At 39.9% G+C, this 1,062,522-nt stretch overlaps 11 protein-coding genes and 2 long non-coding RNA genes across 30 annotated transcripts; 8 read left to right on the top strand and 5 right to left on the bottom strand.

The window, feature by feature from the left end:
- Positions 1-4,099: 4,099 nt before the first annotated feature.
- Positions 4,100-9,747, top strand: DPY30 (dpy-30 histone methyltransferase complex regulatory subunit). Of its 2 annotated transcripts, none has more exons than XM_010391741.4 (5): positions 4,100-4,228; positions 4,675-4,748; positions 4,833-4,880; positions 6,050-6,192; positions 9,455-9,747. In XM_010391741.4, exons 2-5 carry the CDS (start codon positions 4,713-4,715, stop codon positions 9,525-9,527), a joined length of 300 nt encoding a protein of 99 aa, XP_010390043.1. In that variant the 5' UTR covers positions 4,100-4,228; positions 4,675-4,712; the 3' UTR covers positions 9,528-9,747. The 2 variants fall into 2 exon arrangements, with proteins under 2 accessions (XP_010390043.1, XP_010390042.1); XM_010391740.4 differs by lacking the exon at positions 4,100-4,228 and adding an exon at positions 4,364-4,469.
- Positions 9,748-17,499: 7,752 nt separating this feature from the next.
- Positions 17,500-48,965, top strand: MEMO1 (mediator of cell motility 1). Of its 2 annotated transcripts, XM_039569024.1 has the most exons (9): positions 17,500-17,656; positions 29,604-29,685; positions 31,782-31,850; positions 33,744-33,856; positions 35,174-35,285; positions 36,232-36,374; positions 37,513-37,589; positions 45,322-45,426; positions 46,710-47,367. In XM_039569024.1, the coding sequence occupies exons 1-9, from the start codon at positions 17,596-17,598 to the stop codon at positions 46,839-46,841; spliced, it is 894 nt and encodes a 297-aa protein (XP_039424958.1). In that variant the 5' UTR covers positions 17,500-17,595; the 3' UTR covers positions 46,842-47,367. The 2 variants fall into 2 exon arrangements, with proteins under 2 accessions (XP_039424958.1, XP_010390045.1); XM_010391743.3 differs by lacking the exons at positions 17,500-17,656; positions 29,604-29,685; positions 36,232-36,374 and having other exon boundaries at positions 31,784-31,850; positions 46,710-48,965.
- A 41,374-nt stretch (positions 48,966-90,339) lies between these two features.
- On the top strand, positions 90,340-113,226 carry SRD5A2 (steroid 5 alpha-reductase 2). The gene is made up of 5 exons (XM_039569007.1): positions 90,340-90,666; positions 108,203-108,366; positions 110,112-110,213; positions 111,192-111,342; positions 111,907-113,226. The coding sequence occupies exons 1-5, from the start codon at positions 90,383-90,385 to the stop codon at positions 111,971-111,973; spliced, it is 768 nt and encodes a 255-aa protein (XP_039424941.1). The 5' UTR covers positions 90,340-90,382; the 3' UTR covers positions 111,974-113,226.
- A 22,955-nt stretch (positions 113,227-136,181) lies between these two features.
- Positions 136,182-178,501, top strand: LOC104684392 (protein ELYS). Of its 3 annotated transcripts, none has more exons than XM_039568672.1 (36): positions 136,182-136,280; positions 141,308-141,434; positions 142,582-142,835; positions 146,459-146,639; positions 147,441-147,648; positions 148,491-148,607; positions 149,324-149,408; positions 153,798-153,948; positions 154,663-154,795; positions 154,883-155,064; positions 155,531-155,592; positions 156,346-156,474; positions 158,492-158,582; positions 158,669-158,758; positions 158,945-159,085; positions 159,857-159,961; positions 160,426-160,519; positions 160,819-160,942; positions 161,057-161,113; positions 162,164-162,310; positions 163,041-163,228; positions 163,415-163,559; positions 163,655-163,786; positions 164,311-164,458; positions 164,544-164,694; positions 165,255-165,362; positions 165,827-166,022; positions 166,898-167,092; positions 168,279-168,708; positions 169,234-169,336; positions 170,261-170,367; positions 171,545-171,705; positions 172,738-174,538; positions 175,307-175,440; positions 175,867-175,973; positions 176,480-178,501. In XM_039568672.1, exons 2-36 carry the CDS (start codon positions 141,314-141,316, stop codon positions 176,667-176,669), a joined length of 6,768 nt encoding a protein of 2,255 aa, XP_039424606.1. In that variant the 5' UTR covers positions 136,182-136,280; positions 141,308-141,313; the 3' UTR covers positions 176,670-178,501. The 3 variants fall into 3 exon arrangements, with proteins under 3 accessions (XP_039424606.1, XP_039424607.1, XP_019136804.3); XM_039568673.1 differs by lacking the exon at positions 136,182-136,280 and adding an exon at positions 136,298-136,377; XM_019281259.3 differs by lacking the exons at positions 136,182-136,280; positions 141,308-141,434; positions 142,582-142,835; positions 146,459-146,639; positions 147,441-147,648 and adding an exon at positions 148,175-148,395.
- Positions 178,502-183,869: 5,368 nt separating this feature from the next.
- LOC104684474 (protein ELYS-like) lies at positions 183,870-203,561 on the top strand. Its single transcript, XM_039568853.1, has 24 exons — positions 183,870-184,005; positions 185,080-185,333; positions 187,163-187,343; positions 188,125-188,332; positions 189,491-189,607; positions 190,283-190,367; positions 191,815-191,965; positions 194,236-194,368; positions 194,456-194,637; positions 195,104-195,165; positions 195,923-196,051; positions 197,326-197,416; positions 197,503-197,592; positions 197,779-197,919; positions 198,691-198,795; positions 199,260-199,353; positions 199,653-199,776; positions 199,891-199,947; positions 200,998-201,144; positions 201,876-202,063; positions 202,250-202,394; positions 202,490-202,621; positions 203,146-203,293; positions 203,379-203,561. The coding sequence occupies exons 1-24, from the start codon at positions 183,885-183,887 to the stop codon at positions 203,528-203,530; spliced, it is 3,237 nt and encodes a 1,078-aa protein (XP_039424787.1). The 5' UTR covers positions 183,870-183,884; the 3' UTR covers positions 203,531-203,561.
- Positions 203,562-203,704: 143 nt separating this feature from the next.
- Positions 203,705-216,364, bottom strand: SCCPDH (saccharopine dehydrogenase (putative)). The gene is made up of 12 exons (XM_039568854.1): positions 216,077-216,364; positions 215,789-215,901; positions 214,871-214,951; positions 214,281-214,410; positions 212,707-212,756; positions 211,124-211,254; positions 210,426-210,543; positions 209,366-209,485; positions 209,193-209,249; positions 208,120-208,231; positions 207,193-207,274; positions 203,705-206,758 (listed from the first exon to the last, which is right to left on the bottom strand). Exons 1-12 carry the CDS (start codon positions 216,294-216,296, stop codon positions 206,653-206,655), a joined length of 1,320 nt encoding a protein of 439 aa, XP_039424788.1. The 5' UTR covers positions 216,297-216,364; the 3' UTR covers positions 203,705-206,652.
- A 5,411-nt stretch (positions 216,365-221,775) lies between these two features.
- On the bottom strand, positions 221,776-229,562 carry LOC120411626. Its single transcript, XR_005604087.1, has 2 exons — positions 227,179-229,562; positions 221,776-224,639 (listed from the first exon to the last, which is right to left on the bottom strand). It is a non-coding gene; the product is annotated as an uncharacterized LOC120411626 (long non-coding RNA).
- An 8,732-nt stretch (positions 229,563-238,294) lies between these two features.
- Positions 238,295-291,488, bottom strand: CNST (consortin, connexin sorting protein). Of its 4 annotated transcripts, none has more exons than XM_039568497.1 (13): positions 291,385-291,488; positions 289,595-289,691; positions 287,310-287,331; positions 277,145-277,582; positions 269,652-269,857; positions 266,685-266,715; positions 264,076-264,162; positions 263,489-263,603; positions 260,991-261,012; positions 260,721-260,817; positions 254,829-255,700; positions 247,216-247,351; positions 238,295-245,583 (listed from the first exon to the last, which is right to left on the bottom strand). In XM_039568497.1, the coding sequence occupies exons 2-13, from the start codon at positions 289,595-289,597 to the stop codon at positions 245,378-245,380; spliced, it is 2,235 nt and encodes a 744-aa protein (XP_039424431.1). In that variant the 5' UTR covers positions 289,598-289,691; positions 291,385-291,488; the 3' UTR covers positions 238,295-245,377. The 4 variants fall into 4 exon arrangements, with proteins under 4 accessions (XP_039424431.1, XP_010390050.2, XP_039424432.1 ...); XM_010391748.4 differs by lacking the exon at positions 291,385-291,488 and adding an exon at positions 290,674-290,774; XM_039568498.1 differs by lacking the exon at positions 287,310-287,331 and having other exon boundaries at positions 291,385-291,487.
- Positions 291,489-291,634: 146 nt separating this feature from the next.
- On the top strand, positions 291,635-302,140 carry TFB2M (transcription factor B2, mitochondrial). The gene is made up of 8 exons (XM_039569482.1): positions 291,635-291,929; positions 292,778-292,866; positions 293,807-293,960; positions 294,362-294,510; positions 296,108-296,197; positions 298,439-298,501; positions 299,713-299,864; positions 301,213-302,140. The coding sequence occupies exons 1-8, from the start codon at positions 291,635-291,637 to the stop codon at positions 301,397-301,399; spliced, it is 1,179 nt and encodes a 392-aa protein (XP_039425416.1). The 3' UTR covers positions 301,400-302,140.
- A 5,574-nt stretch (positions 302,141-307,714) lies between these two features.
- SMYD3 (SET and MYND domain containing 3) lies at positions 307,715-705,000 on the top strand. Of its 9 annotated transcripts, none has more exons than XM_039569866.1 (13): positions 307,715-307,903; positions 353,853-353,916; positions 360,967-361,074; positions 362,166-362,223; positions 366,608-366,744; positions 600,870-600,959; positions 624,717-624,784; positions 627,227-627,329; positions 634,177-634,287; positions 655,085-655,172; positions 658,437-658,611; positions 698,993-699,101; positions 704,827-705,000. In XM_039569866.1, the coding sequence occupies exons 1-13, from the start codon at positions 307,740-307,742 to the stop codon at positions 704,926-704,928; spliced, it is 1,377 nt and encodes a 458-aa protein (XP_039425800.1). In that variant the 5' UTR covers positions 307,715-307,739; the 3' UTR covers positions 704,929-705,000. The 9 variants fall into 9 exon arrangements, with proteins under 9 accessions (XP_039425800.1, XP_039425799.1, XP_039425804.1 ...); XM_039569865.1 differs by having other exon boundaries at positions 353,850-353,916; XM_039569872.1 differs by lacking the exon at positions 307,715-307,903 and adding an exon at positions 307,988-308,137.
- Positions 705,001-717,551: 12,551 nt separating this feature from the next.
- KIF26B (kinesin family member 26B) lies at positions 717,552-1,002,942 on the bottom strand. Its single transcript, XM_039569408.1, has 15 exons — positions 1,002,623-1,002,942; positions 1,001,972-1,002,372; positions 914,742-915,275; positions 888,288-888,454; positions 825,710-825,893; positions 784,254-784,460; positions 782,624-782,717; positions 780,244-780,506; positions 777,360-777,543; positions 773,386-773,545; positions 744,725-744,887; positions 740,181-743,613; positions 726,683-726,885; positions 725,541-725,691; positions 717,552-723,999 (listed from the first exon to the last, which is right to left on the bottom strand). Exons 1-15 carry the CDS (start codon positions 1,002,687-1,002,689, stop codon positions 723,851-723,853), a joined length of 6,360 nt encoding a protein of 2,119 aa, XP_039425342.1. The 5' UTR covers positions 1,002,690-1,002,942; the 3' UTR covers positions 717,552-723,850.
- On the top strand, positions 1,002,144-1,003,679 carry LOC120411720. The gene is made up of 2 exons (XR_005604226.1): positions 1,002,144-1,002,313; positions 1,002,936-1,003,679. It is a non-coding gene; the product is annotated as an uncharacterized LOC120411720 (long non-coding RNA).
- An 18,651-nt stretch (positions 1,003,680-1,022,330) lies between these two features.
- EFCAB2 (EF-hand calcium binding domain 2) lies at positions 1,022,331-1,052,620 on the bottom strand. 3 transcript variants are annotated; one of them, XM_010391752.3, is made up of 7 exons: positions 1,052,500-1,052,605; positions 1,034,625-1,034,709; positions 1,029,885-1,029,957; positions 1,025,828-1,025,907; positions 1,024,126-1,024,168; positions 1,023,959-1,024,025; positions 1,022,331-1,022,952 (listed from the first exon to the last, which is right to left on the bottom strand). In XM_010391752.3, exons 1-7 carry the CDS (start codon positions 1,052,522-1,052,524, stop codon positions 1,022,816-1,022,818), a joined length of 510 nt encoding a protein of 169 aa, XP_010390054.1. In that variant the 5' UTR covers positions 1,052,525-1,052,605; the 3' UTR covers positions 1,022,331-1,022,815. The 3 variants fall into 3 exon arrangements, with proteins under 3 accessions (XP_010390054.1, XP_010390055.1, XP_010390056.1); XM_010391754.4 differs by having other exon boundaries at positions 1,022,804-1,022,952; positions 1,023,945-1,024,025; XM_010391753.3 differs by lacking the exon at positions 1,034,625-1,034,709 and having other exon boundaries at positions 1,052,500-1,052,620.
- Between the last annotated feature and the right edge of the window lie 9,902 nt (positions 1,052,621-1,062,522).

Genomic DNA, 1,062,522 nt, shown 5'->3' with positions numbered 1-1,062,522 from the left:
TACCACGTCCAGATGGTTTTTGAACATCTTCACGGACGGTGACTCTACCACCTCCTCGGGCAGTTCATTCCAATGTTAAACAACCCTTTCTGGGAAGAAATTCCTGCTGGTGTCCAACCTGGACCACCCCTCGCACAGCCTGAGGCAGTGTCCACTTGTCCTTTCGCTGGTTGCCAGAGAGAAGAGGCCGCCTCCCACCTGGCTACAGCCTCCTTTCGGGAGCGGTAGAGAGCGCAACTGGAGAGTGAAAGCAGCAGCCCGCTCCAGCCCTGGCCGAGCCCGTTCAGCGCCGGCCCATGGAAACGCACCGAGGGGACGGGCGATGAATAATTTAATAGGACTAATTATTCTGGCTGGGGCTGTGAGCCGCCCCGCAGGCACAATGCAGCGCAGGCTCCTGGCGCCGCTCCCGCCTGGAGTCATTGCTAGTGGCACACGGGCAAGAGCCCGGGGAATTCCCTGGACACGGAGAGGCGGGAAGCAGCCAGTCACCGCGGTGTCCCTGCTCCCGCCGCTGTGGAGCTGCCCCCGGGAGAGCGTGCTCCGGTGCTTTGTCTGCTCCGCGTCTCTGTAATGGGAATGACAGGCTGCCTCCTCACATGCAGGGAGCTAATGGAATTCAGCATACATTATAGATACATTGCTCTGGAAAAAAACCCAAACCCTTAACTGTATTTCCACTCTCCTTAAACAGCCAGTTGTCCAAGCCCTTGCCAATTATTTGCCCAGCCATAGTATTAATTTATTTGTGTCTCAACTAAATGAGATAGACCCTCCAGCTCCCTACTCCTTTGGTAATTTCAAATCTTAAAAATGCTTTGGTACCTCTGGTCTAGCAAACTAGGGGAGGCATCCCTACACCAGCACTTCTGTGCCTACCGCTATATTCACCACTTCAGCAAACACCTTTCTTTGTGCTTCAATCTTCCCACCTTTGTGACTGCTTCGTCTGTTGGCTGATCTTTTTTGCCGTTGTTTTGCTTTGTCACACACTCTCTGTTCTACAAATAAAATGCTGAGGTACTGATGTTAGACTATGACAGATCACCTCTCTGCCGCACCCTTGAACTGCACCCAGTAGCTGAGACAGTCCCAAAACTGCAGACAGATAATTCAGCGCACAAGCAAGTTTCCCCCAGCTTATAGCAAGAAATGGCAGTTGGTGGGGCACCTTAATTAACAGGATATGTCAAACTAAAATCACTACTGTCTGCAATATTTTATTCCTTTTTTCCAAAATTGCTATAAAACTACTGGGGTTTCCTTTCTTGTTTGTTTATGCCTCATATTGTTACTTCTAGTTGCCCCTGGTAATGTGTATTTATTTTCTTAAATGACAGAGTGGAGTGGTTTTCTTTTAATGACAGAGCAGTACACAGTATACTGTTTTCCTACTGTATAAAATCCAGAATTTTATCAACACATAAAATGACATACAAACATATAACAAAATAACTATTCATGACCTAGGCCATTATTAGACAGAGACAGTGAACCTATCAGTGCTGAAAAAAATGCAGCGATGTACATCAAGTATTTTTCTTCTGTTTTGTAAGAAGGATTATGTACCTCTATTATGAAAATATCAAGTATTTTCCAGCCTGCTCATGAGTGAACAAAATTTTTTAAGTATATTTAACTGCCCTTTAAATAAATCTCTTGTTTATTGATACAAAGGTTTAACAGATTTTCTAATACCAAAGAAATTCCAGAAGCTTCAAGTAGCATTCAAAAATGTGAAGTGAAATAAGTGCATAACAACAGATGATTGATCTATTGTTTTTATTATCCCACTACTATCTAAATTATCATCCCATTCCTGAGCAAAATAGAAAAGCTGGCGAAGGAATAAGTTTATTAATAAGGACAGATTGAATGACAATAGAAGACAATTTATCTCAATTAATCCTGACTTCAATTTGTTCAGTTATTTTTCCTTTTTAAAAAATTTGACATTAGAATTACACCTTTGTAAATCATGTGACCGTATCATGACAATAAAAGAGTGCACTTACTAGGGGAGTAACAACATGTTAAGTCAAATCACAGCTTCAAAAGCAGACATAGTCAGAAATTGTGAGAAAGTGTTAATGCTAATTTGAAAACCTACAGAACCAGTTCACTATTGTGGCTATTCAATATTTTAGTGCTCTGCAAGTTGAATTTCCCTACCCTTCTATATTAAGTTGGCTCTAGCAATCATTGGACTTGTCAGTGAACCATTCTAACTAGCAATCTGGCATAAGATTAATGCTAGTTTGAACAAAAAAAAAGCACAAACCCTTAAAACACATCAGAGCAGTGGGGGGCTTTCTGCTGTCTTAGTGAGATATCCTGGCTCAGAAAGAGTTCTCATGAACACCAGCAAGCGGTGGAAAAAGTGAAGCTTCCTTCTCTGGAGCGGGCAATTGTTTGTTTTGCTCTGAAGATTGAGGACTTGTGAAATACAGGAGGTACAATCTGGTGTCTCAGCAAAAGGTCTGGTAATCTGAGCAGACCACCATTACAGTCATAGGAATTAGAAAGGTGCAAGTACCCTGACACCACGATTTACCATTGCACAAAAAGGTAAGTTGGAAAACCTTTTTTTGTTCTCAACATGATCCCTCTGCAAAACCTGCATATAAAAGAGACAATATAAATGGGGAAACGGGGCTAGGCGTTTTTCAGGTATTCTAAATGCAATTCTCTAAAATGGCATTACTAGAACATGATAAAAAATTCAGACAGAAGCTCAAAACGGACTGAAAAGCTTATACCTCTTCACATTAAGAAGTTGTTTGTATTCCTGTTCTAAGTTTTAGTACCAAAATCTCAGTGTTTTCACCTTGCCTCCTTAGCATCAGGTAAGTTTGCCAGCATGAGGTACTAAAATAGACAAAAAGACAGGATACAATTCTGCTCTAATTCCAAGTCCATCAGTTGAGTATCAAATCTGTGACTGACCACACTAGCTTTTGAGCCTGCTTATCACACTGGTAACATTGTCAGTTCTGCAAACATTATTTCAAATTCATTTATGTACACACACTTCATTATTACCACTACTAGATGATTACATCAGAGCAGAATCTATTGAAAACATGGAATTTTCTGTTATTTCTCCATTTCACTAATCTTTTAGGAGCATCAGCTAGATCATTCATATACATTGTCATCACTGCATCAAAAAGACAGAAAAAGAAGCAGACCTATTTTTGTAAATAACAAAAGAAAGTTTATTTTCTAAAAAAAAAAAAAAACAAACCCAAAATAAACCCAAAACCCCCAAACATACAAAAATGAAACTACCTTGTCAAGTCAAACCCAAAATATATTCTTAAGGCCTTTTAATTCACTAGCACAAACCACATTACCAGACAAAGAAGTCACAGAATCATTACGGTTGGAAGGGACCTCTGGAGATCATCCAGTCCAGCCCCCTGGCCACGGCAGGGTTATCAAAAGCAGGTGACAGAGGAATGCATCCATACTCGAGAGGTAGACTTCATGACATCCCTGTGCAGCCTGTTCCAAGTGCTCTGCCACCTTCAATGTAAAGAAGTCCTTCCTCAAATTTGATTTCTAACGAAAACAAACCAATCAGGCACAGATGTTCGAACACTGGTACAGTTTGTAACAGCACAACAGCTACGGAAGCAGCAGACTCTTCCATTTCCTGACAGCGCCAAGTCAGGACAGGATGACTGAAGCTGATCCCTGGAGAAAGCTGAGCAGTTGCGATTTTGTTAACAGAGAGAAAATTAACGGCCAGCAGTCACCGTTGTGCAAACCAAACTCTACGCAGCTCTGGAAGGTTATTTCACTAACAAAATCCCACTTTCGGACCCATATTAACTTCAGCAATGTTATTTTTCGTGACCACCACAGTGACCTCCTCAGACACCAAACCGCACTGGTTACGAGCACACTTCTGTACCCCAAAACCCAAGAGCCAGCGTCTTTCAAAGGCTGATTTGGAGGCGAACACACCCCGCGAGTTTCACGCCCAACAGGCCGCCCGCAGACGAGTCCCGCTCCCGGCCTCCCGCTCCGCCCCGCCCTCCCCGCCGCCCGCGCTCGGGGCTGGGCGGGGCCTCCCGGCCCGCGCAGGCGCAGTGCGCCGGGGGCGGTCGCGCGACCGCTTCACTGACGTCAAAACAATTCGCGGACAGCGGCCCCGTTGCTGCGGAGCCGCTCCCGGTGTCCCGCCGATCCCGGTGTCCCGCCCATCCCGGACCGACCGGCGGTGAGAGCCCTGCGGCGGGGCCGCCTCTCCCCCGCGGGGCGCCTGGGGCACGGCCGGGGCCCGCGCCCGCACGTGGCCCGCGCTTGCGGCGCGGCCCAGCCCGGCCCTGCCCGCGGGGGCTCTCGGGGCGCTGTGGCGTGGCGGGCACGGGAGGGACGGACGGAGGGAAAGGGATGTCTCCGGCTTCCCGGGGGGATGAATGCTGTATTTTCTAATCCCGGTAGTGCCCTCTTCAGCGGAGGTAACGTGAAACTTAAAGGCACTTCTCGGTTCTGCGTGCGGGAGAAACCAGTTCAAGTTTGGCGCGGGGGGGAGCACGGAGCAACTCCCTGTGCTTTCTAGTAATTGTGCCTTAGTAACCATTAGTAACCAACTGATGCAATATCGCTTAACTCACACTGGTCGTCATCTCAGCCTGCTGACCAGTTTTTTTATTGCTTTCCAAGATTTTCCTGTACGTCCAGCAAATTTCACTTTTCGAATCATGGAGGGAGAACAGATTATGGAGGGACAGCCACAGGTATTGCAAGAAATGTTTTATGTTTATTATGTTATACATGTAAAAGGAGCATTTTAGCTTTGCTAACCATGTCTTATTTTACAGGTTCCAGAAAATCCTCATTCTGAATACGGCCTCACTGAAAATGTAGAGGTAACAAAGATTTTGTTGCAGTGAAAGTCACATTTGTGATTAGGGGAAAAAAGTTGAATCTTGAGTCTAACTTCAGCAAATGTAATATTCCCAATGGAGCCAAGCGATACCTGTCCCTTGCATAAATGGCTGTAAATATATTTTCTGTTGTTTAGTACAATATTTCCATTGAGCTAAATGGTACTGAAGTAAATAATGAGCCTTTTAATAAGTTGGGTTTTTTTGAAGTGTCTTATGATTATTATCTATTCAATTGCTATCTGTGAGAGAGATAGATATATATTATGGCACAAAAAAAGCCGTCCACATGAGGCTCAACTGGAGCAGAGTAGACCAGGACAATCACTTCCTAACTCTATGGCATTTATTTACTCTTCCTTATTAAAGAAAAACCTTCAGTCTCCCTTTGTTATAAGTTCCTGCTCTGTGCTAAGCTTTTGCAGGGACTATTCCTAAACATCTCCTGTGACTCTCCTCCCTGATAACTGCTTGTCTCTATGCCTCAGCTTCCACTACAGAATTGTAACTCATTGCTCCTGTGTCAGTAGATTCATGTACATTGCATTGAATACATTTGGTTTACTGGGAGTGGTAGAGTATCACTTTTTAACTACAGTTAATAGTGCAAGATGATTCAGCACTTTTTGACCAAAAAGTACCTGGAAGCATTTTGTATATGTTTTCTTTGAAGTGTCCATCTATACTTGAGTAGAGAGTACAGTCTCAAAGTATTTGACTTTAGCAGAGTCCCCTTTGTCAGACTTCCTGAATTCCTTCACCTGAAATCCTTGTGCTTTTAGCATTTTGTGTTAGAAGCACATGTGTACAGGAACCATGTAACTGAGACTCTCGTTAGTAGTCAATTCTGTCCTAGTGGTGTAGAGTTCAAATCAGTGAATGCAAAAGTAAAAATAAAAATTACTGAGATTGGATGTCTTCTCTTGTAGAAAACTTACGACTTCCAAACGTTGTTTCCCCAAACATAAGAATTTAGCAGAAAGTTCCTCTGGATTAAGTTTTTGTGCAAGGAAAATTATGCTCTTAAATCTTCTTAAAAGATGTAAAGAAATTATTGCCATTCAGTTGCAGAGGTGGGTACTTTGCACACACGCTTCAAAGTAGATGTGGCTGCTATTATCAATGTTCATTCACTTTTTTTTTTACTTCAGAGGATAGTAGAAAATGAGAAACTAAATGCCGAGAAAACATCAAAGCAGAAGGTGGACCTTCAGTCATTACCCACACGTGCCTACTTGGATCAGACAGTTGTACCTATCTTGCTACAGGGACTCGCTGTTCTTGCAAAAGAGAGGTAAGATGCTTCAGTGTTCCTTCTGTTCCTGAGATAACATAGATCTCAAACTTGGGCAATGCAGCACCTTTCAGGCCTCGCACACCACCCATGGTTTTGCTCTTTGTAAGATCGTCATTACAACGGGTTTATGAGCCTATGAATTACTGTGCTCGACCATGCAGGGTGTGTTCCTCACTTAGGTGCGTATGGCATGATAAGAGTTAGTTATTGGATTCATGATCTTCCAATGAGGTATGCTACTGCAAAAGTTTTGATGGGAAAAATGGGAGGGGTTTTGTTATTATCACGTAATTCACCTTAGAGAAGCAAGGCAAGAGGATGTTCTAGTTCTGAAGATTTTTGTAGTGTGGAATTATAAGGAGTTCTTCTTGACATTTAAAAGAAGACAAATCAGGCACGACATGCATCTTTGTCAGAGATTAAAATACTTTCTAAAGGGTGAGGCTGACCCTGCACTGTCAACACAGTAAGAAGCAGACTGATTGTTTATCCTCTGAGTAAATATTTTGCTGTTGAGGTGCCCCAGCTCTCTTTATCAGTCAGTGCAGAAAGGTATCCTTCAATAACAGCAAACAGATGTTCATCTTAACCAACCTAATTTCTAGCCTTTTGGTGTATCCTCACTCGTGGCAAATTGCACTGCTTGTAACCTTCTCTCAAATTGAAATAATACAATCAAAAGCTGGTATAGATAACCATAATTGCATCATGGCACCAACACTCAGAACAACCATCAACAGTGTATGAATTTCAAAAGGAGTTGGGAATTTAAACTGCAGTGTACAAACAGCTAATTGGGCAAAATTAGTCACCTGGGAAGGTCCACCCTTATGTGCACACCTGAGGGATGCGCACATCTTCAGCTGACATCTGTGGGAGTTCTGCTGCAGACTCAGTGTAAAATACAGCCAAAGGTTAATACCCCACTCTTACACTCTGGATACTTATGTGACAGGCAAACTCCTTTCCCTTTCTGTTTGCATTTCCCTTTTCCTTTTCTTCTCCCTTTGCCATTCCTTTCCATTTTCTTTATGGAAGGAGCTGTTCTTTATGGGGACTCGTCACAGGAGAGAAATTGGATCACTGATAGGAGGGGTTGTGGAACATACAGGTAGAAATCTGAACTGTATGAACCTGCCAGGTAAAATTGGCTGTTCAGCTGAGCATAATAAACCCTCAGGAGTGAGAAAGCTGAACTGTTGGCTCTGCTGTATAATCTACTGCTTAAAATTGAACAGGAAAGTAACTAGTGGATGCTAAGTTATTTTTCAAAGGAATATAGAAATGTTCAGGGAACAGCCCAGTACATCTGATGATCATGCCTGGAATTCAGTAGAAATTACCATCCAGGATAGTGAGCATATGGATAAATGACATATTTGGGAGGAGGTCAATACAATTTTTGTCAGGTCTTTTAAATGTCTTGGAGTTTATTGAAGGAGTCAGCAAGCGTACCTAAAGAGGAGTGCAGATGATGCAGTCTTTCTGTTTAAATTTCTGAAAAATTTTTTGCATAGTTGTTCACTAAGAGTTTTTAAAGAGAGTGAGTTGCTGTTGGGATTAAAGGAAACGCCTTTGAATGGATGAAGAACTGATGGGAAGATACGAGATAAAGGGTTGAGGTAAATGTTGAGTTTTCATGGTGAAATGAGCTCAACATTAGAATCATGGAAAAGATCACTTATAACAATTTGAAGAAGTGGCTGACAAAAATTGTTTATGAGACTGAGTTACAGAATAGATTAGGGAGTTTTGTGTTTCAGTTTCTGTTTGTTTTTTTAAGTTGATCCATTGTAAATAATTGCACAGGGATTTCATAAAACTGGGAAGACTGCCATGAAAAATTTAAACTGACAGAAAGTGACACTGAATCCAAATAAACATAAAATTGTGGACCTCAGAGGGCAGTGACAAACACTAGTGACAAAATGTTAGATTCTGAGCTGAAAATTACCCTTGTGGAAAAATGTTTTTAAACTGTTAACATGTATATGTCAATGCAGTGCTTTAATCAAAACTAAATTCTGAATGGTAGGACTTAGAAATTGAAGGGGTAAAACCAACTTAAAATTAAAGGGGTAAAAAACAAGTGTAATGTCACTATTTAAATTTGTAATGTTCTTGTATTTTTAATATTACGTGTAATGCCAATTCCCCTGAATTCTGGTAGAATGCGAAAAAGTGAGATTGACAAGGTGGTCAGAAGTATGGAGTGCTGTCTGTATACAGAGTGACTGAATAGATGATATCTAGAAAAGAGGCTTCTGTGGAAGAACATATTAGGAACCTATTAAATCACAACAGCACAGAGATGATGGATTGGGATGGACTGTTTATTATCTCTTCCGATACAGTACTCAAATTAAGCGAAGCAGGTAGCAAATTTATAATGAACAAAAGGAGCTGATCCTTCACAGGTCACATAATTAAGCTATTTTTTTTGCTTTCAGTTGAGGACATTAACATTTTATTTGTGCTCAAGAGGCAGCTGGTCAAAGCTATAGAGGAATCCGCCCAGGACTATTAACGGTGCTAGCTCAGAAACTGGTACATGCTTGGAAGCCAAAAGGATGGTCCAGAGAAGTATCTCTGTGTATTTTTTTCCAGTTTTTTTTCTCTTTTTAGGCATATTTACTCACTGCCAGACCTTTGGTTTGACCTAGTGTGGAATAAGTAAGTTTGTCATTTATTCTGTGGACAGAATCCAGATTAGCAAGATTCATGTGGTGCAGCTGGAGGAGTTTTTTTAAAATAACCTACAGAATATGGCCAGTGATCAAAAGTGTTTATTATTGACTGCTTGCAAGTTACAGCCCTTCTCAGACTCATGTTGTGTTCGTTTCAGTTGCCAGAAACCATGAAAACAACTCTCAATACACAAAGCTACACAATAACCACTTGAAAAAAATGAAACAAAAAAGCAGAGATTCACTTCTACATTATATAGCATGAGTTAAAGAAATAGGCATATGCATGTCATATCCAATGATACACGTACAGTATTTATGCTTACAGACTATGCCCTGGTTTTAGGTATGTAACTGTTCTAGCAATTTAGTAACATTGAACCAACAGTGACTAAGACCCTTCTAAAACCTTTCTCATCAGACATAAACTGGAAATTTACAGTCACTCTAGGTAGCTGGTCATCCCTAAAGCAATGCTTATGTTGCTTTTAAGGGAAGATGATTGGTTTTTCAGCTACCTAATTTCATATGACAAAAAATAATTGCTTTCGATTTACTCTTTTTCTTTGCAGACCACCAAATCCCATTGAATTTCTAGCAGCATATCTTCTAAAAAACAAGTCACAATTTGAGGACCGAAATTAACTCCATAAAAATGAGGACAGTTTGGCTGCTAGACTGAAATGCTCATTTGCCGCAACTTGTTTTCTGCTGTAAAAATCCTTTGGCCACGTTGTTGTCTTTCTTAACTGCACAATTTGCTTTATCTTTTGAGTTTATTTAATAAAGAACACTTTACATTTAATTGTTCTCTTGTTTTAAACTAGCTGTTAAGAGACTTTGAAAATAAAGTACTGAAATGGCACTACTGGATGAAAGTCTGAATAATTCCATGGGGCTACATCCTCTGAATGCATGAAATAAAGGGGAACAAATTATTACGGGAATCACATGCTGATAATTTATATAACTTAATTCGGTTTTATATAGCACCCTCCAGTGCAACATGCCTAAGCACAAAGCAAGCAAATGCAGAACAATTAGAGTTCATTTATTAAGTAGAGAAGAGAGAACTTGCTTCAGAACACCAGGAAATGGGTTTATTTAAAACAAACAATTAGATCCAGTAGCCAAACAGATCACCTACAGTGTCCAGTGTTTCACACAGGTACATTGATGAGGTGTGCTGCTCAGCATTTGTCATTCATCTCCTATGACTGGTGTACTGGATTCAGCTGAAACATGGAATAAATTCAGAAGTGATGTATAAGGGTTCTGTAATTCAGTGCTCTGTACTGCTACCCTTAGTTGGAATGTTCTTCTCTATCAGAGATCGAATCAGGTTGGAGTGAATCCATAAGGATTATCAGGTCCAACTCCCTGCTCCTCACAGGACTACCTGAATCTAAGCCATATGACCAAGAGCAGCATCCAGATGCTCCTTCCTGGAATTCTCACAGGCTTGGTACCGTGACCATTTCCCTGGGAAGCTTGTTCAGTGACCAGCCACCCTTTTGGTGAAAAGTTTTTTCTGATGTCCAAGATAACCCTAATCTCCACGATAAAATACCAAGTACTCTGATTTTTTTTTTCCCATAGGGTTTACTAGCATGTCTTCTGTCTTGTTATTCCCATGCTTAACATCTTTTTTTGACCCCTTGTTTATTTCTCCTGTAATCTCAGTAGAGGTAAAGGCCACAAACCTCTGGGTGCAATGTAAGAAGTTGCAACAGAAGATGAGATCAGAAGAAAAATAATTAAGATGGAAAACAACATATTGTGAAAAGATAGTACAAAAGCTCTGAAACTATGAATATTGGGGACTCACTATGTATTGGCAATAGGTGCAGGGATTAGACATAGCACTCAGAATTCCCATTTTTGTTTTCTGATACTTGTAATAAGGAGCATAATCAATGTTCACTTGATACTTGAATCCAGATTATGCATGGCCCCATTTCTCACAGACTGGGAGAATAACCAGAATTTGTGTGACAGTCACAGAAATGGTAAAATTGGCCTCCAAGAGTTGCTAAATTAATCAAAATCCTAAATTCTTATTTAAAAACCCCACTTTAATACTGCCGTCTTACCATTCCCATCTCCATTCTGTGTTTCTTAGCTAATTGCTTTAACATAGCAAGCAATTCAAACCTTTAAATTAAATTATCCACTGAAAGGATTGGGGTTTTTTCTGTGTGATATGAAAAGACTGCATAGTTTTTGTTAATTATGCATAAATTCACAAAGAGACTTGGATCTGTCATTTGATTTGTTCTTTAATAACTTAAGGATACACACTGTATTTGCTGTATATTAAGTGTCCCACTGCACAAATAGTATTTTCCCTTGGTTTGCTGACATTTAGTTTACTTTCCTATGGTAATCTGAAGTTTTTTTTTTAACAGTAATAGCTTACATGGGTGTAAGAGTAGTCAGAAGACAGTTCCTTCAGAGGAAAAAAAATTAAACTTTCCAATTTTCTACAAACTTGCAGGGACTGAGGTCTTGCTGTTACTCTTGGTAGGAAGGTTCTCACTATTTTACATATATCTTAGTATCTTAAAACAGAAACATTGAATTAATACAGTCTAAGAGCAGTAAGAGTGGGGAACAAAAATTGAAAGAAACCTGCAAACCCAAAATCAAGCCTAAAAGCTGCCTTTTGGAAAATGTACCAAAATTTGGAAGGAGATTACTGATTCTATTGCATTGTGGTGAACAGAGTCTCCATCAAACACTGACACTAAAAAGATACTGAAAGGATTTTAACAAGAGTGTTTTGACTTTCTGGAATGAGTAATAACATTTAGATGAAGAGAAGGAGACACCATAAATCTTGGTACTGCTATTTTTGTTACTAAAATGGCATTCCAAAGTTTCACAAGTAACAACTTCACAAGACTGTAAGAACTGCTAAATGCAAGGAGAATCTATGCTGCTCCCCAGATTCTATGTTGAGAATTTGTGCAAGACCATATAAAAATAAGGAGTTCATTATTAATCTTCCCCAGACAGAGCAATTTTCTTAGATTGTTGTACCTGAATTCAGAATACAATCAGATTTCTTACACAGTAACACCTGTCAAGCAGCTGCATAAAACTTGAAACACTCTGGCTTTCTGCACAGCTCTTGCATCAACCTGGAATCTCAAAACATCAGTCCCAGTCCTAATGGAAGCTGTCCCTGCCAGCAGCGTGCCATCTATTCAGCTGCTGGTGTCACTGGTATGTGGTGTCATCTGCTGCTGTTTTCCCATCTAGGCTAGAGATTTAATTCAAGAGAATGAAGAAGCCATGTTCACACAGTGCTGATGTTAGAAGATTTACTACAGCAGCTTTTCTGGGCAGTCTCTTTTGAGAAATAAATTGAAATGTGACTAGCAGCAGTGAACTCACTAGCTCTAAGAATTAAATCTTAGTGATTCCTGCAAAGGTATGACAAGTCAACAGGACAAGCACAACCATTTTCATTTACTTGCTAAATTGGCTTCAGCAATTGAGATCTTCTGCATAGAAGATACTCTGTAACAGGAATAAGGAGCAAGTTCCTATTGAATTATCTAGTCTGCTATCTACTACTACTGAATTAATCTAGTTCTCAGTTACAAAAGTAATGATAAAGACCAAATTTTCAAAGTATTTACTTGTTTTAAACTCTCTCCACTACAAAACAATGAAAATTCTGTGAAGCAACTTGACAGATGCTTGCTATCCCAATTTAATCTAGAAAGAAAGTGGTACTGTTTTTCCACAGGAAGTAACAGTTCTGAAAGCTTCAATTGAAGTACAAATACATTTAGAGTAAAAGCTTGAAGAAATACTTGAAAATGGCAACTTTAGATGAATGACAAGCCACTGCTAAGTAGCTGAAAGCCATTATCTCTTGGTTTTTAAAAAATATTTTTTTAGCGTTCACTACCCCAGGTAACTGAGTCAGTATATGCTCCAAATGGCAGTAAAATTGCGTAGAAAATAAAATGGAATACCTAGTTTAGTTGACAACATGCTTTTCAAGATGACTATTTTAGATCTCCAATATCCAGAAGTTACCATTCAGTAACTGTGAAAGAATTATATATGAGTCATATGGAGTATTTTGAAGTGTGCCTTTTTCATTGCTTCCACTGATTATCTTTTACCTGGAAGGGAACAATGACAGATGAACGGGTTTCCCACAGAAAGTGGTTCTGATCAAAGGACTCTACATCCTTGCGTCCTTGTATTCTGAGGCCTGTTACCAGCTAAAATTACAGTTTCACTTGCCAAGTCCCCTTTTTTTTTTCTTTTTCTCCTCTGATTTATCAAGGACTTTCTCCAAAATCAGTACATGTCTTTGAGCAATCTGTTTTATTTTTTGAAGCTCTGTCACCATTGTAAATGTGGTCTGATCAAAAGAACTTCTCTCTCCCCATCAGACTTTCTAGAAATAAAACAGCTGCTTTCAAACAAATGAAAAATCTGAAAAATTCTAAAAGATACAAGCATTTGAAATCCGTAGGTTGGAAAGGAAACATGAGAAGAATTCCTATGCCTACCACGCTTCATATAGTGGAGGTTTTGATACATTCTTACCATTGTACTAATTACATAACAAATTATTCTTAGCCAAGCCTTAGCTTGTGTTCCCTATTCCATTTCATAGGATTCATTTTAAGAGTGACTACATAGCCTAGATCACAGAAGTACAGAATGCCAGCTATTACAGAAAGAGGCATTTTACCATGATGAAAAGTCTTATCAGCACCGTTTCTGCCAATGTTCCCATTCAAATACAGTTTTAAGCAAGGACTTCAAATGTAAATGTGCCATGAATAATTATGGGGCAGTTTACATCAGTGCTAATGCAACACTGGCTAGGAATGTGTCATATTCCTATTCCAAATGTGCTTTTAGCTCTCTTCTCGAAGTTTGCTTTGCAATTGTGTGTAACAGATCCATTTTCCAAGAAGAGCCTACATTGATAAAAGACTGCTAGGTGGTTGAGAAGTATTTACAAGATGGATAATTATCCACTGATACTATCTCAGATGCTCTTAGGTTACACAGGAAGTGGAGATACTTCCCTTGTAAGGACTGTGAAGCTGAGGGTGAGGCGGGGGTGTCTGCTTTTAACAGTAGAAGGAAGGACTGGTGGGAACAGCAGGTTCCTCAGATGCAGAAAAGCAGTTTGTAAATAGAAACACCTAAAGTAACAGTGAATCGCTTCCTGAGAAGGGAGGGGACAGGAAGCAGGCATTGTGAAAAACACCATAGGAAAAAACCACGTGCCAGAGGACAATGAGAACAAAAACCAAGAAAGCAACAGACCTTTAAAGCTGGGCCAGCTGAAAATGTCCCATCCCAGCTGGTCACAGGGTGTTACTCAAGGGAAACCCTGCATGCTAAGGACACTTTTGCCAGTGCCTTCATGCTTTTCTTCCAGGTAAGGGATAAACTGTCAACAGACACACAGGTGCAGCAGAAGTCTGTGCTTTAAGGGTATGCAGACTTGGGGATTGTCCATGTATTGTGTCAGCTCTCTCCTGCATATCAGAGAAAAATGACTGGAATAACAGCTCTGAACTGTTAAGTGCCCCCGTTACTGCTCCCCATACAAACAGCGCTTGAAAGAATTGTAGACAAAGCAGGAGCATCTCCCAACCTAACCCAAGCTTCACAGCATTCCACTGAAAGATCAGCCTAGTTTCTCAGTCTGTGGCTAGAACATTTCCATACTCAGTGTCCTGAGCACAAGGAAGCCCAGCACTGCCATCGGTGGGATCCTGCCCTGCGGGAAGAGACTCACAAGGATCATCAAGTCCAACTCCTGGCCCTGCACAGGACACCCCAAGATTCACACCGTGTGCCTTAGAGCATTTTCCAAACACTTCTTGAAGAGCTGGCTGCTTTTTTGTTTCTGCCTCTTCCATTTACACGTGGTACTGAGGGAGCATATCACCAGCCCTTACACCAACAGTTCATGATCAGGAGAGGATAGTTAAAAGTTTAAGAACAGGAACCCACAAATCACTAAACACTGCTCAATGGTATTATGTCCACCTGTGATAGGATACAAATTAAAATCCTACTGTCACCCTTACCAGTGAAAATGGAAGAAATGCCTTTTGTAGTGTTACAACTGACAAGCTTTGTCAGGAGCAAGCAAAAACTGGGGAGGACATTCTCCAGCTTCCACGGGCTCTGAATTGACAATGCTAATTGATAGCAGAGAAGGGCAGAGATTCACCTGGCTGTCATAGTGTTTGTGGCATATACCACAATTTAAGGATTAGCAAAAAGAAAGCCTGTGCTTTCTGTGACCTGCTAACACTGAGCTGTAGTGTTCCTTTGCATCTACATGGATGCTGGGTTCATGTTACACCCAGTAAAAACTTCATGCTAATCTGCACCTAGTCTAGGAGAGATAAAACTACACACATGGAAAGGAAGGTTAATGAGGAAAGCAAGGGAGAAGGAAGCTTCAAAAAAAGAAGCACAAGGAGAAAAGGAATCCAGCCTGTTATACAGCAACAAAGAAGAAAATATATTTAAGAAATTTTAAAAGGCAAGATGAAGAGGCAAAAAACACTACTAAAGAAAGGTAGTACACCCAGAAGAAAATACTTATAAAATGTTTTTACTTACTAAACCATCTGGATTACCACTCAGAAGTTCTTATATTTTAATTTAATTGAAAGATAAGTGCTTAGAGAAAATGAAAGCTGTTCTTCTAAATGATAGAAAATAATACCAGATAATTAAAAATTATTTTAATTTCCATTTCCTCTAAAATGTTCCTCCTAGCAGCTTCCTCTAACTGTTGGTGATGGACTGTGGGACAATGGTGTATCAATAACTTGAATATACCCTGATGTGACCCATTTTTAAAGTATATAAACACAACATTTATTTTTCTCCATGCAGTAAAATTTATCCTCTGCTGCATTTAGTTAACTTTATTGAAGGATTAGTTTATTGAAGGATCACTTCAGGAACTATTCTTACTACTGAAGTTTATGTATATTTGAGAGGTGTAAATGGGTATCACAACTACCAATATAGTTTTATCTTAAAGCAGTCAGGTAGGGTAGTTCTTCCAGTCTAGGCAGCAGTTATAATCTGCATTAACCTTTTTCAAGACACTGTAAAAGAATACTGTAAGGATATGTAGAGCAGTGAAGGCTTCATAAAACATTAGACATTTGCTGGGACAGTCGGGCCCCGTTTCCTCATGACCACCTATTGGAAATAATAATTGAAGACCCCAGTCCATACTGCCCCTCAGCTGCATTGGAAGGCCAGTGTCACGGGTGCAGAGGAGGGTCCTCACTGGTAAGAAGGAGAGCAGCCATGTCCGCAGCATGAGCCTTTTTGATCTCCAAGACATACTGCAAATAATGCCTTTGTCCCCCGCTTCCTTTGTTTTACTGTAAAAAACATCAAATCCAAAACAAAACCAAACAAACAAAAACAAAACAAGCCCCCAAACCTCTGTATTTTGCACGCATTTATAACGGCCTGGAGGACTTTTCGAATAAGATGACAAAGAGAGGAGGAGAATGTGTTTCCTGACCTGGCCACACGTGCTCCACCTCACAAAGCCCCAGCCTGCCTGTAAGACCTTAATGGCTGCATCCCCTTATCTCTCCTGTTGTGGTTTCCTCTCCGCTGCTTGCATCTCTCACGTCATCGGCTGAAATTGCTTTTTCCCTTCCCCCTTTTGTACCGGCCATACTCCCCTTTCCAGCTATTTTGAGCCACGCTTGATGTCTCCATGGCAGCAGTCCATTCACCCAGATAATAAAAAAATTAAATAAAAATTAAAGGGGTGGGGAAGTATAAAGCTGAGAAGAACCGGAGACTTTCATACAGCTGTACACCCACGGCCCTCGCTCCGTGCCACGGTGCCATGGGCGTCACGGCACGGGCAGGGAGGCGTAGGGAAGGATCCTAGTTCGGAAACACGAAGCCCCAGCGCAGCAAAAATCCCTGTTCCCAAAGATGCCTTTGGGAAACAGTGCTCCGTCCCTGAGTCCTCAGTATCCCAGCTGCTCGCACGGCCCGTGCCGGGCGCGGGGAAGCCGCAGAGGCAGCGGATAGCGGGGCTCTCCCGGCGGGTCACCCCCGGGGGTCTCCCCCGCCCCCCCGCCCCGTTCCCCTCGGCTGACCCGCGCCCGGAATCTGCCCCGCCACCACGGAGACACGGCCCGGCCAATCAGCGCGCACGGCACCCATCGCCACGGCAACGCGCTGGCCAATCCGCGGCGGGCTCCCCCGCCTGGCCCCGCCCCCTACTCGCCTCCCCCGCGGGGCGGTGCCGCAATTGTCAAAGCGGTGGGCGGGGCCGGCGGAGGGCGAGCGGCCAATCAAGGCGAGGCTTTTGCTTTGGTGCCCAATGGGGGCGCGGCGCCCGCGCGGCCCTTAGTCCACGGGAGCCGAGCGGGGCCAAACCCAGTTGCGGCCGCGGCCTCCTTCTCTCCGTGCCCCCCCCCCACCCGCCGGCGCGGAGTTGGCGGCGGCGGCTTCGGGCTCTGTCCCCGCGTCCCCCCTCCGCGACCCCGCCCGGCCCCGCGCCCCCGGCCCCCGCCGCCCCTGCAGCGCCACCTCTGCCCGCGGGGCCCGGGCCGTGCCGGGGGAGGAGGGGGAGCAGCGCCGCCGCCGCCGCCGCCGCCGCGGGCGGGCCCGTCCCCCACCGCCCCCCCCGAACACCATAGGCGGCTCCGGCTCCAAGATGTCCAACCGGGTGCTCTGCCGGGAGGCCAGCCACGCCGGCAGCTGGTACACGGCCTCAGGTACTGCTGCCGGGAGCGGGGAGCGGGCGGCGGGGCTGAATCAGCACTTTGGGGCCGCTGGGGCCGGTACCGGGCGCGGGGAGGGGCTGCCGGCTCCGCCCCCGCCGGCACATGGCGGGCGGGGGGTCTGGGGGCCGCCGGGCCCGGCCGCCGGCGGGGAGCGGGCAGAGCCGGGGAGGGGGCACCGCGGAGCCCCCCGAACACGCCCGCCGGCCGCCGCTGTCCTCCTCCGGCCCGGGTACATGCAGCGGGGCAGCGGCGCCTCTCGGCGGAAAGCGGCGTTTGCTCATGCCTGGCGATGGATCGGGCCCTCCTCTGCGCCTCGTGTGCCTGCCCTGCCCGGCAGACGCTCCTCGCCGCAGCTCCGGCAGTGGGGCTATAGAGCCAAGCCGTGGCTGCGCTTCGCACCGAGTGTTGCGCTTCGTCAGAGCACGCGAACGGATTTCAGTATTTTCAGCTGCTCCTGGGCGTTTTTTGTTTTGTTAATTCCATGAGAAAATACCGCCTGACTGGGGTTAGAAGGCAGGTGAAAAGAGGGATGTTTCTTTTATTTCTTGTCGAGGTGTGAAAAGAGGGAGATTTATTTCTCTTTTTGTAGTGTAAGAAGACCTTCTATTTTTCCCTCCCAAGCGCTTTCTTTAGTGGGCGTGAAAAGTTACTAAGCAGTAGCGCAGACTGGTTCTGTCCATAGAAAGATGTGGTACTTGCAGAAGAATAGAAGAAAAACGTGGTGCACTGAAGGGAGATCTACTGCTCCCCTTGCCCACGCCAAAAAGAAGGCAGAAACCTGTAATAATGGCTTGGTAGCACACATGCTTGGAAATAAGTTTTGTTCGGTTTTGGGGCAGAACAGCTTTTATGAAAAGGATGCACATTTGTATTTTCAGAGCTGTTAATGCGATTTGTAAGGGATGTGCTTTTACTGGCCTCAGGAGTAAAGATGATTACAAAACTGCAGGTGAACGAGCTTAGATGAACAAGTGGCTGTTGTAATGAGCAGTTCAGAGGAATAGAGGGATGCAGTTGAAAAAAACCCAAACATTAAAGTGTTGCATTCAGGATCCTAAATTAACGTCTAAGAAGAATGAGATGTGAAAAGTCATACACTTCTCTCCTCCATAAATTGATGAACGAGGTATGAGGCAAAAAATGAAAGGGAAGAAAAGAAATACAGGGGGGAGGGTAACACAGGAAGAGGTGGATTGTGTGATAAGTAGCTGGGCTTCAAATGGTGGGTAGGCAGTTTCGAGACAACAATAGAGGACAATTGTTTTCCTTCTGAGTTTAATATTCTAAACATAATCTTGTATCCATTACAAAACTGGCCTCAAATCTTCATGCAGCTTGCAATTACATTTATTTCCAGTGATCTAGAAAGGTAGGTAGTTCTCTGTTTACAGAAAATATACGAAATCATGTCAAAGGTATCTATTTAAACATGTGCAAAGACATCAAAACACTGAAGCTTTGTGGTAACCACGTTGGTTGTTCTATTTATATTTTCATTTATGAGTAAGGCAGAAAACTGATCTGTGATATGGAATGGCTACATGACCTTACACACAAATTTTGTACTTTGCTTGGTATTGGATTTAATATCAAATTATTACTGGATACTTGCAAATAAGAATTTTAATTTTTTAAAAATAATTCAAGAGGCATGGATACTGTCTTTGACTGTTTTCTTTTCTAGAAAAATTCAGTGCATAATTTAGTTAGACTACAGCTTGGTAAGTGTGTGTGACTAGTTTGGCCAGTACTAGCTGTTTGTAGTAGGACATCCAAAAGCATGTTATTGCCATTGCTTTTGGGCAGCCGTCTGGCAACTGCTTATTGAGGAGATGTGGGATGGTTGCCCAGACACACTGCATGAAAAAAAAAAACCCAAAACTGAATCATGTTGTAATAATGAATTATGACAGCTGTACTTGTGACAAGTTAAATTGTTACAGTGTTATGGTGGGGGTAAGTGGTTGATGTTGCATAAGCTGGGGATTTTGGAAATATGTCTTTCCTTAAATGAACAAAGAGCATTATGTGTCTTGCTATAGAACTCTCTTCTGCTGTTTACACTGGGTATGTGAGAGCAGGAATTGTGCCTGTTCAGCAAGGACAATTTGTAGCTTGAAAGCTAATTTTTGTGTCCCATTTAGGAAGGTCCATCAAAACTTGAGAGAAAACAAACAAGGACCACGAGGCTATGTGTTTGTCATAGACTTAACTTAAAATCTTCCTGTATTTCAGGCCAGACTCACATGTCAGCTGCTACATCAAACTTGTAACACAGGCTCCTCAATTGTACTGCTTGAATAAAGTGGGTTTTACCATGTGTTTTCAGCCTACATAGCTCCAAGGCTGGAACTGAGGCAGGGATTAGTTTGAATTGTGATAGTTCTTTGGTGTGTTCCCATGGTTCTCCGGGGATTGTCTTTTCAAGTCCTCCTACCTCCTCTGTTCTTGGCGCTCCTGTCTCGGCCCAGAAGCGATTTGCTGTGTTATATATAAACTGGTTAGCATTTAAGCTTCCCATTTCCTCCCAACTGCTCTCTTTCTACAGAGCTGAGTTTGATTACAGAGGGTGAGTGGATGCCCTGGCTACCCTCATCCTGCTCTGTAGTTAGATGACCCATCTGAAAGGGTAATGAGGAATGTGATTTTTGGCAGATACGTTCAAAATCATTACATCTGAAAACATTTTTGAAGGGGCTGAGTGAGGATAAGGTTTTTAAGTGGCAACTTATCCTGAGGTGCCTGGTACCTAGGGCTAAAACATCAACACACCATCCAGGATGATGCATGGCATCCTGGATTTGGGAGGGTGTGACCTGCAAATGTGAAGCACCCGTTGCTATTTTTTAAAAAAAAAGTCTCTGAAATCTGGCTGTGGAAGTCAGCTCTGGGAAAGAAGGACCAAAGCCAGCTGAGGGGGAAGAAGACAAAGGGTGGATCTGTAATGCTGTCTAGCTTTTGTGGTCAGAGGATATTCTTAAACTGGGTTAGCAGTCTCCTCTGCACTCTGGGAGTGGAAGTAATATCAGAGGTGAAGCCACAACCAAGAGGGAGGTGCTATTCTTCACGGATGGTCAATGCAACACATATAAGAGGGTTTAGAAGAAATACGACTTTGTCTTTAGAGGCTGCTCATTCCTATGGGACAGCAATTGCTTCAGCTGAAAGTAGACCATTGCTCCATTATTTTCTCCAGCCATTGGATACGCACTCCTTAGGTTCTGCCCTGGAAAATGTAAACGTGCGCTACATTCTAGTATGAATACGCCACCTACTTGCATGATGCTAATGAATGCTGTAGAGCAGGTGAGACTGGCTGTTCAATTATGCACATCTAGGCACCTTCACATGTTAGAATGTTGCATCTAAGTAAGCAACTTGGTATTAGAGGGTAAGTTAGGTCCCAGGGAGAAAGCTCACTGCTTCCTACTCAGTAGAGGTGAAAAGGGGGCAAGACGTGGAAGATGGACTTCACCATGATGTTAGCATTTAACTTCCCATGTGTTCTTCATTGTGCGCTGTTGTAACAAAAAAAAAAAATATCTAAAAATTAAGTTTTTCAAGAAGTTTTGGCAGGTGAGTTCAGTATGAAAATTTTAACCAAAGCAGTTGTCATCTCTTTTTTCTCTAGAATTCTTGGTGTGGGGAAGTTAATGTTCCTTCCACACCAGTCAATGCAGCACCTTAATGACCTTCAGATGTGTACCTCTGGAACATTTGATTGGCAGCAAATAGAATAGTGAAGTCTGGTCAGTTGTTCCTCCTCCTACTTAGCAGCACCACTGAGTATGGGAAGCTTTACAACCAAGCTTCCAAACTGAAATGGTGCTATGCCCATTGCTGATAGTAGGCCACTGTTCTAAAAAACCTCATTCTTTATTTGTAGACCTTGATCTACATGTCTGCTTTTTAAAAAAAGTTAATGGTATATGACATGCCATTGCTTTTGTGGACTAGCAGCCTGGTGCATGCTGGCCACTGAAAACACTTGCAACATTTGGATAAGAGCATACAACGTAAATAAAAATATCGCCCTGTTGCACTGCTGTCATATAGATTGTTTAAAAAAAAAAGAAAATATCACTGTTGTGTGGTTAAAAATAGTACACTCATATTTATTTTTGGAAGAAAGTCCCAGTCCTGCTGTATTAATTCAACCACCTAGTATCCAGACCTCTTGAGAAATTGATTTTTAACCAGCAGGGGGAAGAGGAAGATTAAGGACAACTTGAAACAAAAATGGCATAATTTTGAGTGTCTTTGAATGCAGGCAGATGCATTCCTAGATACAAAAGGAGCAGATGAAATAGAGTGGAAATGACATGCTATCCTGAGCATGGACTGTATGCAGGATAGCATGTTTATTCTTTGATGAGAGTAGATTCGGTAAGTGCTGGGCAGTTAGTGCTGTGGGAAATCAATCCATATGCTCCTGAAATGGAAATAAGCATTAGATTTGTGCATCTTTTTTCCCTCTGTAGCATGCCATGACAAGTGGGATGTCACACATTAGGGTGCTGAACATGGCTTATTGGCTGGCAGCTGGCCTCCCTCATCTGGCCCCTGGAAGTGCTAACTGAATACTGCGCTGCTCTTTATTGAAGTGTGTGATAAGAGTTCTTGTTTCAGCTCTTCCCCAGTTAGTGGCATGGTGATACAGGTAAAGAACGAAGGTTTTTAGTAGGCTCTTCCAGGTCACAGGAGTAAAATCAAATTGAGAATGTGTGAGAATAACAATACTACATGTGAAACTTGCCCTGCAAAACAAGTTTGTTGTTCTATTAGTTAGGGTTTATTTCTATGCTTTCTCTGACCAAACCATAGTGGGCAGAGGCGTGCTATTAGCCTGTGCCAGCTTGTTTGAACTAGGAGAACTTTCATTTCCATAAGCTTATTAATGCAAATGTGAGTTGGCAGAGTAATTGCTGTGTCGACTTGAAACACCATTGCACTTACTGTCTTCAAAGCTCTTTTTTTTAATGATGAGCCAAGTAAATGGCCAGTAAATATCTGAAGAGGCTTTAAACCTAATGGTGCACTTGCGTTCAGAGTTTTCTGCTGCCATAGCTGCCATACCCCAAAGGAGGTAGGCACTGACATCTTGTTGCTACCATTTGTAAGGATTACACTTCTAACTTGCTTGGACAAGAAATGCCAGAGCTGTCGAATAACTGGCTGTCTTACGGCCAGGGATGCTTCAGCCTTATGTTTTGGGGGGAAGTCTTCATGATGGTGTGTAGATCAGCTGGAAAGTATAATATTTTGAAGAACTTGAGCAGATCAGAAAATAAATGAAAAGGCAACTGTGTGCCGTGAATGATCAGTTTAGAAGTTGCACTTCCCTCAAAGTTGGCCACTGTTTTCACACGTTTGCAGCCTCTTCTATTCCTTTGTAATCCCCAGTAAGATCGGCATGAATGCTTTTTTACTGCCTTTGTACCAAATACTGTTCTTTCTGATGCCAAAACCCACTAACTCTGTTAGTAGCTCTGCGAGGTAGGCAGCTTCAAGATGCAATAGCAGTGTGATTCTGAGATAGAACTGCTCTCATTTGTGCCTTCTGGGGCTTGGGGGCCCTGAAGAGTGATGTGAGAATGACTGTTCGTTTTAATGAATAGTGCTGTAATCCCAGCATTTATATGCTTGTTGGCATGAGCTGGAACTTCTCATCAGCATTAGCAAAAGAGTGTACATCAGTTACAGCTGTTTCTGCTTTGCTGTGATGTTGCTGAATACGTGTAATTCATTCACCAGGCCTGCTGCCCGCAGTTTCTGAGTGCTGCTATGTTCACTGACCTGCATGGCTGTATCCCACCTTAACTTAGGGCAGAAACTCTTCTCTGTAGTGTGTTGGATATGGGTGTCTGCAGCAGCTGAAGAGGTCAGAAGGGAATCGCGTGTGACTCTGTGTGTGGTTTAGACTAGGAATGCAGACGAGGGGTTGAGGAAGATGTTCTCTGTGTCATAAGTCTATGAAAGTGGTTTACTGCGGTGTGCCAGGAATCCTGGCATACTCCCGAAAATTGGAATAACTCATCACAGCTCGTTCATAAATGTAATGGAAAAGTAATGAATCATCGTGTTGTTTGTAGATGGTTATAGACAAATAGATCCAGGAAAACATGGAAAAAGCATGTGGGGGGGGTCACTGAAATGAGACATGGTTTAGTGGTAGACTTGGCAGTGTTAGGCTTATGGTTGGACTCTATGATCTTAAAGGTCTTTTCCTGTTTGATTAATTCTAAGATCTCTTGTAGTGAAGAGAGCTTTCTGCAATAGCAGGATAATTAATGTACTGATCATGAAATCTTAATGTTGTGACATTAGCTGAAGCATTACAAATACAGCTGTTAAGTTCTTACCTTGCAATCTGTGAACAACTAATCATAGTGTCTTACAAATTCATCAAGTATTTGCTTTGCAGTGTTAAATACCAAATGTAATATCTCTCTGCCTTTGGTAGTTTATCTTTTTTTAGGCTTTTTATGGAGAAACTGGATGTGTCATTACTGACTCTTTTATGAATTAAACATGGAAAACAGCAATAATATGCAGACTGTATTATTTAGCATTGTATGCTGAAAAAGTGTACTGGAATAATTTGGAATAAAATTTCTAGGCTATTATTTCTAGCTGAATCACTTAAATATAGTCAAAATCAAAATACTTCAAGAAAAGAATGTAGATTCAACTTCCACTGTACAATGGGAATTGAAAAAGAGCTTTACATTTGGTGCAGTTCTGGTATCATTAAAATAGGTCTGCAAGTATCATTTAGTGAATACTTTCACAAATTTAATTTACATTTAGTGTCTATTAGAGCCAAAATCATTCTCAGAGGTATGGAGCAGAAGGTAATTTGTTTGGATCTCTAAATGACCTGAGTACCAAGGTTTTTTTATGAAGCTAGGTAGCTACATGTTGGTTGATATTCTTAATGAGTAATGTTATAATTTGATTTTTTTATTTGTTTAATTCCTGCCAACTTTCAGTAAAGGAAAATCAAGAACTAGTGGAATACTGGAGAACTGGGGCATGCAAGTAAGAACTGCCACCAAAGCAGATTTCGATATCTGTTTTAATGTTTCTGTTGTGACTTCAGTTTTATTTTCCCCCATTCAAGCATTACTTGCAGTTTTACTTCCATCTTACAATGTGTATAAATAGGAATTTATGTGGCATTGGTGTAATCTCTATTTGTGTCTTAATTTTTCCCCTGGTTCTTGTTTGCATAGGTAAATTTCTGCATTGCTTGTAGTCTGATCTCACCATTTAACCAATATTGGAGGAGAGTATATGCTAGCAGTGGAGAATGTGCCCATCAACATGAGTTGTTGGAAATCACCTTTTATTACTGCCAAATCCTAGTCTTTGCATAGCTAAAACTTATTTATTCAAGGATTTGGCTTTTGTTGCATTGAGAAACAGATTTTTTTTTTTAAAGTGGTGTTTGTGTTTTTTGAAAAATCCTTACACTTTCTGCAATTCTAACTGTTAGTTAGTCCTCTGTCACGTTTCAGATTGAGTTTGCCTAACAATTTGTTTCAGAGTCACTTTCAAAATTGTGGAGAAAGGAGTTCCCTTAGTTGCAGTTACTAAACTAATTGTATGCCAGCCCCCAGGGTTTCACTATTACTTTGATTTTTCTAACACTCTACAAGACTTATTTGCTTCTTACCACACATGTAATATTTTAGAAGCATTTTTGAGGTGTAGACCTTTTTCATCAATGGGAAAAGGTAGTTAAAAGGAGGAAGACTCAAAGGCTCCTATAGGCAGGAGACATGCTTGGATGAGTAAAAGCTGTCAAGTAGAGCTGTGAATGCTGGGGACTGCAGTGTTGCTGTTGTGCTCCAGCATTACTTACCTTGCTGCAGGTGCTGTACACAACTGGCCAAGGCAGACCAGAGCAGTTTTCCCTGGTGCTGCTCTAAATTTTGGTTGAGGTTTATGCTCTTCCAGTAAAAAAAGCATTCACTGAGACTGAGGATTCACAGCAAACACTGAGCCTTCCCTACCAACCTGAAAAAGTACATTTTGTATGTGTAATGGTGGCTGCAGGAAAAGGAGCAAAATGCCATTACATTGTGTAGACACTTGACATATAAGCACTTCAGCCTCACCAACAAGGTGAGGTTGGCTGTGGAAAGAATGTGCTGGTTTGGCTTAACCCACAAAGTCTGGACCATGACAGCTGTAAACCGGGGTGATGATCTTAGCTGAGTCACTACCAGATGTCGTTCTGTTATTACTCCCTGGGTAACAATGACATGCAAGTAACTTGGAAGGATTCTTTCTTACTCTATTCTAGAGCTTTCTGATGGGGATAATGTTGATTGTTAAAATAAGTTATCCTTTTAGGCAACATGATTGAATAAATGCTGCCTGTATTTGTATCCATAAATTTGCCTGGTGGAGACTTGGTCTGTGCTTACAATTGTTTTAAACTTTGGCATAACTTCTACTGGATTTCAAAACAAAACAGGATGTGAAATATCCACAGATAATGTCAGAAATCTTTAGTTACACACCTATATTTATACTTGACTTCATAGGATTGAAATGCAGATCTTAATGTTACGTACTTCAGTGAAGCTCATATTTTGCTGCTTAACCTTCTTTTGGTCAATAAAAGGTCTTATCTTACAGTAGTAATGCTAAAGTATATTGATTGTTGCATCCAGAAATTGTATCCATAAGGTTTTCTGCCCTTCTGTCTGGGTTAGCCTTAAAACCTGTCTTGCTCTCATCCTGCCGTCTTTCTCAAGATGAGCTTTGCACCTGAGGCTCAAGGAGCTGGGACCTGTTGTACTTCCCACCACAACAGCAAGAGGATACATGGGTGGCAGTGCTGTTCACTGCCCATGCTGGTCATGTAAGGAGATGCATATTTATTGCAGCTGTCTTGATGACTGTTTTTCCAGTTAAGCTTCATTTAAATATGAACAAAACATACTTATAGAACACTTTATGAAGAAGTTACTCATCTACTATAATACAATTCCATATGGCAGAGCATAGCTACTGTGATAGTGTGGGTTTATTTGTATTTTGTATAACCAAGTCAAATATTTTGACTTTAGCCTTAAGCATTCTCATGTTTGAGAAATTGGGAGAAAAACTTCTCTGATCACTTCAAGAAAAAGTTGGTGCTAATTTGGTAACAAGAAAATTACAGTTCTAGAGTATCCCCCTTGAAGTATTTGTAAGCATAGGAAGCTGCAGGTAGGCTCTACTTACCTCAATTCATGTGGGTACTGTGTGATTTTTTTTTTTTTTTTTTTTTCCCTTTTAGTAAAAGGCCATGGATATGTTGTACTCTCCATTCTCTCTCTCTCTCTGTTAGTCCTCTGGAGAGAGAAATTTGATTGCATGTTTTATTAAAATAGTGCAGTTAAGTATAAGTTGAAATGAAAGTTTACATTAGGTCAAAATTAATTATTTGAATGGGCACCTCATACTTGGCATTAAAGGGAAAAAATCTGAGAGCAGATGTGTTACTTGGTCCTTAAGTAAACTCTGACAGAAGTTTTATCCCTTGGGTTGTACAGATCTGTTATTTTACTGCCTCTAGGAAGAAAATGTTACTTTGTTAGTGTGTGTCTGTAATAGCAGACTAAGCAAACCTGGCCATCTTACCCTGCTACTACACTGTAAGATCAGGAAGTTCTGGTCAGATTTGACCACTCATGAAATTTTAGGATCTTACCAGGTGTTCTGACCTTTTTTAAACTGTTCAGCAGGTTACCTGATTTATCTCAACCAAAGACAAATCGCCTTAACCACCTCCTTAGTGAAAAATCCTTGCTAAAGAAGGGGTGGAGGAAGGCTAAGCACAGTGCTTTGCTGGGGAAGAGTTTCCCTTTGCTTAACAAATTTTGGCCCTTTTGCAATTGTGCTGCTTATTGATCCTCTTCTTTGAGGAGAAGGGGTCAGATGGGGAAAAGTAATGTTTAAATCTGGGTAGTCAGTGTTGGAGGGAAAAAAAGTGTCTTCCTAAAGAGCTTCATTCAGAAAGTATTTTATCTTTCTACATATTTTGGGAGAATTAGGGAGTAGAAATTTTTTTAGGTGATTTGTTTCTTCACTCAAGTATATAACAAATAAAAGTGGTAATATTGTAAAAGAGTACTGGTTTGTTAGTCTTCTAGCAGCTTAGAAGGAGGATGGAAATAGAGACCCATTTATTTTTACTTAGCTTCCCCAACAGCCTCCATTTTCTAAGATGTCATTATCCTTATCTCTACTGCTGCTATGTTGGCTGCTTGTAATTTCCCCAAGCAACAGAAGCAGCAGAACAAAATTGGTATGTGGTGGTATTTTTATAACAATTTCATCATTTCACAAAGTCACTGTATTACATGAGTGACAGCAGTTAATCTGTGTCACTCTTTCACCTTGTTAGAGTTGTAGACAGTAACTAAGGCTTTCAAGGTGTAATTGAAGGCTTAGGAAAATGGTGCTGCTTAGGAAAATGGTATACTTTCTTCATGTAAGAAGGTAGGGTTCTTCACAACTACAGAAGTTGTCCTTTTTCAAGAAACACATGGATTTAATTTTGTATAAAAACCAGTGGCTTCAACACCTCCCCTTCACCCCTGGGTTTCCTAGGGAAAGCTTTTTGACTATCCCTGGATTAGGGATAGTCAAAAAGGGATTGATTGGATTCTGAAAAAGTTGACATCTTTTCTTTTGTTCTCTGTGGTTCTTGTCAGCCTTTTGGAGAGCTGTCAGCCCTTGTCTGACAGGGCTGTTTGGAATCTATCTGTGAAATGGCTTCAGATACTTAATTTGGTTTTGACTTACACTGGCAGTTGGTAGTCCAGCACCTGCAGGGGGAAGATACAAAAATCTACAGTGTGCATGGAAGAGGAAAAGCAGCTTGCTGCACCATACTTTACAGATAAACTCTGCTGCCGTAGAGTTCTGCCAAAAGCATAGTATCAGCTGAAAATAGTGCATCTATTTTCTTTGTTATTGGTATGTTACTTGTAACAATAGCAGCTGGATGAGTTTTACTTGAAAGCTTGTTTAGTGTTCATTAATATGAAAGAATGTTGTGCTGTATTTGCCAGACTTGAGACATCAGAAAGTTTTCTTGTGATGGGAAATAATCTAAGTATGGTTTGTTTGGTTTTGGTTTTTTTAATGTTGTATTTCTAAAAGGCTTTTTTATCATCTGTCAGGTGATTGAATTAAGAATATTTGCTACTTGTTGAGGTACAGACCTTAGTTTAAAAAAAATTAAGTTCTGGATTGGCCAGTTATCAAGGTTGACAAAGTGTTCATGTACTTGTAGTATATGTTGATTGATCAGAAGTTGTTAAGGTGTTAGGATAAGCATAATGTCTTCTTACTTTTAGCTTTTTCCTGTGGATTTACAGATTTTCCAGGTTACAGTGTGTTTTGTATTATGTTCTTGTACTTGCTTAATAAAGGATTTATTACCATAACCATTGGCTATCATGCAAATCTCAGGCCTTTGTCTTACGTCATCTTGTCATTCTGGTCTCTCTTGATAAAGATCATAACTTTGTACTTCTGAATTCTGCAAATATGGTTACAAGAGGAAACAATCATCTGTTAGTGATTCTTTTGAAATCAGCAGCCATCCTTTCTAATGGTGAAGTGGTGTGTTCGTTAGTCCCCACAGAGAAAGAAACAATAACTGTGTTTAGATGCGCAGTAAATGTGCTTCCTGGACCAGGTTGAAACTTCCCTGCTGTAGCCTTCAACATTACATGGTTGGGGTTTCTTTTTGTTGTTGCATGGGGTTCTTTGGGGGGGGCATATTTTCTTCTGTTTGTTTTTAGATTTAAACTCAGCCTTTAATGTTTAAGATGACTTTTAAATCTGCTGGACTTTCGAACTTTATTTGTAAGTTCTTGAGGTGTGTTAGGTTCTTTCATGGCTTCAGTATTTCTGTGTCTCTTCACAGGACCCCAGCTGAATGCACAGCTAGAAGGTTGGCTTTCTCAAGTACAGTCCACAAAAAGACCTGCAAGAGCCATTATTGCACCGTAAGTCTGAAATAGAAGTTCAGTATATCTAATATTTGATTGGTTACATGCTCGTTTTCTTTTTTGAGTGATTTTGATAACCAGTAAAAGCTAGTATTTAGTTCAAAGAAGTGTTGTGTGGTTTCTAAATAAGTGTTTTGGATATAGCATAGAATGGCAGAAATCTATGCACATTTGGATGTGTGATTAGCTTCCTTTTGGTGATGGACTGCACACATAATATTTTTGTGACCCAGTCAGATGGGTAGAAGTTGTATTAATGAAGAAAACAACAAAACCCCTCCAATAACAGGGAAAAAACCCAACCGCAAAACAAAGTAAGCAACTCTCCTGCATCTCTCCCACCTCCTAAATAAAATTTAGCAAAGCTTAAAAACAACAAGTAATTAAACACTATTCAACTATCCAAAATGGTTTACTTTTGTTATATTAGTTTGGTTTTATTTGAGCTATTTGTCCACAGCTGAAATAGGGATCATCTGAATATTTAGGGAGAATTCAACTTCTGGAAGATACTTGAGACATGTAATGACAAAAATATGTTGGTCATTCCAAGTAATTATGATTTGGAAGGAAACACTAGGAAAACTACCTTAAATATATTGTTTTTCCTGTGCTAACATAGCATTGTCATAATGTTTGAAGTATTGCATAATAGTATTGCGTGTGCAGAAGAAATTGTCCCACATCTGCCTTAGTCTTTCTTGCAGGAATGTCAGGAAAGAGACCTTTCAGCTGCAGATTATGTAGTCTAGTTCTTTTTCCAGGATTGCTGGAGGTCTTCCTGTGGTCTCACCACATTTTTTCGTTAATTGTACCCTTTTTTTGCCACCAGTGAAGTGAGATATGTCTAATATTTTTGTGGATGATGGAAGAAGCCTGTAGCAGTGGGAACATTTCAGCAGGCTCTTTTGACATTGTCTAATAACATACCTTGCCCGTTTGTGAGGTCTCGGTCTGCTGTTTCTCCCCTTAGTGTATGTATGTTAGTACCTTTCTGAGCTCTTCAGAATGAGTGGGGTAAGTGATGTTGAAGTAAAATCCCAGGGTCATTTTGAAGATAACTTGCTCCAGGTATCAGTCTGTGGATGAATACAGATGTGTGTGAGCATACATAAATATAAGTACATATAAAATCCTTCAGTGCTGTCAGTGGGAACTTCTATCTTCAAACATCCTGTAAATCTCAAGGCTTGCAGCATGCATCATTCTCAGTGTCATTGTGTAAAGCTGTGGTGTGGACATACTGCTAAGTGACCAGGAGCCATTTTCTACCTCTTGACCTGGGACTCTGGGAGCAAATGATCTCTGAAATTAATGCTTTTAGTGGTGTAAAGTGAATTTTCACCCATTTTAATGGTCTTGAAGAGAATGGGCCTTCAGATTTGAAGGCAGTATTTGAAACAACTAGTCAAAATGATTATAAATTGTGTTGGAGCACACACAGGAACAGAGGTTGAGCAAGGACCAGGCCAGAGTGATAGGAAAGGAAGGTGAAGCATGTAGCTCATTCTCTGCAGTAAAAGCTAGCATGATGCTGCCTTCTCCTTTCCATGTGCACATTCATTCTGTCACTGAGATATTCTTAAACAACAGAGCATTTTTATTATCTCTTTATCTGCTGTGACATGTAGTTCTCTCTTTGCCAAGGCCCCTCTACTGTCATTATGTCCAGTTACTGGAGTGTGGTTAGAAGAGCTTTCTCCAGTAGTTTGCCACTCCCTTGTTCCCTGGCTGCTCTGTTGGCATTATCGCGAGCTTCTCATAACAGGTGGCTGTGCAGTCTGCATGCATCCTTTACAAATAAGGGAAGGTCCTTTGATCTGGAGCTTTCCTGACTCTTCAGTGGTCATTGATAGTTTTTTAATCAGTCAGTAAATGGTTACTGCCAGTTCTTCAACAAGTATGTGTCTTGTGTGATCAGTACTGCAGCAGTGCTTTCCTGCTCTTTCAGGAGTTGATTTTTGGATCACTCTTACAATTTCTAGCTCACTGGGGACAAATAATAAATTTAAGAGATTAACATTTAATATCAACATATTTAAGATGTTAAGTAGTATTTAACATCTTAACATTTTGTACACTTTGATTTGCAGCCATGCAGGATATACCTATTGTGGATCTTGTGCAGCCCATGCTTACAAACAAGTGGATCCCAATATCACGTGAGTGTTACAGCTTTCTTTACAAAGCTTAGGGCCCTTGCAATTAGCTGATAGTGGAATGTTCTTGTTACATTCTTACAGCTTGAAGTACTCAAATTTTAACTTTGTATTCTTTTTGGCCTTCTATGCATTGCTTCTGTTTGAACATGCAAATGTTCAAATTGGATGTTACAAAAGGGGGGAAAACAGTAATATTGTTAAAATTATTGGTAACTAATTTTTTACAAGGGAGGGATTAAAGATGTTCTTTTTACAGTTTATTACTGGTGTTCCACTGCTTTTGTAAAAGCCCAAGCTGTTTTTGTTGGGGTTTTTTTGGATTTTGTTTGGGTTTTTCTTTGTTATTGTTGTGAGGTTTTGTTTGGTTTTTTTAAGTCTATTGAAATACTTCACCATGATTCTGCATTGGTTTTTCAGTGTAGGATTATGGGCTGAATACTGCCAGGATTCTCTTCTGCTGTGGAGAAAGTGACCAGTGTGTTTATATAATATGTGAAGTTAGTGAAAGTTAATCATTCCAATAATTTTAAATGAACTTTTGTTTCTAACAAGTTTAAAAAAAGAAAAATTAAAAAAAAACCCCAACATGCTGTTGTAGTCTGTGCCTTCCCCTAAAAATATGAATCTAGTTATTTTTGAGTAAAGGAATATAATTCTTGTTATATTCTGCTGGCACCAATGTTGTTTTTTGTAAATGACAAAAATTCAAAACCTCTCCAGTATATACTCAAAGTATGTATTTTGCAATGCTAAATAAAAACTGGCTAGGCTTATCAATTGTTCATAGGATAACATGCTGTAATACTTTTCAAAGGCAATGGTTTTAGTTCTTTCTAAACTATTGCAAATGATGTGAAAATAGCTCATGGTATGACAGACACCTAGTTTCTCTAAAATTTCCTGAACAAGCTGCATTCCCTAGGTTCTCTGATATGGAGTTGGTTGAACTTGCTGGATCATTTGCTATTTTACTGCATGGGATGTTTAGAATTCAGCTTTGAGCTAAACTGTTGCATGTTTGGATATTTGTTTTTATTAGCTTTGCAGAAAGTTTGTGTTTTAGTATACCTTGTTATAGCATTCCCTGTGTAAGGGGTTAAAAAAAACCCCTCACAACTTTACATGTCTCTCCCACTCCTTTACTTCAGTGCCAGAAACAAGATGATATGATCCTGAATCTGAAAAGCTGAATTGCCTATATTTTTTTTTCTTTTTTCTTGTAAGTCCTGTGGCAGGAGACCCTTAACATCTAATCAAGAGCCAGGAACTGAGGACTTGATGAAATAACATCATGATGACGTGTAAAAGGTTGCAGTATCAGCTAAAGCTGTGAATGTGCAGGTCCAAGTCCCTGTTGTTGATGCAACAACAAAAAAACCTTAACATATAACAACATAAACCCAGCATTTGAGAAGGATCTAAATTTTAATTTAGTGAAACCTAAGTAAGGCTAATCAAGTAAATAAGTGAAAAACTCTGAATAGATGATAAACCCATAATCATTATTTGATCATGTATTTATTGAAGGTGCATAGCCAAAGGTTGTGTTGATTCAAGGAGAGAATTCAAAAGTCTGTTCTAAGCGGCTGTAACACATCATTTGGCCTCCAAATGAGTGCAAATTTCTAGCTGATGAGTACCCTCTGATAAATAACCTGCTTAAGAGATTTAAGGCTAGAGGAAGTGTTATTGAACTGAATTCATGATAATGTCTGGGATACCGAGCAAGGCTGGGCCACGGATTGATCTGTGATCTTACTGACAGCCGAATAAAACTATTGTAGCCATGAGAAAGTATCACTTTGTACATTTTTATTAAACTTGTTGCTCTAAGCCAAGTTGCTGTACAATTGCAGTTGTCTAAATTGTGGCCTTCTGTGTTAATTGTTGTAGCCGAAAAATTTTCATTCTTGGGCCTTCCCATCATGTGCCCCTCTCCCGATGTGCACTTTCCAGTGTGGACATTTACAGAACACCTCTGTATGATCTTCGAATTGACCAAAAGAGTAAGTGTGTGATAAAGCTTGGACTTAACTGAGGCTTGACTATTGACTGTGGTACTACCGTGATGAGGATTTTCTTCTTGTTGGGCACTTCCTTGCTGTAAGTGGCATACAAGTGCAAATCTGGTTTTAGTGCAGCAAAAACTAACTTCTGAAAGATCCTGGTTGTTTCAGACATGGTCACATTATAACCGTAATGTCTCTCTTCCTTCTGGCAAGTAAAGAATTCTACATTTTTGCTTATCTTTTCCATTTTGAGTGTGTGCCTCAGGGTTTTATAACTAAAAAAGTGTTACATCAAATAATAGCTCATTAAACACCACCTCCATTTTCCTCTGAAGTATTCTTGCTGGAAAGAAAGGTTCCTTAGTTGGTTTGAATTTGATTTCTGATCGAGGAATAACAGAGAAACAAAATACTGCTTTTATTTGGATGCATTATTGCATGTGACTTGTTAACTTGTAGACTTAAATACTGTTAGTCCATGAAATACCAGTCTTTTGAACTAAGTGCAGTGAAGATAAATTTGGTATTTTGAGGTATACCTAAGTGATACAGCATCTTTTTCAGAAGTGCTAATTAGCACAGATGTGTTGTTTCACTGTAACTGTGATTAAGCAAGCAAATTCAGGCTTTCTACATAGAGCCTGCAGAAATTTCCGTAGGTAAGAAATGTTTTGCTTTCTGTAGAATTCCTTTATGGAGCTGAGAAGGGGGCACAGTGGAGAATTCATCCAGTGGAGAATTTTCAAAATGTAGAGATGACTCTGCATGTTCTCAAGTACACTTGAGAGTAGAAAAGATAACTGACAAATGTTGATTACTTAATCAGTTGTGGCTGTCTCTAGATTTCATGATTCAGTCAATAATAAATTCTATTAAACAGTAACACATCCAGCAATGGCTCAGCTGATGAATTTTTATTAAAAAAAAAGGTCAGTTTATGAAGATAAAAATTCATTGACTGGGCAAACGGTTGTATATTTTCAAATGTATTTTATTTGTGTAATTAAATTTTGTATCATAACTGAAAATCTTATTCAATATACTGATAAGGTCGCTGATTTAATACACTTATTTTGTAAACAGAATAAATTATGGTTATATTTTAATGACTTCAACATAATTTTAATCCTGAATTTGTTTAGAAACAAATGATTTATGATGATAGCTCTTGGAGTCCTTGGGAAGTAATTTTTTATAATGGTTATGTTCTGATAAAGGTAGACTGTAGCTTGCTTTTTGCACCTGTAGTGGTTTTCAAAAATAAGCAAAAAAAAAAAAAAAAAGTAGTAAAAACTGATCTTTCATTCATTTCAGTTTATGGAGAATTGTGGAAGACTGGAATGTTTGAGCGTATGTCCCTACAAACAGACGAAGATGAACACAGTATTGAAATGCATTTGCCTTATACTGCTAAAGCCATGGAAAGGTACTAGGGCTAATAACTTCTACAAGAATGAACATTATGTGCATAAATGTTTGAGCTACTGTGAAGTCCAGTAGGAAATAATAATACATTTTATGGCATAGAAGGCCTGATAGTGTATATAATGCTCATACTCCTCCATCCCCCAATAAAAATTTTGGTAAGGAGCGGGTCAGAGACTAGGATAAGCTGCTGTAATTGGAACTGTGAGCAGAGCAAACATCTGAATGATGAAGTTATAACACCTCTTATAACAGGTTGCCTTAATAGAGTTAATATTAGACATGTCTTCATGAACTTTTCTCAACAACTGATTTTTTTCCCCACTTTTGTAAGGCAGCTCTGAAAGAAGTTCAGATAGTTTTCTGTGGGATTTTAAGTTTCTTCGGAGCCTTAATACTAATTTTGAAATTAAGGGTGTGTTTATAGCTACTGTTTCAGATGTTAGCTTTAAATAAAAATTGTCATCTTTAAGGAAAAAATGTCAATCTGTGTTGGGGTTTCTTCCCTAACACATGCCCCATCCCCCCCCCTTTTTTTTCTTACTTCCATTGTGTTTTGAATTTTCCCTAGAGTATCGATATATACTTGGGCACTATGTTGAGCATTTTCATATACGTTTTATATACTTTGGCGAATTACCCAACACACAGCATCTGTACAGGGAGAATTTAATTCTTACTTCATTCCTGATTTCACTGTGTCTTTTCTTTTTGTTTGCCTGGTGTTTTCACTTTGCAGCAGGGAGAAATACTGATTTTGGGGGTGTGTGTTTTCTGAAGTTGAAGTACTTTGTGGTTCTAAAACCACATCCTACTATGACCTTACCAAATTACTATCGTCAAATAAACATTTTTAACTTTTAAACATTCTGCTGTTTCAATTAGCAAGCCCTAAAAAGATCTTCAGATGTTACTTGAATTACAACCTTTTTTCTCTTGCTTATAAGCCATAAGGATGAGTTTACTATTATTCCTGTGTTGGTCGGAGCACTGAGTGAGTCAAAAGAGCAGGAATTTGGAAAACTCTTCAGTAAATACCTAGCTGATCCTAGTAACCTCTTTGTGGTTTCTTCTGACTTTTGCCATTGGGGTAAGTTTCATGTCTCATTATATATTGAATATTTTGTAGCTATTTTAAAATAATGTGTTTTATTAAACATTGAACATTTAAACTTCTGGTAAATGTATTTTTGCAACTTAAATGCCTTTGTAAAGTTAAAAAAGACTTTAAAATCTGGAATAATAGGTGAAAAATATTGATGTGGTAATGTGTTTTCAGTATAGTAGAGGAAATAAATGGTGAAGGTGTGTGGGTTTATATACATCTCTTTACTGTTGCAATGAAATAATTGTCTGAAGTTGCTTGCTCTTTTTACTCTTCTTTTAAGCACCTCAAAACAACTTTCAAAACAAATTAGCTAAAAATTCACAGGGCTTGGCCACATTCCTCTGCTAGAAATAAGTTTTGTATATTTTACTGCTGGGTAAGATAGCAGATGGATTATTTATGCCAATTCACCCCAGTTCATCTTGGTGGCAGAGCTATAAAGACTCCAGAAGCCTTGACTTCTGTCCTGCTTCATAATTTTATTTTTCTTTTAAATGTGATAGTAGCTGGAAAAGGGACTGCTTCAGAAAGATACGTTACACAACAGACCTTCTTCCTTTTTTTCCATTGTCATCTTTGGTCAACTTAATTAAGTGCAAGTTTTACTTGTCTTTGAATTGTGGAGTAGGTGGAAGTATATATAAGAATGACCTGGTCCTGTTGTGGCTAATGATCCATCTAGAACTGCTCATTGAATAATCATGAATTTTTTCTTTTAACCTTCATTTACTGTGGCTATTGTTGTGCAAGCAGAAGTAGCCTGACTCCATGGTTGACTTTGTCAAGAGGGATAGCAAAATGAAATGTTGCTTTATTTCTTAACTGGTAGAATTGGATTCCAAGGCAATAACAGGCAATTAGTGAGTGATACTTCAGTGTCAGTTCTACATAGTAGATTTCTCTTTAGGAATATAGACACCCATCGTGTATTTTTTTTACTTTGCTTCTGGGCTGCTACTTCCTGATTGCCCTAAAATTTCCTCAATGGAGCTAAAAGGTATAAAATTAATGAAGATTACTACTTTGCAAGTATTATACTTTCAAATATTTAGTAAGTATTAGGGAGTGTTTTAGCTACAATTTTTCCCTTTTTTATTTTATACGTGATTTTTGTTTCAAGGTCAGAGGTTCCGTTACAGTTACTATGATGAATCCCAAGGAGAAATTTATAGATCCATTGAGCACCTAGATAAAATGGTAAGTTTTCAGATTTGGTGGAACTAACTAACAAATTTCTCCTGTACATTCCATTTCTTTGAACACTTCAGAAATTTCTCTAACAAGATATTATAGATCAGCTATTTTATTGAATGTATAATTTTCCTTTGTTTACCACAATAAGAATTTAGCTGTTGGTTTTAGCTAGCATCCTCCCTTCTACTGACTGCGCACAATTATATTGCGGGTATAAACTAGTAAGCATAATTAATGAGAAGAAATGCATGTTCACCTACCTAAAAAGCTCTAATGTAACGTAATTTCTGTCCACGTACCCTCTTGTGTATTTGGAAAGCAGTAAAAATTATGCATGGAGAATTGTGGTAGTTCCAGCTTGCTAGCTGTGATACCTGCATATAGAAACAGCATTGTGATTATGCAAAGGGTTTCAGCAACATCCATTTGGAGGAAGAAAGGCTGTAGGACATTGCACTGGTCAGGAAAATGAAAGCCACTGTTTCCTTGGCAGTAGCCTTCCCCATGCCCCTTGCTGTGTAGTAGATGGTGGGGAAAAAGCAGTAGACCATACTTCATTTTGGGTTTGGCCAAAGGCTGAAAGGATGCTACATACAGAAAGGTCCTATGCCAATTATGTTGCATTTTCTTTGCAGTCACAGGAGCCAAGGATTTCTTTTTAAATTAAAAAGAACCCCAATAACTTAATGGTCAAGACTATACTTAAGGCACAGAATAGCAGTAATTTTTCTGGAAATATGTAACCTGAAAATTTGTTTTACAGCTGTTTGCATCATTTATGTAAATTCTGTAGAATCTGTTGGAAGAGAGAACTGTTCTTATTCATGGCATGTTAATTTTTTCCTTGTCTTGAAGGAATAAATCCTATCTGTTGGAGAGATCTCTAGACTTTTTTGCTTTGGGTATCCATACTAACCTCTTTGTTTTTCTTCTATTCATCACAGGAATAGTATGAGTAAATAATTTGCCTTCATTCTGTTTATCCCACCTTTAATAATGCTTTTAGTCAGTTGAGAGGCTTCTCTGTCAAGACAAGTGTTTTTCTACAGAATCAGCAGCTTTGAGTATTTTTGCAGGAGAGCAGATTATGGTGCATTAGCAAACACTAGTTTCCCCTTGTTAACTTCTGTGGTGAAAGCTTGAAGAAAGACTGGACTTTGGCATTTAATTACTTTTAGGGAATATGTTGCTGCACCAACTCTTTCTTTTGGTAGTTATTCAGCCAAGTGGAGGTGACATTTTTTGTAACATGGAAAATCATATCTACTGTTCAATAACTATAAAAATACTGTTTTGATCTTCAGTTTAACTGGAAAACTAAACATGCTGTATAGCAGTGTACTGTGGTTATTTTTTGCTTGTTTATATCATGCCATATCTAAACACATGACTCCATGTTGCAGTGGGGATTACTGCAACAAGCATATTTCAAACCAGGAGTCTCGTGGAAAGCGAAGTATATATGGACAGATTCGTGGTAGATGTTTCAGAGGTGTTTATTTCTCCAGCCGCATGGCCGGGGCTCAGCTCAGGAACCCCGGAGTCACGGGACCCGAGGGTCCTTGGCCACACCAGGGAACACAAACCAACCAATGGGAAATGAGACTGACCAGGGGCAGGGAAACCCCATGCCTCCCCCCCAGGGCTCCTCTCCCAGGGCTCCATGGCAGGGGGGAAGGGACCCCAACATCTCACCCGTTTTATTTTAATAAAAGGAGAATGAAAACAACTGGATAAACATAACAAGAACAGTTTCAAGACAAAACAAGCCACCCTCCTGAGTCTTTAAATGTCCAGTCAGATTCCGTGGAACATCTTAGGGGTGACAGAAGGGAGACAGAACTCTCCGGGCATGCTTTGTGGGGAAACTGAGGCAGGAGAGGGTTTAATTTCTTCCCTCCCCATTTTCATCCTCCCCCTCGGCATCGGAGAGGAATTGTAGGGAAATGGAATTGTATAGGGAAGCCATGGGGTGAAAAACGGATTAGGAATAAACTGGGGATAGGGTAAACTTAGGAAGGGGTTCATATTGGGTATAGGGTAAAAGGGGGAAGTAGGCTGTGGGTAGGGAAGTTGCTGGGATGGATATTGTTTATAATTTTGTGCATAACGGCTGCCTTTGACGGTAATACCTCCAGGCCCAGTAACATTTGCTGCTTGTAAACCCTTCTTTCCTTGCACTATATCAAATTGTACAACTTCCCCATCTCCTACACTTTGCAGGTAATTTTTAGGGTTATTCCTTTTAATGGCAGTTCTATGGATGAATAGATCTTCACCTGTATCATCTCGTGTTATAAATCCATAGTTGTTTTTTACATTGTACCATTTCACAGTTCCTGTGACTTTCATGGCTACAACTGCTCCTATCACGTGCTTGCGTGTTCGTCGTGGCTGCTGGTCCCGCGTGGCCGCCGCCTCACCGACTCCGACGTCTCGGCCGGGCCCCTGCGTTGCGGCTGCTCCGCGCTCTCTGAGCGGCGCTGCTCTGGCGTGTCTGGGCTCTGCGCGGCCCCGCATTGCCGCCGGCTCCGTGCCCTGTGAGCGGTTCCGCTCCGCCAACTCCACGCTGCTTTGAGAGCAGCCCCGTTTCGGCTCGGCGCTGCGCGGCTTCTCGTGTCGCTGTGGAAACTGCCGCTTCTCCCTTCACAGAGCTCTCCGAGCCGTGTGCTCAGAGCGGGCTGCCACGCCGATGCCCGGTTCCTGACTGCTCGTGGCCCACAGCACCCACGGTGCCTGCGGCATCGCTCCCTCACTCGCAGCCGCGTGGCCGGGGACCCCGAGACAGGGATGGGGCCTGCGATAAGGCGCACGCTCCCGAGGGGGCCGGACGCACCCAGTGCAGGCACCTCCGCCAGCACGGCTGCAGTCATGTGCCACAGGGATGGCGGCTGTGAGGCCTCAGCCGCGGGACTATGGCCATCCTTTGCTTTAGAGGTAATAGGACCATATAAATGCTCTTGAATAGCTCCACTGACTACCATGGATCCACGCAAGCGTTCAATCACTAATACATGTTCTGTTTGATCTTTCATCTCCCACAAGATCTCGTCCCAAAAACACCCCTGACAAGATTCAGGAGGTTCAATATCAAAAAGTAAGTCTCGAGAAATATAGGAGAAATTTTTGAAAAGCCAGTTAAAAAAAAGTTCTAGGTCTCCTGGTTCCATTACTTTTTTGTTTTGTTGTTCAAGGATTCCTTTAACTTCTAGGTACATTTCTTTCTGTGGCTCAGAGAGCCCCATTTCCCACGATTCTTCCATAGTCCAGAGAGAATATCCAAACCAAGATGAGAAGAGAGAGGTCTAGAGTGGTTATTTTACTCACGAATCTTCCTCAGGGATCGGTGTCCTGCCCACATTCCTCCACCAGTTTGTTGCAGCGGGGATTACTGCAACAAGCATATTTCAAACCAGGAGTCCCGTGGAAATGAAGTATATATGGACAGATTCATGGTAGATGTTTCAGAGACGTTTATTTCTCCAGCCGCATGGCCGGGGCTGTGCTCAGGAACCCCGCAGTCACGGGACCCGAGGGTCCTTGGCGTTATCAGGGAACCCAAACCAACCAATGGGGAATGAAGCTGACCAGGGACAGGGAAACCCCGTGTCTCCCCCCCAGGGCTCCTCTCCCAGGGCTCCATGGCAGGGGGAGGGACCCCAACAACTCCAGACACTGTATGGAGGAGGTTTTGCTTTGGGTGATTTTTTTTTTTTTTTTTTTTTTTTTTTTTTTTTTTCTGGGTGAAACAAGATGTCTTGTTAGCAATATCACAAAGATCTCTCTGTCACATTTTTCCAGTTTTTGGAAGTTTGTTCAATTTTACGTCCCACTTGGGTAGTTCTTGTTTCCTTAGATAATTATTGAATTTTTTCATATGATTTGATGTGCTAAACAAACTTGTACTGTTGTAACCAGTAGGCCTCTACACAGACAAAATAGCATTCAGGTAAGAGACAAAACTGTACTAAAACTGGCTTAATTTTATTGGACCTAACAAGGAAAGCAGTCAGCTGAGCACATTGTTAGCAGGAAGGTATTCTGGGGTAAGATAAAATCAGATTTCCTTAGAAATGTCTTTGGGGGGGATGATGGCCTCTTCCTTAATTTGACCGGACTTTACATATAGATGCATGATGATTTTCTCACCTAGTGAATAAAAACTGCTGAACACTTTGGGCATTGAAGTTTTACTTGCTGTGGTTCTAAGTTAGAGCCATTAGACTCCATCATAAAACAAATAGAGTAGTAAATATTGCTGGGCAGGCATCAGTTTCTCCATGGTAGTTGTTGATCTGACCACTGTCACCACAGTGCACTTTGTGATGTAATGGCAAAAGGAGGAAATAGGCTCATGGTAAGAAGGGGTATCTTAGGGGAGAATCCTCAAATGAAGAGTTATAACTGAGCAGCTGATGTGCAATAGTTTGTGTATCATGACCTGAAACACACTATCTTTTTAAGTAAAAGGGGGGGAAGTATTTTCCAAGACATTGTTGAAGTGTAATTATTTTTGATTGACTAGCCTGAAAATGCAGGCTGTCCACTTCAATCTTCATTGCCAGATTGCTCATTTTATACGAGCATATATTTGGTATGGGATACTTTCCGCCTCACTTGAGTCAGTGGGAGGATTGTGTTACCCTGAATGCTGATGAGGGAAAATGCAGGCACTGAGGAGTGCTGTGCAGGAACAGCCAGTAGCTGTTGTCCAGGAAAAATGCTCAGCATTGATGGCTTCTCGGGTACTTCTAATGACCTGCTGAATTCTGGTGGCTTTTGCAGTGCTGCTGCACTGTTGCAGGACCTTCCGCAGTGCTCCAGCCTGGGAAAGCTTCTTAGGCTGGGCATAATGTAAGACCATGGCTCTCTGCCTGGGTACCCAGGTCCCTGTTCTCTTCTCTGTGCCCAGACAGTAATTTTCCTGGTGGTTACTTATCATCTAGTCTGAGTGACTCACACATGCAAAGATAGTTGGGCTGGATAGTAATAAGACCAAATTTGTTTCCACTTCTATTAGAGTGCTATTAGTTTAGATCTTTAAGTGTGAAGAAATAGCTGGAATAACTGATAAAAAACTTTAACTTGACCAGCCAAAGCATTCTTGGCATATAGTATAATATGAGCCTATAGGTTGTTGGAGGGGTTGTTTGTTTGTTTGGGGTATATGTGTATAGGGTTATTGTTTTATAAAGTTTTTTTGCAGGCTTGTACATGATTCTATTAAGGGATGGTATTTAAAAATGTAAGGTTTTTAATCATACTGAGTGCACTGTGCTAGGATACTGTAGATGCCATTAGCAGTATCTGGCTAACTGAGGGATGCAATTTTTATGTGATGCCATAATAACCATGTGATAAACCATGGAACTGCGGTTACACTTTTATCATGTGGGTTTTGTTACATGTTTTAACTCTGTTCTAAGCCATGCCTGGCTGAGTTGTTTTGAATACTGAAAATTATTAGCTTCATACTTCTGCTTTTTAGAAGAATAAAACACAACCTGGCAAAAATGTTTCCTTTGTTCCTCAACACTGTTTTAGACTGAGAAACAAACTTGGTAGTCTTTGCTCCTCTGCCACAATGATTTCTGAATCCAAAAGATTGAGAAGTTCAGTACAACGTAATGCTTATAGGATATCTGGTCATACCAATTCCCTATGGATTTTCTCCAGTCTGTGATGTATGGAGCTCTGTTAGTGTTTTCTGGGATGAACTGCATAGCTGTAAGTGTTTTGCAGTGCTGAATTGTGCATTGAAATAAGCTTACTAGGCATTCTCATAAATCCATGTCCATTCATTTGAGACAAATGCTCAAATGCCTCTGCCCAGTATGTTCCAGTGACTTAAAACTGTAAAACGAGTCTCTCAGTTGAGCAGCCATTTTCATTTTTTAAAAGGTCATGAAAGGGTTCTACAAACAGATAAAATGTGTTCTCGGGAACTGTTCAGTATCTAAGTGCTTTATGTATCTTCAGTTTCACTTGAGTATGTAGTCCAATTTAGTTCTGCTTTCTTTAGCTGTGTATTGACATGTACAATCTACAAGTAAATGGATGGTTCAAAGATACGCTTTGGAAACTTTGGAAATGGTTTCTATGTAATCACTGCTAGTTAGAGAATAGCTATGATTTTTTTTTTTTTTTGGCACTCATTTAGGCTCTGTAGATCTGGAGTGATTAACAGCTGTAATTACTGGCCAAGGGTCCAAACACCCTCTCCATGACTCCAAAAGAACTGAGCTCTTACCAGCAATTAGCTAGCTTAGCTTGGTTTTGTTTTTCCATTAAATGTATTTCTTTATGAATTCATCTTATGTCTGTTTCTATTTAAAAGTACACAAGGGTAGTGATTATCATTGCTGTTTTATAATCCTCCCAGCTCTCCTGGGAATCTTCTGCTCCTCCATTGTAAGCTGTGATCCAGTCTGAATAATTAGCTGATATCTGCCAGATCAGCCAACACCCTTGCAGAGTGTTCTGGAGATTTCACTCTTGAGACTTCAGACTGACTGCTTCCTGCATTGTGGCTTTTCCTTTTATCACCCAAAAGCAGGGGAAAGAGCTGAGACAAATGCAGAAATCTTAGAAGAAATTATCTTCTTTCCTGGTATCAACCTCCAGTTGTTTCCATGCGAAGTTTTTTTCTCGTCTCTAAGGAAGAACTTACTGTTTCACCAATAGAAGCAGCATAACTATGTATTTTATTAAGTTAGTGAGTGTCTGGAGCTCATTTCCCTGGTGAAGAGAATTAATAATTTTCATAGGAAGGAAAAAAAGAGAATGGAGTCTAATACAGGCGAAAGAGCAAAGCCATGATGAAACTAAGACAATAATTGATTTAGACTTGTTTTTAAACTACTTTCATGCTGTTTGATCTGCTCTATGGGATGGGGTAAGAGTAGGCTATATCTGGAGTTGTAGGAATTTTTTTGCCTTTAAGAATGCAAACGTTTGTATACGTGGAAGGTTTTGTTTTCCACACATGTACTGTATTCTTGGCATGACTCCATGGGCCCATGGGTCCTGCTCTGAATGGAGGAAAGGATGCATACATGTGACTGTCTCATGTAAAGTGGAAGCACCATTTCCTGGTTCTTACATTTTTGTTGTGCACCAACTTTATAGTGTTTTAGACATTTTCTGGGTCTGCTTTTTATGCTCTGAGCAAATGGCCAGCCCATGCCCAGATCAACTGCCTTGCATGCCTGATGTATCCAGGATACATCATGCTTGTTACACATGTGAATTGCATATGTGTAGTGATGATTTTATCTAGGGTTTTTGGACATCCAGAAGTCCCAGACAAGTGCTTGGCCCTGAACTCTGTTACCACAGAGAGCAGGTGGAGGCACAACTTCTTCCTGCTTTGCCCTTTTAGTAAATTTGTGTGGTTATAGCTGTACCAAATCTTACAGAAGTAGGGCACTCTTGGATGGTGGGGATCAACTAGTCTGCTGGAGGAGCTTTTTTAACATGAGCTTCACTGGTGTTTGCAAAGATAACTTCACAGATCTGTGGGTTATTGACAGCTTTGGAAGAGCTCCTGCACTTTTAGTTTGGCAAGGAATGGAAACAAGATGACTACAACGTAGAGCTCACACGCTGAGATTCCCTTGATACCCTTGGTACAAAGTAGAGGGTTTTTCCTCCTGCTCTGTGGTAACATATAGGTGATGTATAAACACCTGCTTGTGAATATGTAATGTAATTATTGCTATTGATTATTTTTCAGGGTATGAGCATTATAGAGCAGCTAGATCCTGTATCTTTTAGTAATTACTTGAAGAAATACCATAATACAATATGTGGAAGACACCCGATTGGAGTGCTATTAAATGTAAGTTTTGATTTGTTGAAGAATGTAACTTTTAGAAAAATGTTTGCATTTATTAAAACACAATATTGCTGCAGTATTACTTGGTTCTGAAATATTAAGCCTTGAATTAACACTTATTTCTAAGTGTTCTAAATTTGGTCTCTGATTTTTGTGTCTTGCATATAGACAAATGTAAGCTCTTAAAAGGGCTGAGGGTTTTCAGTTCCCTAAGGGAGATGAGGGACCACATTCCGTTTGAATTTCAGTGAAATGCAATCATTCACTTTCTCTTGGCCCTAGATAAACAAACAAATAAATCCATCTCCCTGAAGAAGTATGTAGTTACTCTTTTGAATCAGTACTTACAAACATGTATATATTTTCTCTATGTTGCTATTAGCTAGCTATTCTGAGTGCCTTGTGATGTCTGGCAGTGCTTTTGAGTTTTGCAAATATGAGAAAGGGCCTCTGTAAGTATTAGAGCAGTCCACCGTTAACTCATAAATTAACAGCAATTAGAATTCAGATTACTTTCTGGTTAATATATTCTGCTTTGGTGATGCAGTGCGGACATAAACCTGGCTTAACTTAGTTGTCTAAATTTGGTCACAGCTGCTTTACAGCACTGCTGGAGTGCTGCAGATTTGTCATATTGCTTGAGTGAATCTCACTGTATTTTTATTGTAATTCAAATCTGAAACAGGAAGCATGTTAACTTTTTTAAAAGGGAAAACTAAATTCGCTGGGAATGTAGTCTGAATGGAGAACATACAGAGAAACCTTTTAAAGTGGAGTCTGTAAAAGTTTGTATGAGCAATATCAATACTGGAGACGCATGTAGCAAAGGTCAGTACTATGACAACTCTGCAAGTCTACCCAGCTCTTACTGTCAGATAGTTAGTTTTGCAGTGAATCACAGCTAAATTTTGTTCATTTGTTTTTGCCAGTTGTCACACTTTAATAAACTATCCTTGTACCTTCCTTTTCCTTAATGGAAGAAATAGAATATGAAAAGTGTTAATAGTGTAGGGTTTTTTCCTGCTGTATCTGTGCTTCTGTATAAATTCCCCATGGAACTGGAAGCATTGTTTCTAAAAGATTGTCGTGAAAGGCTTAGTGTTGCTTTAGAGAAGCGCATGGATAGTGCATCAGTGAATGAAACAGCACAGGAGTGGCCTGGGTCCACTCAAAACTGGGAGGTGCTTATATAATGAGCTTGTGAGAGATGGTGCAAGGACCTTTCAGAACTAGGAAATGCAATTTCACTGATACCTTATTTTGAACAGCTCTTTTTCTCTCTTCAGGCTATCAACGAGCTCCAGAAGAATGGAATGAATATGAGCTTTTCATTTTTGAATTACGCTCAGTCAAGCCAGTGTCGAAACTGGCAAGACAGCTCAGTGAGTTATGCAGCTGGAGCACTTATGGTCCACTGAACTGCTGAATGCTCAGGGATGGCACCTGCACACACTCTGTATACGGGGTCCCAGCCTAGCCCTTACAAAGATACAGTCCCTGGTCTTTGGGTATACTGAAACCTCAAACTAATAGAACTCTGTTCTTTTCTAGTAGGTGTAGTCCTTCCTTAGTTTCAACTCATTTAAAAATGCTTTCTTGTTTAGGACAATGGAAGGAAGGCTGGTATCAGAATTTTTGTGAGATTTTTTTTTTTTTCTTTGGAAAAGATAATGGCTATGAAGGCATGGTGGTAGACTGTCCTTAAAAATACAACATGTAAAGCATTTACCATATCCTAAATTTGCACTCTTTGCAGACCTGTGCACATATACTCAGCTTTCAGAATAGTTTTGCAAGTTGTAAACGGAAAAAGGGGGGAAAAAGGGGGTGGAAGCTTTTTAATAAAAGAAAAAAAAAGGAAAACAACGCATTTATAAATGATTCTGTATTAGAATATAATAAAACTCCAGTATAGTCAGTTACTACCCGTGATGTACAACAGATATCTTCTATTTTAGTTGCTAATAAAGGGCTACACAAACCAAAATAGTCTGATTTAAACTTATTGCTTTGTGTTCTGTATGTGGCTGCTTGTCATTAACATCCTTTATCCTCAGTTCTTATGCTTGATAATTCAGCCATTCTGTAAAATACTTTAGAATGTATTTTGTATTCAACATTTGTTGACCATTTCGTTTACAGATTTTTTTATCTTAAACCTGCACTATGAGTTCAGCTGTGCAAAAGAATTCGAAAAACTTTTTGTATAATCTTTTTTGTTTCACAGTTAATCTATGAAGTAGTATCTTTTAGTATGTGATACAAATTTGTATCAGCAATACACTTTGAATGATTTTTAAGCTCAGTTTGATTATTCAAGAGAAATAGATGAAGTATTTTTGTTTCAAATGACTAAAATTTGAAAACAAGCAGTAGCTTGAAAATGATAATTCTTAGAGTATCTGGCATTCATAGGCCACAGAAGCCATACAATCTCAAGCAATTATTCCTCAAAGATTATTTGGGAGGGGAAGGTAAGGCTTCTCTCTTTTTTCATTTTTATTTTTTTATTCTTTGACCGTGGGTAGAATTGTCATGTTTTTTAAACATCCCATGTTAAGAGTTCTTGAACTTTCTTCCAGCCAAAATAATGATGTAATTATTTCAGTTGTCATTCCTGAAGACTTCCTTTTGTTCTAATAAATGCAAAGTAGGATGCAGTATTGGCTCATTATCTAAATGGAGATCTTATTCCTTGATACTTCACCTGCTTTCAGGAAACCTCCTGGTACATTCAGCTTTTCTAAGTGGCAGAGGGGAATTTGAGAATTCAATTTAGATTATCTCTGAAAGTTGTGGGAATTGCTGCATGCAAAGTCTTAGCTGAAAGCATACCAGACATCTTGTTTATTCCTATTAAAATACCCTCTGCTTGCATCACTTCTATTTTCCTTATCACAGTTGGCCACCATTTAAATAATAGCAGGTGAATGCTCCATTTATAAAATGAACTACTTTGCAGATGTTCAGAATCCATCCCAAATGCCAAACTCCTGTGCATGCCTGTTTTTTTAGTTGCCTTACTGCTCTGCCTTGTTCTTGGAATGTCTCAGCAGCAGACAGGGAAAACAACTTTCAGATTACTGTTGACAGACTAGCAAGAAGGCTGTGCAGGTAAAACTGAATTGGTAGCCAGTCTTTGTAAATACATGTCTGACTGTGCCTTATTAACAAAGTAGTTTGATCGTGAAGTTTTTTACAAAAATCTTTGGTGAATACAAGTTTAATTAGGACTTGGGTTTCTTTCAGTCTTATGCCAAATGTTTAACATCATTATTGAAACACGCAGTTAATTGGAACAGTTAAGTATCTACTTTATCCCTAAGGTAAACATAGTAATTAGCTCCTGAATACAAATGCCTAAGTTGCATCTTAGCTCTGTAAGCTAGCTTTAATGAAAAAAAGCCCATAACTGGAAGAGCTTCGAGGAACTTGGTCAGCCATTTTGCTCAGCATAATGTTATTAAATATCTTACATTGAAAGCACTTCACATGTAAACTGTATAATGTATTTCAAAATAAAGTTTCTAATTAAAATGGGAGTTTCTGTGCCTACTAGTAATAACCAGCAATGACAGTTCAGAAACCCACTCAGAAATTTAAAGCTTTGTGAAACCTGTTCTAACTTTAAAAGCCCTTGTAAAAGCCGTCCCCCCCCCCCGCCCCTTTTCTTTTTTAGCAGAAAAGACCGGATTTCAAAGAACTCAGATTTTTTTTTTTTTTTTTTTTTTTTCCTTTGGTGGGCTTGGAAGGAGTTGATTTCAGTGCTCTGTTTTGTGGTGTGTTTGTTTAAGATGCATCAGGAGGAAAAGCAGAATCTCCTGAAAAATCTTCACTCGAGGCTATTAATTCATTATTTTAGCTTTACCACATATTTTATTCTTGTTTAAATATACGTTTGATTATAGCATATGGGGACAAAGTGTCTGGTTTAGACAATACTGAATATTCAGTCCTGTTCACTTTTCTGGAGGCTTCTTCTATGCATAGAATGACTAAGCTTTGACTGCTCTTTTGGTGCAGGAAATCCAGCCAGGGACATGATTCCCATTTTAAAATTTTGGCATTTTAGAGAAATACTCAATGTGTGAAAATGTTGATTAAAGTATTCCTCTGTTTTTCTGTTCTCATGTTGTTCACAAAGGAGCTTTATGTATTTTGTTTCCCTTAAATACTGCCTAAAAAGTTCTTTCCAAGTATTATCTACTGAGTTCTTAGTTCTTCAGTTTAAGGATTTTGACACTGAAATGGCACAATAGGTCTTTCACTGCTTTGTGTTTAGATCAGCAGAAGGAAGCAGAGGCAGAAAGAGCATCGCTCTGTGGGGCAGTGAATGCCTCTGGACATTGGGAGCCACCTTCTGCTTTGAAACCCTCGTGGCATGGAGCAAGTTGGGTGTAGCTGCTCCAGCTCTCAGCCTTTGTCAAGAGATAATGACAGTTTGGCTGTATTTGTTTATTTTGAAGATCACTACTTGAGTGGCTTTGATCCAGTGTTATTATTTAAGCTGGACTTCTGCTTCAGTGCAGTTCTCCTTTCTCAGTGCCTTCAGAAATGTTGAGTTTGCCCTTGCTTTTTTAGACAGCTCTTGCTCTCACTGGTTCCCAGTCAGGGGCTTGTTGCTGTGTCTGAGGAGTCTTGCATATTGCTTTAGGCTTTACTTGGGAATTTTGGATTGATATGTCAAGTAGTGAAGTGGGGGGAGAGGAAGGAGGGTGTCTGTTTGATACCTGCACACAGTCTGACAACTTCAGCATGTTGTTTCTGTAGTTGTAGGGTTTTTCCATTTCCTGTTTGTAGTGTTCCCTTAATTCCCTCAAAAGAAAACATGCTCTTCTCTGCATCAAAAGAAGCTTGGCTCTGAAATGATATCAGTCACCATGATTTGCAGTTGCTATTTCCTCAGGCTGAGTTGTGCTAACTAACATCTGATCCACTCTCAACAAATTGCCAGAACTATTGTGTTTCTGGAGAAATGTTTAAAGTCCCTTTGCCTTCCTACATCAGTGGCAAAACTTCCTTTAGTGTGATCAAATAATGAATTTTGGGGTCCAGTGTAGTGCACATCAAAGCTGTGAGATGTTTTGGGTTGGGACCCACTGCAGCCAGATGGCCTCTTCAATAGATGGTTGCAAAACATGACTTGGAATTAGTCTGTAGGGGTGAAATTACTTTATTCTCTCAGTAATGCACAATCTATTGTCTCCAAAGCTTCATTTTTTTAATGTTTTTTTTTTCTTATTTGATTTTGCCTAATTCTGAAAACAGTTTGTCCCTACAGACAGCTTCCAGATACCTGATGTCATTTGGGGGTTATCTTATGCCAGGATTAGCTGAAAACTCAACGTTTGTTTCTTCATGTCTTTTCTGGTGCCTGTTTAGTATGTGCATTCCCTACTGCTGGGATCTGAGGCGTCTCTCCCATTGCTTATGCCCCAGGAATGAAAATGCCGTGGTACTGATATATCCGAATTAAGAAAGCAATTAGTCTGTTTGTTTGTTTCCTTGCAGGTTGCAGGAGGGTGTGTTGGTAAAGGCTTGGATCTTTTTGGAAAGGGCAGAGAAATGAGGAGAATAATCATAGATGGGAAAGAAAATGGTTGCTCTTCAAGTTTGATGTCAGCAACTGTTCTGCTCTCCTGTTTAGGAGCTGACATGCTGCCAAGTACTGCCCAGTGCAGCTGCCAGCCAGGTGCAGTGGTGGGCAGCCTGTTACTGCTACTTCAAAGAGAAGAGATACTGGAGGTGTCTTGTCAAGAGGAGCTCAGTTTGTTGAAATTCAGGGGTGAGAATCCTATGCTGAAATCTTTAAGTTATAAAGGGAAATAAAGGTGTCTTGGCCTTTCCGCAAAGGTGACAGATGGACCTCCATACCCCCCAGTTTTCTAAGGTGATGTGTTTGGTTCTTGGTGGAGTTAAGAGAAGATAATTTAAATAATTTTCTCAACCCTGTCATCTCAATTGATATAAAAGTGTAGTCCCTATAAACCCTTCTAGGTATCTTTTTCAAAGCTTGTGGAGCCCAAGTTATTAATTTCAAACAAAAATATATTCTAATTCTAGTAGTTGTGTTTAAATCTCTTTAAAAGAATTAGCCGGGGCCTCAAATTCTGCAGTGAGTGAAGCCAGTAATGAAACTTTAGACTTCAGTGATCTAATACCTGCTCTGTATATGGCAAAGACCTAAATGACAAAAAGAATAAAACATTGTGTTAGCATCAAACCAGAAACTATGAACCTAAACTTCTCTGATTTCTTTTTTTCTCTAGTGAGTTTTAAAAAAGTGAGAAATTACTTTCCTGAGCCTGTTGACTGTAGCTTCACAAGACTGAAAAGAGCAGTGCTCTTGGATGATGTCCCTTTTTTGGTAAAAGATGTTTATTTTCTGCTGAACTCTTGCAGCAGGAAGTGAAGTGTTGGTATGTTAGTGCCTGGGCTGCATAGGCTTGTCTGAGCTGCTGATCTGTGTGGGCAGGTAGAGAAAACCATCCCCTGGGATTTGTCGGCTGAGACTTAAATTACTTTTCATTTATCTCCAGAATTGTTATAAAGATTTTGAAGAGTGAGCCTTTAAGCTCAGCTGTGATGAGTAAGTGTTGAACTCCTGCATACTTTTTACTGATAAAAATTTATTTTTCTTTATAATCCCAGTCCAAAGAGCTGGTGTTACAAATAATCTGTCAGTAAGATACCTGCTGTGAATGGGTGGTCTGGAAGTGCGGACTGGCCTCACAACTGCTTTCAGAGAGTAAAGCACATTTCTGCATTGTAAGGAATGGTTTTCTGGTCGCAGAGCTGCGATGTAACCAGATGCTGCTTTCAGGCTGTCCTGAGATAAACTGACTTGATTGTTGTATGTAAGCACGTAGCTCTGGTATGGGCTCAGCCTTGCATCCATCAGATGGGCGGCAGGGCAGCGGGATGCATTGCTGATGAGTAATGCCCCACGCATCTCCAAGCCGACTTCAAAGCACTGGGCTGATTGATGGGGGAAAATAATTCCAGTTAAGTGGAAAACAGGTGTGTTGTGGCAGGTGTAAGTCTCTACTTTATAAAGACTACGCGAGTAGTGTCATGTTCATTTAAAGAAAAAAAAACAAGCCAAACCACAGCCCCGGAAACCAAACAACTTCCCGAGACTTAAGAAGAGAAGCCCGTGCCCCAAGCTGTGTCAGTGCGAGGGGCGCGGCGCAGCGGGCCGGGCAGGGCTGGCCGGCGCTAGGTGTCAGTGTCGGAGCGCGGCCGCTCGGCTCCCGCCGCAGCCGCAGCCCCGGAGCACGGGCGGCTGCCGTGATGGGTGATACTTCACCCACGGCCTTGCCTTTTCTGCTTTGTCCTGAGCTTCTTCGCCATATCCAAAAGCTCCTTTCCCAACAGCCTCTGTGTTTTAAATGTGAATCCTTGTTTATAAGTTAGTTTGGAGACCATCACCTGCTGAGTTACCTCTGTCACAAACTACAGGAAAAATGGTAACAGCATCTATTATGTACAACTATTTTCGCTGACAAAGCTCATAACCAAACACGCCAAGAGAAGCGATGGCACAGCTCCCACTGTGCCTCTGGGCCCAGGCCTTCCTGCGCTGCTGTAACCAGTCCGTGTTTTTTGAGTCCTGCACAAATTACTGCATTTGATCTGTGCGGCGTTTCAGGAAGGGTGTTCTGCAGTCCAGGACAGGGTGGCAGCCTGGGTTACTGTGTGAGGGAAGGGTTTCTCCCAAGCTTTGCTGCAAGTGGCACTGCAGTTGGAAAGTTTTCAACACGTGCTCCTGCTGCTGTAAAAGGTGGTGGTGAAGGTCCCGTGGGTTTCGGCAGCATGGGCTCACAGGGGCAGCTGGAGCTGTTGCCCTGCCCGAGCTGGGGACAGCAGGAGGGGTGCGAGTACCCTCTGTGGCATCTCCCACCCTTACACCCCAAGGCCTTGGTCCCTGCATTTGGTGTAGCCTGGCAAGTGGGGGGTTCCCACCTGTGGAGAGGGGGGGCACCCATTGAGCTGCATTTCTTTGAGCATCCTACCTCTGCACAGATACTTATTTTTTCAAAGCTTGAAAAAATACGTCTGCATCTGACCGAGCTCTCACTGAAGTCAGTGGGAGACATAGCAAACCTCACATTCCTAAGGAGATTTGGAACTGCTTGAGAAAGTGATGAGGGAGCCAGGCCTCAGCTGTCGTAACCTGGGGAGGGGCTGTGGGAGGAGGGATCTGGCAGCTCATGCAGTGGAACAAAAGCAGAGATGAAGAAGATGCCCTCGAATTGTACCTGGAGATAAATGTCCATGCTTTCTAGCCCTAAGCAGAAGTTTTGTTTATCTGATCTTCTGTTAATTTTACAGGATTATTCTGTTCATTGTAAAAGGAATAGGAGTCAAGCTGCTGGGTTTTAAAATTTTTTTAAAACACTGCTAGCTTTTCTTGACATATGAGCTTTTCCATGACTGGAGTTTCTTTTAACTAACCTCAGCTTTATCTGAGACAGAAATCTCAGGCCAGATCCAGCTTAATTTATACTTAAGCAGCATTCCAGAATGAAGTCAGAAGGTGAGGGCCTAAAAAGTCATGCTGCAGAAGACAAAAATAGGAAAGAAAAAAGAGAACATCAATTTCTTTTTCCCCCAACTGTCTCTAGCTGGAACAGGGTTGGGCCAGTGAAGAAATTTTTAAATTCATATTTTTCCCTTTCCATGCTGTGTTGCTTTTATCACTGGAGAGCATCTGGGCCCTGGCACCTCCTGATGTGCTGGAGTGTGCCATCACTAGTTCTTACCAAGAAATGCCAGTGAAGGCCTAGCACTGGTGTTGCTCTCCATCCAGGAGCAGGAAGCTGTGTGCTGAAATGGGCACTGTAGCTACTGTGTCTGTGTTTATATATTTTTTTGCATGGGTGTAGCTGACAGGATGCTAAAGATGCCCTTGTCCTGCTGGCTGTTGCCAGTGCAGAGCTGTACCCTCATAAGAGGACAGGTAAAACAGAGGTAAGAGACAGTGTCTCTTGGACTCTTCAGCATCTTGCTGTACTGAGAGAAACAAAAACTGAGGGGGAAAGCCCAACTTGACCAGGACCAGAAAGGGTGGCTGGCCCTGCAGATGCTGGAAGCAGGGCCTTAAGTGATCCGGGGCATTGCCAAAGCCCTGCGTGTTTCATCTAGGGAAATTTCACCACACTTCCTGGCAGCCTGTCCCAGCCTTTAGTTGGTCTCACTGGAGAAGGTTTTTTGTGTCTGGAGACAAAATTTGCCCTGAAGTGGCTTAACTGTCCATCACAGTGAATCCTCGTGAAGAGAGTGCCTTCATCATCTCTCAGTATCTAACACTGGAAGGCAGGAATGGAATCCCCCTGAGCCCTCACTTCACTAGGCTGAATGAACCCAATCCCTTCAGCCTTTCTTCATGTGCCAAGGTCTCCATTCCTATAACCATCTTGGGGCATTTCACCCCCCCCATCCCCACCCCCAAAACTGCTGCATGGTCCCCAGTTTTTTAATGTCCTTCTTGACCATGGGGGCAATACTGGGCACAGTGCCCAGATATAATGTGGGATAGCTGTAACCCTGGACCTGCTGGGTTCAGTCTCACTGATACAGCACAGTTAGGTACTGGTACAGTCACTGCCATGGGCTATTTTTCATCATGAGCTTTCAAAATGCTTTGTAAGGATGTTTTAGGAGTAGCTCTCAGTTTTGGTCCTCCTGAGATTTTTCAGAGTATGTCAAAACTGCTTCAGCCCTCCCATCTACAGATCAGAAGAATGAAGTCTTATTTTAGCTGCCCTCTTCCTTTTGGCATAGCAGACAAATACTCACCTTCTGCAATGTGTAACTCTAGGATGAAATTTACTGGGGGAAAAAGACCCCCTTAAAGAGTAAGAGGGGTACATCAATTTTACACGTAAATGAAAGGCAATTAAATCTTCCAAGTTTCTCTTACATATGCATCTCATGAAAGGGATTAAACTTTTTCTAAACTGTTCTATAAAAAACCACCATGTTTTTCTTAAATATTTCCCTGAGTAACATAACATTGACATAAAAATAAACCTTGATTCTAATACTGATCATTTTATCCAGAGGTATATTCCAGCTGGGCAATTGCTCCACCAGATCCCTGGTGCTGGGGTTGCATGCTCTGGGTGAGACCTCATTGGCCTTCTTGCCCAGTTCTGTCCTTGACCAAATGTTGAACTTTCATCCAAGCGAGGATACATGCCTGAGGTTCCTCATCTTTATAGCAGAAACTTCCTTTTGATGGCAGCAGGACATTAGTGACCTCCACTGTATCTGTCAGGGTCTTTACACAGAATCACAGAATTAACCAGGTTGGAAAAGACCTTTGAGACCATCAAGTCCAACCTATGACCTAACACCACCTTGCCAACTAAACCATGGCACTGAGTGCCATGTCCAGTCTTTTTTTAAACACCTCCAGGGACAGGGACTCCACTACCTCCCTGAGCAGCCCATTCCAGTGACCAATCACTCTTTCAGTGAAGAATTTTTTCCTAATGTCCAGCCTAAACTTCCCCTGGTGCAGCTTAAGATGTGTTGTCTTGTGCTGTTGCTGGTTGCCCGTGAGAAGAGACTGAGCCCCACCTGACTACAGCCTCTTCTCAGGCAGGTGTAGAGAGTGATTAGGTCTCCCCTGAGCCTCCTTTTTTTCCAGGCTAAACAACCTCAGCTCCCTCAGCTGTTCTTCACAGGGCTTGTGTTCCAGACCCTTCACCAGCCTTGTTGCCCTTGCAGGCATTTGGAGAGATAGCAGTGTTGCATGATGTGACATTTGGGAGGTCCACCACCCATCTTTCATTCGGGATACCCAAGCTTAAATTGCCTGTGGCAGATGTTTCTCCACTGTGTTTGTGGAAAACCATTGGTGTGGTGATCCCCAGGCCCCCCAGCATGGTCCTGCCAGGGCTTTGCTGCTGTTCCTGGGAGGCAGAGTTCAGCTCTCTTCTCTGCAATTTAATCCCATTTGCTTTCCTCTCCCAGCAGACTTGTTAAACTCTTCCATCTTATTTGCAGATGCTGGTTTTGATTGTGAAAACCTTATTGTATCTCTTCTCATTTCTCTCTTCCCTGTCAGGAATAGCCTTAATTCTCTCCATTCTTTTGTACACCATGACTAGTTGCTCTTGGTGCTTTCCTCCGGGCTGCTGGTCAACACTTCCTCAAACTGGAGCATCCAAAATGACTCATTTATGCTGAGACCAGAGCGGTGCCAAATGTGGGGGAGTATAACTTCATGTTTTCACATATGGCACCACTGCATGATGTGACCCAGGATGATGCTCCCCCTTCCTTAGCAGCAAGTCACTGTGACACACGCTAACACCTAAATTGAGCAGAACAACTATATAGCCAAGTGTTGCCTTGTTAAAATGTCTGCTGTTCTGGAAACCCAGGTCAGGTTTGCACTTGTCCTTATCAAACCATGTGTTTTTCAGATACTTTCTCCTGTTTGGCTAGATCATTTTGAATTCCTAGGCTGTCTCCTGTATACCAGAAGTCCTACCCCAGCCATCATCTTCAAATTTATCAGTAGTATTTCAGGAACTCGGTACCCATTAATGAAGATACAGTGTAGCACCATAGACTGGCTTCAGTGAAATCCATACTTAATGCACCCTTCCAGTTTGACAAGAAGTTTACTGACAATGACTCTTAGAAGCAAGTTTTCTAACCAACTCTGAACTGTCCTTGTAATGGTGTCACGTTGACTCAAGTCACCTCCCCCTATAACACACCATGTAAGAAAATGCTAAAGCTTTACTGTAGTCAAAGCACATCTGTTGCTTATGTAGAATGACAGTTTCCATTTTCATCCTCTCACAGAAGGAACCTGAAAAGGTTTGAAGTGTTAGTTCCTCATTAAACTATTTGCCATCACTCATCTGCTTGGCACCTTTCATGTATTTGCAAGTAGCCTGGTTTGTTCTTACAGTGTTTTTCTGGGTACTAAAGGTCAGCCAACTGGTCTGCAGTTGTCTCAGTTTTCTTGCTCCTCCATCCATGCTTTATTAAGCTCATCACTCCACTTGCCCTTGATTAGTTTTGTGGGACCTTGGTCACCCACCCCAGATTCTCAGGAAACCCCAGCCAGCTCTCAGATGGTTTCTGCCAGAGGTGGACGTACCTATGGGGAATTTCATGAGATGCAACCAGTTTGAAAATGTTTAATTTATTGAAATTGTCATTTTAAATAAGTTTACTAGTTTTTTAGTACCCTGAAGTCTCAGTCTTTTGATGACAGTTCTGTCAGCTGTCCAGTCACAGCTTGCCCCTTCCAGTGGAAACAGAAAAAAATTTAGACACAATTGACATTGATAGATTTAAGTGATAGAAATGTGGGAAGGAAAGGACAACCTGCTTCAGTAAGTCTCGTCTCCAATGCTCATAAAATGTAACAGCATGCAGAGACTACGCAAATCTCTGCACCTAACAAGCCAAAGCTGCTTTAGCATGTTCCTGCCAGGAAGCCCTTACCCTGGGCTGCTAACACTGCAAAAGCAGGCTGAGCCTGCCAGGGGTAAACCCGGGGCTTTACCTCTTGCCTTTCCCCTTTACAGAGGATAATGTTCATACTCCTGGCTGCAGCACCAGCATGCCCGTGCTGCCTTGCTGGGTGGGCAGTTTCTGCAAGCAAGACTCCAGGCACCACTGCTGAGGTGGCAAAATGGGCTGAGGCTGGAAAGGGAGGCCTGGGGGAACAGTCCCCAAGGCAGGAGGGGGCTGCAGTGGCCCAAGGAGTGTGGCCCCAGAGCGGGCTGTGACAGCCAAAGGGCCTCTCCCTCAGCCCTTGGTGCCAAGGGGGAGAGATGCAAGGCTTGGACTTGTGATCCCTTGGTGCAAAGCTTTGGCTGGTGGTGGAACAGCAAGGAGAAAAACCACAAACAACAGCTCCAGGAGAGAGCCTGGGAATGGCAATGCTCATCATTTAAACAATATTTTTGCTAACTTTTATACAGGTTCTTCTTCTCATTTCAAAGGGAAAGACACTTTATTCAAGGCTTCACTCTTTCCTGCAGCAATCCACAACTTGCTTATGACTTGCCTATGGCTTTCTGCTGGCTGTACAGTTTCCAGTTCTCCAATTTTTTATGCATCATCATCCCAGACCAGATACCCTCAGAAATGTCCCCAAGCTGTAAAAATGGGTTAATCGTCCAACAGCCTCTTGTTTAAAATTCAGTAAAGTATTATACAAGCATTCATAAATGATGATCTTTGAAAATAAGAGTAGCTTTACATGCAATTGTTTGTTCAGGCAATGTACAAAGCAAAGATTTTTTGGAATGCTACATTATTGTTATTTTTTTTAAATACTAGTGGTCCTTTAGTGAGTGTTAATCTCTGACAGATGGCTATGTCCATCTGGCACTACTGAAGAGTGTAAGAGTCTAATTTATGTGGAAAATTTATTTAATTGTGTATTAATTAGAAACAACTAAAACAACTGATCTTTTCATCCTGGGAGAGCATGATGGTGCCAAAGCACCACTAATAAATTCCACTGCCAAGAAGTGGGAGAGAGTGTGCAGACAGAACTCATGGCATGAATACTTTTTCTCCTTTCTTAGATGTGAAATATTTCTAAGGACAAAAAATCCTGTGAACAAAGTGCAATGTCTCTCACAGACAAATTCACACAGGCCCTGGCTCGTGCCGAAGGAAGGCGTGATATCAGCCTGTTCCTCATTCTCCGGTATGAGGGAGGGCATCCATGGGGAAAAGGCAGACTTGGATATTCTAGATCTGGATGTGCCTGGCTCAGTACAACACCTGAAGGGATGCTGATTAACCACTATTGCTGCTTCTAGCACCAGACAACAATTTTATCCTCATCCTGCTTGCTGAAAAGCCTGCAGCTCTTGCTGGCTGCCCCAGCAGTTTGGGGTGCTGAGGATGTTGCCAGGAGAAGGCAGTGGGGGAAAGCTGAGCACAATGTCTGCAGTGTGGGAGAAGAGGAAGGAGGACGAGATGAGGGTCCTCTAGAAAGTCTGCAGCATAGCTCAAGTAGGGAGGTGGAGCCACATGAAGCCAGGCTTTATCAGTCCAGCTGATCATGGAGCAGTGTTACCTGTGCAGGCATCAGCTTCAGAGAAGTTAAAAAGGCAGGAGAGGCCCTGCAACTACCAGTTGCACAGAAACTTATAATAAAATATAGATTTTACTGTCTTCACAGCATGATCCCACTACCATGGTGAACTGTCTTCTGAATACACTTGAACTGTTTTGGACCTTGACTGGCTTGCTGCATTGCTCAGGGAATCTGAAAAGTTATTTTGATGTGATGTCATACTCAGAGAATAAAACGCACTTTGACCATGACAAGATAAATGTTTATCTGTTATATTTTCTTCTTTTAGCATCATCAAGTACCCAGGTTGAAGAGAAACACCATTCTTAAATTTTTCCTGAAATGAAAAAAACATTCTTCTAATGTTGGTTCAGAAAAGTTCTTTCTGTCTGCAATTGTCAAGATGATTGTCTTACCTTGGACCATGAAAGGGTTGAGTATTGTTTCATGCTGAAGTAAAAATATTATTTCATCCTGAAGATCAGAACAGATTACTCAGTATTCTTCCAGCAAGCAGATTTATATTTAGAATGACAATACATAAGGTTGTCTTAGCAATGATAATTTTTTTCCCTACAAAAACAGTGTTCTGAAAGTAAATCCTTACACAAGACTGCTTTGCGTTAAAAACATGTTTTGTCTTTCATGACTGCCAGGTCAGGTTAGCCTCTTCAATCTGTGTGGAAAATTCTTAGGTGATTTATTAAAAAGGAAACAAATCAGAATTTTGCTATGCAATAGCAATCTACTAAAATGCATAATTTCAGTAAACACATATTTTTCTGGTGGTGTTACAATCGTGAAGTATCTACACCAGAAGCATCGTTTCTATCAAATTTCAGTTGCATAGTTTTGAAGGCTCTAAACCACTGCTTATTTCCTTTTAAATGCTCTATTATTGTTTCCTAGCAGCAGGAGGTAATACCTCCAAAGTTCAAAGCCAAGCTTCAGTCTGCTTTGGGTGCTGGGGGAAAGCCTTCAGGGTGCTGGTCTGTGAACCTGAGGAGATGAAAGTGGATCCATGGTCCACCACACTTTTCCTGCACAGCTGTCTCTCAACTCCTGAGTGTGTCATGGGACTGCAGGGCTGCAGCAGTCCATCAGGGCCACTGACATGGAAACCAGAACCTGAAGCTCATATTTGTGATACAGGAGACAGAGGAAGTTTGGAACCCTTTAAAGAGGATTAGAAACCAGGCGGTTAGGGTGCCTCTACAGTCTGCCATCAAGAGACACATTGAGAAAGGTCAAGATCCAGTCCCTTCCTCCAGACTGTGGTCACCCAAACCTGGGTTCTCTTTTGAGGGTTAGTGCTAACAGGTTGCCTTTCAGAACCAAACAAGTTCTTTGCATCTTCAAAAGCAGGAAAAAAAAAAAAGGCATTGGTGGTAATGCTTAAATTTTATATTAGTTTCAACACATGCTCAGGAAATGCGACACATGCTTTTTAAACTTTTCTCAGCTGGAGGATGTTCAAACCCAGATCAGAGAAAATCAGCAAGAAAGAGCCTGTAGCTGAGACAGGAGAGAGTGCTCTTGGGGCAGAGGGCAGGTCTGCTTACACATTGCACTCTAGTCTTTGGACAAAAAACAAGAATAATTCTGGGAACACAGACTGGAGCTTTGCTGGTCTTGTGAGTTGTAATTCCTCTATCCTGGTCTCTTCTTCTGTGCTCTGGAGAGCTGCACTTGTACTGCCTCTGTCCAAGGGTCCTGGCTCTGTGACAGATACTTAAAATTATTACCTTGGAATAAAACTGCCCTGATAGAAACCTCACAGGGGCAGGGCACGGGTGCTTTGTAACTGAGTGCTGGTTTTTGAGGTGATCCCATGCTTACAGCCTATATATTACCTTTATCATCTTTATGATAAAAATTACCAGCACTTCACCTCCAGCGAAACACAGGTCCTGAGCTCAGTGTCTCGATTGAAAAACACAAGTGGTGGTCACAGCGTCGGCAGGCTTTCATTCCCCACACACTGAATTCAAGGCTGACTTGCAGTTCTTCTCTCTAGAAATACCAGCTCGAAACGGTTGCAAAGTACCCAGATACTTTAAAAGAGAGTGGCCCTGTTGGAAAAGGTCCTGTGTGAAAGCTGCACTGTCAGCTTTCTACACCTTCCCAAGTGCAAAGACAACAGAAATGTAGTGGGTACAAAGCCCTCCCAGGGTTTCCCATGGCCCTTGCTGGTCAGGCTGAAAGCCAGACTATCTGTGCTGGTGGGAGAGGCCTGAGCACATCCCTGGAGAGGCACACATTGCCTGAATGTAAATAACTGAAGCAGAAGAGAATTAAATCCAAAAGCTATTTAGAATGAAATTCACAAACAGATCTGCCCTTCCAGTGCCAAGGGTGTGCTCTGTGGAACAGAGGCATTTTATTGTAATTATCATGCTACCAGAGGGTCTCTTAGAGCCCCAACTCCCACAGCCCAGGGAACACAGGACAATCCCAGAATTGATTTAAAGTAGTAATTCAGATTCTAGCTGTCATGAGCTAGAGAGAAGCTTGAAATTGTTACTTGTTTTTTATTAAAGGGTTCAAAGAAGCAAAAAGTCATGGGTATTTTTTTCTAATGTAATCATTTTAAAACTAACCCCTTTATACAAAGAAAGAGCCTGATGTGCGATTTTTGGACATGTGTAGCTGGCAATTTGGTGAGTGGAACCACCGTGGATTTGCTAGGTCACTTCGCATGTGCTCTGCCATATGCACATATTAGAAATTAGGACCCTGAGGTTCATCTGCCAGCTACCTGGCTGTTTGTGTCAGTTCTGGAGGTGCTACCCAACATTACTTGGTATTTGCACTGCAGCATCTGATGCTCTCCGTGGTGCCCCAATAGCAAGAAACACTTTTCCAGAGGTAGCATTCACAGTCAGGTTTGTCACCCAGGGGCTTGACACCCACAGCACCACAAGGTAGTTTTAAGTTCTGTTCTTTCCTGTAGATGAAGCCTTTTGGAATCTGTGGAAGAACTGCCCAGAATAAAGTACAGGTAAAGAAGGGCTGCCCAAGAAACAGCTGAACTTCTGCTTTAATTGTTCTGCCATGACAGGAACTATTTCAGATTAAGATAAGTAGCAGGTAAGTGGTGCTGCATGGAAATAATGCTTCTCCCACAACAGCAGGGTTTTTGTGCTAGCTTTGCAAGACTTGACATGCAGACATGGGAAAGCAGTGGGAAAGTTCACAGAGCAACCAGAGCTCCATATATAACACACTTGTTCCTCTTACCCCTAATCATAAAAAGAGGAGGCAAGATTTGTTTTCTTCTTCCTGCCCTTTTCTTCCTTTTTGCAGAGAAAGCAAGTTGACTGAGCCAGTCTGATCAGGGAGCAGTTGGAAAAAAAAAAAAAAGAAAACAAAAATGGGAAAGTTTATAAAAACTGAAAACAGGCTTCTTTCCCAGAAGAAAAGAAATGGATTTTGAGAAGATAACCAGTTCTTGACACGGGAAGCTCATTCCCCAAAGCCAGTACTCAAGCCAAGAGGTCAGGTCTTGTACCTTGCTGTTTGCTATTATGTTTGCATGTTACTAAGCTGGAAGGTTTGTGGTTTATGCTGTGACTATGAGGGAGTGCAAGCTTTCAGCCACACAAACAAATCCTGAGGCTTTAACACAAGCTCAGCTTGTCAGTACAAAGTAACTTTAATTAACCTAGAAACTGTTACCCAGGAGTTTGTCTGAGCAACAAATGATCAAAGAAGATGTCTCTCCCACGTTTCCTTGGTCTGGTTTGACTCCCTACAAAGGGATGTTTTGCACTCTGAGCGTGGAGGGGGGATGTTTTTCTTTGAAGTTGTTTTCAAGTGCTTTTGGCAAAGGTGGTAAGAAGCGTGATGTTTTCAATCTCCTCTTTGCAAAAAAATTACCATCTGCAGAGGCCAAAACCTTTCCCCTAGAACAGAAGAAGAGTGCAAAAGGCTGCTCCTCCAACAGGTGGTGAACTTCTTCCTGATAAACCTCCTGTACTTTCATACTGGCTTTTTTAGAAGCCAAGTAAAGGCCCTCTTGCTCAAGCATGGCAAGTGACGGATCAAAGGACATGTTGCCTGATGGGTCTGCAGTAAGCTGAGACAAAAAACTGGATGAGAGCTGAGCCTAAGACAAATTGTTGAAGTTTTGCTCTTGGCAGAGCTTTCAGCCCCAGCCAAACCTGAAAGGAGGCTGAGCTGGAGCTTTATGTAGCTCAACCCCCTGCTTAACGCGCTGTTCCCAAAGTAAAAGGCAGCAGGCTTCAAACGGATCTTTTAAGTGTCACATAGTTTTATTGAATTCTATTTCCTGATCCAGAGGGGAAGGAGCAGCAGCAGGGAGAAAAGGGGAGACCATCCTCTTCAGTGGTGTCACAAACTAATTAAAGTGATTAAAGTCATGCTGTATCCATGACCTTAGAGGACCTGCAGCAAAGACACAGCAGGACATGTGGCTCAGTGGGTAACTATTTACATAGAGCCCCGTACAAGGGCTCATAATGTATTAAATCCAGCCTTCTGTCAGGAACAAAAAAGGCAAACACAGACCCCACAAAATTGACTTATTTTGTATTTTTAGAAGAGATTGATGAAGAAAATGAAGATGCTGTTTGATAAGGAATTAAAAAGGAACTGAGGACAATATGCTTATTGGAATCCCAGAGGTTCTTTAAGGCCACCATTTTAGAAATTGAGAATAAATGCATCTCTCAAATGAATAAAAACTCTGAAAGACCCCTGACAAGGCAAAGAAGTCAGTGTGGTTAACCAGCAGAAGCTAACAGAAGTTTTCAAAAAATAAAAAAAGAAAAAGGTTGTTTCAAGTAAGGAATAAAGATGATGTCTGTCAAGTTAAATGTGAAAACATAAAAAGGTTGGACCAGATAAAAGATTTTCTAGAGCAAGTCACCAGACGCAGAAGCTAATATTAAATGTTTTTAAACACATCAGAAGCAGGATGTGTTTGTAAACACATCAGAAGCAGGAAATTGTTAGGTTATGTAATGAAAGCTCATTTGCACACCCAGAGAGGAGCACAGAGTGTGGGGGGCATGTAACACCCAGATGGGTCCTCCCAGACCCATCACAGGGACCATCAGACCACCAAAGGTCCTTCTCCAGAAGCCAGAGGAGCACAGAGGCCCAAGGGCAAGTGGGAATCCAAATCAAGGATCCTCGAAGAATGAAGGAGGAACTTCTCCAGGCTCCTCCCAGGGCTGTCCCTAGAGGACTTCATCCCCAGTGTCCAGACTTGAAAGCCATCGTGAGGTGTCATCGGGAGTAGCTCTCCAGATCTCCTTTTGATCTGTGGGGGTCACTGTCTTGAGCTCTAAGACTCATTATGGGAAAAGCGGTTTGGAATTATTCGTGCCTTATGGCAAGGTGCTTAGAGGAGGAACCAATGGAGGGTAGAGGCAGGGATTTCAGTGACCTGGAGTGCTTTGTGTGCCTGGACCTACTGGGAATGCACTTCCAGTCTCACTACTGGCTTGACCTGGGGTGTGGAGCTGTGGCAGACTCGCCTCTCTTGAGCTGTCAGATCCAGCATGACGTATTTTACCCTAACAGAAACCAGCCAAAAATCTGTGGGAGTAATATGATATTGAGGTGTAAAATGAGCAAGCAAGACAGTTAATGGGCCCAGGCAAAAATGTTAGCAGGAAAGTTTTGGTGCTCATTGTGTTGGACTTTAGCCTTCCTTTATGGAAAAAAAACTTCCTAAAACTAAAGAATGAGTAAATGAGACTTCAGAGGTGCTGATATGAATAATGTCTGGTTAGCGGGGCCAGAAGCTATTCAGACCACGTTTCTCAATATAGCTGTAACTCAGATATTGAGTCATGAAGCTGCTGTTGGATATATAATCCATCTAGGCATAGTACCTCAGCTGTGGTGCCCCAGGAAGGGAAGATGATAGATGTGACACTAATTTTTAATCCAGGAAACAGATGAGCAATCCTGACTTCCACTCAGGGTCATGGCACAGACTAAGACTAGTAGTCACAGAGATAAATGTGGTAAGTTGGGAAATGTTTCATACTGTGCACGGAAAAGTCACAATGTGTGTTGGATTCCTTTGAAGCTTTTCAAAAAGAATTAAATTGCCAGGGGGCTAGAAGGAAGATAATTTGTGTATCAATAACTGGTTGAGTAATAGAAAACAAGTTTTCCCAGTGGAGAAAGGGATTCAGTGGAATCCCTAAGGAATCAGTGGTGGAGTCTGTGCTCGTCAACATGTACATAAAAAAATCAGACGTGTGTGAACAGTGAGGCAACAAAGTTTGTTGACTAAAAAATCTGCTCAGATGTATTATGCCTATTTGAGTTCAGCCAAGGTTTTCAAGTCACATAATAATTTACAAGCAGATCAGTAGCAGTAAAAATGGACAAAGCCACAAAAAGTCTAAGACTGAAATGACTGAAATTTAACCCAGGTGTAAATGTTTTACATTTAGTAGTGGGCCACCAGGGGCTACTCTGTAGCCGTATGTGCAACCAGTTTTGTACTGGGCCTGTGGTAGTTTTGTGTAAACCAGTGATTGGGAAAGCATTGTCTTTAGTCTTTGTGATATGCTGCCTTTAAGGGGTTTCTGAAATGTAGCAAAGAGAAGTAGGTGTATTTTCAGTAATCAGAATTTACTGTGGAGCACTGTGAGCTTCCTCATGGTTCTACATTAGAAAAGACAGAAAACCAACCATCCAAACTGTGCTTCCCTAAACTGTAATATCAAATGAAATAGTGCTAGGGAAGGCCTGGCTAGAATCATGGGATGTGGAAACTCTTGCTTTTACCCTGTCCACAAGATGTATTATCCCTGTTGCAGAAGAAAAGCAAACCACTTTAGCATTATTTATACTTGACAAATCTATCTTAGCCAATACTCATCTTCTTTGTCTTCCATATACAGTTTGTTCATTTTTTTCCATCAATATTTTTTCAATGGAAATTTCCTTTCATCAGCTGATAATTTCCATCTCCATTCTACACCTTTTAAAGTTATCCCCTGTGATTTGGTTTTGTCATCTTCAGGCCACCTTGTTTGCCCTCTGCGGGTTTGCTGAGGTTGCATCACTCTGAGGTTACTTCCACCCAGCCTTCAGGATGTCAGGCTGAAGTTTATTTGTTGTAGTCCCCTTGAAAACTTCTAAATTATCTGAATGATTTCCATGTCAGGCTTTGCATATTTTCAAGTGAAAACTTTCATTTGCATCTGATTCCAATTTTTTCAGATACCTGCTTCAAATATTTTTGCTCACTCAGATGCAGCCAAGAACAAGCAAAATGGAAAGGCCAGAAAGACAATTTCACAATATTCTTAACTAAGCCTTAGTTAAAAAGAGACTCAGGGAGGGCCAAGCCCTGTCTCATTTTCTAGGCATTTTACAATAACTGAACACAGGAGACAAATGCAGATGTTACTCCAAAAGCACCTGGAATACAGACAGAGAACCCTTAATCCTCATATTCAAAAGACATCCACTATCAACAGAAATCAAACTGGTGGAAGAACCTCATGTATTTTAGGCAAAAGTTGAATGCTCCAGAGACAAAACCCCACTGAGAACAAAAGAGGAATGATGAGGGTTCACAGCCAAAAGACAGAGTTTGCAGTCTATTTGTCAGATTCTTGGCCTAAAGTTGACAGCCAAAGAAGGGACAAAACCCTGCACTGCCTCATTCCCTAGAGGTTTGCCCATCTGTCCTCAAGCCTCAGGGTAAAGGCCTGGTGATAACTAAGTAGCAAAAGTTTTCCCCAAGTGTCTTTCACATGGCCTGAAAAAAGAGACTAACAGAGCTTGTGAATCTCAAGTGGCAAACCTTTAGCACTGGTTGCCATCCCCAGGAACACAGGTGCTCGAGTCAAGGGTCACTGTGGAGAGAATCAGCTCCTGACAACTATGCAGATCCAAAGCTGAGATACTGTCAGGATCTTGATGAGATCTGATGAGTCACCACTGAACACTTGTTCTGCAAGATGTAATTGTTGGGAGGATAGGGTTAAAACTGGAAGATTTGGTGAGGAGGAAATGGGTTTTGCTCAGTGACCTTGCAGATGGGAATGCTAAGAAAGTCAGTGTGGGGAAACTCCATGTATTATGCCTAATGTTGTTCATCCTCTGCCTGCTTCAAGAAGTAGAATTCCTGTGTAGAGATGACACTCTAACAGACATGCTTCAGCTTCCTGCTGGGAGAGAGTGAGATCATAAAACCACAGCCTGTGATAAACTGTGTGTGCACAAAGCCTTTTAGGGTGAACTGAGCCTGACAGAGCCTGACAGAGCCTGTGTCCCTGTGTGCCTCTGGTCTCTAGGATGAACTGAGCCTACCAGAGCCTGTGTCCCTGTGTGCCTCTGGTCTCTAGGATGAACTGAGCCTAACGGAGCCTGTGTCTCAGCTGCCTGGCACTGTTAACGAGGTAATGCAGTAAATCTCTGCATTTCAGCCATGTTTTGGTGATTGCCCTGGTTTCCTATATGTGTTGATTCACATGATAGGTCAAAGAAGATCCCCCCAGGCTCTTGACACTGCCACTTGCTTTCTGTGTCCCATACCCCAGCCCAAAGGAAAGCAGAAGGGAGCTGGTGCAAAAATTTGGGAGCTTAGGAGCCAAGTCCAGATCACTTACCCCAAACTTGGTCATACCACACCTCCTATAAGACTGTTTTTTGCTATTTACTCTTGGTAGTGCCTAAGGCTCATCAAAAGACTGATTTTGACAGTTCTGTGGATCCCAGGACTTCCATGTGCTGCTTACAGAAAGTCAATATTCACTTTCCTACTTCCCAATACTGCTCAAATGGAGAAGAAGCCATGCCTCAAATCCATCTCTTTAGGAGAAATTCCAACTGTACCACAATTACATGCTTTATATAGGGTGAGTCATAGAAAGTCATGGGAGGAAAAAGTTTGAAATAAAACATGTGCTGTGAAGCATCTGTTCAAATTCTTATCTACAGCTTTGTTAGAGACAATAAAGATGGAAAATAAATTACCTACCATAGTAGTAAAACCTGTCAAATGGGCCACAAAGAGCATGGCACCAAAATGCTGTGAGTTATACTCTCTTCCCTTGAAATGGAAATGTTACCAAACATCAGCCAAGGCTAAATTACTGATCAGAAAGGATGCAGTTCCAAATGTTTTCCATGTAGCATCTAGCTAAGAGTGCTTCAAATGACTCCCCCAGAGTAAAAGGTCAGCCATTAAACAAATTGCCAAAAGAACAGATAATGTCTGTGGAAGAAACATAATCATTAATTAAAGAAGGGATTATATTGATCAAAAGAGGCACTCGAAACACCAATAAACAACCTGGAATAACTTCCTAAACAGAAATAAAATCAAAACAGAGCTGCAAGCTCTACAACACGACCCAGGAAAACTTCTCTTTCCTACTTAGTAAAACAGTCAGTGTAACTGTGTGTGCCCAAGAGCACCTCTGGCACAAAACATAAACCTATCAGCTCTTGGAACACGCACTGTATAAAGAAGAGACCCACACTTTAAATAGTTCACAAAACACTTTACAGAAACTGAAAAGGATCCAATTGCTGTGCCTCAGACAAACTACTGAAACTAAAATGGTTGATAGTCACTGATCCCCAGCACCATCACTGGTCCAACATGCACAGCAGTTTTCATTCTCTTTAGCCTGTATCATTTCCAGTTGCCAGGCTTTAGGTATAGAGACATGCACCTCAATACATTGATCAGGCATGCAAAACAAGGCAAAATCCAGAAAAAAGATCACCCCTATCCCATCTTCAGATCCATCTGTAAAACCAACTGAGCATATCCTTCTCAGGGTGTGGTGAGAGCAAAACCATCCCTGATTCCCTGCTCCCAAGCTCGCAACTGTAACCCTCTGCCAAGATGGTTGTCACTCAGACCAAAAACCCACAACTCATACACAAACTAGATACTGAGTAGACACATGTGAAGAACACGTCATTAACATAAATCACAAGAGAAGTTAAAGCAGCATCCTTAGGCCTTGCCATTAAAATCAGACTTCTCACAACTCATGTCAAGAGAAGCCCTATGTAGGTGGCAAGAGTGCCTATAGCAGGGTCTCTGATGCACCCAGAACCAGATGCTGTTGAGGGACTCTGGACATTCTTTTATGTAGCAATTCCTTCACTCCTAAATAATGTGCTGGAAATTTGCCTTGGAGATCAAGGTAAGACATGGCACCAGCTTTTGGCTAAAACATAATGCTGGCACCTCGGTACAAGAATGTGCTTGAGCAAATTAATTTTAAATCTCATCATTTCAGCATCAAGTAGATGTATAGCTCTTTAACCCATGCTTAATGCAACTGTTTTTTCTGAAATAGGCTTGAGAATAACCCACATACATTGTGGTGGGCAATCAGAAACACTGAGGTGAGTTGGAGAGAGAGAAATGCAAGTGGTGTCACCAAATGCCATGCTTTGTTTCAGCCATGACCTCTGTTTGTCTTTTGGATGATGACCCTTGGCAGACAAGCCATGAAGTGGAAAGGTTTGGTCACACACAGGCAAGGCAGGGAGAATATTGATGAGCACCTGAGCTGGTGCATGAGGAGGCCATTTTCACTGATGGGGAACTCGTGTTGTGAAAGTGTGACAGATGGCATGTGGCTGGAGTTTGGTGCAGAAGGATTAAAGCCACGTGGGATAGACAGGCACATTAGAGGGGGAGAGGCATACAAAATCCAGTGTGTAAAATGGCAGCAGACACCTGTGTTCAGGGACTTGCCTCCTGCCCTTCCTGGACTTCCTGGGTTCCTCTAACTGCAATGGTATCCTGACTTGAAGGGAAGGCAAAGGGCTATGAAATGTTGACACTCATGTTACTCCACCTCTGGGCATGGGCAGCCCTCCAAACAACCCAGTGTCACTGTGGCTGCAGGCTGTGGCAGCCCCTATTGTATTCTCATTAGTATTTATGGCAGCTGCTGTATCTAAGGCTGCAGCTGTCAGGACAGCTAACAAGGTACGTCTCACAGTGTTGCTTTCATGAGACTTTACAAGGTGTTGTTAAGAGTTGTTGGCTCTCACAAAGCACAGCGTTTGAACAAGATGTAAACTCTTCTGTGGAAACCCAGCACAAACTATTGAGATACTGAGATGCCAGTAAAAGAAGATTTGCAGGACACAATCAGACCCTGAGGTTCTAAGCAGGCACTGCAGAAGTGTGTTTATTTTCCAGTGAGCTTGTGCATATCCAGAGGGCATATCAGTGGGGATTACAGTGCAGCAAGGTCTCCATCACAGCTCTTGCTCTGTCTGCTGTCTCAGACTCACAGACAGGGATAAGACTGGCTGTGTGTACATCACAGCTCAGGATACTTTTGTGTATAATTTACTAGGAAATTGAAGCGGCCTTGCATTCTTTTTTACTCTTTTACCCTGGAGGAAGTAGGTGGACCTCCAAGAAGTGAGACTGGCCAAGAAGGGCACTGGGTGACCTGTGCCACTAGTTTCAGTACCTGGAAGAGCTTGAATATGGGGGTTTGCATCCTAATGAAAGGCTGGCAGAAGGCGCCCTAGAGCTGAAATCCCTGAGGAGCTACAGCTGCACTTCATCTGCCTAGAGGCATGTGAGCCCCCAGTAAAATTGGGTACTTGCCCAGGTTCAGACAGCCTGGGATGAAGATAGTGCATCTGTCTGCAGATGGAGATAAACTGTGGTCAGTTCCTTGGGAACTGATGTGAGACACAAGACCTGTTACTGAAATGATTCAGCTGTGATCAAATTCTGAGCTGGTGAAAAGCATAAATTAAATCCCAAGGCAAATTCTTACATTTTGAATCTTGTAGACATAGAAACAGCAACACAGACATAGACAGGCATAGACAGCAACATTTCTGACATTAAAAATTGCAATGTAACAGTGAAAGGGAAATGGGAAGGCTGAAAATAAACTGAAGGAGTTGGACTGCAATCTCCCATTTTCATTTTGAGTCATTCAAATATTATTATTTTGAAATTTTGTTTTAGAATTGATACAAATGAATGAAATTTCAGGGAAATTGATTTTCCATCTGTTTTTAAAATAGTGGAGGAAATCAACCTTTAGTTGGTAATAAGTGATAACACAGAGTTCTTACTAATTTTCAAACTTGCATTAAAAATATTGCATGGATGAAACAAACTCTTTGGAAGGAATGGATTTTCATTGAGTAAATTCCTGTTCATGCCAGCTGAAGCCATAATTTGGGTCAGATGTCTCAGCAATTCACAGCTTGTAATAGATGAAGAATTGTTGTGATTTGCTTTCAAACACACGATGGGGTGAATTTCAATTGTCAAAATTCTTGTAAAATTGAAGCAGGGTAGGTTCCTGCTGACCAGAGATATTAATGAAAAATAGCTAGCAGCAAAAGAATGGAAAAAACGAGTGGCAAAATGCAAACCAGGGAAAATAGCAAAAGCTTGAACAGGAAGCCCAGTCCTTGGGAAACATTTTGACACCCAGAGCGTGAACCTATCTTCAGTGGGATCTGTTGTCCCCATATTTCAGGCCACGGGTGCTTTCAGAGCAGCAAGGGTTTCACAGTGTAACGCACCAGGAATGCGTCGTGGCTCCTTGAAGCAGCAGTGTTCCCAAGTTAAAAAGAGAGACAGTCTGGAGCCTGCAAATGAGAGACATACAGCTTTTGCTGGAACGTGGAATGACAGCTGGAAGTTGCTTGGTTTCATAAGCGTCTGGGATTTTCCAAGGCACCTCAGGTGCTTAGGTACCCACTTCTCACTGGCATCCATGGAGACTACAGCGTGTGGCTTTCCTGCATTCCTTACAACGTCTTTAGCAGTGACGGCTGGAAAGAGGCCATTCATTTTTGGGGGTAACCTGCTTGCTTCTGGCATGGAAAGGAAGATCAATGTAAAAATATTCTCACCAAAGGAGGACAAAGCTACATGGGCCTGGGAGAGCTCAGCTGTCAGGAAGCCCCAGATCCATGAGTACCCAGTGTCCATTAGTCATCATGAGGGGCTGTGGCTTTATCCCACGTTTCTCCCTGTACCTCAGGTCTGAGCATCCCCTTGGCAAGGCCATCCACTGAGATGCTCGCAGGGAGGGAGGGAGCCAGCAGGGTTTCCACAGGAGCCAGCATGTTGTAGGTACATGTATTTCATGAGTCACTGCTCCAGGCAGCAGGAATACAAAGCTGGAGTACACCAAGGCCTCCTCCCACACAGGTATCCCTGCTGGACACAGGTCAGAGTTTCTTAGACTTCTCTAAGAATCCAAAAGAAAATACTTTTAAAAGCATTGCAATTTCAGAAACAGACTAAAGATGCAAAGTCATCCTATGCTTAACATCTGCTAGAACTAGGAAATCTTCTCCAGCCTTACCTCAGCATGCTACCATACACACCAATTAGAAAAATTAAGCTTCTCTGTGGCAGTGAAGTTTGCTTAACATTTGACTTGTAACAGTGACTGCTAGATGCCAGTCTCTCAAGAAATGACAATTTCTTTGACACATTTCAACTGAGTGAAGAGCATGGAAAAATACAAAAGGAAACCCTATTCAGTCCAAACGGACAGTGCTACGGTAAGGAAAAAGCCTTCACAAACCCAAAGAAAACTCGAGTTGATGTCCCCAAAGTAAAACTCACTATTACTAGCCACTGTTGCATAAAGCAAAGAAACTCTGCCTTGAAATTGCAGTTAAATTTAAAACACATTTTAAATTTAAAATAAAACCAAGTTAGATTACTTTTTTGGTACAATGATAGTCTTGGTTTTCATCCAGCTCTTATCGTGTGAACATTTCTGCTGCAACATTCCTTTACTGCCAAATCTGCTTTACTTTCTTCCACAAAGACAAAATGCAAGAATGTGGTGATGTTTCAATTGACTGTACAGACAGAAGTGGAAATTCAGTGACACCATGGCTGAACATCTATACAGCTTGGCCTTTAGGAAATGAGGACAAGCCTTTGAATGTAACTGTGCTAACAAAGAAAAGTTAAGCAAGTGCTTAGGTCTAATACAATTTGTTCTTACTAAGTTTTGCATAGAGAAAGATAAAAAGGTAATTGGCCAACTGATCCACATTTCTAAATTAGTAGATCAGTGGTAATATATTTGTCTTTAATACATTTAGTGTACTTTTGTCACCTTCAAAAGCTTGTAACATAAAATCAAAAGCCCATGCTGGCTGAAGTTATTCACCACAATAACTTACTATAGAATAGGCTGTTGTGCTTTTAAAACTTGGTTTTGGAATTATAGAATTAATTTTCAATACCAACTTTTATGTTGCTTTTTTACCCCAATTGTTGGTTGGGAACTGTTGTTAAAGAACAGAGCTGAGAATGTGATGTCTGCTGTTCAAGCAAACAAACAAGCACATTTATATGAAATATCTTCTTATCATGTTTCACTGCTAGATTCAGAGTACCTAAAAAAAATTGTGTTCTTTTAACCTAAAAGGAAAGGTGCAGAATGAGATAGAGATAGTAAGATAGAGTGTGAATACAAAAAAGGAATTAAAACTGAAAGAAAGAGAACAAGAAATGCCATATAGCAGCCAGCCTCAGAGATAAACAAATAACTGATTAGTGACTTTTCTTTTTCAACAAAACAAAAACTAGGTAAGATAGGATATTTTTACAATTTTGAATGATATATTAACTTATGTTTTACAGATCTAAACGGCTGCAGCATTTTTTTTTTACATTTTAAATTAAAGCATCATTTTGAAATGCATTATTGACTTATACTAATTTTTTCTCTTTATTTGCTTCTCTTCTGTTGAAATATTGAACTAAACTTGAAAACACATTTCCATATTTCTGTCCCTGAATTGCTTTAGGTTACATGGTCTACAAAGTACTGGAACAGCTTTTCATGCCAAGATGATTCAAAACCCATTTGGTTGCATATATATTGCATCTCCCTCACTTTCCACAGCCTCACATTGCAGACATTAAATGGTCTGCTAGTACTACTGTTATTTTGATTTTATCTGCTCTCAGGGTGATAAGCTTCTCAGTAAGTGGAAATCTGAGAAAGATATCTTCTGAGCTACAGACAATTTTTCAAATAAGAAGCATGAACTCTGGAAGGGGGAAAGGAAAATGGAAACATGTCAGGACACGGCTTGAAGCATTTGAGAAATTTCTGCCTTGTATTACCAATACACATTGTGTTTTAGAATTTTCTAAAGGCAAATGCCTACTTGGTGGGTGGCAGGATAGCAGAAAGTTCCTCTTAGCAGAGCGCAGAGGAGAGAAGGAGAGGTGACTGCTCAGCACCTCCGTCAGCTGGACAAGTGTGTGGAGGCACTTCTGTCTTCAAAAGCAGGGTGCAGGGGCCTACTTGGTGTGACCCAGTACTTCTTCATGCACCGATTCACAAAAAGCCCCCAACCCTTTTGATGAACTTTAATAGCTCATTATGGCACATTATCAACGTTGAAGCTGCTCTACATGTGTTGTCAATATGCTATGGTATTTGTAATTGAATACAACCTTCTGTGACATTGAAAATTTGCTTGTTCATCCCAAAAGACATCCACATGTTTTAGGAAGGACAAGTGTGCTTCAATAAACCTTTTAATCAAGAACACATGCTCAATAAACAAAAAAGCTTTTATTGATTTCATAAATAGCAAGACAATGTCAACCCTGTGCCAAGCAAACTATTGCACAGCTTACTAAAGTCTGTGGTACGTGTGTAATGGAGAATGGTAGTTGTGTGCCAGAGGGACCATTAGTGGTCTCCTTGTCTTGGGGTTGGGACCAGTGAGACAACTGTCTCTTCCCTCAGCTCTCCGTGGGATTGCAATGGACTCCCTGCCCACGAGCAGCAGCTTTGGAGGACAACAGGAGCAAAGGGTACTGTGATCATGTTCTGCATCTTTCCTTCATGTCCATTTCCTTGGACAGCCTCTGTATAGTTAATCTCTTGACCGCTTTTTAAAAACCCTCCAGCTCTTTTGGTTTTCATCCTGCAACATGTGTCTTGTATTCCAGTCTTTTAGTCATGTTTGCCCTCTCCTGGGAATGACTCATGAGATCAACACACATTTCTATGTAGGCCATGCTCAGGCAGGGGTTACCAGAACAGAGAAACCACACAGCCACATGGCACAAAAATGTTAGCCAACTGCCAGCAGAACTGCCAGATAAAATGTTTTTTTCCCATAATTTTTTTCAGTTTTTGAATTTAATTTCTTTTTGCTCTTGCCATTGTGGGGAGTGCTTGAAAATGGAAAGGCATTTTTCCAGTTAAATCTCCTGGCAAATTTCTGGTACCATTGTTATGTGTCCTAACGTAACACTCCTTTGTCAGATGAGTTCTGCTGGAGATGTTTTGATGATTATGAATAGATGATATTATCCTTTTTTTTTTTTTTGTACAGTCCTAATGCAATTCACTGTTTTTGTCACAATACAAGGTACATTTCAGGAATGGATGTTTTCCCACCACTCTTGATATATTTTAGCATTCTGTGATTGCTGGGAAGAAGCCAGTGGGGAGGCATGGCTCCATGGCAAGACCCCTCAAGGTTGTTAGGATAGAGTTTGATCCTCCATCAGGCTTTCCACAAGCTCTTTGGCATATGTTAATAACTTTCAGAGAGATGTGGAACATTCAGCCCAGGCTGTGATAGGACAATGTATGTACATCAGCAGGACATTTTTACATATTTTGCTTTCAACTCCTGACAGAGCAGCAAAATTCTTTCCAATTATTTTGAGAAAAAAAGAAGTGTTAAATTGAAAAAAAATTACAATATCAGTAGAAGTCTCTTTTTTTCCTATTAAAAATAAATCCTCAGTTACTACTGTGTTCTGTTGTAGTTGCCTCTAACATTTCAACAGCATAAACTTTTTTGTTCAAATGATCATATTATAACATAGATGAAGAAAATTAAATTGCCTAAGTAAAATAAAAAAAGCATAACAAAAAAGGGCATAAATAGACCCTGCCTGGTTTTATTATTCCAGAAGATATTGCAAGCACTGACAATAATCATGCCTCTCCTTAATGTTACTGACACTTGCCTATTTTCTTTCTTGCTGTATTTTCCTGCTTGGGATCTGCCTAAGTCATATTAAAAGAATAGGTGAAATGTTCAGCACTTTTGGTGACATCAACCATATGGGAAAAACAATGCATTTCCCTTCATTTTTAAGAAAACAAACAAATTTTCATTAAAATACAGTAATTTAAAGTAAAGTCATTCAAAAATTCATTCTAAGAAAGATACCAGCCTTTCTGAGGATGAGGTAAAAGGAGAATGAATGTCTTTTCCCTCATAAAAATTTTTAAAAAATTGTTTGTAAATTAGAGGAAAACCCTCCATGCTCTAGAGCTGGCAGTTTTCCCTTGGCTGTGATTTATCCTGGTGCTCCCTGGCAGGCAGAGCAACCTGATACTTGTAAAACTGGTTCCATCAACTCAACTCTCAAAGGCACATTCAGTTACTGACAGACCCTGACTGTGCCCATGGCCTTTGAGGCAGCTCAGTTACTTTCAGAGGAAAATGTTTGTCTTTTTCAGTGCTCAGGTTAGAATGTGATGGTTAAATTAGACTTTTTTTCCCACAGGCTTCCAATCATAGTCTTTTCATTCCAAGAAAAGTAAATGTTTCTGTGTGCAGGTCTGTCTCGCAGCAAGGAAAAGGCATGGCTTCGTACTGAATCAATACAGCAAGTCAACAGGTCAGTCAGCCACTCACTCACTTGATAACAGAAATCAAATAGATAAATTCCATTTGACTGATGGAATTTATATTTAAAGCATCATGTAGAAACACATATTTACAATTTCATTTATGTTGAATTGCCTAGGTATTTGTAAAAACACATGGCACTTTGATATATAATACCTCAATTCAGAATGTTTCCCTAAGAGGCCCCAAAATTTATTTTGAGTTGTTCCTAGGTATGCATTAATTTAAATACTCATTCTAGTTTTAGAAATTTAATTTTAGTTCATTTCAATTCATATTCCACATGTTATCACAATTAGACATTTTTAGAAATTCTATAAAGTTGAAAGTAGACATTTGCTAAGTTTTAAAAGTGTAAGAGTTCTGTCTGCTTGCCAATATGTAGAACTTCTTAAGTTATGGGACTTGGCATACGGCTTAATGCAGGCAAAGTTGTTTCTCTCCTGTCATTGATGCCAAGTGAAAATGTTCACAGTTTGTTCTTTTTCTTTATGTAGGTCAGCATTTAGCAAGACTTGTCCTCTAATTCTGCCAAAACCATGTTGATCTTATTCTAATTCTCTTAATAAAAGCCATAAATTTTAATTTTATCTCTAGATAATGATAACAATACTTCCAACTTGAACAAATGTACGTGGGTCTTCAAGAGACTGGCAAATGCCACATTTCTGAAACAGAGCCTAGATTCCAGTACTCCCAAACAGCAAGTCCCTGTCTCCAACCATGCAGGACGCAAAACTTAGAGGAAATGTCAGCATATCCCCACAAAGAGGTTATTCCCCTACTCTTCCTCCAGTCCATGCCAAGTCTCAGTGTGCTGTTGAGCTGTGTTGGCTTCAGGACCAGGCCTGTAAGCTCACTGTGAGAGGACAGCGTAGCTGATAGAGAGATGATGGAGGAAAGCCACATATTCTGCCACTGTGTCCCAAGAGGAGACTTAGCAGAAAGGGCCTCTCTGCTCTGCTCAAGTGTTCAAGCTGAGCCAAGCCTCTGGAGAGGGCTGTTGGCAAACCTGCTTTACGTGGGAGGACATCTGCTTACAGGCGACAATATGGCTGTAGAGCTACTACTCCGGAGATGCAGTTTTTGGTTCACATGCTTACCCTCTCCTGCTCCCTTCCACTCACTCCATCTTTGCTCCAGGTCCTCAGATGTTCCCAAATGGACAGCAGGATGGATGGTGTCACTGGAGACCCTCATGAGACACAAAAGAAGCACAATAAACAAAACAGAAATCTAAACCAGTCAGTGTAAGCTTCATATGTCTCTTAGTACAGCCAGTCCTTTAGGAAGACATGCTCAGCAGCTCTAGAAAGGAAGCAGTCAAAAGCCTGAAGTACTGAAGGTAGAGATTTGACTTCTGGTATGATGGTCAGAGCAGCCTGGCAAAACAGAAATAAAGAGAATTATGGCCCCTCCCTTATCACTACTGGTATACCAGGCTTGCCAGTACACAAAAAGGAAATAGAAGAACAACCAAAGATGCTTGTAACTTAAGCAAGAAAAATTACAAACTATTCCTAAAAGAATACTGCCATGAGTAAAACAAAAGAAGCACGTTTCAATAGCAGTCATAAAGCCAGTGTGGCCTATGCTGTTTAAGGTTGTGCCAGGAATGTGTCAGCCTCGCAGGCTGGGAAGTCAGCAGTGCCCCATCACAAGTGCAGCTCGCTTTGTGCTCCAAGCACACTCACGAGCTCTGTGAGGAGCACTGCTGCCAGCAACGAGGTCTTGCAGGGCTCGTGATGCACACTCCCCTCACTTCAGTTCCTTGAGGTCTATTTTAAGCAGGCAGCTTGCAGCACTGAAGTGTTGAAGAAAGTGAGAGTCCCGAACATGCTAGCCTTCTCACCAGCCAGGGAACTGTGACTTAACGCAGTGCTATAATTGCCATTCCACTGAACAGGCACAGAGGGGAAAACTGACTGAAGAGCTTGCTCAAAACTACCTGGGGAGTTTCTGGCAGATCTGAGAAGTGACCATAGATCTCCTGAGTGCTGGGTAAAATATTGGAACATTCTTTCTCCTGTAAACTTCTGTTCTCTCCTCAGGCATTCACTTTAGAGCAGCAAAATCTGAAGAAATAATATAAGAAAATACACATCCCCAGGATCTCCTCTCGCATGATACTGATGAAATCTGACACAAAATGGTAGCCGATTACTAGTAAAATATTCTCTTGAAATCTAAGAAAAGCTCATGTCCAACCTTTCTGAAGTCAAGAGGAGTCTGGTCAAGTAATCTCAATGCATTTACGATGAATTTAGGGGGGCGGGGAGGAGGCATGTAGCAAACAGAAAATAAGTGTATGTTAATCAGATGCTGTGCTGGCTAAACTATGAAAACCACAGGTGTGTACATAAAAAAACCACCAAGCCATAGCATTTGGTGTTAGCTTACAGTTCAGAGAACAATCCTTTTTTCTACATCTTGTCACCTGATAACTCTGCACTGAGCACTTCATACTTGAGGTACTTCAAACATTCTGCTTGAATCCACAAACACATTTAATCATGTGTTCAGTACACATGCCCTGCCCCACATCACACACCTGTCCTTCCTCACATTTACCCCTTGCAGATTTAGCAGCCACCACACTCTGCTCAATCCATGACCAACCCTCCTTGTGTCTCCCCTCCAGCTCCTGCTGGCACTTCAGGCGCTGGACTTGAGATCTTTAGCTGTAATGACAAATATAAATGCTGCGTGCCTTTCATTATCCAGATGGCATTAGCCTGATTCTCACTGTAACTGCCAGACACGACTGATTCTCCTTCTGCACAATAGTTTCATAAGGGTGTATCCACAGCTCATTATATTGTTAGAAGTGGAAGTTAGTAGACATTGACAAATAGTGATTCTGCAGCCAGGCTTTCAGAAGTTACAACACAGAGACATGTGGTGTCCTGTTGCCAGATCAGTGCCAAAGAATAACTGAGCCAAAAATTAAAACAAACTGTGAAGATAAAAAAATATACTAAGAAACAATTGGAGATATGATCAAGAATACGAACTTCTAGCAGACCAAGCCTAAGGAGACTGATTTTCCAGCTTCTACATTGCACAATCTTTACTGTCTCTCATCCCTTTCCTATTTAAGCTAAACACATTGAATGATTTACAAGAAGGTATATAAATATAAGCAACATATGCAACAATCCACCTGACTACTCAATCACATAAAATTTGTTCCTTAATCTAATATCATATTAGTTTTACTGTTGCTGCAAATCTAATTGAACCATTCAATGCAGTACATGAAAAGCTGAACTCTAAAGGCTGAGCTGGTAAGTCTGTGTGTTGGTAGCTGTATTGGTGGCTTTGTGATTCTATTTATTTTCTCTGGCTTCTGTTAGAGAAACTCACCCATGCTCCATATGACAGGTGGAAGTGGCTGGGTTACTGTGTCACACTGCTCTGGAGAGCTCTTTACTGCTAGGCTCTTTGCTGACTTCTTGAATGGTCAAAGAAGTGAAGAATATTTCTGGTATGAGCAGCACAGCTTCATAATCTCATGCTTATAACCTGAACAGAAGTGGATTTAATAGATCCAGTAATGATTTCTTCTTGCTTCTCATAGACTCGCACATTTCAGGGCCAGAAAGAACGTAATTCATCTTCCCTAAGTACCTAACAGAGGCCACTTCGTTTTATCCAGCTACTCATGTATTGCATTCAGTAATTATACTCACCTGAAGTACATCCCCTGGAAATGCAGCCAGTCTTAATTGGAAATCACATTAAGCAACAGAGAACCAACTACTTCTCTTTGAAAGTTTATTCTGTGATAGTCATCTCCAGCTTTAAAAGTCATGATTTTTTGATTGACATTGTCTCGTTTTTAATTCCAGATATTGGCTTTTGTTACACATTTTTCTGATAAGCTGGACAGTCAGCATCAAGTATTTTACCTCTATGAAGGTACTTTCACATGTATAAAGTCGACTTTCAATCTTCATAAGCAAGTAATCTTAAAACATTGATTAATTGGATTTTTTCAGTCATGGAGTATTTTATAGTTCATTTCAGAGCTTTTGGAAACATTCTTTATAACAATATTAATGGCAAATCTGGAAACAGAATTCCTCTCTTAACTGGCACCATAACTTGTAAAAACCATATGGATTTAAAAGTACCTGAAGTAACGGCGGAAAGTGGACACAGTTGAGAAGGTGAAAACAACTCTGCTCTGTTTCATGTGAGGTCAGGAAATAAAGGTCGTCATCTTACAAGATATCCCATTAGGACCCACCTAAGTATATTTATTTAAGACAGTTGTTTACATTTTCTTTAGAGAAATAAATGAAGTGCTGATCTCTTGTAGTTTGTGAAGACCAAACTTCCACAAGATGATAAGCAAAAAATCAGCAAGGAGCTGTCCTGCCAGATAGGAGGGAGGATATCCAGGCTCCAGGAGTCAGCTTAACAGATGGGGCCTCAGTGGCTATGCAGATACTGAGACTGGAATGACAGACACCCATAATTACTCTTCTTACTCAGATGTATGGCTCAAGGAAAAACTTGCTCTTTCACTATTTGCACTCTGCTGATTGCCTTACAAAATTGCCAATTGTCCCCTCTCTTTAAAAACATAACAAAAAAAAGTGTCGAGTTGTGACTATGAAATTTATTTTAGAAGCTGCTAATGGCTTCAGACAGATGTAGAGGAATCTAGTCTTCCATTAAAAATAAATACATTCTGACAAACTTTGGCTGCATCTACTCTGCTGACTTGGATGATGGCATGAATGGCACTAGAGGGCAACTGCTAAATTGCTGGAATTATGCTTGGCACAGTTTTGGCCTAAACCAAATAGCTTTCTGTTGGGATTATAATGCATGTTTTGGCACTTACTGTTGGCAAGGGTCTGTTCCCTGTAAACAGCTTACATGCAAAATAGGTCCATGAGTCTATGGACTGCCTGGAGTATCATCGGGGACCTGTTCCGTTCCCCTCACAGGGACAGGTCACAGTCCAAGACATGCTTGCAATTCACACGCCAGTTATTCTCAGCTGTGTTGGTCCTGGCTTGGATGAGGCTTATGCACATGCCCAAACTAAAGTTGTACCCATGATCCAGCATCATCATTTTAGTATTATTGCTACTTTTAGGTCTACTGAATTTTGCCATAAAGCCCTAAACATGAGGATCAAACGATCACATGAAGATGTTAGATCCATTCACTTCTCGTAATTCTGGCAGAGTAAACAATTGGAAATGGAAAACAAAATACTACAAAGGACTAGCAATATTAAATATAGATGTGATTATATATATGTGATAATCACAAAATCTGTGATAAAATGAAAATGTACTGAAAGCACAAACAAACACATCCAGTTACTGAAAGAAATGTGTTACCATCATTCAAATGGTAAATGGTCCCCTCGGTAACTTACCTACCTCAATTTAAAAGAAGCTGCCAAAGAATCTAACAGAATCACAGAATGACTGAGGTCAGATGGAGGTCATCTGGTTCAACACACATGCTCAAGCAGGGTCACCTAGATCAGGCTGCCAAGGATCATGTCCAGACAGCTTTTGGATATCTATCTCCAAGGGTAAATATCTCCACAACCTTTCTGGACAGGCTGTGCCTCTGCTCAGTCAACATAACAGTGAAAAAGTGTTTCCTCATGTTCAGTGGGAGCCTCCTGTATTTCAGTGTGTGCCAGTTCCCCCTGTTCCTGTCACTGGGCACCACTGGAATGTTCCTGGCTCCATTTTCTGTACACCCTCCCTTCAGGTGTTTCTGTGCATTGATGAGATCTGCCCTAAGCCTTCTCTTCTCGGGGCTGAACAGTGCCAGCCCTCTTGGCCTTTACCCACATAGGACAGGGGCTCCAGGCTCTTAATCATCTGAGTGACCCTTCGCTGGACTCTCTCCAGTAGTGCCATCTCTCTGTGACAGCTGGAGTGCACAGCCTGCCCTTCAGCTGTGGCCTCACCACTGTCTGAGCAGAGGGGCAGGATCACCTCCCTCCTCCTGCTGGCAATGCTCCTCCTAGTGCAGGTATCACAGTTCTGACAGTTCAAGGCTGTATATAACACAGACAGATGATCACATAGAAATATTCATGACAATGGATAGCACTGTGACACTGTTCGTGCCGTAATTATGCCTCTCCTGATGGGAGAGATCTTTAAAGTCCTTGCTAGGAGTTCGAGAGACAAACGGGACTCTCAGCCTTCGCTGCTTCTAGATAGTTGTTTATGAAGTCGTATCAGAGAAAAAGAGTCACTGGTGTGATCCAGACACAGCACAAAGCAGAGAATGCAGGAGAAAGACGAATTATCAAGATTACACAGCCTTTTTAAAGGTAAATCAACCAATGATTACTAAAAACTTATATTATTTTTACTTTTCTACCAATTATTTAGTAACACAGCCAGGAACTGCGGAATTCTTTGTCCAATCATCCCAAATGACTTTTACTGCGGAATATGGAGTAGTAGAAGAAGAAGAAGAAGAAGGTTTGGAGAACAACAACAATCCTCCATTTTGATGTTTTTTGCTTTTATCTGTTTACTACATTAACAAACCCAAAACCTCTAAATTTTTCACCCTGTGACAATCTTACATAGTAGCCTATCACCTAATTTACACCAGTGTAGTTTCTAGTTCTTCTCTAAGAGTAGGCAATTTTTTCCAAGGACGGAGGTCAAAAGCAGTGTTGTTCAGGGGGGTAAAATTCTTCAAAATAGGCAGAGAAATATTCTCTGCACTCTGGGTTCCCACACACTGAATTATCCCAAACATCCCATTCTGTCTTTTTTTTTTTTTAAGTAAGGTCTTGGGCTACCCTGGTTTGTTGCAGGACACCAAGAGTTTTCTAGCATCTGAGGATTGCTGCAGGTCAGCAATCTGTAGGTCTACCACCTGTAGAGTCTCCCTTCAGGAGATAATTTGGGTACTGGAGTGCTCAGAGGAGCCCAAGTGGGACTGGTGCCTCAGGGCAGAGCAAACAAGCAGAACAAAGCAGCACAGCCAGCTAGGAAGGTGCATGCTTGTTGTTGGGAAAACTTTCCATGCCTCCCTGTTACAGAAAACAATTGCTAGAAGTTTAGCAAACCACAGACCTAAAGTATTCATCAAATTTCCTGTTTCTGAACTCACTAACCACCACGAGAGCTCAGAACCAATAGGCTCTCTAATTTACATGGTTGGAAACAGATCCTACACCGGCAAATGAAGTATAAAAATGTGTCTGCAGAACCTGGATACTCAGAAGTTATGACCCAGTCAACTCTATATAAGGACACCAGACCTAACCTGTCCACATCCTGCCCCCTTCCTGGACTCCCCATTTCCATGGAGGAGAAACCCAGTAGCATCATCTGGAAGCTGTGGCATGGCTCCAGGAGGGTCCCTGATTTTATCTGGAAAGAGCTGAGGTTCTCCAGGGGAGGCATCTGGCCTGCAACCTGGCACAGCCAGAGCTTCCACAGGGTGCCTGCACTGCTGGCTCACTCCACCCGTGCCACCAGTCACAGGCTGGGCAGGCAACAGCAGTGCTACAGTGGCAAACCCTGCTGCTGCAGCTCAGGCAGGGAAATGTGGCAGCATAGGGGCTGCTCTACCTCATTTGCTACTTCCATACATGGCAGGTAAGGGAAAAAATACCAAAAATCATTAAGGATGCCTGGCATTTCCCATAGTTAGGCTCTGTCTTATGTTTATAACTTTTCCAGCTCTGACCATACAGTCTGTCATTTTCCAAGCTTGGTGCCTGCTCAAAGTTTTGGAAAAGGTCAGCCAACAATTCAACTGTTTCTGAAAAGAAAATAACTAATCAAGCTAAAAAAAATAGTGGCATTTTCTTTGAGCTGCTCTAGCACCCCCCAGCTTTGGAGCATTCACATGAAATCTGCCAGGAGGTGGTCTCCCCATCTGGGACATGCCAAGAAAGAAGTCTTTGAAAATATGTGGTTTACAATGATCGGGAGAAACATAGTAGAGTTTATAACTAATTTCCCCAGAGAAACTGTCTGCAATGACAATGTCCCAGCTTCTGGCGAGCACAGAAACTGCAGTTCTGTGCTGTGCGGGCTCAGTGCTTTACACCAGACACCAGCTGAGGAAGATTCTCTTGTGCTCCTCAAGCTCCCCCTGCTTTTCATTCTGTGATTCTCTGGCTCAGCTTCAGTGAGCTCAGACAGTTAACCGGAGTGTGTTTCCTCATCTTCTTGTACTATTGAGTGGGTGGGATGTTTTAGTGCTAACAAACTGGAATAGGTGGGGCAGTGTGGGTGTAAAGGTACTGTCCTTCTCTGCTGAAAGAGCTGTGCAGAGATCAGAATGTGAAAACCATAAAGCATAGTATGAGTGTCACCAGATAAAAGACAATTAAAGGAGAGAACTGGGCGTCAGATTCTGATCTCATGGCTTTTCTATATAGATATTGTTCAAGCAAATCTGAAGTAAAAGGAAAGCCTTTAAAAGTTTTAAAATATGAAGCCTCTACCTATAGTTTGTGGGCTTTTTTTTTTGGTCATAGGTTTTATATTTTTATATTCATTCCAGTAAGGATGTTGAACACACTAATAAAAATAACTTGCTGTAAAACTCTGTGTGCTCTAGGTTAAAGTTAATCCTGTAAAAGATTTATTCCTCCTTCTTCACACACACTGAACTAATCTGCCCTGTCTTACTCAAAACCTATTCTCACACTTTTGTCAGTGTTAGGTGGACAAGTAACAGTTGCTTATTAAATTTCACAAACAGAGTTAATGCCCACTTGTACTGCTTTAAATGCTTGCACAACTCAAAGGAGAGGCCCTTACAAAGACAGTTTTTCTAACCACATGTTGTTTGGTTCCCGCTCTTCCTATGCATGAACGTCTTTGAAGGAAAATGAAAATAATTTTCTCTTTTTAAAAAACGTTCCAAATTTCACCTGCTGAATCTAACATGCAATGCAAAGTGACAGTCATGCAGCTTCATGCAGCAGTGGATGAAAATTCCTGCTAAGTAGTTAAAGACTACTTGTGACTGAGAGGGAAATATCTATATTGGATTATAAACTCTGTGCTCTTACGGAATTAAAAATTTTATGAGAGCAGCACAATAGCAAATGAAGCAAGAGGAAATGGAGAGTTCCTTATTCAGCACAGGATATAGATGATGCAAACCAAACAGTGAATGGCAGTTGATGGTTCCCAGTGTTTCCTAACTTCAGTCCAGCTATATTCATGTCAGCACTGGAAAGAGGTTTGTTCAAAATTGCACCAGTGCACAGGGAGATCTGAGGAACTACCTTATGCAACTGTTCACCTTATTGAGTGTTCTCATTCAAAAATTAATCATGAGCCCTTCCTAAAGATTATAGCTGTGCAACTGTTGTGGTTTAACCCCAGCTGGCAACCAAGCACCATGCAGCCTCTCACTCATGGAGTGACACCCCTGATGGTACTCTCTACACTCAAGCTCCAGGTCCTTTTGGTAAATGGGACAGAGCACTTCTTACTTCACTGTGCTCTGATCCTGGTTTACAGGAGCTCTGTCAGATGAGTTTCTCTTGGCCACAGGAAGGGACTCACACAGAACCATCCTGTTCTCTCACCCAGAGCTGCCAGAGAGCAGACACACACCATGGGGTCCAAAGAGGCACAGATATGCCAGGAGGTGACAGGCCGAGCTTGGGGAATGCTACATCCCAGCCATTCTCAGATTCTACAATGGGCCACAAGGATTCTTGGCTACCTCCTGAACTTAGGGAAAGAGACCCACAGTAGTACAAAATTACCTTGATTTTCATCTATAATTTTCTTCTGAAAAACCTCCACAGGCCTCTAGATTTATAAATGACCCACAGTTTTTCTCCAGATGACTCCTATGTATAAATATATACCTATGACATATATAATTTTGTACCTCCCATACATTTTGTACAATTCAATTCTTCAGAAGAGTTGGATTCTTCTTTTTAAAGATAAAATAAGGCAGGAGTTCTGAAGACCGATCAGATATACAAACAGGCTTAGCCTGTACATTTTCCCTTCTCCCTTCAAATTCAGCAGGCCTGCAAATTTTTTTCAGCAAATACTCCCACTGAATTATTCACTGTTGAGACATAAAAAGTATTCAGAATATCTTTAATTTACTGGAGGGGAAAAAGTCTGAATTAAATGGTCTGTGTTCTGTAGCTTGGTCACGCTGACTTGAGATAATTTCAGGGCAGGATTTATTACTATCTGGTGCTCCTTTGTGCTGGTGAAACAAATATCCATAAATGCTTCCATGGAAAAAATAAAGCTTGGTTTAAAATAAAGTGTTTTGGTGATCCTATACAAACCACTTTCTTTCAACACTGGACCTTGCCACCTTCTCAAAACCCTGATGAATACAAAGAATGCTTTTGCAGCATTGCTTTCACCTTTCTCATCACTATCCATCATGTGGTGCTTAGGCAAGAAGAAGGAATTCTTGGGGGAAGATTTGTGCACTATGATGAAAAATCATGCAGCGCTTGTTTCCAACAATGAGCATGATGCCATGGTACTTAACTTAGAGGAGTGTTAGTCCATAGAAATTGCTTCTGAACTGTAACTTACAGAGCAAGAGTGGGATTCAGTTCTCCTGACACTGTTCTCTAGACATCTTTTAGAGCCAGTGGAGAGAAACAAGCTTTTCTACACTGTGATTCATTGATCTGTTTCATTACCTCTTTGGATGAGATGAATCTCACCTTAAAAGTGCCTCCTTTTCTCCATGGACTGGTAATGGTTTCTATGTGAGTAGCTCACTGCTTCACCACTAGAAGCATTTCTGTCCATTAGTCTTTCCCTGTAAATAAGTACAGCTAGCGCCCTTCAGCTTGAATCCAGCCAACTAGGATGATGAACAGGGGACTGCCTGGAGCTACCAGTGCTGTTTGAGATCACACCCCTCTCTAATTCTTACGATGTGCCTCTTTTATGGCTTTACTTTGAATACAAAGCATTCTTTTGAAGTCATCCCGCAGTCATCCCCAACTAACTACTGAGCTTTGATATGCTTTGTGAAAGTCTGAGTCCATCACTGGTTCTGCTTCAGAAGGCACTACGGCAGAAGATGCACACCATAAATGCCCCTAATATGCTTCTATTGCTAATATGTCTTCAATTGACAGGATCAGGCTAGATGCAGTTTGAAGTAATTCCCCATGAAACTTCCATATTATGGTTGACAAGTTCTCATATTCAACTATTTTACTACACAACCATTTCTTTTGGATTCCACTTCTTCGTAATTAAGATACAGATGCAGATTTCCAAAATCTTACAGGCACCTACCTCCGCTGATGGTTCACAGCCAGGAACTACTGCTTGAACTGAAGTACCAATGCTGCTAGCCTGTGATCATCTCTACTGCTTTATGGCTGGCAGAGCTGGCACAGTTCTGGCCCTGCCCTCTTTCATACACAGCTGGGAGATGGCGTGTACCAGAGACTGCAAGCAGCAGGCAGCCTGCAAGCAGACAGGCATCTTCTGTGGGGGAAGAGTGCTCTGGCATGTGGCTGACAGCCATAACATGTCACACACCTTGGAGGTCAAAAAACCCTTGACCTGTTTTACTCACTGCAACAAACATGACCTTAGAGACTACAGCACTCTATGAGGATCAGGGAGAAATTGCTTATGACTGAGAGTTCTCCTCCCCTAAGTAGCTGCCTCAAAGAATAGGCAGCATAACAGAACAAGTGCCTCCCCATAACTACAGGATAGACTACAGACAGTGGTTTAGTCTCCCTCTGCAAAAAGAGAATCCCCTTAAGCAGGAGATGCAATTGAACCCAAGTCTCACACATCCTAAATCGGTGCATGCACCACTCAGACCCTGAATAAAAATCAATTACCACCTCTGCTCCAGAAGAGTAGTTTTGTGTGGCATCCAATCCTTTGTGGAGCTGCATCCAACTGCTTTATCAATGAAGCTGCAAAGTGACATGGATGACACTGTAATTTATGGCCTTGAGGTGACATGCTGTAATGGCCAGAAAAAATACAGAGTCTAATATTCTGGTAGTCCTCCTGCTATAATTCAGCATCCTGATAATTCTTACCAAATGAAGGTCCCTGAGGAAATAGGCAAACAAAAGGACTGTCGTTTTAGGCAAACTGTTATCAAAACTACTTCATGTGGTTCAGACTGAAGGGTTTCTCAGCACACTCCAAATCTAACACTTACATTAGGACCACCTTCATTAAAACTTGGGTCACTTAAAAAGTTTCAGCACGCCCTGGTTATGCCAAACATGACCTGGTCTTGTCAGACTCGTAGGTCTTGGACTGTGTTTTCCTAGTCCTACCACGACCATCTACATTTGCCCATTTCCATCCGATCTTCGGCATCTCTCTGCCTTTACTCTTCACCCGGCAGTGGAGCGGCACTGCCTGGCACCAGGCGGTGCTCAGCCCTGGCAGCACAGATGGCCGGGCAAGCCGCGGGCACGGTGACACGCTGGGGCAGCGGAAGGGAACTCCGCCGCTCTCTCCCACCTGGCCGGCAGCGATCTCCTCCTGCGGGAGTCACCCCCGCTCACCTCCGGGCCGCGCCCCCGCCCCGCCGCCGCCTCGCCCCCGCTCGGTGCCGACCGTGCCGCCTCGCCGCCGCCGGCCCTCCCTCCCTCCCTCCCTCCCTCCCTCCCTTCGCCTACCGCCGCTGCCCTCACCCCCGGGAGGGACCGAACCGGACCGGCGGCGGGAGGGGCCGGCGCGGACCCTGACAGTGTGGGGGACGGGAGGGAGGGAGGGGGACGGGAGAGAGAGGGCGAGAGAGAGAGGGAAGGACAGGGGGCTGCTACCCTCCGGGCGGGATGTATGGTAGGGATGGAGGGGGACAGCTCCCCTGCGGGCGGGACGGATGGCGGGGATGGAAGGGGACAGCTTCCCTCCGGGCGGGGCAGGAGAGAGGGATAGAGGGGGACAGCTCCCCTCTAGATGGGACGGGAGAGAAGGGTGGAGGGGGACAGCTCCCCTGAGGACGCGCCGGGCCCGGCCGGGAGGGAAGGAGGGATTGAGGGGGCCAGCTCCCCTCTAGATGGAACGGGAGGGAGGGCTGGAGTGGGACAGCTCCCCTCTGGACGGGTCGGGGCGCCTCGCCCGCTCCGGCACGAGGGGCTGCGCCCTGTGACGAGCCCGGGCGCGGGAGGCAGCGCGGCGGGCGGGGTGACGGCCGCGGCTCTAATAAGGCCGGGGCTGGCGCTGGCCGAGGGCCGTTCGCCCCCGCCCGCCCCCGAGCATGCAGTGCCTCCCCGGGCTGGTGCTGGCGCTGAGCTCGCTGCTGGGCGCCCTGGCGCTGCTGCAGCTTTCGCTGTACCTGCGGGTGCCGTCCCGCTACGGGAAGCACGAGGAGCGGCTGGGCCGGCCGCGGGGCCGGCTGCCGGCGCGCTGCGCCTGGTTCCTGCAGGAGCTGCCCTCCTTCCTGGTGCCCGCGCTGCTGCTGGCGCTGCGCAGCCCGCCGCGCCTCGAGCCGCTCGGCTGCCGCCTCCTCTGCTGCCTCTTCTGCTGGCACTACTTCTACAGGTACCGCCGCCGGGCACGGCTCCCTGCTGCCTCGCCTCGGGAAACTAAACCAAGGGGAGCCGCGGGAGCGGGCGCGGCCGGAGCCGGGCGGGCGGCGGGGCCGGGGGCAAGTCCTGGCTGCAGCATCGCCCCCTCCCGCGTCCCGCTGGCCATCCGCGCCCCTGGACTCCGCTCGAAGCGTAGGGACCGGCCCGGTGGGCATCTCTGCCTCGGCGCGGCCGCCGGGGGAAGGAGCAGGTGGTGCTCGGGTGCCTGAAGCAGGGGAAAGGACGGATGCTTTGAATTGTTCTCTTAGGGGGAGAAAAAAAAAAAAAAGAGAAAAAAAAAAAAAGAAGGTGTCGCTAAACTGGAGCAAATGTTTGGATTAAACCCATCCAAATATTATATAAAGGTACATAGGAAGAGCTGGTTGCGGGCAGGAGAAGCGCCGCATGTGCAGCGCCGGGAGCAGCGCCGGCCGCCAGATCCAGCCGTGGGAATACGCGAGAGGATGGCCGAGAGCAAAGCCACAGCAGCGCGGCAGCGCACGGCTCTGCCCTCAGCGCGGGGCAGACAGAGGCGCTGCCGGCTTGCTGAGCCACGGCACCAAAGTTGGTTCTTTAGGCTCAATTCGTCATTCTCACTTCACTATCGAACTACCAATCTATGTAGGGTTTTTTTTTTTTTCCTTTTAATATCTTTTCTTTTAAGAAATCTGGTCTTAACAGAGTCAACGAATGCTGTAACTCTAATTTATTCCGTATTTACTAATCAGAAGCTCAAAAAAAATAGTAGAGTTTTCATCCTGTGTGATAATTTTGAAGAGACATAGCTCTACAATTGTCACCTGGTTCTGCAGTCGGTGGGACTTGTTTCTGGAGAATATCACCAGAATCCATCTTCTGCTCCACTTTCATTTTCTGTGGAGTTCTTTTATGAGGAATTTGAGTTTTGGTTATCTGTTTATGGAAACAAATGGCTTTTATTCACATGTGGCAAGTGCATGTGAAAATGTTATGCCATTATGTAGGAAAGAGCTATGTAATTTCTGAGGCAAAACCTTGACTTGATTTGCCATTTTTCACCACAATTCCTATTTCTGTTTTCTTAGTTTGCTTCATAGGAATAGAAAACATTCTTGTAATATTTGATCAGAAATTATTATTTGCTACTCAACCAAAATCAATATATTGAAAATCCAGTTGCAGTATCTCCACAGATAGTTTAGGGATAGAAACTCTAGGCTGTTGTTGAGAAATTTAAAACAGAGAATGGTTTACTCTGCTAAAACACTAGTTTAGACACGTATTTGTTATCACTACCATTGTGTTTGCTGGAGGAGTTAGCTGGAGGACACACCTATAACATATTTGGCTTCCAGAAAGCTAGATATACTGATTATATGTCGTTATACAAAATTTAGTTTCATGCATTCTGTTATTCTCAAGAATTTTGATTGTTTGAGAAACACAACTATCAATGAACACCACTAGACAACTGAAAGAAATGTTACCCTACCAGCAAGCATACATCTATTGAGCCTCTGGCTTCTTTTCCAAATTTACTGCCGGACTTAGGCAAAAGCACTGTGTTTGCGTATGTTTTCTTTCCCAGACAGTTTGGGAATCTTCTCATCTGTCACTGGAGTATACTTTTTTAAACTTACTTTTTGAAGTGAGTAAAAGCCCTCACTTCAACCAACTGTATAAAACCTTTCTTTTTAATACAGCATGTTACTTCAATATTATTCTCACAGTCTGCAGCCCCTTCTCACACAAGCCATTCTGACATTCTACTGAATCAATTAATATTTGAAATGTTGTATTAACTATTACTACTCTACTGTTATCTAAAGAGCAGCAAAATCACAAAATAGAAGTGTTTCTGGCTTTCACCTGACAATACTATGGGATAGGCAGGTTCTTTGAGGGATCCTTGGCAGAATGACCTGTGGGCACACCGTTGTGGTTATGATTAGAACTTTATTGATACCATTAAAGTTTTAACAAGCAGCACAGATAATTGTTATATACAATTACTAGCAAGTAGGATAATTTATTGTTACAGAGAATTTTTTAGCCATTAGCATAGCTTACAGTTAAACAGAATTTGTGCAGCTTTCTTCTTTTCTAGACTTTTTAGCTACCTAGACTTTTTAGATACTTGGACCCTCTGAAGGTTGGGTCAAATTCTTAACAATCAGTAAGTGACAAAACAACTGTAATCTGGATTAAGTCTTTGGGATTTATTCCGTTCTTGGAGGAAGAAGACAACAGTGGAGGAGACATCCCTGACCACCAGGGATTCACAGGTTTTGCCATCCAGCATCAGCTCCAGTCTAAGCCCACTTGCAGCTCCTGGATTTTGTAGGCAGTATCTCATGGGATATTAGACTTCCCTGTTCCATACTGAGTGCTACCACATCCTGGTGACAAGGCTGGTGGGCAAGCTGTCTTATTGCAGTGCTGAAAATGAGGTAGAAAGAAGTGCACTTATGTATTTTGTGCACTTGTGTATTACAGCTGTTTGCCGATAAAATGATGTTGGATAAATCATATTACCAAGGGGCACTGATCACACTGGATTAGAACATTTCATTGCCATATAGTGTTTGAAAAGAGGTTTGGTAGTTTGACATAACAGTCAGGATCTAGCTTGATTTTTTTGGTTTTGTTTTGTTTGTTTGTTTTTTTCAATTTATTACCTTTACTTGGAATAAACTAACAACAGTTTTAAATACTTTTGTTATTAAGCTTGCCTGCAAGGATAATGAGTAAAGCATTAAAATTGCATTTACCTAATGGATGTAGCCTACTGCATTTTCCAGCTTTAGAATTTTGAAATGAATAAAGGTGTTCCACCCTTAACTATGAATGTATTTTGTTAATCCACTCCTACTTTTACTACTGATCATCTGATATCTGTACTTAAGAATTCCACTCTGTTTGTATGAAACAGTTTCCTTGTATATTGTTGCAAAATTTAATGAATTCTTTCTCTCCATGGGGAAGATTTTATAACTCCTACTTTTGTCTCATCTACTATAGCAACCATACATGAGGAAGGGAAGTTTTCATTAGAGGTATGCTCAAAAGGACATTATACTCCATAATGGAGAAACACAGACTTCCAGAAGACTACGGTGCTTAGCTATTCTACCTTCCTTTATGTTCTAGCCAGCTGTGTTTCCCCAGTAGCTTCTTTTAGACTGAATCACATATTTCGGAGTAACTTCAAGTCTTCTTCTCAAGACGCCAGAAGACGAAAACTCCATCATTTTTTAAGTGGAGAAATCCAGCGTTTTCTTTGGTAGTGTTATCTTCTGAATCATTTTACCCTTACTTAAACATGTTTAAAATGTCTTGCTTAAATATGACTGGTCTTGATTTTCTCCCAGTGGGCCTTGCTCCTTCTCTCCACCCTGTGCTAATTTAAAGCACTCTGTAGTATCCTTCAGTATTTTCTTACCATGATATCACTTACACGGTACTGGGTCATGTTTTAATTTGCTTGTTACAGAGCTGTCAAGTCCTCTGTCAGCATCAGTTTGATCCAGATAATATAGGGGCACATGATCGTGTTTCTGGTGCATTAATTACTCCACATGATATGGTATTTATGCTGAATTTATGGGTTTGTAGTGGATTTATGCCAGTTATAGGGGAACAGACATTACCTGATCTGACACGAGTTAGAGTAGTGCAAACACATGATACTTCATCCAACATGAAAGTGGTCAGGATAAAATTACCTTTTCATAAATTTAGGAACAGGTTTAAGCCAGCATAATTAACTTGTCCTGCTTTTGGACATGGTGTCAAATAGCTACAATATTTTTTATTTGAACTGAGATATCCTAAACTAGATTTATAATGTCACTGGACCACAGCAGACAGCCCTCAATGCAAGACTTTTTTCCCCCCTCTCAGTCCTCAGATAATTTCTGCAGCTTTTTTTCCCTCTCCTCTTTTTCTGTATCCATTTTAAAATGAAGACATCAGTGTGTGATGTATAATACAGTACCAGAGTTGTAGTAGCATGTCTGGAGAGAGCATTGCTTTCCTGTTCCCCCATGCTACTCCGATGTTTACAGACTGGGAAAGCGCTTTTCTGTTTAGAGTCACAGAGGGACATCCTGTGTTTCCACGCTACTTAGAACACTCTGGAGCTGGTGTAACCAGGATTGTAACCAAGGTTACAATCTATCACTCCTTAGGAGTGGTTTTTGTTTGTGTCACTGTATTTCTTTGATTTTAAAGTAACTTTTTTATATGGGCACACTGCTCAGAAGTGCTGTCCTGCCCACATTAATATGCACAGTTGTCTAGAATTTGTGCCGTGAGCTAGCTTAATCAGTGGTAATTTTGTATTTATTGTCAGGTTCTTGAGGAATATGCTGGAGTGTTGAAACGACCACCCTAATCCTGTTCTGGAAACTGGGTTAATGCCGATGGTGCCTCATTGACAAGGACTTTAGAGGACCTCTCTGCTTGCCTACAGGAGCCTTGTGAGCCAGTTCTGGCAGGTGCCATGCCCCATCCAGCCCACTGCTGGCAGAGAAAGGAGAGGGTCACCTGATTGCTGGCCAAAGAGCCAGCCCTCCCCTAGTGCTGCCCAGGACAGAGATTTGCTGCCCGAGAGGATTCAAGAGGGAGGTGGCTGGAGCCAGGAGACCTTCCCTCCATCCTGCTTGTCCAGTGCCCCGTGGTGAGCCATGACAGCAGGATGCTTTCTGCCTTTCTCTGCCACCGCTAGGCAGCAGCCTCTCTCTTCGTGGCTTTCAGGAAGGGCTGAAGGCAGGCTGCTGCTGCTACTGCTGAGGGGAGAAGGAGGAAGGGAGGAATCCCACCCCCGACCTGTTTGGCTGCTCTCCTTAGCCAGCTCTTTGTGTCTCAATGTGCACTTTATTAGGTGAATTTCATCAAATTCCAATGTTCTCTGGTGCTAAAGATAACATTCTTAAAATCTGAATTATTTGGAATCGGAAAAAAATCTAAATCTGAGTTTTCACGTCTGTGTTAAATAGTCTCATAGCTTCTTCACTTTCACAAGGTAGGTTCTGTGATGGTAGGGGCCTCCAAAAGTGATGGGGTGGGAAGGCAGAGGAAAGGAAGAAGAAAGTGAGAAAAGAAAGGATTGCCAAGTCTGCCATCTGTATATGCAATCTCTGTGGAAAGCTGGTTAGGAGCTGAAAATGATGAGTGGTGTAAGATGTACGTACAGGAACACTTCTTGTGATAAATTACTTACGAAGTATTTTACTTTGAAATGTGGTTTGTATTACAGCCTTTCGTGCTAGAGGGGCTGTGCTGGGAATGCCAGCGGAAGCCCTCAGGTGGCGGGGAGAAACCCGTTTGCTGCCTTTCCATTTCGCAGTCCAACTTCAAAAACCAAAGGTGGGAAACATAACATGAGGCGATGAGAGGAAGCCTTTGCAATCCAATTCCATATAAATCTTAATGCTGCATTTCCTTTGCCAGTGAGGAAGGCAGGGGGGTGAGGCAGCAGAGGAGATGCCACCATGGGCAATGGCAGCAGGGAAGGCCTTGTCCCTCTGACTTACAAAGCTAATCCTGAAGACAAAGGTGTAAAAGACAGGGTGCTGCATTTGCCCCTTCTGTGCTGCCCTCAACAGCTGGGGCACAAGCAATTTAAAGAGGCATTTCAGTTTAAAAGACCACCTAGAATTACATTTACTTATTTATTTTCTTCTCTTGCAACTTTATTTTCAATCAAATCCAATCAAATCTTTGTTTTCTGTTTTACTCTGTTGATATATTAACAAACCAAACTGCTGTTTTCATTTCTGAAGTGCACTGAGGTGAATCTGAAAGACATTAAGTAAGGCTGCTCTTTGAGATGTAGCTCTGATTGGAGGTGACCCATTTGGTATACTTACTTTTCTACAAATTGAGATATTTCTAAAAAGATCAGGGAATGCATAATTTGGTGGCAAGAGAATGAGAAATGAGGAGCATTTGAAAAGTGCATCCTTGCATAAGTTTTTAACACTTATTTTGGCCAATTCCCCTCTCTCTGAAACTAAGCTGGGTGGAGAAGGAAAAAGGCACTCCCTCTCCCCTGGTGCTGCAGAATGCGGTGCCTGCCGGTACTGCCTGGTTGGTCAGGCAGGTGCTGTGTTTACCTGTACATACCTGGACTGGCCTTTTTTTCAAATAGGAGTACCTACTTGTGATCAATAAGAAAAGCCGCTCAAGCCTCCAGAGAAATGCAGATGGATGGAGGCTCCAAATGAGTAAGTCATTTATAAATTAATTTTCTCATAATTTTTAGAGGTATTCTGTATTGGTACATATAGAGTTTTAGTTATGTTTTTTGAAACATGAAGTGGATAAACAGAAATTAGATTAAGTTTGAAGAATATTTATGTATTTAAGTGGTACTCTCCTTGCTAGTAGTGAATATAACCAGACCAGATAATAACCACCAGATCCAATAGATCCAATCCAGAGATTATTTTTTCCCCCCATAGAAATAGCTATTTTATCCTTTGGTCTTAGAAAGTCACCATTATTAAGGGTCAATAACTAAAAGCATTTTTACTGTTGGCCTCTTGAGACCTCTGTCATTAATCTCCCAACAAAAAATATGCAGGTATTTGACAAGTAACAAATCCTGTTCTCTTTTCCTTCACCTTGATGCTTTGGAATAGACCTTGACTAGATTCCTTTTGGCCTTCACCAGTAACACATTTGCATCCTCTCTCCTGCTGTTTGGACTTGGCAGTAATTCTAGATCTGTCAGTGATATCCCTAACAGAGGCTGGCCGTTGCTCTGCCTCTTCTATGTATTCCTTGCTCCCCAGTCATCCCAGTGCATTTCAGTAATGCTAGTATACAATTTCTTCTCTTCCATGAAAATACTAGATTCACTGCTATTTTTATCCAGGTTCCTCAAATAATTGTATTAAAAGCCAACAAAAGTGTCCCTTTATATGCTTTGCCTCAGAATTGTAAAATGCTCATGTCCCCAGTGCTGGTGAGGAGTTTGCTTCCTTGCAGTCCTCTCTAGCACCATGAAATATCTTCCTAATTCTGTCCTCAGAATACTATCTGATTGCCTTCCTAACAATTAGCACAAATAATCCTATCTATACTCTCCTTTCCTACTGGAAAGTGGCTAACATTACAGAAACCTGTCATTTTGCCCACACCAAATTGTACCCATGTGATTTTTCCTTTTGTCTCTTGGTCTGGAAGATTTTCTAAGTTATGACTTTTATCTTTCTTCGCTTCTTTTCAAGACAACATGCCTTTTAGGAGTATCTTTATATCTGCTACTAATTTGTTTGTGCCATTTTGTTATTAGAAAGCAGCTTTAAATGCACTAAAGGAGTATTCATGCCTTCTCTGAGACTTCACTGTTGGTGTCAAATACAAAATGCCTTGGTGGGTGTCAGTCCACCATCAGTCTGCTCTGCAGAAAACTGTCCAAACTTCAGTCCCAGGGCAGAGATCCAAGTCCCAGCCACCAGGACATCACCAAGGCAGAAGAGGGTTTCTCTGATCTCACCCGTGTGAGGCTTGAGCCCACTGAGGAAGTTAAAACACTCGCTATCCTGTGAGCTTAAATCCTTACAAGACGGTAACATTCTGAGCTCCAAACTCCACTGGGCCTCAGTAAGACTGGTGTGGATGTAAAGATCTGGATGTGCATTACTACATTCATGCTGTTGATATCAGAAAAGCAGAGTTGTAAAGGGTTATACTGAGACAGAGAGAGAAAAAACCCTAAATTATATACAGGAGTTTCAATAAAGGTTTTTACTTGAAAATAGTAATGTTTTTACCAAACAAGAAAATGACTTGTTTTAATAAAGAGGTGTCTGTAGTATTCCCTTATTGGGGCTACTCTTAAGTAGGACATAAAAAGCAAGAGAGAAGTGTTAATGTTCACTGTATAAAGCCAGTAGGAAATTTGTGATGGATCTTGCTCCTTCAAGATCCACAAATCTGGTTTTTTTTGATTTCTTACCGTAATAGAGGCAGCCATTATGGAGGAGGTAGGACTTTTTTACCAAGCCAATAAATATTGTTTGACAAAAGGACACACTTTAATAAGCCCCTCTGAGTACTCGAAACCTTATTTAATTAGGTTATTTGCCAGTTTTATGGTGTTCAGTTAAGAAAAATAAAATAGTGAAATAACCTCCTAGTAGTATGATTATAAATCAGTGCCCATCCCAGACATTGCATATTTCCCTTGATGTAAGTTATATTCTTGGTATCTCCTTCAAAATGAAAGTAATTTCGGTCAGGATGGATTATGATAAAGAAATACTTTCAAACTTAAATCAAGAGACTATTCGTAAGTTATACACCTCAAAATGTCCTTCTATGTCTAGAAACTGATTTAAATGTGGCAGGTGAATTGGTCAGTAAGGTGATCCTTACTGAATTTGGTCAAATAATTAAATACATGTATACCTACACCCATTTGAATGTAAGAGCTGTGTTACTCTTTGCTGACCACTCAGCTGACATTCTAATTATTTTTGCAACATCTCATTGTTAAAACAATAGCAATGAGATTATTTTGTTAAAAAACTCAACAAAACAAAACCAATTAAAACTGAGTTAAAATATTCCACGCAGGAAAATGGGAAAAGTCAACTCATAAGAAGAAAAAAAACAATATCTTTTCCTACAGATCCAAATTTATTTTAAGAGCCAGCTAAGTTCTACCTAGCTGTGAACTTTTGAAGCACCGGTTGCTACCCTTTTAATACCTAAGGATGGGCAGAAAGTTTCACCATTCCTAGAAACGTGTAGCCACATGTGACCTTCAACAACAATGAAAAAAGGTCCTGTTTGAAGGAAGCTGGGTTTGACTTCCTCCTTCTTAACGACTCTTTATAAACATGTAGTAGAGTAGCAACACCCACAGTCAGCTTTAGCCAGACATAAGATACCATTTTGCTTACAACAGTGCTAGACCAACTTAATCCAACGCCTGCCATGCTGGGAGACTGCCTCCCAGAGATGGCTCTGGAAAATGTCACCTTAGCAAGGCTGTCTTCAAAGAGATGTGTTGTCTGCTAGAGAAAGAGGGTTAGCCTAGGTGAGATGCTAAGGAGCAGATCAGTTGCCAGGCAGGGATGCAGATCGTGAGGCAGAGTGACAGCCTGCAGCACTCTGATGTACTGTAAAGATGGGCTGGGTGACTTTCCTACAAAGCCAAGTCTCCTTGGTCTAGGTTGTCATGCCACCCTTCAGGGTGGGCAGGAAGGCTACAGAGAGCTCTGAATAAGTTAGCTGGGCTACCCAAAGAAGTATAGTCACGTTAGCAGGGTCTCCTGCTAGAGATGCACATGGAAATACCTCTAGACAGTGTGGTCCTAAGAAAACCTTCCAGTGACTCCTGCCACACGTCTGGGGTAGGACAATGCATGGACCTCTATAAAACTTCTGTTCCTCCTGAGAACAGGAGAGGAAGAAATGTTGAGAAAAGACAGAGAGGAAGAAAAGTACTTACATTATGCTATTGAGGCATTTTTTGCCTGTTTGCTTCTCTTTCAGACCTTTTTTTTTAAAAAAAATTATTAAAGCTTTCACATTTTAAAACTCGGCCCAGATTAGGGTTAGTAAAGTGAGACATGTCTCTGGCTCTTCCTAGGGAAAGCAATTTAAACTTGGCGGAGTTGTCTGAGAAATGCATTTCCTTTGCACTATTAGCTCCACTTTACCTTCTTTGGTGATGAAAGAAAAAAGTACTTTAAAAACAAATCCCCATCTTCCCAATAAATATGCCAAATTCCACAAGGGATGGTGAGAAGGTATTAATTTCTGTTTCCTCTGGCTCTTGTTTCAGTTGCCTTTGGTTATGGTCAGTCAATCAATTCTTCCCTTTGTTTAGTTCAGTGCTCATTCTGATCTCCTTTCCACAATACAAATGAAAAGGAAAAAAAGTGGCTAGCTAATAGCAAATGAAAAAAAAAAGAATATTTTAAATTAAAAGTATTTCAAACCTATTTGGTGTTTAATACCAAAATGGAAACATTTGAGAAACGAATATGCTGGTACAAATGTATACTGAGTGTAATTTGCTGATGGATTGTGACTTGCTGAGGCAGCTTGTTAGTGCACCAAGCCCAACAATTCTGTTCTTGGTGTCCTTTTACAAAATGCATAATAATTGAAGTACAGTGTTTTGTTCCTATATCTGCAAAACCGGGAGAAAAGATCGACGCTTTTAATGATTCAATGCCTTTTTACCAGAAGAATTCTCCTTTGTTGGTTCTGTCTGGATGCTGGTAGTCACTGGGAGATCCCAGATTTTCTAGTGACATTTTCAGAAATAATGGAAGAAAACCAAGAGGAGTAATGAAGTAATTTATAAATAAAATTGCAAAACACTTTCGAAACGTGGCTGCTATTGCAGTGAATTTAGAAGAGCAAAAATTTTTGCCTTGCAGTCAAGCCTACACAATTCTTCTCTACTAATTAAAACCAAATACCCTTTTTAAGGTCCTATTCCTTTTCTTTTTCTTCCTTTGCTTTCCAACCACTTTTATGAAATATAGCATGTCTAATAATATCTGTATGCAATGTGAAGAGGACTAAGCTTTATTCCTAAACTGTATTTATCCTTATTTTGCTAACTGCATAGCATGCTTAAGATTTATATCAATCAATGAGGCATTACTGACTAGTTCTAGATGGTCAGAATGACTAGTTCAGGTGTTTATAATGTTGGAACTGAGTGTTAAACAGCTCAGATCCCTTAAATTTATCCAAGGTTAAATGCATCATGGTTTTGGGTTTTTTTTTTCAGCAATGACTGACAGTGATGTAGAAGCAGCACTTTATTTTTAGTCTTTCCCATCAGATATACATACTTCTGAAAATATTTTTTCCTATAACCCCCTTTTATTCAAATGCAGTTGCAAGCAATTGAGCTATTCTGACCTGCCACCAAGGTTTCAATCTGAAATCTGTATTTAGCTCTGTGGCTGCAAGTCAAGTGCAGTTGCTGATTCCTTTGACTGTTCTGCAAGTGCTGTCATCCATGGTGTCAGCCTTCCTGGCACAGCAAGTACCACTCTGGAGCTTTACTCATAAATGCTGGTGTTAAGCAACTGCTAATCTATTCTAGGGAGTTTATCATCTTTGAGATGTTCAGTTTGTATAAAATGTTAGATGAGTCATGAGACATTATGAAACCCTGAAGGCATCACGCTGGATTAGAGCAGAGGTCCTTCACAGTCAGCAGTCTGTCTTGGCAGAAGCCAGTGTCAGATCATTCAAAACAAAATGCAGTAAATGATGGTCAATTGTCCTCAGCAGCTGCTACTTTCTGCCTCTCTTCAATGGAATATAATTTATCCCCTGAAATATAAAAATTAATATTAATTCCAAACCTTTGTCTTCTCTTTATTAAAGAACCTGCCTTTGTCTGTAATTTCTGATTATCCGCCTTCTCTCAGTCCTACCAATCTCTTTACTTGAGTGGTTTTTTTCTATATTACCTTTAACAGAAATTTCATTGCATTCACACTAACTTCCTCTCAGTGTTATGACAACTGTTGATCACAGCTATTCAGCTGTCCCAAATAAATTATTTTCTAGTATTGTGTGTTATTTTTTACCTCAAATAAGTTTATTCTTATTAATCTTCAGTATAAATTCAGCAGCCCCCATGGTTCAGTATGGCAGTCTCTTACAAGTCTCTTCTCATTTTGCCACTGAATCCTACCGCATTTCTGATGCTTTTGGCATTAAATCAGTGCTGCCCAGACATTCTCTTTCCCATTGACCTTCTTCTCAGGAACTCCTTGAAAACCAATTATGGTGCCCTCTGTTTCAGGGTTTCCTCAGTCCTTCTCCCATCCCCTGATTAGATGTGTGCCTCTATCTCTTGCCCAAGAAAGATGAGTTTGCTCCTGCCAGAAGTCTTCATTCAGCCCTGGACCTCATACTAAGAGACCACATGGAAAAACTGTCCCTACAAACAGGCTTCAGGTTGGATGAATCTTGGAAGCGAAACACAAACATCCCAAGGGTTGTAGATTGAGCCAATTTTTTTAGACAGTACCCTCAGAAATGAACCTGATATGGCAGGTTTAGTATCATTTTATACAGCTGAATCATAAGATTTTAAATAATACATCTTTCTTGTTCCTTGAATTATAGCCATCAAAAGTTTGTTCAAAGATCTTTACAGGAACATGGAAGCAGGGTATTTTGCATGTGGAAAAATATTGCTCTCTTGGAAAGGAGACCTCATTCCAACTTTGTTTTTGTCATCACTAGATAAATAAATCTTCATGATTAAAATAAAAAGGTAGTTCTCTTGCTCCCCTCACTGACTCTGTTCAATGATTTAAGATGAACTTACAAACTGGGCCACGGTTCAGGAAGTGATTACAGTTATCTGATGGTTTCAGGTTGTCCCAGTGATGCAGGAATGAGGAACATTCCTGCCCCCACCAGGAAGATGTGCCCTGCAGCTGGGGTCACCCAGTGGCAAACACAGCCACTACACATCCCTCGCACTGGTGGCTCCTCAGGCAGCTGTAGCTGGACATCAGCTCCAGAAAAAGAGCTCAGCTCCTGAACTTATGGCTTCCTTATATCAGGAGATGGAATACAACAGCAATACAGGAGATGAGACCTGCTGTCTGTCCAGCTGCAGTGGGTGTTGCCAGAGGCTTAATGGGCAGTCCGTGATTCCTGCCTGCCGGCACTGCTGGTGCGTCACCTGCGTGTAGCCCAGATTTTGTTCCCGAGTCTGTGACAGAGCATGTCTCGCTGTGCAGACCCTAATAAAAGGGACACGGTCCACCCTGCACAGTACAAATAGCTGCTAATAGCTTACTTTTTGTCCGAATATTCCTGGCTGATGACCTTCTCAGGCTGTTGCAGAGTAAGTGGGGAAGGGAAGGGCAAAGCATCTCAGGGTAGGATGTTTGAGGAAGGAATATGATAGGTGAGGAGGTTCTACCTGCATTGTGATGCTGGGGCATCTGTAGATATCATAATGAAGGAAGGCTAAAATGCTTCATTTCACTTTTGGAACTATTTTGGAGTCTTTTGTTTTACGTTCCCTTTAAACTGATAGCAAATTAACCTGCTGCCCAGAACTGAACATTTACCCATTACATTTGTTTAAACCCAGTCTGGGGTAACTGAAAATTTTTAATTGGCCACAGAAAAATTAGGTGCCAGATTGCGTACTGGTGTGGACTTGACAGTTTTCTCCTATAAATATTCAATGAGAATTCGTGTAACACAACTCAAAAATTGTAAAAGTTTAAAATTACCTCAGAGTGCAATTCAAAAATAACATACAGGATGGGGCTCAGAAAATACGTGCAGACTTCAGCAGCAGATGTCTTTGGGACACATAATTTGACATCCATAACTCTCCAGAATAATTAGAGGCTTTGTTTAAGGCATCACAGCCACCCCAAATAAAAGTCCATCATGTCTGTGAACAACTTGAGCCTTTGTCCAAGTGGTCAGGTATGCCAAGGGTGCCAGCAGCCCCCTGGTGATGTGATTCCAGTGACAACCTATGGCAAAGACTCCTATGATGTTAATTGTTGGCGCAAATAGAACTGGTCTGTGTAATCTCCCCAGGTTTGGACACCAAACTTTTCAATCTGTGCACAAGGCAGATTGAAAGTAAATCCATGGTTTGATAGCAGGCAAATCCTTTCATGTCTGACTGGTCAGTAGTTAGTGTAACACAAACCACATAGTTTCTCTTATCACCTGAGATACCTGTATTTGTACAAATAAGAAAATGAAAACACCCCCATAAGGAAAGAGGTGCAGCAGTCTAGAGAGCTGTCCTCTGACTTAGAGAGGTCTTTGTTTGAGAAGGTACCAATAATGGGGTGAGAACTGCAGACAGCACCTCAGCAAGGAGTTTTCAGGGAGTGAGAAAAGGGACTGCAACATGGGCCCTCGATGGAGCAGGGTGTCTCACCTACTGCATGACCTCTGCAGCAACTGCACAACACCCACCAGTCTGTGGAGTGTTTTCAGTGAGCTGGGAGGGCCCTGAGGGAATCACCCTCACGAGAGGGCCTGGCTGCCTGCCCTGACCTCAGCCACCAGTCCTCCTCACCTCTTGTATGTCTGGGTGGGACAAGAGGAACCAGAGCATGTGGAGCCCAGACTGTGGGGAAGTGGTTCTCAGGCACTGTTTGGCATGTTGGTTCATCCTCACCAGGGATTCAGGGCAAGCCCTGCCCCACATTGTCCAAGGAGAACAAAATATCCCTGCAGGGACTCAGAGCATTCCTGGTCAGGAGAAGTCCATAGCTCTCTTCTGGAGGCTGGCCAGGATCACAGGGGAGGGGCCAGGGCATTCAGACCATGGCCCAGCATGAGTAGGACAAAGGTGGGTTATGGCCAGCACCTGCCTTCAAGGAGAAAAGCACCACATCAGCCCTGCCCACCTTGCAATCTTTCTGATTCCCAGTTCTTTGTTCATCCTGGTTAAACCCAGAAGAAGGCCCGGGGGCAGAGGCATAGATGGGCAGACACAGCAGGAGGCTGGTGACCCAGAGTCTCGCAGGGAGCCAGGTGTGCCCCATCCTTGGCGCCCTTGACTCAGTTGCCCCAGGTGTAAAACACCCTGAGTTTCCAGAGTGAAAAATGAGCTGCTACTGTCTGACCTACTGCATCTAGACCCTGGAGAGGAGAAGACACAGCAGGAGCATAAACATCTCTGACTGACAAGCCGTTGGAGGACTAACAACCTACTCTTAGTGCATTGTAATAACATTTGTGAAAAGATTTCCACCTTCTTTGGAAAGAAGAGCAAACACATACTACTCTCCCTTGGTTTAGGTGAGGGTCTCCCAAGTTTTCAAGAGCTGGACTAATACCTTTAAGATGAAAATTGATGCAATGACAAATGATTTTCTCTTCAAAACCTGCTCTTTTGGAAAATAAATGATGGGGAAGAAAATGAATAATTCATTATTCATTCATTGAAAAAGAAGCTGTTGGCAATGGTTTAGTCAGATGCAGTGCCTTTGGCTGGTAAAGATAATAAAGGAGTAATGAATTAGTCATCAATACTGCACTGAAAGTAAAAGGTCAAATTTGTCATTGGACTAAAACTAAAAGGCCAGATTTGTTCTGTTATTCTAAAATGGTGGTCTTCAGGCCCTCTTTGATTTTTACACTGCAAAATAGTTCCAGTAGAGTTGCAGACTCTTCCATGGAATATTTAAACCTATTAAATGTTCCCGCTTTATGTCTGTTGATTTTTCAAATCTCATCAGGAATAGTTTGTGCACCCTCAACTAGCCACGTAGTACAACCTGACGAGTGCTGTAGTAAAATAAATACTCAGGGCATTGTTCTTATACAGAGAACTGAATCTGGCCTCTGGTTTTGCAGACCCACGGAGATATCCTTTGGGAACACATTCCACAACAAAAATTCTTGGATGAAATCCTGACTTGGATTGTCCAAACTGCTATGAAGCAGGACTACAGTGATACCAGGATTTTACTGCCTCAACAACTAAACAAAGCTGATGCCTCCTGGCTCCCCTGCCACTGTACTTTTACTTTGTATGCAGATTCTTTCTGTCCTGCATCCACTCCATGCTAGAGAGGTCTGTGACCTCCTGTTACTGCAGGATAAACCACCTTTCAAGGGCCTATAACCTCTATCCTGCAACAGCAGCATCAGGAAGCAGCATGGAAACAATCAGCTTTTCTGGGACCTGAGAAACTTCTGTTTGCATCAGCTGTAAAAACTCAGAGTCTCTTAAACCTAACTGGTTTTGACCAAGGACAAAGCACCAGTCTTACTCAAATCTGCTGTATAAATTCACCTCCTAAACTCACTTTGTGTGGTTTGCATCATTCCTTCTTCTATACAATTTGCTGTCTCTGAGCCTTCATTTGCAAGTTTCACACTTTTTCTCGTAACTGTTCAGGTCCAATTCGTCAATATGACTTCAACAGCCGATTAGAATGCTAAAGCTGGCCTCGCCTACTCACAGCTGCAGCATCACATTCCCAAAGGGCAAACCCAGTGATTATTGGTAACATTACTCCAAAGAGCATTCCTTTCTTCTGTAATAAATATGACAAATGTGATACCACTATCTGAAGAATATTTTCCATACCTCTTACGTTTCTCTATATTTAGAAATATTGAGCACTTTTGCATCACAGCTGCCTTAATTGCTGGAAATCTGTCTTACCTTGCTTTGGAAAGCAGTGAATACATTAACATGTTGCTGCTTGTACTCTGCTTACTCACTTCCAGACATAGTGTGATTTAATCTAGATTTATAATATTATGACATTTTATGCCTCAGCTTGCTTAAATTGACACTGGCAACATGGGATGTGAATTACTTATTAGCAATGCTTATATACTGGTATGATGAGCAATATCCAAAGGCCAAGAGGGCAAAAGAAAGAAACTAAGAGTGTAGATTTTACCATTTACAGAACCTAATTGGCCAGGTAAGAAAGCACTTACTAAATACGAATATAACGTCTTTGTTTTACTCTCCCAGGGATGATGTGGATTGTCCAAAATGTAAAGAGGGATACTCCCACCTGAAGCAAACATATATAAAAATTAAAACTGTACAAGCACCAATTATTTGCTTCCACAGATGTTAATGCTACTGTTAGCACAGCTTTTGTCTAAGAAAGACCTAGGTGCTGTAGCTGCATGGAAATCTTGGTGTTTAGCATATTAAACTTAGGGCTTTAGCTCTTCTTATTTTAAAGGAAAGTTTGAAAGCATGGAAGGCAGGCAGGGACTGGAGGCAAAGCAGCTCCCCAAGCAGGCAAAAGCATTGCTCTGCCTCTACATCAAAGTGTCCAAGCAGAGCAGGGCAGAGCTTCTATGAGTTAGAGATGCATAGGGTTCTCTTTCTGAGTGAAGTGGGAGAGGCTGGGAAAGGGAATTGCATCTTAAGCTGTATACTGCAGGGGGTGAGAGAGCCAAAGGGGTGTCAACACTACCTTCTACTCTCTCTGCCACCATGGGTTCAAGCCCTCAGGCATTGGTCTTGTAGTGGGATCAGGAATGTCTTCTCCATAACGAAGCTCCTCCTTGATGCTCATGGCACAGTACTGCTCGTTTGGAGAATCAATATTGCAATTGATACTGCCCCTCACAAACATCAGTGATGTCTGAACATCATTGTTCCCCTGTCCCTCCACAGCAACCAATCTTCACTTGGCCCACCAGAGCATTAAATCACGTCTTAAAATGAAAATGTTTGTGGGCACAAATTCCTCATTTTCACCAAAAAGCGTGGAGAAAGATACAGAGACATTCTCAAAGCACCAGTGAATCTGGATGAGCTTACTAATTTCCCACCTTGTGTGCAGTCCTGAAGGACCAGAAAAAGACACCTATCTGTAGTACTTCATGTTCCCATTAATAACTTATATTGCTGCAGTTCTTTTCAATTTTTTTTGTCTTTATTGACCTATTTTCTATTTTGCGCTTTGTTCAAGTTTTTTTCCCTACAGCAGAGAAATTGCAAATACAATGTTATCATGAGCAATGTGCTGACTCTGTTTTCTTATCTACCTTAGGACATTTATTTACCCTTTCTTCACTAGAGGCAGACCTTTCCCACTGCAATTGCTTTTCTTTGGCATGTTATTCTGTATCTATAATGGCTTCCTCCAGGGGTACTACCTGATTTACTGCGCTGAATATCCAAACGATTGGTGCACCGACATCAGATTTACATCAGGTAATTACAGCTGCAGGATTCTCAAGATCTAATCTCCAAGCAATTTGTAAGCATTTTGAATTATGTCTTAATCTTCAGTGAACATGTGAGTCAAATCTGTTGTGATGGAAATCAGCATAATACCTGCCTGCTGGCCCAGATAAAACAAGTAAATGTGCAGCAACCTTTTTTTTTTTTCTGCTAGGCAGCCACCTTTGAAGGTATATGATGTGTTAGTCTCAAATCACAAGTCTTGTTTTACTGACACCACTCCAGAGCCTCCTGCTGCTAGGGGCCATGGAGATGCAATCTCAGGCCCCAGGTGCATGGGGCTGTGCCCTTGCTCAGCCAAAAGCATGCACCCAGCAGTGGCTGTGTGCAAGAGCAAGCTGTGGCTTTCTCTTCCCTGCCAGGGAGCTTTGCACTTGATGCAGCTATTCTGAGTGGGAGAGAAAAGGAGGGCAAACCCCCAGCATGAATGAGGCTTTAGGGACAAAGAGCTCTTTTTTCTCATGTAAGGCACAGGGGAAGATTAGAGATCATGCACGGTCTGGTTGTATGTTAATACGATTCCTTTATATTCCGTAACTTAATAGCCTAGCTGAATTTCACCCTGTAAAATCCCTCAGAGAATAACTGAACAAGAGCAGTTGGATGGCATTACAGATTTGGTACTGTAGAGACAGTGTTTTTTAAATGTAAACATAGAAATGAGGATTAATGTGGAGGTTAGAGGAAATGTTTTGGATAAGACAAGTACAAACTAACCATACCTGTACCCGGTTTCAGACCATGGATGAAAGTTCAGTCTTTTCAGACAGCATCACATATTAAAAATTCTGGACATTGTTTAGAAAGACCTCCCATACCCGACAAAGAAAACACCACATCACTTAATTTGCATGATAAATAAAATATATATTTAATGTGGAAAAAAAAGGAAAATCAGCATTAGCACTGTTTGAAATATTAAAGAAAAAACAAACAGTATATTCTTCCTCTACAGACTCTTACCAACTTTCTGTTACTACTGAAAGTGTTGAGGTTTTATCAGTATTTAGTCTTTTATCTATACATTGTAGTGCGCACACTATTTTTCTTGCTTTCCAGTCATTGTCAGAGGTGGTTTTCTCAGTGTCCAACGTGGCATGAAATGTAGGGCAAGTAACCTGCAGAGTTTCTCAATCCAATGGCCCTAGTTTTCCAGTTAAATGGAATCTGGTCAATGAATCAGTCTGGCCAGATAACGTCAGCATCCTTCAGCGAGTACCTGCTTTCCATCCACGCCCATAGCTCTGTCCAAGCAGCCTCACTGACAGTGGACTGAGAGGTGCTGAGATGTAGGTCCCTTTCCCGGCCACAGAGAGGTGCTGGATAAGTTTGTGTCTCTGCGCTCCTCTTTCCCCAGCAGTAAAATGCGACTATTGGTACTTGCCCACAGCTCTGCAGTAATGTCCACAGCTGTGGCCGGTAGTCATCAGACAGCAGTGTCCACGGGTACTTTGTGTCCCCCCTGAGAGTTCAATAAATGGTGACTATGGCCACCTGGGAAGTACAGCTGAAAGCGCTCTGGTGTCACAGTCACCTCTGCTGCCCCTGTTCAGAAGCTTTCTTGGTAGCAATGCATCATCTGACTTCAAAAAGAATCCACCCACCTCACATTATGACCCTATCTGTCTGTTGCAAAGAAAAACCTCACTCATGAGCTTGAGTAGGGATGTCTAGACAGAGCTGTCTTTCTAATCCATTTCTTGTTGGTTTCTCAGGCCTCCTCTTATTTCTGCTGGGAATGGGAATCAACATTCACAGTGATCTCCTGCTGCGTCAGCTGAGGAAACCCGGGGAAGTCACTTACAAGATTCCTCAAGGTATATTCTTATCCCCCACTTCCTTGAAGGAAGTAGAACAACAAAATAGATAATGTTTTCTGACTGAATTCACAGGAGAGCAACAATAATAGCAGAGAAGCTGGTCTTGCACAGGTACTTGGTTCAGGTGCCCCCCTCAGCTGCAGGGATTGGTGTGAGCTGGCTGCAGACAGTCCAAGGGAAGCAGCAACAGTATCTGGAAAACATGAACTGTGAGGAGAAGTTTTAGGAAATGGGCTGGTAATTCAGAGAAGATTGAAGTGGGACACAGGAAGAGGATTTTTACTTTGTAAAAGGCAGCTGCAAAGAAGGAAATAGTCTTCTCCTTGCCCAGAAAGAAATAGTAGTGGACTTCTTACTGTGCAAAAGGTGGATTCAAAGTGTAAACTTTAGGGGAGAATTGTAACACCAAGGGTGCAAGGTGCTGAATTGTCTTTCCAGGAAATGTCTAGCTCTGTAGAGCAATATGGATGGGGATCCAAGAATTTCTTGGGCTTGGTGTTGACTCCTTGTGCTGGCTTGTTATGGACGGTGATATGTCTCTTCCAGTGTTTCTCACCTTCAATACTTACCTGCCTCTTGTAAATGTTGCGAAAAACTGAGATCCAGATTTTGCATTCCCCAAAGGTAGTGAAGTTGAAAAATATTTTTAGGGCATATAAAGAATTTACTAATGTTAATTATTGTAATTTAAATCTAAAAATGGTCTTTCTTCAGTTATTTTCCAAATGAAAATAAATTATTGTGAAAGCTGGAAGCCTCTGAGTCAGAATCATCCTTGATTCTTGTATTCATACAAGAATTTTGAGCAAGATCCCCCTTTGGCATAGCTCCACTGGCTTCAGGGAAGTGCGCTTAGGTTGCTGATACGGGCTCTGAATAAGAAAGGGAATGTATTCTGCTGCTGACTTTATGTGAAAAAACCTTCCATGTGCAGGAGATGACTGTAAAAATTAAATATTTTGTCTGTTGCTGCAGGGGGATTGTTCACCTATGTTTCTGGAGCCAACTACTTTGGAGAAATTGTGGAATGGTTTGGTTTTGCCATTGCAACCTGGTCCCTACCAGCCTTCGCCTTTGCCTTTTTCACTCTTTGCTGCATTGGTCCACGTGCTTATCATCATCACAGGTATCAGACTGTTCCTTGCCATATGCTGCTACTTCCTCTTGGAAGGCAGTTTGCAAAATGCCAGGGGAGAGCAGAGCCAGGCTTTGGGATAAAACTGACATGTAATACTATGTACAGGAGGTGTACTGGCTTATTTGTGTAAGACAGGCAGTCAGCTGGAGCCCCTGTCAAGTGGGCCTGGCCTGTCATTTAATCTGACGTGTCATTTAAGTGAGCTGCATCACTGCTTCCGCCGTGTTAAAGCCTCTTTTTACTGAGCCTCATAAATGTGAGCCTTTCCTAGGGTTTCCCTTGCAACCTCTGCAGTCCTTTGGAGTAGATATAGTCCCCAGCTCTGAATTCCTAAAATTTCTACTTTAGGCCTGTTAGAACCCAAACAGTATTATCAGTTAATTAAATAACCAGGTGTAAATCGTTTCTGAACTGCTCTTTTGCAGAGTAACACACCGAGATAACAAAGCAAGGCAGTTTGGAACAGTTTTAAGGTTCCCCAGCAGAGCTGTATTGAAACTGTGCAGTTTCCCTCTATGTATGCAGGTTCACTGTCTGCTTATTTTCTTTCAGGTACTATCTCAAGACATTTACGGACTATCCAAAATCAAGGAAAGCCTTGATTCCTTTTATTTTTTAATGACTGAAATATGGACTCTTTGTTTTGTTTTTATAGGATTTTTTTTTCAATTCCCAGTTTTAATGCTAGGTCTGACTATAATTAATTGTATAGATGATAACCCAGGACTGTAACAGACAAGACGGTAACTCAGAATGGAAGTTCTTGTTTTTATTTAGAGGGGAAATTGCAGATAGTTGTGGGCAAAAGGACTCCCCAAGAAACATATCTGCTTCTCAGTTCAGCTCTATCTATGGAAAATAAATATGTAAGTGCATTGACATCAGAGAGAAAACATTAGCTAAATGTTGTTGCAGAAAAGTAGAAAGTAAGCCCATTACTCTGGAGAAAGTTTTCAGCAGCCACTCCAATTTATAGCACTTCTGCTACTGCTTCTTCCTGCCTCCATGCTGTAGCACGTGCCCTCGCTCTGCTGGCAGTACCCTACATGTTGCCACACTTTAAACCAGAGAGGGGGGTCTCATTTGCCCCGAAAAATTACTCAGCCCATTATTTTTCATCCAAAAGCCATCTTAACTCCCAGAAACACCATGTAACGAGGGAATTTGTGCTGGCACAAGGCTGGGAGCAGTGTGCCATGGCACAGAGGTGAGGTGAGGTACATGGAGATGGAAGCTGGCACTCACAAGCACGATGTCTGTGTTCCTTCCTTGAGCAATACTTTCCTCACTGTCAGATGATTAATCTTCAGCCATCAGGGTTTGTTTTTTAAATGTACTTTGTTATAGCAATTGCAGCTCCATTAGCATTTATTTTGTCTTGCAAATCCAGATCTGTTTTTCAGAATAAAAATTTTGCCACTCAAAACCACTCAGTTGTTGTTCATAAAAAGATTTGAGATGGTGATGTATGACAAAAATTAAAACAAATAAAAAGCTCTGTGTTGAAGAAAATGTTCTCTGACACTGGAAGTACATTTTGTCTATGGAGAATATTTTCAGAAACTCTTATTAGGAAATGATGCAGAGATATTATTGAATTTTTACAGAAAAACAGAATACCCCTTCCTAATTTCAGGGTAGTTAGGAATTTTCCAAAAAGTGTCATTAACCTCAATAGGAAGAGATGTCCTCTTGGATGCTGATAGTTTTAGTTACCCTTTAGAGCATAAAATCCTGCTAAGAATTATGCTGAGCAGCTGAAAAGAAAAAGACCAGACTACACACATGAAGCATACTACCTGCTGCTGGAGTAACCTGATTGATTGTATGCAATTTTCTCCAAAACACAATAAAACTTATATGAAATATGGAGCTATGTTAGCCTATAATTTACTGTTTGCAGAAACAAGTCTCTGTGACATTGCTTACCAAGTTCTGCTCACACTGGCTTCCTCCCTGTGGACAAACCCTCCCTTCTTCACTGATATTATTAATTGTCTTTACCACAGAGCAGAGCAGCCAGCTGAGGCTGGGTCCCACCATACCGTCCCTCTACAGCCCACAGGAGAGCCAGACCTTTGCCAAGTGTAGGCAAAGGTGAGGGAGAGAGAAAATGAGATGCAAGTAGAATTGTTGCTGCATGGGATGAGAGTTTCTACATTAGCACCACAAACTTGTTTTCCTTTGGTTACCTTATTTAAAGCAAGGCTGGAGGAAATGAGCGTACCAGGTTGGAGGGTATGGCCTCTTCCCCAGGGAGTGGATGCTGACTGTGAGCAGCAGCCATGCTCCCCAGAGCTCCTTCCCTCAGCATATCCTCCTTGATGATTCCTCCTTGCAATTTTTCCCTCCAAAGCCTCACAAGTGATGAGAGAGCAAATGGTCCATGAGTGCCAGTGTTCCTAGCTGCTGTCTTCTCCATCTATTTCTGAGCTGGGGGAGAGCAGGGACCATGCTCTGCCTCACCCTTTTGACTAGAACAGGACTTGTGCAGACTTCTCTGTCCCCCTCATCTACCCCTCAAATCTGAACAGGACTGTTTCCTGCATTTATTTTGTCTTGCTTAATATGTGCACCTGATAGACTGTTACTGCCACTGTCAGTCCCAGATACCACTGCACAGAGCTGGGGGTCAGAGTGGAAGAACCGGTGCTGGTCCAAGGTAGGAGATACCTGCCTACAGGCTGGAGGCCCCCACAGCCTGGGACCTGTGCACTTGCTGAGCTCAGGGTGCCTCCAGGTGCTGGATGCCTTGCAGAAGTGACTCCATCCTCTCTGTCATGGGCCTTGGACATGTTGCATGGAAAAAGGTTGGTTGCAGGAAGGAAAGGAGCACAATTTCCTTCTGCCCAGTCCTGTGGCGTTTTTGGACAGCAGGAGCGAGACACATGTGCTTTAAACTCCCTATAAGCAATGATTGCAGTTAATTGTCACAGAGAGGAGACACAGGGTCCCCCCGTGTGGAGGTCCCCTGTGGAAGTGCACCAGGGCAGCACACCTCCTCAGAAATTTCTTTCATAATCCCTCACTTTTATAAGGAAAAATATATTCCCCTTGTTTGTGGGAGAAAATGCAGTAGACATTTTCATATCCTTCTGCTCAAGCCTCTGGAAGTTATGTACACATATGATTTCAGAGCTGACTGTAGGATATTTTGCAAAGCAACACTTCTCTGACTTTCTTTGCAGTGCCCTTTTGTTCTGCCAAAACCCAACAGGTGTGTCCTCTGCTGGTAAGCATTTTAAATAATAGCTCATTTGTTCCCCCCCCCACCCCCCTTTTGCAATGCTGTTTTTCTGTTTGGTTTCCTTCCATCATTCACATCACAGTCTTCATTAATCTTTGAGACACATTTATGTTTGGGTGCTGTTCGCCTGGAGAGAGCCTCCCTCAGAACAGCTCTTAATGCTGCTGCTCTGCCAGAAAGACCTTTCTTACGGAGGGCTGGTAGCCCAGCCTTCATCCCTGCTGGCAGTCTGCTGGGAAAATGAATCCGTTATCCCCAGGAGTCTTGTTAATTTAATTATTTTTGTACCGTTTGAGTGGTTTTTTCAAAAGCTGACTTCCTGCAAACATGAGCTATATTGCTGTGGTAACACACAAATGGTTTAATCATGCCACTGACAGTTCTTGCTGCAGAATGTGTTTTCTGCACCTAAGAGATCAGACAGACCACTCATGGACTCCAGAATTTAGATATCTAATCTCTTCTGACAACCAAACCCAGAATTAAATGCTGCTCACTGGGAGGCAAAGTGGAGAACAATAGCACTTGCCAGCCCTCATTCCCATCTCAGTGTGCCACACACACTTCAGCCTTCGCCTGGCTTTAGTCCATGCTTCAGATGAGAGGTCACTCAAGACAATAGAAACTGGTTCCAGGCAATGCAGGGCATTGATACTTGTTGTTTCAAAGTATGTATTTTATGTAACATATTTACACAAAAGGACACACCCCCCCCCCCCCCCGCAGTTTTGGCCCTTGAGTGATGTCTTTAGGACAAGCACTCATCTGAGAGCTGCACTCCCGCTTCCATTGTTCTCCTGGAATAGACCATCTTATGCTTGGACAGAAGCTCTGAATAATTCTGCAGAAATATCAAAGCATGGTGTAACCTGAAACAACAACTACTGAGGAACTCTCCCTAGGTAGGCAGAGTGCTCTAATGGCTTAGGCTCAAGAATATGTTTCGTACTGTGTCACTGACTGACTGAGGAACTCCACCCAGTTCCTCACCACTTTCGGGGTCTTTCCTTTCCCTTCCCTTCCCTTCCCTTCCCTTCCCTTCCCTTCCCTTCCCTTCCCTTCCCTTCCCTTCCCTTCCCTTCCCTTCCCTTCCCTTCCCTTCCCTTCCCTTCCCTTCCCTTCCCTTCCCTTCCCTTCCCTTCCCTTCCCTTCCCTTCCTCCCTTCCCTTCCCTTCCCTTCCCCTTTATGAACCCATTGGACCTTATGATCACCTGCTGACAGCAGAGGTTTTGTCTGCTTATATTTGATTTGCTTGTCCAATTAACAAAATCCTTTTTAATGCAAATCATCACAGGGTCTCATTTAAATCCAAGCATAGTTCTGGAAGCCTCATATCCTCTCTTCTGCCACTTCTGGGTGCTCCTGAACTGGTTTAATTTCTCCGAGCAGGCATTACTAGAGATGGCTCCTGTCAGACTCAAACACCGCTGTCCCTGTGTGAGCAATGTGATCTAGGAAACCCAAACATCCGATACGGATTCAGAGCCTGGGTCTGCCAGCTCCTCACGAGTAAAGCATGCTCTGTGAGTAAAGCCATTGACAGCCACTGAGCTGCTCGGGAATGTGCCATTATTCACCTCAAGAAGAGTTAGCAAGTTTGATCTCTGCAGGAGCAGAGTTGGGAGGCAGACATCAAGAAGTGCCTAACAGCAACATCTGGAAATGTAAAGGAGGATACTTGGATCTAGTTCTGGTCTATGTTATCACAAGTTACAGCTGCCTTTCCAACAAACCTACCTTTAGTATGCTAAGTGTAAAAGGTAAAAGACAGTTTTCAGAAGTTCATTATCACAGAATCACAGAATAGTTTTGGTTGGAAGGGACCTTAAAGATCATACAGTTCCAGCCCCCGGGCTGTGGGCAGGGATACCCTCCAGTAGACCAGCATGCTCAAGTTAGTTCCTTTGCATATTAAGAGAGGAGACTGATCTTAACTGATTCAGTGTTTGGAATAATCCTGCCAGCATGCTTTTCAGGTAGGTGTCGAGGCCTCCCCCCTCCTGATATTAGCTCCTCCAGGCAGTCATTTACAACACCCAGGCTGGAAGGATACAATCTCACAGAGGAGACAAGAATGCCAGAAGTACATCCCAGTAAGCCCACATCCATTCATTTAATGGCATATGCATTGCCTATGATCAGCTGGGAAACAGCTATGTCTGGCTCCTCTGACCAGCAGTGTCATTCCCAGAACCTGAATTACCCTATTTGAACACTTCTCATACCAGCTACAGCATCACAGGCACCTGACAGGTTGCTTTCCAGTTGACTTTTGCCAAGTTTGCCATGTAAGATTACACATAATATTGTCCCAGCCACACTTCCCTACTATACCAAATACACTATGTCTGTTCAGGCTGAATATCCCCCTGCCTTGCAGTGTTGCTGCTGTAAGTGGATATGTTGCATTTTTATGCTACATGGTAAAAGAGGAGGCGGCTGCTGAGGGGTTCACTTCAGGGAGTTCACAGCAGTCTTGCCTGGGCCTGAACTGAAATCTGTGTGGGGTGAGTTTGTTCTGCCTGAATGGTGAGAGGGGAAACAGCTCCATGAGCCCCTGTGCCCCTATTCTGTGCCCACCAGACCTTGGGAGCTGGCCATGGACTCCTTGTGCCCACAGGGCACTGGGTATCACACCTGTGAAGGGGAACTCAGCTTTCTGGCAACCTTGCGAGAGTCCTCCTCTGCATCCCCATCTTCAACTTTCTCATCCTCAATCCTGCCTAATAGGGGGCTGCCACACCTGGGGATGTTACACCACAGCAAAGCCCTCCTTGCCCAGCGCAGTCAGGTACATATGTGCAGACCTGAGTGAATCTGTTTTCTGTCATGGAAACTCTCAACTGACTCACATCTCCCCAGCAAGAGAGCAGCTCACAGATGATTTGGAAATCAGTCTCTGCCAAAATAGTATCTCTGCCATTTGACCAGAAAATCTGTGTTTCAGATCTCTGCAGGAAAAGAAACCCTGTCCTTTCACCAATTAGAAACTTGGAAGGCATTCAAGTAAAGGAAACCAAGAAAATTATGTTCACAGGGGATGTTCTGGAGATGGGGGAAGCTGGCTCTGGCAGGCCTACAGGCAATTTTAGAATACCAGCAAATATCACTCTTGGGATAAAAAGCTGGAATTAAAGTACATTTGCATCAATGTAGTCCCCTGATCTAAATCCTCTCTTCCCTCTGCTGGTAATTTATATCTGGTAGTAAATAGGAAAATGTGTACTTCAGCACCGAATGTATTAATCCTGCCTTCTGCACAGTGGGGTGAAACTTTACCCTTGCACGTCCTGGCAGGCTTGTACACTGAGAAATAATTCTGGGGATGGTAACTGAGCTATGCCAGGCAGTCCTCTTACATGTGATACAACTTTGGCTTCACAGCCAGCAAGCCAGAGCCTGATCCCAAAGGGCTACAAGCGTATCTGCAGATAAAGTCATAAACAGAAAAATGGGGACTCACAAAACTGAGCTGGACACCCTAGAGTTGTGCTGATAACATTGGGCTGAACTCGGGCTTGGCAACTGGCACTTTGCAGCATGTCAAATGGTGAAAACCTCCCTGACTTCAGCAAGGATCTGGTTTCACATGTGTTTTCTCTGTTCAGATGTACTAATGGCCTGTAGCCAGTGATTTTCAGCTCTGTTTCTGCCCAGCATGTGTTAACCCTGGCAACCCAGGCAAGCTTTTTTTCATAATAACAATATTGCAGTTTTCCCTCATTGCTGCTGAGATGCTTTTTCATAGGCATTTCAGAATTTCTTCTCTCCCTAGGTCTTGGGCTCTTAAACATCATCTACAAGGAGGAGTAGGATAGACTGAGTTTGTATACCTATGCCTTCCCCTTCTTTTCCAGTCTGGTTTAGCCACCAGCTCAAGCAGAGACTGCCATTCCTGCAGCCCAGCTGAGAGCATCTGTCCTTCTGGCAGGATAGAGGCCAGCTCAAACAGCTCTGCCTCAGCATCCCACAACAGCAAAACCTTGCACCATTTGATTAACTTATGGTTTGCTTTTTTGTTGTTGTTCTTTTTTTTTGTTCGTTTGCCAAGAAGAACATCTTTGAAGAGTTTCCTCTCCTTCAGTCCCCTCCAAGGTTTCTGAAGCCTTCTGAATTGTGTAGCATGCTCTTTGGGTCTGTGTCAGCAAGTTCAGTGTCACCCTTCAGACTCCACTTGAACTGGCAGTACCTGAGCCATGTCTTGGCTCTGTGGGGTTGATGCCCTTCCATATCTTACTTTTCCTCTTGTCCATCTTCTAGGCTTTTCCTCTGCTCTTTTTAAACTGGATCTGAGCATTTGAGGCTCTGGGCTCTATGTGCTGCTGCACTTGGGATTTTGCCACCCTGGGAGATGCAAGCCTGTACCCTGCATACTTTCACTATGCACCTACCCAGCATGAAGCCTAAACTCTCAGGTGGCAAAGAGAAGCCAGCAGAGGAAACAAAATGGAGTTTCCTGCCCTGAAAACAAATGAAGTTGGAATAGACTAGAAGACTGCTGAATGTCCACTCTTCAGCAGGTCCTGGAGGAGGTGAATACAGAGGCCTTGTACTCCCTGCGAGGGACAGAAGGGTCAGTTCCTGGACTAGGGCAGGGAGTCCCTGGCAGGACTGGCTTGTTTGGGAGGTCAGTCCAGATCAGATGAGGAGCTCTACAGAAGGTTCAATGACAGTAAGAAATGGGAAAGCTGTTGGCTGGGAAGACCACTGGGAACTTTGTGGGTGAAGTTCAGCATGGCATGAAGGCATCAGTGGGGCCAACGTTCTCTGCCCAGACAAGTCATTCCCAGTCTTAGCACTTCAGGCTAAGGATGAAGGAGCATCTCTAACATCAGCTCTGATGAGTGTCAGTGGACAGGCCTGCAGGTTCAGGGTGCCATCCTTGCTCTGAGCATGGTGTTATGTTCTCTGAAGCGGGGTCATGCTAGTGGTTGATGCTGGGCTGTGAGTCCCCTGGGACTCTGTGTTGACCAGGGCTCTGTTTAGAGCCAGTCTATCTCTGACTTACCCCAGACTAGATGAATGGGTCCTGGCTAGAAAGGCTACTAATAAGATTATTAATTGGACCTCCTTTATTAGAAAGATGGATTCTAATGCTGCCTCTAATGTACCCATTTGTGCAATGTTGTCTGGATGATGTCTAGATATCCTTGTAATCCAGACATCACCTGGTTGTATCCAAGTAATTGTCACCACTGATTTGAAACCAATATACAGTGAAACTGACCCACAACTTCTGGTTGAGCCCTTGCTTTGCAGGGCAGATGGTGTCATAACACCGTCTCCTCAGTTTTTCTTGCTATGAGCACATCTCATTTGAGGTCTACTGATAGTGTTGCTTTTGCTTCTCAGAGGACATGATGAGCTCTTGCCAGCCTCAGCCATCCCTGCTCCCCTGGTTGAAGCAGTGACTGGGAACTGAGTGAACTGGAATTTGAGTAAATCAAAGGAATGGGCTTGATTATGCCAGATGTCCTGGGCAATAAGAGTGTTACAGAGAGGAAAATATCTTAACCACAGCAGTGGGTCTGCCTTGGCATCCCCAGGAGGTCAGGGAGTTCGTGATGGTTTCTGACAAGAACACCATGCTTCCTTCACCCAACACAATTTTGTTTGGGGTTTTCTATTGTGCTTTAACTGTGAGAGGAGGAGCAGCCAAGGAGGGATGACTCACAGCCGTGCTGGAGGCATGGCAATGACTCAGAGGTGGACCTGGCCTGCAGTCCAGGGCTGGAGAGGCTCCCAGCATGCTCTCCTTACTAGAAACCCTGACAAAAGATGCAGTGACTTCTTCTTGGCATTTTTTAGCACATTCTCTGCCAAAAATTGCCCCGTATGTTCACCTGCTTCCACCTGACTTAATCTTCTCTGAACACAAGTGACCAGGCTTAGTCTTGGGATTGCAGGCGAGGCCTCAACCTCTGCCTTAATGCAATAGCAATAAAGCCTACTGCAAATGCCTGGCCTGACACATCTGACAACTGTATTTACCTTGGTTTACATCGGCATCACACTGGGGACTCATCATCCTGGGGCTGATTAACCCACAGTGCTCACCCATGACACCTCCTCAAGTGATGTCGGTGTAACTTGGAAGGTCTCCTATGGAGGCTTCATCCAGCCTGGAGAACTGCTCAGCTTTAGCAGGTGATCCTTGCAAGAAGCAGCTTGTTAGCACTGCCCAGCCAGATCTGTTGTGAGAGGCAGGTGCATGCTCACTCTCGTCAGGTGGGTGCTATGCTCTTCCATCCTGCTGTCTGAGAAAGTCCTTCAGTATGACAACATATTGCCCAGCTGCTATCATGAAATATGGGAAATGGCAGAAAGGGCTAAGAAAGGTATGCAAAAGAGCTCAAGGAGTAAAGCAGACTCCTTCCCCAGAAAAAAACAAAGTATGCACCCAAGACGGGACATAGATTTATTCCCCCACTTCCTTGAGTTGACAAAGGTAACAGAAGCAATGATGCATTATCTTATGTGGAAGTGGTGAAAACAAAGGTGTTCTGGGCCTGCTCATCTCTGAGGAGCAAGGAGTGAAGAAGGCAGGTGGCTGGAGGAGCAGCTCATCTGTAACACTGCCTGAGCTGGGCTGGGCACTGCACGTCACCTGCTCGTGGTGTCAGGCTCAAACCCCTTCGGTTTATTGTCTTTTATTTCTCTTCACTGGAAGGACTTCTCAATCACAGCAAAGTGTGTTGTGGTGATATTTTTGTCCCTTGGTCCGAGGACATGTTGACAGTCTCACTTCCTACCAGCTGCAACACTGCAATTGCTTAATGCAGAGTGTTGTCACATTACTAGTTCCTCAGACAGAGCATTTCAAGTTTCTAACCTCTCATTCAAATGATTTGATGAAAATTTCATGATAATTTTATTGCTATAGCCATAAACATCAGATGCTGTGCAAGTTTCAGTCCAAACAGCCTAAAAACCCATTTATTTCAATAAAATTACTATTGGTAATTTGTATCTTTTCATTTAAGAATGTGCTCACACATGTAGGAAATTAACTATTTTCAGATAAAATTACTTACTGCCAGTAAATGACTACTATTTTGACTTGCACTAACAGTTGCTAATAATGCAAGATGGGGAGGGAGAGGAACATGTGTCTGTACCAGCTGTTGTCTCACTCTTACCAAAAAGCATGAAGAAGTTGCTGGCAGTAATCACAAAAAGATTTTCTTTCTTTCTCCTCAAGCACAAGTATAACAGCTGTTGCCTCTAGCATGCATAATGTTTGCCCTATTGATGCTCATCCCATGCAGAGTTTTGTAACAGACCAAAGAAAAATAACTCCCAAAAATGGTAACAGTTGTGCAAAGAATTGAACTTGTTTCCTATGGTTGGCACTCAAACAAGAAAAAAAAAAAAATCTGGCCACATGAAGACGTAGTGACCATAAGCCCAGACCTGTCCAGAAGAAGGGCAGTAGCAGCAGAAATTATCACCCTGGTCTCCTGCTGGGGCACTGCCTCAGATTTCCCACAGGTCCTTTTCTGTAGCTATATCAACAACTGCACTCCTTCTCCCTCTGCGCAGCAAGTCCCTTTCTTGATAGAAACTTTATTTTCTTGTTCCACACTGGGCCACGAGAAAGTGCTGGCCTTGTGACAATGAAGCGGCACTGCCGGGCTCCCCGGGTGAGGCTGCTCCCTGCTCCGCTCTCTGCTGCCAGCGGACACTTGCAAGCTGTGGCTGCTCCAGTAGCACAACGACCCCTTACCTGAGCTGATGAAGTAGATGGAAACACATCATTTTGGGGGTGTACACTGCTTTTTCTTATAATTGTGCAGTGTCATGGCCACCAGAAGAGTTTTCCCAGGGGAATCTCTGTAAAGGCAGCCTGGGTACTACAACAACCAGCAACCCACATAGTGCTAGCTCTGCAGGGCAGCTAAACCTTTGCTGGGCAAACCCAATCCCTACTAATATGCATCACAGAAAGAAAAAATCACCTTCTCAGTACAGGCAACTCCTGGGTTCTGAGGGTTGTGAATTTTTTTTTTTTTTTTTTTTTTTGGCAGCCAAGATGCTTACTTACTGTCATCAGCATCACCCCTGCTTTCCCTCCACTGGCTGTGGGGTTTTAACACTGCAGATAGCCTGCACAGTTGCTTGTTTGTCTCCCTTTCATTCTGAGGACCTCACCTTTGTCCTTCTGTCTGTCTCACCAGTACATTGCACTGTCTTCTGGTACTGTCCAAAAAAGTTTCAGGCTGAGGTGAAATAACTTGGGTCAACTCACCGCAAAATATTCTTAAAAGAGATGGACTAGTATTGAGAACTTGTAATCCCCTCTTTAAAATCCAGCAGGCTAACCACAGGAGAATTTACGTAACTCTAAGTGCATGCTCAGGGATCCAGTGTCAATCTCCAGGGTAATGTTTCTTCAGTTACAGCACTACATTTTTTTCTGGCAGACCTCATGGGCAACATGGTCAAAAGCAAATTCTAATTACCTAATACTCCTTCACAGACAGCTGCTTTTGATTAATAAATCAAAAAGTGCAGAGCAGCTAAAATCTATAACATATGCAAGGAGCTAAAATAATTTGTGATACTTTGGGACAAACCTCATTCATTCAGAAGGGCAGTGGGCTGGAGAGGAGGATACTTACTCCTACGATTTAATTTCAGCTGAAGTGAGAGGTGCTCAGCTAGCACGCTAACTGCAGCAGCATAATTTGTCATTCGACCAGAAGTCATGATTTGGATGTGGAAATGACTAGGTAAAATCCAGTGATTTGTTCTTATGCAGAAAGAGATTAGAATACTGAACCAGCTTCTTAACTCTTGAGAAAATCTGTGCATTTTTATTCTCCAAAGCCAGGGCCAAGTCACAGCAATTATTTTTGGGTAAAATTATCTGATGTGATCATGGGCACATGTGGACTAGAAGTCAATGGTGCCATTTGGCTCTTCAGTAGGTCCTTGTCTGCTGTTAGCTCGACAAAATTCAGGGAAGGTAATGTTCATCATTCAGCACGAGCAGCTGCTGCTGGAGCTGTTCCTTGGCTAAAGTGCTGGTCAGCCAGGGGCCAGCAATTCCTCAAAACGATATTTAATTTTGCAGTGTAAGTTTCTGAGCATATTTCTTAGGAGGCGGCAGCCACCAGTATGAATAAATACACAGATCCACCTGCTAGCCAGTTTGAAGCAGGTCTACTCAGATGCCAGGAACTGGGGTAGCTGGTTAACATTTCTGGCTCAACTTTTGATCTGTTGCACAAATTTTGGCAAGGCATTTCTCACTGTAGCTGCTTCCCATCCAGTTTGTCAAGGTGCAAGCACTTTGTGTGACGGGATAAATGCAGTCTTGTCTTTATATGAAGCTTAATGAGATGGGACTCTGACCTCAGCCAGTGCCCCTAGACCAAAGTTGCTGAATTTAGATTTTTTAGTTGGGTACATCTGAAAAAAACCCCAAAAGACTCAGGAGCCTGTTTGCCAGCAGTAGCAGATCCAGGGACCAGAGTGAGACTGCAAGGAAATCTGAACTCTCCTCTTAAAGGAAGAGTCACATAGAAAAACCAGGCAAAAGTTGCTCTCTGCTTCTCAACTGCACTCCTCTCACTGACTGGTGCTGTAGTATCAATGATATTAAGTGAATTCAGCTTGCTCACAACTAGTTTTGGATCAGCTGGTGAGGTGTCTGACAGGACACACACACTGGCTTCTTTGCTCTGGAGATCCCTGGCAGCTTTTAAGTGTTCAACCCTTTTCCAAATCTTATGAAATTCTAGATGAAAATAATCCTTCATGGGAAGAACCTAGACACCACGTAGTTTCCTGGCACCAGTGTGCCAGCCACGCAGCGTGCAGCTGTGGCACCCAGGAGGAGGAGCTGGCTCTGCGGATGGCACTGGTGGCACGGAGGTGGCACCTTGCCCTGTGTCCTTATTGAGCTATTGAAATCATTCCTACATCCATCCATTGTTTGAGGCTCAGCATCAAGAAAATATATTGCTTCTTTGTCAGCATTTTTTCAGGGAACTCCATGTTTTTCCCACTGGCTGATGTTGGATGCCATACACTCTGCAGCACAAATGTTTGCTAGCAGAAGGGGGAAAATAGCAAATATACCTCCCCCATTAAAAGGAAATCCTTTCCTACAATCATCAAGCAACACAAGTTGGCAAACAAACTCGTCTTAAATGCTTGTTGTAGGGAATCACCATCCATTTATTTTCTGAAAGCCCCACTGTGTTGTGTAATTAACATGGTTCAAGCTGCTGGTGTAGTTTCTAGTGGAGATGGGGAAACAATCCAGCCGATCCCTGCCTAGGGTGATGTGTTTCAACAGAGTTGGTGCTACACAGAAGCCGGGTCTCTCTGGCAGGAAAAAGACCTCTGCCCAGAAAGCCTCTTGGAGCCCCAGGCAAAGAAGCGAAGTCTCGTACAGGTCAGGTAGTACCAATTCTGGGAGCTGTCCCAGCCATGCCGGGGACATGATCCCAACACAAACCAACCCAGGCACTGCAGGCACGGGCAGTTGGGCAGGAGGGAAAATCATGGGGACTACCCTCCACAGGCTCCCTTGAAGCCTGGCTGGGCATTGTCCCATGCCTGAGGCTGCCAGGGAGAACCTCAAGCTGGTGCCGCTCAGCTAATTTCCATTATGCCACTTCCAGAAAAATATTTTTTAGCTTTCAAATGGTGGAGTAGCGGAATCTAAAAGGACTATTTATTCACAGTAATTCTTTGTTCCAGCATTTAATGAGCAGATTCAGCAGACTGAGTGATGTCTCCTCTAAATTGCTCAAACCAGAGGTCACAGTGGCTCTTTCAAGGGCACTGGCTTTATGTTAGCTGTCTCTGCAGAGGATGGATCACCTTAACTTTTCAGGACTGGTGGGTCACAAACCCAACAAGGCTCTGATCACTTTCAGCAAGGCACCAAGCACACCCTGACAAATGAGATGTCTTAGCACTTCTCAGGAGGTGATCAGCATCTGGAAAAATAAAAGGCTGCAGGGCTGAGCTATCCAGACAGCCTACACGACAATAAATTACACATCGAAGTTGCTGTGCTGGCAAATGTATTAGTCACTCACACTCAGCAGCGCTTCTCACACAGCTGGGCACATCAACATTAAACCTTACCTGCGCTGGGAAATGACTCTTTCTCTCAAATATTTTCAAGAGCCTGTCTGTTGCAGATGGTTTGAGGAAACACAGGTATCCTGAGCTCTCCTCCACAAGGCCATGAACAAGTTCTATAATTCGCATTCTCTGCTTATAAAGGAACTGCTGGGTACTGTGCGCTTTGCAAAAATCTGTCCTCGATGGTCATTTCAACATATACAGACACATTCCCTACGAAAAGAAGCCAGTCTAAACTTTTTTTTCCAGGTTGCATTTTCTGGCATTTGGGGTTTTGCTACTTAAGTTTGGATTTGATTGCCTCCAAGTTTTCTAGTTAACTGGATTTGATTGCCTCCAAGTTTTCTAGTTAACACCTATTGGTACTTTGCCCTGAGGTCACACATGTAGAGTTTAATCACCAAAGAAAATGTCTAATACCAATAATCTCACGGATACCCAGCTCAGCTCGTGTTGAATTAGGGCATTCCAAATTTGAACATGATATAAACCACCTTACACATGCAGTATTTGCACAGTGATAATGAACTGCAGTCAGCAGAGTGGTTTCGGTGCAAGTGGAACTGGAGTGTTTTTATTTTAGACCTCAGAAAGCATCTTGAAGGCTGGTTTGCAGCACCCCAGCATAGCAACCCACTTCTTCAGTTCAGTGCACTGTCTGTTGCTATTGCACTGCATCTACTGAGTTCAAAATCCCCCTGCACCAGAAATCACAGGGAAACTGTATTTCCAAGTCAGATTTTAAGACCTTATTCTTTAGGATTAATTTGTTATTTTCCAAATGTGCAAGCTCATTACTCCTTTATTAAGGGTGATGGGGATTTGTCAAAACTGGAAGAGAGGCCAGAAAAGCAACCTCAGGTCTGCATAAATTATCAGTTTTTATTTCAAGGGAAAATCTTGGTATTGGACTACTGATCATTGGGATTTATCAAAAAAACCATAGGCATAAAAACCATTGCGCTCAAACAGTACAATTAATTCAGCCAGATTGCACATGTGCTGTGCAGAAAATTCTAATCCTTTCCTGTGTAAAGGAGTGTTGCTTGTTTACGCCACTGACCATAAACCCCACGTTTCTCAAGATGTGCAATGCAGCCCAGGTGCTCCAGAACACGAAGGTCTTTCTTTGTTGCCTGGTGGGTACCCTCATTGTATGACCTTCATGCTGCAGAAGAAGGAATATCAGTTATCAAAAAGGCTGGGCAAGTGAAACACTGCTGGTGAACTTGGGAATTTCTTGTGTGGTCAGCTAACAAAACGACTGAGAAGAAAGAAACTTCCTGCTCTGAATTGACTGGTCTAAGGCATGTGCACATCAGCTCTGCTTACCCTTGGTTTGCTTTGATACGTTGGTTATTTTAGACACATTGAAGCAATCATCTACCTTTACCTGCACAAACGTAAAAATAAACATAAAAAGAGGGATAAGCAAATGTAGGCCATGGACTTCCTTACAAAGAACTGCGCTATAGAGAGTCCTGTGTCTGGGGAGTTATTTGCCTTTCATTTCATGATCACCATGGATAATTGGAAGGTTTTAGAGCAGTGTGATGAGCACAACACACGGGAGAAGCTTGCTTTACGGGGATTTAATTGGCTATGCACTAAACAAGGTGTAACCACAGTCACTTCCCAACTCTTGGTGAACAGAGTGATTCCTCCCAGCCCTAGGTAGCTATCTAAAAGTGAAGCAACCTTTCCTTGCCATTTTTCTAGGCTCCCCCTAATGTTAGAGGGAGAACCAGGCACCCCAGAGGGTCTGACCTATCCAGGTGTCTCTCCTACAAAGGGACAAACAAGGTCTGCTAAAGTGCATACTCTTTCCTCCAGCTGAAAAGGGAGCCAGGATGGCTTCCTTAACTTATTGGCAGTGGTGCTGCAGGTGAGACAGGGTAAGGTACAGGGCACTGCAGGGCTGTAAGCAAGGGAAATCTGATTTAGGCATCAGTCAGCACAGTTGAGTAAGAACAGTCTAAGGGCACACTTAAAGTAGATACTCGTTTTTCATACAGCCGAAGTCAGATGAGATAAATCCTATCATAATGACCAGTTTGTGTCCAGAAGAAATCATCTCCCTTGAAGATACATCTGCATTCCTTCTCAGCCTTGCTATTGACAGAACCATATTAATTTTGGGTTAACGTGAAGGTTATTGCACTGTGAAGAAATGCATCGACTTTAGGAGGAAAAGGCTTATGTGAGCAATGTGAAATATTTGAAATCCCTCATTTCTTCACTTCTGACTGCTTTGTGCAGATTTCAATAAATGACATGATGCCCATAAATTATGAAATTAAAAGCCTGAATGGCATTAGTCAAGCTACTAATACTACTCAGAGGTTCCCTGACGCAGTTTGACGCTGGCTAAGCACCAGGCACCCACGAAGAAACCATCTACTTATTTCCCTCTGCTACAGCTGAGCAGAGGAGGGGGAATTGGAAATTTCATTTTCATGAGTCAAGGATTATTGAAAAAAAAACTTTAAGTCAAAACAGGTTCAAAACTTAAACAGTATTGAGAAGATTTATTATTAACAGAATTAAAAGTAAAAAGGGTAATGAGAACCAAAGCAAACCTTCAGAACACCTTTCTTTCCCAGTCCCTCCCTCTTTCCACTGACTGTACAAGGAAACAAAATATGGGGTTTTGGTCAGTATTTCACTTCTTAAAAATCTTTCTTCAGTATGCTTAAGGAAAAGAGTTTCTTCTGCCGTGCCATGGGATCCTTCCCATGGGAGATAGCTCTCTGCGAACTTTTCTAGAGTGGTTTAACTTCCACAAGCAGCAGTCCCGCCCAAACCTGCTGCAACATGAGTTCCTCCCACAGGCCAAGCAGTCTTCCCACAACTGCCCAGCGTGAGTCATTTTAGTTAATGGGGTTTAGTCTTTTAAGGATGAGCTGTTCTAGTTTGGAAGTGACGGCTCTCTTCCTCTACCTCTAAAAGCAAGGGTCACCTCTCTCTGTTCAAGTTCCTCACTGGATTATAGCTTTTCAGTATCCATGTGCTCCAGTGTGAGTACTCTTCCTCACGGGCTGTGCGTGGATCTCTGCAACCCCCCACGTATCTCATGAATCACAGAGAAACAGTTTGTTGTATTATAGTCCTTACCACGGCTTGCAGGAGAATCTCAACTCCAGCGCTTGGAGCACCTCCTCTCTCTCCTTTTTTTCACTGACCTTGGTGCCACCATGTTGGTTTTCCTCACATGTCCTCACTTTTCCCTTTCCTCTGGCTTGGAAGAAAGTTGGTGTCTGTAAGTTGCAATTAAGAGGTTGATCTCGTCCGGGCTCCGGATCGGGGCATTGCTCGCCACGTCTCTCGCTGCTGGCCACCTGGTCCCTGCGGGCACCGCACGGCCGGCCCCGGCCTCAGGAGGGCTCCAGCCGCGTGGTCCCTGGCGGCCACCTCACACCCCTCGGCAGAAGAAAGAGAGGACTTCCCGTGGTTTTTCCTTTCTTAAATATGCAATCACAGAGGTGTTACCAACTTGTCTAATTGGGCTAGTAACCTGCCCATCGTCAGAGCCTTCAGTGACTGACTCCGTGCCGGACACAGAAATTTTGAGCAGCTTTTCTCCCGCCCCCACCAAAAACCAGGCTGTGTTAAGCCAACACATTCCCACCTGCCTGAAGCCAGACCTTGCAGTGTTTGTCTTCTCTCTTCTGCTCGTTTAGGAACACAAGTATGCAAACTAAGTGTTGGTGCAAGGACAAGTCTTCCGAGTGTCACAGCCCACACCAAACCCACTAACCACAGTACTTCCCCAATTGCTACACACAGCGGAAGGGTGACAGAGGACCAGACCAAGAAAACACCTTCCTGTCCTAACATGATTTAAGGGAAGAAAAGCCATGTTTTCAGTCTGCAAGAGAAAGATGTCTAGGCTTCAGATTACCGCAATGGAAAGACATCCAACAATAACAACAAAACATAAAAAAAAGCAATTCTCAAATTTAGTAGTATATAATGCTGTAATGCATAAAACGCAGCTGGGAGTAGCTCTGACAATCAAGCTGTAACATTTTCTACAGGAGAAACGGAGATGTGATAATACTCAGTATGCTGCTCAATAATGCAGTTTTCAAGGTCTCCTAAGGTCCCTCTTTTTCTGTTTAAACTGAAATGCAGACACTTCTGTCCCTCCTTTTTTTTGTGACTGCATGACTCTTAAGCAACCACAGCTCCAACCCAACCACCACTTAATTTTCTCTTTCTCTGGGAAATTCTGGAGTGCCTCTCTTCATATTAAATTATTGCTGCTCTAGTGGAGAATAGAAGAGATCCCGTTGTATTATTTTTGGCTCATTACGTTTCTAATTACTTCGATTTTGATGTTGAAAAGCACTAATTAATGCTTTTAATATGTAATATTATTAAAGCCCTACAACTGAATTTATAGAATTTTAAAGGAAAAATTGTAAATATTTATTCCCAATGAAATATATAGTAGACTTAAAGGCTGAGAATACTTAAAAATTACTTAAGAGTAAAAAATGTATAGAACCAATTGCTAGTATATCACAACCAGACATTCTGAGTCCAGAAAATTAAATTAAGATCATACTTTTAAACCTTACAAAAATCTCAGCTGAAACAATTCCATACGTTGAAACAATTCACAGTGAAAACCTCTCAAAAAGCCCGAACACCTGTCTGTTGTGTCTGAGTCTTTTTAATATTTGGGTTTAAAAACACCACATACTTTTTCCAAATCAGTTCCTTCTATGTAATTACTGAAAGGCAGTAATTAATCCTTGTTTTTAAACTTGTACTCTTGTAATTTGGATAAGTATAGCCACATCGTTGAGCATCCTGTCTCTATAAACAATCCTGTGCTTGACAGGATTGTTATTACCCCACTGCAGCATTTTCTTCTTTGTTTCACCTTTACATCTCTGATACATGCTGACAGAATGAACTTCATTTTAACACAGGGCTTTCTTCATCTGAGGATTTGCTTACTTTTGGTACAGCCTATTGAAAAGGTCAGACCATGAGGACCAAGAAGTCCTTGTAGAGGATGCTACTGTGTGCTCTTCACAATTATTTGAAAAAAATATTATCAAGCAAGGCAACACTTTCCATTTTAACTTTCTGAGGCAGAATCACAGATACTCAAATGCAACACAAAGGCAAAAGTGGATGCCAACTGGATGCCAACCGGAGCAACAGCTGCGCAGCAGTGCCGCGCAGCACAAAGCAGCAGAGAGCTCGTGAGTCTCACTCGTAATTAGATATCGACTTATCGACCTGGAAGAAATGTTGTGCTGCCCAGAACGACACTGGGGAGCCTGAACACCACCTCCAGCTCCCTGTAATTCAAAAACTGCATTTGGGGTCTTCTCCCAGCTTTCCCAAAGCAGAGGGTCTGACTCAGTAGAGCCCTTCCCTGCACCCAGCGCTGTGTTCCAAGCTTCCCAATCCTCTGGGGAGGGATATTGCAGGGCCAGGTACCCTCATAGGTGCATCAGGACCTGGTGTCCAGGCACCTGCAGCTGTACAGCAGCCGAATTGGTGCATGAGTCTTGGGAGCTCCATTTCCAAGCTGCTGTGCTGCTGCAGCTGTGACTTCACTGGTTCCCTACCCAGCCTTAACAATTAGACTTGGCAATCATTAACTTAGCTGAGTAAGAACATTAGCTTTGTAATACAGCTTGTCCATCAGGTTTTCAGCAATCTTAACTGCATGAAACCTGACGACATCTGGTACACCAAGCAGCCTAATTTTTCCAGCTCAGCTGAGCATTTTCTATTCGCATACACTTTGCATACAATTTCAGCTGCAGCATCTTCCCTCTTCACTGCATCTTCCTTCCTCCATCCTTCTCTATTTGCACAAGATCTCACTGCTTTCTTCCTGTGTTTTGACTTTGTAATCCTTTCATCTCAAACCCACTTCCACTTCTCTTTCTCCCAGTCTTCGGGGGTGCCACAGGCACAGAGCTCTCTCCTTTGGTTTTGTCATCCTGCTCCTTTTCTTGCTGTTCGTTCCACCTTCTCTCATCTCCTTAATTGCTTTACTCTCATTTTACCTCTTTAATTGCTCACTCTTCTCTGGCTCTTTACCATTTCAATAAATGCATCTATTAATACTCCTATTGTTTACAAACCACCAACTGCTCCATCATTCCCCTTCTCAGCTGGACAGGGGAGAGAAAATACAATGAAAGCTCATGAGTCGAGATAAGGACAGGGAGAGATCACTCACCAGTGACTGTCATGGGCAAAACAGACTTGATTCGGGGAAAAGGAATTTAATTTCTTAAAAATTACATCAGAGTGAGACAATGAGAAATGAAAGCTAAATATTAAAACACCTTCCCCGCCACCCCTCCCATCTTCCAGGGTTTGACTTCACTCCTGATTTTCTCTACTTTCTCCCTTTCCTGCAGCACAGAGGGATGGGGAATGGGGGTTGCAGCCAGTTAATCACATATTGTCTCTGCTGCTCCTTCCTCCTCAAGGGAAGGACACCTCACTGTTCCCCTGTTCCACTGTGGAGTCCCTCCCAGAGGAGACAGTCTTCCAAAAGCTTTTCCAGTGTGAATCCTTCCCATGGGCTGCAGTGCTTCATGAATTGCTCCAGCGTGGATCCCTTTCCAAGGGGTGCAGTCCTGCAGTAACAGGGTGCTCCAGCATGGGTTCCCTGCAGGATCACAAGTCCTGCCAGCAAACCTGCTCCAGTGTGGGCTCTTCTCTCCATGGGGTCCACAGGTCCTGCCAGGAGCCTACTCCAGTGTGGGTTTCCCACAGGGTCACAGCCTGCTTTTGGACAATCACCTGCTTTGGCATGGACCTCAGGGGACTGCAGGGGGACAGCTGCCTCATCATGGTTTTCACCATCGGCTGCAGGGGAATCTCTGCTCCAGTGCCAGAAACACCTCCTCCCCTTCCTTCTGCACTGACCATGGTGTCTGCAGGGATGTTCCTCTCACATGTTCTCACTGCTCTCTCTGGCTGGAATTGCACCTTTTTTTAACTTCTTAAATCTGTTATCCCATAGGAGCTACCACCGTTGCTAATGAACCTGGCCTTAGCAGGCAGAAGGCTGGCTTGGAGCTTCCTGGCATTGGCTCTGTCAGACACGGGAAGCTTCTGGCAGCTTCTCACAGAAGCCACCCTTGAGGCTCCTCCACTACCAAAACCTGGCCACACAAACCCAGTACAAACATGCACCTCAATTCTCTTTGCTTTGTAAGCTCAGTGAAAGACTGGACTCCTCCTCATGAAAGTCCTCCTCCCTCATCTGGCCTCTGCCCCCACATTCAGTCAGCACTGTTTTTGTGGGAGCCTCGAAATGACCTCCTCTTAGGCAGCTCCAGCTCTCCCTTACATCTCCATTCACCTGTCAGGCACTTGCCATGACTCAGCTTGCACTTCTCTCCCTGAGAGATTATTCTCTCTGTCTTTCAAAGCTCTACCCTCTCCTTTCCCTTCCCTCACTCAACCACCATGTCTTTTGGAGGTTCCTCTTTATCTCACTCCCCTGACTGCAGCATGGGTGGTGTAAAATTCTGTTCTTGCCCTCTTTCTCTTCTGTGCCTTATATCCGTGTTATCCCTACCACAAACATAAATTTGCTGGCCGAGCAACTTAAAAATCCAGTGCTCTATTCAGATGAATCTCTAAAAGACAGATCAATCTAACCAAAAGTAAAAGGGTACAGCATGGATGTCTCTACCTGCAATGCCATCTAGGTTTTCATTACAGCTAATCTTACAGGAGGAATCTAAAGCTAGCCAGATGAATGGCACTCAGGAAAAAGCGGTTTCCTTTCCCTACCTAGAAAGGGAGTCCAGCTGAATGGACTGATGACTGCACTGTAGACACTTAAAACTGGGCAGGATGAGTCATAGGCCTTACCCAGCTCCCTGATGTCTGCTCAGATTAAGCTTTGCTGTCAGTCGAAGCTCAAGCTTAGCTAAACCAGCCCACTTCATTCCACTGCCCCTCTGCTGCTGTTTAGGCCAATGTTCACATATGCCTATGATGGGGGGGGACACCTTTGATCCAGACTTCTCCTCCTGTCCTTATTCAGACCATGCCCAAGCCTTTCAAGCATTGTTCTACAAATAATTCCTGACATGAAGCCCTTCTGTCTCCAAGCATGGAGCTAAGCCTCTCATCCATGCTGAATTGCCACTTTGAATTGTTCTTACTGCCAAAGCACTTGTCCTTCCCTTAATAAACGTAGCCCGGTCCTGCACATAATCACTCTAAATGTCTTTGCAAAGGATATGTGTCTAGCTGGTCCTTCGGTGCTGCCGTGCCTATCTTTGCATTTTTCTCTTAGCTCCCTACTCTCTGTCACATTAGATGAGAGCTGCTTGTTCTCACTTTCAAGACCTTCCATAGTCCACCCCAGATCTGTCTCTCTCAAGCACTGTCAGGTTTTTGTGTGCTAGCTCAAAGAGAGCCCGGATATGTAGCCGCAACCTGACTGCACTAGGGCAGGCACAGACACACGCAAACGCACAGGCAGACGGGGGTGTGCTCCCCACCCAAGGGGGCTGTCCCTGAGCTGATGGGAAGGCACGCAGGAAGAGGCGAGTAAGTTGAGAGAGAGGGGACTCTCCGTGTAAGTTCCACACAGAAAGTTTATGGAAGTGAAACAATGGGGGGAGGAGACAGAACCGAGGGGCTGAGGTGTTCAGGGATTTTATAGTGGGGATAGGAAAGGCGGGGATAAGGGATACAGCAAATGGGATACTTGACAGGAGCCAGGGTTGAGGACAGGGGAACCAATGGAAATAACACAAAGGAGGGATTTAGGGAAGGAACCAATGGGATGTCGAGTACTACAGAACTTTCTAGAATTAATACATATTAACGAAGGAGAAATTAATATTAACAAACTTATACATAAAACAGGAAGGGGAAAACATGAACCTATAACATAAAAATATGTAAACTGCGGAACCGAGGGCTTATGGTCTCTCACCCTAACTACGGAGTGAGGTGTTGAGCTTTCGTACCTGACCACCAGCGCTTGGTGTCTGATGGATCTTCAGGGGTCAGAGTGGCTGCAGCCACTTGCACCGCTACAAAACACAGCCTCTCATGCGTAACAGAGCCAGCCTTGCCATCACACATCAGCTGGTGACCAGGGCCAGGCTTCCTTCTTTGCAGGCAAATGCTGTCTCACTGAGACCCCATGACTTGGGCACAACCTCCTCTTAAGCTCAGCAGCCAGGCTGGCCCCTGCAATCTTCTTGCCTGGTGTGGTGGGTTCCTTGTCCATGACCTGTGCTCTTGTATGATACAAATTAATAGATCTAAAATGGCAACAGCAGCCACCAAGTCACAATAAAGATTTGCATAATAATATAAAGAATGGCAGATTCAACATTAAGAGGCATAGCTCTAACTTAGAAATAATGTATGCTGGGAGAAATTAAATTTCTTTGTCACCCCTTTGATGGTGCTGCCACTTCTTAGAAGTATTGCAAACTTCACAGAATCATAGAATGGCTTTGGTTGGAAAGGACTTTAAAGATCATCTAGTTCCAAACCCCCTACCATGGGCAGGGATGCCTTCTACTAGACTATATGTTTATTAATACCTGAAAATGTTTTTTTAAAGTCAAAGAATGTTTTGACTACATTACAATATATACAGTGAAAGGAGTAGCATCTAGCACTTTTGACTTAATACTCACTTTTTCTCCTTTCAGTGACTAACATAAATTTTGTATTAATTTGTTGGGGTTTTACATATACTTTCTTATTAGAAATAACAGAAAAACTGCAGCTAAATAGCCTACCCCTTTAAAATCCTTTTAAATGGGTGACCTAATGACTGACCTTCCAGTACGTGAAGGGAACCTACAAGAAAGATGGACAGGGACTTTTTACAAGAGCATGTAGTGACAGGAGAAGGGGGAATGGATTCAAACTAAAAGAGTGTAGGTTTAGATTAGATAGTAGGAGGAAGTCCTTTACTGTGAGGGTGATGAGGCCCTGAAACAGGTTGCCCAGAGAGGTTGCGGATGCCCCACCCTGGAAGTATTCAAGGCCAGGTTGAAAGGGGCTTTGAGCAACCTGGTCCAGTGGAAGCTGTCCCTGCCCATGGCAGAGGGGATGGAACTAGATGATCTTTAAGGTCCCTTCCAACCCAAACCACTCTGGATTCAATTAAATCCAGATAGACTGGGAGGAAAGGGGAGAAGGGGGTGAGCGGCTCCTGCGGTGAGATGGACACAGGTAGGCAGGGCCAGCTTCCTCCCTGCCAGGGAGTTCCCCCTTGGCGGGGCAGGGGAGCAGAGCCGTGCCCACGAGGTCCGGGGCGGGGGCAGGAACGGGCTCTGCAGAGCGCTGGTTCTGCCGGCCCGGGAACTACAGCTCCCGGCGTACCCCGCGAGAGACAGCAGTCGACGGGGCGGGACCGGAAGCGGGTAGCGCGCGGCTCGCCGGGATTCGTAGTTGGAGGCGGCCGCCGCCACAGCCCAGGGCCGCGTCCCGCGCATTTGAAAATTCCCGCGGAGGCTCACGGCGGGTCTCGCGAGAACTCCGCCTGCCCCCCCCCCATCCCGTCCCGCCCCCCGCGCGGCGGAGTGAGCGAGCGAGGTGGGTGCGCGGGCGCGCGGGGCCGGGCCGGGCCGGGCCGTGTCGTGTCGTGTCGTGTCGTTGTCGCCGCTGCGGGAGGGAGATGGCACCGGCACCGGCACGTACCAGGAGCGCGGGCTCGGCTGGGCTGGGCTGGGCTGGGGGCAGCGGCGCGGACAGGAGGAGACGGCGGAGGTGGCGGCGGCGACCCCCGCCCGCCCGTTTGCCTTCGTTCCTCCCTTTCTTCCTTCTCCCCCGTACCAGCGGGTACCGGGCGCTCCCGAGCCGCATAGGCCGGCACCGCTGCTGGCGCAGCGCGGGCCCGCGGGGGCCTCGGGCGGGCCCGGCCGCCCGTCCCTTATGTAAGTGACCCCCGGGCTGCGGCGCCGTGTCCGCCGCACGTGCCCCGGCCCCCGGCGGCGGGGGAGGCCCCGGCGGTGCGGCCTGGGCAGCGCACATGGGAGGCTCCGCAGCCGGGAGGCTCCGCCAGGCTGGGGGGCGTGGGAGATGCGGCGGCTGCCGCCGGGAGCTCTCGCTACTGCCCGGCCACCCGCGCACGCCCTCTGTTCTCGCCCTTTCGGTCGTGTTTTTGGAGGGTTTTTCATTACTTTCTTCTAATTCCGCCTCCCCCTCCCCCGCCGTGCTTCGGGGTTGTATTCCATGAGGAGGCGGGAAATGCGGTCTGTGCGTAGAGCGGCGATTGCGGGACGAGGGATGGGTGCAGTTGGGAGGCCACAGCTTTAGAATAATCCAGTGCGATTTGTGGGGGTCTTTGGGTCTTTGCATGAAGCAAAACATCGCGGAGCAAAGTTGCTGCTGGCTTAAACAAAGTGCTCCGTGTCTTCCGTAATAAAGTGAGTCCGGGTGTGGAGCTTCTGCCGATAGAATGCTTGGTGTCAGTCTTTCAGGTCTAACGGTTGCTTCCTGATCGTGTGTAGGGGAGTTAAAGGAAATTGAGGGACTTGATTGTGTTGGGATGGCTCCACCCCGTTCGGGGTACAGGGCTGAGCGTGGCCGTGCAGGTGCCTTTGGAGGGCCCGTCAGTCTGGGTGATTGTGTCAGCCTTGGCTGGCAGCTGTCCCATGCATTTGGGCACACAGCTTTGGATCCTGGGGAGGACAGCTCCTCATTCGCGTGCTGCCTCAGCTCTCCTTCCTGCATCGATTTGCCTAGTGTTGGCTTTTTCAAGCGTGATCAAGCTTCTATTAATTTTGTGTCTTAGACCTAGTAAGGTGTTGGATATAGTTTTGGAAACAGTGGTGACAGGCCTTTCCTGCTGTGACACTGTTTTACTGGTGTGGTGGGGAGAATAGAATCCTTAAGTAGTTAGGAGAGAGTCACCGACCACCAGGGCCTGTTGCATGGGTTGCAGGTGTTTCTGCAGTTGATCTTGTCAGCTTGCTGGCTGTAAAAGCCTGTTGGAGAGTAACATGTTCCAAACCCATCTGGATACAGGCTTGGGCAGCCTGCTGTAGGTGGCGGCTTGAGCAGCGGGTTTGGAAGAGGTGCTCGCTTGTGATTCTGGCAGGTCTTTCTCTTCGATGTCATTCTGGAATTTGTGCTGGAAGGGACAAGTGGTGTGATGGCATACCAGTGCGGTATGCTGGAAGTGTCTTCCAAAATACAGTAGTAGAACAAAGGAGCAAATACAGAGATGAGAGATGGCAGCAAGGTCTCTCTTTGACGTCAGTGAAGTCAACGTGTCCTGTGAAATCTTGTCTTCAGCTGTGACTGACCATATTTTTAGCATTTTCTTCAGTGAGCTCATAACATTATTGGGCTTTTAAACTGATTTTCATGTAATACCATCCATCAAAACCAACATCTCAGAACTCTGACTTGGCTGTATGTAATTCTGCTTGAACATGCAATTTCTCTTTCTTTCTCTTTTTCATCCTCCCAAGCTTTTTAATCCAAAAATCTACGATATTCCTGTCTTTGGAAATAGTTCATGATGTTTGGAAGTTATAAGTACCTAGGGTGAAGAAGAATGGTCATTTTGGCAGGTTGCCCACAGGCTGCATTGCTGTAGGATACAGCGGGGAGGTTGAATTCTGGTTTATTCCTGAAAATGGAGTAAGCATGTGACATTTTACCCTAATCTGTTTTCTAACAGGCAGAAATAGGAATGTGATTGTAGTTATTGTTTCAAAGAGAGCAGAAATGCAGTTGCTATTGGATATATCTCTTAAAGGAAAGGCTTCATGCCTTTAATCTAGATCTAAGTATTCCCCCCTCCGTTTTGATTTCCTAGTAATTCTTGGTTTAACTTAGCAAAGTGATGCAAGGAAAACATCCTGATAGACAGGTCACTATATATTGTTCATAATTTGTTATGAAGTTTATCAGTCTTGTTCCGTGTCCTATTAAAAAAAAAAGTATTTAAAATGATCATTGCCTTACTGGAGGAAACCTGAGCATGCCTGGTGCTCTAGTATTTTCATTTTTTACAAAAATGGTTCAGGTCTTGGAGTTCTACTTATTTGATGGTTCTTACTGGTGTTCGTGGACTGATAAGCACATTTTTTTAATATTGAGGGCAGGAGTACACTGTGTCAATGTATGAGCTTTACATCAGGGAAGAATTCTTTTTGAGATGGTGGGGAATTTGGGATGGTGAGCAGTTTGTTTTTTAAACTCAAATCTCCCCAGTAGAGGATGTTTTAATTTGATTTACAATTTGGGCACACAAGTTTCTGTGCTCTTGGCACAGCAGGTAGGCAGTGACCCAGGCAGGGTCACTCAGGGTGACTCATGGAGAGCACACAGCTGAGAAGTTTCCTTGCATGCTCTTACCTGCCCTACTGGAAGATACTTGTTAACTCTTTTCTTAAAGCTATCTTGCTGTTATTGTGGTGTATTTTATTAACAATCATTTACTTACCACACAGACGTTCTCCATGCCTATTTACAAAAAAAAAAGATTTTTTTATTCACTACAATAATTCTGGAATTTTGTGCACTTCTCTAAAATTCCTTAATATATGTTGTCAGTCAGTGCTTTGTCAGGTTGGAGAAATGGGCTGACAGGGACCTTAAGCAGTTTAATAAGGGGAAGTGCACAGTCCTGCACTGGGGGAGGAACAACCCCAGGCACCAGTATGTGCAGGGGCCTGCCCGGCTGGAAAGCAGCTTGACAGAAAAGGCTCTGGGAGTCCTGGTGGACACCCAGTTGACCGTGAGCCAGCACTGTGCTCCTGCAGCAAAGAAGGCTGGGGGTATCTTGCCTGGGCTGCATGAGGAGGAACCTTTGCTAGCAGGTGGAGGGAGGTGATCCTTCCTCTAGTACAGCACTGGTGAGGCCTCATTTGGAGTGCTGTGTCCAGGTCCAGGCTCGCCAGTCTCTCAAGAGAGATGAAGGTACTGGAGGGAGTGCATCAAAGGGCTGCAAAGAGGGTTAGAGGAGATTGGAACAGCTCTTCTCTGAGGAAAGGCTGGGAGACTGGGACTGTTCAGCCCAACAGAGAAGGGAAGGCTCAGGGGTTCTCATCAGTGCACATAAATACCTGAAGGGAGGGTGTAAAGCAGATGGAACCAAGAACATTCCAGTGGTGCCCAGTGACAGGAACACAAGCACACACTGAAACATTTCAAAGATGCTATTCACCAACCAGATGTGTCTGAATTAGTAGTTGGTGTTACGGGTTACTCCTAAAATATATCCACTAAATTGCAATTAAAATAAGCAAGAATGCTGGTCAAATTGTGAGGCCTTTTACTCTCTGGAGCCCCTGGATACAGTGCAGAAGTTGTCACTTGAAACTGATGGCAAGTACCAAAAAAGAAACTCAGCAGAACTACTGCAAATAAGTTGTCCCACTTGGAACCTGATCTGTGCTAGTAGTGAATGCTGGCAGTGGTCAGGCTGGCTGGCTGCAGCAGTGTCCTGCAGTACTGGCTTTGCCATCAGCAACATTTTTGTCAAAATGTTGACCTGTGCTTAGTGCAGGACCCTGACTTACCCTTCCTGTGTTTCACATGCTCGTTGTTGTCCTGCTGGCAGCAGATACAGGGATGCAACCCAGCACTAGTGACCTGTGTATAATATCTTGAGATACCACGAAGAAAGCAGTACTGTTTGAACAAGACAATTGAATTTGTATTGTCTTTCAGAGGCCTTTTCTATAAGCCAGATGACTTGCAAAACATAGATACTTAAAGTAATTTGTATTTCCATGCATATGGATTATCTCATATTTAGCCACCTATTTAATCCTGTAAATCAGTTCAGCTCTTCAATTTTTCCACAAGAAAAAGTCTGTCTTGACACACTGAAATGTGAACTCTTGTGGAGTACCTGTATGGGTGTGAAACTGTCTGAGAGGCCTAGAAATTTTTTGTCTAATACTGCAGAGATGTGATAAGGAAAGGCAGTAGGAAGGAAGGGACTGGAATAAAGAATATGACTATTTCAGTAGAGAAAAACCAAGTAGTTTGAAGTGCTGTGTTACATTTACCTCTTAAGTGTATGGAAAAGTACTGCTAATTGATGTGCTATGAAAGTCAGTATTGCTTGAAATTAACAGCAGTATGTTTTCTGGAAGAATTTGAGGATGAATTTAGTAAAGAACTTTGTATTCCTGAATGTCAAAACTAAGCATGCAAAAAGTAGACAAGACATGGCTGATCTGTGACATCTATTAGAAGACAATTGACAACAAGTAATAAAGTATTACATCAAGGGAAAGGGCAGAGAGTTATACCTCTTACTGAGAAGCTTTTTAAAATGTGATTTTTCTGAGATCACTTTTTGCTTACCTGGATGAGTAAGCTTGAACTCGGTGTGTTGTTCTCTTTCCTACTATTTATCTTGTCCATCCTTCTATGTCACTTTTTGTTGATCTCAGAGGCATCAGAAAAGCACAAGATTCTCCTTTTGCTCTGCTGTGAGATGAAAAACTGTCCTGAGTTCCATTTTTTTTAAGCAGAAAGAGCTACAGATGATGTATAGGAGATTTGTCACTGCATACTGATGAAGCTTGGGTCAGTCTCAAAGATATTTATGGCTGACGAGTCTTTCTTTTTGCCTTTTTTTCCTTTATTTACAGTGAAGAATGCGAGACCTAACGGCTCAGGTAACGAGCAGTCTGCTGCAGTTTCCAGAGGTGACTGTTCAGGCACTTGGGGAAGATGAGATCACCCTAGACTCTGTGCTGTGTGGGAAGTTTTCTGGAGGTGAGCATTTTCCTTTAAATTTGGTTCTGGTATAAAGGGTCATAACATCAGGTTGATTCTGTTAAATAAAATGCATCAGATTCTGATAGCGCTAAAAGGATATTTGAGCAGTTAGAAATGCTAAGCATTGAAATTGCAACAGCCTGCTCCAATCTACTGAAGTAGATTAGTGTGCTGTTAAAATAATTTAGCTGACCATGCCCTCCTCAGTTGTGAATGAAATAGGAGACAGTTTTCAAAGAAGAGATAGTGTTGTTTTGGGATGGATTTCTTTCTACCAGCTCAAGCTCTGCGTCCATCATAACATCCCATGCAGAAATAGTTACAGAGATGCAATATGCTCCTTTTTCTTCTCTAGTCTAAATAAAATATGGGAAGAAGAGGACAGCTCTGTTAAGCACTGCCCGTGTATTTCCAAGGTATTTAATAGGATGCAAATGAGGACCCAGTGAGAGTTGCTGAAAGCAGCTAAGCAGATTAGCTAGCTGACTTTCTAGGTGATCTGAAGGTAGAGCTGGATGCCTGTCTGGATGTCTGGGCTTGTGTTAAGACCAGATAGAATCTTACCTACCTGACTGTAAGTGCAGTAATGGAGCTGATCCTTCCTTTGAGCTTGATGTTCTCCAGTGAAGGAACAAGTGTTAAATTCTTCAGTGAAACAACACTTGTTGAAGTGTAAAAGTTGAAATGCAGTGCCCATTTGAAGATAATTTCCTGTCCAAATCCCTGCCCAGAGTAGTCACGTGTCAAGCAAAATTCTTAAACTGGAAATGAATTGGTTTAGATGGGCTGTATTTGAAGTGTGCTTTGAGACTTGTGTTCCTGTACATATGTAGGTGTTTTCTAGCAAAAGCAAGGCAAGTATGATGTACACGCTAGAGATCAGTCTATTGTAATCTTTATCCCAAACAGTCAACGTTCTTGAGTGCAGGAATGACAAGTACAAATGCAAAGGAACGGGGTTATTAATTTTAGGATGTACTGGTTGAGGGCTGCAATGGGTGATTTAAAAGCATTGTCCAGAAGTAGGTAGTTCGGTCTTCCTCCCTTTGACGCGTTTGAGGGAAAGGCGCAATGACAGCGGCCTCGCTGTTGTTGCAGTTCCTCTGCTGGGGATTTGTTCAGTCATGTTTCTTTTCCCTTGCAGGCAGAAGTGGCCTGGCGTGGCTGGCGTGTGGCCCTCAGCTGGAGGTGGTGAGCTCTGTGACGGGAGAGCGGCTCTCTGCGTATCGCTTCAGCGGAGTGAACGAGCAGCCTCCCGCTGTTCGCGTGGTGACCGAGTTTTCTTGGCAGAAGAGGACTGGACTCCTGGTTGGGTTGGAGGAAGCAGAGGGAAGTGTTCTCTGTCTCTATGACCTTGGGATCTCAAGAGTGGTTAAAGCAGTTGTTCTTCCAGGAAGGGTATGTATCTTTTTGGGGAAACAAAGATTTTGTGTTGTTTGGTGCTGCATAATCCTGCTTGAGGAAAAGGTCTTGTGCATCGCTTTGTAGGACTTACACTTTTTATATTGCATTAACGTATTGTCAATTCGGTGTATCCAGTCAAGAGAGCCTTGATGTAGAATCTTGGACTTAGCAATAGCATTATCTTTTGAGTTTACTGATAGTAAAAAAAATTCTGTAGAGCCCATAGTGACTTAATTCTCTTCTTTTACAAAAAAAGGCATTGCAAACTTCTTTTTTTGTCAGAGCAAAAAAGAAAACCCCAGTTAGGGTGTCTGTAATATACTTTTTCTGAACAGCTAATTTCTGTCAGAAATACTGTCTTTAAACTATCTCAGACTCCCATCATTGTGTTGTTAATGACTTTGACACATTCCCCTCAATCTCAGACTAGGAAGCAGAACAAATTTTTCCTTTAATTTAGGATTGGAAGAAAGATTTTAGTGAGTTATCTGTCAGATTGTTGGCAGATATACTTTGTCTGCAGTCCTTGAATCTCTGCTTATTGAATAAAGTGTTTGTGTAGATGGGATACAGTGGTGTAATGTTGCTAATTTTTTCTGCCTTCTGTAACCCTTGAACTCAAATGATGTAGTATCCCTGTGTCTCATTATTGTAATGGAAACAAGTATCAGATTAAGTTATCAGAACATTAACATTGACTGTGTTTTCATCACCTTAATCTGCAACAAATAAATACTTATTTACTGCTCAGCTTTCCTGAACATTATTTGGTTTGACTTGCTAGAATACAGGTGGAAGTGTGCTTACTAGTAGTAAGCATTTGTGGTGTGGTAACTTTAAAGATACAAGTCGGGTCAGTGTTTCAGTGTGTTGTTTTGCTATCTGCACGGGTTTTAGAGGGAGAGGCAGGCTGCGTGCTAGCATAAACATATAATCAGTAAGTAAATTATGTTCTGATAAGTGATGTTGGTGTGTTAGATTTTATTTCTTCTATCTAAGTAAGCTAGGAAAGGTTAAGAAGTAAGGATTAGGTCGTGTCGAATCTGTATCTACAGAAGTGTTTTGAAATAGAAGCTATTTCCAACAATCAGTTGTATTAGAGTTGTTCTATACCACAAAAACTGATTCAGGAGCAAAGATGATGAAGCCCTGCAGGAAAGAGTTGGCTGTTGTGTGATGAAGGGTATGAATTTTGAAATAAAGCCAAAGCTGCTCTGAAAGTTTTGCTCTTATGCCCTGAAAGCTTTTGATTACAAGTGTGTTTGGTCTGTTGCTTTCGTTTTGCTTCCTATGTCTTTGATATTGCATTAGTTAAGTCAGCATAGTCAGGACACAGGTATTGCTAATTGGACTGTCAACTCTCAGACTGTGAGTGGGAGTAAGGGTAAGCAAAAACAAGTAGATAAAACTTCCACTTGGCTGCTGTCCATATGTTTTGAATTCTTTCAGAAACTCATATTTGCATATTATGTAATGTATAGTTTGGGGGGGTTGATATGCCTGAATGTTTCTCTGCTTTTCAGATTGATTATTTTTAAAGGTAAAATGTGGATCTTAATGTCACTTTCTACAGTTTTGTCATTACTCTTTTAAACCTTTAATGAGCAGCATGTTTTCAGGACTGTTTTCTCAATGGATATAACTGTGGACAGCTAAGTTGTACAGTTTAACACTAACTTAGAGCAATTCTGCTCCTAGGTGTCAGGTTGTTAGTGTACTAATACAGGGTGCTTATTGTGACGGTGTGACTGCCTTTTAGTGTAACAGTGGATGTTGAATCATTCAGAGAATACAGAGGTGAGTTAAAGAACCCAAACTCAGGAGCTTAGAAAGAATTTTAGCATAATGGCTGTGAGTGTCTCTCAGTGCCCTCTGGATATATAAAATGCAGCAGAAAACTGAAAATGTTGACGAGTATGATTTGAACTGGATTCTGAATTAAAAACATGAATTACATTGAATTGGTTTATAACAGTTGCATGTTTAAGAACTGTCGTGTGGTATTTTCCCAATTTTTCCCGGTTTCTATGAGGCAGAAGGGCAGCATTCAGATTCAGTGAGCTGAGAAAAGTTTTCTTTGTTCTTTCCCAGAATGAGCTGGCAGTACACTAGGAGAATAGGAAAAAGCAGTGCATAGCATAGTGGAAAAATATGTCATTTCAGGAGCGTCTACATGGAAAATAGAAGTAACCGGGGAACATTTTTGGAAGACTCTATGCAAAACTAGTAAAGATTCATTTGGAGCCAGTTGTACAATGAAAAAAATACCTTGAAAAGAAGTTAGAAGCAACACTTGAACCTTGGCTAACTGTGCAGCAAGATGTGTCCTGTATTTCCTCATCACAGTCACCAAGACTTGGAGCTCAAGAATCTGAGTAATCAAAATACTTTTGCTAGTCCTCTGAGCAGCAGAGAAGATTGGAGATTTAATTTGAATCATAAAAATTCTGACAGAAAACCGAGTTTCCTAAATAACTATAGGTACTTCTAAGATTGGAATTCTTGTGTCCAAGGTAAAAGGTGAATTGTGTAGCAGATGTCCAGGCAGTGCAGTCATAAGCAAATGCTTGATATGGGAGAGGAGAAAACTTCAGGGGGCTTAAGGGTTTGGATATTTTCCCCCACTTCTGGGGGTAAATTACCTCCCAAAAAAGATGGACTACCTTGTGATGCTCACTACTTTGCTTTGTTTTCAAACGTTTGTTGTTGCTGTAAAGCTGCCTGTTCTCATGGTGCTGCATTTGTAAGAGGCCAATCGATAGCCCCTGTTCTTCTGTTGTCCAGCTTTAGTGCAGGAGCCTTGGTGTGCTTGGGTCTCTGCTGGAGCAGTCAGTATTGTGCTGGGTGTGCTGTGGGTGCTGAAGGGTCTTCACCTTGTCCTGAGGTTGTGGGGACTGCTTGTCCTGTCCGGGAGCAGAGAGAGCTCGTGCCTCAGGCTGAGCAAGTTCCTGTTTGGTCTGTTGCTGTTGGTTTAGGCTGCCTTCTACAGTTTTCCTTCCCATCTGTGACAGTGCTGGCACGCATTTAAAATTTTTGTTGGATATTATGAGTCAAAGTGAGGACCAGCATAGATTTTACTAAGCCAGCATCTCCCTCCAAGCCTTTCTAGGAATGTTTCATTCCCATGGAAATGGTGTGTCTGCTGTGGCCCATGGCCACTGCCTTGTTTGCCTTGCAGCCCTGATTTATCCTGTGAAATGTTTGGTAAAGAGGACCTGGACTGTATCACAGTGCTGATGGGCTGTGAGCAGTGGAAGGACTAGATTTAGCTTTGTCTTTCTTACTTAAGTCCCGTACATACAGTAAAGCTTCTAGCATGTAATTGATTTCATGTGTCTTCTCAGATGTAATTATTTCTAAGTAGGAAATGGAAACTGGTAAGCTGTAAAGACAGAATGGGCCATTTAAGTGGAGAGAGCTTTCTTTCTATGATTTTCCTTTTTGCTTGGTATAATTGGGAACAATGCTTTGTTTTTAAGTCTTACGAACCTGTATTTACTTTCCTATTTCTGATGTGGTAATGCTGGCTTCACTTCTGAGTGAATTGAGCTTCCCTTCTGAGTGATTACTCTTGAGCTTGTCAGAAGAGCTTTGCTGTTGACTGCAGTTTCCCGCAGGTGACTGCCATCGAACCCATCAGCAGTGACGGCGGAGCCAGTGTGAGCACCCGGCACCTGCACCAGAGCCTGCGATGGCTCTTTGGAGTGGCAGCGGTGGCTACAGACGTTGGCCATGTCCTTCTGGTTGACCTTTGTTTGGATGATTTATCTTGCAGTCAGAATGAAGTAGAAGCATCGGGTAAGCTGCAGTTTTTAAACTTGAATTTAGAAGTAAGAAAATTTGTTTCTTTTCAAAAGCCAGCATGTATCCCAGTGAAGATCCCAGCGTGCTGACTGACTGCTGACATTTCTGACACTGCTGATTGCAGATGGCAGTTTGGCATTGTGTGGTCCTGAACTGATCAAAAATTGGGAGTGGCTCAATACCCCTCCTGCTGTTAAGAACACCTCTTGCTGCCCAGATCCCTTTGTCCCTATGATTCGTACCAGTGGGATGTAGGAATTTTTCCATCTGAGTCCATGCAGCTGCCTGATAGGAAGTTGTGTCAGAGGTACCATATTTCTTGGGAGCGTTCTCCTGTTTCCATTAATGACTTTGGGCAAATTTTAGGCTTGTGTTTTGAAATAAATCTGGTTTATCAAAAGCCCTGCATTTGGGTGAATGAATACTGCAATTTGTGTCTTCAGATTGTGCCCACTGTTTTGGGTGTTGTAAGAGTGGCTTCAGGAGTTCATGTCCCTTCAAATAGCTTCATCATGAGGCCCAAACTCCTGATTTATAGAGTCCAAGCAGAATTTGTCTAGAAAGGTTACAGTTGTACCCAGTTTTGAAATAGGATTGAGAATACCTGTCCCATTGGAGAGTCCTTCTTTTCTCTGAATAGGTGCAGAAACAGAAATAGCAAAAAAGGTGTTGCAGCAATGGGTGTTTTGCCTGGGACAGTAGAATTAGATTATACACACTGTATAATCCCATCAGTTCCAAATGCAGCTGAAGTGGCATAATACATTCATTTCTTGCCTGCTTTTATGTGTGTAGATCTAGAAGTTGTCACTAGAATTCCTGCTGAAGTTCCACAGAGAAGAGAAGCTGTGACCAGAGAAGGGAGGCATCTCTGTTTTCAATTACGAAGTCCTTCAGGAACAGCAGTATCAACCCTGTGCTACATAAGCAGAAGCAACCAGCTCGTTGTGGGTTTTTCTGATGGCTACTTGTCACTATGGAATATGAAAACTTTGAAGAGGGAGTAAGTAATACTTTCCACTAGGTCACACTTGGAGGTGTAGTGGTCTCAATTTTTTGTTTCAGGAAGTGCTGCAGTAGGGCTGTGATAAAACTGGTTTTTTTAAGTCAGTTTGTTCTGTCCAGGAGTATTCAGTAAAACTATGCAATGTGTGTATTTCCAGGTATTAGAAAGGATTTTTCAGAACCAGGTACTGCACTTAGGCTGAAGTTACTGAAAGCCTTCATTATGTAAATAATGTGATTTTGGTGATAATATTTTTTAAAGTGTCCATGATGAAACTAGTGCGACATGGTAATTCAATAGCTGATCTGTGTCTGAAAGCATATTCTTTCCTACATTTCAGTCTTAATGGAAATTGGTGGTGGACTCATTCCAAGGCAAGGGTGCATGCAAATGAAAGATTGTTTGGAAGCCTTGGAGTCAGTATAAGGGACGTGTAATTTTATAAGCGATAGTAAAATTTAGAGGTGATTTTAAATCTGCCACTTAAAATATCTGACCACATTCGGATAGGGGTTTACGTAAGGAAATCTACAGCACCTCACCGGAAACTACATATGTGTTATGGATGAATTATGGATGCATAAATAGACAGTGGACCATAATTAGATGCCAAGAAAAGATTGTGAAGGTACAGCTGAAGTTCAGAAGTTGGGAAGACAAATACTTAAGAAGTAGTGGCTTGTCAGTCATCAGTTGTTTAAGATGGAAGTACAACCTTCTGCACTTTGAGGATAAACGTGCAAGGTGCTTTTTTCCCCAGAAGATGCCTCTACCCTTCTACAAACAGCTAGAGCCAGCAGGCTTTTTTTCTTTATCATTTTTTTGTTTTAAACCTGTAGGCACCACTCTCAGCTTGAAGGAGGAAGGATTCCTGTCTATGCAGTTACTTTTCAAGAGCCTGAGAATGATCCTCGCAATTGTTGCTACTTGTGGGCTGTTCAGTCTACACAGCAAAGGTGAATAAAATCTTGCCATAAGTCACTGATCTTTTTTTATAATACTTGTTCACATTCAGTTGATATCTGTGTATTCATTTTGTTCATTTAACTGTACAGGAGATGAAAAGTATTAAGCTTACAGTGCAGTTTTTTCAGGATTTTTCACTTGTGGAGAGGGGTCGACTCACTCCTACCTTGTGAAAGAAGGCAAAGGAACAGTGCCTATATTTTTGTGCTTTCAGTCTTAAATGATTTCCCTTGTTTCTTGATGACTGCTTCAAGATTTGTTTGGTATTCCCATCATGATATTCAGTACCATTTAAAGTGGTTTAGGCTGCAGATGCAGAACAGTAAACATCATCAGCAAGCTACTTAATCAGCCCAGCTGTTCATAGAGTGGTAGTCTTCTTAAGTTTGACTTTAAAGCAGTTTTCATGGAGAATGCTTTACTGTTGTGAGTGATTTCCAGCAATTCGGCAATTTTTTTCTCCATACTGCATATTAAAGCTTTCCAATGATGTAGTTAGCATTGGCCCCTGAAGCTGCTAGTGTCAAAATTTCCTGCTTTCTGTTTTACTGGCTAAATGTGACCAATTTTCATGTTTTGGGAAGCAGTGTTTTTCTTTTCAGCAAGAGCATGCTCTTAAGTAAGTTTCAGCCTAGATCTAATAAAATGCTAATGAGGATTGTAAAGCCTCTTTGTAATCAAATCTCCTCATTTATACCTTTTTCAGTGAAGGTGATGTTGTGAGTTTACATCTGTTGCAGTTAGCATTTGGTGACAGAAAACGTCTGGCATCAGGACAAGTCATGTACGAGGTAAGACAGGCCTATATGTGAGAAGATGAAAATAGTAATTTTGTCTAAGTGAATATCAGTTAAGTTGACCAGGTTAATATTTACGATGACAGATCAGTGAGACTAAAGAAAAAATGTCTTTTGATGAGTCTCTGTAGGCATTGTTTGGTCCATACTTTTCAAAACAAGTCATAGAATCATAGAGTAGTTTTGGTTGGAAGACCTTAAATATCATCTAATTCCAGTCCCCTGCTATGGGTATGGATGCCCCCCACTAGATCGGTTCACTCAGGGCCCCATCCATCCTGGCCTCGAACACTTCCAGGGATGGGACATCTGTAGCATCTCTGGGCAGCCAGATCTCCAGATCCTCACCACCCTTACAGTAAAAAATTTCTTCCTAACATCTAATCTAAATCTCTCTCCTATTTTAGTTGAAAACCCCTTCTCCTTTGTCCTATCACTATCTGCCCTTGTAAAATGTCAGTCTCCCTCTTTTTTACAAGCTCCCTTTTAAGTGCTGAAAGGCTGCACTGAAGTCTCCCAGCATGAGGTTGGACTATTGGGCTGTGAGTGCATACTGCTTCTTGTCCACTAGCACCCCCAAGTCCTTGGCAGGGCTGCTCTCAGTCATTTCTCCTGGTCTGTAGTCATGTCTGGGATTGCCCTGTTCCAGGTGCAGCACCTTGCACTTGGACTTGGAGACCTTCATGTCACGAGATTCTCATGGGCCCCCCTCTTAGGCTTGTTGAGGTCCCTCTGGATGACATCCTGGCTTTCTGTTTAGTCAGCTGCACTTTTCAGCCTTGTGTAATCTGCAGACTTGCTTACGGTGCACTTGATCTCACTGTGTCATTGATGAAGACACTGCAGCGCACTGGTCCCCACACAGGTTTCTGAGGGACACCACTCAACATCGGCCTATGCCTGGAGATAGAGCTGTTTGCTACAACTCTTTGGCTTGTTCCATCCAACCAATTCCTTATCCACTGCATAGTCCACCCTTCAAATCTGTCTCTTCAATTTAGAGATGGTGATGTTGTGTGGGATTGTGTCAAAGACCTTTTAGAAGTCTAGGTAGGTGACATCAGTCAGTCTTCCCTTGTCAACTCTTGCAGTCACTCCATCACAGACAGTGACCAGATTGGTCAGACACAATCTGTCTTTACTGAAGCCATACACTTTCATACTGCAGTGTCGTGTGTTCCAACTAGATTCATGTGCAGAGAGCCCCTATACATTCAATTCCTGAAGAGGAAATGGCTGTTACAAATGAAATTACTCAATTTAAACATCACATGAATGGCATATAGGAAGAGAAGGCAGGGCTTTGTTGAATAGCTTTGTGTTACCGAACTGTAGATTTGAGGAAGCATCTGTCTGTCTCCCTTTCTTAAAATATGGTCATGTATAAATCTTATAGATTTCTGATCTCTGTTTTATAATCTTGTTTTTCTTTTAAGCTCTGTCAGCCTGACTTCAAATACACCTACAAAAATACCTACAATGTCTCTTCAGTCTTGATTCTGAAACTCAATAGTTTTAAGGATGATTCTTTTTTACTTTTTGGCTGGGTTGTCTCTGAAATCTACTCTTAAAGCCAGCAAAAGATATAAATGCAATGTAGGGTGGTATGATTTGGTCAGAAGAGTCTCCGTAAATTTTTAGAACTGGTTCCAGAGATGCTGTGGTATAGAATAGATAAAATATAGAAGAGATATTATTAGGTCTCAGATATCTGGCAGAGATGGGAGGCACCTGTAGAATTTTAATTCCATTCAGCAGTATGCACAAAACTCTTCCAAGATCTTTTTAGTGGGAAAGTAATCTTAATTCAGAGTAAGTCTTTCCTCCTATTTGGCACTTGCTCTTGTATGTTCTCAGTAGTACAAAATGAAATTGAGGTAATCCATGGATTACCTTGGACTGTGGTTCAAAGACTTTTTTACAGGGACTTTGAGTTTTGAATTTTTTGGAATGAGTTTAAATTTTGTTCTTTTTTTCCTTTTATCTATAGGAAAGCGCCTTCCTCATTTGGAAGTGTTGCTTTTGAACAGATAGAGGTTAGGTGTTTGGAGAAGGTCGTGTTTCTTTAAAACCTGTCCTCTGTCATGGTGATGAAGTAGAAATACCTTCAAGTGGTTCAACATGTCTGAATATGCATGTCATATCTTCGTGTGTGGTTTTTTAATGACAAAAATACACAGTGCTCTAGAGGAACAGAGCACCCTGTTTGGGGGTCTTTTGTGTGTGTGTGGCGTTTTTTTTTTAAAACAGCTTTCATTGCGGTTCACTCCTGCATCTTGTGCTCTGAGCACTTTGGCAGGTTGATAGGAGAAAGTTTCTTTAATCTTCTCAAGATTCACTTTTGAATTTCTGTTTTGTTTTATCCTCTTTTAAAAGTTTTTTTTAGCTACAGTCTTAGCAGTGACAAAGACAATACCTTTTCCTATGTGCTGCATTGGGAAAAAAGCAATTGTCTCTATTTCTCTCGTGGCTACTACTTTTTCCATCTGAACAATTTGATGTTAAAGTGTGGGACCTTTAACTATTTGGTGGTTATTCATCTTGGTTGTCTTACTTTTCTGAACAAGATGTGACAAATGTCAGTTTGTACCTCAGAGGGTTGAAATATTTCATCAGCCTTTAAAAATGGATCTACTAGAAATTCCAGTTGATACTCCTTAAAAAAAACACACAAAGCGATTAAAAAATGTTATTGTGTTTGTGACTTGGAAAACCTGTGGTGTAGTTAAAGTAAGACTTGGAACCCTCTACAGGCTATACAACCAGTAGTACATTCACAGGCTTATCAGTGGTGTCAGGCACCATTCCCTGGATCTGAGATCTTTTCCTTCCCTGCTGTTTCTGCTTCCCCATGATGAGTGTGTTGAAAGATTGCAAAAGGAGCCAATCTTAGAAGGCTGTTGAGGAGAGCTGAACATCTGCACCCTCTGAGGAGGAAAGACAGGTTCTTCAGCTGGCTTCCAGATAAACCACTTGCATGTGTAGTTTCATGCTGAGATCTGATAGCATCTACTGCCAATAATCCCTCCCCAAAGGATGCATCAGGACAGGATCTGTGCTCTCCAGTAGACACTTAAGTCTTGGATTACTTCTTGTGGTCATAGATTGGTCAGTATGACATGATGGCTCTCTGCCTACATGACTGAATCAAGCTTCTTGTTGGTCTTCAGTGACAGCAAATTTAAGAGTTGTCCTATTCACCAGGCCAAGCTTGAGTAAATGAGGAGAAATTAATCTACTGCTGCTTCTTGTTCACTGAGTAGAAGTCACAGTATCTTGAAACACTTGTCCCCTTACATCAGTGCTTTACGTCCCAGGAATCAGACTCGAGGCCATGAAAGCTTGCACTTTGTATTACGGTAAAAGTCACAAATGGAACTTCTGAAATGCGTGGCACTGTGTTTTTATAAACGTGTCCAACTTGGGTCTCCATTGTCTTCAAGGCTTGCTTAAATCTGCTCAAGTAAGAAAACTGAAAGATACGCTGAAATTAGGCTTTCAAAGGCCTTTTTTATATCATCTCAGCAGCTGCTGTATCTTGTGGATCAGTTCATGGTCATGGAGCATATCCTTAACTTTGTCCTGCACAAGGCTTGTGTATAGTCTCTACGTTGATACCAGAGTCTGACCAGTTCAACTCCTTGGAAAACTGTCCCATTTAACTGGTCTGGAACATCATAACTTAGTATCTTCTATGCACTAGAGTTCCTTAACTTAGATTTGCTTGCCGCAGTGTGGAAAATTTAAAGTATGCGGCTTTGGCTAGGAAATTGTCTTCAGCAGGAACTATTTGGTATTATTTTTCTCCTTCTTCTCTGCACCAACTTTGTGTGGGTGTGCCTCTTCATGTATGAATGACAGCTGAAATTTCTAGTCATTAAAATTAATGCTGGACATATTTATGGAATTTTCATGCTTTATCTTGTGGAACTGTCCTTTGGAACGGTGAATTTCTTGTTCAGGACATGATCTCTTTTAAAATTGGTTTTAGTGATTAGTTATCCTACAGTGAAGGTGAGGTTCTTTGCTTAGGCTTCATGTTAGTTTTTCAAGGAGATGGTTTGGATTTTTCTTGTCTACCCTGTATATATCTGTTACTTCCAAAGTTCCTGAATAAGATAGTGTGGACTGTGCATGCCTCAGAGCAAAGTTTTGCTAAGGAATTGATAGTTTTTGAAAATGTGCAAAGCCTTTTCAGCCAAACTTACCTGCTCCAGTTTGAAACTTAATTCTCTTGAATGTCAGATGTAGTTTTTATTTGCTATCAGAAATAAGTTCATTGGAAATAAACAGTACCATATACATGTTATATTAGATATATACTTTCTTTCATAGTAGATCTAATGAAAATTACCGTCTTTTTTAATTTTTTTTCCTGCCCAGGGTTTGGAATATTGTGATGAAAGGTACAGTTTAGACCTCACTGGTGGAATCTTTCCCTTGAGAGGGCAGACCAGCAATACTAAATTACTCAGCTGTCAGACCATAGAAAAGTTTCGCAACCATGCTGACAGAGAGGATAGCATTAATGAAGGTTTGTTCTGATGTCCCTGTTTGGTTATTCTAAACTACATGATTTGGGAATCTAAGCTGTTCTATACTCACAGACTTAAAGTCTTAAATATTCGTCTAGCTGACCTTGTTGGGCTTATTTAAAAAGAATCGCTTGCTTAAGTTCTGTGGGACTTTTTTATCCCTCTGGACATCATTCTTTAAGGGAAAAAATAAGTTTTATTTTATGTTTGCTGGGATGCTAGAGCAGTATATGGGGTCATCTGTATAATACTGGTCAGTCAATTTGTTCTGGCAGTTGTCTTCATTGCACAGTAAGATCAATCTGTCTGGTGCTTAGGAATGTTACCTGATTTTTTTTTTTTCTTCTCCCTGATCAAACATATGGCTTGGCTGCATCCATTTAGCACCTGGTCACTAGTGGTGTTCCCCAGGGCTCAGTACTGCAGCCAGGTCTATTTGGTATCTTTTTTAGATGATCTGGAGGAAAACCTTGATTAGCTAATAATTGTATGTTTGGTTTAGAAAGGATACAATTTGAACAAGAAAAAGAGGCAGTATGACTAAAACCTATCACATGGATGTTTGCTATTCTGTATATTGTTTTTATCATTGTTAAGAAAGAATTATGTTTCATGGGTGAAATAACAGAATTAAGCCAAAGCAGAAAGTAATATTTTAAAAACACCAGATCTCATATTTTCTACAACAAGAAACAATGTCTTCTCTTTGACAGTAATCTCTCCTGACACCAGTGTATCAATCTTCAGTTGGCAAGTGAATACCTATGGTCAGGGAAAACCATCTACTTACTTGGGTGTGTTTGACATCAATCGCTGGTATCATGCTCAAATGCCAGATTCACTGAGGTAGGTTTTAGTTAAGTTGCTTTCAATATCCCTACAAAGGATTAATTTGAAAGTCTCTGTTGAGCTTATGCACTTGTTTTCTTTAAGGCCAGAAGAATTCCGTCATGATTGCCCCTATTTTGCACTGTGGTCACTGGATCCTGTAATAAGCATGACTTCTCCAAACCTCATTTTGGATATTCTGGTACACGAGCGTAGTCTAAGTCGGGGGGTTCCTCCTTCTTATCCACCACCTGAACAGTTTTTCAATCCAAGCACCTATAATTTTGGTAGGTATTTCAGTGCTTTTCATTTGAATAGTGACAAGCTTCAGTTGAGGTCAAATGCCACTTAGGGGTTCTCCTTCTTGTTCATTGTTTGTCACACAAAAACCAAACCAAACAACCCCCACAAACCTTCTCCAACCTGGTTACCTGTCCTGACAAGGTATTTAGCTTGTGCAACATATCTGACAGGCTGCTGACTTTTGGGTTTTGGGGCTTCTGTAACACAGCCTGGGAAGGGGTGATGGTCATAAAATGAAATGACTTGGAGCTGAGGCCCAAAGCACAGCATCTGGGTGGCACTGGAGCTTAAGTTTCTACGGTCAGACAGTAACTACTTTTTAAAGAAAGTTTGTAGGTGGTCTGCTGAAGGCAAGGGCTGCTTGAGGTTTGTCTTTCCAGAGGGCACTATTGAAGAAGCACAAACTGGTGATAAGGTAACAATGTCTGTCAAACGTTCTTGTTTCTGCAGATGTTACGTGCTTGCTCAGCTCGGGAGTTGTTCACATGACTTGCACCGGCTTCCAGAAGGAGGTGACTTTTTTGCTGTATCTCTGTTGAGACTGTCCAGAGATGAACCTTTTCAAGCTTCTCTCTTGCAGTGCTTTGAGTGTCAGAGACCACTTCATGCTCACACAGCCCATCCACATGCATAACTGCAGTCACATCCTGCCAGTTTCATGCAAATAGTGCTGTTCTAGGGAGGCAGAGCAGGGATTGAATGGCTGGAAAGGAATGCAGCATTGCTGTAGTAGGAAGAAAGGGTGTGGTGGAAGTTGGGGAAAGCGTTTTCTTCTTTGTACTGTCTGCACAGTGTGGAGTTAGGGTATGGACCCCGATGAACTTGAGAAAGGAGGACAGCATGGAGAAAGGGAGAAGTTATTAACTGTTTCAGAATTATTAAGGAAATGCATGTTTTTTCTCTCAACCTTGGCCAAATTATAACTTCTGAGCCACTGCACAGCTTGTGACAAATCCTTTCAAATTAAGTTCCAGCTCACTAAATATACCCATGTAAATCATCTTTGGCACAAACAAGCACAGAAGTGTGATTTAAAGTTGTGTGTTAGTTTTAACTTCTACAGAATATAATTTGTGTCAGGGAAAGTACCGGGGCTCGAGTATTGACCGGCTGGAAAATACTTCCTTTAGCATTGCAAGGGTTAGTATTTTTTTTTACAGGATATTGTCTATAAACTGAAACTGTTAGTTTGGCTGTTGTTTTTAAGACAGAACCCTAGTGATTGAATGCTGTCTTAAATCTGTGTGTTTTGATTGATGTTTCAGACCTTGAAGTTCTTGAAGAAATCTGGTCCTTTAATAAGTGAAGCCATTCGTGACAGCTACACTCGGTGTCTTGTAGCTGGTTTGCTGTCTCCAAGACTGGTTGATGTCCAGCCATCCAGTTTGAGTCAGGTGAGTGTACACTGGGGAATCCAGGGGGAATACATCCATCTTATCTGAAGGCTCTAGAGGCTATAAGACCATGATTTTTTTATTACAAGTTGCTCTGACAGGCAGGTTTTGACATTAGGTAGCAGAAGTAATAATATTTTTAGATCCAACCTTCTGACTGGGAACAGCCCTAAGAGGTCTGTCTTTAGTGACCCGTGTGTTAATTCCGTGCCCCAGGTACTCATGCAGAAGCATGCAGTCAGTGCTGGGCATGTGCATCAGGGAGCAGCTTTCCCTAGGAATAGCCTTTATCCTCTTCATGTCTCAGAGCCTTGGTTGCAGTGTATTAGGTGGCAGAGTGGCCTCCCTCAGATGTGCACTATTGCAAACACCAGCTTGCTGCACTAGACATCATTTGCTTCCAAGGAAGTGCTGACCAATTACAATTGTCATCTTACCAGACAATCTCATTGCCAGTTCCCCTCATTTTCTCTTCATCAGTAGGTTTTTCTGCACCCTCTCAAAAGTGATCTTCATCTCTGTAGCCTTTGTCTTCAGCTGTGGTGGCTTGATTTCCTCCTCTTAGAGTGCCCTCTTGCTGCAACACCTGCATCACCTGTATCTTTCAACACTGCTACGTTCTGTCTGCCACCACAGTGGTTTCACACCCCTCTCTCACGGGTTTTCCATTTGTGGTGCAACGAACTTTGTCTCATCTGAAGAGTTTCCTGAAAGAAGGAGTCTTTGTGATGAACAACCCATCTTTCTCCAGGCAAGGGCAAAGCTAAAGGGTTGGATGGTCATCATGGAGTGCAGCAGTAAGCATTAGGAAGGGGAGAGCAGTCTTCCCCCGCCTTCATCTTCCTGTCTGTGGGCTTCTTCACCAAATGTGGAAATGTGTTAGGGAAAATAACATTTCTGCATAGTGTGGTAGCTAAAACAAATTTGGCAAGCTGACCTAGCCCACAGAATGTTTATTTTGCAGGCCTGATGTAGGCTCTTACATTCTGATTAGATGTTCTGATGTCAACTCTGGTGTGAAATTACTTGGGAAAGCAAGACATTTTATGATGACCTTTGCTGAACTGTGATTATATTGTTCAGAGACTGCATTGAGCAGGGATTGCTTTTGAATACTAGAAAGAAAAATTTCAGCATTAGGGTCAAGAAGCTTGGAATTTTGTTTGGTACCCTAAGAGGTAGTTGGCATGTTTCCTTGCCTGAAAAGCATTTTCAGAAAACAGTGGAAATATCTGTATGTCTTTTAATATGTAGAAATTGCTCTTAAATGTAATGTTTTTACCTAGAACACAAACTTTTTGATTTGTTTAAAAAAAAATAGAGGGAAGAAAAAATGAAAAATTGTGTGCAGGATCATTTCACCTGAAAGAAATGTCTGAACACCAGCTGAAATAAGCTTATTTGCCGTGTGTGTGCATGCCTGTGCATTATCCTTCTCGAGGATTGCCATGGCATTAGAATACAGAATTTGAACAGAAATTTCTGCCTATTAGAACTGAAATGTTTCCCTTCTTTATGGTACTTTAACAAATTGTAGCTTAATGTTTTGGCTGTCAAAGCTGCTTCATGTCTTGCTGGTCTTGGGAGCTGCTTGGCCTCAGCTTCACTGTTTCCATGCAAACACAGTTGTGTTTGCTCTGTCCCCTTCACGTGTTCCTGATGGCAAAGGGGGGTGCCCAAAGTGCATCATGGGTATGAGCAGAGGATGTTACTGCAAATAGTTAACTGGGACTCAGTAAATGGAAACTGAAACCCCAAGGCACAGAAATAGAGATTAACATTAGCCTGTGTGAGGTTGAAATGTCAGAGGAAAACATCCCTGTGTTCCTCAAACCAGCAATCAGTCCAGCCCGTGGCTGGAATTCAGAAAGAATCAAGAATCGGGAATTAGTTGCGTTTGCACCAGTGGACTTTGTGATGTCTGAATGAGTATCCAGTTAGAAACAAACACTTGTGTCGATGGCTCGGGAATGAAAAGTAGGTGAGGTTGTGATTTGCTTTTGTCTGTTGTGCTTAGGAGGAGCAGTTAGAAGCGGTGTTGTCAGCTGCTGTGCAGACAGGTTCTTTAGAACTTCTGACGGGATGCATTAAACACTGGACTTCTGAAGGTAATGCTGCTTCCAGTGTTTTTATGTTCTGTCTGTTTTGGTGAGAAATTGTGGCTTCACGTCCTTTTTGTTTTCTCTTTCTACAGAGCAGCCAAGTTCTGCTGTAAATTTACGGTTTGTTCTTGAGTGGACGTGGAGCAAAGTGATCTGTACAAAAGATGAACTGGACCAAATATGTGAGTACTGGTGTGGTCGTTTTTGAAAGCTCAGGCCATTCTTTGTAGTGGATCGTATTCAGTAATCTGCCGGTATATGGTACTGCTTCTTTAAGTGTTCTCTAAGTGTTGTGTGGTTGTTGAAGTGTCCTCTGGAAGTCTGCAGTTGCTCTGCTGACTGATGATTTGATATTCATCCTTGACAAGGTGTTCCGCTGTTTGACGGCTCCTGCAACTTCATTGACCCCCAGACACTACAGTCCCTTCAGCACTGCCAGCTGCTTCTGAGCAACCTCAGCACAGTCCTGAACTGTTTTCTAACAGAAGCCCGAGAGCTTACTGAGAAAGGTTGGTGAAAGCACTGCTAAGCCTTGGGTCCGTTTGTTAAGGTTTGGAAGGATGCTTGGGTTGTAACTGTGGAGACAGGAGCTGCTGTTGTTTTGGATGGTTGGGAGAGTGTCAGATTGAGCTGGGAGGAGGGGCTTAAGTCTGAGAAGCTGGGACTGTGATTTAAGATGCTTTGAGTTCAGGGCAGCAGCTTGTTGTGGAGGTCATGAGCCTGGGTAGGGGAGGCTGCATTGCTTCAGCAGTGAGCTGAGTAAGCACCTGGGTGGCACTTACAGCAACTGAGTGTGGCAGTGCTGAGAAGTGTTCCTAATTCTTAGCTCGTGACCGATAGCTGTGTGCAAATTGCTGGAAAATATAAAGGAAGCTGAAATGAGTAATGTGTAAAGCAAGTTCCTTGAGTTATTTTGGCTTCTGCTTTTATTAATTGTTGTTGGTATATTGTGGGCAAAAGAAGACACTCCCTTTGCTAAAGTAATAATCTCTGCTACACGGGAAACAAATGTCTTTTTCCTGAGTGAATCTAATTGATAAGGTTTGGGTTTTTTTAAATTTTAATTTTTAGTGAGTCTGTTTCTTTGTAGTGCTTGGTTTCTTTTGGGGGTGGGTGAATGGTGTTTCATTTTTTCAAATTCAGAAGTGATCTGGGGGGACAAATAAAAGTAAAAAGAGTTCCACCATGGTTTTTTAGGCTTTCCATTTGTTCTGCTGAAGGGAGTTTTGTAAAAAGGAGAGGAATTGCCATATCCAAATAATCTTTTGCCTTTTTTTCAGGTTTTACAGACTTGACAAATAAGCAGGTGGTAACCAGCCTCATTTCTTTGTATGCACAAGTGGTGATCTGGTTCTGTCGATCCAGTCTCCTGCCTGAGGGTTTAGGTAAGCAGAACCTGTATTGCCAGAACACTTGTTTTGAGAGTAAAAGCAGTACCTGCATGTTTGGAACCTTTTGTGTATTGCTGGAGGTGAAAATACACCTTGGAAATGCTCTGAAATTAGACACCTTATAAATTCCATTGTCAGCCTTAATTGTCTGACAGATGCTCACACGACACATTCAAAAACCATTCCAAACCGACAAAAGAGTTGTTTATTTAGGAGTGACCTGAGCTTACTTTGCGTGCTCTGAACGCTGCATCAGCTGCAAACTTGAAACTGATCTTGAGACAAGAAGAAGTAGTTGAGCCTTTTACCTTAGTTCTCTTTTAGCAAAAGCAGAAACATGGATTCTTTGAGAGTTGGAGGTTTCTTGAGGTTGTGTGGTTTCTGTCTGTCTAGTCCAAAGTTGTAGTTGAAAAACGTGGTCTTACTTCTTTAACTTGCTTTTACTGTATCACCTGTAGATGACCATATGCATTTGTCCAGACCTTTCTACAATTACCCTCTGATTCAGAGCTACTATACGGGTCACCGACAGAAACTCCAGCGCTTATCAAGGTAAGACTTACAGGAAATCTCTAGAAAGCCTGCACTGTTAGTTAGACTGGGTGAGCGTGGTTACTTTGGCAGTTAAAACCCTTTGTCTGCACTTCCTTGGCATTCCACGCAACAGAGCAGGAAAGCAAACCTGGAACCCAAACAGTCACTGCAGCTCTTCTCTTGATTTCTGCTTTGGACTGCCTCATTAATTCATTGTGACCTAAGGAGCATCCTTCCTCCGAGTCAGAAATCTGTGACACTGAGAGGCTGGAATGAGTGTTTTCCTCTGTCCAAACCCTTGCTCTCTTTTGTTGCAGAGGAAAGTGGGATTCTGACTGCTTGATGATTGATGGAATGGTTTCCCAGCTGGGAGAGCAAGTTGAGAAGTTGTGGCAGAGAGATGAAGGCGGCACTGGGAAATACCCACCTGTCAGTTTACACGTGAGTGTTCTGTTCACTGAAAACCCCAGCAGCAGCAGCAGCAGCAGCAGTCCCCTAAAGCCAGGGATTCTGAAAGACAGGAGCATTAGAAAACCTTCTCATCTTTCATTTCAGGCACTGCTGGATCTCTATTTGCTAGAAAGCATTGAAGAAAGTGACAAACATGCAATTGTATCCTTTGCAGATTTTGTTGTTACCTCTTCAGTGTGTGCACATGAATGTTCTTCCATGTTTGTCACCAGGTGTTTTTCGCAAAGTCTTTTCTGATACAAGAAAATATGTTCCCTAAAATATTCAAGATAAAATCCTCCCTTAGTTTTTCTCAAAATTCAACACAGTTTATAATTTTTTAAAGCACTCCTATATGTAGCAAAGGACTGTGAGTTAGAATGGTGCCCTGAAATGTGCTGCTTCAGAGCAAAAGGATTTGTAACAGTGGTTTTCCAGTAGCTGATTTTTGCCAAAATCATTTGTCTCGCAGCCCAGCTAACAATGTTTGCTTTTTTGTGTGTGTTAGAAGTACAGGCACACAGAATAATAAAGAGGGAGGAGAGAACAGTCATTGGGTAGAAACCTAATTTTTGAGCTGCTGGAACATGCAGGCTTGCCTTTGTTGGCTAAACCATGAGGGGAGCCTGGAGAGCAAGGGGGTTAAAAATGGTTGTAGTATTCCAGGGCTGCTTTACTAGAACACGTCCTTAACAAAGGATGTCAGAAAGGGAAGATGAGACATTGAGTGAGGGATCCACATACAGTTTTAAACACAGTTTCAATCAGACAGTGCTAAGTTGCATTGTAAGGGTACCATAATTTGTGGTTTTTGTGAAGTCAGGAAGTGAGGAAAACAAAACAGCTGTAGAACTTGGTTTTTTAATAATTAAGCATTGGATGTTCAAGTGTTTTGGATGTCCAGCTGGTAGATTAACTGACTGAAGCAGGAGCCTGAGTTTATAACAGCAGTATTTAAATATCCAATATCTGATTTTTGATTTCTTTACAGAAATCCACAAGTGTTTCTCTGGCTGTTTATTCAGAATGTTGATTTGTGGTTAGGACGTGACTATCGATACAACAGGCTGCAATACCTTAAAATGGCGAGATCAATACATTAGGGTGTTCTGCTTCCTACCATTTTCATATACTTACTTCATTGGTTTGCTAATAATAATGTGATAAATTTTTGGCCTTAGCAATTTATTCACCTTAATTAGATACTCTCAGACAATTTACTTGCTGCTGGACATCATGCATTCCTTTCCAAATAAAACAGAAACTTCGATTGACTCCTTTCCAACTGCCTTTGCTATTCCTTGGGGTCTCGTTAAGCTTATTCAAGGGTTTTGGCTTCTAGATCACAATGATTATGAAGTAAGTATGAAACAGTTGAGTTGGACATTGCAGTGCAGAGCTGTAATCAATAAAAGTATTTTAAAGATTGGTACTTAGGAGCTGTTGAAGCATTAGAAAGTTTTTGTAACACTGCTCTGACATCTTGGGCAATAAGTCATGATTTGAAATTTTGATTTAACTACTTTGACAGGAAATTGATTAAAACAAAGGCATAATCAACTTTATTAATTTTAATATTTAAATTTTCAAAGCCATCTATGGTTAGGTTTTCAGCAGACTGGTTGGGCACTGTTTCTGAAAGAGTGTTTTGGGTACTTTTAACCGTGGAAACTGTGCTGCAAGTAGCAGCAAGATTTGAGACAGAAGACTGCAGAAGTGACTTTTCAACCTGTTCTTCTGATGCTGAAGGTTGTTCTTTACTTGTCACCATGTCAATAGAATCCATTTGTTGGTCGAGTAACTTATTATTTCATATATTTATAAACAGCAATGTTTGTCCACAGACTTTTGTTAACTTAGAAAAATCTGAATGTTCCTCTTAAAGCATTCACTTTGTTCTCTCTGGCTGATTCCTTCTTTCCTGCAAATACTGAAGAACTTTTATTGATGTGTCCTGGATCAAGCATTTTGTTAGTTAGACATCTAAGTTTGCTTAACCCCCCTGCAGCCTTGCTGCAGAAAGTTTTGCCCGTGTTTGTTGCACGGGTTTGTGAGTCTGTGGTAATGAAGCTGCTCTCAACTTCTCCAGAATTCCCTGGCCCTGCTCTTCCATCCAGCTACAATCAAGACTGTGTCATGGCAACACATGAGGATAATTCAATCCCTCATGTGCCAGGGAGAGCACAGGCGAGCCCTCAGGTACATCCAGATGATGAAGCCGTCGATGTCCAGCAGCAGTGAAGTGCGGCTGTTCCTCACCGTGTTGTTGTCCAACAGGTAAGGAAATCTCTCCTGCCGTTTTGGCGTTCACATGTTGGGAAATGTGGAGAACTGATGCTACAAATGGGGCTCCCCTCCATTTCCATTTGATCCATTTGATCTTTGAATGAATAGCATCACTGTGGGGCATCTTGGTGGCTCTAGTGTTCCTATTCCTTTCCATGTCCAAAAACTTACCTCCAGGTGCATGGTGGAGGCTTGGGGTCTGTTGCAGCAGCACACCACGAAGTTAACCATAGAAGAGCTGCTCAAGCACATGTATGAAATCTGTCAGGAGATGGGGCTCATGGAGGATTTGCTGAAGCTGCCCTTCACAGACACGGAAAAAGTGAGTTTGGAGAAGAAACAAAAAAATCTTAATCGTCTCTGGCAAGAGAAGAGGCAGAATTGTAGTAGATGTTTGAAACGTGTTCTTTCTCACAGGAGTGTTTGGAGAAGTTTTTACAGACCAATGCTGGTGTTCAGAATCGTGAGTTCCTTTTAGTCCACCATCTGCAGCGTGCCAACTACATCCCAGCGCTCCAGCTGAATCAGTCCATGAAGGCCAATCTGACGGTAAGGGTAGACATCCTGCTGTGTGAAATTACGAATTATATGTTACAGACCATGGTTGACTCCAGTTAAAAGAGTTTGTTTGCATCCGAGGAATAAATATGTATCTTGTCTTTTCATTCAGTTCCTCAGATCCCTCTGTTATGTATGGTTTAGATTATGGGAGTTGATTTACTTGTTTGTGTGTAATGAAGAGTATGTTGTATGTCATGTCCTGTATCTTGCTTTTACCTGAGAGCAGTCTAGATGCTCCACAGGTAAAATTTGCCTTGTGGGTTTTAGTTGCGAGTTTCAGAGTTGTTTGGGATTCTTACATTTTGGTTTTTTTAACTAGTCTTGCACTTTGCCAAAACTGAAATTGGTGAACTTGATGTGTGCTCCTGGGTGGCACTTGCTGTGTGCAGCAGAGGTGTTCTCCTGTAGCTGTAGAGCAAATTTAGGCCCTAGTTAGAATGAGCAGAGATAGTTCTGTGCAATGAACTTCCTGTAAATTGTTAACGTCGTGCTTTACACATTTCCGTTGTCAGAATGATCGTGATCCTCACCTGAGAGAGAGAGCAGTTGCCAGAAATTCTCTATTAGACCAATATGGCAAGGTGCTTCCCACAGTTCAAAGGAAGCTGGCAGTAGAGAGAGCCAAGCCGTACCGTTTGCCTTCATCAGTCTTAAGAGAAGGTAATTTTAGAGAAGGGAAATACGATGTACAGCCGGCCATCACTTTGATTACACAAGGCTGATATTTTTCCCTCTTGCTTTACAGTGCCAAGGCCAAAGCCTTTATCAACAGTAACAAGGCAGGGCAATGCAGGAAATGTGCATACAAGAGCAACTTTCATCAGTAAAGTGTTGTCCAAAATTGGGGAAGTATGGTTAGGAAATGAGCAGAAAACAAATATCTCACAATATGATAGGTAAGCAGCTTTTTTAAAAAGTTAATCTTGAGCTACATGTTTGGAGGGGGAGGGAGGAGGAGGTGGAGAGAGAGAGTCAGTGGGAGGGGGCGAGAAAGAGAATTCTATTTGAATTGTGCTAATATTTTGGTGGGAAGATGCATGTGAATAAAGCTTTGTTTTGCTTTTTTGCTCATATAGTATATAACATTTAAGAATCAATCATATGTAGTGTTTGGAGAGTTTTTCTGCTATGATAATCTTCTCTATACAAATCCATGTATTTACTTTATGGCACATATGTTTACAGTATTTAAGACAGCTGAAACTTGAGCTGTTTGTCACTACCATGAAGCTGTTGGTGTACTGACTTTTACAGACTTTTGTGTGATCACATAGTAGTCTTTTACCACTTCCTGCTTGGTTATTTAAAAATAAGCAGAATCTTTACAAAGAGTGGAAAAGAGGCTTGTAATTGTCAGGTGATTGTCTTACATGGGATATGGACAAATAAAGTTGAATTCTGGTATAGCTGGACTTGGAAGGAATGAAAATCAGTTACGTTTTCATTTTCCTTCTAGTCCTAGAACTACAGAGCCAGCAGTCAGTACCCATCCTCTCCCTGCTGCAGAGTTGCCCGATGCGTTTCTTGGGACACCTATTACGAAACTTTCTCAAAAGTGTTCAAGGTATAGTAGAGCTACAGACTTTATATTTCAGAAAGGTGTTATCATGTAAATACATGTGCATGAGTGTATACTTCTTTGGTTTACCAAGGATTCTGTTGCTTTTAGTTTTGTATCTCAAAAGTCAACTTAGGGTCAAAATTAAGTGGAGAATTTGAAATGGTCCCTGCATTGAAATGTAGATTAGTTTTCTCCACTGCTGAGAATAAGGTCACTTGTGCAACTTAAAATTGGGGTATTCTTATGTCAGAGGCAGGGATTTAGGAAATTAGATACGAAATGTAAAGGTATAATGAAAAAATGCTCCAATGTGCCTGTCGCTTGTTTGTGGGACTGATAGATCACCCCCAGCGGTGAGGTTGTATTTCTTGTTCATCCAGTGTTTTTGTTCTGCATCATCTGAGATGATCACAGCATGGTATTTTTCATTTATTTGTGCTCCTAGTTTAAACTGTGTGTTTTAACAGGTTACTGGATTTGGTGGTTCGTCCTGTTCCTTCCCGCTCTGTGGCACAGGATGAGAGCCAGCAGTCCCCATGCAGAGCTTCTACTTCTTCCGTGGCATCCAGCCCCCTGAGATCAAATACACATCGCTCCAGCTCCCAAAAGAATCTTCCAAGAGCATCAGAGCTGAATTTACTGGAAACTCCTCTTGTGGTCAAGGTTTGTATTTTAAGAAGTGAGTAGCAACCAACCAAACCAAAAAACTTCTTAGGTTTGTTTTAGGTGAAATTAAAAAAGTATTTAGCAGAAGCACTTCTGCATTGAAATTTTCAGTATGCATGTGGTTATTGTATACACAGTCCTTTTCAAAGCAGTAAGCTGGGAACGGTTTTTAAGCAGGAAACTTTAGTTCTCAGTTGATCACAGTGGACAGCTTGTCCCATAGCTTTGTGAAATAAATTTATTGTATGGAGCAATTCCATTTTCCACCTTTTTCTTATGAAATACCGTCCATACCAATGAACTAGCTTCATCCTCTTTTGAAACCCTTTCAGTACTGTAAAGTAATCTGAGTTAAGAACACCTGATTGCTTCTACATGAAGATACGTAGGTATTTTTAAAGCAGCGTTACTTCCTCTTGTGTGCACCTGATAAATTAGTAAAAAAAAAGCTGTGACTGTTGCTTTGCAGAATTGCTGTCAAATGCAGCAAGTGAAAACGCTGCAGTACAGAGGAAAGTTGAAGTTGTGTGGCTTTTATAAGAGCAGCGTAAAAATTGCAAAAATTACTGGGATAAGAGATAACCTTGCAGAAAACAAGATGTCATATCGTTGTTTCTTGAAGAAGTAATTTTGAAAAATAACTTCTATTTGGTTGGCCATTACAAAGACAAACCAAGAGAAATATAAAAAGGATGCTTTTTTGTCTTTAAAATGTTGGTATTTTTGGAAAAAACAGTGCAGAGGCAAAACTTTCTGCTGCTATAAACCCAGTTCATAATTTAAGCTAATTTAAGTTTTGTAATGTAAGCACAGTCTTCCCGTTTTGAAGATTTAACTGGTTTTAAATTAAATGTTTTTATTTCTTTTCCTAGAGAGCTAAAGTTTTGGCCACATCTTCTGGTTTTCCTGGGTTTACTCCTCAGTCTATTCTCAGGTCCAGCCTTCGCACTACACCCCTAGCAACTCCCTCTGCATCCCCAGGACGATCAGTTACTCCTCCTCTACGAGCAAAGGAACCTAGAATATCTTTCAGGGAAGAGAGCTCGAATGCAAAGTGGACTGTTGGGGTAAGCTGGGCTGCAGTTAGCGAGTTTTGCAGATAACGCTGTGATATTTTGACTTTAAAGTTTGCCAAAACTCCTTACACTGAGAATCTGGATTGTGAATCAGAATGGCAGAATTTGGTCAAAAAAAGATTGTGTTATGCTAGACCTTCTGTAGCATCATGTTCCTGCAGGAACATATTCTTAACAAACATCAGGGACCTTGGTGGCTTTTATTCAGATGTTCTTAGGACCTCTGGTGGTTCAGCTTTCAGCTCTACCTTTTCAAATGGTAGTGTTGCAGGAAGGTAAGGAATATAGATTGAGCCTCTTGTTTGGGTTTGTTACATTTTGCAAACTGAATATCTGGGAAAGCAACAAGTCATAAAGCTGCATTGCCTTTCAACCTGTCTTTTTGCAATGTTGGGTTTACTTAAATGATTGTAAAAAGAGACTCCTGAAGAAGAGAACTGTAGTGTTTTCTGTTCTCTGAGCCCTAAAGTTCTCGGGTTTGCTTCTTGCCTTGCACCCCGGGTAGCATCCATGTAGTTTCCAAATGCAGTGGGTCCATCTGACCAGCTGTGGTCCCTTCTGCTCCTGCAGTTGTGTAGCTGGATTCTGTGGTTCAGCCCATCAGGCAGTTGCCAGCATAATGTACCCAAATCAGGGGCACAACAGGGGCATGTGCTGCTATCCCATGAGTAGCTCATGTATGTTACAAGGAGCTACTCAATTGTAACAAGAGGTGCTCTCTCCTGTATGAAATTCTTACTAATAGTGGCACTATGGCCAGATGAATTTACTTGTTCCATGTCACAGCCATAGTTGACCACCAGCATATTTTAGTAGTGCATGTGTGTTGAAAGGGCAAGCATAAAATAGAGAAATCTGGAGTTAAGATTTTATTAGGCAAAGCTTTGTCTTCCTGAAAACACACTGGTAAGCCCAATGAAGAGGCTTGAGATGACATTATGAACAAGACTGACTTCATCTTAATTCTTCAGTGTCGTGGAAACTCAATAAGCAATCTAAAGTGTGATTAATTTTTACACTTAGCCTTAAATCTAAGATAGTGCTAGAATGAGAATTAATTTTTTATTGCCTCTCTAAGGGGCCATGTGTAACTTAGAAATATCAGTATTTATTGGGGTTTTTTGTTTTGCTTTGACAAAAAGCAGATTCCTGTTGCTGATCTGAACTTGTGTTTTAGGTGACAGAAGATGATAAAGCACTATTTGGAGCTTCATCTGAGCATCATCATGGCTTGATGGAGGATTCTTGGTCTGAAAGTAGAGAGAAACCAACTCTGTTTACTCTGAGCAATCCTGGGGGTGATCGTGCTGAATTGCAGGAGTCTTTGGAAAGCTTACCTGGAGGTGATTTGGAGAAGATGGATGTCAGCAAAGAAAATAGTAACTTCTCTGTCAGATCAGACCAGACTACTTTGGAGTATCATGATGCAAAATCACCTGGTGATTTTGAAGATGATGTCATCTTTATAGCTGCTAAACCAGCTAATTCTTCCACTGAACAAACTGGTGATGTTCAAGAATGGGAGAAGGAGGAAGAAACTGAAATGGTCGAAGATAAACCTTTCCAGATGAAACAACTAGATCCTTCAGAACGAAGAAAAGAAGCAGGTGTGTTTCATCCTGTGATAACCTAAGTTTCTGAATTTCTCAAATGTCTTCAAAAGATTAAATTATTGATGAGTGCAGCAGTTTAATGATGAGTTTTCACAAGTGCCCTATGCTTTTAAAATTACCTCTTATGTTTTAAGTGCTTTTTTAAGTATCCTAGACCTATGAATACTTCCTTGGCTGGCATTTTTTTTGTGTGCAGTGGCAGTTGAAAGGTAGCAGTGATTTGTGGGAATGTTAAGAGGGGTACATGTTTAAAGCTTGGGCTTCTGGTTATGTTTTAGAGGTACTTCTGTAGTTTGCAGGTTTTTTTACGTTGTTTGACTGAAATTGTGCATCAGGCTTCTTGTTCTACTGCAAAGAAGAACTTGGACCTTCTGTGCATTTGAAGTCTCGGTAGCATTATTTTGCTAAATGCCTGTCCTAGATGAAATGCATAAAGGATCACTTTGAACTCATATGAGCAGTTTAAAAGAAGTGATGTTGAGTGGAATGGGGAAGTCATCCATCTCTTCGTTTTTGTAGGATTTGTGGAAGAATCAAATGCTACATGTCATACCCTTCCTGAGGGTGATAAATTGGTGTTTAAAGCTGCTGAGGCTGCTACTTCAAGGGCTGGAAAAGAAGGGTGAGCTTATGAAGTAGATACATCTTTGGGTTCACACAACATTCAGCTGCTGGCTTTTCTGTGTTTGAAAACTGATTTTGACCTGGGATTAGTTCCTTCCTGTGTTCTTATATATAAGGGCCTGTCTATTCCATTCTGTCTCTGAGCAAAAGTAATCTGGCATGAATGTAATGCACACTGACTAGCTGTCAATTTGAGCCTTTTTTCTCAAATCATTGCAGATCCCAAAAGTATGATGATAAAGACTCCATTCAAGAGTCTATACAGACCTTGTTACAGTTTGAGAGTTACTAAGCAGATACTGTGAACATAAGCCCTGTTTTTTTATGAAAATTGTGTAGTTAAAAATTAATCCTGAGATCCTGTAACTTCCGTGGGTTTCTTTTGGAGTTTGAATGCTTTCTGACAGTATTTTTTACACTTAATTTCTGTTTTCTGTATGTGCTCAATTAGCATCTATTTGTTTATGGAAAGGGAAGCCATTTCTCACCAGGTACTTTAAAAGCTGCAACTGCTTATTCATAAAGACAGGATGTCAGCAATGAGAGAACCCTTAATTTCAAGTGGTAACTTTCACCTGTACAGACTTTTGTTCGGTTGGTTCTGAACTTCTGTTATTGTAGTTGCCCTCTTTCTACAGAAGACAAATAATACATTATTCTGTAACACACATCTGTTATGTTATTAACTAGTGTTAGATAGCTGAAAAGAATGTCAAGTACGTGGTTCGTTGCATAAAGTGAGTTAGAAAGTGAATTACAAATTGAGTCACAAATTGATTATGTTGAAAGAAGAATTTCTAATTTTTCTTGTATTTTTTCTGGTTTGAAACTTGAAGACTTTACAGTGAGCAAGTAACTTGTAAAGCTCTTAAAAGTTTGTTTTCAAGCTTTATGATGAATTTCTCTCTTTCTGTTCATGAAGTGAAACAGCCTACCAGGAGTCTGAAATGACCTCTTCATCAGAAGAAAAAGCCATACTGGTTGCAACAAATCCACAGCTCTCTGAATCCCCAGAGGCAGACAGTGAACGTATGTTGGAAATACTCTGTGTGTTAAAGTAGCAGAGCTCCTCAAGTGAAGTGTGTAGTTTTCCATACTGCTATAGGTGTCTCAGATTGAAATAGTAGTAGCATGTTACTGCTAACTTTCATTAAACTATAGAGAAAATACACTCCTTCAAGAAAGTCCTTGTAAAAAGTGCATAGTGAATCTTCTTGATCAAAATATTTAGATGCTGGTAGAACTCAAAGTATTACAAGAAAAGACCAGTATTTATTTCCATGTTGTACACCACTACCAATTTGTGTGCCATGGGATCTGCTGTTTGATTTACTATTTTAAAAGGTGATACATCCTCAGTATTCAGACTGAAGAAATTATCTACCATGTCTTTCCAGCCACATTTTCCTCTTTTATTTTCCATCTATGGACTTGGCAGCTGATTTTCTCCTCCTTCTTTCTTGCTGTGGGGCTGCATTCTTTAGCAGATCTGTAGTTGTTGCAGTTTAAACTCAGTCGACAACTAAGCCCCACACGGCTGCTCACTCATTTCCCATGGGTGAATGGGGGAGGGAATGGGAGAGCTAAAGGTGAGAAAACTCACGGTTGAGATAAAGACAGCTTAATAGGGAAAGCAAAAGTCTTGCATGCAAGTCAGGCAAAACAAGGAATTCATTCACCACTTTCCATTGTCAGGCAGGTGTTCAGCCATCTCCAGGAGAGCAGGAAGATGAGTCATGGGAAGACAAACACCATAACCCGAATGTCTCCTGCTTCTTCCTTCTTTGCCCTGCCTTTTGTCCTGAACATGATGCCATATTTTATGGGATGTCAGTTGGGGTCAGCTGTCCTGGCTGTGTCCCTTCCCATCTTCCTGTGCAGCCCCAGCCCACTCACTGCTGGCATGGTGTGAGAAGCAGAGAAGGCCTTGGCTCTGTGTAGGCTCTGCTTAGCAGTAACTAAAACTTCCCTGTTACCAACACTGCCTTCAGCACAAATCCAGAATACAGCAGTACCAGTTCCTATGAAGAAAATTAACTATCCCAGCCAAAACCAGCTCAATAGTTTTAGCTTTTGGAGAAAGCCCAATATATGTGGCAGGATGGAGAACCATATTGTTGGCTCTTGTTACCTCTTTTACTTCTTTTTGCTTAAACTTGTGTCATTTATGTAACAGTTAATGTAAAATTACATAAATCTCTTCTAGCTGTGATAAGTATCCTTGACAGTGAGGACAGGGTCAGTACTCCGTCTGAAAATCGCCTTGAGGGCAAGTGTGTGGATTTACCTGAAGAATGTAACCCTAAGGCAGCTGAAGTTGAAGAAGACCATGTTTCTAACAATCCTCCTAAAACTGAGGAAATTAATGTAAGTAAACTATTTTCCCATTTCCTACAAAATAGAAAACAGTTTGCAAATTGAGGACAGACCTGTTCTACTGACAATTAGGAGACAATAAAAAATGTGTCCATTTCTTGAGCTGCTTAACACAAGTTAAAACCTTGATGTTGTAAGGGCAGATATGTTTTTCTCTCCTGCATTTTCTGTTCCTATAACATGAATGGGATCTGTCTAAACTTAGGCATTTGACAGCAAACAAAACCAAAATAAATGCCTAAACTATTTTTTTAAATAGCTAGGCATTAATTTGATTTACTTGAATTCAAACTTTTTTATTTGACTTAAAAAAATAGTTTTAATGTTAATAAGAAAGTTACAGGAGTGCAGCTTCTTTGTACTGGAAATCATTTACCAAATGACAAAAAGATGTGGGAACCAAACTCCGAATTATTTAGGTGCTTAGGTCCTTTACTGTTTGCTCCTTCTTAACACAAACAGAATTTCCAGTAATGAGCTCATTTTGGTGTCAAGATACTTCTTCAAGAGATGGAGGTATTTAGAAAATGTGTTATCTCATGCAATCCAAGTGACTCCTTAAAGTGCAGTGTTGAGTTGTTGGATGCGATCCCTGGCCAGTCTAAGTGCTGCAGTCACAACTATCATGACTGAGGCTTTAAGCATTGGGGAGCCAATTGTATTTTACCCTGTCCGAGGCAGAGTGGGTCACTCCGGCTGTGGAGCAGTGCAGAGGGCACTGCATTGTGATGGTCACTGCTGGTTACATACACACCTTGTGTTGGAAAACTGCTGCCTGGTCATGGGCAGTGGGAAATGGTCAGTTCTGAACAGAAATACCAGAACCAGAGCCTGTGAACTGCACACAGGGACTGCTCTGATCTCTGTGCCTTAAACACACAGACTCTCATCTGTCGTACAAAATCACATTGTTTCACATTTGGGGTGATCTTAAGGGAAATGTCCTCAGTTTCATCTAGCTCGGTGTGAAATTAGTCTGTTTGGTAATGAGTGAAGTATTAACAGACTTTTTTTTAACTTTAGGTTATAGAAGATACCTCAGAACCAGCACCTGAAACATCTCCATATAGTGAACTAGATCCATCAAGTGATCTTCATTATAGCTATGAAAATATCGAGCAACAGTTTGCATGTGATTTTCCTGATAATAAAGATAGTGAATGTGATGCAGCTGAGGGAGATGGAGACCTTTTTCTATCTCAGAGTAATTTTACCTTAGTTTTGGAAGGAGAAGAAGGGGAAGCAGAGATGGGAGACCCTACATCAGTAGATGCTTCTAAACCAGATGAGACAACAACAGAAGAACAGGTCAACCCTGTGACCAATTTAGGAAATAATGAAAGCCAGGAACATGTTACAAACTCAGTGTCCACTGTAACTGGTGATCAGGAATCTCAAAATATTGCAGAGTCACTCCCATATGTGCCTGAACCTATTAAGGTTGCCATTGCTGAGAACTTACTGGATGTAATTAAAGACACAAGAAGTAAAGAATTTACATCTGAAGTTGTAGAACAATCTATTCATGAAACCATAGGTAAAAAGGTAACTAGATTCCAGAAAGCAAAAGCTCCCTTAACGCCTGTGCTGGAAGCAGTGGGAGAGGAAACCAGCAGACATCATTATGGCATTGCTCCAAGAACACGCACAAGGGGACAGCTGAGTAGAAGTCCAGGTGTTCTGTCAGCAGGCACTCAGCAGCTGCTGAAGACAGACAGCCCAGCTCTGCTTGGACTGTCTCCTCGGAGGAGTACCAGGCGAACAAAAGAAGCGCCTGAGACTCCCAGTCTCCAATCAGAGGAAAATGCTCAAGAGGAGCAAACACCTGTGGTGCCTGTCACTCCTAGGAGAGGTAGGAAACCTAAAGTGTCAAATGCAGAAAAAACAGAAAGCAGCCATTCTGATGGACAAAACGTGTCTGACAGTATGCGGCCTGTTACTCCCAGAAGAGGACTAAGGAGAGCAAAGGAAGCTGCGCCTGAACTCCAAGAAGAGGCTACTACTGAGGAAACGCCTCTTGCTGAAGGTAGCATTATTACTTCTTTCGCTTCCAAAAGGACTAAAGGAGGAAAAAGTTCAGCTGGAAATCCAGAAACTAGCAAGAGTGATACTGATCATAAGGTAAAAACAGCAGTCAGTCCCAGTAGAAGTGCAAGAAAATTGAAAAGCTTTAATTTACAGTTTACTGAAGATACTGTTAAGGATCAACAGGTGCAGCCTAGTGACCAACTCCTTTCACCTGTGCCAAGTAAAAGAGGCAGAAGAAGAAAGATTAGTTCATCAGAAGTTTCAGAAAATTCTGATCTTGATCTGTCTAAATCGTCGCTTCCTCAAACAGAATTTAAACTTCCTGTCACACCTAGAAGAAGTGCTAGGAAGGCAGCACAAAACCTCTTGGCAGACCCAGAGTCTACCTCTGCTCAGGAAGACACACATTCAGGTGAGAAAGTAGAAGTCCTTGATACTCCTAAGAGAAGAACTAGAAGAGTGCCACATGAGAATCCAGAAAAAGTGGATACTCACGAGCAAGCACCTGCAGAGCCAAGCGAGGAGCCAACCACACCTAGGACTACGGTAAGGACAGGGCGTCGGGGCAGGAAGAGGCGATCAGTGTCCGAGGAGACCTCCCAGGGACCTGGTGGCAGTCCTTTGCTGCTTGAAGACATAAACCCCTCAGGACATGATCAGACATCAAGAGCTCTGACAGATCGTGTTACAAGAACCAGATCCCGCAGAACTGCCATCCATCAGAAACTGTCTGCTGAGGAAAATGAGGCTTTCCTTTTCTCTCCTCCTCTCACAAAGCTGACTAAGAAATTTGAAGGTAGGTGCATTATGTTTATATGCAAAATAGGGCATATTTCCTCTTTTTTAAACCACAGAAAACAAACTGCGAGGATGGCTACAAGTATTGTAAAGAATGGAAGCATGCAAAAGAAAAAATTTGCCAAGAGGCAATTCATCTTTTGGCTGAACTCTGCGTGACTGCCTGCTTAGTTCTGGTAGAAACAGATTATGAAGCCAGTCTAAGCAGTGAAATTAAACTTAGCTATATTTTTGTGAGGAACCTAATTTCTATCAGATTTTGAAAACCAGAGATTATTTGTGAATATGCCATCCCTTCCCTCCGCAAAGGAGAAATAAAGGATGTGTGCTTCCAAATTCTGTTCAGTTTTCAAGTTCAGATGAGCTGCATCTTGCAACAAACTATACATCTGTTTAATTATGTCATTATTTTTCATGGGTGTATATTTTGTCAGTGAAATCAGTGTACACAGTAGTCTTTTAATCAGAATACATGATAAATTTTTTTGAGATGTTTAAGGACTGTTGATGCCTCTGGAGTATAGTATCTTTGATTCGGTAAGTGCAGGTAAAATCACTACACTGGCTTAGTTTTGTTTCACTATTTATGGTAAAAGAAAAGAAGAGGCAGTTACTAGGGGGAAGATGCCTTTGCATGAGGTGTTTATAAAGCTGATTGGACCTTTATTTCAGGAAGCTATTGTGCTCTTATTTGTCAGCTGTAATTTAGTATTACTGTCCCTCATGTATAACCTGTGTGCATGCTAACACTGCATTGTCATTACAGGTGGAAAAACCGACCATCCTGTGCAATTTAACGATTTAGACCCGGATTTGTCTTCTCAATTTGTCTTTTCACCCCCTCTTTTGAGGTCAAGGAGAAAAACTGTAGCTAGCATTTCCCGAATTGTGAAAGAAGCAGTAAGTAAAAACTCCAGTTGTCCCATGTTCTTGATTTTAGTTCTGTACCATTTTTTGAGATCATGCTTTGCCTTTTTCGTTGGAAACATATCTAAAAAGAGCTTCAAATGAATCAGCTAAAATTTGTTTTTCTTCATGAAAACTAGCTACAAAAGTCAGTTTTGAATCTATGTAATTCAAGAATTGATAAATACTGTTTTGCCTTTAACAAAAGGCACAGTGGCTTTCTTTAAACTTACTTGGTATGTCATCTGTTAATTTCAGAGTTTGAACTTTTGGAATGGTAAAATAATTTGATGTGGAAGGTTTGTTTTTGCACATGCTTTGGGATGTAACTTTGGCATTATTTCTTAATGAAAAAACATTATTATTCTGTAGAAGTGTAAGAACTTGTTCATGGGTAACATTTTTGTTGCCTTAACGTAGGAGGTTCCAGCTAAAGAGGAAGAGGATACCAAATCCATAGAGTCTGGGGGAAAGCAAAAATTGAAGAGAGGTAGAACTCCAAAATCAAAAATGAAGAAAGCAAGCAAGTATGAAATAAGTTTTGAACAGTTATTTGCATTTCTTAATGTGATGGTGATTCAGCTGTTGAGCACCTAACTACTTCTTCCTCACTTGGCTGTGCAGGTCTTCTCTCATTCTATCAGACTGTCCAGCTTGCTGGTCTAATAGGCACCTTTTCCCCATTTAAGGGTTTGGTTTTCTAATGGAAACAGAAGAGGGAGGGGATAGAAAAGGGCAGGTGGATACTTACTGCAAGTGGTGACATTGCAATGCTCTTAACATTATCTTACTACACCTTGTGAAACCCCACTCTTCCAGTTTAGTTTCTCATACAAGGCCGGGAAGTGGCCAGACGATGAGTAAAGGGAATAAAAACAAAACAAATCTTATTTATGTGCCTTTTCTGCCTTAATTCTATCTACAAAGAAGCCCATGTGTTTTTCTTGGGAACTGATTTTGTAATGCCAGTTTTTTCCTCGATTAAATACTGTTTGTAATGAGTAATTGATTTGATGCCTATCCTTCTTTTCAGAACCACAAAAGAAAGTTCTTGGTCACCTCCACCAGTGGAAATAAAATTCATCTCTCCTTTTGGAAGTCCAGTGGATGGAACAAAAACAAAACAGAAGGAAACTACAGATGCAGCAGGGAAGACCCTAAGAAAGAACAAAAAGAGACTGTCTAATTTTCCAAAGCCAGTTGTGCGCCGGAAGATGCTGTAACTGTTTTTTTAAGTTTATAATGTACACCACTGTTTGTAAAGTCATCAAAATTGTGTGAATTAGTAAAAAGAAGAAAAATCATCTAATTTGGAAGAGATAATTTATATAAATTATTGTAAAATTTCATAAAAAAATGGTCTTCAGTAAGTAACTCCATATGGAGTGTGATTTCCTCAGTCAATGCAGTTTTCTATTTTATATTAAGACTTCATACATTTATATAATATGTAAATACAGGTTATTTTAGGAATGTTAAATAAAAATGTATACTTCCCAATGTGCTTACTGTCTGATAGCTTTTTGAGGGAATATTGGGTTGAATGACCTGTATTGCTCAGAACTTTGTTGTTTTGCGGGAGTTACAGACTCTCAAAAGTGATTCCAAATGCTTTTTAAAAGTTTGTTTAGAATTCCTGTAACAAGTAAACATTTTAAATATACTAGTTTTAATTTTAAAATTATGTTTTACCTTCTGGGACAAATAATTGGACTTAAAATACAAACTGGTAATTCCTTACATTCACAGTTAAGTTGTACTGTATTGAAGTCAGAATGTAAACAATTGTGTTTTAAGCTGTGCAATATTTTTTTTTGTATTTTCTTAAACTTTGGGAAAGCTGCTCTTCAGTTCATAAAACCAGATCACACCTCAGATGTGTCATTTTTTCTTAAAATTTGTTGTCAGCAAAAAGTTAACTGTACAGATGGTGTGATGCTTACAATAGCATATCAGATTTAAAAGGATACTACCCAGATACTTCGGAATTTGAGCCAAAATTATTTTCTTAATATGACTGCTACTATAATTTCAATGCTTACTGTCTGTAAACATGCTTTGCAGTATTTGAAGCCTGCATATCACAGCACTGAAAACCTGATGGTGAAGCTAATGTAATAGCCTGAAAAAGGTACAAAAATGTACAGAAATCTTAGTTACAAACCGTATTTTTGAATAATTATTTCATTAACAGTCTTGGGTTAAGGAGTATATGTCCCTATAAAGTTTCAATTTGTATAAATAAAGTCACAAACCTATTCTTTTAAAAGCAGACATGGAAGTACTATTTTGATGTGCAGTCTTTTAGACAACGGATTATTTTTCTGTATGTTAATTTATATATGGATGCAACTTTGAAGACTACAGAACGGTGGAACCTGATATTAAACTTTTCCATTAGTAAAAACTACTACAGTTATTTTAAGACATAATTTATTTATTAACTAACAGCTTGTACATAGTGAATGAATGTATTCATAACAGACTAAGCTTGTGAAAGAAGATTGTTCTGGGGCTGTGATTTTTCTATCTCAGAACAGATCATTCTAGAGAAGCAATTGCATGCACTTGGATATTTTTCTCCTTGGGGAAGTATTCATTACTGAAAGAAAGCCTAAAAAAAAGTCAGATGTTTAAAATGTGGAAGTGGCAGTTTGACTGAGACCTTTGAGTCAAGTTAGTAATCATTTTCTCTGTATATTTTGTACTTGAATGACTATAAATACGGTCAAAGAGGAAAGGGGAGGGAAGTTCTAGCAATATTATTTTTATTCACATTGCACAGAAGTGCAGTGCATAGCTCAGAAAATGGGGTAAAAGGTCAGATTTTCAAAACTGAAATAGAATACAGATGGCACATCTGATTGTTTTTTGTAGTGTGCAAGAATATTTGTAAAATACTTTGATTATTGTCAAATGGAACTGACTGATGAAATGCTAGTAAGGATTGCTTAATAGGGTTTTAACACATTTCTGTCATTTATACTTATATGTGTATATTTTTTGGTATGAAAATTAATTGGAACAAATGAAAATACAGCATTAGCTGATTTTATTAATTTTTAGTGTCTATTTTATTTACACCTCAGCTAAAATAGCCTCATTTGGCTGTGCTTAAGAAGAAAGCAAGCAATAGCAATAAAAGACAATTGGCATTGTCATATAGATTCAATAACTTCCTAAAGGTTTGCAATTTTCTAGTAATTTTTTTACTTAAAAGGAGTTTTGATTACATGTTAAAATGTTTTACTCTTCTCTTTCCCTTTTTTGTAACTTGGATTCAGTGCATAGTTCTCCAGTCTGACCAGTTTCCCCGAGGAGCAGTTTAAAAAGGAATGTGAGCATAATGTCTAACCAGGAGTGGGAGCTGAGAAATTTAAAGGACATAGAAGGAAATGGAAGCAAAACCAGACACTGTGACTTTCTGTTTAGAGCCTGAGAAAAGCAAGAAGCTGGAGAACAGTGTTAAGGCACGAACTCTGTCATCCTCAGTCAAGGATGGGTTTATAATGAAGTGAAGAAAATAGATTTCATGTGGGTGCTTTCTGTGTAGGCTTGCTACACATGTGTGAAGGATGAGTGGAAAAGATGATTTGCAGCTGTTTGCACATGTATCTGAGAGGGAGAGAATTGTAGTGGCAGGGAAGGACAGGAGGGGCCTGTGAGAGGAGGTGGGATGTATCATGGATGGATGCAGGAGGCTGTAAGGGCATAGAGCTGCAATTTTCTTGAAAACAAGATGGGAATTTCACAGGAACTACAGCTCATCACTAAACAGAACATCCTGAAGCTTTTCTATAGGAAAGTAATTGCTTGAAGGGTGTATGTTTTTATCCCCTAAAGAAAGGTTAGAATTTCTCAGGAGTGTAGTCACATATCTGCTTTAATCCACTGTTGGATGGCCAAAAGCTGAAGCTGGATTGTGCATCTGTACCTCTGGAAGGTTGAATGCCTTGGGACAGCCAGAATCTTACCTTTCAGAAAGAGTAACATGGGGTGTAATGGCAGGTTTTATTTCCAGGAAACACACAGGAGGATATTCGTGATGGGAGTATGAATAACATTAAGGACTGTTGTATTTTGTATTTTGTAAAGAAAAGAAAGGTCACAGTGGAAATGGTTCTCTTGAGTTACTTCAGAGGGTTAACATAAATACTCCTAAGACTTGTTTTTCTTCAATTGTTAGCTAAGGCTGATGAAAGTATTCATTCCAGGTTATAACACAAAGGAGATTTAAACCTATTTTACTTTCAATAGCCACTCAGTGCTTGAAGCGCCAATTGATACACATTGACTTTATTTGCCTTAATATTTGTACATGTCCAGTGTGCAAGTAAGGGCACAGATAACTATTTTAATCCCCCACCAGAACTTCCTCTCATGGAAGACTACTCTCAGGGTTGTCAGTGCAATGGATTTATTTGCTGCAATTTCATTACTTCCCATGTAACTAATAATATAGCAAAGTTGTTGATTTCTGGTGGGGAAAAAAGCTACAGGCAGAAACCAGTCTATAGGTTCTCATGAATAGCTGGACAATGCTTGCCACCAATTAGTCTAGGCCAGTCTGAAAATACTGAAATAATAGAATTTTAGGCAATAGGACAGTGTTTGTTTCTTTTGTTCATACTTTTGTCTTCTGTGCAAGCTTCTGAGTTTCTGTTCCAGGAATGCTTTTTTCACCAAAGTAGTCATGATGAGTCTCTTTGATATGCTTGAAGATAAACGTTCTGTGGTTCCTGTTGAATTAAAGCTGTTGCCAAAATAAAATGCATTTTCCAGCACTGGGCTGTGTGCATGACCAATATGTGAGGTAGAAGGAAAACTGCAAATTATGGTTACTGATGTGTCTGTTTGTTCAGGTCAATTTCTCCTTGACTGTGTCCTGACTCAAGAGCAGGCTCATCCCACGGCAGTCATTGATGTGCTGTGCAGAACTTGGTTTAAATCTGAACTGAAACATCAATTAGTAGTGAATGACTGCTTGCCTGTATTTTGATACTACAGCTGGGATTGTAGTAACAGTAAGAGAAGGATGCAGGAGATGGGGGTGTGATTTCTGTGAAAACCAACAGCACCACCATCTATGACCACAGGCTTCCATTGCACAGGAAAACCTTTGCTTTTGATCTGACCTGTTGCAGCTTCTGACCATGGTGTCTTCCTTAAAGGACAAGAACAGTGTACTCATCTCAGCAGGACCCAACAGTTACACAGGCCAGGTAAGATTTTATTCAAAGAAGCAACTAAAATCAGTTTTTGCTAATACACTGTTGTAGAACGGTCAGGTTTTTTTATCTCTACTTACTAACATTCACTTCAGTGTAAGGCACATGTCTGGTGGTGGTTTGAAGTGTTATGTAGTGTCACCTACACTTCTGTCATCCTGGAACTCTGCTGCTTTCGAGCATGTTTACAAATCTTGCTTCCTAATTTGAACTGTTAAGTGGGGGCGCTCCTACTGAACAGCAGTTTGCACACCTATGAAGAGGATGCACTTGGTTGTTCTTTTAGAGAGGGGTCTTGGGCAAGGAGTGCTGGAGGACACCTGGCCAGGCTGCAATGCAGCTCTGCTGGCATAGAGTCAGACCAGCCCAGGGAAGAGCTACTTGACAATGATCAGTTATGGTGCAAGCAGAGGCCTGGCACCTCTTGTGTGCAAAGAGCTCTTCAAAATTGCACAACACTGGAAAAAGAACAAGTAATATAGGATTTGCACAAAGTGTCATTTATTTCCAAGACCTTTCCAGGTTGTACTGTAAAGGACACGGTTGCTTTCAAACTGGCAAAAACAGTTGCTCCATATACTCAGTTTCTAAGAGTACAAGACATAGTGAATCCTATAAACTAGTGTTGAACAAAATGTCGATATATTAGAACTAGATTTACAGATAAACCTTAAAATAATTTTGTTTAAGTTAGTGAATTTATTATAGCCAAGCTTAACATCTGATGTCAGTGCCTGCCTAAGTAGTGGCAGGATGTTACAAATCTGCTAACCCAGGGCATCTTCCTTCCTGCCCCAGGAGCCTGTCCTGGTGCAGTCCATACCTTGGGGTGTTTCTGTCCCAGACCCATGGATGTGGGTGCTGCTTTCCCCATGGCAGGTTCAGTGGGTAGCGAGGCTGAACATGCACCATGCACAGGCATGACAAGAGCACGTGTGGCTCTGCAGGCTGCTGGAGACAGGGCTGTGCCTCTAACACCTGCCTTCGAGCACTGTGGCAACTCACCATAATTCCCCTCCCTCGCCTGTAGGTTCCCACCCCACCATGTCTACAGAGCTCCAGAAGATCAGCACAGCTTCAAGCCTGGCAGTTTTTCTGTGCCCCCACCCTGGGCTGCCTCCCTGACCTCTGGCTGAGACACTGAATTGTCCCAGAGACAGGTTTTCCTCCTGTTCACTGGCTAGCCCACCTGAAGTCTGCTAGCAATTTATATATGCACATCTGGCTAGGGAAGAATGCAACCACCCGTAACTGTGGTCTCCAGCCCAGCTTCTGGCGCTGAGACCATCCATCACTTGCTGACACTGCAGACCTGGACCTGAGGTCACCTGGGATCTGACTTTGGTTGCTGACACTCACACAATGACCTGTGGTCCCACCAGTTGCTGGCACTAGGACCCTTGTATGATCTGAACACTATAATGTAGCACATGTTCTCACACAGACTCACAGGATCATCGAAGTCCAGCTCCTGGCCCTGCACAGCACCATCCCCAAGAGTCACACTGTGTGCCCAAGTGCATTGTCCATTTCTTGAGCTCTGTCAGGCTGGTGCTGTGACCACTTCCCTGGGGAGCCTGTTCCAGTGCCCAGCCACCCTCTGGGTGAAGAGCCTGTTCCTAATATCCACCCTAAACCTCCCCTGACACAGCTTCAGGCCTTTCCCTCTGGCCCTGTCACTGGTAAGCAGAGAGCAGAGATCAGTGCCTGCCCCTCCTCTTCCCCTCATGAGGAAGTTGTAACAGCAATGAGGTCTGCCCTCAGTCCCCTCTCCTCCAGACTGAACAGACCAGGTGCCCTCAGCCACTCCTCCATACAGCTACCCCCCTAGACCCTTTACCATCTTCGTTGCCCTCCTTTGGATGGTCTCTAATAGTTTAATGTCTTTCTTACAGCCTGTCTCCCAAACCCACAGGGTACCCTGCTGCAGGTGATGGATACGTTGTTTCTGGAGGCAGCCAACACGACCTCTCCTCAGGGCACGCCCGGCCGGTAGAGGCTGAACTGCGCCCTGCAGCGCCTGACAACAACATGGCTGCTGCTTAGCCAGGCAGGGCCGTGTCTGCGGGAGGCCTGGGCGATGACAGCCAAGGACTGCGTGACTTGCTGCTCTGGGAATTAAGGTGTCACATACAGTTTTGGAGAAACAGTGGTGACAGGCGTTTCCTGCTGTGACACTGTTTTACTGGTGTGGTGGGGAGAATAGAATCCTTAAGTAGTTAGGAGAGAGTCACCGACCGCCAGGGCCTGTTGCATGGGTTGCAGGTGTTTCTGCAGTTGATCTTGTCAGCTTGCTGGCTGTAAAAGCCTGTTGGAGAGTAACATGTTCCAAACCCATCTGGATACAGGCTTGGGCAGCCTGCTGTGGGTGCTGGCTTGAGCAGCAGGGCAGTCAGACAAGATGACTGCCAGTGGTTCCAGAAAGCCTTTCTAGAATTTCGTTACGAACCCAAGATTCTAGCACTTGCGCTGGGAGGGACAAGCAGTGAAATACACTCTGCGGAGTTCTGTACTGAGACCCTTGGCACCTATGTCTCTCTGTCCGGGTAAAGCAAGCAATGTAGAGACAAGATTGGCACAGCACAGGCTTCAGGAACTTTTGCTTGCTCAGCTATCTTAGACAGACTGCAGCTCTTGGATGAAAGTAGAGTTGTGTCAGACAAGAACCACAGCAGATAGCTGGGTAAATTTGCTCTAATGTCCAATTCTGATCTGTGTTAGTTTTGTTTGTTTTCTCACTTAAAAGGAAGTCAAATCTTTGGTCTGCGTCTGATACAGAATCTTAGCTGTTGGGGCTATTGGGATAGAGTGCTGAAATCCTTTCTACTTCTCATTTTCTGCTATAGGTTTGTGCTTCCTGGAGAGCACAAACTTTTTGAAATACGATTTTTCTGAGATCACAGCTTGCGAACCTGGATGAGTAGACCTGAACTCAGTGTGTTTGTTCTCTTTCCTATTATTTATCTTGTCCATCCCTGTGTCACTTTTTGTTGATCTCAGAGGCATCAGAAAAGCACAAGATTCTCCTTTTGTTCTGCTGTGAGATGAAAAACTGTCCTGAGTTCCATTTTTTTTTTAAGCAGAAAGAGCTACAGATGATGTATAGGAGATTTGTCGCTGCATACTGATGAAGCTTGGGTCAGTCTCAAAGATATTTATGGCTGACATGAGTCTTTCTTTTTGCCTTTTTTTCTTTATTTACAGTGAAGAATGCGAGATCTAACGGCTCAGGTAACGAGCAGTCTGCTGCAGTTTCCAGAGGTGACTGTTCAGGCACTTGGGGAAGATGAAACCACACTAGACTCTGTGCTGTGTGGGAAGTTTTCTGGAGGTGAGCATTTTCCTTTAAATTTGGTTCTGGTATAAAGTTGTTATTGCCTGAAGCACAGGGTCACAGAATCAGGTTTGTTTTGTCAAGATGCATCAGGTTCTGATAGCACAAACAGGATCTTTTAACAATTAGAAATGCTAGTATTAAACCATTCATAGAATTGAACACAGAAATTGCAACAGCCTGCTCCAATCTTGTGCTATTAAAATAATTTAGCTGACCATGCTGAGTCAATGAGCCTTCCTCAGCTTTGAATGAAATAGAAGGCAGTTTTCAAAGAATAAATTGTGTTGTTTTGGGATGTATTTCTTTGTACCAGCTCAAGCGCTGCCCATGTATTTCCAAGGTATTTAATAGGATGCAGATGAGGACCCAGTGAGAGTTGCTGAAAGCAGCTAAGCAGATTAGCTAGTTGACTTTCTAGGTGATCTGAAGGTAGAGCTGGATGCCTGTCTGGATGTCTGGGCTTGTGTTAAGACCAGATAGAATCTTACCTACCTGACTGTAAGTGCAGTAATGGAGCTGATCCTTCCTTTGAGCTTGATGTTCTCCAGTGAAGGAACAAGTGTTAAATTCTTCAGTGAAACAACACTTGTTGAAGTGTAAAAGTTGAAATGCAGTGCCCATTTGAAGATAATTTCCTGTCCAAATCCCTGCCCAGAGTAGTCACGTGTCAAGCAAAATTCTTAAACTGGAAATGAATTGGTTTAGATGGGCTGTATTTGAAGTGTGCTTTGAGACTTGTGTTCCTGTACATATGTAGGTGTTTTCTAGCAAAAGCAAGGCAAGTATGATGTACACGCTAGAGATCAGTCTATTGTAATCTTTATCCCAAACAGTCAACGTTCTTGAGTGCAGGAATGACAAGTACAAATGCAAAGGAACGGGGTTATTAATTTTAGGATGTACTGGTTGAGGGCTGCAATGGGTGATTTAAAAGCATTGTCCAGAAGTAGGTAGTTCGGTCTTCCTCCCTTTGGCGCGTTTGAGGGAAAGGCGCAATGACAGCGGCCTCGCTGTTGTTGCAGTTCCTCTGCTGGGGATTTGTTCAGTCATGTTTCTTTTCCCTTGCAGGCAGAAGTGGCCTGGCGTGGCTGGCGTGTGGCCCTCAGCTGGAGGTGGTGAGCTCTGTGACGGGAGAGCGGCTCTCTGCGTATCGCTTCAGCGGAGTGAACGAGCAGCCTCCCGCTGTTCGCGTGGTGACCGAGTTTTCTTGGCAGAAGAGGACTGGACTCCTGGTTGGGTTGGAGGAAGCAGAGGGAAGTGTTCTCTGTCTCTATGACCTTGGGATCTCAAGAGTGGTTAAAGCAGTTGCTCTTTCAAGAAGGGTATGTATCTTTTTGGGGAAACAAAGATTTTGTGTTGTTTGGTGCTGCATAATCCTGTTTGAGGAAAAGCTTTGGAACGTCTCTTTGTAGGATGTATGTTTTCTGTATTACATTAACACGTTGTCAATTAAGAATACCCAGCCAAGAGAGCCATTTTCTCCACACCCTTTTCTGCATTTTCTGTTTTAAGGCTTTAAGGAGCACCATGTTTCTGGTATTATTTTCCATGTGGATATATAACGACTGCGTATTTCAGAACTGTCGCATGGTATTTTCCGAATTTTTCCCGGTTTCTATGAGGCAGAAGGGCAGCATTCAGATTCAGTGAGCTGAGAAGAGTTTTCTTTGTTCTTTCCCAGAATGAGCTGGCAGTACACTAGGAGAATAGGAAAAAGCAGTGCATAGCATAGTGGAAAAATATGTCATTTCAGGAGCTTCTACATGGAAAATAGAAGTAACCGGGGAACATTTTTGGAAGATTCTATGGAAAACTAATAAAGATTCATTTAGATCTAGTTGTACAATGAAAAAAATATCCTAAACAGAAAAGTTAGAAGCAGCAACACTTGAGCCTTGGCTAATTGTGCAGCAAGATGTGTTCTGTATTTCCTCATCACAGTCACCAAGACTTGGAGCTCAAGAATCTGAGTCATCAAAATACTTTTGCTAGTCCTCTGAGCAGCAGAGAAGATTGCAGATTTAATCTGAATCATAAAAATTCTGAAAGAAAACCGAGTTTCCTAAATAACTATAGGTACTTCTAAGATTGGAATTCTTGTGTCCAAGGTAAAAGGTGGATTGTGTAGCAGATGTCCAGGCAGTGCAGTCATAAGCAAATGCTTGATATGGGAGAGGAGAAAAAAGATGGACTACCTTGTGATGCTCACTACTTTGCTTTGTTTTCAGACAAACGTTTGTTGTTGCTGTAAAGCTGCCTGTTTCATGGTGCTGCATTTGTAAGAGGCCAATCGATAGCCCCTGTTCTTCTGTTGTCCAGCTTTAGTGCAGGAGCCTTGGTGTGCTTGGGTCTCTGCTGGAGCAGTCAGTATTGTGCTGGGTGTGCTGTGGGTGCTGAAGGGTCTTCACCTTGTCCTGAGGTTGTGGGGACTGCTTGTCCTGTCCGGGAGCAGAGAGAGCTCGTGCCTCAGGCTGAGCAAGTTCCTGTTTGGTCTGTTGCTGTTGGTTTAGGCTGCCTTCTACAGTTTTCCTTCCCATCTGTGACAGTGCTGGCACGCATTTAAATTTTTGTTGGATATTATGAGTCAAAGTGAGGACCAGCATAGATTTTACTAAGCCAGCATCTCCCTCCAAGCCTTTCTAGGAATGTTTCATTCCCATGGAAATGGTGTGTCTGCTGTGGCCTATGGCCACTGCCTTGTTTGCCTTGCAGCCCTGATTTATCCTGTGAAATGTTTGGTAAAGAGGACCTGGACTGTATCACAGTGCTGATGGGCTGTGAGCAGTGGAAGGACTAGATTTAGCTTTGTCTTTCTTACTTAAGTCCCGTACATACAGTAAAGCTTCTAGCATGTAATTGATTTCATGTGTCTTCTCAGATGTAATTATTTCTAAGTAGGAAATGGAAACTGGTAAGCTGTAAAGACAGAATGGGCCATTTAAGTGGAGAGAGCTTTCTTTCTATGATTTTCCTTTTTGCTTGGTATAATTGGGAACAATGCTTTGTTTTTAAGTCTTACGAACCTGTATTTACTTTCCTATTTCTGATGTGCTAATGCTGGCTTCACTTCTGAGTGAATTGAGCTTCCCTTCTGAGTGATTACTCTTGAGCTTGTCAGAAGAGCTTTGCTGTTGACTGCAGTTTCCCGCAGGTGACTGCCATCGAACCCATCAGCAGTGACGGCGGAGCCAGTGTGAGCACCCGGCACCTGCACCAGAGCCTGCGATGGCTCTTTGGAGTGGCAGCGGTGGCTACAGACGTTGGCCGTGTCCTTCTGGTTGACCTTTGTTTGGATGATTTATCTTGCAGTCAGAATGAAGTAGAAGCATCGGGTAAGCTGCAGTTTTTAAACTTGAATTTAGAAGTAAGAAAATTTGTTTCTTTTCAAAAGCCAGCATGTATCCCAGTGAAGATCCCAGCGTGCTGACTGACTGCTGACATTTCTGACACTGCTGATTGCAGATGGCAGTTTGGCATTGTGTGGTCCTGAACTGATCAAAAATTGGGAGTGGCTCAATACCCCTCCTGCTGTTAAGAACACCTCTTGCTGCCCAGATCCCTTTGTCCCTATGATTCGTACCAGTGGGATGTAGGAATTTTTCCATCTGAGTCCATGCAGCTGCCTGATAGGAAGTTGTGTCAGAGGTACCATATTTCTTGGGAGCGTTCTCCTGTTTCCATTAATGACTTTGGGCAAATTTTAGGCTTGTGTTTTGAAATAAATCTGGTTTATCAAAAGCCCTGCATTTGGGTGAATGAATACTGCAATTTGTGTCTTCAGATTGTGCCCACTGTTTTGGGTGTTGTAAGAGTGGCTTCAGGAGTTCATGTCCCTTCAAATAGCTTCATCATGAGGCCTTAAAAATGAATTTGTCTAGAAAGGTTACAGTTGTACCCAGTTTTGAAATAGGATTGAGAATACCTGTCCCATTGGAGAGTCCTTCTTTTCTCTGAATAGGTGCAGAAACAGAAATAGCAAAAAAGGTGTTGCAGAAATGGGTGTTTTGCCTGGGACAGTAGAATTAGATTATACACACTGTATAATCCCATCAGTTCCAAATGCAGCTGAAGTGGCATAATACATTCATTTCTTGCCTGCTTTTATGTGTGTAGATCTAGAAGTTGTCACTAGAATTCCTGCTGAAGTTCCACAGAGAAGAGAAGCTGTGACCAGAGAAGGGAGGCATCTCTGTTTTCAATTACGAAGTCCTTCAGGAACAGCAGTATCAACCCTGTGCTACATAAGCAGAAGCAACCAGCTCGTTGTGGGTTTTTCTGATGGCTACTTGTCACTGGGGAATATGAAAACTTTGAAGAGGGCGTAAGTAGTCCTTTCCACTAGGTCACACTTGGAGGTGCAGTGCTCTCAATTTTTCTGCTTCTGAAATATATTCATTTCAGAAGACCTTTTTTCTGTGAGTGGGATGTTGGCTATAACCTTGGAGTGTTCAGAAATCCTATTCTGAAATAACTGACACATGGATTAAGTGCAGCGCCTTCTCTGCAGTGGACTGGGATTGTTTTCTTACTGTGCCTGTGGATTGAGGACTTGTGGAAAGCATTGGGACATGTCAGACAGTAGGGATGTGATAGATCTGATTTTTGTAAGTCAGTTTGTTCTGTCCAGTAGTATTCAGTAAAACCAGGCAATGTGTGTATTTCAATGAGACAGGTTTTAGAAATTATTTTTCAGAACCAGTTACTGCAATTAGGGCATCCACTGAAAGGCATCAGTATGTGAATAATGTGATTTTGGTGATTACATTTTTTTAAGTGACCAGGATGAAACTGGTGAGACATGATAATTCAGTAGCTGATTTGTGCCTGAAAGCATACTTCTTCCTACATTTCACCCTTGATGGAAGTAGGGAGTTGACGTATTCCAAGGCATGGATGTACATGAACCAAAGTTTCTTTGGAAGCCTTGGAGACGAGAGTAAGAAGCATGTAAATTTATAAACAATAGAAAAATTAAGAGATTATTTCAAATCTCTGAAGAGCAATCTCACCTTTAATACTTGGCTAGATTCAGATAGGGGTTTACTTTAGCAAATCTACAGTGACTCACCAAAAATTACTGATACATAAATAGAGAGTGGAGGCATAATTAGGTGTCAGGAAAAGATTGTGAAGGTACAACTGAAGTTCAGAAGTCTGGAAGAAAAAATTTGTTACAATGTCCAAGTAAAGAAATGAGAAGCTCCTTCTGTTTGGTGCTGTTTTAAATATGTTCAGATTTACTGCATTTTAAGTTCAATATTAAAGTAGGCTTCAACAATAGGAACAGTCTTTTCCCCAACAGCTGAACTGAATAATTTCTGTTCCTCTTCCTGGGGCAGTGGAGGACATAAACAGAGGTTATTGCTTTGATGGACAGAAATCTCCTCACCTTGACTGCTGCATAAAAAATAGTCACTTGCTTGACTCAATTATTTGTCTTTTCTTGTCTTTTTTTTTTTCTTTTTTTGCAACCCTGTAGGCACTACACTCAGCTTGGAGGAGGGAGGATTCCTGTCTGTGCTCTTACTTTTCAAGAGCCTGAGAGTGATCTTCAAAATTGTTGCTACTTGTGGGCTGTTCAGTCTACACAACAAAGGTAAATAAAACTTACCATAAGCGACTGATTTTGCTAATTTTTTTTTTTTTTTTTGATATTTGGACACATACAGCTGTCCCTAAAGGAGGGTAATGACAGTATTACTGGTTGCTTCATAAGAGCTTCAGAAGTCTTTGGAGTCCTTGTGTGCCAGTTCAGCTTCCCTAGCAGAAAATGAACAGTGTTCAGCAAGCAAATCAATGGTTTCCAGCTGGGATAAGGAATAAGTCAGAGTGTGGAAGGGTGCAGTGCATGCAAGAGAGGGACTGTAACTTTGGTGGGAAAGGGACAAATATACCTTCCTCTCTCAGCATCAGCAAGCTGCTTAGCCCAGCTACTCACAGAGTGGCAGTCTTCTTAAGTTTGACTTTAAAGAAGTTTTTCTGGAGAATGCTTTACTGTGAAAAGCGATTTCCAACAATTGTAGGTCCATACTGCATATTAAAGCTTTCCAATGATGTAGTTAGCATTCACCCCTGAAGCTGTTAGTGTCAAAATTTCCTGCTTTCTGTTTTACTGGCTGAATGGGACCAATTATCATGTTTTGGGAAGCAGTGTTTTTCTTTTCAGCAAGAGCATGCTCTTAAGTAAGTTTCAGCCTAGATCTAATAAAATGCTAATGAGGATTGTAAAGCCGCTTTGTAATCAAATCTCCTCATTTATACTTTTTTTCAGGGAAGGGAATGCTGTGAGTTTACATCTGTTGCAGTTAGCATTTGGTGACAGGAAACACCTGTCATCAGGACAAGTCACATATGAGGTAAGACAGGCCTATATGTGAGAGATGAAAAGATAAAGTTTCCCTGAGTATCAGTTAAGTTGGCTCTTTGTATATGAATGAAAACTGAAATTCTAGTTATTAAAATGAAAGCCTGATGGGTTTATGGAATTATAGTGCTTTATCTTATGGAACTGTTCTTTGGTATGGTGGACATCTTGTTCAGGACAGCATCTTTTATTAAAAATTATTTTAGTCATTTTATAAGAAAGATGAGATTCTTTGCTTAGGCTTCACGTTAGTTTTTCAAAGAGATGGTTTTGATTTTTCTTAGCTGCTGTGCATGTGTATCTGTTATTTCTAAAATTCCTGAATAAAAGAGAATGGAATGTGCATGCTTTAGGGCAAATTTTACCATTTTTTCTTTTCAGTAATGAAAGACTTTTTAATCTGTTTGTTTATTTTAGACACATTTTGTTTTTATTTGTAGCATTTTCTGGAACCATTAAGAGAAAGTTTGTCTCTTCTCAGATTAGATGAATTAAATGTATAGATTGAGAATGTGTGCTTTCATGCCAGTTCATTTTAGATCTCTGAAAGTTTAGGAAGCTTGTTTTTTGTTTGGTAGTGATTTTGCTGATTTTTTAGTTTGGTGTTTTGTTGGGCTTTTTTAATTGTAGAGCTGCTATTTGTCCACAATGCACACACATTCACATGTTGTATGGTAGACAGGTTGAATGAAGGCTGTACTGAAAGACAGTATTTGGGTTAATGCTTACTTAGAAAGTGGTGGTGGCAGAGGTTCAGGGCCATCCTTTCTGCATATGTGTTTCTGTATATCTCAAAGCAGTTTGCTTACTCTGTAGTAGTTTGGAATCTTAAACACATTGTCCATGTTCATCCCATGTCCTCTCGATAAGGAATTGAGGGATATTTCACCCATTAGTTGCCTACAAGATTAGAGGAGGAGCTGATAAGAGCTTATGTGGTTTGAAAGAAGATTGTTAATCTCTAGGAAGTTCTCATCATTACTAGAGAGATGGGTGTTCACTCTATTGATGTGCCTATCGATAACATCTCGTGACAGACCTTTAGCTGCTGTAATGTCAGGTTCTGTGATCAAAACATGGAGCAAAGACTTTGTGTGCTGATGTGTTGCATTGTTTCAGATGTCTCTCTAACTGTATATTCAGGTAAAGACACCTTGATGATGCAAGGAATTCTGCAACACATTTTAGATCTAGACTAATGTTAGGGAAATGCTAGATTTTGAAAATGTGCAAAAGCCTTTACAGCCAAACTTGCCCATTATGACTTGACACTTAATTCTCTTGCATGTCAGATGTAGTTCCTATTGACAGGAAACATGCAGTATAGTAAGCATGTCAGATATTGCATTGTTTCATATTTATGAATTTATGTTTCATATTCATATGTATGTTGTTATTTCAAACTGACCTTTCCTCTCTTCTTCATTTTTTTCCCCTAGGGTTTTAAATACTGTGTCAAACTCTTCAGTTTAGATCTCAGTGGTGGCATCTTTCCCTGGAGAGGGCAGACCAGCAATACTAAATTCCTCAGCTTTCAGACCATAGAAAAACTTCACAACCATGCTGACAGAGAGGATAGCATTAATGAAGGTTTGTTCTGATGTCCCTGTTTGGTTATTCTAAACTACATGATTTGGGAATCTAAGCAATGAATGCTGTTCTATACTCACAATCTTGAAGTCTTAAATATTCGTCTAGCTGACCTTGTTGGGCTTATTTAAAAAAAACCTGGGTGCTTAAGTTATGTGAGAATTCTTATCCCTCTGAACATCATTCTTTAAGGGAAAAAGTAGGTTTTATTTTATGTTTGCTGGGATGCTAGAGCAGTGTACGGGGTCATCTGCATAATGCTGGTCAGTCAGCTTGTTCTGGCAGTTGTCTTCATTGAACAGTAATATCATTCTGTCTATTGCTTAGGAGTGTTGCCTGATTTTTTTTTTATCCTGCTCAAACCTCTGGCTGCATCTAGTGAATCTAGTTCCCCAGGGCTCAGAACTGGGGCCAGTCCTGTGAGATGTCTTTATCAATGATCTGAATGAGGGGATCGAGTGCACCCTCAGTAAGTTTGGGATGACGCCACCCTGGAGAAGTGTGTTGATCTGCTGGAGGGTAGGAAGGCTCTGCAGAGGGATCTGCACAGGCTGGATTGATGGACTGAGGCAAATTGTATGAGGTTCAGACTCCTCTTGCAATGCTACAAGCTTGGGAAAAAGTGGCTGGAAATGTGCCTGGTGGAAAGTACCTAGGAGTTCTACATGACAGCTGGCTGAACATGAGCCACCCCACCACATTAAAAAACCCCAAATCCCCAAAATAACAACAAGAACCTTTTCTGTCTCATTTTTATCAAGTATGAGGCATGGCGAAAAACTGTTAGTTTTCTGATGGTTTCTAATTAGATTTTATTCAGAACCTGCTCAAGTTAATTTCTAGGCACACATTAGCTTCTGTTGGATGTGTGTTGAGGCTAGCAGTGAAGTTGTCTTCTGAATTGCGAAGGTAATTTTTCTACGCAAAGGCAGTTTCAGAAGCTGACAAAATGGCACAGAAGTTCACAATGAGACATAGCAAAGCGTGTGAGGATCCCTAAATGGTAGTGATGAACTTAAGAGAGAACAGAGAAACATTCTGCTCAACATACAGCCTTCTTTTTGTTCCTTGCTCTATTAGAGTAAATGATATTCACATACTTTGTTTTACATCTAGAGAATGTGTCACGTTGCGCGCCAGCTCAAAGAGAGCCCGGAGGTCTAGCCGCAACCTGACTGGTCCTAGGCGGTCCATACAAAAAGAGAGGACACAGGAGAGAATGAGCTCCTCACCCGAGGGAGCTGTCTCCAAGCAGGGTGTGAGGGCACGCAGGTGGAGGCAAAGAAGTGAGAGAAGGGACTCCTCGTGTAGGTTCCATGCAGAAGGTTTACTTACATGAAAGGGTAGGGAGAAAGAGCCAAGGATCTGAGGGTGTCCAGGAATTTTATAGTGGGGCTAGGAAAGGCAGGGATAAGGGATACAGCCAATGGAATATGGGATAGGAGGCGGGGTTGAGAGCAAGGGCACCAATGGGATTAACACATAGGCGGGACTAAGGGAAGGAGCCAATGGGGTGTCGAGTCTAATAGAACTTTCTAGAACTTATATTAATGTAAGGGAAATAAATATACATAGACTTAAACATAAAATGGGGTGGGGAAAACATGGACCAATCTTACAAAAATATGTAAACTGTGGAACTGGGGGGATTATGGGCTCTCACACTAACTAGAGTGAGGCATTAAGCTTTGGTGCCTGACCACCACAGCTTGGTGTCAGTTGTATTCTCAGAGCTTAGAGTGGCCATTTGTATTGCCACAAGAATGCATTGTCCCCAGACAACACAGAACATTCTGCTTATTGGGAGAACTAGAATAGAACATTGGGAAAGTTTTATGTTAAAATTTCTATTCCAGTTTCCTGTTTGTATTTTTAAGTATTATTTATTTAGTCTGATAATTTTGTTCTTTTACTGTGACTCGTTAGACTTCGTATATATCAATCATGCTAGCTGAGTGATACAACTGTATGAGATAATTTACAAGTGTGCTTTCTAAAAACAGCAATCTGTGTTCCTAGCCTGTTTTTCCCCCAACTTATTCACACAGCATGTAAAACCTAAGTAATTAATAATTGTGTATTTGATTTTGTTAGGAACAAGTATAATTTGAACAAGAAAAAGATGCAGTATGACTGAAACATATTGCAGAGATGGTTGCTATTCCATATTTTTTTTTATTATTCCTGGTAAAGTGTTGTACTTTGTGAGTTTCATGAGAGCAAATATCTCATATTTTCTACAACAAGAAACAATGTCTTCTCTTTGACAGTAATCTCTCCTGACACCAGTGTATCAATCTTCAGTTGGCAAGTGAATACCTATGGTCAGGGAAAACCATCTACTTACTTGGGTGTGTTTGACATCAATCGCTGGTATCATGCTCAAATGCCAGATTCACTGAGGTAGGTTTTAGTTAAGTTGCTTTCAATATCCCTACAAAGGATTAATTTGAAAGTCTCTGTTGAGCTTATGCACTTGTTTTCTTTAAGGCCAGAAGAATTCCGTCATGATTGCCCCTATTTTGCACTGTGGTCACTGGATCCTGTAATAAGCATGACTTCTCCAAACCTCATTTTGGATATTCTGGTACACGAGCGTAGTCTAAGTCGGGGGGTTCCTCCTTCTTATCCACCACCTGAACAGTTTTTCAATCCAAGCACCTATAATTTTGGTAGGTATTTCAGTGCTTTTCATTTGAATAGTGACAAGCTTCAGTTGAGGTCAAATGCCACTTAGGGGTTCTCCTTCTTGTTCATTGTTTGTCACACAAAAACCAAACCAAACAACCCCCACAAACCTTCTCCAACCTGGTTACCTGTCCTGACAAGGTATTTAGCTTGTGCAACATATCTGACAGGCTGCTGACTTTTGGGTTTTGGGGCTTCTGTAACACAGCCTGGGAAGGGGTGATGGTCATAAAATGAAATGACTTGGAGCTGAGGCCCAAAGCACAGCATCTGGGTGGCACTGGAGCTTAAGTTTCTACAGTCAGACAGTAACTACTTTTTAAAGAAAGTTTGTAGGTGGTCTGCTGAAGGCAAGGGCTGCTTGAGGTTTGTCTTTCCAGAGGGCACTATTGAAGAAGCACAAACTGGTGATAAGGTAACAATGTCTGTCAAACGTTCTTGTTTCTGCAGATGTTACGTGCTTGCTCAGCTCGGGAGTTGTTCACATGACTTGCACCGGCTTCCAGAAGGAGGTGACTTTTTTGCTGTATCTCTGTTGAGACTGTCCAGAGATGAACCTTTTCAAGCTTCTCTCTTGCAGTGCTTTGAGTGTCAGAGACCACTTTATGCTCACACAGCCCATCCACATGCATAACTGCAGTCACATCCTGCCAGTTTCATGCAAATAGTGCTGTTCTAGGGAGGCAGAGCAGGGATTGAATGGCTGGAAAGGAATGCAGCATTGCTGTAGTAGGAAGAAAGGGTGTGGTGGAAGTTGGGGAAAGCGTTTTCTTCTTTGTACTGTCTGCACAGCGTGGAGTTAGGGTATGGACCCCGATGAACTTGAGAAAGGAGGACAGCATGGAGAAAGGGAGAAGTTATTAACTGTTTCAGAATTATTAAGGAAATGCATGTTTTTTCTCCCAACCTTGGCCAAATTATAACTTCTGAGCCACTGCACAGCTTGTGACAAATCCTTTCAAATTAAGTTCCAGCTCACTAAATATACCCATGTAAATCATCTTTGGCACAAACAAGCACAGAAGTGTGATTTAAAGTTGTGTGTTAGTTTTAACTTCTACAGAATATAATTTGTGTCAGGGAAAATACCAGGGCTCGAGTATTGGCAGACAGGCTGGAAAATACTTCCTTTAGCATTGCAAGGGTTAGTATTTTCTTTTACAGGATATTGTCTATAAACTGAAACTGTTAGTTTGGCTGTTGTTTTTAAGACAGAACCCTAGTGATTGAATGCTGTCTTAAATCTGTGTGTTTTGATTGATGTTTCAGACCTTGAAGTTCTTGAAGAAATCTGGTCCTTTAATAAGTGAAGCCATTCGTGACAGCTACACTCGGTGTCTTGTAGCTGGCTTGCTGTCTCCAAGACTGGTTGATGTCCAGCCATCCAGTTTGAGTCAGGTGAGTGTACACTGGGGAATCCAGGGGGAATACATCCATCTTATCTGAAGGCTCTAGAGGCTACAAGACATTGCCATCTGAGTTTTATGTGACTTGGAAGCTGCTCTGACAGGCAGGTTTTGACATTAGGTAGCAGAAGTAATAATATGCAAACTCCAAGTTTGACTGGGAACAGCCCTCTTGGCAAGCTGACCCAGCCCATAGATGGTTTATTTTGCAAGCCTGATGTAGGCTCTTACATTCTGATTAGATGTTCTGATGTCAACTCTGGTTTGGAAATTACTTGGGAAAGCAAGACATTTTATGATGACCTTTGCTGAGCTGTGATTATATTGTTCAGAGACTGCATTGAGCAGGGATTGCTTTTGAATACTAGAAAGAAAAATTTCAGCATTAGGGTCAAGAAGCTTGGAATTTTGTTTGGTACCCTAAGAGGTAGTTGGCATGTTTCCTTGCCTGAAATGCATTTTCAGAAAACAGTGGAAATATCTGTATGTCTTTTAATATGTAGAAATTGCTCTTAAATGTAATGTTTTTACCTAGAACACAAACTTTTTGATTTGTTTAAAAAAAAATAGAGGGAAGAAAAAATGAAAAATTGTATGCAGGATCATTTCACCTGAAAGAAATGTCTGAACACCAGCTGAAATAAGCTTATTTGCCGTGTGTGTGCATGCCTGTGCATTATCCTTCTCGAGGATTGCCATGGCATTAGAATACAGAATTTGAACAGAAATTTCTGCCTATTAGAACTGAAATGTTTCCCTTCTTTATGGTACTTTAACAAATTGTAGCTTAATGTTTTGGCTGTCAAAGCTGCTTCATGTCTTGCTGGTCTTGGGAGCTGCTTGGCCTCAGCTTCACTGTTTCCATGCAAACACAGTTGTGTTTGCTCTGTCCCCTTCACGTGTTCCTGATGGCAAAGGGGGGTGCCCAAAGTGCATCATGGGTATGAGCAGAGGATGTTACTGCAAATAGTTAACTGGGACTCAGTAAATGGAAACTGAAACCCCAAGGCACAGAAATAGAGATTAACATTAGCCTGTGTGAGGTTGAAATGTCAGAGGAAAACTTCCCTGTGTTCCTCAAACCAGCAATCAGTCCAGCCCGTGGCTGGAATTCAGAAAGAATCAAGAATCGGGAATTAGTTGCGTTTGCACCAGTGGACTTTGTGATGTCTGAATGAGTATCCAGTTAGAAACAAACACTTGTGTCGATGGCTCGGGAATGAAAAGTAGGTGAGGTTGTGATTTGCTTTTGTCTGTTGTGCTTAGGAGGAGCAGTTAGAAGCGGTGTTGTCAGCTGCTGTGCAGACAGGTTCTTTAGAACTTCTGACGGGATGCATTAAACACTGGACTTCTGAAGGTAATGCTGCTTCCAGTGTTTTTATGTTCTGTCTGTTTTGGTGAGAAATTGTGGCTTCACGTCCTTTTTGTTTTCTCTTTCTACAGAGCAGCCAAGTTCTGCTGTAAATTTACGGTTTGTTCTTGAGTGGACGTGGAGCAAAGTGATCTGTACAAAAGATGAACTGGACCAAATATGTGAGTACTGGTGTGGTCGTTTTTGAAAGCTCAGGCCATTCTTTGTAGTGGATCGTATTCAGTAATCTGCCGGTATATGGTACTGCTTCTTTAAGTGTTCTCTAAGTGTTGTGTGGTTGTTGAAGTGTCCTCTGGAAGTCTGCAGTTGCTCTGCTGACTGATGATTTGATATTCATCCTTGACAAGGTGTTCCGCTGTTTGACGGCTCCTGCAACTTCATTGACCCCCAGACACTACAGTCCCTTCAGCACTGCCAGCTGCTTCTGAGCAACCTCAGCACAGTCCTGAACTGTTTTCTAACAGAAGCCCGAGAGCTTACTGAGAAAGGTTGGTGAAAGCACTGCTAAGCCTTGGGTCCGTTTGTTAAGGTTTGGAAGGATGCTTGGGTTGTAACTGTGGAGACAGGAGCTGCTGTTGTTTTGGATGGTTGGGAGAGTGTCAGATTGAGCTGGGAGGAGGGGCTTAAGTCTGAGAAGCTGGGACTGTGATTTAAGATGCTTTGAGTTCAGGGCAGCAGCTTGTTGTGGAGGTCATGAGCCTGGGTAGGGGAGGCTGCATTGCTTCAGCAGTGAGCTGAGTAAGCACCTGGGTGGCACTTACAGCAACTGAGTGTGGCAGTGCTGAGAAGTGTTCCTAATTCTTAGCTCGTGACCGATAGCTGTGTGCAAATTGCTGGAAAATATAAAGGAAGCTGAAATGAGTAATGTGTAAAGCAAGTTCCTTGAGTTATTTTGGCTTCTGCTTTTATTAATTGTTGTTGGTATATTGTGGGCAAAAGAAGACACTCCCTTTGCTAAAGTAATAATCTCTGCTACACGGGAAACAAATGTCTTTTTCCTGAGTGAATCTAATTGATAAGGTTTGGGTTTTTTTAAATTTTAATTTTTAGTGAGTCTGTTTCTTTGTAGTGCTTGGTTTCTTTTGGGGGTGGGTGAATGGTGTTTCATTTTTTCAAATTCAGAAGTGATCTGGGGGGACAAATAAAAGTAAAAAGAGTTCCACCATGGTTTTTTAGGCTTTCCATTTGTTCTGCTGAAGGGAGTTTTGTAAAAAGGAGAGGAATTGCCATATCCAAATAATCTTTTGCCTTTTTTTCAGGTTTTACAGACTTGACAAATAAGCAGGTGGTAACCAGCCTCATTTCTTTGTATGCACAAGTGGTGATCTGGTTCTGTCGATCCAGTCTCCTGCCTGAGGGTTTAGGTAAGCAGAACCTGTATTGCCAGAACACTTGTTTTGAGAGTAAAAGCAGTACCTGCATGTTTGGAACCTTTTGTGTATTGCTGGAGGTGAAAATACACCTTGGAAATGCTCTGAAATTAGACACCTTATAAATTCCATTGTCAGCCTTAATTGTCTGACAGATGCTCACACGACACATTCAAAAACCATTCCAAACCGACAAAAGAGTTGTTTATTTAGGAGTGACCTGAGCTTACTTTGCGTGCTCTGAACGCTGCATCAGCTGCAAACTTGAAACTGATCTTGAGACAAGAAGAAGTAGTTGAGCCTTTTACCTTAGTTCTCTTTTAGCAAAAGCAGAAACATGGATTCTTTGAGAGTTGGAGGTTTCTTGAGGTTGTGTGGTTTCTGTCTGTCTAGTCCAAAGTTGTAGTTGAAAAACGTGGTCTTACTTCTTTAACTTGCTTTTACTGTATCACCTGTAGATGACCATATGCATTTGTCCAGACCTTTCTACAATTACCCTCTGATTCAGAGCTACTATACGGGTCACCGACAGAAACTCCAGCGCTTATCAAGGTAAGACTTACAGGAAATCTCTAGAAAGCCTGCACTGTTAGTTAGACTGGGTGAGCGTGGTTACTTTGGCAGTTAAAACCCTTTGTCTGCACTTCCTTGGCATTCCACGCAACAGAGCAGGAAAGCAAACCTGGAACCCAAACAGTCACTGCAGCTCTTCTCTTGATTTCTGCTTTGGACTGCCTCATTAATTCATTGTGACCTAAGGAGCATCCTTCCTCCGAGTCAGAAATCTGTGACACTGAGAGGCTGGAATGAGTGTTTTCCTCTGTCCAAACCCTTGCTCTCTTTTGTTGCAGAGGAAAGTGGGATTCTGACTGCTTGATGATTGATGGAATGGTTTCCCAGCTGGGAGAGCAAGTTGAGAAGTTGTGGCAGAGAGATGAAGGCGGCACTGGGAAATACCCACCTGTCAGTTTACACGTGAGTGTTCTGTTCACTGAAAACCCCAGCAGCAGCAGCAGCAGCAGCAGTCCCCTAAAGCCAGGGATTCTGAAAGACAGGAGCATTAGAAAACCTTCTCATCTTTCATTTCAGGCACTGCTGGATCTCTATTTGCTAGAAAGCATTGAAGAAAGTGACAAACATGCAATTGTATCCTTTGCAGATTTTGTTGTTACCTCTTCAGTGTGTGCACATGAATGTTCTTCCATGTTTGTCACCAGGTGTTTTTCGCAAAGTCTTTTCTGATACAAGAAAATATGTTCCCTAAAATATTCAAGATAAAATCCTCCCTTAGTTTTTCTCAAAATTCAACACAGTTTATAATTTTTTAAAGCACTCCTATATGTAGCAAAGGACTGTGAGTTAGAATGGTGCCCTGAAATGTGCTGCTTCAGAGCAAAAGGATTTGTAACAGTGGTTTTCCAGTAGCTGATTTTTGCCAAAATCATTTGTCTCGCAGCCCAGCTAACAATGTTTGCTTTTTTGTGTGTGTTAGAAGTACAGGCACACAGAATAATAAAGAGGGAGGAGAGAACAGTCATTGGGTAGAAACCTAATTTTTGAGCTGCTGGAACATGCAGGCTTGCCTTTGTTGGCTAAACCATGAGGGGAGCCTGGAGAGCAAGGGGGTTAAAAATGGTTGTAGTATTCCAGGGCTGCTTTACTAGAACACGTCCTTAACAAAGGATGTCAGAAAGGGAAGATGAGACATTGAGTGAGGGATCCACATACAGTTTTAAACACAGTTTCAATCAGACAGTGCTAAGTTGCATTGTAAGGGTACCATAATTTGTGGTTTTTGTGAAGTCAGGAAGTGAGGAAAACAAAACAGCTGTAGAACTTGGTTTTTTAATAATTAAGCATTGGATGTTCAAGTGTTTTGGATGTCCAGCTGGTAGATTAACTGACTGAAGCAGGAGCCTGAGTTTATAACAGCAGTATTTAAATATCCAATATCTGATTTTTGATTTCTTTACAGAAATCCACAAGTGTTTCTCTGGCTGTTTATTCAGAATGTTGATTTGTGGTTAGGACGTGACTATCGATACAACAGGCTGCAATACCTTAAAATGGCGAGATCAATACATTAGGGTGTTCTGCTTCCTACCATTTTCATATACTTACTTCATTGGTTTGCTAATAATAATGTGATAAATTTTTGGCCTTAGCAATTTATTCACCTTAATTAGATACTCTCAGACAATTTACTTGCTGCTGGACATCATGCATTCCTTTCCAAATAAAACAGAAACTTCGATTGACTCCTTTCCAACTGCCTTTGCTATTCCTTGGGGTCTCGTTAAGCTTATTCAAGGGTTTTGGCTTCTAGATCACAATGATTATGAAGTAAGTATGAAACAGTTGAGTTGGACATTGCAGTGCAGAGCTGTAATCAATAAAAGTATTTTAAAGATTGGTACTTAGGAGCTGTTGAAGCATTAGAAAGTTTTTTGTAACACTGCTCTGACATCTTGGGCAATAAGTCATGATTTGAAATTTTGCTTTAACTACTTTGACAGGAAATTGATTAAAACAAAGGCATAATCAACTTTATTAATTTTAATATTTAAATTTTCAAAGCCATCTATGGTTAGGTTTTCAGCAGACTGGTTGGGCACTGTTTCTAAAAGAGTGTTTTGGGTACTTTTAACCGTGGAAACTGTGCTGCAAGTAGCAGCAAGATTTGAGACAGAAGACTGCAGAAGTGACTTTTCAACCTGTTCTTCTGATGCTGAAGGTTGTTCTTTACTTGTCACCATGTCAATAGAATCCATTTGTTGGTCGAGTAACTTATTATTTCATATATTTATAAACAGCAATGTTTGTCCACAGACTTTTGTTAACTTAGAAAAATCTGAATGTTCCTCTTAAAGCATTCACTTTGTTCTCTCTGGCTGATTCCTTCTTTCCTGCAAATACTGAAGAACTTTTATTGATGTGTCCTGGATCAAGCATTTTGTTAGTTAGACATCTAAGTTTGCTTAACCCCCCTGCAGCCTTGCTGCAGAAAGTTTTGCCCGTGTTTGTTGCACGGGTTTGTGAGTCTGTGGTAATGAAGCTGCTCTCAACTTCTCCAGAATTCCCTGGCCCTGCTCTTCCATCCAGCTACAATCAAGACTGTGTCATGGCAACACATGAGGATAATTCAATCCCTCATGTGCCAGGGAGAGCACAGGCGAGCCCTCAGGTACATCCAGATGATGAAGCCGTCGATGTCCAGCAGCAGTGAAGTGCGGCTGTTCCTCACTGTGTTGTTGTCCAACAGGTAAGGAAATCTCTCCTGCCGTTTTGGCGTTCACATGTTGGGAAATGTGGAGAACTGATGCTACAAATGGGGCTCCCCTCCATTTCCATTTGATCCATTTGATCTTTGAATGAATAGCATCACTGTGGGGCATCTTGGTGGCTCTAGTGTTCCTATTCCTTTCCATGTCCAAAAACTTACCTCCAGGTGCATGGTGGAGGCTTGGGGTCTGTTGCAGCAGCACACCACGAAGTTAACCATAGAAGAGCTGCTCAAGCACATGTATGAAATCTGTCAGGAGATGGGGCTCATGGAGGATTTGCTGAAGCTGCCCTTCACAGACACGGAAAAAGTGAGTTTGGAGAAGAAACAAAAAAATCTTAATCGTCTCTGGCAAGAGAAGAGGCAGAATTGTAGTAGATGTTTGAAACGTGTTCTTTCTCACAGGAGTGTTTGGAGAAGTTTTTACAGACCAATGCTGGTGTTCAGAATCGTGAGTTCCTTTTAGTCCACCATCTGCAGCGTGCCAACTACATCCCAGCGCTCCAGCTGAATCAGTCCATGAAGGCCAATCTGACGGTAAGGGTAGACATCCTGCTGTGTGAAATTACGAATTATATGTTACAGACCATGGTTGACTCCAGTTAAAAGAGTTTGTTTGCATCTGAGGAATAAATATGTATCTTGTCTTTTCATTCAGTTCCTCAGATCCCTCTGTTATGTATGGTTTAGATTATGGGAGTTGATTTACTTGTTTGTGTGTAATGAAGAGTATGTTGTATGTCATGTCCTGTATCTTGCTTTTACCTGAGAGCAGTCTAGATGCTCCACAGGTAAAATTTGCCTTGTGGGTTTTAGTTGCGAGTTTCAGAGTTGTTTGGGATTCTTACATTTTGGTTTTTTTAACTAGTCTTGCACTTTGCCAAAACTGAAATTGGTGAACTTGATGTGTGCTCCTGGGTGGCACTTGCTGTGTGCAGCAGAGGTGTTCTCCTGTAGCTGTAGAGCAAATTTAGGCCCTAGTTAGAACGAGCAGAGATAGTTCTGTGCAATGAACTTCCTGTAAATTGTTAACGTCGTGCTTTACACATTTCCGTTGTCAGAATGATCGTGATCCTCACCTGAGAGAGAGAGCAGTTGCCAGAAATTCTCTATTAGACCAATATGGCAAGGTGCTTCCCACAGTTCAAAGGAAGCTGGCAGTAGAGAGAGCCAAGCCGTACCGTTTGCCTTCATCAGTCTTAAGAGAAGGTAATTTTAGAGAAGGGAAATACGATGTACAGCCGGCCATCACTTTGATTACACAAGGCTGATATTTTTCCCTCTTGCTTTACAGTGCCAAGGCCAAAGCCTTTATCAACAGTAACAAGGCAGGGCAATGCAGGAAATGTGCACCCAAGAACAAGTTTCATCACTAAAGTACTGTCCAGATTTAAAGAAGCATGGCTAGGAAACAAGAAAACCAATTTTTCAGAATATAATAAGTAAGCAGCCTTTTAACAAAGTTTAGCCTTGTGCTATGTGTTTGAGGGGAGAGAGAGAGAAAAAGGAGAGAAATCTGTTTGAACTATGTTAGTGTCTTGGTGGGAAGGTACACGTGAATACAGCTTTGTTTTGCTTTTTTGCACATGAAATATATAACATTTGAGACACAATTCCTCGTAAGTGCTATTCGGAGAGACTTATTTATTTCTCATATTATAACCTTAGTAATGCAAATACATGTATTTACATTATGGTACATGTGCTTACAGAGTTTAAGACAGCTGAAACTAAAGCTTTGACTACCACCAAGCTGTTGGTGTATAGACTTTGACAGACAAGAAGAAGTGCCTGTCACTTCCATGTGGGCCTAATATATCACCCCAGCAGTGAGGGTTCACCTGTATTTCTTGTTCACTGAATGTTTCCGTTCTGCATCATCTGAGATGATCACAGCATGATATTTTTTGTTTATTTTATATTCCTAGTTTAAATTGTGTGTTTTAACAGGTTACTGGATTTGGTGGTTCGTCCTGTTCCTTCCCGCTCTGTGGCACAGGATGAGAGCCAGCAGTCCCCATGCAGAGCTTCTACTTCTTCCGTGGCATCCAGCCCCCTGAGATCAAATACACATCACTCCAGCTCCCAAAAGAATCTTCCAAGAGCATCCGAGCTGAATTTACTGGAGACTCCTCTTACAAATAAGGTTTGTATTTTAAGAAGTCAGTAGCAACCAACCAAACCAAAAGCTGGTGAGCTTGGTTTAAAATGAAACGCCCCTGGATTCAAATTGTGAGGTATTTTTAGTATGCATGTGGTTATTGTATACACAGTCCTTTTCAAAGCAGTAAAATGGGAACAGAGGGAAAGTTTAATTTTCAGTTACTTGCAGTGGTCCCATAGCTTTGAGAAATACGCTTGTTTTTATTGAATGGAACAAAGTAAGTTGAACGTGGACTTTTTGATCTACACTTAGCTACTTAAAGATAAAATTTGTGGCTTAACCGTGTCAGTATTTAAGTGCTGAGTAGCCTTTTATAGTTTGATGTGGATTTCTACAACCAAGAAGTGCATGCATCACTCTTAATCCAGTCACATGAATGGCAGCTAAGCAATGTCAGTGATCTCAGTCTCTGTCAGATTCAGTGCTGACTCTCTGTAGTTTTACTACTTTTGTGTTAAACTGTTACCATGCAAGGCGGTAACACCTGGTTCTGATCTTTTTGCCCTTGCCTACATGAATGAAATCATTGCCATCTCCTTAAATTATAACCTTTTTCTTGTTATGAAATATCATCTATACTATTGAACTTCTCCTTTTTAACTCTTTCAATACTGTAAGATATTTCTGAGCTAGGAAGACCTGAACACTGCTAGATGAAGATATGTAGGTATTTTTACAGCACTGTCCCTTCATCTTATGTGCAGATTGATTAATTAGTGCAGAACTAAGTTGTGGCTGTTGCTTTGTTGACAGGCATCTGGAATACAGTAACTGAAAGTGCTGCCATATGGAGTAATGGTTGTGTGCCTTTTAAAAGAGCAGCACAGAAATTCCAAATTACTGGGATAGGAGATAACAGTGCAGATAACAAGATGCTAGATTTTTGTTTCTTCAGGAAATTAATTTGAAAAATAACCTTTCTGTTGTCATGACTGAGGCTTTAAGCATTGGGGAGCCAATTGTATTTTACCCTGTCCGAGGCAGAGTGGGTCACTCCGGCTGTGGAGCAGTGCAGAGGGCACTGCATTGTGATGGTCACTGCTGGTTACATACACACCTTGTGTTGGAAAACTGCTGCCTGGTCATGGGCAGTGGGAAATGGTCAGTTCTGAACAGAAATACCAGAACCAGAGCCTGTGAACTGCACACAGGGACTGCTCTGATCTCAGTGCCTCAAATACAAAAACTCTCACGTGTAGTACAGAGCATGTTCATATGTTTCACATTCAGGGGTGATGTGACCAGAAAAGCAGTGTTTCAGTGTCCTCAGTTTCATCTAGCTCAGTGTGAAATTAGTCTGTTTGGTAATGAATAAAGTAATAACATACGTTTTTTAACTTTAGGTTACAGAAGACAGTGCAGTGACAGCATAAACTTAAGAAGCAGCACCTAAAACACCACCACCATATAGTGAACTACATCCATAAAGCAATTTTCAATACAGCTATGACACTGTAAAACATCAAGTTGTCTATGATTTCCCTCCTAATACAAAAGGTGAATGTGATGCAACTGAGGGAGACTTTTATGACCTTTATATATATTAGTAATTTTCAGAGTTTTTACAAGTTCTACTGATACAACAAAAAAAAAAGCACAGAAACAGAATTTAATGTATTCACACTCCTGAAAATCATGAAGGCTACCTTTCAAATATTCCTGTAACTCAAGGCTTCCATTGCCCACAAATACAAACCCAGCAATCAGACAGGACAAGACACTCTCATAATTGTTAATGCTAACAGCAAAAAGCAGGCTCATCAACCACAGTGTCAAGTAGTGTGAAACAGTGCAGCCAGAACCCGGATTACTTCAGGTCATATTCCAAAAACAATCAGCAGAACAAGCCTCCTTCTTTACAGAAGCAGAACACAATACAGATAACTACTACTTACCTAACTACAGAAACGACACATAGATCTGCACTAAGAACAGTTATTAAATAAAGGAAAGATTCATTGAAGATGTTAATAAAGACACATGCCAACCACGTGAGGAATAACTAGTCGTTTCATCTGCTAAGGCACTTGTGTTCCCAGGCTGCCTGCTTCACAGAGTTGCAGAATGGGGCAAAGCAAGGCAGCTATGGTTACTTGTGAAGCAGATACTATAGTGAGTCCATGAAGCAGGAACTTGAACTTAGATGAATGAGATTAAAATTCCAGAATTAGTACCCAAGAAGTTACCAATTTAATATGTCTATGAATTAACACTCAATACCCACCCTTTAGGGGGTTGCTCACTATAGCAGATACTATTATAGCTTTTAACTCAAATTTTCTTCTGTTTCTGCTGCAAACAATAGCACAGTGAAACTGTTTTATGATTAGGCTTTTGCAGCCAAATGAGTTTTATTAGAGTTAGACCCAGGAAAGGTATTAGTTCATACAGTTATGTTTTGACTTCAGACTTCAGGCTTGCTAATAACAGAGAACTCAACACCACGTTTGTTGAGGCGATCAACCAGTTTTGTTTTGGAGAAGGCAGCTCCTGGAGAATATACGCCACCCCTGTTAGTGAAAATCAAAAAGGAAAAACATTAGTGGCACAGTGAGTGAGGGACACCTTTCTGTGAAGTTAAAGATGTGCTTCCCTGACTAAGAAAGAAAAAGCCACTTTGTCCCAGAAAAGAGCGGGTGATTAATTTGGCAGGGTGGTTATAATCATAGGTTCATTTCTGCATCCAGCAAACTCTACAGAAACCATTCCATTAACTGACGATAAAGACATTGATGCAAAAGCCTGACTAAAAGCCTGTGAGTACATCCTTTCTGGTGAAGAGCAAGTGGCTTTAAATCAGCTCATGGTGAAGCACCTCCCTTGCAGAGCCAGTTGGGTGAGGTAACACAAATCCACAGGGCTGTTAAATGGATTTTCAAAGAGCAACATTTGCACACAGTAGCTTTAAGGGAGAGCAAGCTGCTCAGCGTGGAAAGGTACTTACTGTTTAGGCAGAGAAGCTGCATCTTCCAGAAGAGATACAGCTGCTTGAACCATTGCAATTGGTGTAGCAATGTATCCAGGCTCTGACAAAACAAAACAAAACAAAACCAAACCCCCCCAATGAAGTACAGTGTGGTGAAATGTAGAATGTAATCTTGCTCTCCCCTACAGCATTCTGAAGAATAGTGTCTTTGGCAATGAAATAGCCTTCTCCATGTAAGAACAGCTTTTCTTACACCTAGTAATCAGACCAGGTAGCTGGTGAAGTCCTTTAGATCTAATCCAGACAAATAACTGCTTCACATAACCACCTCTAACCACATAACTGTGACCACATCATGGTGACGGAAGTCTCTCTGACATAGCAAGAGCTTTTCCCATCCTGTGCCTAAATTCAGAGTTTTGCTGTGAGACACTTGCATTATGCCACATCTCTAGTTATTTGAAGAAGCTATACTATAGTAACTCCTTCCTGAATGTACATTCTTGCTCCCTCCAAACTTCAGGTATCATCTCCTCTCAAGGAACGACCTGATCAGAAGTATGTGATAGTTAGAAATTATACCACACCAGACCTGTTTAAATTCACTCTCAGGGAACTGGGAATAAACAAAGTATTAAGTCCAGGCTATAACAACTAAAAACTATCCTTTGAAGCCCCCTTCCTTCAGTAGGTCTGCTCTGCAAAAATGAAAATTAGAACAGGGAAAGTCAGAGGAAAGAGAATGACAAGAATGCAAATGAACTGGCTATTTCAAAAACCAGGTCTCAAATGAATTCTAGTATCCAAGTTAATACACTGTAAAGGCTGTTGACTGTTCATGTTGCAAGTGCTTCTCAAGGGTGAAAAGGGACAGCAATACAATCATAAACCTATTTTAGAGCAGAGAATGCTAGGCAAAAGCAGTCAACTGCTACTAACACGTACCTGGTCCTTTCACTTCAGTGCAGATCTTCACATTTGGTTTGCCATTCTGGGGATCCTGTCCCTCACTGTAACCCTCACCAAAAAAAGTCATTGTAAAAGAGGTTCCATCCATCTGTAGCAGACAAGACAAGCATGGTCACCAAAACAGAAACTGATTGCTAACAGGAAAGCAAAAGTATCCCAATTCTATATATAGAATCCTGCCAAATACTATAATCCATTTAAACATGAGAAGAGTTATTTTGGATTACTGCTTCAAAGGTATAATCTAAATTTTTAATTCCTTCCACTTTGTTGGAATTGTCCTTGTACTAAAGTCTGTTTGTTCTCTCAGTGCTTTCAGTCCTGACTTTTTTCTAATCAGTCTCCCTTGGTCATCACCTTTGGTAAGAGTACTCTGAGCCATCCACAGAAATACATCAGGCCCAGCAACATTACCCATTTATTTCTCATAGGAGTTACGCATACTTTGATGTCTAAGAGCAAAAGGCACGATTATTTAAATATCCAATAACTATCTGAACAGGCACACGCAATGTGAATTTGGGCCTAGGGGGGTAGTTGTGTGAGGAGTGGCTGAGGGCACTTGGTCTGTTCAGTCTGGAGGAGAGGAGACTGAGGGGAGACCTCATTGCAGTCACAACTTCCTCCTGAGGGGAAGAGGAGGGGCAGGCACTGATCTCTGCTCTCTGGTTACCAGTGACAGGGCCAGAGAAAATGGCCTGAGGTTGTGTCAGGGGAGGTTTAGGGTGGATATCAGGAAAAGGTTCTTCACCCGGAAGATGGCTGGGCACTGGAACAGGCTCCCCAGGGAAGTGGTCACAGCACCAGCCTGACAGAATACCGGAAGTGCTTGGACAATGCACTTGGGCACACAGTGTGACTCTTGAGGATGGTGCTGTGCAGGGCCAGAAGCTGGACTTTGATGATCCTAGTGGGTTCCTTCCAACCCAGAATATTCTGTGATTCGTTTAGAAATTATTTCTTTGAGGCTAAGTAGTTGACTCTAAATTACTATTCCACCATTACCACAACAATGTATTCAATAACTGTGGCATAGAACTGTCAGTTACCTGTTTCTGGGTTGGCCCTTCCTTTGTGAAGCGTCCAGCAGAGAAAAATTCCGGGTACTACATGAATAGAGGAGAGGAAAAAAAGGAAGACGACAAAAAAAAGACCAACAGTAAATTAGAGGGGGAAAAAGGTATCTCCAAACACTAAATTATTCTGTGTTTTGAAAACTTACTTTTGTCAGAAGTTTTCTTCCAAAGTTAAACTTCACCAGAAGAAGAAATAACATGCCTGCAAACATCAGCTTGATAACAGAGCCAAGACCACCTACATTCACGTAACCACCATACTGGACCTGAAGCAAGAATATATTTTCAGTGATAAGATTTACATCAATCTTTCCCATCAATTAATTTTTATAAATCAATCTACCCCCAAATTAAGATGCAGTTGTTTCATACAGCAGATATCAGTTTAAATAGGGCCTTAAACAATTATCTTAGTTCTAAGGAACTGTTTGAAGAATGCTTCACTTTATCATTCATTCTGGGAAGACAATGTAATTACAGAGTGATGAGGGAGCAAACATGGTAAACAAGAACAGAAAACCTTACAGATGTGTTTTGCTAACCAATTTCAGCCTTTTTTCCTAGATCTTCATTTTCTCCTCTTTGTGCTTTTCTTTAAGAGAAACTGAAATAGCAGTGGCAAGCCTTTCTCATTTGTAGCTTCCAAGTATATTCTTAAAGCACCATCTCACCCTCATCTCTTAACTGATGCCTGTGACCCTGTACAGCAGTTACACAGATTGTTGGTGCTCGTCTCCTCTCAGGAAACCACGGAAAACAAAAATTAAGCATCCTTTCCACCATTACGTCACACTGCCTTTACTCTGCACGCTGGAGACCCAAGCATCAAAGAAATCTAAAGATAAAAATGAGCAGCATATGAATTCTTTATCAGACTATTTACTACACTATACTGAGCTGGCTATAGCTACACAACAACAATTATGATCCTTTTAGAAGCTCTGTTGACACAGTAAGAAAAGTCTCTGCACAGAAACAGAATTTCATATATTTTTCATGAAGGCTACCTTTCAAATATTTCTGTGACTCACGATTTCCATTCTCTACAAATACACACCCAGAAATCAGGCAGCAGGAGAACCCTACAAGACACTCTCATAACTATCATGCTAACAGCCAAAGGCAGGCTCATCAGCCACAGTCTCAAGTAGCATGAAACAGGCCAGTGCACCCAGAAGACACAGTGTACAAACAACAGTAACGTACAGGTGTTTCCTGCAACTCGGTGTGCAAATAACGCTGAGTCCTTTTCACAACAGAACCATCAGATCCCATGAATGGAATGCAGTACTCCTTGAATTCCTGATTGTAAAACAAAAACCCTCTGCAAATGAAACAAAAATTAAGTCAGAAAAAAAGAAGTTCCAGTCTTCACACAAACTGAAAGAAACTGACCATAATGGCCTTACCATTACCACTTTTCTCTCAAGCATTTTTATGACATAATCACTTTTCACTGAAAGCAAGCAATTCCAAATACCTCCCTGCCTCACTCAAAATTCACTACATATATGTATCACTATATATACTTTATTATATGCACTATATCAAAGTTGAATTTGATAATCAATGTAACAGTCTTTTCATTTTTTTACTTCCATTCTACTAATCACTTCTGAAAGCAAAAGTTTGCCATATCACTAAAAGTCCTTTAGAACATGTTAACTTTGAAACCCAGTAAATGCTGGGACATGTTCTCTTGTCAGTAAGATATTAAAAAAAAAAAAAAAAAAATCAGTAAAACTGAACTTATCTTCAATTCTACTAGATGAGCATCTATGTGTTCATACTCTACTAAAGGCCTAGATGCATCTTTTTAGTATTTAATGCTGTGTTAGCAATCTGTATCATAAATACTGAAACTATTAGGAGACTGCATATTTTGCATCTTATGCTTCTTATACCTTTTCTTAAGCTTTGCACCAACTACTGGAACAGGGGCATATCCTATCTTTTTTCGAAGCTTCTTCAGGTTGCCTTCATCTGCAAGGCCATAGACAGCTGACTTCCAGGTCCCATCGTGTACACAAACACCCTTGTGACACACCATGAAACAGTGATTAGTTCAGTATTTAAAGGTTTCATATATTGTTTTAATAATGACATTAGAATCACTACATGTATTACAATTATTACATATAAGTGTTATGGTGACAGTATACTGAAATGGTGTGGATTGACTTTGGCTGGATGCCACGTGCTTGCCAAGACATTCTTATCACTCTCCTCCTAGCTAAGATAGGGAGAGGAGAAAATAAGATACAAAAATCCCTCATGTGTCAAGATAAAGGCAATTTAATAAAGCAACAGCTGCACATGGAAACAAAGGTGTCATAGTAACAAATGCCTCCCCACTCTCCTACCTCCACCCTTTTTCCTCCTTTCCCTTAGTCTTTATTGCTGAGCAGAACTCACAGAGTTTATGGAATATCCCTTTGATATCAGTTTGGGGCAGCTGTCCTGGCTATGTTCCCTGCCAGGACCTTGCCCACCCCAGCCTACAGGCGAAGGGGCAATGTTGCAGAGACAGCCTTAGTGCTGTGCCAGCACTGCTCAGCAGTAGCCAGAACATGGGTGTGTTACTGACACCTCTGTAGCGGCCTTACAAAGCACAGCACTGAGAGGGCTGCTGTGGGGAATTAACTCCAGCTCAGCCAGACCCAATGCAATCTCCATGCCTCATTCCATGTGATCTGCAACATACTCAGGGCCCACAGAATTTAATACATATCTGTATCTCTTCTAACCATCTCAGGGTAGTTAACTGTCATTACTGAAATCCCTTCGTACCAACACTTTGAACTTATGCTGTTTATTTAAACATCTTCATACCCAACATACAGATTTATACATTCCCATTAACTACTATGTCCCCTTCCTTAATGGACAGATATTATTCTCCCATTCCATGGGCTTCCTCCACTCCTCCAGATGTTTGTAAGAACAAAGATGGTCTGTAAGGCAAGATGTGTGCTCATGCCAGGGCCAGCAGCGTTTGGTTGTTGGGGATCAAGACTGGCTTGGATTGTTGCTGCATTGTTTTAACAATGACATTAGAATTATTACATATATTACACATTATTACAACTCCTACCTACAGGTATTATGATTACATGCATTAAACTACATTGAAACAACTCTCCCCCCACCAACAAACAAAAAACCCAAACAGCCAAACACTAAGCTTACTGGCAACACACTATGGACCTGTTACAGTTTCACTTGTGTAAGAATCCTTCCCACATCTCTGCAAAATAATTCTTGAAACAGCTTACCTGAGCAAAGTGTAGGTAGACAGCTCTGCAAACAGACCATACAAAAGGGTGTTTGCTTGGGATACTTTTAGTAGCTCTTGAAGAATAAAGTTCTTAGACATCGTCAAAGAACTGCCAGCTTGCTCCTTGGTCTGACTTAATGTAGCAACAGTTATTCTGATGGGCTATGGTGATGTTATCGTAAGAGTTTAAGAAGGTAGAAACCAACTAACCTCAGGCCCAGACTTCACCGACAGGAAACTCTCAACAGCAGTTAAGGTACCTGTAAGAAAGGAGAAAACATTACTTGGCACATGCAGTCATTAGTCTGCAAAGCCAGAGAATGCTCCAGTAGACTCAAACAGCAGGCCACTGACACTATCAGCTGAAAAAGCAGAGTTACGTCTTTATCTCAAAACAAAATAACATAACATTAAGATGCACAGCTATTTGAGTTAGCAAGTATTACAGGTCACTAGTATTACCTCTATTCATTAATTTTTTGTTTTATCTAATTAATGAGATAATATAATACAATCATTGAAAAAAGGGAAGTTATATTAAGAACTACATTTAGTTTTCATCCAAGTTTCAAAATAAAGGATGATGTAGGCTCTGAAAGCAAATATGGACTTAAAATTTTGGTACGCCTAAACTACAAAAAACCCGCCACCAAAACAAATCAACACAAAAATTTCCCCAAAAAACCAAAACGTACAAAATATCCCAAAACATTTAGTTTTATCACAGCTTGTGTTTTGCAAAGAATGCTTAGTTTGATGAACAGCAGAACAACACAACACCTCCAAATTCTGGTTTGTTTTGCTTTGCTTAGTTCCTTCTGAGATTGGAAAACTGTGTATGGGTAAGTTTTGGTACAGCAAGCAACTGGATAGACAGGTGGTAATGCCATAAAGTCAAAATAGGAAGAGATAAAAGACATCTTTATTCAAAACAGGTATCAAACATCAAATTACAACCTCACAAACATCCAGATACTCATTTCCATGCCCTGTTTCTCCCTCCAGTCAGATCTGAATTGAGGTTTTTTCAACTGAATGCTCACTCCAATTTAAACCAATCCCATTTAGCAGCCTTCTTAATAGTCCATAAAAGCAAAACATTTGGATACTCTTTATGGGCCCTCCCAACTGAAAGTCAGACACGATGAACAGAGTACTCTTATTTGAGATCAGGATCAAGTACTATTTACATAGAATTAAATCCTCTCAGATTTTTTCTCAAATATATTTCTCATCTTTCAGTTACCCTCTAGCTGCTATTAAAGTAAAAGGCACTGTATGGCACTGTCCTGCTACTTACACTCACACAACAGCTTCTCGGAGCTTGCAGTTGAAAATAAAACTCGGGAAACCTGATTACCCACCAATCTGTGGACCCTTTCCCACAGTCTCTTCCCTACAACATTCTCACTGTACAAGAGGCAGTGTGCTGAGGCTGCCTAGGGACATCCACACACTGGCTGAGCAGCCTGCGTGCGCCTCGCAGCTGAACATTCTGTCCTCTCAGATTCACAGAATATTCCGAGTTGGAAGGGACCCACGAGCATCATCAAGTCCAACCCTTAAGTGAATGGCCCACATGGGGATCAAACCCACAACCTCAGTGTTATTAGCACCATGCTCTGAATAACTGAGCTAACCATAACCGCATTTGGTCACCTGGTAAAGGCAGGCCAAAAGAGACGCTGAAGGAGTTTCCACGGGAGCACGGCTGCTTTAGGAAACCAGATAACAGCATAATCTGCATTTCTTTTTCACCATAAAAATACACTTATTCTAGTCACCTTTCAACTTGTCTCTGGTGTATATTACTCCCATATCCGCTGGTATGGAGTCAAAGCCGCAGCTTCCAACAACATACACTCCCTTTTCCGCAGCTTTTTCATTGTATTTCAGGTACATTCCTTCCAGGAACTGAAACACAGTCAGAACAAATATTTTAAGCTGAAATTCATTCTTAGCCATACCCAGTATTAGCCATCAGCGCTTCACAGTCATGTCATAGCACCCTCCATGCTTCAAACCACGTACAAGTACCTTTTTATATATCTATATATAATTTCTGGTCTATAGTACGAAAGTTTCACAGCAGTCAAAAGAAATGTACAAAATCCCTATGCAGAATCACAACAGAGGCTTGAAGCAGAATTCAGCAATTTGGGACTTCCAGGGAGAACCGAAGAGGCTCTTGTCATAAAAGCAAGAAAAGTAAGTATAGTGTACTTTAAAATAATTACTGCACCTTAAAATTACAGATCAGGAGGCAGAATTTGTCTTCATGTTAAGAAACATTAGCAGAAACATGAAACATACTGAACAAACACTCCTTTTGCATAGCCTTGATATAAGGTAGCAGTTTTTTACTATCACATACCTGGGGTTCTCCACTAATGTCAATGCAGCTTGCACCATTTTCAACACAAGCTTGTACCACAGGTTCTCCCAAGAATCTATACTATAGAAGGAAAGAACACCAGATGTAACAGAAGAAAACCCGCACACCACAACTCACCCGATGTGCTTTACCTAAAGTACATCCCTACAATGAAAAGGAACTTGGTGGCTATTGATTTTTCTAAGTGGGTCTAAAATGCAATAGCATTTCTATTTCTTGGGAGTGCGGGGAGAAGCAAGCATAACAAACTTCATTGCTGATAACGGAGTTTGCTGCAGACTGCTGCATCTGATTCCTCTCATAGATCAGATCACCAAGACCATCTGAATACTGCCACTAATTTCACTTTACACTTTCTGCACTCTTATTATCAGCATATTCTCTACTTAAACACTCTTAATTCAAAGACATGATCATGACCCAACTATCAGCTCGCACACTTTGATGCTCTCTGAATGCAGTGGAAATACTGCCGCTGTAAGTTTTAAAAGGGCCAAGTGCTTATGGCGGCAAGCGTGTGGGCCCCTCTTCCAGTTCCTTACTTAACCCTAGCACCACTGACGTTTTGGACCAACCCAAAACGCTGGGCCAAACTTTACCATCAGTATCTTAGGCTGCCTGTGAAAGACTGAAAACAAATCCCGATGTATTTCAGTGCGGAGACCTGTCTGTGAACCGCACCGCCTGCGACGACGGTGGGAAACCCTTCGGCCACTGCACTACGCGGCTGTACCTGGAACTCCGGGGTCGAGTTCCAAGAGCTGTGTCGTCCCTGTGCGGCCGCGGCGGCTCTCCGTGCCCCGGTGAGGCGCAGGCAGCCCGGCCGCCCGCAGCCGAGGCGCGGCCCCGGGGGAGGAGGCCGCGGGGGCACCGCCCTGCCCGCATCCCCGCACTCACCGGGCCCACGCAGCTGAGCACCAGCCGGGTCTGCCTCGCCATGGTGGCCAGCGAGCCCGCGTCGCCCACATCGCAGAGCAGCACGCCGACCTCCTCCCCGAACGCCGCCTTCCCTGCGCAGCGGAGACCGCCGTCACCGACATCGCCCTGCCCAGGACGAGCCCCCTCCTCCCCGGCGCAGCGCCGGAGCTCGCCCCGCTTCGCCCCTCAGCCCTTCCCCGCACACCTGACCCGCTGGGCCTCCCCAGGCCGCGGCGCCGCACCCCCCGCCCCGGCCGTGGCCCGTACCCAGCCGCTCGGCCGCCCGCTCCAGCACCGCCCGCAGTTTCTCTCGGCTCCGCCCGGCCACGGCCCAGCGCAGGCGGCCGCCGCACAGCTGCCCCTCGCCGGCGGCCGCCGCCGCCCGCGCCACCTCCTCCACCACGAACTGGCCGGTGAAGCCCGAGGCGCCGAACACCACAATGTCGTAGAGCCGCCCGGCCGTCTTGCTGCCGTTACCAGCCGCCATGGCGAGAGCACCAATCGCACTGACGGCAGCACCGGGCACCGCCGGGATCTTGGGCCCGGCCCGCCCCGCCGGCCCCGTGGGCACGGCCCCGCCTCCCCGCTCCGCCCGGGCTGCGCCGGTGCCCGCCCGGCCCGTGAGGGGCGGGGGTGGCCTTTGCTCGCCTTGCGACAGCTGGGAGGGGGAGAGGTGCTGCTTCCCGGGGGTTTGTCGCACCGTGAGGAAGTAGAAGTACGGCCGAGGGGGCTTGGAGCCCAGCGGCGTAAGGGACGTTTACAGCGAGAGGCCACCGTAGAATCATAGAATGGTTTGGGTTGGAAGGATTTGGGTTAAAGATCATCTCATTTCAAGCCCCCTGCCATGGCACTTTCTACTTGATCAGGTTGCTCAAAGCCTCATCCAACCTGGGCTTGAACCCCGTCAGGGATGTGGCATCTACAACCCCTCTGAGCAACCTCTTCCAGAGCCTCACCTCTTTTACAGTAAAGGGGTTTTCTCTAATATCTAATCTAAACCTACTTTCTTTCCATTTGCACCAATTCCCTCTTTTCCTGTCACTACATGCTCTTGTAAATAGTCTTGCCCCATCTTTCCTGTAAATTCCCTTCAGATACTGGAAGGCTGCAATTAGGTCATGCTGAAGTTGTCTCTTTTTCAGGCTAAACAGTCCCAATCCTCTCAGCCTTTCCTCATAGGAGAGGTGCTCCATCCCTCTGATCAACTTGTTGGTCCACCTCTGGGTCATCATTGTTTGGTCCCACAGCAGACATCCTCTCTCATGATGAGCATGGCTCTTTGCTACAAGCTGCTTTTGTAGGCATTTCAGCACAGGTAACACAGGTGGTCAGAGGACTGTTACTAATAAAAGAGAAAAATTTAATGACCTAGAAGTAAAATGAAACACTGTTCCCCCACAACTGCAGCAAACATTTATGTTCCACTCAATGACAAAAGCAGAACAGCACAAAATGTGAAATTCCTGTTGTGGCAGGGGGAAGCAGTGGCCCTGCAGAGACGCTTCAGTACGAAGCATCCATGATTGCATGGAGTGGTGAGGCCATGTTTTCTGTGCTTTTCATGGCCAGGCTGCTCACCTGAATTCCGGAGGCTCGCAGCAAGTTACATGGGAAGCAGCCTTGTTAATCCTGCTCACTGGCCCTTTTTCCCAGGGAGCACCTACCACATCTGGATTGCTCCCAACAGAGGCCCGTCTAACCTGTTTTAAAACCTCCAGTGATAGATGCTTGCACACCGTTCCTCAGGCAGTCTCCTCCTGCATTTGTTATACATATGGCAGGAGACAAGAAGCTAGATCTTCTAGATCTTCTACAGCTAGAAGCTGTAGTTTTAGGTCCATACTATTTCTTCTGTTTCTTGAGGCCATTGACAAAAGATTTAATCCTTGAAGAGTGCATAAAAAGATGCTGCAGAGCTGGAAACTGTCATGCATCTCCTCAGTCCTTCCTATAATAAAAAGATTCCTTGGATTTTTTCCTTACAGGCCACTTCGAACATCTATTTCTCCTGTTCTCTTCTGAACTATCTCCAGCTAATTTACTTTTTTCTGTAACTTAATGTTTGTTCACTACTAGACCGCACATTCACACTGTCAGTGCTAAATCAGTTGAGAAGGTTATGTGATAGCATATTTGCATCTGTTTCTACATGACTCAAACATTTGCCTTCTTTTTTTTTCTTCTGCAAGCGTCACATTGTTGCTGCACCTGCAGGTCATGATCTGTTCCACCTCAGAGGCTTTTTCAAATTACTGCTACCTAGCCAGTCTTTTCCCCTCTCAGATTTGTACTGAAGAGTAATGACCTTTCTGAATACATGCTAAATATCTCATCTCCAAGGCAGCAGATCCTCTCCTCTAAGCATCAGTATCAACTCCTTGAGTAGTGCTGAAGCAGTTGTTTGTAGGCCTACACCATCAGCTGTGCCAGTGAAACAACTCGGTCTAACAAAAAACAAAGAGTGGGGGAGGGAAGGACAAAGACTTTTTTGTTCTCCTTTTTAATTCAGATAATTTTGTTGATCTGATTTACAGAGCAACCCTGCAAAACCAGTTTCTTGTGCTTGAGGTCACTGAACATCTCTTAGTCAAGCTGTCTCTACTACCTTCCTCCCCTTCCTACACGCCAGGATAATTTCCACCTGCACTCACAATGATGTGGAACTCCTCTGAGCTACTTTGCTCTTACGCTCAATTTTTCTCTGCTGTCACCAACTGCCAAAGCAAAGTCTTCTTTGAGGCCACTGATTTTGGTCTTCCATTCTCCTTTCTCTTTTGCAAAAGCTTTGAAAAAACATTGCAACAATAAACATTAGACACTTTCTCCCCATTTTGAAGTTAACAAAAATAATTATTTTTTCAGACTTTTAAAATTATTCAGTGATAAATTATATAAATAAAATTATACAGGAGGCTGTAATAATTCTGTAGATTTGCAGAGGGATTCTGACATAGCTTGCAGGGCTGGCTGGAATCCTCAGCCTGCTTTCTTCACCCCTTTGCTTCAGATGTTTCTCTCTCTTGCCCACTCTCCCTCTCCACATTATCTCCCAGAAAGCAATGCAGTTTATAAACCTATGATTCTGACTCAACCATTTGTTAAGCATTGGGACTGCACAAGCCTCCTCGGATCATATGTGTTTGATAAGACCTTCATTGTGTAGTTAGGCAGTGGCTTGGCAAGCACAAGCTTGCATGCAGTGCTGAGTGCCCTGTCTCCTCTTGATGACTGAAACATTTCACTGAATTGGGCAGAGCTACCCTGTTAATCAATCTACAGCTCTCAAGATTTCACCTGCTCTTTCAATGTCAGCTCTGTCAATGTTTCTTTAAAACACACTGCTGGAGCAAGAAAATTCATGTAAATTGCAGCTTACACAAGCAAGAAATCAGGCTTTAAGAATTGCAGAAGGACACCTGAGAAACAAGCAGAGGGCTATCAAAACATGTGCAAACCTAGGTGTTTTTTTTCCTTTTTGCTTACATAAAGTATCACTATGGTAGCTCCAAGTAATTTTTTCTTGGGACACCTCTGGCAGGTTGAAAATTCTGTATGCAGTTTCACTCCAGCTCTCTGGATAAAAAGAGAGCAAAATTCAAAGTCTCTAAGCCAGTTTACATTCCTGCCTGTGTAACTAATAAGTAGGCAGGTAGGTTTCAAAATAGCAAACATCAAGGCGATGTCAAGGCTCTGATTTTAAATGGGAGACTTAGAGCAGGCTTGACTAAAGGCAAAGGTTAACCTGTTTTCCTAGTTAGTGCTACCAATGCAGGAGTGTAAAAACTATTCTGTGGGAAAGCAGTGGGATGATTTACAGTTTTTCCTTGTCCAATAGGAAGACAAGAAATGTCAGATCTGCTGCCAAGTGCAGTTCTGCAAAGGAGGTTCCAACCTGAATCAGCTTTAGAAACTCACCAAATAAAGAGATACTGCTGTTTCTTTTAAAATCTTGTTTCTCAGATTTGAAGGTAGGGGTTTTTTCCACATGTATCTGCATACAGATAATTCAGGATTTCAGTACTTTAAATCCTCCTTTAGCTAGACTGATTCCGTCTAAAATAACTTTGACTACTATAGGTCCCTGCTGAGTTCTTTGGGATAGAAAAGCACACAAGTGAAGATGCACACACAACACTCTCGTGTTGTATCTTTTCAAATTCCTGAAATTAAATGGGCTTGCCTCCCTTTGCTAGCTTCTCCTGTTCCATCTGAAGCATCTAACAGGGTCTGAGGAATCCGTGCAAGCATTTATAAAGGCACCCATATGCCCCTTCATTTCATGCAGCAGTTGTTCTGATAAACTCCTTTATATTAATATTTATATATTTCTTGGACAACAGTATTTGTGGCTATGTTTTTTATACTCATTTATAACTTTAGGGCACTTTTTGTTTATTAAAGTGGAAATGCAGGTGTTCTATTACTACAATTTTAAATTAAAATAATAACAAGGTAGCAGAAAGAGTGCTATATGATGTCAATTACACAATGCTCTATGAAGGCAATTTTTTTAAACACAACATAGTAATTGTCGTGTACCTCCAAGGATGAAATAAGATCGTTGACTTGCATAATTGCAAAAGTTACTATGGAACACAAGAAAAATAGACCGTAAGAGTAGGCAGAGGTGTTGGGAAATAAGGTTGATTAACAATGCATGGGTAAATCACTGCAGGGTATGAAGAGTTATATGGGTGAGTATAAAAGGGATTTAGAAAAAGAAAAAGCAAAAAGGCAGGCATCTCTGTACCTGCTACACTTGCTAGAGTTACTCACTACTCTAAGACTGTGAGAACAAAAGATTCTGGAACAAAGCCCACAGTTTTTAGTGCTGTCTTATCCTTAATTTGTGCAGAATATTACTTTCTAATCAAGAGGCAATTGGCTCCAAAATGCCAACCCATACAGAAGTTAAAAATTTGTAATAAACCGAGCCATTTAGACTGGGACAAAAAAGAGGAGCTTGAACTAAAAAACTGTGGACAACCTAACAGGCAGTTGCTTGCTACATGTGGCAGTTCAGTAATGCTTTCTTTCTTTTACTTTAATTTTATTTTAAAATGAAAATGCCATCTAACCTTAAAAAAAAATCCCAATCGTGAATCATAAAATCATTTAGGTTGGAGAAGACCCTTAAGTTCACCGAGTTCAAATATAAGTCTAACATTGCCAAGTCCATCACTAAACCGTGTCCCTAAGCACCACAGCTACACATTTTTAAAGTATCTCCAGGGATGGTGAGTCCACCACTTCCCTTTGCAGCCTGTTCTGATGCTTGGCCACTATTTCCATGAAGAAATTTTTCCTAATATCCAGTGTAAACCTCCCTTCATGCAACTTGAAGCTATTTCCTCTCATCCTGTCACTTGTTCCCTGGGAGAGGAAGCCAATCCCCACCTGGCTACAGCCTCCTTTCAGGCAGTTGCAGGGAGTGACAAGAGCCTGAGCCTTCTTTTTTTCAGGCTAAACACCCCCAGCTCCCTCAGCTGTTCCTCATCAGACTTGTGCCTCAGACCCTTCCCCAGCTCTGTTGCCCTTCTCTGGACATGCTCAGCACCTCCATGTCCTCCTTGCAGTGAGGGGCCCAGAACTGGACACAGCACTCAGGGTGTGGCCTCACCAGTGCCGAGTCCAAGGGACAATCCCTGCCCTGGTCCTGCTGGCCACGCTATCCCTGATACAGGCCAGGTGCCATCGGCCTCCTTGGCCCCCTGGGCACACACTGGCTCATGTTCAGGTCCTTTTCCACTGGGCAGCTCTCCAGACACTGGCCCCCCAACCTGTAGTGCTGGATGGGGTTGTTGCGCCCCAAGTGCAGGACCATCTTTATCTATATGTATGTATACATATATATATTCAGCCAAATATATATTTAGACAAGTAATAATAATACATTAACAAAGTTTCATCTACCTATTTTGCTTATTTCTAAATTGGGAGATTACAAAACAACAGATGACAACCTATAACACTTGCAGATCCCATCTTTTTATTTTTTAGCAAGCTCTGTGCACATTTCCATTCATACACAGCTCTAAACAATCTCTTGAGAAAAAGAAATGAAGGCACAATTGACACATAGAAGTACAGCAGAGATCAAAACTTTTGATTTTCACTGGAGTTCAGGCTCTTCCTTCCATATTTACTGCAGTTACCACTTCTCACACTGAACTTGGAACACAGATATGAAAAAACTGATAAATGTATAATTTTTCAGTTTAGGGAGACCAAATAAGACAATGTAGAGGAAGAGCACATTTTCTCTAGTGACATTAAGTAATAACCAGTGCTGCATTAGAATGCTCTACAATAGAAGTGGCCACACAGTAAATTAAGACATAAGGAGTTAAATGTCAGAGTTTTCTTGCTGAGGGCTCTGCAGTACCTCCCAGCTCAGTATTCATTTTGATGACAACAATTAAAAATTTGGAACTTTCTCCCATAGTTGCAGAGAAATAATTTGAAGGCTGGTAAGAAATGAAAAGTGAAAATATTCAGAAAATGCAAGCTAATCTATACTAGAGAAGTTAAAACCAGGAATGCAGCTATGCTAAAAGAAACAAAGATAAATATTTTGCCCAGAGGATGATAAATGTGGAAGACATTAGCAATGCAGAGCGTCAGATTGCATAGAAAGAAATAAAAACCTGTCTCCATTTGAAAGTGTCATTTAAAACACTGCATTCCAGTTCAGCCACTTTGTTACAAATTGAAGACAGTTGCATGAAAATCACCCAGGAGAGAATGAATTATCCAGGAATAGGAATGGAGAAACCTTCCAGGAAAAAAATCCTAAGTTCAAGGTATATATTATCAAGCTAAAAATAGCTACAGAGGCATGATAACACTTTGGAAATATCTGAGGATGTAACTTTTAGGGATGGAAGGTGAAGGACTTGGAGTACAAGAAAAGGTGCCACCTGAGCAAACAGAGGGATCAGCACAACCCATTCCTCACAGCAAGGGAGGGGTCGATAGGAGAACAAGTCCTGTGATTCGAGGGGTGCCAATGGACAGGACATCTGAAACTGACACTGTAATTTTGTGGCAAAGCACCAGAATGTTAACTGTGAGGAAGCCTTATGCTGCAGCAAGAGGAAGTAGATGGCTGGATAGATCTCCTGTTATTTACTGTCTGCAGTCTTTGGTGTTAGACTGAATTGTAAAATTCTCTAGCCACCTTTCCCCCGAGTATGTTGTGAATATAAAACCAGAGTCTAATAGTCCTTGAAATGCTCCTTGCATCTTACTTGAGCAAGGTCATTATAAAGGGAAAATGTCTGTATGCTCTAATTAGCTAAAACTGCTCACAGGCAAAAACCTAGAGTTCCTTGGTGTTATTCCCTGTACTCCACTGACTTTCACTGCCTACAGAACTCCTTGGGGGCCCGTTCAGTGCCTGGTCCCACACCCAGTTGCTTCTGTTCAGTGCATTTGAATGATCTGTCAGTGTTCATGCAGGGTATCCACAAGTACTTTTCTTCTCTCAGGTTAAATACTGTCTGTTCACAAAGAAGGACTATCAGATTATCCAGTTTACACACTGGCGAAACCACACCTCATTTTTTGTTACATTTAAAAATCAAAGCTGAACTACACATGTATAACTGTTCTCAAAAACCTTGTAGCTACCTTTGAAGTAGTAATATATTCAATTTTTTGACCTCCAAAGACTTTGTTTTTTCTCACTACTGTCTTGAACAGCTCTGGTGGGAGGCCAGCCATCCACAGCACCTGCTTCCTTTTGGTTAAGGGTTAGGAAAGATGGTCTTTCACAAAACTCTGCTCTTCATCCCAGAAACTACAGCAGCTCAGTGCAAATCTCTCTCTCTCATTCTGCAAGCAGAGCACATAGTTATTTTTTCTGTTCCTATAGCGGTTTTAAAACCTTTGTGCCATCATAACTTCCCTGGAAGCCACCCTCTCCCACTGAAGTTTGTTGCAAATGAGTGGTCTGAGCTGCTGACAGAATTACTGGCAAAGGTATCAGCAAAAGCAAGATAAATATGTATCTTTTAAATTTATAAATTTATATGTATCACATAAATTTGCAAAAGCACAGTAAAGTTCAATGGCAAGGTTCACGCCACCACTGTTACTCAGATAAAGCACACAGAGGAAAATCAGATTAGAACCAATCTAGAATGATTTATGCATAGACTGGGGATCCAAAAGTGTAAGGATGGAGAAAGGCAAGGGTGCCAAAGGGCAAAGGGGCCTCTTTTGTTGAGTCATGAGGTTGAGAGTAGATCCCCTTGCTAAACTTAGTATCAGACTTGATCAATGGTTTATGTCCCAGGAATGTAGTACAACCTAATCACTGATTAACTTAATATTTACAAAATGATCTGATAGGATTTGCTATAAGCACAACAAGAGCTTAATTATGAATCTAATTTAACTCTGAATGTGGAATGGCAACACTCATAGTACGTTTGCTGTACCGCATTAAAATCAATTCACATGTGCATGCACACATACAAAGAAACATGTACAAAGATATACCTGTGAAAAATTCCCCTTGAGTTCAGTGAAGTACTCACGTCAGATGCCTTCACATCTCTCAACAGCTGAGGAGTTGAGCCTTGAGGAGTGGGGGTATCAGCCCAGGCCCTGTCGTCAGTGGTCCTCTGAGTATCACAAACTTGTGAGTTGTTGAGCTCTAGAGATGTCCCACTCAGAGCAAGATGTGCTGCAGCCCAGGGGATCCCAAAGAGTCTCACTTAGAGCCACTCTTTATAGGATTGCAAGATGATTGACTCTGGTCATTTGTAAATTTCCACTGCGGCCACAATCCAATCTAGTAGGTACTGGAATTTTCCTTGAAAATCTAATAATAATATTATTCCACTTAGGCTGTTACTCAGACAAAAATAAGTTTTCAAGGCTGTTTGTTAGAAAACAGGAGCTTGTTAGGCAACAGAAGTGCCTGGGAGCAGATAGTGTTTCTGATAATCTCAGGGGAAGCTGACTGCCCACGAGCCAATAATCAAGGCTGAGGCCTAAGGAGTGTCCCTGAGATCCTAAAGAAGCCAGAGAGGGGTAAGGGGGCAGATATTGCATTACCACAATGCTACTGCCTCATGAATTGCCAGAGATTGAAGGGCAGGGAGTTCCTGATAAGGGGAGAAGAAATGGTGCAGTGGTGGAGCTTTTCTTTTCTCCCTCCTGTTCCTGTGAAAGAAAGTGGGAGAAGAGAGCACACCATTCAGTTTTGTGCAGCTGGCTTTGTTCTGTGTGGATGTTTTGTGCAGCAGAATTGCTGCAGAGTTTTGGGGTAAGAGCAGAGTTTCAAATGGTGCTCTCAGGCAGCGTATCTTGACGAGGTATTCCTATGCTGAAATAAGGGCCAGGAGCAACACATCAAAGCTGCTCCATCTGTGTCTCCCATGTAGTTAATATTCAACAGCCCCTAACTGACCTTGGCACAGCACAGCTGTAATTGAATTTAGATCTGTCTGTAGTATGGACAAAGGCAAGGTGTCTTCCATCTCCTCATAGCAAAGATCCTAACAGATACCTATTGTCTGTAATGTTGGAATGGGACACATTTTTCAAAATCTTCTGCTCACAAATACATCTCATAAGGAGGTTTTCTGAGAATTGCCACAAGATTAACCAACTGTATAATTTTGTTCATTCTGTAGAAAACAGAAGTTCAACTTTCAGACCACTGCCTTGCCTCACAACTGAGTTTAGTCCTAACATGAGCAACCAGTGCATGGAGCATTTACTGTGAGGATGGAAAGAACAAAACCACAGAATGTAATGCAGAGACAGCAAATTCCCCTCATTTTGTAGAATTGGCTGCTCAGCAGCATGAAGGACCAGTAACTGAAATCTGAGAAATCCTAAAGAACTAAATAGTCTTACAACATGAGGAATATCTGCTGTGCAGCATGTTTTGCCACGTTCTTGAGAGACCTGCAACACACCAGATAACTCTGCAAGGCCTGTGAAGAGCCCTGCATTGGTTTGTGCCAATGAGAGTCTCAGTGACCAACACAGAGACAGTTCTCTCCCACTTTTACGAATTTCTGGGATATCATCAAGGTGTTTAACCTGGACTGAGAATCAGTTATTTAACACTTTACTTGAATAATAACTTATCTGTCATCTGCTGAAGCTGGCTCAGTGCATATGAAATAAGGAATTGACCTTATTAACAATTTTTACTATGACCTGAACATGTGTGGGGTGATAAGGTTAAAAGTCCCCTGTAGCACCTCCCCTCTAGCAGAGTGCCCAAGACTGTCCTAAATGTTTCAGATGATTTTTCTCTTATCAGTATTTTAGTCTTCTCCAGCAAAAAAGGCTCCCAAGGTGTGGCAGACAAACTTTTTTACAAGTGTTTTTTAAAGAAAAAATCAGCTAGCATGGTGCAGCAGCGGATCCCAAGCCTGCCGCACGCTGACTCTTGCCTGAACGAGAGCAAAGGCCTCCACGTGAGCAGCGACTGCATGACATGGGGAGGACTGCCTGATGGCAGATAATACCTGACCACATTGTTAAAGGTCTTTACTCCTTAATCACTTCTGCAACAGCAGATAAACACTTTCCCAACAGCAGTTACCGCGAGCCAACAGAACCTCGCTGCTGTACAGAGTGCAGTCGACTGCTCCTCTCAGAATGCCTCCGGCAGCAACACAAGTGGTGCCCAAACCTGCACTTGCAGCTCACAGTGGTGGGGCAAGGAAAGATAAGGGCAAAGCATAAGATAAAGACCTAATGTGAAACCTAATGTGCTGTACATGGGTGAGTGGGTTAGGTTGGGGGCAGAGGCCAAAGGCTGGGCTCTGGCTGAGGTGTGTTACACTGCCAGGAGAGCGTCTGAGGTAGATACACTGGTTTGTAGGAGCAGGAAGTGCAGCAGAAGGATGTCAGTACATGGATCTGACATTCTAGTGAAGGGGAAGGAAAGCACTAGGAGGAATAGGCAGGCAGGAAGTGAAACAAAACTCTTCTGACACATTTTTATGGTTTCAAAAAAGGTATTCTGGTAGTATCTACCAGTGCTCACAAACAAATTAAAATCTGAGACTTCCCTGCCCACTTCAGTATTGATTTGCAAATTACCTGCAATTGAAATCTCAGGCTACTTTTCATAATGCAGGCTATGTAGTTGCCCACGTGGGAACTGTAAGTTAATCAGCTGGAGAGATTTACTAACAAAACACATGGCAAGTAACACGGTGAGGTGTAATAGCTCCTTGCTAAGCTCAGAAATTGTGTCCGGGCTCCCTCTAGTGAGTTGTGTTGGTTTTCTATGCTCAGAGATCACCACCGGCTACGATACACCTATTGATTGAGAAGCTAAATTCAAACACAAATTCTTTCAAAGCAAATAAACAGGCAAAGGATCTTTGTACCTGTATGGTAACAGTTCACACCACTTCTGCTTCACAGAGCTAAGTTCTTCTTTTCAGAAGTTTCTAGAAAAGCTAAAAAGACCAAATGCAGTTTTAATGGTGCTAGAGACAGATTGGAACAAAACTGTTTCTAAACCACTTGCAAAACAAAAGCAGCAGGATTGTATAAATTCCTGCTGTGGGTAAGATAAATGTTCTCTAAAACATGGAAGGGAGGGTAATAGAGGGTTTTGCCACAATGAATGAATGAATTCAAAGCAGTTGTCAGAAATAAGGCTGGTGTACAAATCAGCTCACTTGATAGCTTATGGAATAAGCAAATGGGTGCATCCCTAAATTTTTTAAAATTCAGACTGCTCAATTTTCTACATGACATATGAAATCTAAGACATAGCCACTGTTAGCCTAAAGAGGAGATTTTGCAATTCATTAAATTCCCCCAGGATTTTGGGTCCTCCCACAATAACATCCCATCTGCAATGTTTGGAAAAGATTTAAATTTGTTCAAATTTTACAGTAACTTCAAAAAAAATCTAAAATAGAAAAAAAATAATTCTCATGGAACATGCAGCTTAAGACATGTTTGTTTTTCCTAATGTCATTTCTCTACCTGCCAGTTTAATTATTTCCTCCTGGAATGAAGAAAGGAAGGGACCTTTTTGTATACAATGAGCTTAAGCTACAGAAGAATGTGGAACCCCTTGTCTTGGTTATATTCTCTTGTCTAGGCACTACTGGCTGCTACAGCAAACTGTGAGCACCAGCAATACTGTTCCCAGCTGCTGATGTCTCTGTCTTGTTATCATTTTTTCTATGCTCATGAGACTGCATTTTACTGCATTGCTCAGCCACAACCACAGATTAGCTTCTGTTAAATAAATTCTTACTTTTTCAAGATTCTTGTTTCACCAAAAAAACTCTTGTCTCCTAGATATATGCCACTAACAACTTTTTACAGTCCTACCCTCTTCTGGGTGCAGCAGAAGTAGTTCCCACATAGTTCCTGTGTTCACACTGCCTTGCCTCACTGAGAGCTCATTTCTGGAGTTCTCAAATCCAGATACGCATTTAAGAGTGGGCAAGAGAGCAGCCATGAAGTTAATCAGAGCAGCATGAGAAGTATTATCCCACCAGCCAAGCATGAGTGAAAGCTGTAAAGTTAATTTGCCCAAATGAGGAAGAGGATGAAGAACTGGAGCTTTGCATTTGACATTACCAGGCATTTCCCTGCCCATCACATCAGACTCATCACAGGCCCATCAACAGGAGTTTTGTTTGCTTGTTTTTGCAAAAGATCCTAGAAGAAGGGGAAACACCTAAAGGCTGTGGTAGTAGAAACCGCTGCACTGTCTCCACACACCTCCCAGGCTAGTTTACCATTTAATCATGCACTAAACATTGAAATGGAATTTTTCAAATCAATTGCTCTACCCTGTCCTACAAGTCCAGTGGCAGCTGAGGCTTCCCAAGAGAGTAACAGCCCCATTGACAGCTGTGCTCAGTCACCAGCTCTACCTGCTGCCTAATTCCAAAATGCAAAATTTCCTAGGTTTGGTTTAAGCTGAAATGACTAATGCTGAACACACAGTGATACACAACAAAATATATATAGCATGTGGAATTAAGGTAATTTGGAGCACCGTGATCAGCTTTCACATTAGAGGAAGAATGTAATGCTGAAACCATCTGGCCTGCGGCTATGAACACACCAAAGAGACATAAAACCAAGTTAATGGCAGCATGCCAGGGCCTTGTTAAAAACCAGCACATCACTAAAACAAAGCAAGTGCTGATGTAGCACCACCAAAAGCTCATTAATGGGCCTGGAGACAAAGTGCTCTTGTATTTCATTATGTGCTTAACAGCAATACCTGCCTCTGCAGAAGAAAGGTAATTTCTAATGAACACTTTCTCATGTCCTATAATGATTCTATACCAGAGGTAAATACTAAGAGCTCTGGTTGTCCTGCTTACTCTGTATTTTTTTTACACAACAATTTTTATTTTTATTTTTTTTAATTACTAATCTTCTTTAGAGGAATAAATAAGATGCATCAGGCGAAGCTGAAACTGAAACTAGAACATTTTAGCTTAAAAATCACTCATTAGGATCTAAACAGGCCATGGATGCTCAAGTACTGTGTTCTGGGTGCTGGTATATAAGATATAAAGTTATTAGAGAGCATCTAAAGGAGGGCTGTGAAGATGGTGAGGGGCCCAGAGGGGAAGCCATGCAAGGAGTGGCTGAGGTCACAGCTTTTTCAGCTGGAAGAGGAGACTGAGGGGAGACCTCATCGCAGTTACAACTTCCCCCTGAGGGGAGGAGGAGGGGCAGGATCTCTTCTCTCCAATGACAGTGACAGGACCAGAGGGAATGGCCTGAAGCTGTGTCAGGGGAGGTTAGGTTGGATATTAGCAAGAGGTTCTTCACCCAGAGGGTGGCTGGGCACTAGAACAGGCTCCCCAGGGAAGTGGTCACAGCGCCAGCCTGACAGAGCTCAAGAAGCGCTTGGACAATGCACTTGGGCACACAGTGTGACTCCTGGGGATGGTGCTGTGCAGGGCCAGGAGCTGGACTCGATGGCGCTTGTGAAGTCTCTTCCAGCTGAGGATATTCCACAGCTCTGTGCTCACCCGGTCCGAGGCAGGAGCCGAGAGGATCCCACCGGCACCAGCAGGTGGCACCGCCCCGCTCTGCTCCCCGTCTCCAGGGCTGGCACCGCAGAGAGGGGGGATTCGATTTGATGTCGGCAAGGAGGGGATAGGAAAAACCCAAAGAAGGGCTAAGTGTGTAAAAGGTTCTATTTTTGAAGCAGCAGCCTGCAAAGTACTTGCTGCACAGAGGTCAACATTTGTTTTGAAATAAAGATCTGGATGCTTGTTTGGGTTTGAGGTTTCTGCTTACCAGCATTCCCAGAGACTGTGACTAATTTTCTTTTTGTGGGAATTCTCAATAATCTCTTCTCTCAAATCATCAGGCCACACACTCCTTGTTTTCTCTCGCTTGCAGGGACCGTGGAGAAGAGTGAAGGGGTGAAAGTGAAAATAATAACTTCTGCCAAAAATTAGACTGGGGATGTACACACAACTAGACTACACACAACTAGACTAAACACAATGAGGGGCACTGTTATATCTGGCCTCTGACTTGAACCTAGATTTCCATGTCCTTCCTTCCAGTGTTTGGAAGCCATCAAGCTGTGTCCAGAGCTCGCTCCCTCTGTCTCCATCCTCCACTTGTGTTCTCTTCTAGTTTACGTACTCTTTGCACTGTCTCTGATGCATCTGAAAGTGCCAAATGCACACAGAACACAGGCCACATGACCTCACACTTACCTGCATTTCACTGACAGACAAGAAGGGGGAGGACATCTCCTCAGTTTGATGAGGCAACATGTTACCAAGAACTCATTTTGATTCTGCACAGATGTCTATCAAAAATTGGAAGAACAACTTCTTGCATATAAATAACTAAGATAAATGTGCATGGCATTTATCTCCCTCAGATCCTCCAGGTGGAGGATCTTTCAAGGACTTTGGGGTTAGAGTTGGTTGCAAAACATCTTAATAACCTCTTAATTTTTGCAGTATCTGTTTTTCTGGGTAAGAGATTGACACTGGTCTATGGATATAAACAAGTAGTATCTGTGTACACTGTGATGGACAATAAATACCGACCTTGAAACATTTGAATACAATGAATAGGTAGTAAAAACAGTCTGCTGAAGATAAAGCTTTTTATATTTAAGTTGTAGTTTGTAAGGCTTCAATCTTCTTAAAATATTTGTTTCTCCATAGCCACAAGGGAGAAAAGTTTTAAATTTTAAAATTCACATTTTAGTAAGGATACACACTAATTAGCTGACGCTACAAAAACACTGTTGGACCTGGGATAAAACACAAAGGTTTGAAAATAAAACATGCAGAGGAAGCCTTTGCCTCTGATTATCAGTCTCCTAGAAACAACTGATTGCATAAAATGCCTGAAATCTCAGTTAACACATTGTGTAATCACTTAGCAGCAGGTAAGGATTCTGGACAGCATAGAGGATACCCCTAAATGACCTTTACAAATAAGGTCCATGAGGAGTTTCTCTCATTCAAATCCAAAAACTGTGGCTATAATGTTTTCAGTTTTATTTCCTCCCATTCCCCTGGGCCCTTTTACTTTCTCCCAGGCTGATCTAGCATCACTATTAAATGCAGCTGCATCTCTCCCTCACATAATTTCCTATGGCAGCTGGAAACAGAAGGGCAAAAGACTCTGGTGGGTATGGAGGGCACAAAAGTCTCCATGGACTATTTCTACTTCCATACTTAGAAGGGAAAACAGCAGAAACATTAATAATGAACATGTTGTTAGAGATTTCCGTTTTAATCATGGAGCAGTTCCAGGAATGTTGCTCTGCAGATCCTACCACCCTAGAAACCTCCTGGAGGCACTTGGGGAATTTGCCCAAGATTCCACCAAACTCCTGGCCAAGCAGCAATACCTTGGACCTGCCTCCAAATCTAAAGCATAGTCAAAACAAGAAAAAAAAGTTGAGCTTACCTTAACTCCACTGGAACTTATAATTACTAACAACTGCATTTTCCTTACGTACACCAGAGATTTATGTTGACTAGATGTCCAGGAAATGAGTCATTCATTGATGGAACTGGGACAAATTCCCATTCTAGGTGGAACCAAAAAAAGTCATAGCCATTACCCTCACAGCTGCAACCTCTTGTCCAAGGTCAGTTGGATCCAGCTCCTCCCCAAAACCTGTTAGAAGTGAGACAAATTGCCAAAAAGCTTTGAGAGAAGTGATTGCTCCTCCCAGAACTGCCAAAGTGAGAGCAAGCAAGCAAGAATGAATCACCTAGAGGGGATGGCAAGTATCAGTCAGATAACCTGCTTTTTAACCTGCTTTTCTGCCTTCTTCCACTTTTTAACAGGGTCACTCATTCTGCCCAGTGTAGCAGAACCAATTACACAATGCGGGTTTCAAACCTCTAATTACAGTGGCTGCTTCTGCCTCAATATTGCTGGAGGGAAACATCCGTGCAGTGAAATCGTGGTGTCCGTGGCAACTACGTCATGTGCCATGCTGGTCAAATACTAGTCCGTGACTAAATTTGAGTGTCACCCTTCCTGGCAGTAATTACACCTCACAATTAAAAAGGAATCATCATCAAGGCTGTGTACAAAGAAAATGTTTTCATATGAAACAAGGGACTCAATAAGAAAAATATTGTAACATAAAATAGTCGATAGCATATATTTTTAAAAAGTCTCATTAATTCAAGGACCAAAGGATGAAGCTTTTGTGATAATGAATAGTCTAATTTTTCATAACCGGAACTAGGTCAACAACAAATTAAATTACCAAGCCAGCATGAAAAAGATCAATTACAGGAAAATAAAAACCTGCCATTAAAATAGATTTCCAGTCTCTCTTGTTAACCTGGAAGGAAAAAACAGTAATTTCAAGATGTCAGTGTCATGAAAAGGAATTAGGCAGTGTCATGCTGCTTTCCAGTTTATGAAGTGCAATGTTACAAGAACCAAAGAGGTAAAATTTATACCAGGGTAGTAACATATAGAAAACAGAAAAGTGATGGCAGTCAGTTATGGGGTTCTTTCAGTATATCATTTATTGAAAAAATATGAGATCAATAGCTTCAAATTAAATCATGGTGTCAAATCATAACAATGAGATATTTTTCTCTTTTTAGCATTAAAACAAAAAAAGTCAAGAGTGTCTCAAAGCATTTTCACGTGTCAAATATATGTGAAATCAAATTCCTCTGTGGGGCTCACTGCAGTGGTAGGAGGGAAATTAAGCACTGGTGTGGCAAAGTATGGGGCAGGAGTGCTGCTGGGGCCTGGGGAGCTGGGCTGCTCTTGCACTGCTGTTCCCATGGGTCAGTACCACATTCTGAGGAGAGGGAAGGAGGCAGAGTGAGGTCTGCCTGTGCTCTCGGTGGCTCTTGTCTGGGGAGATGCAGGCCTGTGCTAGAAGTGAAGTGTATGCAGAACCCTCATGATATCAGGACCTGTGCACTGCCAAGCAGTATGACACATAATATGCTTTAAACACTACTTATAATAGCATTAGAAGTTATCTCCAAGACTGAAAGGTCAATGACAAATCTCTACAAGAATATCTGTGTAAGAACAGTTGTGAGCATATAAAAATCTGGCATTGCTCTACCTAGAGATGATGTTGTAAGACTATCAAATGGCTTTTTCCATTTTGCTGTGATCTGGTTTTGGAAGAAAATAGCCTAACACTCAGAAGCGTTCTGATTTTGATTGAGCTGAATATTTTAAAGCAATGCAGCTCTGTTGCTGCTTCTCCAAAGAGCACTATTTATTAAGATTGTAAAGCCAATGCCTCAAATCCCGGAAATAAGACTGCTTGAACTTTGTTATTTGGGCTTTTGGTACCAATGTATTATGATGTTGTCTTTAATTACATTAGCATATCCTGTTGTTTCAAGGATTCCTGTTCTGTAGTCACTGGGAAGCTATTCAGTATTCTTTTTCCATCCTTACTCAATGAGTGGTTTCAGGTCTTAGTTAAGATGCCTCCGCCACATCAGGTTCTGCTTATGGAACTCTTCACTTAAGGTGATGGATTAGCACTAATTTAACTACGGTGTTTGAAGGCTTTCTTGTAAATACTGAGGTGTTGCCTTAAAAAGATAGAAGACTTGATCTCTGCCAACAATTTTGCATAATTTGAGAGAAGGCTGCTCCACAATCCACATTAAGCTGGTGCAAGCTGGGCCAAGTATAGAGACCATGCACGGGCCATGTGCTGGTTTGAAGTGAATTTGAAATTCAAAGGTAGTAGAATTGTAGAAATTTGCAGTACACCTAAATTAAATTCTTCTTCTAAAGGAGGAGAACTCAAAAGGAAGCAAGTAACTTATCTTTATGATACTATGCATTTCTGGTGACAATCAGTAATTTACTTTAAGAAAGCAGTGCTCCTCAAAGTAACAGAAGCAGCAGCAGCAGCAGGAGTCTGAATTTTTTTTTTTGAGAATGAGATACTTGAGGTCAAGAGACAATGAGAAACAAGAAACAGCCTGAAGAAAGGACAATACAGTTGTATCCCATGCTCCCCTGTCTCTCTCCAATTTGAATAGATTGGCAGCAATGAGTATTTCATCACAAGGAAAATCCCAGTCATATGGCCTACTTTCATCTAATTACATGACCTACCCTTCCCCTCCCCCTCCCCCTCCTAAACCTAAAGGGTTTTTTACCATTTACTCAAACGTGCCCTGGAAATCACCTCAGTGAGATGTGCTGAGATAAGTACCTCAGCTCACAAAGATCTAACAATGAATTTTAATACGGGCTGATAAGATTATTCATCTAACATCCATTTCTGGTTTTCCTGTGTGACATAGGGATAGACAGCATTAAATGGTGGCTTCTCTGTATTTAGTACTCCCAGCATCAACTGAAAAGAATTGGATATGCAAGGTTCTGAAGAATGGGCCCACAGAAATGTTAACAACAGCACCAAAAAATGGGTGCTACCTGCTGTGACCATAATCTTTTTCTATTTCAGTAAGAGATTATGATAGCATCACTCTTCTCTGCCACCACCTGGGTATTTGGAAGAAAATGCCACCACCTGGGTATTTGGAAGGAAATGGGCAAAACCTCTACCTTCTGCACAAAAACCTACAAGGAAGTCACTTACACAAAGGGAAAAACCCCACAGAACCAACAAGATGCCCAAATTTCTCTGCAGTCAAGGGCAGTTTCCACAGCTAATATCTGTGACAGAAGGGTGCTTCTGGAGGCAGCTGCACCAGGGAATTTCTAGGTTGTGTTTGAACTGGAAAGTGTAACTTAATTTGGCTCATTTCTTCCTTTATATCAGCCTCCCACATTATTTTCAAGAGTTACAGCGAATAGCTTATGATGGGCAATTTCTCGGTGAACTTGAGAATCTAAATCACTAAATGTATCTAAATCACTAAATCCCAACTAATCCTGTCACTACAGTGAGTTACACATAGCAAAAAGCTTAATTGGTATAAATGTGAAAAGGATGGGGGACAGACTTCCTCATTCTCTTTCAAAGCTTTTAGTATTAATACTTTAAAAAACAACCCGTTCGTATTTTCCACAGTTTGTTTCTGCCCACACCCCCCCTCCTTTCCCCACTCTTCGCAGAGACCACCAGCAACATTAAGCCCATTAAAAGCTCTGCTCCACTGCAGATGCTATAAAGTGGGAAGGACCAACAAGTCTGTGCACTGCAGATACCAGAGACTGAAATCCATCAAGTAACTGGCTTTACCCCTCACTCCCACAGGGCAATGCAGGGAGGCAAAAGCAGTTTTTATTTCTACAGGTAGCTTAAAATAGCTGTAAAATCTCACAGTATAGTAATTATGATGCTAAAACAACTCACAAAACCCCCCCTAAAACCGAATTCAATTTATTCACCTGATGGCACAGCACAAAAGCTGGCAGAAATACTAAAGTGTATCTCCCTGTTTTTCAGTACTTCTTTCCTACAGCCCCTCTGAAACAGCTTTCATATTCATAGAAAGCTCAAAAAGTGAATAACAAGAAGGGTTTTCTTCCCTTCTTTTCTCAGATCCAGGGTTCATTGCAATTACTTGTGACAATGCAGGGTAATAACCATTTCAGTCAAAGTGTGACTAGCAAGTTGCTGATATTGCTTAAAACGTTTTACTTCTGAAATTACCATGACTCCACTCACTCTAAGGATCATTAGAATGAGTACTGCTACAGGGAGCTTCAGAGAATTGTCCCTGTTACATATGCAGTGTACTGAAACACAGGAGAATTAAGTGAAGTGCTTAAGACCACATAGGAAATTCGTGGAAGAGCAGACAATTAAAGTAAACTCTCCCACGTTCCAGTTTTGTGTTCTTACCACTTCATCAACTCTTCCTCCCAGCTACTTCAAACCGTGTCACAGAACAGCCTTTTTCAGCCACAGCCATTTTCTTCTCTGGCCATATAAAAAAAATTACTGAGCCAATTAGTGAAAAAAGGATTTTGTTCAGAGGCAGGAATGAAGATTTGAGGAAAATAAAATGGAAAAGAATATAAGGACTATAAAAAAGCCAAACCTGGAAAGAAAGTGGTTTTCTATTTAACAGTGTGGTTCTGAACAATAGCCAGAAAAAAAAAATTAAACCTGCCCTGTCTCTGTCCTGCTAAACCATATTCAAATTCATGATTGTGATGGTAAGTGTTCTGTGATGGTTAATGCCACAGCGTGCAGCCTTTTTACCTTAAGAAACTTGTTCATATTTGAATGGTATTGAAATCACAAGGCAGTCTCAGCAGCGCTGCTTCTACTGAAAACTTTCTACAAGTCTCTTTAGGGTTTCCATGATGCTTTTGTTCAGGGATCCCAAAGTTTTCAATCCCTCATACTGCATATATCTACTTAATGAATATCAGCAAGTTTAGATTCTTACAACTTTTTTGGGAGTGCTTAGGATAGCAATTACTTTGAACTACTTCTGAGGGTACCATAGGACACACTGTGAAGTCTATGCTGGACTGTAGGCAAAACAATTTCAGGCTCAGTCCTGAAGGACACTGCTTGATCTCCTGGGAGCAGAACATTTGATTCACAGTTTTGGGGTTTCATTACTGAAACTGTAGGTGTCTTTACAGACGACTCTTGGCTGTTCTGTTCAGCTTTGAGAGACCTGGTCATGTTTGTGGTCAAAGGACCAAAAGGGAGAATATTTGCCTCCCTGGCTGCTCTGTACTGGGAAATTGTAGCCATGAAAGATCCCAGCACAAATTTGAACAAAGTGCCAGACTGAGCTGGCAGTGTGGGTGGGCTGTGCAAGGCTTGCTGTGCATTGCAAAATTCAGCTAATTCACTGAAAATATTGTTTCATCATCCTACTGCATGACTTGATAGGGATGGTTCCTTTTAATGGGGCTGTTTTATAATATATGAGTCACTTATTGCTAATGGCCATCTACTTTGCCTTTGTAGGTAAATCACAGGCTATTACCCAGTGAATTGACTCAGAAAAGTAATGCTCTATTTTTAGAAAAATACAAGAGACAGTACACACCAAAAAACCCCCCAAAAAGCATTGCGTAATTTTCTGTGCCTTCAACTAAGGGAAAGCTTTCAGTAACACAAAAATTGAAATGAAAATAGGGTTATTAAAGTCATTTTGAGGGATGCCAAGAACATTTGAAATGATTTTCATCTTTCACATTTGCAGACAGTGATGACAACATCCACTCCATGGTCAAAACATTTCTGTGCCTCACAAGAACTTCATTTCTGCCGGGAGGCAGAATCTGGTGACTGCGGCTTCTTTCCACATCGCTTTGTTTCCTCCCTCTTGGCACAGTGATAGGTATTGTGTGAAGCCCAGCAGAGCTGCGAGATTGTGGCTTGATTAGGATTCTCAGCAGGGCCCCCCCCCCCTTCTGCTCAGAATCGTTATTTTCCTGGTACTTAACAGAGCAAGAGCAGTAAGGGTTAGATGGTGAAACACAAAGTAACTACAGACAGCCTGAGCCTCTTTTTCTGATCATGGAAATTGCCATTATATTTTGTGTTCCCACAAGTTTGTGGTCTGTTGATACCACTTGTTTTAATAGATGTAAATAGCAACCAGCTACCATGGCTATGATGGTATCAAGTACTAAAAATACACTAAAAGGGCATTTGCAGTTTGTCCTGCATACTAGAAAGGAAATTCATCCATTGAATAAAATTGATTCCTTAAGATCACCACAAAATTTATAAGAATATAAAAATATCTTTAAAGAAAGTCTTCAAAGCTGTGTGAAATCAAAGAGACTATGAACAAAAGAATACTCATTTATCTTCCCTAATCTGTGTTGTCCTAGTGGGGACTGGGAACAGACAAAAGATCATAAAATAGAATTTTTAAGCTCTGAACCTGCTCTTCTTCCTGCTACGTGACCTTGTACAAACCACTTAAATTGCTCCTAAGGAGTCCTACAAAGAATTTAACAGTATTTCTATCCTTAGTCTCTTTTCCTCCCTGATGTCATTAAACTATTCCACATCTTTTTTCTGTTTCTGTAAAATCTGATGAAAAAAACCCCATCACTGATAGATATCTTTATCAGAAATATTTTTTATTCTTTTCCAGTATAAAATTACCATAGTTGATCTAAGATCTTTGCTACATTATTTCTGCAGTCCTTTTGCCCATAAGATACTTCATCTTTACCTTTGTGTAACACTGAGAAGTTCTTCCCCCTTATTTAATTTACCAACTTCTACATAAATCTTCAGATCTTTGAAAAGTTACTAGAAACCTCAGTATGTATTTTTTCTTTATAACTTTTTTCAAACACACTCTTTTCTATTATTTATGGTGGGTCTTTTGAAGCAGCCTTGATGGTAGATTCTGATATTTTGTCTTGCAGAAACTGACTGTATGGATCCTTAGTGATTCAAGTGTTCCACTCCCTTTTTTCTGCAAGTCCCTTCTAGAGTGCACTGAATTCAACTGCCTCAGGAAAAGTAGTGTGAAAATATTCTCGCTGCTCTCATAGCCTCAGAGCCTATCTATCATTTCATTACGAATTCTGGCAGAAGAGCTGCACAAGCACAAAGATTCTCAGCATCATGTGGCAAGATGCACGTTCTCTCTGGCAAAAAGCATCAATTCCTATTTCAGGAAAAGAAACAGAGGGCTTAATGCTGCATTTCTCTAATAAAAAGACAAGAAAGAAAACTGATTAATAGCTCCTAGATAAAGTTAAAAAGAACCAATACCAGCACCTCTATTTTTAGGTGTATGGTTTATGTGGAAGGAACATCTCACCTTGCTCAACTTCTACCGCTTCTGGTTCTTCACCACTTCTGATGAAACCACCACCTTCTTGTGCAAGGCTGCCAGCTCAGGAGAACAGAATGAATCCTGGCCAGCTTAAGGGATGCACTGTTGGAAACACAGCATGGGCACTGCTTCCATGCATTGCAAACAGCAACTGTGGAATCTGGACGTGTTACGGCAAAACCAGTCAGGTTTTCTCATTGTAGTACTTGGCACATGGCACTTTCTTAAAGAACATTTAGCTCTCACTCTGAAAGTTGTTTTTGGTAACAGCTTTGAAGTTGATCAGTCTATGAAAGCACAATAGTGTGGCTTAAACTCATTTTCAGTGCCAGGCAATGAAATGGGACACCATCATTAACTGGCACTTGACAGAAGTGTTACTGGAAACTTCCCAGCAGCCTAACAAATGAGTGTTACATCAGGGGCCCAACTTGGCTAAAGATGACACATTGCTAGACAGTTCCTTGGCAAAAAGCAGAGGGAGAGAGCTGATGGATCTGATGTCATGTGAAGATGGATTCAAACTTGTTTTCAAGAAAGAGCAGCTTAACAATTTTAGATTAATGGAGGACTTTGGTCTATTGGACATGTCTTAGAAATTTTGGGTGTGCTTCAGTGCTGTCTCTATATTTTCCATTTTAGCCTGTTTGCCATATTAAAAAAAAATCAGGATGAACCCAAGTGTACACCTTTGGCTGAAATTCACTGGTATCAATTCAGTAACAGCTGACACAAAGCAACTGTGAAACAGCATGCATCTACTCCCCACCATCATTTTCTTCAGGAGATGACCACAGCTTTTGGACATCACTGAAATCAGTAAACCCTAGGCTCATGTTATGACAAACAAGAATTACTGTGACAATTCAAAGTAATACAAATCACAAATGATAAAAAGGAGCCTTAAAACACCCAAGTTTAGAAAATTCATTTTTAAAAAACAACTTCATCGTTAAATATTTTAGGCTTCCTTGGGTAGCTATTTTAGAGAAAAATATTTAGATTATTTCATTAAGACCCATGGATGTCAGCATGCAGTCCTTTAAACACCAGCTGTTTAAGAGTAGTACAAGAATCAGTGGAAGTTCTGCAATCACTGCTATACACTGGTGACCCAGCGAGTCATCCAGAGTTTTTATTGCAATAGTAGCTGTAATTGCTATTTCAGTTTTGCCTGTGGCCTCATTACTGATTTCTAAATCTTAATATTGAATTTCAGAGTCTAAGGTGGAAGAGGAAAGGGATGCAGGATCCCTATTCTAACAGAAGAATTCTGGATCCCTGTCAGGAAAGAAGATACTGTGGACAAGAAAGTGAGAAGAATCAGAAGGACAGTGATAGAAAATACTGTATAGCCTGGAGAAGAGATGATTTCTCTGAGGAGGTTACTAAGATGCTCCCTCACAGCAGTGTGCGTCAGGAGGATGTGAGACAACAAATTGAAAGAGAGATGATACAGGGTATAAAGAAGAACTTTTTCACCCTGAGGACAGCCAGGCAGAAGAATATGCCCAGGGAGTTTGTGCAGTCTCCATCCTCGGAGGGTTTCAAGACCCAACTGGATAAAGCCCTGAGCAATAACTGGTCTGATCTCAGTTGACCTTGCCTTGAGCAGAAGTTTGGACTAGAGACTTTCTGAGGTCCCTTCCTAACTCAATTCCTAACACTTATGGTCCTGTGAATGATAGAACATGTGCTATTAAATACTGGGAAAGAAATGGTAAAGTGGGAAGGAGACAGAAGGAATAAAAATGGGTGGAGAAGTGTCGCAGTGTGAAGCTATTGGCATACTCTTGTTCTGATCAAGAGGCTTCTGGGTTGGATTGACTTGCAGCTGTGGGGTTTTATTTATTTAATGGAGTTCAGAGAGCAGAATGTCTTGTGATCACTATGCAGGTCACCCATCAATTACTAGGAATTCTCACCATCTGTCAATCTGCTTTCACAATGATGCAGTAAGGCAACATTTTAGTACTTGAAACGCACCTGTCTGGTGGCACCAGGCTCTGTGAGGAAGCTGGGCTTTTGTTTAACTATTGAAACAAAGACAAATCAGCCAGGAAAACTACAGCAACAACCAGACCAAACCTTACATGTTTTATCCTCATTTTCCATTCTGGTTTGGGCTTGACCATGAAATTCTTGTTGGAGGTACTGCTCATTTACTTGAATTTCACAGAAAATCATCTCGGTCTTTTCTGACATTTAGAAATCACAGTACCCAAAAAAGGTCATGTATTTTCTTTGGGACAATTTTTTTTTTTTTGCTACAGTATGTAAATTACAAGCTTGGGTGACTTTCAAAGACAGTCATTTACTCCTTTTCCTAAAGGAAGCTTAAGATAAATTTGTTACAAATAACTTTGATTCCTTTCAGATGTTCTTGGTTTTACATTACAGTACAAAGTAGGCAAAGAGGTCTCCTTAAGAGGGTAACATCCCTTTAGGTTATTGAATGGAACGGTACCCAGTCACACAAGAATCTGGACTTCCAATGTTTACTTGATAGTTCAAACTTGCCCTTTACTACCAAGAACCCTAAACAAGAGTTTCCCTTTGTGTTACAATACTTCCTACTGCTTGTCACCAGGGCTACTATGCATTTTCCATGTATGAAAGCAAAGATAATGGAAAAGAAAATTAAAACACAGGCTGTGTCTAGATCACAAACTTCTGCTGGCATATCTGGGCTGTGGAATATCCACTTCCTTGCACTGTCTTGAGAAGAAGCCTGTGGTATAGGGCAGCTATGCTACAGCACAGTGCCTTTCTTGGTGTAGTGTGGGCTGTTTAGGGTGAGGGTGTTAATTAGGGTGTTAGATTTTTTTGTCAGCATAATGCTGAATCTACATAAAAAGCCTTGTTGGCTTTTTCTTTATCACAAGAATCTCTTTGCAAGAATTATGCTCAAAGAATAAACAGGAAGGTGGGGGTTTCTAGGAGAGTGCTGCAGGTGATTAAGTGGCCCAACTTCTCTGAAGGTACACTAGCAGCCTGAAATCCAGTCCTATTTTATGAAAATATTTTTAACTACTGTCAAGTATGGAACCATTCCCTGAATTTTCGTACCAATTACAAATGTTTTTAAGCCAGCACAGTATGTTTCCCCTCCTGCCAAGCAGAACAGCCATAAAGACAGTGGCAGGGAAGGAAACAGAATAAATAAAAAGTTATACACAAAAGGCTTTAAAATGCACCAAGTGTGTGTGTGAAGGGGAAGCCTTTTTCCACTGTTTTCTTCCTCCTGAAACAATCTTAGCTGTTGCTTGGTATTATTTTACCTCAAACACTCAGACGAGTAATAACTGTTCAAATCCACTATTTCTTCTCGCTTTGATTTACCTGTCTGTAAATCCTAACCCCTCAGGTCACCCAGGTGGAAGCAATGTCACCAGTTCTCCGAAGAGAACAGAACACATAGGAAGGCCAACATCAGGCCTACCCACACACTCTTTGGAGTTCCAAGGCAAAGCAAATTTTGTTCTGTTGGTAGCTGCAAATTTGATAATGTACTATACACCATGCAAATGATTTGCACTGACAGAATTGTCACACGAAGCAAGAATTTGCACCATCAGCTTTTTGTAAAGGAATGCCAACAGAAATTGGATCCAGATTCAAGTCCTCACTTGCAACTGAGGAGTGAGCAGCTCAGAGCGGGAGCTGGGCAGCCTGTGCACGTGTGCCCTTTCTGCTCCCTCAAATCCTGAGAGACTTTGCAGGTGTGGTACCTTGGCATAGCTTGGGAAGGCTGAAGAGATCCTCCAAGTTACAAGTGTAGGGTATCTGAGTTACACAGAATGGCTGGCTGCTCATCTTCAGCGGGTACGTGCTGGTAAAGTGCTGCCCAACCTCCTCATGACCTTGTAGGCAGTTCTGCTGATGCTAGTGAGTCTTTGCACCAGGAATATAGCACAAAGAGAACATACCAGGATTTGGGCCACTGATTTGAAACTGAAATACTTATTAAAAACTGCTTTGACTTTAAATAGCTTTATTGTTTAAAATAAAATAATTATTTTAAAATAGTTTTAATTAAATGAACCTAGAAGGTGTGGATCTTTGATCTCCATGTCTGATATACTTTTGAATAAATAGATCTATAAATACCTCTCAATCTTTTTGGTGATGAAGTGCACAAAAGTTAAAAATATTTTTTTTAAGCTGAAATCAACAGTTGTCTCTTTAGGAATAAACTTAATATTCTGAAACACTCAATGTGAAGTTACAGAAACCCAAAATATATTCTAACTACATAGTCACCATAAATACATACTTTAACTGAATGCATGCTTTTTAATTATTCTGCAAGTAAATTGCCAAAGAAGAAAATTAAGCTTCTCTTTAAAAGAAAAACTAAATAAATAAACAAACAAACAAACCCAGAATTCAAATAATAAACTGAACCAGCCAGTAACACTTTAAAATACAAAAGTGTCTTTCCCTTTCTCCTTTAGAGTAGCCCAGCATTATGATACTCTGAGGACAACAAACAAACAAAAAACCCCCAAACTACTGTTCTCAAGTTTCATTCTAAAAGCAAAAGTTTTCATTAATTTGGGCATTTCAAACTTGCTAGTTTAATATAAAGCTGCACATGAGGCTCCCTAGGGTATAAATGAACTAAGCCTCCACAGTGAAAACCAAAAGAGAAATCATACATGCAGTTTATTCCAGAAAAAACATGATTTTAACTTTTGCTTTAAAAACCCGTTAAGTGTAACAGTGCATTAGGAACAATCAAGCTCACTAGAGGGACAATTTGCTTGCAAATGTCAGAAAGCATGATCTTTAATGTTATAATTCTGAGCAGTATCTCAAAGATTTCACTTCATAGCATTTTACAAAATAATATCCTAAACCTGAACACACTGCATCATACAAGGTTAGTAAGCAGGAAATCACAGAGTGGAGTGAAGTGGACCCCTCGAAAATGCTGTTTCCTGAGGTGTAAAGGAATTGTTTCACACTCACACCATCAGCAGGGCTGGACCATTGTGCTCTGTACAAGAACAGCTGCCACATCTTGACCAGAGTGTGGCCCAAAGGCCTGTGTATCTAATTCTCACCTTCACTGTCCTGTCAGTGTTTCTCTCACCACCACACAGGGAGGGCTGAGCACCAAGTGATAGAAATACCCATTTAAAATGGCTCTTTGTACTGATCTAAATTTGTAAAGCTGATAGAGAAAGAACAGATTTTACAATACAGGTCTCAGAACTGCAGGGCAAATAGATGCAAATGTGCTTTATCAGCTGGAACAAGTGCCCTGGACTACTAAGGTGCTGTGGATCTGCAGTGAACCTCTGAATCTCTTCTGTTGGATCAGTCCCACTTTACATAACTTTCACTCATTGTCAGAGGCTGCAGCCACACAGTTCTGTGATCCTGTGCACTCATTTGGGATGAATCAGACATGAGCCCTAATTCCAATAAATATTCATAGATAAAGGCAAGGATCATTGTTCCCCATTTACGGAGGAGAAATTGAGGCACAAAGTGATTACTCCAAGTCAGTCACATAGCTGGAGAAAAACCCAGTTAGCCCCACACCTGCTACCAGGTGCTTAAAGATTGGCCAAAGCCACTTGATTATTTGAGTAATTTACTAAACATCTTTTGTTTCTGTGTTTAGTGAGACCAGTGATTTCTTTTTTAACCTTTCATTTCTAGAACAACCCACATGACACTGAGAGTAAAGGTCCAAGAAATTTAGTGAAATCTGCCAGCAGATTTATCCCATTCATGATATTCACTGTAAGCTATAAGATACAAGGTCAGCCTGGTAATCACCAAATGAGGGCTCCTTGAATGCCACTGCATTCTTCTCACTCCACCCCAATAATTACATGGCTCACCAGGAGAAATAAAATGGATAAAACCAGTAAGACTAAAAAAAAAAAAGTTTCCATAAAACAGAGACTTATTGCATGATAGCTGGAGGCAACACCTTTGCACAAACAGCTGTAAATTAAAGCTGTCCTTTTACTAAGCTTCCAGAGATTGCTTACACGATGTGTGGCAATGGGAGAGAATATAGAAGACAGTTAATTTTCTTCCTTCTTCGCTTGCTCAAGTGGATAAAAAGCTACTTGCCTACTCTCAAAAGGATGAAGATAATAACTTTTTATGCTCCCATACCACGCTGCTACAGTTGTGAACAGATGTGAACATTTTGCCACCTGATTGCTAAACTAAAATTTTCTTGATTTCTAAGTAAATGTGAAAGTATATTGTCAAATACACGTCACCTGCAGGTGGCAAGTGTTAGAGAACTTGAAATCACAATTTTGTTCTACCCTCTCCAGTAACCACTGGTGAGCTCTCAACGTGCTGTCTCCACTCCTTCCAGCTATGAGAAGGCTATCCAGTGTTTAAGTTCTTCCACACGCTGCAGTATCTGTGTATAATAGAAATCCATGTTGGCTGCAAAATCAGTACACACAGGGGATTCCATGTCACCAAAGGTGCAGTACAGTGCAGTTCCTCCAATGCTAAGGAAAACAGTTGCTATGCACAGCAGGATCAGCAAAATACAGGAGCCACCAGACACTTCATCTGTAAATAAGAGCAGAAAAGGTGAAAAAGAATGCTATACAAAGCAATACAAATGCATGTGAGAAAACCTGAGATGGGTTTTTATCATGAATGGGTCAGGAGGTAAACACACTTAATAATGCTCACCATATCGAAGTGACCACAATACATGAGAGGAATTTTGTTTCTCAGTCTTGTCAGAAACCTAAATAATTATACTGCTTCATTTCTGCAGTCTGTGTACCTGTCCCTGGTGAGATCACTTGTGGAGTCATTCCACACTGAAGCAAAATAAGCTTACCTGTGAGAATGTCCCACAGCCAAAGCCTTCCTTCATAGAATAGTTGAAATGAAACAAAGGCTTTGAAACTAAACCAAATGGAAACGTTCTTGCTTCATTTGTAATGACACTGGCTGCACTACAATGAACTGCTTGTGTTTACTCTCACATTTTAAGTACAGAGACAAAACCTTCAGAGTAGGCTAATGTGAGGGGTTATTCTACATTTCAGTTATTCTCTACTAATTCTTTGCAGGATTGTTTATTCCAAAGTAGGAGTAATACAGAGGTTGCAGAGGTGCTGCTACATCCTCATAACCTCACCTGTCCTTGCTAATCTGTATGCACAAACAACATCTGCATCTTCTGTCAGACTGGCGTGGCTCTAAGAAAATTTCTATACTCCCTTCACTCTACACCAGGGAGAAGAAATGGGTTAAAAAGAAACATTCAAGTGATTTTTTATGTGTGTTTGAAATCAGATTTAAAGTAGTAATAATAATAATAATACTGTTATTATTATAAAACAACTTTGCTTTTGGATCAGTAAATCCTTGGGGAAAAACCATAGAAAAAACTCTAACTGGAATTTTAAATAAAACATGAATACTTTTAACATAATTTCAAGAAAAAGATCTGATAGGGTCTCTTTTAGGCTGCTAATGCACTTTTCAGCACTAATTTATACCATTTAGTGGCTGGCATACACAGTAGCTAGCACTTTCTGTATCATTAACAACTAAAAGTATTTTTCTTAATATCTCTTCAGTTTGAATAATAGAGATCTTAAACTCCAAAAAAAAGCATAACAAAATAACATTGTACTTCTCATGAGGCTATTTAGCCCATCAAAAAGACAGTAAGGTGTAAAGCTGGATTTAATGACAGCTAGCAAATACGTATGGATGTTAAATTATAAAGCAAGGTTAAAATCTGACATCTCCACTCCCATGGCCTACTAGAAAGGGTTGGAAATGTACCCATGGACAAAGCACAACAGACTTGTTTCTTTTGCATCCCTCTACCTAAATGGATTTAGGGAGAAAGCCTACACCACCCACCTCTAAGCAATGAACATTAATGAAAGGCTTTCAATTATCTGTCACTTGTATATCATTCATCTAGAGGAAAAAAGCAGTGACTTCATTCTCAACCAACCTTTAAAAAAGAAGTGTGCTTATTGTATCTTTCTGTACTCTTGTTACGCAAACCTGGTACAGATTAACAATCTTTGTTCAATCACCTTTACTTATTAAGTTTTAAAAAACCAAGAGAGTATGTTCAATAAATGCCTGCTTTGCTGCTGTGAACAAAAAGATTGACAATATTTGCACCCCAAGAGGGCAACCTATGAATTAACAGCTTTAAACTACCTTGATCCAATGTGTCTTCCATTTCTTGGAATCTTACTCTTCTCTTTGTTTGCTTTTGCTGGACTTGAGCAATTGTTTTTCCATCCCTGTCATCTCTCTTCTTTAGTATAGACACCAATCCTTCCACTGGGGCAATCTATCAGGAAAGTCAGTGAGTGGCACAAGAGATGTTAAATAGAGCTCATGCTTCGATTTCTCACAGTGACTCAGGGAGGACACAAGCTAAACAGTTAATAAATGGTTTCCAGTCTACTTTTCTTAAACATTGCAGCACTTGTGAAAGCTCCTTCTTGAAGACATGAAGTCCTGAACACACAGGACAGCTGCAGGGTCATTCTGCTGCTTATTGACACTGCTTGTCCTTAATTGTTATCAAAGTTAAATACACACACATTTACTGCTTGGATTGTACTTTGTGTTCCTTTGTAATCTCCCATGGGCTGGGGCAGTGGTGAGGCAGATTTGTGTCAAAATCACTATGATCAGAGGGCAATAAGAAGTCAATGACACACTGCTGCTGCCTCTCCAAAGATATAATCCTGCAGAGACCATCAAATACTTACTGTGAGATTAATTTTCCAGCACTGCAATTGGTTCCCCAGGGGGGACAAGCAGCTACAGCAGGGCTACAAAACCAAAGAGAGGGAACACCAGGGAAAAAGAAAGCTCCAGTGCTCTGGATAGATTCCAGCTCCACATTTTAATAAGCTCTCTGGATACAGCAGCAGCTCAAAAATCCTTCCCTACAGGCTGGTCACTCAAACAGCTTGCACAAACAGAAATATGGTCAACAAGTCAATAAAGTACACCTTCTCTTTTCTTTGCTATAGCATTTGGATTAGTTGCAATAATATAAGCTAAGCCATACTGGGATGGCTGAGCAGTCTGTAACTTCCTAGTTATTAACGAAATGAAAGTAGGTGAAGTATCAGGAGAAAAATGCTTTCCTAAGCAAGTAGTTCCTGGTGTGCTAGAAATAAACAGAAATTAAAATAGAAAGTATGTTTAGACATGCCCTTTTTTTTTACCTTGTGAGCATCCTTGCCTCAAAAAAAGTCATGATTATTTCTCCCTAGATCTTAGTAGGACTTTTAAAAACTAACTCTATCGATCAGCAGTAGCATTTGTTAAATTGAAAAGTAATATGTACACATTTGTGCTACAGATAAAACATATCACATTTACAACTGAGTTTGTAACTCATCTATTAGACAACCCCAAATGCCTCTAATTTTCACAAAAACTCAAAACCCCCCAGCTTTCCAAGTAATACTGTAGTTGCAGACAAGTGACCGCTTAAGTCTATTGATAACATAAGTTAGAGACCACTCATAAAAACTTGTTTGCATTGCAGTTCCAAGAGCTGTAGATAACCAAAAAACAAACAACTTCATAACTTATGTCCTTAAGCTTGCCTCATGCTACGAGCTTATATAATGCATCGATGCATGCTGTAGTCAGAGAGACGGTGCACTGCACACAGCCAGAGACAGGCACAATCCAATAGGCACTGGAGCAGCCTTGGCCTTTGCAACATTTAACTGAGAAATGTGGCAATTACACTTGCAGGTCTCTGGTCTGGCAGTATTTTATAGCTCTTGAATGGACAAAAAATGCTCCCCTGCACAGCTCAGAGCTGGGCACTGTGGGTGTATGCCTACAGTCTAATAACTTCTCCAAAATCACAACTGAGAGGATAAAGTTGATCTCTGCCACGTTACCACTTTTGATACTCACTTTTCCTTCTGATTATCTGCTCAAGAGCTTGAATGGATTATTTAATGAAACAATGCAAGGAATTGCTTGGAAAGTAGTGAAAGGGTGGAGGAGGTGGAAATGAATTAAGTCAACATCCACAGGACCAGTAGTTGGCACAAATGACCCAGAAATAATAGTCTGCAAGTGTCTCATCACAACAGACGAGTGCACTGAGGTGAAGCTTCTACTGGTAATGTTAAATTGGCCTTGCAAAACTGCCACGAAAATTTAACAGGCCAGCAGAAAAATCAACACTTATGTTTCCTTGTTGTGACAAGGAAGGGGGATTATGTAGGAGCACTTTAATTTGACTTATTTATTTGGAAGGGTGGAGATGAAATGATATCCTTTAGAAAAGTAGATTATTTTAAGCTTCTGCTTACAGCATTGCTTTCATAAAAGAGGATCAATAGCTCCTCCCACACCACCCACACAGCAGACTGGCTGCTGCCTAGAATGCTTATTCCCAAATGGCTTGGACTGCACAAGGTGGCAATGTCACCCAGAGATGGCAGGGCATTCCTACCAGTCTGCCCGCAGATTAGATGTGGTGGGCTGTTCTGCAAGTTGTCATTCCAACCTGAGGCACTTCATTGTTGCTGTTGGCTCTTGGTCATTTCTGAATGACTGTGTCACAAACTCAGGTCTTCTCCAAGCTTAAAACCAGAGGGCTATCCTTGACAGGATTATGTGGAAATGTGTTTCAGTAATTACAGTTACATAAAAGGCTTTGTGGAGGAAAGTCTTGCTACAATGAGGCTCATTTACTTTCCCTGTCAGCCTACATGGCTACATTTCAGAATTTATTTTAAATGTATAAAGAACTAATTTGACACAGCACAGGTTTCTCTATTCTGAACATCCTCTTTTGCTTAAAAAGCAAGTGCTTTTGATTTTGCAATAAAATCAGTGTGGCTAGTGTTACTCCCCTACCCCAACAAAAGCCACAAACTGTACTTTGAAAAATGGCTCCTTTACATGACATGTAACTCATACCTAGAATAGAATCATAGACTATGCTGAGTTGGAAGGGACCCACAAGGATCATTGAAGTCCAGCTCAGCCCTGCACAGGACAGCCCAAGAGTCACACCATGTGCCCAAGTGCATTGTCCAAGTGCTTCTTGAGCTCTGTCAGGCTGGTGCTGTGACCACTTCCCTGGGGAGCCTGTTCTAGTGCCCAGCCACCCTCTGGGTGAAGAACCTTTTCCTGATATCCAACCTAAACTTCTCCTGATTCAGCTCCATGCCATGACTATATTTCATCTTCCATACTTCATCTGCCTTTGAATTTCACGAGTTATGCAGTTAAGGTTTTTTGTCTTTGTCTGCAATATACAAAGTGATTATATTAGATCCACCTTCCACTAATTAAACATCCAAGGAGAAGGACTTAGCTGCCATACAAGACAAAGTTTTACATGCCAGTCTTCAGGAGGCAGGAGGAATTAAAAAAGGCAGAATATATTATTTAAATAAGTTAACGAGGGAACTGTGGTTAATACAGTTGACCACAAGTCAAGCAGAGGGTTGAGTTGAACCACTGAAAAATACAGGCTTGCACCAGACTGCTCTGCAAATGGCTCTTACATGAAAGAGGACCCTATTGAAACATCAGATATTTTTTTAATTCTAAGATGGATAATTAACAAAAGATGGTCTTAGAGCATCTATGTAACTGAGCTTACTCAGTCAGCTCTGCTGGCCTTCACAAAATCTTTTGACTGGAGCCTTTATAATCACTGTACAGGAACTGAAAGTGGCATGCAGATGTGTGGTGGCATTTTCAAACAGGCAAAAAAGAAAGCAGCAATGACTGTTGGTTAATTGAAACTCTGTTAAATAAAGTTTTTCTCTTTTCCCCACCATTAGCCAAAAGCAAATCTGCTTCAATGAAAGCTTTTACACTTTTCAGATAAATTTTAATAACCAGGTTGCAAAATCAGAAAAAATAAACTTAAACTCAAATTACCTGTCTCTTCTATGTTTAAAACAGCATTTGCTAATAAAATATCAAAAAGCTTCTTACACTGTGCTTATTTTCAACAAATATTATGTGTGTGTATATATATATATATATAAACTTACTGGACAAAACTATGTAAATAAAGCCTTGTACTTCAACTTCTTAGAGAAAACAGATTGAACTTGACAATTAGAATTAATTGTCCCATAGAGACATAAATAACAACCCCAAGATGAAGGCACTACAAACTGGGAACTAGGAAGAAGAGCTCATTATATGAAGTGTTTTGGTCTGAATGCAGAGAACCACTCAAGAAGTTTCCTTTGTGTATTCTTCTGTGGGCTGTATTCCTTATTCAGTTACTTGGCAAAGAACTATAATTTTATTACAAGCAATACCAGATTTTTTAAAGCAGTAATCCACAAAATGACAAAACACAAGACTGCCCTGTGTTGCAATAAAAGCAGCAGACAAATCCCTTTGCTAATAAAATACATTAGATATGTGAGTAATTTGAGTTTGAAAAGGAGCTAGCTTAGCAGATTCAGTATTCATACCACAGCTACAGACAGTAACTATTTTTCCTGCTGATAACACTTGCCATGCAAGTACCTGAGCTCCTTGATACAGCAACAAATCCCCCAGATACGGTGTAAGCACTTCACATGGAAGCACAGTTCTTGCAAACTCAAAGCTACAGGACCCAAGCCAGACAAGAGAACAGGGGATCCAAAACATTGGCTCCAAACCTAGTACAGATAGGTGGAGACTTCATTTCATGGTATACAAACTGCCATCCAAAAACTTTGTTTTGGTAGACAGTCTCACTATCTTTGCTTTCTAAAAAGAATTTTCCAATTACAATTTTCTAATAAGGAAGAACTTTAAGATTTTACTCACTTCCCTGGCACTCACATAAAAAGTTTATGCTATAACCTTTTATTTTATATGGCAAAATAGAACTTTACTGAGGTTAAAATTTGTTTTGCCAGTGGTGTGTCATTTCATTCTCATAGAAATGATAGCAAAGATATTTAAGAAGAGCTATATACTTCTGATATCTGTTGCTGCCAACTGCTGACTGTGCTTCAAAGCTCTTCGTTAGCTGTATGAATCTTGTTTCTATAAAATGACTGTGGTTTTCCATCATTTGCATGATGTTGTACGTGGTTTGTAGTAGTGAAGAAATACTCAGTATAAGGGCCTGTACAATATGAAAACTATTTCAGTTTTGCAATTATTTAAATCCACAGTCAGAATCTGGTGAATTTTCACTCCTGTAATTAGTTATTGTAAATTATAAACTAAAAGAAAGTGACAAAGTATCTAAATTAGAAAACTACATGAGATGATTCTTAGATCTCAATATGGAGCCAAGCAAAACTTCCTAACTGTAAATACATACACAGGTATCCACCCTTCCCCATTTTCAATAAATTATTATTACATGCCAATTGAAGAGCGTTAATGAAATTTTGTCTTACCATATGGGTTTTGTCCCCAGGTTATTTCAAAATTATCTTTACTTCCACCTTCCGTTCTAATTTGTTTGTGGCAGTTTTGTAAATACTCACTCCATGACAGGTTTTATCGCAGTCAAATTAATTATTCTTTTCTTTTTTACTGCCATGTTGGTACATTTCATGTGATTAATTTCATTTCAGTCATGTGGTTACCAATGTATTTTCTAGATAACTCATTAACAACCACTGTATGAGAACACTGTTATCTTCTTAGGTTGCCATAGCCTGAACAATGCAATTTCAAAGCCTTCAAGAGGACAAGAAAGGAAGAAGTGCTACAGCTGGGTGCAAAGATCGGCCTTCTTGTCAAAACTTCAGTGCAATCTTATTTTAGCACTAAAACAGAACAAGAACAATGCTGCTTTCTCAGGGGTGCCAAACTCTTTCAAATACGTCTTCCAAGAAAGCTGTAGGTGTTCACCCCTTCTGAAAACCAACCCCTAGGCTACTGATGGGTGGTAAGATTAATTGGAAAAACATAATATAAGTATATAGTGAAACATTATAAGCTGGTGCGCTTAACTCACCCTGCAGCACCTAGAAATTTCATGTATTGCGAAACAACCCCAGATGCTGCATATTACAAATTTTAATTGGTACTGACGTTAATCCTTCTTCTCTTCTCTCATTTAAGCCCCTTGACTCACACAAAACTCAGGCCTCTTGCTAAGAATGATTTAAGTGGCCTCTCACCAACGCAGCCAACATTATGCCTTATATGGCCAGAAAAAGTTCTACGGAAAAATTCAAGGTACTTTTTCCTCTGCAGAGACTCAACTCTGCCATCAGAGTACTGGCAGTCCCAGCATCAGGAGAGCAAACCAGAGTTGAAATTAGATGCCCTGTAAAGCATCATCATCAGTCACAGGGACAATCAATACAAGCATAATTTTTCTAACAGTATCAATATGCTGCTTCCTATCCCATCCTCTGAAACACAAATGACATAAACACAGCTTTTTAAAAATAGACGCTATTGGATTAATTTAGGCTTTATCTATGTGAAACAGAACAGTACTCCTCTGCTAAAATGCTGAACTTTCAGTGGGCTCAAAATAAATTTAATACTGAGGGATGATACTTAAATTTCTCTTCTGTTATATGTGTACACAGGCTTAGCACAGACTGTCAGCAAAACACTCTTTTTCAAAACCAACCTCTAAGTGAACACAAGCCAACGGATTTAGCTGAAAATTTGGGATACATGTATTAACATGTATGTGCACTTCCACATCTGCTTGTGTACAGCTTTGTGCACATGGCTGTCAGTCCTGGTATGTGGCATGCTTCCTGAGAGCCCACAAAAAGACAAGAAGAATGATCTTGGAAAGGACGTAAGAAACTGTTTAGGTGGGGAGAAAACCCAAAACGCTCTATTTTCAGCTCTGGAGACTTTACCAAACATGTAATAACATCAGCATCGATCTGCAATATTTAGTTCCCTGCTTGGCCACTGTCCCTGAGCAATTGTGGGGGTTCTTGGTCTCTGTGCATTAGCTTGATCTATAGAGAAGTACTGTAACTTTATTGCCAAGGGATAGTCTATTGTTAAATACCTTAAAACTGGAGAAGAACTAAGAAGATATCTTTATACAAGTCTTCCCCCTTCAGCATCTGAAATAACATCATTTCACAATAAACTCATTTTTTCATTAAAAAAAAAAAAGCTCTTAAGGTCCCATGGATGCAAATGCAGCAAAACCAGAAGACAAATAAAGCAAAGATGTCATCATTACACTCTCCAAAGAAGTCCCAAAGCAATAAATCTTCTCTATTTTCAGAAGAGCAATTTAGTTTATGAAGCACTCACCCTCGTTACAGGCCTATCAGCAGTGCTTAACAAAGGTGGGTTCAGGGTTAGAAGCTCTTTAGCTTGGGTTGAACAACAGATCTGCTTAAACCTGACAAAATTAGAAGCCCATTCATTCATAATCAGAATTTATACATATGTAGTTCTCACTTATATGGAATAGGCACAAAAAAGCAAACTTTGTTCTATGCATAGAAATGAACGATGGTGCATCATAGGCATTATGTAGATCTCTGACACAAAATTTGATTTATAGGAATTGTGAGAACATCTCTTAACAGCCTCTGTCAGAATAAAAAAAAATTAAACTCCCCAGGTATCACACTTATATATAAGATCAATCTAATTTTTAGAAACACAGTGCACTGCTAGTCAAGAAGGAGAAAGAGGCAAAATGAAATTTTTTTATGAGTAACTCAGAACAACTAAATAAGTATAGATTTCAATTTGAAAAAGTGATACATAAAGGAATATTTAACGCATTTTGAAGTTGTCAATATCTAAAATATTTTAACTGAGATAAACATGGAAGATTTTATAGGATTCACAACATTTACCTCAGTAATCTCTATCCTTCTTGTAAGCTCATCAAGAGAAGAAAAGCTGTCATCTAGTGATAAAGCTTCCAGGGAGTTGTAAGACGCTCGTTCAGGTGAAATATCTGGAACAGTGTCAAAGTCCTCTTGGTTTGCTAAGTTTGCAGATTCTTCAGTGTCTATTATGTTACCATTCAGAAATCTGAGAAATAAATCTTCTTGTTCTTCATTACTGACCCTCTCCTCCTGTCCTGCTGCTCTCTGTATTTCCTCACACACACGTGAATGGGCAGTATTCTCATGCTCAGACACTTTATTACACCCAGAGCATTCATCTGATGCAGTTCTGTGCCATGAAGACTTTTCATCATCGTCATCAGGCTCTATCTGCTGCTGCTTTACATCACTGTTTCCAAGCTGGTCACTAGCAATTTCTGAAGACCCAGCAGCATGTTTTGATCTGAGCAGACTTCTATCAGCTGGCACATCTTTATCAGAAGGAACCAAATTAGTAGGTATATAATCAGCATCTGTTAAATCCAAAGCATCTACCATTGGCTCAAGAGGGAGTTTCACTCCAGGCTCCCCAGCCCCTTCTGTTTTCACTGCATCCTTGGAGAGCTGTGTTTCCCTCAGCTGCAGACTGTTCTCTTTACCGGCATCCCCAGATGATAAACAGCCTGAAGAAGGCCTGCCCACTGTCCCTGTGGACTGGGTGTGTGGCTTCAATGTTGATTCAGCACTGCAGTGCTGCTCCTCCATGTGGTCCTTTCCTGTAGCTACCCGAAGACTCGCTGCCTCTGTCTGTCCCTCAGTTTTGTTTTCACCTGGGCAAACAGTGCTCAGCTGTTTATCTTCTTTCTTTGGTCCAGCGCCAGGATAAGTTTCAGTACCTAAGCGCAATAGGAAAAGCAGTTCCAGAGTTTTTAAATGATTCAAAGCATCAGCCCAGGGGGGAAAGAGTATACTGTGATTTGATAACATTGTAACCTAATGCTTCAAAATGCACTCCCATAAAGGGCAGGCATTTTATGCTCCAGTGAGGATAACTTTTGTTAGTAGTCTCTGACTCCTGATTCAGGAAAAAAAAAAAAGTATTTGCACACATTTTTGCAGGCAAAGCACATGATTTAGTGTCCTTCTGAAAAAAGTTGCTCCCAATATGTGAGTATTTTTCTGAACAGTCACTTTTCTTCTAATGGATATTTTACGTGAGTCATATCATAGAGGCCTGGAGTTCAGGCAAATGCATTTAATTACAGAAAGCTGTATCTTGATGCCAGTGTATCTATCACATAGGGAGATATTTGCATTTCCTTTAAAGAAGCTGAAATCATACTAATTTAATAAATTTTAAATTCACAGATCACTAGCTCCTTTGGTTAACACTAAATTAAATAGAAATTACATTTCCCATAAATGGACAGCATAAAAAGATGTTGCTTTTTGGATCAGTATGTTAGTTTACATATTAAAAATGCAATTTGATGCAACTTATTTCTGTATTCATATTTACAATATACATGAAAATTATATTTTCTTATCTGAAATTTCAGAGATGCACAAGGAGTTCTACATAGGCTGTGAATTCACCTACTATTGGCATGATCTGCTGATGAAGGAGTAGATGGTTAGCTCAAGTTGTCTATAAAATTATTAGATATTAACCATTACAAAAAACTCAAAGTCAAGACTCTTGTTTTTAGGCTTATGAAGAAATAAAGGGGCTGTTAATTTAAATATCAAAGTAAGCTAGCAATGACAGAAACTGCCTTTTATTCCATACTTAAATAAAAACTAAGTTAAGACTATGTTATAATAGGACTACTGTTGCAGTAATAGTAATAACCTCAAACAACAAATTAATAACTTTAAACACTAATGTGCATTTTTTGGTCATAGTGAAGAGCAGAAAGGTCTTATGAATAGATTAATGAAGATATCAAACAATGCCCTTTTTAACTGAGCTCTCACAAGAATGACTGAAGATGTCTATGCCAATTTCATCCTTCCTCACCTGTTAAAACCCCACTTAATATGTGAGCAATTTCCCAAACTTGTTACATGAAATAGTAACATTTCTTAAAATAAACGTTTGCATTAATTCACTGTACTGGACAATTTTATTAAATTCCAAACTACCTCCCTTTTAATGGATAATGAAATTCAAGGTAGCACGGAAAAGACAGACTTGAAAATTGAAAAAAAATATTCAAGCAAATCAAAATATGGAAAAAGTATCAGAAAGACATTAACAGAAGGCAAGAGTACAAGGAACCTAACTTCCGTAAAACACTGAAAGAAGAAATAGGTGTGAGACAGGGACTTTTTAAAAATTAGACACAGATGAGTAGATAGCTCAAGGAATTTGTAACAAGATACTGAGCCCTTCCCATACAGGTCATGAGTTCAAACACAGCCTGGATTATTGGTACAAGATTTTGTTACCATCTGTCAATTTTTCCTAGTGGATACATCCACATGACAACAGGCATCTTTGTTGGCGGCCCCAACTGCAACAAAGATTAAATGGAATTGGAAATTAAATCAGATCTTTACGGTGAAAGGTGTCCCCTGAGTTCAGGACATTGTTGCTCAGAAAGTAATAAATGATCCTAGCACTGTTATCTAACCACAGATGTACAAGAACTGGGATGCAGTGATCATACACATCAAGTTTTCAGCAGTGTTCAATATTTACAACTACTTCAGACAACCCATGCCCACTAAAGACTGAAGGCAAGTTAAGACAAATACTTGAAGACTTAATTAGAAAAGATGCCTTTGCCTATACTAAGTTAACTGAAGACACACCCACCAGGGGAAGCAATTTTTACGTGACTGACAGGTACAACAAAGTGTCTACTGAAAATTTTTTAGCAGCAAAAGCATTTATGGTCATTTAAAAAAATGATTCTTTTTTTTTCCCCCCCCCAACAGAGTTGCATTAGAATCAACACGTGCTTTGCTCATCACAGAAACCTGTAGGCACCACTTGGTCCTGTTAATCCAAGACAGCCTAGCAGACAGAGTGCTGATCTACAGTAATCTACTAATGGAGAATTCACACTTCCCCATCTTTTTCCTTTTTCCCAATTAAAAACAAATCCCATAGGACCTAAAACAAAACAGGGCATAAAGAATTCTTCCCCACCTTGGAAACAGGTCTGTATGTACACACTGCAAATTTATGCTAAGGGTTTTGTTAAATTCAGTATTTCACTAGAAAAGTCTTCATGAAATACATTAATTTATCTTTAGTTAATGCTAAGGCTATTAAGGCTTTCAGTCAGAAACTGAAGAAATTCATGGGTAAAGGATGTAACAAATCTCATGTTTTAATATACACACACACATAGCTTTAAGGGCCAAATTCTCTGTTGGTAGATTCAGAGTGAAAATCTGCCAGAAAGTAAAATGCAATAGAACAGACCATTCACAACGCTTGCTCAGAAGGGCAGAAAACTAATTTAGGTACTGTCCCAGGAATCCTGACTGGATGACTTCTTATGAAGCTGTTTCTTGGTTGCTGTATCCCCAGGAGAGAGGAATTGTGAATTCTTAGGATCAATTGCCTAAAGAGGCTCAAACAATGTTCCCATATACCTTCAGCAGATCAATGGAGTAATTTTTGCTTTAGGTTAGCAGGGAAGTTTGATTTCACTTCAAAGATGCTACTATAGTGCAGTGCAACAACCTCTACAATATAATATAGATATTGCTACAATTCATTTTATATATTCTTACTGATAATTGCTACATACATTCTTATTTAATATGAATCCATATGAAGGCCAGTTCTCAAAACTCTTGAGAGTTTCCTTTTCCTGTCTTACTGTAAGTCAGACTTCTACTACTAGCAGCTAAATGAGTTAAGTTGCTCTTCCTGTGGTTTGGCAGATACGTATATAAGAAAAGTAATAGTTTACACATTTACTTCTCATTTTTAATTTCATTTTTCTTTTTTTTTTTTGTAGACAAAAAACCCACCCAAAAAGCAGAAGTCAAGCATTCTAAGTTTTCAGTGAGAAGGCCCATGCATTTAGGCTACTGTTGAAAAGGTTAAATATTAGGAACTGTAAGTTTATTATAATATAGGATTCTGCTTGGGTTGAGGCAAAATCAAGAGGCAGCCCCAAATGGTCATATTGCTTCTAATCCTGAGCTGGATCACTAGGGCACAGCTTGTTACCTGAATGTTATTTCAGATTATGAATCACCTTTGTCAAATTTCTGTACTGGTTGATACTGATGCCTTCCCTACCCAAATCCTTCTAACTGCAACAAAACCCATTCATCCCCACGCTACTGATGCATTGACACTGAGGGGCAGCAGTAGCTAATGACCACATGCTGCCTGAACAGCTGCTCATGCTTGTCAGGGAGAGAATTCATTGCTTCCTCAACAATGCACTAATCTTGTGAAAAGCATCTTTTGCAAATCTCAACCATTTAAACTTGGGTTAGGGTGGAAATATTCCTATCTTTGTATTGAAAGTACTTAGCACTACTGAAAAATTCTCAGCAGAACTGCTTTTTATTGGATGACATAGCTTTATTAATTTACCAACATTTCACAGGAACCCAAAGATTTTGACGAAACTTTGACAAGATTTACATTAAGAGAAAGGCATGAAAAAATCCATTTACACCATTAATTCCTTCCACATTAAGTCAAGATGTTGTACTAAAGTATTTCGACATTGAAACAGAATGCTCCTGAATTTAGAACATTCAAATGTTCAGAAATTCTGCTCCAGAAAGCTTTTGTTCCCACTTGGAATAAAATCAGAGGAAAAATTGTAATAATCTAATTTTTCCCATGGGAAATTCCAACCATCCAAAAATAAAAAGCACTGTGTTCTTTTGATCTGCTTTCTGAGCTGTAGAACGTGTTTGTTTCATGTTTCTAATGTTTTATATTTAGTTAGGTTACAAGAATAAAGGTGGACAAAAAGCAGTATAGGGGTCATGGCAAAAGAGGATGGATATAAGGAGGATCCACACATGTAGAGAACTGTGACTCTGTGTCTTCATTAATTTCTGATTCTCCTGAACATCCTGGCTGATACACACTTGTAGGATAGTTTAGGTTGAAAGGGACCTCCTAGGATCACTTAGGCCAGTTCTCATCTTATGAGGAATTTAGCTGTTTTTGAGGAAAGGTACTCAGGCCAATTTTGGCAACTGGAATATGGCAAAAAACCTGAAACTTTTTGCTCAGAGAGAGGAAAGATAAAGCACAGCCTGGTTGTCTACCAATATTCTTTCCCACTCTGTCTCCATTTTAACAATTCATTAATTTTTAAATGTTTCATAAGAACCCAAAGATTCTAACAAATTACTCTAACGAAACGGCCACTGCCCCAAGGCAGAAAAAGGAAAATGAGGCTGACATAAAAGGATGCACTGAAAACAATTAACTGAATGATTTTCTCTTCAAGACCCCTCAAAGGCTTCATAGCTTACTGTGTTGTTTCAGAAAAATGCATCTCAAAATCAGCACACTGCATGTAACTTAAAATTGTTACTAATGCTCAATTGCCACACCTCAGAACGTTTGTCATCAGGCTGATTACCTCGTATGTATTTGTATATATACAAATTATGCATCTTATCTCTAGTTTTACACAATTTTGTAGCTTATGTAAGCTGCTATAAATGCATGCACATTTAAGACTTTTTTTGATGGAGGCTAAAATTACTTCACAATTCTGAATATCAATGACTAATTAAAACTGCATTATTTACCCATTGTGCTGAGAAAAAAAAATTTCATCCATTTGTGCATCTGCAGAAATCCAACAAATGCTGTAGCTTCAAATGGAATAGCTTCATTGTATATATAGGAATATGTCATTACAGTGTAATATTTAAAACAAATTATGCACATATACATACATACACAAATACCTGATTTAAAAGCAGTAGCTTCTCTTTCCTTTAAGTTTCTGGATTCCATTAACTGAGACAAACAACTGCTTTCCCATGTATTTTCTGCGGCTACTAGCTGTAAAATACGATAGTATTGCCTGTAATTTTTGGAATTAAACAGGAATGCTGTGACTTTTTGAGACATTCAAACTTCAAAAAGCTTCTAAACTTGAAAAATTTTATCTAATATTTAAAATATATTTATTGCCAAATTTTGACAAAGCAGAATTCAATTAAACGGCTGCTTACCTTACGTTTGGATGCCTGTGGCCTGCAGCAATAAAGGGAAAAAGAATAAATTAAACAACCTAGTGGCAACATTCTTCATAATAAATGTAATTGAAATCTTAGAAACCTTTGCTCTGCTCTAAAATTAGCATAGAACTTTTCTTCCATTGAAAGTGTCAGCCTGCTAGCATACTTTCAAGCACAAATCTGTACTTGCATGAATATCATCAGAAGACCAATTAGCCCTAGCATTGTTCCACCTAATTGGGAAAGCAGTTGGAAGAAAATTTACTGCAACATATCAAGCAATGTAAATTCCTGTAAAATGTTATGCTCAGAAGAAACTCTATCAACTTTAAAAGTCATGTAAGGACTTGATATCTACTACTATTTAAAATACTGATCACTATAAGAGAGATTGAGGAATGACACACCCCCCACAAAAATCTATTTCACTCTCCACAGACTGGGACATTTTCTGGGTTCTGTAAGGTACAGCAGCTCTCACCGACTCCATTCAGATTCACAGGTGAATCAACACTGCTCACAGTCAGTGTAGACTTTGCCAGCTGGATAGAGATTCATGCACAATGTGATTTATCACACACAATCTGTCTTGCAGTTTTTCATACAGCAATGAAGGTAATATGTGGAGCATTTTATTTAAAGCTACTGAAAAAAAACTGGAGAGACAAGGGAAAGGTACTGATGTCCATATTCTCTAACAAAAACTTCAAAAAGTTACATTGACTTTTAAATTTTACCATTTAAACTTCAAATAAAGGACACTCAAAACTATCTTTAAAGAGCAAACATGCCCAATATGTTGCTGTAAACCTTGAGTATAAGAAAACATTACATTACTTTCAATTACAAAAGCAAGATGCTCACATTTTCCAAGACCTGCATGTGATTCGTTAAAAAATAAAATGTAATTTTAATTTAAAAGTAAATTGAGTTTAAAGCTTAGGGAAAAAACCCTATATGAAACAATAAACGCAAATAGGCTTTTGCCCAGGGAGTTCGAAAGAGTAGTAATATCAAATACAGAGCACTAATCATGGCAAATAAGCACAAGCCTCAATTTTTATCAAATTGCAGGGTTTCTCAGAACAGGGAATGGTATTTTGTAACTGAAATGAAGGAGTAAGCAGAGTTACTCTCAACAAGGTGACAATCCAGGTGACAACAGGGAGGCGCTGCTCGTTGCAGCATACAAATCACAACAGACTTGAGTGTCAGTCTTTCTGTGAGCTGGCAAGGTCATGTGCAGGCAAATGTAGGCTGAGGCAGCCCTCAGGCACTCAGTGCAATCTCGAGCAGCAGCACACTGCAGGTGCAAACCTGCAGCCACGGTGCTGGACCTGCCCCCTCTTCCTGTGGGAATGCTGGAATACCTTTCCAGGGGCTCCCTCCCAAAGGCATTCAGAATACAAATAAACAATTCCCACCTGGATTGTGGCAGTCAGCAGGGGTGTTTTCAAACTTTGGTACTATCACTCAGAAGAAAAAAATCTGATAGCCACATCATACTCATTATGAACAACAGGAGCATTTTGGCTTTTGTGACATGCAGGTTGACTAAGCCAATGCAAATGTACTACAAAAAGTTCTCTCTCCCCATCTCATTGAGAGCATCTCTCCTGTCACAGTCAGGCCTTTTTTCAGCCTTTCAACGTGGTTAGTTTCCTTATAGCTGTTGGCTGATCATTTTTCAGTGGCAGCTCGTATAATTTTTTCCATCTGTCCCTTAAAATCAATGTCTGGACAGTAGGACATTCACCCATGAAAGAACAGATCTTCTCCTCCTCCTTCCTGATGGCTACAATCCCATATGTGTTACTACCCAGAAAAGCACCCTAGGCACTGCCCACAAGTTTGCTATACTGTGATATACTGATTCAGGAGGCTGATGGATCAGGCAAAGCAGCTATGAACTGAGATTTCATTGTTCAGAATACTGTCCTGCCAGGGAAGTACAGAATCACTGCTTCATGTTAATGCAACCCATAAGAAATTAATAGATATAAAGCATTAAGGAATTGTCCTAAAATGTGGAAGTTTGGGAATAAAATCCTATGGGGTAGGTATGGGTGCTGAAGTCTGAGATGCTGGGCACTTGCATTTCAAAACAATGATTAAACCAGTAGGTATTAGACATGAACACCATCATAAGTTCTACAGTCTCTCTTGTCCTAAATTAACACTATTCAGTTTTCCCTTGGTTGAAATAACAAAACTCAAAACTCCAGTTCTGGAAAACTGATGATTTGCTAAAAACAGTTCAGATCTACTCTTCATACATTCCTCAAACAATATTAAAACAATGTGAAAACTGATGGCAACGAAAATATTTTAGTTACATGTGAGAAAGAACCACCACTTTATAACCAAATTCAAGTCAGCAGGATGCAACTTTTATTTTGACAGTGACTATTTTAAAACACCCATACTGGCAAGGAGACAACAGCTGCAGTAACATATTAGTTTGAAAAGTAATAATACTTTCTTATACTCACTGTTGATGTGAAGAGCAAACTCTAGTAAGCTTTTCCAGTTCTTGGCCACTCAGTTCTTTATCTGAATTCCTCAGTGTTCTCACTGGACTGGGAACTGCTGTTTTCCATTTTCTTTCTAAATTAAATCAAAATAATTTTTACTCAAGATATCATAAAAGTAGCATTTGCTTCATATAAAAAAAACTAGGTGAAACTAATTAATGGAGAAATATTGACAACTTTTCTGTGTATGTTCTACAGTCTTGTTTCAGACTATGTAGAACAGCATCCTATTCTTTTGGAACATACTTTATTTTCATCACATCAGACTCACCAATCCTAACCCAAAAATAAGCTCAAAACAACTGTGGATCAAAGTCTTGATTAGCAGAATAAAGAATTACAAACAATTTGCACCTTTACAATTAAAAGTGTGCAAACAAATCCAAAGCAGGAATATTCTTCTTGTAACAAGCTCAGAGAAATTCTGATATAAATGCTGCTTTTGCTATGTAAATTTTTTAGCCTGGCAATATGCATAACTATTATTTAGAAATGCAAACTAAAGTAAGTTTTTCTCCTACCATATTAGTTTAGCTGGTACTCACCCCACTGTTCCTGTATGGAAGAAAGATTTGCAAGCAGCTGCTCATGATACAGTCGTTCAAGCTGAATGAACTTCATCGCCTTCTCATCTGAATGGAAGGTTAAAGGCAAATGCACACACACGTGGACATGGTATGACATTTATAATTGGCACCATGTTTGAAAGGGAAGTAATTATACACTTGAAATTTGAAATAAGTGAATCAAAACGAATAATGGCTAGCATCCAGATTTCTGTGCAAGAAAGAAAAAAAACCAGCAGACATGAAAATGGTAGGCAAGAAGTCAAGTAAGTTGAGAAACATTAAAAAAATGAAAATCCTATTCTTTTCAGCAGCTACCTCTTCCCACATGCCTTGAGCACAACAAAAGATTTTTCTAGAAAAGAAATGACTGCAATATTATTATTGATAACTTTACCAAAAAAATGAAATCTCTGGGAAATGAAAAGCAAAACAATGACACAAATACCAGCAGTATCTCTCAAGAAATACAAATATGTGCCAATAACCACGACTAACTGAAAATATGGCTCCTTTCTACTGACTGGCTGGAGACAGTATTAAAACAAGTTCTCCAACTTAAACTTTTGAAAAATACCTGCCCCCCTTTCGACCATTGTATACAACACTGTTGGAATGCTGAGTTTACCTTTTGTCTTCCTGAAGATTCTGCTCACTTTTCTTCTACATGAAGAACTCTTTCCCCTTGCTTAGGGTTATCAGTATATGTACAAAGGTACACTGATAGTCACATATTTTATATCAGTCAGGATAATTCTAGTTCCACCAAGCCTGAGTTGTTAGTTGTGCTGTTTAAAGCTGTTTTACCAGCTATTTGACATGTAATTCTACAATACAATGAGGATAAAAGTACAGTGAATGAGGTTCTTAGTAAAACAGAAAAAACACTTTCCATTATTCATACTAATTAAAACACTGGAGTAATTATTACAAAAACACAACAAGTACTTGTTATTCTTGTTAGCCTCATGCAACAGCATGTCTTATGAATAACAATATTAATGGAAAGAGTATTCCCTGTCTTCAGGAAATCTGTTATTAGAAACAGAATTACAGATCACAGAGAGAGCCTTAGAGGATCACAGCAACAAACCCCGAATTATTGTTAATATGAGGTTCCCCACTGGATGAATTAAAATGTCTGTCATGGATAATTAATACAGTGCAACATGATCAAGTAAGTTCTTTATTAACCTCAGGAAACTGATGGCTGGAGGTACAGTGGAGATATCCTTCATAAATATGTATTATATAGTGGTGTTGAATTCCACACATCAGGTATACATTGCATTAAAAAAATATTTCCTTTGATCACCTTTAAATACAGTGCCTTTCAATTAAAGCAACTTCAATGAAAGAGGAACTGTTTCTACCATGCTGCTTAGATTTTAAATTTACTGTATTTCCCCCTGCACCATAATTCACTACAGAATTTTTCCATGCCTTTAATTTGCGCTGTGCATTTTGGATTTTCTGATGGACACTTCTGAATTAGGATGACCAAAGCAAAATGAAGTATTCTAAGATAGTGATGGATATTTTATTTTATAGATTGCTTTTATAATGTTGAAACAGTTAGTTCTCTGGTTTTATCTACAGGCTAATATAATTTTTCTATGTTTCTTATGCCTTGTTATTTAGCCTACTAAACAATAACAATTGCCTATTTGCTATGTTTTGTTTGTAACGAATCACATAATAAAGACATAATCTGTATGCACAAATTCTGTAATACATGGTGCATCTTAGTGAATCACATATACCTTAAGGGCTTACCACTGGCCTCTTCTTTTATTAATCTGATCATTTTCCCTTTAAAGCAAAGAGGAAATCCCAGTCCACCTTTTCTAAAATTATAACTTAACTTTAAGGTTTAATATTATTATTCTCTCACACAATTACTGAAATATATCAGAGTAATTACCAGCACTTCAACTATTACAAGTTTTTGACCAAACTTACTTGCATTATCTAGGAACAAATCAAAATAAACTGAACTATTAAACTGTTCCCAGAAGCAATTACCCATATTTTCCTAAAACAATTTCTCAGATTACCTTGATATGATTTTGACTAATTAGCATTCATCAAATACCCTTTTGCTATTGTTTGCAGGTTGCTGATCTCAGCTCTGTGTGTTTGGTATTTTTATTCCAATCTAGACATTTGTAGTATATACTCTAATCAACTGTTGTGACAATTCCATCATTACTAGTACCCTTTTTGATATAATACATGTCCTAATCTCTAAATTGGACATATTCCCAGTTACTAATACTTAGAATAGAAGTTATCCTATAAAAACAAAAGGTTCTTTGAAAATATTTTCTTCCTTGTTTATGCTCAGCTAGTAATGATTGCATCAGTACAGCTGTTGGAAATGAATTTATCACTTAATTCACATTCCAGTTGCTTGATTAAGGAGGATTTCCTAGCATATTGTGTACTCACTCATGGGTAAATAATGGTTGTTCACTTCTTTCTAACCCTGACCCACAACATGTTAACAGTAAAGCATTTGCCTTTCATATTTTATCACGCCACAATATTTTAATAATGTGCAACAATTTCTGCAAGTAAAAGGATACATTCCTCCTCTTGAAAATAGGTCTCAGCTATCTGCAAAAGTGAAAAAAAAATTAAGAATCTATAATTTTAATGACATGTAGGATGTAATGTAAACTTTTCATCATAGCTTTAAACATCTGGTTTGCAGGTTCCTATTTAGTCTGGGTAAAATAGGTATGTCCAAACAAAATACATGTATTCCTATTCTAGGAAAAATATTTTAAAAGAGTATCAAACACCAAAGAAATATTAAGTCCTCTCACAAAAAATGGATTTACCCAAATCTTAGTTGAGTTTTATGTTGCTACGACAATAAAAATTATTTCAGAAACATTTTTAGTTATCCTAATAGAAAGCTTTAAAATGACCTAGAACAGAAGTACTGTTTTTACTGGTACAAGTTCAAGAGTTTGAATTCTGTGCCTGACCAATGTTTCCTTATGTTTGATCAAATTAAGATCATTGCTGTGCTCTCCTGAGTATTACATTGCAACGCGTTAAAACAGACATGGAGGTTTCCTGACTGATGAGAAAAGAACAGTCTTTTGTCTCCCTGTAGACAAAAAATATTTGAGAATTGCAACAATAACTTACTTGTGCTTGTTACAAAACTGTGCAGGCTTTCCTAGAAAGCTGAGGAAACTGACATCTTTGTTTGTAAATGCAATGAAATACAAAAAATATAAACCTCAGAATTATTCCACAGAGCTCTATACTATCATTGACCTTTACAAGCAGCAACTAATCAGTCCTCAGGGACAGCGAATTTTGGCAGCCTTCCTATTTGCCATGCATGGTGAGGCAAGGGCAGAGCTGCAAAATGGGTCCAGGAACTGCAGGTACCCTGATACCAGAACATTCAGGTTGAGGCACCTCAGAGATGATACCCCAGTGACTTCTGCGGGAGCACACTAAAATTCAGTCTCAAAATCTTTGGGACATATCAATTTAAGTAGTCATAATATGGAGGGCTTAGATAAGCACTTCTGTAAAAGTCTAAAGATGATTGCTCAAAAAAGACAGCAGCTTGATAGAGGAGTCTAGATTACAAACTGTATTTCCTGGCTCTCAGCCTTACTACTAACCACTAGACCATTCTGAGCCCAGTACCTTCGAAAAACAATGAGTAAGTGACTTTTAAGGTTCTTTATCTGCCTATTTTGTCTGCTGTCCACAATAGCCTCCTAAGGATTTCCGGAGCTGTCAAAGCTCTACCTATGTTTTATATAAAAATACTTCTTAAATTCTGTAACAAGTCCTAAACAAATCAAATTAATCCCATTCAAGACAGGAAAAAAAATTACATCCTATTTTAATTAAAAGTCGACTCTTAGAACAGCCCCTATTATCCCACAGGCTCTATTATCAATACTGACTTCCCACAAACACCACGGATTGTTAGTACTCCAGAACATCTGACAGAGCTCTTGATTTTACGTTGAATTTTGTCATAGAGAATAGAAAGAGAATGTGATAGAAGACTTTTATTTACTAGACTTGGTTTAATGTTACTGTTAGGCTGTATTAGTGATCTGAAATAAAAAAGACTGAAGGTGACAGATTAATTCACTCGAAAGGGAAAAAAGTTCTTAACAGACTACAGGAATGCTAAACTTAAAATCTTTCCCTCTCCCATCACCAATTAAAAAAAAAGGTTATGATCCTCATAAGTTCCATTAGCTTTCTTTCAAACACTCCATTCAAAATACTTGATAATTTTTAGGAAAAACGAGATAGTGTTTGAACATGTTTCATTCTGAATATGCAGATTCTGTTCTCAGTTCTGCCACAGTTCCTGTATGACTTTCAAAAGGTTCTTCCCCTTAGGGTTTGGCTTCCTCATCTGAAAAGCAATAGATTTCACCTCCATCATGTGCAATGGATCTCCCTGATGTTTGTAAAGCATTTTATGTTTTTGCCCTACCTTGTTTTCCAAAAATGACCTTTGTACTGGCTCATGAACAACCACTGAATTTGATGTGGCTAAAAGTACAAATTGTTAACCCTAAAGCTAAGCTTCTCGTAAGTTAAGGAAAAGTATCAAAAAGTTCTTGTAAGTTAAGGAAAAGTATCTTCCCTTGAGCATAGATTAGAAAAAATAATTTAAAATTCTCTGTTAAATGTAGATTATCTATAATATGCAATCCTAAAGAGAAACATCTTTCTCCCATAAAACCACTTATTTGTGTCAAAGAGAAGAAGAATGCAGGACTGTCATTGCAGTTTAGAAGTTTAAAATATTAAAACCATCCAGTTTTCCAAAATAAAGACAATGCAGCTAAGTCAAATCAGACAGCTATAGTTTCTACATACGGCCCACATTAGGTATCACAGCCAAGCAAAAGGTCTTCTAGTCTGCTGTTAGTCTGATACAACTGAACTATAAATTACTACTATCAAGTTCTATCTACATATTTGTTCTGCATCACCACCTCCAGAAAAAAAATCAACATACTGGCCAGTTTGTAAGAAAGATTGCTTTTCAAACCACAGTTTTTCCTTTGGTCTTGCAGGTGTGGCAGCTGTGCTTATATAAAGGTATACACTAAGAAACCTTGAATGCTAACATTAATGCATAAAATTTATGCTAGAAAGAAGTCTGTAACAGTAAAAACAATTCCAGATTTAAAATGTTATTTAGGTATCTGTTGTCCTGTAAATATACCAGTGTCTTACAAACCTTATTCAAGGTATATTAAAGAGTGATTTTCCAAAATCTTCCTGCCAAACGAATTTCCCATTTGGGGAATTAGAAACCCATCCTTAAGAGTTTCCTTTAACTACAGAATGTACAAGGCAATTTATAATTTAACAAATATTAGAAGATCTTAGAGGAGATATTTGCCTTGACCATCTGTTGTGCATCAAAATATCCTGTCCAGATATGAGTATTGGCACAAACTGCATTTATGCATATTTTTCCTAATGAATAAAGGTCTCAAATAAAAATAAAATTGGGTGCAGCACCCCAAAATCACAGAAAGTACCTGATGGAGACACAGAGGCAGTATCTTTGAATCCATCTGCTCAACCTCTTCACGGAGCAAAGAGAAAAGAGACTGCAACGTTTGCTTTTGTTCTTTTGGATGAAAGTTTTCCTTTAGTTCAACAGCACCTTCAGCCTGCACAAAATCTGCATCTGTAATAAAAGTATTTTCCTCCTGGATTGCTGTGGTTCCCACTGTAGAAACTCCTTTAAAAAGGACAAATACTAACGTTAGGATTAAAAAAAAATACATCAAGTTGCTTTTTTTAGGAAATTTCAATATGAACGTTATGAATAAAATCGTAGTATAATACTGGCCTTGTCAAAATTAGTTGTGACAGGTCTGTCTCACTGTCAGCTCACCTACCTGACAGAACACAGTAACATACATCAGATATATGTCTATACTTTTAACTGGGACCCTGTTTTTACTTACGGGGGAAAAAAAAATCAAAACACTTAGACTGAAAGCATTCCACAAAGTTACTAGTAAGAGACCAGGATGACCTAAAAGTTGTTAAGAATGCAGTTTTGCTCAAAAAGGGCAAATAGCAGGTAGGTGAGGACAGTGTGAATGAGATTCTCAGTTTGCCTCTTTGCTCCTGCCAAAGACCTCATATAAGAAGGTGTCCTGGGGGTGGAGAGACAAGGAAGGAAGGACAATTTGACCAGTTCTTGTTCTTCAGATGATAACACAGTGACTCCTCACAGTAACAACAGGATCTTAAAGGACAGAAAGAAGCAGATGATGACAGTGTGAGATTTGATTGTAGGAGAGAGATGTCTAAGGGGGCTGTCCTGCTGAGTGAAAAGGAAGACCCCTCTAGATAGCTGGATTGTTTGAGAGTCCAGGGAATGAGCCAGTAGTGCTGATCTATGTTGGTAACAATGACACAAGGATGTGTAAACTGAATTTTAGATTTCAGAACTTGCTAAACAGAAAACTAGGTTCTCAATTTTACAATCTCAATCTACATTTCCTGGCAGTTTCCTGTTGTCTCCAGTTTTATAGAAGTCAAAAAAAGTCAGGCATTCAAGAATAATGCAAAACATAACAGTGTAAGAACATTACATGAAAAAAACTTTCTGGGTGCAAATCCCACATCTTATTGTTAGAAATTCAAAACCTGTTGTGTATTTTGATCATGAATATGATAGTTATGAGAAAATGTTAAATGAGATTAAGGAAGAAGTGTAGAGTAGTAGTACTGACAGCAGTAGTGGGAGAAATCAACTACCCATATACTGACTGGATCGGTTTCTAACAAAGATCACAGAATAAAAGCAATAAATTACATCTTCCTACAAAACACAGTCTTAGGAGCAACCAGAAAACTACAGCTGATTCCAACAGTTAATAAACTTCTTTTTTTTTCTCCATAAAACATTGAATTTGACACACTTGCATAAGACTGAACTTTAAAAAAATCCCATAATTATTTAAAACGATTTAGAGAATTAGGCCACAGAAATGTGCACAATAAACTCCAATAAACTCAAGTTATGATGAGTATTGTTCCCCAGCTACACCCATCTCCTGAAGACCATGTTATCATTTGAAAGACAGAAAGGTGAGGGCACTGTTTCAAGTACCTTTGTGTCCTCAGCTTGGGCACTCGGTTTCAGACCCCCCCACCATGTTCATGGCCCCTGAAACTCAATAGTGATGATTCAGGTTTAGGATTTAGGGCCCAAGAAAGGTTTAAGATTTAGGGGCTAAGAAAATAGATTGTCCATGGAAGGCTCCACCATTTTACTATTGATTATTTTAAACTCTTTATTAAATAAACTATCCAGTTCAGGAGTACTAAATCTCTGTGGGTGGCTATTTTCACAGGGCTTACTGCCAGAAAAAACATGGGTGTAACTTAACATTGCTTTTTCAATATTAATGCACATCTCTGATTTTCCGGTATTTATTTGGGCTTCCTGTGGGCCAAAAGCAACAGGAGACATAACTAGATGCAAGATACAAAGCAGGAAATACTTCTAGAGATGGAATTAAGGCTGTCTTTAAAAATACAGCTTCCTGTTTAGCACATTATCATGAAACCAGAAAAGAGGGTCCTCATGTTCTGGCAAACCTTTTCTCTCAGAAAAACAACCACAGAAACCAAATGTCACTTCAAACTGCACTTTATTAAGCAGTTAATAATCACCTGTCATATCAAAACATGAACATGGACTGCAACATGCTCAACAGCAACTATCATGAAAAACCTTAATTTTAATGTTATCATGATATTGTTGCTAACATGTCCTTTATAAATTGCATTCTTATTCCTACATATAGTTGAGCTGTCACTCAGAATCAAATTTTGCCCTGAAATTTCTTCTCTGATTCCAAAAGAAAGGCCTTACAGTTATTTGGGTTAATTCAACCTTGTTTGATTTTCAACACAAGATAATACTTGTATTTTAGTAGCACTACAACAAAGAGCTTTTATTGTAACACTTAGTAATGCTATTTCATCATAAAGATGTGATGGGCTAGGATCCCTATTTATTTTTTTCTCTCCATTCTTGAAAACAGCACACAATACTACTTTTTCCAGGAATCAATCTTACTGTCCAAAGCAGATAATTTTTTTTTCTAACTAGATACTGGTATCTTACATATATTTTTGGCTTTTTAATAAGGAAGGAGTAAGTTTTTTTACTTTATAAAGCAATGATACTTACTCCACCCTAGAATGGAACCAAAGCCTTTATGAAAATGTATGTGGAAAGACACAGAAGACATCAGTGGCCAGGGCACTCAGTAGGCCCATGGCAAAGAGCCGGATTCAAGTTTTTCTTCTGCCAGGCTCACAAATGTTTCAGCTGACACCTTCTATGCCCAGCTGGGTGTGCCAATGTTTCCCAAGACATGGAGAGAAGCAAACTTTCTCTCAATTTCCGAAACAGTTCACAGAAGCAGCCCCAAGTTTGCCTAAAACCTATCAAATTTTGACACACTTCGTGAATAAAACCCCACATTTTTCAGTGCGTCTCAGGTTTTTTTTCTTCTTTGTCTGTACTGCAAGTATATGAAATGAAGATGCTCTTGCTACCTGCCTGAGAATGAATCAGAGGTGCAAGTATGAGGGATTTGCTATCAAAATAAAATTATGGATGTTGCCCTCAGTTTTTTATGTGAATTTGAATTTTCATACTCAGTAGCACTAGCTTAAGACACCAGGAACAGAAGTTTCTAGTACAGAAAACATATGGCAATATCTTTTTTTAAACATCCTTTGGTACTCAATACCAAATGAAAGCTGTTTCAGACTGATTCATTCAGGAACTATTGAGGAAAAAAGAAAAAAGACCAGCAAGTATTTAAAACACATTCATTTTTAAAAGAGCTCTTGAGACAAAAGTGTTGGTGGTAAAGATATAACTTTGTCATAGGTTAGCAAGCATAGTCCCGGAAGGGATGTCCTTGCTAAGGGGTGCTTACAGTTTCCTCTGGGACCTGACAGAACCTATCAGTGGCCAGTTTGAATATGGACAATTCTCTAAGCCACTTAAAGTTGTGACTGCCTCTGTGATCCACATTTAAGAATAGACAAACTCCCCCTCCAAGCTCTCTCTCGTTTCCAGCGCTGGGACAGGTGGCTGCGGGCCCCGAGTGGGGGCCAGCGGGCCCGGCCAGGCCCTGCTTGGGCCAGGCCGGGCCGGGCCACGGCCATCCTGAAGCCATGGACCTGTTCCAGCCGTGGAACCCCCCCCACTGCCTTGCCGTGGGCAGCCGGAGCGGCTCGGCTCCCCCCCCTCTCCACTGTGATAAGAAAAATTCAACATTCCAGCTGCAAAGCTGCAAGGCCGAGGTGAGATTAACCCTTTTATTGCTGTGAAGAGCTGAAACCCTGAGGGAAGAGAGAGAGGAGATGCTTAAAACTGAAATTCTGTTGTGAAGCTATGATATATCAGAGTATCCTGTTGTAATTTCATGAAGATATGGGGGGTGGAGTGTTCAACTCGTAAGCAAAAGCACCTGCGCTGAGATAGGCAGATGCTGACACAGCTGTAATTTCATGAGAAGTTTGGACAGGGAGAGATGGAAGGGATGAGGACTTTTGCTCCAAACGGGAAAGGAGAAAACCTCAGTCCCTAGAGATGAACCAGATGAGGACTTTTGCTCCAAATGGGAAACGAGAAAACCTCAGTCCCTAGAGATGCTCCCAGAGATAGTCCTAACGATGAAGATGATGAAGACCCTTTGCTCCCAGGGAAGGAGAAGGGCCTCTGTTTTTGTTTCTGAGCGGCTCAACCTTAAAATTATACCCCAAAAAACTTCAAGAGTGGACCCTCGAAAGCAGTTGCGGGAAAAGCTGCAAGTCGGGGGAAGGGACTCACACGCAGGCAGAGAGACTCCTCTTCCTAAATGGACTGAACAATATTTGGAAGTGGGCGGCTGTCTCGTTGTGATAATGTTTTCATAGCATGAGCAAGAAGAGACTTCTCTTTCTAAATGGACTGAACAAGGTTATTATGGAAGTGGTAAACAGACTGAACATCTTAAGGGTTGTCTTTGAACATTGTCAGTGGGAGAAGGGAGGAAGGTGGGGGGAGGAGGAGAGTTCTGAAGGTGGTATAATTTTTTTTTTTTCCTTCTTTTAGGTCTGTTAATAAACTTCTTTATATTCTTTCAAGTTTGGTGCCTGTTTTGCATTTCTCCTAATTCTTATCTCACAGCAGATAAACAGTAATGAGTATTTTGGACCAAACCACTACAAACTTTAACTGAGCAAGCTCAAAATCTTGTTTTGTTTGGCACAGAACCCTAAGTAACGTACATTACTTGAATTTTCACATAATCTATCTTATATTAATATATTTTATTTGCTTCAACACCAAATCCATCCCAAACACTCCACTTTCTTCCTTCTTCCACCTTCAAGCTGCTTTAAGAAATAAGTGGAATAATTTACAGAAAAAGCATATTTTGCAGAATTACCTTGGGCAGAAAAGATTGAGTGCAGGTTACCATGCTATACCATGTTAAGGAATCCTATAATGATTTTACAACATGAAGTTACCAGTTATGCCAGGACTGACCTTTTGAAAAAAGATGAACTCATTTTCAGAGAACGTGGATAATCTGAAGTCCATATTTACAAAAATATATTGAAACAGATTAAATATAATGAATCACTATGTCTACCACACTTAAAGTTAGTACAATTAATTACAAGGAATAACATTATGAATAATCACCAAAGTTTAAATTCTTCAGTTGAAATGTACATCAATTCTTTGGTCAACAGTCCTCTCTAACCAGACATAATCATAGTACATTCAAAACTACGATGAGTATACAAAAAGAATGTGAGAAAAAATTGGGCTCTAGAAGCTATAGACTTGTCAATCCACTCTAATAAGTCTCCTGCAGCATCACGAGGGCTAAAAGGAGGTGCTTTTTCAAACAATAAATAGATGAAATCCAGGAACTACTTACTCCAGGACACCAAAATGAATGCAAAAAGCAACTGTAAGTCAGGTGACAAATTCACTCTAAAGTATTACAGTCTATCAGTTTCCACTTGGGAAAGTCCTGAGATTACTGCAGATGGCAAGCAGAACATGGAAGCAAATGACTACATGTTTGCCTTGTCCTTATACTCTCACCTACAAATACTCTGTTGGCCTCTGTCAAGGGAAGCATTTGGACCTGATGGATCTTCAACTAGATACAGTGATTCTTAATCTTGCATTTCAGTCTACTGATAGCAGAAGCTAGGATCATTTTAGCTTCAACACCTTCCGAGCATATACAGACAGATAATAATCAAACTTATAACTGTTTATTCTTTACAAACAACTATTTAGAGGGTTTCAAACACATTGCAAGTGTGAGTACTTGCTTCTTCTTCTAAAGTAAAAACATGTTGAGAGTGAAAGACTGGCATCTCTAATGATCACCAATATTCTGCTGAGTCGGAAGTAAACAAAAATGATTAAAATGTAATTTTCCATATTCCTTATAAATTGCTTTAGTCACTTGCAAGAAGAGGAATATGAACAATAAGCTTTTTAAGTCAAATGTCATTTTTTCTAGAATGGCAACATTTAACAGTAATCCTAACAGGTGTGCTTATAGGGAAAAAGATTCATAAATCTCTTCCTCAGTTATGAATCCAAGTAACTCATCCATGATTTCTCAACAGTTTAAAATAATTTTTTAAAAAAAATCACAACATACATGCCATGCAAGTATTTAGTTTGATATTCCAGCTTGCTTGTGTAGTGCTCTGCTGTCACCCACTCAGGAATCTTCCACTCTAGTTTGATTATTCTCTCCTTTAACTCTGAGTTGGTATAAAGACAAGAAAGCTAGTTTGGATCTTTAATGTAGAGGGTGTAATGAGATATTCAGGAATCATTTAAAATAGCTAGTGCTGGAAATTAAATGGAAGATTGCCACTAAAATAATGACATTTGCAACATCAAGATATTGTGACACAGTCAGCTGCATTTTGTGAAAACAGAAGAATCATCAAGTGAGAGTATTGAAAAAGCTAAATGTATATTTTTCTTTTCTAGATTTTGCCTATTTGTACAAGATATGGAATGCAAGGCTTCCTTCCTTTCCTGTCTTCACCTATTCTATAATCGCTTAAAATCATAATCAGTTTTCAAATTAGGTCACAAAAGACTTGCCATTTATGAGGAAAACTGTATTTTAAAATTATTTATTTTAAAATGCATGGAATAAAAGCACACGTGAATCAGCTGTGCTTTCAAAGAAAGCTATGCATGAAACATACTGATTTTAATTAATATATACAGCACTATGACACATAAGCTTTAGGATGTATGGCAAAAACCTAATATAACCCATCATGTTACAGTAAATCCTACACCTTCAAAAAGGGATGAAGGATCTCAAAAAAGAACATGCAATAAACATTAACATTTTCCTTATCCAACTCATATCCAAAAGATCTAAAGAAAAAGTAACATTGAAAATTGGTAAGAACACATTTTTTAAATTTGTCACCCAAAACACATAACCTAGGATGATCTGGTAAGCTTTGAAAAATGTAAGTAAATTTTACAACAGCAGGCCAAGATCAAACTATGTGGTACTCATAACAAGATTCCAAATCTTGACATGAGATCAAGACACCAAAATCTTGCACTCAACCATGATGTTCAAATGAACAAAACCATAATGCCAGAATTTCTGTCTATTTTGATTTGGAAGCCAGCCCCATTTCCATACTGACACTGTGTACCTCCCCCTACCTGTGTTTATTTGATGTGTTACATTTGCTACACAGCCACTGTTTAAATACAGAAGGTGAAAACATTTAGAGTTGAATCTGATTGAAGACTATTAGGAGTTCTGGAAAAAAAAAGTAAACAAACCAAAAAGCTGCCAAACCTTTAGTGAAATGCTAAAAATAATTAGTACAACAACTAAATTATATTTCTTATTAATTCACAGACCTAAACTACAGTGTTACTTCTGAAGTAAACAGAACAAAAAAAATGTAAATGAAGTACCTTTAGATTTTTTACTGGAGCTTCTTTTGCTTCTTGGACTTCTTTTTCCACCTGGCTGTTTTTCTGTAATGGGCTTTTCCTCCAGCTGAGGGTCCATATGGACATTTACAGATCTTCTCTCAGTCTCACTTTCCTTACAGCTTGGGATCCAGTCTCCACTGTCCATATTCTCATTATTATTGATGTTATCCTGTTCACCTTTATCCTGTCGTCCCATAGCAATGCTACTACTGGTCAGAACTTCATTCCCATCACTGTCAAGTTGATTTTCATTTTCATCAGCTGAAGGAATCAAATGAGATACCAAACTTTCTACCCTATAGTTAGTAGGAACACTGTCCTTTGAGTCTATTTGCAGATCATTTGGTGGAAAGTCTCTGTCATCCATTAGAGCGTTACTTGTTGAACCACTTAATCTCCTTCCAGATATTTTTAGACCTAAAATATAAAACGGAACAAAGCATTTATAATATGCATACTATAATAGATAAATAATGCTAATGCCAGCCAATAAAGATTCACATTAGCCAAGTGATACAGCTTTTCTGTATGGGGAGTTTCTTTCATTCATTGACCCATTTAAAGTCTTAAAGCCAGGGATATTTACATACAAAAAAAAAATCTAGAAAGTTATTTTTTTATCCAATTATAATTGTTCCAGTTACCTGAGCAAAAGCACAGCTGATCTTTACAGCAGTGCTCCCAGTGTTACAGCTGAGGAAATGAGAAAAACAAAAAGATAAACAGAAGCCACCCCATGTCCCCCTCCCCCCCCCTTTAAATCCATGGCTAAAACAAAAGCATTGTTGTCACATAAAATCATAGTTTGCCTGAAATAAAAATAAACCAGGGAGGAATAAAAGTAGAACAACCCTTAATTCTGTCAGTGATAGTATCAGATCAAACTTGCAGATAGATTAACTGTGTTATAAGAATTAGATGGAAGTAGAACCTGCTTACTGACTCAATTGTCACATTATTTTCAAGAAAACATTCAACATGTCTTCAGTATACACAGAAGCAGATGGTTTGTTGATAAAAAACCTAATCCCCCACCTACCCTCAGCAGGAGTCAATTTTCCCTTTTTGTGAAGATGCAACTCCAATCAATGCTGCAATTAGACACATTCATGGGAACAAAGAAAGAGTAACTTAACAGAAGACCTACATGTTACAGGATCATTATTGTATCTGCTCCTATCTTTAGCCTTTAGAAGCACGGCAATACTGCTGTTCAATTTAGCAACAATATACCTGAAATACAGCTCCATTATGTACATCTCACTAGATTTAGTTCACATTTTAAATAGTGCAGCCAAGAATCAGCAAGCACTCTTGTATTACAGAAGAGCTTAGGTAAGCCTCCTACAGCAGCTACCTATACTTTCCTTCAAATGAAAATATGTTTTAGGCTACCTGTTTTCAACAGGCTTTCTTAACTCTTGGCATACACAAGTTGAGTAAATTAAATACACACTTGCTAAATATGCAAGATAATCTTTCATTTTAGTTGCTAGAAGAATTAAAATTGCAGACAAATGGAAAAAAAAAAATCAAAAGAATATGTAGGCTTTCCTTCATACACAGAAACATATTTCTGGTAAAGATTACTGAAGAGATTTTCCCCAAATCATTCCTTCATAAACTTTGTACCTGCAAAAAGGACTGAGAAAAAAAAAGAAAAGAAAAAGAAAAGATCACTCCTGCTTTAGGGATAAGAAGGAGGATTTAGGGAGCTACAGGCTGCTCTGCCTCACCTCAGTCCTTGGAAGGTAATACAGCAAGTTAGCCCAGAAAGCATTTTCAAATACATGAAGGATAAGAAGGTCATCAGGAGCAGTCAGCATGGATTTATGATGGGTAAGTGGTGCTTCTACAAAGAGCTGACTTGCTCAGCAGAGGAAAGGGGAGTAATGGATGCGATTCCCTGTGACTGTGGTGAGGCTTTTCACACTGTCTCCAATAATATGCTCACAGACAACCATACAAAGCACAGGCCTGATTAAATAGACAGTGAGGAGTTCCAGAGAAGCACACAGAGGGCAACAAGCCACCACTGGCTGGGCAACACAAAAACAAAAGCCAGCACCACCCAGGACAACTCCATCTCTGCTTCCAACCTGAAGAACTTGCTAACCACTTCCAGCCATACCAGTCTAACAAAAATTACAGCCTACCCTAAAACATACAAGCAGCACCAGGGAAGGGTTAGACTGGACATTAGGAAGCATTTCTTTACTAAGGGTGTGGTCAAACACTGGAACAGGCTTCCTAGAGAGGCGGTCAGTGCCCCAAGCCCGTCTATGAGGCACTTGGACAATGCTCTTTACAACATACTTTAACTTTCGGTCAGTCCTGAGTTGCTCAGGTATTTGGACTAGGTGATAACTGTAACTTTGTACAGTTACAGTCCCTTCCAATGGAAATACTCTATCCCAGACTAGAAGAATAATGCATTATACATTAGAGATGTAAGTTGCATTTTCCTTTGTCAGCCACATTAGATGATAATCGGTTTTCCTTGAACACCAGAAAGACAAAGGGAACTCTAGAGGAGATACTGAGAAGTTATCTGGAGAATGCATCTGTTCACTAGACGGATGCTCCTTAATCAAGCCATTTTCTCTCAAAGAAAGTTAAACACAAAACAAAAGGTTAAGGGGAGAACAAAACTTTAATCAGACCAGAAAGAATCAGAACTAGAAGGTATTGTGATAGACACCCACACTACAGTTATGTTGATTTATTGATAACTGTTCTAAAGCACTAAAAAAATAATCCCAAACATGACGTTATATTTGAAAGGTTCAGATTTTACTCTTTCTGCCATATGAAATAATAACTACTGCTGCTTTCCCTAGCTCATCGATCAAATGATGCATCAAAAGAGGTTGAAGTAAATTGCCCAAACCCAATACGGAATTAGTTTTAACAGCAATAATTAAAAATCAGGATGTCCTACCACCACTGTCTTGCTTCTGTCCGTAGAAAACAGTTTATCCTTTCAACAGCCAGCAAAGGGAAAGAGAAATATGAATGCATTTGAACAAGGCATTTCCTATTTGATTGTGAAAAATGAGAAAAGATGCTTGTGACAAGTGATATTTTCTGTAGAGGAAGCTAACATTCTGATGGAAAATGTTAACTCACTTCCTCTGAACATTTGGCTAAAATGATAGTCTGTTTCTAGCTGAGAAGCTGGAGAGCACAACATTTCTTGGTTTATTGCCTGAAACTCAGTATTTCTCCAAATAAAAGTAGCCCTGAAAATCTATTCCTTTCTACAACCCTTAGGACTCCTTAGAGAATGAAAATCCAAAAAGAGCTAGTTCAAAGAATTTAGAACAGGCTTGCCCTTGATCTTTTAAATGGATTTCCCCTCCCACCCAGATGAAACTTTTTACCTTCTTCATTTTTCAGTGCTGCTATTTGCAGTTTCTTTTGAGTTCACCAAGGCACTAGGCAGGTATCAAAGTGAATCTAAATCCTGTGAGAATGAACTCTAGCTCTGTCTAAAAACACACATAGAAACACTTATTTATAAACAAAAATGGAATTTAAATCCCTCATGATTTAAACTATATTTAAAAGGCCGTTAACCTGCAGTTCCTGTATTTACTGTTTTGCCACTAAATTGAATCGTAAACACAAACAACATGTTTAAAAACAATGTTTGTTTCTTCATAGGCCCATCTGTCCTCCCTTCACTGGTTGCTCAAAATTGAAATAAAAACTAACACTGAACAGAACTGTGCTGACCTTTGTTAAAAGGTACCAGTGAATAAATGTGCTTCAGTTGCCACACAGATTCATACAGTTGGCACATGTTATCATGGAGATTATAGCACAAATGAAAAATAAAATGGAAAATATTTGCCAAGTGGCTAAAAGACGAAGTCTGTATTGAAGAAATTAGTTGCATGCTTGTTTGCTTTAGGACAAACAGTATGTACATTAGAGAAATGGCCCTCACTTGTATTTTAGGTCAAATTCAGTTTTAAAAGGCCCATGCTCATCAGTGTTCTCTATCATGTACTTCATACAACTTAATAGAATTTTGACAACTTTTTCAGTTGCTCGCTTTTTTCCATCTATCCTTACTATGGAAATATAACCTTAAATACAGCTGTTTGGATTGTGTTTTTTGAATTTAAAAAAAAAAAATGTAGTAAGAAAGTAAGTAAAAAAGTTTCATCTGACCTGGCACAGATGAAATTTGAAGAGGACATTAAAAAAAACCAAACCACAAACACCACCAGCCCCCCTCCAGCCCCCCTAAACCCTCATACTAACACAGCTCCTTCATCCTGGACAGCTGGGGGTGGTTTGTGAATGTTTCCTGAACATACAGTGTAGTATTTCATTTACTGATCTAGGACATATCTTACAGAACAATCAAGATCATAACATTGTTTCTTCTAACATTCAAAAAGTTACATCAAATTGGTTTTTTATTCCATTTGATTACCTTCATATAGCTCCTATGCCAAAGACACTATTTTCTCTCTCTCATGCCATTTAATTATTCGGTGTTAATTAAAGAAATTTAAGTCTTTTAATTCTTTGAAAGTCAGCTTCCCCACTCTATTACCCACACTGCTCTATTCAAAGTGAATGGGCATTTCAGATGGTTCCCCGTGTTGCTTCTATGCGATATTTTCATTAACTTCGATGATAAACCATAATAGCTGTATAAAGTCTGCAGTTAAAAGCAGTTATAAGCATTTTTGACGATTTAATTAAAAATTAATTATAGCAATAAGCACTCCAAAAGGAATAACATAAAATTCACTGAGATAAACAGAATATCCCCAACCTTTTGGAATGAATAAAGCACATCTATATGCAATAGGAATTAACCAGTTTGTTATGATGAAAACCATCTCAAAGAGATACCAAATAGAAAACTGACCATGAGTCCAAGCTTTCTTCTTCTCCCAAGATATAATACAGCAAGTGTTACATGCACAAGAGAATTCATTATGTCCTGCCAGGCACTAATCAATTACAATCGGGGGCGGGGGGGGGGGGGGGGGGGGGGGGGCGGTGGTGTGCACAATATACACAGAACAAAATGTACAAAAGATAACCTGGATCCCAGCAAGGTAAAAAGGTAAGAGTTTTAGAAAGGAAGGGACAGCACTACATTTGGCAACAGCAATTTGGTCTAGAAAAGGTTGCTATGTAAACAACCAAACAGGCTGTCTAGAGATGTTGTGGAATCCCCATCGTTTTAAAGAAGAAATTCAGCACGTCTCAGGTTTAAGGACAGGTGAAAAGTAGACACTACCTAGTAATAAAGGAATTTAATTTTCTTTATTGTTGCTGGGGTTTTATAATCTTCTTTCACCGCCCCCCCCCCTTTTTTTTTACTTAAATACAAGCAGCTTTACAAGTTCTAGAGGAAAAAAAAGATCAAACTGATTCCATGAAAATGAAACAAGTATTTTGAAAAACCAGTATGTTTACAGAGTTGGTGTTTCTACCATTAGAACAAAAAAAAGGAAAACTGTAGAAACACTAAAATTTAAAGAATGACTAAACCTAACCCACATATTTCTTAAGAAGAATAAATCTGTTGATCTTTCTGATAGCTGGTGTGAAGATACTATAATTTAAATATTGTCTTGTAATGCCTCTCTTCATACTGACAAATAATCTTCCACAAATTAATAAAAACCAATGTGAAAAGTGTCATGGCCATACACAATCAAAACACATACTGCAAATTCTTCTTACTGCCCATTAACATCCACATAGAAGGAAAAAGATTGATCTCATTTTATGAACATTTATATTTAATACCAAAATGAAGTTTCAGTGATGGGGGGAAACTCTAAATGACACAGTATCTACATGTCACTATGTAAAAACTACATATAACATAGCATTACGAGTCCATTAGCTTGCAAGAAAAAGGACAATGTCTACTGTGCTGTTACAGGAGATAATAAACAAAAAAGTCCATATGTTCTTTAGAGGAGTTCAAATGCAACTTCTCTACAACAGTTTGCTTCTTCATCTAATGTGGAAGCCAAGATATTTTATCACCAGAGTGCCCTTGCCTCGCCACAACCAAGAAAAGTTGCTGAAGTTACCATCACAGAATTTGCTATAGAAAGAAAGAGACAGCAGACAAAGGTGGTAGGCAATTCATGTAGCTGTAATCTCACAAAGCCAGACCAATTCCAGCTAGCAGAATTATGCACTGCATTGTGTTTTATATGAAATACAACGGTTGGAATGCTGCTGATTCTAAAGAAAGGGGAATAAAGATATTTGTATGTATGCTTTCATTACCTAACCTGACACCTCTGCAGAAAAAAAATCCATGCTGTTGTGCTGTCTTATAGCATGGACTCACTAGTAGTTTATCACTTCAAAAGATAGACTTATATCCCTTTACTGGACAGCCTCACCATGAGAGAATCTCATTAACATCCTCCTGACTGTTCAGTTTGCCCTGTTTGGCTTTGAAAAAAATGTACTAGGGGTAAAAATATCTTTCTATGTGCTTTCTGCTTCTGTGTCAGATACACAGATTAAGAAGTCTATTTATTCAAATGTGTTAAGTCTGCTGTCCTTCAAGAAGTATTCAGACGCAGGAGTGGTTTATCTAATTTCATTGAATTTACAAAAATGTCTGAGTATGAACACTTTGGTGCTTTGGCACTTTCTGACACTGAAGTGACACTTCTCAAGTGGCAGCGGCATTTAAAGGCGCAGCGATCTTCACATCTATAAACAGCAGGAATAGTGAGGTTTAAAGAGGAAGTTCCACATGCTATTTTCAACTTCTACGCTTCCTAGTCATACTGCTGATTCACAGTTTTAATAAACAATGATAAACATACTGCCAGGCATAATCTACTAGTCCACATTTAACATTACTTTAAAAATATGTTTCAGTCAGCAGCCAAATATAAGAAGTTTGTCTGGGAACAAATAGTAGCTTTTAGTAGAACACATGACAGTTCTGTCAAAAACTTCACACAAACAACTTCTTTATCAGCACTCAAAATACACAATGATGAGTCCCCCAAGCATCTGAAAAGTTTTGGGTCTCAAGCTTCACTAGAACAAATCTGACTGAATGTTACAAGAACAAAAAGCAACCTCACCATTCTATGTGTTCCTTTTTTTTTTTCTTGTCTGCACCAAAACACCAGAACGTATATTGGGTGTATATATATACATGTATATGGTAGAAAGGCAGTAGACCAGACTGCTTCAGGAGAATGGAGAACTCTCATCACTGCAGCTCTTTTATAAACAGTCTAGACAAATGCTGGTCAGGAATAACCTATGAGTAACTGGTCTTGCCTTGGGATGCATGAACCTCCTTTTAAGTCTTATGAGAAGCAGTAATTTGCCTTTTTTGATTTTTTAATTTTCCTTCTAATTGAAGAACTCCCAGATTTTTGTAACACTTCAGAACATGTGCACAAGTTTGATTACAAAGCATAACAAAATGAAAAGCTTCCTACTAGACAAATTTATGCATCTTTTCTAGGATAGGTACATCTTCCTTACAGGAAAAAAAAAAGTCCTGCAAATCCACAGACTATATTTATGAGAATTAATCAGCTCAACTCACTTTTATCCAAATCTTTATTTTCCAAGGACCTGATAAAGCTGTCAGATCCTACCATCTCATAAGAGAGGTTGCTAAAAAAAATACAATAATAAAAAATCTCTCATGATCTCAGGTAACAGTTTTCAACATATATGTAAAAGCAGAGATGACAGAACAGATCCCTTGAAATGAAGATGCAAGAAGAATGATCAATTATCTAAAAGTTGCCCAACTGAAGAAAGAAGAGCGTTCAAGATTTTCTGAGAATTAGATTTCATAGTGAGACTGAATTTCATAATTTTTATATATTGATGAGGGACAAGCAAGTTTTATAGCCCTCATCAACACACAGAAAATTAGTATTGTAAAAATATTCATTGAGGTCCTAAATCATATCAAGGCCAGAAGCAAACACAAATAGAATGGAAAGCTGTCCATAAAAGTTATGAAACAATTCTCCATAAGTATTACATACTTGAGGTCCCTCTGTTATCAAGCCTGCAGGTCCAACCAGAAGGTTAATTAAGAACAGAGCTAATTGTTAGAGCTTCAATAATTGCCATCATTAGAAAATCAGAATATCCAGCAGCTCTACTAAATTCTTGCATCAATTTGCTTTATATTTCCTAAAGGAAGGATGGTCTAGTTTCTACATTATTCAGTGTCAGACACAAATGAATGAGATCAAATCCCTTCTTTGCTCTGAACCTCCTCTATGAAGTCAGTCACACTGTTACATCATCTGTATTGCATTTCTTAACCACAAAGTACTGCTATATTTCACAGGGATGTATCAAAGATGAATACAATAAAAGATTGTGAAATAAATATTTTGGTAAAGGGGACCATACAAGGACTGTAAGGAGGTACAATACATTTGATTTGGTCTTTTTTTGGCCCTTAAAGGCCTGAGCAAGAACTCAATCATATATGAACTATAAGAAACCTATGTTAAGCAAATTACAACCCCCAAAAATTAATCACTGGTGTAACTTGGCTGAAGTTAATGAAGCTGCAACCACTTAAACCCAGTGGTGAATTTAGCCTTGAGTGCTGTTTCAACTCCGCCCCTTCCAACAGGAAGTTATCACAGTAAATTCATTTCAGCTCTAATTGTGTAAATAGATATTGGCCATATGAGCTGTCTCTAACAATTTACATGTATTTTTGACTAATAGATCTTTGAGAGGTTTTCTGAAGCACACAGTTACCAGTTTCTCCATGTAGAATTTGAATGCTTGCAACACCTGAGCCTGTAAACAGAGATCTAATTTGTTTCAGATCATCTTTTCAAAAAACTATTACCAAGACCACTTTAAGAGGTTTCCATTTAAAAAGGATCTTTCCATTACAAAATCATAACTATCACAAACATTAACAAAAACTCAGTACTCTAAGGTAGTAAAAACTAACTTAACTTAAAACCCAGAGTGAGATTGTTTCAATTGATACCATGACAGAAGAAATTTAACAGCTCACAGAGACACTGAATGACTGTTATTTCTCCTGGTGTTAATGATGTCATATTTCAGTATTAAAATAGTAGACTTCAACAGTCTTCCAGGAGAAAAAGAGAAGTCCAGGTAAGAAACTAAGCAGCTCCCAAAACAACATGGAATAAAGAGTAATTTTATATGCCAACTCTTCCTAGGATCAAATCCTCCTAGGATCAAATGTGTAAGCTCTGCACTGTGTATGTCACTTTATAAAATAAACACATGAGTCAGTGAAAATGCCAAAATATTACTGAACAACTGACAAACTTGTAATTTCAGGACAAGATGCACCCCAATTTGTTTATTTTACCAAACTGGGTCAACTGTAACACCGTAACAACAGAATGAACAACTCCTGAGCTGTGATGCAGGTCCAGATGTAATGTTGGTCTAAAGTGATAAGATCATCATGCCCTCACTTAGAGGCTAAAAGCACACAAAATTCCAGGTTATAACCATTAAGAAAAAACCTCCAAAGTGCACATTATGAATTTCCATATTATTTCAGTAACATATTCACCAAGTGAACTTAAAAATCTTCCTAACACGCTCATATTATTAAGATAAAATGAATACCAGGATTAGTTTTAGGTTCTTTCTTTTTTTAACCTAAATTTATTCTGAATTAATCTGAATTTGCCCTGCAGTGTAATATTAATGTTCCAAACAAAAATCCCAAGAAAATTAATTGCATGGACACAGAAAAGCAGTGCTAAAGCTCACATTCTAAGGCCATGCATTAACAATTCACTTGGGACAGGTGGAGCAGCGCATTGGAACAACAGTGTAAAAAACTTCATGCTCCTAAGCAACTCCGTTCCTAAAAAGCAAGCATGCAACACAGTAGATTTGTCTACAGAAATCTCTGGCACTAACAGCATTTCACCTGTACACTTTCCTTATCAGTTAACCACACAAAGACATCATAGTTATATTGTAAGTAGATTAATAAGAAAAAAACAAAACAAAAAAATCTTAGTGCAACAGGCTCTTGAGCAAGACAAAATTTCAAAAGCCCTCTGAATAAAGACTTATAATGAGACCAACACACAAACACATGCTGAGTGAATTTAAGTCAGCAGAACACGCTCACCAGAATTCAGTGAAGAGAAATTCTGAGAGAAATAAACAGAAAAAGCGTCTATTAGAATGTTTTCACTCCTGCCCACAAAGTCTTAATAGTGCTTTTCTTTGCATGCACACAAAAAATATTTGCAGTAAATTTAGTGCTGATGAAAGATGCCAGATTGATAGCCCTAGGGACTGAGTTTCTCTGTACACACAGAGTGAGAAAGTTTGTAACCCTGCCAAAATGCCTTATAATACACAGCTTATGCAACCATCTTCACACTACAAAACCCTTCCCCTCTCCACTGAAAATGTTAAAAATATTTCTTAGTGTTCTTTAGAAGGGAAATAAAACATGGACACTGTAGTTAGCATCAGTAGGGACAGAATTCAAGGCATCAGATCATTTAAAAAATGTTTATTTTTGTTCTGAATGGCTCTTTTGTCAGCTGTGAACTTTGCTGCAGTGTTCGTAAGGCTGCAAAGTCAATCTGCACCTGGTATGAAAAAGTTTTCCTATTAAACAGCATGGTATTGCATAACAAAAATAGTGAAGGAGTGGTTTAACTTTTTTAATCAAATAAGCTTATTCTAGCATACATGACCATACACCTAGTGCTCAGAAACTATCTCAGAGAACTGACTTCATAGTTTCACTTAATTGGTACCTACGCAGTCACTCTCCAGTGATCTGCACAATTGATCTACCAGATTTTTAATGGACAGGAACTCCCTATTAATCAGGTTTTCAGTGCTAGTGGAATCTGCATTGTCACATGGAGCAGGCGAGCGTCCAAGGAACCTTGGATTCTAGTTTCCCTTGCTACTAATAGCTTGGCCAAACAGCAGAACTCCCCCACTCCCTAACCACTGTCCCCCATCCAAATGTCAAGCCATTTTTAATTGTCAACAGAGGACACATAGGAAAGCAGTAAGCTAAGGTTTATAGACCATAACAGCTCCAAATACAAAATCGCTGACCTCTTTGTAAAGGCTGCCTTTCACTTCAAAGGAAGATGTCTAACACAACCCACAGGTTGCAAACTCACTGGCCTCAAACCAGGTTGTGGCATAGGATTAAATGCTACTTCAGTTCTTGGGAGATTTCCTTTGTGCCATGTATGGGCTTGGAGTGGGGGACAGCGATGGCTAGAAAATATGACAAAAGAATGAGGCTACTCTCTGAAAGATTTTAAAATAGAATTCTTCCTAGAGACTCTTTTCCTGAGCATGCACTGTTTAGAGCACTTTTGAAGAAATCTCTTACTCCTTCTACTATTTCCCTTGGTCACCAACCAAAGCATTACAATAAAATTGTTCAAGTATGCTTAATAAAATAAGTGAAAACAATAATTCTGTGGCATCCTGCATCTCAGCAAAGCAGAGATGTTTCTGCCAACTCAAGCATGTAGCAGGTTATTTTATTTTCACATTACTGAAGCAAGTAAGCTTAAGTGATTCTTTCAGCTCTTTTGTAAGAGCTTCTTTCATTTCTGTTGAAAGCTTTTTCTAAAATTCACATTAGAGGAGGTATTTGGTAACGTGTAAACTTTTCAAACTTAATCTGTATTCTGAGTCTTTAGAGAAAACTCTAATGATAAGTATCCACTAGGAGGACAAGGAAAAAATACGATCATGCAAACTTCCATTCACATACTCATCAGATTATTTTTGTGCAAGATGGAAATTCTGTCAAATTTGTACATAAAATGAAGTATAGGCATAAGAGTTTGAAAACCTGAGACCAAGATCTAGGTACTTCTGCAATTTGCACCCTTACTTAGAAACGATTGTCAATATTTACTATGGCTTAAGTGGTTAATACATAGAAAAATAACATTAAAAGGCTAATGCTTTAATATTAACTTGAAAAATAAGCTTTAAATTGAGCCAAATAAAGGTAAATGCAAAAGGTCTTTAGAACCATTGAAAAAAAACCCATCAAGTCTCTTTACTGTCTTTTTGACCCCCACAACTAATGAGCTCTTTTGGTTCAAGCATAGCCTGGAATCCAATCAAGCAGGTAACCTTTTTGATTCTCTCTGATTTATTTCAGGAAACAATAATTAGGAGGAAACAATTTCAGAGCACTCAACAATGCACATAAATTACAAAGACATAAGGCTCTATGAGGTAAGACTGTAAATTCAAATATTTGCATGTGGCGATAGCTGGATTAAACTAGAAAACACACACCACAATCAGCCATTAATGTAAAAATAATTGTTCAAATGTCCCTGCAATACACTTCAATATAATAAACAATTTTCTACATTGTAATTTCTAAAGTAAAAATATGTAAAAACTTACCATTTTCCTAAGGTTTCAACAGTTTGTCAAAGGTAATGACCAGGTCATAAAGAGGTAGTCCTTTAAGCATGAAAGATTCAGCATATATCTGGCAGTTCTAGTAGGGGGGAAAAAAACAAACCATGAGTTTAGCCCATAGAGACCTGTGGTTCAATCCAGGCAAGCACTAAACTAAAATAAATAAAAACATGAAGAAAAGTGTATAATTTCCAGTATATGAAGACTTGTCAGGGCATTTTGTCATTTGGCTTTTATTAGCAAACACTCCTTTGAATAATCTCAGTTGCTCTGAGCAGCCCATTCAAAGATGACCCTAGCACTCCTGAGTTCTCCAACTGACAACAAAAATTTCCAAAATTCATTCATTAAGCTTAAAACTATACCTAACCTTTCTGTGGCTATAGCTGTCAATAAACTTTGATAAGGAATGCTGAATTAGGATATTACTAAATACTTGCTCTAAGAAAATCAAGTTCTGCTTGATGTTCTAAAAGCCCTATAAATTACTGAATTATCAGACTAATTAGTAAGAGAGGGGAAAAGCTATTATAACATAAAGTCCAGTTTAAAAATGGATTGAGGTCTATCCCATCATCCAGCTGAACAATCTGTCCATTTCCCTTAAGGCACAGGGAAAATTTTTATAGCACTCAGTGTGAAAAAGCAGAGTATTTAAAAATAAATTGCAGATACAAAGAACTTCTGCATTTGCTAAGGCACTTTCCTAAATTCAGCCCAGCCCTTCATGCCCCGTGCAGATCCCCCAAGAAAAGAACAACAAAGCCACAATTTTCTATCCCAATTTCTGTTTTAGAGAGATATACCGAACAAAATGACTTTGTTTAGTAAGTAGGTAAGTATTAATTTCTCACTTCACAAGCAGAGAAACAAGGTACAAGAAATAAAGCAATTTGCAGAAAATCATACAGAAAACCTACTTCTGAACCATTAATTTGAAGACCAGTTGTGCCCTGTGATTTCCAGATCTCTCTTGCCTTCTGCACAAACTAGACACGGAGCAAGGAAACACGTTTGGGAGGATTCTCTCTCCCTTCCCCCATCACACTGCGGCCACTCACCTGCCACTGACAGGCATTCACACAGTATCCCTGAAGGATGAACTCCAGTTTGGCAGAACTTGAAAACGTTTTGAAGATGGTCTTAAAGTTATTTCTCTTTCAGGCACTGGGGACGTTGCCGGAAAGACAACGTCACTGCTACCGAAAATTACGGGTTCAACCTAAACCGTAATTGCAACAAGGTATCGAGCAAGCACCGATGCCGGAGATCCGCCGGAGCAAGATCCTGCACCTGCCGAGGGCGGCAGGGCGATACAAACAACCGAGTCCCGAAGTGACTATTTAGCTGCAGACGCGGAGATCAAAGACTCTCGTGAAACACCCAGGCAAACCTCAAACTAAATACGTAGCTCCTGGGACTTCACCGACACACGGAGCACACATCGCTGCACGGGCGCCCGGCAGAGCGCTTCCCGCTGGCCCGAGCCCCGCCGCCCGAGCCGCCGCTCGCCCCAGCCCTCCCCGTACTCCGCTCCGGGGGCGCCGCGCCGGGGGCAGGAGCCGCAGCGCCGGCACTTGCTCACCCCGGCCGAGGCGCGCAGCCCGCCCGGCACCGGCACCTTCCCGCCGCCCGCCCGGCGGCCCTAGCCCGCCCTTGGAGCGCCCAGTGGCGGCCGACACAAGCAGAAGGCGGCGGCGGTGTGCGGCACCGGGAAAAGCATCTCACCTTCCCCTCCTCCTCCCCCTAAGGATAAGCCGCTGTCAGCTCACCTCAGCTCCGCGGCGGCTCGGGCGGCCGGGACCCGCCAGCCGGCATGGCGCGGAGGCGCGGGGGCCGGTGCTGCCGCAGGCTGCCGGCGGTGCGGGGCGGGCACCATAGAGAGGGCGGGCGGCGGGAGGAGAGCCCTCCGACGGCGGAGCGGAAGCGCGCTGGAGAGGCCGGGCAGAGCAGGAAGTGACGGCCCGGTTGCCGCGGCGCTCACGCTGCCGGAGCTGGGAGCGCGGCGCGGGCGGCGCGGCGATGCTGGCGGGCCGGGCCCCGCTGGGCGCCGCGGGCTGCGGCCGCCTCCTGGCAGCGGGGCTGCGGGCGCTGCTCTGCGGGCTGTCGCCGTGCTGGGTGACGGCAGGGCGGCAGTACCCGGCCCTGCGGGTAGCGGAGCCGGCGAAGGAGAAGCGGCTGGTGCATAAGGAGCAGCGGAGCAGCCTCGTGGTCCGCCGCTTCATCGCCTGCCCGCAGCTGGCGCGCACCGTGTGGCGCTGCCTGCAGCGCGGAGCCGGCCCCGGCCCCCAGCCCCTCCTGCTCGAGTTCGCGCCTGGTGAGCTGCCCCGAGGCTCCAGCGCGCCCCAGTGACCTTGGGCGGTCAGTCCGAGCTGCCGCCCTCGCCACCGGCGGTGCTGGCACCCCGGCCCCGCGAAGGGCTGGGGCTGCTGCGGGGAGGGGCCGGGGCCCTGCTTCTCCCGGGATTTCGGGCGGGGGTGGCAGCTGCGTTGCGTTCCGGTGCTGCCCCGGCCGGAATCCCGGCTTGGGGCTGTCCCGGACCCGCTCCCCGGCACCTTCCCAGGAAATCTGGGTGTGGGCAGCGGGGTGTGCCTGGGGGGTCCATTTATGCAGAGCTTGGGGAATGAATGAGGGTGCAGTCTGGAGGCTTGAGTCACTCGTGATAAAATTTTCCCGTAGAGTGACCAGAGATGTAGTTTTCTGTCAGGTAATACTGTAATTTTGTAGGCGAATTTTATCAGTGAAAACACACCCAAGATTATGGGCTATAGTAAGTCCTCTTCAGTTACCTAATGGTTTGGAGGTTTTATATGTTTATGTTATATGCAGAATGTATTTCAAAGATAATGTGGGTAAGATTTCACGGTATGTTTCAGTTGGCAGAAGAAAAAGTAGTAGAAATATTTGACATGTTATCTCCAGTGCTGCTCAGTATCTAATTGTAATGCTATGCTTAGTGTAATTCAGTGAGCAATCTCACGCAGGCTGCCTGTAAATCATTTCTCTAACTCTTGTTTTGAAGTGTATTTAAACAAACACAAGCTGTCTCCTGCTGAAGGTGATATGTCCAAAGTGTTGTGTTGGGAAAATCACTAAAGGAAATCACTTAGAAACAAAAATGCACTTTTTAATTTTTTTTCTTTTTTTAAAATTTTTCTACTTCAGGTCCTGGGATTTTGACTCGAACTCTGCTTGATGCAGGTCTTAGAGTGGTAGCTCTGGAAAGTAACTCAGATTTTCTTACAGACTTAAAGGTACACCTTTGATTCAGTTGCACGTTTCTAAAACGTAGTTAAAGGGAAAATGAGAAATTAACTTAAATTGTTGTGTAATTATTGGATCAAAAAGGAATTAGGCAGTGATTGTTACTTGCAACATGTGAAATAATGCCTACTAATAGTAAGTAGGTTGGTATTGTACATTGCAAATGCAGAGTATTTTTTAATTAATTGATTTGGCATTTTGTGTATGTAGGAATTCAAGTTCATACATAGTCTTCCTATGCATAAATAAAATTTCATGCATAAATCTGAAACTAATCTGAGTCATTGTTGATGTTTATGTTTAAGCAAGAGTTCTGTATGAAGCTTTAAGAAATCTGTAAAAATAGTCTTAGTTATTCTGATTATCTCACAGTGTTGTTTAATCTGTTTTCCTGCAATTGACACTTACACGTGTTGTCCTCTCCTGCTCTCCTGGGCTTTGCATGGATTCAGAGGGGGTCAGACACAGAGCTGCAGAAGTTGCTGTAGAAGGTTTGCATTACATTGCTGGTTTGGAACCAATGACTCTCACGTGACTTAAAATATGTATAAAAGGCATTCTCTCCACAGATATGAAGAATTCTAGTTTTAAATTGTTAAAATAAGTGGTTTGCTTAGTGGAGTATAGTTGTTTGTTTGTTTTAAAACGTTGTAGAACATTGTACTCTTTCAAGAATGTGGTTTAAAGCTCAAGTTGAATAGCACAAAAAAATGTCAAAATGCCCTGTACAGGGAAGGGGCAGTTATTTTATCAGCTGAAAGAAAGAAGCTATTCTTTTTATCAGCTGTAAGAAGCAGCTCTGAGGTTTGACTTCTGTTGACTGGGTAACAATTTTAGGTAGTGCTTGAATGCATTTTTTGTTTGGGTTGGGTGTTTTGCAAAACCAGTTACTATATCCAGATTTGTTCAACTAAAGTTATTTTTATTCAGTCCCTAGAGAATAGCCTGGATGGGCAGTTAAAGGTGATTCATGGTGACTTCTTCAGAATGGATCCTTTGACAAAGGGAACATTGAAACCACCTGCTGTGTCTTCTGACAAACTTTTTGAAACCATGGGTGTAGTAGCAGTTCCTTGGAGGGCAGGTATATGTTTATGATCCCACATGTTACAAACGCGTGTTTGAAGGGTGCATAGGCAGTTTGGCAACATCTTTGGGATTTGCTTGAGGTATATGTTCTGTTTAATACACGTGCTGGATTAATGGATACTGTTTTCTGCATTTCAGCTTTACTTAAGACTCGTGATAGCTTCAGGAAAACCCTCTGTGGCAATATCAAATAATTAAGTATTTGCTTGTCTGTTAAAGGTTTAGTCTAATGCAAGCTGGGCTTAGCTTTGACTAAGGCTTGAATTGTCTTAATTCTTGAACAACATGAGGTCACAGACTTTCTTCTCTTGTTTGTAGTTTAGACATTAGAATTAATGAGAATGTCTAATACGTAGTGCAGAGTTTTAAAGATACTTTTACACACTGTTGAAACAGATGTTCCTTTGAAAATTTTTGGAATTGTACCGCAACAGTTGGAAAGAAACAGACTTTGGAGACTTCTTTTCGCCATGTATGAATGCAGTTCCATATACAGATATGGGAGAATAGAACTCAACCTCTTTATAAGTGAAAAAGAGTATACGGTACGTGCAAGGCATTTTACAGGTAATGAAGGTGTAGTGCTTCACAGAACACAAACCCATTTATATTGTATACTTAATGTTTTTGCTAATGAATTTTTTTTTTACCAGAATTTTAAAGTATTGTCAGTTTCGTACTTGTTCACTTTATGCAGTGATAGCATTGTTAAGAAACATTCTGTTGTCATATAACCACAGATTTTATAAATGTGAAGACTGGTCCTTGAGAAGCATATGCAGCAGCAGACTAGCTGCTTTCCATTGTAAATTGTGAGGTGATTAAATTCTGTACCATGCTTTTGCAACAAGTTTGTTTACTGGTTGCAGGTAATAGTTAACGAAGACTGAATTCAAAACTCAAAAACACAAGTGAGGATACCAAGTCCCTAAATACCAATACAGTGAGATGCACTTGTCCTCTTGAGTTGTTTTGTATGCAGTACTGAAAAGAACTGAGGAAAAATATAATGATTTGCACTCCTTTTTATTAATGCTCTGTACACTAAGGTGCAGAGCCCTTTCTGGATTACATGTTCCTAATTTATGCTGTCCCAAAGCTCTGGAACTGTACTTATACTTCAAGGATGCCTTTTTTCCTCCTCCGTGAAACTGGGAGGTTTCTTACAGAGCCGTAAACCATAAACCTTTAATTACTTGAAGTAGACAAGGACTTCCAGGTCTCCTTACACAACTTGTGTTGTGTCTAACACCCCACTGTAAAAATTAAACATCTTAAGCATATTCTTCTGTGAAATGACAGGTTTGACACCACTGAAATATCCACTTGTATGGTATGTATTTAATGGTCAGATTTTTTACTAAATACAGGGCAGCCTATTCATTTAATGCAGTCCCTGTTTCATGTTTGGTTTTTTAGCTTTTCTGGTTATAATAACTATAATGTGAACCCTGTTAAATGAGAGTTGTGTAGTAAAAGGTATTGGAACCTTCTTTTACTGGGCATTGTTGGCTCCTTTTTGTTGGTTGTTTTGGCTTTTTATCATATGACAAGGCTGTGTAAATCTATTACAAGAAGTTAAATCTCCCTGCTACAATTTACTTCTTTCCTTGCTGTTTTTGGGAATAATCACAAGCTTTTTTTCTTGCCCTAAGAGTTGTTTGATTTGTAGTATTGATCAGGATGATGCAAGTTGCTTAATGCTCAGCGAGGTCACCTGATGTTTTACTTACTCTGCTTGTGTGTCTTCTTGGGAATATTATTTTATCAGTGCAAGCTGGTAACTCTCCCAAAGCTACAGTTTTTATATGAAATCTGATCCTTATTCCTCTTCTGTGTGAAACCTTTCTGCCTTAAAAAGGAACAGAAAATATGTGCTGGAGATTCATGCATAGTTCAGTTATCCAAATAACTGCTGTGAAGAAATACATCAAATATTACAATGTCTTCTAGTCCTGTCTTCTGACAAGATATACTAACATAGCACACAGCATGTATTTGAGTCATTGTGTAACTTTACCTTGGAATTTTAGACTTAACTGAATTTATTAGTGTTTTATATATATATGTGGATTTTGCTTAGATAAAGACACAGTCTTGGTTTTGTGCAACAAAAATGCTTAGTCTTTGCCATTTTTTTAGATATTAACAGCAAAGCCTGGGGAGTCAAAGATTTATCAAGCACTTACTGTACTTGCACAACTAGGTTATGAAATTGAACTGCTGCATAAGGTAAGAGTTTTGTACCAGCTGGTATGGCCTAATGTTATGGACATGCATTTAGAAAAGGGTTTATAGTGGTTTACCATTGTAAACTAATTGGAAGCTAGTCTAATGTTTAAATCATTTGGAGAACTGTTGAAAACTTTTGTAAAAAGCCAAAACAGTTAGGTTTTGTGTAAAACTTTTTCAATTAAGCAACACTGATATTCACTATGATGTCAGTGTTTTCTCTGCAAGCCACTGTACTCCAAAACATTTATTCTCGGAATCTGGTAGATAAAAAAGAGATATTTAGACACCAGATATATCTTTTCCATTCTGCTAGTGGTTGTGTGAAACTAGAAGTCTGCCTTTCCAATCTGTCATAGTCTGCTCTTCGTTATATCATGTAAATTTTGCCATCATGTATGCTTTGGATTTCCTAAGATGTGTTCAGTAGAAATTTTTTTGAGTCTTGGTGCTTTAATGCATACCTGCTTCTCCTACTAGTCAGTACATTCTTACCTTGTGAAACATGCTATGGTTTAGTTTTAATTTTAATTTAGTTTTAATTTTTTTTTTATGTTGTCCCCCCACTTCCCCATGAGCACATGGCCATCAGCGTTCAGTTAGTTTATGCTTTTCAGATTTATCTTTGTGCTCTGTTTTTCTAGGAACCTACCTTCATAGTTTAAATGCTTTGCTAATCTAAAATTAGGTTTCACTGTCTTTTGTCTTCCAAATACCTTATACTACAAGGTATATATTAAGGTAGATATTAAGAAGTTGAAGAAGAGTACTTTTTGAAGGTGGTCATCTGACTAACCGGGATGAAGTAAAAGTGGAGGCATTTGATGTCTCTTTTGCCTCAGTCTTTAATAATACTGATAGACCTTGGGCTGCCTGGTCCCCTGAGCCAAGGATCATGAGTATGGGAACAGTGACTTTCCATTTATGGAGGCTGAAACTGTAAGGGACCAGCTGTATCAGCTGAATGTTGTCAAGTCCATGGGGCCTGATGGAATTCATCCCAGGGTACCTGAGGAGCTAGTGAAGTTATGGCAGGACCTCTCTCAATCAGGTACCAAAGGTCTTGGGAGTCTGGGGAGGACCCTGCTGACTGAAGCTGGCCAATGCTATTCCACATGCCCCACAAAGAAGGATGTGAGGGAAGATCCAGTGAACTACAGACTTTTTAGTCTAACCTCAGTACCTGCAAACATTATGGAGTACCAAATTCTACTGGGTACTATTAAAGTAATTTGAAGAACAATGTAAAATCAGGCACAATTAACATGGGTTCACAAAGGAAAGTCTCATTTAACTCATCTGACACCTTCCTATGATAAGGTCACCTGCTCAGTGGATGAAGGGAAGATGGTAGATGCAATTTTTCTGCATTCTGGGGAGGCTTTTGATACTGCCCCTCACAGCATCTCTCTGGAGAAGCTGTCCAGCTGTGGGGTGAGCGGGTTCAGGGTGTGCTGGGTGAAGAACTGGCTGAAGGCAGAGCTCAGAGGGCTGTACTGATTGGGGCTACACCTGGCTGGCCACTGGTCACCTGGGGCTGCTGGCTGGCAGCAGCTCAGTCTGAGTCAGCAGGGTGTGCCCTGGCAGCCAGGAGGGCAAACTGCATCCTGGGGTGCCTCAAAAAGGCATCATCAGCCAGTCAGAAAAGGTGATTGTCCCACTGAATTCAGCATTGGTGCAGCCTCACCTTGAATACTTGGGCAGTTCTGGGCCCCACAATTTTAAGAAGGATGTGGAGGTCCTTGAATGCACCCAGAGGACAGCAAAGCCAGTGAAAGGACCAGAAGGAATGTCCCATGAGGAGCAGCTGAGGGCTTTGGGCTTGTCTAGTTTGGAGCAAAGGAGGCTGAGGGGTGATCTCACTGCTCTCCACAGCTTCCTGGGGAGGGGAGAGGGAGGTGCTGAGCTCTTCTGCTTGGTATCCAGTGATAGGAAACATGGGAATGGTTCAAAGCTGTGCCAAGGGAGATTTAGACTGGACATTTGCAAGCATTTCTTTGCTGAGAGGGTGGTGGAACATTGGAACAGGCTTCCTAGAGAGGTCGTCGGTGCCCCAAGCCTGTGAGCATTTAAGAGACCATTTGGACAATGCCCTTTATAACATGCTTTAACTTGGCCAGCCCTGTATTGCTCAGGCAGTTGGACTAGATAGTCACTGTAGGTACCTTCCAACTGAAATAGTCTATCCATTCTAACAAAACACTTTATTTAATTCCATAATATATTTGCTTCCTCCCATAGGAACCTTGGTCATCATTTGCAACTAATTTGAAAAATGGGGGACTGGCAGTACCAAAAACTGTGGTAAGATTGTTGTGTACAGTTGTCTTCTTCTGAAGATGCAGCTAAATTACTTCTAATTAAAGGATAAAGTAACTTTATAGCAGCATTTACAGATGTATTTTTTAGCAACTTTTCTAATTAAAATTTAAGGCAGCATGTAGATTCATCAGAAGTGAAGAATTGCTATTAGCTTAGAAACTGAAATAAACTAGTGTCTTTATTGTCTGTGATGGAAAAATTATAGTGAATATATAGCATAAAGGAATATGAATAGGTAAAGTATTTTTCAGAGAAAGTTACTGATGGTCACATCTACCTGCTTGAACAAAACACAGTTAATAGCACAATCAGTATGCTGCTGTTTTGATTAAAATAGTTATTCACATGTCTATTGTAGATTTCGTGTGCAAGTTAATTGTGGAAAAGCATGAGTCTCAAAACTTAAATCTGAGAAGTGCAAGAATACATTGTGTAAAGTTACTTACTTCTCTTTTAGAGAAGTAATGATGTTCCTTTGTATAATAAAAGAACATCCCTATTTAATACTGATAATATAAAAGCATGTTTACTTAATATTTTTAAGTTTCATGCTCCCCAGTAAACTGTTGTGGTACTATATTGAGTGTAGTTTGCAATGTTCTGTAATATATGACTGGGTGTGCCTTATATGCTTAATTGTGTTACCGAAAAGCCCTGTAGAGAGGCCCATCAGGTCTCAACATGCAAGATGTACTAGGACAGCTTTAGAAGTACAAATATCAGATCTATTGGACAATATATCTATTGCTGCCAATACAGAAGTACATTTGTTTCAGTTGAAGACTCCACTTTGTCCCAGGTTAATAAAATCATCATGTTGTAATAGTGTCTTAGTGTTACACTCACATAATTCCATCTTATATGTAACAGCAGGTAGTTGACCTGATACCTTGCATAGGAATACTATAGGCCATATAATACCTTGAAAACTCACATCAAGCCAGTATTGTCTACTTCAACTAAGAAAGTCCAGTTTAAAACATAGAAATAAACCTCAAGTGATAGTATGTTTCTTTTGTTTTCTATTTCCTTTTCTGTTGGAGGCACAGGGAGGTGAAGCCTCATCTTCCAATGAAATCATCTTGTTAAGACTTTTAATAAGAAATGTTGCTGGTGGCAAACATAACTTTTAGCTTAAGATAGATACTGTCTTAAAAAGTGATTTTTTTTCAGTGACTTTGTTTTTCTTGCAGCAGGTGCCAAATGACCATTTATGTTTGGTACGACTGACTCCTCAGCAAAATCTGTTTACAGGAGGCTTGAAGCCCTCAAATGCATCTACCTTTATTTTCATGGTGAAACAGTCTTTTGCTAAACCTAAGTCTAAACTTACTGATAGATTAAAGTAAGTAAGAAAGAATTACAGTTTTTATACTTTGGGGAAATACGTGAAAATATTTAAATATGCTCCCAAAGCAGTATTTATTTGCAGATGAAATACAGCCTTTAAAAAAACGACTTAATTAATTCTTAATTAATCGTGAATATGTAGAATAGAAGATTTAATTTGTGCAACCCACAATACAGTATTTTGGGGACTGTTCCTGGCAGGAAGGTTGACAAGTATTTAGAATGTATATGTGCAGTAATTCCTGTACCTCCAATGGAGCTTAAGTCATGTATCTGCAAGAAGTTTTCACTTATTTTACAGATACAAGAATAAAGCCACCAAGCATTTTGCAGTAACAGGAATTAAAAGCTGATTAAATTAAAAGAGATTCAGCTTATAGCAGACATCAAAGTCACACTAATGAAAAGAAGCTGAAGGTTATAGAAGGTGGAATGGGGATGTCCTCAAATGGCTGTTATCTAATTAAAAAATAAGGCTTTACACTTTACCAATTATGCAACTTTCTTTAATACTGGTTTTGGTATTACACTGGAGCTATTTGCTTTCCTTTATGATCAGTAGATTTCTGTTTTCCAGAAATGGGAGGTGTTCACAGTCTGGAAACCATTGGCTTCTTGCTGATGAAGATAATGAATATGAAAGTTAATTTCCAGAAAGGGGGAAAAAATAAGCTACTCTATTCCAGTAACTCTCTTAGCAAAGAGAAGTGCAAAGAGCCTTAATGGATTTCTTTCTTAAAGCTCAGTGGTGTACCTCATCTCCACTTGATCCTTCAGCCAGGAAGTTGAAGGCTTCTAATATGCATCTTCTGTGTATTTATTCAGTCTTTTCCTGTCTGGGAAATAGTTAATGTATGTGCACATTTATAAAAGTATAGCTTTCATAGCTAAGATGTAGATGAGAGGAGGGCAGATACATCTGTTTATATATAGAAGAAAATACCTGGGAGGTGTAAGTCACTAGTTCATGCTATACTGAGTTACCTTCTTGAGACTGCCTTGGCTTTAATTTCTCCAGCACTGAAACACCCTTTTTACGTTGTAATGCCTGTTACTGACTTAGGCATTTGGGATGGATGAGGGAGGGAGAACACCTATCCTGTAATGAAGAGGTTTGTGTGGTTTGGTATTGTGCTGGGGGGCTTTATTTGCTATTTGTGTGTTTTAATAGCAGAGGTTTCTTCCTGCTTGCAGTATGGATTGAAAATAACTTGTGTTGCAAGAAGAGGTTAGCTTCTTCTAGAAGCTTTGAAAGAGTGAAGTGGACCTTCAGATAATGTTTCCTGCTTTTTAATTTTTCACAGAAAGAAATGCTCCATTATGATTTTGTTTGTTTGTTTCAGTTCATGGAGCTTGGACAATAGTGACACGTTACTGAAAGCACTAGAAATTCCCCAAAATGCTGCAATGTGTAACTTGTATCCAGAAGACTATAAGCGTCTTTTCGAGGCTTTGCAAAACTCTGATATGTTCGCTGAAACCTTGTTCCATGATGAAGTCTTGGCAAGTACAAGGATCATGAACTTATAAATTTAAAGCTTTTGGAAGATCACCTTTTCTTCTGGAAGATTACTTTGATAAAAAAATGATTTAAATAAAATCGGAGATACCATTAGCTAGATGATTTCCTGTCCAAACAGGAAAAATTTAGCAAGTAACAAGAGCCCTTCTACATAGGATGAAAGTAATGAATTCACGGTTATTTGTTCACAATCCTATTTGGAATGGACAAGCTTTGCAACTTTTGCAGGAGCTTAGTAGCTTGTGTTACTTTTGGATGTACACTTCAATGCAACTTTTTGTTACACTGTTGCTCTATATTTACAACATTCGAAAAAAATTAACAGACCAAGTAACAATTATTTGTCTGGTTTGTATTTTAGTGCTTAATGATTTGAGTGCCCTTTTGACAGATGCACAAAATACAAAGGTCTTTACAACCAGTGTCTGCTACATTGTCTGCTTTTCTGAATTTGCAGCATAAAGTCAACATAATGCTAATAAATTAATAGTGGTGTGTTAATAGAAGAGAAGGTAATGACAGGGTGATAAAGCATTAACCGAGAGTTGCTTAAAATAAAGATTGTGTTATCCCTGAGGAAAACTTGTAGCAGTTATTTCTTTTGAAAATAATGGGGCAACCTCTACTAGTTGATAACAATACACAGACACCCACATCTGTATAGGGATTATTTTAGGTCTGAAAGTCACCAGATATTCAGTGCTGTATAAATGGTTTTGAAAAAATAAAATCATCTTACTTGAAACCTTTGCCAGTATCTTTCTTTAATGTGTAATACATGTACAAAAAATGACTCAAAACCATATGCTATTAAAATTCTGGTTTTAGCTGTAATACTCCATAAGGCAACCTGTTCCTAATTTCTCTTTCTGTCGTGCCATGTAACTATTTTGTTGTTGTTCAACAATGCTGAGAGGTTGTACTGTTTTTGTGTTCTGTGTGGTGTCCTCTGGGAAGAGCTGTGGCAAAAAATACACTTCTTTAGCAAAGCACCAGTTTATAAAACGCCATTTTGGTGAAGGCCGAGCTATTTTCAGGCTGTGGATAACAGTAGTGTCCAAAACAATGCAAACAGAGACTTGTATTTCTTAAGCTTAGTGTGAGGTACAGATGTGATAAGCATTCATCTCTGTCTTCCTCCTGCAGTTCTGGCTACAGATTAAAAATTGGCTTTGAGCAGCCTCAGCTCACTCTGCTAGCTGAACTGCAGCTCTCTCTTGAAGCTGCTGCTAAGCTTTTCTAATGTTATGATGAAACTCCTGGAAAGGCTGAGGCTTAATTTGCAGTCTGTCTCAGAGCCTTGCTGGTGTTCTGGTGTAGGTTGTCAAGATTTGAGGCTTCATTCCTGTTTACATCTGACTATTCCAAAGCCAGTCATTGTAAATTGACAATGAATGGCAAACTTGCATTAATGGAAGCAATTCCACCTTTTTCAGTCTCATTGATGATAACTGTTTTATCTACTGGTCTACGAGACTGCTGTGTCTCTGGGACTTTTTGTCCCCTCACACCCTGAATCAAAACTCCTTGCTCTTGTAGCAAGATGTCTTATACATCCAACATACCAGGAGAAGTATTCAATACATGAAATGTAAGAGCACCATGCCTAAATAAATTTCTTCAACTGCGTGCTGATAACATTTCAAACATGAACTGAAAAAAAAGAAAATTGTTTTCTTTTGATGCTGTTGGAAAGCAGCATTTAATGAGCCAATGCAGAGACTTAACAGCAGGAGTCTGTAAGTGGAAGGAATATTGCATAACAGGAGACTTGAAATGAGATTTAATGCTCACCAGAAATGCACCGTTAAGGCTAAGTGTAAGCAATGTTTAGCCCTGATCGCAAATGTGAAATGGAGAGAGAAATGCCTGCCATTATAAAAATGAGTTTTATTATTCATGGAAAAGATGGAAAAAAATGAAAATTACTGCTGTGTGTGAATAAATACTCAGGGAGTGAAAATTAAGTAGGTCTATGTATTTGATTAATTGGTGCTATCCACTCAGAAATTCCTACTGTTGCAGGACTATAGCTTTTGTAAGATAATGTTGAATGTAAACTTTCACTTCACTTTCAAATTTTAAATTGTATATAAAGGCTTCTCCTACATTTCTGTTATGATTTTTAGCCAATGCTGCACTACTTGTCTTCTTTTCCTTTGCATAACTGCATTTTTTTTTACTTCAAGACTGATTTAATACATGAACCTCTGAAATACGAACCACATGTGATGCACCATCCAGTAGAACACTTTTAGGTGTTGCTCCCACTCTTCCAATTTCTTTGAGGAGCTGCCCAAAAATGGCTTTTGGCATTCCATATTAAAGCACCAGTATATCATACTTTGCATATTGATTGTAACTTTAGAGATGTTAAATCTTTTCCAATGTGCCTCATGATTTGTGCCATCTGTCTGGGAACGAAAATTATGACTGTGCTAGCAATTGCCTAAGCTTTTCCTACTTACCTATATTAAAATCATAACAAACAAACAGAAACAGAAACTTGATCCAGTTAATGAGAACTTTTGCCACTGGGAATTACTGGGTCAGTTCAGTTGAATTCTATAGTCAGTTCACTTTAGATCTAGAAGAAGGGTTTGTGACCTTGCAGTAATTAACACAGTAAGTGCTGTGATAAGAGGTTGTTAAGGTGGAATGTGTCTGTACTGGCTACTAAACCTGTTCAGCACTGGACATTTTAATAATTAGAGCTCAGCCTTGCAGGCTAATGATAATGTTGATGAAAATACCAGCATAAAACTTGAGAAACAGATTATGTTGTTAGTTTAAGATGTGCAAATGTGATAGGGAGAAACAGAGGCTTCCTGAGAAGCATGCTGAATTAATTGTTTTGTCAGCCTGAACACAATCTGCGCGGCTGCAGATTGAAAACTCCAACCTGAGCTTTGTATGACTTTAATTAGCAAAGCCATACCTTTCTTCTGTAAACACTGAGAAAATGGAAATAACAAGTAACTTTTCTAGAAAGGACAAGTCAGTGGGAGATGTTTATTCACTCACATTATATCCTTGTTTAACAGCTATTCCATCTTTCCTTGTGTAGGCTGTTTAACTTGTCACTGCTGAAAATAGGCACACTGACTGTCCCCAGCTGATAGAACACAACATGCAGCAAGCACATGAAGCCCAAGGGAAATTAGGGGTAGTTAAGATACACCATGAGACAGTCGATTACTCATAATGTCTTTTAACCACTGATGTAGTTGATCCTATTGATATGACCCCAAATAGACAAACGTAAGCTTGCTTCTGACGTTTGAAGGAAATGTGTTTGAGGCAGGGAAGATACAAATAAAAGTAGAAAGGTTTTGTAAATTTCCCAGTAAAAAATCAACAGATAAAATCTGTGTTACTGTGTGTGAAATTCATTATGAATTTGTGCTTAAAATGCTTCTGCAGGGATTTTTAATTTAACATTCTAGAATCAGTTTTTCACTAGCACATTGAAAGTGAAGAGACATCCTCAAAAGATATGTGTTCATAGAAGATTTGTCTGTACTTGCAAGCTTTCAACTAACTATTTAATAGCTATTCTTGCTGTTAGTGACACAGGTTTTGTACAATCCAAAATTTAACATTTTGTATTTTAAGCCATATTTTGATTCCACAAAAAATCCATTTTGTGCTGTGTTGTTTGGAATGGTTATTGCACATTTATGAGTAAGGAGCAGAATTTGAATTATTTTATTACTGCAGTTGTTTCTCTAAATTCATGTTGTAAAACATGCTGTCTTGAGATAGAAGAGCTGAAGCTCCACTGCGGTGTCTCCCGGCAGTAAGGACGTATGACTAATTCAGCAGCATTGGCCACAATTAAGTGATACTTCCTACAAAACTGCCTGCATTACACTCCTTGACAGCTGCTTCCAGAATGTGTCATGCATTTCAAACAGCTGTTGAGATGTCTGACCTGTTTAGTTTAGTGTATGACTTGGTCATATAAAAACACCACACAGATAACAGGGATTAAATTCAACTAAATATAGTCATGGGCTAAATAATCACTTAGTGGAATATATAGCCCTAGCATCATTATGCTTTTGAGAAAATTCAGACTGATGATTCCAAAAACATCCAAGTTGGGCATTCCATTGATCACCATTGCTCAGACTGTTGAATGGCCCTCCTAAACAGATTCATCCCTAACCTGTAGGTGTATATATCCAGAATCAGTTCTCTAGGCCCTTCATACAGATGTCCAAATATCCAACACTGCATGCATTAAAATGTTTAATACTGTGTTTGAAAGCTTATTTATACAGAAAATCTCCATTACTACAATTACATTTTCCTATCACTTGACATGCAATGTCAGCTAAAAGCCAGTTTTGGGCTTCTGTGGCTTATTTACTGAACAGCTTATGCCAAGCTGATGGAAGTCCCTTTTTTCATACTTCAGATTTTCCTGGAGGGTTCTTCAAGGTTGTGATTTTTATTTTGTGTGTCAGTGAGACAGAAGACTGTCATTCCCTCAGATGTGTTTTTGTACTTTGCAAGGTGGTTGTGTTACTGGACATATAAGTGAAAAAACCTGACAAGAAAAATGGAGAAAATAATGAAAATTGCATCTGGTATTTTTTATTTATATTAGCTCTTCCCCAAGTGCACTTTTTGCAGTTCATGGGTAGGCTTTTAGGTTCATGTTTTTTGTTTGATCATTAATTTCTTAAATTTAGCCACTCATAGAGATAGATGTTAACTTCTCTTATTACTGGGCTTGTTTTTGGTACAGGTTTTGGGTGATGCCTGCTTAGAAACTCAATAAAACAGCATAGACAGGGAAATGCAGAATATTTAATAGGTGAAGAAGTAAAGCTACAGGCCAAATACAGAGGTAATTGCCTAATATTTTAATAACTGTTAAGGTTAATTCTTGAGAATCTCACAGTATCACAGTAATTTAACACATTTTAAAAATTTGCTAGAAGAGCTAAAGATAAGCATAGTAACATGCATAATGATTTCACTAACAGCTAGATTGCTGTCAGTTCTTTTGGTAATGAATTACATCATTGCAGCATTTAAGCAAATGTCAAAATATATTTTTCTGTGAGAATCCTCTGGCTTGAGGTACCTTGGTTCTTCCTAATAGCAGTATTTTAGATATGCATATTACCATTCCTGATTACCTTGTTGTAACTTGGATGAAACAATTGCAGACTGAAATAATCAGTACTGAGAACAAAACTGAGTGGGTTTTTTTGCAATGCAAAGCAGCTTGGCAGAACTTGTAGGTCTCAGTGTTCTTTGACAGCACGAGTCAACACTCCTTTCCAAAACACAAGCCCTACCTCCCTCTACAGATGGGATAAGGAAAACCAGATACAGTCTGCAGTTCAGCACATTTAGCCTGCATCACGTGTATAATCTCATAAATGAATGGAAGTTATGATAACCCGTATAGAATGCACTTATCTCATGGGCTTTGAGCACCACAATTTCAGATTAATGCTTAATCCTGCAAGTGTTTTGCTTTTTCCATTGTCATTTATCTGGACCCTCTAACTCGAGATTCTGACAAAAAGTAATCTAGTGTATGGGGTGCATTCTCAGTGAGAAACACTGTCAGATCTTAGGTGCCCAGCAGCTACTGGCCCAGTCATACTGCTTTGTACCCAGATCACAGTGAGATCCAGAAATACATCCAGATGCCAGCTCATAATACTCATAATGTCCTACTTTGGGATGTTTTTTTGACAGAATCATTATCGTATCTTTTCCTTTGTAAACCAAACTGTTTAATATTTTGTGTATAAATACCCGAAGTGAGGGTACCAGGAGGATGGAGCCAGGCTGTGCTTGGTGGTGCCCAGCAATAGGACAGGAGACAATGGGCAGAAACTGATGCACAGGAAGTTCCACCTGAACATGAACTTCTTTACTGTTCAGTGACTGAGCACTGGAACAGATTGTCCGGAAAGGCTGTGGAGTCTCCCTGACTGGAGATATTCAAGATCCCTCTGGATGCAGTCCTGTGCAATGTGCTCTGGGATGCCCCTGCTTGGGCAGGGAGGTTCCACCAGATGACCCACTGAGGTTCTTTCTTACTAACCCGACTTATTCTGGGATTCTGTGATATATATTATTAACTGTCTCTTCAGGCAGAGGGTCACCCTGTGCCCACGCCGCTCAGCGCGGCTGTGCTGTGCTCGCCCAGGACACGCGTGTGCCCCAAACCCGGGCTCCATCCCGCGGGCCCAGCTCCCGCCCGCCGCAGGGACCCCGGGCCCTGCCCTGAGTTAGGATGGCGGCGGCAGCGCCCGGTCACGTGGCGGCGGGGGGCGGCCCGCGCTCTCCTCTCCCGGCGGCGGCGCGCGCGGCAGGATGGAGCCGGCGGCGCTGGAGCGGTTCCACAGCCCGGGCAAGGGCAACGGTCTCCGCTCCCGCCGGAGGCTGCGGCCCGGAGAGCTGCTCTACCGCGACGTGCCCTTCGCCTACGTGCTCACCAAGCAGCAGCTGGGCAGCGTGTGCGAGCGCTGCCTGCGCAGGTACCGGCCGGAACGCAGCCGCGCGGCCGCCGCCAGCGCCGCCCCTTCCGCCGGGGCGGGGCCGCGCTGTGCCTGCGGGCTGGGGGTCTGTGCCCGGAGAGGAGCCGGCTGCGCCGGGGGCCTGGCTTGGAGAGGAGCTGGCTGTGCCGGCCGGGGTGGGGTCGGCTTGGGTTCGTGTTCCGGAGAAGAGCCGGCTGTGCCCGGTCTCGGCGGCTGTGTGCTGCCAGGGCTGAGGTTCGAGGCTTGCCGCTTCTTGCCGCTCTTTTTAACTGGGGGCTTTTTTTTTTTTAAAATGGCTGTTTTGAAGATGTCGCCTTTTCCCGGGTGCGGGGAGTTCCTGGGGAGGTTTCCCGGGCAGGAAGGAGGCGGCAGAGCCGGCGTGGCTCGGTGCGGTGCCGCTGCTCCGCGGCGTTTTCCCGCCGGGCCGGCGATGGCGGGAGGCTCCAGCCTCCGCTCGGGTGCTCCCAAGTCCGGCGGGGGCAAAAGGGAGCCGTGCCCTGGGCATTCGCAGAGCTGAGGAGGCACCAGCCTTCATGAAATAGGCAGCGGGGCCGTGCTTGAGTTTCCTGTCGCCGGCCCGGGTTTATCCCGTGTAAGGAGCGCGTGGTTTTGAGACGTGGCTTAGGTGAATGCCTACCTTCCTCCCGCAAATCCTTACAAGTGGAAACCGACAAACACATAGTAACTTTCTGTGTTTGTTTAAAAGGAAACAAACAAAACTGTTTTCTGACCTTGAGCAGTTTGCCAGCAAGCTGGATTGTGATGGAGCTGTTTGAAGAACATCTGTATATTAATATCTGAAATATACTGCTAGATAAGCCAAACGCCTGTATAATTGCCAAGACATGAAGAAGAGAGACAGGAGAAAATTCGATACTGCCAACTTTTCTTTTTTAGGTTTTTGCTTTGGTTTGATTTTTGTTTGGGTTGGTTTTTTTGGGGGGAGTGGGCAAGGGAGTTATTTTGGAAATATTTGAAGTTTTGTTTGTTGAAACAATCCAGGTGATTTGCTTCAGTAGTTTACAGGGCATCTCAGCTTCTGTGTAAAGATACGAGAATGTGATCCTCATTTAATCAAAGAAAAATTTATCAATGTATCCCAGCCAATGCTTGCATCTTACTTCAGCACATTGAAAAAAAATCCCAACCAAAGCAAAAACCCAACAAAAGCTCCTCAAACCACGCCCCCCCCCCCCCCCCCCCCCCCAAATAAACGCCAAACTCAAAAGATTTCTGGCTGTTTTATCTGTGAAGTCTGACTTGTGACATCAGAATCCTTTGGGGTGGTGACTGAACATTTTCCACTTGAAGTTGTGAGAGAGAGACTTCAGAAGACAGGCTGAGTGCAGCAACAGGTGGAATAAAAGTGAATCTGAGGTGTTCAGATGTAGATGTGTAACCAGGGCATGTTTTGTTGGGAAAAATAATGGTGTTACCAACTTGTTTATCATGAGAGGTTATTAATTCGTGTTTCTTTTTTTTCCCCCTAAATAGTGATAGCAGTTTAATTAAGTAAATAAGGAAGTAAAAAATATTTTTCCACCAGTCCGTCTTCCTTTGCAAAATGTGCTGTGGCTAGACAGAGTTTATAGATCAAGACTGTCCAAGCTGACATTCATCTAATTAAAGGAGATATATATACATCCATACAGAGAGCTCAAGTTTTTTTTTTTTTTCCTTTGGTAATGTATAGAAATTAATCAAATGGTGAAGTACTGCTAAACTATGATGTGAAATAGAACTGTTTCATCAATCTGTTTTGATCTGGTTGAATCTGTTGTGGTCATTGTTCAAAGTGAGGTATCAGAAAAACATTACTGCTCATTTCCAGGACTACAGATAAAAGTCACGTTGTCCACTGGTTTTCCTGTTTTTCACTCTGATCTTTAGGTGGCAGTACAGGAACACAAATTTTAAAAAAGTCTAGTTCTTAACATTGATTTAGTGTTTTAGCAATTCTTTTATATATGTAATTAATGTTTGAGGCTTTACACTGTGACGTGTAATTCTATACTTTTTTTTGTCTCTTGGCTTGTAGTAGTGAATGTTGTTTGATGCAGTTTCAGGCTGTATGAGAAGTGCTGGGTGAGCCAGAAGATGGGTAATGAAATGCAGAGTATCTTCCTTATGGACTGCCTGCTGAGAGGCAGCATGGTCTTGCCAGAATTTGGGGTCACAGGCTTGTGATGGTGCTGACTTACTCTATGACCTTGGCCAAATTCCTACAGGAATGGTCTGATGTACCAAAGCAGGGGAAGGTTGGCTGTTGTCAGTTTGCTGCTCTGTTTCAGAGAGGAAAGCTCAGATAGTGCAGTAGTTCTGCTTAGTCTTACCTCAATTAAAGTGACTATTATTGTGGATTTAAAGTGCTGAATTATTTATATACAAGGACAAATATATATATATATATATGTATGTATTTATATACACATAGTGCATCTAATGGTAGAAAGATTAACAACCCATCCTTATCTTACTGGGCTGTTGGTACTGTTTTTATAGTGACAATAATTTTTTTGTCAGTGTTGTTAGGTCTACATTGTAGACAGATGGCAGATTTTTGTAATTGTCTCCCCTTTTGTGATTTCTTCTTATTCAAACAGAACCCTGTATTTTCTAATGGAGAGGTTCATGTTTTTTATACAAGGCTGGGCTAAAATACTCTGCTCTAGATGGTTTAATATGATAGTGTAGCTGTTTGAATGGTATTCTGTTAGCAATTATAAAAAATACTGTCCTGAAATAGGATACATAATAAAGATTTGCTCTGAAGTACAAATTTTGATGAAGAAGAGTGCTGACAGTGTGTATTTCTATGGAAGCAGTGTCTTGGGAGAACATGATGTGTTGCATGATGGTACATTTTTTGTGAGAGTATCTGTAGTGTTCAGGTCAGTCATCTGGAAACATGCTGGTTTTACTTTTATGGAAGTCTGACAAAATTTGAATGGCCAGCATCTTTTGCCAACAATTTCCTGGGGAAAGCCACAGAAAAGATTATTCTTCTCTTACTAATTAAAGGTTTTCTGTATGGCTTCCTTCATGCTTTAATACCTCTTTAATGTTCATCTGACTTTCAGATTTTGAATTGAGAATATCCCCAGCCTGTTACAGATTGGGAATCAAAATGAAGTGAAAGTCAGTTTTTGTGGGGTATGCCCAGCCCCTGCCCTGGAGGGAGGCCTGCTGAGATAAGGAGATTGCTTAACCTCCCAGCAGAACTCCCCCTGGAAAGGCAGCCACTTTCAGTTATGGTGAGAAGAAGACAGACCCAGAATCCTCTGGGAGACCCTATGCAGATCCTTTGTAACCCACTGGCCTTTACCCTCTGACACCCACTCCCTGTATCCCTATAAGATCTAGCCCTCTGCCCCTGTGAGAGCAGAGAGAGTTCGTCCCTGGCTTCCCTTTGCCGGGTATGGACTAATAAAGCTGCCCCATGCAGAACTGCTATGCGGGTCTCTCATCTCTTTCCTCCTGGTCTGGCCTGGAGACTGCCCTGCAGAGCAAAGAGCTGAAATCACGAGCTGACAATCACTAAAGAGCTGACAGCTTCTCTGCAAGGGCGCTCTGGGTACAGCTGAGGGAAGACACTGGGCCTCGGGAAGATGATTCCTCACGGGACCATCTCTCTGGTCCGGTCACTGCTTCCTGGGTCAGAGTTACTGACCCCACACCAGCCGCATCAAGTTATACCTTTGATGTTTGCTTTTCACAAAACATTGCTGTGATGCCTTGTAGTTACAAGAACCAACTGCAAGAAAGTTTAAGTCCTGGTTGATACTTAGCAGCAAGCAAACAAAGTTTCTAGAATCCGAGTCTCAGAAAAAGTAGAAAAAAGAGGTAACACCATCCTACTTCAAAATGCTATACCACTTCTGCCTTTAAGGGAAATGAATATATGAGAATAAGTAATGAACAATATTATGTATGGACTATGAAATGAAAGGCATTAGCGTTTCTTGTTTGGGTAAGGTCAGAGGTTCAGACTCTGGAAGTGGATTAACAGGAAGTATGAATGGATTTTTGAATGACTACAAGTTTTCGAACATATTTAGAAAGGGGAAAAGCATTAAAGAGCATTAAAACTAGGAGTGGTGATAGACAACGTTAGAAGTGACAGCAAACTTTATTGGAGTACGGGAAATATAACCAAAAATTGCCTGAATAGTTGGGTAATTACAAGGTACTAAACACAGGCCAGCAATTGTGTGCTCCTTGCTCTATTTTAGCTGATTTAAAAATAGCTAAGTGGAAACACCTTTACATTCAGAACTGTGCATTCAGTCCTGTGTCTTCAGCATTGACACACTCCTAAATTGGCTGCTTTGTTATTGTTATTACTACTGTTATGACTACTGCTACTAATACAACATTGTGTCACTGTTATCATCATCATCACCATGCAAGTTGGCATACCATTGTTAAAGTATGGAATGCCTAAGATAATGACAGCCTGAAGGTACAAAAATACCGTTAATTTTTAACCATGGTGTGGAATTTTTTAAGTAGAGAGAAGCAGGGTTTGATTCAGAAAGAGAAGGACAAGGGAGGTGGTTGTGATTGCGTGATCCTTCCTACCACTTCGACCCTGGCTTGAAGCTGTGTGGTTCTGCCTGAGGACAACTAGTTGTTAACTGTTCAAGTGTACCCCTTTCACACTGCAGCAGAGAGGTCAAGAGAGGAGAGGAGCTCATTATTTTGGCTCTGTACGAATGGGAGTTTCTCCACGAAGGTTCAGTCATTCACCAGTAAAGCTAAGTTGCTTCCTTAAGCACCAAAGAGAGTGTCTCTCTTAGCCCAGCATCCAAGTTCTGCTGCTTCCAGCTTTGCTGGGTGATTAGGTGCAAGCTAAGGGACGCTCTTTCATTACATGATGTTTAGCATGTATGAGACTTCCAGTGATGCACAAGGCTATAAAATCTAGACTGCCTCCTCATTTATATCTGAAAAATACTTCTGTTGCTGGTTATTACAGAAATAGCTTTAAATTTATGCTAGTTTCTTGAAAACATCCTGTTTTGTCGCTCTAGGTGTTCCTAGTATACTTATATTTTGTTCTACAGGGGTTCTAAAGTGTGGAAAACTAATATTTGATGATACATTCTTTGACTTTTAACTTTTCATCAATTCTCAAATGAAGATAGTTAAGTATTATAGTTCTTTAGATATGTTTTATGGTTTGCTTGTATGAAAAGGTGTTTCGGGTTTTTCCCCTCCTGTGGAATACTGCATTTCCATGGTTGTTTATAGAATGGAACAACAACATTTAAAAAATTCCTTAAATGTATGTAAGAACATAATTCTTAGACTTACCACACAAGTGAATAAAGTTGGTCAGCATGATTTGGTGCCATGTCAATAAGTCAACAAGGTTTTTTAGATGTGAGAAGTATGAGGTGTTTCATATCCCTTCAGTGACAGGCAAAATTCTAGAAAGAGTTCCAGTAGTTTTCAAGATGCAGAACCTCTTATGGAGTAGAGGAATATAAAAAAAACTTATTAGTGTTAATTACAGTGTGAGTATTAGGAGCAGGTATGTTTTTGTACTTTGGGGGTAGGATGATCCTGGGAATGATATGCTCTAACTTGATGGAGCATTCTGACAGTTAGCAGTGAAATTGCAGCGCTGTCTCTTGATGTACCTGACGTGTAAAGTAAGAGCAATGCATGTGAAATAAAATTGTATGTGAGACAGGAGCTATACAAAGTATAATGTGAGGTTCCATGTACATTTCTGAGAGTGTTTCCCAAGACCTGAGAAAGCAAACACCACCACCACCACCAGCAGCAGTAATGTTTCTCTCTGAAGCTGAATGGCAGCCTGAAGAAAGGCAGCTTTTTCCTAAGAAGAGACTCTTCCCCCCCATCTCAATTTACTCCCATAGTGTTGAAGCAACTTTATGAAAAGCAGTAGAGAAATGCTTTTTTTCTGCCCTCATGCCAGCGGGACCCATAGAAGTGGCTTTCAGGCTGCAGTCTCATGCTGCCAGGAAAATCCTCTGTGAGAGAGAGTGAAAACATAGACTGTGCTTTCCTGCGGCATCTCATCCAGAGAAGGTCTATACCAGAAATTACAATCTCCATCTCCCATTCCTTCTGTTTGGAGTCAGGTTGAAGGTGGGGAGGAAGGAAGCTCTGGCATTCAGGATAGCATTCATACGAAGTTGTCCTGGCCTGCCTGCCTATTTGGTTTACTTTGCTCTCAGCACCCTTTTTTTGTGTGGTCAGGAGTTTCATGTGTTGCTGTTAGGAATATCCCTTGGTAGGTGTTTCTGACTGACTGTTTATTCATCTTGGAGGCTTGTTTTGAGAGTGTAATTCAGGTTCTGTTAGCTGGAAACCCTTCTTTTCATTGCATAGTAGTTTGGTCTTCAATTTGTGCCTCCTCACTGCTTTGGATACCTTGGGCTTGCTTTAGGTAATACATGGTCACTGCTGATCTCCTTCCCTTCCTCCCCTGCCTTGTGGCCTCAAAACTGTTGTTCTTGTCTGCTGCTGCCAACCTGACTCTGCTCCTGTAAATAACAGGAGAAATAGAAAAGGGAGAGGCATTGTTAAAAATAAATTCTCCCAGGTCAAGAGTTTTTATTGCCATGCCTGTCATTTATGGAAAATGAAAATTTTAGACATGCTTTAAAGGGCCCTAAAGCTATTACTGTGTTGGGATTTTGTGTATACAATTTTCATGCTTATACTGCTCTGTAATTTGAAAGTTATTATATCAAAATTGTTGTCCTGTCAAGCTGTGACTGACCATTTAAATTGTAGTCATCTTGTCGATTTTACTCAATTTAGGTTTTACTGTGTATGTGCAATCCACACCTGATACTGTATTTCTGTTCTGCATGGTGCAGTACCTAATATTACCATTTAAAATTATTAATATACTCTGCATAAATACTCTTTGCTTGCAGTTATTGATAAAACAATGAAAATAAGTTTGTGGATTGGATTGTCTTTAGTATGCATTCCCTTAGGTTGAACTGTAATTGTGCAAGTACAAAATTATAATCAGCACTAAGAGGGAAAACATCAGTGATTAAAATATGGTAACCTCTAGCTAATGTAATGACACAATTAGTTCCAGATATTTCCCAAAGAAAGTTTTTAATTATGTGTAAGTTGCTCAAAGTTTTGTACTGCATTAGGAAATTATTGTTTAAATTCTTTAAGAACTGTTACTGATATCTTGTCCATAGGTGCTGGAATTCTTGGATTGTTAGTGGTTGCTTCCATTGTGGCTGTACTCAAAAGCCACTCTGTGCTTTTGCCTGTATAGTGTATGGAATGATGCAGTTTTCCCTTGAAGAATCTTCTTGTCTTCAGAGCCAGTTGCTACAGCTGTTTTGAATTATCCAAAATTAGAGGGGTGAGGCTGATAGAATTTTCTGCATGTCTCTCTACCCCACCCATTCATATTTTGAAGTTATGGATCTGCATGACAACTTACCTGATGTGCTGGCTAGGAGCTGCTGAAAGGGCAGGCATTCTTCTCTCCTGAGTCCTTGCTCTCCTTCCTGCATGCACCTTCTGCTTCTCATTTGGCACTTTGCTGCTTATGTGACCTATGATACACTGGTGCAGAGAAATAAACTGGCAGAAAACATGCTTTACCAAAATAAAGAAGTCTTAGTGCCCTTGAATCAGCTTAATGCTGGGGGAAGAGAGCTGAAGTGGCCATTGAACAGGGGTCAAGGTCTGATGGTCAGGGCTGTGCTGTCTGGTAGTAGCTGGCCTTTAGTCTGCTGCAGCTAAAAATGAAACTGTACAAGGGACAGTTAGGGGAATTTCTGAGCTCTTACCGATATCCTTAGGACAAGTAGGGCTTTCAGGTGTGCAGGATTGACTGGATTGTTAGTGTTGAGGACAATTTTTTCTGCCTTGTAGTCCAGTCTAGTTCCGTGAGACCCCACCCTCATTTCTTTACCAAGTCATATTTCAGTCATATTTTACTTCCTCAGAAGCATTTCCTAGCTTCAGTTTAGCAGAAGAAACATTGCAGACATTTGCAGTTGTTTCTTACCACCTTTGACTGAAGTCTTGGTAACAAGGGAGTGTCTCAACTTTTCTGATTTCATTTTTGAAACGGATTTTACTTATTTTGGGATCTGTGCTTATCAATCACAATTCTCACCGTGCCTCTGTGGCTGAATGGGAGATTTTATTTAGAGGCCAAGTTGAAGTTTTGAATCATTTCCAAGGGTGTCCTATGACTCTAGGGTCAGTGTCAAGCGACACAATTTGTTGAACACCAGTAATCTTGTGCTAACTCAAGCTGCAATCCTCTATTCATGCAATATTTAGCTTTCCTGTTTATCATCATAACTGCTAGCTGCCTTCAGCTCAGGGTTTGCTTTGCTATTAATTTCATTGGTTAAGCTTAAGTGAAATTACAGACTGATTTTTTTAAAGTATCTTCTTGGCCTCTGAGTACCTGATCCTGCTGTCAGTAGGCAGGAAATACAATTTTGGCTTGACTCAGGGTGGGCTTGCCCTTGGGTGTTCGTGTAGTGTTTGTGTGCTTCCTGTGTCATCAGGTTTAAGCATTCAAAGGAAAAAAAGCCAGCAAGTGTGTTGAGCACTACTTATGAGGGTGTGATTAGGAGTGGGTATGATCTCAGAATCACAGAAGATATAGAAGTGCAGAAAAGGAGTAAAAGATCATCACTGAGTTAAAAGAGGAAATGAAAACGGTCTTATCAACTGTAAACCCCTTCTTACAATTCACCCAAATATGGCTCATTCATACAATCTAACTGAAATGTCTCATTCAACTGCTCAGAGTGTGCACTGGTGACCTGAAAAGACAACTTCTGTGGTGATGGCATTCTTGGTAGTGGGAAGGAGCATGGTAGAATAGGGAGAAAGAAGTGGAGATGTTTGGTGAAGCATGGTCCTCAGGGAGGGGTTTGTCTCAGGAAATACTGAGCATGAAATAAACTGTCTGTGTTTCCTAGGGTAAAATACTTGTTCAGTGTATTTTGTACTTCTTGGGCAGAAACTTGTTTTTATTTATTAGTCAAGAAGAGCTTGAAAGCAGCTCACTTTAACATAAAGGTTCAAACTGGAGTGCTGTCTTGGTGTTTATTTTTTTTTTTTTTCCCTGTTGTGTTGTTTTAAGTACTACTCCTCCCTGGTACGATAAACTATGACACCTCTTCTTCCAGCTGTGGCCTGACTGCTGTTTTCCATCACAGAAATAGAGCCTGCTACTCCTTCTGAGATAAGTGGTGTACTAAGGGAGACTTGCTGTGTATAAAAGTATACTCATAAATTTTATCTCCTCCATTTCTATGCACCCTGTGTGTGAGAAATAATTTCCACTTTGCAGATCATTGTGTTTGAAATCTTTACTGAATATTGTATAGGATGAGAAAATTTATGCCAGGCTAGTACACTATGGTTTAATTTCCTCTGAAAAAAAAGTTAAGATTTTTTTTTTGATCAAACTCTGGATACATATATTTAAGCATTGAGTGAATGTTGGTGTGGGTTTGTACTTCGTGTAGCTGGCTTTGATTTCTGTGGTGTATTGACTCCAAGTCCTTCAGCTGTTGAAAGTATCTTAGTCCAGATTTCTGAAAAAGCAAAAACAGATTGAAAGATTTAAAAGAACAATTGAAGTGGGACCGAAAACCACTTCAGATTTATGGTCATAAGCATCTATGTTGTTTTAACAAATGAGACTGGCTACTCAACTGTTTATGAATTTTATCCACTTGTCATATTAAAAGAGTCATAGTAGTTGATATTCCTGCACAACAGATGGAATAGCAATGGAAACAATTTCTTGAAATACTGTATGAAACTCAACATGTGGTGATTGATTTATCTGAAGTCTTTGCCCCAGGAAAAAGAGGCTTTGCAGCAATCCACACAAGATATGTACGATATCAGGTATAAAACAGATACAGCGATGAAATGTATTTTATCATCAGTAAGATCTTCTACAGTATTATGTTGGGTCTTTTTTTGTTTGTTTGTTTTAGTTTTGGTTTTGTTCCACAAAATAAACACATCATACTTATGTAAGTAAGTATCTATTACTCTAAAAATGTCCCTTTCTGTGGCTAAGTAAGTAGGTGACTGTGCTGATGAGCACTAAAAAGAGTGACAGGAATAAAAATAGCAGTTATAGAGGCTCTTAGTTAGCAACCCAGTTGCTGAAAGAAGTTAATCTTGCCACTCCTAATGGATACCTAGTATTTTATTAGACATGTAGTCAGCCTATGTATTGCTTATATGTGGGTTTTGCCGCCAATTAATAGCCTTTGCTGCTTTGGCAGTCATTTTGATTGAATTGCACTGACTGTTTTATGTGATTATTGCTTTATTCTGTGTTCTGATAAGTTAAAACTACTTAAATTCAGTTTTTAATGAAACTCCATAAGGAGTGCAGGCTTGCTGAGCGTTGTATGCAAAAGAATTATGCAAAAAGACCCCTCTAAAGACTCTGAAAATTTGTTGTGGGGTTGTTTTATTGGATTCACCTTTCTATTGGAAAGTGTACTGACAGGAGAATCCTGTTGCATGTATATAAAATATGACACAGGTTGGATTCATTCGTTCTGAGTTAATGCCCCCTATGGAATTTAGGATAAAAAATAAATGCATGTGTGGAATGTGGTATGTGTGTGCCGAATTACATATTCAACTAATTTTTCATTGTTTGGGGAGTTACTGGATTTTTCAAGATTTTATTTTGATGGTGTTTGTTTTATTCAGTATTTCGGGCAGCATTTACCTTTCTGCTGCTGTTGGCTGCATTTCTAGAAATACCCTTTGCAATAATACACATCACATTACTTGTGTTTACAACCCACTTGTAAGGACTGGTTATCATTTTTCTCCTTTCTCCTTCATGGACAGTCTTTGAGCACAATTTGGGGGAAGGGAGTCAATAGAATCAAAGAATCACCTCTTTTTTTGATGTCTTGCTCATGTATAAAACTGAAGATATTGTCAGCTGATGTGTATATTTTAATGCATGTATGAGGAGTGTGGCAGATGAAGGATAACCTTGTAGTTCAGATACATAATTGGAGGATTACAGCTCTTCTTTTGTCTGTTAAATTTAATGAGGTCTTTCCTTGATTATCTGTTTGAGAGGGGTTTGAGGTTTATTGCACTCACCCATATATTTAGAAGTTGTTGATAGCATGTCAAATAAAAATATTTTAATTATATGTTTGTATATCACCTTCAGGGCAATATTTGACCTTAACCCACTTGAAAATCCTAAAAAGTGCTTATAGGCACCAGAAAGCCTATCTGCTGTAAATTTACCAGTACCGCTAGGAAACTATCCAACACCAACAAGTTTATGTGTATACTTGGAATTAACACAGCTTTTTAAAATTGGTAAAATACATCCTAATTCTGCCAGAGCTGAAAGCTCTGCCATGCAAAACTTTGTGGTCCTTGCAATTTGCTGGATGATATGATTGTTCCTTTCGGTTTCAAAAGCTGTGAAAATTGCTTGTCCTTGGCAAAAAAAAAAAAAGTTTGTGTGGAAAAAAAATGCAGCTTAACTGATATCATAGAAGGAACAGTAAAGAGGCCAGTGGAATGGGAAATACAACAGACTAAAGAAAATGTCAGTGGGAAAAATTCTTTACTTGAAATGGACTCAGGAGACATAACCTGGAGAGCTGCTCTTAGCAGAAGGGATATTAAATATTTCTGGGAAAAACTGATCATAAGGGAAGAGCACGGCAGTTTTTTAAAGTACTGGTCAGGTATGGATGATATTGTGGTATAAATCAATTACCAAAGCAAAGAAAGAATTTAGCAGATGGAAGCTAAAGTTAACAATGTATTTATGGTTTAAAAAGCAATGAAAAATGCTTTCCAATTTTTGTGTAAAAATTTCAGAGATACTTGGAAAGGTGAGACCTGAAGTCCTATTTTTCCCTGGAAAGTTACATGGCTATGGCCCTCTGTGTGACTCATGGGAACAAAATACAGGACTAGGAAGGGATTTGTAATTTCTGTAAAAGATTTGAATTTCCAGAAGTTGCAAAGCATCCTACAGAGAGGGTAGAAATGGTTCAAATAGACAAGATTTTTTTTAAATTTAAAAGATCTCTATGAACCTGTAGGCAAACTGGTGTGGCGGAAACTGGATTTTGAGTAGAAATTTGTGTCTTTGTATTTGGTCAGGAGGGCTGTGAGATGAAAGCACCAATGTGAGGCATGTAACTGGAGGGCCTGGGGCTGTTTGCAACACGGCATCAGGGTGGTTATGCTTCCTGGTGGCAGAAAATCACATAAGGCATCACAGTCTGTGCCAATGAACACGGATATTACCTGCAATTCTGAATATCCTGTTTCAAAGTTGGTTTTAGCTTCTTATCTTGTTTCTGAGTCTCAGGAGGAGTTGAACTATTAAAGGACATATTTTGTCTTTGAACACGTAGCTCTCAGCAATGTCAGTGTTTGGTGTGCACAGAATACAGTGATGTTTGGCTTTCTGTTGTGGGGAGCTGATGTAGGGCTCTGGTCACTTCTGCAGTTTTCCTTCCCTTAATCTGCTTTGAAGCAGATGAAATTTACATTACAGATAATTTACAGAACTCCCAAGTGCTTCAGAAATTATTATGGAGCCAAAGATCTTGTCCTTAGAGATTGCCTTGGAAGTTGTGACTTTGGGAATATGTCTGTTCAGAACTACAGTACTGTAGACCTATTAATTTTTAATTTTCATATCTTCTTAACCTCCCCCCGTGGCGTCTTATAAGCTATATGTGTCAGTACACATACTTTTTTATGACCCTTGTAGCTAGGGTTGCTTGTGAAGTACATATTTGGTACTTGTTCATATGGGCGTTGATAATAAAATTAGTTTTCACTAAAAAGTACTTTACTAATAGCTGTTTGTTATTAATTGAAAGACTATGCTTAATTTTCTTCTTATAGCACATAAGGATTCAGAATCAGCTTTAAAAACTGCATTTGTTGGAACATCTCAATGTCGATCCATTTTATAGCTGGAAGGGAATGGCATTTTTAAATATTCATTTTATTTTCCTGATATAAAGTCGCCTGCACTGTGTGTTTGGCTCCCTTTTGCTGTAAATTCTTTGAGGCATGAAATAGCTTGCCAGTTGTCTCTTATGCTCAGAAGTTAATGAATGGTTATCAGTTTATTGCAGATAATAACTTGGCTACAAACTGCAATGCATGCTTAAGCTCATTGTGTAGAATTTTTGCCTTAAGACAATGTTTAATCAGTGGTTGTAGGTTTAGGAATGTCATTCCAGGCTGTGCTTTCTCCCAGGACTCCACAAGAGAAACCTTCTCCTATCCTGCTACCCTGGCCCATTCTGCGAGCGGAACTTTTCTTGGCTTTGAAATGCTTCCAGTTTTGCCACAAACTTACAGTAGCTTTTAATAGAGCAGATGTTTTGTCTCTATCTTGTAGTGAGTCCTTAGTATTCATTCTGACTGGTGAAAATGAGTGACCTCCAGTTTTTCCTAGGCTTGTACCTATGAAATAAAGTTTGTCCTTGACATGTGTATCTCTTGTTTACTGATGTTGGGGATGTGAGTTCACAATAAGGAAGAATAAAATCTGCGTGGACTCACCCCTGCAGTTATCTCCTGTTAGAATAAAGGCAGAAAAAGGTTTTAATTGTATGATTCCTAGAATTGGTAATTTCCATAAACGCTTTTTTTTTTTTTGTTCAGGTGTGTTTTCTTTTTATGCATATGGGTGCTTCTTATGCAATAAAAAATTCTGGATTAATTTTAATTGGAAGGATTATGTTCTCTTAAACTTACCTCATAGCTGAAATAAAAAATTATGTTTTAACAGTCTTTCAAAAAATTAGTTCTTAATTTTGCAAAGTTATTTCCCAATCAATTTTACATTATATTAATTACAAAAACCCATTCATTCCTTCTTCTTGATTTTTGTTTTAAAGTTACTGAGGTTATATTTGACAAATAAATATGGTGTACATTTGAGGAAGCAAGTTTTTACTAAGGCAGTCCAGTTACTGCTGGCACTCTGTGCAAGGTAGTGTCGTGGTGGTAGGCCGTTGAATAGACCTCTTAATGAGACTTACCACAAAGCTTTGTACAGTATTGGCTTCAATATCAGGCTTTTGGAGCAACCTTTCTAATAGAAGTCATATCTTTTCCTATTTTAAAAATGTCATAGCAGTTACTGGAAAAACATTAAAGACATTAAAAACATTTGGACTCGCTTCTTCTTGTGTCGTACTAGTTTTTCACCTTTTGCATGATTGTGTGTTGACAAAGCCTCATTGGCAGAAAGTTGACTCTGAAATGTGTTCAGTCAGCATAAACATCGTATGTTAATGTGACTGTAGTTCCTATAGAACTGTCCACAAGGAGCGATGTTTTCCAACTGCTCAGTCTAGTTCCTTAGCCTGTTTCAGCAGTGGACTTTACTTCGAAGCAAATGCCCCTTCTCCTCATGCTCAAAGACTGTAAACTGCTTAATTATACTGTGGGGTTGGGGGATGTCAGTGCAGCTGCTGCTCTTGTGCTTTGCATTAAACCCCCCAAAGTGGTATTTAGGTGGTGCTGTGATAGGTGCTGCTGGGTGCTCCGTGTGGAGGTCAGGTACTCCACGTTGTTTTTGGATTACCTGCTTCAAGCAGAGCCTGGCCCTGTCTTCAGGAACTGTGGTGTCCTTTCACCACTTGAATTCAACTGTTGGGGTTTCACCAATGACCAACGCCCTCTGTGGCTTGTTTTTTGGGGGCCTCCACAGTAAAAATGTCTTGGTAGGGAGGGCTGATGTGTCCTGGTTTGTCGTGTAAACAAAGTTGTTTCCCAATAAGATGAAGAATTTTTTCCAGGATGTTGTTGTGAAGAGAAGCTGTATCTGGTGAACACAGGTAGTAGCAGCCCAGGGAATGAACATTCAAGAGGATTAATGTAGTTTGAAGAAGTGAATGGACATGATTGGGACTTAAAAATATGCCTGGAGAAAGCCTCACTTACAATAACCTTAATTCTAGGAAAAAAGCAACAATTACCCAGAAATAAAATTGCTTTTCTATGTCATGCAGAAGCACTATTCTGTTTACGCTTTCTTTTTTAACCTAATCGACAATTTTAAGTTGCATTTGACTAACATCCTTCCTAAACTCACTTTAAATACTCAACATTTAAAAAGCTAATTTGTCTCAAAAGTCTTAGTAGTGTGATCAGGTTTTTTAATTGCATGCTCAGTTTCACTGAAAAGATGATCATTGAAAAGATCAGTGCCAGACACAGAAATAGTGTTTAGTTAGGCTGTAAGACTTAGACAACTTCATCTTTCTTGACAGATGTTGAATTTCTCTGTGTAGATAAGTTTAAAATTTTTAAAAAAAAAGGAAAAATTACAAGTGAAGCTTGTCTACCCACTTCCAAAATGGCCAGCAGTGAGAAAAGCAAGTTAAACCCACCAAAATGAAATTAACTGTGGCTTCATGATACTTTGGTTTTGTTTTCTAGGTGGCCAAAGTACACTTGTGTACCTCTTCCCAACAGAATAGGAGCTGGTGCTCTTCAACACTAATTTTAGTTGATGTCTTCCACGTGCTTCAGCTAATACGAAATTTGAAATTATGCTATTTTAAAGATATTTTGCAGTTGCAATCAGATTTCTCAGTGACAGTTAGGTTTGTAGCTTTCTATTCTCTGTGGACACAAGGTCTGACCTTAGGAGGTGTTTAGGTGTATCCACTCCGGTTTGAAGGGATTAGACATTGGACATAAGGTACAGGAGATGGGTCATCTTGTAGCATTGAGCTGTTTCATTTCATTTCTGACCTAATCAGTGTTTGAACTCAAGTTTCAGGAAATGAATGCTTACTCTTGCCATTTCATTTCTATAAGATGCTGTGATGAATTAGAAAATTATACTTCAAGAGTACATGAGAACTTGGAACATCTGTTACAGTACTAGTGCAATGTGCATTTCACATGCCTGGCACAAGAAAAATAAATCCTTTAGATCTCCATATATTTTGGAGTTCCTTTTTTGTTTAACCCCTTAAACCCTGTTTTTAACCCCTTTTTTGTTTAACCCCTTAAACCCTGTTTAACCCCATTTTTCTTTTCCCTCTTAAATTCTTCCTCTCTTATTTGCAGGAGACCTAAAAGTAAGCCTGAAGCATTTTTCAGGACTGTAGGATTTTTAAACAATTAATTTGCTAAAGTTATTTCTGATTAAAAATTGAACTGTGGATTTTGATTTTACTTAGAAAATCAAGTTTGAATTTTGAAGCCTGATTTATGTACAGGAAGATCTCTTTGTTAGGGTTTTTTTTTTTTTTTCCTCCTGATTTTGTGAACTATATAACATTTTTGATACAAAATGTTGGTCCCTTTTGGTACCAAAAGATATTGGACTGTTTCTCTGAATGTTGGTATATTAAATATCCTAATGCTGAGAAGTTTTCAGTAATAGAAGAGATGATTTATATCTTCAGATGTGCCCCCATTTTTTTTCATTACCAGTAGCAAGTGAAGATTTTGATGAATTGTCTTTGTTACTATTGATGCAGTTGTACTTAAGTATCTTTGTTCCTTCCTCATGGTTGATCCCATCTTATGACAGTGGATGGCTGACATTTTTCTGGAGGTTAGCTCTGCAGGATTACTCAAAAAACCCAACCCCACTGGGAAAGGAGAAGAAATTCCAAAACAGTAAGTTGAGGAGGAGTCCAATCACACTGATCATATAAGATGGGGTCAATTCCTTGTGTTCAGACACACTGGCTTTTATCTGCAGATTCTCTCCCAGATGTAAACATACCTTCAATGCTCATGGTTATTTTTCTGGCAGATGAGGAAGCATGGTCAGCACTGAAATGCAAAATTGTCTTCTAATGATAGATCTGTTTTATTGGGAATATTTTAGCAGAATGTGAGCAATGAATATGGGCCACTCTGTGACTGGAAAATGCTCAGTTACTGAGGTTTTAAATCGGGAACCAGTCACTTATAGTGCTGAAATGTTTAAAACTTAGCTATCATCTAAAGCTCTGTACCTATCTGAGAAAGAATTGTTTCCTTGGTCTGGCTATTGATGCTTGATGCATTTGTTGATTACTCTGCTAGCTAAGAAATGAATTTACCAATGAGAAACAAAACGACTACAAAGAACTGAAATTATGAAGGATGAGTTAGGCTCTGGAAAAGCAGTGCAGATTCTACTTACCCCCTCCACCCCAACCCCATCTGGAATATATGATATAGGATATAAAATTTACGTACTCTGTTGCTATATGAAATAAATAACAAGTAACCTGTGGCTAGAAAAAAAAGAAATTGTGGATTCTATTAAGTAAAAATTAGGTAATAGTCTTGCATGTTCAGTTGTAGTAGGCTGTGTACAAAATCTATGTGAGCTGTGGTTGCTATGAATAACTGAGTATGTTTCACATAATTCATCTCTATGTGATCCCTTTGGTGATTGTAGAATTTTCTGTGAAATGGTTTTGGTTGCTCAGAATTAATTTAAAGCATACAGAGTAGAGCAGAACAGTTATATGATCATGTGACACTTGTGTGAGGAAAGATTGATTTGATAAAAAAAGACTTTGCCAGCTGTTTTTCTTTCTGCTCACAGATCTCTGTGTATGGATTTTAAGGGAGTTGAATGTTGCAGGAGTTCTGTCTTAACTTATGCCAGAGTCAATTCAGTGCCAGTTCTAGTTAAAAGATGTTCTTTCTTCATGATTGTCATACATACCAGATGAAAAAAAAAATTGTTCATATGCCATAGAGAAGGACAGAGCTTTTATTTAGCTTTAGCTTTGCAATTCAGGACTATTTTCCTTAGACTAATTTGCATCATGTATTCTTCACATGTTCTGTGAAAAAACAAATGATAAAAAAAAAAGGGTAACAATTCTGGTGAGGGACATCTGTTGCTAACTAGTAAAATATAAGGGGGAGAGTGATTTCAGCTGTAATTATTTACATTCTGTAAGTGTAGGGGAACCTAGGTTAAAATAATGCAAGAGCAATTGCTTTGATGAGCAAAATGAAATATGTTTTTAAAAGAGAATGTGCCTGGCATCTTAATGTAATGTTTGTTTAGGGTGGGGCAGGAGTCCCTAGAAGGGTGAGCTCAAGAACTGAAAGCTGAGGGGAACCACATGATACTGCTGCTGTTGCCTCTGCAGAGGATAGTTGAACTTGTTTTCTGATTATTGGGAGAATGGACCAATTTTAGTGAGCAATGGGATGTTACCCCGTGTGGAGCTGTCATAATGTCCCCTCTAACATGATACCTAGGTCACATGCTGTTTAAAAAAACCCCCAAAACTTAATACAAAATAGAACCAAAAATGCAGAATACATTACTTACCTCCTGCTGTACTAAGCATCCTTCTACTTCCTGCGTCCCTTAAAGGTGTTCCTTAAAGATGCACAAATCTCCCTCCCCACCCCACTAATATCTTGATTGGAAGTTGCAGGACTGCAGTGTGTCCTTCAGCCATGTGCCATTCCACTGTGCTGCATTATTTCAGGATTGACAGGGGAAAGCTAATTCTGCTGCTTGTCTTTCAGAACAGTGTGAACATTGCATGTCTTGGCTCACTGCACCAATTTCCAGTTGCTTGTAATTGCATCCAGAAATGTTTGTGAATTAAAGCAGTTGATGAAGTAAAGGTAGACTCTGTATACCAAACCTTCCCCTCTGCAGCCTGGCTGGAGTATCCTGAAATAATAGGAAGTTTCAGCTGGCCCTCAGGAGTAACGATGGGAAAAAATGCATTGCAGTAGATTGTTGCAGAAATGACACAAAGGAAATGGATGCAGGGAGGTCTAAGGAGCCCTTTTTTGTTGGCTGGTAACTAACTGGAGCTAAAGAACTGGGTACAGGCGTTGTGGCTGGGACTTTGCAGCCTGGCAGTAACTGGTGGCCCAAGGGTAGGGTAAGATTGACAGCTCACTCATTCTGTTGCCTGTTCCCGTCAGGTGCAATGTGGTTAAAAGCCTCAAGTTTTCCTTTTTTATCCAGAAATATTGTCTTGCTGATACTAAAAAAGAAACAGAGCAAACTGTGCTTTTTTCCTTCTTAATTAGTATATGAGCCTTGGAGGTTACTTCTATTAGATGTTGGATGTGGGCTCCATCATATGCAAATCGTCCTGGGTCTGTTTGTTAAATTGTGTTTATTTTACAAATTCCTTAGCTTTTTGTGATGTTGCATGGATCCCATTTTCCCAAGAGTCCATTATGAATTTTAATGGTAATTTTTTACATGACTTTTTGTGGTAGTTCATGCATGTCTTGTTTTAGACACAGTAGAATTATTATCTAAGCTGATGCTACGGTTGTCCTCTCCTACAGAACAATCCAAATCAATGACAATAAATGCAAATTTATTCAAAGATTATGGGGAGTCCTCCAAGATGTGTTTATAGCTGCAAGTCATCTGTGTTAATAGTCCATCACATGCAGTGTTTCTACTGATCTCAACAATGGGAACTGCCCCTTTAGAGGGGACAATTTTGATTTCTTCAAAACCCTGTGAGAAGTGAACTGTTAGTTTCTTGTGTACCTGTTATGAATGAGTAAGTGGGCTGCCTCAGGAGAAACCTGCAGGGTATTGTTTTGGCGAGAGGTCAGCAGTGGGGCTATGCTGTTCATTGGGTGCCAGCAGTGCAGCACTTAAACCAGCTTTCGGGTGCTCTGCAGGGCACAGAGTAGTGACAAATACCTGGACTATGGCTTCCAATTACTCTTTGGTATTGGGTTTATGTAACAAACAATAAAAAATAAAGGTTGGTATTGGAACCCGGTCTTTTGGGGATCCATCCCGTTGGATTATTTAGTGAAGAGAGATGGGACTATTGCAGTTAGACACGATTTATTACTTCAAATAACAAACAAGGCATCAGTCTCAGAGGCGTGAGATTTAGTAACAAGTTGCCATAACAAAGAATAGTCACAAGTTTCAAAGTTACTTGGCAATTTGTAACTTTCTAATCCAATAGGCACTTAAAATGAAATTTTGTTTTGACTTTACGACCTATCACCTGTGGTGCTTCTCACTGCAGTGCAGCTGTGTCGTAACCAGTGGCTGGTTAAGTCACGTCCACCCAGAGGTTTCTTTTACAACATCTAAATTCTTAACCTATAAAATCACATTATTATACTTAAAACCCTTCACCATAACACCCATTTACTTATAACTATAGAAACATAGGTTTGTGATTCTCTTGCTTAAGGTCTATAAACCTCTGTCAATTATGCCAGACTTAGTTTGTTCCAGGGTTGTAAATCAAACCCACCACTAACTGCAGAAGATTTACTCCTCTGTTTCCCACAGGTTGGGTTTCAAACTTTGTTACCTTTGTTGAGTTAGGTATTTGTTAGAAGTCTACTTCTGAGCAAAGCCAATAACTTTTAAATGCATACAGATATATGTGTGCATTTTCAGATTTGTTCAAAATTTGGAATGTTTTAGAAACCAAAGAAAAGAATAACTGGTAGAAATAAACTTTAGATCTATGCCTAAGGTATGGATCTTGAGCCTGAAAACTGGATTGGTTTGGTTCCAAAAGACAAAGGGTGAAGTAGTTTTGGTAGAATAAAACTCAGATATTAGCTAGTGTGGACTGACTGATATTGTGTACTATGCCAAGAATAACATTTCTTTTAAAGTTGTTTGTCAGGTGTTCATGCAGTGATGCAGCCTCTGTGGTGCTAATCACCAGGCTGGGTATCTGTGGCCCTTATAGCACTGTCTGGTGGCTGACAAGGTTTGGAATCCCATGAGTATTTCCTGATTTAGAAAGGGTGGCTTTAGTGTCCCAGAGCAAACGTTGTATCCAAACATTAGAATTTCTTTTCTTGTGCAACTGATACTTTAAATATAGTATTTCATTTTAAAAAAACTAGACTTGAGACTGTTTGTCTGTGAAAAGTCATCTGTGATAACAAATGAAGACATTTTCAAGAGTGTACTTACAATAGTAGGAAAAAAAAAGATAATTCTGTTTCAAGTTAAGTACATTATTCCTGGGTAATATATTTAGTGTTGGGCAATAAATTTATTCAGATTAAGTATTCTTAATTTCTTTCATTAAGAAAAATGTCTTTGTGAGAACATAATGATTGATGTGGTCATTCTTCCTCTGAAGCAGGATTTTTTCCTTAAAAAGCAGATTTAAACTTGTGATCAGTCTTTAGAGTATGGAAAGTACAATAATGACTGAGAGTTATTTGGACAGACTCTTTCTAGGCATCCCACAGCTGCTGCCATCATTGTGTAAGCTCTTCCAAATAAGTGGATAAAATTCCAAGATTCATAGGCAGTCTGAATTATTTATATATTCTTTTAAAGATTGTAATGTTTGTCATATGCAAACACTGTGTAGTTTTTCTGCCGTATGGCTTTAGTGTATTTTTAGGGGGTGTATTTTATTTTTTATTTTGATAAAAGTAGTAAGTTTTGCACAGATATTAAATATTTTCTGTGACAGAGGCTTGTATTTCATAAGTGGAATCAATAAATATTCTCTGCGGGGCAAATTTAAAGTGAGAATCCAAGTTGTATTTTTGTTTGTTTGTTTTTTAATATATGGCAGATATCTGCTGCAGGCATTTTTTTAAGACTGGTCTATTCATGATACTTAAAATGATTTGAAGATATGCAAAAATGCAAGTTTTTTTCTACTGTTACTGTTTTGATCTTACTACCAATTGGTCTCAGTAACTGTACACTACATGAATTTGAATTCATGCCAGCATAGGGGCTTTAATAAATACTTCCTTACTTAGGGCCTTCATACTTTTATTTAGACTTTGAAAGGTTTTTTTTTCCTAGATATTTTTCTTGTTAGGCTATGGCTTGCTTGTTGGTTAAGTTTGTAGAAGGAAATACAATGACATTATGTGAAGGTGGATTCTGCCAGGCTCAGGATGGGCTAAGCCCCTCTGCTCAGGGTTTTGCAGAGCTGTTAGGTACACAATTTGAAATTGCTGAGATAGAGCATTAAGTGGAGAAATTTGCCTGGAGGGACGTGTTTGCTTTAGTTTGAGTGGGGTGGCACAGCACGCCAGCCAACAGTGTAATGGACCATGTGTGCTGCAGTTTGCTGGGATGGATGGGGCGTGGAGCTCGCGGGGGCGACATGTGAGTGCCTGTACAGATCACTTTTCCTGAGGGAGAGCAAGAGTAGAGGAGTTTGTTGTGCAAAAAAGTATTTCAAGAAGAGGACTTTCCGTGTATGTGGCTGAAGAATGGTAACCAGCTGATCTGGTCACATCCAAGATATTTTCTTGGCATTTAAACAGCTGCATGCCACTGGAGGAAGACTAAATGTTGAATTCTTTGGATGGGTAGGCTTATGGTCATATAGGTACCGCACATTTTGGCTGCAAAACTGTAAGGTTTGTTCTTAAAGAAAAACTTGCTGTAAATGTGTGGCTTTCTGACAACCAGTATGTATTTATCTGAATTTAACTTTTGCTGTCTTTAGTCCAAGTTTTAGATCAATTTGATTTAGACAGATACGTTCTGGATTCATGAAGCTACAGTGAAACAAGCTTGATTGAGAGATGCATCCTGACTTTAGTGGTCAGGATAATGGCAGTAAAGATAGTTACATGTTTAATGAGCTGTGTGGATTTTTATATAATCTCAGGGAGATATTGGTTGCTCTCTGGTTAAAATTAGGATGTAGCTAACATATCTAATGGAAGGATTTATCCATTTGAAACAAACCATCAGAGGGGTTCTGCTGTTAAGATAGTGAAGTCGGCCTACGCAAGGCTCTGTTCTCAGTATCAGTTCTGCTGTATTTGCAAGTTTTCTAATCTCTGCATTGTAGGTACATCATTCCTGTGGTTGGGACTGTTCAAATGTTCCCTTCAGTTTCTACATTGGCAGCTTAACTTTTCCAGAGCTTCTGTGTTGGTATCTAGTTCAAGTGTTTAAAGTATCTTACTCCTTGAAATCTGGCTGTCTTTGCATAGCTTCAAATTACTTCCAAAGTGCATTTAAACTAGCAGTGGTTAAATGTTTTTGGTTTTGATGGAGTCTGCTTATCTCTTGCATTTTGTGTTATATTGCCCTTCTGTTTCCCATATGTGTAAACATTCCTGAGAATGGTCCCTTCCTAACTTCTATGACCTTCATCAGAACCTCCTGAACTTTTAGTATGGCTATGTTCAATCATTCTCTTATTTCCATGAAACTGATAGCTGAGGTGTTTCTTGCTTTCATTGTCCCGTGTATTAGAGTATGACGTTTGTCTAATTAAATTTATCTGCTTTTCTTCTGTATGTATGTACTTCTCATCATTTGATAATTATTTTCAGAAGATTTTATTAGAACTTTCATAATTATGAGAGCAACTTCTATACATAAAACTCCTTGGATTGTTCTTTATAGGAACATTTAAACTGTAGAAATTCAGGAGTAAAATGAAAATAATGAAAAAGAAATACCTAAAGTTCTGTTAGTGCCTTTGTTGTACCAGTGTTCCATGTTAGGAAGATTTTAGGTTGTTGGTCAGTTTTAATGTCTTAAAAATATAAGCTGAGCTGAGGAGTTGAACAGTGCTAAATATTTATAGCAGAGGAAAGTCAATAACTTTTTCTAATGAAGGATTATGGGCTCTTTGAGGTTTCCAAGTCTATGAAAAAGGGCTAACACAGATATTTAAACTTGCTAATAAATAGCGTATGCTTTCTCAATAAATCAATCCGTTTTGCTCCTACTAGGAACTTTTAAAATCTGTAAGAGTAATGCTTCTTGCGGTGAGTAAATTTTGGAGCTATTACATTTGCATGTTATATTAGTTGTTTATGATTTTTTTTTTGTGAATTATGATACTTTTTGAAAGACCAATATTTAGACAAAGTTCTTTTGCCTTTCCCCTCTCCTTTGTTCCTGAAGCTTTTCCAGTTTTTAAACTAACGATTTAAAAAAAATATATATGTATTTTTTAAAATTTGTAGTATAGAATGGGATGCAGTTGACTTTTTTTTTAATAAGAGCCATCTTGTAGCCTCATCTATTTTATATTCTATTGACTAAAACAAAATGCTTATACATAAATCAGTATCTCTGCTCTTGATTATTGTGGGCAGTGATGCAGGGACCAATTCTAATAGAATTTGCAGGGAAGAAGTCAATTGCGTTTCGACAGGGGTCATCTAGGATCCATAAACTCCCACGGGGCAGTTATCAAAGATGTAACTGTGTGCAATGGAGCAGAACAGAGCTAATGCCTTTTACTTACTGATTCTTGATTGAACAATTAGTTTGACAGTGGTCACCATGCACTTTGCCCTTATTAGATAGGTTTGATAATACAAACAATCTTATAAGACATTTATAAGCTTCAAGGTGATTTTAAGTTCACAGGTAATTCTCCCAAAGCGGTGCTTAGGTATCAATTACCAGAGATTTTACTTTTGCCTTCCTGGGTTTAACTCATACTCAATGTGTTTGTTCTTGATACTATCACTGCTTTATAAAATCCAACATTTATTGGTTTGCCAACTCCCATTTTAAATCTTTGTTTTAATTGGTTAGTTGGGCTACTGCCACATGGCCCTAGAAAAAGGAGAATGAAGAAACTTACTATTCATATTGATGCCTGTGAGTGTGTTTATTTTTGAACAAAAATTACCCTATGATTGACTCATTTTTGGTAAGCAGAGGAAAAAAGAAATTCAGGTTATAATTAACAAGCATATCCCTTAAAGTAATATCTCTTGTATTTTTTTTAATGGTTAAAAATAATTGGCAATTTATTTTGGGGGCATTTGCCTTAGCTATTTATGAGTGCAATTAATATTTACTAATTATAATACTTTCATGATGAGAACATTACTGTAGTAATAATCCTTATGGCAAAAATAGCATACAACACATAGCTTTTATTCTGTACAGCATAAACCTCATTGAACTCATTCACTCTCAATTTACAAGTGGTATAATAATAATGTGTCATCTCATTCAGTGTCTGTGTTTTGAACCAGTACTATATTGTCTGTTTCGTGTTTAGATAGGGAAACAGGCAGGAAAACTAGAAGTTGTGCACCATTTTCAATGGGTGCTTTAACAGATTGCCTTATAAATTGGTTTATAGCTTTTACATATGTGAAGTATTTCTGGCCAAGCGTGGTTAGACAGTATATATTTGAGAGATTCCAGTACGCACATATGTTTAAATATTGAATATTTAAAGATATTCAGTGAAACACCGTAACTTTAGTCAGATCCACATCTGGATATATGTTCAAATAATAATTTTCCTTCTTTTTGGGGTAGGAATGTAATTATTTTGATACAGTTCTTACATTGCAGCTGAATGCTTAATTTAGTTGCATTCAAAACTCACTTTAGTGATTATCAAAGTGAAACCAAACCTCTGCAGAACAAAAATAGGCTGTCAGGACAACCTGTTTCATAGTTAAGGCATCTGAACCATAATTCTCCCACCATAATTCTCCCACACTTCTGAATCCTGGCCGTGAGGAGGACATTGCTTGCAAACACTGAGGTGTGTGTGAGCACACAGACAGAGGGGAAAGATGTTGGAATTGTGAGCACAATAAAAAGCCAAACACCCTTTCAAAACCACAGGGGTGAAGGTCAGTGCTTCTGCCTGTGACCAGTTTCTGTCTGTTCACTGAGCAGCCACAGAAGGGCTGGCAATATTTTGCTGCACCAGGATGGTGCTGCTCCCCTCCCTTTCTCTTTCCTTTCTGTGTGCCCACCCCCTTTATATGGAGGTGCCCTTAGGTCTCATCTGTGACCTCTGTGCAAGCTGGTGCCCCTTCACACTGGTCTCCTTTGCACTGTGGAACATCCCATTTCGTGGCACCTTTTGGAAAGCTTTTAGATACCCAGTGCTACTTAGAGGGTGTTTTCAGACATGGTGACAAACACACCCTTGAAATGAGCAGTGTAGGAAGCAGTAGAAGTTATTTTTATATATACCAGGGTTTTTGAAGACATGATTTTTTTTTTTCCCAAATTTTAAGGTAAGAGTGGCAGAGTATCTGAAAAATTAGAGAAGATGTAGTGTAACAGTGTGTGAAATGAATTCTTCTCTATTATTACAGCTTTGTCTGTTATAGGGGACATTTTTGGTTCCTGGGTCATTGTAAATCATTGGATACAAACGGAATAATGTGGAAATGGCAGTGATATGTATAACAATTTTCTGTCCCTGTGATCTTAAATTTCAATTGTTTTTATATTTTATTATTAGTCATTTTGCTGCTAGATTAAGGTTATCTTTGAGAACTCTTGCATTTAACCCTCCATGCATAAGCAGTAAATACCAAGTTTTCTACTTGACGAGAGCAAAGAAATTTTACTGTGGATTAATTCTTGTTATCATTCATAGCAAATGGTTGAATGCTGACCCAGAATCTATGATAATAAGGTAATCTGTTTCCATTTGCAATAGGCTTTTATTATTCATTCCTTGTAAACCATATAGGAAGGAGTATGGGCTAACATTGATTAGTCTGTAATTAGTGCTCGCAGGCAGTATGGTTGGAGCCGTGTCGGAGGGGAAAATTAATCAGTTATTAAAAATTGCATGACTTGTGTAGAGGAACTAAAGTGCAGACTCCAAAGTGTATTAAATTGCATGTTCATCATCTACCTAAATGCTACTGTGAGTTCTCCAACTGCTTTATGTGTAACTGTTCCTCCAAGTGAGGCAGGAGTATCGTGCATTTTATTCATAACAGATTGAACATGAGGCAATTATCAGTAAGCCATTTGATGGTGAAGCTTATTCCCCAAGTCAGGAAGCTAGAAACAGGTATTCTGTAACAGATTGGGAAAAGGCTTTTCAAAATGACCACATCATCTGTGCCGATGCGCAGTGCAGCATCTGTGCAACCTTCAGGCAGTCATTTATATACATTAGTGAGAGCATCAGTCTTTGTGTGACTCCTGTGGGGCATGCAAACACAGCTCAACTGTTATTTTGCTGGAAGATTTTCTTGCCAAATTTTATTAAAGTACATTGTGGGGTAACATACAAATGGAGATGAGATGAAATGCCTAAAAAGCCTCTCTGCAAGTCTGCTTTACTATTGTGACTTGTGTTTATTCTAGAGTTTGCCTTCCATTAAGTATCAAACCTTCACAGGTTAGCTACAGTTATCTTTCTTTAGAGCAGTTCCCTGTGTAGCACTAAATTTAGTCAAGCTGCCTAACGTGTAATGCCAGTGCCACTGCCAAAAGTATCCCGGTGTTTGAGCTTGTTGAAGCCTCCAGCTCATAAAAGAATTTTGTGGCAGCAGTGACTGGTTGCAAGAGAAATTTGGGGTGCTCCAAATAGCGGCTATGGAAGAGGGAGAGGCAGCATGTCCTTGGCAAGCAGGGTGCATGTGTCCACCTGTGCAGTTGTGTGCATTTCTTGTGGTATTTGCTCACTAAACAGTGGTGGAAAGGCAGAGGGCTGAAGGTGGTGTTGCTCTGAGTCTAGCCACATTGCCTTTCTCTGCAAATCCTGGTCTGCTGCCAGTGTGGGTGATAACAGCTGTGGCTCTTCCTCTAAATTACTGCCCTGGGCTCTTTTGAACTTGGGTTTTTTAAAGTTGCATGGTTATCTTGTCTGCCTCCTTATTCCTTGCATTCTGCTTGATGCTTTTACCTTGTTTCCTATTTCATTCTTTGTTTTGTTGCTCTCCAAACAAATAAAAGTTAAATTCCTCCTGTAATGAGAGTTCAGAATTGATACTGATGCCACAGTACTTAAAAATTTTCAAGGATTTATGACAGCGATCCAATAGCTCTTCCTGCTGTGTGGAAAATAGCCAGTTGCATAGAGCTCAAAACAATGAGGTGAGTGAAATTCATTGATACCTGTTCATTTAGAGGTTCAACTGAACCTGCAAGTGATCAGCTGCAGGGGAGAAAATAAAGAATTCCCCCTCAGCCCCTGCAAAGTGAGGGATGGAGGAGGCTTTGGGCAGAAAACTGTCCTTCATAATTGCAAGTATTGTATCAGAAAATATAATCTTTAATGTGAAAATATAGGTTTTCAGGTTGCATCTTGTATTAGAGCCGTCACTGAGATTTGAGCACCTATAGTTAAGGATATGTTTGTCCTCTTGTTACTGTAAATAGATACTGTCTTACAATTATGTATTGTAATAAAGATTTGTATAATTATAGTTTGTCTTCATAGTTTTGTATCTTGAATGTGGAAAAAACATTGATTCAGACAAATTGTCCAACAGGTCAGTGATCATTGCAAGGTGGTGTGTGTGTAGTGGAATATCAAAGTCAATTATGGATATTCTGTATCTATTAACCTGTATAACCTTTCCTTTCCTTTTTTGGTATGATGAGTGGAGGAATCTCTGTCACAAACTCACAAAGTTATTGCATATGGATGTCCCATTCTCTTTCAGATGGATTTGCTAAATTGTTTCACCAGATGAAGAACTGCTTTATTTTTTTAACAGTATTTGTGTAGTTATTGAATGAATAGGTAATTGCAAGCACTTTGAGTTTGTGTGCAAAAAAATTATGTAATTTCTGGCATTTATAGATACTGATTCAGTTTGATTAAATATGTATACTGATTTTTTTTTTTTATAGTGAGGATTAGTTGTACTTTTAGTACTACTTTTTCTATCCATTTGCCCCCAACAATACAATTTTTGAATGTGTGGATATAGAGAAGGAATATTTTTCGTCTGCTTCTTCTTTTGATTTTTTTGGTGGTAGTTTGTGTGTGCTTTTTTTTTCCCCTCCTTTTTTTGTGGTTTATTTTTTTTGTTTGTTTGTGTTTTTTTTTCTTTTATTGTATGGAAACAGATTGTGAAAATGTGTCATGTGTACTTGGTAATGTTCCTTTAGAGTCTTCAGACAGTTTGAAAGAACTGGATTTTCAGGTGGTGCATATATGACCTATGCCTATTGATGCTATATAATGACCTCTTCCAGTAGCTCTCCCAAAGAGGGATCTGCTCTGTCCCTCTGTTCTCTATATTTGCTCCTGGATCCCAGGAGCTGGAGTGTCAGTGTCTCCTAGATGTCACCAAAAGGAACTGGTGACCCAACTCATGTTGGTAGCTGCTCACCAGTACAAATAAATGGCTCGGACTCATCATAGAGAGATGAATACATGGATGTATAGCAAGACCAGTGAAGTTGATGATTGTGGGATTTTCATTGGCACTTAACCTTATCAGCCTCTGAAGTCAGCCCTGCTTCAGTTAGGAGGTGGGACATGGTGGCTTTTACAGGTTTCACAAAACCTAACTGGTTTTATGGTTCTGTGATTTCTATGCTGAGTTGTGGTGTAAGCATTTCTCCACAGCTGCATGCTGCTTTCTCCTTGGAGGTACGAGGGGTCCTGAGAATGGTCCCCAGAAAACTTGGTTTGAATTGAAAATCTTTAGAAATCTCCCCTTAGACTGGTCTAATCTATACTTGCTTTTCCCTCATTCCCTTTGTTTTCCTAGTCCCTGAACCAGACATGCCTGTAGCTTTGGTGTTTATTGACAAATATGTCAGTGAGTCTTACATTTGGAGAATGGACTAATTTCTGGCTATCATTATGTAGGTGGTTTACTTATAAATAATGATCACTTAAACAGCTTTCCATTAGTGCTGAAATTTTTTAAAAGACTTTTTTTCCCAAGGTCAGGTTTTGGGGTGTTTTTGTTACAAAATATACAACTGAATGTGTCTCTGTGCTGCAGAGTGACTGACTGGAGAGTACTGCAGGTGCCTGAAGGTTTAGATGTGCTGGGTTGACTGCTGGTTTCAGCTGGGTCATAGCACAAGGGCTGCAACTCATAATTACCCCATTTTCCCCAGCTAACACCATCAGAAAGTGGGGATTTTTTGCATTGTATTAGTGCATAGTTGATCTACTCTGGTCTGAACTGAAACCTAGAGGTTGTGCTCCCAGTGTCAATGCTAATTTACTTTTTCACTGGTCAGAGGAGAGCAGTCTTTGCTGGAAGAAACCGACCCAGCTGTGTAACTTGTTTTTCTCCTACTGCATCCATCCAGCAGTAGCGTAGTTGGTGAAACCTTTGTCAAAGACTTCAGTGGTTCAGTAGCAATCCATTGCTGAGCAAAGTGATGGCATTCTGCTCTGTAGGTCGGGGCTTTTGGACTCAGAAATCAGCAGTGGAGAAAACACCGGTTCCAATTCCCAGAGTAGGTAGTTTTCCTCCTTTCATTTACGTAGTTGCCTTTAATCCGGTATTTTTATCTGCAGCTTTCCACTCATCCAACAAATGTGTTTTCCACTAGAAAATGCTAATGTGTGAATGTTTTTGATATATACATCCTAAGTATGCTTTCATAAGCAAAATTTTTCTTATCTTAGAAAATGTGCTTGAACAGTTTAAATCCAATAAGTATTTGGGAAATTAATTGGTTTGTTCAAGTTATAACTAGGAGAGTTGTTGTATTTTTTTGGTAATTACACAGAATGAGAAAATTTTAAGAGTAGGAGAGATCCTAGAACAAGTAATTCCTTTTTCAAACCACATGACATGAATTCAATACAAAAATGGTCATAAACTGATTTTTTGGTTTATGTTTTTATAAAAATTCCAGTTACACATTATAGGGATTATAGGATGGTAGGATGCTTTATTCTGCCAGCTTCTCTGTTTGCAATTAGTTTAGGCTATACTGAATATGTTATTTTAATACTCCAGAAATTAAATATTATGAGGTACTTAATTGAGGATTTCATTTTTCTTGCCAGCATTCTAAAATATCAGCACTTTAAAAGAAAAATTTAATTTTCTTTTCAAAATCAACATCCCTGTGAAAATAAAAGCACCTTCTAAGGCCATGTACAACTGTTAATAAATTGATAGTCTATTTTTATCCTTAGCTAACAGAGTCTAGATCTCAATGACTTTTTTTTTCTCAGATGTATTTTTTTTTGTATGTGGTGGCGCTATTAAGAATATAAAAATTTCACTCTAAGAGAGAGTTGTAGCATGTTCTTCTGGTGTCCTAAAACAACTGTTTTGGTACTGCCTAGTTTATATTAATCCATCTGATATTTTCATAGGATTTATACTTTGGTTTGGGGTTATGTGTTTATATATATTTAGTTTTAGCAGATGACCACATATTTATTTTTTTTTGGCAACATCGTTAATCGTTCAGAAGACTTTTATCCCCAAATCCCTTCGTTTTCCAGACAGACTTAGAACATCTGTTTGTAATTCTGTCTTGGAGATTGCCAACGCAAATTAGTCTTGGAAGCTCACTTCACATTTTAGCTTAAAATGTTCACAGACATTTTCAAGGTTCGTGAGTTTTACAAGAACAATTAATATCAAATATGCTCTAATCCAGGTTTCCACCCAAGTTTCTTAAAAGTCATTATGAGTATGAACCTGGCAGTTCCCCTTTCCAGTCAGGTAGGTTAATGAATTTCTGCTGTCTCTTGTTGGTTGAGTCACTGCTGCTGCTCACCTTACCCATAGTTTAGGATGAAGAATGTAGAAAAATAGTGTAAGATGGTTGTGTGTGTGATTCATCCATTAGTCCTTGCCTTATCATGTTTGGGTTTTGCCTTTTGTTTTTGGTTTTTTTGGCCAAAAAATGGAACTTCTGGAATTTTTTTTGTTTGTTTTAAAATGAAGGGTGTGGTCAGAGCCTTAGGGATTTTTTTTAATCTCTTGAAGAAGGGCTCATCTTCAACAGTGCAAAGACCTGGTATCATGCTGGGAACTTTTTATCCAATTAGTTGAAAAAGTAGCATTATATCAAGTACAAAATCATGGCCCTGGTTCAAGAAATTATTCTTTGCCAGTGTCTTCCATAATATGCTCCCAATTTAAAGTGGCTTAGTTAGATACATATATCTATATGTTTGTATACAATAACATAAATGAAAGCTTTTCAGTTTTGTGAATATTTCTGTTGTAAAGAAATTCTACAAAATCTGGGGGTTACTGATGTGAAGATAACCACATTTTATTAATTGCCATGTAAACAGCATGCACTTAGCCTGTCTTCAGTAACACTGGTGCACAGCAGAGGGGATGCCACAACTCAACCCTGCTGAGTGAGGGTGTTCCAGGACAGCAGAAATACCTATATAACAGCAGACTGAAAATTCAATCTGCTTTAAGGAAGAAAACAATAATTATTTTGAAGTAAGAATACAGCCTAATTAAAATATATAATTTCTCTAATTGACTGTCCTGAACAAACATATATTCTTTAATCATAACCTGTTCAATGTGAAAGCCATCATACCAGTAGAATATGCACTACATGCCATTTTCAAAATACAGTTTACTTTTAAGTTAAATTACCCAAATCAGTGTGGATCACCTATGAGTTAGATTTTTGACTTGAAATCTGAGCGGTTCCTTGATTGAATGGAATTTTGTTCCATGGTTTGGAGCTGTGGAGAAATCTCGTCGTCCTCAAAGTTGAATTTTGCCATGGTAACAGGAAGTGCATTGTGCTGGATTAAAGGTATTCTTCACCTTTTTGTTATTAGTTTTATCATTCCTGTATTGGAATGTTTTTATCCTTTTTGTTTTGTATTAGCAGAGTACTGCATATACAAGCAGCACTTATAAATGCATAAGTGCTGGTATTTGTCAGACAAATATTTTTGTAGTGGAACTTGTTTTTGTGTTTGAGCTGTGTTCCCTTTTACTTCTTTGTGATCTCTTTTTCAAATGGTGTATTCAGGTTTTGAGAACTGCACCAAAAGGAGAAGTGGTTTCATATGGAATTCTTACATTCAGCTAAAATTGTAGGTGTAATTTGGGTTCTTTTAGATGTTTAATAATATATGTGAAATGAATCAGAGGCTTTAATCCACTTGCTAGCTGGGATATACCCCCAGTTATTAACAGCCAGTGTCTTGATTAAAATGAAGCAAACCAAAAATCCCTAAACCCAAAACCACCTGCATCTCCTACTGTTTATGCTCACAATTCAACTTCGCTTTTTTGGTCAGACATTAAAAAATTACCTTCTTGACCAAATATGTCCTGCACAGCCTTAGGAAGCAGAGTGGCAGAGATTGGGTGTTTTCCTGTCAGTTTGCAAGTTGCTTGGTCTTGCACCTGTCCTGTGGAGGAACATTTTCTCTGCGTCTCTCATGTATTGCTAACACATATTGATGCTTTCATAAGAAATACTCAAATCACTTTTAACTTAAGTACCTGTTGCAGTCATGTAACAACAGTGTGGACTGAGCATAAGCTACTTAAAGCTGTTGGCATGCTGCAATATGTTTGAGTCAAGCACGCACAAGAGAAGAACATCTGTCTCTCCCTCCATTTATAATGACAAAGTAACCAAATTGGATGTAAAGTTTGACTGGAGACCAGAATTCAAACAGTAAAATAAGCTAAATGTGGGGTTTATGTAGATCCTTCTGATACTGTACTCGCCTTTCTAATGTGCACAAATCACTTGTGGGTACCAACAGAGCTATTGAAGGGGGCGGGTGCCCAAGGTGGTGAGGAAGCTCTTCTGAGTTTCACTGTGTTACTGCAGGAGTGGCGGTGATGTTCAGAAAAGGTGATGAATTAGAGTGTAACATTTTTAGGACATACAGGAGGAAATAACACATATGAGATGAAAAATCAGAATAGGAATAAAATGCCAATAGAGGTAGTATATGTAGAGATGAAAACATATTCATGTATATACATGCACTTAAAAAACTTTTTATTTTACAATCATGATGTAGGTGAAATTTTTATAAAACAGTGTGGTTGCAATGGATCATTTCTTCCCGCAAGCTTTTTCAGCTCCTTGATTTGAGGCATGGTTGGCTTTAGAAATTACCAAAGGCTCATTTTTCTCAAACATGTACTGCAGGCATTTCTTTTATTCCACAGAGCAGAGCATTGCTTTTGATTATTTAGCTTCTACTGATACCTATAAGCCATATCAGCACTGACATACATTAACAAAATTTCCAGCTCTCTCCCAGCAATTGCCTATCACAATAAACCTTCCCTTTCTTCCTTTGCAAATAAGGAATAACATATTCCTCATTTTCTTGTGCTGTGTTCTGCAGAGTCTCATCTATGCTTGTTGAACTGGAACAAATAATCTGATTTCACTCATGACCCATTGCTAAAGCTATGGTATAATGATTAAAGGCTCATATTTCTTGGCCATGGAGAAAATGCAATTTAATTGAAGACTTATAAGGATGTAAAAGTAGTACCTTCTGGAACATAAGCCCCAATTTTAACTAGATAATTGTGCAAAATCCATGGCCAATCCATATCAATTTGTGATTTTCCTTATTAGTTTTAACCTCCTTGCTGGGGCTGTGCCTATTTGAAGCTTCTTCAATACCGGTGGCAATTTTTGAAATGAAAATGTGTGCACTGATGTATTGTCACTGGGACAGATCGGCAGGAAGGTAAACAGCAATCTCTTCTCTTGTGACAGATATTATGGCTTGGCAGCTCCTCTTCTTCTAACATTTGCTATGGAATGTTGTATGAGAAACATGAGAACCAGTAGCTAAGTGTGGGGAAGTAATGTCATGTGTTGAAATTCCCATGACTTAGTTAAAAAATAGGTTTTTTGATTAAAATAATAGCTTCAGATTTTAAAAAAGCACTTGGTTGTTTCTTTTGTTGATACAACATCGTTATTATATTGCCTGATAAAATGAGCTTGAAATGGAGAAGGTTTCACTTAACAATACATGGGAATTTTTATTAAAAATGTAAGATGGAACAAAAGTAGTTCAAGTTTTATCTTAGTTTCTACAGTTCCACAAGAATTTATTAAAACTTTTTTGCAAGTATTATCTGTGCTTCCTCTCAAAAATAGTTTCAGGGAGACACTAAATTATTTTGACACTTCCGTAGTTTGAATAGGTCTCTTTTGTGAAGGTATTGACTGTAGTTAGAAATGTTGCAATATTAATTACAGAACCAGTTTGTGAGAGAGGGCTGTCATTTACAGGCATGCCTGAGCATGTGTGTGCATATCTTCAAGCATGTCAGTTAGTGAGATGGAAATTTTCAGGATTACTCCTGGGGTTTGATGCCTTTCTGGTCAAACTGTTAATTCTTTGGCAGGAAAAATTGTACTGAAGCTAGCGATGACATGGGGCTCTAAAATACATTACAGAATTGGGTCAGTTTCTTTAAAAAGACCTTTTTGCTGGAAATGGGCAAATTTTAAAACTTTGAAGAATGCATAGGTTTTGCGTACTGAAAAATTCTGTAGAATGGGTGGGAAGTAGACTTAGGCAAATTAACACTACTGCTCACAGCTGTTGAATTATAACTAATTTTTTTTCCCTGAAAATATATGGGTGTCACTATAGTTAGAGGCATCTCTTTTGAGAATTTTTTTGCTTCTCTACTGAAAAAAAAGGGAAAAGGGAAACTTGGATAACTCCTCTTTGAAACTGAAGAAACATCTATTACGCTTCTAGCCATCGGGTGTCACCAGAGTACAGAGAGTAAGTATTAGATGATGTGGAACTGATTTATGGCTTCCCTTGGCTGTTTATTTTGGACTGGGAAGGCTCCAGCCCTCCAGAGGCTTTCTGAGATCAGTAGTCTCAGCATCTTGGCCAGTTTCATCATGTCCGTGACTCTCTTAAACTCAGAATATTGAGCACAAAATGGGTTCAGCACCTTGTCCTGCATCTGTAGGGGCATTGACACCACTGAAGCAGGGGAGGAAGCAAACAAAAGGTGAATGAATATCACCACACACTTCAACCTTGGTATTTCTCTGCCTGTTAGAGGGGTGTACTTGGCAGAGGCCTTGAAGACAACTTGTGCCCCACCGCACGCATTCTGCTGGGAATTGCTAATTAGTTCACTGTACCTCATTTGATCCCTGCTGTTGGCTGGTGGTGCCCTGCCAGGTGTGTGGGGCGTGGCCTCTGCTCTGTCAGGTGCCTTTTGGGCAGCCCTGGGCACTGCCTGGGCTTTGCTGCAAACACTGCACCTGCAGTGGCTCAGCTGAGTTTGAGGGTGTTTGCAGGAGTTTCAGTACAAACAAGTTCATTGAAGTGCAGGAGAACCTTAGAAACACCTTTGAGAACAAGATGAGGCTCCTGTGAGTCTTTCAGGAATTTATGCTTTGAGATGTGAAAAGTTTAGTAAGTACATTTTTTAATAGTAAGACTTCTTCCAGGCAATGTGGCATTATAATTGCACTTTAGGGCAGTTGTAAAGCTTGACTATAGGTTTTAGCTATTATATGTATAGTCCTGCTTGAAGGTCTTGCTTTCCATCAGTAATGGTGCAATGCAGCTGCCTAAAAATAACAATTTGGTTTTAACTGCCTTATAGGAGTCAATAGTAAATGCGTGTGTGTGTGTGTGTATATATGTTCTGCATTTTCTGAATAATTTCTATGTAGCATTGCTGTTCCTATGCTAATATGAAATACCTTCATTCTTACTGGTGAACATTTCCAAAATTAAGCTTTAGTGTGGCACCCATGGAATCTACCTTTCAGTGATGCATAAAGGGGGCACACAGAAGGGAAGACATCCCTTCTGAACTGACATCCAGAATCTGTTGGAAAAAGAAGTGAGAGGTGTGACATAAGATATTTTATTTAAGCACTTGATAGGAAGAAACTTTGTAAAATGTTTTCAGATCAATGCTTGAAGTGCCACTCTGATGTGAAATGAAAATTGCTGGAAGGAGTGTAAAGTGAAAAATGATTTGGGCCTGATGGGGGAAAAAAAATAAGACTTCTTGGAGATAAAAAACAATGCCTTTGTAATCTAGAAAAGGGGAAAGAGATTCTTAAATGGGAAAGGTGTTGAAATAGAGTAAATTAGAGAAAAAATAGGAACAGTGACAAACCAAAATGCCTGCAAAGATGGAGATAATGAAATGACAGGAAAAGAACTGATAAAATCCAGACGAATTGAAGAAAAATGTGATGGAATATGTCAGTTAATGCTAATTTAAAAGACTGTCCATCCAACTAGACTGAGAGAGAACTGGTTAGGCAGCTATTTGTGAATTTATTACAGGTGTTTATAGATTTGCTAGAGGTGATCCTTCTTCAAGTTTCCCCAGTGTCTCACAATTGTGTAGAATAGTTTTGGAGATCAAACAGTGGTACTCTCAGGAACAGTCTACATTTCTAAGAGGTTAAGATGGACTCGATATCAGAAATGCTTTTGTCTGGGGGGAACTTAGGTGCATTTAAAGTGCATCCCAAGTGAAACAGGTATAGCAGAAAACCGTCCTGCTCTGGAGGGCTGGATCGAAGTGGGTGGCAGAATTACTGATGTCAAGAAAATTTTCACATTCTTCTAATGCAAAAGTCTTCAGTGGGATTTTATGAGTTCATGACAAGACCACTTCAGATGTCTTGCAATACCTCACAGTATCAGATTACACCTGAGCAGGGGGAAACAAGCTGTTTCTCTGCCCTTTCTGCTGTTTGATAGAAGCACATTTTTCCTGAGTTTTACTCCTGTTTTCTATCTTTGTAGGTTCTTCAGCTTGTGAGTAAGCAGAACTGACTATTCTGTTCCAGTCACCTGCATTTGAATCTTAACTTGTGTGTGATCTGACCATAAGGGCTAAGCAGGTTGAAAATGAACAGTTCACTTATGTAAACCTTTCTCAATTCTAAATCTACAGGGCAAAAAGCACTGGAATTTATTTTGAGCCTACCCATATTACTGTGTCTGTCAAAGTTTTTTGCCTGAAATATTTTATTTTTTTGTTCATCACTTTCAAAATGTATTCCATAGGGAATGAAAGGACTTTTGGGCATAGACGTTCATATTTGGAAAAAGAAATGCAAGTAAATAGGCATTGCACGACCTCTAAAAAATGCTTATGCTGAAAATATAAATGTGGTCAAGAAAGGAAAGGAGCTAAGAAAGAAAAAAGCTCATGAAGATATTCTTCTCTGAGAAGGTCAGAGGGGTTTGTATTTCATTGAAAATGATACATCCATATGATCCCGGAGGTAATACTAGCAGGATGTAAATATTTACATCAGTATGATATTTTAGAGTAACAGCTTTGTTTTGGTGGAACATTGACCTATGGGTTGAAGAAAAAACTACTTAGATATACAGTAGATTAATGAACAAATTAATCATTTTTATAGGGAAAAGTGAAAGATGGGATGTTTTATTATACTTGGCTTCATTGGATTTTAACCACATGTTCCAGAAAGGAGCATTTAAAAATATTGCCTGTAGCTTTTATTTCCAGGTTTCTAAGTTATAGATATGAATGACCTTTTCATATTTTGAAATGTAATCTTGGTCTTCCACAGCATTTGGCTTTCTTCTTTGATTGAAATCCAAAGGTGGAATGAATGTGCAGTGTGACTGAAAATAACCTGTTTAAGCCTGAAATTGCTGGAGGTGTGTTGGCATGCCCACTGCAGGGAAACCCTGGGGATGGCCTTGATTTGAGGGCAGTTGTGTCAAAGTAGCTTTGCAGGGCAAGGAGACGGCAGAGGCAGTTTGTAGTGGTTACCTAATGCTCTTGCAGCCAACTTCTGCTGTGGCTCTGTTTCAGTGCTCTCAGTGGGGGACAGCTGTGAGTTTTGCTGAGGGGATAATTGCAGTATTTTCACACTGGTGGTGTTTTGTTCATTGTGCACATTGATGAAGTGTGTGTGTTTGTACATACACCGTATATGTGCTTACAAAATGTAAAAGGTATTTTATTCCAAAGCCAGTCTGTCTTCTAGAACAAAATCCCACCATTTTGGGATATGCTGAGTGCTTCTCCTGAACAAGTTAAAGGGCCTTGTACTACCGAAATTCCTTCTAAGGTAAATCTTTTGGTTTTCACTGGAGAGATTTTCTTGTGTTTTCTTGTGTAGGTTAGGATGAGAGGTAAATGTTGAATGAAGAAGTAGAATTCAAAGGTAAGATTAAATTTCATGCCTACTTGTGGGCCGTATTTTTTTGGTATTTCTTCTTATATGTTCCTTCACTAATTTTCTTGGAAAGCACCGCATCTGAAGCTTTTCATCATTTGCCAGCTTGGTGGAGAGGGGTATAATTCTTTCTTGGTTGTATCAGAGTAAATACTACACTTCTAGTGTCTCTACTTTCAAAAAGTCAATATAGTTTTTTATTTTTTCAGTTTAATCATGGGAGCGTCCTCTCTTTGTGGCTCTAGATAACTTTTCAGTTACAGTAAGGGATCTCTCACCATTCTGAGTGTTGGATGTTTAAAAAAAAAATCAATCTTTTCCAAACTAGTGCAAAGAAGTTTTGAAAAATAAACACTTTCTTATCCAAATTTGGCAATACTTCAATCACTGCGTGTACACAAAGACCAGTTTCTACATAGAAGTAAATGAAAATCTAGTTTTTGGATGTCTTTTTATTGTTTTTCTCCGCCCTTGACTTTGGCTCCTGCAACCTCCAAAAGAAGAAAAAGCTAAAATTCCAATTTAAATTGTCAGAAAAGGTTATATTGCAGTGAAGAAATGACTGTAGGCCCTTAGAAGTTTTACTTAGAATATGTTTTTCACAGTTTGCAGACCAGGTATTCTTCAGAAGAAAAAGTAAGGGGCAGAAAGAATGATGAGTATTTTAACACATAAAACCATAGAAAAAATAAGATCCAGAATGTCTTGTCAGCTAAAGTTGTATGACCCATACATCTGTTGAGTGTATAATTTAAAACCAAATACAGACAGTACGTATGTACAAAATATTTGTAAGATCTGAACAGAACTGACGCCCATTCTAAGCAGAAGGATAATCTTTCTCTTCATCCATTTGAATTCTAATTTTTTCTCGTAGAATGCATGCAGAAATGTTTCAGGGTGTTAAGTAGATGTCTGGGTATAAGAAGAGTTACAGAAAATAACATGCAAATGGGCATTTGGGGTTACAAGTATGACTTCAGAAGTCAAGATTTAAGTTATGGGGAATCATCCTGAGTGCCAAATTTTTCTTTCTGCTAGTAAGTGGTGTCCTTTAGAGTGCAAATTGTCTTAACTAACCTTTCATCATAGAGTAGGTGCTTTGTTCATGTATTCTCTCTTTTTGTTGTTCTTTTTTTTTTTTTTTTTTTTTTTAATCTGGACAATGCAATATCACTTCTGTAGAATATTCAGATATGAAATGGATGATAATTTTATTTGGAAATAAAGTAGGCATGCTTTCCTTATATAAAAGGTCTTAGTTCTCACTTGAGGAAGTGACCGATCATTGATGGTTAGCTGTAGTTGCTATCTTTTAACTCTAATTCTACCTGCCAGAAAGCTACTTCCCAGTGCTGCTCTTAGGTTAAAAAATATTGATTCATGTACTTAACAAAATGAAGCATGCAAGTGGAGAATATGTGAGATTTTTTTCACATGGAATTCAAAGGCTTCTTACCTGGTGTACTCCTGTTTGCCCAGATCCAGTGTGGGACCTGAGAGCTGGGTACAGAATAACCTTAGGACAGAAAAGCCTGGCAGCCTTAGTTCAGATGAGGCCCATCGGGGTTCTGGAAGATGTCTTCTCCTCTACCAGCTCATTGGAGAACACAGAGCAGATCCAGGGTCTTGGCAAAGGAGAAGGGGAAGCCATGAGCCTGCCAAGCTGTCCCAAGTTGGCACCCAGGGCATCAGAGGGGCTGGGAACCCCTGCTGTGGGCATGGCTCGCTGGCTGCAGAGCTGTTGCTTGCCAAGGGCTTGGATTTGGGATGTTGCAGGTGTGTATGCCCCAGCATTGTGCTGCCTGGCCCTCAGCACTGTTCATCCTTGTCTCCAGAGCCATCTTCCCCACAGTGCCTGGTGCCCATGTGAGTCAGCAGTGGGGTAACAGCTGGGAACCAACTATGTTGCTACGCCTCATTATTGGGAGGGAGGTGTGGAGAGAAAGCTATAATTGCATTTAACATAACCCCTGTACTCTCAAATCTCCCAAATATAAGATGACTGTTTGCTATTCACAACTTTATTTTTATTATTAGGAGACAGAGGCATATTAGTTAAAATGATAAATGACTTGCTTGCTTATTGTAGGTATTGATTGCTTTCACTTTGTGACAAGTCTGAAATGCACATACTTGAGAAAATCCAAGCAGACTTTACACACTTGACAGGTTTGACTGAATCGCAAAGGTCTAAGAATTTGTTCAGGAAATTAGTTCAACTTGACATGCATTGGAAAGAGCTGCTCTTTTCATTCATGTATACAGGGCAGGATTATTAGCTGAAAAATAATATCAACAACAAAAATGCAGTAGGAGATTTGTGTGAGATAGTCCTGTTTTCCTGCAAGATGTGGCAGAAGCAGAGGTGTGAATAAACTACATAGAAAGGCATGTTGTACACAGTCTGGTAATCAAGTGTTCTGTTATATATGACACCTTGTGAGTAGGGCTGAAAGTCAAGTGCCTGCAATCAGCAGAGAAGTGTAGATGCATTTCCATTATAAATTAAGTAGTCTAATTGTATTTGGTTGACTTTTGTTGTGGTATTTGAAATTGTATTAGGCCATTTCCTGGCAAGCAGAAGTATTATGTGTTGTTTTTAAAAGGACACATATTTTTTAAGTTATGAGAGTGCAGGTGTGGCTCTGATAGGACCTGATAGTCCAGGCAAACCCTTGTCAATCTCTTCACCTTCTTCTTAAGATTTTAAACATATTAAAAAACAAAACAAAACAAAATTTGCTGGGGAGGGTGTGCCCACTGGAACAATTCCAGTTGAGCTGTCTTACTAGTTTTTTCCCTGTCTCATAGGTTTTCTTTTGTTTTCTGTCCATATCAATCTCTTGGAAATTCCTCTGCCAACCTCTGCATTTGAGGTTTTTTTTTTGCCTTCTCAGTATACATTGGGAGAGCTAGTTGTATGAATGGTGTTTGTAGACTATAACGATGAAAAGATTTAGCAATAACCAAATCCCTTGGAGGAAACATTCTTAACCTGACTGTAATACCATGCTAGAGGTCAACTGACAACCCCCGCTTACTTTACTCATGTGGGTTGTGGTTTCGATTTTTGTTGTTGTTTTTGTACAGGCTAAGATGCTCACTTGTGCTTGTTTTTAAGGTGTTGTGGTCATTTGCAAAATCTTGTTTACACTGTGTTGGAAAATTAAGAATTTATTTTTAATTACTGCATATTTCCTTTTTTGTTGCAGCAGAGACTTTTTTAGAGATTAAAGTATTACTGAACCCATTAGATCAAATTTTGTGCATTTTCTCATCCATGAAATTAGTCACATTAGGTGAAATGCAGTAGGTACCTTGTAAGGAACTTGATACTATCTCCAGGTAAAGTTTACAGGTAATAAGAAATGCATGGGAGTATCTCACAGTGACTTTAAAATTCCTTTAATAAAACCTATGACATCAATAAAATATTGAGAAGGACAGAAATAAACCAGGGAAATTGCCTTCTTAAAATGTTCTAAAACACACAAGTCCTCTGTATATGAATACATGAATCTGAATATAAAGGATTTAAGAGTTAGTGTTTTAGATAATGCTGTGTTACACTTAGTATGCCATGTAGCAAGATCCAGAGATGCTATAAATAGAAAGGAATTTTTTTAGTCCAGGAGGGTGAAGAAGGATTGGAAGAGAAAGCAATGACTTAATTAGCAGCTTTACTATTCAGCTCTCTGACAGGCATTCCACATCTATTTGTCATTCAAAGAAACATCAAAGATGAATGGATAATTCATTCATTAAATGGCACCAGGAAGGAGTCACCTTATTCAAATAACCTGACTGATAGTGTCAGTTTGACAAAAATTCCAATTTTGAGTGGTGATCCTTAGATTTATGTGTGTGTATGAGTTTGTTACTGCAGTGTTAACCCTTAGGGACAAAGGATACAAAGGAAATAGCCCTGTAAAGTATCGAAACTTCCTGGGATGCTGAGGGAGTTTGATGCTTTATGGAGACACCTCTACTAGTTGTGTTACAAAAGAAAGATTGAATATGTGTCGGTGACTTAACACTAATGATTCCAGTAAGTCCTGGCGTCTCTTGGAAAATTACCAAGAGGTCTACCAAGGCAAGGTATGCTTGCAGTGTGTTAGGGTTATTGGATCTAGCCTTCTCATGGAAGAATGTGAAAACTGTAGGAAAAACTCCTCCGATTGTTGTGGGTATTCATTCATTTAAATTCAGGTTCCAAAAAGTTTTAATTACTCTGCTTTGGAAATCGGCGCCTTACCTGTTGCTGCTGGGACTATGTGGTACTTCAGTGTGTTTGGGACTAAAATTGCACGTGCTCCATTATCAAACTCTGAGTTCATTGTTGTGTTTTAATAAATAACATGTAGAACAAACAAAGTCTGCCTTCAAAATGTTTTTGCTCAGTTGTTCTGTAGTAGGGTGAGCACTTAGACATTCAACTAATACTGTGTAACAATAAAGAGAATTTTCATAGAGGCTGCTGGCAAGAGTGTAGAATACTGAATACAAAGGAGGTATCTAGAGAAAGAGAGGCCAAAAGGTCCTTAGTGACCATCTCGAGGGCTGTGGCTGTGCCTATGGGGAGCTGAAGAGCAAACCAAAGTTCTACCTGCTTGGCTGTCTTTTGTTGTTGTAGGTTACTCTGACATGAGCTTCTAACCTAAATATCTTCCTCTATCAGAATGTGGTTAAGGTTGTGTCTTTGCTCAACCTTGAAGATGAAGCAGCTCTCCCCAGCTGGGGAAATGAAGATTTCACACTTGTTTCTAACTCTGAGTCATCCTCAGGCATTGCGCTTTAAAATCAAAAACCTATTGTGCATGTATAAGATTTTAGATTCTGTTTATAGAAATCCAACAGTTGCTAGTATTTTCTGTCTCCAGGACTGGCTTTTCAGATAGGAATATAAAGAATGCTGTAGGAGAACAGGTACTTATATCTGAAATGTTTATAAATTATTTTTTCCTCCTGGTAGTTAGCATGAATACCTACAAAATATTGTATGACAAAATAGGGATTTTTATGCAGTACAAATGAAAATATTTTGACTCGATTGTAACAATCTGTTCATAATGCTCTTCTCAGTCTTTGACCAATTCAGCTGTCTAAGTGCCCCAAATGCCTAAAAGAGTCCTAAGATAATGTATCAGCTCTTATTTTTAATAATTCAAACATAGTAGAACTTTGATATATCAGCAAAATATATCACTTGCAGGACTTGAGGGAAAGGAGAAGTTGGTTTGTGCTAGAGGATTCTCCGTGGTATTTCTGATGTTGTGCCCCCCTGCTCTTCAGTTTTGATGTCACAGCTGAAATAAGTGGGCTAGGATGTTTATCCAGAAGTTCTAGATCGAAGTTTGTGTGCATGTTGGTTCTGTCTGGTTTGCATGTGGCCTTTGGATATTGTTCTACCTTTTTCAAGTCACCCATAGAAATTAAAATTTGGGAAGAACTGAGTGGTGTAAGTAAAAGAAGAAATACAGGTCATGTTGCAAAGCAGTTGGTCTGGGAATCTGACTATATGGTATGCAGCCTCCAGATTGCTGACAACAGCAGTGGAGTTTTCTTTTGTGACAGCAGAGACAACAAATTACATCTTTTAATCGCATCAGTTGGGAGTGCAAGTGAAAAGAGCACACCTGGTACTGATGTGCAGACACTGGGGATCTTGCAAAGTAAAGCCCTTCATCTGATCATTTAAACTTGCCCCTTCAGTTTGAAATGGGCTGGTTTAGACAGTTATCTCCCAATTAAATTGGAAAGCTGAATTAATCTGTATAATGAGATTTGAGGCAGCTAAATGTAAAACACAAAGCAACACAAAGACACCATTACTAAAATTACCTTTAGAGGGGGTCAGTGGCATGACTGACCCCTCTTTCCTTGCCTTGTAGAAGGATGGAGAAGGGGCTTTGGAGGAATAACTCCTGGTGACAGTTTGTTGGGTGTGAGCTGTGTTCAGCCGTGTGCAGCTCACAAGGGAATAGTGTCCCCCAGTGAGCTGCCTGTGCTTCACTGAGGTCACAGGGGTGGCCAGGGGGAAGTCTGAGGGAAAGTAGTGAGGGTTGTGCTGTCCACAGAGCCCAGATAATTGTTGTGTCTGTAATGGAAGTCACCTGCCTTCAGTTTTAACAACAAAAACCATATACTGTTTTCTCAGCCTAATGAATGACCATAACTCACATAAGCAGCCTTGCATATTAAGAAATGAAAGTGAACACTGTGCAGTGTTACCAGAACAATGTATCATGTTCAGTATCTTCTACAGGAAAATGAGAGGGAAGGGAAGCCTCAAAATCTGTCTCATTTCTACTCACCTGAAGTAAATATCTTTACTTATATATTTGGGGTGCAAGATTTGCTCTGTGTGTGCTTTCACATTTAATGCTTACTTACTGTCTAAAAATGTACAGAACTTCAGTGCCATTTTCTTAAGTCATATAACTAAATTAAGACAGTATCAGAAAGCAGTACTACAGTCAGGAGGTGCTTTTAACCTTTGGCTTGCGATGTGTAGGTGTGAGTTCTCCTTTTAGTTTTCATTGGATTTTTATACTTCCCCCATGAATTTTTGTTTTGTTCTCATTGTCCACTGATCAGAAGTGTTTTCTTAGAATAGAAATTTTTGCTGACATGTCAACTTTGGACTCTGTTATAAAGATAAAATTTGATGTCACAGCTACAGGTTCACAGCAAGGTCTTATTTAAGACAGACAGTCATGCTTGCTTGCTTAAGACAAGACTCAGATAGTAAATAGATTACCTAGCTGTATTGCACAGCTCTAATTATGATGTTATCTACAAAATCAATTTCCTCAGAGTTACAGCTACATGACAAAAGCAGATTTGATAACTTTCCTGTTTATCCAAAGTGGCTCCAGAGGTGCTGAGTGACACAAGTAAAGGGTTGTGACTATAGCTTTGAACATAACTATGTACAATTTCTTCTTGCATTACAGTACATTTTAGACTATTCTTGTTTTTAAGATATTTTTTGTGACTTGGAATATTTGGAAATTGTTAGTTAGGTAAGAAGGATAAATACGAAACTTCTTCTGTATTTATAACCCTTTCTTTTTTTTTTTTTCTAAGCAGGAATGAAAATCTGCACAGGTGCTCTCAGTGCAAGGTTGCTAAATACTGTGGTAGATCTTGTCAGGTAAGATAAAAAATAACAGCTATAAAGGGTTTAAGAAAATAGGTATTTGAATACTTTTTTTACAGGATCTCCATGCATTTTGCATGTTGTCATATCTCCATACTGCAGTTCATTTGTAGTTTTTGGACAGGGTGGGTAAACATGCTGCCCTGTTTTATTTGAGTGTTTTTATAACTACAAATGTAAGATTCTGACTAGTACAAAAGACAAAATGAAGTTGAAATGTGTGGTGTTTGACTGTGCTTGGTGAGAGGGGGAGGAATAATTCTTAAGCTTCATTGTCTGTAGACTGAAAGCTCAAAGCCAATTTTGCAGTAAAAGAATTTGTATTTCAAGCGTACTTTTTATAATGGTAAATTCTATATTCCAGTTTTTTAAGAGGAAATAAGGGTCAAGAGTGTGTTGAGAAGAGGAGGCCTTAAGGAAAACTGCATCTCTGAGGAGTTTTTCAAGAAGAAAAGTGGTGCATGGCAGGAGGACAAGGGACAACAGGCTTAGGTTGAAAGACCAGAGGCTCATGTGGGATACAAGGAAAAGCTCTTGACAGCCAAGAGGTGGAACAGGCTGGACACGGTGTTTGTGTGATCTGTGTGTTTGAGGGTTTGGAGACCCAACTGGATAAATCTCTGAGCTGGGTCTGACCCCAGAGCTGACCCTGCTTTGCAGCTAGAGATCTCCATAGATCCATTCAACGTGACTTATCCTGTGATTCTATCCTACAAAATAGTTCTCAAAGGTGTTCAGGCCTAAAATCTTAACTTTTATATTTGACTTGTTTTGTCACTTCGGCATGTGTGCAGCAATTGGCAGGACTTTGTAAGGTATAACAAATATGCAAAGCATAAATGACTGGGCTGAACAGAGCAGAGAAGCAGGCACCTGAGGTTTGAACCTTAGCACCTGTGGTTTGAACCTTGAAGATTGCCTTATAGAACACTTGAAGTTTGAAATGGTTCCTCATAGTTTTGCATTATGATTTCTTTTTTTGGTGGGAGGGTGAGGGTTGGTAGTGGTTGTTTTTTTGGGGTGGGGGCGTTTTAAAATTTTTTTTTCTTTTCCTACATAGAGAAAAATGAAGAAAATAAACTAGAAAAAATACACTAGTAGTGATAGTCTATAAAATGGAAATGAATTTAACTTTTTAAGTTAAGTCTTTGACATTCCAATGATCATGGAATGAGAGCATCATAGAATGGTTTGGGTTGGAAGGGACCTTAGAAATCATCTTGTTCTATGGGCAGACACCTTCCACTAGATCAGACTGCTCAAAGCATTGCTCAAAGCATGCCATTCGACCTGGCACTGAACACTTCCAGGGATGGGGCATCCACAGCTTCTCTGGACAACCTATTCTAGTGCCTCACTACCCTCACAGTAAAGAAGCTCTTCCTAATGTCTAAGCCAAGTATACTCTCAGTTTGAAGCCATTATCCCTTGTCCTATCACTACATGCCCTTGTAAACAGTCCCTCACCAGCTCTTTTGTAGGCCCCCCCTTAGGTACTGGAAGGCTGCTGCAAGGTCTCTCAGCCTGTCTCCATAGGAGAGGTGCTGCAGCTCTCTGGTCATCTTTGTGTCCCCCTCTGGACTCGCCCCAACAGGCCCCATGGTCTTATGTTGGGGGACCCAGTGCTGGACGTAGTGCTCCAGGTGGGGTTTCACCAGAGCAGAGCACAGGGGCAAAATCCCCTTCCTTGCCCTGCTGGCCACACTGCTTTGGATGCAGCTCAGGATACAATTGGCTTTCTGGGCTGTGAGTGCATGTTGCTGGGTCATGTTGAGCTTCTTGTCAACCAACACCCCCAAGTGTTTCTCCTCAGGGCTGAGCTTGTCACATATCATGTGCTTCTGTAAATAATTCTGCTTTAGAATAATCTGTAGTGTTCTCAAGATGCCACAAATCCCTCCTTTTGGGGATTAAAACACATGGAGAGGGAAAAGAGGAAGATATGTCATTTTGATTCATCAAATGGCAAATGTGTGCAACGTGCATTAGGTGCTTACTGTAGCATCAATAATAATGCCACAGGTAGATTTATTATGGGAGATCATAAGGAAAACATGGCTGTAAAGGCTATAAAAGACCAGAGTATTTGCAAGGTAAGTTTGAAACAAATCTCTTCTAGAAGAGTCATTGGTAAAGCTTCTGTTGGCAGATCTCTAATGAGAAATGAGACTGTGCTGGCACTGACCTGCATGATCAAATCTGCAAGGTGTAATGCAATAACTTGTTCCAATTTAGATGTAGAGACAATGGAGGTAGAAACTGGAGCTTCCTCTTTGAGAAGCACAATTGTGTGAACATTCTTCAAGGACTCGTAAGGGATAGCCTGAAGCCATCTTGAGTATCTTTGCTTTGTGCTTCCAGCTCTGGGGTTCACATGCTTGAAGCCATCTGTAGTTGTAGGTGTGAATTTCAGTGACACAGGCTACTGCTGCTAAAAGTAATCTGCACTTAACATGCTGTGTATTTGCAGTTACATAATTTCTTGAACTGTTAATATAAATAAATTAATATTGAATTAATGTCTGTAATATCCTGTGATATTAGGTAGCGATAGAGAATAACAGAAAAAAAAAATTATTTTGTAGTCAATGCAGTGAATTCATTGGGGTTGATGACTAGAAACGGATGATCCAGGTAAAACTGAGACCAGCCAGATGTCTTTCCTCTTGAGGACTGTCCTCTGATTCCTATTTATTCTAATAAGCCAGCTAAACTGTTGTGCTGCTCTGGTTTTATAGCAGGTGTTAGGAAAGCTAAACCAAATGCTTTGTGCCCTACTTAGCCTCTGTAGCTTAAGTGCAATTTGTTAATATGTGCACTTCTAATTGAACTAATTGGTCAACAAATAAACAGCAGAGTATTGTTGAAACAGCAGTTTGCACATTTAAAAAAGTGAATATTGGCAAAGCAGGACTATTTTGGTTTTATAAATTCAGATAACTTTGAAATCCAAATTATGCAGTTGAATTTGCAGTTTACACTTAGCTGCAGAATGATTTGATTATTTTTAGATGTATGATCCTGCAACTCAAAACACTTAGGCTTAAAACCTGTTACTTTTCTGGAGTTTTGTAATAAATACATTAAATGAAATCAGAATTAATATAAAAATCTAACTTAAAAAAAATTAATCTCAGTAGGTGTACTGGGTTTAGAATAAAGGTGGATTTTGTGAAAGAAACTTCAAAGTAAATGCAGCAGGGGATTTCTATTTCAGAGTGCACCAAAAAGAGCTATTTTTAAAGCTGCAAATATCTTGTTAACATCTTCATTTGTTTTAAAATGTCAAGTGGTACAAAAAGCTATCTTCAGGCTAACATTAAAGAGAAGAAACAGTCTTTGGAAATGTCTCTCTTTTTGGGAATTGAAGTGAGAATAGTTGTCCTTTAAGGGAAAATGTGTGTGTAGAGGCAGTAGTCCTGAAAAAATCCTATATACAAGTCAGAATATCCAGTTTTTACAAATCTCCATAATGTCTATATTGAAGATTATGAGTGAGTTGTTCCAAATTTCAAAAATTCCCATTATTTTTCTTTTTCAGGCCAGTTGAAGCAAGCTGTTTGCGCTTTTACCACTTTACTTTAAAAAATATTAGAAATGTGGAACTGGAACTTATGACAAGAGATCCTTTGGAGTGACGTTTTTCAACTGAATTCTAATTTCAGGATCGAGTCCATATAGGCTTTTTGCTTGTAATTTTTTTTCCTTTCAGTCAGACCTCGTTGGTTTTTGACCCTATTTGGCATTCCCCTGTTGAAGCCCTGTTGTAGCCCCTTTCCCACTTGTTGATGCCTAATTTCATGGGTTACCTGCCTTCCAGCAATGTTATGTTGGTTGGGTGTCTCTCCAAAGGTAGTTATCATGTCTGCTGCTCCTCATAATCACTTTTGTGATGTTTATTGATTATGGTGCATCCCACAGATTGGGGAACAATGATATATATGAGAATCCCTGAAAAATGGAAGAGTAATTTCAAGAGTGGCATTATCAAACATTATTGAAATAATGTAATAAAATGTCATAATTAAAAAAAAGACATTCAGTAAAAATTCAAACAATCTTTCGGAAATTACAGATTATTTGCTTTTAACAGATCAAAACCTTCCAATGGAAAAATACCTGCTTTGATTTTTTTTTTTTTTTTTTTTTTTTTTTTTTTTTTTGTTGTTGTTGTTGTTAATCAGCTCTGGTCTTTAACAGCTTTTTATTAGCACATTCATCTGTAGGAAGCATTCATTTTTTTTTGATCTTGCATTGAAGACAAGGGAAACCTTTGTTTCATCAGCACTGGTTTAGGATCTTTTGTAGATTCAGGCTCTGTGGGGAGACAGCAATAGCATACATCTGTGAAAGAATGGATGTGCACTGGCAAAATCACTCAGCTGCAAATATGCAAGATATTGCAGGCATTTGTGAGGGGTCTTTGCCCGTGACCTGAGCCAGCAGGAGGTGATCCTGGGCCTGGGCTCTCCGGGGAGTCATTGGAGCTGGTGTGGTGCTGGTGCAGCCGGCAGACTCTCAACCTGCCACCAGTAAAGGGCTCTGTGCTGCGCCATCTCTGAAGCCATATGGGTGCTGACCATTTTCACTTGGGTAAAGCCTGAGGGTTTGCACTTGGGATACACTGAGATTGAATGAGATACCATGCTTTGGGAGGAGATAAACGGAAAGATATTCTTTCCAAGTTTCTAAGTGTAGTGAAGCCTGGAGGAGGAGGGTTTTGTATTGCCCGGCACTGTTCACTTGCCTTTTTTGCCTCCTTCTATCAGTGTTAATTTCTAACAGGGGAAAAAGAAATAGTTGCAAAATTGGAGGACCTTCCTTGGCATGGAGGACAAGGGTCATACCGGGTGGCCATGTCTCTGCACTGCAGTGTTTATACTTGTGCTGGATATAGGATATAAAACGTTGACTGAAAGCCAGGATACACAGAATTAAGAAAAACCTCCCACAAAGAAATGTGGGACTAACATAAACCCAACCAATAAGTATTGTTAGAGACTGACTTTAAAATTAGATCTCTCCAGGGTCACTAATCTTTGTTCTCACATTATCCTGTAATTTGTATCCATGCTGTATTGGTAGAAAGAAAAAATATTGTTGAATTTAATTTTATTTAATGCATTTGGAGCTTTCCTCTCTCTCCCTAACCAGTTGGGAATAAGTGACTGGCAGTCCCCATTCCAGCTCCTTCTGCAGAGGAATCAGAGTGATTCCTTTTTGGCATCGGTTTTGGCCAAAGTGCTGTTTCATGGAAGCCACGTGTTTGAACTATTCTTATCACGTGGGAATGCTCTCAAAGAAACATGGCATATGATGCTATGTGGTACAGCATATTTCATCTCATTAGGGCTTTATTGGTTGGGTAAGTTATTAATCATTTTGATATCACCTCTAACATGCTTAAAATTCTGTGCAACATTTATGTAGAGGAAAAAATTTGACAGATAAAGGCTTACTCCTAGGAACATTTTTAGTTTAAGTTGGATAAAAATGCCAATAGAACTATATTACACAGAATGATGTCTGGACATTTACAAGCATGACCTTGTTTGTTCTAGACAAGGATAATTCTATTCAGCACTAAATACTTAACTTTTATTTGTCAGACAGCATGTGACAGTAACTATATTTGGATTAATGCCTTCTTGGTGTCATTTTTTCCCCTTACAGAGTTATGGGTAAAAGAAATGAAATCACAAATCTCTCGTGTATCTGAAAGAAATAAAAAGTTCAGTTTATTTATTATGTGCATGCCACAGGGGAAAAAAAATCCTAAATTAAATAGAATAAATGCTACTGGCGCTGAAACCTAGTTACCTGAAACAATTCCTTCACTTAAATTCAGCTTAAGAATAAATCGTGTGATTGCCTTTGGAATCTTTCTAACTTGCATGTCAGCATCTCCAGGTCTGATGTGCCCTTACACATTGCTCTGCCATTTTCTGTTTTTTTTTAATTGCTGAACATGTACTTAACAATAGACAATCATTTTCTCTGTGGCACTCACCTCACAGGAGCTGTTTTTCTGAGTTCATGTTTTTTTCCCTTACTGCATATTTGTGACAAAATGTCACCCTTCAGAAGCCCTTGGTTCTGAGTACTTGTCATTGTAGCAAATTTTTGTTGTGCCCTTTTCTTTTAATTTGCTTTTAAAACTATTTGAAACAGCTGTGTGGCTTCAAACATAAACTGCGAATATGCAAATAAAATGTGTAAATATGTAGTACGTTAATGAGATGGACTTAGAGTTTTTTTTATATTATAAACAGAATTTTGTGCTTGTAGAACAGAAGACAAGAAAAAAAGTGATCAGAAATTGTTTCTTCCAACATGTTTCTTTAGCTGAAGACTCATTCTTGCGCCTCTCCTGCACTAATCTTGGGGCAGCAATGAATGGTAGAGGAAAAAAAGAGACATAATTCAATGTATAGCAGCTTTCCTTTATCTTGTCATCCTGACTCTCCTCGGCAGTCTCTCCCTGCTATTCTAATCAAAGTGGCCCATGAAAGAAAAATGGCAGGTTTGGGTAATATATGCAACTAAAATATTGTTGGTTCTGTCTTCAGTTTTGGTTTCAGCGACCACTCCTGGTCTGAACTGTGAAAAATATCACCACCAGTCCTCCCAGCTGTGGGCATTGACCCCTCATCAGCTCAGGGATGTTTGGGGACAGTTTTTGCAGCACTGAAAACTTGACCATTGCATTAGAGCAGCTGCATTTAGTGAAATGAATGGACTCTGAAGGCCTCTGCAGTCTTGATTGCTGAGTGAACACATGCCTAGGGTTTTGTGTATGTTAGTTAGCATCCTTTCTGATCCTCTCCAATCTCGTGAAGTAAGCAGCTGCATACTGTTGCTGCTTCATGCCACAACAAATGAGAACCAGTGCACATTGCTTTGAGCATATTTGTGTGCATATATAGCTATAGATAACTATATGTATAAAATATGTGTGTATGTACATAAAAAAATAGGATACAGGTTATGTAAAATAAAATGCTCTTTATTTTCTTTTTCTTCCTTTTAAAAAAATCCTGATAGAAAGAAGCTTGGCTGGACCACAAGCAGGAATGCAGGTGTCTTAAGAGCATTGAGCCCAATTTTCCTCCAGACTCTGTCAGACTTGCTGGCAGGATTGTTTTTAAACTAGTAAGTGACATTCTTTTAAATTGATTCAGTGCAGCAGATTCTGAGAAATGCTTTCTCACTCTACATTTTTAATGTAATTATGAGCTACAAGGCTGAAGTGACTGACAATGCTGAAAAAAATTGGACTGCAAATTACATTACAAGTTAACTGATTAATTTGCAGAAGTGCTGAAAGGATCAAGAGATACCAAAATGGACATAATTAAGCTCAAGGGACACGTTTATTGACTTTCTTTTCTTATGTCTATGTGGTAGCATTCTGAGCTTATTCCTGCCTGGAAGGAAAATGCAGGGAGACACTGCTTTCCCTTTAATACTCCTGAAGTTATTGGTGCTTTTCTATTCACTTAATGGAAGCCTCATTCAGTGTAGTTTGAATGAGTGGTAAGGACAGAAGCACTGGTAGCTAGACTTTTCTTTAGAGGGCATAATGCCATGCTGTCCATGTTGGGTTCTCTTAATCTCAATTACTTTTTAAAATATTTTTCTAAACTCTCTTGGAAGTCCCGCGTGTTTGATATTCCCATGGTTGGATTACTTTATATGGACTAAATTTTCTGTTAGTTTAAGCAGCTTATGGATGTGTGGGATTGTAAATCAAAAGGGATTTGCTCATTTTTTTGCTGAACCTGCTGTGATGCTGTCTGTGTTGGATAAAAGTGTGGACATTTGTTGTGGACTGAGGTGATAAAATATGATTTCACATTTATTTTATACATTGTTGGGAAGAGTTTGTGCATGATAGTTTTTAAAGGGCAAATATGTACCTAGTAATAATGTGCATTAATTATAGTCACATGAACTCTGAAACTACAAACCCTCATAAACTGATTTCAATTATACTCTGAAAGGCCAAAGTTACTAAAGGTAAGCTTCCCAAGTGTTAAAAAAATTAAAATTAGTAGAAAGTGTTACAGCAACAAAAAAATTTAGGTTTTTAGGATAGTTTATGGAAAGTCCTGGACTTATGTTGGTGCTGTTGGCCTTACCTAATTGTCTTATGGGTTTGTCACATGGAATAATCAATCTTGTAGAGTGTTTTCAAGACAAAGCATGCTATGTAAGTGTCAATTATCTGTTTTTCTCTACAGCTCAGACAATCAGTATGCCCTTCTGAGAGACTCTACTCTTTTTCTGATCTTCAGTCGAGTAAGTAATTGCCAGCCAGATTTCAGGAAATACTTCCAAGGTCTGCTTTACGAAAGGGCCATCTCATTTTCTTGCAGCTTGCCTTCTGAAGGTTTGCTCTGTAGAGTAACAGAATCAAAGACAAAAGCCTCTGTGGGAAAGAACAGTTATTTCAAAGATAAAAGGAAAAACATGTCTGTTGTCTTGAAGCAAAACTTTCACCTGACGTTTTGCTTTAATATTTTTATTTTCTCGTTGTACAATGCACATCTTGCCTGCTCACTTTTTAATTTACCCAGTGTCTGCCATACTACGTACAGTGTCAGTATTTTTACATACATATACAAAAATACATATATTTTTATGCTGAGGTTTTACTTTTTTAGTACTTATGTGCTATTGCATAAAGCTTCAAAATAACTTCCAGAAATAGGAACAAAAGTTAAATTTAAAAAGGTTATGTTTATATTTTTCTTCTACATGACTTTTCAATAGAGAAAAAAGGTGAAACTGTGCAGTTATTACTTTTGGGGCTTCACAAGTTTCAACTGCTTGGGTAGAAAAAGATGCTCATTACAATCTCTCAGTAGAGCAAATATTGAAATAGAAAATATTTTTTCCATGTTTTGTGGCATCTTGAAGACTTAGAAAGGAAGAAATACATCCTTGGTTCATTTTTGCATCTTGTTTAGAGGGATTTTCTGGAGAGTAATGTGAATATTTTGATTACCTTAATGTTTTTTAGTATTATTGAGAGTTTTGGCTAAAAACCAACTTGATCTATTGGTGTAGTTAGTTAGAAATGGAACCCACATAAACATAAAAAATGCAATACATAGTATTAATTTTACTTCTGAACACCCTGACATTCTGCTGCCTTCTCCCAAACTGCAAGGGCAAAGACCTTAATAAGGCAGCAGATTAAAGTAGCTAGAAGGAAAAAATTTCAATTATTTAAAATGTAGTGATTTTCTGCAATGGATATTCTCAAATCGTGTAACAAACATTTATGGAGAACAGATGCTTCAAATTAAGCTCAAATGATGAAGACTATGGACTGTTTTGCTTCATTACACTGCTGGGATGCAAGGAAAAAAAATATTTATTGTATCAATGGCTGATTGCAGAGTGGCCCAGGAGGAACTGGAGGGAAGAGTCTCCCTTTACAAATTAAATACTGATCACTTGTACAGCAGTTGTCTCTAGTGCAGGCAAAGATTTTTTGTAACTGATCATTCCGTACAAACTGGGGCTCCTCAGTACCCTTCAGGAGATGATCTCAGCTTTCCTAGACTTGACTGAATACAAGGGGAATAGTGTGATAAGTTGTCTGGAGAGAAGCTTGGTGCTGAGCATATGGATAAACGGTACAAAAATCTGTAGAGTGGCCAGAAGCTTCTGCTAAAATTCTCATTCTGAAGGAAATGGTGATATGGCCTGTGATACAGATGGGATCGCCATCCTCTCATGATACAGGAACAACTGGTCCATAGCCAGGTAGCTTAGGAGAAGGCAAATGACAGATCCACATTTAGTGTTTCATCTGTATTTACTCTGAGTTTTAATAACAATTCCTGTGGAATCTTCTTAACTCCACAGCACCAAGTGTTTAGGACATTAGCACATTAACTGAAGCTGATGCTTAACAGACTACAGTACAAATGGTCTATGCATAACCTTATGTAAAGGTTTTTACTTGTGTTGTTTTCCTGGCTTCCTTGTTATAGAGTGAATAGATGGTCTCTATGATTTTGGGGTTAAAATAATCCAAAAGTGTTTTGGGTTGGTGTGAGAACTTGTAGTAGCTGTGATGCTTTTTGCTGCCTCTGTATGCTTCAAAAATTCCTGTTATTTCATAACAATTTCCCCATTTCCTGCACAATTTTATGAATGGTGTTGATGAAGTTTTTGGTTTTTTCTGTACTTAGTGGAGTCTATACAAAAGTCAGAAATGCATTTTTATTAGAGGCCTAAATATATAGGAGAAAAGATTTCTTTGAAGGGAATCACATGAACAGAATTCAGGCTGTAATCTGAAGCAAAAACATTCTCAAGAAGCTTCTTTGTAATAGAAGATAATGTTTCAACACTAATCAGAAATGTGACAGAATTCTAATTGATACTCCTTTCATCTTTTTTAGGTTTTGGTGTTTTTTTTCCCCGCTTGGAATTTCAAAATATTTTATTTCAAAATTGTTAATGTCACTATGCTGTCCTAGTTTGCTTTACACAATTACTTTTCAACATTACTTTATACTGTTGGTTTATTTTTAGTGTGGGAGATATATGAACTGAATAGAAGCATATAAAGTTTTATACACTTAAATATATATATAATATATATAAATATAATATATATATATTATATATATATATTATATTATATATTATAATATAAATATATATATTATACTGCTTAAATATGTGATACATGAAAAACCCACAAAGCATGTGGAGGCATCCAGCCCTTTATAAAGTTCTTTTCCAATCTCCATAGTTCCTTGAAATTCCTTTGTATACCCTGAATTATTCCTTTATATACCTCACATTAAGTAGGAGGGGTATCTCTGAGCATTATTACTTTTGCTAGTTCTCATTTATCTTAAGACAATTCCTTCCTTCTTTAGTTCTCTGGGCTCTCTGTATGTTAAAGTAATTCAGAAGTAGTCTTTGTTTTTACCTGCCAAGACTCAGTGTTCAGAAAATAGTTGTTTGCTGTACTGTGGGGCAGATATTTTGCTACTTTACTTGTACAAGTATCAAAGTTGCATCATTAAATCCCCATGCCTTATTTAGAAAACTTTCCATAGGCCTTTTATAGAATTTTTTCTCCCACACCAGGTTTCTTAAACAATTGAAAAAATTTTCTTAAAAACAGAAAATGAAGACATTCACAAATTTAATTTCATTTTTCTTTTGGCCTTCTTTTCTTATGTGCTTTGGAAACGAGGTCTTGATCGTTTTCTATTAAGGTTCCCATGGGACTTTTTTCTGGATCACTAGCTCTGATGTCCTGGACAGATTCCAGTGTGGATAATTGCATTCTGCTTCCATCTCTGTCAGTTCTCCCTGAAGTTCCAGTTGGTTTTGGTATTCATGTTCACATCTGTCCTAAGCTTCAGTGTCCATTTATAACATGCTTCCTATATAATTTCTCTTCTTTAGTCTAGGGTTGTTTTATTTGCCAATAGTGAAACAAACCATGCCTTCCTCTCTTTGTTATAATACATTTTGCCATATGTTATAGATAGTTTAAGGTAAATCACATGTTGTCTTGAAAAATTACATTTGAAGGAAAAAGCTTTTTTGATTTCAAAGGAATATTATGTAAGAAATGCAAGTGTGTGTTTATGGTTTTTCTTTTATATTTTTTAAACTTGATTCAGTCACCTAAAAGTTTGCTGCTTCTCTTGAAGACACAGTCCTCATAGATATTATACGTTTCTATAGCAGAGATTTTCAATACATTGTGAAAAACATACATGTCTGGACTTCTAACATTTATATTCATTCATGCTTGCAAAATCACCTGCAAACATCCACATTGTTAATTTCACATGAGTAGTGCTGTGGGCAGCTATAGATGTTTATAATAAAATAACAATTCACCATTATGCAGAGATAAAATTGATTCACAGTGCATAATAAATCTCTGCCTTTTGTTATAGACTGGTGCTTGAATACGTTCGGCTTCACATTCTTCATTTTGTACTAACTGGTAGGAAAAAGAAAATGTGAAGCAGGTAATCAGGCAGTGAACTTACTAGGGCAGCAGCAGTTTTACTTTCCATGTTATCAGAGACCTGATGCATGCATAATCACATAGTGAGAAAATCAGGCACGGTGATTCTATCTGCTTCAAGATTTCTATCTGTAAAACATGAATAGTGGTGCTTTATAAGAAAGTGATATTTACTTCATATTCTTTCATATTCATTGTTTACCAGTTGCTCTGTATGAAACTCCTTTTGTTTATAAATACTTTTCTGTTTCATCTGCTAGCATAAAGTGTTTCTGACACATCTGTACAGTATGAAAGTATGTACTACTGCTTAAAGTTTCAAGCATATTTCTAATGTGGTTAATGTTACAAACCCAGATGCCTAATTTTTGTGTGTATTGTCTTACATCTGCTTACACATCTGCTTTATCTATTGGCTTTTGATCTTTAACTTGCTATCGTATTCATATGATTTGGCAGTAGCAACCTGATAAGCTCTACTGTGTGTTGATAGGTAACTGTCACAAAAAATGAGAAATGTCTGCCCTCTGTCAAAATTGCCCTCTGTCAAGATTAATTTTGGGACTGGAAATGTCTAGACTGTATGGCTGCCGTTGGACATTTTCAAAATGTTGGTGAAATGTGTTTATGACATGGTCTACTTTTTTTCCCTTTCCCCATAAGACACTGAACGGTTAAGTGAAGAAATGAAAGATGGCCTCAGGCACCTTGCGCAGACTTTGCAACTGTATTTGAAAACTGAGATCCAGGATGAGTCTCAATTGCCACCTGCAATTGACTTTTTTCAGATCTTCACAAAAGTAAGTGTTAAAATCTGGTTGCTTGACAACTCATAAATTATCCTTTCCTCGTGTTCGCAATTTATTTCTGCGTGGGAGTTCAGTAGATACGTTCAGAGTGTGATATATGACAAAGTGAATTCAAACTATTTTTTTTAAATTCAGTCAGTATTTAAGCAGAAGTATAACTTTTCTATAATTGCAACACTTCAGAATTAAAGCAGTAGCCAGAGGATATTATTTATTTTCTTTTTTTAGAATTGTCATGTTAAAGCTGTTGGGTGAAAAAAAAGCAAGGAAGTTCAAATATAATTGAGTCAATCAACCTAAAATTTTTTTACAGTAATAAAGGGCATATAACATCACTCTTCAGCCTAGAATTTTTCTGCAAAGTGATATATATTTGCAGATATGCTCCCATGCTATTTTGTCATTTAGTAGTATATGCTAATGTTTGTGGTAGTACTGTATCCCACAAGCTGCTTTTTCCAGAGGCGTTGCAGATTATTTATTCTGAAAGACTACATGTAAAGTATTTAAAGTTAGTTTCCACAGTATGTAAAATGTTTGTTGTGTTACTAACTAAGTATTGTTGGCTTTTAGTGTAGATATTTTATTCCATTCAATTCGGGAAGCTAAATTCAAACAATGCTAGCAGAAATATTTTATATGAAGAGTACTCATAGTTTTAACTCCATTTAATTTCTTTGATTCCTAATTGATTGATAAATTCTACCTTAAGATTTGTCTTAAGTTATTTATGTTTTGGTTGTTTTAGTAAGTGTATTCTTATGAAGTAAGCCAAACTATAACATTTCTTTTTCTTCTGATATAAATAAAAGAGTGAGCCTCTTTGAGAGAAATGAAATAAAAATGCTATAATTTTTTTTTTTTTAACATTTAAAAAAAATCTGTTTGCAAAGTTATGGAACCTTCTTTTTTGCTGTGGACAGGAGTAGGAACAATATAATCAACTGTGTTGCTTTTCTGTACTTTTTTTTTAGTGGTGATTAGACTGCTGTGATGTAAAGCTGTAATTTTACCTGAGAAACCACTCAGTCTGAAATAGACCCAGTCAAAAGGTTGTATAGATAAAACCCATTATGTAGTACCTCGTCTCCACTGAAGCTGTTTTACTGTCTCTGTTGGCGTGCTGGTTTGGCCTGAACTTTGTCAGATGCATTTCACTTGAAAGATGCACCTTGTGTTATCGGGTGTAGAGGCTTTGTGCAGCTGAAGATAAAACTGGTTATCAGAAGATGATCACTGCCTACTCAGTTTGAACTGAGTTGCAGCTTGTAAGAAATTCTTTCCGAATGTTGTTGCCTTCTATGTAATAAGCAAGCTTAAGATGGAGACTGGCCGTGGTGGCTTTACAGAAACAGCGTGATGATTACTAAACACATTGGAACACTGGTGAAGAAAATAGAGAAGGCTTTTAAATTTTTTATGTACACACATGCACAAGTATGTGCACATATGTGCACCTCCTCTTCCCTCCCATGTATTTTACTAAGGTGATGTAAGTGGCAATCAAAGGCAGAGTGAAAGCCAAGACTTCCCAGCTCCGTATCTTGTTAACTGGAGAACTGGGAATGCTCCTGTTAATGACAACATTTGCTCCACTATGGCTTTGATATCACACAGATATTTTAAACTTGATGTATTCTGCATGTTGACTGTGAATTTTCCCCCACCCTATTGAAAAGGACTGAGTTTTTAAGTTATTGTTCTTTGGTTTGGGGTTTTTTTTGTCCATTAAAGCAGGGCTCATTTCCTTCTTTTGCTCATTCTATTTAGTCTGTGTGGTAGTCTGCCCTGAGAAAATGGAGAGCAAATGACATCTACCTGTCATGTGTACACATACTTGATATCATTAATACTAAAAAGAGCTGGCAGAAGGGATAGGAGAGTCTGACTGGACAGGTGAGTGGTTGGGAAAAAGAGCTGTCAACAGCCATGTGCTTTACATGAGTAAGATTAGTATTTCGTTCAGAGTTCAGTCAAGCACAACTGTCAAGCTTTTTGTAAGACCTTGTTGTCACTGTCTAATTTTCCATGTGGCATTTTACAGCCTTCCCAATTTGGTTGTCAAACGAGTGTGTTATGAAGTGTGATATTGTATTAAAATATTAATTTAGTATGCCCCCATCCCTAGTGAGGTAGCAGCAGCCATTTTCTGCCATTCCCACAGAATGTTTTTTGGAAGCTAAACTGGATGTCCATGCAATTTTTTTTTAATTTATTTTTTTTTTGTTTTGTTTAAGCTGAATAGGGGTGCTTATTTTCAGCAGGTAAAATTTAAGACTTTGGAACTGTAAAGTCTCTGATAAGACTTTTGCAGTCTCTTCTCTGTAGTATAACTCTAAAGAAGACCAGCTGTGATGACTTCCCTGCGTGGTCATAGAATAAAGAAATACTACAGATACATGACTTCAAGATGTAATCTTGTTTTCCCAACTGCCTCCAACATTCCTTTCAAGTTCAGTAGGTGCTTATTCGAACATTGAACTTTTTTGGATCGGTTCTTTCATTGCGTGCCGCAAAAAGATCCAGTCAGAGGTCATTTTTTATTCTGTTTGATGCTGGATCCTCAAGAAGGAAAATAAACAGACTGTCAGACAAAAGAGAAAAATTATCCTGCAGTGAGGTGACTAAATTCCAGATGGTTCTTGGAAAATCTCCAACCTAATTTAGGTCAAAAGAGCTTCTCAGAAGCTCTTTTAAACAGTCCTCCTTCTCTGTTGTCCACTGCTCTTGTCTTTGTGAAAATTAATTACAGTTTTATTCACTTGCCTGTGTTGCTTAATAGGCAGAGAATGCCCCCGAATGCACATTTGTAGAAACTGCCCATTGAAAATCAAGACAATTTTGCCATTTCTTTCCATGGGAGCAGAATTTCACCCCAATGTATTTTTAGTTTGCATGAGACCTGTGGAAAATTCCAGCTGTACTGGATGGGGAGGTGTTTCAGAAGGGTTATGTACCTTTCTTTCTGACAGTGTTGCCCTGTCCTTACTAGACAATTTGCTTTTGTATCAACTGTCCTTTGAGCTGGAGTTGAATTTTCTCATTTTTGTTATCTGATCACTTTTTGGAAGCTTCAGTTTATTTAACATGCCATTTATCAAGGTTGTGACTGTTTTAAAATTCTGATCCTCAGTATTAAACAGAATTATCTACAGCTAATTACGTGGTAAGGCTTTAACTCCACTGAGACATTTTCTAATGTCAAGATAAATTTTTGACAGCGTGGTTTTATGGTTTAATGATGTTTCCATAACCTTGAGATAAAATCAGTCCTTGCTTTTTATTCTTCAGCTTTTACTTACATGTGTGAGGAGGTGTCCTGGAGTCCTTTGAGACATTTAATGGATGCGGGATAAAGAATTAAATTTTTTGTATACATTTATGGTTCTTTTTATACCAGCAGACAGAACCATGTGAACCACTTTAAGACATTGAATAAACTCTGTACCTGCCATGTTGACTGTGAAACTGTGACTCTACTGACGGGAATCAGGCCTAAGATGACTTCTTTTAGATGAAATGTAGGCTTGGCATTTTACATAGAATTGCAACTACTCACACTGTGTCAAAATTGATGTTTTGATGAAACTGTTGATAAACTTTTTGGGAAAGGATGCTGGATTGAAGATTTTAGGGAACCCCATAGAGCAGAGATGATACATAACTCCTGAAGTAAGAGTCTTTTTCTAATTTTTCTGTTGCGCAGAATTTCTCTTTCTGGACAGTATTTTAACCACACATGGGGTGATAGGGACTAGACAAAGGATTTTTGGCTTTCTGAATTTTTCAATCTTTCCTGCAGTTCCAATCTTGACAGCTTTTTGTTATGAACAGATTCTGCTTTGAAAATAGATGTGCTGCTTTCTTTCAGTTCACTGGAGATGTCACACACCTGTATATGTGGGAGGTGAGTAGTCTTCTTTATGCAGGTGGTGGATGTGCTGCTCACCACCCTCCTCTCAGGTGCTGTTCTACTCATTCCTTTTCAGGTCAGTTTAGAATGGACACAGATTGAAGAGCAAAAACAGGTCTGAATGACTGTAGAGCTGTAAGTCTAGGATAGTACAAATAGAAGTATCTGTATGTATTAGAAATATGTGCAACTTTTATATGTCAGATTAACTTCTTTTCGTCTCACTTTTTTGAGGTTTGTGAAATTGACATTAAAGTGAAGAAGAGATACAAGTTTGATGCTGTAGGCCAGTCTCTGTGCCCACAAATAGTTTTAACCAAAAGACCAGTTGTCCATTTACGCTGTTGTTGTAGTTGATTTTGTTTTTAACTTCAGAAGAAGTAAGGAGGTTCTATGAAGTGCAGAGGTACATCCCTCAAGAGCCAGTGTCCTAGTCTCTTTAAAATCCTTTGTTCATTTCTCCTATCAAAACTTGGATATATTTTACTTGTTCTTCTAACTTTTCTGTACTTACTTTTTATTCCACTCAATGCTTTGAAAGAATTTCTTTTCAACATAAAAGGTATTAGTACCAATTAAAAAGAAATCTCACTGTTAAAAGGGTTTTAGTATGTATTTGCATAGGCAGAAGAGAACTAGGAGCTGAGCAGTGTCTCTTGGCCTTTGTAAAGTCTGAATACTGAATTATGGTAATATATTTATGTGTTGTTTTAGGTGCAAGTTGAAGGAGATACTAAATGATATGACTGATAAAGTAAGTTTGATCTTCATGTTGCTCCTTCAGATCTTATAGGCATCAGAGAGCGTGTGTTCTCTGAGAAGACCTTGGAATACAAGATACAGCTGCCTGGTCAAGATATTCTTCAGTAATGCCTTCAGTAGGTTACTCTTATTTAGGATTCACTGCTTAACTTAGTAATTCATGTAATTAGGTAAATTAAAATTGATTTGTATCAAGAAAGTCAAAAGAAATACTAGGATAAAGTTATGAGCAGGTTAAGAGTTGTTAAAGACATACAGGTGAAGATTGCTTTCTGATGCTAGGCTTGCTAATCTAATTAACTCTGGATGCACTTGTTCAGTTTCCCAAATGATTGGAAGGCTGTGAGTTTTTTTTCCTGGAGACAGGAAAAAAAAACAAGTGCATGTTTAATCCATCAGTGTTCTTTGTGTAATTCAAAGCTAATGTACATTGCTGCCTTGTCTAATGGTAATTTGAAGACCAATACTGACAAATTTATTTTTAGTCACCGCCCAGGAAACTATTTTGCAAAAACCTTTTTATTTTGATTGTTCTTTTTTATTATAAATGCCAAAGTCTTATAACTTCCAGGAATTATTATACCTGAAACAACATTGGTTAGTCTTAGGTGCTCAGTATATATTTATGCTTGTTAATCTTAACTCTTTTTGTTTTAGAGTAGTAGGAATATGTTCTTGCTCATCAAACTATATCAGAACTTTCTTCTCTGACTATTGCCATCTGTAAGTCTACTGCATGACATTTGTGATTATCTTTTTACCTACATTGCTATTGATTTAGTGTTTCTGTTGATAAAGTTTTGTTTGGTGGGAATATGGACATGGTGTGTCCTCTCTCCTGTACTCTATGTGTGTGGTTTTAACCTGTTGAAAGCTTCACACTTACAGCTGTGAATAACTGAGTTGCAATCATCAGAAATATTGTGTCACTGCCACTATAATTTCAGGAGAATTTTTCAGTACTCTCTTTCCGGTGTATGTCTGAACATAACAGAAATCATTCTGATGGACCTTCATATTTGTACTGAGCAAACATGAATGATCACTTGCCTAACATGTATTGTTGATTCTGGGTTGCTGTCTTACCTAGTAAGAGGGTTTTTTTGTTTTGTGGTGGGTTTTTTTGTTTGTTTTCTTTTTTTTTTTTAAATTTTTTAGTGTAGGACTGAAAAGGACCCAGGTGGCCAGGACTTAATTACCATTATTTTTCCTAATTCTGCTCAGACCATATCCACAAAAGACACTGTTTAAAAAGCCAATGGTGTCTGATGTGATATACATCAGTCTGTTTTCTGACACCATTATGGAAGTGAACTGGAAGCAGTAATAATAAAAAGCTTTAGTGGTTGTATCAATTGGAATACATGCAAAAAAATGTGTGGAGTGAGGCACCTTTTACATTTAGGAAAAGCCAGCATGAAGCAAGGTCATGGAGATGTTTCGTAAAGATCTGAGTATTAAATGAAAACCATTTACATCCTCTATCAGCAATTTTAAGAGCCTCTAATTGAGGAGGATAACTGCTTGTAGTGCTGTTGGCAGCAAAGTGTTCTATCCTTGTCTTTAGGATGACCTGCACTGGGATTGCTTAAAGCATTTTTTGTTTGTTTGTTTTGGCTGGGGCACAGCTAGAATTTTGTGTGGAAGGATTATTAATCAGCGCTGAGACTTGTTCAACATGTTTTATAGATGAAAAGGCAAAAAGCTCTTTTCCTTCCAGAATGACATTGCAGTAGATTGATAGTTGAAAAATACCACGCTCTTGGAATATAGGATGGGGAGCCATGTATTTGTGGTGCTGTTGTTGACTTGCTATATTCTGAGCTGCTTCAGAATCTCTCCGAAAATGAGTATAACATCCGTCTAAGGTATGCTGTAGAGCTAAATAGCTGTTACAGTTTAAGTATCAATTGAGGCTGCAACAAGTGCTGTCTCATGTAGGCATTTCAGTGGGTGTCAATTAAATTATACCTACCTACATAAAATTCAGTCCTCAAAAGTGTGTTCTCTCCCTATTCCTCAATATATATCTTTTTGCTTTAACTGTAATTATGGTGTGCCATGTTCTATTTCATTAAAACTACTCCTAAGTTTGTTGTAGAAATAAGGTGGAAAAAGAAACAATTAGGCCATGATACTGACTCAATAGCATAATCGAATTGATCCTGTGTTTCAGTATGGATGAGCAGCTGTCACAACGTGGTTGTAGCACTGATGTGCTGCAGGCTGGCGTGAGATCGCTTAGTTTGTGCCATAGCAACCCGAGCTGACAAAGGCTGTCTTAAATAGTACATGTCCTGTTTAAGTCATGATAGTACATGACAGTGCTTATGGATATTCTGCAATAGTGGCTGGCAGCAGATCCTGCAAGCAAGGTGCAAGAGCTCTGCTATTGACAGCCAGGATGATTTGTCACAGCTTTCCTGCTTGCCTCTCCCTACACACCTACACTGGAAGTTCCCATGCTGTCCCCAGGTAACTTAGATGTAGATTGACTGGCAGAGTCAGATCTGGGAATATTTCTTTTAGGAGATCATCTAATTTGCCTTAGTGATTTAATTTTTTCTCCCCCTTTCCTCCTGATTATGTAAATATTGACTAGACTTTTTTCATGCCTATAATCACAAATAAATTGTATTTATTCTTACAGATCCTTTGAAACTTTCTGTGCTGGTTATGGGCTTTTTGAAATTTTAAATGTGTTCATTCAAATGTGCCCCTAATGTCATAGCTACTGCAGATAATGGATTTGAACTTATCTCCCTTCTGAATTTAAAGTAATTGTGGGCTGTTATTAAAGTTTTTATAATCACTTTTGGAAATCTGGAAGTATTTTTCTAGTTTAAAATAGAAATTTGCAGTAATAAAGCTTTCTTCCTTCTCCCATTCCACAAGAATATTCTTCATTCTATCAACAAACCTCGTGCTTTGGCTGTACTCACAAATATAAAATTCATCTTCTTTCTTCTTCCATTAACATCAAGGCCAAGGTTTCATTCAGCTTTCAGAGGAAAGTGGTTTGGACACGCACTCTTTGATGGGTATTTTTATGCATCACAAGGTCATGGAAGTCAGAGTTATCTACACTCATGTAAATAGATGGGATGTGGTGATATGTGGCTACTAGTCAAGATAGAAATGGTGAAGTGCTTACCTACTGCTTTATCAACATTCATTCAGTGTTGTGGGTGAAAATTACTGTGCCTGTTTGGCCCTCTTCCTCTTCTTGGAAGATAGTGAAGAAGGGCGAATACATTGTTGTCTGTGACATCAGTGCTTTCTGCTATGCAGAAATTATGTAGACTAAGTAATGCTGACATGTTTCTCACTTTGTAGTAATTTCAGCCTTTAAGCTCATTCTCAAAAAAATCTGTATTTGAAACAGCAACTTGCACAGTGTGCATTTGTGCTCTCTAATCTTCTGAAAGAGTCACGTTTGCTTTTCTACTTTATGAGTATGAGGTAAAATTCTGTGATCTGGCTGATAGTGAGAAGCTGTTGCAACAGCATAGAATTGCTTGTTTTGCTCTTAAGCTTCCAACTTTTTCTTTGTATTTTTATGTGTTTGGGGTTTTTTTAACCTGCGTCAATATCCATCATCCTGGTGATAAATTAAATGGCATAAATTTGAACCAAGCATCTCTCTAAATGAGAGATTTCATTTGCCTAGGTTTTATAATTAATGATGCATGTATTGACTATTTTTTTGTGTATTAAAAAGTGAAGTACAGTCCATAGTTTTATAAAAAATTATGTAGTAGCTGAAGAAGCAGCTTGTGAGAATATGATAATGTTGGAATTTTCCTGGTGGATTTGGACCAATGACAGATATGAGTCCAACATAATTTGCTGCCTTAGTTATACAAGATCATTATGTTTTTCATTCCATAGCAAATTTTTCTTCATTAAATTATCCTTTCAGGCATATCAGTTGGATTGTAATTTTTAATTTAAGTTCCAGTTTATTTGTTTGGAAAGCCACAGTTCTGAAAAGCTCCAGTGGTAAAGCTTAGTGGTAAAGCAGTACTTCACCAGTTTGCCCCCATTCTGTCAGTTTACTCAGGCCCAAAATTTGTACGGTTGCCTGGATGATGTACCCAGGCTGACTCCAGAGCCGAGTGATGGCAGGAGTGACCAAGAGGAGGATTCAGCTTGTTGTCTTAATGTCCTTGTACCTGTTAGTTAAATCAGGAATAAGTGCATTTAACCATCTCGTATAAAAGGAATATGCTTGAGATGAATTAACAGTGGCTGCTGAGAACCACAGCAAGATTTGTACCATCATCTTCAGCATGAGTGGACCACAAGGTATAAAAAAGAAAAGCAATTTGGGTTAATTGTCTCAACTGTGGTTTTGAAAAATATCTTTTTCTGGTTAACTTTAACTTTACACAGTTACCTAAAAAACTTCTTGGCTTAATGAAGATGTTAATGGATGTGCTTCCTATACATTATTGAACTGTCTTTGTAATATCTTGTCATGGCTGAAATTAGAGAATATAAGAACCTGTAAACAAAAAGTACTCAGTAACAGCAGGATGTTGTGCAACATTAATGGTTCTTATTTGCAAGCTTGCATCTTCTTGGAAGCAGCTGAATTTCGGTAGAGTTCTGACATCTCACAGTGGCCCTGGCTGTTGCTGGTGGTATCAGTAGAAAATACATCATAGTGCATGCTCTTGAGTCAGGGCTAAAAGTGAATCTGTGTCTGGCTCCAAGACCTGAGAGATCACAAATCTCCATAACCACACAAATTGTGTAAATACAGGAAAACACTGCCAAATAAAAAGAGATGTGTCTGGTAGCTTTGTATTCTGGAAGAAACTATCATCCATTGGTACAGATCTGCTGGGGAAGCAAACTGAAAGAGCTGGAGTATCCACAGCAGCAAGAGATTTTTGACCATGAAATAGCCTATTGTTTGGGAGAAGAGTAAGCATCTGCTTTCCAGGCATGGTGCTGCCAGCTATATTTCTTTGAGGGTTTTATCTTCAAATCAAGGAATTGCACTAGAGAAAAGAGAATAAATAAATTTTATGCTGGCAAACCTGTCCATGATATAAGCAAACCAAGCAGCCCAGTTTAGTAGCTCCAAAATGGTATGATTTCTAGTAACTCTTTTACTACTAAGTGTTGTAGATTCACAAGAAATTAAATTTGAAAATTAATTTTCTGATAATTCAATTTCTAGATGAGATGGGTGAGAGAAATGTGAAGACTCATAAGAAAGGCACAGAAAGAGAAAAACAAGCCTGCTTAGTAGGGCATGGTGTTTTCCAGTTAAGCCTGAGACAACATTTGAGCACCATTGTTTGTTGCCAGAGCATGTCTTGTTTTTTTGGAATTTCTACAGGTATTTGTAGAAATTTAAGTGAATGTGCCTAAGTGTGAGAAATGGAGGCGATGAGAGGCTGGTGAGTTCCTACTCATTTGTGTAGTTCATCATATTCTATATTAATTTTTTGCTAGCATTAACCTGAACACATAAGGGGAAGTGAGAAGCTGTGAATATATGTCACTATATGCTTTTAATTGTGCTGTCTTGCTGATACCCCCTTGACTGGAGTTCTGTTGTCAGTGTGCAGTTTGAGGAGGTTTCTCTGGACCCCATTTTTGCATTGCTGTGGCAGAGGGGAGAAATGGTGCATAGGCAGGAATAAGATGAAGCTTGTTGCATCCAGCTTGTTGGATCAAACAAGCATATAATAACAGTAATATGTATTTATCTGCTGCCTTCTCCTGAACTGTTTGACTCCAGACTTCTCACAGTCAGCTTTCCAAGATGGGAAGGTAGGAGTGTGTTACATGCTGTCATTCAGTGGCAATTGATATTTAGTTGAGATAGCATTAAGTAGGGAATGCTTGATTGTCTGATGATAGTTCTGTAATTAGTATTCTTAGTGATTAGAAATCTCCTTGGGTCTCATGAAATTATTTCTTTTCATGTAGCAATAAGAATTAAGGTGTGTATCTGCAGCTTGGCAAGTTTTCTCCTGGTGTCTCATCTTTCCGGTCGGTAGCTGTTGTATGTCTTCTGCTGTTTCAGTGGAGATATGTTAGTTGTCTTAGTTCTTTATGGCAGAAAAAGAAACAACTCTTTTAGACCAACAAAATTTGCTTACTTGTTATGGTGCTACTAATAAAAGCACTCAGCAAATGAGAAGCTCTGAGTCCCACTTTTTAGAATCAAAATTGCACAGAGAATTTGGAGGACCTTCAAGAGGTAGGGCAGGTGGCTATTCTAGCTCATGAAAGCAAATGATGTTGATTAAATACAGGTAATGATCAATTGTGGAATTTAGAATAGTGAGGCAAAGTGACTTTGATTTATTGTTCCAAATAAAGCTGAGTTCTGAGAAAAAAAGATACAGTAAAAGATCTGGCCATGGGATCCTACAATGTTCACTTGATCTTTTTGGAAACTAACTAGCTTTGTTTAAATAGTCAATTTTGCTCTTCTCTCAGTAACAGTGATTTTATAACTGGGTCTAAATGGAAAGAAAACCAACAGATTTTTATATCCAGAATGCCTGAAAGATTTTTAAGGCTGAAAGATAATTTTGCATTGTGATGGTGATCTACTGTTCTGGTTGAGATTGCAGATCTGTACTGAGATCATGTGCCCAGGCATATATGTGCTGTTTGACTTGGGTATCCAGTCTGACCCTGTGACCTTGTGCTCAATCTTGTGTGTTAAGATCCCAGTAAATTGAGAGTCTCATCCTTGATTTAAATGGGATTTGGGACAAGATGTGAATATACTCATTGCTTCTTAAGAGCAAACAGGGAACAAAACTTGAATTCTTCCCACACTGATTTGTTGCCAGAAGCTGCCTGCATTCACTCACATGTCATTCTGTCTTGGTAAGTCAATCTGCCTCCACTTATCTGCCTTAGCTCTTCTGTGTTCTGGGCGATGTTGTATTTGAATTATGTTCAGCACAGTGTATGTGAAATGTACACCATGGAATGATTGTTAGCACTAGCAGCATTGCACATGCTGTTCTGCTATAGGTTAGGAAGAATTAATTAGCACTGCTATTATTAAAGTGTTACTAATTAATGTTACACTGTAGTCATATGCTGTAAAAAGTTTTCAATAATCTGTTCAATAAGCTGTTTCACATATGTAACAGACATATGTTGTTATGCAAAAAAAAGGTAACTGAAATCAGGATTGCCTCGGGTTTTACTTGATGTAGATGCATTTTCTGGAGAAAATGAAACTGAAGTCTTACAGATCACACAAGACCTGTGTACGTGTAGGTTCTACAGAACAGAATACGTGAGTCTATGATCTTTGAATCCCTAAGAGAAGACCTTTAATGAAGCTTGACTTTATGCCAGAACACTCTGAAATGAGTTTGAAAATATTATTGATGTGTTTGTTATATGTTAAGGCACTCAGCTTCATAAAGGAATGCTAGAGAACTTTGGAAGTTAGGATGAAACCTACTTTAGAAGTATTTCCTATGAAAACACCCTTGATCTTTGATGCTTCCATATGGCTGTGACAAATGTTTCTGCTCCTTTATTCAAACTGGCAGGGAATCTGTAATTAAAGTATAGAAAGATGCACTAGAAAAAAAAAAGCAAACCACCACGTCTTCCTTTTGAGAATTCAACTGGATTTCCTAGCTATAGGGATATTTTTATTTGTAGAAAAGTAAGACATGCCTGGAAATGCAGAAGGCTGCTTTGATGCTCTCTTGAGACATCTGTCCTTGATTAGCTGCTTGAATCAGTGTTGTTGTGTGTTTGTGCCTCGTTGCCAGGGAAGCCATCACTGATAACTTCTTTTGAGAAAGAAAAAGCAGCAGATGAAAATGTACTCATTTGCTGCTTCATTCTGAGTTTGAAATGTTCCCCAAATTAACTCTTACACATTTCATTTTTTGAGGGCTTTGTGACTGAATAATTGGGAAATAAATTTGAAGACTTATATGCAAAAGCATAAGGGATGGAAAAGACACTTAAAAAAACGTTGAGCTAGGGTTCATCCATTCACAACTATCATGTGATATAAAAGATACCCTGTAAACAGCATTTGATTATGCAGTTATTTGTATTAATGGGCTTAACCCAGAAAGACTTTTTTTGGATGTATTCCTAGTAGTTGGTAAGTTAAAAGAAGCAATTACCTTTTATATCTTCTAATGTGAGACAAACTCTTTGTCTGATGTCGAGTAGTTTAAATTTCAACAGCTGTTGCCAACAGCGTACCTGTCTAAGCTAAATAGCTTTTGGATTGCACCAAAATACTTCTAATAAAATTCTTTTAATAATGAGTGCTTTTGGGAATTTCTGAAACTCCCTTAATTGTAAGGAACTGTCAGTGCCTAGACTGAAAAAGATTGTTAAATTCAAATACAAAAAAACCAACCCAAGCCATTTTATTTTTTACTTATTTCCAAGCAAATGGAGCATTGAAATTTAATCAGTCAGTGACAGTGAAATAAATAATTAAGTTTTTTGAAGTAATTTTTATAGTTTTCCAGTGGTTGTGTCTTATACACATGTAGAGACAAGGCTAGGATAACAATACTGAGATTCTTTGAGTGGTGCATTTATTACAGAGGAATTCCTAAGGACTTTAAATCAGTGTTGGTTTTCCTCCTAACCAAAACGCACCATCTTCCCAGAAAAGAGGGAGAGCCATTGCAATACTTAAAACTTCATAAACAGCTTTAGTATTGCTGTTCTTTTAGGAAAGGTGTGTCTTTCACTTTGGATCTCAATGACTTTCTCATTGGTCTGTCCGAATGAGTCTGGTAATGCCATGCTTACAGAACTGCATCCTGTGAAAATTGCTGGCTGCAGGAAAGCACTGTTGCAAGCAGAACAGGTCTGTAGGCAGGGATATTTTCTACAGGCTGGGAAGGTTTGAAGAGAGCAGAAGAGGCAATCCAAAGGTTATTTGAACATGGATTTTTTATAGCATGCCAAAAAAAAAAAAAAAAGAAGGCATTTCACCACAGTGTTTATTTTCTCTTCTTGCAGTGTAACTGGATTAACAGATAATCCATACTGTAAATAATATTAGTGTTATTTGTAACTGCTTTCTGCATTTTGGGTAATGCTACTCTATGTGTGTCATGAAACCAGTACATGGAGATAAAACAAGAATATAAGAGGTAATCAGTTTATTTTAACCATGATTTTCTATCAGCCTGCTGCTTTTGTGAAGACAGTAGTTATATTTGGACATGACATGATGTAGAAATTTTCAGCAAAATCCCTCATGAATTTTATGGTTGCGGTGGAGTTATTTCTGCCCTTTAAAAAGTGTGTTGTTACAGAAGTGACATAAGACTTAATGGGACTCTTCTTTCTTATAATTTAAAATGTATCATTGCCTTTGGTGGAAGCTGAGCTAGAAAACAGGAATGCTGATCATGTGTGACATGATCTAGGATTGAATTTCTCACGTTTTTATTCCTTTTGGCATTCAGTATTTATCTGAAATTTCTTTTTTTTTAGTATTAGAAAACACAAGGAAGAATAATCTCAATGCTTCTTTATTATGATTGGTATTTCTGTGTAGGCTCAGCTTTGTTAGGAAAACCAGTTGTGACTGCTGGGTAATTATAGGGTTGGGATTGCCCTTGGAAAGCCAGATGCAGTAGGTTACTGTGCATGAATTAAAAGCTGGCAGACTTTTTGGCTTTCTTTAAAGGGATGTTGTTGTTGATAGTGACTTTTTTATTTTGATAGATTAGTTTCCAGACTCATTTATCTTTATTAAAAAGGGGCTATATCAAGCTTTTGCGGGCCAATTTGGACTGTTTTGAATAACATGCCTGGTGTTTAAAAGTGGTCTTCAGAAACTGCTTTGTTAATGGAGGTTCTATTTGTTCCTGTTCTCTTACTAAACGGTTTGAAAAGGGTGGAACTAGTTCACATCAAAGCTCTGGTTTCTCTAACAGCCTGTTAGCATCAAATAAATTAATCTGAACTAGGTTAGTATATTGTGATCTAATCATATTAATGCAATGATTTTCTTCTTTTAAAAATACTGTTATAATTTAAAAGATTGGCATTTCCTGAACCTTGAACCTGAAAAAATAAGCTCTCGTATGTTTGACTCAACCCCTTTTATTTTCCTTTCTGTTTAAATACGGAAAATAGTAACTATTCTTATTCTTCTTAACTATTCTCAAGAAACTGCTTGACATGCCTGGAGAAAAGAAGCAAGAAAGGCTGAAGTAAGGGCTTGGGTAGCCTTTTCCTATTCTCCCAATTAGAATTTCCTATTCTCCCAATTCAGATAGGGAGATACCAGATCAATGAGAAAAGGGCCAGAGTTTCGACTACAGCGGCATTTTATGTAGCATATCACAGTAAACAAGCTTTGGATCTTATGGCAAATGGTTTTAATGAAGCCCTTTATAAAAGGAGTAAAACACCTAGCGTTTTAAATTTGGAGATTTTCCCTGGTTTTGTTGCTATACCAAACAGACCAAGAGATTTATGAGATTCTGAAATGCTATAGAACATTTTTAATAACTTAAAAATATTCTTGATTGGCATGATACAGAATAAACGGCAACTCATCCTTGTGGCTGAAGCCTGATCCTCACTTTCCCTGTTGTGGACAAAAGGATGCAGGAAAAGGGGAGGAGAAGGAGTATAACAGGACAAGTAAAAGTTTTCATTTGGTGACTTATTTATTTTTGGTCCATATGCATTGGATCAAATATGCTGGGTAGCTACAGACAAGTTACGAGTTGGCAGGTTTGCCTTGACAGCTGTTACCTTGGACTTGGGAATATTCTCCCTCATCAGTGGTACCATCTGGCTGCTCTGACATGATATTTCTACTTCATCAGTCTTTGGTAAGTGGGGTGGAGCTGTGGGAGCCGTTTCATCCTGTGTTTCTAATGCTGTGTTGCTGTAGTGCTGTTATGTGTTGGAAGTCAGAGATCAAAATGTAAGGCCTGAGGGGAGAAGATAACATCAGATTTGTCATGTCTTAGACTTGCGTGACTGCTGGTCTGCTGATTTGAAAATAAAGTCAGTGTCAGTTTTAAAATGAATACAGCCTTTGGCTCAGGAAATTCCTAAGGCAGAGGTTGGTGGGTACTGAGATGGATGTATTGGTGGAAAGATCCCCCTCTCTCTGTGTATTTACTACCCCTTTTCACAAAGAATCTGGTGTGGGGTGGTCAGAAACATGTTACTGTGGTTGCGCATCCACATTTGTGTAGACCTGGAATAGCTGTCCTTAAATGATGATTTGTTAATCCTGTTTATCAAAAGTAACCTGGTGATCTGTGATCCTACCTCTGGAATTCCTCATGTCAACTCGCCTTCATGAGAATAAGAATTAAAAGTCCCCAACAGAGTAAAATTAAATCTTATGTGTTTCAAATGCATAGAAATCTTTTACCTAGATGACATTATTAAACTGGATGGATATTAAATTGTGTACGAAATTGTAGCGATCACTTTAAATCTTTATCCTTATAATGCACACTGCTCATTTTTGTATGTTCATATGCACTCTCCATACCATGTGAAAATCATTTAACTGGTGTAAATACAGGTAGCTTTGCTGATTCCAGTGGAGAACATTGGGCAGTGCAGCTCTACGCTGCTTTCCAGAACCAAAGCATAATGGTCGCTAGCAAGGGGGCAGCTGATTTATAACATAGATTTTATGGTCAATAGGTGGAAATTATCTGTATTTGATTTTTATGTGGGGAAGTGCACAAATAAATTACTTTTGTCCTTTCATAGGGATGATGTACATGCCTGCTACATTAAGAAGGTGTTTAGATGAGAATATAGAACTGTTGGCTAAAATATTAACAGTTATTGTTATATTTATAAACAAAGGAATAAAACACAGCACCAGTCTGTATCTTTGCTGTTCTTTTTTAGTATATTTAATACAAAAAAAAAAAGTGTTGTGGGAGTTTGTTTGTTTGGGGTTTTTTTGGTTATTTTTATTATTTGCTTTTCTTTTTTTCACCGTTTTTGCTTATCTTTTTCTCACCATAAAGATGACGTTCAATCAGTATTTAAAAAGAAAAGATTTAGCATGCACCAGTTATTTTCCACTTTGTCCTGATGATAATGTTACTGTCAAATACAAAATATTCTCAATAAAGATAATATATGGGCAAAAATCAAATGTTACCAAATCAGTCTTAACTGATTTAGTGTGTAGAAAAGGTGGCACAGGGGAGACCTGAGCAGCATGTCGGTCTCTTCCGAGTAACAGGTGGTAGGACAAGAGGAAATGGCCTCAAGTTGTGTAAAGGGAGGGTTAGGTTGGATATTAAGAATTTTTTTTCATGGAAAGAGTTGTCAAGCATTAGAACAGGCTGCCCAGGGAAGTGCTGGAGTCACCATCCCTGGAGGTGTTTAAACAATGTGTAAATGTGTCACTTAGGAACCTGCTTTATTGGCGGCCTTGGCAGTGTTAGGTTTATGGTTGGACTTGATTTTAAACGTCTTTTCCAGCCTAAATGATCCTGTGATTCTATGACCTTGTAGAAAATAGATCCTTCCTAAACTAATTATAGAATCTTATTGGTGGGTTTACATGTTTGGTGGAGAAAGACAATACTGCTATTAAACCAAGTTTTATCTTTCTGCTCATGTAAATTAAGCATAAAGTAGATCACATGCTAACTAAAAGCCTTGCAGAATTTTACGGTTATCATAGCATTCATTGAAAATGAGAATATTCCCTGTACGTGCTTTTTTGATGTCTGACTCACAGGAGTAGATTCTTGACCTTGTGCTATTTAACACTTTAGTAAGAGTCTTTGCAGCCGATGATGACTTTATACATTTCCCCGAGCACTAACAAAAGACTAGGCTAAACTAAAGCTGCTTGGTAAGACATTGGGATGAACCCAGACTTTTTATTTCAATACAGACAATATTTATTCCATTGTATTGTTACCCTGTGAATTGTAACGCTGTCCACGTTATTAATTGTTGTCTTCCCTGATGGGGGAGACATGTAGATTTTTGCCAGGAGGAAAAAGGAGGTGAATGGGACTTCATGCTTCTCAGTCTCCAGATGGGTGTTTATTAATTCTTATCTAAGGAGTACAAGCCACTGGCATGGCCTAGACATAGCACAGAGCAGAGAATGCAGCAAGAAGACGACTTGTCAAGATCTCACAGCCTTTTTAAAGGTAAATTACCCAATGAAAGCTTAAAATGCAAGATATTTTCACTTTTTTACCAGTGTCCAACAAGTTCCTAAATCATGTAGACAGGAACTGCGGAATTCTTTATCCAATCATCCCGAACCACTATTGCTGCAAAATATGGAGTTAGTGAAGAAGGAGAAAGAAGCTTTTAACTACAACTTATCCTCCATTTTGAGGGTTTCTACTTCTATCTATTTACTATGCAAATAGACCTAAAAACTCTAAATTTTTCACCCTGTGATAATCTCACATGGTATTCTATTGCCTAATTCACACCATTGTAGATTCAAATTCTTCCCAGAGGCTAGGCAAATTTTCCCATGGACAAAGATCAAAAACAGTAGTGTCCAGGGGGTAAAACCTTTCAAAACAGGCAGAGAAATATCCTCTGCATCCTAGGTTCCCACAGAATTGCATCTTCATTTGGCCAAAACCACGTATTCTTGCTGTAAGAGAAATTGTTTATGGGCTTAGAGTGACAAATTTACAGGGATTTTTAAAAATCAGGACTAAAGTCTTTATTATTCTGTTTCTGTGGTGAAAGAGAGCTATATATTTTCATTTATTTAAAAGTTGAAGAAAACAAAAGGAATTATTTAAACCTATCAGTGTGTAGAAAACATTGTCTTCTGTTTTAAAAGCTAGTATGGCAGACAGTATTTTTCTCCCTCCATCCGACAGATTACCACAGTAGTGTACCTTACTACAGTTGAATGTTTTCATTATGCTTGGATGACCTCTCATGTGTCTGTCTTTATTTGAGTTTGACAATGCTTTTGTTACTTTTCTCTATAAAAAGGACATAGAGGTCAGAAGCCGTATGCTACTCACTCCGAAGCTGAAATTTTAACTTAAGAGTTTCTTCAGAAAGATTTGGGAACATTGTACTCTCTTGACAATTCTTTACCAAAATGTCACATGTGCCATAGCAGAAGTAGCTGAGACACACTCCTTCTTAAGCTGTTGTCTAGGATTTAAAGATTTTAGTTTAGGTACTGGTGAGAGGAGCGGCTACTGATGAGAAGCAAAGGTGTGGGGGGTGTGTGTGTACTTTTATCCAACTTTTCCACCATCATGGCATGTATTCCTGGTGGAAGAGCAGGAGATGGTGGTCTCATACAGTGGAGAATTGCAAACAAACATTTCTGTGGGGTTTATAGTCATAGAAATACTATGGATGGTCTTGATCTAGACATGGGTTTTACAATGACATTAACATTTTATTAAAAAGATTTTTCCCCGTGCACAATTTCATTGTACCCCTTCAGATAGGACTAGCTTGTTACTTACTTGCATGACTAGAGAAAGGTGGTGTCTCTACAATGTTCTATTTGGAATGAAGTCAAATGTTCACTTCCAGTAAGTAAAAACAGCTAAAATGCTTCAAAATATTTAAGTAACTTATTTTCCAGTTATCATGGTAGCAAATCTTGGATTTATGCAAATGTAAGCCTTTTGTATTAGGAAGTCACAAAACTGATTGATAAAAATATATTCAGTAATTATACAAAAGCTTATTTAAAACTTGCAAATCTTGGCCTCATAGAAGGAAGTAAATATGCAGAATTTTTTGGTAGACTTGAGACTTTCAGAGGGAGATACAGCATGTTAAAAAATACAGTATCCTCATTTTTTTGTGGCTTACTGAGAGAATTTATGCTGAGGTCATATTTGGACATAAGTAATCTTTTGATGTTCTTCCTGATAATCAAATTGTCTGAGAAAATTCTTTGTGTTATCATAAATCTATGTCTGTGCAGTCATTTTATACAGGTGATTTTAAAAAGTAGATTTTTGACCTGATAGAAATGGAAATGTTTCTTCGAAGTGAGAAGGAAACTTCAGTGTGGAATATATGAGATTATTATCTTTAAAATCTAACAGGCAACAATTGTGGCCACTTCTTGAAAAATAAGCTACATCTTCATGTCACATCCCAAGGAAAATCTTGACGTTCTCACTCAGTGATGCTTAACCAATTTTCATAATAAGCCCTGCAGCCTGCATTCCCTCCCATGTGAGGAGAAAAAATGCAAGTTTGATCTGTTAAAGTTGGCAGGCTCTGCCTTCTGCTGGGGAGTGAGCTCTGGAATCAAGGATTTTTTAATAGAAAACACCTGATCATTTATGCTTTTTCTTTAAAGATTATTAAGTAGAGTATTAGCTGGATGTTTTCTGGTAAACAAATGGTACCTTGTGTAGAGCTTTAAACAGTAACTGCCATCTGAAAAACAATATATAGCTGGAGGCCAATTTACAGGCAAGCTCTATTATTTTGCCAGCATATAGCAAAGTTAAACAAGCAGCTGCTTTCTGCTCTGCTTTCAGGTTTTAGCTGGCCTTGTGTGGTCTGGCTGGATTATGTTACAGTAATCTGTTCCTGATGTGACAGTCTTTGGTAAACATGGCAATGAACATAACTGGAACTGTCTTTTCTTACATATTTCTTTAGAGGAACAGAAGAGACAAAAAAGTAGTGCTTACAACTTATGACTCTCCATTTGAATAGGAGGATCTCAAGAATTAATGAGACCCTTGGGTGTGATCTTGTATGAAAAGAAATGCAATTTAGTTCTTCCCTGGAACAGTTGTGTACGCTTTTATCACTTGATTGAAACTTAGGCTTTTTCTGGGGATTTCTCTTTAAAATTTACTTACGAGTTTTTGTAAAAGACTCCCAGGAGGGAAAGGTTCTGTCCTGTTAGATTCTGTCCATTTCACCAGCTCAGTAACAGGGCCAATATTCTCTGCATTGATTTCAGCTGGCCACTGCTCCTACTAAGTTTGCCTTCATAGAAGCTGTGGCACTGTGTCTTGATTGCTCTACCTCAGAGCAAGGCTCCATACTCTTACTACAATAATTTTGTTAGTACTGGCAAGCTAAAGTATTGAAGTAATCCCCTACTGTTCTGATTGATTTCCACAATTTTCTGGCATTAGCTCAGTTTTGCCTCAGCAGCCTTAGCCATCTGCATCTGGTCCAGCTTCTGGCTGCATTCATGCAGGGGGTCGGTAGCTCCAGTGAAAGATGTACGTCTGATTCATGTGCTTCGAGACTGAAGAAATGATTGCAACCCTCAGTTCTTCCACAAGTCAGTCTGACAGAACAAAGGGTTATATATCAGTGTAACTAAACTATGCCTGACCAAAATTCCTTTCAAACATACTAGTTATGTCTTTTTATTGAACTGAAGAGTGGCCATAAAATCTTTGCACTGTCCTCTTGGGGAGAAGGAATCCAATTTTCTGTAGCTAGCTCATGGGAATTTCCAAGAACAAATTCATTCACCCTCTGCTGGAAACTGTTTATATATCAACAGTTTTTTCTTTTATGGTTTCCACTATTTAATGTTTATTTTGGAGTTTGATGCGTTGTATGGAAGCAGGTCAATTCAGCCTGTCCTTCTGAATTAGTGACTGCAAATGCTCCCATATTGGTATTGTTCCTTAAGTTCCTCAAATCCCCATAAGACATGACTGTTTTTGTGTGTATTATGAATGTATGTTTTGTACATTTTTGTGACACATTATGGAGTTTTGCTTTTGTTGCCTAAACTACAGAGGGTAACCTCTCCCTGCCTCAGATTTTCTGGTGAAAGAGTGCTCTAATAAATTATGTTTTAGGAGGTAGGGTGTGAAGAATTGTGAGTACATAAAATGTGGTCAGAAGTCACAAAAAAAGAGCTCAAGGACAAAAATGATTAATATGCCAGTTTATACTTGCTGTGAGAGTTAGCCAAGTATTTCAAGTTTTGAGTTACGACAAGGTTCTACTGTGCTGATCACATGCTTACTAATGGGTTTTCTTGCACTGCTTGATTACAGATTATGGAGATGAAACTTGATGCTGAAAATGGGAAATACTGAGCTAGCCTTACTTCTCCAGGATACTAATCCTTTAAATCAAGGCAGAGTAGAGTGCTGGCTGTACATTATGTAGATGCATAGACCCCGGTACGTGAGGCATTTTATGAAAGACCAATGCCAGGTACTTCCTATCCTTTAACTACCACTTTCAACACTACTAAGTGAGGAGCTAACAGTTTGCTATTTGTAGTCACTTGAAATGAGCTTGTGCACCTCTTTAATGAAACATGAAGCTATTTCATTAAGAAACATCAAATCAAATTATAATATTGTAGCTGTTGGAAGTACAGTCCTTACAGTTATGGATTTACAACTTGTCTAAACCATAACATTTCTGCTTAGTAGATCTGGTCACATAGGAATGCTGCTTAATTTTTTTTTTATTGTATTTGAGGGAAGTCCTGTACAACAACTTTATATAAAACATATGATGTAATAACTTCATAACCTTATCCTAACCCCTGTACATCTGTAAAGGTACTGCCTGTAAAGGAGGCACAGTTTGTGTCCAAATGCTCTGTGTATACATAGTATATGTAGCTCCCTCCTCAAATACTTGCAAATGGGAAACAATAAATAAAAGGAGATAGTGTGAACACTATAAATGATAAAATGACATTTCTTAACTTTTCTAGAAGAGAGTGTTTTCCATTGGGAACTTTCACTTGAGTATAAACAATTTCCCCCTCCACTAGGAAATCTGAAAATGGTACAAATGTGATCACAAAAATAAGATAAAAAAGACCCAAAGATAAAAAAACCCCCAAAAATACCTTTCTCCCAACAATGTTTGTAATTCTCATGAAACATTTGCTGATTAAATATTTTCCATTTTATTCATTTTTTTCCTCTGTGTATATTTGTTTATGAAGGAAGACAATATGTATTTAACCATAGATCACATATTGTATCAAATATCTGATGTTTATAGTCATAAATAAAAATGCAGGACTGTCTTTTTATACTTTTGTGTACTATCCATCAACATCACTTAGTAACATTTAAATGATTTTTTAAATATATGAGTCAATGTAAATGCATTTGATGGGAAGGCACATGGGAAAATATGGTATAATTGGGAAGCAGCTTATGATGGATGTCAAGAAAAGAATTAGAATGATAATAGCTTGAATTTTTGCAACCTCAGCAAAATAAATTGGTTCTGTAACTTTGAGTTCCTTGGGTGGTATATTAAATTAAACAATTGAAGAAAGAAAAGCAAACTTTGAAAGTGAAGTAGATGCAACACTGATGCTGTATTTGAATATCTTACAGGTTTCTTAAAGGAAATTATATTTGTGATCAGGATGAGTGAGCTTTTTTGGTTAAAAAAGGAGAAAATGAAGGTTCTATACATTTTCCAAACTATTCAAAACTCACTTAAAATGCTGAAATAATTCCCTTATCTTTACCATCTCCTCCCTTTGGCAGAGACTTCTTTCATCTGCATTTGACTCCTTAAAGAGAGAAACAGGTAAAATAAGACCCTTTCCCCCCAAGCTGTTGCTTCAGTCTTCCTTACCTTTTAGCATTTTTGTTCCATTCTCTATAAGAAGCTCCAGACCCATGCCAGCTTCTTTACAGATGCTATTATTTTATTTCTAATTGTTTATTTTCCCATATTCTCATTTCTTTTCTTGTTGGTGCTTCAGAAAATGTGTTGTTGCCAAAATTTGGTATTCTGAAGCATGAATAGAGCCTGTTATGAAAGAACAGGAGAAAAGTGACATTTCTATGGGAAAAATAGTCTATTGAAGTCAGTCCTTGGTAAACAATTGAAAGAATGTGTTCTCCCTGCCATTAAAATTGTTTCTATTACAAGAAAAGTAATCCTTGAGCTGTCTGAATTCACTTATTTCCTCTCATGAATCAAATGTATACTTCTATATTTCTAGTCTATTACAATCTATACTTGCTGTATTGATTTGTGTGTTTCTAGCAAACAAGATCAAAGATTTTGATATAGCAGAGACAGCACATCACAGTCCACAATCATATTTCTAAATCTCAAACAATGTAGTGAAACTCTGTTAAAAAACACATTTTCAATTAGATTTCTAATGCATTCACATAAGAAAAGAATATGAAGAGGTTTCAGGTGAAAGCAGATATTGTAAAAAGTGCCAGTCAGCTACCAAAAGAATATAATTAAACATTAGATCACTATCCAAAAATAATATCAGAGCAGAATTGACAATTATCTTGTTACAGGACTAAACCAGCTTTTGCTCACAAGGGATTAATTATCACTGTATGTTTCCATATGAACCTGTACTCAAATCACCATTGTGGCTGTCACTTCAACTTTGGTTTTAAGTCTTTTTTTAATAGGTGACTGTACAGTCATGAAATACTGAAAGTTTGCTGAAGTTTGTAATGGAAAAATTACTTAATGTTTATTCTGCTGGTAAATTTGACTCTTAAGGACCCCACCACATATTGGACTGTTGCCCTGTACTGTGTTTGTGCTGTTAAACAAACATCTGGCCTGGCTGTTGGCCTGACTGTTGGCTTGGCTGTTGAGGTTGTGTACCTGATTAGCAATACAGTATATTTGTATCTGAGTTCTTATTACACTGTGAATTTTTGAATCATAGGTTTAGTAAGGCCAGGCTGATGAGAGACAAGGTGTTAACTGGTGGATTTTCTGTGCCTGAACCCCAGCTACCTATGCCACAAATGGAAATGAGTAGAAGAGTGGTGGTGCTATACTAAACTGAGCTAGCTGTGAAACATTGCTGATAGGGAAACCTAATTCTCCAAAGGTTGGGGGGTATGTATGTTTGTGTGGGTGTTGCTAGTATCAGCCAGTGGGAATGTCTCATCTTCCACTCGCAGGGCTGCAAGAGCCTAGAGAGAGTTAAGGGGGAGATGAGACACAGCCAAGACTGGCCTACAGGACTGAGCTGGAATCATCCACCTCTTCTGACCATAAAGCTGTAGGGGCAAACTGTATCTGAATGCATGAGTCCATGACTGTGTGAGTCAGACTGAACTGTGGAGACTGTTGATTTCCCTGTCTTGCCATCCTTAACCACATAGTAGCATCTTTTTTTGCCACAGCATTAGCACTCAAATGACTGAAAAGAGAAGGATGAGTCAGGGTCTAAAGCCAATCCAGAGAAAGTGAGTCTCATCTGTGTGAGATGGAAAAGCAGGTCATAGAATTTAGAAGTCCCAAAGTCTGTGAAAGCAATACATAAAAAAGTAGGCTTGAAGGTGGCATCAAAATTATAAGCCCAGGCATAGCTGTACCTTGGTGATTCAGAATTCCTGTTGTGTTTATTTTTAGCATATATGTTTTTTAGTGCTTTCTGCTATAATTAATTTGTGAGTGATCTTTCAGTAAATTAACTGATCTCCCATGTTTCACTTTGATATAATAGAGGGTTCTTTGTGGTTTTAAAATCATTCATCAAGTATCCTACATTATGAAAAACAAAGGATTTCAAGATCTGATTCTAAGTATCTCTTGGTAAAAGTCTTATTGACCATACTGATATTTCTGGATGAAGTATAGTGGCCCAGTTGTTGAGAATTCATTCTTCCTACATCAGATTCCTTTAAATGAAATGCACTTATCAGCAATTCTGAAGTGGTATGAAAAAGCTGATACTTGCTGTAGAGTAACTAGTATTTGAGTTGCTTTTTGGCTGGCGAAAGCCAAGGGAATTTTTTGAAAGTTAGGGAAAATATGTTAAGCTTTATTGTGCTTTATTGCATGGAATATTCATGGAGCAATTTAAGGTAAGACTGATGAAGTAGAAGGTTGTTTAAGCAAGACTTTTTGGTCCTATCCTCAATGTGCGTTATGGAGCATTTGAATTGCAGATACTTCCACTTATAACAAGAAATTAAATTTAGATTTAGACATAATAAAATTATTAGTAAAAATTATTTAGGCCAGTTTTTTTCATCAGGTGGCAAGAGGTGAGTTTCTTTTTCTCTTCCCCATCCTCCTTTTTGTCAGTAACCAAAAATTGTAAGGAAACAAAAGTCTTGTAAGCAAATTCATGTGTGGTAATGATTACGAAGAATAATACATGTGGAGACTGTATAGTCTGTGTGTTTGCCTAGGGCCTTTGTTGTCAGAGCACCATCATATGCCAGCTATAGTAATGAGTGCTGGCAAACATTTATGTTGATGGTTTGTTCTGATTTTTTTTAATTTTATTTCAGTATGATGTAGCTGAAAGAAAATGAAAATGCTGGCTACCTTCCTTCTTGAGTAGAGCAGTTTGTCAGCTGAGTACATCTGGCCTTTGACAGGCATGCTTGTATTTGATTACCTACTGAAGATGTAGTGCAGGCGCACACAAGTTGGATAAACATGCTGAGGGGCAGTTTCCTTACCTCCCATGAAGAATATTCATCTTAACTTGTTTTATGTAGAATTAAACTCATGTAGTTTCTGTTAGAAGGAACTTTTACTAAGTCGTCAAGTATTTATGTGAATTGACATGCTATACTTCAGGCAAAAAAATATTTTATGATTTAATATGTTGTGTTAATGAATATACACAATAAAGCAGTGTTTTCTAAGATGCTGCATCTTAAAAGAAATTGGAGGCTTATTCTTTCATGTGTGTTTTACCTGCAGATGATGCAATTACTCTGTGTAAGTCTACTCAGAGAGGAGAGCTAGAGAGCATGAAGTGTTTAGTGAGAGATTCACTGACCTTCACCCCCAGACTGCTTACATGAACAATGTCTACAATGGGACACAAGAAAGTCTTTGCTTAACCAATACACTTCAGCAAAATATATCTGCAATATTTTTCTTTAACATTCCTCATTATGGCAGCCATGAGAGGTTTATATTGCTGCATCAGCTGGTTCTCTGTTCTTCTTTTAGTTGCCATGATTTGGGTTGTTTTTTCTTTTTAAATGCAAGAAGATGCATTGCTAAAACATGATGATTTACCTGCTGAATATTTTAAATGTAGCAAAGAGATTTAAATAAGATTTGACAATTTGACTTATGATGTATAGTAGAGAGAAGAGAAAAATGTTTTCAGGGGACTGGACTGCTCAGAAACATTCAGAGAGCTCTGCAAATCAATGCTGAGAGTGATGGACTCATATATCAACCATGACTCTGCACTAGCTAGAAAGTAATGAGAACTTCAGTAATTTGGCTGTGCTATGGTCGAATGCTGCTTCTGGGTGAAATTTCATGAGCGTGTTAGAAGTGAGACCAGGTCACTTCTGCCTTAGCAGACAGGTAATTTTAAAAATAGTAGTACTTGCCCTGGAAATAAAACCTGGGTGAACAGCAAACTATAGCTGTACAAGTATATGAATGTCAGTGTATGCATTACACTCCAGCCATTTATTTTCCCCCTTTCTATAGTGTTTTTGAGTTGTCATTTCCCTATCAGGTAGATTTGAGGGAAAATCTGTAAATAAAGAGATTAAAAAATGTATTCACAGGTAAATTATGAGAGACCACTGTGCTTTGTATTACAGGAAATTGGGATAATCCACTCTGTGGGAGATGTTAAAAAAGAAGAAAGAAAACAAAAGGGAAAACCAACCCTTTAGTATGTTTACTTTTTCTGGTACTACTTTCTTCATACCCCCCTTACATTAAAAAGTGGCAGTACTTGCTCTTCTTTTAGCTGGAATGGGAAACTTTGCTATAGCCTGATATATTTTAAAGTAAAGAAGGGCTGTTCTTTTGATATCAAAAGGGGAAAACCTCAGATGTGGACTGGGAAGCTTTCTTCCTGAGAATAGTTTTAGATTTCCTTCGATCTAAGAAATCTTCTAGTGTAGTAGTACACTACCATCGTATTCTGATAACATTAGAGTGACTTTCAAGAAAGTATTTTTATTGTTTACCAAAACAGATCAGAATCAAATGAAATTTGTATGGTGATGACAGTTCATCAGAGAGCCTCTGGAAGCCTTATGGAGGAAGAGGATTGACTGCTGTTAATACACGAACAATGTTTAACTCATAATTTCCTAGCTTTTATGTTGCTTTCCAAGTCATGCTGTTATTTACAGAAGTCAGAGGTTTGTCCAAAGACAAGCTCTATTTTTGAAAATTGTCAGAAAGTTCCATTGAGATGGAGAATCACTTGGGTGAATAATAGGAGTTATGTTGTTGTTCCCCTCTGCCCCATATTTAAAGCATCTTTCTCTGGTTTCCAAGCTATATCTTGTTCTTTTGGGTTACAATTACTGCTATCAGATATCCAGATGGCTGTAAGAAGTCACAGAGTGGGTTTTTCCACTTTTTCCTGAGCTAAAAAGTAATAAGGCTTCTTTCCATACCTCCATACATGTATTTATTTAAAGTTCTGCTAGAGTAATCCATGTCTGTCCCCTCCATGGATTGCTACTGCAGTCTGGGATCATCTCAAGCACAGTAGGAAGATGAATTTTGTCTGTGAAGTTTAGAAATAGTCAAATTTCTGAATTAAAAAAACCCCAATCCAACAAGGTTTTTCAATCCAATTTAAAAGTAGTTTACACTTTTCTATAAAACTGCACCTTACAATTATTTTTGAAACATTATCTCAGCATTTAAAAATTATATTTTCAAGTGTTATTCATGTATTTGTTGTTTTTCCCACGATAACATTAAATTTTAAATATGCAATGATAAAAAAAAGTTTCAATACAGCATGAACAGATGGCACTTCAGTATTGAAATGACCTTTGGATTGAAAAATAAATTTTTATACAAGAACTTTCTGACTTCCTCTTAGCTTTGAAAATAGTCCATGCAAGAGAGTCTGTTACAGTAGAGTTTGCACTGGTCCATGAAGAGATCTGGTTTAAGGCTACTGCCTTAAATCCTCAACTAAAAATGTGTAGCAGGGTGAAACCACATTTCTTGAAGTCTTATCTTCCTTGCTGCCTCTCTGTGTGATACACATGGTGAATATGGGCAGGATCTAGTCTGAACACGTCCCAGTACCAGGAGGGTAAGTAGGGGAGTCCTTGAGCATTGAGCTCCAGAACGACTGAAGTTCTATTGTTTCCAGGAACATCACAGTCTCTTGTCTAACTGGTAAGCTCTTCCAGTAAAAGAATTGCAGAATAGTGATCATCATCCTGGAAAATGCTTGATTAGATGCTCTGTCCTGTAGAGTAGAACAAGTAGAGGGGGAGGGAGGAGATGTTTTGCCTTTGTTGCTCAGTCATTTTGATTTTCAGTATTCAGGTGGCATCTTCATGCTGGAGTGATAGACATGTTAGAAAAATGCACCAGTGGGACTTTGCCCCATTTCGGCCAAAATACAGAGGTAATTAATGGTGTAAGGAGTAAATGCCACTCTGTTAGACAACTGTTCAGCACACTAAATTAAAACATTAGTCGCTTCTTTGGACAGGAATAGCCATTGCAGAGGAAGCTGTTGGGCTTTGACAGCTTGGATGAAGAAGATTGTTAAAAGTCCTGAACAAGAATTTGAAATGAGGAATATGGAATATATTACCAGAATTATTCTTTCCAGGAAGAGATACTTTACATTCCGTCTTAAAATTGATTTTAAAGTTAAGATGTCTTAGGTATGAGAAATTTACTTTACCTTTTACTTTTCAGAATCAATCCTCTTAAATTCATTAGTTTTCCATATGTTGTTTTTAGGGCATCATTTTGTGATAACTGTATGCTCTATTTGTAATATTTGTTAGTTGTTCTTGAGGGGCACATGGGCTTGTTAGTGCCCAAAACAGTAAATGCAGTTACCTGAATGGGGGGGATTGTCTAGGGAGGGTTGGGTTGCATGTGTCAGGATTTTCTGCCTTGCAGGTTTTTTTTCTTTCTAGTTAGATATTGTTCTACAGATTTTTCAGCTGAGAAGTATATTAAGAGCTATTTGGACCAGGCCTTCTATAATAATCAAAATCATTAAGGTTGAAAGAGACTTTTAGGCATTAAGTCCAGCTGTCCACCTAGCACTGCCACTGTACCTCTTATACCACTAAACCATCACCCAGTGCCACATCCAGATGCCTCTTGCACACCTCCAGGGATGGTGACTCCACTGTAGTCCTGGGCAATCTATTCCAATGCCTCACCACCCTAACAGTGAAAAATATTTTTCTAGTATGTAATCTGAATCTCCCCTATCTCAGCTGAAGGCCATTTCCTCTGGTCCTCTCACTGCAGGCACTGTAGAAGAAATTGGCCCCCACCTCAGTACAGCCTCTTTTCAGGGAGTTGTAGAGAGTGATGAGATCCCGCCTGAGCCTCCTCTTCTAGAGACTAAGCAAACCCAGCTCCCTCAGGTGTTCCTCATAAGACATGTTTTCTAGTCCTTTCACAAGCCTTCTTGCTCTTTGCTGGACATGCTCCAGCACCTCAAAGACTTTTTTAAATTGAAGGGCCCAGAACTGAACACAGCACTCAAGGTGTGGCGTCCCCAGTGCCTAGTCCTGGTGGCCTCACCAGTGCCATTTTCCTGATGCTGCTGCCACACTATTCCTGATACAGGCCAGGATTCCATTGACCTTGGCCACCTGGGCCGCAAAACTGAGCCCTGGGGAGCATCACTAGTGACCGGCCCCAAACTGGATTTGGCTCCATTCACCACAACTCTCTGGGCCTGGCTATCCAGCCAGTCTTTTACTCATCTAATAGTCTTCCCAAGCCATGAGCAGCCAGTTCATCTAGTAGGATGCTGTGGGAAATGTTGTCAAATGCTTTACAGAAGTCTAGATAGACCACTTCCACAGCCTTCCCCTCATTTGCTAAGTGTGTCACTTTTTCATAGAAGGAGGTCAGGTTGGTCAAACAGGACCTTCCATTTGTAAATCCATATTGGCTGGGCTTGATCCCCTGTTTGTCCTGCATATGTAATGGCACTCAGGACGATCTCTTCCATAACCTTGCCTGGAACTGAGGTTAGGTTGATGGGCTTGTAGTGCCATGGATCATCCTTCTGATGCTAACAATGCTTCATTAATAATTTGCTTGACCTTACTACTATGACACTCCTGTTACCAACAGAAGCTGCCTGGATAAGTTAAAAACTGGTGAGGGATTTCATCCATCCTGGTACCAAGCTTATTTTTACCCAATAAGTGCCCAACCTTGAAAATTAAATTAAAGGGTCATATTGCATGCCTCTTCACTGCTATCTGTGGAAGAAGCTGTACCATCCAACTGTTGCTCATTGCACATGGAAGCCTGTGTTGGTGCTGCCGGTGGTGCTGGACTGCAGATTTTCTGTGGGTGTGGGTGGCCTCCAGAAAGGGAGGTGATACCCAGCCCAGAGGAGCACTCCTCGTCCTTGATACTGTTAGTACACTTCCCAGTGGTTAATTTATCATGAGCCAGTGCCTTGCTGACCTCTACAGAGAGCTAATATGATGTGCTTTTTAGGTTTTAGTGACAGATGGATGCCACTTCCCACAATCCTGTTCAGTCACCTGTGGTAAAACTAAGTGTGTCAAGCCAAAACTAAATGTGAGTGAGGCTGCGCTAAGGCGTGTGGGGGAAAGAGCTGACCTATTCCCATTTGTTTTCTTTTAAGAAACACTGGTGAGGTCTGAAAGATTGCTACTTGTCAGGATTCTATCTTCTGTTTCATCAGTTTGCAGTGGTTTGATTTCCAGTCCCTCATGTTTTGTGACAGGCTTGTAAGAAACGAATGCTGCTGCTGCGACTGCTCAGAAAGAAAAACGGAAAGGGATGTTACCTAGAATTATATTACCAACCTGCTTTCATGTAAGGACCCCATTCCATTGCTTACAGCTTTTATATTTCACCATACGCTTTGCTTTTTAATCAGACCATACCTAATTCAGTTTTGGGGGTTTGTTTATTTTATTCTGCCTTACTGCAGAAGATGATTAATGAACAATATTTTTTTCTTTTAACCTGCTGTGTATGCAGTGCTGCATGCCACTGCAGCTTGTCTCTTTTCTATCCACTGGATGCCTGCTTTATATATATTTTTTTATTTTTGGTTTTATTTTCCCCCTAGTATAAACCTATTTGGCTTGCTGATACCTCCCAGGAATATTTAACCTCTCAAAAAGTTTGTGCATAAAATACATATGCAGATGTTTGTGTATGTTTTAAATTAGATGTCTAGAGTATTTAGTATTCAGAAACAATAGTTTGTTTTGGGCATATGAAATTTAATTATAAGGCAGATTGTACTTGTCTTCAAAAATAGGGTACAAGACAAAAATCTAATGCATTTCTTCTACAATAACTGTTGCAGTAAAAATTCAAATTCATAAAGTATTTGTCACACAAACAACTGAAGTTATAATTCATAAATTAGAACAAGAATAAATTCCAAACAGCCTCTTGGCAAATGCAACAAAAAGCAAAATGATCTAGCTCTGTAATGGGGAGTCTGTTGCCCTCTGAGACAAGCCTGAGAAGAGATAACGTGCATATGGGACTGATATGGAGGTCACGTAAGGAGGAATCTTTTAATTTAATTAAAAGCGTAATTAATCCTAGAGACATTGTGTAACCCTCTATGGTTGGATTTTATGTGCTTGCAGTGTTTGCAAGCCAAGAAGTAAATATATTTTTGACATTTAAAGATGAGAAAGTATCACCTTTTTTTTTTGCCAAGAAACTTATCTGATAGTGAAAGAATTAGTGAAATATTAAATGTCAATTTGCTGGCAAACATAAAATAGGCAATGCAAACCTTTGCCTCTTACAGAAAAGATAATGATAAAACTAGCTTTTTTCCACACTGACTTTTCTGATAAGTTCTGCCTCTAGGTTTTTTCATAGTAGACTGTTACATGCCATTGTACTTGTTTATGTTGCTTTTCAATGGCCAGAAAAGCTAAGGCATTAAGCATGCATTTTAAAACAAAGCGATACATTACGAATTTAACAAAATAATGTTTGCATTATGATACTGCCTTCCATTTTCTGAGAACCAGCTGAACAATATAATATATTTAACTCCATTTTAACAGAAACAGTTGCCTATGATGAAGTGAAATTCCTTTTGCTTGAAGAATCTTCATTTTATCAACAGCTAATGAGCCTCGGCTGCACTTCCCAAGCTGAGAAGAGAGAAGGGATTTGTTGTTTCACATGGCTGGAACACCTTAGCTCCTGTTGTGCTACTGGTTCAGCATTTCTTGTAATTGGTCTGATAGCAAAGGGTCATCTGTTATGAAGCTGCTGTTCATCACCTCTGTCTTGCTAGAATGACATCAATTTATCTATCTGTCATAAAGTTACTGGACCAGCAGTCTGAGACATTGATGGCTTATTTCAATATATAGTCATCCTGAGATGTAATGCATTTTACTTCCTGAATTTTTCAGATTCAGGAATTCTGAAATAATTATTAGCAAAATTGGGATGGTGCACACGTTTTGTAGTCTGTAACTTTTTAGAGGTGGCATCTACATACTTTGCTATAATGAATGGCATAAAGTGTTTTCTTCAAATTCTAGCATTGCACTCTGATTCCTCAGAAAAGCATAAATTTTCTTGAAATTATCAACAGAAATTGCTAGTTATCAAGAGTAATTTACCAGGATTATAAGAAAGGCTGGATTCCTGAGTCTTTCTAGCACAGCATCTTTAACTTGTTAGTGTGACTCCACAGTAACATTAGCCTTTTGGCAAGTCATGAATGTTAAGCCTGATTTCCTGGTATGAGGTGAATGTACTAAAGGAAGGAAAAAGTTCCTCTTGGGTCCTGAAATGATAGAACTGGGTGGCCTCTTCTCGTCCCCCACATCATGTCATGTGCTTTTCTAACTCAAAGAAATTATTCTAAGGTTCTTAGGTCAACGTAAATACGTGTTTTTCTTCTGCATTGCCCCTTTTCAGGATTTCCTGACCACTTGTTCTGAGTTTTTGCGTTTAAAACTTTTATTCTGTGTCCAAATATAATCTGATATTGAAAATCATGGACATTCTCCATGGGTTACAGTAACCAGGGCTATTGCAGGCTCCTCAATTTCTATTTACACCATGTAACAATTTACAAGAAATGAAGCTATAGTGTAGTTAAGTCAGTTCATCGTTCTTCTATTTTGGGCAATGTTGAAAGTGTATGTAACAGGTTGCAAAGCCTGCATAGCTAAAGCAGACCATTGGATTTATAAAAATTGACACATACACTTGCATAATCCTGTGTATAAAATATGTCACAAGGAGAAAGATAGATAGAACACAGCAGAACAAGAAGCATAATGATTTCCTTCTAAGTACCAAGAAGTGTGTAGCTAAAGAGGGGCTGCTTGGTGATGCCAACGTTTCTTCTCTTTCCTCTGTCTCTGTAGGGTCAGTTGACATTTGCTCCTGCATGCCTACTAGTTATATTCCACTTAATCACTCTTTTCTTCACTAATTAAGCAGGAAGAGGAGGAGCTCCCTCAGGTGTAGGAAAGAGAAAGCAATCAGGAGCTGTGCTTTGCTTTTGTTTTAAGAGAGGTAGGAGCACGGCCTCTTCCGGTAGCTGTTGATTTCACAATTATTTTCACACGGAAGAAATACAGATTAGTTACACCAACATAACTATAATTTCTTTTCTTTCAAAGGAGTCCACAGTGACACAGAACTAGATGATTCCCCTGTATATTTTGCCAAACCCAAGTATAAAGTATTATGGCACAGGCTTAGAAGTGAGCTAATTTCAACTCGGGAAAGAATTGCAAAAATAAATTGTTTTATTTTTTAACTTGCCTTTTGCTCTTCTGGTATTTTTTTTGGAATCTGCCTATAGTGGTCTTTAGCTGGCCTTCCTCAGGTCCCTTTTCCCACTGCTTCATTCTCACCCCATATCTTGGGACTTGAAAATGAGTCTGTGTATTCAACATGCCACAAAGCTAGTATACACATTTCCGTGTCAGAGAAGAGTTTGGAAGAAAATAAGGAATGACTTGTGTTATAAAATGGAACTGGGAATTTTGCAGAGCAAAGCAATTTCAGTACAAAGGAAGATTGCAGGTGTCACGTTTACTGAGGTGCTGCAGCCCTGTCTGGTCTTTGAACAGACTGTATGAGCTACAATATTTTTAAACATTTAGTGTATTGCTGCAAGAATTATTATTTTAAGGTCAGGCAGCAAAGCAGGAGGAGAGCACACTGAAGTGAAGACCAGTAACAGAGAGCCAGACAAAGAGAGAAGGATTTGAGTAAGTATTTGAAGAGGTTGCTTCTCAGGTAGAAAGGAGATCATTTAAAATATAAGTGACAGTTGTAGGGGAAACACAAACTAGCAAGTGGGCTAAGGAGAGCAAATGAAAAGCAGAGCGTAGAGTGCAAAAAATGGGTAGTAAGAGGAGCTACTCATGTTGTGATTGAAGGCGTTAGAAAATAAAAGACAGGAAATAAGAAAAGATACTAGATGAAGTGGGAACACTGGGAAGGTGGCAAGAACTGAGGTGATATATGCTGTAGCTGCAACAAGAGAGGTAGTAAATATAGGAGAGATGTTCCTTGCTGGTTTCACATGGAAGTGGTAGGATTGCTTAGTAGATTTCTGTTAGGCCATCCTTCTCCAAAACACTTACTCAATTTCCTTCCTATGTAGTGTGTGTTCAGTCAGCATGGTTTGAGTTATAAAATCTCAATGCCTTAATGTGTTTAGAAATGTCATTTCAAATCTTTAAAGAATCTATTTGAAAGCTGAGAAAAGTTTAAAGCTAAAAAGCGCATTTTTGAGTGCAAAAATTAACTTTGCGTGTAAAATACGTTAGGAGAGCCATTTTTTACATCTCTGTGCTTTCTTTGAGCTTCATCTTTGTTCTGCCTTTATGAATTCAGATCCCTCGTGTCCTTTCCTCCTTCCTCTGTTTGGCATGCCTCTTGATTGTTTCACAATTTATCTTTGCTGCCCAGGGAGTCCAACTGTCTGGGCTAGTGGCTTTATCCCGCCTTTGTGTCAAGGTCAAAATCTTTTAATTTTACAGGTAGAGTGAGTACTGTGACCCCAGGGACTGCTGCTGTATATTTAAATGCTGTCAGTGTTCTCAGAATGACAGTGTCTGAGGTTTTATGTATGTCAGCTGCTTTATTGGGGTCTTTGGTGATATTTTGTCTAATTTCTCTTGGCAAGCATATAGGTATTTTCTTGTTAACACTAAAAGCCCATGGCAATAAAAATTCTTAGATAAAAAAAGAGGCTTAACAACATTCTTATTACAATTAAATTGAAAAGTATATTTACAGAACGTAAAAACAATTTTGGCAACATAATAGAGATAAGTTTGCCTTACTACAGTTGCTGCATCATATCTTTAGTCGATAGTCATGCTAAGGATGTCTTTCATATATTTCCATTCTTGGAAAAGCCATTGCAATAGGGAAGAATTTGAATTACATTTTGCATCTACAGGCTTTGGGATTTTTAACAAGAGATTGAGTTTCCTTTTGTCCATTTTTTGCTGGTATAGAGTACTTAGACTTTCTGATTGGATCTGCCTGTCTTTCAGGTGTCGTAGGAATATAAACTGAAACATGTGATCTCTCGTGTGTTTTCAGTATTGCTTGGATCTTAAAAATGGTCCTGATCAGTATGGATTCACTGAAACAATTGCAGTAGCTTCTTTGCACAAATATATCAACATATTTCTAGGTGTTCAAAAATTACAAGGTAAGTAAATTAAGGAAGGTGATATGAAAATCCAGTTACTCCAAAAGCGACAAATACAATTTCAGTTGCACATAGGAGTTGAGAAACTAATGTGTATTTGTAGCAAAACTAGAAGATGGTTCAGCTCTAACAAATTGGTACTGAAATCTTTTATTCTGATATTCCTTCCAAGTCTTTTAAGTTTGGTTTCTGGTGAATAATTTTTAGACACATCAAACATTTTATTGTTGCTTTAAGGTGTAGAAGTGTTACAGTAACCCGACAAAATAATTACAAGATTTCTTTTCCCTTATGGGCAAAAGAAAATATTTCTGTCAGCCCCCAACATTTTTGAGATATTATTGGCTAAATATTTTACTTCTTCCCCCTTCCAATCTCCTGATTCTTTCAAAAAGAAAAACAAAAAAACCAACCAACCAACCAACAACAGCAACAACGCCCAAATCTGACAATCTGCTTTGAAGATGTTAGCTAAAACAGATGACGGATATGGAAGAATAATGAGCCTCTGAGAACAGCTCTAACTTCAAGGGCCTCAGATCTATAGTTGCTGAGAACCTTTTCCTTTATCCATTACCAAACTATTCTTTTTCTATTAAGCAGAAGAAAAGAAAACCTACAGATTTCTTAAAATTTTGTCATCTTGTTGGTACGCTTGTTTGAACTGCAAGAAAGCGCTTACTTATCCATTACATGCAGTTTAAAAATCTACATTAGTGATTTATATGTGCAGTTGACTGAATATTTTGAAAGGCTGCCCTCAAATTTGCATTCTTTCTTCTGATAGTCCTGTGACTAACAAACTGATGTACTTGTGAAAGCTAAACAAACTTCCACAGGCAGAAATTATGAATTCACAGATCAGCCTTTTCCATTAGAAAGAAAACAAGAGAAACCCCACCCAAAACCTGATTCTCTTATTAGATTTGGTCTGTTAAAGACTTAATTTTTGGTATTGAAATGAGATGTGGCAGTCATTGTGCCAGGTCAACACTGGAAACTGTAATTCTGAGAAAGGTGAAAAAGACTTTTTGAAACAGAATCTGTCGACATCCATAAAACCCCCAAATCCGGATACCTTGTTCAGTTGAGTAGCTGTGTTGACTTTTTTAAAGAATGTGGCATATTGTTTCTAGTCAAAAATGTTTTTGTCTGCTCATTTTGCAGTAAGATAGATTACCCATGCTGTATGTGCAAATTGTGGTTGTACTCAGTGGTCCAGGCATATGGACATTTGTGTTGACTAAGCTATTTTAACAACTCTTATCAACTCTGTCAGCAAAGCAGTTACACATTTTAATGTGGTAGTATTCCAAGTTTCTCAGCATTCATCTACCTTTCTTATCATCTCTAAAGAAGGCTGCTGCAGTTTTTGAAGAATCATTATTTATTCATCTTAATTTAGGAAATTGCCTTATCTGAAACTGAGCTGAAGTCCACATATAAATAAGCAGCACCCAGACTGTAAAGAAAACCAGATGCAGTGGGCCTCCTACACTTCTAATGGCCTCCAAACAGGTGGTCTAGTACTTCTGGCTAAATGCGCATCACAGATTAGGCTTTCACCTCTGCTGTGAACAAGTAAATACCATTTCTAGAACAAAACATTGAATTTCAGTTACCAATTCTGTATGATCGCTGTATTTTATATATATTCAAAAGTAGAGACAGAGGCATAGTTTATTAAGAAACTATGTTTAAGATACACAGTTTGCAAGTAGTGCTCTTCTAAATGTATAGTGAAGAGTGCTCTACTTGCTTTGTCTTTGTTTAAAACAACCTTATTTGACTGAAATTTCCTTGACACCCTAAGCAAAATACCTCTTCTGAAGAGATGAGCATTTTGGTACAGTGTTTTGCTGGCAGCTTTGAATGTACTCCTGTAAAGCTGTCAGGGGCCGTGTGCGAGGCTCTGAGACCAGCGCTGTTAGCATGGAAGTGAACCTGAGCTGTTCCCTGGGTAGGGTTGGTTACCTGGGACTCAGTGCCAAGGCAGCCCTGGCTTCTGAGTCAGAATATGGGCAACCTAAGCTTGAGTTTGCTTTCAGGACAGTTTATCCTTTTGAGGAATAAGGCTGATCTATTCCAGCCAGGTGCTTAAGCTCAGATACGACTGAGTGAATAGGCAAGACGACTTGCCTTCTCAGCTAACCAGCTGAAATACCATTTCCTCGTCATAAGCAGAATTATTGTGCTTATCAAATTCAGCTCAGTGCCTTTTTATATGTGCCTATGACCCTATGTATGTATTTAGTCTTGAACGTTTTTTAAAATTTGTGATTGATTAATAGAAGATGCAAAATGACAAAGCAGAGATGAAATATGACAGTTTTTACTGTTGAATTATTTGAGTTTTTTTGTGTCTTTAAAATGTTTCTGTTTAAGTTATTATTATTGACTCCTTCAGTATTTTGCATATATTGCTCAGATGCAAAAACTGAGGCAGAAATTTATCTGCCAAGTATATTGAAAAATCAATAATGAATGCTAGAATTCTTGCTGACTCATCTCTTACTTGTTGGGTTGCTCTGTTTTTAATTGTTTTCTTGTTCAAGGTTTTAACCTGGAATTGAGTTTTGGTGCAGGAGATTTTTTTTTAACCGTGTATTTCGAATTATGCATTCCCTCTGCTTTTGTTTTTTTTTTCTTCAGTTGCAGTAGTTTACTTTAGAGTGTTCTTCGCTCATTTTCTTGTAGCATACTACATACAGTTCCACTTGAATGCTTAGAAATATATTATATTTGCCTTGTTGAAATGAGGTTGATACATGGCTGGGAGAAATTTACACCTGGTAAGTGACAGCAGCAAGTTTGTATTACACAATTTAAAAAGGTCATAGGTCATTTGGTCACTATTCTCCATTAGTTTGGATTACAATATTGCAAAAAACCCAAACCCCTAGGATATGCATGAAAGGCTTGTGCTTCTTTGTACAATCCCTAAAAGAATTTTTTTATACAGCCTAGTCTAGTCAAGGGGCAGTTCTTGGATCATGTCCCTTCATCAAAACAGAATGTAAATCTGAACCTCTTTGATGTTCTCAGTAGTTCTGCACAGTTTGCAAACAAATGATAAATTTTGTCTGGAGCAATTTGCAAAGTGGGGGATGGGAATAGATGTTTAGCCAGAAAAAATTATTAGGGTTTTTTTTTTCCTTTTCTTTAAATAGTTATATTTGAAGCTTTGTTTTGATTTCAGTTTGGTAGGAAGGGAGGAAATAGATGTACATAATCATTGCCAGCTATGGGGGACATATGTCCTGTGGACATAGGGAGCACCTCAATTCCATACCTGAAGTAATGTTTTTGCCACTTTTTAGGATGTTTCTCTTCTGACTAAAAAACATAGGCTTTATTTTCCTGTGTGTAGACTAATACATACCCTTGATAGCATTTGTATCCATCTTAAAAATAAAAAAAATTAAAATAATAAAAAAAATTCCTCATTTACAGTAAGATTTTTAGATCATCCTGATAATTACACCCTATTATTCCCTTATATGAAGATGTACTAATTCACTGTTGTCAATCTTAATATTTTTAAATGCTAAATAAAAGGTAGTATTTCAGAATGTCCAAACCCATGTCATTACCTAAAGATAGCAACAAAAGTATGAAGAGTTTTTTTAAAACTAATTTACAGTGTTGTGACCATATTTTGTAGTCTCTGTCTGGGAGTGCTGTAAATGCCTGGGCAATTGTTGCATATCAGGACTGCTGATCTTGCTTTACCTAGAATACATGCATGTTCACAAATGCCACTTCATCAATCCCAGCTCTCCAGATGTTTCAGATAGGTTCTTGAAGTTTTTTATAATTATATTTTCCACACATGTGCATGTGACACTCAAACATGTGAAGAACAGTTTGCTTATCATTACTGGGGAGATGTGTGCACGTGTCTAGAATAATGTACTCTGAGTCTGGCGGGATAAATCTTCTCCTGTTTCTAGTTTTCCCAAAAACATCTTTGGAGAATTTTAGTTTGTACTGTCTATTAAATTAAACTTCATCCTCCATCTTGCTGTTTTCAATATTTTCTTTCCAAGCATATACAGCTTTGCATGCTACAACTTCAATTGTTTGAGAGGACTGAACTATTGAATGAGGGAAATAGATGGAGTTCTTTTTGAAAGGATCAAGAAAAAACAGGTACTCTAAAAAGTAGGGTGGATTTTGACCCTATTTTCCCAATGCAGTTAATTCAATGTTTTCAGTTTCATTTTGCTGTTAGGCCACTCTCTAGTTATTCTGTCCTAAAAAAAACCCCAAAAAACCACCTTACTTTCTAGCGCTTCTCTTCTGTAACTTACTTCCTTTTTCTTTTTTTGTGATCTTTATTTTCAAGTCATATTTGATTTTGGCTTGGTTTCCTCAGGGAATATGATATGTAGGTGAGAAGGAAGGAGACCCCTTAGTGTCTTCACTAAGGAAATGGCCGCCACAATATAGTAATGGACACAAGATAATAGAGGCAGGTAGATGTGAATGACAACCAAGGAGACCAGGCTTTGTGAGTTCTGCTGTTTGTGAATTCAGTCTGTGTCAAGAATTTTCAGTGCAGAAACAGATATGAAGCACACACAAAATTTGTCCTGTTTGTTTCGTCATGGTGACGATGTTAATTATGGACATATAGAATGAATTAGCTGCCATTTATTTTCATTTATTTTAGAAAAGGACAAACCTATATACACATACATGTGTGCATGTGAGAAGAGACCTTCTGTTAGCTGGGACTCCCTTTTCTGTCCATCCCAGGACAGCGATATAGCAATAAAGGAAATTTGGCAGAATTAGTAATGGGGGAGAAGTGCAATCAGATCATATAACAGAAGCACTTTCAAGACCTGTAGGAAAATATGACAGTGCTTTTACAACTTTTGCATGACCTTTCTCCTGATGAATGGTTTCATTTGCATGAGATGCTGAAGCTTGGGCCAAGCCCAGAAAATCTACTTTCCCTTCAAATTTATATTTCTGAGAAAATTCAGCCATGGGATCTATGTTGGGGGGATTTTATTACTCCAAATCATCTTCATATTTGCATTCTCTGGGAAAAAAATAACCTTATAGAGAGAAAAAAGTCTCCAAGAAAACCATCAGTTTCAACACTCGCTGTTAACAGTATAGTAAACCCCAAAAAAGTCAAGTATTTTAACCCTCAATTAATGCAACTTCAAAAATGTGTGACTATATTAATATTTTAAATTTTTTTTTGTGACATAATTTTGTTAAGAAGAGTTTTTATGTTTTTAAGGTGGGAGAGAAAATGTTATTTCGTGCACAGACTTGCTGACTAGCCACATAATCTGTCTTCTTTCATTTTTCCTCCCCATACTCTCATTGCTTCGTTCTGGGTCATTTCAGAAACTAATTTTTTGAGTTCCTTGTGTTACAGAGATTTGTAAACGAAAATGTATTAGCACACTTTTGGGTACCATTAAAAAACTGTTTCCATCTTTAAAAATCTTTTTAAATATCCAGGTGTTTTCGACAACTACAAATCCTGCCAGCAGGGGTCAGTTTAGTACCAATGGAAATTGAAATGGCAGTACTGCACACTTGAGCTAGAACAAATGTGAAGCTCGTATAATCAGACTACAAATAAACTGTGTGTATAACTTGGTAGAGAGTGACTAAACCAATTTTTGCTGTTCCTACTGGATTTGAGTCCTTTCTTAAAAGTCAATGAATGAATAACCATTTCTGGAGTTTTGCTGATTTCCCACAATATTTTCAGTATTTTGTCCTTTAAGAGTATGTGAATGGTGTATTTGACACTTTGCAAAAAAAGTGAATCTTCATTACAAAAAAAAAAAAAAAAAGCATAGAAACAATAGGGTATGAAAAAAGGACTGATTTCTGTGATGTCTCACATTTAAACTGAAAAATTTGAACCTTAGGTAGGTACATGAAAGTCTTCAGGTCAAGTTCTTCAAAGGCAGGAGTACTGGTATATGCATAGAGCTTACACATCACCTGAACCTTCACATCCCTCCCACCTTCCTTCCTCCCATAAAGAAGCCTGCATTGACTTCTTTAGAACCACTGGTGAGCTCTTGAATTTCTAGTGTTTGCCTGAGATCACGTAGGGCATTCATTAAGGTAAACGTGTCTAACATACAAAATAGAAAGCAGGAGGAGGAGAAAGTAGGGGGAAAAAAAAAGTGTCTGATATAGAGAGTTACTGTGAACTTTATATTTTTTGTGCAGTTGCTTTTTTCTGCAGGTATCTGGCCTTGTCCTCTGTTTGCAGTCTTTGCCACTTTGATGTGTGTAGCATTTATAGAAGAACTACCTAGGTACATCCAGTTTCAGATTCTTGCATTCCAGGAAAAGGTAAATGACAGCATATATCTTTTAGAAAGGTTTAACTCTCTTGTTAGTTCAGTAGTGACACCTGTAGAAATTCTTAGTTTGCGTTTGATCACTCACAAGTAGAGTTCAAATTAAGTCAAATACCTACTTCTAATGATATAATTGATGTAATGTAATGAGGTACATGAGGCTAGGGTTACAAAGAGCTGTTTTTTAAGTGAGGTATAAATATAAACTATAATAGGAAACATAACATTGAGAACATTCAAAAATTCAGTTCTTTATTCAAATTTGTTGCCCAGTCAAGACTGAAATAACATATTTCAAGATTGAAAGACTGGAATGACATCATGTTATTGGAAAATTTTATGACTGTTTGTAGCAGCAGCAGCAAATATAACAGTTTTTAATTTGTCTTGATTTATTTTTAATCTCCTTTTCTTTGAAAACTGTATCCTCCTCCGGCTTATTTCTGTTCTTCCAATTCCACTCTACCACATTCTGCATATTAGGTAACTGAAGTGGGTATGACTTTATGGATTATTAAAATTAAAATTCAGGGCAAGGACCCATCTTCTGTTTTTATTTATCCTCATTTCTTAGAGATTTTCTGTGATGATTTTGACTTTGGTATCTAAAGCTGGGTCAAGATTCCCCAAAATATTGGGGCTTCAGGTACAAACATTAGACACTTCTGTCCATGTTTACCTTTCTCAAAGGTCTTAGTGACTTGCCCATCTTTTCTCTGGAGAGAGGTCATGAGTTAGAATACAGTTTTATTCACTGTGCTTTTAAATACTTAAAAGGGAAACATTTTCCTATTAGAATATAATAGTCTTTTAAATGATCTTGTGTGGAGTTTGATACAGCAAGGAATAAAATAATTATGAACATCTGGGGACAAACTGTATTTCCTTTTAAAACCTACTCTGTCAATTATGCACCTGTTGGCTGACTTTCTGTTACAAAGTTAGCTTTGGCCAACTGGTGAAAAATTGCTGGTTGCAAGATTGCTAATGCTTGCAGAATGTTACAAGTGTTGAGTCCCATTTTCCTTCCTCAATTAGAGAGTAGGTGTGGTGATAAATCTTAGTTCAAAAAGCAGCTGGGAGCTGTCTTTCTCAGTTGTCCATTTTGAGCTGCCACAATTCAAAGTTCTTTGCCTCTTTTATGTGATCCCATGTGTTTACCTGTCTGCGTTGCCACTTGTGGTTTTTTTCCCCAGACAGACAACAAAACAATACTTCTCTTACCAGTCTAGTTCCCCTGAGATGGATATACGAGTCTTGGACACAGATTATAAGTCATTATTCTTTCTAGTCAGTTGAACCCTTGAACACAAAAAATTGAGCTGACTTCTGCTCTTCCTTAGTATTTTATCACTTCCTTCTTCAGTTATGCTCTTGCACTCTCTTAAATACACTGGGCACCAGCCTTTCAATGTCTGTCCTCACATACTGTGTCCTCATCTTTGCTTAAGTCTTAGAAACAGGATTGCTTGCTCAGAACTATTTGTGGTTCTCCATTTTATCCTCCACAAAGGACAAAGTCTTTCTTTTCTCAACTGCTAGTCTTCCTTTGAAAAAGTAGGAGTTTCTTCCCATGAAGACTATTTAGATTCTCTTTACTTAGAGAATATTATGAGACTCTTGACCTAGAATGTTTTTGATTTTAAAAGTCCCAGCAACAACATTTCTGGAGAAATGTCCCTTGTACTTCTGTTCATGGACCCAAAATGGGCCTGGGTCTCCCAGTATTGTGTGCTAGGGTGTTAGAGGAGGACTGCTATGTTTTCTGCAGAGGGGAAGTGGGAAGGAGCACCAAAACTGAAAATTCTTCAGTTCCTGCTCCAAACCCTGCTATTACCTTCAATGTCTTGTCAATTAGTACAAAACCTAGGATGCTTCAATCAGTACTCTATTGCAGAGCTTTTATCTTTGCAGAACCTGTATCAGGCTTATAGTGTCGTGCTTGCAGGATGTGGAAAATGGCTCACGAGGATAATATTGGCAAAACTCTCCATGATATGGAAGTAATTTGCTATAATCATCAGGTTTTCAGATGCAATCACTTGATAATTGCATACTTTGAGGCTAGTGAAATATAGTAACAAAGAACCACTACGTCTGTAAGTGGAAATGTTGCTTTAAAATGTATATAAGCCCCCAGTGCATAAATGCCCCAGAGGATGAGAGGTGGTAGGTGGGAATTTCTCCTGTTTGTTTTGAAATCAGGTCTAATAAAGTAGGTGGTCTGAGAAACCAGACACCTGCAAAGGACTCTGATGGTCAGAGGATTCTCTGAAGTTTGGTGTTTCAGTGCAAACCGTGACAAGGAAACACTTCTATGTGAAGGTATCTAGGATAGTGACAGGGTCCCCAAATTTATACTGATGGGTAAAAGAAGTGTTGCACAAGAAAACAGAATACACTATTATGCAATATTAAAAAGCCCCATGTTCCCAACAACCATTACACACCCTGACGCCTTTGCAACTGAAAGATGGCTTATTTCAGGTAACTGATTCCAGCATCTGCCAATGACTGAGGCAGAAGCTGGTCTGTGCTTGTGTAAATCAGAGGGCCCACAAGGCAGCGATAACAATGTATGAATTTTGTGGCTATTGAAGTTTCATTTCTCAATCTTCGTCAGTTGTATTTTGGCCAGAAGCCAGGGAATTCATCTTAATAGGGAGCCGAGAAAGCAATGGAGGAAAACTAGCAAGCAGGAATGATGACAGTATTTTCCATCTCATTGCTCAATATTTTCAAATAGTCCTTCATACAAGAATAGAACAAAATATGTGCGAAATGACCCCGTGTGGGTAGAGCAGTGGTGTTGAATATTGACATTCAATTATGTCCATAGCCTGTCCCATGAAATAAACTTCAGCAATTCCTGCTCAAGGGGAGGACAACACAAAGATTAGAAGACATGCTGGGTAGGAGAGCATCTAGAAACAATGCAGATGGATGCTTGGAAACAGTGGGTTTCAGATATGATTTTCAGCAGTTCTGATCTGTGATTGGCAGGTTTTGTTAAGAAAGCATCCTAACTTTTGAATTCTTCTTCTCTAAAACAAAGCAACATATATGGACCCTCAGAATTCAGAAGTAATCTTGATTAACTCTATTGACATAACTTCCAGAGAGCAGTTCACTCTTCATTTCAGAGCAGGTATGGTCTCAAGAGGAGCCAGGAATTCAGTGTGGTCGTGAGGTTTTCAGCTGTGATTTCAGTCAAGAAAGAGGGAGGACAGAGCCTGATTTTTTCTCTGTCAAGACCAGTGGCAGGACCCAAGGGAATGGCCTGAGGTTGTGCCAGGGGAGGTTTAGGGTGGATATTAGAAAAAGGTTCTTCACCCAGAGGGTGGTCAGGCACTGGAACAGGCTCCCCAGGGAAGTGGTCACAGCACCAGCCTGACAGAGCTCAAGAAGCATTTGGACAATGCTCTTGAGCACATGGGGTGACTCTTGGGGATGGTGCTGTGCAGGGCCAGGAGCTGGACTCGATCTATGTGGGTCCCTTCCAACTCAGCTTATTCTGTGATTCCGTGAGTCAGAGAAGCTTGTTTTTTCACTAAGGTCAAGCTAAAGGTGGGCAAAAATAGGTTCTCAGGAAGTTTATCTAATGGCTGAAGACATTCAGCATGCATTTTTGACATTATATTAAGAATATTTTTGGACCTAATGGTTTAAGCAGCTGTATTTTCTCCCTTGCTCTGCAGAACCAAATCTATCTGTATCATCTGTAGTACAATCTTTTGTTATGACTTCTGATGCTCTTTAAGCAACCTTAGTGAAATACGTAGAAGTAAAATGATTAGACTTGGCTTTCCTCTCCAGTTTAAGATGATGTCTAAACTAGTGATTTAAATTTGGTGCTTTTAAAATGAAATAAAATTTACTATCTGTGCATTCTGCATGCCAGCCCATATAATTCAGAAGTGTAGCTGGAAGTGAGACAGAAGTGATAGTATCTTGTGCAGCAAACTGTCTTGTGCAGCAGTGACAAAAGTGATCCTGACACACTGTACAACCTTTGGGGTAAAGTCCTTACTGAAAGAAAAAGCCTTTATAGAAATCTGTGCTTTGAATAGCTTTTTGCCCTCTGAAGAGTATATTTATTTCTCTCCCTGCTAAACTGGTAAGAAGAAAGACTTCATTAATATGAAGCTGTACATGTGATGTGTTCTTCTTGGCTTTAGTTTCTCATTTTGCCCTTAATGTTATTAAACAATTAGTTTTATAGTAGTTTTATTTCTAAGGCAAGAACAAGGTGTTCTCAGTTTTTCTTTGTGTATGTAAAACATGCAATGGTGAAAAAGTATAGACACTATGGGAAAGGATGACATTTCTTTGTGCTGGAGGAATATTCTAAATTGCATTAGAGGAGGTCTTCAGAAGAAAATCAATAGGACACTGTTTTCTTGCGAGGGATAATTTGGATTACCTTATGTTTTTCAGCATTTGCCCATATTTCCTACAAAAATAAACAAAGCAAAGTCAAATCTGTCTTAAGCCAGTGTCACTATGCTGATTATATAAATTTGTTATTTCTAGTATTAGATTAAATTAATAGGAAAAATCCACTGGCTTGTTCTGTTCTCAGAACAAGCTCTACCCAGCTATATGAATATGTGAGGAGAGAAGAGATACAAGCTCATAAAAATGAATATAAATATAACTTATATATATAAATAGTAATAATAATAACAATATAATCTACTATTCTCTATGCAGCAGCATTTTCAGACTAGAGACAGATCAAAGGGGTTGCTAGAAAAAATGACCTGTATGCTGGTTAATAAGAAAACAGACTAAAGCATTATTGATCCAGTAAACTGAAGGCTTTTTAGTTCATTCTTATGTCTCTCTGTTCTATGCCTGTTCATAGGTTTTCCAAGTATAAGCACTAGAGAATACTGAATTTCTTTTCCTTTTGAATTCTTTCTGAACTATTACATTAAGATCATCATTGTCATTCAGAAAAATCTGAAGGTGCCAGCTTTTCCTTCTCCAGTAATTTTATTAAAAAAAGAAAAAGCACAGAATTTGTTCAATTTGGCTAAAAATTGGTTTACGTAAACTAGTAAAAAATCTTACTTGAACACATCTGGACTTGTTTAAGGTTGACATGAGCTAAATCAGTATGTATACAAGTAGTATACAACTACATTGTACTGCTTTTATTCAGATCAAGTTATTTTTCCTTCAGTTTAGCAAATAATTTTAATACTAATTTCAAACTGGTGTATTTGGATGCTGATGGTGTACAGAAGCCTGGATTCAACTCTTCTATTGAAGTTTAATTCACTAGATAGGTATGTCAAGTAATGAAGCTGTCTTCATTTTCTCATGATGTTTTTGAAGCTGAAATATCAAATTGAGTTTCATCTTAAAAAGGAAGGAAAAGAAAAAAAACTCAGCCAGCAATGAATGTCAAACCTCACTGAGTTGTTTCAAGCTGTGAGAGTGTAAGGGTTTAGACACGTGAACAAAGTAGGTGTTGTTAACTGCTCTGTGGTAGCTGTCCATAAACATACTCCAGCACTTCAAGGTAAAACACTGTTAATGAGCTCCTATGCCTAAACTGCATAGTAGTGAGGGTGTGCAGACTGTTTTTTCCAGAACAAACTGATGCCCTTTCAACTTCATCTCTGGTCACTTAGCTTTGTAGTGCCATCTCTAATAAACATTTTTAAAAGTGTTTGTGCTTTGAAAGAATGAAACAGATAAAATAACTAGCTGTTCTGAAATTTGTGAAGGCATTTTGAAGAAACTGTTACTTCTGCTAAAGGTAGGAAATTGGATTTTTTGGCATCTCTTCCTTTGCTTTCTACCTGTAAGCTGTTGGAGGTCCTGCAGAGGCATGGAAATGGGTGTCTGAATCATAGCAAGAGCCAATTAATTTAGGTATGGGAACCATCTACAGCAGTCACCAAATTTCAAAGGTAATCCACTCTAGCCACATTGTTAGAAGAATAGATAAGTGCTTAATAGGCAGATTTCTGGACTTATTTTCACAAGCAGTTGATTTGAGGAAGATTAACCTGTCTCCTATAAATTAACTTGGAATCATAATGGTATTACTGACAAATGCCAGAGTATCCATTCCTGCTTTGAAATATGTTAAAATTTTTTCACTTACTTTTTGGTGGAAGTGAGTTTTAAACACATAACTTGGGAAGAATATTTGATTTATCCATTTTGAATTTACTGTCTTTTGAGTGTTTGCTTCAATTTCTTAATTCTTACATTACGAGCAGTTCATGGCTGGTTTTTAGACTATTCACAATGTCATGTGCTTTTAGGTTTTCTTTCCAAAGGTAAAAGTCATGATTTGTTTTTCATACATATGACTTAATATGATTTTCTTCACTCTCCTCTTTAATCTAATAATTCAGTATATTACTGAATATTTTAATATTTAAACCACATGGTTTCCCATACTGTTCCTTATTCATCTTCGTTGTTTTTTAAATACAGCTGCTGATTAGCTGATGTTTTTTTTTTCTCTACCATTACTCTCTGTGTTGCTAACTTTCTTGAGTTGATAATTTGGATAGTCATTTTTCTCACTTATTTTGCATTCATCAAATTGGAGTATATTTTGCTTTTGCTTTAGTAGTTCATTTAGTATGCTCTGAAGTGCCTTATTGTATTCTCTGGTCCTGCACAATGTAATAACTTTTATCTTCAAGTATTGCTGCCATTTTTATTTTATCAATTTCCACTTTCCCCGCCGTTCTAGGTTGCTAGTAGAAGGAAACACAAAGCATGTACTGTGTGAGCTGAAAAGGTACTGCTGTGCCTCTTTCTATGGCAAATCAAAATTCAAAAACCAATAGAATTCACTGTGCTCCAAATCTGTTGGCTAGTTTCAGTGGTGAAAGGTGTGGGAGGCCTAAAAATATGAAAGAGAATAAAGCTGCCACCTTCTTGCTTCTCACTTCCAAAGTTTGAAGTAGGTAAATAAAATGGGAAAATTAGCCTAAAGATTATAGTTCCCCACATATAATTATTATATTGCATAAAATTTTTTAAAACTTAGAAAACAGGAGAGAATTGCTTTAAACACTAAAAACAATGTCAGTTTATGAGTTTGGACTTGAGGAACTGGTGTTTCCCATGCTTAATTTCCTGCATCCATTCAAAACCACCTACTTTTTAACATTTCATGGTCTCTGAAGCAAATAACAGTGATACCCCAATCCAGAGTAGTGAATTTAGATGAAGAATAAGCTGCAGGGACAGAAGAACTGTGAAAAAGCAGAAAAAGATTCTGCTTTGTTGTTGACATTTCTGGTAGTTGAAAAAGACAGACTAAGAAAATGATCTCTGAGCGCAACTGTCTGAAAGTAGAATATTTTTCTGAATTTTTTGAGTGGCATTAGTAACCCTATTATAGTTTAATTTTCATGTTTCACATCCTTTTTCTACTATTTAGTGAACCCAGAAAACATTGTTTGCAAATCATAGATCAGTTTAATTCCAAGGAAAAAGCAGATAAGCATAAATGCACAGGTATATTTGCAGTGATTCAAAGCACAACTCAATGCTATAAATGTGCAGTGCCCCATTAACCTTTTAGATTGGAGGCATGTATCCACATCCAGTAAGTTTCCTTTTAAGCAACAGCTGCAAAAAATATTGCTGCTGTTTGTGTCATTAATTAGGTTCTTTTATAGATTTAATCTCCGCTGCAGTTTCTAGAGAAGAAAACTGGTATATAACCTGTGAAGAGGAAAAGAGATCACTTACTTATATTTCCAAAGGTCAACTCATATGTTACTAACTAATTTTTTACTATTGTTTCTCCTCAGTATTATGAAGTTTTCCTGTTTGGTTTTTTTTGTAATTTTCATAGCTTCTTAGATTGATAACATTTATTAAAATGCAGATTGATGACCTTCCTCAATTTAGTGAACGTCTTTCTTTGAAGATTATATAGCTTGGATGGGAGAAAATAGAAACTCTTTCTGTAAGCAGATTTATTTGCTATATCAAGATGAAATGATGGATTACTAACAGAATGTGTTTTAAAACATTTATTATATTTGAGATACTGCTTTAGTCCATGCATTTTAGAATCAGTTATAAATTAAAACATTGATGCTAAGATGCACAGAAGATGAAAGTATTATCCATTTGCTCCAAAGAGTGCAATGATTTTCAATATTAAAAAAATAATTTTTTTAACTGTTAAATTGATTTGGTATTTTTAAATTATATTGGTTATGAATTTTGCTAATTTTTAATATGGTGTTGTTGACCGTGTGTTAGCTATTTCAGGGTAGTTATCAAATAGTTGCTTTTTCACGTGACAGATTGAAACTTCATTGGTACATCACTTCAGACCCTTTTTCTAAAGATTGTCAAGTGTAGCAGTTCTCCAACTCCAGTTATAATCAGTGATGTAGTTCTACTGAAGTTTTTATTGATAATGTTAAGGGAACTTTATCCTAAGCCTTTTGTTAGTCCTACTGCTTTCCCTGATGCCCTTGCTAGGCTCCTGTTCTTTCTTTGCCATCCCACAGACTACAGTGAATCATGCTGTGATATGGAAAGGCAGCCACCTTCTAGAGGGTGATACAAATACATGGCTTCCCTTGATATCACCATGCCCTGTAGAGTTTTTGTAAGCTATTATGTAAATCTTACATGGGTACTATAAAACTACAAAATTACTTTTAAGAAATTTGGTTTCTGTTTTTTATGTGGGACTAAAGTTTTTTAAAAGTTGTGTCAGTGATAACTTGTGTATGTAATCTGAAGGATACCTTGAAAGGTGGGTATACTTGGACTATGCATTTGTGTAATGAGAAGAATGACAGCATTGTCCAGAGTGGCACCGAGGTAAACTTGGTTAGGAACAAGAGGCAAAGGGCTAGACAGAGATAGACATAGCCATAAGATATCAAAAAGAGCTTTTCTGCTCTCACATCTGCTTATTTGAAGTACAAGCCCCTTGCTTGTACTTCAGTAGATGGTATTGTGAAGTACCTACTTTCCTCACACATAACAAATTGTAGAAAATGCAGGCAAATATGAGCAGAGTTTCTTCTTGTTTGTATTTTGTAGCCTTTCTTCTACATTTTTTACTTTGTATCTGTGTACCAGCTCTGTAATGGAAATGCTATCTGTATATGCTATTGATAATGGTGGGACTGGAATAATTCTCAAGTGTCCTGTCATTTTACAGCTACTTTACCTTTTTCAAAGAGGAGTTGGTATCCAACGATTTGACTGTTTGAAGATTTTTCAAACATGCTGAAACATAAAAACGAGATGAGAGAGGGGCTGCTTTCATTGCGAGAATCAATCCTCCAACATCCTAAGTGGCCAGCATACTTGTGTCTCTGAGCTCTTGATGTTTGGAGAGAGATGAGCACAGTTTTCTGAACTTGTTCATGGAGACTGTCATTTGTGGCCATGAATTGTGGGTCCTGTCTGCAAGTGTCAGCAAAGGTGGTAGTTAATGCCAGTAGTGACGGCAGTTGCATTATAAAGTAAACTGAGATCAGTAGCTTAGAGATACATGAAACAGGTCAGAGGGTAGTGTGGGGATTTATTCTTCTTCCTTAGGGTTAATCTCTGTGATTTACACAGGGATTTTCCTGTGCCCTTTTGGAAACCACTGGTGAGATGAAAGAGCAGAAGTCAAGACAAGAAAGCTGATAAGCTCTCTTTTTCTCTGCTCTGGAGTAGGATGTCAGCAGGATGGGATTCACTAGGACGAGGATGGGGCAATCAGAACAAAACAACAGCTGTACTAGGTCAAGCCAAAATCCACCTAGCCCACTCCTCTGTCTGATAGTGACCAGAAATAAATACTTAGGTATGAATAGAAAATTGTTTTCCTTCTAAGGTAGCTTTCTAAGATGCAGTATGCTGTAGTTTAAGTCTTTCCAAGCATAGTTGAATCTGGATTTTCTTGAGGCCTAAATTTACTTTTTTCCACTTAAAAATTTGATTCCATTCTTCTTTTCTACAGCATCATACAGAAATACAGTCTGTAATGTGATTATACTGTATCTGGAGTTTAATTTATTGTCAAAATTCTGTTGTCAAGTATAGAGTAGAATAGACTATGCTGAGTTGGACAGGACCCACAAGGATCATTGAGTCCAACTCCTGGCCTTGCACAGGACACCACAAAGATCACACCATGTACTTCAGAACATTGTCCAAATGCTTCTTGTTGGGCTTGATGCTGTGACCACTTCCCTGGGGAGCCTGCTCCAGTGCCCAACCACCCTGTGGGTGAAAAACCTTTTCCTGATATCCAACCTAAACCTCTCCTAACTCAGCTTTATGCTGTTTCCTTGAGACTTGTCACTGATCACAGGAGGGAAGAGATCTGTATCTGTACCTCCGCTTCCCCTCAGGAGGAAGTTGTAACTGCAATGAGGTCCCGCCTCAGTCTCCTCTTCTCCTGGCTGAACAGACCAAGTGACCTCATCCGCTCCTCATATGGCTTCCCCTCAAGCACCTTCACCATCTTTGTTGCCCTGCTTTGGATGTTCTCTAATTGCTTAATGTCTTTCTTATATTGTGGCACCCAAAACTGCCCCCAGGACTCTAGATGAGGCTGCCCCACTGCAGAGCAGAGGTGGACAATTCCCCCTCTCACCCAGCTGGCGATGCTGTGCCTGATGCACCCCAGGACACAAATGCCGGGGCACACTGTTCTCTCATAGTCACCTGGCCATCAGCCAGGACCCCCAGGTCCCTTTCCTGAGTGCTGCTCTCCAGCCTCTCGTTCCTTAGTCTGTCTATACACACAACCAGGGTTGCCCCATCCCAGGTACAGAATCCAGCATTTGCCCCTGTTAAACATATGGTTTGTGATTGCCCATCTCTCTAATTTGCTGCAGGACCTCTTTGCTCTTGAGGAAGTCGACAGCTCCTCCCAATTTAGTGTCATCATTAAACTTACTAAGTACCTTTAGAGTCCTGCACCCAAATTGTTAATGAAGATGTTGAAGAGCACAGGGCCAAGGCTGGAGCCCTGTGGAACCCCACTAGTGACAGGTCCCCAGTCTGATGTCACCCCATTCACTGTAACCCTTTGCACCTGACCCATGAGCCAGTCTCTCACCCACTGCATGATGTGTTTATCCAGCTGTGTGCTGGACATTTTGTCCAGAAGGATCCTGTGAGAGACAATGTCCAAAGTTTTGCTGAGGTCCAAAAACATTACATCTACTTGCTTTCCTTGATAACTGGGTGGGTTGCCCAGTCGTAGAAGGAAATCAGGTTCAACAAGCAGGACTTTCCTCTCATGAAGCCATGCTGGCTGGGACCAATGACTGCATTGTCCTCCAGGTGTTTTTCAATACCTCTCAATAATATTTTCCATTGTTTTGCTGGACACTGAAGTGAGACTGACAGGCTTATTTCTATTCTGCTTCATATTTCTCATATGTGAGAAAATGAGTGTTTGTTCATGATCGCCGTTCCTTGTGTAATTTTTCTCGTACTTAAGTTGGCTTTTCCAATGTGAGTCTGTTGAGCTTCTCTCAATACAGACATAGCTGTGTGACTTCCATTCATGGCATTGCTCTTTGTAATGTTTTCAGTTCTGTTACATTCCCTTTGAAATCAGGTGGCCACAGCTGCATGCTGTGCTAGAGAACTGGATGCTCTATGAAGTTACTTGTCACATTGACATTTTTCTGGTTTTCTTTGTTCTATTTCTAATAGCACCTACAATTTAATTTGCCATTTTCACTGCTGCTTGGCTTTCAACTGATGATATTTTCAGAGAACTTTATATAAAGATACAAAAATCTCTGTTCTGATTAGTGTCATGATTTGGACTCTAAAGCACTGTATGGTGTTTGTGTTGTTGAGATTGTTTTTTATAAATGTGTTGCTCTGTGTTTATCAAAGTTGAATGTCATCTGCTAGTTTATTTTTCAGTTGCTCATTATAGAACTTCCACAGGTCTTTGTGGTCAGTGTAGGACTTAATTATTCTGACTAATTTTATATTGTCATTAGACTTTGTGAGATCACCTTCATTTGCACAGGGTAGTTTTAAGCACAGATGCATGTGAGACTCCACAGGACCTTTCCCCATTATGAAACACAACCACTTTTACAGTAATTTTGTTTCTTTCAACTACTTAGTAGTTTGAAATAGGGTTTTTCCTCTTACTTGATGAAGTCTCAGGTTCTTGAAGGGAGAGATTTTGGTCAAGAGTTTTGTAAAAGCCTTTCTTAGAAATTCAGGTAGGCTGAAAGCTAAATTATAGTCATCTAGTCCATAGGTTAAATGATTTCTTTGAAGAAGTCTGGTAGATTTGTGAGGTCTCATTTCTTCTAAGAAAACTGTATAGACATATTAATCTCTATATTAATTCTGTTCTATGTTTTCTTTTTTCTTATTTCTACCATTTTGCATAATGTAGAAGTTGAAACTGGAGGTTTTAGTTTCATAGGTGCCCTCTGAAAATGGTTTGAAAAACTGGTTTCATGTTTTTCACCATTAATTGAATTTTTCAGTTTTCTGATGTTAAACATGGGTTTGTTGCTTTGATGCATTTGAGACATTTGCATTTGATGCCACAGATCACTCTCATTCCAGGATGATGAGCTGATTGTAGCTGTGACACAATGGTTTTTCCAACACAAAGCTTTCTGTTCCTTTTTTCTTCTGTCCATACCTGTGTTTTGTTGGAAAAGGAGTTAGTTTATGATAGAGCATAGTGATAAACAATGCTTTTTACACCTAACCAAAATACAGTATTAAAAGCCACAGTGACTAATAAATGATAGTTACCAATCAATTGGATATCTTATAATTTATTAGATGTTTTGCTGTAGCAATAGCTTGAATATGCAGTACCAGCATTATCAAAAATGAGTGTCTCAGAATGCCATAAAATATTCTGCTGAGCTCTAGTATCTGGCAAACCCCAGAAAATAATTTTGCTGTTAAGATCTCTAGGTCAAATTCTAAGGCGGTTTTGGGCATGGTGACTGTCTGCTTTGTTTTCAGTAAGAGCTTCCCAATGGATGTTCTCATTCAAGAGCTGAGCACTAAGTTGAATAAGGATCGATGTTGCTTACTTTCATATTCCCTGGGTGGTGATAGATTTCCTCTAGCTACAGTGTGGCATTTGTGCAAAGATAGATGCAATAAAGCCAGTTGTTATTGTTCTGGACAGGGCCTGAAGTTCAGGCTGCATACCAGCCACACGCACAACATGCAGCCCGCTGTAAAGCGCGGAGCAGCTTCTAGGAGAGTTAACAGGTGTGATTGACAGCTAAAAGGTAAACACTCCCCAAATATATCAACTCCCTCCATGCTGGTATTTGATCAGATTTAAGAGAATAGCTGTTTCTAGAAACCGTATTAGCTGACTAAGAAGTCTGCAGGTTTGCTGTTGAGCAGCACACTTCCTAAAGCATGTGGTTTGCTCTGCCTGCAGAGGCTAGTTTGGCTTTGGTACATCTGCAGTGGTTGTAGTAATTCTTAATAAATCACCTTAAATCCGTTTCTAAGTGTATATTGGGGTTTCAGCTCCATGTGTGTGTTCTTGTGTGTGGTACTCTTTCTGCCTGCTGCTACTTATTCAGAGTAGGAAACTGTCTTGGGGTGACTTTATGATGTTGTATCCGCTATCACCTGCTCTATGCCCAGCCATGAATCCTGTGCCTTTCTGTGTCTTTAAACTGAGCCTGAGAGGGGGGAGAGAGAGAAACTGAGCAAACTTTTCAAAACGGTTTGTGCTCCAAGGTCACTCTACTCCTCTGCGTTCTTCTGCTGCACAAGAGCAGAGGAAGCACCCTTCTTGCTTTTTCTGAGATCTTGGTTCCTTTTCTCAGGAGAGAGACGGAGCCTGCTAGCTGAGGCAAACTTTTTTTTTTCCCCTGGGACCTTTGGTTTTTTTCTTTTTCTCTTCTGGAACTGCTCAGCAACACCAGAACATATCTGGGGGACCTTTACATCCCCAGCCCGGAGGGGCCTACACTGAACCCAGCTCCAGAGGAGAGAGAGAGAGAGAGAGAGAGAGACCACACCCTCAGAAAGGACTGAAATCTTCCCAGGTTTCTCTCCACAGTGGGAGGTTTTATTATTTAGCACTATTATTTTGCTTGCACTGTGTTTGTTAAATAAATAGTTTTTCTTCACTTTTCCTCCAAGGAGTTTTTCCCGAACCTTGTGGGGGAGGGATGGTTGAAACCTGCCTCCTATCAGAGGACATTTTCCTCTAAATTTGTCTCAAACCGGGACAGAAATGAGTTGAAGGAACATGAGTTTGGGGTTTAGCTTCTGGTTGGATTACAGTTTGGCTGTGAAATGAAGGGAAGGATTTGCTTTCAGGTATGAAAGGAACGCTTGGATTAGATGTGCAATGTGTTGCATCACCCTCTTTCATTTATTTATTTATTTATTTATTTATTTTTTATTAATGTCACTGGGTGATGTGGCTCATTTGGGAGAGGTCCCCCAAGAATGGCTTTAGTCCACAGGGCTGGCTGGCCTGGCGGGCTGTGGCTGTGGGCTCACAGCCACCTTGGAGATGGGAAATTGCACCTGCTGTCAGGAGGTAGGTGCTGCGAAGGACTGATTTAGAGAAGTAAAGGCTCCATCCAAGTTTTGAAAGCAGACCCTTTTCCTTCTTCTTCTTATTCTGGTAGGGTGCTGACTTATGAGTTGCTGTGCTCAGTTCATTCAAGAGCTCTTGTGCTTTCTCTGCTTTTACATGCATATTCAGAACAGAAGATAGGTGGAGGAGACATGAGTGTCGCATTTAGCTTCAGAAGGTGCTAAGGAGCCTTAGACCTGAGAAGATACTTTTCTTGACAAGCAAAGGCTCCCCACACTGCAGCTTATTGAGGTTCTCTGTCACTCTGCAACAGCAGCAAAAATCCATTGATCACCTGGTCAATGGAGTTCTGTCTCTGCATGAGTTAAGTCAGAAGCAGTATTTAATTTTCTTCTTTCCATTCAATGCCCACCTTTTCATGCACTTGTACCAATGTGTTAAGATCTTGTATCCCACACCAGGAAATTTGGTCTTAGGCTATAGGGTTTAGAGCAGGTGAGCAATTCTTATGAGACTCCTGTTCTTCAGAGCAAGCACAAGAGCGTGAGAGAGACAATCAAAATGAGACATTTCATGTTTTATGGCAGAGTATATTCACTAATACCTTGTACTGGTGTGCCGTTAGAGTCCTGTTTATTCTTTGCTGTGTTGTAACAAGATCTCTGTCCCTGGTTATTTGTTCTAGGCTGTTGACAAGGTAGTATTGCTAATGTGTAAGAATGACATTTGAAATTTTAATCATCTACTTGACAGTACTGAGATTTGATTGCTACTGGATTATGCTATGGATCCTACTAAAATTGACAAGGTCTGAGTGCAGTATTTTATAGCATCTCTTGTAGGTGGTGCTCCGTGAGAGGTCAAGGAGCAATGGCCATAAACTAGAACACAAGAGGTTTCACCTCAACATGAGGAATAACTTTACAGTGAGGGTGGCAGAGCACTGGATCTGCCCAGGGATGTTGTGGAATCTCCCTGTCTGGAGACATTCAAAACTCACCTGGACATGTGTAGCCTGATCTAGGTAACCCTGCCTTGGCAGGGGGGCTGGACTGGATGATCTCCAGAGGTCCCTTCCAATTCTTAACTATTCTGTGATTCTGTGATCTGACAAGCTTTGTCTTTCATATAATAAAAAGTTTAGTGGCATGGACATGAGCACCATGATAGAGGCATGTCATCTTGAATTGATTGGCGAGGACTCTCTTTGCTTGAAAAAGAAAATGTAACCATACCAGTATATTCCAATCATTCTATGTAGATGATTTTGTTACTCACTTCTAGTTATTTGTTTTTGGAAAGGTTTTTTCTTCCGGACTGCTGTACAGTTGTGCAAATTCAGGGACAGCTGTTCATAAATAAATACAAGTCTTTATATAGAAATCCTTTGGTTTTGTCATTGAAGAATTGGCTTAAGGAAATATTCTGCATGTATAATAGAAAACCTCATTTGTTCATTAACAACAAATGTCATACCATCATCCTAGATAAATTAGAAAAGATAAAACAGCATCACAGGGTAACTTGTGCTCACCAGAGTGCTGAAAGATCTAAGGTCACACCAGGAAGCCCAGGCCCTCTCAGAATGGTGAGACTGTGCAGTCCTGCTGAGCAGCCTGAGCTGTATTCTGTAATCCTGAGTGGGGCTGCCACTGCAAACATTTCAGCTACTCTTTTATTTCCTCTTTTACTGCAGGACTGCTGTTTCCATACAGATAGTGTTATGCTCCAGCAGTTGCTGTGTGAGTTCGTGTATGTTTTAATAAAGCTCTATTAACATCATCCTTACTTATGACTGGGCAATACAAGTCAGAAGTGAAGAAAGCTTAACGTCAAGAGACATTCATCAGCCATTGTGAGATGTGTTTCTAGCCCTTACTATATTTATGGCAAAGAGATACTATCTTGTGTAATTCTATTACAAGCTTGAACTCTACTCCTTTAAAAAGTTAAATTGAAATGAAGGATTGATCCACTGTAGAGTAGCTGAACAAGATTAATGTTAATTGATGGTTTCAGACAAACATCAGTGCTAAATAATATAGCTACGTTTAATGTTTAATGTGAGTTAATTTTACAGATATGGATGAGTCAAAAAAAGGAACCTGAGTAGTTTTTAACCTTGCCTGTTAAAAGCTCCTAGTTTTGTTTAAATTTTAAATTTAAGAGAAAATGCTTTATTTATGTGGGTTGTTTATTTAAAGAAAAAAAAAAATCTTTAAAGTCTCCTAGAAAAAAAATTCGCTTTAGAATGCCATTGAAGGGAAGGGTAAACACCAAGAACAAAAAATGGTGTTAGTGCAGTTGCTCTGTGAGAATTATAACTGGGAATTAGGAAATGAGGAATTTCGGAGTCAGTTGCAGAAAACATTAAATTAGAAAAACTAGGAAAATATAAATCATCTGAATATCTTCAATTTCATTTCCAATGGATCTTATGCAATAAAAAAATTACTGTGAGAAAGTAAGTTTTTGTTGAATGTAGGTTAGATTACAATGACTCTTTAAACAATGTTATAAATATTTTTTATTCTGTTTGTCTCCTTACAGCCTCACTTCCAGTCAGACTGTGGTTCTTAAATACCATATATATATGTTTAAAATATAATAATTGTAACCATAAGTCTGAATATCCAGCAGTTGCAATTCTCTGAGCTTTTAATAGTTATAATTTCTTATATTAGTTAACACTGCTAAGATTTGATTTATAAATATGGCTTTTGCATGTTGCATAATTTATTATTGAAATGTACACAGTAACCCTAAGCCAGAAACTGTAAAGCATGCTGCTATGTGGTCTGTTTAATGACTGGAAGGTATTCTAAAAGTATTTGTTGCAGTGTGGCAGAAATCATGCTTAATGCTGCACTGTCCTAGTGCAGTATTAACCCCTGGCCCCATGCACAGCAGAGTCAGAGGTAGGATGGATCAGCCCAGCCACAATAAGAAAGCTCATTCTCTGCATAAAAACGTGCTGTCTGCTAAGTGTGAAATGCCAGAGCAAAACTGCAGCCCACCCTGGCTTTCCCTTACCTGATTTATAGCTGGCCAGTCCTTCAGATTCTTTTCTGGTTTCAGACACTGGGTGCCTTCATTCCTACCCAACTGCCAGAATCTTGGAATGAAAAGATTGATTTATATTTTCTGTATTAAGCAAATACTTCTTTCCATGAGAAAAAGCAGTGGAGGAAAGGAAAACTAAAAAAAAAAAAAAAAAAAAAAAAAAAAAAAAACAAAAAAAAAACACCCTTAAAAAAAAAAAAATCGAGTTACAGAGAACTACTTTTCTACAACTCTGAACATGAATATACCCAGTATCAAGACTTCAGGATGAAATACATGTATTTTGGTTTTAATAGTGACAACTTTCTGCTAATCAGAAGTGTAGTGTCCAAGGTGTTGGAGCACAAACATCAGCTACTGCTGCTTGCTAGTGCCCCAGAATATTTGCCATGCTGCCATCCCTCCCGGTTCCTCTGCTTACAGAAGTCAGCTTCTGGGTTTCTTTAGCTTTTCTAATTGACTTGTTGTTTGTGGAAGTGCTAGGTCCACGCTTACAGAAACTTGTACTTCCTGGCTTCCAGGTGCCAGTTGGAGCTCTGCAGGACCAGGGAGCTGATTTAGAAATCTGGGACAAAAAGGTTTTTATTCTCTGGTTTCAGGAAGGAAACTACTGAATCTGCCTCTCACTTTTAATGCTACCAGGCGTGCCGCAAACATCTGTGAGACTTATCCAAGCCTATTTCTATTAACACATATGTGACTTTAAGAATCAAACTCAAGTTCAGAAAGGCTCTTGTGTGGTACTGTAACATTTTTATGAACGGGTAGTTTTAAACCATGTTACTGCCAAACTGCTTTCAGCATGCAAAGCAAAAAGGTCTTGGTGCCTCAGTATTTTCTTTAAAGGAGGGAATTTCTAAGCCTTGCTACTTGTGACCATTATAATCTGTTGCTTTTGGTTTTTTCTCACTGCTGCTCCATTTTTCCTCTGCTCCATTGTTCTTTTGCTCTGCATCTTCATATGTCTCATATTTTGTGCTCTCCCATTTGCCTTTTCACATGCAAATGCAACGTTAAAATATTGAAGGTTATGTGTTCTTTCCCTTCTCATTCTCTTTTTCCAGTCTTCCAATAATTTTTCGTTCCTCTAATTCTGTCTTTGGGATTTTAATATTTTTTTTCTGCTTGCACAGTTCTGTTTCTCTCATATTTTCTGTCATTTATGTCCTGTCAAATCTCATCCCATAATGCTGGCTGTCCTTGTTATCCTTGTTATCCCATCCCACACAACTGCACCATGCTTTTCTAGCTGTGTTCTGATGTGCCACTCCTATGTGAACTGAACTGTGTTGGGGCTGTGTTCCTTTAGCCCTTGCGGATTTACCTTCTGGTAATGGGGGTTGAGAGATGTGGTGGCCAGTTAGCCTGTGGTGCAAGGCACAAAGAGAGAAAAGCCTTCAGCAGTGCCTGGGTCTAGTGAAGTTGGACAAATCTAGCATTTAATTGTGGTATGTGACACGTGGGCAAGAGAATAAGGTAGTCATCTGCCCCTTATCACTAAATAGAGGATGTTGCCGGAATTTGGGTGTAACAAACCTGAGTGGAGGATTCACTTTATAATTTACTTACCGGAGTACCAAAACCTATTGCTTTTTGTTGTTGCTGTTGTTGTTGTTGTTTTTGTGGGGTTTTTTTGGTGTTTTTTTGTGGGGCTTTTTGTTTGCATGTGTATGTTTGGTTTTTGTTTTGTTTGAAGAACTATAGCTGGGAGTTGATTAGACAAAATAAGAATGCGAATTTAGGATTAATCTCTCTGATTATGCAAATGCTTGCCACGTGTTAATGGGAAGACTAAACCCTTCATTTATGCTTGAATACCAGCTCTGTTTTTCTAATCCCTCAAGTTTCAGAGGCATTACAATCAAATTTTAAATGAGAATGGAAGGCATCCTTAAAGATCATCTAGCTCCAACTCCCCTGCTATGGTCAGGGACAACTAGATCAGGTTGCTCAAAGTCCCATCCAGCCTGGCCTTGAACACTTCACGGGATGGGGCATCTACAGCTTCTCTGGGAAATCTGTACCACTGTCTCAAATCTCTCAGAGTGAAGAATTTCTTCATAATATCTAATCGAAACAGACCCTCTTTCTGTGTAAAGCAATTACTCCTTCTTCTGTCACTACATGCCCATGCAAGAAGTCCCTCTTCAGCTTTCCGTAGGCCCTGTTTAGGTACTGGAAGGTGCTGCAAGGTCTCCCTGGAGCCTTCTCTTCTCCAGGCTGAAAAACCCCAACTCTCTCAGACTGTCTTTATAGGAGAGGTGCTTCAGCCCTCTGACATCATGGTGTCCCTCCTCTGGACTTGCCCCAACAGGTCCATGTTCTTCTTGTGCTGGGGACCCCAGAGCTGGATGCCTCACTCCAGGTGGGATGCATCACACCAGAGCAGAGTAGAGAGCCAGAATCCTCACCCTGTTGGCCACACTGCCTTGGATGCAGCCCAGGCTGCTGTCACTTTCTGGGCTGCAATTGCACACTGCCATGTTGAGCTTCTTGGCAACCAGTGTTCCCAAGTCTTTCTCCTCAGGGGTGCTCTCAATCCGTTCTCTGCCCACCCTAAAATAGAAATGTCAGGGAACAATTTACACTTTTTTTTCTAGTACAGAAAAACTTTGCAAATCTCTTTAACAGTGTCTTTTATAGTGTCTCAGGCACAAAATGATTCTAGGCTGCTGTATATTTTCAGATAAGTGAAGACTGAATCTCAAACTGTCAGAAGTCATATCAATAAAGAAAAGTATCAATGATGCTATGAGGATTATAATTTTGCACTTTTTTATGGAAACAGGAGTAAGTACTTACAAGTGTATGCATAAATCCTATCTAAGAATATTTACGAAGATAAATATTCTTAGATAGGATTTATGCATACACTTGTAATAAAGGGTTGCAGGTAATGAAGGATTATGGCTGGAATATGAATGTTCAGCACAATGAATATGAGATAAAAACACACCAGTTTTGGGAAGATTTTTCCTTGATTTGCCTTGCAAGACCAAGGAGAGTGATGAATACATAGAAAGGGATGCACTGGGATTTGTTCCTCCCTCTTTGGTCTCTTCCCTGGAAGAGGATTTCAAACTCAAATGGTCTGAAGCAAAGCAGACAGAAAAATACTATTAAAAGCAGTCGCAATAAAAGTGATTTACAACAAATAAGAGTTGTTTACAAGGGAAGAAGCTTAAAGGGGTTAAGTTTATTTAGCCTTTGTTGACAGCTCAACTTGCTGTCCATGGGATAGAGGCAGGCTGCGGAAGGGAGAGTGGCACTTTCACCCTTGAACTGGGATGTGTCCCAGGAAGGCACAGACTCTCATGCAGCTGTGGGTAGCTCTTCAGAAGGCTCTCCTTCAAATTCCCTTGCTTCAGGCAGCTCATGGTCAACATGCTCTGCTGTCCCCAGGCACTTTCATGCATCCCAAAGGGAAGCTTGCCCTAGCTGCTCTTCTGTCTGTGAGCCTCTCTGGTGCATGCCGTAAAATATGTAGTAAACAAAACTGTAAAATTAAATTGCTTCTGAGATCTTAAGTAGTTTTATTATTTTGCAAAGTAAGAGAGAAAATCTGAATTATTTACAAATGCTATCATGGAATCCAGAGGAAGAATGAGATTGTGAGGCATACAGGCTAAGCGCCTAATTTTTTTTCCTCCCTCCTCTTGTGTGCTGTAAGTGCACCTTGAAATGCCATTACCTGCTGTAGCTGAAAACAAGATAATTTGTAATGTGGAACAGCTAATTTTTCATTGTGGTTCCACTGGGGCATAATGCAAAACAGTCCAGTGTAGCTACATTGGTAATGCAATAACCTGCATTCAGAGCAGGGCTGCTGTATCCTGTCACCTTTGGCCAATAATGAAGCTCTTTGCAAAATTGCTGTAGGCTTTTAAATATATTTGACATATTCTACTTTTTTCAAATCATAGAAAGCCTATATAGGAGGACAAAATTGAGTTTGGGCCATTATTAAAGAATAAATAAAAAATGCAAATTATATTTAGCTGAAGTCTTCCCCAAATCTAAGAGCCTTACTTATGTTAGGGAGCTGTTTTGGTGAACTTTCCATTTAGATAGAAAAAGAAGCATTCTCAGAACCTGCTTAGACAATTTTCTGAGGTTTTTTTTTTTGGTTGGTTGGTTGGTTTTTGGGTGGTTTTTTTTGTTGATGTTTTTCTCTTTTTTTTCATTTTCTAAATGTTAGAGCACATGAAGGATTTGGGAAATGCCAACTGGTTTAGGCTGGCATCACCCTGTGATGTATTGGCTTTGAGAATAATGCAGTTTAGAACAACTTTCAGTAGGACAGTGAGCTGCTGTATTTCAGAAGTGTCAGTGCACAGCTGCAGAATTAAGCTGTCCCATAAATTTTGCTATGTTGTTTAGAAGCTCAGCTTTCATCTGCAAAAAAAGCTTAAAAGTTTAAAAAAATAATTTTTTTTGAAGTGTAGATCCTAAACTGCTGTTTGTTTTATTTATTGCATTCTGTGTCTCTTCCAGATAATCTAAGAGGCAACATGCCCTGTGTTCAGCCAGAGCACGGGATCAGTATGCTGAGATTCCCTCAGAGGGACAATGTTTATATCCCCCTTGTTTTACACAGCCCCTAATTTTCCTGTAACTTGCTAAAATGTGATGTCTTCCAGACCACTGTTCTGTTGTCACATACAACTAAAATAGACCAGAAAATTTGGGAGTAACTGTAGACGATCTGATAGGATTGTGCAAGCCTGCTTTTGTGTATCCTGTGACTAAAAACTCATCCCAGCCCTTGAAAAAGAACACCTTAATTTTGCTACAGAGGCAGTATCCAAATGCCCCTGTGTATTTGAGCTGTGTGTTTGGATTCAGCAACGAAGCATTACTGTACGTATATCATGAATACACTGCTATTCCACAGTGGATTTTTCTTCTCAGCAGAGCAAATTTTCCTGTATTTTATTGAGTTTTTGGAGAAACCCTGAAAGGTGACTGAAATTCTAAATCTTGAATTGCATCATAATTCCTTCCTTATGAGACAGTCAGAAAACCCATTCTGCAAAGCTAGATTCCATCTCCTTGCTGTAGATAACAGAAAAAATAATTTTTTACTCTGTAATCGCAATCCTCTTACAAGGCTGCCTGAATTAGGAATTCTGATAATCATAAGTAGTATGCTTTCTCAACCCTTGTATTTACAAATTATTTACTTACTCAAGGCTTATCTACTTGAGTCAAAACCAACTCATGTGTTGTCAAAGAGAAAAGGATTACAGATGCAGAAATCTCCTTTTAATATAAATTCTGATATTCCGATTACTATTTTCCTGGCTTTAATCAAGGTTGAATTATTTCTGACATTATTTGAGATGAGAAAGAACCTGAAAACTCTTAAAAAAATAATAGTAATAAAGGTAAATTCTCACTATAAGTTGCACTCAAAAATTAAAGTCATGTAAGTTAGTGTGCCTCCAGTGAGAATCTGTCTCATTAATATTAATCTCCAGACTCTAATGAGAACACTAGGCTACTGTGTAATGCTAAAAGGGCACAGGTGTGACAGTTTTAGAGAAGGTGGAAGCCCTAAATCCCACAAGCTATTAAACATAAATCGTGCTACCTAATTATTAGGCACTTTCTTGCCAGGTTATTGAAAGGGATACATTTTTTAGTGCTTATCTGTGAAAACTAAATGCCCACAGAAGACAATTTATCATACCTGGAACAACATATCCTTGAATTTCCCTGTAACAGAAAAATATGATGGAGAGGAATCTGTGACCCGACTGCTTTATCAATATGCTAATTTATACTCTATGCAGAAGAATTCTATGGAAAGTCATATTTTCTTCTTTTTTCTCCATGGATTCATGATCTCCTGGGCTGCTTTGTTTGTGTCCCAGCGAAGCTGGGTTGGCAGCATTGAAACTGCACTGTTGAATCTCAGACCATTAAAATGAAATGCATCAATTACAAGTGCTTTGGTAGAGAGCACCCATGCGAAGGAAATTACAGGAGAAAGCAGATTCTTCTATTTGGGAAAAAACCCAGCTATATATTTGCAGTTTATAAACAAGAAATTGTTTTCAGCTAAAATTTTCTTTTCCAAGCAGCTTTTTGGGGGTTTTCTGTCTTTCCAGCTCTGTGTATCAAGGTGTTAAGAAAATGAAGGTTTGAAGCTTTTCTGTGTTCTCCACAGCTTAAACATCCACCAGTTGGTCTGTGATCGATGCTCAGTAAATAGTGTGGTTTAGTCTCAGGAAGGAAATCTCAGTTCACACTTTCCATGCTGTGCTCAGGTTTGAGGGTATTAAAAAAAAAACCCAATCTAGAGTTTCTTTCTTGGGCAATGTCAATGACAGCAGCCTTGGTGCACACAGGGAGTGTATTTAATCTGTTTGTGCTCCTAGGCTTTGCAGTGATGGATTCCATATAAATAAATAAAGACTCAGGAGATTTCCTGAGGTGCCATTGGAAGGTGATCACAATTTGTCTTTATGAGAAACCTTGTGGTAGAAACATCCATAAACTCTATACAAGTATGTTGTCCACTCCTCCCTGAAACTGGCTAAAAATTAGAGGAACAAACTTTTACGGTGTAAATGTCCTTTCATTATTCTGCCTGCTAGTGTAGCTTTTGTGTTAATTGGTAATTCTTAATGAGTCGTCTGGTGGTGGAACGTAATAGAGGAGGGACTGTGCTATGTAAGTTAAACCCATAAGTAGAATTTGATTTTGTTTTCTTGAACAGAGAATTATTTACATGGTGAACTGTACAGATGGCTTGTAAAGAACAATTACTCTTCCTTCTTGAAAAACCACTTGATAAATCACAGGCTTCTCTTTCTCTTTTCATCTCTTTTAATGTCTAGGAAATCAAAAAGTTATGCAAATATGTAGTACTCCAATCACACTAAACACCTGGAAAAACATGAGTACTCTTAACAGATTACCTTCATATGCACTTTTTTTTAATTTTTAGTATTTGTTGAAAAACTCCCGAAGTCCTTGGCAATGTTTTTTAATTGGAAATGAGATGTTTTCTGTGTTAAATGCAGTAAATGAATGTTGCATCTTTTGTAATTGACAGAACCAACCTTTCTGAGTGGTTTGCTAAATGCAATATATTAATCTATTGCTTATTACTTTTTTTTTCTGTAATAGGCAATGATAACACACAAAATAGTCAATTAATAGATTTGTTGCTGCTTAAGAGCGGGCTTGAGTTTTAATTGCAAATGGTGAATTGATTGGACTTTCTGGGGGGACAAATATAGAAATCCTGGCTCCTGATTGTTCATGATCACAAATAGTGTTGTGGACTGCCTTGGTGTGTGGAGGTGTTGCTGTTGAGGACATATTGCACAGCTGGTACCTGTGTTACTGTGATGTTGGCCTCGGCTGGACAGCGGGTGCCCACCAGAATTGGTCTGTCACTCCCCTCCTCAGCCATCAGGGGAGAGAAAATGTAACAGAAGGCTCGTGGGCTGAGGTAAGGGCAGGGGGAGATCACTCACTAATTACTGTAACTGGCAAAAGAGACACCACTTGGAAAAACTACTTTATTACCAAGTAAATCACAGAAGGGTAATTTAAAAAAAACCCAATTCTTAAAAACATCTTACCCCCACCCCTCCCTTATTCCCAGGCTCAACTTCTCTCCTAATGTTCTGTACCTACCCCCTGCCCTGCAGCAGCACAGGGGTCAGGGAATGAGGATTGCAATCAATTTGTCACAAGTTATCTCTGCTGCTCCTTCATCCTTCTGCTCTTCCCCTGCTCCAGGATTGGGTCCCTCCCATGGGATACAGTCTGCCACAAACTTCTCCAACATGAGTCTTTCCCATGGGGCGCAGTTCTTCACAGAAGTGCTTCAGCATTGGTCCCCACGGTGGGGTCACAGCCTCCTACTGGCATGGAGTCCTTTATGGGATGTAGGTGGATATGTGCTCCAGCATAGACCTCCATGGGCTGCAGGGGGACAGCCAGCCTCACCATGGTCTGCACCATGAGATGCAGGGGAATCTCTACTCCAGTGCCTGCAGTGCCCCCTCTTTCACTGACCTTGGTGTCTGCAGGGCTGTTTCTCTCATTCTTGTGCCTTTGTCTGGCTGCAATTGTGCAGGTTTTTTTACCCTTCTTAAATCTGTTATCCCAGAGGCACTACCACCATTGCTGATGGGCTCAGCCTTGGCCAGTGGCAGATTGGTTTTGGAGCTGTCTGGCATTGGCAGTGTTCTGCATAGGGGAAGCTTCTGGCAGCTTCTCACAGAGGCTGCCTTTGTCCTGGCCACACAAACCCAATACAGTTACAAAATCCTGCTGTGATTCTCTGTGAGAATGAAGCATGTTTGAATGCTTGTCCTGAAAAATTCAGGGTGGCTCTGCTCCTCTGACATACCTTGCTCCAGGACAGCAAAACTTGTAAACATGCATTTGAAACATGACAGCTGTAGCACTGTTGTGTTTCTACCCTGCAGTCTTCAGGTGTTTCAAGGAAAAAGTGATGCTTTCTTAGCCTGTTTGCTGGAGTTTGGTGATACCAAGACACTGCCTTGCTTCCGTGCAGAGAGTTCTAGGGTAAGGTCTTAAAATTGTTTTTCTGAGGTGTGAAAAGCAACTGAAGTTAAAATACAGTGCATGGCTAGTTCTTCAGGATTGCTTTCTTATGTTTGCTGGATATCTGTATTCTCAAAGAGAATTTTTATTAGCATGTCAGCTGTGGCTACCTCCTCTGTCCTTATTTTGTTGTAGTTCAGCTGATTTTATCCAGATCTGTTAGGAAAACAAGGGTTTTCATTCTCTCCCTGTTGCTGTCTCCTTATTCAGGAGTGTTTTGAACCCATCACTGACTTTGGCAAGAAGCTAAAGATCTCACAGTTACCTTATTTGCCTGAGCTTCCTCAACAGTGATAGGTTGGCTGGGGAGTGGCCAGTGCAGGAAAAGGTTGGGTGTGGACTGCCTTTAGCACCAGAGATGCCAGTGAATCCAGGCGAGTGAAGGCCAGGCCTTGTACTGTCAGCTGAGCAGGGAGTGCCTTGGGGCTTTCCAGCGTCTGGCAGGTGTCACAGACCTCCCAGATGGGGCATGTCCTCCTTGTTCAGCCCAGACAATCTGCATAGGAGCAACTGCTTCACTCATATGAATCTTCCTCATGAAATAAAGATCTGCTGTAGTAAACCCAGTGATTGAGCTGTATCAGATCTTTATTTCATAATGTGGTGAATCTTTATTGATGTGATAATTCTTACATCATGATGTGAAGCCACCATTGATTTAACTGGTGGTCTTCTCCTTTGCTATCCTGTAAGGGGATTAAATTGTATCATGTATAACATGATAGATCATGTGGTGTCCCTTCCTTGCCTCACCCATCCTTGCTTGCCCCTTGTTCAGAGGGGCTGCATGACTTTAGTTATACCTCTGAAAATACAGCAAATTGCAAATTGCATTCCCAACCTTTCATTGCCACTGAAGTCCAACAAAATTTTGGCATCCAAAGGTATGTGCTCTAAAACAGAAAACAGCACCAAATCTGATTATTACTTGTTGAAATTTATTTTTTTTTTTCAGTAAATATTTAATCTTAATGACTTTGTAAACAGCTTGCTGTTTGCATTTGGGGGTAAAAAGAAGAAAGAAACATCAAGAGAAAAACATCAGATTATTTGTTAAGGAAAAAAAGCTTTAATACTTGTTAATTGCATGATTTAGAGTCTTCTGTTATTAGCATAACTGTTTAAAGACAAGTCTTTCCCTTTAAGTAGTGAAAAAAAACCCCATATTTTTTAAAATCCATTCCTTAAAAAGCAAACAAAAAACACCTCACTTCTCCTGAGGTCGAGGCAGTGCCACATCAAAAGAATGTGGATAATGAGACAACATAGGACATAATGTGAAAATTTGAAAATATCCAAAAAATGTGCTGACTGACTGATCATGTTGAGCCTGGAGATGGGAAGGCTCAGGGGCAATTTTATCACTGTGTATAAATACCTAATTAGAGAGAATGAGGATGGTGGAGCTGTGCCCACCGAAGGTACAAGAGGTGATGGGCAGAAATAAAAACCCCACAAAGTTCTATCTGAACAAAAGAAAAAGCTTTTTCTCTCTCAGGGTGATCAGATATTGGAAAAGATTGTGTAAAGCCTCAATCTGTGGAGATACTCAAAACCTGATGGGGCATGGTCCTGGGCAGGCTGCTGTCTGAGCAAGGGCAGAAGATCTCTCTAGCAGTCTTCAATGTTTTTGTGAATTACACTGAAATTCACTGCGTGTAAAAGCTGTGAAATGTCCATATCATGTAGGATGGGTAATTGTTTAGGAGGTAAGCAGCTGGTGTTCAGCACTTTTTCAGGCTGTCTGTGATGTAGGGACTTGAATGAAGTTAGGCTCTGAGAAAGGTTACTTGCTACAAAGTTCTACATGTGGCACGTCACTGAATTCATACCAGAGTCCTCCCGGTGGAGGAGCATATTGTGATGTAGAGCATATTGTGATGTAGAGCATATTGCAGGCTCTGTACAATTTTTCCTAGGCTGGTTGGGTTCTTAAGAATGAGAAGGTCTTGTTTTCCAGTGGTTGTGAAGGTTGGTCTGAGCTTGGTCTTCTAGATAATATAATGCAGCTGAAAACAGAGATATATGCTCAGCAAACGGTCAGAGAGCACATCTTCTTTGGGATTTTTTTGACCCATACCTATAGAGTCCCCAAATAAGTATTGGGAAGGTTCAAGCTAAGGCTTGAACCAGCACAAATCTTCCTTTAAATACAGATCATATGCTTAATTCTTAAAGAGCTATATAAGTAGTTATTTCAGAGAAAGTAGTACTGTGCACATAAGCTTGTTTGCCTCTTTTCCAAGATAATTGGTGGTATTTTAATACTGTAATGGTTTGGACTGGGCCAGGGTTAAACCACATCAAATACATGCTCTATTTGCCCAAATGAGTTTATTCCTGGGGCTTTCTTTGGTTGTTTTTTATTTTTTTTTCTTTTTAAATTCTTTTTTCTTCTGATGAATAGCTAACTACTAACAAAACAACATTCTGTAGTAGAAGTCTGTATCGACCTCAATTTTTGTCCACTTTTGGCTTTTAGTCATCTTATTGTTAACTTCTGCAGTTGTTTTAATGAGAACACAGCCCATCCCATCCAGTCTTAAAAAACATCTTCTCAGTGAAAGATTTGGTGCAGAATACTCTTTCTACAGATTCATATCACTGTTTATACTTCTAAAAAAATATTTACCTTACAATGGGATTCATTTTGAGAGCTTCCTAAACACATACTGTTTTTCAGGCTATATGCAGAATCCAGTAATGGAGAGAAATATAATTTCTAAATGCTAAAATGCATACCATCATATATGAACCAATAACCAGCACAGTATGATCTGAAGAAATGACTTCCCCCTATACAGTGCATGTTCTTTAAAGAGAGCAACCACTGCTTTCTTGCTCATTGTAATTCACACTGCGTCCAGCACTACTGGAAAACTAATGAAAATGCTGGGAGTATGAGGCTTTATTTTACTGTTGAGAATTCTCAGTGGTTACAATATTATGTTGTGCCTAATTCTCCTGGTACCACATTTTTTTTAACAGTGATTTCTATTTTCAACCCAGTGATCCATTTCATGCATTAACCCCCTAAGTACTGAGTGCACTGTGTAGCACAAAGGAGCTTTCAGAGCAAAATGCTTTTACTAGGTTAATTGTAAATAGGAAAAATCTGCTCAATCAGTTAGAAATCTTATAAGCACAGGCTCAGTGGCATGGAAATCTGGGAAGCAGTGCTTTTTAAGTCCACCTCAAGAAGATCAAAGTGCAGGAATAAAAGGAGGAGGTGCTGGTTAATTTTTTCGTCTGAAACTGCATGATATGAAGTGATGCAACTGTTGCCATAGTAAAGTTATATTGAATTGACTACAAGCCAGTCAACACCACTATGTAATATCTCCCCCACCCCCACAAGCAAAGCAGAAGGATAAACACTTCTTGATTGATTTTGTTTTCCCCCTTATAATAAGGAATTATAGGAACCGGTTTTAGAACTCTCTTTAAAAAAAATAAAATTGCCAGCAGTGAAAAGTCAGCTAATATTTTTTGGATTTGGGGCATACTGTGTTTCCGATATAATTAATGTTTTTTCTCAGAATTGTCATTCATGAAGCACCTTCAATTGCCAACTGTGAGATAAAGGAGTCATCTGCTCAGTTAACTGGGGGAGTATTAAAATGTGGAAGATAATACCACTAGAATATTTTAAATTGTATCTTTACACATTTGTTTAGGTTTTGGCAGAATTTACTTTCATCCTTGCCTTGTTACTAAAGTGTAATTTATCATGCATCTGAAGAATTCCCTTATTTCCCTCTCTACTTCACCCAACATACACGTACATTCGGGGATTGAGAGACCAGGAAATATCACATGTCATGGTCTCTGTTTCTTAGTGTCTAATTTTAGGAGACATCTAGGAGCAATAATACATGGTGGTTATAAAATAAAAAATAACTTCTGGTTGTGTTAATGTTCATATTTGCATGGTTCAGGAGTTCTGTTAAGATGGGGTCAGTATCTGAAGTGTTGCTACATTCTTAAAGCCATTAAAACATCAAACAAATCTGAATTCTTGTGACCAGAGCGGCCAGACGTGGAGTACAGAGGCTCATCGATATTAGGATCTGTTTCTAACAGTGCCCTCCTGCTGTGTAGGAGGTGAGGGATGACAGCCTTATTCAGAGGCCTTCTTTTGCTTCATAGGTTCTTAATTTCTTCTTGTTGCAGCACTTGAAAACTTTGAGTAACACCTTAGGGCCAGATGCTGCAGTGTGAGCCTAAACTTTCACCTCCACTTGAAAGAGTCTCAAGTGCCCCACCTGACCTCCAGGTGCTGATTTCTGTCAGCTCCTGTGTCTGTGTCATGTCTGCTGGTCTCCAGGGTTGTTTAAGATGCACGGTGCATCTCGCATGGCTCTCAATTTTGTTAAGTAATCTTGCTCCAGGCAACTGATACCCTCACTAATGTGATTTGCTCTTTCAACTTTTCCAGAGAAGCAGGTGTACTTTAAGGGACTTTATTTAATTTGAAAGGCCTCCATGTGCTTATTTTGTGCTGTTGCTTTAGTGGGGGGAAGGCAAATTGGATGAGTGTTTCTTGCCCACTGAAGGCAGAGACGCTGCTGTTGCTCTTAAACTTGTGAAAGAACGATCTCCCTCATGGCTGTATTTCACAGACAGGCTTCTCCATCAGTACTGGAGGCTTGGCCATGTCAGGAGGGTTGACTATGGCCATTATTGTGGAGGATAGGTGGTGCCTTCTATGTCTACAACCTGTGTCCTTGTGTGTCCTGAATATCCAGGCTGAAAATAGATGAATGATTAACTTTTTTTAAATGAACGCCCCACAAAACCCCTTCCTTACTTATTAGGTATCTGAAAAATCTGATTTTCTCCATTTTTGCAGGGAAGTTATGCAGCTGTTAAAACTTGCCTGATCTTGTGATAGAACTAAGTATCTTAAATCAGCAACAACAAGCTGAAATCCCTGCCTGCAACTGGTCCCAAGGCCTTGAATTTGATTGGATACTTTAAAGGGAGCGGGCTTTAAAAACAGCTTTCTTGCGTTAGAAGCTTGGAATTCACCTAAAAGATGAGAAACAAGAAATGAAAGTATTATTTGAAGTGAGCCTGGGTGAAGGGGAGCAGCTGTAGATACTTGTGGCCCTTCCTGTCATTCAGAGTGCAGTGTGACACAGCACTGCTCAGCACATTACACAGCGATAGCAAAGCCCTAGAAGAGAATTGTGGCTCCTTGATGTGCATAGGAAAGTGCAGATTTGAAAATGTAACAAATAAGCAGTGGACCTCACTATCCTTGGCAAACTGAGAAACAAAATTTCAGGGATATAGAGAGGAATGAGTAGGCCAGAGAGCACCTTGGTGGTCAAAGAGTGTGTGTCTGAGTGGAGAGCTCAAAGAGACAGGTGGCCTGGCCACAGTGATAGGGCTAGGATCTCCTGCAGCACCACGTGGAAATGGATAGGAGTAAGGAACAACTACATTTATCAAAAGTAAAACTTATTCTTGCAGCCTGTCTAAAAATGTTTTTTTATGATGTTGCACAGGCACAGATAAGGTTTCTGCTGTGAAAGTATATGAATACAGTTGAAAAAATGGTCAACCTGAGTGTGTGCCATTTCAGTTCAATTCATTTGAAGCAAAATGGCTTTTCCTTATTTTTTCTCTACCTCTTTATTGGAGACATCAAAGCTGTGGCTACTCAGGTGTCCCCTTTCCCCACTAGCTGATGTTTTCCTGCATTCTCTGAAAGCATATCAGAGTGCTGCCCCATTCAGTTGCTTTTGACTAGGAATGTTGATTCTCCTTTTGTCCTCCCCCCTCATGTAAAAATAAGGCTTTGGTAGTCAGAAGTGTCCCTGGGGAGGCCTTGTTCTGCAAAATATAGAACAGATTGAGGTGATTGGTACTGCTCATCCTGCTTCCCTGTTATCTACTGAAGCGCTTTCTTATTAAAGCATTGGCCCGATATGTTTATGCTAGTGAGTTATTAGAAAAGCAGTTGTTGAAGAAGCATCTGTCAGCTAAGTTGCACTGATTTATCACTATTGATTAGTAAGTGCTTATCATTATGTCTATTGACTACTTCCGTGGACTGACATTTTTAAGAGATTATTTTATTTTATGGCATCCTCTGGCTATTACCAGTAAGACAAAGCCTCCTGTATTTCAAATGAACTCATTCATTATTTTTCATTGTCTTTTCTATTACAGCCATTATCTTACATCATGTAGATGTAGTAGAAACAATATTTATAGGACACAGTTCAATCTCTATTAAAAGGAAACCTTTCCAGATTCTACCCTGTGAGAAAGAAAGATTGCTGTTCTTTTAAGGAGATAAAAAGGGGAAAAAAATAGCATGCCAAAACCAAACCATATGTGTTGCAGAAACAGCATCTTATCTAGTACTTCTTTAAGGCAAAATTTGCACCCTTCATTTACATAATAAAAATGTAATCAGAGTAGCACCATCAACATCAATGTTATGTTGGGCTGACTCTGGATCAGAACTGCATATGAAACTTTAGCCCACATGTGAGTAAGTGGTGAAGGTGGTGATGTGGAATATGTATATTATTGCTGGTCTCTATTTGTCTTCATGGTTGAGATTACATTTTAAAGATCATGGAGGGGCCTGTGTGTAAAGAGCCTACTCCCCCATCCCTGCCAAGCATTTTCTCAGCTCTTTTTCCTGGTATTTCACTAACTTTTACCAAGAGGGAATGCATGATGTTGCCATTTTCAACATCAAACCTTAATGAATTCAATCCTCATATTCTAGCCTTGTGTTTGGAGGAAAACCCAAACACTAAAAAAAAAACGTAGATGTCTCTTTCCTGTGATTATTGATGAGAACTGTATTTTGAGTGATAAAAAACAGAGGAGATGCAAAGGGTTGCTTCATCAGAAGAAAACAGCAGGAGCAAGTCTCTTGAGGATTGCCCCATCTATCGCTGTTGCAGAGAAAGCAGACCTTGATAAACCCTGTGCACAGGTCAGAGCTTTCTCCAAGCCTGAGAATTACTAATGGGAATCCATTTTGCCCTCTAGAGATAGCCAAAGGTGGGGTGGGCTGACTCACTATTAAATGAACATGGCTATAAATGTACACAGGCATTTAAAGCCTTCTGCTGTATAGATTAGATTTTCAGCTTTCAGGATCACATTTTCATGGAATATTTTTCATATAAAAAATGCAAGTAGCCTAACCCCCCCCCCCCCGCCCCTTTTAGACAGTGTTTAGAAAGAAGTGCTATGCTCCTAGAAGGGAAAAGAAATGCTGTTCTTTTCACGTATGCATGTTAGCTTTCCAGTGTATGCATTCACTCTTTCATTCATTATTGCAGATGAGTATGACTGGTTTTTTTTGAGCCAGCTGGCCTGGAGTAGGAGCATGCATTGGTGGGAACTTCAGACAATAGTGGTAAATGTTAAGATGTCTGTGTCTGATCTGTCTGCACTTACAGGAAACTTAGCTGATGGCAATGTAGTCCCTGATCATTGAATGAAGGACTTTGAAATTAGAAAAGAACTTTTTTTCGGGAAAGATGGAAAATAAAATAAATCTCCTTTATAAAATGTTGTAGTGTCATTAATTCAAAACTTTTATGCGATGGATGAGCCCGCATAATGTTATATGGAAAAAACTTGCCAAAGCTTACTCTAAAGTCTCATAAACTCTCCATATGGAGAAATGATACAGCGCAAGCTTTCTCAGACCAAAGAGTTTAGAATTATATATAATCTGTGTCTAAGACCACTGACAATCAGTACAGATATAGAACTTTTCTCTGATTTTACAGATGCTGGGATTTGGGAGAAAATTTTTGTCCAGTCAAATCTCAGCATGTAGGCTAAAAGCTTCTTGCCACCAAAAGAGGTGAAATAGGGGCAGCAAAATGTTGGTAAGCAAGTAGTTCTTTGCCTTGTCTTTCAGGTTTCATTGTCCTGTGATTATTTTAGATGTTTCAGGCTGCATGGCAATAATAATACTGAAATATATCCAAATGAAATGAGTTTTTTCTTCTTATTTCATTTTTTTCTGTGATTTTTTTTTCCTTCTTTCTATTTGTATTTTCTTTTATTAATATTAATTTTTCTTTAGTGCTAGTAGTGTAACAACTCCTGGAATATACTTTAGAGATTGTGAAGTCTCAGAAGATTTCTAAGGTTTGAATAACACCAAAATGTCCAGTAGACCAGAGATGTCTGTACATAGAAGCAGATGATAATTCTCTATTCTAGGTCCTTGAGAGGGATGTAGTTTTGGAGGGAGAGAACAGCTGCTGTGGGACTGGTGTTTTGGGTTTTCTATAGGGGTAGACAGACCTATGTGAGATGGGAAAAGCTCCTGGTGGAGACATGGAGGGTTCAGCTCTGGTGAGTAAGAGAAGCTGAAGCAGCATAACAAGATGAGAGGGAGAAAGCACTTTGCACTGAGTTCATGTTTAAAAAACTGAAGTATTTCCAAAACCTGCTGTAAAATGGAGCTAAAATAATATGTAAGATTTAACTTAAAAAAATCTTATTTTTTCTTCTACACCAAATTAATTTTGACTTTTACTCAATTTTTAGATTATTAGTGGCATGGCAGTATTAGTATTTAATGACATCCTTGATGCTTTTGTACAGCCTAGATACTCAATTGTAATACTAAATCAAGTGATTGTGGTATCTTGCCATTCTGGGCTATGAGTGGAAATCTGCTATCACTGATGGTATGAATGAATATGGGGAAAACTCATGAGTGAATGAAATAAAATATGTTTTACAACAGATGTTGCTGTGAAAGAAAATATTTTGATTTAAGAAAAAAACATTCCAGGTGTTATTTTAAATTAGTTAATAATACTGAGGAAAAATACAGTGCCTTCAAAGACATACTGCCATCGAAAATTGTTTAATGATAATTTTTGGTCAGCTGTAGTAGCAGTTTTCTTTTAAGGGAAAGCTGTAATGGCAATTTATATATGTATTTAAATACAACGAATCTCTCTGACAGAAATGTGAATGTCAACAAGATAGGATAGGTTAACATAAGAAAAACAGTGCTAATGAATAATAATATGCATTATACCATTAATGATAACTTGTCCCTCACAGTGCAGGAAAATAAAGGGGAGGTCACAGGAGAGAAAAGAATGAACAAAAATGTATCTGTATATACTGGGGTCTCTTCTCTCCCTCCTCCTCAGGCATCCTACATCTGCAATCCTTTCTCTTGTTAGGAAACTAATTATACAGAGGTTGCCAACCCAGTTCTCTTTCAAGTATTAAAACAGTGGAGCATCTTTCTCAGTACAGGTAGTAATTAGCAGTCACCTAGTTGCAAGGCCAGCACAGTCGTTTAGGTATTGTGCTCAGAGAGCATTGATTTGAATGAGAGCAGTAGAACAGTTCACATTCATTCCTGATGAATTTTTTTAGTTCATCATGTGGCTGATTTCCCCTGTAGTGATGCCTTTTCCTGGTCTTAAAATCAAGAGGCATACACGGTTAGAAGGGGAAAAGGGATTTTACCTTGGTATTTATTTTTAAGGATCCTTAGGTGTACACGTCCAGGTCATATGCATCGAAATGTACCCCACCGAGTCTTTCCCTGTGTCTCTGTGTCTCTCCTCCTCTCCGTGTGTGTCCCCCAACATTGGGTATAACATTATAGGCTTTACTAATTAGCATAGCTATCAAAGATTCCCCAATGAGAGGTTCAAGTGAGCCTCCCCTCCCCAAGGAGCCTTCCCCTGGATGGTTCTATCTTGGTTTACAGAATGTGTTCTGGAGAGGACCTTGGGGTCTGGGGCACACTGATCCCTAGCTACGAAGCTTCTAAAATGTTTAGTCTCTTAGCTTAACAAACAAGTCCAAGAATGTAGGCAAAAAGCACTAGGAATACAGAAGCTGTAAAAAGGTATAACAGGGGTATAAAAGAAAAGGCAAAAATCTTCATGGCATCAGTAGTACATTGCTTTTTCTTATGTCCCCTGTTTCTATGCTTATTTTGCTATCTGCTGTGTAAAGTCGTTCACCGAGCTCATGGCTCTGTGAGATGTGCAGTCTTCTCTCCCTTTGGCTGATGGATTACCACCTCCACTCAGGTCTGGGGACTGTTTTGGGTGAAATAGCCATGAGCTAGAGGAACAGTCAGTCCTTCCTCTATAAAGAGCTGAACGTGGATTTAGTAGTCCATGTGATGGTAAATAGATAAGATGCTTTAGTAAATCAGTTCTGGCCAAATCACCACAGTCTAGAAGGCTGCTTCTTGTTTTTAATGCTTTTGGAAAGCCAGAGGTTAATTAACTTCACTCCTCTTGAAAACAGAAAATCTCTGCAGCAGCTACTGACTATATCTTTAATTATTGCATGCTCTGGAATCAAAACGGTGTGTGGTTTATGAAGTCAGCTCTGTTTCAATGGCATAATTAATTTATTGAAATGAAATTTTAAAGCTTAGCACTGGAGTATATTGTTGGCCTTGCTAATCATAAATGACTGACATGTTCTGGTGTGTTCCCTTCACTTTCTCAATCCTTATTTACTCATGGACTGTAATTGGTTTGTAAGATACTCATTCCAAGAAGAATCTTAATCACTCTCAAGGCCTGGTTCTGTGTTCAGGTATGAACACACAGTTTCATGTGCCTGAAATCAATGTCAGGCTTTCCTCAAAATTCTGTAGCAGATATTCTACAAACATGACCATTCTCTCAATTTGTAGAAAAGAAATGGAGAAAAGGTAAGAGAATCATATGAAGAAAAAACCCTCATGAAAAAAAATTATTATAAAATCAGGGAAATATTCAAATAATAGCAGGGTTTGTTCTTACAGTTTGCCTGAACTCTCTTTCCCTTCTATTCTAATGGTATATATTGTATGGAGATGGCACTTGCTGTTATTGTCTACTAGAGTACTGAACAAAGTCCTGGTAAAATGAGCACTGTCCTAGAAGTTTGTGGTTCTGCGCCCAGCCTTTTCTGAGTCTGCTTATGAACCATCACATGTTCCATTTTTCACTGTTGAGAGAAGTCTGTACTATGCTTAAGAAAGTCGATGCCATTGAAGAAGTGCTCGCAAGAGTTTCTGAATTTTCTTTTCAGACAAGACTGGCTCCTGTATTTAATTATTAACTTCTTTAATTATTTATGGGTTTGGAACCAAATATTCATGTCTTTCTGTAAATGATTCTTCAAGATATCAAAGATTTCTCCCTGTGCACCTTGAAGCATGGGCTACGTTGTGGCAACACTTTCTGTTGAAAGCCTGCTTTAGATGGCTGTCTTATTTAATCCTCATTATCAGTGTTTTGTTTCATCCTGTGCAAAACAAGAAGTCATGATTCTCAATGTACATTTTTCAGAGCCTCTGGTGGTTTGTTTCAGAGTTTTGGAAAATTGATAAAAATATTTTAGGAGGAGAGAGGGGAAGGCAGCAGGTGATCTAGATGAATGCCAGACTTGGCTGGGCACTGTATGACTTCATATACTTTTCTGTGTATTGTTATGTGTATGTTGTTGTTAATGGTGGATGTAGAAGTAAGTTTGGTGATTTCTTTTGATCTCAGTTCTGCCCTGGGCTATTCTGTAAGTGGGACAACATTGCAGCAGTAGCAGTGTCAGGATGCAGAATCCATGTATGCTAGCAGCAGGGGACAGCTACAATGCAGGGATAGTTTTCCAGGAGCTTTTTTGAGGGACTCCGTTTTTCTTGTCCCAGTTTCAGTGGATGAATAACACACGGTTAAAAGAGGATTTATTAGTCACTGGCCATTCTGCTGTCAGGCTAGAAGACATGGAAAGTGACCCACTTCCCACTTCTCTAGGTGACATTTCTTCTTCAAGAGTGGTGCTTATATTTTATTCATTTGTACAGATAAGTACATGGAGCTTAAAGGATGGTTACCCTACTTCTCCCCTGAGTAGTGTTCTTGTTTTAAAATACCTAAATAAATGAAACATTGTTATTCTATTAGTTGGTTTGGTTCTCTCTAGTTGTTCTTTCGGATTTAAAATGTGCTGTGCGTGTTCATATATACAAAAGTACATGCTTGTAGTGGTTGAAGGCTTTTCTAATGGCGTGGAAAATTTTTGTTTAAACTTTGCCACCCATAAAAATTGGTATAGTTTACATTCAGAGTTGTCTTATGTTTTTTGGTGTTCTCTGTGGTTGTGTAGGTTTTGGAGATCAGCTTCATGCCACTACAATTGTTGGCAGGTATTCAAGCCTTAAAATAATTGCCCATCTGTGTAACTCTCAGTGAAAAATTAACCATTCAGAAAGAGTAGCTGTGACATAATTTGAAGTCTGATTTGACAACATGTAAGATAACAGAGCAAAGTGAGAGGTAACATAATACACAGTCTATCAAGTAAGATTGTTCAAGCATCTCTGAATTAATGATTCATAGAAATGGCAACTTCAATAATCAAGAGCCAAAAAAATCCAAGCAGAATTTAAAGAAAACTCTGAACATGAAAGAAGATGTAATCAAATGTTTCCTAGCAGAAAGAACTGTACAGAGAGGAATGCAAAATTTGTGTATGTTGGGGGGTGGGTGGGAGGTTGGAAAAGGCTGGAGGGGAAAAGAAAAAGTAATATTTGAGAGAAATAGGGAAATAAAAAAATGTTCTTGCTATCTGTGGGTAGCCAAAGTTTGTGAGAATCAGCTTTCTGATAAACTGCTGGTTTTGATCAACAATTAAGGGATGATAGTATCAGGAAATGTCTTTCTCTGAGCCCTTACCTCTCGTAACTCATTACTTTGATGAATGTCAAAATGCTGATATGAGTTTCTTCTGCAGCTATGTGTCTGAATGGTACCTGTTTGCTCTAGTCCATTCAGGGTGAACTGAAAAAAAAAAATAACCTCTGGTGGGGTGGTCGGTGCTGTGTGTGGCATCCTCCTGTGCCTGAAGAGTATAGACTAGAGAGGAATTTCTGTCTCTTCAGATACTGAAACTCTTTACCATTAATGATTCCACCCCTGCTCCTGTATTACAACCTAATGTTTCTTCAGGGTCTGAGGTTGGGCCTACCACTGAAGAAACTGGGATGGTTAAAGACAGAGAAGTAGGGTTAGATGTGACTGGTTGCATGTCCCTGAATCAAGCACAGCACGGGTGTATGATCTGGTCTTTGAAGTCCCAAGTATTGGAGTACTTTGAGGCATTTGAAAGACCTTTGGCTGCACCAGAAACTCCAATTATGTCAAAATTGAATACTGTTGTTTTCTCTGTGTTTGAAAAATATATCTTCCCAGTCAGCTCTGCTGTTTAGCCCCAGCCAGCAGCCAAGCCCCAGGCAGCCACTCACTCAGTCCCCTACCAGTGGGATCAGGGAGAGAATTGGAAAAGAAAAAATGAGAAAACTCATAGGTTGAGACAAAAATAGTTTAATAGGGAAGGCAGAAACAGTGCACAGAAGCAAAGCAAAACAAGGAATACATTCACTGCTTCCGATGGGCAGGCAGGTGTTCAGTGAGTTGGGAAGACTAACATCATCACTCTGAACATCCCCCTTCCTCCTTCTTCCCCTAGCTTTATATAGTTAGCATGAGCTGTATGGTATGGAATATCCCTTGGGTCAGCTGTGTCATCTCCCCACTTCTTGTTCACCCCCAGCCCACTTACTGGTAGGGTGGGGTGAGGAGCTGAAAAGGCCTTAGATCCATGTAAACAGTGCTCAGTATTAACTAAAATATCCCTGTGTTATCAGCACTGTCTTTAGCTCAAATCCAACACACAGCCCCATACCAGTTACTATGATAAAAATTAATTCTATCCCATCCAAAACCAGCACAGCTATGCATCTCTAAAGTGGAAGGTGGGACTTGATCTGCTGGGGAAAAGCCGTGTCTTTAGCTATCTGAGATGACTTTATAACCACAGCCCGACTGTTTGTCCTTCTCACTTCTTGATCTTGACAGGAAATTCATTTGAGACATGAGCAATATTTTTCTGTCCATTTAGCAAATAACCCAAGATAATTTAGGAAAGTATCTTGGGAAAGGCATCTTCTAGTTTGTTAAATTGTCTCTGCAATGAACTTTCCTGTAGTACTAAAGGCTTGGATTCAGTCATGTTCCAGGAATGCTTAGATGTGAAATGTCTGTAATTTGTAAATGACGTGTTATTTTATATGTGTGTGTGATATAGTCTGACATATGACTCACATCTAAGAGCATATGTTCACAAACTGCCAGAGAAAAAGCATTTCCTTGCCAGGCCAGTGGCTGATCTTCAGATCTACCAATTCATGTACCGTCTGTTTCCTCTTGTGCTTTGCTTAAATGCTCTAGTGCATTTGGGTCTCTGAGAGGTTATTTGTCTATATAGGAATGTGTGCCTACATGTGTGTGTGAATAAGCATATATATGTATCTTATATGTATAGGAGTATAAATGTATTGATGCATGCTAGTTCCAATATGCAGCCTTCTTGGGTTGAACCATTGCTAGTAAAATCTGTCATCTAGAAAACATGAAATGCATGAGGAAAATAAAAAATCCCAAGGAACGACTCTGTTAACTAAAAAGTAAATTTATCCATTTACTGACTTATGGATTTACATATTTTTGTTAAACACCAAATTTGTGAATTTTGAAGCAGGTTTTACTTGTTTTCTTCATTAGACTTTTTGTGAAGGTTAACCTATTGAATTAAGTAAAGAGAGTAAATTGTTGAAAAGAGTAAGTGATGGAGAAATGCATGAATAGTTTTACAGATTAGTCATCAGAGCTCCTGTAAGGCAGAAGGAGGAAGGACAGCTCTACTTCAAAACATTGTTGCTTTCCAGGTGCTTTGATCAGTGTGTCAGTTCCAATGACAGCTTAAATAGCTTGGCTGTGTGCAGGATTTTGTAAGAGCAGCACATAGTGAATATGTGTATTAATTATATATACATATAGAATGAATTTTATAGTTTATTAATTTAAATATTGCCACCTTGTTTTTTTATTTCTGTGTCCAGGAAGTTATGTTGTGGAGAGCAGAGATCGCAGTGGAACAGTAGTGATTGGTTACTGGTTCATGTTTTTTAGGATTGTAGAGTCTTAAATTATTTTTTTCCTTTAATACATTGTGCATGCTAAACTATTTGAGATGTTGCACAAGGTGGAGAGTAAAGGCCAAGCAAACTTTTATGTTTTATGTATGAGTTGTTCTGTCATTAAGCAGAAATGATATTTGATGAGCAACTTGCACATGCCCTGTGTGGCTAAAATAGGCATCCACACAGTGATTATAACCAAATAAGAGGCTTAGCTTAATATAAAATTTGCTTGCACTCAGCAAAATGATTTTGAGAGTATATGGCTATGTTTGTTTCATTACTTTTCTCTGGGGAACAAGAGTGATGCTTATCAGAAATCGTGTTTTGTTTCAGCATCTACACAAACTACAAAAAAAGGGCAACTTTTGGAGGTCTGCAGTAGCAAAGGTGTCACAGCAATACTGTAACTGCTGGGTTAATTGTGTGAACTTGGTCCAGTGCTATTTGAGGTATACTGAATGTATGTGCACAGTAAACAATGAATTTTTGAACTTCTAGAATATGCAAATACTTTAGCAAACTAAGCCACATTTCAATTTAAATTAATTGGAGCTGTAATGTCCCACCACCAAAAATTACTCATGAGCTTCCTTCCACTTGTACAAACAAAATGAATAAATCAGTGAGAAATCTTCATTTGAGAACAAAGGGGGGATAATGTCAATCCTTGGTTGTTGGATTATGTAATGCCACTGACAAGCCCTAAGGCCAAATAAAACCTAATTGTAACACTGAGTTATGCTCTGAGCAAAGTAACCTGCTAATTTAACTGTAAACCTGTTTCTTTTCTTGATATACTCAATTTAGAGCCATAGAATTACAGCTGGGTGAGCCCAGATCAGGTGAGGAAAATGTTCTGTTTCATCTCTAAAATAGTCCACATCAGCATATTTCTCTCTGCCTTGTGACGTTTTGCTGGAGACTTCTGCAGGTGATGCTTCTAAGGAGAAATTTCTGTTTCAGAAAGGTTAAGTTGGTGCCTCCATCGCTCATAGGTCATTAACCCCGTTGGTGCCAGGTTTCTCATGTGACTGCAGGCAAACACGAACCATCTCTGGCCTCTCATTGTTATTGCCTCCTCTTCAGCCCCCAGCCACCAGCACACCACATGGCTTGGGCAGTGTGTACAGTGAAAGCAGAGTGGATCTGCCACCGTCTCCCATCTCGGCAGCAGGAAAGGCTTCTCCCAGGGCTGGCACTTGGTGCCAATATCCAACAAGTCCAGGGTTGCCTCCTGACCCCGTGCTTTAGGCCACAGAGTTGCTCTCACCGTACAGCAGAAATGCAGTTGTCTTTCTAGGGTTTGTGCAGCTCTCCTATCACCTAGGTGTCAACATAGATAAATTTTTACTTTTCATTGTCCTTCAGAACAGCCCATGAAAAAACATGGCAAGTCATGGTTTGGTTATTAAAGATATCAGGTACAGGGAAAATGAACGGTGTGAAAGGTATTGGATAAAATAAAATTTAAAAAGCCAACTTGTAAAGAGCTTAATATAAATATTATAATGAAAGAATAAAAAGTAAGAATGCCATAGGAGAATCTCAGTAGCATAATTCCTACATATAATATTCCATGATAGCAAAATAAAATAATGCCATACAGGAAAGATATGGGAGACTCCACAGGGAGTAGGAATAGAGACTGTGGAAGTATTTAGATGACTTTTCAGAGGAAATTGCAAGAGAAACTGTTGAGAGAGTAGACTCATTTTGTGAAATTATAATCCAATACACCATCTGGGAATGTGCACAGTTCCAGCTGAGCAAGACGTCTTAGTGGTTTGGTGTGATAAATGCTAACTCATTGTAAAATCCCATTTTCCTGATGCTGTTAATTTATTTCTTCTGTTGAGGGTGAAAAATAGACATAAATATACATAGCTTTATGTCTGAAAAAGAGAGTAGTAAGAGTAGAAAGTAAATGAAAATATTTTCAGTACCTTGAATTGCTGAAAATTCACCATTTGTCAGGAAAACTAATTAGTGTCTTAACTACATTGCACTTCATGAACTACATTGATTTAAATGTTGGACACAGAATGCATATTTTCATTTATGTATTTTAAAAGAAGTTGATGTAATTTGCTATGATATGGAATGTCTATAAAATGCCCTTTGCAAAATTGTAATTTTCAATATATTTCTTGTCCATTGTGTATCAGAGGGCCTAAATCAAGTCTTTAAAAACAAATAGGTTAGGTTTAAATTACCAGTAAATGAGAAGTAAGAGGTTTGCAGATCCTGGTTTTTGGATGCACTTCAACCCCAAGTAAGTTACCATTGCCAAGGCAATTCCTTTTTCTCATGGGTTAGCAAAATGGGAAAAGCTCTGACTTTTTGGATAATAAAAGCTTTAGCAATCTAATGTGACTATGTTAGTATGCACTAATAGTTATGCAGCATGCAATTTATTTTTCATTAGTACACTGTGCACGTAATTTCAAATTGTATTGTTTATAATAAAAGAAAATGCTTAGTGATGGTTACAGGTGCTTTGCATTTGGAGCCTCTAAAGAGTGTTGTTAATCTAGATATTTATGTCTTTTTAAACTTGGTTTGTTACATCAGCAATAATTTTGGGGAAGAACAGCTGCTGGTTTGTCTCCTCGTGCATACCTGAAGCCATCTCAGAATTCAGCTTGAGGCTTGGTCTGTCCCTTGCCAAGAGGTTGTGGGGACTGGGTGTTCTCTCAGTCAGCCCCTGCTGCCCCAGGGCTGTGAGCACCCATGCAGCACGTGGGGAGACTTTGTAATCATCTTCTCCATAAAAAACCATCCTGGTCATACACAAATTCCTTTTAGTGGATGCTTTTATTCATCAATGATATTTTTAGCAAAAGTCTAAACAGAATGGATCCCCTCTCAGTTCTGCCTGTTTTCCTTGTTCCCATGCCCGTTGGGCTCTGTCTCTTACCCATTCTTTCCATGTTTGTCCCACCCCACTGAGCGCTCCCCAGGGCTCTGAGCTCTGGTGTCCTTCCTGCTGGAGAAGTGCTAGAAGGTTTCCTGATCCTTGGCTTCTGAGCTCACAAAGGTGCAGGCAGTCCCTCTTGCCCCCAGTGCTCTTTGGGGGAGGAGGGGAGGGATATGGGGGTGTTAACTGTGGCCTGCAGGAGATCATGGGAAAAACGGAGCAAGATGCAAAATGGGAAGCTGACTGGCTTAAGGTTGTTAAGTGAGGCAAGCTAGGATTGTAATTGTTTTTAATTACCAGCTGTGAAGCAAGCACACTGAGTTGAGTCTGTGAGTGAAACCTTTATCTCCTCGCCAAATTCTGAGTTAGTACCAAGCCACAGTGATTTTCAAGGGTTGCACTGAATGTTGCTATGGTAGTATCGGTATAGATGAGAATATGGAGAAGAGGAGTAAGGAAAAAACCCCAACCCTGAAATTTTGGAAGAATCATACAGACAGTTAGGCTTGAATATCTGAAATGTGGCATTCCTCTTTTGTTTGATCTTGATTTTCCTTCTAGTGCAACAGGTCCTACTTATCTTCGAAGCTGGTTTTGGAAGGAAAGATGTGGCTTATTTTGTTTGGGTTTTTTTTTTTTTTTTAAGAGCGGAAAATTTATAAAGTAAAATAAAATTATATCTATTCTTCTCTTTTTTCTTTGCTTCACTCTTTGGTAGTTTTGTAACGGTCAAATGAGATTAGTTATAAATTTCACTCATCGTTGTTTTTGTTATATTTCCTCCTTGACTGCTTAAGATCTTTGTGAACAAAGACTACAAGGTGCTAGATAATGCACAAATTAAAAAAAACAGTAACAAAAGACCCCCCACCCCTTATTCCTTGCAGTCAAGCAGTCCAGCCCTGTGTCTCACTTGCATCAAACAAGCTCTTAGGATATTACTATTGCTAATAACAGTTTTTGAATTGCCTGCTAATATGTGGAGATGTATAAACACTGGGAGAGCTGAAGGTGACAAATAATAATGTGCCATCAGAAAATATTTAATTACAGTACAAAATTGAGATAGCAAGCTTTGTGTGCAGGAAGGAGTGGATCAGTAGCAGCAGCTATAATTCATGATAGGTCAAGCCAAATGTGAAGAAAAAGCTTCCATTTGTAAACATTGTCAAGCCCAGAGGGAAGCAATTACTGATGAGAAACAAGTTTCTTTTGTGTCAATCTCATAATGAGAGGGTTTTTTGTTTGTTTTTAAATAAGGGCTGGTATGGCTTTTTTTTCCCCAGAAATCAACAAAAGGAACATGCAATACAATGTAGATTGAAGAGGAAATTCACCTGTCAGCTTCATGAACAAATTAGTACTCATTAAACAGACTTAGGTCTCTGAATGTGTTTCATGCAAAGGGAAGGCTGGATTTAGTGCATTCTGGGTGCAGCTCTGAGTCAGTACAGCTGCTAGGTGCTATTAAGTGTTGCCAGACCACTAAAAGCCTTTAGGAGCCGTGTTGCCACCAAGGCACCCTCTGAGGTATGACTTTGTCCCATTTTCTTTTGCTGTGCACTTGTAGCAGTTTGCTCTTGGCCTGTCCCAGTCTCACATTTTGATCTCTCTGACCATCCCAGCTGCTATGGGTGACTCTTTGGGTGTAATAAAACCCAGCAGCTGTCTGTCCTTACACCTGCTCACAGAGTGAAACCTTGGTGCCTGGTCACTCCTTCCTTGTGCCCCCAAGGGACTTACTCCATGTCACAGTCCTGCCTCAGGGAAGGAGATAGAGTCTGCTAGGCCTGGCTACAGAGACAAGTAAATATTTGCGAAGTGTTTTGGGGAAAAAACACCTGTAGAATTCTGTTTTTTTGGTGTGAAAGTGTTTCTAATAGACTTTTATGAGATTAAAGAACAAAAAGCAGTATCTTTTCAAGATATTAGTACTACCTTCTGTCTTTGCCATAATTAGTTATTAGTTTTTATCTCAGTAAAAGACTCTCCACCAGTTCTGCACTTTTATGAACCTCATGTTTATGTATATGTCTTTGTAAAAGAACTACATAAACAAGATAAATTTAGCTGCTGTGGGGCTGTTCTGTGCAGAATTTTCTTTATAATTTTTAACAACATTCTAGAAGGCATTAGGCCCAACTCATGCTCCTTTATGGGAAAGATCAGTTTCAATTTGGACAGCTGATAGGTGAAGGTGTGGATCCAATAAGAAAAATTAACAGGGTATTATTACTAGGAATGTGAAGAATTGTAAGAACAATTTAGTGTGCAATCAGCTGTTTAAAGCCACTTTGTTACCTTGTGACTTCAAGAGGCTAATGACATGCTAGTTAAAATAATAATAAAAAAAAAGTAGCTCCAAGGTAAATCACAAACGAGTATTTCAGAGGAATTGAATAGGAAATGTTGTAAAGATTGAAAATTATGGGCATGTGGCCCTTAATTTATGTGAATTTAAAGGCCATATGGAGAAGAGCCAACACAGAGAAGTCATGCTTCAGAAATCAGTGTAATTCCCTGATGGTCTCTGCGAGTGTATGCAAGGGAAGTCTCTCATTAAAGGCTCTCAAAGATATTAAATTCCCAGGAAGTAAAAGGATGATCGATTGATTGAAAGATAAAACAGAAAAGGTATATTATTAGTTAGCTCAACTGGAGGAGAGAAGGCATCAGTGAAGTCCAGTATGGGTGCAAGCAGCACAACATACTCATACATGATACAGGAAAGAGCTTACATACTGTGGTGATTAATGTTGGATCCAATTCAGCGTAGAGAAATCTTAAATGATGCACAAGAGAGGAGAACACATAAAAACGTCAGAAGTAGAAATAGAAATTATTGCAAAAGGAATTGGAAAACAGAGCAGGGAATATCAGCACCAGTTTGTAGGTCAGTGGTGCGCTCACACTGGACCCTTCTTCCCTCTTCATTCATAAAGGTGTGGTAGATCTGAATTAAGTATCTAGAAGGAGGACTGAGGTTATGGAGCAGTTTACATTCTAGAGAATCCCCACCTTAGGACTCTCCAGTCTGGGTAAATGAAATGTGAAGAAATGTATCTTTAAGCTGAGTTTTGTCAGCATTTACCACAGATACTTTTTCTGTATTGAAAATACAATAATTTAACGTGCTTCTTTAAATGAACAAACAAACCCCCATCTCTAAAGAGTTTAGATATGATTTTAAAGTAAATTTTCAGGAGAGTTGTGCAATTATTAAGCAATCTTGCATCAGACTTCTGGATCTTTAGCTGCCATTCTCACAGGATATGCTGCAGTTCTTCTGCTGAGGAACTGCACAAACATAGTGCATATTTTAAGAGTATGAAAACTGATACAAGCACAGACGGTGCTAAATTGTAGTCCCTGCACGTGTGGTTTGAGCCTCCAGCAGTGTCTGGAAGTATCAAAAGTCCACCTTGCATCCTACCATTTTGGTAAGATGCCCTGTTTTGTGTGAATTCCCGGCCTTGGATGAAGTGCTGTTTACATTAAAGTTTACCCTTTAATCAGAGATGAGCACAGCAGAAAAATTAAGGAGCTGTTTTTGCTAGAGTTGCTTTTGATGTTGGATTGTGTGGAGCACGGGGCACTGATAGTGAGGAAGGGGAAGCGTGGAGGGTTCTTCTAAGCAAAGCACTTTCAATTTCCTCACCTTTATTATAGTTATGGACAAAACAAATGAAAGCTTGCTCATTTTGTTGTTTCCTGGCTTTGCCTGGACTCTTACAGGAGACTGATGTTTGAGTAGAAGTATATTCTTCTCTTAGTTGCTGTTTCATGTTTGATTTTGTTCCATCAGGATGTTGGTTTAACAACCTGCTCCACTGGCTGCTATCCAGGTAAATGCTTGCATCTAGCAAATAGCAAAGCCATTTTCCCTTTAAGAATTAATATATGGAAGGTTGTGGGGAGACAGATGGAGGAATTCAAATGATTTCATACCATTTAAATACACATGGACAATGGGTGTGGTGTGGAAGATGGAGAGCAAAGGGCAGCCTCATCCAATGGAGGACATTTTGAGGGCTGGCTGTAGACCAGGGCATTCTCAGGCTCAGATGCAGACCTGGTGAAAGTATATCTGGACGTAGTGGAAGGAGGTATATAGGCACATCTGGGTTCTACCAGCCTTTTTGATCCTTCCTGGTCCAAAGATAGCTATTTTGTGATGAGGAGAGTGTGAGACCTTTAATATTCACTAGTAAGTCCCAGGCATTTTTGCTTCAGTATCTGCAGTAAAAGCCTTTTAAATCAAAATTCTCCTATTTCAGCATGGTTGGAAATGAAACTTGCTAAAACCTGATGAATAGGCTCTACCAGCTTTCTTTGCTCCATGTTTGATTGATTTGTTTCCTTGCTTGCATAGCCTCTTTAATATCTTGGATACTAATTTCTTTTCTGTGTGTTGACATGCACTCTGCAGCACATCTTCTGGTATTCAGCTATTACACATATGATAAATGAACACCGTAATGTCAGGTATACTGAAAATCAATGCTGTTAATATGCAAACAAATAGCAGACCTGTAACCTATCTAAAGGGAAAGCATCTCAGTAAATACAGGAATCAAAACCTTCATGATTTGGTGTTACCTTGTGAAATTTGCATTCAGAATGATAATTCAGGCTAATGGCTTCATGCTCCCATGGGGCAGCTGAAATAGATTCTGAAATGGCAGAAGAAAAGGGTATAGTAAATAAATGCAATGAGCTGTCAAAGAATATTTCTACATCAAACAAGTCTCTGAACCTTTTTGTGCTTCATAATCTAACCTTTTCTAGCTGCTCTGTTTTTTGCCTGAATCAGATCATGAAATGAAACACATTAGCTACAAAATAAAAGAAATAATAATAAACCCCCCCATTTATATTGCCACTAAAAGTGTTAGAATATTGTGGAGAAAATTCTGTTAATTTACAGTAGATTGGTAAGGGTAAAACACCCTTTGATTGCAGTTGCTAGGCAACCCTTTTCTGAGCAGATGTAGGTACCATTCCTGTTTGTTTAACACCACCCGTACTGGAGTCTGGCCGCAAAATATGTTACAGCAGCAGCAGGGAATAGCAAAGGAGAACAATTTTAGCACTGTGGTGCTGAAGCATCTTTCTCTTGCATCCTTCATGCATGAATAATACCAATGAGATTGCATGGAGAAGGCTTGACAGAATGGATAAAATAAGCTTGTATTACTATGTTTTTACCTGTTGATCACAGAATGCTTTTTTTTTTTTTAAAAAAAAATCATTATTCCCATTCTGCATGTGTGGAAATGGGACACAGAAATGTTAGACTTCCCTATGGAAAGCTGCTGTAACTGCACATTAGGCAGCAACAGGGCTGAAAGCAGACCCCAGGTCTTCTCAGTCCCATACTCAGTGGTCTGTGTAGAATTCACACGATATATTTGCCTTCAGAGTAATACACTCCAGCCAGCTATGTAGATTCTGTGGTATTTCTTTTACAGGAAGCATCATTCGTATTCAAGGGATTGTGGCAGTGCTTAGAAGGACAATAAGCAGAGTGTTTCAAGAAATGTGATCTATGCTTCTGTATAAACACTGGTGTAACATATGTTTTTGTCATTTATACTTAACTCCCAGAATGGGCTTACTTATGTTATTTACTTTTACAATTCAAAATTAAGTATATTTTATTCCAGGCAAAGAGTGAGAGAGCAGTCTGTTTGGATGTCAATTGAAAATTCATGTTCAGGGTGTTAAAGTGTGGTGGTTTCCTTCCAGAAGACCTCAGACATAGAAGGCCAAGTGTATGCAAAGACACTTGTTTCAGAAGATCTTTGCCATTGGGAGTGGTGAAAATAACAGTCTTTTGCTGCTCTGTTGTGTACCATATGTTGTGATGGCTTTTGGCATGGGCATGTGAATGAGGCAAAGACATAAAAGATGAAAAGGGTTCATCATCCCATCCGATTTTTAAACTACAAATAATTAAACTGTAACTTAGAGAATATGAGGTTAAATAACTGCAGTTGGTATTGAGTAAAGGTAATACCTGTGATAGCGTTCAGTTTGTCTTTTTTTGGTTTCACAGGTTGTGAGCAGGCTTTTTGTTCTCACCCCCTGAATGTAGGAGGGAGGATCTGCCTTTTCTTTTGGGGAAGAGACTTTGAAGACAGGAGGATTCCCTTAGCTTAAAAGAAATAATGATCTCTTCAGAAGAAACTAATCTGGGTCTGCTGGTTTGAGCTTAAAGTCTGTGCCACATCGTGTATGCAGCTGTGGCTGCTTCTAGAAAAGCTGGGGTGTCCCAGGAGTGTCACAGGCAGGGCAACCTTAGTTATTCTGAGCAGTGCCTGTTTCCACAGCCTGGAAGGGAACAGGAGGACTGAGTGCTGGGGGAGAGCTAGAGGCAGGAGAACTCCCCAAAGAGTTTTAGCCACAGGTATTCCAGTTTTGTTTTCTCAATTAATCAGTGCATGGCAAACTTTCTTCCCAACTTTGCTGTCATTTGAGCAATTATATGTAATATAGCTGAGGGTCCCCGAGGTGATAAATTTTTTCAGTACCATGCAGACAAGCTATATGGTGATAGCTCTGGGGCTGTGGACAGCCCCATAAACAGGTCTGGGCTGCTGCATTGTGAAAGAACAGGAGAATTCTCAGGTCTGAAGTCCAATAGGCAGAGAAAACACACATGCCCAGAATTATTATTTGAGTTTCATAATGTTTATTATAATGCTAGCAGTTTTGTTTGTTTGCTTAGTTTTTAAAAAAAGGTAAACTCTAAAAAAAATTCAGATATTTTGAAGTAGAAAGTTTTTGTTGTGATAGGTATTTTTAATGCTTATACAGGTCCAGAGGAATGGATTTGACCTCTTAAGTAAGTTTACACAATAATACCATCTATATGCTCAGAAGTTAAATGCATGTTCTAAGAAGGAATGAGGTTTCAGTACAGCTGCAGCTTTGACAAAAGAAAATGTAATTTTATAAGGGCGCGCATAAGGGTGAAAGAATGCTGATTATTAGCCTGCCCATCAAGTCGTAATTATGCTTTCCTCAGAACTAACAGTGCAGATGTTTTATAAACATAAATACACAAATATTTATGAAACAGGACGTGCAATGTATTTCTGTTCATAACAATCTTGGCCTCACTGTTTAACCCTTACAAGAGTTCTTCTAGTTTTTGTTGTGTAGCGTAATATCTGTTGTTTGTTTTTTTCCAGTTAATCAGTTCATCAGGTGGGGTTTAAATGTTGTACTAATCACAAACAATGTTAATGAAGACAACTTACATTCCTTTTGCATGTTGTAAATTCTTTCTTTTTCCTCCCCAGAAGAAAGGTAAGAAGGAGCCTCTGAGGCTGGAGAAATTAGTGTGTATTTGAAAAAAATTATTAAAATACACATTTATATTTATGAGCAATCTTTTCTTAAAATTGTCTTTGAATACATTTCAGTCATGAAGCTTAAGGGAATAAGTCCATTATTTCCAAGAGGTCCTTTTAGACCTCAGTTTCTCTCATCCCAACTCTTAAAACCTCAGAAATGAAAAGGTGTAGTGCATCAAGAAAACCATCACCTGTGGAGCGCACTTTGATACAGTTTTGGTATGGTGTAAAAGAAATGTTTGTACTTCAGTTGCTTGGTCTGAATGGCAGTAACTTTCTTTTCAGTTTCATGGAGCAGTGCAGTACTTGGTCTCAAGGTGTATAGTATCCCTTCCTTTATACGTGTCCTTTACATTAATAATAATGAGTATTACACATGTGGGTTATGATTAGGCTACTTTGAAACAACTTTCAGTAATTTCTTAGATGAACTCTTATTTGGTGTTCTGAGTGTGTTGAAAGGTACAGATGACTTCAACCATGAGAAAAGGAAAGGAATTCTGCAGAAATTGGCTGTTTTCAGTACTTTATTCCAGTTGAGAATTAGATAATATATTAAAAAGACAAATGCTAATATTTCCCAGTCTGTAAAAGTCATTACCATTTGACAACTGTTGGAAGACTTGTATGAAATACGTTAGAGGTCTCAATTCAGTTTCTAGAGCATAGATGTCTTTAAAGTACCACAAAAATCCTAGAAATAATGGTATTTTAGCTCCTTTCTTGTGTTTTGAGCAGATGATTGACTTGTTATGGATGTGGAGAGGGAAGCTGAATAATTTTGCTAAACCAGGCATGTCTTTTGTCCAGTAAGCAGCTAACCTTGCATTCTGGAATTTGAAAGAGAAGTGAAGAAGTGCTGAGGCAGCAGTTGCAATCATCCAGTTTCATACAGAGCAGAGGGAGTGCGACTGTGGTTTAGGAATAAAAGAAGGTGATAAGTAAGTTTTGGATGTCAGCTGCTCTGCTAATGTACTGTTTTATGTGACAGGAGTGGGTACAGATATCTCTGTCCCTGAAATTGTTCATTTTTTGTTTCACTGAGTGGAAGTTGTTGAAATCATAACTTTTGTCACTGTCAGCTTATCTTCACTAGCCCTATTCATAATGTAAAATCTCCTCAGTCTGTGATATTTTATGTTTAAAAGATCCATGGGCATTTTCAAATTGCTTTTCTTCAGTTTTCCGTCCATTAAGATAAGTTTTTTTGTAACATCCTGGTTTTTTCACTAGTGGCTGTAATTTTCATGTGCTTTGTTTTAAAGTTCAGCTTGTCCTTTTTGTTTTCCTGGCTCCTGAATTTGTGACTATAAAGCATCTCCTATATAACTTTCTTCTGGTTTTAACTTTTCACTGATTCTGATGCATGATCCTCCTTTTTGTTGGTTGTTCTCATTTGAATCTGTGTATGAAAACACAGTAGGCAGATGCTACAGTCCATCTAGTCATGTGTTTCCACTTGCTATTTATTTCCAGTACCAGGCAATTTGTGTGTTAGCTCTTACTGTTCAATGAGGATTCCTTCTCCTGGAGCTGTGACTCATCTTCTTTTCACTGTGCTGCAATTTCAGGAGATTATGAAAAACAGACAGCAATACATGAATTTCATACACATCCTACTGAATACTGAAAACAGAGGAGGACATGGATAAAAAAATCAGAGTCCTTGATGCAGGCAAAAGGTGAATGTTGGTTATTTGAATATAACACGGACAATTGCTGTGGTAGACATTGTTCAAAAGATAGAAGGGAAACACAGATTAAAGTGAACAAAATTTTAAAAATCTTTGTTAGGAAAAAAATACTCTTAGTTGACCTAAAGCCTGGTCAGATAATTAGAACACAATTTTACAATTTTAAAATTAGATGGTATACTTGACTGCAGCCAAATTTCAGCATCCAAACTGTCTCATCCTGTGAAGTTACCAGCACGTTTTGGTGTACTTTGTGGTTAAAAATAATTATAATTTCTCTTCCGTAGACCAGCATCAAACTCTGTTTGTTTCTTGTTTCTATAGCTTTAGTCTGCAAACCAGTCAACATCACTGTGGGAGAATGATGCTCTCCACACAGTGTGGTCTTGAGCACACAGTTAATATTCAAAGTTGTGGAACAGTCAGCTAATCATGACACCAGCCTTTCATCCTCATTTTCTAGTGGCAACATTTTAGAAAGCCCCTGGACTCCTGGAATATAAGTGGTTTTGGTCATGGGTAAAAATGGCTGATACTTTTTCTGACTCTTGCCTCTCTTAGCATCAGAAACTCAATGTGGTTTTTTTTGAAAAGCTTTTTGTTTTGCTTAAATTAAAAAAATGTACTAAATATAAAACTATCTTGATTTTCCACCTGTTATCTATTGTTTTTCAGAAGGAATGACAAATATACTCATCTAATAAATGCTGAAGTAAGGATCCAGTGCAGCCAGGACCTAAATTGCTTTTGTGTACTACAGTGGATAAAAATCTAGAAAAGGAATTGAGTATTGATTTTCCTAATCAGTTTTGGTTTTGTATCAACAGACAATGCATACACATGCAGTACCCTACCAGAAAAGCTTCTTTTTAGATATGAACTTCCTTACATAATTACATATATGTGCATCAAATATGCAAAGATCTCAATTATCTCATTTGCAAATATTTTGCATTGAGTCTACATTTATTTTGATATAGAAAACCCTAAAACATTCCCTTAAAGTCATTACCACTCCTGTTACCATCACCAGGCTATAAGATTGTACCTTAGATTTTGCTAAGCCCCTTACTTAAGTAATATTCTTTTGGTTTAAAGCCTGAATCTCAAGTTCTGCTTTTATTTATGTTTGGTTTGCTTTCCTCATGCTGAGTCTGGAGTGTTGTATGCATCTGCAAATGGTCTGAGTTTGCTAATGCAGAGATTTATAGGTATCTTTTTTTCCCTCAACAAAATACCAGAAATTAATGTAAAATGTCTGTTTAGCTGCACTTAAAAGTATTTTCTAAACACCTGTGAAGAAGCTAACCAGAAAGCATGTGTTCTGGTCAGCAGTTAATGTTTCTATATTCCCATAGTATATGGACTTGCTATAACCCAAGCTGTAGTCATGAGTAACCGTGCCTTTGGGGTAAATTCATTTGGAAACCCCTTATTTTGATTTTTTTATTACAATGGGACCTGTCAGCTCTGGTCAGGTTTAGATGCTTTGCTGTGCCTAACTGCTGATGGTGGCAACTTAGGCTTTAAACAATTTCAAAACCGCTTCTGCTTGATCTGGAACTTAATGAAAGCTGATGGAAAGTCTACAAGATGAAAATGGTGTATTGAGAACAGTCGGTCAGCAGGTCTTTGCAGAGATAGGCTGGCAGTAGGGCCGTGTGGGTGAAGTTAAAGACAAAGAGAGTCCAGGGACTTCTCTGCCTGAAATCTTCTAAAGATCCCAAGCTAAGAACAAACTTCGAGTTCGAGGAACTTGGGATTTGCCTTTAAGTTTTGCAACACAAGCTTATCTTTAATTTTTTATAGCTCTTCATTGTACTAAGCACATGAGATAAAGCGAGATACTTGCAGCTGGGTATGATTAGCATATATTTATGCTGCTAATTTAACATTATGCAAATTGTATTCTCTCCTGGTTAGCTCACTGAGCACTGGATGTGAGGTGTCTCTCACCAGAGTGAGTCCTCCTTCTGTAATTGTTTCATACTTTTTCACTTGCAGAAATTAAATTGCTCTATCTTGTCACACTTTTTACCCTGTTTCTTTTAATATTGAAATTACATGGAAAGAAGATTTCTAAATGAGAAACACAAGCCAGACTGGTAATTATTTGAAAAAAAAAATTCTGTGAAGGGTTCAGATTTACTGCCTCCCTGCAAAGGCTCAGGGGCTTTGATTTTTGGGCCAGAAAGACTTGCAAGAAATTTTTTGTTTACAATGGGCTGAGGATAGTGGGGGGCTTATTTTGATCTCATATGTGTGTGAATCAAGAAAACTTTGAAGTTTGTCTGGGATTAAAACCAGTGTGACTCTGAAGAGATTCAAACTCCTGTTGTTTCTGTAAGAGATGTGTGAGGAGCATATGCTTGTGCTGCTGGACCTGTGACCTGAGTGGCCATGGCTGGTGCCAGAACCACTTCCCACAGATCGCTGCCTCTCCCTTGCTTTTTCCTTTTCAGCATGTGATTATGTACACATCCTCTTACCAAATGTCTGAAAGGAGCTGAAGCACTGCTGACATTTTCCTTTCCTTCTATTCTAAATGGACAAACAGTGGCCTTAGTGGAGTGGCTTGTTATGAATTAATGGGGCCATGAGAGCTCCCATTATAGCCCTGCTCACAACTCAACCAGCACAATGGACAAAATCATAGGTTTCCCTGATGGATTGTGCAGCTCTGCACTCACAAAAAGTCTGGGAATCTAAGGGATGGCAGTGCTTTGCGGGGGTAAAAAAAGCACTTTGCAGTTGTTAGCACAAAACAAAATAACAATCCCTTGTATTTAATAGAAAAAAGCCTGGGAGAAAATGGCCCCATGCTGAGCCCAGCTGTGGTTTTGGTGGGGGGAGGTTAGTGCGGGAGAGCAGGCACTGTTTTTCTGCCAAGACCTTGACTGTGGGAGTTGCTCCATCTTCCCAGCTTTTTTTGGTCAGAAATGAAGACCAGCAGGGGATTCTGTGAAGTCTGCATGGCTATGTTGCAGGGGCTTTCTCAGCGAGAGATGTTTTTGTTGGGAGTGGTTTTACTTCAGTTAATGTAGTTGAGCTGACCTTTTACTGCTGTTTTGTCAACAGGTGGTACCCAGACATAGGCTATCCATGGTTTTCTTGGTTGGGAGAGCTATTTTTTACCCTTTAGTGACAGCATGGCAATAGTGGTTCACTTTGTGTGATCAGCTTGTGAGAGTGGAGGGCCACGACCATGAGGAATACTGGCATGTGGCCTTTGGTTTTGAGTACCAACCTCATGGTCAAAGGTAGCTGTAATAAACTATGCAGTGTGAGTGTCTTCACCTGTGGCAGGGATTTTAATGTGTAACTCTAAACACCAGGAACATCACTGCTCTCAGGAGGAATTTAGGAGATGTATCTTAGCTGCTGCTGTCATTGCTTTTAAGGTACTGTAGGTTTGCCTGGTCATAACATTTTACTTTTTCAACCAGATTTCATTGGATCAGGCCAGTTTCCTTGACCTGAATGTATTATTCCTATGCTTTCTATGTTAATGAAATTAATTGAGTAGAGTGTCAACAGTGGCATTTTTGTCTGTGTGTGTGAGGCAAACACCTGTGAAGTCAGACTTTGCACATCCTGTGAGCAAGTGTGACATGACAGGGAGGCAACAGTTGTGGACAGAGCCCACTGTTTGGGTAAGCACTCTGGAACCCTGGGAGATGAAAGGCAGTGCATAAATGTAAAATATTATAATTAGTGAGCAGGATCATTGCCAAAAACCTCTTTTTGTTCTCGTTTGCAGGAATGTGTGCTGCTCTCTTAATTTAAAAAGTAATTCAGATAGCTTCATGAAGGCTTACTGGCTCAGTGAGGGAGAACCTGAGCTAAGGGGGATGTTAGAAGCACCTTTTGTTCATTCTTATGAAAAACCCAAATGTGGGGGAAACGTTGTCTTGTAATAGACAGGTGGCCTTACAAGGTTTTTTCCTATATTTACTGTGCCCACTTTGCTAAATTCACTTTTGTGGTGTGGTGTGCCCTCATGCAAAGATCCCCCAACTAACTTGAAATGCTCAAATGTTTTAAAGATCATTGTTTTTATGTTTGTAAACCATAAAACTGGAGTCTGTGCAGCTAGCTGACAATCTAAAATGGAAGTAGTTCAACCCTTGCAGAGAAGGAGGAGTGAGCTGTGCGTGCTAAAGTCAACCTGAAGTATGAAAGTGTCATGAGATGTGCATAAGAAATGCCGACTGAAATAACTTCCCCCAAATCTTGGGTTAATTTAATTCTTAGTTTTGGCTTATTTTGTAATTTCGTAGTGGTTTTTGATCTGTTAATGCTGATGAACCTTTGTTGTTTCTGACTTTTACTTTGTTTTACTCTGTAGAAGCTCAGGTATTAGGAAAAATGCGCGTCTTTGGGACAAAGACAAAATCAAGTGCCTTATATTGGTACAGGAGTATTTTTAACTTCCCTATTTTTGTATATCATCATCTTCAATGTGGGTTTGGCTGGAAAAACTGACCCAAGAACTCTGTCTGCTCCTGGCTTCTCCTCTCTGTTCAGCAAGAAATGCTTACAGGTGACAAAGCACTTATCTTATCAATCCTTATTCAGGGGCTATACTTCTTTGACTTTAAAGGTGACATTCAAGGAAGGTGATGTTGGTATCCTTCTTCTCCTACCACTCCAGCACCCACAGTTCATCTGAGGAGGAGCACTTTTGCTAATCTTTTGGTAGCTTCACTTGATATAATTACCTGTAGCCAAATTCTGGTCATAATTAATGTACTATACAGATATTTGGCCGTAGATGTGGGAAGGATAATAAGGCTGTGGAGACAGCACTTTTACAGGTTGCATTATTTTTCTATCTTTAGTACTAAATGGGCAAGGTGAAATGTGTCGAATTCTTCTTGCATTTAAAGCATCTAAGTCCAACTTCCTAGTTTTAGCTTCTCTTTTGTGGACATGAGACCAAAAGAGGACTCAGGAGGGAAAAAAGATAATAAAATGGCATTGCACCTTTCTTTCAATGTTATCTAAACTACACCAAGGTCAGCAGGCCAGAACAGCTGGTATTACTATACCTTTCCTGGCATTATGAAATGTTTTGCACACTGTTCATGTACCAGCTGTTTAGTTGTTCAGCGATACAATGACCAAAATGAAAAGTAAAGACATTTGCCAGCATTGCACATAATAGACTGCTGGAAATTCAGAGCAATTCCTAGTTGCCTGCTTTGAGTAAATCCCTTGTTTATTCTGGTATATGGCTCACTTGGACAGTTACTGCCAGCCTTTTGGAAGATTGCATGCCCAGGTTTTTCAGGTGCTGAATGCTCAGCACATGTATATAAAACATGTTGTATATCTGGCACTGGCTTGCACGAGGGCCAGGTTTTTAAAGGTCCTTGGATTTCACACAAGTATTGTGCTAAGGCTGCGTTCCCAAAAAACTGAATATCAACAAGAACTCATATTTTGAAAAACCTGACTGCTTGGAAGGAATTATTTTGTCATCTAAAATAAAATGAAGCAAGAAGTTGCTTCCTGGCAGTGGCTGCAGAGGATGGGAAAACTCTGGCCGGGGAGGGTAGTGACAGATAACTGTGTTTCTCTTGGTTGCTCCTTTAAAGTGTGAGCTCTCAGAGAAAGCCTAAATCTTTTCAGGAGCAATGACCTCCCGAAGTGAACTCTTACATGTAGACCAAAGCACTAGTGGAAGATGTCTGCTCATGTCTGGGTGGTTGGAATTAGATGATCTATAAGGTCCCTTCCAACCAACCATTCTAGGATTCTGTGATTTAAGATTATAAATGGTAGTATTTCTGTGATGAATAAAATATTTCCTTTCTGATAACAGCAATTTCACAAACTCTAGAAACAAAAATTGTAATGTATTTAAAGTAGTTTTGTGTTTGTTTGGACAAGTCAAGGGTAACTTTTTAATGACTTGTAATAAAGGTAAGTGTATGCTGGAGGTACTATAAAAGTCCCGGTTTGCTAATGAAACTGATAAACTTTGATAATTGATGCCAATAATTTATTTTTCTGTTTTATACTGAGATTAGCACTTGCAGACAGAGAGTTAAAGTTCATCATTTATGAGTGCCAGAGGCACTGGTGGGCTGTGTTTACAAGCCTTTTAATGACTCTGGTAGGTGATGCCACATGAATATTCATTATAACGGCATATATTGGTAGGCGAAAAATTGCAACTTGCACAATATAGCTGTCTCTTAAAAATTAAATGAACATATGGTAAATGATAGGCATTTTAAAGAAGCTTCAAATAGTTTCATTACAGTTAGCTGGCAGTGATGGAATTGAAGAGTAATAAGGAGGAAAAGAAAAGCTTTCCTTCTGTGGGCAAACTGAAACCGTGGATACATTGGTATCACAGGTATAGAATAAGTGAGAAGGGAGGGCTCATACCATCTGAAATTGCTGACAAATGTTAAAATCAGTCCTGTATCATGTGCAAAGGCTTTAATCATGTTGCTGACTACATCTCTTTTTGTGCAAGGGGACACATCTTGCCTTTGAGGACATTTACCTGGCTAGAAAAGGCTTGTTTCCAATTGTTATGCAGAGCCAGGTGCCATCCCATTGCCACAGACTGCGAGCTCCTGATAAGAGCTAATTGAGTCACAATTTCTTATTTGCATTGCATTTTTGATTCCTGGAAATCAATGAGTAACCTGAACGTCATGACATTGTAGAGGTCAGTGTGTGCACACACACGCCAGCAACCACAGAATTTGATTAGCTGAAATGGTGACAGGGTTTTTGTAAATTTTTTAGCTTTGATATGAAACAGAGTCGGACAAGGTAGGTGTGGCTGAGAAGTGTTTGCTTATAACCTTTTTTTCTCTCTCATAAAACTGCCGGCAGTCTACTCAGGTGCCTTTAAAGCTTGTACTGCTGACATCAGTTGGAGTTTCTGCAGAAGTGATATGATGCTGAGGAAGCAAGTTTAATTATTTCTGACATTGGTCCTATGCTGGTTGAAGAATGTAGGATTTTCAGGGCAAGCCTGGGGAAAGAAGATGGCCACTGAGGAAGATGCTCTTATACCAAAAACATGTTGGCTGAAAGCCCGAGGAATAACTTTTTGTTCCTCCAGAAAGCAGCTGTTGTTTCATACTAAGCAGGATTTCTAATTGTAATTAATCTAGGTTTTCACATTCTGCAAAGCAATGTGAGGTATTCTGTATAAATAATGACCACTCTGAAAAGACAGCCATTCTGCATAAGCTTAAAATCTAGAAGTGTGTGTTGCTGTTGTACCGGGGACAGCGAGAATAATGACACAGAGTTCGGGTCTAGGAGAATGGAATTATTTAATTAATTACAAACTCATTTATATAACTTGGTTCGCTAGAATGGCATGAGATTATTGGTGCCTTGACCATCCACCTCCCAGAGTGATTGGCTAGTCCTTACGACACCTATTTCAAAATATTTTCTTCAGTCAATACCATAATAAGACTGCATGTGCGAGCTAAGGAATTGGTTTACAAAAACCTCAAACTCTTTTCAGCTAGCCTGGGTGAGAAAGCCAGACTTCCACGAAATGCTGCAGAAAGCTGGAAAATATCTCTGCTTCTAGTTTTTCAGCATCCACAAGTGTGAATTAAATATAATGCACTGTACATACATCATCATAAATGGTCTTGATACCCCAGAAAAGGTTTCTCTACACAGTCATTTTCATTAACAAGTTGCATGTGAGAAAGGTCAGTAATCCTTGCTCCCACAGTGTCTCTAAATTGTCCATTAAAATGCGTGTTAACAGGGACATGTTTTTTGAGAGGGAAAGGCCACTTGTTTATGAAATATCAAGTTGAATGGAATGAGGTGGTGTCAGGAGGCAATGATGAGAGACAAAGAAAAAGAATTGACAGAAGAGAATGAAACAATACAGAGAATATGGAAATAAGTAGAAGGCAGAAGTCTGTGTGGAAATGGAAAGTGATCAAGATGTCTACAATTAATTCAGGCTAGGTGACACTGGGAAAAGGAGGCTTCAGAAATCTGCTACTGGCTTTTTGTTTCTGATTTCTTTAACCATGTGCAGTAGAAGAAAAATATTGCCAAATATAAGAAAGACTGAGGAAAAAGTAAATCAAGGGGAAGGAAGGAAGGACAGACGGACGGACAGATGGACCACTCTGGAAGTGGGTACATCTGTGTCTTAAACAACAAAAATCCCGCTCTTCCTGACTCCACTTCCCTGCCACCTGCAAGCAAATGAAATATATACTAAGATGTCTAGTTATATGAAAATTGGTTCAAAAAGAGCAGCTAGAGTAAAATCTAAAATGAAGGCAGGAAAATAAGAATCATAAATAACAGGAAGTCATGACAGAGGCATAGTCTTTTCCAACCTTAACGACTCTATTATTTTATGAGATGTGGTAATAGTATGTAAAAATAAAGGTCTCTGTAGAGTTGCCAAAAACCCCAGCTAGTAATTATCTGAGACATCCTGTGTGGGATGGGTTGGTAAGTTCCAGGGCTTACAGCAGTGCTATAGCCTCAGGAGTGCTGGACTTCAGGTCAAATAAGCTCAGGCAAAGCACATTGCATGCCTGTGGGCAGTAGAAACTAGAGGTCACAAAGCCTCACCAAGAATCAGCAACTCTGTAGATACACATGTGCATGGTGAGTGTTTAACATGTGCCAAGATATCCTTTGTAATAGAACACTGGTAACATCGTACTGCAGGGCAGTAATGATGGGCAGCACTGTAGAATTTTGTTTGTTATTGTTTTGTTTTGCAAGAAGGTTGGATGTAGACGTATACTTGAATGTCTTAGGACCTGGAAGATTCCTTAGCCTGTGAAACCACATCATGAAAAGCTGTTTTCCCTTCCAGGCAGCGCAGATCTGGCTTCAGACATCTCAGAACCTCATCTTGGTTTGGTCTCTTTGCTACTTCTGTCTCCTTCTACTCTGTCTCCTACAATGCGTGTGTTACGCTATATCCTGGTGGGCAGTTAAACCACGTACATTAAACATTCATGGGGCGTTGCCTGTTTGTCAGATGTTTTAATCTGTGAACCAAATCCGTGGTCTTACAGTTAGCTTGCAAGAGTAGGTGGTCATAGGGGTTTCTTTACATGGGCTGATTGGGTGGGGTTTTTTTCCTTAGTTTTGCAGATGCTGTTGTATCATATAATGCTGCTTGTCTTTAAAAATCAAGCAGTATTTTAAGAAAAGAAAGGAAAAGAACTTTCCAGAAGATTTTGATTTAAAAATACTTCAAGAACCCGAAACTATTTGCCATTTCATATGGAGCAATGCTTATGTTGAGCAATATTGAAGAAAAGGGGAGGGGAAGAATAAAATGCTTTCAAACAAATGACTAATGTGCACAGTAGGACAAGTCTTCTTGTATCTTAGGCATTTTCACTTGTTACATTAATATGACTAGGAGTTTTACACATTTATTTACCACTTAAAACTTTCCTCTTTAGGGAATGAAAGATTTCCATATTAGCACAGCAGAAATTTCCTCAAAACTGTTATGATTTTACTTACTAATTAGGAAAATCTTTTTGATCCTATGGACTGAAGAGAGACCAGGAGGTTTTCCATCTAGCTAACTAGCTATTATGCAATATGTGTGTTGACAAAATATAAATAGTCTTTATATATCTCTTGTAATTTATGGATTTGATACACAAATATGAGTGTTTTTACCTTCTGATCTATTACCTTATGTGCACGTAGCAAAGAATGTCTCATGTTTCCTTGAATTCTGCATGTCCGTAAAGTAGAGTTGCCTTTTTAGTAGAGCTACTGATTTTCATCAGTTCTTCATAACAAAAATACAAAATAATCTTCCAATTCTGATTTTCTTTTTAATAAGGAATACTGATCTTTCCAATTATTTTTAAAATTTTTTAAAAATTAATTTTGAACAAGCAGGGTTTTCCCTATTCTGAACAGTAAAAAACCAAAATCTGAAAATTCATTTAATAGGAGGCATTCTCACACTGGTAGGAATGTATGATAAAATGATGTTACAAAAGTGTTTGTAAGAAGATGTAAAATTATATCGATAAATAGAATATCATGGCAACTAAGAGTAACTATTTATTTTATAGTTTCTACTTTGTTGAAACAGTAGCATAAGTTATTTTTATTCACTGCATAATGAAAAGCCCACTCCCTAAGACAGAAATTCTTTTGAAGTTGCTACATGTGTTAAAGAAGATGTTGCAGCAGTGAACCTCTGCAGATCTGAGACTGTTAGTGCCACATGGATCCTCCTGAACTCTCCCAGGGGATGCCCAGCTCCAGCATGGAAACAGGGTCCCTGCCCTTGCATGTGCTCAGCAAAGCCCTTCAGAGTCAGTTCTGGTTGCTTTGAAGGCACATGGAGAATCCTTCAGTCCCTGTTACCCTGTGGCCCTGGCGAGAAAGAGAGGGAAGGTGGTGTCTTGGGACTACTCCCTTGCCCTTTGCTTCTTCCAGGTCTCTGCTGCTCAGCACTTTCCCATGGTACCTCCAGAGGTCCTACTTTACTGGTGAAGAGGGTCATCAGTGTTATTTTCTGTAAGCTTTGCAGTATTTGTTTTTTTTTTTTTTTTTAATGAGTAAATAATATATAGCATCACTACCAGTGTTGTTCTAGCTTTTGTTGATCTCTGTATCTGATCTTCACAAGGCTCTGGGACATTTTGTGGGGAGGCAGAGAATGACACAAAAATTTTCTAGCAGTAGATGATAAGGGGGTGAGCAAACTCTGTAGCATGAAGCCATCTCTAGCTTCTCTCTTGTGGTGGAACAATAGATCTGTTAAGGAGACTTTTGGAAGACTAGGAAGCTGGAATGGATTTAAATTATTTATTTTCTTTGAACTGAGGTACGTAGTTTTTGATGGTTTATGCAATAATGAACAAAATTTTAGTATGTTGCAGGTTGTTGTCTGACACTTTCCCAGGAGAGAGTGCATGTCAGGCCTTTTATACCATAAGCATTTAGGAATAGCAGCGTTTGAAAATAGACCTGTCTATCCTTCTACCTTCACAGAAGTATTTCCTGCTTAAAGCAAGCATATCAAAGGATAGTTAGTGCAACAGAAAAGAGAGGAAGTACTTCAGTGTTACCTGGTCAAGTACTATGGTTTTGTGTTGGTCTTCTTTGAAAAAGTTTCATTTGGTGAAATTTGGAGGAGAAAGTGCAGTGGGCAGTGAGTTGAGTGCTTTGCAGGGTGCCTCACTCAGCAGAGGGAAGAGGGCACCTGGGCTGCCTCACAAAGCTGGAGGAGACAGGTGCTGACCTGACCTTTGGTGTTCCTTCTCAGTGTTCTGAGAAGGTTTGTTTCTGATTTTCCTGGTGTGCTGCTAGGAAGACTCGAGAATGCACTTTGCATTGTCTCCATAAGAGAAACCCTGTGCCTCTCTCCCCTCTCAGTGATATTATGCTACCTCATTTTTAGCAGCTTCCTAAAGCAAAGATTTAGCCTCATCCTGAGGTGCCAAAGATCCATTCTGCTCTGTGACTTCTGTAAGACACAGAGTTGGTCAAACATTTTGAGTGACCGAAACAATGTTCTTGTGCTGCAACAACACAGTGAGTCAAACTCTGTGTGGAAACTCTAATTCTCTCCCTTCCACTGGAGAGTTCATGTGGTTTTGAAAGTGCCTGCTCAGAGACCAACATGACAGGTCCAAATCTCATAAACCAATGATGGTCTCTTTCACAAGATATTTGTAATTTTGTGGTAATTTTTCATTACATATTTTTTCTAATCAGGTTTCAGAAACAAAAGAATTTGAATCTGCAAGCCTTTACTCATTTATTCAATCCTGTTCATTTAAGCTGATTTTCCCCTATTCCAACTCTATTAAAGATAAAATTGAAAAGATGTTTTTGGCTACTGTTCATAAATGTACAACAATCTACAATGTTTCTTACTGAATATAATTTGAATTCAAAATGCCTAAAAGATTAGTATTGGAGTCATGTAATCTTATCTCAAATATCCCTTTCTTTAATGCAGCAGCTGATTTAAACTTTTCTAATACTTAACCCTTTTGCCTTGTAAATAATGCATATGTGCTATGCCACTATTAAGTATTCAGTCTGTTGTCTTCTATTTTTCTAATTTATATGGTGTTCCTGATGTGAAATGAAGAAGATTCTGGACATATTCCCCCAGGACAGGAAAACTGTTAGTAGAATTCAATACTGTCTCCTACAGAAATTTGAATATAATTTGAATGCATTAAAATTAATCTTAAAAGGCAGCTTTCTTTGCAGCAAGGTATCAATAGGCATTTGCAACAAGTTAAGGAAGTAGTTTTATGTCCTAGCAGTTTGCTGTAAGCTTTCAACAGTCATGAAAAAAACTCAGAAAATGACTTTCAGGAGTCATTTTGCAGTGTATTAGAATATCAATATAGCTCAAGTTTTACTTGGTGAAAATACAATTCTTGGTACCACTTTGCAAGCAAATGCACTGTGTCCAGTGCTACAGCATATACTGAAAAATGCCTTCCTGGAGACTACGAGGAGACAGCTTCAGCTTGGGCTGATTTCCAATGTGCTACTGTGGCTGGAAGTTCACCACATCACCTCTGCTGGCTCCTCTGTTTTCCAAAGTGATGAACTGAGGGGCACTGTGCATCCCACGGTTGTGTATGGTGTTCCAGAGGTAGTTTTCTCAAAACTGTAAAATTTTTGAAGTAAGGAAATCCTCACTTGAGGCTCAGGCTGGCATACCATATATGCGCAAGTAAATCTTATGCAGCCTTTTCAAAGGCAACGCAAATTGTGAGTAAAAGTTACCTATCTCTGTGAAGATTGATAGAGCAGGCATCAAAGCTTGATCTGTAAAAATGCTAATAAAAATGGAAGGTGAGTCAAGCTGCTTTATACACTAACAAAAAAAAAAAGGGAAATAGACCTGTATGAATCCCTAAACTGCTCTAGATGTAGTGATACAAAATGGTAAAGCCATGGAAATGGAGCAACATATCTGAGACAAGGCTGTGTATAATAGCAGTTTCCTGAATAAAACAGCAATAATGCCAGATTCTTATGGGCCATTATTCACAACCTGGAAGATAACCTTCTAAATATTTTTAGTTTACAGCATACAAATAAATCATAGAGTAAAATAATTCTATGTCAGACCATATGCTATCAAAATATTTTACTGTGTAAGGGGCCTCAGAGATCCTGTATCACTCAATCGTTTTGTAAATACGGGTTTTCACTGAATATGAAACTTACACACGGTAAAGGCAAGTAATATGAATAGTACCGAAGTGACACATCCTACAGTAGTAAATAATCCAGATAACTGAATTTATATACTCAGGGATACTTAGTGGGCACATTTCAAGTTGTATCGAGCAGTTACATTCATAGCAGTGTAGTATATCTCTTATTAGAGGTGGACTTTGACTCAGTTTCTACCAGTTGCAATTTTAAGTTGAACAGTGACTGCTTTTAAACTCAGCTAATTAATTATTAGCTTAATACTTGGCAGTCTTGTTGCTTTGCAACAGGGTCTAAATCCAAATTATTTATGATGGTAGTTCAGGCACTACCAGGGATCAGTTTTCATGAGCTCTGAGTTACTCGGGTTTGTGGATCAGCACACACTCAGTCATCTACTCAGTAATAAGAAAGGAAAGCAGAGGAGTGACAAGGAAATAACTGTGTGCAGGAATGCAGCTCCCACCATGGTGCAGCAGCAGCAGAGATTGTATCAGACACAACCCCCCCCTCCACCAGCATCTATATTTTTTAGAGGCAAAATCCTATTTTACAATCACAATTACTTTCAGTAGGAGCGTGAATGTGTATGAATCCATGTGTTGGACCAGGAGTCCCACTTGCCATGCAATCTCAGTCTCAGTTTAGGCTCTTTAATTGGGACTTCCACACAGAAATCAGAGCCTCTGTGTTAGATACCTTCTCATTTTACTGACTTACGGTATCAGGAAACCCAAACATCTAATTTAGTGCCATAACATTAGGTACTAAACCTCTCCTTCCTGTATATAGCCAAAGACCCAAGCAGATGATCTACACATACAGTGCCATGTCTTGATTCTGCCATAATTTAATAAAATAGGTGCATTTAGAATTAAGTGATGGCAAAGTTTGGCCCATCATTTATGCAGTATTGTTATGAGTAACGTAAGGTGGGAATTAACAAAAGCCTGTCCTGTAGGGGAATGCTGGTTTTTGTGTTAAAGATGCTGGGAGGAGGCAGCTGGCAGGCTGTGGGAGGACACACAGGCTGCTTGCAGCTGGTGTGAGGGGGTGATCTGGTGTGCATTCATTGCCCCTTGGTTTTGTCACAACCAGTATCTTGTTCAAATAGGTTTTCAAAGAAAACCAGAAGATGGTTTATCTTAAGCTCCAATGTTTCTAACCTCTGAAACTCTCCTTTCTTTTTCATCACCTCCCTTCAGAGGTGAGCTATAATTAAGCTAAAATAACGAAGCTACTTCAGGTTTTATCTTTGCTGGTGTCTCACTGCACCTGAGAGGTTAAAGCATTGCTTTTACAAAGGAAACACACATATGGAAAATTTGGGTTTCCTTTTGACATATATTTACTTAGATCCTGGATGAACATATCAGTATTATACACTGCAGTCTAGGTCCAACCGTAGTAATTGGTAAGTCTTCTGGAATTGCATGACTATATAATGAATTTTTATTAGACTTAATGAAAAAAATTGAGGGAAATTTAATGTATAGATATGTATCCAGAATTTTATTAAAAATCTAAATGCATTGTGAAGTAGTGAAAGATAAAAATGTATACCAAAAAACATATTGCAATATTTTGTTTTGGTTAATTAGTGTCAAATTCATGCAATTGGTAATTCTGGCTTTTTCTTTTTTTAATTGAGCTGATTGTGGGTGGGCTAAGTTACTCTTCAGACATGAGTACCTGTCCAGGAGAGCTCTGGGGGGCATTTCTATATCAAGTCTCTCAGCTGCATTCTTAAATTCAGGTGAAGATGCATCTGTCTTTTGTCTTGTCTTTTAGGCTTGTACAAGCCTTACTGCAAGTAAATGTGTTAAAATACAGTGAAAGAGGAGGAATGAAACTGATTTTTATCCACAGGCTGTAGTCACATGTCACAGATCAAGGTTATAAGAGATTATAGGCTGCAATATGGCAGGGGGCATATGCTGCTGACTGCTCTGGCTCCTGTAGGTGCTGTTCCTTTGGGGAAAACAATCAGGCTTGGTCCTTCAGTCTGTCTCAAAGATGAATTCTTTATGTCATTGTGCTCACATGTCGTGCTTTTTCGATCAGGGACATCATTTTAACATAAACCCTTAGATTAAACGGAAAACTTAGGCGTGGTGCAATCAATATTTACATAATCTAGGTTTTATATTTCAAATTAAAAAATGTAAGATGGATGTGACCAAAGAGCAGCTTTAGGCAGTCTTGCCATCTGAGCACCCCTCAGCCCTATGTCTGTTTGGCTGCAAAATAGTTGTCACAGAGGGTGGTTGTGTCCAATGAGCCCCTGCCCTGGGCTCCTCCTGGACTGGAGAATGAAAATAGATTCCTGTTTGGGCCAGGCACAGTTTGGTTTCTGCACCCAACCAAGTATGTAGCAGACACAGAACATTCCAGTCATATATCCTGTTCCTGCTATCCACCTCCAGGTATCCTTTCCCAAGACCAAGGAGTGGAATAGAAAATATATTGATTTCTTATTCTTGCTCTGTAAAAGAAATAAAGCCCAGCAGCATAACAGGCCTCAGCTGTCTGAAGCTACTGCACACATCTTCACATTTTATTTTTGCAAACAAAAAAAATTCTAAAAATAAAAATCCATGTTATTTTGAAGCATTAAAAAAGCTTATTCCTTCACCTTTTTAAATAAAGCATAAAATAAACCAAAAAGAGACTCCAAATTGAAATGCCCTGCTGCTTTTAGAGAATTCATATCAAAATCTCTTTGAGCATAATGAGTTAGTAGAGCATGGAGCTGTTTAAACTTAAGGTGTGGATACAGATGTCTTAAATCACAGAAACTAAAGACAGAGCAGACTTTACAGTATTTAAACTTCTGCATGTAAAATTATGCCATTGCTGCTTGTAAATATGCTAAAAGCCTCCTGTAGTGTCTTGTAAATATGCTAAGAATCCCCTGTAGTTAATTCTCCCACTATTGTTATAAATGAGAGCAAAGAAAATGTATTTCTTACTTTATAGCCTCATTTCCCAGGTGTAAATCTGCTGTTTTGTTTGGCATTAGCAGCTCTGTTCCTTGACTGACAGGTTTCAAAGTTTGCCATAATTGTGAGCTGTGCTCGCATTCACTGTGCTTTAGAGTCAGCAGGGAATGGTACTATGTGCTATTTTTCTCAAAGAAAGGGCATTACAGTGGCAATATCTAACAAATCCTCAAAGCACTCCACCTTCTCTTGGTATCTTTCAAATTCCTGTAATAGCACAGTTTCCTTTCCATTACAACATCATAGTCTGAGCTGCTATAGTTATAATTGTCTTAGAACTCCCATTATAAACCTGAGCTTCTAGGTGTTATGGAAAGAACTGGTGTAAGTAGGCCTGACAGACTGTCTATCAAATCCTATTCTGTGCTTGCTTCCTAATATTCATTCCAGGAGCAAGACAGTATAGGTAGAAAAATAAAAAAATTCCAGGAGAACCTAGTTAGCAACAGTGAAAGAGGGGCTGACATACAAGTGCTGCACTGGAAAAAAGATGCCAGGGCTATCCACGGCCAGCCAAAGCATCAGTCATCAGCAAAAGTCATGTGAAGTGTTTGCACGGTACAAAGTCCAAGCAGTGCCATGAGGGGCTGCTCACAGCACAAGGTGCTTTTCTTCAGGGTCTGCTTTTCTGCAGGGGTCCGCTCTGGTCCAGTCAAGGGTCCTCTCCTGGGTGCAGCCGCCTCGTGGACCTGGGCAGGCCCTGCTCAGGATATCCTGATGTTACATGGGCTCTTCTGGGGAAGGGTCAGAACAAACATCATGAGCCCTGAGCCAGCTCCTCAGTTTGCAAGGTGAGATCTGTGCCCCAGCAGCACAGACCGCAGACCTTTCTGGTCTCTCCCAGCAGGGACCGGTTCACAGAAGGGCAGGTCCACAGCGATGAAATTGGTTTTGAACTTCGTATTTCACTGAGATTTGGGAGGGAGGCAGAAGTGTTTAGGGTCAGTTTGGGGATCAGGGAAAATAAGAAAATATTGTATTTTCATTGAGCAAATCTGATTTTCCTATTGATTGCAGAGGCCAGCTGTAAGGTACATCATTCAAATACTAATTCAAAAGTCATTGATGATGTACTAAAACTGGAATACCCCTATGGAGTAATGTACTGTGGTCAGTAGAATTTATCTGAAATGGTGCCACCTTAATGAAGAAGGACATTGTTTGATCATATCTCTATTTAGTCTTTAATAATCCTACTTTTCCTCTTTAAAGAACTGCTGCAACTGTTGAAATGCAGTTTCTGATATTTTCCTGACTGCCATCTGTTTCACTGTATGGCAGAAAATTTATTATTTTGGTTGGCCAAAAGTTATTATTTTGTTGTGTTGTTTGGTCAATGTAAGATCCTAAGTCTTTGGACAGACCATAGTACTACCATCCTGTAGGTTCTTCTAAAATGGGATCATATTTATCTTATTATGTTCTCTAATGTAAATAGCATACTTTGCATGACTATTTAAATACCCTCTTTCTGCTATTTATTATTTTATGTGCTGTTTTTCTGCTTTCAGCACGACCCAATATAATTGCCATTAGGTACTTTCAGGTGAAGAATGATTTACTCACCAGACAAAAAAAAACTGTATTGGGCATAAATAACTTCGGAGGGTGTCCCAACATTCTTGTATTTATTACATGTTCAAGGGAGAGTGCTACCTAGTTTGAGAGCAATTATTTGCAGAAAATAGATTGCAAAAAGTGCAGCATGTGTCTAGAGAGTTTTCAAAAACACAGTTCTATTTGTGGTGCAAGGAACAAAGCACTGTGAAATACGTGGTAAAACATAATGCCCAGTGATTTTTACATACCAAAGGTGCTAACACATACTAAAAGACATATGTGCTAACAAAGACCTGAATGTTAAAGGTCTGTTTAAAAGCTGAATTAAATTCTGAATAGACTGGAAATACTCAGAAATATGTTTTAAGGGTTGAACACATGAGACATTATGTCTTTCTGCTTCCTTTTTATGTCAGATAGAGCTTTTTTTTCACTGTATTGGCTGTACTGCTATAATGAGGTGTCCATAGAAATGTGCTAAGTTTATTTAAGTTCTATAACTGATTACCCATAACTTATTGCAGTACATTATTTCACCATGGGTTAGGCTGGTTATTGTCTAACATTCTCCACTCATATTTTTTCCTGCTTCTATATAACACTTCTGTCAAATATTCTGTTTAACGTTTAGTGCAGTACTTTGGATGGCTTTGTAGTGTTTTCTCTCTAGAGCCTTAAACTTACCACTAGGTATTAGTGTTGCAAAAATGAAATTTTGAATAGTTCATCTCATTTGGTCTGGAGTTTTGTTACAGCTTTAATTCAGTCTGGTCTGCATGGGAAATCCCAACTAATTTTCTTGGTGTTGTTTCCTTAGTTGATAAAAGAAAAGAACCAGAAGGTAAAATTTGCAAAAAATATTAATTTTTTATTAAAGAATGGCTGGTTTTGAGGTTCTGTTTTTCAGGACTAGTTAGAGAAGGTCCTTGAACTCCACTAACTTTATTCATATGTCACTGTACTCATTTCTGAACAGATTCTTCTTCAGTTCTTCCTATTTATTGTCTTCTTGTCCCACAGGAAGTTATTTGAATAGCAAAACCATAGACTACCCTTTTTCAGCTGAATTGTGCCTCCCAAAAGAGGTGGAGTCTTGAGTTTGAACAGTGCTAGCTTGTAAAAATATTGTTGGGTTTAGAATCCAAACTCTTTGAAACTTGAGGTATTTGAGTTTAGTTGCTTTTCAATGTATAAATACTGATTCTTAGTACACATTGGAACATTCAGAAGCAAAGGTTGAAGTTAAGAAAATGAATGAAGAATATTCCTTCCTTTTTACCATATCATTTCTGTTCATCTTATTGTGACTTTCAAGGTTATCACTGATGCTTCTTTAAGCCTTTGCAGTTGCACGATGGTCTAAAAGGTGTGAATTATAAGGTAAAAATTGGGAAGACATCAGTCTCACCTTGGCCCCTCCAGTAGATAAAGATACCTTTTGGTATCCTCAAAAAATTAACTTAATAATTGCTTACAATAATGTGTTATGTTTCAATGAATCTCCATCTTTCTGCTGGGATATTTTTACTGATTGTTAATTTCAGTGCTGGATATTTTGTTTGGGTAGCATCTAATTTGCTAATCTGTGCAATTGTGTATTATAAAACTGCTTCCTTCTGAACTTTGTTATTTCCACTCATTCTTCTGAATCCATCCACATATTTTTTTCCTTCCTTTCTTCTGAATATCTCCATACTGATGTCAATCCCTATTGCAAAGCCTTCCAATACCACTCTGAAACCACCCATAAACATGCTATCATACTAATAGCTTTTCCTGGTATCTTGGCACAGATCATTTCAGCTGATAGTGCTGGTGAAAAGCAATTTAAACCAGCCCAGTGAGTGCTGGCAGTCACTCTGCCATTTCTCCCTTCCACTTACTAAATGTAAACGTTCAACAACATTCATTTTCTAGCTTCAGAAAGCTCATAGCTTCTGTACCCTGCAATGCTGCTACATACACCTGGGGGGATAAGGACCCAGGAGAGATATTTTGGGCAGTGATTTTATCTTCTCCACTTGCATCCTCTTCTCTCTCATTCCTTGCATGTATTACCCAAAGCTGTTTTTGAAAGTTCCCTGTCATACTTGGGGGGAAAAATGCCTTTGCCTTTGCCTGCTCAGGCTTAGTCGTGGCCACATACAGGGACCAGGAGTGGTGACTCCTTGTTGCTTTGGCCTTGGGACTCTTGTCTGTGCTTGCTGAGCCTGATCTTGCTGGTATTGCTGCTTTTGGGAACATCCTTTTCAGAGTAGTCTTATATTTAGGAACTGCCTTTTTTTTTTTGTCAGGCACTAGGTCCTGGGGTCATCCCTAGTGCTCCTGTACCTGGGGAACTGGGCAGCAGGCTTTGAGGTCTGAGCCAGAGATGATGAGTATAGAGTTCAAAGTCTCAGCCCATCCAGTATCTGAGGACACTTAGTGCTCCTCAAAGGGAATTACTACTACTAATTGTTTACATTAAACAGCTCCCAAAATGTCTTAGATATAGTATCAGCATACAAGAACAGCTCACTGAGATATTTTTGTATAATTATGTTACGTGATACATATTTCCAAATCCAGAAAAAGTAGGGAACAGGTTAAAGTTGAATAGTGCTTTTCCTAACCCTTTTTCTCCCCCCAGTTTCCTGTTTGAAGGTTTTAAATAAATCTTTTATAAACAGTATCTCTCTGTTAATTCAGAATAATTAAAACCATTCTTTCACTCTAAATGTTGGATATCAATTCTGGCCTGCTGCTGTGATGATAGAAAATGTGATATAAAAATTTTAATTGACAGTCTGTGCTGAATCACTATGCCTGCTAACTGTCAGGGACAACCTGTCCTGGTGATATTCCTGCTGGTTTGCCAGGTCCCTCAGCGATCCTGAGGAAAGCATAGTAGCTCTGTCTGCCAGGCTTTTTCTATGTATATCAATGTGAAAGCTGTCAGAGTACTGAAGTCTGATTCTATTTTTAGTTTGGTTTTTTTTTTCTCCCCTCTCACAAATCAATTAGCCTTATTTTTAATATAGATTTCTTTGCTTTATGTGTCTCTGCCACAGAAGAAGAAAAAGTAGTAAATAATTTTTCTTTCATTGCATTATTTGATTTTCCATTTTTGATGCTATGCCCAGGCCCTGACACTTTCAAAAGTGACTACATGAACTGCTTCAGGTCTTGCTTGTGCTGACACTTTGGGCTCTTGATTTAACATCTCTCCATCGTTTCCCCATGCTTTCTCCCTTCTCTGGGAATTCCACCAAAAGAGTATTTAGATGTGAAGTGGATCATTCCTTACCTTCCATTCATTCACTGTTAGAATAACAGAATCATTAAGGTTGGAAGAGATCTCCAAGATTATTGAGTCCAGCCTTGATTGAACACCACCATATCAACTAAACCATAGCACAACAGAGTGCATCTCATGAGTGAAGTGCAGATTGGTGGCTATCTTGGCCACAGCGACCGTGAAGCAATTGAGTTTAAAATCCCTGTTGACAGGAGGAAAAGTGACAGCAAAACCTATACTCTGGACATGAGGAGAGCAGACTTCAGGATGTTCAGGGAAATACTGAGTAAGGTCACCTGGGAAAATGTTTTTGCACGTGCTGGGGTCCATCAGTGCTGACCATTTTTTAAACATCACCTTTTAAGGGCACAGGAATAGGCAATTCCCAAATTTCAGAAGTCAAACAGGGAAGGAAGAAGTCTGGCTTGGCTGAACAGGAAGGAATCTTCTCTTGGAAATAAGGCAAAAGAGGAAGGTGTATGGCCTGAAGCTGTGCGGGGGGAAGTTTAGGTTGGATATCAGGAAAAGGTTCTTCACCCAGAGGGTGGTTGGACCCTGGAACAGGCTCCCCAGGGAAGTGGTCACGGCACCAAGCCTGACAGAGCTCAAGAAGCGTTTGGACAATGCCCTCAGGGACATGATGTGACTCTTGGGGGTGTCCATGCAAAACTAAGAGTTGGACTCAATGATTCTTGTGGGTTCCTTCCAACTCAGCATGCTCTACGGCTCTGTGAAGTTCCACGTCAATGCTTAACAATACTTTCTGTGAAAAAATTCTTCCTGATTTCCAGCCTGGACCTCCCTGGCACATCTTGACACTCTGTCCTCTTCTCCTGTCACTTGTTGCCTGGGAGAAGAGGCCAATCCCCACCTGGCTACAGATCCCTTTCAGGTAGTTGTAAGAGAGCAATAAGGTCCCCCCTTTTCTTCAGGCTAAACAACCCCAGCTTCCTCAGCTGCTCCTCATATGACTTATTTCCTTCAGCAGCTCTGTTACCCTTCTCTGGACACTCTCCAGCACCTCAATGTCATTCTTGAATTGAGGGGCCCAGAACTGAACACAGCATTCAAGGTGTGTCCTCACCAGTGATGAGTACAGGGGGCAACCCCTGCCCTGGTCCTGCTGGCCACACTATCCCTGATACAGGCCAGGTGCCATCGGCCTCCTTGGCCCCCTGGGCACACGCTGGCTCATGCTCAGCTGCTGTCACCAGCACCCCCAGGGCCTTTTCTGCTGGGCAGCTTTCTGGCCACTCTGCCCCCAGCCTGTGGCACTGCAAGGGGTTGTTGTGACCCAAGTGCAGGACCTGGCACTTTGCTGACTGAACCTCACACCACTGTCCTTGGCCCATTGGTCCTTCTGCAGAGCCCTCCTACCCTCCAGCAGATCAACACTCCTGCCCAACTTAGTGTCATCTGCAGAGTTATTGAGGGTACACCCGATCCCCTTCTCCAGATCATTTGATAAAGATACTAAACAGGACTGGCCTTTGCTACTTGTGCAGTTTGTCTATCGATTAAACAGATGCTTCTTTCTTTTACAAGAAATATTTATAGTCTATGTGTAGTTTCAGGATTTGTATGTGCCAGCCTTCTCTGTACCAATGTGCAGAGTGGATGCCATCCCACGGTCCCTGAGCTGGCCAGGCACAGGCAGAGCCAGAAGCGGCTGTGGCTGTGCATTGCAGGCAGGCTCTGGGCAGTGCTTGTGTAAGAGGCAAACAAGTAATCATTTTCTTGAGTTGTGGGATCACACAAAATGTTAGTTCTACACTCTTCTCATTTATAAAATGGGAATAATAAGCTTCCCCACATGGTTAGTATTTGAGAAACTTTGATGAAAACAGCCATAGGAATTGTTCATCTAATACAAGAGAACAGTAAATGGAGACTGATATAAAAGTAGGTGTTGTGCTGTGTACTTTTCATTTTGAAAGCAATGATAGTACAGGCAGGGCATATAGAATGAGAAACTGTCTTGGTGGAGGCGCTCTTTTATTTCTTTAATTTTGTAAATATCTTGTCACTTGTTCAGGGCAAAACCACCTTTAAATTTCTATCCTACTTGACAAATGAAAACATCTCTGCCAGTCCCTGGATCTCTGAATTTATATGATGTCTCAGTAACTAATTCTGTTTCACAAAAAGATGTACAGAGACTGTAGTGTTTGGCTCATAGGGCAAAATTTTGGAATCTGTTCGTGCTTGTGATTTATAGAAGTATGTTAGACTGCCATGTTACCATCAGTCACAGAGATTGGAACTGTAAGAGTTCTGCTGAGTTAACGTCCTAAAAAGTCAGACCAAGGTTTCACCTGATGGATTCAATAATATCTTTATTAAAATAATTAGATTTTCCTATTACATAAGCAGAAATAAGTTCTTCAATATCACTGTCAGATAATTAATAATGTGGGATTATGATCTCTCTGTGGCAAAGTAGATAAAGAAATGAACCAGAGGCAGAAAATGAAAGTTTGATGATAATATTAGAGATAAAAAAACAAATGAATGAAAGAACTATCAGATTTAAAGATGTATCATGCAAATAGAAATGTGATAGAAGTGTATATAGAACTGGTAATGGAGAAAAAGGAAAAGTGACATGAGTAATGCAAATATGTCTCATATTTCAAGGAAGTATTTCAAAGAAATATCCTGAAATAAAAAGAAAAATTTAACAAAACAGTCTTTAAAAGACACAAGCACTGTTTTTCAGAACAGACAATTTCCTCATGGGTGTTTACTGCTGCCCGTTTATTCTGGTTCAATTAACCTATATATATACACTTATAAATCTGCATTATAGGACATATGCCCATGTAGTCCTCACACATCAAGCTTCATGTAAACACACTGTGAGATCAGTGAGATCCTGTGGGATGACAGAACAAATACTGTCAGTGCACAGAAAAATAGCAAAAGGAGGTGCCTTTGTGGCATATAACAAAGAAAATTTTGAGTTAAGGAATATATTCTGCCCTTTTGACTTCAGAGTTGTTGGACTTTTGTAGCGTGGATCTGATTCTGGTCTAAAAAGCAGAAGAGTTCAGTGTGAAGCAGGGTTGATGGGCTTTGCTGGGCTGGAGTCATGCCAGGCCTTCGTGCATCGCCTGATCATTTCTTGTGAAATGCATTGCTCTGTGTTTCAACTTAGGAGAAATATTTTGTTTGCGAAACACGTAGCTGTATATTCACTTATGCTTCCCAAGCATGTGAATGCATGGGGTGAGATGGATGGCAGTAATTTTCACAGCTTAAGTTGCCACTTTATCATGGGGAAGCAAATAGGATCCATACGAGGTACATGCTATTGCAGAATATGTTCCTTGTGTATCATTTGGCTGCAGTTAAAGCCCATCAAATCTCCTTTATGACTCCTTATATCTCAAGATTCTATTTGTGTCAGATTTCATGTGTGTGTTTCACTAGAGGCTGCATTCACAGCAACATATTCCAGACAGGAGAGCAGCTGCTGGCTGCTGCCATGCTAGGATGGAAATTCAGGAAAAAAACATCTGCGTAATCAGGGAAAAATAGAATTCCTTGTGCTAAAGGAGATGTCAGATTCAAGAAAGGGTTTTTCTTTAATAATTCTTACTTAGTATACTGGCATTTGCTCTCCATTAATCTCATTAGGTGACACAAAATGCTTTGTCTTAGGATGATACATACTAGGAAAAAACCACATTTAGATACAAAAGTCAAAGCAAAATGCATACAACTGACTAAAGAACACAATTCTTTATCAGTTGAGGGAGCTATTGCATCCTGGTACTCTTTATACCCTGTTTCTCATAATGAAACAGATAGGGTTGCTAATGCAGTGTTTTAAATACACCGAAAATTATTAAAGGTTGCCTAAAACACTGACTTGAAATTTCAGTACTGAAAGCATTTGGTAGTGGCTGCCATTTTCATGCATTAGAAAGCAGGGATATTAATTTTTGGGAAAATACATTATCATAGCTGTCTTTTGGAAGTCTGGTGTCCATTTCTTACTCTGTATTATTCAGCTGAGGGTTCTTCTGAAAAGATCTATCTTTTTAAGAAATGATAATTGTGATAGTGAGCTTTCTTGGGCCTTTACAGTTCTGCTTTGGTTCTCATACTCTGTTCATCTGTGCCATGGTTTGAATGATGAAGCTATTGGGTGTTACCTGTTTGGTGTGTCCTGCATCGCCCCTGGGCCTGAGGGATATGAGTTTGCTGCAGCTGCCCTCTCAGAACCTCTGCCAGGGCTCTGTAATTAATTAGGTGGAATTATTGTATATTAAAATGTGCTGATACGTTTGAAAAGATGTTACTGTAGCAATGGGACTTCTAGAAATGAAAACTCTCTACTGTGTTTCAAGTCTGACATGGCCAAAAGCTAGCCTAGTAGGAAACACAGCCAGCAATGACAGGATTTTTTTTAAGATTTAGTAACCTGAATTTCTGCTACAAAAAGATTTTACAGCTCTTATATATATTGATGAGGATAATCTAAAGAGAGTTTATCTCTGTAATCTAATTTGGAAGATTAAATACTGAGCTGTTTTTATGTATTTTATCCTTACATGCACAGTATGTACAGTCATCCCAATGTACAATTAATATTTTTTTTATCAATATGGAAATTGTGCTTTTGTGCTTTTGAATGCCATGCTAACCCCTGGCTTAGGCAACAAAATGGCATGGTCCCTTCAGATGAGACACTGTCCACTGCTTTTCTACTGTAGTGCCTGAGAGCAACAGCCCTAGAACTGCAATCATGACATTAGTGCTATCCCAAAAATGCACATCAGGAGACATTGCTTGCATGGCATGGCACCGTGCTCTGCTTGCTATATGTAGCAATACATGGCAATATCTATCATTTGTCGGAGGTACTCTTGCAACTTACATTATTTTCTCCCTAGCAGAGGTTTTCTCTTCTGCTACCACCGGAGGACATTTCAAGTGGTTAATAGAAAATCCAGTCCCTTATCTGTGAGCTTGTTATATGTGCCTGTCATTTGCTCATATTATCACAACAGCTTGTAGAATATTGTCATCCGTTTCCAAAGTATCAAAAAAGGCAGCAATCTACCTCAATTCCTCTCCCTCTGCCTCCACAGACACATGCTCCACACAGCCTTGCATCTGCACAGTGTGGGAGTTGTGTGGTTTTGGACTGCCCATGCAGTGCTGACAGGTCAGGAATGTGAGATAGAGAACTGGCACTGATTTCTGAGAAATCATGAAACAGTAATTTTTAGCTGAAAAGAGAGTATAGGCGAGGTGTTGTGATAGTCTCCATTTGAAAGATGATTGCTCAGGAAGTGTACAGGGAGGAAAGTGAAAGGGAGTGGCAGAAGGGTAGAGGGACCTTTGGATATACTTAGGATCTCAGATTTAGACAGCTTTGTGAAAAAAAATTATGAACTGCTCAAGGAAGCAGTAATATGGTAGAGAGAAGAAATGTAATAAAACATTTCTGCATGAGAAGAAAGCATCTTTGCTGCCCACTTGTTCTTACTTTTGTTTTGAACACTGAAGGAAATTATGCATCAACCAACAACAGGGCTTTTCAGATGCCTCTGGCAGTTTGCACGCTACATCACACCCTAATCAGTGATAATTCATTCAGAAAATCTTGTAGACGTGGGACTCGTGTAATGAGATCACATAGTCTTTTGGGGAGCATAGTCCTCATCTAGGAAAAGATAACAGTGAGCTAATTTTGCATCATTCTGATTTGACATTTCAGTGGAAGTCATGCTGTAGTTCTGAATTGTAGGTGAATCAGAGTGTGGGAAATCTTTCTGCACAAGAGAAACTACAGCTTTTAGCATTGAAATTTTAATTCTCATGGAAAACAAGCAAAGCTGTAACTGGGAACTTGCGCAAACATCCAAATGAAGAAAATAACAGATTTAGAGTTCAGCCAGACTCCTCTCTAATTAGTGTTCTTACAGTGTGGCAATGACCATGGTAGATGCTCTTGGAGATTGTCACCTTCTGAGACTAGAGATGAGCCATTAAATTCGATGAAGCAGTCAATGTTTCCTTTTGTGTGTGCATATTCTTGGCAGCTGAAAAAGTGTTGCTCTCTTAAATGAGTATGCTCCTATCAGGTAATGTCTGATCATAAGATGAGCAGTTGCAGTATGTTATATTTCACTGTCAATCTCTTAATTGCTTTTTTCTTTTCTTTTTTTTTTTTTAAGCAAAGGCTATGATAGAAGTTCAGTCTGAACTCAGTTCCTTTTTCTAACACACCCTGTTCAATGTACTGAAAATCTGTGGGTAATTAAGGAATTAATTTAGAGTAGAAGTACTACTGTGCATCCATTAATTTTATGGCAGGCATATCTAATACAGTCTTGTAATTTTTAGGAATTAAACTAGCGGATAGCCTTCTGCTTTTTTAGGCTCTCTATTAAGCTAATATTTGAAATACCTTAGAAGCAAAGGTTTCTGTAAGGAATTTTTGCAATGTAGAACTGCTTTAAAATATGTATGTCACACATAGGAACTCATGGCATTCTAAGCTGCTTGTTTCTTTGAGGACCAGCCAAAATTTCAACACAAAGTTTTGATATCTGTGCTTGCCAGAGTTGATTTATGACTTATCCAGAACAAAATTTGGCACACATGATTGCTGAACTCCAGCCAAGCTTAAAGCACGTAACTCCTGCAACATGTGCAGCAAGTGGAGCCAGGTGTGTGTCCAACAGGGAAGGGGAGGTGGTGGCTATTGGATGTGGGCATCCCTGTGCCATGTCTCTTCTACTGTGTTAGCTCATGGCAAGCAGAATGGCTCTTCTGGTGTGACCTCAAGTCCAGCAAGTGGACTCAGCCAGCACTTAGTTAAAAAGTTATTATGAAAAGTGGGAGAAAGATTTCATCCATGGGTTAAGAGAGCTGGTTCAGCTTTGCTGATAGAAGGAAAAAGTTTGGTTTGCTCTTCAACCAGCAGATCTGACTGTGTACAGGCAGCAAGCAGATTTGCTGCATGATTTTATTATTTTATTCTATTTTATATAAAAATTTTCACAATTGATTCTTGTTCTAGCACTATATTTACGTAGAATTTAGGGCATTGTTTTTAGTGAATATAACCCAGGAAATGTCATAGGTTCACTAATATCATGGTGAATATTTTATTACAGCAGCTGAAATCTTGTATTTTGATGAGGGAGGGGGTACTGTTGTTTCAGTTCTGTGAAATCTCTCTGAGGATCATTAGCTTAGTTGCTTATTTAGTGTTTGAGACAGGCAGAGTTTAATGAATGTCAGGAAGAAAACATGATCTGATACCATTTTAAGCACTTTGCCAAAACAGTAAACAAACTTATCCAATATGCCTGATGATTTCTGTGATTTTGCAATAAAGCTAGCCTTGTTTTTGGACTGGTTCAGGGCCAAGGGGTAACTTGTCATCAAGTGGAGATCTTTTCATTTATCAGTTTATTTTTTTGCCCTTCCACAGAGACTGGCCAAATAAAATGTTTTCTTTGTGCCCTGTTTGCCACTCTGGTGTTTTCATCAATTTCACTTTGTCTCTGGGGCTACAATTGTCAGTCAGCTGCAATAAAGAGTCACTTTTGCCACTTCGGTGTTTATTGAGAGCTCTCAGATATTTAGTGCCCAGTTTCCTGGACCTGTGCCTTGGGTGAGCCATGTGGGATGTGCTCAAGAGCTGTGGTAAAAATGTGTGTGGCTGATTTGGGCATAGTAGTAATAAAATACAGAGCTAAGAGTTGTCTCCTGCCCACTGATAGCCAAGTTCAGCAAACTCTATTTATGTTTCTTGCTTGATGTAAATTTTTGACATTTATGATTCAGAGGACAGCTTGAAAATGTCCAAGTGAACTGATAAGAATCAGTAGCCAAAACACCAGGAATCTTGGCTTTGTTACTGATAGAAAAATAGCTTTCTTCACTTCCTTTTCACAGAAAATGGCAAAAATTGGATTTTTTTTTTTTTTTAAGTGCTTAAGCATGATGTTACTACATCTGCTGCTTCTCCAGAACCTTTTGTGAAGCAGGAAAATTAGATCCTGTTCTGGCATGACAAGTGCAGACACAGACATTCAACAGCAGAGAAGTCCTGCAGTGGGGCAGTCCTGCCAAATGCTGTCTGCCCAGGTGAAGCTGTACTGCCCCAGTCCCCCTTTGGGCTTCGAAGCAGGCAGTGTGTTGCAGGCTGGGCAGTTAGGCAGCTAATAAACAATAAGAAGTTTAAATAGAAATGGGGTGCAGAGGATTTTGAGACTGTGTTCTTCACCTTAACTATTTTGCCATGTTAGGAATTAAGGAATGTGTTACCACTCTTCAGTGAGCCTCAGGTAATAACCCTGTGACCTTAGATACCCTCAAGGTAGTTTTTTCCTTCCTTTTAAATCACGCCAATTTTGTAAATGTCAAGCAGTCTGGACTAAGAAATGACTAATTTTGTGTCATTTAAAATCTTTTGGTAACTATGATTATATCTTTCCTGAGTGTGGTCAGTTAGAAAACTTGAAAAATGGTGCTCTCTTCAATCTGGGCAAGGTAGTACCACGGCAGTGTTTAGCAATCCTTTAAGACTTCTGAAGCCAGAATATTGTTAGAATCCCATAAAGTTTAAAGATGCATGGTGTAGTGAAAATTATGCAATAGCACAAAATTAAACAGCATACTTCATTTGCAGATTGGAAATTAGAGATGCACCTGGCCTTTTTCCCTTGCTGCAATGCAGTTCTGGTTTGGGCACCCTGCGGGCACTGCCTGCGATTGATTGCCTTTGCAGGATGCACGTGCAAATCTCATCTGAAACTGCAGAGTCACCCGTGAAGTACCATGAGGCATTAAGTTCTGAAAAAGCAAGACCAGGAAACAACTAGAGCAGCTAAATCATTGCCTGTGGTAGTGAGAATATGATGTGCAATTTAAACATCAATAGTAGTTGATGTAAAATAAAGAAAATACCTACAACCTGTTTCAGACTCCTGTCTGTAGCTTGGATGAGGGAACAGATGAAATGTTTGCAAACAGATGAAATGTTTGTGGGGCACACTGGACAGTCTGGCTTTAGTTTTACAAATGGCTTAAAAGTTCAGTTATCAAAATTAGTTCTCATAGCACTGTTTGGACCTTTTGGTGTGTGAAAGGGAAGATGTGAAAGCAGGGAAAGGCCAGGTGGGTGTTTCAGACTGCTGGGCAAAGGGAGATTTATGGAATAGATCTACCTGGTTAGAAGACATTCTTCCTGCCCCGTAGACTGCAAAATGGCCATCAGTGTAGGGAGGATTTAAAGAATTACACTGAAATTGTGCTACCTGAAAAGAAGGTCAGGGGAGTTGAAATTTACTATTACTACCTGTAGCAAAAAAGCTAATATCTGCAGATGAAAGCTGATGGGGTTGGAGTGAAATACCTACAAAGAGCAAGCTGAAGTGGACTCCCACAGTAATTCTACCACTCTGAGTTATAGCTGATTCTTTCAGAATCCCGAAATATTCTCTGCAGCATCCCCAAAGTGGGAACAGAGAAGTTCCCATACAAGTTATGTCCTAATCTCACCCTGATCTTATGGCAGAAGAGAAAGGATCAGTAAAAAAGACAAGTGGAGCTCAACCAAAACCAGCTAACAAACATTGCTGACTAACATTTTAACATTAGAGCAGTTGTGAGGCACCAAAATCATGATCTATCTTTGAGATTCTTGCTGTTCAAATAATTTTCTCAAATGAGTGATAAGGTCTTTGTCATGCTTCTCATCTGCACTCTCATTCTTAGACTACACTCTAGTTTTAGGTTGACTAAATAACTGATGAACCATGCCCATGTTCAGAGTTTGACACTGCTGATGTGCTTTGCAGCATAGAAGAGGTTTTTCAGCAGCTTCAGGGCATGGGACACCTGCTGCCATCCCTTAAAGCAATAAACTGAAGGTTTGTAAGAGATGCTTTATAAGGCATTTTCATAATGTGTTGTTCTATGTTTCCTTTTACTCTTCCTATTAAATCAAGATTTTTAAGCTGTTTTCTTTTAAGACAAGTGACAAGTGAATCAGTAAGTAAAGGTACAGAGACAGACAGTTTGACAGCCCATGAAAACAACAATTCAGGGTATGAATGGCAAAGCTGATTTGTAATTCTGACTAACATGTTGCAAAATAGTGAATATTTCTAGGAACAGTTGGATAGTTTTGGAAGTTTCTTTTTAAAGAATAATCTTCCCCTGTGTTGCAAGTGAGCATCAGCAGCTATGGCTCAAAATATGGCCAAGTATGAGGACAGGAATTAGAATTTTTTTTCACTTCGAGTTCTCATTATCCTTCAGCACTGTGATTCTCATGGCTTTCTGTCTTCCTTTTCCTGTGATTTCTAGATGGCTCCTGTTCCTTCAGTGGTTTCCTGCTCTTGTAATTCCTGCCCCTGCTTTGAAAGTAACATTTTGGTGAAGGCTTGCTCAAATTGTTTGTGGCTTTGCCACAATAAGTGGTTATTACATCCATGATACTCTTGTACGGGGATTCTTTCCCCATTCTTTCTGAATGTTTGTGCACCCATTGACACAGCTGGTCCTGGACACCCACTATAAATTTCTCTGCAGTCCCTGCAAGGAGTCTTGGTGGTTTGGCTTGGTGGTGGCAAAGCAGGTGCTGCCTGGTGTGCCTGAGTCCCTCCCTGGGTGGCACGTTGGTGCTGGGGCTCCCTTTGAGCTCACTGCTGGGTGTGCTCTCCACGGTGCAGAACTGACATCGTCATCACCCCAACTGTTGTTGTCAAATAGGCTGATTAATCAATATGTCTGTATTAATTTCTGTATCTCCTTACTGTGTGCTAGCACAGTAAAAGCTCTTTAGGAGTTCAAGAGAGTATAAGATTTGTTGTAGCTGTTCCCACAAAAGTGCATTACTTCAAAACTACTTTTGCTTGTTTAGGCTCCTGTGAAGTTTTGAGTGTCCTAAAGAAGTTATTATTAAAATGCCATCTGTTTAGAATCAGGTAAGAGCTCAAGGACATGCAATAAATTCTCTTAATGTGATCAGGAGGATTGGATTAGACAGCTTTCCCAGCTGCATGCTGGTAACACTTCTACTGAAAGGACAGATGATCCCAAACTAGATGATATTCTGAAATCCAGAAGTACAAAAAAATCTTGCAGAGTTTCATTCTGAATACCTTAAAATTTTTGTCTTGCACTTTGCAGTCCAGTTACTTTTTTTTTTTTTTTTTTTTGGTCTTTCTGTGAAAATCTGTTTCTTCTTCAAAGCTTTTTGCAGTTTGCCATAATGGCTGTGGCTTGATGCCAGCTGGGTACACAACCTGACTTACTGTGAGACAAGACTGGGGACTCTTCCAAATAGCTGGCAACTACAAATATCTGCAAAACAGAGACAGGCAACTTTGCTGCCAGCTGCCCCCGTCTGACAAAAATGCCATCTTGGGTTATATGCACAGAAGAGAATTAATAATAATAAAAAAAAGTGGTGTTTTTTTGTTTGTTTGTTTTAGTGGGGTTTCTGTTAGATCAGCTGAACTAAAGAATCAAAGTTTTCACAGCTTATATAGGACTTAAGAGAAATATAAGTTATGGCTTTAGCTTTAGTTTTCAACAAATTCGAGATATTTGTAGTGGTCTTTACAAAACCAAGGTTATTGTTCTTATTTAGGTTTTGCAAAAAAAAAAAGATTTATGTGTAGATGCTCCATAATATAGAAGATGTTCACATAAAGAAAACTTACTCATTGGAAGGGAGGGAGGAATTTAAGATAAATATACAAATATTTATATATGCACAAATATAAATCAACACTAATATAAGGCAAATTTTGCTTATCACTGTTTGATGGAGTGTATTAAGACAAAGAAGTGTTTTCTAAGCACTGGAATGAATGAAATTCAGTTACATTTAAAGCTGATTGTTTTAAAAACTGAAACCCAAATCTGTTTATCATTTAATTATGTTTAAAAAAAAATTTGAAACCCTTCAAACATTCTTTCCAAAGTGGGAAATGTTGTCTCATCATCTAATTGTCTGCTTCCTACTCCACTGAAATCTAATCAGAGGGGAATCTCCCTCCCTCAGGGAGGAATGAATTTAACCTATTGTCTAAGCTGTTTGTATTAACAGAAAATATTTCACTGCTACTTTTTCTACTTCTTTTTGTTGTTGTTGTTGTTGTTGTTTTGTTTTGTTTTGTCTACAAGGATTATTATACAAAGGAACTAGGAAAGTTCCTACATCTACAATAGGAACCAGGGAGATACATAAAGGCAAATAGCCATATAGAGTAATATGAAAATTATCAGGAGATTCAGGGTAATAAACAAACTCTATGGACAGGAATATTTAGTGCTGGTTATTGTACAAGACTGATGCAGTTCTGAAACATTAGCCCCACTTTATATGTGGATAAAAAGATTTAAAAGAAATATTGACTGAAATGGAGATGAGAAAATCTCCAGTTGCTGTTGGACTGCATTGAATGAAGAGATGACATTTTCTGAGGCTTATGTGTTCGTCAGCAGCAGTACCAAAACTAGAATGTTTTAGGGTGTCTTGAACACTGAACTCCAAGGACCCCAGAGGTTTTTTGCATCTTTACTCTGGGCTTGGATTTTGGATTCAGGTCTGTTTCTTGAACTGGCCAACCCAAAGTTTTCTGAAGGCTGAAATGCAGAACCAAAGAAGCATTAGGAGTGCTTAATTTCAGCTGTTCCCTGATGGTTGCTGTAGGTTTCTCTCAAAGGACTGTAGGAGGTGATCTTCCCTGTAGATAAAAGTACAGGAATTGACATAAGGCTATCCCATTCATTTCAGTCAAGTGAAGTAACTTTCTGTTTAAGAATCTTCTCTTTCACCCTGAAGTACTACATTTCTGCTTACCCAGAAACTCACTATTATTGCTTGAATGAGCAGAAGTATAATCCTCTGAGAAGTATAATCCTGGTGTCCGAGGGACCAGGAAGGCAATGAAAACTCCAATCAGTCAGTGTATTATGAAAGCTCCCAGGTAGAGCTGCCTGGGGACTTTGCAACAGTGTGAGCAGCACTTATTTTTATTGCACCATAGATCAAGGGATTGCAGTGCGCTGCTCATGCTGCAGGATTGGGATGAGAATGAAAACTGGTGCTGGAGAGGAGAGCCCTATTGAGCTGAGTGAGGGATATGAGTGTCCAAGGGGAGGGTAGTCTTTGCCAGATTGGCTCACCTGTGCTGTCCCCTCTGTGGGGAAGTGTAGCAGACCTCAGTCAGCAGCAGCAGTGAAATATCACAAGCCAGAAGAGAGAGGGAAGTGTACAGTCAAAATAAAAATATTAACAAGTACTGTTTCTTACCTCTGACTTCCTTTCTCCTGGGAGGAAAAAGTAAAATAACTCCCCAAAATCCTTTGCTGTTCTGCTATGGGATTTCTGTTCGGCTGCAGAGATCCGAGGAGCCATGGTGGTGCAGCTGGGTGAGGAGTGGGAGTTACAGGTAGTCCTATTTGCGCTCACTCTCCAAAGGATTTAACTTTCCAGGTTGGTCTGAGGTCTGTGACTTAAAAGTAATCCTTCAGGACAGTAACACTGAAAGGAATGGTGCAGTAGTCAGAGGGGTGCTGAGCTGTGGTGAGCCACCCCCATGCAGTGGCACTAAGACACACAGAGACCCAGGAAGCTGCTGTCCTCCCTGGCACTGGGATGTACAGCCCACTGTGTGGTGCAACCCCCTTCAGGGACCCCAGCATCCAAGCCATATCCTGGTGGCTTTTCCATGCCCTCAGTGTGTGTCCTTGTTTGATGTCTGTCGAGGATCCTTCAAATGGTGCTGTAGGAGCAAGTGCCAACCACTTCTCCCAGACTTCTGCATTGTTGTCAAAGCAGGTGATGTGTGGTAGAGTGGCGTGTCTTCTCAAGTAAAATGCAGCCTGTTGTTAATGAAAGGACACATCTGGCTCTTCTCAGCCAAACCCTTCTTGTCAGTCCTATGAAGAATATCAGAAGCAGGCTCCAGAAATGTGGAATCTACTGTATGATGTATTTTTATTTGGTTACTTACTTCTGAATTCACTCTGAAACTAGAGAAGGCCATTTTCTGACATTTTCAGTAAAGCTGAAGGTCCCTGTTAATTGTTTCTCTGGAAGGGTGCATAAAAACTCTGTTCCCCTTGCTGCTAGAAGCCATGAATGATTCCTTCTCAGGAGCAGAGCATCTCTTCTCTCAGCACAGTTGGCTCAGCTCGATAGTGAATCCATAAGCTACGTGGTTTAATTTGTTTCTTTTTTTCAGAAAACCCCACTTTATTTTACACCAGGCATGAAGAAGATGTGGAGGGATAATCTCTCTCTGCTCCCTTTTCACCTCTGAAAAGTAGCATCATTCAGTACGAGATTGTCCACTTGGGAATCCTTCTTACAGAGTTGCTTATGGATTGTGGCTTTTCTAATTCATCCAAGGACTATACACACTTTGTCAGTTTTCACTGAGCTCTACACACTTTGTCAGTTTTCACTGAGCTCTTTTTGATCTTGGTATAAATATACAAGTCCTATTCATAAGGAAAAAACCAAGCACCTTTAGTTGTGCCTATCCACAGCAAAACCTAATATGATTATGTGGCATAATTTAACCTTTTAAAGGCATAACCTGACCTTTCATCAGGGGGACCTGCTTTAATTAAGCTAAACCAGAGACGACTGTGTCTTCTGTGCTGTTTATAAGATGCAAGATTTTGGAAATGCTTTATACTGCTTGCAAGACAGGAGACATCCAAGAGCCTGTACTAACAGATCTTGCTGAAAGAGACATTTGTAGGAGCAAGTGAGGTTTGGATACCTTCAGCCCCACCACAGCCTTAAATATGCCAGCAGTGGTGGCATGGAAGCACTTTTCCACGTTGCTCTTGTGAGGGAGAAGATGATGCTTTTTAACCATTCTACACTTAACATGCTTTAATGTAGCCATGAGGTTTTTTTTCTAAGCCTCCTCTAGTTCTCAAAGCACAGGGAGTTGTCCAGCTACGTCATAGCAACTTATTTGCAGCTTAATCAGAAATCTATATGCAAAAATCTTATTCTTGGTAGTTATTCAGAAGATCTTGACAGGTCCTGTGGGAGCAAAAGAGGCTTCTGTAAGCCTTCATAGATTTCTTCTTTTAACATTACTGTTGGAGACAGTTCTGCAGATAAAATCTTTTATGTACATTTTTCACTAATCTGTATATGAGAGATAAATCAAGGTAGAATCAAGATTATATGGAATGTTTCAGTAACACTAGTTACACATATTTCATTGCTAAACTTTGTGTGTAGAAAGTGATTAGAAGTTTTAGAGTTAAGGTAAAAGAATAAAACAGACATTGTTTTGCACTAATGATTTGCATCAAATGAGTGATCTGGTAGGTAAGGCTGAAGTAGTGCTTGAATTTAAATCTTAAATTCTGGCATAGATAAATTTTCTTTATATTTCATAGGGTCAAAGTTTTGCTTACATGGTCTCAACCTTTGATTTTATTTAAAGTAGTGATTGAAAAATAACTGTTCATCCATCGTTTGTTCTAAATTTGGAATAAGCTATTTAGGAATTATCTGTAGTCTTTTGAAAATTCTGGCCACTTTAAAACACAATTTCCAGTAAAATTTTCTGAGCATGTGAAAAATGGCACAGAATTTGTACCTTTGATCCATCCGAATGCTTTGCTGTTGTTGGATAGACAACATACTAATTGCAAAATGGATGTCAGAGCCTGCTATCTGCTTCTGATACATGTATGCCTCTTCTCAACTTTTCTCAGTCAAAAATTAATAGTTTGATGCCCTGCCTGTAAATGTCAAGGTGTCATTTTCATAGGTTTCAAAATTTTAATCTGTCTAAACTTAAACTTGCACAGGACCTAACAGGTTTTCAGCCTGAAACTCCAAATCCAATTTCTTGGCCCATTTTTGTTTTACAAGGAAGTTGACCATGATATGTATGTCAGTATCAGATCCTCTTAGTTTAGCCTGTAGGTCCTTTGCTAAATGTTTTTACAGAATTATGTATTGCATTATGGCACAGTCCTGACCCAATGCAACAGGAAAATTCCTAGAAAATTCAGTGGAACCTGATTTTTGTACAGTGTTCTTTGAGAGCTATGTAAGAAAGAACCTGAAAACATTGTGGCTGATGCAAGATTAGAGAAATAGCCTTGCATTTGTTTTCCTGATTAAGTTTTCACCAATTGAGTTGACATTTTTCAGTCTCCTAAATTGCCAAGAGTATATTGGTAACTCCTTTTGATAAGACATGAGCAGAGGAGAAGTCTGTGTTTGCTTCACTAAATATTTTTTCATTTCTGGTTTTGAACTTGAATAAGGCAAACTCGGTATTTTTCTCTTTGTTGTCTTCAGTGCAGCAAATGTGAAAGAGCTGAGATTAGGAAACTTATTATGTGATAAGAACTCCAGCAATTATCATTGGGTTTTCACTTCTTAACGTTCCCTTCTATTTCCTATGAACATTAACATGCTCAACAATTTGTGCCCCATTGAAAGTCTAGTATTTGATAGTTTAGACAGAGACTTTCTTTTTCTGCAGTGTGCAGTTTCTCTTCCTATACTAGCATCTTTAAATACTCAGTTGGAAATTCCTATTATAGTTGATTATTTGGACCAGGCAAATTGCCGAATAAAAGGTTTGTAAATTATCTGCTTTATATTTGTGCAGTCCTCAAAGGACTGAAATTTGCTTTGGGGAAAAGCAAAGGACCAAGTAATAACATTTTCTTTTTTTTAAAGCAGTGCCAGAAACTTAATTTCAGAGAGCTTTTTATTATTAAATTTCCCAGTCTTCCTTTCAAGCATTTTATTAGGAACACGGCTCATTTATTTGGGAGGAGGAGCAGGAAAGCATTGAAGAACGGGGAGATAAAGGTGAAAAGCAAGCTCATTAATTCATATTGTGATCTAAGGGTAGTGTTCATGTTGGCAACAATTTCAGTTTTCTAATGTGCAGTCATTGTGAAAGACTGATTCTAACACGGAAACCTCAAAGAAGTGAGAAAACTGTTTCTCTTGAACTTTTTTTGGAGCTCATTTATATTGAAATTTTTAAGGCTTTTGGAATTTTTAAGTGGTTCTCCTAGAGCAGGTGAAAAAGACCTTTGCTCTTTAACAGAAGGAGCCAGAGAAATCAAGCTTTTGCTAGATGCAAAACTAGATGCAGCTTTGAGCACTGGGCTTGAGTCTGACGCTGTTGGAAAAGCAAAGTCTAGGTTATAGATGTAGTGTCAGGAGGAACTGATCATGCTTCTGGGTTGTGGTCTGTAAAAGTCTTTTTGTTTATTTAAATTCATGGCTTAGCAGTTGGCACCTAACTTTTAAGAAGGGACCATTTGTCTCCAGCCTACAAAATAAAGCTGTTGCTGGAAAGGTGCAACAGAAGAGGTCAGTGCTGCTATTAGTTGCATAATAAATTCTCTTTTTTTGCCCCAGTGAAGGCAGAAATACTGTGAGCCACTTAAAGCAAACTTAAAGCATGGGAACAATCCAAATCCTAATTTTGTCAGTGACAACTGAGAAAGCTGACTGGAAACTGGAATTTTCATTCCCCAGGAGAGCTAAGCATTTTTGAATTTTCTGTCATTCTGCTTGGAAAAATTAGCATTCTGTAATATTCTGGTTTAGGGGCATAGAAATATTTCAAGTTCAGTATTGTTCAAATTGACAAGAATGTTCTTGTTTTTTCTGTTTAAATGTTTACCAAACCTAATCTGATTAAATTAATATTTTCAACAGCAAACAGCTCTCTCAAGAAATGTCTTTGCTGTTTATAATCAGGGGATTGCGGACACATCCCTCTGAGGGAAGGCTTTCATTTTCTGCCCATTCAATTTAACAACTTCTCTGCTCTTTCTGCAAACCATCCAAGCTGAAGCTCTGAGCTGTTGGCTGTCCTTCTCCAGCAGCTGTTTCTGTAGTGCATGTAGTGAAGGAAAACACAGAATACATTTCCACTTTTCCTAGCACCATTGATGAGATGTTTCTGGCTTCCAGAAATCACTCTCAGGCACAGGGAGAGCTCTGAGGAGCTGCGTGTGTCTCTGGTGATTTTAGAATTTGAGATCAGGAAAACTCTTCTATTCCACTTTTTCTTTACTTCCTTTAACTCATTCCTCAAAATATTTGCTGCTGCCTTATTTATACAAATTTTTTGGGCCTCCTTGTTGCAGATTTTGTCTTTCACAAGGTTTAGTCTTTCTGGCAGCCTGATTTGCATTTTGCATGCTTTTTCCCCTCTGGGGATAATCCATGGGCAGTTACTGTGGTGCAAGGCTGAGGACAGGGCTGCTCAACAACAAGTGGTCTTGTTTAATGGGAAGGGATGTATCTGCAATGGCACTTGGGTGGTGGAAGCAGTGCAGATGATGCATTTCTTACAGGTAGGCTAGGGAAGTGTGACAGCCCAGATTTGAAGGAATGCATCATACTCTTTCAAAAATCACAAAAATAATAACAATCAGCTCAGGGGAGGGAGCTGGAGCAAGGCAGAATGGGCACATTTTACTTTCCTGTGTTGCAAAGAGGTTCTGTGGGGTACAGCAGGTACTAGCTGTCAGGTGTACCTTCAGGTGTTTGAGAGATGCAGCGTTACAGCGTTAGTGTGAAAAGTAAAAGAGCTATTGACACTTTTGAAAGAAATGGAGGGGAAAAACATTGCCACTGCTATTCAGCAATGCTAAAAAAAAGTAAACAATTTTTGTGAAAGTTTGCTGCAAAGAAACACAGAGGAAAATCTAGGAAAACAATCTGGTGCCAATATGTAGCATATAGGAAGTAGTTTTTCTACTGTAAATCAGGTCCTGTTTCATCATTTGTTCCTCTGACCTTCACTTTGCCGAGAACTTTTCAAACCCCATCTAAGATGATGGGACTCTGATGGGGAGGAACTTCCAAAAATCTTCTGCTAGACTAATTTTTTCTTATTTTCTTCTAAAACCTATACCTGTGTGTCTTTTAGCCTAATGTCCCTTTTGGACTGTTTAATTTGCCTGGTAAATGACCAGACAGGAATACTATCCTTCCTGTCCTGGTCTTGCTAGAGTAAAAAAGAAGGTTGCTTAGTCCTGTTGCATCAGAACATTATCTTGCTGGTTTTGAAGCCTGTTTCTGGGGCTGTTCTGGTTGGAAGGACTCTTTCTGGAACATGTTTGGCATTGTCCGTAGTATTTCAAAGGAGCAGCTCTCAAAGGGGTATTTACCATGAAAATTAATCTTCTTTCACTCTTCTCAGTATACATCACCTGATGTGTTTACTCTTTTCATGGCTGATGATTTTCAGACATTCTGTATTCCACAAACATGCTTCTCTCTACATAGCTTCTCCATCTGACAACCTCACAGTTTATAGCACAAATTCTTGTTGCTAGTCCCAAAGCTTCTGACCTTGAACACTCCTATTAAATTTCATGGCATTTCTATTACCCTTCCAGATAATCCAGCCCCTGCTATGTGAACCCCAATCCTCCCTCCAGACATTTAGGTCTCAGGGAATTTATTTGTTTGTTTTTTATATTTTTGTGACAGTCATTAATACTAGTATTAAGTGAGATTGGCCTCAGGCCCAGTCTTCGAGGGTTTTTCATTATTAACCTGCTTGAAGTTTAACAGTTCCCTTCCTGCCACATGCTCCTCTAACAGGCTGTAGCTGAGGAGAGGGGAAGCCTGCCCTGGCCCCTGTGACCCCTTTCAGCACATGCCTTTGGGGCACAGGGCTGCCCTTCCCCTGATGGTCACTGGGGAAGCCAGTGGAGGAGAGGCTGCTGGGGCAGAGCCAAGTTCACATGGTGAGTTCTGCCTCTGCGGCCAGGAGAGGCAGAGAGACACAGACAGCCTCTGGGGATGCCAGGGAGATATAGGAAAGGGCACCAAGAAAGCTCTTGTAGGATTTGCTTTGATCCAGAAAATGAGCAGGTATTGCTCAGCTGAAACCCTGGCTGGAGGAAAGGGCCTGCCCTGCAAGGGCACAGAGGTTGGGGAAGAGATTTATTTGCAGTCCCCCTTGCTTTCACTCTTTTACCCAGCAGAGAGGATAGGTATTTCTTCTGTTAATAGCATTTACTGCTCCAGCTGGCATCCTAACAAAACTGACTTTCTGAGATGCTGGAGTACTCAACTCAGGCAATAGATCTCCGCACTTAATCCTAAAACCTCATGTTGATTTGAGGTCTGCTAGAGTTACAAAAGAATTAAAAAATAAAGAAAAAATAGAAAGCTGAGAAATAACCTCCCTTTCACCAGACAGTACAACATCAGGCACTGTACTAAATCTGACTAAAGGTGTTCTAACAACACAGAACTTACATAGCCTCGCAGTGCCAAATGTGTAAGTTTAGTGGGTTGAATTTGTTAATTTATTGATGATTGCACACATTTTGTCCTTTGGAAGAATAAATTACTCAGTCTAACAATACACACGGATGATACCCTTTTCTGACTTTGTGTGGTCAGAAATGATATAGAGAGACAATATGCTAAACACCATGTTTCATGGGCAATAATTGTTATGAGTAAAGTGTGTTTTCTTTTGTTACAGCACTCATGAACACGTCAAAGTTTTGTTTATTCATGGAACAATACTCTGAGTTGGAATGCAAAGGGACCCAGCGTACACACTGAGTACGCTGTGCTGATACTCACCACTTTGCATGTTCACAGCCCTGTACAAACATTAATGAACCAGTGTAAACAGTCATTTTCATAATGTGGCTTAATATAATAAGGCATTGTGAACCTTGCTTTGCCTCTGTATGCACAAGGGATTGTAATTTACACCCCTTTCCATGAGCAATGAAGGCTATAGCCGTCATCTGCCCTCACACAATCATCCTTTTCCTGTGCAGTTCCCACTGAAGGGGGGAACAGGGCTCCAAAGAGCCTGGGCCATAATTTGTTTGGCTCTCTTCCAGCTTTCTAGATGGTGCCAGTTTGCTCCAGCCTTTCTCTGTGCTGCATCATTGCAAATCCCTTTTTGAAGGGTGTTCCCCACATCTGGAATTACCTCTCTCATTGCACTGCCAGGAATAAAAGCCCACCTGCATTTCAAAAGTGCATGTCTACTGCATTGTCTTACACATTTGTCAGCAGGGAAGCACTGCCTGCCTTGTGCTATTTTGGTTTTTTTTAATTTTAGAATGTTAGTTACCCTTTTGCTTCAAGCTAGAAGTATGTGCATCTCTTTTGGCAGCCTGATTTCAAAGAGCTCTATTTCAGGTATTAAGAAGTGTGTACTCTCAGGATTTGCAAGAGCTGGAGCAAGTAAATTAGCAGACTAGAAAAGTGAACTACTGAAGGGCTCCAGATAGTTTAAGATTACAGTAGAAATCATAATATGAGGGCCGGCTCTCCCAGTTGTTGAAAGTGTACTTGAAGAGAGCTGAGAAGATACCAGCCTCTACCAGCTGGTGCTAACTCCCACAGCATGGACTACAAGCTGAAATAATCTTTATTGATGGTGTCTCTGTATGATACCCACCTGTGAGCAGGGAATTACCTTTGTATTCAAACTGGCCACGTCCTGTGAAGCCAGAGGGTTTATTGACTCCATAGCAAGACCAGGCTCTTTTGCCTCCAGGAATAGTTAGCTTCCTGGCCTGAAAGGTTAAGGTGAAAGGTGTGTGTGGGTGTTAATGGTATTATGCTCTCAGTGGACTACAGAGTTCCATGCTGGCTAAAATGTGATTAATTGAGCAGGAATAATTCAAGTCTCTATCCTGCAGATTGTTGAGGGGAGACATGCACCTGACAGCTGATACAGCCAAGCATTTGCAGCTTAAAGGTGCATATCCTCTGTGCTTCTTGGGGAGCAAACAGGAGTTATTCACATTACTCAGAGCAGATGTCTGGCTTTTAGTCTCATCATTCATTATTGCTCAGCGAACACCTGTGTTCATACATTGCATCATAAATACTGCAAAATGAATTGTGATTTTTATATTCCTTGAATATGACTCTGACTCACAGCCACACAATAAGATGCCCAACAGCCATGCTGTATTACTTGTTAAATATATATTGGAGAATGATGGTTGAACCCAGTTATTTCAGGATATAAAAGAGATTTCTTTACTTAATAGCCCCTGTGCTAGCAGGGGATTGTGCTCTGTTGGGCTAGACTTAGGCATGCCAAAATGATGTCTGTGAAGAGACTCCCTGTAATGCTACTTAAATTTATTGATTGAATGGACAAAAGGTCGGTAATTGTTGGAATTGTAAAAGGAAGAGAGGCCCGGGGACTCCGGCGGGGGGAGGAATGCAGTCCAAACCAATATGGTTGATAAGAGCAAAACTCCGTTTATTAGCAATCCAGAGGCACTTATATAGTATACCAGCTTGTTAACTCTTAAGTGGCTTAAAACTTATCAAAGCACATTTCTACTTCTACCTAATTGGACTTACATTGGCAAGCTTCTACCGTTATGTTATGATTAAAAGAATTCAGTGTTCACCCTCCTCCCTCCGGGTCTTATCTCCACAGCTGTACCTTTTCAAACTCCCTTCTTGTTCTCAGCCCTGTTTTTCACACAGGGACTTTCTCATGGAGAGTTTTTCTCACACACAGGCCTTTTGCTTCCAGGCCTATTGCTTGTGTAGTTCTTTTATTGATCCCATCATTCTATCAATGATCCATGCCCCTGATCCTTTAATAATTGCAACAGGTAATTTGTTTTATCTTCTAACTTTGAAAGCATCAACTTTAAGGAGTCTCATTCATATTGTTCTTGAGCTCAAGAACTGAATATAGGGCCAGACTAGGATTCCATAGGTCAGAGGTACAAGGCCTGTAAAAAACCCTGAATTATTCTGGTCTTTCTTGGGAAAAAAATGTAAAGACTCCATATCTACTTGGACAAATAACCACTCTTAAAACAGACCTTAAGAAGTGGACAAAAAGCCTACAACAAATGAAAAACACAGCTTTATTGCTGCAGTTAGGAAAAATGAGGATAAAATTAAATTGCTGCACTGGCTTAAATCTTGCAAAATAGGTGAAAAGAGTAGTACCTTATGTATAATAGCAGCTGAACAATCTTAAGAAGCTGGCTATTTAAGTCACTAGAATAAAAGGACTCTAGAATAACTTAAGTGGAAAGAGACTTCCAGGAGGTCATCTAGCACAGCCCCTTCTTCAAAGCAGGTCTGATTAGATCAGCTTTCTGTATCAGGGCTGTGTCCGCTCAAATCTTGAATACCTCCAAGGAGGGAGATCTGCAACTCCTCTGGGCAAGCTGTTTCAATATTTGACCACCTTGTCTTAAAAATACTCAGTCAACAGAACTGTATTGCAGTGTCTGGGGACAGATAACAAGACCTGTTTATAGAGTGTGAGCCACCATTCCCAGAGATTTCCACCAGTCTGGAAACGACTGACCAGTATGTACTGGTGTGTTCTGCCAAGCCATACCATGAACCACCACCACCGGCCACTAGTATCATGCTGAAATAAAAAAGGCAAAGGCACTCTTGAAAGTTATTGGCTCAGGAATTTCCAGAGATGGTTTTTAAATGCAGCTCAAGTCATGCTAGAGATGAAATCCAAGTGGAGCAGGTACAAAGCAGGGCTATGAAAATGATTGATTATGGGGAATAGGGAGGAATAAAAGAGTTTGGTTGTTCAGAGAAGTCAAATGAAGACTTTGAAAGGCATCTTACTGCTCTCTGTTAAGTTCATTACCACTAATAGGTGTAATGGGAAGAAATAGATGAAGACTATTAATTAGAAAAATGTTTTAAACAAGAACATGGTGAGGCCTTGCAGCAGCGTTCAGAAGGAGCAGTTGTAAAACTACATGAAACAGAAACAAAACCAGACTGAGTTTGACATGGAGGTCTGCAGGGGCAGCCTTTTGCTCAGTATGCCATTTGTGTTTTTCAGGGTAGACATTGTGTTCAGGAGTAATTTGACTGGCATTTCAGTACATATGGTAGCATTTTGGTTGATCCTGTTGTGCCCTGTTATTTCCTGAGCACATGGACAGGAGTAACAGCATGTCTGCAATTTGCTTGGCAAATCCCAGATGGTCCCCAGGGCCTGCACCTTGCATGCTTGTCGAAGGCTTGACACATCATGGAAAGGCCCACATTAGGCCAGGGACTTTGCTGATGTTTCAGTAGACTGGGCATGATCTTTGTATGTGCATTTCTGCTGAGGAAGTCCAAGGTAAAGATATGTCAGCCCATAAGGAGAGACATTTGTGAGAGACTGAATGATGTGTACTCAGTGTGTATGCTGGGTCCCTGTGCATTCCAATTCAGAGTATTTTTCCATGACTGAACAAAAAATAGCTATTTCCTTAGAATAGTGACTGAATTTTTTTCAATTGTGTGCTTTATTTGGCATAATTTTATGCTCTTACAAGCAATTAAAGCCAAATCATGCAACTGAATGTTTAGCTCGTGCATTTTAATCCACTTGAGGGTTTTGTTTTGGATAGCCTGTTGGTGAAGCAAACTAAATTAAAGCGAATTCCATCTGAAAGCTGGTTCTAGTATTTGTGATTATGAAGTCATGATTTGAAATTCTCCATAGTTGCAGCATTTCTATATTTTCTATTTAATTGAAAAATTGTTACGTATTTAGTGATCATATATGGAGTAGAGTAATATGAGAGAATATATGAAACAGATATTTAACTGGAAAATAACAAGTTAGTGTTAAATGTATCTGTAACAGTGAGAGGGCTTAGGCAGAATGCAGAAATATCAATAAACAAATAGTAAGAGGCATGTGATGAATGAATGACATGTGAGTTCAAAATAAGGAAAAGAATGGAAATTAAAGGATATTGAAGAGGCTTATTTTGGAACAGGAAAGTATTGAGGAAGTAATGAAAAGAATAATTTCTATTCCACTATTTAATATTCAAAGAGAGAGAGTAGAAAATAGCCGTGCTGATGAGAGATGGAACAATCAATGGTTTGGAAAGGCTAATGCAGCTAAAAAAGAAACAGAAGCTGCCTGTCAGAAATGGGATGTCTGCCAGATAATCAGCTGAGGTTTGCATCAAGGTCAGTTACTGACAGTGACTGCAGTGTCTCTAAGTTTTTAGGCAAAAAAAGTCTTTGAACTAGATTGATCCATAGGAGTATTTACCCTGAATTCATGGAACTGCAGACTAAGTTGTATGAACCCCTGTTGTGTTGGTTTAGATCAGGTTTTGCCTAGCAAATCTCAGCATTATTGGATTTTGTGTCACGGGGAGTTTTTAGGAATGTGCAAAGATAAAAACAGCATATCTACTGCATTTCAAATGTCACCTTTTAGCACAAGCACAGACTTTTAACCCTGCTGACCACTGAGCTTCTGAGATTTTTTCTTGGGATGAATGACTATCCAAAGTACAGGTTGGATAAATCCATGCAAATTTGCCAGCTTCTGGAACAAAACTTTCATCAATTTCTTGTAGTGCATAATTGCATGTATGATCACAGCTATTATTGTGGCTGTTTCTAAGTAGTTTTTGTGCTGGTAACATGAATGAGTGTTTGATGTTTGGAGAAAGGAGTGTTTTTGAAAATGAAATCTGGAGCTTTTGCATCGCCATACTGGGAAAAGCTGAAAGCGAGGTGATCAACCATGCTGCAGCTTTCATGTACCAGCTTTCATCCTGACACCAATGCCTTTCAACATGAGGGAGAGAACTTGTTTATAGGGAAGAGATGCAGTTTTTTTAAAGCTAATCAACTGAGTTTGTATATTCAGTAATACTTGTTGCAATCCACCTGAGAACTTACCCAGATTAAGCCAGACCTGTAACAGAAATCAAGGTATTACATAAAGATCTATTGGCAGGAGAAATTTTCCTGTCCAGGTTCTCTTTTAAGCTCAAAATCTACAGTCCTTGGTCCAGCAAAACTTAATGATTGTTTGAGTAAGAATTCCAGGATTGCCCCATAACTTCGAGAGATGTTAAGGTTTTTAGAAAAGGAATGAAGTGCATTGTTATGGTAAGTGTTGGGGTAGAATGAGAATACACCAAGATCTACACTTAATTTAAAAACAATTTTTTATTTTTAACACTATTGATTCCAAAAGGCAATAATTTTGATATAAGCCTTTTTTTTACCCATTACCAATACTTGAATAACAGTTGCTGTTCACATTTTATGGGTGGAGAGAATGATGTGATTGCTGTTCTTTGATAAGAAATAAAGTTCTGATTCATACCAGAACACTAACTTTGTGGGTGCATGTTCATTAAAATTTCTTTTTAGGAACTACTTAATTCCTGATTTTTTAATTATTATTTCTAAAAAATTTATGTTTAAGGTATAGTTCCAAAACTGCATTTGATGCCTTTGAGTTCAAAGAAATACACTAAAAAAATTCTTTTTTTTGAGCACCAAAAACTTGATCCAAATTTTGGGTTCAACTTGCTTTTGATTAGATCAGTGTGTAAGGTCTTTGAAATTACACCTTAAATGCGTTTGAAAGCTGGAGCACTATTTTTAGGAAGGGAATAAAACTTTTTAGGCAGTAGATTTTATTAATGTATATTAAAGTAGATCAGTTATAGCACATATAGACTGGGGGGACAGGGTGTGCTTGGTAAGCAGAAATACAGTCCTATCAGAGAAATAACATATGCATTACAGAAATATATACTAAACCAGAATTTAACATTAAAGTATTTTTATTTGTTGTCCAAAGAAATAAATCCTTTTATCTGAGCATAGGTGGAAGAAACCAGGTCATGGATCTCTTCTGGGCTCAAAGGAGAGTGTTAGTTTTAATAAATTTTTGGTGAAGCCCAGATATTGCAGATTTCTATTGGGATTACAGTAGGAATTTTGAAGGAGAGCTATAGGAATGTTCCTTGTCCTTTATAGGGAAAGTTTTTCTACAGATATAGGTTATTGTGCAAACAGAAACAACTCTTTTCCTTTTTGCCCCAGTGGACATTGGCACTGTTAGTGTGAATAACATGTAAAAACCTGGAAGCTGGAGACCTTCCTTTGTGACTTTAGAAATCTGTAGCTGTGCAGCTTTGCCATGCCTGTGCAAAATGGGAGTAAAGTAATTTCTTATGAGTAACAAATGAATCACAGCCTGTTCACTGAAAGCACATCCTTATATCTTGTAGCCTCACTCAGCTATGCCAGATATTTATATGATGAGTATGCCATTTGATCAATTAATGGCTTCAAAAAGCAAACCAAGAAGAACACCTACAGTTTTTGTGTTGTTTTCCCCTCTTTCCAAACTCAGTAAAAGCAACTTTTCCTGAGGTTGGCAAACGCTTTTCAACAGCTCTCTATAAATCTTTGAGAGTATTATATTTCTCCTTCCTGGAGGAAAATGTCCATGGTAGGATTCAAGCCAGTAGTTTTAAGTGATCCTCAGGGGCATGGCATTAGATTGCACTGTTGGTGCAATTTTATTGTCATCACATGAAGGCAGGAACTGTTTCATCAATGAAATTTTTGGACTGGGAAATTCTTGAGGCCAAACGCTGGCTTTGTTTCTGTGGCCAGCTTGAAGCAGAACTTGTCCAGTGTGCAGGAGTGAAGAACAGGGCATGAAGTGCTATGAAAAGGCTGGTCTGGGAAGGTTGTGAAGACAAATCACATGTACTTGATTGCTTGTGCTGAGTAGGAGCAGGTGCAAAAGTGCCAGTCAGCTTTTTGTTGGAGAAGATGAGTAAAATTTGAATAGACTTGGTTCTTCCTTAAAGCAGTGCACCCTGCGCCAGATTTATTATTACAAGCAGCATGTAAGTAACAGACCCGTGCAAACACTGGAGCTGGATCTCCTGAGAAATTATATTTGTTCCCAGAGTTCACTTTAGTTGGAGAAGCTTTTCTTAGCAGATTTTCTTTCCCTCCAACTGGTTTGCAAGTTCAGATTTTTTCCAGATTCTTAAAGACTCAAGCAGTGCTTATCACTCTGTGTCACCAGGATGGCAGACCTATGTGTCTGTGCTCCCCAGAGCCTCCACTGTCACTTGCTGGCAATTTTCTTGGGCTTTCCCGGGATTCACTCATGCAGGAGCGGGCACTGGTGTCATGTTGTGCCTCTGGAGCCATGGCAGCACTAGGCCTTGGGAAGCTGTTTGCCCAGGCTTGGTGCTGGGGACAGAGTTGTCCCAGGGCATCAAGGTTCAGCTCCTCAGGGCACATTTCTATTTCTCATGCTAAAATGTGTTTCTGAATACTAATTACCATTTACAAATATTTTAATGTCTGCTTAGGAACTTAGCTCTAGGGGAGAAAAAAAATTTATGGTAATAGTTTCAAAAGACCACAAAGGCCACATTTTTTAGCAAAGCATTTGGCTGGCTTTACACTAAACATGCCCTCAAGTTCCATATTTATTTTTAATATATTACTTCTACATCTTCTCTTCCTCCACAGTGATTTTCCCTTGCTGAATAACATCCACTCAGCTTTCCTTATCCCAAACAGAGCTGTCAATCTTAAAGTTTAAATCGGCATCATCCTTTCCCAGCCCCAGCTGCCCTTGGCTTTCTTCAAGTTTTTGTCAGTGTGATCAAAGTATAGTGCACTTGTACCCATATATTTTAAAATAAATACTGGGTTTGTTTCTTTTGGATAGTACCCAGTCTATCACAATGGTCAAAATTGTTTCTAGAATCCATGGAGATAGTTATAGCATGTCATAATGTTGTGAGTAGTGTATTGTATTAATATCCTTACATCCCATGGGGAATTCAAGATATGAAAAGTAACTGCTCCTGATAGTCAGGAATCTAAAGATTGTTTTTCTATACTCTCTAGCATGATTGATTAACAGACTCGGCTTAAAAGAAGAATATACCTGTGAACCTTTTCTGAATTTATTTTGACTGCACATGAGACCTGTTTTAAATTTTGAGCTGTGATGAAATGCATTTAACAAAGGTTATGGTATGATCAGTGGCAAAGCTATTAGAGAGAATTTCTTTCTACTGCCTTCATCCCTGTTTTTATTTATTTATTTTTCTCCCAAAATAAATATTTTTGTTTTGACAAGTTTTATTTTTCAAATTTGTATTTTATTTTAAATCTTCAAAGCAAAAGAAATCATTGCCATGGTGGATTATAATAGATGATACTTCTAAATGAACTTGTCAGAATTCTCTGTTATGGAAGCTGCAGGATCCCAATATGAATGCAGGATGGGTCTATGAATTTAGAATTTGGACATCATGTATATGTTGTAAAAGCATGAATTTGATATGGTATGGATTATGTACTAAAAAAAATTGTCATATTCATATACATTTTATGAGTTACGGGATGAATAACATGTATTTGGTATAATAGTGTCAAAGATGCTGCATACTTAAGAGTATTCAGACAATTTCCTGCAAAACTGGGGTTTGAATGAGCAAGCTGTTGACTCTATTAACTTCAAACCTTTGTATTTCCAAGCACCACAATAATAGTGTTTCTGCTATGAAAATATGCAGTGTCTGACTGTAATACATACTGAGAACTGTTTAATTATAATATTTTGTCAGTGAAACATGGGTTGTCCCTTTATTTAACTTCTTGTTTGAGAGTTCTATTTCAAGGAACACTAAAATCAAGAATTGATCTAATTTTATGCACTCCAAATAAAGGAAGTTGGAGTAGATGGTGTCCAGAGGCTCCTTCCAACCAACATTTCTATCATTGTTTGATTAAAGATACTGCTATTAATTACTTGCAACCTTGCAATTTTGTCACCTTTGATAGACAGATGGTAACAGCTGCTTATAGTTTAACAGCTGTTTATAGTTTTCAGAGGAAGAGAAGTTTTTTAGAAGAAAAATGAGGCCAAGACAGAGCAATGTCAAATGCAGTAATAGGCCTATTCTTACTCAACTCTTAGTGAGCATGTACAGGCCTTAGTAGAGTTTGCTAATGAATTCATTTAAATTGTGAAATTCAGTGTAAGATAAACAATATCGGGTCGTGGTTCCTGTGAAGTTAGTCTGGAAAACAAATACACTAGAGACTGTACCTCATAAAGAGCTTGTATCCCGTGTTACAGATGCTCGTCTCAGGTGGGACAGAAGCAATTCTGAGAGTCAGAGCAAACAAGTTCTAGTTTTGGTAGTTTTCCCTTCACCTTGGGGACAGTGAAGTTCAAGTCATAAAGCGCTTTTGCCGAGACTGAGCTTTCCACTTACGTCATCAGTATTCCAGCTGGAGTTCTTAAGTTTTTTTTTTTTCCTGAATCCTTGGGTTCACCCTGTTCTTTCATCTAATTCTGCTATTCAGAAAAGGAATGATCATCAAGCCATGTAAATTATATCCACTCTTCTATGTAGTTCATTGTGCTGTTAAGTAACTCTCTGTGTGTTTGATTTGTTTTGCAGGTAAGTAGCACTTAGCACCCGATAGTCAACAATTTATGGTAAGTATGTTGTGTAATTAGCAAAACTAAAATTGAACTCCTGTTTTATTCTTTAAAGGGAATAAACAAAGAAGGGGGTTAGTCATACAATAACATTTGTTTTAGATGCTAGTCAGAATGTTTGCAGATGTCATTGGGTTTACATTTTTCTCCTCAAAGTGTTATTCATCTGTTGCAGGAAGAAATAAATATAAATACTCAAGGCAATATTTCAAGGAAGTTGAGCAAACAATATTTACTTTAAACACAATAAACAAATGAGAGTTTATTTTTTGTTCTCAACTTATTTCAGCTACAATAATCTTGGAAGTTCTTTTAACTAAATGAAAATCTCACACAAATGCAGTGTGTAAATGTTGGTGTCCCCATAACTTTTTTACTACAGGATAACTAAGACTCTTCTGCTCATCCAGTCTTTGACTTGATGAAAATGCTATTAACACGGAGTTATTATCTGTCTAGTATAATGAATCTGAGTGTGCTTCCTAAAATATACCACTGTCATCTTCCTTCCCCTTCAGCTGGGGAAATAATCACAGAATGGTTGCAAGGGACCTCTGGAGATCATCTAGTCCGAGCCAACACTGGCGAAGAGACCACTAGAAGCATATGGTGAAAAGATATATCCTGGGTTACTATCAGGGCTCTGACAGGGATTGCCATCCTCTGTCAGTGCACAGTTGTTATAAAATAAATCCAGTTTTTCTAGTATACATCACTGCTCTCATTAAATTAAAGTCTTAATATGGTACTCAGTTGCTGCCCAAGCAACTTTAAAAATCAAATGCTCATTTTTAGCTTTTTTAACTTCCCAGCCTCTCCAGAGGCAGTTGTTATACTGTTAGTATACTGTGAAAGGTGTTACAGCTTTGCACTGCAGTGTTGGGAATTTAATAAGTGTACATGGCACATTTTTTCTTGTGGTAAGACTGATAGACTCTCAGCACTTGACACTGATACTGTTTGAGCATTTGATCCTCTTAGAAAGTGACTGTTTTCCTCCCTGTAGTTTTAACTTTGTAGAACATTTTTTTTGTTATTGCTCAGCTCCATAGGATTCTTACTTGGTGGGTTTTTTGTTTGTTTGTTTGGTTTGGTTTGGTTTTTTAATAACATTTTTTCCTTTCTTCCCTTCACAGGTGCCATTTTTTGTCTTGGGGACATTTTTATTTTGAATTCAGATTGTTCTCTTTAACTGATCACACGACTCACTCATCCTTAGTCACGGAGGATTTTTCTTTCAAGTTTGCTGTACATTGACAACACCTGTAAGTTTATGATCTAGTCTATGTTTATTTTAAATTCTAGTAATTCAGTTGTGTTTGTTATACCAGTGCCCTGATTATCTGATCTTCTTTGACTATGCTTTCTCATTTTCCCATGGCATCTTCTCCAGAGGTTTACTTGTGCTACCTGCTTTCTGTCATCTTTTGTAAACCGTTCTGCCAGAGGATTATTGCTCTACATCAACTATCACTTTTTTCCCTGACAATTTTTTTTAATGCACATTTGTGTGTGCACATACGAAAGTGTGGTAGATGTGAATTCGCATTTAAGCACTGGCTGACAGAGAAATAAAATATGTCTGCAGGGGAGGGACCCCAACATATGTCCACTAAAACTGTCTAGACCCAAGTCGAACAGAGGGTTACATATTCTTTGCAGAGGTCAACTCTGAATTTCTTCTGCCCTTTGAGACACCATTATCACCTTGCATCACCATTTTATCTCCTGCGTGCTAAGTTGGTTATATTGTTGTGTTTCCATAAACCTAATTTTTTGAAGGTGGGTCACAGGGCTGGTATAGACAAATAGGAAGGATGAATGGATGCTTTTCATTTTTGTTTTCATTTGTTCTGTCTGCTCAGAAGTGAGGAGGTGAGTCTTACAGTTCTTCCTGGCAGACTCAGCTCACGGTTCCACTTCAGGAAAGGATTTCAAGAGGTGATTTCCTAGCTTTAGTGCCTCATGTTAGGCCTGGAATTAAGAAAATCTAAAAGGACCTGCTGATTAGGACTTGGCTACCCCAATTCAAATCACTATGTAGTTTTTTTTGCTGAAAAAGTTACCTCTGAAGAGCAGAAGTAAAAAAAGAAAACAACCTACCCAGTGCTAATTGAAAATGTATATTTTGGAGTTTTTTAACATACTTTTTACAAATCTTTCAATATGTTCTCCTAAGATTGTACATATGTCCTAGCACATTTTTCACCTTCCAGCAGAAATGGAGTATATCATATGTACTGCTCATACTGCAAAAACAGTGAGTCTTTTGGGTAAAGTGAGGACTGAAATGAATAACAAGACTATCTGAAAAAATATGACGCATCTCTTCAAAATAATATCCCTTATTCTTGAAGTGTCAAATACATTTTGTGCAATTTTTCCACAGACTGGTTATTTAGACTGAAATAAAATTAATCTTTTAAAATTTTCTCATATGTGAGAAATTTCTTGTACCTTCAGCTGTGTTTAATTTTGTTGTGGAAAATGGCCTCAAAGGCAATGCCTTACATGCATGAAACTTCCTAGAAAAGTGACTAGTGAGTACACACCTATGCAGTTTATGGCAATATTTCTAGAGGTAGTTTTTCCTATTTGCTTTTACCTGGGAGCTGCTATGCTGAAGCAGTTGAAAACAAGTTATTTCTTCAAAGAAACTGGTGAAGATTTGTGGTCTAAAAAATTTTTTTTACCTCCTATTCTGGATGAGCCTGTTTATTAGAAAGAGCCTTAAGAGAAAGATCATCTTACAATAATATGTTTACTGTGGTTTGGGCTGGGCACTGTAGGGCATCTTCCCCAGACAGGCTTTCTGACAGTATTGGAAAGGGAAGTCAGTCCTCATTTACCCTGGCAGCAAGCTGCAGCCATGATCATTTTCTGTTTCACCGTAACATTTCAGGCACTGTTTCTTTGCTGTTTTTTCTTTGGTACCTCTTTTGCTTTTGTACTCTTAATTTTGAAACAACACAAAATTCTGCTCAGAAAATTTTCCTTATATTTTCCTAAGAGTATCATGAGCATTGTAACAAGATTTGTAATATAGCAAGCATCAGCTGAAGTGATGGTACTCTTCCCTTTGTCTCAGGAGTTGTACAGTACTTTCCTTTTATAGGCAGTCAAGATTAGCTCTCCTGTTGGCTTTAGATGGTAGGGATTTACTCTCATATAGCACCAAAAACCATGAGCAATAGAAAGAATTACACTGGAACCAATGCATCTATCTAAGTAAAGCAGTTAGATTAAGTATTTATTAAAATAATAATAAGATATCAGTTCATCTCTGTTTGATGCCATCTTACCCTGTACCTGTCACATTCCCCATTTTATAACTCTTTCCTTACTGTAATTCCATCAGTGAAGGAAAGAATAAGAACAGTGGCTGTCTAAGAGATGTATCTGAGACTTTCAGTTCTCAATGAGTTACCCTGATACATTAGTGTCTTGTGGTGCTTCTAAATGTTTTATGCTAACTGCCTTATTGGAATGCAAGATGAAAATTTAGGTGCTATCTTGAAAATGTGAAAGGTATGATCCCACTTTCACTAGGCTTTCTAAAAGCTTTGGAAAAGGGATGATAGCAAAAGGGATGTTTTATATAGCAAGAAGACAAGGCACTAATTTTTTCCATCCAAAGATGTAAAATCTTTGTTTTGTGTCAGAGGATAACAACCTGAGTGTTTGACTTACAAAAAAAAATGGAAGGAAGTGACTGAAAATTGTGTAGTTCACTAGTTGTTGAAATGTAACAGGTAGCTAACCTATTTTGGTTGTTTACTTCTATTTCTTTAACATGCTTTAAAACAAATACTTTTCTAATTTTTTTAAATGTTAAAACTTGCATCAAGCAGAAAATATGTTGATTGGTTTCATGAGAATGAAAAGGTCTTAATCTGATGCTGTTTAAATTTCCCAATTTCTTGGGTGAAGGAGTGTTTATAAACCATCAATTTCACTTCTCTGTTTTCTTAGTGTGCCTCAGGAGGAAGATCTGAGGGACCACATCTGGGTTTACAAGAGAATGTCCTTCTTTTTGTGATTTTCATCCTTTTTCCTGTCTGCATGCCCTTTCCACAGTGGTGAAAATTAACTTCTGTGGTAGCTTTGATGATGTTGGGTGCTTGCCTGCAGTCTGGGTTGACCAAGATAATGTCCCTGAGCAATCAGGTGCTGCTAGATCTAGTGATGATCAAAATGGTTTGTTGGGATGAATTCACAATAGTAGCTTATGGAGGAATTTCTGTTCCCTGTTACAATTTTTTTCTAAGCTTTTATTGTTTTCTGTGTAATGCTTTCAGAACAACAGCCATTTTGCTAAGTTGATTTTGAAGCTGAAAAGAAACAACTGAAGTGATGTTTATGCCCCGCTTAGAGCAAGAGGGTTGCCTGGGCCCTGTCACTGCTACTGTGTGGGCCCTCTCCTCTACATGCAGATCATCCTGAGCGTGGGCAAGAGCAGGATCTCCTCCTTCAGCTAATCAGGGTAATCTGGTTGTGAGCAGGGATGCTGGTATCCCTGGTATGCTGGCTGTGCCCAGGATCCCATGCCCTGTAATTCAGTGAGTGACTAATGTGGAAATTAGGCATATTTTTTGACAATAAAAATAACAGGATCTTGTAAAGAGGGCAACAAGCCAGTTTCAGTGGAGGTGTGCCTGCTGAGATGGTAAGCTGTGATTAAGCTCATTCTGAAAATAATTTAGCTCTTTTTGGAAGGAAACAATTCAGCATATATAAGCTGAGAGTCCTTGGCAGGGGTTAGTCATTGTCTAATGTAACTACAGCAAAAATTCAAATCCTATTCCTGTGATGAGCTTCCATGTGGTTATCTGAGATACGGTCATTTGTCAAAACTTAATGGACCACAAAAAGTGGTCTCAACAAGTGCATCTATATTCATGTTTTCATTCAGCTCGGGGTGTTCCTCTAAAGTGAATTTCCCAATCCGTCCCCTTTGGTTGGTTTTGGTTGAGCAGCAGAACATGTAAGAACATGAAATTGATGCTTTTTTTATGAGACTAAACTAGAGGATGTTCTCAGGGAGTCTTGAATGCCCACCAAGTACAAGCGAGCTTCGGGACAAGGCATCAAAGCAGAGCTAGTCTGAAGTTTAAACAAAAAACCAGAAAAATCTGAAATACATACAGTAGGGATGACAAATCCTTAGCACCAAAGTTTGGTCTATAGACCCGTTCCTATTTGTCTATAATACCTGCTAACATATACATAAACCAGTGCTACTGTAAACCTTTTGGATGCTTACTGCTTCATGGAGTTAAACCATCTCCATTTTGGACAAAGATACTGTGTCCACTTTTCTAATTTATACTCCTATTGTTCCTGCATAAAATTTTACCCTGCAGTGCTTAGTACTGGTAAAATACCACAGAAATGTGTGTCATTCTGCAGGTTGGGAAGCAAGTGTTAGTATGTGAGGACTGTCAAAACTGAGAATTATGGAAGGGGTGTTCTGCCCAGTTTTTAAATGCATTTATGTGCATTTAGCATTTCTTCATCTGCAAAACCAATTCTCAATTGTATCCACAAAGAAGAGAAAGTATCCTTGCTTTGATGTTAGAGATGCAAGAACCTCTCCCTTCAGCTGCAGAGTGAGTGCAACTCACTCTGGAGAGCTGTGTACTGATGTGCTGTGCCTTTTCCACGTACCCTGAAGAATGAGTCCAAAGCAAAAATGACTCTTTGGGGTCAATGACAAATAAACCTTCCCTCCTGTTCTTACAGGTGGTCCTTAATCCTTAGAAAAACCAGAGCAGCTAGGTGTGTTGGGGCATTGTTGCTGTGTAGCAATCCTACATATACTTTGGAGAATGAAGATTGCTGTGAGATTTAGCAATATTCCAGGCACTGCGCAAAGCTTCAGCACCTCTCCATGTACCAGCTGAGCATGTTTGAGTAACAACACAATGATTGAGCTCATGAAGTTGCTGAATGAAGTTCAGTGTTACTGAAGGCTGAGGCGAGAGGTCATGAAATGGCTGGTGTGACAAGTATAAACCAGTGTGGCAGTGTTAGGGGGACTGTGGTGAATGAGAGAGAAAAACTGACTGAAAAAGGAAAGGGTAAAGAAGAGATGAGTGCCCTCTAAAAGACATTCATAGTCCATAACAGAGTCCAACAAAGTTGTTTTAATTAGTAACACTGAAGATGGATTAGAAAATTGCTCCTGGACCACTATTATTCACATATGTGGTGAAGTTCATAAAGATTTAATTTCAGCAGTAATAGTTTCCTCTTATAAATAACAATCTCAAGCTGCTACACAGAGGAGGTTGTTGTTATTACCCTGTTTCTGTGTGTGGTGAGGTGAGATGCTGGAGGGGTAGGGGGAAATTACTTGTTTGAAGTCACTCAGCTGATCCAAACAGATTGAGCAGCAATTCCCAGTCTCCCTAAAGTATCAGAGCAGTGCTCAGTGTGTGCAGTATATATAAACCAACAAACAACAGTCTGTGGCTCTGCGGCACAGGATGGGGGTGCTCACCCAGCCTTTGGGAGCTGCCTCCTCAGCCTGAATAGTGGCTGCATCTGGGATGGGGGAAAGAAGACTGGGAATGGACTTGTCTTTCTCCCAGAAGTGGCCAAGGTTATCCAGTTTCTACCAAAAGCTATGTGCAGCCATGCAAAATTCCAATATAATCTAAGTCTGTGGGTTGAACGGTTTATATGAGCTACTGTGGTGGCCAAATTTTGTTGAGTGGCAATACTGTCAGCAAGTTGTCCCTCATCATTTTGTAGGTATTAATAAGTTCATTTTGTGTTCTTTGGTAGTGCTTATTATCTAAATTATTTTAGATGGTTTGTGTCAGTTCAGTAAATACTGGTTATGATTTAAAAAGCATTTTCACAGGTGCTTTACTACATTTGTATTCAAGAGGCATATGCTCCTTTTGCATACATCATATGGAGATGCAGCCACTTTCAGAAGCAGATGTTTCACCCACATACGGGTGAATTTCTGTAAGATGAAGTAGAGGCTTCTCTGTCATAGAAAACCACTGTCAGTCCCAAGTCTTTGGTCTTGTCGTTTGGTTCCAAAGTGTGCAAATGACTTCCAGGCATAAAACATCTCCAGAAAGCATTTGCAACTTTGCATGATTAACCTGATCCAAGGGTTTCCTTCTGTCAAAGCTGCTGGAAACTGGATAGTGTGTGTCATTTGCCAGAGAAGCGTCGGGCTCTAGTTCACCGTGCTCGCGGCAGGGCTCAGACTCGGGCTGTGTTCATGGCATGGTGCTGGGTTATGCATTAGTTACCAGATCCACTTTCACACCTTCGGACTGCTGGTCTTCCAGACTTCCGAGAGAGGTCCGATCACGTCAGAATGGGTGTGGGAAGGGTGAAAGTGAAGCAAGGATGTGGAGGAGGCGGGTCTACAGGATTTCCGGAGAGCCCTTTGGCCGCCGGGCTGTCCTTTCGCTGGGGCTCGCTGCCGAGCTGCATTCTGCCTGCTGTCCAGCAGATGGCAATGATGTGCCAGGAACGCTGCCTCATCCCGGTTCGGATCGGAGGCATTGCCGCTGCCCCAATCCCGATGGATGTGCCAGGTTCCCCAGGATGCTACCTTTTGGTTTTTTTTCTCCAGGTTATCTTCTCCTCATTCCGTATAAGCTATCTATGCTGCCGTGATAGCACGGTTTTGGTCTGCGTTGCCGACTCATGATATTTTGGCTTTGATTTAGTTAACCACTTGCACAGATGTCACTGATTCTGTGTGATCTGTAGACCTCTTATGAAATGCCATGATAAAGGAGGACAGGCTACATGATTTAATGGCCCCCTTCCAGACCTTAAATATTATGAATCTCGCTTCTATAGTGGAGTGTAAAGATGATTAGGACTTCCTACACTACGAAGGAAGAAATGGAGATGTTTAAACTGAAACTTCCAAATGTATTTCTCCTAATTCCACACCCTCAGGGAGGTCAACTGCCTTAGATAACAGGAATTTTAATTACCTTTAATAACTTGCCAGGGAAAAACACTATTTATGTGCCATATCTATTACCTTAGTGGTACGATTAACAAGCTGCTCTTGGGAATGGTTTCTAATGCCTGGTTTCTAATGCCTGGTTTCTATTGCCTAGTTTCTATGTAAATATCCAAAAATACCCAAATTTTGGATATGCTGGGGGTTTTTAGCTACCACTTAACTATATGAAAACTGGACTACATTTGGTAAGAATTGCCTATAAACCAAAGTGTCCATTCTTTGGATAGACTAACCAGTAAAAAACCCACAATAAAATAATAATAATAATAACAACAATAATAATAATAATAGATAAATTGTTAACATTGCATACAGTGATAGGAACTTTTGAAGATGCATTGCTGTCCATCCGTTTTTTTAGGCTTTTCTATCCATTCTATCAGCATAATGCCTAAGTGAGTAACTTGATATAAAATCAGCATTAGAGATTTTCTGGATTCTGATACCTGATTTAAAAGTTATATGCTTATCCTGTAAAAGATATCTATGTATACAATGTATGCATGCACTGCTGCAGGGAGAAATATTTTTTACTCCAAGGCTGTTGGTTTTTTTTTGTAATGCAGCCCTTTTAAAGCTATTCTGAAAGGAGGTGCAGTCACCACTAATTCCTGTGTAAATTAAGCATAATCACTCAGAGAAGAGACCCTTTATTTAGTGAGTTTAAAGCTCATTATACAATTTTGTAGGGGGAAAATTACCATGCCTGTAAATTAGCTGCATTTCCTAATGAAATAACTTGGCAATTTTTTCAGCCTCCTTTGATAGGAATAAGAATTATAGTGGCATTGGAAAGTAAAATCATGCTATTCCTACTAGCAGTTTCTCCAGTTGTAGAAGAAATTATAACTGTGAACACATTTTGATTCAGATTAATCTGAACAAGTAACAAAAGCATCTTTTGTCATGGTGTTTTTTCATCTCATTTACACCGCTTTTATTAGAGCCTAAAGCCAGCCCCATCAGCCTTACTCCTGGTGTATGATGACACAAATTCTCTAGGGGCATGTGGCTTTCTCAAGCAATAAAGCATCATTATGCTGCTCATTTCTGAGGATGCACTATTTCATGTGTGAGTTGTGTGTTCAAGGGACAAGCCAGCAGAACTCATCATGTTAATTTTCCCCAAAAACGAGGCTTTCATCCTCCCATCAGGCTTGCAAAGGCAAGCGCATTTACCATAGGCGTCTGTACTTGTCTAATTCTATCCTGACATTTGTAGATGGCAGCAAATAGATGGCATTTTAAGTGCTTTGACTGCAGCTACCAGCAGCAGGAGTGGTACAAGACAAAATAATTGTTCTGGAGCTGGCTGTCCTCTTCCGAGCAGCAGCCTCGGTGCACAATAACAAGCCGAGCCAGTGCCTGTGGCTCTGCAGTGCGTGCACAGCCGTCTGCTGAGCCAGGTGTTGTGACTCCACTTCAGCAGCTAAAAGCAGAGGTACATGGACCTGCTGTGAAATTGAAAATCATTTTAAGAATGCCTGAAATAATTGCTTTTTCCTGAAATTGGTTATGTTTTATAATATAGATATTAATCATATGTACTTATAGGGTGAGTTTGGTTTTCTTTCATTTGGGAAAGGTATAAATTTAGGGCCATATGGATTAGCAGCCTCAGGGTTTCTTTTTTCTCTTCCTGCTTTGGCCAGTTTTCAGCTGTATAAAATAAAGGTTTAAGAATAGTTTGGCTTTGAAAAATAACATTCAGACCAGCCATAAAAAAGTATCCAGAAAGGTCATCTCAGTGTGTGGGTGCTTTCTTCATTTCTTCACACAATAACTCTGTTTGTTCTATGATAACAAGAAGCAGTGAGTTCTTTGAAGTCTTTTTCAGTGTATTAGAATTAGTGGAAGATTAAATGGGGGTTTGTTACATTTGATCAATATGAAACTTCATGTCAGTATGAGCAATATTCCTTCAGCAGTTAGGACCTGGTACTGAAAGTCCTGTGCTGGACAGTGGTTTTGGGTCAGGCTACTGAAGAAAAAGGTCAATAACTGGTTTCAGAGTTGCTTGTGGTCCAGCACAGAAAAGCAAAGCCATTTCCCAAATACAGGTTCCTTTGATTTTTGTGTAGATTCCTATTTAAAACATAGGGCTGTCCATACTTGTCAAACAGGTCAGCGTGTTGAAAAATCATATTTCTACTTTGGATGGAATCAGAATGTAGCTTCCTGAAGTTAGTGTACATAGGTCTGAATTGTCAATACTTCTGGGTTTGCACACTTGTAGTGGTTTGGTCCAAGATACTCATTACTGTTTATCTTCTGTGAGATAAGAATTAGGAGAAACGCAAAGCAGGCACCAAACTTGAAAGAATATAAAGAAGTTTATTAACAGACCTAAAGAAGAAAAAAAATCATACCACACCTTCAGAACTCTTCTCCTCCCCCTACCTTCCTCCCTTCTCCCACTGACAATGTAAAAAGACAACCCTTAAGATGTTCAGTCTGTTACCACTTCCATAATAACCTCGTTCAGTCTATTTAGAAAGAGAAGTCTCTTCTTGCTTGTGCTATGAAAACATTATCACAACAAGACAGTCGCCCACTTCCAAATATCGTTCAGTCCATTTAGGAAGAGGAGTCTCTCTGCCTGCATGTGAGTCCTTTCCCCCGACTTGCAGCTTTTCCTGCAACTGCTTTCGAGGGTCCACTCTTGAAGTTTTTTGGGGTACAATTTTAAGGTTGAGCCATTCAGGAACAAAGTTCTCTTCGCCCATCTCTGGGAGCATTTCATCTTTAAGAACAGAGGCCCTTCTCCTTCCCTGGGAGCAAAGGGTCCTCCTCATCTTCATCTTTAGGACTATCTCTGGGAGCATCTCTAGGAGCTGAGGTTTTCTCCTTTCCCTTTTGGAGCAAAAGTCCTCATCCCTTCCATCTCTCCCTGTCCAAACTTCTCATGAAATTGCAGCAGCGTCAGCATCTGCCTATTTCAGCACAGGTGCTTTTGCTTACGAGTTGAACACTCCACCCCCCATATCTTCATGAAATTACAACAGGATACTCTGATATATCATAGCTTCACAACAGAATTTCAGCTTTAAGCACCTCCTCTTTCTCTTCCCTCAGGTTTTCAGCTCTTCACAGCAATAAAAGGGTTAATCTCACCTAGGCCTAGCAGCTGGAATGTTGCTTATCGCAGTGGAGAGGGGGGAGAGCCGAGCTGCTCCGGCTGCCCACAGCAAGGCACTGGGGGGGGTTCCACGGCTGGAACAGGTCCATGGCTTCAGGATGGCCGTGGCCCGGCCCGGCCTGGCCCGAGCAGGGCCTGGGCCGGGCCCACTGGGCCCCACACGGGGCCCGCAGCCACCTGTGCCAGCGCCGGAAACGAGACAGAGAGTCTGCCTCAGGGGTTTCTGTTCTTAAGTGTGGATCACAGAGGCGGTCACAACTTTAAGTGGCTTCAAGAATTGTCCATATTCAAACTGGCCAGCTGATAGGTTCTGTTAGGTCACAGAGGAAGCTGTAAGCACCCCTTGGCAAGGACATCCTTTCCGGGACTATGCTTGCTAACCCATGACAACGCTACTACGGATTTTCAGTGCTCAACAATAGATGCTCATCACTTCTTAAAGGTGATGTATTTCTGCTTAGCATTTTCAGCATCTGAAGACAGACCCCTGAGAGAGTCACAATACTAAAATTCATTCTCTTTCGAAATGTGAAAACAAAACTGTGTGACTTTCCTAGGGCAAACATTTCTGTGAAAAAGATATTTACTTCTGATGAAATTAAAGTTTTTTGTTTGATTCCATCCTTGATGTATTTTATATTTATAAATTGAAAAGAGAAGTAAGATTGGTTGTTGCAGATAACCAATAGCTAGCATAAACAAAGCTATAGGATGAAGAAAATGAAAAATAAGCAAATCTGAGGTGAAAGGTGAATTACTCCATTGCTATTCTGATAATTAGAGAGAAAAAATTAATAGTTGCCATAAAGTATTTTAAACACGAGAGCCTCTTATTAGGTTCTTCAAGACTGTAATGAATCACTTGCAGCCACATACATTCTTTGTGTAGTGGTGTACAGTGCTAGCGTTTCATTAAAACCCAGTTCAATAATAATGGGTCACTCAAGATGTCATTTTCTCTGGAGAAGGTTGGGAAGCCGAATGCCTGCTGCTTCATCCCTCATGTGCTGTGCCAACACACTGAGCTGAGTAGGAGGAGAGTGCAAGCTGAGTCACGTTCCAGAAACCCCCTTGGTCTGGGTGAAAATGCTCATATGAGTCCTGGGAGCAGAGGGATGGGCATAGGGCAGAGGGCCGGCAAACACATAACGGGGCAGCAGATGGACAGTGTGCCAGAGAGCACAGGCACAGAGTTCTGAGAAAGACATTGGAAGTCACAGTCAAATTCCTACCAAATGGAAGTCCCACGGTTAAGAAGAAAAAATTCATAGTAATAGTAACTAAATGCAAGTTGTATATTGTCCTAGTGACAGAGTTTTTTGACTTTAACAATTTTTTTTTTTTTTAGCAACAGTCATGGGTTAAATACTCACAGCTCCTGTGCTGCCCTAGTGCCTTAGCTAGTTTGCACTGGTAGTAAAGTTAAGAGAAAGATGGGTAGACAAGTGGTTGGAGATGCTCTGATTGTCACCTGTTTTGTTAATCTCTTAAGGAAAAAGATATCAGAGGGCCAGATTTTGTCTAGTACGTTCCATGTTACTTTTGTGGGATAGGACGAAACATAAGCAAGAGTAAAAAGGTGCACCTTGCTGCCCAGTGGGATTTGGGAATTGAGAAACATTTTGATAACAGACAGTTCTCTGGAGGTATCACTGGTTTCCTGAGTGAGTCCTTACAGACTGTTGGGAACCACGTTACCAGTTAATCATTCCATCCTCACAGGGTGTAGGGTGCTCTCTCATGAAGTATGCAGTAAATATAAAATATTTTCCCAGGCAGCTGAAGGAACCTGAAGCCCTGTCCTGCACCATTTTCTGCTTGTGACTTAACCTTCCTTTTGAAATATATCTCACTGGCATTACAAGAAAACACATTAGGCTCCTGGAATTGTGCTTGGAGAAAATGAAGAGCATCGTAAGTTCTGTAATTGCATGCTATGGTTTTGTATTTTACTTCAAGAAGATTTTTTTGCAATTAGATTGTTGACAAAATCAACGAAGTACGAACACAGGGAGCAGAGTAATTTTGATAGAGAGCGGACCTGTCAGTAGCTGCTCAAGGATTCTTTCTAATCTTAAATATGATTTAATGCTCTGTGAAAAGAATTAAGAATCCTATTTTACACTGAAGCATGCTGTTAATGTGCATATAAAAACCTCAGCAGTTTTATTGACAGTTATGAATTTACAGCTGCTGGTGGTGAATTTTTTTAAAAGACTGCTTCCCTTTCCCCAATTCTTTGCAGACCATTGTCATAGTTTGCTATTAGCTAAGGCAGAACCTCATTTAGCAGAAATGCATAGGTCTTCAATTTCACTGTATACATCAGGAAAAAAGAAAATCAATGTGAAGCCAGACTTAGTCTGCTGATGCCAGAGATGACTATCTGTAGCATATAGAAAGAAACCCTGGCTCAGATTAGTTTTTTTTTTACCATTTGGATGTTAAAAATGACAGAAAGAGGCTACAGCTGGTGAGAGTTCTTGTGACTATTATCCTCTGCTTAAATTTGGTGTTAAGCCTAGAGACTGTCAATGTGTGTACCAAATATTTCAAGTACTCAGTATTAATTTAGCATTAATTTATATTTATTATTATCAGCTATATTAATTGATGGGAGGATGAGTATTAAGAAACAGTTTGTGCATTTGAAGTTTCATGTTTACATTGGATATCCATTGTGTGCTTGTGTGCAGATGATTGCCACTCACCCAGGACTATATGGGTATGTGTATATATGTGTGTGTGTGTGTATATATATATATATATATATATATATATATATACACACATATACACATAGGTGTTTCTTTATGCCTGTGTACATGTACCTGACATTCTAGCCTATTTATATTTAAGAACATGGATCTGAATGATGCTTCAAATCATATGTTCACAATTATTTTTATGATATTTATAAAGTATCTAATCATCAAGTATATAAAGGGGTGAAGATAATTTTTTTTTCAAAGAAGAATTTCAAAAAAATCAGCCAATGCCCAGCTTGCAAAGTCCAGGCTTCACAGGAGGGGTCTCTCTGTGACTCACTGCAAACACAACTATAACTAGAAGTGACCTGAAGCTGGTTAAGGGTGCTGCCTGGCCAAGGAAACCCAGTGAAAGAAATGGACATAAAAATAAAAGGTTTGTGTGATGATATTAATTTTTGGTCTAGGTGGAGCTTCTGTTAAGTTGACTGTCACTGAGAATATTCCTTATAAATTATGCTCTTTAAACTTGCTAAAAACCCCTCAAGGAATAGATTTTCATGCATTTTTTTTTAAATTTGAAAGTTGTTGTTCTGTTGGATCTAAAGTAGACCTGTTTTCCCCTTTTTTATTACAGTTCCCATGATGTCTTTTACAGAAATGGCTTTGAAAAAATGTCTCAGAAGTGCATGTTGGCCAAAAAATATATTTCTTAGTAGAAAATTATGCTTGATGGTGAATGAGAATTTTTAGTAAAACATTAAGAAAAAATAAGAAACATTTGAGAAAATGGGAAGGTGTGATTGTAGCAATTCTGCTTTTGAAACTGAAAAAGCTTCCTTAATTAATTTTTTTCTAGCCCTGCTGAAGCTGCTATTCTGGCCTGTGGAAAATGACATTGACTGGTCTTGACATTATAGTATGGAGATATTCTTTATGACTCTATACCAAGAAGAAGCTGGAGCTTCTCAATTATTTCTATCAACTCATACTTTTAACATTATTTCCAGCAGTTCTATTTGATGGTGTGTTTGTGGGATCAGGGTCTGCAAATCTCATATACTATTCCTTTCTGAGTTATTTTATTTATAATTGTTACTTTTTAATTCTGAAACATTACCAGCATCTGCCAGTAGACTCTGCAAAGTAACTGAATTCAGTAACTCATTCCAAGGGAATGTTGAGCTATTCCTTGCCCAAACTCGTTCTGTGATCCTGGGTTTCCAGAGATATGAATTCAGCATACTTGAGCTTTACAATTTGCCTTAATTTCCAGATATGAGTAAAGGTGCCTAGCTTGGGAACCCAGCTCTGACTTGGAGCTTGGGAGGTGCTTGTTCTGGACTTTTTCCTGGCAGCTGACCCTGATTCATTCATCTGATCTCTTTGAAGTGATGCCTTTTCCTGGTCTTAAAATCAAGAGTCAAACATGGTTAGAAGGGAAAAAGGGATTTTACCTCAGTATTTATTTTAAGGATCCTTAGGTGGACACGTCCAGGTCAAATGCACCTCAATGCACACTGCAAATCACACCTACAAGATCGGGTATAACATTATAGATTTTACTAATTAGCATATCTATCAAAGATTCCCCAATGAGAGGCTCAAGTGAGCCCCCCTCCCCAAGGAACCTTCCCCTGGATGGTTCTATCTTTGTTTACAGAATGTGTTCTGGAGAGGACCTTGGGGTCTGGGGCACACTGATCCCTGGCTATGAAGCTTCTAAGATGTTTAGTCTCCTAGCTGAGTAAACAAGTCCAAGAATGTAGGCTAAAAACCACTAAGAATACAGAAGTTATAAAAAGGTATAAAAGGGGTATAAAAGAAAAGGCAAAAAATCAGCATGGCATCAGAAGGACCTTGGGATGCCTGGAAAATGTGTGTATATTGTTGTTTGCTTCCTATGTAAAATTATCCCATGAAGATGCCGTAGTTGGACATAGTGGTTTAGATTTTAACATGTTTGAGATAGGTTCCCCATTTTACTTTACTCCATTGCTCATGTTTCTTTTGGAAAAGGAAAAATTTGATTTTTGAAGGCAATCAACTTTCAAACTTCTTTGAGAAAGGTTATTTTCTTCTCTTTTTAAAAATTATTTTTTCTTAAAGGCAATTTTTCTAAGGAGTGTCTTAGAGGTGCTCAGACATTTTCTCATTCTTTCAAAAATACAGGATCTGTATGAAATGAACCCCATGATAAGTCAGAGTATTACTTCATATTAGGTATACAGGGTATGTATGATGAAGAAAAGAAATGGAAAGACCTGTGGTATATGCTGTGTCAGGTGTTTTTCTGCACTTAATAATCTGTGGTCCCTTCCCAAAGATGCCTATTAAACCTTATATAGATGAGCTATTTCTGAATTTTAAATTTAATCTAATTCTAAAATTCATTCTAAAGATGAGCTAGTCTTGATTTAAATATAGTGGTTTACATTTACATAGTAAATATTTTTCTAATTTTAATTAATTAATCAGCCTTAGAATTGGAGGAGATGCCTCTTTTTTTTGTGAGCTAATTAGATATAATCTCACTTTCTCTATCTCCATTGCCTTTAATCAGCTTTCTCTGGCCAGACAGCACTCTTAATTCAGCTCTTTAATTTCCATACTGTAATTGTGTTTATATATTGTAGGCATTTATAGTAATGCTTGGTCTTGCTTGTTTGCACAAGCCTCAGCATTTCCCCATAACCCTCCAAACAGATTTTGATTCCTGTGGTGATCATAAACTAGTTGGGAAACTGCTGCAGTAATGTGAACAGCAGTTTTATAATACTGTACATGAGAACAAAATGTATCATGGAATAGGCTGCTGCTGCTGGGGTCTTGATCTGTTGGAAAGATTTGTTTCATGCACATGTTTTCATTCTCTCCTTCTGAGCTGACAATTTGGGGTGACATTTATAGGATTCGTGTCTCACCTCTCTACCTGTTTGGTAGAAGCAACTCCATACCTGCAGGATGAGCTATACCTGTATCAGCTAGGAAATGAATCAAGCCTTGGTCTAACCTGCTCCCTCTGTACTCCTAACAAATCTTCCATATCAACTTTAATGAACAAAAAAATGTATGTTTTGGAAAACTAATGCCTCACTATGTTTCTGTCCCCTGCCCAAGCCACAGGGGCTCTCTGGAGTGCTGTGGAGATAACCTCTCCATTTTCCTCTGTTCTGCACTGACAACATTTTGCCCCAGAATATTAAAGTTTCTCTTCCTGAAGGGTCTCCATTGGCACAAGCACCAAGGAGCCGGCATGTGCTCCATGATGCACCTGAACACAAGTGTTGGTGGCCTAGAAATTAGTGAGTGCTGTTCTGGGTATTTAAAGTGCTGTGAATCATGCTAATCCTAAGTAATATTTCACATAGAAATTTCACATAGGAAGATGTAAAACGATTTTTGAATATTTTCCATTAATAATTTTAAGTAGGCAGTAGCAATATAATTTAAATTACCCATTATGCCTATATTATATAAAAAGTAATTATAGCATGTATTGCATGTGAAATCAAATGTTTATTCTGATCTCAGTTTATTTAGGTTACATCATTCTAAGAGTTCAAAATGAAAAAGAAGTATTGAAAGTGGCTAGAGGATATGTATTTGTGTAAGACATACTTGTGATTTGCTGAAGAGAGATTCTCTTTGCTGCTGTAAGGCACTTTTTCCTTTCACTAACTAAAGATCAGAGCAAACTATTTGCATCAAAGCTTCTTATTTAAAACAGTTTATTGATGGCAACACACTTGCTGAATTTGCAAGCAAGCACCTTTATGTAGCTACAGCAGCATGAGCATGAAGTGTGCCTGCCTGTTATTGGAAAGCATCCAAGGACATCCTCAATCTTTAGGCTTTCCTCTGTGAGGTGGGGTTTTTGTTGCTGTCGCTGCTTTTCTTAATTTCCCTGTACTGCAGCGATTTCTAAATAAATGCTGGTTGATTTCTCCATCTGTTATATTTCACTTCAAAGTTAGGCTGCTTAGTGACCCACTGAACAGATATAGACTTTCTTTCTTGGACAACCTAAAGTAGGATCTCTTCCCTTTTCCTGGTGGTACTACTGCCAGCAGGCTTGGGTGGCCCCCTGATAGCCCACATGATATGTGATGGTCAGGGTACCAAAGGCTGCGTCTTTAAACAATACCTTGCACTTATTCTCAAACGAAACCAGGCTGTTAATCAGAAACGGGCTGACAAGGCAGCAGTGATTCCTGCCTCCAGAGAAATGCATGAGGAGTTGTGTGGGGAGGAAAGGGCAAGGCTGGGCCCCATGGGGTTGGGGAGTGAGCACTGCTGGAGCAGGGCAGGGGCACCAGCAGAGGAGAGCTGGTGGCCAGTGACTCGGCAATGCGGGGTGAGTGCTCATTCCCCTCCCAGCTCCAAGTCCATGAGGATTTCAGGAAGTCATTATGCCTTAAGGTTACTCAGTGATGGGCTTTTTGCTGCTTTTTCCCAAGCTTCTCTGTTTCATCTTTACAAAGCCATTAAAAATTGCCTGTAACTGGCACATAGGCTCTCTTTTAGAGATGAAGGATGCCATTTGTGTCTAGTTTGAATACTGACATAATTATTACCGGGTTAGAGATTTAAGGAAGAAGCTACCTTGTAAGAAAGAAATTTGTCATTGATTAAAACATTTGAATTTCATTGAACAAAGTGGTTTTTAGAGACCTCTGTTTCCTAGATGATATGCCCCCTTTTTGTAAGCAGCACTTTGGTGCAAATTCATCAGTGCATTCTAAGTAAGTACAGAGATTACGATGAGGATTATGACATTATTTTAGGAGATGATGCTGCCTGGCTGATGCATTTTCAGCAGTCTTTCAAATCTCCCTCAGTCTTGCTTAATGTCCAGTTTGTGATGCCAGTGAATGTATAACAATATAGCTCTTTTATAAAATCAAAATCTTTGTGCAGGGATAGAAACACTACTTAATTAAGCAAGAAATAAAATAATTAATATTATATTAATATTAATATTGTGACATAGGTCTTGTAAATGATCTCCAGATTAGGCAGATGTACGTGGTCATGTTTAAGAACAGCTTTTTGTAATAGTGTAAAGAAGCACTGAGATGTTAGGTTCTGTGAATACATGTACAGCATTGAAATACCTAGTAGAAATAAAGGGGAAAAAAATCAACATTTACAATACCTGGTCAGTAAAATAGTAGATTAAGAATGAATGGAGGCATAGTTTTTAACTCTACTGTTTTGGGCAATGATAAAAACATTGTCTTGAGGGCCCTTCAAGGGCTAATTAGGTCTAGTCCTCCAATAATCCAAGGTTCTACTACTTGGAAGAGGGCTGCTGCAACAAAGGACCAGATCAGGCATTGCTTTGTCTGGATGAACCTTTCTAAGGACAGAATCTCTCAACCTGTTTGACAACCTATTCCAGTGCTGCTAGGAAAAATATTTTTCCAGCTGTCCATCTTTAATCTCTGAAACTGCTTTGTGTGGTTGTTTTCTTTGTTTTGCTGTCTGACACTACCAAGAGGAGTTTGATGGTGGTGTCCAAAGAACTGCCCTTCAAATAGTTATAAGCAGATATTAAATATCTCTGTGGTTTCTTCTTTACCAAAATTATCAGGCCCAGCTCCTTCAGCCTTTCTACATAGGGTATGTGTGTTAGGCAACTTTGTTGGACCTTTTCCATTTTCTCTGCATCCCTCTTGAACTGAGGGTGTCCCTGGGCTGCCTCAGAACTAGCTTCCCTTAGTCTGCTGCCACGCTCCTCCAGATGCAATTCAGCATGCAATTTGTTTTGTTCACAGTGAGGGCTCCCTTTTGCAGCATGGTGTCCACTGTAAAATCACAGCATATTCTTAAGGGCTGCTGCTTGGTGAGGTTTCATCAATCCATGGGGTTCTGCATTCCAGTTGCAGAATTTTGTTTTTCCCTGTTCAAGGTCATGACATTTCTGTTGGTTAGCCCCCAAATTTATTGAAGTCTTCTGGACTGAGGCTCTGGCACTTATCCTGTCAGCCACTCTGCCTAGCTCAGAGCTGCCTGAAAGTTTGCTGAGTCTGTTGACTTCCTATCTGAGTGGAGGTTCATCTATAAAAGCCTACTGATAAAGTCCATCCTGTTATTTTTATTTTGACAGCCTCCTAAGATACTTAGCAATGCCTTCAGGAAAAAACCCCTCCATTTTAAGTAACATTATACTCCTACTCTTCTAAGGAGAAGGAACAACTCAATAGTAAAGCAGAAGTGGGTATTTTATTCTTCTGCAGAGATGATGGAGATATATTTAGGTTGATGTAGGAAATTTTGTAATACTTTTTTTTTCTTCTGAGTACACCATTTTCTGTTCTCTTTATTTCACTGACTAACATGAACACTCTACTATCGACAGTTTTAGATACAATTTATTGCGCTTTTGAACAAGAAGTGTTTGGTTTGTGACGAAGCAGTGTGATGTGTGTTAAGAAGGTATTTTCAGGTTAAACTCTAAGTCTCTTCTATGGGGAGAAATCATCATAACTGGTCTTCCAAAATCTTTATTAGACATCTTAAATAGTTTCCACATATTTGTGAATTTTTCTATTATTTCAGGTACTATTTGACAATTTTAGTGCAAATAAGGGACACTTGCTGAATTTCTGTTCCACGATAAAAATGTGCTCTAGTAGGATTTGGTACTGGGAAAAAGGAACACATCTTCTTTTTTTTTTTTTTGAATGCCAGCCCCAAGCCAGACTCTTTGTATTTGCAAATGTTAATTTAAGTTAGGGAAGAAAACTCAGGCAAAACATGAAAAGTTACTTTAATCTAATGTATTTGTTGTTTTGGTGTGGTTTTTTTGTTGTTTAACTCTCATTATTTGAACCCATTAACTAAATGACCAAGTGACTTCAGCTCTCAGTTTATGGGCTAGATGATGGATGCTGCAATTATTCTGAAATAAAGTGTTATTTTTATAAGTTAAGAACTGGTGCTTTGTAAGCAAAAAAAAAATAGTTGCTGAACATCAGGAGCATGTTAATGGAACCAGAGGGAAGGGGAATCCACAGAAATTCAGAGGAGGGCTTTTGAGGCTTTCTGAAATACCTTATGAACGGAGCTCATTGAAAGTCCCATGTTCACTCCCCTAGTGATCACTGGGTCCATCTGAACATTTAAGGCAGCTTTTAGTCTTGTGGGAAAGACATAATTTGACTCAGGTTAGTATCTCAGTCCAGTAAACTTAGCTGAAGAAAAGCTTCTATGCAGGGCTGGATTTTGTAGTGTGAGTCTACTTTTATTTCATTTAAAGGTCATGGTCTTCCCTTGACCTCATCAGAATAATGAAAAAATCTGGTTCACTTCCCCCTTAAATTTCTCTGGATTTCTTCATGTGTTATCTTCAAATTAACATGAATACAGACTAAGCAAGGAAAGCACTTTTAGAAGACTCTCCAAGAAATACAGCGTACTGCATAAGCACTTGTTTGCTGCTGATACATCAAGACACAGTAATGGAGACTATGTATAAGGCTCTAGAATAATGTTAAAGAATGTGAAGAAAATTACAACCCAGGTTTCTTCACAAAAGTAAAAATTCAGGACTAGTCCTTCAGGATCATGCTAAAAATTGAATTATAACTTATACCTACATAATTTGAATACTCAGTGTGGTTGCCATCCAGTACTTTATTAATTTTGTTTGTGTGTTTTTTTTAAAAGAAAAGCCCTATGTTACAATTTTGTTATGGTGGACGACCACAAGGTGAATGAGATGGCAGGAATTATCCTTCAGAGAATCTGGTTTCATTGTACATGGCAAACTTGTGAAACCCAAAGGACATATTGTGCCTTGCCTGGCTCTTGGAATCAACAGAATTGTGTTAGTTTAGATTGTAGATTGTTGTGGGAGTTTTTTTAAAGAAGATGTAACCTCCCACCTTGCTTTTGAGAAGGAAGTAGAATGGAGCATTATTTGTTCAAGAAAGCAGCATTCAGTTTAAACAACTTCTTGCAGTGATACCTTTGCCTACAGCTCCTTAGAGCTACACAAATCCACTGAGGAAAACAATAACAAGTGGCAAGTGGGCTCTGATGATGACAGGTTCTTGACAGCAAAACTTCAAATGAAGAGAAGGGGAGCAAGCAGGAGGAGTAGTAAAAACAGGAAGATATTTGTTCTGTTAACCTTTGCATGGGCAAGACTCTGCTCTCCTTCACCTGAAAGTTTGTGGTCACAGCTGCTGCCTTGAGTTCTAGGGTGAAAATATAGGTGAATTCCCTTGGCATGTGCAGGTAGCTGAAGAGTTGATGGGCTGTTTTCATACCCAGAGCCTTGTGACACTGCTGTCAGTGTCACAGCAGTTTCTTTTTATTTTAGGCTGCTGAAAGGGCTTACTTTATGGGTTGGCTAGTTAGACTGATATCCTAAAATTGAAGCCATATATAGTTATGTCACGTTATTATTTGGTTTGGTAATTTCTGTTTTGCTTTATACACTTCTAATTCAATACAGGAATACTACATTCAGCTAAAAGTTTGTTGACTCCCTATGAGCCAAAAAATGCAAAACAAACTAGCTTCTTTTGAATATTGCTCTCTTGTGTTCCAAATACCAGTATTTGTCATCACTAACTAATTGTGGTAAGCCTCTGAAAATAGATGCATATAATGGAAGTCATGTTTTTTAAGTAAAAAGCAGATCTGTGATGTCTGTTACAGACTCTCCACAAAATATCAGGGACTAGTTTAGCTAGTGGGGCAAGACCTTGGCCTTAAAAAGAGACCAACTTGATACCTCATTAGAGTGAACCATTTATTTTGGATAAATCACACAGAAGCACAGAATATGCCAAGTTGGAAGGAACCCACAAAGATCATCGAGTTCAACTTCTGGCCCTACACAGGACACCCCAAAATCACACCATGTGCCAAAGTGCATTGCCCATACGCTTCTTGAACTCTGTCAGGATTGGTTCTGTGACCACTTCCCTGGGGAGCCTGTTCCAGTGCCCAGCCACCTTCTGGGTGAAGAACCTTTTCCTAATATCCAATTTTTACCTTCCCTCACACAGCTTCAGGCCATTATCTCAGATCCTATCACTGGTCACCACAGAGAAGTGGCCACACACCAGTGCCTGCCCCTCCTCTTCCCCTCACAAGGAAGCTGTAGACTGTGATGAGGTCTCCCCTCAGTCTCCTCTTCTCCAGGCTGAACAGACCCAGTGACCTTGGCTGGTCCTCATATGCCTTCCTCTCTAGGCCCTTCATCATCTTTGTTGGCCTGCTGTGGGATGCTCTCTAATAGCTCAGTATCTTTCATCTCATTCCCCAGTCTGTCCGTACATCCAGACCTTTCCCATTCCAGGTGCAGAATCTGCCACTTTCCCTTGTGGAACTTCATATGGTTGGTGATTGCCCAGCCCTCTGGTTTGTCGATGTCTCTCTGCAGGGCCTCCCTGCCTTCACAGGAGTCAACAGCTCCTTCCAGTTTTGTATCGTCTGTCTTGTTCTGTGTCCCTTCCAGTTGTGCATCCAAGTCATTTATGAAGATGTTGAAGAGCACAGAGCTGAGGCTGGAGCCCTGTGGAACCCCACTAGTGACAGGTCCCCAGTCTGATGTCACCCCATTCACTGTAACCCTTTGCACCTGACCCATGAGCCAGTCTCTCACCCACTGCATGATGTATTTATCCAGCTGTGTGCTGGACATTTTGTCCAGAAGGATCCTGTGAGAGACAATGTCCAAAGTTTTGCTGAAGTCAAAAAACATTACATCTGGCTTTCCTTGATAACTGGGTGGGTTGCCCTGTCATAGAAGGAAATCAGGTTCAACAAGCAGGACTTTCCTCTCATGAAGCCATGCTGGCTGGGACCAACGACTGTGTTGTCTTTCAGGTGTTTTTCAGTACCTCCCAAAATAATCTCCACAACTTTACCAGGCACTGAAGTGAGACTGACAGACCTGTAGATTCCAGGGTCCTCCTTCTTGCCTTTCTTGAAAACTGGGACAACATTTGTCAGCTTCCAGTCAGCTGGACCTCTCTGGATTCCTAAGACCACTCACTCAAAAATCATCGAGAGAGGTTTTGTGATGATACCAACTGCTTTTTGAGAATTCTTGGATGAATCCCATCAGGCTGCATAGATTTGTAGGGATCCAGCTGGAGCAGCAGCAAATTTGTCTGCTGGTGGACTTGGTCAATGACAATAGCCCTAGACCCATCTTGACCTCATGGAAACAAGTCCTCCTGAAATTAAACAATAAATCTTGTTGTCCTTCTTCTACCAGAATAACTTTGACCTCGTTAATGTTTTTCCTTTGGCAATCCAAGCATGGCAGGGTTGTAACCCAACTTAGAGGTGTTAGATGCTGGACCTCAAAGGGAAATCCCTGATCCTCTGAGTCTTCTAGATTTGCTAGAAAACCTCCTTCTGGGTAGATGTGTGTGTCATAGGGATTATAGAGCAAGTGTCGCTGAGCTTCACTGTGGATTCTGCCAGCATCCCTGGAGCAGGACACCGCAGTAATCTTTGTCACAGCTGCAGGGATTCTTGTCACAGTCACAATAGCGATCCTTGTCACATCCAGCACCTTTGTCACAGCGCTGTGAAATAACCGTGGCAGCTGCAGCCTCAGCCAGCTCCATCAAGGCCAAGCCTACATGTGGACAGGGAGCAAAAGCTCTGCCTCCTGCTGGTAACCCAGATGTAGTGTGAGGTCTGAGGTCATCACCTGCTACGTCAGTGTGTTGGTGTGAACGTAACACCAGGTACTGAGACCGAGATCAACCCGTTTGGCAGGAGAGAGGGCAGCTCTGCCTCCATGAGCACTGTGAGTCTGACCTATGAGGAAAGGTTTAATGACCTAGAGATTCAAAACTTGTCACTAGGGAACATGATAGCAGCATAATGAATTTGAAACATGGAAATAATTTGCCCTGCTGCTTTGTTCCCTCATGTATATATACTACTTTTCAATCCAGAGCTTGCCCTAGTTTACCTGTGGCATTACTGGAGCACCTTTGTGCTTCTTCTTAATATTTCTACAACCTCTGTGCTTCATACTTCCCAACCTCCTTTTGGCTCTGGCTAGGTAAAGGGATATGAAGGGACAGCTATGAGGCTTCCTAATATTATACAGGTACACTGTTTTTTATTCTGAGTCCAACTCTTGATTTATTCCAATCTTGAGAAATTGGAGAATGCGAAATTGCGTAAAACATATTTATGAATGCACATGCCCAATGCTGCTTGCCCTTTACAATTTGAATCTTTTCTGCTCCCACAGGACTGATTATAAAGGCTATTAAAAAGGCACTTGATGGTCTGTTAAAATCTTAGGGCTTTAGGTCGTGACTTAAACTGTGAAAAGTATTGCTAAGTACAAAAGGCACTCCATTTCTAATGTCATTGGTAATAATTTCCTTTACTGACTATGGTGTACTGTAAAACAAGTTTTATTAACCTCAAAAGTAAATGTCCTTAATGTGTGCCTGCACTGGATAGTTTATAGGGGTTGTGCAAGTAAGTGTGTTTGCCTGGCAGTGTCCTGCTTTTACCTGTACTTCTCTCAGTATTGCAATGCAGAATATCAAACAGTGTCTCTAGGGTATTAGCAGCTGTTGTGGGGCAGCCACATTAGCCACAGATTTCACTGCCTGGAAATGAACAATAAAAAGCAATCCTCTTGATAACAGTCACTCCAGTGGCTTCTTTATCTAACTGGAAAAGATCTTTCTGCTTGATTCTGGGCAAGTATTTCTATATTTCTTTACCAAGAAAGATTCAAAGTACTTCTGTTTTGCCCTTGAAAGTGTTGGTTTGGTTTTTTTTTTTTTTAATTATATAAATACTAGCAAGGGGTATATGTATATTACTGTAATTACTATGGGGAACTGAATAATTTTTTTACCTGCATATGTTAAAATCTTATTTCCTGGGGAATTTTTCTGATTCTTCTTCCAAAGGACATTTTCAGGTTGAACCTCCTCTTTTTCCTTATGTGAGGCAGCCAGTACTGCTGTGTAAGTGTATGTTCAAGCTGCTCTGAATTAATCCTGTGTTCCCTGGCAACAATTTCCCATTTCTTTCCTTATCTTTTTGAGGTGCTATGAGGGTTCGATCTGAGGCATCATTAGTAGAATAGACATAACGATTGTATCAGTTGATTAGAGGCATCTAACGTAGTTTCTGGACATCAGTTACTGCTCTGTAATGGGAACAGTTCAAGGGAATACTTCATGAGGTTTACAGTTGACTAAGAAGCTAGAAGTCTGTCATTTTGCCTATGGCACGTAGGCAGTTTTTCCATGTCCTCATTGCAGTCTGAAGGGTCCCTGGTGGAAGGTAGCTTGTCTTCTGGGTTAGGTTTAGCCATGTCTTGGGTGCACCTTACACCACTTCCAAGGTATAGTCACCCTTTGAGTACTCTGTGGGCAGTTACATTGCCCCAGGCTCAAACTGGGAATGTCCCTGCTCAGATTACACTTGTCCTCCTTTGCCACAGCTGTGAGCTGGTGTCTGCTGCCATGACTTAAGGCTAACATAGTCTGTGGGTGTGGTAACTGGATCCGTGTGTCAACGTGGCAAGTTCAGTACATGGTGGTTTCAAACTTCTTCACAGCTACACTGGATATTCCCCACTTTTGTTTGTGTTTTTCTCTTTCCGTGGAGCTGTATTAATTACCAAGTTTTTTTATTATTATTCTTATTGTTTTTAAATTTGATGATGCTACGTTATTTTGTTGCATCTATTTGACTCTTGTCAGAACCACTTATGAATAACAACAACATAATTTAGTACAGGGTATCAGCTCAGCTGCTTTATGAAAGCTTTATTCAAAGGGCCACTCTTTGCATGCAGTGAATATTTAATCATTGCCTTTATTTTCTGCTCTCATTTTCAATTCTGTTTTCAATTTATAGGTTTTAATTATGTAAAAAAGACAAATATATGCCTTTCTTCTTTCTATTTAGTTTTCCTAAGAGATTCTAATTTGAATTTGTCACTGAAAACTGCCTTTTACTATATTCAAGTTGGTCTTAGAGTCTTTCCAAAGTCTCAGAATTTATATTATATTTAGCATTTCTGGATCTAGAAAAGTACTGGGTCAAACCTTGATGCTGTTAAATTAATAGACCTTTTGCCATTAACATCCATACTGCTGGGATTTGCACGTTTTTTTTAAATAGGTTAGTAAGTTCACGATAATGCAGGATTTTTATTGCAAATGATGTCATGTTAGTACTTGTGATTACCTAAGGCAGACTTTTAAAGCCACGGTTAATTTATGGATTACTAGCAAATAAAATTACATGTTTTAACAACTTAGGATTTTCAAATTCTGTCAGACACAATGTAGGCTTAAAATGTATTTTTAATACCTGTCATTTCCTGCAAGTAGTTGGCCCACCATATATATAACATTAGTAGTAAAGGGATACTTAAAAGTTTTTCTATTTTAAGAGCTGTCTTTTCTCTCTTTTGTTTCATTTAAGGATCAAAATTTAGTTCCAATTATGATTTTACTGAGAACTCTGTAAGTTGTTAAATCAATAATATACATGGGGTTGGGGGGGGTTTCAGAAGTTAGAAGATTAAACTAAGTTCCTCTAGACGGAGATAAGATGTCTAAATTCAACTAACCTTTTGTTCTGCAATATGCTAGATCCTGACATCATCAGGTTCACAGTGGCCTTTAGCCTTGTCATGATCTAGTTAAGTGTACAGGTAACAAATCAATAGTCTGAGATTACATTTACTATCTAATTCCTTGTACTTCAACAGTGGAATTCCACAGTTATGTCAATTATGTTTTGGAAATATCATTCAGCTTTGTTTATTTGAACCTATTAATGTGCTGAGACAAGGTTGGGTTTCCTTCACTAACATTGTTGCAAAATGATTTGATGATTCCAACACCTTTGTCTTACTAGGAAAAAAAAAAAAAAGAATGATTGTTCAAAGAGTCGTATGAAACCAGTGTCATTGTACAGCCTGTAACACACTCCCTGGTTCTTGTTAACTCCTGTTGTGGTCTGATGGGAACAGTTTAGTTTCTATCACACAGCTGCCATTAAGCCCTTGCTCTCAAGAAAGTTTTCTCCCAAACTCTTTTGTTATGCAGAAACCCAGGAGAGGGCTTGGGGTGTCCTTTCTAAGACTCTGAAGTAAACACAGGTGTGCAACCTCGAGTGAATAAAATCCCAAAGAATTGGGATGGTACCTCTACAGTCCAATTAATTTAATTTTACCTGCTCTAGCAAAATACTCCAGTTCATTATTGGGCTGTGTGAAAAGTACCATTCCCATCTATTTGACTACAGCTTGAACTTTGGAAGAGGGACATTTGTCTTGTCTCATGTGGGCTTTTCTTTTTTTGTGGACCCTAGTGTGGTTTTGCCTGGCCCTTTGAGTTAATTCATAGTACACCACTCTGCCTGTTCCTGTGTGTAGGTGTGAAGCCATGACTTTATGCTACCTTCACATTCAAGGGACTAATGAAGCAGAGCACTGCTTACAATTTTTCTGGCATAATAGGAGATCTTAGAATGAGCAGAAATCATAATTTAACTTGTATTAGGTTTCCACATGCATTTTTCATCACCTGAAAAAAATTGTCTTCGCAAACTAACTTTTTAATGAGAAAGCTTCTAGTGTTGCTGGTAGCAATGATTAAGTGTCTAACTACCTATAGCACTTCTTGTTAGTTCATTAAAAGACTAGCCCTCCTAATTACATTTGCATGTCTTTCCATAATTTGTACAGACCTCAATAATTAAATGGGTGATAATCCGTCAGCAGAATTGCAAAAGGCCTCGATCCTTGCATACGCAAACCCTCAGGCAGTATTTACAGTTATCTAAGAGTATCTTGCCTTTCTTACTTGGTTTTTAACTGAACAGAAGGCACTGTTGATGATCCTAGCTTCGCATATAGTCTATTGTGGAATGGATGAAGACACTTTGGGATGGATATAGGCAATCTGTCCCCTTTCTCCCTAGTCATTGCAAAGACAGATCTCATTTCTGGTTTAGTTATTTGAAACTGTCTCTGTCTTTATTTCACTGATAAGTCATTTTAAAATCCGAAGTGAATGCTATTTTTTCACTCTTCGAAGGCCAGATCTCTTTGTGATGCTTGGATGGCCTAAAACACATATTAAGTATGTGCAGTGTAATTTCTAATGGTGCAGAGGTGAAGCTGGGGAATTGGTGCTCAGCCTCTGAAGGTCAGAGCACAGATTGAGTTGCATGACTGGAAGTACTCAGAACTTACAGTGCTGCTTTAAGTATATTTATCTGTTTTCTCTTTCATTTGTTCTTCTCTTCAGACAGCTGAAAAAATAAGCCATCTTAATTTATTTTCTTTCTTCTTTTTCTTTTTTTTTTTAACCTGGTCTTCAGGTTTAGTGTAATTTTACCTCTGCCATACTTACGTGAGTTAAATGCTTTATGTCTCTATTTCATCTGGGAAATGCCTCCAAAGGCATCCATTTAAATATAGCAATTTTGGTGCATTGCTCTCCAAATAATTTAGAGAGAAACTATCCATCATTAGATGAAATTCTGCACTCTTATCAGTGCACTGCTCACTTTCTGATCATCTGAAAAGCTTTCAGACTCTCACCTATGAGTTATGCAGTCATCACTGCTCATTTTCTACCAGAATCCCTGTGTCTATACGTGCTCCTGAATCACCAGCTCCCCTCTTAGTCTTCCCTCAGAGCAACACAGGGTGATTATCTTTCTAACTCATTTGGCTTATCACATTTAAGACTGTACTTGAAGAGCAAGGTCTCAGCTTTACAACTGCATCATTATCTTCTGAAATGTTTTTTAAATGTGCCATTCTAGCCCTATGTTATACATTCTGTCCTCAGAACAAGGGAGCAAAACTGGAACAGGGAGAAAGGAAAGCGCCTGCTGTGTTTAAAGTTAGTGTTCCTACTGGGACATGTCTTTGGCGCAGGGTCAGGTGAAGGTAGTGCAAATGGTGCAGGAAGGCACTTTGCTGAGTTGGAATGAAATATCACAAGCTGAAAGAGTAGTTTCTGACCACCTGCCTGGACAAAGTGATTTCATCTGGATTGCTATTGGAATTGTCCCTGCGTGGTTTGGCAACTGTTTGCAGCATCCTCTGTATATTATTTCAGTTTGTGCACATGTTGTGAATAAAAAGAAACTAGGGGAAAATAAGAAGAAGTATTTTCTCTTCCAAAAAAGCTCGTTACCTATGGCAAATTCCTCCAAATCATTGCTCTTTTGCGAAGGGGCAATCATATGTTGTAAATAACAAACAGTAATGACAAAAAACCTGAGAAAACTTAGATAAGAACAGGTATTGAAAAAATACAATTATTATGGTCTGATAGTTTTCATAGTGGGCAAAACTATGTACCTTATAAGTTCTACTATTTAACTTTTTTAATCACATTTCTTTAAAAGTTAATTTATTCTGATGAAGGGGGATATCTGTTGCTTATTTCCCATATCCCTCTATTTTGTGAGCTTTAGCGTTGCCCTGAATTTCATGTTAATTATGTAGGACCATCACTATATTTAAAAAACAGTCTTGATTAAAAAAAACCCAAACCATGAATATATTAGCAGTTAACTGACTTAACAGAGGTCTTCTGCATCTCTCACAGGCTTTAGGAATTCTTAGGCTTGCAGGTCTTTCTGCTATTTATTTATGTGTATTAAAGCAACCATACAATTTATCTGGTTTGGAGCTCCTTTCTGCTGGAATATAGAAGAATCCAGCATATTCAGAGTTTACCAGTATCACTAATAGAAAAGCAGAAAGAGATTCATCCCTTAATTCCTAAACATCTTGACAAATGAGCAACAGAACCTTCCAACCAGCTAATATAGCATGGTATACAGACTGTGATATTAGGTGTAAGAGATTGGTTTGGCAGGATTTTTGAGTATAAGTCAAGTGACTTGTAAGGAGATGATACATGAAATGTATAGCCTGCCTCAGTATTTTCCCCAGTACTCACATGGACATGACAACAGAGCTCTTTAGTTCAAGTGTTACATAAACTTGCCTATCTTGATATCAAAACATTGGTGTGATGAATTAAGATTGGGTGCCTGGCTGATGAGAGAATGAAAAGTATTGCTCTTCGAATGATGCTGAGATTATATTCAATGGAGCAGAACCCTTGTTAAATGATTGGTTCACAGCAAAACACAAGCTCAAAACCATTAGCTTTTAAAAACCTGTTTTGCTGCTTACGACTCCTCACTGTGCTTCAGATATAATTGACATTGAGATTTTAGGATTTATCATTACCTAGACTACCCTGGCTTCCATAGTGTTGTGCCTACAATATTGATAATCTTTGTATAAAATACCTTCATCCCCTAAAAGTTATACTTCTAGAAATTGCAGTAATATTAAATAAATAATATTAAAGGCAAAAATTTCTGGGATTACCTAACATTTTCCCCTATGACTGTCAAGAGGAAGAAACGCATGTTTCGGCTTCCTTAATGCAGTACGTGTTGGCTAAGACGTATTTAGCTACTTGATTGTGCCATGATAGATAAAGTTTATTATATAAATTAAATTAAATACTAGGCACATGGTTAATATCTTTCTAACTAGAAGGAACAGCTAAAAAGTTGGGGTTTGTACATCAAGTCGACTTAATACTGGATTTTGAAAATTCCCTTGTTTTCAATTATTTTTTCTTGTTCTTTTCTCCTTGTTTGGTGAGGCTTGCTTTATTTTTCCCGGGGTCAGCTGAGTAACACTGGTGCAGTATTCCTCCCTGGCACTGGTGTCCCTTGTTCAGTGACACTGTTTGTCCCATGTGGTCAGTCCCACCAAGGGTGTTATTGTAACAATTGCTCTAAGTGTATATTAGAATTTTTTTCCTTCCTAAAATTAGTCGAAGGCATTTCAAATACTTGGTCTTAAGGGCACAGCTGATTCATGTGGGAACTTTTCAAGGGAAAAATGGTAGTAATGTGCCCAAATTCTGTTTTCCTGGTGTGGGAAAAGGGCATTGAAAGGACTCTATGCCTTTGAAAATCCTTTTTCTTTTGGTCCCATTTTATTTTGGTTTTTATTGTTTAAATACTGCCCATGAAATATTATCCAGTTGTAGTGCTTGACTGAATTATGAGTAAGATGATCTAAAAAAACATTGTTCTTTCATGTTTCTTTGTGTCATTCAATAGCTCAGATCTGACTTCTAAAATATATTTACACATTTTTCTCGGAGTTTCATGACATCATCACATCTGTAGATTTAGGGGCCTGATGCAAATGATGATCTGATTCTGTTAAAATGATTAGTCTGCCAAAACATGAACAACATTTTGTATTCTCTCCATCTCTCATATGGCTGAATAGATTCCAATATTTTATTTATGTTATGTACTTTGTTTTGAATTACATTCTTTTGTTGCATGCATGAAGGTTTTATGAAACTTTCTTCCAGTATATCAGTATTGGGAACAGCTGGTCCTCCCTTCCTTAAGCACCTGATACTTTTCACAAACTTTTTGACTACTTAAAAGAGTAGTATTTCTGGGTTTTGTCATCATTTTAGCATCATGTTATTTGTAGTTAATTGCCTGCACAAATAGAAATGAAAGGAATCTTGGGATGAGATAAAAGTTATTTGTAGTAATTAATCCCCATCAAAACTTCATTGAGCTATTTCCATATATATTATAGGTCAAAATAGACTTTCATTTTAATTCACGCCTTTATGTAACAACTTATTTACAGCCTGGTTATTTACTTCCATGTGCTTTGCCTGTGAGCTCTAATAAATATGACACAGAGGTGTTGCTTGGACTTTCATTTTAAGCTTAAAGGCTATTGTAGTCCCTACAGATTTTTGCCTAACAGTTGCTTTCAAAACACGAAACAGATAAAAAATATAAGAAAACTCCTTTATCGTGCAGGCTAATATTTCATAAAATATGTATAGTTTTTGCTCCTACTTCGGCACAGAATGTAAGAAATCCTCTTAATTTGCGACCAGCATGCTGTGTCTCACAACAGGTGTGCTTTGTGGTCTGATCAGAAATCTTAGCTGAAATGGTGAGGATGAGGGGTTTTATGGATTGCTATGTGGACAGAAGAGATTTTTTGTTCTTTAGGATAAAAGAAATCATCCAGTGATTGATCCATCCATTGAAAATATTTAGTTTGAACACTGATACAGAGATATTGCACTGAAATATAAACAGATGATGTCAGAATGACTGTAGTAAATAAAAGTATGCTTCAACCCACAATAATCTTAAATGAGATGTTTTATTAAATGTTAATAACTTTGGGGACTAGACTGTTTTCTTTATAGGTCTTTCAAGTAACAGTTACTCTGTGCAACAAGATGCCTGCAATATAAAGAATGTAGAATGTGTACCAAGGGATGTTTCCGAGGGCTTAAAACCATTTGAGATTTATTAATTTTCTGGAGTTGGGTTAACATGGTTCCATGAATAGGCACAAGGCCTGGAGAGTGGGATTAGGAAGGTTTCCAGAGGCTCTGAACTCATGTCAAGCAAAACTGTCATGCCAAGAAGCTAAGTCAACTGAATAGGGGAAAGTCTCGGAAGTGCTTTATCAGTGCATAATATTTGTAAATTTTATTCAATTAATTTACAGCTGCAGGGCTCATGAGGCTGAAATTAAAGTTTTGTAAAGTTTTGATAAGGAAGCAGCCAAAACCAAACAAAAACATTTGATTAGCTCTGGATGGTTTTTAGCAAGTTGGCAGGGGAACAAAATTGCAAGCAAGTATTGCAGAGGAAGGTGCACCTAGTCTTGGGAGGTATTGTAGTCAGCTGGATTGGTAGCAGAATGCCTGCCAGCACCCTGCATTTAGTGCCTGCAGGTATACTTGACATTGCCTTCTGCCAGCAAGTGCCTCAAGGAAAAGCCATGTCCCAGAGAAAAGCCTCTGTAATCTAGTGCTATCAAAAGTACTTAAAAATAAACATTAGGCTTTAAATTCCTGTTATTTCTATGACAAGATTAAATAGAATTTATTTCAGACAAAACATGAGTGAAAAAGAAGTTATGCCAGAAGATGCCCAAGGTGCTAACATATGAGTGTAATATAAAATATCCGTGCCTCTGTTGCAGGCTTGAAAATTATTGTGTCTTGAGTTGATGTTACCTATGCCACTTCTTATTTGGTTTTTTTTTTTTTGTTTTGTTTTTTTTGTTTGGCTTTTTGTTTGTTTGTTTGTTTTGGTTTTTTATTGGGAAGATCAGGGAAACCCTCAACGTCCCCAAGAGGCCTTTTGATATACCTTGGCAAGATCATAGTCAGGGCTGCTGAACAGGCAACCCCATTTCTCTGTTTCTTGTGGTTGAGTTAGGAGAAATGGTGTTGCCTATTGATATATTACTTTTGTCCCTTATGTAGGCTCATGATAGGCCAGAATTTTGGAACCAAGCTTAACCCGAGCCCTCTGTCTCATATGCAACATGTGTTGCTGAGGCAGCAGTTCCTATTCCTTTTAGTTGTATGTATTCATTACCTCATATTTGCATTATTGAAAAGAGCAGTATTTTTGTTGTTTTCTTGCATGCATTGTTAATTTTTAGACTTGAGTTCCCATTTCTCAGTATTGTTTCTTAAAATAAGAATAATCAAGTTAATTATCCAGGCAGCTTTTACACTTCCAGTGATTGTGAAATTTATATTTTATTTGCAACCTTCTTCCAGTGTATCTACAATGAAAAAGGAAATGCCATTAAAATCAAATTATCACGTGGGAACCCCTCTGCTTATGCTGAAATATTTTGGTTTATTTGGGGAAAATCTAAACAAAATGCTTCAATTTCAGTCAGGTCACTCTGAAAGCAAACAACTCAGTTTGTTAAGAGCATCTTTTAGGGGAGTGAGTGGTGTAGGTTTGATGCATCCCAGTCACGGAAAAGTTGTGGCAGATGTACTTAGAGAATGCTGATCTGTCTGCAAACGAGAGCTGGACAAAATGTAAACTACCTTTTCTGGGAACAGAGCAGCGTCTTGAGAGGACAAAAGCAGCATCACCTTTGGTTGAGTTTCTGCTGTCTGTCATTAAATCCCTGTGATTTTGAGGGAGACCTAAGGACAGCAGGGGACTACTGAAGGTGGTGTTTGCTGTGGTGCCTTTTCTGCTGAGGGCACAGCTCCCTGTGTGCCCCGGGGAAGCTGCTGTCCCACCACAAGGCCTTTCGCCAGGTGCCCACTGGGATAAGTAGAAGTTCACACCAAAGTAACTCAGATCGGATCCAAATGCCTGTGAATTATTTCGAATTAGTTCCTGAAATTCCATATGAGGATCTTTCCTGCAATGCTACTGATCTGGAAGAACTTGAAGGCTTTGTAAGCATAAATTGTGCTGCACACTACAGTTATTTGACTTTGAACTCATTGTTCATGGCTGGATACTAGACGTGTTTTGCAATGCCATTTCCATAAAAGTTTGAAAAGAAGCAAGTCTTTCTTTATTAAGTAATGTTTCCTTCATAAATTCTGCTGACATTTCAGGATTGGAGAAAAAAAGGAGGCAAGTAGGTGTCAGACTTCCTTCTATCTTAGAATGACACTGTGACCAAGGGCCCAGACTTTCTGGTGAGGTTTGCATGCCTTCCACTGAGTTTTTTACACTGGAGCAGCAGGTGAAAGGCATCTGGGTTTGTACTGGGGGAGTTTATAGAAGGTCTTAAAGGATGTTTTATAAGGTTTTACTGAAACTATCTTAATTTTTTGAATGTCCCCTACCCAAGTTCATGATTGTGAAACTTAATATAAGGATGAACATTCACTCCAGGCTACCTCTGCAGTACAGAGGAGATACCAGAAGTTCATTGTCTTAATGATTTGGCATGACCATTTTTGGTTCTATTTGCCATATGCCCAGTTTCATTCTGGTTTTCCTTATTTCCTTCTTCAAATACCTCTGTGGATTGTTCTAATGTAATTTAGAAATTGGCAGAGCACTGTCTTAAAACTGAAACCTGAGAGTTTTGGTACAGTGTGACATTTATCCATTGTTTTCCACTGTCACTAAGAGCAAAGCAGTCATGCTGAGCTATGAAGCTGCACACTTAAAATTGAGTGCTGTATTTATGTGAAGTTCAGCACATTCAGAATCAAACTTTGCACAAGATTCGGATTTTTCTATCCTAACTTTGCATTAAAAAAAATCATATTTTTCTATCTTAACTTTGCATGAAAGAAATGAAGCAGAAATTTTCTCTGAAGTCTCTGAAAATATTTGGGTTTGTACTCATTAATGTATGTGTCAATATATAGATAGTTTCTGCACTTTAAAAACAGGCTCAAGACCCCCACATTTCTTTTGGGTGTTTAGAATGATCATGGTTTGTATCTCACTCAACTGACAATAAGTTTCTTAAAAGGTAGCCATGACATATTGACTCCTTAATCACAGCCTAATTACAGATGGTTTTTCAATGTATTGAGATCAGCCTGTTTATTTCTGTGTCAGAAAAATAAATTATGTTTCTATATTGGACTCCTGAATGATGGTAGAAGAAAAAAGTAAAACTCTGCTGGGAGTTACATCTATTATTGACAATCTCAGAGCATTGAAAGCATCAGAATAATAACCTGTTACAATAAAGCTATGATATACCTAAGCCCTCTCTTCTTAAAGGGAACTTGATTCATCACTCAGGTATAAATATATGTCACAGAAGTCAGTTATTTGGCATGATATACAGTGATTCTGTGAAATTAATAAAGCTTTAAAACAAAGATATTTAAAGAAGCAAATCAAGCACTGCTTGAAGTGCCAGGAGTCATGGGAAAGATGGACTTGATCTCCTAAATAGTTGGTCTGGACTTAAATGAAACCGTTTTATAGCAGAAGCAAAGGAATATTCTACTCGTTAGGCTAACGATATTATGAGATGAAAAATTTTCTGTGCCTACACAGCATGCTTGCTTTCTGCCAGCAGCTGTAATTTGTTTGTGTGGGTTCTATGCAGTCAGTCTGTTTTTAAGTCTGTTTCATTATATTCCCTATATTACAAAATACCCATATGCTGTCAGCTTCTATTTTGAGGGAATAAAGTAAAAGCTGTTTCTGTAAAGTCTAGCCTAGAGACTTGGAAGGCATTTCTGGGCATTTAAATTGATTGTATTTGTCCATAGCACTCAGCATGGCCTAAAAAATCAAAGTTGGGAGGAGAGGGAGTAGGTTTCTTCACAACTTATCCTGAGCTGTGTGTCCTGGAGAATTTTAATTCAGTTGGAAGAAACTGATCACATGACTGAGGGCTCCGAAGCGCTCTGATATGTGGTTCCTCTTAGTCTTGGGAGCAGCAAGTATTTGAGAAATACTCTCCATTTAAATGTTAAAGTCTGAGGGATGCAGATATGTTCAAGCAGGTACTATCTTTGTACAGCTGCACTTACCCTTTCGTTGTATTCCCAGTTCCCTGTAGCCTCTGCACTGCTCTTAGGCACTGCTTTTTGCCTGGCTCTGACCGTCCAACCATCCAAATACCTGGGGGTGTAAAAAAAGCCACCATTAGTTCCAGCCCACTGTTTTGTCCGTGGTGTGTTTCTTATCAGTGCAGCCAGTGCCACTTCCACTGACAGCCATGCTTGGAAGAGTTACTGTCAGGGGTGTGGTCTGACAGTGGTTTATTTATAAGAAGATAATGGGGGCGGACACTGGACACAGACACTGTTGACATCTTCATTTAGGCATAAGAGCTGCAAGAACATTATTTGATAGAGGCTGATTTTGAAAGCAAACTTGCTTGGTGAGGAGGGGCTCAGTGAGGCTTCCCATATAAGAAATGTCCATCTTAGGGGTAAACAAGAACATAACAAAATAAGCAGTTAGGCCACTGTTTCAGGAAACTGGTTTATTGATTAATTATGGCAATTAATACCCTAAATGCAGTAAAACTCTGGTGGGCCAAAAGCAATATTTGAGAAAGCTGATCTTCCCAGGATTGACTGACACATGGTGTTGAAGCCTGATGCTTGTTTCTGGTTGACTTACAGCTAAGACTTCACCCTGTTTTGTAGCTTGTTTAAAACATATTGAGTTTTTAAATGAGATTTCAGGAAATTACTGGTTTTCAGCCTTCTTTTTTCCTTTCTTTAGTTTGGTAACCCACTAATAATATGCTCTTACAAAAAAATAGCTGTCCACAAATGGTAGATAATGTGAGGGAGATCTAGTGGCCTGTAAACTTTCTTCTAGAGAAATATAACTCTAAGCTCAAGGAAGTCTGAATGAGAAGATAAGCTGAACAGAGGTATGTTTATGAGTACAGAGATCTTCCTGGTATAGGAGCACTTGACAAGAAACAGAGAAGGCATGTGAAGAGCTAAACATGCGGCAAGATGTTTATTTCTCCCTGACTACTTCTCTCCTCTGCCTATGCAGAGATTTCTGAATTTTCAGTCTTTGTTCTTCTCCTTGATTTTATGTAGCTTAATCCAGGATTGCTAATGGCAATTTGCTCTTTATAGTGCAAATGTTTTAGTCTCTGTCTGTTATGAGACAAGTTTTCTTTAGTATGCAATCTTTACCCTGCCTCAAGTGGGGACTAAAGGAACAGATATACTGCACATAATTTTCATGTCTGCTGCAATATTTCTGTGTTATATTGCAGAGAAAGATAGTGTTGTGGAGTAGTAGTTTAAACTTCCAGTAGTTTATCTTGCAAAGAAGAAAACAAATATTAACAAATGCTTTATTCTTGTTATTCTGTAAGTGATCTAGATTTGTTGACTTTCACTTCAGCATTACTAGCTGTATCCTAACTACCATAAAATCTTTGGCTTCTTTTTAAAATACATCTTGTCTCACCTCTGTGGAATAATTTGCACTACTTCCTCAGAAATATTAGTCAAAATCGCTGAAAGGCAGCTTGGAATAAGGGTGATTTTTTGTAGTGGCAAGAGGCTGCAGAAATTATCAGCAGTCAGTCAATCAAAAAGGACTTTCAGTTCATTGTGGGGAAAAGTGCACAATCTTTGGTGAATCTTCCTAACTGATTCCTAAAATATGTTAATTAATATGATGAGTTGTTACTCTTTCCATTTAATAGTTCAATTACAGAAGTCTGCAAAGACCAGAGAGCAGAGCACATGGCTGTTCTCAAAGCAGTGTGTGCATGTGGTAGCTCAGCAGACAGGAGGCTGGCCCGTGCAGGTGCCCGCACGGTGCCATCTGCGGGGTGTTCATCAGAGGGATCACGCACGGTGTGGAGGATGTGTGCTGTAACTCCTGCTATTGCTGTGAGCAACTGGATCACTTAAAAGGGACAGTAATGGGCATGCCAGAAAGAAAGCTAGATTGGCATGCAAGAGGTTAATTAGAATGGGAAAGAGCAATTAAAGGGACGTGAGGAAGTCTTCATAAAACTGTAATTGAGCGCTCTTCATTAAACGATCTCATTAAATGAGGCAGAGGATTTTTTGTTGTTGTTGAAATTCTGAATTTCCTATTAAGATTGTCTAATCAGCTTTCTGAAAGGGGAGTCATTACAATACCATAACTTTTGAAACCTTTTGTTGTTCTCAAGATACTGCGAGGTATGTTTTATGTGGATGTATTTTCCTTGGCATGAAAATGGAGAAATGGAAGTAATAATATTGCTTGTGTATGAATGTCACAAGTCCATTATTTTTATTTGCCCCACCTACAAGACAAATGAAGGTTTAGCTCCTAGTTTCAGCAATTGCCTCCTTGTATTATATATATTGTGTGGTAATGTGGCTACACATGCAGAATACAAATCAATACCTTAACAGCAAGGAACAGATGGATGGCTCCTGCGAAAGAACTTTGTTGTCCATTTATTGATCACAGTTATGTTAACAGAGGCATACCATAACTACCAGTGCCAAAATAAACATCAGTTTTAATAGTGGTCCAGTGAGAACAGGGTTCTTGCTGGTTTACTTGGTGAGTGCAGTCTTGTTAACTGCTAGACTAATTCTTAAATTCTCTGAATTTAAACAAAGAGCAGAGACTCAGAGAGACATTTGTGTTGTATAAAATACCTTAAATATTATAAAGAATTAAATCATTTAGATCACAATGAATAAAACCTGTTATGGAAATATATTGATTAAAAAGAGGCACAGTGAAATGCTACTGATGTAAAATCAACCAAAAAAGAAGTAATAGCTTTGAAGAAGTGATTCTGTTCATATCCCTGCTCTATATAATTGTCTCAATGATTTCTGTTGGTTTTCTTTTCTACCTCTGGATATAAGACCCACAGAACTGCAGGGGCTCGTGAAAAAAGGACAGCATATCTCAGCATGCACCAAATATTGGTGTTGTAGAAAGTAAGCAAAATGAAAGCAGTTGGAAAAGCTTCATGTCTCTCTAATTCCCTTACCATGGCCCTGGGTACTGTGTGCTGTAGTGGTAAATGCCCACGGAGGGATTAGGTTACAAATTATTTTTGAAGTTATTGATGTCCTTCCAAAATCTTCTAAAGTGATTTACACGTGTGAGTGTGTGACACACATTTTGTGGATGTGTTTATGCTCTCATTTTAGCTTGGTCTCTGTTTTACACCGTGGCTCCAGCTCTGTGACTGTCCAGTGTCAGTTGTCTTCTGGCCTCCTCTTGGCACAAAAACAACTTGTTCTCTTTTGGAGGTAACCCTGGCTGCTGAACACAGATATGTTGACATATTTTCCACATATCCACTGGGGCCTGCTTTCTACAGAGCAGTGTAAATACAACCAACCTGGAACAGCATGGATGCAACCCAATATATGCCATTTGCTGCCAGTTTTTCTACTATATTGCAAAAGCAGTTTAGAGGCATCCACAATATACCCTTACTGTAAACAGCATTGCTCTGATTAGTCATAGTAATAAAAGTCCATTTTTCTAAATGGCACTTCAGTGAAGTACTAATTAATTCCAAGGATTTGGGAATCCACATGGCGTAGCCTGTGTTTTCTATTTCTAACATATGTAATTTATTGAAAAATAAAAAAAAAAAATACATGACTGAAAGAAGAGGAAGACACAACATTTTTAAAGTGGCAGGGAAGGTCTTTAGTCTCAGACAACCTTCTAGACATAAACAAGGAAGGAGCCTGTGGCTTTTTGCCTCCTGTCGGTAGGAGAGTTTGAGACTGCACTGCCTGTGTTTGCTCTTGCCTTTTGCTCTTGAAGTTCAGCAGATACCATTAACCCTCAGCTGTGTCCTGGCCGCTGCACTGGCTGCATTTGTATCCTCAGAGTTTTGGGAAGAGGGGGAAAGAAGTGGCCCAGAAATAGAACAAGAGTTTTCTTTCCTCTTCTCGCATTTATACCAATTATCTATTTTATTTAAGTAAACTACTGAACAAACTATCCATATATTTGCCCAGTTCGTCCATATGTACTGCAAAGCGGCTGTGGAAAAGTCAAACAAAAGGCATGGCACATCAGTTCATACCCCTTCCCCTGAACTTGGCTGCTTTTTTTTTATGGTTGAATCCTGTAGTTCCTTTAAGGATTAGAAAGGTCTGAAAAACCTTCGAACCAGTGTCTTGTTTTTGTTCCCTTCCTTGTAGGGAGAGCACAGAACATCCCCCTGCCATGTTGGTTGCTGTCCCTTAGATCATACATAGAAATAATGAGACCCACTGCTCCTGACAGCCTGCCTTTTTTTTTTTTTTTGGTGGGGGGGGGAGGGGGAGGGAGCAGCATTTTCTTTCTGTAGATGTAGAGTTGTGTTGGGAAGCTCAAAGAAAATGCAATGGTTTGCATAATTTAGCATATGGAGAAGATACCCAGAATTCAGCCTGACGTATATGTCATACCTGTGAGAGGAAAAGGAAACAAAACCCAGACTATGATTTGCATCATCACTATTTTCTATTATGAATTATGCTCATAGCTGGCTGAATTTGACTTATAAATGAGACTGACATTGCACGTACACTTTGGCCCTTCTTTATCTTCTGCCAAGGAGGAGAGAAACATCCACTCTGTCCTGAAACAGAGATCTTGACTAGGGGAGCCAGAAGCACGCAGCACATAAAAATTGGATGATTGTATAATGAAAAGAACTTGGTACTTCTTTTTCTGAATGCCCTTGTCAGATAGTCTTTCCTTATACTTGCCAGCTAATTAGCATCTAGTGATAGTTATTTTGTTTCAGGGAGATAGCAAAACTTAATTTGTGCTGTTAATTACTTTTCATCAATTTCTCCATCTTTGAATGGACAGTATATGTATCTATACTATTACTGAACTGAAAAAACCCCTCCTAGATTAAGAAAAAAAAAAGAGTAGCTTGTCTTTCCTCAATAATTTTAATGATTTTTAAGAGAATGAGATTGGATTATGCATTATACATTACATTTTAAGTGTAAATGCTAATTAAATTTGACTGTAAATTCTAGCAAAATCATAAAGGCAGCATGCAACTCAGAGAATTGTTTTCAAATTAATTTCTGGAATCTTTCTAGATGCAATCAAAATGTTTTTAAAAATTAGTATGTTTGGTTACATAAAGAATTTTTACTTCGTCATTAGCCAGAAAACAAATGGGATCTTTATAATATGACCTATTAATGCTATCTAACAAAGTAATTGAAGAGACAGCATAATGTAACTATACAATGAATTCTCTGAAATATATGTTCTGAAAGCTGATGAGGTGACAAGCTGGATAAAATTTCTGTGTAAACACAAATTGGCTATGGAGTGCAGACAACGGTTTCTTTAATCATAGATCTTGATTTAGTGGGACTCATACCTTATCTGTGCTTTTACTTTCTGATGGATGGAAATGTAGCACTTTGTGAATATTTCTGTTTTGTTGAGGTCTGTCTCACTTCTTTGCTGACAGAAAGTGGGGAGTTTGGTTTAACTGGGGAATGGAGGAAGACTGCCAAAGTGACTTTTGTTAGTGGAATTGTTAAAAAAACTTATGGAGTCTTCTGCTGAGGTGTTACCAGGACAGTTACTTAAGTCTATTTATTTTGGGCTATGTAGCTGTGGGAGTTTGTCAGTGTCACTCAGAAGCTGGGGAGCCACCTCCTGTGCTTTCTTCTCACTGTATTTGCAGAATTGTTCTCCAGCTCCACACCTGCAGGGATGCGGATTTCTGTGAAGGGTGAAGAGTTCTGTCTATAGTTTACACTTGCATGACTCATCAGCACACTCCCTCCTGAGGAACACAGCCCCCTCACTCACCAGAGGTGCACAGGTGTGGGTGTGTCCCGTCTTCCTGCCTGCCATTAGTGCAAGTGCGCAGGACACATCACGCAGGAGGGTGCTGGCTGTGTGTGCTAAGGGGAGCACCAGGCCCTTCACCCCCGTGGCTGGATGCTTTGGGCACTGTCCCCAAGAACTCACAGCATGGTGTGGTACCCCTTCAGACTCCTGGTGAAGACTCCTCCCTCGATTTCAGATAATTCTGAACCAGACCCTTAGAACAGAGTGCTTGTTTTTTACAGGTACACTCAGTATTGCTACCATCTGCTTCTAATTTTCCCTAACCCAGTAACAGATACATGTAACCAGGATTGTCTGTCTGTTTACACTGCAAGGACCAAAGTTAAATAAATAACAGCACAGCATTCAAACTTGGCAAAAGGCAAAGCAGGATCTGTCAGTGGGTACAGATTTTGTCTTCCTGATCCATGTGGCAACAGAGTAAAAGGGGCCACCACTCTTTAATGTACTTATGGTATAACTGTTTTATTAGAGCAAGGCAAGCTATTCCTGACACTCATGCGCTGGATTTGTCTCTGAGAAAGAGATTATGATTATCACAGGAGGGGTGCCTCTGCCTTGATAGGTAACAGAATTGTCCCTGAAAGAGCTGTCTGGGTCCCAGTGGGCTCCCAGTGGCTGGAGGAGTTCATGACACCAGTTCTAGAGGAAGATGGGAAACTCTAGGCAAGGGAATGATGCCTCAGGGATCCTGCAGGAAGCATTTTGGATGAGTGATTTGGATTGTTTTGCCATTAGTTGTCTAATTCGGCCAAAAGTAGTTGAGTAGAGAGCAGAACATTAGACTTCAGTGTTACTTATCCTTCCTAAGAGTGTTACAGCTATTGCATGTTGGTAAAGGATTCATGCTTAAATTTGCAGGTGATAAATGCAGAGCAAAACGGAGCAGCCAGTTCTCTATGTCATGTGTTGCTAATCAGTGGAAATTCTTGCCAGGGGCCATTGTGCGCATTAAAACATCACGCAAATTCCTGACAGTGTTCTCTGGAGAATGAATAAATGAGAAAAAGCACGCCTGGCTTAAGAAAAGCTGTAGCTGTAAATGTTTGGAGTACAGGAGAGTCCTTGAAGGAAGTGTAGTTCCTTCTCTTCAAATGCCCATTCCTGAGGCTTTCACTTAGCCAGTGTCATGGTTCAAACCCAACCAGCAGCCAAGCCCCAGGCAGCCGCTTGCTCCCTCCCCCACCAGTGGGATCGGGGAGAGAATAGGATGGGTAAAGGTGAGAAAACTCGTGGGTTGAGATAAAAACAGTTTAACAGGGAAAGCAAAAGCCATGCACACAAGCAAACAAAACAAGGAATTAATTCAATGCTTCCTGTGGACAAGCAGGTGTTCAGCCATCTCCAGGAGAGCAGGGCCCCATCATACATTATGATTGCTTGAAGATGCAAAAGCCATCGCTGAGATGTTCCCCTTCCTTCTTCATCCCCGCCTCCCCTTTATATACTGAGCATGATGCCATTTGGTCTGGAATATCCTTTTGGTCAGTTTGAGTCACCTGTCCCAGCTGTGTCCCCTCCCAGCCTCCCATGCACCCCCAGCCTCCTCACCAGTGTGGCTGTAGGAGAAGCAGCAAGGGCCTTGGCTCTGTGTATGCCCTGCTCAGCAATAACAAAAACATCTCTATGTTATCATCACCATGTTCAGCACAAATCCAAAACACAGCTCCTGTGAAGAAAACCAACTGTACTCCAGCCAAAGCCAGCACAGTAACATTCCTCATGGCTCTATTCTTGTGGTTTCATTGAATGCTTTGCCTGATGGATTGCTTGCAGTCTTTTTCCTGTGTATCTTTGCTTACAGTGTCACATGTCTGTGTATTCAATGATTTCTAGTCCTGAGAAGATGGCTGTTTTTTATTTAAGTAGGATAATTTCAGAAAGTCATTTCCAGAAAAACTGTTGGAGAGACTAAAGAGTTTGGGAGACTGCTATCAGCAAATGCTCTAGACAAGAAATGTATTATTAGGAGAACATGAAAGCACCAATTTTTTATTTCGGGTTGGAAGAGGGAAGCTGGGACAGAGAGCACTCAAGAGCTCTCTCATGACACTCCTTTCCTTCTACAAATGCTCTTATGCAATTCTTGCTTTTACTCTTGCCATGATCTTGCCCTCGATATAAAACCAAACAAAGACAATTTTCAAATGAATCAAACTCGAAAGCCTTTTTGAAGTATTTTCCAAGATATCTTGGCAGTCCCCTATCAATAAAATTGGCCTTCATTTCATCCTCTATTATAGTAGGACTATGTCAGAAACACTTGCAGGAAGGAAACAGAAACTGTTACCACCTGGAGCCAGGTAACTATTATTTCACATTCCTCAAGTCTATGGGGAGTTTATTGTAATTATTTTTTATCTGATTTATCTATAGTTTCCATCAATTTCACTTATGTTTATTAGTCTATATTAAATATTTTTGAGGAGGAGGATCTCTTTGCTTTCTATGCACATCTTGTGAATGGAGCCATCCAAAAGGATACAGCCATTTCCCTCTTAAAAAAACCAACCAAACAAAACAACGCACTCACATTGTAAAATAGACTTAAAATTGTCCTAGAAAAATCTCTTAAAATGAACAGTTTTTATCTTTTTGGCCCTTCTTATATTTTTAGGCTGGTGACTTAAGTTCACATCCAGACTGACTTCTTCTACCTTTTCTTCTGATACAGTGAAGGTAAAATGAATAGCACCATAGATTTAAGTGCTCTGTGGCCAGAGGTAGAGCCAAGATCTTCAGTGATAACCTTTACAATATTGGACAACAAATCACAATAGTTGCTGTGTCAGGCCCATGAATACCTGTCTGAGTTCTAACACATCCTTAATAGTTGGCTAGCTTTGATTTCAAGGCGTCAGGCAATGGTAAAGCCTCTGCATTTCAGTGTGTTGTTGCAGTGATTAAACTTCTAGCCTGAATTTGGTTAGTTTCAGCTTCCACTGATGTGAATTGTTGTGAGTTTGTCTGAGGAAAAAGCAAATGTCTTCCACACAGGCTATGCACTAACTGCCTCCTTACCACATCTTAAATAAACTAAACAGATCATTTAATGTAGATGCTTCCAACATGAGTAGTCAGATTAAGATAATTGAAGATTTCTGAGGGGAGAAGATACACACCTTGTTTGTGCATAAGTCAGTGCTTGCCTGCTGACGTGTCCCATTTTGTTAGACATTTTCATGGATGAAGAATGCTCTCAAAGTTGCAAGTGTGATTTAATGGTCTTCAAGACCTGTAGAGATGAAAGGAGCTTCTCAAGAATGCAATTTTCCTCTAGATTTTCTGGTGCTGGAGTTATTAACAGCTGTTTTCAGCAAAGTTTGAGATTGTCATACTGCAGGACTCAGTCTTTTGTCACTGTGAAGGTGTGAGACTGAAAGATGTGTGAAAATTTTCCCCTGGATGCTGGCCATAGTCAATGTGTTGATCTCCCTTGTGATCTGCCTAATTTTCATTTCTTATCTGTTTTCTTAGCAGTTTCCTAATTACTTTTGCAATATTCATCCAGACCTTATTGACTGTGCTCATAGTTGGCCCTGTCACAGTGCAGCTGAGCAGAAAAGGTAAAAAATATGCTTTTGCTATTCATATCCTTCATCCTCATAACCATCTTGTCCTAGAAACAAACTGGAAAAGTTGTCTTTTAGGCTTTCTTCAAGTCAGGTGCAATTTCTGCAGCAAATGTGATTTTTTGTCATGCAATCCTTATCCTATTCCTTCACTGCTGTGTGTTTCTAAAGCAATGTTTCTAAGGCAATGCCCCCTCTGCTGTCCTAGCTCACATCCTAGTGAGTTGCACTTGCTCCCCTAAGCAGCTCTACTGATGTCAGTGAGAATATGTTGCAAAAAGCAAATGTCTATTTAGCTATTGGTGTCTACTTGTTTACAGTCATTATCTAATGCAACTAACTTTGAGGGATGGCTCCTGACATCAGCTTTGGGGATATTACATTTGATATGTGTCTAAGAAGCAGTTCAGACAGTTTTGGTTTTGCCTTGGTCTTGATGTAAGAAAAGAGATTCTTAGATTTCCGTTTGTTATTTGGAAGAACAGTGCCAATTTGTCAGTAAATACTATGGTTCATATTGAAAGGACAGTCAGTCACAGTCAGATTTTTGAATCTGTTAAACAAAGTATGCTGCTTTTGAACTTTCAGAATGTAACTGATTTGGGGGTCACAGTGATTCGATCTCAATCATCTTTCATGGGTACTATGGAATCTCTGATAAATTTGTTTAGTCTATACTGGCTTGAGAAAGAAGAGAAAATTATCTGCTGAAGCTGATGTGAGGGGTACAAATGTTGGGAGTGAATGATGTTCCCTCTCACTAACCAGTCAGCTTGAGGGAAGATAAGTAGCTGTCCCTGTTTCTTGCAGGTCTTTTTAGTGACCCAAGTGCCTCTCTTTGGGTGGGTGTTACCTGTGCTTTAGGGCTGTATCTCTTCCCTGCTGCCAATGGTCTGGAAGGGAAGAAGTGGTTCTCCAGTGTTGTTTCACCCAGGTAGACTGTCACTGCCCGCCACTTCAGCAAAATCAGCATCGACCTGTGCCTACATCTATGCTTTCACTCAGTTCACTGTACGACGTGTAGCATAGTGTATGTGGCATGGAAACTGGGACACATCTGCTGCAATCGGGTGTCTGCAGACACTGCTGCGGTGTCAGGAGGTTCTGTAACCTTACAAGATTTTACTCAGCTTGATCTGCACTTACTCAGATTAGCTCTAAGTTTGTCAAAAATTTTTGTTTATTGTTTTGCCAAATGATATATTTAATTTATATATACTCAGTGGAGTCTTGACTTGTATGAATGTTTATCCCACAGGCAGTGTTAAGTATCTTGCAAGCAGATCTATCTGTGCTTTTCATGGTGTTCATTTATCTACATAGCCCACTCAAGGCTGAGTTTCAGCACAGGAAATGCTGAAAATGCACAGTGATTCAACAGTGTATGAGCTGTTTATCTTCAGATGTACTTTTCAGGGTCTGGTTTGTGTGGTGTGCTGAAGAAAACGGATCAAAGTGACATATCCTGTAATTTCATTACCTTTGTCTTACAAATTTTGTTTGGGCCTGTTCTCAATAGAATAGCACTGGGACCAAAACAGATATTTGGAAAATCTTTGAAGTTTGGAACATATGGGAGGTAGAACAGACTTGTGACAGTAGACTCTGCTTGAAAGCTAAACTGGTAATTTAATGTACTGAATGCATTATGGAAACCGTTCATGTTTAAAAGCATTGACAAAGCATCAGTTCCTAAAGAAAACCAAACTCTGTCTTAGATTTGCACAAACGCTCAGTTCTGGTGCTGGCAGTGAAACATATTTATCCCAGAACTACTTTTTGATGTTCCTTAGTGCTTGACATTCTATCTAGTTATTAGCAGCAAACTTCATATAAAGCAGCTGAGAAATGTTGCCAGGCCAGGAACTAAACTCTGTGTTATATCCTTTTGAATATGTTTAAATAATGTACAAATAAGATCGCTTCCAGCTAAGCTACATAGTGCCTTGTCTTTCTAAGCTGAAAATTATTAATTTTACTGGGTTCTCACAAAGCACAACTGAGTACACAATTTAATAAGGAATCCTATAAAGAAGTTTTCTATGCTTTTAATTCTCATTGAAATCAGGAATGGGCATTAATGATCAAGTTTTCAGCTGAGTCTGGGTTTTCTTGGAAGATCAGATCCTTAAAGTTTTGGTGGGATTGTTACTCCCAAATTTTTGAATATTTTACTTTGGTTTCTCCGAAAAACAAGTTAAATATAAATCATAAAATAGCTTATTATTTTATTTGTAAGTATTGAAATGGGTATTTTTTGTTTAAAAGTGCAGATTTATACTTTAAAATTCCCAAAGGCATGGTAATTTTTGTGTGCGTCTCCTGAATATTTTTTCAGAGTAAGAGTAGACCAAACTGTAAAAATCATGAAACTTCAATTTGTATGGGAATAGATGAATGAGTTACAAAAAAGAACACATGGAAGTTTTCCATTCCTAATAATCTTCAGAAATAACTCTTCATGGATCAATATTTGGTCTGAGGCAAAATGTGTGATGCTGTTGATTTATCCAGCCAGTTTTTTTTAAACTGAATAGCCTACATTCATTCTTAAAGCTCAGAGAAAATGTGACTGAAGATGAGAAATGAGTTAAAAGAAGAATTTGAAAGTAATCCTTCACTAGCAAGGACTAAGTCCTCTGTTTGGTTCAAGGTAAAAATTTAAGTTCAGCTCTGCCTGAGTCATTGCAGTGAAAGCTCTTTATGTCCAGGAAAATCCTGAAATGTTTGATTGATGAGCAGTGTTGGCCAGAATATAATTTGCCATGCATGTTGCTTTTAAATTTAGAAAAAGTAAACACTTTAGTTTTGAATATTTTAAACCTGAAAATAGATGTAACATGGGAAATGTGATCCTTATTCTGATCCTATTTCAGATTACGTTAAAATTAACCATAATACCATGCTTTAGCTGGTGTTTTGAAAAGAACAGTTTATGACAAGAATGTTTTCCCATTTTGGTGTTTCTGAACATAGTTATATGACATATGGCAATCAGGAAATTAGATGATACATACTTTCAAATAAGGAAACTAAATTTTATGTAGTCTTCCTAATTGCGGGGAACTCCTTCTCCATGTACAATAGGAAAATCTAGTTCAGCTGATGATTATGGCTGTGGAAAGAAATATTTATGGAAATATTGATGAAAAATGTGGAAAGGTGGTGCTGCACTGAGGATTTAGAGTGATCTACAGTCCTTTCCCTTGATGCTTACAGGCCTTAACTTGCAAGTCTTACTTGACTGAGTCCCTGGTTCTGTCTTCAGGAGCCAAATGAAGGAGATGTGCTCAGGCTCCTCAGTTCTCATCTCAGGTTGGTCAGCTGGCCAAATTTCTTAGTGCCATCTCCCAGACTCCCTCCTCCCTATTCTTGTCCTCTCTTACCTCCTGTCCGTGCTGTGTAGGGAGGGGAGTACTTCTCACCCATGTGGGGTTGCTGTGAAGGTCGATGTTTTGCAGACCGGTGCCCTCGAATATCAGAGGAATCAGGGAAGTAACGAAGTGTAGAGAGTAATCTTTTATTACACAGATGTTGGTGTACATTCCTCATGATTTTTTTTTTGTTTGTTCTCTACACATCTTGCCTGTATTCTTGATACGTTCGCTGTGCCTGCTTCCAGAGATTGTGTGCTGGAAAGAAGTGACACTGCTGCTTGTTGTCAGGGGCCTGCCTCTTCCTGCACAACAGTGCAAGCACGCGGGATGATACTGTGATCAACATCACAGCACCAACTTCCTTTCTCAACTCTTTAGTTGCTTCAGAAATTTATAAAATGCAGAAACCCACCCCAAAGTCATAAATACATATGCACTGACACGGTTTTCATGGCACTGAATGTGTTTTTGAGCGCACTCACATGGGTGAATATGGTCAATATGCACATGCACATCTTAATTTTTAGTGGCATGCATCCACATAATGTCCAACAGCATGGACCTCTGTTAATATCCCATAAAGTTCTGTGCTTGTCACCTGCACAGCAAAAAAAGTGTATATAATTTTTTCCCAGATGCTCAGATTTTAGTTGACTTTGTAAATTCTGTGTTTATATCTAAGCTTTTAGTTATAGTTTGATTTTGATCTCCTAGGCCACTCCACTGCAGTGAGATTTTGATGTCTGGAATGTGACATTTCCATGCATCTCAATTTCAGAAAGAAATGTGCAAAGTGTATGCACTCTAGAGGTATGGAGACTATTTCGATTCCTTAAGTCCTCTGGGGTCTGAGTTTTGGCAGCAGTTTTGTCCTCTGACAGTAAAGCCTTCAAAAAGGAAAATAGAGGTGAGCAGATAAACCTGAAGGAGCTCTTTGTGAATGCTGACTAGCTCAGTCAGGATGATCTCCATCAGCTCCATCTATACTCAGTGGAGGAGAGGGCATTTTTCCTCCACAGAGGGACTCAGAGCAGTCAGATTAGGCTTCACTGGTGAATGTTTTTCTCTCCGTTGACTGGAGACTGTTTAGACACATTAGCTACACCTGATTAAATTAGCCTTGATGAGTATTCTTTCTGATGGACTAATCTAAGAACTGAGTTCCAGTCATTAGGAAAGCTGATATGTGAATGGTATCTCTGTATCTTGGGCAACTTACCCTAAAGATGGGCAAATTAAGCAGCATTATGAAGTTCTTTGTAGGTCATTTTGCATTAGGGTTGTGTAATTCTGAGTGGACTTTGATCCATATTACCGTAGACAAGACAGTTTAATGAACACAGGGGAAAAGAGAAGTAATGATTAATAGTAGGGAGATGGAAGGAAAACAGTCTTCTTTGAACCACTGGATTTGTGACATGAGATCTTCAATTTGTATTTTTTCCTCATTAAAACAGAGATGCATGTAATTTTCATTTGCTGAGTGAAAATGGAAACATGGAAAAAGTAATCCGACAACTGAAGGAGATGCTCATGGTAGGAAAACTAGCTAACCCTCACAGCTGGAAAATCTTCAGATGGCAGTGGTTCAATATCTGAAAGTACTGACCTTGTGTGGCCTTGTGGATTACAAGAGAGTTTTTAGGAAATAACCTGAGCTAGAGTGCTGGTACTAAGGGAACATTAAATACAAAAAGTTGGCTCAGGCAGTGTTGTGATTGCCTGAGTAGAAAAACAAATTGGAAAACACTGTACAAACTCCTTCACAGTATACCTATTACACTTTATTTACACAAATACTGCTGGCGATGTTTGTTTTTTTTCTAATCATTTGAGTGGGTGGCTCCATGCAGAAGAAATATTTATATCTATCTGTATTTTCTTCTTGTGAAGGTTTATCAGGTACATGTAGCATTTTAGGAAAATGAAAGTGCGACTGACTCGCTGTCCTTCATTTTTCTATAAAGAAACTGAAGTTTTGTTTTTTTACTTGGTATGGTGTTGTAACATTCTTTCATGTGGAGAACAACTTCTGTTATGCAAGATGGCATACCTTTCTGAGGGTGTTATGGGAACCGCATTCCTAGGGTATTCCCTAGAGGCACTCTGTTGTTGAAAATATGTAGTCTTGCTGGGGAGCCCATCCCTTTTGGAAAAATGAGAGCACCACATTCTCAGACTGTCACTTCTGTGAAGCTGGTGCATCTTGCATCACAATGGGAAAGAGCAGTTTGATGCTTATGCAGTAACAAAATTTGAGGCAGCTCCTGTAATATAATACATAAACTGGTGTATTTGGTTTGTGTGGCCAGGTTATAGTAGCAGATGGGCTACAGTGTTGGCTTCTATGAGAAGCTGTCAGAAGCTTCTCTCATGTCCAACAGAGTCAGTGCCAGCCGGCTCCAAGATGGAGCCACCACTGGCTAGGGCTGAGGCCATCAGTGACAGTGGTAGCGCCTCTGGGATAACAGAGTCAAGAAGCAGGGGATAAAAATCTGTGCAACGTCAGCCAGAGAGAGATATAAGAATAGCCCCATTTTTCATTGTCCTAGTCTGATGTGACTGATAATACACTGATTTCCCTGTGTCTCACCTGTTTTGCCTGTGACAGTAACTGGTCAGTGATCTCTCCCTGTCCCTATCTCAACTCATGAGCCTTTCATCATATTTTCTCTCCCCTGCCCAGCTAAGGAGGCAGATGGCAGAGTGGTGGGCAGCAGGTGTACAGCCAATGTCACCGACCACAACTGTCAACCTGAGATCTTGTGAAAGCAAGACAGGTTGAAAGAGCACTGCCAGTCTTCCCTGGGCATGCTTATGCAGGGCTGTCTCCTACAACAGGTAAAACTGTGTCTGCCTCATGAGGATGATATTTCTTTCCTACCCTCAAGGAGGCAGGGTAACAGGGAACATTAAAGCTGACTTAATAAAATATTTAGATTGATTAAAGAAATAAATATTAACTGTTGTCAGTTTGGGACTTGAAATTAATCAGTTTTAATTAGGAGTGTTCACATTTAAAAGTGCTTTGGAGTTTGAATGATACAAAAATATCAGAAATGCGTTTAATCAAAAGAGGGAAATCTTTTTCTTGCTCTTTGAGTGTGTGTGTATGTATTTATAGGAGGATGTTTGCAATTTGGTGTCCTTAAGATTTAGTGACGCACATGCAGAGCACTCTAACGCTGTTTCAGCTGCACCCCGAACTATGTGCTTGTGTTTCTGCTGAGATTGTAGTATAAGGATTCAACACATTGCAGAGTAAAGATTTATTTTTTTAGAAGTAGGATAGCCAATTTGTACTGCTGGGGAGGCTATAGGGTATATGTTGTTCATAGTCTTTAAGTGAGATCCCTTGAAGATCATCTGAATACGATCCATTTGCTCTGATAAGGAATGCGATCAGTGGGATTTAACCTGTCATGCTTCTACTGCTAAACATCTATATTCTACCAGTTCCACAATATTCATGTGACTGAATACCCATTTTAAGCAAGGACTTCATATATTTTGATTAAAAACCAGAAAGACAGGAAATGAGATGAGAGACACAGATTTCAGCTCTCACTTTGAGGAGAATGTTTCTTGTTTAAGAAAGGACTGCTTTCTGGTTTAAAATATTATGCCAAGACAACTGATTCAGAATGGACAACTATATTGCCAGATTTATGTAAGCAAATTCAGTTCTCTCCCCCCTTCCCTCAAAAAAGTCACTGATGCTGATGAAAACATTTAAAAAAAAAAAAGCTTAAAGAAATCAGAAATGCTTTCAAACTTATTTTAATGTCAGTTCAGCTCACACCATTAATCTCTCATAATGGTTCATAAGATCATGGTAAGTAAACAAGTAAATATTAGGTAAGTATTTAAAATTACTTCCTGTGTAAATTTCATGTAATAAATTGAAAAAATATTTTGATTAAGGGATTAACAATATTTAGTCTTTGCAACAATGACTTATTGGATAGTACTACTCAAAGTGCAAGGCACTTCAGGATGGAAAAAGTGACATTCAGGAAACATCTTAAGCTTTTATTTTTACATTCTGATTAATTCTACAGTAGCATCTAAAGGCTTGAATTTGGCATAATGCCACCCTGTAGAACTGCCCGAATACATTACATGAAATGGTCTCTGCCTTGAATATATAATGGTAACAGCTAAAGCAACTGGGAAAAAACACATTGAGGTGCAGGAAGGTGAAGAAACTTGCTGAAGGTAATCCAAGAACAACTGGGAAGTGAATCCAGGTTTTATAGCACAGATTCAATGGTCAATCCATTACCATATTCCAGCCACTCTGATTCCTATTTCTTATGGGAATACAGTGTTTATGACAAGAAACTTGATGTCAGCTCAAAATAAAATTAAGAACTTGAGATCTAATTGTAGAAAAGCTTTAAAATAATCTGATTGCTTCACTGTGGACACTTCAAAACTTAAGGCAGGCACAGCAGTTCGGCTGAGGTGCTAACATTTCAGTTTAGCCCATGGTAATTTTCTCAAACATCTATCACCTTTATATATATTAGGTTCTGTCAGAGACAGGTGCATATAAACAGCATTATTTAAGTAAAATTTCCTGAAATTATACAACTATATAAGTGTGTGAAGCCAAGACACAGTGTTTGTATTATTTTGGTGTGTATGTGTAAGTTCTTACTAATCAGACCACTGACTTCTTTTCAGCCATGTCCAGTGCACCATGAAAGGAATACATGCATTTATTCCTTTTATGATCTGTGTGAATAGTATCTGAAAAGTTTCTAGTTTTCCTTTATCTCGCTCTGATTTGATGTAAATGTAATTGGATGAATGATTTGAAAGCATTTATATTGCCCATGCCCTACTTCCAACAGTTCCCATTCAAAATCAGGTCTGTGTTTCTTCCCTGCACACATTACATGGAGATATGCAGATTCTTCTGAATCAGAATGTTAATAGGAATGTGTATATTTCATTTTTTTCTTCTATTGAGAGCATTTCCTTCTGAATTTTCCATTATAATTTATGTAATGTAAAAACAAAATTATACTGTTTTCATAGCATAATAGACCAATTAAAAGTTGAAATGAAAATGTTGATAGTGCTAAAAATGAATCCATGAAAGTGTTGAGATCTCCAACCTGTCTTAATTACTTGATAAAAAACAGAAAGAAAAGATAGAAAAAGCAATATTTCACAATATTCTGTGTGTTTAGAACAGTTCAGTTTTCATATGCCAGCACTTGAAGTGATGAATTCAGTATTTGTCTACAGAACATTAAACCCTTAATAACACCTTAAAAATTCAAATGCATGTTGCATTTCCTAGAATATTTGCAGATATAGATATATGATATATAGGATATATGAATAAAAATTTAACTGCATATTTACCACTAGATTTATTCTTTATTTACTCTTCTGAATTTTAGGAAAAAAGTGTTGCAAGCCTTTAACAATTTTTTTTCAATAAGGAGCACGTAAAGGAAGCTAGCATGAATAATTACGCTATTTTCCTTAGAATTTCATACTTCTAGAAAATGGCTTCTTCAATAATGGCTAAAATTACCCCTTAATTCTGTATTTCTTAGACATTTAGACAGTTCTGCTTATTATATGAGGCTACTGAGTACCCATTGCTGTGGCCCCTGCCATCACTGTTAGAAATCAGGTTATGTGAGGGCTACTGACAATCACGAGGCTTGCAAGCTGCTGATCAGTTCCATGCCACGTGTGCAAGAAAAGGTTAAAAAATTATTCATGACCTGAATCTGTGCCCACTTTCCCAAACCAAGTTGTTGCAGCCAGTGGGAAGCCTCTTTGGGATGTAAAGTGACTTGTACATTGCAAAAGTTTTCCAGGACATAGCAGGAAGGAATTGGGTTGTAGATGGTGATGGGCTCGCATGGAGTGGGTCTGGCTCCTGACCTCTGCACTGAAAAGGCAGGACCATAGCAAGGCTCATTTTCTCTTCTGCTGTACTTCATCATCCACTCAAAGCCTATTCCTGGGTGCTCACAAGTGTTCATCAGTTTTGGATGCCAATCAAAGCCGAGGAAAAGTAGAGTTCCAACACACAGGTATAGGTCCAGCACTATACCTAAATTATCTTTGTTTAATACCTTATTTTCAAATGAAGTTGTATTTCTTCTGGCTATTGCAAATATTTGAAATATTTTTCTTAACTTTGCAGTCTATGGTTCACTATGAAAAATATTGAAACTGCCTGCAATCTTAATTATCTGTCAAAATAACAACCTAAAACCAGTCTGAGCTTATTTTCCCAAACCTAAATAATGGAACTCCTAAAACCCTCCAAAACTATGTATGCAGTATTTCAGAATCAGCTTATAAAATGACTCCTGTCTGTACTATCATAGTTGCTAGCATGCTGCTCTTGAAGATGCAGCATAAAATTACATGTTAAGTACTGATTTAGATTTTCTTGTTGTTATTCATGAATATGTGAGCCTGTAGTTAAAAGACATTATGGTTAATCTCAGAATTTAATCCTTTGCAGGAATAAAAAGTGGAAGGGACTCAGCATTATTTGGCTTGCCTATGCCAGATGACAAGTACTTGAGTGTTCCCACAGAGAAACAGGCTGCCAGATATGCTTTTAGATCTTCCTTTTTTAAAAAATTGAGCGGACAGTGAATAAATATTTGAAGCAGATCCTCTTTGTTGTTTCAAAATATTCAACAGAATAAAAGCATAGTACTGGAAAATCTTTAGCCTCTTTAAATTCTAGATCAGATGCAACATTAGTAAAACTTTTTACTTAAACAGAGAAAGCCAGCTGCTGTGTTATCTGCCAAGCAAGTTGCATAGGGCCTTCTCTTACAGTATCTTTTTACAATAAAGTATGGGTGTGGAATTACCCTGCTGGTCCCTCTCTTGTTCCTCAGGTCTCCTTCCTCCCCCCACAGTAAGGCAATAACATGCACTACTAAAGTTAAAGTCTCCCAGATCCTGATCTTTAGTAGTGGAAAAGGTAGGCTTATAATACATCAAGTGCGAGGCTGTCTTCAGGTACTGTGCACTGTATTTACCCAAGCTCACTTGAGATGTTATTTTTATTTTAAATACTTTTCTAATCTCTCTGCATTTTGGAATCTTATGCTTTTCTCTGGCAACTTAGAATTTGGAAGAAATCTTTTAGTTTCAGTATGTTGTGTTATTTTTAATAACAGTTGTTCTTTCGACTAGGATCTCAAACTGTCTCTCACACTATCCTAGCCTTTAGACATAGGTTATTGTTTAGATGCATCACAACCCTTTAAATTTTTAATTTTCATTTGCTTTACCTACTTTTTCAATGCTTTTGAGTATTTTTACTATTTTATTTTTTTATTTTATAACTTTGGTCCTGGGTTTCCCCATCTTGTTCCTAAATCTCACACTGTAGTGTCTGACTTTGGCCCATAAAGTGCGTGGTTATGATCTCCCCTGGCATCAAGGGCTGTGGTAGAGAATTTTTGGTCTCTAATGGGCCTACCCAGTTGTCTTTCCTCTCTGGAAGAAGAAAGCACCACAGTTAAATATCCTGCATGGTGCTTAAATAAAGAGCTAAAAAGAAATGAAGTGGGATATCCCCAGCTGCTTGATACATTAACATACAAAGGCCTGCACATTTTCCTTCTTCAGCAGTACTAGAATCAGCTAGAAATGAAAAAAAAACCTAATTAAAACCACCCTTGATGCCAGGGCTGCTCCCTGGCACAGGTTCCTTGAGGCACACAGGAAGTTATGCTCTTATCAGCTGGGCTCCAAAACCAGACAAAATGGATCTTCAGGAGAACCTTGTGAGCACGAGAATTGCCAACAGTTTCTGGTTTACTGTGTTAGTAGAACACAACCTTTTGTGTGACTGCAACAGAAATGTCAAACAGGCTCCTATTCTCCTTAAAAAAAAAAAAAAACAAAAAAAAAAACGGCCACAGTGGAATTCTTACAAGGTAAAGGAACATTCTCAAATCTCAGATTGTGATTACCCACTTCCCTGAAGGCCAGACAGGCAAACTCAAGGTTTCTTCATTGCTCCATGTTTTGAGTAGCTGGAGCAGCAGTTGGAGTTGTGCTCTGTGTCACTGTTGGTGTTTTAGGAGCAATGCTGCACTTGGCAAGGGGCTGTGCTTCAGTTTTTGTTCACATCATGGCTTTGCATACTACTGTGCCTCCCCTGTCTGTAGTCACAGGGTCCCAGCTGGAGCTATTCACACAATGACTGTACATACACACATACAGAGGAGAAGGGCATACTCACTTGGATATTGCAAGGATACTCACTTGTGTCCGACTTTGAAATGTGCCACTAGTGTGTACATTCCCAACCTTTTCTCCTGTTATAGTTCCCTTCTTGAAGGGTTTGATCTCATCTCTGAACTCTTTGGCTGAGAGAAAGGACCCCTCTCTGCCCCTTTTCTGACTGCATGAAGGGAAGGTGGCTGGCAGCATGCCCTCTGCATTTACTGCTAGGATAGAAACTCCCCTGGTGCCAGCACACACTCGGCCTGCGAGTTCCATATGGCACCACGTCTCAAAGGAACAGTTAAAGGTCAGCAGCATGTCTTTTACCTTGGAACTTACCTTTACTGTTACAGTCCCGTCCTGACACCTTCTGGGCAGGAGCCTTTGTGTGGGTATGAACTCAGCAGCCTGAGTTGTCAGTCTGCTGTATAATCCCTTAACTATAGGAGGGGTGAGAGGGAATGTGTTTAGAGAAGAAATTTGCATGATATTAGTAACCCAACCAGCTGCCCAGGATTCATTCTACTTAATTTCAGAAACCAAAATCGCCATCCTGCGTGTCACTAAATATTTCACAGAAATGGATCAAGAATAATTTACCTAAGAAGGACTGTCAACCTAGCTGAAATTTGAAGCTCTGAACTTGTGAGATGTGGAGGTTCATAACACTGTGGTCTTGCTCTCACAAATGTGCCCAGGCACATACACACAAATATACGCACACACACACACATATACACATGTCCACATGGACTTGCAGTTTCCCAGAATAGTACATATTTACAGAAAATGCTTGCCTGTAGGACTACTGTGGTAGGATTCACACCCCATACTTTATACCTGAGAGTGGGCGGTTTACAACCTTTGCTAAACATAACAGCATTTTAAGGAAGGAATATGGAGGAACATTTGGCTTTCCATTACTTTGACCCTTTTTTGAACATTTTTCATATATAGCACATTTGCTAAAATCCCAGTTGTTTCCTATTTACTTTGTTGTAGAAGTTTGTTATGTACATATGTTTTTTGATTCAGATGGCATGATAAGGGCTGGTTTAAATCATGTTGGGTTTTTTTATTTCCTTGTTAAGGGAAATTATCTTCTTTAAGGAATTTCATGGCCAGCAGCAATGTCACCTTTGTTTAGTGTATTTGGGGGCTCATTCCTTGTTCAGATGCCTAGAAGGCCTCAGCACAGAAAAATGTTACCTAATCTGTAACAGAACTCAGAAATCTTGCTGAGAAGTTGAAACAGGATTAGAAAACTCAGTATCTGATCCTCTGAGGACAGCTGCTTCAAAGGAGCTATAAAAAGCTGGAGAAAAAAAAAAGTGAATGAACAAGCTTGAATCCTTTGAAATATTTACTGTTCAGTTAATTTGGAGAGGAGAGGGGAACATGATGAGGCATTCCCACTCCTGAAGGGTGATAGTATCTTCTTGTTCTATTAATGGGAAAAGTATGATATTACTACTTTGACATTATTTTGGTTGACAGAAGTTGGAGACAGTGATTTAAATATTATAGCATATATATATATAGACACACACACACGCATATGTGAAAGTGGTAGAAAAAAGCTTAACAAGTCCCATTTATTTCTTAATATTGTCTTTTTTTTCGGGGATACTTCAATTCCTTGTAAAATACAGTCAACAACTGGATCAATAGCCATCATATATTGAACACTAATCATTAAGAATCATTCTTTTACCTGGTTTACACTATCACTCAATGTCCTGGTAGCAATTCCTCTCAATTTCAAAGCAGTTGTGGAGCTTGAGTTCTAGTTTTGGCTCTCTGCATCAGATGGAGGTCTGTATGACCTGATAAAAATTCAGACTTGGCAGGGAACTGTTCCCTTGTCACACAGTGTGTACCTATCCTGTGCCTGAATTTATTTACCCAGCCACTATTTGCAAACACCTGTGCAGTTCTCAAGTTTGCTTCAGTTTCTTCTCTCCGTTTGTTTTTGGTTTTTTAAAAATAAAACAGGCTTCATGTTTTTGTTGATAAATTTGAATGTTTTCATTATATATTTCCTTATGCTCATCTTCTGAAAGCATCTTAAAGGATCACCTGATCTGTAGACTAAACTATAGTTTCATAAGAGTGGGTGGGCTTGTATCGCTCCAGGTGACCATTTTGTCATGGAGACAATATGATCCAAAGGACACAGCGTAGCACACCTTAGATGCCAAGGGACTCAGCCAGTGTTACCCATGCAGTGTTGTGTTTATATGAGCTCCTAAATGCCAGGGAAACTTTTCAAACACAAACCAACCATAGTGTTAATATTTTATTTGGCAACTTCATTGAGTTGCTGTATGGAGCCAGTAAAACTCAATGTGGAGGAACAGCTCTTGCCAGCCCAGCCTGAAAATGAGTATCCCAGTAACCAGGCATGTGCCCTTCCTGTGTGCATGGTATTGGGTTTTTAATTGCATTTAGTGCAAAGGTAATAAGACCGTGCTAATAGATTTAGGAAAAATAATTGTTGAAAACAAAACCCAGTCTTGAGTCAAAAGTTCATTGGTTTTGAGAGGATTGTAAAAATATTTCAGGGGAAGCCTTAAATTCTTCAGTGGATTTCTATTTATCTATGGTCATGCACATGCTAAATAATGATATTAAAGAAATTACTCTCCTGTTGTGTTTTATAATAGAGCAAAGCCTTCCAGCTATATAAACAACACTTTATTTTTCCAGCATTATGGAATAAAATGGACAGATGGCCTTGTGGGTTGACTATTTGAGTTCATGACTGAACAGCAATTTCCAAAGTTGAGCCTAACTGTGATGATAAGTTATGCCTTTTGTAATGCTCACTCATGCAAATTAAGGCATCTTTTGAACAACCTGTGCACATTAAATTTCATATTTGGTAAATCTTATGTATTTCCCATCATGTTGAAAGGAACTGCCAGTGTCTTAAAAAAGCAATTCATTTTGTCGTCTTTGAAGTAGCTGATGCATTAGTAACCCTGCCACCTTTGAAATTAAACAGGATTTTGTCTGCAGTTTGAACACTCTGAAGTGTTTTTCTATTTTTAAATCTCATCTGTGTATTTGAAATGCCTTCAGCTCTCCTGCAAATGGGTTTTGTTTAATGATTGCTGTTGTCTCTAAATGGGTCTTGGCATTTTTATTCAGTTTGTGATGAAGCAATCATTTTTGCTAATTGAATGTAAAGGGAATGACTTGAGACAGGGAGCAAACAACATCACATAGTCATGGGCACTTTAGGATTGAGAAGGTCATCCAAAATATGGCATAGCAGCCTTTGTATTTAATCTTATAACTCTCCCAATTTATGAGTAATTTTAATGTCTGTGACCCAAAGGCTTTATTACTTCCTCAAAGTAGAATTGAAATATTCACTTTGCATGTGTGCAGCTTGCCAAAGAAGTGTCCTGAGTGATGTTTGCCAAAGCACGCTGGGTTTGGTACACTGCTTGTTATCATTAACTGCTCAAGTACTGCGCTGGTGAGTACAAATAATAGAAAGATAGATGTGCTGTAAGATCTTTCTGGTTACCTGAGATATTTCACCACAGAATCAGAGCAATGGAAGGAAAGACAGCTTTGAGCCAGACCTGCAGGTCTCAGGGGCTTGCAACAACAGTGGATGTTTGTGCGTGCTGGGAAGGTAGAAATGTCCCAGTCTTTTCTCTCCTAGTCCTTTGCTTACTATAGCTTAGAGCACTGCAAAAAGTACCTTACTGTCACTCCTTCAGTATTGATCATCACCCAACATGACAATAAATAAGTTTAAGGCTAAATCAACCATTTAATTCCTTCAGAGTCTTAAAAACATACTGATTTCTTCTGAACTGTATTGATTAAAAAACTAAAGAAAGAAGGGAGCTTACTAATTTAATAGCAATTGAGCAGTGAGATAGGAAAGCTTTGGAAGAGGATGAAGTTAACAAGAGAAAACTGAGCTACGTTTTAGAGAGTTCTCACTCACTGAGAGCCCTGTTCAATGCACATCTGTTGCTAAGAAAGGAAACCAAACAAGGTTTACTGAGACTGGCAAAATAAGTACTATTTGAAAATACCATATGGATAACATTAGTCACTTTGTACTGGACAAGGTGAACTATGAGGTTAATCTAGTATGGAAAATCTCATTGATAATGTTGGCATGTGCTCCACAAAATTGGCTGCAAGGGAACAAGGGAAACATTTTTTTTTTTACTATGTGACACAAGACACCCAAAGCAGTCAAAAATCCAGTGACTGAAAGATAGTACACACCAGATAGGAGGTATTTGCTAAAATTGCATGTGCTGGACATTGCTGCCCTAATTTCCCTGTAATTGCTGGATTTGTATCGTAGTGTATGCATCACTAAATTTCCTAAAACTGCAAAGCAATTTGATCAGCTCTGTTGAAGAGTTTTTTTGTGTCAAATCTTGTAAAGTATTGATTGTGAAAGAATCATGAAAGAGAAAGCCACAGAATCCCTTTAAAACATGTCAAGCAAACCAAGCAAGGACAACAATTAGGTGACAAAAATTGCATTTATTTTTGTGAACAGGCAAAAATGGAATTATGCTGTAAACTTAGCCATGCTTTGCCATCACTTAGCGCCATTATTGCTGCACTAACACAGCATAACTCTTTTTGTCAATGTATTTCTGTTAATTTGACAGCCTTTGGTAACATTAAGATCTCTCGGGATGTTAATATGTCCTGGGCTGAAATGAATAGAGTGTGCAATCGTGGTTTATAGCTCATTTTAAAATTATTTTTTTCTTCAGAAGATTAAAGAAACCCATATGCATGGTTTGAACTCTCCCTTACCCACGTGATGGGGAATGGAATAAACACAAGTTAAAACTGGTCAGCATCCTTGCAGTGTGCTGTTGCACTATGTCTGGCTCTGGGAGGGCTGTATGAATTTGACTGCAGTGCCCTGTCAGAGGACTAATCCTCCACTCAGAGTCAGGTGAAGTGTCCCTAGAGCTGTGGCACAGTGTATCTGCCGCCTACCTGTGGATGCTGGTGAACCCCCAAATTCTTGGAGGTTCAGTGTGTGTATCTAACAGCTGCTTTGAAAAACATCAGGGTTAAGGGATGGACAAGTCATTGTACACTTAAGTAAGACATTATGGTCAGTGGTTTTTTTTGTCTTCTATGTGATAATCATTGTCTTGTTAGATTTCCACATTCCCATGGAAATGAAGTTAGGATGTGCACAGAAACACTGCGGTTCGTTTTGTATTCTTTTCAGTGCACTTTTCATCTACACATCATGGAGCAGAAAATGAGAGGCTTGCACTCCCTTAATTCTCACAGGGGATCATTAGGATTCCCCACTGTTGTCTAATCATGTGCTGTCCCATTGATGTGTAGTCAATTGATGGGTAATTGTGTTTTATGCAGTAGATCTTGCTTGAGTAAAGCAGTGTGTTGGCTTTAGTTACGAGAAACTGGTACGGATTTTAAGCTCTTAAATGAACAACTGATCATTCTGTGCTTCACAAAGTATAAGCATTAAGTATGGAGGGAATAAGTAATGGGGAAAGGAACATTTAAAATTTACATTTGCACATGGACTTTTTTTTGTATGGAAGAAGTATATCAGATGCATGGCAAATCAGCTTATTTTTTAATTTTTGAAATGCTGGTAGGAGTTTATGAATAAGACTGCCAGTGCATTAGAGGGGCTGCCTTAGCCACTGGAGTGTGCCACACTGGATTGAAGTTCCTACTGTGAGCTGGGGAGCTGTGAGGCCTGAGCAACACCAGGGAGAGTAAATAAGTGGTGTGAAGGAAAAAAGTTGTCTTCAGACTCTATTGTGTGTGCCTCATGCTCTGAGCTGCAGTCATTAGTCTGTTAGAGTAGGGCTCTGGCTGAAGCCGTGCTGGGTACCCAGGCCTCTGCATAATACTGCTGAGTGCTTTCTGCAGTTTGAAGGAGTGCAGGACCCTGCAGTCTAATTTTCAAGCATATATGTTAGGAAAAGAATCCCTCAGCATCAGGGCAGTTACAGTGAGCCCCACAATGTCTTGTGGGCATAGGCCATTATTTATGAAACAAAACCTTACTTATAAAACAAAACCTTTTCCCCACAAAGCTACAGACAGGCTGGGTGGAGGGCAGGCTGACTTCTTTCATGGACGTAGCAAATTCGCTGACCCCATCAGCTTAGTTTCGGTCTAGCTGGTTGGCCCTGAAAGTGCTTCTGTCTTCGAGGGTTCTTGCAGGAGGGAGTCATGCCTGTCCCAGGCAGCCAGTGGGGTCATCCGCTGGGGGAGGCACTTTGGGCTGTCTGGCTTGGCTTTTGCTTTGTTGCCACACCTCTATGGGGTATGCTGGGCTATTTTGAAGCTAGTGGTATTATTAGGCTGAATGATATTAAACCAGGAACCTTCATGAGCATGTGGGAATGTCTCTCTGGTGCTGCAGGGCAATATTGATTAGCCTCAGTGTGAATCTGAGAGCGGCAGCACGGGAAAGGTTACTTAATATTATTTTGTGGCAGCACATATGTTTTGCAAAAGGCTGTTTTGAAGGTCAGCCGTTTGCACGTACTGCTTTTCCCAGTTCCCTGTCTGCCTTCAGCTCACAGCCAGGCTGGTTATTACTTAGTCATTTCTGAGGTTGTGTTTGAGATGAAGACAAGAGGTAGGGCAGATTATCAGAGGTAGCTGACAAGGTTGTTATGATGCGACATTAGCCAGGGACAGGAGAAAAGGGAGAATATAATGCATTCGCTTGCCTGTCTGATAATGGTGTGGCAGTTTCTGTTTGTGCACATACAACGCTGGTAATTCGGTGTGTGGAGAACCACTAATAGAAGGTTATAAAGCCTGCAGAGTTGCTCCAGCTGCTGTTTTATACAGATGCACCACAGTATGAAAAGATGACATTTGCTTGTAGCAAGTTTTGCTTCCTCTTATTTTAATACACCTTGTATACTAATGTGTTCTATTATAAAACTCCATTTTCAGTGACTCATAGATTTTTTTAATATTCACCAGCTCTCTCAGACAAGGCAGGAATAATTTTTTTAACATATTTTTCAGCAAAATCAAGGAAAAAGGGTGTATTATGATGAATTTTGTGTACAAAGGTACATCAGAAAATAATCAGAATTAAGACTTAATCCTTTGCTTTATATTTTTTGTTTATTTTCTTTCTTGTATAACTTCTATATCCTTTTTTCCTAGTCCTTGTCTAAAGATTGGAAAATTCATAGTAAAAGATATATGTGATCACAATCTGATCTTTACTGTGTAGGCAAAATCTCCTGACCTTCAAATGTAGAATTCCCCCAGTTTACTGACTCCACTGATTAAAAAACTTCTAGGAAAGATGAGGTGGAAGTGTAAATGTTCAGTAAGATTAAGAGGTTCGAAAAGGTTGAACTGAAAGCAAATCCTTAATTTGGCCACTAAAGTTGAATTAATAATTCCTCAGTGAAGTTATTTTTACTGCTGTAAGGTAAAGAAGTACTAAATATTACTGTAGCATCACTGATTATTAAAATGGAGGTAAAAGCTGAGTATTCTCAGCTTTATGAGAAGGCAGAGGAGCAGTACAAGGGGTTTAAAGTATTATGTCATATTTTTATTCCTTGACAGACAGCTGCTAACACCTGGTATTAGAAAATTTGGGCATATATGCCAAATAAAAGTAGTTCCACATGGTTCAATGTGGCATTTTCAAGACATCCACTAAATACCTGTTCCACTCACCACTCTTATTGCCTGCTTTGCCAATACTTGATGAGTCATCATCTGATGTGTGCATTTAAGGAAAGTAAACGCTTGTTTGATGTGAACAGGGCTCTTGACACAAAGAGAACTCTGGGGTTTGCAGGTTTGTCACAAGCTGCACATGTGTTACCTTCACAATATGGCTTTAGATGTTAGAAGGATGAAGAATGTAGTATATTCCTACCTCTTAACAAATATCAGGACTATCCTGTCCACAGGGATGGATGTGTTTTTGAGGCAGCCACTGTGCTAATTACTGCTTCCTCAACTTGGGATTCCAGCTTGCTCATTAAACCAGAAATACCAAAGTCAACAACAGTCTGGCATTTAGTATTTTCATATTACCATCTTCACTGTTACTGGTATGTTTTTTGAGTCGTATTTTACATGACCAGTTGCAAACAAGAGTTGGTTTTCGGTGTAGGAACAGCTGGTAACAGCAGATTGGGAATGCTGGAAAGGAGAGATGAATTGCCCAGGCCTATCAGTTGCACACCAGAGGGATGTAGGAATTGAAATGCCAGTGTTTTGGAGAGGGGGTGATCAATGTGAATTTGAAGCTTGTCTCTGCCTCACTTCAAGTGACAAAATATTCCTGACACCAGCTTTAGGAGAGACACTTATGTTACCTGTGAACTGGTTAGGGACTGCCTTGGGAGGAGAACCTTTTGATATATTATCAACTGAAATTTTCATCTGTTTCATAGGAGAATTGCAGTATTTTTGAACAAACACAACCAAGACTCATCACTTCACAGCAAGGACAAGAAAATAGAAATCTCAATGGTAGACTCACATTGAAGGAAAATAATTAAAAGGTACCAAGCCTACCTCACTCCAAAGATAAAGGTTATAAGAGCATCTCCTTTACACCTCAGTGCAGAAGCTTGGTGGCTCTCTGCTGATTAGAAAAAATAAATGGAAGTGTGAAGTGTTTTGCTTGGCATACTGTAATGTCAGCTACCCTTATCTGCAATTTAAGATTATACTACACTGGGAAATAAAGCAAAAATAATCCCAAAATACCTCCAGCCTTTTCAAACTAACTGTTGCCTAGGCTAATTCTATTACATATTATATATGTAGAATTAAGTATTTAAAAGTTACTAATTACTAATTACTAATTTTTGATTACCCTAATTAAAAAGCAGCAATTATTTTATTTCCCTGCTAAATGTTATAGTCAAGATTTTATCCTTCTGTAAGTAAAATCAGAAATATGTAAACTTGAGCCTAGATGTGTCCCCTGTTGGATCTATATATATTCCCTAGAAGCACAAGGGTCAGCTAGGGTAGGAATCACCGACCTATTCCATGCATATCATTGAATATTCCTTGTAGAGGATAGCTGTGAGTCTTTTGTGAGTTACGGTGTCCATCAGTACAACTGGCTCTTCTAGGGGTGCACTCAGGCTGGAGAGATGTCCTGAAACACCTTGTGCACAACTGAGGATAAATGACCGAATGTAGATTTGCACATGTAATGCAAATCTGAAAATAAAAGCAGGACAGAAACACAAACATGTATAAAGATTAGGTTTTATCAGTAGCCTGGTAAGCAGAGTCTAGAAAAATAAAGAGGCCTTTGTTCAGCATATTGCCAGCTTTTCTGTTGTGTCTTAAATTATTTGTACCAGCAACATTTCTCAAGGTGTTGGTAGGAATTTCTGCATGAGCAAGGCTGCAAAATGTGGTTCTACTAATGTCAATACCTTTTGAGGTGTATAGCTGCTTCACTCTTAGGAAATTTATACTGATGGGTAGCTCTCTAGAAGCCAGCTGAAATATGTACCCATATGAATTTATGTTGATTGTAAAATTACATAACAGAAATGCAGTATTTCCTGTGAATTATTACTGTAAGGTTTCCTAAGTCTCTTGTCTTATATTACATTTCCTAAACTCATGGCAAAAATGCTGTACTTTTTAGGCAAGGTCAGCATGGAGTTATATCTCAATGTATATACAAGAAAGAAAAATAATAATTGCAAGAAAGTGTTGCTATTCATTGGCTTTTCAATAAATCTTCTTGTTTTCACTTCATTTGCTGCATATGATTTCAGGGAAAGAAGCCAAAGTGGACTTTAGCACCAGCTAGTCTCAGTTGCATATAGCAACTTCTTAATTATCACTTAGCTTCTCCTTTATTATGATCTGTGCTCCTTAGTTTATAAGGATTGCTTTCAGTAAGACAGTTAAAGTCAATATAAATGTGCTTGGAGATTAATACCTTGCCTGTTAATTTGTTTCCAGCTTCTCATCTTTACTGTTAAAATGTACATCAGGTAGGAATTTGAACACACTTAGTTTTGGCTTTTAGCTGACGGTTCTTGCTGCCTACCAAGAGTATGAAGCCATAAAAGACATCTGGCAATAGGGAGGAAAAAACTGTAAATATGATTTGAATGCTAATTGTACTTCAGGTTTTTTAAGACATCTCGCTAGAAGCCTTATTAGTCTTTTATGTTCTTGCATTTCTGTGCTGGTGACTTGAACAGAGAGAATGAGTTTGTAATTTCCCTTCTGCTGGGGGTGAATATGATTTATTTTTCTTATTATTATTGGACTCTCTTAACAGGAATTAAGACTCATTGCTTTAAAGACACATGCGTTTAATAACAGGGATTTGATGTCTGCTGATCTCAGTGCCCATATGTAGTCTTCTACAGATCAGAAGCAGTGCACAGCTGCAGATATTTGTGCACATGAAGTGCCTTACAGGACCACTGCCTAACTGCATGCATTTTACATGCTTTTCTTCTGATATGGATCTAAAGCTGCCAACAACAGCGTGGGAGCAGCAAAAATTAAAAGGAAAGGGAAGGAATGTTTCCAATAAAAGTTTGCCTCCCTTGCATAGTCTAAGTGACAGCAAGCATTCCAGCTTTGAGGGCTTTCAGTTGGCATTGTATGAAAATATATTTCAAAGTGGGGACAAAAAGATGAATATAAAGAGGGGGAGGAAAGGACTGAGGCACCACTGGGCTTCATTCAAATTTGCAGCCAAGACTGTGGAGAGGAAGTGATGACAACTGTGGAGTTATATATGCGTAAGAGCAAAGTTTCCCACACGTGTTCTCATCAGTATCACAGTTTGGGGTGCTTGGTAATGGAGGTTTGGGCTTCAGCCAGTAGGGAGGCAAGGCCAACCACAAAGTTCAGATCTGGATCCAAATGCCTGTGTGTTTGGGAGTATAGTTATCCCTCTGGTTTGAGATTTTACTCATCTTAGCCATGCACAGAAATAAGTAAGAAACATGAACAAAGATGATTTTCAAGTTGCAGCTGTAATACTTTAAGTATTTAAGCCCTTCAGCAGTTTTGATTAACCAGGGGATTACATGAGATTTTCTGTGCCATTTACTTTATTTTAGCAAATTTACATATGACAAGTACTTTGTCATTTGTACTGCAGATCAATCTTAAATGAGCCTGAAATCAGGTTTGGAGTAAATACCACTTGTGCCTCCATATTAGGTCTTGTGCTTTAGGGAGCACCTGGTTATCTGCAGGAGAGAGAGTGAGCTCCTACCCTGCTCTAAAACCAGCTCTTCAACCATACTAAGGGAGAAGAGATGGAAGCCACTGTGCTGGCAGTGATGTGGCAGCCACTGGCCAATGTCACAAAACCATTGTGGGCAGAAATGGCCACAATGAGTTGCACTTGCTGTAGGACATGACTGCATTTTGCTAAACAGCCCCATTTTCTGCTTGGAAGATCTGGTCTCTACCCCATTTCTGGGGACTCTGCTGCTACAAGCATAAAAATGGACATCCTGTGCTCATCTTCCTGACCTAATTGAATGGATTAGACTATAGAGAAGATGCTGGAGATTGCTTAATTTATTTGAACTTGAGAAGAAGGCCTTGGTTGCTGGAGTTGGTGTGGCAGCAGCCTACAGCCTTCTCCTTTTTCTCTTGCACTTCTGTTGTGGCAGGAGCTCCTTAATTCTTGAAGGTGCTAGAGAATCCCTGCTTCTTGTAAGAAGAAGTCTTTGCTAGAGTTTCATCACATGAAATCCTGAAGGGCACTTCCTCTGCACACAGGAGTTCTGCCTGAGCTGGGGTCCAAAGCAGGTCCAGAAACTCCTTTGGAATAAGAGAGACTGGAATTGTTTCAATCATTTTTCATCTTATTCCATTTCAACCACAGATAAAACCAACAAACACCAATCTAATTAAACAATCTTGCATATATTGATCAGGTTCTGAAATTTGAATTTAACACCATAGCTACAGTGGCTCGTGACATATTATGTAGAATAGACAGGTTTTGAAGAGCATATTTGCTTTGTTGGTGGTGGTTTTGTAAAAAAAGAAGCTGGTGGCCCTTTGTAAAAGCACAATAACTCAGGGTCTCCTAAATAATAAATGTCTGTCTTGAAAATAGGGCTGTCCCATGGTCCCTTATGTCCTGGTGGTTAGGTCACATGAAGTAGACGACTGAGCAAGCACACTGCATAAGTCTGATAATAGATAGGTCCTTGGAAGCAGCTGTCCATGCTTTAGCAGTTCTTTTAAAAGGGCATAATAATTCTAATGTAAACCAAAGGTAGGGTTTTTTTTTCCCTTGGTCATACAAAAATAACACATCTAAGCAGTCCTCGTGCCCCTTCTAATTATATGAGCTACTGATTCTGGATTAATGTAGTTCATTCCAATTCACACTGTTCCTGTTAAGATGCAGTTGGCATTAAAATGATCCTATCTTATGACTACTACTGTATATGATATAATTAAGGAGTAATCCCTTTCAAAATTGGTCATTAGCATTATCTAGCAATTTGCCAAATTTGCTTCAAAAGGTTAATGCCACAAATATGGTAAACAATAACTAATTTCATGGGGATTTATTGCTGTTAAAAAATATCATCAGTTTCTAATAGCAATACTTAATTTTTTTAAAAACGGTAGATTGGTTGAATGCACTCAGATTGCTTTACAATGGATATTTTCCTGGCAGATGAGTAATCCTCTACTAGTAATTTCAGTTTTGAGTTCTCAGATTTAGCACTTCAATTATGCATTCTTCGTTTGTTTTATTAATTGTTTGGTTATATTTGACAATGCTGAACTATACATGCATGCATAATGTATGACATATTATTCATGAAATTTTGCAATGTGACAGGCTCTGGTTACTCATGAGTAATACAGCAACTTTCACATAATAAATAGAGTAAAGTGACTTTTATGTAATCTTGTTCTAAGTTCTTAAACATTATTATCTGAATTGTTGAAAGGAAATAAGTGTTGAAATTACTGTGATGCGTGATGTAGTAATTCGAGGAAATAAATTCTTATGCAGTAGGTAGAATCCTCCTGAAGATGTTTATGACAGGAACAAATGAAATAAATGGAGATATTCTGTACTTAATACGAAGGTTGAAGGTGGCTGATTGTCATGCTAACCCTTGCTGTTAATTTCTGCCGCTTTATTGACTGTAGAAGAACTGGATATAATTACATAGGCATAGAATTTAGCTGTGAAGAAGTATTGCTGTTCTGTGGAGCTGAAGTTCTTGCAGGATTGGCCCTACATGGTAGGAAACATACAACTGATGCATTCGGTGAGTTGCAGTATGCTGGAAAGCCTTGTTTCATGTCTCTTCTGGTCATAAAACACAATAACCTCAGCTCCCTCCCAGTGCCTTCAGATGAAAATATTCTGCCATGGAAATCCAAGGAAACCTACTGTCTTTGGTTTGAATCAAACAAAATGAGAACAGTTTGCTGAATTGCAAAATCTCATTTCAGCTGACTTTGAGGTAAGTCTGTGTGGCAGGTGTGTGCTGCCCTGGTGCCTCACGGGAGCAATGTGCGGGTGTGTTCTTCCCTCATCCTTCACTCCTCCTGTACTGCCTACTCCCCAGATCTCCTTGTGCACAGAGATATTCCTGAATTTGGAAAAAGGCTGAGAGTCTGACCACAGACTTTGTAGGTGATGGAGAAGGTGAAGCGACAGCCACTGGAACTACAGCTCCCACAGTTCTCCAGAGCTTGAGGATTGCATATTTTGTACTGAAGCTGACTGACTTGAAAAGTAACTTTATAGAAGGACTCAGGGAAATATACAGTACTTGCATTAAATGTTTTGAGGCTTTCATTTCAAAGTACTTTTTTTTTTGTATTGAAAGTACCAGGAGAAACCACTGAAATTTTCAAATGAAAAAAAAACAACCCACAGAACATTTCATTCTGTAAAGCATTTTGAATTTTTCCTTAGGCTGCATGATGTTACACTGGTCTTGTTTTTAGACAATGAAATATTTTTCAGTGATTTCTCACAGTATAGGGGTTTTGTATGCAAAGAAGGAGAAATAATGATTGCAGATAAATGTTGTCACTTACTGAATTCCATAAAATGCATACTTACCTTCTTTGAACTTGCAGAGTAAAACTATTTTTTAAATTTCCAAATATTTTGCGAAATCCTCCTCCTTGTTGCTTCCCCCTCCCCCCCCCAAAAGCATGCATTAGCATTGCTACTTTAGGACTTTCACCAGTTGTTTAAATTACTAAGGAATTTTGAGATAATTTGACCTCTAAATAGAAGAAATTGGTAAAAAATTATGACTTAAAGTGAAATCACCGAGATCATTGGTACAGTAATCCATTACACTTTTGCTATCAATTTCTTGTTGGTTGTTATTCACCTACAGTGCAGTAAGTAACTTCACAGGAGACAATCAGACCTGAGCAGAAAGAACATCGACCAACCTATCAAGAGTAACACCTCCAAATTCACCATTTTTATTATATTTTTATATTTTTATTTTATTTGTATGCTCTGGACAGTACCTCCAGCTTCATTAAGACAGGGCTAATACAACATATCTGTTCTTTCCCGGGTTTCTGGAGAGAACTAGGAAATAGTATATATTCATTTCCTTGCAAATCTCAGCATCTGATCAAGAGAGGAATGCATGACTGCAAAGACTTCATTTGTGGAGCAGGTTCTACAGATTAAAGATGTAAATAGGTATTCTTTTTGTGATCATAATTTTGGTTCCCCTTTTGAATTGTTGTGTTTAAAGACAAACTGACAGCCTTGTAAATTAAATAGAAATTGTTACAGCTGAAGTTCATGTGCATTCATTAATATCGGCAGTTAGCTTTAAAAAAACTTCAGCCATATTATAATCTCTTGAAGTGCTACTAATATATACTTATACTTTTCTTGTGTTGTCTTCTGTTAGTAAGAATTAGATTCTGCTTTCATTTACTGCAGCTGCAAACTACTGACCCTGTAGTTCATTTCCTAGTATGTAAAACTGAAATTAAGATTGTGGCATCTAGTTTTGCCTCCCTGGTGCAACACAAACAGAAAAATGGAATTTCCCCAAAATTTCTTATATGCAAAAGGAATTTTGGGACACCAGGAGAGTGAATTCATTGACTTTTTATAATCTTTATTTCACACTCCATTACAGAATTACATGGAATAATAGTACTATTTTTTTAAGCAGAACTTAAGTTAAGCTTGAGAGCAGTGAACCACAATTCAGTAGAAGAAGTTCTACATGAAAATTCATTAGAAACATAAACACTCCACTGGCCTTGTGCATTGCAGGAGACAGAGCAGTCTAAGGAGTCAGTACCTCACTCAGCCCAGATGTATGTATTTTACTCTCTTTTGGTCTCATTCTATTAGCTGTGTCATTCAGCTGGCCTCTGTGCTTTGGTTTTCGTGCTACAGATCCTGTTATATCAGTTCCAGTGACACATAAATACTAATTCATCCGTATTGCTGACTTTTCTGACACAGGTGTGTTTGAGATCATGCAAATGTTATTTTAAAGAGCACATTGTTACATTGGTCATGAAGTCACACAGCAGTGTCTGTTTTACAGAGAAATATATATGAATGAAATGCACTGTTAGTATTGAGTAAGTAAGCTTCACTGTGGCAATTTTTATGTATGAAGAGTATGAGAGGAGATCTGTCAGTAACATCTGAATAATAAGCCTGAGATGTACCAAATGCCTAGTGGAAATGTGGTTCCTAGAGCTGTGCTCTCATACTGAATGCTAAATAAAAGCTTCTGAGATGAGAGAATAAAATCAGCATTCAAAGCATATTTGTGTTAGGACTGTTAAAGGATTTACTTTCCATTCACTACCAGCATTTTTGCTCTCACATTTCTCATCTGTTTACCTACAGACTTACCATAGGCCTTCACTGTGTGCCCTCTTCTGTCACACAAATGTGCTGGCTAGCAGAAAACCAACAAGAACATTACAGTATTGATTTTCTCTCATGCCTGCAGGTCATGAAGGTTTTGTGATTAATATAAATCAATATTTGTGGTAGAGCAGAAGGTGATTTGCATAACTGCTGATGAAAGAGAGAACACTGAAACTTTCATTCAACACCGTTTGTTATTTGTAAATACTTGCCTTAAGAGGATGTCCACTGTACCAGGCTTCAATACTGTGAAGCTTGAAGATTTTGGTGTGATATTGGCAGAGTTTCCTCAGTTGTGACCCCCTAAAATTTTAGCACGAGTTAATTTTAAAAAGAGCTAGAATCTAAGCTAAATCCCCTGCTTTCTTACTTGTTAGAGGAGAGATGTGATAGAATGAGATAGAATAGAATAGATTATTTCAGTTGAAATGTAATGACCACCTAGTCCACCTGGCTGACCAAGGACCAACCGAGTCAAAGCTTGTAGTTAAGGGCATTGTCCAAATGCCCCTTAAACCCTGACAGGTTTGGGGCATCAACCACCTCTCAAGGAAGCCTGTTTCAGTATTTGACCACTCTCTCAGTTAGCTAAAAAATGCTTCCTACAGTCCGGTCTAAACCTCCAGATGAAGGGCATTAAATTGTTCCGTGAAAACTGAAAGAGTTGTATGTAGTGTATAGGTCCAAGGTCAAAGAGTGTACATAGTGATAATGCTGGGCTTTTTGCAGGCTAGAAAATTGCAATCCTAGCTATACAGCTTATCTGCTCTCCTCTGTAATAACGGGAGGTCCCGTTCACCGATATTTCCTTTTGGCTTTCCTCATGATTCTTTTCAGTCTCTTTTTTACCAACCCTCTATAAAGAGATCGAAAAACAACAACTGTAAACTTTGAAATTGGAATTAATAAATTAATCTGTTAAAGGTATGCTTTATATAATATATGCATGTTACATGCATATAAGAGTGTTATGCAAGCAATGATTTTCACATGAAGTCTTTTTAGATATTATAGATGGGATTCATAGTTCAGGTTTCAGCTAGAAATTGTATTCTTCCTGTGCTCTCTTTTTCAGGAAAAAAGGAAGCTATTGCAGTGAACTTGGTATATAATCATTTTAAGGCATAAAAGGATGTGTATGGATTTTGAAAACTTAGTTGCTGGTTTTCAAAATGGAAGAACTCCAGAGCATGATCCTCTTTCACAGTTTTTTCAACTGTTTGTACAAATTCCGCATAGAAAACTGGCCTGCCACACATGTTGCATAATTTACATTAGAAAACAGCTTTGCAATACTTCACTTTGCTCACTGTTGTGACTGGATTTCTATCAATAAGTCCACCTTTTAAAAGCTTCACATGGTAAGCATGTAACTCAGTGAAAACAGGTCTCTGTTATGGGCTAGTAATTGAGTGTACTCAAAATAAATGGTTCTGTATCTTGTTTAAAGTTTTACATTACTTGAAGAAAAGTGTACTACAGCTAAAGTAGCTACACTTTTGGGGATACATATGTTTTCTATATGTCTATAGAACGCGGCATAGCAAATGGTCTAATCTGGCTATCACAGCCTGTCTTTGGACCTAGGTGTGTGAAATGCCGATGACCACAATGATAGTCTTTGGCAGTTTGTCTGTGAAAAATGTCCACCCCTAAACAGACACCAGCAATGTAGAGAATCTCCATTGCACTTTTAGATATATAATTTTCAAAGTAAAGAAATCAAAAGGGGAAATGCTTCCATCCAGCCTGTCTACAGCATGAACTGAGACAGGAAAAAAAAAAGTGATTATATATTCATCAATGTTACGGAGATGTTTGTATAAAAGGACTCTTTTGGTTCTTTATTTCATGGTGTTAGAAATGAATGTTTGGCACAAGTAAAGACAGACCGCTTGTATTTTTTAATTGAATTAAGGATGAGAAATGCAGGTGAATCCTTGGAAGTTAACATTGCATTCAACGCTGAGAATTGTAGAATGTGCAAATTGTGTGTTACGCTAGATAGTGATTTCCTTTTAATGCTGAAGATTTTTCTCTGGTAGTTCTTGTATTTATGTCATTTGTGTGAGTGTTGTAACAACTGGTGTGGCAACAATTTTGATTGTGCATGATTGCTGTAAAACTCAGTGTCCCAGAAATAAGGAATTTGCCTGATACTGGTAAGAGTCACTGGTTATCTGATGCAAAAACAAGGTTTGCATAAGTCCCAGCAGTTTATGTCACTAGTTTGACCAGTAAATCATGTGCATTTTCACTGCTCTTGTTCTGTACTTGTCTTTTGGTACGCTGGTATTCATCCCTGCCAAATGCTTGCCAGTCCAGTACTTTCTGAATGACTACCATGTCTTCTACTTTTGAATAACAGCAGGGGCAGGTGGCTGTGTAGTTTCCAATCAAGAAAGAATGCTAATGAATTATAAAGGACTTCTGACTTGCATTTAATAGTGCCATGACATGTTATAGCAGCCTGCCAAACACAGCATTTCTTATAAATCACACTTCAAAGGGCAAAAATATCCACCTGTCATATCTGAGGCCTCTGCAAAAGATTTGCATTTGAAGATGACGTGATTTGCTTCACCTTGTAAAGTACTCTCTTATGATAAATGTTTTTTTTTTTTTATGGACAAAATAAGATAATTTAATATTTTCTCCCTTCTGCCCAACCACGACAGCATTGTGCACCTTGTTGCATTTTTGTAAATACTCTATTGTTCTTTTGCAAGAAGAAAATCCATTTCAGGGATGGTGTTTGAATAGTAATTGACAGCCTGCCTGAAGTATTGACATTGTCTCATCAGGACTTTGTACACTTGCATGTCCATACAATGCCTAATCTTTCTTAGCAAGAAATTGATTTTATATAAGTTTCTTAAATACTGACAGTTTTTACATACTTATTTTTGTGGTCATACAGATGACCTGGAGCCATGACATACCATTATCTGAAACACAGTAAAGACTGATGATTTATATCCTAACAAATGGTGGCACAATTTATAGATGTAACATAAACACATGCTACTTCTTCACTAGACAGTGATATGTAAATCAAAAGGGGAAGGTGATTTTCTGAGTTAAAATGGGGAGTGTTTCAGAATTTATCCTCAGGCCTTTGGGCAAGGAATTATTAATCATTTTCAGTTTTCAGAGGATAGTAAATAAAATAAATTTGCTTCTGCAATTTGACCTGATTAGCAGATATCAGTACAGAATTTTTTTCTTTTTGAAGAGGTCAAGTCATCAGATAGTTATTTCTGTCTTACAAGTGAAATGAGCAGGAAGGAAGTCTCAGTACTCTGAGGAAATGTTCAGCCATCTTAGAGCTTTCTACATTTTCTGTTACATACTTGTATAAGAGATCTGCACAGCTCTCTGAGATACTGTTTGAATTCATGGAAACAAGAAAGGCTAAATCCCCAGCTGGTATAAATCAGCCTTGTTTTACTGAAACAGTAGAGCTGTGCACTTGCTTTATACCAGCAGACAAGCTGGGTGAAAGTAGACATTAGAAAAAGGAAGCTTAGGTGCATACAGGTATTATTTGCTATATCTATTAGTGCTAATTACCAGTAATATAATCCCAGTGGCTCTAGGAGGTACATTAATATATGTTAAAAAGAAATTAATTAATTTTTTTAAGAAGTAAAAAGAAATTTTAAAATAGAGAATTAAAATAAAAAATTAATGCCATCATTCTGAACAGCTGTCACTGGAAGCACAAACCTGGTCTTCTATGTTGTTTTATATATGACTTATTCAATAATTTAATTCAAACTTTGGTGTATGTTTATTTTGGGGTTAATATATTTAAAGGTAAAATTGTACCACTTTTCTTGATTGAATCATACTCCTGCTTTATGTGATCAAAAATCCTTTCTGGTCATATTGCCTAGTTTTTGTCATATTGCCTAGTATTATTTAAGCATAAATGCATAAATTCTCCTGCATTTGCACAAAAACAACAACAACAACCACCAAACCAAACCAAACCAAATGAAAAAAAAACTTAGAGCTAAAACCAAAAGGAAGGAGAAAAGGAACTGTTGTCACTTTCACTTGTTTTTCAAAGAGCTCTTCAGGATTAGTCTCAATTCAGTCTTTATTCTTCCTAGCTCACGTGCGGAATCTTGAGGGTTTATTCAGGGAATGCTGTTGTGTGCGGGCAAAAGAAGGTCATGCCTGCCTCTTTTGCAAGGTCTCATTACTCTGACCACTTCCGAGAAACACCCCTTCTCAACAAAGGATGTTATCCAGCACAAAAAGATATCATTGACTGTGAAAGCCCGTTACACCTAGCAAACTGTTTCCTGCTGCCCTCATCATTGCCCTACCTTTTGGACTGATGCACGTGTTGGCTGAGTGGGGATTTGATGTGGAGAAAAGGGAGGTGGCTGACACAGATACAATAAGAAACAACAGGACACAAAAATAAAAAAATGTGTGAGTGCACACATCCTGAGTTAATAGTAATAAATCTGTGCAATGAACTCCATGTGTTCAAAGATGATGAAAAAATACTTTAAATATTTTTCAGCTTCCCTATAGAGTTATGCTTTTCTTATGTCAAACCTTGATCTATAGTTCTATGGAGGAAAAGAAGCATTTGCAATGTTAAAACAACCCCTTTTACTTTAGATTTAAAACAGGATGACAGAAATATAAACATTGTATTAACCCATATTGATTTCTCTTTTCTTTTGGAGGGAGAGGAACAAAAGTAATAAGAAATCTTGAATTTAGTTTCAAAGCCAGTCCCTTCATGCTTATTCTGAAAGTTTAGTCTTTTATGTGACAAAGTGCCTGCTGACATTATTGAGTACGTAAGTCAATGACAAATTTTCCACTTAATTAAATGAAGCCACAATTTCATCTCAAGATACCAAACCAGATTTTTATGCATGTGCTCATTTGCTTTTTGTTTAAATACAAATTGAAAGCTTAAGAACGGCATGGTAAACTATATATTTTCTAGATTATGCTGAGGAGCAGATTAGTGATTACAGTTTGGCATTAGAATTAGACAGGAAGAAACCAAGCTGTTTAGCCCCTTCCTGGAATATTTTGGATCTTCCTCTGAAATTTATTTCCTCTATGAGAGTTCAGTTACTCTGCTCCGGATTTTGCCCTAGGCCTATTCTGCATCATTTCTCAGTAAATTTACAGATAACGATTGTTTTTGTAACAACGCCATGTAAGATACAGATGGGACTGAATTCAGTGTGATGGCTGTTGTTTGCAGCATTCTCAGCAGAGGGCTGTGTTGGTGGAAAGTCAAAGCACTGCAATTTGTTCACACCCAGTCTGGCAAAAAATGAGCATAATTTGTCATTTGGGAACTAGTACAAAAGCAAAAGAATGCTTTTATGTGACAGACAGGTCTGCACAGGTGTTTGGATCCAACCGACTGCTACAAGATTGGCTAGGCAGGTACTTCTTTTAGGGAAAGAGAAACATAAACAGTTTACCTGATCACATCTGTATTCTGTCGGGGAGTCCTCCTGCCTTGAGAGAGTCCTACCTGCCCCTCCCTGGCATCTGAGGTGGCTGAGTCAGCAACCTTCACCCACCCTGCACATGTGTAACATAAAGCTGTCTCAGCACTTAGCTGAGACATGCATTGTGCCTGTAAACTTGTCCAAGTGGACTCCAGCAGCATAGCTGTCACAGCATACGCCCCGATACAGGCTGTGCCAGCTCACCTGCACACAGCCAGCTGGCCAATATCACAGTTCATCTGCTTTGGCTGATACTTGGATTGAATTGAATATTAGTTGTTGAAATACATTTGATTTGCTTAGAAGCACCTGTGTGAGTCGCAATCCAATGGCTTTGTAGATGTACCGTGAAAGAACCTCAAGTAGCCCATGTTAGGCAGCTGTTAGAAAGAATCTGCCTCCTTACTTGCTTAGAGCATTCTTGGGAGACATTTCAGTCAGAATCTTGGTCCAGAAACACCATGATAGTCGCAGGTACAGATGAATACTAAAGATTCACTAAAGCGTGTTGTTATTGCTGTCACAATGATGCATTCTGTTATTGAAATTTAGATTCTGGTCCAGTTTTCTGTCTTAGCCACAAACATTACAACTCACTGTTAAATGGTAATAATACAGTCATTATAATTGCTAAGCTGGCTATGTGGGTTAGAGGATGATAAGTGGTATGATAAAATAATGAGAAAATTCTACAAATTCAGGATTGTGGAGATTGCATTATTGCTGTAAATGCAGAGATAGCTATTGTGAAAGATAAGGATGAATCTCTGAGGGTATATTCCATCTAATCAAAACATTTCCCACATGGAAAAGTAACAAAGGCAATAAAGTGATAAAAGCAACATTAAGCTATACAAAGATGTGATATGCAGACAAAGAACCTCTTTGCATGGAAGGTTTCCAGTTCTGAAAGAGGATTATGACTGTTTGGTCCCTTCAGAGTTCATTAACAAACACTTGGGAGCACTGATTAGGGCCTGAATCTTTGTTTTCCCACTGGCATAACAGAAATAATTAATGGCAAAAGTGTGAAAAGATGGACTAAGAACTTGGTGTTAGTTTATGGGACATATTCTTATCTTTAAGCTAGTTAAACTGAAGCTCTGAAAAAACCCTTCTGCTCCTCAACAGTTGAGCATTTTCTCTTTTATGTTATTTGGAGACTATTTAAGAATATAGATACCAGAGGGGAATGGAAGAATGGTAGTTTAATTTGTTTACTCCCTTTGCAGAAAAACTGGCTTTTAAGACCTTCAGAATTTAGATGTTTTACAGAGCTCTAAGAAGCCAAAATAATTATTTAGTTATATTTTTTTTTCTGTCATTCTGTTTATGCTTCAGAGTTTGGACAAAATCAGGAAAAAACTCTGATTTAGATTTTTAAAATAAATCAAACCAAACAACTCCTTAAGGTTCTGCAGTTTTAAAGCACTCTTCTTTTGCCTGTTCCTTCCATTATCAGTAGTTTTTTACCATGGTTCATAAATTTCCAGTAAAACTCAGAGAAATATTCCAAGACCACAGATAATGCTTGTTAAACTAAACCCAGCCCATAATGATTATTAATTATTTTAAGTGCTTCCTCCTTAGGTTTCTTTTCCACTATTGGCAGACTGGGTTTGAGAAAAGCCAGCTAGCTGAATACCAAGGAACATTTGCAACTTAAAACCAGTGAAATCATTGGAGTTATTTCAGATATAAACTGCAATGTCAGTCTGTTTTGCTTCATGGATTTGTCTGTGGCTTCCCACATGACATCCGATTAAGGACCTGATGCAAAGTCGCCTAATTCAGCAGGTTCACCATGCACTTTGGGAGACTTTGGACTATGCCATCAACTTCTACACCTGTTCTTACATCTGTGGATATTACAGTGGGTAGAGGCTTGTTGCTCGTGGAAAGCACATAAAGTTTTGCTAAAGCCTTCTTCCCATACCCACACGTATACCTGTGGTTTAAGTCTGTATCTGTTTCTGGATGTCTCACTCAAGTCCCAGAGCTGAGGGCACTGTCCTTACTCACATACTGCACCTAAGTGTCACACCTCAGCACCTCACTTGACGAAGAGTTTGTATAGCCAAAACTTGCCTTTTTCTTCCCCCTCAGCACTGTAATCACTTGTTCTGATGAAAGGCATTAGCTTTACTTACAAACATTGCCTTGCCTAAATACTTATCAGGAATACGGCAACTGCTCTGCCTCTGAACTTGCCCTCTTCCTTAGTCACCGTGTCTTAGTTTTGCCTGGAATGACTTTGGCCGTCCTTGGATTGTATCTGCAGAGTGAGCTGCTGAGAAACCGCCCTTCCCTAGGAGCAGCTTCTGCTCTGAGCTCCACTCCATCACTTTCTCTTTTGTTCCTTTTGCTGTCCTTCTTTTTAACTTCCTTCCCAGATCTTTTTCAATAGGAAAGCTGCCTGGGGACTTGCACTAAATAGAGATGTGAAGGATCAGTGTTTCCCTCCCCTGCTAGCTGCGGCTGGGCCCTGGGTTATGATATGCAAATCTAGCAAGGGGTACGCTCTCCCTCCTTCCTTCCTTCTTGTTTGGGGACAGGATTTTCCCTTCTCCTTATCTGGCTGCTTTTAAATTGCATTTCACTTGTAACCTTTAATTAGCACATTCCTTCTAGCTTGGCTGGCTTTTTCCTGTTTACAACATCTCCACAATTGCTACCCAGCTCTACAAATCATACACTTCATGAGAAGTACTCATTGTAAATATGCGTGTTTCTAGGCTCATCAATCCTAGTTCACTGGGAGCTTGGAGTATGAATTCTGTATTACATATTAATAATGCAAAGAGTAATGTAGTACTGAAAGTGACTTCCTAAACGGCCTTCCTTTTTTCTGTGTTTCCTGGTACTGCCATACCTGAGTAGGTATTTCCAAGAAAGAGAGTAAAGTCCAAATATATCAGAATGAAAAGAGATACAAATGCACTGTACATAGAAAATAAAATTAATTATTTTGTGAAGAAGACTTAAGTGGTAGAGTGTGAGAACACAGCTTCTTAAAAATCATAATTTGGCTCATATCACTTCTCATGAGCAAGTGGAGAGGGGTTTTGATGTAACCCATTAGCAGTCTGTAGATAAGAGCATAACAGGGAGATGGAAGTAAGGAACAAGAATTAGGGTAATGCTTTCTTTCCCCTTGAGAGCAGTGTGTCCACCTAGCCAGGCCAGATGTGCAGTGGGACAGTTCTTTTTGATAAAGGAGCCTCTGCAACATTAGTTGATGTGGGGCTCAAAACGTTCTCATTTAAAGTTACAATGTCAAGCAAGGTGAAATACCTTGTGAACTGAATTTTAATAACTTTTCAATGGAAGTTTATGTACAAATGGTAGATGGTTTTATACGTCTTAAATGATACATCAAGATTTTGGAGAGGTCCTGAAAAAGTCTCTGTACCCTTTATGGATAAGATAGCAAATCAGAAAACTAAATTATGCCTCAGAAAGGCAGAATTCTTTTGAAAGTAAATTTGATCTGTGATTATGTAAGTTGATAAATACTTTGCTTACATAAAATTACCAGAAATACATTCAAAATGTGACATGCCTTTCCACTCTGTAATACTATTGCACAGATCATAGTAAAATGAATACAAGCTCAGTGTATGTCCTAAGGAAGACACAGAATTTAGCTCATGGTACTTCTACAACTCGGTGTGAATTGTATCTATCAATATCAGTGGGAGAATACAAAACTGTCGCTGCAGTGTTAAGCTGTGACTTCCATACAGTGCTGTCATGGCTTAGGAATAGTATTCTCCAATTCAGTGCTCCCACTAAAACCACCCCATTGCTTGCTCCCCTTTCCAATGGAAAGCACAAAAGGCAAAGACCATGGGTTGAGATAAGAACAATTTGCTGGAAACAGCAATGAGATTAAAAAATGAACAGTAAGAGCAGTGATATTAAGAACAAAAGGTATAAGACAAAGAAACCATTTACATGTAAAATAAAACAATATCAGACCATTTTGCCCACCTTCCTTTCTCCCACTGGAAGGAATGCCCTTCATCTTGGAAGCCAGAGAGAGTCCTTTCCCCCAGCCCTGGCAATGATGTGAGGTGGTATTGAATGACATTAAGGTCCTGGCAAAACTAGGACAAGTGTTATGAGAGATCCTGGGTTTAGGAACTGTGTTGTAGCCATGAATGTCAAAAGAAAAAATTAAGGTTTATAGACTGAGGTTGGCTTTTGTTATACCATCTCACACAATTGGAAGAAAGATCAAAAGCTTACCTGTTATCTCCTCTGACATCAATCCCTCTTATGAAAGATACTTTTATCTTACAAACCTCTTCTGTTATATTTATCTTTCTAAGTGTAAAGGACATATCTTCTTATGTCAAATGTGCACTTTTTAATATTGATTACTTGAGACATTGTATGTGACAAAGGTAAAGAAAATAAAGAAAGGAGGCTTTGATGAATGTAAAGCAGAGTTTAACCCAGGCAGACTTTCCAGGCAGTGCCTATTAGAAAGCACAGATTTCTGATGGGCAGAGATTGCAGTGGAGTGGCTAGAATTGTACTTGTCAGTGACATGAAGAAGCACATTGAAAGGTTTAAACTGAAGCATACAGATTTAATTTTGAGGCAATAATCAAAGATGGAAAAGAGGTTAAGGTGTTCTTCTTTTCTCATTCTGAAAATCATAATACTTAGTGTGATAATCCTGTCTTTTCTTTTGTGAAACACAGACTGCAACATTTCAATTTCTTTCATTAAGGCAAATGATTTATGGCTGAATTAAAACATTGTCTTTTGGAAAGGTACATGCTCTGGATTTAAGAGTGCAAATACAGGAGAGCTTATCCATGTTCCTCAAAACTTTTTCAGAACTGCCTCTGCTGACTTGATTATCCACTCAGTAGATCCTTCTGTGTCTTTTCCCCAAAGGCTGAGATTTTTGGCAAAATAGATTGCGACCAATTGCTTTAAACTTTCTGTTCTTCATGAGCTTAGAATTTCTTAGCACAATGATTTTTAATTGTTTCAACCTGCACTTGCAATTCCATCTCTAAACTCTGATATACTGTAACTCCAGATGTTAGTCTTGCTGTGCTGCACGTGCCTTGAGCAGCCCAGATCTTCATGCAGTGCCAACTAAATGTGAGACAGAAAAATGGGAAGATGTTGGATTTCAGGCGTGCTGTGTGTACTGCGGCCTGGCACAGATCACCACTGGACTTCTGTTAATTTTGGTACTTTCTCCTGAATGAAATGTTAACTGAAAAATGTTATTATATGAGTTTTTGGCCTTTTATGGACAGAATGAAGGACTTGAAATCTGAAGCCCTCACAGTTCTGCAGAACGTCATATTTGCTTGCTGAATGAATGAGGGTCAGATTCGCCGCCTATTTCCTAGCAAAATTAATTTGAGACTTTAAATTTAACCATAATAAACAAATTAAAAGTTCTAATAGACAAGAATAACTAGATCATCAGTGAAAGCTTTGAGAAAGAAATGTGTCAATGAGGCAATTGAAATAAGGAATGATCATGTGGCTCCTGATGATTGAGAACAATGACAGGAAAATATAACAGAACCAGAAAAATCTGAACAGAAGCTTTGCTCTGAATTTTGAAATTTGAAGACATGTTTTCAATCTGCCAAGAGGAAAGATAGGAAGCAGTGGTGCAAAAATGAGAAAGCATCATTTCAATTATATACTGTTAGTGTATCTCCCCTCTCACAGATGTGGAAGATTATCTAGGGCAGCGTAGGTGTGAGCTGCATCTTATATGGGAGGGGAAAATAACAATGGTTGTGTCCTTGCTTTACTGAGCAGTCAGGAATGACATGGGAGAGCAAGAGAGATGTCAGGTTTGTAGAATTTAGCTGTGATCCATTTTAGTTTGAGTAAACGTAACTGGGCAAGAGAAGAGCAGTGACCACTAGCGAGCATAGAGGGCGGTGATTTTTCTTAGTTTGTCAACACACAGAATAGTTACAGATGTACTGGACTGTACTTTGTTTGGCCAAGGTGGAGTTCATTTTCTTCATAGCAGCCCCTGTGGCACTGTGTCTTGGAATTGTGACTAAAACAGTGTAGGAAACACACTCATGTTTTGGCTGTTGCTAAACAGTGCTGGAAAAGCCCCAAGGCTATCTCTTTTTCACGCTCGGCCCTCTCCTAGTGAGTAGACTGGGAAGGGGACATAGCTGGGACATCTGGCCCAAATCAGCCAAAGGGCTATTCTGTGCTGTATAACATCTTTCTCAATGAAAGAAGACCCTGGCATGGGGTAGGGGTGAGGGTTGGTTATTAAACTGTCTTTATCTCAACAGACAAGTTTTCTTGCTTCTTGCCTTCCCTTACTTCTGAGGCAGTGGTGGGGAGGGAGTACTGGGTGCGTGCTTTGTTGCTGGCCGGGGTGAGCCCACAGCACAGCACTTACTGCACAGGTTAATGGAGCATTGGGTTCTGTGGCCCCTGCTGCCTGCGACCTGATTGCCTTAATAAGGATATAGCCAACTGACAGTTCTGTGTCCTTAAACTCTGAGGCATTGAGGAACATTTTCGGGAACCAGAACACCAGGAAAAGTACCATGCAGCTAAACGTCAGTGCCTAATGCTTCAGGATATACGTTAGCATATGTGAGTCATCCAGTCAACATCCTTAATTCTTCTGAAAGAGTTGAATGAAACATAGACATAATTTTTTCCAGAAAAGGTGCTTTTTTTAGATAGACTGAGTTAATAATCATTCAATAAATAAGTACATTCTTCATTTTAACTGCCTGCAGCACTTAGAATTTCCTGTCAAGGTGATGCCACAACTGGATACTTCACATTTTATCTCTCACTGTATCGATGCCACCAAAAAATGCAGTTTAGTCTTTGAGGATCCGTTCTTCACAAGAGGAGATGGTCATAAATATGTGACCTGAGGAAGAACAGGAATAGCAAGGGCATTTTGTGCTACAGCCACTTAGCTGAGGTGAACGGTGAAAGACAGTCCTCTATCTGTAAGGGTTATTCCTAGTATAAGGATGAGGATGGGAAGTCCTAGCACAGTAGATGATCACTTAAATTTCAGATGGCAAGTAAACAGTGAAAGACTAAGAAAACTTTGCAGCACCATTCAGAAGATGAGCATAATTTCTTCTCCAGTTTGCAAGTTTTAAACTTTTCTTTATTGATTGGGTTTTCTTATCGTTCCTTGGAGACTATCTTGTCATGTCCAGTCAACTAAAAGATGTCTAAAACCTGGAATTAGGACTGTGATATAGAAACGTAGGTTTGAACTTCAACAGTCATGAACATTTTTAAAACTAGTGTTTTCCCATGATGCTTAACAGGTAGCATCACCTGGCACTCTGCTTGAAACTTTTGTGGAGAGCAAAGGCATGGAATGCATGGTTATGCTGTTTTCAGTAGCTGATACTGTGGTGAGTAGAAAGTGATGGCAGAGGTGGGCCAGTTACATGACGACTATAGAAATTTGCATTCTAGCTGGTCCTCAGAGATCAGAGGGGTTGGCTGTGACTAGTCTTGATTTCTGATCATAAAAAATTAGGCAGCCTGGGTACCTGTATAGATTTTATATCATTCCTGTCAAAGCATAGACAGTTATCTTGGAAACACTTGTGATCATCCTACTATTGCTTTTTTGGGTGAATGCTTTTGAATGCCTTACTGGACTAGCACAAAACAGTCTGCAATAAGTTTGGTAATGATGAATATGTGGACAAAAGAATACATTTTTTTGCTTAGTTCTGCAGGAAATTTTAATACTGCCCTAGAGTACTGCTGAAGATGATTTCAACCCAGAATTCTTTGTTCCCAGTGATTTTTTGGTGTATAAATTTATGTTCTACCAGCAGTAGTAGAAATGCTCTTTAGTACCAGAGCAAATATTGCACAGATTATAATTTATTTTTTTTTTTACAAAAGTGGTTGCTATTTAAATATAATGATTATAAATAAAAATTTGACAAAAGTTCCTTAGGAGTAGAAGAGAAAAAATCCTTTTTTATAGGGCAGATGTTATTATACCAAAGGACTGACTAAATAATATTGTGAAAATATGTTCTATTTTTTTATTTTCTGCATATCATCTGCTCTCAGGTTTGTATAGAAAAGCACTGGATCAAAACACTTGGAAGTCAATGGGAGTTTTCCCATTGAGTGCCATGAGCTCTGTGCTAGATGCTTATAACTTGTGCTAACATGCTGGACATGGGGAATCTGTTTCTCCAGTGTTCATTCTCTGCTGAAAATGGAGAATGCAGTGTTGTTTTTCTGCATCGCAGTTAGCTGGACAGCCAATAGGTTTTACCTCATCCTGTGCTGATGAGGAAACTAACATCTTTTGATGACCTCTTTCAGCCTGTGCAGAGACCAAGTATAATGTTTGCCCTTCTATTGCCAACACATGATGGTTTTGAGTGTTATTGGACATATGCTAAAGACAGAATTACCTTAGTTTTGACAGTACTGACGCTGCTGTCTTCTTCCTAACTTCTTCTGGTGGCCTTAAAGACCAAAGACAAAATGATCATTAAAGAGAGAATTTACTTCTCAATAAATGAAATTATTTTCTTGGGGGATGTCTGAGGCACATTAATAAGCAATTCCTTGAAAAAATATTCATCACTTCTTACCCACTCATTACCACCTGCAGAAAAAAAATATTTAGATCTGTTTGCTCAGTGATGACAACGTTTCATGATTACATTTCTGCGATGTTATTAAGGTCAAGGGAATTCCTCAATTCAGTTGGTTTTGAGCAAGTAAAATTACAACAAGTATTCAGGGCCTCTTTCGAGAAAACTTTATCCCCATGAACCCCTGAGAGTTTCTTTAAGCACTTAGTATTTGTTATTTATACTTTTTCTTTTCCTCTTGGATGAAAGTACAATTGAGTTAAAACAATCTTTCACTGAGAAGTACTTCATTTACAATAAGTATAACTGTAGTAATTTTATCTGTCACTCAAGATGCTGCTATCTTGTAAAGCTACCTTAAAAAAAAATTGCTGTTTTATTCCCTGGAATAATTGGAAATCACAGTTGGTTAAGCAACATTACAGAAGGTCATCATTTTTAAAAATAAAAAAAATAGAAGCTAGAATTATCCAAAATAGTTGAAGAAAGACCTCTGGATATTTTTTTCACGTAGAAGCGCTTTTTTACGTAACAGTGTTTGAGAAATTGGCATCTGACTGTCAAATATATGAGACAGTCTAATCAAAGTCAGTTAACTCTGGTTAACAGTTCAGATATGTTTGAAACACTGATGTTTAGCTTGTTTGGATTTATGTCACATGAACAAATTCTACATTCCAAGGGGTTTCGCCGTAGCTTGACTCTGGGCTTATTCACTGAAAAAAACAGGGTGTGACATTAGGGCAAGTTGTAGGAAGCAGGAACAAAGGGCCTGAGCTTTTTGTTGTTGTTGCATCACATTCTTATGAAATGGTATTGTAAGCCTCACAGGACAGGGAGAAGACAAAGAAAAACTGGGATACAGAGCTGTAGAGTTGGATAAAACAATTTCTATTAAATGCAGAGCTCTGGGTCACAGAGAGGGTAAGCGATTTGACCAAAGCCACAGAGGAAGTATGTTGCAAGTCAAAGGCTGGAAAATTGGTGCTCAAGTTCTCAGTTATTTTTCTGCAAGAATTAGTGGACATTGCAGAAAAATAACACCTTTTTTCTCATTCACTGTCCTTATCACTCTCTTCCTATACTTGCTACATTTTGTTTTATCTTCTTATGTGACACTGCAAAAAAAAAGTCCAGGAAGGTGGTAGCTGCTATATTTTTACTGATGTGCCATATCGTATCTCAAAGATAATTTAAACAAATTTCTGGTTCTCTGAAGAATTCTCATGCAGTTTCTGAAAACCCTATTAGTATGTTAGGTATTCTACATTTGGCACCACTAGAATAATGATTTTTGACTGAGTGTATAGCCAGGGGACTGTCCTAATTTGCATTGTTAGAATTTTAACGAATACAATAATATCCCTGCAGGTCATTTGCAACCTGTGTATTCTATTTGCTGAAGCAATGTCATCTAAATTAGCATTGTGAGAAGATGATTGTAAATTATTAAGTTAGCATGTCTTAAGAAGTTACTGCCCCTGAGCTGAGATGCAGTAACTGATTGTTGCATGCCTCTCTTTTGTGACAGGCAAACTGTAGCTAATTTAATGCTAATTTAAGTCACTACACAGTGCCTGATTGTCTGACCATACCTTAAAATCTATTCTTTTAAATACTTAGTTTTATTTTTTTTCATGGTAAAGTCTGAGGTTGCTCACAAGCTATCTAAAGCTTATTTATCTGACAGAATCAATACAAGGTCACACACTTTACTCAGATGGTTCAGAAAATGAATTTTGTTCAGGGATGTGTGTGTGGCGTGGGAGGCTGCTGCTGGGTTCAGATTCTGTTTCAGTGCAGGTGCATGGCAGCCCACCAGCCAGAATGGTTGCTCTGGCACAGGAATTGAACACTCTGTCCTTAGGTACAGTGTAGCCTCTGTATCCTCTCTTTGAGTATCCTGCCTTTGAGTTTGCTGTGTTTACTGAAGTAAACAGTGTTGGATGTTGACATCTTTGTATTCAGTAACTAAAGTGGACTTTTCTTGGAAGTCTCTTTAAGTGTTGCCATTCCCTACTCAATGTCTCTATATAGATACAATTTTGGCACATTTTGGAAGGAAGGGCAAGGCAGGAGCCAGAATGATCACTTAGGATTCCTTTATTCAGTCTAGTCTTACATAGTACTGGCACAGGCACAGTGTTTTTGTGGCTGTCAGTGAAGTTCTTCATAGCCATAGAGTTATCTTCAGGAGAAGGAGATTTTCAGAATGAGACAATAAACAGATATGTGCTGTTGGGGGAGCTTTTGGGACAAGACAGGCTTCCGGAATAGAGTGCAGACTGATAGTCGGGAAGTGCTCAGATCCTACGAGTGCTGCCAAAGTAGGGCTCCAGCTAGACAGTTTAAAAACCTAGACAGAGATTGTATCAGGCATATTTTTAGAAAATAATTATGCACATTCTTTTGAATATATAGAATGATGGTGAAAATTGTATCATTCATCAGGCATGTTGGTTTAAAAAACCAAGAGATGCTGTTAGAGCCTGAGAACAGAGACATCGTATCTTTGTGAGAGATTCACAGACGCTTGATTTCATTCATCCACCCACACAGTCTGAGATAAGCATAAGAAAATTGTTCTACTTCAAGAAGGGAAATTAACTGACTTGAAAAGCTGTCTTGGAGGTCAAGGACTTCTATGATAAATCTTCTACATTTTTATTTGATCAATTTTCTGATGTTTCCACATAAGAGTTGGTTGGTTTTATGTTTTCATGTTCTCGGAGCAGAGAATCCACATTTTGTAAAATATACTTCTGTACAGTAAAAAAGAGCGCTATCAATGAAACTGCTGTCAGTACCAATTCATGTACTTCTTGCCATTTTCTTTCCTGTGATAATATTTAATTCATTCGAACCTTAACAGAGATTGCTGTTAAAAAGAAACGAGAGTGAATGTCAGACAAAAAGAATTCAGCAAATGAGTTTGGCCTAGGTAGAATATTTAACATTACAAAGAAAGCAACCAACTTCCTCCCTAATTATATTACATTTTTGTCACTGTCTGATGGATCCTTCACTGTTAAAAATTGTATCAGTACCATGTGAAATCTGTTTGAACTGTGCTGATATGCACAGCTGAGGAACTTGTCCAGTATTACAAGCACCTATTGGGTCTCAGAAGTTGGATGGTCCTAATAGTAACAAGCACGGTCACATTAGCACAGGCATCTTCTAGTTGTTTGTTGACTTGAGAAATCAAATTAACTCAATAGTATGATATGCAGACTGTTTAGCATCACTATTAAAAACATTTATCGCAGTTTTAGAATAATGTCTGTATTTGTGATGTTGGGTGTGCTTTGTAGTGATGTGGCTGGTTGAGCTCCAAGTGCCTGACTCATGCCAAATTAGAATGAGACTTCATTAAAAAAAAAAATGTTACAAATAGGAAATTCCTTGAAAATAATTCAGAAAACTCCCCAAATCTCATAAAGGTTATTGCTTAAGTTAAATGTGCTTGAATTGTATGAGACTGGCATTTCTATAAAATACTCAGATTTTGCAAGACAGCATTTACTGACAAACCATCAGTTAAATCTAGTTTACAGATTATCCTTACTGTTCCTGGGAAGGATCTTCTCCTCTCATTTGGCTGAGTCACAGCTGCTTTTGATTATAATCTCCATAAGAGATATTGTCTGCGTAAAACATAGTTCAGGTACCCTGTCCTATCTAACACCAACCACTATACTTTGGTTAAAATCTTACTTGCTTGAGAACAAAGTGTCTGGTCTGCTAATCTAAATGTTTTTGCACTCCTATATTCATGGCACCTATGGAGTTGCTTTCAACTGTCTTGAAGGAAAACTGAAAAGTTCTTGAAAGCAGCATGAGTCACGCAAGAATTTGCATTTTTCTTTTACTTGGTGTTGTTTCTTAGGCTTATGAACTGATCCTAGAAGGGAAAACTGGTATTTCAAGTGAGACTATGATTTTTATGACAAAAATTGCCTTTTTTTTTCCTGAAAAAGCCTTGTATTTTGGCATTATTCACATAAGGCTATATGCAGTGTGAATACCTGTAAAAGCATATATGAAGGCTTCAGTGAACCAGGAATTTGTTTAAATTGTTTTTGAAATGAGCAAATGGGTGTATGGCCTGAAACCAAAATTTTTCTCATACTTTTAAAAAAAGTTCCATACAGATTTGAATTAAGATTCTCTAGCTGGGGCCTTCTGTGAAAACAGAAGGAAATAAGTTGCTATTCATCCCAACCTGTTCCTCCTAAAGTGGAAAATAGCACAGATTTCATTGTGCACTTTCAATGACTCCAAGAAAAACAATTCATAATATTTGTCCACTGAAAATGAATAGCAGTGACTGTTTTCCTAGATGTGTACATTATTTTCCCACATGCATTATTTTCCTACATACATTTATATATGCCATTTATATGTGTTTTGATTGTCTCAGAAAAAAAACCCACTTTTTTTTTCTTTCCTAAAATTCATTATAGATAACTTGTATTGGGGCCAGAAACTGCACATGCTTTCAATGTACAGACAAGAGTATAATTTTGGAAAATACACTGTTGATGACACTGTTTTTCTTGTGTCACAGAAAAAGTTTGTCTATTGAGGGCTATTTCCTCATGAAAGAAGGGGAAGGGGGAAGATAGCCTTTTAGATCTTTTCACATTTTCTTCTTTCATTGAAAGAAAATAATTTAAATTCTTCCAGAATCTGGTTTTCTTGTCGCACGTGTTTTGAAGGCATCTGTTTACTTACTAGTTTTACACTAAAGCTGCTTTCTGCAGTTTTTTGTTTGGAGTTTCCTCTGTCATGGAATGGGGGGAGGAGGAACAGAAAGTATTTGCTGTCAGGCTGGAATAATTATGTTTCTGTTGCAATTATGTCTTAAATACTGTAATCTTTTTCATAGCAGTATATTGCCATGACCTGGTTCACTGAAGAAAGCAACTCGTGTAAACTGGCCCTGTGCACAGTCAGCGTGGGGGGCTCAGGGCAGGGACAGGGCAGGGACAGGCCAGAGCCCGCTGGTGCCTGCCGGGCACTGACAAGAAGCTCTATCACGTTTGTGCTCCGACAGCCTCAGGGCTTCCTGGTGCCCGTCCTGGCAAGGGCCCTTCCTGGGGAGTCCCCATTCTGGGGGACAAGTGACTTTCCCAGCTCACTAGGAGACAGGAGCCAACTCAGACCTTCTTAGACCCCAAGTCAGAAGTGTTTGGAAAGTATGAGTGCTAACAGGGCACACAAAAAGCACACCAGCTGTGTTCGGTTTTGTATTGAATTTGGAGCCTGACAACTTTAGTGCTGGGTGTATTTTCTGGGTGCCTTCCTGGCCTGAAACGGTCACGCACGTTTGAGGGTGTAGACCTGGCAGCCCCCGCTGCTGCCACTGGCTCCCCTTGCCTGTCAGGGCCCAGGAAAGCTGCTCCCCACGGCAGCCGCTCCCTCGCTGTCAGTGCTGTGCGTGTGGAGAGGCAGCATGGCGCTGTCAAGGCAGCTGCAGCATAGGGGTGGTGAAGGCCCGGCAGCAAGGGAACAAGGTGGGTTGCGCGGCCTCTCATGCCCTGGCATATCACAGAATCACCGAACAGCTAATGCTGGAAGGGACCTCCGGAGATCAGCCAGTCCAACCCCCCTGCCAAGGCAGTGTCAGCTAGAGTAGGTTGTGCAGGAACACGTGGGTGGGTTTTGAATGTCTCCACGGAGGGAGATTGCACGGCCTCCCTGAACAGCTTGTTCCAGTGCTCTGCCACCCTCAGTGTAAAGAAGTCCTTCCTCATGCTGAGGTGAAACTTCTTGTGTTTTAGATAATGTTGCTCCTCATCCTCTCACTGGTCACCACTGAACGCAGAGTCTGGCACCATCCACTTGGCACCCACTGTTGAGATATTTATATGTATTAATGAGATCCCCTCTCAGACTTTTCTTATCTAGATTAAACAGGCCCAGCTCCTGCAGTTGCTCCAGACCCCTCATCATCTTTGTGGCCCTCCTCTGGACCCTCTCCAGTAGCTCATTGTCTTCCTTGTGCTGTTTGGTTGCTCTTGTCCCCAGTACTTCAGGGGTCTCTCTTCCTGGTTTGTGGTTGAGGTTTTAAAAGCACTCTGCAGCTTTATAGGTTTTGGCTGCTGAGGAGATTTCTTTCCCTCCTCTTTGTCTTGCTCCCTTTTGTGTTTTCTGTTGGATGAGTTTGCTGTGTAATGGCAGGTAATGGCCATGCAGTAATCTGCATAAGTGGAGAAAGGCAAATGCAGGCTGAAAATGTACCAGAGAAGTGTGTTGGAGCTACTGCCTGATTTCACAGCATCATGCAGCCAAGACAGAAGACATGAAATAATACATGGCCCCTTAACTGGCGTAACACTGAACAACGCTGTGCCTGCAGCTGTATTACAGCACTGCACATTCAACATGTGCCACAGAGAAGTATAGAGCCAGGAATCCTATTCCAGTTGAGGATTTTATGCTTCTGTTATTTTTCAAATAACGTTAAGATTTTTTTTCTTTCTAACTGTAAACCTTTTGGATACAGTCAAAGACTTAAAATTCCTTTGTATGCCAAACTGCTGCTGAGGTGCTTTGTGTCCTTGGTGTTACATTCAACATCTTTATTCAGTTCTGCATTTCCATTCTTCACAGTGCTGTTGTAACGCTTAACTAATTAATGTCTACACATTGTTTAGTGTCCTTGAGCAAATAGAAATATAAAGCTACACATATATAGGAAAAAACCTAGTATTTCAGGCCTTCTGAACTCTGGTTTCAATGTGTAGTCACAAAACTGAATTGCCAAAGTGAGAAGCAGGAAAGAAGCTTTATGAGAAGCTGCAATGAGGAAAGGATATCCAAAAGCATTACTTTTTTCTTTTCTCCCTACTAATTAACTGCTCCCAAATTATTTTACTTCCCAAAATTGAGGCAAGAAAAATAACAAAAATAGTTATTCCAATAACTAAATGATACCAGGAGAAGAAAAGAAAATTTTATGCCCAAAATAATAATTCTCATCATGGTCTAGGTGACAATTTCTGTGTGGGGTAAAAAATAAAGAATCAATATTTTCTGAGGTTCATTTTTCTGTTAATTGCTACTGTATTAGGGCAGGACTTCTTCCATCTTGTCTTTGGGATTGTGATTTACATTTAAAATCTATGTTGCAATGTATGTAATAAACTACAATAAGCTAAAACCATTAATTTTTAAGTCAGCATACATGTCTGCAGACTCAGCAACTGCCACAATTTTAGTATTTGAGTGTGAATTTTTATTACCTAGTTCATGGTTGGCTTATGAAGTTCAAAAACAGCAACAACAAAAATGAAAGGCTTGAGCTGATTTTAAATGAATTTTGACAGATTTATAATCTGCTATCAGGGATTCCAAAAGTAAAGACAAAAGCTGCTTTTGGAGGGTAAATGATTTCTTGAAAATTATTTGCTTGTTGAAATGAAGGGAATGAACAGGCTCAGATGTTTATTGATTTAAATATGTAGCATTTTTATTTGTGAATGATTTTGAAATTGGTAATATCTAAGCTCAGTTATTGTGCAGTTAATTACTATGGACACTTGGTTTGCAAAATGTGTGGCTTTACAGCTAACTTCTGCCAAAGACCACATTGTTAAATAACATCTCATTTTTTAGACATACACATGAAGTGGCATGGGAGTATGTTCATAGTCATGCACACAGATCTCCAGAGAGAAGTCTGAATAAGTAAATATCAGTGAGGTTTATTTTGCAATTGTCATTTTATATGTCTTGGAATAGATGTGTCAGATTTGTATAAATAAAGCTTTTAAAATAATGGCTTTTATGTAAAAGTTCAGTCATTATTTTTTGTTTTGACTAAAACATCCCTGCTTCTGTCTTCCCACATACTGGTAGTGATGCAGATCTCCTAAAGCCTGATCAGCTTTCCTGACCTTGGCTGTTGTTATCCAGTCTTAGGGAAGTATTGTGGAACAGATCAAGTTAGTTTTAGTTATCAAGACCAAGTGTTCTTCGCTTGATTTCTCACTTTAACATGTTACCACTGGTAAAAGATTTCTGCATTCATTTCTTTAAGTATTGTCAAGTACTACTCAGTGACATATGTATTAATAAGAAGCATGTAAAAAAGTCACCCAGCACATCTGTTATTGTCTTCTTCCCATCTCAGGCACAGATCCTGGGATTGGTGCTGGCTATTCTGCCTCAGGAATCCTCCCAATGGCCAGATTCTGCATGAAAATCATATGTGTATTCAATAAAAAATAAATTTAAGGTTAGCATTTCCTTTCTTACGGTAGTCCCACTGATGGGACTTAAGACACAGTAAGCCATGTAACACAACTGAAATAGCAATATTTAAGTGAATGGATGAGCCTTTCATGGGGCTAGGTTTGCAGGGTGACTTACTGAGGCAGATAAGAAAGGGCAGCAGTAACATGTGAGCCACCCTTTTGAGGTTATTGAGAAAGCTCAGCGGAAAACAAAACTTCTCTGTAAGTGCTTGCATGAGCATGATCTCTTTCTAAAACAAGAGCAAAGCATGGAGATTTGTTTCTCCATCATCAAATGACTGAGTAGTTCGTACAAAGGTAGGTGACAATCTGAACCTTTTTACTTGTAAAGCAGCAGAAGAGAATAATTCTGTGGTCAACGTGTCAGTACTTGTTTGTTCAGTCATTCCTACGTTAGACAATTGACAGTGCAATATCCAAGTGATAGATGCTGACCAGGTACTATGGTGTCAGTCAATGGACTCCAGTGTTTCTGCAGCCCGCTTTCCAAGGCAAGGCATGTGATATGTAGCCCCCAGTTGTCCCACTGATATTAACTCCTTAGTTAATAAGAGACAGATTTTATGAATTGGTGAGTGTGCCTTGGAGCCAGGGACCTTGAGAACCATGGGCAGGTGAAGCTTCAGTTTCAGAGAGTTGAATTCAGCCCTGCATCTATGTGCAGAGGCAAAAACTACTGCTGGCCATTGACTGCCACACTGACGCCTTTGAGGTCACACCAGCAGGCACTTCCAGGTAAGTACTGTGTCTGAGCTGGATTGCTGCTTAGAACTACTGAGTGAATTAAGTTGTGCCATAATTTTAAAAACAAAACTCTACCTATATTCTGTTGCAGTCTGCATATCATAACACATTTGAGCTGCTGGTGGAGGAAATTAAGCACTATTAGCCTTGACTTGTATTTTGCCAGATTCTCTCCTTTACACTGTGTCCACAGACTGTTAATAAGTACTAACTAAGAAGCAAGTTAGCTGTTTGATCTTGGTTTTGAATACATCACCTCATGTAGTTTTGGGCTCTATTTTATTTCTCTTTATTAATTCAGTCATTTTATAGTGTTTGTTACTTTTTCTTCTCCTGCTTCTTATCTTCTTTGTTAAAAATCATGGACATGTAACTCAAGGTTTGGAGATATAGTTTTGAGAAACAGATGTAGAAGTCTAAATTTCATCCTAAAGGATAATTTTCACATATTTGGTTTCAATATATTACACAATCTGAAAAACAGATTTAGAAGATCCATCAAGCAGTAATAGCTCAATAGATTCTTCGATGTGGTGCTATCACAGTGAGAATAAAATGTCAAAAAAGTAGTAACAGTGAAGTTTAAGATAAGTACTTTGTTCACGTCTAGTAAGAGCTTTGCCAATGAAAAGGGGCACCTGTTTCAGCTTCACTGAGGAGGTCATGTTACTGACTGTCCATCGAAAAACAGTTGGACTCAGTCTGGAAAGACTGGCTACAAAGGCTAGAGCATGATTCAAACTTTCAAGAAAAAAATTTTTTTTGTTAGGATTAAAAACAAGCAAAAAAACCAAACAAAAACAACACAAAAACCACAAAAACCAAAACCAAACCAAAACCAGGGAAGTGTTTGGTATTTGAAAGCTTGATATTATGGAGTCTTGTTATAAGACCTAAAGGTTACAATTTTACAATTTCACACAGCTGATTTATATTTTAGATGAATGGCCAAAAGTAGCAAAGCATGTAAAATACTTAAAAAATACATTTTAACTGTAACTTAAACAGGAATTGATGGAATAAATTACTCTTTTCTGTCATAACATGTAAACAAGAGAATTATTTCCACATTGGCGGAAAAAGGAATGAATATACTTTGTTCTCATATGGCTCTCATAACAAAAACTAACAATGCAAACTTACCTAGTGTGATTTTGTAATTTTTGTTTTAAATTCTTATTGTATCATGAAAGATTCCTTAGAGTGAAATGTCTTGGGTTTTGGAATTACTATGCATGAAAGTATAACAATTTAAAGGTAAAATTTTCATATGCAGCCAAATCAGATGAGAGACAAGTCATAAATGAAAGGAAAATATATTCTTAAATAATCATAGCCGAATACTCAATTTTAAAGATCCTAATTCACCACAGAAGAATGTATTTTGGCATGTAGGGTTTTGGCATGATGTTTGTGTAAAAAACAGTATGAACATAAGGAGGGGAGTTGGTATCATAATGTGTAGGAGAAATGCAGCACTAGATTTGAATAACCTTGTGCCTTGTAGTTCGTATTTCTGATCCAATTTTGCACTTTCTTTAGTTCTGTGATGATTACAAGAGAGCTTTGTGGTGTAAATTTGGAGTTTTCATTTGGAGGTGGGGTGAGGAATTCGCTAGGATCTACTACAGTTGTTGTGACCAAAAATGATTATGTTCTTTGCTGTCACCCTGCATTTTGTCAGGTGTAATAGAAATGCCAGCTGCTCCTCATCACTTGCTGAAATCACTGTTTTCTTGTCGTGGGTACATGTAAAGATCAGATTTGCACAAAATGGAGAAAAAAGCTCAAATTAGGGAGTATGAAAACTGTAGATAAGGATTTGCTGAGAGTGAATCTGCATATCAGAAAAAAATATCATGAAACACTAGGAGAGTGTTGTGATTCAAAGGGGTATTTTGTAAATATTTTGTTAGTTTTGTAAATGCATCACAGCCCTCTCAGCCTTGGAATGTATAACATACTACCATTGTCATTTTCTGAGTGAACAGAGTGTATGTTGGGACTTTGAAATATAGAGGTCATGTTCTTAAAATTTCTGGTATCATGAATCTAGGTTATGAAAACTATTGACTTAACTTAAGAATTGTAACATAAAGAAAATTGAAAGAAAGCATCAGCTTTCCAGGATACACACTGGTAATTACTTTCCTGGTCTTGAATATATAAGGGAGATTATACAACTTTTCTTGTAAAGAAACTTTGATACTTGTTCATAGGCAAAAGTGTCACTTTCCCATGAAAAAATGTATTGTTATGGCAGTAAGTGGCACTTTGTAAATGGCCATATATCATTTGGGTGCTGGGAAAACACAAGCATTTTTGATAAATGCAGTTTCAGTGCCTTTCAAGGTATCTCAAGGTCAGGGGAAAAAATGAAAAAAAAATAGCATGTTATTTTTAAAAATGTTTGCTCAACTTCCATGTTTCACTATTCATACTATCTAATGATATCACATCTACTGTGTCGGTTTTAAGAAAGAAATTTTTGATTTTTATTTTATTATTTAAGGTTAATATGGGACATGTTGTGTTAGGAATTAAGCAAATCAAAGTTTGTAGACTTTTGATATTGAGGATTTTTTTTGTCGTAAATGTGCAGAATTTTAACCACGTGGAATTAGATCACTCAATTTCAGTGCTCAGAGAAATTTTATTTTAGGTTCACCTTATGAACTTTCTTCCTACCTGATTGTTGTTTTGCGTAACTCATCTGGTGCCACTGAAGTCACTGCCAATTTACATTAAAATAAGTGCAAATTTTGTGCTCTTACTTGTGTTGCAAGCTTCAAAAAAAACCACGTGGAGTTTAGACAAAGATAAACGAACAGGGAGTGGATTATTTTGTTTCAAGCTTATTTGTACAAAGGTATATTCTTTATCAATGAATGTTTCTGAGAAGTTGACAGATTCTGACTGTTAGATTTAGTTCATCTTGTAGAGGTGGGGAAAGCCCTGTTCATCACAGAAATGCTCTTAGGAGGTTTCTTTGCTGCTGAGTTTGTGAAAGGGCAAAGGTGAAGGAGTGGGGAGAAAATTCTTTTGCTAACACAAGTATTTCCTGTAGACAGCAATTACATACAGGTCTGTGAACTTTAGTTAGCTACCCACAAGCATTTGAACTGTGAGCTCAATGTAGTGTTTGTACAACCTTCCTTTATTTCCAAGGTATCTGGTAGAGACTTTTTAAAAATTAAATACTTTTTTTTTTCTCCTGTTACAAGTGAAAGATCAAATAATGCAATTATTTGACCATTTTCTCACCAATTTACAGTCTGTGTACCCTAAGAGAGTTCATTAAGTAGGAAGCATACATAGAAGCTCAGCTTTTTCCTGACTTTTTCTGCAAGCTATGATTCTAACTGTGCTACTCTATATCTAGCTATTTTACAGTGCTTTTGTCAACTCATTGCTAGATGTTCCTTGACACGGAGTTCTGTGCTTGAGCTTAATTTGGATTAAATTGTACATTTCCTTTTCTCTGTGGCTCTTACTCAAATGGAGGTGTTGCTTAATGCTGCCTCTAAGTCTTGTGTGTTTATTCCTAAATAGTAATAGTGTATAGTAACAATGAGGAAAATCTGTATAATGGCTACATCTAATCTGGTACAATAAAGAAAAATACTATTTCAAAGGAAAATGTATTCTAGTCAGTTGTAGGTAGAACAATATCCTGCGAATTTTCTGTTTTGTTGAAATAGTGGCCTTCTGCTAAGGAATTCTGATGGATGGGATGGTATTTCTGGATACTAGTTTATGGAGTACAGGCATTGTGGGTTCTGAAAGCCTTGATCCCATGTAACCACCCAATATATGTACATGGTCCCTTCTCTTGGCATAAAAAGCAGTTATTTTCTACTAATACTTTCAAAAGTCACAAAGGAATCCAAGCAAATTGTGAAAGGGGCTTCCTGTAACTTAGTACCAACTATTCAGTCATTTCTGATTGGACCAGGTTGTAGCATCCCGAGCCTTTCAAGCAAAATCCCTCTTCCTGGCCTGAGAAATACAGCTCTGCAATGTTCTCATTTAGGTCCTGGGTGCCACATGCACCCTGTGGTCCAAAGGAGACCAGGACCACAGAGCAGGATTGGGGGTTTTTTTTTTTTTATTTAACTCCTGTCAAATATAGCAGAGAATGCTTGCAAATTGTGTTTGGTATTGTTAGACATCATTGACTGACCATGGTTTGTCATCAAATAGGATCATGCAAGAATGCTGGACTAGCACTGGGGGAATGAGAAAAGGAGCAGCATCAGCACAAAAGCTGTATCTCACTGTAACTGGACATGTATGAGCTGTGTTGAGATGTGTCCAAGTGTTATGAAATTCCAAAACCAGAATTATTTCAACTGTTTCCTGATCATAGCATTGTTTGAAAAAATAGCCCCAAAATAGAGAGATACAAAATAAATGCTGGCTGGAAACCCTTGGGGAGTTGATTGTTCAGAGATACTAAGAATGCACACATCCTGTAGAAATCCAAGAACTCATTGAATACAGAGTGCTTGAGTTATAGAGGCCTTAAATTTACTGCTTTACCTTTAATTTGTTCTATGCCTCACATCACATCTTTAAGTCAAATACTGTTCTATTTTGTACTTATATTGAGTTTGAGTTATATATTCTGTCTTATCATACTGCTATTTTCTGATATGGGCATATTCACCTTTTTGTGTCAGTGCACATGCTTAGAGCAGTTTTCCCTTTCCATCAGGAAGACGTCTACAACTGTGCCCTGGACTTAGCAATCTTTTCAGTGCCTTCAATAGGCCACTACCCTTTTTCCCCAGAAGACCTCTCATTAAGGCAATCAGCTGGGTATTTCAGTGTTTCAGAATTGAATACAGAGTGAGCTTTTTGTTTCACAGTTTTATTTTGTCCTGTTAAACTTCTAATTGCCACCTGGACTTGATATATTTGATTAATATCAGGTGGTACTGCACTCCTTTTTGCCGTCCCTGGACAGGCCTAGCCTGCGTCAGACACATCACCTGCTATGGAACACTAGCATCAGTCATTGTATCTGACAGCACAGTTCATACACATTCCTGTGGAAGGAAGGTCTACGAGTGAGCAAAAAACATTCTGCAGGCATATGCTAACCAAGTGTTTAAAAACTTTAAAAGGAGAGTATTTTATTTAAGATATTCTACACTGGCATTTTGCAAACAGCTCATATAATTGGCAAATTATACTTTTACACACAATTTAAATGACCTGCTCTCAGAAGATATTTGACTGTTAACTATCTGGAAGAACATAATACATGATTCCCATTGTCTTATTTGGAAATTCTTGATTTCCAAATACCTTTAATGGATAGAAAGGGGTTTATACCACAAAAGGTGATACATTTACAAAAGGATATGTCTGATGTCCTGATTTTAGAAGTAGTAATGTCACTCAGGAATACACTGGAAAATAAACAATAGCTAAGTAACTTAAAACCTTTTTAAATATATAATTTTTTTTTGCTTTATCGATATGATGAAAAGAACAATACTTATTCCTTTTGATAAAGCTATATGTCAAAAGCAAAGCAATATTAGTTTACCTATAGAGAAAAAGCATAAGAAAAATGGAAGGAACTGGCAGCAGTATCAGTGTTCTTTCAGGCTTCAATGCACTAACATTATAAGAGCCTGAAATTTTGTTTGGTTAATACAAAGCAAAGCAGGTTTTGGTTAGCCTTGCTTGTCAGTGATCAACAGGCAGATTGTTGGTGTCGTATGCTTCCACATGGGGTTTCTGTGTATTTCTTATCACCATACTAAAAGAGAAAAACACTCTTAGGTTCAGTTCTAAAACTCCCCAGTCATCTCTGTTTTAGGTTGTAAGTCAAGCAGCAAAGTGAGATTAGTGCTGGTTCAAAAACCACATGCTGCATATAAAAAAGAAATTGAAAAAAAGTGGATTTTTTTCCTAAAAAATGGTTTCCATGTTTCTAAATTAATCAAGTTTAATGTTTTTTGTTGCTCATTTTAGAAGAAGTTTCAAACTCAAGCCACTTATCTACACTTGTTTAAGTTTTTAGGATTTAAAAGTACTCATTTCATGCCATTACATTTTGGAAGAGATGTTTCTTTTTTTTCCTACCCTTTTTGAAATTTTCTTCTCTTCGAACATTCTCAGCTTTTGTGCTTTCAGAAACTTCCTGGTGGAAACAATTTTAAAGTGAGGGTGTGAAAAAAGTTTGTTATATTGCCTATATAATACCTATATATTCCCTATCCGCTCCCCCCAGTAGAAAAGATATTGTTGTGCAATAGCTGAAGAGTGAGGAAGAGAGAAAGAAGAGAAGAGAAGAGAAGAGAAGAGAAGAGAAGAGAAGAGAAGAGAAGAGAAGAGAAGAGAAGAGAAGAGAAGAGAAAGAAGAGTGAAAAAAGAGGCAAAAATTCCATTAAGCCAAGCAGGCCAAATCCAAAGACTTATGGTTGATGAACTTCAAGAGGTAAATATACTTGAAGGTCTAGCTCAGCAAGCACCTCCAAAAGGAGTAACAAGTATATTGCCTCTGTGATAATAAAGTCATCAAACAATGAAATATTTAAGTTAGAATTCCTCTCACCTATCTTAAACTGCTTAGCAATTTGGTAGGAGGAAATCATCTGGGTAATGGAAGGAGGTGGTATATAGTACTTTATTCCACCCGTGTTATTAGCTGAAGTTATGTAAGAGTAATTCATTAATGTTTTGCTTTTGCCTATGTAATATTCATACAAGCATCTGTAGCTGAATCTCACCCTAATTATTCATATTAAGTCCAACTTTTTTTTTCTTTAATATACCATTACAAAGTATATAAACATCTATCTGTAACAAAATGGGAAGACAAATACAAAATCAGTTAATGACTCCTGGATGCCCATGAAGTTTGATTCCATTCATAAGCAAGCAGTGTGTTTTCAATAACTGGGCATGCAGTGGCTGTTGAAATCAAGTTAATAACTCTGCCCCATTTCACAGGAGCGGAGTTACCAGTAGGAAAATGAAGATGAAGAGAAGGACGTCGTGCTCCTACTCCACTCCAATTAATAATGGCAAATGCTGCAAGCGTACTATAATGTGACACATTAGTGACTTTGCAGCTCCCACTCTCCAGTTCTGCTCCAGAAATAGATGCATTTCAGTTCTGTTCCAAAAAGCAGGAACGATAATAACATTTACAGAGCTAGGTAAAAGCTAGAATTTCACCAAGGTGAACATGAGACTTGCTGACTGTTGTCAGAGGAAAACTTGTGAAAAGGTTGCACAAAACTTTTAATGGGAGTCCTACAAAACTTCAAGATATTTTGTTTTATGCTAAGAGTGCAATAATTTTGCATGTTTCAAGCTTTACCTTTTCAAGTCCAGGTTTATAACTACATGTTGCACGTGTTCAAAAAAAAATAGGTGCCCATAGCAAACATAACATTTGTCCAAGTAATGATGGCTTTGAAATTCTTAGTAATCAAATATATTTAGCTGCATAGATAAATATTTTTATTTGAAAGACTGTGGTATGTAGAAGTATGTGTGGGATTAAGGAGAGAGGAGGTAATTTGCCATGACCTATTTTCATTCCATTTCAATCAAAATTGCACCACTTAGCTGAGTACTGTAAAGGGATTGCCTGAAGCACACTTGCACTAAATTATCTGTTAATGTCAGGCTGAATTTCTGGTCTCCTGTCTTGTAGGTGGTGACAGGCTTTCTGCAAGGGATACCTGTGTTCTGCACACTCATCAGAAAACTTCATGTGCCAGGATAGCAAAAAAGGCCAGAAATACTGTTAGTTGATGTGAAAAAAGATGTCCAAAGGTTTGAGATGAAGAGCTAAGAAAGCAGCTGGAAATGCATATCTTTGTTGTAACTAGCTCTGCAGTAACAGCAGTCTTTCACTCAGCCAAAATGTTGATGCTTTGGCACAAGAGATTAATAGGAAGTCTTTGAAGTAAAGTTAAATACTTGTGAATTCAGTCAAGGTGTGAAACAAATTCTTCAATTGTCATGGTTTTGCAGCACACTTTTGCTTCTGAGCAAATATCATGAACAGTTAACTACTTGTGCCCTTTACTTAGTCTGGGTATCTAAATAAGAAAACTTTCCCTAAATTCTTCTAATATGTTTTGATTTCTGTCTGGATGCATTTGGACAATACTCTTGGGCCCATGGTGCGATTCATGGGGATGGTCCTGTGCAGGGCCAGGAGTTGGACTCAATGATCCTTGTGGGTTGCTTTCAGCTCAGCATATTCTGTGATTCTGTCAAAACACTGAAGAATCTTCTTTTTTTACCCCTTCAGCAATTTTCTTCTTTCTGATATTTCTTTCATCTCATTTTGTTTCTGTGGCTCCCATGGAAGCCAATAAGTAAGTCCTGAGTTGACTGCAATGTAGAATTGGATTCTAAGCTCCTGATATAGTGAAAACATGTAAGCATGTATGTATATATAAGGCACAAAGGTCTAATTTTCAAATGTGCCGTGTTACAGGGCTCCTTTCAGCGCAGTGTTCAGGTAGCAGATGCCTTCCCACCATGGACAGAGCAGAGATTTCAGAGTGAGAAGCTTGTCTGAATGGAAAGCCTGTATGTCCTGGGCTGTTTGCACAAGCAGTTGAGTGAAATACACGCAAAACAGGGCCTTGACAGGTCTGTCACTGCTGTGGCATACTGAGCATTACGGTTTAGCACTGTTGCTCTAGTGCTCTGTGTGCCAAATGAAGTCATTAGCGGATTTGAGATCTATCAACCATCTGTGCCTGTTATCTGTTCATCCTCAAGTGGGAAAGAGCTATCAGTGCAGAGCTGTAGTGGGATGTGGTGGTTCTAGAAGGTCTCTGGGGTATGCCTTGGTCATTTGAGGTAATGTGCCCCCCACATAGCATTTACTGCTCGCCCCTTCCTCCTGGAAAAATGTTTGAGTCTCTTGACAAGCCTATTAACAAGAGAACTTGTTGCGGTATCTTTTGTTAAATATTTGGCTATGACCAGTGACACCCAGGCAGCTTTGGTTTGAATGAGAAACTTAATAATCCGTGAAAGGGCTTTTTTAATATATATTTTAAATTTACATTACATTGGGTTAATAAATTAGAGAGAAAAAGGATTCGTTATGGCTTTCTTCCTGGTGGTGGATGAGAATACACCAGCTGTAACACACCGTTTACAGAGATGGCTGGAGCCATTGTATATCAGAGCTGAAAATTATATTGACCCTCTCAGTGCAATATACCCTTTGGAAGTCCTTGGGAGGGTTTCTTACATGTGTTGTAAGAGCTGCCTCCCTATGTTGCAGTAATAGGAACACGTGGAGACAAAATGATTGATTATTACCCTTGTTGTTTGTAATTTGATCAGTGCAGCGTTAGCCAATAATGATTTGTTTTCTTTCCCTTACTCCCTTATTGATGTATTCATTGTCTGAGTGTCTGAAATTCCAAATCTGGAATGTCCTGCCATCAAGTCTAACTCTGCTTTATTGAACCCGAAGGCAAATCCTCAGTATCAAGCTATATGCATGAGGTCTGAACTAAAAGCAAATTCAGTTACTGAACTGAAGCCTCTGTACTCTGTCAAATGCAAACACTGAAATAAATCATGGCTGTCCACTAGACTCTGAGTCTGACAGAGATTGCTCAGACAGTAGCTTTAGACATCTTGAGAACAGTGACCACTTTATGGGGTAAATTTACAGAGTTTTCATTAGTCACTCAGAGAGAAAATCATATTTAACAGGTTGCGATAATTTTTGTTTGGTGACAAGCTATGCCTGAGAGTATTGGCCAGTCAGTAAAGCTGGTTTACTCATTGTTAACTCAATGTCTTCTGCTTGTGTTACCTTACTGAGTACAGCGTACTTCTCTAAAATATGTGCAGCCTCAAAAGATCAAATCTTTTTATTTAATTCAGTCAGTTTATATACTATTGTTGGTTGTTTCAAAAAGCAGCTTCTTTTAAATAAACTTGCCGGATTTATTGCCATGGAGCCAGCTCAAACACTATGAAGTGATTCTATAAACTGTTAGGTTATAGACTAGAGCTCTCTGGCCAATCAGGCTGTGATGATAAACCTTGAGAGATCTAGAATATTTGGAAGTTTTGCATTTTGGAGGCTTGAAAAGTTTGTGACTCCCCCCTGAGAATTTTCCCTCGGTTGTCATGCTGGGTGATGTGTTTTTTTCAGAAATTTTAGAGATAGCAAGGAATTTGTCTTTGCACTTTGAAGTTCTGAAATATATGGCAATTTTCTTTCTTTGCTGGTATAACAAACTCTACGAATACTTGGTTGTGTTTCTATATGTGGATATACTGTCTTAGTGCTTTGTAGCTGGACAGAGAGGAATTTTTAGAGGAATCAGAAGGGACAAGCACAAATTAAATTACTGAGATAAATGATTCTGCAGGAGTTAAGATGACAAGGGACATGCCTTTGTATGGAATAATACAGTTATTGAAGAACTCGATTGCTGAGAATTGTTTATTTTTCTTATTTTAAAATCTGTGATCACATAGAATCAGAACCTGCTTGTAGGATGAGGAATAATGCGGGTCAGTTAAGGCGGAAAAAAATAGCATAAGGTAACCATGAAACTTGAAAGAAATACTGTGATGCATGAGAAAAACATTTGTTTTGCCTTGGCTTTATGTGTTTCGGTTTTCTTTCCCCTGGAAACAGAGTTAGTTAACTTCCAGTCCCAGTAGGCTTTGATCTGTGAACAATTGCCTCAGGAACAAGCAGCATACCCATGCTCTCCTGCAGCAACACTGGATACTCCAGATTTTGCTGTTATTTGAGCTACATCTGTGAATTTTGGGAAGCTAAGAAAACTTATTTTTCTTTGGGTGTTCCCTAAAAAAAATGCCATCTTCCTTTTGTTCCTTGGGAGTTGTGGTCTACAACATCAACTCTTGTTTCAAAATCTCATAACTCGCCGTGATAGAACAGATATTTAACTCATATTTAAAACATCCTAAAAGTTTGTGTAAATAGAAGTGTGATTTCTATTTACACAATAGAGGTGATTTGGTAGAGTTTTAGAAACTTTCTAACAATTCTAAAAGAGAACAAAAAACCAACCATATAGTGACAGACTATGAATATTTCATATTTTATACCTGTTGTAGGCTGCTAACTGTCTACGAAGGATTGTCATTGTATCATAGTTTCTCACACTGTGAATGGTGAGATCTTCCTCCTCTCACCACTCTATCTCAGTTCCTCTCTCTCCACTTGCTGAGCACAGAAAGCAGCCATTACTAAGGTTACTATTTGTAGTACACACAGGTGTCACTGTTGGATTTTTTCCATTCCTGAGTTTAAAAGGGGGGGGAAAGATTGTCTTCTAGGAGATTAAAAAAACCTCATAGCACCTAACACTTCTTATGCCTCTGGTAGGATTGTGCACTGAATCATATAGCTCAGAATTCATGGGACCAGTTAGGCTTCTGCCTGTGTTTATGTATTTAAATACTTTTTTAGATCTGTATACTTCGGATTCCCATTATTGTATTTGAAACTGCAAATAATTATAAACTAGATGGCATTTCACTGCCTCACTGGGATATCGAGATGCACGTGCATACCATGAAAATATCTAAGAGAGGTTAAAAAGTGCCTTACAGGGAACTACTATCGAAAGTAGCTCTTCATGTCTGAATCTCAGCATATTCATTCATTTCAAATATTTCTTTGCATTTATCCTGGTATAAAAAAACTAATGCATGTTTCAAAAATAAAGAAGTAAAACTATTGTGACTTCTGTGTGTAAAACTTTTCGCATAATAGAATACATAACTTTAATAGAAAATGATTAAACAGTCTCAATAACTCTATGATGATCAAAATTCAATATATTAATATAAATATGTTATGGTAATAATAAGAGATTTGCAAGAAAGAGGAGTTAATTTGTTTCTAAGAGATGTTTGACCTCTGCTACTTTATGATCTGTTAGAGAGAGCTAAGGCTCACAAAAGCTGGCTTTCTTTCTATTTTACCTGGAAGGCATTATTTTTTCAATAAATACCAAAATCAAGTCAATATTTTTAGAACCAGGATAATTGCCACTTGAAATGGACTAATCTTTGCTCAGAAGTTGTCTGACACTTTATATCCAACGTCAGCAGGAAAGAAATAATTAAGATGTATGATTTTGGTAATTGATAGGGAACATTTGAATGGGTTACATAAATAATAGACTAATCAAAGTATTGTTTAACAGTTTACAAAAAACACATGCCCTACTGCACATACATTTATTTAAATTAATGTTGCTGTCAGAATTTATGAGAAATTTTTAAAGAGGATTTCATTTTCACCTTATGGTTAATGCTCTCATAAATAATAATTTGTCAATTTATAGGATAAGTTATACTATTAAATTGTTCAGCATACCTCTTTAAAACATAGGTGTGCATTTACCGTTCTGGACAATTACTCTGTGGATAAAACTGCAACTTTCAAATCTCATTTCCATGTCTGCCAAATCCTACTCTTACTCATTTTCTGTTCTAATGAGAATTAACAGTATTAATAATCCAGTGCTATGCAGAAGAGACCTGGGACTTTTCTTTCATATGCAGTATCATGCAGTATTTTTCTAAATACGATATTAGTATGTCATTGACCAACATATCTAAAAAATAAATTAAAAAACCTCAAAACCAGCTCTTTCCCAAAAATCAAATATTTTAAAAATACACTCACAATTGAGTTCTGTTGGGTTTTTTTTAAGAACATGAAAGTTATACTTGTTAATCATTTGCTAAGTGTTGATATATCTTGAACACCAAAAAAGCTCAGTCTCATAGTTTGGGGCAGGACTATATCTGCTTACAGGAATCTTCCATTCTTCCCCATTCTTTTCTAAAACCACTTTAATTGTGTATGACTGTATAAAGGAACAATATACTTACAATCTGAATATTTGAAATTAAAGAAAAGGTTGTATTTCTCTTGAATTGCAATTCGATCATGTTTTGTTATTGGATCTTCTACATGCAAACTAAAATACCCATAATGTGAAAGATACACTATTGCACAGTCTTTGCATTTATTTGTGCCTGTATCAGGTTGCCACAACTGAGGCTGCTATTTACTTCGAAACTGTCCCATATATATTCTTTGGGTTCCATTGCTACTCATTAAAAGGTGCTGTGACAGCCTGGGATCAGCAGAGACCCCTCATGGAAACAGCCACTCTTCATCAGTAGTCATCTGTTAGGTTGTTTCTGGGCTGAGCTTCTCAGGCTCTGTGTAGGGTGGCTTTTTTTCCTTCTCTGGACAGGAAAGTAGGGCCCCTGCATGTGTTTAACCCCACATTTTTGCAGGATACTAATATTTCTGCTTTTAATTGACAGCAGTTTTACAGGAGAGTGTGTCCCAGATGTGATTGCTCTAAAATGAAAGAGTACCAGTGTTGGTCTTGAATGTTTCCCATCCAGTTACCATTTGCCCCTTCATTTTATTTTGGTAGGTTTTTTTCACTTGAGTATGGGGTTTCCAAATAATTCTGGTAATCCTGGATTTTTTCCCTTGTTTTTACAGGTGACCTGTAACTGTTTCACCATCAGCAATGGAGAGATGCAGGATGTTGGTGTTGGCCTGTATCCCAGGTACTGTGGACACTGTTTCATTCACAGGCAAAATCTATGTCAGTTTTTTTCTCCTTTTTTCCAAGGTAGCTGTAAGGGACATCAAAGCAGCAGGTAACATGTCTAAATGAGAAACTGGGAAATGGAAATTAATTAAAGGAGAGTAAAAAAATATGATCTAGTTGAAAACATTCTTCATAGTCCTGATTACAGCATTAAAACAATTTATATAGTATACATCTTTATATTTTATTTTTATGGAGGTGGTAGTCTTTTCTAAGTAAGAATAAATGCTGACACCAAGAATGTGCGACTGGGACTAGTTAAGGGAAACCTGTTCAGCGATGCTTTAGAATAAAGATATTTTGCACCTGAGAGCCTTCAGAATTAGTAATTAAAAGAAAAGATTGATATATTTATAAGTAAATTAGCATAACAAAGAAACCAGTAAGGTGAAAAAATAAGTCCCTTAAGAGATAGATGTTAATATTTGAATTTCTTATTATTGTTTCTTATTTGTACTAGGTAAGAAGTATGTACCAATGAAGGTTTTATCATCATAGAATTATTAACCTGTAATCATAAATATGGAAAATTAGTATGTATAGTTTAAAATTACATTTTACCATCTAATTTTTTTTTTTAATGCATGGTTGAATTATGTTTGTCAATACCTCAGTGGGCCTGTCACTGTTGTTTCTTTTCCTACTAATGTCATATGTAAGATATGACTAAGGACACTTAATATCTTGAGGCCTGCCTTGTAGTAAAGATGAGGAAAAGGTGGTTAGGAGGATGTGGGAATTAGTGTCATAAAAAGTGCAAAACAGTAATTTGATTTCATAATGGAATGAAAACAATACTTGAGAAAAATGAAATATGATTTTGGAGCATTATTATTAGGGAAATGTTTGCTTTTGGTTGAAAAAAAGCCCTTAACTGTGAAGAAAGTGTCTGTCTATGTTCAATGATAATGCACTGCCAAGGAATGCAAGAGACTCTTTCCCAAGTCACTTGAGAGCAGTTTGAGTTTTGCTATAGCAAAAAAGCTGGGGAAATTGTGAACTTAAATCTGTGGTTTACAAGTCCTGGGCAAATGTCCTTCCAGATGAATTCATATGCTTCCAGACAGAATTGTCATCAAACCCACTAGTGTCTCCATGAGATGAAATTTAATTAAAAGTTCTTTATTTAGCCTTATTAAGAGATTGTATATTGTTGTATGGCTTGATAGCTTCAGCATCACAATATATTTTAAAATAGGTAAAATCCTATCGTCCTGCTCTGCATCACCTTGCCAGCAGCTTTGGGAGTGTGCCCAGTGATCTCACAATAAGCGTAATGGATACTCTCCCAGTGGGTTCTTGAGGAGATTAGCCACAGATATTTTATTAGGCCAGAAGGGATATCAAAAGAGTCAGGCCCTTGTCGATACCTGCTCTAAGAGTCAAAAAACTAAATAAACATGGTTTGGTGCAGGGCTCTGACCCTTGGCAACATCCTCTATTTTGCCAACAACATTTGGGATTTTTAGTTGCTGAATAAGGCAGACAAGACTATAAATGCATCCAGGACCTGAATAAGCCAAAAATTCTTCTTCCAGGCTGATAATGCCAGAATTATTCTTTCAACGGGTCATTCCCACAAGGAAAGAACCATCAACCCCATTTCTGCTACAGCAGAAATGTTTGCCTGGTAAAGCCAGTTGTTTCTCAGCTAAGGAAACACATGACTCAAAAGTATATAGCAGATGTTGTTAACAGCCTCCTTCAGAGAGACAGAAGCGTGTATTTGGGCAGTGTGTGCGTCTTGAGAGTGCCAGCAGCTCCCTAATGAGCTGTGCTGCCCCAGCTGTCACATGCCACAAGAACAGAGGCTGGGCCAAAATATGTGTAAAACAGAGGCAATGGCCATGTTGTTCTTTCAACTCTGTACACCGAGTTCTTTGGCTTTGGGACATAGTATACTCCATTTTCTCCCGATGTGAAATAATGGGTTGATTGTTGGCCCCTTTGAGCTGTGCTTGCAGTGACAGTCAGGTAATTGATCAGGTTAGTGCCCTGAAACTGAGCAGAAGCAATAGAAATATAACTCAGTCCCTCCTGCTCTGAACTGTCACAGTTACCTTGTTCCCCACTTGCCCTGTTCCCTGAATCAGGGTTCTTGGAGAGTCACTGGGAGGCCATTGCCTTCCTCCTGCCCTGAATACACAAAAGGCAGAAACACATGAAGAGATCCTGGCATGGCTCCTATTACCAATGAATATAAATCTTCTAAGCATTAATTTTCCTCCCCTAACCCAGAGCAGCTGATTTAACAGGGAATTTATTTGTTTCTTAACTTAATTGCTTGATACTTCAGATGTAATCATGTTAGCTACTTTCAAATGATTAAAGGGAAATGGCAGTAGAGACTCCTCTGTTAAGTTTTTTTCTTTCTTTCCTCCTCTACCACCCCTCACAGCATGTCTTTACTGAACCACAGCTGTGACCCAAACTGTGTGATCGTTTTTGAAGGAAACCAGCTTTTACTTCACTCTGTCCGAGAGATCCAGACTGGTGAAGAGGTAATTAACTTGTCCTCCCTTCCATCACAGACACCTGCAACAATGACATCTCCCTAAATAAATTCCAGACTGCTGGGCCACCAGCTTAATATTTTGATGATATATTGATGCCACTTTCTAGCACATAGCTATCAGGGGGAAAATGATAAATAGAATCATCTCTTCACACTGCCTGGGCCCCATAATCATTACTTCTCATAAATCACTAGCAGTCTTGATAAATTCCTGTTCCTCCTTTCCTCCTCTAGGCATTTCATTTTGTTTGTATTTGAGTGTCTTTACCCTGATGGGAACACTTACAATATTTCTGAGTGGAATGCAGTGTTCACTAAGTCACTGCAACAAGAAGCATTTGTCAGGCAGCAACTATGCAGTTGTGGTAAACCTTTCATTGACAGTGAAAGCAACAAAACAAGGTTTGTTTTCTTGTCCATTTCACTAGGAAAGACTTCAAAATATCCTTTTCAAGAGATTTCTGATTTGATATAAGGTATTATCTACTTTATAACAGCACTTGTATTAATTTGAAAATAAGCATTTGTGGCTAGAAATCAAAGTGAATGTGTTTTGCAGCACTGCAGTACTGAATATGCCTAATAAGACCTGAAAAGAGATGTGTGCATATATGTAACTTTACATGCACCAATGACCTACACAGTCCTAGCTGTTAGTCACTTCAGAATCATGATCTAATGTAATGTGGTTCATGCCTGTTCTTAAAACTGTGAGTATGAAGACCATACATATTTTAATTTAGACATAGTATTTATTTTCCTCCCTATGAAGTTTCTTCTTATTCATGTATCTTTTCTCAAAGATAGTAGGCTATCAAAGTAAGTAAATGGTAGAATATTCTTTAAGACAATCAAAATAAGTAAATGGTAGAATATTTTTTTCAGCAAAACATTGTTGAGAACCAACAGAAATGTTTTTGCATACTTACCTTTTTGCCAAGAGAAATCTTTCAGGATACAATATATATTTGTGGAGCTATTAACTGTAGCCATCTTTCAGTCCAGCATTCTTGTTTAAGTGTAATTATAGACACCTTTCTTCTATTTTATCCATAAACCATAACTTTCCTCTTGGCTTCCCAGTTCACTAAGATGGGATGCTTATTTAAAAATACAGTAGATTTTAATGTCTTATCAGGAAGAAAATGGGCTTTAGGCTTAAAAGGCAAAATAAAGCTGCAAAGTCAGTATTAGTTTAGATCTGTTATGGGAAGAGGAAGGAAAATAAAATTTTTATGAGGGTGTTTACAAGTCAGCAGTTCAATATTATTTTCTACACCTATTTAATTTTAATTTTCATAACTCCAGCACTTTTGTGTTCTGCATAATGACTTTGGTGCAACTTTCCACGCTGCCTTACTGCTTGCCTGCAGCAGGGTGAGCTCAGTTTTAGTAATAGCCATGTATTGAATTTACAAACTTACATATGTGAAAGTACATTACCTGTTGTGAGCTGAGCTTTAGCTTATACTACTATGTCATGATCTGAGCTAATGGGGGAGAAGATACATGTTAGGGAGGAAACTGATTGGGTTTTCTGAATAAATTGGGTGCTCTGAGATGGTAAGATGAACATTATTTCAAGTCACGAGGCAACAAGGAAAAAATTATAATAACTAGAAAATTTCTCTTATCCTGTTCAAACTTACACTAGCTTCAGAATGAGATCCCCTGTAAAATAATTAATAGAAAATAAGCACTAAGATTTATTAGAAATAAACACTAAGTCAAGCTCAGATTAGTAGAAGAGGACTGTGGCTTTCCATCCATTCAGGAACATATTTTTGCACATTTGTAGTGCTTTCTGTCAGAGCACACTACAGAAGTTTATTCATGCTAGGACTTGCTGACCACCTATAATTGCAGAGGAAAACAGAGACACGGGGAGCTGAGACTGGCCATTGAGGTCATCTCCGCATTCTGAACCTTGCTTCCAGAAGCTCAGAACTAATTATAACAACTTTTTTGCTCTTCAAGATAATTGTAGAATCACAGAATGTTTAGAGTCGGAAGGGACCTCAGAGATCACCTCATTCCAGCCCCCCTGCTGTGGGCAGAGACACCTTTCACTAGACCAGGTTGCTCAGAGCTCTATCCAACCCAGCCTTGAACTCTTCTAGGGATGGGGCCTCCACAACTTCTCTGTAATGCTGACCATCACAGTTTTTATAACTTTAGGTGATGTTAATTTCACAGCACACAAAGATTTCCTTTACCTGCAGTTCTTTGCAAAAATGAAATTTAAGTGTTGCAAAGAAAGGTGGGATGTGGGGAAGGATTATAAAAAAGCAAAAATTATTTATCTAGAGATCACAAGGGCTCCTTTAGTGATAAAGTAGCCTATCAGCTAGTTTTGTGAGAAAGACAAGCAGCCTACTCTGAAGAGGTCTTCATCATTTCCCTGCCCTTAAGTAACCACTTCAAACAGCATCAAGACATGTGCTATAATTTCAATTGACTTTTTGTTAGTTGCTGGGTCTACCTGGTGTTTTACAGGCAGACACGAGATGATTTTGCCTCTTCTCCAATCAGAAGTCATATGGCTTCAAATCAATTAGTCTTGCTGGCAGACAGAATGGATTATCTGAGGTGCAGTTCTGCTCCAAAATGGGTGCTTTGCTTTTCACCAGCTTCAGAGTTCAGTTAGAAAAAGTTGTTTCTTCAGAATATTGCATAACTGACCATTGCCTTACTGTGGTAGCCTGTCACCCCCATGACTCTGTGATGCCATGTTCCCCCTGCTCCCTGCCCCAGCCTTGGCCACTCCCTCAGTTTCTTCCTATTGGCTCCTGTACCCCAGCCCCGCCCAGGGACCGCCCCTGGGCCCCTGACAAAACCACCCTGCACCCAGACCACGAGGTCTTTCTGTCTCTGCCTCCGAGGGTGCTGGGACAAGATGTGAATAAAGCCATCTCAAACCCTCATGGGAGACCCTTCTCTACCTCCTTCATCACCACTGTGTTGTAACGCTGCTGGCTGCCAGAGCCACATCGAGGGGCTGTCCAAAATGGACTCCGGGATGTGACTGGTCACACGGCCCTAGGAAACCCCTGCTGTGCTCACGGGAAGCTGCAGCCTGCTAGGCAGAGTCAAGCAGTTACCACACCTTACAGAGCAACACTTTTTTAAAATTAATACTGGAAAATAGTTTCAGATGATGAGCAACTAAATCTATTTTCATGATAGATTTCAACCAAGTTATGTAAAGTTTCTTTACTGTAATTCTGTGAGAAGTTTTATATCTATGTATGCTTGACACATTACATTTTGTCCCATTACAGTTTTTAAAACCAAATTTTTCCTTGAGTTACAAGGCATTTTGATCTTAGATGCCAAAACAGAGAGTACAGACTGTTAACCACTGTCTCAGGAACAGATTTCTGTACACAATCCTCCCTAAGACTCTGAGACCCATGACTGAAAAACCAAGAAGATTCCCTTTTTTCTCCCTGTCATTTGCATTAAAATACTTGATTTTAAATTTTTACTGAATTTTCTGTCTCGAAATTTTGAGTTCTATTCTGTTACAAAAAAATCCCCATAAATTAAGTCCACTACATCATGGCAGTACTGAAAAATTGTGTCCACCTCATTTGGTAGATGAGGAACATGAGAAACTAACTACCATATCTATGATTAAAGCATTTCTGTGTCAGAGCAAGAAGCAGGGCTCAGACAGTGCTGTATTTCTAAGGAGGAAGTCTTAAGAGTCAGTAAGTCTCAAGGCTGTTAAATAATTCCTTGCCTTCATAAATGTTTTTAATATATATTCTCCAGTTAGGGGAGGAAAGATTTACTGCATTCTTTACAAACGATGCAATAAAGAGGCAAGCTTTGGTCAGTTGAAGTAATATTTTAATTAGTAGCATACATCCCACATGCAAATACTTTTAAGACAACCTTTGATAAATGGGCATATTTCCTAAATATGTACAAGTTAAATGAGCCTTGCATCTAATGAAGTGATCCAAAATTAAAGCAAGTGGAGGAGAGAGACTTGAATACAGAAATTTTTTGTTTAAACAATTAAATTATTAGTATAGACTCAGTCACTGTTAGATTGGTCATGTTTCTAAATATTCTAATTATATTTTACCACTCAGTCTGCCAACTACAAACATTTTTTCACTTATGGATTTCTGCTGGCAGGGCTGGGAATTTGAACTTGGGCCTCTGACAGCAAGAGAAACTCTTAAGTTGTTAAAATGCTAAAAGGAGATATCACTGTGATGAAGCCTCTTGTCTTTCTGTCCAGTCATATGCTTTAATCCAGAGCAGGTTGTTATGTGACTGTTCATATCCACAACTGTTTGGTAACCTCTGAAAAAGAAATGTGTTTTTTGAAACTTCTTCCTACACCCAAGGTTTCTGCAACATAAATGAAAAAAAGGGGGGGAGGGGAGAAAGCCAAAAATATAAAGAGAGAAAGGGATGAAGCCTATAGGCTGGATAGGTAAGGGATATTTGATATTGGCTCTGTGTTTGTTTCACAGTATTATAACTGAACCCTGCCTAATGATGGTTTCAACAGCAATGACAGGGTTTAAACCATTGTCTTAAATATTTTGGCAAAGAATAGACTAATATCATATGAATTACTTTTCCCAGAAGATTCCTACTGTCTTGCACTGTGCCTGAAGTTGATTAAATCCCTTTTACTGCTGGATGCCACCTGAACCTAAAGCCCAGCAGGACACGAGTCAAAACCAGAGATGTTTATGCAGAGGACAAGAGACAAGGAACAGCCAGTGTGTGGAATGAGTTTGACAGATCACACTTGTGAGTTGCAAGGAGACATGAAGATCAGGAGGCTTGTGATGGGAGAGGGAAATTGGGTTTGGAATGTCTGAAGGATGAGGTTAGAACTGCAACTTGGCCAGAAAATGCTTTATGGGAAGGGAGACAGATCTTTCTTACCACACCAAGGAGGATGCAGATTAGGACCAGCTGTGGAAAGAAGTGAGGACAAAGTTGTTGAGGTCACTGAAGATGTTTGAGATATCAGAGTAGGGCTGCAAGGACTGTTTACTTGGGAAAGTAAGAGAACACAGCTGAGGGAAAAGGTGTAAGGCTGAAGGACAGACCTGAGACTGGCACAAGATGAAATTGTCCCATTGTACCAAAAGTGGCTATGTAAGGAGCTAGAATTGATGGCTGGAGAACAGGTTTAGATAATCAGGTGTTGAGAATAAGACAGGAAAATGATACTCATGTTGAGGGGTAGAGAAAGAATAAGAGGAACATTGGAGATAATGGGGCAGAAGAGACAAAGCTTGGGAGCAAAGGATGGAAAATAAATAAGCAGCACAATTTCCATCCATTCACTGCAGAAAGATCAGAGGGAAGCCTATGGCTCCTGTGTAGAATATTAGTACAGACTGTTCTGCTGTAAGCCAGCAGTGGTGAAACTAATCCTCTCTTGGCTCAGACATGCACAAGCTGGGACAGAACAACATTGTATAGAATGCTAAACCTAACAAAGTTCTCACACTAACTTTTGATTAATTGTGGAATTTTAATTTGTCTCTTTCATTAATAATACTATTAATCTTCAATTATGAGGCCATATTTATTTTAAATGCTTGACTTTGCCATCTCAGTAGACTTCTTTTAACACAGTCCTCCTTCAATATGTAATCAAATTACACTGTAATAATAAATGAAAATAATGCAGGCATTGTTTTAGTTGCTTGTTAATTGCTCATTCAATTAGAATGCTCACTAATTTGCAAAATGCAGGTTCTGACAATGGATTTCATGGTCATTAGTAAAATTGGTCAGGTTTTCCTGTAATTTCTTTGAATGGACTCTCATGATTTAACTGAAAACCATGTGAAAATTCTCCCAATTAGTTGAAGTGTCTAGGCTCAGCATGAAATAATGTGACCTGATTTTTTTCAGCTCTGACCTCTCTGGAGTGTTTCAAAGTGTGTTGGGTGTATAGTGTAACCACTCAATAGCATGTGTGACTGTATGCTGGTCTGAGCTGAGCTGCTTTTTTGTTATATTCTTTTCTTTATCATTAGCTTGTGCCTGTGCAGCACTTTAAACATTTCAAGAACTCTACAAATGGTTAGTCCTGTAAAATTCTTTCTGGCAGACGTCAAAGTGAACAAACTACAGACTTCTCTGTAGTTCATTGGAATTCACTCTGTGCAGTGTAAGAAGCTGAAAATGGCACAAATGTAGGCACAAATTTTCTTTTATCATTTTAATAAATCTTCTTGTCAATAGTTCCAACAACTTAGACTGCAATGTTTTCATGCTTCCTTGGTCACAAGGGAAACATCACAGACATACTGAAAATGGGTATGGCATAAAAGGGATTATCCTCAGGCTCAAACATATATTTTCAAGAAACTAAGGGCTTCTCTGAGAAAGAAATTTTGGAGATAGTTGATACTGTGTAACAGCACTGGTAAATACACACCTAAACTCTGGAGCTACACAGAGCTTACATGTGAGATTTCATACACAAGGAATTCAGACACTGACTTTCTTTGCTCTCTTTTCTTACTCTCCTTTCTTTTTTTTATTTTTCTTCCAAATAAGGATTAAAAGTTGATATAGTGATAATTTTGGGGGGCAATAATAATTTCATACAATATTGATCTTGAAATGTGGAAAAGTATTCTTCCATGGAAATTATTTTTCCCTTTTTTTCACCTTCTGTAGAAATAGTCGATTTCTTCTAGAAAATAATCTGTTAACATTTTATTTTATGCTGGGAAAAATGTTGAATCCAAAAAATGTTGCTGCTGCTAATATATACACTGAATATGGATTTTTTGTGGAATGTACCAACTCTTTTTTTTTTTATGTACTGCATACAGCTCACCATCAGCTACGTTGAATCACTGATGCCTACCAGGGAACGCCAAAAGCAACTGGTGCGCCAGTATTGCTTTGAATGTGATTGTCTTCTCTGCCAGAATCAAGAGAAGGTAGGTTAAGAGAAAAAATTCCTTGCCAATGAAAAATAATTTTCCAAGGCCCGTCAGCAGCTTCCCTTCCTTAATGTAATACTTCTCTCTTGCTACTAACTGGATGGCCAGAATAGGGGAGAAAATGACCGCTGCCCTTATTGTGGTTTGTTGTTGCTATGAAGGACAACTCTGAAGGAAAGAAAAGCAGGAAATGTTGGCATTTTTCTATTCAGAAGAATAATCTTGGAACTTCAACCAAAGCCAGTGGTCTGATACTACAGGAAGGTTGTGCTTATCCTCAAAATAATGTTGAATTAATTCTGCCAGACACCTGCATCAGTAATTTTCAAGAACTACCAGGCTTGTTCAGCAGTTCTTAGAGAGAACAGTGAACCTCCTTGGGTGACTGTAGTTTTTATGCTCACTTACATGACAAGTTCTTGGAGTAGCCGGTCAGTAGTTGTAGTAGATAAACTTTTGTTCAGTGTGATCTCTTACTAGGGTTCAGCCTAGCCTGATGTGATTATGCTCTGGCTTGCTTCATATTTATACAACCTTGGCACAAAAAATTTGTCTCAGAGCCTGATGAGAGATCAAATGGAATAGGCAAAATGAGGCTGGCTTCATAGCAGCTTATGCACTTAGTCTCTTTTGTTATATGTACAGCTCTTATTTTCACAACTGCCTGTTTGGAGTGAGTCACCTGCCACAGCTAAACGTGTTCCTGCAAGATTACAAATAGTAAGAAAGGTATTGATGAAAATGTAATTCCAAAGATCATAATATGATTCATGAAATAATTGCTGCAAAGAAAAAGAAACCCCCAAAGTTTAAACTGTAACATATGCTTTGATTCATCAGTAGGCCGCTCAAAAAAGAGAACACAGAAAATTTCGGGCTTATGACATAATGCTAAATTAGTTCCTATCGGTGTTGGCGTTCTGTGCCTGATAAAGGCTGCTGCAATTCTACTCAGAGGCAGTGAGGTGAAGACCTCTTTTGTCTTTCTTTTGAAGATGGTCACTCAAGTACCATGAAATCTTGGATTAGTTTTGGGTAAATGGCATCCTCACAGATGCAATGATGATTAAGAAAAATAAGCAGGCTAAAGAGTCTTCAAGGATCACCTAACAGTTTGTGAAAGGGTAGACAAGTGGTGTAAAGACCATTCAGCATGTGGAATGTTTTAAGAAAAAATATCCCCAGGCTGGTGTATATGTCATTGTAAGAATCAACATGTAACAGCAAAAAATACTGTAGTGAAATTATATGTACATGTATTCATGAAAGCAATACTCTCATACATAGGTTAAAATTAATTCATGATTTTTTTTCTTTTTGAAAATATAATTGTCATTTGTGTTCATATTCTACAGATCTATTTTTGCCTTTCCACACAATTTCCTTGGGAATGATATTGTGAAATGTTTGGAAAGCGCTTTGTGACCGCATTCTGAAATTCTGTGATTGCCTGATCGTTACCATGTAGAGAGGTCTGTGAAGGTCTAGAAGCCTCATGGCAACTTTGTCTGTTGATGTCTATGAAGAAGAATCTTTATCCTCAGCTTTAGTTTAGGGTGATCAAATAGTATCTGCAGCAGTCCTCATAGTATTGTGTTTCATTTCTCTGTGACACCTGAATTTGTAAAATCTCTACATGACTAGCTTGGAAACTTGGATTTTTTTTTTTCCTGTTTATCTCAGTCACTGTTAGTAAGCTGCGAGTTGTGTAACACTGCAGGTACAGCAGCAGATAGTATTTTTGGAAATTCTGGGGTTTTAAACTACAGAATGTCTAGATGCTTAAAAGTCATGAGTTGATAAAATTATTCAATAACATCCCTGCTGAAATACCCCTGATACTGAGACAAATTTCCAAGTCATCTTAGAACATTTTTAAAAAGCAAAATCTTTGTCAATAGAATAGGCAAGAGCTATAACTTTGGGACATCAAGAGTGGCAGAGTCAATATTGTGAATTAATAAATATAGTCATCTAATAGTAAATTTCCATATTACAACATCGCTTTGCAAAAAAAAAATGGTTTAGTCAGCAGCAATTCATCTTGTATATTTTTCTTATAGGTAAAAATGCAAATTCCAGAAATGCTTTATGCATTCAAGTAAGTTCTTGTGTGTTGGGGATTTTTTTCTGTTGCAGTCAGCTCATCAAAAAAGCTAGAATCCTTTTTGAAATCACATTTATGGGCACTTACACAAACACTTAAAGAGTTCACATTGCTCCAGTCTGAGCGTGCTTGTGAGCTACTGAACACATACTAGGGACCAGTGAAAGCTCTCGAGATGCACACATCAATTTACAGTAAAGTTTTAAGTCAAGTGATTTCCACTGTAGCTTTTATGCTACACCTTTTGTAATGTTTTAAAAGTGATCCTGCAAATCCTGTGGGAAATATACATTACAGTTTATATGAAGAGCACATAAACCTTATGTCTATTTGTACTTAGTTACATGCATCTTTATTTATTCGTTTTTAGAAAAATACTTGGCAAGATAATGATCAATGAAATTTATGTTTCCTGCTGTAGTTTTTTAAAGGCTTGTTCATTTAGTGTTACATGCCTGAGTGAAAAAGCATGGTGTCAAGTTTCTGTTCTCAAGTCAGTTACTGACTGCAAGTGACCCTGGATAATTCATTTTATTCAAGAGCAACCTTTGTGTTTTCTAAGATCCAACCCTTATTTTTCATAATTGGTGGGAAGCTACCATTTCAGCTGGAGCTGAACAGGTTTTGGACTAGAAAACAGATCAGTCTGTCTATATTGGGGACCATTTTTGTGAATATTCTGTGAATCTTTGGTTTGTTCAGTTTCTACAAATTGAGAAGTGAGAAGATAATTTATAGGTAATTTATACTTCTTCTGAATATTCTGATGCCCAAAGGATAATAAAGAGAGATGCTGTATTTTCGAAGGTATTTTAGCTTTATGTGATGGATTTGTTTAAATAATTCCTTGAAGCAGAATGGTTTGAGGTTTATTTGTGCCTTCCTCATACAGAGAGAGAATACAAGCAGCTCATTCATACTGTCTTCAGTGGAAATCCATGAAAACTGGAATGGATAAAAGAGGTTATGGAATGCCTTCAAGCAAATGCTCACTCTTTAGATAGATAAAGTTTGGTGAGATAAATTATGCTGCTCCATGAAGTATATATAAACACAAAATCAAGACTGACATGATTACATTTCTCTGCTAGCTGACATGGATAACCAGAGTGTGATTGCAACACTTCCTAAGTATACACAGTTCCCTTGCACAATTGTCAGGATCTGAGACTCTAATATGGCAAAGGCTACATTTTCAAGTATCATGAAGTGGGCTGCAGCCCAACTACAGGGACCCTTGCTGAAGCCAAAGTTACTGAAGTTTAGCATCAACTTCAGCTGATACACGCTGGCGCTCAGTGTGAGCAGACACAGCCCCAGACCAAGTGGAGAGTTCCATGGCTGAGCAATCACAATTGCAGTGCATGCAAAATTAGAGGAAATGTTCCTCACTGGTCACTGCTGGTGAAAGGACTTCAAAGTGAATCTTTCTTTGCTATACAGTATAGTTCTTTATCTTCCTCGCCAACTGTGAGCACAACCAAGGAATAATCTAGGTGCATAGCTGTTATTAAGGATAAGAAAACATAGAAGCAAACAGTGGCAATAGCTGGAGTGGGGATCTTAAATAATTTTTGGTGCCTGAGCCTCAATGTGAGCTGCATTTTAATTCTAAGGATGTACTATAATGCTGGCCAGCATCTTTTAGCAGCTGGTCAAGCAGCCTGGCAAGTACAAATACATTTCTGTAAACTGGCTAAGATAAGGCTGAGGTGAACCTTCTAGTGGTTCAGTTCCTGACAAATTAAATGGCACTAACTACAAATCTAAACAAGACTTTTGTCCAAAGTTAGGAAAAAAAATCAGGAACTAAAAGAGGGGAAGAAAACATGTCTTCCTAAAAATCACTCATAGAATACTTCCTGTCTGTCAATACTTTTAAGTTACAGCTACTGTATTGTCTTCAGTTCATTGTATCTCTGACAGCTTTATACATTAATCTTTGCTCCATTTTAAGGTCAATCTCCACTGTAATTCAGGAATGTGTGCCAAGCTGAACTCTTGGCAACATATACTATTCCAGCACATAAAAGCCCCTTACATTAATTATAATTAAAGATGGGATTACATTGATGACAAACATTTTAAATGAAGAACAGTTTTTTCCACAGTCATGAGCCAGAGTATTGTTCATGTTGTACATCTTCAGCCAAGGATTTCAGGGACATTTGTGCTTATAGAATTGCTTTGTTATGAGTTGTCTTTCTCTTTTGGAGCCAGCATTTAATATTTTAGTCTAGCTTGGTTTTTGGAAAGCTTTATTTTTTACAAGGTCAAAAGCAATGGGCTTGACTCTGAATCATTTTTATATTTGGCCAGTGTTTGACAGTTGCCAAAGTTAATGACAACAGTAAGCACGTTATTCCTTTAATCAGTTTATTGCTTTGCTTAGTAGTTACTTATATTGCAGCCAGAATTTTGGTAGAAAACATCACAAGTCCAGTTTCCAACTCAAGGATTTTCAAAATCAGGTCACGTGAACAGCAGCCAAGCTATCAACCTCTACATAAAAATATCCATGCAATTCTTTACCTCTTACTGCATACATCCACCAGCTCTGTTATAAGAAACTCCCCACAGAATAAGTTCCTGAATGTGAAGTTTTGACATTATTTTTCTAGGGGAGGAAACAACACAACTGTAATTTAGGACTTCATCAAATGTAAGTAAATTGATCAAATTAGTTGCTACAGCGTATGTCCATGGTTGGTTTGCCTCACCAGGTTTCCTGAAAGACACTTGAATATGGCCAAAGATAGACTATACAACACTTTCGCCTTCGATCTTCATGTTTGCTCTCAGCAGTACCTTTGAAGAATATGTGCTTAAATTACAGAGGCATTGTTACATGAAGAATATTATTATTGACTGTTGTTTTTAATTAGCATGTAAAGGCTTCATGCAAGATCACTGTACTGGTGTTAGTACAAAAATGTCACCCCTCCCTCAGGGATCGTATATTTAGGACACAGGAAACACAAAATTATATGTTAAGAAATGCCTTTTAAAATTGCTGAATTGTCAAGTTCCATAAGTTTGTGTCTCAGTTTTCCTAATATTTATTTATTTTTAGATATTTACATTCCCACTAAGTTTCCCAAGTACAATAAGAAAGATGAGACCTCCAAATTAATTCAAAAGTTGAAGCCTGGGAAGCACGGATTAAATGGGATTGTTGAAAACAAGTCCCTTTATGCAGCTAACTGAACATAAAACCCTTTGATCAAAGCAAATAAAAAACTAGGGGCATCTGTTTCTCTAGTCATGATTCTAAGAAACTTGCTAAGTACCAATTTACCAAAGGGTGTGTTAAAAAATAAATATATATATATATCAGGACCGTTTTCCAACAGAATCCTCGTTTAATTCATTTCCTATCAAAATACAGAGTTTGCAATAGTTAATTGTAGAAATTGTCATTCCTCGTCTTTTTTTACTGTTTTGCAACTAGAATTGCCTTTGAAGCAAACTACAGAATGACATCAAGCCAGAGATCAGTCATGTTTCACCCATCTACTCTTCCAGCCCAACGTCAGTATAACCAGTGCCTACAAAAGTCAGTGGCAGTAATTAGAGCCCACTGGGACACAATGCTGTTTCTTTCCATAGGTGGCTGGCTGTTTCTTCCCTCTGGCAAGGCATTTGCTAGTGACATAAACCCTGGATTCATTCCTGAAATCGAACAGTATACTAACACTCTTCTGTTTCTTTCAGAGCATCTTACCCTCTTGGGATGAATTTCCAAAGAGCCAAGGACAGAGGGCTTTTATTTTTCTAGTGCCAAAATGACAGTAAAAAACAAGGCAGCCGCTTCTAATTTCTGGGATCTCTTGTTCATTAACAAAGGCATCATCTCTTCAGCTTCTTAGCATTTCTTACATGACTTCTGAGGCTCCTTCCATCTTTCAACATTGTAATTTTTTTCCACTAAAGTGCAGTTCCAAAGACAGTGACAAATGCAGTGTGATCATTTTTCCATGACAACTTGCCTATCCCAGTTGCTTTGGGACTGCCTCAGTGTGCTCTGGTCACCACTTGGCAGCATCCAGCTGGGGCTCACTTGGGTTGTCAAGGTCCTGAAAACGATCTGGCTGTTCTTACAGACGTGAGTTGAAAGATGTATGTAAACTCTTTGCCTTTTCAGGAGATCCTTAATAGGGCAACCTGTATCAGTTTGGCCCATCAAGTTCATATTTAAAGCAAACGTAGAAGTTGGGGGCATGGCACCCTCCTGGGAGTCTGGCTTTCTGCTCATCTGAGGGGAGCAGAATCTCATTCCTTTTAGACCCAGCCATCTAAGAGGAAACGTAAATCTTCTGGCAGATGTTTTAAGCAGAAACACTTTTTTGCCACGGGAAGAGAGGGCATTCTCATCACTTTTATAGGCTGTTGCACCTACATTTAAGTGCCTGGATCCTTCTGGATCCTTCATTTTGGATGTCCAGCTTCCTTGGGAGTGTTAGAACTAGCTATTACTGTTATGATTTCTTTTTCCAGATGTTGTCATTCCTGTAGCATTCACTATTTGGTCTCTGCTGAATGACAAGCAGAAATAAGAAAAGTCTCACTCTGGATTATCAATCTAAAATAAACATAGAAGATAGAATATTCAGAGAGAAACAGCAGTAATTTAAATATAAGGCTAGATCAGAAAAATCACTTTCCAAACACCTTTTCCTGCAGTGATTTTGGAGACACATATTTTTCCTAAATATTTTTAGAAGCCAATCATTGCATTTTCTGAGCTTGAATTTCTGAATTCTCTTGCACTGAGGTTCCTGTAAGGTCTTGTATGTTTCAGCCTGTCAGGGTGGTTTCTAATAACAATAACACCTTAGGGAACAATCTTGATTTTGGATGCCTTTTCTTGATCTGTTTATCAGTAATTTTTTTTCTATTTTGCAGCATGTTCTATCTTTTAAAGTGCCATTAATTAGGTAATTTGATTGAAATATGATAGGTTTCAATTCAGATCCCATAAGTCATTTAAAAAAAAAAAAAAAAAGCATGTTGCAACTTTAAACTGCACTTTTCTGGACTGACTGGATTTCAATTTTCTGGATACAAAAATCTCTCTGGTTGAAGGTCGTCCACTTTGGACAAAATAATACCTGCATCAGAGCCAGAATGATATTTTTTCTTAGATATTAGAGCAGACCCTATGGGGTAAGTGGACCCCACAACTCTCTTAGTGCTTCAGGCAATGGGTGAGGTTCAGGTGAGTCCAGGATGTGCACTGTATCTTTCTTCTAGATTCCTGTTCCAAATCAAGTAGAAATAGGAGCTTGGATCTTTTTCTTTCCAAGTGTATATTTTAGTGGGCTAATTTAAAGAAAAAGTAGAAGAAAGTGAGTGGAAATAGCTTTTTCTCATTGGTTCTCTGGATGTAGGCTAAATCCCTTCCTGACAGTAAAGAATTTACCTTTCATTTACCTTTAAAGACCCAAACCAGGACAGCAACATTATATGGGTTGACCCTAACATCAGCCTTTGCAGGCATGCTGTGTATTTTGATCCCTCCATTTTACTGTTTTATCTGCTCTTAGACTCTCAGCTTTTGGAATAAATATTCTTTTTACTCTGTACAGTCTAAAAACCTGCAAAACAGCGTAGCTGTGATTTTGATACTGCCAGGTTTATAAATAATAGCAACAGTAAAGTCAGCAAATAATCTGAATCCCACCAACACGGAGGAAGAAAAGAAGATAGAAAAGTACTCAACTGTTTATCAGCAAATTTGTCAGTTATTTGAAATAGGACACAATTTTATTAGCTCACTGAAATTTTTAGCAATATGCCATCTTCAAGTAATTTTTGCTAAAGTTTCTGTCATCTTTCAGCTCATTCCTTCTTGAAGGCATTGTCTTGAAGACATCACCCAAAACTAGTCCAGAGGAACATACTTCATTCTGAATAAATGTTTTCAACTATGGTTCTTATGTTTCTCTTTCATTCAGATTCTGAATATGCTTTCTGCATACTCCAAATTTCTGGTTCTTAATGCCATCCTGATTGTAGACTATATGCTTTATGATGCTGGACAATTTGTCTTTTCATTTTATTTCTCTTAGCCAAAAAAAATTTGTCCTAATAAATCTTACATTTCTTACAGTGTATTTTTTTCTGAGATCAATTACTGTCCATACAATGCCCAGAAATCACTAGAATTAAATACTGCAAATACAGTAGGTGTAAATGCTTGGTAAAGATTAGCTTTATTGCAGTGCCTGTTGTCCCAGTTTTCTGAAAATTCCAAACAGAGGAGAGGAGTAATGACTGGTTGTGTTAAGCAGGTTTATGCACATAGAGCCCATAAGTATGATCATGCTTTTACCTTATATGGGTCAATAATGGGTTTAAAAAGTCGGGAAAAGTTTAATCTAGTAGTCCTGATTTTAATCTGGTAATCTGCCCATCATCAATCCATGAACTAAACCATTCCCATAGCCTCTCTCAGACGAACAGAGTATTCTGTGAAGCACTTCACTGTGATTGCTTTTTGTGGTGAAGTGGACATGTACCTACAGTGGACAAACACAGGTCTGAGTGGGAAAAGCAATACTGTATGCATATGTATGTGCATAGGTGCATGCATGGAACCTGCTAGGACAATTTTAAAGATTTTCCTATTTCATGAACAATATGTTCCACAACCATGGTGGTGGTTGTTTTCTTTTGCTGTTATTTGTTTTGTGACCTTTGTTAAGTAATGTGAAGCCCTATTTCATATCTCCCTCCATAAACTAGGTACTGAAATGCCCATTATATAAGTAACATTTAAAGATTAAAGATTATTTAAGATAATTAATATAATTAAGATAATTAAAGATTAAACATTAAAAGATGAGTTATTCTTTAGTATATCTTAGTATGAAACTTACTAGAAAGACTCACATTTGCTATTTCCCATATCACATTGTGGAAGTGCATCTTTCATTCTAGGCTTATTTAAATTAAGAGATGGCTTTCCTGCCAGCTACCTCTAAACTTTTAGACACTTTTTGCAAGCCAAATTTTATTTTTCAGAGATTGAGTGACTGATTTAGGACCCTGTGGCATCAGGTATCATGACTTCATTCTAATTGCTTTTTGACAGTGTAATAACTCAAAGTTTAAGATCCTGGCTGAATTTGTAGGAAGCACTGTAGGTGGAGAAAGACAGAATCACTCTCTTCAGTGCCTAAATCAGTTCCAGTCCTTAACTAATATCCTCTGAGGTGTATTAAAGGAAGAATGAGCTCATTTGAATAACAAGGAAGCCTATAAGGGTTTGAGAGTGTAAAACTGCAGACTAAATGCTTTGGCTTGAAATATTGCTATGATAAGCAATGTGCCATATCAGGTTCTTGCCATTAATTTAATTAATCTCACAACAATGCAATAACTAAAGCTGTAGTTATAAATTTTGTATTTCTGAGCTCTATTCTAAGACATAGAGAGAAACTTTTTTGTGTGTAAAAGACAGCAGGCTTTAAAAGGCTGTATGTATTCCAGCTGCAAGAATTATAGCAGAGGATTGTGTAATTTTTTTGACCCACTGCAGGATGTCCTGCTGCTTTCCATGGGATTGCTCAGTGAACTGTATGAAAGCTGTTGATTATACCATAAGCAGTGATTTGAATTGGGGACTGTAGTCAAACAGCATATCACAATTCTGCCCAAGATTTATCTGAACACCATCGTTAAGAAAAATATGTTGCTGCATCATATTGATTATGGTATGAATCTTTGTCTTAGTGTTGGATATAAACTAAAGCTCCTGCACTTCCTTTGACAATATCTAGACAACAAAATTTTTGCTCTCAAAGTATTTCTAGTGTATAACTTTACGTTAAGCTTGCATCATTCCCACGCACAAAAGAAATACTTCTGAGCTTGGAGAGCTTTAGGTGTGATTCCAGCTACTGTCTAATAATACAGTACTTTGAATCTATAGGCATTTTGTATAGTGGATAAAGATACTGTGAAGTTCTGTTGCTACTACACTGTATTTGGTTAATGAAGGTGGGGGGTCCATATGAAATGAACAGTTTCTCCCCTGACCTGCAAAAGAAATGTTAAAATAAAGGGTTGAGGTAGCTTTTTGGAAGGGCAGCACTCATTCTTCTGACTGGGAAAAATATTTTAGAACAGTTTGTCTGTTTTCAAGCAATAATGAAGTACTTAAAGGAGAGTACTTATCAGAACATAGACAAATAGTTTACTGGTACTGTGAACTGGTTTGGAAAATTGGAAATCCAGTGTAGATTATGCATCACCATATTATGTAGTTGCCTCAGATTCCGTAAACAGTTGCTTTGAGGTAATTCAAGATGTCTAATTTTCAGTACTCATTTTGTGATGTAGGCTACCTCTCCTTGCTTTGAGTCACCTTGGCCCATCACCATTGAGTGCTGAGGCATGTAAGGACTTCTAGCACTGGCAGCCAACAGTCACCAGCTGCATGGTAGCAATCCAAACAGTAAACAAAAGCCCTGAGAAATAGTCAAGGGTCTTTTAATAGTTTCCATGACATTATGACATTTTAGAGAATGTCCTTTTCACTCTCTTTCCTATTTTTTCTGAAAATGACTAAAATGTTTGTATTATTGAATCAGAACAACAGCGTACTAGAAAGGTATTGGAAACTGTTTCAAGCACTCATTTGCCTTATGGAGTGTTTCTAGCTGCTTCCCTTAGACCCTGGAAGAACCTTTACTGGTTTAAATTCATGTTAGTTAGGAGATAGTCAATAGTAATTCTCCAAAGAAGTTCTTGAAATTACTAAAATACTATACAGCACCTTTTAAAGTATATGCAAACCTGTTCTTTGATTATATTAAACTAATATTCATCTAGTTGGCAGTCAAATGTGTTGGCAAAATTCTAAAAGAGGAAACTCCAGGTATTGTACTCTCTTAAGGAGCTGCAGTTGTAAAAAATGAATTCAACCTCTTTTATTCATGACTTTAAAAACCTTGGAGACTCAAGAGTGTGGATTTGAGTATTGATGCTAAATATTCAAGAAACATACTAGTGAGTTAGGCAACCAGTTTTTATCAGTGCTCTAGGAATTGCCACTTTAACTTTTGAGATCCAGCAAGTATTTTAAGGTGTAGAGTAGGTTGATCAATTATGTATGATCTTAATCATGTTGCATGTTCTTTTCTAATCAACTTCCTGTATTTCACACCCATTCATTCAGAAAGCGTATGCTGAAGTAGATACTATTTTTTTACGTTGCAGTACACATTAAAAAAACAGAATTACTATAGCTACAATTTTATCATGAGATATATCATGCATTAAGATATTAAATTGTTTTGATAATGTCAGTATGTCTTCAGTGAGAGCCTATAATTCAATGGGCACAAGTTCTTCAGATCACTGAAGCATAAATTGAACTTCAATACACAAGTAACTACACTTAGTGAAGTATTTAGTCATTTGCATAGATATTAACTTTAATGGGATTTATATATACTTTTGAACTTAAGTACATTTTTCAATGAACTGATGAATGTGGATTGGATTATACATTGTGAATAACTGAAAATTCAGAGGATTTTGGACCTACAGATCTCTTCTGAGCCACTAAATGCACTCAGTGGCACTCTATATCTCCACAGGTTGCAGAATTAAGGAATAAAGAAGATTTGCCTTATAGCTGTCAGTTTGTGTGGTAAGAGAGACCTAGAGATTGCCTTAACAAATGTATAATGTCTAAGACAGCCTGTGAAATACCAGTTTCACTGTTGCTAGGGATTAGGCTATCAGTATCCTTGCTCAGGTAAATGAACTACACACAGGGTTTATTTTCGTACTGATGATGGAAATTACAATGGCATTAAAAACGTGACAGGAATTTTTGGGTGATCTGGCATAAGGCTCTATTTCATTCATGCTAAACTGTAAGTAATTTTCTTTGTTTTTCCTCACTTCTGGCTTTTATGACTTGATAAATAGTGAACTTTTATTTATTGCTCTTCCCACTGTCCAATCAATTTTTATTTCCGCCTGTAACCTATGCAGCTTGGATAGGAATTGTGCAGTCAGCCCTAAGCTCCTGACACAGGGAGGTTTATAAAGGCAGTGGTGTTACAGACACAAAGCTCTGTCCTGTTGCTCATACAACTCCAATCATCCTGACTGGGAGTAGGCATTGAGATCTTGGGCCTGCAAAGTGTCAGTCATCCCCAGGGGCCTGAGCTGTGTGTGACAATTATGTGGGCAATTATGACTCCAAAAAGACTAGTAGTATGCAAGGGACCTAGTTTAAAAATAAATATGGGAAATTTTTTGTTCAGCAACCAGAATGACCAACACTAACTGAAACGACTTCAGAATGCATTAAATACATGTGCCTCTCATTTGAGGAGTCTCCAGGTAGCAAGATGCTATGATGTAGTTTACCTTCTTAGCCCTGTGTATTGATTCTATTTTGACAGATCTGTCTTTAGATACTATCTTGCTTTCTTGAAAAGTAGCCTAGCATCCTTTTATACTGCTTTTTCAGAGAGAAAATCCTGTCTGTAATATTATTTGTTGAGATTTTTATCACAAAGAATGGATGTAAAACAGAAAAGCTCTAATAACAACAGTAGGTGTGTGAGCATTATTGGTATTAAAGAAGTGCCATAGGGCTCTGATGTTCGAGACTAATGAAAACTTTGAGCTTTTTTTGGTGTATTTCTCTTACTACAGGAATTTATATATATGCACACTCTAAGTAAGTATACACTCTAAAGATTGTTCTGACAACACAAATATTAAGTCACCATAATAATCAGTTATATATAATGCTTACCAAATCATTCCAAAGTGTGTCCGTAATAACCCTGTTTTTACAGTACGCAGCATTTTCATGAATGGAGTAGAAGTAGTTGCAGAAGCATTGCCAGGAAAATTAATGGATGACAAAGACTGAGAGAATAATAAACATTTATGAGAACAGGTAAATAATACAGAGTAACTGGAATTACAGGTAAATTAGACCTATTGAAATATAATGCACCGCCACTGCAAGGGTGGAGCACAGGCTCTACATCTGAAAGGGGGATCTATAGCTACGATTTATTTCACCAAATCTCAGACAGCTACAGGATAAATGTCATCATCTGAGCTAGTTGCTCTAGACTTTCTTTATGGATAAAATGGAGAAGAATGAACACACTTGGACTGTTATTCACCTGCTTTAGGGTAATACAAATTGCATCCTGAGGGTGTATTTTTGTCATATAGAAGGGTGGCCCAAATATCTACATTTGATCAAATAAATCTCAGCATGGGTGTCTGAACAGCAATGGAAAACATTGTGTTCTCCTCTGGCAAACAAGGCTAATGTGACCCTTGAATCCATATAACAGGGGAGTCAGTAGAAAGAATGATGTCAATTTTCTTCACTATAAAAAACATTTATTAGATTGCCTGTGTATCATACAAAGTACAGAGATCTTTGAAAAGGCTGTTTAAAAATGTGTCTAAAAAAATCACAGAAATTAATAGCTGAAATGGGATTACAGTGAAGAAGAATGGAGTATGACTGACAAAAATGCAATTACTATTTTTTGCTTTGCAGAATTATCAACCTGACAGATATCAGACTTGTAGCTGTAGAGATTAAGAATTGTTTGTCTGTTTGCTCCTCTTACCTTATAGTTTGTCTTAATTAAATCTCAGATGGATTTATCTTAGTTCCATTTAATGTTATTAAATTAAACTGACTTCTTAAAATAGACTTGCTGATCTTAATTTTCTCTTTATTAAAAGCATCTAAGTTTAATAAATCTCCCCCAGCTGGTTTTGATGTCACTTTTAAATTTCTGAGTAAATACAGTAATGTTGTAACTAAGTTGGATAATGTTAAGCAAAGGTTATTCATACTGCCCTGTGAAGGTGCTAGTCTTTTAGCACTACTTGTATGCAGGGTCTGGGGAAATCTTCATCTTGATTTCAATGCCTAAATAGAGCACTTAAACATGAATGGTGAGAAGAACTCCTAAATTTTCCAATATCTATATGATTTAGAGTGTTACTAGCCTGTGCAGTTCTTACGCACTTCCAGACACTGGAGTCAGTATTCCATGAAGAGCTGGTATTGATTGTGGGAGGGAATGCAGCCTGCCTAATACTGAGCAATGTACTGCACAGATTCAATATGGCATCCAGCTCCAATGTGACTTATTTTACTCTGAGAATTCAAAAATAAAAAGTACAAATTCAATTTGTTCAGAACTTAAAGTTCAACCCCTCGCAAAAGCCTTACAGGGAACACAGAGTTGTTTTTGTCTGCAAATAGAGTACCTTTGGAATTGGCATGTGGCCCATCCACCCTGTTCAGAGCTGTGTGACAGAAAACACAAGGCCTCTGGAGAGGACAACCTTATGTGGGTTGCAAAGGATAGCTAAACTGGCATCTGTGGACCTGGCATTATTTTTCATGGAGCAGGGCAAGGGAGCTTTTAAAACTTCAGAAATCACATGTAAATCTTGAATCATGACAGGGCTGTGTGCACTGATAATTTCACATTCTTGTAGTTCTTAATGAAATACATTGACAAGACTGAAGGTGAGTGAATCTTCAGCTGAAGCTGTAGGCTTCTGTAAACCACAGCCTTCACAATAAGAGATGAAAATTCTTTGATTCTGAGTTTAAACTTTATCCAGAAAATGTTTCATAGAAGATGACCTCAGATATTTTGGGAAAGCACTCAAGTGTGCTTTCTTTTGCTGTGTCTGTAGCTGCCTGCACCTGTGATTGCCCGGCAGGCCCTCGTGCCCTCTTTGCTCTGAAGCACTCCTGTCAGAAATTTAGTACAGCTGCAATATCACAGCTTGCATATCACATTTTCTCACTGACACTTTTCTTCACCTTTCTGAAAGAGAAACTTCAGAAGATCTGCAATGTCTTTACTCATTTAATGCTTTTCTGTGCTGTCCGGCATAAAACAATGGGTTACTGAGTTTACTGGAAACATACATTCGGTAGCTCCTGCACTTTCAAATAGAATCAGAAATAGAAAATCATTATTTATGCTTTCAGAGCACAGTGTATCAGAGATCTGTTCTAAAATGTCATGCCCTAATTTAAATGTGTCTGAGCTCCTCTGTTCTGTTCAGATGCACATCTGTAGTTGCTTAAATTTTTAGAAATTTTTAAAAATTAAGAAAATCATAAGCAATGGATAGCAATTTCTATGAAATGTTTAGGTGCAGCTTTTAAAATGTTAAAATAATACAGTTCAGAAAGCTTAAAAGTTAAAGCTTCCACAAAAGAGAGAGAACAGATTTATCTGCTGCTATCACACAGGATTATTATTATGATGTAATAAATTTTGTGTTCAAAAGAAAGTGTTATTATTATTATTGTGATTTTCCTGTCTTTCAAAAATATCATACCCAATAATATTTCATATTAGACCCCTAATTTCTGTTTGAACTATGGTTTATAGGTTTTTACCCTTTGAAAAACTGACATTTGCTGGTGGTTACATTGCACTCTTTTAATCCATTTGTGTATTTAGAAGAGAAGATACTGGTCAGGGAAAACTTTAGTCCTTATTTTTCGCCTGTCTCAGGGTAGGCCGGAAGTCCGATACCTCCTACAAAGCTTTGCTTATTTCTGCCTTTGTGGGACTGGATACCTGAATACTGAAAATAGGCATATAATGAAGATGCCCTTGGACATACTTCAAATAGGAGGAGTGCTGGGAAGGAGAAAAAGTATAGGGGTTACTCGCCATTTGGAGTTTCTCTCTCCCTTCTCTGAAGGGAAGTGAGGAGGGCTTCATGGTTTCCTCTCTGTGGACAGTGTTGGTCTTGTTTCTCTACCTCCATCTCTGAGAAGGAGAAAGATGAGTTTTGTAGAGAGAACAGAAAATCCATGTCTTATTTCTATACTGCAAGGTAAACATGAAAGGAGAACTAGTCCTTAATCAATCTTTCCAATGTTCAGGAGAGTTTTGGAGGTACAGTGCATAACAGATGAGCAGTGTTGGGGCTGTGGGAGACTTTTGGGGAGAGGGCAATGGTGTTTACTGGTTAGCATGTGCTTGCTTTGGTAAGAGAAATATCTTCTCTCAGAGGACATGCTGTCCATGTGGGAATCTTTTAGATGTCAGGATTTTAAATACTGGGATGACAAAGAACAGGAAGTATAAAAAACAGAAGACTAACCAGGGGAAGAGGCGTGGTGTGAAGGAACAGGAAGGAAGGAGAAGCATTCTTCTGTACTTTGAAGATTACACTCCTTTCTAAGGAGAGTTCCATTAAGGATGGAATGTGTTCAGGACACTCAAATAGCAGAAGAGATAGGGAGAGAATGGATTCTTAGCAAGAAATACTAGAGAATGGAACAGGTGATTATTTTCAAATGCTTATTTCTGTGGTGTCCAATGTCTGTATTGTTTCAGGAGATTATGCTTTTACAATAAAACTTCCTATCACTTAAAGCCAGAACTGCAGATCATTTTATATTTGACCAGTCTTCAAACAAATTACAGTCCTCATCAGATACCCTCCAGTTTTCTTATCTCTCTCTCTTTTGTTAATGCTTTGTTATGAGTGGTTATAACTTAATTTTTACAAGTGTCACCGAAATAGAGCCAAGACTGTAATATTTAAAGCAAATATTGACATTTAGTGCTATATTGTGTTTGACAAATGATTTTTATGAACATTTACAGGATGCACTGGGCACAGCTGATCATGTTGGCTCTCCATGTTTCTCCTGAAACATAGGTTGCAATGAGCATCTACAAATTCAAAAGTCTGAAGAATCACTGGACATAAAAGCCGAAAGTATTTGGAAAGAAAAAAAACCAAACTAATGTTCTGATCTAGAAGCTATAGAAATGTTCAAGCTATAGAAGATGTTCAAGAATTTTTAAAAAGTAATCTTGTTATTGAATCCTTTATAGAGCAAAATTTCAAAATAGTGAAATTTAGGGAAAGAAAGGTAATTCTTTATAGCAGGAAAATTTTGCTTTATAGAATATTTTGCATTTGCACACTTTGAAGAGGCAAATAGATTTCAAGGGTAGAATTTTGTCTAAATTGCAACCAAATTCAAGATGATGTGAAGCTGAGAGGTTTCAGGTGTGACAAGTTTAGCTCATAGCTTGTTTTAGAAGAAGAACTGAATATTACTGGAAATTTTCATCTAGAGGTTTAGAAGCACAGATCTGATCAGTCAGGGATAAGTAGTCCAAGGGATAGGTAGTCCACAGAGATTTTCAGAAAGCTCCAGTGTAAAAATGATGAATCTCCAGGTCTGTTTTATCAAGAGTGTTATAGCAGCACCTGCCATAGTATTGGAAGGAAAGAGAATTGGAATTGAAATGTTATTGCATCTCAACTCATTTTTAATGAACAATTTCTCCCTGCACATGCTTGGAATAAGGAGAAAGCAGGTACTAGAACCCTCTCCCATCTGGAATAATTGCTCAAAATAAGTCATGCGATCAATTTTGTCTTTCCTTGTTCCCTAGATTGTCAGTTCAGCTAGCACATCTAGTGACACTTCTGCCTCCAATGGCTTGTACCTGTCTTAAGAGTATTGCAAAGTTGTGTTCTTGTCATAGAAAAGTGTGTGGTGCAGGTGTCTTTTCTGTCTTTTCTGCTTTCCCCAAGAGCCTTCAACACTTCTACTCTGTTTTCTGCAGCACACCTCTATCTGCAAAAGCTGAATTGTAAAGCATGCCAGTTTCAACCATCATAAAGTTGTCATGCCTTCTTGTGACTAGATTATCTGGTCTGATTATTTTTTGGACAAAGACAAAAATATTTTGTTGTTCTGAGAAACAAACTCTTGTGGTAATGTCAGTGTTAGAAATAAGGAAAATAATTAGGCAGAAGTTGCTAGCTTTTCCTTTTTTTTCCAAAGCCTCTTCTTTTTCTTCAGCTGGTGTTCTTTTCTATAAATGAAAAAGGCCTGTCTATTGCTGGCAGCGCTGCACACCTGGAGGTTTGACTGGGAACATGTTCTGAAAAAAGATGCTTTGAAAGGGTGTTACTCCTGTTACAGTGGAAAGCTGTATCTCCTGTAGCTGTTAGATTGCTGCCATGCTCCTAGATTGAATTGAACCATTCAGTGTAACTTTAAATCATGTCAATTATTTTCATAATTCCAACTCTAAGGCGGCTTTGTATTTTTAGCTGGCTTAATAGTACCACTTGGCCATGACTTTCAAGGTGTTTTCCAAAGGAGAGAAACAGCTTACTTGGAAAAAGGTTATTAGGCTAGAAGGCAGTGTTCCCAGTGGCAACCTCTCCTGATTATTTTGCAGCCCCTGCTTGGCTGCCTGTTTGGAAGCAGCTTCCATGCCTTGAACTAGAGCGTTTAGTAAAGGACACAACTTGTTTCATGTGTGGAAATCTGATGAAGAACAGTAGAAGTGTAAAATGCCAAGCTAGCCATGTCTTTGCTTGTTCTTGCATCAGCCAATCCCTAAAATTCCTCATCTTGGGAACACAGAAAACATCTCATTGAAACCTGTGACTTAAATGCTTCCCAGAGCCAGGCATCCTGCCCAGCTCCCTCCATCCTAAACTCTCATACAAAAGGGATAAAGACCATGAACCCAGAGAGGGCTGGGAGATTATTGGTCTAACAGACACTCTCCATTCTCTACCTGGATCTGAAGCCAGCATTGACTTAACCCTGTGCACTAGTGTGAAGGCTGGAAACCCCAACCTTGCCCTGCTTTGTGTTGTTAATGAAACGCTAGAAGACAACAGTAAGCAAATCAAAAAGCCTCACTAGACAGCAAAAGATTAATCCCATCAGAGTGAACACTTTAGTCATTCATCCATCAGTCTTGCTGTGTGCAAATTGAGCCCTAATGATGCATCAGTCTTTGGCCTTGCTGCTTAGTTGTTTTCCTTCTTTCACTTGTAAATCTCTCTCAATTCCCATGTTTTTGAGGTTTTGGTTGCTAGGCTTACAGCATGTTAGAGAAACACTCTGAATGATACTTGAGCCAGTGAGAAAAGATAACTTAAAACAATTTTTCTGGTTTGGTAGCTCCTTAAATGGAAAATTTCACATCATTATTAATATCTTATAGGCTGGATTTATTTTTTAGGTCAGTCAATGAGCAGCACTTGGTCCACAAAGGCATTTTAGAGAGATTGTTGTAGGTTAACCGGCTGTGTTCAGGAGTAGATGTAGTCCCATAAAAATCAGTAGAGGTTACGTTGGCACTAAGACATTCAGTATCTATCTACTGCAAAGCTGGAAGAGGGCTGGGCAGGTTCAGTGTGCTGATAAAATTTCTGTGATATGAGCGGGTTTGTCCTAACATTCACCTTGTGCCTTTTGGTGGCAAATTCATCTCTGCACAAAATTATTTCCAGGTGATCATTTTGATCAGAGAACTGATTGTAAGGGAAGTTCATGTTCAAAATGCAGTGGGGTCAGGCCTCCCTCCTTGTAAGGCCCTACAGAGGGGTAAGGCAGCTGAGAACAACCTTGATTTAATCTTGATTTAATCATCCCAGGAATCCACAGAGGTCTGCTGCTTCATGAAGCAGATGGAAAGACAAAACTGCAAATTAAATGTGAAACTGAGTGCTGATTCTTACTGTAAATATTTCTGAATTTATGGCAAATGTGCTGCAGTGGAATAAGAAAATGGTGCAATTCTAGGCATTTACAGATTATGGGCTTTTCAGTGGAGGTACTTCTGTGATTCCTGGTGAGCACCTGTTGGTTACAAAGTGCTTGGTTAGATTTTAACATACTTTCTCTGTTCCTCTGCAGGCCTCTACCCCTGCTGAAGGCTGATCTTTTTAGAACTGTATTTAAAACACTCCTGCAAGACTTTGCACTTAAAAAACCTCTTCTGCAAAGTCGTAGGGCCTTTTATAAGGGGAGAGAGGTAATGAACTGCAGTGTAATACAGGCCAGATTTTTAAAGGTATTTAAGTGCTATAGCAATGGAAATTGAAGAACTAGATGCTTTTGGAAATCCCTCAAGATGCTTAACTGTGTCTGTAGATGCTTTAATAAATTTGTTCCAAGTGGTTTGCCTAAGGTTCAGTTAGTCACTGCTAGAGAGTTGAAATAGGAAACTTTCTCTTTACTGCTGTAGCCATTAATCATTTTTTGCTTTCTTTATGACAAAGCGATGGGAAAATGTAGCTGTTTGTAGAATCTGATGGAATAGGGAAGAAATAGTAAGGAGTTATAAAATGAAAGTTCAGCTTTTTTCTGAGTTGTAGACTTCTCCTCTAACCTTATAACTGTAATGGATGAGTGTAGACTCCCACTGTTTGTCTCTATAATCACCATGCAGTTAATCAAAATTATTTGCGAAATCCTTCCTACAGTGTGCTTAAGAGAAGTCTTAGGGAGCAAGTCTCTGAAAGAATTTGATCTCCTCAATGCATTTTGATAGTAAAAATCACATGCTATTATTTCTTTTTTTCTGTTTGATCATAGTCCTTGTTGCAAACTTAATATCTGATTTGAGTGTTTAATGTTTCCAACTTTGCACTCATTTTTCTTTATATCATCTCATTTACTTATGAAGACAGAGTGAGTATGAATTCCAGGTGAAATGTTTTTTTTTGTGTTTACAAAAAATAGCAATACAGTCTCCACAAGTAGGTTTTAACAGTGAAATCCTTTTACCCTATTTTTCATCATTACTTCATATTCTCATTTTACTGTTTTTCTCATTAAATGCATTTGTTTCCATTAACCAGGATGCTGAGAAATTGGCCGGTGAAGACCATGCCTGGAAAGCAGTCAAAGATGCTGTAAATGAAGTGAGATATCCAAAATCGAAAGAAGGTATCCTTTCAGTGACAGGCTACAGTCTGTCATTCAGTTGTGAAAAGAGCCCCTTAGTACACAGTTTCTCTTGAGATTAATTTCCTTACATTTACATTCTTTTTATTGTAATGTTTTTTAATTCATTCGATGTTTAAAATGTGTAATATTCTTAATTGTATTAATAATAGAGTCTCTGATTACTTGGAATGGAACTGCTTCATGGCAGGAATAGTAACTACCAAGCACGTACAGGGATATTTTGGCTCTGCTTTGTATTTGTGCTATCACAGCCCACCATTTCATATAAATCCACTTCTAAATGAAAGAAAGCTTAGTCTGGAATGTTGTTAAATTCTTTGTTCTGTTACTCTCAGTGTGAACATTTACAGGTTCTCATTCTTTGCACATCAATGACAATAACAAGGAAATAATCACAGTCAGGTTCACAGCAGACATTATAGCATCATTAAAATAAGATTTAATAATATATAATAATAATTGGTAATTAAGCAAATTGAATGAAATTATCTTGCACTAATAAACAGAACTGGAGTCTAATGGCTGTCATGTAGATATTCAGTCCAATTAAAGAAATTAGTGAACAGCAGCAACCAAGAAAAGACGAACAGAAGAGCAGTGGAGATTTTTACTAGAATAGTATGGGTTTGTTGAGCTCTTTCTTATCTTGGTCTGTTTGGTGGAATTTCCCTGACTGGGAATTTGGCCCATTGTGGCAAGATGCCTTGCCTTTTTGAGAAACATGGGTTTTCTCTCAAGCTGGAAAGAATTTAATCTTCCAGTACTCCTTTTCGGCAGCATGAAAAACAAGTTTGCATAATTATATTCCAGGCTGGAAACAAGTGATCACAATTTACACAGTAACAAAAAACCCAACCCATTACACTGAGTTTGTTTCTTTCTAATCCAGAGAGATTAATTTTTTAACAAAGGGGAAACACTCATCTCACCTTGCTTTAATTTCACATAGTTTCTAGTCTGTTTTAAGTTCCTCTGTAGTCACTGGATTGAAACAGACAGTACTGAAATAGATCTTCAGGGCCCATGATTCAACCTGCATGTTAAATTATAGATATGCAACCTGAAGTTGCAATAGTTCTTATACTGAAACTATGCAGTCAGAATACTGGTCCTATTTAATGCTCCTGTATTTAATTGCAGGAAAAATTGCATTAATGTATTTTGCAAGTGTCTTTAATTAAGATTACTGATTTAACTGATAATTAAAAATTAATCAAATGCATGGTAATATAATATATCAGGACTGGTTGGAAAAATCTATTGTTTTCTGTTCAGCTTCTGTTCTCAGTCATGGGCTATTTGAAATGTGTCATCTTTACTTCCACATTTACTGCACCACAATACCAGAGCTAACTGACATGTGGTGGTGAGTGCAGTACTTGAAGAGGGAACTTGACTTTTTTCCACTTGCCAATAATGAGTAGAAAACCTTCCTGGCAGACTGAGGCACACAGTTATTAGTTCCTGCATATATAATTTTTTTTAACAAATTAACCCAACAGTTTCTACAGTAGAGAAAGTTGGTGACTCTCACAGTCTGACCTACTGATTGTAACTGATGCAGTGTTGTAGTGCTAAATCCACTGTTAGATCTGCTTGAGGCAGTCCTCCTCTACTCCTGGGCAGATGCAGGACAGGCAGCTCTTTGGTACTTTTGCAGCTGATGGCAGGTTTTCTAGTTTGCAGTTTTATATACCTGCAAATTTGGTCCAAACAGGTTTTGTTTTATAGCACATCTGCTATTAGATGATAGTGAGTGAACAAAGCAGAATAATGAGAAGTAAAAGCAGACATACTGTGCATCAGCTAAAATGGTAATCTTTCAAGAAAGTCAGTGGTTTGTACTTTCTACAAAAATTGTATCAAGTGGAAATAACATCCCTCATTCTTCTGTTTTTCTGTCCTTAATCAGTTGTAAAGAATACATGGATGTTTGCCAAAGATATAAAGGTTAAGGTGCAATTTTATAATAACACATTCCTTCCCTTATATGGCTCTTTCAATCCAAGGGCATGAGAGCAATTCACAAATAATTAGTTTAGCCTTGTAACAGCCATGCTATAAATCCTGGCCCACGGTGGTCACATTCTTAAATTTAAGTATGTAAATATTCCCATGTTCAAGATGGACTAATTACTTCATCACAGGTTTGTCATGGTACACTTTAAATTCATTGCTGGATTAGTGTGAATAGTACTTGGAGTAATTAGTGAAGATAACTAACTGCTGGGCTTCCTTGAGCTGATTGTGTGGAAAGGGCTATAATACAATCAATGTTATTACTTCTCTTACTGTAAGTCTAATTTTTTCTTTATTTCATTTTTTCTTACTTATGTGAGTGGTATCTTTTTGGTGTTTAGACTGCTTGCATTCTGGGACTCCCAGGGGTACAATCACAGGTGGTAATACTCATTTGAAAAATGCAAATATTGGGGTTCAGATTAGGTGTGGTCAGAGAGAGAAGAATCTGGTCCACAGAGAAGTCAAATCAGTGTAGAATGTAATGAGAAAAGTGATGTGTGCTAAGTAATATCTAAAAAAAGTGAAAGCAAGGTTATCTTTCCTCCATTCCAAACTCACAAAAAAATCTTCTTGTAGCATTGAAGGTGAAAATCTCCTTTACTGCCAAGATCATTAGTCCTGAATTACAGTTAGACATCAAAACTGTGATGCTTTTCTTTCTCATGCATGAAACATGCAGCTGTACATGAAAAAAAATCACAGTGCTCTTTATGACTGTTTCAAGGAGAAAGAAAATGAATTAATTTTAAGAAAAGGTTCTAATTTCATGAGAATTCTAAACAAAATTTTGAACAACTTAAAAGAATGAGTCATTATATCTTTTTTTAGTGCTGGGGCTTTTTTAAAGACACATTTCCATGGACTCTTGCCCCTGGCTTTAAGAACTGTAGTATCTTAAGTAAATAATGTTTCAGTACTTAAATAAAAGTTATATGAATTTCTGTTATGTATTAAAATATCCTTGTAATTTGTCCTCTTTCTTTTGCCATTTATTGCTAAAATACTGCCTTATTTAGAAATTGTTTTGCTACATATAAATGAAGCACAGTTACCTAAACTACCACTTCTCTATTTAAGTATTTTCAAGAATTGTAGCAGAGTCTGGAATGATGGCAACTTTTCTATTTTAATGCTTTGTAGCTCTTACTCCTTGCTAAATAGCATTTAGAAGTTGTATTTTTGTTTGATTAAATATATTTCTTTAACTAAGGCCAATAACAGAATGGAAGCATGTTCTGGCGAGATGCCAGAATCTCTTGAGCAGCAATGAGGGTCATCTACCAGATACAAATATCTATCAGCTGAAAATGCTTGACTGTGCCATGGATGCCTGTATTAACCTTGAATCTTGGGAAGAAGCATTGTATTATGGCAGCAGGACTCTGGAACCATACAGGTAAGGGGCGTAATTGGTTCAGCTGCTTCCAAAGATGGGGGAGAGCTGGCTGTCTCATTAAAAGTGAAGACTGCACTTCATCTTGATGCTTCTTACTGTTTTTATTTCTTGTGTATATCTTGCATTGATTTCTAGGTTAATGAATGAGGCAGAACTCTCATTCTGCTTTCACAGTCAGGCTGAAAGCAAATAAAAGGATAACAGGAACTATAATAATAAAAGCTGGTTATTATCCCTTGCTTTTTCACATGTTCAGATGCTGCCACATCCCTGGTCAGAAGCCGACTTTCAGGCTCCATTGACATGAGGGTATCAGTGTTTTATGCTGAGATAGGGTGAAAGTGAGGGACAGGTAGCTGGTTGAAATAATGTATATTCTCCATATACGCTATACATAGAGTTTACAGAAAGAATAAAAAAATCTTGCAAAATGCAATTTCAACTGGAAATTAAAAAGCTCCTGGTCCTTATTTTAGGAAGAGGTCAAGGTGGTGAAGTACTTGCTTCTCTTCTCACCTGGTCAATACTTTCTCCTGTGCTATGTGCTGGGAGAGTTTCTGAGTATGATGGTCATTTGTTGATACGGAAGGATAGTCTAGGAGATCATACATCATGTGGTAAGGCTTGAAATTGATTGGAACCTGGGGCTGTAATGCAACTTTGGTCATCCAGTAGAGAAAGGGCAGGTGCTTCTGCTTCTCTAAAAGCTTTAAGACTCACATCTTTGGGTTCTGAATAGTTCCATTGTTTGTAACTAAGTGTAAGCCTGTGCTGAGTGTCCAGAGATAATGCCATTCACACATGAATATTCATTCTTGGTGAGGTATTTCTTAGAGCACCTATTTCTTCTCTTGGTGCACCACGTGATGTTTCAGTGCAACATGTGATGTTGAGAAGTGTGAGGGGTGTGCTAGAGCTGAACAATATGCTCTGCTGTGAATATGAACATTTCAGATGTTACGTATTTTCCCTAATCAAATGGAGATGCCATCAGCATTCAGCATTTCACCTGAGGAAATTCCACATGGCAGCCTGCTTCTGAATAAAACTCAGGGCTTCACTTGAAGAACATAGTGTTTCAGAGCTTTCACTAAAAAGTGATTGTTGATAAAACCTGCATAGGCTATGGTACATCACAGCTGTGGAGTAGCTCTGTGTTCATAATGACTATTCCTTTTCATAGAGGAGGACATGAGTGCCTACAAATTTTCACATTTCTTCAGGGTGAAATTCATGTTGTGCATGTCCCACTTAACCTTTTAAACAGGGCTTATGTAGTACTGCAGCAGTACATGCTTCCTGCCAGTGTTCTACCTTGTGGCACACTTCAGATGAACAGAGTAGTCTGCCTGTTTAAATATTCCCTTATTAAGTAAAAAACCCAAACCTCACTTGTTTTGGGTTGGCTTGGTTTTTTTATAACTTGTTAACTCAGTTATTCACAACTGAAAATGGAGCATTTTTTTCTGCAGACATTTCTGAGAGCAGAGATTACAGTGAGACCAAGTGCAATTTTACCAGATAATTTAATAAAGCTTTCTCTGTTTTGCTTGCTGAAGTGTACCATAGTTTTCAAGCTGTTTAATGCAGCAGTTTGGAGAGGAAGGAAAGGATTCGACTGTGCATCCAGTTAGTATCTCTTAAGGTAATAATTATTTACATGAGATATTTGACTTTTTTTGCACCTTGTAGAGCTTGTCCTTATTCTCTCCTCACCCAAAAGCATTATTTAAGAGAGATTTTCAGTTTTTTCTTTTTCTTTATACCTTCAAGTCATCACTACAAGCTTTGACACACCTGAAACAGAATCTTCAGTTTCTCATTACACCAAATTGTGCCCTAAGCAGCAGGAGAGAAAATCCTAGGAAATCCTTTGGGATACATTGAATTTCTCCTGTTGAATCAATCTACTGCTTGGCTGCTCCTGCAGTTCCATTATAGCTACCTATTTTCCTTTCCTCAGCTCTGGAAAAAGTATTCATACAGATCTCCACAGGGAATCACCTGAGAATTCGTGCAGTCCATATAAATAGGAAATCATTGTTACAACTTTAAAGGCTCTGGAGATTTGGTCAGAACCGGTTTTAATTTCGGGTAATGTGTTTATTGTGCATTTTTCATTTCTTTAGCAGCAAGATTAATTTTCAGTGCTGTGTAACACATTGTATCATAATGTATGTTTTCATTATGATGGTTGCTGTCTTTTTCAGAATCATCCACTTCATGTAAGTGGCAGAGATAGATGTCTGAACTACACAGAACTGATTTGTCATGCTGAGTATCAGCCCCTGTGTTTTAGGTAGCGATAGTAACCTATAAGGAGCGTTGTTCAGGACCTCTGAAATGGTTTTAGCAAAAAGAAAGGGAGTGTCTGCCAAGACAAAAAGCTGCCTTCTCCTTTTGTGCTGAACCATAGCCATCCATTTTTTGTTAAAACCTTCGACATGTACTTTCACTGAATAGCCTAAGCCAAGCGTATCTACACGGCTTTCCTTGTAAATGCTACAGTAATAGCCTGTCTGTCCAAGAGCCTTAACAAAAGTTAAGACATTTGCCTAAGTGAAAGCTGCCCCACGTCATAGTCAGCACTCAGCAGCTTGCAAAAATAAACTTCCTTTCAAAACCCTCATGAGCCTTAACCACAGAATAACAGAGTATCAGCAAGAGGTGTTACACGGGTTTGTCATGTCTCAGTTAGCACATTCACACACTGGGCTGACTGCTGCTCATGAAGGATCAGATTCAGAGATACTGAGAAAGACAGATTTCCCTTTGGTTACCTCAAAGGAAGGACCCAGCATTTAGCCCTTAAATTACTGACAAGGCACATATGTTCTGGGGATTAGGTTTGGGGTATTTTTTCCCCTTGTCTCAAGTATTCAGTGCTTTACACTGCTGCCAGAAGGTGGAAGGATGCATCTGTTATAAAACTCTGCTAGATGTCCTCAGCTATTGTGACAAGGGTGAGAGGAGGAAAAGAACTATGTGACACCACGGGCCCGCTGGACTGACCTGCTGGATAACACCATGTCACCTCTTTGGGGTCATGTGATGTCAGGTCTGGTGAGATTCTGATACAGAGACAACAAAAACGTTCATCGATTTCTGCTCTGCACTGCTCATAATCCCCTGCTGAATTTCAAGCTAGTGTAGAAATCCCACTGATTTTCAGATGGGTTGTTTTAATTAACAACCCTTCATTTCCCGTGCTGCAGCATTAGAAGTAACTGGAGGGTTCCAATATTAACAAGAGAAAATTCCTTTTTTTCATCCCATACAGAAGTGTTTTGCAGAAGTGCTGCTCTGGCTCTTCACCCAGCAGCCTTGCACATCCTTCCCCCTCCATCCCCTCTCCACTAAGTCAGCACAAATACAGGGCTGGTGCAATGTGACTGCTGTGCTTCTGGAGTGGGAGGGAGCTGGGTAGGTGCAAGCACCCCATATTTGTCTTATCTGTGCATCATTTGTCTGCCCTTCTGCCTCCTCCTATTCTCTATCCCTTCCAGTGATGTTTTGCAGTACTCCATTACTTCACCTTTTGCCAGTGACTGAGTTCATTTAGGACATAGGGAAAGCAGTCCCAGTGAGTGCAATTTTGGATTGTTTTGCAAAGGGCTGGGTTTAAGAACAGTGGCTGGTATGTTCTTGGTTTTTTTTATGAGAACATGGTTGAATTTTGATTGGGTTAATGAAATACCAGGCAGGAATTTTTGATTTAGAATTCTAAGTCAATATACATGATGGTCTGTATTTTCTAAGTATGTGAACTTCAATCAAAAGGCAGATTAAAAATTGATGGTTGCTATAGTATCCTTTTCTTGAGTCCTGACCTTGTAAAAAAGCCAAAAATAGCTGTAGAACATAATATTCTTGGAACAAACCCTAAACCTATTTTGTCTTCTTCAAGAAGGCTTTCCAATAAAGAGTTTTACTTTCTTTTGGTCTGACTTTTCCCCCTTTTTGAACGTGTTAAAAAAAAAAAAAATCATCCTGCTTTTACAACTATGTGTTTTGCAATACACATGTGATATATTCAGTGACTGGAAATAAATTGTTTCATCAAATATATATGGTTCTCTACTGAGCTCAACAGACTTCTGAGTACTGGCTAGTTCTGAGGGACTTGAATTGAATTTACATTTACATTGATAGTTACAGAGCCTAAAAATATCCCCAAAAGTGCACTGCAGTGATAACTAGGGCCACTGGGGGATGCTACTGCTTAAGGGTTACAGCCTGCATTCGTCGCCAGTCGTCACCCTGGTTATGGGGGGTCCCTTGGGGATTCGTGCGTGGCTGGCAGATTTTTGAACCTACAGACAGTACTAATTCAGTGACCAAAGTTCAATGTCTTAATCATAAACCATCAGTTGTAAACATAAATCTTACCTCTGGGATCACCTGAGAGGGAGAGAAAAATGTCAAGGTGGAGAAAGCAATTTAAAGAAAGAATGAAACAAAGAACAGAAGGAATTAAATCTTCCTTATTCACTTTGCTGGGGTTTTAGGAAATGCCCATGGCATTTAATGTTTAGAGAAAAATGTGTCACAAGAAGAGGAAAACCCAGTATAAATATGAAAGTATATTGTCTCTGGTTAATTATAGGTAATTCTTCCAAAAGACAGATGTTTGTAGCAATATTTGCACCATTTTTGGCTTCAGTGTACCTGTTTTGTCGATATGCAGGGAGAATGTTTGTCACTGGGCTGATATGTTTAGGAATCCATTAAAACACTTCAGCAGCCCACTTCTGTCTTCCGTTCCTCCCTACTTCCTCCCCTCCAATCTCAACAGCCTTTTCCAAAAAACAGAAAGAAAGGTTTTACATCTGAAGTCTGGTGCCTAAGTTATCCATGACCTGATCAATCCCTTTCCCATGTAGGAAATGGATTTTCTGTTTTGCTGGTTGCTTGTTGCATACGTCTGCATAGCAGCATCACCTTCAATTCTTTGGTTCTTTCCTAGTTGTTTTTCTTGTATCTTTCCATCACATCCATGAGTTGTTCCCCAAAGTGATACTGACCTGCATAATCCTCAATGACTTCCATAAACTCACACTCCCATAAGTGCTCCACCTTCTATCTGTCTTCATTTTCATGTATTGTGTGTATGGGTAGAAATTCTTACTATTCTCTCCAGTCATGCCAGCTGTTTTGTGGGTATAATTTTGATGTTACTGGCTTGTCCAATATACTCTATCACACATGAGTAGAAGTTCAGCAACAGCAGTGTTAATTTGCAGTACCTCCTTCAGTGTTTACCACATTTCTTAAATAGGCTAAATTTTCTTAAATAGCTTCATTGCTGCAAGATTTTTTTTTTTGTCAGTGTATGTGCAGTAGCTCTGTATTTATATTCTGGTGCTTACTATCTTCAGTTTGAGCTTCTAGTTTCAGGTTCAGTTTCTAGTTTCACCTTACGCTTATGCCAAGAGCTATTTCAATTTGAATTTTACAGATAGTGATCTTCTAGTGATGTTAGTGAACTAAATCACTATGTTTCCCAGAGCAGCATTTTTCTCTGACACAACAAGTGTTGATTTCTCAGTCTCTCACATAGCATTTCCAGGTAGTTTTAGATGATTCTTGAAAGATCTGTGTTCTTTGCAATGATAACTTCATCTGCAGTGAATCTTTTTCTTTTTTCTTTTTTTTTTTTTTCACAGTGGGATCTCTTTTGGATTAAGATGTTAGACCATTCAGGGGTTCATGCTTTATCTCAATTAAGGATTTCAGTCCTAGTCATCTGCCTACCAGAACCAAAAGACTCAGTTTGGTTCTGATGTTCTTGGTTTGTTTGTTTTTCTTTTTTACTTAAGCAGTAATAGTTGGTATCCTTGTCTTGTAATCAGGGCATCCTTTCTTCTTTTTTTTGTACGTTCATGCTTGGAATTTACAAAGTAAGGACTTATGCAGCCCTTACCTGAGCTCTTTTCATTAGTCTGCCTGCTATTACACACTAATTAAAGGACACACATGAAAAAATATAAGCGAGTATATGCACGAGCAGACATTACAAAGACTTGCGTGCTGTGAAAAAAATGCGACACAGTTACTCAGTTGGAATGGTTTTGAGAACAGTTTTGGGGAATTCACAGTGTCTGTATGAATTTTGCTGAGAAGAAAAGGGTGGAAGAATTGATGGCATACAGATTCTAAACAAGGGTTTGGTTAGAACCTAAACATAAATGGGGTTGGGAAGTGATTTCAAGTGAGTAATTACCTGTTAAAAAATAGAGACATGTGAAACATCTATGGAGTTTTGGATTCCTTTGACAGAAACTGAACATTGCTTTGCAAAAGCTATTTTAGTGCCAGAAATCATGGTGAAAGGGAAAAAAGGGGAGGAGAATCATTAAAAAAGACAGATAAATTACAATTTTATCTCTGATGAAAGAGAAAAAAGAGGGGGCATGAAGGAAATAGGTGCAGAGAAGCTATAAGCAACAATGCATTCTCTGAGGGGAGAATTGGGAAGAGTCTGATTTTAGTCAGAAAATACCTATTTCTTTGTTTGAATAAATTGTCAATTTGACTTGAGGAAGCAGAGAGAGGAGACTTGGCAGTACTTCCAAGGAGGAGATCAATTAAGAGTTTCTCATGATAGAGATGCAAACAGTGGTGAAAAAGTAAAATTGTGGTATTTAAGCTAGAAACCAGTCTAAGAGATGTTAGAGATAAAGGCTGAAGAAGACGAAGAGGCAGTATTTTTTTTCTACTGAAAAATCAGAAAAGTTACTGGAAAGGAAAACCATAATCATGAGGAAGAGAACAGGAAAGGAGCAGTGGATAAGGAGAGCAAAGAAATTTCAGAATGTAGTTTGTTTAAAGGATGAATCAATGCAAATGGCCAGGGAGAGTGAGTGATTGAAAGATGGTGCTTTGAAGAGGAGTGTGCAGAGCCTGAAAATCGAAGGAGGTATTGTCAAACAAGAACCATGCCAATGAATTACTAAGTTCCTAGTGAGGTGATCCATCCAGCACAGAATCCAAAGAATGAAGATCACAGAGGTTCTGTAGAAAAATAGGTGATGCTGAGTAAAGCTGAAATTTCACAGGCTGATATTTACAGGAAAAGGCAGAGAAAAAGAAGAGCATGAAGATGAGAGGAAAATGTAAGTTACTGCAGTGAGAAAATCCTAGAGACCACATATTTACTGATGTGATGGTAGACTACAAGCTCACCAGCACTTGAATTTGCCAGTTATTGAGTAAAAGGGCTAAAATGTAGTGGATGGTGTAATTAGGAATGCTTTACTTGGATATACCTGAAAACCAGGAATATCCTATTTTCGGGTGCTGTGTTACTAAGCTTGTGCATAACCTTACCTTGGTCAACAGGTTCATGCATACTCCTGTCCACCATATCGAATCTCTGTGAATGGTATTTCACTTGACCTGGTCAAGGTTTGTTAATCAGTTTTCCTTAACCATATAAAACCAGAAAATCCAGTCTTTCTATACAGGGAACATTGGAGGTATCAAAATTTATTCTAAATTATCTAATCCTGGTATGAGAAACAACACAGCCACATTAGGATAGCACTGTGCTTGATATAATTCACAGTAGAATTGTGCCACAAGGAAATGCTGAGAATACTGACTGCTATGCAAACCCTAGTTGTGCTACCTCATAAATACAACAGTTTCTGGCCTTCAGTAATTTAGTCAATGCCTAATCTTTTTCTTACTTATCTGGACAACATCTAATACTGGATTATGCAATTTCAAGTGAAAGAGTTGATGTTGTGTTGACCTTCTTGTCAACTGTAAAACCTTCCTGCATGTATTCCCTTCGCTGCCACAAAAGATACTGCTTCCTTTCTTTCCACTCTGGTTTTCTATTAGAAATTCTATCTGCTTTAAGCCAGAATCCCGACTACTGTCTGTTGGTATCTAACCCTGAGATGTTTTTCAGCCTTCAGGTAAAGCAGTTCCATTGTTAAGGAGGTGATTCAGTGCTTCTCCTCTCTTCTTCTGTTCCCCTGAGTATACTGGAACCTCTTTTCTCAGGTTTGGTTTGTCATTTTATCATCAGGCAAGACACAGAAGCCTGAATCAGCTTTAGCAATGTGACTTTGAAGATGAAAGTAGGAAGGAAGAAACAAAAAGCAAATGATTTTGGATAGAGAGCAGAACAAAGATGGTAACTGATTACAAATGCTGTAAGGCTAAAAAAAGGCAGTAGTGCTGCTAAGGAAAAAGGTTCACAGAAACAGCAAGAGGCTGCCCAAAGGGCCATGAAAACTGATGAAAGTGAGAGAAAGATAAATAAATCAAAGAGGAAAAAACCACCCTCAGAAAATAGTGCGTGTCCACTGATTAATAATAAAAATTATGTATTTTGCAACCAAAATAAAGTCATCTTCGAGGAATGCAATGCACACATGTCCAGTAAAGGAACAGTATGGGTATAGGATATAGGCAACCAAAGAACAGTTACAAGAAGCCTAGAAATATCAAAATTAGGGCAAAAAAGCCTTTCTTTTAACTCCTCCTCATCATCACAAAAGATAAAAAAGGGAGAGTGCAAGAAAAATGGATGCTGCCACAGTTGCAAACACTCTCCTAAGAGGAAAATCAGCATTCTCTAGCTATGCAGTGTGCTCTTAGACGATACGGTTCATGGGCTGCCAGAAGTGAAGATAAAGTTCTGGAATGAAAGTGTTTTCATTATAGCCACATCATGAATTCATTTCCATGTTAATTCAGGTACGTTGAGTGATGCACACCAAGGATTTATTATACTTTTAAGACTGGCCAGCCTTTCAGAAGCCTTCTGAAAACTGGCAAAAGTGACAGCCAACAAGTAGAAGCATCCTGAACCAGGTCTTTCTGCTTGAATCACTGTTGGCGAAATAGAAAAGAGAAAGAGAAAGGAAAATATTTTCATGCAATAGTGTGCTTGGCAGACTTTGAAAAGTGGAATTAGATCCTACATTGCTACAAAAAAAAAGTCTCAGTATATACAGTCATAAAAAGGAAAAATATTTAGGAGATTAATTTTCTCAACACAAGGGGAATTTGCAAGATTTACCAAAGCATTTTGTGAAGTACTTCACTTTAGACAGTGGCACAAATTATATGTTGTGAAAATGTTTATATAAATACGACTATCAACCTTGCTTAAGAAGAATGGGAAATTGCTGCATGTTGTAGTTTGAGATGTTCTGAAACACAGACATTGTGTCCTATGAAATACAACACAACTTCTCAATTCTTACCAAAAAATCACAGAGTAACTTATTACCAGGGGAATGCCCTACTAATTAGTTGCTTGCTCTCATAACAATAGCTAAAGATAAGTTACCTTGGGTATTTGTCTCCATACCACACCAGCATAAGGTCTTTTATTTTTCAAGGAATTTCAAAATGCCTCACCAAGTTGGGCAATATTATCTCTACCAATTCAACATCTCAGAATTTTGAGATGAAAAACAGGCTTACATGCTTACAGTAAGATAACATCCTGAATGCATACTCAATCTTTAACTGTTGCTACCTGTCTGGATTTAGTTCATCTGTGTATTGTCTTGCTTTGCAGTTCGAATGAGCTCCACCAATGCTGGATGTTTATCAAGAGATGCTATCAAATTGTGTTGGGTTTCTTGTGCCAGTAGAGAAAAAAACAGAATTGGAGGGGGTGGGAAGTGTGGGTGACAGGTCTTTTCCATGTGACAGAGGATCAACATTAATCAGTGACACAAAAGTATATTGACTTCAACTAAAATTGTTAATTTTATTAAGTACCCCATGCTTTCAACCCCCTGTCTTGCTCTGAGAGCAGCACAGTCCTGGGGAAGTACTCCTGACTTCTGATACCTTGAGGAGAACAGAAAACTACAGTGGTTAATCTATGATGTGTTAAACTGTGTCCATCAAAGAACAAGCAACTCCACATATTGCAGGGGCACAGGACTTCTCCCATCTTGTTTGCAGTGGTGAGGACTGTCACTGTTCTTGATCTTTGCATTTGAAAAACACCAGGGGAGAGCATTGACTGCATCCAGTGACCCTAAAAAAAAACCCACAGCAAGTTGCACTCAGACCCTTCTAAGATAAACAAGAGAAGAGTGACAACAGTTTTTCATAAATTAAAAGGACACATCTCAGTGGAAATCAGTCATGTCTTGTGCATCCCAATTTCACTGTGGCACTCAGCAACATACAGTTCAGTGGGGGTCAGTCTCTTCTGAAAAGCACTTCACTGGGGGTCAGTCTCTTCTCCCAGGTAACAAGCGGCAGGATGAGAGGAACTGGCCACAAGGTGAACCAGGGGAGGTTTAGACTGGATATTGAGAAAAATTTCTTGACTGAAGGGGTGGTCAGGCATTGGAATAGGCTGCCCAGGGAAGTAATGGAATCACCATCCCTGGAAGTATTCAAAAGGTGTACGGGTGTGGCACTTGTAGATATGGTTTATTGGACAGCACCATAGTGCTGAGTTAACAGTTGGACTCAATGATCTTAGAGGTCTTTTCCAACTTTTATGATTCTCAGATTCATTGTTGATGATAATGGTGTGATGTACATAATGGGGGATCAGTCTGCCTAGAGAGCGAATTACTAAGTTTTCTTCTATAAAATCTACTTCAAAGGTCAGAACGGGATAAATATTTACCAGGTTGAATGAGGAAAAAATTTACTTACAATTTTTCTGCTATTCACCGCAAAAAGCTATCCCTTCCTTTTTATGTCCTGTATTTAATCATCAAACAAGATAAAGTTCTTGACTGTTCTGAGCTAATAGAACTTAGTTTACATCAAGTAAGGATGCAAAGGATTTTCCATGAAACTTCACCTTTCTCCCAAGCACAAATGCAGATATTCATAAGGTATGTTCACACTTGCATATACTGATATGAGTTCCTCTTGCTGTCACTGCTTCCTAACCAGGTAAATTCACAATTAATTGGGTGCTGATATCTTTAGAAAGTTGTGTTGTATTTTACTTCACTTTTTCAGTTAATACTGGTTTTTATATATTAGTTCCTGTCTTTGCAGTCATTTTACCAACATGTCTTTGTAATGGATTCAAGCATATATATGCATGCTTAAGCCATCCAAGTTGCATTCCAGTAAACAGCACACTCCTTTGGCCCTTTCTTCACACTCCTCAGGTGGCTCATCCCTGGCTCTCAGGGCTACCCTTTGGAAAATTTCTGCTTACTTTTGTTTAAGTGAGGTTGACAAAGGTAATTTGATTTCCAGGGTCTTTGGCAGTGCTAGTGACAGCAATGGCTTATACAGAGATACCTTAGCCTGTTCCTGAAACAGAGTTAGTGTGTTGGATTCAAGGCCATAACACTACCCCAACTTGTGATTAAGTGCTTAGTGAGTTCCATTTCCTTATAAGAACATGTGTAAGAACCCAAGAATGTATGCCACAAGTGAACTGAGCATTAATCTGTCAGCAGCTTAAGTGTGTTTGGGATAGTGCAATGGAAATATGTGGTATAGTGACACAGTGTTTGTTCTCTGCGAAGCACTTAAGAGCAGATGGAACCTGTAAAACAGATTGATTTGTGAAAGTGTGCAGCTTCTATCAGATTTGCTTGATGCTTACTTGTTTTAACCCAAATAAACACAGGCCACATGTGCTTGAATTTTCAGTAAGGTGGTGGTAGCTACATGTGGGGAACCCAACATTAATAAGTGCACAGAAACTCATCAGGAAGGGACTTCTGTTTAAGAGGCGTGCTTCTTCTCTAAAATAATGAGATGGGTAAAAATTACCGTATCATTGAGGATATAACCTAAGGAACTGAAAAAAAAAGATTAAGGATTCTACAACAACATAAAGAATACGATGCTGGAGTCTCATTACAGTTAAATGGAAAATTAAGTCCATAGCAGGCATGTCTTAAAATTCTAGTATAAATCAATAGCATCTATAAAAATGAGGTAGGGTTGTATGGAAATTACATAAAAATCTGTAACATTTTTTATTTAAATGTTAAGCATCCTATAGAGCTGTTGAAGCACACTGTAAAACTCTGCAGACAATGGTTGTGGTTGCAAGCTGAATTCCACTAAGGTATGTATGTAAGGAAAGCATTACATTTGCATCCTTAAAGGTGACTTTTTGGTCTCTTCCACTTGTTAATCTGAAGAAATAATAAATCCTACATCAAGATCTGGATAACTCTTATTTGTGTAAAGCTTCACCACTACTTTAAGGATAATGAGTTGTGTGCCGTTGCAGCAGTGACAATTTAGCTTTTATCTTTTGGAATTTGGACCAAGTTGAACCTTGGCATGGAATTTGCAGATAGCCTATATTGACATTTATCCTTTTGTTTTATACTGAATTAAATCAGTTTAATGAGTGAATCAAAAGAAAGGCTAGATTTTCAGAAGCTTGGGGTTTTTTCATTTTTTGAAAGCAAGCATATCAATGAGTCTCCCAAAATTAAAAAGAGTATGTGGATTTCTGCCATCTTGCCTTCTGTATAGTGCAGAATTTCTGTACCTGTAGCACAGATCTTGTTTCAGCTGATTGCGAGAAATTTGCCTGGGGTGAACAGAGTAAGAAATAATATTAAAAATGTGTCTCTGGAAATATAATTCTACTCTTGTGAATTGTGTGTGCTGCAGTCTTCAGTTAACTTTAAAACTACATTTTATATGTTCTTCAGGGTACAGTATATAATATTCTATTAAGCTATTTTGCATGTGGTGTTGCTAAGACACATCCTTAGCATGATTTTGAAAGGCTCAATAAATGTCATGCCTCTTCAAACCTAAGGGAATCTTGACTATGCAAAATATGGCAAAATGTGTATAGCTGCACAAAAAAACACAGACCCCAACCCTCAGTTGTTGCCACAGCAATCGTGTGTCATGCATATTCTTTCTACCCAGAGCACTGGAGAGCAGAACAGCAAGGTTCAGGGACATGCCATAAAAGAAAGATTGTCCCAGTAAGAGCTCCGTTTTTCAGCAACCACTTAGAAATTAAAGGCATTTCGGTGTCAGTGAGGCTTCTATGATTGTGTTATCTGTGTGTGTACCTTTGCTTGTTAGTGCTACCTAGCAACTTGCATTAAGACAGACATGTCAAGCATATGAGGTTCCTACAAGTCAGTAGAAAATAGGAGGTCACATACAGAGTGCCTGTAAAGAGAGAAGATGTTTAAGCTCATGTTTGAATGTATTAGTAGACACCAAAATGTCCACATAGCAAAAAAAAGTTTTAATATCCTGGTGGAGGGGGAAAAGCTCCACACCTGTCTTATTATTGTAGCATAAAACAACCATGAGTCACAATGAGTTTGGTAAATTTAGGCGCTCCTACAACTAGTTGAAAGCCATCATTCTGCTGCTCACCTCAGTGGCACAGCTATAGGCAGAAGCTAAACCTGTCTCACCCTTATTGAGGAAAGGGAGAAGGTAAAAAGGACATGAAAGAAAGCCATAAACAGCAGCCTATATATTTCTTTATTCTGAGGCTCGTATTTTCTCTTAGAAATGATGTCATCAGAGCTCAACATCTGCATTTTACACACATGATATTGCATCTCAATGAATGCTTTAGATTAACAGAATTTACATAGAATCAGTGAAAACACTTGCTTTCCTGTCTGCTTTTTGTGTTATGGAATTGTGGATTTGGTATGTTTTAATTATTTTTGTTTTATTTTTAATGTATGGAGAAAAAAAATACCATTATAAAAATGGGTAAAAATTTTAAAAACAAGGAAAATCTTAAATTGTGTCTGCAGTTTCAGTATTACTTGAAGATGATGTGGAAAAAAGTCATTGCATACACAGCAGTTCTTAGTACACTGCCTGGATGAGGTTGAGAGGTTTTGTTGAGTCTGCATTCTTTCATATGTCAAAGTCAACACAGTCTTTGGCTAATGTTTTTGGAAAAAGTTCAAAGCCATCAGGTGGAATACTTGGCACTGTTGTAGTTATTGGCAAAGTTCTCTTGGCTTCCTTAAGGCTTGAATTTCATCTCTTGTGCTGGTTCTAGATCAGTCAGCTATAGGTGGCTTATGGATGAGTCATACAGAAGAGTCCCCAGTATTTTCAGAGCTGTCAAAACTCGCATGCCAGGTAGGAAACTTGGTCTTCTGACCTCTCCTTTTACTCCCCACCCCTGGTAGGGTGGCTGTTGTTTATCTTCTCTGTATCTGTCACACCTGACAAAAAGGATCTCTGGAAAAAGTTAGCTGGAATAATTTATCTCTAGGTAATTGGTTATCCAGAAGCAATGCTGCAACAGGTCCTCCTCTTTTGTGTGCCTGGAAGTGCAGTCAGTCACACGCTCATGCACTTGTCATCCAGGGCATCTGTGTGTGGTTCCTGCAGTGTGTTACTCTTCCTCAGATCTCTATGGAAAAGTGCACTTTCATAAATTCAAGACCTAACTCCTTTCACATACATAATTTTTAAATTAGAAAACTTCTCTGTAAGTAAGAGAGCTGCACTTGCGACTTTTGTTCACTGCAGGAGTTTTTGTTACAATATGTTGACAGATGTTTCTATTTCTCCCTGAGTTCAATGACCCTGCTCTTTAATTTTAGCATAGCCATGTTTTGCAATTTTACCCTATTCTCAATAGTTGAAGATACCTGCTTTTCTCAGCCTGATGGAGATTACAAATTTAATCATTCGATTTATCACGTAACCCAGAAAAGCAGTTACTTAGAAAGCAGAGAAGATTTTGTGAGCCATCATTATAACACTCTTTGCTGTGTAATGCACCTTCTTATGCTAAGCAAAAGGGGTTTGGATAATGAAAAAGAAGAATCCAACATCATCAAGCTTTTCTTTTTATTTATGAACCTGTAACTTAACATCAGTGACAAAAAGCACTGAATGAGTTAATGGAAATAAAAAGTGAATTTACAATTAAAAATTTTGAAACTGTCCAGCTACAATGCTTTCCTTTTGAAAAGCACACTGTGCAGTGTAAGAGTTTGCCACACACTATGACAGTCCTTAATAAGCTGGTATTTATGCACTTAACATTTCTCAGAATTTTTTTTTACGTAGGGATTATATTGGGCCAGATGCATCCTAAGATTGTGTATCTATTGTTGTGAAGATTGATACTTGCATGACTGCCAACTTCTTTACTCTTTCACAGCTTTTGGGTTTCAGTGGCTTCAGTACAGTGACTTTATTTCAAAATATTTTTTAAAAGCAGACAGAGAGAGGTCGGTGGATCAGAGGGACCTGAGGTAAAGATATTATTTAACTTGGAGTAGTAGAAAAATGAAGCCAGTGTGTCCTTAGTGAGAATAAATCCAGCTTCTGACTGATGTGCTGGTAATATGTTGTTTGTGGTGATGCCTGAGGTGGCCACCTAAAACACAGAGACTAGACAAGAATAAGAGAATAAAAGTAGGTATTTATTTGAAGGGCCTTCAAAGGTACACCCTGGGCAGTCTAAAGGCTACAGCCAAGATGGACCCTGGGTCACGGGTTCTTCACACTTTTATAGGTTTGGTCCATTTGCATATCAGGGTTAATTCTCCAGTTATAATCTCAGTTAATGATGCAATTACCCCAAGCTGGCCCCCCCTTCAGAGGCTTTTAGTTTACACATTTTGGGGCCTGGTGTCCTTGGAGAGCAAACCTAGAGAGGTTTGTTGTGTCTAACCAGCAGGAGAGAACAACAGCTAACAGGCCACATGAAACTTCAGAGTTACACACTAGGCAGTGCAGGATTTGAAAAACATAAAAGTTAAAACCTAAGGCATCAGTGGAAATGTTGGGGATGGCTCATCACAGTCTGAAGGAGCAAGCCCTGATTTATGTACTGCTTTGTTTGTAATAGCTGCCACCATTGTTCCTTCTCTGGTGTAAAAATATCTCCAGTTTTGTACACTGTCTGCCTTGTGTCACTGCATGACAGTTTCATCCCCAATGCCAATCTCTGTGTGCCCTTTGTCCAAGCTATCACTGACCTTTACGTTTCTGCTGATACAAATCGTACCAGACCAGAGTCAAGTGATACTTGTGTAAGATATATCCAGCCTTCTGTGTCTAATAAGAATACTACACTATTTCAGAAAAAAAAAAAAAAATTAAATAGACATATTTTAAAGAATGTTGTGTGGTTTTTTTCTCCTCCTGAAGACAGCTTGGTAACAACAGTCACTCAGGAGATCTCTTTTTCTTCTTTACATTTAAATGTTTGCCTTTTGTAAGGCACAGATTTTCCTGAAGTGCTATCTGTAAATGTACGAGCATACGGAAAAGTTGGCTGCAGACACGTGCAATGAGCATTTTGCATTTTGTGGACTTCTCATATCACAGGATTTCAGAGACCAACTCAGTATGCTTCTTGTAGCCTTTCACTGCTTGTTAATGCACAGGTACTTCATGATAGCTGTGATCAACACTGGAGTAACTCTGGCTGTAAAATGCTCCAGGCATGTTAGCTCTAAAGGAAAAAATATTACCATGCCAGTTCACTGGCCTCCAGAGCTAAGGGAGCTATTTTTCCATTAGATTTTTGCCTCTGAATGACTGACTTTTTGTGCTGGTTCACTTAATGATAGCTATACTGCAGTGTTCATGCAGTGCCTGTTACACATCACAGAATTCACTGGAATTCTCTAGAATTTTAGAAGGGCATAATGGATTTTATAGTGCAGGAACGAGAGTTTCCCAGGAGTGGAGACTTTATAACGTTTCTCCTGCATGCATTCCATCATATCTGTCTCAGGGCAAAGCTCACACTGTGTTCCTTACCTTGGGGAACATACTACTGGTATCTTTATCTTCTGTTATCTTGGTGTTTTGGATTACCAGAATGTCTTTGAGATTTCTACTTCAGTGCCATATTTAACTAAAATTGACCAATGGATTCAGAAATTAGTTGAGAAGAACAGGCAGACAGATGTTGGTCCCATAAATCTTGTTAACAGGCTAAAAAGGGGATTTTTTTCCTTAGCTGTCACAGAAGATAAAGCCAGCAGGTCAGGGAAGGATAGGCTAACAGTAAGATAGAGTGTGACCAGAACATCAGTTCTTTCCAGCCTTAGTCTGAGTCTGACTGCTGGTGTGCATGGGTGACAGGTCACCGACTCCTACACGATCTAGGCATTATCCAGGAACTGTGACAAGGAGGAGCTTTAATGAGGGATTTGTTGAAATCTAACAAAGTAGTTTTATGGATGCATATAGGCAGCTTCTTCCAGCTATGAAGGGCAGGTTGAGCTGCAGCAGGGTAAAACTGAAAGTTTGAAATTGGTGGAGGGCTTTCCCTATTAGTGTGACTGAGCAATGACAACTGAATACCTCCGTTTGTTAGGCACCCTAGCACTGATTAGGTAGCTTTAGCTAATCAGTCTATTGACTGCAATGGAGCATCAACTTCTTTTTGCAAAGGCAATTTTGGCACCTGCCAAATCTCTGTGAGTTACTCTCTTTCCCATATGGCATTGAACTCACATTACCCTATGTCACATGGCACCAAGTACTGTCTTCCTATTTCCCCACATTCCTGCCCATCTCAGGACACCTCCCCAGCTATAGGCATGTATTTTCTTTTCCAAATGCCATCCTTTTTCTCTTAGAAGACAAGCTACAAATGACAAGCAGCAGCACAGGATTTTCCTGCCTGCCTGTGTTTGCCCACAAATACTATCACCACTTCCACTACCCGGATGGTGTCCTGCTCTAGAAAATATTCACCTTTGGAGGCTTTCCCAACATTTAAAATTGAGATATTTAAATCAAGGGGAGATCCTTGCATAACCCAAAGCAATCCTCAAGAGACTATATCCTGGGAATTGCTACATTAGGATAAACCACCATCTTGCATTTTGTAGTTCCCAGTAATGATTTTTCAGGAACTGAATGTGCCACTTTCAAACCACATGATTCAACTCAGCCAGAGGTCACTGGCCTCCATCAGTGTTATTAAAGTTGGGCCTGAACAGATCATATTATTAACAGAGCTGAGAAAGGAATGAATAACAACAAATTTAGTTCCCAAAATTATTTCCTCCTTTGCCTTCAGAACAGCCATGAGCATATGTGCAGCTTTCTCAGATTTATTTTTAATGGAGTTCTTTAAATGAGTGTTATTTTAGAATATTTTAGAATATTTTACTATGTGACTGTATTGGGAACCTTTAAAACTCAAAGCTCAGTTTTTATTCCTCAGGTAAAAATGCTTGCTGCCACACTAGCTGAGCACTGAGGCACTTCCAGCCAAATGCTGGTGTTAAGAAATGGAGATAATTCTGTTGCAAGTTTCTGCACAAGCACAAAGTCATCTTGGAATCCTTACTAATGGCTTTAATTAGGAGAACCAAGCTTTAACTTTACCAATTCACACATATGACTGGAATACACATGCTATGAATATTTATTATAGTAGAATTCCAGTTGTCATTGACTATGAAACAAAATCAAGGACCTGATAAATTCAGTTAAAATGCAGACAAGTATGTTCCACTTCATTGCAAAGTACAGGATATCTTGTGCTGCTTCTAGCACTCTTCTGAAATGAGGAGAAAAAAAAGAAGCAACATACACATTTCCAGATGCTATTTATATAGTCAAATGCTTTAAAATATTTGCAAAGGGTTCTTTTTTTCTTTATGTAGGGTTTTTTTTGACCATATGGTCTAACTTGCTGTATGGTCAAGTTTTCAGATCTAGTTTACCTCTCTTCTGTGTTCCCAGCCCTGGTACTTCACACTTTCTGAGTGGTTCCTGACTTCCCCAGGGTACCCAAAATATTCCATCTAAGCCATTCATTCTGAAACAGAGAAAAGAAAGGGAAAGGGCAATGCAGTGTGTTTGTGCTGGATCCAGTGGTACCACTAGCAACAGAGATTAAAGTAGCAATCCAGACGTTCAAAATCTCTTAGCTAACTTCAGGACAGTAAACAAGTTTTCTGTTGAGGGTGAAAAACCTGGTGTTAGAGATGAGAAAGTTGATTCAGTGGCTGCACACACTGCCATGCAAGATCACTGATTCAGGTGTATTTTCTTAGCCTGTCTGCCCAAGAAGAGGGAAGTGGACCTGTGCAAGTGAATTCATGACCCTGCCAAGGAGAGCTGACAATGGCCACTGTCTGCTCAGTGAAAAAGGCAGGGGGACATAGTAAATGTTCCAGGAAAGACCATGTTGCATTTTTATTCTGGGGTTTAAATATCTGTGAATGTTTGGTGTTAGAGGCAGTATGGGTCTTCTAGAATCCCTCAGTTTGGGTTCTTCTTTTTCTCTTTGTCTTGGTACCTAACTGAGATATACAGACACATTTTGGATCATGTTCTTTTCTCTCCCAACCCCTTTTTATACTCCTTACAGCTTCTTTGACTCCAAACTATTTATCTTCATTTCTTTGACTCCTCTCTCTGTTCCTTGGTGAAGAATGAGTTAAGGGGTGGGTGGGTGGGTGCATGGGGGGTGTATTTCTGTAATTTCTTCTCCTTTATCCCTCATTTCCTGTGCAACTTCAGAGTACAATGTGTGTCATCACCAATGGCCTCTCCTTTTACCACAGGAGACAGAAAACCAGTCCTCCTTCCAGTAGCTGCTGTGGGGAAAGGATGAAGACCCCAGAACTTAACTTCTCCTTTGTCTAATGAAGAGATTGCCCCTGTCACACAAAGTCCTCCCTCCATAAAGTGTCATTCCTCCAACCAAGGTGTCAGAGGATCTTTCTCATCTTCCAAGCATGGAGAGGGGAACTATGTCCTGGGCTCAGGCAGTGCAGGAAAGAGAAAAAAAATAAACTCAGTAGAGCTTGGCTGCTCTATTCCAAATGGACAGATGAGCACCTTGGCACCTGGTTAGAGGGAAATAAAACTGCGAGGGCATCCTCCAAATGTCATTAATTTCTATGGAACTACACTCTCTGGTTACCATTTACATTACTGGGCCAACTCACCATGTGGATGGTGCAACAAATGCTCCCCCAGTGCTGCTGTTGAGTTGCTGCAGTTGTGTGGTCGATTGAGGGTTAAACACATTCCCTTGCAGTACGTGCTTTCTTGTGAGTTTTCAGAGGCTTTTCATAGAGCTATTTTCTTTTCACCCCTTTCATCTATTTGTTGTGGATGCCCACATGACCTCCTGAAAATACAAACACACTGTTTTATTTGCAGAGCCTATTATCAGCCTTGTCTTTAGCCTCATGATAAAGGTCAAGTAGATTAGTTAGGGAGGCTCTTGCCTTTCTAAATCCACATTGGTTATCTCCTTTTAGATAATTACTATCCATGTATTTCTCTAATGTGCCCCAGGGTATGGTTTCCTTTCCTTGAATACTGGAAGGTTAAATTCATCTACTTTTGACACATTTTGCTGGGTTTCAGCTCTGCTAACTGGTTTAACACCAGTGCTTTTGTGATTAGTCATCCTGGAGAGTGGAAATAAAGCAAGTGCTCCAGACGAATATTATTTTCCAGTGCAAATCCTCTAAGAAACACTCGTGTTCTAAGAAACACCAGCTAATGTTTCTGACTTTTCATGTAACAGCTTTTCAGCTATCCATGCTCTAATCTCTTCCTTCAATGCTGTATTGCCTATGCAAATTCATGCCGTTCATGGAAAACCTGTGGGAATAAAGGAGCACAACAGTAAGAAAGGTTACCTCCCTGTAACCTCTAGTCAGATTTTAAAATGCCACTGAAACATCAAGGCATTCAGGTGCTTATTTTAAAAAATATTATTCTGATATTACACTTGTCAGAAAAAAAAATTAGCAGATTTCTTTTATTTTGTATTCTTTCGTCATGATAGTATTTGCAAGAGAAACTAGAGGGCTTTAAACATATATATGCAAGGTGTCACTCAAAATTACTTATTTCCAGTGTATATTCCTTATCTATGCATTATCAATTTGGATAGCTCTATTTTAATGGGTGCTTTATCCATAGTTAGCATGTGCTATTTTCCTGGGTTTCATACTGCTCTTCATCAAAACAGGATGTTTAAAATGCTGCATAGTATAATATAGAATAAGGAATATGGAGAAAAAATTTCAAGATCCTTTCCTCTGAAAGGATCCTTTCAAGATCTTTCCTCTGAAATTTGCTAATGAAAATACCTGGTTCTGCCTCATTTCAGTTTAATATTAATTCCTAATGTGACAAGTGAGAGCATTTTGATATTTCAGTTTTGACAGTACTGTATCTTTAGAGGCCAAACCTTTTATTGTCACATACCTTTCCAGCAAAGCAGCAGTAAGGATTTATCACAAGGAGTTGCACTGGTTCTTCCAATCATTTCTATTACTATTTAATCCTTTAATAATAGAAATAATAATAATAATGATAATAAACAATAATAATAATGTCCACATTGCTATGCCTGATGCACATTTACCAAAGATAAAATGTCCTCATTCACAGAGGTGTATTTACATTTGTAATGTTCATTTGTAACTAATGCGTGTGTCCTGTCATTGAACGTGTTGTCATGCTAAGGAGCACAGAGCTTTGCACATACATTTTCCTCCCATCCTCTTTCTGGGAGCATGGGTAGACAGAACAATTTCTCCCTGTCACACACTTCCTGCTCTTGCTAATTCCTTGGTGCTATGTATTAAATATAACAGTATATATTCAATTAAATAATTCAGCTTTACTTTGATACTTAGGAAGCTCTCCTGTGCTGGAGGTCAGCATGAACAAAAGCCACTGAGACCCAAACCAAGACATACTGGTTTGCCCATTTCCCCATAACTCTAAACAGAAACTCTTTTTTAATGTAAGTTAGTTTTCAGTTATAAGAAGATTTAAGAATTACAGAGACTTTGCCAATATAATGTCAATTTTTCTGCTGTTCAGATGCCACTCTATATATGTGGGGTGTGGTATAAAAACAGCACTGTACCCAGCTTAATATATTCATTAGCTATTTACCCATTTAATGAAATCCTTCAAAAAGCTGAAATGTTTTTATTCATAAGGGTTTCTCTTTTACATGCAATATGCTTTGCTATTCCTGAATGATTACAACATCTCTGTAGAAGGAAATGAGGTAAATATTGCAAAATACAAAATATTTTACAAATGCTAGAGCTCTGACCTTATAAAACAAAGATGCAACCTTGAATCAGACAGCCAAGATCTTTTTAGCAGTTTAATGTAGCAGAACTCGACCAAAGAGGCAAATTTTTGCATTACTTTGCTACTGATATGAATGCTGCAGCTGTGTTTGTGTATCCATATTCATTATTGCTAGTGTTCCTCCTGGATTATGACTGATCCAAAAGAATTTGAATCTTCATTTTGAGGTTTTTCTCTGGGTTTTTTTTTGCTTTGGTAGAAATAGACAGGAAGAATACTCAAGGCATCCATTATTTCTTCCCACAGTTTGCTGGAAATGGCAGAAAGTATTAAAAAATGAAGGCAAGCATATCTCATGGTGTTCAACTGACTGATAATTAAAGTACCATTAAATTTTTCATGGTAGATTGTGTTTGTTTTCCAAAGAAATTAGAAACTGTGGCCCTTTGAGAATTGTGCTTTTAGTCTCTAGACATTTATTACTACAGCATTTAGTAAATGTGATCATTGATGAAGTTTGCTCATCCAGTGTACTTATATGAGGAGGTTTATAGTGTGGGTGGCTTTTCTCTTTGGAAGTGTGTTTCTCCTGTAGAAATGCACTGTACTGAAGCTTTCCATATTTATCAAAGATTAGTAAATGACAAGCAAAATCAATCACTCTGTATCCTCATTTCAATTTGAAGAACCAAAGTGTGGCACAATTTATGCCACAGTTAGGAGTCTGAGCCAATGTGACAGAAAACTGAGCTCATAAGGTGATCTTGAATTATTAATGCTGAGGAATATTCAGCAGAGGGAGTTGGATATTCTGAATTTCCTTCTCAAGGAGTCCTTGACTGTGCACTGCCTGTACTGGGAAACTGGGAAGATTAAGCTTCCCATCCTGGCATCTAAAGTTAGATGCGTGTGAGCTGTCAGCATGAATACACTGTTGAGATAAATCCTACACTTGCTGTCATGTAAGAGTTTTCTGAAGTTGTGTTCAAGTATAGTTATTGATCTGATTATTTGTTAACTCTAGAACAAACTGCAGGAAGCTCTGGAAAGGATTTGGACATATGATTAAAGGGTGGGAAAAGGTACAAATTCTGCTTTCTTCAGGCACAATACATTTTGATGTATTGTTTCTCAAGAGAGTTTTATACAAGGCAATGGTGATATTTTGGCAATTTGGCATGAAGTGAAAAATCAGGAGATACAGAGAAAAATGTCCAGAAATGAAATTGGAAAAAATAAAAAGTTTTCTCAAATCTGGTATCATTGATAGATCAGATAGGATCTCATAGGAGAAAATCCAACAGAATGCAAAGCCTGAATCCTGTATGCTTTCAGAGCAAATTTCACACATGAAGTATCTGACTTTTCTCCAGGAATTATGAACACAATTATTCCAGTAGTTTTTCCTCTATTTCATAATCCAGCATGGATCCAAGCAGTTGATTACTTGTCAAAATGTTTCATGTCTCAAATAAAAAATACTAAAATTCTGGAGGTAAGTAGATTTTCCATATTTCAGGATTCTACCTTCCTTAGAAATGATGACTAATGCAGAAATGTAAAGGAATGGAGAAACATGTCATTACTAAGAATCCATGAATCCTGAATAATTGCTCATCAGGGATTAAATTCCAAGTCCACATATAATGAAATTTAATCATGCATTTTAAGTCTTATATTTATGTGAGCAGAACAAGTAATCGAAGGCTTGTGGATCTTGTGAGCTTAGTGCAGTATCTGTTGTTCCCTGCATTTCCTGACACAGAAATTCATTTTATGGAGTACAACTAAAAGCTCTTTCTTTAAAAGAGTAAGACAGAGAAGCAATCTTTTTCTTCAGAGAGTACCATCCATCTTCCTCTTAAGGGCAGCTTAAATGAGAAAATTTAGTACTGTGGCCACTGTTTCTTGCACTTGCTTTGTGCTTGTAACCACTTTGTTTTGCTGTGAGAAAGGGAAGAGACAAATAAAATTGAGGTTACAGTGTCTGCAAATTTAGATTTTGATTTGCTAACAACCTCCTTAATGTTCAGATTTCAGCTATCTTGACAGGTATATTCATAGGGGATGAAATTCACATGCAGACAGCCCCAGGCTTATGCACCATATAAATCCTCTCTAAGCCTTTAAAATGTGCTTTAAGTGGGCCTAATTGATATACAGGACCTTTACTGGCCCTTATACACAAGGGAGAATTGCTTCCAGTTTTTAGGCTTGAAATAATTAACTATTGTACTTTCCTTTTATTCTTTTTGATCTGATTCCATTTTCCTAGTAAACTGCTTTCATGCTGCCTTCAGTTTAAAAACAAGCAGAGTGGAATATTTGAGATCACTATATATATATTAGATGTAAACACAAATTAAATGCATATTGGAAAGGTCAGTGTTCAATAAAAATTCAAATCAGATATTTGGATCTGATAAGGCACTGTGTGATCTGTGCAGTATGCACATGGGGATTGTGCAGAAAATCCACTAAACACGATTATAGGAAAGTACACATTTCGTAAAGGACAGAATTCATCACTTCCCTTAACAATTCTTGAGGCACAGGTGGAGATTAGAATTACTATAGCAACTGATTATGTGTTTGCTGGTGGGTTAGTATTTGCTAGTACATTAAGCACAATATGCCATTTCTAACTAATACTTCATAATTTATAGTTATTGCACCATCAATTTTGGATCAAAATGTAGCACAACCAGTTTATTAACCTAATAATGCAAAATACAGTCCTGTATCTAGTTTGACTCTTGCCCCATTTTGTCCAGTATCTTATAAAATAAATCTTTTCCCCCCCCCCCCTCCAGATTAGCCAGTTTCCTAGCTACCTCCTGTTTGTTTGGAACAAGTCATATAAAAACCATCCAATTTTCTTTTGAAGAGAGGACAATCACATGATCTTCATCATAGGATTTTATCTTTGCATATGTTTTGGACCAATGTTCACAAGAGAGAAGGGCTTTTTTTTTTTAAGCATACCATTTTTGTTTGACCAAAGCTTCTGCCTCAAGGGAAAATAACCCAAATAGATTTTAGAGTGCTTTAATTAATCTTTTCAAATACCTATGTTTTTCTCAATTTACTGCAGTCTGGTCCAGTTTGCTTTGGAAATGAATCAACCTAAATATGAAATAACTCTGTATTAGTTTTCAGTGACAGAATCTACAACATGGCTGAAGTGATTATTTTAAATTCACACCACTAATGAATTCAAATTAACCTTGAAAGTCTATAGGTAGACAAGCTGTCTAACTCTGCTATTATGCAGAAGAATTATGTCTACCAAGAATTGCAGTTATTTCCAAACTCCTCCTGAAAATCAGTGTGCTTGTCCCCATATTATAAATGCTGAAAATTTGAAATTGTAATTTGAGAACTGTTTCATATTGCAGTCAAAATTTTTAATCAAGTGTGATAGTCTCATGTACACTGGCAAGTGTAGAGCTGAGCTTTGTCCAAGCACTCTTTCTTCAAAGTATGTATAAATTGTCTTTAACCTATTTGGAGTTGTTGAATCTCTTTCTGTAAGGTAGAGAGAAAAAGAAGAGGTGAGTGTATGTGCTCTGGCATGGAGACAAAACAAGGCATTCCTGTACTCTCTAACCCAATAATCTCCAAATTTATGGCTTCTCTGTTGAGGGGAAGATAGCCTCGTCCAGTGGTTGTTTTCTGATATTTCACCACATGAAACTGGCTTGAACTGTTATGTCTTGTGTGTTGAATAATATTGTATGACATACTGTGTGACTTGATCTGCTCTCTTATCATGTAGGAATCAAAAAAAATTGTGGCATGGGTATATTTAATCTGTGTGGGCTCATCTTTTAGGCAATCGGCATATCTGCGCGCATTCATTTTAAATCTATTTATGTCATGATGGAAATACTTTTACTACACAGTAGTATTCATGCTGTCAGTGTATATCCATGCACAGCAAAATTCCCTCTTGGCTCATCTCTATTCATAAACAAATGTCACAAAGAAATTAATACTTGCAGTTTTATAGAAACTACTGTATCGTAGCTCAAACCAGCATTGGCAAAAGGTATGTATTTTGCAAAACTCATTTGCATGGTTAGCATTATTTGTACGTTATAGTAACTTTTGAAAACTTGTCAGAACTTTTTATATGAAGGTACAACTCCTGTCAGCTGTCCTTGATAATGGACAATGTAAATAACTAAATGTCAAGGACTCTGATAAGGTATACAATTGTTTTTGCTCAAAAAAGGCTGCTGAAAGCCAGTAAGAAATTAGTAGAGCCCTTTCAAACAAGTGTCTTTCAAGAAAAAGTGGAGGATGTGGACCAAGAACATTACTTGATGTCCCAGCATAGCAGAGAAAGGAAGAAAATACAGATCAGAGGGGCAGCATAAAATCCTTTTTGTTACAAAAGTTTCAGTGCCTTGATGTGCTTTTGCAGGGTAATTCCATGAAAGATCTCCATTTTTCTGGGAGAGAAGCTGTCACCTAGCAGAGGCCTTTTTCTGCACTCTATTAAGATGCATCTGGTCCAGCATGAAATACAAACTGAAGGTGATACAAAAATCCTCAGAATGGGTGCCATGGAAGCCAAGAGATACCTAAGCCATGTTTCAGACAAATCACACAAATTGACAATCAAACTGTGGTACTTTGCAAAATCAGAAGGAGCCATGACATTTTATTTTTGCTTGAGGCAAGTAAATGCCATTTTAGATTTTGATGACTGCCTCATTCTATGGATTCACATTTAATAGCAAAGACTCAGTATGTGGTTTTTCCTGTGCCTCACAAAAGAGTATTGATAGATTTCTTCTCATGCTTGGCTCCTGTACCAATTTAGAAAGATGCCCTTTAGGCTGCAGAGATTAATGGACATATCATAGATCAATGGGTGGTTTCCTGAGGCTTTATGCACAGTACACCATTGCATGTCTTAACATGTAATTTGCAGTGCATAAAGGGAGTTTACTTTGAAACAGCTGCTTGTGCTCTAGCAGTTCCTCCAAAGATGGGTATCTTGCATGTTGCACATCCAAATGAGCAATCAGCCTACACAGGACTTACCACTTTGGTTATATGTCAGTAGAAGGGACCCTATAGTGAAAAAAAATATTAAAATTATGACTGAAAATACAATAAGAGTTGGTTAGAGTGGAAAAAAAGGCAGCCTGCTAGGATAGAGAATACTGAAAGAAGAAAATATAAGGCTAAGGCCAGAGAAACTATGAAAGGAAGATGCAAAGACTAGGAGAGGAAAACAGAGAAGGAAACAGAAGTATCTGGTAAGAGGGAGAAAAGGGAATTTCTTCTTGCTGTTTGGAATAATGAGTTGTGAGACAGACTGGAGTTCTGCCTCAAACACAGCTGGTATATGTAATGGGAAAGCAAAAGTAAATGTTATGCCAGAGAGCTTTAGCCAACAAAGGGGTCTAACCTGCGACACAAGATGCATTAGTAGTCCAAGACCCACAGATTGATTACCCTGACACTCTGCTGCACTTGCACAGCAGCTTGCTGGACCTCTCCCCCATGTGCTGGCTAGTATTTGGGCTAGAACTGTGAACCTGGTCTCATTGCACAGATATCCACTACTGGGAACTGTGGGCCAAGTTACAGAGTCTTTCTTTAGCTCAGTGGGACCCAGCTAACATTTGCTAGAAAAAAATAGTACTTGACCGAGTCCACATATGGTTTTTTTTCTCATTTCCCTTCCTCCATCACCACTCATCCATAAATCAATGTGGTAATTGCCTCCATACAATCAGATGAGAGAGAATGTGTCTGCTCACTGTTTCGTAATTTTAGACTGTTACAAGCCATTTACTAATGTGCTTTAGGCATGATAGTGCAGTTGTAGCTCTTCTTTTGTGCCTGTGCTGCCCTCAGTGAATGGGGTGCAGGGTAAACATTTACCAGATTGTCTCAGAGGATTCTTGTCCGAAGTGTGCTCCCCGACAGGAAACCTACCCATGGCCTCTCGGGAAAGGAGGTTGGACACAAAATGTCTGTGCCTCCACCAGTGCCTGGGCAAGTGTCATTTTAAGGGCTTGACTAAGCAGGTCTTTGTCAAGCAACTCTAAAGGATTTCCTGTGCAGCTTCCAGGAGGGTTTTTTTTGGTTGGTTGGGTTTTTTTTGGTTTTGGCTTGTTCATTTGCTTGGGGTATGGTTTGGTTTTGTCTTTCTGGTAGGCACAAGGCCATATGCTTCAGTGTCATGTTTAGCCACTGCACTTGTGGTCTGGCCCAGAGAGGTGGCTGCCCTTCCATGGCTCTCCTTACAAAGGGCTGGAGTTCTCATGATTGGAGAAAACATCCTTCCAACAGACCCATTATGTATTTTTATGTAGTTGATACTAAGTGGAAGAAAAAACAGCTAATTCTTTGGGAACTGGGCTCCTGTGTATTGTGCCCTTTGTTTTCAGTCTGGGAACTCTTTGTTTCTGTTTTTATACAAGAGATTTATTCAGTAGTTCCCTGAATGCATTGCACTTTCGCTTAAATGAACTGTTTATCCCTTATCTTGCCTATAGAAATACATCCTCATCATGTCAAAACATGGACCTCTAATGACCTAATCTAGAAATGCTATCCAAAACCTCATACAGAGGAAATTTGTTGCAAAGTGCCTGTTGGAGAGTATCTTTCATACTCTCACACGTCTCTAAACAAGCTCTGAGTGGCTGAGCCACATAACTATAGCTAGGTATAATTTTGAAAATCCTCAGAATCTTTTGGGACAATAACATATAATTATGAAATGGTGGCTTGAGATCTTCCCTTTAAAAATTTTTACCTCGTGCCCATACTGCCAAGGTGCAAACATACCCATTAATCAAGGTGTACCACAAACCTGTCTTTCCTTGAAAAACGCTTGCTCAGTGAACATGCTACTTTCAATTACAGAGTTCAAGCATGCCTTGGTCATTTGAAGTATTGCACAGTGTTTTCCATGCTGTGAAGAGGCACTGTGGTGTGTTATCTGAAAAAAAAATTCTCTCCTTTGTATTCAGCTAGCATTTCAGGTAGTGCTTTGGAGCCTGGGAGAGATTATTGCTCATGATTGCTGTTCATAAAGTTCATAGCTGGTCTCCTTTTTTCTGTAAAGAACGCTATTTTCCCCCTCCCATTTCTTCCAGATTGTTTTATTTCCTAGGAAGCTCTGGAGCAATTTACATGCCTTTTGGGTCATGCAAGAAGTTTTCTAGCCAGCTGAGCAACTGGATGGAAGTTATGTGTTCTCCATCTCAGACAGATGGTCTTGTTTAGCTGTCACATTTTAACTTTGTAGCCTACGAAGGATTTGGCATTCTTTTCAGAACTATTGCTAATATTTTTGAACTCCTACAGAATCTTCCTATTAAACTCTCAAAGCTCTTCACAAACATGACAGAATTTAGCCCTCATATTAGTCCACTGAATAAAGAGATCAGTATTCTCATTTTACAGATGGGAAAGCTGAGACACGAGGAGGAGTAAGGCTAGTTGTCTAAATGAGATATCTGACATCAGGTAATAGGGTTCTTGTTCAGACACGCTGGTAACAAGCTGTGCATGAGAATGTCACTAAATTTTGCAAATGCTAATTCAGCTGTTATTGTTGCTATTATTTTTGACAACAAGAGTTGTATCCAGCACAATAGACAAACTGAAATGGCAGCTGGTAAAGCACAGGCCTGACAAGTCTTGAAAGGTGACAACATGGTGGGAGAAAGAAAAAAAAAAAGCATTAGAGAGGTGAGCCTGTAAGGCACCTGTGTGGTCAAAAATGAACCATCCAGACATTTGATTAGTATCACTAGGTTTAACAGCTATCCAGTCAAATCAGAAGCCTGTACACATTGAATATCTATCAGATATCTGGTGTTGGAATGACAGAGAAGCAACATCTTGCTGGTGTGAAGATTGTGGGCCAAAAGAAAGGTCCCTGTTCTCACTTTTTTCCATAACCCCATATTGGTACTAACATGAAATTCTGTTGGAAAACATGATGCCACCGTGGTAGTTAGTGCAGACAAGGAGATGTTTACTCAGGGAACAACAATGGCACAAAGATATCACAAAGCAAAAAGGACCATCTTGTTAATTGTATGAACAGTAAATTCATTTCTTCATTCAAATAACTTCACTATTAGCTATAGACATGATACACTGTGGTTCTAAAGCAAAAGTGATGCTCAAAGAACATCCTCACATCAGAGGTGACAGTAAAGAATTGAAGAAAAAGATCCATAGTACCTTAGAAGAGGGAACTAGAGGGCCATCACCTCAAAGATTTAGAGCAAATTATGAAGGGAGAAAAAAATGGAAGGAATATAAGGTGCTATAAAAAACCCCAAAACTCTGTAGATTTGCTAATAAATGGATCATGCAAGACTATTTTTGGTAAGACAATATAATCTAAATGCAGGAAAATAACACAGAGCTAAGCTTCAATGAAGAATGAAATGGAGCATTACAGAGTTACCATCATTCTGGTAGGTCATTTGCACAAAAATTATAAGGTGGATAACTGGGTAAGAAAGAGGCAGGTTTGGGGAGATATCAAAACAAAAGGGATATTCCTGGATCCTTTCACAATTCCAAGCTGGAAGCTTGTCTTCTTGAAATAGAAGACAGGGAAGATTTGATGATCACAGCATGACTGTAACATGCCAAGTGATGAAGTAGTAAGAATATGAACCTGATTTGGTTATCCATTTTTGGTCAGAAATCAACTGCACCTTGATGTACTGGGTTGGAAATTCAACCAGTCTCTGAATGAGACAGAACACCTTCTTATTTGTTCTGAATATGCCAGTTGTTGGTTTTGTCTAATATTTTTGGGGTATTATGAGAGACATTTGCCTTTTCCATGCTAACTGTGATTTTTGTAGATCCATCAAGCCCTTCCACAATAATTTATTTTGCAGATTTGTCCTGGACTTATTATTTACTCTTCAAATCCACTGCCTCTGTCACCTCTGTCTACCCCTTTCATCTGAACTCTTTTGAGAAGACAGGATCAGAACTGCATACAACAGCCAAGATGTAGGAGCAGGATGTATTTTTACAGCACTTCTCTCTTGTCTTTTCCTAAAAAGATCCTAATATTTGTTTTGCTTTTCTGAGCATAATGTTCACAGAACTAATATGTTCACAGAAGTAATGTTTTTACATAAATACCCATTCTATAGCCAAGATCCATTTCCCAAATTATACAGGGTAGTCCAGAAACCATCACCGTTACTTAAATCAGTGATCTAACTTGTGTGTTATCACTTTTGTGTTACAACAGACTTCTAAGGTGATCTGAGATACTGGTGAGTGGAGAGAAGACATTTTGCACTGAAGATGTCAGTGCTACCAGCTCTGTCCTTCCTTCTGCAGTTTGTGCACACCCATACTCACACTGATCTGACTTCTCCAAGCTTTGCTGACACCAGTAGTATTTACATGTGTGGGGCTCAGATGGTGGGGGACTCGTGTCGTAGCAGAGGGAATCAATTAGAGGAAAGTCATATGTGACTTGTATAGAGATCCATCAGTGCTTTACATTTTCTTGTCACTCTCTGGGTTTTTGGATGAAGGAGAGAGATCGTGCAAACCTGTAGGTCTGTGATTAAGACCAGAGTCTAAACTTGCATTTCTTGTACCTGCAGTCTTGTATCCTCAGCTGCATGAGATAGGGAAAGTGAGTCATTTTTCATACCATCAACAGCTGGCCAGAGGTTCATTGCTGGAGGAGAAGGTGATGCCAAGATCTTTGTCACAAATTACCGTGTCTCTAGTGTACATTTTTCTTCAGTTTTTTGCTTCTCTTCCCATGCATGTTCTCTTTAATTAGCTTTCCTTTTGTTCCTTTGCTGCATTTCTTAGCCTTCTTGTTTTTTCTGGCGTTCTCCCCAAGTAATCTGTATGGCTTTTAAAAATCTTTTTATAAATCCTTTGAACTAAACTGTTGATCTTAATCTCTTACTCTCCTGGTTATGCAAGGGCAGAGGCAGTGTGTTCCTATCTGCAGTGACAGCCCATACTGCCGTCTTTATCTGTAAAGGTGGTGAACTTGCGACAAAAAAACCTAAGAGCTACAAGATGTTTTGAAGCTCAGCTAGGACACAGAGACAATATATATAAAATCTTTTCCTACTTCCATTCCAGACTGAGAACCCTTTATTTCCTTAACATCTCATAATAACAGAAGAGGAGAGAACATTGAAGTGGACAGTTCAAGCTGACAGAGTTAGCATTTGAAGTGGATGAGTTAGACAGATCAAGAGCCAAGATGAAAATTGCAGTTTGTCACATTTTTTCATTTTATTGAAGTTATCATTCAAACCTTGGCAGAGACAACATCTGGAACAATATTCATTTTAATGTGACATAAATTATCATCATAAGGAATATGGCAGGCTGATCAGCAGCCAGGGAGAAATAATTTCTGAGATGGATAGCTAACATTTCTTGAGAATTCAGTCAATTAAGAAGTATGATTGCTTATTTGATCACATCAGCTCAATTACTGAAACAAACAGTAATGGAACAGTATGAGATGCAGATGTGATGAAAAATATTTTGAGGCATTATTTCACAGATCTAAATCCTGAACTGTTTCCAGAGGCAGTTGTTCCACAGAAACAATAGGACGTTTCTTGAGTGACAACAGAATAGAAAAAAAAAAAAAGAGAAAAATAAGTTATCAGTCTGGCACAAAAGTTTCTTAACTAAGGTCACTGTCTCTACATTTTGTTTACAAAATCCAGCAAGCCTGTTAAGCCTGTAAAACTGTGTTTACTTTCATTTGGATTGTTTGATCCAGACAGGTAGGCAAGACAGCACAGACACAAGAACCAGACTCTGCATGAACCAAAAGCCATCCTAGAGCTACAATGAGATCTAGGTTTAACTTTCCCAGAGATTTTATCTTGTAACATTGGACAAACCACTTCATTTGCCTGAGCCTCCATATCTTATCTGGGCAGAACAAATGCTGCCTTTCCATGCACTTTGCTGCTTAGTAGGGTGAGGCTCGTACATGAGTTGTGGGCATTGGTGAAAATCTCAATACTTGGGGATAACCAAGAGTTTTGCCAATACAAAACAATCCAGAGAGAGAGAGAGCACATGTGAATTAGACTGCAAAAATGTACAGCCAGGATATAAGAGTATGGAGACTTCCAAATGAACTCTGATCAGAGGTGTTAGGTCTGCACATCTGTATTGATATCGCCCCAGCTGGCTCAGAAAATGAAGCCAATTTTCTGCTGTTATTTGGTTAAACCAGAAGAAGTCTCTTAGGGATAATTAGTAGTTTTGCATAGTAATCACAGAAAGTAATTTCTCCTGCTTTAGTTTGTAAGAGACTTTCCAGCATAAAATTTCTTCTAATAATGTTTTCTCATTGCTGGCAAAGCATTTTTATAATGCTTTAGGGATGTACACTCGTGGTTTCCTCGAGGAAAACCTCCCTGCTAGTGCTGAGGAGCTGATCCCAAAATCCAAGTGAGAGAGGTCAAATCTGGGAAAAAATAGAAAAGACTGATGCCAGAATTAAACTGTTCACTGATGCTTTGATCGTCTCCATGAGACACTGTGATGGGGAGATAAAATGGACAATAAACATTCCAGGGCAGCTGGAGTATATCAGGTCTGCCACAGGTAAAGGATTTCGTCTTCTACTCAAAAAGTGGCATGGCTACAGAAGGGATACAGGGAGTTGCAAAATACTGAACTGATTTAAACTTACCTGATTATCCATGATAGATAGGAAGTTGTTAAGAAAAGAAAGAGGGGGGGAAAGAGAGAGAAGGAAAAAGCAGAAAGAATAACAGGTTAACATAATTATTATTTCAATTAAAAAGGTAATATTAACATGAAAGCCAGGCCAGTATTTTTTTAAAGGCTTTCACAGGGACCTCTAAATATTTTACACAGATACAGATATATTGCTCTTAAAAATTTCAAAGTTCCAACCAGACTTCTAATACTTAGCATTCAAAACAGTCACCTAGTCCAGTATCAATGACACATTCCTACTTTCTCCAAAAATAACCCCTCAGCCTTGTTCATTCCAGGCAAAACTCTTGCACAGGACTCGTGCTCATTAAAAAATAAAATACTGACCAAATAATGTATAAAGCTGCTTAAGATTATTTTCTATAAATAGAACGTTTCTTCTTAAGTACTACTTTAGCCTCAAATTGCTGGGTGTGGAGCAGGAATTGTTAGGTGAAATTCTGTGCAGGAGATCAGACTGAACAGCACCTGGGACTTTAAGATCTGTAAACTCCTAAATGAGTTCCTGATGCATGTGATTTCTTCAATTATTTCATACCTTTTAACATAAATAAAAATTTGTCCTTAAATTTTTCCTAAAAATATTTGTCATAATTGCCATGTTTAGAACCCATTGACCATCCCAGCCAAGGAGTAGAAATAATATGTGAATTGGTTGACCAGTTTCACATCACTGACTAAAAAAAAAAAAAAACCAAGTAACTGGACAACACAAAACCAATTGCTAGGCTTCAGTTCAGTGAACAGCTTTAATGAATGTACTCAAATACTGAGGAGTTCAGAAAACAAGAACAAGTCAGAGAAAGAAGAGAAGGTTGAACTTAACTGGGTGCTGTATTTGTGGTGTACATTTCTGTTGTGAGGCTTATGCTGTCCTCTTTGCATTCTTCTCACCACTTTTGCTGAAGCCCTGGAGCCTCTTAATCCTTTCTGTGTTGGTGAGGCTCCTGAAACTGCTTTATGTCTTTTATGCTGTCATATTTACTTGCACTAAAAGGCACTGCAAACCAATTTACAGTTATGTATAGCATCACCTTTTACATGTCACCTTAGTAAAGAGACTTGTAACATTTCCATTTCAAACCTTTATTTCAGGTTTTATAAATCCTCCTGCTTCTAATTACATGAGGCTGAAAACAGTAGTGTAAAAACATGTTAGCCCCACAGACTGATATGCAAGGAACAGAAGACATCTATTTTAAAATATGAGTCATCAGAAAAGGCAGTGATTTTGCATTGTCTCCTTTTTTTAATACTAGGCTTTAATTCACAAGAGAACACAAAAGCTCTGACTCTTTACCCTGTAATTGGAGATAAGTTGAGTGGAATTAATGGAACTATATTATTAAGAAATAGAAAGAATTGGCTAAATTTTGTCAAGGGTTGTGGTTTTTACACTATCCCTTACATGAAAACACAAGAGATTGCTTGGAGAGATTCAGGGCTAATACATAGAATGAAGAAAAAAGTACTTTTCTTTCTAAAGTATATGATTAGTGACTGCTCTGGGGGTTAATCAAGGCAAACCTTGAGGCTGAATTACATAGAGGAGCAACCGATTTCATTAGAAACAGCTACTGTTATACATGGTATGGGCCATTTCTTTGCCTAGTGAAAATTGGTATCCTTGTATTTTGTGAATGAAATGCAGGAACTGCTGGTGCTTGGAACAGTGAAGCACTGGTACAAGCTGCCTGAAGCCTGGGAAATAGCTTTCTTTTGTGGTTTTGAATAGTTAGCTAGGCGGTGCCTTCTTTGCCTCACTGGTCACCTATGAGGTCTCCCAGGCACATCCCAGAATAAGGGTTGAGCCAGGGATTATCTGAGAGCATGTGAGCCCTACAGTTCCATCAGACCCAATGGCTGCCTCCAGAACAGACACTGAGAGAGCTGGCCAGCGTGCTCACTATTGTCTTTGCAAGGCTGAGACGATCAGGGAGCTAGCATGCAGGTTAGAGTGTTATGGCCCAGGTGAGCAGAGAGCTGGACAGGTAAAATCCTGGCTGGGTGGTGGGGTGAGAGGACATGGTGGTTGTGTTGTCCCCTGTTTGGATGCCAGTAACAGCGGGGGTACCACAGGGATCTGTGCTGGGACTCGTCCTGTTTAACACCATTTTCAGTGACCCGGAGGAGGCAACAGAAGGCACTTCTGTGGGGTTTGCAGATGACACCATACCAGTTGATAGGCAGGAGGGCAGGCTGGAGGAACAGGCCAGCATGGGTGCTGTTGGGCATAGATGGGAACAAAGCTGTGCTGCCTCATAAAAGCAGAGGATTTGATACAAAATGTACAGCTCTTTCTCGGCCTCCTCCAGCTGTCTTGTTTACAGTGCAGCTCTACTTGTTAGTTGTATTTTGTTTAATCTCTCTTTGCAAGTGGTCTACTGGGCATTGACCAGTGCCAAGGGCAAGGAAGCATCACTCCACAGAACTATCCTTACTTCAGCTTTCAGTATGTAACTATTTCTCTTCTTGTCCCTCAGGCCCCCGTAAATCTCATAAAACCCTTTTCAGATTGAAATCCTACTCTTCCCAAGCTGTAACGTCTTTTACAGCATGTATTTCTCTATAGTTATCTTGGTCTCTTGTTGACAGTCTTTAGGTATCAGTTCCTTGGCTGGTAAATACCTTCCTTATTCTTAAATCTATCCACTTGGTTGTGTTCAAAGCAATGCATGGGGATAATAAATTGGCACACAAGTTCTTTCTGTCATGCCAGTGTTTCATCCTACCGAATCCTGGGGATGTCTGGAAGAAGCCAGCAGCCTTTTCCCCACTTGCACATCTCCCAGAAGAGCTGCAAGCTGCCTGGATTTCTCTAGTAAACTCACTTAATGGATGTCCATCCATAAACGGTGTTCCAATAGTTTAATAGATTTATTCCAGAATATGAAAATAAACAGTTGTTTCAAATGCCAATTTTAGGACTTGCAGAATGGAACTATGTACATGCATAAGATGAGAGCGTAAATCAGCTCAGTAAAACAGCTTTGTAAATATTTATGAGCACAGGGCTCTTCATTTCACACATTTTACTGCTCCTCTGTCCTCATCTTAAGTTTTCACTTGCTTTAGCTAATGGCTGGTAGTTTGGGCCGAGGACCTGACATTTGGGCCTGACATTGCTAAATTGCTGCCTGTTTCCTCTGGTATTGCATATACCACAATCCTAGACCTTTAGTGACTGCAGGTGAATGTATGATCTATAGAAACAAACATGTTTGCATGGAGGGGCGTATTCTGAATTCTAATGAACCCACATTGTGTGCTGTGAATTTTAGCAGGAGGTACATTGATGAACTAAAGCACAGCCTGGATTTTCCTGCTTAAGCTGCCACCCCTCATTTGGCTGCAGGCGAGGCAGGACCCACATTTCTTCTTTGTTTTGGTATTAGAATGGGGTTGGTTGTTCAGAAGGGTGAGGAAAGGGAGATTAAAAAAATGGTTGATAGGATGAAAGATAAAGGTGTGGGATGAAAGAGATGTGAAGCAGCTGTGAAAGAACAGTGGCAAAAGAATCAGAGCTGTCAGGATACAGCAGAAACAGTCTAATGGGGCCTACAAAGATGGGTTATCATCTCATGCAAAAGACTGTGTCTCCCTGGCACCTTCTCCTGTGGCCATGATCCTTCCCCAAGCATTCCAGCATTTTGGTGGCCCAGAGGAGAGGAATGACATTTTTACTCCTTCCTTTGCAGCAGTCACAGAGGAGGACAGAAGGATGCAATCACATGGACATCTTCTTTTCAGTTTTTACAAAGTTGTGCATGTGCTCATTATTTCCATTTATGTCCACGTTGGTGCTGGAATTTCTATTACTCTTCACTAATTCACACCAAAATCTCTGCATTTCCTCTCTATTTCACTAGCAGCAGATAGCACCATGTTGATATAATAACCAGAAACAAAATCTAAAAATAAACCTGCTGATAATTTCCTAGTGTTTGTTTGACCAGACCCTTGAAGTTCCTGAGTGGTCAGTTTGGACTGAGATAAGCGCTATCATTTTTCTTCTCTCTTGTCTGCTGGCTCTTCAGCCTTTTTGAACTGCAACCCACAAGGGGACTGAGCAGGAGGTGTTTGTGGCAATTCAGGATGGATTATTCTCATTGAGGAATTGGCTTCTGCTGCTTCATGAGAGGCTTTGGCAGATCAAAAGCTGTTGCTGCTGAGATCCTGCCAGGCATGCTTTCCATGTATTTCTCTATGTCTTCACTGAAGCTGCGTGGGATCAGTGGAATAGGGGAATTTGGGTATGAAAACATTTTTCGTTATGTTTACACATCTTAATTAGAGATTTATAAGGACAGCCAGATATGCTGCCATTTAAACAATTACTTGTATTTAATTGTGTTTGCATTTTCATTAGTGAAATATAACAGAGAAAGGTAACATTAATTTACATGCAGATTTATCAGAAGATTTCTGTACATTGTACAAATTTATATCATTTAATGTCTTAGCATGCATTTAATCATACTCATGCAGATTTAAGTGTCTTCCTGACTGCAGTGGTATCATTCATTAACAGTTACCCTGAACTCTGATGATCATAGGTTTGGCATAAACACAAAAAAATATATTCTTCAGAAAGTAGATTTTGGAAAGCTTATTGGCTCTTCTTCCTGAGGCTGTGACACGTTTTGTATTTTTAGACACTACTCAAGCCCATTGCTGGTGTACCTGAGCAAATCAAATGCTCTTTGATCAAGTAGGATGTTTGTCTTCAGTGAGTTGTGCTTAAGGCTTTTATTCTTTCTTTTGCTAGTCTGTAGTCACTGGAATTCCCCAGGAAGCAATACTGGGTCCAGTCTTATTCAACTTGTTTATCAATGGGATAGGAGACACCTCAGCCAGTTTGCTGATGACACTAAACTGGGGGAGTGGCTGATAGACCCGAAGGCTCTGCTGCCATTCAGTGGGACCTCGACAGGCTGGAGAATTGGGTAGAGAGAACATAATGGGGTTCAATGAGGGCAAGTGCAGAGTCCTGCACCTGGGGAGGAATAACCCCAAGTGCCAGCACAGACTGGGGACTGACCTACAAGAGAGCAGCTCTGTGGAGAAGGATCTGGGGTTCCTGGTGGGTGACAAGTTGTCCATGAGCCAGCAGTGCCCTCATGGCCAGGGAGGGCCCAATGGTGTCCTGGGGTGCATCAGGAAGAGTGTGGCTCTAGAGGTTGAGGGAAGGTGATCCTGCCCCTCTACTCAGCCCTGGTGAGGCCACCTCTGGAATACTGTGTCCAGTTCAGGGCTTCTCACGATGGGAAAGACAAGGAGCTACTGCAGCACAGGCCACAAAGATGATGAGGGGCCTGGAGCACTTCTCTTATGAGGAGAGACTGCGGGAGCTGGGCCTGGAGAAGAGAAGACTGAGAAGGATCTCATTAATGCACATGAATATCTCAAAGGATGCCAAGAGGATGGTGCCAGACTCTTTTCAGTGGTGCCCAGTGACAGAACAAGGAGCACTGAACAGAAACTAAAACATGAAGAACTTCTTTCCATTGAAGGTGGCAGAGCACTGGAACAGGCCGCCCAGGGAAGTCATGGATTCTCTGTCTGGAGACATTCAAAAACCACATGGATGAGTTCCTCTAATCTGCTCTAGGTGACCCTGCCTTGACAGGAGGGTTGGACTTGATGATCTCCAGAGGTGTCTTCCAACCCTAAGGATTTTGTGATCTGGCATAGTTAGTCAAAAAATATATAAGGTCTTTTGCAAGTGACTTAATTTCCAAGTGTGTCCCTTCACCTCATGTTTCCTGATGGCCAGTTCCAGGCAAGCTATATCCATGGCTTTCTGAAGCCTCCAGGTTGCTTTTTCAAGATACCATGATCTCCACATCCAGAACATGGGGCTGGGGTGCAATCCATATATGATGAGCCAAGGGCCAGTGGAATTTGAAAATGTGGAGCAGTCACCATGAAAGCATGAACATTTCAAGAGCATCTTGAGAGCAATTAATGATGATAACACTCTCCATCTACTTCCTAGATAAAAAAGGGACCATCGTTCTGGTTTTTTTAACAGAACCTCTGCTTCTGTGAAATTAATTAAGAACAGGAATGTATCCTCATGCTAGCAGATACCTTGTCTAGATGAACAAGCCAAGACTGAGATGTTTCCTTGAATGGACAGAACCAGTTCTTTTTATGCAACAGGGAGCAGCAAAAAACCCCTCAGAAGCAGTGTCCACAAAGTTACATACCTGCTTTCACTGCACTCCCACTCCTTCGTCTTGGAGGATCCAGGACTGGGTTCCCTGTTGAAGCTTCCTCTTAAAATTATGCCTCTCCAGTGACCCAAGATTGTCAAGGACCTCTGTTTGCAACACTAAGTACAGTAAATGCTATTGTATTATCCAACAGTAGCAAATTAAATAATCCCACTCCTGTCACTTTCTAACAGGATAATGTTAAAGGCATTCCTCTGGGATGGAGAGTAATAATTTGCTAATTCCCCTCAGTATTTTATGCTTCTCAGTATTGCAGCTAATTTTCTCTGAGTACCTTATTAACATTCACAATGACTTTGCAGTCCCACCCTAATAGCTCTCCCCAGAGGCAGTGACTGTGAAGGTGAGAGCTGACAGTGACACATTTTCCTCCTTTTTCTCTACAGACTGTATTATCCTGGTTTCCATCCACTGAGGGCTGTCCAGCTGATGCGAGTGGGCAAACTGCAGTACAGTCAAGGCATGTTTCCTCAGGCACTGGAAACCTTGAAACAGGTCAGTATGGTGAAACATTTTTTCTCTATCCTCCTTCATTGCTTCCCCCAAAACTGCTGTGTGACCCTCCCTGCCTCGTGCCTTTGGATACTTCTCACCACTTCTTCCATCAGTGGTGTTTCCCCAGGTTGCAGCTGGGTGTGCTGATGGGTCACTGCTGCTCAGCGTTTCAGGCACTGACATTCTCCAGTGTCAGCCACAGCTAATTACAGTTTGATAGCTCAGAGGTGCCTGGATGAAAAATTACTACTAGATCTGAAGAGATAAAACTATCTCAGTGCTTCATATGTTCCTTATTCACATAGCAAAGTGATTCTGAGAGCACTGAAATTACAGGAACAGGAGCAGAGCTGCAGTTTCTACCCTCCTTATTCCCTATCGGTTTCAGATCGGAGAACTTTGTCTTTAACATGTGTATTTTATTGTGAGCCATACTCAAATCAACAGTCATGTTTCTTGATCCCTCGTATTTCTTATCATTCATCATCTTTGATCTGGTTTTGCAGCTGTGCTTTGTTAGTTACATTTCAGCTTTAAGCCATCCCTCTTGTACCTGAGCCGACTTTTATATTCATTTCCTTGTACCTCAGGCTCTTATTTGTCCTGCTGTTGTATTGCTGTTAGTATCATCTTAAATATATTTACTAATCCCTTTCCACGTGCAACATGTCCTCAGGATGTAGGTTCTTGCCTCCCGTCTAAAGTCCTCAATCACTGCTGGGGTGCTTTGCTCCCCCAGGGAGATGTGCTGCCTCTAGTTTCCCTTGAAAAGGTCTTATACCTTTTATACCTTATATCTTTTCTGATACCTTATATATTTTCTGATGTTATTGATTGTCCTGTGGTCAGCTTTCCCTGAAGACATTACATGCTCCACGTGGTTCCCTGTCCTGGCTCCCTGCCCACCTCCAGTTTGTGACACAGCTCCCCATTGCCTTTGCTGGGTGCTGCCGAAAGCCACCTGGCCCAGCTACTTGCTTGTATCTGCAGGGCAGGAGCAGGCTCAGTGCTGGCACCAGTGTTGGAAAGAAGTGAAGAATTTGGCCCTACATTCCCTTTGATTAATGTCCATGCTATATGAAGAGCTAGTCTTGTGGCAAAGAGTTAGGGCAACTGCTTGGGATACAAGGGGATGGGTGTCTGCACTGGAGGTGGGGGAGAGGTGCTTTCTCACTCCTGCCCTGGTCCCTTATAAAGATAATATCAGTCATGACTCTCCAGGTATTAGTATTTTGTACTTACCTTTTCTTCAAGCCCCGTATCTCTTTGGTTTTAACATCTGATTAATGATGCAAGCTGAATAACTGATAATTTTCACATGTTGAAATAATAAATTAGTATTTAATATGATGCCACTCTTGCTAGGTCTTGGTATAACTTACATCTTCACTTGATATATTTTACTTAAATTATAGCTAGTTCTAGCATTATAAAGCAGATGGAAGAGTAATCAGTTCTATTTTTTATGCATTATTCAGAAGTATGTAATATATCTGTCATGTGCCAGGTAATCCATTCTGCTCTTTCCCCCAAAATATTTATAATTCCCAACCATTTAGAGTTTCCCTTTTAGCAGTGGAATGAGACCCCAGTCAGAGGAGCTTCTGTTTTCATTGATACTTCTACAATATATTAACAGGCATTGTTCTAATTGCATTTCTAATGTGATACTGCATTAGATTAAACTGGAGCAAATTGCCCTAGAGACAACTGAATGCTGCTGGTCAGTGAAGGTGCAGTTGGGATTATATGGTTTTGGTGAAGAAGTTGCCTATTGCAAGCCAAATTGCTGTTCTATGATCCTTTGGAAACTGAGCAATGCCTTACACAGAAACCTTTTCTAGGCTGTGACTCCCTCTTTCTCTCCAAAGGGACATTAAGGTCCTGCTTGCCCTCCTGTGTCGTACCCAGTGAGCCTCTAATGGAGGCTCCAAGCCATTGTTGCTCCACAAGGACACAGTGCTTTACAAATGAGGTGTAGAATCCTGTTGTGGCCTATTCCCTATTCAGCCTCTCTTTTTACACCCACGTATGAGACAAAGACAGACTGAACTCCCACTTCCTAGGAGCACAGCTGAGAGGAGGAAAAGTTTCATGTCATCCTGTTTCTCCATGTAACTTCTTTGGATAAGCTCTGCAACTGATTCACTTCCTTGCTGTCTACACCAGAACAAATTAGAGGAAGATATAATTCTCAGTTTGTTGTGACTAAAGAATGTGATTCCTAATATTACTCAGATAATGTCCTAGAGTTATATGAGAATGCAATTTGCCCCTTTGTGATTAGATGTGTCAACAGAGCATGCCACATGCTCAGAGCAGAAACTCGATTACCTTCTCTGCTTCATTACTCTTCTTAATACACTCTGACACTGAATAGCAGCACCCTGTTGGAACCCTCGTCAGACTAATTTCACTGTGGCATTAAGAAGAAGGATATGGAAGGTGCAGAGGAATTGGGATCTGAGTGAAATTCACCTCACATATAAATCCTGTTTAATCAGGCTCAGCCTCAGAGCTGCTAGGGATTGACAGCCTCTCTGCAGCAGATACAGTCTGTTAAGACCAGTAGATCTTCACACACGGCTCTGCAGCCCAGCCCTCACTGCTGCTCTCTGTGCCACCCAAAAATGAATCACTATCACAACCACCTTGCTCTTAGGGCCCTGTGGGTTTAGCTCTCTGCCCTGTACCCCCAAAGAAGGCTTAAATAATATGGAGGGCTTCATGTTGTCCATTAGAAAGAAATCACCCCCTAAATGTATATTAGGCCCTGCAGAATCTTATTTACTAGATTTTGAAATAGAAGATTTACAGAGAGGAAATACTCCTCTGAAATAAAAACTGAAGGTAGGTCTTGGTTTATTTTACAACCAGCATATTATTTTTAAATTTATATACATATATATGAAAGATGTAATAGAGGACAAATGGGATTATAGGTCTGGAAAGCTTTTGTCAGCAAAAGACAGGAATTGGAGCCCAGTCTGAAAAACAATTTGAAGATCCTGACATGGCATGGTCACAGGAGTACTTTTGTCCCCCATGAGCAGATGGGCACAGCTGTCTTGTCTCATGAACGTCTACAACAGTACAATTTCTCTTCTTATGGAAATCCCTGTTGTGGAGGCAAAAAGCACAGAACTGGGGTAAAATCCTTCCCAGGCCTCACAGCAACACTGAAGAAATCCCTTCTCTAGGTGTTTGCTTCAAACACTGAATTGTTTACCAGCTGTCATTGATAGTAACTGTGACAGTTTTTGGTATTCCTATGCCTGCTTAAACAACTTGTCCCCTTCAATCAACAGAAATGGAAAACCACAGATACTCCCTCTGAAATACTAGCCTACACTTCCTGCCACTCTGGCCATTTGCTTCCTGCTTCCCCTGTGACAGAGCCATGCCATCCTGCATCTGCCCACAGTTCCCCCCAGCCATGGCCATGGGCATCCTGTCCATCCCCATGCGGATCAGGCGCAAACACCTGCGCTGCTCCTCTTTTACATTCTTGGAGCCACAGCTGTACCTCTAATCTAATGGGGTTTATATTCTTCAGGGAGACAGGGTGGGGCTGATGACACCATGGCCTGTGTTGCTGCTGTAGCTTTTCGTAATTAGATTTGCTCTTTTAGCTGAGAGGGAGACCACACAGACCACATGAATCTGCTCAACCTCAACTCTGCTGGTTAGCTGTGGGATTGAGGAGAGCAGGGGAGTGGGCAGAGAGCCCACATGTTCCTGCTTCTGTCCAGTAAAACAATTCCTTGCACTGGAGCTGAAATCATCCCCAGTTTTGCACTGACCCTTGCCAAAACAGCTACATAACCTAATACCAGTTGAATTTAGGGATTACACGAGTCATTGCTGTTCTAACTTTGGTGCAGCTGGTTCTGACTTGTACTGCAGTGTGTGAGACGGTACATTGCATAAGAATGATTTCCTCCAAGGAAACAAAAGGATAAAGACTGAGTGCTTTTGTCTGCCAAACTTGAGAAAGAAAAGAAGTAGAAAGGAAATGTTGGAGGTGAGAGAAAGTCAGCAATGGTAGCATTAACTCAAGATTAGGTTTGATATTAAGGATTATTGTCTTTTAACTGAGGTATATCTATACGGACATCTCTGGCTGTGCATCAGGGTGTCAGGGTCCTAGTCCATCACTGCAAGCCTGACCTCTTTCCTATAGTGGGGCTGAAGATCCAGGTCAGCTGCCCCAGGACTGTCACTCAGATTTATCCAGATGCACAGCTCTTAGCATACATCATTCACAATAAATCCATCAACTTTCTGGGATAGGGCATGCAAGCACTGTGCACCAATATGTCAGGATCCAGGGCCAATTCTCCTGGCCACTTTGCTCTAGGATGATCCTGTCCCCTCCTAATTAGCCTGGGAGCAGCTGCATGTTACAAAAATTTAGTATTTCTGATTTTGTTTCATATTTCTTTGCCATTTCTAAAAACAATGAAAATATTTCCACTGTTCTTTTTAACTGAGTATATTTTATCTTTTAGTAGTGGGGCACTGTGGTAACTTAAAACATATTTGACTCTTTTTAGAGCTCCTTGCTCACTATGATTTGTTTTGACTGCTATTTCAACTTGTTCTTTCAATCTTGTGCTGCTTCCCTCTTTTAAGAATTAGCTAATTTGAGGCAAAAATAAACTGTGCTGGAATTTCCATATGCTTGCCAGGCTCTAGAATTTGGAAGTAGGCTGTCATTCATTCCACCAAAAAATATATTTAATTTTATCTATCCAATTTAAATGAGGCCCCTTCCTCAACATTTCTTCCCCAAAACATACCTTTTCTGCAATCCAAAGCCAATCTAGCTGAATTTTATCATCTGACTGGAAAAGGAACCCATTGAAACACAGGCTGCATTTAGTTTTTTGCAATTCCTCAGTTTGGGATGATGAAAAATCTGTGTATTTTCTCCTGCCAGTATACTACTAGCTCCCTTGTTTTATCTTCAGAAGTGCTGAATCAACCTCCATCTGGGACTTGCCTTCTTGCTGGAGGAATTTAATAGAAGGAAGAGCAGAAATGCCATATGAGAAGTGATGATCTAAACATGAGCTGGGTAAAGACCATTTCAGACATATCTGTGGCAGGAAATCAGCAGCACTACAGGCAATATCAGCAAGCATAAATTAGCCCAGCAGTAGAAGATGACAAACACACAGAGAAAATAATCCCTGGGAAAAGCAGCAAAGACCCATTCCCCTGCATGCCTTTTGACAATGAAACTATTAATGTACTCACTTGTTTGATGCTATGAATTGTTCCTCCTGATAGAGTTAAGGTACTTTATTCCACACGTTAAGTATTAATCCATTTCTATTTTTACAGGACTTTCAGGCTCCTAACACCATGAACATCACAGTCATCTTTTAAATAATGTATCGAAACCTTGGATGCTGTAGTTGACCAATCTTGTCAAGTCTCAGTGCAAAAGTATCTCTCTCTGCTATTCCAAACATCCACCTGTGCAATGTATTTGTGGGTTTTAATGCCTAAGAATAATGTCAGTGCCTCCTCCTTTGTCAGGGACAAATCACCATGCACTTTGGGATGCTTCACTCCTGTTCCTGCTGTGCCATGCATTCAAGCCCGCAGGTGGCAACCACTTGAGGAGCAGTACTTACATCCCACCCTGCTGCAGGGTCCAGCCCCTTTGCATGGTCTGCACAATGACTAACGTGTCCCTTTCTGCTCTTTCCTAAAGGCCTATAATATTATGAAGGTGACCCATGGGACAGATCACAGCCTGATGAAAGTCTTGATGGAGATAAAGGAAGAGTGTGAGGCCATGATGAGAATACAGTGAAGATAATCTCCAGTCTAGAAAAGAAAATATTCAAGGACAAAGAAAATAAAATGTTTCTTATTTCATTGCGAAGCTTCTCAATGGTTTTAGTGCCTTTTCTTTAGGTCCTATTTGCTTTACAAAAAGGCTTAATATTGGTTTTGCTGTGTGATCTGAACTGAGTTGGTGTTTGGCAGAATTCCTGTAATTTTCAGAGTTTTGTCATCAATCATCAGTCTTATTGACAATAACTAACAACACCTAATTATTTGATTGTAAGTATTGGGAAATGCATACAGTCTTCAGCAGTTACAAAGTGATCTAATTCCATTGATATCAGTGGTCAATTTTTTATATCAGTTCATGCCAGCAATTAGGAACCTCTTGTCAGACACATTATAAATGAAGAGAATATACTTTTTCCCTTTGTCTTGCCCTTTGGAATGGTTTCCAAAAGCCTGATCCAGTCCTCTTTGACATCAAATAAGTTTCCCAATGTTTTAAATGAGATTTTCCTCCCTCCCAATATATCTGCAGGGCTTTGCCCATCTTTTTCTTGCATTTCATACATTATAATATTGAATACTAAAACGGATTGAATAAAAAATGTTATCAAAAGTGGAAATTGCTTACTCTGCTTTTTCCTCATTTTGCTGGCTTCAAGAGTTTCTCACTTCATGCTGGTTTTAAAAACAGATATTTGGACCTGTGAGCTCAGTGCTATGGCTTCTAGACCTTTCTGAGTCTGTGGGTTTTGAATGTCACATCCCCAAATAGAGAAGCCCAGAGACCTACAGAGGAACATTGGCATCCCTGGGGAAGACAAGGATGTCTTAGAAAGCACAGGCACTCTATTTCTCCACGCTCATCAGCAAGAGACTTGTTCCTGCCAGAGCTGTTGACTTCCATTTTTAACACAGAAACAAATATTAACAAAAGCCAATATTTATGAGGGACATTGAAACTTAAGTAATTTAAAGCCTTTGGAAGTATTGCTTCAGGTGTGTCACTCCTCTAACAATTTATTGCTGCTACTCCAGCCATGACTGTTACTTCATTAATCCATCGTTGTTGTAAAGTCAGGCTTTTTTCACACCAGTAACTTGACACCATTAATTATTACAAGATGAGAACACATTTAAAAAGAAAATGAACACTCTGGGTGTAATTTACAGCCACAGCACACGAATGCCAACGCTGAGGAAGATATCTCCTTTCAAGAGGTTTGAATTTGTTCCAGCGCATGGAGAGTTCACTTGCCTGGCAGTAATGTGCAAGCAATAACCTCTGAAATGCAGTGCATTTCTGGAGTATGTAGCATGGCTTACTGCCAGAGGCCAGGTCATATCAGCCACCCAAGAAGTGCAGTAATCCTCCCAGAAATTCACTGCTTGGTTGGGTCTTCCTGCTATTATAAAAAGGAAATTGTCTGGGGGAAAAGGTCAGACCTTTGCATTTATTGGGAGCTCTGACAAAGTACTGATGGACAACCAGTCTTCAAAAACTATCTTCTGGTTTTAAATGGACACGTGCATATTAGAATTTATGTGATTTTTGTGTAAAGATCATGCTTATGTTATCTCATGATGACAAATCTGGTACTAAGATTTGCAAATGGAGGGGACTGCAGAATGTAAGGTCAGGTGATGCACTAGTTTATGCAGCATATCCTGGGAGACAGCCCAGCAGCTCTCATGCGTGCAAACACATCTGCAGGTGTGAACTGCAGCACTGTTTGCTGGGGCTTCTGCTTCAAGGACACCTCAACGGTGGCCTGCTGTCATATGAGAATAGCCACTTTACAGCAAGGACAGGCACCTACCTGTGCTGAGGCCTTCTCTCCAGCAGTGTTCCTCTCGAAGGTCTAAGAAGACACTAAGAGAAAAGGTACACAGGAAACAGTTCAATGACAGCCTGCTGGGAAACAGAGAAGGAGCATGCCCTTGACTGTGGAGTGTCACAGCAGCAGCTGTGCTGCCATGAGTGCAGAGCTGTTGGAAATCCATCTGCAGCTCAATGCTTAATGCCAGAAACCAAATTGGCACCCGTATGGTCTGTGGCTCAGGGTCCTGGGGGCACTGCTGCATTGCCTGCCCTGCCTGGCCTTCTCTGGGCTGGTCTGAGGAGGATCCTTAGTGTGGGGGGAATAATCCATGCTTTGCATTCGTTACTGTTGATGCAAAATTTGTGTTTCTTTCAGCTTGGTCAATGCAAGAGTCACGTTTTCTGGTTGTTTCCCGTCACTTACTGAGCAATTTCCCTTGGAGATTCACATACACTAGCACCACCAGCAGGGTTGACAGTGCTGCAGGGGAGGTTGTTGTGGGCAGATTTTCTCTCCTGGTGGTCCTACTCCAGGCTATTTTCTGCAAAGGATGCTGGTCTGTGACTGTGGAGGGATTTACCTGAATGCATCGTTTGAAACTGTGGCAGCAAGCAAGGGCGCCAGGGAGGAGGCAACATTAGATAAGCACTCATTTCAAATCAAGTAATGTTATCTTTGCACAGACATCCTTTTTCAGTTTTCATGAATAATACCTGTCAAATTTTTCACTTGGTGGTATTAGTGGTAAGATAAAGATGCTAAAGTCAGAAAGAGGCAGACTGCAACATTATCTGTAATGCTGGCGGGTTCGCTGCTTGCTTCCCACAGGTTGGAGCCTTTCCTGGTGCCTTTTGGAAAGCAATGGTTACTTGAGTTCACCTCAAGTTTTAGGAATGCATTTTGAGTTACTTTTGTTTTGACACTCTCCCTTAAATTAGTCCAGGAAAAACAATGTTAGATTGCACTCAGAGGGAGCAGAATTGCACTATGTGTTTGGAAGAGAAGCAGTAGCAGAACACAAGAAAAAAAACACAGGGAATTATACAGTTTTTCTAAGAATAACTGATTACAGTTGAACAAAATGTTTGCCTTAAACAAAAAAAAAAAAAAGCTCCCTGAAGTCTATTTCTTTAAACACAGCATAATTCCCTGCATCCATGCCCCTTGAGAGTGCTGACCTGATGTTGGTAGTAAAAACTCTCCAGGCCCTTGACAAACAGACTATTATGCAGTGCATAGTAAGGTAGTAGAAAATAAAAAGAAGCAATGAGGGAAAAATGCAGTAAACCATTTCTTTGAGCTTCGACCTCTTTGAGTCTGTCAGCCTGTGTGTGAAGTCTATCATGCATGGGTTTATGTCAAGAAAACTCGCCCACTACTCAGCCTTTTTTCTGCTTCTAATTGTAACCCTGTTCTCTGATTGCTAAGTTTTTAAATGAGCTTAGACTTGTTATTTTTTTACAGAGCATGTTTATAAAATACAGAAGCTATTTCCCCATACAGTATATTCCAAATAGTCCCTGGCCACTGCAAAGCTCTTAATGAACAGAGTTCCATGTTTCACAGAGGTTGTGCCAATTATGAGGATTTTTTTTCCTGAATCAGAATTAAACCTCCCATAAGACAAGGAGAAGAAGGAAGGTCTTACAGTTATGGACACAGAGTTCTGGCGTGGCTTCTCAGCTGCACCAGAAATTGTGTCTGACCTTGGGCAAATCAGACAGGGTTAGACATCCATACTTGAGTTTTCTTATTGTTGATCCTTGGAAAATAATTCCTCATGAAAAGAAGAAAAGAAAAGAAAAAAAGAAAAAAGAAAAGAAAAGAAAAGAAAAGAAAAGAAAAGAAAAGAAAAGAAAAGAAAAGAAAAGAAAAGAAAAGAAAAGAAAAGAAAAGAAAAGAAAAGAAAAGAAAAGAAAAGAAAAGAAAAGAGAAAAGAAAAGAAAAGAAAAGAGAAAAGAGAAAAGAGAAGAGAGAAAAGGAAAGAGAAAAGAGAGAAAAGGAAAGAGAAAAGGAAAGAGAGAAAAGGAAAGAGAAAAGGAAAGAGAGAAAAGGAAAGAGAAAAGAGAGAAAAGGAAAGAGAAAAGGAAAGAGAGAAAAGGAAAGAGAAAAGGAAAGAGAAAAGGAAAGAGAGTAAAGGAAAGAGAAAAGAGAAAAGGAAAGGACTGGCTATGACACACTCCATAACTCACTGCATCCCTACCATAAAGGCTTAAAGAGCCTATATGTATTCACTTAGTGTATTATTGGTAAGACAGCATCAGAGAGAAATATTTGGCCAGCCTAGCTTTTGGGGAAGGGCAGCAAAAGAGCTGGTTGCCATGATAATTTACAAACATTAATCCTGTCCCACATGAACATTGGTGTCAGAGCTGCAGCAACATGGCAATGTCTGTGTTACAGCCCTGCCATCGCTGGCTGTGGATGGCACGGGTGGGAATGGCATCATCATTGTTGTCATAACTGCAGGTATTACCCTGTGAGACTTCCTCCACAACTGAGTGCCAAACATGGGCAGAGAGCTGTGAGCTGTACCTCCTCCAAACAGACAAAGCTTTGTTTCTGCCCATGGAGCTTCAACAACATCTAAAGAACCATCAAAAAAATCTGAAGCAAGTGCTTTTGTTCATTCTAGACCAAAGCCATGTTAGAGTTCCTTTTTTCCTTTTCTCTTTTATTCTTTTTCAGATGAATATTTTCTCTTTCCTTTCAATGTACATTTTTCCAAACATATTTCCTTTCCTTTTTCATTTCTGATTTTACAAATTTAATTAGACTGAAAATACATTTGTTATGGCTGTTTTGTAAAGTGCACCCTACAAGAACACCCAAGTGTGAATTTTCCCTGCCCTAAGCATAAGGAGTGCACCTTACCTGAAAGTCTGTGGTCTGCAATTCTTGCCATTTAGCACAGTGGTTGCTCTTTATCCCCACAACAGTGATGTGTAAGCCAGGCCTATGTGATCCCCGTTAGTATTTCCTGAAGAAACCTCAGTGTTTTTATTTGCTCTGCATTTGTGGTCAGCATGGACAAATCAATTCTAATTCTATCATTTTTTAGACTTTTTGTAGGTTTTAATAAGAACCTTAGAGATTCCCTGCCCCCCAAATAAAAGAATAACTCAGGCTTTGTAATTAGGCTTCATACAGTCACTGCTCACACTGAGGGACCTAACAGGTTCTTTATAGTTCCCAGGAGACCAATTAACCTTCTTTATATCTCTATATAGCCACCGAGACAGGCACACACAGAAATGCATATACACACAAGCTTTTCAGCAGTCTCAGATGCTCCAGATCCTTGTTAACCAAATTCTGATGGGGCTTATGGCAGGAGGGCAGGGCTGGAGCATCCTGCCTGGGTCCATTTTAACTCTAAAGGTGACTAAATCAGGACAGGGCACAACCTCTTCTGAATTTCCCCCAGGACAGGAGGAAGAGAATAATCATACTGCCTCTTCTATGCCTTAAGTTCCCCTCCATCTCTTGGGGTCACGCAGGCACCACTTGCTGGTCCCATTACCAGCTAAAGAGCCTGCTCCCTCATCTCTGTTTCAGTTAAGGGCTGGTCTAGTAGGGCTGACAAGATGAGGAAAGAGCAGTGATTCCTTCCTCCGCCCCTCCAATTCAGCAGCTCTGATTCCCAGTCCCAGAGGCTCCGAATAGGAAGGTGGCAATTTTACATACGTCTTGAAGGAAAACTGCACTTTAAATCACAGGTGATCCCTCTTGACAATTCCACTTGACTTTCAGAGCAGGAGCCAGGAGACAGTACTAGAGAAGGGCGTCTGATGAGAAAATTAGCAGAGCGCCACTCTTCCCCTCCCCCAGGCCCTGTGCTCTGCTCTGAGCAGTTCTTGCCTATTTACTTTTAATGAAGCTCCTTTTAATGAAGTATTTCTTGTGCTGTCTTCCTGTTCCTGTCTCTCATTGTGGTGCTGAGAATCCCATGATAAAACAAGTAGAGAAGAGGTCTGGCCTGATCCTCCCCATTCTGCCCCTTGGGGACACCCCGGTGATGTGTTATGAAGCCGTGGAGCTGCCATCCCTGCTGGCAGCAGCAGCACACTGAGGAGCCCACAGGGAGGGATGGAAAGGCTGTTGTGGTCTTTAGATAGAATTTCAGGCATCACACAGCTGCCTGAGGAGAAGGAACTGCTCTCCATGCCTGTAGTGGTAGCCGTACAGCTGAGGGACAGCTGGTAGTCTGGGAACTGGAGTAGCAAAGATCACAGAATCACAGAAAAAGCTGAGCTGGAAGGGGCCCTCAAGGATCACCAAGTCCAACTCCTGGCCCTGCACAGCACCATCCCCAAGAGTCACACCACGTGCCCAAGAGTATCACTGCTGGGGGTTTGCCTCTGCTTGTCCCATTCCCCCTTGTTGTACTTCAGTCTCCTTGTGAAAGTCATGTCAAGCTTGGGGGAGAGTCTTCAGTGAGGTACTGGTGATGTCTGGATTTCTGTTCTCTCTAAGTCATTAACGTTGTGTACCCAGCTTACACCATGCATAGGACTGTGATCAGAATCCAATTACTGGGGACTGATGCTCCCCACCATGCTAACAGAAATGATGATTGAGGGAAATTCTTATCATGACTTGGGAATGTTAATTTCTGAACATCTGTGGCTGAATGCACCAGTAAATAACAGTATTTTTAAAGGTCAGAGTAATGAGGATATACAAAGACTACTTATCATTACCAAATGTTTTCTGTGGGGACTGTTACATAATTTGTGAAAAATAAACAAAAATCTGATTTTGTGTTTTCTGCAAAGACCAGGGGAATGCTGATCCCAAGTCTGGGAAGGGGCAGCCTGCCAGCAGCCAGGCAAGGATGCTGCCTTATTTATAGCTGGCAAATGGGAAAATCAATAAAACTCCTTCAGATGGGCATTGTCCAAATTCATTTCATTGGGGCCCCAAAGCACTTTATGCAATCCATGTAATGCGACCAATGCACCCAGGCCACAAAACTGTTTGTTTTACCATTAAAATCTAAAGCCTTGGTAAAGCATGTCCTTCCAAGATAGTGGAGAAGCTCCTCAACATACCAACATTTCTTCTGCTGTGAAAGAGCCCTTTGAAATCTGCTGCTAAGTCACATGAAATGATGGTTATTGGGTGGTGGGAGGGAGGAGCTTGTCCTGCTCATGAATTGGAGAAAGACTGGTTTGCTTGGTCAGTGTTTGCAGAGCTGCAGAGTTAACACAGGTTTAGAGTTCTGCAGCCCTGCAGACTTGCTCAAATCGAGCCCATGGCTCAGACAGGCTTTAATCTGGGTGTCTTTACTCTTCATCGATGCCTGTCAGATAGGCACTGAGCTGGGCAGGTATCCCAGCTCAGACCAGAGCCAAATGAGGAGCTGGGGGAGGCAAAGGCAAGGGTTTTATTCCTGCCTGATGTGATGCCTTCAGCAACACCTTCCCTCTACAGGTGGGGAATGCAACAATGTGCCAAAGCCAACTGCAGAGCTTATTGCATTTTCCTCTGTACAGGACAAAGGGGCCTTGGGGTGTTGTTTGGGGCCATCCACCTCACACTGCAATGTGAGCACTTCATGAGCCTCAGGGAGCTTCCCTTTTCCCTGCTCCTCACTGCAGAGAAACCAGCACCTTCCTCACCGCCCACTTTGTGTCCTGTTCTGCCACTGATGCAGCCTCTTATCAGGGGCCACTGCTCTTGAAGCTGTGGAGGTTTTACCCTTGTGAAAAGACATCAGGTGTTCAACTCCTGTTGCAGGAGGAGTAGGGAGGGAACAGGGAGCAAAAAGCTCTCTAAAAAATACCAACCACAACATAATAATTTCTGAAAGGGCATGGAAAAGTTTATTGGCAAGCATCAGAGAACAGTAAAGCCAGACAAGTCCTCAACTCCTACATCGGCTTTGGACCACGGCAGCTGTTTTGTGCCTGCTGCTCTCCGGTACTGCCTGAGCCACGCCTGTTCTGGCACCGCCCTGAGAGAGGGGTTACAAGGGTTCAGGCTCAGCTGCCACCACCAGTTTGGGGAGCAGGGCTTTGCCACCTTGGGAGAGGTGCAAAAAGGTTGCCACCCATGGAGGGGGTTTGCAAAAGGCAGCCAAGAAAAGACAACGTCATTATGATTAGGCTTGAATGCCCTCTGCAAATGACATCTGCAACCTGCAACTCCCACAAAAATGCTTGCAGAGTTTACCAGATGAAAATGGTGGAACTCTGAGGTGCCTCAGGCCAGCAGACAGTCCCAGGCAGAGGAAGCCAGGTTTGGCACCAGTGTCCCTGTGTCAGTCTTCACCCAGCCCTGCTGTACACCTCAGGCACTGTATGAATTTTCTCACAGAGAGTGGGCCAGCTCCTGGCCAGCCAGCATGGTCCTGCAGCCAAGAAAAGCTTCCAGGATGTGGCCAGATGTAGGATTCCTTAGTGAAATAGGTTTACAGCTTTCCCACCTGAAATACAGGTTTAATTACAAGCTACCTCACTATGCACTTAAAAAAAAATAGAAAGTCCTACTCCATCTTGCCTAGGGAAGAATTTCTAGGGTCATAGAATTTAGAGCTCAAAGGTTTACAATCCCAACAAGATAAGGCAGTATAACAGCCTCCACACTTTATGGTGTGAGCTTATGAAGAGGTCAAAATGGCTTAGCATAAGGGTCAGTTTTACTCAAAGTCCCTGTTTGAGGAGGGGAAATAACATCCTAAATCTTCATAGCCGGCTTCAACATAACTATCAGCTTATACAGGTTTGGACTGTTTGGTTTTCTTTCCTAAGCTCAGTGCATTTTCTGCTTCCAGTGAGACAACAAAAATGAATCCCAAAATGAAACGGTGCCTCTGAGCAGGCCTCTGGCCAGTTGGTGCCACTGCGTGTCCTGTGCTTTTGTAGGAACAAGTGAGGAACTGTCATTGCTCTGGGACATGGGCTGTGCACAGGCAGCATCACTGTGCTGGTGTCTGTGTGATGTATAGTGGTGAAAATGGCCAGTTCAGAACAGCCTTAAAAGCAGCTTAATAAGAAACTACAGATAGCTTTGCAACAACCTCCTAGGAGGCTTGCATGCCTTGACTGATGACTACACAAATCTACCACAAAGAACTGGGAAACCTTCATCTCAAGCCATCGTGTGTTGCAAATATATGGAAAACTTGGGAAAGCAAGCTATTAACAGGACATAAAAGCAAGCAAGGAATTGTTCAGAGGAGCAATGAATAAATATTTCATAAAATGAGTCACGGGTGCCTAGCTGATTTTACTGGGTGGAGACATCGGTCCCAGAACAATTTTTTCACAGTGGAAGTATTTCAGTGTCCCGGTACTCTCACACTAACCGCAACCCCCATCACAGATTTCAGGTGCAAAGCCCTCTTGCTATGGTACAGGTTTATTGAGTGTACACAGAGTGTTTGTGACCGACCTGCTCTGTGGATCACTTCATGCCACCACAATGTTGACTGTCATGCCAACTGGAATGGGTACTCCCATTGTTTCAGCCTTGACAGCAGAAAGAAGAGTTCAATGGATGCAAAGTCTGCGATGTCCCAGCTCAGGGGCTGTCCAGAAGCTTTTCTGTGGATTTGACAGCATCTTAATTGCTTTACACATAACCGTCAGAAATGTTTTTTGAGCCTCTGGAAACTCAGGGCAGGCGTGAGCCTGAGCTACGCCAGCCCCGGGGTGCATGAGTCACCAGCCACAGGGCCAGGAGCCAGCTGTTATCTTGCTCATTATTCCAGTAATTGCCATGCCTTCCATTGTCCTCAGAAATTAGGAGAAAATGCTGTTTACAGTGTCTTGCTTGGCTCCCTCAGTGCTCCTTGCTGGGTACTGTAAGGTTTCCATCAAATGTGATTTAGCAGCAGGCAGCTTGCTCTTAAATAAAACCAGGCAGCTGCCATGACTCTCCACAGTTGTGTCCCTGGGCATCCAGCTAAAGCACAGACAGGGAGCTAGCTGAGCCCCTCTGTACAGGTGGGCCCTGAAAGGCAGGGTGAGTGGGAGCACTGCTGCTCCTTTGGTGCCACCAGGAGCTCATTTCAATCGAGCTCCAAGGGGCAGTTTGCAAGAGGCTGGGCTGGATGGCACAAAGCATCCAAGGGCGCCGGTGTGGAGGAGTCTGCAGTGGCTTTGTGCTCCCCCTCCTTCTATACCATAACTACAGTGAGCAACTCACCTTCTGACAAACTAAATATAGGAAAATGTCAGGGTTTTCTCCTACCTCCTTGGTTTTCTGTTATTCAGGGAATGAAGATGAACAGGGATGAGAAAGGGACAAGGACAGTCCCTGCTCCTTTTAAAGTGAGTGACAAAGGTCCCCCATTGCTGGAGGTGTGAGACTTCCTCACCACAGCAAGCCTCGAGTCCCACACACAGTCCTGACGTGTCTGGCAGCACTTAGGTTCCTAGGAAATAGAAATGGAAATATGGATGTGTGCCAGACACACACAGCTGAATACGTTTGGCTGTCGTTCTGTTGGCATGAAACTCGCAATCTGACACAAGGCATGGGTGCCAAACCTGTGCTATAAGGGTCCACAGAAGAGACACGTATAAACATATATGAAAATGAATGCAGGTCTTTTCCCCAGACAAGCACCCATTGAGATGGACTGGGTTTTGGCTGTCTAGAGACTTTTCCCAAGTCAGCACTTGCCAGGATAGTTCTTGAGAGTGAACAGGACCTCCAAGCTACCTACTTGTTCCTGCAGGTTATGAAAGTGTCTTTGAGCAGTGTAGAGCATTTGTGCGGTCACAGGCAGCAAAGCTTTACTCAGTGGTTAAATAGCAGATGTCAGCCTCCAAAACTGCCAGATCAGCAACTGTCAAGACTACTAACTATCATAAACGATAAAATTCACAGATGGCCTTTCCCAGAGCATTAATATTAACTAAATGTTGACTTTGTGTTCATCTCAGAAACTGGGAACTGAATTTTCTAGCCTTCATCCCTCTTCAGTGTCTTCCAGGCAGATACTGCTGTTAGCCAAAATGTGGGCAAGCTCTCGGGAGCCTGGTTTGCAGATGGATGTGGGAGAGGAACATGCTTTAGCAACAACCTGACCTCCTGTTTTTCCAATGGCTGGAGAGCTTATTTGGGACCTCAGAAGGAGATGGGGTTGGTCAGCTTTCCACGCTAAACCTGATTTTTAGTCTGGCAAGTTACTAGTTTTAAGGACAAAACTTGGTCAGTGCTAGGGCATTACTTTCCAAGAGGTTTTCAAGCAGTTTCAAGCAGGCCTCATAAGGACACTAGCCTTTTTCCAGGTGTGAGCCCCTGCTCCCATTCTGTGAATGAAACCTTTCCTTGCTGTCTTGCCCCAAACCAGAAGTGTGTAGCATGGAGGTCTGTAAGGCTCCAGATCTGACCAAGAGTGAATTGACTTTGTTTTCAGTGCATCTAGAGCTCCTCACCATCAGTTCTGTCTTAGACAAAGTCTAGGACTTGCACTAACCCATTTTTCTGTTTTTGTCCCTGTAAGGCACTTCGGGCTCCTTAATACTGATGCGGTTGCATGATAACAGCAATGAAGATAAATTACCTCAAAAGTAGGCAATAAGCCTTTTAGCTCTTTAGAGCAAATCAGAGCTATTCTGAACAGCCCACAGACAAAAGAAATGGCTGTTTATCTTCATTTACAGCTATTGTGGAGAGACACAGCATGCAAATTTACTGGCCTGGGGCAACAGCTAAGGTAGTAGACAGCTTGCTGCTGTAAGAGGGGAAAGGAGACTGTCTCCTCCCCACCACCTTTGTCAGCCTTTGCCTCTGTAGTCACCTCAGTATTTCTCCTTTAAAAGAGCTGGTCACCATAAGTGACTGCATTCCCTGCCACTGTGACTGCTAGATCTGCCACTCTGCTCTATAATAATAAGATAGAAAAAAGGACCTTATTAAATTCTCATCAAACTGTTAACTAAATATTTAATGCCCAACACCCTAACATGTCCCTCCTAAAGTAAGGAATATGAGAAAATCTTCTGCCAGCACCTGATGTGTCTTAAAGGACATTTTAAATTATTTTCTTTTTTTTTTAAATCTTCCCCACAAGAAATAAGATCTGTGGTTTTCTTCCAATGGGAATAGCCCAGTGTCCTTATCAGGGCTTACCCAGGTGTTGGTGGGTATGTGAGATTTGCTCGGAGAGCTCACTCACATCTTTTCCTGCAAGCAAGGTACTCTCTTAATTATCAACAGGGAACACCACGAACGTGAGCTGAAGGTAAGCAGATCTTGTGCTCACCTCAGCAGCAGCTCAGGGGTCAGCTGAACCTGCCACCACTGCCTCTCTGAGAAAAATGTCTTGAGTAATGGACACAAACTCTTTTTATCACTCCCATGTTGTGTTACTTATCTGCATGGTGGCCAAGGGAAATGTGACCCAGTTGCTAAAGATGACAAAAAATTATACCTATGAACACATCTTTTATATTTGTTTGGTTTCAGATTTTTCACTTGCTCACAGATGCAAAAGAGCAATCCCTGTGTATACGCATAACCAGCTTATGTAAAAGCCTGACCATTTCAGGTCTGTGACTGTGTTTGCTTTCTGTTTCTGGACAGCAGCAGAGAAGTTACTGGTGCTCTGCTTGCTTGTAATGTTTCTATCATTACTATCAAACCCTAGAATTCCTCATTGTTTTCTGGTGAATTTGCTTCTTAGTAACACTTGCTTGATAGAACCCCTTTGGTCATTTTAATTTTCGGTTTGATCTTGCTCTCTTGCTCACTTTCACTGTTATGATACCACATCCTCTTGTGGGCCAAAAGCATTCTCTGATATGAAATGCCATGAAATGCTCTCATCTAAAGCAAAAGAGTCAGGAGGAGGAGGCAGATATATTGGTAAGATAAAAGTAAACATTTAATGCCACTATAGTTTGATTTTTTTTCAGACATCATATTTTTGACAATGTTTCACACCTCAGATACCACAAAAGGGATATTTTTTTTTAGCCAGCAAACAATAAACTTTACAATTTTAATGGCAAAAGGTTCAATGCATTTGTTGACAAACTTGGAAATGGCTGTGACTTTCCACATTTTGAACTTGTCCTCATGCTGTTCTTTCTTCTTTTTTCCCCATAAAATTTAGTTGATAAAATATATATATATACTACTGATACATCCTCTTCTGGAATTGCCCACTGATGGGACCAGCAGAGGTTATCTATCAGTTTCTCTCCTCCTTAGCCCTATTTTATACCACTGTTATAATGAGAAAGAACATAGCCACGGACAGAGTGAAATGGATTTAGCAAACATACACTTCAATGCATAGCACTTAGATAAGCATTTCCAACCATGATGTGTAAATAAATTATAAAATACGAGCAACTCTATAAAACAAGAACATCCTGAGTTTACAAATAAATTATATCCTTCATACATAGAATGTGATGTGGATGTGGATGTTAGTAACCAGCAGTTTCAGCTATGGGAGGGAAAGACGTAAAATTTAGAAAAGTTAGTATCTATGCATACATGAAACATATATGTATGTGTGCTACATGTAAATACTCACACACATACATATACAATATAGAGGGTGAATACATCCATATCTATAGTATATAGAGAATATGTAATATAGCTGAAACTGCCTCAAGCACCAATTTATTACCATTATTATAAAGTTTGCTCAATACTTAAGTAGGACCACTCAAAGTAAGATAGTTTCGGTTGTGTTTTATTGCCTGTCCAGGAGGGTTTGAAGGTAGTTTGAAATATTATAGCTGAATGCTACTGAATGCTACTATTTCACTTTCAGCACCTCCATTCTTTGCAGAATCATCATGCCCTTTGTGAGCTTCAAAGTGTTGCATAAGTGAGCACGAGACTGCTGTTCATGAATTTGGTGGCAAAAGGGTGCTACATTTCCAAGGAAAAATTTTTTTGTTGTTGTTTTGAAAGGTTGCTTGAGAAGGAGAAAGAAGAAAAGACAATAATAAAATGGTTTATTATTTCCAGGAGTAGGTATGGAAGCTCAGATAACCCTGGGATGAGTGCACAATAAATGCAAGAGAGAGAGATTATTAACTTTGTATTGACAAATCATTCACAGTTTTGTTTGCTATAGTTACTTGGAAACCTCTCTCAAATCTTAGGATAGCTAGCAACAGCCAGCCTCATGTCTTCAAAAACTGCTGTGTGTTGCCAATGCAAAAGCCTGTGGAGTTACAAAACAGAGACCATGAGGATGTGAGGATTAAGCAAGGTATGCCACCACCCATGGATTTAAGGAAAAATGCCTCTCTGGTCATCATCCACTCCTATCAGTATTTAATGGTACCAATGCTTTGATCTCTGCAGCGAGCTGGTGCATCCCTGATGCTGTGCAACCATCCCTCCCATCATATGAACTGGCATCAGTCAGTCACTCAGCCTCTGGCTTAGGAGAATTGAATTTGCTTCTGCAGTGCAGAAGCTTCAATTTACAATTTGAAATCTGTTAGGACTAGACAGAAAGCTTCATAGACCACCAAGAGTCCAGGCTCTCAGTTGATGTAACTATGCTGTATGCCTCAAGCATATGCAGAAATTGTTGTGTTAAACAGCTCAGATTGTAAAATATCTTGCCTTAAATTCATGACACTGAAATACAGAGTAGTTCATCTGGAATACTTTTACAGGATTTAACAGCCTCTATGTGGAAATTGCAGCAATTTGGCTACATAGGCTGAAGAACCTGGGTAAGAAAGAACCTTTTAAAGAAGCCCTTGAAAGAGTTTCAACCATGAGTTTTCCCTATAGTGTGGCTTAAGCTAACTTCATCCAGGTGAGTGCAAGGGGAATGGTTTTGTAGGCACTCCTTGGAGGAGGAAAGGGGAGTGGTTGTGTTGCCATCTGTGAACAGCCATGCCACTTCCCCACAACAGTGTGCCAGGGGGCTGTCTCAGGCTGTGGGCATTTATCTGTGTGTGTACACTTTCTGTTTCCACAATGATTTTTAGCTCGTTAGAGACGCAACAACATCACAAACATTTGTGAAAGGTGATTTTTGTAAAAGAGTCTATATTCTTCACCTGTCATCACATTTGAATTCCATGCCACAGGTAACAGTCCCTATTTTAAGACAAGCCATATTATTGAGATAAATGAAAAAAGTGAAAAAATAAGACCCACACTTCAAGATAGACTGAGTCTGTCCTGTGAGCAAACACGGGATTTCGTGTCTATTACTCCCAGCATCACTCCCAGGTTTCAGCCTCTATAATTGCCACATTTAGAGATAAAAGAAAAAAATGCCAGTGCGTATCTTTGATCCTTTTTTGAACATTTTCTGCAGCTGTCACTAAGAATCATGTCAGAGGATCATGGCATTGCTTGTTATGAGTTACTATTTGATGGACCCGCAAGTTTCAGAAGCTAGGATTTATGGCAGTGGGTCTTCCAAGACTGGATGGAAAACAGAAGATGTTCAGCAATAGCCCTGTGTGCAGCCTTTACACAAAATGAGGGGGTGTCAAATAGGGAAGAGAAGCATGCTCTTCTACTATATAACTAACAGTAGATACCCCAAAAATGGCAGGTGGATGAATTTTCCTCACAACTGGTTTTACTCTGCTATAACTCTCCTGATTCTTAATGCAGACATGCCTCAGTTTTATCAGAGCAGGCAAGATGAGAAGAGGACCAGTAAAGACCTAAGAAAGAAGAGTACAAGTTTCCTTCCTTGCTTTTCTGTAAAGTAATACTTTGGGTTACTTAGATCTGAATGAATTGACAAGGAATCATTTTGAGGCAACTGCAAGGCATGCATGGCGAAAGAAAAGACGTGTGACAAATGTACCAGGAATTAGGGCTCTCCCACAACCCTTAGAGCACAAATTGACCCAGCACCCAGAGTCAGCACAGCTTCTGCCTGCTGTGAGAGCTCACACAGACCAGAAGGACATCTGAATCCAGAGCACAGCCAAAGTCTCCAGCCTAAGGTTACACTTGAATTTATGGCTATAAAGCAGCTCCTGTCCCTTGTATGAATAAGGTTCACGTATGCCAAGAGGAGCAGTTCTCAGAAAGAGCCCGCACGTGCTGGTGGGGATGTGGAGCAGTGCTGGTGTTCCACAGCCGTCACACAGGCTGACAATGAAGACTGTGATCCCCTGTCACACGTGCAAACAAAGAATTAACCTTCAAACCTAATTACATTAACACTGCTGTTTCCTGCCTAAGCTGTCCCAGGGAAAGAAGATTGATTTCCGAATGTGCAAATGATGAAACGTTACATTCATGTTGCTCTTGTGTATTTTGGGCAACATGATGCCTTTTAAAAAATCAGCATAAAAACAGCATTATGCTGGCAATGCCTTAAAGAATGGGACTTCCTGGATGACTTGCAGAAGTATATGGGTCTTCTCTAAAATGCTGGCTACTGCAAACTAAGATCAATTTCATAATAAGGTCCTGAATGTTTTGATTTATCTGTTTTGCAAATATTTGAATTATAATAATATAAATTCTGAAGTAAAAAGCTGTTTTCAAGAAGAAAACATTTTAAAGTTGTCAAAGTGCCACAAATTTTTCATTCCTTTTTATTATTAAGCCATCACAACTCTTAAAAACATAGTGGCAAATTCTGAAATGAAATGACAGAAAGTCAAGAAATAGAAGATGCATATGGATTTTAGGATATGAATACTAGTATATTATGGGAGTTAATGGCTACTGTAATTAGGTCTTCAGAAATAAAATAGATGTAAGTACTGTGATTCTGCTCAATTAGTACATAATTTTTAGTATGCAAAATTCATCCTCGGCATAATCAATTTGGTTTCAGGAATCAATTTTTGTCCATTGTGATAAACAGGGTGAACATATGGTCTTACTCTTTAATGCAATGGTTAGGTACATGTGCTTTTTGCTATGCCTCCTACGCTACAGAAGTACCAAATTGAGAGTCAATGAATAATTGAGTTAATGTTGGGGAGGAATATTACATGCAATAGGTATTGTACAATAGCTCTGAAATGTGTCTGCTTGATTTATAGAAACATCACCACTCCTGTGTAAGTCCCAGACTGTGTGCAGGGACAATTGCCTTGGCTCTCTGCAGCTATACTCAATCCATGGGGCTCTGCAGAGAAGAGATGGCTTCCAATGAAGCAATACATAATAAGTGCTACTGAAATTGCTATAAAGAGAATAAAGCCAGTTAAATTGCATTGTTTGGGGGGGATTTTCAGAGTTGGTTGGCTTTTTTTTTCCTTGAGAGGGAAAGGGATATGTCTTTAATACTTGCTTAGAATATAAGTTTCATGATAAGAAATTGCTGTGGAACAGACTAGGAAGTGACTTTCACATAGGACCTTTTTTCCCCTTCCATATAATCCTATGGATTGTAAGTAGAATTTTCTACAAAATCCAGCGATAAGGGTAATAGAGTAAGATTTGTTATTACAAGTTGCAGAGCACTGAAAGAAAACAAAACTATACAAATGTTACTTCTACTTTTTAAAAAAGCTTTTCTGTTCACCTAACCACTAGAAAATCTACCAGTATTATTTTTCCATTGGGACTTGCTGCTTGGGGTATTGTAAGACAGCATTGATACAAGGTAAAAGAAGAGTTGCACTTAACTACAGCAGTTAATTGATGCATTTTGAGTATATTATATAAGAGTCTTATTTCCTCATAAGCAACAGGGAGGTAGCACAAATGTATGTGAGAGAGGAATTTTTGTGAATCTGCTTATTTCAATATAGAGGAATAAGAAACCTAATTCAACAAAATAATTCTTCATGCTCACATGTAATTAAAATGCAGATTTTGCACATTTGTTTATGAAATACAAAGGATGTTCCTTCCTACATACTGTTTCGTAGATAAAGAGGCAAACTAGTAGAATATTTGGATGTGCATGGAGGTGCAGACCCTTGTCCTTTTGATGTCAGTGTGAATGTTGCCATGGCTTCAGCTACTGGGGATTAGTAAAGATGCCACAGCCAACAAGCCTGAAGCGCTGTATCTACTCATTTGCTTTATTTCCAGATGTGCTGAGCTGGGCAGAGACTGCACTTCCCAGGTACATCTGTGACTATGGACACTCTGGGCCAGGGATCAGAAGCTGACAAAACATGTTTTGCAGTGGTATATATTGTAAAGAGGCAAAACTAAATTTTACCAGTCATAGTCTCAAGAAAGAAAGAGTAAATCACTCATTTTTGGACTGATAAACATGGGAACCCTTGGACTAAAGGGTAATTTTCTAGCAAGTTATTAGCACCAGAAAAGGGGTTAGGATCAAAGTACCTCCTCATTCATAACTCCAGCCAGTACAAAGCAAAACATATGAACAAGAAAACAAGTTATGGGAGTTGGATCAAATTGAAAAGGTATTTACTTCACAGTAATGTCACTTCTCTCTCATACACTGCAAAACCTACAGGCTGGGAAAATGACTGTTCTCCAGCATATAAGAGAGCACAGAAGAGCATTTAAACAACCCTTACTCTCTGCTAGAAATATTTTTGTGTCATCTGGGAAAGCTGAATTTCTCTTTGAGTGGCCTTACTCTGGTAACAAGAAAAGACAGTTAACATTTATTCATATGCTGTACTGATTAAGAAATATCTCTACAAACACAAGTTACTTAGAAACAGCAAGTCTGAAATAGGAGAAAACACCAAGAGAAAAACAAGCTGTAAATACATTTCAAAAGTGTATTTGTTTTTTTTTCCTTTTTCTTTTCTTGACTAGCACCATCTGTACACAATAAAGTATGAACATAAATGTTTGGATAACAAAGATTTGCAAGGCACTTGAACAGTTTTTCTGGATAGGTTTTCTTTTAATGAACCTCTCAATGGAAGTCCCACAGCCACCTTTCCTCCTTCCTCAGCTAATGCAGGGAAAGAAGTGTCTTCTGCCAGTAGTTCTTATTTACAGACATGTCCTTAAAAGGTTCTGCAAAGTGCTCTTTTAGGCTAAGAGTATCAACAACCTTCTATCTCCATTTTCCATGCTTGTTCTGTTTGTATTTTTAATACTACTTCTCTGTATAGTATAGCAAATCTCTCATACACACAGCTGAGACTTGACTCCAACCTTCATCCTCATTCTTTTGTCTTTGGGATGCTGTTTGGAAGGGAAAAGGAGGATGGCAGAGATGCGCATTGAAATTCTCTTGAGGTTCACACTTTATCGGCGTCTAGAGGTGATGTCAAAACAGGTGATCATCATGAGATGGGCCTTGCAGAAGTTGACACGGTTTTCTAAACGCTCAGTCACACATTCCAGGGCCTCTAGGTATTCCAGAGAATCCAGCTCAAATACCTGCTCCAGATCAACTGTGAGAAAGAAAATACAGAGATAGGGAAAGTAGACAAAACTTAGTGATGGCTGGTGGGAGAGTCAGAGCTAATTCAAGTCTTCAAACCCATCATACATTATACAACATTATCTGGGGCTTGCCACTGTCATTAAAAGTTGCCTTTTCTGTTTAACCACTATCAAAATGGCACAGCAGCTTGTCCATAGTGAAAAATACTTTAAAGTTGCATTGGATGCTTTCCGGAGTGATCTGCTCTGCCATCCTCACCAGAACTGCAGATGCCTTTGCTGTGCTCCATCATCCTCCCAGCAAATGTTGAATGCTAAGCATGCTGACTTTCTCACACATTCTGCTGACCAGAAAGAGCTTTAAATAGCTGCTCTCTCCTGGGAGGGCAATTCCTTTGTTGAATTCAGAACTTGGAATAAAAAACAAACCTCTAAGCTCCCTGTTCCTCACACCTCTCCCTATTCCATGTGATTCTCTCTAGACCACTCAAGCAAGGCAAGGGAAGGTACACACATCAATCACTCCAACACAGGTGCCCAGCAGCTTCCATGGAAGCCAAGTGTGAGATACATTGTCTGAGCCAGTACTTCCCATCTTGTCTGGTCCCTGAGGCCTGTGCAATCCTTCAGGCTTTCCGCATTTACCACACTGGAATCAGAAGCAAAGGCATCATACAGTAAGTGGACAGCAATGTATAGCAAATTCTCTCTCTTTAAAACCGTCCTTTTTAACTCTCTTCCTTTATAGTGTTTCTGAAACCTGTACTGTGGTTTTTTTGCAGGATGTACCAGTCTGGTGTCAACTTAAGGCAACTGTCAAAGGAAGAGGTAGGATGTTGTAAGGGAACACACCAGCCAACCTCCTTTCACCACCTGCAATTATCCTAAGTAAACTTTTGCACATTGTGGGTTTCTTTCTAGAACTCTTTGATATGAACTTATCTGCTTGCTAATACTAAAAACTGTTGTATAACTACTGCAGTACTCTTCATGGTTTTTTCCTTAGAAGTGCTGAGGTCCTTCTTCATTTGAATGTGAATGCCCTTTAAGCTCTCTGAACTTTACACATCTGTAGTTATAAAAAATGGGCCAAATTCATTTTTCATGTAAGCCCACTGCTGCCAAGGGACAAGTTTGCTCCACAGCGTTATTTTGTTGTAGGAGAGCAGATTTATAATATTACTCATATGTTTGAGTGATCTGAGGCCAAAAAAAAAATCTCATTTTCAGGAGCTGTGGACTGAAACGCGTGAACGTTAATCTACCAATGGCAATATCCACCACTAGAATGCTGTCCCATTTCAACATTCAGCTCTCAGGCAAAAAGGATTGTTCAGTTCTACTGTCAACATTTAATAAGAATTATAGGAACTAGTTCTAGAAAGACAGTCAATCTAAAGCTTGCCCTTAGGTCATATATTGGTTCATTTTAGTTTACAAACAGTAGCTTACATCTCACTCTTACCAGACACTTCTGCTTCCCTCCATCCCCCCTATTAAACAAACCAAAGGAAACCTATGAGTTCAGGCAATAAAACAGTGTCCTTACATTCACTGAGCCACTTATTAGGATCCAGCATCAGGTACTGTTTGGTCACCTCCAGTTCTCTCATTAACCACTCATACTTGGCCTTGACCTCAGCGATTCTCTGCTGGCGATGCTCCAGGATTTTCAGCTTGGCATTGAAACATATCACCTCCTGTCAGCCAGGAAAAAGCAGCAGGGAAGAAATAGGTGAAGAGGAGAAGAAATACCCAGGTCCATTCAGTGAAATGATCTTCCAATCAATAATACTGACAATGAGCCATTTATTTTGGAAACATATGAATCACTGCATTAAATCATCCATCATCTGCTTTATTTTTATTGCTTTTGTTTGGTTTTCATGTTTTCCATCAGTGAGCTTTGGAGACTTTGCAATGGTAGTTAATAATAAAACATAATAATTAATAACAGGCAGCATCTTGAAATTAGATTAACTGTAGGAAAACATTTCTGTTTTTTCACCATGGGTTGGCTAAGAAAATCTGAGCTCTTGGGAGTAGGAAATCCATTGCTTGCTGCATTGAAAGCCTAAATACACCCCTGTGCTTGGTGCATAAGTAATGCATTAGTCATATTTTAAAATAAGAGAACTGGTAGCAATATCAAATTTGAAACATCCTTAAACAAAGGGAGTATGTTATGAAAAGCTCTAGCAATTCACAGCCATTAATAAAGAAGATATATTTTCTGTAGAGATCTGGGGCACAGTAACAGCATGAGGTGCAGCGCTGGAGACAGCCAGCCTGGCCTCGCATGACTTCTGAGGGGTGGCAGCCACCAGGACGTGCAGCAAATGAAACCATGCTGACAACTGTGCTAGCATGGAAGCAATTCCAGTAACAGAACTATCCTCATCCAAGCCTGTGTGAAGGTCTCAACGCTATTCCACACTCTCCTCTGTAAACAAATCTGCTGTGTGGGTGAATTGCAGTGGAAACCCCATTCCAACAAGTTTCTCCAAACATCACAAATAGCCTCAACAAGTGACAGGGGCTAGGAAGAAAGAGTGCCTTAGAATAATAAGAAAGTCTATAATCCATCGTTACTCTAAAACGCTCAACTTCAGATACTCCTCCCAATCTTGTGTTTTAAGTGCTGACCTTTGCAATTTACGCCACCCAGGAGATTACATGGATTGCACTCACCTTGCTGTCCCCACCTCGCCGTCGCTGGAGCCTCTCCACATCATCTATCTCATAGACTTTGATCTCAAAGGGCTCCCCCAGCCCCCGCTGCCCACTCCTCAGTGGCCCATCCACCCAGCGGACCCCGGGGCTGTTGGCAGGCTTCCTTGCTGGGGAGGTGGTGTCAAGGGATAAAGCTGGAATAAGCCTCCTCCTCTGTGAACCTGCAGGTGGAGAAAGTGCCATTGCATGTTAGCGCAGTTATTGCTTCTCCTTTCTATTGCAGAGAAGTCTGCAAATGATATATATTTGGCCTTCTCAGACATAGAAGAAAACAGAGGGAAAACCCAGGGAGGCCATGGGAGCTGTAGCTGCAACGTGCAGCACCCACTCACCATGAGTGAGACCCTCAGTGTTCTTTGGTTCCTGACTCCAGGATTTGACACTCAGAGGGCACATGTACCCTGAAGTTCACAGAGCCTGTGTCTGCTCCCCATTGATTAGGTCTCAGCATGTACAGGTAAGCTGATGAAGGACCCATCCAGCAGGATGGAACTGGTCTAGCTTAGCTTTCCTATCTCTTTACTGGTACTGGCTCTTACAGTCAAAGGACAAGCATTAGCCAGTCTCTGCACAGATCATCTCCAGGAGAGGTGTGGGTTTAGCTTTTTTTAATCACAGCACAAAAAGTGCTTTGACAGTCAAGTTCTGTTACTGTGCTGGAGTTGGGTGCCAGCATAGCACCACCTAGGCCTTTGCACAACACTTCTGTAGGCTGGCTGCAGCAGTAAAGCCAGTAGAGAGGACAAAATGCCTGCAGTAAGTACATCCAAGCTTTGTTACATTTGCCTTGTCTCTACTCAATAGAATATTCCTCTAAAACATTTCCCATTTACGGACTTACTGCAGCACTGCTGATGGGCAAGACAGGAGCAAGACCCAGAGGCTGGAGGAAGGGTCACTGTGCCTGCTTCCATACCAGTGCTCATGCACACTCATCCTGCTTTGCAGCACCAGCACAGCCAGTGGGAGCACTGCAATAGCTGAAGATGTACATGGTTGATAAAGCCTATGCTGCATGGAAAGCGTCTGCCACGTGAGATACCAAGTCAGGGCCTACAGTAGAGCAAGGAGGAAAATGTATGTCACTGGCCTAGTGACAGTGGTTTGTTGCGGGAAAGAGCAAAAACACACAAAAAAAGAAAAACAACTGGTTGCATTTCCTTGTTTGGTTTAGTACAATCAGAGCAATGGCTTGGTTTAAAAAAAAAAAACAAAAAAAACTAAACCAAAAAGTTTTGCAGCTGACACAGGGTCTTCCCTAGGACACAGCAGGGATAAAAAGGATGGGGGAAGCCAAAAACAAAAGCTGGAGCCAGCAAGTTTGAATGAAACTATTAACTGACTCTCTTGGCTGCAAGTACAAAAATGATGCCAGCCAGCAGGGAAGAGATGCCGAATGATCGTGCAGATTTTATTTTAAAAACAAGATAAAATCATTCATAGGAATTTCCCACATTACATTTATTGAAACTTGAATGTAAATAGTTTCAACATGTCTGTCAATTTGGTGCTTCAATAAAAGCTAAGAAAAGCCCAAAATGTCTACGGATTGCCTGATTTTTGGATTTGCAAGTAGCAAAGTATTGCCTAGTTTCATTCATGGGAGTCTGCTTCTGTGCTGATTTTGAGAACTATCACATCTTATCCCATAACTTCAGAGTACAACAGTGTGTGCTAGAAACCAGTAGGTCTGTGTTAGGGACCAGTAATTAACCTTTAAATTCTAGCTTTAAAATGGATGAGAATGGTCTATTGGAAAGCCTAGTCTACAGAGTTTTTATTTGGATGCATCTGAGATAACTAAATGCAGGAAAAAGAGAGCACAGCCAGAGCTGATTGACAGAGAGCTCTGGGTAGACAGGGAGCCCTACAAGGCCCATTTATACCTAACAACCTGAGATCTGGATTGCCCATCCTATGACACTTACCATAGTTGTGTTTATTGCTCAAACTGCAGCCCAGCAAAAAAACTCATGCCAGAACAAATGAAGCCTTACAAATACCAGCAAGCAGGAGTTATTTTAGTTCTGTGGTACCAGTCACTGGAAGACAATGTCAGCATTCCCCTACCTTAAACGCATTTCAGTTAATCTCTAGATTAAACTGCCTGATCAAGAGAAGAGTCAGATCCTGATAAAAGGAAAAGCAAGACCTGACATATTACCATAGCCAAAAACTGACAACAACAAGAGAGACAGTTTGGGAAGACCCCAAAAAGCTGCAATGCTAAGGGTGGCTCTTGTCAGCAGTGCTAGAGAAAGGTAACCAAATGCTGAGAGCAGCTGCATACTTGAAGGGGGGGTGAGAAACCATGGTGTACTATTCAATTTTGTTACATGCAGGGATAGATCCTGAAATAGGCTCAGCCCCTCCTGGGAAACAAGACCTCCGCTTGCTTAGATGGGAAGGGCCCTGAGTATCATCTTAGTGGCACTCAAGATCGAAAGGATTCAGGCATTAAATATGTTTTTAAATATTTTTGAGGCTTTTGGCCATGGTGTCTCACAGGAGCAGTCTCTCAAATTTTGTCTGAGTGTAAATACAATCTCTCTGCTGTTTGACAAGTTTTAGAGACAGCGATATCTACAAGCATCAGATCTGACCTTCTGTTTAATGCACCCAGTGCTGTTAATTATTTTTACTTTCTGCCCCACAATAATGGTCACATCTCCTTTCCTGACATGCCTTCAGATTAGCTCTAGCATTTCAAGAAAGCAGCTGAGCAGACTGGAAATTCCTTCTGCCCAGCTCTCCATGCATGGCTGGATTATGATTAAGGTAGTGCCTTTTGCTGTGATGCTTGATTGTCTTCCTCTTTTCCCCACTGTGGCTGTTAAAACCATCTTCTTGTGCAATGAGGCGCTTCTAAGCCAGCCCACTGGAAAAAAGTGACTCCAGCCAGAGTGGAAGTCCAGGTCCAAGACTCTCTGGGAATGCAGGTAGATGGCTCCAATGCACCTTGCCACGAGAACAGCATCAGGCTCCTACTTGGGAGCAAAGCAAAACAGATTGCTGGGGTATGAAGTAGAGGGATGATGGTAAATTTTTCTGCATTTTGTTCCCATTCATATCCATTTGGCTCAATGGGAAGCAGAAGCCTGCGGTCTAGAAGGAGGGCTCCAACTTGAGGCTTCGTTTAATAGCGCTTAGCCCTTGGTAGAGAAGCAGCTGAGACTGCAGCAGTGGCAGGAGACATTAACTCATTATGTTTTTCTAGCCAGAGCTCGTGTCTGGATCGCTTGTGGGTTATGACAACAGGCCAGGCTGCAGCTCTGGGTGCACTGGGGCAATGCAGCAGGGCAGAGCTGCCTCACACAGCTGCCTCACCACCCTCTGCCAAGGGGCTCCTTTGGCACATGGGCAACCTGCACAGGGCTTCCACTGGCTACCTCTGTGTGAGACACAAAGGAGAAAGAGATGTCTGTTTATCTGAGCCCTGAATGCTGACTCAGGATGATTTCCGTGAGGCTTAGAGTGCTTTGAGGAGAAATTAAAATGAAAGATCTTCTTCCTCTTTCCAGTAAGGCAAAACTGGATCTAGTTTGTTCTAAACATGCACTGTTTAATAGGCTGTTTATTAGCCCAGTGTCACAGTTTGGTGCTGGTTAGGTGCCAGCACCATGAAACCTATTTGCCTCTGCTATAGTTGAGCAGAAAAGGGCAAGCAGGAAAAGGAACTTCTCAAGGTCTCTTCTTCCTTAAATATGTACATCACAGAGGCATTACCAGCTTGTTTAATTGGCCTAGCAACCTGCCCATCAAACCAAGTTTCCCTAAACTGCTAAACTACTGCACCCAGGTACAGAAAATAATGGTGTCTTTTGATAGGAGACTTCTGTCACTGACCTGTCCATTCAGTCCCTGGGTTTTTTTTCTTATTTTACCTTAACTGGGATCAGTAAGGAGATACAGCCTAAGCAGAGCTTTGGGGTAAGTGTCACAAAGCAGCTGACAGCTTGCTCATCCATAACATACAACAATTAAATTGTTAAAATTAATGCAGCTTTCCATTCATATAGAAAATATCCATCTGAAGTCCCACATTTATTGGGTGCACTTGATGGAGTTAGGGTCTCATCAATTTTGACTGTATAATAAATAACATGTTTTGTGGGAATTACAGCACACCACTCCTCACACTATTCCCCACATATGACTCATGAAGAAAGTGGGCAGCCAGGCAGCTCAACAGGAGCAGCTCTCAGCACCCTCTCACCTCTGCCCCACCTCTGCAAACTGCCTGACCCTCCCACCATGTAAACAGAATTCATTCCTCCATTAAAAAAAAAAAAATTATACCAAAAATCAATCTGAAAGAAAGCCAGTAAAATGAACCCAGGGCAGAATAACCACACATTCATTTATGACCATGCAGTATGTAAAGCAACATGCCATTTGCTGAATGCCCTGAAGGATATGTTTTTCGCTTAGTTTGAATTTATCCACTCTCAGAATAACCCCTCTTGAACCTAGCTTGAGTATGAATAATCAGGCTGTGAAATGGCCATGAAAATACACAGGATACAAGATTTGCCTTTTCTCTACTTTAAGCTATAGGTTAAGGTTTGGCCAGGTTAAATTTAAGATAAAGAGAGTAGCACAGCAGTGAAGGTGTGCAGTGTGAAAGTAGATCTGAATGAAGAGTGGCACTGAAGCCACAACATATTTCAGGAAAGGTAAGCCCAGAGGAGCCTTAAGGTATAAGAAATACAGACCAAGGAATGTGAGGGTAACTTTAAGGATAAGAAGACACACTGACCTCAGCAAAATTGCCAAACTGCATAAGGATGTGTGCTCATAAAAGTATGTGTTGACCAGGGCAAAAGCTCTAAAAAGTCTGGTTTTGCTTAAGTACTGTATATTTTGGAGTGTTCCCCTTAGGCTGCTTTCCAATCACACATTCCAGAATGAGCATCTTTTCTGTGAAAAAGGTAAAGGCAAAAACTGCAAATAAAAAATATTAATGAAAAACAGTGTGATGCATATCTCTTCAAAGCAGGATACATCCAAATGGGATGCAAAACAACTGCTGTCCTAGAAATTTCAAGGTGCTTCAAACAGAAAATTAAAGTGTAACTTGATATATCATAGTTTCAGAAGTTTATAGTGTGTGCTCAAAGGCGGGATGTGGAGCCAAAGCTATTCCCCACAGCACTTAATGTTATGGGATGTAAAATTGCCTTTCTGTACAGAACCTGTTCTTCAGCATTTTGGTTTTTCTCACCAGACAGTCCAGGGAAATTACAAAAACCAGACCTAGCTAACTAGAGAAGTACCCCTAAGCTCACACTCTTCCTTCTGTGGCTTTATTTCCGAGAAGTATTGTGCCTCCAATAGCAGTAGCACCAATGTCAATTGTGGCATCAAACTTTGCTTACTAGCTAAGATTATTTATCCTGTTTCCCCTGCTCCTCGCTGTCTGACAACAGGGCTCCTGCTCTGTTTGAGTTGAAAATGTGATGCTGACTTTGCCTCTCATTCTTATTTCCTAGTGGGATCTGCCCTTATGGTCAATTGTCCATGACTGAACCAACTCCTCCCCTTTCCTTTGACCTCCTTTCTCCTAGTTTATTTTATAGTGCACTTTGCCCAGTGCAGAACACACAGCTATTCACACATTTTCATACAGTTTGCACTGTTCCCCTCCGGAAGGGGAAGTCATTGCCAATGTTTTCGAGTGGAAGGCCCCCCTGATGATGGGGGGACTTCACCAGAAGTATTTAGGGTGGCCATCTTGAGGTCAGTATTCCAAACACCAAAGAACCAAGGCATATATTGCCAGAAAATCTAAACAGCATTCGCTCATCCTCGCAACTCAGATCACACAGATTGCACAGAAAGGACCGTGTTGCACCCAAACACCTGGAACAGGATACACTGAGAGGATCCATCATTCAGAAGAAAATTTTCTGTGTCCATCTCACTGTAAAATAATTCAGGCCATATTCTGTATTGACTGTTATGCAAGCCCACTGCTGTGAATTGATAAGAAGTACAAGGACACTTGAGACAAGAAACCACTATTTCCTGTATAGTGGAATAAAGCAATGCTTGTTTATAATATTCCATCCACACCTATACTAGATGTGTTTCTGTACCGGTATGAGGAATACGCTGACATACAGCCAACTTCTAATTTTTTTCTGTTTGTGCAGTTCATTTCTATCTACCCAGTTCATTTCTTAACCTTGCTTTCTGAATTACTGTCTTATTTTAAAAGGAGCTTTTCAGGGCAGTTTAGAGCTGGTGAATGAGCACTGTTGAAACCAGATCAGAAAGCAGGCCTCCTGCGGTGTGGCAGGTTGACAAGTAATCTGGGAGATGCTCCAGGGAAGATGCACATCGCCCACAATTCCTAGCAAAAAAAACCAACCAGAGTCTCTTCAAAACATTTCTCTTTCTTCAGGCTGGATTTTGGTTTAACAGGTATTTGTCAGCATTGTGGCATTATTTAAGAAGCTGGTTATTATTACTACAGTACTGCACTGAAGAGCTGCTCCAGTCACTTGGACAGCAAAGGCAGAGGCTGGAGGGGGAAGGGCTCTGAAGCCAGACCATTAGCTCCCAACAGGACAGTGGTGGAGGCATTCCAGTGAGCTAATTCTGTGGCAGTGTCAGGAGCAGGTTTTATTTACACCCAGCCTAATGGTGTGCAACTCAGTCATGCATGTTACATGGAGCCTTCACCGTGCACAATAGCCTGCTGCCACTTCCTCTATTAAATCATTCCTATGTTCATGTGGCTGAAAGCTCAGTGCTGGCATGCAGTAGTCAAGCGTGTAAAAAATGATTACTCTGATCCCTTTCAACACAGATTTGCTGCATGAAATGGCCTGGCTTTGACCTGGGAAAATCAATGCTGTTGTTTTAATGAACAAAAAAAAAAAAATTGGAGCTGAAGCCTGCACTTCCCCTCCCTCTACTCACCCCAGGGCTGTCCAGTCAGCAAGTCACATGCATAAAGTGGTAACCTGCATGCAAACAGCATTTTTGCGTATAATTCTAAACATCCTTTGTCATGGTAAAGGTATAATACAGGATATCAATTAGCTACCATCACTTGTAAGCAAGTTAAAGTAGAAATGTTGGAGGTGCCCTACAGCTGTCTGATACAAAGGGCAATTTTCAGCTCCCCACACTGTGCCTTAGGCAGTCTAAACATGAACCAAATTCCTTTTCACTTGGATTCAACAAGAAAAGCTCAGACTCTCTTTGTTGGTGTTTTGTTTCGTCATTATCATTTTGGCCATGTTTCAAAATGTGAGGCTTTGCAATATTGGTTGGAGACAGACTTTTGTAATTTACAGTCCGTAGATTCAGCCTCTGGCTTTTTCTGCTGCTTTCATAGACAGGGTAAGTGCTTCCAGAGAGTAAATATGTTCAAGTGTAGAGTTTTCGGGTTCCAGGAACCTCTAAATCTCCATCTTTAAAACCATCCCACCAGTGAAACCCAGAACACACTAGCATGAGGAAAAAGGAGGCCAATTTTAGATAATTAGCCATGTGTTAACAGTCTGTCTTTTTATTAAAGTGCTTAAAATCATGTAGCAATTTGCTCTTCTTTGGTGTTGAAAGTTAGTACTGAGAAAGAGCTGCAAGGAGTCATGAAACTTCACTACCAGTGTCATCAAATGCTGCAGCAGGAATCTTTAATTATCTATAGTCAGACAGTTCCCCATGCAAAGAAGATGAAAGCACGTGCACAAACACACACACCCATACACACACACAAATCCTGTCCTGGACTGACAAAAGCAGGATCATCCAAATTCTGAGATATGCAACTCCAACTCAGGGCATAGGTTTAAACTTCAGGAATTCAACCTTTGGAAACCTTAATTTTCCCCCTGTCTTGTTTCTACTTGGCCTGACTTTTAGTAACATCTCTTAGGTTTTTGTTTTCTGATGTTCACATTCAGGAAAATGTTAAGTATCAGTGGCCTTGACTGACCCAGCTGGAAAGTGCTTTTCTGGGAAGGAATTTATGCCCAAAGTCTCATGTCTTTGAGCTGCCTCCTTCTGTCTCACATCTTTTTCTCATGCCCCAGTCCCAGGTCTGTTCCCACGAGAGGGCCTGTACACACCCACTGCAAGGCAGTGGTCCCCACTGGCACCTAATGGTTGCTGCTCACTTGCTGCTCCCTCAGGCCTGCTTGGCCCACAGATCACTGCCCTCCGTGTTTCACCCTTGCTGGCAGCACCAGCAAAGTTCCAAGCCCAGACTCAGCTTCAAAAAGCCTCAGGAAAGAAAACAGCTTCAGGAAGATCTGTGTGATCTCCATAAAATGCCTTGTTTATGATGAATGATCTCAGAACCCCTCCTGTTCTGCTGTTCCCATGGAAGGAGGTTTCTTTACAGAGAGTACTGAAACACTGTAAGGGACAGGAACCTGTAAATAACATCTGTAGGAGAGGGCAGAAAAAACTAGAAACAACATATTTATGGAAGTAACATGAAAACGCAAACAGGACTCGGCTTTACTGGGTAAACCTCATTAGAGCCTGGACTCTTCCTTTGCTATTAGCTCACAGTGAGTGAGACCCAGAGCTAACACCAAAGCTGCATCTCTGAAATCCTCTGGTCATGTTTTGCATTGAGAATAACTTTAAAGCAATGCCCACATACATCCAAACTAAGCTCAGGAAAAGATGCTAAAAATCAAACCAGAAGAGCAAAAGGCAGGTAGATATCACTTCTGATCTAAGGACCCTGCTATTACTCTTTTTTTGTACCAGCATTATCTACTTTTATGAGCTGGTAACAACAGAACACAGAAACTACACAAGTTGCCCAAGGTGATACAGTGAACCAGCAGCACACCAGAGAATATGACACAGATCTTGCAAGTCCTAATTTGCTGCCCTGCCTGCCTCCCTCTCATATCTGTTGCACCCCCGGGATACAAATACAGCTTTGGTAAAACTAAAGTTCAACCAGAATGCACTTCCTGAACACATACAGGAGTATGTATTACAAAAGCGCCCTTTTCATTGCCTTTCCATGGAGCGGCACTGGGCCATTGCACTTGGAATTTCTGAGGAGTTAAAAAATAATATATAATTGCTGCAACTTAAAACTGTACAAACTATGCCCTAACACTTCAGTGCCCTGCTCAATACGGCACTACCTACCCAAGAGAGAGGAGGCTGGAGCCAGAGACAAAAATAAGGCTGAGATGCCAATTGTTTCTTACAGGGAAAGGCTAATGGAGTGAGCAAAGAAATCAAAGTACAACGTAGTTGTACAGATGATTTCAGGCAGAGAGGGAAAAAGGGCCTGCCACAAAACAAAAATAACAAATGAAACTCTGTTTTCCATTGCTCAGCGAGGGCAGGGGAGGATGCATGGCAAAGTCAGTTGAGGTTAGGAGTCGAGGGTACCTGTAATTTAATCCTGGCTCTGGCTCTCACTTGGCTGGGGCATTAGGCAAGTCAGTAACAGTCCCTACCTTCATTTCTCCATCTGTAAAATGGGATCTGGAATAATACTTACACCACAGGGTGGATTAAAGAGCAGCTATACAAAACTTTGAAACGTACAGCCATAGATCAGGGCTAAATAGCTTTGTTTCTGCCACAAACAGTCACTTTGGGCCAATATATGCTGACATGATGTTACAGAACCAATGTAAGATGTTAGAAAAATGGGAATGTTTATTAAATGCATAGGTTAGCTTCAGGGGAAAGGCTTACGTGGTTCATGAGGCAAATACATGATTTTTCAATAGGTACCAGAATGCAAAAGGAATTTTTTTACTATTATTATTATTATTTTCTTCTAATTTTGTACACACACAGCTTTGTACCACACTGTCTGTGAACTGTACAGGTAACCAGGCAGAGGCCAAAAATTAACCTAAGGCTAACAGTGAATATGAACTAGCTTTATCCTTCAAAAGCTGTCAGTGTAGGTCTGATACTTCATGTATGACATTCAGGGCAGAAGCACCTACACATACAAATAATGCACTTAAGAGCACTGCAAGACAAGATCTTAATCTCAAGAAAAAATGATGTCTCTCCAATGTGTCAGAACTTCAAAAGTAATTGTGAGATCTGCTGGTGATTCTCTTAAAGACTCTTTATAGCTCCTTTTAGAGGGGCCTTGGGCTGATTCATGTTGATCGTGTCTGACAGCTAGCATTTCTGTTAATAATAATCATAAATAAAGTGGACAAGGTTGCCTGACCTGAAATGAGCATATCTATAGTGCCATATCCATTACAGCACAGTGGATCTGTGACCGCAAATCAGGAAAGGTCCAATGCTCTTGACATTTTGTATTAAAATAATATCTGTCTTTTAAGATCTCAGAACCTTTGTGTGCTATCTTTTTCATTAAAAAGTGTTCTTTAAGAGATAACACACACTATAAGAAAGAAGATGTTACAGAGGATGAAAGATTGCAAAACTTTGCATTTTTTCATTATACAATAAAAATACATCTGTGAACAGCTCTATTCTCCCTTATATCTTAACTCCTCCTTCATGTTCTCCTGCATTGAAGTAATAATCCTGGTTTTATGCCATCATAAATCTGCTGACATGTGAAAAATTATACTATTATCAAACACATCAAAACAGAATTATGATTTCACTGCTGCAGGACCAAATGCAAACAGGAGCTGGGGTATATGAAAGTGAAGCCTGATTAATTTCTGGGCAGTGGTTTTCTGCTAGAAATAGGGATGGTGGTAAAAATTTGAGTTTTAAAATTTCCATAAAACCCCTGGTTGCACTTATACACAAGTCATTCCAAACAATACAGGAATTATTTGCTGATATAGGGGATCACTCTCAAAAGTAAAGTATCAGAGATGATACACTGAGAATCTCTCCCCATCAGGTGACATGCTGAATTAAGAGAGAAGCTTTGTAAATTACTGTAAGGGAGGTCAATGTGCCAGGCTATGCTGAATCCACTGGGGCAGGCAATTTCCAAGGACACAGACAGGCCCTTCACTGAAAACTCTCCACTCCAGAGATTCATGTCCAGCATCAGGCAGATAATTGCAGCATTGCTGACAAAGGAGAGAGGAACTGACTCACACAAGCAATTAGAATAAAGAGGTTAATCTCTTGGCCAGCCAAAAAAAAAGGTGTATTTGGGGAAAAAGACAGGTCAAATGTTACACAGCAGTAAAAAAGCAGCAAAGCTAGGACTCCTCATGTTCCCTGCCAAAGGAAGGTTTGTACTTACATCCTCACTTGCTAATTTTGCATACCTCCACTGCATGACAAAACAGTGTCACTGTTCTGCCAGGTAGGCTCAAGGCTTCTTCTTTCCTAGTGTGTCCTCTAGACTGGTACAAGAACAGTCTTAAACCTGAGTCTCAAACAGATCTCTCCTTCACAACTCCCTTTTCATGACCACTGACACAATATTTAGTCCTGCACAGGGGTTATCAAAAGCCAAAGCTGTGAGCCAAAATACAGCCCTGGTATAAAATACAACACACACATCTGCAGCTTGTCTGTAATTAGAGCACCACAAAGACAATGCTTTTGTCACTCATATCTCCAGCCTTGTCCAGGCTCCAATGTGCTATCAAAGCAGAGAAAAGTAAAATGAAACAAGGAGTTTTGTGAGCATCAGAGTAAACAAATCCTGGTCCTCTAGTGATTTAGTTTGGAGATGAACTCTGGTGTCTAAAGAATCCAGAAGGTCTGCCTGAAGGTTTATTAGAGTATTTTTGCAAAATATCTCCCTCGGGGGAGTAAGGCGGGGGTATTCTCTAGTATCTAGTTTGGTCCCTTATCTGCACAGCTGCCTATTTTCACAGAACTTGACAAATTTTTCCATCTAAATGACCTGTGGAAAAAGTCCATATTAGATTGGCAGTTTCTCCACAAGACACAATCCAGTTGTCAGTTTACACCCACAAATGCCGTCTCTGTGGACAGCTTTATTTTCCTTTACCACAAGATGCAAATCATCCTTCTCTTCCTTGCAAGTTATTATTAACAAGTTTATATTTGAAAGGGGCTTTTAGAGGCAGAGCTCCTCAGAAAGAGGAAAATCAATACAGTACCATTTAACTGAAGGGCTAGGAAAAGAGATTTTCTCAGAGGATGCAAAGTTAACTTCAGAAATATTATTTGGTCACTTGGTCTGGTCTTGCATCATGTAGAATGATCACTTTCAGATGCATCCTCTGAACAGGTACAATCAGCTATGCATTTATGGATGTTGCTTTAATAGCAGTATCTATTCCATTCACATCTGTGCTGCACATGTTCTTTCTGCTACCACAGTCAAGAGCATAAAGAAAGGGAGAGTTATGCATTACTCTGTTCACTGGAAATTAATTCCAGAGGTGAGTATCCCAGAAAGTGGAATGGCTGGTGAATTAGGAACACTGTGAGAAAAGACAGACAGAGCTACTGTAGAATGAGTAGCTACTGATATTCCACATACATGTGCCACCAGATCCAATGTCAACATGAATTTTTTTCAGAAGTAAGTTAGGCAGGACTTGCACTACAGGTTGGGAAAACAGCACTCAGGAAAAATGTGAGGTGACCAGCTCATGAATGGTCCCCATCCCTGTTCTGCAACTTTATGAAACTTGCTCTAGTGGAAAGATGTACCAGTTGCAATTGTACAGACTCCTGATATGACCCAGGAGGCTCTTGTCTAATTAAAAAGTCCTGATGTAGTGTGAAGCTACTGGGGATTACGTCTGAACAAAGATGAGGCTTCCCAATCCATTCCATGATCACTAAAAGAGTTTCAGATTTGCAAGTGCTTCAGTGCAGTAGTTCCTATATATTGTTCTTAATATTATCTATTATTTGTTATCAATAAATTTCTGGGAAAAGGAGCCACAACTCAAAAGTTAAAAGGCAAGAGTTTCAGGTACAGGATAACATCTTTCAAGGGGCATGGGCACATTTTTATTCTATCTTCTGTGTGGGAAGAAGAAACTCAAAAGTGGTTTCAGATGTAGGGTATCTTGCACCTTTGGGCATCCAGAGCACACAAGGAGCAAAAGTGGGCTCACAAAAGTTACAGCTATTCAGCAAGACTCTGGTCTTGGGCTGGTGAAACCTGTGCATATTAAGAGCGAAGTCTGTGTCCAAACTGCTTAAGAATAACAGTTACATCTCCTAGCCTCATAAAGGCATCTTTCTGGAATCAAATCAGAATAATATTTGTATAAATAAATACTTTAATGTGGCTGCCATTGGCAACATTAACCAGTTTTTGTTCATCTGAAGTAAACCTAAGTGAAAGAGGTCAGGGGAAGACTCCACTGCAAAGGCAATGCAACCACCCAGGATTTGTGAATGTTCCAAAATGAAAAAAGGCAGAGCCTAAGATACTTACCATGCCCTTTCTTCTCAGCTAAGAGATGGAACTGGTGTTTAACTTGCTCACCCTTAGGGCCAGCCTACCCACTGCGTACTAATCTGCTTCGGTCTGCATCCCTCTTTCCCACCACCACAAGCTTACCTGCATTTAATCGTTTCTTTGGGGTTTTGAGGCTCCGGCACCTGCCACTGGCAGAGCTGCTGTTCTCGCTCATGGAGTCCTGTGCTGAGGAGGCGCTCCCCGTGGCCTCGCTGTCCCTCATCATGCTCTCGTAGCCGCTGCTGCCCCCGCTGTGGTAGAAGAGGGCTGTTTTCCCCATGGCGGGGGGCAGCTCCCCGCTCAGGACACTGCTGTTGTCACTCCCATGGCCGCTGCTGCAGCGGTGAGGTTTCCGAGGAGGAGTGATCTTGCTGTAAGGTGAAGGCAGCATGTGAACAGCTGGCTTCTCATCTCCGGGAAGGCCCCCGCGCTCATCTGCCTCCGAGCCTCCCCGCAGCTGTACGCCTCTGGCACTGGTGCTCCCTTGGAGCAGCTCTGAAATCCGCCCATTGACAGCCCGAAGGGGCAATTTGGAAGCAAGGCTGGAGCCCCGGCTTCTGCTGAGGGACTGCATTGACCAGGACATGTTCTTCCCACTTGGGGGCAAACTGGAGCTCTGCCCTACGGACTGAGGCAGAGACTTGGTAGAGAAGCTGAGTGTTTTGGTGGCAGAGGCGGAGAGGCTGCGGGCCTTGGGACTTGCCAGCAGGAGCTTGCTGACTGCAGAGATCTTTGACTGGCTGGCTTTTGGGGAGGCACCTGCCGACTGAGAGAGGCCTGAGTTGGTGGGTGAGGACATGGCACTGCGGCTGAGGCTCCTTCCAGCCCTAGGCATGGTGGTGTCTCTGCCAGGGCTCATTTTGGAGCTCACAGAGGACAGACTTTCTGCTCTTTCCAGTGACAAACACTCATAGTGGCTTCCTGTGGACCTCCCTAGGGAGTTGGTCCTGCTGGCGAGCTGCTCCAGCTTGGCACTGAAGAGCTTGCTGCTGCTGTTGTTGATGCTGCTGTCAATGCCAGGGCCTTTTTGTTTGGCACTGTGCTCCTCAGGGAAGCTGGCCAGGAAGGACATAGGCTGGCTGGAGGGACTGCTTGTGGTGCTGCTGGCTGCACTGTGCTGGGGGCTGGCTCTGTTCTTCTGATCCAAGCTTGACTTTCTCACAGGTGGCAGAGGAGGGGTCCCTTTGGGACGAGTGAGGATGCAGTGTTTGGGAGAGGCCATTTTCTTGTCAAGACTAGCCTTAGAAAACTGGGGGAGAGCAGGAGAACTGACTCCACTGCTGTCAGTAGAAGTAGGATGGGGATGACTATCAGACTCCTCCACCTTGCTTGCCTTTGGGAACCCTCGAGGGAGGCTACAATTCTTGAAGCCATCACTGGAATGAACAGGGCTTTGAGTTGCAGAGCCGGATGCTGCCACCTCACACCCATCCACAATCCTTTTTAGACTGTCAGATCCTGGGGAGATAGAGGTGTCCCCACTGCTGGTGCTAAACCTGTCTGCTGGGGACTGCTTTGTCCTGTGCTCAGGCTTGGCTGAAACCGCAACTGTATCAGGCCTTGGCCCATCACTGCTCCCAGAACTGTCCTTTTTAACATCTTCTTCTCTCTTCAGCCAAGGGTCTTCAAATTTGATAACCTTCTTAGCAATGGATTCTTTCCCATCATGGGGATGAACAGCTTTTGGGTCTGCAGTTACTGCCAGTACAGCACCATCAGTCTCTTGAGCTTTGAAGGAATTAACAGCAATACATGGATACACGGTAATGTTTGTCTTCATTGGGATGTAGCCTTCACAGCTGCTAAGGCTTGCGGTGTTTTTGATGGTGACAGTAGTTTTGCCTAGAGCTGATATTTTACAGCCTTTGATGGGTGGCACTTTGCCGAAGGCTTCCTCCCCCATTTCCGACAGTATAAGCATGTTGTCAGTCACTGACTTCTGTTTGTCACTTACACAAATCATGCTGGCACTTTGTATGGTGCTTGCAAACTCGGAGACGGGGGGTTCTGCCATAGCTTCCCCATGCCCATAGCATGCCTGGGCTATGAAGCTGTGGCACGACTGGTCCCCGTCACTCCCTGTGCTCATTTCACTCAACCATGAGCTGATGGATGAGCGCCTGCTGCCATCATCTTGGGGTTTGTCATCCAGACTCAACTTTGGAAGAGGAAGAAACTGTGTGATGCTGACTTCAGACACAGGAGCTGAACTGGAGTAACATTCAAGATCTTCAGAGATACTGCTGATAATACTGACTGGCCTAGAGCCAGAGGCCAAAGCCTGCACAGAGCAGTCACTGTTAAAACTGATGATACTGGTCGGGCGCCCATTGTCAAGGACACCACTAATGGTCAGCTCTTCCACTAGAGTGAACACCAGCTCGTCCTCTCCATTCAGCTCCAGTGGCTGCTGAACAGTCACCATGGTGGTGCTCAGAATCTCCTTCTTGGATTCTGGAGAAATGCTGTGTTGCCGATCTTCATTGAGAACCGTCTCTTCAAAATCCCCATTGCTGGATGACACGGACTTCTTAATAATCTGAGGGCTCATGCCTACAGGTGGGGTCCGGATTTCTGGCTGTAATAATGATTCACTAGATGTCATTGCAGCATCCCTACTCAGGGGAGCTGGTGGGGGAGTGGAGCTGGGCAGGACTCCTTTCTGCGTATAGACCTTGCACCTCTGGGAAGGAGAAGTTGGTGGCTTATACTCAGATGTCTTCGAGAGGCTTGCAATGCCAAGCCGGGGTGAACCCATTGGCCGAGGTTTGCCTTCCACAAATCCACAGGTGTTGAGCCCTTCTCTGCTGCTCTGCAAGCTGGTGCTGTGTGCTAGCGGACAAGAGTTAAGCTCTTTACTACAGCTGCCTGTTACACTCCTGGGAGAAGAAGGAGTTGAAAGATTGGTAAGAGCTCCAGAAGGAACAGGGGAGTGATTTCTCCTAGTTTTGCTGGGTGTTGTATTTGTATTTTCCTTGGCTTCTCTATCAGGATGCTGACATTCTGGCATTGTATCTTCCTTATCTGACTCTGGTAAGTGGCTAAGCTCTGCCAGCTGGCTTGAGACAGCGCACTTAGACATCTGGTCTGAGCTAAATTGAGCAGGAATCTCTTCAAAGGGAAATTTGTCGGTCTCTTCACTGCCATCTATGCAATCCAGCCTCTCTTGGAGCTCTGCAAAGGTGTTGCACTTCAGGCAGTCTCTTTCAGACGTGCTGGGCCCTGATTCACTAACTTCCTCCAACCTGCCCTCATTTTTGGTCTTTTGCAGAGCAGGAACTATGGGAACAAAGTCAGGGGGACCCTCGTTATCTGTTAGTTCCTTGTCAGAAAGGGCAGTGCCATTGGGGCCAACGTAAATCACCGTGTCACAGGACTGCTCACTGCTGGATGAATAATCAGGATCACTTGACAAATGCAAAATAGGGAAGTCTGGGTCCACGGTGTTTCTAGAATGGAAAGGCCTCAGCTGGGTTGGCCTCCGCATCCTGCCCTCCTCACAAGAGCTCTCTCCTCCGGAAGAGCTTGATGTGTACTGCAATATGAGAGAGAGAGAGTCTATGACATTTCAGCATTGCAAGCTGCTCCTTGCACAAACTGCATAGACAAAAAGGTCACGGCCACATCTGAACTGGGAGAACTCTAAACTAAGGCACAGAACTCTGAGGCTGCTCATCCACAGCCCTAGGGCAGCCACACAGCTATGTTCAATGGAGAACCCAAAGCCTCAGCTCTGAGTCCCACTCCAAATCATAAGATTTCCCCAAAAAAGTACTAAAAATATGAATTAGAATACTTCCCTTACCTGAGCCTGGCCAAAGAGATCAGGTATTTGGCAAAGGCTTTGCTGATTGTGTGTGTGTGTATGTTTGTGTATTTGAAGAGGAACAAGAAATCTCATTACATATGACCCCACAGTACCAGTGTGTGGAACTGTGTAACGTGCACTCAGAGGTCTCTGGAGACACACTGCTCTGATGGCATGTGGACTGAACCTTTCACTTGTGTCTCTTCAATCAGTTGACAAAAAAAGCTTTTGTCAATCTGTAGGCAGCCAATTTAAATTAAATGCATAAAATTCACTCATTCTGCCCAATTCACATCATAAATTGCACAGAAGCAACCAGAACTCTAAAACATGAAAATGGATATAGTCCATCTTCACTCTACTTCTATCACCCATATTTAGAAGCAGTAGGAATAAAAGTGTCATCAATGCTGACATTGGACACAATTGTTCTGCATTTATGTTGCTCCCGCTCTCTCTGAGAAGCACAGAGAATCTAATTCTTAATTAATCCAAATTTTCTTTAAATCTACAGCAGTTTAACTCCTTATTATGTCATTAGCACTAGGAGCATAAGGGAAAATAAATGCTCCCTGACAACTGTATTATTAAACAAGGTCAGTGTACAAACCTGCTACAGCAGATGTGTCTGAACTCACTCCTCTGTTTCTGAAGCTGAAGCATTTACCCCTCTGATACTGCTCTCTGACACTTGCCTAGGACTGGGTACAAACAACCCATACACTTTGGAATTGATTACTGATTTTGTTACATGCTGCTCTACCCAGTTAAGAATCCTTCATGATCCTTCTTCCTCCCTCCTGCATCATTATAAGAAGGGAGTTACACACTGTCTTACCTTAGTTTTCTTTTTCTTCATCCTGAGGACCCTTGAGGCAATCTGGATGGTGGAGAGTGTCTCAGCGTAGTTCCCCGCAGCCGCTGAAATGTGAGCGATCATCGTGGTGCGGCAGTTCATATTCCCCAAGGACTCTCGGAGCAGCATGGTCAGCTTGCTGTCTCTGCAAAATAAAATGAATTAAGGCTACATTAGCCAGCAAGGCTTCACTTTGGCCATCATGATGTAACTTGGCCCTTGGCAAGATATTTTCTCCTCTTTTTAATGGAATCCTAATTAGTTTCCTTCCTCAGGTTTGCACTATGTTGTGCAGCTGAGCATGCTGAAAGACCCTGGACTACAATTCAAACTTCTTTTCTCTTTCCAGTTCCCCTTTTTTGTCTCCTTTTGGTCTCAGTCCTTCTCCATTGTTACCATTGCCAACAGTGAGGTGCAGACCAGCAGTGGAGACTGTTAAGGAGTCACAGCAGCAAACACCAAACTGCTGCTCTTTTGAAGTGCACAGTGTGCAGACAAACCCTGGCCCAGCTCTGGAGGACAAGAGGGTACTGGATTAGATTAGAGAGCACAATTTTTTTGTTGCCTTCTAGGGCATTGGGTAACTTGATATTAATAACAGTTAAATCACTGAAGTCAATTTTGGAAGATGCTGGTAAAATACGAACCAATCAAGCCTTCAAACTTCACACAATTGTTCTTTCATATTAAATCTTTTCTTTCACTAAGGCAGAAATCAAATTTTCTGTTCTAGCCATTTACTGTATTGTTCAGCACCAGATAGCTTTTGAAATGCAGATGCCTTATTGTGGGGCTGTCTGTGACTGGACTGAGAATATGAATTTTAACAGAATAATGATGCATATATAGTATTTTTGAGGTGGTCATCTAATCCTGTAGTCAGAAATGCACAATATATTATTTTTAAAGTGACCTTTAGTTCCATGGTGTACGGGTCAGCTGGATGGTTAGCTGGGAAATGGCATTCTCTTGAAGAGAGTCTCCCCTGTGCTAAAGGTTGTGGATGATGATTACATACAGCTGGAAACAAAGAGAGCAGCAGCCTGATATTTATCTATCTATCACTAAAGGAATTGCTTCCCCTGTTGTAATGATGGTGATAGCTTCAGTGGCTGCAGATCAGATTTTTGGGGTTCACTGTTAAATATCTGTAAATGACCCATGGTGCATGTGTTTCCTTGTTCATTCACTTGAAATTTCCAGCTCACAGGAACTCTGCATAAAGCTACAACTGCTGGGAACTGAAGCTATGCCTGCTGGATGGGATTGATGAGCAACACTCTTGGACCTCTCTTTTTGATTGAATAAACAACAACATTTTGCTGCATATTTTGATGCAATAGCTCTGGAGAGTTCTCATCTCCTGAGACTTCTCGTACTTCTAGTACAGCAGTTTCAGCTTGACTAGAAATACTGAAAGTAAAACCTTTTTTTTGTTTCAGGATTTCTGCTTCCATCTGCTCCAGACACATTGAAGACAGTCTAGTGTCTTTGAGAAGCAAACATCCATAAAGACTATACTGAGACAGCCTCACTCATTTCACTTGTGACCTAAGGCTGCTTTGAATCTACAGATCCAGAGTTAATAGGCTGCTGTGTCTCAGGTTAGTGTCCCTCCTTTCCATCATGGAATAATTAAGATGTCAAATTTTGTACATCAGTTACTGCCACTCCAATGCAGAGTAACATGGAAATTATTAAACATCTGCACAGAAATCAATAACAAGCCTTTCATTTCCCAGTGCTTCTACCATAGCAAAACATGAGACAACAGGAGAAAGCACAAAAAAAAACATTCTAAAAATGTTGGTCTCCTGAGAATGCATAACCCACGCAGCCAGCATCAACACTGAGGTGTGGCTTTCCTAGAGATATATGCATTAGGAATGTAAAATAATCTGTGCCATCTGCCTTGTACTGAAATACCCACTTGCAAGAAGAATAACGATACTGAGGAAATACCTATTTATAATTCAAATGATCCTCTGACATGGACAGGAACTAAAGGGCAGATTTGTTAAGGATTAAAGCATGAACCTAGCAGTAAAAAGTCCAGCTAGCACTGATTTCTAATTTCAGAGTTTGTTCATTCAGCACAGTCTATATCTTGACACTCAACTTCACCTTGTACCCAGAGAAAATAACTAGCCTCATGTCACTACTGTACTCTGAAAAATAACATGAAGAGGAAGAAAGTTACTAAACACAGATTCTTGTCAATTCTGGACATTGTCGTAAGACAAGTTCAGCTGTTCAAGGTTCACTGACCTCTCACAACAGCACCTACTAAGTTCTGAAGGAAAGAAAGAAAGAAAATAAAAGAGAATATAAGACATTTAAAAGTGTGGCGTAATTTTTAACTCACTCTATCCTCTTCAATTAAAATATTGGTAAAACATTTTAGATGTCTCACTGAAATTTGCTTGACAGACAGTATGAAACACAAAGTAGATGCTTTGTTCTTCTGAGTGCTGGCATTTCTGGTATTTCTGCCTGAAAAAATGGAAGGCTACGAATTATTTCATTAGGTCATTCATGAGCTGTTATTTGAAAATGCAAAATCTCCTGTGAAAGCAGAAGTTTTACAAAGAGGAGGTCTGCACTTCTGCACTGGAAGGGCTTTGAGAAGCAAGACCTTTGTTCATCTTCTGGCTCTGCAAATTAAACTAAGACAGGAAATTTTGAAGAAAGTCACAGAAGGTCTGCTGCTCCTGGGTGTATGTTGCTCATCATGTTAAACAGAGGCTGGCTAGCTGAAGGTCCCATATTTCTCATAGCAGCAGAGTGAAATGCATCAATGTCTTCATGGCAAATAAGAGAACTTCAGGAATGCTCATGGTCTATTTCTATTCTGCTCCGAAAGCAATAAAAATTATAGGCCAGAGCAGCACCATTTTATAAACCTGTCTTCATTTAAAATGTATTTCTATCCCATCCACTAATGTTTCTATCGTTTAGGAAATTTACCCTAAACCATCATGATTATGGGGATATAAAACACACAAGAAAATGAAGGTGGGGTCAGGATACCACACTTCAGACTCCAAAGCCTGTATATCAGTAAGTCAATTCTGCAGTCTTTTCAGTACTTAAAAGTCACCTCATTTTTTCCTAACTACATCACTTGGTCTAATAAAACACATTACCCTTACTTGTAAACTTTTTCTTGCCTAGCTTCTTAGACAATCATGGCTACAGAAAAAAGCTAATAAATATTATCCACACAGGTAAAAACCAAAAATAAAGTATGCAAAGCTGTAGCTCTGGAAGAGTCCAGAGGAAGGAGCCCTGCATGCAGGAAACTAAACATGGATATCTCTACGAAGCATGTCAGCAGGTACAGTACAGAGGTGCAGACTGCCAGGCAGAAAGCTTCAGTTCCTTCCACAGATTACCAGCCCTCCGTATGGAGAGGACCTCTCTCTTCTTCACTGTACTCCCTTTCCTCCTCTGTTGTTTCCACCCTCTGACATTACAATAGCTGCTGAAGGACTTACCTGTTTCCCTGCTGTTTTTCTGAATCTCTCAATAGGTACCCTAGCAGGTACTGAACCTCCCCAAAAGGGAGATATGGCAGTGCTGCAGTGAGAAGTGTTCTCCTCTTCTGAGACCACCATGCAAATTGGGATCAGTGTAAATTAGTCCTTTCACTTGCTCAGTAAGAAGGAAAGATGTACATCCTCATGCTCCTCTTATACCTATCTGTATTTCCCTTCCTCATGAATGATTAATTATACTCAACTTCAAACAACACACAATCTTACATTGAAGAATGAAGCACAAAATATCATGATACATTTCCTTGGACACTGCATAAATCCCAGTTGCCTGTGTACACTTAGTCAAAGTCTTTAATTTCATGACTGGGTACTACTTTTCCACTAGAGCCCTGCCTCAAACCCTGCACAGAATAAACAGTGCTCACTGAACCATAAGTTACTTAATCTTTCATTTAATCCTTGCCTTGCAATGTATGGACTTATGCCTTATTTACTGTCAGGACTATACAAACTCTGTTCTGAATCCCAAATGACTGATTTCTTCAAAGGCTCTCTATCATTTTTCCTTTTCCCTGTGGAGCTCATCAATGCAGTCTGATGAATGCCTCTGAGGTGAGGCATATGTTCCTCTGATAATACCTGAAACATTGAAGACTTCATTAAGTATTGGTGTTTGGTATGACGCACAGATCTTTCAGAGTATTGATCATTACATAGTCTTCATATCCAAAGCACAGCTAACTTTGACTTACCTTGAACAGAAAATGGGGCAGCTGGTTCTCAATCTGGATACCCAAAAAACCAGGAATGTACAACTAGTAGCCTATCTAAAAATTTGAAGAAAACATTGGCAGAACTAGTCAGAAGGTGGTACCAGGTCCTTTCAGAATACCTCCCTTCTCTTCCACAGTCTTCCATCCCATCCTCCATATGTTTATTGACAATGACTGCATCACTGTACAGTCCTGATTCATGTCTAAAGCAGGTCCTTTATCTGCCTTGAAAAAAGATGATATTTGGGGATGGAGGGAGAACACTTAAAAGACAACACAATATATAGCCCATTAATTCTGAGATTTCGTGACCCTGTAGCAATTGATTTCATGATCCAAATGCTCTTATTATATGTATTTTATGTAATTTCATGTAGATTTGTGGTAACACTTCAATGAGACATCAGCAAGCCTGGAACATTCTGGTGTATCAAATAGCCTCAGTTGCTGAACTAGCTGGCAGCAGCAACTGGCTGCCATCTTTTGTTTGGACAAGCAGTAGAGAAGGAGAACATGACTTACAATTTACCACGGGGTTTTGCTAGCATTTGCTACCTATAGAAAAACACTAAGACTCAGGAGTAATGCACTCCTTTCCTGTGCTGTAGGAAAGTTGTGATCTCATGTGTTCATGTCCTTTTTGACATGCTCTTCTCTCATCAGACAATCCTGCACTCTTTTATCAGTGTCTATCCTAGGCTTTCCTCATCTAACCTTTGTGCTTGTTCTAATTCCCATACCATGACACTCATCCCCAGTTCCTCCCCAAGACAGCCTGGCAGAGCTCAGTTTCATCCTGCAGTGGTCAAAGCAGCTACACCAGACTTTGCCATTCTCCTTTGCCATCACTGCTAGACACTCTTCCAGTATTAAACTCCTCTTTCTTCCCCCTCTTCCTCCCACAAACATCCTCCACTCTCACTGCCTGTCCTCCAAGGCCCCTCTTCCCACTCAAGTTCCCCCCAGCTGCTCACTGAGACCCAGCAGAGGAATCCCAAAACGTGGCCATTATTTGGCATGGCTGCTGTATCATGCTGCCAGGTGAGGGGCAGGCCAGGGTGAGGGGGCAGAGAATGGTCAGTGCCTTCCTGGATCTTTCTCTGCCAGGTCCTCCAGCTTTAAGAAAATCTGTGTGAGCAATGCGTTCAAAGTGAGCTACACAGAAAAGAGGGAAATGGTAATTGCTTTTGTTTGGGGCTGCAAAATAGAATTCATGAATAGAAAATGAAGCAATAAGAATAAATATTGTGCTCAGGAAATTCACAGGAATTTTCGTTGCCCAGCATTTCATTCTGTGTCTGGGAGACACAAACACAGAATTGTTTCACAAAAAGGAGGCAATACTGGAGAGGAAGATCCAACTGAAGTGTTGGAATAACGATTTTTCTGTGGATTATTTACCCAATTGTATTCTATGCTTTGTTTTTTTTCCCCCCACCCCACACCTTAACAACAAATATTTTCTTTGTCTTCCCTTTCCTCTCACCCCACTGCTACATGGATTTTGGCTATTCAATGACAACAGCAGCACCATCAGAAATAGGAATAATAACATTCCACAAGGGAGACAATACAATAGTACAGCTAAGCTTTAGGAAGTGCAAGACTGCGTGTTTGTGCTCTCTATTAATCATATACTTTAATGTCTTCCTAGGCACTTGGCCAAAAGGAGAAAGTTGTCAACTCCCTCAAGGTGTTACTGTTACAGCATCAGATGATGTATGCCCTCAGGTGTCTTGCAATCTAATTATTTATAGAGGAATGTCAAAGGAAAAATCTCAGTAACTATGGCAGTCATTTCTGATCATGAAGTCTTAACTCTGCTCCTTTGAGCTGATGCACTCCTTTATTCACAGTAATAAATGTTTACATAACAAAGGAACCACATAAAGACTATATTTGGTTTTGGCTCTTACTGCATGGAAATAATCTCTACAAAGGACAGTTTATAGCTCAAAAAGCACAAGCCCAACAGCAGATGTTACAGGTGTGTAACAGCTGAGTTCACTATGAACCAGTACAGTTTGCTTAGTTATGTCTTTCCTTTCTGTTAATAATTTTGATAGAGGGAGAGGAAATGGGAGCAATGTGTGTAGGCACAGGCAAAATGAGGCCAGGTGGGGAGATAAAGCCCTCGATCGTTCAGCCATGTAAGCCTGGCTTTGTTAGCAGAACAAAATGAGGCAGTTGAAGAAAGATGGGTAACGTGTCGGCCCTTTAACCTGAGGAATTCTTCACCTGGTAAAAAGAGGCATTGGGGAGACAATGAACTTGCTCCAGGTGGAAGCTGGCTAGCCTTACAGGGAAGATGAAGCATAGTGGAAATTTCCACTGCCACTGCACTTAGTTATCTTGTATGAGGTGCACTAGCACAACCCAGAACACTGTGCTCACTGCAGAGGCAAAGGGGGAGCCAGCTGAAAGGACTACACTGAGGGGACACTGTGCTTAGGATCATGTACTGGGAAAATTCCACATCTGGAAAGGATGTGACACTACAGCAGTCAAAAGGTCAAGAGCAGGAGAAAGGTGTTGCTGCAGCCAACTATGGGACTTACACTTAAATTGTGCTATTACAAAACGCATATGTAATATAGGGGGATTCCCCCTACAATTGTTTTCTTTTAAGAGAAAATTTCATATTGCTGAATAATCCTTGTGCCTGTGACAACACAGGAGCATGTGGCAGATGCACAAAATAGCATCTTTTGTTTCTTTTCACCAAAGGCAGAAAATAAAATCAATGACAGAAAGACAGAGTCCCATTGGTAAGGCTGCACCTCAAATGAGTTCAGTTTTTGGCCCCTCACTGCAAGAAAGACATTGAGGTGCTGGGGCATGTCCAGAGAAGGGCAATGGAGCTGGGGAAGGGTCTGGAGAACAAATCTCATGAGGAGTGGGTGAGGTAGGTGGGGTTGTTCAGTCTGGAGAAAAGGAGGCTGAGGGGAGACCTCACTGCTCTCTACAACCTCCTGAAAGGAGATTGTAGCAAGATGGGGTTCGGCCTCTTCTCCCAAGTGTCAAGCAACTATCCCTCTCACCATAAAAGGGGCTTATTCAAGAGCTCTAACTTTTGTATAAAAGTTGCTCCAAAATGGATGAAACTTAAACAGTCCACAAAACAGACAAGGAGTGCCCTGTTATTCATAAATAACATAAAAGTTTCCTGCTTTTTTGAGGTCTTGCTGACTGATCTGACAGTAGAACTCTCCCAAAAAAGCCATTGCTATCACACAACTCCACATTTGCCTTTACATATTAAAGAGTGCTTTAAGCTGGGCACCACCTGAAGATGCACAGTGAAAGATGTCTCCTCCTTCTTCTCATTTCTGCCTTGTGCCAGCAGTGGAGCAAAAGTCACACAAGCTTCATTTAAATAATTCAACCATCAAGAGAAGGATGATGTCTTTGCCCCAGCTCTGTGTTTTATGTAGTTTGGTTCAGGGGTAATTTGCACTTTGGCAATACGAAACTGAAGACATACACCCTTACTTACAGCTCAGTGTGTTACTCTAATGACAGCTCAGAGATCCAGATGTAGCTTAAAGTCACAGCAAGTGCAGGTTTTGGGGTGGGAGAGAGGAGGTGGTTAGGAGCAGAACTCTGCTGAGGGCCAGTGATTACTTCAGAGAGAAGACTATACTGAAAGTGGAAAAAATTATCCCTCTCCCCTCTGTACTTCAAATCTCAGCACAGAATCAAACACCATTCACAAGCAGCCATTAAAAACATCCAAACAAAGCTCAAAGATAATCAAAAAGGAAAGGATCCTAGTGGTCTGTCTCATTACAGTGCCAGCTCCTAATAAATTCTAGCTGAAAAACAGGAACTCCATTAATCCAGGGAGCTAATTAGGCTCAGCAACTCTACGTCAGAGCTAAAGCCAGATTCCTCAAAATCAGCAATACCACTTGTTAAGAAAACATGCTCAATAAGTAGACTGTGATTTACAGGAGAAAAAAAAACAAACCCTCCAGTTAAAACCAATAATGATCCAGATTTTAAATAATTTAGGGACTCTGCACTTGGCTAGGCTAACTTCTAACAAGATACACTCATAAAGGGAAGAAAAATGTCTTCTCTCTCCCCATGTCCCTCCTTCCCTGGCTGCCTTACTTGGAAGCATTATGGCAACCACAAGTTTGGCTCATCTTATCTGTATGGTTTAGTTGCTTTATATGAGAAGACAACATAGCTGCTATGGAGAAGCAACTGGAGCAGCTTAGGAGCCTGCCTGCCTCCCCTCTGGGCTGCCTGTGCCCTGACAGTGCAGCAGGAGTGCAGGGAAGGGAAGGGCTGGAATGCAGCTGAACAGTACCTGTGCCTATAGGGCAGTCATAGGGGAAACCACATGGCAAGAAAAGGTACGCAGAAACATTCCCTGACAATCTGCTGAGGGCACGTTCTGGAAAGCACCTTCACACCGGCCCCTCTGGAGGCTAATATTAGCAGGAGCAGAGCAGACACCCAGTGAGGGCACTTCCAGCACCCCTGCACGAGCATGAAGAGAGGGCACACTCCCTCTGTTCCGCGTCTTTCCTTCCCCCGCTGCTGCCCCCAGCTCCCGCTGCCTTCCGAGGGCCAAGCAGCGGGCAGACTAAAGCAAGGCTCTCCACTCGGTATTCCAGAGGCCAAGCAAAGGGCTCGTTTGTCAGGAGGCCTCAGCTCCCTGCAGTCTCATGGCTGGGGTCACACATGCTGAGCAGCCGCTCCAGGTGACAGGCGCTGCAGAGGGGGCAGGGCAGCCGCCTCAGCTCCCCGCTCGGTGCAGACCAGCACCCGCCTGCCGGGCTGGCCTGACTCCTGTGTTACCCTCACCCCAGGCGGCTCGGTGACCATTTCGGCTGCCGCCCGGTGAACGTCCCCTTTTGGCGATTTGGAGCGGGGACACAACGGGGACAGCTGGCTGGCACACGGAGCACCGCCCCGCTGCCCGGCCGGAGCTGCCCACCGCCGCGCCTGGGAGCCCCGGCCGCGAGAAACAGCGCCCTGCTCTTCGCTGCAGGGAGGGATAGGATTCAGAGGTACCCAGGGTTATTTCCTCAAACGAAAATTAACTTCAAATGTTTGTAACTGATACATGAATATTCATGATCTTTTGGGAGGATTTCATAATTACTTCATTCTGCTTAGGCTCATTTGATCTGCAGTAGTGACAGCAGTAGTTTACACTCCTTCATCAAGATGCCAACAATTTGGCAGCATGACCTTCCCAGTTTCCTGTGCTGGAGAGCAGCTCTAGTTATTCTAATTGCAATCCCAAATGGAGTGGTACCTGAAAATAAATTGACTGCTGTTCAGTTTTAGAAACCACTCCACTTGGCACTGCTCCTCATGTAAACAGACAGCATCTCCAGGAAAGTGGGAAGGTCACTCAGCAAAACACTTCGCATTTTGATAAGTAAGATTTTATATGTCAACCTCCTAGAGCCTTCAGCCCACAGCATTATAGCAGAGGGCAGTAAAAGTGCACATACTCCCATGTGGAAAGGGGAAAAAGAGAAAAAAGAAGGCAGACTTTGGTTGTCATTAATGATATGCAAATTATACAATTCATCTATGCCACTCATTAGATATATTCCCCAAAGAAAGTTAGACTCAAGAGTTCATACTGCCTCTGCACCTGCACACAACCTTATCACCTTCAGCAATAAACTTTTAGGCTGTTGGCAAATTTGAAGAAAGTTTGAGAAAATAATATGCAGAGCTCAAAGATAGTAAGCCTCTGTAAATGCTGTAAGGATTAGCAGCTGGGTGGATGGAGAGAAATCTTATTTGTGCTCCCACAGAAATGAGACAGATGCCTTCAACTTCTTTCTTGAACACATCAGAGAAAGCACACACATGAGAGAAATTCCCAAACACAGGAAAACTTTAGGTCAGTATTTACACCCTTTTGGATGTCAGAGTGCGAGACAAGTTGTTGGAAACATTATGTTCTTGATGCTGGTGCTCACAAGACTGTTCATTTAGATTAACAGCCAAAAAAATATTCACTTACATGATAGTGGGTCCTGACTATAAACTGTCAAAACCCAAAGTAAAGCATTACTCAGCATTAAAGCAACAAAAAGTCAGAAGCCCCAAGTCATGCTTCCAGTTCTGGTAATCAATTTAATACCTTTTAAATTTCCTTTTCACATACGGCTCCAAATTGCTTCACAGAGATGTATGAAACTGCTAAAACCTGATAAAAGAAGCAATCCCTGCCCGTTGTCAAGGAAGATGAACTTTGCAGCAGCCAAACAATCTGCAAACTAGGATGGGAATTAAGCAGGTGAAACAAGTTCCAAAAAGGAGGAATTTTTTATGTGTCATCTCCCATCTAACACTGGAGACACACTGGCCTGAGTTGCTCAGCTCCAAACCATCCGCAAATTAGAACCCCATGACTTCCATTTAGGAATAATGTGTTGGCATGTACAGGGAATATGTACAGATCCTAGATGACATGCATAACTGTCTTTTAAAAATCAGGATAAGTAATAGGGGTAAGGATGGATTTAGCTGTCTAACTTTACACATTCTTAAACTTTAGAGTAAGAAAGCTGATTTTCTACATAACACCTATTTCTTTAAAAACCTTGGACTAGGAAGCCAATTGCACTTCAAGGTCTCAATTTACTTTACTACTCAATATATAATTTTAGGGTCAAAGTAAGTTTCTTAGACACCTGCAATGATGCTTGAAGAATCTAATGAACAGAGCATTCTCCGGCCTGCAAATCCTTGGCCTCTATATTTGGTCTGCCAACAGTCAATATGGGTGGGGTGACCTTGTCAGGAAGTGGAGAGACACCAAGAACTCCATTCACATAAAAATGAATGGCTATCAGACAGCCAAAACCTTCATCCACAGATGGGCTGAGCTACTCACACAACTGGCTGATTTACAGATGTGATGAGACAGGCTGAGCAATAGCAATGATGATGGTGACTTGCATGGCAAATAAAGATCTTAGATGAAGTCCACAAACCAGCCCCAAACATTAGGATTTTATTAACCGAAATCCACTGGCACTGTGGTCTGAACCCAGCTGTCACTGAAATCTCCAGAAAAGCTCCCATAAGCATCATCAGCATCTGAACTGGGTTTTTAAAGATTTAGTGACAGGATACATGAGACAAAGGCTAAACTGGTCCCTTCTGACGTCAAATACACGGCACTGAAATTAAACTGTGGAACCACAGGCAGCTTTATGATGACAGTTCTGACAGCATAGGACCAAATCTAGCAGCTGGTGCAGGGCAGTGGGAATTCTGTAATCTATAAACACAGGCATAAGGAACTAAATGTTTGATTCTTTTATATCTCTCACACTCTATTATACTTCATTCACAGAGGAGCCTAAATAAAACCTGAGGGACTCCAGGCTATGCAAGTGCTATGTGTTGTAAGTAAAAGTAGCAAACTTGGTATATAAATATTTTTAATGTATATATTTCCTATTTAAATCAACTGGAGATGGGCTGTATCAATACATTTATCTTCATCCATGCAGCAATTTAAAATATTAATGATGCACATACATTTTTTATGTTATCTGAAGTTTCACTCCTGCTTTAAATGGATTCCTCTATTTATTTTGCCCACTATAGTAACATTGATTAGACAAGATTCTCAATAGGCTCTTGTATTTCTGACACTTCAGAGATCTTACAGCCTACAACAGCAAAGGAAAGGAACTCTTTTAAACTTGCTGGTTAGGAATTGTGACATTTGTACGAACGAATGTTACTACAATTGCTTGCAGTTTTACCTGAGGAAACCAGAACATGCTTTAGAACTCAATATTATATCTATTTGGCTCAGAAAAACAACTATAAATTTGAATATTTCCATGTTAACAGCTGCCTCTCCACAAGATTGGTAGTCAGAACAGAGTTGTAAGTGGCAGAAAGCAATATACAATACTAAAGCTTGTATGTATTTAGTTTTAAATCACAAAAAGGCCTCTCTTAAAGGTAGCTGTTCAAAATCCAAGAAGCACTAAAACAAAATTTCAAAGGTAAGCTGAACCAGTCTTTCATAAAAAGATCCTTTCAAACTTTAACTGTCTTTAAAAAGCCTCTGACTGGAATCATTTACAATGTGCCTGGAAGGTCCTACTTCTGTTTACAAAGCCGCTGCTGATACTCAGGAATTCCCACAGCTGAAAATAGTTGAGGCTTGAGCACTTTTTGGCAAAGTACATATTTCAGCCTTACACTCTATCCTTGGCATTTGCTGTTGAATTTAGCCAGACAGGATGCTATAAGGACATTTGGCCTCAATCAGTACGGCCATTCTTACGTTCTTAGAATTGGCTTATAAAGGTTTACAGCCCGAGTCTGCAGCCTCCTTCCTGCATCCCCTCTGCATGCCTGCTGTGAGCTCCTGAGGACACAGCAGAGTTCCTCAGCGTTCTGTCAACCCAGCCCTGTCCAATGTGTCTGGAGACACAGAGAGGCCAAGAGGAAAGACAGTCATTCTGTAAAGACGGCGCATGGACAACCACCACAGGGGGAGACGGAAGAAAGAAATGCATTGCTTGGTCCTGCGAGCCTAAGCCCCATGGGGCAGCATCAAAGCACAGGTGATGCCTGGGGTGAGAGGAAACAGAATTATTAGCTCCTGCCCCTACCCAGTACAGAGAACCATATAATCCTCCTTAAGCATTTAGAAAACCCACCTTTAAAAACATTATGGCTTTCTAACACTGCCCCCACACATTTCCACTTAGTAGCCGCATGCCAACTACTTTTCTGTTTGCTCATGCTCTTTGGTTTCCACTGCTCTGCCTCCCCAGGGATGGGAATGCTCCCGCCACATGTAGAGACACATGCTCTCTATTCCTTAACTCTCTTTGGGTATGCAAGCCAAATTCATTTCATCTTTTCTCATGTGAAAAACTCCCCTTGCCAGACTTTCTTGTACTCATTTCAGCTTGAATTCATCCTTCATCTATATGGGAGACCAGAGCTGCACCCAGGAGAGGACCTGCTACCCCCTTGCATAACTATTACTATTTTTCTGCTGTCATTCCTAATGCCTCCTCAGATTTCATTACCTTGTCACTGTTAGTTTAGCTGTGGACACCTGTGATCATTAACCAACATGCCTAAATCAGCACACACCCCCATTCCCTTTCTAGCTGATGAGCTCCCAGATTGCATCAGAAATAATTAGCAGTCCATCAGGGCACACCCTTGTATCAGTGCCATTTGTATTATGGAAGCCCTCGAGGTCCCACAGCTGCTCCCATCTGATGTTCTGATCTGCCTTTCTACAGATGATGGCTCTCAGCTTTGTGTAAGCAGTCACTATGATTAGCATGGCCCTGCTTTGTGTGCCAAGCTGCTGGTAATAACATCAAATAAAACCTCTCCCAAAACTGGTCCTTGAAGGACTTTCCTGGTGGCCTTCCCTCTAGTTTGATAGCTCCCACTTCAATGCTAGCTACTGTTGTCTCTGCAATCTTCACTACTTCATGCATTTTACTGCTCCTTGTTGTCTTCAGCTTAACTAGTAACTTCTCAGGGGACACCAAGTCAGGCATTTACGCAGATCTAGAGAGATTGAATTTCTTTCATGTACACATTAGGTACCACATCTGCATAGAACAGAGGGTGAGGGCTGTATTCAGAAGGTTGTATCCAAATGTATGCCCATCTTGAAAGGAGGGTTGAATTTAAATGCACAGACATCTGCTCCAGATTTCCTGGTCTTGGGAACAGGCAAGATATTTCAAGGCTCACCATCTGAGAAGGCAATACTTGTTGTCTGGATTTACTTTAAAGTGAGTTTCAACTCAGGGTTTCAGGATTTGTTCCTCTCACATCTGAGTGCTAGTACCAAATTATTGTTGCAGCAGGACTTTCTTAACATCTCAGTATTAACTTTTGCAACTACTGCACGAACAAAAATTGATCATTTAATGCAGATGATTTAGCAGTGAACTCCTCTCTTTTCGCTATTCTTCCCCCTCCTCCTCCACACACTGATGAGCAAATCATTTAGAGAGAAGTTTGTCTGCTGACTGTATGAATTTTACTCAGTAGGAAAATACATTCATGTAATTGCATTTCAAATGGTGAGGATCTGAATAAATGAACAAGTTGTTCTATGAATAGAGGAAGTAACGAAGGCTAGTTTCCCTGAGTTTGTGTCCTGTGTTACCCCATTTTCCATACTTTGGCTGTCCCCTCTTCTGCATAGTTCCTACAACCCCACCTTGCCACATGCCACCTCACTCACCTCTTTCAGCTGCAGCTCCGTCCTCTCTCCTTGTTAGCTCATGGATGCTTGCTGGCATTTGGCTCAGCTGGCTGGCAAGCCAGCATGCAGCAGAGCAGTGTCATCACACCTTCATGGCCCAGCCTGCTTCGGTCCCAGCCCTCTCTCAGTCTCAAGAGTCTTGCACAGACCTCAGATATATAAAGGCCTGTGCCTGCATTAAATCTGTTTGGAAATGGTCAATTTAACAGCCAATTAAAAAATGTATTTGGATGACTAGCAATGAGATTGTGTGACCATGTGTACTTTAGCCTCTCAAGAGGTAGCTAAAGTTCTCTTAGAGCACCCATGTCAGAGAAAGTTCTGCTCGCAGCATTTGTCTGGGTTCAGAATTTGGAAGCACAACACTGTGCACAGCAGTCATTCTCACCGCCAGCTACTGAGGACAGACAGGACATTTCCCATATTAGCACTATGAGAGTGATTAGAGCCACTTATTTATGTGCAGTGAAAAAAATCTCAGCTCACAGATGTCAAGTTAGCCAGGCTTTTAAGTCTTTCCTATCCAGTGGCTTAGATTATTCCTGCCTTATAATTTTTCAGATCCATGTTATGACATGTTATATCCAGTTAATTCTGTGAGAGGACAGCAGTTCTGAAATGCACACAGAGTAAACAAAATCATTAAGAAATGGACTGCTATGAGAGTTCAAGTTGTCATTGCATGGTTAATACTCTTCAGTAGTTCAGGTTTAAGGGGGTTTTTTGTGTTGTATGACATATTAAATACATAGCAAATGGCTTAAATGCCCTGTTCTGTTTTCAAAGCCACTACTGTACCAATTTAAAAAAAATAATAATTACCCAAAAGGGACCAGAGAAGTTTTGACAACCCATGAACCTTCCCTCAGCACAGCTGATTTGCATATAGTATAGCTAAGAGGTGTATTTGACCCAAGCATTTACAATTAACCCTTAACTTGTCATATATAAAGAAGAGCTTTATTTTCATCTCAGTGATTTTGTTGCACTGTAATTTCAAGAAACACCAATTAGCTATCAAATGCTGACAACTTGCACTTAGCACTGATTAGGGCTAGATATGAACTATAAACCTATCACATTACTATAGTGCAACAGCTCATTACCAGTCTAGCTTTCCTAGCTAATCTTTTCTACTAATTTTTATTTAGGGACCTACTGGCCAGCTCATCTGAAAATTATACGCTAATGATCCGCAAAGAATTGAGAGCTCTAAATGGTAACATGGGAGAAAAAACAATTCCGTTTGATCTCTTTATGTTATGATAGATGCCATTTAATCAATTAGGACAGCAGAACATATCACTCCATTCCAGACCTGGCAAATATAAAAGAAAACAGGAAAGGGTGAAAGCTTCACATATCTCGACCTTCTCCATGATGTAAAAGAGCATCTATATAGTATGAGAGAATGTTTAGGAGCACAGCCACTGAGACAGCAGTCAAGACACTATTTCCTGTGGTTCTCCTGCAACAGGGACTTGCCAAGGATGTGGCTGCTACTAGTAGAGGGGACCTGTCAGAGACAGGGTCACAGCATTGTGCCCTGTGTCCTGTGGACACGTCAGGCATCCTGGGGTGCCTGCTGCCAGTTAAGCCTCCAGAAGATTTAACATGGGGGGCTGTGCCCCTGGAATGTCCCAGAATCAGGAATGTGGCTTACAATTATGCCTGCCTCCTTCTCCCCCACCTGCTTGACATTATGAAAGTATTTGAGAAACTAAAGGTACTGCAGCAGTGACAGTGAGTGCTTCACAGTTATTTGCCAGAATTCTATGATAAATCAAAGTTATTTCTGAGATACATTGGAGATGCAGAAGGAAAAGAACTCTATGTTTCATAATGTTACTACTTGTTAATGAGTGGAATAGATTATAGATGGAAAGACGTAGGATCAGGTAGGAAAATGTGTCTGATCCATATTCTGTTAAAACTGTGTAAATTAAGGGCATCATGGGATATAAAAGTCCTATATTTAATAACTAATATAAACAAATTGAGAGCAATGACAGAAATATTTGAAAAGCAGAAACATGATCACATTTAGGGGCTATCTCATCTCCTGCAGTCTCACTGGGCTGGAGATTCTTTTCTGAAGACTGTGATATTCACCCGACAATACCAATATTGTTTCCTGTGTTTACTGATTCCAAGGCTGAATGAGTCAAAAATAGACCACACATTAATGCCTAAAAACCCCCAAATTATGTCTCTAAAACAACCACTCAAACACATCCATTGCTGGTTGATACTTGTGCAATTCAAAACTTGGATAACAACAGAGCACATTATGCTGAGCGTGTTCTCAACACTCATCTAGCCCTGACCTCAAGACAATAAGCCTTTAATATGCCAAAAACTGGACCTTTTTTTTCCTAAATATGGCAATAGAGATTTTTTCTTCCTGTTGAGGAAGGAGCAAGAATCCCTCATGACTGCCCTTCTTGGAACCTGTACAGCAAGAGGAGTGAAGATCTGCCACTCTGCCCAGATTTTTAAATCTCCCAAAAGAATATTCTCTACATAAATATGCAAAGGTTTTCAAATTTAAGTGCCAGAAATGTTTCAATATGAGCATAATCAGACCACAGGGTTGGGAGATGTTCCTTCACTATAATAAAGGAGCCAGAAGGAAAGAGCACTGTACAGATGGTCCTATTGCATACTATGAGGTTAACCAAGGAAAGTTTACTCACGTATTCAGGCACTACAAAATGCATTGAAAGATAATATGAGCAGCATATAACTTACAATGTCATCATAGAATACTTAACTCTATGTTAGGTAAGTCCCTTTGTATTTATGGCAAAAATCATTGGTAAGACTTTTTGGTTGGCTTATGGCGAAATGAAAAACTACTTTCAAATTATGCAGTCTTAAAAGGAGCTTATATGAAGCTTCAGTTAGTGGCACAATTAATGGATAATACACAAGGAAGAATACAGAATTCATTAGCTAATATGGGTTACAGATTAGATACTAGTAGGAAACATCTGGTATTTTACATTTCTGAGAGATTAATTAAGGTGAAACAATACACTGTTAACACTTATCATGAAGCACACAGTTACTGGTTTTATATCTATATGAATATGAACACAAAATTATTAAGAAAGTCATTTGTGTTCTGAACTTTAGTTCCAATAGAGAGGTAATACAGCTGTTTAATCTATAAGATAGATGTCTAATCACTAGCCAAAATGACTCTCACATACCCACACTATTACTGTTGGAGTTGAATATTAACTTACTGTAAGTTCATACACAGCCTGCAACATTCTTTATTCATAGCCCACAGCAAAATGCTGCCTGTTGAAAAGATGTGATGTTTTGTTGTTACTCTCTTCAGTTACCTGTTGTTCTCTGCTCTTCCATGGGAGGAACACGTTTAGAAGCAGCAGGGTTTTGCCTATGATTATGTACCAGAACAGCTACTAGTGTGATGCTCAGATTCCTTAAAAGAATCAGGTATTGTTCCACAGAGAAGCACCATTGATGGATGGAACCTGGCCAATGGAATTAAAAATTTATTTATACTATCTTTTGCATGGGTGTGATATAATAGTGTTTTCAGAGAAACTATGAATTTTCTTGGGAGGATGAAAAAATCCATTCCAATTTTCAGAGTACACCTAACATACGTGGTTGTGATATCACCAGAGACCAGATGAGTTCTGCTACAGTGCCACAGAAGCATTATGTCCCTGACCCTGCTGGGGAGAAAGTGACAGTCCCTGGGAGCATGTACATTCAGATTCACAGCAGCCAGAGACTTCCTGCAAACAACATCCTCATTGCCATGAGGCTCCCTGCACTGAGAAGAGTGTGAGGAGAATGGACACAGCACCTGCAAATGGACACAAAGGACTTTACCACTTGTGTAACCTACTTGATTTTTACATCTGACACACACAAACGATTCCAAGCAAAGGAGCTCACAAAGGACTGTGTCCTGGTTTCAGCCATGACAGACTGAAATCAAGAGTAGCTCAAAACCAATAAAAGCCACTGAATCTAACGCCACTGCACAGAACATACCCATCCAAAATGGCAGCAGTCACCTAACAAGAGAACAGAAAATCTGTTACCAGCTTAACAGGCTTATTTTGTATTCTGTATAATGCAAAGATTCTAAAAGTTACCAAAGCACACCCTCACTTTTTCTGTAAAACCCACTCCACAGTAAGCAGCCCCAACATTAACTGAGAAAAACAGGAGTGTTTCACAAATCTCACTGGAGCACAGTGTGGTAGGGTGCCAACAGGTTCTCTTTCACATGTATTTTCAGAGTCAAATCATATTCAGCTTTGATCCTTCATCAGCCCCTCACTCTCCCAATAGTTTATACATCAGTGTAAACTACTACAACTACAGCAGTTACTCTCAGTTTCCTCTCACATGAGAAGAACTGTCCTCCATCACACCAGTAATGTCCCCACATGAGAGAGAAGACTGGGATTCAGGAGGAGCATGTTGGCATGATCTGACTGAGAACACAGAGCTCCTAGAACACTCTCTCCCTCTTGGAAAAAGTGCAGTTATTTCTCCAACACCATACCTTTGAAACCATTTTTGTTTGTTATGTATACATGCCAGCTGGGTAGCAGATCTGGATACTGCATCTAATTCCTGTCCTCCTGCACAGGCATGTAACTTCAAAACACTTCACTCGGAGCCTGTGAAAACTGTTGTTTGCAAGAGAGAGGGAACATAGTCTAGGAGCATAAAAGATTCTGCTACTCTATTTATAGCTGGAGGCAGACATGAAAATTGTGTGCAATCCTTAGAAGACTGCTCCAAGGAGATTCAAGTCCCATTTGCAGAGATGATGAGGTGCTTTTAACAGCTCACCTTGTAAGGGGCTCCCCTCCTGTGTTCTCTGCTGTCCCTGAGCTGAGCCATATCTGTCTGTAACAACACCCAAAACAGCTGCCACCACCATTCTGCTGCACAGCTCTCTGCTCTCTGGAACCAGCTGTACCACAGGGAGCCACAAGGGCTGATATTTCTGACAGTGTGGGCATACATTTTGTCATTGATTTTCAAGGAGAGTGAGGTTTTGTTTCCAAGAGCATGAACTAAGGAATAGGGAGAAAACAATTTAGTAAATTCCACCATCTCTCAAAAATAACCCATTGAAAAAAAATTTTAAATTGTAGTACTTTTAAATACAGCAGGTAGAACATTTTTTCTGATGGGATGATAAGGCAAAACAAAGCTAAAAGAAAATACAGCTAAAACAGTTAAGTCTTCTGTCTGATATTAATTTTACTGAGTCTTGTCAGATATTGCTGGAAAACATGTCACCTGGATGGCACTTATAAACAAAATATTTTAAGAATTAAAATAATCTAGCAGGTTCATCCTGCAGCACGAGAGAGGTAATTTTCATATTTCAGAAGACAGTTCTAACCAGCCTGCTTAAATCTAAAAAGTCAATGCATATTTTAAAAAATCCACTTCGCATCTGCTCATTGTGTATAGACCTGGAGGCAACCACCAGTCAAAAACTTTGATCATGCAGCAGAATCTGGTATCTGAAGAGCACAAGAGGATTATCTTCCTTGCTTTACTCTCAAATGTGTTATGAAAATAACAACTTCAATGAAAAAACATCTTGCAGTTGTAATGCCATTCAAATACTCTCGAAGCAATAAGGCAAACTGGCTGAAGTATCCTCCACTTACAACCACACAATTCTCTTTAAAGCTTCTAGGGCCTGTCACTCTATTGAGAGGGTGATGTCAAATAGAGCCCAAGAAAAGAAGGAGTTTGAAGAAAAAATGTTCAACTATTTGCCCAGAAAATGTAAGCACAGGTAATGTTTATTTTTAAGTTAAGGTCCCAAATATTATTTATATACACTGAAGAGGAAAAGAAAATAGTCCTTCTTGTGCCACTTCAGTAGTCTCAAATCCCCATTTATGTGGCAAGTTTCTGTATAAACTTCTTGAGCTCCAAATTCATGGTCACAGACCCATCTGCAACCAATCAATAGATTATTGTCCTTGTGCAGTTTTCACATTCACCAGTTCCATCAATTATGTCCCTTGCAATTCCAAACAAACTCAACATTACATAACACTGAACCACATACTGGCTCTTTCAACAAATAAGCTGTTAATCATCAAATACGGAACATGAAATATCCCTTAGCAAGGATTTGAGGATTATCTCATCTAATTAGATATAAGCATGTTTTCTAATCTGTGGGTTTAAGCCAAATCCCAATAAAAAGATTTCCATTGATTTCCACTGAGTTTTGGATCAAGCACTGGGAGAACTTGATTTTGCAATTCAAAGAGAAAGAGACCTTAAAAAAACAGTGTAACTAGATGATGAAGGGAAAAAAGTGGTTAACTGAGTTAAATCATCTGGCACAGAAATGGACTGGGCAGTCCATATCCCTGCTAGGGTAGGGTCTTGAGAAAGACACCACTGAGACTTCCTGGAATTCTTTGACGTGATGCAAGTGTAACAATACATCCAACCACTGGTTTCCAGGTTCCTAAAAGCAGAGATGATTCTAGTGGACACACTAGAACACATTTTATTGTTTATTTGTATAACTGCCAGCCATGTGCAGACACTTTACAATCATGGACAAAGATAAATTATCAAAAGGAAGTACAGCTATTGAAAATTGTCAAAGATTTGGACCCAGAACTCTGCACTGAAATTGCATAAGCCTAGCCCTTAATAACCCATCTTAAACAGTTTCTTATGTAACTGGTAGTGGATATTTGTTAGTTACAAGTTTATTTTGCTTTTAAATGATTCTACCAACCAAGTGTTCACTTCAGCTCTTGGGTAGTTATTCCACTAATAGGAACCCCTGTTAGCATGCTTTAAAGTTTATATTCCTCCATGTCATTACTTAAAAATAAGAAATCATTCTGCCACTTTGTCTCACCAGAAGCAATTTTCTCCTCCCGTGTGTATTCACATCCTTGAAACACTACAGAGTAGTTGTCATCTCTTCTCTCAGAAGCCTCCTTTTCCCCTTTTCCCTGCAAGCTATGAAGCTTTATTTCTGTCACAGTGTCCTTCCAGGTGAGAAACCCTTTCATTTCAGACCATTCATAATTCTTCTTGCTTCTCTTTTAAATTCTCTGCAGTCTGTAACCTTTTCTCAGCAATGAGATGCACAACTCCAAACAAGCAGCTATATACTGGCAGATAAATAGAAAAGCTATTTTCTTTGGTCTACTGCAGTGGAATGTCTTTTGCTCTGAGTCACACTGGTTTTGTAAAGCAAAGAAGGATCAATAGGGAAATGAAATTTAATTTAACACATCATATCTGTATGCAACTGTTCATGAAACTGGAGATAAGCAAAAATGTGAAATAAGTCTAATAAAAATTATTACATGCTTTTTGATAATTTACTGCGTTGTACAAGGAGTAGTTATTCCAAGGATATGACTATTTAAAAATTGTTCAATTATACATGAAATGAATTATAACCACATTTCTATGAGAGAAAATGTATTAATGTTCAATTGAGCCTGAACCAGTGGTGGAACAGGTGAAAATAAACTGCTGGATACCCTGAATGAAGGTTCAAAATTGTATTTTAATGAATTAAGTACAGATTAATTTTTGTATGAAATTACCACAATGGCCTATTTGGGTTCCACTCAAGCTATATTTCAGGAATAACTGCACACTACTGGATTGCTTGTTCATTACCATTCACATCTGTGCTGGCCCGAGACCAAAGTAGTGTCCTTCCGTGATGCAGCTATCTGCTGGTCATAGGAATGGCTATTTAAATGCAATTAGTAATTGCTGTTAAGTCTGACTATAAACCACAGCACTTCCCTTCTCATTTCATTTTGCAGTCCATCATTATTTGCTTGTTACAGTATCCATAAAGTACTAATTTGCTGAGTGGTTCAAAGAGCATTCAAAGAGATACTTCATGAGGCCTGATTCTTCTCACTTGAATACTTGTGCAGACCGGAGTTTGTCAGCCGAGGTCTCTTGTAAAACTGGTGCACCAGGAGTTCAGGCTCAGTGAATGCAACATAGCCACTTACACCTACTACACATGTTCGCAGACACCACTGCTCCAATTACTGTCACACTGCCACACTGGCAGGACTGAGTTGAAAACTCAAAGCTGGGGAATGGCAGCTCCACTGCAGCTTTTCTTTTGAGAATTTTGTCTACTATCTCTCATTAACTTGATGATGAAACACAATGCTGTAAGACGTGTGCAGACAAAGCTCAAATCTGCACTATCAGCTGTACAAACTATCCTACAATAAAGTGCATCGTTGATGAACACTACAACAGCAATTGCTGGAACATGCAAACCTGTCATCTGCATGCTCCTGAGCTGCTGATTAAATTACTCTAATAAAATGCAAGAAGTTTTCCTACATTCACAGACTGTGCATACCTGATTCCATCTACTTGATGTAGTTCCCTGGAATAAAGAAGGAAATTGCCAGAAATTCAACCTAGTAAACTATCAGATACAGAAAAACCCCAGAGGTGAACGTAATTTCCAGATGCTCCAAGTCCTCATTATACACGTGCTGACAGTTTCAGTGCTTTTGCAGGCAACTGCATTGCACTTGCCCAGTGTCAAAGAGCATGCACCTAAGGCAGGTCCTCTGCTGGTATAAGGTGGCATTGCTCCAGTGGCTTGTGTCTGTTAGCCAAGGTTCTAGTCCACATGACCTGGCTGAAAACATCAAGGGAAAAATTATTTTGTTCCTGAGCAGACCATGTTTTTGATAGCTAATTAGGAACTATTTCACATTCAACAAAATGTCCATTGACCACTCTCCTACGCTCTCCTACAATCGGATCATTCAGGGGTATTTCTTAGGCTTATTTCTCTTTTTGAATAGGCTCATTTCTTCTTCCTTTTTTGCTTCCCAGTTCCTCTCTGTGGATTGTTCTCTCCTCTACACATAATTTCAGTGCCTCTTTGAGCTTCCCCATTCATTTCGGGCCATTTCCCAGCCCCGTGATTCTGTTTCAGCTGTCTCTCATGTCCTCGTTTCCCCTCCTTCTTCTGTTCTCACATTTCCTCAAGTAAAACATCAAAACAGTTTTTTGTCTACTTCTAGTATGTACAATATTAAATTAACACAGAGAGATTCTGAAGGGCACACCAGATTTTTTTTTCTGAGGCTCTCTGTGGTCTTTGTACCATATTCTCATTGAGGAGGTGCAAAACTAAGAAATAGACGACAAAGATGAAGCAGTGGAGACTAAAAGTGATTGAAATTTCTTAATGAAAAACAAAAGAAAAAAATTCTAGTTTCAGGTGCTGATGAAGTAACCATTAAATAGATTGCTCATTTGTCATATAGTTCAAATGTGTCATTAAATTCTTATACCTAGTAAGCAGACATGGTTGTGTGAATCCAACAAAGCTAGGACTTAGTACAAGCTCATAAATAAGGATAAAAACTCCAGTACTAATACTAATTATAGTCCAAGAACCGTATTGTGAACTGATTTTTAGCTGGCCTTATCTCCTCCTGAAAATTTTCCGCTAATGTATTTTCTGAGAAAAATAATATAACTCCAGCTAAAAATTCAAAGGCCAGGCATATAAACAAAAGATACCTGGCTTTTCAGTTCTTCTCACACACAGCTTTTACAAAGAGGAAACAACTGCAGATAGATACATCCATCTAACTAAGAAATGAAACTGAGATACTGGATCCATCCAAACCCCATTTTCATTTTCTTTCCCCAATAATTAACTAACAATTTAAAGAAAACATCTGATATACAACTCATTCTTTAGACTAGTATACCACAACACCATAATCCAACACTTTCCTTTTTCTCTTTACTTAAAAGCAATAATATTCTACCTTTGACCAAAAAACCCCTCAGATTCTGCATGCCATTAGGACTATTTATGTGAGTCTTAACTCTAAAGAAAGGGCAAAAATAGGGTAACAGAGTCCTAGCAATAGTGAAAAAGTATGTAATGCTTTTTGCCAACTCTGAATGCCCTTTAAAAATCCTATTTGAACTTTTTCTACTTCAGTTTTATAAATGTGAATAAAGAAACAAACACCTAAATAAATTATTTTCCAAAGGTCATGCAGAAAGAAAGAATAGAAACCCATGCTTTAAACATTAGATTAGATCTTAAAACATGGTGGCTCTGCCATGAAGCCTCTTGTACAACCTTGCACCAGTCACTTAATATAATTTGATTTTCTGCAGAGAGGATTGAAAAAAGCAATACCAGCATGTAAGATCTGGGAGGAAAACAAACATATGACAGAGAAGCAGAAGTGCCAAGAATAAAATTCATGCTTTTAACTTACACCCATCTATTTGACAGACAAGACTCCCTCCTTGGATAAGCATAAGCATGTAGTTCAAAATATAGGATGCCTCTGCAAATACTAGCACGTTGGGATACCACATTAAGAGAGAAGCCTATTAAATAAAACAAGCAACAATTTCTGGAAGAGAAATTCATACAGCCTTGCACTTTTCTAAACAGTTTTCTTACATTCTCACAGTCATTAAAATGCATAAAAATGATTATTTCCAAAACAGCATTACCATGAATTATCACCACCCATGTTGCCTAGCAACTGGAGTAATTTTTGAATAGTGAGCTGTATAAACCAGTATTGGAGTTTGTGCAAATGGGTGTTCATTTGAGGGTTTAAAACACATTCATCTTGGAAATCAGAGGCAGATAATGCAGCACTAATATAAAACTGAAATTGTTTTAAAAACATCAAATGGCACTAACAATTACTGCATCTTAGCAAAACCCTTCTGTAGCAGATCTAAGCCCAACCATATTTGGTCAGGCCAGAACTAACTCCCTTGCTCTTCCTTGAGCTTGTGAGTGCCCCTTTCCATTTTTTTTTTTTTTGAAGATATTTGACATTCCCATGGAGAAAATAATTCTTTCCCAGTCTTCTGAAGGATTTGCTCACACCTCAAGAGCAAAAGAAACTGGTGACATAAAATGGCAATATATTTAAGTCAAATAAAAATTCTATTTTTATACACACTGAGCTGGAAGAACTTAGTGGTTCATACCATGACAGAACAATGTGCTTATTAAGATTCAAAATAGGTCTGGAAACAGTGACAATAATAGTGACAAAGACACTGAGATATTAGAGAGAGATTAGAAGTACATATATGAAAGATACAAACTCCCAGAAATCATGGTCTGGTAACTCATTAGCTGCACGTATTTCCCCAGTATAGGGATTCTTGTCCATTCTTCAGACCTCTGTGAAATTTGACTTGAAAACAAGACAAGATCCCCCAAACCATATCAAACCACATCATTTGATGTCTGAGAATTTCTACATTACTTTCTTACAACTTCAGTAGACAAGTTCCTGCTAAAGCTAGTATCTATCTTTGTTACTACTCCCAAAGTGGGAGTATATGGGGGGCTCTTCCCAAGAGAGTAAGATTCCAGTTGAATGGTTTCCAAGGCTTAGCCTTATGGGTAAAAATTAAAGAAAAGCAACATGTGCTGAAAAACAGCATGTGTTTTTCATACAGACTGCAGGTGGAGAGGCAAATTCATCCCTGGCACAAACACAGAGACCACTGAAGGCAATGCAGTGACATCTGCTTACACCAGCTATGAATCTGAACAAGCTTTTCCCTACAACTACTACCTGCGGAGATAAAGCTGGATACAAAACTGAAGAGAATTTAAGAGCCTGCAGCCTCTCCAAGTTTAGAGAACCAAATTTCTGCAGTAAGAGAAAACCTATGCATTGTGAGTTCCCAGGCTCCCAGGAAGCCATGCAGTGCCTACTGACAGGCTGCCATAAAATACTTAATGGCTGTTTAATAGCTCAGATATAGAAAAGATGCTCCATTTTGTCTGCTGCTCTGTGGAAATTTACTGAGGCCACACACAATGTACAGAGCTGTCACATAAGAAAACACTTCCATTGTTTTCCTTTGGTCCCACTCAAAAAAGGCAATTAACAAAAATAAAATTTTATACTTAGCAGTGAAAGAGAACACCCCTAAGAGGAAGGGGAATTATCTCAGCTAGACAGGCTAGCCACTGCTCTAAACAAGAGGTGCCACTGAACACATATCACCTCTGTCTGGGGGGTACTCAGCCTCTTCTACAGTGCAGCACAGACACACCCACATCCCCCATACTCTCATCTCCACCAAGGAGCAGGACACACCTGTACTGCCAGATCACTGAGATAATGGTGTCTGTGCTCATCCAGCCTCCAAAACTCTTACTTCCATCGCTCACAGGAAAAAATGCTTTCTGGATTCTTCTCAGCAAGAAGAAAAAGTTTTCTCCAAAATATGCCAGTATATTTTTCAAATTTTTTTTTAGAAGTCCTCTTATAAACAGGACATTGCCTATGATTTACAGATGACCAACCACTTATTTATACTCTGATATCTTCTTATAGGAAGAATTCTTATTAGGAGTGAATTCAAGAGGGGATTGTGGCCTGAAGAGAGCTTTGATCTTCTTTCAGCAGTACAGACATTGATGAGAAAACATGCAGACATCTCTGGCTGTGTAGGCTTAGAAGTGCAACAGCTGGGAGTCACAGCAAAAAGAAATTGAACACACAGCAAGTAGAAGATGTGTTTGATAATGCTTTTCTCCTGGTCAGTCATTGCCAGGAAAGACAATTGTTGTATTTGGTAACTATCCCCTGTATGCTTAGTTCTAGCCCAGCAAGCATCACTAACGCCATCTTTTGTATTCCTACAGGTGACCTTCTCTTCAACCCATAAAATCCAACAGGAAGGAATACAGGTTTTCGATAAGCATTGCTTGAGTTACACTTTGTGAAGGGCAGAATTCAAGCTGTTTTCACACTATGCCTAGGTGCATGATGCATGAAACATTTAATGAATGTTTATACATGGAAATTTGGTTAGTCATTAAGTGAATTCCCATCTGATTGAGCTCCAGGAATGGGAATATTTCAAGAAAGTGTGTTTTAAGTCCAGACTGCCAAATAATTTTTTTAAATAAAGGGTGGAAGAGAAATAGAATTATAACCAATCTCAATTCATTTTTATTTTCCAAAATGAAGACAAAACCAAAGAAGCAATCTTGAATGAACATGTGAAAATAATCATATTTGCAGCCTTTTAAATGCTAAAAAGGGTAAAATGCATGGACTGAAACACTGCTCTGTGGATGACCTGATTCTTTCTCCATGTCATCCTGTTGTTCCTAACTCCCGATGTCATACACCTGTCCATCATGAATGGTGACATTAATTGGCAGTTTGATTACAAGATGCTACTGGAAGCCATTCCCATGATGCTAGTTGCTACTCCCTAGGTTCTAGGCTAGAGAAATGCAATACAGGCCACAAAATCAGAAACTTCTCCATAGGAAGGCGGTGTGACTGCCTGGGCTGGGTAATGAATCCAAGCTTCCTCTCAGACCTGCACCCCCAGGACACATGGGGCGAGGCAGTGATGAAGAGAAATGAGCTCAAGGCATACCCACTAGGTGAGCAATTCCTCTCGTTTCCCAGAAGCCACCTGCAGCAGCAAAGGCCACTAGTCTACTCTGGCAAATAGGGACTACTTCTTTTTTGCAAATGAGAAGCTGAGATTCAAACCATGCAAAAATAAAATGCAAAGTAACCCTAGACCACAGAAGGAATCTCATGACAAACATGCATGCTCATTGTGACATGTATTTCCAAGAAAGTAAATTCCATACAATGGACAGCAAGATAATTTTCTCTACAGTGCTGCATTATGGCAGCAATGTTCCTCTCCTTGGAACAAATATGAAATGCTCTCACATGCTTTGAAACATTAAAAAAATCTTTGAACAGTCACAGAAAACAAAACCCTAATATGTTGAGCTTCAAACCTTAAGCTCTTTCAGCCACCTGGGTCCTATTTCAGCAGGCTTCTTCCTTTGAAACCTATTTGTCAAGCACAGTGTAGCTACCAGGTGTAAGGTCAGATCAGGTGTCACTGAACCTCAGGCAGCTTTTGTTGTAGCTCAAGAGGGCTGCATTGACCCCAGCAGACTGTTTTCCTCCTTACCCCAGTCTGCCTCAGGCCCAGACAGACAAACTGCTTTCAAGCATCATCTCATTAGGCACAACCCAGACCACCACTTACTTGTACGGGATGTGTTTGCTTCCATTGACAAGGGCAAGGATGACATTGCCCAGTGCTGGCAGGGAGAGACAGAGGCCAGAGCTCCCCTCACGGCTTTTGCTGAGCACTTTCACGCAGCTGCCCAGGTCAATAAGGTGCAAGCGGCTGCGACCTCCAGACACTGCCATAAACAAAGAAAGCAGACAGTTAGTGTGGGCCTCCAAAAGCAGCTTCCCAGGAAAGCAAAAGACTCACCATGACTTGTGAAGAGGAAACAACCCAGAAGCCTTCCCTAATTCCTGTTAGCAGACACAGCTGTAGGGGTCCTGCTAACACCCTGTCATCCTTTATGGCTGTACATTGTTGGACATTGCTGCCTACTCCGGACTTGCTTAAGAATTGCTGAGTACTCACCCACTCCTACAGGCTTAGCTCCGTGAGAGTGACCAATGTGACTATATTTTTTTAAATATAGCTCTATTAGCCTGTACCTGAGTTCGCTCTGTTTCTCTCTCTCTGTCACTACTGTTTCTCTGTCTGGGAAATACAGGCTGGGAATTCCTGCTTAGCGAGTAAGGATACTTCTCTTATTTTTCCCACCCTAAATACTGTATCTTAAGAAGAACCTGTGGCATCTGTGGGATGTTCAATTTTTCTTCAAGCCTATATTCTTTCACAGTATCATTTCAGCTAAGAAAAGGTTTGCTATGCCACGGGTGATGGATTTTGAAGTAGCACCTCTGTTCTAAAAGCAGTTTCTGTAAAACTGGCAATAGATCTTTATGGTTTTTTTCTTGTTTACTCTGTATCAACACACTACTTTCAGAGTGAAAATATGCTACCCAACCATTGAAACACCAAGATGAATAGATATTTGCTCTCTTTAAAAGTCTACGGTTCCTTATGAATCCAGGGTGGGACCGATGTAGACTTTACAGAAGTGCTTCTAGCTCTCTACTACCTCAAGACAATTTCCTAGCTGAGTTTTTTGCATCTGATCTTGGACCACTCCTCCCCATTCTCAAGAGCTAGTTTAGAAGCAATCTGTAGGAAAAGGCAGTTTTATTACTAGGCTCTTAATTCAAAAGGTAATAGCAATACATGAGGACACAAACACACCTGAAAGAGAAGCAGAAATACTTTCACATCTGAGTTTACCTCTATGCAAGTTAATTCACAGCCATTTTGACACAGGATCTCAACTTGCACACTTGGTAAGAAAAAAGAGAGAAGATGAAAGAAGACAGAAGACCTCCTGTGAGAGTGATTTGTACTGTGGGATTTGAGAATAGCATTCCAAAAATGTATCCAGTATCTGTCAGCAATTGTTAAAATACAGTGACTTCTGCTGCTTTAAAGTCCTGTTAGTTCTTCAGCTATATCAAGTGTTAGGCAACACTGAACTTCTATGTATTCCCCTCACAAGAAAGTATCCACACACACTGTGGGCTCCTGCACTCAATGGAAAAAGTTAGGCTGCCTTGGGGAACTGGTAAGGCATCTGCACCTCTGAACTGATCATGGAGGACCTTTGTCTCCCATCTAAGAGTTCTTAAAACCCTTAAAGAGTCCCTGAGTCCTCTAAGACCACTGTCCTCAGAAGGCTGAAATTACCTTACTTGAGTCACTCGCAATCATTTATTTAGAAAAACAAAGAAATGCATTTGGTTGCTACTGCAAATGACCATAGGTGACTTTACTGAATCATATATAATAAATATTGCTGTTGCTAAGATTACCAGATGTCAGGGAAACAAAAGAAAATGGAAGAAATCACTACCTTTAAAAAGCTCAGTCATATTGTTTCCACATATACTCCTATTATACAGCTTGAGGAAATCCTGAATAAGGTAACATACTGGTTGTTTCTTTCTTACTTAATTTACACATTGAAGTAACATTTCTAAGATTGTAGATCCACTTGATTGATCTGAAAATGAAGTTATTTGTTAGGCAAATTCTCCACTAATGTGCCTGGCTACTATAAAGGAAAGAAGTGGAACATCCTAACACATGGGTTTTTGTCTATGGTCACAGAGATATTGCAGAGCTGACAGCTGAAAAATGACAGTGAGCCAGTTCTGCCACAATGTCATTTATTTCAATGGTGCTAAGCCTGCTTCATGACATTCCTGGTAATGAATCTAACAAGGAGGTAAGTACAGTACCAATGCCTTATTCTAACAGTCATTTTTTACCAAAATCACACATTATCCAGCCCTTTGACCTCTTATCACTTAGAAGCTGTGTTTCTTTTTTTTTTTCCCCTTCTTCCTGTCCTTTTTTAATCCTGTTACTGGAATCTATATATCTCGACTATCTTCATGGGGGTTTTTTTTCCGAGAAGTCCTTCATTATAGCAGGAGACAGTGATAATCACTAGGCGCCCTTTCTGAGCAGCTGGAATTCCCCCTCATTCAATTATCAGTGGGATCTGACACAGCCTAGCTTGTAAGGCCACTCAGATATGGGAACTTGAAGACAAGAGTATGGTATGGCCACGAGACAAAGATATAACTAGAGGCAGTGGGCAAAGCATGCCATATTCTAATCCAACAGGATCATGTCTTCTTTTTCTGAAATTATAGCCACAAGAAAATAATATTTTCCCTTTTATTAATGGTATTTGAAAGTAGTAGAGAAGGACTGTGTGTACATGTACTTTTGTATAGTAAAAAGTATGGAGCATTAAATAATTGCAATAATTATTCCCTCAAAATCAGCCATTTTATTCCTATAAACCAGTCTGTTTGAGTATTCACTGTCTTCCTTTCCGCCGCAGGGTGGTTAATTAATAAACCTTTAGTTAATTGAGATTTCTGCCTGCCAATTCCACAGGGGTTATTACTTAAACACATGCAAGCCGCATTTCCATTTAGAGCAACTTTCTGTTTTTCTCTCTTGTTAAGTACAGTCAATGCAAATTTTCTTCATTTAAACATTAGACATTAATACTGCAGTGGTGATCACCCACTATACATCATGCCTTGCAATCTATTCCTTATTACTAATAACCTATGCAGGGCCAGGAGCTGAAACATATGCTGTTTCTGCAGAATTACTTAAGCCCATGAATTTAAAGAAGCAGATGTTTCTGGTGTCTTTCAAACAAACATTTTTCCCTGTAAAAAAATTATTATTTAAAAAAAAAGAATTTTAATGTCAGAGTTTTCTTTTTCAGCAGGGGCACTTCTTATACAAATCTTTTATCATTGGAATTTACTAAAAAAAAAATCCCTCTCTGTATATCTGCAGTCATAAACAATTTGGGAGACTTGAAACAGAAGACAAATATAATAAAAAATATAAATGGTGTGAGAAAAATGAAAGCTTTGAAAATTACAAAAATATATATTTAGATATGGAAGCACCTTTTCCTCATTTAAAAGTGGGATATGGAAATAAAGACAAAAGCCAGTGAAAGTATACATGGCAAAGAGAGGGAGCAAGCCTATCTGAAAAATCCAGACCCTTTACAAAGAACCATAAGAGTCCTTTGCACACACACAGTTGGGCCAACAACTAAAATACCACGTATCTCCAAGAAAGGGTATAGTTTATGGGTTGTCAACGTCAGCTTCCACACACACTGCCCTATTTAGGTGCCAAAGAGGAACAGTTAACATAAGGGTGGCAAGGAATTCCAGTCACCACAATATTTTAATCCATGACCTCAACGCTATCTATAAAGATAATAATAAAAGCCAATTTGAAAAGCACCTTTTTTTTTTTTTCAGATACAGAGGCCCACACAGGGCTGAGAACTGCCAGTATCTCCACAAGAGCAACTAAACGGACAAATGATGGTAATAATCCCCAGTGGCCTTTAACAGCCTTTGGAAGGTCTTCGCCAGGCACGTGGACAGTCTGTTGGTATAAGTGGCCCCACTGCATGCAGAATGGAGAACTAATTTTCACCACTAAAGAACATTGTTTGAAGGCCCAGTTTGCAGGCAGGCTTGAAGGAGGCAGAGAGGAGCAAGAGGACAGCTTACTTCCGCCTTTGCCGCTCTTCTCCATGCGGTACTGGTAGATGTGCAGGGTGAAGAGCATGTGGGAGTTGCGGTGATCCTCCTCATCGCAGTCCCGCTGGCTGCTGCGGCGGGAGGCGATGGCGGCATCCAGGAAGAAGGCGGCCTTCTCTGCCGTAGGGGCGCGGAGCTCGCTCTGGTTCTGAAGCTGCAGTTAACACCAGGGAGAAATGGCTGAGAAACTCCCACACAGGTAAACACCGCCAGACAACTTCCCGCAATCAACACACGGTGTGGGTACACTGGCTTCTCCTGGGACCGAAAAGGAGGAAGCACCCAATGGAATGAGACCCTCCTGACACTGGCAGTGGCAGTAACATGCCCTCCAGGAGCCCTTGTGGTTAGAAGGGGGAAAAAAATTGTGGAAGACATGTCAATCTGAAACTCATCAGCTGGTGGAAAATAGCAGAGGCAGGGCTACGTGTTATCCTTCAGAAAGTGTTAGAAGGAAGCAGTCCACAGATAAATCTCAAAAATAGCAGGACTGAAGTTTGTGTTTGTGTTCTGCCCCATGGCATATGAGGAGCAGCACAGAAGAGAAGCCTTTTCCTTGCCCCTTCATACCACAGGTTTATTATGCACCTGCTCGCAAGCCAGGGCAATCCACTAAATGGAAGAAGGCAGGTAATGTACATACATTCACATTTGCTGGACCTCAATCCCTGTCAGCAGCCTGCTCTTAACTCTTCAAAGTGACAGACAGCATGGGAGGGCAGATATTATTAACCCCTCCTAATGTTAGGAATGCCTGCATGTTTCATGGCACCTATGATTAGTTTGTCTGTAGAAGGGACACGTGACTGTGTAATCTGATGGCATTAGTTTTGGCAGTACATAGAACTGGCCCACAGCCCATAGGATAGACTTGTTTTGTCTGGCATAAAAACAACAAGGAACTCCCCGTTCACGGGGTTTGTTCTCCTGCTATACAATATAGCTGACAGTTAAGTTCTCCAAAAGACTGTACTTCTGTTTTCTCTTTACGACCATTAATCAGCCTGAGGAGGGATAAAGCTGAGGCTGTGCATGGAATTTGGTGACACAGCTGAAGGCTAAGCTCTCTCAGGAAAGAGGGAAGGGGACAGGAAGTAGTTAACAAGGCCAGCAGAAGGCAGGCCAGTCTGTGGGCTGATCTCACTAATGTAAGCAACAAGAAAATGTGCATATGTGGAAAGGTCCAGTGACAGACAGTATGACATATGGTGATCATTCATTTGCTATACACACTGCTGATTCTGCATATTTGTATGGCTATAATATAATATCCTCCCTTCATCTGAGGATTTGGAGAATTCAGGTGTAGGACACATGACTCCAGAATGCCTTGTAAGCACACATAAAAAGGTGTGGGTACACTGGCTTCTCCTGGGACCGAAAAGGAGGAATTAAATTCCTTGCAATTTAATTCAGTCTTTCACAATGCAGAGATGCATAGGCGTCTCATGGAGCTACCTCTTCTTCACTGATATAAAATAAGTAATTTCGTATATAGCTGTACTGTCTGTACCTATATGAAAATAAGCTACCATAACGCAATATTTACTATTATTGCTAGTGTGCTAAAATACCTTAGTAAAGAATTAAGCTGCAAGGAGATGCTGGTTGTGACACAGTTATGTAATACATGCAACGTACATATGCGAATTCAGATCTTAACTGAGCCATCCATCACCCCAATGGGAGCTGTGCAGACTCAAGTCTCTCATATTTACTAGACTGCACCAGTTACTGCATACCAGAGGGTGAGATCTCTTGCGATACAGTAAGTATTTCATAAAACACTAAAGTCAGGAGTTAAGTGAAAATTAACCCTAATTGTTATTTAAAATCAAAACACAACTTTGTAGTCCTTAGGTAGAATGCAAGAGAATGGAAAATATGACCTAAGTATGCCGAAAAAGCTTAAACCACAAAGAGATAAGAAAATTTATTACTTGCTGTTTAAAATCTCACAGTTGTGTGGATGTGAGTCATGATCTCTAGATGTTTGGAGCTGGATATAGGGTACATGACCCTGTAGGTCTGTTCCCTTCTCCCTCCATTCCCCACCCTGGAACAGGCTTTGCCTTTCAACCTGAAAGAATGTTTTCAAGCTCCATCACCTTCATTTGCTCCCTCTTCATCTACTTGTACAAAAAGCAGATTTACTCCCTCACAAGCAGCAAAATTAAAGAATAGGTCCTTTTTCCCCCTCAAACCAAGAAGGGGGGGGGGGGGGGGGGGGGGGGGGAAGAAATAGGGCTGCTGAGAATTTCTCATGGTTACCCAGAAAATACATGAGCCAGTTAATCATTCTTGCTAAAACTCCAAACCTAAGAGTTTGAGCTTTTGTTGACTTACCCAGCTCAGGAATTTACTTCTTGGCAGCAATTAATAAGTAGCAATTAATGCTCCCTACAACACTGCTAATGGAAATGCTATAAATAATGTAGTTTATAAAGAAATAAACAGCCATACTAATGGCCTACAGCTATTTTTGCAGTACTGTAAATATTTTAGCTTGTTGTTTTACAAAAGAGAGTGTAAAAAAAGTGGTTTACACTTTTTTCTTTTCTTTTTTTTTTAAGAATGAGGTAGATTTTTGTTTGCACTGAATGTTTTCACATTTTATTGCAAACACAAGTCTCTGCTCAATATCAGTTATACCAGAGGTGCAAATATTTAGGCCAGGAGAGCAGATGGCCCTGCAGCTGCAGGTCATAAAGTTCTTGCATGTTTTAAAGTAAACACTTTCAAGTCTATAAACTTTATGCTCTGGGTAGTTCTTGAATTTGAACCATCTCAATAACTCAAAAAAAAAAAAAAGGTCATGTTACTTGTTTCAGTGTAAAATGAGTCTTGGATTCACCTGCATGCCACAAATGGGGTCTTCACAAAGGTAGACACCTGGGGACTGGCCATCTTGCAGGCTGCCTGTAGCCACTTCTGACAACAGGTCTCTCAGATTTTCTTCTTTCCCCCACACTTCCACTGCAGAAATCCGGACTGAGAAACGTGCTCCTGTCTTCTCTTTGCGTTCATTGATCAACTTGAAGAGCCATGAGATGGCACAAGGAATTATACCAAGGTTTTGCATGGAATCATCCTTCCCAATCATGGTGTATGACTTCCCTGTCAGGAATGGGGAGATGAAGAAAATATAATATCATTCCCAGGACCTTCACAGCCTTCTGCCAAGAGAGATTATCCTGCACAGCTTCATAAAAACAACTTCATTACAACAAGGACAGTCAGCAATGGGAAAATATAGGCAGGTAGACAAAGAGGACATGGAAAATGCAGCTGAAATCTTGAGCTGCTTTCAAAAATCATTACCTCATGCATTCCCCTGACATCTCCTGTTCCCAAGGCAGGGTGCTGCAGGCCCTCACCTTGCAACGCTGCAGCGTATGATGTGGGTGAATCGTGGAGGAAATTGAGCAGAGCAGGAATGCCATCGTCTCTAAAAACCTCTACTTTAAATACTGTAAGTGTGGTATTCTTTCAATACCATTTTTCTTCAAAGCACTAGATTATATTTCAAATGCTGAGTTGGGATTGACATAAACCTGGTCCCAGAATGATACAGATGTAACTTCATTCAGAAAAAAAAAAAACACAAAACCAACCAGTTTTATGCAATCACTTGGTGCAGAAGTGGGTCCACAACAATTAATATTTCATCTGGGTCCAAACCATCCTCTGGTTTGGTATTTTTTAAGTCTGCAATTATAGCTCTGGCTTTTCTTTGCTGTAAAAAATTGCTGATTCAGAACAGACCCATCTTACACTGCTTTAGGTGTCACTACATAAAATGTTTTCAGGGAAGTTTTCTAAAGCTCCTAAATTTATAAGCGAAATGATAAAGGTATACATCTTTTCCAGCAAGTACTTGTGGCTTCTTTACTTTGTTTCATTTCTTATGTTTAATTTCTTATGTTGAATCTATGTGGAAAAAGATCAGTGAGAAAAATATTTCTATGCACATGTCTGTGTCAAGGTCTGGGTATGTCCATGGTTTGTGGAATGGTGGTGGTGCAGTTAACAAAGCAACTGCAGAGACTCAACTCATGCTTCAGGAAAACCCTAGCTAAGATACTTCTCTAAAGGACATGTAGCACTTGTGAGACGCTGTTAACTGGTGGCTTCTTTTTCCATCTCATTTGCAATTTTGTGTTTGGCAGGTCACAGCAGGGTTAAACATCTAAGAGCTCATCCTAGTGTTACCCCTGCCTGGTCCAGAGGGGCCTTCTGGTGTAACTGGACTGGCAACCTGCTCCATTGATTGTACCAGACCTGGCTGCATTGCAGCATACAGTGCTCTCCAGGTTTTGTTGCCTACAATTTGGGATAATCATGGCCTGATACAGCTTGATCTTCTTTACCACCTGCAAAACTGAATTATCCTTTTAAGTTATATGTGTACGTCTGTGTTTCTTTGAGACAGTAAAGAATAGAGATCATTGCACACACGCAATAAACCCCTCTTCCTTCAAGACACAGTACTTTCAAAATACAATTAGATAAGCATGAAGAAAACATATGATTACTCTCAAAATCCAGTTATTTCAGAAGAATAGTGTGTTAATGATGATGATTCTCCATTTTACTGTCCTTCCATGAATACCTGAAACGCTACTGAAGCATGTCCAAAGTGTGAGTTTTGATCCAACAGTAACATTCAGTTAACCATTAGAATGAGATTTGTTGCAGACACGGTTGGAAGAAGTTGGTAATGAGTGAATTGTCTAATCAGGGAATAGAATATAAATCAAACTATTTGGGTGCCCAGTCACAGCACTTGAAGAGAGTCATCACAAACATCAAATACTTGAGTGAATACTCACAGCCTTTACACAGCTTGATAAAAGTGGCATTTGGGCAAACCCTCACCAACACCAAGCACATATCTGTAAAACTGTAGAGCACTGTTGGACCATTCATTAACGACTGAAGACAATGCAAGACAAAATTGCTATAGTATTTAAGGGATGAAATGAAGCAATAATTCAAAGGTAACTTCTGTTTCAAAGAGCATGCTGTCCAACATTTACACAATAAGCAAAGTGAATAGATCTGTAAGCAAGAGGTGAAGATTTAGTACAAGATCATGCACAGTGTACTACTTTCAAATACAATTAATATACACAGACAAATGAAAGTTTGTTTTACTTAATCTAATAGACTAGCAATCCTGGGTTAAAAATATTCATTTTGCTGCTTGAATAGGGAAATTTAGCAATACCAACCAAGCTTGGCATGACCAAAGCAGAACACGCAGCCATCTGCCCCATTGACCACTGACTGGATCACCTCAGCCACAGTCCCAGCACATACTTCAGCCTGTCACAGGTATTGGGGAAGTAAAAAAAAAAACAAAGGAAAGAAAGAAAGAAAATAAAAGCATTAACAATAGAAAGGAAAATCATTATTTTCACTAGAAAGGGGTAGTAATATCATCCATGCTGCAGATACCATGTTGAAGTATCAAAAAATCTAATCCTGCTTGTCTCATTCATGTGACCTGTGCTGTTGATGGGAATGACATTACTTGTGTAAGCATGTGAAGCAGGACTTTTGTTCTGTGTCAAGTAAGTTTCATTTGCTGATGCATCAGCATCCTTTGTGGGGTTAAAAAAATTCACATATTGTAAGGGGCTGTAGTTGGTTTGTTAGAATTAGGGGATTTTAAAATACAGATTTGATTAAAAAACAATCCAACACTGAGGAATTTTTGCAGGCTCTATTATTTGCTCAATAATGGACTGAGTTCAGTTCCACTAGCATGTGGGTAAGGAATGTAAAGGGAGCAGCCTCCTTGGTATTAGCTAGGTGACCTCGCATTATTATGAGTCTTCTCAGCTTTTTGCAGCAGTAGACTCCATTCTGAAGACTGTAGCAGTATTTTAAGAAGTACAACACAGAAATTTACCCCAGGTATTTGTGGATTTAAGATTCAAGCAGGCTGAATGGTCTACAGTGCTTCTGCAGCAACTGCTTAACAACAGTGGATGAAACTCAGTCAGAATTCACAATTTAGGCCTTGGGAAGCACTTCGCATTTGACAACAAATCATGTAAATTCACCCTAGTTCACGGCTATTTCTAGACTATCTCTACAACAGAAAATAAAATGGGCCAAGAAAGGGAGTGTTCACAGGCCAGCCCCTTGAACTGCATCCAGGCGTTAGTTAGTCTGCGAGGTGCTAGGTGCTTGGACCAGGACTGGGTGAGGGACCGACCCAATGATACAATGATGTGACAGTACTTCAGATGGCCCTGTGTCCTAGCTCTGTCTAGTCTATGAATACAGAGACAGCCTTGCAGCACTGTTTTCTAATTATACTTTGCAATATTATTTCACTCTTTTACTGTCCTCATGCCATTTGGATAGCATAGTTCACCAGACCAAAGTCTAATAAAGATAAGAAATTTGAATATATACACATGAATGAAGACCTGTGGATTAAAATCCCCATCTTCCTATTCCAAACTGTACAATTGAACACTGTAAAAATAATCCTTGATCCCTTAGTTAATAGAGGACTACAATAGAGAACTGCAGTTCTGATCAGATCTCTGTAAACCCCAAATAATAATATTTTATAATATACACTAACTTGTTGATATTGAGGATTTTCCTACTAGGCACCATTTAGCACATTTATTGAATGTATAATCTTAGGAGAAATTATTTACAGTAAAGAATAAAGAAAGCACACCATTATTGAGCTAAAATTTGATAAACTGATTTCATTATTGATGAACATGGCAGACCAAATTCAGCCCTGGTATAAGTCCCCTGAAAGTACTACTGCTGCAGCAGAAATCAATTTGGCTCTGGTGCACACTGCTGCTTAGATAGCTCTTCTGATCATACCTGTGATGCATCTTGGGGGAAAACTGCATCAAAAGCAAACATCTTGGGTGGAACCTGGCTGCCCCTTTTCTGGAAAGCATTCTGACCTCCACAGGCCAACGGGTCATACAGTGTGATTTGCTTCTTACGGGGGTCAACTTTTAAGAAAGAGCTGGACTCAGACGTGTCTCTGGCAAGCGTGGAAGAAATGCGCACCATGACTTTGACCTGTCAGCAAACACACAAAAAGATGAGCACATTTCATTAGTCTGTTTGTTGCTCTACAACTGCTATGTTGAATGAATTTTCCAGCTACCTTTGACCAATCATATGTACTTGTCAAAGCTAGTGTCTCAGTGGAAGTCAGTGAACACACAGAAAGTATTAAGCAGAATTTGTCCTAAACTACAAAGTGAATGAAGCCAGAACTCTCAATCTACTTCAACAAGTAACTGGTGTGTTGAGAATTACAATGCACATCATGGTGTTTTAGTGTCGATGCTACTCAAGTACAATGAGGAAGTATTACATCACCTTGTCTTACTCGCAATATAAATTGAAAATTAACCATACCCTGGTGGCCCAATTAAGAAAGCTGAAACATATTCTAGACTGCTAAGTTTTCAGAGCTGCTGCAGTTCCTATGAAACAGCCTGATCAATAAGAGCCCATAAAAGCCAGATCTATAATTTACACCTTTACAATTCTAATCCAAACGCAAAGATGAAGTGCACAGTTCTGAGTGCCATCATCAAAGAGTTGTGAAAAGAGTCCCATTTTAATGGTCAGATTTTGAAATTACCATCAAGGGAGTGAATGTAATAAGCGATAAAAGATTTGTTAAAACATGCTAGCTCACAACTCATTAAATAGCTACATAATAAGATGTTATTCCTGAGACAAAAATAAATCTTCATAGATTTAATGAGGTTGTGCTGTATCCTTAGCTGAGTTGGTAAGCAATTTAGATGTAAGTAAAACAGATGACAATCAATCTGGCTTTGGTTTTCCCCGTAAATTCACTACGTGCAGACGTGAGCTCCTGACTTTAGAGGGCAAACATCACCTCTCTGCCAGATCTAGTCACACCTGCACACTTTCTCCTAGAGCAGATTGGCTTTCTCACCAACTAGCCAGAACTTTTATGTTAATGCTCCTTAATCGTATGTCACTTGTATCAAACCCACCCATGCTTGGCATGCAAGTGACCACAAAGGGTCATGTCAGCATAGGGTGGGAGCACATCTGCTGCTGGAATTGCAGACACATTCTGGGAGGAGGTTGTAGCCCCAGAAGTTGGGCTGCAGTTCCTGTTGGTCTCACTGAGACTGATGCTCTTTGTACGTACATCTCATTTCATGCTGGCCCAAGCTCATCCTGAATGCAAATAAATCAGCTGCTTTGAGAAGTAAAATCTGGGAAAATTCATTTTTGACACAACTCCTTTGAAGACAACAGAATGAGACCAGAGATTAACTGGCATTATTCAGTATTTCTGTGATGTCTTCTCTGTACGTTAGTGAGGCAAACTGGTAATTTGACTCCAGTATTTTAACCTGGCAAAACAAACTGTCATTAAATGGTGAAATGGTCCCAAATCTGCTCACACAATTTCAGTTTTACACAATTATATGAGGAAAAAAGGAAAAATACTGCTTGGGTGGGAATGGATTCTTGCTTAGTTGAGCTGCTTGTGAAACCTAACCTTTAACTGGAAAAAAACACCTCTAATGTCTTGCCAACGGCATTCTTCTGGACCCAACCCTAAGTAGAGCTGACTTCTACTGAGGACAACAGCAGCCAATACACCCGGTCAGTCCACATGAACTGGGCAAGGTCTGTTTATTCCTAGGTCTTCTGGAAGAACAGAAGGGAAGCACTGGTCAAGTTAGAAGGGAAGGAAGGGAGTACAACTCTAAATCCTAGAGGAGCAAGAAAACAAAGGGCAGTATCAATCTTGTGCTGTTTTCCTATTTTCAACTTCACATGCCTCTAGCTTTCTTTTACTGTGTCCCACATTTTAAAGTAGATACCAATATCAAGAGTATTAGACTGATCTTCTGGAAAACAAAATAAATGCTATTCTTCAACTACTTTAAATAAAATGCTTGCTTTAGAAAACTCTTTCCCTCTAAGCTTATGCATATTTTTGGCTGCTATGAAACTATAACCTTCAGATCCTTGATCTTTGTGTGCCAAGGAGAGTTAACCAATTACCCTGGGGTAAGTTTTTTAGGGTTTTGGAGAATGGACAGTGTGTGAAATTTAACAATCTTTCATATACAGGCAGTCTAAGAATTCTTTCTGGCCTCAAACTGTATGGGCATTCAGTTTTAACCTCAGCTACACCAGCTTTGTTATGATGTAATATCACTGGCATGAGTCCAGATCTAAACCTGTTCACACAAAATCAGATTAATACCTGCCACTTCTTACTGAAGTAACACTGCAAATCCTCCTAACTTCCAACAGCTGTAGTGACAGAAGCTAAGGCATCAGGTTCCTCTTTCCCAAGAGTAAAATACCAATTTAACTGAAATCCTAAAAATTTACTAGCATCAGATAAAGTGAATGAAACTCTAGCAAAAAAAAAAACCAAAAAACCCTCAACTCAGAAGACCCAGGCACTGTCTAACAGCATATATTGCTCCTCAACATGGCTGAATATAGACATTTCTCAAGAAAAATACTTCTATTGCCATGAACCTTTGTATTTCCTGTGCATTTGGGATTTTTGTTTTGAGAAATAATGGTTCACAGAATCACAGAATTGCATGGGTTGGGAAAAAAACCCATACGATCTTGAGTTCAACTGTTAACCTATAACTGCCAAGTCCAGCACTAAGACATGCCCCTAAGCCCCATGTCTACGCAGAATCCTAGAATAATTTAGGCTGGAAAAGAGCACATTCTTATGTGTTCGGGTAGAGGAATATTATATTAATTACATGTGGGTATTCTCATGGCTGGACCACTTCTTACTCATCAGGAAGATGTCTGTGTGCCTTGGGACACCATATCATAGGTAATTCTACTCACCTCCATTTAGATCGGCCTGCAGGAGCTGGCTCTGAGTCAGTTGTCTGACCCCTTTGCAGGCAACAGAGAGGAACAGGCATTTCTAGCACTTAATTTGCATGTTCTGTTTTATAACAGATGAACTCCACAAATACCTCTTGCTTTCTCTATAGCACCACAGGCATCTTAAATGTTCACCTGAGATATAGGTGCCTACATTGTAGGCTGCCTAAAGTTATTCTTTTTTGCTCTAAGCATAATAAAAATGCCCCTTCTGGGCAGCACAGTGCCTGGCCCAAATTCCGTAGCGTGCACACACACAAACACAAAGCTGCGTGACAGTCTCCAGCAAAAATCAAATGCCAGCAAAAATAAAGCTAGGCACACGAGCGTGATGGACACAGAATACAAGTAGTAACAATAGATTATTTGAACTCATCTGGTAATTTGTAGGCACTTAAATATTCTTCCAGGCCAGTTTCACACTAGTGCAATTCCTTTCAAATTACTCCTGATTTACATTACATTAATGAGAAAACAATTAGATCCCATCTGTGCAGGCTGTATGTCCCCTATATGCCATGGGAGCTGTGACTATAACAAAAATCCAATGGGCAGGCAAAATACAGGCAAACTTCAGTCCTGAGAAACACATTCAGAACTACATATGTAACTGTGGCACAGTAAACTAGGCAGACCAAAACAGATTTTAAAACATCTGATCCAGATATATCTTCTGAGAAGCCAGGCAAGCTTGTGGTCTGGGAATCAGCCTGAGACTGGGGATCTAGGACCCCTCCTGATGGCTGTGTCCAGGTGCAGTATGACTGCGAGCTGTGAGTGCAGTCTGTTTCACACTGCCCACCTGTACAGGGGGCAGAGTCACAGCTTACTTCACTGCCAGGCACACTGAGACATTCAGTCACTGACTGCCCTCAAAGGACTGGCAGTAGCCATTAGATTCACACTCCATTATAAAACATTATTATGCTTGTAACCTAAACCCAAGGATTCAGGCAAAGCATTTCCCAACAGTGGTTATGACAAGAGTAAATCAACAGCAGTAGAAATGATGGGAGACCACAGCCTCCTGCCCTGCTGTTTCACAGGCCTTCATGCAATTTATAGCTGGGGGTTAGCAGGGGAGGCTCAGAGTCCGTGCTGGCCCCTAAAAATCCACACCACAGGGGAGGCAGCACAGGGGTGGGCAAATGTAACTCAACCAGCTATAGGGGTAGCATAGGAACTTACTGGACTCAAAAGACTTCAGCTCAATTTAAGGAACAGACAGGCTGAAGATCACGGTGCTGCTCTGGGGAACTCAGAAATATGGTATGGTTAATTTGAAACTAACTGAAGAGTGAAGTTTAAGAACTCTAATACTTTATGCTTGCAATTTATATTTAAATAGAGTATAAATTGAACTTCTTCTAAAACGAAGAAAGCGGGTTTTCTGCTTCACTTCCCGTGTGTCATTACTCCTTTAGTCCACCGCTACAGTTTCCCACTAATCTCTTGTAATTGAAGCGTCTCAGAGATACCACTTGCGATTACTGGGACCACTCAGTCTGCCAGAAATTCTTGTTTGAATTCCAGTGACCAGATCTTGGCTGTGCCCAGCCCTAGATGTACCTCTGACTGTTTCCGTGGGGAAACATGAAAGCAATCTCCTGAGACATGCGCTCTTGGTAAAACAACCTGAGCTTAATTTTGATATCATTTTACACCCATGCAAATTTGGCTGAACTCAGCAAGAAATTACTCCAGCTTAGGAATGGAGAGACAGAATAAAAGAAAAGGTCACTTGCTCTGCATCACTACTGTGCCTTTTATAGGATATAACTTCTTAATTCTGCTCATGCTGTTAGCATTTTTTAATGTGCTTTCTCCTATGAGTTTACAGGATTTCACTGGACAACTATTTAATCCAACAGCACCCCTATTTACATCTCTGAACTTCAGTTCCTGCCTTCAAAGACATGATTTGCTCTTACATGAGTTCTACAGTCATTGAATTCACAATATTACTCCAGATGTGAAATGCCACAAATAAGAGCAGAATCAGAGCTGTACTGTTCAGGCTTCCTCAAAAGGGGTTTTTTTGTATATTTGTCTATGTACTTATTTTACACATGTGTGTGTATTTCAATCATATACACTGTTTTTTAAAGCATTTTATGAATATATATAATTTTTTTTCATAAATTTCTCTCTAAATGGCAATTATTGGCACTGGTGGGTTCCTTCATGGATACCATTCAGTAGCCCCAAGGGAAGACCCAGGGGAATTGCTGTATTATCACTATGCTACTGTACTGTAGAAATAACCATAAGCCTTTTAATCAACTCTGAAAATTTCAGTTGCCTGAACCATTTTTCTTTCTCCTTTTTTATCTTATGCATCCCTATAAACACAACTACTCTTTCTCAAAGAAGGAATTTGCTAATTGCAGGATTTTCCTCAGATAAACTCAATCTGTGACCTGTCATGGACCTTTTGTTATGTTCATACTCTGTGGAGAAGGACAAAGGTTCAGCACACTCTGCAAAGTAGATCTGGTGCCAAAGATATAAAAAAAAAGAAAGCAGAGTCCAGCCAGTGACACTGCCATGTCTCCTGTGCCCACAGGGGTCTGTCTGCAGGACCGGCAGCAAAATGAGCAGGGAAGGTGGGAGAGGTAAGCGGTGTCAAATCTGTATCACACACGAATAGCTACAAACACAGACTGGAATGAGGCAACACAAGCAGAGATCAACACTGGGGATATTATCACTTCCTTCTACTCCTGCCTGTAAGATTTCATTTGGGGTTCATTTATCTAATTACTGCAGGGACAGGGCTAGACAGCTGTTGCTTCAGGCACTGTGCTTGCCTTTATGAGCTGCTTTTCTCATCAATCATTTGAGCAGCTTCTGCTGGACGTGTTCTGGGTAGTGGTGGGAGGCAGGAGCTGCAGTGCAGTCACAGGCGAGACAGGCCAGCCAGGACTATTGAGCTGTTTCAGCACTCCATCAGTGTAATGGCAATCACTGGCTGCAGGAACAGCCTTATTGGAGGTTAATGAAGAGTAGGTTTTGTAATTTCTCACTGTTACAGTTGTAAATAATGGTGGGAGGCATGCATTTTTGCTGTAGCCAGCCACAAAGTACTATGGCAAAGAAAATCTAGGCCATCCCATACACTTGTGCACTTACATGCTTTTGCATGATGGATGTAAAGCTTGAATCCCAGAGGATATGAAACCACCTGTAAGTATGTTAAAAGATTTTTCTCACAGATCATGAGACAATTAGTTGATCATGCTAACATGAAATCTAGGAGGTCAAGACAAACAGACTGACCCAGAATGCAACAAATGCAGGATTGTATGAGTGGACATGGCTTTAATGGAAATATGGTCACATTTGGAAAAAAAACCCACAAACAAACTCAGGTGAATTATGCCAGTGTGAGCTGGTCGGGAAGCATGTGCAAACAGGCCTCATTGTCCTCTCTTTCTATTTGCACAAAGGTAACTCTCCTAGGCTTCAGTGCTTTTCTTTAGCACAAATTAGAAAACACACAGGCCTGAACACTCTTGCTGCTGGTGGAAATGGCTGTTACTGATACTGATGCTTTGGAAAAACAGTGAAAACAACTGAAAAAGCAATAGCATTAGAGCATGCAGGTCTCCTCTTTTTTTACAACAGTTCCTCTGTTTCTATCTTGTGTAATTGCTAAAATTTTACCGGCTCATCAACCCCATCCTGAACAGCAGTTAAACTAATTTGGACTTGTAGCAATAATGGGAAGCACTTATCATGATTGCATACTTTTTCAGCTGGACGATGCAACTTTAATAATGAATTCAATAAAATCTGGTGTGTAATACACTCAGGTCAGAGGGCACAGCTCAGTCACTTCCAGTACTGTTCATGGCAGCAGGAGCTGTGAGTTTGTCACTGTGGTTTGGTACAGCTGAAAGACAGTGCTGAGCACCAACACTGTCTGAAACCAGCACATACATCAGCCCAGCCATTCAGCTGTAACATTGCTACTTCAGCATTTACTAGATTCTAATTTAACAGAGACCACTGCAACTTTCTTCTACTGTTAAAAAAAATTAAATTAAAAAAAAAAAAAAAAAAAAAAAAGAAGACATGAGGAACATCCCGTCATGGAAAACAGTCTTTTCTTAAGGCTCCCCACATGCAGACTGGGTTCATGGCTTTCCTTTTGCTTTCTTATGATTTCTTTAAGGCAAGTCTGCATTTCAGAACTGCATAACTGGGCAGTCTGTGTGTTGCCTCAAGCAGGAGGAGGATTTTTCCCAGCTTCTGACATTCTCCACATACCTGCACCTACGATGGGACCAACAACAGGATAATTCAGCCCATGTGCTGGGATGAAATTATTTTTCTTTTTCTTTTATTGAGAATATCTTTAAACATCACTGAGAGTGGTATTTTCTTAAGAACTGAACAAGCCAAAACAGCCTTCAACAATCCCAGCATGAACAACATGGGATCAGCTGGCAAATCTTGTCTTCCCTGCAGTGGATCTGCAGGTATGTAAGCATGCACCCACTGCCTATCAGTACAGTGAGCAGATGCTTACTTAAGGCTCCAACACACTACTGCAAAAATTTACTCTGCTTCCCCCACTATGACAAGAACTTATTTCTCTGTGCATAGTACAAGTACAATTGACTGCCATGAATTCTAGAGCTCATCTTTTCCTTGGTACCTTTCAAAATCAAGCATATATACTGCTTCACTTCAGTGAGTAGAGCATTTCACCCATTCCTTTTTTCCTACTTAATACAGCTTTTTCAAAAGGGTCTTTAGACACAAAGTGTTTATGTAGTAAATTAAACAAGATAAAAACTGTTACCTGGCACAAAATGGAGAACTGGCAACTTTCCCTGTAATTCTCATCCTCTGCTATGGTGTGGCCATATCCAACAGCCTGCAAGATGCTCCCTTGCCCGTGCTAATTTGAGAGCCATGCCTGGAGTTGTTTGGGAGAGACGAGTGCCCAACACCATGCCAGGGACCTTGTTAACAATGCAGGACTACGATGATTGAGTGCCAGTGTCCAGGAATATTTCCTGTTCCTGTTTAATTTATTTTATAGTCTGTCCTGGGTTTAGTTCCTTCACAGTAGCTGGTATGGGACTGTGTTGTAGATTTATGATGAAACATATGTTGTCCCTATGATGTGACAACACAGGGACATTTTAGTTACTGCTGAGCAGAGCTTACACAGAGTCAAGGCCTTTACAGCATCTTGTATCACCTTGCCAAGTAGCCTGGGGGTGCACAAGAAGCGGGGAAGGAACACAGTCGGGATGGATGACCCCAAGTGCCTGAAAGGATAACCCCCACTATATGGCAGCTCAGCATATAAAAGCAGGGGAAGAAGGAGAAAGAGGGAGATGAGCTGAGTTGTGGCCATTACACGTGAGGAAGCCCTAATTTCCTGGACATGGCTGAGCACTTGCCTGCCCATGGGAAGTAGTGAATGAATTCCTTATTTTGCTCTGCCTGTGCATGAAGCTTTTGCTCTTTCCAGTAAACTGTCTTTATCGCAACACACAGATTTTCACTTTCACCCTTCTGATTCTCTTGGCACATCCCACTGGGAGAGACTGAGCAAGAGGCTGTGTGGGACTGAGCTGCCTGCCATGGTTAAGCCACGGAATTGTCCCAGTCACAGATCATTGCACAGCTTAGCCATGTTTAGCATTCTCTATGTTAAATACAAGAAACTCAGTCTGTGCAGTGGTGATCTCCCAAGCATGTGATGTGCCATATGTTGCTCTGTTCTATTCCAACCTGGCTTGATATCTACAGATCCTACAGACAAATCAGCCAAACCCATGAAACACATTTGCGGCATCAGCAAGGCAGGCTCCCTAAAGGAACTTCTCTGCTCTCGTGATTGATGACAAGGCCGTTGTCCTTCCTGCTGCCTGCATAAGGCTGCCATCAGCCCCCTGGGGAGCAGGGAGACAGCAATGGTGAGTCACTTGGCTCCTTCTCATAGGCCATGCTCTTCTCTGGCTGCTGTGCAGAAAGACTGAAGAGAACTTTGCTTTGTGTATTTAAGCTTTCTCTTAGAAACCTGCCCTTCCAGCAAAACATGACTGAACTGCCTCAGCTGTCACGAGGACTGGTGTTGATTGAAAGCAGAAGCAGTATCAACAGTAGCAATATCTCAAGCACGTGCCTTGATAATTATGTCTGCTATACTATTTCTTAAAGCTCCAGTTTCCCTTTTTGTGAAGCTGTGAAAGAGGTGCACAGGATGCAGCTTCGTAAGTATGAGCAGCAGGTCATCTTATCACTAATGCAAGAAAGTGTGACACTGAGGGCTTCACATTATATATTCTCAGGAGATGAGGAATTCCAAGATGAACAAGGCTCTCTGGTTTTTTGTCTAAGGAAACAAGAATTTCTATGGAAAGAATGCAGATAAAAGACAAAATTTCCCTTACACGTGTCTTTGAGACATCTTTTCAGTGCTAGAGAAACAAAGGATATACAGGTATTGCAAACAGATGTATAATCACAATTGTAAGGTTTTCCATTATTTATAAAGATGATCTCCATGGCTGCATACAAAAGAAGATTCCCCAGTCCGCACATAAAAGTGTACACCATCCACCATAAATAACAAATAGCAATACAATCAGACAAGAAGGATTTACATTATTTAAACCAAGCCAGAAGTGAAAAATTGCAGTTTAATGCAGATAAGTGTGGAAAAAAAATGTGTAAAACTTTGGAGTGGCAGCTCATAATGACAGACAGTAAATAAAAGGGATGGTTCTGACTAGGAATTTGGGAATTCATGGTGAGGAAAAAAATCCCGAAGAAAGCACGGGGCCACATTGTGAAAGAGAGTCTATATAAAACAAAGGGGCTACAATTATCATATTAGGCAATAGAGGGGAGATATCTAATAAGTGCTTGGGTATTCAGAGGAGAAATGCAGTCTCCAGGAGGAGTATAAGCAGCCTCCAGTACCATATGTTGCATGAAACAATCAGTAGAAACTTCAAGGGGTAGAGCTAGATGCTTTAGTGAGGAATGTAATACATTATAGTGTCACTGAATTCAGCAATAATTCCTTATTTACCTGCAACTATATGAGATGAGGATTTGACCTTAGTTAGGAACAACCCCCAATAAAATTAAATTTGGAAAACGAGGAAATGATAAAACCTGGATCCAAGCAATGATATGATCTACATTGCTAGTGAACATTTCATCTGAAGATCCCTCGGGGCTTTGCAGTCTTCTGACAGGATCAAGACATATTTACAATTATTCTTAATTTTCAATGGCAGAAATAAAGCTTAAGAGTAGATGAATTGTCTAAGATCCCAGGAAAAGTGTGCTTTACCTAAATAGACTACCTGAACTCTGGATCTTCCCTTTCTTATCCCTTAACTGTAGACTATAATGTTTACAAGGGCATAAACATAATATTAAATTTACTTTTTCTTTCATGTTGCATCCTATTTAATAGTACCCTCATGCTTCTATCTTTAGCAGTGGTACAGGGAGGCACAATAATTTCAGAGCCAAGCACCCACTCAGAATGAATGAGATCCATTTGTAACTACACATTATCTCAACTTAAAAGTGCTTTTTCTTGAGCCTTAACAGAAATCCCTGACTTTTATTTTGGGCTTAATTCTGCATTCCCTTGAAATAAACAGAATTATTTATTGTGCCCAGAACAAGAGAATAGAAGACAAGGTCATACAAGATGCATCTGAAGGTTCACACAACTCCATAATCTTCCATCTCCAACAGTGATCCAGCATTCTACCCCGTAAGCCTCCCACTGTGGTGGGCTGCACTGCCATCCCTCTGCTCCCTCCCAAACCGTGCTTTGCCAATACCTGTATGGCTCACGTGACCCAAGATGCAAACTGGGAGGAACACATCTTGGCAGAGGGAGCCATGGGCTCCAATGAGTCAGCCTGTAGTCTAAACCAAATCTGCAGCCCACTGGGGACACTGTTTAGGTTGGATGTGTTTATAGTGCCATTTGTGGGATGTTGGCACTCCTTTTGGAGGTGGGGTGAGAACTACCCCACAGAAGTCTCCCCTGGGTACACACAGTACACGAAGTTACCTCTCCCAACTCTTCCAGAACCAGTTGCTGAGGCTCTGACTGCTTGTGCTTCTCAGACTCTGGACTGTTTATGCTTTCCCCAGTCCTAACATTCATTTGTTTTCTGACCAGTAGTGAACATCATGTTGGGATTTTCAGTAGCCTCTAGAAGGCACTACAGCCTGACTCTTACCCCTGAAGGAAATAAAATCCAAGGAAGTCCTATGTCTGAGCAAATTTGTTCCCAAAAGCAAACACAGCCTCTGGTGGTACAAGGATGCTCTTACTTGCTTGGAAAAACCCAGAGACATATTAGCCAAGTCTGCACAGCTGGTTCTAAGGATCTCTGTGTAGTACTCTGTGATGCTGACTCCTGGGCATGCGTCTGACTCCAGGTACAGTACAGCTCATCTCCACCGCATCCTGTGTTCCCATGGGAAGATATCCAGGTATGCAGGCAATGAGGATGCTGCTGTTTGCTTAGCACTGATCCTGGCCTGACTGATCACAGAACCAAGATACCAGGAGTGTACTGCTTTCCTGTGCTTTTTTATTTTGTACTAAACATAAACAGAACAGAACAAAAATGATACCAAATCAGAGAGGCACATAAACAAAAATGACAGAAAGGAAACTAAATGGAAGCCCCTGATGGGAACTAAATGCAAACAGTACTTTGACAAATGGAACTTGTCTCCTGTCACAGAGACCTACTAACTTCTTTTACCCTGAGCTGCAGTATAACAGTGTAAAATTGCCACTGACCCTCCTCCTTGATGAATGCAGCTCTATAGCAATGAGAAAGAGCCAGTGAAGAGCCATCTGCTTTGTGACCCCTACCACTAATGATTTCATCCACTGTTTCCTGCTTTGTTAAATGTTGCAACAAATACCAGCAATATTGGTGAATACACTGGTAACCAATCACTTGCCCTAGAATAAATATCCAGTGTCTGTGAGTAGTCTTTCTACATGCCCTCAGCTGTAATTCTGCAATCTTAATTTGGGCAAAATTTCCATCATCTTCAACCTCGACTGCCATTTTCTGATTTCTGAGTGCTTAACCATGCAACCTTAACATTCCTTTAATACTGCTATTTGTCAACAGAATAATTCATTACGCTGTGTGTAACTTAGGAATTGCGTAATTCTTCTAGCAAGTAGCAACCTTAATGAATGGCACCTGATCAATAATGCAGAATTCAACATTTGAGAATAAATAAAAAGCCTTTTTCATGAGGAGTGTCTGCAGGAAATGTCAAAATCATTTATCAAGGGTCCAGACTGATAGCCTGCAGCTGCTATCCACAAGAATTATAAAAACATACATTGTTGAGTCTTGAAAATATGTTTTTTATACTGAGTATAACTAGATTTTTCCATGTACAAAACACAAAATAAGGACTTATTGAGTATGAATGCAATGGTCATTACCAGAGTTTTGTTAAAGTAAAACTTTGCCACAATAGTACTTTGTCCCTAAGATGCTAGTTATACAGGATTATTTTAACTTGGTTTCCAGGTGCACCTTTAAAACAATCCTCATTGTAACTCTAGACAGGCTGAGCTGCTTAATACAAATGCAAAAATGCATTTGTATTTGGGTTTCAAAACCCCAGATTAACGAGGTAATCAGACAAACATTACAAATCAAGACAAGGGTAAGCACTTTATCTCTTCCTGATATCTAGGAGCAGCATGTATCAAAGGAACAAGTAGTTTCTACTGTCTTGGAAAGCTTTTACATTTCTTAATAAATGGTCTAACAAAGAAGCACAAGGTAACTCCAGATACTTTGCTGATAATCCTGATCCAGCAGTATATAGAGTAGCAATTACTAGCTAAGGGCTATAATCACAATCCACAAACATGAGCAAGATCATGAAAATAGAGGTTTAATGAAGTTTGCTTTAGTCCTATGTGGCTTAAAAACCTTAATTTTAAGTGCCAAAGCTGTCAGAGGCTGAGTCCACTGTGATCAGTCTTCATGGTGTTATTTAAATAGCTAAGAATAATCTCATCCTGGACTGTACATATCCAAGCAAGACTCCTTTCATTGTACATGGGATGCAGCAGGATGGGGACTGCAATAGCTTTGTAAGCTTAGTTTCTAAAGATGAGGCCCTTGATCAGTTAGGAACTGCTTAAGAAGGCTTCACTTTTAGCTACCTTGGACTACACTGGCCATTTGATTTCTCTTTTCTGATGCAGATAAAAAGAGTAATCTGGTGGTGGATAAGAACAAGTGGAGAACCTTGATGGGGTGGGCAGGACACAGTTCCACAGCTCCATCTCTCTCTCTGAGTCGGGTGACAGAGCTGGCTGCTTCATCTCTAAAATCTGAAGATTTCCACTTTGGTTGCCTTGGTGCCTTTGATGGGTAGCAATTCCTGCAGAGAGCCACTCTGTTGATACTACTGGAGATATGCTAGCTATTACAACAATTAACCTGTTTCTAAATCCATCTCTTTAAACAGTGCTTTTCTACCTACTATGACAATTTCTTTGGTGACACTGCTATTTGTCCTTGGTGGCACTGCATGCCAGACAATGGCTATAAAAGTAGCAGTCAGTGCACAGGTTTCACAAATGATTGAAGCAACTAGCCTTTTCTTGAGCAAGAAAGGGATCTTTCATGTTAAGATAATTCATCCTCCATGCTTGTCACCACTGTAGCTTAGTATCAGGAAAGAAACGTTCTTTGATGCCTGTAAGGTTTTGTTGCTCATCACAAAACAGAGAGATTAATGAAGGGGGGAAAAAGCGGGGTGAAGATGACTTTTTTTTTTTAATTAAAAAGCATCTTTCCACAACAGATTAGAGCATAGGCAGAACAAATAAGCAAGGTAAAATATATCAGAGTGATAAAAGGGAGAAGGTACCACAACAAATTACACTTACAGAGTCATTTTTAATGTGCAGCACAGAAGGAACTTTGATGAAATATTCAAACTTCAAATCTAACGTGATCCTAAATCAGCGCTATGTGTTAGAGAAGGAGACAGATCTACTGCCTGCCTGTCTGGTGAAGGATGGTTTTATACCACTAAACCTGAAAAGGGTATGTCTTGAAATGACTTGAGCCAGACTGATCATATACATCAGTATGAAATGTGAGAAGCACAGAAAGCCAGTGTAGCCTGAGCTGGGCCAGAATCCAAATCAGTCACGCCAACCACAACAATATTCAGATTTTCACTGGTGGAGCCAAAGCCCAAACTTGGATCAACTTGGTTTTTCCTCACTTCTTTCAGTACATAAAACCTTCTAAATAGTTCCTGGAATTGACAGTACTACATTTAGACAGAATGGAGCATAAATCTGTCCAGCTGGGAAGCTTCAGGTACAGTAACAGGCATTATGACAACTCTTAAGGTGAAAAATTAACAACTCGAGTTTTTAATTGCATGTCTAAAGCTGCCTTTATCACCTGTTGCCCATTACTAAAGCTCTACTTTAGTAGAGCTTCATTTTTTTTAAGGACTGCCCTCACAGCAACACTCATCTATCTGCGAGTGCTGCAAACCATGCAGTCCTGTGTTTACCTCTTTAATAGTCAAGTATCTTTCATTCTTACATAGTATTTTTGCTATACAAATAAAAAATTGGAATATAGATCTTTGGACAGTGTGCATCTCAACTTTATGTATAATTACATCTAGATTTTGATTCAGATTATTCCCTAAGCTAAAGCTAATAATTGGTAATATGTCATGGTTCACACACTACTTTGTCTATACCACTGCTCTTCCTGTATTTCTGTTAAATGCTGCACATCTCACCTGACTGCAGGTGAATGCACATAGTAGCAAATATCCAATACAAGGTTTGGTAAGGTTAAGATTGCATATGAAAAGGAAATTCATGCAACATATGATATGTAATATAAAGGAAATTCATTCTGTCATTAATTTCTACCAATTTTTATAGATGTTTCAAGAAATGTAGTCTCTATCAAGGTGCTTCAGGAATTATGTGTGTAATGAGATAAAACAAGGCACATTTTTAGTGGAGTGACTATCTTGGGATGTCCTCAGATACTGTGCAATTCAGTAAACCTCTTAATATTATTTTAATTAAGCTGTTACAATTCATCATGTCAAAACATAAACATACAGATTATATAAAACTGCATTAGGAGACCTTACATAGTCCTGATTAATGGCCTCATAGGTTGTAAAATGAATCCAAACTGTAAAATTATACTGTGGGCTTTTCTAAAATGTGAATTATTGACTTGACACATTATAATAACTCTTTCCAAACTATTGTGGTCTATGGTTCAAATCTTTTCTGTGTAGCTCACTGACATGCACAGTAAGCCTGATTTACTACGTCTCTTACTGCATGAACATCCACAGACAGCAACATCCTCCAAAATGTATTCCAAAACACTGCAAGTAACCAGAGGGACAAAGGCACAAGGAAGAAAATGCCTTTAATCAACAGTGACTTCCAGATAAGAATAACTCAGAATCCCTCCTACTATCTCACCTGGCAGAAAAGTTTCTACCATTGACAAGGTACACCAATGCCTGAATATGTTACAAGGAATCTGCTCTGTGAATCTGCTGCCTTGGCTCTTCAGTGATTTCCTTTAGAAAGAGGCAGTTTATTTGCTGGCTCAGTATGCTATGATTTTCTATAGGCCTAATACAGGAGAGAAATTTCTAAGACCTGGCAGATTATATCTTGATTGTTGTATTAACATGAGCCTCAAAAAAAAAAGCCACTTGAACCCAAAACTTTTAATCACCTTTAAATACTTCTGAGGACCAAAACAAACCTCAGCCCATTCAAGAAGCTGCAGACTCTGTAGGCAAAGAAGCCATTCTGGATCCTATGGAGCTCAAACCCTACAGACCATATAGATACAGCTGGACCAAGCCACTCACTTGTGGCAACAGTCCTTCACTGCTGCAAACACCTACAAAAGGCGTGGAAACATTGTCCCCTCCCCCTCAAAGGCCAGGGATGAACTCAAAGCCTGTCTTCTCAACATATGCAGCATAGCTTTCATTTCCCTGAAATTAAAATTCCAAATTCAAATCAGGCAGCATATTTTGCAAAATGCTTTTTTTTTTTTCCTGGGGTAACAGAAGGACTCTCACACATACCCAAATTGGAAATGTGTATCTTGTTGAATTATACAATGGAAGGTCTTTTGGTTACAGGAAATAAGTTCCACTTTAACTTGACAACTTTCAATTACATATTTAAAGACCCAAAACTCATAATTTCTATTTTTTCAGGATAGAATTTTTGTTTTGTTTCAATAGAAATAAAAATATGTTACAACTAAAATTTTCTGGGAAATATTGAAATTATTTTGGATTCATTTAAAAAGTCTGTGTTGGTAAAACAGTGTTTTCCTCTCTGACTTAAAAAATACTTTGAAAATGTAGCTTATATGATGCATTACATAAACAAAAATAATTATGAAATTAAAATACTCCATACCTAAAGAGTAGCGTCAAAACAGTTTTTTGGGGGGAGAAAAAAAAAAACAAAACAAATAAACCAACCAAAAAATAACTGACTGGAAAAAAAAGTCAGCTATTTTTTAGCTCAATCAACAGTTCAACTTTCAGTCATCAGTTTTTAAAAAACCCAATTACACAGGTATTGGCAACTAGCATAACCTGACAGGGAGCAGCTATCTTTAAATATAGACATTGAAACAAAAAATGACATTAAAAACTAAATTGTTGCTTTAGTAGAACCAGACCTACTTACTGGGCACGTATTAAACATTTAAGTGCTGAAAGAGTTAAGAAAATCCGAGTTGAACAAAAAACCAGCTATTTTTAAAATTTTTACACTAGATTCCATAAAATGGAGGAAAGTAAAATTGAGCAAATTGATATCTATAAAGAGTTCTAATCACACAATTATATTATCTTTTTGAAGTAGTGTATCGTGTATTTTGCAGAGTTAATCTATACTTCTAGAAATGCATACTCAGGGCAAAGTCTACACACACACACACTACATTTCCCCATTAAAAAAAATAATTATCTTAATATGAAGCAAAATAAGTTTCATTTCTAAAAAAAAGCCACCCCCAAAATCCAGCCTAAAATTCAACATATTTTTGTGCAGAAAACTTTCAAGTTTCTGTAGACATACATGGCATACTCTTCTGAATCTACATTTTCCAAGGAAAAAGTAGGAATGCTTTTCACATATAAACCTAGAGAAGCATGTGGAAATCTTTATTATTAACCCTTTTCAAATAGTTTCTGCATAAGAATAAAAATGTAGAGGAGAAGTATACAGACTCTCTAAAAAAAAATGGGTAGATTTTTTTTTTTTTTTTAATATACGTCAATATTTGTGGGGAAAAAATCCAAAGCAGGCCCACTGACTTTATCAACACGCCAACTTTCAGAAAGATTAGATAATCATAGGACCTTGACTTGTTTATGTCAACTGAACTCTCGAAGATTAATGGAATCTTTTCAGGCTGCAAAGCTTTCACTATTAGGAATGACCAAAAGTAAGAAAAGAAGATCGTTGTCATAGAAACCCCAAAAATTCGGGGTCTCGCAACAGAGGAAACTATTAAGAACAACAGTCAAACTCTTTTGAAAGAGAGGCATATCTTGGGCTGGGAATCAGGGGCTGGACTTCTTCCTCAGCAAAGAAAGAGGCAGGCTGGCTGGAGACCACCATTGCCCGAAGGGCTGAATATCTCTCCCAGGATTTGAACACGGACGATTGATTACTTTAACTGGGCTGATGCCCTCGGTGAAGAGGAGGAGGAAAGTCTACAGGTGGCCAAACACTTACATTTTCTCCATCAGTACAGCTGGCAATATAATTCCCCCAAATATGACATGATCTCTGTGTTGAATTCAGCTACCCTCTGTACATTGGGAACTTGAAATATGGGGAGCTTTAGTACAGCAAAGGTTAGTGAATGACAGGAAGATGAAGCTGGCTTTTCTATTTCTAACATCCCATGTTCCCTTTGAATTCTCAAGCAGGGGAAGTAACTCTAAGAATGATAATACAAACCATTTCCCTTTAATTAACAACACTCACTACTGCATAAACAACCAAATCTCCTCCTACACCATGTCACCTAATTGTCCACAACCATCATGAAAGAATCCTTCCTCTCATCTTCCCAGCCAGTGCTGCTTCACAGTCTACAAGTGAGTTCAAGATTTCCTTTAAACCACCAGGCAATGGCCTTTGATACAGGCATGAGGAGACTGGACTGTACAGACCACTGACCTAATCTTGCCAGTTACAGACAGGCATGTACGTGAATTTGTATGGATCTACTTGATGTCCTTGCAGCTCCACCTGTGCTCAATGCCTTCAAGAGTAGGATTCCCTCCATGCCATTATACATTTCTACATAACTGAAGTTGCTGCGACTCATTAGCTACATGCTATTATTACTTTGCAAGAAACTCAAATATCTTGAAAAGTTAATCTCTTTGCCCTCAGCATCTGACAATCGATAAATCCAAGACATAATTGGGCTAAATATGTCTCTCTCCTGATAAATTCACTTGGTTTTTTTTTTTTGAGTAATGCATTACTCAACGTAATAATTCTATTCATACTCAATTTTCGAAATTGCTCTTTAAATTACTGAAAGAGTAAGTGTTAAGTAATCCCAGGATTTGCAGGATCTCACCTTCCTCACAGTATCATGCAGGCACACAGGTGTGGTGGTCTGACCTAGACTGGATGCCACGTGCCAACCAAAGCTGCTCTACCACTCCCCTCTGCAACTGGACAAGGTCAACCCGCTGCCACAGGGAAGGCATAAAAGTGTTGAACTGTGTCTGCCTGGAACAAACGGCACTGTGGAAGTGTCCAAACAAGCACCAAAATGCTGCATGGTATTGGTGGTATTTCTATTAATCTACCACAAGCAGAGCCTGAGCAATTTTCTTGCAGTTCTCTATCAGCACTCTTCATTTCTCACCTGGAAAAGGTCTGCTGCTATTCCAGTCCTAAGCCTTTTCTGGACAGGGATGGAAACCTGCCAAAACATGCAGGAGTACTGTGAATACTGTGAATGAGGTGTGCTAAGGAGTCCTCTGGGACTACAGACTCATTTTTACACAAGGTCTGAGCAAGGGTGTGAACCCAGATGTCTAGAGGTAGACTACTGCATTAACCTACTGTGCCGTTTGTCTGCATTCATAACAAAGTCATGCTGTATTTAATGGACAAGGCTGTACTTTCTTCAGCCACATAGTGACAAAAGAAGTGCTATAATATTAATTTGCAGGGGAAAGAAGTTCTATGTGGAGCCATCTTTTGCACTGACAGAAGATGCATATTTTTGCACTGACACCACAGGGAACAGTAATTGGAAATGAAGGGGGATTTTTTTCAAAGGCCTTCAAAGACCCAATAAGGCTGCCACTGAAGCCAATGAAAAAATTCCTATTGCCTTTAGAGGAACAGGAATAGAAGTGGGTCCTTGCTGTGCACTGCCAACACTTCTGCCCTCTTAACCATGAGTTCTGCCACAGCTCACTCTGTTTTCCTCAGGTCGTAGGACCATAACCTAATCCTGTATGTTATCTTCTTTTCTAAAGTAGATGAACAACACTGAACAAGCTGATGGGAAACATTAAAAACAACAACTGCCCCTAGCAATCAGTTTTTCAGTGCATGATGGAAGAGAGATGTCTCATCTGAGTGCTGTAAAGATTTTTAGAATACTGGTCTAAAAAATATGGAGATTGTTGATTGAGCATTCCTAGTTTAACACCCTTATCATGACCAACCAATAAGCATATTTATCCAGCGGATTCACTGCCGTGAAATTAAAAAGAATAGTCTTGTTTTGGTTTTCTTCCCATTTCAGCCGACAATAAATTTCTCTTCATTTTACTAGCTCTCTCACGCTGTATTAACGGAACTTTATGAAGTGTTTGCCAGGCCAAAGGCTAATCTAATTACATAGACTTTTCTGGACCAGATCCATTTGTCACAGACTATTTCAGTGACTTGGCTTCTGTCTGTGCATGTATATTTCTATAGAAAATGATAAAATCAATGTTCTCTCTCCCAAGCTGTGAGTTTCCATACTTTTACACACAGTCTTCTGAAAATGTTCCAAATGTATTTGAAAAAGAAAAAAGAAAAGCAAAAGAAGAAAAGTAAAAAACTGAGAGGTCATTTTTTAGCATGATTTCATCTGAGATTATTGTTTACACTGCAAAATTATTGTGTATCAAATAAATATTTCTCTGCCTGGGATAGTATTTAAAAATGTTCATTAAGACAAAGATGTAACTTCCTTTTCTCTTCTCACTCTTCCTCTTTTCTGTGATTCCCAGCTACTTAAATCAATACTTTTCTGCAGCAAAGCCAAATGCACAACAATGTAGAAGACTGGTACATGTGGTGAAGGACTCTAAGTGTGTTCTCAGATGGTCAAGAGAAAATCCACGTAGGTATGATGTGCTTCTTGAGAGTGTAAAATGTCTGTTGAGGGAGTCAAAAACAGATGTCAGGTTAGATTCATCCTTTTCCTGTTCTGGCAGATGAAACTCCATGTGCTGAGTCACATAACAGCCTGTTGTGTGCATGGGACAGCTGCACATCCACTCACATGGTGCAAGACCCCAGAGCTAGTCTGGGAAACATGTACTTCTCCAGATGCACCTCTCCTCCTCCTTGGCCCAAGACATCAGGCACAGCTAGTTAGCACATCAGTCAGCAGGGCCGAAGACAAGGAGGACACGTCACCAGGCTTCGAAACTGGGAGATGTAGTTTTGGCTGTAGGGGAGCTTGAGATGAGGTGCAGCTGCAGTCAGTCCTATATGCATCATAGAAGACTTGACAACCCTGCTTAAATCTCAAACCCTGTTAAAACTGTGACTCCCTCACCAACTGTTGATTCCCACAGAGTGGAGAGTCTATAGAATTCCTAAATAGAAGAAAATCTGGTTTACTGGGAACACCAACCTTTGAATGACTCAGCTAATCGCACACACCAAAAATCCTAAAAACCCCAAACACAAGTCATGTAAGAGTTATCTTCTCAGGTTCTTGAGAATATTTTAGCTCTAAGGCACTAAGTATTTCCCCATCCTCAGCAAGCGAGGTATTTCAGGCATTCATGTTGATGGAAAGATGGAAAGTTTTCTGCTTTATTACACAAAAACTTCAGTTAAGCTATTCAGCCACCAGCCCACCTGTATTCTAATAAAGTAACTTACTATTGCTTCTCCTGCTCAGCCTCTTTTTTGTCTCCCCATCTCTTTCCCTTCAACCCCTAATAAGTTTGCTATAAATTTGATGACCAAAAGGGACAGAAGACAGCAAATGTGACAGTACCAGAGAGTAAACTGATAACAGGTTGAAGAACATAATGACATCTAGAAAAGGTGAAAGTGCAGATATTGCCAAAGAACCTGGCTTCTAGTACTGTCACCTTTAATAACTTTCATCTTGGTTTTTGCTAAAACTTGAAAATGAAACCATTCAACTCAGACAGCTTCTGCCGGCTGTCTGCCTGTCAGCCTCAGAGACCAATTTGGTTTCTGTATGACAACAAAGTCATTGAGCTTCTGAATCCAATATTCACACAGTACCCACAATACAAGGGGCTCCCAAGGTAGAGCAGCATACCTGGGAAATCTGTATTCCCACTGAACAAACCCAGATGGGATCACTGTGATAAAGGCATGCGAAGACCAAAGGAAATGCTGCAGGAGCGTGCCCCACTCCAAAAACTCTCAGGCAAAAGCAATGGCCGCCAGCAGGACGACAGAAAGCACACAAGAGCAACCCTGAAGCTCTTGCAACCAAGAACAAAAAACAGTGCTAAAACACATGGAAGGTTGCCTAGAGCCCCCATTATCCCTCATGTCATTCCCATGTGAAATGAAGCACGTGGGGGACTGAGAATATGATGCAGTACCACCCATCTGCAGACTTTCCAGTCTGAGGAAAGGGAAGGAGCAATCTGTACATCTTGTTTCTGGTAATGTTCAAGTTAATTTTGAGGCACATGCATCCAGCCCTAAGATACCAGGAAAAGCCCTGCATAGATGTCCCCAGGCATTATTCAGGTAATAGATTTTTAAAGTTTACTTGACTAAAGCTAAAGAGTGTTTTCTGAGAAGCCACAGCATACACAGATGAGAAACAAAAGCATTCTAATTAAAGGCCTTCTCCTCTTATCAGAGGATATTGGATTAGTGTAAACCACATCAGAGGAAACTAGTTAATCCGTGTTTGGTTGATTTGTACACTGGGGAAGCCAAGAGATTTTAGCAGTCACTATTATTTACAGCAGTAAATGTCAGTTTAATGACAGAAAATCCAGCGTTACTTTTTTGGCTGAATGATGAGGATTTTCTTGTTTCAATATGTACACTTTCTAACTCTCTGACTTCTAAAACACTAGTATAAATATACTTTGATTTGTGATGTTAACTTCTAGCATATCCATGGCACATTAATTAACGGTGCTGATAACCTCCAGAGGCTTGCTAATAGGAACATGATGTAACAGACATGGTAAGTCATTTCAGGAGTACTTGAATTTCACATGACACCCTCTTAGTGGAGGGATGGGTTAGGAGAGGCCAAGATTTGCCTGAGATTGCTCTAGGATTACTGGGATGCATCCTGACACAACACATACAGTTAAGTTCAACAGGAAAGCATGAGAACTCTGTCATGTCCCACTGTATGCATAAGCCAGAACAGCTTATTCAGCTTTTTCTAGGCAAGCATACTAAAAAATAATGAGCACACATCTAGCCACACTCTTTGTTAAAATGAAAATGGGGTTCTTCGTTTATGGTCCCAAAGTTTCCACATTCCAGGTGGGTTGTTCCTGACCTTTTCTCCTTGGAACACTGTTTAGACAAAGAAGCCCTTGTATGTTTCACTAACCCTTACTTTGTACTAACTCTAGACTGGAGCTTTCAGGCTAGATGATATTTTTTCTCTTTTCTAAATGAATGCCTTGTTCAACACATTGTTGATACAGACTGAAGAGAGGTATATTATACCATAAGGGACCAGTTTACATGCAGCAATACACATTTTTTATTAATGCAATCCATCATTTACCTTATCCTCCCTCTGAAGAAAACAAAAGGATCAAATTTATATGTAACTGCCCAACACAGAGATTTTTGTAAGACTTGTTTATGAAATGAGAAACCAGTGTGGGAGCAAAATATAATTCATAACATACAAATACTTCCTAAAGGTACAATAAAGCTCATGGAATCAGCAGAAATAAAAAGCATTATGGGAGAAACAGTAGCAGATCCTCACATTAAAAGGCAGCAGAGAAAGGTCAGGAAGGGAGGGTAACAGGGAGCTGGTAGCATCACCCTGGCCCACACTGTGAGTAGCAGCATTATCTGAGCAGGGGGGAGGAGAATGTGAAGATTCTGTCTATGGTAATTCTGTTAAAATGCTGTTTCTAGCAAGCAGCATCTCAAATACCAGCTAATACAGACATTTGATATTGCAGTAATGGCACTTGCACCAATTACAGTTCTTTTGTATGCCTCTTCACCTAACTAGAGTTAAACTAAGTTCTACTTCTTCCACCTATAAAGAAAATTAGACAGGATACATCAGGTGCAAGCTACTATGATTTTAGGCACTAGATCTTTAGCAGATGTAAGTGAGCACATATCAGCAGAGCTGATCTCACAGAACTTTGCCCTGATCTACTCAATCTTGTCTTCAGCTGTGTCTTAGGCATCTTCCTCCATTTTTATTAGAGTAAGGTTGGTAGGACTGCAGGGGGAAGCTCATGGGAGTGAAGACACAGACTGGTGTAAAAGGAAAGGTCAGAGTCCAAAAAAAGGAGACAACATGGAAGGCAGGCCTGAGATGAATGTGGGAGGATGAAAAAGTGGCAGTAAGTAAAACAACATGGATAGGTCATATCTTGGAAGCAAAGGCATAAGGCAATGAGGGGTAAGCTGTAGTGAGGGGCTGAATTCTGCAGTGTAAGAGTGGTATTGCAGTGCAGAAAACTAGAGACACTTAGTAAAAAGGGCTGGAAGAGTTAAATATCGAAGTCCTTAATGAACTCAAATTAGACTATAAATCCTTTCAGATCTCTCACCCATTGTGGTAATGATGTCCTGCCTCTTCATTTCACTGCAGAGACTACTTCTGCTTATGAGACTGTAAGCAATTAGAATAAGAGCCCTTTCACTGTGAAATACCTCAGAAGATACACAGATCAGAAAAGCAGCACACCTCAAAATACACACTTGTGCAACCACTATAAAGTGTGTAAGAAATGCAGTGGGATAGAATTTGGCAGCTGATGTCAGTTAACAGCAGAAATAGAAAAGATAAAAAGCAAAAAAACTATGAGGCAAGAGGATGCAGGCAAAATTTGTATAACAGAAATGGAATGGAAAGAAGATAGTGACCTATTTCACTTCATCAGGAGGTGATCACTTCTCTCGTTATTGGTGTAAGGACAAGCAATCCATACTTGATCCTGCTCTAAGTTTTTGTACTCTGGGCCTCCCAAACCTGTCGGGCCTGTGAAAACAAGTATTCTGAGAAAATAAGCAAAAATTTTAGGATAAAGTGACACTTTTTACAGCAGCATAAACAGGTACTGAATTCCAGCTTCATAGCACTGCTGTACTGTGGGCTGGCAGCTTTCAGAATGAGAAGCCTTTAGGTCTGGGGTTTGTAAGCAATTTGCCACACTTGTCATCCTTGCTGTATAAAAGCCTTTCCCAGAGGACGTTGTTCTAACAAAATTATCCATTGCAAAGGCCAGCAGCATGCTCATCGTGTCTCAATCAAGGCTGCATAAAGAGGAAACCATGCATGTCTATCATCTTTCTGACTGCAGACTATTCTAAAAGGCTAGTCCTTAGAAGCACCTAATTTCTCAGTTGGAAATTATTTCTCTTTGTCTGGCAGAAGCATATAGCAATGAACATCCTATGAGAACAATATTCCAAGGCTTAAAGCAGAATCCATGTAAATACATCAGTAGCATCCTTGTAACATCTCTGTGACCAAACAAAAGAAAAAAAATCCAAAAATTGTGTATTTGTGATATGAAGTAGCTGAAAACAACAACAAAAGAACAACAAAAGAAAGAAGGTGAGCACAGCACACTGGTCCCTGTGCACCTCCATTTACACTTTTGATACTGCTCCTGTCAGTCTCCTTTGTTTAGCCTATCTTCCCTCTGCACATCATCATCCACTGTATTAAATACAGAGGAAAAAAGCTCACATGGTCAAGGAAAAGGAAGAATGATTTCCAAGGAACTCTTCATAATCACAATACTACCTTAATCTCTAAACTGCATTCTGTATCTGATTTACATGAAATTACACTACCTTCCCATTATCAGTTAAGTTCTTTCAGCATTGTCCCAACTGCTTGTACTGGCAATTCAAAGGAAAGAAAACCAATGAATTACAAGTAACATCCTCAGAGATCCACAAGTATAAGGGTCAGATGAGTATAAATGACAAAATACAGCAATTTGCACAACAATGACAAAGTTATTGCTTCTTCTATGCTAATGATTTATCTACCACGTTGTGTACTTTCTGCAAAGGTAAAGCTCTCATTCAGGCAAGCTCTAAGAATTTCCAGTTCATTCTTACTTTTCTTCCTTCATTCTTTTATGACATTTTTAACATCTGCTCAAAAGAAATTCTTCAAAGGGACCAGATCTGAACCATGATGACAAAGGCATGGAAGTAGGAGTGAAGCTGGGGATTTTTTCAGTCTGAATTGACAGGAAGATTCACTTTTCCTTATCTGTCTTATCTCTAAGATCAGTAACACAGAGACTAATTGGCTTCCTTATCGGAGGAAAGAAGCACAGGGAAAAGCATTTTTATACTATGGGGTTGCAACAGTCTTTATTTTCAAGCTCAGTATCATCAAATGCAAATTAACATCTCACTTTATATGAAGCTCTTGCCAGTCTACAATCCTCCTCATCCTTCCACCTCCTCCTGCATACTCTTGGAAGTGATGTGGTCTCTGGCAGCTATTTGGTTTGTGCAAATTAAAAGTCATCACTGCATGACAGAGGTGTTTTTGTTTGACTTCTGCATGCACAGGCTGGGAAGGTCTGATTGCTGGGTCAGCCTGCCCAATGTGCATAAATGAAGATTTATTTCTGGGGGTTTTTTGTCTGTTGTTTTTTTTTTAAATGAAATGACTTAAAAACTAGGAAGCTGCCATGTTGACAATTTTGTTCTCTAAACAGACCAGGTACTGCATAAACTGTATCCAGATCAGTTTACCTATTAACATACCTCAGCTGTATTTGACTAGGGCCATTTAAAGGGGCAAAAGGATTGTTTATTGTGAGTGCCTGTTTAATCTTGGGCTCTCAGTCAAGACTGCTAACTCACACACTGGTTTTCCTGATCTATTTGTCTATTCATTGAGAGACCACCAACAGCCTTCCCTCCGTGGCTCTGAATCTCTAGCTGTCTGAATTTAGAAAATATCAGGACTTAAAACTCTCCTTTTAATAAACTAGCTCTCCATTCTGCTTCCATTTTGGGATACAATAAAAGACATTAAAATGAAACAGGCTCCCATGGCCTCTTTCAAAATTTGATTTCTCCAGCATGGCATCGCTCTGAGAAGGGAAAGAACAGAATTCCTGTATATTCCCACACAGTAACAAGAAATTGCCAGAGGGACTTCTGCCCACTGTGTGGCAACTGCTGTCCTAAATAATCCTTAAACTCCAGTCACCACATGTTGCTCTCATGAGTGGTCTTCTTGGGTAGGAACAAGGACAGCAGATGTAGGTTTGCCGAGTGAGACAAAAGCAAGGTGCAGTTTATACTTCCATTCTTGAAATCCCAGCAGCAGAAATGAGGCGTTCATGAAACTATTTGCCTCCTGCTTGTGAGAGTCATAGCTGAATTTGGTTCAGGGAGTTTCTCAAAGCAGTCAATCTTACAGAGCTTTACATCCTTCTGCCTTTTATTCAAAATCTGTATTGATACCTAGTTCTAAAGAAATTCATTTCAGATGGTAACATTTACATGACAAATACTCAATTCAGCTTCTAATTCAGATCTTAGCTATTTGTTGCATTTCCACAATTTACTAAAACATAGCTCATTATGAAGTATGACAGGTCAAGTCTCCAGAAAGTATCAAAATAAAATCGATTACTGGTCCTTAACTGTTCATGGTTGGAGTTTTTTATCAGCTGGACTTTTGAACAACCATTACAAATTTGGACTAGAATAATTTACACCAAAACAAGTAAGCATGTTGCAATGTAAGGCTGTGTGCATTTGTCTCAGCCAGTAAGGAGGAAGATGCAAACACTCCTCCAAGGAGATGATCAAAAGGCATGGATGGGCAGCAGTGCTATAAGGATTAAGGTGTTGAGAGCAAGGAAGGGAGACAGCATGTTACTACAGTGTGGGAGCAGCTGGACTGGAAGCACAGGTCTGCTGGATGTTAAAAGAACAATGACTAATTAATTATAATTGTATCTTTTGTACAGATCACGACCAGCTGAACAGTTTCAGCATCCGAAAGTTCGTAGCAAGAAGCATGCAAAAGCCATTGCAAAATAGGTAAGTAAAGCTCATGTTCTTGCGAGGCAGACTGCCCCATGTCACTGCTCTAACCCCACAACTCACCCATTCAACATGGGTTGGCGGCCTTCTGATCGAAGGCTGTGGCCATTTAGTTTCACCGTTGGATTAGAGAGTCACCACTGGATTCCAAGTAGTCCTCACACAGAGCACCATTTGTGGTGACTGAGAAAGCACGAGTCAGTACTGGCTGCCACACTGACTTTATTTTCTTGATTAGCTCTTTTATAAGGTTACACAGGCGGATCCAACTTTGCAGCCAAATAAGTTATCATACATTTGTGCCTATTCACAAGCCGACTGCTCTTCCAAGTCAGCACGTACATACGTTCCTTAGTGGAGCTCTTCCAGCCCAAGGACACACACTCCCTTCTGAACATCTTATTCAGCTGGTCATGATCCGTACAAAAGATACAACTATAATTAATTAAATCATTGTTCTTTAATCATCAAGCAGACCCATGCTTCCAGTCCAGCTGCTCCCACGCTACAGCTCTGCTTTATCCATCTAGTCAGGTCATTTGATCCTGGACTAAGAAACAGACATGTTTACTTCATAGTGTACTTTTAAAAGATTTTCAAGGGGGGCAGAGTATTTGGCGAATAGTTTTCTATTTCACAGGAGTAAAAGAACCTCAACAATAAAGGAAAAAAAAAATTGTTCTATGAGGGTGCAAGCTAAACAGAAGTGAAAGGGTGATTGAGAGAGGTAAAGTATAACTTGCAGAGAAAGGAAAGCTAAGTGTTGTCCAGAGTCTGGTACCTAAGCTTCCCTTGCTAGCTAGAACATATCCTCTCTATCTGTGTTTCCATACTCTCTAGGACTACCCTCTAGAAGAGACAGGTTGATATAAATAATTGTGTAACATACACTAAACCCAGAAAATCACAAAAAACCCCACTGAGATACAAAAGGCTTCCTATAAAAACTCTTAGAGCCTCAAAAGTGTTTTCAGTTCTTTCAGAGCTTCCTTGAAAAAGTGAGGAGGAAAAAATAAGCACTGGGCATGTGCCTACCTTAAATATTTTCTGTCTAGACACTAACTGGGAAATCTGTAAGAAAATGTTAATTGCCTGCCTCTATGGTACTCTTTGTAGATCTGCTTAGTCCCCTGGCCAAGTCTCCAGAATCCTGCCCTGCGAGATGGGGGACACCAACAGTGCCTTAAAACAAGGACTGTCTCATAAACCTCTGTTTTGTGATTATTGCATGAGAATTTTGTAAAGGCAGACCAGACATATGAGAAAAGCAGTTTCAATTTTTATACCTCAGCTCTAGTTTTTGGTAATTTATTGCATATCTTTCCTTCTCCCCCTTTGTTTCCCTTTGGATGCAACAAAGAATGAAACATTTACTTATGTGTATGTAAATCTCATCAGGGAAAAAAAGAAAATCCCTCCTGAACGGGAAGAAATGTACACATTTGAGATGCAGTGCTCAGACTGGAACAGGCACAGGTAGAAGGATTGCAGGTTCAGGAAAGAGGTCACCCAAGGGTACAGTAGTGGTGAGATCATCCCAGCTAATAGAGGTGCAACAGCAAAACTGAGATAAGCAGCATGAGATGCACGTCAGAGTCATGGACAGGTAGACGAAAAACATTTGTGAATTTATAGGGAGGAAACAAAAGGAAGATAATATGGATTTGGATTGATAGGCTTAATAGCATGAGACCAGCTATTATGGTTAATGAGTATCATGGACACAGATTTTGGGCAGGTTGTGTAAAACACTATGAACCCTGATAGTTTCACCATCTATATGAATTCATGTGCTCAAAGTGCTTCAGTGACCCAACCCACAAGATTAAAATGTTTCACATACTGTTTTTGTCAAGAGTAAGCACAGGTAAATGGAGTCTGTCCCCTGTCCACATTGGCCAGTGTATTTTACTTACTTTCACTGCTTCACCTTGAGCATGAAGCTGGTGAATTCACCTACTGTTATGTCCATCCCTGGTGCTCTAATCTACACCATTTGCCTTAAGTGGAGGTACAACCTTCATGACGAAGAGTGGTCAGCCAACAGTGTACCACTGTTTCAGAAGTTAACCCTCAAACTGTGCTGAACACTTACAATACTAATGTCATGCACAGAAAGTTCAGGATCAATGTGCATGTAATAGATCCTTTTGTCCTTGACACCCTCCACCTCCTCCTACCCCACCCCGAGTTTTGACTCATGCCATCCCCTCCAAAGGGCTTTCTTTTTCTCCCGTTACTGAAGAAACCAATATTTAAGTCTTTAATCTGACAACACATGCAGGATATTCCCGTGGCAACCAACTGTGATGAACTATTCTGTACAGTAGATTGAATTCTTCAGTAATAACAGTATTCCAAGGAGACAGTTTTTAGATTACTAAAACCATGTTAAAAGCAGGATTACATATGATTTACCATCTTTAACACCAAGCTCTAATATTGCTAGTTTCACAAATTATGTTGCTTTCCAGAAAAACAGTGAAGTAATAGTTGTGCTGCAGTTCTTTGCTAAGCTGCTGCTCCATCAATGTATTGTATGTTCAATCAAATGGTCTTCCCTTGATAGTTTTATCTCTCAGTGGGCCAGTACTGCTCAGATGCAGCTGTGTGAAATGACTGTGCATTGCACTAGCTTCAGTACTATTTCACTGAGAGCAGGATTTGAGTGTCCCGAAAATTGCTCAGCAAATAGGACTTGAAATCAAAGTGACAGCAGCCTCATGCCCTAAGTAAGGCACATTTTGGTACCCACCAAGGGACCGAAATACAGTTCTGAGTCATTACTTTAATTCTATGGGAAAGAATCATAGAGAGGCCTCAAAATCTGATACAGCCCTGACAGGTCAGTGACTGACAGACATAAGTAGTGCAAAAAATGACTAGGGGGTAGCACAATCGTCCAGTACCATAGAACCTGGTACTCACATTTCTCTTTGCCCAACCCACCTATTACACCTGAAGAGATTCAGAGACTCTGGGGATTTCATGCCACTGCAATCCAAAAGGAGCTTACAAACGTCTGGGGAACAATCTGCATCCATTTGTCCTGAAGCCTGAATATCTGGCACTTGTAGTGTCTTGTCTGCCTTTATACTGTGAGATGGGAGTGGGAGGAGAAAATGATAAGAGATTTTTGTAGAGGAAGGCTAATAATCAAAATAGTTTTCTTATTCAGCATTATTAATCCCTACTGAATTAGATGCATTAGCAAAAGGTACCTCATTTCTTTGGAGATAAAAAAGAACAGTCTGAATTCTTGAGGAAATATTCTGCCTATTAGTGTCTATGTAAAACCATAGAAATAATGCTCTCAGAGATAAAATGAAGAATAAGAAAATAATAAAGGCAAATCTCCCTCTATGTGCTGCTCTGCAATTAACTGTTTGAAGCAATTCCAAATACCCTTAATCTCAAGAACTCTGCTTATCTGCCCATCCAGTTATTTTTAACTTGTACTTCTATTATTACTACTGCATTATTAATATACCCTGATAAGATAGGAAACAGCCTGGTGGTGTTCTGTTTCAGCAATGCCTTGCACGGCATAATAGTCTTTATGATGAATAACTCCCTCCCATCTGAGGAGATTCATGATTCCCTCTGCTCACAGACTACGAGGCCCTGGGGAAATCCTGTTTCCTCCCCTGTGTTGGTATTCCATTTCCCAAAAGCAGCCTGGGCCTCCTTGTGCTCAGCACACACTGTTATCAGTCAGGGTGATGCCTTCTCTTTCTGTGTGGCCAGGAGAGACGTGCCCCCCGTGCCTCTGTTGGAGCTTGGGCAAGCACAACCTCACCACTGCTCCGCAGAGCTGACAGTGGGCAATACTTAAGGGATTTTATTAGGGGTGGGTGGGGAAGGGGGGAAGCAGCTTTTCTAGTCACACTGCTTCCAGAATCTGGGCTCAGGTGCTGCAGCCAAGCTAGTCAAGAATAGATTTTTACTGCAAATCAAGATTTGTATTTGGAGGAAATTCCAGCAATACTGAATGGTGGAAAGAAGGGGTAAGACATTTAAGATAATTACTCTTACACCATATGGTTTGAAGTATGCCATATTTTTTCGTGGGAAAAAAGGAGCAGGGAAGAAAGGATCAACAGTTTTTAAGGTTTCCCACATCTATGTTTCTCTAATAAGGTATGTGATGCTGTAAAGGTTATTGTACAGCTTTCCTCCTGACATTTTAATACACACCCCATTTTTCCAACACATTTTTTTCTGTCTCTCCTTCAGTATAAGCACTGTAAATTGAACAGATCTGTGGAAAAATCCAGTAGCAATTAATAAGGGTGAAAGCTGTTGGGATCAACAGAGTCTCACACACACCTAGAGAATTTTATGTAAAATGCTGCTATTTGTATAAGCATTTTCAATCACCACATAGGAGAAAAAAGATAATGCATTGTATTGGAAGATTGGAGTAAGCAAGAAAATGTATATTAGTCTGGATTAAAATCTGTGACAATATCTTAGGGGAATGTTGAGTTCTCTTTAAAAAAATCTGCTCATTTATAAAAAAAAGAAGTCTATAGCCAGTTAGCCTTACAATTTTTTCAGAAAACTTGCTTAAAACTCCACATATAGATTTTTCCTGTATATTTCCACTGTACTGGCGGGGAGGAGGAGATGAATACACACACACATTCACCTACATGTTTCTAGATGCAAATGTACACACCATATGTACAGTGAGAATTACATATACACCTGTCCATCCACACCCATCACAGGTGCACCCACTCCTTTCTTACTTCTGAGTGCTATAGGAGAGGTTTTGAGCCTCACAGGCCTTAACTATGTATTGAAATACCTCCTCATTTTTCATATCAAACAGGTCAATGATTTCATCAAACTTTGTTTTTTATCTTTACAATATAGAAAGAGTCTACAATGAGAAATAGGAACATTGAAGTATTACTTTTCATACCTGGTATTTCATATCTCACTTTCCAATGAAAGATAATTTAACTGCTAATCACTTTGGCAACAATATAGAAAAGAAAGTCTATTTACATTTGGAAAATAAAATGGGATCTGGCTATCAGGAATCCAGATCCACTAATGAAATGTTTCCAAACCCCAAGCAACACTGCCTACACTTCTGGGAAGGATTCCTCCCTGGAAGCGATTTACTGGTCACATTACAGAGCAATGGAAATCTGGCCATCTGAGGGCCAGAGGCTCTAATCTAACAGGTGTGCACACTATGACCATCTTTACAGACCCACCCTGACAGAAGTACAACTGAACATCTCCGGTCCTTTACTCAATAAAGAGCAGTTTAACTTTGCTTCGATTGGCCTAAGGCCAAATGTGAAAAAGTCTGCTTGGTCCTTTTCCACGAAGGTCTGTCTGCTTTATGCAACCTGCTCAGTTGCATGCAGGTCTGCTCAACCAGACCTGGGTGCCATATAGCAGAAAGCAGAGGATGCAGATGAGAGATGAAAGTACCTAGAACTTTCTGCAAGCACCTTGTTACTTGTATCTCACAGTAGCTGGTTCCTCCATTAAAGGTTCAGAGCAGAACACAAGAAGGAGCCTGTGTTCCTACTCAGGGAGAGATTCATTTCACCTTACTTGAGCCAGCCAAAATACAGATATCTCATTCTAAGGCAGCTGTCTGTGTTGCCTCTGTAATCAACTGAAAAAGAAAGGTACATCTAGTAGGCAAGTCAGCCCAATTCTCTCCATTCCTCCACAAGAGGAATACATATGACCAGCCTAGATCAGAAAGGTAGTGATCACCTAAGCTAGCAACATGAATCACATCCTAAGGTGGCAATAATGGTGGCACTAAAGAGTGAAGAAAAACATAACAATATAATGACTCAAAACATGGGGATACATGCTTGTCATAACAGCACAAAATATGGATCAATGTCAATAAAGAGATATTCCCCAAAATGGGTTTGAATCCTAAGGGAAAAGGCAAAAAATGGTGAGACTCAATCAGAGGACATACATTCCAATGGTATTCTCAGTATTAAAATGCAGTTCATGTTGGCTCTTCCTCAGCTGAGCTAGTTATCTATTGAAGTCAGCATTGTACCAGAGAAATGACGTAAGGCCCAGACCTTTAGAAAAAGAGAAAGCAGAATAACCTTGCAGTTAAACCAGGAGGTTCAGACAAATCATTATCCCACGATGCTACAGCAGTGCTACAGCAGAGCCTCCTGCAGTGTCACCATCCCGCCTGCACCACTGCTCTCCAACACGTGCTGAGAGGAGTCAAACACCAAAGGAAAAGGCTGGGAGGAGAAGAGCTTTAGGAAATTTTAAAGAAAAAGGAATTGTAATAAGGTCTACAGCTGACTGCTCAAAGTACAGTGCCTGCTACTTGCCTAAGATCTAAGAAAACTCACCACGGTCCTGGGTTTAGCACACTGTCCAGTATTTAAACTCCTTCTTCAGCATTGGCTGAGAAATACTCTTGAAATTTTCAGTTCCTGTCATCTTGACTTTCCTGATTTATATTAATCTCTTCCTCGTGAATTTAAAAATTAATTTAATGAGGTAAGGCATGTAGAGAAGAGGGCAGGGAAGAAGAGGACATTTCGGGAAGTACTACCGAAAGTCTTAAAAAGGAAACGGAAGTTATTAAGCAGAACTATCAAAGTGCCCCAAAATATCAACCAGCAGTACCACCTGAATTGAAAAGCAAAGTAAATAAAAATACAATAGCTCAGAAAAACTTGGAGGAGATCAGTATTAAAAACAATGTTTTTATATCCTAGAAAAATCCAGTAATTTTCATTCAAATTGCATGTCCTTCAGAGATTAAGACTTTAAAATAGGTGGCCACTGTATTGTCATACTATTTCAACAACACAGGAATATGTTAAAAGCGTACTTACTAGGTGAGCAAGAGTAAAGGTTTCTGTGGCTTCATTAGGTGATCAACATTAAAACAGTCAAACTAATTGACCAATGTGAGCCTTGTGTATAAGGCCCGTAGCCAAGTAGGAGCCTACAAATTACGGTCATTCCTGCCACTAAGCAACTTGAATCAAGAAAAGAGTCAACTAGTATAAAATTTATAGATTGCTGGGCATAAAATCATATAATAATGCAGAGGGTGCTGGATAAATAAAGTCAGTTAGCAACATACAAAACCTAGTACCACCACCCTGAAGTGATTTGAGCAAGCTAATTTTCCTTTTGTTCACAGAAAATATCATCAGAATAGACCAAGGTAAACAATAAAAAACTAGACTTTTTAGCTCTTTTCCTGGGTGAAATGTACTATAAAAGAAACACAGAAAAAGATTGATTCTTCTAACACAGAAATAAAATGTCATCAAAGTGAGTTGAGGTGCAGCCTTTTTAATATTTTTTCTGTCCAGTCCAATTCCACCTGGAAATCTCCTCCAGCCACCTCTTGTGCTCACAAGTTCATCAGTACAATTTCTGAATACGCCTAGGAAGATGTCATTACAGGGAGAAACAGCATTTTCATTATTTCTTTGAGAAAAAAAAAGTAATTTAAGGAGCAACAGTCTCTTGTCCATATTTGCTATCACCAATAGCTGGTACTCAGCTTAGGATACAAGTTTTTCTCTGTGATATATGGAAAGAGATCTTTTTTTCCCAAAGCAAAGAGTTTCACTTAAGGACTGTAAGTTACCCTCTAGAAAACCTCATTTTCTCTGCTGCAGTTTTCACACCACCCTCCCCACCAGTGAAGAGGAAGATGTCTGCTAGTTTGAAAGATGGCTTTATTTTATGGAAAATCAGCAGAGACAAAGGAATTAACAGAAGAGAAAGATAGGTGCCTACACTGGTGGAGCACTTCTAATGCTCCTAGTTTCCATGAAGTAGCAGCTTCTTGAAGCTTCACAAAGAGATGAAACAGTAGTTAGAGCTGTTCTTTAAGTCAGGGAAAATATGACTGCATATAAATTTCTTTAAAATACATGTTACTTTAAACCTCAAAGTCAACCAAGATGCAATCTGACAGGCTTCTGGCATGCCTGGGTTAGTACTTCCACATCCAGAATAAGCTTTACTTTACAGAAAGGCAAACTAAGTGTTCACAGAAAACATGATTGACAAAGGTGAGAGACTTTTGCTAACAGCAATTCTTCCAGATTCTAAAAACTTCACCTTTTACTTAAAGCAGCTTGAGCTTAAAACTCCTCCTAGAAAATCTCATCTAGCAGGAATCTAGGCAAAGTGCAAGAAAGCCTCCACCAGGTCCAAAGAGTACATTTCACAAAGAAAAACACAGTTCTGAGCAATTCTGACTGGAGGGCAAAAGGCCACCTGGATTTCATTCCAAGTGGAACTAACTAATTTGTACAACAATCATGTTGACAACAAAGATGAACACATATGTCTTCTTTAAATGCCTCAAGGGGTCATCCTCCCACCTTTCAGTAGCCATGGTAACTTTGGGGGAAAAAAACAGCTCTCACATAGAAATTGTTTTCTGTGATAAAGGGTTTAAAATCACTTTTGTCATCTATCCGTTAACTTTTGCCCCTGTACACCTGAAGGATGAAGAGAGAATCTCTGCTTTACAAAGGAAAGAGAACCCCTTCTCATTCTTTCTGGAAAAACCTTAAAGATGGTTGGCAGTGAAGTGAAATACAGAACATATTTTGCAAGTTGTGCTGGCTGTTTTGCTGACCGTAGCACAGGTTTTCATAAATGCCCGCTTAATATATATCCTAATGTTGACAAAAAAATCCTGACATCCATCAATCAGCAGGTCAAAATGCAAACTCTGATAGAGGTAAAGGAGGTTTCCTTTACCTTTTGGACTTAAACAAGATGCGAATCAATTTCATTCCCTTCAAATCAACTTTGCAAATCACGTAAGTGTAAGAACATCTCTTTACTTCCCTGCACTGATACAAAGAGTTGACATGGCCACTGAAAACATCTTTTGACAAAGACTATTCACATAATGATTCATACAGGCCATAGCCAATATAATAGTTACTCATTATTAACGCCCTTATTGCAGTTATATAGCTTGGATTAAAGCATGCCAAAGACAGTGCAATAATTGTTGCCAGATTTAATGAAAAGTAAACAAAAACTATTTTAAGGCAGTGGACAGCTGAAATACTAGCAGTTTGTGAACCCAAAGCTTTGGCATATGCTTCTGTCCCAGGCAAAAGACTGTTGTGAATCTACTCACAAACCTGAATTGCTTGGGCATGAGAGATTTCTTCACTGTTACTTTTGGCAAATACTGTGTTGGTTTGGTAGACACACTTTCAGGTCAGACAAAATGTTCTGATTCTTCCTTATACAGTTTTATGTAAATGAATGTGAGAAAAAGATAAGCTGCAGACTTCTGTAAAGTGAATAGTAGATTTTGGGCTTAATTCAATCAAATACTGTGCTGTGATTCTTCAACCAGGCACCAAAAAATTATTTTTAACTGAATTTTCTTTACTACAGGTCCTTGGCAGAAAGGTGTATGACTCAGGAGCATCTATCACACTGCCAACTTCCTGCGGCCACTCCTGCCATTTGGCTATGTTTTGGTTCCAATTCATGGCCCCTCCCAGCCAGTCTCCATGCTCAGCCCTGTACTTGATGCCAGAAGACCAGCTACCACATCCCTCATTCATACCACGTCACAGTAAACAGAATCACAAATTGCAGTTGCTTTTTTAATAGGTTGAAAAGACCACTTGAAGAAAGTTCAATGGTGACTTGCTTCTCCCTGGTAGAAACCTTTTGCATAGGGATTATTTTAGTGCCCAAGCATTGCTATTTTATTTTGAGATTAATAAGTACCAAATAACAAAAATCCACACCAAAAAAAAAAAAAAATATATATATATATAAAGAAAAGTAAACTAATCTCTGCCCAAACATAAAAAATACCTCTCAGTGACAGAGGTTTATAAGACTACACACAGAAAAATAATAGATGAAAGAAAGAACAGAGACCACATCCATTTATTCTAACCCCCTGCCACCTGAAAACAACCTATTTATTCAGGCTGGCAGAAAATTTTTCATTCCAGCTGTTTTTCATGTCAAATGTGGGATTCAGCAAAACAACATCTTTCATAGAAAGAACATTTCAGATTTTCATCAAAAGTATTGGTTTACTTTTGATTTTGTTTGACAGAAAATGGAAGAGGAGGTGTAGAGGGGAGGACAGAGGAAAGCAGACTGGGGAGCAAATCTAAGCAAACCTTACTAGAATGGCCTTACAGTAGTTAATCTTAGTGCAGGCATGGAATAGCTCATTATTTCTGCACAGAAAGCCTTTTTGCTCTCTTTTTGGCTTATTGTTAGGAAGGAAACAACAGACTTAAAACTATGAGATTTGGGGAAAAATCATGTACAACCATCCAGAACAGTAGCACTTTCTCTCTGGGTAAACTCAGTAAAAGCAATCTGTTACTCAGAATATGATGATTCAAGGACAGCAGAGAGAGAAGAAATTATGCTTAAGCTGTAGCAGTTTATGGAGCAGGATTGTCACTCAGCCTGAAAGAAAACTCTCAAGAACTGACTGTGGGGATACCCCACTACCACTCAAGATCATCTCCCTCTACCAGCAAATACAAATCCCTGGATAAATTATGACCCATGAAAGCACCCCTGTTAATATATTTACAACAGAGTCACACCTTTTTATTTAGCATCAGGAAGAGCTATTTGGAAATGAGTGCAACAAAGAATCTGATCCTTTGCTTGTTTCACTTTGACAATGCAGTACTTCTGCCAGGCTCAGTGGTGTATCTAACATCAAAGTAAAATGCTGACTATGCAGTCCCACCATTTCATTATTAATATCATCTTCCTGCTTCTGTGAAGCTGAACTTCAGATTTCAAATAATACTTCTTCCAAAGTCCAGGCTGGCACAGTTTTGATTTGCAAGGCATTCTGTAATAAAAGGCATGAAGCATACAACCTGAATATATACTCTCTAATACTATACCGTTTTCGTCAATTTAGACACGTCAGCAGAGAGTTGTTGCCATTATCCATCCTAAATGCACTGCTAATTAACTTCTAAATATATTGATGATAGGCAGATCTTCCTATTTTAACTTTTAAAAAATTTATATGCCTACACATTACAGATGAGAAATTCTATAATTTTAAATAAATCATTGACATTAATTTTGCAATGAGAAGTAGAATCTTTGAAATTTCTAGTAGGAGTGAAAATATAAAATAGCAACTGTTTGCTTGCAAATTCATTTTAGAAAACTGTGAAATTAAATTTACCCTCAAAGTCTAAGATTTGATTTACTCAACTTCCTATCCTTCACATCTTGGATATCCCATCTCCCCTGGAAAACTGACAGCTCTCAAGCTGACACCGAGCCAGTAACACCCAGTGTCTGTGCCAGGGCTCACAGCCCTGCAGGAGTGAGCCTGCCTTCCAGGGAGCCCATGCACAGCTGTCCCCCAGAGTCTCAGAAATCCACAATCCTTGGCAACGGCCATCCTTCCAGTTCTGGTGAACCAGACTTTCCAGTAACAAACTGTCACCTTAGAAATTGCCCAGCCCACTCAAACCCAAAGGGAAATAAAGTTTTATCACACTGAGATTGCTGGTAAAATGCTATTTAAATACAAACCAGGAAAAAACCCTAAATTATTGAAAACAACATTTAGCTTCCCTGAACTCACTTCCTCCACATGAATTCATATTTAATAAATTTATACCCTTACAGAAAACACTATATGAGAAAAAATGCTGAGAAAAGTAACTGGTTTTATCAAAACATATCCCAACCACACTTTACAGAACACATATAAACAATGAAAATTTAAAGTAAATAAGCTGGAAATTCCATTACCTCATCTAAAGTTTTTCCAGTCTGACAGATAAATTACATTGTTATCCTGAAGTTATTTACTTATTGTGCCTCACATCTATTTTTGACATATTAAAATTAAAATTGTGCTACAGAGGTAAACTGATGGGAAACTTTGATGAAAGTATACAAGCTTCAGGTCATAATTATAAGGTGCCTCCTAAAAGAAACCAAAAAGGTGAAAAATGAAACTGGCTTCCAGAAACTGCAGGTTTTGCTAATGGAAATGTGGAAAAAATTTAATTTTCTCTAGTTTGACTATATGAAATAACCTAATTTGGTTTTCTGCTTTGAAGAAGCATGTGTGTCAATGTGTTAAAACCTCTTAGCTACTTATATACTCTGATAGCTTTGGGACAGTAAGTCTGAAGTGAAAAGAAATATCCTCCTTCATCATGTAGGCTGCAAAATTTTAGTTTTACTTGCATAGCTAGAAAGCCTGGACCTTGTTCTAGTACATGGTTTTGAAGAAGCCAATCACAGGTCTGTTTTGGAGTATTGCAAAACTGCTTCCCAAGCCCTCTCCACTGGAAACCAGTGGTGAGAGGAATAAGAAAGGCTCAAATCAGCTTGGAAAGTTCAGACAGAGCTATGTGTAGACCCTTTCCTTGGGACATATGAAAATAATAATCCGGAAAAGTGCTGACGCAGTCCAAGATGGGAGATGAGCTCCTGTTTCCAAGAACACACCCTTGATTATTCCTCAATGGAATTTTTATTCAGAGGTAACTCGTCCCAAGCACAGAAAAGTAAGACTCCTGAGAGAATGGCTTCTATTGTAAATCTATTCTGTAGCAACTTCTTATAACAATGAACAGGTTCCAGTTTAGTCCTCTTTCCCCCACTAAAATCAGAATATGTATCCCTATTAAACTTTTATAAGATCATGACAGATTTCTACATTTTTTTTCCACCTACCAGGCCAGAGGAAAGGAAGGGAGCCCCATGTGGAGGGAATCTCTTTTCAAACAGGCATCAAACCAGCCATGAAAGTAATACCATTGTTCTTTGAAAGGAAACCCTGGAACTGCACAATATAAGAAAGCGAGTATCCAAAATCAGCAGTGAAAATTCTGAAGCCCATCCTATGCTCAGCAATCCTAGATCATACATTACAGTTTCTCCTCTGAACAAAAACTTTCACCAAATTCATTGTCACTGCTTAGTATTCAAGGAATATGGAAAAGCTATGCACACAGATGCTTGCATAAGAAACAACCTTGATTAAAGCAAACTGCTTTTCTCAGCAACTGCATGTGCATATTCCCAGATGTAATATGCCAGGCTCTCCACTTGTAACAGGGAAAAAGGAAGGGCCACTCAGACAAATTACAAAGCAACAGCAAACTGTATACCCACCTCCTCCATCGCCTCAACATACATATGCACCTAAACAGTATTTTAAAAGGGAATGATTATGCAGAATGGGAGGAAATAACACGACAGAAGGAAAAAGGAGCAATTTATCATTATCAGCATAGGTTTTGTTCAGGTAGATGTACTGGAAGAGAGCCAGCAAACATGAGCCAGAAAGAAATTACAGCCAAGACACCAGTCTGGAAAGCAAGGGATCAGGAACACAAAATATGCCATAGCAAGCAACTGCTATCCAGTTTATACAGCCACAGTGACAAACTACTCCTGAAACCCAGAATGGATATTACCTCCTGGCAGAATGGACATTAACTCCACCTGGTAGCACTGTGGTCCCAATGCAGGTGCATTAGTGTAGCTGGGCTTTGAAGTGTATAACTGCTGCACAATTAGGTCTGTCTGTGTTAAGTCAACTTTAGCTTTATTAGAAATTCACTTGCATTAGTTAACTTGAGTTGTTAGGCCTTTTTACATGTGTTCAGGTATCAGCCACAGTAAAGCCAACTGAGAGAGGACATGGTTTTCCTTAGTGTTTTGCACAAGGATAAAATCTTCTGCCAAAGAAAATAAGTGTTTCGGTGATATTTGCAAGGCCTACCTTGCCCAAACCAGGAGTGTCTTTCACTTTGCTGACTGCCCTCAACAAACATGGTGGTGCAGGGGGTGGGGAAGTCTGAAGGATACTGCTGAAGCAGGTAGAGAAGAGAGGAGATTCAGGAACAGATGATGCAGAAGGCCTGTGCTTCTTCTTTTTGGAAGAAAGGTTCAATTTCTGAGCAGCTCTGTGGGAAAAATGACAATAGTAAGCTAAAACAACCTCAAACATCAACAAGAATAAATGAAAGTATTTATCAGGTTACTGTTTATGTAGGCTCTCAGTTTTGCCCTCATTGATCCCAATAGTTTCATAATTCTTGTTCTTCCCTCATTAGTACTATTTTAATGCCAATGACCACAAAGTTGCTCCAAATTTAAAGTCTGCACTAAGTAGGGTCACAATCAGGCCTCTGTCACTATCTTACCTGTTGAAACAATTCAGCCTGCAAGAAAGCTCCAAACCCAAACCAATGAGCTATATGACAATTTCTGTTTTAGAATTACAAAAGGTTCACACAGAATTGTGTCTCATGCATAAGTCTGATTAGGAAATGAACACTATTAGTGATAAATTAGTAATAAATGCTCAGGTGAATCTGCTGAGGTGTAAGAAGCCTTGCACTAACTGTTCAAAATTTTTATCACCTCTTAAAACATAAGCCAGTCTAAAAACTGAACAAATGGTGACCAGTGAAAATATTGCTGTTTGTGATGAGATGGAGACAATCATACAAACTCCAGCTGCATTAACCACTAAGCAGGGGAAACAGTGAAGACTGTTTTTAATAGTACAGTATTCTCAGATAAGAATGCTGAAGTTTGTATAGACTTTGATTGAAAAGCTAAGCTTTCCTGGAACTGAAACATTCAGTAGTTTTGTTTTGCAAAATGTTTTATTTTGAGAGATAATGCAACATTCAAGTCTTTGTTGCAGCTGGTTTGTTCCAACACTTGTGCATCCTGCACTGCCCAGGTGTAACATCAATATTAATCATGTTGTGCCATGGTTTCCCTTTTGCAAAACAGAGCACTTTAAACAGAGCAGGTCAGGGGGAGAACCAACTCAAAGGAGAGATGGATAGAACAATTTTGTTTGCTTCGGCAGACAAATTGGGACTTAATATATATATAAAAGCAGTCTGTGCTGACAGTAGCTCTCCTTACTTTGCTGAAGTGTGTCACTCAAGACCAATAATTCAAAATCCTCCTAAGTTTTAAGAAGCTTTAGCTCCATTACACTGGTATCAGTTTATATTATCCAAGTCAAAACTTACAAAAGTAATTACATCATTTTACCCAAAGGAGTCAGGGGAGACTGAATATATACACATTTCAATATGCCAGTAACTGGTGTTTGTATCAGGTGTCTCAGACACATGGACAAATGACTGCTTGGCATGACATTGCCATATTGCAGCTGGTCACAAGCACACTGTGTGCACCACCAGTGTGTGTTCTTTTAGCCTATGGCAAGTGCAAAGCGCTTCCAGATAAATTCATTTCTAATAAAAGAAAAACACTAGGAGATTTTAACTGACCTGACACAGAATTAGAACTCAGAAGTTTCTGTACCACCTCCCTGTCCTTTCTCTTCATGCTGACCTGAAGACTGCAGTTCATAACCTGTCCCTCTCATTTAAGGATACACTTTCTTTTTCATAGAAAATGTACCCAAAATGTGTTGGTCAAAACCATTTTTCCTTTTCCTTGCAACATCTCCATGGTTTGAGAGGATTCAATTATTTCAGCTTCCACACTGTCCATTGCTAATACTTCTATGAAGTTGTCCATGCTGAATCAAGATATTCTGTACATCTTATTTTCACTATAAAATTATTTCAAGAGAAATCTTGTACTCTACTTGAAGCAACTGAAAATGTAAATGTTGGTCAAACATACTGAAAGCTTTACCCCTTTAGTCAAGTGCATTAGTCCAGTCTGAAATATAAGCACTAGCTCCATCCACTATGGTCATCCATCTGGTCTCACCGACTCATGCCCTGGTGAAAGTATATTTCCTAAGAGCTGTTTCCTGAATTGACTGACAGAGCCATTATCCCTCTTGCCACTAAATGCTCCTCCAGAATTTGCCGTTCTTTTTACAAAGCTGACAGTGTAATACAAACCACTTCCTGACCCAACCAAGCACATACCAACATTTTCTGAAAAAAAAAAAACCACTGTTGGAGGTACCTGGCCTTTTCAAAATCTTGGAACTACATTCTAGTTTGACAGTTATAACCTTTGAGATTGCATTCAAATGGAATAACCTGCATTTTCCTTATATTTTTGGCCTGTGACTGGAAAAATGTTTGAAAAACAACGAACTATTTCTCACAACTTCATGGGCCTCTCTTTTTTTCCCCAATGAGAGGAAATCAACACATGGCAGGCTAGAAAATAATTTACAAGCCCTATCAGACTTGACTGAATTTTGAAGGGGATCAAAAAGGCAGTAGGCATCAGGTAATTCTCAGAGCATTTAATTGGGAAGAGAAGGCTAGTTTAACCACATGTAGGCTGCAATATGATACAAATACACAGAGTGTGGCTTTCTTGTGAGCACATTTGCGTGAGCAAAATCCTTCAGCCTGAGTGGCTAGCATTGCTCCAAACACAACTGGTCATGCCAGCTGGTACTGATTTGGCCCTGTGATCTAGCACAGGAGGTTACAAATTCTCATATTTTACTTTTCCAGGCAAGTCAGAGGCCTGGCTCTCCCATGCAGACTCTCTGGACCACCAGGCTTCTCAGGCAAGGCACGAGGCTGGACCCTGGGAGACGTGAGGACGGTGCAGCTCACAGCCTGCACAGCTCCGCCAGCAGCTGTTTAGGCTCTGCTCTTTGTACAGGAGCCAGCTATTTTATTTTTTTCATTTAATATCTAGTATAATAGGGCTCTGATTTCCACTTGAGACTCTGCCTACTGCTGCAGTAATGGTGATGGCAGTGATGGCAGCATGGCTTTTTGTGCTGACAATAAGCTGATCATACTCCAGGTTGTATTAGCTCCCATTTGAGCCAAGTGATATCAGCTATGGAATATGCAGGGGTGTGCAGGGGGCTCCAGTGCATTGTAAACCACTTCCCCACTGTGTGTGGTATGGCTGTGGTAGGGATTGCATCCACAGAGACTCACAAGGAATTTGATCCAAATTCAATTTTCGAAGGGTATAATTTAAATTGCATTAGACCACTGTGTGAACATACTTATTCACAACAGAACTGTCTTTAATGTCATTTTACTGAATTACCTTCCAAAATAATGCATATTTAATCCAGTTTAGCTAATATACTTTGGATTAACGCCTTCAGATAATTTGGACTATTTCTTTCCTGAGAGTCCCTATGCAAACAAGCAGCTGGAGACTTTTTGAAGGCTTACAAGATTTCTGGCAGAGCAAATAATCACAAGATCAAGAGCTGAAATTGCAGGGGGGACATTAGAAAGCTGATTAAAGTTCAATCCAAATAAAACTAATACATTGCCCTGGCAGGAAAGGGAAACTGCTTTGAAAGTCCACCTGATCCATAGCAAAGACTGAGATCATTTCTTGAAAGGACATTCTCTACTTTTTGTTTTTTAAAATACAAGTTTAATAATTTATATCTTTCGGCAGTCAGAACTGTTTTCACACCCCACCAGAAACGGTGATATATTTTTTCACCTTAAAACTCCCCAGCAGGCTGGGATTTTCAAACACATTGAATGTAGAAGTAACTTCCCTACCCTGGAAGACAATTCAAGACTGATAGGAACTTTCTGAAAGCTGAAGATGCTCCATGTGACTTACTGAAGAAATGGAAGTAAACCATCTTAGAGCTAATACTGAGATGCAGGGGGGAAAGCATGCTCTTTGGAAACATGATTAGAGAGATGAATGAACATAAATGGATTAAATAATCCATTTTTAACACAGAACAAAGGCACATCTCGGAGTGGTGCAAAGAACTCTGCTAAGTTATTCATACTACTTATAAGCAATACAAGAATGAAGTTGCTTAAACTCTAGGCAAAATAAAAGGCATTGTGGAAAGCTCTGTAAATATCTTGCTTAGAGAAGTCATTGGGGTGATTTCTTACAGTACAACATATGTAAGGAAACTCTGTGGAAAGAATAGTTTGAAAATTCATGGCTTCTAAATTAATGCTAATAAAATTCAAGGGACACTTGTTTAGCTTGATAAAAGAAAATGTTTTTTTCAGCAACACATCATGCAAGGCAAAGTTAAAACTTTAGGACTGTCAAAGTAGAGGTCAGTAGGCCCACTAAGTTCATTAGATTTAGAAGGAGGTGGAGCATTAAGCAGATACTTAAAATACTATTCACATTTTTGTCAGCAAAGTTCATTGATAAGTAACACTGACTGACACACTCCTCCATCAGTGGAGAAGAGATCTGAAGAGATTTCCTTAGGTGAGTATCTCTGTATAATTATTCCTTACTGGATGTTCATACTACACTAAGATGCATCCAGTACTTATCACCCTTGGAAATAGAATTCCAGATCATAGACGATATTGAGCTGGCATATCAGTTTCTGTGTCAAAATAGGAAGTGAAATTTCATTTTCATATCATATTTTCCACAGAGAAAATTACTCACAAGCTATGGATACTAAACAGTCATGTATTAACTAACTTTATTGTAAATATTTACAATTTTAATTCAAACTAAAAAACTATTTTTCTTCCGTATTTGGAGGCACAATTCCATCTTATAGTAAAACTATTCTTGGCTGGGTGCACCATTCAAGGAGTAAGGTATGAACTTTATCTCTGCAAGGGATGGCTTACCAGAGGATGTGATGGTTAGACAAGCCCAAAGTATGTTAATGATCTTCCATGGCAATTAAAACGCTACCTTTACTTACCCAAAACTGTCTTGCCTGCTGTATTTTAATGTATGTTGGAAAATAGATGGAAGTTTAGTTTGGAAATCAGTCTTCTGAGCAAACTCTCTAAGCATATTTGTGCAGGTATATCATCAGCTATAAAATAGACCTGTGTATCTGTGATCAGCAGTGTTTGTTACCCAGCATGAAACATTTGTATCCTATGGTCTCAGGTTGAGCACATATAGTGAAAGACACCATTATCCAGCCACACCCTCAAAACAAGAGCTGTACTGATGTTCTTCTTTTCTTTCTTTTTTTTTTTTTTTAACCCCAGACATAATTTCTCCCGTAGAACAAAGCAGAAGTTTTAGACTGTCACCTACAAAGTAAAATGTAATCTGTGTAGTATTTTAGTTAACTGACTGCGCTGGTTTCAGCTGGAGTAGAGTTCATTTTCTTCCCAGTGGCTAGTGTGGAGCTGTGTTTTGGGTTTGTACTGAACGCAGTGAAGATAATATAGAGATGTTTTTGTTATTGCTGAGCAGGGCATACACAGAGCCAAGGCCTTTGCTGCTTCTCCTACAGCCACACTGGTGAGGAGGCTGGGAGTGCATGGGAGGCTGGGAGGGGACACAGCTGGGACAGGTGACCCAAACTGACCAAAAGGATATTCCAGACCAAATGGCATCATGCTCAGAATATAAAGTGGGGGGAAGAAGGAGGAAGGGGTGGAATGTTTGGAATGTTGGTGTTTGTCTTCCCAAGTCACCATTATGTGTGATGGGGCCCTGCTCTCCTGGAGACAGCCAAACACCTGCCTGCTCATGGGAAGTACTGAATTAACACCTTGTTTTGCTTTGCTGGTGTGCATGGCTTTTGCTTTCCCTGATAAACTGTCTTTATCTCAACCCACGAGTTTTCTCGCTTTCACCCTTCCCATTCCCTTCCCACTCCCACTGGTGGGGGAGAGAGAGAGCAGCTGCCTGGGCTTGGCTGCTGGTTGGGGTTGAACCATGACACTGGCAGAATGTCAAACAAAGGAATACTGGAATCCTGCCACTAGTTTTGATTATTTCCAACTCAAATGTTTGCCAACATGGTTTCCAAGTGTATTTTCTGCTTTGGGTAAACATGTTTATATGAAATTTCCTAGAAAAGTCCTCGTGGTAGCTGGAAGTTAAAAAACAATGGGATACTGCAAATTTACAACCATGCAGGTTCTTTCTCTGTGAGAAAAGCCAGTCTTGATTTTCTGTCACACAAGGTCACTCAATAGTGTTTCATCCAGGATCTTTCATTACTAAATTATGTCACCTACATGCTGCCCATACAAACTGGACAGAGTGCACTGAATGGGATGTTCACATTTCTGACTGTAGGGCTCTAACCTACCTTCTCCGAATTTTCAGCAAAATTGATTCGATTTCTTCCATTCACCCGCATAGGTGATGCATGCTCAGTAAGGCCACATCACAGCCAGGCTGACCTGAGTGCTACCACCAAAAAGGGAGACACCACACCTGCCAGTGCCCTGTGTACATACTTCCTTTCCCTCTCTTGCTTCTTCCTCACATTTATTTTGGCTTGTCTGCTACTGCTTTGACCTCCTAAATGGGCTTGTTCCAAGGGTGTTCTAAATCATACTTATTTGACATGGCTAATATGCCTGAATTCTATGGCAAGGTCTTTCCCAGCCTTAAAATCTGAGGCATGTGGTATGAACTGTGGTTTCATATAAATCTCACATTTCTATCTGGAGGGCAACAAATTGGCCAGGAGCCATGGCTTCCTCTGTGCCATGCCTTCCCTTGCATCTTCTAAAGCAAAGAGAAGAAAGATGCTTTAGAGGATGTTTAACCCACAAGCTAACAGCTTGCTCTGCCACCCCTCCACCATCTGCTGCAAACCAGGGGTACCACCTGGGAAGCTTGTTCAAGAAGCAAGAACAGCCTCCAAGAGCTTTTCCTCATACCTCTACATGGAACAGTTTTTTCTCACCCAGAGTGAAAGCAAAAAGACAAAGTGATAAATCTTGCAGCTGTCTTGCCATGTCCCTTCTCAGTCCTCATTCCCTGCCTTCCAATAGGAAGCTACAAGCTATAAACAAGAATCAGGACAAACTGTATTCCACTTCAATTCTCGGGGTGGCCAAACCCAGGGCTGTGGTGTTGCAGCCTAGTAAGATATGTAAGGAATGAAATAAAAATCCTCAGAGGAACACTTTCAGGATTTGTAGTTCCAGTAAGATTCTTAGTATTTGTGTTTAATTATTTTACAATGCCTTTAAAATCTGGAGATAATTTGAGCTTTCTGCTTATTCTGTAGAAGGTATAATAAACATCTCTCCAAAGCCCAGTAAACACTTGCCCCTTATTGTTCTCTTTATTTTTATGCATGCATTCAATTTCATAGCAACAGTAAAGCTGTCCCAGGCTCTAATCTTTCATATCTTGGGTGGTAGTTCAGACATTTTGGCCACAGTGCCTTAGTGACTGTCCTCTCCCCAGGAACTGTACTGTAACTGTCAAGAAACTCCTTATTTTTAATTTAATTAATTATAAAAAGTCAAAATAGATCTTCAAACTTTATTCTGGATAAGTCTTATAAAAGCTGAGGCACACAGGCAAACTCAGTGAAATTAACATCACAGACATGCTCTTATACTAGCTTCAAATTTGAGTAAATTCTTTGGCAACAGAGCTGCTCCTAGATTGCAGCAAAACGAAGATGAGGAGTATGCTTTCAGACCAAGAGCTTAAGGAGAAGCTCAAAGTTCTACACAACTATACTGTGGGACAGAGGACTCATATTCTAACAGCTGTTATTTGAGGGAAACTCCCAGTTTTAGAGAAGGATAGGACAAGATCTGAAACAAACCCCTTCTCATGTCATCACTGTTTGATTCACAAAGTTCTCTTCTGCAGGCAGCACTGTATTCCAGCAGAGATCTTTTTCTCTAACCTGTAAGTTCCTGGAAAACTCTGATTTGGTGACAGATGTCTTTCTGCCTTTGGCAACAGGATTATTCATTAGCACTCATGCATAAAGGTAATGTTGGCAAAAAAAGAAGCAACTCAAACGAACCACCACATTTGAAATTTCTACAAGAGGTCATACCCTTGTCCTTCAATGGTACCCATCAAGAAAACTACATATTGACTCAATATCTTGATACATTTAGCTAAAGAAATATAATTTCTGATTTCTTTCCTTTCTTTTTCTCCTCCTTCTCTTCTTAATATGGTTCCTAAATTTCAGGCATTACTGACCAAGGTAGTGGTCACACACACTACAAAAATGACCAGATTCACCTTTTCTGCTGTTATTGACTGCAGACACACATAATCAACCTGCATTTTTAGAGAAAAAGAGTGATTTTGGTAACAAGCAGAAGAACCCAACCATGTGGAAAATGTTCAGCAATCAAACAAAGAAGAGAAATCACTAGTCAATTTTTTTAAAGAGTGGGTAAAGGTTGTTTCTACTATTAATCTAGCTTGTTTTTCTCTACAAAAAAATGGTTTTATAAAAAATGGTAGTCAGACAGATGACAGTGCTCACAACATTATCCTTTCCTTGGAAAGCTCTGAGGATCAATTGGATATGTGTCACTGCGTGCTTAATGCATGAAGCAAGCTGACCAATTATACTTGGATAAAATAAAATAAGATGTTTATCACTAGTTGAATATAGGAAGAAAAACAGATATATTTACTATAACTCAAATTAATTTAAATGTAAGAACTTATCAGTTACCGCCATGGTTACTTGGCAACCCATTTTCAAACCAGAGTAGACTTTAATTCAGTCACACAGAGCTGAGGGCAAGGACTCTAGTATCTTCCAAGGAAAGGACAGAAACAGGCTCCATCCAGCTCAGCCTTTGGGTGTTAAGACATATTGCCCATTTATACTGAGGATTTATTTTGCAAGGCACCAGCATTTCCACTAAGTGGAAGGAGATGTGCACTGTTTTATCTTTGTAGTGTTATTGTGTAAAACAAGAAATATACACAGATGTTACACTTGTTAACTGTAAAATAATAAAGGTATAGATCTACAGTTACACTGCCTTCTTGTGAAAGTTCCCCAAGGAATAGCTGGCAGATTTTCCCTATGTCTGAGATAACACAGGAAATGCCAGACCATTGGACTGGACTCCTGGTTAGTCAGCCCCTCGCTGACTCTCCTCATGAGCAGTTGTGACAGCTCAAAAACGTGACTAACAGAAGCTTTGCAATGAGGGGCCCACAAACCACTGGCCATTTAATAACAGTCCTTAAAATCACATAAAGAAAATTCTTTAGCTGTAAGTTTTATGGAGCTTATACGATTACAGTTATTCTATTACCTTGAATGCTAAAGCCTGACCACATACTGTGCAGAAAGCTATTCTGCTTCATATCTGTCCCATTCAGCAAAAACCTCTCATAACACCAGGAGAAAATGCAGCCAGCACACAGATTCACAGTCCATTTTGTCATTGTTTAACTTTCCGGTTGGCAGAACCATAAAAAGGTTAAAAGGCAGGTATGTTTTACAGGGGGTTTTGCCTCATCAATATTTTTGAGGTCAGCACATTTAAAATAACACCAGCATACAAATGGTAAACTATTCTGACAATGCAGATGCACTGAAATTCAACACACTTAAGCCCAGCTCTGACAAGCCATCTCCTGTCATAGTAAAAAATATTTCCTCTGAGAGTTCCTGTTAGTTTTGCCTTGGACTTATTTAAGTCACCACCAGGAGATGGTGATAATTCTTTGATACACATTGTTTTCAGCTACTGGAGACTACCACTGTTACTATAAATAACATGCTATGGTCCAAGTCTGAGGTCTTCCTCTTAGCAGACTGCACACACCCTAAAATCAGTCCAGTCCCAACAGCTGATACACAAAGCAGACAAAACAAAGGAAGAAATTTTATGATCCCACCTTCCTAGAGACAGGCTGAAGCTCAAAGAAATTTATGAATGGTGGGACCTAATAAATTCATCTATATTTTCTCAGCAGATTGACACAAATAGTTATGGTGATTTTGAAGATGCCTAATAGCATCCCCTCCAGTACCTACAAGAAGGGTACCAAGATGACAGACTTGTGCTCCATACCAGGATATGGAATGAGAACAAGAGCTAGTGGGCATATGTTGAAGCAAGAGGAGTTTGGACAGGGTATAAGGAAAAGCTTTTTCACCCTGAAGGCATCCAAGCAATGCTGTGCAGTTTTTGTGCTTGGGCAAGTTTAGCCCCAAATGGATAAAAGCCTGGGCAACATGTCCGACCTCAGAGCTGAGCCTGCTTTGAGCATGAAGTCGGATTAGAAACATCTTGATGTCCCTTCCAGCATCTACAATCCAATGATGCTATGAAAGAAATGTCAATGTAAATCTGAAAGCAATAAAATATCATGTTGTATTTTTTCTTTCAAAATGTACTTTCTCTGAAAATTTTCAACAGAATCACTTGGTGTCAGTCTCAGAAATTTATGAAATTCAAAATTAAATCTTTAATTTTCAGTATATTAATTTAAATATAACTGGAGGAATGTCAAACTACAGTTTCAAACTGAAAATAGTAATAGCTACTTCTTTTCTGCAAGATTTTTATGAAAACACATTAAATTTTTTTTTAATTGTTTACTTTCTGGTAGCATATTAGCTAATCAGCACATGCTGATGAATTTAGTTTCATTTGAATGAAATTATTTGAATGAAATCCACATTTCTTGCTGAGAAAAAAAAATGACACGAATTTCACCCAGGTCACCTTCAATGTTTTATGATAAAACCTCTCTCTATCTACTGAAGTCTCAGGCAGTAATTCTACACAACACTAAATGTCCTCATATCCTACCACTTTCAGGGGAAGTCCCATGCGCCCAGCCTCTTGCAGGAATGCTCAGCATTCTGCTGGCTTGGACCCCACCTCCTTTGGGAGCTGACCTTAATATTTAACCTACTTTAATCATGCTGCAGAATGATTATGAAAAATTATGAAACTGGAAAACACTATTAGTGTTGGCAATTTCTGATATTTTTAAAACAAACCTTTTGTTCTTTTTTTTTTCTATTTCCAGTAAAGTGAAATTTAAAAAAACCCCATGAAATTAAATACACCACACAGAGTAGTAAGGCGTTGCCAGAAAGAATTGAACTGTACAAATGTGCAGCCCAGGCACCAAAAAGCAGAATTTATGACATGTAAAGTCTTTAATCTGCAGCTTTTTGCTCATTACCTGTTCAGATTTCAGTGAAAGCCAATTAATTTTCAGTTCTGAGGGCACTTCTCAGATAGTTGCACAAACCACTATACTGAACAAGTTTGTTTCTTAGCAAAAGCAAATTTTTGAAAATACCTCCAGAAGTGGGAAAATAAGTTATTTGCAATGGCTCAAAATTTTATGCAAAAATGTTTCTCTAAACTCAACCTGTCTCATATAAAGAGGGCAGGAAAACACATTTGCTGTTTGATTTTACTTGGATCTCAATCTCTTTCGTGATTTGTTGATAGAACCTATATTTGCTGTTCCACATGAATAAAGTGCCAGTAACTCCTGTTCAATATTGCTGAAATACAGCTGAGAGTCAGGGGTGCAGGGGGGAGGGATATTAGAGGAATTAGCAAGGGTCTTGTCTGCTCTTCTGTAACACCAAAGGCACTGCAGTCACTGAGTCTCCTGGGTCCACAGTAGATATTACAAATACAAGGGGTAATATTACCCAGAAAAACCTTTTGCCTCTTAAAATGCACATGGCCCCCTCTAAGAATAAGACAAAAACTGTATTTCTTGCTATATTTCTTTTATACCAGAGGACAGGAGAAGGAGAGCACTTTCTGTGTACAGTGAGTATACTTTGCTTTCCAGAGCAGATGATAACAAAGAGATTCATCTGTTCCTTTTGCCCTACTACAGCCACCTGCAGCAAGGCTCAAGCAGGTCAGATGCTGCCTCACCCTATGTTTGCAGAAAGAGAAGTCATTATTTTCCATTCTGGAAATTTGATCACACTCACACATTCGGTATATTGGTCATTTTAAATAACCTAAACTGGCCAGAAAATAGAACTCAGAATTTAGTTTCCAACATCACAAGATTCTGCCCTCACTTGAAATGCTTTTATCAGATTTAAACAACAGAGGATGGAAACCTTATTGACGGGGTAATATAGTTAAAATTAAGCTGACCAACTGATCTGCTGTGTCTGAGGTTGCCTCTTTGTATTAAAGAACTCCTCAGCTCCTTCACAATAAAACATATTCCTGTTGAAGCTTCTGAACAAAATGAAAGTTTCATTCTATCTGGAAGATACTGATCCATTTGGGACTAATTCAAGCTTCCTAGATTTATCAGTTTAGGCCTCCTGAGCTCATAACAAACCTGTGCAGTACTCTGAGGAGCCTCAAGCAGACTCTCCCTTCACGCTCCCATCCCAATTCTTCTGTGACCTAGTACCCAGCAAATGTAGCTCGCAATCAGCCCTCTCTAAAAGGCTTTTTGCAGATATCCATATATCATAGCCCTTTGATTTCTGACAACCAAAAAATTCCCCCTGCACCCTCTCACTAAGCCACAGAGTTTTATACCAGTCCTTTGGCTCTAACAGGACCCATTAGACTCACAGTAATGAGTGGGGCTCTCCACAGCTTTGTACACAGCCATATGGGAGGCCATGCTCCCCAAAATTAAGTTATTTTTAGTAAATCTTCTGTTTTATGCACTTGCAATATCACCAAAAACTGTGGGCATCACTGAAGTAGCCTCAGTCAAGTAGTCATTCAAGAATCAATGTTACAACTGAGAAGACTGACAAATATTGGGGGGCAAGAGGGGTTTAAAGTACTTTAGCTTGAAGTAGCTGATAACACAACCTTTTTACACCACAAAGCATACTAAATTTCTAAATATAAACTTTATTCTTCTCCCTGATATGTAAAGCCACAGTCACACACTGTGTGTCCCCAATGCAAAAACACTGCAAAGCTGATATAGACGGACAAGCCACATAAATATATTTTTTTTACCCCTGTTTAAACATAAATTATCCCACTGTCATTTCAACAGTATGGTTACAGCAAATAGCCTTCTTAGTGTGAAAGTCTTTATCCTGGTCAGATTATTCCTAAACAGCATGGAGAATAGGGAAATAAAACATGAAGTACTACCTAATGACAAATTTGCAATTACTCAAGAATGGCTCTACTGATACAATGATTTTGGCAAGAAGAAATATGCCCCATAACAAAAATTGTTGCTTTGTATATAGATGAACACACACATGCAATACAGCCAAGTTCACTTTCCCTTGCACAGATCAACATCCACACCAGTCCTGCATGCACAGACCAAAGACGAAAAGAAAAAGAAGAAAAGCACAGGACAGGGAATCCATTTGGGCCCTTGTTAGTATAAGCAAACACCATCACACTGCTTCACACTGCTTCACACCTGAGCTGGGACAGCACAACTCTGCACCAGACAAAGCAACTGGCCACAGATCTCTCCCTTTCAGTCATCAATATCACTGACTTCCTTTTTCCCTCATTTTATTATGTTCTCTGGTAGCTATTTTCCATCTGTCATGTTACCTGTTTTTCTTTTTGCCTGTTTACTGCCACATCAATTCATTTAAACAGGTACTATCAGAAACACAGCAGGCAGATGAAATGCATTCAGCTTGTCACCAACAGTCCAATGCTCCCCCAGGGGTGATGTTACAGTCTTTATTCTATGATTAGCTCCTGCCCACTGCACCAACTTAGACTTTCATTTGCTATTCTGTTCCCCCAGCTAGAGAGCATTTATCCTCCTCCTCTTTGGATTTATTTTCTGTTCTAAATACCTATCTCTGAAAATGCAGATACGGAAGGAAGACCCATGGACTATGTGACACAATTAGTACCAGGAGAAACAGTGTATCTGTGGGCCTTTTTGCATGGTTATATTTCACACATCTCACACTGCAAGGAGGCACACTCTGATCATTAAATTCAAATCAATAATGTAAGGGGCAGTTTCAACGACCCTCCGGAGATATGACTGTGCTCCAAAGCTCACTGAGGCCAATCTTGGATCACTTGTTTCTGAATGTATGATAAATTTTCTCTGGAAGTTCAATTTTACAAGGACCCAGACATCTCCTGTGGTATGTGGTGCATGCCTTTACCTCCTACTGAGACTAATGGGACCTTAAGGGGCTGGACAAATTTCAGGAACAGGTATTTTCTGAATTATAAAAGCAATTCCTGTCTGTGGACCTAATCCAATACCATGATGTATGCCCTGTATTGCTGTTGAAAGAAAAAGAAGCGCGAAATATTCATTCTCTTGAAGAAGGAGATTACAGAAAACCTGAAAGTTAGAACACAAGGCAACCAGCTCATGCGTGGAGCTCATCAATACAACTGTTAGGAGGCTCCCAGGAAAGCTGGCTGGTGGGGCAGCCAGCCAAACTGGGGTTACCATGATGTGTGTTAGGAGGGCAAGGCATGATTACACTATCATTATTTACCAAGCAAGATAGAGAATTTTTTCAAGCATGACTGAATTGCATCTGCCCTTGAACACCTGGCAGGGAGTAAAACTGTCTCGCAAGCAGAGAGAGGTTTGCTGCCTTTGCTGCAGATAAACTCACTATCATGAGAACTCCAAAGAGCAAGGCATTTAGTAATTAAAGGAGTATAAATATAGGGCATGTGACCATGCCGTTTCCCTTTCTCTATCTGATGTCACAGGAAAGCATGGAATGACAAAAACAAAGCTTGTTTTCATGTTCTTTTCTACCAAGACTAAATAAGATTATAGCAGAAGCAGACAGACAGTCACACTGGCAACAATGTGATATTGTGAAGCTGGTTGGGGGGAAGAAATGAAAAAAGCACCAACTCAAAAAGTCTTTCAGCAGTCTATTTTAAGGAGGCATCTTATATAACAGGAAGCAAGCACAGTTATTCTGGATTCTTGAACACCGTCTGTCACATCGCCATGAGCAAAGGAAGTATAAAGAAATATGTGAGACCATTTGAAGACTGTTAGTTTTAATTAGTCTGCAATAATGCTGGTTATATAAATCCTTGCAGGTTGAATTAGAGAAAGAAAATACCATCGAGATAAAGCCTACATAATATCTAAATCATTCCAAAGCTAAGGGGAAAAGACATCTTTTTTTTTTTTTTTTTTTTTTTTTTGCAAATGGCAAGCTCAGACGTGAGGGTGGCGATCAGTGTGTGGTATTTCCAGGCACTAACCACTAGCACTGCTCTGAATTCTTCGGGGCAGGAATACACACTCTCAAGGAGGCAAGGCACAGGTGGCTGTTCCTTGGCAAAGGAGCACTTTTCTGTCCAAAAGCTACCAAGTGAAGCATCAGCTGCCCACATATAATTTAGCAGGAACACTAGAAGGGTCCCTCAAGGTTGTGGTAAACCAGCTGGCTCATTAGCCACTACTCCAGCCTAGTCTGCAAGTGCTACTGTGGTGCCCAGAGCTACTGGTGCTGAGAGCTAACACAACTCCTCTACCTTTTCTCCCTACAAGAACAGCCACATAACACAGGGCAGGATGGAATACTCCATTTCTTAGGTTTCTAGCATAGGGATTAGAATTTGGCTAATAGCTTTGGTCATAGACAGTGTTCAGGATGAAAGGATGTACTAGAATTTTAAAACCAGTGAAACATTTCAGTGTCTTAAAACCACACATACTTTCTTTTTTTTTTAAGCTTTAGCATAGATGGAAAGAGAAATAAAATTGTCTGTATCCAGTTGAAAAGAATGCTGTGTCTAATTCAAACCGGAATTTTGATAGTTTCATTTCTAAACCAAAAAACAATGGTTCACATAGCTTTTCTTTACTAACCTGATAAGAGTTAAAGGAGAAATTGTGTGGACACTACCCAGACTTGTGGAGCTTTACCCCATCCAACCACTGTCTGCTGCTCCCAAGGCTGTGCAGGTGTACAGATCAGAAATAGCCCATATCCAGAAAAGCAATGCCACATACACACTTTGCAAACCTCAAGAAAAGAAAACATAGTTTAGGCATTAAGATGTAACTGTGCATAAAACATCTGGGGAAAATTTTCAGGAAATCTAAGTTAGCTTTGCTCCAAATACTTCTGACTGATTTCACAGCAGCTGGTTTATGGAGAGTTTGAAATTTGTCCCACTCTTTATCCCAATTAGATACAAAACCAAAAGCTTCCTAATCCACAAATGACTGCTAAAATAGCAGATGAAAAGAGGAAAGGATGAAAATTAGGTCAGCTAATAAAAATACAAATAATATTGAAACTTGCAATAACTGAATATTACTAAATGTTGATATAATGCTTTACCAGTTTTTATCCTTTTAGTTCTTGGTATGCTGACTCAAAAAGAGAAAGACCCATTTAGGCACGTCTTATGCATGTAATATCAAGCCCTCCCTTCGTGAAACAGCATCTGTGTATCTCAATGTTAGGAACTTTTCATAGTGACTGATGTCTAAACCAAGGAAACATATTGTTTTGATTATACTTTTCAAAATATTGAAACTTATAAAAGAAGCAAAGAAGGTAATAAAACTCCTCCACTTCCCCATCCAAATAACTATAATCACATTAATTATATTGCCTTCCATTCCGTCATTACCTTTACCACATTATGGTTAGAAAATCAAATGCAAGAAACTTTTCTTTGTGTCTGACAATAAAACATTTTGCTCAGATGTTCCTAGTTTAGAGCTGTAGTTTCCGTCACAGAAGTACAACAGTAGGGAGGTGAAGCCAGAAAGCCATGAAGTTCCCCAAATCCACAGAGATGGTACAAAGCCAGAAGGAATGGCAGAATTACAGTTCCCTGGGCAAACACTACTACTGCCTAACAGACTGCATCTGAGAAGGTGTCTCGACTGAATTTCACAGTAACTTCCCACCCCACAGGGTACCTGCTCTAGCAATACTTTTCTCATTTATAGGAGGTTTTGAAGAGCACGTTACGAACTTCTCCCTGCAGCTTTCTGACTGCATCTGTTTCTTTCGTCTGCGCTATCCAATGTGCAGGAGTGGCTGCGAAAGAGCAAAACACACAGCATGTGTGTAACTGGGAGAGGCAGAGAGAGATGCAAACACCTGCTGGGACTCCATTTAACCAGTAACCCAAGAATTCCCTTGCAGAGGGCTGAAGAGGTTAAGCCTTTAGCCCTGTTTCTCCATACAAACATGCACAGAATGTAATTTTTACCTCTGCAATGCAATGAGTTGAATATAATTTACTTAGCAAAGTACACACAAACATAAATAGACATAGCACATATCTCTCTTGTATAGATGCAAACCTCGTCTGTTGGAACAGCTGAAGGAAAAGGCATGTTCAATTACTTCAGTGCAAAAGCCAAGGCTCACATGTAACAGCCAAGATGATCTGTAGTTCCCTCTGCTGCCCTGCTGGTCATGGTTTGTCATATTGGGAGAGCAAGCACACCCCCAAGGGCTGTCCTTTTATCCTACCAGTGATCCAATTTACAACACTGACCCACGAAGAGTTACATTGGCAAAACACCCAGAAGGAAAGGGAAGGGCGGTCAGTAAACTGTGGCATGAAATCAAGATGTAGCCAGAAGCATGGAGAGGAGTGATTCCCTTTGCCTCTCTCTTTTTCTGTGCCACCATGGTCCTTTCTTTGATCTTCCTTCCAGCTGTTGCCATAACATGGTTTTCAATTTCATTTCTCTAACTGCAGTTTGATTTAAGCATGTTTGCAAAAACTCTTCTGAGATTTTAGAATCACTGTTGCATGTCTCCTTACTCAAATAACAATGGAGCCTGTTCCTGAGGTCCTGAGGCCTGATTTTTCATTACCTTGCAAACTCATTACTTGTTTACACCTGCATAAAGTTCAGATGTTTGAACATTATAAACTCAGGTGGCCTCAATATAAATGTTTGCACAAGAGGCAGAATGTCAGAGCAAGCGAAGCATGCCCTCCTGGCAGCAAAGAGACATCCTGAGCAACACTGCACCATCTCCCTACAGCTGGAAGAAGCTCCAGTGATGGCATTTGCATAAGCTCCCAGTAGTACCATGTTCATACAGCACACACAGAAAGCACACTGCAGTCTGCTCCAAAGAAAGGCATTGCCAGAGGCAGCACCGGCACAAAGGGGATGTGACTGAAAGCAGTGTCAGGAATATGTCACTACGGGACAGTGGGGAAGCCACAGGCTCCTCAGACACAGCTGTGCCTTAGACAGGCAGAACTGTCTCAAGGACTTGATGCTGTTTACAGTTTCTCTGAGGCTCCCTTCTTTTCCAGGTAAAAAAAAAAGTTTATCAATACAGCAGGGTCTGTTCAAAGCAAAAATATGAAGACCTAATTAACAATAAAAAAAAGATATTATCGTATATATTATTAGGTGTGCAAGGTGCTGGTGGTGCTGAAGACTCCTACTATGTTTTTTTAAGATCAAATAAGATAAATAAAAATTTTAAAAATTAAATTAAAAATAAAAATAAACCCCACCACTAAAATATTCCTCAGCTTTTCCCTATACTTTTACATAAACTCATACCTTTCTGTGGAATAAACTGATATAAACTGGTTTTATAAAAACTTCTAAAGGTTATCACTGTCTTTAGCAAAACCAGACTGAGACTACATAGGATAATTCATGCTGGAAGGCTAGTCTCTAGTACATCCCCCTGCTCAAACCAGGGCCTTGTGGCTTCATCTTGTTCTCTCTCCCACACTGGAGACCATCTGAGCTGGACACAGTGCCTAGACAGAGCACAACAAGTGCTGAGCCAAGACAGAAAGTCACATCCCTTGAGCCGTAGCTCTGCTCCTGCCAGTCCAGCCCAGGATGCTGCTGCTGTCCCTCGCTACCAGGCACGCTGCAGGCAGGGGCCACTTGTTGCCCAGCAGGACCCCAGGTCCTCCCCAGCACAGCTGCTCCCCAGGCACAAGGGCAGCTGCATCTATACAGGTATATATGCCAATATACCTTGGAATTTAAACTGATTCCTCAGAGAAAAATACTCCTACAGATCAGGGAAGAAAAACAGGTCCACAGCTGTGTTATTCCTTCAGAGAGCATAAGGGTGGTGGACCCCTAGACCTTCTCTATTCCCTCACACTAAGATTAAGATTGCTCCAGTTGTGTGTGTGGTATTTTTACAGCCAAGTGTTTAATACAGGGAAAAGTCAGGCTCCCGCATTTCTTGAGGATGATTATTCCAGGGGGTAATAACTGAACTCTCGTTCAGGAAATTGTTCCCAATATTGAGATTAAATTCTTCTTTGTCTAATTTCCTCCATTTACTTATAGCTACAACTCATCCTTTACGCTAAATAATTCTTCTCTCTCTCTTTGTGGGAGTTCCATCCCTCAGACATTTGTGGGCTGTTCTATCCCTTAGGCCATATTAGTCACCACTTAGCCAAACTCTACTCATTTAGTCTTTTATTAGGACTTGTTAATTATTCTTAATCCCCTCCTCTGAACTCCCTCATTTCCCAATCTCTCTCACAACACTGTAGCCAGTATTCCCCATGCTCCTGCATCGTAACACTGTAGAGAGGAACTCTCCTCTCCTCATCGCAGCATTCCCAGAAATACAGAATACAGTTTAACTCTTGCTTACTGCATCTCTTCATCCCTGTCTTCTTCAGTGTTATTGCTTCCCAATGCCAAATCTGCCTTCCCTTACCCACACAGCTAGCCCAGCTGGAGCAAAGCCCACAAATAAGATTAAGAGTTGGCTTTCACTTCCATCTCAAAATGTGTTCACTTCTCTTAAATACTTTTTTTTTAAATTCATTGCTCTCTCAAGGTTTAGTACAATGTTCACTGCTGCAATAATGAAAGGGCCCAGTTTTGAATGGTTGTTTGCATAGTTTCAGTAGTATCTAAAGCTACTGGAGGTTAAGCGTCTAAATACCTAAAATGTGCCTTAAATACTACTAACAACATATTGTGCTCAAGCAAATATGCTTGAGAATTCAGAGACTGACATTTAGGGATGAATTTTCTTTCCAAGAATGGTATTTTCAGTGCTGCATAGTTGAGTTCCAATAACAAGGTAGGTATAATTATGTCTCATTACTGCCCTAATTATTTTTAGAATTTCAATGATTCTGTCACCATGGGTTCTTTCCAGTAAGTTTTGGGCTGAAAAAAACTCCTGACTTTTAAAAAATATCAGCAGTGCCCTGATGCAAATAATGCCCTTAATAATTGGCTAGTATTTAATAAAAATACTGATTCTGAGTATTCAGTGAGGCACTGCCTCACCAAAATAATGGGAATTCACTGCTGGTATCAGTGGCTTTGGCTTACACCACTAAAGGCCTGAAATGCTAAGGAGATGACACTGAATCACACTGACACAAAAGATGGATATAGAGGCAAGGATTGGGGAGCAGATACAGCAAGTATTTATAGGGTACATCTTTCCTCCCGCAGAATTAATCCTTCTCAGTGGCTACAGCATACATTGAGAGTAAGAACAAATTCTTATCCTTTTCTCCACCCATTGTGAATGGGATGTTTTGTAGCTTTGGAGATGTAGAGGAGGCAGGGAATGTGAACTGACTTCTTCCCTTTACCTTTGTGTGAAGACAAAGGCTCATCCTACCCCATTTCTCCCACAGCCTCAGCACACACCTACATAAATGAAGCTCAGTCAGAAACCTCTACAACATAAGCAGCAAGAGAAGGCAAACCACAAGCATGACAAGATGAGAGATGATGACATAAATACTCATCTGCTGAGCAGCCCTGGTGGTTAATAGAAAACATTTATCAGAAAAACAACTTCCACTCTTAGAGAGCAGCTTTGGCTCAGTATAGGAACTGTATCTTGTGCACAGGTGTCCATAGCTACTAAAATAACAGTCTCTGACTAGGATGACATGATGAAACACTACCTAAAGATATTTACTGGATCCAAATTTAACTGACAGGTCAATATATCTTTTACCAGGTGCTACGCTTCTGAATGGTGATAAAGCTCAGAGGAGCCTTGATTACATCAGTGAGGAACTTTGTTTTCCAACGACACTCTAAACGTTCTCATAAGTATTTAAATAGTGGGTCAAAAGATCAACAAAATAACATTGGCCAACATAACACTCTTTCTCTAGCAGGAACCTGACTGTCCTGACCATTTATATTACGATGTCCAAATGTCAGTGACATATCCTAAGCCTGTGCTCACTGCCACTAACCTCTGACTTGCCTTCAGATTCTTGTCACATTTTATCTTTCGTGTACTAGTGTCTGTCTCTAAACAAATCTCCTACGGCTTTTTTAGAGCCTACCTTCCATGTCTACAAAGTTTATATCCAATTTGATTTGTCTATAAGTATGATGTGGCAAACTTTAATGCAGAACTGATTTATCCAGCAATTGTTCTATTGCAATTCACTAAGTTGCAGAAGTCCTTTTAAAAAAGGGTCTGGGCTTTGTTATCATTTAAAAAAAAAAAAAAGGGCTTTTTCCAAAAGATTTCCATTAAGATTTTTGTACTCTCTGGAGTTCAGAGCTCTTTTTTTTCACCATTTCTATCAAAATTTTGGTAAATTTGTTTGCTGAAAATCTGTTGACTATTGAACTAGACTACTAAATAAAGATGGTTAGACCTTAAGAAACAGGAAGAAAGGTAGTTTGATGCTGTTTACAGCTTAACATGTTCTCTGCAGTTGAAGTACTATCATGACAAACTTTGGTACTAAGGTACTAAACTTGGCACTAAATCCAGACTGATGAAGAAATGCCATTCCAACCCAGATGAGGACTTGCATGACAATATTTCCTTCATTTCTGCAGGTTATTTCTTCCCCTGCCCTTGTCTTTTAGGGAACCAACAGTGTGCAGCTGGTCTTGGCCAGGAAGACACAGTACCCCACATGACTGGCCAAGCTGATGATGCACAGATTGCTGCTTGAACCAGATTCAAATGAGCGATGCAGTGCTCTACTAGAAGTCAGAAGATGTGTTTATGCCTGGCCCCCACAGAATTTGTTGCATCTCCTCAGAAGCTACAAGCTGCTCATTATAAAGAGGACAGTGAACTAAACAAGTGTGAACTTGATCCAGAAGTTATTTCTGTTCTGCAACAACTGCTGCTTAACTCACCAACTCTCTGCCACTCGATGACATGCCAGCATACATCCTGTCTTGCGGAAACTCTTGACCTTTTGATTCCACTTTGGCTCTGCCTACTGCAGTGATGCGTCCTTTGATTCTTTAGCTGAACCAGTTTTTGCTTCACACAAGCATAGCTCTGATTTGGCAGGCATGACCACAGCATATCTAGCAAGTCATGGCAGTGCTGTAACAGTGTGACCACCCCAGGGCTCCTCAGACATGCTGTCCTAAATCACAGTCCACAGCAGACATAGGACATTTTGCATTGTGTGTGGGTATGGACAGCATCTCATGTTCCCCAGCCAAGCCACTTAAAAGCTAACACTTATGGATCTTGAAGACCTTTTAGTGAAAGAGGCTGCTTTATTCTTTCTGCTCAATAATATGACCAGGATGCAAACAGGAAAAGTACAGGGCTAGGAAGATATCAGCCAGAACTACCATGGGGAGCCTATAAAAGCCTTTGTGGCAAGAAAGGCATTCAATGGCATGAACATGATCCATGAATAATTAGATTAAAACTTTCTGCTGACAGCCCCCATGGAAAATAAAAGAAGGGAAAAGAAAGAAAAACACAGAACTGTATTCAAAGGAAATTAGGAAAACAAACAAAATGCAACCTAAGGCAGTGCAAGATATCTAATTGTCACTCAAAAAACAATGCCTCTATTCCATCTTTCTTCTTTCTTAATTGGCAGGATCTGAGGAAAATTATTATAATAATCTAAACTCATTTGCATTCTGAAAACACTATAGGAAAAGAAAGCAATCTTACAATGAGTAATGTAGTAGCAATCAGTGGAGACACTGTTTCGAGGCAACTATTCTAACTACAATCTGTGGAGAACAGGATTTAAGAGTTCTTCATTAAAATTGATATAATTTTCATTCAGGAATGCCTTTCATTTAACACAGCTGATACACTGGATGACTAGACTGAGTCTAGCTTCTGTGTGGGTTGATCTATTAGCGAATTCACCAGACCTACACAATTCATTATACTGTCTGAGTTTCAAAGGATAAAAGTACTTTTTCGGAAAGGACTTTATATGTAACTAGAGGAGGGCCCTGGGGCACCCCTCAGGCAGCACAGACATGCTGTAACTCAGAAAGAAGCCCAAGAGCAAAAGTCACAGTTAGGTTTCTTCTAGAAAGGTAGTTCTGACAGCAGCAACAAATAATTAGACAGCCAAATGCTGAGTCAGTAACTTTCTTTTGTCTTCCCAGATCTGCACATAAATTCATATTTATGTCAACTCCAGTGAGGGGAAGTGCACAGAAAACAATTACTGTATATTTAATGCTGAATCACATGAACCTGATTTAGCTGTCCAGACAGCACCTCTAGCCTCTATATAGTTTGTGGAGAGAGAGAAACTACTTTAAAAGACATTGAGAGCATCTCTATTAGATTCCTGTTTTAAGCTGATGCCTGTAGGAGTTTAGCTTCCCTGTAGATCAAGAATTACAGAGGTGGTTTAGTAAGAATATCCTTCATTACAAACTGTGCTGGTTTCAGCTGGAGTAGAGATAATTTTCTTCCCAGTGGCTAGTACAGGGCTATGTTTTGGATTTGTGCTGAACTCAACACAGGGTTGATAATACAGAGCTGGTTTTATTATTGGAGATGTTTTTGTTATTGCTGAGCAGGGCATACACAGAGCCAAGGCCTTTGCTGCTTCTCCTGCGGCCACCCACACTGGTGAGGAGGCTGGGAGGGGACACAGCTGGGACAGGTGACCCAAACTGACCAAAAGGATATTCCAGACCAAATGGCATCATGCTCAGAATATAAAGTGGGGGAAGAAGGAGGAAGGGGGAGATATTTGGAGTGATGGCATTTGTCTTGCCAAGTCACTGTTACATGTGATGGGGCCCTACTCTCCTGGGGATGGCTGAACACCTGCCTGTGGGAAGTGGTGAATTAATTCCTTGTTTTGCTTTGCTTGCATGCACAGTTTTTGCTTTTCCTACTAAACTGTCTTTATCTCAACCCACGAGTTTTCTCACTTTCACCCTTCCCATTCTCTTCCCACTCCCACTGGTGGGGGAGAGAGCGAGCAGCTGCCTGGGCTTGGCTGCTGGCTGGGGCTAAACCACAACCCATAAAAATCAGTTACAACTGATATGGCCTCCTCCAGAGACTTGCAGAAAATCACAAGGCTGTAACTTCTGTTCTTAGTTGCACATGCGGGTTTCTCTACATCTTCAGATTTAGAAGCAGCTCTAAGTATCTGATGCCCTTTATAATCATTTTTCTAAAACATATTTTCCAAAAAAACTGTTTTAATTTTCTGACTCAAAACTATTTTCTTTCATATTGGCTCCTTAATCAAATGTATGCCCACATCTCAAGAAGCAAAATATTTAGTTTTCTTTAGACAATCAAATATTTATTCATAATCACACTCACCAGGAATAGGAACATTCATAATCATTGATTTTTATCCTAGTTAGTACTTCCACTCACAGGCCACTGACAACTCACCAAGGAACTTTCAAGGGAGCCCTGTAAGTCCAAAATGTCAGAACTAGCTATAGAGGGTAAGCTTTTCCACAGTCTGGTCCAGTCCCACTGAGGTTTGGACTGCAAGCGGTAGCATGGGAATCAAGAAGCATTCAGAGGAAATGTAGGGAGAGCAGGACGTCATAGCATCTGGGATGGCAGCGACACAGAGCCTACCACACTGGGGACATACAAAAGGCAAGGAGACAAACAGAACACGCCAAGAGAGTGAGGGTAAGAAGTGTAGTGAAGTGAATGACAAATCACAGTAGAGGCAAATAGAAGCAACTGACTGAAAATGAAATCATGTAGGAGCACCGAAAATGTCAAAATGCAATTCATCATTGAGCACTCCGCTGCCCACTGGAGCTGCCATTATCTGCCTGATCCAGAACAATTTATCTGCTGAAGTTATAATGCATACTGCATCCACAGACAGAAAACACTTGCTCTGCAGAGCTTTCCCAAGACAGGAAACCAGAGCAGCCCCTCTGCAGAAACTCCTTCACACAGAAATCTTTCATAATGAACTCCTTTTGCACATGGAAAAGCCTTTCAACAGCAAAATCCACTCACAGTGAATGAAGAGATTTGCCAAAAGTTTTCCAAAAATTCCATTTGCAATTATCTGCATCATCAAAATCATTCTTTGTAGGCAGGCAAAGTGTAAAACCTCTCAAAGTCAAATAAAATCTGCAATAATGTTATTCTTAAACACAAGTTTCCCTCAGTTATATCTTCATATTCTGGTCACTTCTTTACATGAATAACAGTTTTGGCAGATAGAACCTATTTATTTATTTTGTATTCTGAAAACCTGCCTCAAAAAGTTTTAATCTTCTATGTACTGACAGATTCAAGCTTTCCAACCACTGCTGACTGTGCACTTATCCCACATTTGAGTAACTCCCTGACAATCTTTCAGAATCAAACAACAACAACAACAAAACCACACCAACTGCTAGTAACAAACATGGCAGACAAGGGTGCTATTTTATTTTAAGCTTTTGATTGTGGTACAACTTTGCTTCCACAGAAAACATAAAAAGTAATTTCTCCAAAGACTTCATACAGAGCCAAATCAGGCCAGGACCAAAACAAAATTTCTCTCCTGCAGCTCATGCAGAGGTGTATCTGCAGAAGTCACAGTGCCACCTGCTACTTAGACAACTGAAATCCACCACTGCACCCTGTATTTGTACAAAAATTGGCAAACAATTGTATTTTGGCTGGAGCACTCAGCTAAATGCTCTCAGCCCTTAGAGAGGGTGCCTGTACCCAAACACAGTCACTGGGGGTGACTGTGCCAAGCTATGAACTACACCCAGGCCTCCTCTGAAAGAGGCCAAGCACCCACACTAATTCTGGACAGCACCAGCAATTGCCCGTCGGTGCTTGGGCCCATCCCTGTCCATGGTAAAGTCAGGAGGTCCATAAAGAAAGAGCAGGCTGTGGGAGATGAGGATGACAGGAGGTTTTAAGGATTTGTATACCTAAAAACAGAGAGAATGACAAAGTTTATACGCATGTGAAAATACCACTTTTTTTCCATTCCAGTCAATTCCATATGACCCCAGCTGGTTTCTCAGAGAGATAATTCAGCTTGGTGGACAGGGAACACGTGCCTCACCTCTGAACACTGCCTCTTTTTGCCCAAATATTAGGAAGAAGGTAGGTCCTGCTGGAAGGCATAGGAAAGGAGGAAGGGGCAGGGGCAGCTGCCCTGCAAAGTCACTCACCACAAGAACTGACCAGTTCCCTGTCTCCAGGCAAAAACAGAGCTCAGCAAAAAGCACTGACCACCAGGAGACCTTCCATGGAAGGAAGAGGGAGTCTTTAAACCTATATTTGGACCTTATACTTCATGGGAAACCAAGCAAAAGGACAAGGACACAGTATTTTCTCGTCACTAATGGGTTTTTTTTTTCTCCCACTTCCGGAGTGTTATCTTATTCTTTCAAGCCAACTGTTTTAACTTTGAAAATACTATCTGCACTGTTCAGAGCTTCAAGATGGTAAATCTTAGAAGAAGAAAACAGTTGCTGCTTTTAAGATTAAAAACATCTCCTCATCTTTTCCATTGACAATTTACCTACCAAGCAAGCACAGTGAGTTCAGACTGCAGCATAACCTACTGTGGTAAAACCCCAGTTGCCTTGATGGATTATATACCATTGAATGTCTCAAATATATCATCACACTACATTTTCAGCTTTTCTTTTTTTTTTTTTTTTTTTCCTAAATGGGCAGCCTCAGCACAGCCAAATGCAGTTCATAAACAGAAAACTCATTCCTGCTTATGGCCTGCAAGTAGACATACAGCAGCCCTGGAGTAAGCTGTGAGCCAAGTCAGAAAGTCTTTACATTAAATTAGTAGCTTTACTTTTCCTCTTGGATTCGTAACTGCAGAAACCAATTTATGATGAGAATGAGCAGAATCCTTGGAGCTGTCAGGAGCATAGCAGGGCACTAAGCAGAATTCTGCTTGACAGAAACCACAAAGAAAATTCAGAATGCACTTTCCTGCCCTTGGCTCTCTCAGTCACCTTTGCATGCACTTCTCCCAGGTCCCCTCTTCTTATGTTGTGCTTGATGTACAGCACAAACACATGTACTGTTGAAAGGGAACTAGGGAAACTAATTGGAGGAATGCACTTCATTATCTGTTTGCTTGCTTCTCTTATATATTTTTTTTTGTAAAATAGTTATCTATTTCGTTAACTTCAGATGGAATCTGAAGCAGGATTGACAACTTCTGTTACTTATGCTAACTACATGGGGATCTATTCCAGTGGACACTGAGAGCTCACAGACTTCAAGCCATGATAAGAAAAGAAAGAGTGAAAAACCCCACAACATTGATTTCGGTCCTTGTATTACTCTTAATTTTTCAAATTTTAAAATACTGTTTGATTTTTGTTTAAATGATTGGTGAAGAAGTAATACCAGTATTCTGGTTTATCTTTAAGCATAAGTTTGAGAGGATCTTTCTTGCCTCACACCAAAATAACAATAAGAAAGGCCTTTCTCAGTATTAATTGTTCTCAAGCACCGAATCTAGCCACTTACAGAATCTATCATATTGGGCCTCAATGTTTTAATCTTACAAATATTTGAAATCACAATAGATCTAAATGGAACAACCAATAAAATACGTCACTTAGCTCTGGTTCTTTCTGAGGATGACGCTAATTGTAATTCCAATTACATCGCTAGACCCCAATTAACCAATGCAGTGGAACAATCCATAACATGCACACGGAGAAATGCCCTGAAATTTCATTTCAGATCCATTTCTACCCTTGAAACAACAGCGCTAGGACCCTCAGAACCCTCCAAGGGCATGTTCTCCAGAACAACCTGTGTGTGCCAGCAGCAACTAAAGTATCAAGGACGGAACATCTACAAGCCCCTGAAGTATTTGAGAGAGACTAAAAATAGGGCACTTTACCCCTTCACTGAAACTGTGCACTGTTTGGTACAAGTCTTCCAGTTTCCTTGCAGTCAGGGAATGCCAAGGAAATTCTTCCTGGGAAGACATTTTTTTTTTTAATGTCTTTTGTAAGAATGGTTGGTCAAAAACAGTTCTTGTGGAAAAGATCTACACAAAATTTTACTTTAAAGAAATGTAAGTGGTTGGGATCTTCTACCAGAAATTTTTCCTTCATGGAAGGCATGCACACCTTTCTACCATCAATAATGCTTAGACCAGGTAGAGAATTTAGCCCACATGAAAGATTAAGGAAAAAAAAATCACTGTTCTGATGAGGCAAAGTTCCAACTAGTTTCCAGCATCAATTTTGTGTTGCAAATCTTTCTTTTTATAGGTTATGGGGGAGTTGGGGTTTTTTCAGTGTTTTGCTTTCTTTTTTTTAAGGCAGAGGTAGGAAGTGTTACTACTTCCTTAAGAAAAACTTAGCAAAATATAAAATCTAATATGAATTTTAGACAGCAATAAAATGTTCTAAATTTTCATCAAAGACATCTACATGCATTGCTTTTCACACAAGTCCTGTTCATAGCTGCTCTGAAAATAAAGGCATGTTACAAAAAAGTCCATTGAGAAATCTTTCATGTACTACACCTGCTTTAAAGCACAAGATCCCATCTCTCCTTCCAGTGGCTGAATTTAAAATCTACATCTTCTACACAGTCAATGGATCAATTCCTTTAGCCTCAAGCAACAAAATGGGCTTTTAAGTCCAAACCTTCTAGTGCTTAGTCACCACTCTGTAAATTCAGTCAATCTTTCAGTATTTCAGGACAATTTAACCGTCACAAATCAACAGTAGCACTGATACAGAGACTCTCACAGTGACTTTCTGCCCTGACCCCAGGCCTGCCTAAGATATAAGCTCTTGCCTGGAGCTCCACTGAACTCATCCTCATCAACCACAAGTGCTCTTGAACCACAGTTCAGGTATCAGCTGCTGCTGGAAGCAGTCACAGAAGGACAGCTGGAGCTAACAAGCCAGACTCAAGTTGACTTGCCTCCACATGAGCCTCTCAGGCAATGCTTCCTAGATCTGTAGGCTTTTGGAAACAGTCTTAGCTGCAATGAAGAGCAGCACAGATGGACACTCTGGCAGAGCAAATAACCCTAGCCTCCTCTCTGCTCCATAGAAGTCAGCATTCAATTACTAGCTCTAGCACAAAGCTATCCAAATTGTGCATGACTTGGTTGTGTATATTGGCCACTCAGCTGTCTCCCCTCAGCATTATCTGGGTTTTCCAGGGTGTTTCAGTTCCCCTCTTATCTTGTGTAATGGGGAAACAACGATAACACATTATATGTTTGATTAGATTTATGATAATTTATTAGAATTATGTCAAATGCTGGTAGAAGCACTCAGAATCTACACAATACCCCTCTCTTACTGTAAGATAGTTTCCAAAACAGCAAACAATGATATTCCTTCCAGAACATATATGCATAAAGTAACAGGCTGGTTCGCTGAAGGTACCACTAAACTGGATGTTTGGGTCAGGAGCATGTAACCAGAGTAAAGGCCTGTGTGCTGGGATATGCTTGTGCATGTGCATAAGCTCATATGCACCAACTCGTGCTCTGTAGCTAACGAATTTTCTCAAAAATAGCTCATTATATTGTAAACTGTGTTGTGCTGATGCTAACTAACCATGGCAACTGCCAAATATATAAAAAGCATACAAACACTCCTTTCAAAGCACAGTCTGTGCTTGAATCTGTCTTTTTAAAGCTTGTATGAAAACAGTGGGATGCAATAACACAAGCCTAATTTGTGAAATTCTGCAAAATAGAAGGGAAGAGTTCAGTAAATTTCTGAAGAAGCTAGTTTTTTGTATTAAAGTCAAAAGCATCATCCTACCAACTCTTTCTGACCTCTTACATAACACAAGCCAGAGAAACTCACTCAGCAAGTACTGCTACCAGCCCACACCTTCTGTTGAGATACAATGTACTGTTAAATACATTAGAGAAAAAAAATTCATTCCCTGCAGAAGTCCCTTCCAGTCTTCGAAGGCTGACAGCACTAAGCCTCATTTTGAAACTCTGCGCATCTACTTAGAACATTGATGGGACACATATGTTACCTGGTAGCTAATTAACATGCATGTAAACCAAATCAAAGATGACATTACCAACAAGCACAAGTAGTGTCTGCTGTAATACAGAAGATGACTCTAAACTGAATTTTACTGGGCTTGAACCATAAAATGTACTATACATGCATTTAAACATATTTGAGTACTTGCCTAAGATATTTTATTGATAAAAACCTCATAATTTTAACAAGAAATTATCTATGTCCAAAAAAATGTTGAGTCTTCTATATATGGTCCATAACAAAACAGATTGAACACATTAGTATGGAGAATGTTACCCTTTCCACACATGGGATCTTTTTTAATTAAATGGAAAAACTGAAAAACTTGCCAATGGAAAGGGAAGAATTTAATTTCAAGTTTCATTAAAGGACTTCCTTTCATAGCAAAGACTTTTGGAAAATGGCTAGTAGTCCCAGCTGTGTGCACACTACACAGCAGCAAAAAAAATTTAATAATTAAACAAACAAATAAATGAAGGGGTATGCCAGCAAAGCTAACATCCTAGGCATCTACTCGCCATGCTTACAAAGCATGAAGCAATTATCCACTCTGTCACTTGGGGCTAGAGCATCTTTTTGCACCTTCATGAGCTCACAGATGCTTCAGAATGTAATAACTTAGCTTTTCTAATTCAGCACCCTCCCAGAGCTAGGCAGGAACCTGTCTCTGCTGTGATGGAATTTGAGGATGACATAAGCCACAAGGTACTCCTGATATTTTTCTGAGGGTTCTAAAACAAAGTCAACTGGCAATAATGAAGCTGCTGGCAGTAACACCAAAAGCACTGCCAACATGCACAGGGCATTCAATACGTGAACAGGCAGTAGACCAGATGTATTCACCTTACTTCTGTTGAACTTACCTTTGACAGTACTACACATTTAGCAAAAAACAATCCTTCTCTCATCACCATCATCAGCACTATCAACATTACACCACTGCCACCAATCCTGAAACTTCAAAAAGCCTAAGCAAAGAACGATCCCCAGGGCATCAGCACGCACCATGCCTACAGGCTGCAGGCAAGGACCAAGCCATCGAGATACTTCATCCACCTGTAGATGATTTCCTACCACCCATGTTTCCTTGCAGGGCCTTCAGCCAGGAGCAGGGATTGGGCTGCAGGAAAATGAATTGTTCTGGCATCATCAGCCAACACCTATCAACACTCTTCCCTCCAAGGGCTCTGCTGCCTCTCTCTGTCACGTGGCCTGCTGCACATCCATTACATGACCAAGGCACGGGTCAGCATTATGAAATGATGGGTGACATCTACAGACTGATCTTGGGATAGAAACATGTTCAGTCAAAAAAGAATGGGCATTGCTGCTATCTAGGCAGTAGAAAGACATGATAAAACTTTTGGATGCAGATTTTTGACTGCTTCATGTGTTGTCATCTCCTCAGACTTCTTCACATTGGTGCAAGCCAAGGGAACAAGCAAATCTCTCTGGAAGTTAAAAGGCTTCAGTTAATATTCTTGCTACATTTGTAGGCACAGCCTTCTCTGAGAACACAAGCATACAGAGAAGGACTTCATGAATCTAGTAAGTTCTCTTGCTCATATCAATTAATGGGGAAAAAAATAGTAAGTTTAGATCTCTGAAGCTCCAAGGATAATTCACTTTATTTGGGTGAAAGACTGATTTTTTTAAGAACAAGCAGCAATGACAGTAAGTAAGGCCATTACTTCTCACACTGCCTAACACAATTACACATCTAATCACAGAACACCGGCACAGGAATTTCATCTACCTGCACTGCTCTATTCAGAAGAAGAAACACCTTTTCTTCTCTATATACTTGTATAATGAAATGCTCCCATTAAGCTAGTAGCAGTGTTTGCATTAGGAGCAGAATTGAAATCCAAATCACATACCCAACTCTTGCCACTCACTATTTTGAAAAAGCATTTCCTGTTGTTCAGAATTGCTCCACTAGCACAGTCTGTGCTAAGAGAAAACGGGAATCTCCTGCTGTTGCTAATACACAACAGAGACCTATCACAGAAGAGACACTAAAAAACCGTGATGAAGATTGTCTGGCAGTACACCTCTTATGAATTCAGTGCTTAATGATTTTAACTAAAATCGGCCTTCCTTAAATATCTTAAAATCTCCCTTTGCCCATCTAAGCCACTACAGCTTTCTTAGCGACTGCTCTCCACCTGTCTGTTTGCATTATTTAAATAAGTTATCTGATGAAAAAGCACTGGAGTAAATCGGCAGCTGAGGGTGGAAAAGCAAATGCTGTGGCTATCAGAGCTAACAGAGCCAGCCTGCCTGCAAGCCTCTGCATGCACAGTGGGATGACTTGCTCACCGAGGTTTGGGAAGGGTCCATCACAGATTGCACATCCCAACAGATTGTACTCCTTCATTCTCACCACTAACACTCAGGTTGGTTTGGATTTTGTTGGTTTTTTGGTTGGTTGGTTTTGGGACTGTTTTCTTGCTTGTTTTTGAGGTGGTAACATATCTGAACAGGTAAGATGAAGCTCACTAGACGCCAGCTATAAATATGGTACTGTGGGTCTGGGGAACTGTTTTTTAAAACACGGGCTCCAAAGAGACATAGCATCCCTATAGTGAGGAAAATCACATAATCCCATCCACAGTCAGAATGATTGACCTTGATCCCAGTGTTTGCATCTGGACACTGGCTCTGCATTGGACTCCTGTTGTTTTTGTCCAGTCTTTAAATTCTTTGTTTTAGGGAAAAAGGAAATGCCAGCAACTGAAAAGCATAAATTCTTGAAAACCATTTCCTTCCCTTTACCCCCACCTCCTCACAGACTCATTTCTACAGCTCCACAGAAGTATGAACCCAAATTCATTCACAAAGCATAACGCCAGCCAAAGCAATTCTTTCTTATTCTCTCCAGTGGTTGCCCCAGATAAACAGGCCTTAGTTAAGGTTTACAGACTGTTTGCCACACTCTCATCTTCAACACAGTTTCATTTCTAATGAAGGTTTCGACACTGCTAAAGTAAAAGATAATCTGCTACTGAACTTCGAATTAAACAGACAGAGCTAACAGTGTTAACCTTAGCATCTCTGCCTGACTTTTCACTTTAGAGGCTCTTAAGGTTTCCAATTCAATTTCTGGCTTCTCCGATCATGCAAGAATAATGAAGTTGAAAATGCAAGTAGTGCAATATGGCACACATCCTCAGTGGTACCACAGTACTGGGGGTTAACATGTAGGGCACAGAAACAAAACCCTGTGAAAAGAGAAAGACCTAGACAAAAGAACTTCAACCAACAGAGATATGGGCATATTTTCATTTTAGTCTCCCATTTGACCCATGTTAAAATATTGATAGTCTTGCAGTCATTGCATTTCTCTTTGTTCAAAAGCCACCTCTTCCATTAGAAAAGGTGTGTAAAACAAACTGCTGATCTCTCTGTGCCTGGCTGTTCCATACAGGATGCATACAAAACTGCCGTTTTTACTGCATTAGTATCTTCTATGTTCTTAAATCTAAATGTTCTCTTATACCTGTAGATTTGGTAAGGTTTTATGGTGTTAAGTGTTCTGTAAATTCCCTCATTTCCCTTCCAGATTAATCGGCCATGAAGTGCAATTTTATTACTTAAAGGGACTGTAAATTAAGTGAAAACACCACCTATGTGTTGTGTAAGTGTGTTGAGAAGCACAAAGTTTGGAGTCTTGACATAATCAGAAAACACAGATAGACAGTAGAAGTTTATGTGTTTTCCTCTACTAGATGTGCTCCTCTAAGGGATCAAAAACTGTTGAATGCCCTGATACCTTTAAGGAGTCTTGAATCATAGGAATTGATACTGTGGTTTGCCTTGCAAATTCTAAACCTGACATGGGAAAGCCGTGCTTACAGTTCAAACCTCTTTTTCAGCTCACATGCACAGTCTAATGGCTGGCTTTGCACAATGGCCAAGACATAAAAGAAGTTACAACAGCCTTAGATTAGGTCTCTTAAAAAAAAAGCAAAGCCAAACAAATTATATTTTTATATTGGTGCTATCTAAAATATTATCATCTCTTAGCTCAGTGAAAAGCACTACTGCGTTGTAGATACCACTGTCTGGAATGGACAAATATATGTAAAATATTTCAACAGAAAAGACTACATTTGCAGCTCCAGAGCCATAGCTTGGTCATGTATTACTTGAATGTACAACAGAGATGCAATATAAACCACCAGTGCAGGAGACAGAGCGTATTGTATCAAGGGATGGAGGGACCATATGACAACCCTTTCTTTTGTGCTCCCATCCACAATTCAAAGCACTGACTAAATTTTAAAAGTCAGTAATAGCTTCAAGCTTGATAGGACACTGTTGCCGTGCTTTCAGAATTTCAGAAGAAAGTACAACAGATAACAAAAGTCACCACTTTTAGAAAAGGTACTCACTACATTTATATTTATGTCGAAATGTACAGAAAAGAGTAAGTCATACCAATGATACGGTGCTATGATCTGTATTGTTATCTTGTCTTTCACTTACTCTGACATAAATTTTTATCTTACTGAGTACATATTATTTATAATATGGCATATTTAATACCATGCAAATCTGAAGCTCGGAAAGTAAAGTACAGAAAAATGGTGCAGACATCTCAATGTTACAATAATGAATGTTTTTTAAAGAAAAGTTTTTACTCAATCTTTTAGTAAGCTTTTTATATTTTGAAAAACTTTTGTAATTTCACATTTTTTCCCAAATACAGTATAAGCCTAAGAGAATGCAGGCATATGCATCAATTTATTATGTTACCAATTAAGGACACAGTTCTATGTCTCTTCTACAAAGAATATATACAACTACAGGGTATTTTTTTCAAGTCATACTTCATTGGGGTTTTTTCCTCTTCTCATGGGAAATTCTCATCAAATATAATAAGGATAAAACCAATAAAGTTTGAAAGAAATTAAACAAACTCTATAGAAATTATTCTAAACATCATATGGGTCATAGGAGAGTTCAAAAAATATTTATGTAAGTAACTGAATTCTATAGCAGAGAGCCATTACCCTAATAAATCCCATGAGCTACTTTAAGAAGGTTATGAATAGGAGACAGCCCTTCATCAAATTTTTCAGGACTTTTTAATGAATGAAACAAATACCCCAGCTCTCCCCAGGAGCAATCTAAGAGAAGAATGTGCACAAGAGCACTGGAAAGTTTGCAGAAAAATAACTCATTTAAGCTTCATATTTTAGTTGCATTTTACAAAGAGAAGGCAGGAGGGAAGCAGGAGGAAAAGCCAGTCCTGTGACTGTGACTGAAAGCTCACTCTGTGCACCTTAGTAGCTGATAGGATACGTTGAAGTACAAACTAAATGAATGAAGAATTTAAAATGTTAAGGATGGAAAAGTACCAGTGAAAAGAAGAGCACAATGAGATATGAGGTATATAAGCATAAGAAAATACTGAGTAGGCAAGGCTATGGAGGCATTCATGCTGACCCTTATTCTATGGGTCTCAATCAGAAAAAACTCTTAAGGAAGAATGAAAATTTTTGGTCAGTGATTTTTATTTGGTGGAAAGTTGAAGAGAACAGGGAAGGGGATTTTTAGTTTCCTTTTTCAGTTGGAAAAGTAGGTTTGACCAGCAGTGAGTCAATGCAACCAAAGGATATTTTAAAGGAATTCAAATACACTGTGAAAATTACAAATACTGAAATGCAGCTGTTGAAAGAACGTTTCTGAAGGCTTTTTACCTTTCCTGCTTCATTTCAAATGCAAGGTGCTTGTCTTGGAAATGATAAATTGAGACAACACTTTCAGGCTCCCTTGGTGCCATTACACCCAATCATACAGGGTGACATTTCTTTGATTTCCACTCCAAGACTTCATTACATCTTGTATAATTTCCCACCAAAAAGAACTCAGAAGGGAATAATTCAGTTAGTGTACAAGTATATTTTTCTATGTCTACACCTCTGTTCCGTGTATATTAATAATTGGCGTGTTCATGTAATTTGACAAAATGATCAAGCATTCTCATTTTAGTTTCTGACTTAACAAATCAAACTGAAGTCTTTAACTTATGTTTTAAATAAATTGTGAATAAAATTACTATATAGCCTTGTAATAGGAAGAAATTGGATCTGACAATTTTGGTTCTGGTGTTTGAAATTGCCAACCCAACCTTCAGCAACCTCTCTGTGAGTTTCTGTCCTAGCCCACACAGGCACTCTGCTGAACACTCAAGGCTGAGTACCATAAAATCTATGTGGCAGTGCAGGCACTTTCTCATAGTCTTATTCAGAACCAATTGGCCTACTATAAGGCTTCTGAGTGAAACAGCCACTGCAAACAACCAGAACTAGAGGGCCCTGTAGGGTATTGTTACAGTCTCGGTACTATGGCATTATCAAGCTCCTTCTTCTGGACAACTCTCAGAAATACACTTGAACAGATCTCTTGATCATTTATCCACTTAATGTGTTTCCTGCTGGAATACTTCATTGCCTCTTCCATTCACAATGCAGGCTTGTGGTGTTGTGGAAAAGAAATTGTGTTATCCATCTTCAAAGCTTTTGAAACATTTTTTCAAAATCCAGTGAAGCATATATTACAAAGGAAAATATGTAAAGCAAGAGTGCTGTGCTAACCACAAACACAGTAGGCCTGCAATTCAGACAGGATTACCAGTTTCTTAGCACTGACTTTGCAGACAGTGTCTTACAGTGTATTACAGAGATTGTTCTGAAGCCTTTATGGTCAAAAGCAGACATCCTGGGAGTAAAAGGAAAGGCACTTAACAGCTGAGCTTGCCAGTAAAAAGATTCACACCGTATCAGAAAGAAAAATTATATTTATCTTCACTTTGTTGTTGCCTTATGCTATGTCTCGACAAGTTGATTTTTCTGCCTCTCCATCCTAACATCCTACCAAATGTGCACAGCAGCTTCCACAAACACAGTTCTCTTTTTCTAGGACTTGTTATATACCCCTACTGGGATAGCAGCAGACCATGACCCACAGTAAAGAGAAAACAAAATGGTGTGAAAGTTCATAATGTCAGTAAATATCCAAGGTGCTATTGGTTTTCTCACCTTTTTTTTTTCCAGAAAAGCTTCACAGATGTTTCCTCATTCCACAAGAATCATGTTGCTGATTCATCAGCATCCTTTTACCCCTGTATCCCTCCTGCTGCCTCCTGTGGTGCCACTGGAGGGCCCATGCCAATAAGCTCAGCAGATGTACTATCCTGGGCTTTGCTACATATCCAGCTTCTTGTGTGGTTGTGTACCACCAGGACAGCCTGCAGTCCTGACTGGGAATAGGTCAACAACGCAAAAGTTTGAGACAGCTCATCAAGTTCTTTTGTTCTACGATGTACTTTGCAATTGAGCCTCCGTATTTACTTTCTCTAATTCTAAAAGATTACAGTCATGGTTCTACAATGTCTGCATATTTCCCCTTTACTCAGCAGTACAATTTTCTCTAACTGGGAGAAAAGCATTTTCTGGCATTTCTGTGAATGCTGGGAGCACAGATTATACTCAATCTAATTAGTCTATAAAGCCAAACTAGCTCTTCACATACTTTAAACAAATATGAAATGGCAGAATGGATTGACACCATTTCAAAGATTTGCACCATCTACCTGCTGTTTTTCACCTGGTTCTGGGTGGGCTTAAAACAAGTTTACCAAAACAAAAACAAATATTTGTGAATCCATTGCTTGACGTGCTTTATTACTGGGTGCTCCCCTCCCTACCTGAAAGAAACACTTTTCATATTGAAAGATCCAGGTCCAGAAATCACTGAGGTACACATTCAACATTTTAAAGTCCAACTACAAGCTCCAACAAGTGCTTGATTTAAAGTCCATGCCTCAGTAAACTGAAGTATATGATATACATAGTGCCTGATTCATGCAGAGTCTGAGTCACCAAAAAAATATAATAAAACCAACTGATTTTTATTCATCTACCTCTGATACATGCTTATACCACATCAAGAGTGGGAACACCATGAACACAGATACTCCAGTGCAAAACTTAAGAGCCACAAGATATGATACACACAGAGGCAGTGAATACATATCCCCATCTGTTTAACGGAAACTAAAGACGTGAGCTCACCCAGAAATTGAAGTACTTTAGCTCGTGTACAATTCCAGCAACACAGATCTAATGGCACCACCTTGCAGCAGGATGATAGAATGATTTGTTGTCACTGTTGAATTACCTTAAGAATGTGACAGCTGTCATTGAGAGAGGTAGTAAATATGTAGCACAGCATATTTAATTTATTTTTAAAACTACACTAGTTGGGTTATCCGGTTAAAGAACCCAAAAGTAGGGCAATACAGGAGTTCAAACTCTTCAAGCTACTAAAAGACCTCTGTTCAGTCTTTAAAGTCACTTTCTCTTTTGAACCGAGTGCACTGTTACAGGAAACATATCTCTCCATAGCTGTCCTGCAAAGAACAAGGGTGACAGATCACTGTTCTATTTATGCATATCAGTTTTACACTAGAGGTAGATCAACACAGCAACTAATCTGACCCTACAGAATTAAATTAGGGAAAGCAGTAAGGTGCAAGAAGCAGGGAAGAAAACCACCAAAGATAAGGTACTATCAGAAAGAACATCATGCTCTTTAGTAAAACGAGAGAAAAGAAGAGCTACCTACTGAAGAAATGCCAGTCTCCTCATAGGCAGATTCCCTTCTTCAGAAAATCCAGACCGTAGGATGCAGTGGAAGTCAATGTATGAAAGACTTGGACCTACAGAGAAAGCTAGAGACAAATGGCAGTAGGTGCCTAAGCAAGACCCTAACATCATCACGAGAACAGTGCAGCAGCTTGGACTGTGTCTTATGAGTAGGAGGATAAGCTGCTAACTTTAAAAGATTTGCAAGGAAAGGAGATCTCAGGAAAAACACAGTTAGAGACCTTTAAACGTTTTATCTCCTTTCTTACTATTCATCTTTGAGCAAATGAATAATATACTTGTCCTTAATGGCTACTTCTGGATCACAGTCAACCTATGCTCCTGGAAAGATGCTCCTCCGATGCCTGATACAACCAAGGTGTAGCTGTGACTGGCAGCAGTAGCTGGGCCTCAATCCAAGGAGCCCCCCTAGCAAAATTAACCCACAGCAATCAACCTGACCCTGGGCATTTCATGACAGACAACTGCCCTCAGCACCTCTCACCGCAGATTTTAAGCATTCTTTTTTTCCTTCCCCTGACTCCAGCTTTGCACTTCCTCCTGTTTTCTAGCACTGCCTTTGGTGCTTGATCAACTTCTGCTCACCACTAGACCTAACTAAACCCAGTCAATAGTTTTCTGCTAACACAGCTCAGTGCTAAGACAGCAACTATTACAAAGAGAAACAAACACAGAACTTTGTACTTACAACCCACTGTTCTGCAATTGCTTCCTGTCTTTAAAAGACTCATAACTCTGAAAAAAACCACAGCTTTTATTATTTATGGCTTGGCCCTCCATATATTTGTGGGTTTTCTGTAGGCATTTAAAACCAATCTTTAGACTCCCTGTGGATAAAGAGAAGATTTTTTCCCAAACCATCACTTGACAAGGAGTCAAATGCTTCTTTTGATTATTTTGATGGTGGTTGGAATAGGCTGGTGTGCCAACACTGGCACATTGTGGAAGTATTCCATCACCATCTATGGACAGAAAACAGCACAAAATAGCAGCACATTGGATTCTTTTTCCATTTTGTGCCTATTCTTTAAACTCAGATCACTACTTCAGACATTCCATTCCACACACTGTCCATCCTCAGAAATACGACATGTTTTACATAGTTGTTTGTTTTGGTTTTTTTAACAGTTATGCATACATTGAAACATGTCCCTCTCTTTGTCAAGGGTATTAGGCATTTTTCCACAGTAACTTCACAAACCAGTCAAGTTTCATTCTCTTGTACACAGTCTGTTTAGCTATAAAGTGCAACATCCCTGACTAAACATTACAATGAATGCACACAGCATACACACCACCATGGGACATGCAAAGAAGCATGAATCAGTTTCTGCTGTTAATTAAATAGAAAATTTTGGAGATTTATGGTATAATTGAAGCTTTCCCTTCAGATGCAGTAAAAACAAGTGTTAACATTACCCTGCGTTTGTCTTTCTCTTTGCTCCAGAAACACAATTTCTACTTCTCACAAAGTAGCGACAACTGAGCCTGATTGCTTCATGTTACTGCAGGTTTAAGGATATGAAATATTTAACCTGTAACCAGTTCCTCAGTGCTGCTTTCTCCAGCTGATGTGTAATTTGTGACAGAATTATTAATTTAGTTATGACCTGGTGTTACGATCCGGTTTAAACCCAGAAAAGCAAAGCAAGCTAAATCTCTATGCATAAACCGGAAAGAACTTAGATGGTTCAAAATATTCCCAGAAATGAGATTAAAACCAAACAAGGTTAGATGTTGATGCCAAAAGATGGATGTATTTTATTTAATAGTAGGAGGGAGGGAGGGAGGGAAGGAGGGAAGGAAGGAAGGAAGGAAGGAAGGAAGGGAGGGAGGGAGGGAAGGAAGGGAGGGAAGGAGGGAAGGAAGGAGGGAGGGAGGGAGGGAAGGAAGGAAGGAAGGAAGGAAGGGAGGGATTGGGGGACAGGGAGAGGTGACAGGGGTTAGGTGGAAGCGTATCACACATCTGAGGGTCCCAACGACGTCTCCTTGCTCCCCTCCATCTGCTCTGCTGGTGGTGAGGGTCCCCCGTCGCCGCCATGGCAACGCTCTCACACGCCACCACACCACACGCCAAAGAGTGCAGAATCCCGTGGATTAATATACACTGTGGGCCAGGTGGGAACGCCCACGTGTCTCTCTTGCAGGGGCTGGCTTGACACCGTCCCTTGCAACACTGAGGGTCTGTTGCATCATCTCTGGGGCTCTGGTGCAGCGTCTGGGCACCCCTTTGAGGGGCCCCTGTGATGGGCCATGTCACCCCTTCTGCTGTGGATGAGCTTCCCCCCCTGGGCGAGGGTCCCTCAGCTGGGCTCCTCTGCACAGGGGAGGATGGGCAGTCACTGCACCTCTGACCAGAGGCTTTTCCCAGACACCCAAAGCCTCTCCTCCCTCCACCCTTTGGTGCAGGGGGTCTGTGTGAGCCTGGCAGCTGATAGCCCTGGGGCTGTGGTCTCCACCTTGGAGGTGTTAAGCCTGTCCTTTGTGAATGTCCCCAGTCCTGAGTTGTTACTTTATCTTATCTCCATCAGCGAGCAGTGTAAGGCCTTGGTCAGGGCCCCATTCAGGGTGCAGTTGTCTTCTCTGCAGCTTTTGTAATACATTTTAAAAGTCCTTCAAGAAAATGTTTAAGTTATAAAGTATAATATTTCAGTCTCTGACACCGTGTCATAACTAGATGATTCAGCAAGTCTCACCCAACTACTTGCAATACTGTTTGGGAACTGAATTTCCAAAAGTGGTCTCGTATTCCCTTTAAATGGCTACATAAGTAATTTTTGAGTTGGCACTGAAGCGACTGGAGAAGGAAGCCCAGTAAATAACTTTCAAACAAATATCCTATACAACAAATGGACAAGTTAGCAAGGAGTGGTAAACACCATTTAATCTTTGCATATCATCCAGACTGGTAAACCCTGAACCCTCCAGCAGTTTCCACTCTGAAATGCTGGTAAAAGAGGCAGTTTTTTTACTGTCTTCCAATTATCATGAGCAAATTACCTCTGCTTTCAAATTCACAAGATTATTATTCTCCCATTGCTAACCTACCCTGCTCAAGCTGAAAGAGAACTGTATCATTTGTGACTCGTTTTTGCAGTGCCAAAGGGAGCTCTGGTGCAGGTGACCAGCCTTGTGCCTCCTGCTTTCGTGCAACAGGTGCTCTGTGCTTCCTGAGGGAAGAAAACTGGAATGTTTGGGCCAAAGAAACTCTCTCTCACGTGGCTTTACGGGTTCCATAATGCTAATGGGCCTTAAAATGGGACTTAATATTTTCAGTCTTAATTCCAAGATAGCACATTTCTAAAAAGCAAACGGTATTCAACTATTCAGCAGTTCTGGCCATGGTTTCTTGCTGCTCAGTCAGTCCTCTTGCCACTGCAGGGGAGGCTCTGTGAAAGCCAGGCTGGTACACACAGGGCTCTCTAATCAACCCTCAGAAGGAGCTGAAGCCAGATAGGGCTCTGTCAGCCAGCAGAACAATGACACACAATTAATGTATTAACAACAAGGGTAGAACTATATAATGATATGCAAATAACACTCCAGCCACCAGCCCACAGGCAGAGAGACAGCAATAAATCCATGGCTTTTTAAGATCTTGTCTGCAGAACTAGAATGTATACAGGAAGGACCCAGACATGTAGTGCAGAGCCACAAATTGGTAAAATTTAATATTTCAACAATTACAGGATGAATAAATAAATAACAAACTGGCAAGATGACACATCAGCTAAATGCTAAACAAAGTACTACTATTTATATTTAAATATGTATATATTCAATTTTTTTTCTCCCAGACAAAAAAAAAATCACCCTAGGGATGTTAGTGCTGAGATTCTTCAATGCTGAGCTGGCATTAAAACCAGAAGGAAATTAAGAATGACCTTGTACAAATGAACCAGCAAACGATGCTCATTAGCAACCAGCCCTAGGAAGGCAGTGCTGGAGGCTACCGAACGTGTAGCGAGTAAGAGTTACCATGGCCACTGGTTCAGGGACACTTAGGAGGAGCAGAAGAATGCAAAGAGAAGTCTGTCAACAGCATTAAATATATGTGATGAAAACCTTAGAAAACACTGAGCTAACATTTATTTTACAGAGAAAGGAGCTCCCCTAATGCTATTCAGAATGCCTTTGTGCATAAAAGTATTGATTTGATATTACTGATTAGGTAACGCCTTCCCTCCAGCTGTCAATCAAGATCATAACACAAAGGCTTTGAGTACAAATGCTGCCAGAACTTTCTGTGGCAGATAGATTTTTTTTCTCTTTCTTACTGACAGATTTTGCCAACTGAAATACCTCTTAATAATTTTAATTAGTTCCTTTCCTGGTTTTTAGTTCAAACAAAATTTAAATTAAAAATTATCTCTGTAAAGGAACAAGGCTTGCCTAATGCTGTTCAGCATCATTTATTCAGAGCAAGCTGCACTCAGATGACTGTCCAGTGGCCCATGACATTGTGTACAATTTATAATCCAAATGCCAAAAAGAAAAAGAGAGAGAGAAAATAAATTTGATTTTAATAGGAATATAGAGTTAATGAGTATGAGTTCTTCTTATTTCATTATCTAAACTACCTTGTCTGACATGCAGTTAATTTTCAACTATGCCTCACAGAGTGTTCTTTTTAAAAGTTTCTGTAGAACTAAAGGTTTCTTTCTCCACGAGTAAACTTGTTCCAGAAAGAAGATGAAGACCTGAGCTAAGGTTATCTTTTCCAAAGCAGTGCAATATCCGTTGATGTTACTTTAAAGTGATAAATATCACCCAACAGTTATCAGGCACCTTACAAAGAACCCGACCCAGCTTCCATTATATTAAACACTTATATTGGTCTCAGTGGGAACTGGATCACTCTCCAATATCTATCTGTGTACTGTCAAAAATAATCTGTGATGACTGGATAATGCAGGTATGGACCAGAGGAAGACAAAGTAGGGGACAACAGGTGGAAACATGAGAGGAGCAGAAGAGCCTTTTAAATATAGGCTTGATACTTCTGAGATGCCTCAGTCTGTCAGATTTACTAAAAACAGAAATAACAGATTTATTAAAAACAGAAATAAAGAAAGTCTTTGCATTATTTCTACCTTCAAACACTGACAAAGTGTTTGACAGGCAAATACATTTTTCCTCTCTGAACTTTTGAATGAGGTTGCTCATATTACAGATGAGTAGAAGGCATACATATTATCACAGTGGGGGGAAAAAACCACAAACACCCACCATCCTGAGTGGAATGGCACTGAGGTGCTGAGCTTGCCAAAAGACTGAAAGCACAGCCAAGAGCATACCTGGCTTACTCCTTTTCCTCAGAAACCTTTAGTAGAAGGCAATCACACAGAATAAAACAACACGGCAAGCTTATCACTAGCTATATTTAAACATTACAGCTTGTGTTTCAGGTTCCTCTTGCCACACTAAGTCTGCAATTTGTGCAGACCAATTATCCTGTTTGTTCTTGGCAGGTCTTCTAACTGGCTTCACACTAATGCAAAGACTAATGCAGGATTCTGTACAGGACACTACTTCTGTGGAGAAAGGGGTTTAAGTTTAAAAAAAATTCATCAGAACTGACCCTTTTGCACCACACTAGGTAGGCAAGGACTGGATAAGAAGGTGGAAGAAAAGGATTATTTCAATAGCTACTTTTCACCTTGGTGCAACTGTGATGATTAAGGGATACTAAAATATGATGTAGGAAGCTAGTCAGAAGCAAATTACAAACCCTAAAATCTGATCTAGAATAAGGGCATAGAAAGGAAGGAACTGTGTCCTAAAGGAACCTCCATGACTCTCCCAGCTCAATTTCACTCGAGTTTAAACTAAGGCAAAATATTTCTTGTACCTGTTCTCAAAGAGGTGAAGCTTGAACACCATGTCATACTCTGACCAATGTCTTTCCACAGACTTTAATGGTGCATTAGAAGGTACTATTTCATATAAATAAAAAGTAACTAAATATGTAGCTATATGATTTTTTCTCTTCTTTTTTTGTGCAATTGGTCACCACAGTTGCTCTCTCATATAACAGGCCATAGATTGGCACTGCACATTTATAGAATCGCTTTTAATAGGCTTTTACGACTCTTCAATCTGTAATGGTTCACTCTCTTCAAAGTAAAGACCTTATTTCAGCTCTGAGACTTTATTTCCTAGCCTTTGCCTGTCTTTATGCACCCAGTAGACTTAAGAGTCATCAACTACCAAATTTCACATCAGTGCAATTATATTTAATCAACTCTACTTGATATTTCTTTTTGATGCGATTACAAGTCATTTTGACAAGTGCTATTTTCCACAGGTTCATGTTGATTGGCATTAATTACATTGCCTTCTTTTAATTCTTTGTTAATTAATCTTTATTAATTTCAATATGCTGCTGTTTTGTAGAACGCATAACTGGATCACCATGAGCAACAGAGTGCTTTCAAAATGGTAGAGAAGTTTGAAAAACCACAGCAAAGAACTCGACTGTAGAAGCTGCAGGTCAAAAACCAAACACCATCCACCTTTTAAGCTCCCTGCCCAGTCCTGACACAGCAATTCAGACCCACTTGGCAGAGCAGAGAGCTCCTTGCAGAAGTGAGTGGGGAGATGGAAAACAAGAGTGTGAAGCCTCACACCTTCAAGAGAGCTTCAAGTCAAGAGAGACTAACCAAGCAAGTTAAACTCTTATTCTCATAACCATACTAAGGAGGAAAGTCTGAAGACAATTTATAGACAAGTATGTATTTGCATGCTCCAGTACCATCTTTGTGTATTCAACCAGATGGGTGTAAACGAAATTTTCTGTTTGCAAACAGACACATGAACAGTTAGAGCTCAACTTAAAAAACATAATTAGCGCTTGCTGCTGTTTTTCTGTGGCTTGTATGCAAAACGAATTGTGCCTGGGCTGAATTTCCTGACTCTTCTCTATTGCCCCTTTCACTAGCAGCTGAAGCAGTAGGAAAAACAAAGCAGTGGTAGTTAGCTGTCAATGCAATAAGGTTCAGGGAGATGAGTGTCACTCCTGTATTGATCTCTGATGACCCTCCACAATGGGAGTCAAAAAGAGTTTAAAAATATACTAGTTCCAGTGTAAAAATAAAGAGTCCTGAACAAACTGAGCAGTCCAGCAAAAAATTACAGTTGAGATACAGCTATTTACTGGTGTGTTTCCCATGAGCTACAAACACAAGATTGCTTGGAGAATCTGGTAGACGCTTACAGTACAGTGAGTTTTGCAGGCAATGCAGCAATTCCTCCCGTCCTCTGTATTAATGGATGCTCAGCCAAATTTCTCTGCAAAACACTGAGGGAGAAATCTTTGTGCAGACTGCTCCATGGTTTTGCAGCCTTGTTGCAGCCCCATGACAGATGCAGCTCTAGGCTTACACCTTCTAATCCTAATCCTAGGCTTTGCTAAACTTTAGCTCCGCCAGTGCCGTGACTCACATGAACCAGCTCATACAGGAGAAGCCTTTTCACAGTTTGCACTGGTGTTTTGCAGCCCTTTCCAGCCTCACACCCACGGCAGGTCTGGGCTCCAGCTCCCCACAGCCCTGCCCTGCCATGGGTCCCATGGAGCCAAGCGTTCCCGTGGGCCCACGACCCTGCCTGGCCTCAGCCTGTGCCCAGGGAGGAGCCCAATGCCCAGGGCTGGTTGTGCCTGTGCTCTGGGATGGGCCCTGGCCACCTGGTCCTGTCAGCACCCCTGGCAGCACCTGACAAGATGTGGTATTAGCTGAGCATTCATCCGCCATAGCCCACAGCAGCAGCCTGCATGGAAAAGATCTCCAGGGAAAAATCCTTTTGCGGCCTACACAATCATGTGGTGCCCAAATTGGCTCAATCTGCAATGATGGCTTTTTCCAAGAAACATCAATATTTAATACTTCCTGAGCATGTGAAACAGAGGCTCAGCTGTCAGGGCTGTTTGACTTCCAGCCAAGGACTTTGCAAAGCAAATATGAATGATCTGCCATGGGTGTTCCACAGTATTGCCCCTATTCACTATTAAAAGAGCAAATAAAACACTAGCTATAGAAATTACTACATCTGAAATCACACATCTTCTTACCAAATATTTAATAAGTTCAGTCTCTCCTGTTGCTCAGGTAAAAGCAATGGAAAATAAAGCCAGGGTCAGAGATTAAACCCTGAATCTCAAAATTCAATCTGGAGCATGATTTCTAAGCCCAGTCCCAGCACCAGCTAAACTGCACAGCAGCCAGAGCTCCCATATAAGGTGTTTATATATCTAGAACTGTACCTCGCCAAAGGCACACCTCCATGATCTTCTCTGCAATAAGATCTCTTTGTCCATTAAGATAAACACCCAGGACGGTCAGGGACTGGAGCATGCAACTTGGGAAGAGATGTCACAACAACAGGACTTACTCAATCTTGAGCAGATGAAGGGGAGCTCTTCATGTTGTCTGAGGAGAGGGTTTAGAGAAGATAGGGCCAGACTCCGTCTTGGAGGTGCAGAAGGACAGAACGGAAGGCAAAAGACACAAATCGCAACATGGGAAAGCCAAATTATACACAAAGAGCATCTTTTTCCACCATGAGCATAGCCAGCCACTGGAACCTGGCCTCAGAATTTTAAAAAGTCCATCCAGAGATAGAAAGCTCCATGGAACACAGCCCTGAGTAACCTGATGTAACTGGATCTGCTCTGAGCAGGGAATTACACAAGATGACCTCCAGTTATTTCTTCCAATCAGAAATACTCTGAGATTTTACAAACCTTAGCTTTTAAGAAGCATGCAAAATACTGCTATAGATATTTTAGTATAAGGCTTTAAACATTTGTTTGTTTGGCAAATACAAACCCAGGAAGAGATAAAACCAGATTCTGCTGTAAATTAAAGAGGAATTTTGTTTCCATGAACATCTGGAATATGTATGTGCAATTGCCATACCGCTAAACGAAAAGCTGGCATGAAGAAAAAGAAAAGGACCTGTTTTCATTTAGGATATTGCCCCTTGGAGCTAACATAATGCATAATGTGTTTGGTGTTTTAGTGTAGTGATTTGTTTGGAATTAAATATAAACATAATTTCCAAAATTCAAGAATAGTGCTTTATGGCAAGACCAGAGATAAATCTGAGTCAGAACACAGCTATAAGAGCTGTCTCCTGAAAGTACTGAAAAAGTTGTAATTGCTTCACAGGTAGCATTTCAGAAGTTACCTAGGTCTGCAGGTATCCAGGTTCCAGTGGTAGTCACTGTAATTTAAGCTCATAAGCACTTCAGTAGTTTTTGAAAATGGACTGAATTATTTGAAAATGGCTTCTAAATTATTCCCATCTCACTGCTCTTGGAAACCTGACCTCTTCAGCAATTCTGAGTTCTTTATTTTAGGAATGCATTGTTTTGCATACACAATGTACTTGTCATTTTTAGCGCAAGCTAAACCTGAGACCTTCAGTCTGTGCATACGCTTCATATCCAGGTGTAAACTTCACCCTAGGTCATGCCATCCTTTTGCATGGCAATTTCTTAGTAACTCTATTAATGGGAGAGTTGAAACCTCAGTTAGGTATCTAACTTCTATACACAGAGTATAGAAAGATTGAGGCAGTTGGCTTAGCGCCGCCCCAGCTTCATGTGCTGCAAACATAAACTGACCCAAAGGGAGCACTGAAGACAGACATTTCTGAAACCGTGTCTTTTTCCTAGACCACAGCTCTTTTGTAGCACAAAACTAGGCATCTCTGTGGAAAGGGAGTCACAGCCCCAAATTTCTTTCTGGGTGTAGTCAAAAAGTCACAAATAAGAACTCCTTTCTTTTAGATGTGGCTGCTGGAGGAAGGGAAGGGAAGCTACAGCACCTGCTGAACCCTGCTCTCCACATCTAAGGGCTTGTTCCCTCTCACTCACTGCCAGTGGCTCTGTGGATCCTGCACTCCTCTCTCCATAGTGAAGAATCCTCAGCTGACATTATTGTCAAGACAAGAGAACGCACCTATTCCACCCTTGTGTATTATTTAAAGACGGGCTTTTAGGTTGCATGAGCCGTTGTTTTTTACTCTTTTCAGGTTCAGGGATGTCTAGAACTCAGTTCTTCAGTTTCCTGAAGAAGTGCACAAACCTCCTGGCCACTATACAGGTCCAGCACATTCATACAGCACAGTGTGGTTACCTGAGGCACAAGCGATGTCTGCTATCACCTCTTCCACGTGTATCCATAAATGCGCACGTGTGTGTGTGTATATAAGCTGTGTCCTGGCATGAAGGCAAGCTTCATTCAAGCACAGAATTGTACTCAAAGGCATATTGGGTTTGACTCTTCTTGAGGTTGAGTCCATTGCCAGCCACAAGAGAAGCAAAATTTTTTACATGTTCTTTCTATTTTCTCATTCCTACTACTCATTAAGTGAAAATAATGTGCTGAGCACAATATAAATCAAAAAATCGGTCCTGTGTCTGTGCCCATGTTCAAGACATCCTGAAGATTTTGCTTTCTGTGATACTAGATGTCAACAATGTGTAACAAACTCTTATTTATTTAATTACTTACTCTCACAATTTCACATAATGTAATAGTGTGACTACTGCTTACACACAGGTCCTTTATGTTTTTAGAAAGAAGGCAGCACTGGAAGGACAAATGTGATGAGCCAGAAATACCTGAGACAAATTCTGATTTCCTTTCTCATTGATATTAAATTCAATGAGATTATTCCTAAAAGGCCCCTTGTACTTCCTGCTCATATTTGTGGACAAGTTTACTGGTTCCCTTGTTTGAACCCTCTGTGAAGGACACAACCTCTGAGAAAACTCTCTGACCCTTCTTGCCTTAGGTATGCCTGGCTTACCTTCTCTGACTGATTAATCTTATTGACTCAGGTGTTACCAGATTATCAGTCCACTCTTCACAAGTGAACAAAGGAAATTTTATGCAAGGACTGCTCCTATGGCTTATGTTAATCAAAATTTACTGATTCAGGTTTTGCCTCCTCCCCAACATCTTTCCAGCTTGCAGACAATTACATTACATTACACACTGCACACTTGTCTGAAGCATTTATCTGTGTTGTGGAGCTTCTCTGCAGCAGACAGCATGTTGGTGCCTGTGGAGTCTCTGAATTCCCAAAGATGGGAACCAGATGCTGCCATAACTATGCATACAGAAGATACTATCTCCCTATAAAAACCTCCTTGAAGGACTTTTTTCAGATTTTATGAGCCATCAAGTGGAACAGCTGGGATTTTTTTTGTGAAGTTTTTTTGTCTGCTTTTTTTTTTTTAATTCAATAATTTTCAAGCATAGACATCCACCCCAAAGCATTTGATTTCAGATAGAATATGTTTTTATTTCAGCTTTTGCTGCTAAATTCCACTCTTCATTTATATGTCAAAATATTAGGATGCTCTTTCCCCACACTTATGATTTCTACACATATACTTGTGTCAGGAGTGAAACAACCATCACCTCTTTTGACTGACATCCTCAACCCAAGAGGCAAAGGAAGAAACAAAGCCTTTATAACTTTAGGAAGGCTTTTTCTTTTTTTTCCCCTAATGATATATACACTGATGTACTTTCTGTAACTGACAAGAAACTGATAGAATTTCAAAGCAGCAGGGAAACAGTGCACCACTACAGCAGATGTGTGCCCAGAGAAGCTATGAAAAAAACAAAGATTCCCACATCTTGTTGCACAAAAGGGCAAAAATGAAAATCACAGATTATGGTGGTTTAACAGAAACAAGCAAGCAAAACCCTCTGAAGTTCATCTACAAAAAAAAATTACTTTTAAATCATTCCTAGACAAATTAAGAAAAATAATAGTTTATTCCTTTCTTCATGGCAATTTTTTTCTCATGCTTTGTTACAGTATTGCTCTCTGAAAGAGCATAAGAAATACTTTTCCTTGTTGCTGCACCTTCACACAAAAGTATGTCTTCCCAGATTGTTAAGTGAGACTATTATGACTCTCTAATGCAGCCTCCCAAATAGCAAAAGCAATGGATCTTCCCTACACTAAACCTCTTAGAGCCCACACAAAGTGTCATTAACTTCAGCTTTGTTTTTTGGTTTTTTTCAAATATCAATTCTAATTTAAAAAACAGACTCTAAAAGACAACTATTTGTTGTTTGCTACCCTTGTTCATTTCAGCAGGTCATTGCCCTTTCCTAAACATACTTCCTAAACATGCACATTTCATTACCATTCAGAACTTGTCTAGATCCAACTTCCTGCCATTACCTCCTGACATGCTTTTGTCTGCTAGACTGAAGTCCTCCAGTATCACGTTTCTGTTCCCTGCAGAGGTTCCCTGCACACTGTCAACACATCTCTCTGTAAATCTGTTTGATAAACTAAAGTCAAGCTGTTGGAAGGCATGGTTTCCAAACTGTTAATCATCTGAGTGCCTCTTCTCAGAGCCTTCTCCATTTTTTTAACATCTTTCTTGACTGTGGACAGCAGAATTAAAGTGTTCTATCAGTGGCCATATCTACTTCTAATGCAGAGCTAATTCTTCACAGCCTCTCTCCCTGTGTTCTTCTTCCAGATATTCGGAGTTGCATTAGCCCTCCTCGCCACAGCGTCTCACTGTGAGCTCATATGCAACTAATTAATCATGACACACAGATCTTTTCCAATAGCCACTTCTCAGTCCACTGGTCCCTTTTCCAGAACCATGGTCTACATTCTTTACTGTTGGTTTTACGACATTACATTTGACACCTGTGGCTGGCACTGTTACCAGCCATCTTCCCAACACCACCTGAAAGGTATAACAATGTTTTTCCAGTTAGTGCTCTATGGGATTCTGTATCTCTACCAAATCCCAACAGGAGCAGAGTCATTTAACATAATACAGAATTTAATCTAGTTTAGTCTATTTAATGCATTCCAAATTTGTTTCACATTGCTGTAATGTATTAATCAAGAACTCACAAGGTGTTAACCCAAACAGCTCAGTGACCTATACATAGATTGTATTGTATCAATTGTACCTTATTAACTGCACAGGCAATCACCTCAGGAGTAACATTTCAAGCCAGTATTACCAACACATGTTTTCCATAATCCTAAACTCATTGGCAGTATTATTTTTTATTGTATCCCATCATAGGAATTTTCCTCTCTGCCATGCATCAATGTCATGTCCAGTATGGTTTATGGGGACCTGGACAGTTCTACTAAACTCTTAAATAGGTAATAAAGGTAGTATGCCTTAAATAGTGGTGTATTACCTCACTGGTGTCCCCAGAATTTCATGGTTTAGTGAAATACTTCTACTTCCTCTTCAGAGTTTTGTTTTCCTTCCTTCTGGTCCCATTCCCATGCATAGCTTGAGGGAGAAGATAGGTGCATTCTTACTCCTATCCGCCCTCAACATTATTTCATGTCTTCTGTAATATAAAATGTTTCTCTTCAACTTGTGGAATCATAAGAACAGTTTTTTCATTATGCAAGTCCACTTCTGACCTTCATGCATACAGGGAGAGATGGGGAAAAAAGAAAAAAAAACAAAAAACAAAACGAACAAACAAAAAACCACCACAATCTAAATATGTGATATCTAAAAACTCAAAACTCAAAGATCCAAATTTTTTTGTTTGTTTTTTTGTCTCCTGGTTTGCGTCTCATTCATGACAGGTAATAGTCGAGGCTGACAGAAATGCTAGCTTTGGAGCACAAACCCTATTGAGAGGACCAAAATAAATCAGAATAAGCAAGTTTCAGAAACAGAAAGCCTAAGGCTAATTAAATGACCTGAACTAAAGGCCATGAGGCCCTTGGGAATCTCAGAACAGTGCTATCTTGCAGATTTTAGAAATAAATAGTTGGACGTAACTCAAATGTCTCTCACCTTGCACAACTAATCAGATATTTCCACAACATGACATACTCATAACACAACATAGCTCATTAAAGTAGTTCTGTCTTAATAAAAGGTTGATGCTGCTGTAGGGAAGGACACACAAAGAGGTATTCAGAAAAGAAACAACTATAATTTCTGCTAATGTTGTATTTTCTGTCTTTGTCTAGATTTCCACGGTTTTCACTTATTCAGCATTCTTGCTTAGATTCAAAGAGATTTTTGCTGTAATTCTCACAACAGAGTAACCATCTTGGTTCCTTCCTCTCAGGACCATTGGGATGATAAAACCAAAGATCATATCACTAGTTACCAGCAGTACTTTTTTAGCCTGGTTATTCAAAAAAAGTACTAATATATAATCTACATAAATGCCTGACTATATCCTAAGAGGAGATTTGAATCCATTGCCCAACTTTAACTAGAGAAACAGAGATATTAAAGAAATTAAGTCTCTACTGATTTCCTGAAAATAGACAGCTGAAGAGGCAGACCCTGTCAAAACTTTGATTGAAGAGATCATTAAAAATCTTTATAAAACAACAAAATATACATTCGAGGGTAAAACCTCTAGAATTCCCCAATCATAAGAAAATCCCTAAAGCTACATCCCAAACTCACAAAATCTCAAGAAATGTGTTCACAGGGAAAATTGTGACTGTTAGTTGCAATATTCCTGTAATTACTTATGAATGTGTACATTCATTTCTTGTTTTCTCCTTTAACAGGTCTGTCTCCTGAAAGGCAACCAGTATTGTCAAATCAAGATGTGTGGTAGAAAGCTCTGGAGTCCCTGTCCTGCATGCAATGCATTTGTGTACTCCAGAACATAAGTAACTGAGAAGAGACCAAGAGTCGGACTGAAATATGCCGATGGACAGCAGTTGAAAGATGAGCATCATGTTCAATTTACAGCTGAGCAAAGAGGTGAGATTCTAAATCTCTATTTGCTACAAACCACCTAGTCATGTACACAGGTTTACTGTGGTCTTACATTTTATAAGCACATCACAGGGGTGAATGTATGCAAGCCCAACAGGCAGTTGTCTACCTAATATTAAATCATTTGGCAATAAACAAATGCTTAAGTGTTTCAGCACATTTTCTTGTTGAGTTTTTATTCCATGAGCAGTGAAAACTAAAATGGCCTGTATTCCTTGGTAATTGTAAGGAAAAGCCAGTCATTCAGCAGTTGAACAGATTGTTCTCAAGGTTAAGAAAACACTGACTGAGCAGGTGATGGTGAATGCTACAGACAAGGTAAAGCACAGCTGAATTTCAAGGCTGCTGGGGTAGCACTATAACAGTACTTCTTGTAACAGGAAAGCAGCAAGCAAAATAAAAGTTTGCCACTCTGCACTTCCAGGTGTTTAGGAAAAAGTCTCATTACTATGGATTTATGGTCTCTTCATTTTGATGTTTTTAAAAACAGAGAGAAAAAAACAACCGGTGATGCATATCATTTTCTGCTCTAGACAGAACAACTACATCAATTCATCTTTTTCTCCCCACAAATCAAGATAGAGACACTGTAAATCAGAACTCTCACGTCAAGGTTTAAGGAAAGCAAGAAATATGCAGAACAGTAAATCAACATGAGGTTTCCTATACTGTAGTTGGCAGTCACAACTATACTAACAGTCAAAAGATTAATGTTGACCATTTTCATTTCCACTGCCCTAAGAGTAAAAAGCAAGATTGAACACCAGGAATCTTTGGTAACAGGTGCTGAGGGATTACTGCATATGCTGCTAGCAATTTTTCTCAATGCATATGTCAGGTTTCAGGGAAAGGCAAAGTTGAGGGAAGGAAATAGCCTTAGTTCCTTTCAAGTTTTTCTAAATCAGTGCAGGGAGCGGACGTTCAAGTAGCAAGTATTCTGGCACTCCAGAAGCCCTGTTAGAAATTAGAAGACAAAAGCTATGCCTAATTAGCCTCCACCTTTTCAATCTGTTGAAATCAGCAGGAAATCACAAGATGTGACAAGAAGAAGAAAAGAAGTTACCTCTGTTTTAGCATAGTGTATGGAGAGCAGCAGGAATTCAGCTTCCATACACCTAGGTACCTTTGTAGTGAATGCTTGAAATGACCTAGAAGAATTAGGAACACAAATCCATGAAAAACTGCCTCCTTCTTCAACAAACCACTAAAGTAATCAGGGCCTCAGTGCCGGATCATCAGCATCCCATACTCTTCCCTGCATGCAAAGCATTTATTGGTACACAGCATCTAAGACACGAGAGTGCAGCAAGAATGGGCCAGCACAGTCATTTACAGGTCTAAAGCCTCTTATCTGTAACAGCAGCAATCAGGGGGGTACAGATAGACAAGGCAAACTTTAAGCTTAGGGAACATCTCAGAACATCGGACAAAGGGCATTGCTAACTACTGAGGACAGGAAGTGTCTTGATTACCTCCTCCTGCCTTGATAGAGGCTACATAACACTTAGAGCTTCCACAAAGCATTTACATTGCATGAAGTAGTTTAAGTAGGTGTTTGCATTACTGGCCCTTTTCATTGGAATATAATCAGCTGTTGACTCTAGGATCTCAGAGAGAAGAAGGGTGTTTGCTTACTAGGTAAAAGGTCCTCGGTTATCATGCATTTTCATGGATTTGTACTTGAGAAAACAAGCAGACAGAAAAAAAGGAGGGGGAAAGTACATATAAATGCATTGTATCCACAGATGCAATTTTTTAATTCAAAAACTGAACACTGATCATATAAAAATTAATAGGGCAAATGAATTGCAGACACAAGTTTGTATTTGTGTATGTAAGACAGTAAAAATTAAAATTATGCAAAATATATATTTACAGAAACAAAAGTTTATAACTAAACACCAGTGATTCCCACAGGAATCAGAAAAAATCTGCAATTCTGGTTTTTAGGCAATATATACCAGAAAAAAATAATACAATGAATTATACTTAGGAGACAAGACACCCATTTTAAGATAATCTCTTAAGCAGAAAAATTTCCATAGTATGTGTCCTTTGCTTTACAGAACCAGATATTCATTGCATCACAGAGAAACATTATATCTCAAAACTTTCCAAAGAAAAAGGGAGGAAAGGGGCAAATTTTCTCAAAACTGTGAAAGGCTAGTTACATAAGAAACTGCCAATCTTGATGACTATTTCAATAACAACATTATTTAGTGATTACCATTACCATTGATACAAAATAAACCATATGTGGGGCAAGTGCAGGTCAGAAAACACTCACCTTGTGCAGCACATAGAAGCAGGTGTAGCATATTTCAATAAAGACATAACATAAAAGTAACATACCTTTCACAGGCTGGAATTTTAATTTCTCTGTTCAGTGGTAAATAATTTGTTTCTGGATAGTAATCTTTTCCTTTAGATTCTTCTAAATAATGATATTTTTAAAACATGCTTAGACCAGAAAATTACATTTGTTAACTTCAGAGTTGTTTACCTTAAGTGGATTACTTTGATACTGGGAACATGAGGAGGATTTACATGCTTTTCATCAGTTACATGCTTTGAGACTAAGCAGATGGCACACCCCTGCAAGTATAGTACTCTACAATAATCTAGGGTAGTTTTAGCTTATTTCTTTTTATAGCTCCATGGGTCACTCCCCAAACCCTATTTAAAAATCAAGGTCCATTATCTGTATTTTAAACTGTGAATGCAAGCTAATAATCTGCAACCAACACACAGTGGATGTAACTGGCATAAAGGTTCAAATTACGTTTGTTCACAGCCCAGTGGCAACTTAAACATACCCCAACTAGCTTTCCAACCCAGGTGTAAAGAGTGTATATATTTTCTTAAGCTTTTGTTTAAACAATGGCAGCATGGAATATCCAAAGATTCAAACACCATTGTTTCAGACACGTACCCTACACAATTCTTGTTAGAAATTAACCTACTCTGGAATCTTGCTGTTAAGCTTTTTTTTTTTAAAAAAAATCAAACTACATGTACTGGTTCAAACAAAAGTGTCACAGGAAATGTGTCAGCTTTGAAAAAAAAAAATCACTGGAAATTGTTTCAGGCCCAAGATAGAACTACCATGCAAAATTAGAGATCATTGACATACCTTTGCTTTCCCTCTTCCAGATGTGGCAGAAGTTCTAATTTTTTCCTTGCATTTCAGATCATTGTCTCCACTACTACACACTGGCTATTCTTGCATGTAACTCTCATAGTCTTTCTCACCAAGATATTTTCATTTGGTTTACACTGAACCATAGAAAAAGAGTATTCTTTATGCCTCAACTGCCTGCTTTCTTTCGCTTCAGGAGAGTCACAATTCCCTTCTGACTAGCATTAAATTTATATACATGAAATAACACCAATAACAGAAAGCAGAAACAGCCTGTTAGTTAGGGCTCTCACAGCAACAGGAAGCACAGAAAAGCAGTGACTATGAACATTGGTCTCCTACATTACTGAGGAATGTTGAGCAAGCATGAAAAATCAGCCCCTGAAGTTGTGCACTCAAACCTAGGTGCCAATTTTAAACATTTCATGGTCTTTCAGGAAGACTGAGATCATTGTGATTAAAATTTCCCCCACTAGCCAGCCCAAGACAGGCTTTGAAGGTAGAAGTATTTGTGAAAATGATTTACAGATGTTTCCAAACTTGCTGCAAGCATTCCTACTGAAAGATAGTCTGTGGATCTTTTATCTAAACATTCTTCTTATGTATTTCTTATGCAGTATATAATAAGGATGAGGGAAAAGAGTAGGAATTTTGATTAGAGCTATTAATTTATAGTTCTTCAAAATGTCTAAGAATTTGACCACAATTTAACTGTTAAATTTAGTTTTTTCAGCTAATGAAAGAATCCTGTTAGATTTTGCATAGGTTAGACAGCAAGAAACCAAAACATGTTTTCACCCAAGTCTCAGAAAATCATTTTCTCTTAAGGATGTTGAGGTGACAACTATTTAATATCAAGAACTTTCCAAGCAGTGCCCAAACGATGGAACCACTGCATCACTTGAAAAGCAACTGGGTCCACAACTCTTCAGCATGAATAAACACTGTCATATCTGAGTCATCTGCTGTTCAGACAACAATATTCTTTTTTTGAATAGGCACAGACGAGCAGCTTTCACTATCTGACAATGTTCACAGGCTCTTTCCTGAGAGGTCTCTGAGGCCACTGCAGCTCCAATGCCCTGGGTGTGCCTGCACAGCCTGATGTACACCTGCACCTGTCACAGGGATATCGACAGCAGATTCCTGACCTGGCTCTCACAGCTGCCAGTGGCACATTTGCACTACAATGGTTACAACCAGACTACCCACACAAACCCAATGTTTCTCCTGTGGACCTTCCTCCCCAAGCCAAAGCTGGCTCTGTGGTACAAGAATATCCTCTCTAACCCATTTCCTCCTCTGCTAGCTGTTGCCTCTGTTTCTTACCTGGTTTTCCTGTGCATGGTCTGACAAATTGATTTTTTGTAAACTTGCCCCAGACCTCCAAAAAATTCAAGCCAGGATGTTAAAATGGTGTGCGCCTACAATACACAGTAGTCTTTAAGGGAAAGAGTTTCTGGATTCCTTTGAGCTTTAAAACAGACATATACTCAAAGATTGTATAGAATAACTACAAGGAAAAAGAGCAAACATCAAAAGTTGTGTGATAAACTGAAGTTTTCCACATGTATGCAAAAAACAGGGAGGCATGAGATTCCAGGGTTTCTGGAGTGCTAAGTCATCAAAACAGCACAGCAGCTTTAACAAGAGGGCCCCACAAATACTGTATTCATATCAGCTTTGTAGTTCATGCAAGATGCATGAGAATTTTTAAAAAATATTCAAAAAGGATTCTCAGGAATGGAAGGGAAATCTGTGGAACATTCAGCAGCATTTTGAACACAGTGTACCCCTTGGCAGTAGAGCACTGCCTCACCTCCTCTTCCCCCACTGCCATATCACACAGGGATGGGGAATGAGTGGGGAAAAGGTCACCAGCAGTTTTTCCAAGAATTCAGGTAACTGTAGGTAGAGCTTATCCCACACTGAGTAGCTGTGTATCCATTATACATGCAACTAAGTTTTTATATTCTTATTTTGTCCTAATGTAAGAGCTTTTAAAAAATTTGGATATTCCGTTTGAAAAATGTGCCTTGCAACATCTACAACAGTAGCATTGTGTGGCCCTCTTTAGAGTTTAGTTGCATAAAGACATAGAAAATGATCCCTAAAAAAGAATTTTCTGGCTACTTTCAAGATTATCTATATTCCCATTAGGCTCAATTAATCCAAATATGACTGTATCTGATTTCAGACCGAGGCAGGCTTTTGTTCAAAATACACTATTACACTTCCTGACTAGCAACAGGAAACAACTTTAAAGACTAACATTCAAAAATATCACCTCCTCAAAAACTTTTTACCTTTTTTTACCTCCCAAGTGAAATGTGCTTTTATGTCTCTCCTTTGTCCTGATGCAAAATTCTTCCTCTCCAGTAAAGCAAGCTTACTGTGATGGGGCAAACAAGGAACAGCACCAAGACCCCAAAAACTTTAATGTATCGCAATGGACAACAGACAGGCTCTGGCCCGGTTTTGACTTCTAGTTCCTGCATTGTGCTATCACCCTCTGAGAGACTATTGAAACTCTACAGTCCAGTCACAAGAGAGAAGTTTTATTCAGAAGGGCAGGTTTATTTGCAGAGTAGCCAGGCCAAAGCTGAAGTCAGGGTGCCCAAAGTTTTCTCCACGTAGAAACCAGCATTGATAGGAATAAAGTTAGTTTTCCCCTTGGCCTGATAAAGCTTCACAGAGACACCAGGGAAAAGTGACAGAAGGCCTTTCCCTCAGTTCTTTGGCAGCATCAACACAGGCATCTACTAATCCCTTAACTGGGGTGGCACACTCCTTCATCGTGCTTGGAGGACACAAGGCAAGAGGCTGGACACAAGCACCTTAGGCTACGATGGCCCAAAGATGCAGTGCTTCTTAGGACAAAGACCCAAACTGGAGGCAAAAGTGAAGTCATACAAAAAAATTCTAAAATGCTCTGCAAATGATTCATTATGTGTAAAGAATCTTAACATTATTTCACATTCACTAAATGAATTATTCTCATCATGAATGTGTACTAGTAAGAAGCAAGATGATGCTAAATTAGCATGATTGAAGCAAATCTGAGACAAAAATGAGTGATAGCCTTGAACAGAAAGGCAAATTTGGTGGTTGTCACTAAAAGCACAATTGATTGAATCCAGTTTCTGTGTCAGAATCACCATTAGAAATTCATTATTCATACCTGTGTCATCTAATATTCATAAGCCTACCAGCTGAGCACTTGGCCAGTTTTCAGTGTTTACTTCTTTAAAGCATTCACATACTGTCCCACGGGAATCCAGATATGTCATAAGTCCCCTTGCAGCAATATCCCAACAAATGACAATTCACAGAAGTTGCAGGCCTTTTAGCTGGCTTGGAAATCTGTCAGCTACAGATGTAATAGTCAATTATTGAGACATCTGATAAGTCTCCTGGTTTTTAAAAACACTGAGAGTCACTGTGGCCTTAGGATACTTCTCCATGGCTCCAGGCCAGTCAAGTGACTGTCACTGTTGAACTAGTAGTGCCTGAGAACAGAAAAATTATGAGCTCCCAGTATTCCACTCCTGATATTTCTGAAGTAATTACAACCAAAAGTTCCACGGATGCCTTGACATTTTGTCCGTAATATGGTATTTTAGTTAATTGGGTTTTTTCCTGATGATGGATGATTTATATCTGAGCCTCATCTGAGGTTTGCTTTGCTTGTTAGGGAAGTTAGAGTGAAATACTGTGGGTCATTATTCAAATTTCAAAAGAATAGGTTCTGCTTTTCAGCTCTGAGCTTCAGCTTCACACTGGAAAATTTCTCTGGCTTTGTAATAATTTCTTACTTACTCACTGTGAAAACATTGCATGTGACACACATTCAAAAAAAACCAGGTATCGATGGTAGTCACTACTTCATATGCCACTGACAATCATAAAAAGCAAAAGTTGAGAATTCATAGGCCTGATGCACAGGACTGTTTCACATTGTAAACAATGCACCATCTTAATGAGTTAGACAACAACTGCCTTCTACTTCACATTTTATAATACATGTATGCATAGGTCCCTACCCTATGCTTCTTACCCCAACTTGACAGAAATGCAAATAGACACATAAGATGCAAAACAAAAATTAGTGATTCACATTTGGAAAGCAACTTGTGGATTTTCTTGTTAAAAGGTCAAGCAGTGAACAACTGACTTGAATTTGCTGCTTAAATTGCCAGCAGATGATGTAACTTGAAATCCAGGACAAAATAATATCACATAAGTGATATTAATCTAATTGTGCAATACCCCAAACTAAACCAGGCGCTTTTGTCTTGCTAAGTACAGTTTAAAAATAAACAGTCTAAACATGAGAGCTCTGCTGGACCAAGCACACCCAAGAATTCACAACATCAGCTAGAAGCTAACAGAGTTCTACTTAAAATGCTATGATTTACACTAGGGATTTTGAGTAAATTTAATTAGTTTCCTACATTTCAGCAGAGTATATTAAGAGCAAATGAATTCTCTCAGCATAAACAATGAAACAATGAAGAACAAATGAGTCAAGTCATCTTCATAAATCAATTCATGCTAAAATATGTGCTAATCCCAATCTGCACTCCAGTAAGATACTACCATGTGTGTACATTCAGCAATTTTAATTTAAATTGCCTGCAGTTAAACAGAAAAGGGCAGCAAACCAAGACCACTGTCATCATTCACATTTGCTATTGCAGCATCACATCTGCAAAGGAAAAATGGCAGAGTTGTCCCAAACAACTGGATCTTCTAAAATGCTACACTTAACCCTTTTACATGACTCACTTGCTGTATGACACTGACATCAAACATATGCAGCCCTCATGTTGGTGAGGAAAAATGGGAGAGGAAAATCTTTTTTCCAGATTTACGGAGTCCAAAAACTTTATAATTTTTCCATTTATCTTTAAAATAAGACAGAGTCATGTGGAATTAGTAATAGTTTGGCTCTCTCAAGGGAAGGAAGCTGATCGGAAAGTTTTTGAGGCACTCACTCAAAGTTCACTCCATGTTTTGAAATCAAGATCACCCACTGGATTGGAAGTGCTAAAATAATGGCTTATTCTCCTGTTATTTCATTACTTTCATAACTCTTCCCAAGTCAATCTTCTAATTAATAAAAAACATTAAAAGACAAGAATTATTTCAATGTCTTTTGTTACATAAGGGTTCAACTGGAGAGATTATGTTCTGCAAAGAGCATATTTCTGCACAAAAAGATATTTTTATTTGTGATAATTGATATTTCACTTATGAGCTGATATGCCCATTTAACAAAACATTTTACTAACAAATTAATCAAGAGAGTCATTTGATTTTTTAAATGAAACTTTATCTCATCGAGATTTTTAACTTTGTCTGAATATTCAACATAAAGAATGTTCCAAGCCTGAATTTAGACCCTCAGGTCACCTAAGTGGCATGACAGGGACAGAAGGTGAAATCAAAAACCTTAACTTTTTAGTCTGAAAGTGGAATCTTGATAATCTCCCTGGAAGGAAGTAAAATTCAGTAAAGTCTGAAGATTGCCACCAAACTGAACTAGCCACCTCCAGTTAGCTCTATAATTAATTGCCCATCTCAGGAAATTACTTGGATGGGCCCTTCTTATTCAGGGATACACCCCTCTAAAAATGTCACAAAGTCAAGTGCTATTCTGGGAGCACATCACATTTTAATCCAAATCAAGCATTAAAGAGATATTTTACAGAAGAGGGTAGAAGTATCATCCCTACTGTATGGATAAATGCACACAGGTGGATTAAACAATATTTTCATGGTAATTCCTGCAAGTTTGTGATAGATCTGTATCCACAGCCGTGTTTTGACATCTCAACCCCACTTCTTCACAACAGACTTGTCTCCTTTGAAAGAAATTATGTGTCCAGCAAAGGAAAATCTGAGAAATCTCTCTTACCTGGCAAAAAATGATGCTGCCACCGAGGTGCCTGTGGATACTTCACTGGCAACATAGGTGCTCTGAGAAGCAGGGAGGCTGTACAGGGAGGGTTTATCTGCATTGTAGCGGTTCAGTGCTGCTTCAGTCAGGCCCTCTCGACTAGTCTCTGTCATAAGCTGAGATATCTGAAGACAGAAAAAAACCAGAAGAGTCATCAGCTAAAGCTCACTGGCTGACCCCTCCTAATCCAGCAATGCCTCTGGATTGCAGATGGAGTAAGAGAGTGGCATTTCATTCACTCCCTCTTTGCTGCTCTGTGAACAATCCTGTTGCTGCCTTCATGCTAATCTACAGTACTTAAACTCAGCTCTAACCTTGTCTGCATTAAAACTAATGGGATAAATTTATCCCATCATTAAAAATGTCAATAATGTATATGGTTTTCCATCCATACAGAAAAAAAAGAGTATACCATAATCCTTGCTTGGTCTTACCTCAAGATACAAGAAAGCTCAGATTTGCAAAATATTTCAATTTTACTTCAAGGGGGAAAAAAATTTTAAAAACAACATTTTTTTTGTCTTTGTAAAATAACACCCCACTAGTGTATTAAGCATTTTTGTTGACCTTTCTCCAGCAAACTCAACATGCAGCATAGAAAGGAGTCCCTTGGAAAAATCTTAGACAATTTATCATCACTCTGCAAAATTGGGATCATTACTATTGACTTTCATTGCCTTTCTTAAAAGATTGTAAACATCGTGTGATTTCATTCTTCTGATGGCCCATCTAACATTTTTCCCCCTGTTAGGAAGTCTCATCTCAGCCTTTCATTGTCTGAAAAGAATCAGAGTTTCATCAGACTTGACCCAGCTCTCCCCAAATCAACTGAAAGATCTTTGACTTCGGAGAAAGCTGGGTCAGCTCTATTGGAGTAACTCCTCAATACTTTGAATTCAGTTTCTTGACATCTGCATGAATTTACACCTATGTAATGTCATCTCCTGTACTTCATGCAATTCTAACAAATTTCCTTTCCTCCTTCCCTCATTTCCACCACAAATAGCTTCTGTTCACCAATGCATGTCACAAAACTGCAACATATGCCTAAAAAGAACCCTCTCAGGTTGTTGCTAGCAATCATCCACAGCATAGTTTCCTTCCCCTTGCAAAAAGTTTTCAAGGGGTAGTCTCTCACCTGTTCAATTTCATACCTCTACTTATCTCCACAAAAACAACAAAACATGTTTGTGAGGTGCATTTAAAAAAGTGTTTGAAAACATCCTGAAATTCTTTTTACACTTAGGCTTGCTTTATTTCACCTGTTAAACATTTCAGTTATTAAAAGCAAAGTTGAAGAACTGATTTGTATTTGTGAGGGAAAAAGATGTGATATGACAACATTTTTTAGGCCAACTATCACACAACCTCTGTTTCTCTCATAGAGAACTGCTATCCATTCTGCTATGGCTAAGAAGTGTTTATCCTTATTTTACATACTTTTAGACAATCAACTGTAATACTTCAAGAACAGGAATGCTAAACTAGCCTCTCTATTTCTAGGAGGAACCAGTAAAACTGCTGAAAGTGCCCCCATCATGTTAATCCCATGCTGAGCCATTCCAGTTTACAGGATTCACTACACTGAATGCACAGTGCTCTCGGAAGGCTATAGCTGAAATCCTGGACTTAAATCATCTCATAGCACTGGTAGAATGCAGGAATTTAGGCTGTCTGCCAGAATACCTCCTCATATTTGCAGCATGGAGGCAGACAGTTCTTCAGTGTCCACCTGGGACATCCAACACACTTGAATTCACTAAACAATATTTCCTTAAATATTACATCACATTTGATAACTCAGATATTTATGTTTGCAATGAACTAGCACAAGATTCTGCTCTGTCCCCTTAAATTACCCTGAAACCAAATTCCTCACCTTCTGTGTTGGGAACCACTAAACAGACAGCTCTCCCTTCAGAGAAGAGTGCACTTATAAACCCAACCTCATCTTTGTTCATCTAATTCATGTATCTGAAATCAGTATGAACCATCATCATTAATCATTAACCATTACTGACCATGTCATTAGGAAGTGCTACTCTCATGGGAAATGGACAGCAGCTAAGAAGTTGATGAGTTTACTTATCTCAACTGCAATCATAACCTCCCCATCTTCTGCCAAATAAAGATTTCCAGCCCCAAATAGGAATTTCCAAAGCCAGTGCAATACACTTCTATTGGCGTCAGCAGATCCCCTGAAGTTCTGAGATGGTGAGGCTTGAGAGAGGCATTTCAGACAACTGCAAAACAGGAAACTATTTGTGTGTCCTGGTGCTTGGGACAACATAAAAGAAAGCCATGTCCCATTGGTGACATGGTTTCTGCAATTGTAGACACTTTCTGATGATCCTTGTCCACATTCACAAGTCTAACATGAACTGCAATAAAATGCCTCAAACTGATTGTACACATTCCCTGAAAAGTATTACTCTCAAGCTTCCCAGAAATTGTCTAGATGCTTGGTTTCAGAGCTTTTTGGGTAACTAGTTCTTAAATACAAGCACTCCAAAATAATCACTTACCAAAAAGACATGAGATTCCTTTAGAAAGATACAAATATAAGCCACTCACCTATGTACTCAGAAGTAGATATTAGTCAGCAAATAGAATGTTAATACTTTTTAATAAATGGGGATGAAGATCTTATAAAGCCTGTTATTTAGGTCACATTTTCTTATTGTAAATTACAAAGGAACTGAAGAAGAAGGTGGAAATAATCTAACACATTTACAAATTCTGTATTTGTGGAGTACAAATAGAACAGAGAGAAGTGAGAAAAATAACACTTATTTTAGCAATCACATACCCTATGGGCAGATGCAGAACGGGGTTATTTCAATGTAACTGTAGGGGTTTCAGTAGCATTGCTGTTTTGTCACATGTCCTACACAACAGTCCAAGTACTACAGGGATGGTCAGCTGCTCAAACTGCAAACATCTGTAACATGTTCTGAAACAGCTGTATGGTACTGACCACCAGTGCCTGCTGGACAGGCAGCAGCTCTCCTTCCTGTTCAATCACACCACTTGTTTTGTTGCAGAAAACAGGGAGCTGTGGTTTACATTGACATGTCACCCACAAAAAGCAGCATTCCTGAGTGCCCTCCTAGAGGTGCCCTGGATGGACACTTATAAAACAGCATGTTGGGCTTGTTAAGTATCCTCTTGATCCTGAGGGTCCAGCAACACTGCCTGGTTTCCTTACTGATGCTGGCACACTTCCTAAGCAAAAATTCTGCTTCTTAGCAGGAACCTCGCTCAGAACTAAATTCCGAATGTACATGATGTCTATCCTTGCACTCCATCAATTTACTCTTTTCCTCAGCAGGGACACGTCTTAGTCAACAGTGTATTACAGGGATACCAAAATGGGAACATACCTAAGATACAGAAAAATCAGGATAAAATAAGAACTGTCCAAGCCACAGTCCAGGATCTCCTAATCGAGAAATTATCTCTGCTTTTAGCACTTTTTACTTTCTGCCATTGTGGGATTTTTTTCTACAGTGAAATGTCTCCAGAAGCAATGAAAGCTGAAATATTAACTTGAATTTCAAACATTCTCTAATTCCTAATCTGGGAAGCCTGCAACACTACTTTGCCTTACACAGGTAAAAGCTCACAGAAGTATCCTGTGATACTGCAACATTTCTAACCTCTAACAGAACAACAGGTTTTGCCTGAATGAGTCCAAGTCACTCTGTTGCTATCTTTTCCTTACCTTCCTTTGGTCATGCAGCCAATGGAAATGAAAGGGAAAGATGGTGCTATGCCGAAATCTGTGCCAGACTGTGAACCTTTTATGCATCCAGTACTTTCCACAGTATTGTTTATACTGCACAAATTTGTACATGTAGGTCAATCTGCAGGCTGAGTACCTCACTAGACACCAAGATGTGTGCCCATAATATTTGACTAATAAATCCTCATTTATTCCCAGAGTCCAATATATGTACATAAAGCAGGGGATAGAGAGGAGCCCAGAATATTCACGTATCTGAAGATTACTGACTTCAAGTCAGTTATTCTGCATTTCTTTCTTTTGCCTCACTGATTAAGAGTGTAGAAACCATTCAAACTATTAAACCAAACTGAAGAGTGGGATTTGGAGGCAATCTTACCATCTCATTTACTCTGTGCTCCAGTCACAGTGCCAAAATAGCCCCTTCTCTCCGGCCTTGCTTTCTGAAGTTCACACATATACAAACTTGAGTAAATCACCCAGGATATATCATGCATTTAAGGAAAAATACTCATAGAACAAACATTTCCAAAGCTCTTAGAGAATTTCTTTTTTCCCTCATCTCAGTTCAAAAGACACAGTCGAAAATTAAACTTTGAGCATTAACAAACTCAGGCAATTTTCTTTTTTTTTACCTTTCTCTTTTTCCACACTAACGTACATCTGGCAAGCACAGTTCATGTAAATCTGCCTCTTTAGTGTCACCATCTCTCTTAGTAGATGCTGTTTCTGTACTTAAGGGGTAAAAGACTTGATTCCTAAATTCTCTTTCTTTTCTTTTCTGTGAGTACCCACGTAGCATATACATGAGCTTTAAGATCAGTTAATAGGACATATTTTGAGAAATTCCTTTATAGAATTGTTGGCAGTACATCACTGCCTGGATAAGCAACAAAAAGACAAAGCATGAAACAACACAACCTTTCATGCCTCAATAAAAACCTTTCAAGTGCACATGAAACAAGACAGATGTCCCTCCCAAGGCTCCATTTTTTTCTTCTGTCTCATAAATGCAAGGCAACCATTAACCTCCTCTTTCACTGCTTTCTGACACTATACAGTGAGAGCTGGAGATAAATCATGATTTAAATTCTGTGCTTCATAGGAAAAAGATGGCTCTGCAGTTAAACCACAGGTGTTAGCCAGGCTAGATTCTCTTCTCATTCCAGTTACTGAGTCTCTCCATGTATAAGATTTGCCACCACGCAGTATGAGGTTAATTATATTTACTTAAGGGTGTTTTACAGCCAAGCTCATTAATGTTTCCAAAGCTCCTAACTGAGGACTCCCAATTGATATTACCTTACTTACAAATGAAAGTTAGCATTTATGAAAGATGAGAAATATCCATTGCTCTGGAGTTAGTGAACACTCAAGAACATCCCCACAATCTCGTTAACATCAGTAACTGATGAATGAAATGCATGCACAGAAATGTGTGAAATATATCCATATCTGAAGCTAAATTCAAAATATAAATCTGTGTTCAAGTTCACTATAAAGCAATTCTCAGTGTCCAGAATTCCTAACCTCAGGAGAGAAGCTCACCAGCAAGAAGAAACAGAAGGTAGAAAGCTCTCTTTCATAAACACACGTACACTCATGAATTACTTCTTTGGCAAGCCACTCTTTATTCAGTGCAGCACTGAATTTTCTGCCCAATAAATACTAAATTACTTCCTGGGTTATTTTAGACAATAAATGTCCACATTAACCAAGAAAAAAGTTTTTCTTAAAGACTCCCCTTTTAAGGATGAGTTGAGGGAAGCACTAAAGGACACATCTCTCAAAGTTCTATATACCAAAAGCATCATAAATTCATATAAACCTGTTTATAACACAAGCTTAACAGCTTAATACCAAGTTTTCCATTACGCACAATCAGGTATTCTGGCTGTTCTGCAACATTAATCTTCTACCTTCCAACCAACTCCTTTTGGCTCATCAGTGTCTTCTCAGTCATAACAAGATAAAGTTATTTTTCCTGTTTGGCTCAAAGAGGCTGGTTTCTGGTGTATGGGAGTGATGAAACAAGCAGTGGGGGATGCAACTCACAGCACATCCTGCATGTGGTCTTTCTTCTGACACATGCATAGAAAACCAAATCTTTCCTGACAACTATACAGCCCTGTTTTTCCTGGGCTTGACCTACTAATTCTTAAAGGTCGAGGCAAGACTCTAATTTACAAACTGATTTTGAAAACTGAAAGAATTTATCCACTTTCTTTAGTGCATAAGAGTTCACTGTCTGATGTGATAGTGCAGTAGATTGCAGAATGAGACAAAAACCTGAAGCTTTCTGTCAGCTACCAGCTTCCCAGCCACTAAAACTGTCAGTGGAATTACAGTACCTTGCCTATAGGAAGCAGCATCAGAAAACAAACTGAGCAGGAGCTGACACTTCTTGAGTCTCTTCAGAAGGGAGGTTAATGAAGAAAATATTGGAATTCTACCTCACCTGGAAAAGGCATTCCTCACCAAGGGAATTGAGCAATAAGTAGTAGGTCCTCTTCCCACAAGTTAGAAATTTTCTCTGAGCCCTTCTGGTAACACTGACTTCATCCCTTTTGCCTAACATGGAACTTCTGCATTAAGTTCTGTGCAGTAACAAAAAAGTGCAGCATAAACCTCATGTTTGGTAGCATTCAAAGGACAAGGTAACAGCTGGAATTCATTGTAGTCAGTATAAAAAAAAAAAGACAAACGGATAATTTGACATTTATTATATCTCATTTTCATATTTTTACCATGTTGTGGGGAAAGGTTAACCTGTGAAAATAGGAAAGATAAATAGTAATGGGTCAGTTTCAAATATCATTATATATACACAGCTTCAAATGTTTTGAGGTTAATCCGGTAGAGCGCAACTGAAGTTGGATTTTAGGGGCAGGGGGGTAGAGAAAAAGAGGAATCTTGTGCTGCCCACACAACTATCAAATTATTGACACCTCCTTCACAAGGCAAAAAGGAACAATTACACCATTCAATCAGAGCAACTTGAAAGTGGTGGTGATTTCCAAAGTCATTCATCTTTTAATACACCACAGAGTACCAAGGACATACTCTGCATCTCTCACAAATCACTCACTACAACAGAAGACACATTGAAGGAATAATTCAGTACAAGGTTCACCTTTAGAAAACATAACTTGGAATCAGTAAGCAAGTTCCTGTAGCTAAGGGCACTGACATAATCCTACAGCATTCTGCCATTTGATTATGACCTTTTTCTCTCACAGTAAAATACTAAGCTGCTCTATAGCCAGAGACCACTGCAACTACTGATACAGACTGTTTGAACAAGAGCAAGACAGCAGATCCTGATAGTCCTTTCCTTGTCAAAAGAATGTGTTCTATGAGAAAGAGGCTGACAAAGGACACACATAATGTCTGCTGCATTCAAACTCTTTCTTGGATGTAGACATACTGAAGCTGCTTAGCAAAGGCAACGTTCATTGTGAATACTGAAACTTCAGGGACTATCATAGGGCACGTTTTGCTCCTACTTTACGCAAATTTGCACACAAAATCTGATATATGGATCTAGCAGAAGGGGCTACTCTAAGAGCACAGATTGTGTGCAAAAACAAAACAAGACACCTTACAAAGAGGGAGGTTTTTTAAAGGGGGAATCACTGGCATGGCAAGAATGCTGATTATGCTCTGTATTTAATCAGAGTCAAAATTTAGCATAAACTACTTTTATTTAAACATATATTAGTTACCATGACAGCATGTAGAGTTTAATTGCAACCTCCAGCTTCCTGCTGTCCAAAAGAAAGATGACCTTTGACTGTTGCAGCTACCTCCCACGTTTCTCTATAAAGCAGATGATAATGATGACAATGATTATCATCATTTTCACTATTAACACAGTTCCAGTGCACTCCTCAGCACAGATGAAATCCAAATTTTCGCAGGCATGAGCACATCTTCCCATCAAAGCTGCTATGTTATATTTAGTTCCACGTCACGCTCAAGAGCTTGTTCAATGAAATATTTTGCCACAAATCACTGAATGTCTAAGATCAGCTACTTACAGGCTGAGCAGACATCCAAATAATGGTGGGTTCCTTTTCCATAAGATATTTTCTGCAATTCTCACACTTAAGAGTTCTCCCTTACAAAACAGGGATTTTTTTCCAGTTGGATCCCTCTAAGAGGCCTGGTAGGATTTATCCAAGAGTATTATTCAAGGGGATGGCAGATGTCATCTTGAGACATCTCACAATGACTTCTGAACAGTCTTGGAAGTCCATAGAGGTCCCGGTTGACTGAAAGCTTGCAAACACTGTCCCAATTTTCAAGCATAAGAGAAATTACTCTGGTGACTACAAGCCCAGTAGTCAGTCTTGTCAGTGCCTGGTAAAATCATGAGGAATATTATACTGGGAGTTATTGCAAAACACCTGAAGGACAACACAGTCATTGCTCACAGCCAGCATGGCTCTGTGAGGGGAAAGTCCTGCTCATCAAACCAGATTTCTTTTTATGACAAGGTAACCTGCCTAGCTGATCAAGGGAAGCCAGTTCATGTAACCTTTTTGGATTTCAGTAAACATTTTGATACTGTCTTTCACTGGATCCTTCTGGTCAAAATGTCCAGCACACAGCTGGATAAACACATCATGCAGTGGGTGAACAACTGACTCATGGGTTGGGTACAAAGGCTTATAGGGAATGGGCTGACATCAGACTGGGGACCTGTCATTAGAGGGGTTCCCCAATATGTTCATAACTAACTTGGACCCAGGACTCAAAGGAATACTAAGTATGTTTGCTGATAATAGTAACTTGGGAGGAGCTGTTGACTCCCTTGAAGAAAGAGAGGCCCTGCAGAGACACTTTGGCCTGGACAAAAGAGGCCTGGAAAATCACCAACCATATGAAGTTCATCAAGGGAAAGTGCCAGATTCTGCAACTGGGACAGGGTAACCCTGGATGTACAGACAGACTGGGGAAGGAGGTGCTGGAAAGCAGTGCCACAAAAAGGACCTGGGCATCCTGATCAATGTCAGGTTGAACATGAGTCAGCAGTGCCCTGGCAGCCAGGAGGGCCAAGCATGTCCTGGGGGGCATAGCATCGCCAGCCAAGAGAGGGAGGTGATTGTCCCTCTGTACTCTCTGCTGGTGCAGCCTCACTTCGAGTCCTGTGTGCAGTTTTGGGTGCCACAAAATAAGAAAGATATAAAGCTGCTAGAGAGTCCAAAGAAGGGCTACAAAGACGGTAAAGGATCTTCAGAGAGGCAGACTCCACAATCTCCCTGCGAAGCCTATTGCAGTGTTCTGCCACCCTCAACGTGAAGTAGATCTTCTTTATGTCAAGGTGGAACATCTTGTGTTCTGGTTTGTGGCCATTGCTTCTCATCCTCTCACTGGGAACCACTGAAAAGAATCTGGCACCATACTCTTGGCATCCTCCTCTGAGATATTTATATGCATTAATGAGATCTCCTCTCAGTCTTCTGTTCTCCAGACTGAACAGGCCCAGCTCCCGCAGTCTCTCCTCGTAAGACAAATGCTCCAGACCCCTCATCATCTTTGTGGCTTTCATTGGACCCTCTCCTTGTCTTTCCTATCCTGAGGAGCCCTGAACTGGACACAGTATTCCAGAGGTGGCCTCACCAGGGCTGAGTAGAGGGGCAGGATCACCTCCCTCAACCTTCTAGCCACACTCTTCCTGATGCACCCCAGGACACCATTGGCCCTCCTGGCCATGAGGGCACTGCTGGCTCATGGACAACTTGTCACCCACCAGGAACCCCAGATCCTCCTCCGCAGAGCTGCTCTCTTGTAGGTCAGTCCCCAGTCTGTGCTGGCACTTGGGGTTATTCCTCCCCAGGTGCAGGACTCTGCACTTGCCCTCATTGAACCCCATTATGTTTCTCTCTACCCAATTCTCCAGCCTGTCGAGGTCCCACTGAATGGCAGCAGAGCCTTCGGGTCTATCAGCCACTCCCCCAGTTTAGTGTCATCAGCAAACTGGCTGAGGTGTCTCCTATCCCATTGATAAACAAGTTGAATAAGACTGGACCCGGTATTGCTTCCTGGGGAATTCCAGTGACTACAGGCCCCCAGCTGGATTCTACCCCACTGATCACAACACTCTGAGGTCTGCCATTCAGCCAGTTCTTGGTCCACCTCACTGTCCATTCATCTAACCCACATTTCCTGGCTTACCTACAAGGATTTCATGGGACAGGGTCAAAAGCCTTGCTGAAGTCACAGTAGACAACATCCACTGCTCTCCCTTCATTGACCCATCCTGCATCTACATCATAGTACTGTATATACACCAAAAGAAATCAGTACAGAGTCTGAAACAGTACTGATCAAGCCACCTTCTTGCTCCCTCACTTTATTTTGATATATTTATTAAACAGAAAAGTAAACAGAGGAAAACAATGTTAGAGGAGGGGAAATTTCATTATCTGAAGCATTCAGGACAGCAAGTATCTACCTCAAGTGAACTCAACCCCTGTACAGAAGTAGATTCTAGTCTGCATTGCTCCTTTAGTCAGAGTGACACAGCATGCAAATTTTATTTATTAGCTACTTCATGCCAGCCTTTCCTATTCCTCTCCAAGGAAGCTACAGGCTGGATAGCCATCCTGGGGTGTAAATATGCACACCCTCCTTGCCCCAGAGAGCCCTCAGTGAAGCAGACTTGCCACAGGCAGACCCCTGCAGGGCTGTGAGCCATCCCTTCTGAGTAAAGCACCATCAGCCAGGCCCACACAGGCCTCTCATTCACAAAGTTCCACCAGTCAAGCCTCTGCTGACAGAACAGCAATGTAAGGTTTCCCAGATGGCATATTCCCATACTGACTCTGCAAGTGAAAAATAGGAACATCACCTAGCAAGGAGAGGTTCTGATCTCGATTTTGTGTCTCTAAGCATTTTAGCAATGCAAAAAGGCACTGTGCAACAACACAATAAAACTGCTTCCTTTCTCATCAAGAAGACAGCAATAACATGTGGGAAAGCCAAGGCTGCCTATAGCTTTCAGAAGTTTTTTTTAAATCTACTTCTTTGAAGTTGTTAATTCTCTTAATTACCTGTATATCTTGTTTCATTATAAAGCTGTGCAGCTGGAAATTAATTGGATCTTTTTCCACTACAACTTATTCCCTATCAGATTAGTAACATTTTACAAAAGAAAATGCCTTTCTTTTGTGACTCAGTTAAAGTTGATTTCATACGTCCAGATTCAGCACTCTCACTGTAACCCCTTGTTGCATCAGCTACCTTTTGAGTCCTCAGCAGCCAGGCTAATTGTGCTAAAATAACTAGTGCAGCAATCAAAATATGAGTATGTCTGACTCCTGTCTGTACACATGTACACAGGGGGGCAGCAGTTAAATGAAGTGACTGCATTTTTGAAGCCAAAGCACAACTCTATTTCACTGTGTGCAGGAGTAATGCATTTGTTATGAAAACAAGCTTTCATTTCTCTGATCAGTTGCTAACAGCCAGCAATGCCAAGACATCATAAGAAGTTCAAATCTTACTGTAGCTGTTTCCTTATCACAAACAACAATCTGTGAGACACTGACCTTTCACTTGTCAGTTGACAAGAACAGCTCTAGAAGCCACCAGAGTGTGACAGCATGTGGGCTTAACTTAAACAGCATTATTGACCCAGAAAGGAGCCTCTTTCTGTAGCTAAAAAGAGAATAAGGAATAAAAACCATAACTAGTTTATGCACACATAGGTGGAATCATTAGTCTTTATTTAGATAAAGACATATGGTTAAATTCTACCACAAACAGAAGAGAGAACTACTTCGTTTCCAGTATGGAAAAAAGCATCTGACAGGCTTAGAAATTCCTGCAATGATTACTGCATAAGAACATGGCATAACATAAATTCAGTCCACACATACAATCACCTCAAGATCAGACCTTTTTGGGGGATAAGATCAGTACACGTCTGATGAGTCTCTCACCAACTTGCTCATGGAAAGGTGCATGGGTTTGACCCCCAGGGATCTAGAAAGTTTCTATTTGGAAACTAGTACCATTCCAGTTGCTTCCCCATCAGAAAGAAATCACAAGTATCAGCTTTTTTATAAACTGCTGCCAAAGGTTTAAATTAGTGCTGGCAGATACCACAACAATCCAAATTGCCCTTTTCTGCCCATTCTGTAAATAGCCCCTTGAGGATGTCCCTTCCTTCATTGTACCAACATAAAGATGGGGCAACAGCTGATATCCAGTTATCAGTGTTCGTGGGAGCAGCCATGAAACTGTCTTGTTTCCAGAGGAGTCTTTAGATTTTTTTGCTAAAGAAAAAAACCCTGGCTGTACTGCAGAAGTGACCTCTATAAATTTAACAAGGTTGGTCTTTCTAATCTCTGTCACAATACATGAACACATCTTTCTTTAATGTTAATAATAAAAACGTTTTTAAATTATTTTATTATAGCAAAAATCATAATTTTTAACAGGAATACATGAAAAGAATTCAAAAGGTTCCAGAAGAGCCTTCAAATGAGACCAGTTGCTGGACAGAAACAGTTGCTTCCTGCTCTGAAGGTGAATGCCTTAAGTCATACATTTGGTTGCGCTATTACCTTAGTTTGCATAGCTACAGCTGTTATTAGCAGTCATAAAAATCACCCAACCGTAAGCATTTGACTTGGAGGCCACTTCCTGGGGTGAATTCCATAGGCTGACAAGGTGCTCAGTTATGCTATGCTGTCTTCTGTTTGCTCTAGATTTACTGCCCTCTCAGCTAATGAAAGCAAAAAAAAAAAAAAAAAAAAAAAAAAAAAAAAAAAAAAAAAAAAGAGGAGAAGCACATCCTCAATGGAACATCAGATTAAATTCGGTTGGTGCATACTGTAAATCCTTAGTAAGTGGGCCTCTCACTGTTCTGGTTCCCTTTCAGTGGCACAAAGAGATCAATTTGTGACCATCAGGACACACATTTGGTATGGCACTCTACTTGGAACGGGATGGATCTTTCTTACACAGCAATGAACATCCTCAGCTTTTTACATATGCTCTTAGCCTACTTCTATTTTCCAAGCTAATCATGTTTTTGTCTCCTCTCATTTGCTGCAACTTCTACCATGTTTTCCATTCAAATTGTTTGTTTCGGCTTTGATTTGCAAGCTTTGAAGGGATCCAAGCTAAGCACAGTTTTCCAGGCTCTAGCTCAACACTACATTATCCAAAGCTGACCTAGCATTTAATTCAAGTGCACACAATGATCTTTCCCCAGTTATATGCAATTTGCATTTTGGTTTGCAGGAACCATCATAATCCGTCTTCACTATGACAGCTTTACAGTACAAAGATGACATTCCCACGTGTCCCCTTAGGGCCTTTGTACACTAAGAACTTTAAACATGCTAACTGTCCATTCTCAGCTAGAATTTTGTGCACATTCACTTGCAGACTGAGTAATTAATACCAATCCCCATCTCCAGTGACCAGCTAAATAAGGTCAAATGAAGAAAAATATTTGGCTCTCATCACTGTTTTTAAATGAGTCTATTTTAGAAAATGCTGAGACCTAACTCCTTTACTTTTCTCAGGTGGGATTAAAAAAAATCAGTGATCAATTTGGAAGATATAAACTATAGACATGCATATTCTCAAAATTGCACCATTCTGAAAAATCAATTAGAGAGAGGAAGGGGCACAGGCTTTAGTCTGGGTGTGCTCTACAGCTATTTCTGGAAAGGCAGGAGAGAGAACAACTGAATATCCATTCAGCACTATACAGCACTAACAAAAGGCAATCATTCCTCAAGAGATTATATTATTTCAAATTCCATCAGTATAACCTATTATGGGAATTTTGTGTGGACGAATAACAACCTGATTCATCAGGAATTATCTTCCACTAAAACAGAGCTCAGATCAAACCAAGGGTAGGCTCCATACAGCTTTAATGATTTTGTATGATTTCCAGTCTAGGAGAAGTGCTGTAAAAGACAAATACAAGGCAGTCATATGCAAAATCTTACACCTCTTACTACCTAATGCATTTAACTCTGGAATGCAGCACCCACAGTAAATACTACCAATTCTTTACTCTTTACTCATAGCTACACTTTGTGTATACTTTCACAGCACAACATGTTCACAGTACATATCCACAGCATGCTCTTCCAGCTGCTGTTATAAATGATTGCCTGCCTCTGAATTACACTAATTTCAGGTAGATTCATGCTTTGTAAATTGTCTAAGACTCTTGTCATTTTTTTAAATTTTTGCCTCCTTGTTGGCTTATTATTTCCTAATTTTTACTAGTAAAATTTGCTAATTTTTATTACCATCTGAAAGTATACTATCAAGTCTTACAACTACATTCATTTCTTTCTCTTTAAAGTCAGACTAAATGAACTTCAAATGGCACTGTTCTACTTAGTTTTCTTCTTTTTATCTTTTTTTTAAACACTCTGACAATGAATATAAAGTTTCTTCTACACAGGACACAAATAACAACAAAAATTCATTGCCCAAGGACTTTGCACAAGAAACTAAAATGACAAAATGTACTTCACTATTGTTTAAAAATAAACAGTGATTAAAATTAGTGCAGGAACAATTGGTTGATATTTTTTATAAGCAAACAGAAGGATTATACTAACTGGCCCCTTGGGGATAACCCAGATTTACAGTAGATTTAATTAATTGTATTTAATGAAATTCAAATATAACAACAACAAACTGGCACACCATCTGAAATTATGCCTGAACTCTAGTAAACTATTCTGAACTGTAATAAATGTCTCTTTGTTATCTTCAGTTTTAGTTCTGCCTTACTGCACAGAGAATTTTTCTTTGCACATGAACTGTTTTGAATGTTTCCCCTTCAACTTATTTAGTGGGTTTGCAATGTAAAATTTTCAGAAGTTACTTTAAAATTAATTTTTGAAAGGAACTCTTTATCCTATTTTAATTACTTTTTAATAGAGCATTATAGACTAATTTGCTGCTACGTATAACATGTCAAAAGGATCACTAACTACAGTGGAAATACAGTGCTGTAACCTGTATAACTGAAGTAAAATGTTCCACTGTCTCTTCACAAAGTTTACTACAGGCACTTCACAGGTCATCTTGCACAGACATTTACTCTAGGACAAAGGGAATACAAGACGGGCATGAAGCAGCTCCAAAATGTAGAGCAGTACTACACATGCAGGATAACAAAGAACCAAGCCTTCTAGAACTAATGCTTGCTGATGCTTACTGCAGTGTCCCCTGTGGCCAGTGGGGTTCATTCACACAGGGTTCAGTCTTATCCACCATGAATAGATGATTATAAAACTTCCCCTCCCCAAAAAAAGAAAAGCATTACTGTAAGGTTCCCTGGGGAAAAAAACAGACCATTGTAGGAGAATGAGAGGATTTTAGTATTTCCTGGAATTACTTTTATTAAGTCAGAAATCAAGGCAGAGTAAACAAGAAAGATATATCCTGGACTCAGGAGCTTTTTGAAAATATATGTTTGAATGATGCTAAAGCCTAAAAACTTCAGGTCAATTTAGAACTTCTGCATTCTTTTTCTTTCCCAAGGGCATGCTTTCAAGTGAATCCCGCTAAAACAAAGTCCTTATTTGCAAGTTTCTTCTCAGAAAGCACAGTAGCTGCTTGTTGTAAAAGGCAGAGTGTATGAACTCTGTGCAGTTGATAAAAATTCCAGCTCAAGCTGTATTTGAAGATAAAAAAACAATCAACCAGCAAATTATTTTTAGTCAGTTCCTTCTGCTACCAAAGTTTTTTCAAATTGTTCTGAGCCCTTATAATTTCTGTTTCATAATCCACTCTAATATTGATCCTTTCAGGCAGGCTCAGAAAAATCTAACCTCAACATATGAAATGCCAAGATGGCCCTTTTTGTCCTGGCTGTAACAGGAGAAAAGGTTATTCTCTCAACTCTTCACAGACTGCACAGCAGCCACCTAAGGCATATCCCTCAACTTTCCTGTACATCCATTTCTTAACACATAAAGCATAGCACAACAAAATTTCTTTCCTCCCTCCAAGTATTTTTGATCATTTTACAGATATGGACTTTAAAGTCTGCAAAACATTACAGTTATCAATTCATTATGGGTTTCCCAGTAAAATTTCATTTTTCCCCACTCCATGTCCATGCAACGTTTAAAAAGTCTTGGGAGCAAATTCTCTAATGGCCTAAGCACAAACCATTCTCTTGCTGTAATAGAGTTGTGGCCACCTACAGGTCCTCTGGCTTTCTGTGGTAGCATCTAAAGGTTCTTCAAGAAATTATGAAGAGGCATTTCTACTTGATGTATTCAAATTGGGCACAAGAATACTAGCAGCAATAGCATTACCAAAGAACTTTTTTTATTATGAATCATATAAAATTTTCCAGCAGATAGAATGGGATACTGAGGAGAAAAAAAGTTGTTTTTCAGCATTTCTGTTAAGCATTTATAACTAATAGGTGCCCTCCCACTCTCTCACTCTCAAAAAGAAACCAAGCCATAATAATCCTCCACCGCCACACTTGAAATCACCTTCCCTGGAGAACAGAGGAGGAATAAGGTGCTTTATTATTCATATTCACTGAATCATAAAGTGCCTAGAGGCCACAGAAGTAATGGCCCGTTGCACCAGTGCCAATTGTCCCTGCTTCAGAGACAAAGCATTGAGATGGCAGGGAGAAGTAGCAAATATTCATAATACACGATTAAGGTGATTGAGCAGTGAATGGAAAAGGAAGCAGAGAAATCCACATCACTGGGATTGGAAAAATCTCATAATCTGCACATACATACCACCCCTATTTTGAACCCCTTTCCAGGAATCTTGATCTAAAGCAGGTCAGGTATTGGCATTTCACCTACTTTTACATAAATAGAAATAAATCTTGATAAGTTGGGCTCTGGAAATGTTTAAAAGGATCTTTACCAAGGTTCTGAAGTATAAGACAACAGTCAGGAGATCATAAGCATCACTCCTAAATCCTGGCAGCAAATGGCATATCCTGGCATTTAGGATTACAGAGGCAAAGACCCTTGTGATGACTGACTAAGGACAGAAAACAATGAAAAGCCAGTAACATGAGCACTAGATTTTGCCCTCCAACGCACTTAGCTGTGTGAAAACAACTTGATCCCTCATTTAGCCTTTACATCTAAAAGTAAAATAAAGTAGATAAGCTTTAGGACACCCTCTGATGCTCTTGTAAGTTGTCAAGAAAGCATGGTGGCCAGGAACCTTTTGCTGCGTTGTTCTCCTAAGTCACTTGAATAGTATCTTGCTGTATCATTTACTGAACAGGACAAATTATATTATTTTTTGTTTACATTACTTCAAAGCAAAAAAAAAATCAGAAATCCTCACAAGCTTTCAAACTAAGCCTCAGCTAAACCTACCTAGCATTGCAAGACTCTTCAAAATTACTTTTGTAGAAACTGGTCCAACTGTAGACAGAGCTTTTTGAGTACATTCTCCCTGTCAGTCCTATCTCTGATCACTGCCATGATATAGCAGTATCATACAATCATGTCACATCCTTTTTTTTCTCCTGCACACTGGCAACAAACTTCACACAAAGTCTTCAGGGATCAGAGAGACTGATCAATTAAGCACTGATAGTATCTCATTACTATACATTTTCTTGTGATGTGCTCTGTATAATTTCATTAATAGCAGTTGAATTAATTTTCCATTTTCTATGTTGCACTGCAGTAACTGAGAAAACATACAAGAATAAAACAAAGAGATGATTGTGCTTACAATTTGTGTTTAAATCCAGCTACACTGCCTAGCTCCAACAGCCTAAAACCTTTCATGAAGGAAAGCAATAATAAACCATATCTGTCAGCTGCCTTTTGCAGGAAAGAATATATCATTATATGCTAAAAAAACATGGGGTTTTTTTTACAAAACTAGGCCTAAACTCTGCTTTTATTAGTAGCCTTGATGTAAAGAAATGGCAGGATTCACATTACAGGTGTTGTATAATTATCCAGTGACACTGAGCATGCAGCCATAGCGAAGTCAGGGAAGCAAAAATTATTTCATCAAGCAGAGCTCCAACCTTTAATTCTTTTCCTGCCCTTCCCACTAGCCAAACACCTTTGCATAAATTTAGGCAGATATTTGATATACACATATACATGCCACTTTCCCAAGTTAAAACAAGTATTAATTTGAAGTAAAGCTTGACAGATGCATGTGTTTGATTCAAAGAGCTCTCACAATAGAAACATTTCACTCACTAATCCACACAACTGTGACCTTGCACTGGTTGCAGCTTAGTCACTTGACACTCATATCTACCAGTCAGACCTGTAACTTTCCTGGTATATACAACCCAGGTCCTCAGACACCTGAATGACAGATGTGATGGTGACTTCAGTGCTCTCATACAAGGAGGAGCTACAGATGCTTCTGCTGAGATTTGCTAGCAACATTAACCACAGTGAGCACCAACCAACCTCTTGGAAGATGAAAGCTCATTACCATCCCTTCAGACTTTGGAGCAGTTCTGAATTCTACTTGAGAGGATGTGTGGGAATGAAAGGTGAAGAACAAATTCATTTCTTCTTGGAGCAGTTTGCAGATTTGAGAGATGTTTTCATTAGCTGAGAAGGGCTTTTTCTCACCCTTGTACAGATGCAATTCTTCCTTTTTCTTCATAAAACACATTCTGGCAAAGTTCAAAAGAAGCTGGATCATCAGGTTTCTGCTTTCATTTGCCAAGAGCAGTTTCAACAGACTCTTCAGTGCAGGGTGAGACCAGAAGAGTATGGAAAAAAAAGCTTCCCCATTCACCAACCCAAAAGGGAAGCAGAGGCCCCTATGAGTGCAAGATGCTGTATTTGCTCCCATCACCACAGCTGTTCTCATACTCTGGCTGATCAGATCTTACAGGGCTGATGTTGTTCTCACTTTTATCTGTATTACACCAATGGAGCCATGTCAGCTGCAAAGCCATTATCCTGGAGTGAGACAGAAGACGGTCTGGTCCCAAATGCATTCTATCTGACAACACCCATCTCTCAAGTCCTCAATGCCCTAGAATATAAGTGGAGAACCAACCACTTTAACTAAAATCCACTGAATTAAAGAGAGCTTTCCCAACACAGAAGTTGATGCTCCTCCCTGATGCCATTTCAGAAGCACTTTAGAGGAAACAAAACAATGGTTTTACATGATAGCTGTGTGGAATCACATTTCAGAGTTGCATGAGTCTCTAGGCATGCATTCCTTACTTCCCATAAGCACAGCATAATACCATAGCAAAAGGTTTTGTAAGTTTATTTTTTGCATAGTAACATACTTCATATTTAAAGTCTCAAATACTTTTCTAAGCAGAAGTCAAAGGTCAGAACAGGATTCTACAAAAGGCACAAAAATATGGTGTTTCTAAATCTAATCTTATTTCTATGTCTCATTTATGCAAAGCAATGGGAGAAACAAATGTCTTAGTCAATGAGACATTTGAGTACATTGATTGTACTTTTTGAGTGATATCTTTGAGTGATATCCCTTAGGAATTTAAAGGGAAGCTCCTAAAAATTGCTTTCCAATTCCTTTGTCATCCTCTCCTGATCTCAATTAGTATGAGCTGCCTTTGGTTTAGTACATTTCTTTTTCCTCTCTTTTTGCAACAGATGTTGAACAATTAGTAAAATACAGGAGTATCAGCCACAAGAGTGAATCTTTATGCAAAAGTAAAGACCAACATGTTGCTCAGATGATTGATTCAACCCAAGAAATCTTTCAGAATCTTCACACACTCCAGTAAGAAATAATAAAAAAAAAAAGTTAAAATAATTCTGAAACGTACAACACTTACATTGAAGTCTGGAAATGTTGTAGAAACTATTGGAAAAGCACTTTTCACCGATCTGTTTATCACAGGCCTCCCTCCAAAACACAGCACCTGTCACCCATTTTCAGAACAGAGGGACACAGAGTTCATCTAAGTACTGAGTATCCTCCTCCCGGGGAACCCAGTTACACCTATGCCAGCAAGATTTGGTGGCAGTTTCAGAAATTCTAGTCCTTACCCAGATATTGGATGTACTTACAGGTGCCTTCTCCACAGATTATAAGATACCAAATGCCTTATTCTATATGGAAATTCATATCTTACTTTTTTTTATCCTCATATCAGAAAGAAGGGACCCTTTCATTGCCCACATACGCACATAATCCTTTGATGAATTTTCCTAAGCTTTTGGACTCAATACCTTTTCTAGTAAGTTCCAAAAAACTGTACACTGCATAAAGAGTGTATTTCCTCTTACTTCCAAACTGGGTGTATTAGCTCTCCATGTTCTCAAACAATGAAATAAAGCAGGAGCTGACCATTTTTCTCTCTAGTTCTGTGCTACCTTGTTTACATCATAGAAAATAAAAGGACAATTTTGTGTTGATGTATCAGTTTGTCTTCCCTCTTTTCTATCCCATCACTACATCAGTTTTCTCGCTGTTAAAAGACCTCCTCTCAGTTTATTTTTTTTTTTTATTAATGCAAGCAATCAGCACAGCTATTATCTAAGAAATGAAACTAGTCTCACATGTGGACAAAATCCTTAAGCTACAAGCAGGGAAGGAAACCAAGACTCCAAATCCTCACTAATTGTGATCTTCTGGCTTTTGCTAATTTACAGGATTAACTCACTCCTATAATAGTCCAGATTTCTTCCTCACATCACAATTGAGTCACGGGGTTTTCATATTCACAGGATAAGCCTATTTAGCTCTTTTCAGTCCATGGGATATCCTTTACCTCTTTCTTCCCTTGGTCACCCCAGTATCATGAAGGGGAAAAGTAATGATTCTAAGGTCATTAAGCCATGCATAAAAATGCCTTAAGAGATCAAATCATGCCAGAGTAATGCAAAAAAATTAACCTCTCCTACAGTTCACAAGGGCTCCAGTTTCCCCTCTTGATGATATTAGAAAATCAGTATACAACTGGGCTGTTAGTTGAAGGGGTAGACAGGAGGAATGAAATACCAATAGCCAATCCTGTAATATACAAATTGGATGATCAAACAATCATGGCAAAATGTCAACTGATGACATACTTTGACTTTAGTGGGGTCATATCTAATTATTAGTGACTTGGTTTAAAAAGGCTTTTAGTCAGGGGAAAGCTACTTCAGAGATAACAACTAATGCATGGGGGAAGAGGGCAACAGAGATAATCAAGCAAGGATATAATTTCAGTGCCAATGAATTTGTTTGACAATCTGTTTCTTGGCCCAGTCAAACAATCTTTGTAAATAAAATTCTTGCACTTTCAGTGTATAGTCTGACTCTGGAGTCACTTTGTTAAGAGTCCAGGTCACAGAATGGGGGAAAAAAAAAAAATCAGTGCAAGAATTTGCACACATCTGCTCAGCATCATCATTCATGAGCTCACAGCAATAGGAACAAAAAGGTTTTTACTACATTCAGGGAGCCACAATACTCAGATGTGGATTTCATACATAAGGTGACTGAGCTGCTTTTGAAACACAAGCCATCCAAAAAATTCTGGACCAAAGCCGAACGGCACAAAGGCAAAATACCTCCAGCATTTGGTATCTCAGGAAATTGTGTGTGGTTGCATAAGAACACAATACTAGAAAGGTCAGTATACAAATCTCCTTTTTTTGTTGCTAAGATGCTTTGGTAAAATAGGTCTGGCTCTGGGAAGCATGGAATAATTACGGAAGACACCTGTTAGTCTGCAGATGGAGCAAGTAACTTGATTTCTGTATCTTCCATTATATGCTTTAAAAGCTACCTAAATTACCCTGGCACCAATGTAGCAATCATTAACGTTTTATCTTTATCCTGCTGAACACTAAGAAGCAACAGAAGCAGCAGCAAACAGAAGAGAAATAAATTTTACAGCAAAGACTTAGAAAAAAACTTGGAATTAAAATCCTGGATGGCAATACCTCCCACACAGGCATTGGCTCTCCATCTTGCACCCAACTCTAATCATTACCAGTTTCTTTTTAAAAGCCTGGGCCTGAATGAACTGATGTTTTATAAGACAGCCACGACCTAAGTAAACTCCAAACAAATCATTCATCACAGCAAAGCTCCAGAACAAGCTGGTACTTTCGCAGAGAACTGTTCTTCTAAACACACGTTATACATAAAGAGGAAACAGAAAGCACATACTGTAGGCTTTCATCAATTGTACACAAACAAAGCCTTTTATAATTCTCAATATGCTTGAGATCATTATGCCTGGGGCCAAGAGGCTCTCAGTAGTTTAAGATCTCATTTTCCAAACTTTTGGTTAAAAGAGTCTTTTCAAGAGCATGGGAGAAAGGAACACTTTTTTCTGTGAATATGTTATGTTCACAATGCCCCTACTCAAATCCTTACATGCACTGTGTCTTGTTGGTTACCAAAATCAAACTTCACAGCCTCAAGGTCAGGAGCAGGAGGTGCTCACCCACATCAGCCTCCACATTTTCTGTTAACCATCATTCCCTTTTATGGCTTAAATTTTCCTGGAACTGTTGACCCTCTCCAGTTCTTGGGCTTGTTCTGACCTTCCTGTCACTCAAATCTACCAAACACACTGTGCTAAATTTCCTTTTGTTTGCCTTTTGAAATTATCTACTTCAAGACATGAAAGATTCTCATGCAAATCCAGGACAGTAACTAGAAGACCAAGGAAATGCCTACTGTTTTATGTTCTGGAGCTCACGCTGCAATGAAGTTAATGCCATGCTTTTGGTTTAAAGGCACACCAACACGAGAACCAAGCAGGTAATTCAGTATTTCAGTAAAAAGTGGAGTGCTTTGGCTCTAGAAAAAGTGCAACCAGCTTAATCTAGTCACTATTATCAACTCCTTTCCCTTTGAAAGCAAATCCTGAATCAGTCTGAACTCCTAAGGATTCAAGTCTTATTCTTTAATGTGATGTTTTTGTTTTGGGTACTTTATCAGCTTGGGATAATAAAGTAATAAAAGTGTTATGCATTGAATTTAAGATAGCATTTTCTACAAAAATTACAAGAAGCAATAATTTCATCAAGGAATTTGCACTTTTCACTGCTACATTAGTACCCCAGGACCAAAGGGGTTTTTTTTCTTTGGAAGTGTTCAGTAGTCATTGGTAACTATCAAAAGTGTACTTAACACTGTGGTATCCTGTAATTCACACCAGCAGCTGCACAAATAATTACAGCCCTTCTCAGGTAAAACCTCAACAATTTAAATGAGTTTTCTCTGAGCAGGGAAGGATTGAAATCCCTTTGAATGATTGGGAGATCCACAGAAGCCTTTAAAAGAGTTAAAGCAGTCTGATCCATGGGGCATACCAATGCTAACTGCCGACGAGCATGGAAAGAGCACTATATTCAGACTGAATCAAATTCTACTGAATTTTGGCTGATATTTTTCTACATGTATTAAACAGAAACAGGTCAGTTTTGCCCTGACCATTTCAGGATTCCCATTTCCATAGAAGCGTTGTAATGGGCCATGCTCTTTGTTTAAGATTATCAATTCCATTTCCCTGCCTCAGATTCCCTGTTTTTAAAAGGACTTACCACCAAAATTTGATTCAACCCCTTTTGAGTCAGGCCTAGGGGACATCACAGATCTTTAGAACCAAATCTTTGTTTCTGTTTCAAGGAGTGCCTAAATATGGAATCACATCAAACAGGGACTGTGGAGCCTGATGGGGTCATCTACACCATCTCCTTATCTCCAGGTAGGATCAGTTTTGCCTAAAAAATTCTTAGCAGCCACCCCTCTGCTGTTCTTAGGACACTCCATTGACTAGTTCCAATAATGCACCCATTAAATTACTAGAAACTTTTTACATCTGACATGCATTGCCAGTTGAAGATGGTATCACTTCCATTTTTTCAGATTTTAAACATATAATACATTACTAAATCTGGTAATGTATAAATGCCCATTTGTTTAGCTTATTCCTGGTAGCAAGTGCTCTTTCTGTAAAATTAATTTAATAGTGGCATTTCATTTAAGACTTGTCCTAAACTACTGAAGTAGTCGAACCTTACAATATCACAACACTTCCTTTTATTTATATATATATTTTTTTATTTATTTTTATTGTTTTACTACTGGAACTGAAACAAAGTATTAATTAAGTGCCCAAAAAAAGGTTCTAATTTTAGGCAGTCTGGAAGGGAAGATGCTAGGAAAGGAGTAACATCCTACAACTTACAACTGTAGGAATACTTTTTGGTGCTTAAAATTGCAGTGAGTCTATTCTGAGCCACAGAACGTCACTTTCAAACTAATGTTTTCTCTTTTTTTGATGATACTTTACGGAATAAATCACAGTCAGTTTTCAAGGTACTCAACCATTTCTTTCAAGTTATCTAGACTGTCTAACAAAAGCTGATTTACAGTGGGAAGTGTCTACCACAGGTGCCATTAAGTCTAGAGCATGAGACTGCCTTCTCCCTGGACATCTATTTAACAAGATAATGATGTGGAAGGGTACTGCTCTTCTCTGTGCGAAGTGCAAGGGTTTCTATCCCAAGAAGTTATTTTCTACTCCTCTTAGATAATGCACAGTGAGGTTTTTCTCATCACTATTCTTAAGGGAAGGCAAGAAAACTTAATTAACATATAGACATTCACAAGTAAGTAGGTTAGCATCACCTTTTTTAATTCACCTCCAAATCAAGAAGGGTTCTAATTAAGATGAGATAACAGATTCATCCTCCTCATGCTCTTCCCCAGCAGAGTTTTGCAACTGTGGGTGCATAACAAAAATGTACTTATATGGGACAGAGATCTAGAATGTTCTGAAAATTATTAGCAAGTGAGATTGGTTTCTGCACACAAAAGCAGAAAAAAAGCAAAGCTTGCATCTTACCAATATTTGAAATTACACATAAATTACTTTTCAAACTTTTTCTACTTTCTTGACTAATTCCCACTCTGATACAGATCCTATGTAAACAAACACTAAAATCCTTTTGGTGTGCTTAAAGACAAAAGCTATCATTATTATTCCTCAGCTGGAGAATTAGATGTGACAACTTCAGTACAGTAAGAATTTTAACATTTGAGAACAGAACCTTAAAGGAAAAAGATGAAACTTACAATCAACATATTCTGACACAGACCAGCATTGCTAGGCTCGTTTGGGTTTGGGGGTTTTTTTGTCACTTTTTGTTTGTTTTGCTGTTGGTTGGGTTTTGTTTGGTTGACTTTGGGATTCTTTTGGCTGACAGGTGTCTGGAGAGCAGGCAATCTTTTCAGTTTCAAGGTTATTGAAAGTCAAGGGTAGGGAAGAGTCCTGAACTTAACTGGAGCCAAACTACAGAATCAGTCTGGACAATTCTGAATATAAGACTCTTCTTAGTGAATGTTTTCAAGACAAAACTAATCATCAAGGAAATGCAAACACTATAAAAAAGTAAACAAAACCCATGTTTTCACAGAAGATGAACCTAAAAGATTGTGAATGCAATAAAACGGAACTAATTTTCCCAATACAAATAACAGTCATTCAGATTTGTTAAGGTGCATTCTTTGTTTAGTTTTTTTTCTTAGCTGAAACATAAATCAGATTTTTTTCTTAGATCAAAACTATGATCACATACTGACCTACCCACATGTGATTCAGGTTCATTAGAGCATAAATCCACAAAAGCATAAAGTCACATATTTTCCAGATAAAATAACTGTACTTCATTTCTGGTTTTACCTAGTTGCTTTGGTGCATGACTATATCTTAATGCTTATTCATAACATCACTTTTTTTCTGGCTGTAATATCAGTTAGTCATACCAATAAAAGTTAAATATTAATTTAGGGATCTATCTTAAAATATGTTCATAATTTAGTAGAAAGACCAACTTCCAAAGTTATTTATGTGCCTAAGGAAGCCAACAGGGACATTTGTGAGAACATGTGAAGAACAGGCTTATGTCACAATCTTCGAGTGCTTGGGTACTCTGAAAATCCCACCACCTGCAGTTAAGTGTGTCAGAAAGCCCACCTCCTGTCACACAAAAGCTTCTTCTGTGCCCTCTGCTGTGGATGGGTTCTACAGGTACTTACGGGTGTGGTGTACTAGAAAACAGCAGACCAAAGAGGAGGAAAAGAACATGCTGAGAAGTACATGAAAATATCCCAGAACTGCTAGGATCCAGAGATTCCTGGACCCATTGAATCTACTGGCATCAAGAATGTAGGCGACTTAGACCATGTCAAGGAAGTTAGTACCTGCTATATGTACTCAAATGATCATACACACACAAAATGGAATAAAAGATCATCTGGATCCTTCCTGAATACCAGCTCAGCAATCACTGGTGCACTAGTGCCACTTTCCACTTGGGAGTAAACAAGCATGGCTGGCTCCCAGCTGTTGCTCCAGCTGAGTATTCTAAGTGAAAGTGAGAGAGGACTGTGTGGGCAAATAACTGCAAATACTGTATGATTACTTATCTGCCATTAAAAACAACAGCTTGGTTCTGCTATTAATAACAGCTGAATTAATAGAAGGCATTCTCGTTAATACCACTTTTGATCTGTGTCTCCCCCAACTCAATCGCCTATCAGGCAAACAGTGATTTATAGCACTCTGTGTTTTAGTGCTCACATACACAAGTGGCTCCACTTCTACCCCACAGGAGCTAACAGTGCCAGTAAGCCCATGCAAGCTTCAATAGGAAGGAAACAAGTACATTCTGTTATCTGAAAAGACTTACTTGGTAGGGGTAGAGAGTGACTCCATTCGTTCTTGACAAAGACCAGGTGCCGTCAAGGTACTGGTGGGCCTGGATAGCCACAGAGTTGAGAACATTACCATTGCTGGGGCTGGTGGCCATCTGAAAGCTGACCTTGGCTTGGTGTCCAGGAGAGCCATTTTTTTTCTCCACCCCATTTCCAATTCCTAGACTGTTGGGTTTTCCACTGTGTTTGTTGGCAACAAAGCCTGTATAATTAGATGGAGCATAAGGAGCAGGCATATATGCCCAGTCCCTGGGCTGCAGGCTGCCCATGTGCCGGGGACTCACCAATGTGGGGACATTGGAGAGAGGTGGGGGAGAGCCTGGTGAGGCATCATATTGTTCTGAGTTGGCAGCTTGCTCCAAGGTCAGCACCATCTGAATGGCCTCTTGCTTCAGCTGGTTCAGGTGTGTGGCACAAACATCACATCTGTTGTCCTTCTCATTCCACGCCTTACGAATGGTATTGGGAACTTGGAGCTTCTCGTGAATCACTGAAGAGAAGCCTGGGTCCTACAAATCAAACAGAGAAGGGTAAGGGGGGGACAGGAGAGAAATGTTTAACCATGGTCATCACAGTGAAACACTATTACTGCATTTCAAAAGCAAATTTATGAGATAAGCTTAAATGCAAACAAAAGCTATTAGATATAGTCAACATATGCCAGCAGCAGAGTTGAACAAAACTCAGAAACTAGATTGTGTTGGAAAGGAAAAATTCTTTTACTTTTACTGATAAGTGGCAAATATTATAATTCCACTGCAAGCTTCAATGCATGGCAGAGAAAAGGAATTAACCTGCTTCACACCACTGCACCTAATTTCTGGCTTGAATGAAATCTACTCTTAGTTACACAGGTGAGATTAAGAGCAACTCCACTATAGCCAGTGGACTTGTAGCAAGGTTCATAAATCCATCTACTCATCAATACCAGCTTTTGGTATTTAAAAAACCCAGGAAATACTCTGCAACAAAAATTTAACACTTCAAAGACAGCAGTAAAAAAAAAAAAATTTAAAAGTACCACCACTCTCTCAAAAATCCTTTTCAGAATTCAAAATAGATGTATTCTTGGTAAATTAATTGATCAACTATCCACTTTTCAGCCAAAAAAGAAAAAAACAAATTAAATCAAGCCACCTTTTTGTTATTGAAATGATCTACCACGATTCTGGGTATCTGCTGATATCATAAAACAAAGTAACAATTTTCTTCAAAAAGTACAACATTTATAGAGTTAATAATCTGTAAATAATTATTTTCTTCTCTGAAAGCATAGTTCTGGTGCAAAACCACCTAATCAGGTTTAAAGCCTCTTGTCTTACAGCCTTACCTCATGGGTAGATATTTGAACATCAGTGGTGCTCCCCACAGGGCAATATGCCCCCTGATCTGACTACCATGACTGCATGCTGGTCCAAATTGCAAAATGCAAATTGTGAAGCCGAACAGCAATCTTAAAGCAGGCTTGTCACCAGACTTGCCTGGTTCTTACAGTATCACACAGTTTTAGAAACTCACAGCAATGATGTGTGCATTGCACAGAGCAAAAAGTGACAGGTTTTTGATAGAAATATTTATTGGAATTTTCACACCACATTTCTACAGTTTTACAGATCAGGCAGGACAGACTTCACCTGCCCCTCCCTAATTTTTGGAGACTTACTGGTGGATTTTCTTATGCGTAGTCAAAAAGATTAATAATCAATAGTATCAGAATCTTTTTTCTCTTCATCTTTGTGGCTTTAACAGCTTTAGCAGCAAACTGAAATCAGAGAGTGTATGTGTGTGTGAGGGAGAAAAAATCCCACAAATAGACAGCACTCTTATCAAGTAATTAAGTAATTTGATGAACCCCATGCATCGAGATAGACAAATTTCATGTCTTGGTAGTTTGGTTGTGCTGGGAAAGTGGGTAGGGGGTATGATATAGGGAGGGAGAGAATTCATTGGTAGAGGGTCATATTCATTATGATCTGTCTTTATTATAGACTCAAGCATTTTATTTTCACTGTTTAACTACCGTGAACAGCTCCTCAGCATGCAGTGATTAATTGATTCATAAATCATGGTGCCTCTTTATGCACAGCAGCAAAAGAGCAGTTCCAGCCACAGAAGCCCGGGAGAGTCATATAAGCTGATGGGAAACAACAGGAGGCTGAGGTCTGATCAAGCCTCAAGGTGGTCATTTCTATTCTACACACAAAGGGGGTCAGAGCATCAAAGTGTGTCAGGAAGGCAGGAACTGGATTCTGCACCAACCCTTCCCCCTTAACCTTCGGGAAGGGGACTGGTGGAAATCAAGGGGAAAAAACAGGATGCAAAATATGTCAAATCACATTTTCCATCCCAGACCATAACTAGGTCAACAGATCACATCAGATATAGGCATCCACTCCATGATGCCAGGTGTGCAGGGAAATTATTCTCTATTTTCCCCATAATGAGCTAGACAAGCTACCTATACAGCTGAAGTGAGGAATGAGTCTTCTTTCCAGGCTGCTCCACGTCACTACAGGAGAAATCCTTGCCAGCTCTTCCTTCAGCTAGCAAGTGCCACAGGGGTGGTTGCTGTTCTTTGAAAGTTAACTTCCCTCAGGCAACTGGGCTTGGACCCAGGTAATTATATACAACATTCAGATCCAGCAGCAGTTCAACATGGAAATTCCTGCATACTATGATAAATATTCCAAGGAAATAAAGCCTTCTCCACCGTAAGCAAATGTCAGCACGACATAAATATTCAAGTAGCACACCAGCTTTAAAGAGTGCTGGACAGCAGTGAATTCAGCTTCATCTCAGTGTTAAAACAAACATCAGATCATTCTCTGATACAACAATAAACAGAGAGAGAGAAGGAAGGAGAGAAGGCAGACTGTTCTTCCTCAGGAGCAGAAAGAAGAAACAGGCACAACCTGAATTTATTACTCCCAAGACTGGTCCTACTAATCTATCTGAATCTACTAGATGGATGGTTCAATACTGGATCCAAGACTGGGATATGAAACAGAAAAGTCTATGGGACAGCAAATAAATTTGGATAAACTCAGCTTCCAGAAGGACATTAGTCACATTTTGTTCTCAAAACAAAACTGATAGAGCCTAGAGAGTTTACTTCCTTATTCTGCACTAGGCAGCTCTACTATAATTTCACAGAAATGGCTGATAGCCTTACAACATATTTAGCAGGGAAGAGGCCAAAGCTGAACTATCTCTATACCCTTGCTCAAAGAGCAGCTACACTGCACTTGCTGTTTCAGTATTTCATCTGCAAGCAATATCTGCACACATTCCCCCCAGAATGCTTATCAGTTCAATAACCAGTATCTTGTCCCATACAAAAGTGACAGGCAAGCCTCGCTGGATAAGTGCTTTGAGCCACCTGCACTGAGCAGCAGGAATTGAAAAAGGTTATAGCCTCTACTGAAACATGTGAGGTCTAAGAAACTCCACACTCCCTGGCACAGGAGCAGATTTGCTCGTGAAATCTGAGGTTGACACTAGAAATACCATTTATATTTTGGCACTCATTTCCAGTCCTGATGGAACAAAGCATAGTCACACTGAAAACTGAAAGAGGAGTTTAAAAATCACAGAAGAGTTTGCTTTGAGTTCAGGGCAAAGGTTCATGATGGTTTCTCTTCTTGCTGCAATAGTTCACCCAACTTTAGTATAAACAGCATTACTGTAAACTCCTATTCCTATAATAAACAAATGAAAGCATGTAAGAGGTCTGAAAGCTCCAGGAGATCAGCCACAACACAGACCATTGCATAACTGCACAAGGCAAGGAGCAAACTAAACAGAGTGCACACTGAGCTATGCTGCAAGAAGCCTTTTCACATTACCTTTGAGTTCTCAAGGTCAAGTAAACACCAAGATAGTAACTAATCCCTGATCTTTGTTCCTGAACTAAAAACCCATATGGGAAAGACAGAAGATGGAAGGAAATTTTGTGTGTTAGAGACCTATCACAGGTGACCTGAGGAATTCTTGTTTTACCCAGATAACAGGTACGGAGAACAGGCACAGAGAACAGGTGCTAGCTAATAAATATTGAAGTACACAAACAGCTCTACCAGGGTAAAAGCAGTCCTGACTTCATGGGGGAGGAGGAACTGCACGATTACTGTACAATAACTTAAGGTAATGCAGGAGCATCCTCCACCTCTTTCATATGCCTTCATAAACCTATACCACCTTGCTGTATAGTGTTCACGGTGTTCTAACTCCATCGCTAGGAAAGCAGATGACAAAGAGAATAATCCTGTCCTTCCTGCCACCCAGATTAGAGCCCATCCATCTTCCTCAAGAAAGAAGGCAAACAACCACTTCCAGCATGAAGCACCCTGTTTCACACATATATTTACACAAAGCTCACAAAAGCTCTGTGATGAAAGCAGGAAGATTTCAGCTGGTGGACACAGAAACAGGCAAGAAATAAGATGGACAATTCGCACTTTTACATATTACATGGAACCTAGTTGATCATAGATTCACATACAAATACCTCATGCACATTCTACTCTTTTGCAAGCAAACGGCAGGCAGATACTAATATAGGTAATACTCACTAAGATTTCATACATAGCTATATTTTATTTGGTCAATGACAGCCTATACAAGTTAGACATGATAACTTTATGTCATCACCTCAGAGAAAACTCAGATATACAATGGATCTCAAGATCTTCTTGAACAAATTTTGTTCTTCAACACCAGTATTACTCATTGCTCTTTACAGAAAGACAAGGAAGTCAATACTAACTAAATCACAGAGGCCAGCTTCTGCTCTCAGATGCTCACAGAAGACTCATGGAGTTCTTTTGTTTCTGAAAGGGTCCATGCAGCAATGACAGGGTGAGGGGAGAAGTAGAGGAAAGCAATGATCGAACTTCTTCCGAGGAAGGAGTGTGTTTTCCAAATTCTCCCACTCCACAGGCAGGGTGTAGAAGAACTAATTAAGAAACTTTAGTAGGAGGGAAGCCTTACCCTTGTAAAAAATCCTATGACTCTGCAAACATCTCTGCTCTAAACACAGTCCTGTTAGTCCATAGTTGGTCTCTATTTAGGAAAAAAAAAAAGGGGGGGGTGGGGGGAAGGAGAGAAAAAAATAAAAAAAGAAAAAAAAGAAAAAAGAAAAAAAAGAAAAAAGAAAAAAGAAAAAAGAAAAAAGAAAAAAAAGAAAAAAAAGAAAAAAAAAGAAAAAAGAAAAAAAAAAAAAAAGAAAAAAAGAAAAAAGAAAAAAAGAAAAAAAGAAAAAATCTCCTCCATTCTCCTTTCTCTCTTGAGGGTGTACTTTCCAGCTCAATAAAGAGATTATACTTGTAATTTACTTTTCAGAGGCACTCAGGCTATTTTCCAAGTGATTCTGCATCCTAACTTAAACATATCCTATCATCTTATAGGCTACATTTGAGACATTTGCTGTTTTCAGCATTCCAGAGCCCCAACAGTTGAAAAACAGCTCCTCACTGTTACAGTGGCACCACTTCTGTTAAAGCAAAAGTCCAAATATACTGAAGTCAATGGGAGTTTTTCTTCAAATAAGCACAATGAGATATACACTCACACTCTAAATGAGCAGCACTGCACCATCAAACTGAGCTGGAAACCCTTGGATAAAAATCAGTTCACTTTGGTCAGTAAAGACTGAATCATCTGAATTACTTAAGTTGGCAGGATCTCTGCTAGCCCAAGCAGTTTTCTGGTAAGTAAAAGCTAAAATTGCAAAAGAGCAAGACCAAGGGGGCAGCAAGGTGGCCTCCCTTGTTCTATTGCTCTGCACACAGCAACTGACACCTTCTCTGGGCAAGATCACACTCCTTACCCTCCCTGCCACAGAAGTCATTCCTCACACCCAACACATCTTCTTCAAATAACCCATCCATTATCACTCCCAGCTGAGCAAATGAAGCTATCTCCTTTGCTAGAAAAGAACATATTTCACTCTCTTCCTTCTGAAACTCTCTCCTTTTCCCAGCAGGAACATCCCCCACTGTTACTCCATGTTGGGGACAATAGAGAGCAATGAAACTGGAGAGCTGTAAGTGGGGAACTTGGGCAAAAGAAGAGACAGTGATCATGAGGAAAGCATAGTGGAATAAGAAAGAGCCTTTTTACATTAGCCTGTTTCCAGAAAGCCCTTGTAAAAGCACTGTCTTACCAACTACAGCAAAAAGTTCAGCAGTATTATTATACCCCACTTCTTTAACTATCACCATTCTTGTCTGTCAAACTATAACATTCTACTGCTGACTTGAGCCTTTCTTTTCAAAAAGGCAATGAGAGTACACCCTGTCCTACAGTCAGTATCTCCAAAACACATCTGGGAGACCAGCTCTTTTCAGAAAGAGGGGGAATTCAAAAATTAAGTCTTAATCCTGTCTGGTGCAGCCCTCATAACATTAGTATTTCAAGGTGTTTTTCTTGAGCTGGCACATACAACTGACATTTGAACTTCTATAATTTAACACTTGTCAGTATAAACCAGCCACTCTGCAGCCAGAAAAATGTGTTCTTTTGGTTTAGGCTGTTTTCTTATCTGAAAGAGACAGAAAGTCTGAGCAGGGTTCACCTTACAAACTCACAGCAGCAGGAAGCAGAAGACAGAAAACCCTGAGAAAATAGAAGGATTAAAAATGGAACAGAAAAAAAACAGGAGAAAAAAAACCCGAAAAGTGTTTTCTAATTGCTCCATGGATTGGCTCATGGCTCTGCTGATGGATCAGCACTGACGGACTTAACAGCTGTACACATCTGGCACACAGGTGTTTGTGTTAGCATTCGATAGCTAGACAGCAGCCAGATTTTTAATTGGGTTGGGAAGAAGAGATGAAACAGCAGCAGGAAAATCTAAATACACATTCAGTGGTGCAAAACCCAAGTCTTGACCAATGAGCTCTGCTATGCAGTTGTCGAGAGCTCTGCCCATAGCAGGCACAGGGTCTCCTGGAGGGAAGATTCTTCTACAGTTATGTGGCAGACAAAGGCAGCTGTTGCTGAAAGAGCAGCATTTGTCAACACCCTTTTGACAGAACAAAGAATAGAAACAAACTCAGAATTGCAGAAACCTCAACCCTTATGCTGGAAAAAGCAGCAGCTCTATTCTCCCTTATTTGCATTCTACTTTCCTGACTGGATATGGAAAGATTGCATTTGCTTTCTTAGCCACCAGAGCACACTCTGAGCTTGTGTTCAACAGATTGTTCACCTTGATCCCCTGGTACTTTCCTGCATCATTGCTATAAACAATTTTGTGTCATGCATGGAGCCCAGATGTACTTCAGATGCATTTTTGATCAAGTTTCCAGTCACCTCACAGAAGTCAGTGGCTATTGCTGCCTCTTCATTCAACTGAGGTCCAGCTACAGATTTGACCCAGCTATTGTTAGGATCAGATGCTTTCATGAGCTTACAAACTGTTAGCCTTATCAACCAAGTGTGACTCTCACTCCTCACCGTAGTGGCAGTCATGATACCTTTTTGCCATAAAATCCCTCTGATGCCATTGACAAAGACATTGTCCTGTATAGCTGATATCCTTTCACTTACCCTTTCAAGCCCATCTGGGATAAGCATGAAGCATGACTGACCTATGATTACATGGGCCAGACATGTTAAAATGCTGGAATAACATTAGTTTTTCTTTGATCCTTTCAAACCTCCCCATTATTAGAAGCTTTGATAAACATCTAATCAACAGATCACTTGAACCTCTTTGAGTAACCAGGATGCAATAGCAATTCTTGTTCTGACACATCCCCAAATTTTCAAAGTTTAGCTTGCTTCTCCTGAGAGGAAAGCATTAGAGTTCTTTGACAAATGCCAGCACTGAACTACTCTTGACACAGAAACCAGTGATTTCTCAAAAAGCTGTCATACCTGAAATGAGGTAACTAAATATCACAAATGAGAAGGTCGGAACAGTATTTGTGACACCTATATGCTTACTGTTCTCCTGATTAAAAAGAGTTTTGTGGCAAGCTAAAACCACTTGTAACTCCTTTTCAAACATGAGAATCTCTTATTTTAAGCAAACAATCGTTAGAAAGATTATTGTAGGGTTTATTTAATAATTTAGCAATCTCAAAAGAACTATTCAACATGTAACATTTTTTAATCAAATCTGTTCTTCTTCAGCACATTTACAATTGACAGGCATCAGAGAACCAAAAACTTTTGGGCCTCTTAGCTAACTTTTGTATCCTGCTTTTTTAAACTACTTCTGCAGCTCTTATGCATTTCTCTCCTCTCTGAGAAGCATTATTATCCTTAAATTGCATGCAAGACCACAGTTTTGGAAGGGAAGAAATTTCAAAAAAAAAAAAGGAAAAAAGTCAGTAGATTGATACAGGTTACTGGTGGCTTTTACAATGGGTAAAGAACTTTGCCTTTGCATGTCCAAAGTTCCTTTTCATTTTGGGTTACTGTGTTCTTCTGTTTTAATTCACTTGATGTTTGGAAAGAATTTTACCATTTTGTCCACTTCACACTGAGGTCCCAATGAGATGCAGCAAAGCTACCTTTCATTCATCTTGAATATGCTCTCCTCAAGCAACATTCATTCAGGTTCTCTTTTACAGTTTCTTTTCTGCTGCTGTCAGATTTCCACCTGTCTCAGCTTGACTGGAGAGGAGTTGGGAACTTCAAGGATACAGATTGATTAGAATTGGAGCATTGCAAGTCTTAGTACAGAACTAATCATGGACAGCTAAAACCTGAAGAGTTGCAGTTTAACAGGGTCATTTGAAATTCACACTTTAAACTGACCTTCTTTCATGTCCTTGAACATGAAAACACCAAGCAACCCAAGAAGTCTTAATCTTAGCAAACAGAAGTAAATTTCTATCCACTTTATTCAAATCAGATGGAGCTAATCTGCATGCCATCTAGGAAACAAGAGAATTTATATTGTTCCTAAACACTGAGAAAGGAGACCACAAAGACAACAGCCACTTCACAGGAATGATGAAGTCTCTCTCCCATGCACATTCACAGTCAGAAGCACATGAAAAACTGAAATGTATTTGCCTCTTCTCTATGTTTCGATTTTGCATTAGATGGATAACATTGCTAAGAATATATAACTTGGAAATAGGAATGAGTCTCCTCTCTGCACTGGTTCTCAAATCCTTCTACATGCAGAGCATTCCAAGCTGCACACAAGCCTGCTCCTACCACTCAGTGGCAGTCACATCTCACACTAGTATTGACTGGGGATTTCCATCAGCTTTTTATCTCAACTGAACTAAACATGCATCTCAGTACTCACAGGGCTGCTACGTGCCTTCTTTAGAAGATATTTCCTTCATGGGAATGCACCCGGGATCAAGCAAGTAGGCATTGAGAAAGCTGAATGGTTACTTAAGAGATCTTGAGATGCTGAGAACTGTCCTAAGAGCACTGCACAATCCTTTAGACTACAGAAGAAAAAAAAAAACAAAATACCTACTTGAAGCTGATGATGAGACTGGAAGGGGATGAAGGAGGGAGAGAGGAGAAATCAAGATAATAACCTTTGAAAGAATTCTTTTCCCCTAATTTCTGACATGAGCAATTTGAAGGTCTATTGGTGGGGTAAACAATTGCTGACCTAGAAGGAAGATCACAACTTTGCTCAGTAATTATTAATGAGTTGTATGCCACCCTGCTTTCCCAAAAGACTTTATGCTGTATTTTGGATGGACAGGAGTTGCATAAGAGCATCCTGTAAGCAACACTGAGGTTTGACAGCATTTGTCTGAAACACTCTCCTGGACCAGGAGGAGCACCTCGCCTGCATATCGCCAGGCCTACAGCGGACTGCTGCTTGAAACAGTGGCCACATACCAGGTGCTGACAGTCACTTACTGCACAGGCAGCCAAAGTCCCCTGCTGTCTATCCATACAGGCTCTCACAGTCGCACTGCCATCTCGTAAATCTTTCCCCCTCAGTAACATTTGGCCTGTTATCATTATCACCTCCTTCTCAGCCCAAGCCATTCACCCACAGAAGGGCGGCTCTGCTTCATTCTGCAACATGATTGTGCAAACTCCCATCATGTCCAAGATCAAACTACATTTCAGTGACACAGCCTCATGGAGATCCCATTTTTACCTCAGGGAGGGAAAAGCACCACCATCCTGTTCCTTTCCTGCCAGCAATACAATGGTCATGCTCCCTTCCTGGTTTGCACAGCCTTTTGGAGTCCAGCCTCAGGCTCACCAGGCTTGTCAGGTGCACAGCTCCCAAACACAGGAGATACCCTTCTCCTGCCCCTCGGCTGCAACACCCCACCTCACTCTGCACACTAATCCCAGCTCAGGTTAATTGATACCATGCTTACCACTTTGGGTGTGCATACCATTACTCGTTATTTTTTATTAACACTTGGGTTTGTTTTTATTAATACTGTGAACTGAGAAAAGAAAAATCCCAGTGCAACCCAGTGAAATTTAATTCTAACCGTTTTACATTATCTCAGCGTGAGTTATGTTTACTTGTGAAACCTCCTCAGCTTTGATGCAATACCAGACAGTAACCAGATATAGTTTTGTATTTATAGCTGTTTCCATTAACACAGTTATATTAAGAGCTTGTTAATGATCTAGTTATCAAATTGTCTAATTATGGTTTTGCTTAATTTCTTTTGTGCACATGAAATCACTTATAACTATTGCCTGTGATCCCTGTAACACCTAAAATGAGGTGTAACATATCAAAGACTGCTCTTTGGAAGTGAAATTTGTATATGCAGGTACACTTCTTTTATCACTTCTGATCTCATCATATTCTACAGATTTCTCATGTACAATAGTGTAGATATATTGATACCATTTGTATGCTTGCAGAAAAATATTGCAGACATATGAAAACAAACAAAAATACACCAGAGAAGTTAAAATCTGTCTTTGAGGGTGCTATGTGCCCCTAACCTCCATGCAGCCAAATCTAAAAGCATTACAGCAGCCATGAAAGAACACTTATTCCACCTAGGATACAGGGCAAGAAGCAGGAGCACACCTCGGCTTTTCAGCTGGGAATAATTTCATGAGCAAAGTTGTTTGCAGATTTCCACTCCAGTTGCAAGATCAGCTTATGTTTTATTAGCACAGTATAAACATTTGTTATATGCAAAGGAGAACAAAGAGAAAAAACCAAAATCCTGAATAAACTAATGGAAGTAACAGGAATCTGAACTGCTGTCAGTGCAAACTGAGTTATTCTGTCACAACTCCCTCACATACAGCATGAGGTCAAACTGCTGTGCACAGGACACCTTTTCTCCAGGCAAAGCTCTTTTCTCCAGCCTTGGGGTAGTTGCACTGTTTAGCCATGCCAACACATGTGGCAGAAAGTGTGTTATGACATACAGCCTTTTTTTCTTAAGTCTGCTGCAAACATACCTGCTAAATTTCCTTACACTACATCAGTGTGTGACTTTCTACCCAAACTATAAACTAATGCGTATAATTCAGCATATGCTTCAGCTCCAATTCAACAGACTCTGCCTGCATCTGCTGAGGCAGGAATTGCACAGGTTTCGGTATTTTGTGCCAAGAGTAGGTGGTAGAGTCTGGCTTTGAGGGGCTGGTGAGTGCAGGAAGAAGTGTGGGGAGGATAAGAAACTGTGGTCAGGATGGAAGCTGTCGGGCTGCTGAGTGTGGCTTTACATGACAAGAGGAGTGCTCCAACTCCACTCACCATGGCTTTTGCAGAACCTGCATTTGGCTGCATCCACACCAGGCAATCCAGAAGGCACCGACTACAGCAGCACTGACTCAAGCTGATGCAGCTGAATGATATCAGGCTGCCCTGGGGGAAGGTACTGTCTTGGGTCCAGAGGCTGATGGGCTACTTGGCTGCCAGGCATCTGGTGATGTGGGTATAGAAGAAACCTTCATGAATCTGAAGCCAACTGAGTTGGTATAGAGTACAATATGATTCTGTGGGCCATGGTCAGCCCCCTGAGATTGCTGCTGCTTCTGAACACTCACAGCCAGGAGCAAGCAACATGGTCTTAACATTTACCACTGTGCTTCTCCAGGCTGGAAAATGCTCTGTTTCAATACATATCTTTACAGACAGATTAGGGGAGCTTTGGAGTACAGCTAATAACCTCTTGTTGTTGTCGCCTATTAAACAAAGAATATCACAACTCAAAAAGTAGGCACTGTTTCAGTACAGAACTATTGGGTTTGTTCAAAATTACTCACACTGTGAAACCCCAGGCTGTCACAGCCTGTATCCCATCCTCTGCACCCTCACAAATCCCAAGCAATTCAAATGGTGAAGGATGCAACAGGGCTCAGCAGGAAAGAGTTCTCACCAAGGTCTCAATGAAAGCATTCAGAACTGAAGGAGGCCAAGCACTCCCCTCCCCACATCCATTCACTGTGAACAGAAGCCTCAAGCCCTTGCTAAGGGACCACAGGGGACAGGCACATAATGAGCCCTCACTGCCAAACAGCTCAGCATTGCTGGCCCCTCATGACACCGATCTACAAGTGCGGGCTAAAAACATGTCTAACCCATTCTTACCACGGTTCACGTTCTGTCCTGATTAAGCTAACTGCTGACAAGCCCAAGAGGGGATCAGCCTCTTGACTTGTGTGGTCTGATGAAGGCTAAGATTACAAATCTTTTTCCAAATAGTCCCCAGGTGAGCCACACACACACCAAAACAAAAAAAAAAAAAAAGAAGAAAAAAAGAGAAGGTGGGGGGAAACTTCCAGTGGAGGCTGGTAACATTAGCCAGCAAACAAAAATACAATGTACCTCAAGTTACAGTTCCAGATGAAAATCTCTCTAACCAGTGGGGAGGAGTATGGATTTCCAACTTTTGTAAAGATTAAATGATACTGATCATGACTTCAGACTAATGCAGGACTTCTTGTGCACCCAGTCACAGCATAATCCATAGGGAAACAGGAATCACATCTGAAGAAACAAAGCTAATAGTTCTTAAAACAGTCACTGCCACTATGACACTGCTCTTGAAATACACTAAGGCTAATCACCCTCTCCCCTCTACCCAAGGGCGCCTCCTGCAATTAATCTACAGAGTAATCCTCTAAATCAAGCTCCAGGTTTCTCCACTACTAATTCAGGTCTTAGATTCAGAAATCAAACCCAATTTAAGAAAATCTAGACGTACCTTCTTAAATAAAAATCATTTACAATCAGCAGAGCAACCCAATGGCCTCTTAAAGTACTTTATAAGAATTTCAGCAACCACTGATTAAGTAAACACATTATAAAATCTACATACATGCATAATTCATGCAACATGAAAAAAATCTAATTTTTGTTATTTATTGACAGATAAGCTGACATCTGGATTTAGATTTTTAAAAAGCCAACTAAACAAACAAACAAACAAATATGATAGTGTTAACATCATCCGAGAAAGATGCTTCAAGGAAAACAGTGCAAGGAAGGGGGAAACAAGGAGTTGTTATTTTACTGGTTTAAATTTGTTTTTGTCTGAATAGCTGAAAGCTACATATCCAGAAAGAAAACAATTGTGAGAAAACTCTCCTACCACTGCATTACCTTATTTTCCTCAGTTTCATTTCCAGAGCTTGGGTCTCATTTTATTAATAGTCTCTATCTACCTCTCATACACATCTTTACTCCTTATCCAGACAGACCCAGACAGTTCCCATCAGAGATTGTTCTTCTCTGAAGGAGATGAGGCACAAGCTAAGGAGCATAATGTCCTGGAATTAGCATCAAATCTCACGATTTCTACTTCTGGTGCTGGAGCAGAAGAGTTGCACTGAGATGGAGATAAGCTTGAGAGTCAGATGGCTGAAGGAGCCTGAGCAGGTCAGCAGTGATTAAAGGTGCCACTGTGGTTTTAGGCCAGATTCCCAAAGCACGGCCACATGAAGCATTTTGCAGCCAGCTCCCACAGCAGGATCTGTATCCCAGACCTTGGTGTCTACAGTCCTTAGATAAACCATGACGAGCAATAGGGACTCTTGAGCAGTGACATCTGGCAGGGAACCACATAACCTTGCAAAGAAAAGCTGCCAAACATGAGATTGTTTATTGCAGTTCTAAACCTCCAGAGCTGTTCTACCAGGATCATCAGATCCTCCCAGACTGCTACGGCAACTGCACCATTCTCTCCACACAGCTGCACCCCTTTAGACCACACCACTCGGTACAGCAACCTTTTGGGGTTTAAAACCTCCATCTCCTCAGAAACTGCATTGTCCACCTTCATGCACCACCATGGCAAGACAAGACACACTATCTTATTGTTCTTGCAGAATGTGTGCTGCTGAGCAGCCATCTCGTGTGGCCCCAAACTCCAGCTCACCACAGCAGATGGGGAAAGAGAAAAGAGAAAGAAGCAGCCACCAAGTAATTAATATACTACAAAAATGAAACAGATTGTCCATTGTCAGCCCTCCTACTCAGGACCTGAGCAAAGGTTAGGGACTGCCCTATAATAATAATAATGCACTCTTAGTTTGTATTTGCTTTTTCTTATGAGCAAAGTAACACAGTCAGAAGAGCCCTAGAATACTGCACTACTCAAGCTAGCAAGATCATGAGCTGTCTCTCACAGGAAAGACAAACTGCCTTTGCAAGCTGGAAGCTTGCAAGGACCCGATTCCTGTATGCCAACAGACCACTTTGGAAGCATACAGTGGCTCCACCTAGTACATTGTAAAGTGGGGCAGATTTTTTTGTCAGCCATGCTTCAACTTTGCAGATGGACATATAGTTGCGCTGCACAATCAAATTATTTGACATTTTTAATTACAAGCATTTTTGCTATTTTTGCAACCATTTGTACAGTTTGATATTGATAGCCAGAACTGTGGCTCCAGCTCACAGTACTTGTCTGAAATTATTTTATCATCAACACTACATAAGCTATGTGTAAGGTCTTCTAGGGTTTTCCAGATGTGATACTGGAACATTGGGATCTTTTTGTTTTATTAATGCTTACAGAGTCCCTATTGAGGACTCCACTGATTACCAAAGGGACTGGCAGTCTGGAGTACAGGGAAGTTCAACTCCCCCTCCCTCCCCTAATTTTAAATGCTTTTCGTGTTCTCAACTAAACCCTGCATTTATTATTGTAATTTAACTTACTCTCCCAAGTTACTATCCACAGAATGTTTTCTGGCATGCTCAAAAAATTCCACCAGAGACCTTTTCTGGCATCCACTTCTGTAGCATTTTCTGAATTTATTAAGCAAAACTTAAGTAACATGGAAAGGGAAGGATTACAGAGACATCAGTTGGTATCCAGTGCAAATATAACTAATGAAATATGACATGTGCAAATACATTCAGAGTTTTTATGGCTTTTTTTTTAAAAATAAACATTGAATACACCACTGCTTATTAAGTTCATTTGATTTCTAGGGAGAATTATACCTGCACAGCTAGAACATTCTACACCATCTTCCACAACAGATGTGAACCTCTCATTCCCCACCCAACCTTCTGCCCCTGTTCCCAGCCAGGCTTTGTACCAAATTGCTTTCACACTTACACTTGGCAGCAATGTCAGACATATCGGATGTATAAGGTGTTTGCAGCCCTCTTACACACAAATAAGCACTGAAATGTCTCTGTCCTGAACTTTGTTATGGCTAGTTTCCTCATGTCCATGTTGGTATTTTTAAAAAATCTACACAGAAAAGCGCCTTTGCTATTTAATAGCATATAAAGTCAGCTCTCAGAGGGCAATACAAAAAGAAATTTCAAAGGTTTGAAGACAGCACAAGTTATTCCTTTCAATCCCATTTAGAAGCGTTTTTAACTTCAAGAAGGGATACTGCAGTGCAATGAATAAATAATTCTGACCCCATCTTGCAAAATCAGTCCCAAACAGAAATTGCAAAGCCATGCACTTCCTATACTCTCCTTGCCCAGATTCCCAGTTCTGGATGATCCAAGAGTACTTGTAGATTCCTGAGTAAGAGAAGCAAAGCAACAGTATCACAGAAGAGCTGAGTTTGGAAGGGACCCCTGGAGATGATCTCAATACAACCTCTGTGTTCAAGTAGGACCACCTAAAACAGACTGCCTAGGACCAGGTCCAGTCCAGACAGCTTTTGAACATCTCCAGTGGACTCCACAACCTCTTTGGGCAACTTGAGTCAGTGCTCAGTCACTTGCATGGTGAAAATGTTTCCTGATGTTCAGATGGAAGCTCCTGACACTTTTCCTCACTTCTTTCAGAGCAATCCAGATTTGTGTGGGCTATGGTACCTGGCAGAACAGATGTTCAAGTCACCATCTGGAACATGATTGCTAGAGATTCCCCATCTTTGTACATACTCACTACACATCACAGCAACCACCACTACTGAAAGTCGTTCTCCCTTTACTTCCTCAAGTGAGGGAATCCTCAGGCTCCCTTTACAGTGACAGAGCAGAAATCACCTACTGTACATGTCCAAACTAGGCTCAGAACTCATATGATCAAGTCTACTATCAAATACATTGTGGCACGCTCCAAAGCGGCAGCAAATGTGCCAAACAGTGCCGTGCAGCCCTGTGGGACATGCTCTGCCTGGGTGGGGAGCAACTATGGTCCTGCTGACAGATTTGGGACACTGCCTTAAGCCTTAAGCCTGTTCTTGATTCAATGCATTAAAATGCCTTTAAGTCTCATCTCAGGAAAGTGATTTCTATGTCACGTTTCACTTGCATCTTTAGTACATCACTCACAAGATAAATCCATGAAACAGGTTGCCTAAGTCACTATGAGCAATGTCTAAAACAGAAAGAATTTTTTAAGTCAGTAGTCTGCAACCCAGTGATTCTTCATGTAGCCAAACAAGGCTGTAAAGGGACTTCCACAGGGAGGGACATATTTGAGCCCTAATGGCTCATCACGTGCAGTAACTTACGGAAATGTTGTCCCTTTGTCTTCTAAAAAGTTCATTTCATTTTAAAACAAGTCTGAAAAGAAGAAGTAAATAGTATAAGAAACAGCCAAGATGATAATTTTACGTGGTATCACAGCAGTCCTATGCACAGAAAAACCCCATGTGAGGGAAATGTGTGTCATGGCTGCCTCAAAGCAGTAAAAAGCCTTGGCCAACAAACATGGTGCCTGGGTAGCCATGCAGACCCATGGCACCCTGCTCACAGCTGGGAAGCTCCCTGGCTTGGATCACCAGGATTTGATGCCAGTACAAAATTCAGTTTCCAGAAGATATTTGCGATATTACCCTCTCAATTCTGCCCTTGGAGAGCACAGAGGTACCACGCAGATGAAGAGCTTTGGGTGCTGAACTGGTCCCCTCTCCCTTCCCTGCCAACCCCCAACACTCTCCTGCCCCTTTGAGCTCCCCAGGGTTTCCAGCTACCAGAAACTTTGCAGAAGTCAAGATACCCCTGTGATATGTGACTAGAAAAAATAAAATAGAAAGCTTATAAAGCTAAAAATAAGTGTAAGCTATTCTGGTATTGCTTGGGTGGGGGAGATGGGGAAGTAAAACACAGTAACAAATCCAGGTATTATGAGACTTACTCCGTGGAACATCTTTTCTTGATTCTGTTTATTAGAGACCTCCTATCCAAAACCTCAAATTACCCTAATTTGAAACACATTAGATTTTTTTTAATGTAAAATACTAACCAAAAGAAACTAAATCTTGCAAGAGCAAGAAGGAATCCAATTTTTTGCCTCTAATGATAAACAACTTTCACTGCAGTCAGAAAACATGAGCAGGTCTTTAGCTCTTTGAAGAGCTCTTTAAATATCCTTTAAAACACTCAGGGCCTGGTCTTGCTCACACTAATTCCATTAGTACTGAATTTCAGGACTGCATCTTTCCATTTTCCCTCCACACACAGTCCCAAAGTTTTCTTTTACTCTTCACTCTTCCATAAGTACTGCAGAGACATGCAACAACTTCACTTTCTTTCCAGCCTTTTGTGAATTAAAAAAAAAAAGTCCTTCCATAAAACATTGGATTTTTTTGTATATGGCACTTTAAACAACTGTGAGGCAACATAGCACACAATAGTTACCAGGAAGGAAATGCTAGAAGATCACTGCATGCTGAGAATTAACTCCCTTTTCCACTGTCTCTGAAAAAATGGAGAAAATAGTGTTCTCATTTGAAATTAGAGAAGCTTAAATAAGGAAAAAATTGCTACTTGGAGCATTTTATTTTCCCCTCTAAAAAGGAACAAACAGAAAAGCAAGTTTCTGGGACCTTGTCTTTGACCAGGCTCTCTGTACATAGCAATCTTTGATCAAATAGCTGAGCAAATAATTACCATCGAGTTAGTTGTTTGTTTCCTCAGCATCCACTTCTTCAAAAGAGCTCATGAATATCAACCTCTCAACTGAGGCACAGCTTGAAAAGGTCTAACTTCGATAGAGCTACTGCTCAAGATTTTAACTTTTATTAACAGAGCTTCTAACCAACATCCTGCCAGCTTAGCTGTGCATGTAAAGAAGACTTAACAGATAATTTATTTTTTAGGTATGGTGGAGAAACATTAATAGGTGGAGGGTGTTGACTGAAGTGAAACACAAACACTAGCAAGCAGACATTATGAAAGTGGATATTTGGACATTTTGCTCTGCCTAAATTCTACTACACTCACCACTACAGTATGCAATCATCTTTCAGCTCTAAAATTAAACTGTTAGTTTTCATCTTCTCTCCAGATGGAGAAGCAAATAAAATAGAGTACGAACACTTCTTTTGACATACCAGGTGCTTAGACCAACAGATGTCAACCACACAAATCACAATATACTCACTAGAGAAAACCAAGTGAAAGAAATTAGTTTGCATGTGAAACAGGCTACAGGAGATTTGCAATGAATTTTACTGAGACTCACCCTCAAGGTAGGTGCACAAGAACTATATTTCAATCAGAAATACACACTTTTGTAGTTTCACTCTGACTAGCCTTGGATATTCAGTTTCTACTCTAGAATTTTAATTAATAGTTCAGTTGTGCTAAGCCCGCTCACTGAGCACTCCAAGTTTGACACTGTGTTTCCCTGGAAGTCATTGCACAGAGGGGAGAAAAGGTTGTATTGCCAAGGAGCTGTGTGTGAGCAGTAGCAGAAATGCTTCTGCAATAGTAGAAATGCATCAGACTGAAGGCTCTGTGCATTGCACACTTCTTTATGCATATCCATTTCACCTTTTAAGCCTAATTTAAATCGTTAAGGTATACACAAAAGCTCAAAGTTACAGATTTATGTTCCCTGCGTTATGTGACATGCAGTACAGACTAGCAAACAGATACCACTCAAATTCTGCTACTTCCTCTACTGGATTAGCACCCATAGTTAAGAAAAAATAAATCTGTTCTCTGCTTTAACCCCTAAAAGTTAACTGTCTCACAAACCCACAGACTGGCAAGGGTACACTGCAAGTCCTTCTCCTGTGTGTTACCATACAGACCATCACTGTGTTTGACAAGTGACCAAAGCCCAGCCATCAGGGAACAGAGGGAGACCATACTAAACACAAAACTAGAAGAATTACACCCCATCTGAAAGCCAGATCCTGCCCAAGTGGCAGATCAACTAGTACTTGTGTGAGCGGAGGGAGTATATTAACTTTTTCCCCCTGCAAAAACTCCCTTAGTGAGCTGATGAGATACCCACTTTTCTCCATCCAACATAAGATTTAGAGCATTTTACAAAGCAGGCTGTTAATCTAAGACCAGAAACTCAACATGATGAGGGAGATACAGTAAGCCAGTGGAAATGGAATTCATGCAGGAAGTTGAAGCAAATGGAAAGGAAAATCAAAACAGTCAGCAATGGGAAACTTTATTGACCAAGGAAAGGCTCATTCATCACATAAAAAGTTCAGCACAGAAAACATTAGCCTTCCTGACCTGGAATCTGTGATAAGGTCAGGATCCCTCATTTAGGGATCTCTCAATGACAAGTCCAGTTATTTCAGAGATAAGATTTTATTAGTGCTACTAAAAGACAAATTTCTGGGACTGGTTTTTGCTGGTGCAAGCACACTTTTTGTCTTAGGAATCCATGTGGAGTCTGAGAACCAGACCTTTAAATGGTAGCAGTGCACACACTTGGCAGACTTTGGGGCACAGTTACAAGTGAAGCTGAATTATTTTGTGACTTTCATAGTTCTGTTACCAAAACTTTAACCTATTCTGAAAAGCTGGCAATTACACATACCTCAAAAAGACAAAAACAGGGGCTTTAACAGCTCCTCACTGACACAGCAATATATCCAAAGGCAACATCAGGCATGAAAAGAGAATATTACACAAAAAATTTCCATTCAGTTCATATCTGAACAGCATTTGGACAGCATCATAAAGCCATATACAAAGATGGATACTCTAACATCACTTGAGCCTAAGTACACATTACAGTTAGAGGAGGAAAACAGGTCCCCTTTAAGAGCATCTGACTTGGAAGTGTCACCTTTGGAGGACTGTGCCTTCCTTCACTGACTATAAAAATACCCTAAATACATCAAATGGTTTGACTAAACATAATACTGCATGTAATTTAGCAAGGCTAAAATACTGAAAAACATTCCAAGTCATTTTCTCCACTGAAAAAGCAAAATTGTTGCTGGTGATTTATTTACATGGATTCCTAATACAAAGACCCATCCTGAAATTCCCTAAACACAAGGGCAATGTCTTTGCTTTGGCCAGCTTTGCTTACATTCTCCCAGATGTATGGACACTCCACATGAACACTCCAAATGGTATCTATGCAGAGGGAAGGTCACAGGTAATACAAGAAAAGAAAAGTACTTTATTTCACAAATTGTGAGAAAATTTCACAAAATAATACAGCATAAAAGAAATACTACACTTCCTTCTTCCACTGGGAGTTTGAAAAGGAGCATGGATTAAACTTGATGAATCAGACTAGCACCAGATAAAGTCCACAGACCACACCACTTTGTTTCAGTTTAGATTCTTACCTTACAGTTGTCAGACCATTTTTTCCCTTTGAAAAACACCACCAAGATAAAGGGGCTCTTGAGATCACCACACAAAGCACATGTTTATGCTCTGAAGAATCATACAGTACTGTCAAATACAAGTCACACAGGCAACTTACCTTAAGTACCAAAGAAATGTGATTTCTGCTAGCTCTCATCCTTTAAATCAGCTGAGGCACTAAAGAATAATTCCACCTACTACTCAGAAGAACAAAGGCTAATGGGGTGGTATATGGCTTGGCTCACTAAGTTCCTAAATGACCAGCAGGCTATTCCAAAAAACATACCCATTAAAACGTTTGGAATAACCAACATGAATAACAGAAATGTTGCAGCACCCCTGAGGTGACAGAAGAACACCAAACCCGTAATTTTTTTCCCATTAGCCCACAGATTGAATATCAACCTTGGACTTCCCTTTGGTAAAATATTGGTAAGTAAAGCACAGTCAGGCATTCCTGCCCCTCTGGTCCAAGTAATGACAGGTACAGGAAAAGGAGCACCATCTCTTTCATGAGAGGACGTATCTGTCACTGCTGTGGCAGTTGTATTTATACCCAAGAAACATCCAGAGAACACAACCAGGTAAACTGAGAGCCTCTGCAGAGTCAGGAACCAAATCCATATATTCCAAATCCTGTTAAAAGGTATCAGTTGTCTTCAGCTAAGTTAGGAGGATGCTTTCAAGATTATTCTATTAATACTGAACTATCAGGTAATTGTATGTTTGTCCTTGCTTAATTTGCTGTTCGTTAACACTAAAGCTGTTTAATTTATGAAAGAAATACAGAAAAACTATAAATATGTTAAAATTAGACATAGATTTCTGAATTCTGAAATGAACAACAGTCTCACACAAATCTGCTGTATGAAATTATGATGGCTCTTTGGGATGTGAAAGCACAATACCAAGCAACATAGATGCTATATAAGAGCATAAAAGAAGAAAAGAAAGCAAACAACCCCCATTAAACACCTTCCCATTATACAAAAAACCTCACAATAATCAAAAAACAGTAAAGCAAACAACACTAGTGTATAAAAAAACAAAAACAAAAAAAATCCACCGTAAAATTGAAAATTTACAGCAATTTCCAGACCAGTGTGGCTAAAATTTCTTCAATAAACAGAGTTCCAACCAACATGGAAGTGGCCTTTTCTGCTGGCTGCAGATTGATTTTCTTTGGGCTTATCCTTGAAAGTAATATATCTTCCTGAATGGATCTCTTTCACTCCTGTTCTCAGGAGCAGCAGATTAACAATTTATCAGGGTTCTTCAGCAAAATGAAACTGCTTCAGCTTTAGCATCATTCACAGGATGGGCCCTTACAATTGTTGGGACCTACTCACCTACTCACAAAAAGAAGAAAGACTAGTGAATTTCTGATCTGAAATACACTAATGACCTGCTTGCCCTCACAAACGTGTTTCTGACAGCTACAGGGCTGATACAGATTAGGGGAGAATTTAGAATCATAGAATCATTTAGGTTGGAAAACACCATTAAGATCATCGAATCCAACCATTAACCCAGCACCGCCAAGTCCACCACTAAACCATGTCCCCAGGTGCCATGTTTACATGGTTTTTAAATTCCTCCAGGGATGGTGACTCAACTACTTCCCTGGGCAGCCTGTTCCTATACTTGGCAACCCTTTTGTAAATAAGCTTTTTCTGATATCCTACCTAGACCTCCACTGGCACAGCTTGAGGCCATCTCTCTTGTCCTGTCACTTTTTACTAGGAAAGAGAGACCACCATCCCCTCACTACAATCTCCTTTCAAGTAGTCGTGAAGCGTGACAAGATCACTCATGAGGCTCCTTTTCTCCAGACTAAACACCCCCAGCTCCCTCAGCCATTCCTCACAGGACTTGTGCCTCAGACCCTTGGCCAGCTCCACTGCCCTTCTCTGAACTCACTCCCGTACCCCAACATCCTCCTTGCAGTGAGGGGCCCAGAACTGGACACAGCCCTCAAGGTGAGGCCTCGCCAGTGCCGAGTACAGGGGGCAATCACTGCCCTGGTCCTGCTGGCCACACTATTGCTGATACAGGCCAGGTGCCATCGGCCCTCTTGGCCCCCTGGGCACGTGCTGTACAACTGAAGTTTGGCCTACATCTCTTACATATTTTGTTTTTGCAGTTCAGGTGTGATTTCTCAGAAGATATGCAGCTCTTCAATAACTCAACTTCACAGTGGAATACATTTAGAAACAGGAAAAAAAAATCGCATTTACTAAGCATCTTTATACAGAGCTTACAACCCAGTGCTGCCTACATCTGGACAAAGTACAGCAACTGATTTTAGAAACAGCAGGTCTCGTAATACTCAGATGGGAAATAACATGGGAATCCTATCTACTGGAGGGAAAAAAAACCCCCACAAATGCTATTGAACATTGGGTCACCACTGAATACCTGATGAAAAGGAATTAAACTGTCTATATGCAATAGCACATTTAGCTACTGGGATATGAGCACAGCACTTTTAGACACGTTACAGCCTAAGCCTGGAAAAAAAAAAAAAACCCAGAGGATGGAGGTCAGGAGAGAACAAATGGACCCTCCAGCACTTAGCTTGACAAGTTAGGTGAGTTTGGCCATAATGGTAGCTCTGCTACTTGAGCACTTAATACACTGCCCTACTCACTTAAAAACAAAAAGTTAAATAATAAAAATGCAATCTTTCAACCAGCCAACACATCCATCTTGTCTGAGGACTTATCCAGAGTCTTGCCATACTGTCCCACTGCCTTGCTTTTTTTGCAGCACCACAGAGTTACCTCTAGCTAAAATGCAGCATCCAGGAGTACACAAGGGTATACAACGTGCCTGTTTTACAAGATTAACAGGGTTAGGTTGCAGCCTAAATAAAACACAGCAAAGTTTAATGAGGGTAGACTGGCTCTGGTATATAAAAGGATGTCAAGTAGGCCACAACCTCTACACTCAGCTGCAGCTCAACTGAAATTCTGACATGGAAATGAAATATTGAGGAGGTTTATCCAGTGAATTGTAAAAAGCACCGTGAAGAGGGCTTTGACAAGTTGTCACTGGAGTAGAGTGGCCAAGCATATGGCTTTAAAGACACAAGTTTTTAGGTGACAAAAATAAGAGGGAGGTATGGAAGAGGGCACAAGAAAGAAGCAGAGAAATAGTTCCCACTGGAAAAATACCAGTCCCTTCTCTTACTGCAGCTCTTCCCAAGTCATTCCTCTTGGCTTCAGCAATACCTACCACAGTGGGCTGAGAGTCAACCAAATTGCTTACAAATTCCAGCTCAATGTAGTGACAACAATAGCAAAAATTTGGGGAAAAGGTCATAGGGAAGTAGTGATAAAAACGGATACCCATCAGCCCAGTCTTTTTTACTCAATACCGAAGCTTATTTGTTTCTAGGTTGTTTTCTCCAGCAGCGGTGGAGATTTAGCACCTGACTTTGGAAGCAATTTCTGCAGAGTGCTCAAGCTCCAGGGAGTCCCTTCACAGGAAGTCACAAGAAATGTCTCAGGAATTAGACCTGAAAAGGTTGCTTGCAGCCTGGTAGATGTTTTTTAGTTTGTCCTCCATGGGCCAGCAGAGAAGCAGGCTAAAAAGAGTGTTTTCAAGCCTAAAAAGGAAGCATTCTTGCTCCTTGCAATCATGTTAAAAGGAGTCTTTGTGTCAATTTTCCTTTTTGTTTTGTTTCTGTTTCAACTTAGTTGAAATCTTACAGAGCACAGAAGACATTACAGGAAAGAAACCTCAAAATTTACAGGTTGGATAGAGACTAAAAATCCAACAGTCCTTGGTGCCAAGCTGTTTTCATGGTTGGCCGTTCTGCCTGGCACATGGCCAAAAAAAGGAGCTTCTCGGTGGTGGTGTTTTTCAGGGAGTTGGAATTTTTTCTTTTTTCTATGAAGACTGAGCAAGCAGCACAGCCAAACATTGTCTCCTGCAGTTCAACAGGCTTCCATTTACACTGAATATCATATACCTGGGCAGAAAAATTCAGAGCTGTAAATCCCACCCAGGTGCATTATTCGTGACAGGTCACATCTCTGAAGTTGCCCCATCCCATCTCCCAGCTGCAAGGCTGCAATGCTCTCAAAGTCCCCTGCCAGCCCTCAGGTGGGGTTTATCCTCTCCCCTCCTCTCTTCCAGCTACATTAAACCATCTGTGCTAGAGTGAAATGGCTCCCTGCTTCTGATAGATTGCATTTATGGCTGCCCCTGGAATACCAAATAGTTGTACCAAAGGGATGCCATTTCAGCATCTCCATCCCTTACAATTTTATTAGCATCTGGCAGCTACTGACTGACTGTGAAGTGCAAGAAAAAAAAAACGGGTACAAAAACATGTCTCAGAAACAAAAAGATTAGCTGTAAAATTGGGGGGGGGGGGGGGGCGCTTTTTGTTTTAACTAAAAGCAAGTCTCTGAGGTTTCTTCCCATAAACTTAACCAGCAAAAGACTTTCACTTTAGAAACAGACGTGAATTACCATCAACTTTGAGGTAAGTAGGTACTCTGCAAGCAGCACCGAGAGAGAGTTCACAGAATCTGTTCTCTGCCACATGCAGAGCACAGCCCAGCCACCTGTGGATATGCCTCAGCCTCCAGAGGCAGGGGGCCCTGCCCCAGTTCCTGGGCAACAGGCAGCTGTCAAATCATTGAGAAAAGTCAACAAGACTCCCACAGTTAAACTGCAATTTCATCCCACCACCACCATTCTGCATACATACATCTCAGTACTCAGCAATATCTCCTTTAAAATTATGTCTACATTTTTGCTTTACACGTTCTGTTCCAGCCTTTTCACTTCTCTCAAAACCACAAGAACAGTACAAGAATGACCAGAGCCAGAGCCAAAGCTGTGCTTCTCCGGAATGGGACACAGCAACTCCAAGTCAGTGATAAAATTCACACTGCTGCCAAAAACCAAAGAGTTCAGTCAATGGTGAAATAGTCACCTTACTTGTCTGCTGATGCAGTACAGCCCCTTTTTGGAAACCCCTTCTCCCACAACTTCCTGCTGAGAGATTCTGCAATCAGTATCTATAAGGTGCCCACCAAAAAGGCCTGTCCAAAACTTTTCTGTGCCAGACATGCTTGGAGGACAAATGCAGAAGAGCAGAGCTCACAACCTCATTTACAGAGCAACAGGTTCCACAGGGAATGCCATTGCCAAAACTACAAAGTTTCAGACACCAAAATCTGGCCTGCTATTGTAGAGAATGTCTTTGTGCCACTGCTAATCAGATGGAATGAGAATATCTCTCCAGAGTTTGAAGAGTCAGAACACTTTAACTGTTGTTATACATGCCTATGAAATACGGTATTTTGCTGCTATCTTCTGTGTCCTCACCCCATGAAAGTCTGGATGTTTCTTTAAGGCACAAGCGGTTTCCTACCATCAGACTTTTACACAGAATACCACCATCTCAACCACCAAGCAATATACTCAGTTGTCCAGGGAGAAGTTTAATCTCCTCATACAAAATGGTTTTAAAATGGTTCCAAAATGGCAAACTTTCTCCTAAGTCCTGTGATGGCCACTCTGCCTCGCTCAGGCAACGTGATTCAAACCTATGACTTATGAATACGCTTAACCAAATACTCTGACAAGACCTTCTGTTCTCAAGAATCTCTTATTTTGCCCAGACGCTGCACCTCAGATTCCAGGAAAACATTTTCCCCATGGAGGTTGTGCAAACACTTTCCACATCAAGTTTGCACTGACAATGGCACTATCCCACAAAATTTTGTTCAAAATAAAAATCACTTAATATTTCTGACTCTGTAGGGAAGGGGGAAAGGAAATCAGCAGTCCCCAGGTAGTCACGGGTCAGAGGGGTTGTGCATGGCCAGTCTGACCTCCAATGACTACAGAAACAATATAATTTCTTCTATAATGGACAGCTTAGGACTAGAGTCAGGACCTACACACTATTGCACAGGCAAGGTTCTCTGCCTGAACCCGCTAATGGTAACGCTCAAATAGAGCACATTTACGTGCACATAATATTTGTGGGATGTCTCTCATATCTCCTCTTCTCTAAGGTTTCTCTTATTTCGTCTTTGCAGGATGAAATTTTATTTTGAATATAAAAGATCCAAACAACTGCTGATAGGATATTACTTTTTTTTGCCCATCCCCCCATAAGTTCATTCTAAAATGAGAAAATTCAGTTAACCTGATGGAAAAGAACACCATAACAGGATTTGATCTCACTTCCTTTGATATGTGAAACAAATACAGTTGCTCCAGGAGACTTTGAGAAACATTTATGGAAAATTACAGGTGATGAATAACCCACAGGAAGACTCATTTTGTTCCCTGAATGCAATACTGAGAATTAAAATAATAGAAAAGAAAGGCTACTAAATCAAATCACATTTTGGTTTCTACCAAAAGCTATATTCATTCCAGTTCCCATGATATTTTCCATCTGTTTCTCCAAGCTTTGCTTCATCAAGTACGAAAAAGAAATCTGATGAATCCATAAGCAGGTCAGAGATGTATTAAACAAAAACAGTTACGGTATTTCTGTTGCAAATTCAAAGAACAAACCCAATTTGCCTGGCTCACAAACACTGTCCTGCTGTTTTCTCTCGGACTAGCCACACAAACAAAGAAAACAACAATTTTCCAAGATGAATACAAAATTATTATTTCATTCTTGTTTCATTATATTTTTATATGCAACTAAGAACCAAAGCAGTGCCCATTTCAAGTCCAATACAGAACAGCCACTACTGATAAACAGAGAACAAGGACCCCCGTCCTTGTCCCGTTCTTTGGAAGAAATAGATCAATCAGCCTAAAGGAACTGCAGGGCTTTACAAAAAGCAGCATCAAATACATGGCAAGTCTTCTCCTGTCTGACAGTTAAGAACTCCTTTGTCAATAGATTTAAATTAAAATCTTGATTTAAATCAGAAAAAGTTAGGTCTTTAATGTTTGTTGCACACTAGTGCCTGTGTTGGACATACTTCTGGTGTATCTGTCTTTATTAAATAATCGCATGAAGGACTGTGCAACAAAATTTCCACTGCAAGAGAACAGAAATCTAAGACAAACGTGATCTGACCAAGTCATATATCATTTGCTTGTAACAGATCCAATATACTGCCCTGACAAAGTCATCTGTTACCAAGCTTGTGCTGAAGACTTCAGGGATCACCTTCATCACAGCAGTTAACGGCGCAAATAAATCTTGTGATGAAACTCATGAGATTTTTTTTATTATCTTTTTTTTTTAAGAAACATAAAATACAGCAATTCAAGGCTTCCAAAAGGCTTTAACAGAACAGTGCATGGCTACTGGAAAGAATTTGAAGACACAGTCCCTACCACCTCCTATTGCACAAAGTCTACATCTCTCCAAGCCATTATTTTGTGATAGTCCAGAGACAATAGGAGCCATAGACTGACACCAGGCAAGGGCATCATGTATGTGGCTTTCTCTTAATGTGAATGGCAGCTGGAGACAGTCATTGCCACAGAACCCTACTGCTCCCCTCTAACTACTAACAAGTATGCTGTGAGCCACAGCTCAGGAACCACTGTCAAATTTAAACTTGGCAAAAGCAAAAAAAAAAAAGAATTTAGTATGACTATGCTGTGATACTAAGCATGCTCCATATGTTTAAGATCTCCTGTGATCTTAAGACAATGAACTAATACATTACATAGACCTGTATAAAAATAATAAACTCAGCTTAGCAGAACCACTTTGTATGTGTGTATATATATATTTGACAGAAGTCTAGTCACAGATAACTAGCAACATAAAAATCAGGCAACCAGTTCAGTCAAAGGAAGCCAAAGAAATGCTACGTAATGTTGTACCTACATCTCCTGACACTACTGATGCCTCTATTCCCAGTTCAGATTTTAACTAGCATTGTGCAAAACTATCATAACAAACCTCAAAGCTAAAAGAAACCATAAGTTACAGACACAAGGTTAAATTATGGACCACAATTACCTTTGCTCAAGCCATTGCAGTTCCACTAAGAGTCCAAAGCAAAAGGTATCCTCTTTAAGTAAGTGTACTTTTAGAAATTTTTTTTATCACAAACCCAAACAAACTGTGTTTTGGAGCACCAGACCAGATGGTTTTACCATCTCTCCCTGCTTGAGATTCTGGCCACAGTAAATAGAGCACAGAATCATTTTCTTAAAGCAAAACAAAAGCAGGCTGCTATTAAAAGAACAAAGGAGTAGGAGCCCTAGATCTACTCTCCCTTCAGAGAAAAAATTTACTCCCCAATTTCAAAGGCTCTCCTGCCTGACACCCTGTTGCCAAGTCAGAAAAGCAGAGCATACACTATAAAGTCCAGTTTCTATTTCAGAGGAAACCACACAACCTCACAGACACATACATGAGCACAAGGGCTATCTATTTTCGTATGAATCTTGGTTTTGTTATGTGGGTTTATACACAATAAGTAAAATCCCACCAAAAATAAAGAAAAGGCACACTATCCACTACTATGCAGTCTTACAGTAATAGGCAGCAGCCTGAAGAAAACAAGAGACACATCCCTTTAAGCAAAGCTATTTACAAGGTTTGCTATAAAAATAATTTTTGTTACAAGCCATTTCAATATTAAGAGCTGAAAACACTGAAAACTAATTTTCAAATTAAACTGGGCAAATTATCCAACAACACATAAAATGGTAAGTCTCCAGACTGGCATTATTTAGCAAAGCACATTTTAATCTCATTCTTCTTATTAATAATTTAAGGTCTAAACTGGGAACATCCATCTTGTTTCCTAGTCCTAACTATAATCAGAGCTAAAATGGGTGTCAATAGGGCACTTCAAGGGTATTCCAACAGTGTCTCTCACTTTACAACTTAACACTCAAAAAAGGAGTACTGAAGTGAGAGATATTGTTCCTAAATTGCAGTACTAATATAAGTTTGTCTGGGATTACATTCACTACCCTTGGAGAACCGACAGCTTATAGAAAACTTCCACAGAAAGATGCTATGAGCCAGAAATCATGATGCAGGAAGTTACACGGTTGTCTACATGATTTACTCTCAGATTAAACTTTTTCATTCCACCTCTAACCAACTTGAAGTTTCACTGAAGGATTTTCAAGCAAATGGGTATGTTGGGTGCCTGAGTACCAGCCACGCAGCCATTGAGATCTCCAACCAGTTCACCAGAGACTTAATCAGAGAAAGATGATCTACCTCACATGGTTGACAATTTTTAAGCCTTTTATCTTTCAAATCAATGCTAGTCCAAACAGCTGCAGGATACGCTGAATGGCATCTTCTCCAACTGGCACACAGCAATGCCCAGGACAAACTGAAATGATGTGTGACTAAGGCTATGATGCCTTGGTTTTGTGAGAAGTAAGGGCAATTAATAGAACCAAGCATTTGAGACAAATTTTTTAAGAACTTTAAAGGAAATGTAGACTTAGTCATAACTCTGTTTAATTTACTGCAAAATAGTTATCTTGATTTGTCCATATACACACACACTGCTCCATTGTGGGGTCAGGATTCATCACATGCTGACATCTTTCCAAAGACTAGTGCTCTAACTCAGATGCAGTTTCCAGTTAAGCAAAATCTGATACCCAACCACAACAATATATGTCGATTTACTCTCTCACTTATGTAACATTTTAGTACAGGGGGAAACAAAGTTTAACCTTTGGAGTTTCAGAGAAATTTTTAAGGCTACAAAAATAAGAAACATCTAACAAGTGCTGACTAGCATAGGTACGGTATTAAGATATTTAATAGATCAAATATGACATTGCATCAAGTTTGATCCAGAAAACAGTCTCTAGATAATTTTCTCATATTAATTCAAGCCAAGACACTAATTCACAACAGATATAATTTGACAAATCTACTTCACTTATTTTTTAGTGTATATCAACTATGACTCTTTTAGAATTTATTCCATAGTGCTTTGTCAAAATTCCTGCTCCACAGAATAATCAGTGTGTTGACTATATTTGATGTGCAGAGACTAATTCTGACCCATGCTGTGTAACAAAGATTGGCTAGAAAAGTAATTTGAAATAGTTTCTGGTATCTGACTGGACTGAACTTTTAAAGCACTTCCAGCATGAGCAATCATGCTTAGTAAATCCAAATAGGATTTCCGAGAACTGCTATGGATGTGATTTTCAAATCAAAGTTGCACTTAAGCAGAGAGCACATTTACTGGATTATTTCACTGTCCAGAGACAATGCAACATCAATATCATGAGAACAGTTAAGAGTAAGTTCAGTTTGAGTTTTGTTTGCACATGTGGAAAGAAATACAAGGAAGAGGAAAGCTTTCTGTATATTCAGCCGCTATTTTTAATTGATAGCTATTTTTTTCAGAGCTTTGGCGAAAAGAGCTATTTCCTATTGAGAGAAAATCTAAATTCCTTCAGTTTTCTTTCAAACTGTTTACATATAGATCTATCCAGTGATAAACTCGTACCACTGTGCTGAAGTTGGACTGTTAAAGAAGGAGAATTGCTAATATTGCCTACTGAAACATCACATTTCAGAGTTGAATATTAAGTGAGCTGAAGTGGCAAAACACTGTTAGAAGCTTTGCTAACAGCCCACTCCTTCCCAGCAGGACCTACACCTCAGGCCCCTTGGTAGCACATAATTTCAGCAGAGCTTCCATGTAGGAGTGGCTCAGAAGCTTGGATAGCTGTCACGCTTTCTGTTGTCCTCTGAGGTAAAATCCTCAATGGAGTTTTCCCAGCAGTACTCTGGTTCTTGTTTCAGTTTCCCTCCCAAACACTGATCACTACCTCTGCTAGTAATACAAGACAACAAGTACTGTAAACCCCAGCTGCTTAGTTATAATTGCAGATCTAAAGGGACTTGAGTTCAGTTCAGCAATCAGACCGATTGCTACTCTGCATGGTTGCTTGCTTACTTGTAAGTAAGCACCTAAAAGGAATGAAGGAGTAAATCCAGATAAGGTCATCTTTACCTAACAAAGCTGCTTTGCTCTCCAAGATAGGTACAACTGGAGACAACAGCAGGAGGAAGCTTATTCCAACAGAAAATAGTAGGAATCCCATTAAAAGTTTAACTGCAAAATACATCACAGCAGAGACACACTCTGGAGACTACTATCTTTAATTCTAGAGAGAATAGTTCATGGAAGCCCTCTCCCTGTTGAAAACTCCAACATTGAAAACTGAATTTATCAAACTAGCAGAAACTGTTCGTTGCTGAAATTTTAATTATAGTAAGTAGAACAGCATACAGCCTTGTGGGAAGGTACCCAACAGAGAAAAAATAGTGAAATAAAATTAAAATTAACAGTTCACGAAATATTTTGAAATGGTAAAAATTTGCCAATGAAGTGAATGAAAGGAGAATTCTGGCAACTGAGTCATAATTTTAATCCAAGTTGCTGGGGGAAAAAAAAGGAATGATCCCCTCATTCAAAGACATCCACCAGCCACATCATCTCTAGGAGTGGAGAAACACTGTTCAAGTCTAAAACCGCAGAGCTTGGATCTGCCACTGCCAGATCAAAAAAAAAACAAAAAAAAAAACAAAAAAAAAACCAAAAAACAAACAAACAAACAAACAAAAATCAGAACCACTGTGTTAAATGGTTCTTAAGAAATCCAGTCAGAGATGGGAATCTCTCACAAAAGGCTACTTGAAATAACTGGGTTACACTGCTCTTCCCAAGATAGAAGTCCTCTTTGCTATTTATTTCCTCATTACTTTCCTACCTTCTCAAGCTGACACTACCTTGCTCCCTTTCAGAGGAACTGCCAGGCACAGTTGCCTGTCAGTGCTGGAGAACAAAGCCAAAGGAAAAGGTACAAAGCAGTAACAGCAGTTCCACACCCTGACCCCTCCCCTCCCACTGAAGTCACTCCAAAAAACAGCCATTTGCTTCCCTGAGGGCACATTTGACCACAAAAAACTCGCTTGTATGTTTCCAAGTTTCCAGAACCTCCATTTGGGCACCATTCACACCTATGTCAAAAGTACAGCGTAGTCCCACTCCCTGTGATCCATCAAAGCATAGGATTTTTTAGCAGGACCATTGCAATCACAATCCAACACAAGGGTTGCCCTCTGTGCTGCACAGCAGCTGTACTACACCACCAATAATTCTTGGGTGTTTCTACAGAAATAGCTGAATGCAGCAGACACACACCGAGAACCATCCCAGGCAGATGATGCATTACTCTGCAAGAAGCCCCAAAAGACACAAAGTAGAAGGAATAAAATAAACAAGATTTTCTGTGACCCTAAGGATGGGATTATAACTTTTTTTTTTTTAAGCTTGAGCAGGAAGCCTTTCTAAATTACATTTCTTGGATTTTATTGTATTATCTTCATGGCACAGTTATTACACATTAAAGGTAATGACTCTCTTCTGCAAGTAACCTAATATTGAACATGATTGATAACCCCTATCTGGGCTTTAGAGAATGCTGAATTTCCTAAATGGAAGGAGGGAACTGAGTTGGATGAGGTGAATAGGGAATAGCTTGAGTGGATTATGTGCATGCATATGAAAAACCAACTGCAAGGTTTTCACTAGAACACAGTATTTTCTTGAAAATACCCACTAATGGCAAACAAATGGGGAAAAAAAAATCCCCAGATCTTCCATTTGTGGGTAATTCTGCTCAGACTACAAATATACATATTATGGTTGTTCTTATCCATTTGATAATTTTGCAAACACACATATACACAAAGACACATGCACAGTACCTGCATGTGTACACACCAATGCTCACAAGTTGATGGGAAATTCAGGTTCAGAATTTATATTCCAAGGGAAATGTGGTCATTTTGATTTCTCTTGTTCCTTTAACTTATCTTTGTGGGCTGGAATCACTGAACAGACTACTGATGCCCAATTATCTTGAGAGACTCTAAAGCACCAGGTTTGTTCAGGCACTAAAGAAGACATGAGGCAATATGGGGGATGGCCCAACAGGGGAAGGCATGCAGACACTTCACTGGTTCCCAGGCAAGACAGAACAAAGTGTCCACACTTACACAAACACCATTTCTCTGCTAGATCTGATGACTTCTGTCCTTTTAAGACTGGGTTAACCATCATCTCCAGTGAGTAAGAGGCAAAAACAAACCTAGAGCCTAAGGTGGAACTGCTTCTTCAGAAACTGTCTTCTCTCTCTCTCACCTGATATTAATAAGCAAAGATTTGCCTTGGTATTCATCAGGTCCTTGCCCAAGCCCATAGTATCTTTCTGACTCTCTAGCCCACCTACTTATTAATGAATCATCTCACTGCTCCAGCAAACCTGGTTAAACTGTCTTGACTACATTCATTACGTTGGTTTTCAACTAGGGAAGAGAAGAAAAAAAGCCACAAAAAGTATTTTTTAAAGTAGCAGTTAAATTAAAATGGTTCAATTATAGAACAGAATTGTTTCTTTGTGAAACAAAAAGTATTACTTGAAGGTGTGGCGGGGCTTTTTTGTTTGGGAGCATGTTTTGGTTTTTTAATGGAAGTTAGACCAAAGATCTAGTAATCCTTAAAAAGCACCATACAATCAGTTAATAGCCTCCTAATCACGAAACCAGAGCAAGCCACTGACAAGGAACAGTCTCTGGTGTAACTGCAAAATACATCGGTGTTTCTAGCTGCTGTCACATCTCTTTGGCAATGTTGTACTATGATTCTTAAGCTATTTTAATCATTTGATCACTCACATTGTTAACTCTACCCTCAAAAACCACCCCAAAATACAGTACATGAAACACACCAAGTCAATACAGAAACTTTGATCCAGTAGAACCTGCTTGTTTGTCAAGGCTTTGGGAAGAGCATTTTTCCCTTCTTGCAGAAGGGGAGAATATTCCTCTTTTCTGCCCAGCAGAGCAGGCATGGGGGAAGAGGACAGGGAAAATTACCTGGAAATTATTCCCTTCAGCCCTGTCATTTGCCAGAGAAGGAACCACCAGTTGCTACTCACTCTTCCAAAGATCTCAGCAAGCTCTGGGAGGGCAGCAGGGTGGCTGCAGGGGAGAACCAGCATTTGTTAGAGCATGTGTGCAGTCAACATAGTGGCACCACCAGGAGGTGGTAAAGGCTATTTTAGAGACACTGTACCAGAATTCCAGAAAATCTGAACACTATCCCCACTGGTCCTCACACAGACACTGGTAAACAGCAACATTTTCAAGGTTTTTTTTTTAAATTAAAGCGCTATATTATGGAATTCGGTATTTATCATGTCAGTGTTTTGATTTTTGAAGGCTTGACGATTCTTTTACTTCTCATTACAACAATCAAGTTGTGGAAAGATTTTTTTTTTCTACTTTAAAACTTCTTGCAGTAACAGTTTCCTGAGATAAGTCTTCATCAATAATAGCCAGAATATTTCTCCTTTATTCTTAAGCTTGTGTCAGGTACAAGTTGGGGCCTCTATGACATAGGGTATTTTCCGGATAAACAGAACAAGTTCATGTATTCAAATATTAAAGAAGGGAAACAATGAAAAATAAAAACAAACCCAAAAGCAACTGCTTGAAACTATGGAGAAGGAAATAAGTCATCAGTTCAGCACCTCTTGACATTATTGATTCTCTCATTCATGTTACAGGGGAAGACACTGCACAAAAGTGGTTGAACAACAATGTATGACCTTCAATAACAGAGCCGGGGAAGAAGTTTTGTCCCATGCAGACATTTTTGCAGACATTTTTGCCTATCAATCTTTCAACATAGTAGTTTTGCATCTTTACTGTGCCAATTGTCTCTTAGAACACATCATGCCCTCTAAAATAGAGGGGTTCAGGATTTTTTCTAAAATGTTCCCAAACTTAAGAGCAGGAATTCTCACTTTTTCTTCGTTTAAACTATGTCCAGAATGCTTACTGACTTCAAAACTTCATGTCCCAATAAGTACATCAGAGGAAGGTTGAGGTCTGAAGCCTGAAACACCAAATACTCTGGCTGTAGCTACAGCAGCCCCTAAGCAGCCAAGCACTCATCTGTGCAAGCAGATCCGAAGAAATCAATATAGCATGAAGCGTGCAAGAGATACCATGAAACATACAGTTTGCAGTTTACCTGTAAGGCTAAGCAGAACTTTAAAATGGAATATTTGGAAGTGAATGGAACAAACAGAGAACGTTCTCCCACAATAATGGAATTCACTCAGGTGACTAAAAAGCTATCTACATAAATGATGTGCAGACTGCTGGACTAAAATTTATGCACAAAGACTAAAATGCATCTGTGGCATAGGTTAAAAATTACAGCATTATAATTCTGCAATATTTCATCCTTTGGGTTTTGGTTTTTTCCTTGAATTGCTCTTAGAATAATTTTTCTTGACAGAACCTTGCCTTTTAAACTTGAATAACCTCACCCTTCTTCTAAACTGTCTTTCTGAGCTTCTATTCTGATGCATCAAAAGAGCAATGCATGATCATAGGAAGTAATTTCCTCAAACCACACTGTCACTACTCAACACTGAAACAAATATACTCAGGTGTAAGTTTCTGAGACTTTGTTTTCTTCCTGCACTGGTTTTAATGTGGTAAACTCTCTACATAAACTTCGCTGCTTCCAGCTTCCCTCTCTATTAGCACAGAATCAGCCTTACACTACAGTAAGTAGCAGCTCCCAGCTTGTCTCTTTACCAAGGAGAAGCAAGGAAGTAAAACCATGCCTTCACACACGACTAAAATGTACAAAGACAAAGAAGCAGTGCATGGTAACAGGGAGGTCTAAACTAGCCTCAAATATGCTGCAAGAAATTAATCTGAAAATGTACATTTTTGCAGTACTAAAAAAGTCAACATTCAAAAACCAAAAAAAAAACCCAGAACAACAAAACAAAACACCCACCTCCACCCACTTCTGCTCCTTGAGAAACCTAAGCAGTACTCAGCCCCAAAATAAGAACGATTCTTGAATGCAGCTCTTTCCCAACAAGAGAGAAACAGAGGAAGTAGGAAAAGTTACATACAATAGAATTATTTTTCCCCACTTCAGATGCAAATAACTAACCTACAAGAGCCCGTAGTGACCAGTGCAGGACATTCAACCAGCTATGGAACTTTACAAGTTATTTCTACTCCTAGATCTATTATTAGACTTAGTTTCTGAAGGAATAGGTATTTGGCTTGCAATATCCAAAGAGTACATCTAACGTAGTTTGACATGTATTTCATTCATGCTAAGAAGTACTGTAACTTTTGAAGTAATCTAGAGTATTGTAAATTACTTGTAATTTTTGGAATAAGGGAAGAAAACTCACCAAAAGGTTACCAAAATTAGCTTACCTCTCTAAGCTTTCATTTCCCAAAATGATTTAGCAAATGTCTCCTTATCATACATAAGCAGCGTGTTTGTGGGCAACTTAAAGTGAGTAGTTGAGCTCTCAGACTAAAACGGAAGTGATAAATGATAAGAAAGATCTTGGAAAAGGGTTAATCTGTCTTTTTGACAGCTGAGTTAAGATAGGGGTCATTGAAGTCTCTCTCAATCCTACAAATTAGCCTTACATTCTCAGACACAAAATTTCAAGGTTAAATCTACCAAAGCCATTATAATAGCAACTCAGTAGAATCCTTGACTGAGGTTTAAGTCGTTTTCCTACCATGCACACAGAGCCCATCTACAGGCAGCTTCTGCTAAGAATTATTTTGAGTCATGGTACCGTCCCCTCTCTCCAGCTTGCTATCCCAGCCAGGGGAGTTCAGACATATCCCAAACAGCTCAATGTATTTCCACTCCCACAAATCAGTTTTGAGGCCCAGTCAAGCTGCCCACATGAATATTAAATGAAAGGTAAAGAAAGACTCAAGCAAAATCTCAAACTGGAACTTGTCTGGTATGCACAAAAGAGGGATTCAGAGCTTGGAAGGAGGAGTCAAAGCAACCTGGAAGTGCACAAGCCAGGGGATCTGCAATATACGGTCATTTGTGGACCATCCTTCTTGGACAGGAAAACATGAACCGTAAGTAGGTTCAAAGACTTTGAGGCACTAAAGCAGGAATGACTGAAATCAAATATTGAGAAGCATTTCCAGCTATGATCTGAAAACTGCAAAAGAAACCCTGAAAATACCAGTTAAGCAACTTTTTTCAAGTTTAGTATTTCTTAACACACTTAAGTACAACATCTCTTGCTTGTTACAGTTTTCTCAAGAATGCTCTGAACTCTTGAACTTTATAGGAGGAAACAACGTAATTTCAAATAACTGACTTCAAATCAACTTTTTATTATCCTGTTTCTCACATCCCAGTAGTTACACTGAGAACAGTCAGTACTGGCAAGAACAAAACTGTACTTCATTATCAAACAAAAAGCTCCATGAAGGAGCTTTGTATAGTCTGTATACACGATACCTTCAGCGTGCTCTCTGATTTTAAAAAAATACACCTAAAACTCACAGGTTCAACTCAGAAAAAACCCCAGACCTTAATATTTTCTTCTGCTTTATTCTTGTCTTCCCTTCTTCGAGAGGTTACAAACAGCAATTCTCCTAAATAAATAGGAGTATCTTATGGAATGCCATGAGTCACATTTTTAATTAGCTTGATCTTTTCCATACAAGGCACTGCCACCATCTCACAGATATCCCTGAGCAACTGTGAGTACACTTAAACCACACAAACTCAAGTATTTTATGGCTGCCCTGTAAATCAGCTCTCAGATCCCTACACTTCCCTTCAGGAAGTCAAACTTATCTTCAGGACTTGTTCCAAGTATAGAGTAGGTGTATGGGTACTTACAGTTGACTTAGAGCATTCCTCTTCTTTTTTCTGAAAACCTATCTAGAACTGTAGCAGTGGAAGAAAATGCATTAAAAACCATCTCTATCTCTTCAATTATGACCTCTTCCTGTATCTAATAATGAAAGCTGAGCCACCTCATTTACTTTAGAAAAAGGGAATAGATCCATGATAACTGTTCCAGAGTGATTTGCTTTTCCAAATGCCTACAGGCATTTTGAGCTAGTAACTAGTTCCTGAGGCTCCCCAGTGCTACATCTAGTAGGAGAGGATGACTTAGGATCAAAGATTGGTTTTGTTTGTTTGTTTGCTTGTTTGGGATTTTGTTTTGGGGTTTTTTGTTTGGTTTGGGATTTTGTTCTGTTGTTTTGGGGTATTTTAAATAAAATCATCACATCAAAATAATATTTGTGCTTAGTAGTCAATACCCATGTTCCTAACAGAGGAGGAGCTTAATCTTTTCCTGTATAATCAACAGCCAACTGATCATTTAGATCTACATATACTACCAACAGTTTATAATACGACGGTAGATCTTGCTGACAAGAAAATAAATCTATAACCTAGACTTCTGCAGAACATGTAGGTTTCTCAAAGGTAGAAGGCATGACAGATTTGCTTCAGAAAAAAAGGCAAAACCCAGCTGTGGTTAGCTTTAATTTGTTTGGCGTAGTTTGGTTTTCCCTAAAAAAGGAAAAGCCGACAGGGGAGGTAGGAGAGGAGAAGAAAAGAAAAAAGATAAATCACCATATATGTGAATTGGTGCTGTGGTGGTCCTGGGAGAACACTCTCTCTTAAGGAGAAGCCAATACCAGAATGAGTTAGGTAATAAACAGTCCAGATTTAATCCAATATTTAATATGGACTGAACTTTACAATAGAGATGCTGTGTGCAGTTTAACCTACCACATGTCCGATTTCCATTCCTTACTAATAAGGAAACAGTTTGTTGCACAAACCCTTACATCAGGGGCTACTGCAGGTTTCACACATTACACCAGCTCTTAGTCCCAGTTCTGATCCTGACTCTGCATGGCATTGTCCATGCCAATTCAGAATATTCTCTGTGTGTGACAGGAGTGCCATAGGCACTATGTGACTTTCACAGCATCCGTTCTACCAACAGGCTCATCCTGAGCCTCAGCAACTGGAGGCTGCACTGCACATCTGCCCTGCAGATACCTGAGAGAAGATAGATAACAAACATGAGAAGACATCCTGCTAGCAGTGTTGGATGTGGAGGTCTCCACTCACACAGGAAAACACTTTGCACTGGTTTCCCAGATCCAAGTGTATGCCATTACCACATGCTCTGCAGCAGAAGGAAGGCTACGGGAAAGCCACACGGCATAACATGCTAGTCAATACAGACCATGCAAGGCCTTTATAACCATCTATTCAAGTTCCTCAGCATGTAAACACTGAATGAATTGCTAATAATTTCTCATCTGTTTCTGAAAAATACTGTCAGGGAAGTTTTCTAGTAAAGGCTGTTAAAGAAACTAAATCACTAGTAAAATATCTTGGGTCAGCAATGAACCAAAAAGGAGCCAATTATTCACTACAGCAAAAGATCAGCTGTAAGGTTTGAGGTACATTGGATTATTTTAAAGTATATTTGCCTGTAAGTGGATATCCAGAATCATATTTGCTGAACACTGTCTCTTGCCACTCTGAAAACTCAGTTGCAGAACCTGCATATCCTGCAGTTTGGTAGCCCAGTATGAAAAAAAGTAAAGCTCAGAAAGTAGCCTGCTGCTAATCAAGGAGACCTGAAATTAGTAAAATTAATTTTAATCTCTAGTCACTAACCTGTTTATTCTTTAGCTATTTAAAACAGAAGAAAAGAGAGCTTTGATCCAGCTCCAAGAAAAATATTGTTGTTTACACACAGTGTTCAATATGTTCAGCCCTGATCTGGAATTATTTCAGAGATTGGCTGCATATTTCACAACTCTTGTTATTAACACTCAAGACTCTTCTGGCTCAGAAATGCTGGACTGACTTTCTTGCAGGTAAATATTCACTTACCTGTAAGGAAAACAAACTTTAACAGCTGCTGCCATATCTTCTGAAAAGACTTTTAATAATAACCTCTCCAGAGGCTAGAGTGTCAAGACACAACTGGTACCAATGACTTTTAGAAGGTATTTGAGTACCACAGAAAAAAGAAGGTGGACTGGGCTTGGTAACTGCTGTTTGGAAAGCTGTATTGAGACAAGGGTCAGGTTGGTTTTTTTCCTTCTTTTTAATTCTATGAAACATTCAATTCAATATGATGGAAACAGACACTTCATTTAAAAACACAGCTGGAAGGTTGTTAAGTATTTCACTGTATGGCTGGTGCTTGGTGTGGCAGCCTTGAACACACCTTCACATTGTACAAGAAGCAACGGAAGGCTTGACACCTGTCTTTTATCAGCAGCTCTTGGCATTTAGTAGAAACACAAAACGTTTCGTGCATGGGGAATAAAATGAAGGACTGCAAGAGAAAGCCATTCCCTTATATATGTGATCTAAATCAAAGCAGATTTCACACATGATTCACTGAAGCAGGAGTAGTGCTTTCCAAAGATTTGGGAAAAATGCAGTTCTCACCTGCCCCAGACGACAGATTCTGGTGCAGCCATGGTCTCAGAAATGAGGGTGCCCCTCTGGGCAGGGCCTTGCACATTTTCAGGACTTGCCATCCAGTTCCCACAGCAAAACTGAAATTTACCCTCTTGGACCAAGAGACATCAGGCTCTATTTCCTCCCTCACCACACACACAAGTCCTGGCAGCTGTACAGCTGCAAGACCAGCTTGCACTGGGGCCACTCCTCTGCAGAAACAGATCTTTCTTTTTCCCCAGGAACTCTGCCCCTTTCCTCTCCACAGTCCTTAAACACCAGTTTAAAGCTAAAGAATTGCTGTGTGCCTACAGCCAACTGATGGAAAGCCTAGAAAAATATTTTTACACTCCCCATCTGAGCACAGGAGATGCATGATGGGTTGACTATTCTTTGCTTTTTACAGTTTGCTTATAGCAGGAAGGAGTTCACAAGATTTAGCCAGACAAAAAAAACCAAACCAGAAAAAATATGCACACTGTTTTCCACCTCTTTTATCACATCTAGTGCTGTACCTTTTAAGTTCTTAGGTGGAGAACTCTTCCTGTTACTCTGTCTTTCTAAAGTTATATATCAACCATCTTTGGGGATGTGCAGTTACACAGCATTTCATGTACTCACTTTGACACTGAAATGCATCATAAAGCACATTACAACTCTCCTGTATCCCAAACATACCTTGCCACCACGTATCCTGACAGCCATAGACAACAGCCAAGAAGAGATTATGGTTTAGGTCAGACTACTTTAGAAGTATTTTATTTACATTTAGTTAACACAACCATACAATTAAAATTTTAGATAAAACACCTTTGGCTAAGATTTAATACCTTTGGTTAATACATCCTCTTGTCATCCCAGATCATACATTTCAAGCTTGGCTTTGATAAGACAGCTCATAAACTCAATATTCTTGACACAAATGAAGAGTACAGATACAGAAGAGAATAAGGCAAACTTAAAAGTTTGTACTTAAAACCAGAAATAAATATATCAAAAGTACAACTCCCAACTGATTAAAAGCCACTTAAAAAAAAATCATAGAACCATAGAATGGTTGGGTTGTAAGGGACCATAAAGATCATCCTGTTCCAACCCTTCTGCCATGGACTGGAACACCTTCTACCACACCGAGTTGCTCAGAGCTCAATCCAACCTGGCTTTGAACAACTCCAAGGATGGGGCATCCACAGCTTCCCTGGGCAACCTCCAGTGCCTTACTAACCTCACAATAAAGCCTTTTTCCCCAATATCTAGTTTAGCCTACGTTGAAAGCCATTACTTCTTGTCCTGTCACTACGTGCCCTTGTAAATAAGACTCTCTTCCCATCTTTCTTGTAGATGCCCTTCAAGTACTGGGTCACCCCTAAGCCTTCTCTTTTCTAGACTGAACAATCCCAACTCTCTCAGTTGGAGACCCCAGAGGTGGATGCATCACTCCAGGTGGGGTCTCACCAGAGCAGAGCAGAGGGGCAGAATCCCCTCCCTCATCCTGCTGGCCACGCTCTGTTTGTTGCGGCTCAGGATACAATTGGGTCTCTGGGCTGTGAGGGCACATTGCTGGCTCATGTCCAGCCTCTCATCCACCAGCACCCCCAAGTCCTTCTCCCCAGGGCTGCTCTCCATCTGTTCATCCCCAGCCTGTGATGACACCGGGGGTTCCCTCAACCCAGGTGCAGCACCTTGTACTTGGTCTTGTTAAACCACATGAAATTCCCATGGGCCAACTCCTCGAGATTGTCCAGATGCCTCTGGACGGCATTCCATCCTTCAGGAGTGTCAACTGCACCACTCAGCTTGGTGTCATCTCCAAACTTGCTGGGGGTGCACTTCATCCCTTTGTGTATGTCATCTATTCCTTCTAAACACTTGTGTGCACACTGCCTTGGTAAGGACACACTGATGCCCTCTTCCCCAGTGTCTGTGCCAGTGAACCACTTAAAGTTTTAAGAAAAGCTGCTGAATTTGTGGATTTGACTTTTCAGTTATTCCCTAAGAAGATGGAGGTCAACAAGAATTTAAACAACATAATTAAATAAAAAAAAAAAGGCCATGCTGACCTCTTATACTTCTCCAGCCAAACACAGGATGTCTGTTAGATTAGCCAAGGGGCATGCTGCTTGTTAAGTACCCAGTGTTTTAACACAACATGCTTTCATTCTGCTATAAACACTTAATAGCGAGCGCACATCACAAGACACAGTGGAAGAGCTCCCCTACAGGGCTGATTGCTCACCATTCAAAAGCTTACAAGCCACTTGAATTAACTGCTAAATAAATCTCTATACCTACCCCTTTTCTCCTCCAACAGCACTGTAACCCCTAGTGGCTGGCAGCAATCCAAGCCAGAGCTTGAATTACTGCAGAGCCCAAGAACCTCTTCAGTTCATACCCATTCACCCTCTCCCCTCCCTTCCCTTACCCCAACTTACAGCTGGTCTTTTTTACTGAGAATATGAAATGTTGTTAATAAATGGATAACTTTTTGCTTCTCCAGGCAAGAAAGTGAAAGAGGGGGAGTATCTAGAACTGGAAAGCAATAAACACAAAGTGTATTTGGAAAACCACAGTTGGTGAAAAACACTTGCCCTCTTTGTACTTCAACTACCGGGCGTTCTCTGATTTTCAGTTAAAACACGAAGGGGTCAGCATAGAGTGATGCAAGACGATGGAGAGCATTTTTGCAAAGTAAATGCCATTTAATGGATCAAAATCATACTGCAGATTGAAGCTATGTAACACCTCTCCCTTGCACTGCATCAGGGTCCTTGGAGTCCCACTGCTTTTTGTACAGTTAGTCATGGTGTATAAAATAAAGTAGGTAGCTAAGTACTTCCAGGATTGAAGGCTGAAATTTCAAAATTATTTTGTCATTATCTGAGGCTTTCTCAGATCTTTCTATAGCCTTCCTTCTGCATTTACACTAATCTTTGGTACCTTTACCTAAGGCATGTCTAGTAGAAATGGAGGCCAAGCCACAGTACAACTTGTAGAGGAACCCAGAGGAAAGAAAATCTTCCAGGTGTGTCACCGAGTTTCCAGATGCTTTGCTGGGAAACTGTGGTGTGTAAAAAGACAGGAAAAGCATCAAGGAATATCTCAAGTCTTAGCTTCAACTGTCACAAGACAATTACTAGCAATAATTTAAAGAATAACATGGGAGTCAAACAGACAAAACATGGGAATTCAAGACTAAAAGGTATCACTTGCTAAGCAGCTCTCATGGATGGATTCCTTAACAAGCATGTTCTTTGGGTACAGTTTGTTATTAAAATATCGCACACCCAGCATTTATTTTAAATCCTTCTCACACCCTACGTGCCCAGCATACCCAAGATTAAAAACTTCAGTGATCATTTCTTTGCTAACTCTGTTTCATATTCACTAAAGAGAAGTTAAAACATAGCATTAGCAGTACCATGTAAAAAATGTTACACCAGAAACACAGCCAGCTAGAACTTCTGCTCTAATCAACTAACTGTATCTTGTTGAGGAAGATGCAAAACACTTCAAATTCAGTCTGATGTGCAATATATCAGAAACCACTTTCCCCTTCCTCCAGTGACCAGCCTGTCCTCAAAAATGAGGACCAACGTCACACAGCGGATTTGAGAGCATTTGCATCCTGCCTACTGCAGCCACAGCAACAGCTTCTCTTACAGGAAAAATTAATATAAAAATAAATAAAGCAGGAATATCTTCAGAGATGGTTTCAGTATTATATCTTCACAACATGTTCTGTAAGTTATCTGCTGCAAGCTCGGTGTAAGTTTGCTCTCATTTTTGTTGCCTTTGTGGTTCAATGGTTAGGAAGAGATTGGCCCAAGATGTAGCTTTTGATGCTGGGATACATTTAACAAAGCACTGAGGACCCTGAGCAAGGCAAGTACTAGGAGTGCAAATACAAATCAACAACTGGATACAGTTCTACTCTGTTCTTCCAGTTTTCCCCACAAAACCACAAACACTGTGAAGATACCCTGTTTCTGGAAGCCCCCTCACCAAATCATCTGCAGACAATTAATACATCGCTGAAATTTTATTTGTATCCAAATTATAATAGAAGCAAGCTTGGTATGTCCCAATACAAACACAGGCAAGGTTTAACTCCCCTACAACACGTGAAATCCCCTCTCACTGCCTGTATTTTCCAGCAACTGAGGACATTCAAATTCAAAACACTGGTTAGCTTCCACTTTTTGCAATCAGCAGTAATTAAGAGATTAATATGACATAGTTAATAAAGCTGTAAACAGAAGCTCAGTTCTTGCCTGTGAATGCTGATTTAGAACATGAAGAATCATTCTAGTAGCACAAAAATAATTGTTTTATCAAAAGCCAGGCCACATTTTGCTTCTCTTTACCTATAGCATGGGCCGAATCCTACTATGTCCTCAGCTAATTTGGATTTAGCCACACATTACAAGCATGCTGGCAAGCAGCCAGAAGAGATCATCAGCAGATGGCAGAATTGGCTACAATCTATTTTGTAGTTAGACCACACGGCTGTGTCTCCATCAAGTGGGGAAACAAGACTTTCAAAAGGGGAGGAGAAAAAATAAATTGGATTCAGGAGGCTCTGTGGATTATTGCTCTCCCCCTCTCCTTCCCTCCCAAAAGGAGCAAATGAGAAAGATAAAACACACATGTGCTACAGAGAAACATCTTGAATGGAAAGCTAAGCTGTAACCTAATAGTATTCTCTAATGAGTGTGTTCCTGATTTCCACACAATTGCTGTAGATATATTCCTGGTCAGTCAGATGATTCAGGTGTCTAGGGGGATTACATAGCAAGAGACCCACCCAGCACATACAGGTCAGAATTAACAGACTCAAACCCATAGCACAAAACACAACTACAGTGTCAACTTTGGTTCAAGTTTCAGAAAGATCCTACAACAATCTTTGAGGTGGCTGTATTAGCTGTCAGAAAACAGGGACTTCTAAATATCATCTCTCCACAGAAAATCCTTGTTCCTATTCTAGAACCAAGAGATACAAACCACCATCATCAGTTGTATTATGGTTTAGAGAAACTGGTTAAAGTCAGAGGCAGGTGTGCTACACGCTTGTTCAAGTGCTCAGCTAAAGATCATGTCTTCTTTGGGTAGCTTGCAATTCCTGTGAAACAAGGCAGGTAATATTCCATTCCACCATTTTTTCAGTTTTTCACAGATGGAGGAAATGAGGCTCAGCATCACTGCAGCTTTCTCAGTTTAACAGCCTGTCAGAGAAGGTTTTACTACTAAATCTCAGTGGCATAGCTCATCATGAAGCCCTGCCCAAAACAAATTCAAAGAGTCTAGAGGACAGAGACCAAGCCCACAGATGGAACAAAAACCCACAAGTAGTTCCAGCATGCCAAGAGCTACAGTATGTGTAACAGTGAGTAAATCTCTCTCAAGAAAAAGAGAGAATGGGAAGATTGGAGGCATCTGGCAGTGGGGAGGAGATATTGTTAGCAATGTTACCACTGGCTTTCCTTAAAACCTTTCCCAAAAGCTTTAGACATGATTGTCTGAGCTGATGTTTTTCGGATGAGGTAACAAAATCTTGCTAAGCTAGGGATCATAAACAGCCTACAACCAGCCAGTTAATTTATACCATTATTTGCAGTTTTAAGCTTAATCAGCACCATGTGTCCCCACAAGATGACTGAGTAGCACTGCACAAGGTTAGACCATCTGGAGCTGGGATTTTACTTTCTTTTGATTCTTAACTGTTACCACTAATTCTGGTGTGCCCACTGTCTCCCTGAGCTTTAGTCCCTCCTGCCAGATCAAGACCCTATGTATAGATACAAATGCTGACACGGAGAACATTTTTGCCTCCCACCTCTGCAATAACTCACAAGCACATAATTTCTCAAACACTTCCATGCCTTACAGAATTCCTTTCTTTGCCTTCTTCAGTTTACTCTTTCCCCCCCCCCCGCCCACACCAACTCTTCTGACGATTTAGGGAAACAAATGTCAGACCAAGATACTTCATGTCATGTCTTCCAATGACAGTCCATGTTGACCAGATGACCCTTACTAAGATTACATAAGCAGAATTCAGTATGACCACGTCTCTTTTCATTCCCCAAAAGAAGATCCAGTGCCTAAGAATGCCAATTTTTTTCCCTATGCAGTACAAGAGCTCCAATAAAGACAAGTGTGCACATGCTGCTCATGCGTCTTGCTCGCTCCTGCGAGCATTCGCTGTCAGTCATCACCACAACTTCTAGAGTGAGCAAGTTTAAAAACAACAAATGGCATATTCTGGAGCAAGACTTGATACTTCAAAATATCCTCCTCAGTCTAAAACTAAAGACAATTCCACTAAAAATATAAAGGGCCCAATAACAAAGAGCTGTGATAAATCAATTTTCCTTGCCTGCAGTACAATCTGGATTTAGCTACTTAGTACGTCTTAATAAACAAGATACTCATTCAAAGCATAATAAATGAAATGCTTTGCCTTGAGGGACAGTTTTACTTAATAGTTTGGTGTTACAATGACAGAACATGTGATCTGTCAGTATGAACATCTTTTGTTCTCTGGAACATTTTGAAAATGGGTGGTCTGTCTGCTTCACAGTAGATCATGCTTAAGACACATAGCACCCTTCACACTCACAGCAATATGCTTAATATAGGAAAAGCATTTTGCTTTGATAAGGAAATCAAACAGAAATCACAAAACAAAACAGAAAAAGTGCTTCTGTGGAAAGCAATTCCCTAGTTTCCAAAGTCTGTGATGTACTTTATACCGAGTCACAGAAAACCCACACACAGAAAAACCTACTTGGGAACATGATTTAAACAGTTAAAAAAAACCCCCATACATCACAGAAGCACAAACCAATAAGCAGCTGAAAGACAGTTGGTGCTTTTTCTCAGCATTGGAAAGTTTGATAAAATAAGGAACTTCAGAGCAACTTTAGAAGCTGCCATCCCTATTTGACATACACTTAACAAACACAGACATGGAAACAACTAAAGAAGCTCAGTTTCTCTGTGCTCAAGTAGTCGTGTGTCTACAAGTATCTGCAACACAAATATCAAAGAATGGACAATTAAGCATGAAGCCAATCCTGCTGGCAAATGCAGAACAACTGGAAAATGAAAATTACTGCCTCTTCAGTTATCTGTCCCCACACACATGCATTTTCTAAGTATGTATTTCATTTATACACCATACGCAATGTTGCAAGGGTAGATTTAAAATAATTCCATGAACCTTGAATAAATTCCTCTCCATGGACACCACCATTAGAGATACTGGCATCTGATCCCATACAGCTCCCATACATAAATAATTCCCTACCAAGGCCAGTTGCAATGCTGATGTTTATTATGATTATTTAATCCTTATCCCCAAAATACACACATGTTGATAGACAGTGGAAGCAGAAATTATCTTCTTCCCTCTTTCTGACAGACCATACACCAATCTGCCACCTTTCAGGTTATCAGCCAAGCACAGAAACAGCTGTATCTGATCACAGTAATGGTCCATCTATCGCTTCTATACCAATTCATTTAGGGGCTCGTTTGTCCCTAATGCATGAGAGTTTCTCTCCTTCTAGATATTTAATCTGATTTTGAGTAACATAAGCCCTTCTGGGCTCAAGTTTCCTTCAGAGTCTAGTCACCCAAGTTTGTCAATTATATCAAAATTAGTGATCACATTTGCAACCCCCTTTGCAACAAATGCCTCTAGTTGCCAGACTAAGCATAAAAGGCATTTTAGACTGAAGTGATTCTGCAACAATGAGTATGAAGGGGTGGGGGGGAGGGAAGTGGTGAGGGAGTTTGTGATCCCACAGGAAGCAACTCAGAAAGGAAAAATGAAAAGCTGCTCTTTTTTATAGGAGAGTAGCATTAAAAGATCCAACAGTAAAATGTTCTTCTGAGGATGAAAGTCAAGATACATAACAGCAGCTCAATAAGGCTTCATCAAGAGCTCTTTCAGGATCATAAAAGTCAAAAAAGGAGAGGTACAAAGATATACTGATACAGGTGAGTATAAAGAGATATACAAGCAGGAGAGATGCAAAAGTCAGAAAGGCTAAGGCACAGGCACACTATGAGTCAAAACTGCCAAGGGAAATAAAAAGTTACCATAAGGAAGTTACATTAATAACTAGAAGTGCATGGATGCAGAATAGACAAATCCATTACTGTAGGAAAGTCTTCCACTAACCAACAGAGAATGTGAAGAGATACCTGATGGCACAGCTCAGACAATTACCTTGGGCTTCACATTATTTTTAATAAGAATTAAGAACTAGGATGTTAAAATAGGGAAAAATAGAAAAAAACAGAAATTAATATAAGTAGGTACAGACTATATATTTAGGCTGGCACGGTTTAATGAAATGTACCAAAAACACTTAAAGAATAAACTAGTTTTTGAGAATTCATACAGAACAGATGGAATCCCAAAAGGGCAAACTGAATTACTAGCAGTAGAAAGGGAGCTATTAAAAGGCATGGTCAGTATAGCTTTGATATCCACAGCAATGCTGAAGTGAAAGAAGAAAACTTAACTTAGGATCATGTAGGGAATAACAACAGTCAACAAAAGCAAATACTGTCAAATCAATATATGACTTAAATTATGGCAGAAAAGGATTAGATGCACAACTAGATGTAACTGAGTTGTACCACCTATTTCATTCGTGGACTATGGAAACATGGTTTATATCAAATTGCAGCTAAAGAATCATGCAGCTGGCTGAAAAAAACCAAAACACATTTTTGATCCATAGTTCTTGGTAATTCATTATCAAGCTAGGAAAGCGTGAAGCATGGAAAGGTTTTACTCACAGTCCAGTCCTACATGATAGTATGAAAGAAAGACTGTCCTCACTTGCAGATTTAGTGGAACTTACCAGCCCAGGAAAAGCATTATAGGCACCTTAAAGGCCAGGGCTAACATGCAACACCCATTTCTCTGTTTCCAAATAAAGACATTTCATTATTTCTCCAACTAAAAGTGATTGATCCAGTAAACAGGAAAAGAAAGCCCTCAGATTCAAGAAGAGTTACAAGTGTTTGAGCAGTAGCCTATCAGCATTTCAAGAAGAAAGAGTCTAACACTTTCTAGCACTCTCATCCTGTTGTTTTGATGTTGCTCTTCAAGCTGCCGCCTGAGAAGCACAATGTTTGATAGGCTCAGGTTTGGAAATCATTCTGCCAGGCAATGGCAACAATGACCTGATTTAAGTTCTGAGTCACAGTTTATTATAAATGCTTGAGTATATAGTTTCAGAAAGTTAATAATAGCTGATCCTTGTATTGACAACTAGATTGACAGCCTAGACCCAAACACATGTTGAGAGAGCTGCTATCAGGCAGAACAGAAATACTCAGACATAAATAGTTCCATCACATTTTTGAATCATTGAGGGTTTCAAGTCTCCAGAGACACCCAGACGTTAAGTGTCATCATGTGGTTTAAACTGGCATCAGAACAGCTCTGAAGGGCACATAAAAGTATGCCTGTAAAACCGTGTTTCATGTGCTCATTTTCACATGAGCAATAGTGACCTGAGGGAAAGAGGATTACCGCCCAGATATTAATGACTACTTGGAGCTGACATCACAAAGCTTCATTTCAAGCATCATCTATGTCTAGGTAACAGCCAGCACCCCAGAAATGTCTCACTTCTCAGCCATGAGCAGCAGCTGTGAGCACCCCTGTACCTCACGAAACATGTCACTGGCTAGAGGAGATGAGGTAGATTAAAAGGATGGGTTTTGGAAACAAGGTGGTTGCTGTGACACCCAGAGCTCAGGATTGCAAGCTGGCAAGCCAGCTGCTACTAGACAAAAAAATCCCAGAATGAAATGTCAGCTTCTAGAAAGCTTTTGTAAGGATTTCTTTCCTATTACTTTGTCTGCCACATCAGTTACTGCTCCTGAATGAAAACAGCAGGGACAAAACCATCAAGTTTCTTTCAGATAAAATAGTAATTGAGCACAAGAGTTTTGCCTGCCTAAGTAAGATTTGCACATCTCTTTTCCCTCAAGTATCTGCTTAAACTGTTACCTCAGTTGTGGAGGGTGAACCATCTGAAGGTCAGGTTCGCCTTCACTCATGTTATCAAATCCCTTTTTCAAGGTCCCATGTCTCCCTTGGGGTGGCAAATCAGAGGCATAGGCAGGAAAATGTACTCTGCATGTAACCCCAAGGTTATAAGAAAAACAGGTAATACTGCATAAAAAAATAAGGGGGGAATGAATTTACAAACTATCAACTATACTCTACAGATTCAGACTCTTGAAGGCTTGTGATTCAAGATTTTAGAAAAGGGATACATTACCTCATGATAGTAATCCCAAGCCTTCAAAGAACCTGCAGACTGAGGAAAAACCACACACAAAACCTCAATAGTTTATAAAATAAAGAAAACAATTCACTGTATAGTAAAAAAGTGTGACACAAGCTTTTGGAAATTTAACTCTCCTGTACTGCTCAGATACAGTATCTGCAGGCCGTGGATGACATAGTAGATGTCTTATCACTCATCCTACAAATTCCTCAGTTCTTAGGACCAGCCTAGTTTCGGAATGGCAGATGTTGATGGGGTCTCTATCCAGGGCTGGTTTTTTGTTTTCAGATGCTGTATCTCCTACTCAGTGCCAACCTTTTTAAACTTCATATTTTTTCATGTTGCAATAGTTACAGGCTCTATAATCAGTACACTAATACCAGTAAACAAGCTGTCAATTTTGCTCCCAAACAAAACTGTACAGCAGGATTATCTGGGTGAAAATCTTATTTGCCAGAAATGTATGTGTGAGACAGTACAAAGACTAAGAACAATATATTTCCCTGAATCCCAATTCCCTTATTCACCTTCCTACTTCACTACAAATTCATACCGTCACTGGGACTGGCTTAATTTACAAATCAGAGCCCCTGAGGAACTGTTTTAAACACTACACACAGACACACAAAAAAAGTAATCCATGTACCACAGAACGAGTAGTACATACCTGCCCAAACGGAACTTAATCCTTCTGTATTTATGATTCATCTCACATTCACATCCAGCCACAAGCACAGCTGAAATTATCTTGCAAATAAGATGTTTCTACCTTTAACAGTGAAATACTTTTCAAGTTTGGCAAGAAGACATTACATACTATGACTAAATGTTATTCTTGGAAACAGAAAAACTAAACTTTTCTGTAAGAAAGCATAGACTCATGTTTTATAGATCAGTTATGTGTAAAAACAGTTAACTTCTATGTGACACAAGCCATTCTGGCCCTGCAGACCTCCTGAGGATGCTCATAATTAAGATTTTGGGGGTGAAAAAAGCAGGGGCAAGAGCAGGGAATTTAAGGGAAGCACAGATATCTCTATTTAGGAGCCAAACTAAATTGAAAGACTTCAACCCACTTCATACCAAGGTAAGTACATTACAGAGGTGCCTTGTGCACAAGACTACTATATTCCCCTGCAAGTACAACAACTGCATGCTTACTATGTATAGCCTTTAATGGCTATTAATAAAAACAATCCAAGGCTTGCTTGATGGACAGATATTTAATGCTGTGAATGTTAGCATCTGGCTCTTATTCTCTTCTCAAAAACTGATACAGACCTTTACAAAAGAAAACTGAGTAAGAATAATACAGTGAACTTGGGGGAAAAAAAGAAGTACTATGGCTTGTATTTTGTTTGGGGGGGTTCTCTGAATTCTCCGGGGTTTGCTTTGTTTTTTTAATAAAGGATTAATCCCCCTGCTCTCTTGTCCATGACACCTTAGGTGTCATCTTCCTAACATCTCAGCAGGTTCTAGCCCACCCATAGCTTCAGGGATTAATTAGATACTCCCTGTGTCTGAAAGACACCACAATTTCTTACCCATTGATTACTATTTGCAGGCCTCTTTGATTACAGGCCTCTTTAATAGCATTTTCTTCAAAACTGACCGAAGCAGCCAAAGTATTTCCAGTGTTGCTATCTGCAAAGTTAAAAGAAATCCTTCTTTTTTATGGTTACTGCAGCCTTCTGAAAAAGATGAAGGAAACTATGATTAAATTAATAAGTTTAATGTTTGATTAACTAATCCTTGTAATCAGACTAGCAAGATTTTTGTGCTTCACTACAATCTTTCCCACCAGTTCAGCCCCCTACAAGAGCAGCATTTTTTCTCATTTAAGATCTACTTGCTCTTGAGATCATGTTTGAAGGAGAAGGTAAGCAACAAGAGCTGTTAAAGTCATTGTTGGGACGCCTCCCTAATGAGAAAATCATGAGCAAATTTATTTATACATTCACAAGCAAAAAAAAAAAATCACAATCAATCTCTTTTATCATCAGCTTCAAAAATACGACTACATTGAACACCTTTATTCTGAGCAGTGCATTTCTGAGCCCCATACTTCTGCTCCTCCTGAGCAAGTCAGCACAAAGGCAAAGCTAGCAGCAGCAAATGAAGAGTGAAAAGAAGGTAGGGGGAGAGATGTACCTTCAATTCTTAATTGCACTGGGTAGCATCTGTGGAAACATTCCTGTAATTTATCAGATAAGCAAGAAATTCAACTGCCTACTAGACTGTGCTATTCACAACAGCTGCACAGTGACACATTTGGGCACCACTGAAGGAAGTGAGAAAGACTGTATTCAGTTCTTTTTCCTCAGCCTATACTACCCTTCACGTGAATTCCACAGCAAATAAGGTATCTGTTCCTGCAGAGGTTAGGGAATGAGAAGATTAATTTCAGAGCATTTCCCTCTGAGAAAGTATCTTTGAATATAATCACTTATTTGATTAAGGAAATAGTTGCATTGTTTCATATACTACTCCTTACGGTAATATTTAGACATGTATGTTCTGTAAAAATATACACAACTTTAGTTACCAAGAGACAAAAATCTGAAGAAAGCTCAGCAATCAAGATAGATCCTTGTCAGAAGTTTCCTGCATGCTCTTTCACTATAGATGGTAATATCAAGTCTGTGGATGCAGTTCCACTAGCCCTAGGTAGGTATTTGTTAGCATTAGAATTTCACAATAGAAAAATTAATTGTTTAATTGAAATATCTCTTCCTCCTCTCCTGCAGTGAAACAAAACATTCTACAACACCTAACACCACCTGCAGGAAACTGGCAGTAATACCTCCCCAGGTACGGCAGCAACTGATGGAAGGGATGCCAAGCCAAACTAGAAATCACTCAATCAAATGCATTTCTATTAAACCTGCAAGAACTGGGGGGAAAGTCAACCCAAAACAGTAAGTTTACCTCAGCATTTCCTCTATCCCAAAACACAGAACGTTGATAAACAAAGCAAAAAAGAATGGAATTGTTCATTTTCCCCCTCATTTTCCTGCAACAGACTTTATTTCCTCAAACCTATAATATTTGCAAATATTTATGGGAAGATATGATGCACATAAAAGCCTCCTCTATTGCTCTGTTGGAGGGGAACTGCTTTTCCTAGTGTTTTGATCCCAGATGACTACTAGAGCTTCAACCTAAAATAAACTTGCTAAAGCAATGCTACAGAAGAAGGGAAGCATTACACATAACCTAGCACAATAATTCCTGTTCCTCAGACTGGATTCAGCACCACAGGAACATGGGAGTAAAGCATGCATTAATCACAGAATAGGATCACAGCATCCCTCAGACTGAAAGCAACCTCAAGAAGCCTCAGATCCCATTTCCTTCCCAGAACGAGGCCAGCTGATAGGAATACACTCAGGTGAGCTGATTTCAGTATCACTGAGAAGCTCTCATACTACTATGGACCAAGCTCACTAAGGATAGTACATCCACAACTTCACTGCAAGGAAGACAGAAGGGAAGAAAGAGTGGGGGGAGTGCTGATGAGCCCTACTACCCAAAATCAGGACATGTGAAGAATCAGCAGCACTTATCCCTCCACCTGACCCTGAAAGTAAACAGTAACATCCAAGTTTGGAGAGAAGTTGTTCATTATATGCAGGACACACAAGGAAATCTTTCATTCCTCAACAGATACATGGAAGTTACATGTTCTTGACTTTACTTCATATGCAAGTTACCAGATCAAGAATTCCCACAACCACCTCATGGGATCTGTCACTCCTACTTGCTTGTTCCTCCCTGGAGTAAAGCCAAACCACACCATAAATTGACATGACAATTTAGAATTTTTCTCTCTGGTAAGATTTGTTTCCTCCATTTTTTTACTGCACATTCGTTATTCATTTTTCTTTAAATAGTCCTAAAGACAGCACAATATAGAAAGTTGCATGTGCAAATCTTTGCTGAATCAGGGCCAGAAAGAATCCTACCGTTTCACACTACTTAAAAACCCACTTCCCTGTGACCAGCCTTACCACTTTAATTTTTATTAGAATTATTCTTGATGCCTGCAGCTAGCCTTCCCAAAATGTAGAGAAACAGATGCATAATAAAAACTCTACTTATACCCTGGATGAGACTAATCAATATGACTCTAAATTGTGTGTTTATTTCCACTTTTTTTAAGGGAAACAGCAACTGAAAAGCAACAACTTGTATCTGGAGGATGGGTAATTATGGACAGCAAGTGTCATTTCAATATAAATAGCGGAAATAAATGTAAATTACACAACACTTAACTCTTACGAATTGGCTGTTAACTGAGACAATAGTCTACAAGATGTTGTTTGGAGTATCTCATTAATAAAATTCAAAACTGTTTTCAGCAATTATGTGCAATCGTTGTCATTTTATCACTGGCCAAAAGTAGTCTCTCACTGTATGCTTCAACATGTAATTGTATCACAGATTGTCAAGAAAACCATCCTGTCCACAGGGGATCTGGAGCTACACCACACCAACAAAGAAGTGTCACACACTAGCAAAAGTAAATGTTAGTTCAGAGAAGAGCCTGCTGCTAGAGAAGACCAGTAAATGTTCTCAAAAGACCAAGAACAGCATTTTCAAACAGCGATGGGTCATTCCCCTAAACTAATTTTAGCTGCTCTAGAAATGCATCTTTCAGGCCTTGTTTTGGCTTAAGATGTTTTTTATAGCTGGCTTTTCCTCTCAAGATTAATCTTCTGGTGTGGTTTATAACATTAGGCATTGCACACTCATTTGTGAATTACCTTGACAACCTGCTCTGCAGAAGGCAAGTAAGACACTGGTTCTGCAGCAGCACAAGCAGTCCCACCTCACTCAGTCCCTGTAATGGCATTTTTGGAGGGACATAGGTAACAAACAGCTCTCCTGCAGTCTTGCACAGCCAGTTACCCAACGAGACCAAATACCATTTCCTTGATTACTATGGGGGCTGTGCCACAAGCAGTGCTTGTCTGCCTATACCTGCAGGAAACAGAGCCAGAGCTCAGTCTGGGGCACAGCAGTCTGAGCAGAGGCCAACACAGAACCTGCAGCTGAAAACACCCTATAGCACCTGGATGTACCCTGTTCCTCTCCCCATACCCTGAATCCAAACCCAGTGTTTATCCCACACATCCTAGCTCTATGCTTCACCCTTCCAGGCAACCTGCATCATAATTCCATCAGTCCCTTCATCCTGCCTAAAGATTCCCATAGCTTATCCTTCCCCTTGACCTTACACACACCTTCACATCCTACCGGGTCCTTGTCTGTTGCTGGCACACATCAGACTTACAGGCACAAAGTTAGTGACAGACTGTGATTTTAATACACTGCGATGTCAGAATCTCCTCATTTGGAGCACAATTCCAGCCCTTTTTTTGCAGGGACTTATGCCCACTTAGGCAGAAATAGCAACAACAGAAATAAGCGTAAGCTCAAATGAGAGCAGCTGGCTACTTCACCATCTCCTGCATACATATGGGACTCACGGGGGGCATCGCTGACAGGAGCTGTTCTCGAATGCCTGTGACATTTGTACGCTACCTGAAACCTCTCCAAGTGGAAAGATGGAGGTAACTAGGCCTGGAAAATTTGGTGGACTTATATTTGGGAGATAAATTTGCCTACAGTTTTTATGCGTTTGTGTGTCTTGCTGTATCTTTCATTCTTTACAATACATTTGTTAGCAAGGTCCTAGAACACTCCTAAAACATTACCAGAAAACTCACCTCCTGAGTCCAGCTTTCATCAGCAGTGAAACTTCCCAGCTTTTGCCATCCATTCCCTCCTCACAGATACAACTTGACACATCAAAGAATGTAGGGAGTCTTCCTCAACTGTCACTTGCTAATGTTCTGGGATAAAAATCTGTTCTTATAAATATTAACAGGGATGAAAAATCGTTTTTATAAGCATGAGTTGAAATACTTTTAAAAGCCCCGCACATTCAACAGTATTTCTTCAGACTACCAAAAGCAGAAAATATACATATTTCTGAGAAAAAGTGTACAGCACTTGTATAAGAGAACCGAGAAAAGTTGAAGATAGAAAAATAAACAACAAAATTAAAAGGAATGTATAAAATTGAGGAAGAGATTCACTTCTCCTGTCAGCATTCAATTAACTCAATGAAGTTAAAAGTCATTCAAGTGAAGAAGGAAACATGACCAGCCTTCTCTTGGCTGGTCCAAAAGCACCTAAGTCTTAGCTTACCAATAGATCTATCTCCAGCTCTGCAATCAATGTTCCCACCAAAAGTCAACCAATGCCTTTCAGAAGGAGCAGTTTTAGGCACCAGTTAAAACTGAAATCCAAGTCATCTGTGCTGTACCTCCCGAGGGGAGGGGGACAGACCGAAGTAGGAGCAGACAGAATAACTGCCTTACAAGGGGGATAATGACAGGTAGCTTGACAAGTACCATACTGACTTTACAAAATGTTTCACACACACAGTTTATGCAATGCAGCTAATGACTCGACAGGGGAGGAAGGAGGCTGGGAAAACAGAACACTGCTCATTCATTCTGATGTCATGTTGTTCATACATTACAGAAGCATCCGTCTGTGTTTTGACAACCTGTCAGTCCATCACTACCTAAAGCACACGACTTGCTGTAGGCAATTTGACCCTCTTCTTCCTTTCCTACGCCCTCTTGCTTATTCTGAAGAATACAGGCTCTCCAGTAATAGCATTTGATGTTTTTAAGGGCAGGCCAGAGTTTAGGATTATTTTGCATGCTGAGAAAGCCCACAGGCACTCCCACCATTTTATGTGTAATTGCAGCTAGCTCTGTCATGAGGAAGAATGGAAATTTTAATTTTGTTATTCAGATCTTTTCAGAGTCAGAACTAAAGTAAGAGTGGGTCTAGAACTTCACCCAAAAAGAAGCTTTCAGCAGCTTGGGTTAATTAGGTTAACTTAGTGTGGACTTCGGCCTTGTTTCTTTACTTCTGCTTGTTCACATAGTTTTGGTGATAAAAATAAAATTGTGCCTCCAAATATAGATGTTCACAAATATAAGGTTCACATGCCTTGTTTTTTCCACAAGTAGTGCTACCTGAATAGATGGACAGATCAAGATATCCGGCTGTACCAAGTTCTTCGGCTGCCATTCAATAGCAAGGTTAGAAATGGGATGGGAACCACTTGAATTACGAGACTTAAAATAAGGAAAAAATAAAGGGTAAGTTGCAACCTAGTATTTGAAAGGGGAGATAAAGTGATGGGCAATGTGCTTTCTACCTTTACTTTCTGTACAAGTCAGGTATCTACCAGTCTGTACCCACAAGCACCCTCAAATAAAAAACATTACCAAAAAAGAACCCAGTAGAACAACATTTTTGTTGTTCTTTTGTTAGAAAAACATTTCTTGTTTTTCCATGTGGAAGTGAGGAGAGATCCCTTTTTTTTATCTTCTTAAACTGTCTTTATCTCATCCCACAAGCGTTTCCCCCTTGCTTTTGCCCTTCAATTCTCATCACCATCCTGCTGGAGACAAGTTGATCCTTAGGGACTGACCTTCCAGCTAGGATCAGCCCACCACTGAGGGGCTTGCTAGGTGGCAGTTCTACTGGTCAGGGAAGATTGGAAGTGGAGTACACATGCAATTTAATCAGCTACTCCTTTCAAATATCCAGAAAACAGCATTTGTTCAGTTTTACTCGCATACAGCTGCATTTGAACTAGAAATTTAGCTCATCATTGCACCTGATTAGGCACTGCCTCTCAAATCAACAAACCCTTTTCAAATGCATGCCTACCCTGATAGCAAATTGCTTCTGCCTTCTTCATGCCAAGTACCCTTACAGGAATTTAAGGCAGAATTTATAAGTGCTTAGTGTCCTGAAAGGTGTTAATATTTAGTCCCTCACTCAACACCTGATTAGGGATTCACAGCAATTCAAGTCAAAACTCCCTTTTACCCCTTCCTGTAATTCCCCCCTACTACTGCTCACATGATAACAGCAGTAAAGCACCTAATGCTGTTTTACACACAGATGAAGCACTGAACGTGAAATAATCTTTTCAAAAGCACAGGCAAAGGCAACTCATCCCCGACTCATGGGACCTCTCCTCAGAAGTATTTCTTTTACACCTATATCCACCAGACTAAGTGCTCATATCCTCATCCAAGCAAAACTGACTTCAAAGCCTTAAGAATTTCTCCAGACACTACCTGAGCAACAAACTAGGTGTTAAGGTCAGCACAGTACTGATTTCAGGCCAAAAAAAAAAGTCTCTATTTTATAGACATTTGAAAGAAAACAACAGAAAATCCAGCAGGTCTGAGTTTAAAACCTGATGTGATCAACAGCACTGATGACAGAATCTACTCAAGTTGAGAGTACCTTGTGCTCCCTGCTGCCTTGCACATTACACATTTTCACTAGGACCCAGCTGTGTCAAACAAATTATGGAATAATCATTTCCACCCTTTTGCACACATTTTGCTCTAGCCCAAGTGACCACAGAGAATTAAGAACCAAGCTGTGCCCAAGTCTAGACAAAGTGTTCTTATTCACAAATCAAGGATTTCCTCACACAGTCATCCTACCATGGATTTTAAAAGACTGAAGAGAGTCATGCTTCTATGACCACAGACTACAGAATTTAGCTGAAATGCCATGCACTGGTGCACACAAAAGTGAGAAGCAGCAGAGGGGGGCTTGTGCATTGGCATCATGGGAGTAACACACCCACCATGTACCTTCCTGACACACCAAACGACAAAACAGATGCCAGAACATTGTGTTGCCTCTGAACACAGGGTACCAAGCTGACATACCTATGTGGACACAGAGCAGCCCCCCAGTGCTTAACAGAAAGCCAATACATTAGAGCCAGCCCACAGCCAGCAAAACTGGCAAAAACTGTGGAATGCTACAAGAGAAGCACACCTCGCTAACTGTGCACGTTCTGGGCACCACAGCAAGGAAGGAGGAAGGCCAGACAAAAGTGCTTGCTGGCAGGTCAAGTTGGCACTTGCACTGGCAGCACAAGAACCACTTACCTACATCCAGGAATCATTACCAACCTTTACAGACACCCTGGCACAGAATTACCCTGCCAGTTCAATTGCTTGCAGGATAAGAGCTGTAGCCACACACACTCACTACTGAAAAACAATCCCCAGAAAAGGGCTGTCAGCACACAAACACAAGGTTGTGTTGACAGTTTTAGCTAATCTGAAAGCAAGGTAATAACCTTTGAGAGCATTTCATGACTTTTTATTTCTCAGCCCAACAGCTTGTCCCCACCTGTGTCTACAGAGGAGAGCACTAAGCACAGGGTAGGGTGAAAGATGCAAGACCCAGAATTACAAGCCATTTACCAAAGTTACCTCCTCTTGCCTTTGGGTAGAAACATCCTAGAAGTTATAGTGGTATAATGATCCAGGTGGTAAATAACCCTTGCAGGGTAAAACTTCCCTATAGTCATGAAAACAGCTGCCTGGAGGAAAAGAAAAAGAAGTAGAGATGTTTGAAGAAACATTTTCTTTCTGTCCAATGCTTTACTTGTTGAAAGTTCAGAGACTTGGAGAAGTTTATATCCATATAACAACATTTTATCCCTCGTTTGCTTTTACAATAAAAACAGAATAAGCAGCTGTGTTTACAGTTTACAGCTTAGAATTAAATTTTATTACCATGTCAAATCATTCATGTTGACTTAATCATCAAATCCATTTATGCCCTTACAATTGTGGTGATAAATTAGAGTGATAATACAGTTTAACCACAGCACATCAAAGTTTTACGACTTTCACCTGAAGATTTCTGTAGAAAACTTAAACCAGATTAAGTTTCCCGTGGCCCTTATGTGATAGGTGCTTTGCTTGTGGTACTTCAGGCAGTGAAACTCAGGCATTGGAATTTGTAGAAAGTTCCATGGCAATTAATTTCCGTCCCATTGCCTCAGTCCTAAAATCCTTCTAGAGGCTTTCTTGCACACTCTGGAAAGATAGGGAGACACCACATTCTAAGCTTGGCAACCCCTCTTTTGGGGATACACAGCATTTGGAGGTGTTAGAAATCTTTCAGAACGAAAAACTGTCTGGGTGAGTAACTACTGGTGTAATTTGATTAAACAGCGCTCCCATGTCACAAGCAAGAGAATAAATTCTCAGAGCAACACCCTCAGACATTCTACTTTAAGTGTCGTTGCTGTCATTATAGAGCAGAGAGCAGTCCTTGCTTTTGTGTACATAGTGCACACCATTATAGGACCCTGTTTTCCACAGACACTTGAGTTCAGCATAAGATGCAAATAATGAAACAAAACAGCCAACATGATGGAGTCTGCCCGAGATGCATGAAAAGGTAAAAAAAAAGCAGGAGACAACTCAACCAATACTAATGAAGCAAGAAAGAACATGACACTGTGCACAAACTTTCATAACAATTTCAATGAGCTGTATTTTTTCTTCCCCTAACCTGCCCTATTATGAATATGACAATCTCATGTAAGACACTAGATAACAATTAAGTCTGCCCTTCAAAATATAACAACATTGTTAAGGAGTCTGTCATTTCCCTTTAATTAATGCCCTGCTGTGTCTGACAGACTGCATGTGTACATAGCTCACACCAATGGATTTCAGCTTTCAATGTTGTGTAGGTGTCAGCAAATAACTGATTTTTAAGGGCAAACATAACCAAAAGGAGAAACATTATTGTAATCAGATGAGCTTAAAAGCTCAGTGATGGCTACAGGTTAGGAGGCATGCAGTGGAAATCTGAATGCATATGAGAAAGAAGATACCAATTTTGTCAGTCATGCCAATTGAAAAGGAATATTTCAGAAGAAGGTAGGCATAGGTTAATAATCCTGTGTGAATGTCATTCCAACATGTACACCCAGCACCAGGTCAAATGCTGGCATGGAAAGGTCTTAGTCCTCCCTCACCTGACACATTCTGCCGCTGAAAACTTCTCATTTGCCCACTTCCACTCAGGGCCAAAATGGGGGTAAACAGCCACCAGCCCACAGAGGACTCAGTCACAACACCAACTTTCACGTGAACAGTCAAAGCGCAATTTGAAGTGCAACTGGTGACTTGGCAACAGCAGAAAGCAAGCAGGGACTCTTTGCAAGAGTTAGTCTTGCTAATGCCACAAAACAATAGCAGGCATCAAACAAATATTGTGCAGTGACTCTCAGATGCAGACTGATGATGAAAAATCATCACTTCATCAGAAGGCTTTCTGATTTAATTAATGTATAAAGATTCCAAGTAATAACAAGAACTAATTGTAATCCGGATGCCTTTGAACTACTGCACCAGAAAAATTCAGTTGCAACTGAAATCAGTTCAAAAGCCTGAGGAAATTCTCCATTTGAGGTTGACAAATCCTCTAAAGTTTATGCAAAAAACTACTCATCCTGTTTTACTCTGGTCAGCATTATTCTCTGCACCAAGTTTAGGAGAATTTACACAGACTTGTATCTTGTGCTGCATTCTATGCGATACTTCAGCCAACCTTGTGATTGAAATCCATCTGCTACACACAGCACAGAAGAAAAACAGAATGAGGCTGGGGAGCACTTATCTTGCCAGGTAGAAGCAGAGCTGTGTTATTGACCTGCCAGCTAGAAAGAGCTCTGAATTTAGCTGGTCCTTCTGCTCAAAGAAACTTGCTACTCCGATCTGTAGCTAAATAATATATATATGTTATATGTATATGTAATACACAAAATATAGAGACACACACACATATGTAGCTACTAAGTCCCAGTACATGGCAACCTGTTAGAGCACACAAAAACAGTAATAAAACTCACCAGCCTGCTAAAATAAATAATGATGTACCAATCTTTGACAGTCTGGGATACAACATTATGATTTCATTTTGGTTTGGTCTTGGCTTCCCTCCCCCTGCCAAATTTGTTTTTCTTTTTTGAGAGGAGGTTCATGGATCTGACCAAGAACTTAGTTTATCAGAATATCATGTAGATTAAAAAAAAAAACAACCCTGCCCTCTAGCTCTTGGGAACTGGCTGGTTGGATAGATTTTTTTTTTTTTTTTTTTAAATTTGCAAAAAATTATAAAACTCTGCCATTAGACAGAGCTAAACTGCAGATATTTAACAGGGAACCGTTGCTGTTCTTTTTTCAAAGTACTACTCACACTGAAATGTGGGTCCACCCCTCCCCCTCAACACACCTCTGATCTTTCTCATTAGGAGATAGGCAATATCAGAGTGCTGAAGGATTATAAACAGATTTGGACAGTACCACAGGCCATTCCACTGGAATTAATAATGCTTCCCTTCAAGGTATATAATTTACAGGAGGCTGGGCTGCTTAGGAGACAGACAAGTCTGTGGAGAGTTTTCCACACCTCCTATAACAGGCAACTGAGACATTTCCAAGTTTTCAAAGCAGCATACAAAGAAACACTGTTCCTAATACATACACAGAAAGCCCACTCATTAGTTGTGTTTATTAGTTATTCTTCAAATGGTTTGAAGTTCAAACTTGGATTAACTTTCATTAATGTGATTAGGTACTAGGAAGCAACTCCACTCAAATTTGTTGGTACAGAAAAAAATTGCTCTATTGCTTTACGACTTGCATAATTCAAAAGTGTTTTAGAAGTGTCATCAGCACCAGTTTTTACCAGAGAACAAGGAAAAAAGTAACTCAGTGCTTTCTTCAATGCCTTTTCATCTGAAGATTTTATTCTGCAGTCAGGTAACTGACTTCATGGTGGACATGGAGAAAACACCTGAGATCTTGCCTCTTTTGTGTCCAGAGGCTATCTAGTTCCCTCATGTTTCACCCATGTACAAAATTAAATTCTTCTTGAAACATTTACAAGGCTCTGGGGTGAAAAAAATGCTATTAACACAAACAGCGTATCTTGCATTTCTCTGTGTTTTAAATACTGTTTTATAATGGTCTTTCCGCTTGACAGTGAAGAATATCTCTTACTCAGTGGCATCCAACACTCACTTAAAAAATACTCGGGAAATAAGAGTCATAGGGGTAGATCACTTAAATACGTCCATGAGCAGCTAGACAGATGTGGTTATAATTCCTGCAATTTCTCTGAAAAGAAAACAAAAATATCTCAAGTCATTTCATTTCCAGGGAACCATCCCTGTCTGCACTATACACAGCGTTCACATTCCTGAGCAAACCGAACGGGCACAAGTTCCTCCAGCTCTGATGGGCAGCTGGCTCATGGGAAAGCTCCTGTCTCATCACCTGCTACCAGGAGCACACCAATGCCACAGCCTAACCTGCAGCCTAGCCCTTCAGAAATATGCTGGCATATGGATAGGGACCCAGAGAGGACAGCTGCCCATCTCAAGCACTGTTAAGGCCACAAAAGGAGTTTGCCATGAGATAAGCACAGAAGGGAACTTGGACTGTAAAATAAGCCCCCACAGCAGGAACTTGGGATTAAAGGTGGTACTATTGTCTAGGTGTTATCTCAGACCTAGGGGAAGGTTAACAAAGCTAGGGGAGAAGAATATATCACTGAGAATGGACAGAGAAAAATGCAGAATTTATGGGCCACAAGGAAAACCAACTCAGCAACTGTGCTGAATCGGCCCTGACTGGGTAAAATGTAATTCCATCAGGGGGAGATCGCAACCACCAACTCATGGCCCACTGACCCAAGAAACCCATCAACCCAAAAGAAGAGAAAGGCTGAGCACGTGGATTAATTAGCATTACAGAACTGTGTAGCCAATGAGCATTAATTCCTCTGTTAAAACGGATAAATAGCAAAAAACTTTGAACAACCTCAGAATCCCTACCACCAAGAAGTCTAGGATGAAAGAAGATCAACAGGATGTCACTGGATCCACAGGTGGTGACTCTCTTCTACTTGATCAATCTCTCTCTCTCCCCACCCACCCCCACATTTCTGTTTCTTTCTCTCTGCCTCACAGTCATTGTTAAATAAAATCTGTACTGTTGACTTCAGCTTATGGTCTCATTTGCACCTAATTCAGGCAGAGGCATCTCTCAATAATTGTATCATAACAATGTTACATGTGCAACATTCCACTGAAGCTCATTAAATTATTTACTGTTGACTATCTTGTACTATGACATCTTATTATACAGCTGAGGAGAGATGTACAAGAGTGATACAACTGCAAAAATTCAGAATCAAAACAACTATATAGCATGGTGGTATCAACTATATAGCAACTCTGCCATGCAGCAATTTACCACCCACAATCTCCTCCCTGTCCCAAGCAGGTTTTTCTCAACATGAAAGAAAGAATTCACTGTTTCTCACTGTTGTACAGGAATGTCCAATAGACAAGCGTTGGAGAAGAAATTTCTGCAGAAGTACAATTAGTCTGATGCTCAAAACATACTTCTCTGCAAAGCTACTGAAGATTCCATTGGGATTTCTTTTCTGACTTAAGATGCTCTGGAGGAGCATCTGCTTTTTAACTTTAGTTAAATATTATTTAACTAGAACATACTGCAGAACTCATGTTAACATGTATTTGTTGGATTTAAACTTATGGAGAACTCATAAAGGGTATGTAAGATTTTTCCTCAGATTCCTGCAGCAGCTGCTACACTTTATCATACAGTTACAGGATGCAGAAAGCAATTTTGTTTCTCAGTCACAAATATTGGCTGGTTAAACTCCTCTTCTGGTCTCAAGTTCTTCAGAGGGAGTTTCTTTTAATCTAATCAAGTAGAAACTACTACACTTCAAATGAAATCATTAATGAACCAAAGTCATCTCCTCCATCCAAAGGTACCATTTCCCCTATTAGCTCTCTTGTTTAAAGAACCTGAGAACAGCAGCAGCCTTATCATATTCCTCTCTGAGTTACACCTTCCCTTTTCACAAGCTAAACAACTACGGCAGGGTGTTGACTGGCTTATAACCAACATTCAGAAACTGAGCCTTTACCAAAAAGAGTGAAGTGAAAGAATATAAACCTCCAGCAATCCCTGCTAATGGATCCTCTATCCACCTCTGCCTTGAACTTGAGAGCAAAGCAAAACACCCAGCACAGGGTGAGATACTGCTATCATAGCTGGGGCAATATGGAATGGGGCACAGGGCAGTTATAAAGAGCACTGGTCCAATTAGGGAAGTTTGAGTGTCAGGATGTTGAATTCCCTATCATTTCCTGGCACCATTGCCTTTAATTAGGGCTTGGATTGATTACTGCCTTTGTTCTCCATTGACCCACCACTGACTCTGACAGGGGTTGTATTTTCCCCTGCTACAATTAGAAGACAAAATTCTGAGTGTCAGCAAGCATTACGCAGGCAACCATGCTACTTAAAACTACAGAGAGAGGATGAGTTTGTGACATTAACACATTCTTCTTTCTTTACAGGATACAATAGGGTAGAGTGGATCCTGGTCCAACAGTAAATTACTGTTGAGGCTCATTTAAATTTGTCAGTGCATTTATATGCAGTGTATTAAAAAAGAAAAAAAGAAGAAAAAAAGAAAAGAAAAGAAAAACAGAGCAGGAGTAGCTAAATCAAATCGACCTGGTTCTTCCATAATTCAAAGTAAGAGGAAGGTAAGTGAGAGAGGGTGAAAGAGACCACTGTTTGAGCATTTAGTTTGTATAACAGCAGCAACTAGATTGGAGAAAGTAATATTCTTTGAAAGTATGTAGAATATAAAGCTTTATGGCAATCAAAAGCACTATAGACACCCACAGTGCTAATGCAACAATGCAAAAAAATACATTAAAGATAGCAAAACTTGAAATAGCATAACACAAAATATCTCTTTACATTTATTTCATGTTTCACATTTTGGTAGCACTTAGAGGCAACAGCTAAAAGCAGTAACTAAAAAATATCAAGATCCCTTATGCCATGCACTGTACAAGTCACAGTTTTTTCCCAATGAGAATTTACAGTCTTAGCGGAGTCACAAAGGAGTCAGGGCAAACAAAGGTAAAAATAACTTGTAGGTAACACAGTTTGTTCAAGGCCATAAGATTTGTCTATGCTACTGTAAGAAAGATTTTCAGCTTCCATATAGAAGGTTAGGAACTATTCACTGTGACATATTGCTTTTTGTCATTAAAACACAGGTCCTGGGAATCACACTATCATGCTCTCTGTGACTGTGGCAAGTCATTTCACTCCTCCATGCCTTTGATCTCTAGTCATATATCCCCCAGGGCAGACAAAACCCTGGAGAATAATTCATTAATACTTGTGAATTATTTGGGTGCACTTTGAAAACTGAACTAATGTATTTATCATTAGAAGTTGTCCTGATATTTGAAAAAGTCTTAATGCATTTTGAATAATTAAGCTGCCTGAACACGGAAAGGTTCCTATTAAGTATGATTCTCATTGCTACAGGGAGGCAGCTCAAAAGACATTAGAAACTGACAGCAACGAATAAAACTTGGGGTGGATTTTTCTCCTTCTCTGGCCATTTCTTTTTCCATCACACATGCTTGCCAAGGTCTCACAGTGCAAGACAGCAGCCACTTGTGGAATCTAAACAACACCAGTCAATTTGGCCAGCAAACCCGGGTAACCAGCCTCTAGAGGACTTGTCCAGGTGAAAAATGGGTATCTAGCATCCACATTCCTTTACCATATGTGTGTTCTTTCAGTGGTGGGAGCACAAATCTCCACTCAGAGAGGGAAAGCCATTGTCAGGGCTCACTTCTACCTTGCCAGTCCCTAGTTACTCTTTCGGCCCAAGAGACAATTGCAGTAAGTGAGCCTTGGATTTTTGAAGTATTTGTGCCTTGAAACAGAGAAGGGTAGACAAAGTTCAGAATCATTTGAAGTTAAAAGTATACTTGCTCAGTGTCTGGCAGCCAGGTCTGAGGTTAGTCCCACTATCTCTTTAAAATTTGACCATTAGAGGTACAGTTTTATTTTTACCAAGAGGGTTATTCAAAGAAACTTTGAAACTAGCTAAATTTAAAAAAAAACAATTTAAAAAACAGTGGGGGGAGGCACTGAGACAGAGCTACTGGATGTATAGGACAGAAATGTTAACAAAAGGACAGTGGATGATGCAAAGGAAATAGATCAATGTTTGCTCTCTTCCTAGGTTTCCTTGAACTTGATGAAATACCTCTAACAGGCAGAAGCATCCCTGTATTGTACTAAACCCCAAAGTATGATCAGTAGTGACAGCCAAGGGACTGCATTTAGTTCTATTCTTCCACCACAGCTGAACAAAGAAAAAGAGAATCAACAGCACAGGCTGAAGCCCTGAACAGCTACGGCACATGCTCTAGAGGAGCTTAACGGCTCACTGCCTGTGCTGACCAGAAAGAGAACCTGGACAAGCCCCACACACCTGTAATCCCACTCCCTCCCAAAGGCAGACACCTGCAGAAGGCTGTTTAGCCACAGGAAAAGCAGATCAATCTGCATGTTGTACAGCTACAGAAAAAGCTTTCTGTGTTGAACAACTGTTAAGGAGACAGACACCAGTACAGCCCAGCACAAACACCTCGGTCTCAGCAGGGGTAAATCCCATCTTTTCAGCATGTGCAGGGGGAACTCAGATGTGTCTGCAAGACCCATTTATGAATTTCAAGCACCTTTTTCCTTCTTATAGGCTTTCTTTGATGAGATGATATATCATCCACTATTTGTCACTGCAAGTGGTCACCCATGATCACACATCAGTAGAGCACAAAACACCATATTTAAACTGTTACTGTCAATACTGCACTTGTCCATCTACTTGCGTTGCCATACAAACTCACTGCCTTCACACCAATTCTAAGGGTAGGCATTCTCATTTAAACTGATTGTCCTTCTATCACCTTAAAAAAAAAAAAGTAACCCAACAAAATACCATGAGGAATGCTAACAGAAGTGTGATAAGTAAGAGTGAAGTTTGTGAAAAGGCTGGCTTTTCCCCCTCTAGTTACAAGCACATTTTTTCATCGTGCACTCATATACTAGGGGGAAAAAGAAAAAAAAATTGCTTGTCTGTGGCTATAAGTAGAATCACAGTGTTTACAAGTATAGTGATGTCAGATGAGCATTCATGTCTTGATCAGTCAGCTGGGTGTAGATTTGGCTCTAAAAACCACAAATACCTCCAGACTGAAAGAGATCATAGGTGAAACAAGATTTCATTTACTGAGTAATATTTAATGCATTAAGCTCCCTTTTTGCCAGTACCACGAGGGAAGAGGGGTTGAGGAAGAGGTTAATTTTGCCACATGAGCTCCCTAACAAGTTCACCAGTAGATCAGAAAAGTACATGCTGGCATGAGACAGGACAAGAATGTGCACTTGAGACGACAGGACTGCAAAAGCAAGGACAACAGGGCTGTACAATATCTGGCCTTGGAGATGCTCATCATTTCACTGCATGAGCCCCAGAACAAGCTGATTGCAGAGGAATCAGACTGAAGTCCACCCTGCTTTGAAGTGGAGGTTGGACTAAGTAACTGTGAGCTTGGTTTGAATTTTCCATCTGGGCAAAAGAATGATTACTGAGGGCTATGGAGGTACAAAAACAAGTTGTAGGTTTATTAGCCCTGTGTCTGTTTGTAGGCAGATCTACCTTGCCTCTCATGCAGCCAATTCAGCAGGCTGAGGTTAGCCCTACAAAGATTTAATTGTGCCATGCCACCCCAGCTCAGACAGCTTGTTCACATTATTGCCTCTGATGTTAGTTGAGAAGTGCTCTTTGATAACACCTGGTGCACAGAGTGAGGCTTGCTTTCAGATACCTACACACACACTGCTCAATTCCAACATTCAAAACTCTTGCTTACACATCTGGTGTTAGTTACTCATGTGTGAGCAAGCTTGCTAAAGACAACAATGTATTCCCAAGGCCCTAACTTCACTTCAAACTGGATTTTCATTATTCTATATCTCCAAGTGAAAGACACTACTAAGGCTTGGCTAAACACCACTGTAGAATCAAGTCTAACATGAATAAGAAAGTTTTGACTGTGTTTCCAGCTGTAGCTCTCAATTCCTTTAACCCAATTAAGAAGCCCTGTTTACAGAACAACAAAACCCATTGTGGTTTGCTGAAAGTTGTAAGAAATTCACAGCAACTCTGAAAAACAAGTCAAGTCAACAGATTCTGGAGTAACTTATCCAGCCTGAAAATGGACAAGATCCTTCACAGTAAGCTGCTTCCCTTGAAAAATCAATAACAAGATTAAAATGAAAGTAAAGTGAAGAATGATCTGTTCTTTTTTACCAGCTCCTGCAGACCCTGGCTGCCAGGCAACACAGCAAGCCATTTCCTTAGGGTTAGAGTTAATTGCTATAATCACAGAGCCAGCGGCAACCCTGTCCAGGTGAGCCATTATTTAGGGAAAATAAAATTATCAAAAGAGAGCAGAAAATGGGGTAGAGAGGTTAAAAGCATAGAAGTTTTTTAAAGGGAAGAGGTATACAGTATGTTTCCTGGTTACAGGAAGAGAAACAGCAGTATGTAAAGAAAGGAAGGGCTGTAAGGCAATTAGCAAGTCTATGTTTTGGGTGCTTTAACAAGTCTCCAATTGCCTGAAAGGATCCTTCAAGGATAAAGGGAAGCACAACATCCAATACTGCTTCACCCAAGAGAAGGGAGGCCTTTAACAAACACTGGAACAACTACAGATGCATTTCACCCTTGTTTTACACCCTGCCATTTCAGAGTCACTACAGCTGAGAGAACAAAAAGAGTGATGGGGTCTGGTGTAGGATATACAGCTCACAATTAGCATAATTATTTTCCAGTTAACTGTACGTGCACTGCAATATGTTTCCCATGGATTTTCTACCTTAATTCCCATGCTGGTCTCCAGCTCTCTCACAGCATGCCACTGGAAGTCTGACATAAAAACAGTGTTCTAACAGAGCGTGCAGGTTGCCACAGATGGTTCAGATTAAGGGCAGCCTAACAAGCCATTCCACAGACAAAGAGGCAGCACATCCAGCACTGCCCACACCGAGCTTGGTGTCTCCAAACACCTCCCTCAGGGGACATTGCAGCACTGACACCCAGCTCACCAGCACAGCCACTTGGCTGGCACCCATGGGCCGGAGCCGCAGGGCTGGACTCCAAAGGCCAAGCAAAGCGAGCGCGTACCTGCTAAGCAGCTGTCCAGCAACACTGGGGTTTGTGCTTTGGGGAAAGTTATTCCTCTGCATTCAATGCAGCCAGCATCAGAAGCCCTTTAAAAGACCCTCTGCTGCCTAGAGGGATGTGCAACATTTTTGTGAATCCCAGCAACATGTAGTGGACTCTGGTAGGAACCACAAGAAATACGTGAAGACAACCAGTTTTGAGGAGCTCTGAAGAACTTGTGCAAAACAGCTACAAAAGTGAAGTCTGTTAGAGCAGCAACATACATTCCAACACTCTTTAATAATGGATGATAAATTTCAACATTACCCAAAAAAGTTACTATTAATGTAACAGCCAGCAGGAAAGCAGGCATTAAGCAATTTACCCATGATGGAAAATGTCTTTATTTCTTGTTCTTGGAGTGCCGGTTTTTTCTGAGATGAAACTTTGTCAGAAAGAGACAGCGAGATCACTCTACAGAATTGCAACAAAACATTAACCTGGTTTCCCAGTCACTTGGCAAAACTGCAGACAACAGAGTATCTCAGTGTGCTTTCTGCCTACTGTTCTCAGGGTCTCAACCCGAGGCTCATGAGGGTTACTGACAGGATCTAATAAATACCTCATAAAGATGCTTATGTTTGGATCAGAAAGGATGAAAACAAAAAAATTATAGATGCTTTTTTTTTTTTTTTGCTTAACAAGCATCATGACAACAGCAGTTAAAGCAATACAATCCTCAATGAAGACAAAGAGAATTAAAATCTGAAAACTAATATTTTTGCGGTTTAAAACTTGTGGATAATGACAGTATAAAAGAAGGTCAAGGGAAAGAAAACAGAAATGGAACACATTTGAGATATGTAAGCCAATACAAAGTGTTACTTGTAAATTCTAGACATGTTCTCAAGACATATTTACAAAAAGTAGAAGAACGCTTTCACAAACATTTACTTCTCCACTGGAAAGAAAGACACTGAACAATCTATTCCAATTAATGTTCTAACTAATTAAATGACAAAGGCCTTCTCTTCTGTTCTTTAAGATTCAGTTTAATAGCATTTATATGTTGTCAAGACTTACATCATCCATTTGATCTCTGGAAAGGCAGAGAGGCAGACAGAATATGAAACAAACATTAACAAACACTACATGAATACAGAATACCTAACAGCATGCCATTTGCACCAGCAAACAGCCAAGGACAATTAAATTATTCATAGACATGAACTGTCCAAGGTAGGAAGAAAAAGAAAGAGAATTAATAAACACACTCCTGAAAAAAATCACATAAAACACACCTAACCCCATTAGAAATTTGTTGCTGTTGTTAAACTAACAATTTCTGGTACCAGACAAAGAATCAGAAGTCAAGGTCTTTCCAAATAAATTTTTGTTATACCTGGGTAATTAGTTACCATATATTCAACTGCTATATTCCAATTCCTTTAAGGCTGACAAGCTTTGAAATGCAAACCACAACTCCCTTCTCCCTCTCTGTACAGAGTCAGAAAAGCCAACACCTAGTCAGCATAGAACTGCTGCAGAATAAGATGACCAACATTAGCAAGAAAGGGAAAAGTCTATTAGTCAAGATCACAAGCAGGTAAGAAACCCGGACACCATTTTATGCATCTAATTAGTTCACCACGTTGCTCTGTATCTCTTTGCAGCTGTAAAAATAGAAGAGTCAAATATTTCACTCAGATGAGAGCTATGTACGTACTTCAGTAATGGGCACATTGGTGTGAATATTTACAGTTGTGTGAAATCCTGTGACTTCTGTGAGTATCTTAATGTTACAGACCACCTGACTACCTCTAAGAGCATCTGTCCTCTTCCACCAAGTGATTAAAAAGGTCTTTTCCTACGGAAAATTAAGTGGGCAAAGTCCCACTCCACACCACCAGCAAATATTAAATATTTTTACTGAAAGCCAGCAGGACATACAGAATTAGCCCGAGGGCAAAGGCTAAGACAGCAAGAAGCTAAGGGCTCCAATAATGAAGCAACATTTTAAGAGAGCTGCAGCAGCAGGGTGGAGCAAATAGCTGGAGACAGCCATCAACATCACAGCAGGGTGGTGGCACAGGACATCCATCCTCACCTCAGCTGCACCCAAACTGCCTGTCAGATTTATCTGCATCACCATGAAGGCAAACTTCAGCTAAAGTGCTTGTTAGTGTAATCCAGTAGCTAAGTTTTGTGTACATGCTAAGTCCTTCTGGCCTAGCACAGTGTTACCTTTCTGCTGCTGCATCAGAGGTTATCATTTTATATTCCTGCAGGTAAATTCACAGCAGCTTAGAGCCCTGAAGTTTGACATATTGGCTGGAACTAAGAAGAGCAGGGAACTTATCAGGATCTTTATGTACTGGGAATATATGCTAACTACAAAAAATTGCCTATTTTTTTCTAGGTTGGCCAGAAATTCTACCCTGATCTCGAAAGACCTTTCCCTCAAAGCTTAAATTACCAGAGTTTCAGTTTCAATGACACATTATCCTAGAAAATCACCTCAAATATGGAAAAAATAAAAAAATATGTTGAAGAAAGGCAAGAAGCAAGTCTGATTCTCGTCATGAATCAGTGATGTCCTGTGATAACAAGGAAAAGATGAGGCTTTACTTCAGCGCAAAATAGATTTGAAGACCATCTCACTGCCTTTTGAGGACAGTAATTATGGCTCTTCAAAAAGGAAAATAGTCCAAGACTTCCATTTTCCAGCCACTGGAACCTCTACTAAAACAGCCACAACAAAATAAAACAACAAAAACCAAACCATGCTTATTACTTACCTTTAATTATACATGTGTCTAGTTAAAAACCAGAATACATAAAACGCATTTCATTTTCGTTTCCTAGAAGACCCATCCTTTACCCTGAAAGCCATCTTATCCCATTTCAGAAAGCTGTATGTCTAATCAGTGAGAAAACACCAGGAGTTCTCCAGCCATTGCTGCAGAAAGTGCAGGAAAAGAAATATATATGCACATACATACATAAAGGGAGCAAACTCATATAAAAGCTGCACCAAAGCAATGAATCCTATCCTCTCATTTCATATGGAGGTGCGTAAATAATGGCACAACAGAGATCTCATTCATGCAGGGGTCTAGGGTATGCTGGGAAGTCTCAATGTGACAATTTGCTGCAGATGCCTGCTTAGAGGAGCCATTTATCAGTGTCACCCATGCGCATTACTACACACAGCTTCCTCAGCAGCATGATTCCACACCAGCTTTCCACATAGCACACTCTAGTCCTTGATATTTCAGGCACAGAAATAACCCTTATCTAGGCCTTAGCAGCATGTGCTTATTGAAACAATTTGTATTATCCAGAGCACATGCGTTTGGAGTAGGAAAGCAACGAAATTTATTTCCTTTGCTGATAAAAGGAACAGCAAATTAAGAGAAGTCACAACAGTTTCCCTCCTGCTCCCTCTCCTCTTTATAGTCCTGTTTAGCTCATTGCTTATAAACAGCTAACACAAGTATTCCCATCAGTAGTGCTGACTCCTGGAGAATACAGGCATCTTGGATGTTTCATCTCTTGTTATACTTAAGTGGAATATTAAACAGGCAAGACAGTAGCAGACCGGGCTAGGAAGAACCAAGTAACTAGGACTGACAAAGAAGGATGGCAATTTAAAGCACTTCAGTCTGTAAAGTGCTTCATTTGGAGTCATCAGTGCCAGTGCATTCAGCCTTCATGTATACTCCCCCACCTTTAGCTGTCTTCTCACACCTTAAGTCTATTCTATTCTGCTTTTAAAGTATTAACAAGTACTGCTACTTAATAGCATGCCTTAGAGTGTCTAGTATAACAATACCCCAGAATTAGTAAGCTTAACACTATAAGAACTCAAATTAATCTGGAAATCAAACTTTTTTTTTTTTTCCTTCAGAGACAGGCAAAGGGAAAGGAAAAGCCAGACTGAATCAATTCCTATTGCTGATGCACTAAAACATGCATCATTTATTTGTTATGCTGGGTAAAATTGCTAATGCAATGAATTGAATTCCTGTTTCATACCAAATCTCAAATTGACATTATGGAACATAGATGTCTTTGTGACTGGTAAAAAGAGATACAAATCAATTAGGTGTAAGAAAGAAACCCCAGTCACATCTTTAGATCACAGGACGCACCAGCACCTTAGCCTTTGGATAAAAAAATAAATTTCAGAATGAACAATACTCAAGTGCATTAACAGCTTTGAGTTAATGCTTTCTATTCTTCTGGCTGCTTGCTGATTTCTGTTTTAAGAAAGAGGGATGGGCTGAGAGACAAAAAATTTTAGGGGTATCTTTTTTAAGGAAAAACAAAACAACCTTCATAGGAATAATTTCTGCAAAACTTTAAAGTGAGGTCAGGCTTTTACAGAACCCAAGTTTACTGCCAATTTCTCCCTGTTTCCCCAGCACGCCACCTGTCCTATGGAAGCACTGTTGCCTAGACCAACTTCATTCCCATCTCCACACCTTGTATTCTTCCTCTCAAAGCCCCATATTTCTCCTTGGGCCTTTTCTATACTCACAGCTGCTTATGTTTTTAGGACACCAAAATGTATTGGCCAGTCTGCCATAAGTACCTACCTCACTTGTTGCAACTTTCAAAATTATTAAAAATTATTGTAAAGTCAAACACTGAACAGTTCAACAGTCAAAAAAAAAAAAAAGAAGGAAAAAAAATTTTTTAAAAAAACGACAAAGGAGAGATGTAATCAAATACCTGTAATAATTAAGCTCTTGTCAAGACCTTACAAGAAGCAGAAGACAACTGTTCATTTAAAATGGGAAAGCATTTCAAGGAGTTGCCTGCCCCATCTCATATTCCTCACCAAACAGACTCTTTGCCAGAGCACTGAAATCCATGACTTTACAAAGACCAATTCTAAAATCAAGCAGAGCCTTATTCTCAAGGTGATACAGAAGGCCCCCAAAAGCCAGTTTCTTCATTTACCCACCATAACTTCTTTCACCCACCTCTAAATCTAACCCAAAATCCAGAGAATTTTTGTCAAATCCATTATTCAGAAATGGATTTGACACCCAGGAAAAAAAAAGGAAGTCTTATTAGGCATACTAAAAGTACAGCTCTGGATTTAGGCTTACCGCCCATGCTGCAGAACTGCTTACAAAGCCATCATTAATGGCCTTCCAGCTACCCATCATTTCCCCACGTTCAGTCTGCCCAGACAGCTAGCTATTCCTTTCTAACAAATACCATTTTAATTGTATCTCCTACTTTGTTAGCCTTCTCGACCTCCAGTTAAAGCCATCTATGGTCTAACAATCTCTTAAATCTGACACTCACACCAACCAGCACACTTGCATGCCTTCCTGCTAGGTTCACACGTATGCAGGCTTATTGTCAAGAATTTCCATTAGAAATCTAACAGCAGATGAGACTAACTGACAGCTTTAGGGCTAATGGGGAGAAAAAAGCAAGGAGGGAGTGAAAAGGGAGAGGTAAATAGCAAAGAATATGTATGTGTATTGTAAATGTCCCCCGTCACCAAAGACTTGATTGCGCCTTTCTGGTGCCAGGGCTTCTCCAGTCCCAACACCTCCCTCTGAGCAACAAATGCCAGCCACACAGCCTCAGCCTCTGTTAACTCTTCCTGTGGGAATGCTGCCAGCAATCTCAGCATATTAACCCTGGGAATACTAACATGATTTAGAGGACTTGTTAAATTTTAATGATACCATTAGAAAAGAGGAAAACACACACGTCACAACTCCCACTTTGGTGCATTTGGCTGCTGAATAGGATATTAATGTTTTTCTTTGCCCATCACTATTAAATGAGCAGTGAATCTAATAGAGACATGAAAAGTAATGACTTCTATTCTCACTCTTCAGCACCTGCTTAAAGCCAAGGCTGCCTTATTGCCCACTAGGCTTTCTGCTGGAGTCCATCCAGTGGATGGAGTAAACTGGTAATTCTTTCAGCATTTGGCACTTAAGAGGTCAGAGGTTCATTTAGCCAAGAGGCACAGAAAAATAAAAATGTCCAATTGACATAGTAGCATGCAATCATCCAGACAATCAGTTAGCAGGCAGAAGTCTGCTCTCCTGACTAACTTCAGCATAATAAAGTCTGAGTTTGGCTTTGGTAAGACAGGAGTTTGCCCAGGTGACTTAGGGGAGCCAGGACAGAAACAGGCAGAGGCCAGTTCTGCCCTGCTTTTAATAATGGACTCCAAGCAACCACCTTCTTCAGCACTGCAGGAATCACCCTCATATCTTCAAGTATACCTGTGATAAAAGGAATGGGCAATTCCCACCAGAACAACAAAGAGGCCCACAAAAACTGAAGGTTTGCATTCCTGAATCCTTGCTCATCTTCAGCCAGTTTTGAGGGTGGTAGAGAAAGGGTGAATGAAACATGCACAACTTTAACTCCATTCTGAGGCAGCTCTGCTCAGACAGCTCTGAACAAAGTTGAAACCCCCAAACCACTGTGAAATTTCACTTTTTCTTCAGGAAAAGAAAATATTTACTGTAGTAGATATCAAAGTCTCCTTTCATTTGCTTTTCCCCAAACATTCATGTGAGTAGAATGTTGTTCCAGTGCAAGTCCATGGAATAGAGAAGCTGTTGTGAATACTCAGGTGCAAGTAAATGATCATGTCAAAGTATGTATTATTTAGGGAGAATAGGGAAACATAAGTTAGAGTAGAGGCTTGCTATTAACAGATCATAGAAAACCCACAGGTCAAAACACATTTGTAAGAAACAATACATATAAAGCAAGTTCCTCTTGAAGGTAATTCAGAAGCCAAAACACAGACTGTATTCCCAATTTAAAGTTTTCCTACAGAAAAGGAAGCTAACTTTCCTAGAGCTAGATGGATGTTTTACATCAGTCATATTGCACTGGATACAGATATCCTACATTCAGCAGACACAGTTCCTTTGATACACACCACCAGCAAGAAATTTAAAGCGTTTCCCAGATGCACACTCGCTTTGGCTTGGAATATTCTTTTATTAGAATAAAGTAAATTTTCGAGAGCAGTTGACACTTTTTACCTGAAACAACAAATCTATTGAATAAGATCATTCACCAGACACTAACAAAACAGATACCATGTAGCCTGTAAGTTAAGTGAGCAGACTCAGCCCTTCTTTGTTTAATACGAAGGTGTGACAACTTTAAACATGGAATACAAAAATCTTATATTAACAAATGCTTTATCTAGAAGTGTCGAGCTCCTTCTGAGGAAAGTCTTTTGTTTTCAAGGTGAATTGCAAAAGAAATCCAGTTTAATACCCCATTGGTTTCCTCAGGTCTCTTGAGCAGAATTTCCCTGGCAATTTATTATTTTTAAACCCGCAAACACTACTACCAAATAGAGTTTCAGACAAAAGCTGAGAAGAGGAAACCAGTCTGAAATTTCTTCAGAATAAAGTCTTTTCTCTTTCCTCCCAGAAAACATAAAATATTTTATAATATATAAGAAATTCAAGATCAACCATATACTATGTGATTTAATAATACAGATTGAACATAAGATCCTAGTGACAGTGTGCTGGTTTCAGCTGAGGTAGAGTTAATTTTCTTCCCAGTGGCTGATATAGGGATGTGTTTTGGACAGCATTTTGTGCTGAATACAAGCGGAGCGATGGTGTTTGTCTTCCCAAGTCACTGTTACGTGTGATGGGGCCTGGTGGATGCTCTCCTGGACACAGCTGAACACCTGCCTGCCCATGGGAAGTAGTGAATTAATTCCTTGTTTTCCTCTGCTTGTGTGTGTGGCCTTTGCTTTCCGTATTAAACTGTCTTTATCTCCACCCATGAGTTTTCTCATTTTTACCCTTCCCATTCTCTCTCCAATACCTCTCATGGGGGAGAGCGAGCGGCTGCCTGGGGTTTAAACCATGACAGACAATAAAAATAAACACAGGTGAAGACAAAAATAATCTTTGAGAAGTACACCAATGCTGGAACAGTAAGTAGTTTTTAACAGCCTTACTATGCTGTATTATTTTAAATAAAATAAATTGAATTCTCACACTATAACAATAAATTCAAGCTGAAATTGAACATATCTATTCCTTAAGACTGATTCTTTTGCATAGCTGGTACCATATTTTCTTTTACTGTCTCTTTTGTAAAGTAATTAAAAAGTAATCCCTATATTCTGTACTCCAGTTACAATGGAGGCTACAGTTGGATGCATTGTGCGGCTCTCATCAGTAGCTTTCTCAGAGATCACTGGCTCCTTGCATCTGCTGTTGTATTAGCACATCTAGTCACTCCCTGATCAAAAGGATCTGAGTTTAGAAAGAAGCATTATTGAAAGCGTTTGAACTATCTATCATTTTTATAAGAACTAAGGCAGGGAGCAATCACTGTGTATTCACACAGGAGACCTGCGGTGATGCTAACTTGTGACCTTCCTATGGAGAGGACAAAGGAAAGGCACATGGGAAGCCCACAAGGGGCCAGGACGTCTTAGACCTGCTCAGCCTGAACAGCATGCCTGCTGCTTTGAAGGCATGCAAGTATTCCCCAGTTAGAGGCATATCATACATAGAGCTGTGGCCTAAATTAAATCCTCCTGATTTTCCTGAAGTCCAAATGCCCTCACTAAGGTCAATTTCATGTAAGTCAATAGACTGACAAGGTTCAGATCCAGACTGAAGCAATAGTTCATGTGATACAAGGGAAAGAATTTTCAGTTTCTGATATTTCTTGCAGTGTTTCAAACAGCCTTCATGAGAAGTTCAGAACAGTGCAGTCAACTTTTCCCTGCTCTATGAAGTGCCTTGTGCTGGTCTGATTTTACTTAAAGAAACTTCAAACACTCTCTCCTCAAAATATTACTAAGCTATACTGTAAAATTTTCTAAAGAGGAGAGTGGAGGGAAAAGAAGCATTAGCAAATACGTATCCTGGTTGTAGATGGTAAAAGAGATTACAACTGTATAAAAAAGTCTGATCTGTATCAAGTCTGATTATATATTTCAGGTTTCAAAGCCAGAGACAAACAATTCTTAGCAGCTTCACTATGCTCATAGTTATGAAAAAGAAAACAAAACCAAACATGGTTTAATGTAGGAAGACTGCATAGAAAGTAATTGAAAATAAAAATGGGCAACACAAGTCATTGGGGATTTGAGTTCCATAAACCTACAAATTAAGTGCAGCCATGGTATGATTACCTAAAACAACCTAGCTCCAATAACCACCCCATGTTAACAGGAAGCATTGGATGAAACATTTCCATGTCTTTCAAATGTGCAACCTGAAGCTTCTGGAGCAAGGCAGCGTTTCAACGTGTGACCGCAGCAGACTACTTGCTGTTATTGCTTTACCACTGCTTTCTAGAAGAGCAATACTTTAATTGGGACTTCCACCAGTGTCACAGTGCGCCAAAAATTTGATCCAATACTGGGACAGACTGTGAAAGACACCTCTAAACTTTCTGCTTTTAGGATATGACTCTGTATGTTTAATTTGAATTAAGCAAGCTGTAATTTGTAAAAACACCCTGATAAACAATCTGCTTTTCTGCAATCGGGATATTTCTTGAATTGCAGCTTCAACAGTGAATATTGTGGGCTAGGGATTATTTATTCAGTGGCAAGAGGGGAAGGCATATGCTTGTGTTCCTCCATTTTAACAACATCAATGCCTCTCAAGCCACAGATGACACTAGTAAGATGTAAGCTAGCAATTTAACTTAGAACATCTCTTGTGCTTTTGACACGTGGACCTCATGTCACAAAATGCTGCAGTTCTGACTACATCATTATGTAGAGCATGACAGTCAAGTTTATTGTGGTGGCGTGCTGCAGGTTCAGTGCTTGGAAGCACCCCAATTATATGATGTCAAAGGCTATGTGCTGCTGATGTGGCAAAACCGCCGTGTCTTTCAGCCCTGCAATGTTCTAATAATCTGCTGATGCTGGCGTGACTCCCATTGCATGCCCATGGCCCACACTGGTAATGTGTGACATTTTTTTCAAACACTGTCTGGGGAACTCAGATGGACAATCTTTGTTCCTTCTCCCCTTCCAAAACTATACACAAAAGTTCTATGCTTATTAAACAAGATTTCTGTGGACATTGCAACATTTACTTCCAAGGAAATATAAGCGTATCTGAAGATACGAGGTGATTTTGGACATCAGTGCAGCATTCATGGCATGCATAAAGCACCTTGAAGACATTTTGTCACTTAATAACAGCCCAGCATGAAGAGGCCAGTTACAGACTCAGCATTGACTCTGTATTTCTGAACACAATGTTTTCAGATGCACAGCCAAGTCTTTGTTAAAAAAAAAAAAGAAAAAAAAAAACATCTTTCTCCTTCCTAGAGATTTACTTCATCAATACTTCCCCCTTCGCCCTCAACAGCTCTATGTTCTAAAAGTATTTTCTTTTCTCATGGGAAACACTATAGTTTCAATCCACTAAATATAACCATAGGCCAGTTTCTAATTTCCAAGGCACTTAGTAATGACAAGCCTTTTTCATCCCATAGAGAAAGCTGCAGAGCTAATGGTTTTGACAGCTTCCTAAAGAGCAGTCTTTACCACACAGCATCTTCACTCTCACCTCAAAGACATTTGCAAGCTCAGAAGAAATAGTTCTATTATTTCACATGTTGACACCACGGATTGCAGCAGCAAGACTTCCAGCTGCTCCTAGAAAAGGGCTTGCATTAATTCATCAGCAGCAGAGGCATATCCGTTTGTCTCCTCTAGACCTCTGCAAGCAGCTGTAATTCCAGTTCAAGTGAAGTAGCTCGGTTTCCCAACTCTGCCAGGAAGCGTACAACTGTAAGGAGATTCGCAGATGAGTTATGCTAAATGTGACCTGTGATGCAACACAAAAGAATGGTTGCTGTTGCCTAAACTTTAATGGAGTTAATCCTCCCAAATGCTGACAAATTACCGCCTCTGGCCATTTAAAATCACATTTCTAATGCAATAATCCTATCTGCATTACAATGAGTTGGGATGAAATGATTAGGTGCCTGAGATTTTTTTGCACAGTGAATTAAGTCACTATACAGACTGGCCGTGCTTGTTCACAAATTAAAGGTCTGGACAGAAATGAAATTCCATTATTCTGCCACTTGCTAAGCTTTGAGGAAGGGTTCATTACTGTCCTGCCTGTACTGGGAATGTTTCTAAAGTAGCTACCAGCTAACAGAAACCTATTTTTCATTACATCAGCTTCAGGGCTTTCTTCATTATTAGTAATTATGAGTAATTTGACCACTAAACAACCCTGAAAAAGAAGACTAATTCCACAATATGTTAGCGGGGGAAAAAAAAAAAAAAATCAGATAGTGCCAGTAAATTGGTGAAAAAAACCAAAACAAAACTGTACCCTGAATGTAAGTCCTTTCCTTCCCTCTTGTGCTCAGAGGGAAGCAAAAGACTGCTCAGAATTTACCCAATTCTTATACTCAGAAGCACAGACTTTTTAGGTAAGGGAAAGTCCACAATATAAACCACCAAACAACATCAGTGCTATCCATCTTTACTATTTATAGTAGGATCCTTACTTCCTGACCCAATCACAATATGCCCAAGCAGCAATTCATGTTTACACACACAAATTACCTCGGTTTAAAGGCTGAATTCAGGATTTTTGGAATCCCATACTAAAAAATTTATAACCGTCAGCTTGCGAGCATTCTTATTAGCATTCAATTGATTATTAACACACAATTTAATTTGTTACACATCCATGTAGCAACTCTTCAACTGTTAGATGCCTGTGAGGTTAATGCTCATTGAAGACAGGTGATATCACAGGTTTGAATTCAAAGCAAACGGATTTCACACAAATTTTGATATAGGGAGTATGAGGCCATAAATTTCTATGCTAGAACTTTGTCTGATGCCCTCCTAAAAATACAGCCTAAGAAAAAGCTTAGCATAAAAAAAAAAAAAATCTGTATTAGTAATTTGAGACAATCATCATGCAACATAAACCCCACCAACAACAGGCACCAAAAGCTCCAAGATGCCCTCAGTCACAAACTGCAGTGTGCAACTATATCAACCACCTGTGCTAATCAATTCCCACAGGCCTGCTTCGCTTGGGGGTTACAATAAGATTTAATTCTCATAAAATATAATCCCTTCTATGCACGTAATTGCTGAACATCATTAAGTCACATCTGTATCACAAGAAGAGGAAAAAGAAACAATAAGCTTTTAGCACTATTCTTCTTGCTGTTGGCAGGGAACCTGGCATTTTAAATGGCTAAAATAAAATAATGTAATTATAATTATATATTCTTCACCTTTGTGTCTCACCAAAAAAAAAAAAAAAGAAAACCACCAAAGTTTCCATCCTTTTGATGTATTAGGAGAGAATGTTTCTATTTAAAACAGAAAGCTAAACACCTCAACACTAACAATGACCTAGTCAGAAGCAGTTTGCTGTAGGTTAAGTGTGGCTTTTTCTCAATCAAATGAAAAGCTTCAGTAGATAGCTTCATGCACGAAGCCTGCTCTGTTTATGAAGCGATTAAGTATACTACTACACTTGACAGCTATACACAAACCTTTACATGATTGCACACTGTCCAAAACATCGGTGTAGGTTCACATTTGGATAGGTTACTGCAGATTCCAATATCTGCTACTAGATACACGTTAAAACACAGATACTCTCATATTCTGCTTGTTCGGCAACACACACTATCCCAGATCGTAAGCATTTCTAAATGCAGCATAAATGGGAAACAGGTGCCACAGACTATACTTATAATACCATAGAAATTTCTAAGTTGTCTTCAACAGCAACAACACAAAATATATGTCAGACATGGTTGACTAAAAGATGACAGATACATTTTAAATGCTTCATTTAATAGTTCTAATAAAGGCATATCACCAATTAGCTGTGTCCTATGGGCACCACAGTCTTGAGTTGCAGGATGCTTTGCAAGTTCTGAGGGAATACCCAGAATCAGGAATATGATCTGCTCCTTCTTCTACTTAACTCAGTCACAGGATCCATTCCACACTCAAAAAACCCCATATTTCCATAGCAACAATCAAGAGCAGATCTCACAGGACCCTGAAAAAATGCCAGCTACATTAACACAGTGTTGTAGACTCAACCCAAACCAAAGCTAGTTTTTGGCAGACACAAACAGGTTTCCACATTCTTGAGAAACCCTGTACATCTCACCCTCAGAAGGGATCCCCAGAGTGTTACTCTGGCACACACAGAGGCAGCTCACAGGCCCTGACTGAACTAGCAGAGCCCATGCCAACACCTTGCTTTCCTCAAAGTAGACACTGATAAGGCTACTCCATGACATCAGCAAGAGCAAATTTCCAAGACCACCACAGTATAACAAATCCAAAGAAGTCAGCAGCACCAGCCATGAAGTTTGTGTCCCACATCACCTAGCCCAGAACCTCACTCTGCTGGGCAGCACCTGCTGAAGGCAAAAATCACAAGCCCAGAAAGTTAACAGTCATAAGCCAGAAAGGATGAGAGAAAGATGCTTCTGCAAACAGTCACAGCCAGCAGCACCCACCATAGACGGGAGTTGTGTGCCAAAGGCTGGGGTACCTCAACAGGATTGAGCCTGCAAGAGCTATCAAGCATAACAAACAGGGCAGAGGGTCACCAATGCCCATGAAGACCACCTAATTGTGCCTCCTCCCTTGCTCCTAAATGCACAGATTGGATAGCACTTTGGTAAGTGGCACTCCTACAGAACTGGAAGGTTTGGAAAGAAGGTGTAAAAAGAAAATAAGAACATGGGTAAGGAGGACAAAAGGCTAAAGATTGGCCTGTCCAACACCATCAGCTAAACTAAGTGAACAGCAGAACAAATAACAGTAGAAACACAAGGGTAACCTCTCAGGAAGGCTAGGATGGGCAACATCAATCACTAGTGCAGTAAGGGAGCCCTGTGCAAACATTCACACGACTAAAATCAGTCAATTTCTATTTAACACTGTGCCTTGATGTTAGTTTTATCCTCCCCTCCACCCCAAATCTCAGTTATTCTAATGGCTCCCATATCTGTATCAGTAATTTCCCACCTATACTCACAGCTGGTAATTACTGTCAAATCACACAGCCTGAAATTTGACAAGATTTTGGTACAGGGCCACATTACAGTGAATCAACCATGTATTAGTGGTTAAATTCACTATTAATTTTGGTGGATCCACCTTTTCCCTTTCATGAATAATTCAGTCAAGTCAGCTCTTGAGACAAGGTAACAACCAGCCCTAGAGTCTTTTGTTCATGAGAGCACCAACTCCCTCTCAAAGAGCACATAAATAAATCATGGAGAGTACAACACAACAGCAATACCAGGGACCTTTTCTCAGAAGTTGGCTCTTTTCCATGATACCTCTTTATTGTAACCACTAATGAAAACTCTTTGAAGTGCAAGAGTAAATATTATCATTTGATAGTACCTGGACCCAACAAGGCAAACAAAATTACATTGTACTGCATTCCAGGAGCTGCAGACCCATTCACAACACAACGCTCACAGGGTTGCTATGGAGGAACCCAACGCTTACTATTTTAGTAGTATGTGGTCAGCCAAGGGCTGCTGGTCACTCCTTTAGGGCTGTTAGCCTTAATCATATATGCACAACAAACAGGAAAAAAACAATGCCAAACAAAACAAAACCAAGGAATTTCAGAGTATGCCTTTGGAAGTACAAATACCCCAAGAGAGGCAGAAAGCAGGTTTCCAACTGTATTCAGGATCGGTCAGCTCTTAAAACCTGAGACCAAATGTCAGAAATGCACACATCCTCTTTAGGCACAGGATTATTCAACCCAACATTCAGGGTCCAGCAGCTTCAAGTATTTTCAAGCCTTATAGGGAATAAAAAAAAAAAAAAAAAAAAAAAAAAAAAAAAAAAAAATCTGGCACTTCTCTATAAGAGAAGCATCACCAAGTTATCCTTCTGCTAAAAGAGAAGGAGAATTGGGTTCAATGCCCTGGTCTGCCACAGCCTCACTGGGTGACCTTTGGGCTCACACAGCATTTTGATGCCTCATGTGAGCCCAGAGCTACAGGAGGGTTTCTCCCTCAATGGAGGTAGAAACCACTGGCGTCAGACCGTACGTACACACCTTATCACTAAGTTGGCTGCCAAGTGCCAAGTCTAAGGATGTTTAGTAAATCCATCCTGTAGGAATCAAAGACAGCAAAAGGGCAAGGGACCAGTGACTCCAAAGTAATATTCCCACCCTTACTTATCCCCCCCTCCCCGAAAAAAAAAAAAAAAAAAAAAAAGCGCTCAGGAAATAGCACAGAACCGCTGTCAATACAATGAGAGACGGAGAAAAGCAGCGTGCTGAAAGGACTGTCACAGATGCCCCTGAAGCCAGGCAGCCCTCCGGAGACAGAGACACTCTGCTCCACATGAAGCAGGAGGAGGGGATGGAAAAAGGGAACAAGACCAAGAAGGGGAGACCACAAATAAACCCCACAGCGCTCAGCGGTGACAGCGGCAGAGGGGAGCCCAGGTGGCCGACAGCCCCGGCGGCTGCTGGGGGCCGCTCCGGGCACAGGGACCCCCCGCCTCCCCGGCCCGCGCTCACCTTACTGCTTACGGGCCCGGGGATGAGGAGCTTCAGTGCCTGCCTCTTCAGCTCCGCCAGGCGGGCGTTGCAGTGCTCGCACCAGACGCCGCGGTCCGAGCCCGGCGAGGAGCCGCCGCCGCTGCCAGAGCCCGGCGAGCCGGTGCCGAAGCCCGGCGAGCCGCCCAGGGAGCCGGGGGAGCTGGTGCCGATGCCGGGCGAGGCGGGTCCCGGCGAGCCGGTGAAGGAGCCCGGCGAAGAGGTGCCGGAGCCGGGGGACGGGGTGCCGGAGGAGCCCAGGGCAGAGCCAGCTCCCTCCGGCGCCGGGCGCCCGCCCGCCCGGGACTCCTCGTACGCCTTCCGGTACCAGCTCTCGGGGGAGAAGGGGGCGGCGGGCTTGGTGGGGAGCAGGGGTCCGTCACCTGGAGCGGGAGAAGGAGCAGCGGGTCAGGCAGGGAGGCGCGGCGGCGCCGGCAAGTTTCGCTCGGACGCTCCGCGCCCGCGGTGGCCCCCGCGCCGCACCCGCCTCCGCGGGGCGCCCCGAGCCGCCGCCGCCCGCACCGCGGAAGTTGCGCGGGGCCGGGGCACGATCGCCGGCAGCCGCCGGGAGGGAGGCGCAGGAGCCCCGGCACGGTGGCGTCCACCGCTCCGAGCCGCCCGGGCGCCGACAACTTACCCCGTATTTTCTGCTCCGCGCCGTGACCGCAATCCTCTCCTTATTTCCAGCCACTGAATTCATGGTGGCTTCGCAGGGCGGCGGGAGAATTTCCTAGAGGTTTCCCAGCCCGCATCCGAAGGGAATAGCCGGTCCCGGGAAGTCCCCCGTGGAGCGGGCAGGCTTGCTCCCTCCGCCGCCTCCGACGGGATCGCTCAGCCCCAAGACACCCGTCAGTTCTCGGGAAAACGCTTGGAGCTGGCGTTCTCTCCCGGTTGGTTTTCCTTCATTGTCTCCCCTCTCATTCCCTTATAACCCTTGTTTTCACAGAAAGAGCAACATCCAAATCAGGAGCGATCCCCCCGATAGGCAGCACAGCTCTCATCCGCAAGTGAGGTGAAGCATCCAAGGTAGTCTGGGGAAGGCGAAAGAAGGAGCGGGATCCGCGCTCTCCCAAGCAGAGGCGCTTTCTGCCTCCGCTACAGCAGCAACTTGTTCCCTTCACCAAGGTTTGTAACTGAGTTAAAAGAAATCCTCCAAAAATATCGGGATCCAGGCTCTGGGAGGAGCCTCCGCGCCCCTTGCAGCCAATATCCTCCTGCCCATTTGTGCCTGACAGTTTTGCAAGGGAGGGAAGGGAAGACCCGGGCTGCGGAGCCCTGTGCGCTCCCCGGTCAGCGGCGGAGCTGCAGGGCTGGCGGCGCCGGAGGCTGCCAGTAGACTGCCAGAGCCTCACCGCTGCTCTGCGCGATGCCTCGGCTGCCGGGAGGGTCCATTTTATTTTGCAGTATTTCTTGATTGACGTCTGTGATTTCCCCCCGTTCTTGAAAAGGGCGGGTGGGTGCGAGGAGGGGGGAGAACCTTGTTGCTTCCACCGCACTTATTGGTTAGTTGCCTCTATTCAGGCTTTAATGAACATGATTTCACAAGTGTTCCCAATCTTCCCTAAATAACTAGGAAAGAAAAGCAAGCTGTATTTATGACCGTCACTGGCATCTCTTTTTCATGTAATTTTACGTGTATTAATTTAACTTGCAGTCAAGGGCATAATAAATTGATCTCTTAACAATGAAATTCTACAGACTTGTGTCCCTGTTAATTTTTCCTTTCTAATTATGATTTCAATTTGCTGATCATGTGTACCTGTTACCTATCCTTTTTTATTTCAAATCCTGTAGCATCTCTAATAAATCTTCCCCCTCAAAATGAGTTGCTAATTTTCTCAGAAATGGAGGCAATAAAGAGCTAAATGCCAGATCCCCTGATAGGATCATAACATTGATAGGTTCTGCAACTGAGAGGGCAGAACACACGGGGGACTTGCATCCACCTTTCTAACCTCCTATTGTTACTTCCATATAAATGCATCCTTCCAGCATCCCTAATGTACCTGGGCCACAACAGCTGTGAGGAAACAAAACCAGCCTGCTGCATCGCTGAGCAAGGAATCTCCCAGTGCTTGTATGTCTTTACAGATACTCTACCAGTAGTAAAGATGTGTAAAATGCTCTGCTGTGTTTTAACTTCACTATGTCGTCACCCTGAGAGTGGAACAGCCATTCCTGATGTGGTTAGGAAAGCTTTAATCTAAAGCTGACACAAGTGATGCCATCCAAGATAGCCAGGCTACATCGGCAGTGCCTTGTGCATTTACATAGTGACCCCAAAAAGATGCACGAGCGGGCAAACAAAGGATGTGCACCCCAGCTGCTGTGGCATGTGAATGGGTTTCACATAAATCCGCATGCGGAGATCCCGTGGTTTGTTCCGTAGGCAGACGTGAGAGGGATGACAAGGTAAGGCAGGGAAATGCCGTGCGAGCCCACGGCAGCACAGAGCTGTACAGCCTCCCCTGCCCCGCGGCGCTGACTGGGGACCGCTTACACTGCGGTGTAGAGCTGCTCGTTCTCTGGGCTCAGCCGTTCTGGTGCCGAGCCGGCAGATTTCCTTTGTTTTTCGGCAGACCTTGAATTCCCCAGCTGCCAGCTCTGCCTGCCTAACCCCGTCCGCTCCGCGGACCGTGGCCCCGGGCGCAGCGCCGTGCTGCCGCCAGCGCCGCGGGCAGGGGCGCGCCGACCCCTCCCGACCCGCACGCCCGGGACGCCCAGCTCCGCCAGCACCGCGCCCGCCGCCTCCCGCCACAGAGCCAGGGGCCGGGCGGCAGCGGCCGGCGGGGCAGGGGCAGGGGCGCACGGCGGCTCCGTGGTCCCCGGCAGCCGGGGGGGGGAGCGCGGGGGACGGGCACGGTCCCTCGGGAGGCGAGGCGAGGCTCCCCGGCTGCGGCGGCAGGACCCGGGCTCCGGACGGTGCCGCCGCCGAGCGCCGGAGCCCCGGGGCTGAGGCGGCCGGGCGGGGGCGCGGCCCCGCGGCGTTGGCGGGCGGCGCGCGCCCTCTGCCGGCAGCGCGCGGGAGGAGCGCGGGAGGGGCGGCCGGCGCCGGGCCGGGACGGAGCGCAGCGCTGCCCTGCTCCCGGGAACCCCGCCCGCCCGCCGCGGCTCCTCCGGGCCCGGCCGCCAAGGGCTGCGCCGCTTCCCGGGCGGAACTCCTCCCAGGGCTTTTAGAGCCCGACTGTGTGAGGGCTCCAGCATCATCCCAAACGAGATGGTTTCGCACTCACGGCTTCGGGAGGGTGCCTCCCAGCAGCGCGGCTGAAGAGGTGCTGGAGCAGATGGAGTAGCCCAGCAGAACAAAAACAGATGCCATCCACGTGGCGGCTTCTTGAGGAGGATGGCTTTCTTGGTCTTTAGCTCATGGCTAAGTTTGATTTGAGGTTGAGAAGTAAGGTCATAAGTGGTGAGAAGGCAGAACACCTCCAGCCAGGAAATGAGGACCTCAGGACACGGTGAAATTGAGCTTTGAGCCTGAAGAGTCTCAGTAGCACATTTGCATTTCCTCATGTCTCTGGTTTGCGGCAACTGTTAAGAAGGTGCATTTGGAGAGCACCTCTCACAGCTTGCAGGTTTGCAACTTTGTTGGTCAATAGCTCTGTTGCTGTTGGATCAGCTCTCCCTCCTGACCAGTGTCAGTATTTACTGGCATTTTGGTTACTCAAGAAAGATTTTATTGAATTGTGAACAATTTTGGGAGCTGAGAGATATTCCAAATTTTCTAGTTTCAGGTATTTTGTTGGTAAAATCTTTTCTGTTCTTGTTATTTTGTGCTGGACAAAGCATAAGGACACAATAGTACCTTTGCTCTGCTAAGAACCCTTTCTCTGGGTTAACAATTTTCTCTCTGAGAAGCATTGAGGCATGGCTTTCTCCCTCTCTTTAGGCTCTCTAATGTGGAATTTGGTTTGGTTTCCTCTTACAAAAACCTTACACTCCATATGTCACTAATGAAAGATGATTAGCAGAATCACCAAATGCCAATGGTAGCAGCTCCACAGCTCTCAAGTTTACACACTTCTTCTGTCTTTGTAGCCAGTAGTCATGGGAATCTGCCTTAACATTAGTCCTGGTAAATCATTTATGCTAGCAGTTCAGAAGTTGGACTGATTGTTGTTCTTAATTTGAGACAGAGCTGAAAAAATGGGGCTATTCAGACATTTATAAGTAAGTGGACAAGAGCCAAAGCCCTTGGATGCAGGTTTAAGCGTCAGAGGTTCAAGCTAAAGCTGGTCTCAAAGCATTGTGGCTGGATTTTGATCTCAATCTAGGTATGACACATCTGTGGACTGTTATGACCCGTCTTTTAGCAAGTATAAAACCTTCCAGTTTCTCATCACACTGCAGTGTGTTTGCCATGGTGTACTATCCCTCTGCTGCCTTCAGTGGATTTCTTCTGAGTATTTCTCAGTGTGAGTGCAATTAAATCTGACCTAGAAGTTCAACTTCATCACTCAAATCTGAGATGCTGGCACAGGCCCAGTTCTTATCCATAAACAGGAGTTTATAAGAGCTGGAAATGTTGGCTGCATCAAAGAAGTGCTTTGAGGTATTCACATTTATAATAAATTTCAGGATAAAAAAGGTGACAGCAACTGTAACTTGAAGAGTCATCGCTGCCTGCACAGAAGCTTTGTTTCCAGGTTTGGTGCTAATAAGTCTCAGTATCAGGTTTTACTTACAATTTTAAAAAGCTTCCTTGGGGAGATTTGAAATGCATGACAGCTCCGATACTTGCTTAAAGCTGCATATTAATGAGCTGGAGTCCATTGGGGGACAGTGAGGAAATTGAAGGCATTTGTAGTAATACTGACAAAGAATTAATTGTAAAGGTAGAAATAGCTAATTATTAAGAGCTATAAATAAAATCACCAGAACTTTCTCAGTTTGACATATTTTTTCTCTAAAACCATTCCAGTTCTTGCTCTCTTCCCCTTGCCAAACTATAGGACCTTTTCAGTAAAAAGCTCTGGCACATCAAACACATTTAGTCCCTTATCCTTTCATATAGCCCACTCATGAGCAGAAGCAGACATAACCACAGTCTGAGTATTCTGCCAGGCTTATGAATACATGCAGTACAGGAGGAAATCGGCTGTATGGACCGAATTTGTTCTTCTGGTGCTGTACGTAACGTTCCTTCCATAGTATCTGGGCCATACTATGTGTCTGTAGGGTGTTTTCCTACTTGCTCTTGACAATTGTTGAGCATGACATCATAGAGAATAAGGCTGGGCATTTCCTCTGTATGAGCTGGCTGCTGGGGTGTTTGCTATGCCACCATTTCTAAATCAGTGCCAAGATTTACCTTGTGTGTCAGGGTAAAAGTAGACTGACACTGGAAAATAAGTACTTCCCAGTCACTGCTACAATCTCTAGTTCCAGGTGGTGTATCATATATGGTGAACCCTCCAGTTTGTCCTTGTTACAGCTTCTGCTTCTTGCTGTTAGCAGCAGACCCGAATCAGTCCACTTTGAGTATGCTTTTTCCTACTGCAAACAACACCAGGGTTTTCCTGTCCTCCTGACAGGGCTACATCTCCCTCTTTGCTTAGTGTAGTCCTTTAGCCTCAGGGGCATTGCACAGATGTTTAGCCTGTAGTCCCCTAGCTCCACTGAGAGCCTCCTTGAAGATCTCCATAAAATAAAAGGAAGCCACTTGTGTTCAAATTCGCACAAAGAGTCTCATTCTGTTGCAAATTAGTTGTCTTTAAAATTCACCTGTGCTTAATACCAGAAGCAATCTGTTTTCCACGAAGGACTGTCTATTTGGATTCATTTTGAATGGAATTTTTTTCTACATTTCAAAACTAAAATATTTCATAGATTTTTTAGAAACTGCTGTCATAGTTTCTGCCACACGGTCCTGCCTCCTTCCATAAATCTTTATGTTCTCAGTAAAAATCAATGTCTACTTATTAATAAAATATCGATGTGTTTTTCATAAGTAATAAAGGATACAGTTTCATGCACATACATATACTCATGGAGCAGGGTTGCATGGAGAAATTTACAGTCATTTTATGCAGTGGGATGCATTGCAATGACAGGTCTGCAGCCAATTTTGGTTAAGTTCATAAATTCAAATACTGAAATTTGACAGAATCCCATTTTCTCTTTCTCAGGCACAATAAGTGTTCATTGCAACTCCAGAACTAAAGACAAACCTGAAAAATTGGGAGTACCTGTGAATCCCAAAGCACCAAGTCCTAGCAATGCAGATATTACATAGACCAGCAACAGAGCAAAAACTCATTGGAGTAACGACAGCCAGTCACAGGCTCTAATGAAGAAAGATACAGGCTGCTTCTTGTCTAGAAATCTTGCTTGCCTCTGTGGGCCTCCTGAATTGCCAGGAATTGGCTGTGGAACAGTGCTAGCAATTTTCCCTGAGCACAGAGACATGGCTGAAGATATTAGAGGGCAAAGGATTTCTTTTAAATGTTCTTCAAAGAACCTCCTATCTACCAGGGAGAAACGTGTCTTCCAAAAGAATTATTCTCAGTAAACATCTTTGGGTAGAAAAGGGGAGAAGATGGTATTAGTGGTATTAGCAAATAACAGCATTAATAGGAGGAATATAGGTCAGCATGTGCCAAAGTTAGAAAGCAGGCAAAGTGGCTGATGCAGGGTAGCAAGTGCCAAAGCAGCATGTGTGTCTGCTTCGCCCCAGGAGCCAGGGACACACTGCAGATGGTGTGGAAGGGGGTAAGCAGCCATAGCACAGCAAAGTGAACAGGCAGCCCTGAGAAACAAACAACAAAGCATTTATATCATCACACTTTTATGCTGCATCCTTTCTTGTTGCAGGAGTAATTTATAGCAGGACAGATCAGCAACAGAGCTGGCATCACAGGCACTAGCCTATCATAGCCTTCAATGTGCAAATGCCTTAAATGAAAGATGATATAGAAGGCAGCACGCATTTCTTTCCTGCCCCTCAGCTCACCTGAGGTGAACTAATTCAACTCAGTGCTCAAGCAAAAGAGAATTGCATTCATGATAAGCTGCATCAGAGGTCTCATGACAGTATGATCCTGAGATTTTTATAACAGTAGGCACTCCAGACCTCAGAGCATCTGTTTCATCTGAAACTCTTTTTCGGCTCCTCTTCAAACATTTCATACAGTTCTTTTATCCCCAGTTTAGGGTTAAAAGTGAACCCTAGAGCATGCAGATTTCCAAAAAAATTTATTGTTCCATTTTTCTCTTTGCTGTAGATCATTCCACACTAATTATACTCTTTATGAAGCAACTGCAGAGGGCTGATGACTGGCTCATCTGCCTGCCATTTCCCTCAAACCTCTTTGTTATCTGCCTCTAGTTTGCCTTGAAAGACACAGTTTGGTCCCTGTATCCCTCTCTTCATCAGCTCACTTGCAGCTGAGGAGGCAGAGCCATGGCTAGACCTTTCATGTCCTGTGGATGCAGATCAGTGGCCGAGAAAGGTACTGAGCCGTTCTCTTTGCCCTTCCCTGTTTACTGCAATGAGTTTTTCTCCAGTGTATTCTGCTCTCCTGCTCTGACTGCATGAGTAACCCAGAGGAGAAGTTCAGGAGGATTCATGACTGGACCCAGATTACTTCAGTTTCTGTGTCTGCCCATCAAGGGGTGTTCAGACATGGCAGCACAGCTCTGGAGAGCAGGGCATGAGTAAGGCATACCTGTTCCTCAGAGAGTCGCCTTGAAGCCAGTGCTCCAGGTGAGCACAGTTTGCTGTGTACAGGAACTTCTTACAGGTTTAAACAAAAGAGCAGGCTTATCACTGAATACAGACATCAGTGTGAGGGAGCTGACACCAACAGCCTGTCTGTGTGCCCAGGCAGGCTGGGGTAAAGTATTCCTGCCCAGATTCAGGGCAGGAATACTCACAGCTTTATGGATGGTTTTTGTCTGTGGCCCCAAGCTGTGCTCCCTGGAAGCAACACAAGCACGGGGCAGCTGTGCTCAGCAGCATGTCCCCACCTGCTGCATTTTGATGTGGCTCTTTTCTGATCCATAACTATTCTGTCAAACACCATGACAGAGGGAAAACAATCCCATGCCTAGGCAGCTAGCAACACAAACACATCTTCAGAGGTGGACTGGCAGAAACTGATGGGCATTTCTTCCTACTGCTGGAAAGCTTTGGCAGAGTCGAATGCATTACCCCAAACGCTGAATTACCAAATTCAGCAGAACTAGGTCTTCTCTTCTTTAGAGAGAGTTTGTCTGCTTGTGAAAGTTTTACCAGTTTGACATAAATGGAAGTTCAAATTCCCTTCATGAAGTCAGCATGACATTCTTGATGGTTATTTGTTTGAATTTAAATCTCCTTTTACTAGCTACACCCATTTAGTTTGTACCCATGTGAGCAGGTGCAAGCTGAACTGGAGAGCACCAGCTTTACGCTCAGACATAAAGCTGCATCCGTTTGAAAAAGCCAATTTAATCTTACATCCTGTCATTGTTTAACTCCAGCCAACAATCCACCACCCCACAGCCACTCACTCACTCCCCACCAGCAGGATAGGGAAGAGAACTGGAAAGGTAAATGTGAGAAAACCCATGGGTTGAGATAAGAACAGTTTAATAATTGTAATAATGAAATAAAATAAAACAATAATACAAAATTGTAATGAAAATAACAAAGCAAAAAACCTCTTAGTCTGCCTGCACTGCTCCTCACTGCCTTTTCCCCAGACCCATCAAGATGTCTCTTTATGAATAGACAAGGCTCCAGAGTATTTATAATCACCTATATTTTAATTTGGTTGTTTAGTCTTGTCCATATTAAAGAAATGTTCACCCATGCAATTAGCATTATTGAGCATTTTAACCACTGCTAGCCTCACCACTGTATCCATTGCATGATGCCTGATCTGCAATAATGCAACATCAATTTACAGTAATGAATTTGATCCAAATGTGCTAGCACAGGCTGGGGGTGAGGGCCTGGAAGTGGCCAGTGCTGTAGGAGACTCACAACAACATTCTGAGACCAAGGAGTTTCTGGAAGCTGTCAGGCATGCGATAGAAAAATGTGGTGGCCTGCAGTGACAGCTGAGGCTGGCCCTATCTGAAAGTATGAACCAATATTCTGGGATGAACATTGCTAAGTGAGGCCACTTGTTGATAATTTTAATGTTTACTGAGAAGCCGTGGGTGCCAGTATGTTCACACAGTTATATCTCTAATGAGACTGCAAACTGAAGCATGCCTTTGGCCCAAAAGAGCTGGAATCTGTGCCCTGGAACTGGCAAATCTCCATGTTTGTGAATGTGCTCAGGAGCCATTCCATACTGCTGGGAGAAGCTTTGTTGTCCACTAATGGGAACAGAGTGTGGATGGGGAGGCAGCCTGAGGACAGGGACTGGTGATTTTGTGTTATCTGTGTTCTTATTGGCAGTGGGAGGCTGGTGTTTGCTCCCATGTTATTTACATTTTAGCCTGTGCAAGGATCATCTTTTCTAGGTGGAACAGATATTGCAAGCCTGGGACGTGTGTTCTTCTATGTCTACATACAAATAAATAAATGAACCAGTACCATTGAGTGGAAGATCTCAAGAGAAATGGAGTGTTTCTGTAGCATGCTAGGCCTGCTTAAAGCAAAATGAAGTGGACCGATTCTGACTTTTTTCCTAGGAGAAGCTGCACTCTGCCTCAGGGTGGTGATGACAGTTGATGTAAGGATCACCTGCTAGAGAGGAATTTGTGTACTGTTGTATCATTCGGAGAATCTTTATTTTATTTTACTTGGGCTTCAAGATTATGTATTTATCATAGCGAAAACATTTTTGTAGCCAAAAAGTATGGAGAAAGCTCTAGAGGGACCTATAAGAATATTGTCAAAATTTCTGAAGCTGAAATTCTCCTATCAGATGCCACACAGCACTTGGAGAACCTGTGTGGAGATAGATCCTATCCTGTCAGTCACCCTCAATTTCACTTGTAAAGGTTGATGTCTCATGAAGATGGTTCTCAGACTTACCCGGAAAGCAAACATCTTTTTCTAACAAGTGTAGATGACTGGCAAGTACAGACCATGCAGGAAAGCGGATCACGGAGCCCAGATTAATGAGTAATTGAAAGACTGTTCTGCAAAAATGGAAACCATTTCTAATCTGTGAATGTAGCAGTGCATGGCTGATCTACAGATTTCTGTAAGTAGCAGGCATCCAAAGCATGCAGCTGATGCCACCAGAATCCCTGCGGAATGAGGCATTCTCTCCAGGAGGAGGAAGATGGCAGTCAAAGTATGCTCCTGCATATGAACTTTTGACCCATCCAAGTACTGTTGAAGAAGGCACAGCTCACTCCCCAGACTTCCAATGTAGGAAATAATGATGTTCTTTGGATGCATCGGTGTGAGGACAGGTAGGGGAAGATGAGAAAGCAGTTTGGCACTGTTGGTTCCCTAGTGGCATGTGTCTGGGACATTCTAAGAATCAAGACAGGCAAAGAGAACTCAAAGGAAATACTATGGGTTTCAGGTTTTAGGGCAATGAGAGAGAGATCTACACAACACCATAAAATCAGGTAAGTTAACCATGTTCCCCTGTTTGCCTTCAGTAAACTGCTCTAGCAAGGCACAGACTTTACAATGACCCATTGGTTTAGGCTCCCAGCTAAACATCTTGTGGCTCCTGCAATTTGCTCTTGTCACATTGATGTTGGTTAGACATACAGCAGCTGAAATGGTATAGGTACTTGTCCTCTATTCCAAAATATACTGGTCCCTTTAGCAACAGCCTAAATCTGCATTCAACAGCACAGGCATTAATGGGCCAGAAAGTACTTAATTGTACAAACCAGACTCAGCACATGTAGCTCAGTTATACACGCTTTTCAAAGAGACCGATTTCTTCTCAACCTACAGTGACCCCAATATACGGGGATGTAACCAGCTGACTTCAGATCTGTATGAAAATAGAGTCTAATATGGGAACACAGAAGACAGAGCTTGCTAACTATAATCACATTAACTGTGAGTCCCTTTGATAAAGACCTGGGAGATGGGAATTTTGAGACCCCTTCCTGACATCTCCAGAGGCACCTCTGTACATCTTTATAAAGTAAATACCCTCAGTGTGACGGGTGAAGATGATGAAAATCTTACCATCTCTATGAGATGAACACTTAGTGGATGGTAAAGCTGGACCTTTATGGAGGGTTGTGGGAGATTAATGATGTTATTGGTAACATCATTGTAGTAACACAGTAATGAATGTGGAGAGTTTAGTTTATTTTTACAATCCTAAGTAAGAGGATTGTGACTTTCTGCAACCTGGCTTGTTATTAATGTCATTTCTTTGACATGGGGCAGTAATGAGACAGTGCAAGGTTTCCTCCCCAGGTGGGTAACAGCTGTTCAGAGGAACACTCACTGATCAGCAGGGACTGAAGACAGCCATTTCTGAACAAATTTATTTAATCCAGCTACTACCTGAAAAATTCCTGGCAAACAGAATCTTATCTGTTGTTCCTTAACAAATATTGTAAGGCTTAAAGATTTCATCAACAAAGCAGAAGTTCAGTGCAGAACTTAACCTTACAGTGTGTATCTGGTTCAGATCTTAACAAAAGGAAAGTGAACTTACTGGTCTGAGCTGGACGCACATGAGTGCTGAACAAACAGAAGGTAATGCCAATAGAGAAAGGGGAAGAATGTTCCTCTTTTGCCATTTTTATTGTCCTTGTTATGAGTTTTTATTGAAAGGTAAGTTACAGAGTTAAATTTTAGCAGTGATGAATGCATTGTTTCTTCTGTCGCTCCCTGAACTTTATTCATTAACTGATGCAGAGAGCTGGTCTTTTCCCCACGATTATTTACTTGCAGTTTCTGTCCCTCATAGACCTCACTGAGTATAGAAATAAGAGCCATATTTGAACAGCACTAATACAAATTTGGCTCCTAATAAGGGACAGTACAATACATATTAAATACAAGTCAGAAAGGCATGCTGTAGTCTTCCAGATCCACTTACATTTAGATGGCTTTTATTGTTTTTGAAGCTATTGACAGAAGTGAGGAAGGCAGATCATTTCTTGTTTAAGTGAAAACTGAGAGTGGCTTTGTCCAAAAGCTTCTAAAACCATTTTCATAAATGCAAATATGTGACAATTGTAGAAAAGATATGACAAAGTCTTTGCATGAAATAGTTTCCCATAGATGCCGGTAAGAACATATTTTGTTTAAAAATAAAACCTCTTGGTACTACAAGCATCCCTGGGGAAGGAAGTACATGTAATTTTGCCTCTGAATGTTCTCCAGTCATCATTTCTTCTTCTCTTTTCTGAATTTTATTGAAGATGCATTCCTTTTACTGAGGTTTCCATAGTTATTGATCTGAAGTTTTCATATTAGCCCAGGCAGCCACTCTTTCACTGTGAGTCTCTGAATGCAGGTGTTGCTTCTTGTTTCACAGGAACTTAATTTGGCAAACACTCATCACCAAATTGGACTTTACTTCCCATCTTGATTTGTGTGGTTTTTTCTCTGAATTCAAATGTTTTTCCTGAGCTCACTTTTTTGTAAGCATATAATAGCACAGGGCATGATTGACAATAGCTATCTTGGGGATGAACATTGTATGTAAAAGGTGTATGGGTTCATACATCTACTTGTAAGTATGTACAAGATGTACTTGTAGGTTCACATCTACTTGTAGGTCACTTTTTCTAAGTTTATGTCCCAAATGTCTGCACTTTACTGTTCAGCATTTCCCCTTGTGACTATATCACTGTAAAGCCTTTGCTTCCCCTGTGAGAACAGGCAGGCTGTGAGCAATGAAGTTCAACTTCTGTGTTATCATGAGAAAACAGAACAGACTTTCTCTTCATTTTATAGCTGTATGCTTCCAGCTGACATTGCCTCCTACGGGAGCGACAGTTTCTGGCTATTGCAGGCCAGCTAACACAGCTTACATACAGAATGTGTTCTTCCACAACTAGGGACTAATTTCTCTGGGTATAAACATTCCTCAGAACATTTAAATGGTTCTTCCTCCCCAGCACTGAGTGCCCAGGTTCTGAAATAAGGATGCTACACAGACAGTTTATGGAGCCTGGGGGATTCCCTTATTGAAATTCTGCCATCACACCCAATAGAAGAGTTATCATTATTCCCTTTTGTCACTGGAGCTCTGTTGCTGCCTGTTCCAAGCTTCCCTTCCCCCTCCCCAAGACAAGCCAGGACTTGCCTCTGCCACGTGCTCTGAACTCCTTTGTTCCAAAGCATGGGCAAAACCAAATGTAACTCAAACTCTTTAGCAGTGTCTGATTGGCCGGTCACCCCAGGTCCGCCCCCAGTCCTCCCCTTTCCCCTTCTCCGAATAAAAGAAGGACCCAAGAGGGGGCCCACCCTCTTTAGCTTTGCAATCCTTCTGCGAACATCTTGTCTCTATTTGAAAGCTTCTAATTGCAGGAATTGGACAACTGAAGGCTATATTTCTCCCTCTTTCCTTCTGCTGGTGGTATCAGCTTTGCAGCTACCATTTGCCACTTTCAGAGCTACTGAAATGCTGGATTGCCTGTGCTACCTCTCTAGGCTGCCCGAGGCTTTCTAAGGCATTGAACTACAAGCCTAGCCGGTAAAAAGCTGTAAGTATTTCCACAGAACTCTTGTTCTTAGTGGGTATTGCTACATCATCTCTGCCAAACAGAACAGACCCTAGGCAATTAAAAAAGTCCCTACAAAGAGATTCATCTCTTAGTTTGTTGGGGGTTTTTTAAGCTCTGCACTGTCTGCTACTGTCTCCAGTGTTCATTTAGCTGTTTTGAAGAGTAAGTTCTGGTCACAGATCCTCTACTCCAACTAATCCACTATCTTATGCTGGAGAGGTGGTACATTTTTGAAGAGGAAAACAGAGATATGACCAAAAACCGCATCTCATGTTGTACTACTTTGCCAGAAGGTATCGCATCCCTTTGTGGTTTGAAAGATGGAAAATGAAGTTTCAGTCATTTAGATGAGAAAATCCAAATGACACATTTCAACGTGCCACTTTTCTTCATGGCTACTCAGTTCTACCCCATTGGATCCACAAGAGTTTTGTGAGAACATCTTCCCGGAATCCCAACTGCTCCCTGCCAATGGGAAATGAGGAAAAAGGACGAACCTCTTTCTTCACATTGGTGTAGTAAAGCCAATGCTTACATTCTTTCAGCAATTTCTTTTACCTCTGTTTCCAGTGCATTTTACAGATGTTTTCAGGATATGTACTCAGGTGTGACATCAAAAAGAAACCTGTCTTGGTAAAAGAGCAACAGGGAAAACTCACAGCTTGTTTACATAAATTGTAAAAATCTGTAATTAAATAGCTATAAAAAGAGTAACTGGGTTTACTCTGTGTGTCCCCTGCTTTTCATGATAGATGTTCTTAGACTAAACTGTTGGGGGTTTTCCCCATTTGAGGCTCAGAGGACTACTGTAATAAAAAGGTGAATGAGAGCAGCACTGCATTGTGTCTCCAGATGAGACAAGCAATGAAAACAAACTGCATCCAAACAGCTAAATCTGGGGCTTAAGCCAGCCTCTGTACATCAAATAATAGCTGTCCTCAGCAAATAGACACATTTTATAACATTTCCTGGACATCAACAAACTGTGGCTCTGGTAGAGCTCTTGTATTTATTCTTCTTTCTTTCTTTCTTTCTTTCTTTCTTTCTTTCTTTCTTTCTTTCTTTCTTTCTCTCTTTCTCTCTTTCTCTCTTTCTCTCTTTTTTTCTTTCTTTTCTTCCTCCCTTCCTCCTCTTTTCTCTTTTTCTCTTTTTCTCTTTTTCTCTTTTTCTCTTTTTCTCTTTTTCTCTTTTTCTCTTTTTCTCTTTTTCTCTTTTTCTCTTTTTCTCTTTTTCTCTTTTTCTCTTTTTCTCTTTTTCTCTTTTTCTCTTTTTCTTTTCTTTTCTTTTCTTTTCCTTTTTTCTTCCTTCCTTGCATTTTGAATGGGTTGAGTCAAGGGCCCTGTATTTAGACTGGTCTTCTTCCCACTCCTAGTTACACAACTTCCTCAGAAAGTTCTCCCCTACTATCTCAATGATAGTAAACCATTATATTTAGCATAACAATCTATCTCTGCAACTTTGACAAAGCACAAAGAACGAGAGACAGGTTCTCAGTTTTCCATTAAATTTGAGCTGAATTTCAGTGTACCTCTGTGTTTGTGGGAGCTCTGAAGAATGGCATTGCTTCTGAAGGCAACTTAAGACCACATGAAAACTAGCTATGGTGGTTATTTTTTTAGTTTTGTCTCTGCAATATTGAGTGCAACTTCACTACACAGATAGGTGTTCCAACAAAGTTGTCCTTAAAGTTGCATTACTGAGTCTTTCCTGGCTGTGTTACTATGGGTTAAAATTTCAGTCTTTGCTACCAGTTTCCAAATGTACCATAATACATCCTTAGCATTCCTTCATTGTAAAATCCATTGTAATGCATAAAACTTGAATAACTTGCAGATGTGGAAGATCTCAGAGAGCTTCAAATTCTTGTATTATCAGCTCTAAAATCACACCTCTAGAAAACCTTAGAATTCCACTCTGGTTATTTTAATCACTAGGGTGGTATCTAGGGTAAGACATGGCTACACACCATAAGGCAAATCTTGGGACCTGTTCTGCACTAGGGGATGCTGTTATCTTGGCACAAAAAGAGACTGCTATTGACAGCAAATATTCAAGGGCTTTCCTCTACTTGAAACATCTTACTTCAATCTATTTTTTTTTAATGCTGTCATTTAAGTAGGTATTTGCAACAAGGAAGCCTCTTCCAAAAGGCTAGAAGAAATAGAGTCAATTTAGTATATGAAAACACAGAAGCAACGCGTGTGTTTTTAACGCTGCAGTGTCTCCAGGGTAATAGCAGGAAAAGGTAATTTTACATCTCCATGCAGAATCATCACTAGTTTCACTTTTTGTGCTCTGAATAATATGGAAAAGTTCTGACTGCTGACTCTCGCTAACTCTTGCTTGCATTACTATAGACAAGAATTAACTACTTACGCCCACAGTTTTACAGTTTTGGTCGTTTCAATTACATGACTTGCAGCTGGTTGGACATCTCTGTTGGATCTTCCACAGATGAGTCTTCTTTAAAGAGACTAAAAAGTTTTTACAGTGCCTTGTGAGCCAGTGCATCACTATTTCTGAAGCTCTTCTGTAGACAGAACTCCCTTTGAAGTCCACAGGAGTTCTCTCTGAATAAGAACTTTAGGATTTGGGCCTCAGGACAAAAATGCTGTGATCAATCTTTTGAGCATAGTGAGTAACATTTTCTTGGCTTTCAGAACTACACTAAGCCAAACCAGTAGCCCCAGGGATTCAAAATAGGTAAAACAGGAGAATCTGCTTTGTTTCGACCTACGTCTTTCTTTAGCTTTTAAATCAGCATAGTCCCCATGCCTAGTACTGACCTGCCAAAAAAGCCCTCCAACAGTAAGAGCAGATGTTTTCATAGTTAGTTTTACAGTCAAACCTATCATGGCATGAGACACTATGAAACAGAGTTGTGCTCAATGAAAAACAAACATACTTGATGTGGACTGACCTGTTTAAAAGCAGCAACTTGAACATACAGTCTGGAACAAAAGACTTGAAGGCTGAGAACTTTATTAATTATGTTACAGGGAGGTCTGTAGGCACTGATTTCAATCAGACCATCATAGTACCAGATACTGTGCAAACATCAGAATTAGTGATACAAAAAGTCAGCAGTACAAGTAGGCAAGACTGATACTCCCTGTCTCCTATTCTTTATAATTCCTGTGACTTTATACATGGAAAGGTCAGCTAGCAAGAGACTGTGTGACCTTCCAATACCTCTCACAAAGTCCAAAATGAAACCTGTCTGCCAACCTCCTGCCTTATTGTCAAGACTACTCTTCCCCTTTTACACAATTACAACAGTATATTACTGGACTTAAAAAATCCTAATTTCCCATGCCCATCCCAGCCTAGGCTAAATTCCAGCATCCCCAGCCACTTTCCCCATGAAACTGAAGGCCCAGGTTCTTCCTGTTACCTGTCATGAAGGATTTACCAGTGCTGATTTCAGTGGTAACAAGTCTAGATCCACTGATAAACCCCACCCTGACATGGGCAGCTCTCAGACAGTGCAGCAGTGCATCAGCAGTGTGGGGCAGAGCAAAACTCTCTTGCATTTTCAATCCTCATAGGATATCACACAACTGTATTAATGAAACTAAGAGAACCAAGAGAAAAGACAGACTGAAACAAAAGGTAGCAAATTCTTATTGCCTGAACAGAGCTAAGAGCCTGAACATTTTACAGGCTCTTACCTGTGTGATAACATGGGTGGAGGTGCACAGGTGAACAGCCCAGTTCTTTTCCTGGAGTCCCAGGTCTGATGCTAGCCCATTAGCATTTTGGTGGAGGAAGTCCTGCAACTTCTGTTTCTGCCCACAGCCAGTGGAGAGTCTCGAGCAGCTGTAAATACCACGTTGGTATGCATTGCAGTGGGAAAACACTTAAGTCTGCAGGTGTGGATATACATGGCACTATCACACAAAAGTGTTTTGGAGAAGCCACTTCAAAGCTGGTGAAGGAAACATAAAAAGCAATGTATTACCTGGAATATGAGTGACTGGACTCCCAAGCACAAGCTCAGCAGCTAGAAGAAATACTCCACAGTATCAGTAAGACTGAGGTCTCCATTATACACCAGATATGCCCTGACACAGCTGAACCTACTTAAAGTTTTAAACAAGTAAAGTCTTGTCCAGCCTACAATTCACAGCAGTGATGTAAACACTCTGCTGATCCAGTTGTACTTGTAGACGGTAGATGTGGCAAGTCAGATGTACTTTCCATTATTTGCTTCTTTGATTTCTTCTTCTTTTAATTTTGTTTTCTTTTTTACCTCTGGATAATGACTTCCCTTCCCTCTCCCTCCTTCAACTAGGTCAAAAACCCTTTGACTTGCCCAGTCTCTTCAATGCCTTGGCTCTGCTTCCTTGTGTGAAATCCAGGTGCTACACTGGTTCCTCCCTAGATATTTCTCCTTTTGTTCCAATCCCTTACCTTCGTTCCTGATCTTGAGGGAAGAGGCAAAACAGCCAGCAAGGAGAGGCATGTAACAAGAGACAGCTCAAGACCACTCAGAAGTTCAATTTGTTCATCTTAAAGAAGAGGACAAAGTAACATATTTTCCCCTTCAAATTTAGAAACAAAGCAGGGTTTTAGTTTCAACAAAATGGTTCCCTAAGTCTCCTCTCCCTTTCCCTATGGTATGGGTCCCTGCTCATCCCCAGGGAGCACAGAGAAGCAGGGCACTCAGTCCCTCATGCAGCCTATCACCACCACAGGGAAATGGGTGGCCATGGGCTGGCAAATCATGAAAGACACAGGCAAAAGAACAGTCATGTGTGGCCACTGCTCAGCCTCTTCTGGGGTGACCCATGGGGCGGCTGCTTCACGAGCTGGTCAGATCACTGCTATTTGATCCTAGCTGGCAGGGTGCACTCAGGTTCTGGAATCCTACAGAGTCTGAGATTGGTTCTTGACAATTCTTTCACCCCCAGTCTGGAAACTCTCTAAGCAATGAAATTTTCTTGCTTACCCCCAAAGAGGAGACTGCAACTTGCTTTTGTCTGTCCTATTTGCACATATCTTTCTTGGGGACGGGTATAAGAAGATGGAACTGGAAGAGCTGCTGAATGATCAATTCAGACACAATCACAATCACACTTTTTACTTGCCAGAATACCCTCTTTCCTTGCATTTGAGAACTGCAAAATAAAAAATTATATATATCATAAAAGAATGCATATTAAGATCCTATTTGCACTATGAATTGTAATAGTGCTCTACATGGATATCCTGATTTGACACAACAGCTGAGGCGGCCTCTGGGGAAGAATCACTAGAAACAAATTGTGCTCTCTTTGGAGCACTGGGAGCTGTGAAATGACTTCCTGAAATAAGCATCTTCCTACTGATATCCAAGGTGAGGTTGACAAGGACTCCAAGACTGCATATGAATGAAACTTGTTCACTCACACCAGCTGTGTCAGAAATCTAGTATAACACACTGCATCAAATGGAAGAAGGATTCATCTAGGGAAAATAATTTCAGCTTCGAAAGAGAGACTGAAGAAGGCTAATAAAAATATATTTTCTGAATAGGCCTTTGTTGCTCTTGCTTTAATCTTCAGAAACTTGTATCTTCCTCCAGTATAACACTAATGATAGCCTTTGTTTTACCTTCTTACTAGCAATGAAGTGAAACACACAGTAAACGTGTTAACCAGAGTGCATTGCTGAGCAGTGCAACAGTGTTTCCCAGATGCAGCTTAGAACTGTGAAAATGTTGTCTACCTTCATTAACTCTTCATTGCCTTACTGTTTAAGCAAGTATCAGTGGCTTGGACAACTTGGATTAGAGAAGTAAAAAATGAATTAAAAAATGGTCTCTTCCAGACTGTTTCCATCACCCCATTTAGATCATGCTAATCTCTTCTCTGTGAAGCACAGCAGGTCGCTTGTAGCATGAAAACAGTTTGTCTGAGCTTCCAGCCCAAAGGAAACAAATGGGTAGGGCAAAAGACCTGACAGGAGGAGGCGGAGTCCTGTGCTCTCAGCTCTGCCACTAGAAGGGCATAACAGGGGGTAAGGAACTCAGTGACTCTCTATGTCAGTCTTCCCCGGATTTCATCAGCTGATGAAGGCTGTGGATGACACAGAGCTGGAATATGCAGCTGGGACAAAGGAGAGGTAGAACATAGTACAGGAGGAAAGCAAACTTGATAGAGAGTAGAAAAAGAGAAATGGGGTGGAAGGTGTGGGGTACAAAATGCAAGACACAACTCTTGAGGAGCAGACCACAGAGTCTCCTACAAGCTGAGACCTCATCAGTTGAGGGCAACTGCTGGTCACTTGTTAGCAGATAATATAGGCAGGAACTCGAGAGGAAAGAATTTGAACTCAAGTTCAAGTTAAAGAACAGCAGTACAGTAACACAAAATTATCAAACTGGAAGTGAGAAGAGCTGTGAGGTCTGTGGTGGTCTGCTAGCAAGAAAAGCTGAGAAACCTATTCTACACTAACATTTTCAAAAAATGGTGCTTCATCAGCTTATGAAAATCAAATTCCCATTCTGTGATCCTAAGTTTTGAAGAGCTAAAATTACTGACTTTCAAACTGATTACGAAAGGGGAACTGTTCATTGCCTATAGTAACAGAAATGTTCTCAAGGATTAGGTTGACTATGGAAATGGTTGGAGTGTTCTCTGCATGTTTAAAATGAAAGCAAAATACCATGTCAGTGGATTAGTAATATAAACTGGAACTAACTGGTCCAATTCAATTGCCTATGGTAAACAAAACACAAATACTTGCAAGACACTAGAAATTATAGGAAGTTTATTTGATCTATTATATTATTTCAAACCTACCTGGCTCCTTATTAGTTAAACACAAATAAGGATTACACTTAAATGTAAAGCTTTATCTTACTACTATTAGTCACCTTAAGATACTCACTTACCTACATATTACCTATTTTCACAAGTCTCATTTTCCATTAGTTTTGCAAAAGCAATCGTAAAGTTACTTCTTGACTTCATTAACATTATTTTTCCTGCTATTTTCCAACAAAATTCCATGATTTCTTTTCCAGACCTTACACAGTCTTTCTGTCAAGAGCTCTTTTTCCAGGTGTGAATATATTTTTGTATGTATATATATACACACACACAGAACCCAAGGAAATATAACTACACAGATTTTATTTTAATTATAAGCATCAAGTCTCAAGCTGAGCTTTGTTATACTCTAAATTACATATTTCAACTATCTGTCAAGCTACAGTGTTGTTACCAAAAAGGCATCTCAGACATTAAAGGGGAAGGTCTTCGTTTCATCCACTACCAGCTTTTTAAGGTAGTCTCTGTAGCGAAGAGTATTTGTTTCTGGATCTAGAGCAACGGCGAGCATGTCCTCCATTTCCTCCTGAGAAAAGGGCTCACCTGAAAGACAGCAGAGAATAACACTTTGTCTTGGTAAGTATCCTTTCAAGGACTGGCAAATTCCACTGCTTTTCCCTTGAAAGGATCTCCTTTTGATTCTCACACAGAGGAGAAAAGGAACAAAACTAAGGATCTTACTCCTTCCCTTTTGCCAATGTAAGTCCTGCACACCAAGTGAGCCAGTCTAAAGGAAAGGAGACAGAGGATGTGGATCCATCTGATCTTCTAGTTCACAGACACCAAAACAGCCTGTTCCTCTCTGCCATGGATTTTGAAACAACCATTTTTGTCAGAGTTCTTCTCCTGTGTATATTAGAATTATTATCTCTCATTTGGCTATCCTTGCACTTGTATTCACATCATGAAAGACTTCTGGTTTTTCTCTTTTAGGAGCTTCAAAGCTGCTGATGGCCTACTTCATCCCTCAGAGAACCAGGTTACCAACTGAGGCTAGGTCTTGCACAAAGGTGAACACCCTTTTGAACATGAGGCAGGTGGGCATGAGTCGGCCACACAAGAAAAGCAGGCTCTTCAGAGGATATTGAGGATTACAGAATGTACAACTTAAATCTTGTCTTTGAATCTCTTTGTTTGCATATGGCTCTAGAATTAAGATCAAGATAATGTAAGAATGAATGAGCACTGAAAACTACTGAAACATCCGGAAATCTAAGCTGCAATTTTACAGGACAGCAAAAGAGTCACATACATAGTGAGCACGGAGGTGTGCACAGAATATCCAGACAAAATATCCAGACATGACTGAATTATGAATAAGAATAAAAATCTCTATTCTATAATGTCTGCAAGCAGGCAGATAAATACTCTTTCCCTGCATCATTGACCAGTGAAATGTCCTAGTCTGCAGCCACTCATCACAACAACAGCACTGTTTGAAGACAATGTATCTACTCCCACAGGTTTTGGCATGCAGGGTAAGGACCTCAATGTACATATACATGTAATGTTTTTTACTTAAATATTGATATTACCGAAGTCATGTTACCTTCTTCAGTCAAATGTTTGATCAGGTCCTCTTTGGTAATATATCCACATTTATTCTCATCCAAAGCCTTTAAAGGAGAAGAATAAAAGTTGTGGTTTTAAGCTTATTGTATCAAAAAGCAGCAAATTCTTCCCAGCAATTAAGTACTTGAATATTTAGTTACAGACCTCAAATGCATGTAGAATAACATCTTCTGGAATAGGCCAGAATCTGAAACCATGGAATCGGAAAAGTTAAGTTACTGTTTGCTAGTGCTCTGAAAAAACTAAATACGAGTACTAGAGGAAAAGGAAAGCTTGTTTTCTATGAGAATTTACTACGTTTTGTCTATCAAACATTTAATTGCAGCCTAGCCTTTTGGAACTGTCCATACATTTAACTCTTACATCTTTTATTGTACTACTGTTTAATTTCTCACTATTGTTTAATTTCTCTTGTGCTGAGGAGCCAGATGAATGGCTTCTGCATGTCTGGGCTGGCTGGGTGGGTTAGTAGGAATCAGCAACAGATGAATCATTCTACATAGCCAATGCACTGAACAGAAGTGGACAAACCAAGAAAACAAAGTTTTGTCCAGGTAGGCTGGTAGCTAGGCAACAGATCACCTAGTGTGACTTGGGCAGTCTAATGAGCTGATGATGAGCAAAGGAGGCTGGTGGCTATAAAAGAAAAGGTCTGTCTAACAATTTCAGAGAGAGGGGAGAACTGGGCACTTGTGTGCATGCATATGCATGATTGATTTTGGAGCTGGAAAGGAAGCTCAGTGCAGCAATGGAGAGCTTCCATATCCCAGCAGGCTCTCACTAAACCCCCAGAATACTAAAGAGAGGGAGCTGAATCCAGAGAGGTTCAAACTGCTCGATTGCTTTGTCTGGACCCGCCTCAGTCTTTAACAACCTAAAAATCAAATGTGCTAAGAAGAAGCCTTGGATTTTGTGATCCAAATCTCAAGTGCCCTTGCATAAGTGAACTATGGACACAGTGCCCCAAAAGATAAAGTGGGTCTTAACAAGCCTGTGCTAGCCTGGGGAAAGTGTGGGGCAATTATTTTTGTGTGTGTATGTGTATATGCGTGTATGTTTGCATGAAGGGGGTGTGGAGAAGGAGGAAGAGAGCCCAGAGCAGCATGGCATCATTGTGTGAAAGGGTGAACATCAGTGTGGAGCCACAGATACTCCATGCGTAGAACACCCTCCTACCAAAGGCCCTCTGTGTGCAAAATAATTTCTCAGGGTTGGACAAGATTGAGTTTCTCAAAAGCCTTGACTACCATCTTTAAAATGAAAGATAAACTCCGTGTCAGTAACCTTGCTTTAGTGCAAAATGTCAAAATAGCACAAGTTCCTGTTTTCATGAAAAGACTTCTATGCACCTTTGTAACCACTTTTAGATCAGCAGTCTTTTAGAGTGTTAATTGTATATGTTCAGCTGTACCTGCCACTCACTTTGAGACACAAATATGAAGCTGGTTTACACAACCTATTTAGAATACACTATAACACTCTGTGCTTCTCAGTAACTGTAACTCATATGTTCAGAGAAAGCAATAGTTATGACCTTAATTTGCACACCAAATATTTCGGAGATATACAAAGCACGTTGAACAGCAATTCCAATTCCCATTAAAAATACAAAAGCTACATATTATCACAATTATGATTACAAGCTGGTATTATTTATATCATCATAATTTAATGTAGATGAACTAATTTTGTAACAAAATCTATCTAGTTAATGTAAACTGAGTTTAAATGGTAAAGAAGATCTGTACTCCTTCCAGGTACGTAAAATTCCTGTAGATATGTTTATTCAGAATCAACCCGTCAATCTGGAATAAAACACAGACACATAAAATTCACTTTCCATTACCTTCTCTCAAGTAGCACTTTTGTCATCACTGGAAGAAATTGTTCCAGATGAACGAATCCACCCGGTTCTTCTACTTCTATCTAAAAATAAAACTTAAGTGTGGCAGGGTATATGACTCATTAGCAAACTAATCCGAAAAATAGAAAATTGGGGTGATCCCTCCATTAAAATTACAGCGTTAGGCTTTGAATATTTGTATCAGGTCTTTAATATCACATGGTACCATAAAATATCCCAGGGAAATACAGGCCTGCTATTATAGACACTTCCAACAACTCAATATTGCCCTCTTGTGCTTCAAAATCATTCGTGCAAAGGAACCAGACACCGAGTAACTGATCTTACCTCCCACAATAACTCAGCAGAGGTTTAAACATTCAGGCTGAAATCATACTAGTACAGTTTATCAGGGTCTGGAGCATTCCCAAGCAGTGTAATGTGACTACCCGTTACAGCAAACCATGAGCACGTCCCCTTGGCATGATTTTGAACTGTGCCACCCAACATTCCCCCCAGCAGATGCTGGCTTGGACCATAAGGACTTTTCCCCAGCAGGATGCTTGGTGCAGCCACCCTGCGTAAAACAGTTACCAGGGTGGGCATGAACTGCTCTGCGCCAGCTGGCTTCAACACCTAAGGATGTTTCTGGGCATATTTCATTGGCTAGCTTGGATATAGCTCCAGTCAAGTACACCTTAATGATGGAATTTGTTGCTTTCATGTTTCATAGTCAAAGAGAGTTGTCAGGGGAAGGACCAGAGAGGCAAGCAGACTGAGTCAGGGCAGACCAAAACAGTCATAAGGCAGCCTATAAAATGCTACCCAAAAAAAGCTTCCTTTTGCATCCCAAATAAATTAACAAATTAGTCCCAAAACACTGGGGACTTCTAGCAGCATTCTCACTGCATTCCTGTACTTCCACAGGAGATAAGCAACATGATAAAAACTGCTCTCTCTCATTGGGGTGCATCTCTTCCCTGAAATTTTCAAGTTTTGCTCCCAAAAGGAGCCCTGTTAATGGAGCTAGCCTGCTCCTTTCTGTGTTGAAACTGGATACATGCCTTGAGGTCTCACATGGCAGCAGCGACACCTTGCTAGGCCCCTGAGACACAGCCCAGATTGAAAGAAAACTCAAACAGGCACTGATTTGAAATCTTCTAACTGAGTCAGGAAAAACTTAGTAAGGAATATTCCTCCTGGGAGCTGGGGCAGAGCTGGGGCAGTTCCTGATACATCCAGTTGCTTAAATGGAAAGCTGCAACTGCTGCTGCATGCTCTTTTCCAGTGTTCTAGAAGGGGTTTGGGCACTAAGACAAGACAGCCATTACATCTTTCTCCTTTAGACTGGAAACGGGCTTGAGAAAACACATTTTTCCGTTCTGTTTGGTGAGCCTAGCAGAAGGGATCTTTAGCAAGGAAATGAAGATGTTGAGTGCTTCATTCTAAACTAAATGGAACCTTTTACCATTACAGAATCACTTGTTTTACTGCTTGCTTGATTGAAAAGATGTAACAAAATACGTGGCAAAACCTAGTCCTGGGTGATCAGCAACCTCAGCTTCCTCTGATGTGGAACAAACAGCTTCCATTTCAGAGTCTCTATAGATCCAGCAACATCCTGAGCAGTTAAAATTAATCCCATTTCTAACACTTCTTACTCCTCCTCGTGCTCACTCCTGTTCTACACCTCATTTCTCACTGATGTTTTTTCTTCTGTATTTCCTCCTCTTTTCACAATAACAGTATTTGCTTGTTCAAACTCTGTGAGGTTTGCCCTATTTCTTTCCTTTGGGTACATCCATAGCTCCCATAACAATTGTATTGTAACACCTATTATGTTTTGTATCTCTGTTTTCCCAGCCATTACACCGGGGTACTTGAAACACAAAGAAACAACATCTTCCAGAGTTACCAGGCAAAGCACTGTACCGAATTCCAGGCATTGTAGCAACCCTTGAATTAGCTTTCACCATCTCTACATTTAGATTTTAATCTTAACTTTGTAAGTAGGCCTAAAGATATGATATTAAGTAAAGAACTGAGTATAAGGCAGTATAAGAAACATTATATGATAATTTATAGAGCTACCATTATTACATGAATGCTGATTTTGCAGATATGAATAACACGATGGCAGCATATGCTAGTTTAGCAATAAGGCTAATAGGAAGATGATATGAGAGAGAGAGACAAGTAGTGAGAAACAGAAATGAATCACAGCTCACAATGGGCAATACTGGGGAAATAGCTTGGTTACAGCTGGCTAACAGATACAATTTTTACCTTCTCTAGATCAAGATAAAATGGTATTACCACAGCCAATTATAGTGGCATCTTACATAAATTAAGATATGTTTGTGATTATCATAATATATGAAGGGTTCCACAAGAAGACAGTGTTCTTCTGGTACTAAACCTATGCCAAAGTTTAATTTACAGGCACTATGAAACATTCTTTGCTATTTATTTTCCAGTGCAGTGTTCTTTAAGGTTAACCATTACTCTTTCTTCTTGCAGTATTTATACTCTAATATTCTTACAATCAACATTTTCATACATGTTACACTGTCGTATCTCAAGAATCTTCTGCCTCATGGCTATATTGCATTGTACTTTTTATGTATTACTTATCTCAAATTTTCAGTAATTTTGAAAATTGAAAAAAAAAAGGCCAATCTCTTCCAGAGGAAGAGGCAGGCCTTAAATTCTCCTGGTTCCCCTGAACTTGAAAGGGGTTTTCAAGGCATCCCCTTTTCACAAATCTGTATCTTCAGTGAGTTGCACTGTTCATTTGCTGTAAAGAAAAGTCACTGTGGGACACTAAAAGTATCTATATTAAGCACCATAATTTCTCTTTCCATTTTGTCTTGTTTGTCAGTGTGATCTGGGACAATCTGGTTCTGAAAGTACAGAACCAGAGCAGACAGATTGCAGTATCATGTTAAAAGAGCTTTCTCCTCTGATGGTTCTTTGCACTTCTTCATCTGAAGCAGCTGCATCATTTTCACAAGACTTAGTACAAGATTTCTCACACTAAATTCTGATCTACAAGAGACCAGACGAGCCTAGTGAGGGGAGACTACTACTGCAACTATCCAAATTTTTGTTGGTGCAAGAAGAAAACAGTAGGAGACATCAATTCCCAGTATCCTGACCTACACATGAAAAGGAGAAAAAACCTTATCCACCTCTCAGCTCCAGCACTGTCCACTTCTTAAAGCAGCATGGCCATTTGCAAAAAGAACATGAAGTCTTTTTCCTACTTCTTTGTCCCATTTATTAACCAACCATGCCAAGGCACCAGCACACCACTTTTCTATTACAAGCGTGATGTAAGGAGACAAAAATTAGTGTAGGAAAAGACTGTGGAGAAATGTGATTAATTTCCTTACCTTACCACTGCCTATCACTGGGAGAATGGGAGGACCACTAGGTCTTGTGAGGTTTTATGTCCTGAAGCCTGATTTAAAAGCTTAAGAAATCAAGTAAGAAAAGATTCTTACCTATAACTGAGAAATCTCAAGACTGAGAGAGACTTCATGAAGGACAGAACGTTGAAAGGTCTGGATATAAGATAGCAATAACAGGAGAGAGTTCAAAAAATGGCAGGCCTTCTCTCTGGGTATTTTTGGAATGTGATGTATAATTTTAGCACCTGCTCAAGAACTAATTCTTATTACCTAACCCTACAATGTGTTTCCATGGCATGTCCAGAAGAGTGAGATGGTTAGAGTTTGGATATCCTAATCTGACTGAGGTTTAGGACATTCTTTTTCATCAGTCAAAACCAATTTTTCCTCCATTTTCTATAAATGCCCCTCCACCTTGGCACAGTGCCACAGTGACCCTTCGGGGTAAAAGAGAGTCAAAGACTCCTCATTTTAACCCATCAACGTTGTTACCTCATCAGCCTGCAAGACTGTCTGTCTGCCAGAAACACTTCCATGACACTTCCAACATGTGGGAAAAGAGCTTAGGTTTCCCACTCAGCAAGGCAGAAGGAGCAAAACTGTGCGAGTTGAAGACTGAAAAAAGTACAACAGATCTAAACATTTACCTGTGCAAGCAATTCCTGTACTTCTGCCTCATTTGGGAAGCAACCCAGTGACCTGACAATGCAACCAATCTCTCTGAAAGAAAAGGAGAAGAGAGAGAAGAGAAGAGAAGAGAAGAGAAGAGAAGAGAAGAGAAGAGAAGAGAAGAGAAGAGAAGAGAAGAGAAGAGAAGAGAAGAAAGAAAACAACTTTGTTAATAAATCTGCAATACAAGACTGTCCATGGAGAATCCAGATACCAGTTCAGAGCTTGCACATAGGAGTGCACACATACAAGCACACAAGCAAATCTATGTGGGCTTTTAAGATGATGTCTCAGTAAGCAATGTTTATTTTATCAGACATTAAATATTCCGAAGGTCCTTGAAATTGTTCTTGCAATTTTCCCCAAAAATTCTTTACTATTGTGTTGCAGTGTACTGTGTGCAAGTTACTTTTCCACTGCTGTTCTCTAATTGTTATGCTTATTTTCAGTAAAGTCTATATTTATAAAGTTAATAAATCACTTAGAAATCAAGTGAGATGCAATGTAACAAATAAAATATATGCTTATATTAAATGCTATAAAGATACAAATTCTAACTGCATTAAAGAACAATTACAAAAGGTCAGGAAGAAGGCAGCCCTGCTATGTCCATGCTGTGCTCTGAAAGAGTCAAACAGAGCAACAACGTGGCTTATCACCACTCTGTTTATGCTGTAAATATATTCATAGCTTGCATTTACTGCTGAACCTGGTGCAGCTGTTCTGAGGCTCTAAATAAAATTCTGACCAAACTGGCAATGCCTCAAAATAGTCTAAGATGAATAACATCACACACTAGAAACAAAAGTATCCTAAAGCTGTAATAAAGCTTTAATGAGACTTATGGTGTGATTAAAAACAAAATAACAGAAGCCTTAATATAGCTTGTGATTTACAATTCAATTCAACAACACAGAAATTTAAGCACATTTGAATATGAATTCACAGTGCTGGTGGTTACCATGATCCACACCCTGTAGTTCCTTCATCTTGACCAGTGGTGAATTTTTTCATTTGGCGCAAAAATCAGATTGCCTAATAAAAATGGTAGATACAAGGAGGAATGACCTTTGTAAAATTTTCATATAACTGTAAGGCCCTGGATGTAGCACACCAAGCATATGCAAAATTTTATGTATAAGTCTACGACCTCCTCAGACAGGTCCCAAGGAGTTCCTATTCTCATTGAAAACATGTGAGAAGAACTACAACAGAGAGAAAAAGGCTGGCTGCACAACACTAGTTACAAAGCAAAGCCCAATCCCACATATCCACGTGCTATGAAATGAAACCAGCTACTCAAATGACCCTGCCCCTGTGGGTGTGAATGGCCAGTGGCCTCAGGGAGGTCAGTCACTTAGACATAATCCTTGTCCATGCATCCTACTTCTAGTATGGATAATACTGTATTTGTTGTTCTCACTCCTGCACTCCCTCATATTTTCCAGCTATTTCCACTATTCTCTGCCTCCACCAGAGCAACATCCAACACAAATCCTGCCTCCTTGCTGTCCCACACTATTTCTGCTCTCACAGACTGCCAGGGATGGGAATGCTACCAGCACCCTCCTGCCTCACCTCACTCACACCCAGCAAAACTGTGACGTGACAGAGGTAAGCCATGCCCTAGAAGAGTCAGCAAGATCTGGCACTGCTGGATGCTGTATCTGGCAGTCTGCATGCGTGCCAGCATGAGGATGTTGCTTGAAGTGTTTGTGGTAAAAAAGTCAGGTCCCATTTGGTAATAACATGGAATTTAAAGGACCTGATAGGAAACTGTATTTTGCTCCCAGCCACTTCCTCTCACTTAATTCAGCAGCTGCAGTTTCTGCTGTGTAGTTTCTAGAATACAAAAATGATGGTTAAAATCAAGTTTATGATCATACAAGTTTTGTAACACAGATGCAATGAAAATTTTGGGTCATGGTTTTCACCCTACATATAACACTTCCAAATTACAAGATTTGCAGTATCACAAAAGTCCTTGACTGAGGGATGTGAAACATGCATAAAACAATACCATCTTCCTCATGCTTAATTTCTTACTAATTTGTATTTGCACTAGGAGTCTTGGAATACCAATGTTGGCCTGTCAAACCAGAGTAATTTTCCATTCTTCACGGGTATCTGATATTTCAGGCAGTAACACTGATACAGCTACAATTGTGGTTAAGAATTGTGCTGTGCTGCCACCTTCTGATACAAGATAACCGGCCATTAATAATCCCATTTGTGATACAGCCCTGCAATATGAACCTAGGAATAAATACACAATTAGTTTTTGTTCACTGTCTGTATCTGTACTATGCCAAAAATTAATGTAAAATTGTGCATTTACTATGTTACTTTTGGATGTCCCCTGTCTGAATGAATACATTTTAAAAAGAGTCTATTTGTATCATTTCATTGTTGTAACATGCTCTCAAGTTGTATATCCATATATAACAGAGTGAGAAGTGGAGAAAACTCTACAGCTGTTTAGCCAAGACTGCAGATGTCAATGACAAACAAGCAATGAGTATGCCATGATGCAGTGAGGGCTGGGGGCCCCCAAGGCTGGAGGGTGGTAGTGGTGGGGACTCTGCCCCAGACCAGGCAGCCAGGACCCATCTTACTGCCCAGCCAGGAGCAGGGCACCAGGGGGCACCGGGACAGCACCGGGCATCAGGCACCTCCCTGGGCATGGACCAAGAGATTTAAGTGATGACTCTCCCCTAAAGAGCCCTATGGACAAGGAAACAGCAACTATACTGAGTGTGGAGACATATCCTAAAACTCTCCCCATGGAGCATAGCTGAAAAACCATTGCTTCTACAAAATACCTGCAATTTCTTAAATTTAGAGGCATTAGTAAGCATGCATTGCTACAACCATCACATAAATACTCTGCACATCTCTTTCCTCTCTATAATGTAGAAAAGGTGTTCAGAACATTTATTTTTCAGTTTGTCTTCATGAGAATGTCTAATGACAACAATTTCACCAGTTCTCACACTCCATTGTAGTGTTTATACTCAATAACTGATTTAGAATTAAAACGATATTCTTTTGAAAATAGTAACTGAAAATATGAAAAATTACTCCAGTAAATTTTCATAACAACAGCTTATAACCTCAGAACCTGCTCCCTGAGACATAAACATGTGGTTTATGTATTTTATATCAAAAGCCGTATTGTCATGTGTATGAATGTTTATGTTAAAATTAAGTAGCACTGTCAAATATTCAAACTTTACAAATGCCAGAATTAAGATCATCTAGAAATTTTTTTATTTGACACCCTTTAGCCCTGTATCTTGCAGCCAGTTATGCCCCGATCAGTCTAACAGTCCAAGTTTTTATCTTCCACTGAACTTCCACCTCCTTGCTCAGACATATATTTTGTCTGTTTTTCCATAACATTGCAAGGTAAAGGTACAGTGCACGCAGTTCTCCCTCCAGACTCCCATGTGTGCACCATTTCCCCAGTTCTGGTCATTCCATTTCAAAAAGGAGAAATCTGAACAAGAAGAAGCACCAAAAAGAATGGCCAGAACTATAGAATAGCATCTCCTAAGTGATTAAGCACATCCAGACTCTTCAGGCTTAAACTACTGTGATAGAAGATGAATGCGACAGCCAGGTACAAATTCATTAATGAGAAGATTAGTAGAGAACAATTCTTCACTATTTATCATAACATAGAAAAAAATAAACCAGGGGCCACTCAAATCATGATGTAGCAGATGTAAAAAACCAACAAGAGTTTCTGTATATTTGTTCAATTTCTTGTGACCTTAGACCTCTTGTCTATTTGCAGCTTCCTCTTGCCCCTTTACTCCCCCAGTTCCAGCATCCCTCTCTCAGGCAAGCTTCAGTCTTCAACCACTGAACAATGCAAAATGTCTGTTAAACAAGCAAAGACACGCTTCTCCAATCAGGGCCAAAAGGACAGGTTCAATTACATTTTCTGGTAAAGTAGATGCCAGTTTAGGGAACCCATGGAGAGAGGAAACCACGCTAGAGCAGGTTTGCTGGTAGGACTTGTGGCCCTGCAAGGGACCCACGCTGGAACAGTCTGTTCCTGAAGGACTGTGTCCCATGGAAGGGACCCAGGCTGTGGCAGTTTGTGATGAACTGCAGCCATGGGAAGAACCCATGCTGGAGAAGTTCATGGAGGACTGTCCCATGGGAGAGACCCCACGCTGGGGAAGAGTGTGAGGAGTCCTTCCCCTGAGCAGGGAGGAGTGGCAGTGACTATGTGTGATGAACTGACTGTAACCCTTACTGCCCATCTCCCTGCGTTGCTGTGGGAAGGAGATAGAGAATCGTGAATAAAGTTTAGCCCAGGAAAGGAGGCCAGGGGAAGGTGTTTTTAAAGATTTGGTTTTACTTCTCATTATTCCTACCCTGATTTGATTGGTAATAAATTAATTTTCCCAAAGTCAAGTCAGTTTTGCCCATGATGCTAATTGGTAAGTGATCTTTCCCTGCCCTTATCTCGATCCATAAGCATTTTGTCATATTTCCTCTCCCACGTTCCACTGAAGAGAGGAGTGATGGAGCAGCTTCAGTGGGCATCTGGCATCCATCAAAGGTCAACCCACCACAAACATACTTGTCAAAACAGGGCCAAAAGAACTGTTTCAATGACATTTTCTGGTAATGGGATGCCAGTTTAGGGAGCTATTTATCTCTATGTTAGATTCTGTAATATTTTTGTGAATATATTTACAAACCTGACATCCACAGTTTTATTGGATTCACGGTCAAACACCTCAAAAGCTTCTGTAATCTTTTTCTCAATTTCAGCTACTATGCCATCTGCAAAAAGAAACATAAAAAAAAAAAAGATTCACTGAGCTGTTGCAACTAATTTATTTCCAATTTGAGACTTACGACAGCAGAAGCACCAAAACTGATAAAGGGCAAACAGGAAAGGTACTTTGAAAAAGCAGAAGTTATTAGGAAAAACCCCCACTCTAAATGCAGGATCTGTCATTTATATTACTAATATTGCCTTGCTAAGGCTCTGCAGCTACATCAAGTCAATGTAGCTGCATGAACACACAGCTGCCCAGGTGTGGACCCTGCCCAGAGTGTGCCACAGCTCACTCTGGACCACAAGCCTGAGCCCTCCCTGGATGCCATTGTGCCAGTGGAAGTAGGAAGACAAACATGGGGCCAGGCCTGCCCTGAGATGGGGTTGAGTCACTTCATGCAGGTTCCTGCATCCAGGGAAACAAAAGTGCTCTCATGTCTACTCAGTTAGTCATAATGTATGAAAAGCTGGGAACCAGGCATGAAGAGATGTATAAGATATGTGCACAGTGAATGTGGCTCATGGTAAATAATTCATAGTAAGAGTTTGGAAAGGAAGACCATCTCAGCAAAGGGGAAAGAGTAACTTGCTGCATTTGTTTTTTATATCTCAACCTCAAAGAACAGGGAAAGAAGAACCACAACTTATCACAGATGTATCTCGTATAAGCCAGAAACTGCATTCTTGGGGCAGGCTAAGAACCAGGAAATAAATTCTGAAGAAAAAAATATAAGGAGAGGAAAGGGTCTATCTCAAAAGAAAAACTCCCTGGCAAGAAAGCTGAGGTAAGAAAAATAGTGAACTGGTAGCCCATTTATTAGTTTGACTCCAAATGACAGAATATAGGAAGCAAAGTGACATGGAGATGACTTTTTGGTCCCTGTGGCTAAATACAGCCCCAAAATCCGTTTTGCAAACCAGGTCCCGGGAGGCAGCATTTTTTAAGCTAGCCCCCAAGCCTCCACAGAGGTTCCACAGGGAAAATCTGAATGACGGCCAAATTGCGATTGGTATGAGGGATACTTGTTTTCTCATTTTCATACTTGTCTTCTGTATTTTCAATACAAAAAGCAAAACGTAGCTCTCCTGTAGTAGACAACATACTTCCTTTTTTAGCTGATGTGGTGTTAACTGCTGTTGAGCACCTCTGGCCAACATTAAGCCACCAGATCTTTTTTCTGCAGGCATAACAAATTCATACCTAGTTTTCTACAATCCCAATTGTTTGGGAACCCCTGGGGCTGTAGTGTGCAATCATTTTTTCATTTGCTTTCTTGCCCTCGCGACAGAAATGTCATTTTGCTGACAAAGGGTATCAGAACTAAACATAGCTGAATGATACATTGGCTTTGTGATCTCCCTCTCTTTATCTTGACCCATGAGCTTTTTTATTGTGGTTTCTCCCCCTGTGCAGTTGAGGAGGGCAGAGAGAGGCTGGGTGGCTGCCCGGCAGCTGGCCAAGGCCAGCCCATCAGGCTGCAAGCACTTCAACGCAGCAGTGGATTGACCCGGATATGAGGAACCTCTTCTGCAAGTAGAAGAGAGGTGCATCCCCTCATAAAGCTACAGCTGCCTGCTGCTTTCCATCTGTGTTTGATACTGAACTCCCCAGAGGATACACAAAGAGAAGATAGGTAGGAACATATCCTATATTCCTCTCTGTTACTTTATTCCCCTAAAGCATGGGCAGGTATGTGTGCGATGGATTGGAGACTGGAGCTCACTGAGGAAGAGGAGCCCTGTGCAGTCCCCAGGCACAGGACAAGCTGTATTCTTTCCACAGCCTTGAAACAGCCTCAAAAAAACCCACAGTTAAATCTAAGTGGACCTGATTCCTTGCAGAAAAGTTCCTAAAGACTCTCAAACTACAAATTTGATGGGTTTTTTTCTGGTTACTTCAAAGAGTCTTGGATCTTGTCTCCCATGTAGACTTGGAGTTTAGTTCTTGACATCAGGCACTTCAATTGTACACTGCAACTTGCAATAGAGAAATGTTGAAGGAATATTTATAGCTGTATATTCTTGGCATGATGTGTGAGACTTCTGTAGAAATAAAAATTAGCCAAGAGAAGGCAGAGAGAGATTTTAAGTACTGGAACTCTGTAGGCATCCAGCCTTTCAAAGTTTTTTTTCATGAAAACAGTATACACTAATCTCACCTGTTTGAAGAGGCCTGACAAAGAAAGGTCCTGAAATTGAATGAACTTGATTTAATCTAGGTACAGATAATCTCTATCTCTTCCAAGAACTGAGAGGAAATTGTGGCTAAGAGCCATATCCCTGGAAGAAAACATAATATGTTGTTGTCCTCTCAAAGACTCTCTGTGAGATGAGTAAACACCTAAAAAGCTACTGGCTAAATCTGTCGTCTTCCCTCCAGGAATGAAAGCCAAAGATGTCCAAGACAGTTCAGGATGGCAAAGCTATTTATCTGAAAAATCCAATAATTCACTCTAAACCTCTCTTTGCGATGGAAAAGGACATGGATTCCAACTCTAGAATAAGAAATGGGTGAAGCTTTAAAATTACCCCTTCAAGAAGGGCATTAAGAGACAAGACACGCAGTTAACTCAGCGGATGTGATGTTCCAATGTACTGAAATGATTCTGTACAAGGAGACTCTCCACCACAGGTAGATCAAAGTTCCATGTTGCCTTGTGGGCAGTGTTCTAGCAGTTTTTTGGGACAGAAATACCCACACTCTGACAGAATAAGATTTCACTCACTTATTCTATTAACTAGAAAAACAATACGCAGTATCAAGGATAAAATTATCTCACTACTTGTAATGGTTTAAATAAATAAACATTGAAACATACCATGCCAAAAAGGACTCCAATACCTACATCTACTTATTCCCTCAAAAGAATCCTGTTAGTATGATGTATTATTTCCATTTTTATGCTGTTAAAATGATTGAGATACTCCTCATTGTTGTCCCATCCTAATTTATTTTCCTACCACATATGCAATAAGAAGAAAAAAAGTCTTAAAATCTGTTTCTCAGATACATTAAGTGTAATTTCTAGTGTACTCACTAGCAGTTTTCTTTCCTGTACTATCCTTTGCTATTTTCCCATTTTGTTTAGTGTGAAATAGATAAAAGCTCTAGATATGCCAGGTAAGTACAACTGACAGAGAGCTGGGACTCCCAAGTCAATTCTGATGGTTCTTTCAAAATGAATTGTTTCTCTTCAGCTTGTCCAGACTGTTCCCCAGCACTCGGAAGCCCATTTGAAGCCATCCCTTAAGCAGAACACCTGCCTCAGTTGTAACATTTCTTCTGCAAAGACCACACTTTCAGCCTTTGTAGGGAACAGAAACCATTAGGTAGACGTGGCTGTGCCAGACTCTTGAGTAATAAGAATTTTCAAAAGGGATTTCTAGCTGATGCAATCTGCTAGATTCTACCATTCACTTAATGTATGAGCTTGCTCTCTTTCTTTCCTTGGGGCCAGTTGCTCTGATGGTTCAAAAAGCCAATCCTTTCTTTGACTAAAGAGAAATTATGTGCAGAAAAAAAGAGTTATCATAAGAAGAGGTAGTCCAGCATTAAACAACCACCTAAAATGCTGGGGAGCAGCATCTGTCTGTTGGTCACAAAGAAAGATTTAGACCCAGTGCATCCTGATAAACCTATTTACACTATGAAATACTTTTAAACTCTTTTTATGCTTCTTAAAAGTAAAATTAAGGGCTGATTTGTAGAAGTTCCAGTGGACTTGAGTTTATTACCTACTGTTACTGCTCACACACCTTCCACACTATTCTTTATAAACATAAATTTAGGTGTATTGTAATAAATATTGTCAACTTTATATTTAAACTCCTATATGCATGTGGATATCTTATTAATTACTCCATCCTCTTTCCATGGTACTACAAGCACATGTAAGGAAACCCCTGAGGTCTCTGCTGACTGGAACTCTTTCTCACATGGGGCTGCCTTGTCAGTCTGAAGGGACAAGGGACATAACCAGGTAACCCCAACTCAGTGACAATTTCAGAGTCATTTACATGTTCTTATTCCAGTTTTATTTAAAGTGCTGTTATCAACAGCTCTTTTGTAGATTTCCCCATCCGGTAACTGGGGCTTATCAGCTGGAAGTACAAAATGTTATCAGTGGCTTTATACTCCAGCATCATTGCTTTTCTTTTCCACTAGCCATTATTTCAACCAAAAAAGTAGGCAGCAACCTAGGTCCTGTCAGAGGAACTGGGAATGAGATACAAAGACTGCCATGAAGAAGAAGGAACATTTTGAAGAAGGTAATGGACATGAGAGGGGATGTGTCTGTGCAAGCAGCCACATAAAAAAATGTGCATCTTTTAAATCCCCTGCAATCTGCACTCAACTTCAGTCAACATCCTATTTCTGCTCACAGATTCAACTTACTGTTTTTAACCACCTTCTCCTCTCTACTCCAACACTTCCATAAAGCTCCTATGACCACTCTTGGCATGCTTTTAGGATGAAAGAGATGAACCAAAAACCAAAAGAGATTTGCCAACACTGTTTTACGTGACCTCTCCCAGAATCCTTCACAAAACCACAAATGGAAATAAGGGCATAAGAACTGGAAAAAAAAACCCAACAAAAAACTCAGAAACTGACAGTAGTTCTAAGGAGAAGAAATGTACAATGTATATTTGCTTAAATACAAAGGAAAAAAAAACCAATAAGAGACTTCACAATTCAAACTCTGAGGAGGTTATCAATAAGCTCTTATGAGATCTAATCAGGCTTTTAAGTAAGTTCTAAATGGACCATCAGCTAGGTCAAGATATTCAAAAGCTGTCACAATACTCAGCATCACCTGTACAGGTGAATTCTCAAACATTCTCAAATAAGCTCATCAGTTTTATCAAGGCATGGTGTTTCCAGAATAAAAATGGAAAGCCAGTATGGTCTCATATCATGAATTCTTGGTGACGATATAAGCAATCTGCCACAAACATTTGGGTTGCATTCATATGAAGTGTGGGAAGCTTGGCTGACATAAAAATAATTCAGAAATCTTGCCCCACCCCAAAAAAGAAAACCTTACATCATTTAACTAATTCTGTTTTAAGGAAATTACTGAGGAATGGGAACATGGAGAAAACCATCCTGAGGGCACTTGAATCTGACTTATTGGCAAGATCCTTCTGCCTGCAGAGGAAAAGGCATGAACTAACTTTTTTCCTAGTGACCTTCTCAATTCCAGAGGAAGCTAAATGTACAGTCAGCCTAATATGCTGAACCAGCAAGTGTATGCCATGCTCTAACAATATCAAGCTAAGAGAAATATTGTCTTCTCTACTCTGTACCTCCAGAAGCATGTATAATATTAATATATTAGGTATCAGAAAAGAAAGGAATAGGATTAAGCTGTAAGCTTGCAGAATAGGCAATGTTGTTCAGTTGTGTTTTGTGATACCTAATTAAATATTTAAGACATGTAATCATTGAATACTCTGCATTCTAGAAAGACAAATCAAGAAGATTTTGAAGCAAAACAAGAGGTGTATAGAGCTTGATTCCTCCAAAGAAGGGGTAAACCTCTTCCTGAACTGCAATCCAAAGAAAACAGATTGATGCAAAGTATGGATGGCACCAATGAGAAAAGTGTCACCTGAGTTTAGACATTCAGATTAAGTGAAGAGATAAAATACACAGCTTTGTGACATTTCATATATGTCAGTTCCCAAGAATTGACCAGGCTGATGTCTTCACTGGCTGCAACACCTACTCCAGTTTGGGATGCAAGCTATGGCCTGCAGACTTGGGAGAGGGATAATGCTTTCCCTCCTACAAAAGAAGCATCCTATGTTATCACAGATTATACTCAGGCAATCTGAATTTCAGTCTGTTTTAAAAAAAAATCTTAACAGGTTTATGTAGAGATCACTTTCAAGCATTCCCAAAGAAGCAAAAATGAAAACTCAAGAACAGCAAAAGCTTTTTCTTTCATGTTTTTCAGAATTGTTGAGAAGTAGCCGTGTCATTGCTCCCCATTGCTTATGTTTGTCCCAGCATACACCATGTGATATCCAGATAACAAGCAAAGCTCATCACCAGTGTGAACAAAACCAAAACCCTGCACTCATCATCGTGAATGCGAGCAACCTTGGACCAAGAGCATCACCTCACGCTGCTGTCATACCTCTTCTCCTAATGGCAGTACAAGTGAGAGCTGAAAAGTTACCTGGTTGTTTCCACCATAGTAACTGCTTTATGGAAAACCAACAGAGAATAAAAGTAAAGGGACTACATTTAAAAATAGAGACAGAATGGAGCTTTCAGTGTGGAGCAATCAGAATGATCTTTGCACAGACCCATGGCACCTCATGTGAACAGCCACAAGAAGAAAACCACCAACAGCAAATAGACTTTTTTAAAAATCAGGTAAATAATTTGATGTCTGATATTAAAATACAGGCTGTCAGTTTGATGCCTGTGGAAAAAGTTAACTGCAAAAGCTACTTCATATTCTGACAGAAAAATATTAAACACAATTTTTCCTTTTTGTCTTCTTTACATAAGACAATTGTAGCATGGGCAAAATAGTGATGTAAAAAGAAAGCACTATCTTGACTCCAGTCTTGGCTACAAAAATGAAATTATTTTATAGAATTCTGATAGCAATAAAAAAATTAAGAGTTCAGATCAACTCTGGAAATATCTTGTTCACTTCCTTTAGAAGTAGACAAATTCATTAAAGACTTGTAAAAAATTACACAGCAACTGTTCATTTCAACCTCAAAGTTGAAAAATGTACTAATATACCAATTTGCAAAAGGTATCTAGGTTGTGGTAGTCAGTTGACAGCAAATCCCGAAGTTACAAGTTGCCAGTAACTTTACCTAATGAAACAAGATATCCTGAATATAATCCTGGGTTTTGACTGTTCAGTAGATGGCATTTTAAATGCCATGGCATTCTAATCTACCATTGATTCAGATGTTTCAATACATGTGGGAATCAAAACTAACTAAATTAATGGGGCAATTAACAACTCATTCAACTGCTGAGAAAAAAGTACAGAAGCTATTGCTGCCTTGATAAGCAGTCAAACTTCTAGTTGCTCAAAAAATTCTTAAACTACTTGACAGCGTAACATAGAACAAAATAGGCCATGGAGAATGCCACATCAAGCTGGGAAAGAAGTCATAAATAGTCAGTGTCTTCCATCACCTAGAATTTCCAAAGGTGTTTAAACCCATAGTTCACACTACCTCTTAACACAGCTCATATTAAAATGTCATTGAGTTGAAAGGGAATATCTGCCACTGACAAAGTTCTTGTCCCAGCTATCTCTCCTCAAACGTGATGGAGTCATGGACAATCCCATCTACTGTCCTCTCTCCTGGATCAGACATGATTCTTCATCAGCAGAAAAAGCATTTCTTTCCCTCATGGTACACATTCTTGTCAGTTATCAAGGCCACTTTAATGCTGTCACTTCTGGTTGCTCCTGCAAGATGCCATTATTTTCCCTGGTCTTTGCTGGGCAGACAGTGCCCACAGCAGTCCAGAGAGATCACTCTGTATCCTCAGTCCTTGATAACTCATACCTGTCTGCCCTGAGTCATTATGATATAACACCTTGAACAGCTGCTCTATTAAACTTGACTCCCACATCCTGACCAGCATCCTCTTTGCTTGCTCTGTCCAAAGCTTACATTTCTTAATTCTGTGTTTCTTAAAGCCGGAGGATGCAGATGGCAAAGTATGTCAGCATGAAGGCCCAGTGGAACTACAACCACTTCCTGGGCTTTCTGCAGGTCATGGAGAAGGGCAAAATATGAGGGATACCCTTGCTACCTCTGCAAATTCCTTACGAGATGCTTGCTCCAAAACAAAATTGTCTATTTGTTGGAGGGGACCAACAAACGATTATTCTCTGCATGTTCGGCTCTCTTCATGTGCCTGCCCTACAGGCAAGAAAATCCTTCCTTCCTGCTGCTCAAAGAGTTCCTGAGCACCTTGTTGGTGAGGGCAAGCTCAGTCTACACACTCCTGGGACATACTGAGGCAGAACACAACAGGGAAAAATCATTCCCTTGTAGGCAGCTAGTCTGAGTGATGCAACACAGGTATATATCAATCCACGCACTTCACATATCCCAGGAAAAGCTCAGCAAAATATGCCCTGATGTTTTGACTATACACTGTGCAGATATGCTATATCTGCATATATATCTACAGATGCTGAAGCATCAGTCTTCGTAAGTATCAGCAGAAAAGCCTGTAATCCTGGGAAGTGATCAAGGAATACTACCTGGCTATACTAAGATAGAGTTCAGTCTTGTCAAACCTAAAGCACTGAGGTTTGATGAGTGAGCAATTTCTCTGTTTTTTGGGGGGTTTTTTTGTCTGGTAGGATGATACAGAAGGACTCCTTCCTACTTTCACTGAATGAATTCACAGAATGAATTTGTGATTTGATCTGCATCAAAGAGGAGAGCTGGAGGTGCAGTGGCTGGTTTATTGGTATGACCATGCATCTGGGATGTAGAGTGCATCATGTTCCAGGTCAAAGCAATTAAGATGACAGAGACTCTGGCAGGGATTCCTGAGTGGCCCATAGCAGCAGCTAGCTGAGATAGGCTAGCCCAGGTCTTGGAAGTGTGTAGGCTGGGGCAAGAACTTGGCTACAGCTCCAAATTCTCCGGCTGATTAAGTGTTTTGGGCCTACTAGCATGTCTAGGAAAAAAATCAGAAAAGAAAAAAATAAGTTGGCCCATTTGCAGTTAAAATTGCAAGACATTCTGATACATTTTCTAATGAGTAATTTTTAAGCCATTCTAGAGCATTCCTTTTACATCTACAAGGAAGATATTCCAGTGGAGGTCATCATCCACTACCTTGCTGGTGATAGCGGGCAGAAACCCTTCCACGCGAAAATGCAATGCAAGTTGGATTCCCACATACATAGCAGCACAGGCAGGTTTTCTGCTCTCTGTTTTGACCAGCCAGGATGACACTGGGCGGGGAGATTACTATGATTACCACCTTTAAGCAGCAGGGAAATGCGCAAGCAAATACTTGGCACCCAACCCTTCTCCAGCTCCAACTTACTGTTGCTCTGCTCCTGCTCCACATCCTGGCACAGCCCTGAGCTCCTCCTGTTATCCCCCGTGGTCCCTTGCTGGGGGTACCACAGCTTATGCCGTGATAAGCACCTCTCTGTGTGACTTCATAGCTCAGTCTTGCACCTTTCCCTGTAGCTACAGCCTAAAGACTTTCATCGCCACAAGTACAAAATCTTTCTGAGCTCTGAAATACTCAACAGTGAGAGCTAATGTCCTGACCTGATCTTCTTAAGCACCTTACTCCTTGTGTCCTGAGCCACTGTCACCGACCCCCCACTGTAAATAGTGCAGGGTCATGCTGTGAGTTATAACACACATTTTATTGTCTATACCCTCTGGAGAATACATAACACTGGGAAGCAGAAGGAATGCATGCAGTGGCTGCTCTGTGTATGCTCAAACCTCAGATAAAAATTAGGGATAATCTCTTAGAGCTTGAAGGAATCTGGAGTCATCCTTACTTACAGTAGAAACACTTGACAGGCCTCCTGAGCATCTTTCACAATACAACAGCACCTACCCTGGTCCTGGGGGTTTCTCTCTTCCCAGATTTCACGCAAGTCTGCTTGCCCACACTTTCTACATTTGTTGTTGCAGAGTCCTTGCAGAAAAGCCAGTTTCTTCTTTTTTCTACCTAGTATTTGGTCAAATGTTGAAATGGATTTTTTTCCTCAAGCCCATTTTAGCCTTCTTGCACTTCTTGGAAGGAAGTTTGATGAGATGGGCCTCAAGACCCTGGGATAGGAAAGTTACAGTGGTATTACAGGACAGAAAAAGCTATTGACTCCTGCATCACAGCAACACACATTTTCATTTGATAAGCTGTCAAACATTTTACCAGAAGTAGCTGTAACATTTTAAAGCAACAATAGAGGCATAGCATGAAATGTTTCACTGCAGCTCTCAGGACCTGGCCCTGCCTGTCTTCCCAAGTAGTCAGCCATAGCCACCGTCCTTTAGTTTCACAGGCCTCACAACTGCTGCAGTTGTGCAGTTACTTCAGAAGCAGTGTGCAATAAGGACTCTTAGGAAGAATCATGTATCTAAATTGGACTTAACTGGTCTCAATCATGACCCGAATTTCAGCCAGCGAAGCACATCATCATTTTTCAGCTAGTCAGCTAGTGGCTAAGTCTGCCTTCACAAAGCCTGGAGCTTCATGAGCCAAAGCAGCAAGCTCTGACTAATACCACTCACCTTAATCATTTGCACAGGTCCAGCTCTAACAGCAAAGCTCTCCTGCTACCTGGTGTCCACAGACAAGTTGCCAAACACTTGCTATTGCATGCAACCAACACTGAGGGCAGTGAAACAACAAGCTTTGTCACATTAACTTGCAGAAATCCTTTCCTTTTGATACAAAAGATCTTCTCTTCTGAGCAGATGATGTGGAGATGCGCCTCTAGTCATCCAAAGCAAGCAAGGAAGTCCAATCTATGCATAGATCTGGATTGCTTTCTGCATGCCTGTGATTCACAGGTAATATTCAATGATTATCTTATACTTCATGATGTTATCCTTCCTTCAGTAGAGTGAAAGAAATGTCAGCACTTGACAACTGTTAGCCTGCAAAAAATAACTGTGATACTTTTTTTAAAGTCAATACCAGCTGCATGCAGTGTCCCTTTTCATAAGGCAGAGATAAACTCAGCATAAATCTCCATTAGGAATGTCTTGCACATCCCTGAAATCCCAACTCTGGCAGTTGCACCAGCCAGCACTCCTGTGGCAGCTCAGAGCTGGCAAAAACAGTAATCTCATTGCAATTTGTTCTATATCCCTCATCTCAGCCACACCTGGGATATAATGAAAGAGCTATGTCTAGCCCATAGTTATATCCTCTTTCATCACCAACAGTAACCTGCTCTGCGAGGATATATAGCTCTCCTGGTGATGCTGAGTCTTGCTGTATCTCCAGCTGCTGCTGAAAAAGAACAGCTTACATAGGCTGTGACATGGGCAGAACGCAGCCCCGCTGCTGTGCTCTGGGGTCACAGAAGGCATCTGTCACCTGTCTCCTTGGCTCCGGGACTCTCCACAGTGCTGCCTCCGCAAGCGGATGGCAGAGCCACAAAGGACAACTCCGACACCCACATAGGCACCACACCAAGTTTCACCAAAATGCAGGGATGCACACGCTGCTGTGGGACCCACAAAAGCAGCTCACTCTGACAAGGATGTGGGACAGTCCCAACAGAGCACCATGTCACTTGTCACTGACAATGTACACCTGACTGCATGTGTGGCAGCAGCAAACATCTCATAAACTGAATATGCCTCCTGAACTGCCTCTGCACACTGCTTGCTCAAGTGGTCCAGAACCAGGCACCAGAATCAACTGGATACGAATGCTCTGAGAAGTAATTTATTTCAAACATAAGACGTTATGAAGTTTAACTGCAGTACCACAGTACTGCTGCTAGAACAGAGCAGTATGTAAATGTTCTTCTTTTGAATCTACAACATAATGGGAGAATGAATGGTTTAAGTATGACTTAATACAGGCTGTTATTATGTAATATATCAGAAGCCCTTCAATTTGTCTGACGGTGTCTTAAATGAGTTTAAAAAATTAGTTTCTAGACTGATTGCAATTCTATCTGCGCTAGTCTGTCTTTGCCCAAGCAAAGGAAGACTCTTAGAGTGAAACAAAATGGCAAGGGATTACAGGGGTTTGCTGCAGCTGCCTGGTTTTCAAGGCACTGCCTCGAAAGTATCGCTTACAGTGCTAAATCACTTTCTTTACATACCATGAATGGATACAAACCCCCAATTTTCTTTTTGTTTACCTAAGAGTAACATTCTGAATTTGAACAGCATTTCAGCTGACAACTGACATATACACTTAACATCAATGGGGAATATGACGTTTCTGGCATCCATCATTTCAGACAGGCTAAGCTAAAGAAGAAAGTTAGCAAACTTGGAAAAAAAGGATACAATGTGTTCAAAAATGAACTTCAGAATTCATGTCTGATTTTCAGCCTGACAATCAGCAATAATGGTCCAGAACCTCCTGTGAGCTTACACCAGTGACAAAATAATCCTTACCATTTTTAAGATGGTGCTTGGAAAGCTTTTGAAAGTTATGATTCCATACAGCCCTAGGCTGGACTCAAGAAAATCCCCTCCAATCTCACATTCATGAGGCTGTCACATCCTACCTGCACCTATGCAATATTGAACAGTAAAGACAACACATTTCCAAAAAGTTGTGAGTCTGTATTTTCTTAAAGGCAGGCATTTACAATTTAAGGCCGTTTATAAAAATATTTCTGAGACCCATCAGGTAGCACATAATCCTGAGGTTGGTTTGGGACCTCCAGCCCCTCCCCGTGCCAGTAGCTTTTACCTTCCCACTGGATATCTGCGAGCTCCGCTTCTCTGGCCACCTCTGCAGCACCCCAAACCCCACCAACTGACTGTGCCATTCACTTCCCATGTTACTGCCATGCTGAAAACATGGCCCACCCCTCCACAGGCTGGGCTGGGACATCACTGCCGCAGCTCCTGCTTCCCTCAGGTAACCTCACAGGATGTGTAGGAGTGATTTTCAGCTTCTTGCCCCACCTCAGCCATTATCCCAAGGCAGAAAACAGCAGCACAGCTGGACCCCATGGCAGGATTTGGCCAAGGCAGAGCAATGGTGTGACCAACACTCCTGTCTGCATGGTCACCTCCCAGCTGGGGGCTAAACACTGCCTGTGACAACAGGTTCATGTCATATTTCTGTTACCCAAAAGACCATTTTCCTTCCACAATCTTTTGCCCAACACATTTTATTTCCAATAGCAACAAAACAGTATCTGTTCACACAAAATACAGGTACTGCTAAACTGAAAAAAACTCCCAACCCCTCAGATCCCAGAGTAATTAGTATGTAGACATGGAAATTCTTAATAACACGTTAACTATTGTTGGAAAGATAATTTGTGGGAGTTCTCGAGCTCACTGGTTGGCATTGTTGAAAAGACAAAGTTTAAAGCTGTTCTTTGCACACCATCCAATTTTTTATGCAATAAATCAGCTAGAAGTTGAGCCAAACTGAAAAATTTCTGCCATTTTATGCACCATGGAAACAAGAAACCTGTCAATCTGCAATTACCTATTCTACATCCATTTGAGATCAATTTCTGCTGTGGGAGTATAGCCAACAGGATCAGATCTACAACCCCTGTTTGTCATGGGAGATGGACATGATTTATTTTTTGTTTCACTCTCAAATAAGTACAAATATTAAAACATAAATCAGATTGGTATCTGGGTGCATGTTAAACTGCATTACAGTCTAATAAAGGCTATAAACTTTTCTCCTCATGTAATTTCTTACAGCAGTGTCAACAAGAGGATATAAAAATATTCAAAGTGTTCATCTATAAATTCCACTGTGATAAAACTGCACACTGATTTCCTAAGTGATCTCATATATTCAGATTTTTGTCTAGAGCTGAAATATTGCTTGCTTGAGCCCTATGAAAGCTACCTATTTTTAACAGCTTATGTTAATTTTGGTTTTTTTCCCCATAAATTAAACACTGCCACTTTTTAAAGTACAGATAATTTGTCTGATGGACTACTTTAGCCTGAAGATTTATTGTGTTTAATTCATAGCTTTTTTACCTTTCAAATGCTGGCACTCATTTGTGAAACTCTAAAAAATACATTTTAAAATCCTCAATATAGCAAGACCTCTAAAAGAACTCACATGCATCATGTGCATCATGTTATCCTTTTCAGCAGGATTCCCCAAAGTCATGCATGGCTTAAGTGCTTTTCTGTGTCAGGTTTGAAACTCTCATGTTAATTAAGTGTGCTCCAAGCAGAAGTAATGGTTACAACTGCCTACAGTGCTCACGGCAGCTACAAGGCTCTCCCAGCTTTGACTCAAAACTTCGTTAAAACAGAATGAGCAGTGATAGCACATTTTTAGTATCTCTTGCAATACAAAAGGCAGGCAAAGCCAGGTGAGGTGATGTGGACAGTGCAGGTTTAGAACCTACTTCCAGGCATGAGAAGATTCAGCAGGGCAGGTGATATAGGTGTAAATCTGCTCTTTGCAAGGAGGTAGTAGCTGAATGTGTAACTAGTTCTCACCGAATGCTATCTCCGGTATCTCTGACTTCACTGGCATGCCAGGCAGCAAATTGGGGCAGGCAAAGAGCAGACATATATGTATGACTGAACACACTGTTACTGTACTTACACACTAAAATAGGAGTGAAAACTCTTTCCCAAGATCCACATGACGGTATGTCTTCATCCGTGGCGGGAAGAGGTTTTGTGAGGCCTGATCACAAATTGCTACCCAGAACAACTACAAATCATTTACCAGAGAAAACCATCATTGCAGAACAGTTACTCTCCATAGCTCTTCACAGCAGAATCAAGCAACTTTCTGGGGACACCTGTTATCCACAACCACTAATTTGGTTCCATACAGGTGTAAGTCGGTGATGCAGGAGCTCAGACTACTCAATATACTGCCCTTTGGATTAAAATTCATGACTTATTAATTGGGTTTTAAATATGCACTATCTGGCACAAAGAATATGGTCTTTGACAAACTGTAATACCGATCAATTACATAACATTTCCATAATGATACAGGAACACTGAGCATTTTCTCCTTTATGTACTTTCATGCAATTTCTTAAATCCCAGATGGAGAAGAATATGTCTTCAGTCTAGTTCTACTTGAGGCACTACCAGTTTGACATTTTGCTTTCAGGTTCTAGCAACATCAGTATTGAGATCAGAGGTATTAAAACTTAGAAAATCTGTCATGTTATGTCAAATTACAAAGACAGTATCTGAGAGCAAATTGAAGAACAGACAGACTGAATTAAGTAACAGAAAAAGGGGAAAGAAACAGAATGATAGGAGGGAAGATAGGGACAAATGCACAAAAGTGAAAGATTAAACAAATACTCTAGCATAATCAGATGGGTGTGAAGAAAAAACACTAAACATTGTTGAAAGCACAAATGTAGGGATAAATTCAGACATAAAACATGTAGCTACATATAGTATGGGCATGGTCCCCGTAACACTTATGCACATACAAGATTTTATTCACAACATTTGCATAAGCTAGAGGGTAATACTCATGTGAGTAACATGTACAACAGGAAGCAGGATTTGGCCTTTCACTGTTTTTGCTTGTCTACATCATATATATCTGTAAAACATTCAAGCAGGCATTTCAACTTTGAAGAAGACAGAACTTGAAAATAATAGGACCTAAGGGAAACCTTTCCAGGAAAGCTGGTAGAATTGCAGTTCTACAAAGCACCGAGAGGAATGCCCTAAGGACTAATTATTTGACAATAAAACTAATGCTATTACTTTGAAGCATAATACAATAAAACCTGCAGCTTTGGTAGATGTGGAGTACTTGTTGGAGGAAAGGATAATCCACGCATGAATCTGGCATCGGGGAATCCTAATTAACCCTCTAACTGCTATCAGCAGGAAGGCTAATAGCAGCTCTGAAGTGGTGTAAGCAACTTAATCCCAGGGGATTGCTTCTGTTAATGAGACACTGACTGTTAGCTCTCCTCAGCCGTGTTTACAGTAATGAGGCACCTTTATAGGGCAATAAGCAACCGGTTTGCCTAATAACAGGCTGGGATTCTCCAGTGACAGAAGTTCCTGTCCATGTGACCCAAGTTATTGTCCTCATTCTACAGATAAGAAACCAAAGTCCGGCGTGTCACTTTCCATGATCCACTGGTCGGGCCAGAGATGGAGTTTATGGGTCAAGGTCATTTAGGGTGGTAGTACAATTCTCGTCTAGAAGGTGACATCTGATGCTCTACTGGGAATAGTGTTTTACAGGATGTTAAAAAACATGAAGTGCATGAAAACCCAAGAGAGTCTGTCTTTAGTAATACAATAATTAAACTTCTTACAAAGTATTCTCACTTTGGACCTACAAAAAAAAGATGTTAAAAGTCTTTAATCGAGCAATCAAAAACCGACGACCTTCCTTCTCCAAGAGTTTCTGGCTGTGAATTGACAAAATGGCACAAAATCTCAATATTATACATATGGGTGCCCAAAATATATGGAGCCAGGCTTCCCAATACTACTTCCCTCATCTCAGATCATTTGGCAGACTTCTAGGCTATTATCCTATAATTTCTATCCACCTTTGCCAGCACCATGCCACAGCTTCATTTGCAACACTGGCAAGATGTAAAAGATATGCTTCCACAAGACTAAACAAAAATTAAAAACAGTGTTAAAAAAAACCACTTTAAGAACAGTCCTCAAGGAAGTTGCATCAGTCTTATTATTTAATTTCTGCAAGATATCTACGCTGCAAAGTGCAGATAGAAATTCTTGTACCAAAATCAAATCAGTCATTTAGCACCATCCACAGCAACTATTTATACAAGACTTTTCTGTGGCATACATTGTTTCCTAAAAAGTATTAGATAATCCATTGATTATTTCAATTACAATGTTCAGACTTGGCAAACTATTGCAACACACACAAGGTTAGTTACAGAAAGGATGGGTTTCAGAAGTCACTATATTGTGGGCTTTACAGAAAATATATTTTCCTTGAAATGATACTTGAATATCCTTGAAGAAGGAATTACCTTTAGCCTATAAAATAGAATTTCTGGCAACACTCCCTAAAGTAGAACACACTAGCCTCTAAAAATAAGCCATGGTGCTATCAGCAGCACAGATTACTTTTTTCTGGCAGAGAGAGCCCAGTGCATCCAGAAACGACTGTGAGGGGCCACAACCAACCAGCAGCAGGTTCAGCCATCCCAGCTGCCCTGGCAGCCACCCCATGCCAGGACGAGGGGGGCCAGCCTCGCCACCACCCAGCCTGGATGCACTCTGTGTGGTGGCAACACCACCGTAAGGCTGCCAGCACCAACAGGCAGCTGGTGGCATCCCCTGTGGCAGGGAGTGCTGGAGAGCAGCCCCCTGCCCTGCGGTGGAGGCAGCGGTGTGGCCACCCTGAATGGGATGGGAAGTCAGGGGTGTATTTGTGTGTGTGTAAATATGCACGTGTGTGTGCTTTCATATACATGTACCTACATACACACATCCATGCACACATGTGCACGCACAGATATACGCACACGCGTATCTCAAATCACAGAATGAGCTGAGTTGGAAGGGACGACAAGGCTCATCACGTCCAGTTCCTGGCCCTGCACAGGATCCCACCAATGGCCTGAGAGCATTGTCCAAGCGCTTCTTGAGCTCTGTCAGGCTGGTGCTGTGACCACTTCCCTGGGGAGCCTGTTCCAGGGTCCAACCACCCTCTGGGTGAAGAACCTTTTTCTAATATCCACCCTAAACCTCCCCTGGCACAACCTCAGGCCATGCCCTTGGGTCTTGTCACTGGGCACCAGAGGAGAGAGATACTGATACAGAGGCACTGGCCTGCCTCTCCTCTTCTCCTCGCGAGGATGTTGCAAACTGCAATACACACGCACACACACCGTGTTTATGTATATAGATGTATGTATGCATGTATGTAAGTATGTACACGTGTATGTATGTATCTGTGTCTGTGTCCCTCAGAGCGTGTCCGTGCGCCACCCTGGCACCAGCCCCGGCCAGGGCTGCCCGCACAGCCGCCGCGGCTCCCGCCGCCCGAGGCCCGAGGCGGGCGGGCCTCCCCCGGTGGCGCCCGGCCCCGTCCGCACCCCCCGCCGGGCGGGGAGCCCCGGCCCCGGCCTTACCCTCGCCCTTGTCCTTCTGCGCCATGGCCGCAGCGCCGCACTGTCGCCATGGCGACGCGGGGCTGCCCGCGCCCTCCCCGCACACCCCGCGGGTGTCGGGCGTCGCTCCCCGCTTTGCTCAAGAGGCGGAAAAGGTGCCCGAGCCCCTTGTACGCCCCCGCTGCACCCCGCCGCCCGTCCAGGCAGGAGTCGAGCGAACCCCGTGAACCTGCCGCTTCAAAGCACTCCATTTCTCTTAAAAACACAGCTTTCCCAGCAATTGTGGAGATTTCCATGTGTCTGAGCTTTAGAAAGTGAAAGAACATTTTATTCTAAATGCCATCACGCCAAAACAGCTAAAATATTCTGTCTTAGTGATATTAAATAAAACTGTGCGGTTTAAATTTAGCTGTGTGTTTTAGCAGACAGGCTTGCAATGCCTGGTTCTTCTGACTCTAAAACAACTGTGAAAGTAGGAAAAAAATACAAATATTAATATTCTGGCAAGATGCAACCATATATTCCTAGAAAATAAATATTTATGAAATTCCTAGAACTAAACTAAACGAGAACTAAAACTTTGTCCTCACCACATCAGGTGCTTGTTTGTCAGATGCTAAGTTTTGCAAAGCCCATGTGGATGACTCCTTCTCACAAACTCATTTCCACCTCTCAAACAAACAGTTAATGATGTTCTCAGTATTCATGGAAGCCTGAAATTTCAAAAAACACATTGAGCCCAAACAGGGCTTCTTTGCTTTAAAAAAAAAAAACAACTTTTTAATATCATTTTAACATTTGCTATTTGCCTTTCAGCCACTTATTTTTGCATTTTTTATTGAACATGGCTCAGAGTAAAGAGGGTATAATAGATACCCAAGAGAATACATCTTTATTGGGAAAACAGCTGATTATGCTCTCTAACAAAGCTGATCCCTCTGAAAGGTTATCTACTGACCTGAACAGTTTATTAAAGTAACTAAATATTTCAAACTACATGTTTAACTACAGGAGGAGTACAGATTTGTTTCCTCTCAAATTGCTGACAGAAACTTCGGTGAGAAGAGCATGGCAGCTGAATTTAGAGGATGCAACAGCAGAAGGAAAGGCCTTTATCTTTCAGTCTTACAGGGGTCCTATTTTTCTTCCCTTAACCCCTCCACACAGAAAACTTGTCTTTCCTGACGGTAGATCTATGGTGGTGGGTCAGTCACATGTTTGAAACTGGAGAAAAGTGCAAAATACATTGCTTTGACAAGGATGGACCTCTCTTATCTCTTCCTTCCCCTACCCCAAATGTAGAATTTCATGTTCTTGACTATTGTGCCCAGCATTAGATTTCTTACAATATTTTCCCGATCATTCATCATAGAACACTTACAGCTCTTCTAAAAATGTTACACTAATTCAAAGTATTTGCTACATATCCCTAAAAAAAAGCTTAATAAAATCCTGTTCTAGTTATTCAGGCTTTCATGACAAATCCATGCCCAAAATATGAATAACTCTTAGTTTTAGAATAAATAGAAACATTGCATATTGTGCAGATTTATTGAGATTTTTGTGTGTTTATAGTAGACTTTGAATTGAAGTGAGTCACTGTAACTGTGACATGAGAAGACACTAACTCCACTCCGGCATCCACCTTTAACATCTTCCCAGCAATTTCTCCAGGGCTTGCCCTTCACTTTCCTCATAACCCCTTCCCATTTGACAGGCACGTATCTTTGTTTCCTCCAAGAGGGATGGTAAAAAAAGCAGTGTGAAAATGCTGATGAGGAAAGGAGAAATCGTCAAGTATGCCACAGCTATGACTTGTCGTTTACACCACAACATCTACGTTCTGTTGTAGTTGCTGACTCTGGCCCTTGTGAGCTGCTAGAATAGCTCCTTGGGGAAAGTGTTGTTCTGAGTATATAAAGGCCTTGCTCAAATCCTGGATGTTTGTATCAAACTTGTTAAGTTTGATACCTTCAAACTTAACAGAAGAATCTTCAATGACTTAGATCACATAAAAAACAGCAGTTTGCACTGTCCTGCCTGTGTTGTTGAGATTCCACTCAGGACAATTACTGTAAATCGAAGTGCTTCATTTGTATTGTCTGCTCCAGCTTAGAGTTTCTTTTTGCTTCTGGTAGCTTGCATCCTTATTCTCCCAGTTCCTAACACATAGGGATTTGGTGTCTTGCCTGTCTCGAGGAGCAGAACAAAATACAGAATGAGAAAGCATTTCAAAATGAGAATTCACTGCTTTAAAATCTCCTGGCAATGTATCTTGAAAAATCTGTGTAGGGAAAAAATGTTAACAATTATAATGCAGATCAAATATTGGACCTGAACCACATAGCTATTTCCCTTTTAACTTAATGCACAGATATCTCAAACCACGGGTATGAGTGGGCTGAAACAACTAATCACATTTTGGCACAGACAAGTACAAAAGGAAACCCAGAACTACAAATTCAACAGCTTGAAATATCAGCTGCTGCATGCAAGATCTTTACAGAACTCCTCTGAAGAGAACATACCCTTTTAAAAATGTGATTTTTCATTTTAAAAATGTCATAAAATATCTCAGGAAAATTATGGAAGAATCCAGTATTATTGATATAAAGCATGAATCCACTGAAGTCTTATAGACATAAGGTTCCCTTACCTCCACTCCTAATTTCATCACATACATTCCCCTAAGCTATCAGGGTCCTGTCACACATGTTGCATATCTTCCATGCATATGTTCAGAAATGTTATTCAGCAATAAAAACCAGGTCTAAAATGGGAGAAGTGGTGTAAGAGAGAGCAGTTCAGCGAGGTATAATAATGTCCTACAAAGCTGTGTCCCCCCATAGCTTCAGGGCTGCAAGCATCTCAACACATCTTTGCTCCAAACATTTGCCAAAGACCTTCACTATAGGACTCCCTCTGTGGGTCCTTGGGCACCATGTAACTGACGGCACAAAGAAGCGTATTCATTTGTCCTTCACAGAGAAAGTAGGTGGATAGCTACGATTCTGTGACAGGATTCTTACCCATAGCTCCTCTGCAGCTAAAGGGGTACAGCTGGGCTGTTTGGCAGGCGTTTCCATGTCACCCTACCCTTTTTCACCAATGTGACACGAATGACCTAAGGGTACCTTCATTCCACTCTTCCTCTGGGATCAGCAGCTGATTTCAGTGACTGAGAAACAGACTCTTCAAAAAAGAGTATTATCAAAACATTAGCTGTTCACCCAAATGATACACAGCAACCAGATAAAAATAAGAAAAAGTCTCCATCATTCCTTGCCTATACTGTATCTTTCCCTACAGAATTTAGGTAAATTACACTGACAGCAGCTACCTCGTTCCTTCATGTGTAGGAGGGGAAGACAGCTTCTCCTCTGGCTTGTTCTCTTTGTAACTGCAGGCTTTGATCCTATGCTTGGACTAGATGAAGAGAAGCCTAACAGAGTGGGCAGAGACAGACATACAGGCATGCCCTCCATTACTTCCTCTACCACTGACCTCTTCTGGGCTGCTGGTATATTTATATTAACCTTATCTGTCATAATTTTGCTTTCTTTGAAACAAATAAGTCTTCCTGTTCTCACCTACAGAACAGCAGAAAGTAGATAAATTGCCAAGGGATTTCCTTTACTTTTTATACAGGTAATAAACCTAGAAGCCCAAAATCTGACCTCTTAAATAAAATGTCAGCGTATGATTCCCTGACAACTGTGGAGTTCACCAATGCTGAAAGGGGAAGATTCAAGTCTTGCCCTTCCTTTGCTACTGCTGGCTGCACATCTTCCTTCTACCTTGTGCGGGCTCTGCCATTAACTGAGAGCAAATATGAGTCACAGAGGTAGTAAAAATACAATCCATCAAAAAGTGAATAGAGTTCTGCCCTATTAAGAAATTCAGAAAAGGATCTGACAAGCATCTCAATCAGCAATCCAGGAAGTTGGACCCTGCAATTAGAAGAGAGGAAGAAATAGAGAGGAAGGCAGGAAGGGTGAGATGTTCTTTTAGAGAGAAAAGACTCAGTGGCTGAGTCTGTAAGTAAAACACTGAAGGACAAAGAGGGAAAATCAGGTTTGAAGGCTGTTGATAATAGCAGCATCTCAAACCCTTCTCAGTCCATGGGATGGCTTTGGAACTGTCCTGGCAAATAGCTCTTACTGCTCATGTACAGCACCAATCCTATGGATCTTTAGCTCCTCCTGTCCAGCTTCAACAAAGCTGCATTTGAGAAAAAGTGACTGAACATACATTAAAAATGAGTTGCTAGGAAAAAGGAAGCATTGCTTTACTGCAGCAATATTCTTCAATGTCAAGGAGCTGCTGGCAGTGCTTGGCCTCTGGGACTATGCCTAAAGAACCGCAGCAGAAAAAAGCTCTTTCTTTTATATGTAAGTGCCAGGATGCTGCTCCCCATCCCACCCAGGCACAGAAATGGCCCTAGAGAGCCATATATTTTAGCCTTCAGACTTTATTACCATTAATTATATCTGGAAGCGAAGCCAGGATCCCCAAGAACACGGTAGCAGGAACCAAACACAATCATCCATCTGCCTAGCAACATGGGTTGCCATGAGTACTTCTCCCTGTGCTCAACAGGCTGTGAGGGCACACCACTGAATGCAGAGCCAAGTTCAAGGGCCCCATACTGGTAAAGAAAGCCTGCTTCCTCAAATGAAGACCTTGCATTCCATCTCTAAGACCTTCCTCTGAAGCCTAGAAGCCAGCAGCCTGAAATGCGGAAATGAGGGACTTCTGGAGTACTGAGACGATGTCAGTGGAATTGCTCTTGCAAGAGGCAAAAGCAATGACACTGGGAACATCAGTGCCATCAAAACTCCATTCTTCCCTTCTCTGCTCTTTTGAGAAACTTCTTTGCATGTGTCAATACCATGCCAAAAACAATCCCCAATAACATACTATCAAATCACTGAATTTTCACACTTAGGAAGAAAAGAAGAAAAACCTGTGAGTGATACTGAAGGTATGGAAATACTCTGTAACATCCCAGCTCAGGAAATCCTTGAATCACAAAACATTGGTAGGAGAGACAGAGTATCCAAGATAGTCATTTGTGTGGTTCTCCAATGAGCACCTGCTTCAGACCTCATTAGAAGAAAGGGTACTCAAAAAGATGGACTTTTGACATGTCCCAGAAGGCTCATTTTGCTGTTCTTAAGAAAGCAAAAGATTGCTTGATAATTATTTAATATTTAAGGGAGGCCCCCTGATAATATGGTCATCTAGAAGCTGTTTAAAAATAGAGATACATGAGGAAAACACAATTTCAAGGTTTCAGACTGACATTTGGACAATTGTAATTGAATGGGGCTGTTGACTACTGGAATTATATTTATGTTACCAATATTGTGAAGCTAACTTCTAAAAAAATCTCTTACTTTGTTGTTTGTTATATCATAACATGCAATTTAAGGGTATAAAGGCCATAGCAGAGATAAATAAGCCCAAGGTGCATTTACAAAGCTGTCAGCCACGATGTAGGAGTAGTTAGCCTTGGGATGAGAGAAGAAACTAAGGTTATACATCTGAATGATCATATCAGTTAATCAGCTTACATGAGACATGATATAGTACTTTTTAATACTTAGAAAAATCCTCCTAGCTCATGAGTAGCAGAACTACTTCCTTTTCAATCATCTGTCAAGATTATTTGGGCATGAAAATGTTGCTGTACTCACTAAGTTAATAATAATCAAAACACAAATGAACCTGGGTATAGAAAATTAATCAATTTAAGCACTTGTGATTATTCTACTTTCTTCAGAATGCAAATCTTCAATTATTAAAAAAATTCTAGACCATCTGCTTGTGAAGATAATGTTTGGAGAACTGATGTAACACTATCCTTTTCAATCTACAGTAGGATAGTAAGGGAGAAAATCATCTTCCATAACAAGTCCCATTAATGTGTTCAGGATTTTACTTTACAAGTCTGACCCTGCTACCTGCTCAGGTTAACTTCAGAATTTCAGTGGGAATCAAGTTAAGGTCTGGGGGACTGATCTTAATTCACAATTTATTCATCTCCACTAAAACAAATGGCACAGGATTAAGCCTAGTGTTACAGCATAAGCACCACCTCAATTCTCATTCATCTCAGTGGTTTTTTATTCAAAGGACTAATTGCATGGCTAGCTTGTTTTTCCAGGTTAATGAATTTCATTTATTACTTAAATATAAGCTTTAACTTTGCAGGTATTAAATTAATTTCCATATTTAAATAAAGCTAACTCTGGTCTAACTAGAGATATACTGTACAGAGTATGTTTTGTTGACTTCCTATACAGACTTACTATTGTAAAATGAAAGTTGCTTTGAAATAAAAATATACTTTGTTATTTTAAGAGGGGGAAAAAAGAAACAGAACCAAGACATGCCCCAGAAACATTTTTTCTACCTTCAGAATAAGAAATAAATTGAACTCCTATTTGATTCCCTCATGAAGAATAGGGAACTTTGATGCACTGTGGCAAGAAGATAGATAGCTGTATTAATGAAAATCTAATCTGTGCTCAGATACTTTGCATGTTGGCTATAAATGTAAAATATTCATACCACAATAGACTGTTAGACTGTCAAAAGCTGAAGTTCAGCCAATTTTACCAGGAGGAGTTGACATTTTGCTGTATTCTCAATCTAGGGAACTGAGAAAATAAGCTATCAAAACCACTCCTCCACTTGTAAATTTTGCCAGTGCAACTATTTAGATATGGCATAAATCTAGAAATAGGAAGTGTTTGTCTACTGCACCATTAAGACGCAGTAACTCAAACTACAAACAGTAACAAATACTTTGGATTGGCACTGTGTTTTCATGGCACTGTGCCAGGGCAAGCAGAGGCGTCACCTCCTTTTGCATCACCTTCTCTGCCATGACCCAAGGCACAGCCATGAAAGGATCTGAGGAAGAAACTGATTCAGCTAGAAAATACTCTTCTTTTTGTGGTTGTGGTTACCAGGTTGTGAGCTGGGCTAGTGTAGCAGAAAGGGCAGTGTAAGAACAACTGACAGGGGCTGAGGGAACACAGACCTGCCACCGAGGAGCAGCCTGACACTTTAGGCACAATCCTCCAAGAAGGGGCTTTTGTTCCATCACTGGCTTGCCTTCTCCCAGCTCAGATGCCTGCTGAACTATCTTCCAGTCATGCTCCATTCACATGGAGGTGCACCAAGGAAGCAAAAGCAGGGCTCAGAAAAAGAAATATCATCATTTATTAGACTAGCTGACAGAGCTGAGAGGATAAAATAAACAAACAAACAAAAACAAAAACAAACAAAAAAAACCACCCAAAAAACAACAAGCCCCACACCACAGTGGTTTTGGACATATAATCCCTTTTTCAGCTCCGAAACAGAAATTGCATCCCTTCAACAGAGTGCATTGGTCATCATTTTTAAATAAATGTAGCTTTATTATGCTACCTCATTCGGATTGTTGGAGTGAAATGGCTCGTTGGGAGCTGCAAGGTAGAGGTGTTTGCAAAGGAAAACATGGTAAGGACATTAGCCTTGTGGGACAAAAAGACAAGCAGTTATCACATGCAGAGCCCTAAGGAGCAGGGAAAACTGCAACATGGTAAACTGATTCTAATAGATACTGCAGACAGATGCAAATAAAGGAGACTTAACAGGAAGAGGCACTTAAGCATCCTGATAAAGCCATTTAAATTGTCTTTGGTTTGGACATTCAGAGCTATACCACTTAGGAATTTATGAAACCATGCAATGAACCACACCAGGGAAATGACAAACAGCCTGAAAAATAACCAAGGAGATAGAAATAGGCCACAAAGTACTAAGGAGTTATTACTCTGTGAGATGAGATCTCATTTGCTGAATAGCCACATAAAGACTTGCACAGCATAATGTAGGGAGCAACAACTGCTTAAAGCATGGCTGATGATGCAACAGTTGCTTGTCAGACACACAGATCACACACAGGTCAGCATGTAAAATTATTCCAACATATAAAGATTTAAAGCATAGGAAAGCTGTGATCAATGACCTTCTCACTTAAAGAAGTCATGGCTAAGATTACACAGGATAGTGAAAATGGACTACTTGATACATACATAAGTTTTATCTGCTAACTGAACTTTCCAAAGTGGAAATACAAGGTTAATAATCCATCTGAAACTCTGGATATGTAAACCCTAGATAGGTAACCTCCTCCCAGTTCTACGTCATTAGCACCATGATTTACCCTCAGGAACAGGATGACTACGGAAATAAACCTAAAAGTTTATTATCCTCACTTACAGTGCAAGATTATTTTTTTCTAATTGCTTATTTAAGTATATAATTAAAACAGAACACAGTCTTTATCTGGTTTATATATATTTTCATGATACAATGGTGTTTATTCGCATTGCTGTATATATCAGTAACACCTTGACAGCTAGAGTTATTGTCAGTTCAGATTAACTCAGCAGACAGACTCCAGTTTTTAACTAAACCACAAATTTTGGAAGCCTGAAGACCAAACCTTGCTGCAGTGGTTTGAGGCAATAGTGTCTCTTGGTGACCTTACCTTCCACTACCAGCTTGCATCTCTCACTCTGTAACAGAAGAATCCGATAACAATGGGTGTGGATGTGCTGCTATGTCTCCTTCCACCTCCTTTCCCCTCGCCTTGGATGTATGACACAGCACATCATATTTAATACTTTAAATTGATAAACATAGCTGTGGCCCAGAGAGTGGTCACACATCCCATTTTGTCACTTCTCAAACAGCTGCTGGGACAGTAAAATCTTAAACCACTGTAGCTAAACTAGGGACAATCTGCCATTGAAATTAGTAAGTGTGGGTTCTCTGTTACTAGACTTCAGCTGGGACCCCGGATAAGTATTTTAACCCCCCATTTTTCAAACACCAAGACATCTAAGTGAATCTTCATCTGCAGTTATTCAACCTCCAAAAGCTCAGGATGCCCCATCTGAATAGTGTTGTCCCATATATCTGTTGCTTGTAGGCTGAGTATTAGTGATGTGTATTTTAAGATATTTTTAAGATAGTATTTGTATCTCTCTCCCCATCCCCTTTGCAAGTAGTTTGTCTTTTATGTGCAGCATGGAGCACTCAAGATGCATCAAAGGTACAGATGGCATACTCAAGTGCTGAGCCTTCTGAAAAGATTCTCCTTTTGTGTCCTGTGTGCCTCTTTAAACATCCAAAGATGCTCTTGGAAGCAGACACATACTTGAAGCCTTCCCTTCAGTGGCACCACCACTTTTCCTCCTCCCATAGTGAAATACCTGCATACTAGAAGTCAAGGTTTCACAGAGCTGTAGATAGACCCATAATCACCAGATCCCAAGACACCAAACCGACCACTTTGTACATCACTAGCCCTGACACCAGCAAGTTTAACAAGATCAAATAACAAGGTGGTGCGGTACCATGTTCTCCTTTCTAACTCTTGGTCAAATATTTAGAGCCTCCAGAATGGTTAAGGTTGGAAGGGACCACTGATGGGGTCATTTGGTCCAACCTCTCTTGGTCTCCCCAGCAAGCCTCTGTGACCACAATAGTCTTTTCATTAAGCAGTTTATCTATGACACCTTCCAAAATGGCTACCAGAAATCTGCCAGGATGCTCACGAACTGATCTGGTAGCCATGGAGATACACATGATTCTTCTAATCTACAATTTCAGAAGTCTGAGAACCTCTTGTTCTCCTAAACAACTCTAGCAGCCCATTTTTTTAGTATTTTTTCAGCAGTCCTGTTCCTAGAGGGACCAAAGAGCTCCTCAGTAAATACAACACAGTCCCAGAAAGGACTAAAAGAGGTTTTTTGTCTTTATGGAATTACTTGGATTCAGTAGTAGAAGCAAGAAGCTGATTTTCAGAGCTCTGTTTTTATCACTTTCCAACCTATGTTCAGTGACATAAAATATAAATGCATAAAGTTATCAGCCTAGAGCTATTGGCTTCCCTATAGATTTGAGAAATCAGAAACACAGAGGAGAATCTCTGATTTGAGACTTTGAAAGAAATAAATACCCATCTCTTTTTTCTCA

Source organism: Corvus cornix, chromosome 3 (genome assembly GCF_000738735.6).
Source record: "Corvus cornix cornix isolate S_Up_H32 chromosome 3, ASM73873v5, whole genome shotgun sequence".
NCBI classification, from domain to species: domain Eukaryota; kingdom Metazoa; phylum Chordata; class Aves; order Passeriformes; family Corvidae; genus Corvus; species Corvus cornix.
This window is presented reverse-complemented; position numbering and strand designations above follow the sequence as displayed.

Excerpts from the sequence above, each read along its gene's own strand:
- DPY30 (XM_010391740.4), top strand. The coding sequence starts at position 4,424 with ATGAATGCTGTATTTTCTAATCCCGGTAGTGCCCTCTTCAGCGGAG. Across the intron at positions 4,470-4,674 it reads TAGTGCCCTCTTCAGCGGAG|ATTTTCCTGTACGTCCAGCA; the intron begins GTAACGTGAAAC and ends TTGCTTTCCAAG. Across the intron at positions 4,749-4,832 it reads TTATGGAGGGACAGCCACAG|GTTCCAGAAAATCCTCATTC; the intron begins GTATTGCAAGAA and ends CTTATTTTACAG.
- MEMO1 (XM_039569024.1), top strand. The coding sequence starts at position 17,596 with ATGTCCAACCGGGTGCTCTGCCGGGAGGCCAGCCACGCCGGCAGCTGG. Across the intron at positions 35,286-36,231 it reads ACTGCTAAAGCCATGGAAAG|CCATAAGGATGAGTTTACTA; the intron begins GTACTAGGGCTA and ends CTTGCTTATAAG. Across the intron at positions 45,427-46,709 it reads CGATTGGAGTGCTATTAAAT|GCTATCAACGAGCTCCAGAA; the intron begins GTAAGTTTTGAT and ends TTCTCTCTTCAG.
- SRD5A2 (XM_039569007.1), top strand. The coding sequence starts at position 90,383 with ATGCAGTGCCTCCCCGGGCTGGTGCTGGCGCTGAGCTCGCTGCTGGGC. Across the intron at positions 108,367-110,111 it reads CGACATCAGATTTACATCAG|GCCTCCTCTTATTTCTGCTG; the intron begins GTAATTACAGCT and ends TTGGTTTCTCAG. Across the intron at positions 111,343-111,906 it reads CGTGCTTATCATCATCACAG|GTACTATCTCAAGACATTTA; the intron begins GTATCAGACTGT and ends ATTTTCTTTCAG.
- LOC104684392 (XM_039568672.1), top strand. The coding sequence starts at position 141,314 with ATGCGAGACCTAACGGCTCAGGTAACGAGCAGTCTGCTGCAGTTTCCA. Across the intron at positions 148,608-149,323 it reads GTTCAGTCTACACAGCAAAG|TGAAGGTGATGTTGTGAGTT; the intron begins GTGAATAAAATC and ends TACCTTTTTCAG. Across the intron at positions 153,949-154,662 it reads AGAGGATAGCATTAATGAAG|TAATCTCTCCTGACACCAGT; the intron begins GTTTGTTCTGAT and ends TCTCTTTGACAG.
- LOC104684474 (XM_039568853.1), top strand. The coding sequence starts at position 183,885 with ATGCGAGATCTAACGGCTCAGGTAACGAGCAGTCTGCTGCAGTTTCCA. Across the intron at positions 191,966-194,235 it reads AGAGGATAGCATTAATGAAG|TAATCTCTCCTGACACCAGT; the intron begins GTTTGTTCTGAT and ends TCTCTTTGACAG. Across the intron at positions 198,796-199,259 it reads TCTCCTGCCTGAGGGTTTAG|ATGACCATATGCATTTGTCC; the intron begins GTAAGCAGAACC and ends TATCACCTGTAG.
- SCCPDH (XM_039568854.1), bottom strand. The coding sequence starts at position 216,296 with ATGGCGGCTGGTAACGGCAGCAAGACGGCCGGGCGGCTCTACGACATT. Across the intron at positions 209,486-210,425 it reads CCGAGTTGCAGGAAACACCT|GTCCAGTATGGTGGTTACGT; the intron begins GTACGTTACTGT and ends TTCTTGCTTCAG. Across the intron at positions 209,250-209,365 it reads GAAGAAAACTTCTGACAAAA|TACCCGGAATTTTTCTCTGC; the intron begins GTAAGTTTTCAA and ends CTATTCATGTAG.
- CNST (XM_039568497.1), bottom strand. Across the intron at positions 277,583-287,309 it reads TTTCTCTTCACTGAATTCTG|GTCTAAAAATATCTGGAAGG; the intron begins GTGAGCGTGTTC and ends TTTATATTTTAG. Across the intron at positions 261,013-263,488 it reads GTTTGCTCTTCACATCAACA|GCCACAGGCATCCAAACGTA; the intron begins GTGAGTATAAGA and ends TTATTGCTGCAG.
- TFB2M (XM_039569482.1), top strand. The coding sequence starts at position 291,635 with ATGCTGGCGGGCCGGGCCCCGCTGGGCGCCGCGGGCTGCGGCCGCCTC. Across the intron at positions 296,198-298,438 it reads AAATTGAACTGCTGCATAAG|GAACCTTGGTCATCATTTGC; the intron begins GTAAGAGTTTTG and ends TTCCTCCCATAG. Across the intron at positions 298,502-299,712 it reads TGGCAGTACCAAAAACTGTG|CAGGTGCCAAATGACCATTT; the intron begins GTAAGATTGTTG and ends TTTTTCTTGCAG.
- SMYD3 (XM_039569865.1), top strand. The coding sequence starts at position 307,740 with ATGGAGCCGGCGGCGCTGGAGCGGTTCCACAGCCCGGGCAAGGGCAAC. Across the intron at positions 353,917-360,966 it reads ACTGTGGTAGATCTTGTCAG|AAAGAAGCTTGGCTGGACCA; the intron begins GTAAGATAAAAA and ends AAATCCTGATAG. Across the intron at positions 655,173-658,436 it reads ATATCCAAAATCGAAAGAAG|AATGGAAGCATGTTCTGGCG; the intron begins GTATCCTTTCAG and ends GGCCAATAACAG.
- KIF26B (XM_039569408.1), bottom strand. The coding sequence starts at position 1,002,689 with ATGAATTCAGTGGCTGGAAATAAGGAGAGGATTGCGGTCACGGCGCGG. Across the intron at positions 915,276-1,001,971 it reads CCGGGCCCGTAAGCAGTAAG|GACCCAGGCTTCTCTTCAGT; the intron begins GTGAGCGCGGGC and ends TTTGATTTGTAG. Across the intron at positions 888,455-914,741 it reads TCACTCTCTACCCCTACCAA|ATATCTCAGCTTATGACAGA; the intron begins GTAAGTCTTTTC and ends TTCTGTCTTCAG.
- EFCAB2 (XM_010391752.3), bottom strand. The coding sequence starts at position 1,052,524 with ATGGCGCAGAAGGACAAGGGCGAGG. Across the intron at positions 1,025,908-1,029,884 it reads TACAGGAATTGCTTGCACAG|ATAGAAGTAGAAGAACCGGG; the intron begins GTAAATGTTTAG and ends TTTTATTTTTAG. Across the intron at positions 1,024,169-1,025,827 it reads AAAGTGCTACTTGAGAGAAG|ATTCTGGCCTATTCCAGAAG; the intron begins GTAATGGAAAGT and ends CCATGGTTTCAG.